The following is an 857023-nucleotide window of genomic DNA, read 5'->3' as shown; positions in this document are numbered from 1 at the left end:
TCTGATGTTTGCGGAGCAGCCCAAGGAGGGGCCAGGCTGGTGCTGTAAGATAGCCTGCGTGGCTGGAGGCACCTGGGCCCCGTGCCGCAGCATGCAGACCTGCTTTGCTCGCCAGCTGTATGCCTGGGCCCGTGCTCTGCCCCACATTCCTCACAGGCGGCTTCACTTATGAAAGCAGAACAGTTATTCCAGACTCACTCAGCTATGTGCTGGGGGCGGCTGCTCCCAAAGAACCTCGTCCAGCCCATGTGGGCCCAGTGTAAATGCATCAGTGTGGGGTTTCATGAGCGCTTGGTCTCAGCCCCTCTGGATGTTTGGCGCACCCAGTGCCAGTCGCTGCGTGCTTCCCTGGCCTTTCCTCCCTGCTCCGGCGGGGCTAGAGCCAGCAGAATGGGAGCTTGCTTTGTTTCTCAGTAGATTGCACTGCCGATAAAGCCAGGAAGCTGCACTGGCACCAAGGGGGGAGGCTTTCCCGAGGTCTGTAGGCTGGTCAGGGAAGGTGCAGGATGGGACAGCTGGAACTTCCCCAGCTATCTGTGGTGAAACGCCGCTGAGAGCTGGGGGATCCAGCCCCTTTTCCTCTCCTGGCTCAGGGAGCTGTCCACCCTCCACCTTGACAGCACCCAGGAAACATCCAGATATGAGCTCCAGGGCTGGCCCGGGGGGAGGGGGGGGAGCGGTGAGGCCCAGGACAACCTTCCATCCCCATCCTACCTCTTCCCGTCCCTGCTCTGCCCTTCCCCCTGTCCTCACCCCCGATCTGCTCCTGCCCCCATTGCACTCCCTTCCCAAGCAGTGTGACTTGGGGTAGCCTTGGGTTGGGTGCAGGGGTTGGGCTCCCACACTCACTACAGCAGCCCCAGCTTGCTCTGTTTCCCTGAGCCCAGCTCCCAGGATTCCCAGTTTCTACTTGAGGCAGCGGAGCAGGCTGGAGCCAGCTCACTGCTTCCTGCCACCACCCACAGCGAAGCGGAGCATCCCAGCCAGGAGATGGCCCAACGGAGCAGGCTGGGCTGGATTGCTCTGCTGCTGCTGGGGCATGTGGGGGTGGGCTAGCAGCAGGCCTCCCCAGTAATTCCTCACGCCTGCCAAAGTGCCTCTACATGGGACAGCCCTGCCCAGCTCCACAGGTGCAGCACGGCAGCGGAAGGCGCGCTGGCAGTGCACTCATGAGGATGGTTCGAGCTATGGCCGTGTCCTGTCTCAGATCTGGGAAGCAGGGTGGAGGAGCAGCTGCCCGCTGAGTTTAACAGCCAGACAAGGGCTGTGAGCTGAACTCACAGGGCTCTACGGCCCACAAGCTTTCATCGCCAGAGAAACTGTTCCACGCTCTGCTCTGCCAGGCCCTGCTGTTAGGCCTTGTGCTGTCTGCTGCACATCCGTGGCAAAGCCCCTGTTCATTCAGTGGTGCTGGTGGTACCTTTATTGACACATGGGTTTGTCACCGATCCCTGAAGTCACTGCAGAGGAGCAAGTGGGTGCTCTCCTCCCTGCTGGACATCCTGCAGCGGGTGCTGGGAGCGAGGGAGGCTGAGGTATTTCCCCCAGCAAACCATGGAATTGTATTAATGAAAACACTGCACACAAATTCAGTGCAAGTTAAAAGCAAATGTATTAAAATTTGGCACTTGTAGGGAGCGGAGCGAAGGGTCAAGTCCACGTTAGCTCTGCACCCTGTGGCCATGGCTCTTCCTGGCCAGTGTATGTGAAGCGCTGGGTGTCGCTGTCCTGTGGGAGGGCTGGGGATGCCATGTGGAATTTTGGGGGGAGGGTTAGAGAGGAGTCCCATGTTCTAGCTCCTGCTCTAACCAGCAGGCAGCTCCCTTCCTCAGAAAGAGCCCTACTTTTCTGAGCAGCTCTCCTCTGACCTGTGCTGTAAGTGATCAGTGCAGTATGAGCATTCTTGGTGGTTATGCCCTCCGTTTCCCAGCCCTAGCTGTCAGGGATAAATAAAATATCCCTACCCCTTGGTGAATGGCTCAGTGGAGATATATACACCCCCCCCAGCTGGGCTGCTCAGTGGAGATATATACCCCCTCCCCCCGAGGGCTGGGCAGGACCTTGAGAGGTCATTGACCAGCCCCCTGCCCTCATAGGGCCAAGTGACAGGTTTGCCCCAGATCCCTAAATGGCTCCTCAAGGATTGAACTCACAACCCAGGGTTAGGAGGCCAATGCTCAAACCACTGCGCTATCCCTTGCCCGACTCTGGCTCTGTTTACTCCTCAGAGAGTTAATCTACTTCTTTCCACCACACCCCACAGTGAATGTCCTGCAGGCAGAGGGTCTGCTCCCAGCGCCGGAATGCAGAGATGCTGCAGCAGAAATGCCAAGTGCGGCCATGGAATGGGAAAGGCATCTCTGCCGTGTCGATGGATGTGACATACCTGCTGGGGAAGCTACAGCCTCTCCAACAGGATTAAATGGCGAGTCAGCTTTGCAGGAGTCTGAAATAATGACCCAAGTGAGGGACAGCCCACAGCTGCCTGTGCAAGAGGCACATTCCCCCCCCCACACACACACACCCAGGGGCACCAGATGGGAGCTTTCCTGTGTGAAGGCCACTGCTCTCTGGGGAGCTTGTTCAGAGGCAGCCACACATTATGGATGGAGCTGGAATAAGCTGCCCTGCCACTGGCAGCTTCTAGGACACTTGATCCCCTGTCCCATGGAGTTTCCCAGTTTAAGGAAGGGCTTGCATGCTTCCCCTGAAATTCCCCTGGGTTCCTAACACTGGGGGGGGGGGGGGGGGGGGGGGGCAGCAAGTACAGGCAGTGTGCTGCTACGTCATCTCAATCTGCCCTGAGCATGGTTAGACAATGTGGGCCGTAAACCCAGAGCCCCGCTACACTTATTGCTCCCATTGGGACACATCTAGCAGAGGGGACATGCCACATGTTGGCACAGTCATGAGGGGAAGGTCCTGCATCCTGCCAGGTGTCCACACTTGTCATGGCATTTGCTGGGTGTACATTGGCACTGAGAGTAGTGCTAGCTGAGCGGGGCTGAACACAGCATAGCTTCAGGTCATCTATATGCCAGTAATACCTTGTGGTCTTCACAGATCGCCTCTACTCCAGAGCTTCAAAATTCAAATCCCGGGCTTCATTTGCAAGTGCGGATGACTACATTACCCCCGCTAGTTCGAACTAGCGGGGTAGTGTAGACATACCCTAGGACAGATGTCAAATAGCACATTCTAAAAATTCTATAGCAGCCAGAGCTTTTTAACATAAACTCGTCTTTCTCGTCCCGCCCCATCTGGGTCCTGATCCATTTTCTGAAGAGATTTTAAATGTGGCTCAGAACTTCATCAGGCCAAAATGGCTTAGCCAGCCAGTGAGAACAGGGCTAGAGGGTGTTTAGAAGCATGCCATGGCATGTGTTTGGTGGTGTCTACGTTAGGCATGGTTTTGTAACCATACAGCTGTGTGCACACCCTAGATGCTATTGCAGTCATCTTTGTACAAAGATTTGTATCCTTCGAAAATTTATAATTTGCTTGTGGTTGCTGTCTTGATAAAGTGTGTGTGGCAACACTGTCAATGTGAAGTTGCAAGATTCCACTGTATGGTGTTATTAACACTTGTTCCAAATGGCGCCTGGCAAACAGGTCTGCCTCAAACCAAGAAACATGAGCACTGCTGTAAAGACTCATCAAGCAGGAAGCACAACCAAAGGCGCTCCACTGGCCTGGAAAAGTGTCCTGACCTAAAAAGTTTAGTTAGAAAGAACTGCTCAGAGCACGTGCTGAGAAAGCTTTGCTTTGAATTTAACACTGTGTTAAGTTAGGCACCAGCTGTGTTTTAACTTGTTTTTCTTCTGATGTTTAATGGCTCCTTAATTTGTACAGTAGACTTCCGATAATCTGGAACCTATGGGACCTAGGTGGTGCCGGATTATCAGATATGCCGGACTATCAGGAGGTACTATAAGCTGGTTTTATATATATACTGTATACATTATGTACTGTATATAAAGTGTTCTTAACCCTTTTCATTGTACATACTATATACAGTATACTGTAATGTTTTAGTTTTTTTTAAGCCTTTTTTATCCTTTTTGCTCAGTTCAGCTGCTGCCGCTGTTACCTTGTGACTAATTTTTTGCCGAAGCTCACTCACTAGGCTCTTGCCATTTTGATGCCAGACTATCAGGAGTGCTGGACTACTGGATGCCGGACTATTGGAGTTTTACTGTACTCAAAATCTCTTTGTGGTTAATAAACTTGTTTTACTGTTTGATCTAAATCAGTGTGTTTAAATCAAATGTCTGGAAAACTCCCGTGGGGGGTAACAAGATGTGTGCACATTATATCTATTGATGAAATGACACACTTTCTATCATAGAGCACTGGAACTGGAAGGTAACTCGAAAGATCATCAAGTCTAGTTCCCTGCCCTCACGGCAGGACGAAGCACAGTCTATACCCCTGAACGAATGACATTCCACCACCCCATAACCATTAACTGACCTTGGTGTTGTTAGCACCATACTCTGCCTGTTACCCACAAAAATGTCTCTATCCCTGCCACACTGTAGGGGCACACACCTTTACCCAGTTCCTAGGGCGCAAGGTGCAACCCTGTTAATTTATATACCCACCCGTACCCAATTCCTAGGGCTCAGGGCGCATCTTACTGTGGGTTTTGCAAGATCTTTAGCCACTGAAAGAGCCTCACACAGTAATGTCCTTATCTTCTATTTATTGACAATTCCCAAACAAGCAGAATGCACATGCTAAGCACACCGTGTCATGCTCACCAATCCTGATAAAGGCAGGCGGACTTCCCCTGTTGGCCAGGCAGTATCAGTCTCTCTGGTCTAAGGCTGTGTCTCGGAGGTGAGTTCTTCTTTCCAGGTCTTCCCCCTCCTCCTGGTCGTCTTCCAGCCTTTTCTTCCTTCTGTTACTTCTGTTCTTCTTCTTTGCCTTCTTGAACCCCAGTTTATATAATAAAACCTGAGTCTTGCTTATCTAGACCTTAACCAATTATTTTAGTATAATTTTACTAACCAATCATAACAAAATTACCTAACCAATCATATCCCACCACCTTAATTGATTTACACCTAGCAACATTAATTATACAGCAGACAGAAACAGTTACACAGCAGAGAGATCACACAGACAAGCAATAGGAAAGTGAGGATTCCACAACATTCTCTACTGAGAAGCAGTTTCTGGCCAGACAGAATGGTGTGACTGAAGTTTTCTTTACCCATCGTGAGATCTGTCTCTTTACCTGGTGACAGTGGGGAGCTAGCGGCCAAGTCCCCTCCTCACAGCCTGGGGTGACACTTTGTAATACAATTTATCTGGAACTGTGAGTAGGTGACTCCAGGCCTTACAGCCATGGCTGCTGCTCTTCAGTCTGGCTGCAGAAGGCGGCTTCGGTTCAGGCCTAGCAAAGGCCTTCCAACATGGCTACAGAAAAGCCAGATTGTTACATGCCCAGCAGAGCTAGCCAGCCCACCCTGAGATTTGAGCCAGGCTTTCCAACACTCCCAGTGAGGCCCAAACCACTAGGGGCTCATCCCCTCCAGGTCAGTGGGCAGCCACTCTGCCTGGCTACGCCCTGATTCAGGGAGTTTATATTGTCATAGGTTCACAATCAAGTTGAGCTAACTCTCCCCTTTACGTCATTCTTTGCATCTGAGCCTCCATTTTCAAATCTGCACCGAGCAAATTGTAGTTAGGACACAAAGTTAAAGGCATTTTGAATCACCTTCATAGCTACCACTAAAGAGGAGCACGTAGAGCCTCCTATAAAAACACAGGCTGTGTAGGGTTCTCTGGTTGACAAAGTGGTGTGGGCATCTATGGCTGGCTCAGTCCCGCCTGGGGATTTCTCTGCGGAAGTTCCCACTGTGTTTAAAACCTGATTCCTATCTAGTTTTGCTTTTACAATAAGCCAGGTGCTAACCACTGTATGGACAGTCCCACAGTGACAAGTGACGACTGGCTCTTAACTAGAAAGTCCAGGCCTCTGCTGACAGCTGGCAAGCCAGTAGGGAGAATATGTTCTTTGCACATATGGCTTCTGCTGGTGACAGACACGGTGCACAAGGTGCCCTTTGACCCAGGCTAAGGCGTCCTGTCGTTGCCAGTGGAAAACACTCTGCAGGCGAGGAAGTGGAACGCTTCCTTTTCACACTGCCTCCTTGCTCATGTGAGACTGAGGCACTGTCCCTTGCTATAGAGGGGCAGGAGCTTCAGGCTGCCCTGGAGCAGAGCAGGAAGGTGGATTCCATGGGGCCATCTTGAACTCACCTTGCTAAGCCAGAGCACATTGAAATCAATGGTGAGATGCCCGTGGACTTCAGCAGGCATTGGCTCAGGCCCCAGATGGAGTGTACATCATAGAGCTTCCTCTGGTCTTGGTTGCACAAGTGTAGAAACGTAGATTATAGAAACGTTCTCAACATCCCTCCCCCCGCAGGGGACAGCCTGCGGCAGGGCATCTCAGCGTGACTCTGTCAGGGAACACCTGGACTGTGGTGGTATGGAGGCATAGAAACAGAGGTATCCCGACACAGCCATTCCACATCTGGTGAACCAGCCCGTTATTTCGAAATAGATTCTGAAATAACAGGCTTGCTAGTCTGATGGTCCTGTCCCTGTCTGCGTTCCACGAGGGTTAAGGGACGTTTCACAATAGCGCTCTATTTCGAAACTGGGCACTGTGTAGAACTAAGCTATTTCGAATTAGATCGAATTAGATCCACAATTTGCAGCACTCATATTGCGTAGCTTATTTTGACCTATGGGTGCAGCGGAGGTGCCCCCTTCGTGACAAACCAAGAGGCCAATGGGGATCTCAAACCCTCCTAATTGAAAGGCTAGCATCTCCCTGGCCCTGCTGTGCCACAGGTGCTGGCACTGCCCCAGCTCACACCTGACTGTTAGCAACTGCCCCAGGCTTCACTAAGGCAGACTTAAGGGTGCCCAGGACAGCTTTGTGCCCTTCCCGAATGTGGAGAGCTGCTGGACCCAAGCCTCTGTAAAGACGGGACCAGATTGTCAAGGGACATGCAAAGCAGCCTTAGCTCTGCCCCACAAGCTCTCCGCTAGTCTACTGCAGCCCATGGATTTCAGGGCGCTTTGACACTGGTAAGAAGCTGATTCTGGGGCAAGCTGAATCCTGGAGCCCTGGACCCAAACACCTCGGAAGCTGCATCACAAGGGGCCGGGGCTGCAATGCACACCGTAAAGGGGAGAGCAGGGCTTTGTCGTCTTCCCTGGATTGGCTAGCAGGGCTATTTACAACCCACTTCTTCCCTTCACCAGCAGCCTAAGCCCCTCCCTCACACCAAACCATCGCAGATGGGAGCTGGGTTCCAGGCCTCCTTGCCTTCCCATGAGCCCGCTACCCCCTGCTCCCAGGAGCCTCCCTCAGCAACTGAGAGCAGGGAAGCCCCATAGCTCCCTAGAAACAGGAGTCCTTGGCTCCCCCCCCCATCTCCGCACCCAAAGGAGCCTCCCCAGTCCCAGTCCTTATCTTCCCTGTGCCTGAGCCTGGGGCATGGCCTGCCTGCTACCAGGCCCCCACACCCAGAGGAGTGGGAACCCTCAGCTGCTGCCATTTCACACCTTGAGGGTCCAGCATTAAAGTGGGCACCAGGTGTCATGCAGCAGGGAGGGAGGCAGGGCAGGGAGATGGCTGCACGGCTCCCCAGTGCTGCCGGACCACCCCCAGCTTGCAGCTGCAGAGTGCCAATTGTAATAAGGGGTGTATTGCAATCAGCACGGCCAAATACTGCTTCTAGCATCCATGGCTGGGCCTAGGTAGATCCCGTCCCCAGCTCCAGCGCCTCTAGCATCCATGGCTGGGCCTAGGTAGATCCCGCCCCCAGCTCCAGCACCTCTAGCATCCATGGCTGGGCCTCGGTAGACCTCCCCCCCCAGCTCCAGCACCTCTAGCATCTATGGCTGGGCCTGGGTAGACACCCCCCAGCTCCAGGGCCTCTAGCATCTAGCCTAGTGGTTTCCAAACTGGGGGCTGCAGACCATAAGTGGTCCCCGGATGCCTTGCAGGTGGTCTACAGCTCGAGCTCAGCTCCCTCCCTACCCCCCCATATGGTTGAAGCAAGTGACTGGGGGTGGGGGGAGGGGAGTATGGATTTTTGGAGGGGTTTTTTTGCTTCTCACTTACGTGGTCCCCGACTGATTGTTCTGTAGGTCACTGGCCCCCCCCCCGCCCCAAGAAAGATTCCCTGCCCCTGCCATAAATGAAGACAACATTGAAACCTTTTGTGTTGGACATAAATTAATATTTTACCTTATTTAAAATGAAGTTTGATAAACTAACATGAGAGCATTAAAGCACTTAATCTGTTTACTAATTTCATTTACTATTTCCTTTCTTACTGGTTAAATCAAACTGTTCTCCCTTGCTGCAGCACTAGCAAAATGGCTTGAGCATATTATATAATTAAGGGCAAGTCTTCATTAGCAATTGGTGGTCCAGGAAAGGTTTGCATTGGGCCACGGGCCAAAAAGCTTGAGAACCACTGTCCTAGACTAGCAGTTCATCTTTGATGTGTGTCCATGGCTGAGAGTTCCCGAGTCTTTCCCCTTGAAGCTGTTCTACTGTCATTGGACAACATGCTGCCTGTTGAGTGCTGCATTGTGCAGTGGTTTAGAAAGTCTCCTGGGCTGTTGCAGACTTAGGTTCACTTGCTCCCTTTGTGGGCTGAGGGGCCAGGAGTGGAGCAGGGAGCAACCTCAGCCTTCCTTATGCCACTGTCCCACGTTCATTAACCATTAGGGTATGTCTACATTGCGTTCCTCCTTCGAGAGAGGAAAGCAAATACAGACAAACGAAATTGCAAATAAAACATGGATTTGAATTTCCTGCACTTCATTTGCATAATGGTGGCTGGCTGCTTTTCCGAAATAGCGTATTTCAAGCAAAAAAACAGGGTTATTTTGAAAAGAAACCCCTCCTTCGAAATCACCCTTACTCCTTAAAAATGAGGTTTAAGGGTTTGTTGAAGGAAGGGTTTATTTTTGAAATAACCCCGTGTGGACCCTGGTTTTTTTCTCAAAATACGGTATTTAAGAAAAGTGGCCGGCCGCAATTAGGCAAATGAGGCGTGGGAAATTCAAATCTGCGCTTCATGTGCAATGTTGTTTGTCTGCATTTGCATTTCTCTCTGGAAGGGGGAATGCAATGTAGACATACCCCTAATGGCTAAAGCAAGGCCCCAGACAGAGACACCGCTGCAGCCTTGTGATTAGGGCCCTCACCTGGTATTGCAGTGGTCGTGGGGCAAACAGGGCTTTGACCAATCCTACCTTCGAGTTGATTTCACTTTGGTTAACTATTAATGGTCCCAAAGACACATTTAAGCAGAAAAGCTTCTGTGGGTTGGTGAGTAATGTGTTGCCTGGTGTGGTGTGCTATACTGCACTGCACTGGTTCAGTGTTCCTGTCTATCATATACTGCAAATGGATTTGAATGATGAAATGGCCTGGCTTCTCTCTTGAGAGTGTTCCACTTGCGTTAACTGAGTCGGAGCAAACATCTGTTGTTATGGTGTGAGGGTACACATACACCATGTGTGATCCTGCTTTGAGTCTCCTGTTTAAAAACTGGAGCTTTTGTTAAGTGCCTTCCACTTTGATTAACTATTAATTGGGTCAGAGCAAACTCTGATTGCAGTAAGCATTCTGTGGGCTAGTGGTTCATGGGTTGACTGGTACTGTCAGTGCTACTAGATCAATTCCCTTGCTGGGCAAATGGTTTTGAGCAATGAAATGTCCTGCCTTGTCTGCTGACATGTATTCCACTTTACTAAACTACTAATTGGGCCAAAGAGAAGCTTATGCCCGTGAAGCTCTCTATAGGGCAGTAGTTAGTGTGTTGCCTTGGAGTACGAATGCTATTAGTTCAATTCCCCTGTGGGCCCAATGCCTTTAAGAAAGAAATTTTTCTGGCTCACTTGTTCCAGTTTAATAAACTATTAATTTGGCCAAGGAGAATCTTAACCCTATAAAAGCTCTCTAGGGCAGTGGTTGGTGTGTGGAGTGAGGGAATGACCTCTGTTGTTTGGTTCCTCTATCTGCCTTGTGGGGCAAAATGGTTACAGTGAAGAAATGTCCTGGCATTTCTGTTGACATTTGTTCCACTTTAATAAACTATTAATTAGGCCAAAAAGAGCACTCATCATGTAACAGCTCTCCATAGGGCAGTGGTTAGTGTGTTGATTTGTGGTGTGAGCTCCAGTGGTTCAAGCCCTTGGTGGGGCAAATGAATTTAAGCAAGGGAATGTTCTGGCTTTTTGGCTGAAACTTGGTCCACTTCAACAAACTATTAATTGGACCAAAGAGAGATCTAGCTCTGTGAAGTCCTCCATAGGGCAGTGGTTAGAGTATTGGGCTGTGGTGTCCCTGCTACGGGTTTGAGTCCCTGGCACACTGTGGCTTTTCTCTTGACACTTGTTCCACTTGAATAAACTATTAACTGGGCCAAAGAGAAGACTAGTTCTGTAAAGGTTGCTATAGGGCAGTGGTTAGTGTGTTTGCTTGTGGTGTAAGCACCCCTGGTTCAAGTCCCCACTGGGGTAAGTGGATTTGAATAAAGCAATGGTCTGGCTTTTCTCTTGACACTTGTGCCACTTTACTAAACTATTAATTGGGCCAAAGAGAAGCCAGTTGGCATGAAAGCTCACCATAGGGCAGTGGTTAGTGTGTTGAGTTGTGGTGTGACTGTTCCTGGTTCAAATCCCTGGTGGTGTGAGTGGATCTGAGCACTGAAATACTCTGGTTTTTCTGTTGACACTTGTTCCACTTTAATAAACTATTAACTGGGCCAAAGAGAGCACTACCTCTGTAAAATTCTCCATAGGGCAGTGGTCATAGCACTTGCCTAGGCTGCTCACAGAAGGGGTTCGAGTCCCTGCTGGGGGTGAAAGTGTTTCATTTGAAGAGCAAGTGCCATTACTCTTACCTGTTGGCGCTGTTCCCCTTTACTTAAGTGTGGCCTGGGGCACCTCTAGCGTTTGGATCACTCTGTAGCCCGGTGGTTGCGTGCTTGCCTAGAAGGTGGGAGATCCTTGGATTTCCTAGTTCGAATCCTACCTCTGCCCCTTTAGAAGGGGTTTGACTGGGGAAATCCTCTCTCCCAGGTGACCAGGGAGGTGGCAGATTCCTATTTAGGTCCCTGCTCCGGGTGGAGCCATTGTCTTAAGAATAAAAGACGGGACTTAGACTGAAAGCTCTCACCTCTCTGGGGGGTGGGGTTAGGTGGGGGTGGGGGGTGGGGTGGGTGGGCTAGGGAGGGGGGTGGGTGGGTGGGGTTAGGGGGCGGGTGGTGGGGGGGCGGTCCCTGGGAGGCAGGAGATACCCGCTCCAGTCCCTTCGCAGAGGCGGGACTGGAACTGGGATCTCCCACCTCCTGGGCAGGCCAGGACCACAGGGGGCAAAAGAGAGATCCGAGTTTTATTAAAAAGCCGAAGAGGCAGCAAATAATTTTTCAAAACCCTTTGTCTTACCAGGCACAGGGGGAATAGAACTCACAGACTCAACCTTCCAAGCCAGCACCTACACCCCTGTGCTATGGAGGGCTTCACACAGTGAGTGTTTGCTTGGGCCCTATCAGTAGTTAACGAAAGGGGCCCTACTGCAACAGGAAAGCCCAACGGCCTCCACCCCAGCGCTCCAGGGAGTGACTTGAGCGCTAGGCCGCACAGGGTGGCTCTCGCGTGGCCAGAGCTAGGGCGCCCACTTGAGACACAGGAAATCGCAGAAGGGGGCTTGGCCCAGCCTGACCCACACCCTACCTGAATAGCCCGTCCACTGTCAGCTCTCACCATCTCGCAGGGCTGACCGGGGGTCTCTGCTTCAGCGTCACAGAGCTCGGCAGAGGCCGCACAGCAGGCAAGATGACAGGTTTGCTCCTCGGCGCCTTTGCTCCCAGGGTCCGAGCTGCTGGAGGAGCCCTTGTGCGCGGTGTCTCTGCATCGCCCTGCACGGCCGGGCAGTGTCGACGAGCAGGTGGTGGTCGGGTCTGGCAGGGTCCCTGTGTCAAAGAGCAGACCCGCTGGATGGTTACATGGCAGAACTGACGTAGCCCTCTGCAGCAGGCGGCATCGGAGCCAGCTCCCCGCGGGGCACCGCTGACAGGCAGAAAGTCCCCACCTACGGGCTGGGCCTTGTCAGCCTGACGGGGCGGCCTGGCAAGTGGGAGGGTCGCTGCGCTATTGCCCTGACACCAGCTGCTGCTGGCTGTGCCTAGGCCATGGCCCCAATCCTCCCAGCCTGGGGCCCGACTCTGCACCCGCTGCTGGGGTTACCAGATGATTTCAAAAAAGCACTGGACACACTTGATCTCGGGGGAGGGGGAGCAGGGCTAGGGTTGCCAGGTGTCCGGTATTGGCCCAGGCAGTCCAGTATTTTTGCCTCCTGTCTGGTAAAAAATTCAGAAAATACAGGACACCTGGCAACACTAGACACTCAGGAACCGGGCCCAGCCCCGGGGGCCTCCCCCCGCTGACCCAGCCCCGGGGCCTCCTGGACCCCCCTCCTGCTTACCTGGCTCCGCACAGAGTAGGAAACAAGATGGCCACCTGCAAAAAACGCCACAAAGGCCTTAAAGGGGCCCTGCTGGGTTTTGTATTTTTCTTTCTTAATAACTGGCAGGGCCCTTCCCCCTCAGCAAGTTTGACCCCCCCTTTTCTTTCTTAACAGGGTTTTTTTTTGGGGGGGGGGGTATCCGCTATTTTTGGTTAAACCATCTGGCAGCCCTTGCTGGGAGGAGATCGGGGGAGCAGGGCTGGCCCTGGGGGAACCAGCCGGCGGGGTGCGGGGCTGGCTGGGAAGGGGTCGGGGGGGGGGGAACCCGGCTGGCCGAGAGGGGATCGGGGGGGGAGCGGTCGGGGGGGGGGCGGCCGAGAGGGGATCGGGGGGGGGGGAGAGTCGGGGGGGACCCCGCTGGTACCAAACGCGCTTCCGGAGCGAACACCCGCCACGGACATTTTCCCTCAGGTCCCGGACACCCGGCTACCCCGCCGCCGCCAGACCCGGGCCGGGGCCCTCCGAGACGGGCCAAGCCAGGGAGCCGCCGCTGGGCCCTGCCGGGAGAGCAGGGCCCGTTCCCACGGGGACCGGAGAGCGGCCATAGTGGGTCAGACCCAGGCCCATGGCAGGGCCCCGGAGGGAGGGGACACAACAGAGAATCCTCGCGGGACCCCTCCCCAGTCGCCACCGTCGCTGCCCATCCTGGCTAACAGCCATCGAGGGGCCTAACCGGCATGTCGTGTTCCCATGGCAACGCGGCCAGGCCCCACGGCGGGCGGAAGGGACGGAAGCCCGCGAGGGTCCTTCCGTAGCGTCCTCGCTGCCGCCTCAGTGGCGCCACCGGGCGGCGCCTCGGTCACTGCAATGGCGCCGGGCGGACCCGCCTCCCGTCACGTGACGCTGGCTCCCCGCCTCGGCGCTCGGCTGTTCCGGGGCCGGGCCGCGCTCGGCGCTCGGCTGGCTCAGTCTGGCGGTGGCAGCCGAAGGCCCGGAGCGCCGCGGGAGCCGGAGCGGGCCGCAGCGGCGCGGGGCGGCGGCGCGAGGCGGCGGGGGGAGCCGGGCCAGGCCGGGCCGTGGGGCGCTGGGGCGGGGCGGGGCCTGGCGGCGGCGGAGCGGCCTGGAGGCTCCCCCCGGGCGGGGCGGGCCGGGACCGGCGGCCGCTCCGGGGCTATGATGCGCCCGCTCCGGGGCTCCGCACCCCCGCGTGTCCCCCCGGCAGCTCCAGCCCGCGGCTGAGACCCCCCCACCAGCGGTGAGTGCGGCGGGCCCCGCGCGGGACACCGGCCCCTGCGCCGCTCCCGAGGCGGCCTGGGCCTGGGGCAGCCGGTCTGCGCTCGGCCCGGCGCCGGGACCGCTGAGCCTAGCGCGGGGCGTCGGACCAGGGACGCCAGGGCAGCAAGCGCCTCTCCCCGGAGCGTTCCCTGCAGACCGGCCACGGTGCCGCCCTGCCGGGCAGTGCTGCTAGTGGAGATGCAATGACGGGTCTGCGCCCTTGGCTTGTGGGTTACCGTAGCCCAACTTGGCCCCCTACTCGCCCAGCAAAGCGCTCCAAGCGCAGACACCGGCGAGGATGCAACCTTGATTTCCGATTGTGAAAGTCCCCCTCCACTTATACTGCACGCTGGATATGTAAACAGCTATTCTCTGCCAAGTGTAATGCAGAAGTCAGTATGCCTCATGCAGTTTCTGTCATGCCGGCGATTCTGGCTTGGTTCCCCCCTTTGCCTGATCATTGTACTGGGGCTATGCTGATAGGGAGGGGGAGAGGAAGATCAGCGAAGCAGTTTCACTTCAATTAAATCTTGCTTTGGGCCAACAAAAGCATTAGACTCACTCTCTGGGCCCTCCTTGTTCAGGCTTGAGCTGGCAGGCCAAGGGCTTGAACCACTATCTCTTACTTTCCAGGGGGGTCCTTTGACCACTACACTAGAGGGGTTTGTGTGTTTGTGCCTTGCATTGGCCCAATTAATGTTTGATTAAAGTGGAACAACTTCAAGAAGAAAAAAGGCTCTGTATTTTGATCATGCACTTAGCAAGGGAGCTGGTGACTGTTCAGCTGCCTTCCTACCAAGGACTTGAACCAGAAACACCTATATGCTAGGTGAACAGCCAAACCACTGGGCTAGAGAGTGTGCCTTATCTTTGCCTCCTTAATATTTAATGGAAGTGGAACAGAGCTCTCAGCGCACACCTCACATGAAATTCAGGAGAGATGTGTTTTTGACAAGACTTAACTGTGCCCATCACTAGAAACCACCTCTTCAGAGTGAGTCTTCCAGCTGAGTCTCAGGGTCTAGGTCTGTAATAATTGGAAGGCATTGCCAGCTGGAATGAGTTGCTGACCCCAGTCCAGATGCTAGAAGATAGGAACTGGTCATAGGACAGGTTGTTCACTTTAATGCAAGTGATTGTTCCACTGTAGTGGGAAAAGCTAGCTAATAGATTTCATACCTGCTAGATTGTTTCTGTTCAACAGATTGCACCAGTACCTGAAAAGCAAGTGTAGAGAAAATACCTTCCCCAAAATGGTTACATTATTAACAATTCAAGTTGTCTCTCTAGGTCTTCAAATGACCTTGTACCTTTCAGATTGCTGGGGAATCTATCAAACATGGTATTGTCAGCCCCAAGTGAGTCAGATGCAGTGATGACTTTGTATCTATTTCTTCCTCTCCTCCCCCCCCCCCCCCAATTTAATTGTGCGTTATACTGAGAATTTAAGTTTAGGTTCTGACAGTAGACAGACAAGGTGGATGAGGGTCTGACTTGTGGGTGACAAAAGGAGTAGCTTATTGGTCTGCTCTGCAGGACCAAACTTAGTATTTTCCTTTGAACGCAAGGACGGAAATGTAGTTTGTCTCTGCACACTGTCTAATAGCAGGAGATTTCAGAAACAAGCTTATTGTCTGTTTTCAGCTGCCAGTCCTCCCCTAATGGAGGGTAGAGGGGAATTAGCCTTTTAGCTGATGTGACATACAGGATTTCCCATTTGCCAAGGACTGACTCTTCAGTTTGTAAGCTGGGTAGAGAATGAGATTTAAACTGAGAGACTGTTTAAGGGTGAGTGGGTATGTTCTTAGGTAAGCAGCTGCTGGATTGTCACCCTTCCTTGTTTCCCTGGTCATCTTGCGCTGTGATTCTCCTTGGAGCAGGTCCTGCTGTGTGCTAAGTGCCCCATTTCCCAGTGGGGATTGTTGGTGCATCTTTTGGAGGATGGGATCCTTTGAGTTCTCTAGGGCTCTTATCTATGTTTGATTAAATGCTCTTTAAACGTTCTGAGCAAATAAATTAAACTGACATTTTGAAGGCCCTCATTCCTGCCAGCCCTTGTTCTGTTACGTTGTGGCATGTCAGGGTGCGGAGATACAGATAAGCCTAAAGCCCCAAACCCACAGGGCACATGCCCCTTGGTCCCGCCACCTCTGTGCAGGACAGAACGCCCGAGCCGGTCCCTCAGTCTGGTAGGCAGAGAAGGGGGGTGAGGCTCCGAAAGTGGCACTTGAACTGCAAAAGAGGCTGGAGCATCCCAGTCTGGCCACTCCTGCTGTGTGACTAACCTGATCTTGGCTTGCTAAGCGCACAGGGAGTTCCTCGCATCTTGACCTGCGATTATGGGACCATTGCTGATCAGCTCTCTCTCCTCGTTTCAGGTATGGCCTCACAGCTGCAGGTGTTCTCCCCTCCGTCAGTGTCGTCGAGTGCCTTCTGCAGTGCCAAGAAACTGAAAGTGGAGCCTGCTGGCTGGGATGCGTCAGGCCAGAGCAGTAGTGACAAGTATTACACCCACAGCAAAAACCTCCCAGCAGCTCCAGGACAAGCAAGCTCCTCTCGCCAGGTAGCAAATTTTAGCATCCCTACTTACGATCAGAACCTCCTTCTCCCTGCTCCTTCGGTTGAGCACATTGTGGTCACAGCCGCAGACAGTACAGGCAGCGGAGCAACAACGTCCTTCCAGAACAGCCAGACCTTTGCACACAGGAGCAACGTTTCTTTACTGGAGCCGTACCAGAAATGTGGGCTGAAAAGGAAAAGTGAAGAGGTTGACAGCAACGGCAGTGTGCAGATAGTTGAGGAACATCCACCTCTCATGCTGCAAAACAGACCTGCGGTGGGTGCTGCGGCCACTACCACCACTGTCACCACAAAAAGCAGCAGTTCCAGTGGTGAAGGGGATTATCAGCTGGTCCAGCATGAGATCCTGTGCTCCATGACAAACAGCTACGAGGTCTTGGAGTTTCTGGGCCGAGGGACATTTGGACAGGTGGCAAAATGCTGGAAACGTAGCACAAAGGAGATTGTAGCTATCAAAATCCTGAAGAACCATCCCTCCTATGCTAGGCAAGGCCAGATCGAAGTGAGCATCCTCTCTCGCTTGAGCAGCGAGAATGCAGATGAGTACAACTTCGTTCGCTCTTACGAGTGCTTTCAACACAAGAACCACACTTGCCTTGTGTTTGAGATGCTAGAACAGAACTTATACGACTTCCTAAAACAAAACAAGTTCAGCCCACTGCCCCTAAAGTACATCCGGCCAATTCTGCAGCAGGTGGCCACAGCCTTGATGAAACTGAAGAGCCTGGGTCTGATACATGCTGATTTGAAACCAGAAAACATCATGTTGGTGGATCCCATCCGCCAGCCCTACAGAGTGAAGGTCATAGACTTTGGCTCAGCCAGCCATGTATCTAAAGCTGTGTGCTCCACTTACTTGCAGTCGCGCTATTACAGGTAAGTACTGATACCTGAAGCTATTTCTGTACCCTGGCTTCTGCACAGGGGAACAAGCATTGGAGGATGTCACTTACAGGGAGCCCCATTTCCTCAGTCAATGTGCAAGAACCAGACAAGAGATGACAAACCTCTTCTCTTAGAAGGGCTTAACTGTTGTCCAGAGGGCAAGGTGTAAATGTAGGGCCCCACTCAGTCTATCTACTGATTGTGGTGTGAAACTTACACAAAGATAAGGGTCAGAACGACCTTCATGCAGTACAAAAACTTGTAACCACTATGATTTCTGCCCAGTATCTTAGTCACAGTTGGCATCACTCTGTAGGAAAACAATAGGCATACAATGGAGCTTGTTACCAGTGCCTTCTATTTCTTTCCTTCCCTCTATTCCTCCTTTCTCTACCTCTGTTCTCTGTCACCCTCCATGCTGAGCTCCCACCTCTTTCTTGCCTCATCTGCTGGAACGATTATGGAGAGGGTAATGCTGGCACATAGTGTTGTCAGGCTTTAGTGCTGACACGCAGATAAATGGGCAGGACGGGGGGTGGGGCTGTCATACAGCTCAGCTGTCATGTCAGTGTGTCTGCAGACTCAGGAAGACAGCATTGCATCACTTAACCTTCCACGAGAGAAATAAGCTTTTCTTTGCGGCTGTGAAGTCCAGGACATTTGAAACGAACTCTGAGGGTTCTCTGATAAGAACATAAGAACGGCCGTACTGGGTCAGACCAAAGGTCCATCTAGCCCAGTATCCTGTCTACCGACAGTGGCCAGCACCAGGTACCCCAGAGAGGGTTGACCGAAGACAATGATCAAGTGATTTGTCTCCTGCCATCCCTCTCCAGCCTCTGACAAACAGAGGCCAAGGACACCATTTTATCCCCTGGCTAATAGCCTTTTATGGACCTAACCTCCATGAATTTATCCAGCTTCTCTTTAAACTCTATTATAGTCCTAGCCTTCACAGCCTCCTCTGGCAAGGAGTTCCACAGGTTGACAACACGCTGTGTGAAGAACAACTTCCTTTTATTAGTTTTAAACCTGCTACCCATTAATTTCATTTGGTGTCCTCTAATGATAGCCCACATTAGGAACCTCTGCAGCACAACATTCAGAATTTGACTAAATAGTGGTTTTTAATGGGCATTTTGGAGAGCTAGTCCTTTAATAAAATGATCATAAACGGGGAGTGCGGGAGACTGTATGCTTCCTGAATCATTAACAATGGATGATGAGTTGGCCTGTGAGGTGGATCTTGATTCAAAGGATCTGTGAGCACCAGAGTTGAACAATTTACCTGGCTCCTCTGCTAGCCTGAGGGCTAATTCGGCTAGTCATAATGAAAATTACTCCTCTTCCTGCCAAGCCACATGTTTTCTGAAGAAAGTAGCTGTGAGAGGAGATTAGGACATAGGTGAACAGAGCTCCTACCTTGGCAACGTGACCCCTCTAAGGGTGCATCTGCACTGCACCCATAGCTCAAAATAGCTTATTTTGAAATAGTGCGCTATTCCAAACTGTCCCTTATGCCTCGTGGAACGAGGTTTACAGGGGTGTTGGAATAGCGAGCCCATTATTTCCAAAGTTATTTCAAAATAAACTTGTTTAAAAGACGCAGAATAGCTATTTCGGGGGACCAGAAGTATCCCGGAATAGTGCTGCTGACTAGACGCACCCAAAATGGGCAGTCCTCCTCTTCCTCGCGCCACGTGCCTGCAGTAAATTGCAACTAGCATATTTTGCCTTGTTAAACAGAGTATCCGCTGTTGCACTACACTGCCGAGAGATGTAGCAAAAGACTTGAGTTGTCTCCCCATTCTGTAAAATGTCTCTTGACCAATTAAAATGAATTCACCAACTGTAATTAGCCTTACCAATGTAAATGGCAGCAGTTCCTGACTTGTCCAAAGCTTGTCAGTGCAGTTATTCAAGGAGGCGGTTGGGATTTACTGCTGTGGTGCCCTCACAGGTCTCTGGCTCTGTTGATGATGATACCAGAAGGCTTGCTTGTGCGCTCAGTGATGTGTGCTGTGTAGATTTGTGCACTTAGTCTCCACAGCAGACCTGAGAGGGCCCCCCAAGACCACACCGGATCAGGATCAAAGAAGCCAGGCCAGGCTTATTGCTAAGCGAAGTACAGTCATAGCTGCCAATAGACTCTACTGAACCACATGTACTTGCCACGATGGAATGACTCAATCAGTGGGGAAACTCCCACTGCCCCCTAGGTCATTCATAGAATCCTAGAGCTGGCAGAGACCCAAGGCAGGACCAACCCAACTAAATCAACCCAGCCAGGGCTTTGTCAAGCCGAGACTTCAAAGACTTTCCCCCCAAGACACCACCTTATATACAGGAGCAAGCAAGTCACACCTCACTGCTGACGTATCAGGTTGCCTCTGACGCTACTTAAATAGCGCCCATCGTCCTGTACCTCGTGGTTTGATGAGATCATCTCTATCCATCATGCTGTTGTTTTATACCCTTTCCTGGACCTGGGTCTGTATCTGTGGGGAGTGGGAACCAAGGTCTTTTTTAATGAGCTAGTGAGATCATGTGCTTTCCACTTCTGACCAGTACCAATTCTTGCTCTGCAGTCAGTACCTAGCACCAGTAAGTGTTTTGCACTCTCAGCCCTGTTTGTGCCAAGTTCTCTTGGCAGGGGCCTGCCTTTTGCTCACAGCATAGCTTTGCTTTGTTAGCCATGTTTTCTCCATTGCTTTCTAGGCCTCAGACCTGGCCTGTGCTCCATGATCTTACCTTTTAGACCTTCATCTTACTGCAGTCAGTTACCTGTTGTCCTTTCTCACTCACTCCCTGCATGTAGCTTTGCAAGTGAGCGCCTCTGCACTGAAATAAGCCCGGACATGTTTAATAACCCTTTGAAGGAAAGTGGGCTTGCAGAGAGATGAGGTCAGTAAAGAGAGTGCACCGCAGCGAGCCATCTCTTTGCTCCTCACTTCGTCCCCTTTGGGGAAGGCAGAAGTTGTTCCAGGCCATATCGCTGGGCCCTGCTCACTTATCCAGAATTACTGTGACTCCTAGGGATGGGGGCAAATGGGTTATTGAGCCCCAGCAGATATCTCTGTCTGTGTAGATAGAGCAGGCTGTGACTTCCCTTCCAGTTCTTCCTACAGGAAGGCCTTGTGCTCAGCTCTGACTGCTTTCACAGTTCAGTGTAAGCTGCAATACATTGTAGTGTGACCTCGTACGTCAGGAACCTTTCATTGGCCCATTATTAAAGTAACTTTCACAAAGCTCTGTCTGTTCCTACATGTCTAGGGTTATGCTTAATGGAGCACTGCTTTTTCTCATGGTCATACAGCTGGCTAGGAACGTGATCCTTCCAGCCTGGGAGAACTGAATATTGAGACAGTGTCCCCTGGCTTGGCAGGAGCATGGGGAGAGAGTCTCTCAAGGGGCCTCTGGCAAGAAAGCTGCTTTCTCTGCTGTGCCTATCTTACTAATCTAAAAGCACGCCCATCTCCCCCCATGCGCTAGTGTGTGACTTTGCTGGAGAGGAGAGTATTCAAAAGTGCTGGCTGAGACAGCCTGCTTGGCTGGAACCAGGAAGAATCCAGCAGCGTGGAATCTAGTTAGTGTGGTGTGAAATGTACATCAGTGTTGAGGTCAACCACAAGCTGCTTTCTAAGCATAGAAACTAGTTTATCTTGGGAGAGAGTTGTGTTGCTTCTGGCTTATTTTCACACTGAGAAGAGCTCTCGAGATGAGGCCAGAGGGTCCAGCCCTGTGTTTGTGATAAGACTGAAACAAATTCCTGTTTTTACTTCAGTGGCAGTTTTACGACAGACTCACGTGTTTCCTGTCCCCTTATTGGCCTTGGGCCAGTGTCTTGGCCGCGCCCTCAGGAATGGCTTCTTGAGCCTAAAACTTTCAAACCTAGGAGAGGCTGCTGCATTTATATATAGGGACTTGAAGCAGTGGATTTCTCCAGGAGTGCCCAGCAGTCCTACATTCCCTAGCTTAGTGGGGTGTATGGGAGCACGGCCCTTCTGAGAGAAGCAGCTTTGAAAGGCTGAATGTCTGAATTTAGGAGCCAGCTGCGGTAGTGAATGTTCGTGGGTTGTCACTGTCCAGAGCAGAATGGACTGGGGGGGGGTGCTGTTCCTGATTCCCTCACCCCCTCGCTTCTCAACTGCGGCGAGCACGATGGGCTGAACTGGCCCTCTGGGGATGTGGCTGTGAGTGGCCAGGAATGTCCCGCAACAGGAGGAGTGTCGTTTCCAAACGCCACCTCTTGCCATCAACCCTGGACTGTAAATCCACATTGTGTGGTTGCAGCAGTGGCGAAGAGGGCAGCCTCCATAGGTGCACGGTGAGATCTGTGCACTGTGGTATCGAGCACTGGCAGCAGTTGGAGAGAGGTGGGCACCCTTGGTAGTCGCTGTCCCAGAACAGGCTACAGCCATGGGAAGTGTGTGAGCAAGGGAAACATCTTCTGGATCTTGCGTTGCCTCATTGCATTCCTGGCTGTTGGGCAGCTAGTCTAGTTGGATGGTGCTGCCGGAGCCGTGGTCCCAGCCAAGGCTTGACGTGGCTTTGTCAGGCCAAGATTTACAACACACAGTGTGCAACTGCTGTCCCGACGCTGACTGAGAGGTGCCCTGGGGCGGGGTGCTTGGGCCGGTTCCCTCTCAGCTGTTGTGCTACGGGCAGTGCTGAGCAGGCAGAGGCAAGCCCTGATGGGAAGGGGCCAAGCAGAGGTTCCCTGATGCCAGCGACGCCTAGGAGGGGAGTCACATCTCACGAGGCACTTTCACAGTGACCATCTCCAGCTCTGTGCCTCCCATTGCCTGCGACTGCTAGTGTGGGCGCGTATGGGCCATTGCGGGCAGGCAGGGGCACCTGTACACTGCCCTCCCGGGGGAAGAAAGGCACAAGCTGACTCTCTTGGCTGAGTCAGGCTCTTGGTCAAAACTCCGAGTAAGGGCGCCAAGGAGGCAGCTACCATTGCTGTGCTGTGTGTCGCTCAGCGGAGCCTCCATTGTGCAGCTGCAGAGCTCTGGGCTGAGCTTTGTGCCCTGGCCGGGGGAGCTGCTGTACCAAAAGCCCGGCTTTCTCTGTCTCTGAGGCTGGTTTTGATCCTACCTGCAGGCAGCAAGGGGAGGTGCCCTTGCCACAGGCCCCATGTGCTTGGGAATGTTGTGGGGCGGGGGGGTGGAAGTCTGAGTTCGGTGTCAGTAGCCTGGCTGGGCACTGGCGTGCCTGGAGATCAGAATGTAACAGTCCGGTACTGGGGGACTCTGTCAGTTCTCATTCTCTGACTAGGAATGAGCCTCCGATGAGTGATTTAATGCTGGAGGGATCAAGTGGGTGGGATCTTTTATTGGACCCACTTCTGCTGGTGGACGTGACAAGCTCTTGAGTTACATGGATTCCTCTTCAGGGCTGAAGAAATGGGTCCTGTAAAAGACATTTCTTCACCCCCCTCTTGTCTTGAATATTCTGGGAGGAATGTGGCCACTACGCTGCAAAATTAATCTTAGACAGTCCAGTTGCAAAGGTGGCGTCTAGCTCCTGTCCTGCTTCAACAACCCTTGCAGTGGTCACTAATTATAGCACTGCTAACTGCTGCCATTAGCAGCCCCAGCCTAAAAGCAGATGTGAAGGAGGCTGACGGCTGTTGGTACCAGCTGTGTCCTGAGCCAGTATGAAAACTGAGGTCTGGTGAGACGTTGATCTATTTAGCCACTAGTGTAAATGCCTCAGAGCTTGGGCTGTCCCCTGGATGCAGACACAGGACAAAGCAATAATCCCACCTGCTCATCCATCACCTTCTGCGTCCCTCGCGTTGAGTTGGGCCATGCACGTCATGCAGGTTTGAACAGGATTGCGCCGGGGTCTGCACCACCACAAGCCACCTCCCTTTCATCTAGGAGCTGGATGAACTCCCATGGGCTTGCCTGGGAGCTCCACACAGGTAAAGGCAGCAGCCTTACCTCCTGCCTGCTCGTTGAACACCTGCTGGGCAAGGCTACTCTGCTGGGAATCAGTGGCTGCCTTGAGAGGATGGGGAACTGGCACTTGGAGTTGAGACCCCTGATTAATGGCTAAGCAGGGCTAGTTTCCATGTGGCGGGATCCCTTGGGGGGCTGCGCCAGTCAGCTCATCTCCGGACCGCTCTGCAATAGCCGTGTATGATTCTTCAGCAAAATGGTGTCGCTCCGTTTGGGGCCTGTTTGGTAATGTTCTAGACGCTTGCAGGGAGCAGAGCACTTGCTGGGAGAGCGAACACCCCCACAGGTGAAGGGGCTGGGAATGAAGCAGCATGGTAGCCTCGAATGGGAACGACTCCTGACCAGCCTCCTGGCCCAGCCGGTTACTCAGAGAGTCGGAGTAAAAGCCTCCCTGCACATCTCTGTCTCCAGTGGGCTGGGCTGGTTTTAAGGGTTTTGGCGTAAGAGACTGGACATATGAAAGCAGCAGCCTGCGGGCTCGGTGTGACCGCCCTGCCCCTAGAGTGCAGCAGGAGGCCAGTTAACCAAGTTCACCTGTCTGGGAGCAATTGCCTCCTTCCCCGCTGACCTGTGTGGTAGCTGAGGAAAAGCTGGCGGGATAGTGTGAGCAGCAGAACCAGCGGTGGCCAGAGGTGGGCCCCCGCCCACCCGGCAGGACCTGTCGACCGTTCCTTACCACAGTCAGGTGAATGCTCAGAGGAAGTGGGATGAAGCAGGGCTTTCTGTGTCCTGCTGCAGGATGCCACGTGACCGAGAGCGTATCCTGGAGACCAGTCCAGTAGGCAAGGCCAGAGTCCAAAGCTGTTAAGTGAGATAAGAGCTTCCTTAATGAGATGATTATGTAACACATTTCTTTCTTGATGTGTGCTTGCCCATGATCTGCTGCCCAAGACTGGCCAGAAAGCAGCGCAGGCCAGTACTTGGGACTTTTCTCTCCTCCCCCACACTGGGGTTACAATGAAGTTGGTTATTTCTAAGAAGACTGAAGTTCTGGTGTTTCCTTTACTGTCAAGGGTCTATTCTGGTACGGGCTTTCATGACCCCAGGGCCTCACCATATGTAAATTCAAGGCTAGATTTCAGCCCACGAGCAGGCAGAGCTGCAGGTGTTTGTTTTACAGCTGTGTGTGTGAGGCACAGGGACAGCTGTGCTCAAATATCTCCTGCAACATTTCTGTCCAGCTGGGTTATGCAGAGAAAATCCTCTCTGGAGACGAGATTTAAAAGCAGCACATTGTTCGGTTGGTAAGTTCCCTGAGAGAGGCTGGGCAGGGGTTTTACACGTGATGCGGTCCAGTTGCTCAAACCCCATAAAAGAATGTGCCCCAACCCCTCACCATCACGGTGCCTGGCTGTGTTCTCTTCATTCGCCTACCCACAGCCCGTGTACTCTAGGGTAAACTCTCTGCCGAGTGCCCTGGCTTGGCGCTGCACACCACTCTCTTCTCTAGGAGGAGGCAGCCAGAGCCCTTGAAACCTTCCAAACCTCCCTAGACTCTAGCTGCTGATAAGCTGAGCTGAGGGATCGCCACTGGGTAGGACTCAGGATGTAATAATGGAGTCGATGAACCGAGGAGCAAATGCTTCTGGGTTAATGCTATAGACTACACGCATTCCCAGCCCGGCTCATGCTGGGTCTGGGAGCTCAGGCGCCCTTTCCTCGTGACCAGGGCTGTTGCCCCCTCACGCTGCAGCCTCTGGTTTTTAAACTGGCTCCTCTTGTGGGCCAGCTCCCGCCTGGCACCCACTGCTGCCTCTGGCACAGAAACAGCCATGCAGAGTGGCAGGGGGCTCCTCGGGAGTGGGGCAGAGTGCACTGGCTGCCAGCCCCACCCCCGGGGACTACAGAGTAGTCGAGTAACCGATAAGAATGGATGAGGTTACTCGACTATTCAGTTAACGGATATTAAACATCCTTAGGTAGGACCCCCCCCCCCCCCCCCCCGTGCTGCTGTCTGACGTGCCAGTGGGACATGTGGGGTGTATTGTGCGATGGCTGACCCACGCTCTGTACACCCTGTCATGGGACTAACTCAGCTGGCAAGGTACCTGCCATTTACAGGGGGCTGTAACATAGGTAATTTACATTGGTATGGGATGTCTCTGGGCTGCTGAGTCCTTTCCTCAGGGGCTAGAAGACTGCACTGCTGGTTTCCTGGGGCTGTAAAGCCAAAATCAGCAGTGCTGCTAAATGAGGATGAGAGAGGCTCTGTTGGGCTAGTGAGAAATGTGGCACCGTTCCGGGGAGCCCCTGCTGGTGTTGCAGGGAAGGTCTCTGGGGAGCGCTGCTTTTCTGCACAGCGGGCTCGTGCCATGCGGCCAGGCACCGTTTGCTTTCTGTGCCAGGCTGAACTTCTCAATCTTCATTCACAGAGCCCCTGAAATCATCCTGGGTTTGCCGTTCTGTGAAGCAATTGACATGTGGTCCCTGGGCTGCGTGATAGCGGAGCTGTTCCTGGGCTGGCCTCTTTACCCAGGCGCCTCAGAATACGACCAGGTAAGAGCATGCTGTGCCTGGGGGGCGGTGCCTGAGCAGTCTGAGGGAGCCACTTTTCTATACCCCCTGTGAAATGGAAGTGCGCTAATTCACGTTCTGCTCTGGCCTACGCAGGCCTCATGTGGGCTCCAGCTCTTGCCCTGCTCCTTTCCTGCTTTGATCCACTTTTCTTTTACCTGTGGTAACGGAGGCTGCTTCCCACTGGCACCCTGCCTACCTCTGGTTTTGGCAGAGAACGCAGGGTCCTGTATGTGGCTCACTTCCATTTAATATACGCATGCAGTGTGTGGGACAGCCTGCAGCTCCCTTCCTGGCAAAACTGAAGTGGAGTGTCTCTCCGGGGCGTGCGCTACGCTCAGTACAACGAGGACAGGTCAGCTGCATGAGCAGTTGTCCCGGGGAGAGAATTTGGAGTCCTGCCATGCAATTCCTGTCACCTTCCTTCCTACAGGAGCTCTGATCTCTTAACGTAGACCATGTCCCAAGTGCAGTGTGTGTAGGCGTCTTACAGTGTACAAGTAGCGGTGTTATCTGGTTGTTAGCCTGCCCGTGAGAGAGGGCAGCAAATCTAAACAGAACAATACGAGTAGAACCCCGCCGACCACTCCACCTTCCCCGGAGGCTGGTGGTGGGTGTCCGGTGGTTCCCTGGGCTGGAGGAACTCTTACTCACCACCCCCAACTCCAGAGCTGGTGCCTTATTCTTATCTATATATAGAATCATGAGCTTTTGTGGGCAAAACCCACTTCTTCAGATGAGTGGGTTTTACCCATGAAAGCTCATGATATATATAGTATCATGAAAAATTTCCTAACTGTCGGGGTGGTTAAACACTGGAATAAATTGCCCAGGGAGGCTGTGGAATCCCCATGTCTGGAGATATTTAAGAGCAGGTTGCATAGACACTTGACAGGGATGGTCTAGACAGTGCTGGGTCCTGCCGTGATGGCAGGGGACTGGACTTGACCTCTCGAGGTCCCTTCCAGTTCTAGTGTTCTAGGATTTTATATATATTTTTGTTAGTTTCTAAGGTGTCACAAGATCACTTGTTTTTAAAGTTACAGGCTAATCCGACTATTCCTCTGAGACTTAGAACAATACAAGTGCAGCTTTTCCATCGCATGGTTTGTTTTGTGGTGTTGCCATTTCAGGGTCTGGTATATTTTTCTCTACACAAAACGTCTATTTGAAATTAGCTTTTAGCATTTCTTCAGCACCCTAAATTTCCAGAGGAAATGCAGTGGTACATTACTGAGCAGGCTGAGTTAGAAATAGCTAAGGTATGGCATAGTGGTTTCCTTCTACGGTAAGGCTTGTGTACTTCTGTGAATCTTATCTCAGTGTGTAGGTGGGTGGAGACAGAGGTCTGGTTTTCATGACTTCGTAGCGAGTTCTGTAACCCTTCAGAAGTGTGGGGCAGCCTGTGCTCTTACGTCATGTGGTTGAGTTTGACGTCTGCAGGGACGACGTTTGTTTTTACCTGAGCTGCAGTAGTAACTGCAGAGCAGTCAGGGTTTTGAAGAGACATCTCTGAAAATGAATACCAGGCTGGGCCTTGTCAAGCAGCCGTGGCCTTGCCTGAGATAATCTGCTCTACGGCAATGAGGCCATTGTAGCTATTGTGGACCCCAGCACCTAATGGATGCTGGCTGTTGGAATTATTGCATAGAAGGATGACACAGCTCTCCGTTGCACTACTGAAAATGTTGCTGCTTAAGTATAAAAAGTATGAACACCGGTCAGATTGAATTAGGGGTGTAAACGCCGTGAATTGGTTAATCAGTTAAATGTGATGTCTAACCGGCTCACTGATTAAAGGGGGGAATGGGTGAAGGGGCGGGAGCGGCCCTCCGTCACAGGCAGGGGTTGCTTCAGCCCCCACCAGTTAACCGGAACCGGTAAGCATCCCCCACTGGTTAACCTTTCCCATCCCTAGCTTGAACCCAGATTGCTACAGAGGAAAAGCGAGGCCACAGATTCCTGTTGGCCCTCAAGCAGCACACATGTAGCAACCTGCCTCGTGCCCTGGAAAGTTCAGTTGCTCAGGCGGAGGGGCATTGGCAGAATTACGGGCAGTGATTTGGGCTACGCACTACGGTAGCAGTAACTACAGAGCCTAGCTGCCTTCAGCCAGTGTGTCCGGTCCTGCTCTGTCCCAGATGGGCTGGGTTTACCGAGCTGTATTTTTATTGAAAAGATACTTTCAAAAAACTGACTTTTTTCTTGTTGTAATGAATTGTCTCAGTTCTCGCTCCGAAACTCGAGGAGCAGATAGCGTTAGCCGTATAGACCACAAAGCCGGGGGAAGATTTGAGAAAGGGTGCTGATATTTAAAAGTATTCCTCTGCTTTATAATGGCGTGTCTTTTCTTTTCCTTTTAAGGACAACTTTGTACTTTTACTGTTGCGTGTTGCTGTATTTCGAATACCGTAGTCCGCGTTCTTCAGACAGGTTTCGTACACGTTTCTGGGGGGAGGTAATTTATTTGGCTGCTGTTTTTACTCCAGGTGTTGATCCACTAAAAGCTACAGGAGATCTACATACTTTGAGTCCAAACTTGAACCCTGGAAGTCAGTGGGTGCTTTGACACTGGACCTGTTGCAAGCAGCGTGTTCAAGGGCGGATATGTCCAGACCCACCTGTATCATGACAATACCTAGATTTTTTTTCTGTGAATTGTATATTTAAACAATACAGATATTTGGTAACTTTTTGTAAACTCTTCCCTCACCTTTAAAAATGTGTAGTGATTATGTTGGCGAGTGCTGCATTTACCTTAGACCTTCCCTTTTTATATTTAGCTTATTCTCAGTCTGTTAAAACAGCTTTGGGTCAAGAACATTTCTATAAAAAGGCAGAGAGGCCCATTAGAGTTTACCAGTACCCCAAATCTCTGCAGAAAATCAGATTGAAACAGTTAAATGTGCTTGTACATCCTTGAGAATTGCATCTTTACAGTAGTTTTGTATCATGGCATTTCAGTTATTCAGACAGCCTACATATAAAAAATTCAACTTTAAAATTTGTGTTTAGTCTTTCTCCTGTTCATTATTAACAAAGTTGGTAGAACCTCAGTATTTTGCTGTTCTGGACTTACCTATCCATCCAGTTTATTGGCATCTTTGCTCACTTTTTTTCTTTACAGATTCGGTATATTTCACAAACCCAAGGCCTTCCAGCAGAGTATCTTCTGAGTGCAGGAACAAAAACAAGCAGGTTTTTTAACCGAGATCCAAACTTGGGATACCCACTATGGAGGCTAAAGGTTTGTGTGTCTCTGTGATTTCAAAATCTGTCCATTATGGGCCTGATTCAAATTATCCAAATCTCATTGCTGCTCAATTTGAATATGTTGTGAAAGTATCCTGGATAAAGATTAGCTTGTAAATATCATTCAGTTGTAGTTGATTTGAACATTTCCTTTTAGAAACAGCACAAATCCCTAGCACATATTTCCCATACTTCAGCTTTGGAACAATGGGAGGGTGAAACGGAGTGCTTTTCCTGGTCGCCTGTTAGTCGGGATCTTGAAGGCTTTTAACAAAAACAAACCCCTGGTGAGCTCTTTGGAGAAAGGCGTTCTGTGAGAAAGAGGCAGAGCAGACATGCACGTTGAGAGAGTTTGGAAAAATCTCACTCTAGCGCTAGGGCCCTCCAAGGAGTTCCCCAAGAGAGGTGAAGGAGAATACCTGAGATTATTGATAGTGCTACATAAACAAGCAAAACCAAAAAGGGCAAAAACCCCTCACCCTGGGTCGGCAAATAAACTCCCAGGCCTCCGTTAGCTCACGGAAGCCAAACTGGTGAGGGGATCATTTCAGCCCCCTTAGAGTTCACTTCGAAATGTCTGTTTGGCTTTCGCCCAAGTCCCAAAGATTCCTGCTTCCATGCTCTCAAATGCCCTCCTGCGAGCCCGCACGTCACGTTTGCAGTGAGTTGTTCCCACGTTGTCATGGAGCAGGGATCTGGAGGCTCTTTACTTCTGCCCTACTTGCTAGTGGCTTATTGGGATTTGCCCTTGACACAGGCAGAAGGGTTACATGGCCCAACCTTTTCCTCACTGGTGTTTCTGTGTTTTCATTCCAACCCTGTATTAGCACCAGGCTCCAGCTGATCCAAACCAATGTTTTATTTTACAGACTCCAGAAGAACATGAGTTGGAGACAGGCATAAAATCCAAAGAAGCTCGGAAATACATATTCAACTGTTTGGATGACATGGCGCAGGTGAGCAGGGGAGATGGTTGGAAAATGAATAATGAGGGGAGGTGGTGCTAGATCATTGGGAGGTCCCCACTCCCCCATGCACTAAAAAAGCAAATGAGGACTCCCTCCACTCCTGGGGGCTCTGTGCCAGTGTTAGGTCTGCTCATGCCCAGCGCCGGCTCTGATCATGACGCCACATGAAACAGACTCGTCCAGTGCACAGAGGGTTATAAGGAAGAAACAGCTGTGGCTCAGATGTCCTGACTCGGCTCTTTCCTTTTGCCCCCCCACTGTGAAGGCTGGTGCCGCTCTGCCAGTAGGAGCAATGGGGAGAGTGCAGTGCAGACAGAGCATCATTGGGGCTTTCACCTGTGTGAGCAGGCCCAGGAGTCGTGGTGGTTAAAATGCTGATGCCTTGTCTACACAGATGCAACAACCCTGTAGGCAGTGGTAGCAGAGCCTTCAGGAGACACACATGGGTGCAGTAGAGCAAAACTTTCTGCCAAACAAGTCCTCGAGTGCACCTTCAAAGCCGCCTGAATCTTAGTTATGGAAATGGCTAGAGGCCACCATTCATGTCCTTACAGGACCACACATCTGCAAGGCATTGGAGAATCCAGCCCTGTTCATTGCACCTCAGTGCTCCAACTAAATCTTGGAAAAGAATTTCGTGCCTGCGTTTGGTTCAGGTTTCTGTTAGCGAATGCAGGCTCGGGAAGGAGAGACTCTGCGTACATTTACATTTTTGGAGACCCTCAGGTGAAGGAGTTCAAGGACCAGCCTGACTTCTTGGCGCTCCTGTGAGCTAAGGGATGACTGGTTTGTGCAGCAGCAATGGATTTCACATGGTCACTGATTTGGTTTTGTTTCTGTTTCCCCAGGTGAATATGTCCAATGACTTAGAAGGGACAGACATGTTGGCAGAGAAGGCTGACCGAAGGGAGTACATTGATTTGTTAAAGAAAATGTTGACGATTGATGCAGATAAGAGAATTACTCCGCTGAAGACTTTAAACCATTCATTTGTTACAATGACCCACCTGCTGGATTTCCCACACAGCAACCAGTGAGTTGATGGCCCTGTGGTTTTTGCATTGCTTGAGATGGATTTCTCTGCGCGACTCTATAGCCCACTTTTATTTACAGTGTGCTGGCGTGTCAGTCTGACCAGCCAGTTCAAAAGGAATGTTACCAGGGGTGGCTTCTCTTGGGATTCCAGTTTAGCTAGCTAGTTCTGAATTTCTCTCAGTCCATGAAACTCAACAGGAAGCTTATCTTTTGGGCTCACATAAATATTTTTCTTCGATAGTTAGGAGCTGTATTCTTTAGTTTTGCCAAATCTCTGACATTTTGTTGCTGTAAAGCTAAAGGCATATATATGCCCATGTGAAACAGTATTCTGAGAGCTATGTAAATCTCTTTCTTCTCTTTAATCCACTGTTTATGTACTGGCATTGTGTGTCTAATATTTCCATCATTCCTTTCAGTGTGAAGTCCTGTTTTCAGAATATGGAGATCTGCAAGCGAAGAGTTAATATGTATGATACGATTAATCAAATCAAGAGCCCATTCACAACACATGTAGCTCCTAATACAAGCACAAATCTAACAATGAGCTTCAACAACCAGCTCAATACAGTGCACAATCAGGTATGTGAGTCTTGAGGTTTTGGAAATGTTATTGATACTATAGGCCACATCCTGCTCTAAGTCACTCCAGTGAAGTCGGTTAGTTTGCATTTACACATAATGTAGCAGAGCAGAACTTGCCCCTAAATTAATAAACTGTGTCACTGCTATATGAGGACAAGTTCTGTGTTTTAGTAATGAGTTAAGTGGTGGCGGTACATAAGCATTTAGACACATTCTACACAAATGGTATTTTCAGTGATGTGTTAAAAATCCCTGGTAACATCTTGATTCAGAATGCTTCCCCCTCCCACTCAGGAAGCTGTGGAAAGGAGAGATAGGGCCCATCTAATAGGCTGTAAACCCCCGCTGGGGGCTAGTTCAGATTAGTTCAGGGACAACTGACGTCACTTCCCCACCTAGTGGAGTGAGTTATTTTTGAAGACATGCTCAGCGGAGGGCGACCAGAATGCTTCGGGGGCTGGAGCACATGACCTCTGAGGAGCGGCTGAGGGCACAGCACAAACATGCCCACTTGTAATGTTTTGTTTTCTAGGCCAGCGTCTTGGCTTCCAACTCTACAGCTGCTGCTGCTACCCTTTCTCTGGCAAACTCGGACGTCTCACTGCTGAACTATCAGTCTGCTCTGTACCCATCCTCTGCAGCGCCCGTGGCAGGCGTGGCACAGCAGAGTGTTTCCTTGCAGCCCGGAACCACGCAGATCTGCACGCAGACCGATCCATTCCAGCAAACGTTCATCGTTTGTCCCCCTGCTTTTCAGAGTAAGTAGAAAACCCTGTGGCATCGTCCCGGCGTTTCAGCCAATGACAATAAACCCTTGTGATCTGGGCCAAGTAGAGAAATTCCAGGAGATCACTCTGTGCTCTCTCATGAGTCTGAAATCAGGTCAGGTATGCGTGGACGTGTGGTTCTCCTCTCCAGGACACGCTCGGACAGGTGAGGATCACACACCTGCCTACTAGGCAATCTTCCCTCGCTTTATTGCTCAGCCAGTTTCTTCCCCAGATGCAACCCAGCAGCATTCCTCAGGGCTGTGGGAGGAGCTTGATTCATTTGAGACTCAAGAGTCTCTGAAATGTTTCTCATTCTCTGAGTAACACCTCAGTGCTCAGAATGTTCTGTTTGACCTTCGCATGGTCACGCTCACACATGTGCACAATCTACTTCCCAGTAAGAGCCGGCATGAGAAACTTCTGGTGAAAAACAGATTTTTCTAGGGACTTAAGAGTAGGAAACTCAGGCCTAGCATAGAAATCCCCCTTCAATCTGGTTCGTGCATCTGTTATTGTGGGAGAGGCTATACCTGTTCCTTTTCATAGTGGAGCAGAAATGTATTTCTAGGCTTTGGTTTTTGGCACCAAGAGCTTTTGGAGAGACGCTCAAGGGTTAAAAAAGCTTGGTATGTGCACGGGTGCCATTGCAGTTAAAATTTTCATCCCTGATTCCCTTACATTTCTAGAGTGACCATGCACTCTTGGAATCTCAGTTCACAAACGTTAATACAGTTTGGGGATGACAAGTCAAAGAAAGCCAACTGAAAAGAGATTAAGCGACAGTCAGTGTACAGTATCATGAACTTCTCTATTTGTATCTGGCTTGTGCTGATAGGTTATAAAGGAAGCAAAAAATCTTAATGGAGCGAGTGCGGGGTACAGCGGCTATGGTATGTGGCTTTTACAAGGTTTTAGGTAGCACGTTTCAGTGTTTGACTCTGTTCCCCGCCAGATGTGATTAGAGGGGAGTGCATTTGCCTGGCTGGCATGCAGATGACAAGTTTGCAGGCTTGAATCGACCTAAGCATTAGAGAATTCTCCAGCACTACCCTGAGACTTTCAGGGGCTTGCAGAGACCCTAATTGTTCAGTAGCCAGAGCTTTTTTGGTGGGTGTGTCTGATAACTCCAGCTACACGACCGGCGAGTCTGAAAGGTCCATTTAGTGTCAAATGCTCCAAAGGCTAGGAAGGCCACAGACAGTGAGGGCAAGCTGATGTCTTCCGAGGGAGAACGTAGCTGAAGCATTTCTCTTAAGTACTACATGTAAAGTGAAGCCTGGGCTAGACTGTAAAGGAGGAGGAGCACTAGCAGGGCTCCATTCTTGCCAGAGCAGACAGGGACCCAAACTCAGTGTGGACAAGGTATTTTCAGAGCCATAAGGATGTAAGTTACTGTAAAAAGGAAAGAGAAGGGTTGTGAAGAGAAGAGCATCGTGACCCAGTGGCATCCGATCAGTTCCCTGTGTGCTCACATAAGAATTTCTCTTCCCTTGGAGGGTACAGCACCTTGCAGACATTAATAGAGGCATTGTTTGTCGAAGGCCTTGTCTATACTTACCTGGAAGATGGAATGAAGATGCACAGCTCCAGCTATGTTAATTGTGTAGCTAGAATCAGCAGGCCTGGATTTGACCTTTAGCGCCATCTCCACACCATGAGGTTGACGGGTGCAAATGCTCCTGTTGACTTCCCTTACTCCTCGCGACCCCATGGAGTACTGGCATCGACAGGGTTGCCTCAGTGTTCAGTTTAGCAGGTCTTTGGTAGACCTGCTAAATTGAACTCCAGAAGATTGATTTCTGGAGCGTTGATTTTCCTGGCAGTATAGACATGGCTTTAGCTGTGTCTTTAATTGTTTAGAAAGTGGGTTTTTTTGTAACGTTTCCTGCCAGTTGGGAGTGACTTACAATCTTCTAATGGGTGGCTGGAGGTGGTGTGTTCCCAAGCACAGTATTTAAAGAGCTCAGAACTCCAGAAACAATTCTTGTTTGTCAGTTTCCCTTTAAATTGGGCCTTAAACTACGTCAGGCATGGCCAGCTCGCAAGCTGCATGTGGCTCTTTCCCCCGTCAGTGTGGCTCGTGAAGCCACCCCCGCACTCCCTAAATGCAGCCCATGCCTCCTGGCTCCCCTGTGCTCACCAGGGCAAGGGAGCTGTCTGGATCACAATGGCAGATCTAATATGCCTGCTGATGCCAAAAAGCCTTCCTAAAGGGCCAGTCTTTTTTTTTTCTCTCTACAACTTTTTGGGGGCTCTTTTTGATTTGATTTGATTTGATTTGCTCTACAACTTTTTGTCCCGGCTCTTCGCACTGGATCCAGCTGGATCTTCGTCCGAAACAAATTGGCCACCCCTGAATTAGGTGGTACTTGGATTCAAGCTCTGCCCTGACCAGCAGCGTGTGCAAGCATTCCCACCTCATGGCTGCACGGCGACCGCTGTTACTGGGTAGCAGTGTGTTCAGGCCAGTTCTCGCTGAACAGGGGGCCCTGTTGTAAAAGCCAAGCCAGGACGTGCAGCACGGTGACCAGCACTAATGCCCGGCTGGGCCTTGTAAAAGGAGCAAGTATCCATGTGTGTGTGAATACCCTAATCCTGTCCTTCACAGTAGGGAGCAGGTTGCTGCTGGATAGGAGGAGCCCCTCTCTCAGTCTGGGGGGGGCACCATTACTGTACCCCTGCAGGGAGTGCCCCCTTCCCTTACGGCTCAGGCTGTGACTGTGTCTCCTGATCCTCCTCCTTTGTTTGGCAGGAATTAGCCTGAAAAAACACTTGACTAATCAAGAAAGCAGCTTCACTGTGGCTTGTTCTTGTTCCCTACAGCTGGACTTCAGGCCACCGCAAAGCATTCTGGGTTCCCCGTCCGAATGGAGAATGCTGTTCCCATTGTACCACAAGCACCAGCAGCGCAGCCACTGCAGATCCAGTCGGGAGTTCTCACGCAGGTAAGAGGGGGTGGATGGAATTCCAGGCAGTGTAAAGCATAGCCCAGCTCTGTTCTCCTTTCTCAGAAAGGCAGCCATGTCTGGCGGGGGGCCTGCATGGGGGGGTTGTCTTTGTTATTAACTGAAATCTCAGAATGCATCAGGAGCTGGGGCCCTGCATCCCAGTGATGTGCAGGTTCAGATCAAGCTGGAGCTCTGTTGGGATATTGTAAGTCTGAACCTTATTTGCTACTTTGACACTTCACAACTGTCCTGTGCCAGGCACCAGGGACTCTGAGTGGAGTCCACAAGTTCCTTAGACTGTGATATTTGCAGAGAGATATTGACATGCCCTAGCAGTCTGCAGGCAGAGGGCAACTACGAATCCTCTGTTCATATTTCTTTATGGTCACTGGCTCTCCTGAGACTTCTCACTGCCTCTGGATGGGAACATTCAGTTCTTATCTGGACAGAGGTGCCTTCCCACATAAGGCAGGCTCTCTGCTCCAAAGCCAAGCAGCAAATTCCACAGGGATTGGTTTCTATGCGTTGTTTACCATGCGGCAAATGAGATTCCAGAAAACAAAAGTGACAGTTGAATTAAAGATGGGAATGTACAACATCAATAATTCAAATTACTTTCGGATCCTTTTTTTTTTCTTTGCATAGTTGCATCCTTGACACGCATGGATGTGTTTCACTGATTATATTTCTTTTCAAATGTGTTACCAGAAGTAATAATTAACTTTGAAATTTGAGATATATCGTCTGTTTTTGCAAAAACTTTAAACTCTTGTCTTCTGCCATAAAAATACAACCATTTCTATTTCCAACAAGGCAGCGTTTTGTTTAAAGAGACAGTGGATATGCAGTGATAAGTACCTTTATTGTAGAACACTTTTATACACTTTTTATCATCTGTAAGGATAATGCTATAAGTTTCGGTTACTGCTGATTGTTACATAGGGAAATGATGTGCAAACTTGTAATTGTAATGGCCAAGAAGTCGGGGGGGAGGGGAGGGAACTATCTCACAGTGACTGATCTAGTCATACAGGGATAGCTTTAGGCAATAAGTTTCACCCCTTAGGCAGAATGTGGGGAATCATGAAGAAAGGGCTAGAGAATAAGACAGGATAGCTTAATGCCAATGTAAATCCATGGTACATCACCTCTGCACACAGAATTCCAGTGTGGGTCACCTCATCTCAAAGAAGATAGCTTGGCATTGGAAAAGGTTCAGAAAAGGAGCAACAAATGCTGAGGGGTTTGGAACGGGTCCCATATGAGGAGAGATAAATAAGACGGGGACTTTTCAGCTAAGGAAAGAGATGACTAAGGGGAGGTATGAGAGAGGTCTATAAAACCATGACTGATGTGGAGAAAGTGAATAAAGAAGAGTTATTTACTCCTCCCCAAAACACGAGAATGAGGGGTCACCAAATGAACTCAGTAGGTAGCAGATTTAAAAAGAAGTGTTTCTTCACACAACACACTGTGGAACTCCTTGCCAGAGAATGTGGTGATTTGCAAGGCTAGAACGGGGTTCAAAAAAAAGCTAGCTAGATTCATGGAGGATGGGTCCTCGATGGCTGAGAGCCAGGATGGCAGGAATGGGGTCCTAGCCTCTGTCTGTCAGAAGCTGGGAATGGGAGATGGGATGGATCACCTGGTGATTCCCTGTTCTGTTCATTCCCTCTGGGCACCTGGCGCTGGCCACCATCGGGAGACAGGACCCTGGGCTGGTCTGCCCAACATGGCCATTCTTATGCTCTAACATAATTTATTTGCTCAGTTCAAATAATGGAGGTGGCATGTGCTGATGAATGCACTTGGCCTACTATCATTGCACAGGCCACAGGATTCAGTGACCAGAATAATTTTAAGGAAGCCATGGAGAAGCAGACCATTCCCACTGCTCTTCATGAGAACGGACCAAACGCCACTTCCAGAAACACTTCCTAGCAGATGATTTTATCGTTCGGTTGGTTTCTCAGCAGTCTTGCCATGATTCATGTTAATTTCTAGTAATCTAAAGAGCCCAGCGATTTCAAGATTATTCATTTCCTTAGTTTATCCTTTCCTGAGAACACTGTACACGAAATAGCGTGTGTGTGACCACACAAGATGCATACATCAGTGGTGCAGCATGTACCGTTACAGGCCAATGCAGTAGATAGTAGAGAGGGCCTGGAATACACACATCTAAGATCCACCATGGGTAAGGGAGCATAAAGTTGTCCCTCAATATCCCCTCAGGGAAGTTTGCCAGTTGGTCACAAGCCCGCCCGGAGGGTCGGAAGGTACAGTGGTTTCGGTGCTTCCATTTGATTGCTGCAAGTCACTGCAGAGCGTTGTTAGTACCAATAGACTGAAGAGCCTTTCTGGCCCTATTGCTGAACCCTGTTAACTTGCCTCCGGACGTGTGTTTCACTCACTGCCTAATCTGCGTTTCAGGGAAGCTGTACACCACTAATGGTAGCAACTCTTCATCCTCAAGTAGCCACCATCACGCCGCAGTATGCGGTGCCCTTTACTCTGAACTGCGCAGCCGGCCGGCCAGCGCTAGTAGAACAGACGGCTGCAGTACTGGTAATTGCCTCCCTTGATTGTGTTCACTAACGGAGTTTTTGTTTTAACTTCGACTTGCAGAGGGCATGGAAGCATGTGCCATCTTGTGGCTGTGTTCTTGCTACATCTTAATGTCTTGGTGTTTTCCTCCCCAACATTGCTGAAGCACTGTCTGACTCTGATGTTTAGTGTGGCTCTAAAGACTCCAGATCCATTGACTGTTGCTCTTTACTAGTCTCTATGATAAAGCTCTTCTCCTAAGCTCAGAAGAGCTGGAACCCTGTGTGTCTGCTGCTTACTGTCCTATCTTTACCTTTTACGTGTTGAAAACTAAGGAAAAGGCCTTTAGGTTTACTCTGCTACAGGTACCTGGATGGCCAGAATTTGAACCGGTTATCAAGTTAGTTGCATTTTGTTTGTTTGTTTGTTTGTTTTAAAGCTTCTTTGCATGTAGTATTGTTCCAAGTGCTTAAGCTCAGGCTAAATCCTCTAATGAATAGCAAGTGCTTTTTAGTTCATGGCTTTAGCAATCAAGAACCCTTAACTTTCATTGACTAGTGACAATAATTCTCCAACCTTTCATTATCTATAATCTGTCACTGGCAGCTTGCATCATCCAGAGAAAGATGTTGCTCCCCGCAGATGCTTTTTGCTCTTACTACATTTTGTGGTTGGAATTAAAGGTGAGCTCTAGGTTTTTAGCTGGCAATAGCTTCCTGGGCTAGTTCTGATGAAGCTAAATGTCCAACTGAATCGGGCGAGGGGTGGGGTGGCACCTGGTTTTAAAATCTGTGCTTTCAAAACGGTTGCCCTCTGAATTTGTCTGGTATCTGATCAGAACTGACCCTGCAGGCCAGTTGTTTTAAAACCCCAGAACCAGATCTGTGAAGCAAATGGAAACATTACAGAGCAATTGAAGTCCTTCTGTCCTCACCTGTATTTCAAAGCACACTCCATTTCTTACATAAACCATTTTGTCTCTTCTGGTTTTATAGCAATAAATAGTTCCCCTCGCCTGCCCTGCAAGCTGGAGATTGCTTTGGGAGTGCAGTTTGCTCAAGCCAGAGCTCTGGCTGACTGTGAAGGGTGGCTTAAGTTGGCCATTCAAGGGTCTGCTACTAGTCCCAACATGAAATGCTCCCTGGTTTGAGGCTGGAAAGGCAGGGGAGAGAGTTCTGATGGACCACAGCAGTTTGTACGGAAAGGATCTTAGCTCCAGTTCTGCTTGCTGCAGGGCTGCCATTGAAAACGGCAGGGGGCACGTGGCCGAGCACTGGCATTGTCCAGTGATTGGTGACTTTCAAAGTGCATTTGGGATTCTGAGCTAAAAGGTCAATTGGGTCCACTTTTCTAAGTGTGTGCCAGGGACTTGGCCACGTCGCTCCCCTGTACCTCAGGAGGAGACCAGAGCCATCTGTCTCCAAACCGTGAGCCCGGAGTCTAATTTGCTCCAGAGAATTTGATATTTCCATTTGGTGTCCTGGAGCCTTTGGCCCATATCGCTCACCTTTAGTGCTTCCGACACTTCTCTCTCTGCTGCTTAACTTACGTTTGCATTAGCCATTTGCTAAGCTTTGCCTATTTTTGTCCTTCCTCTGTCAAAACAGTTCGTCGCTTGGAAGGCCTGATTTCTGCCTCCCGTTGGGAAGTTAGATCTCGCTCTGTATTAAACTCTCTGCTTTGTCTTGTGCAGGTGTTGGCTTTTGGAAAGACGCATGGTGTGACTTTTAACATATTTCTCTTTTTTATGATTCGGCTTATGTCGGCAGAGGTGTTAGCAGTTCTCTGCTTCAAGGTTTCTTGTTTGGAACGGGTATTTGTGGATCTGTTACTTGCAGAAATATTTTGTTCAAAACAGCAAGCGGGTGGTTTTGCAGTTTAAACTGCAAGAAACAGAGCCATGTGTGTTCTGCATCAGAGAGCTATTGTCCTGCAGACCAGCCTGCATGCTACCAATGCAGGCTGAACAGCCAGTATTCCTCTGAGCTGACAGGGCATGGAGTTTGAGCATCTCACATGTGACAAACACAGCAAGAGATGCGTTTATTCTTTTTTAATATATTGACTGTTTTATTTCCTCCAGCAACTCCATCCAAACGGTCCAAAGTCCATACCTATAAACTAGATTTTTATGTCTGGGTCATGTGAGCGAGATGAATGCATTTGCACAAAACCCGCCTTGGACAACATTTGCCTAGACTCCCGAACCCTGCATTTGGCTCCATCTCGTCAGTCAGTTTTAACCTTTTTGTACAACACGCCCCTGGCCCTTCAGTGCCGGTCTGTGCTTGACTTGGGGTGAGGAGGGGGAGGGAGGATATTGGCATTTCTGCTGGCTCCCCACTTCCTCTCTCCACTGCTGGAAAAGAGATGGGGGGAGCACAGAGGTTTCTGCTGCCTTTGCTTCCCTCCCCCATTTGAGCACTAGCACCCCGGGGTTTGCAAAACAGCCGCTGGCTGGGCTTGGTGGCTGCCAAATGTAAGGACTTTGCTGAAGAGTCTTTCATTTTGTTGTGCTCAGCAGAAATGGCCCCTAGTGTTCTGGCGGCTGTAGGCCCCCCGCTCTCTGGCGCTCTTTCTGCAGCAGTCTGAACACCCTCCTCTCCCTCAGGTGCCCTTTGGGATAGGAAAGCTGGACCGAGTGGCGGAGGAAGTTTGTTTTGCTGGTTTTCTTGTTCTCTTCCTGTAGTGAGGCCCTGTGAGGAAGGGCAGGCACACACCTTTATCTCTGCAAGTTAACAGTCTGCACGCTGAGTCTCGTGTTCGGAGCCGTCTGTCTCCCTGCTCGTGCACACGGCAGCTTAGCGCCTCTGTCTGTCTTTGCTGTTTTGCAGCAGGCCTGGCCTGGAGGGACCCAGCAGATCCTGCTCCCGTCCACCTGGCAGCAGCTTCCAGGGGTTGCGCTGCACAATTCTGTTCAGCCCACAGCCGTGATCCCAGAGCCGATCGGAGGCAGCCAGCAGCTCGCCGACTGGAGGTGAGGGTCTGCCTTAGCGCCGAGGGGCTTCTGAGCCCAGCGGTGCAGCGGCAGAGTCCGTAGCAGGAAAGCATGCACAGCGTGGTGTGTCACTGTGCCAGGGCCACCGTTCCCGGTAGTACAGTGCCCGCGGACACATGCAGCCTGCGTCCGGAGTGGCACCGCGCGTGAGCCAAGCTCATGGGGAACGTGAGCCCGTGCAAACCCACAGACCAGCGCGAGAGCCCTGCTCCCTGTCCTGCCCTGCGCACTCACGGGCCTCTCCCCTCAGGAACGCACATTCCCACGGGAACCAGTACAGCGCCATCATGCAGCAGCCCTCCCTGCTGACCAACCACGTGGCTCTGGCGACTGCGCAGCCTCTGAACGTCGGCGTGGCTCACGTGGTGCGGCAGCAGCAGAGCAGCGGCCTTGCAGCCAAGAAGAGCAAACAGCCAGCGCAGAGCGCAGCAAAGTAAGGAGGCCGCCGCCGCCGCCGCCGCCTCCTCGCGCGGGCACGTCCCCCTGCCGCGCTGCAGTGTGCTGGCTGGGGGCCTCCCCATGCTACCGAGCTGGGCTCTGAGCAGTGGCGGGCCTGTGCCAAGGGGAGTCCCACCCCTTTCACCCTGTCGCTGCGCGCTGGGCCTGGGAGGCTGCCTGGCTCTCTCCTCCCCGGTGGGTGTTGGGTTGAACCGGGATGGCAGCCCTGGGGCTCTTCTGCTGGTCCCGGGGGCTGGCGAAGTCTGTAGCACGCTTGGGCCTCTGAGCAGTCATCTTGTCTTGCCCCGTTGCTCCCTGCAGGCCAAACCCGACACTGGAGGCCGCGCCTTCCCAGACCTACTCGCTGATCGGGAGCAGCCCCCTTCATGCCACCTCCTCCAGCGCCCTCCTGGTGGTGCAGGAGCAGCACCAGCCCATTGTAATCCCAGACACGCCCAGCCCGCCTGTCAGCGTCATCACCATCCGCAGCGACACCGACGAAGAGGAGGACAACAAATACAAGCCTGCAAGGTAGAGTCTGGTTTGCGAGCAAATAGGCCCAGCTCGCACGCTCCCCTGTCCAGCCTCACCCCCCCAGAGGGAGCGCCAGGTTGTCAGGCTGGGCTAAGAAATCAGTGCAGTGAAATCTGCTGGGAGGCAGTGTCCCACCGCCCGCTGTGTGGTGTGACTTCTGCACTCGCTGCAATCCCCAGACAGCGAGCACCGAGACAGGACCGACGGTGCTTCCTCTGGGCACCGCCGGGTCCATGAGTGCAGTGTGTGTTCTTCCCTAGCTTGGGCATGAAGCAGAGATCCAATGTCATCAGCTACGTGACTGTGAACGACTCCCCGGACTCGGACTCCTCCCTGAATAGCCCCTACACCAGCAATCCACTCTCTGCTGTCAGGAGCGCTGGGGGAGCGGCCAACAGCTCCAGCTCCCGCACCATCATCGTCCCGCCTCTGAAAACACAGCTGACCGACTGCATCATCGCCACGCAGGCCTCAGGTATCCCCTCCCCCCCTCCCCCTCACAGACAGGCCCTGCCAGCCCGCTCCTTGGCTATGTCTGCACAGCAAGCCCTTGTGTCGAAATAACGGGCCTTTCGCTCCGACACCTGTAGCCCTCGTGGCACAAGGAGCCGGGGGAAGGGCACTCTTCTAGGACTGCCTGCTGCCTACACAGCGCCAGAAGCCGAAATAAGCTTCCCCACAGTTAGCGTCGCTCGAGTCGTGTAGCTTATCTGCGGTTAGCTGGCTGTGTAGACGTGCCCCGTGTGTCTGACAGCTTTGTCTCCTTAGTTGCAATAGCCAGCGCTAGCTGGTAGGCAGCTCCTGATCTTTGTTGGCTTGGAGCTGCTGCCCTCAGGTTCTGGAAATCTCGGTGTCCTTCGGGAGCCTCTGCATAGAAAGATTTCCATGGGGTTATTGGCAGCTGTTCCCCCCCCACAGCCACTGGCGGGTCTGGGAAATGCTGGCAGGCTAACGATTCACCCCAGCGTGGCACTCGAGCCAGAGTGCCCTGTGGAAGGCTCCCTGCCCTGTGGAAGGCTCCCAAGCTGGCGGGAGAACCGACTAACCTCCTCGCGTTTTTCAGGCGTTCTGAGTAGCGCTGGCAAAACCAAACCGGTGGCATCAGTGAGTGGGCAGTCGTCGGGCTGCTGCGTAACGCCCACGGGGTACCGGGCGCCCCGCATGGTGACCAGTGGCGCACAGCCACTCAACCTTAGCCAGGTATGCAAGGCTGCAGCTCTCGCTCGGTCTCCATCTTCGCGCGCTGGGCAGGGAAGAGGGCTGGATACAATCGCAGAGGGCTGCCTTGCTGATGGCAGTAAGCAGTTGGTCTGTGGCAGCTCCATACGGCACAAAACCTGCACTGGCTCCCAGCTGCTTGGCTCCCTTCCCTGCTCCGGCCATGCCGGGGAAGGAGGTACCAGGGCTCCAGGTGGACAGGCCCAGCTCTGGAGGGAGGACAACTCTGCACCCCCTGCCCCGTCTCACCAGGTGTCAGCCCAGAGATGGCCCTGCTGAGCTGTCTGCACTTTCCCTTCCGGGCACTGAGCCTGGCCCTGCTTCACCTCGTGCCCCTGGCTCGTGTGTGTGACTCAAGCCAAGCCAGGATTCTGGGCCTCCTTCCCCTGGTGGCTGCTGAGCAGCAAGCCCGATCCAGAACCAGCCCAGCCCCCCGCAGTGTGCTCAGCCCAGGCCCGGTTCCAGCTCTCCCCAGTCAGTGAGAACAGCCCTTCCTAAGTCTGCCAAGACTCCCAGTGGGTCCTGCTCCACGCACGCTTGGACACCCCCAGCGAAGGGCCCGCTGGCAGCTGGCTCCCCTCGCCGCATCATGCGAGGGCCCGTGCGCTTTACGGCTTTTCTCCTCCACAGAACCAGGCCACTCCAGTGCTGGCCTCGCAGGAGAGAAGCGGGAATCCGGCTCCACGCAGGCAGCAAGCGTACGTGGCTCCCCTCCCATCGGCCATTTCGCAGGCTTCCTATGCCTTCCAGCACGGCAGTCCAGCTCATCCCCACCTGGCAGCAGCTACCGCAAGCACGCATCTTCCCAGCCAGCCCCACATGTACACCTATGCACCCAGCACGGCTGCGACCCTGGGCTCCACGAATTCGCTCGCTCATCTCTTCTCCCCTCAGGGCTCTTCCAGGCACACCACGTACGCGGCCCACCCTAGCGCGCTCGTCCACCAGGTCCCAGTGAGCGTGGGGCCCAGCTTGCTGACTTCTGCAAACATCCCACCCACACAGTACCAACCTCAGTTTGCCACTCAGTCTTATATTGGTGCTTCCCGAGCATCCGCTATTTATGCCGGATACCCGCTGAGCCCAACGAAGATCAGCCAGTACTCATACTTGTAGCTCGGGGCTGCCTTCCTTAGTAGGGTTTGCAGTAGTTGTGACTAGCCACCCTCAGGAGTGCTGGGTTCTGCCACAGGCCTGGAGAATCAGTGGAGGTTTTCAGGTGACCCTTTACCTGGTGTTGACTGTACTCGTGTAGTCTCCTCTAAGTCTGGATGCACCGTGTTTGACAGTGTCTCTGCTGGGGAATTCAGTGACTAACTGGGCAGCATCCTTTGGTATCAGTCCAAGGGTCATTGATTAAGATTTTAAACTTTTACTTAATTTTTATAGCTACTTTTAAAAAGGTCACAGTCCAATTTATTTAAAGCTATTCTGATGTTATGGTAATCAGAGGAGAAGAGGAAATCAAGGTCTTCACAGACAAACATTGATTTTTTTTAACTCTTATAATTTAAACAGATTTGCAGATTATTTTTAGCAGCTGCACAAATCCATATTGCCACTAAAAATATAATGCGCATTTATCTCAGTAAATTGCTAGAGCAGATTTCAAACTTTAGTTCAATATTTTGAAGTTTGTCCTATAATTAATTTTCTCACTAATTCATTGCTGTTTCTGCAAAAGCAATTACATCTCTGTTTGTCACTGTCAACGTTTTCTGTTTACTTTCCTGCTTTGTTTAAGGGTATGATAGAGGCAGCTATCTTGTACTAGCAACCTAATATTCACAAGTCTGTTTAAACCACAAAATCTTCATATTACTGTCTTGTAAAGTCTGAATTTCCATAATGCAGCTGGGTTTTTATCATTGCAGAAACTATTAAAACAAGTTTTTACCAGTGATACGCGGGACCTCACCGTATAATGCAACACGGCTGCTTTGCCAAAATGCTGTATTCTTCATTGAGAACTTATAGTGTTGTGATACTCTTTTGAGTTTGGTTCCTTTGGAGTAAGGGAGCTGGATTCCTTTCACAAAAGCACAGAGCTTTTGTTTGTTTTGTTTTCTTTATCTTTTTCCTTGCATGAGTCATTTAGGAGGGAGCGGAACAATTTGAAATACAGTGAAAATAGCGACATGTACAGCTTTTTATACTCCGGTGAGCCTCTCCTCCTGGGTATGCTAGCAGCCAGCTTTAAAGAGCTCTTATTAAGACTTGCATACAGTAAGTGCATGTAAGAATTGAGGTGGGGGGGAGAAAAAAAATCCAGATTTTAAAGTTTATTACTGAATTTAAAACTATTTTAGAAGTTTTGTAATGGTGGTGTTTTAATATTTTACATAAAATGAAATATGTACATATTGATTAGAAAAAATATAACAAGCAAAACTTCCTGCTAACCCCAAATGTTCTGTCTTTGTAATCAAAATGTGTAGTGATTATACTTGAACTCTGTACCTAGTGTCTGTCTAAATTTTAACCGTTCCTGGGGATGAAATTGATGTGTCCTTTGTATTTAAACCAAAACGATACGTCAGAATGTATGTGAAATAATGCAATCGTTAGAGCTCATCACTGTAGCACAGAGAGAAAAAGTGGAGCCTCCGGAGAGAAAAGGTTACCTTCTGATTTGTTTTGCACAGGTATGTGTGATGAAGAGTTGTTTGATGTGTCCCCTTATTGTAGTGCCTTACATGATAATGTAGTGTGAATAGAGTTTACAGTGAGCTTGCCTTATGAGGGACCAGCAAGCCCCCATCAGATTGAAGCAATTCACTAAGCTTATCCCTGCAAGACTAGCAGGATGTTGCATAGATGCATTGTGCTCAATTTTAATGCTAACATAAAGGCTACATTTTGGTTGGGAGTGAAGCTATGTTTGCTCAAGCTTTCCTTGAAATGGCACATATACTGTTAGATGTCTGTCGGTGCATTTCAATTAGGGTAGTGCTGGGAATGCAGTGGAATATTTAGTCTGATGTTGCAGAAGTGATTAAGTATGTGCAATCACTTTATTAGAGTAGAGTGTGACGTTCCCTTCCCCTGTGTTACTAGCAGACGTTTCTTGTAAAATATTGCTAGCTTGGTGACAGAATGTTTATACCAAAGAGAGCCTGCTGTAAAGCACATAACAAAACCAACAACAAGTTTTATATGGCAACTGCTCACGTGGAACTGTTGGCAAGATTTATTAGCGATAGCACTAGCGTTCTGAGGAGTACTCCGTTTGGGTAACCTATGTGGTTTTGAGACGACACTTGGTTTCCTTGAGTCTGTCGAACTAGGAATTATTTTGTAACCTTTAGTACGGAGATAAGTATCTTGGCCAAACGGATTACGAACTGGCTTGAGCAGTGGTAATATTGCAGCAATAAGAGGTTTGTGCAGCCTTGAACCCCAGTTCCGTCCAAATTGAAAACAGGCTAGTTGTACAAATCGTCAACATGAGGGTGTCCAGAAGGGCAGAAATTCAGTTCTGCGGTTCCACGTTACTGGGTTAGGAAGGTCTCGGCTGGCCTGAAATTGATCGGCTCTGAGAGGTTTGGTGTCTCTTTTGTAGTGAGGACTTTGGAACTGGGTGCGAGTGATTAGCAACATCACTAACCAGAAGTCATCGTCTAGTGTACTTTCCTCCGCACCATGCCTCAAAATGTGGGGATAACTGTGCAGTCCCAACACTTCCCATCACTGGCGGTGCCAATGCTCTGTGTTACTGGAACGTTATCCAAATGTTTCACACTTCGTGCCAAGCACTTCCTTCTTTTGTCCGCGTTGTGGCTTGTGTTCAGTACTTCCCTCGAGATAGATACCTCTTGGATTCAGAGTTGTGCCTTTCCTTCCCAAGGCAAACAAATGCCAACATCTGCATTGCATGAAAACCTTTCACCCAGTTTCCCAAAGTGTTTCCTGAGAAGTTCTGAAGAAAAGAGCAGGAGCAAAGACCTGTAACAAAAAGTGAACAAACGAGCTGGGGAAACGCCTTTGTTTATTAAAAAGAAACTAACCAGATCTTGTCTTTAGGGCACCTCACACACCGTTTAAAAAGAAAACCACCAAAAGTATCCAACTAAGCCCATTCTCATCTCCGCCACTGATTCACACATCGCTCAGCATTGGGGAAAGGAGCTGTCCCATGCTAACAGCTAGAGTACAACTGACTTAGGCTGTGTCTTCATTCCAGGGAAGATTGATGCTGCTGCGATCCATCTTCCAGAGTTTGATTTAGTGAGTCTAGTAAAGACCTGCTATATTGAACTCAGAGAGCACCCCCAGCATCTGCTGATATTCCTCCTACAAGGAGTAAGGGAAGCCAACAAGAGCATTTCCTGCCATTGGCCTCCTGCTGTGAGGATGGTGGGGAAACTTGAATCAAGGTACGCCGACTCCAGCTACATAATTGACATAGCTGGAGTTATGTACCTTAATTCGACCTTTCCCTTTAGTGTAGACCTGGCCTTAAGGAGTGATACACACCATTTAAGAACCCCACTGGGCCAAATTCTGATCTCCTCACTGGATTTATAGTGATGTAACATCAAAATGTGGCCTGCAGTGCAAGTTGCTTCATCAAGCGTAGGCTAAAGATTCGATTTTGGGGAGGTGCAGCCTTTCTCCCAGGGCCTTCCAGCTTGTGTCCATGCAGCTCCAGTGAAGCTTTAACGACTGATGCAGCTGGTTTGCATAGTGTGTAACCAGACACACTATCTGAGAGGAGACATTTGTCCTTTCTTAAACTGTGCGCAATTAGCTGGAGCTTGGGTGTCACCTTCAGACGGATAGATAACTCCTCCCATATAGAGTCCTGAGTCATAACTTGTGTTTACTTACTTGTTCCTGTTCACTGACTTGCATTTGCAGCTGATAGCCGACTGCAGAAGCAACTTCTGAGCTTTTCTGCTTAGCACCTAGTTGACTGATGCAGTAATTTACCTCTGATTCAGCAATTTTTGTAATACATGAAACTCAATTGCTTTTAAATGACAGGATTGGCACAGCCCTGCTTTCTCTTTTATTTAAACTTATGAATGGTGCCGCATGTCTACATGGTTGTTTGTTGCTAAACTTTATTATAATGTGTGATTTCAGATTCAGCTTGAAATTTATCTATCTCACTACATGTAGCAGTACATTCTATGTAATGTTAGTATTTCTGCTTGAATCCTTGATATTGCAATGGAATTCCTACTTTATTAAATGTATTTGATATGCTAGTTACTGTGTGAAAATTAACTTTCTTTTATTGTTGTGCTCTTCCTTTTTACAAGCCGCTAGATCCAGGTAGTTTCTGACATTTACTGATCTATGTTTGTATTGCCAATGTACTTAGGGGGTATGTAAAAATCATTTTAACAAAAGAAATATAGATATTTAAAAATTTAATACTAACTATATGGGGAAAGGGTCCATTGTGAAAACACAGTTTATCTTTGGATTCAGTGTTTGTCTTTGGTTTTACAAAGTAGCTTGTATTTTAAGTATTTTCTACATAATATGTTAAAAATGTAGAACAATTGCAATGCATCAATAAAAGGGTTAATTTTCTGTTCTCTATTCACGTGGCCAGTTCTGAGACCATCTAGGATCAGTGTAGGGCTCTGCCCCTTCTCAGCCAGCTGTAGCTTCCAGCTGCACCCTGTAACTAGCCACCGAGCAAGGCTTGGTTGAGATCCACAGGCCCAAGGGTGAGCAGCAAAGCACCCTCCATAACACGGCAGGGGCCTCTCCAAAGCTGCTCGCAACAGGAGGCATTGCAAGCCGAGCTCTTGCCCACTCAGAGCAAACGGTTCAGGTCCAAACCTGGAGTGTTGCACAACTGTGGGGAGGGGCTTTGGTATCCCTGGTGAGAATTTCCACAGCTGCACACGGTGCCTGGAGCCAGCTGGGTGGCTGGCTGGCTGCAGCCCAGTCATGCTGGGTATGGAAATGCTTGGGCCTGATTGCCAGAGTTCCTGAGTGTCTGCACTGCCCGCTGCAGGCACTTGGCACCTCTGCAGCATCTGGAGCTCCAAGTGCGAGGGAACAGCCACACAGGATGGGAGAAGCCGGCGTTTCCCAGTGCTTGCGAGATTCGGGTTGCTGTTCCCATGGAACGTGCCAGCGATTAACCTAATATCCTGCAACATCACGCACGGCAATAGTGCTGCTTTGGCAAGCCAGGCCATAGCACGTGGGCCCACAAAGTCAGGGGGAAAGCCCTTCCTTTAACCCAAAAGAGGCCTTGTGTAACAAAGCCCTGGGACTAAACCCCGGGCCTCTTGACGCAGACAGCTGGGTGCCCCTGGACAGCTGCCTGCATGATGCAGCAAAGAGGAGAGACTGGAGTAACGCAGCAGAGCCCATGGCGAGCGTATTGGGCTTCTCGGGTGAGTATTTGTGGGTACACCCTGCTATTGCAGAACAGTGTTTTCATGGCCTTCCACAAAACAGTGGCGATTATGCAACTGAAACATCCCTCCTTCCCCACCACCAGCCTCTCCATAGCTCTGCATCCTGGCTTTGCCCAGAGGAGCAAAGGGCCGTCCCTAACTTGCAGCCTGGCGGGGTGACGGCTGCCTGGTTTACAAAATGCCTCAGCTGCTCAGTCCATGATTCACACGGAGTGACGGTCTCCGATTGGGTTTGCCCCAAAGAATATTGCCGGTTAGGACCATAGAAATGTCAGGCCAGAAGGGCTCTTAGTCATCTCATTGTCCAGCCTGTGCTGGGGCAGGACCATGCGACCACAGACCCTCCCTGCCAGGTGCTTGTCCAGCCTGGTCGCACCCCCCTCTGCCCCGATGATGGGGAGTCTACAGCCCCCACGAGAACCTATGCCTATGCTGACCCACTGGTGCAGCTAGAAGTGCCTTCTAATCTCTTACCTACAACTCCCTTGCTGCAGATTAAGCCCATTTTATTTGTCCCGCCTTCAGTGACATGGAGAACAATTGGTCACTGCCCTCTAAAACGGCCTTACTATATTTGAAGCCTTACCGGGTTCCCCCTCGCTCTTCTGGAGACTGAATGTGCCCAGGGTTTTGCCTTTCCTCGGGGATCAAGTTCTTAAGCTTTCTCCTTTTGTTGCTCTCCTCTGGACTCTGGTTTGTCCCCATCTCTCTCTGAGCATGGCAACCGGGCCTCCAGCTGAGGCCCCACAAGGCTGAGGAGAGCAGGGCTCCTAAGTCCTGGGACTTGCCTGGGAAGAGGCCCCGCAATGACACTAGCCACCTCTGCGACTGCATCGCCTTGTTGCCTCTCCTTTAGCGTGTGACCGGCTCTGCGCCCCAGAGCCGCCTGGCCAGGGATTGCCCCGAAGGCGTGAGGCACGTGGCTTTTCCTCCCTCCGCCACAGGCTCTGCACTTCTCTCTAGTGGAGCCAGGCCAGCTCTCTGATTGGTCAGGCTCGTTCTGAATTCTCCCCTTCTCCTCCAGATGCTTGTCACTCCTGGACGTGGGGTCAGCTGGCTCCCGTGCGCCATTGCCATCATAAGGGAGATATGGACCCAGGACTGGCCTCAGCTGCCCCTCTAGCCACGCTGGCCCTAGACAGCTACTCTGGTCTTCCCGCCAGTTGTGCACCCGCCTCTCAGCACTGCCCTTACGCTGCACGGCCCCAGCTTGCCTAGCAGGATGCATCTCCTCTGGCTTTCCCACCATGCACTAGGCCAGGAGCTCTCAAAGCAGGAAACTGGGTTGGGGGGCCTTATTGGTCCTTGACAAATCCCTGCTGGCTAGTCCTTGTAGCCCCATTGCCCCCAGGCGCTCACAACCGGTTGTGTCCTCATTTGTTCCAGGAGCTCTCCAGGAATCGGCGTTGGGCTGCCTGGTCTCCTCGGTTCTGTGCGAACACAGCGCTGTGTGGGCCCCACTCCCGGCCGCTGGACCCAGCCTGTCCTCCAGGAGTGCGTGAGGGCACTTCCTAGGTAGTCAGAGGCTCTGTGGGGCTCAGGGGCCTGGCCCTGGGTGCTGCAAGGCGCAGCTGCCTGTTGGCCAGCGTGTGAGGAAGCCCGATTTGTGCGGTGGGTGAGGCGCTCGCTCGTGACGCTAGATGGTGCAATAGCCCTTTGGAGAAAGAGCAAGCCAAGCGGCAGCGCTGCAGAGAGTGGGGCTGCAGGGCTGAGAGCCTGCCCAGGGCTGATTCCCACAGACTCCTGGCCCCCTTCACAGGCCATTAGGCACCGAGAGTGGGCAACCCCAGACAGCTTCAAGGCTCCACCTGCCGGGTACCCCAGCCTGGGGGCTCTCCCCATTTGCCTTTCCCCCGGGCTGTGCTGGTGCCGGCGCGGCCCGTGGGGGCTGTTCCGCTGCGCCGGCACCAGGCTCAGGCAGGTCCTGCAGAGACGGGGGAACTGACCCCGTGCTGCCCAGGAGTGTTGGGCACACGCCAGCTTTCCCACAAGCCCTGTCGCAGCAGGCCCAGCTTTCCGTTCCTCCCACTGCTGCTGCCACCTGGTTCTGTTTAACTCCCTGGGAGGTGCGGGAAGGGGCGGGAATTCCAGGGCTGGAGTTAACCTCTGAAAGGAAACACCCCACTCCGCAGCCTCTAGTCACTGCACGTCACAGCTTCATACCGAGACCTGCCTGCCCTGCGCTCTAGTCCAGTCGCGCCTCCACCTAGGCCCAGCCCGACTAAGTTCTGGGGCCGGGGCTGCCTCACACAACATGCACCTGCAGCACCCAGCCCCAAATCACCGTCCCCAGCCTTCCTGGAGCTGCATTCGGACAGGGACTCCTCGCTGAGGGGCGTGCGGAGTGGCACATCGCACGGCCCTAGCATGGCTCAGTGGTAAGGAGCACGCTCTGTCCTTGGGCTCACAGCTGTTGTGCCAGGCTAGGCCCGTGCCGTGCCAAGGGAGCCCTGTCCTGGCGTAGCAAGGGGACGGCTGAACTCTGCAGCTAACCTGCGTGTGGGGTACACTGGGCAATGACTCAGCTTCTCCATCTCCCTCTAGAGCCGACGCTCCCACCCCGGGCAGCTGCGCCGTGCCCGCGTGTGCAAGGACCCGGAGGCCGGCGGTGCCTCGTTTGCGGGGTCTGTCGCCGGCCCCAGAGCACGAAGGGGTTAAGGCGCACGCTTCCTTTGGCACCAACAGCCCTGCCTGGCGAGCCGTCTGGATTTCATAAAGGCAGCGACTGAGGCAGCGTCCCGCCCCCAGGAACTGTCCAAACATTCCAAAGCCGTGAGCACAGCACCGAGCGCGCCTGCTCGCGCCCACCCTGCGAGGCAGAGCAGTGCTGCCGTCCCAGGCCAGCCATGGCCCCACGGCTCAGCCTCCTCCTCGCCCTGCTCCTGGCCGGGGCCAGCATGGCCCAGCAGCAGTTGATGGAATACATGGAGAGGAGACTTGCCGTTTTGGAGGTAGGCCCGTGTCTCCCCTCTCCCTGCCCTGCTATGGGGGGCCAGGCCTGGTGCCGGCTTCTCCCGAACCCGCCGTGCTCAGCAGAGTTCCCCCTGCTCCGTGGACGGTTTTACCAGCACCTAGAGCAATGCTAATCCGCCCCGCCGAGGCGCAGTGCAGGGAACGCAGAGGAGCCTGCCGCACACGTGCTGAGCGTGCGGGTGCCAAGGGCTGGGGGAGTGTAGGAGCAGGCGCTGGGCATGTGGGCGGCCGCTCAGGGGAGCAGGAGAGCTGAGGCCGGAGGGTGACTCCAAACTGCGGCGCAGCGGGGGGGGGGAGGTTGTTTGAGGGGGTCACGCGAGCTGGTCACGGGTCAGTCACAGGCCTGATGGCCGGGGGAGCGAGAAGGCTGCCCCCTGCACGCTCCGCGCCAGCCCCCTCCAGCCAGCGGGGTCCCAGCACCTCGCACTCTCGCCCCCAGGAGCGGATCTCCCAGTGGCACGACCAGAGCAGCCGCTACTCCACCGAGCTGCGGGAGTTCAAGAACCAGGTGCTCACGATGCTGGAGAACTCGGAGAAGGAGCGGGAGAGGCTGCGCGCGGAGGTGGAGAACGCGGCCGTGCGGGTGGACCGGCTGGAGCGGGAGGTGGACTACCTCGAGACGCAGAACCCGGCTCCGCCCTGCGTGGAGGTGGACGAGAAGCTGATGGAGAACCAGGGCTCAGCAGCCAAGAGGAGGAAGAATGAGAAGTATGACAAGCTGACAGGTGAGCCCGAGCGTCTCCCCCAGCCAGCGCCGGAGTCTAGACCTGCCCACGGGGCCTATTGGTCCAGCGAGAACGGCCCTGGCCCACCTCCAGGCAAAGATTTCCCGGGCCGGGTCTGTGGGCGGCGGGGCTGGGTCCCGCTGACTGCACAGTGGGGTCACAAGGCAGCCAGCCTGTGGGGCAGGGGCTGTCTCCTAGGCCCCACTATGGCCCCCTGGGCTCAGCTGTTACTGCCTGCCAGGCTAACCTAAGCTGCTCCTAGTGCTCGCCTCGGACCCCAGCCACGTGCCGGGAGGGCTGCCCAGCCCCACAGCCGCTGCCTCCGCCTCCTCAGACACTCGGGCGCCCTGATCAGGAGCCCGGTGCTGCTGCACGCAGAGACGGGGGGCCATGGGGAATTACAGCCCACCTGGCCCACGAGCACCCTGGGCGTCAGAGCCCAGCAGGGGAGCCAGCCCCAGGGGAGCAGCTGCCCCCACGTGCCCCTCCCAGCAGCTCAGGGGCGGGAGTTTGGCTCAGGCTCCGTCGAAGCAAAGCGGCTCAGGTCCCAGTGTTTGAAGCTGGCCTGTTGGGGCGCTTGGCGCGAGTCTCCGGGAGACGGCAGGCCCGGTGCTGAGTCCTGGGCCGAGCGCCTCAGCTGACTTGGCCGGGCTGGGGGCCTGCTTCGTGTCTCCAGCCAGGCTCCCAAATGGGAGGCAAGAAAAAGGGGCAGGATTGCCTGTGGAGTCAGGGCGAGGTCACCGCTCTCCCTGGGCTCGTGGGGAGCTGCCCCAGGCAGCCAGCGGGCGGGACACGTGCGTTGAACATGACGCCCTAGCAGCCATGGTCCCAGCTTGGTCGTCAGCCTGGCCTGGGGGGCGGGACGGAGGAGCACTTGAGAGCTGGGTTAAAACCTCCGCGCTCGGAACCCAGCTTCCGGGGCAAATCCAGGTCTGGGAAAGGCAGGAAAACCTTCGGCTTGAGCAGCACCTTTCTCCTGCGGAGCTGGGATCCCGAAAGCCGAGGGCCCCGAGCGGAGGGCTGTGGGGAGGCCACTGCCCACCCGCTGGGAATCTTCTGTGGGCTGGGCAGAGACACTAAACCCGGAGGCAGCAGGGGAGGGCAAGTAACTCGCTGCCAGGGGCTGACCTCACTGCCTCCGTGGGGGGCACTGGGAGGAATCCCGTTTTCTTCTCCAAGACTCAGCCATAAATACTCTGCTAGACCCCCCCCTTCTCCCAGATGCTTATTCCCCCACCCTGGGTGCGTGGGGAGGGTGCGAAGACACCTGGGGCCTGCAGGGGTGGGCTCTCACGGGCTCTCCTGCGCCCTCACAGATTGCAGCGACACCATCTCCCAGGTGAAAGCCATGAAGATCCTGAAGAAGTTTGGCAGCAGCGCTGGGCTGTGGACCAAGGACCCGGTGGGGAGCTCGGAGAAGATCTACGTCTTCGACGGCACCAGCAATGACACCGTCTACGTGTTCCCCAGGATGAGGGAGTTCACGCTGTTCTCTGCCACGCGGAAGGCTGCCCGCATCAAACTGCCCTACCCCTGGGTGGGCACCGGCCACCTGGTGTATGGGGGGCACCTCTACTACATCCGGCAGCAGGGCACCTTCCAGGTCATCAAGTTCAGCTTGGCCAACAAGACCGTCGTGGACAGCTCCGTGTTCCCCGCCGAGGAGCAGATCCCCGTCTTCGGCCTCTCTGCCTTCAACTACATCGACATGGCCGCCGACGAGGAAGGGCTCTGGGCCATCTACGCCACCCGGGAGAACGAGAAGAACATCTGCCTGGCCAAGCTGGACCCGGCCTCCCTGGACATAGAGCAGATGTGGGACACGCCATGCCCCCGGGAGAACGCTGAGAGCGCCTTCGTCCTCTGCGGCGCCCTCTACGTGGTGTACAACACCCGGCTGCCCAGCCGCTCCCGCGTGCAGTGCGTCTTTGACGTCAGCGGCGCCATGACGCCCGAGGACGCGGCCTTGGTCTACTTCCCCAAGCGCTACGGCTCGCACTCCAGCATGAAGTACAACCCCAAGGAGCGGCAGATCTACGCCTGGGACGACGGCTACCAGATCATCTACAGGATGGAGATGAAAAAGAAAGCGGAGATCTGAGCGGGGCAGGCCCGGCCTGTCCCTGCCCCGCCACCCTGCCCCATGCTGAGTGGTGCCTGGCCCGTGCGGCCACACATGCCCAGCCTGCCCCAGGGTGGCAGAGCCAGCTCAGGGCTCATGCCAGGGCCGCCCACCTTTCCATGCCTGTGAATAGGGCTGCAGCCGCACCCCGGCCAGTCCTGCCTCTTGACTGATGCCGCTGGGCCCCGAGGGCTGGCAGCGTGAGCCCAGGGCTGCTGGGGGCCGTGGCACTGTGGGGCGTCGACTCGCAGCGAGCGGCAGTGGGGGCTTTTAGCGGGATTTAAAATAAAGAGCCTGGAGGGGCCAGCGCCAGGAGGTGGGCTTGGCGGGAGCCCTCCGAGATGCAGGCCCCCGCGGCTGGCAGGCTGCACTCGCAGTGGCTTCCACGGGGGGCGCACTCCCTCGGGCCTGGGGGGCTGGCATGGCTGGCAGGCTTCGGGGGCTCTCTGCGCGGTGAGAGCCAGGCGGGCCGCTGTGCTCTGCCTCCCGCCCTGTGCGAACAGCCAGCGCCTGGGCCTTTGTCCTGAGATCAGTGCAGCCTGCTTCCTCCCCCTGTGCCCAGAGACTTCGCACTGAACCGGCTGCGGCTCAGCCCCTGCTAAGCTACTGCTGCCCCTCCCCTGCTTCCGCCCCCTTCGCACGCACCAGCCTGCCTCCCGCTCGGACTCGACTAGCACCCCCGCCCCAGGCCCAGGCTCGCGACCGGGAGGTGGCGTGGGCTGGAGCCCAAAGGATTAAGGCAGCCGAGGAACCTGTGTAATAAAGGATTTTCCACTCGCCTCGTCTCCCTGCGCTGTGCCTGCCCTGCGGCCGTGCCCAGCCGTGCCTCCCGGTCCCGGGTTCCCGGCCAGGCCACGCTGGCAGCAGCCTTCCCTGTGTGGCTGCTCCATGGGCCCCAGGCGGGGAGAGATTTATTCCTGCAGCAGCCAGGCTGGGCGCCAAACGAGGGGCCCCCCAGGCCCGGGGAGACCCTCCCATCACTGGGGCGCGAGCACGTGCAGGACCCCGCGGGTGCCAGCGAGGAGCCCGAGGGGCTTGGTGCCTGTCTTGCTTCCATCCCCCGAGGCCAGTGGTGAGCAGACACTGACCCCTCGGTACCCAGCCAGGGCAGGGCGCGAGAGCGAGGGAGAGAGCAGCTGGATGTATGATCTGTGCTCACCCTGGTGGGCAGGGCCCTGGGGGGGAAGGGGGAGTCCCAGCTGACGGGTGGCTACTCTGCCACGGGTGGGTCCCTGGCTCTGTTCCCAGCCTGAGGTCCTGCTGTGCTGGCAGGAGGTGGGTGCAGATGTCTGCGGTATGATGGGCCCCCAGCACCTGCAGAGCTGCACCTGGCTGCGAGGGGACCCGGCTCGGAGCCCCAGGCATGGCTCTGCTCAGCCCAGTGCGTGGCTGCCTGTGCGGTACAGCCACGGTCCCTGGCCAGCCCGGCGTGTCAGCACAGCCGGCCCTGGAAGTGACGACAAAGCCGTGGCCGCAGGGCTAGGCTCAGGGCCGTTCCCCTGCCCGCCAGCCTCAAGGGATCCCACACGGGCAGGCCAGCCCCTCTGAAACGGCCTCTCAGGGTGGAGGGCAGCAGCAGCCCGGGGGAGGGGAATAGGCCCAAAGACCCCAGGCCCCGTGATGTCTGTTGCTCCCTTTGCCCAGGGCTCGTTGCGTCTGAGGCCTGCGGCCCACAAGGCAGCCTGAGCCTGTTCCGGGCTGCGGGGTTCCTGCCAGCCCCACGAGCCGCGACCACCCTGCCGTGCGGAAGCAGGCTCCCCGCGGGGAGCGGCGTGTTCTACCCGGGGCGGGCCAGGCCAGCAGCTCCCAGCAGGGTCCAACGCGGCCGCGCCAATTGTGTGCAGCACTCGGGTGTTGGCCCAGGGAGGCTTGGGGGGCAGGACCCGGGGGGGACCAGCAGGTTTCCTTGGCTACTCGGGGCGATCAGCTCGCCTCAAGGCCTATCTCCTGCAGCCTCCCAGACCAGGCATGGTCCCCATGGCGGGGCCGTTTCCTGCCCGTGCCGCAGCCGGCCTGCGGGCGCCCAACGTCTGTGGCCAGCCATCGCCTTGTGAGCGCTGCAGCCAATGGCTGGAGAACTGGCTGCAGGAAGAGGCACAGGGCGGCCGGCCGCTGAGGGAGGCGGGAGGGCTCCTGGTCACTCTCCCAGCCAGGGACTCGGGGGTGTGATGGTGCAGGAGGGTGTGATCAGAGTGAGAATCACACCTATGTGTCTTCAGCCATAATGGGCTGGAGCTGGGCAGGCCAGGGACATCTGAGTCCAGTATTGAGCGCACACGGGTCTCCTGCACTCGCTGGGGCAGCGTTGCCCGCGAGCCGGGCGCGTGTGCGGCGCTCAGGAGAGATTCCGAGGCTGACTGGCAGCTCGCACCCCGCCGAGCGTGTTTCTCCTTGGTGGATTCCGCACGTGGCCGGAGATTAGAGGGAGTATTGCCGGGGCTGGGACGTTTCTAGCTTTGGGGGGGTCATGAGCGTGGCTGGGGGTGGGGAGGCCTCTGAAGTGTCTCTTCCTGCTCACGGCAAAACCAGCAGGCGTGGCATCCTCGTGCCACAGGGGAGCTCTCCGGCACGTCTCCTGCCAGGCTCGTACCATAACCCGCCAGCCTCACCTCCATGCCTAACGGCTCCAGTCTGCAGCAGGAGCAGATTTACCCCGCAGGTTTGTCTCTCTCCCCCTCAGCCCCTCTGCCCACAGCCTGGCCTTTTGTAATTGCAGAAAATGGTTCGTGAACTGCAAAATGACTGCCCTCAGATGCCAGTTCCAACCCTTCCTTGCACAATTGACGCGTCAGGCAGCCAACCAGCCAGGAGCTACCAGATGTTCTCCTGTGATGCAACCCAGAGCTGCTGGGAAACACAGATAGGCTTTGCACAAATGTGCCACAACACATCCACGCCCCATCCCCCTTCCTTTTACTGGCTGTGACTAAGCATAAGGCGGCTGGGCCGGCCCGGCCGTGCAGCGCTCTGGGGATGCACATGGGGCAGTGGGGGATCTCGGATCGGGTGGGGAGGAGACCAGACTTTTCTGGGCTGGGCGCTGGCTTCTGTTTTGGAGCTTCCCAGTGGCCAGACCACTCCTGTGGTGCAGCTCCCACGTGGCAACGAAACTGTGGCCGGTGCCCCACTCCGAGGAGACACATCTCTGCAGCTGAGCTCCGAGAGCCCGGCGGGGGGGGGTGGCCCGGAGAGCACAGCCCTGAGGGCAGGCGGAGCTGCTCTGCTCAGAGACGCTTCCCCTCCCCATTCGATCTAGGCCAGCCCAGGAGCGGCCGGTCCCAGACTGGCAGGGCTGGTTAGGGAGCTGCATCCAACAGCTTAGCACGTGAGTGCGGGTCTCACCCAGGTCCTGTGGGGGGTTGGGTGCAAAGGTGACACGAAACCAGAGCGTGGTGCGGTCTGCGAGGCACAAGAGAAAGTGCATCGCACGGCCCCAAGGCCTCCGCTGAGCCAGTCCAGCAGTCGTCTCAGCGCTGGGCCTCCTCTGCAGCTAGCGCCCGGCCGGGGGAGGAGGAAAAGGGGGGTTCGCCGCTCAGGATGGCCCCGCAACCGTGGTACCAAGTAGCCAAGTGCCAGCCTGGCTTGCGTGCGGGGGTACGTAGGACTCTCTGGGTCTGTCCCTAGCACACAGCAGCCAGGGCTGAGCAGAGCAGTCTGCAGATGGAGGAGCTGCAGACGGGGGTTGCTGTGGGCAGGGTGGGAGCGTCCCAAGTACAGGAGATGCTGCGTGTGGAGCTGACACATGGCGCAGTGGGAAGAGCGGCACCGGGGGGCACTGCAGGGCCTAGGGGCGCTGTGCCTTGCAGCTGTTGAGTTGAACCTGGCCTCTCTCTGGGCTCTTCTCTCTTTGGCTACTCAGTCACGTTCCCTTTCTCCATCAGGTGTCTCTCCGCTCCAGCAGTGAGGGGCGCCCTCGCCAGGACAGCCCAGCTACCAGCTGGTGCCCAGTTGGTCCTGCACACTGGTTCCTCCAGCCAGTGATGAGAAGCAGACGGAGCCTGAGCGAATCCACTGGGCTGCGGGTCCACGGACAGCGAATTGAACACGGATTTACACAAGAGTCAGGGATTTTGCGGCCTGAGCCAGTTACTTCCTGGGCTCTCAACCAGGCGTGTGACCCTCCCATTCTTCCTGGGTCCTGTGGCTGCTGCTTGTCCCCAGGGTGGGAAAAGTGACCCCTTCTGCATTTAGCCCTTCACATATCGCCTGCCCCAGTTCCTTCAAGAGACCTCGCCTGCAATTCCACAGCCACCTTCACACGTCCCCATTTTACACAGGAAATATTGGCTGGGTGTGTAAAGCATGGTTAAAATACACACTTTGACTGGAATTGGATGGTGTGAAAAGTTCAACTCGTGTTGTGAGTCAAGCAGAGAAATTCTCCGTGTGTGAAAGGATGTGTGAACTGTCGACTTAATTTCCAGATCAGTAGCTTCACAGTCACAAGAATGTAATTTTTAAGAAACTGCTTAGTTGTAAATAAGCAGGTGACTGATTCCTCTAGCGGGAGCTAAAACAGGCGGGTTTAGTTTAGCGCCGCAGCCACCACCACCATCTCACCCAGCCTAGAAATGGCCAGAGCTCAGCAGCTCCCGTTTTTATCAAGGGGAGGGGCTAAATGTCTCATCTGGGGCAGAAGTCACCCTGCAGAGGCCCAAGTACCTGTCGGGCAGATGCTCTGTTTGAACAGATGTTGTGCAGGTAGAAGCCACGTTCTCCTCAGCAAACACAGCTGGCTTGAGGGCAAGTCTGTGCACGTTGCCACGGTGCAAGTAGCGCGGCTTCCCCCGGGGTGAACTGGACGGACGCATGCCGGTGCAGGGGTGCCCAGCACACCAGGCTGGACACCAGCAGGAAGTGACACGGGCAAAGGAAGGAGAGGCTGTGGGGGGAGCCTGCCAGTCTGCCCGTGCCTCTGCGCCCAGCAAGCACCTACCGCTGCCTTTCCACAGGAAGCTTTGCCCAGACACCAATTGCTCACAGGGCAAGTGGCTGAAAGTTGCCGGTGCCGTAAGGGGGTGACTCTGTGATGGGTGCAGCCTGTGATCTAATGGCCCCTTCTGCCCTGGAACTCTCCGACTCCACAGACTCTGGGTATGTCTGTGCTGCAGTTTTTCCGAGAAAACCTCACATACGTCCACACTGCAATCACGTTCTTTTGAAAGAGCAGAAGGGTTTGCCGGCGTTGGTAATCTCTTTGGGGAAAGGGCTGTAGGTGTGGCCCGGGAAGAGGGAGTTCTTTGGGAAGAAGAGGGAAGCGGAAAGAGCACAGGTGCCCTGGTGGCCGCTCTGCCCACAGCAATCACAGCCGACATGCGAGAGTGTGGACGCTCTCTGTCCAAACAGCAGACGGCTGTTTCGATGCGCTTTGGCAGTGTGGATGCTCTCTGTGGGAAGAAGGTTTTCCAGAGGATCTCTTCCGGAAAAGCTTCTTCCGAAAGGAGCCTGCAGGCTAGACATAGCCTCTGTCTCCTCACAGATGAGCTGGACGCCACCGTAGAAAGCTCCCCAGACGGCGGAGCAGAGCACTCATCACCTGCTGCTTGTCTCTTGGCCAGGGGACACAAAGCCAGAGGGGTTTCAGCCTGGCCTGGCCTTCTCCCGGGCTCTCAGACAGATCTCTTCGCATTTCCGCTCTTAGCGAGGGGAGCTGCACTGCAGCAGCCGAATGCGCAAGGAAGAAAACCCTCCCATCGGCAGCCCGAGCAGTACCTCCCCGAGCAGACACCAGCCCACGGCTGTGCTTCCCTCTGCCGCTGGGCGTGAGCCTCCCGGCCGAGGCAGGAGGACTTGGGCTAGTGAGTGCTGGACCGCAGGGAGGACCTGGCAAAGGCCCTGGCTCGTCACCAGAATTTGGACCCTGGGGCAGGATGGCGTTGAGCTTGGGTGGGGAGCTCCTGTGATTTGCAGCACATCTGCCCAGCTGCAGTGTGGCCTTAGCCCAGCTGGCCAGGGCTCTGCCAAGCCTGCCTCAGTTTGCCTGGAAGCCCCTCGCTGCTGAGTGCTGGAGAAACCCCTCAGGGCCGGATGGACCCTCGCCGTCTCCGGTTTCTGAGCGAGTGTGGCTCTAGCCAGGGACGTGCCCTCACGCTGCCCGTGTTCCCGTGTGGACTCCAGTGCTCCTCTCCCTCCAGAGGCAGCGAGCGAGCTCCCTGCCCCAAGGCGCCTGGCGGAAGGCGATGCCAGCGAGCTGCTGGCCGGGTTGGGGCTCTGGAAGTCCTGCTGGGGTTACGCTATGGCTGTGCACAGGAAGCCCAGAGGCCACGGGCGAGTGACGTTCTGCTATCTTCCAGCAGCTGTTGGCGTGTGGTAGCCCCTTAAAAACCAGAGCGACGTTCTGGTCCCCAAGCCCCCGCGGCTGCTGTCAGAGCCATCTGCCCTCGCTGGCAGGGGGGCCGTGCACAAACCGGCAGGAGGCACGAAGCCTAAAAGGGAGCCCCAGAGCCGCTCTTTCGAGCAACGGCTCCCCGGAGCCATTCCCAGTAACTCCTCCCCGGGGCTCCACATCGAGGGTGCGGGCGCAGTTCAAGGCTTCCCTGCTATTTCCAAATGGTGAGCTGGGGAGTTGTTTTGGAGCGATACTTTCCTAACGTAGACATGCCCAGGAGCAGCCTGCGGCCCAGCTAGTCCCAAGGAGCCTGTGGTCCCGGCAAGATCACTCGGACACTCCGCAGAGCCCCGGGGGCGAGTGGCTTGTCTCCCCTGCCACAGCACCTCCGGCCCAGCCTGAGACAAGGCCCTTGTGCTGCATGCACAGAGACAAGGCAGACAAAGGGCAGGCGCAGGGCAGCATTGGCAGCATCTCCATTTCACAGCGGGAGACCTGAGGCCCCAAGAGGCCAAGTGACTAGCCCAGGGTGACGTAGGGAGTTTGGGGCTGAACTGCGAGGTGTGGATTCCATTCCTGGCTCTGTCACATTCACCTCCAGATCATCCTTCCTCCCGCCACAGGGCAGCCTCTGATGCAGAGGGGCTTATAGCAAAGTTCCCTCTAACCCTTCCCCCCGGGTGCAGATTTTGTCCATGTGTGGAACAATTGCTATGTGCACCACAACATGTGCACAGGCACCACTGGTAGAAGCAAAAGCCTAGCTGTGGGGATTCTGCTAATTAGCTGGATGGCACTTGACTCTCTGCTGAGCAGCTGCTCCAGCATCCAGCTTACAGGGATCTAGCCTTATACACGAATTCGTAGTGATGCTTCATGTTCTCTGCACGGATGAGCCCCACACCTGCATTCCTTCCCCACACCACATGCTGGCAGATGAGCTGAGCCAATTTCATGTGTGACTTGTATTCTGTGTGAGCACCACTCCTGGCATCGTTTGAGAAAGGGTCAGTAATATGGCTAACATGAGAGTAACGGGTCTTGGGAGAGGTCTGATTTTCCGGGAGACAGGGTTAAGAGCTGAAGGCTCAGCAGTCTGGGAACAGAAAGTCTGCACGAGCTAGAAGAGGGAACACTTAGGGCACGTCTGCGCAGCAGGCTAACGCTGAGATAAGCTATGCAACGTGAGCGACGCTAATTACACAGCCAAAGTCGAAAGAGCTTATATCGGCGTGTGGCGCTGTCTAGGCAGCCGGAAGTCCAGGGAAGAGCGCTCCTCCCCTGACTGCCCTCACTCCTTGTGCAACGAGGGCTACAGAGTGGGAGAAAGCAGTCCTCCAGCTCGACCTCATGTTGAAATAGCTGCTTGTGCGTAGACGTGGACTTTGTTATTTCGGAATAAGGTCGGTCATTGTGAAATAACGCTGCGGTGCAGGCATAGCTTTACAGTGGACAAGATAACAACGGGGAAAACAAGCCTAAAACATAAATGAAGTTAAAAAGCAGGTTGTGCATAAACAGTGCGTACTCAGAGCACGCTAGGCAGAAATCGGTCCCTAGAAAATAAGCAGCCCGTCCCAGATGCGCGGTGTGTAAATGTACATAGAGTGAGGTTGGCTGTGACACTCGAGTGACGCCCACTCTCTCTGCGGGAGTGTGATCAGCGCCACACCCCGTCCAAACCAAACACCTGAGCGACAAAGCCAAGGTCAAACCAAGAGCGGTCTCGGCTCCCTACCCCCAGCACAGTGGGGCCAGGATGGGATTGGATCCGTTCGTCCAGAGCAGAGAACATATGGTGATTATCTGTGCAGCTGTACTGCCAAGAACGGCAAGCCAGCTGATCAGCAGTGAAAGCAGGAGGGTCTACTGGAGGAACTTTCCAGGGCACGGGAGCAGTGGGGCAAATCCAAAGGGGCCTATGAACACCACAGAGCTATATAGGGACAGGCAGGGGAAAAAACCTCCAGCAAATTGTGCTGGATAAAAAAGGCAGAAGAAAGAAGCAAAACAATTTTTACTACAGGAACTAACCCTGAAAGGGGGCCGGACGCAGGCCCGGCCTTAGGGCAAGGCGAGCAAGGTGGTTGCCTTGGGCCCTGCACCTTCGGGACCCCGTGCTGCCCGGCGCCCACCAACTGCTCGCTCGCTGCCCTGGCTGGGAGCCGCTCGGCCACGGGGCCCCGCAAACGCTTTAGCTGGGCCTGTCCGGACGTGCCAGAGCTAGACATTCTGTAGAAAATCTGGGTGGGGGGAAGGCTGAAAGAGCAAAGAGAAATCTCTACGGTACATCCCAACACTTAGCAGGGCAGCCATAAATCAGTCCATGACGGGCTTAGTATGAGGCTCCACGCCCCTCGCTGCATGTCTCCCCCATGTCTCTGTACCTGGCAGCTTCCGGGGAGCTGGGGGAAGAGACCACCGAGGGGCTGTCAAGGGACAGGTGCCACGTTGGTCCCTTGTCGGGCACCTTCGGTTATTGCGTAGAGCAGCCTCCATCCCACCCACATACCTAGGGAGGGTTTACTTTGCACAAACGCTTAGGAGCAGCAAAAGTGAAGTGGAAAATCAGCTGCAGTTGCTGATCAGCTTATGAGAAGTGGCTCCCAGCCAGTACTTCACACCTCCAAACACCAGCTAATTCAGCCTCACAATAACCCTCTCGGCATCATCTTCCTCTGGGGCTCCACGGAACAAGCCTGCCTGCAGTCGCTCCGACCTGGAGCAATCCCTACTGCCTGAGAGTGGCAAGAGACCCCGCTCAAGGGATTACGGTAAACGGGCCCGCACCACTCAGGCTGCCTGGGACTGGCCGTTGGGAAGGAAGGCGGCTGTGGAGTTTGGAGCCTGGGGCAGCCTTGGGGTGAAAACACTGTAAAAGGAACGGAAGCAGCATTCTCCTCGGGTTGGCTGATTGCCCCGGGTGCTGCCCTGGGCTAAACCTCTGCCATACTCCCAAGCACTGGGTGGGCACCTTCCATCATGTGACAGGGGCCCCAGGGCCAGGATACAGGGCCCTGCTGCCTCCCCGCTGGATGTGGGAGAGAAGGGCGTGGGCTGAGCCTGAGCCCTCCCGTAGCCCAGAGAAACTGCTGGGGTCTTTGAAGCCGAGGGGAACGTTTCCCAGAGGATGCCCTGAGACTTGTGCTCAGGAGCTGTACAACAGACTCATAGAATCAGACCTCAGGTGTCATCAAGTCCAGCCCCCTGCCCAAGGCAGGACCAATCCCAACTAAATCAACCCAGCCAGGGCTGTCAAGCCGAGACGTAAACCTCTGGGGATGGAGACTCCACCCCTCCCTTGGAAACCCAGCCCAGCGCTTCCCACCCGTCTAGGGAAACTGTTGTTTCAAATCTCCAACCTAGACCCCCCCACTGTAACTTGAAGCCATTGCTCCTTGTTCTGCCACCCCTGAGAACAGCCTCTCTCCAGCCTCTTTGGAACCTCCTTTCAGGAAGTTGAAGGCTGCTCTCAAATCCCCCCTCACTCTTCGCTTCTGCAGACTAAACAGACCCAAGTCCCACAGACTCTCCTCATGGGTCATGTGCTCCAGCCCCCTAATCATTTTGGTTGTCCTCCGCTGGACCCTCTCCAATGCATCCGCATCCTTTTTGTAGTGGGGGGCCCAGAACTGGACACAATACTCCAGATGTGGCCTCACTAGTGCCGAATAAAGGGGAATAATCACTTCTCTGGATCTGCTGGAAATGCGCCTCCTAATGCCCCTAATATGCCATTAGCCTTCTCGGCTACAAGGGCGCCCTGTTGACTCATATCCAGCTTCTCATCCACTGTAACCCCCAGGTCCTTTTCTACAGAACTGCTACTTAGCCAGTTTGTCCCCAGCCTGTAACAATGCTTGGGATTCTTCCGTCCCAAGGGCAGGACTCTCCACTTGTCTTTGTTGAACCTCATCAGATCTCTTTTGGCCCAATCCTCCAATCTGTGCAGGTCACTCTGGCCCCTATTTCTACCCTCCAGCGTATCCACCTCTCCCCCTCGCTTAGTGTCACCTGTGAACGAGCTGAGGGTGCAACCCATCCCTGTATCCAGGTCATTCATAAAGGTGTTGAACAAAAGCCCCATGACTGATCCTTGGGGCACTTGCTTGATACCAGCCACACACGCAGACCCCTCCCAGCAGCCCGGTTCTTAGCTCTCTTTGCCCCTCTGCCCAGGGGCAGCATGCAGGCTGCAGCGAGAGCTCAGCCAGCCCTTCAGTGTCCATCTTCCCCGGGGCTGGGCCTGGGCGGGCCTGAGTCACACAGCACACTGTGCAGAGCCAGAGGTGAGGCACACCACCCCCCAAGGGCAAGGAGCCCACCTCACACGCCCCTGTGTCCGTGGGCCACAGCGACAGCTGGCCAGAGAAGAACCACGGCCACAATCAGGCAGGTGCTCCCATGGCCCTGGACGGGCTGGCAGGCTGAGAGCACGGCTCAGGGGCTTTCCCTGCCTATCGTTGCGCGGGTGCCCTCAGGACGCGGCCCAGGTGCAGCCAGGCACTGTGGAGACACAGGATTGTCCCACCTCCAGTGGGAGGACCAGGTGAAAGGGCAGTGCTTGTGCAGAACTCGCCCTGGTTACAGTGCACTTAGCGGGGCTGGTGGTTCTCTCGCAGCGCCCCAGCAAAGTCTTGGTTCACATGCTGGCTTCGGACCCTGAGCACCAGCAGAGAGTTACAAACCTCCTCGTGTTCAGAGCCGGGTCAGGCCTTAGGGCTTCTGTTCCTTCCAGCCCCTCCGTGCCTCAGTTTCCCAAGCTGAGAAGGGGTGAGGTGAGTCTGTGGCTGTCCAGGCTCTGGAAGTCCTCAGGCTCCTCCCATGTTTTAGACTTGACCAGGCCAAGAGGAGGATGGCTATTCACGGGGGCCTGTGAGTTGCAAACTATTACTACCAACACCCGTGTGGCCCCAATAGTTAAAAGAGGCAAAAGGCCCCAACAGAGACTCCAGGCTCGGTCTGAAGCAGATGGCAACCCCAGCACGTCTGGTACCTTATGCCTCCTCAGCTATTTCCTACTGATTTAGAGCGTGGGGTGGCAGATTTTCTGACTCATATACCCCTGGCCTGTGGCGTTTGGATCCCGGTGCCTGAGCAGGGAGCTCTAACACCTCTCTCTGAGGCAGGCCCCCCAATGGCTCTTAGCTAGCCACGTCTAATGTGCATTTCCCCTGTGGAGTTGGTTTTCTATGCAGCACTTCGTGCGTTTCTTTGCCACAGTAAATTATCCCTGCTAACTGGCTGGGGCTGAGCAAACAAAGCATTTGTTCCACAACTCCTGCAAGCCAGACTCCACAGCCTTCATTTGGAGAAAAACACACAAAAATACAACTGGGAACATTAAAAAGGGGAGATTTTCTCCACTCTCACAAGTACCCCTGTGTTGTTTCTCTGCAGCAAGGCAGAGCGGAGGTGCCGTTTTGGTTTTTGGTTACACACTTGGCCGCAGTAATTTTTTCATCCCACCAGAAAGAGTTTCTGCCATAATTCAATTTGACAGAAGACTATAAAGGACAGGAAATCTGAGAGAAAAATGCATTTGAATTGCCTGGAGAATACTCAAAACAAGAACAGAGTTGTTCATGAAAAAGAAAACCAACAAAGGTTCAAAGCACCTGGATGCTGATTCAGAATGAGCATGTTCTTATTTAATAAAGGATAAAAACACATGCCTGCTTCAAATATCAACCTGCAATTCTCCAGGAGCATTTCTACTGGGTTTATGATCTAATTTGCTCTCAGTCTATTTGATTCTCATTGGAAGTGACACAGTATGTCTTGTGCAAAACGCAGATCTCAGGTCCAGTTGATAGCATTTATCAATTTAATTTTTCGGCTTTAAATATCTCTGTGCCACGGCTGTGAATTACTGGAATCTGGAACACATCTGTGAGGATGTGGGAAATCTGTCTGTAGAACTCTGAACTCTGGTTGATACTATGAGGTTATTAGGAAATCGCTGTATTATGGGCTGCCTCACTGTGTGTAATCCGCCATTTGCCGCAAGAACTGTGTCATGTCCCTCCCAGAACAGGCACGCCGACGGGTTCTTATAATGCAGTGGTCACCTGCTCAGGGCTCCTACCCTCTCTCCAAAGGGTTGGTGTTTGGAGCATGGACAGTCTCCAAGGGCAGAACAAAGACTGCAAGATGTTGATGCCTATAAATAACACACCAGTTGGATGCCACAGGAAAGGAGCCGCAGAGGATGCTTAGGCAGGCAGGGGAAAGGACAGGTGAGCTTTTGAAGCTGGGGTCCAGTTTAGCCGCAGACCAGAAAAGGTCAGAGAAGCTTCCTGCTTTGGAAAGGAAGTCCTGGTAAGGAAATGAGGCAAGGAAAACACAAACAGGCATTCATTGTTTTTCATCTAAATATGTCTCTCTCTCTCCCATGCTGTTAAGAATAACAGTAGTTTAGAATCCTGTGCAAAATCTGTCTGATGGCTTTCACTCTCACATGGTCCTGAAGGGATAAACAGAGAAGATTCCACAGAATTCTAGGGAACAAGCAAGAGCTGTTGCGTAGGCTTGCAGGAGATGGCCCTAGTTTCAAGAGCTATGCATTTGGACCATAGCATCCCAAATGCCAAGAGTTGCCAGACACAAGAGCTACACCGGGAGCACATGCCTAAAGCCAGAGGCAATACTAACCACCATGCCACCCTAAGGTGCTATGGGCACATAGGATACGGCATTTGCATCCCCTCACCGCAGTTTGGCAGAAATGGAGCCGTGTTAGTCTGGGGTAGCTGAAACAAACAACAGGACTATGTAGCACTTTAAAGACTAACAAGATGGTTTATTAGGTGATGAGCTTTCATGGGCCAGACCCACCACGAAAGCTCATCACCTACTAAACCATCTTGTTAGTCTTTAAAGTGCTACATAGTCCTGTATTTTGTTGCAGTCTGGCACATGGCCAGCGGGGGGAGCGTCAGATGTTTGAGGACATCTTGCCCCAGGGCAGCTAAAATTGAGTAGGGCACACGAACCCCTCAAGCTCTCCCCGGGAGTTCCTGTCCCCCCCCCCCCCCCCCCCACAGACTTCAGCAGGCAGGTAACATTAACCCACCTGTGCTGTCCGCCCTCCCGGGATTCCCACAGGTGGCTGTGCAATGCCAGGGCGAGGGAGGCCCCTGCCGTCTGCACAGGGGGGACTAGCACCGTACGCAGCACCGAATGACCATTGTCCAGCCACTGGCCCAGGGAGGGATAAGGACTCCGGCCCCAGATGAAGTAACCAGGAGAACACTGCCCATTTACTAGGGCAGGGCTGGCGTCCCTTCTCCTGCTGATACGGCTGTGACCTATTGGCCCCCTCCCTCCCACAGGCACGTCATACCCAGGCCAGGGCTCCTCCAGCAGGGACACGCCTGCCGTTCACTCAGCCACTGTAGTAAGGGGCACTTGTGATACTGGGCGCTCTGACCCACTGGAGGACACAGGCCAGAGACCCTCAGCCTGTGCTTCCCACGCCTGCCCGGCGCTGTGCTCAGAGCTGGCGCGCACCCCCTAGCAAGACACCCAGGCTGACAGAAGGGTTGCAGACTGGGCACAGCCCCCCGAGGTCCTTGGGGCGCGTGAGGGGGGGCAGCCGCCATGTGCTCCGGGATGCGCTTTGCTGTTCACCCTGTTCCCTGGGCGCTAAGGGAGGGAGGGGAAAGTGCCTGCATCCCGTGCACGCCTCTCACACCCGGCTGGTGAGCTCCCTTCACTAGCGCCCAGGGAACTGGATGAAGAGCCAGCTACGTCTCAGAGCACGCGGCTGCTGCCCCCCCTCACATGCCCAAAATGGTGCTGCGGGATCTGCCCCACTGCTGAACACCAGGGGCTGTTTCACATCCGAGTTTGCCCAGCTCCAGCTTCCTCCCTGGAAGGCCCCAGAAACAAATTCACTTCTGAAGCCGTTGTCTGTCTTGAAGCAAATAGCTCCGCACCAGAGCATGCCCCAGGGGGCCGGGGGAGAGGAAGGGTGGTAGCCAATGGGCCAGCCAGTGAGGGGCTAGAAAATGGGCTGGGTTCATAGGAAAACAGAGAACCCGAGGGCCCAGTCGTGTGCACCTGCCCATCCCCACACGTGTCATCAGAGCAGGTCCCTCGTTGCAAGGAAAGCACCTGCAGAGAGAAACTCGTCTGAGCCCACAGAGCAGTGCTCGGATCCGTTGCCCAGGGAAGGGATGGCTCAGCCAGGGCCGTGAATGCAGTTCGGCAGCCCGTGAAGTCATTAAGTCCCTGGTTTTGCACAGCACTGCACTTTACTGTAATGTTATCACTTTCAATAATGAAAGATTAGTAGAAATACGCTATGTGGCTACCCCGGTTGAGTCTTTATTTTCCTTCTGGTGCGGCAGCTCCTGTTGCTTTAATTGCCAAATATTTTATCTCTAATAAAAGCCTTTGGAAGTAATAATCCCTTTCATCTCTGCTTCTCCGCAAATACTTTCCTTTGGAAAGCTCGCTGGCAACCCACATTGAGAAATTATTTATTTTAACAGTAGGGGAAGTGAGGGCAAGTTCTTCCAGGGTTATTTTTTTATCACTTTTGTCTAATTTCCAAGTACCTTGGCTTTTCTTTCCTTATTTCTTTGTAAAGCTCACAAGGACTCACTGATGAAGTGAAATGTCCTTGCACGCTGCATTAGAAGGAAGGGAAGCAAAATTAAAAGTAGGTAATTGAAACAAGTGTATTACAAAGATGCTATTGTAGTGAAACAAGAATGGGGGATAATTTCTGAGTTTAATTCTTTCTTAATGGCTGGTTGGCAAGTATAATCACAGGCTTTTAGCTTCAAATAGGTACTTCTGCCCACGTAACATCTGGCAGAGTTCTAACTCACCACACAGGAATTACAAAGCGACAATGCAGTCTATCACGGCTTTATAGAGCACAAGTGGGAGGACACTAGCTCAAGATGAGCTTGTAGGTGTCAGAAGACACTCGCTTGGCAGCAGGTTGGGCATGTACCTTTGCCCTTTTTGAAACGAAAACAAAGAATAAATCACAGAACCCTAAATTCTGCGGTGACGTCTGTTCACAGCTTCAGGGACCTGCGATTCTCTCTCCCCCCAACTTTTTCATACTTGCATGATCAGAGTTGGAAGCTCCCCACCCATGTCCCAACAGCTAATGGCGTTTTACGTCCCCTTTGCGGGCTATTCCGTGACATTAACTAAATGTGTCCACTTTGCTGAGGGTTGCAGTGCTGGGCCCAGCAGAAAAGCTGGCAGAGAGCTAGGAGAACGCACTTTCCTGGATCACAGGTTTCAGAGGGGTAGCCCGTGTTCAGCAAAAACAACAAGGAGTCCCTGGACTTCCTGGACTTGCAGTTCCTGACTTGCAAGTGGCCATTCTCAAGCAAAAAAACTCTTCAATCCAGATTGCAAGCAGAACTGCTGTGCCGGAATTCATACGCTAATTTGACAGTCAAAAGAGATTTAGATAGAAACACGGAATGGCTCTCCCATTCCAACTGGCAAGTTCCCTTTCAGGCACTCTTACCTTCTCATCACTGTTGGAGGTGAACTTTAAGAAGGACAAATGCAAAGTGCTCCACTTAGGAAGGAACAATCAGTTTCACACATACAGAATGGGAAGCGAGTGTCTAGGAAGGAGTACGGCAGAAAGGGATCTAGGGGTCATAGTGGACCACAAGCTGAATATGAGTCAGCAGTGTGATGCTGTTGCAAAAAAAGTAAACATGATTCTGGGATGAATTAACAGGAGAGTTGTGAGCAAGACACGAGAAGTCATTCTTCTGCTCTACTCTGTGCTGGTTAGGCCTCAGTGGGAGTATTGTGTCCAGTTCTGGGCACTGCATTTCAGGAAAGATGTGGAGAAATTGGAGAGGGTCCAGAGAAGAGCAACAAGAATGATTAAAGGTCTAGAGAACATGACCTATGAAGCCAGGCTTCATGAACTGGGCTGTTTAGTTTGAGCAGATTGAGAGAAGATTGAGAAGGGACATGATAGCAGTTTTCAGGTATCTAAAAGGGTGTCACAAGGAGGAGGAAGAAAAATTATTCTCCTTGGCCTCAGAGGATAGAACAAGAAGCAATGGGCTTAAACTGCAGCAAGGGAGGTTTAGGTTGGACATTAGGAAAAAGTTCCTAATTGTCAGGGTGGTTAAACACTGGAATAAATTGCGGAAACACTGGAATAAATTGGGGGTGGTGGAATCTCCATCTCTGGAGATATTTAAGAGCAGGTTAGATAAATGTCTATCAGGGATGGTCTAGACAGTACTGGGTCCTGCCATGAGGGCAGGGGACTGGACTCGATGACTCTCGAGGTCCCTTCCAGTCCTAGTGTTCTATTATTCTATACGCCCCCCTCCCCCATTTAATTAACACTGATATCGCACTTCCATCTCTGTATTCCTGCCTTGCTTCTTTTCTCTTCAAGCATGTGAAGAAGTGCGTTCTGGCTCATGAAAGCTTATGTCCTAAAACATTTGTTAGTCTTTCAAGTGCCACCGGACTCCTTGCCTTTGCTGGATGAGTTACCCCCCTCTAGGGGAAGTCTGACCTCTTTAACAGCAGAGTTTGGAAACCACAGCTGAACTATATGGCAATGCTGCTCTTCATGTTAGACCTGCTACCAGCTAAGCCCATCTCACAGGTTTGCGCATAGCACACGAGGATAGGAAGGCAGCAGGATGGGCAGGGGTCAAGGTGGAAGGAGGAGATCTGGAATTGCACAAGAATTCCCCTAGAAGCACATCATGTTTCCTTGGGCACCACATCAAGCCACGTCCCCTGGTGCTCTTTGGGGTAGTGGGAAATGAACTTGCTCTCTGCTAACAGAAAGCTTGGGGGCCTCTCGTCCCCGGACTCATCCGCACTGGAGACACGCTCAATACGTTTAGTGTCAGTTGTTCCCCCTCGCACGACCAAGATGCCTGTGTCTCAGCTCTGGTCGCTGTGCGGGCCATGCTAGGAGTCATGCTTAGGTTGGGCTCCTCCATGACTCTCTGCGCCTGACTCCAGTCAGCACAGGGATGGGAACTAGGGATGCGAGGGTTGCAGCAGCACCCCCAGGCTCCCAACCTACTGCCCAAGACCCTGGCTCCCTTTCTGTGCCTGGGGACCCAGCTGCTGCCTTGTGCGCCCGGGGCTCTGCTGCTGGCCCTGCACGCTGGGGGGGAGGGGCTTTCCTGCCAGCCCCACGCCCCAAGTCCTGCTGCTGGGGAGCAGCTTGGGCTCTGAGTCTCTGAGCGGGGCCCAGGCCCTTAGGTTTGAAGGGCAGCCCCCTGCACCTCCTGGCCTCTCATGTCAAAGAAAGCGTCCCCTGTTCCAGCCACGTGAGTCGAGAGAAGAAGACTTGGTGCTCGTTTCAAACAGGCCTTGTATTTCCCAGCCTCCAAGACGTCCCCCTGAGTGTTTTGTCGTCTCTGGCAATGCGAGTCCAGAGCAAATGGTGAGTGGGCCCAAGTTGATCTAGGATCCATCTCCCCCGGTATGGCGTAAGTGGGACGCTTTGGTCCTTGGCAGGCAGAGCCCTGCTCGCCCGCCTCGGCCGTACCAGCTCTGCCAGGCTCGCAGGAAGAGACGCTGGAGCAGAGGGACCTAAAGGACACACAGGAAACAGATGTGTAGAGTGCAAAGAAGCTATTTACAATAGTCACTTTCCTGTCCGCAGTTGCTCTTTGATGTAGAGCCCCTAAGAAAGGCAGTTTCTTTTTCCAACTGGTCTGTGGCCAGTTCACCTCTCCTAGGAGAAATCTGAGCTCTGGTGTGAAGTCTTCACCAATGAGAAATTCAAGACTGAACTGAACATGCTACAGCTGCCTAATGGCAGCCCCCACCCCCCAATGCAGCTGGAATTCTGAAGGGCTGATTTCCAGCCGGAGGAAACAGCTGGAAAAACGAGCTCCAGAAATGCTTTGTGGAGACATACAAAAAGCTGTTTGGCCAAATAGCTTGGAGAGAAAGCTGGGTGCAGAAGAGCCGCACATGGGCAAAGAGGGCATTTGCTCCCTGCATCTGCTTCTGATTCTGATTGACCCTTCTCAGCCTTTGCGTAGTTCCTCTGCCTGGGCTCTCCTGCCCACCCTCTGTCCAGCCACTTCCCGAGATCGCCTCCAGCACAAGGGGGGTATCTCCCTTCCCCGCCCTCTGTTTAGCAGCATCACGGACACGAGGGCTAGCCCAGGGGCTATGGGCCTCCCCATCTAAAATCCCACAGACAGGACAGTGCGCTCTGTCTTCTGTGGCCATCCCAGTGCCTGTATGTTACAGTCCCGCTGCCCCTACCAGCTTCCGTTCTGTACTCGGCTGTGGACTGTCTTGAGACTGAGAAGGGAAGTGGGACTAAGCCAGCTAACATGAGTGAGTAGCACATCCCCATGTTAGGGGGGGCTGTGGGGTCTGCTCCCTTGCAGCCTGAAGAAATGGGATTTGCTAAGGGGTCATGGGAAAGCGACCCCACTCCCCACACTGTCCACGGGCGGAGACAGCCGAGCCCCTGCACAGTCTCCACAGCATATTATACACCCTGCCCTGCCTTCTGTGCAACCCCCAGCGTTCCCTCTGCAGCTAGCAGCCTCTGAGCCACAGCCTGGGGCTTCACGCTGTCTGCAGGCCCAGGACTGCACCAGGCCCAGGCTGGAGCAAGAGCCGAGCCGTTGCCGGACCTCCATGTTTGTGTTTCTGGAGATGTGGAAGGGTCTCTGGAGAGCCGCAGGGCCAGTAGCAACAGAGTCCAGCCCCGTCCCGCTGCTGAGCATGGCCGGGCTTTGACTTGCCGGCTGGCGTCCTTCTAGTATTCAGAACGCCCTTCTCAATCTCCGTTTCCAAAGGCAGGTTTTAAGTCAAAACATTTGCATCCAGAGCCTGGGCCCCTGTCAGAGAACCACTGCAGTGTGCAGAAGGAAACAGCCTTTCCTTCATTCTGGACAGTTTCAATTACTTGACTGAGCATTTGTAATTATTTCCATGCTTTGATCACAATGGATTATGTTGCATAAACTGGTTCCAATTTGCGATAACATAATTGCCTCTCTAGTCAGCAAGGCTGACACCAGCAGAGAGACAACCCTCGTTTCGCTCTGGAGCAAGGCTTCATGCAACTCCAATCTGGGGAATCTGAGTGCGGTTTTTCCACATCGAGCCCTTCGGAAGACATGCAAATACACAATCGAGCAGTTCATGCGGGGCACTTGTTCAAAATGTCCCTCTCCTCCCAATAGCCCAACTCTTTACCATTGTTACAGGGCCTCCAGGCCAGTCTCTCACATCTGGGATTGGTACAAACTGTCTACGGTTCACTTTCTCCTGAGCTACAAGTTCTGGAGGTATCCGATTCTCCCTGCTGTGGGGAGAGCTGGGAGGCAACCCCGGGCTTTCTGTCCCTGTTGTCAGCTCCTAGGCCCCCTCTAAGTCCATTATTTTTAGCAACAGAGGCTTCCTTTGCTGCCTAGGGTTGCCTAGTGTCCGGCTTTGAACCGGACAGTCCAGGATTTGAGCTTTCTGTCTGGGAAACAAAGTGAGAAAACAGAACTGCCGGGGATTTTCTAAATCCGCTGCAATGTCGATTGGGACGGAGTGTCGAGTGTGTCCGGTATTTTTGTTGAAACCATCTGGCAACCCTATTGCTGCCTGGAATCCCCATCCTCTTTAGATTCATAGTCCTAGCCATGGGCTGGCCTTGCTGGCAGGGTGTGACAGGCCGGGCCAGGTCTGGGCACTGCTGAGGGTATCCGCTCAGGGCGAATTGCTCAAAACCAGGGCTCCTTACAGCCCCTGACGGGAGACCATCCCCAAATAGGCCACAAACCAGTCACACCGAGCAAAACCCCTCAGACACCCCAGCTCTCCTTGTGCCGCAATCAGCTCCGGGCCTAATACAGGTGAGGGGTTATACAACCTGATCCCACCTACCCCGAACGGGTCTTTCTGGTCCCAAAGAACCAGCCACAAATCCCCGGTCAGTTTACACTTTGGATCTTACCCACAAGATCACGCTGGGCCCGTCCTTTAGAATCTGAAATCGAAAGATTTATTAACAGAAGAAGGAAAAGCATGAGAGTGAGGTTGTTAAGGAGAATACATGACATGCACCAATCACCGAGTTCTGGATGCAGGCTCTAGCAGAGATGTTACAAACTGCTGGATTAAAAGTCTCTGGTGCACATCTTACGTCAGGATGGGCCAATGATTCTTCTCGGCGCGCTGTTCCTCGCAAGGCTGCACCTGGAATCAGTAGCACAATCGAAGGCCAGATGGAGTTCACCTCATGGCATTTTATTTCCCTCCTGGCGTTCTCCTGGCCAGAGCAGGTCACATGGTCGAGTGACCGATCTCTGTTTCACATGCTGGCAGCCCTTATGCCCTGGCTGGTTTGCAGGTATCCAGATTTCCAGACACATTCCTCAGGTGTGTGTTGGGCTCTCTGCGAGCCTTGTCCCTGGAGCCTCGCTAATTAGCACAGTCACTGACTGGACATTCCTTCCCGTTGCTCTGTCTCAGACAGAGACGCTTCCAGCAGAAGCAGGGTACGTGTTTATAACTCCACACACAGATGTCACACAGGTACATGAGCAGCAGACACACAATCAGTAGAACAGGAGCTTTCATTTGACACCTCGCATGGCCCCCTATGGACAGACGTTGGGGCAAACACCTCTCGTGGGTACAGCAGTGATCTGGCTGCTCCCTTTAAAATCCAGTAACGTGACACGGGGGGGGGGGGGGCACTCCCCAGCACTGCCAAGCCCAAGAACTCAGAAATCATTGGCCTGGCTTTAAAATCACCAGACTTAAAAAATCATCAATCTTCAGTTGGGTTACCTGCCCGCTGCTTTTTGTGCCCTTCTGCGGCACCGAGTACGTCGTTAGGTGGTTCGTGCGACCGCGCGCTCCCCCCGCAAACCACGCCCAAAGGCGTCCCCGTGGGGAGAGACCCCTCTGAGCTCGCAAAGTCTGTGGCTGTCACAGCAGCTCTCCCCTGCTGCCGGAACAAGGCTCTGGACCCCCAAGCTCTTTGCAGGCCTCCATGCCACAGACCCACCGAGCCACTCTGGGGAAGCCCATGGGTCTCCCTCTGCAAAGCAGGGATAGGGAATAGCGCCGAAGCGGGTTCACTGGGAACCCTAAGGCAAAGGTTTTTGGGGCGTGCCTGTTCTCTGTGAAGGAGAGCTCAGACCTCCGCTCCATGCCCTGCCTGGGGAGAGGCAGGGGCCGAGGGGGCTGTGCCAGCTGCGAGAGGCTGAGCGTGTGCATCCCTCCAAGCCCCCACCGCAAGGGCTCGCTGTGTTGCTCTCGCTACAGCATTAACTCTTTAGGGAGGAGGGATAAGGAGCAGTGAGCGGCCAAGAGATAGGAACCCACCAGTCAGAGGGGCAGAAGGAACAACAGGGATAGGTGGTCAACCTCCTCCCTTCTGCTGAGCACTGTAAGGTGCAAATCCCTGCCCTGCACTGGCCTGCTGGCTCACCAATGCAGCTCCAGGACTGCTCTCGTCCAGGCCCTCGCAGCCTGCCCATGCCCAGAGGCCCTGAACTGCTCAGCTGGGCGGCAGGAGAAGCAGCCCTTCCTGCATGGAAACCGGGAGATCACATTGTGACGGTGCGTTGGGGTTTTCCCGTCCCCTGCACCCCCGTAGTGGCACGAACAGACTCCACCCGCCAGTAGAACAGAGGGAATTTATTGCTTCTCCAGGATACAGCACAGTACAGATGTAATCTGGTTACAGGGCAGGCCTGGGATGCCTCAGCCCCCCTTGAGATGGGGGAGACTGGGCCCTTAAATCCCAGCCCGTTGCCTAGGCTGCTTCCTCCATGATACCAGGCAGAAACCAAACTCCCTCACTTCCAGCCCTGCCCCCAGCCAGGGCTCCACTCCACTTCTTCCCATTGTTCCGCTCCCTGGGAGATAACTGGTCGGACAGGTTCAGAGTCCCCTTGCATAATGACTCATCCCCTGCCCTGCTGGGCCGTGCTGCAGCCTGCAGCCAGTGGAGGTCACCCACAGCCCACTGCCCAGCATAGCAACCAGCAAGGTACCCGCACTACGTCACACACACACAGGGCGCACAGGCAAAGCCCAGAGCCGCGGGAGTGTTGGGAAGCCCTTGGTGTACTCAAGGATGAAGCTGGGTCAGGGCAGGGAGATTCTGGACTCCACAGAGCCCACGGTCACCCTGGGCAGGATTTCCCACCCAGAGGACTCAGGGGTCGGCTCCAGGGCTGGTGCCGAATGAAGAACGTGTGCACACGCCTGGCGGGCTGGGAACACGCGTGAGGACAGAGCAGGGCTGGGATGCCGGGGGGGTGACTAGCCGGAGTTCACATGAGGTGCCCCCAGCAGGGCTGGGAACTGACTGAACAGGCCCTGGGCCCAGCTGGCTCCCCCAGTGGACTCAGGCCCTCGTGCTCAGAAGTGACCCACGTCACATGAACGGTTCAGGCCAGTGAGCTGCGTGCTGATGTGAGAGGAACAATTCTCCCCCTCTACCCGTCAGCTCTTGAGGGAGACAGCTTGGCCACTGCGATCGGGTCATCAAGCTGCTTCTTCAGCACCGCAGCCGCAAACGTCTCTCCCCTTGCTGGGGGACTCACTCTGCAGCCAGAGCAAACGTCTCTTCTTGCTGTCCTGCCGTTTGCGATGTCGAGGCGCCCGAGTCTCTGAGAGGCATGGGAGGCAGCGGCGTGTAGGACTCAGGTGTCCCTGTCTGGTGCCTGTTCCAGTATTCAGGCTGGCGCAGGTATAGACTTACTGCTAAGTGAAGAGGAGAGGATTCAAACCCCCTCCGATTCCCTCGGAAACGTGTGGCGGGCAAGGCAGCGCAAAGGGCACGCAAACACAGCGCAGTGCGTAGTACTGCCGGGCTAATTTTAACTCAGGATCCATCTCAGCGCAGGCTAAAGCAGAGGCTCCCCCGTGTGCGGTGGAAAGAGACGTGCCCTGAATGCAGGAAGCGCACTGCAGAGAGGCACACGGTGCACTAGAACGGTGTCAGCGCTACACGGTCTGGCCCACACAGGAAAGTGAGTCTGGTTCTGCACCCTGGGCAATCCAGCCTGTGCACTTTACCGGAAGCTGTGTGAGCCCGGCGCTGCGCAAGGACTTTCGTCTCATCAGTGAAGCCTTTGGAGAGTCTCCCCTAAACCCGGCTTCCCCCCAGCCCGTTGTAAGCGGCGCTGTAGCTGCAGTGGAGGAGGAGACGTGCTAGGTGAAGTTAGACAAACAAGCCTTTTCAATTACCCAGCTCCAAAGCCCCGTGTTACGCCAGGGCTGGGAATCTGCAGAAGTGAGGGCTGCCCGTGAGGGGGACAATCCCACCGGAGGAAGCACCAGAACGAGGTGCAAGGGAAACCAGAGCCAGCGTGGCCATTAACCCCGCGGCTCAGCAGCTGTCCCCTGTGACCTGCTCTGCTGCAGGCATCCCACTGGGAGGAGCAGCAAGGGGCTGCCAGCCAACAGCAAGCCAGGCCAGCTGGAGCCGGCTGCATTCATTAGCCCAGTGGTGACCTACCACAGCAGGGCAGCAGCGTGGCCGCCCTACACGCCGAGGACACTTCCCCTGTTGCCAGGGCGCTGTCACGGGCTGTTGTGTAGCTGGAGCCAGCTCCTGCGTGCTCCCCATGGGCCAGAGCATCGCTGAGCCACGCTGGCCGGTAGCCAGGCAGGCAGGAGTGGGGTACGTGTGCTGCACAGCCAGCTGGGCCCTTCCGTGGGGCTGCTCCCAGCCGTGCCATCCCTCCAGGCAGACAGTCAGCGGAGACTCCTCTGGCCCTCGCCAGCAACCGCCCAGCAGAGAATCGTGCTGCTGCTTTGGACACGGCTCCTTCGCACAGCATCATGGGCACAGAGGGCCCGGCTGGGCGACCGCCGAGCTCCTCCCAAAGCGGTGAGTTCGCAAGCCCCATCACACCGACACTCAGAGAGACAGGCAAGGCCCGGGGGCAGAGAATGTCCAAGGAAGGCCGCCCTCCAGCATGTAGGCAGCGCCGTGACGGGACAGTCGTATGTTACGAGATCCCAGAGACTCTCCCCAGTGCTGCGGTGCAATAGCCCATGGGGCAGGCTGGCCCAAGTGCCCACTCTGGGTGGGACAGGGGAGGGTTAGTCCCTGGGCTAGAACGTGGGTTGGTTGCACTGCCGCCATCGCACTAAAATACCTTCTCCAATCCCCGGGGCAAATGGCCTGAGACAGCTCCTGTGTCCCCGGCGGGGTAACTGCCCTGGTGCCTGTGGAGACGCTTCAGCCCCGGGCTCCTAGGAACCCTGTGCAGGCTGCCAAGGCCCATCCACCCCCAGGAGGAGCCCTTCCGCCAGAAGGAACAAGTGCCCAACTCTTGCAAGAAAGGCCCTGAGGTCACCACCCAGACCAGCTAGGCCACGCGCCCGGGAGCCAGGGAGCTGCTGCTAGGTGCTGGGAAGAGCTGCAGCGTCGGGATGGATGTAGGAGACCTCTGCTGCATTGGTCAGTGGAGGGAAAAGGTGCCGATGTAGCTAAAGGAAAAGGCTCTGGTTGGCTTATATCATTGCTCACCCTGGTACCCCTCGGTAAGTCTGCGGCTGCGGTCTGCTCGCCAGAGACAGGGACATTGGCCAGTAGCATGAACGGTCTCCTGACTGGATTATCATTTAAACTCACAGTGAAGCAAATGCTTTAAAAGCAAATCCGAGCCAAAACAACCCACTCAGCAGGATTTGAAAACCCACCATGCTCTCCGCCTGGTGCTCGCGGGCTCTGTGTCTGACACGGGCCATGTTTCCGTGGAAGCCACGTATCCCTCCCTAGCATTGCCCTTATTGGAAGCTCTGTGTCTGCTCCACTCTGTGTCCAGTTAGGTTCTCGGGAAACACACAGCAGAGTGCCTGAGAAATAAGAGAGCTTTAGGATGCCAGGGAGGTGGCCAGAGATGGGTGTCCCTGAGGCTAAGAAATCTGAAACAAATAGGGATGTAATAGTGGAGTGGATTAACTGTTATCACTATGGACTACACGCATTCCCCTGCGGTGGCTCTGTGTTTAAAGTGCATTAGGAGTCGGGCAGGCAACCCAGCTCAGTTCCAGCTCACACCAGGTCTGGGAGCTCAGACCCGCCCCCCAAACAACAGCACAGGCTGCTGGTCCGTGAGGGGTGCTGGGTTTTAAACTGGCTCCCCTTGCAGACCAGCTCCTTCCTGGCACCACATGCTGCTGCCTCTGATACAGAGGCAGCAGAATGGAGTGGCGGGGGCTCCTTGGGAGTGAGGCACACTGGCTGCTGGCCCCGACCCAGGGGACTATAGAATAGTGGACTAACCGATAAGAATTGATGAGGTTACTCGACTATTCAATTAACCGATATTTAACACCCCTAGAAACAAGCTCATGTGCTGAGCTGGACCATTCCTTGGACTGGTGTGTTGGGAAAATATGTTGGAGTCCTTTGAAACACTTTGTGGTATCGCCTCAGTGCACAGGGTCATTATACATACTGTAAAAGAGGCATCCAATTAACATCACAGATCAAAAAGTGAGAAAAGTAGATTCCTGCTACTGCTTAGATTCAGCAGAACTATGTGTCCTGCAAGGGGTCAACCGGACCAGGAGATGCTGGGAGTGTCCAGGGACGACCAAAGGCATGTGTGAGCACAGTAGCTCTTTGTCCAAGGGAGAAAGGATACGCCACGCTGTAAGCTGTCCAATACTGTGTGAAGGAGCCAGCCCGGAGGAGTCACTGCAGGCTGATATATCAGCAGCTAATGTGCGAGCCAAATGTTGCTCCATCCCCACTGAACCAAGAATAATCGTACAGTGATGTGGCAGAGTGAGGTGTTACAACAGTGCTACAGGCAGGCGAATACTAAGTTGCCTGTCACAAAGGAGTTAACGGCATGCGGGAGACGTGAGATCTCCAAGCAGGCAATCAAGAGAATTAAAAAATTAAACTGAGTTTAAAAAAAACCCAGAGGAAAATGAGAACAAAGAAAGAGAAACGGTAATACATGAGCTAATTGCAATGGGAACCACATCTCTGCCCTCTGGGTAGCTTTTTCTTGATAAACACTGGTTTCCTGACCATGACTATCTGGCTCCTTCCTTCTTTCTAGTCGTTTCTTTCCTTCCTTCCTTCCTTCCTTCTTTCTAGTCGTTTCTTTCTTTCCTTCCTTCCTTCCTTCCTTCTAGTCGTTTCTTTCTTTCCTTCCTTCCTTCCTTCTTTCTAGTCGTTTCTTTCTTTCCTTCCTTCCTTCCTTCTTTCTAGTCGTTTCTTTCTTTCCTTCCTTCCTTCCTTCTTTCTAGTCGTTTTTCTTTCCTTCCTTCCTTCCTTCTTTCTAGTCGTTTCTTTCTTTCCTTCCTTCCTTCTTTCTAGTCGTTTCTTTCCTTCCTTCCTTCCTTCTTTCTAGTCGTTTCCTTCCTTCCTTCTTTCTAGTCGTTTCCTTCCTTCCTTCCTTCCTTCCTTCCTTCCTTCCTTCCTTCTTTCTAGTCGTTTCTTTCTTTCCTTCCTTCCTTTCTTCCTTCTTTCTAGTCGTTTCTTTCTTTCCTTTTCCTTCCTTCCTTCTACTGTGAAACAAAATCACTTGAAGCTCTGAACCCCAAAGCATGGTAACAGGCAAACTGCAGCAGTCTACAGCCCGTAGCTGGGCTCTGGAGTGACGTAAAGCAGGTGATCAAGATATGCATTTTGCTCTGAACCGCTATCACTTTAAATGAAAAAACAGATTTACCCAGCTGAGCCAACTCGGTGTCAGAGTTATCTGCCGGCTCCTGATCCCTCACAGGCTCCGTTCAAGCCCTCTTGAGAAATTGAAATGTTCAGCTTGCTACAGCATAAAGGAAGGAATATAAATTAAATTTAATCAACAGGGATCAGAGCCAATAAATCCTGTAAAACTTTGCTCTTGCTGGGCCTGGGTAGTGTATCGAGTTGTTTATTAGTTGCCCATTTTCACCTCTTCCACCGTTTCCATGCAAGCTGGGTAATTCCACGACAGGAGTTTTGTGCTTCCCTTTACCGGGGAACATAAGCTCTTTCTTCAGAGGGTGCAAAGAAACAAGCCCATGCTGGAAATGGGAACCAGATTAGTTAACACTGCGTCATCATCTCTGTTGCTGCATTTGGGAACTCTCAGTTTCAGGAAACTGACCCAAATATGCTGGGAGGTATGGGTGGTGACATGCAGCTCTAGCCATACCCAGGGCCTCCCAAAAGCAGACTCTGCCTTCCTTGTTATTGCCAGGGCCTAGCAGGGGTGACCCAGTGTTTCTGTGCGGGACTCAGCAGCCGATGCTTATTCCGAACCTGTTGGAAGGGACTTGGATGGAGCTGGCCCTACTGGCCAGGGGGCTGATGACCAGACACAAGTCAAGGCCCTGGCTTCTTGAGGTCATTGAAGACGTTGTCACATGTCGGGTGCTAAGCCTGGAGCCACGTGGGAAGTTCCCTTCTGCCTCCCTGAACTCCACTTTTACCCAAAGACGTCCGTGCTGCCCTGCCTGAAACCCTGCAGCTGGCTCTTCTGGGCAGAGTGGCTGCTGGGAAGCCTGTGCCAGCTGCAAGGCCCTGGGGGCGCATGGTTCAAATCCTCCTGGGAATTCCTTGGCTTCCGTCTTCAATTTCTGCAAGCGGACAACAAAATCTTTCCTACCGGAGAGTTTTACACCAGCTCCCTGCAGGCTTTCCATCCCGGCAGCCCGCAAGCAGATGTGCTGACCACGCAGCTTCGCAGAGACCTGGGCTGAAAGGACAATCCCCATGCTCTCTGAAGCAACTTTAAAAGCAAAGCCAGCAGCAAAGCCCCGCCATGGCCTGTGGTTAAAGTAGCCAGGATGTGAGTGTTCGGCAGGTACAACGTGCCCATTCGTTCTCTTCACACGGCAGAAGTTAATTTTACATAGAGGGAAGCAGATCGTCAGCTGATGCAAATAGGGAGTGCTCTGCTGGACTCAAGTCGTTTGATTGTGTAGCCACCGTAAACCCAAATTCTGGATGCCTCTTTATTCAGGCCAGGGAAAAACTGATGCTGTTGGCTTATTGCAGAAGTCACTTTCGATAACCCATGGGGAGCCGACGGTCCATTCAACACAGCATAGCCCCTTCCCTATGACCTAAAGTTTGGACCAAACCAGTGTCATTCTGGAGTAACTACTGACTGCAGCGGTGTCACTCTGGTTTCACCCGGGAGTAACAACAGAATTTGCGGCTCTGCAGTACAGGCAGCCAACGCAGCACTCCTGTCCAGGGAACTGGGCAATTCAGAGGCGTGACAGAGAAGCACAAGGGCTGAGAAAGCAGAACACAAGCCGGGGTGAGTGTCTGCAAAAGCCAAGCTCTTCGCTCACGGCCTCAGTGGGGTGAACTAACGGTGGCATTGCTGTGCGGCTTTCTGTTCCCACAGCCCCTGCACCTTGGAAGGATGCAGCATGGTCTGGAAAGGGCCTGAGCACGTTAGCATGATACTGAAACCCTAAAACCGAGCCGGCGGGAGAGCCCGTTGTGTGATGAGTAGAAAGGCAGGTTAGTAAATCCCTCGTTACGGCGTCAGTGAAAGCCTTCCTGGACTCGTTAGCACCTTTCTTCTCCCTCCGTGCCGCAAGCTATCACTGCAGCTGGAACGTGACCCCCTTCTTCTGGCCTCACAGAGGACTCTTGCCCCCGTCGTGCAATGTGGCTGGACTGTAGAGAGACATCACAGGGGAACAGTCAGTGCCTCACTCACGTAGATAAGATACGAATACCCCCTGTGGGGAGAAGGCGCTTTCCCACTGCTCTGGAGTGCCCCCAAGAAGCAGCACATCCACCTTTAGTGAGTCAAGAAGCCCTGCAGGGAGGCACTGCGCCTTCAGGCCACTCTCCAAAGGACGCTCAAAAGCTGTCACCCTTTGTAGTTTATTATTTACCCGAATCTCTGCCTTCGCCGGATTTGTAAGTCAGGAACAGGGCCAGATAATTAACACACTAGAGCAGGGTTGCCCAATCTATGGGTCGGGACCCAAATCTGGGTCGCCATTACATTTCAGAAGGGTCACCGGGTGTCTCCCCAGGTGGCTCTTAAGGAGCCATTCACACAGTTGACCAAGTCTTCCTGAACTGCCAAAATGGGTCCCCGTCTGGAAAAGGCTGGGAACCGCTGTGCTAGAGCAAGCAGGAAAACGCTCTCCAGCGGGAGATGTCATGGAGAACCAGCCTTGGTTGCCACATGAACGCGTGCACATTGTAGATGAATTATTGGGTAAGAAAAGGACTCTGTTTACATCCTGTGGATTTCTAATTGGGGACCATCTCACTCCCCTGCAGAGCAATCTGCAGTGGAAAGCCACAGACTCAGTTGCAAAACCTCACCTCGGGAGGGAATGCCGACGCACGGTCTGGGAGAGGAACTGTGCTCTCCGACTCAGAACATGGCTTTTCAGGGAGAGGAAAACATCGTATTCACCCCCCCCCCCATTTTTCCTCCTCAGTTGTGGCTGGTGGCAAGGCACCACAAAAGCTGCCCTCCTGCCACCCACTGCATCCCTCATGCGTAAGGATCAGCCAGCGGGACAGTCTCTGTTGTGTGCTTTGCAGGACTCAAGCAGGGAGACCGACATTCCGGTGGAGATGGTGGCACCAGGACTCCAACAGACTTGAACCCAGTGCGAGAGAGACAGTCCTAGTTCAGTCCCTTAGTGAAACACACCCAGTGGGCTCAGGCCCCACACAGAGCTCACGCTGGCTGTAACCCCGTGTAAACACACCCCGAGAGCCAGCTGCCAAAATTGGACCAGTGCCCTTGCCAAGTAACAGCTCACCATTCCCGAGGCTCCTATTCCCACTAAACTAGAGTGGAAGGCGGTGAGATCCTCATGGAGCCCTCATCTGGGGTCAAATACACTCAGCAAAGCCCCAGGAGGGTATCAGTCATTGTTTTCTTGTTGCTTATTCAGTATCCTCCTGAGACCTAAACACTGGCAAAAAGAAAATAATTTCTTTCCTACAAAAAGCAGTGAAGCAGACAGTTAATTTTCAGCAGTCTGGGGACATAATTGTCTCGTCTGACATTTCTCATACATCTGGCTTGCCTGGCAGTTTCTTCTCCCTGTGTTTGCTAGCGCACCCGCAGAAGTTTTGCCTCCTTCATCAACCATTAAATAGTCTCCTATTGTTAGGGTTCTACCATGTTTATAGCCATGAAGAATGCGTCACGGACCATGAAATCTGGTCTTTTGTGAGCTTTTACCCTATCGGACACAGAGTTCCCAGGGAGGCTCACGTTTCTCAAATCAGAGGTCCTAATCCAAAAGGGAGTTTGAAGGGGCGGTCACAAGGTTAGTTTAGGAGGGTCGTGGTACTGTAACCCTTACGTCTGCGCTGCTGCTTTCAGAGCTGGGTGGCCGGAGAGTGGCAGCTGCCGACTGAGGGCCCAGCGCAGGCAGTAGCACAGCAGTAAGTGTGGCAATACCAAACCAGGCCAGCTTTACTTATGTTCTGCTGCGGGTGGCAGCGACTGTGCCTTCAGAGCTGGGCTCCAGCCAGCAGCTGCCGCCCTCCAGCTGCCCAGCTCTGAAGGAGTGCCACCAGCAGCAGCAACAGCAGCACAAACGTAAGGGGAGCAGTAGAATAACCTTGCGACACACCCACACCCACAGCTCCTTTTTGTGTCAGGACCCCTACAATTACACCACCAGCTGAAATCACAAACTGTACTCTTTTAAAAATCCTATCACCATGAAATCTTCCAAAATGGAGCATGAATTTGGTAAGGCTCTGCATATAGTCTGCCATGCACTGCTACGTTTGTTACCATTGTGAGAGAGACAGGAATGGTTTGTTTCTCTTCCATACAGGGTTCAATTGAGGTTTCTTTCCTTACTTTTGAGGTAAAGAGCCCTGAGAGGTGCAGTGCCTGGAGCGTGGGGAAGCACTGGGCTGGGTTCCCTAGGCAGGGGGTGGAGTCTCCATCCCTAGAGGTGTTTAAGTCCCAGCTTGCCAAAGCCCTGGCTGGGATGATTGAGTTGGGGTTGGTCCTGCTTTTAACAGGAGGTTGGACTAGATCAGTGGTTTTCAACCTTTTGTTTAAAGTACCCTTGTAAAAAATAATTATAAGGACCCCCAGTACCTACAGTTTTCAGACACACAACATTTTTTACACCATTGCAACACATTGGTTTAAACAACTTAATCATAGCCGGGCGGGCGATGAAATTGTTGGGTGTAAAAAGAACAAAAATAATAAAACGCTGTAAAGCTTAAAACACAAATTCAGTTTTCTCCAAATATCAGTTGTGTTGACGTACCCCCCAGACTTCTCTCGAGTACCCGAGGGTACTCGTACCACTACTTGAGAAACACCAGACCAGATGACCCCCTACGGTGTCTGCAGCCCTGATCGTCTAGGATTCTCTGTGTGTGGCACATGCACACAGAGCCCTGGTAAAACTCCTTTTGGGCTGAACAAACTTTAAATTGTTCTGTCTTGCTGGACCCGTGTGCTCTTTGAGCCTCCTGCCTGAGACCTGATTGCAGGCCCTGCCCCGGGAGGGTCACTAGCACACTTTCCGGGTGTGGAGTTGGTCTGGTACCTGCTCAGGAAAGCTGTAAGCTCACAGTCCAGCTGCCCAGGTCCTGGGCCCAGTGCTGACCTCGTTACTCAGATGGCGCCTGTTCAGAACTCCAGCCATGTGGGCGCTCTGGGCTCGCAGTTTAACATTTCCAGGGCACACAACAATGACAGCCGGCAGATGGATGGGCAGCCAGCCTGTGCACAGGTTTCTAACACCTCTGCGCTGTGCTTAGCATGAGAGGTACATAGTTCTAGACAAAAATACACTCGTACGACTGCCCTTCCCTGCTTCAGTTTCCACAGCAGGACAGTATCCACTTTTTGGTGCAGCAGCTGCCCTAGCACTATTGCCAGCACTTTGGCTATGCCACAGAGCCCATGGGGACAGACTCCCAAGATGTTCTCGTAAGAATAATGTTTCTGTGGAACATTGTCCCAGGCGCCGAGACGCCTGGCTAGAGCGACTGTGCCCCAGAGATGGCCGCACTTTGGTCGCTCTCTGCACTTCAGTCGTTGGTACAGCACATGGGGATGAGAAGGTGCTAGCTAATGGGAATCTGTCCGTTTAATTCCCACCAGAGCAGCCCACTCTAGAGGGCTTAAACCTAACTTCCCCCTCAGCCCTCTCCATCACAAGTCCCCCCCCCTTGCCAGACTTGCTCTGATCTAACACCATTGGCAGTGAAGAGTGCAATTCAGGCATGTCAATGCTGCTGCTAGGAGGTTTCCGTGGCCTGTGCCGGGAGCTACCCTTCACCTTAGCCATCAGATAGCCATGGTCACGCCTCTGCCATGAAACCGCAGCATTCTCTCCTCTGCGCTAAAGCTGCGGATGTTTGCCGGGCCATTATTCATCTAGGCTCGGGTGCTGGATTCCATTTGTAGTTTGTTTTCTTAACCTTTGATGCAGTCAGTCACCTGTCGTCTTGGCTCTTCCTATTGACTGAAATTGTGTTGCAATGATAAACTATTGATTAGTCTCTGGAACAGCAACATGCGTCTCTTGGAAATCGGTGACTCTTGTAGTTAATAACCAAAGTGTCCATGGTATTCGCAGCCTCTGAACCAAAGACCATTAGGAGCTACATGAAAATTGATTTTCTTGCAGTCTGTTGCCTGAAAAGACAGTTTTTATTTTGTTGTAGATACGAGCAAATGTTCAGCTCTAGCTCTTCATCCCCTTCTTTTGGAAGCTTAGAGCACTTTATATCATTCCATGCAACCACACTTAAGTTGCGGCCCTCGGCATGTGCTGAGAGTGTCATTGTGGTGTAGACCTAGCCTTTGACGACACTGCCGGGAGGCCTGGCTGGGACGGGCGACATACACACCCATTGACATGGATTGGCTAGGGCCATCACAGCATGCCAGCCCACTTTGCCAGCAGCTAGAGGTCTGGCTTGTTGTGGAGACACGGGGGCTTGGCTGGGGAAAGCCCGGAACATCAGGGCCAGGCCCACTCTGGAAATGGTCTTTCCTGCCAGCAGAATCCTGGACGGGGGAACCAAAACGAGTTGAGTTTGTTCACAAGCGCGATTGCTCGGCTGCGTGTGCCAGCGCCTGCTCCCATCACGCCGCTGTGCTAACCGTGGCCACGGGGAACGGCAGCATCGAGCTGTGCGTGGTCAGAGCTGTCCAGAGCGAGTCGCAAATATCAGTCAGTGCTCCCAGTCCGCTGGATCGACACTGATGCGGTTGCTGCAGTGCTGGTGGTCCAGCCATTGCATCCCGAGGCACCTCACTCTGCCCGGCCTGCTAACAGGAGCTCCCAACACCACTCTGAACCCTGGTGTGCTTTCCTTCCCAGGGCCATCCTTACGATTCTGGGTGCTCGACACAACCCAAGCAGCTGCATCGCCCCATACCCAGCCCGGTGGGGGATGTCAGGCCACTCCGCGAAGGAGGGACCAGGGAGGGTGCACCCAGGGCTGTGGGGCAGGAGCAGTGGGGAATGGGTGCAGGGCACAGAGACTAGCAGGGGAGCAGGTGGAAGGGGGAATGGTACAGCAACCTGGAGCTGTGGGCCAGAGGGACTAAGGGGTGGGGTTTCCAGGGCCGAGGGGTGGAGCAGGGGGCAGGAGTCTGGGAGTTTTGGGGCTGCCAGGGCCAGTGACGTCCATGGCTGGCAGTGGCCCTAGGCATTCACCCCACAGGGCTCTACTAAATTGGTGCTCCAAATGTAGTGGTGCCCAACGCAGCTGCATATGCCTAAGGAGCCCTGCCTCCCATGGCATAACTGTGGGTAGACTGTGGCCGCTGTGCCCTGACCCTCGCTCTGCAGCCGTCTCTGCTTGCTCTTGCTCCAGGATGGCTGAGTCATTCAAGTGGCTCCATGTGGTGGGGCTTGCTCGGGGGCTGTGTCAGTTTGTATAGTGATTGTTTATGGGTTTAATTCTATTAGATTTCCAATGGTACCTGCAGGGCGCCGAGCACCCCAGCAGGGCCGCATGCTATAAACAAGCCTGCTGTCACCAAGAGACGGGGCGCGCTCCTGGCATGCTCCCCTCGCAGACTGAGCCATGTTCTCTCTGCACGTGCTTGGTTTGTTGTATTAATGTAGATGGATTAGCGGGGCCTGAGGTGCTCACGTAACCCAGTAATCACTGTCCAACAGGGAGCAGGGCTGGCCTGGCCTTCAGTACAGAGACTTGCTTGGTTACTTGGTTTCGAATGGCTCCCCAGCATCCCTGCCCCGGAGAGACATGGCAGGCCAGCCCTGAGATGAGGGGTTATAAATATGCTGCGTGGATGCCGCTTATCTCTGGAGAAAACACGCCAATGAAGATGTACATTTGAAGGGGGTTTGTTCAGGTCCTGTCACGGCTGCAGTCCAATGCGAGGGATAAATGTGTGGTTCAGATAATTTAATCAAAGGGCTAGATAATGACTCTGTTTTCCATCAGACTTGAGTGACAAATATGCTTCCTCGGCCGCCTATAATGGGAAACTGCTTGGAGGATCTCATTATCTGCATCTCTGATTCATGTGATTACACCTGAGTCTGTTGCTGATTTACTGCAGCTCCAGATATTAAAAATCTCAGTGTGAGAGCAGGCTGAGCAACTAATGCCGAGATGGTCTTGAAACGAGCAGGACTCGGGAGAGCCCGTCTCAAGGCATTGAGCACTAGCCTGGCAGAGCTCCAGCAAAGGTGTCAAAGCACCCGTCAGCACCCCATTCACCGAAGTACCAGGCTGACCCAGTGTGACGGCGCGTTGGGGTTCCCCGCCTCCTGCACCCCCGTAGTGGCACAAACCGACTCCACCCGCCAGTAGAATAGAGGGAGTTGTTTGCTTCTCCAGGATACAGCACAGCACAGATGGGGGAAACTGGGCCCCTAAATTCCAGCCTAGGGAAAGGGGCTGTCTCCTCCATGATCCCAGACAGAAACTAACTCTCTTCCAGCCCTGCCCCCCAGCCAGGGGCTGCATCCACCTTCCTTTGTTTCTCTCCCTGGGGGGTAGCTGGTTGGACAGGTTGAGAGACCCTTGCCTAGTGACTCATCCCCTGTCCTGCTGGGCCGTGCTACAGCCAGCAGCCAGTGGGGGTCACCCACAGCCCCAGCATAGCCACCAGCAAGGTACCAACACTACATCACACCCAGTGCCCTGTGGAGGGGCTTGGTCCTGTAGGAGCCGCTGCCTTAGCTCTCCAGGGGCTGGACTCTGGCGCTGATGAGACAGCCACAGTCACACTGGCAGGAATGCTTCCTCCCAGGCCTGTCCAATGGGCAGGAGTTCCAGGGTTCCCAAGTACCAGGCCTGCCACACCTCAAACAAACAACTGCTGGGCCTCAGCTAATCCCAGGTAGATACAGGCTGATCAGGTCCCTGGTGCTGGGGTGGGTGTAAACCGGCCTGCATCCCAATCCAGTGGTCACCTTCTCCAGCTGGGAGTCAGGGCTCCCCTCGGGCCCCTGTTGAGAATGGAGACTGGCGCTGCCCCTTTCAGAGCTCTCTGGGCCAGTGCATCCCAGCATCACCATGCCTCCCAGGACTGAGTGTTCGAGACAGGACCCTTGGCTACGGAGCAGAGCTGGTCTCCTCAGGACCCGAGATCCGGCGCAGGTATCGGTCGGTAACATCCGGTGACAAACTGGGGCTGTTCTCTTGCTCCCCAGGTACCTGTGCTTGTTTGGGGCATTCCCTGCCCTTGGTCTGATAGAGCAGAAGCTTTGTGGGCATCAGAGGCGTCTCTTGCGCACTCAGGCACCACCCAGGCACAGCGGGGCCCAGCCCCAGTGGGGGTCTCTGGAGTGTGCTATAAATATATATGCTGCCAGAATAAAAGGGGAACCCACCAGTAGCTTACGGCTCCCCTGTGAGAACTAACACAAATGGAATGAGTCTGCGGACAGCAGCTCTGCACAGGGGCGGATAAGAGTTTTGTGGGGCCCAGGGCAGCACAATTTTGCGGGGCCCCCCCTTTCGAGAAAAAACAGAAAAAAGGCGCCTCCCCCGTGCCCACTCCTCCAGTAGCCCCACTCTGATCATGTGAGCTACCCCTCCTCATCCCCTCTTCTAACACCTCCCTCTACACACCTGCCCTGCCTCTCTCCTCTGGTGCTGGTCCCTCCCTTGCAGGGGTCTGACCTTCTGCTTCAGCCTCAGAATCCCCTGGCACCTGCACCTTCCCTTACCCCTGCACCCTCCTGGTGCCTCCCCCTTCCCTACAACAGGTGTGTTGTAAGCAAAACTCGTGAAGTCATTCTGACGCTCTACTCTGCACTAGTTAGGCCTCAGCTGGAGTACTGTGTCCAGTTCTGGGCGCCACATTTCAAGAAAGATGTGGAGAAATTGGAAAGGGTACAGAGAAGAGTGACAAGAATGATTAAAGGTTTAGAGAACATGACCTATGAAGCCAGGCTTCATGAACTGGGCTTGTTTAGTTTGGAAAAAAGAAGATTAAGGGGGGACATGATAGCGGTTTTCAAATATCTAAAAGGGTGTCACAAGGAGGAAGGAGAAAATTTGTTCCTCTTGGCTTCTGAGGACAGGACAAGGAGTAATGGGCTTAAAGTGCAGCAGGGGAGGTTTAGATTGGACATTAGGAAAAAATTCCTAACTGTCAGGGTGGTCAAATATTGGAATAAATTGCCAAGGGAGGTGGTGGAATCTCCCTCTCTGGAGATATTTAAGAACAGGTTAGATAGACATCTGTCAGGGATGGTGTAGACGGAGCCTGGTCCTGCCTTGAGGGCGGGGGGCTGGACTCGAGGTCCCTTCCAGTCCTATGATTCTACTGGCCCTATCCCCTTTGCCCTCTTTTTCCCTGATGCCCACCCCCTCACCACCCTCTGCCCCCGTGCTCCTCATGCCCTCACACACGTCTTGCTCCATCCCCACCTTCCTCACGCCCACTCCTCCTTTCAATCCTTCTCCCAGCACCTCCCCCTCCCCCCTTTAACCTCCAGTGCCCGTACCCTCTCCTCTCCCAGCATCACCCTGTCCCCCTCCCACTGACACCTCCCCTCCTGCCCTTTTCCTCGTTGTCTCCACTTGGCCCCCTGGCATTTGTCTCTCCTCTTCCCTGTCCCTTGGTGCCTGCCCCTTTCTTCTCCTGACCTGCCCCCTCCCCTCAGCACAAGCCCCTTCCTCTGCCATCCACCTCCTGCCTTCCAGCGTGCAGGGCGGCCACGAGCCCGGCCCAGGCTCCAGACCACGTGCTGAACCGAGCGGTGCAACGCTGGGCTGTGCAGTTTTAAAGTCCCAGGCCGTGACGTCACGCCACGCCCAGGGGGTGTCTCCCTTCTCAGCTGTTGCATGGCATTTCAGCACGCTGCGCATGCGCTCCCTTGGCCCCACATGGCCCGTACTGGCCGGCACCGGGTAATTTAAAGTGCGGGGCTGCAGTGCCCTGTCACAATCCCCCTTCTCCTCCAGCAGCCGCCAGCCGGCCCTTTGGCGGATGGGCCATTGGGAAATTCCCGGTATCCCACCAGGCCAGTCCGCCCCTGGTGCTGGCACGGGGCCTATTGCAGTGCGGGGCCCAGGGCAGCCACCCTGCTCGCCCTGCCCTATATCTGCTGCTAGCTCTGCATGTTCCTTCCCCGGAGAGCACCTGGAGTCGTGATGGGACGTCACGTCACATGCTCCCCCAGGCCCATGGCTGCTCTGACCTCAGTGGGATGCTAGTTTATAGAGGTGTTGCGAGTTTGTATGCGGTGGACTAGTGCACACATCTGCTTGCTCCTCTTGAGCTATTTTAATCTTTTACCTTCCCCACAGTTGTGGCTGATCTGCCATGGACTAGGAGGGGCAGAAGGAGTCCTGAGCTACTATGTGCTTTGTGCTACATTTAGAGACAACAGTTCTCTGAGCTTTTCAAAAACCCAAAAGCCAGATTAGATGCAGTTTTTCTTCTCTGCGGTCTGATTATCATTCATTCCAGGCATGCAGTTTGTATGACGTTTCTCTGGGACGCTCCTTAGAATAGAATAGGCAAGCCTTTCAGAAAGGCTATGGTATGGGATTTGAGTAATCTTTCCTTGACTCTTGAGCTGACCTATGATTTGCATATATATGATAAACTGCCATGATACAAGAACAACTCACAACGAGGCTGATCGGTGCAAAGTTGGACATGCAAGGAATAAATCTCTATGTCCATGATAAAGAGACATTTCTTTCAAGCAGGCTTTTAAGAATGCAGTAGATGTTCTGGTACTCTACATGATAAGAAAGCATAATAGCTATTGCCTTATTAGTTAATGCACAATGCGACTGTACCCCAGTTTAATGAGCAGCCTCCAAGACATGGGCTATTCTCTGAAAATCTGCCCCATTATGCAGAAAAATCTTCAAAACCTATCAGAGGGGTAGCTGTGTTCGTCTGTAACTTTAAAAACAATGAGTAGTCCTGTGGCATCGTAGGGTATGTCTACAGCGCAACGCTATTTCGGGATACCGGAGTAAAATAAGCTATTTCGAAACAGCATCGAAATAAGGGACACAATTTGTGAAGCTCAAACGGTGTATCTTATTTGGAGTTACAATGAAGTGTAGATGCACCCTCAGAGACTAACGTGAAACCCTCCCCCCCCCCCACTGCTACCTCTGAAATTTTGCGCGGTTACACAATTACATAATTAAACACATTTTAACATCACTAGGTTCTAAGTGTTTGCCTACTAGAACCCTCTTTCCCAGACTGTTGCATGTTGTTACTGTGTTGGGGAACGGAGGGGCAATGTTTCAGCGATGGGTGAAGTGAGCCTTCTACACATGAGTTACAGTGATGGGTGAAGTTGCAGGGGGGGGGAGGTCTAGGTTGGATATTAGGAAAAACTATTTCCCTAGGAGGTGGTGAAGCACTGAGCTGGGTTCCCTAGGGAGGGGTTGGAATCTCCATCCCTAGAGGTGTTTATGTCCCGGCTTGACACAGCCCTGGCTGGGATGATTGAGTCGTTGGTCCTGCTTTGGGCAGGGGGCTGGACTCGGTGACTCCTGAGGTCTCTGCCGGCCCTGGGGTTCCATGATTCTATGAGCTGGCAATCAATCTGCAAAACGCCTTTGGCTGGATAACGGTAAACCTGATTCATTATCTCCATATGCACAAACAAGAAAGGAACCGGTCCCCCGTAAATCCACTCCCATTGTTCAGTTTCCCACAAGGGCAGGTCATATTGTCCCCACTGCCCTTAGTATTAAGGGTTACATCATGCTGGGAAGAAGAGTCCCACACTTTTCTTCTTCTCTAGGTCATGACCCCACCATGCAAGCTGTTTTATCAGGGCGACTGGTGTTTCTGGGCATGTGTTGAGAAGCAGCCACCCGACCTGATGGCAGGACGATGCCTCTTAGGGCTGCAAACAGCATTATCAGCATGAGAGAAAATGGATGGACCGTTCCTTCTGCTCTCTGGCCAAGAGTCCAGGAACGGATAGAGTCCTGCCCAATCTGCTACCTGCCCCAAATGAGTTCTGCCAGAAGGGATCACAATTATCCAAGCAAGCAGGCAGCATGATGGCACACAGGGCCCAGCACACAGTAATTAGAGCCTTCATTAGATAAAGGAGATTATACAATAGCCAGAAAGGTCCTCCTGGTTTTCAGAATGATCACTGCCTGGACAATTCATTTGGGATCTTTCCTAGCAGGCAATGCACAATCAGCTGGCCCCACACCCTACACAGGAGGTAGGCCGCAAAACACTCCTGGGCTCAAAGGACACTAAGCTGAAGAATGCAGCAGGCACCGTGGTAGAGAAGACGTGTTTTCAGCATGAAACTAGAAGGGCAGCTGGTGAGGCCTGGAAAGGCCATGCCAGACAGCAGGCACTGTGGATGAGCAAGTGCTCTCACCAGCAACCCTTCTATTTTCTGTAACAGCTTCAGTCTAAAGGCCTAAGCCCCTTCCCCATTCACCTGAGCTGAGTTTGGCCAGGTAATGCAACACTCCTCCTAATGCACCCCAATATGCCATTAGCCTTCTTGGCTACAAGGGCGCCCTGTTGACTCGTATCCAGCTTCTCAGCCACTGTAACCCCCAGGGCCTTTTCTGCTGAACTGCTCCTTAGCCAGTCGGCCCCCGGCCTGTAACGATGCATCTGGGGCTTCTTGCACACAGCGGTTGACTAAGCAGGGCGTTAATGGAGCACTGCAAACCAGGAGTGAGGCAGCTGCCACTGCAGCTTTTGAAGAAAGTTGGCAGAGCAATTACAGAATCCAGCTCCATTTTAAGAAAACAGATTAATTTTATCCCAGAATAGCATCAGTAACTGACTTAATTTAAAAAAGTAATTAGTGATCTTCTTCCTGTCCTGTGTGGCAGCAAGATTCATTTGCGGAGGCATTCTGGAATGGAGAGAGACATGCGATTGCCAATGGGAGATTAGAAATGAGCCCCTTGCACTGGAAGTAATTAACCATCCAGGAAGTATTTACTGATGTGAACTGATTCCTGGGTGGTGCCTCCTATCTACTGGTTTGCTCCATGTCTCTGAGCCCAGGGTGTACAATGCCAATGAGCTGTACAGAGCACGTAGGGTTTCCTCCCTTCCTGGCTGCTCACTCCCCCAGTGCTTGCACCCTACGATAGCAAGGCAGGAAAGAGACCCCTAGGTCACTCTCCCCAGCTCTGGAATTTGAAATCCAGGTCCAAGCTTCGGACCCAGTAGGATCACTGCTGTTAGAGTCAGGCATGCTGGGCAGCAGGGCAGCACACAGACCAGCTGGTCCCAGTATTTGTCTGTCTCCTGCAGAACCACACAACCCAGAACCGGCCTGCTGGGACACAGCCCAGGGTCGGACTGGGCAGGGGACGATCTCATGTCTGGGCTGAGGCAGAAGGGTAGGAATTGCTACAGCAGATGCATCCCCCACTGGATACCTATGAAGAGCAGCCACCTTGCTTTCCATATGGGCTTGGGGGAAGAAATGTGTTGCCAGCTGTGGCATCCCCCAGAGCCTTGCCACGTGGCTTTCAAGGCTGTAGGCACTCAAAGACTTTTGGGCATGAAGGGCCCATCATGGTCACCGAGCTGGACTTCCTGCACGGGACAGGCCACAACTTCCCCTACCAGAGAAACGTCCTGTAGCCAGACTCTGCATGGGGGAGCTCAGGGGCATGTACCAAGCACTAGTAACCCTGGGCCCAGCGGGTCCGCATTTCAAACTGCCCTCCAGGAAGCAAGTTGGACCCTCCTATCCCAGACTTTGGGGCAGGGGCTCTGTTCTACAGGACAGTTTCTGGGGCATGGCCAGACGGAGCATTTTGATACGCACTGATTCCAGGCATGGCAGCTCTCAGCTGAGCGACTCAGTGGAACTGCAATGCTGCCCGCCCCTCTTACAGTGAGGTGTTTGGATGGCATGGCTCAGCTGCAAGCAGACAGAACAGGGAGCATCTCTGATTGGCCCTGCTGGGCTGTGGGGCCTTGTTCCATTACTCCAGTGAGGGGGTAGGTACCATACAACTGCTTGGGAGGAAACCGTCCCTCTCCCTGAGTGCGCACACACTAAATCCATAGGGCACAACAAAGGGGATACAACGCAAAGTGAACACCACAAGCTCACCTTGTGCAGTTCCCCATGTGCCCAGGCTACATTTAAGTGCTTCTTAGATCCACAGCATGGCTGCTTTAGAATGGAAGTGCCCCAGAGATTAGCAAATCGCCCCTCTGTTCCCCCACTTGCAGAAATTCTTGTGCATTTTTTTTTTCTTAGCTTCCACTGAGTCACAAACCCAGCTGGACCTCAGACAGCCTCTACTGACTCAGCTCTCAGGCTAAGGAAGAGCTGTGCTGGGCCCTCTCCCCAAGGGGAAGCTCTTCTCTTGAGGAAGGTGTACTGACAGCTCTAGCTAGCCCTGCTTTTCCACTAGCATTAAGCAAACCCACACGCTATAGACAGCGACCGTGGGGGAACAGGCGGAGATTGCTTCTGACAGCATGGGGGGCTGCAAACTGCTTGTGCTGCACTGTGAAGAGCCAGAGGTATATTTCCACTGGTTGCCAACACTCCAGCATTATCCAGGAGTCTCCAGGAATTAAAGATTCAGCCATAGTTCATGTGTCATGTGAGGAAGCCTCCAGGAAAACACCAGGGAACCCTCCCCAGAGGAACCAGGCAGGAGCAAGCAGCTCCTCAGCAAGGCCCTCGCCCTGCAAACTGACTCCATAGGTGCAGCTCCCAGGCTTTGTCCCACCCGGGCTTTGTTTGACCCCCCTCTACCTCCCAGCTCCGCCGCACTGCAGTTCTCTCCCCACCACTGCCTGTGCTCATGCGCCGCCCATGTCCCCAGTGCCCCATGCACAGAGCTGGCAATGGCAGACAGGGGGTTCATCAGGCAGCACCCCCCCTTGCCCAGCTGCTCTGCTGAGGGGCTGGTACCAGCTAGATTGACCAGAGCACCTCCTCCCCACAGGCAAAACAGCCCGCCCAGCTCTGCTTTCTCAGGGTGCCCCTGCAGCCAAGCTCAGGTGCATCAGACCCATGGTGCTAATGCGGGAGACTCTAGAGCCAGCATTTCCCTGCTTCCTGCCCTCCCTTCCATTCAGAGTCCTGGCCATGGCCCCACGGCAGCTATAGCCCTCCCACTCATTTGCCCTGGACCAGCTCTTCCCTTAGCTCAGCTGCAAAAGGCCCCCTCTCTCAAAGAGGGCCCACAGAGCCCTGCCCTCAGCTACCCACATTACAGACCCCGCCTTATGACCCTCCTTATATAAACTCCCCAGCAGCAAACCTGGGCCAGCCTGCACCTGTGCTGGCTTTAAGCTGAGTTCAGCCATTAACCACCCACAGCCTGTGCTCCTAACGAGCTGGGCCTGCCCTGCCCCGCCCCTTGCTCTCTAGCTCCCCAGGCACCTTTTCTCTGATCTATGAGGCAATATTAGCAGAGACTGGGCAGCCTCTGTTTACTGTTCCTGCTCCAATTACCTCACCTTGGTTCACGGGTCAGGGGCTCCCAATCCACCTCATTAGGAGACCAAAGGGGCCCTTGCCTCATCTTTAATGCCCTTCTGTAGATCCCTAATTACACTCAACAGCTGGCTGGATTTGCTGTCATTGGAACTCAGCCAGGAAGGGAGCCAGCGATTGCAGCTCAGCTGTTTCTTAAACATTGGACCCAGTTCTGAACAAAGAGTGCACTGTCCTCAGACCCAGTCGGCCCTGCCCTAGGGAGGAAGCATGTCTAATGGGTGGAGCCCTGGGTTCTCTCATTGAACCCTTGGATGAGCTGGAATGAGCTCCCTGCCCCCTTGGTGCCTCAGTTTCCCCATCTGTAAAAGGGAGCAGTGGCAGTGACCTGCCTGTGTAAATGCCAGGAGGTGTATGAATGAAAAGGCCTGCATGTGCAGATATTACTGTGTTGTCATTAAGCACTCGACAAGCCCTCATGCTTCCTCCCTCACTTGTTCTGGTCTCTAAACTAACGGCCAAGACTCCTGGCCTCACTTTCTGAGTTACAGGATCTGCTCTTCATGTGCACTGAAGAGTCGGTGCAGTGGTGCCCAAGCATTACTCCCCCCACCCACGGCCCCGAGCCCCTACCCACAAGAAAGTGGGGCATGGTCCCGCTGTGGGGGGAACTCCCCGGCCCAGACACCCCCCCGGTGCACTGGCTGGGGAGAGCAACTGCGTCCCTCTCCCATTGCCCAGTGCCCACCTGCCCTCGAGGGCTTCCCTGCCCCCGGCCCTGGGGCAGAGTCCTGGTAACCCCGGCACGGCTGGGCCCCGGGCCTGCACCCCAATCTCGTCAGGGACACTCAGGCCAGTGGCCAGGGCGCCCCCCAACACTTTGCCCCCATCCCGTCCCGTCCCGGCCCGGCTCTGGGGCAGGGAGGCTGCAGGGCAGACACTTGCTCCAGCCACACCCCTCAGGCTCTGGGACAGGGCCCCTGCCCCAGCACTGCCCCCCCCCCACTGCGACCCCTTGGCTGGGCCCCTCCCCCTGCGCTGCCCCCCCACTCCGACCCCTTGTAGGTAGAGCATCTGTAGGTAGAGCACAGGTGGGCCTGTGCCCACATCTCCAGGCCAGCCGGCGCAGGGCCACTGGGGTGCCTGGAGCTGTCCTCTGTGGCCATGGAGATGATGGCCAAAGCACTCTGCAATGGTTAGGAAATGGTACACACAATATTGAGAAAGCTCATTACGTGGGGCCCTGGGACCCGCAGCAATTTTCAGGTGGTCCCTGAAAAAAAGTCAGACTCCAAAACCAAGCCAGGCCCCTCCCTTTCTTCATTTTCTTTTTCCTACTTGTAATCTAGAAGGAGGGTGAAGAAAAGAGAAGGGCAAATGGGCGGGGCAGGAAGAGAAGGTCCCCGGGGCCCCCGAAAGGAAGCTGAGCACAGTGCCCCACTAACTGTACATCCGCCACTGGGGATGCTCCCAGCAGCTGGTCTGACTTGCGGTCACACAATCGCCCATATGACAGTTCATGGTGCCAGCTAGCAGCCCCGGCCACCTGGCTGAGTGGGCAGCACTAGGCCTGGCCTGGCAAAGCAATTCAATAGTCTGCATTGACGGCCTTCTGGCCTAACGGCAGCATGCAGCCCGCTCCGGGTAGGGGATCCGTGAGGCCCCAGCCCAGGACCCTAGACGTGACGGGTGAGCTGAGCACGGGGCCAACGGGGAAACGCGCGGTCGCTGCCTCGCATCCCGGCAGCACTACTGGCCCCAAGTCCTGTTACCCTGGGCTACTTCCTACTGGGGACTTGGCTCTCAATTGCACAGGTGAGGGGCCCTTCTTCCAGTCTTTCCCTGGCATCTTCCATCTCTCAGGGCAGGCCTGCGGGCTCAACACCCTGGGAGGGTTGGCTGCCTCCTTCCCTGGTCCAGCCCCAGCTGAGCCTGGCCCTGCAATCTTGCCTTGCTGCTAGGAGGGGAGTCGATGTTCACCGTATCCACGGGGCCAGGACAAGAAGCAATGGGCTTGCATTGCAGCAAGGGAGATTAGTGACGCTACGGAAACACTGTGGGTTGGGCTAAGCGCTGGAACAAATTGCTTAATGTTACCAAATGTGGGATCTTGGGAACAAGTTGGTCAAACACCTGCCAGGGATGGTCTAGACCAGCCGTTCCCAGCCTTTTCCAGATGGGGACCCATTTTGACAATTCAGGCGACCCAGGGCAATTCAGAAAGTGTGTGACTGGCTCCTTAAGAGCCACCTGGGGAGACACCTGGCGACCCTTTGGAAATGGAATGGCGACCCAGATTTGGGTCCCGACCCCTGGGCTGGGCAGCCCTGCTCTAGATAGTCCTGCCTTAGTGCAGGGGGCTGGCCTAGGCACCCCGCCCATTTCATCAAGCTGACTGGGGTTACTCCAGAGCTGCAGCCGCGTATGGTCTCCCGTGCAGTGTGGCCCTTTATACAGCTCCGTCTGGAATTGCACCAGATGTTTCTGCCCATCTGCCAGGTGCTGATGAGCACACCGTGGGTTGAGTGTCCCCTTGCCAAGAGCCTCGCACAGCCCCCCCCCGTCTAGCGGCGGGTTTCTGGCCCGCCGGGCTGGGGGTGTTACTCAGTTGCGAAGCAGCAGCGTTTCAGCAGCGCCTCTGGCAATCAATCGCGAGAGGAAATTGATTATCTGTGTGAAGCGGGGATTAAAAATAGAAGCCAGCCCCCACGACTGTTTTGACTAAGTCCCAGCTAAGAAGCGATGAGTGAAAGGCCGTGATTTTGCTGCAGCAGCGATTCCGAGCAGGGGGGATTAAGGAAGCCAGGACTGAGTGAGCGGCAGGGAGTGATTAGTACGTTTTTAGATAGCAGCGTCTTATCTTCTATCTGAAACAGGCCATGCAGCTGCCAGGCGTATGTGAGCTCTGCAGCCGTAACCCCCGCTGGGAGCCTGGCTCTGAGCCCCAGGTTAGCCCAGCTGGGGTGTGGGCTGCCCGGCCATGACTCCCCTGGGCCTGCACTACCAGGTGTGTGTTGCTGGGATTGCTGCCAGCACAGGCCAGGTAGCTTTGGGCTACAGTGAGCTGAGCCAGCCTCCAGTTCCTGCCAGGGAGTTGAGGAGGGGCTAGCAGGAAGCACTGGAAGGGGTCTCATCACTCGCTGCAGAGGGAGCCGGTTACCAGCCTTCAGTGTGTGGGTGCCGTGAGTTCACAGGGTCATTCTGCCCCAGTTGGTGGCTCAGGGACAGCCAGAGCGTGGGGTTGTGTCTGTGGCCATTGTGGCAAGTAGCCACTGATGGACCTGTCCTATATTAACTTAGCTAGCTCTTTTATTAACCCAGTGATAGTCTGGCCTTCACAACATCTCCTGGCAATGAGTCACACAGGTTACCTGTGTGTTGTATGACAGGACTTCCTTCCATCGGTTAAAAACCTGCTGGGTCATGTCATCATGTGGCCTCTAGTTTTTGTCTGATGTCGCTTGTAAACAATGCTCCCCTATTCCCTTCCTCCGTCCCATTCATGATTGCATAAGTCTTTGTCAGACCTGCCCCCCACCGTCTTTGATTGCCTGTGTCCTAGACGAAGTGCAAGGTCAGTCTTTGCACCGTCCATAGGCATTCACTTCAAAACCAACAAATAGTCCTGCAGCACCATAGAGACGAACAAACCGTGTCCATGGTCCCAGGAGCTTTCATGGGCACCACCCACTTCTTCCGATGCAAATAGGGATTCGGTTTGGGAATCGGTATTGTGAACTGGTAAAGGTTTTCCTACTAAAAGGCACAGGACGCTCTTGGAAGGGATACACTGCCCAGCAGGTGTTTGTAGGCCACCACGGGGTACTACATGGCTGGTACCAGTCACCACAGTTCATTATGTGCCAGTGCTGCAGTTTTGCTGCGTGTCTTTTACAAACAAATGGGGTCAGTGGACTGACAAGCAATGTGCTGTGCTGGACCGACACCTGGTGAAAGAGAGACGCTTTCAAGCTTACGTGGAGCTCTTCTATCGCCATCAAACAGTGGTCCAATTACAGAGCTGCCCTCCGTTAAAAGTATTTGCGCAAGAGAGCGTCTATACTGGCATGTGCCTTTGCGCAAAAGATTTGCTTTTGCGCAAAAGCATCCGTGCCAGTGTAGACGCTCTCTTGCGCAAGAAAGATCCGATGGCCATTTTAGCCATTGGGCTTTCTTGCGCAATAAATTAACGTGGCTGTCTTAATTGGCCCTCTTGCGCAAGAATACTTGCGCAAGAGGGCTTACCCCTGAGTGGGAGCGTCAGAGTATTTGTGCAAGAACCACTGAGTTTGTACATTACAAAGTCAGTGTTCTTGCACAAATACTCGCGGCCAGTGTAGACAGGCGGCAAGATGTTGCGCAAAAGCGGTCGCTTTTCCGCAAAATCATGCCAGTCTAGATGCAGCCAGGGAGTGCTTTCCCAAGAGAAACAAGCATTTGGGCCCGTAAAACAGGTGTTTTAAATTAAATCTTTTATTGAGTTTCTGCTCCTGTAGCATGTGGGACATGTAGACATTTACCATGCAAGGTCTCGTGAGAAGTTAGGTTTTTGTGCTTGGCCAAACAGTCTCCCTTTCACTCAGCAAAGACAACCAGGTCAGTCTAGAACATTCAGACCAGTCAGCCAGGATGCACAGGAGGGGTTGGTACATGGTGTGACATTTCGGGAAACTGAGGCTGAGCTGGAAATTGTGATTGCTGGGCTCAGGTGCTTCCTACCCTGACTGAACATACATGTACATTGATGATTGGAGAGGAAGGGAATAGTTGCCTAAAACTGTTTAATATCAGTGAACCAAGCAACACTAAAGTATTTGCCAACTTAGAGAACAGAAATCCAAGATGAAGTCTCAGAAGATCCATTTGCTGATAGATACCAGATGACATTGTGGGTTGTGCACTGAGATGTGGCAACTTCATATGCTGGACCTTGCAGCCAGTGGAATTAGCAGCTCTTCACTATTCACAACATAGACTTCCCTGGGTTTGAGATTTTAGACACTTTTCTTATTAAACAGTCACTAACAACTCATGGACAAATTTAAAGTAGGGCTGTCAATCAATCAGTTAACCCAAGAGATTAATGCAAAACAAAGTAACTAAATTAAAATGTTTGTTATTAATTACAGTTTTAATTGCAATGTTAAATTGGCATCTATTGTTTAAATTTATTATAAATATTTTTGACATTTTTCTACATTTTCAAATATATTGGTGTCAATTACAATACAGAATACAAAGTGTACAGTGCTCCTTTTATATTACATTACAAATATTTGCCCTGAAAAAAAAGGAACAAAATAGTATTTCAGTTCACTTCATACAAGTATTGTAGTGTAATCTCTCTATGGTGGAAGTGCAATTTACAAATATAGATTTTTTACATAACTGTACTGAAAAACAAAACAAGGTAAAACTTTAGAGCCTATGAGTCCACACAGTCCTACTTCTTGTTCAGCCAATCACTCCGACAAACAAGTTTGTTTTCACTTATGGGATATAATGCTGCCTGCTTCTTCTTTACAGTTGCACCTGAAAGTGAGAACAGGCACCACGTGGCACTGCTGTAGCCAACGTTGCAAAATATTTATGTGCCAGATAAGTGTGCCCATTTCTGCTTCCACCATCATTCCCGAGAACATGCTTCCAGACTGAATTTCAATTGGCATTCTATTATTGTTTAACAGTGCAATTCACTTGCCATTAAACACAACTTTTTACAAATCTCACAATTAACTGCAATTTTTAAAATTGTTTGACAGCCTTCGATTAAAGCTTTTTTAATATAAAACACTTGTGTTGATATTTTTGTGCTTCCCTCTACTCTCTCTCACGCTGTACTACCATGACCCTTTATGAAGCAGATCTAGTGTTCATGCAGGACTTTCACCTATTCCCATAACCCATTTCCCACCTCACATCAGAACCCTCCTTGTGGGAAAACAGTCCTCTTCACTCCACAACAGTCAAGTGATGTCACAGGGGAATGAGCAGCAGGAGCAGACAGGATCTTAAGTAACTATATTCATGCAAATAGGCCTAGGGAGACTACAAATACAGAAAATGGGCCGTTTTCCCTGAGGAATCAACAAATCTTTAATACATCACAGAAGGAAGTTGGGGTACACACGGCACAGACTTTGAAAGGCTCATGAACATTTCCACACAAAGAAGAAACCTGTAAACATGTGGCTGAATTCAGACTGATCACAACAATAAAGAGAGGGTCACATGAAATTTAATCAGTGCTCCTATTTATACTGTTCCAATCAGAAAATGTAGCCGCATGCTTCTTCCCATGCCTCTTCCCCCGGGCATGTCATCGGTGCTTGTAGCAGCTCTGCTATTGGTCCAACATTTTACAGCCCAAGCTTCCAGCTCACGTTTACGTTTCGTTCCATCTTTCTCCTCTGGCAGCCGATCCATAAAACGCAAGCCACAAACATCGTAACTTTGGGAGACATAACAGACCAAGACAAATTTGACGACAAAGTGTTTCTTCTGCCTCTGCCTCCACTGGAACAGCGGGGCCCGGAGCATCTCGCTGCTGCCAAGATGTTCAGACTGGAGGACAAGTGCAAAAGAACTTTGTTGAGTCCCATTCTAGTTCCCTGCTTTGGTGGTTCAGGGTGTGGGAGGTGGCTTAGGAGAGGGACATGAGCCTTGGCTGTCGAAGCTCGCTGCTCGGCCTTGCCACTGATGGGAGAGAAAAGCAGCACGTTATTCTCAGTAACCGCTCCCCCGTCCCTTGTCACAACCTCTGTCTTACTCCCCGCCGCTCATCTGCTGCACAAGGGGATTTAGTTAACCCCTGATTCCACCACTTGGTCATCAGCACCTCCCCGGTGGCAGCGACACCCGCCCGCCTGGCACCACCTATGGAGGGCTGCCCATGCGTGTTATTGCTTTCACAACCCCCAGGCCCATGCACCTTAGCCTGAGAAAGTTTGCCCTCCATTTGCCCTCCCTTTGTTTCCTGCAACAACTTTTTTTTTAACATTGATCTATTGCAAAGTGAATTAAATCATTGAAGTAACAACAGATAATGTGACTCCAAAGGACCCAGTGCCCTAGTGCCAGAGCCATTTTTCAAACTGAAAATCAGATCAGACCGGGGATGGATGGACGGGTTAGGAAGCAGTAAATGCTTCATTGTCAGGGCTTCAGACCATCAATTATTAGCAATTTGTCTTGGAGCTATTCTTGTTGTTTAAAACCAATATTGCTTGCGGTCTTGCCAGTCTCTCTCTCTCTCTCTCTCTCTCTCGGATTTTCTTGCATGCAAATGACAAACTACATGCATCTCCCAAAGACTGCAGGGAACGCGGTATTTCCCATTGCCCCTTCTATCTCCTGTGGCAGTGCTGGCCACCCCCAAACCAGCGCAGATCTTTGCATGCAAGTATCAGTGCACAGTGTGCATGAAGTTCACATAACAGAGAAAATTCACCAGCTGATTTGCACTGAAGTGAACGAATCCAGCCCATAGTCACATGCTGACTGGCTCTGCCACAGGCTTTGCCTGTTCCAGTCCAAAGTGCAGTAGGAATGGAGACCAATGCTCTCAACCATCACCCATGCACATGAGTCCCTTGCACTTAATACCCCCTTTGCACAGATATAAATGGTGCTGTGCGGTGGTGGAAGGCAGTGGCTTGTCGGGCCTTTCACCAGCAATGAAAGTAACTTAAAATTCCTTACCGGTGCTGTCCTATTGCAACCCAGCGCCAGCCGGCTCTTTGAGCAGCTCCCTGCAGGCTTTTGCCACAGCTGAGCCAGCTCTTGGGCACCCCCGCGTCCCATCACCTTGGCCTTTCCCCCTCACTCGCTACCCTGGAGTCCCTGTCCCGTCCACACGCAGTCCCCTCCTGCACTCGGATGGCAGGTCAGAGCTATGGGCTCTGTGTGGGGCGGCTGGCTTCAGAGATCCCCTTTCCGACACCCTCCGAACACACTTGACGGCCTCCAAACATTCTCCTTCAGTCTTTCCCTGTTTTGCACTTCAGAAATGTGGCTGTGGGGCCCAGCCCCTCAGTCTTGGGGCCTGCTGGTGACCAACCAGAGAGAGATGCTTACAAATCCTGCCTCCATGCAAGTGTCATTAATACTAAACCCAGAGGGCTGCACGCAGGACCCCAGTGCTGCCTAAGCTAGCTCCGTGCATGTGGGAGCATCTCACTCCCCACGGGCTCTGCGGTGGGCACAGTCCAGCTGCCCAAGAGGCTCTGTTCTGCCTGGCCGGACTGAGAGGTCTCCAGCCAATGCTGAGCAGGTCACAGGGGAAGGCAGCTGGCCATTGCCCTTCCTGGCTCGGCTCTGCCGTCACACTCCCACGAATGGAGAGCTGCCGCTACGCTAGCAGCAGACCTGCTTTCATGGCCTAGCTGGACAAATATCCATGCTGGGAAGGCCGGGAGAAAACCGGGGGGTTAAGGGTTATTGTATACTCCTCCTCCAAGAGGGTGGGCACGGTGTGTTTCCAAAGCAACCCACTACACAGCGGAGTGCACAGTGGAAGTACTGCCTGCGCAGAGGACTCAGCCTGGGCTCTCGGCTCTAGGGTACCTTATGGCAAGAAAACCATTCAGCAGCGCTGCTGCCAATTCTGCTTGGCTGCTCGCTGCAACCTAACACTCCAGATGAAAGCTCAGTGGCAGAGCGACCTACAGGAACGAGGGGACAGCAGACATGACTCCGGAAATAGGGTCTCCGTGGAGCTGAGGATGCGCCAGTGAAGCTTGGCTCCTGGTCTTACAATAGTAATGGTATCCGTTCCTCACAGTGCAGGAAGCCCTAGTGAGGCCAGGGTCAAGTGACCTACGAATCCTGAGAACCCTCCAGGTATCTTCCCTCTCCCAGGGCAGAGAAGTGAGCCGTTCCTGTCCGAACAACAGCAAGGGAAGCATCAGTCACTGCAGGGCCAGACAGACTCAAAAGCCTGGAGAAGCCTGGCTTTGCCAATCTTTAAAGATGAGCCGTTATCCTTCATTATGGCCTTAAGCCTGCTTCGGGCCAAGGTCATCACTTTTCTCGGGAGAAATTGTAAACAAATAAACGCCCAAGAGCTGAATGTTGAAACTGCCTGGCCTTGTTCGAAGCACGTTTTATTCTGGGCTGGTGATGTTATTTGGTGCTCCCCGAGAGCCCCATCTCCACTTTCCACTCTTCCCTTTAATGTTCATACAAAGACACTGATTTTCAAAACTGCTTCCTGCAAACAGGGTCTTTCAGTGCCGTGGCTGACTGACACGCTGAAGTATTCTGAGGGCCGGAAAGGAATGGGAATGGCTGATGCTCCTTAGTACTGTGATGAATTCATTGATTTCAAGCGAGGTCCTTCCTAGCAGGGAAAATCTCTTTCCGGTTCTTTAGTTGATGTCTGTGATCTTATTCAAAGAGCAAAGTGTGACAAGAACAGAGATTTCTGCTCCGCTCCCTAGACAAGGGCCGGACGGGTGCGGATTAGAAATGTGCAACAATTAGCAAGAAACTCCACATTGCCCAGGAAAAGGTGACCGCTTCCGTTTACACATGTGCAGTCTAGGTGGGCAGTAAGGGGAGCCCTGTGCGCAGAGGAGGGAGGACAGGCGTAAGAACCAAAGGGGACAAAGCACATCAGGCTCACACCATTTTCTGTTTTGCACTTCAGATCACTTAAAACCCACCAGAATTCAACCGGGTTCCCTGGCTTTTGACTAAGACCCAAGGCCGCCTGAGAGAGGTTGGTCCCCACAGCAATGCACAGTAAACTGCCCACCCCAGGGCAGGGGGGAGCCGCAGCTGCTTATTGTGACAAGTTACCCAGCCCAGGTGCTTTCACCAAAGGCTCTTACGATGCAGGTGAGGCGGCCGAGGACCGTGACAGCTGAGAGAAGAATTCCAAACTGCCACCCGGGCCTGTCTTGAGAAATGGGACCAGAGATCCGAGCCCTCATGGTGAGAACGGAGGCACTCAGCTCCCTTGCTGGAAAGCTCAGCTGCCCACCGGGGATCTGACAAGACTCGCCTGCTGGAAGCCCTGGGAGCAGGGTACCTTGTATTTGTCGCTTCTGTGAGCCGGGGCACTGAGCATGGCAGCGGGTGATGCCCAAGCCCACACAACCGACCTTTAAGGAGCGGGAGGAAGGGGATGCACACGGATGAAACGGCCGCTAGCGGATAACAACTTGCCACCAGAATTCAAGGCATTTTCTAGAGTTTCACACCCTTATCACACTGGGATCGTGTCCTTTTGACCTCCCAAACACCCTCAGTAGGAAAGCGATTGGCGGGCCAGCAGCGGGGGATGCTCTAGAGGGAGATTAAGCAAAGGTGCCTTGACCCTAAACTCTTACAGGATTGCATCTATATTTACTGCAACAGATCAATCCCAGTTCCGCAGTCACTGCTGCTTGAGACTCTGGAAAGCTTTTGGCTGGGTTGTGCTACCTGGGTTTAGATGTTTTGCTCCTCTCCACAAGAGGTGCAGAAAGGCGGGCTGAACAACAGATCCATACATACCGGGGCCATTTGCTTGCTAGCTCTGTGCAGTGGGTTGTGGCAGGAACACAGGACTCGATGCTGGGCTTTTCTAATTGTTCCCCCGGTCTGCTCAGCATAGAGTGGAATGATGCATTTGATTTTTGTGTGGCCCAGCAGTGGGTGGTGATTTTCATTTTGCAGCCCATTCATCTTCAGTGTATTGTGCCTGTTTCCTTGAATTTCCTTGTAAATAGCTGAAGCTTTCCTTGTTTGTTACCAAAAATGTTATAGGAACTGAGCTTAGAAACTGCAACCGGGGTCTTAAGTAGAATGGAATGAAATCCTGGAGACTACCAAGTGGAGAAATGATTCTCTCCTGCATCTGGAGCCACTGATCCTGCAAAGACTAAGATTCCTGATTAATGGATCACTGAATGCTGCGTATTTAGGTTTCAAAGGGGACACTGATTCAGGCCACTGTATCTGGCCTCCAGCGGAGCTCAACCCTGCCCAGGAGCAGCCTGAGGCCGGCTGTGGCAGCTGGTGCCCCAGGCGGGCTGCGCGATCCGCGCCCCCACCTGCACGGCCGTCAATGGCCATGACATCATCGGCGGGCGCCTGGGCCAGCAGTGCTCTAGGCAACTGCCTAGTTCGCCTGGGCTCATGGGCCGCCCCTGACCCTGCCACTTCAGAGAGCAGCACGCTCCTTGTGCTGCACCTCGCCACTAGGCAGCGCTGCCCAGGAGGGGATGCTGTCCTGGCTGTGGCCGTGGCGGGGATGTTATTGTCTTGAGTGTCTTAGCTGGCACAGCTATGAATGGTGCTTTGATTATCGTCACTGACGTGCCATTGATGTGCCTGGTGTTGGGCAGGTCAACATCCACACCTGTGCCCCCAGGGACTTACCAACCAAATTAGACAGCTGGCAAAGGAGAGCAGGCGGCTGCGTGAGAAGGGCAGGAAATGGAGAGTGAGGGAGAGGGAAAGCTTGTGCTTGGCCAGGAAGTTGTCCAGCCTTTGAAGTCCAGTGACCGCTGAGCGGAAGGAAGATGCAGGGAAAGGCTGTTGTGAGCTGTTTGGAGCAGTTACACTTGCTCTGTTTATGCTCAGAAAGGCTTGAGGATGAGTCAACAGAAAACTCGTTTGGGGCACAAATTAAGAACAGAACCATGCGTGAGCCTGGGGCTGTTTACTCTGGCTCACAGCGACGATGTTGCCTTTCCCGACTGTTCTCTCTCCGGATACAGAAAGAGCCCACAAAACCAAACCGCTGTGCGAATGCCGTCCCCTTCCGCTCCTGCTCGCCAGCCCCCGCAAGCGTTTCAAGCCAGAGCAGCGAGGCCCCCTCCCGCCGAGGCTCTGCTCAGCCAGTCGCACACGCCCCAGGTGCGACTAGCAGCTTTTTGCACAAGCTCAGCCGTGCGCGGCACACGCAGGCGAGGGGAGCCAGCCACCTCACGCACCTCCTTGAAGGATTTCTTCACCTCCACCAGCGGGTGCCAGTGTGCGATGGGCTTGCGAGGGTAGGCCAGCATCTCGTTCCAGTGGTCTCGGCCCAGGCCCTCAGCATTGAGCCCCACGCGGCAGACGCCAATGATCTCGTTGTGACCCACTCTGAAAGGCAACGGAAATGGCGTAAGCACTTGGCTGGAAAGGGCACGGGCACGTCGCCTGTACAGGCCCACAGCCCGCGCGGCCTGGGAATCTCCTCTGGGCTGCTCAGACAACGTCTGCCGGTCCCTTGCGACGGGCACGGTGCCCAGCACAGCGGGGCCCCGATCGCAGCTGGGCCTCGGGGAGCTACCAAACCAGAAATGAGCGTCGAGCTGACGGCTTAGCCATGCACGGGTCTCTTGGGATTCTGTCTGCAGGCTGACCCCAGACCAGGGCAACCGGCAGGATCCCATGCAACCACTGAGCACTTGGGAGGCCACCCAGGAGAGTCAGGTGCCACCCAGACGATTAACAGAGCACCCCGAGCCGGAGCAGGCGTTTCTCCTGGTGGTGCTCACCTGCACAGGCCTCAGTGCACACAACAAAATGTATTCTGCACATGGCTGGGAAAACGTAGCGGGACCATTGCACTGGGCGTGTGTTCTCAGAACCGAGGAGGAGAATAAGTGCTAGGGTCGCTAATGAGCGGATCTTCAGATGCCGACTGCTCCACTTTGGGGGAGCGGTTTGCCCGCGAACAGGGACGGTGACTCAGAGGAAATGCAGCTACAGGGTATAATTCTGCTCATTCAAGGAGAAAATGACTTAAAAGCAAAGGGTCAGGGTTACCGTGCTCATGTTTCAAGCAGCATAATTACCCACAGCATTAAATATACAAGCCACTTTGCAATGCATCGCTACAGGGCTCATGCTGACTCAAACCAGGTGTGCAATCCAGGCAGGAATACCAAGTGATTTGGAACTGGATGGGATGTTCATGTCTTTTGCTCTCCAGCGCCCACCTACCTATCATAATCCATGACAGAGATAAGCAGGCTGACTTGATCCATGTTCTCCGGAGGAATGTCAAATATTATCGCCTCATTGTAGGTAGGATTAAGAGTGTTTTTCTTAATGGTGGTTTTCTTCTTTTTCAGCCTCCGCCCATCACAGAGCAGAGACACCTTCACATATGGATCTGAGGAAGAAGGGAAGAGAAAAACTTACTGTTCATGGAGGATCATTTCATCCTAACAGCAGGCAAATACAATGCGTAACACCACCTCTGGGAATGTCTGTAAGAGGCCATTCCCCTCGGCTAGTTAATTAAGAAACTCCATCCACCCTTTTCTTTTGTCTGCAAATATTCCAATCCCTGTCCAACAGCAGCATCTGAAGGCTCAGTAACAGGGGTGAGCAGCAATTGGAGATTAAATAAGAGTATAGGGGGTGTTGGTTGGTTGGTTTTGTTTGTTTGTTTGTTTTTTGCTGCAAAAAGAAAATGCATTGAAACCCATATACCACAGGATGCAGGAATGGCAGAGACAAGAACCCCATTTGAATTTCCCTGCAATAATATCAGACATTTACCTGAGAGAACTCCACCTGCCATGGCCAAGGAGAAGAGGGAAGCCAACTGAACTGTTCTCTTCACCAGCTCACCGCTGGGAAGTGAATGTGCAATAACCCAGCACACATGGGCTGTCTCTAGACTGGCCAGTTTTTCTGGAAAATCAGCCGCTTTCCCGGAAAAACTTGCCAGCTGTCTACACTGGCCGCTTGAATTTCCGCAAAAGCACTGACTTCCTACTGTAAGAAATCAGTGCTTCTTGCGGAAATACTATGCTGCTCCCGTTCGGGCAAAAGTCCCTTTTGCGCAAAGCATTTCCGGAAAATCATGCCAATCTAGACGCAGCCCTGGGGCCCTCAGGGGTTGAAACTGGGGCCTTCAGCACCGAAGCAAAGTTTTCTACCGCTTCAATTAAAGGAGGAACTCCATGAAGCTGGCAGAAGAAGGAGACTGCTAGCCTGTAGTGGCCCAACGAATAGAATGGGACCCAGCACACGTTTTGCCGGTGCGTTGCATATGGTGTGCAACAGGAACGACTCATTTCTCTGGTACAAATAGACAATTCAGCTGCCATCTGTATCACTTCAGCATGACGGTCAGGCTCCTCGGGAGACTTTTTCAGGTAGCAGAATCCTCCCTTGTACGGTTTCCCATTAGGTTTCACCCTGCCCTTGCCTTGATACATCAGACTGTAAGTTACCCCAGGAAGGTGCCATGCGCCCCCCACAGACTCCTCGCTCTATTTCAAAGCAGAGGGAAGGTTCCACCGAACAAGCCAGCCCTGGCCACTTTGCACCTTCGCCCCAAAGCTTTCAATTCCTGTTTAGTTTTTGTCATTTTGTGTTGTCAGTTCTTTGGGGAAGTCACCTGGGTCCTCCTACGAGTTTGCCCAGATGATGGAGCTGAACTGAGTCTGCAAATGCAAATGAATCTGCAAATCTGGCAGCCCCCAAACATTTTCTGAAACTAAACGACAACTTCAGCCCTTGAAGAACAGAGTAAAAGGTTAACAGCCACCTTTACAGAGCTCTCTTGCTGCCATGGCTTTCTCACTCTCAAAGCAGGCACGTAGCATGCAGTCTGATTAGATAAAGCAGCCTTGTATCTTAACCAAAAGAGGCCCTATTTCTAGGAGCATCCTCTGGGAAGGTTTCTGTGTGACAAGTCTGCATGTTGAGGAAATAAACGGTCGGCACATCAGAGGCCTGACAGCAAGAAGTGGAAAAAATAATGGCCACAATGGCATGTTACATGAGCTGCAGTTTTTTCCTGCAAAGAATTCTGAATCCAGAGCATCTCTAAACAGTCTGAGAGCAGAGCAAGGCAATCGCTTCTCTGTCCACTTTGTGGACACACTGGAGAACTGGTCTGAGGTAAACAGGATGAAGTTTACTAAGGACAAATGCAAAGTGCTCCACTTAGGAAGGAACAATCAGTTTCACACACACAGAATGGGAAGCGACCGACTAGGAAGGAGTACGGCAGAAAGGGATCTAGGGGTCAGAGTGGACCTCAAGCTAAATATGAGTCAGCAGTGTGATGCTGTTGCAAAAAAGGCAAACATGATTCTGGGATACATTAACGGGAGTGTTGTGAGCAAGATACGAGAAGTCATTCTTCTGCTCTGCTCTGTGCTGGTTAGGCCTCAGCTGGAGTATTGTGTCTAGTTCTGGGCACCATATTTCAAGAAAGATGTGGAGAAATTGGAGAGGGTCCAGAGAAGAGCAACAAGAATGATGAAAGGTCCAGAGAACATGGCTTATGAAGCAAGGCTGAAAGAATTGGGCTTGTTTAGCTTGGAAAGGAGAAGGCTGAGAGGGGACATGAGAGCAGTTTTCAAGTCTCTGAAAGGGTGTCACAAGGAGGAGGGAGAAAACTTGTTCTCCTTGGCCTCAGAGGATAGGACAAGAAGCAATGGGCTTAAACTGCAGCAAGGGAGGTTTAGGTTGGACATTAGGGAAAACTTCCTGCCAGCCAGGGCGATTAAAAGCCCCTTTTCTGGGTGTGAGAGGGCAGGGGAAAGAAGAGGAGGTCGAGCAGCCGGGGCTGGTTTTGGCAGGGTGCCTCTATCTTATGAGCACAGTTCAGCTGCTGTGGAAATCTCGAGGTGCTAGAAGTTCCAGTAAACAAGCAGCGTCTTATTGCAGAGCTACTAAGCTGCCTTCCCCCAGAAACTGGGATTGTCAGGCATTTCGACCTGGGGTAAGTTCCATCTGAGCACAAGTCCGGCTCAGAGATCTCTTCAGTTAGCATTCCCGTTTATGAAAAGTTCGGCAGCAGAATTCAGGTACTTTCATGTAGACCTTTGGCTAAGAAACTGGCTTTCCCGTTGAATGCGTTTGTGCAGGCGAGTGCCAGCACGGTTCGGGTTTTGGAACCGTGAACGTACTAACCCGTGCTAGGCGATCAAACTCTCTTCCCCCCCGGGTCACACACAGGTGCTCATCATTGGGTCCACCAGCTACATTCGGCCCTTGCTGCCTGCCCCGTCCCCTGTGGCCTGGGAGTGCTGAGAAGCTGGGGGCACGAAGGGAGGTGCCCAAGCTCCAATCCACCAGCCCCCTGCTGTTGTAAGAGGCGCTGCAGGAGGGTGTGTCCAGCTGAGAAGAGGACCCGTGCATGCCTCCCCACACTCCTGGGGGCGTGGAATGTGGCTCTGAGTAGGGTCGAGCTTCCCAGATTAGTTCTATTATAAAGCTTTGTGAGTGCAGCCCCACACCTCTGTGTGCACCCCCCTTGTCAGGACACCTCAGCACCAACACCAACTCGCCCAGCCTCCGGGCACAGGCACACCCGGAGCAAACCCCCACGTACCTGAGTAGCCAGTAATGTCCATCGCTTTAAGATTCCTGCATTTAATGACGGTTAAGGTGAGGCGACCTGCAGTTGGCAAATAGCAAAGGGAAAACATGATCTCCCCCAGGTCCACGCTTTCCTTTAACAAAAGAGGAGACAGAGCGTTAGAGGTGAGTAAGAGCCAGCCAAGGCCCTGCGCTGCCGCTCTTACCCCCTTTTCCTCTGACTGCAGAACTGCTTCACTTCTCGCTCACGCACCCGAAGCGCGCGGGGGATGCAGTCTAAATGCTAGCGCTGCGCATGGCTCCCACCGAAAGGCCCCTGTGCGCCTGGCTTGCGCGCTGGGGGGAGCTGGCATGGCTTCCAAACCCGAATTCCGCACATAGTCCCTGGTCAGTCCAGAGGTCTTGTGAAAACCAGTCAGCTTCCCGCTCAAACACCTGCCCCGCGCCCCGTTTCTCTGCCCCCCGGGGTGATGGACAAGACAGACGCCCTGTGGGTGAACATCAGTGTTTCGACAGACGGGCCTTGTTGGGTAGCGGGCAGAGACTTGGGGCGTTACGCTGAGCCCTGGACAAAGGCTCTTCCTCAGCTCAGCCTGCTTCCCTCCTTTGTTCTGTTTTACTGCTGGCTACAAAAGAGTCCCCTCCGCCCCGCCAACACACACACACGCTGCTCAGACCCTTCCACTGGTTTTTTAGTCTCAACAGTGAGCCCGCTCCTCTTACTGGAGTAAATACCTGCCCAGATGTTGCTTTCCTACAGCCATTTGAACAACTTCCTCTAGGTGGCGACGGAACCTCTCCCTTTTGTCAGACACAGCCTCACATCTGCCCTGCCGCCTCATTAAATCATTAATGGCGTGTAATGAGGCAGGAATCTCTGGACTCCCACAGCTGGGGGGGGGGGGGGGTGCAGAGGTAACACTCTCAGCTCAGCCGTCACTGTTCTCCATGAATCCTTGCAAATTGGATTGTATCTAAGTCAGAGGCTCAGAAATCCCATTTTAAACAGCTGCTGCCACTCTGATCCCAGCACTGAGTGCCCAACAGCCAGGGGCGGCCCTTATATAGCCACTAAAAATCTCAGCCCACGCCAAGCACAGCTTTAGCTGGCTAACACACTGCACCCTAACTGAGCGCAGGTGCTGCCTGTGACCCCAGGCTGCAGCCTCAGACCCTATCAGTACTCACCGTATATGCCTCCAAGATCAGGGCCTCATTGTGCTGCACATGGCCCGTACATCTCGTCAGAGATGGCGCTTTCCCCACAGAGCACAAGACAGACACGGGATGGGAGGGAAAACTGAGGCCAAGGAAGGGGAAGTGATTTGCTCAAGGTCACCTAGCAGCTCAGTAGCAGAGCTGCAAATAGAACTCAGAGCTCCTGATACTTCATCCCATGCCCTGACCACACAGACGGGAGATGCCTGTCTCCATGAGAGTGACCCTTGAGGAGACAGTGTATGCTGGGCCGGTTTTGTCAGTCTCATTAGCTGAGGGGGAGCTGCATTGCAGACAGCCTGGAAAGCACTAATCATCCAAACCACAAGCCACACAATCCCCGCACCTTCTGGATGTGACACAAGGTGATTTTCATTTTCCTGCCCAGCTGGACACACAATTACAGACTTTAAAGTTGCCACTCTCAAGCAAAAATCCCTTCTAAACCACATTGTCTCTGAGCTGGAATTCATATGCAAATTACAGACCGTGGGAATGGGGCTGACTAGGGACTGGGAACGGCTTGCTCATTCCGGTAAGTACTTTTCCAGGTTAGGAGTTCTCCCCCTCTTATCCCCATAGTGATAGAGATACAGCCGTGTTAGTCTGGTGTAGCTGTCTTTTGTTTCTTATCCCCATCCACCCTGATGGAATTCGCTCTGAGGTAACACTCCCCTCTCCCCACCCCATTACCGGTTCCTTTTCCTGTCACTGCATGCACCTGACGAAGTGAGCTGCAGTGCACAGAAGCTTCTGCCCTAATAAAACTGTTCATCTTGACAGTGCCACCGGACTCCTTGCTGTTTTTGCTGAAACAGACTCCCACGGCTCCCTCTCTGAAGCCTTCCTGGTTTGGTTTCACTGGCCGGGGTATCACCCTGCCCTAGTGCTGTATCACTTGGAGAATTTCCTCGGGACCTCATGTGCAAACTTGCTATGAGCTGGGAGACTGTTCCTCCCGGAGCCACTGGAACTGCCCCTGGAGTGGGGGGGTGAGAGTTCCCACGGTGCAACCCCCCTCCGCCGCGCCCAGCACCGCGCCGTCCGCTGCCCAGCGCAGTGCTGCACTTTGCTTGGGCTTGATCTGAATGAGCACACGAGTACAGTCTGCCTCATACACTGGGCTTCTGCAGTGGAGCCCAATTCCCACCAGAATAGTTCACTCTAATCAACTCTTGCCATCGTGCTGCATTATTAATGGCTGGCAGTGGAAAGCCGAGCCCTTCGCAGGCAGTGCTCCTAAGGGGCTGCTGGGAAGGGCTGCCAAGGGGACAATCAGAATTCAATCAGTTTCATTTACCGGACTCTGCTCCTTCCCTCAGTTCAACGCCAGAGGCACCCACATCTTGCTAGCTGGGTGCTCATGAAACTCAGCGTGAACAGATCTGCTGGCTGCTGGTGCTGCCCTCACCTGTGCAGCGCCCAGCGCCCGCTGCTCACCGCAGTGTGGACAAGAGAAATGACGTTTCTCAGGAAATACAAGGAACAGGGGGCAATATAAAGAGGGGGGAAGAGCCTGACAGGCCCTTGTCTCAGAGTCTGTAGCTCTCCTCCACGCTGCCTTTGCCTTCCAACCTCACTGTGTCTGTGGTGCAAATGCCAGGTGGTACATTTGCCAGCCTGCTCCCTGATCCGCCCCCCCGTCAGTGTGCTCGTCTGTGAAAGGGCACAATGCACCTCCGCCTCCCTTGCATCCCAGCTCGAGGCTGCATGTGACCGGAGCGTGACTGGCAACTCCAGAGAGCACGGCTGTTTCTGAAAGAGCTTTGGGGGACATGCCCGTGTGTGGGTAATAAAGAGGAGCACACACTTGATCCACAGCCTCGCGCGCGTGATTCAGTATCTGAGCAGCTGTGTGTCTGCAACTTCCAGCTCGTAACTAGCTTTTCCAAGGCCCTTGCGCCTTTGTGCGGATGACGGGGGGAGCTGGCGCAGGACAGCGGCAGAAGGAAGCTGGCGGTCTTGGCTCCTCTCAGGAGCAGCAATGGCTTGCCGGGAGGGTGGAGAAGAGCTCCGTTGTCTTGGGAGCAGCAGGCTAGTGTTGGCAGAATTGCTTCTGAGGGATGGGCCACTAGCAGGCAGCCACTGACACATGCCAGACTGGCTTAGATTCCAGGAGCTCCACCGAGGTAGCTTAGCAAAGCGGAGGTTGAGGGCTGCCTTGAGTACAGCCTCCACCTATCTACCTGGGAAACAAGTATTTAATGAGGGGCTCTTTAATCCCGCAGACAGCTCCAGGCTGGACACACGGCACATGGCTCTTACATCACCCCTTGGAACCACGCACCGAGGGTCACAGTGGAGTCTCCATTACAGGCGGTTTTAAAATCCAGAGCGGGTGCTTTCTGAGACCTCTGCTCTTGGGACAAATGGTCAATGCTCCCTGCTGGCCTTGGACTCTGAGTGAAGCTGTGTTTCTCACTGAAGCAGGAAGATGTCTGGTGCAGTCTGAGGAGATGTGTTGCAAATTAAGAGAGCCAGGGAGCTGGTGCAGAACTCCGAATGTTGTTCCTTCCAGCCCAGCTTGCTCTGCCAAAAATACACATTCTCTCCTGAGCATTGCTGGGTTTGTTGATAGGCTGCTTGTCCCTATGTACCAAGCTAAGCTCCAGGGAAGCTGGCTACAAACAGAGCTACTGGGATGTGTTTGCCAAATGCTCATACTCATTTGTAATGGCACCCAAATGATGCTTCTTTCAAGAACAGCCTTGAGCTAGCAGAGCTATGCAAGGCAAAAGAGCATGTCCCAAAGCCATCGCCTCCTGTGAGACCGGTGTCCCCAAGACTTGTCATCTGGCATACCGACAGGGCAGAGGATGCAGCTTTGTACCTGAACCATAAAACAATACTATCAGGAAATCACCAAATCTGAAGAGACAAGCTTAAACCGGGTGTGGACACAACAGCCACCTCATGGATCAGTAGTTCCTAGATGTAATTCTGAGACAGTGAGGGTTTCTGCTTCCTAACACCTACAGGGTGTTACAAGGAGAGAATATACTCCTTAACATCGGCTGATACACTTGGACTGAGGTGGAGATGGACGTAGGAGACAGATGTGTTGAGAGTCTCTGGGCTAGGTTACCAGGGGTAAAAAACAAGAGTGATGTCATGGTAGGGGGTTTACTACAACCTCTAGCCAAGCAGAAGAGGTGGATGAAGATTTTTTTTAATCAACTAACAAAATCATCCAGAGCACAAGACTTGGTGGTGACAGGGGACTTCAGCTACCCAAATAAATAACACAGCATGGCACAAATTATCCAACGAACTCTTGGAATGTATTGGAGACAGGGATTTTTATTTCAGAAGGTGGAGAAATTCCTACTGCAGGAGGGACTGTGCTAGATTTGATTTTAACAAATAGGGAGGAACTGGTTGAGAATGTGACAATGAAGGCAGCTTGAATGAAAGTGATCGTGAAATTGTAGAGTTCATGATTCTTAGGAATGGTAGAAGGGAGAACAGCAAAATAAAGACAATGGATTTCAAGAAGGCGGACTTTAGCAATCTCAGGGAGCTGTACTGGGAAAGGTAATGAAGCAAATAATTAAGGAATCCATATGCAAATATCTGGATGATAATAAAGTGATGATAAAGTGATAAGTAATAGTCAGTGTGGATTTGTAAAAAACAAATCACGTCAAACCAATCTGATAGCTTTCTTTGATAGGATAACAAGACTTGTGGATAATAGGGAAACGGCAGACGTGATGTACCTAGACTTTAGTAAGGCATTTGATACAGTCTCACATGACCTTCTTATCAATAAACTAGGGAAATACAACATTGATGGGGCTACTATATGGTGGGTTCATAATTGGTTGGATAAGCTTTCTTAGAGAGTAAATAAACAAACAGGATGAAGTTTACTAAGGACAAATGCAAAGTGCTCCACTTAGGAAGGAGCAATCAGTTTCACACACACAGAATGGGAAGCGACTGTCTAGGAAGGAGTACGGCAGAAAGGGATCTAGGGGTTATAGTGGACCACAAGATAAACATGAGTCAGCAGTGTGATGCTGTTGCAAAAAAAGCAAATATGATTCTAGGATGCACTAACAGGACTGTTGTGAGCAAGACATGAGAAGTCATTCTTCCGCTCTGCTCTGCGCTGGTTAGGCCTCAGCTGGAGTATTGTGTCCAGTTCTGGGCGCCACATTTCAAGAAAGATGTGGAGAAATTGGAGAGGGCCCAGAGAAGAGCCACAAGAACGATTAAAGGGCTAGAGAACATGAGCTGTGAAGGGAGACTGAAAGAACTGGGTTTGTTTAGTCTGGAAAAGAGAAGATTGAGAAGGGACGTGATAGAAGCCACTGAGTCTGTGAAGCTTTTCTTCAGACTGACCCCGTTAGACTATGAGAGCCTTGAAGCAGGGACCCTGTTGGGGAATGCTTGGGAAGTATCTAGCACACAGTGGGTATAACTCTAATAAAACCTGGCCCAGAGTAGCTGACAGATCCCCAGCGCACACCGAGAACAGTCTCCAAGTATTGGCTATTCCAAACTCTGAAGCTCGGCTTTCAGAACCTATGTCTGTGCCTCTTCCTCTGGATGGCTGCAAGCTAAGACTTCACTAACCGGACCCTCTCTTGTCCCTACAGATCACAGATCAGGGAAAGCCACTCCCTGAGCTTTCCCTGGGACTGCAGGCAGCGGGAAAAAGACCGAATGCCAGTGCTTTGAAAATTGACTGCCCGACCCTCGCCTGACGCTGCTGCAGAAACAACCCTGGCTACACCAAAGAGCTTGAGACGGGAATGCCAGCTCCAGCCATGCCCATGCAGTGCTGGGCTTTGTTCCGAGATGCAGTGATCCCTTTTGGTGGGCGTCTCCCTGTGGAGGGGCCGAGGCACCAACACCATTGGGTTTCCAAAAGCAGTGGTTCTCTTCGGGGGTTGAGAGAGGAGGAGGCTGTTCGCTCTTGCGAGCAGCAGTGTGAGGAAAGAACAAGCCTGGGTCTTGTGGGACACTCTGGTGCCAAAGGCAGGGCGTGGCTCCTGCCCACACCAAGGGAGTAACCAGCCCAGCCTACGTGACACGCTCAGCTCAGCGGTTCGCCGGACTTGGGACAGACACAGATTTCTGAGACTCCGCACAGCTGTCCTGTCCTCCTGAGCATGGGCAGGGCTAGAGTCTGCACCTCTACTCCCACTGCGAAGCCCCAGCTCCACAAGATGCTGATTCAGGAGGAGGATCTACCTTCACACCGGGATGCCATGGGCAGCCCCTGGCTGCGAAGGGCGCAGAGGATGCAGGCAAATGGCTTTCAGGCCGCTCAGGAAAACATGTGACTTTATTTGTGACAGTATTTGCCCAAGCTGGTGCCTCTCAGCTGAGCAGTTCGGAGGAGTGCACTTGTTGGGCTTATTATGGATGATCGAAAGCCCAGGGGCTTCGGCTGTTCCATGCTTGGATTGCAAACACTCCAAATTACTGCACATTTCCCTTGTCAGCCACACAGCTCAGAGCAGCACCGTGCGCTGCCCGGCTCAGACTGCGTTCTGCAAGCAGCATGGTTTCCCGGCTCCATCTGAACGTCTGGGGGAGTGCCTCCGCCGGGATGTGAAGCTACCACCTCCACTACCTGGTTCCTTTTCAGCACCCCTAGAAAGGCCTGCTGCAAGGCCGGGTATCTCCTGGCAGAGACCTGAGGATAGGAGGCTCTTTCCTCCTGGCATTTGCTGACACGTGAATTCCTGGTTTACTTCAGAGAACACAAACTGTTCGAGACATGGCTGCTCATCAGCTCCCCCCAAAACACAGTCCATTGCATCTTCCTTCCAGTGGGGCAGCTGTGGGCCCTGAGGAGCACGAGAGGAGGCTTTTGGGAATGCCTGGAGCCTTCCTTGGAAAAGACACTTAGATCTTGCATTAGAGATTGCACCGAACCTAGGAGCCTCACTGAAGGCAAAATTGCCCCAGTGCCAAGGGCCAGCAGCCCAGCACCAGGCTTCTGCACCACTTCTTATGTGCTCAGTCCGCCTTCAGCTGCCCCTCAGCGCCGCACACATGGAGAAAGCTGCCCTGCACAATCAGCTTCTCTTCTTCCTGGACATCGCTGAGCCCATCTTTCTCCAGGCGCTGATTTGCATCTTCACCAGGAAGAGAGGTGCTGTTCTGGCTAGAAGGCAGCCTGCAGTCTCTCTCTCCATCATGTAGAATGAGCTGTTGGGGATGAGAGCATTTGCACAGGCTCACTTTGACAGCTCGCCTCAACCAGAGCAACTTGTGCTAATAGCAAGTTGCAATTGAAGTCCACCTAATACTGGGCTTTTTCAGATAAAACCAGAGAGACGGTGTGTGTGTGTGTGTGTGTGTGTGTGTGTGTGTGTGTGTGTGTGTGTGTGTGTGTGTGTGTGTGTGTGTGTGTGTGTGTGTGTGTGTGTTCACCTTAAGACATTTCGTGTCACTGAAGAAAGTGGCACTGTTTCTGGTAAGAGTCAAAATGAGCCAGACTGAATTGCAAATTGCAAATTGCAAAAGCATCAGTTTCCTGTTCACGCTGAGTTCTGTGCTGGGATTCTGGCCTCCATGTGTCACTGCCCCAGAAAAACATTCATAGCATTATCACATCAATCATCAATACCCGCTCAATGAGACCAGACAACCTGGGGGCGTGGGGCTTGCAAAGAATTGTCGGTTCTAATTATCTTATTTCTGAAGAGGCAAAACAAAAGCAAAGTGGAATTATTTCTGTCTCCCTGCCACACATACACTCTCCTTAGGGATGCTGAAAATTGTCTCCCGTGTTGTAGACAGTCCCATCCCTGCATCTCACTTTTCAAGAAAGCCCAAACATCTTCTCCGGGTGATATTTCCCCTCCTATCCTTTCCCCACAAAAAAGAACAAAAAAAGTAAAGGAAGGGACAGGGAGGGAGAGGAAAGAAAGGATAGCAGGTGGTAGGCCAAGAGGGGAAAGGAGGGGGATATTTTAGGACATTTTTACACTGGGGAGTTTTTTCTAAATAACTCCCCTTATTTTGAAACAACATGGCGAGCGTCCACACCACGAAGGCTGTTATTTCGAAACATGGGTTTGTTATTTCAAAATAACAACTCTTGCTTGTGAAGAGGAATAAGCTTACAGGCAGTCCCCGACTTACGCGGATCCGACTTATGTCGGATCCGCGCTTACGAACGGGGCTTTCTCGCCCCGGAGCTCGCAGGCAGCGGTCCCGCCACCTCGACTTCTGGGGCGAGAAAAGCTGCTCCCGGTGCCCCTGGTCTGCTGGGGACCGTCTCCAGCAGACCAGGGGCACTGGGAGCAAAGCCGCTGCCGCTGCGGCTTTGCTCCCCGTGTCCCTGGTCTGCTGGGGGGGAGGGGAGGGCACAGCTAGTGTGCCCCCCCCCCCCAGCAGACCAGGCTTTTGTTGTGGACCCTGGGGCAGAGCAGCTGGGGCGCTGCCGGTTGGTCCCGCAGCGCCGCTCTGGGCACTACTGGACCAACCTGGCAGCACCCCAGCTGCTTTGCCCCAGGGGTCCCCAAGTCAGCTGCTGCTGAAACTGACCAGTGGCTGACTACAGGAAGCCCGAGGCAGAGTTGCTCTGCCCCAGGCTTCCTGGAATCAGCCGCTGATCAGTTTCAGCAGCAGCTGACTTGGGGATGCCTGGGTTTCTTAAGTTGAATCTGTATGTAAGTCAGAACTGGCATCCAGATTCAGCCCCAGTTGAAACTGATCAGTTTCAGCAGCGGCTGATGCCAGTTCTGACTTACATACAGATTCAACTTAAGAACAAACCTACAGTCCCTATCTTGTACGTAACCCGGGGACTGCCTGTATTTCGAAATAGTTCTTTTGGGAGTTGTTATTTCGAAAACCTGGCAGTGTAGACATAGCCTTAGTTTCCATCAACTAAGAATGAAATGAAAGAGATCTAAAAAGTTTGACCAAATCTGTTCCAATGTGTCTGAGGTCCCCCTTCTCCACAATGTTAGCTCCTCGCTTGTGACGGTCAGCCAAGGCCCTGGCCCATTGTGCCTGGAGGCAGTCTGCACGTCTCGTCTCAGAAAGGCCACACAAGCAACTACCCAAATCCAACAGCCAGGGTACAAGTCTCCAGACCAGGCCTTGCAAACGGGGAAGCCAGGTGACATCTGAAGTCTCCCCAGCAGCCCTGGCTGGCTGAGAGAAAAGAGCCCAAAGCAGATTCTCCTAGTGGCGTGAAAACTGCCACCATGGCAGGCCAGAGAAAGAGACGTGGAGAGCAGCGGGAGGCTCAGTGCTGACGCAGGGGGCCAATCTGTGTTAGTTCTGTGGGGCTGAGAACGTGCGTGGACGTTACCAGACATGGACAGAACTCCGGCTGCCCCCGAGTCACCGTCCTTTGGCCCATTTTTGTCCATAGTCATTTTAACTATGCCCCTATAATCACAATGGACCCTCAAGCTTGCAGTGGGTGGTTGCCCCGGAAGAAGGCGGAGCAGGCCCAGGTGGAGCTGCCTTAGAGCAGTGGCTGCTCTGGGCGGGACTCCGGTTTCCGTTAAAAACAAATGCTAACTCCCAGGGGCAGGGCGCGCTGAGCCCTCTCTCTCCCCCAAACCTGGGAGGGAATCCGAAGAGACCGGGGGAACCTGGCACGAGAGAGTGAAACACGTCGCTCTCCTCGGGATGGATTCCAAGGCCGTACCAGACCCATGACACTGGCGTTTTAGTTTGCCTCGTGTAGGCTGCAGGTTCCTCGCCTTTATGTTGCATCACACGATAGACTCATCGCTAGGAACCAACCTCATATCATGCTGCCCGAGACTTTCCCGGCAGGCCGAGCCAGCTACCGGAATGGGGCTTGAGTCAGTCTCCCGGAAGAGAGGACGCGGGCTCCGACGCCATTGCAAGTGAGAGAACCTGGACGTGCACTGGTGCGAGGGGACCTTTTGAGTAAGAAAGCAGAACAATACGTAATCAACGTGGCACCCATGACATGGACTGAAAACTGGACAGACAGGTCTCAAAAGATATTTGAATATGGGGAACCGTTATCCCAGGGGTGTGGTCTAGTGGAGTCCCTCTCGGAACACAGAGCTCAGATCATCCCGGCTGGACGGATTCCTGTCTCTGGAAGCTGGGATTCTGAATGAGACTTGGGCTCACCGTGCATAACCAGCTGAACCTGGACTTCCAGAACAGTTCTGTGGCCAAAAGGTCTACGGCGATCCTTGAACGTGCTAACAGGGACCTATGCTTGGCAGTCACTACTGGAATGCTGTGTTCAGCTGGGAGAGCTACAGTTCAAGACAGATGTTGAAAACCAGCAGAGTACGGGAGAGTCTGCCAGGATGGAGTAGGGGTGGAAAGCAGGCCTCATAGAGAAAGGAGCTTGCCAGGTCAAGGGTGACCGGATCACTGTCTACAAGCATCTCCGTGGACCCGGACATTTGCGAAGAGAGGTCTCTTCAATGCGGCATCGAAGGTATCACAAGACCCGGCGGATGGAGGCTGAAGCTACACAAATTCAGACTGGAAATACGGTGCAAGTATTTACCACTGAGGGTAATTAGCCATTGGAACAGCTTACCAAGGGTTGTGGTGGATTCATCATCACTGGAAATCTTTACACAAGATGGGTGGCTTTCTACGTGATTTGCTCCCCTCAGGGAAGTCCTCCGGCTCATGGTAGGCAGGAGGTCACACTGGTATCCAGGGATGAAAGTACCTCGAAATTCCTTACCCTGCAACCCAGGGCCCGGCCGGTTCTTTGAACAGCTCCCTACAGGCTTTTGCCACGGCACCCCCATGTCCCGACACCTCTGCTGGTCCCACATTGGCCCTTGGAGTGAGGGCTCAGAACAGCCGGTGAGAAGAATCCAGTCGAATGGAGCAAAAGCACACGGCCCCCCAGCAGTGGGTGGGCAGGAGTCACTCCAGTGCAAGCCGGCGGCAGCGTGGGGGAAACGTGCCAAGGGCCCAGAGTGCTCAGAAGCTGCTTGCTGCGGAATGTGAATTAGCTGGTTAACAGGGCGAAGAGTTGAATTCAGAATGGATGATGCCCCGGAAATCCCTTTCCCAACAGTTTGGCTTTGGGGTGGTGATGGAGGCAGCAGAACTGTAAGCAAACAAGTTGCCTTGGTTTAGAAAGTATTCAAGAGTCTGACTGCAGTACAGGCAGGTGCCAGGCAAGCCCTGCCCCCTGACAGCCCTCAGGCAGCCAGCTGTGTTCCTGGGACAAACAAACATACCTGCCTACTTTGTACCAAAGCTAATTCCTACACTCGAGTGTTTCTGTTCCAGGAACACGGTCTGAAGTGAGTGACACAGCTCCAATTGGTGCACGTTAAATGGGTTTTGCTCAGGAAGAAAAGCTAACGTTGGATGAGACATTAATGGATCATTAACCTGACAGAATTCGGGCTATCCCTCTGGCATTATAGAACTGACACACCCAGGAGTCTCACTATTAAGCTAGCCTATTATTCTTTTTTCCTCTGTAATTTTGAAATGAATGGCACCATATTATTATGCCTGGCATCCTGGAATGTGCATCACTGCGCTCCAGATATGTATTTTTCCTTCCTCTTCAAAAGCAGAATATTTGGAACAGATTAAAAAGTAGCCTGACTCCAGTCCTGTAGCTCCGAGCCACAGCTCCGGTGAACCCCTTCAAGGAACGTGCGAGTCCCTTCCCAGTGCGACACTCACTTCCCACGGTTACAACCCGTGCACGCGTCCTTTCCTGCGCTGCTGCACGTACTGATGTGAAATGACGTGAAAAGCCCAATGAAGACCATTAGGAATATGATACGTTGGTTGTACATTCAGGCTACACCAGCTACTACAAAATCTGGCGTTGCTCACACTGGAGAACAAGACAGTCTGAGCGAAGCCGGAAAACCCCCAAACGTCAGAGCACAGCTTGCAGATCTCTTATTTCATGTGTCGGGCACACAATCCGTGTATCACTGCGGAAGGGTCTTCGGGTCCTTCCACTGTGATAGAATCAGCTCTGGAAATTGCAGCTATTAGTATCCAAGTGACAGAGCTAGCTAGAGAAGTATATGCACTGGGGAAAGAGAAAATGCCCATGTGTTAGAGGACTAGGCCTTGCTGAAGCATGTGATTTATGCCAGATGATTTCCCACTCTTTCTCTGGCAAAAGATTAGATATTTATTCCACTTAGATGTGCAGAATACTAATGAGCGATGTACTAAAGTCTTGGTTCTTGACACTAGACTTCTCTTGACTAGCAAATCAATCCCAAATCTTTTCCAGCACTGAGAGTCTGAAAGAAGCAGTGACAGCTAAATGCTTTCCGGACAGAGGAGAGATCTGTAAGGGTCTGAAGGAATGTTGTCACAGAAGCGGCACGTTGATTGTAAGGGAGTTTGATATACAGATCCATTCAGACCTCCCTCTCGCCTTAACATATCAACTCTCCTAAAGACCATTCCCTTCAAAATGCCAAACACAGCTTAGTTTAATGGCATGACAAAACCAGCCTAGTCCCAGTCGCATTGTCAACACTGAGCAGCGAGAGTGGTGTAAACTCAGTTCTGGACTCAATGAGATTGCTCTCTCGTTAGCACCTGCAGACAAGGCCTTGGATTTCTAGCCTCCCAGATCATTAACAAGGGGCCTTATTAAAACCTTGCTGTGATTCTTAGCATATCATGTGTAGCTTTTAGAACCTCTGTGGCTTCCAGATCTTGACTGAAGTCCAACTACTCCCAGACAGTAAGATGAGGCAGGCAGATAGCTTGAAAATAATAGCTGCTTCTGAGCAAAGTTGCTGGGCTCTGAGAGAGAATCCGAATAACCATGTTGCCTAAGTGTTTGGAGACTGACAGAAATGCTCCAGTTACCCAGTGCGATAGCATCTGCATTCAGTGAAGGCTTAGCCTGTCCTGTGAGCAGCTTTTCTCTCTCCCTCTGCAGCGTAATGGCTCGGCTCTTAACTCCATTAGCGACGCTAATCATCGGTTACGGCCGGATTAGTCATTAGTTCTTGGGAATCGGCCTCCCCTGTAATGTTCCCGAGCGCACGCCGCGCTCCAGCTGATAATCACATTCCTTCTTCTCTCTGAGCCAGGCGAGGAGAAACGGGGTGGTTCCACGCCCGCTCTCGAGGGCACTTCATCACAACGGCAAATCTCCGAGGCGGAGCTTTTTGATCCCCCACACAGCGAGACTCTGCCATGACGTATTCAAGTCGGGTGGGGTTGAGGCGAACGTTTTGGGCAGTTGCTCAGCGGTGAAGTGTACAGCAGATTCCTGCCCGTGGGTTTGAGGGGAGGCACAGGTCCAGAGCGAGGAGAAGGAAGGGCCCTGCTGTGTATCTGTTACATCCAGCATGCAGGCCAGGCTCCCCTAGAGACATCCAACATGGCAATCCCTCAAAAGCAGGGTCAGGGCTGGGTCCCACGCCCTCCCCGGGGCAGCCCTCGCCAGCATCCAGTTGAAGTGCCAGTGCTCCTGGAGTCCACGCGAGCGTGAGGCCGCAGGGCCGAGTGACTGGGAGGGGGAGCACCTGGGGTTGGCTTCCACGTGTGGAAAACCTTCCCCGGTTCAATGAAAAGGGAAGGTTTCTGTGGCGGAAGCCCAGTGGGGCTGTGGGATTCTTTGGTACCCAACACCTCCTGTGGCAGTGAAGTGAACCTGGGTTTCAATTCCCACCTCTGAGGCTGCACTTGCTACCCTGTACCTGGGGCCCAGCAATCTCCCGCCCTGACCCTGGGCTCCGGGTGGGCTACTGAGCAGCTTACGCAATAAGGTTTCCTCCCTCACTCCTTAGCTCCGGGGCAGGGGGGGCAACGCGGGGCAGTCTGGGCAGCGCTGAGGGTGTCTGCCTGCCCCTCTGCCCAGTACCGCAGCCAAGAGACTTTCCCTTCACTCGGTGCCGGGGGCTCCGAACTTCAGGGAGGCCACACGCTAACATCCCGGGGCCACTGCCGCCTGAGGCCTGGTGCTTTGTTAGCGGGTTACGGCTCCTCCTGGCCATGGGCCGACTCAGCAAAGTAGCAATGCAAGCCGTGCGTTTCGGCAATCGCTACGGCTCTCCAGTACCTGCAGCGCGCCACGGCAGTGACCAGCGTGGCGATTCAGAGACATGACGGGGTCTGAGCTAGGGCCAAGGCAACAGGGTCGCAAGCAGGAAAGTGAGTGTGAAGAGCCCTGGGCGTGATTCTCGTGAAAGACACCAGACTTCCTTCCCATGCAGCCCCGTGCACCAAGCACCTCGCCTTTCTCAACTCCCTGTTTCAGTGGTTTTGTTCAAACTCTTTCTCATAAGGAACATTTCTCGAGGAAGAGCCTTTCAAAGCCATTGGCAATGAAATCCCCAGACTCGAGCCAGCTAGCCCAGCCTGCAGGGAGTAGAGGCAGGACGCTGGCTAAGAAACGAGCCAATCAGCTCTGCTCTGTGGTCAGTAAAGACTAGCCAGAGCGCCCCAGCCATGGCCACAGAGAAACAGAACCCTGTTCTCACGGCAGGAAATGCAATTCACAGCAGTGACGGGAGTGCAAGGCCGCCTTCAGGTTCCAAGGCAGGGAGCTGCTCCCTAGGAGGAATGTCAAGGGTAGCATCATTAGAGCAGCAGAAGGCTTATGTCTTCAGCCTCTGCTCCAGTCCCGCCGGATAGCCGAGGAGCAGGCTTAGACTGCAGGTGGGGGCGGGGAAGCACCACAGAATCCGTGCAAAACTGAAGAGGCAGAAGCCAGAGTCACCAAGCGCACAAACTTGTGCGCCGCCGAGTGACTGGAGCAGCGCTAAGGGGGCCGAGGCTCTGCACTGCGAGGGGCACCGGAGGACAGCAGATGAACCAAACTGGGTGGGTGTTAACGTGGGCTTGTGTGCACCCAGCTCGCCTGCCCGCACCCCCCGATGGGTTCTTCCGCCCCATCCCACAACCCCGCAGGGACCAGCTTGCCAGCCTGTGGCCCCCTTCCAGGCTCTCAACAGCCGGGGAGCAGGAAGGCCCCAGCCCCAGGGCCTGGCTTTCTCTGACTCAGGCCACAGTGAAATCCAAGAGGCTCCTGAAGGGCCTGCCGAGGGAGCGTCCCAGCTGCAAACAGCTCAATGCATGGGCTGTCTGGGTCCCCGGAGGCAGCCAGAGCATGAGGATGGGTCACGGGGGCACTAGCGCAGGGCCTGGAGATCTGCAGGCAAGTCCCTGCTCTGCCACTGACTCCGTGTGTGACCTCGGGTGAGTCTCTGAGCTGCAGCCCCCCGCCCAGGGCAGTGTGGAAGTCCATGCCCTGCAGGGGGCGCGTCAGGCCCACAGCCACACGCCGGACGAGTCTCGGCTGCCAGCGTGTTGGGTTCCCTTCTGGGACCAGAGCCGGCTGCACGAGGGTGATGGAGTCCAGTCAAACCGGAACCGGCTCGCCTCCCCTCCCCCAGCCTCAACCCCCGCAGGGGACTCACTGCTCCGGGCAGCTCTCGCCAGCCTTCCCTCCAGAGCCACGTGCAGCTCTGCCCCTTCCCTCCAGGGGACCGCGACAAGCCCCTGGTGTCTGTGGGCAGCCCTGGCAGGGACAGGGCGGCGCGATGAAGGAGGGATCCCGGCAGGGCGGGCGTGTGGCCGCCGCTGCCCCTGCGGAATCGCTAGCGCTGCGCCCTGAGGGAATTACGGCAGCATCGCCCCGCTCTGCCAGCCCTGGGGAGGGGCTCCTGGCCAGGAAGGGCTGGCAGGGCCTTGCTTTGGAATCCCCTCGTCTGCAGCCCCAGAGCTAAGGCCAAGACCCGCGACAGCCCCTTGCAAAGCCACAGAGCGGCTGGCCTTGACCTCCCCTCCCGGCAGGGACAGCAAGAGCCGAATCGGCGAGGGGCTCCCCTCCGACCTGCCCAGCCCCCGCACTGCAGGGAGCCCACCCACCGCCCTTTCGTCGCCCCAGGGCATGGAGCAGCCCTTTCAGCCGGCGGTGGAGCCTGCAGCCTCTTGCCAGCCGTGGCCCCAGCGGGCTGCCTGCCCACAGCTGGCACTAGGGGTGACTGGGGGGTGGGCCGCTGCTCAGCCCCCCTCCCTCCCAGCTGTTGCCCCTCACCCCCCGGAACGGGGAGTGACGCTGCCAGGAGACACTGGGGCCCAGTGAGGGGCCCAGCCGCACGCCAGCGCAGCTCAGCGCACGTCACAGCCTCCTCCCCGCTGGCTGCTCTGCTGGAGGTGGATTTGCTGGCGTGGCACAGCCAGCAGGGCACAGGGGCGCATGTGGGCCTGCAGCACGAGGCGCCTGGCACCGAGCTCGGCCGCCCGCGGCGGGTACTCACGCTCGTGGCGTACTGAATGTCCTTCCAGATGGAGGTCTCCCGGGAGATGTCCGAGGCCTCAAACAGGTTCTCCAGGATCACCTCCCCGATCATGTCGTGCCTGGAGAACCTGTCGAAGTCGAAGACGCTCAGGTGCAGTTTCCTGCTGCCCAGCTCCTCGTAGGGCACGGGGAAGTGGAAGGACTCGTCGAAGGTGGGGTTCAGGGTCTTCCTGTGGACGCGCGTCTGGAACTTGCACTTCCTGTCAGGCAGGAGGTAGATCTTGACGTAGGGGTCCGAGCTGCCGCAGAAATCCTTGGCCGGCAGGTCGAAGGCCTTGAGGATCCGCACGATCAGCGTCTCGTTCTCATAGTCGTACTTGAGCGAGAAGTTGATTTTCCCGCAGGTTTTGGCGGCCTCCTTGTTGGGGTCCTCGGAGTCCACAGACTTTTGCTTATAGAGCTCGGGTTTGATCCTGCCGATGCTGGTGGGCTGCTCGGCCTCGGGGGGAAGATCCGGGCCATAGTCCATGCTGGACACGTGCATCTGCCGCGGCAGGTGCCTCTTGAAGGAAATGTGCCTGCGGGGGGAGAGGGCGGTTAGATGTTTCCCGGTTCCCCCCAGCCGAGGCCAAGCCGAGCTGGGAAGGGGCAGGGAAGGGGACGGGCTGCCTCCTGTCCCATGCTGCCAGGGGACCTCAGAGCAGGTGGTGGGCTGGGCCATTGGACTCTCTTCCTGGGTGTGCAAGGGGAACAACCCTGCCTCGCCTCGCCTCTCAGAGTGTGCCTGCCACTGAGTCCAGGGTCCGTCCCGAGAGCAAGCGCAGGGCCGGCCCAAGCCCTTTTGGCGCCCTGGGCCCAGGCGCGCAGCGCCATCCCCGGGTGTGTGCGCGGGCCCACCCCCCAGGGTGCGCACACGCTGGCCACTGCCACGGGCCTGCCCCTGGGGTGCTCGGCGCATGCGCTGCCCAGCCTGGCCCAGCCAGAGCTGCTGGCGTAAGCGCCGGGCCATGCAGGGCCCCGCAGCCGCGGGGGGAAGGGCGCTGCTGGCCGGCACTGCGGGGATGCGGCCAGGCCGGCGCTGCGGGAGCTAGGCGTGCGGCTCCTGATGGCAGCTGTAAGGGACACTGCGCGCCCATTACCACTGCCATCAGGTGCCCGGCTCGCCCATGCCTCCATCCGGCCTTAAACAAGCACCCCTTGTTGTAGCGGCGCATCGGAGTTCCCTCGCCTCCTGCACCCCTGTAGTGGCACGGACAGACTCCACCCGCCAGTAGAACAGAGGGAGTTTATTGCTTCTCCAGGATACAGCACAGCACAGATGGAATCTGGTTCCAGGGCAGGCCTAGGATGCCTCAGCCCCCTTGAGATGGGAGAGCCTGGGCCCCTAAATCCCAGCCCGTTGCCTAGGCTGCTTCCTCCATGATCCCCGACAGAAACTAAAAAACTCTCTTCCAGCCCTGCCCCCCCAGCCAGGGGCTGGCCTCCCCTCCCCTCCCTTCCTTTGTTTCTCTCCCTGGGGGGTAGCTGGTCGGACAGGTTGAGAGACCCTTGCCTAGTGACTCATCCCCTGCCCTGCTGGGCCGTGCTACAGACAGCAGCCAGTGGGGGTCCCCCACAGCCCCAGCATAGCAACCAGCAAGGTACCAACAGTATGTTACATGTGTCCAGGGCAGAGCCCTGGCTGAGGAGACCCTGCACCCCGCCTGCCCTTCCCCATGGCCAGACCCTGCGCCCCATTCATTTTTTTTGCTCTGTTACATCATGGGGATGAATCTCATGATGCAGGCGACTGAAAAGCTGGCAGGGCGGCATCAGGGGAGGAGGCCCAGACAGGCTGTCCCCACACACAGCCCGAGCTTTTACCCTCCCTTCTGCAGGAAGTGCCGGAGAAGCAGGCGTGTGTGGGTGTGTGCACAGAGGGGGTTCTGTGTGTGTGCGCAGTGTGAGTGTGTGCGCAGAGGGAGTTCTGAGAGTGTGCGCAGTGTGAGTGTGTGCGCAGAGGGAGTTCTGAGAGTGTGCGCAGTGTGAGTGTGTGCGCAGAGTTCTGTGTGTGTGCGCAGTGTGTGTGAGCACAGAGGGGGTTCCGTGCGTTTGCACAAAGGGTGTGTGTGCGCAGAGGGGGTTCTGTGCGCGTGCACAGTGTGTGTGTACATGTGCAAAGAGAGGGGGTTTATGTGCGTGCAGTGTGTGTGTTCGTGTGCAGAGGGGGTTCCGTGCGTGTACGCAGTGTGTGTGCGTGCACTGAGGGGGTTCCATGCGTGTGCGCAGTGTGTGTGCACGCACAGAGGGGGTTCTGTGTGCGTGTGCAGTATGCGTGTGCGCAAAGAGAGGGGGTTCTGCGTGTGTGTGCAGTGTGTGCAGAGAAGGGGGTCCGTGCATGTGCAGTGTGTGCGTGTGTGTGCAAAGAGAGGGGTTTATGTGTGTGCACAGTGTGTATGCTGTGTGTGGGCGACAGAGCTGCCTGACAAGCAGTGCAATCCCGTGGCAATGCCTGGTGTAATTGCAGGCGTCGCAAGATGACTCTTCGTTCCCCTTTAGATGTGGGTGTCCTGGGCTCTGTGGGCCAGGGCCAGGCGTGTTGGGAGCAGCAGCCATGCCAAGCAACTCTTCGGCCAACACTCCCGCACGGGACGGGCGGTGCCTCCATACCAGCCAGGTCCATTCCAGCCCAGGCTCAGCAACGTCCCCGCTCTGTCTCCCTCGGAGCCCAAACTGCCCCCAGCAGCTGCCATCTGCGTCCTGCCTAGGGCGGGCAAACGGCGTCTCCCCTCTGGCCATCACCAACGCAGCTCCCCCTCCAGCCCCCGGGGAGCCGTGCCCCTCTCCTATGTGGGGGGCAGAACTGGCCTTTCTGGCAGGCTCAGGCTAGGGAGGCTCTAGCCAGGCCTGAACGACACCTCTTGCATGAAGTGCCAGTGGTCCCCAGGTGCGGGCCCCCGGTCTGGCCGCAGCCCCAAGCAGGCGCCGCCTGCTCCGAATGGGAGTGAAGCCCCCATTTCGGCCAGGCACGCAGCGCTGACCGGACGGAGCACGGCGCGGACTCACCTGGTGGAGGAGGTGGGCTCTGTTGTTTGCCGCTGGAGCCGGGCATGCCGCATGATGTGGTCTTTCATGGACAGCTGGACCTCGGCCGGGATATCTGGCGAGGTGTGGCTGATCTTTACGGCGGCTTCCAGGAAGCCAAGCGTGCCTGTGTCCTTCAGCTTGTCGGCCATGCTCTCCTGATTGCAGGCCACCTGGCTCTGGGAGACGCTAGAAGAAACGGCCTTGTTCCTCCAGGGCACCCAGCACAGCTTCCAAAAGAGAAAGAGAAAAACTGCCACCAAGGCGAGGCCACACACAATAACTATCACCGCAAGGAGGCTGATGGAGAGCTCTAAGGGCAGGAGGGTGACGGTGACACAGGGAGCAGGAGGGGCAGGGGGGGAGAAGAGAAGAGAAGAGAAGAGACCTTGTGAGAAAGCTGTAAGAGAAAACAAAGCGATGGTCCCAGCTGGGCTCTACACGGGCCCCTGCGCTTGTGCAAGTGATGGTGAACACTCACCGGCCCCCTGCCGAGGGCGGGACACACCCAGCTTCAGTGGGGCTGCTGAGCTCCCAGGCAGGGCTGATCGCCTGTCCCTGGCTCAGAACAACGGTTTGAGCTGGCTCATTGGCACAGCCAGATGTTGGGGTTGGGTCCCTAGCAGGCCGCCTCACCCTGGAGACGCACCGTTCTGCTGCTGGGCAGGACGTGCCTTGCACTGCAAACACCAGCTCTGGCCTGGGCTATTAACCCCCCTGCCAGGACTCTGAGTCAGGCAGGTTCTGTCCCATCCCAGTGCAGCTTCTCGCCAGCTGTGCCCTGGAGAACGCAGCGCCACAGGGCAATGGAACAGGGCTTTACAGCTGGCTCTGGCGTAAAACAGGCCAGCCAGCGGGAAAGCTGAGACGGCTCGCTCGCCGGCACTTGCCCTGGTGCGCCGCAGGTCTCCGCTTCTAAAGCCCTCCCGCGGAGCAGCAAGAGGGCTCCTGGCAAAGGTGGAGGAATCATGGAATGAAATAAAGGAGCATGCACATGCCGTGGGGTTTGATGTGAGCCACGGGGCTCAGATCAGGGCAGGCCCGATTATTTTACATTCCCTTCCGCAGCATGTTAATGGACAGTCTGGAGATGACATTGCAGGAAGAGCCCCCCCAGCCTGGATCCCAGCACTGGGGCGTAGTCCAAGAGAGCTGCCCGCCCCGCCCCGGCGCCTGCACCGGCCGCTGGGAGCTGCGCTAAGCCTGGGCACAGAGCTGCAGAGAACAGGTCTGGGAGCTGGGCTGAGCAGGCAGCAGTAGGTTTGTTGCCCTGCCTCGCGGAGCCGCTTGGCTTCGTTACCATCAGAGCGAAAGGGCCCCAGCCCAGCCCCACAGGTGAAAGTGGGCCGGGCGAAGCATCCGAGCTGCGAGTTGCAGCGCTGCCCCGCTCTCCTGCGTCCGTGCAGCATGTGGGCCATGGCCGGCACGCAGACAATGCAGCTCGCACGGTCCCGCCCCACGCTCGCACGAACCTGGTGGCCAAAGCAGCATGCAGGGGTTCACCGGGCTCCACCGCTCCCCGGGAACAGCACAAACCCGGCCCAGCTCCGCACTCCTCGGAGGACTGTCCCAGACGCATCGGCTGGACGTTCACACCAGCTGCTGCAAGGTGGGACTAGCCAGACTCCTTGGGCACCTTGGTACCGTCCCCGCACTGCGCTGCTCCCTGCCCGGCCACGCAGCAGACCTGCCCCAGGCACGCCCGGGCTCTGCTCCGCCCAAGGGGCTGGCACGGGGCAGCTCGGCCCGGCTCAATGGAGCCAAGAGACAGGACAGCCCAAGAGAGCAATGGGACCTGGCCGCCCCCGGGCAGGGAGGCAGAGGGCCGGGCAATGGCAAGAAGATGGCAGAGAGGCCCTTGGAGGAGGGAGGGCAGATACACCCTCCATCCCGAGCCCTGTAACACGAAACAAGGGAGCGGTGGGCAGAGCCATCCCAGCCAGAGGCCCCGCAGCAGCCTCCTCAACCGTCCTACGGATGGACCTATGGGGCCCAGGACGGCCCGGGGGATTACCTGGGGCCTGGAGCCCCTCCCCTAGCTTGCCCCCCACTTATCCTCTGGCCCACATTGCTTGGGGGAGGGGCGTTGGGCGAGGGGCGGAGCAGGGACAGGGTTTGGGGGAAGGGGTGGAGCCGAGGCAGGGCAGGGCCTGCAGTGCGGGAGCTGCCCCGGGCCTGGGGGGGGAGTTGCCCCAGGCACCGCGCCCCTCAGAGACGGCCCTGGGGTGGGTGACTGCAGGCAGAATGAGGCACAGAATGAGGAGCCAAGGGGAGCTGCTGGGGCCGATCCGGACCCTGCCGAGAGCCCCAGCTCGGGTGCTATTTATGCCACCGCCGATCGCCGTGCGCTCTTTCCAGGCCAGCCTGCCCGCGCCCTGGAGCGAGAGCACCGAGCAGGCGGTGAATGAGCGTGGGCCTATGGGCTCATCCCGGGCCCCCTTCCGGCAGCGCCGAGGCACGTGCCGAAACCCCAGGCACTGGGCTCTGGTGCTGCACTGGGGCCGGAAAGCAGCCGGGTGCCAGCTGCCCGAGAGGCCCTGGCACCGGGAGCAGACGAGACCTGTGTCTGGGCACCACAGCCGGCAGGCACAGCCGGGGCAATGGAGCCTGAATCAAGGCACCACGGCTGGCTGCCCCCTCGGCGCCCCCCGGAGGCCAAGGGCAGGTGGAAGTAACACGCCTGTGGCAACGCCATCAAAGGCCACAGGAACCAACGGCACTGCTCGCCGCTGGTCCCACACCCCGCAGTCCCTGGAAGCCTCTGTGGCGTTCGGGGAGGTCTGGGCTGGACCCGCGTGCCGGGCGGTGCATGGCTCTTCGTCTTCTGCCCTCACGCCTGACTCTTGGCTGCTTCTGTCAAGGGCATGAGAAGAAAGAGGCCTCTCTGGGCCAGGGGAACAAGGAACCCTGTGCAGTGCTGGCCGAGTCTGAAGTGTGGCGGCAGGAAGGAGTTCCCTGGCTGGTTTGAAAGCAGTGGGAGTTTATGGTGCCTGTTTACACCTGGATCTAGCCAACGCCAACAACTTCCACAAGCTTAATTCATCCCTGAACTGCCTGTTAAAAATAAACCACTCAGACGCTGTTAGCAGACGAGCCAAGCCGCGCCCATCTGCCCTTCACTCGAGTTGTTATAGAAATCAGCCGTGCAACCCAGGTCTCTCCGTGAGGTCCCATCCCTTTGATGCGGTTCTACCTCAGATCTAGCCATAATGAGATCTTTGATGCTAACGGCTGGAAAAACCCGCCAAACATGAAGGGGATTTAAACATTCATCTCGACTAAACACCTGAACCTCAAAATCACTCTGCTGGTGTAATGAAGGGGACTGTTCACGTCGTCAGCCCTCGCTGGCTTGCCGTTTGGGGGGGCAACTGCTCTGCAGGGGTTTTAACATCGTTTCAAACAAGCAAACAGCAGCTCGCAAACAAGCATCAGCCACACAATGTGACGTGCGGGTATCGATACGCTGGCTCCATCGAGATTCAGCTTTTTGTGGTGCCCAGGTTCCACGCATGGTCCCTGCAGTGCCATCGAGGACACTGTCTCAATTGCATTACCTGCCAGGCGAGCAGGCTGTCCGGGAGAGCCGGGCAAATGTCTCAGCTGCCCACAGATTAGTTACCGTAAAGGAGTCAGGGAGCAGGCCGCGAGGCGACTGAACGCCCACCTCCTCCTGCACTCAGCTCTCTTCGGCAGGGCCAGGACTACCCGTCTCTCTTACGCAAGAGCCTCGGGAGACAGGCTGCAGCATGGGCTGGCAAGGGAGTGAATTTAGTCTCCTCTAATAACAAACAGAACGGCAAAAGCCAGACCGTGGAGCCTCCCAGAGACCCGGCTAATCGAGTTCCCAACGTGGCAGAGTTCAGAGACACCCGTTTACTGTATTTCTAGCTCAGTTCCAGACTTTTTCTCAGGGTTCTCGCTGTCAAACACAGCTCTGCAAGAAAACATACGGAGCTGGGGGGTTGGGAAATGTGTTGCTGTCGCTCCTTTTCTGGTACTTGCCTTTGCAAATGGTTTGTGAAATGAAGAAATGTTCCCACCACACACAGTTCGGGTACGTCTAAACTACATGGCTCCGTCGACGGAGCCATGTAGATTTGTTGTTTTGGCAAAGGCAAATGAAGCCGCGATTTAAATGATCGCGGCTTCATTTACATTTACATGGCTGCCGCGCTGAGCCGACAAACAGCTGATCAGCTGTTTGTCCGCTCAGCGCGCTAGTCTGGACGCTCCCCTGCCGACATCAAAGCCCTTTGTCGGCAGCCCCGTTATTCCTCATGGGATGAGGTTTACCCGGGCTTCCGACAAAGGGCTTTGATGTCGGCAGGGGAGCGTCCAGACTAGCGCGCTGAGCGGACAAACAGCTGATCAGCCGTTTCTCGGCTCAGCGCGGCAGCCATGTAAATGTAAATGAAGCCGCGATCATTTAAATCGCGGCTTCATTTGCCTTTGCCTATGTGTCTAATCTACATGGCTCTGACGACAGAGGCATGTAGTCTAGACACAGCCTTCCTTCCAGCCTGTGTCCAACCCTAGCCTTAAGCCTAGCGACAGACATGAACACACAGCAGGGAGCTCCCGGGTGGTGCATTCCCGGAAAGCAGCTTTATCCTTATTACAGTTATCCCTATGGTTAGCAGAGACAGAGCTGAGCCACTCCGGGGCTGGGACAGCCTCCAAAAGGCCATGGAGAAGCAGCAAGTCCAGCGCCCCGGAGGACCCCAGAGCATTCTCTGCTTCCTGGGAAATGGAGCATGTGATCCGCCGATGCCCTGGTCAGTAAGCGCCATGTCAGGGGACCCCCCCGAGGGAGCAGGGACCTGGCTCAGACGCCTTGGCTCAGGGAGCAGGCCATCCCCAGGGCCTCGGCCCCACCACACTGGGAGAATGTTTGGTGGGAGGCTCAGGCGTCAAAACGGCCTGGAATGAAAACGCTTTGTCATGGAAGCAGCTGTGGGGAATTGCACTGTCAGTGCAAAGAGTAAGTCTGGGCCATTTGCAGAGGCAAAGGCCGGTCCTTTGCTGGCTCTGCCACGGCCTCTCCCCCTGCGGCCCTTGAAAGCAGCTCCTCAGTCAAATGCTCCATTTTGTTCCTCCTTGGATGGACCCATCTTAGGAGAAGAAGAGGGCACTGAAATGTGGTTTTCACATCCCCGGGGATTTGACGCTCCCCAGGCCTGAGTTCCCAGCCGGGAGAACTCGCAGGGTCCAAACAGCAAAGGACTCGACGATCCCGACAAAGCCCCGGTTCCAACAGTCTATTCAGCGCAAGACAGCCTGGGGCTGACTATGGCCATGCCGACTCGGCCTGCTCTGAAGTAGCTTTCACTGGCACTAAGGAAATTCACGGGTGATTCTTGGTCTGAGGTGAAGAATTCTACTGACCATCTCACCAGCACATGCAGACACACACACACACGCAGACACATGCAGTCACACGCAGACACACACACACACACACACGCAGACACACACACACACACGCAGACACATGCAGACACACGCACATGCAGACACACACACGCAGACACACACACACACACATGCAGACACCCACAAACCACACACACACACAGACACAGACACACACACACACACAATTATTTTGTCCATAATTTGTTGGGCAAAAGTCAACATGGTTTCTATAAAGGGAAATCCTGTCTTATTAATCTGTTAGAGTTCTTTGAAGGGGTTAACAAACATGCAGACAAGGGGGATCCAGTAGATATAGTATACTTAGATTTTCAGAAAGCCTTTGACAAGGTCCCTCTCCAAAGGCTCTTGTGTAAATTACATGGCCATGGGATAGGAGGGAAGGGCCTTTCTTGGATTGCGAACTGGTTAAAAGACAGGAAACAAAGGGTAGGAGTAAATGGTAAATTTTCAGAATGGAGAGAGGTAACTAGTGGTGTCCCCCAAGGGTCAGTCCTGGGACCAATCCTTTTCAACTTATTCATAAATGATCTGGAGAAAGGGGTAAGCAGTGAGGTAGTAAAGTTTGCGGATGATACCAAACTGTTTAGGATAGTCAAGACAGAAGCAGACTGTGAGGGACTCCAAGAAGATCTCACCAAACTGAGTGACTGGGCAACAAAATGGCAAATGAAATTTCATGTGGATAAGTGTAAAGTAATGCACATTGGGAAAAATAACCCCAACTATACGTACAGTATGATGGGGGCTAATTTGGCTACGACAAATCAGGAAAGAGATCTTGGAGTTATCGTGGACAGTTCTCTGAAAACTTCCACACAGTGTGCAGTGGCGGTCAAAAAGGCAAATAGGATGCTAGGAATTATTAAGAAAGGGATAGAAAATAAGACCCAGAATATCTTACTGCCCCTGTATAAAACTATGGTACGCCCACATCTGGAATACTGTGTACAGATGTGGTCTCCTCACCTCAAAAAAGATATTTTGGCCTTGGTAAGGGTTCAGAAAAGGGCAACTAAAATGATTAGGGGTTTGGAATGGGTCCCATATGAAGAGAGGCTAAAGCGACTGGGACTTTTCAGTTTAGAAAAGAGGAGACCGAGGGGGGATATGATAGAGGTCTATAAAATCATGAGTGGTGTGGAGAGGGTGAATAAAGAAAAGTTATTTATTAGTTCCCATAATAGAAGAACTAGAGGACACCAAATGAAATTAATGGGTAGCAGGTTTAAAACTAATAAAAGAAAGTTCTTCTTCACACAGCGCACAGTCAACCTGTGGAACTCCTTGCCAGAGGAGGCTGTGAAGGCTAGAACTAGAACAGAGTTTAAAGAGAAGCTAGATAATTTCACAGAGGTTAGGTCCATAAAAGGCTATTAGCCAGGGGATAAAATGGTGTCCCTGGCCTCTGTTTGTCAGAGGCTGGAGAGGGATGGCAGGAGACAAATCGCTTGATCATTGTCTTCGGTCCACCCTCTCTGGGGCACCTGGTGCTGGCCACTGTCAGTAGACAGGATACTGGGCTAGATGGACCTTTGGTCTGACCCAGTACGGCCGTTCTTATGTTCTTACGTTCACACACACCACACGCAGACACACACACACACACACACACACGCAGATGCAGACACACACACACACCACAGGCAGACACACACACAGCGTGGTGGCAGCTCACTGCACACAGCAGCGTTTCTGGGCCGTCCAGGCCCCGTGGGACAGTCACAGAGGTGTGGGATGCACCAGCCGCCCAGGGACGTGTGGGATGACGGCCACTGACCACAACTCTGCAGCCTGGGGTGCCGAGCGGGATGTGCACTGCGCTGGCTGGACTTTCGCGGGCCGTGTGCAGAACATGCAGCTCTTCCAGGAGCGCCTCTTGCCTGGGGGCCGAGCGAGTGGCCTCGGGCGAAACCAGAAGATTTTGGGTGGGGAGCGGCTGTGGCTGCCACGCCCCCACGTCAGACTGGCTGGGAGCTCTGCCGGGGTGTGGCCGCCTGCTGAGAGACCCAGACTCCACGGGCTCCTTGTGCCAGGAAAGAGGTGGCCTCGGGGTCCTTGGGAAGAGGAGCCAGTGCAGACCCCAGGGGACCTGGAGCATGCTAGTTGGAGGAGGTGGGGTAGGAAGAGTGAGAGGGTCTCAGGGGCTCCTTTAAGACCTAACCTCCGAGCCCTTTGTCTGATGCGATTCCAAAGCATCTGGATGCTTCCAAGTCAATGCGGCTGATCAATAAAGTAGTTAGCAAAGCCAGCGCCTTTTAGCTCCCGGCTCTGCACAGAAGTGACCTCGTTAGTCTGCTCACACCCTTGGAGTGACCTTGGACAGTGCAAGTCACCGCAACACGCACAACGCGGGCCAGGGCTCTAAGGCAGCGAGCTGGCCGCCCCAGACATGGCAGGGCAGGAGGGTGGGGGCCAGAGAGGCCTCTCTGTCACTCAGCACCTCTCTGGGTCTCTCCAGCGCTGCTGGGGTCAGGCTGTGGGGCTGAGAGCACGCGAAGGGAGAGGCAAAGGTGCTCTGTTGCTGTGGGGCACACACGGACAGCGAGTTAAGGGAAACACTTGCCCCTTGCAGGAGAGCTCTGCTCTGCACCAGCCCTGGACATGACAGCTCTGCCCTGCGTCCTGCACACAGACCCAGGGGCGCAGGGGCTATGGGGCAGGAGAGCAGCCCCCGGAACAGTGCCTGGGGAACAGAGAGCGGCCCTCGTGTAGCAGGAGCCCAGCGGACCGGAAAGCTCAGGAGGGTGGGGGGCTAACGCACTGAGACGTGAGGATCCTTCCAGCCGGGCGTTTCAGAGACGATCTGGTCAGCACAGTCCTGCTACGGCGGGAAGCACTGCCCATCCCATCTCTGACAGCAGGTGTTGGTCGGCACGAGAGCCAGGTAGCAGGCAGCCCGCTGGTAGTTTTGTGACTGTGTCCTTGGACAACTGGTCTCCACGTGGGTGGTGCGCTGTGTTCAATATCACTTCCCATTACCAGGCCACACTGAAATGTCTCCTGAAACGTTCCTGGACGAGAGAGGCCATTCACATCCGCCGCTCCCACATCTGACCACAGCTGAGTTGCTCTCCACAGGCTCTGGAAGGGGCTGGACGCCTGATGTGAACGTGGTTCAGCCCCAAACCGGCACCCCGGAGAAAGAAGCCCCCCTCGGGCACAGGCCAGGCTCACAAGCAATGGGGTGAGAGCTCTACTGAGAACGCAATGAAACGGGTTGGAAAACAAGCAGGGAACGGACAGCGGCTTAGCCTCCGTCAGACGGTCTCATCTTGTGCTGCAATGAGGAATGCGAAGCGTCCTCCCTCGGCACGGAGCTGCCACTCAGCCAGCAAAGATACGGAGCTGGGAGCCCTTGGGTTTCAGAACAGCTGCACTCCCCCAGCTTATCACTGCAGGCACCTCACCGCCAGCCACCCGAGAGCCTTGGCAGGAGCAAGTGTTTCCATTCCCAGAACGGACCATGGGGCAAACTGTGGGAGCAGGCAGCTGGGTACCGAGTTCTTTGCCGTTGTGACCTGGCAAAAACCCCACAATTCTTTTCTTTCCCTGGCGTGTGTCTGGCCAGGGCAGGGCTGTGCTGGGCAGCAGCCAGAGAGAGACAAAACGGTGCGGGGATCAGCAGCCCAGGGCGCCGGGGGCTGCCAGCTGCCCGGTGCCTGCTCGCAAAGGAGCAGGGCACGTTTTCAACTGGTCCTGGCTTGAAGGGCAGCCTTGGTTCCAGAGGTTGTAGAACGTGAGCGCTCGGTGACACGTGGGGCCAATGCAGAGCAGCTCCCTGGAGAGCAGAACTGGGTGTGGATGGCTGTCTAGGGAGCTCTCTTGCAGGATGTAGCTGTGAGCGTGTCTTCCAAGGGCTGGCTCCCCCTACCACAAAGGGTGGGGCTCAGATCTCCGCAAGGAAAACTTCCCTGCTACCCTGCTAGGGGAGGCTCCAGGGACCAAGCATTACAGAGTGAAGATCCCTATGGCAAGGAACCGCCTTGAGCCTGGAGCCACCGTGCATGGGCCCCACCCCAGCTTCCTAAAAGCCTGGCTCCCTGGAGCTGTTCTAACTCCCAGCTCCAGTCTCACTTGGAAGCCAGAGGCTCTGGGGCAGCTGGTACCGTGGCCAGCGGCTCCAGGCGTGGAAGGCCACAGTGGAAGGCCATGGGCACAGAGAGCCACCTTGGAGTGTCCCCCACCACTGTGGAGATGCCAGGCCCTGGAGGCAGCTGCACCCAAGTTTCAATTCCACAGAAACGACTTTGGAAGAGTTTAATTTCCCACTCCAAGACGCTCCGTGGACGAGAGAGCTTATTGGAATGCAAAGTGCAGACTTCAAAGGCCGGGATGAATCAGAGGATATTTTGAGAGTAATTATATAAGATTCTAACTTCAAAACCTCCTAATTATTGCAAACTAAGTGTGGAGACACTCTGCTTTGACAGAGAGCTTGGAGGGAGCTAGCGGCTGGATCTAACCAATCGCCGCCCGCTGCCCGGCGCGCACGAGGCAACCTGACATTCTCTGCCCAAACCTCGCTTGTTCCACAGGCAGCTGAAGTGTTTTCCATTTGCGGGAATTCTTTCCTGGGGTGTTATTACAGACTCCGGGCCCTGGATGTCACTGTGCTCAGGATGTGGCTTTGACTCCCTGTACAGGACTTCTGCTGCTAGTAGAAATCGAAATCTTAACAACTTTGAGGCAAGTGTTAGGAGTTCTAGATCTGTTACTCGGTGGGATACATTCTCCGCGAGTCTGGACTCTGCTTTATTCCATTTCATGAATTATGAATTGACTCTAACTTGAATTGTGATGAATTCCATCGCAAGTTCATTATCTGTAACTAGTTTGCTTCAGAGGTTTCATTCAGCAAACAGATGTCACACCGCATGGCCCAGAAGCACAGTCACAACCCACAAAAAGTTATTAGCAGACAAGGGAATGGTTTAGACATTGTCAGCCACGCTTGGGGTGCAACATGGGGTGCAACAGAAGAAACTCGTCTCTTTCCCCTTCGCTCTGTTCCTCAGAGACATAGCGCTGTAGGACTGACTTCGTTTGGAGTCAGGCAGATTGGGTGCCGGGGGGTACTAGGTTCCTAACGGATGAGTCTTTCCATCAGGATGATTACTGCTGAGGGTTTCTTCTCACTGTGACCTGAGGGAATGAGGTGTTTCTTCTCTTGCTTGCAGCACTTCTCAGCCTGCTCTCCCCAATGCCCTGGATTGCAGGCTTGGGACCTAGCCGCATCAGCGCGGGGGTGGCAATAATAATGCTAACACAGGCTGCGACAACCAAGACACGGAAACAGCAATGGGGAAGACGAGGAGAGACGTACTGGGTGGCACTGGGTTCTGACCACCTTCCTCGAGCCACCTGGTCCCACACAAACTGGGGCTTCCCCAGATGGCAAAATGAACCAGCAGCTTGAGCACCTCTGCATTAGCTTGAGAGCCAGGCCCATCCCAGACGCAAGGGCTGATCACGCGGCAGGTATTCTGCAGCGGCCACTCTCTGCGCACTGCCGAACTGAACAGAAACTGGAGAGCAGCGTCCAAGAGAGTGTAAAGACATGCAGAGTAAAGTGCAAACAGCGGAGTGCCGTGAGAAACCCCCGGGCACTACGGGGCAGGTCCGAGACCCTACCAGAGGCAGAGGGAGAGAGGGGAAGAACGGGCAGCGCTCAGAGACAGTGTGATTCAAGTTGTAGTCCTCACCCCTGGCTGTTAACACAGACACTGCAAGGAGTGGACAAGCCAAGCCACGCGGCAGAGGAAAGTACTGAACAGAAAACTCCAGAAGACCTAGACCAAAGCACTGGAAAGGCAAAGGAGGCTGATAAAAGCAACACGAGGCAGGTAAATGGAGCTATGCTGGAGATCTAGCAGCTGAAACAGAAACTGCTGCTTTGCTTGCAAACCACAGAGCTGTTTACCTAGGAAGCTAGGGAGAAATTTCAGAACGGGCCATGGGCCAATAAACAGCAAAGACGGGGAAGTGCCTACACCTGAGCAGAAGGGAAAAACAGGTGGCAGAGCTGTACTGGATCCACTCCAAGCCCCACTGCAGATCTGAATGCAACACGTCAACTCGGTCAACTCAAGCCCAGCCCCTCCTTCACTCAGGACAGGAAAACGGTGTTTCCAGTGCGCCAGGAAATGCCTGGAAAACCCAGGGCTGCTCTGCGCACACAGCACCGGCGCCTCTCTCCACGCTGCGCGGCTTCCCAGGCTGCACCTGGGCTGGGGGAGGGGTGCTTGAGGCAGTCGGCAATGCTCTGCTCCCAGCTACCCCTCTTTGGCCAGTTCCCTAGCTTGGGTGAGAGCTAGTACGAGTGTGTCGCTGTGAGCTGGACCTTAGTCTGCCCTGCCTCAGTTTCCCATCTGTGAAATGGGGAGGAGATGGGGCAGCCAGGCCAGTGCTGAGGTTGGGGGTGGCGGGACTGGACCGGCACTGAGCCGGGCTGTGGCGGGCCTGGACTGGAGGATGCAGGGCTGGATTGGCGCTGAGCTGGGAGGGGAGTATTCGGTGTGATGCAGTGGGGGGGCTGCCTGCTCTGTATCCCAGGGTCCCCCTGCACTGTGATGTGTGATTCCCACTGTCTCACCCACATGTTGTGATGTAGTGTCAGTTCCTTGCTGATTGCTATACTGTGGGCTGGGGATGACCCCTACTGGCCTCTGCCTGGGTATGTCTACACTACCCTCCTAGTTCGAACTAGCGGGGTAATGTAGGCATACTGCAATTGCAACTGAAGCCCGGGATTTGAATTTCCCGGGCTTCATTTGCATAAGCCGGGCGCCGCCATTTTTAAAACCCCGCTGGTTCGAACCCCGTGCAGCACGGCTACACGCGGCACGAACTAGGTAGTTCGAACTAGGCTTCCTAGTCCAAACTACCGTTACTCCTCATTCCACAAGCAGTAACGGTAGTTCGGACTAGGAAGCCTAGTTCGAACTACCTAGTTCGTGCCCCGTGTAGCCGTGCTGCACGGGGTTCGAACCAGCCGGGATTTAAAAATGGCGGCACCCGGCTTATGCAAATGAAGCCCGGGAAATTCAAATCCCGGGCTTCAGTTGCAATTGCGGTATGCCTACATTACCCTCCTATTTCGAAATAGGAGGGTAGTGTAGACATACCCCCTGTGAGCACTGCCCAGTGGGTCGGCTGCCTAGGTCACAACTGGTCAGACCGGTTGAGGGCAGCGAGGGAACTAAGGAAGTAAGTGTGCGGAGGAGGGGGCAGTCTTGGGCTGGAACCATGAAGGAGACAGACTAAGGAGGGGGCTGGAATCTAGAGGTATGTTTAGACTACATGGCTCCGGCTCGTCTGGAGGAACAGGGCAGCAACCCGCTTTCTGCCCGCGCTGAGTCCCAGGGGGGCAACGTCTCGTGGGCCTGGCAGGCTGGAGGGATCGTCCCAGGACCCCCCCACAGTTCTGCCTTTAACTCCCTTTAAGTGCACGTGCCATGGCGCAGCAGCGGCTCCTATTCCTCATAGGCAGGACAGGGGACCCCGACGCCAGTTGGCCCAGGCACCCCTGGAGCTGCCGTGGGCACGGAGCTTCCCTGCAGCAGTGTTCAGGACCAGGCCGGGCTGCAGGCGGACTCAGGGCAGGCGCGGGGGCCCCCGTTTCCCGTCAGCTTGGACTATGGTGACGTGCGTGAGCGCGGTGCCCGGGACACGGAAGGGGTTGAGGGAGTCCAGGGGCACTCTAGGCGGAGGAAAAGCAGCCTGCCCGGGGGAGCTACTGGACCATGGCTCAGACTTCCTGGGAGGGGGGAGGGTCCCACGGCTTGGCACAAAGCCGCCTTGCAGGAATTCCCCTCTGGCGCCTCCTCTCTGGGCCAGCGCCAAAGGCCACGTGGCTGTCCCTGCTCTCGGGGGGCCCGGAGGGGCAGTTTGGCTCCAGGGGGTTAAGTCGCCACGGAAGCAGATGGTCAGGCCTGACTCCCGCTGGCATTGGCTGGCTGTGGTGAGACCCCTGGCAGACGCGTGATGGCCAGGCTGCACAGCACACCCCCAGGGGCTGCGCCGGACGGGAACTCGCTCTCCCTGGCAGACACTGGAGCCTCCTGCTCAGCCGAGGGCAGGAACAGCTCCCGGCTCCTCCGCCCGCCTGGCTCCCGCTAGCTGTGCTGTGGCTTCTATTAGCTCTTCAACCCCTTGGGCGTGCTCCCCGGCAGCCCGTCTGTCTGATCCCCCGCTGCACGGGCAGGGGCCCGGCGTCCTTTCCCCTCTCCTCACTAGCTCTGTCGCTTTGGGCCATGCACCAGAAAGTCCCACCGAAATCAAGCGCTTAGCAGAGACCAGGCTCCCCGCAAGCAGGTGGTTCTGGGGCAAATGCCCCTCTCCGGCCGCCAGGCAAGCTACAGCCCCAGAAGTGTGTGGGCGCGGGGGCCGCAGGTGGGCCCTAAGGCCGTGTTGCAGTAGCAAAGGCATTTCCCTGCCTCGGCTGCAACCAGGGGTGGAACCCCAACGCAGTGCTTTGCAGTACAAGAGGCGCCCGGAATGTGGAGTTTCGGGGCTCAGACGGGACCAGAGCCCCTGGCCGTTGTGTGTGAGCGCTGCGCTGGTGGGTATGCACAGAGCTGAGCTCCTGGCAGCATGCCTGCAGGCTTTGCTGCACAGTTTCCTCACATGTTGCCAAACACATGCACATTGTAGCATAACAAACCCAACTCAATGTCAAGGTGGCCCTAATTAGCATCCCCAGCTTCCAACTGCTTAGCGCTCCCCAGAGACTGGCTTCCGCTTTGCATTCCCTCCACAAGCCCATTCACAGCCGCCCCCGCCCCCGGCCCCGCCAGGATGCCATTTTGCAATGTGCACGTCTAATTAACGGCACTGCATGGTGCAGAGAAGAGAGGATCCCTGCCTCCCCTGATGCTGCTCTTCATTAGCGACTGTTTGCGAGTCCATCACAGTGAAATGCCGATGCCCATAGCAGATAAGTTTTGTGTTCACATAATTCCCAGACAGCGACAGCGCCAATCACTGCCTCTGACGAGGAGGGACGGGAAGATCTCACACCGGACAAGGGAAGCTGCCGGCAAATGTAAGACGAAAACAAGGGGGTTGCAGGGAGCGGAGGAAATTGCACCTAACCGTGAGCAGAGAGAAAAGGAGCCGGGATTTTAAAGCGCAAGCAGGAGTTAAGCTCCGAAGTGAAGGGAAGAACTGCCAGACAATGGGACCCACAGCTGCTTTTGCTGGCGGTGGTCTCTCTCACTGAGCCATGCGCCCACCCTGGACTGCGCGTTTACGGGTGCACAGCTACACTCAGGCTGGCTTAGCAAGCAAAAGCACAACCCAACATCTGCAGAGAGAAAATCCTCGCTTCCCAGCACCTGTCTGCCCAGCAACGGGGAAATGCGAGCAAGGGATCGCCGTGCTGAGAGGCAGGTAAAAGCACATGCCTGGTCTCTACACAATCTAGGCAAAATATCTGAAAGCAAAGGAAAATATTTCCCAAGCAGGCTGCGCAGGCAAACTGTGCCAATGCAGGGGAGGTTAGCGTTACAAGTAGAAAGCAACCAAAATGAAGAAAGCAACTTTGGAAGTGTGGACTTACCGAGCAGGCTCCTGTTTGTGAGTCCAATTGCTAGCCACCTTCTGCTGCCCACTCCACACACACAACACACACTGGCAGAGAGCCGGCTGGCTGTTTCTATGGAGTTGTAGACTCTGGTTCCTGACTATGTATGAGACGGCTGCAGCTGCACTGGAATAGGCTCCGAGGTTCATAAAAAAGTCTCCCAATCCGATCAGGCTCGCTGTACAGCTTGAGGAGTGATTCAGCCAGCGCAGTCAGCCAGACCAAAACCCACAGCTGTCGACAGATAGCCCCCGACACACGCACGCCACAAGGCTCTGTGGGGTATGTGATTTACATGTGCACACAAGTGACACAGCTACAGCAACACACACAAATAGAAACCTTCACGCGCAACTAGCATTGACTATCTGCATGTCTCTGGTTTCGTGGGTTCAATAGTCTTTTAATATTGTTTGATTGAACAAGTAACCTGCAAACATAGCAAACCCTGGCTGTGTCTACAGTGGCAAGATTTTGCGCAAAAGCACCTCCTTTTGCGCAAAAACGTGCTGCCTGTCTACACTGGCGGGGAGTTCTTGCGCAAGAACACTGACATTCTAATGTATGAAATCAGGGCTTCTTGCACAAGAACTATGATGCTCCCGCTCAGGAATAAGCCCTTTTGCGCAAGTGTCCTTGCGCATGAGGCCAGTGTAGACAGGCAACATGAATTTCTTGTGCAAGAAAGCCCGATGGCTAAAATGGCCATCAGAGCTTTCTTGCACAAGAGAGCGTCTACACTGGCACGGATGCTTTTGCACAAAAGCACATGCCAGTGTAGACGCTCTCTTGCGCAAATACTCTAACGCAAAAACTCTTGCGTTAAAGAGTATTTGCACAAAATCTTGCCAATGTAGGCGTAGCCTCCGTGTTTGAACCTGGGACCTGCCACACCATAAGAGAGCCCTCTATCCTTTGAACTAAAGCAAAAACTCCCTCAGCAGCAGTAGTAGGTGCGGATCCTATCTGTGGACCAGCTAATAAAGGGGAAGGCAACATACATTTTACAGTTGCGTTGCACAATGTGTTTCTAAAATAGGCGTCTCCGCTGTCCACTCTTTGCCCTGCGTGCTAGTCCTCACCTGCCTGGCACCTGGAGGTGGAAGTGTAAATGAGGAAGGAGGATTTACAGGAGCTTTGGAGGGCTGAACTCACTGGACAAGGCACGCCCTTGTGTGACTGTCCTAATTCAAAATCCGTTTGGCGCGAGGGCCTTCTGTTCTCCTTGGCTAGGTCTACACTGGCAGCTTCTTGCACAAGTACAGCTGTTCTTGCGCAAAAACTTGCCTGCTGTCTACACTGCACGCTTGTTCTTGCGCAAGTAAATTTACAGTCTAGCGTTGGAAAACAGGGCTTCTTCCAGAAGAGTCATTCCTCTCCCCACTCAGGAAGAAACCCTCTTGTGCAAGAGGGCAGCGTAGACAGACAACATGAATTTCTTGCGCAAGAAGCCTCTATGGCTAAAATGGCCGTCAGAGCTTTCTTGGGCAAGAGCGTCCACACTGCCATGGATGCCCTTGCGCAAAAGCACATGGCAGCATGGCCGCGCTCTGGCGGAAGACTTTTTGTGCAAGAACTCTTCCACAAAACCCTTCCTCTCTCTGTGCTGGTACCACAGGGGTGGGGGGGGGGGCATTTTCACGGCAGTGAGCCAGCGTGAGTGGGCACATGGAAGAAAGGAGTTATGCGGCCGGTTGCGCGGGTGCTGGCCAGGCACTAGCACCCAGTGGCTGTGCTGATGACTTCCCAGGAAGGATCTCAACAGCACTGTGCAATCATTCGGCTCCTCCGCTGCAGTGCTTCCTCACGGGCAGGGACGGGTTAACAGACGGGCTAAATGAGGCTAAAGAGCAGCTCCTTGGTTTACACCGCGTCCCACACTGTATCATTTCTCCGGGGAGCCCAGCCCCGGGAGAAATGCCAGCGGAGAAGCCGTTGTTCTCATTTGTGTTACTGGGGTGTCCTGGAGCCCAGCCCCGCAGCAGAGCTCCGTTGTGCTCAACGTCGCACAGACACTGCCCCAAGGACAGTCCCAGCCCCACGGAGCTTAGTCTGCGTGCCAACAAGCCCCCCGAGGGACAGGGGAGCACAGGGGATTGAGCCAGTCTGACAGGCACTGGAGAGAGTCTGAATGGAGGATCCCTTCACTTTGCAGGTGTTTCTGGGAGCCCGACGTCAGCGTGGGGGCCACTCACCACGGGAGTCTTTGGACAGAAGGGTGGGATGGGGCTAGGCTCCCTGCCAGGCCGGGGCCTGCAGCCGGTGTCAGGGCACTGGCTAGGCAGGGAAGAGAGGGCGTGGCGGTACTGCAGGTGGGTGATGGGAGTTCGGGCTGGGAGGGGGAGGAAGGGCCATGCCGATGCAGGAAGGGTTGGCAGGGTGCAGCCACAGCATGGAGGGGAGGACCTACAGAGGTCTGAGGCGAAGGTGCTGCCCAGGAGATGGGCCTGGCGGCCAGGCGGCACTGTCCACAGAGCCAGCGGGACAGGCAGACACAACAGCCGGACGTACAGCCGCGGGCAGAGCCTGCGGGGCGTGGGCAGCTCCTGAGAGCAGCCGGGCTGGTGCACTGCACCGGGTCAGACCCGCCCTGGGCTCGTGTGGCAGCGACAGCACCAGGATGTGTCTAGGCTGCAAAGAAGGGCTGTAACGATCCCAGGATCAATGGCCACTCCCAGCTCCGGAGCCCTGACGTGGGGCCCTTTCTGCCTCCAGCGCCCAGGGGGCTCACCCCTTCCCTGCCTGGGGCAGGCACAGGCCACCGCCCGCAGCCGCGCTCTAGCCAAGCCCCGGCCTCAGCCTGGCAGGCGCTGCCACAACAAATGCATCAGAGCCCAGCTGCACGGCTGCCGCTACTGGCAGGGATGCAGGGAACTGAGCAACCCCAGCTGGTGGGGGCGGCCCTGGCTTGGCACAGGCAGGTATTTCCCAGCTCTGGTGGAAAGGCCCGTGACAAGCAGAGGGGGTCAGGCACAGAGGGGGGGTTGGTTTAATTTCACCCGGAGCACCCAGCACTGCCCGCTCCTGACACAAGCAAACACACCCCAAGCACGTCGTGGGCCAGGCTGCACAACAGCCCCACAGTAGCGCAAACTGCCCACACCCCATGCCTGCCCCCTCCCAGGAGACCCAGAGCCCTCCAGCACCAGTACCCAGGGCCAAGGCCGGTTGCGTGCCCAGCTAGAGGCCAGCGGAGCGGTGTCGCTGCCGGGGCGGATGGCAGCAAAGTGGGGGCACAGCGGGGAGGCCGGCCCAGGGGACGGCACATAAAGGCCAGGCAGAGCCGGGCGGTGGTGAGTGCTGGCTGGTCAGCGTGCATGTCACTCCCAGATGCTGGCCCTAAGCAGCATGGAGCTTTGTAACTTACAGCGTACGGCGCGCGGGCCTGAGCTAAGTGAGCCTGGGCCCTCCCTTCCTCCAGCCGGGCAGCCTGTGTCACGGTGGGGCGGGGCGGTGGGGTAGGAACGGGAGCCCGGCCCCACGCATCAGCCAGGTGGCGGCGCTGCCACACACGCTTGCGCCTGGTTGGGTTAAACACTGTCACTTCCTGTCTCCTGGGAGGGCCTGACTCTCCGCCCAAGCACTCTCCAGCGCCCGGGATCTCTCGGCTCTCTCACCTCCGCCCAGCGCCAGCACAGTGGGCATCAAGCCGACTGCCGCACCAGGCCACAGCAGAAAGCCTCTGCTTCTCCGGAGTCTCTTCCCAGGGCTCACGGTGCGCCCGTGCAGCCTCAGCGGGAGAGGGACCGGCTCGCCAGCACTACCGGCCCATTGCTGGGCCGTGCTATGGATGATCTGAGTTGTCAGGGTTCGCCTCAGGCAGCACTGAAGGCAGCTGCCCCTGGGTGAACCGGGACGAGCTATGTGACAGCAACAGCACGGCAGCTCTGGCTCCACGGGACAGGTTGCTGCAGGGGGACTCGGAGGCGGCGAAGCGCAGGGCTGCTCTCCCTCACCATTCAGATCCCTGGGTTTTCAAGCTGACTTAATTATCTGTTTGCAGCATTAGGCAGCAGCCGCCCGCAGCGAGCTCTGCGGAGTAAATACACTGCGGAGGGCCGGAGCCGGCTGCAGCTGCGTTTGCCTCTGCCCTTTGCATGGGAGAGGGAGCTGAGACAGACCCCTGGGTGCTTACAGTGGGACAGTCAGTGAAGGGTGCTCCCCAGCCCACAGGCTGACAGACGAAGAGACACCGCTTGATTTACAACAGACGGACCCAAACGCTCCAACTCTGCTAGGGAAGGGCTCCACCAATGCGGTGTGAGAAAGGGAACCCGGAAGAAAAGTCCCGCAACTGCTGCCCCGTTACCACACCAGCCGGTACAACTGTACTCGAGGCCTGGTCGTCTTTCCCGTGCAATCTGCAGGCTTTGCGCAGGGCCTGGGACTGACTCTTCGCACAGGATTGTTTCTCCGCGGGTGTGACAGCGCGTTGGGGTTTTCCCGTCTCCTGCACCCCCGTAATGGCATGGACAGACTCCCCCAGCCAGTAGAACAGAGGGAGTTTATTGCTTCTCCAGGATACAGCCCAGCACAGATGGAATCTGGTTCCAGGGCAGGCCTAGGATGCCTCAGCCCCCTTGAGATGGGAGAACCTGGGCCCCTAAATCCCAGCCCGTTGCCTAGGCTGCTTCCTCCATGATCCCAGCCAGAAACCTAACCCCCTCACTTCCAGCCCTGCCCCCAGCCAGGGCTCCACTCCCCTTCTTCCCATTGCTCCCTGGTAGATATCTGGTCAGACAGGTTCGCAGCCCCTTGCATAATGACTCATCCCCTGCCCTGCTGGGCCGTGCTGCAGCCAGCAGCCAGTGGAGGTCACCCACAGCCCACTGCCCAGCATAGCAACCAGCAAGGGACCCCCCCACTATGTCACAATGGGATGTAAAGTCACCCTGCGCGGTGCAGAATAGAACCACAACTCCCCAAGTCCGCAGGGAGCAACACTGTGTGCACATGAGAGGGGCTGTGTGTTCCACATGCAGCATGGAAGCAAGAGCCTCAGGGGGCCAAGTGGGATGCCCAGTCCCTCCCTGCACCATCCCTTCCCCCCGCAGCTGGTGGCTGGTTTATGCCTCTGATCAGGAACGTTAACATCCCCTATGAGTGTTCGATCCTCCCTCATGGAACTGCATTTTCTCATCCCCGGTGGAAGGCCTAACCAATTGCTAACCTCTCCGAGCTCTTGGCTTCCGTGGCCCCTCGTGTCAAGCACTATGTGACTGCATACGCCCTTGCGTCACTGTTCTCTTCACCGGCTCTTCCTTGTTCTGGTACCACAAGAGTTTCCCTGGCCTCCATTCATGTACCATCCAAACGGCAGCGTTTCTTCCGCCAGCCCCTCCTCACCCAGCATGTTTACTGCCCGCCCTGGGCCCATTCATCTTCTGCTCCATCCTCAGGCAGAAGAGGGGCTCGATCGGAGCCCACTATTCCAGGTGGCTGCCCACAGGTGTGCTTAGCACAGGCCTCCAATGCACCACGGGAGGCAGGCGGGCTGAGGCCGTTGGAGAGGCGCTGGGCCTGCCACAAACAGCAGCAGTCGGGAAAGGTTCTCCTCGCCATTGGGGCTCCAGAGACATGGTGGCTGCTGGTTCTAGGTCAGAACGCAAACAGGCTCCTTTGCCAGGCGGGGCAGTTGTGCGGCCAGACGTTCTAGAGTGAGCACCACGGGCCCCCAGTGTGCTCTGGGACACAGCCGAGGCCTGGCCTGCCCCACGCAGGGACCGGGGGCAGAGGCAGTTCAAGCAGCCATGAGCCTGCCCTCTGCCCATGTTTGCATGGGCTCACCGCAGACCCTTCCCGTGGCCAGGATCACTCTGAGCTAGGGACACTGTGTGATTCCCCAACAGCCGCGAGCCCTCGAAACAGCTACAATGGGCCAGGCCTGCAGGGGGGCGACTGGGGTTTGAACTGGGGCATGGAGAGACAGCCGCGAGGGGCCACCATAACGCTGGAGAACGGGCACGTAGGCCAAAGCAGCACGAGGCAGGCAGACAATGTGTGCAGGCCACCTCCTCAGCATGCCTAGATCGGGCCCCGTGCAGAGCAGAGCCAGCCCCCGCTCCGCAGCATCCCAGGAGCGTCTGGCGAGGGGGGGGAAGTGCAGCAGGCGCAGCTGAGTGACAGGAGTTGGCCCCGTCCCCCTGCATACTCTGTGGGGTTCCCCTCTGCTGCACACCCCGCCCCAGCCCAGCCCCCGGCCCCACGCCTGCTCCCTGCACAGCCCTGGGGCCTCGCGCCCAAGGACCCATCGGCTCCATGCTGCCTGCGCAGGCCCTCTCCTGGCACAGGCCAGCGCCAGCCTCCAGTGCCGAGTGAGAGCAGTGAGGGCTGCAGGAATCGCCAGGGCCCCAGAGCCAGGGGCCAGAGAACTGTCTGCATGCTCCTTGGGGCGCACTCTCTGGTGGGAGCAGCGTCCCCCGGGCTTCCCTCAGCACTGCCACTTATGGCCCAAAGCAGGGACTCCCCCCTCTGCCCGACTCACCCCACCCCTGCAGCCCGGCTCTACAAATACACAGACACGCCAGCAAGAGCCATGAAATAGAGACATCAGTTGAGACTGGCCGGCGCACAGGGCAGTGCTGGGGGCTGGAGCGAGAGAGAGACAGACATGGTGTCTGGCAGAGCTATTACACAGAGCATGCACTGTGCACACACGCAAAGCGGGAGACCAGCCCCAGCGCCTGACTCTCCACTGCCTGTACGCTGGCGCCTCACGCAGGGCGTGCTGCTTAATAAATGCGATGACTGCCCGCCCTGTCCGCCAATGCTGAGCACAGCACCAGAACCAGTCTGCAGGCCCGGCAGGGTGTGAGACATTCTGGGGCAAGGTGTTTTATGTAACAAACTCCCTAGGGCCCCAGGCACCCCCCACCATGAAAGGATTAAAGAACAACAGCAGTGATGCTTTAAAATCTGAGTGACTGTGCACAAAAAGAAACAACACGGCCAAATGCTCACCCCTCGCGGGGATCACCCCACTGGGAGGAATGACTCTGGCCCGAGGCGGTTGTGAAAACCACCTAACGCTACGCACAGGCTGCGCCTGGGTGACAGATGTGAAAAGGCTCCGAGCAGCAGCCAGACTCGGCTGAATGCAGACCCCTGTGCAGGCAGTCTGCTGCATCCCTTGGCAGGACAGCGCTAACACACCCGGGCTGATCTCCCTGCCGTGCAGGGCAAGGGCTTCTCTGCAACGGGCCGCTGACGCTAGAAGCCCCTAGAAGAAGCCGCTGGCAGACAGAGGGCAGGAGATGACTCGCACTTCCGGGGTGAGGTTGGGGTTACCCTTTACTGCTAGAGCTGCGGAGCCGAGGCTCAGGGAGCCCCTGCAGCCGGCAAGGAAGACCAGGGAGAGGTAAACAGACAACGGCGCCTGCTCTTGCTAGCGAGCCGATTTGAAAAGTCTCTGAAGCACTTCGCCCGATACAAACTAGAGTCAGCCGTTCCTGGCCTCCTGAGATGGAGAGCTGGAGAAATACTTGGAGCCACTCTGGCCACTGAGACCACGACTGTGCTTACAAGGGGATCTCACTCGTCAGCATCACCTGGGACTCTCACAGCAACTTTCCCACACAAAGCGTCTCCCCAGCGGATTCCCCCTCTCCTCCTCCTCCCCCCATCTGCAGCCCTGTCCCAGCTGTCCTCCTCGCACTCTTCCTACTTGCAACAGGTTACTTGGGCTCTCCAGGCACAAAATGCAGCAGAGCTAAGTGGCAACATGTACGCTGCTGGGGAGCCCCGGCCCCTCAGTCCCTAGCTAGGGCACTAGACATCTGCGCCAGCTCCATTCCCTGTGGAGAAGTCACCTTCTCCCGCGCCAGCCCGCCGCGCGCCCGCTCTCTTACCTACCGGGCAAGGGGACTATACCTGGCTCCGAGATACTCAGGCTCTGGTCTGAAGGCAGGAGCAGGAACTCCCGGCAGGTGTCCAAATCCAGGCTGGGCAGGCTTTTCTTGCGGCACAGCTCGCTGACGATCCGGACTGCCTTTTGACACCGGCTGTCCTCCTTGGTGGCACTCATCTCCCAAGCGGCATCCTTCGCTCTCCCCCCAGCTGGCTGTCTAGGAAAACTCAACCAGGAGAGAATGTATTTATCTCCAGGAACACAGCGACTCCCACTCTGCCCCCTGGCGCTCTGCTCTGCCCGGCTGCACGCTGCCCTCAGCTCTCAGGACCCGAGTGCCGGAGGGCAGCCTCCTGCGATGTCTGATTGCCTCCGAGATCAGCTAGCTCTGCACTGCCAAGGCGTGTGCCAGCCACACAAGAACCTCCTACCAGATTCAGTTTGATACCTTCCATGCTACAGTTTAAAGCTGCAGCCAAGAGCACGGTTTAACCCCTTGCTTGCTGCACTGTGTCACTCAGCATGTGAGGAGGCATCTGCACTGCCCAGGGCAAAGCTCAGATCCACACTCAAGAGCTTCTCGGCAGAAAAATGAGCCTTGGACTCTCCAGCTTGTCACCAGCACCAGGGCAAGCAGGGAGTGTGCAGCGTACCACACCCAGAGAAACAGGCTTTAGCTGCTGCGGGGGGCCCGGGTGACCGCCCCAGGCTGCAGGAAGCAGCTCCGCAGTATTGTTCATGTCTGGCATCACTCTTGGCTGTGCCTTATAACCTAGCCGTCAGGGCAGGGAGCATGACAGCTGCTCTGGGAACTAGAGTCGGGCATGAGCAAAGAAGCGGAGCACAGAGTGGGGTAATTACCATGGTCCCCAGCGGACTCGTTTCTTGCGGCCTCTGACGAGGAGCAGCTAGTGCTCCAGAGAGAAGCTGAGGAAAGCTGCCTGGTGTGCTAATCCCCCATCTCCCAAGGGCCTCTGGCTCCACGCCGCTGAACTGCCCTGCCAGCACTCGCAACAGCTCTCTGTGCAACCCCCAACGCGAGCCCCGCTCAGGGCTCCGCGGATGCCCCCAGACTCAGGGTCCTCTGCAGCAGTGGTTCCCCACGCAGGGCAGAGGGAGCGACATGCTGTAGCCAACTATCGGGGGCGCAGAGCAAACCCGCATCCTCCTGGCACATGGCATGGCAGAGGAGCAAGCTGGGCGGCGTCAGGCTGGCATCCCAACACGCACAGGAGGACACCGAGGTGGCAGGGCAGGGCAGCCTGGCAATGTGCCAGAGCCTAGGAACACGGGGCTGGTGCAAGGCAGGTCAGTCTGGATGATCACATCAGTCCACTGCGGCCCTCTCAAGCTACCACACGAAACTAACTGACCCTGCTGTGGGGCCAGAGAACAGCAGAGCCACAAGCACACGGGCCTGGGCACGTATCCTGGGACCCAGAGAGGAAGAAAGAGTGACCACAGCGATTATCATCAAGTGAAAGATCACACGACCCGTCATGTAACGGAACCCCCTAGACCCACACCTACCGCTCTGCCATGTGACAGGGCCCCCTAGACCCCACCTACCGCTCTGCCATGTGACAGGGCCCCCTAGACCCCACCTACCGCTCTGCCATGTGACAGGGCCCCCTAGACCCACACCTACCGCTCTGCCATGTGACAGGGCCCCCTAGACCCACACCTACCGCTCTGCCATGTGACAGGGCCCCCTAGACCCCACCTACCGCTCTGCCATGTGACAGGGCCCCCTAGACCCACACCTACCGCTCTGCCATGTGACAGGGCCCCCTAGACCCCACCTACCGCTCTGCCATGTGACAGGGCCCCCTAGACCCACACCTACCGCTCTGCCATGTGACAGGGCCCCCTAGACCCCACCTACCGCTCTGCCATGTGACAGGCCCCCTAGACCCACACCTACCGCTCTGCCATGTGACAGGGCCCCCTAGACCCCACCTACCGCTCTGCCATGTGACAGGGCCCCCTAGACCCACACCTACCGCTCTGCCATGTGACAGGGCCCCCTAGACCCCACCTACCGCTCTGCCATGTGACAGGGCCCCCTAGACCCACACCTACCGCTCTGCCATGTGACAGGGCCCCCTAGACCCCACCTACCGCTCTGCCATGTGACAGGGCCCCCTAGACCCCACCTACCGCTCTGCCATGTGACAGGGCCCCCTAGACCCACACCTACCGCTCTGCCATGTGACAGGGCCCCCTAGACCCCACCTACCGCTCTGCCATGTGACAGGGCCCCCTAGACCCACACCTACCGCTCTGCCATGTGACAGGGCCCCCTAGACCCCACCTACCGCTCTGCCATGTGACAGGGCCCCCTAGACCCACACCTACCGCTCTGCCATGTGACAGGGCCCCCTAGACCCCACCTACCGCTCTGCCATGTGACAGGGCCCCCTAGACCCACACCTACCGCTCTGCCATGTGACAGGGCCCCCTAGACCCCACCTACCGCTCTGCCATGTGACAGGGCCCCCTAGACCCACACCTACCGCTCTGCCATGTGACAGGGCCCCCTAGACCCCACCTACCGCTCTGCCATGTGACAGGGCCCCCTAGACCCACACCTACCGCTCTGCCATGTGACAGGGCCCCCTAGACCCCACCTACCGCTCTGCCATGTGACAGGGCCCCCTAGACCCACACCTACCGCTCTGCCATGTGACAGGGCCCCCTAGACCCCACCTACCGCTCTGCCATGTGACAGGGCCCCCTAGACCCACACCTACCGCTCTGCCATGTGACAGGGCCCCCTAGACCCCACCTACCGCTCTGCCATGTGACAGGGCCCCCTAGACCCACACCTACCGCTCTGCCATGTGACAGGGCCCCCTAGACCCCACCTACCGCTCTGCCATGTGACAGGGCCCCCTAGACCCACACCTACCGCTCTGCCATGTGACAGGGCCCCCTAGACCCCACCTACCGCTCTGCCATGTGACAGGGCCCCCTAGACCCACACCTACCGCTCTGCCATGTGACAGGGCCCCCTAGACCCACACCTACCGCTCTGCCATGTGACAGGGCCCCCTAGACCCACACCTACCGCTCTGCCATGTGACAGGGCCCCCTAGACCCACACCTACCGCTCCGCCATGTGACAGGGCCCCCTAGACCCACACCTACCGCTCTGCCATGTGACAGGGCCCCCTAGACCCACACCTACCGCTCTGCCATGTGACAGGGCCCCCTAGACCCACACCTACCGCTCTGCCATGTGACAGGGCCCCCTAGACCCACACCTACCGCTCTGCCATGTGACAGGGCCCCCTAGACCCCACCTACTGCTGAGCCATGTGACAGGGCCCCCTAGACCCACACCTACTGCTGAGCCATGTGACAGGGCCCCCTAGACCCACACCTACTGCTCTGCCATGTGACAGGGCCCCTAGACCCACACCTACCGCTCTGCCATGTGACAGGGCCCCTAGACCCACACCTACCGCTCTGCCATGTGACAGGGCCCCCTAGACCCACACCTACTGCTCTGCCATGTGACAGGGCCCCTAGACCCACACCTACTGCTGAGCCATGTGACAGGGCCCCCTAGACCCACACCTACCGCTCTGCCATGTGACAGGGCCCCCTAGACCCACACCTACTGCTCTGCCATGTGACAGGGCCCCCTAGATCCCACCTACTGCTGAGCCATGTGACAGGGCCCCTAGACCCACACCTACCACTCTGCCATGTGACAGGGCCCCCTAGACCCACACCTACCGCTCTGCCATGTGACAGGGCCCCCTAGACCCACACCTACCGCTCTGCCATGTGACAGGGCCCCCTAGACCCACACCTACCGCTCTGCCATGTGACAGGGCCCCTAGACCCACACCTACCGCTCTGCCATGTGACAGGGCCCCCTAGACCCACACCTACCGCTCTGCCATGTGACAGGCCCCCTAGACCCACACCTACCGCTCTGCCATGTGACAGGGCCCCCTAGACCCACACCTACCGCTCTGCCATGTGACAGGGCCCCCTAGACCCCACCTACCGCTCTGCCATGTGACAGGGCCCCCTAGACCCACACCTACCGCTCTGCCATGTGACAGGGCCCCCTAGACCCCACCTACCGCTCTGCCATGTGACAGGGCCCCCTAGACCCACACCTACCGCTCTGCCATGTGACAGGGCCCCCTAGACCCCACCTACCGCTCTGCCATGTGACAGGGCCCCCTAGACCCACACCTACCGCTCTGCCATGTGACAGGGCCCCCTAGACCCCACCTACCGCTCTGCCATGTGACAGGGCCCCCTAGACCCACACCTACCGCTCTGCCATGTGACAGGGCCCCCTAGACCCACACCTACCGCTCTGCCATGTGACAGGGCCCCCTAGACCCACACCTACCGCTCTGCCATGTGACAGGGCCCCCTAGACCCACACCTACCGCTCTGCCATGTGACAGGGCCCCCTAGACCCACACCTACCGCTCTGCCATGTGACAGGGCCCCCTAGACCCCACCTACCGCTCTGCCATGTGACAGGGCCCCCTAGACCCACACCTACCGCTCTGCCATGTGACAGGGCCCCCTAGACCCCACCTACCGCTCTGCCATGTGACAGGGCCCCCTAGACCCACACCTACCGCTCTGCCATGTGACAGGGCCCCCTAGACCCACACCTACTGCTCTGCCATGTGACAGGGCCCCCTAGACCCACACCTACCGCTCTGCCATGTGACAGGGCCCCCTAGACCCACACCTACCGCTCTGCCATGTGACAGGGCCCCCTAGACCCACACCTACCGCTCTGCCATGTGACAGGGCCCCCTAGACCCACACCTACCGCTCTGCCATGTGACAGGGCCCCCTAGACCCCACCTACTGCTGAGCCATGTGACAGGGCCCCCTAGACCCACACCTACTGCTGAGCCATGTGACAGGGCCCCCTAGACCCACACCTACTGCTCTGCCATGTGACAGGGCCCCTAGACCCACACCTACCGCTCTGCCATGTGACAGGGCCCCTAGACCCACACCTACCGCTCTGCCATGTGACAGGGCCCCCTAGACCCACACCTACTGCTCTGCCATGTGACAGGGCCCCTAGACCCACACCTACTGCTGAGCCATGTGACAGGGCCCCCTAGACCCACACCTACCGCTCTGCCATGTGACAGGGCCCCCTAGACCCACACCTACTGCTCTGCCATGTGACAGGGCCCCCTAGATCCCACCTACTGCTGAGCCATGTGACAGGGCCCCTAGACCCACACCTACCACTCTGCCATGTGACAGGGCCCCCTAGACCCACACCTACCGCTCTGCCATGTGACAGGGCCCCCTAGACCCACACCTACTGCTCTGCCATGTGACAGGGCCCCCTAGACCCACACCTACCGCTCTGCCATGTGACAGGGCCCCTAGACCCACACCTACCGCTCTGCCATGTGACAGGGCCCCCTAGACCCACACCTACCGCTCTGCCATGTGACAGGCCCCCTAGACCCACACCTACTGCTCTGCCATGTGACAGGGCCCCCTAGACCCACACCTACTGCTCTGCCATGTGACAGGGCCCCCTAGACCCACACCTACCGCTCTGCCATGTGACAGGGCCCCCTAGATCCCACCTACTGCTGAGCCATGTGACAGATGCCTTTAAGTTTAAGCTGCCTTTTATGCGGCTGCCAAGGGGTCAGAGCGTCCCTGGCCCCCGTGCTCTTCCCACCCCACTGTTTACTCTCCCGAGTGCGGGCCGGCTGCTTGCATGGGCCCCGCAGACCCTGAATGGTGCAGGCACAAGCCCGAGGACTGTCTGTATCTAGGGCACTTACCTACTCCCGCCACTGGACTCTGTGGAGCCTTTAATGGATTGAAACACCCGCTGTGAGTCAGGCGCAGCTATTATCCCCGAACAGAGAGAAACAAGCCATGGAGGTCCCCTGGGGCTGCTGCGCAGCTGTAGGACTAGCGCGCTGCCTTCTGGCCCCTCACCCGGGCTGGGGCACTGCTCTCACTTGCCACCTGATTGCAGGAGGGAGCCTCCCGGTTACTACTGCCCCGGTTACCCCGTGGTGGTGTGTCGAGCCGGCTGGGCACAGATGTAAATAACCGTCCCTGCCCAAGGGGCGCTGGTCTCAGGGGGAAGGTACGCGGTTGGAGACAGACGGGTGGGGGAGGCGTTCGCAGTGCTTAGCCTGTCAGGAGCAGCGATCGGAGGCTGGCAGGAGGCAGTCACCTGGGTGCGTTATGGCAGAGGGCAGTGCCAGGAGGCGGAAGGGGAACAAGGCGGGAGCTGCAGATTTCACCTGGGAACTTTTTCCTCGTCTGAGCCATCCGTGGAGAGAGCAGGACAGCTGCAAAGCTGGTGCAGGCTGGGTGGGGCATGCAGCAGGGTGGTGGGGTGCCCTCTACTCGCTCAGGAAGGGAACTTTGCTAAGGCCTGGCGTTGGTTTTTACATCGGTCCGGTTAACCAGCGCGAAGCCTGTGTGGGCACGCTGATTTCAATTTCAGCGCGGCTCCTTACCCTGCAGCCCAAACCTGTTCCTAAGTGGCTTAGGTTCTGTACATCGGGAAATCGCCTGGCGTAGCCAGGACAATATAGGAAAGGCAGGAAGTGTCCAGTGCTGTTGGCCCCTGGGTAGCTCATGGCCTGTGCTTTCCCAGGCCTAGAAAAACCCTTGCTTGTCGCAGAAGAGGAGGCATGTGCAAATCTACAAAAGCAACCGCTTGCGCCCCATTCGCGAGCCGCTTGGGAGCATGCCCAGCTAGTCCCACATCAGAAACGCCAGCAGGGAGCTCACGAGACTCCCAGAGCCAAGGGCCACATAAAACTCCGCCCGACAGGCACAGAGCAGAGCCGAGTCCATTCAAGTGCACGATAAAGCCCCGGGATGGCAGGTTAACCACTGCTCCAGGACGTGCCCTGCGGGCGCTGCAACGGCAGCTCCGAGTGCCCCGCCCAAGGCGCCTGTGCCAGCCCCGCGCAGCGCTGCCAGGGCCGCGGCTCGCAGGGCCCCGCTAACGGTGCTCAGGACTGGCCTGGGCGCGTCGGCCCCTGCTGCACACCTAAAGCACGCGGCCCTGCCGGGTACAGTTCGAACCGTGCGGAGCGCTGCCGTGTCACCATGGCAACGTGCCTGTGCGCAGCTGCCAGGACAGTGCGGCACAGAGCGCGCGGCCCGCGTACCGCATGGAGCAGACACTCAGCACTTCCCGGGCCGAGACGAACGCCAGTTGCCATGGCAACGCACTGACTGTTCATGGTGAGGCAGTGTCCTATGGCCAGCCGCATGCAGACACTGCTGCTCAGCTGCCCAGCCCGGGCCCCAGGAACACGGGCGGGAGACCCGGCCGCGCGCAAGAGGAGAGGGGACGCTGCCAGCGCCAGCAGCCTGCCAGGGACTCGTCCCGAGAGCACAGGGCCCTGCAGGCCACGCAGGGGGCCCTGGCTTGGTGCCCTGGACGCTGCCCCGGCACTTTGCACTGACGCTTGCAGTCACCCCACGCCCCGTCTGCATTCGCCCGCTGAAGCCTGCCCAGCGGGGGTCCCGCCATGCTTGCTCTCGGCGAGGGACAGACTGGGCGTGCTTCAGAGCAGGAACTCATGCGGATAGGCAAGTGCGCAGCCCTGACCCTGAGTAGGGGCTTAGGCTCCCTCGCAACACTGGCATGGTAATAACGTTCCCGCCTTGTGGTGCCCGCTGGGAATGGGCACATTGGGGGTGTATTCCGGGGCTGCAAATGAGGAGGCTAAGACAGTGAAACCAAGTGCACTATGTGAAGGAAGGGTTAACAGCCGCCCCTGCTTCCTGTTCTCCCGCTGAGACAGCAACGTGCAGGGTGGGATGGGAAGGGAGCTCGCTACTGCAACCAGCCAGGGGCTCACTGGCCCTCCACAGAGCACACAGGCGCGCCCAGGGCGAAGTTGGCAAGCTGGTCTCAGAGCCCCCGTCCTCCGCCAACAGCAGCTGTGCCCCAGGGCGGGCAGGGCTCAGCCCAGACACAAGGCACTTGGCTTTCTTTACTGGCTGTGCCACCAGCTGGGCTGCAGCGGGCAGGTGAGCAGAGGAGGGACAAGAGACGCTACGTGCTGGGTTGTAATCCAACTGCACTCGATACGTGATCCCTCTCGAATCTCTCTTCCCGGTACACTCCATCTCTTTCCACCCGCAGGCTGGCACCTTGTACTCTGCGCTCTGGAGCTCCCAGGCCTGTGGCCTTTGCATCAGTTATTAGCAGCCACTCTGGACTCGGCGCGGCAGGCACACAAGTCATAGGGGGGTTGGGGGAGACCCTCGTGGGCGTCCAGAGAACACGGCACTCCCAGGCTGATCAGGTACACACACGTAAGATCCGGGAGCTGCACGGCTGGGCGGAGATGGAACATGTGCAGCCGTTGGCCTTGTCAGCCGTGACCCAGAGCTACAGGTTTTAGGCCAAAGGCTCAGTTCTGCTCTGAAGAGGGGCGGTTTACGGCTTGTGAAACGAGAGCGGCAATACCCAGCGAGAAGTTACAATTTCTGCCATTCTTGGACTCCTGTGCCATGGAGGAGCAGGGGAAAGAGGCAGCCTCTGCCTCAGTGCAATGTGTGGGAAATGCAGAGGGGCAGGTGCTCCCCAGGCTCTCTGGGATACATAACCTCCCTTGTGAAAAGCAGCCCAAGCTGGGTGGGGCCCTTCCTGGTGAAAGGCACGACGCTCACACCATTCCTTTCCTCTCTCGTTCTGGGAAAGGAGAGGGTGCGCCACCCAGGAAAGTGAGAATCAGCTGCTTGGTGACAGTATTGGAAGATCCTTCCCGCTTCTTCCAAACCTCTCCGGCCCTAGCTCACCCCACGTCTAGCCCAGTTCTTTCCTGCCCCTCCCCCAAGATCCCGTCTGCTTCCGACCGTGCGCAGTGGCTGAAGGCAGAATGAACAGTCTAAGAAAGACGTCCAGACGCTCCCTAGAGCTCTCCCTCGGCCCCATCCTGTCCCTACAGCAGAACCCAGACCTGCTCCCCGACGCCAAACTTCCATTCGACAAGGGGACCGGCACAGGCGTCGGGTGCCTCCACCTCTCCCGGGCAGGAACCACGACATGGCAGCAGACTCCTTCCCCGATCTGGCCTACGTGCCAGCAAACATCCCTTGCCCCGCAGCGTTCCCCGCCCAGTGAGCAGCTCCGTGCAGCTGTGCTCCCAGCGTTGGAGCAGGACCGCACCCTCTCTCGTCCCTTCCTGCCCAGCGGCTCAACGTTACGCTGAGGGACCATGCCACAGACGAGTCCGCACTCCGCACTGCATCCCAGCCAGTCCAGCTGAGTGCAGACGTCTCTCAAACGCCACGTGAAAGCTGCCCAGTGGAGCGGGGTAACCTGGAGAAATGCTCTGTATGCAACAATGCAGAGCTCGGGTAATTTTTAAACAATCTCTTCAGACAGGCCGGAAAAGTGAACTAATGAATAAAAAGCTCGGGATGCAATTTGCATTGGCCACAGAGCAGCGCACAAGATTGAAGACAGCCATATTCATAATGCTGCAGGGGGAAGAGGCTCGCAGGAGGACCGGAGTTTTTCTTCCTTAAAGCAATGTGTGCTAAGCAAAGCACAAATCATTACGATGAACTTCTGTAGTGTGTCTGGGCAACAGAGAATCAGCAGCCGTACACCGTGGCAGCCAAAGCCAGTTCTTGTACCTCGAGTTCATTGTCATCTATCCCTTGCGATCTCTGTCTCTTGAAATAATTGAGGGAAAACAGAGCACTGGGTGCAAAATCCAACAGAAACTGCTGGCACAGTTGTTGTTCCCCCTCCACCCAGTGAGTCTTTATGTTCTGAATATTAACGAGTGAGCAATTGTAACGAGCATACTGCTAGCAGCTGGCACTCTCACTGGACTGGCGACCATCTCCTCTTTCCCAGAAAGCTGCATGAGGCGCCACCACCGAGACAGCCCCGGGCGCTGTCTCTCTGGTCCTTGCTGGGGAGGCCCTGAGCGTCCCTGCCATGCCTGTTTGTACATAACAGGTCAGAGCACAGCATGACAGGGCAACGCATGCCTCACGCCTCAGAGCAAAAACTCAAAGGGCTGGGGAGACCAGGAAAGGATTCGTGGGGCCCACCACCGAGTCAGAGATCACCTTAGCAAGTGGGTGAGCCATGTCCTTCTCCGAGACGCTCTAGGGCATGGTGCTGGCACCACTGCCCAGTCCGAGTGCCCCAGAGTCACAGCTCTCCAGGTTTCAGAGTGTACAAGGAGGGGGCACGGCCATGAGTTTCTCTCCTGCGTCACCACCCAACGCATTTCCCATGAGCTAATGCCATGTGTGTTCATTCCAGGACACACCGGCATGAGCTGTGCTCAGTATGTGTCAGTATACTTTACGTGCGAGGGGCCTAGTCTCCGGTGTGGGAAAGGAGTGGATTCCTATGTGGACGGATGCTTGTCCACCTCGGTGCTTAACTTCTTCAGGGAAACATCGCATTTTGTTTGCCTTCAGATTAGAAATTCACCTTCGAAGAAATCATAAACTACCAGAGCCTGGGAGGGATTAGCAGGGTTTGTTTATGCCAGTTCTCACTAGTACTGTAATATTGTTTATTCTCTCCATTAATATGATAATTGAAAACGGCTCCAAAATGACTCATATCATCTGACAGTGAAAAACTACTCTGATCTGGGGCCTTTGGCAACATCAGTGCGCCATCTGTGCATAAACAGACCGTGTATTGCTGGGCACCGGGCGATTCCACTTGGCTAGGCGGCAGTGCTGGGGTGGCCCCTGCCTGACTCAAAGCAGAGATGAAGCCCGCGTCCCCACTTAATCCCAGCACTCAGCGGGGGGAGGAAAATGCTGCACTTGTCACACTAGCCAGGTGAGTTGATGCACTGGATGCAGTGGAAGACGGAGTGCAGCTGAGGGGAAAGCAGAGCGTGTAAGTGGGCGCCCTGTGCTCTGCTCAGGGCCGGGGTGCGGTGGGGAGCAGACGGAGCGTGAGTTTCTCTGACTCCCCAGCACAGCGGGCCCGACTGGAGTGGGAGTTTCCGCTGGGCTTTCTTGGGGGACAGTGGAACGGCGTAAAGCACCTCTTATCGTAGAGGCCCTGCTGACAGGTGCGGTTTGCTCCTCAAGCCGGGATTCACCCTCTTGGCTCCTTATTCACACAGCGAGCCTGTCTTCTCACTGATGAATTATCCAGCTGCCTGTGCAGGGGCCTTTTACAGAAGGATCTCCTGGAGCCGGGCCCACTGTGCTGGCAGCTTACAAAAGCCTCCACTTACCCTCCAAACCGATGCTAACCACACAAAGGAAATGCACCCCCCAGCCTCCATGCTGGGCCACCCTCTCGCGGCCACCTGCTCTCTGCCCTCTCCATGCTGACTTCAGAGAGCCCTTCCCTTTCTAGTCCAGTCTCCTCTGCCTGGCCTCTTGGCATGTGGCAAGACACTGGGGACATCCATGACAGCTGCAGCCTCCAGCAACAGCATCTGGGCTGCGCGGTAAGCAAACGCTCAGCTGGGCTCTTTGCAGATACACGCTCTCGGATTTCCTCCGCGTGGCAGGCGTGGAACAGGCCAGTGTGGGGAGCACAGGGGCAGCTGCACTCCCTACTGTGGGGAGGAAAGGCTCTTCAACCCTTCTTCCTCCCAATTCAGGGCCCTGGCCTGCAAACAGGGCCACCCCCCAAAGGCCCCTTGGCTCCCCCCCCATCCCAGAGGGAGGATGAGCAAGTCAGTTACCCAATCCCAGGGCTGCTTCCTGGAGAAGGGGGAAGTGGGCTAGTTCCAAGCAATCCAAAAGATTTGAACTGAACTAATCAAATCAGCTTGGACCTCTCCTTGGTCGAAACTCTGCTTCCATGAGGCTGCGAAAGGCCCGGCGGTTGCTGTGCGTGCAGCCAGCCTGCCATCAATATTAATGCAACGCCGTAATGGTTCCCTTGTTCGGAAAACATATTGCCAAGCTGCTGCTTTTATGGCCCTGTTTCATCCCCCTCTCTCGTGCTGCCAGCAGACATTACCAGCATCGCAACATCGTTTGTTTTATGAAGGTACCACTTTTCTCGACAGCCCATAAACCTGCCTGTCAGAACACAGAAGAGGGATTCTTACTTTATTACTACATACAAAGTGTAGAACTTTGTCTGAGAGTCTCCCCTGGCCACTGTAACTCAGCAGGGGCAGGGCTAGCAAGTCCTGACCTGCCCCAGGGGCAGTAAATGTTCCCAGAGCAGCAAAGGGTTTTAGCCAATGACTCCATCCCTGAACTACACATGGGCATGAGCGCTGCTCCCATGGGAGGCTGGGTAGTTGGCAGTTCTGCTTCGGCCCTGCTTTGCCTGTTCAAGGCCACATTTCAGCACAAACCTCTGCTCAAAGTGCAGCAACGGTCACATGAGCAAAGAGACTCTTTCCTGCTGAAGAAGAGGCTATAGCAATAGGGAGGGAGAGCGTTCAAATGCCTATCTATCCAAGTGGATAGGATCCTCTCGCCAAAGACGCTGTGTTCAGGTCTGTCGCTAAGAAGGCAGAGCAGAAATAGAAAGGGTTCCAAGATGGGTGAAAGTGAAAGATTTCCAGAGAAGGATCAGCTGAAACATTTTGGGATATTTAGTTCAGCGAGGAGAGGAGAAAATGGCATGTGAGAGAGATGGACGGTTGCTTGCCCACTGTCACAGCATAAGGAGAAGGAGCTGGGAATGAAAGTGAAAGGCAACAAACTTACAAGTCGCTGAAGCAAATTCTTTTGCGCACAAAGGATAAAGAACCTGTGGAACTCACTGCCACTAGATAGCTCTATGGCCAAGTAAGTAGAATTCAGAAAAAGATTAGACATTTCTCTGGCTAAGCAATACATCCGCAGTTATGGGAGACATGATACGAGAGTACAAGGGCTATATACCCTCCCTACCTCAGGGCATACACGAGCATAAATGGTGGGAGTTAGGCCAAAAGGTGCCCCTGGGGCAAGCTATTCCTCAATTGAGGATTCTTGCCCCTTCCTCCCTGCCAGCTGGCTCAGAGACAGGTGAGTGGACACAGCCTGGCAATGCCTCTATGGTACTTGCAGGCAAGATTAGAGAGGGCTTTCCGCAAAGAGTTCTAAGCAAATGGACACGGGGCAAGATGCTCAGATGTGGGCCTGAGCCCCCCCCCCGCCCCCCCCCCCCATTACACCAGTGGGCAGTCTGTTGTCACGGTTCTTCCCCTCCCTGCTGGGTCGGAGACATCCCAGCTTTGCTTCCTCCTTTGTCCATGGTGCTGAACGCCCAGCCGGCCGCCACACAGCACTGGGCACGCGCTCAGGCACCAGGAGTCACTTCACACTGGGGGGTAGCCAGGCAGATCCGGCCCATCTGCACCTCCCATATTCCATGCGCCGCTCTGGGGAATGGCGCCAGGCAGGGCCCGTGGAGAGTGGAGCTGGCACACTTCTGAGGGGAGCCTTTGGACCTCAGCACGGCAGAGACCAGCAGAGCACGTGGGATCTCAGCCCCCAGCGAGGGACAGCAAACAAGCAGAGGAGGCGCGGGCTGTTTGCTTCCCTGCTGTGTTTGGAACTGTGGGCCACCTTCTCGTTACTCTTCCGCCAGGCTCCATTTCCGGGGGAATTCAGGGACCGAGACGAGCTGTGTGGCTGGTACAGCCCGTACAGAAATCCCTGCCCAGGCCCTGCACCACTGAGAAAGTCCCATTTTACTGCCCACGCCAGCCCATGTGAAAAGGAAGCGAAGAGCCGCTGCCACCCTCGCCTGATGGCAGCTACCTTGGGAGTTCCAGCCCCATGCAGGCCCCCTGCCCAGTCTACTCCCCCACCACCCATGTCCCAGCACAAATACCTGCTCCACAGGACAGAAGCCTCCCTGCCTGAGTCCAGAGTGTGCCCTGCATCCATTCCCCGGAGGGCCCTATATTCCCGTGGGGTCTCCCGCCCCGCCTGGGAGAGCAGCTCCTCAGCAGGTAGGAACATGTCCGGCTCCACACAGAAGGCATTTCCTGGGCTTACACCTTGTCCCTCCAGTCATGTGTGGAGCACATTTTGTTCTGTGCACCGACACATGTGCAGATGTGCACCACCAATAGAAACACCTGCTGCCAGCTGTGGACGCTGGGGGTGCTCTGCTAATCAGCCAGGCGACATCTGAATCTCTCCTGGGGGGCCGCCCAAGTGCTCAGCTTACAGGGAGCGCTGCTGTTTGCCCCTCCCGTAAAGAGAGGGTTTCTGAACAGGCCCAACACATTCTCTGTTCAGTTGCATGATATCCTTCAAAACCAGCTGGGCCTCTGGCTTTGTACCAGTTCCGTAAAGACTTCAGTGGTTTACCAATACACAGAGACTCAAGAGGCATCGTTAGTCCTCCTTAAGAAACGGTCACTCCCAGGAGCAATGTTCCCTCAACGCTGCGTAAGTCAGTCTGGCCTCGTCTTAGTTAAGGTGACTTCTCCTTGGAAGCACCTAGGACACATTTGTCACCAGATGCTCTGCCCCTGCCTGTCTCGGAGGGAGACGAAAGGACAAGCTCCAGCAGATATGGAAAGTTTACAGCTGATCACATTCCCAGGGCGGCCATCCACCAGCATGTCTCTGTTCCTGGCAGGCTGGCAGCCACGAACGACATTGCCACGGAGAGATCGCACTTCCCCTCAAGCACTCTCTGGCTTGACAGGGACTGGAAGAGCTGGGAAGGCAGCATCTCCATCCCAGTGTGTCCGCCGCCCGCACTGCCAGCTTCGAAGGGACGGGAACACTGTCAGGCTCTCTCACGGGAGCTCAGCAGCCCGGCAGAGCTGCCTTCGGGAGGTGCATTTGCAAGAAGCGAGGAGCCAGAGCCTCTGATCCCAGCACTGCGTCGCATGGGGAGCGGTTCCCAGACACAGCCATCCCCCGGGAGCCCCGAGCTGTAGCTCAGTTACTGCATGTGCCCACTATCTGGCCCTAGGGAAGCTTTCAACCGGCAGCCATGCACCGGGCTCTGGGGTTGATTTCCATCCCCAGGCTAGGAACTGCCGGGCCCAGCTACATCCCGAGTCCACCTAGCCCAGGCTTCCGTCCCAGAAGCAGCAGGAGCAGAACTTCCTCTTGCCGGGGTCTCTGCCAAAAAAAGGGTTCTTAAAAATTCCTCATGTGGCAACCGTGGCCCTGGCGGGTCCCCCTTGCGGCCTTCCACCGCCTCTGTGTCCACATCTAGACTGAACTCTTGGAAAGTGCCTCCCCCGCGAGGAGCAAAGACGTCCTGCACAGTCCTAGCACACAGGCTGGGCCACGCTTTGGGCCTGGGGAAGCAGGGGACGACGAATCGGCCGCAGGGAAGGGGCCCGCCTAGACTGGCCATTCCTTGTGCCTAATGTCTGGCGGAAGGGGAGAGAAAGAGAGAGGCCAGAGCTGATTGGACTGTAAATCAGGAGCAGCCACAGTGAAGCCAGTGGAGCCTGTGAGATCCCAGCAGGAGCGACTGAGGCCGGCTGGCAGCTGGCGCCCCAGGCGGAAGGTGAGATCGGCGCCCCCGCCTGCACAGCCGTCAATGGCCGTGACATAATCATCAGGTGCCTCGGCACCCCGTGACATCATCGGGCACCCCGGGCTCCCCGTTGAAGGTGGCACCCTAGGCAACTGCCGAGTCTGCCTGTGCTCACGGGCCGCCCTTGGATCCTAGCCCCGAGGGAGAGACTGGCACGTCGCGTCACTTAGCTCTGTTCAGTGGTACGACCCGTGTTTCACTCACGCACTGTTGCCAAGATGGAGGAGGAATTTCTCCAAAACTCCACACCTGAGAAGGTGCCCGTCCACAGGCAGAGCTCTCCATCCATCTGCAGGGCTCGATGCCCATTCCGCGGGGCAGCCTGGGCGCCAGCACAGACTCCGCCCAATGACATTGCACTCTGCCAGGCCACAGTCCTTCCACTGACAGCCCCGAGGGGTAGCAGGGGGTCTCACCCACCTGGGTATGGAGCACAGGGCCCAGACACAGCGCGGTCTGGCAGCTTCCTGCCACGAAGCCGGCCAACCCCTCAATGCCTGGGCTGATGCAAGAGCTGCAGCTGCCCCATCTCAACCTTTGTTGCCTGCAACTCTTGTGAGGCACGGTTTGCGGGCTGCAGATTCCTGTTTCAGATTCCGTTGGAGAAGCTGCTGGTGTAAAAGTTTTTCTTACCATCCTCCAGCCAATCCGACACTGCACCGTGGGGACGGGCAGCTGGTACCTTCAGCTTCAGGCTGAGTGCTGGAAGGGCCGGTTCTAGCAGGCTGCCAAAGATCACAGGGGCCAAAGAGCCGGGGGAAAATCATGCGTTAATTTCAGCACTTTGATGTCCCAGAGCCTTCAGCAACCTGGCATTAGCTTAACCAGTGCTGCTCACCTTTTTGCACTGGTGACCCCTTTTACACCCAAGCCTTTGAGTGCGCCTCCCTTATCAATTAAAACCCCTTTTCATACTTAATACTATTCTAAGTGCTGGAGGCAAAGCAGGAGAACAGCTTGCGACCCACGACTGAGAACCCCCATGTGTGCAACGCGGCACCCCCCACCTCCATGCGCACCGCCACAGCCCCCCTGCCGGGAACTCGCTGCAGCACAAAGGACGGTGACTGAACCCCCAGATCATGCAGCAATAGGCGTGGGTGCAACACAGCAAGATGGGCACTTCTCAGGGAGGCAGGAGCTCGTTCAATAACTGATCAAGGGGTAGATCAGCAGCAGTGCCGATGCAAGTACCTTGCTCCCCTGCCTCCAACGAGACATGGCCTCACCCAGATGCACGGAGATGTCCCTCCAAGAGATGCCAGTGGCTGTGCTCCTCATGCAGGCCAGGCAGGATGGGAAAGGCTAAGCATGAGCCCAGGGTACCTGCATCTCCAGACCCAGCCGTAATATTACTGAATTCTTCCCCACACACCCGGCTGCTCGTGGCCAGCAGCCAATAAGGCAGACAGACAAATCCAGACTCTGCTCTGACATTAAAAGGACGCCAGCTCTGCGTGTCTTCAGGAGGATTAGACTGGCTGTAACTGGGCGGAGGAGTGAGTCGATTTGACATGGCCATGGCCAGCAGGCAGCGTGGTGCATTTTGTATCACTTGATGCAGAATGGGGCTGGCAGATCCTGGGTCAGTACAGAAACCATTCCACGGCTCGGGGCACCAGGCTGGGGAGAAATGGCTTTCCAGGGAAAGGTGCCAGGGACGCACGCTGATGGATCTCGTGCTCGGCGGAGGAGCAGGGATACTCTGCAATGGCTGCAGGCCGCACAAGCTGCCAGGACTCCGCGAGCTCCAATTAACCATCAGAGGAATGGCAAACTCCTGCACTTCGTCACCCTTGCAGAGGGAACTCCGCTCCACGCCCTGGGCTAGCGGAGAAACCCCCCGTCTGGAGTTCACAATTTCTGCTGGGGCTCCGTGGAGCAGACCAGGTGCTGAGAGTAGCACAGCTCTAGCGGTTGCCCAGGATTAGCACTGTCGATTATCTGCGCGACAGCAGTGAGGGCTCCAGGCAGGTGGGGCCCATGAAGCCGGACACTGTTCTGGGACAGGAAGGTGATGGGGTCGAAGGAGAAAAGGGGAGATTCTGAAAGGTGCCCCTGGCTGTTAAGTGCCTCGTTAGCTCCCCATGGGCCGGGGTACTCCTGGCACGAGGCAGTCTGAAAGGCGAGGGGCAAGGAGACCAAACGAGGACACTGGGTAAGCAGCGGAGGAACAACACGCACCATGTTCTAGACAGGCAGGGCCAAGGCCCAGGCTAAACAGGGATTCAGTGGCATGACTAGACTCTTCTCTCGGATGTTTGTGCCTGTTCCCAAGAGGCAGGGCGCATGGCTGTAAAACTGCAGCGGCGGCCAGGGTCTGGCTCTGCCCCAGCCAGACCAGCGGGTGCTCAGCACTTCTGGTCTTCCCGCGGTGAGCCACACACCGCACCTCAGGCCCCTCTCGACACCGTGCACGGGAGCGCCCTCTGCTGGCGTGGGGAGACGTCTCGCCGCGCTGGGCCCCAGCTGCCCTCCCGCGGCAAAGGCAGCGCTGGAACGCCGGCTCCCAGCCAGCCCGCAGGGTGAAGAGGCCCTGCCTGGGCACTGGGGGCCTAACCTCGCATTGGGGTAGAATTAAAGCAGCAAAACGTCTGCAGGCCCCAGAGTGCAAGGCAGGCGCTGAGCGCGCAGGCGGGACTGCAGGCCTGGGGCCGGGGAGCCGGATCACCGCAGACGGCAGCTCCGAACGCCTGAGGGGCAGCTCAGAGCAGCGAGCGCATAAGCAGGCAGCAGAATCCAGCCCCGCCCCCCCGCTCCACCCTAACCAGAAACCGTCCTGGGCGCCTGTCTGACAGCGCTTTGCCACCGGAGCAATTTGTAAAGGGGCAATTAGCAGCCTCTCCTCTGGCCAGAGGAGGGAAGTGAAGCCTGGGCAGGGGCAGGACTTGCCCCAGTCACCCAGCAGGGCAGCCAAAGAGCTGGGCACAGGGCCCTGGTCTCCGGATCCCACCACAGCCCCTCCATTGGGCCCCCTTGCTACGGGAGATGTAAGTGCCCAGGTGGCAGGCTGGGCTGCTGCTAGGTCTGTCAACACCGCCTGGCCCGGGGGGCACGTCCCCATCCAGCACGAAGGCTCTGCCTGCCCGGCCCTGCCAAGAGCCCAGGGGCACAGGAGGCCCGAGGGTCGCACACGCAGCCCGGCCACGACAGCGGTTGCCTCGGGTCTGTGTACGTTCAGGCTTGTTGCTGCTCTGCTGGGAATTTTCTGGCCCTTCCAGCAAGGTCACCCCCACCCCCTGCGCAAAGCAGCTGCCTCCAAATGCCTCCAGATGCTGGGTGGGGCTCCGGAGGGCAGTGCTGCGCAGGACAAACATAACATAAGAACATAAGAACGGCCGTACTGGGTCAGACCAAAGGTCCATCTAGCCCAGTAGCCTGTCTGCCAACAGTGGCCAGCACCAGGTGCCCCAGAGGGGGTGGACCGAAGACAATGATCAAGCGATTTGTCTCCTGCCATCCCTCTCCAGCCTCTGACAGACAGAGGCCAGGGACACCATTTCTATCCCCTGGCTAATAGCCTTTTATGGACCTAACCTTATCTAAAATTATCTAGCTTCTCTTTAAACTCTGTTATAGTCCTAGCCTTCACCGCCTCCTCTGGCAAGGAGTTCCACAGGTTGACTACACGCTGTGTGAAGAACTTTCTTTTATTCGTTTTAAACCTGCTACCCATTAATTTCATTCGCGCGAAGGAAGGGCAGCTACGGCCTGGTGCACTCTGCCCCCAGGGCTGAGCCGGAGTCTGGGGGCACGCGGCGCCCCGGGGCAAAGGGCCCCCCCGGATAGGGCCTTTAGAAGGGCGCAGAGTCCAGCTCTGCCCCGGCCTCGCTTTGGGATGCTTCATTCCCACTCCCTTGGCTCAGGCGCCAGCCCAGCACTGCCATGTGCCTGCCCCCAGCCAGCCCTTCTCCAGGCAGAGGAAACGCTACTTTGTACTCAGAGCAGCCCCCCACCCGAGAGCAGCCCCCCCACACCTCCCGCCAGCTCTGGGCCGGCCCTCAGCGGGCAGGACCAGGGAGCACAGCAGGCTGGGCTGCACGAGCACCAGCGGGGCCGCGGGGACTGGAGCCCCGAGAGGCAAGCGCAGGAGACCTGGCCAGACGCGCTGGGATGGGGGGGTGAAAACACCGAGCACCCAGTGCCTGGGTGGGCTTAGTGCCCACATGTTGCTGGCACACGAAGGCAGGACGGGAGCTAGCTCCTTGCCCTCTGCACAGCTCTCCGACCTGGTGTGAGCCGCACAGGAAAATCCAACCCCCTCTTTCCCCCGACGGCCAGCCCCAGAGCCACCAACCAGCCAGTGGGTCACAGTACCAACTCCAGCCTCAAATCCACGAGACTGAGGAGCAGAATCTCTGCCCCCAGCCCCAGAGGTAATTAAGAACTAAAGGGCTTGTGGAAGTGTGTGGGTCCTGGGGGCCTGGCCCGTTCAAGGTTGGGGCGTAGCCCAGCCCCTGTGAATCCATGACAAGCCCAGAACTAACAGCAGCACAGCATGTTTTCCTAAGACTGAACACTTGCTCACACACTATCAAAGAGAACGTGGAAAACTGGAACAGCACCACTACCCCCTGCCATAACAATATATTTGTAAACATACAAATAATTTTTCTTCTGAGAAATTATAAATAAATACATTACCCAGGTTGGTGGTTGGCCTATATTTCATGATCTCTGCATGTGAACAGGACATGCTGGTGACTACAAAGATTTATTCTCCTCTGAATGCTCCATGAATCCTTTTTCAGGGACATCAGTAAAAGAGCTGAGAGACCGCTGCAATCACTCAGCTGGACTCCTGTCAATCTGCGTCTCTGCCTGGAAAACATGTGGTGCGGCAAAACATCTCAGTCCTGGTCCTCACAGGAAGCGCACTAGCCACTTATTTCATGGCATTTAGCCCAAGAGCTTTGGCTGGAACGGCTTCTCTCTGGGTAATTGGCTGAACTTCTCGGGCCTCTCTCAGCAATACCATTTCCTGGCTGGCCTCTAGGACTGTCAGGGCACCTGCTGCTGGTCTTCATAGCTGGCCACATCCCTCAACTCACCTCCAGAGCATCAGAGATCAAGTCATATGGCATTTATATTTCATGTTCTTTATGAAAATATCGAGCAGTCCGGTGGCACCTTAGAGACTAACAAATATACCAGGTCATGAGCTTTCGTGGGTAAAACCCACTTCCTCAGACGAGCTGAAGTGGAAATTACATAATCCAGGGTATGTACAGCAGCAAAAGCAGTTGCCTGCCAATTGTAGGAGCAATGTAAACGAAGCTAATTAAACCAGGCTGGATGCGGAAGTGCGAATATCAAAGGTGGAAGAAATTGCCTTGGTAGCACATCAACCAGTTGATAGTGTTGAACCTCTAAATGAACTCCAGTTCAGCTGTCTCCCTCTGTGACTTTGTAGAGGAATGGATACCTTTAAATCCATTATTGGATGTCCATCAACGTACAACTACAAAAAGGCATTTTCCCTTGCCTTTGATATTCACATTTCCACATCAAATCTATGAATGGGACACATCCAGCCTGACTTAATTAGCTTCATTAACACTGCTAATGAACAGATAACACCTCCTTGCAGGAGGAGGTGTTGGTGCCTGGCTCAGCAAGACAGATTAAAAGGGGCCCAGGCTGGCAGAGTAGGCAGGCTCACTGGTATCTTCAGCATCTCAGTGGGCATCTCAGGGGCCTCAAATGATCCCAGTGGGGCTGCAGGGCCAGGGATGGGCCCCCGCTGCAGAGGGCCCGTGGACTGTGATAAATCCATGGTACACCCATACTGTGTGCAGATGTGGGCATGTCTTCTCAAAAAGATATATTGGAACTGGAAAAGGTTCAGAAAGGGGCAACAAAAATGATTACAGCTATAGGACAGCTGCCATAGGAGGAGAGATAAATAAGACGGGGACTTTTCAGCTTGGAAAAGAGACCACTATGGGGAGGATATGATAGAGGTCTATAAATCATTACTAGTTGGAGAAAGTCAATAAGGAAGTGTTATTTACTCTGTCTCATGACACAAGAGTTATGTGTCACCACTTGAAATCAATAGGCAGTAGGTTTAAAACAAACAAAAGGGAGTATTTTTCCCACATAACACACAGCCAACCTGTGGAACTCCTTGCCAGAGGATGTTGTGGTGGCCAAGACTATAACAAAGTACTAGATACATTCATGGGGTCCACTGATGACTATTAGCCAGGATGGGCACGGATAGTGTCCAGTGTTCCCTAGAGTCTAAGCTGCGCGGGGCCCTGAGCCTCTGACTGGGCGGGTCTGATTAATCACCTGGGAAGCTGGGCTGCCGCGCAGCTTAGAGGGAACCCTGATGGTGTCCCTGGCCTGTTTGCCAGAAGCTGGGAATGGGCAGGAGGGGAGGGATCACTTGATGATTTCCTGATCTGTTTGTTCTCTGTGGGACACCTGGCGTTGGCCGCTGTCGGCAGACAGGACCCTGGGCGAGAGGGACCTTTGGTCTGACCCAGTGCGGCCGCTCTCAGAGCCTGACACTTTGGGAACCATAAATCCCAATGCCCAGACTCTGAAGCTGTCGACTGCTTGTCTAATGCCCCGGGACTGCTCTGCTCCCCAGAAGGATGCCCCAGTTCTGCGCACGTGCGCAACCTCCAGCATGACCTTAATCTCCAGTGACTTCACATGTCAGTGCTGTCTGGGGTGGGGGTGCTTTCCAGAATCTGAGCCGAGCTGGCCTGCTGATCATTCACTACCAAAGAGCGGGGCGGGGCGCGGCCCCACAGCGAGGCTCTCGCTTGGTGAGTCCTGGCCCCAGCTCCTCCCGTTCACTGGAGCGTTACATGCAGTTGTGTTGCCACAAGGCTTTCCTTCGCTCCCGAATGTTCCTCATTCGCATGGCAACAAACGGGGCTGATTCAAGGAGGGAGGTGATAAAACTACCTAGAGAGGCTTGGGGATTTGGTATTGATACATGACAATGTGTCATTAGGGGAACGCACAATTGCAATTTTCCATACACAGGAAGTCGTTTGCAGTGGCTGTGATGAATGTGGCCGTGCAGCGTGCATGGCCAGCGCGAGTGGAGAGCAAGCAATAAGTAACACGTGCTGAAAAGGGGGAAGCTTCACAAAAACAGAAAATCAGAACCTGAGATGAGCACAGGGCAGGAAACAGCCGCCTAGTCATCTGAAAGATGAAACGACAAAACAGTACGAATCCAGCAGAGGCTCCTTAGAGCCCCTCTCCTTGCACCTGGAACATGCCCGGTGGGGGCTACAAACCAATTTCCTCCTAAGTAATTGTAGGAAGCACTCATTAAAGTGACAGACTGGATTCTTACAATGGGAACTTAATGGGGTCTGTCTGCGCCGCGCGGCTGTTACAGACTTACAGCTCCCACGGCTCCTCCCTTTGCAAGCAGGCCAGCGCAGAGAGCGAAGAGATTATCGACATGGGAGGCCTGCTTGCGGGGGTCCTGCCTGTCTGGGGGGAGCAGGGCACGTGCCAGACGCTGCTCGTCTCTCAGGACAGACTCAGTCCAGCCGGCGAATTCTGCTGTCAAAGGGAGTAGCTCCGCCTGCCATGGACTTCCCAGGCCCTTTATTCAGCCAGGCCACGGCAGCTGCTGCTGGGCGTAAGCAGATCCTCGTCTGCCATTTCCAGCTGTATCCAGTGGCAACTCCTCCGGCCTCCCACGTCCCAGGACCTGGAGCTGCGCACAGGGTGTTACCTCACACTGCCCCAAACGCGGGGCACCCTCGGTTGCTGTAGGAAGGCGCTGGCTCAGGACGCTGCTCGCAGCTTCAAGTTCATTTAATGTCCATGGACCAAAATATGCTGGTGGAACCTGGGGAAAAACCTGACTACACACTCCTAACTGTCACTTACCATCCCACGCTTGCTGAGGGTGCCGGGGGTGTTGGGCCCCCAGCAGCTACCTGGGTGCGCGGGATGGGACGGGGACTCGGGCTGACCATTGTGCACTCCCAGGCAAATGCCCTATGAACTAGGCCACTCCCGAACCCACCCCACCTCCCTACCTTAAGGACATCCCTTATCCTGCCTTCCTAATACCATTGCCTGCTCCATCCCTGGGGGTCAGCAAACACTTACAACCCATGCTCCAGAGGGACCACACCCTTTCCTGCACCCCCTCTTCCACCCTGCAAGCTCCCCACAGAGCAGACCCACCCACTCAAAGTGACACCAGACCCTGCCAGCACAAATCCAAAAGCCGCAGACGTATCTCCACTGCCACGATGATGGATACCCCCCCCCCCCCACGCACCTTCCAAGATCCAGGAAAACCACGTGCTCAACGGAGCCACTGGTTTCATGGTTCATTACAATTTATAACACGAGCCACGGCTTGTTAATCCTTAATTACCTGCTTGTCTCATTCCAAGTGTAAGGCTCTTCTGCTTACCAATTACCAGCTCTCAATCTCCCGCTTCATTTGACGTGGGCACACATTTACCCTTATGCCTCACAACCTGCCCACCTGGTGCACAGCTCAGACATGCAGGTTTCCCTCTCCACACCTACAGAAGAGCACTGTGAAGCTTGAGCGCTGGTACCTTCCATCAGTAGAAGTTAGCCAAATAAAGGATACCCCCCACATAGCTCACCTCTTCGAAATGACCACTCGCTATTCATGTGCAAAGCAGTAGGCGCCTAGTACCTTAGGGCTATTGGAGCCAACTCATGACTTTGGCACAGTCTGACAACAGAAATGTTGACCAAGCCACCACAAGCACAATGCTTTGTCCACACGTGTTTTCCCCACTCCTGAAAGATGGCAAACTTGCCCCTCATTTTTCTTCCAGGTTATTTCAGAACAATCTGCAAGTAATGAAGCGTGCAGCAATATTGCCGTACACCCAAGACCTCCATTTCCAGGCACAGCACTAGTAATGGCTCCATGAACATCCAAACTAAGACGTCCCCAGTAATAGGGTCCATTTTCTTTCATCTTTTCCTCAGAATGAGCCAGATCCGGCCGAGCCCACATCTCTTGGTTTAACAGGCACGTCACAGCACATATGCCAGAACTTGTGTGATTTTGTGACAGTATTGTGTTACGTTAGCCGATGGAAGCGACACAGTCTCTGTTAAATCAGAAGCCATATTTTCCCAAATGCAGCAATACATTTCCATTCTACCCAACTAGCATATCTCAACCCATTTCATCTGTAAGTTAACAGGGAATTTGACATTCCCATATATCTCGTGTGTTCTGCAATACATGCTAAATGCTTTGGTGATATTTAGAGAAATACGCTTTCTATGCCCATGCTTTCTCTTATTGTGTGATGGTTTAATGATCTTGAATGAACACGCCTCTAATTGTAAAATATCAAAATAGAGGGAAGTCCAAGAGTTTAATGTTTTCTCTTTTGGCCTAAAGACAGATCCCTTCACAAAGTAGCCCAGGTTACTTCAGCAAGTCTCCTGCCTCCAGCGTTGGCTGGCACTAGGAGCCTTCCTTGAGTAGAGGGGACAGATCCATCCCTATGTCAATGTTACAGGTTTGTCTCAAACGTCTGCCAGAAGAAGACAGTCTAGCTGGCAAACAGCATGCCATCTTTCTCTGGACAGGTAGGAGCTGACGGCACCAGTTCTGCCACAGATCCAAATGCAAAACATGACTGGCTTTAAAAAAGAGCCAACCCTACCATATACGCCCCAGAAACTGAGGGCACTTGACACCCCACGGAACCTGTCCTGCATCTCATCGACCTACGGCCCTGATCTGTTTGTCCTTTACAAAGCAGACTGCAACTTTGTAAAGAGCGTTAATAGTCTGGAACACCTTGAGTGTAAATTGTAGAAATGGAGCAGAGTTGGCAGTGTGCACAGAGCACCAGAAAGCCTAGCTCTGCAGCTCAGCGCAAGGGTAGGCAGGCCTGGCACTGCTCACGGTGTCCAAGTACAACGAGCCGATCTTAAACTGGCACCACGTTCCAGACTTGCCAGTGGAGGAGGCAGTGGAGAACAGCAAGAAAGACGTACCCCCTCCTGCACTTTGACAGCTCCCCTCTTTCTCAGGGAACCACCATCCCCGATCTGCAGCTCTGAGTGGCCCCATTAGCCCGCTGCTGGTGCAATGTCGTCTTGGCAAAAGCTCAGAACAAAAGGCATTTGTGAGATCCCTTCTTTGGTTCAGGGACAAGAAGCTTCAGTGAACTTTAAGGAAGCAGCTTGACGATGCCCCACTCCAGGCCCATGGCAGTAGCGGTGCTGGCGACACTCCGCGCCTCGGACAAGGAGAGGTATCTGCACTGTGGTAGCAACGGGAAGCATCTAGCCAAGGAGGAGACATGGCAGCCAGGCCAGGAGAACACAGTGCAGACAGCAGTGCTTTGCCAGCATCGCAAGAGTTTTCACGGCATCTCATCTCCCCGGGGTGTGTCCCTGCCATCCTGGGACTTTGCTGCTCGATTCAGAAATCCCCAGAGTCTTGTTACCTGCTCTCCCCACAGCGCTGCAGTCTCGTCTCTTCCCATTCTCTCAGAGGTAGCAGATATCCCTCGCCACCAATCTTCCCTCTCATTGTGTCTGTCCATAAGCAGAATACATGTTGTGTGCACTGGACATATGCAGATGTGCACCAACAGAAACATAGGTTGCCAGCTGTGGGAGCGCTGGGCAGCGTGTCAATCTCTCCAGGGTGGCTGCCCAAGCAGACATGGCGCCTCTTGTAGGACACACGTGGGACCCTACTCCTCCCTTGCCCCCATTACTGTGAGCTCGCAGAGAACCCCATGCAAAGCGTTCTGTGCCCCTTGCATGGCAAGGCAGTTTGCTGGGAAGTCTACGCTGGACGTCCTTTGGAGAATGAAAGTAGCGCCGAGTGCCAGGGTCTCTGCTCTCACGAGCCAGTGCTGCCCCGGGGACGCCGGGGGATGACAAATGCTGCTGCATGAACACTGAGCTCCTCGTGTTCTGTTTGCTAAGCAGGACCAATGTGCCCAATGCAGTACAAGCCATAGACGAGAGCATGCCCACACCCCGAGGAGCAGGCAGGGCAAGAGGGCTGGGACCCACTTACTCTGGAAGTCGGCTGAGGAATCGCTGATCCCCTTCCTCGTGGATTTCTTTGCCCAAGCGACTCCACAGATCTTGGGGGGCAGGGAGACCCCCCGGGGCATTGCCGCAGAGACACCTGCTCCGAGCCCTGCCTCCAGGCTCGGCCAGAGCTCAGCAAGAGCCTGTGTCCAACGCCTGGCCATTGGCCAGATTGCAGCAGCACAGAAGGGGACAGCCGAGCAAAGTCCTTGCTGGGCTCTGTGGCCTCTTTGCTCAGCTCTCCCCGGCCGTGCCAGCCCTGCCCAGGCATGTGTGGCGCAGCACTGGGGCGGGGCAGCACCCGTGGTCAGGCCACGCTGGGAGAACAGGGCACACTCAGCCAAGAGGAAGGTCTCGCAGCAGGACCAGGGTGGCTGCAACTCACTGGCCCCAGGGCCTAAAGCTCCTATTCTGTGCAGAGCCCACGCCCGAGCCCGTGGGTTTCTTTGCCGGGCCTGCCGGAGGCCCGGCCTCCGCACATTGGTACCTGCCCCGGGATGGCTCAGCTGTAACTCCCCGTCGGCCAGCGCGAGCCTCCCAAGCTGTGCTACCTGCCCTGCAGTGCGCCTGGGTCATGCCACAGCAGGCTAGGAGATGGATCCTGACCTGCACCCCCCGGGAGAGCCAGCTCCTCTCCCTGCACCCAGCCTGGCCCATCGCCCTCACGCCCCTGGGACACGTCCCTTGAGATGGCATTCACAAAGGGGGCCTGCCACAACCAGTGGCCAGTTGGCCCCCTCCTCAGGGCCAACTCCCCGGTCGCCAGGCAGCTGTTCAGCTGAGCAGAGGTCCTGCAGAGCAGCAGCCACAGCGGGGACTATTCTCCCTTCCCCACCTCGAATGGGGCGGGGGCCTGGCCAATGTTCTGTGCGGCTCTGATTTTCCCAACACAGTTAGTGCAGAAAGTGGGCCCTGAGAGCCGCGGGAGGGTGAGATCGCTTCCTTAAACTGGGGGACCCGGCTGTGCTGGAGGAATTCCTTTGAGCAGCCTGCCATGAATTATGGATCCCTGACCTTTCCCAGCTTAATTAGCACGGCAGGGCAAGGGGGGCCGGGGCTCCACCACAGCTGGGTGCACGGGGCTCTGGAGGTGTCCAAGAGTTCCCTGCAGCCGGGGAGGCTGGAGCCGGGAGCTTCCACTTTCATGTGTGCTCAGTGGCAGGGAGGGGGATGTGGCGAGCCCAGCTGCACTGGGAACCGGACCCCTGGCAGTCAGCCCTTGACAACAGGTGCCCGGCTGCCTGACCTTTGGGAGAGGCACAGCGCTGACTCCGCTGGCCAGCCCACAGGGACCAGGCCGTTCCCAGCCAAAGAACTCGGCACAGTTTGAGCGGGGTAAGTGCAAGTCCCTCCAGGACTCCGGCCGCACCCTTCTCTCCAGCTGGAGCGAATGCCCATGGGAGAAGCAGAGCCACTGTCAAGTTAGTGGAATGTGAGGGGAGCAGCCGGGTCACTGCTGCACCCATAGGGGAGTGTTTGCCCCAAAAGTGGTACAAAGGGGCCATGGGAGGGTCAAACAAAAGCTACTTTCTACTGATTCTACATCTGCTCTTCATAGATCTGTACAATGTCTGTGTGTGGTGTTAGGGATCTGTACTCTGGATGGAGACAGGAATCTCTCTGAATGGGCTTGACTAATGGGCTAGGAATGTTTGCCTATGGACATGCTAATGAGCGAAGCTCCAGGGGACAATGGGCCTCTGAAGGCCAAAGACACACCTGGCCACTGGCCATGTGACTCCCTCCAGCTTGGAAGAAATCAGGAAGGAGGGATAAACAGGCCATGTGGTCTCAGATCTGCTCCTGACCCCAGGGGCAGCCTCGCAGGGGATCACAAGCCGGGAAGACCTGTGGACCCATCCTGATCCTAGGATGTGCCACAAGGACTTTTAAGCCAGCAGCTGTAACATCTCTGCTAGAGCCTGCATCGAGGACTGGGAGATTCGGTGCATGTGACGTAGGATACTTTAGCAACCTCACTCTCAGGCTTTTCTTTCTCGTAGTAATAAACCTTTAGATGGTAGATGCTAAAGGACTGGCCCAGCCTGATTTGTGGGTAAGGTCCAGAAGGTCCTGGGATCTGTGGCTGGTTTCTTGGAACCGGACAGAACTTGTTCGGGAAGAAAGGCCCCTGGCAGCCCGTAGGCGGGAGCCGTATGGCGAGAGAGTTGCTCTGGCATGAGGCCAGCAGGCGGCGCCCCTGCAGGAGCAAGCCCGTCACATGCCAAGGCCAGGAATGCACACGACCACCCTGCCCGAGCAGAGGGAGATCGCGGAGGCGGGCGCGCTGGCAGTGGGCAGGGTTATTCATCCAGAAACAAAGGCGGGATCCCCGGCGCTACTGACACGCCAGCCCAGTCCACGTCTCCCTGCACAGAGACACGCGCCCGATAGCCACGGCCGGCTGAACCGATGCCCCTTCTGGATCAACTGAGAACTGCAGCAGCAAACTCCCCTCCTTCGGCAATCGGGCACAAGCCCATTGCCTGGCAGGGCAGGGCTCCGCCAGCAGACGAGCTAGCCTGCGCTCAGGCCCCGAGGCCCCTGTTGTCTGGCTTCTCCCCCTCTGCGTGTAAACGGCGTGACCATACCGCGGCCCCGCCAGACTTCTCTGCTTTGATCTGCGACGCTCAGGCTCTCCGCTGCCCCGCACGTGAGTCTAACAGGGACGTCTTCCCGGTGCCAGCAGCCCTCCCACCACGCCAAGGAGAGGAACAGACTGCCCAGTGCACAGGCCCAGAAAGCCCTGCTTGGCCAGCCCAGGCCAGCAATTGTGGGGATGGATTCCTTGGCCAGGAAGTCGGGCATCTGTCCTTGTCATGGCACTCCTGGCCCTGTGCGCCTCTTGGAGAAGGATGCTTATTAGCACCACTGCTTCTAGGTGGGGCCCCTGGCTCCACAGCAGAGGCTGGAACATCTCCCAGCCTGTTCTTCCTGGAGCAGCCTTTAGCAGTTCAGGAACGCACTGGCCATTAGCAAGGTCACTGAGAGCTCCTGCAGGCTGGGGGAAGTCCCACAGGACTGGAGAAGGGCAAACATTGCACCTCTCCTTAGAGGGGAACAAAGTGGACCGTGGTCCAGTCAGGTTAACGTCACTACCTGGAACAAATGACTGAACAATCTGTGAGGGTAATGGGGTTATAATGAGCAGCCAGCGTGGATCTGCCACGGACAAACCATGCCAAATCAACCTCATTTCTTTCTCTGGCCAGGTTCCTGGCCTAGTAGCTGGTGGGGAAGCTGCAGACACCAGAGATCTTGGTTTTAGGAAGGCATCTGGCACAGCCCTGTATGGCATTTTCCCGAGCGAACTAGGGAAGCATGGTCTGAACTACGTGAAGTGAGGTGTGTGCTGATTGCACACAGTGTGAGAGCCATGCGTCCGATCACAGTGCTGCTGTGACTCAACCAGTGCATCCCACAAATTCCAGGGGGGTGAGCACAGTTAGCAAAACTCCCTTATCCTGGGTGACTGTCTTGGTCACAGCAACCTTGTGGCCCACTGAGATGAAGGAGGGGCACTCGCATGGCCCACTCGCTAGCCTAGGCTGCCCTTTGCTGATTGAATCTGTAGCAAGGGAGGTTTAGGTGAGATAACAGGAACCCCTTTCCAACCACAAACGTACCGCTCTGCAATAGGCATCCAGTGGAGGCTGTGGAATCCCACGGTTGGGGGTGTTTAAGAACAGGTTGGACAGACACCTGCCGGGGTGGCCAAGGGTTACTGGGTCCTCCCTCAGTGAGCTTGCTAACAGCTGGCGATCCCTTCCCGCCGGACGTTCCTACGCGCCCTACGCACTGGCTGCACAAGATCTCAGAGGGGCTTTTCCTCTCGCACTTGCACCAGATTCTGCTCCTGCCTGAGGGGCCGGGTGACGCTTCCAGGATGCGTCTCAGCGGAACATTCACTCTCCATCATAAGCGTGGGACAAAAGCGCCAGGCTGCAGTGGAGAGGAGCGGCTGGGAGGCCCACTCCACCTTGCACTCACAGCTCCTCGCCAGCCCAGACAGGCTCAGAATTCATCTCAAATGGAGGAAACGTCTTCCCATTAATCCCAGGCGCTGGTGACTCGGACGGCTCAGTCCCCAGGACCTGGTGCGGACAAAGCAAAGCACCAGAGCAGAAATGAGCGGTCCCGGCTGCGCAAAGCACATGGCCACATGCTGCGCAGCAGCCTTTCAGTGCCGTGGCAGGCTGGGAAATGCAGGCTGCTGCGTCGTGGCTGGGGCTGTTTGGAGCAGGAGATGAACGGAAGTGCCAGGCTGGGCAGCTTTCAGAAAGCCAATTGCTCCAAATGCAAAGGACTGGGCAGTCCTGGGTCGGGACGAGAACAGGCTAGCCAGCGAGGAAGGAAGGTCAGAGTGAATGTGCATCCAAGGCTCGTGTTCTGCACGCAGGCCCTAGGAACTGCTCCATTGAGTGTGCTGTGGTGCTCGCATGCATCCTCCAGATGCTGCCTGCAACGGATTATACACGGGTGGCAAGGGACACAGCGAACCCATGATGGTCAGGAGCACAAGGGGAGGGGGCTGTGCTGCCAGGGGCTCTTCTGGACCACTCCTGATGAGAGCAGGCTGAGAAGAGGTCAGCTGGGTTCCTCCTCTCCCGCATCCTGGCCTAGCCTTGCTCTCGCCATGGAGAGATGGCCTCGCCCTCGGGTTTCCTTGGCATGCGGCTTGCAGGCGGTCTCCCTGTCAAAGCTCCCAGAGCAGACGGTGACTCCCCTCTGACAACATTGCTTCCGAGCCCACTTTTCTCCCCTGCATGGGGGGCTGGAGTCACTTCTCTGCCTCCTTCAGGCAGGGCCCTCCAGTCACCTGCTGCTGCTTGCATGCCTTGGAGGTGTCCAAGCTTCTGGTGATCATTAAACCAAGCCTGGCCCAGAAGCAGAACTGTGCCATGGGCAGTGGAGGGAAACGCTTTTCTTGGACCGGCTTCTGCTGGGGAGAGAGATGAGCGTCCAGGCTCCTCCTCAGGCCTGGGAAAGGTGTGCAGAGCATTACAGTTAAAGACAAGCAGGGACACATGGAGGTGAAGTGGCCCATAAACCCCCCTGAAGTCACAGAACACAATGGGGATCCCTGCGTTACTGACTGTTGTGACAGGCCATCAACTCAGGGTCTGCTCAGTCCACCACGTTTAGTATCGAGCTAAGTTTTGAATGTCAGCTTCCTGGTGCTTCTTTCGAAGACGCTGTGCAGGTTGCCTCTGAGGATAAGGCCCGAGATGCCAAGTCTGGAGTGGTCGCTGTGTGACATGCTCACTCACAGGTGACAGGGAGCTTTTGTCTTTCCTGACTTTCCTGTGTGACCCCTCCCTGCTCAGGCATTCCCTGCACCCCGCACCCTGCTCTGAAGAGAAGGTGCAAAAGCAAGTTGCTGGAGAACTCGAGCTCTTGCTCCCATAACTTAGGTCTCGTCTACATTATGATCCCCCGTCAATTTAAGATACGCAACTTCAGCTACCAAACAGTCCACATACTTCGACCCACGTAGCGAGGTGTTTTCCAGGCAGTAACGGTGTCAGCTGCTCTCCCGTGGACTCCGCCTACTCTCCTCATCCTGGTGGAGTACTGGAGTCAACGGGAGAGTGCTCGGAGGTCAATTTATCATGTCGAAGCAGCTGTGATAAATCAACGGCTGGTAGATCAATTGTTGCAGCGTGGATCCACTATGTAGTGGAGACAAGCCCTTAGTGTCTTTCTCCAGCTGGTGTTATTTCCAAGACTGACATCAGCCTGAAACATGGCCAGGACTGCGAATGAAGAACTGATGTGACTCCTCTTGAAGCAGGCCATGGTGGATGAGTAAATATACATCCTATCTAAATGCCTCCTTTTGTTTCGATAGTTATTTGTGCAGAATTAAATCTGCATGAGGTTTACCAACAGAAAGACTTCCAGGGCCTCTCAGAAACAGGCCATGGTTCTGTTTCCCCAGGGTCTGGTAAGACATGGGGTTAGTGGGATTTCTTGTCTTCTGGGAAAATCTTTCATGCAGCATCTACAAAGATCACTGCATTGCAGGACTGCAGCTGCTGTTGTCTGGGTGGAGAGCAGGCAGTGATGGGAAACGTGTGCAGTGAGCAGGGAACAAGTGCTGGGTTGTAGAAGGGAGATGTACATAGAGGCACACAAGAAGCACATAGATTAGGTTGCTGGTGCTAAGGCCATCCTTACCAGTATGCAGAATACACAGCTGTGTAGGGTATCTGAAAATTTGGGGCACCGCTGGGTCTTAATGCCCTCCCACCTGCCTCTCCCTATCCCTGCTCTGTGGCTCCGCTTTCTCCGGAGAGGAGCTGGTTAACTACAAGTGACACAGCCTGGCAGCCCTCTTAGCAGCACACTGAACCTGTGCAAGAGCCATTCCAGTGGCAATGAAGCCATTGAACAGGCATTTGCCAACCCAGGTATGTCCTGGCAGTTTCTGGATTTACTGTGTTATTCGACAGGCGCTTAGTTTACAATTTGTTTTACAAACATTTCATTAGTGTGCTGCTGAAGATTAGAAAATCAAGTCTCTTAAAAGTTGCCCCCCTTAAGCTGCCATCGGGGGTAGGGCCACCAGTTCAATAGTGCTGCGTATGGCCCCATAAATCCTACCTGGTGCTATGAACGTCTGACACGCATCCTTCTTCGTGCCATGGCTAGGGCTCAGGAATAGGGGTGACTTAACTATTTAAAAATCAAGGGAATAAGATGCAAAGTCTGTTTCTTTGGAGCCCAGCGAAGTAGGACTGCTGCAGGTCACTCAGATGAGGCTAAGGCAATCTGACCCGCCAGGCGGAGGAGCCAATGCAGAGCATGAAGATCTGAAGGAAGCTGTAGTTACTCCAGCATGCACCACATGGGCAGCAAGACCAAAGCAAATCATCTGGAACTAATTGCCTGGGGAGGTTGTGGAATCTCCATCACTGGGGATATTTCAGAGCAGGTTGGACAGACACCTGTCAGGGATGGGCTAGATGGTGCTTGGTCCTGCCGTGAGGGCAGGCACTGGACTGGATGACTCTCAAGAGCCCTTCCAGTTCTAGTGTTCCATGATTCTATCTCCCATGCCCTGTACAAGCTGCCCCATAGCATCTGACTGCAGACCTTTAAAGCCTTCACTTGGCTGGAGATCAGTTCTCTTGGACTCACCTTTTTCTCGGCCACGGTAGCACTCCCAGAAGCAGTGAACCTGTGGCTGCTTTGCAGCAGCAAAGCCAACGGGTGAAAAGAATGACACATGGCCATCACAGAAGGAACTGGCACAGCTCTTCATGCAGGCAGTCCATCATTATCCATCTAAGGTCACTACACATAGGAAGTATGAATTCCAAGGATGTGATTTTGCAGCAAGTGGCTTTCACTGCACACTGAAAAGAAGCTGGTGTCACTGCTCTCTTGGGCTACGTCTGCACTGCAGAGTTTTTGCACAAGAAAAAGTACAGGAGATTGTCAGAAGACAGGGCTTTTTGCGCAAGAGTTTTTCTTCTTTCTATGAAGAATAAGCCTTGTGCAAGAGCTCTTGAGCAAAAAGGCGTGTATGGACGGACAACAGGTTTCTTGCGCAAGAAACCCCTATCAGAAAAAGCAAAGGTGTTCTGATGGCCATTCTGTGAATGGCTATGAGAGCTTCCTTGCACAAGAGTGTCAATGGCAGTGTGGACATGCTCTTGTGCAAAAGCACATGGCAGTGTGGACTCTCTTGTGCAAAAGCACATGGCAGTACGGACGTGCTCTTGCGCAAAATCACATGGCAGTGTGGACACGCTCTGGCGCAAAAGCACATGGCAGTGTGGACATGCTCTTGTGCAAAAGCACATGGCAGTGTGGACTCTCTTGTGCAAAAGCACATGGCAGTACGGACGTGCTCTTGCGCAAAATCACATGGCAGTGTGGACACGCTCTGGCGCAAAAGCACATGGCAGTGTGGACGCGCTGTTCTGCAAAAGCGCATGGCAGTGTGGACTCTCGTGCGCAAAAGCACATGGCAGCGTGGACGCGCTCTTGTGCAAAAGCTCATGGCAATGTGGACTCTCTTGTGCAAAAGCACATGGCAGCGTGGATGCGCTCTTGTGCAAAAGCACACAGCAGTGTGGACTCTCTTGCGCAAAAGCACATGGCAGCGTGGACTCTCTTGCGCAAAAGCACACGGCAGCGTGGACTCTCTTGCGCAAAAGCACATGGCAGTGTGCACTCTCTTGTGCAAAAGCACATGGCAGTGTGGACGCACTCTTGTGCAAAGCACATGGCAGTGTGGACACACTCTTGTGCAAAGCACATGGCAGTGTGGACTCTTTAGCAAAAGCACATGGCAGTGTGGACTCTCTTGTGCAAAAGCGCATGGCAGTGTGGACTCTCCTGTGGAAAAGCACATGGCAGCGTGGACGCGCTCTTGTGCAAAAGCGCATAGCAGTATGGACTCTCTTATGCAAAAGCGCATGGCAGTGTGGACGCACTCTTGTGCAAAAGCACATGGCAGTGTGCACTCTCTTGTGCAAAAGTGCATGGCAGCGTGGACGCGCTCTTGCACAAGAACTTTTGCGAAAGATCTAGTTCTTGTGCAAGAAGCCTGCAGTGTAGACGTAGCCTTGGGGTTAACAATCGAACAATTCACTGAACTTTTCCTGTCAGGAAACAAAGAGTTGACCTTGTGGCTAGTGGTGTGCCAAACCGTGCTGGTGAGATCATAACTGACAGGCAGAGGGACTCTGGCTGAGGTTGAGTAGCAAGAACCATCTGTTCCTTTGCTGAAAATCAGCTGGTTACTATTGTAACCAGAACAAAACAGCAAACATGCGAATTCCAGCCTTAACAAAGGATCAAACGCTGGAGAATTTTTAAAATATTCATTTGATGAGAAAAAGAAAGAGGTAATAAACTGCAATCGTCCGTTAACATGCTCCCGGTGCACGGCACACTCCTGTCACTCGCATCTATTGTTCACAGGAATCCTTAATCCACTAACTAATCACAGCCTGATAAAACCATCACAGCCCGGCCGTTCTTTCCTCTCGGGTGCTGGTCACACTACAGGGCCTCTCGTGACCCTCACTCAGGAGGCATGAATGGAGAAATTAGCTTCTCCGCCATGCATAACAATGGATTCATGCTCTCATATGAAAACACAGAACGTTGGGCAGGAAATTATTTTAGTGAAGAGCCAAACCATTCACCCTCCCAGGCGCTGGGGATTGGGCAAGTCCCAGCACCTCTCTGACTCACCTTCCCCACGAGGAGAGTTGGGCCAGTGAGATGCATCCACCTGTGCCTGGGGAGAAGCAAGACAGAGTTAGCTCCCACCCTGACAGACACCTGGCAAAAGACCGTCTCCGACCCAAACAGCTTCCAGGCCATGTGGACAGATGGAGAAGGGGTAGGAGGGAGGGAGGAAGGACACAGCCCTGTCTGTACAGATGATGAGAGATTAAGTGACATGCCCAGGGTCACATTGGGAGTGTGTGGCAGAGGCAGGACCGGAACCCAGGGAAATACATATGAGAGCTCATCTTTCCCAACACCTGGCTCAGCACGACCAGCACAAAACCCTCCCGTGTGCATAGAGCAGCAGCCAGGCTCCACACACAGAGCCTGGCACTCGAGAGAGGTGGGGTGACAGCAAGACTGGCCAGCCTGCCAGGGAAGCAAAGCATGCTGGGGCTAGCCAGGGTGGCCAGGGTCCCAATGTGCTGGACACTCGTAACACACAACGCTGGCCCTTGCCCCAAGGGGGGAGAGGCCATTGCTCTCTCCTTGCAGTGTCAGCTTGAGGGGTCACTCCAGCGTTGCCTCTCTTCCCCTCCCCTAGCCTCTAGCTCCACCGTTGTGCCGCTTTACACGCCGGCCAGCTGGCAGCCAAGTGCCTGAGCTAACACTGCTCATGCCACTGCTCCGTGATGCTCCGGCACTGGCTGCAGGGGGCTGCGAGGCTCAGGTGAGCATAGAGAACGTGAGCCAATCTAGCTCAGTGCTGAGCCTGTCGAAAGGGATGCAACTCCAGCTAGGTAAACAGCGTAACTGGAATCCACGTACCTTCGTTCAAGTTACTACAGTGTTCCCATTGCAGGGGGGCGAGAGAAACTCTCCCATCCACTTCCTTACTCCTCACAAGCCGCTGGAGCACCGGTGCTGACAGGAGCACGATCAGTGGTCGATGTAACGGGTCAAGAGAGCGATCCCCGCGCTGATCTCCTGGTAAGTGTAGACAAGGCCTAAGTCACTGACTTGTGGTCTTATCCCCGTGCTCGGAGGAGACTCTGCTTCCTGCTCTCACAGGCTGCTCCCCTCCTCACACATGCGGATCAGACCTGGGGCTGGCAGGAAAGGCACCGAGCCAGGTGCAAGTTGCATTCCCGTGCGGGCTGTTTGTGCCGGTTATTGCCTCCTTCCAATGCACACATGCCTACGGCTAATGTCCCATTACATCTCAACCGCCTGTTCCTAATCAGCAAAATCAGCTTGGTCTCGGGGCCAAGTGACATGGGAAATCAGTGCAAATTACAATGATAATTCATTGGAGCAGCGTCCCTTCATGCCACGGGCTACAGAGCCAGGGAGGGGAACGCACACACGCTGAATGCATTCAGCACTCCAGGCTGGGGTCTTGGACTTGGACTTAGAAGCACAGATGAGCAGGTTCCACGTGCTGCGTGAGGCTTTGTATCACTATACCCCCGAGAGGCCACTACAAAGATCTGGGCTCTGTGGCCGGGGGCGCTGCTCAGACACGGGAAGTCAGTCCCTGCCCTAAGCACACGAAACTGACAGAGGGGGAAACTGAGTCACAGAGCAGCTTAACTTGCCCAGTGGCATGGGGAGCCTGATGAGGGAGAGGCTGACCAGGCCGCAGGCTCCAGAGGAACCCGAAGCAGCGAGCATCCCCAGAGCTGCAGGGAGGGGGGTCCTGCTGGGCAGCCAGGCACCTAGGCTGGCTTGTTGCTCTAAGATGTTTTCTCTGAACTGCTTTGCTGAAAGGGGGCTGCCTGGTCACTGGGAACCCCTGTCCCTGCCCCGCGGGGTCTGCACACATGGCTGGCCTGCTGAAGCCACCGCAGATGGTGCCGAGGGCCCGGGGAGAACGCAGAGCTGGAGGGCTGGGAGGTGCAGCCCCCAGGAACCATGCGGGGTGTGAAGAATCCTGTTTGTCTCCATCCCGGGATCCTGCCGCCCACAGGTTACAAGGCAGCCCAGCAAACTGCAGGCACGGACGCCCCCTGGCGTGTGCTGCGGAGAAGGCCCTTGTTCTGCTTGAACAAGAGGCAGGACGATGCAGCACTGGAAAGACTAGCAAGATGGTTTGTTAGGTGATGAGCTTTCCGGGCCTGGCCCACTTCCTCCGTCTGGGCCCCGAAAGCTCATCCCCTAACAAACCATCGTGTTAGTCTTTCCAGGGCTGCATCGTCCTGCCTTTTGTTTCAGCCAGCCCAGACTAACATGGCTGCCTCGCTAGTACTTGTTCTGCTTGGCAGAGCGGTGGGAGCTGCCAGGCCAGTTCCTCAGACCAGCGGGGACGGACTTTGCTGCAATACAGGCAGGGAGCCCCCAGCTGTCAGAGTCCAAGCCCCCTGCCACGCACGGAGAGGCCTGTGCCGCAGGCGTTGGCAGGACAACGGGAGGTTCCGCACGACAGAACCTCCAGCGCAGGCTTCCTGGCACCCGGTGGCCCAGCTTCACCAGCCTGGCCACAGCCGCCTCTGCAGCATGGCTGGAGGGTGTGCCTGCCCTTTGCCCCTCAGCTCAGTGTCCAGGAGAGCAAGTGTTTGCAGTGGCAGGAGCGGGAGCAGGAAGGAAGGGCGTTGCCACCCCCAGCTCTCGTTGCTGCCCTTGCTCACCGGCCCAGTCCCCACTGCCCTCGCCAGCCAACTGGCCATGGGCTGCTTTGCTACAGCGCCCATCCTCTGCCCGGAAGTGGCTGCTAAGCGAGTTTGCAGTCATAGAAAAAGCCAACCCTGAGAACCTGTGTCACTTCCTTAGTGTGGCTCGCTGGGGGCACCCAGCAGAGTCCAGCACACCCACCCGCGTGCACAGCCTCTCCGCAGCCAGCCCAGAGCCCCATTTCCCTGGCCCTGGCAGTGCAGGGACAACAGTGCCCGTGTGGCAAACTAGAGTTGGCAGTAATTGCTGTCAAACAGCGGAGCCACTTGCAATGCCTTGAAACACCTGGACAGTGGGTGTCACTGGCTGGCAGCTCCCGCGTGGCCAGTTCTCCATCCCTGCACAGGCACAGGCACTGGAGCAGCCCATTTCTTCTGCTTACGGGGCCGGAGAGGCCCCTTGCCGGGAGAAGCCGTTTCCGCTCTTCCAATTCCCAGCATCTGGGCAGCTCTCCAGGCTCTGACTCTTGGCCTCCTTCTCCGAGCAGACGTTTGTGTGCAACTTAATATTCTGCAATAGAGCCTCCTGCCTCTCTGTGGCCCCAGGATCCATCCCAGCGGCGCGTCTTCTCTTAGCCAGCTCCCAGCAGCCCTGCAATCCCAGCGGGCCGCCGGCAAGCACGCCCAGAATGCTGGGATCGGAAAGGGTCTTGCCTGCCCCATGCAGACATCAAGGCCCCAGCTCTCCAGAGCGACCCCGGATTCTGGGGACTTGCTGGGGTTCTACGTGAACCCTTACTGCTCCAGCGGAGACAGCGACAGCCGCAGGAGCCCAGTCCCTCTGATGCTCCGGCCCCAGGCATCTCTGCTCAGCTGCCAAGATGCGGGCCTGCTACCAGGCCCGTCCCTCCTGAGATCAGCTTCTGCCTAAGGAGAGCCCCGGCCCAGGGCCGCTCACACGCCAGCAGTTACTCAGACTGCAGCAGAAGGGTTAGTTTTATTCGGCTAAAATGTATATCCGAGGGGGAAATCTCAGCTCTGCAAATTCATCCCTCGGCTCTGCCTAGGCTCTCCAATCCGGAACTGGGATTAGAGTCGGAATCATTCCCTGTCTCCAACCCCCATGTGCTCCTTCCGAAGCAGCTGGGGTAATTTCATCTTGCTAAGCCTGGAGCGAAGGTTCCAGCACTACACACTGTTTGGGCTGCTGTTACTGTCAGAGCCCATGTTGCAGCTGCTTTCGGGCAGAGCCGGCAGCACATCCTGCACGGAGAGCAGACAGACGTTTGCTATGGAAGGCAGTCCACTGAGAAACCATTTCCCAGTTCTCAAGCACTTCCTCTAAACTCTCTGGCCTTGGCACGGGTGGGCCAAACACCCTCCTGGGTCCATCCAGGTCAGCAAGGGGGTGTCTCTGTGTGCACTTGCGGTTCTGTGAGTGTGTGCCTGAGGGGAGAGGAGGCCGCTCACAGTCTAGGCTCTGTCGGCTGCATGGATAATTGGAGGCCCTCAGCCTTCACGACAGTCCGGCTGTTCTTAAGGACCCTGCAGCTGCGCTGGCCAGACTGATATGCACAGGGCCAAGTGCCAGCAAGCCCCCTCGGGGGGAGGTTCCAAACCAGCAGGGAAGAGCAAAGGGCAGGCTCAGCGACTGAAGAGCAGAAGGGGCTCACCGGCTCGTTGCTAATCCATCAGTAACACGCTGGCGGCAGCTGACGCTTAAGGGCACCGGCAGGAATCTGTTCCCTCACCAAAGGCAGAGTGACAACAGCTAGGGGCCCTTTCTTTAGCCCAGAGCCCAGCTCCATTCCCGCCCTGCCTCCCTTGGGCCGTTTCTCCTGCCCCCAGTGAGACGTGCCTCGCAGCTGGGGGCAATGCAGAGCCTGGCTTTTCGGGGTGTTGCTCTGTTGGAACCAAGAGCTGGGCTTCCGAGGTCCCCTGGTACAGACTCACTGCAGGACCTCAGCCAAGTCACCTAGAGCACGCCTGTGCTGCAGGGATAACACGGGTGATCGGCACCAGACCTGAGACCACCCCAGGGGCAGCTCCCCAGTGCAAAGCCCTCGCCCAGGTACTGTGTCCTCACTGGGGCTGCGCTTGCCGCACCGGGGCCCGGGAACACGGCCCATAGTTCCCGGGGCTGCAGGGAGCTGAGCACTGTGAATTATGGGAGAACTGGTCAGCCATTCTGCGCACATGGGAAGAACTGCGGGAAGGCGCTGGCGGCGTCTCAGCCTGTGTCCTCACTACAAAAGTGGGCAGGTTACCAACCTAAGCGAAAGCAGAACCCAGGCTCTAAAGTGAGCCTACCCCCAACAGGGCCAGCTAGCCCGGCTCAAGAGCGCCACAGAGCTCAAGGGGGAGGAGATGTGAATTTGGGATGTATTTTTCAGTCTGCAAAGGGACTCATCTTTGTCTCAATACTTTATGTACCAAGTGTGCGGTTGCCTAAGCCACTCCAGGCTACCTGGAATTCTCCTCCGAACCTCCTTTTGCAGGGGGAACCCTCAGCAGCCAGCTTGCTCCCGGAGAGATTAACCAAACCAATTCCTAGCCCTTGTGTGTGACAGGGGCTGGTGTGAAAGTGCCACTTTTATTCTTTGGGGGAGCTTTCGATAAATAAAATACAGCAGCCGCCAGCCCAAATTTTGCAACTAGAAACAAGACAAACGGGCTATGCTCAGTCTCTGCTCTGCTGGTCTCTCTCAGGAGCTGGCTATCGGACTGCAGAAAGAGACAGACACACAACAGCCAGACGATGCCAAGATGAACCCATGTTCAGAAGATACAGATATTTACGCTAGTGCCACAGCCTGTCATGAACATTTCAAAGCCTAATTAGTGACAAGTGAGTTCAGCTGCACTGCACACATGGCGCCAGGCCAGGGGGCTGACGCTGCGCCATGCTGCAGGGCCCGTGCCATGTGACTCCTGGAGGCTGTTGCTAGTGCATAGAAGTTCATTTTCACACCATGGTGCGCCCCTGAATTCCGTTTTGGTTCCCGCACCTCCATTCCAATGAGCGCACGCAGGGAACTGCGCATCAAAGAGCTGGAATCCAGCCACATTTCAGAAGAAGACCGCAGAACAGTGACAGTTTTCTGGCACCTTCAGGTGGTCTACAACTATCAATATTTATAGCCTGCTCCGCTAAGCTCATTAAGGATTAATGCCAAGGAATAAAGGAAGCCAGGGGAGTGGGAAGGTCCGTGTGTGTTAATAAATCCAGCTGCAGTGAAAGGGGAATGCAAAGCTTTGGGAGGAGGATTTAAGAGAGTCCCAAGTCACTAACAAAACACGGAGAACTTACAAGGGAGGGATGTGCTTGGCAGTCCCCAGTGGCTGTGTTTCTGCTCCAGGAGTTTTTGTGGGGCAGTTCTCTGGCCAAGGTAACATGGGGCCAGACCCAATGATCACAATGGTCCTTTCTGGCCGTGGAACCTATGAAACAAAATCAACCTTCCACACGTATCCACCAAAGCCAGGATCAGCCCAGGAAACAAGGGGAACCCCCAGACTGCCAAGAGGTCAGCCAGCAGGATCGGCTCCCTTTGCAGGATCAGGCCCAGGGCGCAGGCAAGTAAATGCTGGCAGAAGTGTTGGTTACTGTTTGACAGCACGGCTCCCTTGTAACCACAAAGACACTCTGGATGCTGCTAACCTGCACTTTTCTTTTTGTCAGAAAATATTCACCACTCATTTTAATAGCAGTGAAAATGCCCCATCAGTTACTGTATCTACTCCAGTAGCACCACAAAGCCTTGAAACAGGATCGGGGCCTATTTCTGCTAAATGCTCTGTATACACTATAGAGCCAGTCTCTGCCCCAGAGAGCTGCCAGTCTAACCCGGCAAGACAGACAAAGCCTGGGGGCAAAGCTGTCAGCAGAGGGGAGGGTGACAAACCTCAGGATGGTGCATTTTTATTGTGATGTTTTTTTAATTTCATAATAAAATGAAGCTTTGTCTGATGCACCATACCGAGCTCCGGGGGGGGGGGGGGTACAGATTCCAAACTCGTGATGTCCTGCGGGGATCCATACTGGGACCAATCCTATTCCACCTATTCATAAATGATCTGGACAAAGGGGTGAACAGTGAGGTGGTATAATTTGCAGATTATACTAAACTGCAAAATATAGTTAAGTTCAAAGCAGACTGTGAAAAGCTTCAAAAAGATCTCACTAAACTAAGTGACTGGGCAACAAAATAGCAGATGAATTTTAATGTTGATAAATGCAAAGTAATGCATATTGGAAAACATAATCCCAACTATACACATGAAGCGATGGGGACTAAATTAGTTGTTACCATGCAAGAGAGAGTCACTGTGGCTGGTTCTTTGAAAACAGCCACTCAGTGTGCAGCAGCAGTGAATAAAGCAAATAGAACGTCAGGAATCATTTAAAAAGGAATAGAGAATAAGATAATATTTTACTGCTTCTATATAAAACCACGCACATCTGGAATATTGCATGCAGATGCGGTCATCTCATCTTAAAAAAATATATTTTGGCACTGGGAAAAGTCCAGAAAAGGATAACAAAAATGATTAAGGGTACGGAACAGCTGCCGTATGAGCAGATATGAATAAGACTGGGAATTTTCATCTTGGAAAAGAGATGACTAAGGGGGGATATGAGAGTGGTTTATAAAATCATGATTGGTGTTGAGAAAGTAAATAAGGAAAAGTTATTTACTTACTTCCATAACACAAGAACTAGGGGTCACCAAATGAAATATATAGGTAGCAGGTTTAAAACAAACAAAAGGAAGTATTACTTCATTCAATGCCCAGTCAATCTGTGGAACTCCTTGCCAGAGGATGTTGTGAAGGCCACAACTTAAACAGGATTCAAAAAAGAGCCAGATAATTTCTTAGAGGATAGATCCATCAATTGCTATTAGCCAAGATGGGCAGGAATGGTGTCTTCTGTTTGTCAGAATCTGGGAATAGGCAACAGGGGATGGATCACTTGATGGTCACCTGTTCTGTTCATTCCCTCTGGGGCACTTAGCATCAGCCACTGTAAGAAGACAAGATATTGAACTAGATGGACCTTCGGTCTGACCTAGTACGGCCATTCTTATGTTCAAACACTGAGGCTGCGTCTAGACTGGCATGATTTCGCGCAAATACTTTTAACAGAAAAGTTTTTCCGTTAAAAGTATCTTTTGCGCAAGAGCATCCGTGCCCGTGCCCGTGTAGACGCTCTCTTGCTTAAGAAAGCTCCGACGGCCACTTTAGCCATCGGGCTTTCTTGTGCAAGAAATTAACTTGCCTTTCTACACTGGCCCTCTTGTGCAAGAACACTTGCGCAAGAGGGCTTATCCCTGAGCAGGAGAGTCAAAGTATTTGCGCAAGAACCACTGATTTTGTACATTACAAGGTCAGTATTCTTGCGCAAATACTCGCAGCCAGTCTAGACACAGCCTGACTGCTTGTGCTCAGCTGTATAGATGCTTCCCCATCCCATCACTGTGATGCCATAGCCCTGTGGGAATTCCAGTGAAAAACTAACATTTTCCCATCCACCAGTACCTTAACGAACCTCGCCACTGCCTGAAGTCACATAAGCCAATTTGGACCCACACGTTTAACCTTCGACAAAGCTACTTCAATCCTTGTTGAAAGCCAAACGGAGTGCACAAGAAGTTACAAATAAGCACTTAGTAAAAGACCTCCCCTGGCTTCAACCTCCAACAAAACTCATGGGCAACTTATGGCACATCTGCTCCAACCACAGCAGATGCGGATACTTGCTGCACATATGGAAAAGACTCCCTAGTGCCCAGAGCAGACCATGGAACACATAACTACTCGGTGCCTGCTTCACAGATAGAAAGGAGGCATCGCAGCAGTACACTCTGCTACTCCAGACACAATGATCTTGCGTCACATCTGAATGTAAAATTGTCATTGTTGTTGTTCTCCATTTACATCAGCCAGACAAAGAAGAATCCCAACAAACTAGCTGCCTTTGTTCCAGCTTCCCAAGGCCTAGGATGCGGGATCGGGGCACTAGCATTTTCCCTTGATTTCCTTTGCTTTGTCCTCATGCCAGCAGCTCCCTTTCTGTGCATGACACCTGCAGAGAAGGAAGTTAACCTCCTGCTTTCAGGGCTTGCAAGCAGCCAGAGTGCGCCCGAAACCACTGGCTCATTGCTGCCTAAGGCTTGCTCTGTGCCACATTTCCCTGAAGAAGAGCAATTCTCTCCAAGCCCTCAGTCATTGGCTGGAGTGTGCGGCTGGTTTAGCATCTCCTGGCTGTGGACCCACTTGGTCAACAGGGAAATTAATATCAACAATGAAAGATGAGAGCAGAGCTGGCACAGACACCAGCGTCCAGACTGCCCCGCTGTGCCCCCAAACAGCTGATCGGCACAGTGCGGTGGCCATTTTGATGTAAAGGAAGCGGCGATTATTTAAATCGCTGCTTCATTTCCCTATGTCTAGTAAACTCATCTACATGGCTCTGTTGACGGAGCCATGTAGTCTAGACATACCCTGCCGGTGGAGCTAACTCCGGTCATCTGAAGAAGTGGGTTGTACCCACAAAAGCACATGATCCCATCTACATGTTTTGCTAGTCTATAAAGTGCTATCAGACCTTTTGCTGTTTTTCTCCTGTGGAGCTGGAATGCCACCAGAGAGCACACCTAACGGGTGTTCCTCCTTTCCTGTTCAGCCAGCTGAGAACACCAGGACATTCCGATGTGGGCTGCTGTCCCCAGTCGGTGGTGTGAGAGGGAGCAGCTGCACATTGTCCTTCACATGGCACTGCTGTGCTCAGATCTGTAGGGCAGCAGGCAGGCCTGATTCTGCTGTCCATTGTACTGGTGCATAGGCAGCGAGTTAACTTACAGGGGCCAAGGTGCTCAGAGTCGGGGGCTCGGTCCCGCAATGCTAACTGCAATACAGCCTGAGTGAGACTGTGATGAATTGAGAAGCTGGGAGCAACACAGCCTTTGCAGCAGGAGTTTGTTTATAAAAAGACGCAGGGTGATTAAGGTAACAAAAGACTTGTTATTAAAGTGAACTAAGGATCACCTGAGGATCCCAAAAGCATTGTCTGGAACTCCAGTGAAAGGATAAAAAAACAAAAGGTGAGCTAGCAGGGGAGTTTTGCTGCATAGCTGAGAGGCAGAGTTCCAGGGGAGCTAGATACACTTGACATTCTATAAGCTTCTTTAAAAGCAAAAGCAACTGATTAAAAAAAATAAGCCTCCAGAAAGGATAAGCTCTAGGAGTATAAAGAGAATGCCAGGAGAAGTCTATCAGCAGAGTGAGGGCTATCCTGTTTCTTGTACCCAATGCAGCATGTATGATTACCTGCCTTATGGGCTGGTGGCGCATGCTGCATTCGGTGCAAAGCGCTCCTGGCTCTCAGGGACCGGGGGCTTTTGGAACCAGGGTGGTTGAACTGGAAGAACTAAGAGAGGCAGAGAGGTACACAGCTGAGCAGTTCCACCTGCAGTCAGACAGCCTCTGTGCTGTTGAGGAGGGTGAAAGGCTCAGGGAAGGAGAACTTCCAATCGGAACAGAAGGAAATAATCCCATAGTTGGGACCTTCCTTTCAGATGATGCCGTGGTATCCTCTCGCATTAAGGATTCCTCTCCGGGGAGGGAACTCCCATTGTTAGGAAGAGAGAAGTGTTAAATATGGGGGATTGGATCATTAGAAACATAGACAGCTGGGTTTGTGATGACCAAGAGAACTCCATGGTGACTTGCCTGTCTGATGCAAGGGTTGAAGATCTCTTGAGATATCTAGATAGATGTATGTGTAGTACTGGGGAGGAGCCAAATATGTGGGCACAAATCAGAGAATAAAAGAACTGGAAGGGATCTTAAGAGGTCATCAAGTGCAGTCCCCTGCCCTCCCGGCAGGACCAACCACCTGATCCTCCCTGACAGATGTTTATCCAACCTTGTAGGGAAGCTTGGACAGCCCTCCCATGACCAAAACAACGCCTGCATTGTCGGGCCTTGTCCCGGCCCTGTCCAAAGCAAATCCTAGGCCTGTCTCAAGTCTGGTGCATATAAGTATGCAGATAAAGTGGCGGAAGCTTTGAGAGGCAGGAATGCCTGCACAACCATGCAGAAACTGTCTAGCACTGTGAGACCAGGCCACAAAGACCAGAAACAACCTGGTATTAACATGTCCTTTTTTTGACAAGCTGAAAATTTCAGAGACAGCTAAATAACCTGTTAATTAAGCGCTTTTGACACACCCTAAGCAGCAGAATGTACCCTAAATATTGGCATAGTAGGTATCTTACATGATATGTAGTTGATTGGTAGATATTACTAGAACAACCAGGCCGAGTATAAATACCAGCTGCAGCAGTGCCAGGTGTCCCGACGCGTGGGAATCAAAGGGTACGTCTTGACTACATGCCTCTGGCGACAGAGGCATGTAGATTAGACTACCCAGCATAGGAAAATGAAGCGGCGATTTAAATAATCATCCCAGGAGGCATATCGGGGTGGTCGACAAATGCCTTTGATGTTGACCGTGGAGCATCCAGATTACCGCGCTGTCCTGCCAAACAGCTGATTGGCTCAGCGCAGCAGCCATTTACATTTAAATGAAGTGGCAATTATTTAAATCGTCACTTCATTTTCCTATGCCGGGTAGCCTAATCTACATGCCTCTGTCGCCAGAGGCATGTCGTCTAGACGTTCCCAAAGGGACCACGATCTCCTGCCTAGTACTGTAGGTAGCATATGGGTGAAGTGTAAGTAAAGTAGGCTTAATTATTGTACTATAATAATCTTCTATTAATTGCTTTTGCATTACTTTGAGCTGAATTAATTGATTTAGAATGTATAGTATTTAAGGTTTAAATTGAATAGTAATTGTTTTTAAGGCTTGTAAAATTTAAACAACTATGTTAATTGCTTACAGCTTGCAATAAATATAAGTAAGTGGTTAAGTCTCTATGGAGGGTCCTGGTTTCCCTTGGATCTAAAAATTGAACCACACGACAAACCTGTTCTTAAATATCTCCAATAATGGAGATTCCACAACCTCCTCAGGCAATTTATTCCAGTGGTTCACCACCCTGACAGGAAGTTTTTCCTAACGTCCAACCTAAACCTCCTTTGCTGCAGTTGAAGCCCATTGCTTCTCGTCCATGAAGTTCCATCTCCACATAGGTCTCTGCTGTGTCAGCAAAGAGTTAGATTTAGGGCTCGTCTACACTACAAACTTGCCACTGCAGTAATTATTATGGCTACTGAACATCCCCGCCTTCCCTCTCACTGCATAGTCTACACATCATCTGTGGCTATTTTCAGCATCTGCAGCTGTCCCATTGTGCCAGGTTCTGCTGCCTATAATCAGAGCTCAAGAGACTGTAATTTTTTAGTTGAAGTCAATTACAAAGCAACAGCAAAGAAAGCTGAGCGCCCTGGCTTCACTGGCCTCTGACTGAAACACAGACTTTTATGATTCTAATACGCTCTATAAATTAAACATTATAATGGAGAGGCCAAAACACCCTGCATGGAGAGGAGTGCATTGGGAAGAAGGTAAATTGAGCCCCCCTTAATTCCAGCTGTGTCATCTGTTGAGCTGGTTTTTACAATGGAAACTATTATCTGCCTGTTCTATCAGCCTAGTACAATATACTGTACACACAATGCAGTCGTATATTAGCCAAATATCTCCAGACCGTGCTGGAAAGGAGTGCTTCTTAGACCGTGCCACTATAGTGTATTTCCATACTGGATCCTGGAACCCCAAGCAAGCACACCGCTGAACCAGATTTCTATACATTCTAAACAAAAGTCCACCTATGCAAAGTTCTCATCCTCATCCAGAGATTCAAGAGTCAGGGAGCCAGATATATGATGAACTATCAGCAGGAAAAGCTTCAGGGCTGGCCCTTGTGACCCTACATCATGTGGATCTAATTGGTGTCGTACTCATACATACCTATATACATCGTATCCATATTACATACATGTATTAATTCTCTGGGAGTGTCCCTAAGGCTCAATGATAAAACTACATTCCTCCATCAACGTCTCAGGGCTAACATTCCCAGGCCTACCGTAAGTGACTGGACACAACTGGAAAACAAAATCTGTCCAGTCATACAAGGAACTGTGCAGACCAATGGACAGATGGGGCATAAATGTATAAGTGGCACACTAAGGTGACCATATAACTGTGCTTACCCAATGGGGTCATCTTCAATCTGAGCATTATTTGGGGTTGGTCCTGCTTTGGGCAGGGGCTGGACTTGATGACCTCCTGAGGCCTCTTCCAGCCCTGTGATTCTATGATTCATTATGCTTTTCCAGCACAATGGGTAAACATCCTCCCCATAAAAGAACAAAAGGAGGGAGAATGAAGCAGGAAGAGGACCTGAAACATAAGCCCTTGTATCTGAGGCCTGGGCTAAAGTAGCAGGCAAAACTTTACTGCTATAAAGGAAATGTAAGTTGTGAGCAAAAAGGTCACCCTGCTCACAGACACTGGCAAGAAGTGGGCTGATATTGCAGAAACACAGATTCCTAAGAAATGCTAGGCACAAACACGCATTCCAGAAGGGTGGTACCAGAATACCCCACACCAAGAATGATACAAAAGCATTTCCCAAATATAACAGCAATGCACTGACCCCTCCTAAAGATAAAGTCAGGACTTCGGTGTGATGGATAGAGATGTACAAGGTGATGGGTGATAACCTGCTATATCAGAGAGTGTTAACTAACCATGTCAGAGGGACAGTACATAACTTGCTTGTACTGACATATGAAATGGAGTCTCAGAGGGAGTGTCTTTGGGATGGAACGTCCCATCACTGACTGAATTGAGCCCTTTGTTACAGGCATACACATAATAATGGTCCAGTAGTCTGCAGGCTACTAGTACATGCTTACTCAACAATACACCTTCATACCTTAACAGATCTTGTGAGCATTGGGCGAGGTGACCAGATGTCCAGTTTTTGACAGCACCACCACCTGGGCTGTTAAAAGTCTGGTCAGCGGCGCTGCAGGGCTAACGCAGGCTAGTCCTCCCTACCTCTCCTGGCACTGCCCTACACCCAGGAAGCAGCCAGGTCTGGCTCCTAGGCAGGCACACACTGCCTATGTCCCGAGTACTGGCTCTGTACTTCCATTGGTCAGGAACCAGCCAATGGGAGTTGGGAAGGGAGGGGTGATGCTGTGAGCAAAGGCAGCACAGGGAGCCCCCTAATGCCCCCAACCCCACCACATGTCCCAGACCTGCTGACTGATTCTGGGGTGCACTGTGGAGCCAGGACAGGCAGGGAGCCTGCCTTAGACTCACTGCCCCTCTGACTAGGAGCCACCTGAACTAAGTCAGCACACCAACCCTGAGCCCCAACCCTCTGCCCCAGCTCTGGCCCCTCCCAAACTGCACCCCAAACACCTTATCCCCAGCCCCATCCCAGAGTCCACACTCCTAGCCCAGAGCCCTCACCCTCTCCTGCACCCCAACTCCCTTCCACAGTCTGAAGCCCCCTCCTGCAACTTGAACTTCTGCAACCCAGAGCCTACTCCCACAGTTAGAGCCCTCACCCCCTTCTAGACACCCCCACCCACATGTCCCAGCCCAGTGAAAGTGAATGAGGGTGTGGGAGAGGGAGCCATCCAGGGAAGGGGAATGTAGTGAGCAGGGGGTGGAGCCTTGGGGAAGGGGCAAGCAGGGGTGTGGCCAAGGCATTCGCCTTTGTCCTATGAGTTGGCAATCCTGCATTGGGCGATTTACTTGAGGTCTGCTGGCAGAGCTGGGCCAGCACACACACTGATGATAGATATTCCACTTTGTATGGAACGGTCTCACTCTGGTCCCCAAGGGGAGGAAGTCAATATGATCAAAGAGGCCTTTTCCACCTCTGAAGTCTGGTGCTGTCAGCACTCTATGCTCCCCCTCAGAATGGTGGCTGATAGCAACTCTCACTGCTCCTGCTCCTGCTCCTGCTCCTTCAGTTTCAGTACAAACAATGAGAAGTTCTGTGGCACCTTACAGACTAACAGATTTATTGGAGCATAAGCTTTCGTGGGCAAAGTCCCACTTGGTCAGATGCATGTGGTGGAAATTCCAGAGGCAGGTATAAATATACAGGCACATGAAAAGAAGGGAGTACCAATCAAGAGAAAGGCCAGAGATAACGAGGTCAATTCAATCAGGGAGGATGTTCACATCTCCACGTCAGCTGCTAGAAGTGGGCCACATCCTGCCTGCCTGAGTTGACCTCGTTATCTCTGGCCTTCCTCTTGATTGGTACTCCTTTCTGTTCATGTGCCTGTATATTTACACCTGCCTCTGGAATTTCCACCACATGCATCTGACCAAGCGGGACTTTGCCCACGAAAGCTTATGCTCCAATAAATCTGTTAGTCTATAACAGCGGCTCCCAAACTGTTTGGAATCACACCCCCTTTTTGATTTTTGAGAAACCCTCACGCCCCCCCTCCCCAAAAAATAGCAGCAAAACTTGGGGTGGGATTGATGGGGTGTGTGTGGCTGAGTCGCCTCACGCCCCCCCGGGGGGCACACCTCCCAGTTTGGAAACCCATGGTCTATAAGGTGCCATCGGACTTCTCTTTGTTTATGCAGATTCAAACTAACACGGCTACCCCTCTGATACTTCAATTTCAGTAAAATCTCAGTAGCTCCAGTGGAAGGCACCGTTATTACTCTTCTTATCTCCTTCAATAAGCATCAATGTGAAGTTCCTCAGAGAGGCGGGAGAAGAGTGAGTCATCGGTAAGAGTGAAACTGGAATGTTCTATAATTTTTTAGCATTTGAATGTGGCCTTTTATGGCCCCCAAGTTTAAAAACTGACATGAAATAGCCAATATAATGAAAATACAAAAGCAGTCACTTCATGCAATGTGGCAAGTATATCAGCACTTAAGCATTCCTACCAGGCCAATAACTAAATAATATTCATTTCTGTCTAGTACCCTGGGATTTCCTGTTTGGCTTTCTTTTCAATTAAGCAATAAATCTCAAGTCTGATGAGCTGCTAGAAACCATCCATTTAAATAATTTTAATATTCTGCCTGTCTCCTATCCATATCTGCTGATTACTAACACTAATTCAAGAATTAAAACCACAATATAATAAGGGACAGGTGAGTGACTAGCTAATGGATAGAGAATGCCTCCTTCTGTAGTTCATTTCACAACAAAGCCTCTTTAATTCAGTGTAAATAGCAGTTGATTCATTTTAGTTGTCTGTTATCCTGAAGCTCAACTGCTGCTAGTGTTCATATAGCTGAGACATGCTGATGTAATCAATCAGTAACAGGGGAGCCTGTGCAGGTCCCTCCCTGGGCAAGGTGTGAGGATGTGGCCCCCCCACTCATGGAAGCGGCATGACACCTAGCAGCTGATGTGGAGGTGTGAACTCCAAGAGGGGAGAAACTGCTTCTGTAGTTGGCCATTCATAGTCTTTGTTTAATCCTAAATTGATAGTGTCAAGTTTGCAAATGAATTGTAGATCTGCAGTTTCTCTTTGAAGTCTGTTTTTTTTTGTTGCAGGATGGCTACTTTTAAATCTACTAGTGTGTGTCCAGGAAGACTGAAGTGTTCTCCCACAGGTTTTTGTGTGTTACCATTCCTGATGTCTGATTTGTGTCCATTTTGGCCAATGTTTATGGCAGAGGGGCATTGCTGGCACATGATGGCGTATATTACATTGGTGAATGAGCAAATCAGGTGGCTTACATGAAAAAAAAGCAGAGGGATGAGAAGAGAGACAAGAGGCAACTAAGCTGTGTTCTTGTGCATACCACTCAGTGTGCAGTGACAGTCAAAAAATCAAACAGAATGTTAGGAACCATTAAAAAGGGATATAGAATAAGGGTATGTCTACACTAGCCCCCTAGTTTGAACTAGGGAGGCTAATGTAGGCATTCGAAGTTGCAAATGAAGCCTGGGATTTAAATATCCCGGGCTTTATTTGCATCTTCCTGTCCGGGCGCCATTTTTAAATCCCCTTAGTCCGAACTAACTGCCCGTGGCTACACACGGCAGTCAAACGTTAACTCGAACTAAGTCCTTAGTTCGAGTTAATTGTTACACCTCGTGTAATGTACAGATATGGATGCCTCATCTCAAAAAAGATATATTGGCATTGGAAAAGGTTCAGAAAAGGGCAACAAAAACTATTAGGGTGTTTGGAATGGGTCCCATATGGAGAGAGATTAAAAAGACTTGGACTTTTCATCTTAGGAAAGAGGAGACTAAGGAGGGATGTGATAGAGGTCTATAAAACCATGACTGGTGTAGAAAAAGTGAATAAGGAAAAGTTATTTACTTATTTCCACAATATAAGAACTACAGGTCAGCAAATGAAATTAATAGGTAGCAGGTTTAAAACAAGCAAACAAACAAACAGAGATTTTTCTTCACTCAGCACATAATTAACCTGTGGAACTCCTTGCCAGAGGTTGTTGTGAAGACTTGTTCTTTAACAGGGTTCAAGAAAGAGCTAGATAAATTCATGGAGTTTTGGTCCATCAATGGCTATTAGCCAGGATGGGTAGGAATGGTGTCCCTAGCCTCCATTTGTCTGGAAATGGGTGACAGGAGAGGGATCACGTGAGGATTACCTGTTGTGTTCCCTCCCTCTGGGGTATTTAGTATTGTTCACTGTTGGTAGACAGGATACTGGACTAGATGGACCTTTGGTCTGACCAGTACGGCCGTTCTTATGCTCACTTCCACAATCCCAGGGGTATTTCTGTTTTCACTTTTGTTGATATTTTGGTTTATGAGAGTTGTGAGGTGCTTATAATGTGTCATAGTGAGGCACTATAAATATTTTCCATGCTAAGAGGGGATCAGCAGTTTTGCTGCGGGGGAGAATCTATAGGAGGAAGAAAGTTTAGAATAGATGCTCATTCAAAAATAAAGAAAAAAGCAGTTCTCCTGCCCTGCGATGGCTCCCAATGTCACACAGTAAAAACACCTCTTTCCTGCAGCTTTAGCTCTGTACAACACTTAGCAAATATCCAGTACCTAGGTTTAATAAATGTTCTATTCCAACAAAGGCTGCACAGTCAGCTCCAGAGAACATCCAGAATGAATTGGGAAGCCATTCTTCCACACATGTAGTGACAGACATAAAACTTCAAATATTGGAAACCAATTTTGTCCAAAATGTATTAGCCGTTTTCCTCCCCAGAGCAAGCACAGAGCTTCTCGGCCCCCTGCCTACTAAGTTATTGAGGTCCCTGGACTCTTTACATTATTCAGTCATCAATATTCTCTTTGACAGGGCAGAGATTTTTCTCTCATATAAATTCCCTGTTTCAGAGCTGGGTGAAATATTAATGAGAGAGGCTTTGCTGCCTTCATGTTTTCTAACAGCAAATTGTTTAAATTTTCTGAAAACAATTTCAAAGTTTCTAAAACTTCCCGTGGGATGAGGAAGGCAGCTAATTTCCAATTATCACTGTTACTCCCATCCTGTGTCTTGAATATTCATGGAGTTTCTATATTTCTTCAGATTAACAAACATTCTTTTGCTTTCATTTAAAGGTCCATACGCTAGTAATGTTATAAAATGCCCAAAGGCCACAAAGGCCTGGTCTACACTAGGGAGTTATTTTGAAATAACCCCGCTTATTTTAAAATAATAAGCAGAGCATCCACACTACCGAGACCATTAATTTGAAATAAGGGGCTGGTTATTTCAAAATCTGTACTCCTGCTTTCCTCGGGGAATAATGCTTATTTCAAAATACTTCAGGGGGTAGCTGTGTTAGTTTGTTACAGAAAAAAACAACAAATGGTCTGGTAGCACTTTATACTCATGTAGATGGTATAATGAGCTTTTGTGGGCATAGCCCACAATGACCCCAGTCATCTGAAGAAGTGGGCTGTGCCCACAAAAGCTCATGATACCATCTACATGTTGTGTTAGTCTATAAAGTGCTACCAGACCATTTGTTGTTTTTTTCAAAATAGTTATTCCGGGAGTTATTATTTCAAATGTATCAGAGGGGTAGACGTGTTATTCTGAATCTGCAAAAGCGGCGAGGAGTCCTGTGGCACCTTATAGACTAACCGAAGTGTTGGAGGATAAGCTTTCGTGGGCAAAGACCCACTTGTTAACATGCATCTGACAAAGAGGGTCTTTGCCCACAAAAGCTTATGCTCCAACACTCTGGTTAGTCTATAAGGTGCCACAGGACTCCTTGCCGTTATTTCAAGTGTAGTTATTTTGAAATAATTTCCTAGTGTAAACATGCCCAAAGACATAAATCACTGTGCAAACCAGAGAAAAAACCTGGACACAATCAATAGCGCTGACTTTCACAGTCGCTTTGGCCTGCATTCTGAGGAGAAAAACCAAAGAGCAAGACATTGTATAGAAGGTTAAGAGCATGGAGGATTTATCAAAGTGGCAGCGTGCGGGGAGGAAGGCTGGCATGAAAGCTGACAAGAAGGCAGATCAGTGCTCTGGCAAAAGGTTGTTTACGATTGGAATGAGAGCACGGCCTATACTGTCATTTACACAGTCCAGAGAAGCAGTGGTGCTAGCCAGGCTGGATAGCAGACAAGAGCTAGCCTGATTTTCCAGGCATGTTAGTGGATTTGATCCTGAATCCAATTTTACTTCCTCCATCCCCAGTGATGTTCCTTTCCAGGGGAAGGTCCCCTCCAGTGTCAGAATTGTGTATTTTAATTACACAATTTTGTCCTGCTGCACAATTTTGTACTTTGTGCTGCTCATTTATTAGAGAACATCCCTTTCTCAACTGACAACAAAAAGAAAAATATTGCAGCCCAAGAACCTGTGTTTGCTCAGGGAGCTCTCATAACCAGACATCAAGTGTCAGGATCTTGGTCTTCAACTAACATTGCAAACGAGGCAGGTCTGGGGAACTCCTCTCCTCTCCTTACCAGAGGTCGATGCTCCAGGGGGCATCAGAAGAAAGTTACAGTGACAGGAAGAATCGCTGCTGCATTATCCATTTAGAAAGGCCGACAACGGGAAGAGCCCTCTGACTAGTTACAGCCGCTGGGCTGAATGGACTGCCGTTAGAGGGCTTCCCTTTCACCCTCTCCCTCGGCTCTTGTTAGGCCGACAGCGAGCAAACGACCAGAAGTCCAAAGTGCAGACAAGGGCCTGTTTATTGGGGTCCCCCTCTGAGGCCACCGAGCCAGGTGTCCCATTCGCCCCTCCTCCACAGGCACCGTTATCCTGAAATGCGCCCCTACACTTACGGCCGTGTTGTGTTTCGGGGGTTGTCGGGCCGTCCACTTGCGCCCCTCGGGGAAGGCGTGAGAACGCGCTCGGGCAGGGGCAGGCTTTCTCTGGGCTGGCCCCATTTTACCTCCCGCCAGCCCCAGCCCTGGTGCCCCCAAGGCCTGGAGGCGGGTTTGGGGTCGGCCGGGCTGCATGGGCCAGGGGTACGGCGAGGGCCGTTGGGTCCCGCGCGCGGCGCGGCTCCCAGGGCAGGCGGGAACCGGACCTCGCCCCGCCCAAAACTGCCCCAGGGCCTGAGGAACGGGGCAGGGCCAGTGGGAAACCAGGACCTGAGACGGACAGTCCCCAGGGCCAATGGGAGGAGCCAACACTCCTGGCAGCCTGACTGACAGGGCAGGCAGGCCAATGAGGGCGTCAGGAGCCCAGGGCCCGCCCCCGTGTGCACGGCGCTGGCTGAGGCGGCGCAGGGCCAAGCTAAGGGGCGAGCCGGGCCGGAGGCGGAGGGGCCGGAGGAGCTGCCCAGGGAGCTGGGATGGAGGTGGGTGTGGAGCAGCTGGGCAGTGCTGGGGGAGGGGCCAGCCAAGGGGTCACAGTGGGGGGGGGGCAGTGCTGGGGGAGGGGCCAGCCAAGGGGTCACATGGGGGGGGCAGCGCAGGGGGAGCAGTCAGGGGGAAGGGCTCTGCCAAGGGGTCGCAGTGGGGAGGGGCAGTGCAGGCAGAGGGGCTCTGCCAAGGGGTCGCAGTGGGGGGCAGCGCAGGGGGAGGGGCCCTGCCAAGGGGTCACAGTGGGGGGGCAGCGCAGGCAGAGGGACTCTGCCAAGGGGTCGCAGTGGGGGGGCGCAGTGCTGGGGGAGGGGCCCTGCCCCAGAGCCTGAGTGTCTGCCCTGCGGCCTCCCTGCTCCAGAGCCGGGCCGGGGCAAAGTGCTGGGGGGCGCCCTGGCCACTGGCCTGAGTGTCCCTGACGAGATTGGGGTGCAGGCCCCGGGCCCAGCCGTGCCGGGGTTACCAGGACTCTGCCCCAGGGCGGGGGCAGGGGAGCCCTCGAGGGCAGGTGGGCTCTGGGCAACGGGAGCGGGACGCAGTTGCTCTCCCCAGCCAGTGCACCGGGGGGGTGTCTGGGCCGGGGAGTTCCCCCCACAGCGGGACCATGCCCCACTTACTCCTGTTCAGAGGGAATTATAAGAAGGTGGACAAGTGCTGAGCACAGAAAAGGCATTTGTGAGGTTAGGGGCAACAGTGTAAGCTGGTGTCACCTGATTTCACCTCTTGCTCAGCCAGCCTGCCCTCCGGATCGGATCAGAAAGCCCTGGCAATCTTCAGAAAGGCCAGCTCCTCATCCTCTCTTGAGTCCATTGTTCTCTAAAGCTGTTGAGAGACAGAGCGTGAGGCTGGGTCATTCATGCCCCACTCCAGAGCAGGCAGGAAAGGGCTCTGCTCTGCTGTGTGAGTATGAGGCACTTGGAAACTTGAACTCTGACTCCTAAGTGGGACTTTCCAATCTGAGCCCTCCAGGACCTGGAGCCAAACAGCACTGAAGAAGGGAAAGTGTCTCCCCCCAGCACACTCAGCACCCTGGGAGACAGGGCAATGAGGGAGTTCAGTTTCACAGTCATTAAATAGCCCCACGATTTACAGAATCAGTGCCAGGTCATGCTGATTTCATACAAACACCAGCAGTCCAGCAACATACACCACTGAGAGGTGGCACAATTCTCTGGAAAGGGAGGCAATGCAGACAGTTCCATGAGTCTGCAGCATAGGAGCTGCAAGGGAGAGAGATACTCCCTAGAGCAGTCAGGGGAGGCAATGGAGTGGTGAATGTTCAGCCCTTGAACATCAGGCCTTATTTATGGGATTCCACAGGGATTTAAGGCCTTTCTTTAGGCACCTGGATTTGAAAACGCAGGCATCCGTGGGGAAATAGCCAGCGTCTCTGAAATCTGGGCGTCTTCTGCTACACCATATAGGACTCTTTCTGGCTAAGCAAGAAGAAAGGAACTAAGGGCATTACATCACACTGTAATTATCTGACCCATTGATGTTCATATTGTATCGTCATGTATTGCTAAAAGCTCGCTAGGGAGTTCGGAACAAATCTCCTTGGCAATACACACCTAGTTAACTACATAGTCTTAGCGCAAGCCGAGGGCAAGTGCAAGTGCTTCACCCTGTACCTGTGCCCTATGTGCTGTCTTTTCACTGAGGAGAAGCCAGAGCACTGACCACCCTCCTGTGCACTGTACCTAGCCAGACACAAGCAGGAGCTATCTGGTATTTCTAGGAACTTGGGTCACGTGATCTCCATTTAGCCATTAATATTGGGAGCTGCAAGGTATATGAAATGGCTACATGGAAACAGCTGGGTTCTGAAATTAGGCTGATGCCATCAGATTTCTTCTGTCTTGCTAGTGACTAATGCCTGTATTCACATGGACCCTGGGAGGAGTGTCTGGCCCTGTAGCAATAACAGCAGTGCCTGAGAGTGATCTGTGCATGTACACACACAGCAGGGAGCTACACCAGGTGCTCTCACAGCTAAGGAGATGAGTGACAGTCCGGGATGGAGCCATTGCTGCTCCTCTAAAGTCATCACAATAAAAAGTTATTTCTGTGCTGGGAGGGAACTGCTTGATTTGAACAGCAGCACTGCAGTTGTGCACTGTCACACACAAACAGCCTGGAGTGGAGTTATTTTGCACCCAGAAATTTGTTTTCTGGAGCTTCTGTCAATGGAAACAACAGGAGCCTCTCTAACAAGCAAAGCCTTTGTGCTCCTTAAAGCCCTTAGCAGAGCCATGATGCAGAGATTCTGTAGACAGCACCATTCCCCCTGGGTGATAGATGCTTCCTCATGTTCCTGGAAGCAGTATTGACAGTACAGACACGGGGGCTATGTCTACACTGGCATGATTTTTCGGAAAAGCACATCTAGATTGGTAGGATGCTTTTCCGCAAAAGCACTTTTTGCGGAAAAGCGTCCGTGGCCAATCTAGACGCGGTTTTCCGCAAAAAAGCCCCGATTGCCATTTTCGCGATCGGGGTTTTTTTTGCGGAAAACACTACTGTGCTGTTTACACTGGCCCTTTTGCGCAGTAGTCTTTCGGAAAAAGACTTTTGCCCAAACGGGAGCAGCATAGTATTTCTGGAAAAGCACTGATGATCTTACATGAGATCGTCAATGCTTTTCCGGAAATTCAAGCGGCCAGTGTAGACAGCTGGCAATGATTTTGCAGAAAAACTTGCCAGTCTAGACACAGCCATGAGGTTTCACTCCAAGAGCAGCAAGGTAGGAAGTGGCAAGTTGTGTTTCTCTAACTGGGTTTGTATCTCAGACAAGCTTTGCACCATATTGCTTGGAGATATTTTAATGGCATTAAATCAAAACTGCTGGGCTTTGTCTGAGGAATGTGGACTGTAGCCCTGGGATGAGCGCTCTATTCAGAGAGCTCGGCAGGCAGCTTTCAGTGCTTATTATTTGCTTAGCACCAGGAGTAAACTGAGCACTGTGCAATACACAACATAGAGAGGACCAAGTCCAAAGAGCTTCCAAAGTGTCAGAGACTGAGGATTTCCCAGTGACAACAGTGGGGAGGTCCGCAGCTCAGCCATCTGTGTGGGGAATCATAGAATATGGCCTCTGCAGCAGACACAAAAGGAGACAGAAGAGGGATATTATTCCCATACCCCTATTCCCCTCACCTTCCCAGTGTCCCTTTGGCCTTGGTATTTCAGCGTCCAGCACCTTGCTCTGAATTTGCTACATATGGAATTTAATCTGAAAGCCTCATTTTTAACCAACTGCAAGCAATACCCTCAGCAAGGTGAGCATCGGTTAGAGAGCCAGCGGGAACAGGGGGTGCCCCAATTTCCACAGCTAGTCCATGGCTGTGGCGATTTAGAGGCTGGGGAACACAGGGTGGTGAGCTTGAGTCCTGCCCACCCTTGGAGCAGCCAGCCACCCAATACCAGTTTTCCCAGGGATGCAGCAGCCTCTAGTTTTAGGAAGGCAGGATAAAGGGATGTTGTGAATGTAGGGAGGTGGGATGGGTTCTTCAGTGGCCTAGTATTGTAATTGGGGCCTGGAAGGTGATAATTGAAGAGGCAGAGGATCTCAGCCTCAAGTAACACCAGCACTGCCATATCTAGCAAGCACTACCTGCTCTGAATGATCAGTTCATGTCTCTGTAATCAATATACTCATCCCAGAATGAACTGGGGTAATTAATTTCAGGGATTTTTGTTAAACATCCCAAAGGTTATGGGAAAAGGAAAAAGACAGAATGGATGGATGGTAGCCAAGTGGGGGTAACTAACTAGACTGTGTAATATCACTGCAGAGACATCCAGCTACTATGGTGATGGGTGCAGGACAAGAACTCAGACAGAAAGATCCAGCTACTCAGGACCTTTCATGCCTTTGCATACAAAGCCCGAGCTCTATTCAAGCCCCAGAAATCAGTCAGTCAAGCAGGTTCACCAGGGGTTAATATTATAGTGCATTAAAATCACTATAAAAGTTAACAATGAAAGTTAATTGTCAGGTTAGCAAAACATTATGGTGAAGAAAGAGCACCTCATATACGGAGGTATTTCAATACGGAGAGTTGCACTGAACTGATCAAGGTGCTAAGAGAGGAGTGTATTCAGAACTATTGACTGTCAGCAAGAGTCCTATGCATCTAAGGACAGAAATTAAAGGTGGAAAAGGCCTTTCGGATCATTGCTTCCTGAGTCCTGTTCAGCAGGCCCTAGAGAGCTTTTGTTAGTGAGAACAGCAGGGCTTTTGCCTCTTCCTCTGGTGACTGTGCCAAAGCTCAAGCCCAAGCGCCTTCCCTTGGGAGCACTGATGAAAATGTTCAGCAGGAGTGAGGAAAGCATAGCTATGGGAGCAGGAGAGGATTCTGTTCAGTAGGAGCAGCATGTTGGGCTTGCTGAAGCTCCCTTCTGGCCCCAATGGCCAGACCCTGTGAGAACCCAGTCATTTTCCAGGCTCTCTCCTTGCTATACGTAAACACCAGCGAGTTTGGTAGGAAACACAGCTCTCTGGTTTTTTAAACTTCCTCTGAAGCCATTCAAGCCTCTTGCAAGACTACTTCCCCCAAGTGCAGGAATCTGACCAAGCACTCTTCTCTTCAGTCAGCATCAGGTTTCCATTAGATGGAGTTTTCCTCCTCTGCCATTCTAAAGCAAAGGTACACATTTCTAATCCTTTTAAAAACCTCTGTGCTTTATTGAACTCAGGCTTTTCAATAATGAATGAAAAGAAAATCCTTTCATGGCTAATAAAGCAAGACTGGCAAAAAACTTTTTGACTGGAGCATCCGACTGTGAACAGAATCAATGCAACTGTAACGAGCCTCTCGGTCCAGCATTGATCGGCGAGACTGCAGAACTAACACTCGGAGGATATCACACTCCAGAGTAACTGCTATTTTTAATTCCAGATGCAGTTTTTAGACGGTTCCCAATGCTATAATCAGAAGCAAACCTCCAGGGAGAAATCAGAGTGTACAGGTTTGAGTGGCTGCAAGACGTGGCGAGGGTCACTAGCGATTTATTTTATGAAAGAGGGGATGCTAAATAAAAGCGCTGCTGCTTCACGTGCAGCCAAGGACACCTGGGGCATCCCAGCTTGCTGAGGTCAGGAGTTCTGAGCTGGCCATAGTAGTCCCAAAATAGCACCACTGCCACTTGCTCCCTGTCCCCCTGCATTTACCTGTGGAGTTTGGAAAGCCTCTTCTCACATGCTATTGCCAGCAGATTGGGCTGTATTGCTCAGGAGAGCCCTGGGAGGATCAGCCACAGAAATGGTCAATAGAGTTAGTGCTAACTGAATGAGGCTTTGTGCCAGGGGACCCTCATGTTAACTATGCAGCAGGACTTTCTGTGCAGCCTTAGGGATGAGGCCTGTTTGCCAGAGCTCAGCTGCCTCAGGGATTCTGCGTAGACTGCTTCTTGCACCCCACCCACCCAAAAGGTGGCTCACACCTTCTCTCTGTTCCCCATGGTCACTGGATGCCTGCCTTGCAGGACATCGCAGCCAGAGTCCTTTGAGGCTGAAAGGAAGCTGCTGGTGGCTCACATCAGCCTGCACCCAGCACTCCTGGGAAATGCACCCACTGAGCCAGGACACACTCATGAAATGTCAGCACCTCTAGCGACGAGTCAGACCCCAGGCCTGTACAAGCGTGAGGCAGGCCTCTCGCTGTAGGGAAAGCCACAGCCCTTCCCCTGCCCCACGCACCTCAGTCAGGCCCAGGGCCCTGACAGCAGCCATTGCAATGGCAGAGTCTGTGCTGAGCTGGCCCAATCTGGGGTTGGCTGCCTCAGCCCCACCTACTGAATGACCCAGCACAAATGGGCTAAGAAAAGTCACCATTACCCTGATTAGCAGTAGGAGGAGACCCGCTCCCCGTGAGACTCCAGCCTTCCCCACTCAAAAGCAGGCCCTAGCACATCCCTGAGGCAGCCCCCTTTCAAGGTATTCCTCAGCCTCACCAAGCAAGGTTGCTAGGTGCCCGGTATTCACCCGGACAGTCTAGTATTTTCACCTCCTGTCCGGTAAAAAAATCCAGAGAATACCAGACACCTCAAATGTCCTAAACTGTCCGGTATTTTCTGAATTTTTCCCTGGCCAGCAAGCGAAAATGCCGGGCACCTGGCAACCCTACAAACACTCAGCGTCCAGCCTCCCCCCCAACACTCCCATCCCCTATGCTTACCTGATTCCCCAAGGCTGCCAGCACAAAATGGCTGCTGGCCAAAAGACCTAGGGGAAGCAATGCTTTCCTCTGTTCCTATCCCTGCACTTAAAGGGGACATGCTGTTTTAATGCTGTTTTATTTAAATGTTAGTTTTTTGGCTTAATAAGTCCTTGGAGTCCTTTTTTTTTCTTGCTCAACAACTTTGGTCTCCCCCCCTTTTTTTCCCCTTCAACAGAATTTTTCCCCGGTGTTTTTGTGTGTGTGTATGGGGGGGGGGGGGTCGGTATTTTTGTTTCAACCATCTGGCAACCCTTTGGGCCTGGCCTCCCAAAGTCACTCACGTCATGTTTCAAAACCAACAGTCCTGCAATCAAGCTGCTGCCCCAGGCAGCCAAGTAAGGCTCCTATCCCCAGCTCAGAGAGCAGCCTCTGTCTGAGCCTAGATGCATAAAGGCCATCTCTGGCACAGGAAACTGACTGTCCTGGATAGCGAGCACCTCTCCCAGCCTGCCCTGGACCCTCTGTGCTGCAGTAAGCTCCTGAGACTCAGCAGGCTGCAGCACGGTTCCTCCCTTGGCCTGGGCACTGACCCTCAGTCTGCTACCTTTTCTGGAAACAAGGCTCCTCAGCAGCCAGCCCTAGGACCAGCACTGACCCTCCGAGACACCTTCCTTTTCCAGAACTCCCAACTCATCTGATGAAACAAAAGACAGGACGATGTAGCACTTTAAAGACTAACAAGATGGTTTATTAGGTGATGAGCTTTCGTGGGCCAGACCCACTTCCTCAGATCAAATAGTGGAAGAAAATAGTCACAACCATATATACCAAAGGATACAATTAAAAAATATATCTGGTTGTGACAATTTTCTTCCACTATTTGATCTGAGGAAGTGGGTCTGGCCCACGAAAGCTCATCACCTAATAAACCATCTTGTTAGTCTTTAAAGTGCTACATCGTCCTGTATTTTGTTTCAGCTACACCAGACTAACACAGCTACATCTCTATTATCTGATGAAGTGGGTTTTACACACAAAAGCTTATGCTCTAATAAATCTGTTAATCTCTAAGGTACCACAGGACTCCTCATTTTTTTGCAGATACAGACTAACACGGCTCCTCTTCTACTACTTTCTACTGAGAAAAGCCGTTTCCATCCACACTGCACCAGGGGAGCGGTACCCAGCACTGCCCCTAGTTCCAGAGATGCACTGATGGGCACATGTTGACAGCTTCTAAATGAACAGTAACCACTCAGAAAAAGTCATGTGCGGTATGGTGAACAGTGCAGAGGCATCTAGCCCTGCTCAAGGTGCAACAACTGCAGTCACAAAAGCAAACATAAAGTGGGGCTATATATGAAATGGGGTGGGGAAGGACCCTGAAAACCCAGCCATGCCCATCTATAAATCAATAGCTTCCCCCTCATCCAGGGCACTATGTACAGCTCTGGTCACCCAGTCTCACCCAGGAACAGTAAACATAGGAGAGGATTTGAAGATGTAACAAGAATAATTTTCCACCTGGGAAAAAATCTGCATGGGACAGGGATTCAAACATTTTGGATAGTTCAGAGAAAGGAGAAAGAGTGTCAGGAGCGGCAAGCAACATAATGAGTGACAGAGAGAGGGTAAATCACCTGGCTCCTGCTTATCATCTCTGCTAATACAGAGGCAAGCTCATTGGAATTAAAAAGCAGCTGATTTAAAACTGAGATAAGAGACCTTTCTACATTTATATGCTGTGAAATAATTAGCACTCTGAACTCATCAAGGCAAACAGCTTGTAGAATTGAAAAAACCATCAGTCACCAACAACATGGACAACAAAGGCTATTAAAACCCATCACATGACGCTTCCGTGATTCTCTTCTATTGACAACAGATCACAGGCACTTCTCTAACGATGAAGCAGCTCAGGATCTGGGAAGCTGTTTCCTCGGGCTATTTCTAGCACTTCTACTGTGCTTGGAGCAAATTTACTTTACATTCCAGCATGTTTCTGAGAGTGAAAAGCATTTCCACACTGCAAGTTTTGATGAGTGGTTTGTGATGTACATCTCTCTCTGGAGCTATCAGTTCCCATGGTCATGAGACTCCAGCCTTCCCCACTCAAAAGCAGGCCCTAGCACATCAGACTGGGATTACAAAAAGGAAGGTTGAAAGTCCCTTATTTCAAAAGTTAATTTTTTTTTTGCAGCATTGGAGAAAGGGAATATATGGATCTGTTGTAACAATCCAGTAACATGGCCTGATTGCCTGTTTAAACAGGCAGTCCCAACATTCAGTTACAAGTCAAGAGCCACTGAAGCCTTCCAAATACTAACACAACAGAACTGCAGCTGAATGTCCCTGCCCAGGTTACCAAACTGAAGCCCTGTGTGCCTCAGGCCCTTGAAGAAACCTCTTACCAACTTTTGCTCTAGCTCTTTGCAGTCAGTTGGTTTTATTGCTCTCATCTGAGTTCTAACACTTTTTACACTTTTTTCTTACATCCTGTTTTACAGTCTTCTGACCATATGTCTACGTGTCAGTATACCCACTACGGAACTGCAGCCACCTTTGGGCTGAAACATGGTGGCTATTTAAGCAATGTATCGGACTAGTACATATACACACGTTTAGGACAGGAAATGAAGAATCCACATCTTAGTTATTGAGACTTAAATTACCTGCGTAGGTGTAGGATCCAAGTTCCTTCATTTCTGTCAACAGATGCCCAGGAGAAATAGTCAGTGTTTCAGGACAGGCACCAATCTTTAACTAAGGTGTGTTTGGAGCCAATACCTCTGTGGCCAGCTTGTCTAGAGGCTTTCATAGACTCATAAACTTTAAGGTCAGAAGGGACCATTATGATCATCTAGTTTGACCCCCTGCACAGTGCAGGCCACAGAATCTCACCCACCCCTCCTAGAATAATCCTCTCACCTATATCTCAGATATTGAAGCCTTCAAATACTTTGAAGACCCCAAGATGCAGAGAATCCTCCAGCTGTGATCTGTACCCCATGCTACAGAGGAAGGCGAAAAACCTCCAGGGCCTTTCTGTAAAGCAGGCAAAGGTGGCCCATCAGAGATGGATATCTGCTATGGACCCTGAGCTGATCTGTCCGACAATTCCTACATTTGTGTGATTATGTGAAGTTAAACACTGCCATAAACTAGAACAGGAATCATACCCTGACCTTTTGGTTCCTCTCAGTTATATTCCTGACATTGTCTGCTAGACAAGAGCTACCAACACTTGTTTTGCTTAATGTTTTCTCTGAACTTGGACCTTGCTTTTCTCCTCCTTGCCTGGCTTGAAGGTGTCAGTAATGTTAGAGTGCTTGTGGGCTGAGCTCCCACGGAAAAAGGGAATCTCTCCCGTTGCTGTCAGTTATTATTCACAGCCCTGAGACCTGTTGTTAACTGAGTAGAAGGAGGCCAATTATCTGTCCTCCCTGGCTTTTGTATCCTTGCCGTCTTCTGGGAGAGGCAGAGCACAGTGCAGGCAGGTGTGGAGCTCAGGCACTCAGGGCCAGACTGTGGAGCTAAACAATCACTGAAAAGCAACAAAAGATGCTTCAGCAAAGAGCTGTGTGGCAGTACAGTCTAGGCGAGCAAACTACAGCCTGGGAGAGATGACAGTGCCTCTGCTTTGGGCCAAGCCAGGCAGCTCTGGTCCCTTTGCCCTCCCAGGTATTCTCTGTCTCATCTAGGTAACGAGGCAGGTTAAGATTTATTGGGACCCTGGCACAAAGAACATTTTCCCCACCCCATGGCTTTGGGAGGGCCAGGGAGGCCATGCCCACCCACTTTTTAACATGGGTGTAGTAGCCTTGGGCAGGTGCAGAGTGGCAGTGACAGGGGCTGAGGGGCCAGCAAAGGAGCTGATCATCCTGCCACAAAGCACAGTCCCTGCTCAAGGCACTAGCCTCTTCCTAGTGGAGGTTGAGGTGACCCTTGCCCCTGCTCCTCATCTAGCCCCCCAAGCCCGTCCCTGGCCAGGCTTGAAGCCAGGACCAGGCTGTGGTAAGAGCCACCCAGGGACTATGTCTACACTGGGAACCCACAGAGCATCCACACGGCCCGCCTGCTCTTGCGCAAGAAGGTTTATGGTAAAGCGTGGGAAGAGAGGGTTTCTTGCGCAAGAGCTACGCTCTTTTCAAACAAGTTTAAGCCCCCTTGCGCAAGAGGGCAGTGTGGACGCTCGGCAGGGATTTCTTGCGTAAGAAAGCCCTGTGGCTAAAATGGCCAACATAACTTTTTTGCGCAAGAGAGCATCCACACTGGCATGGACGCTCTTGCGCAAAAGCACATGACCGTGTGGATGTGTTCTTGTGCAAGAGTTCTTGCGCAGGAACCCACCAGTGCAGACATAGCCAGGGAGACCAGGCTGCTGTGGGAAGCCCCAGACCAGCCATTCCCTTGGGAACTTTGTTTCTCCTTCTATTTTAATATGTGTTGGGGAGGGTGGGAGCCTTTCCGTTTCCTACATCAGCAGCTCAAGAATGAGATTGGGGCAGGGACAGCAGCAGGTATGAAACCCTTACCCTGTACTGTAGCAACTTTACTGCTTGCCTGGCTCTTGACTCTGCCCTTCCAGGCTATATCTAGACTACACTGATCTATCGGAAAAAGGTACACAAATTGTGCACTGCAATTTGCTTGCCTTTTTCTGATAGTTTTTTGGGAAGAGGCTTTTCTGAAATTGGCCCATCTACACTGGGCCAAATTTTGGAAAAGCCTCCTCTTTTGGAAGAGCCCTTCTTCCTTGTGGAAGGAGGAAGACAGGGCTTCCGAAAGAGTGTGTCTGCTCTTCTGCAAAAAAAGCGGAGGAGCACACGCGTTCCCTGACACGGCGGAGTTTTTCCAGGATGCCTCTGGTTTCCTGCAAAAACCCCGTCATGTAGACAAAGTCCCAGAGGTACCAATCTCTGGGGCTAGAGAATGCAGCTCACTGAACAGGAGTTGACTTACTTCCCTGGAATCCAGAGCTCGGCTTCCAGAAGGTGCTCAGTTTTATTGTCTCATTACCCTCATCCCAGTCTCCCCCTATACATTGTAATGGGCTTGCTGGGATGGGTGTGGTTTGCTAGGGGCTGGGGCAATGCAAAGCAAGGCAATATGTTCATGGGGGTGCCTCTCCCATTCGAGGGTGAGTGAGAAAGAGGGCTTGTGAGTAGTGCTGCACTTTGAAGGCAAAACAGACTCAGGAGACCCCCTCACACTCCCACAGTCTTAGAGGAAAACTTGCTGAGGCTGCATATTTATTGTACCTGGAATAAACATCGCTCTGCTAATGACGTGAGTGCATCCCAAAAGCAAGGCTGTGGACAGAGCATCTTGCTCTGAGGCACTCAGCCTTAGCTCAGCACTATGGCATGTGCATAGGCAGTGCATCCATAAAACATAGGAAGGCACTGCTTTCCCATACAGGTGACAAAGAAGTGCTGCCAATTCCCCTGCCTAGTTTCATGCCTCTGATGTTTTTAATATGGTTCATGCAGGTTTTGGGGCAGCTGGGAAGGCTGAGTAGCAGACAGCCTCTTCAGCTGCCTGTCCCGGAACCTGCATAAACCACATAGAAGCTCAAACTTCAAATGCAGGGATGCCCAGCTTGAAGGCTGCATCAGGGGCTCCACTGGCTCTGCAGTTGAATGCAGCCTGCTGGGTAGGTCTTAGTGCCTGTTGATTTCCCCAGCTGTGTGCTAGGAGGGGAGCCTTCCTGTATTCTGTGCCAGCAGTGGAGCTGGGTAGTGGGGTAGCATGGGGGAAACGAGGGAAGGGAGGTGAGGAGGCGGGGGGAAGAGGCAGTGGGGAAGGAACGGCAAGTGGAATAGGGCAGATGGAGAGGAATGAGGGGAGGGGGATGGAGAAGAGAAGGGGATGGGAGAACTGTGGGGGAAAGCGAGAGTCCAGCATGTAGTGTCCCCTCAGCAGCAGCTGGAGCTCCCCGGTCAAGCAGGCCTATCTAACCCTCACCCTGACAAGCCCTGTTCCCATACATCTGGACCCAGCTGACAAACCCCCCACATCCAGACGGCCACCCCCACTGAGCTCCAGCACGCTGCACCTCAACCCATTCCCACTTCCCCAGCACCTATATCACCCACCAAACCACACCTCCCCTCTGATCCTTTCACTGAGTTCAACCAGACTGCCATTGGCCCTACAACCAGAGCCCCCCAAAGAGCCCCGTGCATCTACATTGCCCAGCGAGCTGCTCACACCTGGATCCCTCACACTAAGCCCCACCACACTTGGATCATGCTGGGCTGAGCCTGCCCAGGCACGCTTGGTACGCCTGGCACAGAGGGTCAGGGCCAGCCCTTATACTGTGTCAGGTACAGCCTCATTGCTGAGTTACTGTACTGGAGGGGAGGGGGGTTTCAGGGTGATGTCCCCACCTCAATGAAGCCAGTGGCCTGTGCTCCCTACTGCTAGAAATGTGAAAATTTGGGGTTTTCTTAATGACTCTCCTGTCATTGACTTCCAGTAGGACAATGGACCCATCATTTAAAGCTTGATCTCAAGGGAAGTTTTTCTGCTGATTAAAAACAAACAAAAACAAGCAGATAAGGAATTTAATTGTCCCATGGCTCAGTTTCTCCATCTGAAAAAGGGATAATAATCATACTTGCCTGCCTCACAGGAATTTGTGTAAATTCACTGCATTTAGTTAAGTGTTTTGATGTCATCAGATGCAAAGTGCTGAGAAGTGCAATTTTGCAAAGTGTTTTTTTACAATTTCAAAACCTTTCTGCTTCATTCATGTGGTAAGCACTCCTCCTGCATTACAGGGAATTTCACTTTCAAACTTTATGGGATGACTTCTCCTCCCACTGAATGATGCTGGAGAAATTTGCCAGAACAGGCAGGGGTAGTGAGAGCAGGGCCCCATCAGGGCTATCACTACTTTTCAAAGGGCTAGACAAAAATGCTGACTGGCCAGCCAGACTTATGCTGGTTGTGCATTAAGAGTGTGTGCGCTGCAGGGAGGGCTGGATCATTTGTGTCAGCAAGTACCCTGTGTTGGCATGTCCTCAGGGCAAGGCCTGCTAAGTGGTACTGGGTGGACCAGTAAATGCCCAGGAGGAATGGATTCCCCCTCCGCCTCGGCCAGAGCCCCTAGAGCATTCCCAGAGGTAAGCAATGGTCTGGGCTAGGGCAATTAGTTTTTTTTATTTGTTCAAATTCTGTGATGGGCAGGGCCAGGGGAGGGCTTGGTTGGGGAGAATAGCGAGCTTGATCAGTGAGAGCCTAAGGAGAGAGATGTGTAGAGGAAAGAAAGGGCAGGGCAGAGGAAGGAGGAACATAGTGGCAGGGAGGAGAGGAGGTATTGGTAGGATAAGTTTCAATTCTTTTCAGCCTCATCTCTTTTCAGTGGATGGGAGATAATATTTGCCTGGTGAGAACAGGGTTGGGGATTTGGTTCCTGACCCCTGGGGATATTGGGTATGCCAGTCTGGTACATAAAGCTGGCACCACCATGCTGCCTCAGTGGGCCATTTTGCTGCTTTGTTCTGGGAGCTGTACAGGTGCTTTGGTTAAAGCAGCAGCCAGCCTTTATTTTACTGACAGGATCCATGTCCCTTGACAATTCTTATTCCTTGTCTGAGGTGCTTACAGCTGTTGAAACAACAAAAATAGGAAGAACTCAGCTTGTTTGAGGTGGCAGCTTTTGCAGTCTGATTCCAGCCATTTTCTTCCTGTTGGGGGGCAAATGCCAGCTGGAGTGAGGCCTGACCCTTGGAGGAGAGGAGAGGAGAGGGATTTCTCGGTTGGCTTTACTGCTTGCGATGCTGTGTCCCCCGGGATCAATGCAAGGGGCTGTGCGGAGGGGCTGCAGCCTCCCCCAGCGAGCAGGGATCTGAATGCCAGGGGCGCCCTCTGCTGGGCGCGACGGGAGCTGCGGCCCCAGGCGCAGGAGCCGTTGCCCTGCTCACAGCGTGGAGTGCGCGTGCGCCGGGCCGCCTGGGGCTCTGGGCGCTCGGTCAACTGCCGCCCGCCTCGGCCGGGCCCTGCTAAAGGCGCACAGCGCGCGGGGGCCACGTGCTGCCGGCTGATTAGCAGAACGCGCATGCGCATGCCCCGCCCCGCGCTCCTGCGCCTCCGAGGCCTCCCCCTGCGGGGCGGGGCTCGCGGCTGCCCGCCCCTACCCGGGTCTGCGCGGGGACACGCGGGGTCGCGAGCGTTTGGACGCAGCCGCCTGTCTGAGGTGAGCAGCGCGCGTGCCGGCCTGGCCTCGCCCCCCACAGCCACTGCGCGCTCGCTCCGCCCCCCCCTGCTCCGTGTGACCCCCCACACAGCCCGGTCCGTGTGACCCTCCCCACACACAGCTCGGTCCGTTTGGCCCCTCCCCCACACAGCCCGGTCCCTGTGACCCCCCCCCCGCGCACAGCCCGCTCCGTGTGACCCCCCCACACACAGCCCGGTCCGTGTGACCCCCCCACACACAGCCCGGTCCGTGTGACACTCCCCCACAGCCCTGTCGGTGTGACACACACACAGAAATACACGCCCCTGTCGGTGTGACACCCCCCCACAGCTTTATCTATGTATCGTAGTGACACACACAAACAGTCCTGTCAGTGTAACATACCCACCCGCACCCCTGTCTGTGTATTGTTGTGACGCACACACACAGGCCTGTCTGTGTATCCATGTGACGCACACATACACCCACTCACACACTGTCCTGTTTCATCCTTGTGGCGTGCGTGTGCACACACACACACACCCCTGTCTGTGTATCAGTGTGGCACACGCATACTCACTCCCACATTGTTATGTTTAATCTGTGCAGCACACACACACACAACCCTGTGTTTGTAATCATGTGGCACTCACCCACACCCACTGTCCTGTTCCATCTGTGTGGCAGACACATACACACACAGTCCTGTTTTACCTGTGTGGCACCCACACCCGCTGTCCTGTGTGTGTATCCATGTGGCACACACACATACCCCCACACCTCCTCTGCCCTGTTTCATCTGTGTGGTGCACACACCCACACCCACTGTCCTGATTCATCTGTGTGGCGCGCACGCTGTCCTGTTTAATCCGCGTGACACGCATGCGCGCGCACACAGAGTCCTGTTTAATCAGTGTGCACACATACACAGAGTTCTATGTCCTGTTTCTCAGTGTGGCGCACACACACTGTCCTGTTTAATCAGTGTGGTGCGTGCACACACACACACACTCTCTCTGTCCTGTTTATCAGCACAAACAATCAGATGTGAAATCTTGTCTTTCTGTCCCTTTCATGCTCTCTCTCTCTCTCTCTCTCTCTCTCTCTCTCACACACACACACACACACACACACACACACACACACACACACACACACACACACACTGTCTTGTCTCCCTGTGTCACACATCCACCCACACGTTGTCTTGTCTTTCTGTCTCCTCCCCCCCCAAGCCCTGTCTAGCATACACCCACTGACCTGTCTTCCTGTGTGACACACAGATGGACACACACACTGTCCTGGCTACCTGTCTGTGTGTGTCAGATGCACAAACTGTACTGTTTATCTGTATCTCACATACACACACTCTCTGTCCATGTGTGTATCTTTCTCTCTCTCTCTCACACACACACACTCTTGTCTATTCTCACACATGCACAGTTTCTTTCCAGGCCCGTATGCAGGAATTTCTGGGGTGTGCGTGCTTTTTTTTTGTAAATGTGAATGTACCCCCATGGTTCCCCAAGTAAGCAGGGAAATCAGCCCCAACCTTCCCCCTGCCTGGCCAGAGTATGGGGGAAGAGGCTTGGGCAGCAAGCTGTTCCTGTCTTCCCCTGGACCCCCAGAGCATGCTTATGGAGGGAAACATGGGGGTGCTTTTGCACTCTTCACGCCCTTCCAGCGTACGGGTCTCCTTTTACACTCAGTTCCCAACACATCCTTGTTTTATTGTTGTTACTTCTTTGCGCTTTCTGCAAGGCACACACTCTATGTAATTTGATTTTTCAAAGTGCTATTTTAGTGTTGTGACTGACCTCTACATTTCATAATATTTATTCCTCTTGCACTTTACATTTAATTGTTAAGAGTAGTGAGTTCTGAAATGCCTGACCTAGCCTTGCTGGGGTAACTGTCCTTATGGCAACTGTTTAAAATCTATCTATTATAGCTTGGGTTTCTTTGTTGCTGGTGCACTTCTGCACATACCTTGGTGCGCATAACATTTATTGCTTATGGGAACACACCAGCAGTACAACTGTCAGCAGCACTGCCCAAATGTCTGGTGTGCCTTATCTTAGCGGGCCCATTGACTGTTCTGCCCTGGGGCCTAGAATTGCTATCAGCAGGGTGGGTGGGGCCAACGTCTGCCCCAGGTTAGCCCTTGGCAGCCAAAGCCAAGGGTCCTGCAGCCCCTTCCTTGGGCTCCAAGGCAGAGAGCAAGAGATGGCCTGGCAGGCCATGGTGGCAGGACAGTGCAGTGCCCCCCCCCCCCCGAGTCAGGTTCTAGGCTTGATTTAGCCCCTGCTGTGCCCCCTTTGCAGAGCTCTGGGGACCACAGTGGCTCCCTGGGGAACCCTGAGCTGGGAGAGGTGTGGCAGGAGGCGGCAGGAATGGGCAGAGCAAGCCAGGGACAGCCCTGCAAGGCTGTCAGGAACTACCGCAGCCCTAGGAGACACACTACAGTCCATAGACCACAAGAATCATGCTTTGTCCAGCACACTGGGCACTTACTGAGCCTGGGGCGGGTTGGGCTCAGCCCCCTTCTACAGGCTGAGCAGCAGCATTTCCCGGCCTGGCAGCTAAGCACTAGTCACTGGGCCAAAGGAAAGCTCACGGGAGGAAGGGCTGCTGGGGGCTGTGCGCTGCCTGTCAGCGGTGCCCCGCGGGGAGCCGGCTCCGATGCCGCCTGCTGCAGAGGGCTACGTCAGTTCTGCCATGTAACCATCCAGCGGGTCTGCTCTTTGACACAGGGACCCTGCCAGACCCGACCACCACCTGCTCGTCGACACTGCCCGGCCGTGCAGGACGATGCAGAGACACCGCGCACAAGGGCTCCTCCAGCAGCTCGGACCCTGGGAGCAAAGGCGCCGAGGAGCGAACCTGTCATCTTGCCTGCTGTGCGGCCTCTGCCGAGCTCTGTGACGCTGAAGCAGAGACCCCCGGTCAGCCCTGCGAGATGGTGAGAGCTGACAGTGGACGGGCTATTCAGGTAGGGTGTGGGCCAGGCTGGGCCAAGCCCCCTTCTGCGATTTCCTGTGTCTCAAGTGGGCGCCCTAGCTCTGGCCACGCGAGAGCCACCCTGTGCGGCCTAGCGCTCAAGTCACTCCCTGGAGCGCTGGGGTGGAGGCTTTGCTGGGTCAGCAGAGGCCGTTGGGCTTTCCTGTTGCAGTAGGGCCCCTTTCGTTAACTACTGATAGGGCCCAAGCAAACACTCACTGTGTGAAGCCCTCCATAGCACAGGGGTGTAGGTGCTGGCTTGGAAGGTTGAGTCTGTGAGTTCTATTCCCCCTGTGCCTGGTAAGACAAAGGGTTTTGAAAAATTATTTGCTGCCTCTTCGGCTTTTTAATAAAACTCGGATCTCTCTTTTGCCCCCTGTGGTCCTGGCCTGCCCAGGAGGTGGGAGATCCCAGTTCCAGTCCCGCCTCTGCGAAGGGACTGGAGCGGGTATCTCCTGCCTCCCAGGGACCGCCCCCCCACCACCCGCCCCCTAACCCCACCCACCCACCCCCCTCCCTAGCCCACCCACCCCACCCCCCACCCCCACCTAACCCCACCCCCCAGAGAGGTGAGAGCTTTCAGTCTAAGTCCCGTCTTTTATTCTTAAGACAATGGCTCCACCCGGAGCAGGGACCTAAATAGGAATCTGCCACCTCCCCGGTCACCTGGGAGAGAGGATTTCCCCAGTCAAACCCCTTCTAAAGGGGCAGAGGTAGGATTCGAACTAGGAAATCCAAGGATCTCCCACCTTCTAGGCAAGCACGCAACCACCGGGCTACAGAGTGATCCAAACGCTAGAGCTGCCCCAGGCCACACTTAAGTAAAGGGGAACAGCGCCAACAGGTAAGAGTAATGGCACTTGCTCTTCAAATGAAACACTTTCAACCCCAGCAGGGACTTGAACCCCTTCTGTGAGCAGCCTAGGCAAGTGCTGTGACCACTGCCCTATGGAGAATTTTACAGAGGTAGCTCTCTCTTTGGCCCAGTTAATAGTTTATTAAAGTGGAACAAGTGTCAACAGAAAAACCAGAGTATTTCAATGTTTCAGTCACACCACCAGGGACTTGAACCAGGGGCACTCACACCACAAGTCAACACACTAACCACTGCCCTATGGTGAGCTTTCATGCCAACTGGCTTCTCTTTGGCCCAATTAATAGTTTATTAAAGTGGAACAAGTGTCAAGAGAAAAACCAGAGTATTTCAGTGCTCAGATCTACTCACACCACCAGGGATTTGAACCAGGAACAGTCACACCACAACTCAACACACTAACCACTGCCCTATGGTGAGCTTTCATGCCAACTAGCTTCTCTTTGGCCCAATTAATAGGTTAGTAAAGTGGCACAAGTGTCAAGAGGAAAGCCAGGGCATTTCCTTATTCAAATTCACTCACTCTATCAGGGACTTGAACCAGGAGCATACACACCACAACTCAACACACTAACCACTGCCCTATGGTGAGCTTTCATGCTGCCTGGCTTCTCTTTGGCCCAATTAATAGTTTAGTAAAGTGGCACAAGTGTCAAGAGGAAAGCCAGGGCATTTCCTTATTCAAATTCACTCACTCTATCAGGGACTTGAACCAGGAGCACGTGTAGCCCAAGCCAATATACTAACCACTGCCCTATTGAGAGTTTTACAGAGCTAGGCTTCTCTTTGGCCCAATTAATATTTCCAAGGGGTAGCTCAAGGACCTGACCAATAGAGTTCACACCCCAACCACTGCCCTAGAGAGCTTTACTGGAGAAAGCCTCTCCTTGGCCAAATTAATAGTTTGTTCAAGTGGAACACGTGTCAAGAGAAAAGTCAGGGCATCTCCTTATTGAAATTCACTTGCCCCCCCCAGGGACTTGAACCTGCAGCAGGCACAGCACAAGCAAACACATTAACCACTGCCCTTTGGAGACCTTTACAGAGTTCAGCCTCTCTTTGGCTCAATTAATAGTTTAGTAAAGTAGAACAAGTTTCAACCAAAAAGCCAGAACATTTCCTTGCTTAAATCCACTTGCCCCACCAAGGGCTTGAACCGCTGGCATTCAAACCACAAATCAACACACTATCCACAGCCCTTATGGAGAGCTGTCACAAAACTAGTGCTCTCTTTGGCCTAATTAATAGTTTATTAAAGTGGAACAAATGTCAACGGAGAATGCTAGGCTATTTCACTGCTTATCTCAATTTGCCCCACAGGGACACTTGAACTAATAGAGCTCATACCCCCAACCAGCACACAAACCACTGCCTTATAGAAAACTAGGCTTTGTTTTGGCCTAATTAATAGTTTATTAAAGTGGAACAGTGTCAACAGAAAAGCCAGGACATTTCATTGCTCAAAGCCACTTGCCCCACAGGGGAATTCAACAGTAGACATCACACCAGTGGTCAACTGAAAGCTTTCATGGAAGTAAGCCTATCTTTGGGCCAATTAATAGTTTATTCAAGTAAGTGGCACCATGTCAACCAAAAAGCCAAGATACTGCTTCATTCAATCCTTTTGCCCCAAAGGGTGGAGGGAAAAAAGAGAGCCAATGAATTGACCCAGTAGCATTTACACCACAAGTTAACACACTAACCACTGCCCCAGAGAAGAAGTATTTTGAGAGCCTCTTGATCTGATCCAATTAATAGTTAACTAATGTGAAACAACTGAACAAGAAAGCCTAGAAGGCAGGGTTGTTCAAAGCCCTGTTTCCCCACGACTTCCGCAGCTCTGGGTGAGGGCCCTAATCACAGGGCTGTAGAGGGCTTCTCTGTCTGAGGCTTTGCTTTGGCTGTTACTAGTTAATGAACATGGGACAGTGGCATAAGGAAGGCTGAGGTTGCTCCCTGCTCAATTCCCAGCCCCATAGCCCACAAATGGAGCAAGTGAATCTAAATCTGCAGCAGCCAGGAGACTTTCTAAACTACTGCACAATGCAGCACTCAACAGGCAGCATTTTGCCCAATTAATATTCGATTAAAGTGGAACATAGAATCATAGATTACGAGAACTGGAAGGGAGCTCAAAAGGTCACCAAGTACACTCCCTGCCCTCACGGCAGGACTAAGCACCATCTGGATCATCCCTGATAGATGTCTGTCTAACCTGTTCTTAAGTATCTCCAGGGATGGGGATTCTACCACCTCCCTAGGCAATTTATTCTTGGCTGTGTCTAGACTGGCCAGTTTTTCCAGAAAATCAGCCGCTTTTCCGGAAAAACTTGCCAGCTGTTTACACTGGCCACTTGAATTTCCGCAAAAGCACTGACTTCCTTTTGTAAGAAATCAGTGCTTCTTGCGGAAATACTATGCTGCTCCTGTTCGGGCAAAAGTCCCTTTTGCGCAAACTGGCCAGTCTAGACACAGCCATTGATTCTTGTCTTACCACCAGAGGTTAAGAAGAATATTGTTTCTCTCTCCTCTTTGTTAACACTCTTTTAGGCACTTAAAAGCAGGTATCATGTCCCCTGTCAGTCTTCTCTTTTCCGGACTAAACAAGCTCAGTTCTTTCAGTCTTCCCTAATAGCTCATGTTTTCTGGACCTTTAATCATTTTTGTTGCTCTTCTCTGGACTCTCCAGTTTTTTCACATCTTTCTTGAAATGTGGTGACCTGAACTTGACACAATACTCCAGTTGAGGCCTAATGAGTGCAGAGTGGTAAGCAAGAGTACTTTTCGTGTCTTGCTCACAATACTCCTGTTAATGTATCCCAGAATCATGTTTGCTTTTTTTGGAACAGCACCGGCACCAACTGGAACCCGGAAGTGCTCCGGCCAGCTGGACAATTGGAGCTGCTAGAGGGGAACGGCCCGGCGAGGGGCAAACCCGCCACCATTTTGCAGTAAGGCAGGGGAAGCCCCACTCCGCCGCCGAGAATTTCCAGGAGGGGAGTGGGCTTCCCACCCCCCAGACTGCAGTAGTTATCGCCGAGCAGGGGGGTAAGAGGCAGCGCTGCGGGACCAACCCGGCAGCACCCCAGCTGCTCTGTTCTGCTGCTTCCCCAAGTCCGCTACTAGTCAGTTTCAGCAGCGGCAGCAGTGGACTTGGGGAAGCAGCAGAGCATAGCAGCTGGGGTGCTGCCAGGTTGGTCCCACAGTGCCGCCCCTCACCCCCCTGCTCGGCGCCTGGCAGCTGCTCTGCTCCGCCCCGCCACTTCCCCAAGTCCACTGCTGTCGCTGCTGAAACTGACTAGTGGCGGACTTGGGAAAGCTGCGAAGCAGAGCAGGTGGGGTGCTGCCGGGTTGGTCCCGCAGTGCCGCCCCTCACCCCCCTGCTCGGCGATAACTTCTGCAGTCTGGGGGGTGGGGAGCCCGCTCCCCTCCCAGAAACTCTTGGTGGCAGTGCGGGGCTTCCCCCGCCTTCCTGCAAAATGGCAGAGGGTTTGCCCCTCGCCACGCCGTTCCCCGCCCAACCCCTGGATGCAGTGCGGGTCCGGGCAGACCCGTCACAGCCCCCCCACCGGAGTACCTCCCGATACTCCGGCATAGCCAATAGTCCGGCACTACATAGGTCCCAAAGGTGCTGGATTATTGGAAGTCTACTGTAGTCGCTTCCCATTCTGTATGTGTGAAACGGATTGTTCCTTCCTCAGTGGAGCACTTTGCATTTGTCCTTAGTAAACTTCATCCTGTTTATCTCAGACCAGTTCTCCAGTTTGTGCAGATCATTTTGAATTATCTCCAAAGCACTTGCAACCCTTCCCAGCTTGGTATCATCTGCATATTTTATAAGCATACTGTGACATAGTGGGGGTACCTGGCTGGTTTCTATGCTGCTGGCTCTGGGGTAACCCCCACTGGCTGCCATGGGTACCACGACCCAGCAAAACAGGACGAGTCACTATGCAAACTAGTATGGCCAGACACCCCCCATGGAGAGGAACAAAGGAAGATGGAATGCTGCCCTGGCTGGGGGGCAGGGCGGGAAGAGAGTGAGTTCCTGGCTGGAAGGCAGGGAAGAAGGAGCTGGGGAGGGGGCTGGGACTCCCCTATCTCAAGGGGGGCACTGAGGCCTCTTAGCCCCAGTTCCTGTAACCAGATTACATCTGTGCTGTGCTGTATCCTGGAGGAGCAATAAACCACCCTCAATTCCACTGGCTGGTGGAGTCTGTTTGTGCCATTTCGGGGTGCAGGAGACGGGGACCCCCAACGCGCCGTCACATTGGTGTCAGAAGTGGGATGCACTGCACCCCGTGGATGGAGCTTCCAGCGGCGAGCGACAAGGCGCCGTAGAAGCAAGAGCCCTGGAGCCAGGCGTGCTGGAGGCAGAGCGAAGCAGTTCCGGGGAATCGTGGGGCGCTGCAGCACTAGACTGGTGAGTCTGCACCGACGGGCCCAGCGGGCAGATGGCCTACGCCCGACTCTTGAAGGCAGAGCTGGTGGGGCTGTGCAGAGAGAGGGGCTTGCCTGTGCGGAAAGCAGCCAAGGCCCAGCTGATTGCCCAGCTGGAAGAGAATGACCAGCCACAGGGCCAGGATCTTGTCCCCAGGGGAAGCTGCCAGACTCCCCCTGAGAGAGTGTCAGGCTCAGAGAGGGGGAGGAGCGCTGGAACCCACCAGAGAGATGAGAGAGTGTCTCTCGGGAGGCCTGCAAGCCGTAGCCCATCTAGGGCAGGGGCTAGCCCAGCGGAGCTGCGGCGGCTGGAGATCCAGCTGCGGATCAAGGAATTGGAAGCAGAGGACCGAGAGAGGGACCGCCAGGACCGAGAGAAGGAGCGCCAAGATCAAGAAAGGGACCGCCAGGACCGAGAGAGGCAGCGACAGCATGAGCTGGCCATGGCAGAGCGGAGAATCGGCGGGGCACCAGCTTCGCCAAGTGCGGATGGGCCCCAGGGTCCCGGGACTGCCAGGCACTTGGAAAGGCTCGTGGTGGCCCAATTGAAGGACGTGGGCGACATAGACGGGTTCCTCAGCTCCTTTGAGAGGGCCTGTGGACTGCAACGGGTTCCCCCAGCTGACTGGCTGCAGGGGCTCATCTCCGCACTGAACCAGGAGGCAGCCGGAGTGCTCAGTCAGCTGGAGGACCTACAGCCAGGGGATTACAGCCGAGTCAAGGAGGCCCTGCTGCACAAGTTCGGGCTGACCCCCGAGATGTACAGGAAGAAGTTCCGGGGGGTACAGAAAGGGCCACGGGAGACCTATGTGGATCTGGCCTCCCGCCTGTCGCAATACGGCCGCAAGTGGGTGTCTGGAGTCGGAGCCCAGACCGCAGAGGAGCTGCTCAAGCTGGTCCTGATGGAGCAGTTCTATGAAGCGTGCCCACCCAAACTGAGGCTGTGGCTCAAGGACCAGAGACCAGAGAACCCCCAGGAGGCCGGGAGGCTGGCGGACGAGTTCACGGAGAGCCGGTCCGGGTGTGAACGGGAGTCCCGGAGAGAAAGGGAATCACGCAGAGACCGGATCTCGGCTGAGCGACGGAGGGAGTCAACTACGGGGCGAGACCAAGGAACAGGTCGTCTGCGCCCCAGAGAACCAGCCAGGGCCTGGACAGAGACAGCCCAAAGCCTAACTTGCTATCGCTGTGGGCAAAAAGGCCACAAGAGGGCTCAGTGCACCAGGTCCCAGGACCGGGGACTTTCCAGGGTTAACTGGCTGGGGCGGGAGGAAGGGCAGGCTGCCCCAGAGGCAGGGGCTGGCAGGCAAACCTCAGCTCAGAGAGAGGGGAAGGATGCTCAGTGCACCTCCCCTGGGAGGTCTGATTCTCAGGAGGCGGATTTCTCCGTGTACCGGGTGGGGGCAGGACGGCCCCTGCGGAGCGAGTGCCTCATACCCCTGGAGGTGGATGGTAGGAAGGTGACGGGCTTCTGGGACACGGGGGCGGAGGTGACTCTGGCCCGATCCGACATAGTGGCCCCAGACCGGATACTACCCCACACGCAGCTGACCCTGAAGGGCATAGACGGGTCCCCGTTTAAGGTGCCTGTATCCCGGGTGCATCTGAAATGGGGGGCGAAGGAAGGCCTCAAGGAAGTGGGGGTGCACCCGCACTTGCCCACCGAGGTGCTGATGGGGAATGACCTAGAGGAGTGGCCCCATGAATCCCAGCGGGCTCTAGTCACTACCCGGAGCCAGAGCCAGCGGGGGGCTGACAACATGGGTCCAGGGAAGGATTCCTGGCAGCGTCCTCAGGGTCCCATCCCAGTGGACACGGGGTCCAGCCAGGCTGGGATTCTGGACCTAGGCAAAGGTGGGGAACAGGTCCCGATCCCTGCCTCAGCAGCTGAATTCCAGGCTGAGGTGCAGGCAGACCCCTCCTTGCAGAGGCTGAGGGACCAGGCTGGCCTCCGTGCAGCTCAGCCCCGGGGGAGAGGTGGCCAGGAGAGATTCCTGCGGGAGCGTGGACTCCTGTTCCGGGAATGGCTTCCCCCCAGGAAGGTGAGGGCATGGAGGGTCCAGCGGCAGCTGGTCGTCCCCCGAAAGTATCGCCTCAAGCTGCTGTATTTGGCCCACGACGTCCCCATTGGGGGCCACCGGGGGATCCGGAGCACCCGGCTGAGGCTGCTCCAGCACTTCTATTGGCCGGGAATCTTTACAGCCGTGCAGCGGTACTGCCGGTCCTGTGACTCCTGCCAGAGGGGCGGGAAGGCCCAAGACAGTAGGAAAGCGGCTTGGGGGTCTCTACCCCAGATAGAGGACCCTCTGGGCTCGCTGAGAGAGCTATGGGAGGGGAAGAGCTCCCTGGATGGCGCATCGGGGGTGGAAGCCGCTCTGGCTGTCCAAAGAAGGCTCGCTGGGCTCATGGCCCCGGCCCGAGAGACCCTGGCCAGAGATCAAGGCCAGCGGAAGGGTGGGTGTGACCCCCGAGGACAGTCCTATGCCAGTCGCCCTGGAGCGGGGCGGTGAGTGGACAGAGAGAAGCCAGCTCATGTGGGGCCTCGCCACGGCCGGCCTGAGTCAAGGGGAGCACCCATGTCCCCAGGGCGGGTTCCCACGCAGAGGACCCGAACTTCCCTAGGTCACGAGCGGAGTGACCCTGCTCAGTTCGCTCTCAGAGGGGGGAGAACTGTGACGTAGTGGGGGTACCTGGCTGGTTTCTATGCTGCTGGCTCTGGGGTAACCCCCACTGGCTGCCGTTGGTACCACGACCCAGCAAAACAGGACGAGTCACTATGCAAACTAGTATGGCCAGACACCCCCCATGGAGAGGAACAAAGGAAGGTGGAATGCTGCCCTGGCTGGGGGGCAGGGCGGGAAGAGAGTGAGTTCCTGGCTGGAAGGCAGGGAAGAAGGAGCTGGGGAGGGGGCTGGGACTCCCCTATCTCAAGGGGGGCACTGAGGCCTCTTAGCCCCAGTTCCTGTAACCAGATTACATCTGTGCTGTGCTGTATCCTGGAGGAGCAATAAACCACCCTCAATTCCACTGGCTGGTGGAGTCTGTTTGTGCCATTTCGGGGTGCAGGAGACGGGGGACCCCCAACGCGCCGTCACACATACTCTCTATGCCAATATCTAACCTGTTGATGAAGATATTGACCAGAACTTGTCCCAAAACTGACCCCTGTGGAACTCCACTTGTTAATGCCCTTCCAGTGTGATCATGAAGTGTTAATAACTCCTCTCCGAGAAAGGTTATCCGGACAATTATGCACCCTCCTTATAGTCGCCCCATCTAGGTTGTATTTCCCTAGTTTATTGACAAGAAGGTCATATGAGACTATCAAATGTTTTACTAAAGTCTACGTATACCATGTCTACTGCTTCCCCCATATCTAGAAGTCTTGTTAGCCTATCAAAGAACACTCTCAGATTGGTTTGACATGATTTGTTCTTTATAAATTCACGCTGACTGTTACTTAACATCTTATTATCTTTCAGACATTTGCAGATAAATTCCTTAATTATTTGCTCCAGTAACTTCCCTGGCACAGAAGTTAAGCTGATTAGTCTGTAGTTTCATGGCTTGTCCTTATTTCCCTTTTTATAGATGGGTGCTATATTTGCCCTTTTCCAGTCTTATGGAATTTCTCCCAACTTCCATGACTTTTCAAATATGATAGCTAATGGCTCCGATACCTCTTTCTATCAGATACTTGGGTATTCTAGGGTGCATTTATTCAGGCTCTGGTGACTTGAAGACATCTAACTTTTCTAAGTAATTTTTAACTTGTTCTATTCCTATTTTAACTTCTAAACCTACTAGGGATGAAAGTGACTAGTCGACTAGTTGACTATCCAGTAAACATATGCTTATTGGATAATCGACTAGTGACTCCACTAGTCGCTTCCCCCCACCCCCACCTGCTGTCTCTGTCAGAGAGAGGCAGCAAATGGGGAGCAGGAGCTGGTGCTGGGGGAGCCGGCTTAAAAGCTGGTTCTCCCCAGCACTGTCTCCGTAGGGGGGCCAGAGGTGTAGCAAGGAACTGATGGGCTTCTGCCTTTGAAATGTAGCAAGAGCAGAGCAGAGCTCTTGCAACATTTCAAAAGCAGAAGTGCGGCAGGAGTAGGAGGCAAGCAGGGGGACTCAAGCAGTCCCTGCTGGCCCTGTGCTCCCCACGATGCTTCTGCCTTTGAAAGCAGGGCCCTTGCTAGTTGATACTAATTGAATAGTTGATGCATTCCATTAGTTGATTCAGCTAAATGTAACATCCTTAAAACCTACCCCATCACCACTAGCATTTACTATGTTAGGCATCCAGTCACCACCAATCTTCTTGGCGAAAACCAAAACAAAGAAGTCATTTAGCACCTCTGCCATTTGCAAGTTTCCTGTTGTTGTTTCACCCATTGAGCCATGGACTTATCCTGTCCTTGGTCTTCCTCTAATGTCTAATGTACTTGTAGATTGTTTTCTTATTACCCTTTTGTCTCTATCTACATTGAGCTCGTTTTGTGCATTTGCCTTTTTAATTTTGCCCCTACATACTTGTGTTGTGTATATTCTGCTTTTGTACTTTGACCTAGTTTCCACTTTTTATATGACTCCTTTTTGATTTGTAGATCATTCAAGATCTCTTGGTTAAACCAAGGTGGGGTCTTGCCAGACTACCTGTCTTTCCTACGCAATGGAATTGCTCCCTTCTGCGCCCTTAGTAATGCCCTTTTGAAATAATGTCAACTGTCTGCAATTGTTTTTCCTTAGTCTTGCTTCCTATGGGACCGACCTTACTACTTTCCTGAGATTGCTAAAGTCTCCCTTCTTGAACGCCATTGTCTTTATTTTGCTGGTCTCCCTTCTACCATTCTTAGAATCATGAACTCTACAATTTCATGATCATTTTCACCCAAGCTGCCTTGCACTTTCAGTTTGTCAACGAGTTCCTCCCTACTTGTTAAAATCAAATCTAGAACAGCTACCCCCCAGTAGCTTTCTACATCTTCTGAAATAAGAAATGGTCTCCAATGCGGTCCAAAGAACTTGTTGGATAATCTGTGCCCGGCTGTGTTATTTTTCCAACATATTTCTGGATAGTTGAAGTCCCCCATCACCATCAAATCCTGTGCTTTGGATGATTTTATTAGTTGTTTAAAAAAAGCCTCATCTGCCTCTTCTTCCTGGTGAGGTAGTCTGTTGTAGACTCTAAGCATGACATCACCTTTGTTTTTTACTCTTTGTAACCTAACTTGGAGATGCTCTGTCTCCTACGTCCATCTCCACCTCAGTCCAAGTGTGTAGATTTTTAATATTTAAGGCAACACCTCCTCCCTTTTTTCCCTGCCTACCCTTCCTGAGCAGGCTGCACCTTTCTGTACCAATATTCCAATCACGTGTATTATCCCACCACATTTCTGTGATCACAATCATGTCATAGTTGTGTTTATTTGCTAGCAGTTTTAAGTTCTTCCTGCCTCTTCAAGGGGAGAGACTCGGGGCGCCCCACTCCATGCTGTCATTTATAAGCTGCTGCCACTAGCTGCTGGGAACAGGAACTCTCAGCCGTGGTCACACATCAAAGATGAGCTGATAGTCTAGGAGACGGCCCTGGCTCTACTGGTTGATGTCTTTACAGATCAGGCTTATTGGGGTGAATTTATAGCATGGACAGACCTGACCTTGCTGAACCAAGCCATCCTGGCTCAGCACGAGTCACATGATTTGAAGGTAGGTCAGTGTAGTACACCCCAATAGCCTGTTTCTCAGCAGCATCCTTGTTGTACAGTCATAGCCAGTGGTGATGCAGATGTAGGGGAAGGCAGACGGGGGCATCTGCCCTCCCCCAGGATTTCTGCCAGTCCTGCGCAGTAGGGATGTTAACATTTATTCACTCTGATAAACAGGTAATTGCTGAAAATGTCATTACACATTTACACACGGGGCGATGGAAGGAAGGGGGAGGTGGCTCAGTGGGAGCTCTCATTGTGCCCCCCACTATCAGCAGGTGCTGGGCACCTCTGCTCCAGCTCCACACCTGCACCCCAGCCCCCGTGGGGAAAGCCAGGCAGGCCAAAGATCTGAGGTGTCAGAGAGCCCTGCAGTGCACAGGCCAAGCATGGCCCAAGGAGGGTGAGTGGATGGGGTCCCCAAGGGCAAGGAGGCAGCATAGGAAGGCTGTGTGCCCTGTGGCCAGGCTCCTGGTGGAGAGGAAGTCAACCCAGGCAGGCTGTTGCTATAGCATCCTGTTCAGTGCAGTGGGGCAGCAGAGCAAGCTGCACCCCCCAGGCCGGGATGGGAGCAGGTGTTTAGTCCCAGCTGCAGTGTAGCCCAGAATGCACAGTGGGAGGACCCTCCTTTCTTTGGTAACAGTGAATCTCACCCTTCCACATGGCCCCTGGGCTGCGCCAAGCCTGGCCCTGCAGGAGGCAGTTACTGACGGGCCAGCCCCCATAGCCACCAGGGCTCCGTGGATATGAGTGGCTGCATAATGGCTCTGGGTTGGCTCTCTGCAAACTCCCGTGTGAGGAGGGGCCAGGTCTTCTTCCTGTCTTTCCCTGCTGCTGCTTCTCCTCCTGCTCCCTCCCCCCACTCTCCCCTTTTTTGCCAGACTGGCTGCCCTTTGCACAAACACGCCCTGCACGGGGGAGGGGGAAGTCAGGCCTGACAGCACTCCTCCATCTTGGCAGGGCAGTGTCCAAGGTGCCCGCTGGGCACAAGCAGCTGGTTAGCGCACACATGGCCTATTGGTAGCAAGGCCCTGCACCTCCTGGACTGGGAGATGCTGTGCATGGGGTGACAGGCCTGCATGGGCACTGGGTTGTGCCCACAACCCATTGCTGGCAGTCACCATGGAGCCCAGAAGGCAGCTCAGGCTGTTATGTGTCCAGGGGTGGGGCAGTCTGTCATCTTGCCCTCAGCTAGTCCCTTGGCCTAAGTTCTTGGGAGCGATGCCAGGCTTCAGCCAGCAGCTGCTGCTAGAACTCTTATGTCAGTGCCTGCAAGAGCAGACATGCAGCAGCTGCTGGCTCACAGTTGTGCCATTGCTAAGTCCTGTCACTCCAGATCTGGCGCCGAACGCCCTCACTGCCTGAACCCAGCCCTTCCACTTGTTCAGCGCAGGCCTCCTGCTGTTGGCCAAAGGCGGGGAGGGAAATTCCTTCTTTGTCCCTATGGCCTGCGAGAGACTCCCTGCTCTGTTCTCAGCAGGGAGCAGGCTCCCTCCCCCAGCCAGGCAGCTCAGTGCCCCTGTTCTCTGCCCCTGCCTGGCGGGGCTCCTTAAGCAGCTGCGGGGCTGTGCTGCCCCCAGCATAGAGGGAGTTGAGCATGGGCAATGGAACAGACAGCTGGGGAGGCTCTGGGATTCATGAGCTTTGGCTCAGCGTGCTGCAGTGGTCAGACAAAGCCTGGGAGGATCATCAGCTGCTGTGACAAAGCCAGAGCAGCCTAGCAGAGTCTCTGTGATCTGGCCCCTAGACTCAGAGGGCAACATAGCCACTGGTAGTGCAGTCCAAGCAGCATTACTCTGGCATAGCTCTTCTGAAAGGCTACATGGTAAAGCAGAAAAGTAGCCTCAGACCAAATGCTGCCTCTCCCTTTGCTCATTTCATCTCCCGCCTATTGCATCCATGTGTGTTGTGGTTCCTAGAATTGGCAAATAGTAGAACTGAGGGGAACGAGAGGTTATTGCATCCAGGTATGTAATTGTGAATTTTGAAGCCTGCGAAGGAATTAGCCTCAGTGGCTTCTTGTGGTAGTGAGTTTCACAGGCTAATCACACAGGAAGTACTTCCTCTTCTTAGGGAGGAGCTGGGTTTCATACGCTCTGTTGCTGTGTGGTGGGAGAGGGAATGGGAGCACTCTGGAGAACAAGCCAGTCCTGTGTCCAGGCCCTTACTGAATACGCCTAAGAACATAAGAACGGGCGTACTGGGTCAGACCAAAGGTCTGTCTAACCCAGTAGCCTGTCTGCCGACAGTGGCCAGCACCAGGTGCCCCAGAAACAATGATCAAGCGAGTTGTCTCGTGCCACCCATCTCCAGCCTCTGACAGACAGAGGCCAGGGACACCATTTCTAGCCTCCGTGAAATTATCTAACGTCTCTTTAAACTCTGTTATAGTCCTTCTCTGGCAAGGAGTTCCACAGGTTGACTATGTGCTGTGTGAAGAACTTTCTTTTATGTTTTAAACCTGCTACCCATTAATTTCATTTGGTGTCCTCTAGTTCTTCTATTATGGAAACTAATAAATAACTTTTCTTTATTCACCCTCTCCACACCACCCATGATTTTATAGACCTCTATCATATTCCCCCTCAGTCTCCTCTTTTCTAAACTGAAGAGTCCCAGTTGCTTTAACCTCTCTTCATATGGGACCCATTTCAAACCCCTAATCATTTTAGTTGCCCTTTTCTAAACCCTGAGGGTGACACCCAGCAACACACTGACCTCTGGCCTCCCCTGCAGACAGGGGCAGGAATACAAGACACTTAGGAGACACCAGCTCACCTCCACCCTGGGAGAACATTGGGAAATCAAGTGCTGGCGGGGGTGCCGTGGTCCCAGGCACACCACTGGGCCCTGGGAACTGCCTTCAACTGCTGCTGTGTTGCAGGGGCAGGGGTTAAAGGCTCTGAACCTTTGCAACCAGAATTCAAACTCTCCTTTCCACTGTAGGAAAGTCCGTCTCACTGCAGCAAGCCGGGGCCAAAGTCACCAAAGAGAAACAAGTCAGAGGGAGGAAGGCATCTTTGTTCCCAGAGGACTGAATGGAGACCTGGTGGTGCTGAAAATGACAGGTAAGAGTCCAGCCACAGGGGTAGGAGATGGAGCAGATGGACTGGCAAGGCTGAGCCCGTGCTCAACATGCAGAGAGAATACACCGGTAACTTCACTGCCTAGCTGAGAGATGCACACAATAAACCCCTCCCATCCCCCGCAGAGCTCCCGTAGCCTGTTACCTCTTGGACCCCCCAAGGCCCGCACTTGGGGAGGTGCCTGGATAAGGCAGGGCACATAAGCAGATTAAGATTAAATCTCAGGAAAAATTCCCTCACTTGAAGGACAGTAGGACAATGGAACAGACACCTGGGAAGGCTCTTTCCTTGGAGGTTTTCAAAAGTAGGCACCTGCCTTGGATGGTTTAGACTAGAGGCTCAGAACCTTCCCAGCCTACTGAATGCCTCTCAGGAGTCTGTTAAATGTGGTGTATGAAGACAGATCCAATACAGACGTGGCACAGCACCTTAGTACTGAAAAATTGCTTACATCTGTATGAAATGTGTTTGTACTGACTTAGCTAATGCTCATGTAGACTGTTGCAAAACTAGGCAAATATCTAGATGAGTTGATGTTCCCCTGAAAGACGTCTGTTTGCCCTCAGGGGTCTGTTTACCCCTCATTGAGAACTACTGGTTTAGACCCAATAGATTCTGCATCTTGGCCAGGGGCTGAGCTAAATGATCTTTGCTGTCCCTCCTAACCCCCCACTGCTATGAGAAGTGGCAGATCACCAATAGGAATGTCACACTTCAATTATTTGAAGTGTCTATGCAGTTTCCATTGGCTATTCATTTAGTCGATAAGGGTGCTTCTGCCTTTGAAGTGTAGCAAAAACCACAGGGCTGTTGCTACACTTTGAAGGTGAAAGTGCTGCAGGGAGCACGGGGAATCCCCAGCTGACCCTGGGCTCCATGCAGCGCTGGCGCTTTGAAACGCCATGGCAAGCCCAGCATCAGGCTCCACGCAGTGTTTCAAAGCAGCAGCACTGCATGTAGGGCCAGCCCAAACCATTTTGGCGCCCTGGGCGCACAGCACTGTCCCCGGGCGCATGGTGCATGCACGGGCCTGCCCCTGGGGAGCCCCTAAGGAGCACAGGCCCACCCGGGTGCGCACAGCACATGCGCTGCCTGGCCCAGCCGCTGACACGCAGCCCGGGGCCCACCCCGGGGAACATGCAGCACCTGGCCATGCAGGGCCATGTGGCCGTGGAGGGAAGGGTGCTTCTGGCTGGCACTGTGAGGATGGGGACTGGGGGAGGCCTGCCAGTGCTGCAGGAGCCAGGCACACAGCACTTGATGGCAGCTATAAGGGACGCTGTGCGCTCCTTTCAGCTGCCATCAGGCACCCCCCATCGGTTGGCGCCCTGAGAAGCTGCCGGGCTTGCCCACCCCTTAGTCCAGCCCTGGCTGCATGGAGCCCTGAGTCAGTAGGAAGTCCCCAGCTGCTCCTGGGCTCCACATGGCACTGCTTCTTTGAAACATTGCATGCAGCCTCGGGCCAGGTGCTGCACACAGCATTTCAAAGCAGCAGCGCTGCGTGGAGTCTGGGGTCAACTGGGGAGTCCCAGCTGGCCCGGGCTGCATGCAGCATTTCAAAGCTGCAGCGCCACGCAGAGCCCAGGGTCTGGCCCCAGGCTTCATGCAGCACGGCTGCCTGTCTGCAAGAGCACAGGCAGAATGTGTCTGATGTGTGTGTATGCAACACCAAGAACACTTCAGCCATTCAGGGCAGTGTTTGAGCCAGATAGTTTGGCTCTTATACCTTGCCATCTGCTCCGTCCTGTTTATAGAAGGGAGGTCTTGGAAGGAGAGCCTGGCTTTCTAGTCAACTGTTCCCACCATTCCGCTACCATTCTGTAACTGCCCAGCTGGAGCCAGGCAGCCCGTGGGCACCAGGACCACGGTACTAAAAATAGCACCATAAGTGGCCTCTGCTCCAGTCCCAGCACACGATCTTGCCCCGGGGAACAGCTGGGGCCCTAGTTACTGGGGCTTCTGGGGCCAGACCACAATAATAAAAATAGCCCTGTGGTCTTAGCTCCAGGCCCACAAACTGCTTTGCACATCAAAGGCAGAAAGATAGGGAAGGGGCAGGAGGAGAACTAAGGGGGAGAGGGGTGAGTAGAGGAAGGATTTTGTGCAGAGGGGAGCGGAGGGGGCCAGGGCAGGAGAAGAAAGGGGCAAGGCACCAAGGGACAGAGTAGAGAAGAGACAAATGCTTGGAGGCCAAGAGGAGACAATAAGGAAAAGGGCAGGGGGAGGAGAGGGAAGGTGTCAGTGGGGGTGGGAGAAGGAAGGGGCAGGGTGATGCTGGGAGAGGGAAGGGGGGGCAGTGGGGACGAGAGGAAGAGGAGAGGGGAGCAGTGGGTGCCAGGAGAAGAAGAGTTGTAAGGAGGGGTGGGCATGAGGAAGGCAGGGGATGGAGCAAGTCATGAGTGAGGGCACAGAAGGGTGTAAGGGGAACTGGGGCAGAGGGTGGCAAGGGGGTGGGCACCAGGGGCAGTGAGGGAAGGGGGAGGCCCCAGGAATGTGCAGGGGTAAGGGAAGGTGCAGGTGCCACAGGATTGTGGGGGCGAAGCAGAAGGGCAGACACTGGAAGGGAGGAACAGGCACTAGAGGGCTGAGGAGGGAGGCGGGGCAGATGGGTAGAGGGAGGTGTTAGGAGAGGGGATGAGGAGAGTTAGCTACAGATGATCAGAGTGGGGCTAGAGGAGGGGTGGGCACAGGGGGAAGAAAAGGGCAGGTGCAGGGGTTGAGGGGGGGGCAGGCGGGTCCCCAAAGGGCTGAGGGGAGTGAGAAGGGCAGGAGCCAGGAACGCAGAGGAGGTTGAGGGGTGGGGGGCAGCAGGCACCAGGGGAGCAGATGGGGGGGGGGAGGAGACATGGCAGCAGAGGGAAAAGGGAGGGGTTTATGAGATATTTATTAATAACTTGCGTGCCACACTAGCACACATCCAAACAAGCGCACATGAACTCAGTACTGGTGCACAAAACAAAACTCACTCCGCTCATGGGAGGAAAGTCTTAGAAGGAACACTAGTCCTATGCAATCTATTTTCATTGCAAAGGAATACATACATAAACCATAACGGAAAGTTATATGGCAAAACCCAGAGAGAAATAAGGACCACTAGCCAAAACAATGCTAGGAATGTGCTTTATACCTTGTTCTGTTTTAGCTCATGCTCCAGATACAGCTCTCTTCTTTGTTAAGTCTTGCCCAACAGTGGAGTTTACTTTTATATGTACAAACTTCTGTTCTGTTTCTTTCCCACTATCATGAAAGTGACTCATCAAAACATATTTGTGCTTTAAGGTCTAGTTCAGATTTGCAAAAAAGAAACTGAGATGGAAAGATTCTGCATTTTTCTAATTTAATAGAAATAACCAAAACAAAGTGGTTTTTAAACAATGCTTTAAATTGATCTAATACAACTTCTACATCACATTCCAGAGCATTTAACAAGAAATATTTACAGGCAGCTAATGTATTAAATAATCATGAAAAGAAAAAACTTGCCTTTATTACACACCAGCAAAAAACACAGGAACGGAACAATTAGAAACAGTAACTGTTAAAAAAGTTAAATATGATTATTCAGAGAATACAATATCACAAACAGCACTTTTTGAAGAATCATACTGAAGGATGAGCAAAATTATCTATGTGCAAAAAGAATACCAGTTTAATTGCTGGAAACAAGAAATTATTGAGATTGCTGTGAATTTAACTCTTCCATGAATATGCTTACGTATAAAATTAAAACAAGCTTGTGACTGCATAAATCTTTATATGCTATATACATGTTTCATGATGTTCTGAACTTAAGAAATGTTCGCATTTGCAGACCATTACCAGTCATGTATTTTATTTTATTCCTTTAAATTTGTGTCACTTTTTAGAGGGAAGGCTATAATAAATCAGACTTATAGAATTCTTTTAGTACCTTTCCTTATAAATTCAGTTAATTTTAAAGAAAGCAGCCTTCAGTTATAAAGATCATTCAATAGAAAAGGGCAAAACTGCATTTCATACATGTAATAATACAATAAAGATATCTGCATTAACTGCAAATTTTGAAAACTATTTTGATTCAGATACATTAAAAACACAAGAAGAAACACACTAGTAGGCAAACACAAGAAAATAAGATGGAAGTGTTACTGTACATGCACCTTGACAAAGAAATTGCCGTATCTGAAGTTATAATGTATATGTTTAGTTTGAAATAGGTCTATGTAAACTGTGGCATATAAATTTGTTAAAAAAGTACCTCCATTATTTACTCAAACACCTACTTTTTAAAAAAATATGTAACTTTCCCCAATTTTTAAAATAAAATGCCACACTATATTGTCAATAACTCCTGCACACTTTTAGTTTTAAAAGCTAGACTTGGTGATATGCATACAAACTTTCCTATAAAATCACTATCCAAAGGAAAGGATTCCTGTCATGCTAATAGGCAACAGACAAAGCAGTTTATTGCTTTTTCCAAGGAAGAGAACAACAAAAAAAAAAAGCCTACATCCAGTACATCATACACACAACTTTAAAACACTGTTGCCATTACCTAAGCTTAAATAGGATCAGCTAACAAACTAGGCTATACAACAGAATGGTTAAGCTTGGGTTAATTTTAAAGATCTCAGTTCTGGTAGCTTGTGGAAATGTTTATAAAACATTTCATTGATCCAGTGTTGAGTATTCTGACATTCCATCGATGCCACACCACATAGTATTAATGGTGATATTTCACAAGAAACAAGCTATCTACCTTTAACAGAGCATTTCTACTCAAAAATTGGAGGAACATCCTTTTTTGGATAGTAACTCAGCCTTAACATTATATGGTAGGCCACTTAATTCCAGGGCACAGTTAGGAGACCTGAATCTATGTAGCTGGTTAAATTAACATTAATCACTAGTAATTATATGGCAGGATACCTGCTGAGGTAATTGAGAAGTCCACAATTAGTATGCTGTACACTTTTCACTCCTGTTTCAAAGCAAGTTGCTTTATACTACTTTGGATTAACTTAAACCTCAAAACCATTTACAACAAAAAGTGAGATGTGAATGATCTTTTTACAGGAGCATTTAAAAATCAGAGCATACTGTTACATCACATGCCAAAGCATCTTCTTGCCATCACATTAGAACATTGCAACTGAGCATATACAACAATGATGCATGCACAGTGCACCCCCACTATCTGCTCCTAGGCTCATCCTTAACGTAAGGCATGTTTCTAAATCCCAGTGTAGCTCAACTTTTATTTGCGTCTATTGCACACGTATCCTTCAGTACCCATTAACTGCTGAACAGAGGCTGCTCCCAACATGTCCAGATGTTAATATAAAATTCAACAATTTGCTGTTAAATAGAATAAATGTAACTGGGCACAAATACATTCTGGCTGAGTGAACTCAAACAGTTCTAGGATAAATTTATGATCACAGTCTAAGGGAATAAAAAATAGATTAAATGTAGCTTATATATCTGTCAGCATCACTGATGAATGGAATCTAGCTAATTCCGAAGTGTTACTCTGATTTAATATATTTGGAGTGTCAAAAGGAAAGAAAAGAATGAAAACTTAACTTGATTTGATTGTTCTCTGTTCTCATTTACTTAATTGGACTGTTCTCTTTTGGTTGTACACAAGATAAGAAAACTTAAGGTTTCTTGCCAACAGTTCAAAATGTCATATAAACATCAATAGCAAAATAATCTTTATTGTCATCTGCAGAGATGAAAGGAAAAACTAACTTTTTAAAGTTTACTGGATAATGTGCAAGAATAAAACTTGAAGATCAAAGCTGAGTGTCACTAGCAATGGTTAGTAGATGGAACTAATGGAATACAAGCTTTGTTAACATTTAACAAAATGCCTCAAAGAGAATCTACCTGCTTATGTGGAGTGGAACTAGAATAAATTGTCCAAGATGTTATTTCAAAATGTTAATATATCTACAGAACAGTGTGTTTAAATGCCATAAAAACTGGCAACACAAACTGAAGACAATCCATGAGATCTCATTTTTCACTGTAATTTTAATAGTGAATATTCTTTTCAAATGGACAAGATTTTCTGAGATGATAAACTAGAAACTGCGCAAGGAAGGAGAATAGTCAGAGTGGGCTAATCTTACCAAAATTAGAATTTCCCATGCATATTTCCCTCCCTTTCCTACTGACACTCAAAGACTTGTAGGTTTTACAAGAAATTGGGTAACTACTTTTGGCATTAAAATGTAAATGGTTTATAATGGCTACATGAGACAAAATCCTCTGAGGAAAACATTGTTTGAACAAAAACACAAAATGAATCCAACAGTTTTGTTCAAGTTTAAAGTGTAACCCAAAGAAGTAAGAACTGTCAATGCCTTCAAATCCCTTTCCATATTTTAGAAGGGATTTTGGTCATATGTGAATTCATTTTTATGACTATGTAAGAAGAAACTTAATCCTAAGTGTTGTGTATAAATACATTTTTAAGATTTGATGAATCAATACTTTTTTGCTAAAAATATTTACCTCTATTTTATGGTTAAGATAAATCTTTCTTTACATGTGGTTTTTGTCATATAAATCAATCGTGCTGAATGTAAAAAAAAACCCAAAACGTTTGCCATTGATCTGCAGTATTTTAGCAACATTTTATAGCAAGTTTACATTCTGGTTATCCTGATCTGGTTTGCACTCACACACAGGACTGTTCCATATTATTGTGACAAAATTATTCCATGCAAAGGCTAACAATGACATTTCTTGGTGCCCATCCTTGCAGATCATGTCAGAGGAAGTTTTAACTAGCTCATTGTACAGGTCTGTCTACCCACAAATGCTGAAATCAAGGCAGTTTTCAGTGGGATGGTAGAACATAGATGCCTATTTGAAACAGAGCTTGGATAGTGAGTAATCTGTTTTCAGAATGCAACTAGAAATCACTCAACCTTTCAACCCCAGGTCTGTGCAAGTGCTCCATTTTGTGGCTGGATAAGTAACCAAATTCCAACAGGTTTATTCTATTTTTTCCAGATATTTCACTTATAAGCTGCTTCTGAAGAAAGTTCTGAGTAGTTTTCTAATAAAATAAGATAGAAGCTCAGTATGAATGCAATGTTAAAAATAGACAGCATATATTACAAATCTGTTCTTGATAGGAACATTAGTAAGAATACATATAAGCTTAAAAACAGCTCAGCAAATGTTGCCGATCTGCAGAAAATTTCAGTCCACTATTTACAAATAAGACAAAGTGAATACAGAAAATTTTACACATTTGGTAGTCAGGTTATTTTTTGCCAATAGTGGTCTATCAGAAACTGATATCAAGGAAGACTGGAAAATCACTAATTACCTTCTCAGTCTAAATGTGTATGTACAGAAAACTATATAACTAATATTGGCACTATCTGCCTCTGCAGGGAGATTTAGACTAGACAATAAAATCCTAAGAATTTCAACTAGAAATGCCTGTAAGGGTCCTGTGCGTAAGATTCCATTAATAAATATGCATGAATCCTACGGAAAACATTCATTGCAACCAGGCTTAGCTCTGCATGTATTAAGAACTCACACTCCTGCACTTGCCAATTCAGAAGAGTTTAATGATCATTTGTAATGTTTCTATACATAAAAAGTTGGAAAGAAAGCAGAATCTAGAATTAACACAGAAGATCAGTTACTCACATCACTTAAATGGGAAGATAAAAGCAATGATGCAATTCACACTTAAGTTCACACAAGAGGGGATTGATTTTTAGCAAAGTTTTCTTACAGTTTAGACAGCAGTCCATCATGGAAGTGATATACAGTTGCTGTATTGGTCCAGACTTAAGATCACTAATCAGTATGACAGTCCACATATCTGTACAAGGAGCATCCTATATCAACTCTGCATCTTTATCAACATTCACCCACCTCTATTTGTGAGAACATGCCAAGAGAGACCTCTGGAAAAGAAAAGGAATTTCAAGTAATCCAACCCTCCCCAAAATTACAACCAAACTTTTCCCCCGTTGACAAGAATGTTTCTGTACACATTTTTGTAATCTAATACTGTCTAAAAACTATCAGCTTCTTCAAAATGACCACTGAAGGCATGATAATATTCCAGGAACACTTAAATAACAGTTTTTACAATAGGTTTAGGTCCATATCATCAGATTACTTTATATGCACTGGTCTTTCATCTGATTTTAGACGTTTTCTACGTGGCTGTATAAAATCTTCATCGGAGTCCTCAGTTATTTCACCATCATCCTCTTCCTGCTCAAATTCAGGCAAAGGTTGGAAGGTCCTGTCTGGGTAGATCTCTGTAAGTTTATCTTCAAAGTACAATGCAACTGCCTTCCCTGCCTGTGCTACTTCTGAATCAGCCTGCAAATAAAAAAAGGAATATTCACCTGTTGGTAATGCACATCCCTTCATCAAGTGTGCGTGGTCTGAAAAGCTTACCTTCAAATTAATCTCTTGTGTTTCTGCATAAACTTGAACAACTTTCATCATCTAAAAAGGATACCAGAGTCAAAAAAAATGAAATTATAATCCTTTCTAAAGTTATGAGATTGCAAAGGGTCGGATGACTACAGTTAGCCATAACAGGAAAAACAGATTGTTATGACCAAATCAGTACAGCTCTAAAATTCAATTAAATATAGGCCACCCTCTTTATAAGGCTGGTTCTAAATCTGTTTCATGAACCTTTGGCAGGATATGAAATTATCGAATAGTAAGCAGCTCCCAGTCATGTTAAAGCACATGATAATAAACACTCACGACAACATTCCTTTATAATAAAAGTTCAGGTGCCCAGACTATCATGGTAAGTAAGTGTTCTGTGTTTCGTAACAAAATAGCTCCTGTGTAAATATTGTCTATAAAAGAAATGAGTGTGCTTTCTTGCAGGTTCCATTTCCTCTTTGATTACCTCGTGTCAAGCTATAGAAATGCAGTAACTGTATCTGGACCTGTATCATGAATAAGGATTGGATTATGTCGTGGCAGTCACCACTGTCATGGAATTGAAAATTTCGCTATTTATACAGAGCCGTCTGCCACGTTATCAATTCATTAGCTTGCTGTGATCTAGTCCTCTTTGAAAGAGGCTAGATTACAGCCAACTAATGAACATTTCACAAGGAGCTTGCTACCCTGCATTAAAGGTTTGGTAATTGTCTGTGAATTACATCTGTTTCAAAGAGGACTAGCCCAACGTGAGTTTAAACTGTTAATGCACAGGAGAAGGGGCCTCAAGATCACCACCAAATTACCTTTTTTTAAAAAACCATGACCATACTGTGAATTATGCATCATTTTCTGAGACAAAACTGCATCCATAGTGATGAGTGGTCAGATTGCCTTAGCTTCCATAATCAGCCCTTAAGATGCCAGTCTGAAGAGCCCTTTTAAAGAACCACTGTTCCCCGGAGCTTCCCTGCTATTCTTACAATAGTTACACTATACTTTTCAAGAGAAGTAGAAATGGTTTCTTCCGGAGTGAAGGCTTCACTCACTCCCTGGATCAAATGGTTCCTAAGACACACTTTTTCCATATTCCCCATTAACTTGCACCTGACAGATGGTTATAAAGAAGTCAGGTCCCAAGTGCTTATGTCTAAACCTATCATGTGGGAAAAGGGCTTCACCCCAAAACTTGTTTTAACACTTATTTACATTATCCCAGTATTTTATATGGGGCTCAATCAGTTTTAAAAATAGGTTTGTTTAATCTGTGTAGTGGACAAATGCTTTTTATACCTCAGAAATCTGAAGTTACAGATTGAAAACTTTCAAAGTCATTTCACCATTGCTCAGGCTCATGCAAGACCATTACCTATAGTTTGTTCTCCAGGCCTTCATGTGATCTTGCTTCAAATGTTCAAGAGCTGGTCATTCCCCCCACATCTCTCCAGGACTAATCCAAATTCTAGAAGGCTTGGCATCAAGGACTTTGTGACAATCAGAGAAAGTTTTCTTTTTCTTTGTTCCACTTTATTACTGCTATTCTCTCCACACCACCTTACATGGTACCTCCTCTAAGGAGTTGGCATCCTTCACCTCTTCATGTGATTGAGTTCATGTGAATAACTGGTGAGCAAAAAGTCCCACTGATGCTGGTGAACTACCCACAGTTCCTGGAACTATTACTTTCCTGTGTGGGCTACCCAGTTGAGGACTGCTTCCGTGTCACGATAGAGCCAAAAGAGAACTGCCAGAAATGTTGGGGCTCTGCTTACATTTATGAAAACCTGACGGGGAGCTTAAAAAAAAAAGACAAGCTCTAGAGCAGTTTTTTTCCTTAGTGGTGTAGGACTTTATCCCTTAGTAGTATTTATGGCATAATACTGGTAAAGCATTAATGGCATATTCCAGTGGCACAATTTGAATTATTGCAGGGACTGCTCAATTTACACACCATGGTTCTCAGATATGGTGACTGTCCAGTGATGATGGGCCACCCAGAAGGCCTTAGCAAATAACTACATCATGAATCTGAACCATATGTACAGCTACTTCAGAGACCTCGCCTTCTCACCAACACATGTAAAAGTTTTCCTTCAGAGCCCTTTATAGTCCCTTCTAACTAAAACCAAAAGCAAGATCTGTAATTAACTGGTTTGTATTTACTTATAAAGGGACCGACTCTGCATCTGCTCCACAAATAAGAGTACCCACAGACCGCCAAGTGGAGTTCTGTGAGAGACAGCTGTGGGATCAGGCCTAGGTAAAATCATAATCTTAAAAAAAAAAAAAAAAAAAAAAAATCTACAGTTTGGAAGTTAACATACTTCATTAAACCTTTCACAGTTCTTGAAGATCAGCCGGACATCTGCCACAAAATCATCAGGAGTTTGGTAGTGCTGGGAATGTTTCTTTTGGAGCTTCTTTTTTACTGTAGATAAATCCATTGGCTTCTTTATAATTTTATAGTAGTTTGGTATCTGTGAAGAAAGCGTAAACCAAATCATAAACCACCAAAAAAGACTGATGTGCAATCTTTATACTTCACAGCAGGAGAATTCATCTACTTAACATGAGTGTATTAAAATCCAGGAGCCCAATTACAGCATGAATACGAGGAAACAATCAGAAGACAATGACTCCATTTATGGGGGAAGAAAAGAGGGCAGAGCCTCTATTAACACAACTTTTTTCTTATATTTCAGAGTCGATTATTAGCATTTAAGAAACAAACTTAAGAAGAAAGAGGATATTAGACCAGAATGGGCACTAAGTGACCTGCAGGCCAGACCTGGCTCACCAGGGTTAGCCCCTGGGAGCTTGCCAGATGCTTCATTTACCTGTGGATGTGGATGTGCAGGTAAATGAAGTGTCCAGCAGCCCATCAAGGGCTAACCCTGGTGAACTGCTTATTGCCCTCCCCATATTAGACCATCATTCCTAGAATCATTAAAATCGCTTGTTTTCGCTTGTTTTACATCTCAAAACACAGATCAGATTTGTGTTTCATTCAAATGGTTGCTCTGTTAAAGCCCCTTGCTAACCACCAATATTACAATATTTTGTGGTTTATTCAGTATCCCAAACCCTGTCCTGTTCATTCAGCTATAGCTACTGGGAAGGATTTTCTTAATTAATAAGTGTAATGGTTCAGGAGTACCATGTTAGGTACGACTAGTGACATTTTTGGTCTGGTTTTACTCCTAAAACATCTCTATTAGGGATGTTAGATTTGTGTGTACTTTAGCAATCATGTAGAACCACAACCATTTTTATTCGTTACACAGTTACTCAAAATGGTCCCCAGGGGCCGGTGCTCCCAGCCCCTCTCTTGGGGGAATCCCCTGCCACACTGCTGCTGCCTCTATCAGATGCAGCAGTGCAGGGTAGTAGGTGGAACCTGTTCGTGGGGAGGCCTGAGCTAGGAGATGCTGCTCCCCCAAGAACCCCCCTTGCTGCCCCTGTGGGAGCCGGCTTCCCACAGGCACCAGCTCCTGCGCCCCCCCTTGCTGCCTCTAATACAGAGGCAGCAAGGGGGTTGCTTGTGTGTAGTCGTTTTGATTAACCAATAAGCCCAGGCTTATTGGTTAATTGTTTAAATGTCTATACCCTAACATCCCTAGTGTCTATTGCAAGAGTAAGCAACTCATTCAAAAAAAACACCAAGAACTTGTCACAATGGTGGCCTTTTGGAGACATTGTTGGCATTTTATGTTTTCCATAGTTTCATGTAGTGGGAGACTCACCGAGGCTGGGACTGGCTCTTGGAATTCAATGCTCAGCTCATGGCAATATAGGTATAGCAGGAGACGTTCACATTTCTTGCAAAGGAACAAAAAACTTCAAGTGAATATCGCTTTTTAATCCGCAATCTAAAAACTAACAGTAAACTAATATCTACATAGGCAAAGACTATATAGTCATATTTATAGAAAATAAAGTTCTTCAAGCCTAGAAACCTCTTCATTCATTTTAAGTATGTAAAAGCTAACACTGATAAACATCTACACAATTTGTTAATCTTTAAGGTGCTGATAGACCATTCATTTAAGTTTTTCCAGTTATAGACTAACTCGGCTACCCCTCTGAAATTGATAAAGTGTGTATGGTTAGAGAAGGAAATATGCCTTTATTTTGGCTAGCATAATATACTTAATACTAAACCTCTTGACTCCTTTTTTTGCTTTCCTTTCCCCAAAAGAAAGCTGGAGTTCCAACAAAATTTGCACAAGGCAATAACTTAGTAAGAACAGAGATACTAGTAGACATTTAATGACAATGTTACTATTCATACTGTTAAATGCAACTGAACTACATTTAGATCAGAACTTTTATTCATAAAGCCAGAATTAAGCAATCTAAAATTCCATTCAAATAATTTTTTTTATATTTCCCCTCAAACATTTCCTTATTTCAATTTGTTGATAAGTTCCTCTGAAAAATGTATTCATGGTGAAGAAGATCTAAGGACTACTCTGATTGATGACGTCAAAACACTTTAGAGAGTCTCCATATCAGACTCGCTATCATTTTGCAATGGTCATTTTGTTATACATATGCTCTTAGAAATACCTACCAACACATTTCCCCATGAATTTAAGGCATCAAATGTACATATTATGTCAGTAGATTAAAACAACCATGTTAAATCCACAAAAGAACTTTCAATTACAAATTTTTAGAAGGTTGACTCACATTTAAAGCTAATCTTAATATATTTTATTAGCTGTGCGCGCTCAGAAATTTTAACCTACTGGACAACTACAGCTAAAATATAGGGATGACTAATAACAAATCAGTTAATCAAAAATTAGGCGGTTTTTAGATGCAGATACCTACAGTATTTGACACATACCCTTTGGTCCACAGGACTTAAGCCTTGTGCTGTTTTCCCCTTCTTACTATGTTGCAAATTGTCACAATCATATTCTACTTCAGGTTTGCTTAGATCTCTGCAGAATGTACATATCCACTCCCCACTAAATAGGAAGACACACAATTAGTCCAGGAATCCACCAGAGATTACATCTACTATGTGACCACTTTGAAGTTTCAATAACTTCTAAGCCTTTCAAAAGTCAAACTGTACCTCAAGACTCCTTTTAACTTAGTACGTATCACAGTATAAGTTTTACTCATGTGTTCACTAAGAATTCTGAGCACGATTTTACAAGTCACTGGAAATACTGACTGATTCAGCACAAAAATAAATCCTAAGAACGAAGGCAATCTACATGCTAGAGAAGTTCGAATGCAATTCCTGGGCACTCAAGTCCCAGATCCTCTTGTGATATTGAGTTTCATGGTGAGAGTAAGCCCACAAAACCAGTAATGTGTTAATTTCTGGTACCTTGGGAAGCTGAGAAGTGTTGGTACATGACAAGTGAGATGAAACACTTTTGGGCACTTTTCACAACACAACAAATCGCCTCCATTTTGGCATACAGCGCACCAGTCTTCATTTGGATCATCTTCTTTGTTGTTGCCTTCCCCAACTCTAGTTGACCGATGCATCAGACTTCTCACTGGAGATTTCCCATTTACAAGACTATGTCCAGACTGTTTGCAACTCTCACTTAAATCTGCTGGTTCAGCTTTTACATGATTTTCAAGACTTCCTAATGCTTCCAACTCACTGTCCAGATGCAAGTTAGTGGAGAGGGGTGGTGTCAAGCTGCTCTCAGGACTGCTAAGCTGAAATAAAATTACTACATGAAAGTCTGCAAAGAGATCAGTTTTACAAATTCATCTTTCCTAAGGTGCTAGAAATCAGAAGCCTCTGCTGCTGGCTAGCACTAGTACTGCAAACTAAAATGCTTCCCAAAAAACAAATACTGGCAATTCCTCCTCGGCTAATGGAGTTACATACTCCTGCGCCATGAGTCTCCAAGCCTGGTATGGGATGATCCATTTCCACTGACTACTTTCATGGAGAATAAAACTTTTTGCCCTTCCCCAGTAGTCTTTAAGACTTCACTCTTCTGTACTTATCTTTTTAAAGAAAGATCTTGGGATGATTAATTCCCTTTGTCCCTCTCCCAGCATACAATTCCTTTCCATTATCCACCAGAGTTGGGAAGTCCTGCTGTATTCTCTTGCACTCTTCTGCATCCAACTGCAAGTTTCACAATGAGCTCATTCCTCTAAATCTATTTAGAAACCTGGCTTATGTATTTGGGAGACTGAACCTTATTTTCTCTGCTTAAATGCACAGGACTTTAATAGAGCTACAAACATTCAATAAATGTATTGAGAGAGAACATGCCACTGACTTATCAGAAGCTTTTATTAGAGATTAAAAACAATCAACATACTAAACTCTTGATGGTAGTTTTACTGAGATGCCAAAGACAGCATGGGGGGGGTGGGGGCGGCCTGCCTCTGGCTTGACAGATCAGATGTTCGGCACGTATACCAAAGGACAAAACCAAGTCTTAAGCAAAGGGCCAATGAGATTAAGCTCCAATTTATCTCCACTGGACAGCTTCCACGGACAGCAACATGTGTGACACTTGGTGGATTAGGACACATTTCTCACAAGGTACCAGGTCAAATCCAACCCAGCTCAGTAATTGCTACAATCTGCTGTCTATATGGGGGCATGTATCAAACAAGTGGAGATCCCAGTCTATCTGCCACTAGGCTGATGTCCACATCAGTAAACCCAGCAACACAGATAGTGGCCTCAGCTGTAGTTTCAGTAGATGTCCCAAGGCAATTGAAATGTCCCCTCTTCTGTAGAACTCACCCGTAGGGTTTAGGAAATAACTGGGTCTGGGTACTTTGCCCTTTTATCTATAAGGGTTCTTATGCACCATTTACAGATTTCCATATTCTTAAAGATGCCATTGGGGAGGGGTAACGTGATTCATAAAGCAACTGTACCATGCATGCACTCCTCCTGCCATCCTCTGTTTTTTCTTGCTTCACTGCTCCTGAGAAACTGCATAGATCTTCCTCTGTCCCGGGCTCTTGCTTGACTTTCACATGGTCAGACTTGAAGTTAATGCCAGTCTTCTCAGCAGTTCTGCCTGAAGAACCACAACTAGAAAGAACCAAGGGTACACAGAAAGCTTAGTTCCAGTTGAAATGGACAACACACCTGTCAGGGATGATCTTGATTTACTTAGCCCTGCCTCCTCAGTGCAGAGTGGACTTGACTTCTCAAGATCCCTTCCAGTCCTAGATTTCTATTATTAAAAATGTAACTGAACATTTTAAAGCCCAAACTATTACTTTAAATTTTCTGATGCCTACATTTTAAAGACGACAGACTTTCTGGCAACATGATTCTTCGGTGATTATTATGCTAGATACATTCACTCCTCCACTAACAGGTCATAGTTATAACAGCAGCTAATAGTGACTTGCTGTTACCATATTCTTTACATTTCACTTTTCAGCAATACAAACTAAAAACATACTCACCTGCCTCTGCTGCCTGTGCTGGAGGTGCTAGGTGGCCTCACTGGGGTATGGGAATTGGATAACCCTGAAAAAGTATAAATTGCCTTTCATTATATCTACAGTAGGTCACATGTAACTTGTGTTCTGAAGCAACATGAATTAAAGTGACACTAAATGGAATAAGCCAGTGATTTGTGCAAGTCAGTGATCCTTAGTCCAGTGGTTGTCAACCTTTCAAGACTAATGTACCCTTTAAGTTTCACTTCACTTCAAAATACTTGTTTCAAAAAACAAACAAAACCAGAAATGTCATGGTATGTAATTACTGAAAAACTGCTCTCATTTTGACTGTGTGTGTGCGCGCGCGTGTATATATATAAGTTATAAATCTAGTGGAATGTAAATATTCTATTTCCATTTCACAGTATCTACTACAGGTTGAAGGTTGCGGGACTAGAGAGGTTCACTCTCAGGACCTGACCAGTGCCAAACCAGAGAATTTGCTGAACCACAGGAGGTCAGTGTTATCTAACAGCATTACCAACACTTCCACTGCTTGCTGGGCTCTTACAGGACATTTAGGGGTAAATTAGAGCTGAGCAACAGCACAGAACATAGAGAGCCAGAACTGGTGGTTGTAAACAAACTTTATGGGATTGCAGGAAACTTGGTCACACCCATGGCAAGTGGACATCTGGCTAACTAAAATCATGCCAGACCATGGATGCTCAACCTGTATATAATGCAGTGTAAACAAGACCCCTATATATTCCCAACAGTACATCTTCCCCAGCTGAGAACCGCTGCTAGTTCAGTCCTTTGCACAAACACAGAAAAGCAGTTCTGATACAGGATCTGGCACTTTTGCATTTCTGTGTCAATTGCATTTTCATTTAGAATCCCAGTAACTACTTACATTAATGCAAATTAAAAGACAGCCATATTCCTGACCTAAATACCTTATTTTTAATCTATGAATTATCTTGATCCAGTCGTCACTACCAACTTTTGTTGCAAATAAATGCAAGTCTTTGAACTAAAGTTGTCACACTTGTGATTTAAGTTTCTAGTTGTATTTTCAACTCATTTGAGAACCAACTTTCCACCCCCTCTCCCTCCATTTTAACATAGTTGGATTGTTTGCTATTGCAAATAAAGTCAGTAGAATAATAGACCCATGGCATGCATTTTGCAAGTGAGCTTACAGAACATACATTTGTGTTGTAAGCATACACTAACTCAACTCAGAGCAAAGCTTGGAGGGTTGCAGAGAAAGGGTGAAATGACGGGAAGAACAGCATGGAGTTGCTGAAGCAGTTTTGTGTCCAGTACCTTTGAAATGGCCATTTCCATTATGGCATCTTAGGTGATTTCTGCAATGTGAGTTTGTTCAGAAGTAGAACAAAAGGCCCGTTTAAAAAAAACCTCTGTTAATTACCTTTTGTAATTGTTGGTTTTTTACATGTTTTGCTTGTAGCTATTCCAATTAGGTGTGTATGCGAACTGCGTTCATAGCTGTCAAAGTTTTAGCCCAGTACCTATCCAAAAGGTTGACTGTGGAGCCCTCTGGAAAGGCACTAGTACAGCAGGCTATATGCAATCCCAATGCCCCAGCTGCCCTCAGTTCCTTCTTGCCGGCTACTCCAACAGAAGGGAAAGAGAGTGGGTCTGGAAGAAATGAGCCACACATCTCCAAGCATAACAGGTGCAAAAGGTGAGTAACTGTTTCTTCTTCAACAGCTTGCTCTTATCAGTTCCAATTAGGTGATTCACAGGCCTTACCCAGAAGGAGAGGTGGGAGTCAATGAGTTGCTGTCTTGAGCTCAGCCATGCTGACTGCCGAATCTTGCTTGGATTGCTAATATCTACTGTTAACATACTACCAGCATGAGGCCATGTGGCACTTGCAGTGCAGGAGAGCCACAGTTCCAACAGCCTTTCCTGGGGGTAAGAAGGAACTGAAGAGTGTCTGGATCAGCAGGTTTCTCTATAGTGTGCCACACCAGGGGCTCCATGGCTGAACCGACGGGTAGTTGGCAAAGGTAAGACTTTCCAACAGCCATGCGTGTGTTGTGTGAACATCTAACTGGAATTGATATGAGCAAACACGCAAAGAAAAACAACATGCACTTCTAAAAAGGCTTGCAGAAATAGCAAGCTCCTTGTGTGACTCTGGATCTATCCTTAAGTGAAGCATCTAACATAATTCAGTAAATTCCCTTCATTAAGCCTGGAATGGGCCAGGGCCTCATAAGTCAAAATATTCATACTGAACGTGGACTCAGATCTAAGGCTGCCAAGGTAATATGGTAACAAAAAGGACCAATGGACTTCTGAGGAACATAGAGGTAAACATCCGAGCACAAAGATGTGCTGGTTCCTTTTCGGGCCACTGAATATTGTGTTTCCTTCTGGGCACTTCCTTCCCATAAAATAATCATTGGGGGGAGGGGGGGAAGGGTATAGTGCTAGAAGGATTGATTTATGAGGAAAAGCAATTTAATGACCAAAGTCTAGTGGGTGCACATACCAAGAACAGAGAAGTACTACTTCCTTGTACATTGGTGAAACTGCTTGCCAAGTATTTTAAGCTTGAAATAAAGAATACTTTCTGCCCTTATTGCAATTTACCTGATGATCCTGGAGACAGCGCGGAGGGTCCTGGGGAAGGATTCATAGTGCTTGTAGGCTGAGGGGGTAGGTGACTGCCTGAGATATATCTACTTAGCAGGTTATCTAAATTACTTGAACCAGCATCTTCCAGCTGAAAATAAACCAAACAAAAACAAACTTTGACCTGGGGAAGTCATGAGATTAAACCATTAAGAGATTTTTCATCTATATGCACAATTAAATATACATACATATTACGTTAGCCGAACAACTGCTTTATCAAATTTAAATTTGCAAGTGTTTTTCACCAGTGTAACTCAACAGTTATGAGGAAACACACAGTTACTACCATTTAACTAATACTCATTATACAGACCATACTATGCTGGTGCTCTGGCAGCTGCACTGGCTTCCGGTATGTTTTCGGGCACAATTAAAGGTTTTGGTTATGACCTATAAAGCCCTAAATGGGTTGGTTGCGGGGTATCCAAGGACTGTGTCCTCCTATATGAACCTGCCCAGGGATCGAGGTCAGAGAGGGAGGCTCTTCTCAGTGTTCCCTCACTTATGGAGATAAGATTAACATCTATGCGGAGCAGGGCCTTCTCAGCTTTTGCTCCCAGGCTGTGGAATTCTCTTCCTCGGGATGTTCGCATGGCACCAATATTAGCATTGTTTCGGCATCAAGCTAAAGCCACCCTTTTTACTCGTGCTTTTATTGGGGGTGGGGGAAGAGTGTGTTCGTTCCTCTTCTAGAGATTTTTTAGGAAGTTTTATGTCCTTCTGGAGTCTCGTATTTTTAATTTGTTATATGTATTTGTATTGTTTTTTAAAATGTTGTAAGCTGCCTCAAATATTTTAAATAGAGAGGTGGGGTAAAAATATTTTAAATAAATTAAATAAGTATAGTAAAGACAAGCAATACTGATTCACCATATTTTCTAAATGCTCATTTTCTAAGCATCTCAACCTCCATTCTGACAACACTTCTGTGCCTGCAAGATAATTTCTTACCTCTGGTAATGCTGAACAATGGATGAAGCCTAACAAAAACAGTGCTAGAAGTTGTGATGCTCTGATATGCTTTAGTTTTAGTCTTATCAGTTAAGACCCACTGGTAAGCACATTTGGGAGCCTGGTATTTTAAGTCTGCATTTCAATTACTCCCTTAAATGTCTTCACTGTGTAAGAAACTAATTTCACCAAAGTGCAGCAATTTAAAATCAAGGCAATTTAAATGACTGATTTAATTCATTGACTTTATGCCCCTGATTAAATCAGGCTGAGACTTTGTAAAACCAATTAGTAAATGTGTATTACAACTTCATATTATAAATATGTAATAAAATATAAACATTTATGAAAACTAATCCCCTAGTTCTATTAATCGACTTCTCTTGTTCAGCAGGTGTATAGTTTTACTCACATGAGTAGTTCAGTTGACTTCAGTGGGACTAGACATACTTTTGAAGTTAAGCATACGCAGAAGTGTTTTCTTCTCAGAGCTAAAATGATTTTACAAATGCTCTCAGTTGCATAAGAGCTGTCATTTCAACATAAAAGTGCTTCGGGTTGTTAAAGTTTGGACTTTTGATACATTATAAAAAAGTTCACAATTACTTTTCCAAAATATGAGCCTTAAAATTGGCTCCTAAATCCTTACTTAGGAACATAAGGATGGGATTTTCAAACGCATTTAGGTGATTTAAAAATACAAATCCCACTGCTTCAAGGTGCTAATCATAAGGGAAAAGTAGAGCCTGGTCGAATCATTTCAGATTTCTTTGACTAGGGAAGTTCAGTTTGTCAAAAGGTAGTGATAGCTGTAACTACAGCGCTGCTACTTGCTTATCAATATTGTGAGTTTGTGTTGTTCTAGACACAAACACTAGACTTCCTTTACAGCAAACAATAATTGTGAAAACTTCAAAAGGAAAAAAGACGTACATAAAATCTGAATTCTTACTAATACAAGAAAATTAGAAACAAGTACAAAACACCTATTGTAGCCATTTCAAACTAACATGACAAATCTATTTTGACTAAAACATGTTTATCACCCTCACTGTGTTAGGAAACAATAGTTTCATATTGTCTTGCTAAAGGAAGAAAGATCTGTTAGAGCGATCACAATGAAAAGTGTATGTAGCATTTATAGAAGACTTTACATTTTCAAAACACCTCAAGTCACCTAGTTAAGCTCACATTATGGCATAAGCTACTCCTTCTTAAGCTAGTTTAAAACTGCAAGGCCATATTCTAGAGAGCTCTTCTTTTCCAAAGGCTCAACAATAATGAACTTCAGCACAGCACAGCAATTTAATCACCTCAAAAATGTGCTGTAGCTGTTCTGGAGTCTCTGCACATTTCTCTCTTTTCTGATATGCTTTTAAGGTTAATGATTTAATTTGATGAGCAAACAAAAACAGGTTCTAATTAAGTTAGGACTTGTCTATATGGAAGATATCCTGAAGAAAGCTAAGGCATGAATTTAAACCTGGACCGCTTAACTCCATTCATCTGAAGAAGTGGACTGTCCCCACAAAAGCTCATGGTACCATCTACATGTTTTATTAGTCTCTAAGGTGCTGCAAGACTATTCGTTGTTTAAGTTTTTTCAGTTACAGACTAACATGGCTACTTCTCAAACTTTTAAACCGATAATTATACAATATAGCTTATGACTAAAGGGCCTGTTGAGGTCCTTTTCAAGCCCTACATGTCTCTGATTCTGCAAGAGTGTCTTTTGTTTAGTGTGTGTCATTTTGGAAGGAGTTTAAGGTAATCTGAAAAAAGCCACTTATACTGGCATAAGAGTGACCACATGAGGAATTATATCAGTATTTGAGCTCCAGATGAGGTTCAGCATTACTTTATTTAAAGGTGGACTATTCCAAGTGCTCTAAAATCCAAATACTCACTGTCTAAAACTTGCCGTGTCCCACAGAAGTATTAGATGTGTTAGCTGACCACCTCTGGAGTCATTTGAGACAGTGGATTCTGAGATGCAGCCCCCGAAACATAACAGCATTTCACAAAATCATGTAACCCCCTCCCCACACACACACACAACTTGGCTTAAACAATAGCTATAGTGCTTTCCCAACTGATCTCAGTTGCTCAGGATTTCTCTCAGCCAGAACATATTACGCTGTCCTTTTGGGGAAGCAATACCAAAAAGCGAAGGGTGACGTGTGTAACTCAGTCAGTGTGTGCCAAACTGGCAAGCCTAGAAGAGTGAAACGTACATGTATAGCAAGATTAGAGATCTGTTCAAGCAAGCAAGCTTCCAGGCAGGCAGTACAGTAACGGAATGGCTAAAATGGACTGCTGCGGTTATGAGTTCTGTAGCATTTGTAAGGGCAGAGTGAGAAGTATGGTTTTCTGCTGTGCTGGGGTTTGGCTCAGAGTTAAGGCAGTATGGGCAGTGTTCCTTGTAAGCCAAAAGGTTGGCTGGTTCCCAGAAGAGATTCAAACACCACTCAGCTGATGAGCAGAGCACCCACAGTGCCCACAACTGGCAGTGTAAGTTTCTACTGGCGGCGCACATCCGCACATGCCTCGGTGCACGGAACATAAAAATGATCATCAGGGTTTTAACTCACTATTTCCTTCTTTTGGGAGTTGTTCTGTAGCTACCCTGCACATTCTGGAAGAGCATGAGGCACCATTAGCAACCTTAGCTCTGCATTCAAGTGTTGGATGTTTAACTATACCACTGATGATATTGGTGTGATTTTCCTGCATAGGCAAGCTATAACTAACTAAAAACAGCCACCTAAGGCTGACATTTTCTTGTGACTAAGTGTGCCCTGGTATCAATTATTGATCTTAACAATTACATCACCCCATAAAGCATTGTCTAATTCAAAATGAGAACTAACTAAAAGTTGAGCAGATATGCATGATCCAACAGTTGGTATATCCAACACCAAACTTCAAATTTCCATTCTTTCTATTTAGAACAGTCGCAACCAGTAACCACCTTATCGCGAGCTTTAAGTAATGATGCAAATACAAAAGAACACATGAAGAAAACTGAATTTGATGAAGGAAAGTCGGCAATCACCTTGTCTATAGCAGAATGAGCTCATCTTCCGCACTAACCTGTATGGGTGGGATATCTGGCAGGGAAGGTAGATTCTCTGGGTTTGTGACTGAAGGAATAAGTTCTATTGCTGTAACAGATGGACTTGTTGGACCACGGTTTGCATTTGCCATGGTGGCTGTCGTAGGACTAGTTGGATTGATAGTGTTGTTGTGCACTGAAACAACTGGAAAGGGCCCGGCATGTCCTGGGTTAGAATGCTGTTGGAAGAAGCAGGGAAAATAGACAACTATTGTGTTAGGGTTAATGGCAGCAAAATATTCATCTTGGTATAAAATTATAGGACTTTAAAATTACATGCTCGTCCCTGACCCCCAACTAGCTAGTTTCAATCTGTTTCCTGTAAAAATTACTAGCCTAGAGTCACTTTTCTATGTAAAAAGTACCATCTAATACAACGTCTAGTCCCGTACTGCTGTGCATGCGCTGGGAGAGGGAAGGTAATTGGAAACAAGTATTTTCATAGAAATGCAGCATTTTAGTCCAGGGATTACTTTAGCAGAGCCTGCATTTAAGAATGATGTTGATTAATTAATAAAGCACTAGAATGGGTTATCTAGGGAGGGGTGGACTCTCCATCCTGAGTGGCTTTTATGACCCAGCTTGACGAAGCCCTGGCTGGGAAGGTTTAGTTGAGATTGGTCTGTTTTGGGCAGGGGGCTGGGCAGATGACCTCCTGAGGTCTCTTCCAGCCCTAATGTTCTAGGATTCTGGGGTTTAAAAACAACAACAGATTTTCCCTTCTGCTTTTCTAATTAAGTAAACTCCCATTATTTCATCTCTTTATTTTGAATATTTAGCCAAGGTCTGCACCACGTTCATTTCAAACATGGGGTTATATCTGCTGTAGCTCAGGACCAACATTTAGTTTAAAAAAAGTTTTACAAAAATCATGAAATTGTTATTTACGATAGTATCCAAGGAAAAAAAAAAAAACTGAGCGGATGCACAGCAACCACAAAGCGAAACTAGTCGTTACTGCTTCAGCTTCCTAGCTGACTAAAACGCAGTTTGAAAACAATGACAAGTAATTAGATTCACGCGTACGCAGTTTTGAAATATCAGACAGCACATGACATGAACAAGTTAGCCTGAGCTACACACATTTATCTATGAGAACTGAAAAACGTGGAGATAACTATTTGTGAATTAACTTCTAAAAATGTCTAAGAGAAAGTTTTGTCCAGTGGGCAAGCAAAAGGTATACAGTACATACTTGTCTCTGTAGGTGTGGCTGCATCATGGAGTACTGTGGTCCATTATGGCGTGGTATTCCTGGTATACGAGCAGCATTCTGAGCCATTCTCATCTGGTGTGCTTGGAAAGCCCCACAGTTCATGTTACCCCGCTGTATGGTCTGCATGCTGATCAACCTAGGAGGCTACAAGAGTTTGGGATTTTTTTTTTAAATCCTGCTGTTAATAAGGAAATGAAAAGCAAATCCTCCATAGAAGTAGGTGCAATTACTGATAATTTATGTAGTCTCTAGAAAATCTCAATCACTCCCCTCTTTAAAGCATGTAAAATCTCATGAGACTGGATTGCTCACACTTGGAAGTTAGTTCTGTACAATACCAACAGGAACTTGGTGTTGGAGGGGAGCAGATTAAGTCTTAGTGTTATACTGCAATATAAAGGAACATAGTCAGGGAACTTGCCTGTTGCTGTAACATTTGAGGGCCTGTTTGCCTAGGAAGAGGCCCAGCTGGTTGTGCCATCCTCATTTGTTGCAATTGCTGGTGTTTCTGTGCATATACTTGCTGTTGCATATGCTGAAGCCGCAGCTGTGCTAGATTAATTTGTCCTGGGGCTTTGTTGATGTGGTTTGTTCCTGGAGGAACTTGTCCAACTACTACATTAGGAGTGTAGCCAGGGGTTGGTTTATTTTCTATAACAAGATTACCTAAGGAACAGAGAAAAGCAAGCTGGTGAACTACACAATTTCTATCCTAACAACTGCTGATTCAAAACAGAAATCTGAATGTTTTACTGTTGTTTCCTCCATATTTTACATTAGAATTTATACCACGAACCTTTTCTTAACCCAAAGACAGCCTCCATAAACAGACCAGAGCTTGGTGAAACACTTTCACATTAAAGTCTTAAAATGGATTTTGGGAAGAGGTAGTCTTAAAATGGATTTTTGGGTCAAATGAGTACTGTCTGTTGTGCCTTAGGCCTTGTCTACAGTAAAAGCTCCACCAAGCTATAAAATCATGACTGGTATGGAAAAACGGAATAAGGAAAAGTTATTTACTTGTTCCCAATGTAAGAACTAGGGGTCACCAAATGAAATTAATAGCAGGTTTAATAGGAGGTTTAATACAAACTCACTCAGCCCACAGTCAACCTGTGGAACTCCTTGCCAGAGGATGTGGTGAAGGTCAGGACTTTAACAGGGTTCGAAAAAGAGCTAGACAGATTCATGAAGGTTAGGTCCATCAATGGCTATGAGCCAAGCTGGGTAGGAATGGTGTCCCTGGCCTTTGTTTCTCTGGAGGTGGGTGACAGGGGAGGGATCACATGAGGATTACCTGTTGTGATCCCTCCCTCTGGGGTACCTGGAATTGGCCACTGTCGGCAGACAGGATACTGGGCTAGATGGACCTTTGGTCTGACTCTTATGCTCTTAAGCTAGCCGTACAATCCCCCCAAGCGTGGTCACAGTTCTCTCAGCACAAAGGAACTTTATTCCTCTTATTTCTGTTCAGGAAGAGGAATAACTAAATTGGTGCAAGGCACCTCCTTTATACTGTGTAACTGCATCCACATGAGGACATGCCCTCAAAACTATCTGTCTAAAAACCAAAACAGCTGTGAAAGTGGCATTGGTAGAACTATCAAGCATACACCAGGCCTTAGAGCTGCTTTGGAGAGATTGCCTCCTGATACAAGAGGGGAGGTGTTTAAGTGTCCACACAAGACCTTGGCTACTACTGAGAGTTAACAGCCACGTAAGGGCCCTACCAACCTTAGCTAGGAAAAATGTGTCACTACCTGCTCTGCGCAGCCACTCTTGGAGGGAGGACTAGACACCAGCCCCAGTCCTGCAGCTGCAGGTGACTTGGAGGTAGGTCCGGTCTCCCCTTAAGGCTAGGAGTGCTCCGGGGGGGAGCTCAGCCCCCTCCACAAGCCTCCTGCAGCTACAGGGAACTCTACAGTTGCTACCTTCATAATACAGCTCTGATGGCAGCAGAGAACTGAGGGTAGTAATCCCATGACTCCACTATAACAGATTCACTCCCATACAATTCCCTTCTGGGATGGGGCCCCAACCAGGACACTTCAGATTTAAACAACCGAAAACGTGACATTTCCCAACTTTCCAGTGCAACAGTTGTGTAATTAATCACAAGGGGCTGTGAATTTGGAAAGGCCTTGCAGATCCGATAGTGGTTTCTACTCTGTGGAGACGGAGGTACAGGAACAGCAATTAACTGCCCCAACGCAGTTCCCACAGTCTGTAGAACGTCACGGAGGCATCCTTCGACAGCTCAATAGTTGGGCTTTGCTCAAAACGGAGCTGAACAGGGGACAGACATTCCTGCTTTTCTGTCCATGTAGGCAGCTACTGTGGACTTTCACGCAAGGTTAGCTTTGATGCTCTCTGAAAAGTCTGCACCGCCTTCTTTGGTTCCTCTTCAAGAACTGTTAATAGGAACTCTGCAAATTTGGGCTCTGGGTGAAATTTTTCTTTATAGTCCTTTTCACTGCTGGCCAATATGCACAAAGCCTGGCTAAGAGGCAGCCCCTGAGGAGAACTGGTGCCCAGGGAAGAGGGACTTTTTCAAAGCTAACTTTCACCCATTACATTACAAAAAAGACAGGTGTTTCCATAACTAGTGCTCTCCAAGATGTGTTGCTGTGTGAGCTTGCCACATGCACTGGTACTGGAAGATTTTCCCTTAGCAGTACCCACAGAGGAACCAGCTCAGGGGCCCCCCGGAGTGGTGTGCACATGCTGCACTACATAGGGCACCTCTGGCCTCCTCCACTCAGTTCCTGCTTTGCCGCCAGGGACCCCATTGCGGAACTCTGAGTTCCACCTGGGGGACACTCTGCTTCTGGAAGCATGCGGCAGTGATCTGTGGACAGACAGCCTACTTGGGGTGAGAGAAGTACTCACTCAGCGGGCTAGGAGATTGCCTGCATCTGGGAGGAGGCAAGCCTCAGGTGAACACTGCCGAATGCTCAAGTCCCAGCGGCGGATGGCCTTCTGACATAGCATGCCCAGCCTAGCTCACCAACCCCCAGTGGTTGACAAAGAATATCGTGGCCATTTTGTCAGAAGCTCTGGACAACGCTGCTTGCCAGGTGAAGGAGGAAGACCTCACGCCCTGTGAACCACCCGTAACTCCTGGACATTGATGTGGAAGGGCAGCTCCTGAGCAGGCCAAGTACCTTCAGTCCGGATATTGTCAAGGTAGGCACGCCAGCCCAGCTCCAACACATCCGAAACTGGTGCCACCTGTAGGGGGGAGCCCTTGAGGTTGTTTAGCAGAGGTGACAGCACAGGAAACCCCCATTGGTTCTAGGGGTACCACTGGGACTAGGTAGGCCTGTGACCACAGTACCGGCGGCATCGGACAAGGTGCTTGAGCAGGAAGTGAGGCTGGGTCTGAGGCAAGGCTGATGCAAGTGTGCAGTGCCAGGAGACCAGGAACGGAGGTTGGTATCAGTGCAGTACTGCATGCGGGCCACTGATGCCGACGCCCAAGACATGGAGGAGCATCAAGACTGGTGCATTGGAAAGCATCCCCCACTAGGGGATCTGTGGTATGGACCTCAGTGGCCGGCCAGCCCATAGTGGGCATGAGAATGGCTGCAAGTTAGGTGCCGTGAAGCAGAGAGGGACTGCCAAGCCCTGTGATCGTCATGGCCATGCTGCAGGTAGTTCTGAGCTGGGGAACGGTAATAGTATAGCGAACAGTGCTGCACCAAGCAACTGTCTGTTGAACGATCCTCAGACTGTGGAAAATACCAGTCTCAAGCGTATTGTACATGCCAGGAGACGCGTGCCTCAGGATAGCTGTGTTGAAGTCCTGGGGAGCCCTATGTGATGTCCTCTGTGGCCTTAGGCCAGCAGCTCTTGCCACAAGGGGGCAAGCAAGGTCTTAAGACGTTCCACCTGCGAGAGAATGATGCCTCTGCAGACACACTCCATACAACCCAGTCTTTCTACAAACACTTGAAATGTTATTTTCTTACCTAAATTGACTACATTCTTTGCCCAAAACGTGGGATCACAATGGAAGCGTATTGCTCCGTTAGCAGCTGGGACGGGATCACATCGTGCTTTTAAAATATGACGCAACTGGAACGTAATCTGATGGGACAAAAATTAAGATGGATTATGACACCGAATGTCTGAGCAGAGTGAACATGTTTAGGAGAAGCAGAGTTTGTTCAGCCAAGAGCTGCCAGATATCACATAAAAATATGTATATCGATAGCCAGTTAGATAACTACCAAATACCACCATTGCTGGAAAGAGTTTAAGGTTTATATTATTCGTGCCCATAGCATCGTATTTGGATCTTAAAAAATATAGTTTAGATTTTACTAACAAATGTAAATCTCTCTGCTTTAAAAATAAATTATGCTTAATTATAAATCCAGGTGATTTGACTGGATAATTATCTGGAATACTGACAGTTTAAATGTCTTTTGAACTCACTAGTTGAAGAGTTCACTTTCAGTTGAATCATTTAAAGAACTTTCACCCTTTGATAGCATTAGAAAATATGACTTGACTTAAATACACAGAAGTACTTCTGGGAATTCATATTAATGAGTTAACCTGGAAATTCCTACTCCACAGAACTAATAGTCTAACAAAGCATGTGCTCCAATCACTTTCCTCTCAAATGAAATAAAAACCAACAGATATGCTTTCTGCCATTAGGTTAAAAATCTAAATAAAATAGTTGAACTTGAGTGCTAGATTCTAAATGAAGACATTTATATAACAGGCACCACAGAAATGTGGACGAGTGATGTTTATCAATGGGACACAGTAATTCCAAGGTACCAAATATAAAGGAACGACAGAGCAGGTCATTCTGGTGGGGGAGCTGCACTATTTACAAAAAGAAAGCACAGAGTCAAATATAGTAAAAAGCATAAATACATCAAACAGCTCCATAGTCTCTCTATGGATAGAAATTTCAAGCTTGTACTTCTGACCGCCTACCCAAGATGACAGTGACTGAAATTTGTGCTGCATGCAAGTCTAGTCTGAATTCTGGAAGGGGCCGGTTTCCTTACCAGCCGCTTGCTGTACAGCAGTGCAGTGCTACTACCACTTGCAATGGCCCAGTTGGTAAAGTTCATCACATGCTTCACCTGCCGCGAAAGCCCTGTGATGTCATTCTGCTGCTGTATTAGCTTCATCTGTCTCTCCTTTGTCACATTCTACAAAGAAACAGAAGCTCAATCAAGTTATTCGATTTAAAAGACATTTATACTAGTATCAGGATTCTAGTGCATGTTTAAGAACAATACATCGTGAAGTTACTTAACACCTGCCTTTTTGAAAGATTCTTGAAATACTAATGCTGCCTATATTCTTTGTTCAAAATTCAAGAGCAAAGGTCCTGAGGTTGGGGAAGAATCTGGTAGGTCAATTCATGTTTAGCAGAGTTATGAACTGCTGCAAATTGTCCTTTCCTCTTTGTTGCTCAGGTTGGCAGTAACATGTTGATAGCATGTTGCCACCAAAGCACTTCTTATACTGGGAGCCCAGAAGCAGCCGCAGAAGCTACAGCCAGAGCAGCTGTACTGCTGGGATTGGGTGATGAGGAGGAGAGAGAACTAGGCTGACTCCCCCAAATTCCAACTACCCACCTCCTGGTGCGACCAATGGTGGCAGTGGCCTATTTCAGCACCACCTAGGGCAGAGGCTCCCCCTTAACTACAGCACATGCTGTCAGCAGGCTAACACACGTGTAGAACACACTTCAGCTTTCTGCAGCTGCCAGCTGCTTCAGGCAGTCCTGTGGCAGAAGTCTGTACAATACTGCAATGCTAAAGCTTCTGGGTTCAAAAGTGATGCATGGTGGGGATGATTGTTAGTTTCAGATAATTGTTTATCTTTTCTCCTTCAAAACATTTAGAAAACTACATTAGAAGGTTATTTATGTTACCAAGTCAAACAGGAAATGTCATGATTTAGGGTGCTCGTACAACCGTAACTCAGCCCTCATACATGTATGCATGAGGCAGTCTTAACTGCAACATCATATACTATTTTTTCAACAGAACTTATTCAGTGCACAGGAAGGATGGAGCTCTCAGAATAAAGTGGCCTTGTGTAGTGAGTAAGGCCACTTGTTTGTCCCCTCCAAATTTCCTCTAGCATCTTGAGGGCGTGTGGAGAAGTAGTCTTAACCACCACAGTGTTCAAGACATTTGAACGTCACTAGGGACAGGTTCAATTCTATCCCTTAGCTTATAACTTTGTCTTACTATGACACTGAGCAATTTACTTAAAATCAAAATTTTGGCATGTGGCCACTAATTTCATGTTCACTTTGGGAGCCTAACTAGAGACCTCGGAGGCAAGATTTAGAGAAGTGTTGAGCATTCCCAGATGTAAATGAAGACAACTGGAGCTGTGGATGTGCAGTACTTAACTGGAATAAGCAAAGGGCATGGAGTGAGGAGATTAGGTTTTAGTCCTGCATGGTCTCAGGCAAGTCTGTCTCCGATTCCCCAACTGTTTCTCTCCAGCAGTGAGAATGCAAGTGAATAACACCAGAGACAGAAGTTGCATTTTCTATCTTTGCTGGGTTTCATTATTTCCCTTTTTCCCCCCCTTCCAAAAACTCTATAGCTAAATGAATAAGGGATATAGGTTGTTAAAGTTAAAGCCTTAGTTGATACTTTATGTTTCAAATGCTCTAACTGTTTTTCTTTCCTCTGTCTTTAAAAAAAGATTCAAAAGAATTTTAATGTTTGCTTTGGTGCTAAGCAGGTTGAAATCTCTGTATATCATGTTTATGTTGAAAACTGTTTAACGTTGGACCATTTTAGGGGTCATGTCAACCTCTTTGATTCTTCGGGCCTATCTAGTCCACTGAAACACAAATACTACATGAGGTTCTAGAGAATTTCAGAAGGGAAACACAGGGAGAAAGAACACCCAGGACATTATAGACCAGTCAAATACCTAGAAAAATGTGATAATTTTGAAAGATTTCGAGAACAACAATGTGATAACTAGCTGATACGGATTTTCTCAAGAACAAATCATGGTTTGCTGTCAAAATGGAAGAACATATCTAGTGGGGGTCTTAGGCCTCATCCTAGTCAGTGTTTTCATTAATGACTTGGATAATGGGGTGAATAATATGCTCATGAAGTGTGTAGATGACAAAGGTAGGATGGCAGGATTCGAATTCAAAATGACCAGGATAAACTGGAGAACTGGTCAGAAATTCAATGTGCTGAAATTCAATACAGACAAGTACTACGTACTGAAACAAAATACAGGACTATGTAGCACTTTAAAGACTAACAAGTTGGTTTATTAGGTGATGAGCTTTCGTGGGCCAGACCCACTTCCTCAGATCAAATAGTGGAAGAAAATAGTCACAACCATATATACCAAAGGATACAATTTAAAAAATGAACACATATGAAAAGGACAAATCAAATTTCACAACAGAAGGAGGATGTGGGGGGGGGGGGGGGAGGTAAATGTCTGTGAGCTAATGGTATCAGAGGTGATAATTGGGGAAGCTATCTTTGTAATGGGTAAGATAGCTAGGGTCTTTGGTGAGACCCACGCGTAGAGTGTCAAATTTTAGCATGAATGACAGTTCAGAGGATTCCCTTTTAAGTGCAGATTTAAAAGGCTTCTGAAGCAGGATGCAGGTAATTAAGTCGTTGAGACAGTGTCCTTTCTGGTTGAAATGGCAAGAAACTGTTTTTTCTTTGTGATCCTGTCTAATATCTGTTTTGTGGGCATTGATCCTTTGGCGAAGTGTCTGAGACGTTTGTCCAATGTACAAAGCAGACGGACACTTTCGGCACATGATAGCATAAATTATATTTCTGGATGCGCAGGGATATGTGTTCTTGATCTTATAACTCACTTGGTTAGGTCCAATAATGGTATCAGCAGAGTGAATATGTGGACAAAGCTTGCAACGGGGTTTGTTGCAAGGGAAGATACCAGGGTTGGTATTAGTGTGATATGTCCTGTGGTTGTTGGTAAGAATCATCTTGAGGTTAGGTACTAAGTACTTCACTATGAAAGAAAAATCAAATGCACAAATAGAAAATGGGGAATAACTGACAGGCCAATCAATGTACTGCTAACGAGGGCAAGTCAATGGGATACAGTTGTAAAAAGGGTGAATATCTGGGTGTAGAACAGGAATGTCATACTTAAGAAAAGGAGACAATCATCCCACTCTGCTCAGCACTGGTGAGGCCTCAACTGGCGTACTGTGTCCAGTTTTGGACTCTGTACCAGGACAGATGTGGCCAAATGTAAGAGAGTCCAGAGAAGAACAAAAGTGAAAAAAGTTTAGATGTGTGTTTAGTCTTGAGAAAATGAGGGTTCAAGTATGTTAAGGGTTATCACAGACTACTGTGATCACTTTTTCCAAGGTAGGAATTTTTCAGTTTAAGTCAGAAAAGGCTTCTTCCAAACATCTATAATAAAGAGCAAGTTTAAAAATGGGACTATAACACACAGATGTGCAAGTTAGGATAACCATAGTATTTCAGATGAATGAAAAGATCCCAGGAGATTTAACTCCAAGCGTAACATCACATTTGAGTGATATACCACTGAAAGCCCTGCGTTACTACAGAAAACTCCACATTCAAGTATGGAATGCAATTCTCAATAGGTGTTTGAAACAGCTTGTTTGTGAACAAAACTAATTTGTTTTGGTCTTAACTGTACCTCAAGCTGCTGTAAGAGTGATTTTCCCTTTTTATTGATTTCATTGATGAGGGTGAAAATAGCTACTTTGATTTCCTGTTCGACTCGTTTGTTAGTTTCATTTACTTCTTTTATCCTAAAAAAAAAAAAAAAAAAAAAAGAGAGAGAAATGTATTATCAGGCCAGTCACTTCCTACTATGCTTCCAAATACTATACAGCCATTTTCCGCCCCCTTAAAAGGTACAGCAGCAACTTCTGTATTTTTAAAGTTATTTGAGAAATGCAGAATTGTGTGGCTTATTTAGTTTCAAACACATAAAAAGTTGCTAACCCAATGCTGAAGATAAGCCACCTAGAATTATTGGTACATAAAGGAGAAAGTTTACAGAGTCTCATTTGATAACTTGTTTGATTTTTCTGTTCATCTTTTTAACACGGCACTTCCACGTTTTGCCTGAATTAGCGTGAAATATAAATTCTCTGTTCTTCTAATTTCTTATTTTATTGTCTCCAGTCTTTTCTGATCTGTAAGGTGTGTGTCAAATTATATGGCCAGTACGTCTGTCATCCGGAGCTCTCACTCAGAGACCAGAGCAGCTGAGGTTATTTTACTCTATTGTAAATCATAACACCTTTAATAGTACAAGCAGTTGCATAAAAGGTGATCTGCTTTAACATTATGTAGTTGTAACAGTGTCCGATGCACAAGAAAAAGTATAAAGCATTCCAACTATAAATCCAGTATAAATGACATAGGGAAGCAATGAGAATTTATACATATTCTAATTAGGAGCCTACAAAAGTATGAACAATACCTTTTATTAAACTGCACAATGCACATCCATACCTGAATATTATTTGTAGGTACTTACCTATTCTGGACTTGAGTAGCTGCAAAATTAACATAATTCTTCTTTTCAAGAAGTTTGGCCAAAAGATTCTCTATTGCACCCTTCTGATTCTGAAAAGCTTCTTCCAAAAACTGATACCTTTCCAAGTCATAAAACAGAATACCAATTACTGTGGAGTACTGCATGGAAACTAAAGCTTCTCAGTATGGATTGAAATCTACATTTGATAGCAAGTTTGACAAATTATGGTCAAATTACTGGTAAGTAGTGATTTAAACCAATACCCCTCATGAGTGATAATGGCAAAATAAAGTTCCCAAAGAAAGAGACTCCTCTGAAGTAACTTACGTGCTATTAAAAAAATTCCCTGAACATCAGGAGAAGATGAGAAGTATTACTGTTCACAAGATAATAAACTACAGGATATTGTAAAGGGGGCACAATAAAATTCACAACAATTTTGTGTGTCAATATTTTAAAAACTCCTTAAAAAGTCTATTATGTGGGAAATAAATGTATTTTCTTTTGTTATCAAGAAAACATTTTCTAGCATTTTAATTATCTGATTCTTCTGGATCTTTTAACTTCACAGCTCTCCACGCACCAAATCTCTGAATTAACAGACAGCACTTCTAAAGCACGGTCACTCAGTATTATCTGAAAAGAGTACAAACAGCTAGAGTATCAAAAGATGAAACTAGGGATGCTTTGCTACTCAGTGTGGAGCATGGCAAGACAAGATACACAACACAAAAGGCAGATAATAATTTCAGGCTAACAGAGAATTTAAGAAATACTTGCAAGATTTTGTAATCTATTCCAGTCAGGTGTCCAGGCTACTAAGGTATCTTCCTCCCCACACACCATGATTCTGCTTCAAGGCACCTCTACAGAGACCACATCTACACTACAAGCATTGGTTCATGCAAGTTACTTCAGAGCACCTCCCACCAAATCTGTGTATCATTTGTGTGTGCGCTACATGTACTCAGCAGGAGTGCTTATGCTGACATTGTAATGTTTTGTGGAAGAGCAAGGACTTGTGTCCAGAGATCTCTGGGAGCTAGCGGTCAAGTTCCCAGCGTGCAACTTTCTCCACCCTTACACTTAGCCCATGATTTTTGCACCTTGTAAAAAATCCCATGAACTCACAGGACACTTTTTGGTGTTTGCAGTCTGACAGAAGCATGGGAGCCACAGAGCTCTGAGCTAGCTTAATGAATGCTGCCAATAGGATGCACAATTCTCCTTTATTTACAGACCATAAGGAAGTGCTGCATCATCCAGGACATGAGGATTTCTTTAAGGACAACTTGAGGAACACAGTGAGAAAACAATTCAAGGTTATTTATGGCTTTCAGGGAGCAGCTGCATCTTGTTTGGACTTGAGAAAATGAGCCCAGACTGGCAGGATTGCATCTTAATGCAGATCTGGGATGACACGCAGTAGCGGCATAACTTTTGGCTGAGAAAAGGGACATTCCGAGATTTTTGCACCAGACTTGCCCCAGTCCTCCAGGACAGAAAGACCCAAACAACAACATTGACAGTGAAGATGGGAGTAGTAATCTACATTGGAAACCTGCAGCGCTGCACTGCTACTGGTCAGTGGGAAATCCCACAGTGGGGCCACTTCATACAACTGTGCAGGGCCATTAATAGTATTCTGTTAGGCAAGCCTGATTCTTGGTAATATGCAGACACAGCGGGTGGATTGGCAGCAAGGGGGTGACAGTTAGAATCTCCCTATTTTGGTACCAGACCTCCTTGCCACTAGGTATATCCACAGAAAGGGTAACTGTTCTACAGTCCTGCAAGTGTGGATGGGTGATCAGAGATGCTTCACTGATTTCAGTGTGGGCTGGTCAGGTAAGGTACAAAGCTGTAACGATAAACTTTCTTTTCCAATCAACAGATTAACACTGGCAATACTGAAATGGGACCCAGCTGCCCAAACACCAAGAAAAGATTCAACTGCTGGCACAAGAGGTACAGAACAACAGTGGGATGTGCTGACAGATTCTACAGGACATTTGACTTGTTTTTGCTCCCTAGATTGGATCTCCGTGAGAAAGATATCCCAGTGGTGATAGTGTTGCTTGTGTCCTGCATAACACCTATGAGGCAAAGGGGCAAACAGTCTGGGAGCTGCTAAGTACTAGCACTTACTGTACACTGATAAATATGATTGTTTTCCTGAAGCTATTATGTGGTACTTGGTGTGTTTTGATAAGTGCTGTGCATCCTGCAATATTTGTTGTGAATAAAAACTTTGAGTCTCCAAAAAGAGAACTTTTATTGAGTAGAAAACAGTGCAGAAAATCAATATGCAACACCTCCCTAAAAAGCAGAACCAGGTGTTATACAAGTTTTTAACTAAACAGAGTGAAAATTAAAAATTATAAAAGTAGTAAACAAATGTATCCCATTGTGGCTACATGCATACCAGCCGCGGTCTTCACAGGTCAGTGTATGTGGAGCTGTGCTTTTCCTTGCTATCCCCTGGCGTGGAGTGGTGAGGTAACGATGGGCCCTGTGGCATCTTTAGGAATGTGGGAAGTAGTGACCATGGAGCTCTCCAGGGACTGCAGAAGATGGAGAGTCTGGTCTTTTTGGACAGAGATCAACCAGAATCTGCAGCTTTTGGGTTTGCTAAGGGCCATTGGGTATTGTCTACACAGCAATTAAACCACCATGGCTGAATGTCTGTATAGCAATTAAAATCAACAGGCCAGCCAGGGGTGTTTAATTGTAGTGTCAACACACCCATTGTGTTGTACTGCTGAGACTCCTAGGCCTATCCCCCTGTCTCTCTCCAGGCTCTTAGTCATACTGCTCCAAGCCCTTTGTTCACACCAATGCAGCACTGGTCAGAAGGGTACTTGCAGAGTGTATCACGCCTTGAGGTTAGGTGTTCTGGAGGGGGTCACACCTCCACGCCACAAATGGCAGCAGCTACAGATAAAAACAGATGTATTATTGGATTTACAGTCACAAGGGGAAGGAAGAGAAGTTAAGCACTTTTAATATGACATTGAATGACACTTGGGCTTTGGAGTGCCTTTCCAGCCCCAGTCATTGTGAATATGGCCAGCGAGAGGAGAGGATTTCCTGTTGCTTGCATGAACCTCTAAAACTTCAATCTCTATTCCATGGATACAAACACAGGACAACAGCACTGAGTATTGGCACTACTTCCCAAAGGCAATGGTGATTTTAGCGAATCTCTCATCGCTGAGGGGCAGAATGGCACAGACACAGTTGCTACCAGTGTCCCAAAGCCATCTGAGCTCACTTGCTACTAGTCTGTTTAATCTGTTGACGGTGACTCGCCCCATTGCAGTCATCACAGATAACATGGGAAAGCATCCTAGCATGGAGGAAGGCAGGCATCACTAGAAAGCTTCAGAAGAGGCGTGCAGACCCTTTCCATGGACGTTCTAACAAGGTATCTCAAGAGAATCTAAAGGACATCCCTGTGTAAAGTGTTCTACATACGCCAGCTAGCCCAATGGGGGAATGAAAATCACCTGTCAAATCTACTCTTCTCATACAAGCAAACAATGAAAAGTTGATGCCTGTGTCTTGTTAACTTAGTGGTTGGCCGTAAGGTGGAACCAACACTTTTCAGGCTTCAGGGTCCTTACACACATTCGTACACACTTACCCAAGTCCACTTGCTTTTCACCAGGCTCTTCTGCACTTGACAGCAAGACTAACAGTCTCAAGCAGGTTCGGCTGCAAGACATGACGGGAGCCCCACGTCGCCTCTTCCTTCTACTCCTTGCTGTTCATGGTGGGGTCTCTGTGTCAGGCTCCTCCAATGTATCTGCAGTGATTGGCAGCTGCTGGTGAGGTCTCTGCCAAGTAGGACAGGCAGTTGGTTGTGCAAGTGGCAGGTCTGCGACACAGCTTCAGATCTATTGTTGCATTCCCTGGCCTTGTGGTATTCCTGAAGTTCTTTCACTTGCACCTGGCTGCAGATTACTGTTGCACCTCTTTGTACAGTCTGTTTGTAGATGTCCACGTTTCTAGGGTTAGTCCACAGCTGTTCTTGCACAGCCTCTTCTCCCCCACAGGACCAGGAGAGCTTCTAGCACCAGTCTGCACAGAGCTGGCATGGTCAGTTGGGAAGCTGCACACAATGGTGAACTAGGTGTGCTCACCAAGTGAGGCAACCAGGAAAAGGTATTTCAGCACTACCGAGGCTAACTTAAAGGTCTCCCAGCCGCTGTGATGCTTGGGCAGTGGAGTTTAATCTTGTGACAACTACACTCACTGTCACGGAGAACAGATAGGGCCAATACAGATCACACAGTGACTACACTCAGACTATACGTCTATACCAGTGGCCTCCAAACATTTTAAGCCCAAGATCACTTTAAATGTCAGGGCAACCCAGGATGTATCCCACCCCTTCCCACTCCATTCCCCCCCCCCCCCACCACTTGCTCTCCCCCACCCTCACTCACTTTCACTGGGCTGGGAAGCGGGTGTGGGCTTTGGACCAGGACCAATGGATTTGGGTGCCAGAAGCGGTGAGAAGCACAAGCTCTGTGAAGGAAGCTGGGTGCAGGAGGGGACTCGACTGGGGCAGTGTTGGGTTCAGGTGGGGACATGGGGTATTGAGCAAGCTCCCAGGCCAAGGAGAAAACCCCCGCATGCTTGTGAAAAGCAGGGCTTTGCATTTCCCCGCTCAGCACCCCAGCATGCAGGACAGCTGCTTCCCAGGCAGGAGGCCCAAGGGAAAAGCCCATGTGGATGTGTGGTCTGGGCTCTTGCCTAACTCCATCTGCAGGAGGCAGTACCTTCTCCTCAATGCTCAGAGGCACCAGCCCCAACACCGCATGGCAGCCAGTTAGCAGATTTGTTATAATCCCCTCCCCACCCTGAACCTCCCTGCTGAGGACACTGGGGCAATCCGTGCAAGCAGCCTTGCCTCTCCTCCCCTCCCCTCCTGAGGCTGTGGGGGGTTATACTCCAAGAAATAGCTTCTTGCTGGCTAGATCCTCCACTTGCCACAGCAGCTGGACCAACTCTCTCCTCAGATCCCCATTTAGCCCCCCAAGCACCAGCAGGCTTCCTGAACAAGTTCACAGGGTAGCGAAAGGGGCGGAGGCAGCAGTCAGGGGTGGGAGCAGCAGCAGGAGGTAGTGAATTGAGGATGGGGACAGCAAAGTGGGAGGAAGCAAGAGCAAAAGGGTAAACTGGCAGGGATGGAGGCAGCAGCAGCAGGAAGGATGAAAATAAGAAGGGTCCCAAGAGAAGGGGATAGGAGTAGCAAAAACGGAGAGATAAGGAGGCAGCAGGAGATAGAGGAGACAAGAGCATGGGCAAGGGCCAACAGATAACCGGAAAGTCATGGGGCAGGTGGAGAAGGCACTTCCAGCAAATGACAACACTGTCAAGGACAGGGCTACTCAACACGTGGCCCGTTTATTTGCGGCCCTCGGGGTGGTTGGGGTTGATGCGGGGGCTCAACACGTGGCCTGCAGGCAGGATCCTTTGAACATGGCCTCTGCTGGGAACATGCTGCACAGCGGTGAGGCCTCTCCCAGGTGGAGTGAGCAATGAAAGATGCAAGCGGTCGGCCTGTCTGGAACTGATGGGTACAAGATGTCAGCATGTCTAGCCCCCAGGGAGGAGGTGCCAGGAGTGCACCAGAACATTGTGGGAAGTGCTTTGTAATCATGCTTGTCAGTGTGAAATAAGCGATCTGCATATATTTGCAGATCTATTTGCATGTACATGCAACCACATTTAAGTGGCAGCCCTCGGCATGTGCTGAGAGTATCATTGTGGCCTCCCGGGCTTCCAAAGTTGAGTAGCCCTGGTGTAGGAGATCAGCATGTCTTAGCACCCAATGGAGCTCAGCTGAGACCTGGCTCACTCTGCATGGTCACTGCAATGCCTTTCGCCCTGCTGGAGAAACGTGACCAGCTCTGACCCCACTTCATGATCACTAGAATCCGAGGGCTCTTCTCTTCTGGGGCTCCATGAAAGGAGAAGGGAAGTGGTTTCTTACACTAGAGGAGGTTAAAAGTACATCATGCCTGTTACCTACACCCCCTCTCCCCCCCTCGGAATAAGAAGCCCCAACATACACCACATTGCAAATAAGCCCAAGCCAATTCCACAGAGAAACCGGCTCTGCTGAAGCTTTGGACAGGAGGGGTAGGGCAAGATGGAGGGCAGGGACAGCGAAGGGAAGGCGGATTGTGGGACGTAGGAGACGAGGAGCATGGCTCCTAGGGAAGAGGAAGATGATGATGAAGAGCAGGCGAGTGGAGTGGGATCAGGTGGAACAGAGCAGTGTTTCTCAACCAGTGGTACGTGTACCATTAGGGGTTTGCAACAGAAGTCTGGGGAGGTACCTCAACACTAGTGAAATTTGGCAAAACATGTCCAGGATTTTGTCCTGCAAAGGGGATTGTGAAAGGGGTGGTGGCACATGCCTGTCAAATTGAATGTTCCGATCTGCGCACCCGGACGTTAACAGCTGCTCTGCGCACATGCCCTAGCACCTGCTGGGAAAAGTGTGTGGCTGCGGCAGCTCCGGTGAGACCCAGGGCAGTTCCAAGTTAGAGGGGCAGGCTTGGGCAGGGAGAGAAAAAAAAAAATCACTTCCACAGCTGCCTCTCCTAGTTCATTTCCGCTCCAGCAGGGAGGGCAGCTGAACCTGGAGACACGCGTTACCCCCGCCAGCTGCTCAGTACAACGCATCCTCATCGTCCCTTCCCCGTGGCGCTGCGGAGGAGCTAAAAGGTGGCGAAGCAGCACAATAAGCTTTGCTCCAAAGGACCCCCCCACATGAGTGGCGTAGCAAGGGAGGGGGGACAGCTGCCCCCGGACACCACGCTGGGGGGCTCTGGGCTGGCAGTGCACAGTCCCATGCAGCAAGCCCAGAGCTGGCGGACCACTTGCTCCCTGCCGACAAGCCACTGGGGCAGGGCAGCGGGAATGGGCACTTCAAAGGTAGGGTTACCTTACGTATGATGCCTGGCTCTGGGGGAGGGGAGGGACACTGAATTAGAGCGGGAAATGCTGGCGGTGCTTGGCTCTGGGGGAGGGCACTGGGTTAGAGTGGCGAGCCTGGGGGTGTCTGGCTCTGAGGAAGGGGTGGGACGGGAGATCTACTGTCAGAGCCTCATTGATCACCATCAACTGGAACAGCTACTTGATGCCATTCCGGGAGATGTTTTTACTGCATCCTTTTAACAGCCAGAGACAAACATGAGCCTCAACATAGGTCAATGCAGGGCTTCCTACCTCATCCTACCTCATAATAGGGAACAGGCCAGAGGATCACTTGCAAGTTCTATTGTGGCTTAGCTGTATATGAAGCCCAAGCTTATCAACAGCATTAGGAAACTTCACTAACAGAGCCCCTGAATATGCTTCTCATCTCCCTCACTAGTAGAGTTACACAACTCCTTGAGCGTCCATCACTAGAGTGTCCTGCAAAAGTAATTGCTCTGCTCAAAGAGCACCACTGAAAGGGTAAATGAGCCAGATCCGAGATCTAGAAGGGAAACTGATCTGTTCTAACCAACTCCCAGAAACGTCTCATCTAGTGTTTAAAATATTCAAACCCCATTTCTTGTTGCAACTGGTCTATATCTGTGCAGTAAACCACAGTAAATAGTGTGCTACTTAGACTAGTATATTTGTTCTTGTAATGGTAAAATACTACCCATTTTGAACTAACAATGAGCAGGTTTGAACAAGAGCATCATCCCACAAAATCTACACAATGTTATTTTCCCTATACAAGAAAAAGAATGTAATAAGTCCTGAAATACATACAGGGCATCCCCACTATAAGTTGCCCCGGGATACATCCATTCCACACTAAAGTCATTGATGCTCCTAGGAACTGATGCCTTATGAGTCCTCCCATTCCCTGCTCTTAAGCTGTGCAAAAAAAAACCCACTTTGCGCAAATGGAAGTCAGCGCAGGAACATATCTTGGACTTCTAGCGAGGACGGCTTGTAACATTCAAGGCCCACAGAAACTAAAAAACATAATTTAACGCTGAATATTTTTAATCTGTATGAATTTTCTGTCTTCAGGCAGAGTGATAAAAAGATTGGGACACTGTTAGCAAAAAAGAATTTTTACTGATTTTATTTACTGCTAAGCTTTTGGCACAACACTCCTGTGAGGTAATCTGCATTTTCCTCTAATTTCTCATCTTTGAGCAGGAAGTAGGGATCGGAAAGTGTAATCGTGTATGCAGTTAACCGATCAGCTTGGGCTCATCGGCACCCACTCCTATGGAGGCACCTTCTCCCGCCCCCATGTTGTACCCTTTAATGCTATCTTTCTCATACAGAGGCAGCAGCATGGAGTGGCAGGCAGAAGCCACCTGCTCCCCATGTGTATGTAACTGCTGACATTTCCAGCAGTAACAGGATTACTTGAATGCATTTTAACATCCCTAGTAGGAAGGAACCAAAAAACAATCTTGGCTTCTTACAGCAACATTTCACAAATTGGGTCCCAGCCTGGCCAATCAACTCCCTCTTCTTGATTCCTGCATGCCACCCAACACCTGTTCAGTGGTGTGAAGAAGGCACTGGGAGAAGTGGGGACAGATCACAGTCAAGAGTCGAGGTAGCAAGCAGGGAAGGGCCAGGAGTAAAGTGGGGGCAAGAAGAGGAGAGGCCCTGGGAGAGGGGTGGCATTTTCTAGCTGTTTTCATACACCGATTAAAAAAAGAATAGTCCCTTACATAAATATCTAGGTATCTCCCTAATAACACATAAGGACACATACATGTAAATGATACAGAAAAGTGACAACCAGCAGACAAGCGAAAGGACCTGGCTGGGGGGTGGGGACGCTGAAGCTCCCCCCCAGATACCTACAGGGACAGTGCTGGCTGTTCCCCTTTGTCAGGGTGCGAGGGGAAGTGCACAATATGTTGTGAAGCACTGGGCTGGGTTCCCTAGGGAGGGGGTGGAATCTCCATCCCTAGAGGTGTTTAAGTCCTGGCTTGCCAAAGCCCTGGCTGGGATGGTTGAGTTGAGGTTGGTCCTGCTTTGGGCAGGGGGCTGACTCAACCTCCTGAGGTCTCTTCCAGCCCTAGGATTCTATCGATCTTGCTGGGGAGCACAGGAGCAGACGAGCTGTACACTTGCTCTTGCCAACAACAGGGACAAGAAGGGGAAGAGCAAGCAGCTGTGGTATGAATCTGGAGGGGATGCTGTGTCAGGCCCCCTCTCTGCTGCCCTCCCCTGCTTACTCTCCTATACACACATCCAGCCCCTGCCTACAGCCCTCCACCCCTCCCCCAGATCCAAGCCATGCCAGTAAGTATGCTCATAGTTTATACATTTAAAAACAGAGCTTTTGCAAACATGTTTTTTTCTCTTCACACGTCAACAAACAGCAGCAGGGTTAGGGGGTCAATGGACAATTTTAAATCAAAACAGGGCTCCTTTGGCTGCTGACATGTGAGAACTGCTGTTCTAGAGCAACCCCAAAGACAAGTCTACTTCCAGTTCTCTGGAGTCTGAGCATTGTGCCTGTGGCTGTTCAACTGAGGACTCAACAGCCTCTCCTGTTTCAGGCGAGGGATAAGCAGATTAAAACCAGCTCCTGAGCTCACCTGGAATGAATGTGCTTAAACGTTTTACTGAGATCCATACAAGATTCCAAGTTCCATTTGAAAGCAGAGGCAGACATTTGTCCCTCTAATTTGCAGCAGCCCACAGAAGAGATTTTAAAATCAAAATTTCTATTTAGAGACACCCAAGAGCAGGTTATTAGTGAAGTCTTACGGAAGAGAATGCATTGTAGAACAAGAGGCGCGTATTTATGGATTGCCAATCAGTGTCAAGTGTACAACTGGTGGAAATGGAAGACAGGCTACCAAGTCAAAGCTCATTAACAAATCCTAGACATTAATATTCTTGGTAATTGTATTCTAAGGCTATTTACAATCAAACAGCATGGGCCAGGTATGCGTTTCAGTGGCTTATATCATGAAATTGTCAGTAATTGTTAGAACTGACATGTTCTCTATTAAGCTGCTTTAATGTTCCTTGAAGTTATTGACTGTGCTGAAAAGGTACTAAAAACATCCAGATCAGCTCTTTCAAACCAGTGTCCACAAACTGAAAGAGCAGCTTCACAGAGAAGAGCTGTCTGGAGACAGATTGCAGTAAGCAGTTCTGCAATGGTCTGCTAAAGCTCCCAACGTGCAGAGTTTTATTTCTGTAGCTGATTACTTGAAATATATATTTGCACATTAGAATCCTTACTACACCACTGCATAACTACTTACCAAAACTCCCAAACAGCATCATTCAAACCACTGCACAACCATAAGCCTTCAAAGACTTTATGCTCTTCAACAGCTCCTCCTCTCCAGTGCATCAGATAATTTCTTAAGACTAATACAAAAGGAGAGGAAAACGTACATTCTTTATAGGTTACCAACCTCACCATTTTAATTGAAATTAGATGGGTCAGATAAGCAACACACCAAGACAAGTGGATCAGACTTCAGCCCACTACATTAGGCAAGTACATTCATCCACGATGTGACCCTTACATATTGGTTTTATGTCATCTAGCCAAAAAGTCACAGTACGTATATTAAAACATGACCTTTCCAGAAAGTTACATCAACCACCATTTGCTACAAGAGACTCCATTCATTCAAAGCACCACTTGTTAAACCCAGAATCATGCCAGTCTTTGATGGTATTTTGTGTACACATTCAAATGGCAGCTCCAGCCAGTGGAAGACAAGTTTACACCCTCACCTCTATTGTCAATTCCCCTGAAGCCCTAACTAGCAGTCCTCTGAATCCACTCCTAGATGTTCCACATAGCTCAGCCAATCCACCACTCTCAGTTATGCCAGTCATAAGTAGGCAGGCAATCACTGTTAGAACACATCTAAGCAGAACTGTGTGATTGTGGTAAGTGCCACCACAGATGAAGATGAGACTAAAATGTTCATTTATACTTATTACTTAAGTCACCTGTAGAATTCAGGAGCTTAAAGGAGGCTTAGAGCATTCCCCTCAGCAAGAGCGCATTCAACAAACCAGTAAATATAGCACTATTTTAATGGCACAGATATCAGAGATTAATTTCACTTTGTGCTGCTCTCAGATAAGGCATTAAGACATTTTAATAATTGTACCTGTGTTCTTTGTGTTCCAGTAACTGACAGTCTCTGCATGTCAGTCTGTCACATGTTTCACAGAAAAGTTTTAACTGTTCTTGTTTGTGGACAGGACAGAAAACAGGACGTTGACCGGATGCTCCCACGGCCTCTGTTTTTAAAAACAAACCATTTTTGCATTTTAAAATAAAGTTTCAGACAGTTTGAAGAGCAAAATCTCTGCCATGCTGAGTAAGACTTAAGTCGAGCAAGGGCAATTATAAACCTATGGTAACGTAAAAATCCATACTAGAGTACTCATTGAAATATTTACAGAATCAGTTTATCAAGAAAGTTTCCAGGTGTGTTGTTTTAAGCGATGAACAGTTGGGGTTGCTTTCCTTTTCCTGCCTTAAATCTCAGATGAAGCCATACTGGTTGACTACTAAGCTGTGCGTTGTTTCACTCCACTCTATTGATGCCTCATTATCTGAAAGTTCAAACAATCCTCAGACTTTAGCATTGTTAAACACTCAGGGATCTCTTAAACCACTTCTTCAAAAACTTTGACAAAATAGCAATAAATCACATTGAATGGAAAACCTAATATCTAAGTAAATATCACCACTAAGGAATGTCATTTTAGTCAACATCTAGCCATTTGAGTTGCAGCTGGTCATATAATAGAAACTCTCACACAAGCAAATGAAGGATAAAAAGATGATAAATTCTTTCCCGGATTCCAAATGACCCCTTGAAGACACTTGTAGAAAAGCAGAGGAAGATGAAGCAGATAAGGATTAAAAAGAGAAGTAGTAAGTGGATGTTTTCCTGAATTGTCAAGTACTGTCTGAAGTTGTTACGAGATGCAAGTTACTGTAACAAAAGACAGCATCCATGAAAACAAAACTGCATCTTCCACTAAAATTTTTTTGAAGTGTTCAAGATTTATTTCTCATGGTCTAACAAATCATCATAAACCCATAATAGATAATTTCTTCCAAGTACATGAAGAGTTAGTAATTCCCTACAACTGATAACATCACCAAGAATCACTATCTAGTTTGTTTCTATGGAATGATTACTGCATTAAAAACAGTCCTAACTATAGAAGTGATATTTTCTACTACTCTACATTCACAGCAAAGTGCTGACGGGTAAAACTGGCTCTTCTGTCATCCTAACTGTCATGGTATTTGTACTGTGTGTTACATTAAGAATTAAGCCTTTAAAGTAGCTCTGCTCTGGTGGCTTTACCTGGACACTGTCACTTAGAGAGATTCAGAAGTTTGAAAATGTACCATGTGAAATCTTACGCATTAGTAAATGATGTCAAATTTAGGGTAGAATTCAAAAAGTCTTCAAGAGTTTAATTTTGCTGCTAGAACTACAAGTTTTTCCACCAAACAAATTTTCATTGATATTAAGCATTATAAGTCTATAATAATACAGTTTTGGCACAGACCAGGAGTTCCTGAAAAGCCTTTCTAGTGGAACTACACAAGCGGGAGCCAAAACTGCAATCATAAGGATCCTAGTTCCATTCTCTCAACTTGTTCTGCTCTCAGTAGTGATGTCAAGTAACTTACTTAGACCAGCACACACAACAATACTGCTTTACTTTAAGAAGCTTTTATCCCTCACGTGAAAAGAAAAGCTTCCAAATGAACTAAAGGTAGTGCTTTTTTACATAGCCTGAAAACAGTTCGAAGAGGAGTGACTTGTCCCCATTTATTTCAGTGAGTTGTGAACCACAAAGCCTGACTGACAAGTTAAGGACCAAATTTCTAGATGTGCAATTTCACATGTGCCCTCAGTTGAAGTAGTGTCAGCAAACTAGTTATTTGCATGTGTAACTGGTGAAAGACACTAGGCTCGTGTGGCCCCTCGCACCCTGAGTGACACTGATGCAATAGTAACTTGGCACCCTATACGAGGGCCATATTCTATACTCAAACCTCCTGTGGGTTGTGTATGGTACAGCCGGACTTTAACCTTCGTAGCTCTGGTCCACAGACTAATAAATGGTGCTTTCCCATCCTTGCCCCCAGATGAGTTGACACCAGTTTTATACCTCCCCAACCCACCCTCCTTTTTAAACTACCAGCCTTGAAATCACATCCTAAGATCTAGAAATTTAGTTTGGCTCTGTTACTAGCAATAACTGAAACGCCATAATTAATTATACTTGAGGCAAAACAGAATTCAAAATTGTATTCACTCCCTCATATCTGCCCAATCAGTGTTAGTAAACAGTCACTAAGGTAGGGAGGTCTCAGTCACAATACACACACAATTCTGTTGATTAAAGTGATACACCCTATACAAGTTTAAGAAAACCAAAAAAAAAAAAAAAAAAAATCCTAGAACTTAAAAAAAAATAGGACAATACTTCACAGACCCTTTAAACACTATTACCACCAAAACTAACCATTTTAATATGTACAAATTTATTCCACGCAAGGCTCACTGACTGTATGTTGGCTTGCCCCCATTTTTCTCTAAAACCTTCCAGAGACATCACAGGCTAAGGATACGTACATGCAATTCAGCCTCTCTCTCAGGTTATATGTGCACGTGTGCTTATCCACACCATGAACCTCCAAGTGTTTTTTATTCCTAGGCTACAGGTAGAATTGGGCAAATGATCAGCAAACTCACCAGAGGAGACATCCTCTTTCTTTCTGATCATATGATCTTTAGTGAATTTTACTCGCTGATGTGCTTCTATGCATGTCTTGCAAAGCCATTCCCCACATTCCACACAGAAGCCCACAGCACTAGCATTATCTTCACAACTGGTGCACACCTAAAAGCAGGAACAAGTCAACACAGTTACTTACAAAGATTCAATTTCCCTTGAGGTTTTTTGAACATAAAGCAAGTCCAGTAAAAGTATTCATACTTTATATGTTCTATCACATATACAGAAGATGAACATACTGCAATTTAGGTACTATTTGATATAAGAAAGTAGAAAACCGTACCTGTTCTGATTTCTCATCAGAGCTACTTGGTGCTTCCGATGTGTCCTTCACAAAGTAGTTATCGACCAGGTCTATCTGTCTACATTCCTGGCGACATATAGGGCACCTGATGACACCAACTACAAGACAAAATGTTTTGTGTTTTTTGGTTTCAAAAAACAAGTCAAATTTATGACAATGTGCTAGAAACGAACAGATTTAAAAGAAACACCATCACAGTAAACGTTCACAAAATGGTTAAGTGAAAACCAGACTAGGATTAGCAGTAGCGCCCTAACTAACTCGTACCCATGGGACAAACATTGTGAAGTTTCAGACAAAGTTTTGGAATGAAGGACCAAACACCATTAAAAAACATTCCTCTCGTCATGGGACCAAGCCCAACTGGCATGAATTATGGTGCCATTTTTCACAGACTCTCTCAACAAGATTCAAATATAGTAGGTCATCTAGTTTAAATCACTTGGTTTTGGCTTCACTGGTATTTCTTAGTAAGATTAAATACGTTACTCATTGCATCTCTTCCCTACACTTCAGGTCCTATACACAAACTTTAATTTCAAAGTAGCCTGAAGACCAAGAAACTGCATCCCTATAGTCTCCAATCTGAATTCTTGTCATATGGATACAATTATTTCACACTACAATAAGCATTTTAAATGCCTGCAATGTACTCCAGAATTGACAAGATGTGTGTCCCTTCCCCCACATTCCTCTCCCTTGAAAGAGCTATGCCATACAGTCATAAGCCTAGTGGAAAAGTCCCTGATTTAGATAAAGATTAATTGGAAAAGAAGAACTGGTTGCTCTATTAAAATTACATGAGGACAATGCAATTAACACAATTCAAGTTTATAAAAAGTAGATCCTGTCAGACAAAACTAATTTTTTTACTATATTATTTATTTTGGTTGATACAGGTAATCGTTCTGGTAATACACTTAGGCTTCTGTAAGGCATTTCTCTAGGTACCACACCACATTTTTACTTGATACTATATGACATTTTGATTAAAAAACTAAAATGATACAAACATCAACAGACCACAGGTTAAACGGCTGACTAGTCTCAATAGGTATTTCTAAATGGGGAATCCTCAAGAGAGTGCATGTCAGGGAGGGGAGAGGAAAGAGGGAGTTGCAGGGATCTGCTCTTGGCCCTATGTTATTTAACAATTTTATCAAATGATCTGGAAGAAAATATAAAATCAGCACAGAAAGTCTGCCAAGGTCAAAAATTTTAGGGATTTGTGAATAATGAAGGGGACAGGTCACTAATTCAGATCAACCTGGATCACTGGGTAAACAGGGTGCAAGCAATGTGTTTAATACACCTAACGTAAAGGGAAGCAGCTAGAAACAAAGAATGTAGGCCTGAATGTTAGACACTAACTCTTGGCCATCAGCTGAACATAAGCTCCCAGCATGACACTGTGGTTAAAAAAAATGCAGTATGATCCTGTGATGCATAAACAGAGGAACCTCAAATAGGAGTAGAGAGTTTACTTTACCTCTGTATTTGGCAGTGAAATACAGCGAGCGTCCACATATTAAAAAGGATATTGATAAATTGGAGATTGTTCAAAAAGAGACACACGTGATTAAAAGATCAGAAAATATACCTACTAGTTAGAGTTAGAGAAGGTTAATGGTGGGCTGCCTTGAGTACAGTCTATAAGTATGTACATAGGAAATGTTTTTAATATTTGGCTTTTTCTTCTAGCAGAGAAAGGTAGAAGACTGATGACTGGAAGCTGAAGTCAGACAAGTTTAGACTGGCACTGAGTGGATAGTAACCACTGGAACAATTTATCAAGATTGAAAGCTTTCTAAAAGTTATGCTCTAGGACTTATTTTGGGAAAGTTCTCAACAGTCCACTTCTACAGAAGATCAGACTAGGTGATCACAATATGTTGTCCCCTTTTCTGGCCTTAGAATCTATGAATTTACTTTCTTATAGCTACCTTTTCAGGGAGTAGCTTGCAGGTTAATAAAAGATTAAAAGTTGGTCTCCTCAGAATACCTGAAGTACACGTGGAACTGCACAAATCATCTCTGACAACAAGATCTCACATCAACCCTTTGCAATATGTTGTAAGGGTTAGATCAGCAGAAATAAAGAATGGTTTCATATTGCCTAGATATAGATGTGTTTACTTGTATCAGAGACAGCGCAAGAGGGGAGGGAGCAAGAGCTGGTGCTAGGGGCAGTCAGCTTAAAAACCAGTTCCACCAGCACAGTCTTAAAGGCGCGGGGGGCAGGGAAAGCAGAGGTGCAGCGGTCCCAGAGCCCGTGCGAGCTGGGACTGCTTGGTCTTGACTCGTGTCAACTCCAGGAGCTACCCCTGCCACAGCTCTGCAGTTTAAATGTAGTAGGAGCCACGCTGCCTGCACACCCCACTCCTACTACATTACAACTGCACAGCCACAGGAGGGGTTGCGAACACCTCCCTTTACTAATTATGTAGTTGATACAAATTGTATCGACTACACGATTAGCCAATTACCCGCTTCTTAACATCCTTAGTTCCTACTGTGAAAATTAATGGAGGGGGAGTAAACAAGCATCAAATGTTTCTAGACTATTCAGCCACCTAAAAATATGTAATCTTGCTTAGGGTGATACAAGAATCAAACAAAACAGCTGTTCAAGGATTTTTCACATAAAGAGACCAATACTTCTTGAAAGCACATGAAAAAATCTATTTTCATATTTTCAGGGGAACCTGCAGAAAGCTAGTCTTAAAAAGTGATAAAAGTCTTACCACCTATGAAAGAAGGTAGAAACAAGAAGTGACTATTTTAGATGACAAGGAGCTTGTAGAGCAAGCAAAGATGTAACTTCACATGAAGTGCCCACACCAAAGTAACTGGTATATAGGGTAGATCACAACTTTACTTGAAACACCGGATTTATTCCCATGATTATGTTTATTACAGCCAGAGTAAGAGAGCTCTCATGTATTCAGTGGATTAGAATCCTTCTAATATTTTTTTTTCTTCTCAGTCTGCACATTGAACATTGTTTTCGTCTCAGATTTCATTTTCAATGGTGGTTTCATATGTCCTGTGCAATATTATGCAAAATGCATCAGCCTGTATCCCACATTATTTCAGCCAGAACATGGTTCAGTAAATCTATGCATTATCTTAACTACTGAGACTCCCAAGTTCCATTCTCCCAACCATCACGGACACATTTTTTGCTTGAGAAAAATATGGAAATGGTGTTATTTTATAGGAAAGAAGCAATCAGGAGGAACAGGCACCACTACTGAAACTTCCACAGCATGTAATCCAACTAACAGAAGAAGTATATTTTAGTACTTAAGCTACCTATTACAATGTTTTAGTCATGAAGCAAGATCACTAGAAGGTTTTCCTTTCCCAGTCTCCCAACTGTCCCTCCTGTCAGGGAGCACTATCATAAAATGGACAGCTTCCATGTGGTGCTGGTGGATATTTTGGTGATGTTTTCTGATCCTGCAAAGGCAGTTAGCAGAACTTATGAAGGAACAGATCAGATCAGACATGAATAATTCAAACTAGCTGATGATTAGAGTCCTGACAATTTGTGGATATTTTCTTTATAGCTGCAGCTATCCACAGACGATTTTTGTGGATGCAGATACCAATTCCGTATCCACACAGGAGTCTACTGATGATGCTCATTCCACTTGCCGCAACCACTGATGCCACCTCCAGAAACCAGCTTTTCTGGGGCGGGGCCATAAGCACAGACTCATAAGACTATATGGAAGAGCTAGGATGAATGGTAGAGAATTCAGAACTTTTGCGTGAAGAAAGCTACATTTCTGGATCTTTGTAAGCATTTTGCCCTAACTTTGTAAGCATTTTGCCCAGTATAAAGGCACACGTGAGGGTAGCCATCCCAGTCCAGAAGCAGGTTGCTATAACCGAAGACCAAACTGAGTGCTTGGCAGAATGAGTTAGCAGGCTGTCCTGTAACATGCAGGGTAGTCAGTAAAGTTTTCCCACAGTGCACCACAGTCAAAGGACTAGAGTAACCACATTTTGAGAAGCTGAAGAATAGTCAGATATGACTGCAGCTTGGATGCCAGAAACCCAAATTCAAGAACAGGTTCAAAAATTTGTTAAAGCGGAGTTAATAGTCAGTGTAGACCCATAAGCCCTGGGTTCTCTAATTAGGGTCAGCTAACTAAGTACCTCTGACCCCGTGCTTACAGTGAAGCACAGATATACCCTAAGAATCATACACAAAAATAACTGCTATGTAAATTAGCAGCACAGATAATCGTGGTTCTTGTTTCTCGCCTGTAACCCTAAGTCTGAGCTAATCAAGGAGCAGGAATAACTTCTTACCTGGAAATGTGGGTTGAGTCACCAATCCAGCAGGTGGGGAAAGCCTGCCTGGCACTGTCAACCACACAAGTGGAGACTGGTTTCACTTGCCATCTTCTCACATCATGTGCCACTCCTCCCTGTCATGGCATCAGGAGAGAGAGTCCCCCCAAAGCCTGCAACAGAGGGAGAAGAGAAACTCCCAGATCCCTTGTGACAAGCTCCTAACAAGGGTCAGGTGACCCAAACAGGAAGAGTAACTCACCAAAGAAACTAAGGTGGGAAGAAGGCATTCATGAAAAAGTGGGGCAATATGGCCAAAAACTGTGTGGTCAGAAGTTTTAGTGTTTAATGACGGAACTCAGTCCTGAGTAGCTGTGCGGTAGATTGTACATATTGACAAAGATCTCTGATTTATCCACACTTTTAAAAATATCCACAGGACTATGGATGAAGGGAATTCTTATCACCTTCTAAGAATTATCATTCTCTCTCTAGTTAGCTGCCAGACCCAAGAACAGGAATTTGAGCCTCCATTAATCAGACAATATTGAAACTGCTACATGTGAAGCAAGGAATCCTGAATGCTCTTTTTAAAAGACAGAAGTTATTTCCTCAATTTCTTGACTAAAATAGAAGATAGATCATCTCAAATAAAGGACAGCCTTGTTAGATGAAGGATGAGATGCAGGCAGAAGTTCTACTATATACTGGGGTTGTTATATTGTTAGATAACTGTAAAACTCTGGAAAGTCCTGTTTGCCTAGAACTCAAGTTATGCACATCCATTTTGTTGAGGTCAAAAAGATTTTATTATGAAAATATAAATGCAACAAGCCTTTTGTAGTTGCTTTAATTGTTTATCATTCAAATTCAGGAGTGCATTAAATTATGTCTTTACTATACAAGGACTCAACTATATTCAAACAGTACAGCAAGTCAATACCCCTATCATCATAGAAGTGAAAAAAGATCCTTACACCTTACAATAGTTTCTAGAATCCCACACTAACTTAAAGAGGAGCATATTAAAAAGACATTGACATAAAAACAAGACCCATCTGTAGAGCCCTGTGTGGATACAAAATTTTGTACAGTACCTGCATCTGTATATACAAAAACGGGCAGTGGATATCCCCATACACATCCGTTGTTAGTTTGCAGATATGTACAAATCTGCAAGGTTCAAGATATAAAATCCATGTCCGCATCCACATCCATATCTGCAAAAATGAGCCACGGATATAAAGCAGATATCTGTGGATTTCAGAACTCTACCCATCTAAAATTTTACCTATCATTCTTAGGGATGTAAAATCCAAGTTAACTAGTTAACCCTAAGTTTTAGCCAATTAATCAATGAAGCAGGCTCCCACCCTCACTTCCCTCCCAGCTTGAAGGTGCTTAGAGCAGCTGGCAGCCCTGTGCATCATGTGACTTGGTCCTGAACCCTGTGGAGCTGCAGTTATCCAGTACCCAATAAGTATCATCCAGTAAAAGTGATGCTTACTGGGTAACCGGTTACCTCTTCACATTCCTAATCATTGTTAAGTAACATCTGAAATGTCTTTAAACATATTTTTCATTTTATTTTGTGACTGGACATGAGTGTACTTGGCTAACAGCATCTTAAAAGCTTTCCCTGATGGCTGCTTGCATGGGGAGGGTGTCTCACACACAATACCAGAGATTTTTTTTAAATAGAATATAATTGTGTACACCCTAGAAGCTGCAAATATAATACCAACCCAAACTATCAACTTTACCAGATTTCAAATGGACTTTGTCCTTTTAAAAAACTGCATCTCTTCACTCAGATTCTGCCTTCTTCACCATGGTTTCATAAAAAGTGCTCTTTATTTCTTTAATGCTTTAAAAGATTTCAACAGTAAAAAAAGCAGAATTCCAAAGATCTTCGGTGCTGTGGGATAAAGTCAGTTAACTCTTTTCAAGACTTTGCAGATTAGCATGGAGGGCTTTACCCAAAAAAAATCTTATGATCCTAGATCTTGATTAGTCTCTAAGGTCCCACGGGACTACTCATTTTTGAGTTATGACTAACCTGGCTACCCTTCTGAGACTGTATTGATTAGGGTAAGTCTCCTGCCAATTATAAACTAAGCACCGTGTTGTGGTCTTGGGGTGAAGGAGATGAGGGGGAGAAAGTCAAGCTCTTACTTGGCACATCTGTAAAACACTTAAACGAAAAGGTGAAAAACAACTCCAGCCCACAAACTGAGCAATCCAAATCTGCACATCTTGCTCTACTTCAATGCATTTTACCCAGTAGTTGTGTGCCTGTGTCCAACTCCATCGCTCCTGGTTTTTCATAATCTGTAATTAAAGTCAAACAACTAGGATTTCATAGACCAAACCAATGTGAAAAGATTTCTAGAGAAGTTGCAATTCAGGCTGGCTAGTCCAAGAATAAGTCTATCTGCCAGAATCAGAATCTTCATAGTTGTTAGAGAAGACTTTCTAGTCTATTTCAAGGAGACTGGAAAGATAACAGCTGAAAAGCCCTTTTTCCTATGTTTTATAGTTAGCCATGGAAAGTTCTGAATATTTGCTAAAAGCCTCCTAAAAAGTTTGGAACTAAAAGATTGCAAGATGTCCTAATCTCTTTACTAGAAATTGCACACTCAAGAATTATTTTCCTAGAAAGAGGTTGGCCACTCAGCCAGTGAACTTTCATGAGACCTTGAACAAAGAGGACCTGTATCCCAATGGGCACAAGACTAGGTGAAAAATAATTTTAAAGTAATTGCTGGATTTTCTGGTCTGAGTAGATAGCCTTTTGACCGTAAGTGTGGTATATGAAGAACAGTATGTTAAATCTGATCACTGTTAGTTTGCAGTTCATGTTTTTCTACATTCCAAAACCATGCGTCTTAACAAAATGTCTTGTTCAGGAGAATTCCCCCTTTAAATCACTTTGGTCAATCATATACACCATAAATCTGTTTCCTAGGAGAACAGATCATGAGAACTGTGCCAATTCCTCACTTTTCCCCAGATTATTTCAGTATTGATAAGATTCCCATGTTCCCTTGCATTAGTGAGAGCTTAACATTAGTTAAATGTAAAGATGCCTTGTTTTTCTAACTTAAACCAGACAATACACATTCAACCTAAACTATCACCATCATATTTTTCTACAGAGAAGGGTAAAATTTAAGTATCAGCTTGTTTGCAGAAGAGCAAAAGTATTTAAGTACATTGCAAAGGCAAATGTTCATCTTACTGTATAAAAGGAGGAATCAAAAATAAAAATGTATTGCTACTAAAAGCAAAATTAGAGCAAAGTGCTTTGGCTACAAAATACAATTATTTGCTACATTGGTAAAAGCGGGGTGTAGAAAGTATATTCAACAGTAAGCCTGGCAAAGGATGTTAGCAAAGTCTCAAGTAAATGATTAATCGATAGGCCTGGCCTGGCAGCAGCGGGGAGGAGGAGGAGGATGCAGGCACAGCTCCTGTCCCAGGGGAGCTCAGGCCCCCCCCTTGCAGGCAGGGGCTGCTGCTGTAGAGCAGCCTCCGTCCACAGCGGGGCCAGGCTTGTCACTGGTAGAAGTTGTTCCATGTGGGATGCTGATGGAGCCCTTGCCAGTGGGGAGCTCGGGACGGGACCATCAGAGGCAGCAGGGAGTGGAGGGGGCTCCCCAGCTGCCAGCCCCACCCCCAGGTACTATCAAATAATCATGTAACCACTAAGATTTAGTGTGTTTATTCGATTATTGAATTAATCGATATCTAACATCCCTAAGCCTGGCTAAGGTGCTTTTATTTGGACATTTAAACTTGAATATAACTTTAGAAAATGGTGTTGAAAATGATGTCACTAATAATAAAACAAAGTAAATGTGAATAAATGATCATTATGTATTTGCTTATAAGCAAGATGTCACAGCAGCCAAGATAGGAAAAAAACAATCACAAAAATTAAACAATCAGAATGCTGAAAAAATCTTTACATTTCACACTGGGTAAATTTAAAATTCACTGTTCTCAGCTAAAAAATATCTACTTAAGCTTCAGAACTTGACATGCACGGATGGCCGCAAAAGAGCTGCTAATTTTACTGCAAACAATCCAGTTAATATTAGCAGTACTGATTCAGTAACAGAAGGTACTGCTTTCCAGAATGCCTACTCAACATGCGCATAGAACAGCAAATGTAGTGAACACCAAATAATCAGACATCTGCACCAGCATCCATCCTGTTCAATACAGTTACCATTTTAACAAATGATAAGTTTCATGTGGAACAGATCAATACTTGATCTAGGTAACAAAAGCTTCCTCCTGGACAATTCTGGCTCAGGATGCATTAAGTGTTCACATAGTGCTATTGTTAAACTACTCGACCCATACCGATCTCTTTTTACCTAAATTGCCACAATGAGTTCAGCAGGGACTAAAGTCTAAACTCTTGACAAAATTTGTACCTAAACTTGGGGAACTGTAGTGAATTTTCCATGTGAAAAGCGATACTATTAGTATCATAAGAACAAACTTATGAAAAGATTCAGAATGCAGCATTAACCCAATCCACAAGTAGTCAAGTGCACTTTGGAACGGATACAAACCCATGACTCTGAACTCTGGTTCACAGGCTTGAGGTATTTTGCTACCCACCTGCCTTTAGCTTGAGGAAGCTTGGCATGTGGCTATCACATTCATTTTTCTGCAAGCATCTCCCTGTCCTGGGCACTCTCCTTTGTTTCCCTGCTTTCTAGCTTTCTATGCTAAAGAACTTTACAGCAGCCAGGCTTGATTGTGAAGCTCTTCTCGTGAGCTTCGAGTTAGTCTGTAATAGGAAAAACTAAAAAAACCCATATAGACTAGTAGCATCTTAAAGACTAACAAAACATGACACACACACACAGGAAGGAACCAGAGTGCCACCTTGCCTCTTAAGATAAACAAATTCCAGTGTCTTTTTTCATGTATAAAAGGCGACAGATAGACCCATCCACATTTTGTTTCTTCCTGTTGATTCTCTTGTAGATATTGCAACATTTTGCTTAATGTATGCAAATAGGCCTCCACTGAGAGGCAGACAATGCACAATTCACATATGACCAGACAGGCAGATAAGGATCTCTCGCCTCAGACATGTATCTGAGAGGCAGGAGGTTTGTCCCCTCTGGGCGACCTGACTTAATTCCAAGACCTTAACATAATTCTCAGTAGAGATATATAATTTATATATTATCCGTGCATATATTTTGCCATTATGAGGACAACTTGGCTATTGGCTGCAGTAAAGACCTCATATCACTCTTTGGTGATCTATTAACATGGCATTTAACACAGGGCATCACCTCCTCCCTCCTGTGCCCTCTGCCAGTTGGCACCATGAGATCCCTGATTAACACTATTACTACCTGTTCAAAATTTAATTACTTTTACAGGAAAATTCAATTTTTACCTCCGCTAGTTTTTAACAGCATAAAGAAAATATCACAGAAAAAATGGAAATTCATCTGGAAAGTAAACTTCCCTCTTAAGCTGCTGCCATTCACTCAAAACAGCAGCACAATAATTAGTATTCCATTACTTTTATAACGATTCAGCAAGCCGGAGTGATAACTAAGCTAACAACAGACAGACTGCATCATCAGTACATAAGTGCATCTTTGTAACAGACAACTTCTGCCAATGAATACTTACAATTCTAGACTAAACGGAAAAAGCAAGTCACAAAACTTCTCTATCCAACAAATTTTGTCCAGTGTAAAGAATCACAACAGAAAAATTCAGTTGATCCAATACCACCAGTGTCAATGAAAACCATACTGGAGAGGAGAAAGAATCCGAAGTTTGAGTACTATATGAAGAATTAGGAACCTCTTTGCTTCCCGCACTGATGTCAATTTCTTTGAGGCACTGGGCAAGACTCTTAGCCTCATTTTTTCCTTACATAAAATGCTGCTAAACTAACCAATACAAGCAATGACAGTACCCAGTATATCTGGCACACAAACAGCTTGCTTCAGTGAAGTTTATTCCGATCAACCTTACGCTTCAATCTCAAGCATCACTGAAAATGTCAAGAATGATGTCAGTTTCACACTGCTGCTGCTACTGCTTGGGAAAGCAGCTCCAGTGTTTGCTAAGGAAGAAGTATAGCAGAGACCTCCCTTCCTGCTTACTGACAGCAGCCAAGAGACTCTGAAGAATGAAGAGCAGCAAATAAAACTAGCTTCTGGAAAAGCAAGAACGTGGGATGGGGAAAGGAAGGAAGGGGGTTGAAATTTCACATTTCAGTCTCTAGGAGCCAGAATTTGATGTAAAAGATGAACCATCTAAAAAAGGATCCAAAGACATACCTTGCTATAAACGCATTAGGTAATTCTCTACTGTAGTATCTGATTGCCTCACCACCTTTCATGTATTTATCCTTAACACCCAAAAGCTAGGTAGGGCTCTATAGTCTTCATTTTACAGATGTGCAACTGGGGCACAGAGCGACTGACTTGCTACCGCCACACCTGAAGCTTGGTGGAACAGTAACTTAAACCCAGTCTAGGTTCCAAGTAGGGATGTCAAATCCTGTTTAACCCAGTTAAACATAATGTTTAACCAATTAAAGGGGGAAGTCAAGCTGGGCTGCAGCACCCCTGCACCAGACCCCACTCGTTAACCAGGTTAATCAGTTAACCATTCACATCCCTAGTTCCAAGTCCTAAACTACTGCCCTGGGCACTGAAGCATCCCCTTCCTTAAAAACCCCACACCCTTCACAAGCGCTAACAGCCACAGAGGCAGCACTTCTCACCAAGACACTGTTCATGAACTTCACTAGTGCATTCCCCAATACTAGTCTTTTATATCCCACTTTGGGTAGCAGGTCATAGAATCATAGAATAATAGGACTGGAAGGGACCTCAAGAGGTCATCGAGTCCAGCCCCCTGCCCTCAAGGCAGGACCAAGCTCCGTCTACACCATCCCTGACAGATGTCTATCTAACCTGTTCTTAAATATCTCCAGAGAGGGAGATTCCACCACCTCCCTTGGCAATTTATTCCAATATTTGACCACCCTGACCGTTAGGAATTTTTTCCTAATGTCCAATCTAAACCTCCCCTGCTGCACTTTAAGCCCATTACTCCTTGTCCTGTCCTCAGAAACCAAGAGGAACAAATTTTCTCCTTCCTCCTTGTGACACCCTTTTAGATATTTGAAAACCGCTATCATGTCCCCCCTTAATCTTCTTTTTTCCAAACTAAACAAGCCCAGTTCATGAAGCCTGGCTTCATAGGTCATGTTCTCTAGGCCTTTAATCATTCTTGTCGCTCTTCTCTGTACCCTTTCCAATTTCTCCACATCTTTCTTGAAATGTGGTGCCCAGAACTGGACACAGTACTCCAGCTGAGGCCTAACTAGTGCAGATGGTGTCCCATCATTTTCTGCAACTCCCTGATAGAAGGGCTTAAATGACAATTCAACATTACGTTTGATGTTAATACTAGATACTATGGGAAATAGCTAATTAGCTGCAATCACACACAGATGGTGTCAGAGCCTCTTAGTTTCAAATTTCCCCATTCCTGAAACAGAATGCATGCAATAGCAGACTGCAGTTATATTCACTCTAGACTTGAAAACGAATAAGCAGTCTGTCTTAAAAGAACTAAAACTTCCACATAGTTCAATTCACAAATAAAGCAGTATAGTATGCATCTGAAAACAAAGCGTGACAAAGGAATCAGACAGGGAAATACAGAATGGCATATTTCCAATAATAAAGTCCTTGGAAACATAGAATAGCAAAGTATACAACATTTGTACCAGATCCAGCCACATACTATAGCCACTGCCTAGCATTAGCTAGAGCAGGGGTGGCCAACCTGTGGCTCTGGAGCCACCTGCTAAACATGCGGCTCCTTGCTCAGGCACTGACTCCGGGGCTGCAGCTACAGGTGCCAACTTTCCACTGTTCAACTTCTGGCTCCGCCACCTCCTCCTCCAAGTATATTGCACCCTCGCTCCTTCCCTCCCTCACAGGGCCTCCTGAGTGCCGTGAAACAGCTGATTGCAGTAGGTGCAGGGAAGGAAAAAGAGGCACTGATCAGTGGGGCTGCTGGTGGGCAAAAGATACTGGAGACAGGAGAGGAGGCACCTGATGGGGACTGCTGACAAATTACTGTTGCTCTTTGGTACATTGGTAAACTGTGGCCCTCTCTCAGGCTCAGGTTGGCCACACCTGAGCTACAACATTCAGGTGGGAGTATTTTCACCTAACTTTACTGTTTCGTAGTAATTATCACTACACACATCCATTTTTCCTTCACCACATAAAAACAACAGTATGTCTCTAATCAAATCTAATCACCAAAAACCTAAGAAAATTCTCAATTCTCCTAATCTACTTATGCTTGTCTCTGTCTCTAGGAAGAGTCCACTAGTGAAGCTTCCTATGAGGGATGTAAAAATTCATTTAAAAAGGTAACTGAGTAATGGCTAAAATCTCACGCTATTAAATGCTGTGGGCTCTGCAATATAAAGCTTAAATAAGATCCCACAGCAAAGCCTCCTCAAGAGTGGGGGCTACTAGCCCCTACTGGCCCTGCTCCCTGCCACAGAGAAGCAGTCTCCACAGGCTCTGCAGCCTGCTCCCAAGGAGCCGTCATGTAACCTGGGGTGGGGGAGAGGAGGTGGACTGCCTGCAGTAGGCCCCATTGGGCTGTAGCAGCCACCTACCAGTTAACCAGAACCCCTGGGTCAGACGGGAGAATAAATGCACAAATCTCAGTAAACTGAACAATTAAGAACACCACTTTCCTACTGGATACATTTTCTGAATATTTCATGCATAAATGGATCAAACCCAAAGACAGATGGACACTGCCATTTAGTAAGTGATGAGTAGATGAACTAGTGACCTGTAGTGGGATTTCTTCCCAATTTTCTCTTTTGACACAATTAGGATCATAATTTAAAAGTTAGTTTTCCCCATAAAGAGGAACAGCAACTCGAGACAATTAAAGGAACTATTTTTTCCTCCAATAAGTAAGAGTCATGTGATGTCACATTTCTACCAAAAAACAGTTCTGAGAGTTGAGAAAATCAGTTTGAAATTCTCCCTTCACCACAGCAGCAATAAGCTATAGAGCATTACTTTACTAACATTTATTTCTAATTCATGCTCCCAGAAAGGAAGTGCCAAGTTTAACATGGTCATTTAGTTGAACACATCAGTGTATGCAACACCTGTAGTGGGATTAATGTATTCAATGTTTTTGGTACCCAGGGGAAAAGGGTCATTCATGGGCAGAAGTGCTAGAAAGGGGAAAAAAAATCCAACCTAGCAACATGGAGAAAAAATACCTTAAATTGCTAGAGATTTGAAATATGCCTTGGACCATAAACCATACATCTACACAAGGGATGTAAGCAACTAGTCAAGTCACTGCTTGCTCCCCTGCTTTGCTGCCTCTGTATCAGAGGCAGCAAGAGGGGGGGGGAGCAGAAGCCAGTGCTGGGGGAGCTGACTTAAAAGCCCATTGCCCCCAGCACTGTCTCTGTGCTGCTGGGGGATGATGGTGGTGGGGGATCAGGTGTGGTTTTTGGTAAACTGACAAGGAATGTTTTAATCCAAGAAGAACTGACTCTGATTTATATCCCTGGAGAATACTGGTTGGAGCACTCAAAGAAAGCTAATCAGCGCTCTTAAGTAAAGAAAGGTACAGGGAGAGAATGCACGCAGGGAAATGGCATGGAGGATGCTGCCGCCTATTCCTGAATGCACTACCCTTGTGTCTGCAGTAACAGGGCCAAGAATGCAGGGCACCGTCACAAGTGCTTTGCATTTCAGGACTCTAAGGCTTTCACAAAGCCTCAACATCCCAGTATCATCATCCCTATCACACATAAATAGGAGGTAAAATTAAGGCAGGACAACATGGTTAACATTTCCTTCTAAAGAAACACAATTGTTAACAATCACATGGGGTCAAGGGCATGCATTAACTTCTTGGCAGAAAGCTCCTGTTCTTCAGCAGAACACATATCCTTCTGCACCATGCTCAGGCACTGATTCAGATGAGCTCATAGCCAAAGATGGCATGGCCAGTCGAAGAGAGAGTTTTGTACCTTGTATGAGGCTTATCCAGAACTCAAGCCTGGGATTCCACTGTTATAAAAATGTAGTTTACTCGTATGTAATAAGCAAATTCCATATTTTATTGAATAACGTGGTTCATTTATGTAACCTTTCCTTTGTAATTATTTACACACAAATAGAAGTCAAAAGATAAAATTACTTAACTAAGGGCATGTTTCTTTGTTGTGCACTATATGAAAAAACAAAACTCAAAAGTATGAAAATAAAAAAGGAAAACAAATGAGATCACACATTTGGAGGAGTCCTATTCTTTGGGCTGATTGACTCAATATAGCAAATACTCAAGAACATTCACTTGAGAAAAGTGACAGATTTTTTTACTGATACATAGGAGATGCCACATTAGTTAACATATTCAAAGGCCCTCCTATTTTCAGCTAGCTTTGTAATAACATTTACCCTTTAAGTGTCCCACAATTGTTCTCAATCGGTTTGCTTTTTAAAAAAAAAAAAAAAAAAGCATGATAAAAAAAAGTGTTTCACACTTCAGGAAATACTTTCAAACACTTGTATTCTCTAACAACTCAAACTTCTGTTTTTAAGTTGAAACTTGGCATACATGTAACCTCTGAAGAATGAGTATTTTGCCAAGTTTGATATAATGGTTGAGATAGCTAAAATGAGTAAATAGCCTTGCACATGTATAGTACATCATTATTTCCCTCACCAACTTCAACACTCATTAAACGCATATACCTGATATAACAGGCACATATCAAAATATCTGGGTTAAATGAATTGATTAGACAGACATTCAAATAAACCCACACAGGTCACTAAAATGTCAGACTAGCCTGATATCTAAACAAAATTTAAAATAATTTCAAATTCTATATCTTAAGTGTCTCTGTCAATATTCATGGCATTACAATTGATCTTTCTTTTAAAAAAATGATTCCTCTTCCTTTGTAGCAGTTTTCAAGACTTTCAAAAAAGTGATTGATTACTGTATTGCGCTAGATCCTAGAAAGCCCAGTCTCAGTTAAGACCAGAACCCAAATATCAAATAGCAAAATTGACCAGGCAACAAAGTGGTGTCAAACAAAGTAAACTGAGGATTTTTTCCTGTGTTATAACAGAAGATTCCAAAGTGGCATCAGTAGATGGCAACTGGAAATTGGGGAACAGTCAGCTAAATACATTAAATACTCTTAGACACATTAAATTCCTTTTCACATCTCTCTTTTACGTAAGCAGCTGCCACAAGGATGTTATGTGATCATAAACAGGAAAAGCTGCCCCTACAATAATCAATGAAATGACTGGTGGCTCACAAGACACTTTCATATTAAAAAAGTATGGGAACCTGTAATTTATAGTAACCTTACATTTTAACCTATGGGCAGTAAATAATCAGATTCATGTATGAAAATGTATGTAATTGAAAGTTAAAAAATATATTCTTCACTAGTTTAAGAAATCATGCAAAACCTAAATGGCAGGATTTCAATGAACTTTTTTTAGAATTATACCTCTACTGAAGTTTAGCCAACATTGCACACACTACCTTCCTAATTATGCACAAGTAAAAACAAGGAGCAGTCCTTTGGCACGCTAGAGAACAACAAATATATTACATGAGCTTTCCCTGGTAAAATCCACTTCATCGGATAAGTTGGAGTGGAAATTAGAGAATCCAGAGTGTGTGTATATAACAGCAAAAGCAGTTATGTCATTGCAGAACCACTATTAATGATGCTAACTGAGTCTGGCTGGAAATGTCCCATTGGTACGTACTGGTCCTACTCTGGATTTGGTAGCTCCAACTCATCTGATGGAGTGAGTTTTACCCATGAAATCTTATGAGAATATGTAGTCTTGAAGGTGCCACAGAACTACTTATTGTTTACAGACTAACAGCTACCCTCTGAGACTTTTTACTATGCACAAGAAAGCAAGCGAGGGAATGCCTACACTGCAGGTGGGAACCTGCCTCCTAGCCCAGGGGAGATAATCACATGCTAGCTCTGCTCAAACTAGCACCCTAAAAAGAGTAGTGTGGATGTTTACAGCAAAGGCACTGGTATGGATTAGCCAGGCAAGTGCGAGCCTAGTCACAGGCTTGCTTTCAGGTGGCACCAGATCCACACTGATATTTTTAGTGCTCGATCTCAGGGAGAGCTGGCTCATCAATCTAATTAGGCTGTCTACTAGGGATGTTAAATATCGGATAACTGAATAGTGGATTAACCTAATCAATTCTTATTGGTTAGTTGACTATTTTATAATCCCTGGGGGCAGGGCTGGCAGACAGTGTGCTCAGCCTCAATGCCTGGGGAGCCCTCTGTCACCCTGCATTGCTGCCTTTCCACCAGAGGCAGCAGTGCTGGGTGCCAGGTGGAAGCTGATCCACGAGAGGAGACAGTTTAAAATCCAGCTCCCCCTCACAGACCACCTGCCTGCCATCCCACACTATAGCAGCCTCTGTCTGGGGGTGGGGTCAGAGCTCCCACACCCAGCGCAAACTGGAATGAAGCTGAGCTGCCTGCCTGCTAATACCCCTACTGCAGATATGCATTTAAAGTGTAAGTCCCAGACCTGGTGGTGCAAGCTGGGACTCAGCCATGCTGCTGGCCAGCCTGCTAAAAAAGTTACTGCTTGGGGGGGAGGAGGGGGAGAGAGACCTTGTAGTCTATAGCATTGACCAATAAGCTTACAGACTAACATGGCTACCCCCTGAAACAATGGAGCAGGTAATCTAAACTGGTATCCTGCGATTGCACAGATCCCTCAGGCATGGTAGTGGGCATGGTGAACTATCAAGACCCACAAGTCTTCAAGTAGTTGCTCATGGTAGGCTAGCAAGCCATATGGACTGCAGAATTATATACGAAAGGAAAGGAACTTCTGAAAAAGTGTAGCATGTAGGAATGCATGTCCACAATATCTAGCCTTCTGGTTTTACTCAACTGATAGGCAACCTGCTGAGCTGATGGAAGTTTTACCACATAATATTGCACACTGTCCTCCACCGCTTCCAATAGGGCTCTGTACATTCTTGCCCATGTGGCTGATGCATTTTCAGAGCCATTCAGAGGCATGGATTTAGATACCCTTAGCCAAACGAACCACAGTACTGGATACAGGCAGTCCCCGGGTTACGTACAAGATAGGGGCTGTAGGTTTGTTCTTAAGTTGAATCTGTATGTAAGTCAGAACTGGCATCAGCCGCTGCTGAAACTGATCAGTTTCAACTGGGGCTGAATCTGGATGCCAGTTCTGACTTACATACAGATTCAACTTAAGAAACCCAGGCGTCCCCAAGTCAGCTGCTGCTGAAACTGATCAGCGGCTGATTCCAGGAAGCCTGGGGCAGAGCAACTCTGCCTCGGGCTTCCTGTAGTCAGCCACTGGTCAGTTTCAGCAGCAGCTGACTTGGGGACCCCTGGGGCAGAGCAGCTGGGGTGCTGCTGGGTTGCTCCGCGGCTCCTTGGCGCTACTGGAGCAATCCAGCAACACCCCAGCTGCTGTGCCCCAGGCGTCCTGATTCAGCCGCTGCTGAAACTGACCAGCAGCGGCTGAATCAGGACGCCTGGGGCAGAGCAGCTGGGGTGCTGCCAGGTTGGTCCGGAGCGGCGCTGCGGGACCAACCCGGCAGCCCCCAGCTGCTCTACCCCAAGGGTAGGCAAGAAAAGCCTGGTCTGCTGGGGGGGGCACTAGCTGCACCCCCGCCCCTCCCAGCAGACCAGGGAGACGGGGGTGGCGGGACCGCCCAAGTCCTCCACGGCTTTGCTCCGTCTCCCTGGTCTGCTGACCTGGGAGACGTGGAGCAAAGCCGCAGAGCACGCGGGCAGCGGGACAGTCCAGGCGCACCGCGGCTGTCCCACTGCTTGCGTGCTCCGAGGCTTTGCTCGGGTGTCCCTGGTCTGCTGGGGGGGTCCAGCGGCTTTGCTGGACCCCCCCAGCAGACCAGGGAGACCGGGAGAAGCTTTTCTCGCCCCAGAGGACACGGGTGGCGACTCGCCGCCCGTGAGCTCCGGGGCGAGAAAATCCCAGTTTGTAAGTGCGGATCCGACGTAAGTCGGGGACTGCCTGTATTTATACATCTCAATTTACACATCAGTTATGCATCTAAGTTGCCCCAAACAGTTATAAAGCCTTTTACACCTGCACAAAATATGAGTGTTCTTCAAGAGAATTGGAATGTATTTTCCAGCCTCAATTATTTTCTGCAGAAATTACTCTTTACTAATTCTCTACACTTGTTTAGCTGGGCATGCTATTGTTAAAGCATGCAACATTTGGCTTAATATTCTACATCCTTTATTAGTGTACATTCTCTATAGTACGGAAAATGTAGACTCTAGGCTCAGCAAAAGACCATCAGGTGTGTCAGAATCCTCCAAATAGCATTTTCAAAGTACAGTTAATCACCTTTCATTTTAAGATGGACCACCTGATACCATGTTCTACAACATCTGATGAGTTCTCTATACTTTTCCTGCAATCCAAAGAAAAATTCAAGATGTGTACTCAACAAGAGCACACAACAGAGAATGCACAAGTTCAGCTCTTATTCACATAATCATGAGACACATGTATAATGTACAGAACAGGCAAGGTTAAAAGGTGGACCAGTTGGCAAAGTGTGAACTACTGTATTCATCAGTTTATACTGCAGATCAGAGGATCTCAAACTTTCCAACCTACTGTACTCTCTTCCAGAGCCTGATTTGTTTGTGTCTCCCCCAAGTTTCATCTTACTTACAAAATCAGACACACACATAATCAGGCAAACTTACAGAACATTAGTACAAAAAATTGCTTGTTTTCTCATTTTTACCATACCATTATAAAAAAGATCAAGTGGAATATAAATATTGGTCTGTATTTATATTTCAGTGTATAGTATAACACTGGAAATGAAATTTTACTTTGTACTGATTCTACTAGTGCTTTTCACATAGCCTGTTGATATACTGTCTTTGTGTAAACCCAGAAGTACACATACCTTGGCTGAAAACCACTGCTTTGTCAACCATATGTGCATAGCTGAAGCTCTGAACCTAACTGTGTACACATACCATGTGCACATCACATACAAATATTTATGGGTGTTTCTAACCTAAGGTCGTTAATACATGCCAAAAGTACTCATTGATGACTAAGGCCAAACCAAGTTTTATTAAAAGGAGCAGCAGCAGCAATTTGATTTGTAAACAGAAATGTCTGAAATGTTTCAGTCATGAAAAGAATGACACTGTTATTGTTACGTATAGATGAAGATAAATAGCATTTTACAAAGAGCTCCATTTAGGTTAATTAGATTTCACCTAAGTAAGCAATATTTTTAACAGTTGTAAAACTGGAAAACGGGCCTCAAGTAAGTGTTCCCCAGATTGGTTAAAAAGAACATTAACCAATGCTTTCTGTGTGATGGTACTACATACCTCCAGACACAGTACCAGCACCTCCAGGCAGAGCTCAACAACTTTTCCCGTGGAGTACTGGTACTTTTTTTTTAAAATACACAAAAAAGCACTGACACTAACCAAAATACCACTTTAAAAGCAGTTTTTACAAATAGTTAAGTTAAATATCTAAAACCAGAAAATTTCAAAACATGACAAAATTCAATTTTAATCAAGTTTAGAAATAAATCCCATTGTTTATCCCAATGTTAATGGAGCATGAAGATATTACACCATCGGACACAGCATCATTTAATGTGAGCATGTAAATTTTTCTAGCCAGAAACCAAATAATAATCTGGATTCAAATGAAGTTAACTTCTTCAAATTGCTACTTGACATTCATATTATAAACTTCCAGAGACAAAACTCTTTGAGGGCATGTCTACATTAGGAAATTATTTTGAAATAAGAAAATTTGAAATTAGTCCTGAAATAACAAAATCGAAATAATGTGTCCCCTATTTAAGGGAGCTTTGAAACTAGTCCAAGGCAAGCTCCATGAATGGGGATGCTCTACCTCAACTTAGAGCCCCAGGAAAGCACAGGGGAGTAATTACTTTGAATTTTCTTAAAAAAACAACAACAAATAGTCTGGTAGCATTTTAAAGACGCACAAAACATGTAGACGGTATCATGAGCTTTCGTGGGCACAGCCCACTTCTTCAGATCATCTCTGGAGAAGTGGGCTGTGCCCACGAAAGCTCATGATACCCTCTGATACTGTCTACATGTTTTGAGAGTCTTTAAAGTGCTACCAGACTATTTGTTATTTTTTTAAGTTTACCCTGTACAAACTAACTTGGCTATCCCCGAAGCTTACTTTGAATTAGTCTGGGGAGTAGTTATTTCGAAATAGCAGCAGTGGAGTGTCCACACTACCACAATTTCAAAATAGTTATTTCAAAATAAGCGTTATTCCCCAAGGAAAGCAGAAGTTCAGATTTTGAATAACCAGCCCACTATTTAGAAATAAAGGGCTTGGTAATGTGGACTTGCTGCTCATTATTTTGAAATAACCGAGACTCCCTAGTGCAGACCGGAGCGGAGAAGACTTGCCAACAAAGTTCTCAGTTCTAACAAGGGCAAGACCGTCACCTTGCCGGGCCGCGCGTCGGGTGCGCTGTGGCGCAGGCAGCTACAGGCCCCTCACACGCAGCGCTGCGCGGGGCAGAGGCTCCGCGCTGACCGTTCCCTGCCGCGCAAGATGGCAGCGCCGGCCTGAGGGCTCGCGCCAGGCCTCACCTTGCTGGATGTCGCCGTTGGCGCCGCCCGGCACGGGCACGCTGAGCTGGCGCTCGGGCTCGGGCAGGCAGCGGCGGCAGAAGGAGTGCAGGCAGGGCAGCAGCTTGGGCTCGGCCTCGCGCCGGCTCTGCAGGCTCTGCGCGCACACGGCGCAGGTGTCCAGCAGCGACAGCGGGCCCGGCGCGGCCGCCGGCAGGGGGGGCACCGGGCTCGGGCCCGGGCCCGCCGCGGCCTCCGCCTCCGCCTCGGCCGGGCCCTTCTCGGCCGCCGCGCCGGGGCTCTCGCGCTCCTCGGGCGGGGCGGCCGCGGGCGCGAGCGGGGCGGGGCCGGGGGGGGACGCGGCCGCGGGCTCCTGGCCGACCGGGCCGGGATCCGCGGCCCCCTCCCCGCCGCCTCCTTTGTTTTCCGCCATGTTTCCTCCTTTGAACCCGACTCCCCGCTCCGCGCACGCACCGCGCCGCGCCTGCGCCCGCACGCCCCGCGTCACCGGGCTCCCCGCACGCGCTGCGGGCTCGTGCCCGCCAGCTACGCGGCAGGCGGCGGAGGGGCGGGGCTGAGCACGTGCCGGGCCGAGCCGCCGCGGCAAAGGGGACGCGCGCGGCGGGGTCCTGTGGAGCGGCGGCGCATGCGCGTGCACGTGAAGCTCCGCCCTGAGTGGAGCCAGAGCTGCTGCGCCGCCGGGAGGGAAGGGGCGGGGCTTCCTTGCGACTTCGCCAGGCTCGCGCTGCAGCTCGACGCCCGACTGGCTGCGCCGTGGGCTGCGCTAGGGGCCGCCGCCAATCAGCTTCCAAGCGGCCGAGCCACGGCAGCCAACTGCCACTGCGGGGAGCGTGATAGGCAGCGGCACGGCCCACTCCTGGGGGGGAACCTTTCTCACCCCTCCGCCAGTGCCAGGGGCTGACGGCCAGGCAGGGGTACAAAACCAAGGCCCCTTGCCCCGCCCCCATCGCTCATTTGCACAGGGGTGGGGCTGGGCAGGACTTTCAGGGTGCAGGTAGCCCCCCCCAGCAGCAGGCCCTGTGGCTCCAGGCATGGGCAGGCCCCCCTGCTCCCATTGGCCCTGATTCCAGCCAATGGGATCAGTGGAGTCCATGCAGGGGGGGCACCCCCTGCCTGGGAGCCTGCCAGCCCAGCCACAGAGACTTGGAGCTGCCCGGAGCCCCCCGGGGCCGCTGGGAACCAGGCCAAGCTGTGCACCGAGCCTGCGTGAGCGAGGCCCAGCGCTGGGGGCACAAGGGGCTCTGTGCGCTGGCCTGTCCATGGTGCGTGTTGCTCTCCACTCAAGCCTGTCCATTCCCGGGGGGCTTCTCCACTGGGGGGTCTCTCTGCACTCAGGCCTGTCTACGGGATTAGGAGTCTTTCTTTCCTTGGCTGCCCACAGACATCTCTTGCCCAGCCCCAGCCATAGCAGGCTCAACTCCTTTGACAGCAGATGGAACAAAGCAGCTCCGTGGTGTCCATAAGCATCAACAAGAGTGGCCTGAGGGATAAGTTCACAACAAAGTTTGACTAAGCTGCAGCCCGTCTGCCAGGTGTTTGGGGCTTTCAGCTCAATGCATGGGGGCTAATGGCATTACACTGAGGACCTGGTTTGTCTCTGTCAATGAACCAAATAGGGGTATAGCTATATTTGTTTTCACTGCCTGCAAACACTTACTAGTCAAACACCAAGAAAAGAAACCAAACAGCCCAATCTACAGCATCCCACTGTTGTCTCTCTCTCAGCTAGGTGACCCACTGGCAATGCAATTCATGTTGCCCTGCCTGCAGTGACCCATGTAGTTCATGACTAACCCTTACTATAGTGATTCCCAACCTTTTTCCCATGGAGGAACCCCTAAAATAATTTTTCAAATCCCGAGGAACCCGTACCTATGAAAACATTTGCTTGGCCAGAAAAAGTTGACAGCGGGGAGCACAATTCAATCACTGCTAATTTTTTTCAAGAACATTTATTTGTAAAGAGCTGTTGTGCGTCTGAGCTTACATTGTAAGAAAAAAAACTGGAGTATTTTTCCTGTCTTTTTTTGTATTATCTAATTTTTTTTTCAAATATCAAATATCCTCCCCCTCCTGCCTCACTCTCTCTCCTCTCCTCCCACTCCTGCCTCTCACTCACGGAGCCCAAATGGCTGCTTGCTCCCACACAGCAGCCCACCTGAGCAGCGCAGAAGTCAATCAAGCAGGAGAGGAAGGGCAACACAGATGCTCCAGGCCCCGCCCAGCGTTATTTATTCCACGATTTCTCACGGAACCCCTGATGATGGTCTGCGGAACCCCGGTTGGGAAACCGGGCTTGAATGCAAAGGAACAGACAGAACCATTATCCTCTCTACCCCCTGAATCATGAACCAGCAGTGCAGAGGAATGGTACAATTTAAAAGTTGCCTCTTATTCACTCATTAAAAAATTATAGGCAAGGTCTTTCTATTTGGATCTTTCACTTATCAAAGGAATCAGTTGAGGGCCAATTACAGGCCAAGACATGTATTGATTTGTGAATCTTACAAACCCAAATAAGCTTAGCAGAGAGTAGAAAAATGACAGTTCCTCTGAAACAGTTGCTCATACATTTGTCTTGGCCTTGTATTTGCCTGAAACCTAAAAGGTTTCATTTTGTACAGAATGATAAATAGCGTGAACTACTAGAAGTCATAAGAACGGCTGTACTGGGTCAGACCAAAGGTCCTTCTAGCCCAGTATCCTGTCTACCAACAGTGGCCAACACCAGGTGCCCCAGAGAGGGTGGACCGAAGACAATGATCAAGCGATTTGTCTCCAGCCATCCTTCTCCAGCCTCTGACAGACAGAGGCCAAGGACACCATTTTATCCCCTGGCTAATAACCTTTTATGGACCTAACCTCCATGAAATTATCTAGCTTCTCTTTAAACTCTGTTATAGTCCTAGCCTTCACAGCCTCCTCTGGCAAGGAGTTCCACAGGTTGACTACACGCTGTGTGAAGAACTTTCTTTTATTAGTTTTAAACCTGCTACCCATTAATTTCATTTGGTGTCCTCTAGTTCTTCTATTATGGGAACTAATAAATAACTTTTCTTTATTCACCCTCTCCACACCACTCATGATTTTATAGACCTCTATCATATCCCCCCTCAGTCTCCTCTTTTCTAAACTGAAAAGTTCCAGTTGCTTTAACCTCTCCTTATATGGGACCCGTTCCAAACCCCTAATCATCTTAGTTGCCCTTTTCTGAACCCTTTCCAAGGCCAAAATATCTTTTTTGAGGTGAGGAGACCACATCTGTACACAGTATTCAACCATAGTTTTATACAGGGGCAGTAAGATATTCTGCGTCTTATTTTCTATCCCTTTCCTAATAATTCCTAGCATCCTATTTGCCTTTTTGACCGCCGCTGCACACTGTGTGGAAGTTTTCAGGGAACTATCCACGATAACACCAAGATCTCTTTCCTGATTTGTCGTAGCCAAATTAGCCCTCATCATACTGTACATATCGTTGGGATTATTTTTCCCAATGTGTATTACTTTACACTTATCCACATTAAATTTCATTTGCCATTTTGCTGCCCAATCACTGAGTTTGGTGAGATCTTCTTGGAGTCCCTCACAGTCTGCTTCTGTCTTGACTATCCTAAACAGTTTGGTATCATCCGCAAACTTTACTACCTCACTGCTTACCCCTTTCTCCAGATCATTTATGAATAAGTTGAAAAGGATTGGTCCCAGAACTGACCCTTGGGGGACACCACTAGTTACCCCTCTCCAATCTGAAAATTTACCATTTATTCCTACCCTTTGCTTCCTGTCTTTTAACCAGTTCGCAATCCAAGAAAGGACCTTCCCTCTTATCCCATGGCCATGTAATTTACACAAGAGCCTTTGGTGAGGGACCTTGTCAGAGGGACCTTGTCAAAGGCTTTCTGAAAATCCAAGTATACTATATCTACTGGATCCCCCTTATCCGCATGCTTGTTAACCCCTTCAAAGAACTCTAATAGATTAGTAAGACAGGATTTCCCTTTACAGAAACCATGTTGACTTTTGTCCAACAAATTATGTTCTTCTACATGCTGCACAATTTTATTCTTTACTATTGTTTCGACTAATTTGACCAACTCCTTATTTCTTATAAATTACCTCATCGGAAACATATTACTTGCTGATAGATTACAGGATATTTTTTCATTTGCATTTTGTACTAATAATTTTAAGTCAAATCACAGTAATTTCCTTCTTCCTTTTCAGGTTATACTGTTAAGACACCTAGCTTATGTGCTCATTTGATTAACACTTAACCTACTGAAAACCACTATTGTCTGCAGTGAATGAATGAATAAATAAATACTAATTGGTTAAGAATAAGCAAAAACCTGCTTTTAAGATTACTATCTGGAGTTCCAAAAAATAATTTACTAAATGAGCATAGCATTGAAATTGTGAGTTGTGATCCTTAATCTCTGAACCACATGATGGGAATTAAAAATTAGTTTAGATTAACTCAAAACTGTTAAATTTAGGACCAACACTATAGATTGTTGCCCAGTTCCTTCCTGCTTTTATCTCATTTTTCACATACCCATCCAGTGTTTCATATTCTTCATCAGCTGTCTGCCTTTTGTTTTCCCCAGGGGACTGGTTCAGATTAAGTTTTTCCTTACTTCCTAAAAGTGGATGTGGGTGTACTGCCCTTCTAGCCAGCAGCCTGAACCTACATAAATATTGATATTATGAACAGGCTTTGGTGACAGGTTGTGTTGCTGTTCACTTTTAAATAGACAAAGTATATAGTTATTTCATTACATAATATCTTCCTGCTGCACATTAACAGCAACACAAATGGCACAATCACACAGAAGACAGAAAATTAAAGAACAACTTTCATGGACTATGAAAGGGGTAAACAGTGAGGTGGCAAAGTTTGCAGACGAGACTACACTGCTCAAGGTAGTTAAGACCAAAGATGACTGTGAAGAACTTCAAAAAGATCTCACCAAACTAAGTGACTGGGCAACAAAATGAAAATGAAATTTAATATGGATAAATGTAAAGTAATGAACATTGGAAAAAAATAACCAACTATACATATAATATGAAGGGGGCTAATTTAGCTACAACTAATCAAGAAACAGATCTTGGAGTCATCATGGATAGTTCTCTGAAGACGTCCATTCAGTGGACAGCGGCAGTCAAAAAAGTTATTAAAAAAGGGATAGAGAATAAGACGGAGAATATCTTATTGCCCTTATATAAATCCATGGTACGCCCACATCTTGAATACTGCGTACAAATGTGGTCTCCTCATCTCAAAAAAGATATACTGGCATTAGAAAAGGTTCAGAGAAGGGCAACTAAAATGATTAGGGGTTTGGAACGGGTCCCCTATGAGGAGAGGTTAAAGCGACTGGGACTTTTCAGTTTAGAAAAGAGGAGACCGAGGGGGGATATGATAGAGGTCTATAAAATCATGACTGGTGTGGAGAGGGCTGATAAAGAAAAGTTATTTACTTGTTCCCTTAATATAAGAACTAGGGGTCACCAAATGAAACTAATGGGCAGCAGGTTTAAAACAAATAAAAGGAAGTTCTTCTTCACACAGTGCGTAATCAATCTGTGGAACTCCTTGCCTGAGGAGGTTGTGAAGGCTAGGACTAGAACAGGGTTTAAAAGAGAACTCGATAAATACATGGAAGTTAAGTCCATAAATGGCTATTAGCCAGAATGGGTAAGGAATGGTGTCCCTAGCCTCTGTCTGTCAGAGGGTGGCGATGGATGGCAGGAGAGAGATCGCTTGATCATTACCTGTTCGATTCACTCCCTCTGGGACACCTGGCATTGGCCACTGTCGGCAGACAGGGTACTGGGCTGGATGGACCTTTGATCTGACCCAGTATTGCCGTTCTTATGTTCTAACAAGCCTCTTGGACAAGTGCACCCTCCCTAAGTGGTAACCTGAGTCTCTCCTCATGATCCTTAAGGGTTCGTGGCAGGAAATTCTTGCAAAGGCAGCACCTTCTTTCTGGTGACCCTCACCCAAACTCTTCAAACATGTGTAGAGTCACTTTTGGGCATAAGACTGCTGCAAGCCTGGCAAGATTAAAACCCCGGAGAATGAGGCGTGCACCCTGGTATGGGGGAAAAGAGGGGAAGGGAGAATTACTTCCTAGCACAGTTTTAACTTCTAATAAATTTAACTAATAATTAATAACTATTTACACTAAGATACAATTAGGAGTACTTGCATTTGCAAAAGCGAGACAATCCAGCTGCCATCACCAGGCAGTAATAAGGAACTGGGGGATTGGTGGGTTAACAAGGCTATATATTAGCCACCATAATGGTAGCATTCCAGAGGACACACAGACTAATCCAATGGATGCTACCAGGCAAAAATCTTCTGGTTTCTGTGCACGCACGCACACACAAACAAACAATTGGAATGTACATGGACCAGCACTCTAAGGCTATGTCTACATTGTTCATTCTGAAAATAAGCGGCAGAACAGCTCTTGCACAAAAGCCCCATGAACTAAGTGGCGGCTCATTAGGTATGCAAATGAGGCATGGCAATATTCATCACCACACCTCATTTGCATATCTTCTTGCACAAGAATGCGTAATGTAGACATAGCCTAAAAAGATCACTATCCACTAGTACCCAGAACAGACACGTTCTTCATCCATACCCATTCCCACAGTATCTCACAGCATGGATGCTGGCTAGTTAACCACAGTGAACAAAAGCTGCTCTGCTTTCAGTGTTCACTCTCAAAGTAGAAAAGATTGCACAAGACACACCTGCAGCTAAGTGGAAAAGATTTAAATCTGAATGCAGCAGTTTCATGTTTCTTCCTTGGAAACAGAATCCCCAACCCCTTTTTTCTTCTTTATTATTTTTTATCTTTAAACAGCACTGGGCAGTTATTTCTGTCAGAGTGCCCTTGGCAGGAATATGAGCACATTGTTCTCTGATTCATTGTCAAAGGATATTCTCCTGGCAGTAGGTTCAGGACTAGTTGATGAATATCCTTAAGTCCAAGAATCCTGTTCCTGCTTGAGATCTCAAATTGTTAAGAGATGCAGCCTTTTTAGTGGCAAGCACGGTCAGCCCAAATGGTAGGAAAAGTACAGGCATTTTGGCAGACCCACCATACACTGTCTTCCATAGGACCCCATTGGGAATTTTTACCTAATGTGAGCTCTGACTTCAAAGTCAGGTTACTCTCTTACCTAAGCCAGACACCAAACAAGGGGATGTGAGGTTTCACACCTTAGATGTACTCAGAACTCTCCCCACTTACCTTAATATAAAAACAGTCAGGGTCTCTTCTTCTAGACTGTTTATTGCTTTTGCAGATAGGGTTAAGGGTCAAGCTACATCATCCCAAAGGCTTTCAAAATGGGTCTCTGATTGGATTAAACTATGTTACCAGCTTGCTATAGGGCTAACTAGGTGACACGAACAAGCCCAAGACAAGACAAGACAAGCCAGAACAAGTTCTTGCAGAACAAGCCCAAACAAGTGACTGCTGGCATCACCAGCTATTGTGAAAGTTTATAGTAAATACAGAAAGAGAGAAACTAAATTAACTCTTGCAGATGTGTTTATAGTAAACCAAGTAGGCAGGACCACACTTAACTGATTGGTCTTCACATGCAAAAAGTAGTTATATAAGTAGCTAGGACATATGTATATAAACTGTGTCATGTGTGATATGAATTGAGGTTATGGTTCATTCTGTATCTCCACTCATAGCACCAGCACCTGGGTCAGCATGGGCAATGAACTGTTAGGTGCCTAACAAAGTAATATGAGTTATTTTAGATCCTACGGAATTAGATGAAGTATTCTTCCAGAACTGGATCAGGTGTCTAGATTAGTTATATGGAAAGGTCTCAGAGAAAATCCCACTACTAGCTATTTTAGAAAGTTACCTATGACATCAAGGAAGAGACCATTTGACTAGGGTGCAGGCAGTACCCGTGGTCTCTTTGGAAAGGTGTTTTCATTTTTTATATTTGTAGGGCACCTATTTGGGGATCAAAGTGTGCATTTACAAAGCACTATTCCCTCACTGAGGCTTCCTGGTTGGATGCCCATTTTGCCAAAGCTCTCTTATAACCAATGGCTTCGTAGATTCTAAGCATCCTCCTTCACATCAAGTCACTGTTTGCTAGGCTTTGTCTACACCACACAGTTTTTAGCGTCCTGGCCGTGTTGCTAAAAGTCTGGTAGCATTAATGCTGTTTGTCAGCACTTTTTCCAACAAATTACTTCTATCCCCAACAAACGGGGTTTGTGTTGTCTACAGGAGTGCGCTCCTGCCAACAAAAGCCATTAACACTGCCATTTGCTGCAGCAAAACTTATTTTTTCCAGGGAGGACTTCTTTGAAGCACCTGTGGACAACAAAAGTTTTGTTGTTCAATTGGGAATGTAGCTAAAGCCTTAGTCACCAAGAGCAACATATGGGCAATCATTCAAGAAAAAAAAATCTGGTAACTCCTGGATTCTGTATTGGCAAAGTAACTGGGGGATGGTTGATCCTTCTTCATATCCTTGGGGAATAGGGCAGTCAAGGCACAGGTATGGCTCCAATAGTCATCACTGAGATGAGACACTTCTGGCACAGCACAGGACAGCCAGGAGTGGAATACTTATGGATAGGGTAAGAAACTTATATTTGAGAGACTTCTCTGTTTCTCATGCAAATCACAGCATCACCGGCAACACATTATATAAATTCCTCTGACCAAATCAGCTGGGCCTTGCAATGGGCAAAGACCCCAAAATGATGCATCTCAGAGTAAAACCTTACCAAGCTACTCTGCTCCTATTCAAATGACCATGGTTGCATGGAAGTGTAGCGGGGATTTCTATTAAAGAGGGCTCCCTATACTCCTATACTGACAATCATCTACTTCCTTCATAGAGTAGCCAAAGCTGCCGGGTGCCCTGCTGATTAACACAATTGAGATAAAGACTATATTAAAGAATGGTGAGGTTTGGATTTAAGTTACGGTCACACTAATGTGCAAACCTTCATGGGCACTCCCTCACCCCAACTTATTGAAGAATCCTTACTGGTCCTACATTTCTTCTGCATGTCTGCCTTTCCCATCCATAAATACCCAAGATATAGGAAGAAGTCTAGGTCCTCTAGGAGAGGGCTCAAGTTAACAGGACACTGGACTCAGGAATTAGTGCACATTTCAGTTATGCATAAGGACTTCAATAAAAGCAAGTACTAATTTCTGTTGTGTTGGTATAATGCTAAATGCTAAGCATAACGGGTCCCAAGGCAGCACTTCAATACAAATCATTTTCAGCAGTATTTGCCATACAAGAGCAGATCTCTGACATACAAAATGCCATTGTGAAAGCCCAATTTTAAAAGGCTTGGAAAGAAAAAGGATAAACTTGCAATAACATGTATGCAATGACTATGAGAGTGGCTATTGGGACAAAAAGGAAAGAATAGTGTCACAGTATCTGAAACTTCAGTTATATTTTGTAGCAGAAGCATAGTACTTTAGTATAAGGTCTGATCATTTCATCATATCAAAGTGCCTAGGACAAACAGACTAATTTAAGACACTCTTCCTAAGTTCTCCAGAAAGTTAGTTCTGAAACAGACACAGAAAGGCATAACATATACCTGAGTTTGAGAAAGCATCAAAAAAATTAGTTCTAGAAGTGACTGCATTAGACTCTCCTGAGGCAGTGAATTCTGTATTTTAAAACTGGTAGATTGATGAGTATCTATCCCCATAAGGGAAGAACAGCTACCTTTTGCAACATAACAGCCAGTGACCTGGTAACATTTTCCTGACAGATAAGCTGAAACAAAGAGCAGAACACCTTGTTAGCTTCTTAAATCAAGATTTGAAGTTAACGTGGCTATTTTATATTAATTCACTGCAGCTTGATTTTATGTTTGTATTTAGAAAAGGTGGTGACATGCAGATTAAGAGGCAACAGGAAGCACGACACAGCAGTAAGTAAGGGATGAAGCCAGCAGGGAACCACATTAGGATACCAGCAGGAGAGAAGGTCAGGCTGCCAGTAGGAGAGCAATCACACCAGGCTTCCATCAGAAAAGCAATATTCCAACAGTTCTATTTGACCTCACCATCCACGTGGCAAACAAAGATGCAGCCATTATGCTGGAGTCTGTGGCTGATAGAAATATAAAGGTGGCAAGCATTTCAATCTCTTTAGAAGGCTTTAGTTGTAGTGTTAAGAAGCAAATATATTTCTCTTTTTGCTTTATACATAACTTTGTCCTAAGGGAAATTTATCAGATTAAATACATGCTCCAGTTCCTCTTACAGAATGGCACTAAACTATTACTGCTAGCTTTCTTGCATGGTCACTAGTCAGCTTTGTAACTTCCTTCTGTCAAATTCTACATGGCTGAAAAATGTTGGACAGCATTTTGATAGTTGCAGCAAGATTTATGGCATGCATCTAGAGCTATGGACAGGTGCCTGTATACTGGCAAAGATAGAAGGCTCGGACGAGAGAAAGAATGGTATCAACGCAACAAACCCTCGATCTGCCAGACAAAAATGCAAGGAAATGTAAACAACAAGCTTTTCTAAAGACAACCAAAAGCTCCTTCTAAAGGTCATGGAGGTAGTAACCACAGCAATGAATCTAGTGTCATCAGTAAATTCTTGCTCCAAGAAAGAACTTGTTCCATCTCTGGCCTTTATAATATCATGCCCTCTAATGGCTCTTACAAAAGTCTTCAAAATTTCATGAAAAGGAGCTTAAGATGCCTGCATGAGGTTTAGTATCTGATGATGCTCAGATGTTTATAGCTTTCTGAAGCCAAAGAAATGTTGTTAAAAAAATTTATTTCAGGTTTAAGATATACAAAAACAATTATGGTTCTGTCCAAGAACCACTGATTCACCCATGGAAACTTCATGCATTCAGTCTATAGAGCTGGATTTTTTTTCGTGAACCTGCTCTACCTCTCTCTGCCTTAGTCTCCAAAACTAGAAACTGAGCATTAATGATGGTTTTTTTCACCTCATTACACATACATAGATATTAGCAAGCCTAAGGACATGCGGCTTCTCTAAAAACAGTTGGAAGTATGCTACAGTGAATGGCAGGGGTCAGACCTCAGAAGTCTTGCTCGATGTTCTCTTTGTTGGCTTCCCCATGCTGCTGTTTAATTTGCAAGATTTCGTTTTCTAGTTGCACAATCGTTCGCTCAATCTCATAGTTTTTACTGACCAGAGACACCCACCTAGAACAGAACATATAGAAGTCCAGAGTTTAAGTAATAATTAAGACTGCACAGAGCAATAACTGTTTCTACCATTAGAGAAAGTTAGCTGCACCTTTGAATCAATTCATTAAAAACAAGGAAGTAGTTCAACATGAGATAAAATTCAGCCATTACCTACAATCAATTTAAACAGACAGAGATGGAACTTTTGTTCTCTTTACTTGATGTTAAACCAATGTGCAAAACCTGACATTCCAATTTTTGGCAGAAAACTAAGTTTTAGAAACAAAGTTTTGTAGATGATTTCAAATTAAGAACGTGTCCTCTGCCCTTCTCACTCAGTCACTGCTTCAAGCAGCCATGCTTGAATTACCCAGTTAAACAATTATCTGCCACTAGCATTCCCTGATAACAGATGCCAATCCTGTGAAGGCATCTAAGTTTCCAAGAGCCTGTCAAGAGGCCACCCTCTCCAAGGCAGGGTACAAAATGCATAATTGGGGACTAGATTTAGAGGATATTTTTAGACACTTACGTTGACTCCATCTCTCGTAGCTTAGATCCAGCTGTGAGTTGCATGTTCTTTCGCTGCCAGTTAAGATCTTGAATGTTTTTCCTATGAGAAAATGTTACTTGTTTAACCATACAATAGCATTCACATTTTCTGCTCTCCAGGAAGTCTAACATTTGCTATTGTGCTCGAAATGCAGCTCACCTCCTTTACTCAGCTATTGGCAAAGAACTTGGATACTCAAATGCACAGCACCAGAAGTATGAAGATCAGTCATAGGCATACACAGAGACTAAATCTAAGGCTCCAGCCTAAAGAGAAAGTTGACTGTGGACATACAATACCATGAAATGAAACTCAAACATACTAGGAAAACCAAGGAGTCCAAAACTCAGTTTTGTTTTCTCCATTATGAGAAAAAACAGGATGCTTAAACTAAACTGCAGCATTCTCAGGAATGCTACACGGATTCCTTTGTAGGGAAGTGGCTCCATTCACAGACTGGGATGTGCTGGATATACAGGGCCCATTTGGATTTTGTATTAAAATCAGAACACTGATGAGGTTCTTACTTTTGTCACTGTTAATACCCAGACTGCATATCAAGTTTGTTCTTTAACACTTTCCAGATTCCAGTAAAAAGCTGTCACCCTTAGCTCAGAAACTAATCCTCAACTCACCAAAAAAAGCAAATAGTGGTGAAACATGGCTTGCTTGGCAACTTTGCCCTTCCTTTTGACAAGGATCCACACAATGTTTCATGAGATTGTCATCTTCAGACTGGACTATTGTAATTTGCTCTGAGCCTGAAGGTATAGTCAATGAAAAAGTTCCTGCTTGTGTGGAATGCACTAGTCCATCAGAATAGGATAAGATGCCATGTTACCAGTGGTTGTTCTTCAAGGAGGATCCTACAACTGCTAGTTTCTGTTTATACTAGCAATCCAGGTAGAAACAGTTTGACTGAATTGGAAACAGGAGGAATTGTAGTAAGTTTGTCCAGAAAAGATGGACTAGGTCACCATCTGCTGCTTCAGCACAAAATAAAAAAAAAACCTGACCAGGTCCTTTTCTCTACAACCCTGGCAGCAGCCTGGGGATGAGTGGAGGCCTTTCTAGATTGGTTCTTGGGGAATGTGTTAGAATTCCTTCAAAGTTTGAACACAAGAATGAGAAAGGGCAGCACTTACCTCAATTTCTGTAGTTCTTTCTGAGCTTGTTCAATCATATGAACCAGGTGTCTAATAGCAAAGATAAAAAGTATAAAAACAGGAAAACTCATGGAATCCATAAGCGCACTCATAACTACACAATCAATAAAGAGAAGCAAGGAAAAACAAAGACTGGTTGTCATTTATTTCTCCAAAATAACGTAAGCAATATGATGGCCATCCTCCCCACCCAGGCCAAGATGTTTGATATTTGCCTCTTACCTTGAAGAGGAAACACTGTATGTTATGCAGCCATTGTATTGTAAACCCATGTGATTGGTTTGACCTAATGCTGGGGAACAACTAAACAAAGACTGAAGTATGCACCTCAAAATGCAACAAGAAAAATTACAGACAAAGGCTTTTTAATGCTCTACAAGTATGATCATAAACTTTTGAGCAAAAGTCTTTTGGAAACTTGTGCTTGAAAAGATAAAAATATACTCTAATTAGTCATATTTCCCATAGTTTCTCCACTGAAATAAGAAAAATAAAGGTTAATGAATAATTTAGGACACGTATTGAACAATATACAAAAATGAAAAACTGATAAAGGTTAAAAAAAGTTTGTCAGTTTAATGTTAATAATTTATGACTATGTATAGCGAATGAATTGGATAGGCCAGGGTAGTACACAAAACATCATGCTAAAAAGTCCCCTATTGAGAAAAACAGGAGTAAGGTGACATGACAATAGTGTGGACAACACAAGTTGCATACATTGACATGTGTGAAAGCGTGTTGTATGCATTACATAAGACACCATGCTTAATGTTGATTGGAAGAGCTAATGACTGCGAGATGCGGAAAGTTTTAAACAAGTGAACAAGGAGTGAAACTGGAACACCTTGCTCATCTCAATCTGTGGACTGATAAAGTGGACGAAAGCTTCCTGGTATCCTGGAACTCAGTAACTTGGACCCCTACTAGTTCCATTTTATCTTTTATTAGTCATATAAATATGACTAGAAAACACCTAAATTGGGTAGATGCATTCTTCAGTTTCTCACCTCAGGAATTCTCCACCCTCTTTTATTCTGTCCAGCTCAGAGTTACTCTCAGACATCTCTGCTAAAGCCCTGCCTCTGCCTAGGTTTTAACATAGTTCATTCCTGCAAAACACCCCAGGAAGGGCTCTACAAATAAGTTTGAAAATCTATGAGAAAACAGATTCTGGCTGGTTCCCTTGATAGTCACTCAAGACAGATTTCACTGTAAAGGCTAAAATCCTGCCCACCATCCTCCAGTCTATCTGGTACAACTAAACTTCCTCTGCAGGAGGAGCAGCAAGATCTGGGGACCTGGAACAGAGGGACATAAAACCTGCACATGATGCAGCTGTCTTCTGTTGGGCTCCCTAGGCCTCAATGTATTTGGAACAGTGGGAGAGACTGGAATATGGGACATGACCGGTAGGTAGGCATACAGCTCCACTAGATTATTCTTTAGTAGAGTATTCTCTAGTAGAGAGAGGGTTGTAACAAAAGCAGGGTTTCTACAGCAGGTTATGCAATGACTTCTGTGGCCTGGATAGGAAATATGGAGCGAGTTCACTTCCACCCCAGTCAGCACACAGCCTGACCAGAAGCGGCGAGGAGTCCTGTGGCACCTTAGGGTATGTCTACACTACAAAGTTAATTCGAACTAACGGACGTTAGTTCGAATTAACTTTGATAGGCGCTACACAAGCGCTCCGTTAGTTCGAACTTAATTGGAACTAGCGGAGCGCTTACTTCGAACTAGGTAGACCTCATTCCACGAGGACTAAGCCTAGTTCGAACTTACTAGTTCGAATTAAGGGCTGTGCAGCCCCTTAATTTGAAGTAGTGGGAGGCTAGCCCTCCCCAGCTTTCCCTGGTGGCCACTCTGGCCAACACCAGGGAAACTCTATTGCCCCCCTCCCGGCCCCGGACCCCTTAAAGGGGCACGGGCTGGCTACGGTGCCCGTGCCAGGTACAAGCCTGCCAGCACCCAGCCAGCAGTCCCTGCACCTGGCACGGCTCAAGCCAGCCACCCGATGCCCCCCAGCCCTCCGCCTCTTCCTGGGACCAGGCTGGTGGCTCTCAGGAGCCTGCCCAGGACCACAAGAGGCGGGCACCCGCCTGGTCTAGTGCAGACATCGTGGACCTCGTCCACGACCTCCGCACTAGGCACAGGAAAGTGGCCGTCTAGAGCAGGAGAGCTGCCAGCCTGGCCACCCAGGAGCAGGTTTGCATGAAAATCAAGGTGGTCCACTGAGACCACCGACCCTGAGCCCTGAGCTTACAATGGCCGTACTGGGTCAAACCAAAGGTCCATCTACTCCAGTAGCCTGTCTGCCGACAGCAGCCAACCCTAGGTACCCTGGAGGGGATGGACCGAAGACAGTGACCAAGCCATTTGTCTCGTGCCATCCCTCTCCAGCCTTCCACAAACTTTGGGCAGGGACACCATTCCTACCTCCTGGCTAATAGCACTCCATGGACCCAACCTCCATGAATTGATCTAACTTCTCTTTAAACTCTGTTCTAGTTGTAGCCTTCACAGCCTCCTGCAGCAAGGAGTTCCACAGGTTGACTCTTTGCTTTGTGAAGAAGAACTTTCTGTTACTAGTTTGAAGCCTGCTACCCATTCCTTTCCTTTGGTGTCCTCTAGTCCTTCTATTATGGGAACTAATGGAGAACTTTTCTTTATGCACCCTCTCCACACCACTCATACTTTTAGAGACCTCTATCATATCCCCCCTCCGTCTCCTCTTCTCTAAGCTGAAAAGTCCCAGTCTCTTTAGCTTCTCTTCATATGGGACCTGTTCCAAACCCCTGATCATTTTAGTTGCCCTCCCCTCTCCCAGACTCTCTCTTTCCCTCTCCCACCTCCTTTTCCCAGTGTCCCCCAGTTTTGTTCAATAAACACACGTGTCCTTTATTTTGTACATCAGGAAGGGGGGCTAGGGAGGGGTAAAGTGGAAGGAGGTGAGGGAGGAATGGGGTACGAGCCCCCGATGGAGAGGACTGGGCTGGCTCTGCGGGCTGCTCGGGGTGGAAGTTCTCCTGCAGCCCCCCGATTGTCCCCTCCCCCCGGATGGCAGCCTGGGGCAAGTGCAGCCGGTCTGATGGCCGAGTGCTGTGATGTTCCGAGTGTGGGCACTCAGGGCACTCCAAGCCAGGACTGCTTTGCAAGCGAGGCACCGCTGAGAACTGTCTGTCCGGGGTGGGGGTCGGGTCCCTTTAAGCACAGCTCTCGGCTAGCCTGAGACAGCAGCTCCATGCTCTAAGTCCTACTCTGATGCCCTGCCGGCACTGCTTCCGGCCATCCTTAACCTCTGTTCAGGGTCCACTCAATGTGGACATGCTAGTTCGAATTAGCAAAATGCTAATTCGAACTAGTTTTTAGGTCTAGATGCCCTAATTCGAACTAAGTTAGTTCGAATTAGCGCGGTAGTGTAGACATACCCTTAGAGACTAACTGAAGTGTTGGAGCATAAGCTTTCGGGGCAAAGACCCACTTCGTCAGATGCATGCATCTGACGAAGTGGGGCTTTGCCCACAAAAGCTTATGCTCCTACACTTCAGTTAGTCTATAAGGTGCCACAGGACTCCTTGCCGCTTTTGCAGATTCAGACTAACACGGCTACCCCTCTGAAGCCTGACCAGAGAAATTCTACCTTGGCTCCAAGAGAGGTTCTAAAGTTGTACGTGACATTTCACTACAATTTGATTATTTTGAAGCAGAACTCATATGTAAAATATCTGCAGAACTGCAAATTACAGATGTAAAATCCTGTGTAACTGGCTAACCAAGTAAAGAGGAGCTGGGCGGGGAGACCTCTCCAAGCCAGTTGGGCTGGAGTGCCCATCCAAACCCAGACAGGTGCTGCTCCATCTGGGCTCCACAGACAGGCAGCTGCTCCAGCCCCCACCGGTTAACCAGAACCATTAAGGGTGAGGCTTACCAGTTAAGCATTCAGATCCCTACTGCAAATGGACACTTTTATCCAACATTTTCAGAAGAAGGGACTGCTTACTCGTTATACACTTTCCAAGCATTGCAGCCATGCTGGGACATTAACTCCAGATTCTCAATCCGAACAGCCTGATGCTCTAGCTGAGCCATTGAGTTATTGACACATTCCTGCCACGCTGTGATATCATTCTTCTGACCAGAGGAGGGAGCAGGCAGCTCATACCTGAAATAAAGCCAACCAGAAAAAATTGTTTTTAAACAATGTGGGGGGTGGGGTAAAGACCACTACAATTAGGGTCATGCATTTAGACCTTCTGGAGTCGGGTTTGCTCAGAAGCTCAAATTCTGACCAAGGCTCAAACCTGATGCAGAGAAAGCCATCAACTCAAAACTAGCCTTTAATATATTCTGGATACAGAAAATCTTTTATTTCCTCAATTATTAAGATTTCAAATGTCTCTACCTGAGAATTACAGGCATGTTAGAAATACCTACTTTCTTATCAGTCATCTCTGCTGAAATGAGATTTTATAATTTTCTACAGCAACATTTCTTAACCCAGGCAGCTCCTGATGTCAAACTATAAATATCCTACAATTAAACACCCACGCCTGGCCATGTCAGCTGACTTGGGTTATATAACTTTAAAATTGTGGTACCCTATAAGGAGGGAGAGTCCTGGAGCTTGGGTTCTAGCTTAAACCCAAATGGCTACACAGCAGTTTTACAGCCCAACCTCAGTCAGTCAATAAAGTGTCAATTGTAGTTTAGACAGACCCACAGTAAACCAATGGAAACTCTTTTTCCAGGAGAAGATCATTATCAAGAAGCTGCTGCAAGGCGCTGACAATTTCTGCACTAACAATGCAGACCCCCAACCGTCACCCCTTTTATTCTTTTGAAAGGCATGAGTACATGCTTTAAATAAACCCTGCAGTATAATTACAGTTGAAACAGGTTTTCTATAAAAACAACTTCATATTAACTGAAGATGGGAAGTTATCTAGTTGTCTTTGGTTCCCCATTTACCAGAGACTAGAGTCATGCTCAGAACTAGTGTTGTAAAAAGTATAAAAATAGTAACCGTGTAACTGATCAAAATTCTATGTTTACACGGTTAAACGCGTTACCTGGGCATATAGGGGGAGGGAGGAAAGGCTGCTGGTTGCCCACATGCAGCCAGCTCACAGCCCTGAGCTCCCAAGCAGAGTTTAACCATTAACAGGAACACACAAGCATTAGCTTATTGATTCATCGGTTAAACTTTTACATCTCTATCCAGAACCAGTCATCAAGACAGAGAAAATACAAGAAGGAGTCTTGTAGTCCACTTTAATTTAGTTAGAAACAATACAAAGTGAAGGTACTTGTCAAAATGACTGTAATGAATGAAATATAGCCTGTTACTGCTAGAAATAAAACAGTACCTTTCTGTTTCAAACTGGCAATATATTCAATAGAGCCAGGCTGAGCTATACAATGGGAAAGACTGCTGAGACTTCAGGGTTGGCAGCCCACAGTGTCTCAACTCTTTGGAAATCCAGAGTTTCCAATAAAGAGAGCTTATAGCTGTCACAACATTCTAAGAAATCTGAGGCTCCATGGATATATCATCTAAAGAAAAAGTAGTGATTTTGGCTTCTCTATCCTTATCAGAAAAGGTCATTGTGTATGTTTTAGGTGGTCTGGATACAGCTGCATCACTGTATTGCTTCAGTAAAGATACTCCCATGCCAATGAGAGAGATTCTCCCTTCAATGTAGTCAATCCACCTCCCAACAGGCAGGGATTATGTAGCTATCACTAAGTCGTTCAGGGGTGTCTATTGTGGATCTGGCCTAAGACTCGTGCAATATACAGCACTTGTCAGCAGTGAATGGTCCCATCCAAATCAGGCTTCGCCCACTCAGTTCATAGACAATGCTGGTGCAGACTCTCACTCACCTTTTCATGCTGAGGAGCTCTATGGGTTGCCGGGCTGCCAAGCGTTCAAACTCATTCCGCATAATTTCAGTCTGTGGGTGCAGAGCAGAAAGTTACCTACAGCCAGACCAGGGCAAGGAAGGACCACCATTCCTACCCCCATAAAGGGCAGGAGAGACTAGAGCCCTGCCTACATAAGCAGCAACAGTTCTCTTTGTGCCTTATCCCCACTGTAAATCTACAGCCAGTCTCTTGCTGTAACAGCCTCCCAGCAAGACCCTGTAATTAGATTTCAGGACCTGACTCTTCCTCCTCCCCCACCTGCAGCTGTCTGCAGAGGCTATCACTCTATCCACAGCACTTCCCCATATGTCCACTCTGGCTCACCTCAAAGGCGCTGTAGTCAGGTGTGGGCAGGTAGCTGAGGTAATTCTTGGTGGGCCGGTAGCGTCTAGTCTCTTCTTCCACCAGGGCCGCAGCCTATAGAGAGTGGGTGGGGGTCAATGAAGCATAGAGTTACTGTACAGCCAGGTTTTCTTGGATATGACCTCTTTTGCGGTGCTCCAATCTCCATCCGCATGGATTTTTGAAACAAAGATATATCTGGGATTTTTCCTTGCTCGTTGCAGATCAGAATGACAGCTGCAACTCAGTTCTTCTCCACTAGGGGTAAGCAAACATACTTGCACCCTCTGCGGTTGGGTCTCTTGTCATCTGTCTCCACACTTCTGCCCGCTGGGCGACTGCCCTGTTCTGGTTATGGCCTTTTGCCTCCAGGCCCTAACTGATCCCTTCCCTGTGTCCACAGCTGTTGGATCCTGCCTGGCCAAACTGAGCAGCTTGCCCCACCAGGGTCATGCCTGGCTGTGGCTCCTCACCCAGGGTTGAAGGAAAGGCCCAAGGGGAGGTACTGACTGATGGGCTGGTGCTGAGTCCCAAGTCTGTGTCAGACCCCTACCACCATGACAGGAAGTGACCCTCCCCCACCTTGAGAAAGAGGTTATAGGTACCTTCCTCTCCAGTACACAACTCCTACCCTCCAATACCTTCCCCATACATATGCAAGTACATCCCCCTATAAACACACGCATACATGTTCACCCCCCCCCCCATATCCTCTATCTGGCACTTTGAGTACAGAATGGGGGCTCGCAAGAGACTTAAAATACCCTGCCCATAAGGATTCTGTTTAAAAACTCCCCAAAGTCACAGATTTCCTGGCCTTGGACTGGTATTGCTGTCACCTCCCAAATGCAAAAACCCCTTAGAGAACCCAAGACGACGCATTTGGATATTTCTTCCTGTAGGGTACCCTCAAGCTCTTTAACCTTGTCTCTGAAGAGAGCTTAAAAATAAAGCCCTTGTAATTTCTTAATATCTGGCTTTGCAGTCTTAGGAACCTGCACACAGAAACTCCTGCCTTTTATAAGACATGAATCAGATCATAGTCTTAAGTGAATTTTATTAGCAAAACAAAGAAAACACAATTGGCAAACATTTCTTGGTTGCTTAGATGTTACAGAGCAACTGAAAAAAGAAAAACACAGTTTTTCCCTGGGATTGAGTTTAAAAGTCACAGTGTAAGAGGGTGGTTATGTGCCCCACACACAGAAGTCCAAAAAACTCAAAAATAAAGAAAATAATCGGGTCACATCTGAGTAAACATTCCCTGTTCTACTCATGGATCTGCTGTTCCAAGGTTTAATCCTTCCCAAGGCATGACTATTTCTGGATAGTCCATACCTTGCTCCCTGGCTCAGCTCATGTCCACCAGCTCTGCCCTGATCACACACAGACTGTAACAAGAAGATCATCTCTCCCAATTTGAAACTCCACACTCTGTGTTCACTGGCTCTCCTGGCTTCCTTTCTGCTTGCTGTCTGCCTCCCTAGCATTCCAGGAGACTCTTTACCTCCATTAGGACCGACTGTCTGTGGGTTTAACCCTTGCAGGGGATTTAGTAAACTGAATGGCTGGACTGTCCAAAAGAGGGAAGTGCCACTCCCACTGATCACACCCCTCTGTAGCCCCCCAGAACATACACACCTCTAGTGCATGCCCTCTCCACGCCAAAAAAACACCCTGCAACCACACACGGGGACAGCCCCCCCCCGACACACACACACACACACACACGGGGACAGCCCCCCCCCGACACACACACACACACACACACACGGGGACAGCCCCCCCCCGACACACACACACACACACGGGGACAGCCCCCCCCCGACACACACACGGGGACAGCCCCCCCCCGACACACACACACACACACACACGGGGACAGCCCCCCCCCGACACACACACACACACACACACACACACACACACACACGGGGACAGCCCCCCCCGACACACACACACACACACACACGGGGACAGCCCCCTCCGACACACACACACACACACACACACGGGGACAGCCCCCCCGACACACACACACACACACACGGGGACAGCCCCCCCCCCGACACACACACACACACACACACGGGGACAGCCCCCCCCAACACACACACACACACACACACACACGGGGACAGCCCCCCCCCGACACACACACACACACACACACACACGGGGACAGCCCCCCCCGACACACACACACACACACACACACACGGGGACAGCCCCCCCGACACACACACACACACACACACACGGGGACAGCCCCCCCCCGACACACACACACACACACACACGGGGACAGCCCCCCCCCCGACACACACACACACACACACACGGGGACAGCCCCCCCCCCGACACACACACACACACACACACGGGGACAGCCCCCCCCCCGACACACACACACACACACACACGGGGACAGCCCCCCCCGACACACACACACACACACGGGGACAGCCCCCCCCGACACACACACACACACACACGGGGACAGCCCCCCCCGACACACACACACACACACACACGGGGACAGCCCCCCCCCCGACACACACACACACACACACACGGGGACAGCCCCCCCCCCGACACACACACACACACACACACACACGGGGACAGCCCCCCCCCCGACACACACACACACACACACACACACGGGGACAGCCCCCCCCCGACACACACACACACACACACACACACGGGGACAGCCCCCCCCCGACACACACACACACACGGGGACAGCCCCCCCCCGACACACACACACACACACACACACACACACACACACACACACACACGGGAACAGCCCCCCCCCGACACACACACACACACACACGGGGACAGCCCCCCCCCCGACACACACACACACACACACGGGGACAGCCCCCCCCCGACACACACACACACACACACGGGGACAGCCCCCCCCCCGACACACACACACACACACACACACACACGGGGACAGCCCCCCCCGACACACACACACACACACACACGGGGACAGCCCCCCCCGACACACACACACACACACACACGGGGACAGCCCCCCCCCGACACACACACACACACACACACACACGGGGACAGCCTCCCCCCCGACACACACACACACGGGGACAGCCCCCCCCCGACACACACACACACACACACGGGGACAGCCCCCCCCGACACACACACACACACACACGGGGACAGCCCCCCCCGACACACACACACACACAGGGACAGCCCCCCCCCGACACACACACACACACAGGGACAGCCCCCCCCCGACACACACACACACACACACACGGGGACAGCCCCCCCCGACACACACACACACACACACACGGGGACAGCCCCCCCCCGACACACACACACACACACACACGGGGACAGCCCCCCCCCGACACACACACACACACACACACGGGGACAGCCCCCCCCCGACACACACACACACACACACGGGGACAGCCCCCCCCGACACACACACACACACACACACGGGGACAGCCCCCCCCCGACACACACACACACACACACACACACACACACGGGGACAGCCCCCCCCCGACACACACACACACACGGGGACAGCCCCCCCCCGACACACACACACACACACACACACACGGGGACAGCCCCCCCCCGACACACACACACACACACACACACACACACACGGGGACAGCCCCCCCCCGACACACACACACACACACACGGGGACAGCCCCCCCCGACACACACACACACACACACGGGGACAGCCCCCCCCGACACACACACACACACACACGGGGACAGCCCCCCCCGACACACACACACACACACGGGGACAGCCCCCCCGACACACACACACACACACACGGGGACAGCCCCCCCCCGACACACACACACACACACACACACACACACGGGGACAGCCCCCCCGACACACACACACACACACACACACACGGGGACAGCCCCCACCCCGACACACACACACACACACACGGGGACAGGCCCCCCCCGACACACACACACACACACACACGGGGACAGCCCCCCCCGACACACACACACACACACGGGGACAGCCCCCCCCCGACACACACACACACACACGGGGACAGCCCCCCCCGACACACACACACACACACACACGGGGACAGCCCCCCCCGACACACACACACACACACACACGGGGACAGCCCCCCCCCGACACACACACACACACACACACACGGGGACAGCCCCCCCCGACACACACACACACACACACACGGGGACAGCCCCCCCCCGACACACACACACACACACACGGGGACAGCCCCCCCCCGACACACACACACACACACACACACACGGGGACAGCCCCCCCCGACACACACACACACACACACACACGGGGACAGCCCCCCCCGACACACACACACACACACACACACGGGGACAGCCCCCCCCGACACACACACACACACACACACACACACGGGGACAGCCCCCCCCGACACACACACACACACACACACACACACGGGGACAGCCCCCCCCCGACACACACACACACACACGGGGACAGCCCCCCCCGACACACACACACACGGGGACAGCCCCCCCCGACACACACACACACACACGGGGACAGCCCCCCCCGACACACACACACACACACACACACGGGGACAGCCCCCCCCCGACACACACACACACACACACACACACGGGGACAGCCCCCCCCCCGACACACACACACACACACGGGGACAGCCCCCCCCCGACACACACACACACACACACACGGGGACAGCCCCCCCCCGACACACACACACACACACACGGGGACAGCCCCCCCCGACACACACACACACGACCCGGCCCAGCGCTCTCTCCCCCCCCACTCACCGCCTCCCGCACGCCCGGCGCCTCGTAGCCTTGGTCGAAGTAGGGCAGCGCGTCCACCGCCACCTCGCCGGCCACCAGCCCCGGGCCCGACATGGCAGCAGTGAGAGCGACCGCGCGCTCCGCTCCGCTGCGCCTGCGCCGTGACCCCGACGCCCCTGCCCTCAGCGCGCCTGCGCCCCGGTCCGCTTGCCTTTTGTGCGCAGGCGCAGAGACCCGCGCGCTATGGCTGCGTAGGGTGCACGCGCCACCTGGATCCCCCTCAGCCCGCCCCTCCCCGCCCATTGGCCCTGGCGCGCGGCGTCTCCTTAGAGACCGGGGGGATGGGCCCTGCGCCCCTCCCTGGCTTGGCCTGAGCGTGCGGCGGGGGCTGCAGCCGGAGCCGTTAACCGCCAGCTCCGCTTCGTCCCAGCGCGCGGGGCCGGTCCCGCCCGAGGCAGAGCGGGGGGCGCCAAGCCCGCGTCAGCCCCCCCCCCCCCCCCCCCCGGGTTCGGGGTCCCGCGCCCCGCCGCTCCCGGGAGACGTTGAGGGGCCTGCGCCCCCTTCAGCCAGAGCGCGGGGCAGGGGCTGGGCGGCCGCTCCGGGCGGGACCTCCTGGGCCAGAGCAGCCATGGGCTCAGGAATCAGGGCCTCGTGCGCCGGAGCCATGCGCCGCCCGCTCCTGGAGAAGCCCGGCTGCCCCAGGGGGCACAGGCACCAGGAGTATCTTACACAAGAAAGCCCAGGGGCTGAAATGGCCATCAGAGCGTTCTTGCACAAGAGAGCGTCTGCACTGGCGTGGACACCTCGTGCACCACGGCACAGGCACCTGCAAACACTCTTACGCAAATACTTGAACACAAAAACTCTTAAAAGTATTTACGCAAAATCATACCCCTGTAGACATGGACAAACTGCTATTGGGAATATAAGCCCCTTCCAAGTGTTGTTCTATACAAGGAACTGAGCTCCACTGGGGACTTTTCAAACTCATGTATGAATTCTGTATGTCAACACTGTATACAACTAGTACGTGCTACGTTAGGTTGGAGCACTAAGAAGACTTTTCATTTCACTACAGCAGTCATTGTCATTACACAGGATTCAGTCAGAGTCCATCAGTGCCACGTAAACAACTGTTTATGAGAAAGTGCTATCAGAAACCAGCCTCCAGCTGCACTGTCAGGCCAACAGACTTGTTTAAGTAATTCACTAACTACAATAAAGGAACATCAATAGATTTGAATAAATAACTGGCATTAATCTATTATACAAACCCAGGCAGGTATTAACTATTTTCAAACCATCACAGGACTCAATTGCCATAACCTACTAACGTTATTCTTCCCCAACACTGAATGCTGAGGAATCTACATTTTTCAACAGCAAAGAACTAGAATAGCTGCGTTTTGGTATCTTATCCAACTTAACTTTCTTGCTGTACCAAGGCACTTAAGGAAAAAAGGATTTTTATATCCTTCTGAAAATCTGGCTCAGCACCTGCAGCAATATGCATCCTTGAGATACTGTCCTCTCATTTGCAGTAATTCAACATTAAATTAATTGCTTTTAATACCAAAATTTAAAGAATGAATGTGGCTCCCTCTGTGACGATGCCATTTTATCCCAAGAGAATTACAGTTCTAATTTGTGGAAGTCACCCAGCCCAAATTTACAGCAGGTAAGTGTATGTGATAAGGTAAAGGATAAGCCTGTTCCATATGTCAGCATAAAGGGCGAGGTGCTCTGGGCACTGTAAAATCAGAATATAGGACAAGTTAGAAAATAAGCTGACATTTCCATTTGGTTTAAAAAATGTAAAGCTTTGTGATAAACTGGAACTTTGTTTACACTAAATGAAAAGCTATTTCTGATCTCAGATCAGCCAAGAACATGGCTCCATGCTATCAAAACCATATACCATGTGTATGAAAGTGCACTCCAAGGAGAGAGGGCATAAGGCAAGCCAGAGCAGTCTTTTCAGCTTCTGAAGCAACTCCTTGAACAGGTTCTTAGTGCCAGAATTTGCACAGCCTGTTGCTTGGATCCAGCATGGCCCACAGACCCATTGTAGGATCACATTAGTTTCTTCCTTAAATGCTGATTTGGATTTAACCAAACAGAAAAGTTTTCCTAAAAAATGGCTCATCAAGCCAAGCAGCAAAAATATGGAGTCTGAAGTTTCACAACGAAAAAGCTCCCCTTTTAAATTCCCCATTGATGAGGAGAATGTGTTAAGCATCTCCAGCATGAAGTTCTTCATCTGCATCCATTTCCAGTTTGCCTCTGCAATGCTCCAGTGAAAGCAGGTATAGGATGGATTGTACTTCTTTTCCATTTTCTCCCACTATTTGAGCTTTCCATGGACTGAGCTGTATCTCAGTGAGTAGGTCTGACAATTTGGACAGCAGCATTTGTATGCAAAACTCCTCTTCATCAGTGTTTCAGCACCTGTTTTCACTTTCTGTGAAGAAATTTCATTTTGCTTCCTACCAAGAAAAGGAAACATCTAATTAGAACACTAATTAGACTCCAGAATCAAAGAAGTTAATTGAATAATATCTCTTGTTTCAAAGACAAGCCATTTTGACCAACAAAACAGTTTGTGATGGAAATTAATTAAGGCTCTTCAATTCATTCTCAGCCAATGCAAGATTGTTCCCAAAATCTTCATCTAGCCCTATTTTATGTCTTCAGGGACAGCGCTACCACCATTTGTTTTAGCCAAAGACTTCTCAATATGCATATTGAGAAGTACCATTACTGGCACGGGGTAGAATTGTAAATAAATGAATTGCAGCTCATTTTGAATATTCTGGGGTATTAACAGCACCCAAGAAAAGTAAATATGACTATGCAAGGTAGAAAATGTGCTTCCCCCTTCTGGCTAAACTCCACCTTGTTCAGTGGACACTTTTATACACAGGCTCAACAACTGACCCGACCAACGGCAAAACCAAACATTTACCCAGACTGCGAAGAATTTTGTTCATCCCGCTTGGTTCTGTCTCTGGAATAGTCTCCAAATACCCCAAGGCACGGACCTCAAACAGGCCTAAGGAAGAAAATCGTTTAGCCACCTGAGCTGCAATATGCAAAGAAATGGAACAAGCCACACCATTGATAACAAAAAGCATAATTTATTAGAGCTCCCATGAGGCTGGCACATACTCTTGCTAATGTAATGTACTTAAGAGCTACAGCAGGGCTACTCAACATACAATCCATGGGCTGCATGTGGCCTGCAGCCTGTTTGTTTGTGGCCCATTGTGCGGTTTGGGTTTACACGGGGCTCAACACAGGTGGGAGCCAAAACACAAAATAGTCAATATAATAGTCTTCTGTTGATATTAATAAAATGCAATATCAACCCGATTTCCACCCATATGACAGCACTTTTAATGAACAATGACAGTCCAGGAATGTAACTACTAAAACGCATGTCAATAGAACTGACTTAAATGGGGCCTGCATGTTGTGTAGTCTTGCCTTCATCTTTGTATACATACATGGTCAGTGTGAAAAGCTATTTACATAAATTTGCATATATATTTGGATGTATATGCAACCACACTTAAGTTGCAGCCCTCGTGACGTGCTGTAAGTATCATTGCGGCCCCCAGGGCTTCCAAAGTTGAGTAGCCCTGAGCTACAGGATCAAACCCTAAAGGAGTTTCTGCTTTCCATTTGAGAAAAGTTGGTTTAGTGAAGATAATTTCTTTTGGAAAATGCAAAGGGATAAAAGGTACCAGCACCTTTCAGACCCCAGTAAGTCCTGCATTATATAGGCCAAAATGCCATGGCATGCATAGAGCAGTTCCTGGATTCTTACTATGATTAGGGTCCCTTGGTCTCTTCTGAACCAGCTTCAATATTATTTTAAAACCTTAGGTGGATCCTTTTGAGGTCACTTAGAAATGAATATATCACATTGTAGACAAAGTTGACTTCTGTACCACAAAAGTAAGATGAAGCAGCTGGAATAGCAGGTCTCACCTTTGACCCCACTCTTACGGAGTTCCCGGTCCTGTATGAATCCTGCAAACATCTGTGTTTCCATGAACAGGTCTAGGAAATGGCGCACATTACGGGAGGTGTGTGACTTTCGAAATGGCTCTCGCTGGAACACCCGCTCTCCTTTCTCTGTGACATTCATGTGCAAGGAGTAATGTCCTACAATCTCCACAAAGAACTGTACAAAAGCTTCAGAGACCAGGGAGTTCAAAGTTACATCACCTACCAGGGAAAGGACAAAAGTCTATTTCACATTGCAGTAGTCAGAGTGTGATACTTCTGGGAGAGTATCGCCTTTGCTTCTCCAAAAAGTCCTGGCTGAATAGGACTGGGTGGCTCAGACTGAACAACAGAGTTTCATATTGTACAGTATGCGGACTAATCTTCCCATATTGATAGCTAATAGACCACACTGGCAAGGGAAAGATCCAATAGATGTAGTATCTTCATTCCAGTATTGTGTGATGGTGGTAAATAGAAATTGCAAAATTGGTATTTTAACTTAATGTGAATGATTGCTTAGTACAGACCTGCAGATGTACTTTCCTGGAATGATTCATTATTTTGTAAAGTGCTTTTGAGATGAGCAAGTTTAAAAGCTATTGTATAAAACTCCAATTCAGCACATGTCATACTACACTGAAGTACAGAAATTCTAATTTCTAATTAACGAAGAGGATTGATTAAATGTGCATTGATTAAAAGGATTACACAAACTCAAATATACTGCTAAGAGAACCTCTGTCTCATGTGGATCGGGCAAAATTAGGGCATTGCATTTCTCATTCTGCCTTTTTCTATAACCCACTCAAATAGTAAAGCTTCTCTCAGTGAGTCACATGGAAATAGCTTGCTAATATATGGCACCAGTCACTTTCCACCATCTACATGTGTTTTTGTGTTGACCAGAGCAAATCTCTCAGGCTTCCATATAGTGCAAACACTTTGATACAATCACCTTGTGTGTACACCTGCTCCTGGGATAAAATTTCATTTCGTTCCTCCAAAATCTGTACAAGTGCAGCCTGGAGTTTATGAGGTAGGATCTCATCCTCGTCTGATACCTAAACAAACAGAGATGGCTTGCATGGAATGTGTATTGCATCTTACATCAATATCAACAGTCCATGTCGAACAGAGAAAGGGATGCTGGGTGCATGCTAGTTCCAGTGAGATCAGAGTTACTCTATGGCACGGTGCCTAGGTGTACTGATGGCAGAGAACGTGCACCTTGTGGCCATAGCAATGCAAAGAGGACAAAAACATTTAAACCAGATATTTACAGACGCTACATTCAAATTACATATTACAAATATGCAATACAAAACCATACTTTCACATCTGATACATCCAGTATGCAGATTCAGACTCTGAACATACCCAACAAACAAAATTGGGGAGAAACAGCAAATTGCAAGGTCAGTCTTAGTGAGGCATTTATTAATACCTGTGTCTACCAGACTCCATGTGCTGGCTGCAATGCAAAGTAGAAAAGTGAGACAGAATTCTCAAATGGGAAGAGAGGCAATAAGGCCAGGACCAAAACAAAAACCAAATTGCTTCAGTGAGGACATTTATAGTCACTGTAGGACTAACTTAAAGAAAAAATGGGCAATATTGAGATCAAGAAAGTCACTTAAACCTCTCTGCTTCATTTTCCCCTTCTATTGGGGATAACACACAGTTGTCTCCTGGAATGTCAAAACACTAAGATAAATTTGTATGATGCTAAAGCATGAAATGCTAGTGAAGTGATATTTGAAAAGGAACTATAATCAGTGGAATATTAAATCATCCAATGTTCTAAAATTAACAGCTCAGAGAATGCACTATGATCAGTAGTCCCAACTAGGGAATTGTTACACATGCTAAACAATACTCAAACATGTATTCTATATACAGCCACTCATTAGAGGATCTCAATTTTTCAAACAATACAGAATATTTGAGACTAGCATCCTAAGTGAGCAGTAGTGTTTCTTTATAAGAACGGCTATACTGGGTCAGACCAAAGGTCCATCTAGCCCAGTATCCTGTCTGACAATAGCCAATACCAGATGCCCCAGAGGGAGGGAACACAACAGGTAATCCTCATGTGATTACTCTCCTGTCACCCATTTTCAGTCAAACAAAGGCTGGAGCCACCATTCCTACCCACCATGGCTAATCGATTCATGGAGGTTTGGTCCATCAATGGCTATCTAGCTCTTTTTTGAACCCTGTTTAAGTCCTAGCCTTCACCGCATCCTCTGGCAAGGAGTTCCACAGGTTGACTGTGCGCTGAGTGAAGAAAAACATCCTTGTGTTTGTTTTAAACATGCTGCCTACTAATTTCATTTGGTGACCCCTAGTTCTTATATTGTGGGAACAAGTAAATAACTTCTCCTTATTCACTTTTTCCACACTAGTCATTTTATAGACCTCTATCCTGTCCCGTCCCCCCCTTAGTCTCCTCTTTTCTAAGCCAAAAAATCCCAGTCTTTTTAATCTCTCTTCATATGGGACATGTTCCAAACCCCACATCATTTGTTGCCCTTTTCTGAACCTGTTCCCATGCCAATATATCTTTTTTGAGATGAGGTGACCACATCTGTACGCAGTATTCAAGATGTGGGCGTACCATGGTTTTATATGGAGGCAAGATGATATTTTCTCTCTTTTAATGATTCCTAACATTGTTTGCTTTTTTGACTGTTGCTACACACTGAGTGGATGTTTTCAGAAGACTATCCACAATGACTCAGATCTTGTTCTTGAGTAGTTGTAGCTAAATTAGCCCCCATCATATTGTATGTATAGTTGCGATTATTTTTCCCATGTGCATTACTTTATCAACATAAAATTTCATTTGCCATTTTGTTGCCCAATCACTTAATTTGGTGAGATCTTTTTGAAGCTCTTCAGAGTCTGCTTTGGTCTCAACTCTCTTGAATGGTTTAGTATTATCTGCAAATTTTGCCACCTCACTGTTTACCCTTTTCTCTAGATCATTTATGAGTAAGTTGAATAGGAATGCTTTCTGGAAATGTAAACCAAAACCACCAAACCTAGGAAATAATTTGACTGGACAGAAATCTTATCGTGAACAAATGCCCAGAGCAGAAGCAGCCAAAACCCAGGTAGGGAGCTGCTCCAGCCCCAAGTGGAGCCCACAGCTGACAAGGCAAGGCTAGAGCAGCCCCTGCCTGCAGTGGAGGGCCACTCCAGCCTAGCCTTGGCAGGCTGGGGGACTGCTCCAGTTCAGCAGGTCTGGAGCAGCCCCCCGCCTGCACCCCCTTTAAGGGGTTAACCTGTTAAACAGGATTTTACAACCCTGGTCAGAAGGGAGACACCTATCCTTGGAGCCCTGCAGATCTATGTCTGTTTGGGCTGGTACTTGGGGGTTCTGCACATACTGATCCTGTGATGCCCTATATGATGCCACAACCATATATCATCAGGAAGGTCTTTTCACTTACCTGTTGCAGAAACTTGTCAGCACAAAGGTCAACAATCAGTACCTAGGGAAAGATGAACAGCTATATTAACCATTATTATGCTGAGCCCAACTTTGCTGCTCTATGGAATTTGGGAGGGGGGGGACATTTTAGGGTATTTTGAATATTAGAATAGTAATGAGATATCTGCAAAACTGTTATCTGCCAAAGATAATAATCAGCTATGTTTGTATCACCTTTGTGTTTTGGGTTATTAAGATGTATGTTTAGTCTGTATTGCAGAACTTGTGCCAAGCTTCTGGACCACACTGACAGGATGTCACAGAATTCCACTTGGGGTTGTCAGCTGGTGTGATGATCATGCCACTGATGCCCACCTTCCTGCTCTCTGGGGGCCTGAAATTCTGGTCTTCCCCAGCCAAGGTACAGAGTTGGGGTAACCATCCCCTTGCAGAGCAACACAGACACTGGGCCAGTTCAGCTCCAGAAGGACTCAATTATGTGAGCTCAGTACTCAAACCAATCCTCCCAGAGAGGCCAAAACCCCAAATAAATCCATCTTATTCTGTGTAAAAGTTTTACACAGAGGAAGCTCATGAGGTCTGCCCTCTGTATTAGAGAGATGCACAGCAGTTGCTCTCCTTCCCCAAATGACAATTATTTACACTGGGCTTGATAATAAAAGTATAAAAAGTAGGATTTAAGTGGTTGCAAGTGGAAACAGTCAGATCAAAGTTACTAAATTCAAATCAACAAAAAACACTAACTAGTTCTAATCCACTAAAACGTGTTACATGCACATTCTAACCCTAAACAGCTGTTCATATGTCAGGTAAAAAGCATCAAGTCAGAATTGATCTTTACTCTGGCCTAGGTCTACAGCTTCTCCTTCCCTAGTCCCTACCCACCAGTGCTGCTAACTGACCCCTCCTGCCCATGACTGGCAGGCCAACGGCATCTGGACAGTACCTTGCATTTCTTCCAACATCCCCGTCCCCAAGACTCACCTCTTCTATGGGCAGGTCCTGGAGCTGTGGTAAGGAGCAGGAAAGAATGCCAATAAGGAATGGGGTGGGAGAACAGACAATATCAATCATGGATGCTGGGAGAACAGGAATGTAGGTGTGTTGCCAGGTGAAGGGGTAAAGTGTTGCAACCACAGCATGGCCACATTTAGACAAGGTGCTAGAGGGAGAGAAAAACCACATAATGAATTCAAATGCAAATTAAACAGTCAGATCCTAGCCACAGAGTTAAATGACAAGTACCCAGTATGCAGGGAACACAATTCACACACACCAGGACTGAGACGGAGCCCAACGTCTCAATTTGTGTCCTGTTCTTCATAGGGAGATGGGAATAGTACACAGCTGACAAAGTGTCTTCAGTCACATGATAAATGTTCTCGTCTCCTTTTGCAGTGCACCATTTAGACAATTTCTGACCCTTTTTTTTAACAGGTTTGCTGTTACAACTCAGTTTAAATTCTCACGTGCAGAATTTAAATATGCAGTCATGTCTGACTGTCCATATGCCTGGGGTCCTGGGCAGCCGGAAGATCCTGCATCCACATGCCTAGAGCTTTGGACAACTTGAGCACTCAAGCTCTTAGCATACACAGGGCCTCAGGCAGCTCTTAAAAGGCAACTGTTTCAGAGAATTACAAAACATTAACTTGCTCAGGAAAAAGAGGCCTAGAAGCAGAAGGAAACATGAAACATCTTAAAGCAAGATGCACGTGACTCATTCTTCACCTCAGATTGTCCGCAACGAAGATCACCCTCCTTTCCAGCAGGAGAGAGGCACACACCCGGATCAGATGGCAGACACTAAGGCACTTAAACAAGCACTCGAAATCCACGTGCTCCAGCCGGGAATCCAAGGGACGGCAGAGTTCAATAACCTGAAAGCAGAGCAGAGAGGCAGGGAGTCAGAGATGCACAGCAAGATTTCAACAGACAGACCTGGGGATCTGGAAATCTGTGAAACTAACGATGGATGTTCTACAAACAGTGGAATGCAAAAGTTCACAAGCACTAAATGCTCTGCCCCCCCATTTCCCTGGGAGAACAGCACAAGGAATTGAGCTCACCCCTTCTCTTTCTGTCTGTCTCTCCCCCTCTCTCTGGAGTCATTTCTATTGTAACTTATGTTCTTGGCAGCCAAAGTGCCTGTGTGAAGACTAAGAAACAATCCTCACTAAAATCTACAGCCAGCACTGCACTACAGCAAACTGGTCAAGCACCCCTATGCCAGGCATATGCTGTCACCTTATACAGACAGTAACCCACATCTGCAGCCAAGTCCTGGTTTCACAGTTACCTCATTTCCTGCTCCTGGCAGGAAGCTCTTCACAGTGATCGTGCGTCCGGGAGCCGGGAAAGGGGCCTCCATGACACTGCGCATGAACGGATGCACCAAGGCTGGGGACATCTCTCGCCTCTTCTCGACCTCATCCAGAATCTGCAGGAAAATCATCTCCAGTCATTGCAGCACAAGACAGAACTAGGGGTGTCCCAGCTCCCTAGACACAGGACCACAAACAGCATCTTCAGTAATCAGGGCTCTCAACCAGACTGATGTCTTGACTCCCACTGTCGGGAGGGCGCCTGCACAGATGTGCGGCATAAGAACACCAAAAGGCAAGCGGACAGTGGACTGTCAAAAATCAGCTGCTGACACCATTAACAGAAGCAAAGACCTACTCTGTGGGCCCCCGAGTAGTCGGTAAGTCTCATTACATTGCTGAGAAGTCCCATCATAGGAGCGACTCCCCACTTCAGGTATAAAACTGCTGTTGGAATGGAATGGGTTGATTTCCAGCAGTGTCCATCACCTTGAGCTCCCACAGGCTTCAGTTCCGAGGCATCCCTTTCCCCCCCCTTTCAGAATCTCCGAGTCCGCACAGACAAGCGGACAGGGGCCGCAGACGGTTAGCTAGAGCTGTGAAGTCTTTCCAACAGAATCACTGCCACAGAGACTAACAGATACTTGCACAACCCCTGGGCATGTAACTAGGAATGAGTGGATGTGAGAAACGAGGCACTAAGTTTGGCATCAGGAACTCTTTCCTGAGTGCGCGGCAGATTTGGCTGTGGAATGGTCTCCCAAGTGCTAGCCTCAAAGCCGGAGATAACACGCCGCAGGGAACCAAACTGCCATGGGTTACTTACTATGGTCGGTGCAATGCAGCAGTGCAATTACAGGCTGTATGGCAGTAGCTCAGCTATTTCCTACAGCTCTCAGACTGCCAGAAAGGCATCTTGGGATGCACAGGTCCGACCAGGACCACTGGGGGTAGTGGCCTGAGGCAACCCTCCCCCAGTGCTCCAAGGCCCACAGCAACCCTCCGGCAGCAGCCCACCCACTGCCCCGCCTCTGCTCCACTCCTTCCCCAAGCTCCTCCAATGCTCCTTCCTGCCCCACCTCCACCCCCTGCCCAAAGCCACTTCCCCCGAGCAGCAGGAGCCAGGGGCTTACCAGGAGGCCTGCGCAGGGCAGCAGAGGTTCGCCCCCCTCTTGCACTCACAGGCTGCCGCGGTGAAGCAGAGCACAGCGGGCTGGGAGACAGTAGCAGAGCAGAGCAGAGCAGGCTACTGGGCCCCTTCTGCCACCATGTTGAGTATGGGAAGAGAGGCCAGGACCTGCCCTGTGGACTGGCCGGCAGTGGGGACGCGCCAGGTTGTGGGCTGGGCTGGGCTGGGCTGCTCACTCACCTTGGAGAAGAGGTTGAAGCAGCCCAGGCGGCTCACCATGCAGTACACCTCTGGAAGCCGCTTCCCTTTCCCTTCTGGCTACAAGGCAAGGGGAACGGAGAGAGTTGCACCCGGAGCACAGCAAATGGCCATGTCATCTCCCACAGGACTCAGCCCATACGCCGAGTGCTTCCTGCTACCCAGCTCTGTGCGCTCAGACTCAGAGTAATGAGCCTCAGGAACAGCATCTAGCCCACTCACGCCCCATCCCTTCTAGGCATTGTGTTCCAGGAGGCATGGGCAGCACCATGCACCTTTCACTGCTGCTCTACCCTCTGTCTAAGAGGGCTGGTAAATCCAGAAACAGCATTAAGAGAAAGGCAGCCCCCACCTGGCCAACCAGCTGTTGCGGATGCTGATCCTGGTCCTAGCTGGACTGCAAAGCTCTCCACCCCCATTACTGCCAACCCTCCCACTGGCCGTAGAGCTCACAAGCAGCCACTTACCAAGAGCTTCTTGCAGTAACCGAACCAGCGGCTGCCATCCTCACCCGTCAGCACAAAGGAAAAGGTTTCACTGGGGAGACCAAGCAGAGTTGCTCATCATGCAATTCACAGACTGGGGGAGCAGGACTAAGGGGAGGCAAATTCAACACACTGCATCCCGTCTGCAGCCCTTTAAGCTCACTGTGGGAGACCCAGAGGGATGCTCCCTGCTGCAGACTCCCTCCCTCCCACACACAGGGGACTGAGGTGCCCACAGGCTGCAGAAAACTCATCAGTCTGCTGTCTCCAAGCTTCTCCGCTCTGCCAATCACCAGCAGCAGCTGCCACTGCAGCAGGATCTAACTCTGGGAGAGTGCTGCAGGTGCCACACGAGATAGAGGTTCCGCTGGAAGTAGCGGGAATGAGGATGAGTAGAGATGGCCCTGCGGCCTGTGCACCCCTAGCATTCTTATTCTGGGATCAAAACCTCCAGGGAGTTCTCCTACTTTGGCCTGTATCTTCCATTTCCAGGCACAGCCACCTGGCAGATGCCGTCGCACCCAGCCCTCGCCCATCTCTCACTTATTCCAGTGGGAGCCCAGCGAGCAGTGCTTACTCACAATACTAAGCTTTACCTTTTGAGCTCTGCTGTTGGAAGCCAGGCTTTAGGATCTGGGAAGCAGAACTTGGGGATGACCTTTAACCTCTCCTCGGTATCCTTGGACTGCTTGATGGGTTGCTCGGGCTGCAAAAAGTAACACCCCAGTTATACAGGGCCACTCCCCCAAGATCAGAGAACAACGGCGGCAGCGTTCACTGGAATAGGATGAGTTTCCACCCTGCGGTAGGGGCTTGTGGGCATCAACCCACACAAGTCGGATGTCAGGACCAGGAGAATATTCTCTGCCTATTCCCGATTCCCAGCTTCCTCTCATGTTGCTCTATGCAGCTCAAAGCACACAGCCACCGGTCCAGCCTCAGCAGATTCAGGCCAGGTCTTACAGGTCCAGTACCTACTTCTCTATCACTAGGACACGGTTTGATGCTCAGCTCTCCAAAGAGCGAAGTGAATTCCTGGTCCCACATTTCCAACCACACAGACTTTTGCTACATCTTGTGCCTGACCGGTTAAGCTGTGGCTTTAGCTCAATGGCCTTTCCCACCTTCAACTGGAAAGCTGGCTTTCTAGCTCAAGCTATGGAGGCTCCTGCACTAAGCTCCACAGGCATTACACAACGGCAGCAATGCGGATCAGTGGCAGCAATACGAGCTGTGAATGGAATAAAGCTGCAGAGCTCCCCCAGTGATCACCGAAGGGTGAGTCTGCCTGGCTCAGTCCTGCCATTAGGAGATGCCATGACACTGCAGCAATCTCTCCTCGAGATATCTGTACGTGTAACAGGCCGAGATCCCAACTTGCACAGGAAGGGGGTTTATCCCTCCTACGGTCTGTCCACAGGGAGAGAGCAAAGCTTTGTGCATCATTACGAGATGGGAAGGGCACCAATTCTTTGACATCAGTTATCTCTAGCCAGCCCAAGTCCCCCGAGAACAGGCGGCCACCTTCAGAACCATTCAAGAACAACTGCACTTGGACTAAGGGATTCAACCAGCTATGGGAGACGTCAGAGAAAGCCATAAGGTCTTTCCCAAGGAACACAAGTCATATTTCATGTGCTAGCATATTTGTGCCTCTGTCATTTCTACTCCTTGTATCTGATGAAGTGAGTCTTTGCCCAAATACATCTGTTAGTCTCTCAAGTGCCACAGGACTCCTGTTTGCAGACGCAGAGTAACATGACTGCCCCTCCCATACAAGTCATATTTGGGAGTCTCACTTCCCCACACTGCACAGATGGGAACCTCACATCACTTAGTGTCACAAGATGGGACAGGCTAGAAATAGGGATGTTAAAGGTGTAATAGGGTAACCATGTAACTGCTCAACATCACAGTGGTGACAGTGACCCACACTGCAGGGTCTGTAGTATAAAGCTTTACACTGCAGAGCCCTCGGTGAAACCTCCCCAGGAGTAGGGCCACCAGCCCCTGCCAGCTCTGCTCTCAGGGAGACTTCACTGAGTGTAGTGGACACTATTAACAGAAGCATCTGCTTATTGGTTAAAGGGTTAGTTGTTTACACAGAAACATCCCTAGTTAGGAAGGGCTGGTCTTCAGAAGATGTCTACTGCATGGACATTTTGCTGGCCCCAGATATACAGCTCATGCAAGCGGGGGACAGGCGGATTTTTTGGGAGCAAGCCTAGATTTAGAGCCAGGCTAGTCTGTAATCACAGCCCCTACGGTATAATCAGTGCTCCATAATTACTGGCCTGATAGTTCCTCAGTATGAAAGACCCTCCCTGTGTAAATCCCCCATCATTCACCAAAATATTCTCAATCAAGCCGAGGTTAGACACACTGAGAAACTGCTTAGTGCTGTCAGTACCGTTACAAAACCAGGCCAAGCTCCATTCGGTGCAGACTGGAACCGATCCACTGATGAGGTGCAGCAGGGAAGGAAGATGCTCTGACAGTCACGGGGGAGGACACCTCTGGCAAAAAGCCACATTTTTCACTGCCTTTCAATACAGGGAGTTCATGCCCTATGTTCACTTTCACCCTGCTGCATGGACACTGCCCCCAGGAGCTGGTAGTGTTCCTTGGGGGTTCCAGAGTCACCGTACATTTAACCACAATCCTCTCAGCAGCATGCTGAGCTCTTAGGGCTCCCAGTACCACAGGCCTTGCAGCCCTTCCAGCCACCCCTTAGGGTGAAACAGCTGCCCCCCTGCGCTAATTCCCAACCGTAACTTTTTTCTTCTTACAGAAACCGGGAAAGTTTCTTTTCTGGAAACGGAAAACCCACAGTAACTTGTGGTGCATAGCTGAGGCAGCTTGCAGGAGAGGAGAGGCAATGTAGCCATACACCCAAAGCTGGGCTGACCTCAGTCCCGCTCCTGTGGCTACACAGACAGGGAGGGATGTGCTAGCTCATGTGGCATAGGAAACAGTGACCGAATGCCATGGGGCTTCATTCACTTTTCCCCCAAAAATCAAGATGAAGCCACAAACCAAACTGCAGCCAACTAAGGCAGCTACAGAGCCACAAACACCCATCAGCCACAGCAAGTCTCTCATTCTGCTTGCTCAGACCTACATACATAGCTAAGGGCAGCTTCGGAGAGCCCCCGCACTAGCCCTGGCGAGACGAGAGAGAATGTAGGCTCTAGAGGGAGGCCTCGTCGTAGTTCCCACCATGGCCCTACACTGAGCAGTTTTCAGATGTTGTATATCAGCCCAAGCTTTTATAAGGTCCCTGTGGTGTCTGAGCACCTTCTGCAAGGAGCAAGAACACACCTCCCCCCCAGTCCTGCTAGCATAGGCGCTGAGAGGAGAGCAGTTCTCATTTCATAAAAGGGCTCAGCAGCAACATTTCCCATTCCAATTACTTCAGAGGAGACTCAGCCTCTCTTGGGCTTGAGTCTCTCAGCACTAAGCAATTGCAACAGCAAAATATTACCATGCGCTTCCACTCCCTGCCAATCCCACCCACAATCCCAGATTCTAGGAAGGACTTTCCCATTAACACCCGGTTCTGACACATCCAGGACACGGGATCAGGATCAGAGCACTCTGTGAGAAGGCGTCTCCACAAGCCCCATGCATGGGAAGCAGAATCCAGCCTGCCACAATGCGAACCCAGCTGCAACCATACCACAGCACTGAACTCAAAGTGACCTGGGGAAGCGACGGTTTCTAGCGCAGCCGAGGATAGGCCCATGTTAGCTGCTGCTTGGACACGCTGGGCTCTGCACAGTGGCTTTGCCCCTTCACGTGTGAAAGGCCAGAACAGGTTTAATAACTGCTGCAAGGAACAAGGGCTTGGCACAAGCTCAGCAAGCATCGGTTCAAGGACCCAGTCAGGCTGCTCCCTCTGTGCGTAGCAGGGAGTGTCACAGGACCCGACATTTCCCCCAAAACTAGGAAGCAATATGCATTTTAATATGGTCAGATGTCAAGTCCTACCTCTGGGAGCAAAGGCAGCAGGCCAGGCTTACAGGCTGGGGGGCAGCACAGGCTGACTGCACGCAGTGAAATATTTGGGAGTTCGGGTGGTTCATCAGCTGAACATGAGATGTCAGTGCAACACCATGTGATCCTTGGACGTCAAACAGGAACATTTCGCATAAACTTCTAGGGGTGTGCTCTCAGCTCTATTTGGCACTGGTGTGACTGCTGCTGAAATACTGCGGCCAGTGCTGGTGCCCATGACTTAAGAAGGATGTTGATCAATTGGAGAAGAGCCACGAAAACGGTGAAAAAATTGGAAAGTGCCTTACAATGAAAGGGTGAAGGAGCACCATCTACTTAGCTTAGCAAAGAGGTTACAGGTGACTTGTTCACAGCCTGCAAATACCTACCTGGGTGAGAGTAATCAACTCTTGGAACAATTTACCAAGGATTGTGTTGGTGGATTCTCCATCACGGGAATTTATAAATTAAAAGTGGACAAGTCTGTAAGAATAATGAAGAACTTGAGCCTTCCCAGGAGAAGTATATCCAACTCCCATTAACGTAGTGCCCGAAGCCTCCAGCATGGTTGTGCTTTCCTTATAACACTCCTGTGAGGTAGGGCAGTGCAGCCATCAGGGAAACTAGACCGATCTCATATCTACTACACTGGGAATCCATTCTGCAATCAATGCACCGGCCGTCAATTTATCACGCCTGCTTAGACTAGGGATGTAAAATCCTGTTCAAAATGTTACGTTTAAGCTGTTAACCAGAATCCCATAGGCAGGGGCTGCTTCTGCCCAGGCTAGTTAACTGCTCATCTAGTAAGGATGATGCTTCCCAAGTAACTCTTTACATCCTAGCTTAGACCAATAAATCCACCTCTAAGTATTCTTTGATGGACACGGTACCCCACTAGCACGAGAAGAGTAACTGAAATCAACATGAGAGCAGCCCCACCAACCTTACATGGTAGCTATGTCGATTTGAGCTACACAACTTGCCTAGCTAACATGATGTAGCTTAGATGCTGTCGGGGGTAAATAGAGACAAGGCGAGAGGATGGGTGATGTGTGTACAGAGGGTTTGGCAGAGCCAGAAGCAATTAGCTGCACACCCTGGCTCTGCTCATCTGCACAGAGCCATGGAAGAGGGAAATGCAGGGAGGGAAAAATAATTCAACAGGTGAAGCTGATAGGAGCGGTACAGCTAGAGGCAGCTGCATGGGACCCACCTTGCTGGGGAACTGCTGTATGACCTGCGGGGTGTACGTTGTCTCAGATGGCCTCTTCTTTAGGGACACGACCACAAAGAGCTCAAACAGCTGCTGTTCCTGGAATTCGATCAGATCCCGCTCCAGCGTCTGATAGTGCGGGTTTCTCTTGTGGGTTGCCTGCACTTGCAGCAAGCGCTTGTGGCGGCCTGTGGAATAAGGACCAGGTCAGTGACAGGAGGCTGGGGCTGTAACACTAAGCATCTGAGGCTCTCAATACGCCTCATTGTTTGCACTGCACAAGAGAAAAGGTCAAGGGACGTACCCAAGGTCACGCAGCAGGCAAGTGGCAGAGCAGGAAATGGCCCTCAGGTCCCATCACAGAGCCTAGTGCCTCCTGCCTAGAGTAGGACACCCCAGTCTCAGCTCCCACAAGCACACAACTCCCACAAAGGCAATAACATCCCCAGCCCCTTTGTCAGTGGATTTTATCAGCAGCCCAACCCTTTCAACACCTCCATAGGCTGGTTCTTAGCCCGGAGGCTCCCCCTAACCCCTAGCTGCACTGAGGGACACATGCCTGAGGGCTGTGATGGGGACGACTGAGAAGGGGCCTCATTTTGTCAACAGGGCATATGAGGGGTGGGATAGTCTCCATAAAGCTGCCACGCGCCAGGCAATCGTATCACAAGAGCGATGTTTTCAGCAGCCAGAGAATTCACAATGGAGGCTGAGTCCAGCTCCGCCCTGTCCCCCATCCAGCCCGTCCCACACAGCACCACAGACTCTGCCTACGCGGCACATAGGGAAGACTGGCACAGCCGAGGGGTCTGACACATACTCTGTGGGTTTGTATTATTCAGCCAGACTCACTTGGTGACTCACCGGCTCCATTTTGAGCCAGCCTACAACCTTCCCCCTAACACAGAGAGATGGAGTTTTGCCATCAACCTCAAATTATGGGTTTTTGCATGTCATCTACAGGAAGGAAACATTTAAAACAGCCCAACTGGTTCCTTGTCACTGGGTACTCCCAGCACAGCGCCCTCCCATTTACTACAGATGAGTCTGCCTACCATGTCTAAGTTCAGGCCAGGCCTGCAGGCAAAGTTTTTACCCCTTCATTTCCCAACTCTGGGAAGCTGGAAGCTCAGATCCCTTCTGTGCCAACCAGAGCAGATGAGTCAACACCGAAAGCCTAGATGTGAGCCTGTCATTCTGGTTGTCCTGCCAGCGTTGTCATCAAGACAAGGGACCAAACTACCTACTTTTGGGGGGCCCCGTTCCAAACAGGGCATTGCAGAGCACAGCCCACGTGAACAGAGAAGGGGCATAGCACTCAGTTCTGCACCAGACATGCTCCAGGGAAGTGAGTTACTCCCAAGTATGGCCGTCACTGGAACAGTCACCTGGAGTGACTGACAGGATAGGCTGGGAGACATGGCACATGGAGCTTGACATGCCGACTCCAGCCCCTCCTCACAGGCACAAGAGGCTGGTTTGACACAAGAGTGGCAGTTTCCTGCATTGGCTACCAGAGGCCCAAAAACCACAGAAGTGGCTAGTCCCACTGGAACCCTGCCAGCATTAATTATGCTATGGGAACAGGACCAGCCCCAGCGACTGACTCACTCACTTTTCGGCAGATTCTCTGTCTCACTTTCATTCCCACTGGTTTCACCTGAAACGAGAAACAAGGCTTCCATAACTCTCAGTTGCCGTGAGAAGGTGGGTGACACCCAGGGCTGCTGAAGGGGCTGCGTGCAAGACCTCCCTTGGATCTACACCGCTTGTTAGCCATCTTGTTCGTTACAGTAGTCTCAGCAAAAGCAGCCCTTTGACAGTCCACTATTTATTGGAGAGTTCGTCTGTGTATGATCAAGAATTCCTCCCAAATGGTAAGAGCTAGGACCAGCAAATTCCATCTGCAGCTTCCTCTTAGAACTTAAAGCCACATAAGCGTTTGGTTGTGCCAGGGAAATAGCCTCTGTCTGCATTGGATTTGCTTCCCATCAAACCAAACAGAAGAGAAACAGAATCAGGAGGTAAAGTACAGTTTTCAAAATGGACATGATGGAGCACATGTTGAAAGAGACCCAACCAAGATAAACCAGAAAAACCCATCACAACCAATGGTGTGTGCAATCAGCATGCACCTCACTTCACCTGCCCTGGCATTACACGGGTGCCCCCTTTATAACAGCAATAGAAAAAAAACACTATGTGGATGAAAACCAGCAGAATCTGGCAACCCTGCACATAGGTAATGGTAACAAAATGCCTGATAAGCCATCTCCAGAACCCCAGTGGGCTGTATGCGGCTGTTGGGAAACCAGTTGCCCACCACTGGCACAGAGCTACCCTAGCACTGCAGGCTCAGACACAGCTTGATTTGCAGGGGGTCCTGAACATCCAAAAATCCCCAACCGAGTCAGTGCAAGATGTAGGAGATCAGCATCTCTGGTCTCAAACCGCCGCAATACATTTGCTCATTCTCAGAGCAGTCGCTACCACATAAAGGCCCCGTTATGCTGCCAGGACCATGGCACGTGGTGAATGCGACATGTCCATGGTCATGCCACTTGTGTGCTACATGAGGAAGAGGATGACGTAGGCCGTCTCCATACCTTTTGCTGGAGGAGCTTCTTTCCCTGTGTAAGTGATTAACTTCACCCTCTTCTTCCCGCGTTTAGACTCGAAGATCTCCTGTATTTTTAACACAAGCTGGAATCCAGAGAGAAAGCCGAGATTAATGCAAGCCCCACACACGTGAAAGGTGGCAGGTACCAGTAGCACAGCAGACTTAGCAGATGCCAGCGCTTCCAGTAGGGCTGTAACAACTCCATGGATACTGCAGGTCTAACAATGCAAGGAACAATTACTCCATGAGCCTGTTAGACTCCACACAGAGCACAGCAGAGAAGGAAGGAAAGAAACGTAATTTAGACTCTAGAGGACTCATTCATGCATATTTGGTTTATCAAGCAGGCCGCAGAGACCCAGACACAGGGAGGTCTGAAGCTATGAACAAGACAAACCAACCATAAAGAAAGTTACAGCAGCATCCTGTAGAATTTGCCTCAAGGAAGCCTTCTGCAAAGGATCAAGAGCTCTGTGCACCTGCAGCCCCTCTCCTCCCCTCCCCTTTCTGAGCATAGCCAGCGCTGCTTGATGTAGCTTGGCCTAGTTTCCTGGCGTTGTACAGAATGCACCGACCATCTGAGACCCAGGCATGTTTTCCAATGCAGAGAGTCTTCTGCTTGCTGTGTGAAACAGCGCACCAGACAAAGGGCCTGCCCCATGGCATTTCCTCAGCTGAGTGGTTATATACCCCTTATCTTCTCCACTCTAGTGTGCCCAGAGAGAGGGCAGTGCCGTGTCTGCCCCACAGCAATCAGGTGAGCCCAGTCTAGAGAGAGAAGAAACATGAACGTTACCACTATCCTATGTGGCCAAGCAACAGAAGAGAGAAAGGCACCAACATTCTAATATGGAGGGCAGGAGCGGCTGGGTTTTTGTTGATTCAACCATTTTTAAAGCCTTGGTTAACACCAAACCCACAAGGATCTCTGGAAATGCAGCCCACAGGCGCCGAAAGGCATCTCCACTCTCCTGCTAAGGCCCTGTGCCCCCCCAGACACAGGCAAGATGGGAGAGCGCACCTTGTTGCTACTTGCTGGAGCTTGCTGACATTTTTGGAGCAGGGTGATGTTTTTTTTTTTTTTTAAACACAGTAGGGAGGTCAAGTTCTCTCTTGCCCCAGTGTTAAGAATCCACACATGTTCCCAGCAAGTAGCAGGGTGGGGCCAGTTATTTCTGTCCCCACACACACGGCAGAAATAGGAAGAGTCACTGACAGAACCTGTTCTCCAGCTCAAACCCTCATCCCCAATCTCAGTGAACTAGGCCGAATTTCAGGCTTGCCTCGTTTTCTGATCCCCTTCTGATTTTCTGGAGCAGCAACAGACACGTTCTCTTCGTGCAGGGAGACACCCTACAGAGGCGCTACTGTTTCACTTGTGCAGGCCTCCTTCTCTCCAGCTCTCCCCTGGACATTTTGTTATTGCTCCTAACTGAGAGGATTTCAGTCACCAGGGAGAGATGCTGGGAGCACTCAAAGCACCAAGGTTTCTTTTCCTGCTCGAGACCAAACTTGCCTTTTTTTGAACTGAAATTCTTTTCTTGCTTTTTCTGAGTGTCTTGCAATCCCAGCAGAATCCTTTGAGTGCTGGGAGAACAGCATCTCTCCCTGCATAGAAATTGCTCCCAGACTCTTGGAACAGGTTTGGGGTTTTGTGAAGGATTCCCCCTCTCCCCTCAACTCCAGAAAAAGGTCACATGCTATCATTTCATTTCCATCGTTCTGACACCATGCTCTCTACTGCCAGGCAGGGTGTTTATTATAATCTTTGTACAGGGGTATTACTGCTCCACGTATCTACAGACTTCGCAGGCAGCTCGCACTGCGTAGGTAAATATTGTCCCAGGCTCTCTCAGGGCACCAGAGCATGTTCTTGTCAGCCAGAACTAGAACCCAGGAGTGCCATGTTCAAACCACTAACCAATGATGCCCCACCGCAGTAGCTACCATGTCCTTTCCCTCTGGTGCACTGTGTTTTGCTATGGAAGCATTGCTCAAGACAACTGGAAGCTGAATTGGGTTTCAGGTTTTTTAAATACAAACACCTGGAAATATGCCCAACAGACACAGGCAGGAACCACAGCAAAGTTCCATTTCTCCAACATGACGACAGAATTAAATCCCTTTCTTGATTCTGCCCGAGAGGTGTGTGTCCCTTATCCACACAGCAGGGAGCGGCAGGAAGAACGATACCCAAGAGTTATGAAACAGGCTCATTCCTAAGGAGCTGTTCAGCAGCTTTTAATGAGGAACAGCTGCCAGCTTGCTTTCATTAACATCAGATCAGGAACACAGACCAACCACCCAAATAACTGAGCAACAAGCCCCCACAAGAGAGCCAGGGTGGCTCCAGGCCTTGCCCACCAGAGTAAGTGCTTACACCAAAAAAGCTAATCGACAGTTAATGAGTCACACTGACTTGTACAGAAACTCCCTGTGCTTATTTCCCAGCCCCTACACCTGTCTGTCGATAGACGACGTTCTCCCAAGTCGGGACTGCCCTCCCTGCATGCTTGACGGATGTGCCCAGCCCACAGCAGGGGGCTTCCACAGCTAAGTCAGTCCTCAATTCAATTCCACGTGAACACTCAGTACGTGCCTGTCTTGCAAAGCCTTGTCTCAAACCCCACAGGGTCCCTGGGGATCCCTCCCTGCCCTGCTCCCTCAGCACAGACACGCCAAAGCCTCCATTCACCCACATCCATCTGCTATTGGAGGGTCTGCAGGCTCTCACTGTTCCTCATACTACCATGTGGGAGAGCCTGTGACCCTGGGCAAGCCACAGCCCCGCCCCACCGCAGAGCAGAGAGCAGCAGCACTGATCTGCGAGGCCCAGGGCGCCAGGACCATTGCCAAGCATTCAAAGGTGCTAGCAAAGGGTGAGCGTTATCACCACAAGTGCCACGCCAGAAGCAGGGACTCCCGCACGAGCAGCAGGCACAAGCCTCACCCGGGGAAGGTTCCTTTTCATGCCAGTGACCTCCCCTGCTCGGAACAGCTTCCACTCGGTCAGCGTGACAGGCAGGGTGGTGTCCTTCCCACGCAGGCACGCCCGGGCGGCTTTCAGCTCCAGGGTCTTGCGATTGAGGAAGGCAGGCTTGGGAGGGAGCTGGAACAGACCGGACAAGACATCGCGGGTGCTTTGGAGTGAAAACCTTTGCTGGCCAGGTTTCAAAGGGGCTGCCCAGCATTAGTGCGGGGCTTATACGGAAAACGAGATCCCTGATTACAGCATCTCAGCTCCGACCCATCCCTCCACACGCTCAGCATGGACCCAGCCCCTCAAGCCACCCACACCTGCCAACAGGAAGCACCCTTCCCGGGACCTCAGAGCGACAGCTGCTTATTGCTGAGGGACAAACGGGGAGACCCAAGACCTGTGGCAGGGAGTAAATGCCAGGTGCCTGGAGAGGAGGGATGCCCACCTCCCCTCCGGGGCCCTGCAGCTGCCCACCCCACCTTGCAACCAGGAACAGTTTATTTGTCGAGACACTAAACTTTCCCCACGCACCCAGGTGAGCCTGCCCAGCCTTGGCTAATTTACAGCTGCCCGGCCAGAGAGCAATTCCCAGCGGTGCTGGGCTCCAAGATGGCTGCTTTCCACATCCCATCCCTCAGGACAAGCTGGGTGGGCCCCACAGACATGAACCCAGGCAGCCTGGGATTCACACTCACCTTGGGAGGCCTGAAGGTATTCTTTGGGGGTGGCAGCTTCCAGGTGGACGGGACCCTCCACAAAGGTAAAGGCAACACTTTGATGTCTTCATACAGATTCTCCTTCACAGGAGCTAGTGAAAACAACCCGTAAGACTCAGGAAGTGGGGGGTAAAACGTCCCTCCCCGTCAGCCAGAACCAAGCAGAACTAATGCCTGGCAGGGCTATAGGATCGGTGACAGCCCATACCCCAGTGACGCCGCTACGGCCATGGGGTAGCCAAAGCCCTGCCAACCCCCGGACCTGTGGCTGCGGGTATCCTGCGTAGAGACCCCACTAATTCACAGCTGCTTGGTGCTGCAGGAGCACAGCCACCAGCGCGCCAACAGCAGCCAACTTTTTCTGCAAGCGTTTACGTAAAGCAGCTACGGGAAAGCTGAAGCCAGCTCAGCTGTGTCCTATTCCCAGTGCCACTAGAGAGCCTGCTGGTACTTAGCCCCGTGTCCCTGCTACCCCGGGACCAGACACAGGGAAATCCGAACACTTGCAGGCCTGAACAGACCCCTCCCCGCCCCCACTCAGGTCACTGGCAGAGCACAGGCACATACAGAGAATGTCCTCGTAGACATTGTCCTCTGACTGCGTGTAGTAGAGTCGGGACCCCGAGCTGCTGTTCAGCTCCTCGTGGAGCTTCTGGGAGCTGGCGGCTGCCATGCGACTGCGGAAGCCCTGGATGTCTTCGAACTCAAAGGATTTCCTGAAAACAGAACAGCACATCTGAGCCATTTCTTCTGAGGAGGGATGCAAGTCAGAGGAAGGAGGCCCAGGAACAGGCCAGGCCTCCAGCCCCAGGCCCATGACAACCCCCCAGGCAATTTATTCCAGTGCTTAACCACCCTGGCAGGCAGGCAGTTTTTCCTAAAGGCCAATCTCAACCTCCCTGGCTGCAATTTAAGCCCCTTGCTCCTTGTCCTGCCCCAGTCCCTGCCCCCGCACACAGCGCTCACCCGCGTGCCCAGAGCAGGCTGCACCTGTTTCCAGCGTGCGTAGCACTAGTGCAGAGCTAACACAGGGGACGTGGTGTTGCTGGTTAACTCAGACGCACAGGCAAGTGGGCAGCCTCGCCCAGCCTGCTGCCGTAGTGTTTAACGGAGACATGTGGCCCCAGACTCCAGGCAAGTAACAGCTCAGTCCCCTGGAGTCATGTTGACCCACGCAGCAACAGGGCTCTTCACTAGAGAAGACAATTGGCCCATGAGTCCCGGGCTGCACCCCCGCTCAGCCGGGGGCCTAGCTAGCACAGCTCCGTCAGCTTTTGGAGTCCTGGGAAGAGAGGCGTGTGGGGCAGTAGTCGGGACAGTCTGTGCACAGCAGTCACTGCACCGCACAGGAGGGTGGGGATTTCAGGTCTCCCCTCTCTCTTCCAAAGCAAGCCCAGGGGCCAAGCTCCCCCCAGCCCCAAGGATTTTACGGTCTCCTCTGGAAGTGCAATTCCGGTGAGGCTTTCACAAACACCCCCATCTCACCACCTGGCTTGGGCATGGGACTTGCTCAGCAGGGGCTATGGGGCAGGTGCTCAGTGCACGCAAGAGCAAGAAAGAATTAAGCCACCTACCTCTTGGATCTCCCTCTGATTTTCCTGTTTGCCAATCCCTGCTCAGGCTCCTGGGCGGATTCTGCTGAGGACTCATTACACTGGCCGTCCTGTGGCTTCTCTCCCCCGCCGCTGGCGTGGTCCCTTTCCAACAGGTAGCGGAAAGTCCGGCGGGGCTTCGGGGGAGGGACGGCAGCGGGCCGCGGCTCCTGGCCCTCAGGCTCTGAGTAAATGTTTTCGAGGCTCCTCCCTGTCGCCCGGAGGGGCTCCCCTCCCCTAGCCTGTAGCTCTCGCTCTGTCGAGCCACAGCTCTCCCGCTTCCTTTTCAGCTCCACTGCCTCCGCGACCACCTTGCCAAGGGGACCAGCTTCTAGGTCCTTCCACGCCCCACGGGAGGTGTAGAAGTTCCCTGGGGGTAAACTCTGCTCTGGGTCCAGCAGGCCTCCCCGCCAGTCTCCGTTTTCCTCTGCCCAGGAACTCAGGCTGCACGCGCGCACTTTGGGCCTGAGCATCTCCAAGGAGCCACATTCGCTCTCATCCTCGCTCTGAGAAAGGTTCCTGCCCTTTTCCCGGAAGTCCAGGCCCAAGCCCTTTGTGTTTGCCAGCTCCGCCTTCCCGCCACTGCCATTCCCCTGTGGCTGGGCCTTGGGCAGAGCCTCATAGCCAGGGTCATACTGCACGCCAAAGTCCTTCGGTTGCTGTCTGTCCTCGCCGCAGCCCCCCCGAGTCCTCCCCTCCCACTGGGAGATCTTCTGTTTGATGTTCCGGCAGTGGCTGCGGGACAGAGTCTGCACAGCGCAGCGAGAAAAGCCACCATCCGGGGTCCCTGTGGGGTGCATGGCAGGAGCCTGAGTCCTCACAAAGGCCCCATCGCAGGCACTGCCTTGTCCACACGCACAGCGAGACGGTGCCAAGTCCCCACACCCCTGCTCTGCTCCAGCAGACCACGGACAATCCCTCTGGACAGCAGCCAGTCCTAATTGAGCCCTGGGGGGAGGGAAGATCCATGAGCCCCACTCCCAGGCAGAAGGCACCTTACACACACACCCCAAAACGGGCAGCAGCAAACTGGAAGGCGCAGCACTGAACCCCCTCGGGCAGCCCCTCCTCACAGAGTGCTCAACGGATCCCCTCACACCAGAAAACGCCTGTTCCCCAAAGGACACAGCTTTCAACTCACGCTGCAGGGAGCACAAGGCTCCACGTGCAGCACCACCGGGGTGGCTGCTCTCACTGCTGCGGTTCTCCGAGTCCCCGCAGGGCTGCTCTCCCGAAGACAGCAGCAACAGGCGCTCCAGAGCACGCCCGGCGCAGCGTTTCCAGGGCCCTGTGGTCTCGCTAGGCCCAGAGCCGGCCTGCACATTATGGTAGCCAAGGCACCAACAGCCCCATGTGCATGCTGGGGCTCCTGCCAGGGGTGCTGTGCCCAAGGGGCCTCCCAGCTCCAGCTAGCCCCGATCACCAGGCGGCTGGGGCACGATGCAGGGAAGCAGACAGGCCCAGGAACTGCCAACACTACGCCTGCCTCTGGAGTGCCCGTCTGCCCCCCAGCTGGTCGGAACCTGCTCAGTGCTCCACCTGCCCTAGATCGGCCACCAGGGAGACTCCAGGTGCCAGGGCAGCCGCAAGCTGGCTCCCGGTGTGGCGTGGGAGGGGGAGATGCAGCAGCTCTGGGTACAGGGCTGTGTGGCTCACTCACACCCTGCTCTCACAGCCCAGCAGCTCCACTCCGACCCAGAGCGCAGGCCACTCACCATGGCTGCCAGCTGGGCAACGGAGACACCCTGAACATGGACAAACGCAACCCTGTCTGGTGGTTCCAGCCACGGCCAGAGCAGGACACGCAAGCGGGCGGCTGCGCGGGGGGCTGCCAGCTAGACTGTGCTGTACGTGGCCAGCGCGCACGGCTCTGGGCACAGCCGCGGCACAGACATTTCCCACGACGCCAGCAGAGCTCAGCCGCCACATGCCCACACCTGAGCTCTCGGAACATGCCACGCTGCCGAGGTACTCACCCAGCGCACGGGCTGGCTTGCTCCCCGTGGCTCCCAGCAGCACCGCTGAGCCCCCTCCTGCGCCGGAGAAGCCGGCTGTGCCTGCCGCAGAGGCTGAAGGAAGGGGCCGCTGCACTGGCCAAGGCAGCTCCTGACAGACCCAGCAACAGCAGCAAATGTGGAGCGGCGATGCCACAGCTCCTCCAGTAGGGACTGAGGCTGCAGAGACGTGGCACCTGCACAGACGCCTGGTGGGACTTACCGCTCTGCACAGGGTCCGGCGTCCCAGCGGCTCCCTGCTGCGCTCCTCCAGCCGGCACCCACGGACCGCTCCCTTCCCCCGGCACGGGCCAGCTGCCCCTAGCAGCGGCTGCCGCGGCCCATCTCCCGGGATGGCGGTGCTCTCCTGGAGGGGAAGGGACATGCTGCGTCAGGACACGGGGCCAAGCCAGCGCCCCATCCCGAGCAGGGAAGCAGCCGCCCGCTTGGCACTGTTGCGCCACGTCCGGTGGCCCCCTGTGCGGGGTCTGCGCTGCCCCTGCCCCAGGGCTTCCCCCATGGAAAGTTCCCTGCTCCCATGCCAGGGCTGACGCTCGGAAAGCCACCATGCCCAGCTCCCAGCGGAGGGTGACCTTGTGCAGCGGGGCCCCTCCCTGCACAGACGCAGCTGGTTGGGGACGCCCAGCCAAGCCAGCAGGCTACGCGCCCCACTCCCTGCCGGCAGGTCGCTGGGCTGCGCTCTTGGCCTAGCACAGCGCAAGCCCTTCCCCCGTTGCGCAGCCGTCTCCTCTCAGCGGCTATAAATACGCACTGTCTCCAAACATCCTGAGCCAGGAGCCATCCTCCCTCGGCCGTCTGTGTCGCTCGATTAGCAGGCAGGAAAGCGCCCCTCCCCTCTGGCCACGGCTGCCACGCAGCGATACGGCCCCCACTTCGCAGGCACAGACCTGGCCAGAGCCACTAAGCCAGCGCTGAGGCCGCTGGGAGCAGGTGCCTGGGGCGTGGGTCAAGGAGGGTGGCAGCAGCAGCGCATTGCTGGGGGTGGGATCTGCAGCTGCACTTTGCCAGAACAGCCCCCTGCTCCCGCCCTGGGCACCGTATCAGGCACCCAGCCAAACGTGGGGAGCAGACACCTACAAGCCCAGTGCGCCTGAGCCCCCCAAATCTGGCAGGGGCAGCGGGAATAGAGCATGCAGGGCAGCAGCAGAGGCTCTGGAAGGCAAGGCCGCCCTCAGCTCAGGAAGCAGAAGCAAACACACCCAGCCTGGATTGCAGAATGAGCCCAGCAGCTGGCTCGGGAAAGCGATGCTCTGAGCCTCCCAAGCGCCCACAGGACCCAGAGCCCAGCACAGCCTCCCCAGCTGCCCAAAGATGCTGCTGCCCTCCCTGACCCACGCCCCAGGCACTTGCTCCCAGTGGCCCCCCATCAGCATGAGTCGCAGGCGGGGCCAGAGGGGAGCAGCTGGAATCACTCCCCTTATCCGAGCTCCCAGAACAGGGGCTGCAGGGAACACAGGGCCAGCCAGAGGCCCCGCCAGGAACAACTCCTCCAGGGACCGGGCAGCACAGGGCTGGAGGGCTCAGTTACGCCCCTGTCCCAAGGTCCCCTGCCAGCCATCTAGCGCCCCACGGAGCCCGCCCCAGTGCACATCACGCTGCAAGCAGGCCCGCCTGGGTCTGCCCTACACCAGTGGAGAGCCACAGAGGGAACAGATGTGGGGACAGCATCTGCGCCTCTGCTCAGGAAAGTGGTCTTCCAGCAGGTTTCTGATCCCCCTTCTGCAGCTGCCACAGCCTGCAAGTAAGGGACACCGCGAGCCCCAACAGAGCACTCAGCGGAGCCAGCAGGCCCCATCCCTGCAGCACCCTGCTGCCCAAGCTCTCCTGCCACCGACACAGCTCACAGGCCTCTCGGAGACACCCGCCCTCCCCATCCAGGGTCAGCCAGGGAACCCCAAGAACCAGTGAGGACCAAGGCCACAGCAAAAACCCCTCCACACTTTACAGCAGCAGCATTGCTCATCGGCTCCCAAGGATTTCAGCACAACCAGCCATCCGACCATTTCCAACAGCCGGGGGAAGGGAGACTGCCCCAGGGCCCAGCAATTCCAAAGAGCCAGGGTTCCAGGTAGGGATGTTAAATATCGGTTAACGGAATAGTCAACTCACCTCAGGAATTCCTGTCGGTTACTCGACTATTCTACACTACTCGGGGGTGGGGCTGGCAGCCACTGCACTCCGGCCCTGCTCCCTAGGAGTCCCCTAACTCTCCGCGCTGCTGCCTCTGTATCAGAGGCAGCAGCACGGGGTGCCAAGCAGGAGCTGGTCCAAGCCAGTTTGAAAACCAGCTCCCCGCTCAGACTGGCTGCCTGTCACCCCACACTGCTGCCTGTGCGCGGGGGTCTGAGCTCCCGGACCTGGCGCAAGTCAGAACAAAGCCAGCCTGCTAAAAAACTTACTGACGGGGAGGGTGGGGGTGGTATGTGTGCAGTCTGTAGCATTAACCGATAAGCTTCTGCTTATTGATTAATTGGTGAATCAACTGCACGATTACAGCTGGAAATCACGGCGGGAGCGCCGGGTGGCACAGAAGGGCTGACAGGGAGCAGGCTAGCTCCCAGCCCTGTCCTTTCCGGGAATGCAGAGCCACTCCGCCCCCCCTCTTCCCCCACACACACACACAAACACACAGCCCAGGCTCCTCTGTGGACCCCCTGACAACAGCAGCGAAGAGGAGAGCGCTCTACTTAAGGGGAACGAGGCACAGGCAAAAGACAAAGCTGCACAGGCCACCAAGTCAGCAACACGCAGGGCTCAGGGCAGCTCGAACCCGAGGAACGAGTCCAACCCAAAGCTCCCTGGAGAGGAGCCTGCTGCTGCCAGCTCTGGCCATTTACCATCCATCTCCCACTCCATTCGGGGGTTAGACAGTCGCTGGTAGCGATGTGACAATCCCTCCTCGGGTCCAGCTGCCGTGGCGGAGGAGAAAGATGGGTAACACGACAGCTCAGACACCCAACACCACTGATTTTTTCAGTCTCACGATTTTAAAATCACTCTCAATATTTGAGGCCCAACTCACGATTTTCCAAAGGCTTGGCTCTCAGAAGCCACTGGCACATGCCTGCCTGGCCAGCCTGTCCGGGCCACCTGCTATAGACAGCATCAGCAGGACAGCTGAGGAAGAAGCCCTCAGGAGAGCGGTTTTAAGATGCAACAGCAACTCACCAGCTAGTATTCACTGCCCTGCAGTGCTGCCTGCCTGCTGCATGGCACATCTGCTCCTGCGAAGATCTTCACTCATTGCCAGCCCAGCGGGCCTGCCCAGCACCCAACCGAAGGCGGACCCACAACAGCCTGCCAGCTCAGGCAGGCTTCGCTCAGTACAGCCTTGGCCTGCAAGTGCTCCTGTGCCGCCTAAGGCAGCCAGCAAACAGGTATTCTCTTCAACTGAGCCAGGGTCTAACTCGCACCAGGAGGCATCCGGTCCACAGTCACTTCTCTACCGAGAGAAAAGCATCGTAGGTCTCTCAAACGTCTCTCAGTTAAGCTGCACAGCTTTGGCTGCAGTCCTGGGACCCAGGGTCTCCAGGGCGAGTCACTGGTCCTTGAGTTCGCACTTAGAGCCAGATACAACTAACAGCAGTTAGCTTCCATTCTGCCTCTGCCGGAAGACGAGCTGAAGGAATAAGCCGACATCACCGCTCCCTGGGTCTAGTCAGCCAGGTACAGCACTAAACAGGTCTGTCTCCAATACACCCACATGCAGGGAGGAATGGAACGCAGCATTTAGCATGTCCAGGCTTGTGAGACAGGTGGCTGCTCTCAAGCAAGAGGGATTTGATGGAAGTTGCTCCAGAGGGAGCAGCACACAGGCACAGGCAGCTATACAGACTTTGCTCTCTGGACGGGTCACACACGTTGCTCTGGAGGAGGATGGGATGGTCTGACCTAAGTTGAAGTTGCCTATTTCTGAGCGATACTGTCAAACAGACAACCTCCGTGAAGCCCTTGAGACCTTTGCAGCACACCTTGAGGGACCAGGGACAGACTGAAATCTCCCCGACCTTTTAACTGCATCACATCTGACAGCATCTTACTGGGTGTCGCTGTAGGATCGCGGATCTCAACCCGTGTCCAGCTTGGCAGGTTGCCAGGGCTTGTGTATCTGATCAGCAAATTGCTAACCCTAAAACCAACCAGGTACTTCCAGACCCTTCCATGCAGAGACACAGACCAGCTACTGAGGGGCTCCTGCAGAACCCAAGTAGCTAGACTTGGCAAAGATGAATCTCATCACCAGTTGTGTCCTGTTACTCCAGAGCTCTTCCCTATTGAACGTTCTCTAGTGTTTCTAACCAAACTCGGGCTTCCTGCTCAGGAGGAAGTGCTTTACCCTTCAGCCCATTGCTTGGTCTCTGCACAGTCCTAACTGTGCCCCTGAGCTAACGGCTCTTCTTGCAGGGAGCAGCCAACTCCGAGCGGTTTTAGTGACATTTACCTTTTTAAAACGATTAAACGAAGTCTCTACCCTGACACTGCTCTCTCTCAACTGCACGCAAATGGCCCAATTGTCTCCAGTGGGGCTACTTTGAGGAACACAGCGAGCCCACCCCACGAACGGCTATGAGGGATGGCATCGACGGGCTCCAAGCAAAGATTCTAAATCGATTGCATTTTACTGTAAAGCTCCGTCGACACTCGCGGCTTCTTGCGGAAGTACGGCTATTCTCACGCAAGAATCTGCAGAGCATCCGCACTGCCCGCCCGCTCTTGCGCAAGGAAATGTACAGTACGGCGTGGTAAGAGGGGGGCTCCTTGCGCAAGAGTTATGCTCTTTTTAACAGGTGTAAGCCCTCTTGTGCAGGAGCTCTTGCGCAGGAGGGCAGTGTGGATGCTTGGCAGGGATTGCTTGAGCAAGAAACCCTTATGGCTAAAATGGTCATCAGAGCTTTCTTGCGCAAGAGAGCGTCCACACTGCCATGAGTGCTCTTCAGCAAACGCACAGCTTGCACATGGCAGTGTGGACGTTTTCTTGTGCAAGACTTCTTGCACAAGAACCTTTGCGCAAGATGTGCTTGCACAAGAAGCCGCCAGTGTAGACATAGCCTAAGTGTTCTTCCTGGGTACAAAGAGGTTTGGAACGTGCCTAACCGCAGTCTGCCAACACTGCTCCCCATGTCTGGAGGGGGGCAAACCCTCTGAAGATGCAGGTCTTCGATTCAGTGAAAGTTGCTGTAACAACTTCCCCGGAAGCGGAAGCACACAGAGGTTTAACACAACACAGCCAGCAATACGGCCTTTTTCCAGTTCTGAGAGCCAGAGAGCATTCTAAGCATTTTCCATGCAAAGAATCCCAACAGGACTCAATTTCCTGCAGCTGCATGTGCCAAACGAGAAAGCTGCCAATGTTATTCAAGAACAAAATAGTCTTCATTGTGGAGCCCACCCAGCGCAGGTGCTGCTGGCCGGGTGCTAACCCCCACACTGCAGTCACACAACCTCGAGTAATTAGCAACATAAAGGCACTAGCATGTATGCAGCCTCTCCTATTCCAAGGCTGCAAAGCAGGCACCAGAACCTGCACAAATTAATTCCTTGGGACTGTGAGCTTCCCCAGCCAATCCCTGTACTCCGGTCTCAGAGCTTCTCCAAGCTGCCCTGCCCAAGAGGTGACAAGCCTTCCTGCCACAATGACCCAAGCAGGGGCAGGCCTGCAGGCCTCTTGCCTTCTGGAAAAGCAGCCAAGCAAATATTGGAGCTGTTAGTAAAGATATTTACTCCTCACTGCAAAGGCGCAAACAAGGATCCATCTCAGACTCCGTGGCCACTTCTACCCTGCAAACCCTGGGCCTTCCTGAGCAAGCCCTTCTGGAAGCGGCAAGTCTGGGGCCGTATCAGACAAAAATCCCCAGGAAGGCCATGTCCTGTCGTTCTCCTCTGGGTCACGGAAACCCTGAGTGGGCGCTGGAAGCTGCCATTGGCTAGCAGCAGACTGGAGCTCCAGCTGCGTAGACAGTGCCCGACCCAGGCTGGGATGCATGCTGCTGTGTACACACCCCCACTGAGCACCCAGCCGGGCCCGAGCGCATGGGGCTCCATCAACCAGCGTGAGCACACATCCCACACTGCATCTTGCCCACGCCACACAAGCCCAAGGAAACACCTCCTGGGCCACGGGGTGCCGAGCCATTTGGCACCAGGCAGGAAGGGAGCCGTGCCAGCACATCCGATTTTATACCTGGCGTTTTCCCCATAGGCCCAGCTCCGGGGGCCTTGCTCTGTCTGAGTCTAGCTGTCGTGGCTGCGGAGGGAAGATCCCTAAAGCTCAAGCGCAAATGGAGCCCAACACGTGTTATTTTTTTAAAATCTCATGGTCACTGGGGGGGGGGGAGGCTTGGCTCATGATTCCTGAACGTCCAGGACCAGCAGTGCTGAAGGGCAGCAGGGCACCAACCCTGCAGCAGGATTTCAGCCAAGTGTGGTGGCGTTTGCCCCAGGGCCCTGCAGCTTCACACCAAGGTGCAGGCAAACTCTGCCAGGCTGGGCAGAGGGAGACGATCAAAGGTCAAACCTGAGCGGCTCCTGGATGCAGAGCGGAGCCAGGACGTGCCTGTCCCACAGGAGACATGGAAGCCAAGCGGCGCCTGCAGCCCCCCGGGGTGATGGGCCGCTCCCTGCTGAGGCCTTTGTGGTCTTGCCCATTTGCAGGGTTTGCACTGACTGAGGAAGCCGACCGTTTGGCCTCCCTGTTCCTTGGCATCAACCCAGCTCCCTGGGCCGAGGGCCAGCATCGCAGACAGTCCAGGAATCCCCCACAGCCTGAGCTGCCTGGACAGGGACGGTTCTCCCCTCTCTAAGCTGGGCCGATGGCACCGCGGACCACGCCAACACCATGGCAGGGAGGGGAACGGCTGCTGCACAGCCACTCGGACGCAGACCAAGGGAGAAGCAGGCACAACTCCGCGGCGCAGCTCAGTACTATCACCTGCCGAACGGGGAGAGCCTCAGCTCTCCGGGCCTGCGACTCCTCACGCCTCCACAGCACCCATGGGTGACACCAGGAGCTCACTGAGCCCTGCACAGAATCCCTGGGGACACCCTCCCTCCCCCGGCGGGGGCAGAGCCAGGGACAGCTCCAGCAGAACTGCCAACAGCCGAAACAGGGCAACCCACTGACAGGGCAACCACCACGCTGCACCCACTCCAGCCGGCTCAAAGCACGGGGCCGGGGGCAGGCACAGGGCACCAAGGGCCACCAGGAGAGTGGGCTGCAAGCAGGCTCTTGAGCATTGGGGGAAATGAGTGTGGCGGGGTTACGGCAGCCGAGCCCAGCACAGGCAGGAGATGAAGGGCTGTCACAGCCACGGCCCTGAGTTCAGCACTGACAAGGGACCAGCATGAGCCCTCTCCTCACAGGGCCTGCGAACAGCTGGCTACTCGCCGCAGCGACACAGGCTGGAACAAAGGACTTGGCACTTGGGGCCCTTTACCACGCCTGGGAGCTGAACCCCAGGGACCCACAGCTGTGGCTTTTCAGTGTCTACCAACAGCATTTGCTGAGGCTTGACTCCTGAGCCGTGTGGGGCCGCTCCACAGCTGGTGTATGTGCCTTCCCCAGCATAACAGGGCTCCTGGGCACCACTGTAATGACACAGCCACCCCCAGAGCAGTGCTCAGATCCCTGCCCTTGGGGGGCAGCAGCGCTACCAGGGAAACAGAGCACGAGGACCCCTGGCAGAAATCCACTCCCAGACCCTGGCTGGCTCACAGAGGCGATTGTAACGTCACAGGGACAAAACCCAAACAAACCTGGGAGCTGGAAACCAAACTTCAATATTCCTCCACCATGGGTCTCAGTTTCTCCTCGTTGCTACCACACCCCCGCCTGAGCCCCCTCGGGAGACACAAGCCCCCCCTTTCTTGGCTTCATGTACTGACGGAGGAGAACACTGAGAACCTCCGTATGAGCCAGCTCCAAGGGCCGAGCATGTCTGGATGCAGATGCCAGAGCTGAGAGAAGTTAGGCCGGGAAGCTTTGTGAGATCATCCAGCCCTTCCCACGGGCCCAGGGCAGGCTGGGTCCCGCCCACAGGCTCCCTGAGGACGTGTCCAGCCTGGTTCCGAACAGCTCAAGGAAAGGGGCTTCTTGTGTCTCCCCTGCCAACACTGCTCTCAACGGCAGGGCACCCCGTCTATTCAGCTTTCACCACCCCATCCCAGCTCCACAGCACTGCTAGGTCAGCTCCTTGTACGCCCCCGCTCGCCCCAGCACCAAGCCAGGGGCCTGGCTCTCAGTTTCCCCACCCACCTCAGCCAGTGGCTCACTCCCATCTCCTGCTGGCCAGGGGGGCCCACAGCACCCCAGGGCAGCAACAGGCCTCTGGTGGGGGCGGGCTTTCCTGCTCTGGGACAACAGGCCTCTGGTGGGGGCGGGCTTTCCTGCTCTGGGACAACAGGCCTCTGGTGGGGGCGGGCTTTCCTGCTCTGGGACAACAGGCCTCTGGTGGGGGTGGGCTTTCCTGCTCTGGGACAACAGGCCTCTGGTGGGGGCGGGCTTTCCTGCTCTGGGACAACAGGCCTCTGGTGGGGGCGGGCTTTCCTGCTCTGGGACAACAGGCCTCTGGTGGGGGCGGGCTTTCCTGCTCTGGGACAACGTACGCCACAGCCGCCTCCACCCCGAGTCTCTCTCCCTCCATTGGCTGGGAGCTCCCCACCCACATCCCCCTTCCCGATCCTTCACTCTGTCCCTGGCCTCCTGCTGCCCACCACAGCCCCTGGCATCCTCAGGGAGCACTGCTAGCGCGCCACTCGCTACAGCATCCCGGCCTAGAGATGCCACCACCACCACTCCCCTCCCCACCTCGGCTCAGGACGAACCCAGCCCCTTTCCCGCACCAAGCCTTCCTCAGCGGCCGCACCCCTCCCTCGCGTCACCATGGCAAGCAGCCGCCTCACTGCCACCACCCGCCATGCCCCGAGCTCCACGGCACCGTCTCTGCAGAGGCGACTGCTACTCTTTACAGGGATTAACCCCTCCCAGCACCAGAATGGAACCCAAACCACAACCTGCCCTGGCACTGCCATGGAGCCCCGAGCCCCGCTGTCCAGAAGCCAGCCGTCCCTGGTAACACTGCCATGATCCAGCCCCCAGCCCTGGCTCCTCACACAGAGGTTCCCAGGGGTCAGAGCAAGCCGAGGGGTGTGACCACCAGAACCCAGGGTCCACCTGCCTGGACCTGCAGAGAAGAGGCTACAACGTCACCTTGCACAGCTGCTTCACCTGATCTCACTCCAGTCTCCCACCGCGTGCTAGGGAAGGGAAAGGATTTCAGCACAGGGTGAAGATTCAGCTCTGCAGCCACCTGTTTTGTGCAGACACTGTACAGCCATCTCCTGGGCCAAGGGAAAAATTCAAGGCCTGAGACAAAACAGGAGAGAAAAACCCAAGAGCAGAGACTGGTCTCACCCACAGGAAGACATGAGCAAGTTTAAACTAATCCATCGCCCGCCCCCGGAGAGACTGACGCGAGTCTCCCGCGCTAGCGTTTGCTGCACGTGCTGTTGCTCTGCCCACACGGGGCAGCGCGCCAGGCAGAGGGGCCAGAGCAGCAGCCAGCTTGCCAAGCAGTGACCGCGGGTTTCTCTCTTCCAGACATGCTGGCCTGGACCATGAAGGTTTGCTACAGCTGAATCCCAGGGCAGGCTAGTGAGCGGCTCTCAGGCTGACCACTCCATCTCCACAAGGCAGAGGGCAAACAGATCTGGGGCTGGCAGGAGCATGACACCCATGAGCCGGCGGCATTTACAAGGGCACTTGCACTGTTGGACGGGTTTGTAGGAACAGCAGTGATCTCCCAGGAGGACAGAGCCGGTCATTGCAGCCCAGGATGTCCCAGCACACCCCCATCCCCCCACCCGTGTCTCTTGCCCTGAGCCACGATTGCATTCCCCTCATCCAGCCCGAGGAACGATCCACTGCCCAGAGCCCTTTCCCCCAGGGCAGCCAAGCCCAGAGCAGCCTGGGACTAGGGCTCCTTCCCCCGCTGTCTGGCCCACAGCCCCAGCAGCGCTCGGCTGCCACTGCAGTGGCTTGGTCTCTTGGGGAAAGCCCTGGGCTTCCTTCCCCTTGGCTGAGGGAGACGGTGGAGAAGAAACCACGCTGCTGCAGCTCCCAGGGCTTCTGCTGGGAAGAGCCAGGGCTCCCACAGGCTTGGGCTCTCGGATGGGGCAGCGGGCGAGGGCTCTAGCTGGGGACTCTGCAAACCTGTGTTCACTTTCCTGCTGCACCACAGACACCCCGAGGCAACTTGGGCAGGTCCCTTGGCTGCCCTGCCTCTGCTGGAGCGAAGCACCTACTGCAGGCCCAGGCACTCAGCTAGCACAGCCATGAGGTGGGACAAGGCCACAGGGGCCAGGCCTGCCCAACAAGTAAAAGTAAAGACAAGCAATGGCAAATGTGACAGGCAGGCTCCAAGCCAGCAAGAACCCCTCCCCCTTCAGGGCAGGCACCTCCAGCTGACGGTGTCAGGCAGACACTGCCCCAATGGGCAGGTTTTTCTATCCTTCTCCGTTGGGGAGCTTTGGCACCTTCCTCTGAAGCAGCCAATTCCAGCCAGTAGGACTCAGAAGAATGGATGAGGAGGTGCCATGGGCTGGTCCACTCTGCTAACGCCCATGTTCCTGCCACCATCCAGTGACAGTGCATTAGAGGCTGGAGAAGAGTCTTTGCAGAACACACTTGTCCACAGCACTGCGGGCCAGCCTGCTAGAACAGCACTTCGCCTCCCTTAAATGACGTGGAAGCAGCAGCAGCCCAGTGCTCAGGCACATCTGCCTCAGGGAAGCATGGAGTCAGACTGCAGCAAGCAGGCAAATACAGACTTTTCCTCTGGGATCACACTGGGCTGTTGAAAGCCGTTTAAAAACCTTATCCCGCATTTTTCCTTTGTTTCTGCATTAGCAAGCGCTTGGCCGTCATTCCCTCCGAAAGACAATGGGAGGTCACGAGACTACATGACTACATTTCCTGGTTTGGCTGTGAAACAGCTTCAAAATGCAGAGACCAAAAATCTGCAGTTGAGGTACTTTGAGTCCCCTCCACACCATGCCAGTCTGGGAAACAGAGCCTGCCCAGACGTTCAATGCAAAGAGCCTGTCTACTCTTCCCTGTGCACAACCCCAAGACGCTGCCCTCCTGTCTTCTACCCAACCCCCGAGACACACAGCGCACCATGGAAATCTGCCACAACTCCATGGTTCAGAAATCCCTTGGGACACTCTCCCAGCACCTCCTGGTGCTTTGAAGAGCCACGTACTGGAGAGAGGACATGGCTGGCATCAAGGCAGCCAGGAAATGCCCAGGCAACGCCAACGCCACTGACCCAGGGACCTAAGCTCTGACCTTTACTCCTCGTTCTACAGCCCCAGAGCTGCAGCCTGAACCAAAGGGAACTGACTGCAACGCGCACCCGCACTGGCAGCAACTGCGGGACTTGGCTGGCTCCGCTTTGGGTAGAACAGCCCCGTGCGGCCGGGCGACAGGGCAGAGCCTGCAGAGCGCGAGGGCTGGCCGCGAGCCCGGCCCGCACAGAAACCCCCTCGCCACTGCCAGCGGCGGGGCACCCCCCCCGGCCGAACGGGGCAGAGCGCATCGGGAGCGGCGGCCCCGGCCCTGCCCACAGGAAAGTCACCGGGCCGCGCCCCGCCCCCGCCTGGCAGCATGTGGCCGGACTCACCCGCGGGGCGGCTTTTCAGCGCGAGCAGCCCCGGGACCGCGAGGCGGGGAAGGGGGCAGCGGGCCCCGCAACCCGCGCCCGGCACGCGGCGAGTCTCGGTCCGCAGGCCCGGCAAGGCGCGGAGCTGCGGGCAGCAGCCGCCAGACACCCCCTGCACCGGCCCCACAACCGCCCCGCCCCCGCGCCGCCCCCGGCCCCACCGCCCCGCGCCCCATTGCACTGCCCCCTGGCCCCCGCCCCATTGCACTGCCCCCTGGCCCCCGCCCCATTGCACTGCCCCCTGGCCCCCGCCCCACGGCCCCCTGCCCTATTGCACTGGCCCTTGCCCCACTGCCCCGCGCCGCCCCCTGGCCCCTACCCCATTGCACTGCCCCCTGGCCCCCGCCCCCCCCCCATTGCACTGGCCCCCGCCCCCCGGCCCCCTGCCCTATTGCACTGGCCCTTGCCCCACTGCCCCGCGCCGCCCCCTGGCCCCTACCCCATTGCACTGCCCCCTGGCTCCCGCCCCACCGCCCCCGGCCCCACTGCCCCGCCCTGCCCCCTGGCCCCCGCCCTATTGCACTGCCCCACGCCGCCCCCTGCCCCACTGCGCTGCCCCCTGGCCCCCGCCCCCTGCCCCATTGCACTGCCCCCTGGCCCCACTGCCCCGCGCCGCCCCCCGGCGCCTGCCCCATTGCCCCACCCTGCTCCGTCGCGCCGGCCCCGCACCGTCCGGACCAGGGGGGCGCTCCCTGGCCGGGCAGCGCCGCGGGACCCCCGGGTGTTGGAACAGGCCGCCCGGGCCGGGCTCTCACCTGCCCCCGCCGCCAGGGCCGGTCCCTGCTCTGGTCCCGCTCCGCGGGGCCCGCGGGCGTCTCCAGCTTCATACATTTGGGCAGCATCCCATTGGGCAGCGTGGCCGTCACTCAGACACCTGGCCCCGCCCCTCGTCCCGCTTTTTAAAGGGACAGTGATAGAAATGCAGCCGGGTTAGTCTGGCGCAGCTGAAACACAACACAGGAGTGTGTAGCACTTTAACTTCCTCAGTGGGTCTGGCCCACGAAAGCTCATCACCTAATAAACCATCTTGTTAGTCTTTACAGTGCTACACAGTCCTGTATTGTGTTTAAAGGGACACACACCGCAAAGCCTGAGGGGTCGCTACTTTGCACCCGCTACCTTGACAGGCTGCTGGGAGGAGGATGGGGGGGGGTCTCAGTCAGCCTGAAGTGTGGCCCTCGACCTGCCCCCCCAGGGAGACCCCCACTCTGACCCCCGGGGAGACCCCAGGCAGATGCCCCCGTGCTGTGATCACCCACCAGTGGCCGTGACAGTCCTGCAGGCCGTAGGGTGTCCTGGGGCTGCCCCGTTTCCCAGCTCAAGCACCCATGTTACAGCACCACCGGCCGGGCTGCCCACCGCCCCACCCCCCCGCAGGGACTGCCGCAGCAATGAGAATTAGCCCCCAGCGGGGGCAGTGACACCCAGGCTCTGGGGCAGCCAGGGAGTGGGGGGCGCCCCACAAGCCCCATGCAGGGCTCCAGCAGGGAGCAGACAACTCAGCCAGGCCTCTGGAAACGTGCCCCAGCCAGACCTGCCAGCACCCTGCCTGCAGCTGGGCTACCGGGCCCTCGGCGGCCAAGCCCCCAAACATGTGACCCCCAGGTGCCACTGGAGCCCTCATTAACATAACAGCCCCTGCCTACCCCAGGCCAGGCTGCCTGCCGCTCCCGGCCCTCTTGCTACCTTGGCACAAAGGAGGCAGGGCTGCCCTGGGGAGCATGAGCGCCTGCCTCCTGGGGACAAACTGGCCACTGCCGACAGTAGCCCGGGAACTGGGGAAGGCTGGGATCTCATTGTCCCCCGGCACCGTGCACACCTCCGCCCCCGGCACCGTGCACACCTCCCCCCCCGGCACTGTGCACACCTCCCCCCCCCCGGCACTGTGCACACCTCCCCCCCCCCCCCCCGGCACCGTGCACACCCCTCACGCCTGGCCAGCTGCTCACACCATGGGCTGTAGGTGTCTGAGCTCCACAGGTCAGTGCCCATCTGTGTGGTGTGTCCTCGCCCCGCAGCCACAGCCAAGTCCACTTCACAGGGCCTGGCTGCCTTCACACCTGAGTGTCGGAATTCAGCAGCTGAGGACCCAGCCAGGGGGATGGTCCTGCCTCAGGCCTCACGAGCTTAAAAGAAAGGACTGACTGGGACCCCCCTGTGAGACATAAGGGAGGGTGGGGGGTGTAGAGGGTCCTGGGCACCGGTGCAGCAACACGGGAGCGCTCAGCACTGCTGAGTACATGTTACAATTCAACGCCCTATGGGCAGGGCCAGCTTTAGGAAGTGCAGGGCCCAATTCAAACTGTTTTGGCGGGCCCCCCGCCCCAGGATTTTTTGTTGAGCACCCACACAACAAACCACAACCACACACAAATATCACATCAGAAGTAGATCTGATCAAAATGTATAGCAATATAGTTGAACATTTTCAAAAAAAATGCCATCCTTTATTATGCAAAATTTTACACAAAATTAAATCAGTTGCCTTATTAGGTCAAATATTTTCAATTGCAAACTAGCCAATTTTTTCAATAAAGTTTAAAGTTTGATTTTTAAAAAGTTACCAGAGAGCGTTGCAGTTTTCTGTTACATTGATTTACTTTTTAAATAGCAAAAAATGGAATCTTTGTTAAGAACGTGTCAGTTCTGTGGTCAAATTCCAGTCCTTAGTGATTTCAGCACTAATGATTTCACTAGGTAATATGGTACCTCACCACCACTGCCTCTTTTGCACTGCCCTTCAACACACTGCCTGCATGTTGAGTCCAAGGTCAGTCTACACAAGGTTTTATCAATGATTTTTGCTCAAGCGATCACTGAGACAAGACAAGGACTCTCAATTGATTCTTGTCAGCTCTGCCTTTAAACACTGGAATTAAAGTGTCAGATATAATTGAGAACTCCCATATAGACTCTACACCACCAGAAATAAAACCTGTTTCCATCTTCTGTGACTTTCAGTTAGATGTGACTCACTATCCTCTGCTTAGTGTTCAAGTTATGGTAGACCCTAAGCTGGGTCATATTAAGTTCAGGTCTTTTACCTTTTAATCATACAATATGGATAACAACATTTCATTCTCCCAGCTCCAAGTCTTAAGTGAATTTCAACCCAAAAGGGCCAAAATTGATCACCTTGACACAGCAAGTGTGTCTGCTGACCTCTGTGGCAAAGTAGGTTTGCAAAGTAGGTTGTCTATATAAATAAGGTCTGCTCGTGAAGCCTTTTCCTACAGTTGATTAGCAGATGGCAGTAGATAGCTCATTCAGACCACTGGCTGATAAAAGTTAGTCACCCTGACCAGTCATTAACCATAGTCATGGACTCACCCTACTCTCCATTGTCTCTATGATTCTCTGATGACCTGTGACAAAAAAGGAGGGTGGAAAGGGAAACTGAAGGGAGAGACCTCTCTCAGTTCACCAATCAAAAAGCAGTATTGCCAACCCCAAAATCACAAGGAACGCCTACACAAAGTTATGAGAATGGTCTACAAATCATAAGATTTTTTAAAAATAAAACATGTTGGATTTTTATTGGCCTTTTGTTTCTTAAGTATTTATGGTTCATGTTTTAAAGCTTTCCTCCTTAGCTGTAAGGCCCAGAAGTATAGAGAACTTTTTTTAAATGAAAGCTGAGATTCCTACATAATCAATTACATAAGAACATAAGAACATAAGAACGGCCGTACTGGGTCAGACCAAAGGTCCATCTAGCCCAGTATCCTGTCTACCGACAGTGGCCAGCACCAGGTACCCCAGAGAGGGTTGACCGAAGACAATGATCAAGCGATTTGTCTCCTGCCATCCCTCTCCAGCCTCTGACAAACAGAGGCCATTTTATCCCCTGGCTAATAGCCTTTTATGCACCTAACCTCCATGAATTTATCCAGCTTCTCTTTAAACTCTATTATAGTCCTAGCCTTCACCGCCTTCTCTGGCAAGGAGTTCCACAGGTTGACAACACGCTGTGTGAAGAAGAACTTCCTTTTATTAGTTTTAAACCTGCTTCCCATTAATTTCATTTGGTGTCCTCTAGTTCTTCTATTATGGGAACTAATAAATAACTTTTCTTTATCAGCCCTCTCCACACCACTCATGATTTTATAGACCTCTATCATATCCCCCCTCAGTCTCCTCTTTTCTAAGCTGAAAAGTCCTAGTCTCTTTAGCCTCTCCTCATATGGGACCCGTTCCAAACCCCTAATCATTTTAGTTGCCCTTTTCTGAACCCTTTCCAAGGCCAAAATATCTTTTTTGAGGTGAGGAGACCACATCTGTACACAGTATTCAAGATGTGGGCGTACCATAGTTTTATTCAGGGGCAGTAAGATATTCTGGGTCTTATTTTCTATCCCTTTCCTAATAATTCCTAGCATCCTATTTGCCTTTTTGACCGCCTTTAACTCCAGGCCTTTAGAAAAACACCAATTAACTCCAGGCCTTTAGAAAAACACCAAGGCTGCGTCTAGACTGGCATGATTTTGCGCAAATACTTTTAACAGAAAAGTTTTTCTGTTAAAAGTATTTGTGCAAGAGAGCATCTATACTGGCATGTGCCTTTCTGCAAAAGATTTGCTTTTGCACAAAAGCATCCATGCCTGTGTAGATGCTCTCTTGCGCAAGAAAGCGCCGATGGCCATTTTAGTGCAGGACCCAATTCAAACCGTTTTGGTGGGGCCTGCCCCACTCAGGATTTTTTGTTGAGCACCCTAACAACAAACCACAACCACACAAAAATATCACATCAGAAGTAGATCTGATCAACATTGGCCCTCTTGCGCAAGAATTCTTGCGCAAGAGGGCTTATCCCTGAGCGGGAGCATCAGAGTATTTGCACAAGAACCACTGAGTTTGTAGATTACAAAGCCAGTGTTCTTGCGCAAATACTCGCGGCCAGTGTAGACAGGCGGCAAGATTTTGCACAAAAGTGGCCACTTTTGCGCAAAATCATGCCAATCTAGACGCAGCCCAAATGTTTTGAGACTCATGATAAAACAATGGAGGAATTCTTGTGAGCCCATGCTTTGCCCATAGTATAAATAAAAAAAACAAACCAATATCTTCTCCACTAAACATCTTAATGAGATACTGAAAACGGTGAACTGAATTCAACAGCTCCTGATATGAACAGGTATCAACCTAGTTTTTCATATTTGAGCTGGGTTACCAGGAATCATACATGACAATATGAAATCTTTCCACTCTCAAGTCAGCATATTCACAAAGCACCTATAATTTTGATCTATTCATTTATTGGATAGTGCAAGCAAAAGGAGGAGAATTAGTGTAGATAAATGTTCAAATAAAAAAAAAAAAAGCCTGAAGGAATTAGAGTTCCTATAGCTCACGTTCAGAACTGACTAGGCCACTTATGATCAGATTTTCAAAGGTGTGTAAAGATCCGTTAAAACAAAATACAGGACTATGTAGCACTTTAAAGACTAACACAATGGTTTATTAGATGATGAGCTTTAAGTGCTACATAGTCCTGTATTTTGTTTCAGCTACACCAGACTAACACGGCTACATTTCTATCACTAAAGATCAGATAGATATCTTTGAAGATCCGAGTTGGCAACTGTCTCTTTAGGAGCTTAATTACCTTTGAAAATCTGAGCTTAGATTTCCAAGTCCAATTTTCAAAAATGACTTTAGTCACTCAAGTGCTTTTGAAAATTTTAACTGGGGGCCTAAAGAGAAAAAAATAGACAAAAGGCAGGAGATACAGTATTCCTTTTAAAAACGTGACATCTATTTTTAACTAAATTTTATATTATTTTTCTCCCAGGGGCAACTGACCCCTCCGGCCCCCTCACTACGCCACCCCCCGCCCCTGCAGATCTATCATCTTATGCATGTGCAAGATCTGTGAGAGCCGTCCCATGAATCTGCAGTTAGTGTCTGGGGCGCCGGCTTCTGGGTGATGTCTCAATGCTGCCACATTCACCTCCAAAGAGGGGGCTTCCCAAAGCAGGCCCTTGCTGCTGACCCCCACGGCATCCACAGGTCCAGTCTCCTTTCAATGGGCCCACTTCCCAGGGCTCATTGATCTTGGATCTGGCTTCCATCCCCTCTCCAACCTCTGCAACTGGCCGGAGGTGCTCACCTTCCGCCTTAGCCATTCCCACCTCATTCACCCCACAGGGACAATCTCTGCCTCATTCCATGTAAAAGCACTCACTACAAAGCTAAAAACTTCAATGAGAGAATGATTAATATAGAGATGTGTCTACATCTGCCGCAGGGAGACACCTCTGCCTGTCTCCAGCCCTCTCCCCCAGAGTCTACAGCCCCATTGCAAACCAGGGGAGTAAAAGGAAAGAGGCTGAGGCCCAGCCAATGGGACTGAAGCAGTCATGAGTAAGCCTTGCCCGGGAGCCATTCTCCTGTCCATTGCTGGTGCTGTGTTGCTTCAGGCACGCTGAAATGCAGCCACCTCTAGGGTGGGCTGGACACCTGCACAAGGTTTAACACCTGCACAAGGTTTCAGGCAGAGGGCAGTGCGGGCAGCCTTCCTGCAGAGCCGCCATCGAAACTACTGTGCCCTCCTGGCTTAGGAAAAGAATAAACAGGAGGACTGGAAATTAACCCGCCCAGTCTCACGTCCCCTAGGCAGGGAATGAGCCATCTACATTAGGCCCCAGCTGGAGTATCATGTCCAGTTCTGGGCTCCACATTTCAGGAAATGAGGAGAAACTGGAGAAAGTCCAGAGAAGATGAACACAAATGATGAAAGGTCTAGAGAACATGAGCTCTGAGGCAAGGCTGAAGGAATTGGGCTTGTTTACCTTGGAAAAGAGAAGATCGAAAAGGGACATGAGAGCACCTTTCAAGTATCTAAAAGAGTGTCATAAGGAAGCGGGGTGGGAGGACGGGGGGGGTGGGGGCCAGGGCCCGCTCCAGGGAGAGCCGGGGGACAGACCCAGCTCCACATATTGCTGGAGCAGAGCCCCCGGCTCTGTAACTCGCCGGCACTTCTGGGTTCAGGGGCGCGGGGACCCCTTAGGCGCAGGGCCTGATTCGGCCAGATTGGCCGAATCGGCTTAAGGCCAGCCCTGCCTATGGGACCACATTACTATCTACCAGCTTCTGACACTGTCCAGCTGCTCTAGAGCTAGTTCTCTGGAGGGAAATCCAGTTCCACAGTCCAGCGAAACAAACCAGGGCCCCAAGACAGGGCCACGGGCAGCCAGTGTCCTGCGGGGTTCAGAATCAGGGGTGGGAGCATTTACTTGTGGGTGCTTGAAAGATGAGCTGGTTTCATTGTGTGCTTCCTAGTTGGGGCCTCTGCTGGTTCAAGTAAATGCAGGCCTGTCTCATCTGGGGAAGTGCGTTTTGCCCACAAAAGCTCGTGCTACTCTCTCTGGCTACAGCTACACTGCACACACTGGCTACATCTAGACTGGCAGGATTTTCCACAAATGCTTTTAACGGAAAAGTTTTTCCGTTCAAAGCATGTGCGGAACAGAGCGTCTAGATTGGCACGGACGCTTTTCCGCAATCTAGGCGCGCTTTTGCCCAAAAAAGCCCCGATGGCCATTTTCACGATTGGGGCTTTTTTGCGCAAAACAAATCTGAGCTGTCTACACTGGCCCTCTTGCGCAAAAGGACTTTTGCCCAAACGGGAGCAGCACAGTATTTCCGCAAGATGCACTGATTTCTTACATGAGATCGTCAGTGTTCTTGCAGAAATTCAAGCAGCCAGTGTAGACAGCTGGCAAGTTTTTCCGCAAAAGCAGCTGATTTTGGAATAAGCTAATCTGGAAGGAACACTCCAATATCTTCATTCAAAAGAGCCTCTCCGCACCAGAAGCTGGGGGTATGTCTACACTACAGCACTAATTTGAACTAACTTAATTCAAATTAGTTAATTTGAACTAAGCTAATTCGAACTAGCACATCTAGACCTAAAAACTAGTTTGAATTAGCGTTTTGCTAATTTGAACTAGCATGTCCACATTGAGTGGACCCTGAACCGGGCTTAAGGCTGGCCGGAAGCAGTGCCGGCAGGGCATCAGAGTAGGACTTAGAGTGTGGAGCTGCTGTCTCAGGGCTGTGCTTAAAGGGACCCGACCCCCACCCCGGACAGACAGTTCTCAGGGGTTCCCTGCTCGCTTGTCTAACTCGATGAGGGACAGCAAAGCAGTCCTGGCTTGGAGTGCCCTGAGTGCCCACACTTGGCATATCAGCACTCAGCCATCAGCCCAGCTGCACTTGCCACAGGCTGCCATCCGGGGAGGGGGGTCAATCGGGGGGCTGCAGGAGAGCTTCCACCCCGAGGAGCCCGCAGAGCCACCCCAGTCCTCTCCATCGGGGGCTCGTACCCCATTCCTCCCTCACCCCCTTCCACTTACCCCTCCCTAGCCCCCCTTCCTGATGTACAAAATAAAGGACACGTGTTCAAAAATAGAAATTCTCTTTATTGAACAAAACTCGGGGAGACTGGGAAAAGGAGGTGGGAGAGGGGAAGAGAGAGGGTGGGAGAGGGAAGGGCAACTAAAATGATCAGGAACAGGTCCCATATGAAGACAGGCTAAAGAGACTGGGACTTCTCAGCTTAGAAAAGAGGAGACTGAGGGGGGATATGACAGAGGTCTATAAAAGCACGAGTGGTGCATAAAGAAAAGTTCTTCATTAGTTCCCCTAATAGAAGGGCTAGAGGACACCAAAGGAAAGGAATGGGTAGCAGGCTTCAAACTAATAACAGAAAGTTCTTCTTCACAAAGCAAATAGTCAACCTGTGGAACTCCTTGCTTCTGTGAAGGCTAGAACTAGAACAGAGTTTAAAGGGAAGTGAGATCAATTCATGGAGGTTGGTTCCATGGAGTGGTATTAGCCAGGGGGTAGGAGTGGTGTCCCTGCCCAAGGTTTGTGGAAGGCTGGAGAGGGATGGCACGAGACAAATGGCTTGGTCACTGTCTTCGGTCCATCCCCTCCAGGGTCCCTAGGGTTGGCTGCTGTCGGCAGACAGGTTACTGGGCTAGATGGACCTTTGGTCTGACCCAGGACGGCCATTGTAAGCTCAGGGCTCAGGGTCGGGGGTCTCACTGGACCACCTTGATTTTCATGCACCTGCTCCTGGGTGGCCGGGCTGGCAGCTCTCCTGCCCTAGCTGGCCACTTTCCTGTGCCTAGTGCGGAGGTCGTGGACGAGGTCCACGATGTCTGCACTGGACCAGGCGGGCGCCCGCCTCTTGCGGTCCTGGGTAAGCTCCCGGGAGCCGCCAGCCTGGTCCTGGGAAGAGGCGGAGGGCTGGGTGGCAGCGGGTGGCTGGTTCGTGCCGTGCCAGGTGCAGGGTCTGCTGGCTGGGTGCTGGCAGGCTTGCACCTGGTACGGGCACCGTAACCAGCCCGTGCCCCTTTAAGGGGTCCGGGGCCGGGAGGGGGGCAGACGAGTTTCCCTGGTGGTGCCCAGAGTGGCCACCAGGGAAAGCTGGGGAGGGCTAGCCTCCCACTAGTTTGAATTAAGGGGCTACACAGCCCTTAATCCGAACTACTTAATTCGAATTAGGCGTTAGTCCTCGTGGAATGAGGTTTACCTAGTTTGAATTAAGTTCCAACTAGCGGTTTGCTAGTGTAGCGCCTAGCAAAGTTAATTCGAACTAATGTCCGTTAGTTCTAATTAACTTTGTAGTGTAGACATACCTAGTGAAATAGTGCTGGGCTATTTTGAAACAGAGCGCCCACACTGATTGGACGCTGAGTCACACTCCAGGACAGCGCTCACTGCCCATGGCCGCTGCCTGAGGCTAGCTGAAGCTCATGCTTAACGGGACCCCCTGGACAGCCGCGTCTCAGGCTTTTTTCCTTTACCTACCACCTGGAGGGGCAGCAAACCCATTCCTCTGCCTGCTCCGGGTGCCCTTGTGGACACTCTGCAATCCAGCTATGGTGCAGGAGCTGCCTCTGGGCAGTCTACGGCTATTGCAATTGGGGGTGCACCTCAAGCAGCAGTTCCTGCAGGATCCCAACCCACTGATCAGCTTGGAGATCCTCCTCGGCTCTCTGCAGGCGCAGCTCATGCTGCTGGGTCCCGCCCAGCCTCCCCTGCACACTGTGCCCTGCCGCCTCTGGTGCTCTGGACACCAGCACCGACTGGAGGGACCGGCTCGTCACGGAGCAGTGGGCAACCAGCAGTGGCTCCAGAATTTCGGGATGAGGAAGGAGGCCTCTCTGGAGCTCTGTCCTTCCTGCCCTCAGGCGACAGGACACTCACATGTGACCTGCCCCCCCTCCAGAAGCAGGTCGCCATCACCCTGTGGAAGCTCTTCAGCCCAGACAGCTACCGCTCCGTGGAGAACCAGTTCAGCATGGGGAGATCGGCCGTCAGGGCCCTGGTCATTCAGGTCTGGTGCCCTCGGGCTATCGTCCCAGGAGGGGAGTGGACTGCGGGAATGGGGCTCCCTAGGGTGGGGGTGGTGCAAGCCCCCTCCCCGGGAGGTTTTTCAGTCCCACCTTCACAAAGCCCTGGTGGGGGATGGGGTAAGTGGGGGGGGGGGGTTGCTCCTGCTGGGGGGAGGGGGACTTGGGCTCAGGGACCTTCCAAGGGCCGTGGCCCCCTTGTGATGCTGTTTTTTTGGCTCTTTCTATGGGTGGTGAGGGCCATCAACACTGTCCTGCTGTGCAGGGTCATCAGCCTTGGCGATGTGGATGCCATCATCACCGGCTTCCCCAACTGCAGGGGGCTACTGACAGGAGCACCTGCATCCCCCGACCACTGGAGAGCTGTGTATAGAAACCGGAAGGGGAACTTGTTGATGGGCCTGCAGGCCGTCATGGACGATCATGGCCAGATACGTTGGGGAAGGCGCACAACACCCACGTCTTCCAGCACATGAGCGTGTTTGAGAAGCCGCATGCTGGAAGTTTTTCCCCCAGTTGCACCATCAGGGTCGGGGACGTGGACATGCCGATGTGCATGGTGGGGGACGTGGCCTACCCTCTCTTGCCCTGACCCAGGAAACCCTACACCAGCCAGCCTGACCACCAGCTCAGTGATGGAGAGCGCCTTTGGGTCTGAAGATGCGGTTCCGATGCCCCATCACCCGGCTGGACATTGGCGAACGGACCATCCCCCACATGGTGGCCATATGATTTGTGCGCACACTATTTATGAGAGGAAGAGGGAGGCATTCCTGCCAGGTGGGGGGGCAGAGGCTGACCGGATTGGCAGGGCCTTTGCACAGCTGCCATCTGGCAGGCCCATCGAGGGGTCAAGCATCTCCAGGAGGCCCTGAGGGAGAGTTTCTCACAAGGACCCCAGTGACACTCCCCTGGGCCTCCCCACTAGGGGCCTGTGCATCGCCCCTCTTTGCCTTTCCTCCCACACCCCTCCCTCCCGCCTTTGCCCTTCCCCTGCGGGGACAATAAAACAGAAAAAATAAATTCTGATTTTTTATTTGGGGTAGAAGTAACTGGGGAAAGACCCTGGGAGGGGATGGGTGGGGGAATGAGAGCCTTGGGAGGGGTGAGAAGAGGTTCAGGGATGGGGCGGGAGTGGCACCCGGCTTTGGGGATCCCACGGCCACAGGTGCGGTGGCCACGGGGAAAGGGGTGGTTGGAGAAGCAGGAGTGAGAGCAGTCGCGGGCAGCATGCTGGCAAGCAGGGATTGAACGGCCGCGCACATGGTGCAGCCCTGCTCCAGCATCTCCCGCCAGGCATCTTGCCGCAGCTGAATGTCTTTCTGCAGCCCAGGGTCTGCTCCAGGGATCGGAGTGCCGTGAGGGGCTCCCTCTGGAACTCGTCCCTGGGTCTCCGGTGCCTGCGGGTCCCTCGGGTGTCGTCGATGGCCCCTTCTCGCAGCTGGTCCGGCTGTGGAGAGCAGAGGGACGGTCACTCATCCCAGGGGACACTGCCCGAAGCCTCACCCTCATCTGTGAGCTGAGCGTGACAGTTCTCAGCTCAGAGGAAGGTGCTGTGCTTGGAGCAAGGCCATGTGTGCTCTGGCCAGTGGCCCTTTCCTGCAAGGGCTCCGATGTCCCTGGGGGGAGCCACACTACCCCCATATCCTGGGACAAGCAGGTCTGGGAAGGTGCCGGCCAGATCGGGCTCCGCAGGTGGGTGGGAGGCCATGGGGTGGGTGGGCTGCCCTCCCCACCACGCACACGCCAGGTCCGGCAGTGGCGGCGTCCCACAGGGAGAGAACGTGTATCCCTGCCCGCTGCGGGAGAGGGGGGCAGGGGGCAGGGGGAGGAGTGTGTGAGCGGCAGACTCTCCTGTGCTGCACTGTCCCCGGGAGTGGGTGCTGCCCCGAGAGGGCGGGCATGCCCATGTGCCGTGTGCAGCACTGCTGAGGGGTGTGCCTGCGTGTCTCCAAGGCCCCGGCCTCCTAGCGGGGCCAGTAGAGGGAGGGTGCCCCACCTCGTGTCCCGCCCCATGTCAGGAGCATGGCCGGCCTCTCCAGACACCCCGTGACCAATAGCACAAGGGACCTCTGGTGCAGCCTGCTGGGGCCGTGTGCACAGGTTGCTGCGTGATCCCCATGCCACAAAGGCCGAGTGAGGGGCATGCAGCTGCCCCTTGCTGCCTGCCCCCTCCACTGTGTGTGTAGGGAGCATGCTGGTGTAAGCCACACTCCTAGTCTGTGTCTATACTGGTGTGATCTTGCGCAAAAACTTGCTGCCTGTCGACACTGGCCACGTGTTCTTGCACAAGTAAACTGACACTCTACTGTATGAAATCAGGGCTTCTTGCACCAGAACTCTGACGCTCCTGCTCAGGATTAAGCCCTTTTGTGCAAGAGCTCTTCCAGAAGAGGCCAGTGTAGACAGGCACCAGGAATTTCTTGCGCAAGAAAGGCCGACAGTTAAAACGGCCATCGGAGTTTATTGCGCAAGAGAGCGTCCACACTGGCATGGATGCTCTTGCGCAAAAGCACATGCCAGTGCAGACGCTCTCTTGTGGAAGAGTTTTTGCGTGAGATCACGCCAGTGTAGACGTAGCCCCTAGTGTGGTTCACTGACCCGTGCAGTGGCACCTCGACCACAGCGACGGACAAGAACAAGGCACCTGTACCTGCAGCTGGGCTGGGAGCCAGCTGGCTTTTAGCTCAACAGGGGAGAGGCTCCTATGCTAAGCACCACAGGTCCCAGGCTCACATGTGCCCAGTGGCAGTTACAATGGCACTCACCTAACGTGCCTGCCTCGGACAATGCCTGGGACATGTCCAGAGTGTGGGGTACTGGCTCCAGGGGCAGGAGAGCGACAGAGCTCGATTTGTCCGGCTCCTCCTCTTTTTCCTCCTCCTCCACATCTCTGTCCCCTGGGAGGATGATGCTGGGCGTCTCGAGCCCTGAGTCACTATCGGGGGGGGGGGGAGGAAGGGACTGCCCTACCCCCCAAGATGCAGTTCAGGTCCTCAGCGTAGGGGCACGTGTGGGGTTCTGCTCTGGAGCAGGCGCTGCACTCGCGGGCCCTGGCATATGCCTGGCGGATCTTTAACTTGCATCCAGACCTGCTCCTGGGTGTGGATGTGCCCCTTGGTGGCCAGGCTGTCGGCCACATGGCCATGGACATCAGCGTTCCTGTGCCAGGTGCAGAGACCCTGGAAGTTCTCAATAAGGTCCAGGCTCTCCATGCCAGGCCAGGGGGGCAGGTGTCTCTTTTGGCCCCAGGCAGGCTCCTGGGAGCAGTGTAGGGCTGGGTGAGAGCCACAGAGGCACCTTGTGCCTGAACCCATTGTGGCAGCTCCTAGGCAGCTCAGGGCTGTCAGGGCTTCCTGTCTGCCACAAGCCCTTTCCCCTGAGGCTGCAGCTTTAGGGGCTCCAGGGGAAGGGGACTCCAGAGTTTGGCTCAGTGTGGCCAGAGCGGCCAGCAGGGCACCTTGAGCGGGGCTGGAGGCCCCTTGTTTCGGAATAACTGCAGCCGCCCTGCCTACACGGGTGCTATTCCGAAACCGCCATTTTGGAAGAGGCGCTATTCCTCGTGGAACGAGGTTACAAACACCGAAATAAGCCGCCCCCTATTCCGAAATAACGTTGCTGTGTAGACGCACTGTGTATATTTTTGCTGGTCTCTACAGTGCCACAGGACCAGCCGTGGGTTTTACGTTCCACCCATGTAAGAGCAGTTACACCCAAAGCCACCAGATGGCAACATTTGGGCACTGAATCCAAAGGACAGGCCCGCCGTCCTGCCGTTCCGCCCCGTCATGGCTGTCTGCTAACGACACCAATACTTCATTGTCGGCTTCCACTCCCATAGGCCAGGAAGCTCTTCCTTCCCTAACGCACGTTTTCACCCATGCTGCACTTTCTGAACTACTCACCCACGAGTCACTTCTCCGTTCTTGACAAGCTGCCCTCTGGCGCAGCCCTGCAACGCGCTCCCTTTAGGACAGGGAGTGATGAGCCCTTCTCTGGCTGGGCAGCGCCCATCACAATGGGAGCCTGTGCCTGTGCCGAGGCTGCCAGTGCTAATGAGGGTGGGCTATGGCCGCAGGTCCTTCCTTGCTTATGGGGGTGTTCAGGACGCCGGCGAAAGAAACCAGCGATGCGTTAGACCAGGGCTATGCAACACGCGGCCCATGGGGCTCATGCGGCCCGTTTGTTTGCGGCCCTCGGGGTGCTTGGGGTTGATGCGGGGCTCAACACGCAGCCCGCGGGTGGGATCCCCTGGGAACACGCTGCACAGCGGCGAGGCCTCTCCCAGGCGGGGTGAGCACTGAGACGCAAGCGGCCGGGCCGGCTGGAACAGACGGGTGCAGGGTGGCGGCGTTTCTAGCCCCCAGGGAGGAGGTGCCGGGAGCGCAGGGGCAATGTCTGAAAGAAGCTATTTGCATATATTTGCTTCTATAAGCAACCTCACTTAAGTGGCAGCCTTCGGCATGTGCTGAGAGTATCACTGTGGCCCCGGGGCTTCCAAAGTTGAGTAGCCCTGGTGTAGGCGATGGGGGCGGGGGCGGGGGCCGCCACAGCCGGCTACAGGCTATCTGTGGATAACAGCAAAGGCTGAGTGCACAAGGCTAGGGAAGAATTTCACCATTTTGTACTTACTGAGCGACGGTTTCTGACAAAGTGGCCCAGCGGGGTGAGACCAGCTATTGGCTCCCACCTGGGGTCCATCGGCTCCATTTGTCTGTCAGTGCAGTGAGAGCAAATGGCATTGTCCTGTCAGCTCAGCCAGCTCCCCGCCCCACACCCTGCCAGCTCCACCCTTTCCTGACCCCCGGCCGGGCAGGGCTGCCCTTTGCCTTCTCGGCTATTGCTTCAAGGGGCTGGCCAGGGGGCACAAAGGAGCGATCCCCCTGCCGAGAGGAGAGGCAAGGCGAAGCCTTTCGGGCTCTCTGAGAACAGGCTTCTCCCCCAGTGCGGGCGGACACAGCCTAGCCTGCCAGTGGCCGGGTTACTCCGCACGCAGCGTGGCTACAGCACGCACAGAGGCTGGAGCGCACAGGCTTGGCTCCCCTATGTGAATATCCGAGCAGGCAGGACTCGTGTTGCCCCCTCTCGTAAGAGCTGCAGGGTTTTTCTTAAAGCTCCAGCTCCCGCAGTCCTGTGACCAAGAGACATTCTCACTCTCGCAGGCAGGAGGCCCTCGCGCTGGCAAACATGCCTGAACACATGAGACAAAGTGACCCAGACACCATGCAGCAAAGAGAACGAACTCAACTTTGTTATTTGTTAAAACCCTTGGTCTGGGGTTGAACACCCACGGCCAGTGACAGCTCAGAGAAGAGGCGTGCTCTCCCGCTTCACTGCAGGAGGGCAGGGCGGGTGAGCTCTCGGCTGCCGGCGGGGGGGGGGAGCGTGGGACAGGCGCGAGGAGCTACTCCGAGGTTTTCAGCCCCTCTGCGATGAGGTTGAGCTCGTAGCACCAGGTCTCGTAGCGGTAGGCCATGCGGATCTGAGCTACGTTTGTCTTCCAGATGTTGTTGCCGTGGGGCCCCTCCTCACGGTAATGCTCCCCTAGGAACTTGGTCTTCTCCTGCCACAGACAAGGGAACAGACTGAAAGGCACCTGGCTTGATGCCCTGGCCCCCCGACACCCGCCCGGCTGCCCAGGCCGTGCACTGCTTAGTGCTGCCTCTGCAGACTCCCAGAGAAGCTGCTTCTACGTCTCCACTTCCCTGTGGTGCCGGGTCTAAGTGACCCGACAAAGCCAGCCCCCGGCTTCCCGCCACACTGGGGCACACATGGACACAGCGGGCAGAGACACCCGCCCTGCCGGGCCACCGGTGCATTGCTGAGCCGCTGGCCCCTCCCAGGGCAAGGGGCAGACAGACGGACGTACCTCATGGGACAGGCCGCACTGCAGGACGCTGTTCCGGGCAATTTCACACATGTCGCAGGTGCTGAGTTTGAAGACTTGGGCGGCGATGGCGTATTCCTCCATCAGGGGCTCCTGCAGCAACACAAGAGCCGTGTGGGGGGAGAGCAGCCTGGCGCAGCCGCCTCGGCCCCCGTGCGGGCGTGGTGCCAATGGCTCCCGGGAATGCCCTGCCCTACCTTGGTGTAGTGGAACTGCATGGGGTCGTCGGTGGAGAGCGAGACCATCAGGCCTTTCTGGTGGAAGTCCAGCAGCGGGTTCTTGGCGTACTCCAGGAAGAGGCTGTTGTTGCTGAGCGGGGACATGGCGATGGGGATTTGCGCCAGGAAGTACAAGTACTGCAGCACCGGGCTCTGCAAGGCAGAAGGTGGCAGCTTTGGGGGGGGTGGGGGTGGGCAGCAGGGCAGCACAGACGCTGCTCCCGCCCCCACCCCCTCCCAGGCCGCGTCAAAGCCCTGGCCCACGGGGTTGCCAGGTGTCCGGTTTTGAACTGGACAGTCCAGGATTTGAGCTTTCTGTCTGGGAAACAAAGTGAGAAAACAGAACTGCCGGGGATTTTCTAAATCCGCTGCAATGTCGATTGCAATGTCTGTTGACACCATCTGGCAACCCTACTGGGACGCGGCGCTCACAGCAGGGAGCGGGCCAGGCGCCGGCCCGCAGGGAGTAGATCCTGGCTCCGGCCGGTCCGCTCTGCCGGGGTGTGCGCACGCTGCAAGCACAGGCCTGGAGTAGGGCCAGGGTGCTCCGGGCGGGGCGGCATTTCCGTGACCCGGGACATGTCACGGCTCAGTCGCGTGGGGCGGGGCCATGGCGCCCCAGACTCAAGGGCAGCCTTGGTGTGGGCAGTGGGCGGATGCAGCCAGCGCCACCGGCAGTGTGATGGGGACAGGCCCTGAGGCAGGCCAGCCCTGCCTGGGACTCGGAGCGACTCTCCCACACTCACCTTCTTGAGGTTCAGGCCGTGGGAAATGTTGTCGGCCATCATGAAGGCTGCGAGCAGGTGGGTGATGGCCCCAGCCTCCCCGCAGTGCGGTCGGAAGAGGAAAGTGTTGAGGCCACGCTCCCTGCCGGCAGACACAGGGGCTGTAGCCACCTTTGCAGCAGGGGCGGGGGGCTGAGAGCCGTGCAACCCAGCAGGATGGAAACCGCCTCAAGCCGGGGGCCACAGCCTCCAGCTGCCCTAGCTCAGCACCTGTGGATCGACAGGGCCAGCGCGGGGGGCGGAAGGACACTGCTGGGCAGAGTGAGCCTGAGATGGAAGCCCCAGAGCCCAGCTCGACCTTCTCCCTGGGACGGACACGTACCCTGCCCCTCCCCTCTCCCGCCAGAGCCCGGCTGGACCCATTCCCAGGGAGGGACCCCAGGGCCGAGCCCCAGAGCCCAGCACTTGCCCGTCAGGGCCTTCAGCCCGGGCGCGAGGAGACTCTCTCTGCTGTCACTCGAGTCCCTGCCTGGCTCTGGGCTCCTGCGCCGGGGCCCTCCCCACTGGAGGCAGAGCTGCGGAGCCCTGCCCAACGCTGGTCTCGCCGAGCCGCCGGAGGCGCCGCCCAGCCAGCGAGCCAGGCGCCGGAGGGTCCAGCAGCAAGGGGCGGGGCCCTACCTGCGGAGGGCGTTGAGCACCGTGATGTTGGCGTACATGTAGTACAGGTAGTAGGTGTAGGAGGGGTTCTTCGCCTGGCTCCACTTGTCCGGCGTGGGGCTCTTGGTGCAGAACATGTGCCCGCTGTGCTTGGACTCGTCGTCCACGCTGTCGAAGCCGGTGATCTGTCGGGACGAGCAGGCGGGCGCGAGTCAGCCCCACCCCCTAGCCCTGGCTCTGGGACCAGGACGCCGCCTTCCTCCCCAGGGGCTAAGTGACTTTGGACATGCACCTCCCCAGCCCGTGCCCCACCTGCAGTGCAGGAGTGGCCCAGCGGCCTCGGCCCCGCCTCTGCCCACCCTGCCTGGCCCTCCCTTGATGGCCCGCACCAGGCAAATGCAGAAAGGGGCTTGCTCCTCATCTCACAGGCCTCCCTCTCTGGGCTCTGGGCCAAGCAGGGAGGATGTGGGGCTGGCCTCCCCAGTGCTGAGGCCGAGCTTGCCAGTGGGGCAGGCAGGGCCGGGCTCTGACCCCCAGAGGCACCACCCCTCCTGCCAGCCCTTCACCAGGCCCAGGCCTCTCTGGGCCGCGCTTACGTGGCGCAGGAACACGCTCAGCTCCTTGTTGGCCTGAGGACGGAGCGTCGCTTCAAACACGGGCACGAAAATGTTCTCCAACATCTGCCCAAAGTTGGGGAGGAAGTTCTTGGCCCTGAACACATCGCTGGGGACAGAGAACAGGGTTAGCCTCCAGCGGAGGAGCCCCCAGCAAGGACACAACGCCCCCCAAGTCCCTTCTACAGCCCTCCCACGGCTGCCACGGCAGGGTGCCCTGCTGCCCTCCCACCAGCCGAGCCCCGACTCCCGGCATCTGTCTCCGGGGAGGGGGGCACGTACTAAATCCTGGGCACTTGGATCATCCACTTCATGTTGGGGGAGTAGATCCTGTGCCGGTTGAACCAGCTGGCCAGCTTGGGCCACTCCTCTGGCGAGCGCCCGTAGATGGACAGGCGCGGCTCCGCGTGCTGGTACTTGGCATCCTCCAGGTCAGAGCCAACTTCCTGCAGAGAGGGGGCGGGTGGTCAGGCGTGGCCCACTCCCCTGCCTGCCCGCGGGGTGCCCTGTGCCCTCGCCCCTCACCTTGATGATGGTGGCGAAGTACTCGCCCTCGATGGCGTTCTCTGTCTTCAGGTAGAGGTCGCGCAGCTCGCTGGCTCCCACGGGGTTGTACTTGTCGTTGAACTTGTCGAAGCGCTGGAAGGTCTGGCGGCCCTGGGGGCAAAGCAGGGGCAGAGCCAAGGGCAGACAATGCTTCGCGGGCCGAAAGGGGCAGGGTGCTCAGGCCACGGCGGGGAGGCGCCAGTTAACCCAGTTCTAGAGAACTGGCCCCTGCCATAGGGCAGTGCTGGTGCCGTGCGTGCCTGGGCAGGAGCCCCGGGGTGGGGGGAGTCAGGGGATGAAGAGCTCCTGGGAGAAGTAGGTGGGGGTGTCCTGGGGCATGGCCCTGGGGGGGGCAGACCTGGGACTTCGGAGGGCACAGGCCCACGGACTCACGGCGTGGACATCCAGGGAATCCACCGTCAAGTCGTAGGGGTGCAGGCTGAGCTGCTGGAAGAGCTGCTTCAGGGTGAGTGTCTTGCCCTTGGCGTCATAGACGACCCGCTCGGCATCCACGCGGTACGACTTCTTGATGAAGCGCAGAAGGTGCTTCTGGTTCATGCAGGCCGCAGCGTGGATGTGGGTGTCCACCTGGCGGCAGCGGGGAGCCGTCAGCCCAGCCGGCCCCGGCAGCGAGGAGGCCGGACACCCAGGGGCACAGGAAGGATGCCGCTGACACGGCCTGCAGCCTTGGCAACTGCCCCACGCAGCAGCCTGCCCCCCAGGGCGACCCCAGGGGCTGGGGGGGACACTCCCGCACACTCCGGGTACGTCTACACTACAGCGCTAGTTCGAACTAACTTAGTTCGAATTAGTTAATTCGAACTAAGCTAGTTCGAACTAACGCATCTAGAACTAAAAACTAGTTCGAACTAGCGTTTTGCTAGTTCGAACTAGTAAGTCCACATTGAGTGGACTCTGAACAGGGCTTAAGGATGGCCGGAAGCAGTGCCGGCAGGGCATAAAAGGAGGACTTAGAGCATGGAGATGCTGTCTCAGGCTAGCCGAGGGCTGCGCTTAAAGGGTCCCGACCCCCACCCCGGACACACAGTTCTAAGGGGTGCCCCGCTTGCAAAGAAGTTCTGGCTTGGAGTGCCCTGAGTGCCCACACTGGGCACATCACACCACTCGGCCATCAGCCCGGCTGCACTTGCCGCAGGCTGCCATCTGGGGAGAGGGGGCAATTGGGGGGCTGCAGGAGAGCTTCCACCCCCAGAAGCCTGCAGAGCCAGCCCAGTCCTCCCCATCGGGGGCTCGTACCCCATTCCTCCCTCACCTCCTTCCACTTACCCTTCCCTAGCCCCCCTTCTTATTAATGTACAAAATAAAGATAACGTTTCTTCCAACATTGACTCTGTCTTTATTGAACAAAACTGGGGGAGACTGGGAAAAGGAGGTGGGAGAGGGGAAGAGAAAGGCTGGGAGAGGGGAGGGCAACTAACATGATCAGGGGTTGGGAACAGGTCCCAGATGAAGAAAGGCTACAGAGACTGGGACTGTTCAGCTTAGAAAAGAGGAGACGGAGGGGGGACAGGATAGAGGTCTCTAAAAGCAGGGGTTGGGTGGAGAGGGTGCATTCAGAAAAGTTCTTCCTGAGTTCCCATAAAGAAGGACTAGAGGACACCAAAGGAAAGGAATGGGTAGCAGGCTTGAAACTAGTAAGAGAAAGTTGTTGTTGACAAAGCAAATAGTTAACCTGTGGAACTCCTTGCTGCAGGAGGCTGTGAAGGCTACAACTAGAACAGAGTTTAAAGGGAAGTGAGATCAAGTGATGGAGGTTGGGTCCATGGAGTCCTATTAGCCAGAGGGTAGGAGTGGTGTCCCTGCCCAAAGTTTGTGGAAGGCTGGAGAGGGATGGCACGAGACAAATGGCTTGGTCACTGTCTTCGGTCCATCCCCTCCAGGGTCCCTAGGGTTGGCCGCTGTTGGCAGACAGGCTACTGGGCTAGATGGACCTTTGGTCTGACCCAGGACGGCCATTGTAAGCTCAGGGCTCAGTGTCGGGGGTCTCAGTGGACCCCCTTGATTTTCATGCACACCTGGTCCTGGGTGGCCAGGCTGGCAGCTCTCCTGCCCTAGACGGCCACTTTCCTGTGCCTAGTGCGGAGATCGTGGACGAGGTCCACGATGTCCGCACTAGCCCAGGAAGGTGCCCGCCTCTTGCAGTCCAGGGCAAGCTCCCGGGAGCCGCCAGCCTGGTCCCGGGAAGAGGGGGTGGGCTGGGGGGCATCGGGTGGGTGGCTCTGTGCCGTGCCAGGTGCAGGGTCTGCTAGCTGGGTGCTGGCAGGCTTGCACCTGGCACGGGCACCGTAGCCAGCCCGTGCCCCTTTAAGGGGTCCGGGGCCGGGAGGGGGGCATAGAGTTTCCCTGGTGTTGGCCAGAGTGGCCACCAGGGAAACCTGGGGAGGGCTAGCCTCCCACTAGTTCGAACTAAAGGGCTACACAGCCCTTAGTTCGAACTAGCTAGTTCGAACTAGGCGTTAGTCCTCGTAAAATGAGGTTTTCCTAGTTCGAACTAAGCGCTCCGCTAGTTCGATTCAAATTCGAACTAGCGGAGCGCTAGTGTAGCACCTATTAAAGTTAGTTCGAACTAACGTCCGTTAGTTCGAACTAACTTTGTAGTGTAGACATACCCTCCCAGCTCGGGGTGACCGCGGCTGCGGAGAGGCGCAGGCGGGGGAAGCGGCCGGGAATGGCGGCGCCTCACCTTCCGGCAGTTGTAGAAATCCCGGTGGGGGTTGTTCTTCAGCTCCTTCAGCTCCTCCATCTCGTTCAGCATCTCGTGCACCTTGAACTTGGAGGAGAGGAACTTGAGGCGCCGGTGAGTGTAGGTTTTCCTGGCAGACAAAGGGTGAGGCCCATCACTGCGGGCGGGCTCAGGCCCGGCTGGGGTGGCAGGTGCTGTGAACGGGCACGGCTGCCACGCAGCGAGAAACTCCTGCTGAGCCCCATAGGGCCACCAGCCCAGCACCACCGGAGCGCTCCGCCAAGGAGAGGGCAGGTCTCCTCCCACAGAGCCAGCGGCAGGGTCACCCCGGCCAGAGGCGCCGCCCTGGGCACACACTGTGCGGCAGCGCCCAGCAACCTGGCAGGGCCACGCCCAGAACCTGCTTCTTCCGGCCCCGTGCCAAGGGACCAGCCAGCCGGGGCACCAGAGCTAAGAGCTGCTTTCACCAGCTGCCCTGGGAGCGTTAGTACCCAGGAATGCCGGGGCCTGGCTCTGTGCCCCATGACACGCTCCCCCCATCAGCAGGCGTGTGGGGCCAGACGGGGCAGTCAGTCCTAGGGCAGGGACACCACCCTGCCAAACTCCTCCAGGCCCAGAGAGGCCAGCCATGGGGCCTGCAGCAGGGTTGGCTCCTGTGGGTGCTGGGGCCTGGCAGGGATGAGTGGGGCTGTGACCAGCCCCTCTGAGCCAGAGAGCTGCTAAGTTCTGCAGCGCACGGCCTGATGTCCATTTGGGGGGCAGGGTGGGGCCTGGCGGGGCACTCACGTGGGGCCCTGTGCGATCAGGGCCAGGAGGAAGTTCATGTCATCCAGGAATTCCTCGAGGTTGGGGTAGGGCAGGGCCTTGGGCTCCCCTCGCCTGGCAGCGGCCGCGTCGGCGTAGACGTACACCACGCCGTGCTGCATGTGGACGCAGTCGCCCAGGTCTGCGGGCAGATTGTCGGATCGGAAAGGGTCCTCGCCCTGCCCCACAGGCGGCGTGAACACTGTCCCAAAGGCAGAGCGGAAGTGAGGAAGGGGCCGGGCGGGCAGCCTTTGCCTGGGGCTGGGCCAGGACCCCAGGGAGCCCACCCTGGAGCCCACGGCCTGGCCAATGGCTGCCCAGCACGGGCCCAGTCAGACACCGGCTGCTGCTGCCAGCATCCTCCTATGACAGCCGCTGCCCCAGGGCGTCCCTGCCTCTCCGCTGGAGGAGCTGTCGTCCCAGCCCTCAGTCTGCTGGGTCTCTTCAGGCCTGAGCCAGCGTGTGGCCTGGCCGGAGCCCCATGCTGGTGGGACCTGACAGCCCTGGGGGGCTCTGACCGGAGCATGGAGATATGCCGGTGTATGTGGGGCCTCTGCGTTCACGTGGGGCCTGCCTAGCAGCCGTGCACAGGGCCTTCCGCAGCCTCTAGGAGGGTCATCGCAGGAGGGCCAGGGCCAGCCACGCGCGACAGGCAGTGAGGGGCTGTCTCACCCCACGGGGGCAGGACAAAGAGCCGGGCACTCAGGGGGTCCCCCCGCCCCCGAGCAGGGACTGGGTCTCTAGTGGGGACAGACTCCAGGCTAGAGGGGAGGGGGCTGCATTCCTGCAGCCTCAACAACGGGCGTCATCCCCCAGCGAGATGCCGGTTCAGCCCCCCCAGCACCGCTCGCCTGCCCGGCCCTGGGCTCCCCAGCTGCGCTTGAAAGGCTCCCTGCTTGTGGTGGCTGAGCGCGTGACCCCGGCAGTCCTGGCTGCTCGCTACCTGGGGCGCGGCTCTCATCGGCTCGCCAGACCTCGCCTTCCATGCTGCGCAGATACTGGGCCGGGGTCTTGGGGAACCTCTGCAGTGACTTCTGCATGTATTTCTCCCGGATGCACAGGGCCCGGTAGAGGCCTCTGCAGACAATTTCAAAGTCCTCCACGGTGACCTGCAAAAGGGCTCTGCTGAGGGCACGGGCGTGTGCCGCTGTGGGGTCAGCCCGGCGCCGGCGGGAACTCGCAGCCTCGCGCCCTGTGCGTGTGCTGGAGAACAGCCGAGGCAAAGCCCCCACGCCTGGCAGCCGCTCTCCAAGCCCTGCCCTTTCGGCCTGGCTGACGCCGCATGGGGCAGTGCCGGGGCCAGGGCCAGGGCGAAAGGCTTTTGCTGAGGCAGAAGAAAAGCCCCAGAGGCCAGGAGAAGCCGTGAGGAGTCCCAGCTGCCTTGGACGCTGCAGCCCAGTGTGCCGCAGGGGCTATTTTAGGAGCCCGGCTGGTCCCACTTCAATTTCAGCACCAACACGGCTGATTTACTGCAAAGGCAAGTGTTGTGGTCAGGCCAGGTCATGAGCGAGCGGCAGGTTCAGGGACCGTCACCCAGCAGCTGCAGTGGCTGGCAGGGACCCTGGCGCGGGGGCGAGGCCAGAGCGGCCATCTCAGCGTCCTGCCCGGAGAGCCTGCAACCCACCCTGGCCTGGAATGGCCCCACCTTGCTGCTCGGCCCCCAGCTGCACCGGCACATGGTGGGGACCGAGGGAAAGGGGCCACTCCGCGACTCCACAGGCACAGCACAAGCGAGCCTGGGCCCGGCTGTACCACGCCAGGGTTGTGCAAGCAACTCACATGGTGACAGAGCTCGGGGCAGCCTCGCACCTGTGCCCCCTGCCCTGGGCCGGTGACTGGCTCGTTGCAGCTCTGGCTATGCAGACGTGTACCAAGGGGACTCAGCATCTGCTTCACCTGCCTCCCTCCAGCATCTCTTCTGCAGGGGCCACGCCGTCCCTGGCCTTCCCAGCCACCCCACAGAGCTTCTTTGCCACGTCCAAGGGCTTGCGCCACGGGGCTCTCTCGGGAAGTAGCAGGCTGAGCGGGGGCACTGAAACAAGGGGCTCCCACGCGCTCCAGCCAGGGGGCGGCGAGCAGAGCGAGTGGTGGGGCGATGGGAGAGGGACACACCGGCACTCACCCCGGAGGCATAGTCCCCAGTGATCTGCACGCGCTGGAAGTCGGGCACGGCCTGGTACAGTGGCGAGGCCGCGATGAGCTCGTCAATGGTGGAGAGTTTGGTTGCAGAGTGTTCGGCCACGGGCAGAGCTAGCGCAATTGTCTTCAGGGAAAGCCGCTTCTTCCTGGGGAGTGGGGGAGGGAGCGGGACAGCTCAGTCCAGCCAGCACCGCAGCCTGCCCTGCACTCGGCCACAGAGGGCTCCCCAGGGTTCCCAGGGAAATGCAAGGAGCAGCCCCACTCATTGCAGGAGGAGTAACGGTAGTTCGAATTAGAAAGCCTAATCCGAACTACCTACTCCGTGCTGCGTGTAGCCACGGGCATGGAGTCTGAACTACCGGGGCTTTAAAAATGGCGGCGCCTGGCAAGATGCAAATGAAGCCCAGGATATTTAAATCCCGGGCTTCATTTGCAACTTCGGTTGACTACATTAACCACCCTAGTTCGAACTAGGGGGGTAGCGTAGACATACCCAGAGAGACTAACCAAAATGTATCTCTAGCGTCATGAGCTTTTGTGGGCAATCCCAGAGGCTCTCTATATTTTTGTTAGTCTCTAAGATGCTACCGGACTGCTCGGCTTGATTGCAGGACAGGACACTCCAATGCCTCAGCCATTCCAGACACTGCCCATCTCCCTGGGACAGCCATAAGAACATAAGAACGGCCGTACTGGGTCAGACCAAAGGTCCTTCTCGCCCAGTATCCTGTCTGCCGACAGTGGACAGCACCAGGTGCCCCAGAGAGGGTGGACCGAAGACAAAGATCAAGCGATTTGTCTCCTGCTATCCCTCCAGCCTCTGACAGACAGAGGCCAGGGACACCATTTTATCGCCTGGCTAATAGCCTTTTATGGACCTAACCTCCGTGAAATTATCTAGCTTCTCTTTAAATTCTGTTATAGTCCTAGCCTTCACAGCCTCCTCTGGCAAGGAGTTCCACAGGTTGACTACATGCTGTGTGAAGAACTTTCGCTTATTAGTTTTAAACCTGCTCCCCATTAATTTCATTTGGTGTCCTCTAGTTCTTCTATTATGGGAACTAATAAATAACTTTCCTTTATCGGCCCTCTCCACACCACTCATGATTTTATAAACCGCTATCATATCCCCCCTCAGTCTCCTCTTTTCTAAACTGAGCATCGCACGGGCAGAGGCTGCAGCACAAGCATTGATCCCACAAGCTTAGCTTGCCAGGGGCCAGAACCTCATGATGTTTCCAGCCATCGCAGGGCTTGCAACGGTTCCTGTGACACTAAGCCTAGATTATTGGCCCGACTGGCTGGCCCTGTGTCTACTTGCATGGCCCCTATAGTACAGTCTCTGAAGGCCTCATGGGGGTGTCTCCTCACAGCCCTGGTGTGGCAGGGCCGGGTAAGCTAAGTGACTGGCCCAAGGGCACCCAGGCATCTGCGGTGGAACCCAGACCAGGCCCCCAGTCTCAAGCCCCAACCCAGCTCCACCCTCTGCAAAGGCTCTGAGGAGCCGGGAAGCAGCCGCTGAGCACACCAGCCTTGGGCCGTGCTCCGGCTGGACAGACAGATTCCGTCAGGGCTTTCCAATCCGTTCGCAGGGCGTGCCCAGCAATGGTTTTGTGGGCCGAGTCCTGCCCGGCACAGGCTCGGGGGCCACCCGACACCAGTGCCCACAGCAGAGCGCGGGGGCAGGCGGGCTGCCTGAGCATGCAGCACCTGCAGACAAACAGCACGAGCTGCCCAGCTGGGTTTCCACGGCCACAGCCTGGGCACTTTTGGGCAGACAGTGATCGGGCCAGACTGCCCCGGAGGGGTCCCTGAGACACTCCCAGGCCAGGGCCTGCAGCGGCAGGAGTGCTGGAGCAGGAGGAGCAGGCCCAGGGACACAGCAGGTGGCAGAGATGGGGCGCTTTCAGCCTGCCCCTCCCCGCACTGCCCCAGGCCTGCTTCCCGCCAGCCAGCTCTCACCGCTTGTCAGCCGCGGCTGTCGTCTCCTGGTGGATCATGTGCTCCCGCATCTCCCGGTGCAAGATGGGGCAGCTTTCTTCCACATCGAAAGGGGAGACCTCGTGCTTGCTGTCCTCATCCTTCACCTCCGAGGCAAAGACCTTCTCAGCGAAGGAGCGCATCATTTCATCCATCTCTGCAGGGACAAGGCACCCTGGTGACCTGGCCAGTCCACACCCTTAGCCCTTGTCGGCACCATACCCAGGGCTCCTCCAACCCAGCAAGACGAGGCCCTCTGCCCACCCGGCACGGCCAAGCTCAGCTCTTAGCTGCATCTACGGCCCCTTTGGCCTGCACCTCCTCTCCCAACAGGACTGTGCACCCCAGCACACCCAGTGCTTAGCACAAGGGAGCAAGCAACCAGCTGTTGTCTTGGTGCTAACGTCTCGGGGCCTGTCATGAGACTGGAGATGAGTCCTGACTTCACTCAGCTCCATGGGCAATGCTGGCTTGGGGCAGGCCTAGAGGAAGATTGGGGCCTGGAGGGGAAGGGTTAAGGCCAGGGCCCTGCGGGGGAGCAGGCAGGCAGGAGGACACACAACAGGGACCTGACTCTCCACCTGTCACTTCCGCACAGCACTCTGGGTGGATGGAGGCAGCAGAGGCTGGAGCTGCTCCCCAAGTGGGGAAGGGGGACAGGGCGGGGGCTATATACACTCCTGAAGGGCGTGGAGACAGTGACTAGGCAAGAGCTATTTACCTCATTGCATGACTCATGATCCGGGCACCTGTGGAACTCCTTCCCAGGGGCTGAGGTAAAAGCCAAGTGCAACTGGGTTAAAAACCCCAGAGTTCCTGGAGTGATCAATGGTGACAAGCCGAGATGTTCAGGGACTCAGCCCATGCTGGGAGAATATGTCTAGACTGCAGAGTTCCTCCAGGATACCGGAGGGAACCTGGAAAAACTCTGCCGCGGCCAAGGAACGTCTGCTTTTCTGAAAAAAATGCGGGAAACGCAGAGGCGGTTTTTCAGCATCCCTGTAAACCTTGTTTTACGAGGAAGAAGGGAATGTTCCAAACAGGGTTTTGTCCGTGCAGAGGGGCCAAATGTCGGAAAAGCCGCTTCCGAGAAAAGAATCGGAAAAAGAGACACGAATTGCGGGTCACAATGTGTGTATCTTTTTTTGGAAAACACCTGGCAGTGTAGACGTGGCCTGTGTCCTTCGGCCTCCGGCGACCAGGCTGGACTGGCCAGCATGGGATGGAGCATGTGCTAATTGCCCAGCTTCGTTCATTCCCTCTGATGCCTCCGGCACTGGCTCCGGTCAGACGGGCACTGGGCGAGATGGGCCAGCGGGCGGCCCCAGAGTGGCCATTGTGCTCGTGTCACCCGGGGCGGAGGGACGCGCCTACAGGCCAGCAGGTGGGACGGACACCGATCCAGCCAGGACAGGGGGCTGCCTCAGGGAAGGGCAGGGAGCCCTGCGGGGAGCGAATGGGGGCAAGCACAGGGGGCGCTGGGGCTCAGGGCCCGTTTTGTGCCATGGGGCGGGGGGCAGCGCAGGGGGAGGGGCCCAGCCAAGGGGTCGCAGTGGGGGGGGCAACGCAGGCAGAGGGGCCCAGCCAAGGGGTCGCAGTGGGGGGGGCAGCCAAGGGGTCGCAGTGGGGGGGGCAGTGCTGGGGGAGGGGCCCTACCCCAGAGCCTGAGTGTCTGCCCTGCGGCCTCCCTGCTCCAGAGCCGGGCCGGGGCAAAGTGCTGGGGGGCGCCCTGGCCACTGGCCTGAGTGTCCCTGACGAGATTGGGGTGCAGGCCCCGGGCCCAGCTGTGCCGGGGTTACCAGGACTCTGCCCCAGGGCGGGGGCAGGGGAGCCCTCGAGGGCAGGTGGGCTCTGGGCTAGGGCTGCCAGATGGTTTCAACAAAAATACCGGACACACTCGACATTGTCCCAATCGACATTCCATCGGATTTAGAAAATCCCCGGCAGTTCTGTTTTCTCACTTTGTTTCCCAGACAGAAAGCTCAAATGCTGGACTGTCCGGTTCAAAACCAGACCCCTGGCCACCCTACTCTGGGCAACGGGAGCAAGACGCAGATGCTCTCGGGCCAGTGCACTGAGGTGGTGTCTGGGCCGGGCTGCCAACTCGCCAGCTGCCCTGGAGTCTCAGGAACTAAACATTCATCTGTAATAACAGACAGTGCCATGTGATGAACCCTCCAGCAATAGGTCCCATCAGAACTGGTAACCCTGGGTATAGGCCGGACAGCTCCCCATGCTAGAGGTGCCGTTTCCCTGCTTACATCTAGAAAAGAGTTTCCTTAACCGCCTCCCTGCTGTGAGGGCAAGGGAGCCGGCAGCCACAAGCAACAAGCTCCTGTGACCTCAGCCTCAGCCCCATAGGTCGCAGGTGGGGGAAGGAGCCTGTGCAGGAGGCCAGCATCTCTGCTGCCTTGCCCCTGAATGCTGCAAGGCACTAGCGAGGACCCAGCCAGTGCTGGCCTTCTGCACAGCCCCCTGCAGCCCACGGCCACTGTCTGGAACAGCTGGAGAAAGCATCTGCTTCCAGGACCAACCTGCCCCCCACAGCGCCCTGAATGTGAGCGGGGTGGGGACCCTCAGCAGGATGGGAGCAGGAGATGAGCTGGGGGGAGCAGAGGGCTGGCCATGCTGGAGATAAGCACATTCACCGCCACTTCATGGAAGCACCAGGAGCCCGTGCCAGGAGTGCACTCTGGAAACAAGTGGGGGAGCGCTCGCTCTGAGCCCTCAGCTCCTACTCTGACATGGCCTTGGGGAGGCAACAGCATTTTCTCTGTCATTTCAATCTCAGCTCTAGAGTCCCTGAGGCAACCTTGGTCCCAGCGGCTGCAAGAACCTGGGGCAAAGAGGCTCACGGTCAATTCTGCGTCCGGCTCCAGCGTAAAACTGCAAAATTCAGGAGTCGTGGCTATTTCTCAGCAGTTCAGGTTTTTCTGGATCAGCAGCTTTTGCTCAGTGTGGCAAGGGCCTGGCAGTGGTAAGTCACTGGGAACCTGAGAGATGCTCCGAGTCATCGGAGCCATTTGCCTTCTCATTACAGGTTTCACCTCCAGCAACATCCCTGGGCCAGCTGACGGCTGGGAGCTGGCAGGGCAACAGGCTGCTGGTGAGGCTGGGAGTCTAGCATGTGGTAGCAGGGCTGCCCAGCGGAGGGGATTGGGGGGGGCAGCAGCAGCAGGAGGCCTGACCAAGGTTGGTGTGGGCTGGTGGCAGCGGGGGGCCAGAAATTACCTCTTCCAGCCCGCCAAAATTCCTCATCTGGGATTGGTCATAGCCCCAAGGGTGCTGGACCAGGGAGGGTTAGATTCAAAATTAATGGAGATTGCCTAGTTCCTAGAACTGGAAGGGACAGAACATTGAGTCCAGTCCCCTGCTTTCACAGCAGGACCAAGTACCATACCTGACAAATTTTTGCCCCAAATCCTTAAATGACCTCTGCAAGGATTGAACTCACAACCCTGGGTTTAGCAGGCCAATGCTCAAACCACTGAGCTATCCCTCCCCCCTGAACAATCAGAACAAATGTAACCTCTGAACTACCACCCTGGTCACATCCTGTTGGCAGATGCGGACGCTGGGGGTGTGAGCGTCGAGCTCCTGCAGATGGGCGGTTTGTCTTTGCCATGGCCACAGCAGAAGGGAAGGATTCAAGGGGCCCCTGCCCTGGATAAAGACGACGAAGAGTCTGGTCCTGGTTCCAGTCCAGTGGACAGCAGCGTGAGCAGGAGGTGGGCATGGGAAGGGGAGGGCGAAGGCTAGGCTAGCATGAGTCACGCAGCAGGACAGTGAGGTGCTTGTTAGATTTGGGAGGAGACAGAAGGGTTTTTTCTCCCTCTAGTCCTGCTCATTGCAGAGAACAAGATCGCTCCCTAAACTATAGAGACCCAGTCTCTCCCAGAGGCCCCATTTCAAATGTGGGGTGGGGGGTGACCTGTGCATGTTATAATGGGGAGAAAGCACGAGTGGGGGCCAGACTGAAGACAAGCCATGCAGCAAATCGGGAGAGACTGACCCCATATACCCTCCCCCCACTTCACCTCTTTCCAGGGGCTACCAAGATACTGGAAAACGCTAGTTTTTTGGCAGATAGCTTAAAATTAGCTGACAGGAACACTGTATCTAATTTCTATATAAAAGAAAGAACATTAAATAGACCCACTCAGCTCTAATACTAATATAGTTGACATCCTGTGGCAAGTCACTCAAGGGACACTGGTTAGCCTTAACATTTTAATGTGTACAGTAATTACTCGTTTAACACATGCCCGCTTAACACGTTTTTTGCGATAGCACGATTTTTTTTTTAGGGAATGTTTTTTGAATAACACGACTGTCCCCAAAATAATACGGTTTTCCCAGCCGGCCTGATGCTGCCGGCTGCGCGGGGCTTCCTCCACCTCCCTGCAAAGTGGCGGAGGGTTCGCCGCTCGTCGTGCCGTTCCCCGCCGACCCCCCCCTGTCGCCAGACGCAGTGCGGGTCCCGGCAGACCCATCACAGGGGCACACTCCCACCCCAATCCCCCTCCCCTCTCCTCCCCTTGCCTTTCCCAGAGCCAAACACCTCCCCTCCCTGCTGTAATCCAGTCTCCTTTCTCCCCCAGCCTTATGTCCTGGTCCCCAGGCAACTGCCTGTGCTCAGCGGCCGGCTGCTAGCAAGTGCAGGCTGGAGCTGCGAGCGCACGTGCGCTTGAAATGCAACCCTCCCCTTTTCCATTACTTTCAATGGGAAAATTGACCCCGCATAACACATTTTCGCTTAGCACGATCATTTTCTGAAACAGCTACAGTGTTAAGTGAGGAATTCCTGCATTCTTCCTTTGTTACTAACGCTGCATAGAGAGAGACTGTCAGCACGCCAGGCTCTCTCAGCTCTGGAAGGGCAGCAGGCTCTCGTGGGTTACAGCAGGGGGCAGATACATTTGGACTCTACATAAGATCATCAGAACAGCCAGACTGGGTCAGACCAAAGCCCAGCTAGCCCAGTGTCCTGTCGGCCCACAGTGGCCATTGCCAGGTGCTTCAGAAGGCATGAAAAGAAGAGGCAATCATCACATGATCCACCCCTTGTTGCCCATTCACAGCTTCTGGCACAGAGAAGCTAGAGATACCCTCCCTGCCCATTCTGCCTAGTAGCCATTGATGGACCTGTCCTCCTTGAACTTATTTTGTTCTTATCAGACTCCTATTATAGTTTGGGTCTTTCCACTATCTCCCGGGAAAGAGTTCCACAAGCTGATCATGAAGAAATAACGTGTTTTGTTTGTTTGAGATCTGCTGCCTATAAATGTCATTGGGTGAGCTTCTTGTATTATAATTAGTGATGGAATAAATAACATTTCCTGATTCTATTTTTCCACACCACTCATGATTTTCTAGACCTCTGACATATCTCCCACCCTTTACTCATGTCTTTTACTAGCTGAAAAGTCCCAGTCTTGTTAATCTTTCCTCATCTAGAAACTGTTTCTTACCCGTACTTATTTCTGTTGCCCTTTCTGTACCTTTCCCAAATTTAACATATCTTTTCAGCTGGGGTGATCAGCTCTGTATACTATGTCTGTATATAGAGGCAATATTATATTTTATATCTTATTATCGTTTCTTTTCCTAATGATTCCCAATATTCTGTTAGCTTTTTAGACCATCACTACACACGAGCAGATGTTTTCACAGAACTATCCACAAAGATTCCAAGATCTCTTTCTTGAGTGGTAACAGCTACGTTAGATTCCATCATTTTTGTATTATCAGCACTGAATTCCATCTGCCTTTGTGTTGACCAGTCACCCAGGTTTGTGAGATTCCTTTTGTAACTCTTTGCCATCAGCTTTGGAGTTCACTATTTTGACTAATTTTATATCATTGCAAATTTTGCCACCTTACTGTTTATGACTTTTTCAATAACATTTATGAGAAGTTTATCAGCAGTGGTCCAAATGCAGATCTCCACCCCCCCTTTTAGGTGGAGGAGCAGGCAATGTTTTCATGATGATCTAAAGCTCCTTGTGGTCCAGGCTAGTTCCTGGAATGTATTGCTGAGAAATGTCTACTTCTTGGATTGTTAACATTCTGCATAGACCCATGGTCATTTGTCTATTGGCTATTTCTAGTGATAACATATCTGTTTCAGACTCCAGCAGCCACGTAAGGAAGGGCCACGAATATTCATGTTTCTCTTCCGCTCTGTGAGCTAACGTAAAAGCAGATAATCAGTTCTCAAGTCCCCAGATTCTTCTCCCTGCCAATCAATATTAGGTAGCATTTGTGCAGAAAAATGTGCAGAATTGTTTCGGTGGCAACTGTTCTAAATAGGGCTGTCAAGCACTTAAAAATTAACCATGATTAATTGCTCAATAAAACAACAACAGAATACCCTTGAAGTATTTGACAATGTAGAGAAACATTGCTAAACATTTACTAAATGTCAATTGGTATTTTAGTGATTAACAGTGATTAAAACAGTGATTAATTGCAATTAGTTTTCTTAGTTAATTGCATGCATTAAATAGGATTAATTGACAGCCCCAATTCAAAATTGTTCTGTTTGCAATAGAGCGAGCAGTATCTGTATCCCAGTTACATATACAAATTCTGCTTTGACTGGACAAGCTTGCCATAAATTGGTACCTAAGGGCATGTCTACACTATAGCATTATTTCGAAATAGTTAATTTGAAATAGCTTATTTTGAAATGACGCGTCTACACACAAAATGCATTTCGAAATAGCGTTTTGCTATTTTGAAATAGCGCGTTCACACTGAGTGGATGCTGAATCGCATTTAAGGCTGGCCAGAACCAGGTCCAGCAGGGCATCAGTTCAAGTTTTATCTTGTGTGGCTGCTGCCTGAGGCTATCTGAGACCTGAGCTTAAAGGGACCCCCCCGGACAGCCAGTTCTCAGGTTTCCCTGCTTGCTTGCCTACCTCGATGAGGGACAGCAAAGCATTTTGTCTCTGTGTGCTCTGGTTGCCCTCATTTGGGACATCACGGAGCCGGAGCTGCCCCTGGGCACTCTGGTGCTTCTCTTGGAGGCGTTGCTGTGAGCCTGGCTGTACTGCAGCTTGCCATCCGGGAGGTCCATCGGGGGGCTGTCAGTACCCAGGAGGCCCTGCGGGAGAGCTTCCACCCTGAGGGGCACTAACAGTCTCCCTGGTCTGCCCCACTTGGGGCTTGTGCCTCATTCCTCCCTCATGTCCTTCCACTTACCTCCCCCCCCCCCCCGCTCCCCTTCCTGATGTAAAATGAAATACACATTTTTTCATAAACACAAACTGTCTTTATTTAAGAAAACTGGGGAGGGAAATTAAACTCTGGGGAGACTGGGGAAAGGCGGCGGGAGAGGGTGGGAGAGGGGAGGGGGAAACCTGGGAGGAGGGAGCTGGAAGAGGGAAGCAAGGGGAAGAAGGGGGAAGGGAAGCTCAGGGCTCATGGTTGGGGTCTCGCCGGACCAACTTGATTTTCATGCAAACCTGCTCCTGGGTTCGCATGTGACCTTTGGTGGCCAGGCTGGCAGCTACCCTGCCATAGACGGCTGCGTTCCTCTGTCTAGTGCGGAGATCATGGACGTTGGGGGCATCCCCCAAACCTGAATAAGGTCCATGATCTCCACCCTGGACCAGGAAGGTCCTTTCCTTCTCCGGGCCCTGGCAGGCTCCTGGGAGCTGGCAGATGGCTCCTGGGGAGTGGTGGAGGGCTGGCTGCCAGTGGCTGGCTGCCTCATGTTTTGTGGCCACTGGGTCAAGGGCAGTGACTGCTGGCTCTGGGCTGGCAGGCTTGGAGCTGGCACAGGCACTGTAGCCAGAGTCTACCCCTTTAAGGGCTCTGGGGCAGGGGATGGGAGAGGAGTGTTCTTGGTTGAGGCTGGAGTGGCCACCAGGGCACCCTGGGAAGGCTGGAGGCCCCCTATTTCCAAATAAGTGTCTACACAGCACTTATTTCGAATTAGCTATTTCGAATTTGGCGTTATTCCTTGTGGAATGAGGTTTACCAAATTCAAAATAAGCGCCCTGCTATTTCGAATCTATTTCAAAGTAGCGGTTTGGCTGTGGAGATGCTGGTAAAGTTATTTTGAAATGAGAGCTGTTATTTTGGAATAACTTTGCTGTGTAGACATGCCCTAAGACAATTGGGTTGGAAACAGCTCACTCCTGTCTTGGCAGCTGCTCAGCCCTTAGGTGGAGCCTAGAATCTGCACTAACAACTGCAATAAATGACTTCCATGAAAAAGCTCTATCAAGAACCCTAATCTGGCATTTCCCTGTGACCATCTGCAGAGAGCTGCATTTGGCAACAGGGTCTGAGCTGGGTTAGGGGAGGAGGAGCTGGGATCCTCCAAGACAGCAGCTTTTGCTAATGGAGTCTATCCACTGGCCAACCCTAATAAAGTCACAGAACTCATGGCCTATTCAGTGTTATTAGGCAATTACTTTTATGCATCTTCACACATCATGCACTAGAGCTAAGCCGGACTCCACTAGGAGCCCTAAGCGAGATGTCCCTCTCCTTGGCGGGAGGCTTGAAGGACTTGCATATGCGTCACAAATCCTTTCTGTGAGCCTCTCCCCAGCACCACAATTGCCCTGCAGACCACTCACTGGCGTGGTGGGCTGATTGCAACTGCAACATAACTTGCGGCTAGGGATTTTCAAAAGTGCGGGGTTTTTTGTAAATGCGTAACTGCTGAATTCCACGCCGTTGCCGTGGAAAGGTGGATCTCGAGAGAGGGAGAACTACCTTTGTAGAGCGTTAGCCAGAAAAGATCTTTATTCAACCCTAAATGGACATGGAAATGTGCAACAGCTAACTGCTGAGAGGAGCACATCCCAAGCACCATCACGGGCAGCAAGAAGTAGCTGAGGGTGGAGGGTTACAACTCCCCTCTATCGTGCGCCAGAGGGTCCTGGCCAGTCTCTCCTGTGGCTACTGCTGAAGGAAACCTTCTGGCACTGGTGTGTGTGGTGATCCCACACACCTTTGTTGAAGGGACATGAGCAGTCACTCAAAAAAGATGATGTTTTAGTGAGTTGGCTTGTCTGAGTTGTTCTGGATCCACCAGTGGGAGACGCCAAGACTGTAGGGAACTCCCACAGCCCGTGTCTCAGCACACCAGGGTAAAGAAATGGACATTGGTCTGGCTTGCACTTTTGTTTGGTGTCTGAGAAACTTGGGTTTATAGCCTCATAGTTATGTAAAGCTAGAAAGGCCTCACTGTCATTAAGCCCAGCTCCCTGTACCGGGCAGGACCAAATAAACCCAGGTAGTCCCTGTCAGCTGTTTGCCCAAACTGTTCTCCAGCCATGGGGTTTCTACGACCTTTCTTGGGAGCCTGTTCCAGGACCTAATGATGCTTAGAATTACAAAGCATTTCCTAATACCTAACACACATCTCCCTTGGTGCACAACAGACTTCTGATCCTTCCTGCCGTGGATGCAGAGAACAACTGATCACCAGCCTCTGGCTAATAGCATGTAACATATTTGTACACTGTTGACCTCCCCGCCCCCATCTTTTCTCAAGGCTAAACATGCTCAGTTTTTTAACCTTTCCCATCAGTCTGGTTTCCTAAATCTTTCATCATTTTTGTTGCCTTCTCTGGGTGCTCCAATCTGTCCACCTCATTCCTGAAGTGTGATGCCCAGAACTGGACACACTACTCCAGCTGAGGCTTCCCCCTTTATTCCCCCCACAAAAAACAAGAGACTGCCTATCAGGGTTTGGCTGCTGCCATCTGCCACAGCAGACACAATGGGCACGCCACAACAGACTTCGCAATTTACAAAGAGCACTCCCTAGCTGCTCACCTCATTGACTTTTTTGAGACCTACCTGCAACTTTCACCTGTGGCATCTTTGCTACAAGCTGCCGAAGCCCCAAGTAACTCACTGCGTTGAGGGAGTGCGGGCGCCTGAGTGCAGCTGCAAAACAGACTAATATAAATGTCTCTGCTGTATGTTCCTCTGTAACCAGAGTCTCTTCTCTAAAAGGAGAGGAGAGATTAGCTATGGGACTATTTAAAGTTGCAGCCAAGAGCAGCCTCAGTGAGGCTTAAGGCCAGCATTAACTCTGTTGACCCTGAAGTAGCAGAAGGCTAATGCAGAGTTTCACAGGGATGCTTCCCAGAATCATTCATCATGCAAATGCTGACATTAGTCCCTGATACTTAGCAAACTGGAATTAAAGAGCTGCTCCTGCACACAGTACACCCACAAAACCACTCTCTGCTCTGGACTCCGCAGGGTGGGGAATTGGGCTGTGTGGGCACCAGGAGGAGCAGAGAGCACTTGGTCTGTGACAGGCCCAGCTGTTGGCTTTGTTTAGATTTCTCGGGGAAGAAGTTAAGAGAAACCGAGTTCAGACGAGTGCAGCTCAAACAAAACACCCAGGGCTAAGCTTGTCACAGTCGCAGCTTGTGACAGTAACACAGGAGACAGACCGACCAGCTCTCCTCCGAGACAAACGTGTTTATTATTTTCATTCCAGTGGCCTTTAGAGACCTCCGCTGAGTTCAGGGACCCCACGTGCAGACACCAAGTGACACTCCCCCAAAGAGCTTACAGTCTTACCAGCCGGGATAGGGAGAACTAAGGCCCCACAGTCCTGCACCTTCACAAGATTATTTCCAAGTCACTTGATGAACCTTTCCGAAATGTGGCTCATTTAGGTTCTGTGAGTGCCACTGATTCTTGTGCTAATGCTCAGCTGGGGTAGCAGCAACATGTTCTCAGTGGCTTTGGGGCCGTATCGCGGATTTTACATTCGCCGGTCATCTGCCCTGGTGGAACCTGGAGAGCTGCTCTGTGTCAGTCTCATGGCACTTGGGAGAAGGGTGGAGACTCCATGCCTTGTTACGATTATTATTGCTACGACCCTAGCGCACGGGCACCTTCCTTGTAGACCAGACCCCATTGGCACTCAAGAGATTTCTGTGCTCTGGCCTGGGCTTTATGATCCTGGTCTATGCTGTTCATCCAACATTGAAGACAGCTGACTAGAGCCAGCCTAGCACTGCTTCCTTCTAGCCCTGCTTTCATGAACCTTGAGAGAGAATAAAAGCTGACACTTGATTCTAGGAACCTACGCCCACGTCATTGCGTGGCTGAGTCTCTGATGTAAGCACTGTAAAGCCAATGGCTCCTACACATTATTTACCCTAGAGCGGGGTGGGCAAGAGGGCCTCCACCACGTGGGTGGATCCGGCCTGGGGCAGGAAGAGTGCCCGTAGCCTTCGCCAGTCTGCCCCCTGCCCTGCAAGCACCGCACACTGGGCCGCCCCGCCGGCAACCTTCTCCTCAGTCGCCATCCCTGCCGCCCGCGGCGCTTCGCCAGGCCGACACTCGGGTCCCATCTTTCGCCGTCCCGCGCCCCGCCGGCCTTCCCCCAACCGCGCGCCACCGAGATGGAGGTGGCGGAGTACCCGTTGGGGAGGACGGGAAGAGGAAAATAAGGACAAGTGGAAGTCCTCATCTGACACTTATTGTGGGGGGATATCAGATAACCATGCAGCTGAGTTCAGCTTTGAGTGACCTTGAAGGCTGCAGGGCTGGCTGGAATTAGCAGCAAAAAGAGGCAGAAGAGCATTGCTCAGAAAGAGCTAGAAACCAGCCCCTTGCTTACATGCAAGGAGCCCCCAGGCGGCTGGAGTTCAATCTGGTGTGAGGCAAAAGGTTGCGCCCTGCACTTGATCCCCTTTGAGAGGGGATACTGCCTCCCTCTGTCTGCCCAGCCTCCCTTGGCTTGAGCACGGTGCTAAGGTACAGCTTGCGCAGGCACTGGGGGGGGAGAGCAGAAGACTCCAACCCTCCTACTACACTCACAACTGAGTTTCCTGAAGACAGAAAAGCAAAAGTTTTAAGAACATAACGATGACCACACTGGGTTGGACCAAAGGGCGATCGGACCCGGCGTCCTGTCTTCTGACAGCGCCAGTGCCAAGTGGCCCAGAGGGAATGAACGGGGCAGATTACCATCAAGGGATCACCAACTTCCATTGCCCATTCCCAGCATCTGGCCGAGACTAGCCTTCTGCATTCCCAGAGACATTTGGGTGCATTTACACCGGCAGCTCCTCAGAGGGGATGTACACAACTGAGAACTGTCAACTTTTAAACAGTGGCCTAAGTCTCTCTGGAAATGGAGCAGCTGACAACAGCACTTACGCAGCTGGACAAATATGGCATAAACGTACAAGCAGAGGGGTCAGGTTGTCGCACCTGTCGGTGGGGTCGGTGTTCCGTGCTAGTTGGTTTCCTGCATAGAGGGAACATGCTCAGGTGCTGAAGCTACAAACATTCAAATTGGAAGTTTGTTTTTTTTTAAAACAGCAAGGACAATTAGCTCTGGAAAAGCTTCCCAAAGCAAGTGGGAAATTCTCTACGTGTAGGACTCTTTAAAACCAGGCTGAATGATTTCCCACAAGATACTCTCTAATTAAACCACAAGTTATTGGATTTGATGGCGTCACTGATGTAGCACACAAAATCAATTCTCTTCACTGCCAGATTCACTGGGTGAAATGCTTCATTCAGCCCTGCAATACACAGGACTCAGGCCACATCATAATTGTTCTTTTCAAACATTAAAATCTATTAAGGGGGATTTCTCCAACATGAATGTTTTTTACTCATGACTATTTCACAGTGTGAAGCACTCCAACTACATACTCCACAGCAGTGATCTTTTCTAATATGGAAGGAAGAGTCTGGATTTTGTTCACCACCAAATTGCAACTACATGATGAGCAAAAAGAAACACATGTGGGTGCAGAGGCCCTAAAAGTACTCCTGTAACCCACCGCATAGAGAAAAAAATCTGACACCAAAGACTTTAACTCAAAAGACTGAAAAATTGCAAACGCTAGCGTAGAACATGAAGATACAATTTTCCTCATTACAACTGATTTTGCATCAGCAACACTGATCCACAGCAAATTAACAGAAGGTATGCAAATATTTTTTCCAACTTTAGGTAGTGTCCTGCTTCAGGAAAGCAGCCACCAAGAATTGCATTATACACATCGCTACATAGATCAGAACTAGAGGAACAAATGCAAGGGACACAGGAGGCCTCATCCAAAGTTGCGGTGACTTCCACGGACTTCTGCTGGCTCTGGCTCCTTCCCATGGTCCCTTGTAGGGGTTTCAGGCCCCTGTGCAGGTCACAGATGTGTGTGTGGCTACTGTAGATGCTGACAATTCTTGCAGAGAAAGGATGGCCAGCATTGTCCAATGATCATGCTGTGGTAAGGGAGGTATCGGTCCCGTTAATGATCCCCAAAAATATAAACAGAGTTTAGATTTTAAAAAGAATTGTACAGTATACAGAAAATTATAGACTTTAAATTCAAAGTAGCCATTTGACCCAGGATACAGACCCTCCAGACAGGTCCCAGCCACCTGGCAGATTGCACATTACCATTCTCATCTGGGTGTGGCAGTCCAAAGGCATGTTGAACGTCATGTGACTACAACGGAGGCTATGTCTATATAACCTAATGTTGCCAACAAAACTTAACAAAAGTAGCCAGAGGGTGTTCCCGCTTGCTCCCTCTGTCCACAGGTCGTGTCCACACTGGGGTCGTGTCCATCACCGGCAGTGTGAGCAGTGCACTGTGGGTATGTATCCCACAGTGTTGTGTTGTGGGAAGGCAGGGCGGATCCCTGCGCATCTTGGGATTCCCTCAGAGTCTCCCACAGCCTCTTCAGCTGCTGGGAGCAGCATCCTGAGTAGCTTTGTGAGCTGAGTAGTGTCAGAGCAGCACAGCAGCCTGCCCCCCGCCCTCCGCAGCAGCAGCCTGCCTGCGGCTGTGTTCGTAGTGCAGGGCAGAACAGGAGCAGTCCAATGACTTGCCCTTCGTTTGTTCCACAAAGGGAGCAGCTCACGCAGCTGTCAGACACTTCCCGGAGCTTGGAAAGGCGGGGGGGGGGGGCCTGCCTGCAGGGCAGCAGAGATCAAAGCCGAGCAGACACAGCAGGGCAGGCACTGTGGGATACTGGCAGAAGCCAGTGCTGTCCACAAACCAAACAGAGTCCACACTGGCTCTGTCAACAGCAAAGGCAAGGGAAAAGAAAAAATCTGAGGCTATGTCTACACTACAAGGTTTTTGCGTAAAAAACAGTGGAGTGTCCACACTTCAAGCACGTTTTTGTGCAAGTACATCAAAAGAACAGAAGAGTTTCTGCAGTGTAGGTAGTCCTTTTTCTATGAGGAATAACTCCCTTTTGCACAAGAGTTCTTGTGCAAAAAAGCGTGTGGGGACGGGCAACAGGGTTTTTGCACAAAAAAGGTGCTCTGGTGGCTATTCTGTGAATAGCAATCAGCGCTTTCTTTCAAGAGAGTGTCCATGCCGTCTGGGATGCGCTTTTGCAGTGCGGACATAGCCTCAGAGAGGTGGAAGAGTTTCTCCGGACTGAAGTCTCATTGCAGCGTGTATGCTCTCACTGTTTTGTTGCCAAAAGGCAGGTTATGGCGACAGAACTTTGTAGTGTGGACAAAACACCAAAGAGCCCAGAAATTACTTGAAAACAAATCTATCCCTCTGTAAATAATTGAATTCTGTTACAAAAAAGGTAGAATGAGCAGTGAGACTAAAATGCATTCAACTCTCTGAAACACTGGCAGACTGAGGATGTTAAAGCAATATTGTGGCTAGTCACCATTTTCTATCTGGTTAAATGGATACAATGGCCATCAGGAGATCAATATTTTCCTCTGTTACCATCACCTGAGATTATTAACCAATGGTTACCTTAAAATCTCTCATTGTCATTGTCTCATCTATGCTGCTTGGGTCTTTATTTCTCTCATCTGGGACGGTGAAAGTAGCAAGGCAAGTTTCACTTTGGGACACTGCACTAACCAACAGGGGACACTGATGTTTCATATGTTTTTAAAAAGAAAACATGAAAATATTGCTTGTGTTTATGGCCCCTTCACTTCCCAGCTAGGCGTACAAAATTCCTGAGCTGAGTCCCAGCCCCGCTAGACAGAACTCGCCTAGATTTGGTCAGAGCTATGCATATGCCAATCTAATGTAAACTGTGTCGTACAAAATAACCAATAAGCTTTTATATCTTGAAAAAGTTTCAGCAGACAAAAGCATTAACCCAGCAAGATATGTGCTGTGCTGCTTCCATGCTGTGTGTTTAGACTCTCTCCTTTCTCAAGTCAGCCCAGAACCAGTACCATCATTCTTTATAGCAGTGATATGGCTGTGGTCACCAGAGGGTTAAACTGCTTTAATCATCCACACAGAGTCTACGAGCATCAAACCTGGGGGGTGTCCTGAGGAACTCCCCACTGAATCCACATTACACAACTCTTGTCCTGTCTCCCTACCATCAAGATTTGGTATTTCCCAAGAGGAAGGGTTCTGCTTGAGGGAGGGGACTAGAGAAAAAGTAGAGTTTGCCAGCTGAAACATTAACTCCGGAGTTTCCCAGAAGCTGGAGTCAGAGCTAGTGTGTTTTAACAACCAGCATGTGATACGCTGCTTTAACACAGCCAGTGCTTCTCAGATGCGCTCTCAGCTAGTTACCATGCTACAGACCCTGCCAGATAGGATATTTGATCTTAATAGGCTCAAATTCCTGACCTTTAAACTTCAAATACAGGCTGTAAAGGAGCAAAATGTCTCAGTACTGTCATGCAAGTGTGCTTTGACAGCATGCCTTCTAGAGAGATCCCATACACGCTTCACTAGATGTTCCTTTTCCCCACAGACAGGCAGAAAAACATGCACATTTCCAGCTTATCTACACAATGTGCAGACACCTGAGTAACAGCATCTTAGCAGCCAGAGATACCCGCCTCTCCTGCACAGGGCATCCTCAGGTCACGATCCTTCTTACTTTTATTAGCCTGAACACAAGACACAAGACCCAAAGGTCTTACAATGGGGCCACAATCATGGCTGATTAGAGAAAGCAGACAACACATTACGCCAGACTCTCAATTCTGGTGCGTCCCCCCGGGGACATTTAAACAAACCCCCAACACAAGGTTTCTGAAGAGTTTTTGCAAATCAAGCATGAAATTTGACCACATAAGAAAATGTCGACGCTTCCAGTTATTTACAGACAACACGGTACACCTTGCTTCACTACCAAGGGGTTTCTTGGACACGTCCCAGTAAGAGACCGGACTGTGACTTCAAGCAATGGAGACAAGAAGCCACAAGATGAAAGGGCTCCTAGTTAAGAATCCAACACACAGATCCCAAGAAGCACCCTCCATGATGCCGCCAACCCTTGTGCCCGTGTGCATCACTGGAAGTTCAGGTTTTACATACAGAGTTGACTCTGAAATAAGGGGTTAGTTTCACACCAGCCAAAAGGGAAGGAACGTTAGGTATGCAAGTGATGATTTGCGGGGTACTGTATACAGGAGAATAGCCTTCCCCTATGGATTTGAGGCAGCAGCATGTAGCTGAGGTATCATTAAAGGGCTAACTTTACCTCTCAACTGTAGCTGGAGGAGAAAAATTGATAATTCTGTTACCAGCCGCTATCTATGTAGAGTTCACGTAAGGGCTCTGAGCTCCCCAGGTCAGTTATACACCACCTGTGTGCTACCAACTGCTCTTCCTAGAGAAACCAGACAAGCAGGGACTGCACTTTGCTTTGGGATCACTGGCACAGGCAGTGACCCTTAGTGCAGCGTTAGACTGACTAGTTCTAGCGCCCAGATCTCCATCTTGAGACAGCTTTTTGAGAGTGTCTGAACTGAATCAACCCTGAACAACACTTTTCAGAGACTTGTGCCAGGCCTTCGATTCCAGGCCCCCTGTAAGTGTCCAGGAGCTGACCGAGCATCCCTAAGAAAACAGTGTCATTGATGGAGGAATTCTACCACGGAACGGAAAGCTGCACTCGAGTCAATGGCAGATACATGGCTCCGTTTCCTAGTCCCACAGTAGCTTAGCAAAGTTGCATTCGGTCACAATTGTTGTTCGGGATTGGCACTGACTGGTTGATGGATTAGCTTTAGGAGGCAGCTGTGAGTAAAGTTGATCTGAACCCCACTGAGCTCCAAGAGCTTGAATACAGTGATGACATTGTCTTGTTGGCTCAGTTTGGTGGATTTGTATAGCTATTGGCTGATCTGGCCAGGCAAGAAGCAGCATGCATTGGTCTGGTTATTAACCCAGATAAAATTATGTCCCTGGTCATTCCCACGAAACAACCTCCCCCTCCAGAGTAAGCTGGTTGTAATAGTAGCCTGTCTGGAGGAGGCACTGAAAAGATGGGACCTGTCAGATAATTGGGCAGCATCACAGACAGTGCCAGGGGATGCTAGAAAGATCTGGTCATTTGTAAAGCAGGTGGTGATGGCACATTTGGCTATCGTAAATTGAGCTTGCTATGAAATTGTGGATCTGTAGAGAAATCTGTTGCGTGAAAGTTAAACATGGGTTCTGAGGGAAGCTAAAGACCGTTGGAATGATATTTTCAATTCTCATCTTCATCAGCTGTTCTGTATCCAAGAGCAGGACAAGACCGAAACAAAGACATTTAAATCTGAGCCAAACAACCAAGTTCTTCAGCACTGATTTGTTTTCAGCAGCTTTCTTGATATGAACATATTATTTGCATGAAAGACCAACTAAATTCTGAAGCAATGTTGTTACATAACCAGTGATCATGTTGGTGCCCAAAACTTTGATGGTGACCCAAGTGATGGACCTAAACCGAACCCCCAGCCAGACCACTGGAAGGGCCTAGCCAGAGATCGACCCAGGAGGCACCTGCTCTGCAAGGAGGCCACGTCCCTTTGCGATTCCCCATGAAGATGATGGGCTTTGAAACATGCTACTTGAGCTCATCTGGACACAGAGGCCAATGCCAATGGAACGCTGGCTAATGAAGGGCCCAACATATTCTCCGTTACATACAACAGCTTTGCTATTACAACACTTCCTTGTAAGGGTTAGCAACATCTCCATGATTTGTGCAAGGATTCACTCAGACTCTGCTGGGGGTGGAACGAGCACCGAAATCCCATCAGCAAACCAAGAAAACTTCTGTGCGCTATTCACTGAATTAATTTCCTTCCTCATTCTGCAAACCCCTGGCTACAGATGATTCTGAAGTCAGAAATAATCAGGAGCCAGAGCCGTTTTCTGTATTATATTTTTTCTGCTAGATTCTCACCCACCTTGGGAGGGTCTGCATGAACTGCAGTCTGGAGCAAACACTACACATTGTGCAAGCCAGTAAGAAACCCAGGATTCCTTTCTCTTGGAGTGTGGCCCCCAGGTACTCTTCCCAAAGATTCATTCGACAGAGGCTGTATTGGAAGTTTGGTGATTAGGAGACTGGCCAATAGTTTTAAAACAGAACTGAAAATTCTGACACATCTAAGCAACTAACAGTCACAAAAACTGGCATAATTCACTGCTGCGGTTGCCTGTCAAGTAGCTGCCCACATATATTTCCAGCCAACATTCACAAGAGCAGCTGATTAGTTTGGTCCTATCTGGAGACGAAGGAAGCCCTGGGCACAGTGACAGAGCTAGATGGAATTTACATGAATCTACCCAGTAAATCAAAACAGAAAACCAATCCATTGCTTTGCACAGTCTTTAGACACGGAAAGCCCCTTCATATGCCTACTGGAGCTTCAGGCCAACAAGTTTCTCTAGATGAAGAGGCAGAGTTCAGTCATGGAAATTAATTGAGCACGTGCGTTTCTCAAAGACACGACCATTTACAAGTGCCCCAGCTGCCAAGGGAACTGGAATCCTTGGTAATTCCCCTCAGTCTGACACTGGAAAAACGCTCTGAAGCTCCTTAGCAAACAGGCACTTAATTAACAAAGATCTCTCCTTTTTATTACAGATCAATAGAGGGTTGGAGTCAGTGGCATGACATAAGGGGTGTGCTGTGAGTTGGCCGTGCAGGGCACAGAGCAGATACCAGTCTGGATCAGGTGGCAGAGTATCAAGAAAGAATGGAAAAACCATTTCTGACTTTACCTGTCAGTCAGTGATTAGTGACATTTCTCAAATAGCCCTGCCAGAAACAAACATCACTTCTAGCATCTACTCTAGAGGTTAAAATGTTGTCATCTTTTTCACAGCATTTGGTGTCTAAAGTTCACTTTTCTTGTGACCAGTTTTCTGTTTTAACCTATCCAGGCGGGGAGGGGAGGGGGAAGAAATCCCAGTGCATCAACAGATGGAGCTCTCTCTGTTCAGTTAGCCAAGCAAGGAGGTAGATGTTCACAGACGGTCTCTTCAGATGGAGCCCAGAAAAGAACCTTATACTGCTTGGCTGGCACCAAGGTACTGGCAGGGCATCATCATGGGTGCTTTAGCGTGGCATCAAGACTTGTCCTCCAGCTACATCTGAACCAGGTGTTCTTAGTGGCTAAAAGAGAAAAGCATCTTTGATTAGCTTTTACACTAGTTCATGGTGCACCCACATTACTCAGGACAGTACTCTCTGAACAGCAGTTGGAAAGATTCTAACCCTCCATTGGTCCTTTGTTTGAATTATGGCCGGTTTTGTTTGAGCTGCCCAAGAATAGCACCTGGTTCTTCCTGTTGGCTGTGACGGTGCAGTTAAACCTCCTCCCCTGCCCCGCCCCGCCCGAGCTGTGCTTCCCAGGTTAGCTGTGGAGAAGCAGGTCACAAACAAGTGCTAATCCCAGAGCTGTGAGGATCATAAGTGGCATTGGCGTGAGAATAAGGAAGTATGAAGCTTCTAGATTAAACCGTGTTTCCCAAAGGACAGAGGCAGCTAGCAAGTCGACATCCAGACCAGAACTGATAGTTCAACTAATCCACAAGACACCAACCAACCGGTTCTACAATATAACAAAGGCTGAGGCAACTGGTCCAGTCTTATCTACTTTTCCCAAGACTTATAGATTAAATTATATGAATGAAGGGAAAGATCACAGCTCACCTCATCACATCACAACACATGAAAATCCCATGCAGCCTTGATTCCCATCTTCACTGCTGTTGAGCTTTTTCATCCGGTACTGGCGGATCTCTCTCACCAATGTGTAAAAAGCATCTTCAACACCCTGAATGCAAAGGTTCCTTGTCAGACAGTCTCTCCCCCACGGGCCTGGGCATTTCTCTGGACTCAAATCACCATTTTACTGTTCCAAAGGGTTCTTTTGACACACTAACCCAAAATGCATGCTTCTCTCCAGGGCAGCTCCCAGCCCACTCGGAGCCATGAGGATCGGGGCCAATTTACACTGCAATTCATACACTATACACTCATATTTCCCACAAGTCAATTCTTGACTGAGAATTCTCCCTTGGAGGAAATCATAAGCAAGCAGCCAGAGCAGCAGTCTTCCTAAGATGGAGGCAATGGCCAATTGTAGCTAGAAGAGGAGGTTCCCAAAGATAATGCCCTCAGTAGGAAATGGGGTTATTTCTTGGCAAATTGCTTCCAGGTTCAAATTTCATTTTCAGGCTACTTCATAGTAACTTACTGTCCCTTTCCAGGTTCGTTCTGCAAATTGACACGTCTGGAGCAATGACGTGGGGGAGCCCAATGAACAGAGAGCAACAGGCAGAGAACAGTCTCTATAGAAACGCAACACTCCAAGGACATGCCACTGACTTAGCTTCAACACGGCCTTGGGTAGAGCCAAAGAAAACTTGGCAGCTTTGGGACTAAATCCCAGAGGAACAGCATTGGCTCTTGCTGCAGGTTACTGGAAAGGGGGATGGCCCAACTCTGATCTGGTTGGTAAAGACGTGGCATTTTTAGAACCCAGTTATGGGACCATCCAGAGGAAAGTCAATCAGTGTTACCGCACACTCAGGTTGCTCTCAAAAGGTAAAAATGGGAAAAGGTTTTACTCTGTCTCCACCCCAGGCCATCAGCACCATGAAAGAGCCATGTCACTACCATATTTATAGCGGCAAGTAGAGAAATCACAATGGAAGAATGGAAGAAGCTTGTTACCTGTCTTGTTTTGGCTGATGTCTCAATGAAGGGGATCCCATAGCTCTTGGCTAGTTCTTGCGCCTGTTTTGTATCCACTGTCCTTGTGGGCAAGTCACACTTGTTTCCCACTAGCACCATTGGCACATCATCTGAATCTTTCACTCTCTTAATCTGTTCTCTGGGAAAACAACACATTAAAAACCAGCTTTTCTTATACAAAAACTGAGTTTTAAACTGACACTTTATTACAAAGTAGACATTAGGGCTGGAAAGGCCCTCACAGAGCTTAGTCCCTAATCCACTCTCCTTACCCCACCAGCAGTGTTTCCTCTCAGATTTCCAACCGTGAGCGGAGAGTTGTGGCTTGTGCGCCAATACTGAGGTTGCGTGTGCTGGCTTGGATGTGTGCCACCGTGGCACCCAATTTATTAATACACATGTTCCCAGTTGCTGGAGCAGACCCCACCTGGCCCTGCAGCATGTCCCATTCCCGGCTGCTGGAGCAGACACCGAGCCCGCCATGCGGCATGTCCCGTTCCCAGCCCAGCCACCAGAACAGGCCCTGGTACCCCCTGCCACATGGCAGCCCTGGCCACTGGAGCAGGCCAACCCCCGCCACAGCAGGTCCTGGTCCCCTACCCCAGCGGCACTCTCACCACATCATCTTAGCCAGCCCCTCCGGCTGCGTGGCTCTCCTGAGGCGGTGGGCAGAGAAGAATTTTGTTGTGCATGGTTGTGCAGGCGTGCATCTTAGCAGAAACGTGGCCCATCTGTGGATTCACCCTGATGTGCACCCCCTTCGCTACTATGCGAGGTGTATCCTGTATTCCATGCCACTGAACCATTACTGCATCTTCAACAATATCTTGGTGGCTATTCCAGTCTCCACTTGCTGACTATTTATGAAGCACTCAAATTCCCTCTAAGCTGTGCAGCTGCTTGTTAAGCCCTGTGCAGGGGCTCAGGGCTATAGTGGGGAGAGGCACCTCTCCCCGCTGACTCCAGCACGGACCTACCCTGAACTTGCTGTAGCTGGGGGAGCCCCAGCCCCACGCCAGCCTTGCCAGAGGAGGCTGTGAAGGCTAGGACTATAACAGAGTTTACAGAGAAGCTAGATAATTTCATGGAGGTTAGGTCCACAAAAGGCTATTAGCCAGGGGATAAAATGGTGTCCCTGGCGTCTGTCTGTCAGAGGCTGGAGAGGGATGGCAGGAGACAAATCGCTTGATCATTGACTTCGGTCCATCCGGTGCTGGCCACTGTCGGCAGACAGGCTACTGGGCTAGATGGATCTTTGGGCTGGGGGTAGCCCTCTTTCCCAAGGGCAGCTGGCCCCACAAACCCAAAGCCAGCATCCCCAGCTCCACCCCAGAGCCTGCACTCCCAGTCAGAGCTCTCACCCCCGCTGTCCCACCCTGAGCCCTCTCCTGTTCTCCAATCTCCTTGATCTCCATATTGGTGCACACAAGCGATTTGTTCTGCACAAGGACCACTGTGCGCCACTCATACTCTGAGTGGGACTTCACAAGATATTCTGAAGCTCAGTGTGCTGGATGGCATTTCTGCAGCACTTATGTGAAGATGACTGATTGTCTTGCTTGTTTGGTCTCCACTAACTGCGTGGGTGAATATGCTCAATGCCAGTTGAAGATTGCACCCTTCCAGCCTTCTCTCTCCAAAATAAACCTAAGAAAGGCTTTCTCCCAAAGTGCAAAACGTACCTGTAGAGATTGATATCGGCAAATGATTTGCTGTTATTAATGGCAAAGACACAGAGGAAGCCTTCGCCAGTTCTCATGTACTGGTCCCGCATAGCGCTGTACTCCTCCTGCCCTGCAGTATCCAGAATGTCTAGCAAGCAGGTCTCACCATCAATAACTACCTGCTTCCGGTAGGAATCCTGAGGGAGATACAAACACAACTTCGAAAACTAAGACAAGACTTGGTGCTACGGCTGCTGCTGCACCTTACCTCTGCCTCTATTCAGGAGGCATTTCCTAGTGCACAGCGTAAAGCTGGCCGCAGTTCCACAGCTTGCTCTGCTCCCTCAAACGTTGTAAGTAAACATTTGGAGTGCAGGGCATATTGCTAGAGACCTTAATGGACATGTGAGAAAGGCCATTCACCTCTGGAAAAGCAAAATGCTGCCTCCTACCCCACTGCTGCTGTAGGGCAGGGGTGGGCAATACTTTTTGATGGGGGTACTAGGCCAAGATTTTGGAAAGTGATCAAGGGGCTGCACTTTTCTATGGAGGGGCTGTGGGGTTTGGAATGGAGGTTGGGTGCAGAAGGGAGCTGGGGACAGGGGATTGGGGTGCAGGATCTGGGAGGGAATTGTGACCTGGGGCAGGATGTGTGTGCAGAGGATTTGGGTGATGACCTGGGGAATGGAGTTAGCAAGTGGGAGGGGCTGAGGCACAGGAAGCAGGCTCTGGCCAGAAGTCAACTTTACCTTAGGTCAGGGCTACTCAACTTTGGAGCCCCGGGGGCCACAGTGACACTCACAGCACATGCTGGGAGCCACAACTTAAGTGTGGTTGCATGTACATGCAAATATATATGCAAATAGCTTCTTTCACACTGACGGGCACGAGTGCAAAGATTAAGCCTTACGTGCAAGCGCTGGACCCAACCGTGGCCAGTGCGAGCCAGTCGGCATCTCTCAGGCTCTGCCCACAAGGCTAAGCAGCCAGCACGTCCCACAAAGTCCTGGCGCTCCTGGCACCTTCTGCCCAGGGACTAGAAACGCGACACCCTGTGCCCTCTGCCAGTGCTCACCCCGCTGGGAGGGGCCTCGCGGGCCCGGATTGAGCCCCCCGGGGCCACGTGCCGAGTAGCTGTGCCCTAGGCCGGTCCCAGCCCGCAGCCCGGCAGGATCCGCGAGGCGGCGCCCTCCTGCAGCAGCCCAGCCACTCGGGTCCGCTGCTCAGAGCCCCACGTCAATCGCTGCGGGGGCCTAGGGGAGCAGCCAGGCGGTGCCGGCGGGGGGCTCCGTGCAGCGCGGACCGTCCCTGCAGGGGCGAGCCGGGCCCGTCGGCAGAGGGAGGCCCCGCGGGCCGGGGGGGCGCAGTTCAGGGCCGCCCCTCACCTCGATGGTGGGGTCGTACTCGTCCACGAAGTGGTTCTGGATGAGCTGGATGGTCAGCGCGCTCTTGCCCACGCCCCCGGCCCCCACCACCACCAGCTTGTACTCGGTCATGGCCCCGGCCCGGCCCGGGACCGGCCTTCCGCCTTCCGCCCCCCCCCCCCATCCCCCCCGCCGGAAGGAGCCGGGCCCGGCCCCCGTCTGAGCTTGCGCTGCGCGCGGGGGGAGGCACCAAGCGGGAGGCGTTTTTCAAAATCAGTAAAACTTTATTCTATTTCCATTCTTTGCCATTAACAGAAATCGGAGAAAGCAAATGTTTGTTTCACAAAGATAATGCATCTCCCAGAGAAGAAAAACCCTAAACTGAGAATAGAGGTCATATGAAAAAACCGAAAAACAAACCACAGGACTGCCCTCTATTCCAAGAAAATAACTCCTGATCTTTTTGGTTAAAGTAATACTTAGACCAATCATTCAGTTTTCTTGCTTGATAAAGTGTGACTGGGGAAGAATGGGGGGGAGGGGGGGAGAAAAAGAGCACACAGACATCAACTATTTCACCTTGATGAAAGTCTCAATACAGCTATGGAAAGCCTAAGTATTTATTCTTTTACAGTACACTGGGTGCTGGCTGCAAAAAGAAAAATGTATTCACTTCAGGCACAATTTTTAAATTTAAATCAGTAAAAGAAACTGGGTTTAGAAGCTGCAGAGTTCTAAGCAGCAGCAAAATCTGTGCATTGTTTTATATATTTAAGTTACCACACAGATGGCACACCTCATCCTTCTGAAATTCTGCACTGTGCCTACTAATTGCAGAGTTACAAAACAGATCTACTACTCTGGAAGGTACTTTCACTGAGCTTTAACAGAACTTTGCTACATGGACTCAAGTTTAAATGAGATATGAAAACATATGTAACATTTGGCCGTCAACTTAAAAAGTTATCTGAATGCTCATACAGATTTATATAAAAAAGTTTATCTAGTCCACCCTCATATGGTCCTTCAAATTCAAGCTGAACTTGAAGTGAGCCTCCCACATGGAGGGGAAGATAATGCAACTGAGAGCTAAGGCATAGTAACACCTTGGCAGAAATAATGAGGATAGAGTATACATCCTTTTAGTGCAGAATTTCATAAGGTCTACCGCAGTAGAACTGTCTATAATGTTCACTTACATAGGCAATGTAGATTTGCAGTTACCAGTTGCGTTAAATGCACCATTCAAAAAGCGTCTAACAAGTGATACTATAAGGCGCCACCTTAAGTCTCCAGGATGCAACTGTGCATAATTTTAAAATGGTTTCATAAATTTATTTTTTAAACATAACATGAGGAAGGTGTTAAACTGGTATAATAGCTTCTTAGAATTTGGAAGGGATGAATAGGGAGATATTCAGTACCCTTCACCAGCTCCCATCGCATCATCCTACTTAGTTATGTGCTTTATGGTTCTGCTAGTCAATAACACCAGCTTGACGAATCTTTCTCTCTGCAACAAATCCCTGTAATGACATAAAACAGCATTAGGCAACTGCAATGTGAAGTAATGGGTATGGTTAACAGATGGATATATACCATTCTCTCAATTTCTCCATGTGTAGGCCACTCTTCATGTTGTTTCTAACAGGATACCCTGTTGGTATTGGGGGGCTAAACTGGCTCTTCAGAAATCCTAAGAAGCAGCACCAAGCTCCCATGGTTCCCTATGCACACACACTCTGTTTTACCTAGCCACTATATTCTATACCATTGCCTTGAACTTTGAAGAATCCACTCTAAAGACCTCCCAGGGTGAGAATTGAGCATACTGGGCTCCCCTACATGTCTCCCTGCTAACAAAAGTTCTAAGGAAATGTAGTGAGCTGAGGCTCCAGCTCTTTCCCCTTTCTCCTAGGTGTATTATTGAGAATAAATTCTCATTAGAACACAATTTCTCTAGAGGAATTTTAAATGTTGCAGGAAAGTACATTTTTCTGCCTCGCAATCTGTGTGTCACTCTTAGGCTCCATGTACACTGTGGGTGTTCTGCAGAAGAAATGCAAATGGAGCACTCATTTGCACACTCATGCTCTCATTTGCATATCTTCAAATCCTTTTTGCAGAAGTTATTGCAATTAAAAAGCCCTGTGTAGATGGGGCCATTTGTCAGAAAAAAACCCTTTTGCGCAAGAGCCTTTTTTTGAAGAATAAAGGCTCTTGCGCAAAAGGGTTTTTTCCCCTGACAAATGGCCCCATCCACACAGGGATTTTTACTCGCAAAAACCTCTTCTGCAAAAAGGATCGAAATATATGCAAATGAGCACTCCATTTGCATTTCCTCCTCCACAAAACACCCGCAGTGTAGACAGCCTTAGAGACAGCATCACCTGCCAGCTGAGGTAGTAGCTACCTATCCACTTCCAAATTTGGATTAATTCTACGTTAGACCAAAGTGGGCACTCGGTGAAGTTCTTCCTGGATCAGCAGCTTGAGTGGCTTGTGGCAAACACAGCAAGACTCAAAGTCTTGATTTTACATTTAAATGAACAAGTTACAAACAATTTTGCCTTAATCAGCATTTAGCAATATACAGTAATGCAACCTGGGATTGGTTGACCACACCCATTCCGCTCTTGGTGCATATGTGGCCAATGCAAACAGGATCAGATTCTTTTAGCCAGCAGTCTACTGAGGCCACTACTGCACCCTAATGTTCTCACATCCCCATGTCAAATACAGAGCCAAGCAGGCACAAGCATCCCCAATTCCTTCAACACTACAGAATCCCAGAGGAATCGGACTCCACAATAGCGGAGCAGGACAATGTGTTGGGAACCCACGTGGACAAGACATAAGAGCCAGTTACAGCACAGTAAGAAACACTTCTCAGAGACTGAGTCACCAAAAGTGGCATTCAGGCAGACAAACCAAAAATTGTGTTTCCTTAGCAGTGAGCAGTCGGACTCCTGCTTAGCAAAGAGCTGTAGGACAGCCCTGTCAAAGCACCCATCCCATTTGGAGGCCTGTCCTAAGGAACAGCATATTGTAAGTGAGTGGACCGAGCTCCATGTACTTATTCTACAGATTTTAGAAATAGGGGCAGTCCTCAAGGGAGAGACCATGGGGGACAGAAAGATGCAAGTTTAAAATAAACTAGGCTTTGCAGGTTGGCAAAGCACAGGGTGTCCCCAGATAGGAGGACGACGTGCAGATACGGCTGCAAGATGGAACCAGAAATACTTTGCAATATCAGGGCTAGCTAGCAGTCCACCCACTTGTGCTGAAATGAACAGTCAAGGGCAACAGGAGGCGGTGGGCTGGGAAGCCCCAATTGTGAAGTTATTTTACAAGCCAGTCTAGTTAAGGCTTTCCTGTTCGGAAGCAGAATATTCTCAACTTCAGAGATCTGACCACTGTTTCCCAAGACTGTTGGCAAGGCCAGCGAGGTGATGGGGCTATGGTAAAAAGCTGACTAGGGTCTTAATGCCAGAACTGCCCAACTAAAGCCTGGGCTAACATGATCAATCATGTATCTTGCCTCATCTCTCAATACCAGTGGAGATGGCCTGCTCCTTCTTGTCATAATGCACAACTGCCATGCTGTCTGTCAGCATCTGGCTCACGGATCCCTGGACTAATGGCAAAAGTGGCAGGCAGATGGCTCTGGGTCAATCTCTGAGGGTGCCACAGCCCTGGTGTTTGAAGGTGATCTAGATATGCTCCCTCCACCCCGAAGAGAGTTTACCAGTTTGAGGACTTCTCTTCATGTCTATGCAGTGCTTACTTGATTTTCAGCCCTCTCCTGCAGGGAATAGCAGTTAAGGTCTGGCAAGCTGCATCCCAGCCTCCTTTTGGATTTTAGTAAGCCATTTGACACTGCTGCACGATATTAGCATAAACAAAATTAGGAAAATATGATCTAGATCAAATTACTAGAAGGCAGATGTACAACTGGTTGAAAGATTATGCTCAGGAGTAGTTAATGAGTCACTGTTCCACTAAACTGAGCCCTGCAGAAGTCAGTCCTCCATCTGCTTTCATTTAGTATTTTCACTGAGGACTTGGAGACTGGAGTGGACAGTATGTTTATAACATTTGCAGGTGACACCAAGCTAGGAGGGGTATTCCAAACCTTGACAAATGAGAGGTTCTGAACTTAAAGAGATCCAATTACATCATTACATTCAAAAGATCCAAGTACAAAGTATTTTCTGAACAAACCCTGGGAGCCCAGGGGAGGAGAAAGGCTTGGAATGCTGCTCCTGCCCCCACATAACCTTATAGCTCTTATTGGCCGAAACCATCCAGTGGGAGCTGCCTATTTGCTAGACCAAAGGCTTGTGACATACCCCCGCTCCCTCCCCCTGGGCTCACAGCATTCAGAGCAGCACATCTGGCCCCCAGCTGGCTGATGAACCTTCTGGGCAGGGCTGCTGGCCAGGAGCCACACAGGTAAGTGCCTCCTGGCCAGAGCCTGCTTCTTACATCCCAGCCCCTCCCTCCACCACCTCTCTGAACTCATACTAAATGTAGCCCACCCCCTCTGTACTCTTGTGCCTTTACCCATATTCTTGCACCCCCTTACACGCCTCATCCAGGTCAAAATCTTCTCCTGCAGCCATACCCGTCTTCTGACCTAGGTCACAACCTCCTCCTCCTCCCAAACTCCCCCCTGCATCCCAATCCCTTAACCCTAAGCTCTCTTCTGCACCCAACCTCCATCCCAAATCCTGTACATCCTCCATTAATACAATGGAAAAGTGCAGCCTTTGACCACTTACCAAATTCTTGGAGAGGCCCCCATCAAAAGTTATTGCCCACCCCTGGGCTAAGTGGTAGCAATGCTGAAAAGGATCAAGGGATTGCTGTTGCCTCATGCAATGTGTGATCCGGAATAGGATACAGTTGTGAAAACGGTAATACACCAGGCAACATTAATGGAAGAGTTATCTCTAAGACACTGGAGATAATGGTCCCTCTATTCAGCACTGGTGAGGCTTCAAATGGAGTATTTTTCCCCTACCCTGGGCATCCCACTTTAGGAAAGGAGTAGGCAAACCAGCAAGAGTACAGGGAAAAGCAACAAAACTGATCAAAGGATTAGAAAATCTAACCTATGAAAAAAAAATCTAAAAATGAGGTGTAGTTTTGAGAAAGATGACTGCCAGGGAGACCTTCTAAATCTCAACACATTAAATGTACTAAAAACTGGCTGACAGAAATGGTGAACTATCATCAAGTAGGTAAGTTTCTAGTGGGGTTCTGTGGAGATCAGTTCTTGGCCGTAACATTTTTATCAGTGATCTGGAACACAAAAATAAAGGGACACTGATTCAGAGTGATCTGGATTGCTTGGTAAGCTGGATGCAAGCAAACCACCTGTTGAATATAGCTAAATGTAAATATATACATTTAGGAACAATGAACACAAGTCTTTAGTACAGAATGGGGGAGACACTCGTGGGAAGCAGTGACTGAAGATTTGGGGTTTATGATGGATAGTCATATGAATATGAGCTTTCAATGCAATTCTGTGACTAAGACTTAACAGGACTATGAAGCTATCTGGTGTGACTCATTAACATGGGGGCTGGCCTCTGGGCAGGCGTACTAATCAAGATACAAACCACACACTGGTTGAATATGCTGCACTTAGATTTCACTAGCTAAGTGCCAAGTGAAGGCCTCAGGTTCTAGTACTCCCGTTGGGTGGGCACTCTCCAACTGTTTGCATGTGTCTTGTGGTGGGTTCATAGTTGATTGGCCTTGATTGCTGCTTGGGTCACCTCAGTTCATCCTCTCCTGGGCTGTTCTCTGGGCAGCTCCTCAGCAGGCTTCTGGTAGGAGCTCCTTTCTCCAGGCTGCTCACTCCTCTGGTAGCCACCCACCTTTTTGCTTCTCGGTCCTTTTACTCTCCCAGCATCTGAGGCCAGAACGTCCGCTGGTCTCTGGTCAAAACTTATGAACAAAGCTCTCCGCTCTTGATCTGAGGTTCTTGCAAAAACCATTCCTCTCTGCAAGCACAGATGTTCGAGGTCTTGTGTCTCAAGATCATAGGACTGTCACTCGCTTCATCTAGTCTTAAATCTTTAAAATGCAAGTTTCAACTTAGGGCTGGGTTATGATCTACTAATCCAACGGACCCATGAATCCTGCTCTGACTACATCAGTTCAAACTGTCTGAAATGGCTCATGAACATGCATGCCAGCTTCAGGGAGACTGGCACAAACCCCACGCACTGTAACAACTCTCTGTTTTGGGGTACTCTGGTCTCTTGCCACCACTGTAACATGCTCCCTTATGCAGAAAAAGAAAAATCACAACATTCAGGTTATTTCTACTGCAAAGGACCAGTCAGTCACTTACCTTGGTCAACTGTACCTTAGATCTCTCAAAGATACGCTTGTAACCAACCCTGTAAACTCATGCACAAACTGGGAAAAAGCAATGAGTTTCTGACAAGGTTAAAGTAGCTAACACTCACAGAAGAGTTAGTCTTATAGGCAGTGTTTCTCAACCAGTGGTATGAGTACCCTTAGGGGTACTCGAGAGAAGCCTGAGGGGGTGGGGGGGGGGGAAGAGAGAGTGTGTGTGTGTGTGGGGGGGGGGGGTATGGTACATCAATAACTGAAATTTGGAGAAAACTGAATTTGTGTTTTACAGCACTATTATTTTTGTACTTTTTACACCCAACAATTTCATCGCCCACCTGCCCACGATTCAGTTGTTTAAACAAATGTGTTGCAATGGTAAAAAAACTCGTGTGTGTCTGAAAACTGTAGGTACTGGGGGTACTTTATAGAAAAATGTTGAGAAACACTGGTCTTAGGTATCAAAAGCTATAGAAACTGCTGCCAAATGCACTCTAGATGTTCTTTGACTAACCCATTCCCTGCTTATACTTGTTCCACAACGGTTCTTCTGATGTCTGTAGGCTTCTCGTTTGATGGGCAGAACATGACAACTTTTACTTCAAGCTCACACTTGGTAATGCTTCTCTCCCAACTGTGGGGATTTCTTACATCACAGCAAACACTAATAGTTATAAAGTAAAGTTACCACTTAACCACAAACATGGGTCAAATATTCTGAATGACATTAAGATATACTGCAAGGCACAAGCCAAACACTCAACATCCTTACCACCTTCCATGTTAGAATTGTTTCAGTAGGTGAACTCGACTGAGTTTCCATTTATTCATTTGTCAGTGTTCACTGAAGCCAGGGTGTTGGCATGAGCTGGCGCTTGGGTCTGCCTGCATCACAACAATCTTGGGAAGCGTTAAGGGGAAATCTCAAGCAGGCACAGAGGTTTTCCCTCTATCATTAACTACGGTGCAACAGCTGTGGGAATAGTGTGTCCAGTTCTGATGTGCGCAGGTAAAAGGAATATTGATGAACTAGAGTGAGTGTCCAGACAGACCCACGAGAGGGGTCTTCAATCTAGCAGAAGAATTCTAACATGATCTAATTGTTGGACGTTAAAACTACACAGATTCAGGTCAGAAAGAAGGTAAATTTTTAACAGTGAACATAATTAACAACTGGAACAACTGTGGATTCTTAGGAAAACACCAATCTTGGTTTTAGGAGATTGGCTCTGGCATTATTTTGGGAAAGATCTAGGATCCATATTACATTAGATGTCAGACTAGATGAGCATAACTGCCTTTTTCCTCCCTTGGAATCTTTGACTACATTAAGGGCTCTTAAAGAGGATTGTGATCAATTGCTCTGCACTGCAAGCAGGATAAATGGTAACAGAGCTTAATTTGCAAAGGTGATTGAGGATATATATCAAGGAAAAAAACAACCCCAAACTATAAGGGCAGAAAAGTTCTGGAACAGGCTTCCAAGGGAGGTTGGGAGTTCTTAACATTGGAGGGCATTTAAGTACAGGTTGGACAAATACCTGCTAGGAATAGGTTAGGTTTATATCAGGGGTGGGCAATAGTTTTAGCCCAGGGGACATTTCAAAAACAGGCAGGGGCAGAGCTACCCCATCCCCAGACCATGACTGGTGTTGGGGTGGGGATGCCCCTTGCACACCCTTTCCACTATTCACCCATGCCCTGGAAGAGGCTTGGCACGCTCCCCCTCCGCCAGGCCAATCAGGGCATGGGGGCAGAAGAGCGTGGGAAGCCTCCTCCCGCCCTCTGAGGAGCATGTGGCACTTTGGAGTGCTGCCAGCTACTTGCAGGGCCGGGGCAGGGTGAAGGAAGCTTCACGCAGCTCCCCCGCCCCCAGACCCTGATTGGCCTGGGGAGCATGCAAAGCCTCTTCTGCTCCCTCCCCTCCCCCCCCCCCCCGCACCACCCTGCGAGCAGCGCACGGCACTTCAAAGCCCAGAATGGACCAAGATCTCCTCCACTGGTCTGAGATACCTGAACCCAGAAGCAAGGAGAGCCATGATGAACTGTGAAGACTAGAGAGAGGATCACGGTTATAGCAACAACGTCTGCAACAATCAGGTCTCCTGAGGGTAATTAGAAAAATGGTGCCTGAAAGCCTGGTCTTGCTTGCTTCTTTCTTAGGGCTCAAACTAAGGCCCAGGGAGCACAGAAGGGCTCTAGAGTTCTTGAAGGAATGTCTGGCCTCACCCACCTTTGGCTATCAAAGAGATCATCAGTTGTTTGAACCTCCTTGGGAATCCCTGGTGAGCTGCTGCGTCAGTCACATCACGTAAGGACTCTCTCGAGTGGATTGTCTTGGTGTTGAGAGTCTCAGCATGTGAGGCTTTTACACAGGAGAGCTGTCATCAGCAACATCTGGAGGCTAGTAAATGACCAAGTAGTATGTCCAGCAGGTTTGGTCTCTCCCCTTAAGTGGAGGACTGGAAAACCATTCCTGCTATGACTTTCCTTGGACCACAGCTATCCTGAGCAATCCAAGTACTCAAACCCGTTTGTGGGACTCTTGGCACCTCCTGTCAGCACACTTTGATATGGCCAAAACCAGGTACTAGCATGCATCCAAAGTTTTCTCCAGGCCCTAACAGTTATGTATAGTCAGGGTAAAAGGTGTCCTTGAATTTGTGAGGGTTCTCACACCACTTCTAACGATATCCAGATGGTAAGGTCCAGAAATACCTTGAAGCCCTTCAAAAGAAAGAAGCTACAGGACATTTACTGCCCAGTTGGGATAGGATGAGTAAGTGGCAGCAGGGACAAATTCTTCCCCTCCTAGATGTTGTTCCTTTTGACTTTCCCTTCTGAAATCTTGGATTCTGAGGCTGAGAACCTGTCACTAGTGACACGGTTGCGATGGTTTATATTGTCTCTCTGGGGAGGGAGAACCTAACCCTAGTAGGTGTTAATGCAGGTTTGTGTGTACAGCTGCCCTGCTCCCCCGACCCAAGGCAATCAGGAGGGCCCAAGGAAGTACCTGAAAGGATGTTCACTCTGAATCCTAGCAAGTTTCCTACCGCCCTTACAAATTCTTCTGCATTGTGCTACCCAAAACAAGAATGGAGACATCTATGGCCATGAAAATGAGAATACCTCTTCCAAGGAGCAGTAATGTTGTCAGGAGTGCTCTATTTGGGTAGGAAAGGGCAGGGAAACCTTTTTTGGGTCAGGGATGCTGCCCCACAGAAAAATCAGTCTGGGTCCAGGGGCTGCAGGGAGACAGTGGGTGGAAGAGTGGGAAGGGAGGAGCTTATATGCCAGCGAGGGCCCCCCAATGCTGGGAGAGGCCCTAATCCTCAGGGGCCAGATCCAGGCAATTCAGGGGTCACATCCAGCAACTGGGACTTAGGTTCCCCACTCCTGGGGTAGGAGATGAAGCTACCAGAAGCCATGCCTCCCCTTTTACCTGTCATACTGAAGACTTAACTAAGCCACTAGCTGCTATCACCATCCTAAACCTTTCAAGGAAAGACAACTCCAGTACCAGGAAAAGTAGTTTGTATGTTGGGTACCAAACGATCACTACCCACAGCTGGGGACCACAGGTCCCGTGGATACCGCTGCTGCTCTTAACTGTTGGTATTAAGATGCCAGAGGGGACCCTTCTCTAGCCTTTCAGTTGAGAGCTCTAGAGGAATCACTCTTGCACCTTGTGCATTAGCTCTGTTCATTACGGTCTCTGGCCTTGATAAATGTCATCTGGCCCTGCTCATATCCACTGAGAATGCTGCTGCAAAGATAAAAATGGAGGAGGTGAATGAAGTAGTGATTCTGCTGCAAGGCCTCTGAAACATTTGACAACGGCCTCATGCTTACCAACACCGTCTTGTTCTCTTGGGCTCTTCCCCAGGCCCCATCTATATCCGCCCGATATCCCTTGTACTATAGGCTGACTGTAAATCTTTTGCAGCATGGATGGTCTTTGTACTTAACACCACATGGGTCTCGTCTAAGAGAAGGGCTTGTAAGCAACACAGTCATCTCAATCACATCCTCAACAGGCACCTGTACTTCAGCCCAGCTCTGGAGTGGTGCGCCTTCTCACTGCTAAGGCGGGAACATGAATGGACGTGGACACCAGGGGTGGAGTGTCTTGGCTGACTGCTTAGGAGCGTGGGATAGAATCTCTTTTCACCACGGTACTCATGGAAGACAGCTCTAGTTCCACCCTTCCTTTCAGTGTCCAGCAAGGCTTGCACACACACACACACAACACTCCAGGAAGAATTCTCCATGGGCTTTCTTCAGTCACTCAGAACTACATACATGGATACGTTGCCTACAGTATAATGCTTTCCCAAACAAAGGAGGCACCAGGTGCTTAAGTGGCGCTGAAATTTTGCCTAGAGGGGCAGGTTTTAAACTCTGAAGACTTCACTTTTACTAGGATTCTTCTACTGAGGGAAGGGTTGCTATCCTAAAAAACAAACCGATTCAATGAAGGGCTTTTTGTGTACTGCCAACAAGCCTAACACATGCAGGCATTCTATCCCACTGCTCCCAGCAACAAAAAGGGATCAAAATGGTTGGTCCTACTCTCCCTCTTTTCGTCCTTGTATGGAGGCATGTGTGTTAAAGGACACACAAGCACAGGCACTGTCTACAGCAGATGCTGCTGGCAAAAAGAATCTGCTCTCCTGCAAATGAGGCACACGTGCACCAAGAACGCACAATCCATCTTGAAGAAACCAGAGTATTACCATTATTTCCACATACTTATCTAGAGTAATTCTGCACACAAGGCTGTTGTCTTAGGAGTATACCTTTGAGTTATCCGGTCCCCTTGGTTGACGAAGAACTGTTAGGCGAGGAGCACTAGCATCATCTAAGGTAATGCTCTTTAAACGATTCACAAGTCGATCAGGACGCGGAGCAGCAACTGCCTTAGCGCCCTCACTGTAACGAAATGGCATTAGTTACTCTGAGCAGCAGCTGTTCTCTGGACAACATGCTAGCTACCATTTGGGAAGAAGGCACAAGACACGACTGGGACTCAGATAATTTGTAACAAGCCAAAAAGGAAACTGAGAATGAAGTAGTCTCATTTTGAGATAGACTTTCTAGAAAGTACCTTAATACCAGCCTTGAGGGCCTATGGTATCCACTGCAGCCTCTGGATTCTAAGATGTTATCAGGGACCCACAGAGCTTTATCCTCTACAACTAGCCAAAAGCTGCCATCTTTCCTCCCAATACAAGCCTTCAACAGTCACCCACCACATGGGTTGCAACATCCAAACTAAGCTTAACGTCGGTGCTCAGGAAGCACTGATATGCAGCACCAGCATGACAACAACTCTCCAGAAAAGGGAAAGCCAACTTGCTGTTAATTGCAGTGATGACATCCAAAATGAACTAAATGTAAACTACATAAGTCTGCAGTGTGGGAACAATAGCTCTGACCAGCAAGAGCTACTTACTCATCTCTGAGGATGTTAGTGCAGATGCTCAAGGATAATATATTTAAATTAATTCCTCACAAAAATGAGGGAGTATGTACATTTTGCATGAAGTGAAAGCTTCATGTCTCCTAAGCCCCATGGCTCCTCAGGCAGATGTGATTAAGGCACATCAGTTTCATGGCCAATGGTAAAGGAATCATGTCCAAAACTGCCCTAACAATGGAGCTGGGAGCCATACTGCTTTTCCAGTATGAAGGGAGACAAGTCCATGACCTTTGGGATTGTAGTGGTGTACCGTAACCACTCAGCCATTACACCTCAGTGTGCCGAGTTTTGAATAAACATCATTCCACCTCATCTGGCTTCTGCTGAATAGGTTTGAAATACAACAGGAAGATCTAGCGAAATGCCTGATTTGGCAGCTTCCTGGGTGGGGAGCCATTATGACTGCATAACTCCTACATTCGAGTCGTTACATTGGTTTTCAATTAACTTCAAGAAGATCCTAATGTTGTGTAGGACATGGTTACTTAAGACTGACTGACCCACACTCCTCACTGCAGCATTTAAGAGTAGCTAGCAGGCTCTTGCTGTCAGCTTTGTTAACATTTCAAAACAAAGGCTTATTAACGCAAACTCAAATGCAAGCAGCTTTTTGGTTTAGCCTTTGCCTATTTTTGTTCGAGAACCATCACATGGCTTTAAAGTTTGGGCACGTCTATCTGCTGCAAAAGGCTTTTTCAAGTACAACTGGCATTAACCATCAACAATTCAAAAAAGCAATTTATTCAACCGTGGCTGTGAAGCTTTGCCTTGATGTGTGTGCACTTATGCTTTTCTGCCCTGTCTTGCTTTTCTCTTGCTCTAAAGCAAATGCAGAACAGGGAGCTCTCTCCTCCAATTTGGCACAGATTTCAAAAGTTTCCTCGGGGCATATATTCAGTTTCCCAAAACAAAAAGTGTTTGCTTGCCACATTTTCCTGTAGTTAAAGTATCTACCAGTAAGGGATTAGTGGAAAGAGGTTTACAACAAGTGTGCAGCCTCTAAATATAGCAGCGCTAGAATGAAGTTTTGAACATCAGTAAAATGCCAGTCATAAGCTTTGACTCCATCCGTTGAACACATTTTGCATATGTTGTATGCAGTGCTGCTGTAGCTTTGCTGGTCTCAGGGTATTAGAGAGAAGGTGGTTTACTGGACCAATTTCTGTTGATGAGACACAAGCTGCATGAACTTGAAAACTCATCTCATCACCAGAAGTTGGCTCAATAGAGGTTACCTCATTCACTTCTCTCAGGCCTTGTCTCCACTTATCTGGAGACCAAGGCTGTGAAGATCCATCTCCCAGAGGTCAATTTAGCAGGTCTAGTAAAGATCCACTAAATCCACCACCAATCACGCTCCTGTCAACTGCTGTACTCCAGCAGGTCACAAGGAGTAAGAGAAGTTGATGGGAGAGTTACTTGTGTTGACCTCCCGCCACAGGGATGCCACAGAAACTCGAACTAAGGCACGTTTTCACATCGCTGGAGTTGCATTTCTTAGACAGACTTTGTCCCCTAGTGTAGATGTGGCCTCACATCACAAAGGCCCAGTGGCCCATCCTATTAAATCCTGACTTCTAATTTCAGTCTTTTTCTCAGATTCTGTGCAAATCCTTGGCTCCCATTATGCCAATAATGGTCAAGACTGCTGTTGTCTATCCAGTGGCTATTAAGAACAGGACTTACAATGTGTTTGATAATACAGCAGTCAGCCACTTACCGAACATCCCAACTAACACAAAGCCATTAAGACCCATCATATAAATGAAGTGTCATTTTCCCATACAGTATGTTTTGGGTTTTCTTCCCCCATGCTACAGAGATTGGATCATTTGTTCCATAACCAGGTAATCCCAATTCCTCACCAGACACGCCATACATTGCAGGCACTGCATTTCCCTGTGCGCTGATTCAGGATCACCGAAAACTCGACTTCATCTCCAGCCTGCAGCTCTACACCATCCTGAACTTCTTTCACATGAAAGAAGAGCTTTTTGCTGTCACCAACTTCGTAGTTAATGAAGCCAAACTGAAAAACAGCAATTTAGTTCATTCATGTTATTTCTAATGGACACATTACTCCATTTCATTTCAGCTGCACTTTGTTTTTGTTGGATTAAAAAAGGCAGAGAGTGGTAGGCAAGGTTTTCAAAAACAGATGGCCTAACATCAAGCTTCTAAATCCACATTTAGACACCTATTAAACCAAAAGTCACCAGGCCACTTATGGGGCTAAATGTAGCCTCAGAACCCTAACTTTACATCCTAACTTTTAAAATCACAGCCTAACACGAAGGGTCATTGCTCTGTGTGGAAAGTTGAGTTAAACTGCAGATGCTCCTTATTCAAAGTCTGATAGCAGAAGGGATCTGAAGAAAGCAAACAACGAAAGGAGGCAGAGGCAAGACATTCCTCTTTTCTGAGTGTAAGTAGACTGAATAAATGCCAGAAAACCTCTATCGTGTGCTCATATTTACTCTTAATGCAAGAAACTAATACCCTTTGAAAACAAGAGGGCACCATATTCCATCCTTTGACCTCCTGCATCCATGCCTTCCCAAGTACATTGTGGAATTTACTGCCACAAGTTACTTGCATATAGAAAGTTCAGTAGAATTCCATAGTTTACACTTTAATTCCTGTGATCTATCGGCAATGACATCAGCTATGACAAGTAGTGAAGGGATCTCAGTCCTCATATTTCACGACACAGCCCCTATTAACTCCTTGACAATAGGAACAAACTTCTCCCAGAGGTAAAACACACACAAAAACAAGATTTGAAAGCTTATTTCCAATATAAGGTTGATATGCAACTGTCAAGTGGTGCTGTTACCATGGAAATGGATATGAACATCACCATCAGCAACATATTAAAAGACCACTTGGAAATGCTTGAATTTATGTTAAATGAATATATTATTTCGAGACATAATGGACTGCTTTGGAGCCTCAAAGCAACAACCATCTAAAGAGCTAAAAATAGCCAAATCAATACAGCCCTTTTTAGACAACTGCTGCGTACCTACTGAGGCCCAATGATGCAAGCTCCTATGTCTCCTTGGAAGACGGGTTACAACACAATTTTGCTGTTACCCTTGTTTTCCTCCAAAATTCAAGTCCCAGTTCTTGGGGGTCTATACAAGGTAGCACCATCAGATGGTTACATGTGTAGTAGTCAGGAAGTCTTTCCTTAACACAAAACTATCTATCCTTATCATTAAATTTTGGAGTTTGACCGGGAAGGTTCTAGTTGGCTGTGGAATCCCCATCACTGGAGGTTTAAAAACAGACAGACCACCCCAAACAGATGTGTGCCCTAGATTTATTTGATCCTGCCTCAACGTGGGGTTTGGACTTACAGACCCTTCCACTCCTGCATTTCTAGGATTATACAGTAACTTGTCTGAAGGAAGAATCCACTAACCTGATCTTTCACACATTCCACAGTGGCTCTGCGAAAAGGTGTAATGTTACAAGCCATCGTCTGTCCATTCTGACCAAGGACGCAGAGCTGGAACTTGACCGTCTCCCCCTTTTGCAAGCAATCACCCTTGTTTGCCATCCCCACGATTCCAAATGGATAGACCTCTCCTTTCATCTCCCCTAATGGAGTGGGAAGGAAGACAGTTTTAAATTTCTGTTTCTACAATGTTTTTTCCTAGCTAGAAACATGGAGAATTAAGTTTACACCAGTTTGCTAGTTTATCGTTTACTAAGCTACAGCCAAAGCTCATGTCAAATTACATAAAGTCTGAGTGAACAGACTCATTAAAAGTCATCTCAATTTACAGCAGTATGCTGGGACTTGGACTCAGAAGTACAGAGTCCGTTTGTTTCTGCTTACCATCCTCCATGACCTCAATCATTCCCTGGTATTCAGTCTGTGTGGGATCTACACTCCGCAGAGGGCGAATTACTTTACCCGTGTAGACAGTTGGATCAGCTTCCTCAGTGGCACCATTCACTACAAAAACAAAGCCAGTAGACTCTTTAGATTACATAATTTGGAGCCTAACCCACTGAGACATTTATCTCTGAACTGGGACCACTGGGTAACACTGCCTTATTATGCTTTTTGGTCTCAGCACAGCACCAAAGGCATACAGAATCTAGCATAGGGAGGGGCAAGTTTTAGTCAAGAATCTCATGGGTTCTGGAAACTGGAGAGCAAACCAAGACCCAAAGGGTTCTCCTTCTAGACCGCAGCAGCCTATTCAGGAAGGCTGAGTGAAATGGAGCATCCTGAAGCATTCCAATCATTCCCACTATAGGACTCTGATGTCTCCATAGATGATGAACACAAAGCTTTGCAGACACTCATGTGTGAACTGGCATTTCATACAGTTCATGGTAAATTCCTTCTACAAAGACAAGTCATCTACAACTCCTTTTTCTTGTACACTTATGATTCTAGGAGTAAAAGCTCTTTTCTGAAACATTTTTCTGCTTCACACAACCATGCCCTTTTACCCTCATCTTCTATTCCTTGTTCATTTTATCTATTCTGAATCCTCAATGCACTGAATTCCACCCGTTTCCCAGATACCAGTGAAACAACCTTTTCCTCAATTCCCCCTCCCTGCCCCGTTCTAATAGGGATGTTAAATATCAATCAACTAATCAAATAGTCAATGGGATTTCCATTGACCATTTGATAAGGACTAGCGCAGGTTCTGCCTTTGGAACACCGCACAGAGCCTGGGGCCAGCAGGGAGTCCCCCACTGATCCCAAGCTCCATGCTGGCACTTCCGTTTGAAAGGTACAGGAGTCCCTGCTGGAGCTATTGTACATTTCAAATGTACACTGCTGCGCCCCTGCCCCATCCTACAGAGCTGAAGCTGAGGGAAACCAGCTTTTAAGCCAGCTCTTTGTGATGAGGCGGGGGGGAGGGAGAGGGGAAGGGTGCGACTAGTCGACTAATGTGTTGACTATCCAGTAAGCTTTGCTTATTGGATAATTGATTAGTTGCTTACATCCCCACCCCCAAGAGACTGACTTTTTTTTTTAAAGGAATAAATTAACTGAATAGACTTGAACGTTTGGAAAAGGTTACCAAGCAGCTCCTTCTTCAGGGCGTCATGCTATCTACTTTCTGCCCCTCCCAGACTAAGCTTTTCATAGCATGGGTTGTCAATTGTCTCCTACATCCCAAGCAGGCGGTCAATAATTGGCAGACACGAGTGATCCAGTCACGAGCACTCGGGCAGCATGATCTAGAAGCAGGACTCAGGTAAGTAACATTATCTTTGAGCTGTTGCAGCAAGCTGTTCTTGCTTACTTAGTTCCCACCCTTCCTGACACAGTGAGCAGCTCTTTTTAAGAGGTCCCTCATGAGTCCTACAAGTGATTGGCCCAATTCTGGTCAGCTGTGCACCATTTGTCACAGTTGCTCTATCAGTGTTCCAACTCTACTTCAGATTGGCGCTTCAAGCCCAAAACTGCCAGCCTTGCTCCATTAACCTGGAACTCACTACAAAACTGGCCTTTGACTAAAGGAGAAGTTATTGGACATATATTTACCTGCATGTGTTTTGTTCACCTTTTCTGCACTGACTTTATTTCCTTTGCCTTTTGACAAGCTGTATTCCACCATGTCCCCAAGTTCCAGGCTATCGATATCACCAGAGAATTCGCTGCATGGGAGAAGTCATGCATGTTTTGCTTTAGTTACACACTCATCCAAGCCGCTCATCCAGCAACAAGTGGAAGGGCTCACTATTTTCACTATTACAAGAACTTCTAGTTTGAATGCCAACATTTTGCTGCATGTCTACAGGTTATTTAAGTCTATCCAACAGCCTTCATGCAATAGGTTGACAGTAATCCATCTCGCTACTGGAACAGAGAGAAATAAATTATGCTTCCCACCAAGCAGGTCACTATCTGTAACCCAAGTCCATGGCATGGATAATGACTTCATCTGAACCAGCACCTATTAAGAGAAGGCATTAAATTCTGCAGGAAGGAGAGACCAAAATGGAGTATCCGTTAAATATATGCACATGAAATCAAAGGGCTGTTCCAAATCCCAAGAGCCTTCCCAGCTTGTCAGAAGTTAGGAATGCATTGCTGATCAATTCCCAAGTCCTCTGGTGACTAATTTAACTGACTTTAGATATTGATATCTTATTACAACATTTGCTTATCAGAGTAGGTCTTCATCCTGCTAGCAGCCAGTTAAGACGGATTCAGAAAAAACAGTCTGTCACTCCTATTACCCCTAAGGGAAAGACTCTCAGAGTACTGAAAGTATACCTTTGCACCAGGCGTCTCATCCTGCACAAGCCAATGAAGCTCTACAGAAGTACAGCCCTCTAGCTGTACTTATACTAATAATGTAGAATACAGTCTCTAAACACTTCAGATATAGGATATTAAACAGCAAAGCTTGCCACAGCCCTGTAGGAATGGTTAATGAGAAGTTTCTCAGATTCTTGACTTCATGCACACGGTGCATAGAAAACAGATTAACATTCTGCAATATACAAGGGAGTCACTTACCTGTAATGGAAAAAGATCTCCTTATCATGATTGGCTGTTTCAATAAATCCAAAGTTATCTTTCAGGGTTGCCACATACCCCACAAGCCTCTTGGAGCTGTAATTGCGACCAAGCATTCTGACAGAAACTGCTACCTGTGAGCCTGTCCTCTTCACTTCACAAACACTGAACTCGACCTGGTGGAAAGGGAGGATTGTCAAAATGACATAATGTGTGTATTTTATCGAAAGAGTTAATTACATGTCTGCACTCTTCCTCCCCAGAGAGAAGACAATTACTTTCACCACGGCTCTTGACCTGAACAAGATGAAAGTAACCTATCACACAAATAAAATAATTGGCTATCATACCAATGCATGGATTTATCAACCCTGTGTTTTACTGATCTTCGTATGAAGATCTGAAACCATGGACATTGCTGATACAAAACTTCACAGTGTTGGAGGCATTTCCTATGCACTGCCAGCAGTGACTACTGCACAGAAATGGTTTGACTTTTAGCCGCCATACATATGTATTACTCAGACTTGAAGGCCAGAAGGGACTATCATGCTCATTCAGTCTGACCTCCTGTACATACTGCAGGCCACAGAACCCTAACCACCCACTTCTGCAGGAGGCCATCATCTGAGAGTTACCAAAGTCCTCAAATCTTGTTTCAACAACTTAAAGTTATAGAAAATCCACCATTTACTCCAGTACAAAGTAGGGATGTAAAATTTAGTCAACTAATCGAATAGTCGATGGAATTTGCACCAGCTCTTACTATATTTCAAAGGCGGAAGCGCTGCCAGTTCCCCGCTGCACCCCTACCCCACCACAGAGACAGTTAAAAGCCAGTTCCCCCCAGCATAGGCTCCTGCTGCCCCCCTTGCTGCCTCTCTCCAATAGAGGGAGCGGGGGGGGGGGGGGTTGCGGGTGGGGGAGGAGGAAGAGTGACTAGTAGAGTCACTAGCAAGCATATGCTTATCAGACAGTCGACTAGTGGCTTACATGGCTAGTACAAACCAGAAAATGTTGCAACATTGTGGAGAAAGGCACCCCCCCTCCCATTTCCCGAGGGCTTCTGCCCATCTGACCTGGGGGAAAAAAATTCCTTCCCAACTCCAAAATACAGCAGTCAGTTAAACCCCGAGCACATGGATAAGGCCCACCAAGGAAAGAATTCTCTGTAGCAACTCAGTTCTCCCTATTTCATGCTTTTGGAACAAATATTTACGAATAACAGTCATGGATGGGCAGGCCTGCCAATGAACATTCACATTGCATAAGAATGGGAGAGGGTGCCACAGTGGGTGCACAATGCCCAGCTCTTCCACCTGATGCCCTGTCTCTTGTCAGGGCATGGAGTCCTCCCACCTTGTCAGAGGGCCCACAGGAGCTGTTGACCATCCTGCGGATGGGTTGTATGCAATTTTAGGCAAACTTTAGAAGCACAATCTTCAACAAGTTGTTTTGTGCCTGTACTACCCAGCTTAAAAAGCTGTTCAAATCCATACTCCAACAGCCAGACTTGAAATTAGATCAAGGATTCTGAACTTGTTGATGGCAAGTTTACATCCATTTCTTCTTTGCCATCGCCAGCCCTCAACTTAAAGTAACTCCTCTCTCTCCCTGATAGTTATTGTTCTGATGTATTTCTACACAGCAATCCATTTCCTCTCATCCTTTGTTTTATTAGTCTCTTCTTTTAAGGTGGGTTCTTCCATTCTTTTGGTCATCCTAGTAGTCCTTCTCTGCAGCTGTTCCACTTTGAATTCATTTTTCTTGAATGCAGGAGATGAGCAGAATCATGTTGTTGGCTCAGTCATCTTGTGATAGGACCAGTTCATCCAGGTCTCTCTCCTCCATTGTTGCTTTCAGCTGGTATCTGCAACTTTCTCCAAGTTCTTATTAGTGCTTCTCCACCATTTTGCATCATCAATTTTCATCCAATTTCTATTACTCCAGTTTTCAAAGTTGTCCAAATCTTCTCTCAGGATAGTTCAGTGCTCTTCTATATTGGCAACACTTCCAATGTTAAAAATTGGTCCAAGACTGATCCTCGAAGAATTGCAGTAGAAACTTCCCCTCTACTGGCAGTTATCTTTCAGCATGACCCACTGTAGTCTCTGCTTTAACCAGTTCCTTATCTATCTTTTGATTCTTGCATTCATCTCCACCTTCTCCAACTTACAATCCCTCCCCCCCGATTCCTTATGGAAATCCAGGTAGATCTGCTGCATTTTCCTTTTCTAAAGGAAGTAAGTTAATTTCTCAAAGAAAGATCATGGTGATCTCTGTAAAACAAGACAGTATTGTATCCTAATTACTGTGTATTTCTTCAACTGACCTTTCAAAATTAGTTCTATGAGCTGAGGTGAAATTAATGGGCCTGAGGCTTCCTAGATTATTTTTCTCTTTTTTAAAATACAGGTGTTGTATTTGCATTTCTCCAGTCATTGGGGAACAGTCCCTGGGTTTACAGATTTGTTAGAAATCCTTGTTCTTGGACTTGCCATTTTATGTGCGGGTTCCTCTAATATTCCTAGATGGAGATTATCCAAGCCTGAGGACATGATCCCATTGAGTGAGAGTCAGGCTTCCACCTCAGATGTGGCAGTTTCTACTTCTTTATTTCCCAACATCACCCTGCCACTGCCCCAAAGCCTCTCTATGCCTGTTACAAATTGAGGCGAAGTGTTTGTTCAGGCATCGGACCATACATAGATCTATGATCTCCATTCCGTTCTCATTGCTTAGCACTTCCATTTCTTCCTTTTATAAAAAATATGGCCACAGAATCTTTTGCTACCAGCTTTAATTTCTTATGAAAGATCCAAAATCTGCTTGGCTTCTAGCAGCTCTTAACTTTCCTTTCCCGTTTACTTGAAAGCTGCCTCTTGGAGGTCTTACTTGCTGATCCACCTCTCATCACGCCTTTGACATGCTTTGTCATCCAGTGTGATGGGCAATACAGCCCTATGAGTTTTTTCTCCTTGCCTGGGATGCTGGCTTCTGATACTTTAATTTCAAACTTCCAATATTCAGATCCTTTGAGTTCTTTAAAGAAGTCTACTTCCCTTAATTTTTAAAGGCTGCCATTTCAAAATCAAGGACCCCAGTTTGAGGCAGATTTTTTTATTCACTATCACTCCAACCAAGTTTACCCTCTATAACCAGTTCTCCTCAAGTCCCCAAGACTTACCAATACCAACCCTAAAATTGTTATGCACAAGCACTACACAATGGAGCCTCTGTTCCCATTCTTTCAAGTGATTTTGACCCAGGTTACATTTTATCCATTCCATCTCTTCTAAATTTCTTTAGTCTACTTCTTCATTAATGTACAGTGCTACTCCACCACCCTTTCCTGGGTCTTTTTCTGACTAGCGCATATCCTTTAATAGCTATATTAAAATCACGACTACTCTTTCACCATGTTTCCATGATCAGTATAATAGTTGGTTTCTGTACCTGCCCCATTTGTTTTAGTTCCTCCATTGTGTTACACAGGTTCCTTAAACCAGTGCACAAGACTCCTTAGCAGTTTCTGCTTGCCTGCACCCAGATTCCCTGTCTAATTACATGCAGTCGTTTTACTCCCAGTATTGCCTACCTGTTATGTCGCTAGCTTTCCTCTTGTCCATTTGCCTACCCAGTTCCTTTCCCCAGTGTTTCATCCAAACTGACTTTCCACCCTCTCAACATTAGCATCTCCCAACATCTCCCCTGAATTCCTTGCTTAAAGCTTTTAATCAGTTGTGCCAACCTCTGTCCCAGAAGTCTGTTTTCCTTATTATTAAGGTGGAGTCCACCCCAGGAAAAAAGTCCTCAGTCCAGGAATGATTCCACAAGGGAAACATCCCCAAGCCCTCCTCACAGCTGCCCAAGCCATTTGCTCAGCAATCTTGTCCTGCCTTCACCCTCTTCCTTTAGGAGCCCGGGGAAGCCCACTGAGAACAGGCCTTAAGAAGAACCAAGTCACCTTCTGTCATAACTGGATGGCATTCTCTGATCATACGGCCTGCCTCAGAAATGAAGTACCCACACATTCAGCCCTAATAATTGGAGTTATGGGGGGGCAGCGGGAGAAAGAAGGGCTCATTATCTGGCCATGGTCTAGTAGTGACCATATGGCCATCCATAAGTGATTAAAGTAGTTGGATCAGATAAGCAACTACTATCAAGGCTTTAAATGTCCAAAATAAAGCTATACAGTATGGCTATGGATACTCAGCACTACAGACCTTTTATCATCTACGTGTGGGGTTGATGGCTGCTCTTCAGACATCTGCTCATTACTCACATCTACTGCCATAGGCTCCCCTTGGACTTCCCTAAGCTGTGAGCAGCTTTTGCTAAATGCAAGCTAACCACAAAACATGCCCTATCAAGTTTTTACATACAAGGCACAAATTCCCTATAGTTCAGCTCCCTGTCCTACAATTGTGACACCCAAGCTTCTTAAGAATGGAGACAACAGTTCATTTCTGTTTAGGCCCTGTGGAGGAAAGGGTGTTAATTAGCTTGAACAAGTAGTGTCTTCATGATATGCCACCCCTCTTTTTGTACTGTGGCTGCCTTCCAGAACTTCACTGGTATCCTCTGCCTGCTCTATGCCTCTTGTACTACCACTTACAGTAAGAATAGCCTCCCCCACACTACCAACAAGCACACTCCCTCTCCTTCAAACCCACTTAGCATAAAATCTTCTTTCATTCATCTCCTTTTAGGCCAATCTTCATAGGAAAAAACAGGGAAACAGTTGTCCCATGTATATTTGGCTGAATTAGTATAGGCCCTCTAAGGACATAATCTCTTTCCAACTGAGCACCAATTACATGCATGATACCCTCTAAATAAATACCAATAAAGCAATGCATAACTCAGATGAAGCACATCTCAACAGTTTCAGAAATCTTCTGTATAAGGAGGAAAAAAAGTGACTTCACCTGTTTGAAGTGTTCTGAATACCAAAATGGGTAAGGGAACGCATAACAGTACAGATATACCATTCTTCACTCTTTGGAACTTATTTTTGACCCCAAATAGCTAGGTAAAGCAAAGGTGACAAAGAAAGATCATATACAACTTGGTTATATTGCCTTATCTCCTATTTGAGGGTTAGTAGATCCTTCCACATCCTTGGCCTGATACGGAATGGTCAGTTTCACTCCACAATCATCGTACACGATTAGTCCATCTTCAGGTTCCTAAAGAGAAATAGCGAGATTCATTATCAGACAAATTAACTGGCAAATGCATGCTTTTTAAGAGCCTTGGGCAACATTTGTTTTATAAGATGCTGTTCAGTAGCCAGTAACAAAATGGCCACCATAATTCAGAACCTAAAAATGGCATAAAATGTGGACTATTTCTATCAGTTAAACATAGTTTACCAATACAACATGTTTACAATGGGCACGTGTCAGTACTCAGCAAAATGCCTATTTGAAATACTGAGCACTGTCACTTTCGGTGGTGCAATTTTAAACAAACTTGCTGAAAAACTACCACTAACTGAGAAGTCTCCCACAAGGCCCTAAAGATAATTATCCTACACAAGACGAACTAATCTTTTCAGCTGCTACATCCCTTCTAAGAGCCAGAAGTTCAACTTGCATTACTCAGCTTCAGACAAATACCATTAGCCACACAGTATACTCACATGTGATTAGTCAAATATTTCCAGAAATTTATACATATTTTGTAAGTGTGTCCTCAGTTCAAAGCAAGGATGCAACAGCGTAGTTAACAGATGAACCGATAAGCAAAAGCTTATCAGTTAGTGCTATTGACTACATGCATTTCCCCTTCCCCCAAGTTTTTTTTAACAGGCTGGCCAGCAACCTGGCTCAGTGCTGGCTTGTGCCAGGAGCTCAGACACACCCTGGGCCAGGGGCTGCTGCCACCCGGTTCGTGAGGGGAGTTGGTTTTCAAACTGGCTCCCCTTACAAACCAGCACCCATCTGGAACCCTGCACTGCTGCCTCTGATAGAGGACCCTAGGGAGTGGGGCTGGAGTACACTGGCTACTGGCCCCACACTCAGGGACTATAGAACAGTCGACTAACCGATAGGCATTCATGAGGTTAATCGACTATTCAATTAATCGATATTTAACATTCATAGTTCAGGACAGAAAACGAACTACCTAATTCATACCTAGAGAGAAATAGCATTACCTTCTCTTTGCTTTTATTTGGACTAGTGGCTTTGGCAGCTGTGGCTTCTTTTTCTATAGTGCCCACAAAGCGGTGATCTGACTGGCTGTGGAATGAAACCGTGCCTTTAGGAAGCTTCTTAATCCTTATAGCATGATTTCTTTGGGCAGACAGCATATCCTAGAAAACAAGACCCACAATATTTTAAAGTGAACTCAAAACTTATATTAGTATTTAAAAAGTTGTATTTTTACTCACAGGAACCACAGTAAACTCTACTTCATCTGAAATGTGGAGCTGGTTTCCATCCAGAATTTCACTGAAGTGAAAGAACATGCGGGCATCCCGGTCAACACATTTAATGAAGCCAAAGCCATCTCTCATTGCTGCAATCACTCCCTGGGGACACACAAGGGACTTGGTCAGTTGCTGCGGCCAGTGAAAAGTAATTGGAGACCTTACATGTCTGTCTGCACAGAGCTGCACTTCTGGAATGTGTACAATAACTAGTGCAAGGTCAGAGCCTTGTAAGAACGACTGCTGGTATATGCACATGCTCCTTCGTAGATCACAGCACTTCAACACAGCGACAAGAAAAGATGCAAAATGGGAAAAAAAAAACCTTTTTTTGCACCTCAGTCTCTGAAAAGGGAGATGAGTGAAAATATGGGTGTTTATATGCAATCACCTAGAACTACAGTGTAAGGAAGCATCTGTCTCCTCTTAGAATTGCTGATCTAGATCCTGTTGTGGGAAACTAGCAGTAACAGCTTTTAGAAGGTGGGTCCAAGGACAAAAGTTATAAACTCTCAGAGTTGTAGGTTGAGATGGCATTCAGAAGCCATCTCATGTTGAAACTTGGGGTAAGGGTTTAAAAAAAAAAATCCATCCTATCTGGCTGTATTCTTAAAAAAAAAAAAAAAAAAAAAAAAAAAAGAATCTGCTACTTAAGTCAGTATCATTAGCATTTCTGCCCGAGAAGCCACTTCGAATGGAGTCTCAAGAGATAGTGAAAGTACCAAATTTCCAAGATTCCGCTTATCACCTTCAAGGCTCAAGAACCATCTCTGCAAGCCCCGGACAGACTCAAGTGAGGGAGGATCAGTAGTCCCTGCTACAGCTCAATAAGATGCATTAGAGGATTCATGCACAGCCAGAGATGGATGCGGATACAGCTACCAAATGCCCCTAACTGAACTCAGGGCAATTCTGGAATGCTGGACTCATGAGCAGTCAGTATAGGACCTCACAACTAATGCCTGGATCATACCTGCCAGAACTATTTTACCTTGGTGAAGAACCTGCCTACGACCAAACAATCACAAGAACCAGCAGAAAAAACAAAGGTATGATGCATAGCAAATTGAAACCCCCAAGTTGTTCATTACTATTGAACTCCAGTTTCCTCTCACTGAAGACCTTCGCTCCAAAAAGGGATATGAGAGACTAGTACTGAATTCTCAATTCTATCTGGGAAGAAAAACATCCCAAAAGAGAATAGATTTCCACTGTCTAATACAAGTACCATTTCAGAAATTAAGCACTCAAAACGACTTGTTTTTACAAAGGATGAATTTCAAGACAATCATCAATCCCTGTGAGAAACTTGGTATTCAACAATGTGTTTTCAGCTCAGGTCCAAGGGTATTTTCAGGAACGTTCCAAAAGGGTCAAACAGTATTTAAACACAAAGTTATGCAGGTCTTCCTGTAGGTAATTAATTGTTAATTTCTGCCAAATCGTTTGGATTCAGTTCAGACCCTGAATACTTAACTATCCACTCTGTGGGTGTTAATGGTTAACTAGTAAACCTCACCCTTCACTGATGAGGGTTCCCGGAGAAGGTTAACCAGTGAAAGCAGCCCCCACCTGCATCAGGAGGTAGTGGGTAGGAAAGCCTCTCCAGCCTACCTCCCCCATGCCTGAACCTGGTTATGTAACTGGTTAAGAGATTGTCCATTGCTAATCCACTCTCTGCAATAAACACAACTGTGCACATGGTATTCTTCTAGTAACAGCAGAAGTAGAGACCAACCAGGCAGATGAAGTAACCACCATTTGCACAGACTACCCTGAGTGCCAGATGTCACTCAGCACCTCAAAAGTTATGACCAACAACGTAAGAGTGTTATTAATAAAATAATTAAGTTCCAAGTCTTTGGGTACTATTTGTTTACTCAATGAACATGTTAACATTGATACAAAGAGGTAGCTCCTCTGAACCCACTTCCATAACGTAAGAAAAATGCATGTCAGGACTTACAGCCAAAGTAAAGATTTTAAAGCCAGATCACCTTGAATTCTAGCATAGGTGTCTGGTTGGACTGGAGATGCTACATTATATGGCGGCCCAAGCAACTTCCCCAAAGTTATGATGAAAGCCAGAATACATTCCTTTTCAACTGTCTATAGGAAGGGTGGGGAACCCTTTACGGGTCAGGGGCCACTGACACATTGGCAGGGGAAGGGGAGAAAGAGGAGGAGGAGGAATCTGTCCGGGGATGTACTAAAGCGAGAAGCAAAAAAGAATACAGGCAGTCCCCGGGTTACGTACAAGATAGGGACTGTAGGTTTGTTCTTAAGTTGAATCTGTATGTAAGTCGGAACTGGCGTCCAGATTCAGCCGCTGCTGAAACTGATCAGTTTCAACCGCGGCTGAATCTGGATGCCAGTTCTGACTTACATACAGATTCAACTTAAGAAACCCAGGCGTCCCCAAGTCAGCTGCTGCTGAAACTGATCAGCGGCTGATTCCAGGAAGCCTGGGGCAGAGCAACTCTGCCTTGGGCTTCCTGTAGTCAGCTGCTGGTCAGTTTCAGGCTGACTTGGGGACGCCTGGGGCAGAGCAGCTGGGGTGCTGCCCGGTTGGTCCTGAGCGGCGCTGCGGGACCAACCCGGCAGCCCCCAACTGCTCTACCCCAGGGGTAGGCAAGAAAAGCCTGGTCTGCTGTGCGGGGGGGGGGGGGGGGCACTAGCTGCCCCCCCCCCCCCCGCAGACCAGGGAGACGGGGGTGGCGGGACCGCCCAAGTCCTCCACGGCTTTGCTCCCCGTCTCCCTGGTCTGACCAGCAGACCAGGGAGATGGGGAGCAAAGCCGCAGAGCACGCAGGCAGTGGGACAGTCCAGGCGCGCCGCGGCTGTCCCACTGCTGGCGTGCTCCGAGGCTTTGCTCCCCATCTCCCTGGTCTGCTGGTCAGACCAGGGAGACGGGGAGCAAAGACGCGGAGCACGCCCGCAGTGGAACAGCCCAAGCGCGCCCAGGCTGTTCCGCTGCGGGCGTGCTCCGCGGCTTTGCTCCTGTCCCCCTGGTCTGCTGGGGGGGGAGGGGGTCCAGCAGCTTTGCTGGACCCCCCCCCCCCAGCAGACCAGGGAGACCGGGAGAAGGTTTTCTCGCCCCGGAGGACACGGGGGTGAGAAAAGCCCCGTTCGTAAGTGCGGATCCGACATAAGTCGGATCCGCGTAAGTTGGGGACTGCCTGTACTTCACTGATGTGGCCTCCAACTGAGAAGCAGAAAGACCCTCCCCACACACTAGAGCCTGGGTGGGGGGCTGGGCTAGTAGATTGAGGGAATCAGTGTGTGTGGGAAAGGGCTTGTAGGAGGGTGCAGGAGCAGCTGGGCAGGAGCCAAGTGGGTGTGCAGAGTGAGTGATGGGGGGTACTTATCTGGCATATAACTTTTCTAAGTGATTCTCTTTTTTAAGTCCAGTCCCCCCTCATGGCAGGACCAAATACTGTCTAGACCATCCCTGAGAGACATTTATCTAACCTACTCTTAAATATCTCCAGAGATGGGGATTCCACAACCTCCCTGGGCAATTTATTCCAGTGTTTGACCACCCTGACAGGTAGGAATTTTTTCCTAATGTCCAACCTAAACCTCCCTTGCTGCAGTTTAAGCCCATTGCTTCTCGTTCTATCCTCAGAGGCCAAGATGAACATGTTTTCTCCCTCCTTATGACACCCTTTTAGATACCTGAAAACTACTATCATGTCCCCTCTCAGTCTTCTCTTTTCTAAACTAAACAAACCCAATTCTTTCAGCCTTGCTTCATAGGTCATCTTCTCTAGACCTTTAATCATTCTTGTTGCTCTTCTCTGGACCCTCTCCAATTTCTCCACATCTTTCTTGAAATGCGGTGCCCAGAACTGGACACAATACTCCCAACTGAGTATTGGAGTATCTGGTGCCTTCCAAGGACTTGAATTTGGCACCTAAAAGTTGAGGAATGTGCATTTGAAAGCAGGAATTTTTGTCTTTTTACTAGCACTAGTGTGCCCCAGTGACCTAATGGGCAAAGCATAGGCTTCCTAGGCCAGATATTGTGGGTTCAAGTCCCTTCTGGTGTGACAATTGAGATGTTCCCTAGCAGATGTAACGAGTCTTTGGCTTCCTTTTTGCCACGGTAGCTGTGAGATGTTTGAACACTGGGCAAGGGTCCCCTATCCCTCCCAATTGTCATCTTCCCCCAGACAGGACCGCTCAGTAGCAAACACTTAAATAGATTCAGTAAACAAAAGAAGTTCTCATAGGAAGTTAACTGACTAATTATTCCCCTGTATGCTGGAATTTGAGTCCCTAGAGATACCCACAGGTGCTTCTGAAAAGTCCACTGAGCACCCAGCTGCACCTCTTGGGTTCCTAAAAGATATTTTAAAAGATTTTAGAATTAGCAGATGTTGCCTCATGGGCAACTCCTTGTTTTTATTCAGACTGGAAGAAAAAACCTAACTCAAACTCCCAATCTGTGCCTCAGTTTTGAATGAACTAGTCTAAATGAAGAAAAATATTTTCTTTGCATCTGCTAGCTAACAGAAGCCCCCAACTTCACAACTGAAAAAATTAACATTTGGAAAAAAGTTAGCAGCATTTGCTCCATTGTGAAGAGTGAAAATTAAGTACTTAATGTACAACATGACATTGTCCCATTTGTAAACCTTGAGCTGAGCTCCAAAGTTAGCAATGTTTTACCCCTTATTCTGTATAATTAAAGAGGCAGTATCCTTTCACTCATTAAAATCTGAGGGCTTGTTAACTCAGTGTATTTTTATCACTTTTTGAAGACAACCTCTTGAAAATTTCATTTCAGTGAAGGATATCAAGAAACATATTAGAACAGCATTTCTCAACCTTTTTTATTAAAGTACCCCTTCAAAAAAATTGTAGTTACCTTCAGTACCTACAGTTTTCAGATGCAATTTTTTTTCTACTATTGCAACCTATTTGTTTAAACAACTTCATCATAGCCAGGCAGGCAATGAAAGTTTTGGGTGTGAAAAGTACAAAAATAATATAACACAGATTAAGTTTTCAACAAATTTCAGTTGTGTTGACTTCTCTCAAGTACCCCCTAAAGGTACTTGTACCACTGGTTGAGAAACACTATTAGAATCTCTCAAGTTAAAAACTCCTAATTCAGAGCAATCTTAAGACTTCACAGGCATATGCTGGCGTGGGCGGCAGAGGGGCTGCGTACACAGATTTAAAATCAGATACTTGCCATTTCTCTAGCTTCACTAGTAAACTGGAAAGTATTGTGAAGAACTTCAATATTGGTGGCTCGTTCCAATTTGTCACGTCGATCTGTAGAAATGTTGAATCTAACATGGTCACCTTCCAGCAGAGTCACCTTGGATTTTGTATCTTTGTCTCCAAATGGAAGTTCCTTGGGAATCACAAAGTCAACTTTGATGCGTCCAGGCAATGGGTCATTCTGGTGACCACAGGGAAAGGAAAAGAAATTTTTCATCAACTAGCCATTCCTTCCAGACTCTAAACTGAGCACTGAAAGAAATTCATTAATTTGTACTTCATTGAATATGAACTGGTCTTCTGAGCATTCCCGGAGGTAATGGTAAGTTACTAATTAGAATTTCAAACAGAGTTCTTTAAAGATACGTATTACTTCAGTTTTACATATGGGGACACCAAGACAGAGGTTAAGTCACTTGCCCAGGATTACAGCAATTCAGTGACCCATGCTGCCCATATCCTACATAAATGACTTACTGCCAGACATATCAATTTTATATGAAGTTAAGACTTCAACTCTTGCCCCAGAACAGAATTCAATGTTTTCAAGCACTTCTTAAGTGTCTACTTGCTTCTAAATTCAGTCCTGTGACATGCAGATGGGATAAAGGGATAGTGTAGGAGTCCCTTTAGCCTGAAGAGAATAGGAAACTTGGACACCTTCTAGGGATGTTCAATTTCGATTAACCAGCTAATAGAGTAGTTGATGGAATTTCCATTGACTACTCGATTAGTCGGGAGATCACAATCCCATTGCACCTCCTCTTCTGAAATGTGCAAGAGCCAGCCACAGCTCTAGTGTGTTTCAAAGGAAGAGGCACAGCGGGGAACCTAAGTGTGCAGGGACTGTTGCAGAGTTGGAGCGGGGGGGCGGCGGCGGGGGGAGAACAGCTTTTAAGCTGGCTCCCCCCAGCACCATCTCCCCCCACATTGGTGCCTCTGATACAGAGGCAGCAGGAGGAGGGGGGGGGGAGGAGGAGGAAATGGGGAGGAAGAGCAACTAGTTGACTAGTGACTCCAGTACCCAATAAACCTAGTCTAGACTGGTTGCTTACATCCCTAATATCTTCTATGGAGTTAATTAAATCGAACTAAGCTAATTCGAATTAGCGCATCCAGACTAAAAAACTAGTTCGAATTAGCGTTTTGCTAATTCGAACTAGCATGTCCACATTAAGTGGACCCTGAAGCGGGGTTAAGGATGGCCGGAAGCAGTGCCGGCAGGGCATCAGAGTAGGACTTAGAGCGTGGAGCTGCTGCCTCAGGCTAGCCGAGAGCTGTGCTTAAAGGGACCAGACCTCCACCCCGGACAGACAGTTCTCAGGGGTGCCCCGCTTGCAAAGCAGTCCTGGCTTGGATTGCCCAGAGTACCCACACTGAGTGGGATGGAGAGGGTGCATAAAGAAAAGTTCTTCATTAGTTCCCATAATAGAAGGGCTAGAGGACACCAAAGGAAAGGAATGGGTAGCAGGCTTCAAACTAGTAACAGAAAGTTCTTCTTCACAAAGCAAAGAGTCAACCTGTGGAACTCCTTGCTGCAGGAGGCTGTGAAGGCTAGAACTAGAACAGAGTTTCAAGAGAAGTGAGATAAAGTCATGGAGGTTGGGTCCATGGAGTGGTATTAGCCAGGGGGTAAGAGTGGTGTCCCTGCCCAAAGTTTGTGGAAGGCTGGAGAGGGATGGCACGACACAAATGGCTTGGTCACTGTCTTCGGTCCATCCCCTACAGGGTCCCTAGGGTTGGCCACTGTCTGCAGACAGGCTACTGGGCTAGATGGACCTCTGGTCTGACCCAGTACGACCATTGTAAGCTCAGGGTCGGGGGGTCTCAGTGGACCACCTTGATTTTCATGCACACCTGCTCCTGGGTGGCCAGGCTGGCAGCTCTCCTGCCCTAGTGCGGAGGTCGTGGACACGGTCCACGATGTCCGCACTAGACCAGGCGGGTGCCCGCCTCTTGCGGTCCCGGGCAAGCTCCCGGGAGCCGCCAGCCTGGTCTCGGGAAGAGGGGGAGGGCTGGGGGGCATCGGGTGGGTGGCTCGAGCCATGCCAGGTGCAGGGTCTGCTGGCTGGGTGCTGGCAGGCTTGCACCTGGCACGGGCACCGTAGCCAGCCCGTGCCCCTTTAAGGGGTCCGGGGCCGGGAGGGGGGCAATAGAGTTTCCCTGGTGTTGGCCAGAGTGGCCACCAGGGAAACCTGGGGAGGGCTAGCCTCCCACTAGTTCGAATTAAGGGGCTACACAGCCCTTAATTTGAACTAGTAAGTTCGAACTAGGCTTAGTCCTCGTGCAATGAGGTTTACCTAGTTCGAACTAAGCGCTCTGCTAGTTCCAATTAAGTTCGAACTACCGGAGCACTAGTGTAGCGCCTATCAAAGTTAATTCGAACTAACATCCGTTAGTTCTAATTAACTTTGTAGTGTAGACATACCCTACGATAGAGTACTTTTCCAAAGCAACAGGGATACAGCAACACAAGCTATTCTGAAAGGTCAGGAACCAAGCACACACGCCTTAGACTTTCCTCAAAAGACAAATAATCAAATGATGCCTACATTTAGGACCTTGGATGTTGTTTGGGGTTCTCCCCCCGCCCCACCAAAATCCCTCCCACTACATCTTTTCAAACCAGCAACAGATGAAAGGATCCCTCCCCTTTTGTCTCTGCCCTATGTTTACACTATAGGCTTCTTGCGCAAGATCTTCCGCAAAAACTTCTTGTGCAACACCACATCCACACGACAAAAGCACATGGAAAAAGCGATGCGCTTTTGCGCAAGAGAACATCCAGACTACCTGGATGCTCTCACAAGCAAGCAGTGAATGCTATGGACAAAATGGCCAGCAGGGCACTTGTGCTTTTTCCTCTTCCTTCCTCTTGCCCATCCACACACGCCTTTTTGTGAAAACTTTTTCGCAAAAAGGAGTTATTCCTCACAGGAGGAGGAATACCTACACCACAAAAAGCCGTTCGTTTTACTTGCGCAAAAATGCGCTTGACATGTGGACGCTCTGCGAGCTTTTGCGCAAAAACTCTGTAGTGCAGACTTAGTCTAAGAGGCAAGATTCTTCCCCACCACGGTCCCTTTCTCAAGTTCGTATTTATGAATGAGGCATCCCCTTAACACTTGCTCTTTCATCATTCCCACTGATAGCAATCGTTACAGATACAAGTAGTGATTATATAGTAACGGAAGTAATTAGTAATTTTATTTTGAATAGTGTTATGGGGCTAAGATGCCAGAGAAAACTGTGCTATTAGATACAGAATCCTTATTTATACCACTCTACAGCAGTATCTTTACTGTTTTACATTTCAGAACAAATGCTCAGAGTAGCACTATACAATCTGAACTAGGACCTTTCATCTATTTCAGACTTGCAGCTGTTGGGAAGATGACCTCAAAGAAATATTACATTTACCTGATTTTTGTTGGGTACTTTTGGGATTACTTTGGTTACAACTCCATCAAAGTGTTCAATGCTGATATCTTCAAAAATAACAGTTCCTTGAGGCAGTAGTCTTACATCTGTTGCAACCTCTTTACCCTATGAGAAGAAAGCCGATCAAAGCAGAGATGGAAGATGTACAAGTTACTAGAAGACTCGTTTGTGTATAGTTATATTTGAATCTTGCCTTCAATTTAACGGGATTTAATCTTACATTTCTGTCTTTAATTGTGAACTCCACATCATCACCAGGCTGTAAGGCTTCTAAGTCACCTTTAAATTCACTATAGTGGAAGAATATCTCCTTTACGACATCGCCCCTTTCAATAAATCCAAAGGCCTCCTAAGAGAACATACAATGTTTAGCAAACAGTTAGCTGTCTAATACACCAGAGCCAAAAAGCAAACTTCTCAGATAAAGCCAAGAGATGAGAGAAAAAAACCCAATGAAACAGATTAACTGTGCCCACAGATAATCTACAGCTACTGCACTGTTTGCATAAAGATTTTTTTTAAATTTTACATAAATAATGGGAAAATTCAGATTACTATAGCCATCTTAAGTGTTCCAAATGCCCTCGCTGCCCAGTCTTTTCTATACAGAACACATATTGCTCCTTTTAAGCAGCTTTAAAAAGTTGTGTAAATACTACTTACCTTCATGGCACAAACTACTCCTTGACAGCGGGCTTGTTTCTTTTTCAATAGCATAATGTTACGAGCACTTACAGCACCAGTACTAGGAAAAAGGATAGACTAAGATGACAAAGAGGACCTAAGCAGTGCCTGGTAAGACAAACGTCAATCCTATCAGATTTTATGAAGTTTTCTTATTGGCTGTTGGACTGGGCAAGGTAGGGGAAACTACAATATGCTACTCTTGCCAAATAAAAAGTAAAGGTCTATTAGCTACTCTTTCCTTGCTTTAAACATACACCTAATTGTAATTTAAGATCTTTGAACCAAAGCAAGAAATACCAGATTTGAAATTCAACAGTTCTTAGCTAGTCAGAACCAACATACAAGATTACTTTTATCAAGTTTAAAAGAGACATGGCACTTTTGACCAACCCAGTCAAAGAATTTCAATTTTTTCGTAAACAAGTCTAAATCTTGTGTGTAATCACTAGCTTATATGACAAATTGGAGAATTAGTCTGAATTTGACCAGATGAAACTGAGTACAGACAAATACTACATTTAGGAAAGAAAAAGAATCAAATGCAAAGTTACAAAATGGGGAAATACTGTCTAGGTAGCAGTACTGCCGAAGTCTGGAAATTATGGGCGAACAGTCAATGACTGATATTCTGCCATTTATCAGCACGTGCTGTAAGACAGACATGAGGGCATTTTCCAACTCTGGTCAACATTGGGGAAGCCTCCCCTGGAGTATTGTGTCCAATTCTGGTGTCACCTCAGGATACATGTGAACAAACTGGAAAGAGTCCAGAGGCCAGCAACAAGTTACCAAAGGTTGCCTCTGAGGAAAAGAAAAAAGCCACCCATGCATGTTTAGTTAAAAAACCAGGACTGCAGGACCACTTGTTAAGAGTCTGCCGACTGTGATCAGTTGTTCTTCATGTACACAAGTAGTAATAGGTTTAATCCTGCAGAGAGGACAATTTAGGTGAGTTGTTATGGAAGAACTGTAACAGTAAATTAAGCTCCATAATAGTATTCCAAAGGAAGCTGTGGAATACCCATCATCTGAGGGCTTTTGTTTTTTTTTTAAATAGTTTGGATAAACCTGTCAGGGAAGGTCTAGGCTTACTTGGTCCTGCCTCATTGCAGATGACCTCCCTTTCAACCCTGCAACACCACAGTTAATTAAGCAAGTAATCAGGAAATACAAGTGTCAACTTACTGTTTATTTGTATCAATTACAAAATTTATTTTGTCTCCAGTTTCCAGCTGTACATTTCCTTCCACATCCTCAGGGGTGTACGTCAAGTAGAACACTTCCTGAAAAGTAAGGTTCACCAGCATTACTCTATTTGAAAAATGCAACTTTCCTTTAAAACACCATTACGTGTCAATGTGACATTTAATTACTTTCCATTTCCAGTTAAATTTCAACATTTGTTGTGAGAAATTGGAAATTGTGAAAACGTTGCATGCGAAAACGTTTTGCTTCCTTGGTGCTAGTGGTTTTGCTGAGTCCATACCCAGCAACTTGAGTTGAAAGGTTTGTACACAGTAATACCGTTACATTTAAGTTCATTTCCAAAGGGTTTAAAAAAAAAAAGTTAAGTCCAAGAAAATAAAGATCCTGAGCAGTTAGTAGTTAATATTGACATTAAATCACAACGATTCTACTAGTAAGAATCTAGAGCTAGGTATTTAGTGCTACATTAAATTTAACAAAGGTATTATGGCAGAGTAAGTTGTCAAAAACATATGGAAGTCAGAGGTTTCGCTATTTGTGGTAATTAGTGTTTGTAGTTCTTAATTTTTCCTCTAAGACTGGGTGACAACTGCAGTTTAAACTGTCTACTTCAAAAACAGTGCCATTTTTTTCTGTGTACAGATCACACTGGTTGGTCACTCAAAAGTTTAAGTAAAATACATGAGTTTTACCCCATTACGTTCGTAGCATACACTCCCTGTTGGACTCTGACCCGGGGCAGCTGGAGATTTACTCTCTAAATTGTGAGGAACAGCACACACAACCTACCAGTCAAAAAAAAAAAAAAAAATCCATTGCTAATCATTTCAGGAGCAGCACTGTGCAATACAAACTGAACTTTAATATCCTCTACTACACACTCAGGGATTCACTTTAAATGTAATCCACAAGGGGTTGCCATGCTGCCAAGTCCCAAACTTACAGTACTTCTGTTGACTGTAAGAAGTGTTTGGGGTTAAATAAAAGCCCAAACTGAATCTTTGCCAGAGATAAAAAACTTAAATTGAAAAATTTATGCAATTAAGATTATGCGTGCAAAAATGGGATTTGTCCTTTTGTATTAGAGTAAAACGGATATCAATTATCTGCATATAGAAATTAGACATCACAGCAACTAACTTGTCCATTTATTCGTTCTTCAGGTAAAATTTCTGGTTTTATCTTCACCAATTTAACAGCAATGGGTTTTCCAGTTCGGCGGTCAGAAGATACTTCAAATTCAACATCATCTGCAAGAATTGAAACTACAATAGTGACAAGATTCTCAACCTCTGGGTACATTGTCTTTTTTCCAATAAAAAATGAGAGCAAGAGCAGAAAAGCCAAATAAGTAATGCAACGTGAAGAAAAGGAAAAACCCATATTCTAGACACGTTAGCTCTCCGACGTCTGAACACCAGAAGTGAATTCTCAACTTGGTTATTACTGCTTAGAGCCATTTTGCTGGTAGGAGTTTCTTCTGATAACACTCAGTTTTGCCCCTTTTGCTAATGATCTAAAATATCTATGTTTTAAAGTCCTGCCATATCCAACCTACTTCTAACAACTTGGACACCAGACTACATGATAGACATGTTATGAAATTGTTTTTAATCTCTACTGCCAGATTAAGTAGAGTTGTGGGGGATAAAGTTTCCCTTCTGAGATAAGATCATCAATCACTAGTGTAATATTATTGAAATTAATGGGTTTACATCTAGAAATAATGCAGACTATAGACTCCCAGACAAGGGAAGTAGGTAAAAGTTATTACAGTACTTGTTAGTACATAGTCTCCCTATTTTCCAGGGGAGGTTGTGTAATCTCCATCTCTGGAGATATTTAAGAGTAGGTTAGATAAATGTCTAATCAGGGATGGTCTAGACAATACTGGGTCCTGCCATGAGGTCAGGGGACTGGACTCGAGGACCTCTCGAGGTCCCTTCCAGTCCTAATATTCTATGATTCTTGCCACTTAAGTTGGTCCCAGCATGACTCCTCCCCAAAAAAGGTAGCGATAGAACACCACTACTGGAAAAAAGTCTTAGTTATCAAAAATTCTTCTCCCTTTAACTTTCCTTTCTACTGGGAAATTGGATTATATTGTCAGTTTAGTCAGTCAAACTGTCTGCAGGGGTAGTTACATGTGTCCAAACTACGGATGTAAGCCACTAGTCAACTATCAGATAGTTCACTAGTTCCTCCACTAGTCACTTGCCCCCTTCCATTGCTGCCTCAGAGGCAGCAAGGGGAGAGAAGCAGAAGCCAGTGCCATGGGGAGCGGACTTAAAAGCTGGTTCCCCCCAAAACCGTCTCTGCAGGGGGAAGGGGAGCTGTGCAAGCTGCAAATCAGCTGATTCCCAGCTCACACTGGGTCTCCTGCTGTGCTTCAGCCTTTTTACATATAAGGCTGGTATGCAGCAGGGGGTCCCCGGAAGGACCTGGGAATCAGGGACCCGACACAAGCCAGGCCAGCTACCACTGCACTCCAGCCTTTTAAAGGTATTAAAAGCCTGCCGGCTCTTAATACATTTAAAAGGCAGAGCGGCAGCGGGGTTAGCTCCCGGGGGAAGGAGCTAACCCAGCTGTGGCTCCCCCCACATATCAACTAGTCGATGGAAAAAAGTCGATCGACCAATTGATTAAGTTTAACATCCCTAGTCCAAACTTTGTATTACAAGGAATAACACTGCCATTTTCAACTTAGAATGCACAGAATCTTATCAGTTGACTTATTACCTCCTACTTTAAGCTCCTGCAGGTTGCCATTATACTGTGAACAGTGGAAGAACAGTCTAGCTTGCCGTTCTGAACACTGAATGAATCCATAAGAGGTCAGCAGTTTTTCAATAACCCCAGTTTCACGCAGTGCTGCCGAAGTACCATTGGGGTACCCGTTGTGTCCATTGTTGTGGAGAAGGTTTGGATCAAAGCTCATCTATTTAAAAAAAGTAAAAGGTAAGCTACAACTACTCCAACACAAAGTTTCATTTCCCCACCCCTGAAAGTTGTACAGCAGTGCACATTATAAACATGAAGTGAAGAGTCAGTTAAAAAGTTATGAAAAACAAAAACTGGCCAATAGGCAAGTCGAATTTGGAATAAATTATTATGGTAGAAGAACTCTAAAATATATTTTAAGATAGTTTCCTAACTTTGAGCATTACTAATAGATTTAACAATTACATACTGTAATGACCACATGAAATTTACTTATCAAGTCCAATTTCAGTCTAATTTACCTAGGCATGTTTTGCTTTTTTTTTTTATTCAATATCATATTAAGAGCATTCTTAGTAGAAAAATTCTTATATTACTGCTTGCCATTTGACTAAGTTTTTATATATAGATATATAAAAAACTTGCTTTCATTAATAGATTTGACAGTTAAATTTTTTTCATTGGTTATTTAAAACTAATTGGATCATCATAGTAATTAAATGTTAGTGGGAGTCTGGCACAGTGTTTAAAAACGTCATTCAATACTGGAGTTAGAACAAAGGAAAAAAGTTAAACAAACCACCCTTTAATGTTTCTCTGGAAGACCTTTTTTAACCACAGTGTTTTGAAATGCATTAAAAGAACCATTTCCTTAGATTTACAGAAATGCAATGAGAGACCCCTCCCAAAAGAATCTCTTAACTTTAACACTTCCATAACTTGGAGGAAGTGTGCTATGTTTTAAAAGTAAGACCAAATTAGTTGCTATTATAAAAACGAGGTCCTAAGTGAACACTGTGCAATTCAGAGAGCACTTTGTCTTGAATAGTCTATCAACATGCAGTTTGAGATGCTATATTTAATGTTTTCAGTTGTTGAAGTTTCAGTTGTTGCAGTTTCCAATGTATCTGTTTAAGAAACTGATTGCAGGTTTCCTTTTTTCCCCTCAGATACCTATATATTCTGATCCATGTCAGCACCAGGATAACATTCTCAACTAGTTAACATTAATAGGATTACAAGGCGTATTAGTCACTCAGTGTAGTGAAGTCTATAGTTAAAAGCAGAGCATATTACAGTTTGCCAGCTAAACTGAAGTTACTGATCTCGAGAAGGTAGTACAAATCTGGCTGTAAATTTCTTAAGCCACAAAACAATAGTGGATTTCCTGTTACGTAGAATTTACAGTAAGCCATGGCAAGCTAATGCTTGTGGTTCTCTCTCAAAGAGAAACTTCATCAGAAAGATGGGTAATGGCATAAGAAGACTGACATGATTTCCCATCTGTGAACTATTGCTAACCAAGGAGATTCAAGTCCTGTAGAGAAGCAGCAAGCACACATGAATGCACATGTTACTCCTTCCTTTTTAAAAAACCACCAATGCATGTCGTAAGGGTCTCAACACAGAGACTTTAAGTGCTGTTTCAGTTCTATGAGCCATCCCAGCGCCTCATTTTATAGCTTAAGATTTAAGGCAGATACCGTAGCTTATACTAGGAAATAATCAAAGTCAGTAATATCCATCCCCACTGGATGACTCGGACCAAGTGGCAATTACACACAGCCCGCATCAAACTGAGGGAGAGGGGAAGTGACATGTTCACGAGGTAGAAGTTTCTGAAACAGATACAGGAAAATAAAGCAGGTAGGGTTTCCAACTACCTCAGAAGGAACTGGATGCTGTACTAAAAGGGCTGATATTAGAAAAGTTGAAAGGTAAGAATGTTTGTGCAGAGTAGTTAGCCCCTGAGACTCCCGCGCTATAAAGACAAAACAGATGTATAAACCGCTGCCCTGACTTACAGATCTCTGATACAGGGGGGTCCTCTTCTGCTTTTTAGACCCAGATGAGGTAGAAGATGAAGAGAAAGGTAAAGGAAGAGAAGGAGGGGGAGCTGCAGGAGGGGGGAGAGGATCTGATGACACAGTATAATGGTTCTCCATCTCACAGCTGTGATAACATAGTACATTATAACTCGTCAATATTTAGCACAACTTTGAACACATGCAAGTCATTGTTAGTCAAGTGTATATCCTGTAAGAGGTTCAATTAGAACTTCACACAAATAGTAAATCCACATTTTAGTAGTTTGCACAGGTTTACTCCATTGTTTTCAAGAAAATCATGTGTGACTGTTTATAGTCCCACATTTTCATTTTCTTTCCATTTACAGGTTGGCTCAAACTTGCAGAATAGTCAGGTCCCACAAAAGCTAGAGGTCACAAAGGGATAAACATTGGAGACGAGTACAGAAGTACCTCTAGAACAGAAGTTAGTACATAGCAGCTGTGGCAACTAATTAACCTCAATTGTAACAATAGAGGCTACAAAAACCTATGTAGAGCCCCATAAATCTTCAGACTTCTTCCATTATACAGTATGGTCTCCAACAAGACTAAACGGGGATCTGCTGTCCTATTTTAAAAAGGAAAGCAGAACAGATGAACCTGAAGGGAAGCTGTAGTTGCCACTCCAAGCTGAACCTGTCACTACCAATGAGTACAGGACTAAGATTTTGTTTTGTATCTATGTCAGTGGAGAGTGCCTCCAAATCCTGTGTCCAACAATACACTGTTACTCATACATTGGAATATCTGAAAGTTGAGTGACTAGTTAAGTCTGAAAGAAGCTACAATTTTAGGAAGGCTTGAGTTTTGCACCTCTCCTATTTTTATTAACTTTCCCTGTCCATTATGGAAGCTCCCCTGTAACATGGAGCACAGAATACAGGATACATTCAGAGGTGCTGGACACCTGAAACTTCATCTAGTTTCACTGGGAACTGTAAGTGGTATGCTTTCTGCAGGACTTCATGTAATGTCAAGAACAAGATGAACTTTTCTATTGCTCAGGAATTTAATGCTCTTCTCCAGTTGCTATAGTACAGTGGCCAGCAACTCTGCCACAAGCCTTAGTTTATGCAGTTAATTTATCTTAGGCATACTTAGCATTTTATTAAAAAGCCTTGAAGAATGTAATGTAAAGATCTGTTCTTCCATGAAGCTGGGTTCAAGTGAAAATACTGCAAACTAATAATTTATAGTAAACGTTATTTACATATTTCATCTAGAGTTTAAGAACAGTTGTTCAATAGCCAACTACCCCAGGTTTCGTTGTTACCCCATTAGAACTTGTAACTGAATACAACAGGTCTGGATCAATGGGAGAGAACACTTTCCTTCTGTAAAAACAGTAATTCCATCAAGCAGCTTCAACACAGTCTTAACTTCCTTAGGGGACCACGACAGGAAACATTTCATATGCAGTTATATCAGAATAGTAGAATTTTAGGACGCTGCAATTTCTATAGCTTTCTAATGTCACGGAATGAGGTATAGATTTGTTCTTTAAGAAAACCTGACCACTTTATCTTAATCTTGTAAAGACTGTTACAATTTCTGAACTCAGTAATAACCAAGGTTCATAACTTCTATGACCAATTAAGTTGTTTCCAATATGAAACCAGAGATCCAGGGGAGTCAAGTGCTCCCATCAACTAAATCTTAACACAAGACTTACAGTCACATGCACAGTTTAAAAGTTAGTAAGTAGTACAAGCTTTAGAACACATGTAAGGGGTTTCTAGTAGTAATGCCAAAATGCACTAGTTCATGATATCATGGAGATAATATCAAATGTCACTTACCACTACCGCACTAGCTCCAAAGGCAAATTCTAAAATTACAAGAAGCTTCAAAACTATAATCTGGGTATATTCAGACAGATCTGCTAAATACCTTTATTCTATAAACACAACGATCAGAATGCTCTGTACAGTCCTACCTTGTAGTAATGACCCATCTGCCATAAACCTACACCAGACCCATTTCGGAGCAGTAGCTGTTAGTTTTTGCTGACATTAACTAGGAGTCCAGTGGCATCTTAAAGACTAACATTTATTAGGGCATAAGCTTTTCTGAGTTGCAGCTCACTTTGTACATCTGACAAAGTGAGATGCAATATATGAAATCTTATGCCATAATAAATTTGCGAATCTAAGGTGACACTAGTCTTGTTTTTGCAAGCCCAGATCAAATTATTTGGCAAACCCACATACTAACTTCCTCTGTCATGCACACAGCCTCAACAGAAAATTAAAAAAACCAATAAACGGGAAATATTTAGAAGGTGTTAACACTAAAATATAGTTAAAACAAAGAGGAGCTGGAATCCAGTAAACGACCAATAGGGTCAAAGTGGTAGGGAGACCAGAATGAAACTACTAGCCTATTCTGAAATAGTGAGGGTGGAAGACACCTGACACTGATAAAAGTTCCCAAAGGACACTGTCTTTGGTCAAGCCCCTCAGGGGCACCTGGTGCTGGCCACTGGTGGCAGACAGGCTACTGGGCTAGACTGACCCAGTATGGCCATTCTTATGATCTGGGATTAATTTTAAGACTATTTCTAAAATGGCAAACACACACACGTCTGACCAAAAGAGGATACATTCAGTCCCAACTGGAAGTGTGCTGTCCAGGCTGACACTAAATGTATTGATTAGGAGTGAAGACAGCATGGAAAATCCAACAAATTCTTTCCAAGTGTGACATATTTCTAAGTCTATTTCAACTTAATGCTGCATATAACAAGCCAGACAGCCATGTGCTTTTGCAGCTGCTCCACACAAGAGCCAGGTCAGAAACAGTCTGGAATTGCTGTACTCTAAGGAAGCTTGGACTGTTTTCTACAATCAAAAGCCAGGTGCTTTTTGCTAGACTGGACCCGCAGTTACTCTCCACCCCCCCTCCCCCCCCCCCAAAAAGGCATCTTGTGTATCTAGCCTGCTAGTTTTCAGGAGGGGTCACTATCAACTGCTGCAATATAAGCATTTGAGGAAAACAGGAATTTTATTTAATAAGAATCAGATTCCAAGCATTAGAATCAACTGATATTTCAAGAAAAATCTGGATAAATTGCAGGAGTTTGGGGAAGTGATTACATTTGTAAGATTGCTTTACATTATTAGTCAAATGAATAGGAGCTACAATATGTGTATATTCCCACATCATCTGACAATTCTTGAGAGCCCATACACAGTTTTAAGTAGAAGCACAATTGGGTTTTAATTCTACCCTCATACATTTAGAAGCAACAAGGACTCGTCTCTGCAACAGCAAAAATTTGTTAATGCAACTTGTTAGATGCCAAATTGAAGGATTTAGTTCAGAACCATCTACGACTGTTTAATAGAGATAGTACATTCACCAACCTCGCAGTGATATTCAAATATTGCACTTTCAGTAGTATTCGCTGATTCTTCTGTTTCAGCACACGTTTCAAAGTATGACGATTGCTATTATTAAAAAAAAAAAGACAGTGAGAGGAAAATGATCTATTGAGCTAATAAAGAATATAACTGCCGCTGCACTGGGGAGTTTCAGTGCAGCACTGGAGAAAACAAAGACTACTAGCAGCGTTGGGACGTGCTCTTCTGAAGCTGTTGAGTAGGCACAAACTTCTTGTTTCAGATCAAGTGTTGTGTCTTCAGTGTAGTTTTACTCTTCTTTGGTCTTGTTTTGTTGTTACAATGTGGCCTGTTCCTTTCCTGATCTGAACGTGAAGCAGCAGTTTCAGGTGGTAAATTCTGTTCTGTTACACTTCATACTGGAGAAGGAAAACAAAACAAAAACAGACACTCAGAATGACTGGCAGTAAGGATATCATGGACCTTTCTCATAAATTCCTACTACTGGGCACTACCTTAACTGTACAGGTTTCTTCCATGTTAAACAAGATTATCTGCTTTTACAGCTGCACTGTAGTTTCCCCCATTTTTGGTCTGGAGGTGGATTTCCTGGGAATCCAAACCAGGGTCAGGACAGAAGTGTGTCCAACTCATGATGGTCTCTGTAGACCCAGTAAAACTTCCCTAAAAAGGTCTCAATTTTTATTATATAGAACACTGAAACGGTAACCTTGCTTTGCTCAATACCAAGTGAATGAACAATGTCACGTACGTTTGACCCTTTCCTTTGAAATTAATATGATTCATTTGCTAGCACTTTAGGTTTAGTCAGTTTTACAATTGTACCAATAGCAAAGGAGGCTTGTTGATTAGTCTTTATACAATTAGAAACTTTTGAAAAGACCAGTAACAACTAATACACACGGGAATGATTGAACATACAGTAGGAATGCCTTTTTAAAAAGCTAATGCAAATGTTTCTACAAATCATTTAGAGCACAAGTTACCCTGCAACACTATTAATTGAGTAGTTCGCACTGGTTCGCTGTCAAATTAGGAATACATCTACATTACTGCATAAATTGACCTAAGCTATTCAATTCCAGCTATGTGAATGATGTAGCTGAGATGTACCTTAGGTCAAGTTACTGCAAGGTCTCTTCCAGGTTAGAGTGCAGGGTGCTACTATTGCTAACTTCAAAATCCCTTCTAGCACTGTATTTCTAGGATATTCCCACATCATCTGTAGGCTGAGGGCAAACTCAGCCTGTAAGTGCCTTCTTTAAAGCATCATTCCCTACAACAGGGCTTAAGAAACCAGCAGCCACTGACTCAGTCCACACTGATTTCGTATTCCTCCTCCATAATCTGAAGATAGCATACCAAGAAGAAACTTGTAAGACACACCATAGTTCTAAGACACCTATGCTACAATAGCGATACAAGAGAACTGAGGTACTGTAGACTAGGGATGTAAAATCATAGTTAATCAGTTAACCGATTAGACGGGGGCAGGCATGGAGGCCATTCCACCATGGCTGGGCTGGCGCACTCTCCCCCCCACAAAAGACTGTTGACTTCCATCTCATGGGGCCACTAGGGATGATGATTTCTAGGTACAGGAAACCCTTGCCTTATGACGACCCGAGTTGCAACCTCCTGCACTTACGGCCTTTTTTTTTTTTTTTTTTTTTTTAAGCGTGGAAGGGGCCAAAACCCCCTGACTTACATCCTTGGCCCGTATTTATGACAGCGCCTACCATAAACGTGGGTTTAAGTTACAACGCCCCCAACTGGAGACGCTATCCCAGGAACCAACCGCATTGCAAGTTGGGGGCAGCCTGTAAACGGTTACCCATTCACTTCCCTATTGCTGAAGCACAAGTCCTTATGCAAACAGCTGACTCAGTGGATCCTGGGGGAGTGGGAAGAGTAAATCCTAAGGGCGAGATCCAAAAGGACAGAGGCAAAGCTCATCTCCCCATAATACGACAAGGCCCAGATGCAAACTATGGTTATTCATTGAAGTAGGAAGCATTTGAATAACGAATTCAGATTTTATTTGAAATCAAAACCTTGAGTGAACAAAATCTGAATACGAAGATATAGTCATTGTTGTGAAAGTGTTAAGCAGCTAATTCTAGTGGTAAGAAAACGTAAGATCTAAACTGCTGCAGGAGAACACTACTATAGTATCTTCTTTACTATCTATTTTAGAAGTGCGCATTTGTCTGAGAGTCTGTCCATTCAAAAATTCCTCTTAAATGGTCAAAGCTAGGACCAAATTTGTTACGAAGCTTCTTCTGATAAACAAGGTCAGGGTTTGGTTCTGTCAGGACAATGGGATATGACTGGAATTTGATGGTTTCTCATAAAATGGAAAGGGAAAGGTCTAGTATAAGGATGGGCAAAAAAATATTTAAGGGGGGGGGGGCATGCCAAGATTTTAAGTAAATAGTCAAGAGCCACACTTCTGTTCAGAGGACACGGGTTATGGGATAGCGGGTGAGGCACAGAAGGGGGCTTAGAACAGAGGACTGGGGTACAGGAGGGAGTGTGGGATCTGAGGAGTTTGGGTGAATGAAGGGATTATGATCTGGGGCAGGAGCTTGGAGTGCAGGGTCCAGGAAGGGTTATGGGTGCAGAAGAGGATTCTGGCCTGGGGCAGGCATGCAGGGTCTGGAAGAGAATTGTGACCTGGAGGAGATGGGGAGAAAGGATACAGAGTTTGGTGGTGGCCTGGGGCAAGAAGTTGGGGGAAAGAAGGGGTGGGGTGCCAGAGGCAGACTCTGCCTGGGAGGCACTTAACTAGGCAGCTCCTAGCCAGCAGCTTTGCACAAACCTGAGACAGGCTCATGGGAGGAGAGGAGGAAGTGCTGTGCCACACGAGGAGGCTTAATTCATTGCCCCCGCATCCAGCAAAATTTCTCAGTTCCTATTGGCTGGAAGTTGGCCAATGAGAGCTTGGGGAGTTTGCTAGGGAAAGCTCTTTCCTCCCTTCCCAGCTTGTAAGTAACCTCCTGTTTAAGCTCCTGCTCTGCAATAAGGATACCAGCGAGGCGGCTTGGAGGGCCAAATTCGGCCCACAAGCTGCCTCTTGCCCACCCCTGGTCTAGCAGGAGGAGATTACACTATAGAATGACACAGGGGGCAGCAAAGGGCAAGATATGAGGACCAGGATATCTATAAAGCCATTGGGCCAGCGATGGAGAAAAGGACAGCTATCATCAATTTCAGAGAGTGTCTGTGTGCCTATCTCCCAGCCAAGGGACATGCATCCCTCCCCCAACCGTGCCTGCTGCAGCAGCCACAGAGAGGTGCTTCTCCCCTGGCCCCAAACTACTGTGGAGATAGAGGCCTGGGGTAATCCTCTCTCCCGGAGGCAGCCTGAATACTGAACCTCTCTTCCCTAGCTCAGCCCAATGATTTAAATGAAGGAAAAGAAAAATTAGTAAGAGCTAATGACTCAAGCAATGCTGGATAGATCTTATAGTGAGTTAATACTTCAGTAAGCTATCCTGAGAGATTTTCCACATGGCATTGGAAGAAATTCTCTGCCCTGTCCTCGTCATATGTGCAATTAAGGCATAATGGCAGAAACCAGAATGCTGTGTTGGCTTGTCTTAGTAGCCGTGGGAGCACCTCCCTTTGGGCAGGGAAACAATATCCTTCAATCATTTATGTGCAATTTGCAGAGCTCTATCCTTTCCACTGACTTAGAGATCCATCATTTGACAACAAAAAACTTGTAACTGTGGTTAGAAGCCGCTCAACCAACATGCTGGGAAGTGCACACACACCTTAGCATTCAAATGGAAGTTTATTTCAGATACAACCCTAGTTTATCCAAGTAATTTTCCACAATTAAAACAACCTAGCAGTACAAGTTTGTATCTCTCTGCATGCTTCAGCCTGGAGAAGAAGACCTTTGATTGTTGACATTTCTTGAAAGTTTAAGCTTGCATCCTTATCATTAACACTCCATCAGGAAATGGGATTTCAAACAACATTTTGGTGAAAATGGGCAGGGAATCTCTCAGCTCTACATTTCATCCAGCTTACCATAAAAAGCTGAGAATAAATTGCAACACATTTTGATGTTATTTACAAATATATTTCCATAAAGAATTAGGTTCTTAAAATTTTTCCCTATACTACACCAACATAACACCTGCAAAACTGTCTGAAAGATCGGAAATAGAGACCCTCTACCAATTTGAAGTGACGGTATCCACTTGCCCCTAAAATACAGACCATGCTGCCTTAAGGAGGGCAAATTGTTACTATGTAGTATCACCAGCGCAAATGGGGCATCATGTCTCAACATTAAGATAGTTAAGATCAAAGCAGACAGTGAAAAACTTCAAAAAGATCTCACAAAATTAAGTGATTGGGCAACAAAATGGCAAATGAAATGTAATGTGGATAAGTGTAAAGTAATGCACATTGGTTCTTCTTCACACAGCGCACAGTCGTCCCATGGAACTCCTTGCCTGAGGAGGTTGTGAAGGGTTTAAAAAAAAGAGCTAGATACATTCACGGAGGTTATGTCCATTAATGGCTATTAGCCAGTATGGGTAAGGAATGGTGTCCCTAGCCTCTGTTTGTCAGAGGGTGGAGATGATGGCAGGAGCTCCCTCTGGGGCACCTGACATTGGCCACTGTGGGCAGACAGAATACTGGGCTGGATGGATCTTTGGTCTGACCCAGTATGTCCGTTCTTATTTCAGGGTTGGAGAAAAATCAATTATTTAATTTTTTTAAATTGATTTTTTAATTTAGATTTTTTGAAAATAGTAAGTTTCTCATTTAAAAATAGTTACAATTAAATCTCATCATGAACATGTTACACATACACTTACAGTCTCATGAAAATGAATTCATTGCTTTAGTTTGTTCAGCCTAACAACCAGCCCTTGCTCCTCTCAAGTTCTGAATTTTCACTTTGTTAGTCTGCTGAGAAACATGAGCTGGTGTGTCTTTGCACAATAGGATTGTTATTATTCTGTGCTTATGTGGTGGTGAACCTTGGCCAAGAATGGCAGAGGAGTTAGTTAAGACATATTAGTTAAGACATTGTCTAAGGTAGGGATGGGGAACCTTTTTAGGGTCAGGAGAGGGGGCACTGAGCCACAGAAAAAAAATCAGTCAAGAGCCACACACAAAAACCCCTAGCTGAGTTGGCACCTGACTGAGAAGGAACACTCCCCATGTTCCCCTGGCACACCAGAGCCTAGTGGAACCCAGCCTAGATTATGTGTGCTCCAGCACCATGGGGGGTGGGCCCTGTGCCTCAGGGGCCAGATCCAGGCAAGCCGGGGGCCACAATCAGCCCCCAAGCCTGAGGTTCCCCACTCCTGGTCTAAAGACAGACACACAATATATAGGAAAGGACAAAGGCACCATAGAAAGGAACACTGGAGTCAACTGGAAAGGAAAAAGCAAGACATTCAGCACATATTCATCTTCCTATATTCCCTTACACTTTTGCCACAGAATAACTCCTTTTGTGTAAAGGAGACCCAATCCGGGAATATGTTAAAGACATTAATTCCTTGGGCAAAAAGGAAAACCTATAAAGCGTACGCAGTGCAAGATGCAGGAAAACGGCTTATTGGGAGAAAAAGATGCAGATATGTCTGAAGAACAAAGTGGATGAACTTTGCAATACATCATTCTTCAACCCTCTCTCTGTCTGCCTTTTAGTACAAGTGTCATTTAACAAGAAAATCCCCCAGCTATTGGCTATGTTGGATGTTGCTAAAAAAGAGTTAGCTAATCCTTATAGGTTGTTTAATCATCCAAGTGTTTAGTACAGAAAGCGGAAGTTCAGAGAAATCTAGCATCACCAGAGTGCCTTTTTCTTATTTTATAGTACATAATGCATGCCGCTTATTTTGGAACATCATGGTCACAGGCCATAATGGTGATGCCATTAAGTCTATTCCCTATTTAACTTTAGCACAGCTCAGCTTTCCCAAAGAAACTCCATCTGACACTTGTTTTCAATGGGGTTTTCTCCAAAATTAAGTGCACTCTAAGCATATTCAGTCTTAGCTTTTCTGGTAACTTGGAATCAGATCTGCACCAATATGACAGTGGGAAGAGGGAAAATGACAGCTAACAGTAAAAATTTTAAAATATTTAAGTGTTCTGAGGATTTGTCTGTAGATAGCCATCATCTGGCAATTTGGGAAACTCCTGAAATTCCAACTGTGAAACATTTATGTAACTTTTTTAGTTTAATAGAATACACACACTGTTGTGTGTGTGATTTAGTTCTTACCATTCCTAACGTAATGCTGCTACATCTGCAACTTGACGCACATAGTATTAGGTACCATCTAAAAAAGTTACACAAATACCCTCTTGGATTATGTAAAATGCTGCAGAGAACTGTAAATTAACATTTTAGTGAACAGATCTGCGCTATTGTTTGAAGAAATGTCATTTAAATTCTCAAACTTGTTCAATGACTTTTTTTTTGTGATTTAAATGACCTTGATTTAAATCAAACCACCCATGAAAATCACATATTGACTTGACAGAAGAAAACATCGAAACTTAAAGAATACCATCACGATGGAGAGAGCACATTGAGATGGTTTGGGAGGCTGCCTTGCAAATGAGTCATGAACCCCTTATTAAAACATTTTTTCATCAAAGCTGCCTAGCACACGAGTGCTACTGACACATGAATGCTACTTTTAACACTTTCTAGTCTTGCAAAAACATGTTTTTTCATCAAGTAAATCAAAACAATTCTTATCCTAATTACACATTTCCCATGGCTAATTGGTTAGATAAGGAAAAAATAAGCACATACTTTCATAACTTAGGTCTGATGCAAAATGGGTTTAGCCTTCTTACAGTACTGAAAAAGGTTTGGCTAGGAAGAACCTGAGTAAAATGTAAGTGTATGTCCGCCTCAAATTCTTGACTTTTCAACTCAGCTGCTATAAATACTCTTCTCAACTATCAACACCTAGAGCAGCTGCCCAGTTCAAGTCACACTGCGCTCTACATTTGTATATTTGCAGCTAAAATAATGAACTCATAGACAACAAAAATACAAAGCCAGAGCTACTGATGTTGTGCAGTTTAAGGTTCTTCAAGGAAGGAGTACTGCAGAACGGGATCTAGGAGTTATAGGGGACCACAAGCTAAATGTGAGTCAACAGTGTGACAAACAAAACAAACCATGATTCCGGGAGGTATTAACAGGAGCGTTGAGGGAAAAATAGGAGAAATAATACTTCCGCTCCCCTCTGTGCTGATTAGGCCTCAACTGGAGTATTGTATCCAGTTCTGGGCACCAATTTTCAAGAAATGTGAAGAAATTGGAGAAAGTCCAGAGAAGAGCAACAAAAATGATTAAAGGTCTAGAAAACATGATCTATAAGGGAAGACTGAATGAATTGGTCTTGTTTAGTTTAGAATAGAGAAGACTGAGAGGAGACATGATAGCAGTTTTCAAGTATGTAAAATGGTGTCTCAGGGAGGAGGGGAGAATTGTTCTCCTTGCCCTCTGAGGATAGGACAAGAAGCAATGGGCTTAAACTGCAGCAAGGGAGGTTTAGGTTGGACATTAAGGAAAACTTAACTGTCAGGATGCTTAAACACTGGAATAAATTGCCTAGGGAGGTTGTGGAATCTCTATCACCAGAAATATTTAAGAAACTTGATGGCCTCAAGGTCCCTTCCAGTTCTTGAACAAAATACAGGACTATGTAGCACTTTAAAGACTAACAAGATGGTTTATTAGATGATGAGCTTTCGTGGGCCAGACCCACTTCCTCAGATCAAGTAGTGGAAGAAAATAGTCACAGCCATATATACCAAAGGATACAATTTAAAAAAATGAACACATATGAAAAGGACAAATCACATTTCAGAACAGGAGGGGGATGCAAGGGGTGGGGGGGGGGGGGGGGGGGGAAGGGGAAGGAAGGTAAGTGTCTGTGAATTAATTATATTAGAGGTGGGGAGAGTTAGATGTCTGTGAGCTAATGGTATTAGAGGTGATAATTGGGGAAGCTATCTTGGTAATGGGTAAGATAGTTAGAGTCTTTGTTCATTCCTTCTCGGAGAGTGTCGAATTTTAACATAAATGACAGTTCAGAGGATTCCCTTTCAAGTGCAGATGTAAAAGGTCTTTGTAGCAGAATGCAGGTGGTTAAGTCATTGAGAGAGTGTCCTTTCTGGTTGAAATGGCAAGAAACTGTTTTTTCTTTGTGATCTTGTCTGATATCTGTTTTGTGGGCATTAATCCTTTGGCAAAGTGTCTGAGATGTTTGTCCAATGTACATAGCAGATGGACACTTTCGGCACATGATAGCATAAATTATATTTCTGGATGCGCAGGAATGTGTGTTCTTGATCTTATGACTCACTTGGTTAGGTCCAATAATGGTATCAGCAGAATGAATATGTGGACAAAGCTGGCAACGGGGTTTGTTGCAAGGGAAGGTACCAGGGTTGGTATTAGTGTGGTATGTCCTGTGGTTGTTGGTAAGAATCATCTTGAGGTTAGGTGGTTATTCTGAAATGTGATTTGTCCTTTTCATATGTGTTCATTTTTTTTAATTGTATCCTTTGGTATATATGGTTGTGACTATTTTCTTCCACTACTTGATCTGAGGAAGTGGGTCTGGCCCACGAAAGCTCATCATCTAATAAACCATCTTGTTAGTCTTTAAAGTGCTACATAGTCCTGTATTTTGTTTCAGCTACACCAGACTAACATGGCTACATTTCTATTACTATTCCAGTTCTTGGTATTCTATGATTCTAGATGCTTAATTCGTTTAAATAAGGGTGATATTAAGAGCTCCACAGATGCATGTTTGGAGTTTCATAAATCAAGGAACTGCCAGACTGCGGACACAACCACTTTGTTACCCATTCTTTCAAAACTGAAATGAATTTTCATATAGTTTCACAGAAAACATCTGATGGGGTAAATACACTGCTTCCGTTTAACTTACATGTGTTTAAAAATTCTATTGTTTGAGCCCCTTCTATCAGGGAAAGGTAACAGAAGTAAAAAAACTCCAACATTCCAGGATATCCACGAAACTGGGGCAATGCAGTTATCAACTGTTTGATGCTACATGACTGTTTAAAATAATCTGAGCTAGAACAGGAGTGGGAGAGAGATGAAGGTAGAGGTTGAAGGGACAAAACTGTTAGCAAGCAGAGCAAGTGAACAGATGCAGTCAAAATCCCTATTAAAAGGAAGAGTTAGCTTTATCCTTTACATGGTTTAAAGCCAGGCTGTGTCTCGTGGGGTGACGTTGTTACTCCGGGCAGCCACAAAAGATCGAAGCGGGGGGAGGGGGAGGACCATTCTCGCTGGCAGGGCAGGGCTGCAGCACAGCGAGCGGCGTAGACGGGATCCGGGGAGGCGGCGGGCCCCCAACTGGCTGCTACAAGCCGTTACATGGCAGCAAGATGGTGGCTGCTGGGGCAAGCCAAGGAGACCCCCGCCCAGCCACCGGGCGCGGAGTGATGCTGCAAGCGCCGAGCAGGGCAGCGCTGCCGGGCGGGGCCAGGCCGTGACAAAGCATTGGCCCGGCAGCGCGCCCCTCCCAGGCCCGCCGGCCATGACGGCTCGCCGGGCCGGGCCTGCGCCCCTCGCCGCATACACGGGGGGGGGGGGGGGGAATATGGCGGCTGCGCCCCCACACACAAAGGAAGAGGCCTGCGCTCCCTCCCGGGCGCCACTGGCTGCGCGCTGCATGCCGGGAGCTGTAGTTCCCCCACCCCGGGGCCCTTGCTCAGCGCCTCGGCCCCTCCCGCCCCCCGCTAGCCCAGCGCCCCGCGGCCGCCCCACGCAGAGGCTGCCGGGAACTGCGGGCCCGAAGAGGCCCCGCTCCGAGCTCTGTGGCTGCTCGGGCCCCTCATCGGCCCCAGGCCCCGCGACCCATCCGCCCCCCACAGGGAGAGCGGGGGGAGGGGCTCTGCACGTTCGGGACCGTTGGGCGGGGGGGTCACGGCCCCCGGAGCCTCCTGCCATTCGCCCCGCCCCCGCCGAGCCCGCAGGACCCGACCCGGCGGAGGCAGGCGCCCCAGGCCCGCACTTACCCCAACAGCTCAGCGCCCCCGCTCCAGCGCCGCCATGAGCAGCACGGCACAGCACGTAGGAATAAATCCCGGCCTCTCGCGAGAGCCGCGGGGAGGGAGGGGGGAGAAACTGCGCGTGCGCGCGGAGAACCCGGTTCGCAGGCCGAGGGGAAGGCGCAAGCGCAGAAAAGAACATACACACCAACCGGGCTCGGGAAATTGCGCATGCGCGCGTCCTCCTCTGTTGGCGCAGGGTTACCTATGCGCTTGCGCGAGAGGGGGCGCGCATGCGCTGCCCCAGGGGGGCGTATCCAGGGCGCAATGCGAGAACCACCGGCGGCGCCCCCTGCTGGCTGCGCAGGACTCAGCACGGCCCGCCTGCCCCAAGCGCGCTGCGCTCGGCCCCCCCCCCGCTCGGGCAGGCGGGTGCCAGCAGCTCCAGGCCCTGCCCCAGGCCGGCTCGGCCCAGCAGGGCTCCTCCGCTGCGCGCGCAGCAAGGCAGCTCGCGCCTGGCGCCTGCGGGCAGCGCCCTGGGGCACGGCAGCGGGACGCTGCAGCTCGCTCCCCTGAAGCGGGCTGTGCCTAGGAAAGCGCACGATGCAGCTCCACGTTGTTAGGCTCTCAGGCGCTACTGGGCTGCGCCCTGTCCGTGCCCCCGTGGAGCCATGACTGGCAATTGCATGGGGTGCGATAGTGTTTGGTTTATTCCCAGGGATACGAGAAGCAGTACAAGACACAGGATTCCTTTGCTCACCGAAAAGCCCCAAAATAACTGGAAGAAGTGAAGCATGGGAAAGAAATCTCAGATAAAGCCACTGCATAGATTTGCCCTGTTACTCTCTGAAGCGTCAGAAATTGTCAGATCTGAAAGAGAAACCCCCCCCCCCCACCAAAATTCTTAGGACTAGAAATAAGGATTTATAAGTTCTCCATGCATTTTTTCCATTGAGCCCTACTTTGTCTAATGAGACATTTCAAAGTTTTGGGAGATGGGGCTTTATCCAGGGGCGGCCCGTGACTATAGGCTGACTCAGCCGTCGCCTAGGCGCTGCCTTCAACAGGACGTGCGTTCCACCTAGGGCGCCAGCTGCTGCAGCCTACCTTGGGCCACTCCTGGCTATATCCTTTCCCTCTATGGATTGAAGTGCTAAGTAGAAAGCAATAGGCAGAATAAATATCTTTCGCATATGGATCACTTGTTTAAACCTGTGTTGATAGGGAAGGGGAGCAGGGCTTTTTGATTGTTGGCCTCCAGTTACACAGCTTCACTCATTGGTGAGCTACAGTAGTGGAGTACATGATACCACATCATATAAACGAAGGTAATTTTACCAGTTCACAGTCCTGATATTATAGTAAAAGCTATCATGTTCTAGTCACACTGGTTACGTGGAATAGAGTCCTGTACTCCAAAGAACATGCAAGGTAAAAGCATTTAGAATATGTTCCCCAGTCAGATCTGACAGACAGAATACTGTTGCAGAGTTACAATGTCACCCTCTCACAGAAATCGAAGGCTGTGTTAGAAGAACTAATTCCATTTTCCCTTTCTAGACACATTGGACTGACTTTTCTTACACACACTGGATGCCTGTGCACAAAGCATTCACTGATTTTGTTTTACCTCTGTTATAACATCTAAATCAGTGGTCCCCAATGTGGTGCCCACGGGCGCCATGGCGCCCGCCAGCGCATTTATATGCGCCCGCCTAGTGACCAGGGCCGGCCTGACCCATTCTTGTGCCCCAGGCGCACGGCGCATGCACGGCCCCGTCCCCGGGCGCCCGGCAGCCCCAAAAGGTTGGGGACCACTGATCTAAATAATTAGTCAAAATAATTTCATTGCACGGGGTTACAAGTGTTGGTAGACAGCCACACATACAAAGCACAGTCTCATGGTAATACTTCAGGTATTTATTTCAAGAAAAATAAGCCAATATACATATTTGATAAACCTGAGATGTAAAGAAAACTGTTTCAAGTTGGCTGACTGATTAGAGCAGGCAAATGAGAGTAAGAATAATTATCATAGCACACTACAGTAATACTATGAATAAAGGTATCTCCTATCTGAAATTATTTACAGTATAAATTAGAATCAGACTATACCCATATCTGCTTACTATAGGGAATGATTTGACACTCAATTTGGCACTGATGGCATATGGAAAGGCATTAAGCTACAGCTGGTGCTAAAGAATAGCTGAATCAGGTTCTACTACTTGTATAGCCAAGAGTAGCAGAAGTTTTTCTACCAATTTCAAGTTCTGGACTCAGCATCCCAGGTCCCGGTGTTTGCATACAGGAGGAGGAGTCTAAGAAAAGTGCCTGATTATTGCTCAGATCTTCCATTAAGGAAGATAAACTGGCAAGTAAAGCAAGAAGGAGTCATTTTGCTCTAGTACTGAAGTTCAGGTGCTGTGATGAAAGCATGAATTTTCAGGAGTTGTGTGCCTGACTCACTGGGAGTTGAGCAGTCTTATGCTCTTCTGCAATTCCCTCCCAACAGCCAAGAGACACATTTAGGGCCACAGGTTCTACAGTGAACATTCTTTCAGAGAAGCTGAATAGCAGAAATACTCATTAAAATAGCACTCTCAGGACCCCTCTCCCTAATAAGGATGTAAGTGGTGATGACTGAAACAGCAACTGCAGTTCAGCTTCCAATTCCTTAAGCTTGGCATCCTAATCAGGTTGCTGTACAAATCAGTGTAGAGTCATAAGAGTGGAATACAGTGATGCCCACCCTGCAGCACACTTCACCATAAAAGCAAGATACTAGACAAATAATTGCTCTGTTTGCATCGCAACGCTGAAGCACTAGGGTGAAAATGAGCTTGAAGTCTCGCAGACATGAAAGGAATGCCGAAAAATGCAGTCTGGTCTCAAAATTCTGAGTTCTGCAGAAAAATAATGTATTGTAACTTCATGCATTCTTCAACTGAGATGAAAATAATGGGAGAAAAATTATCTTCTTTTTTCTTCCCTTTTCAGAAATCCCTTGTCTCTACCCAACTCACTTTTCAAAGATATCATGGAGAAAGGAAAGGAATTCTCTCTCAATCAAAACCATAAGGCCCCTCACTCAGAAGATGATGCAGTTAAACTACACTCTTGTTGACACTGAGAAGTTTAGCATTTACTGAATAAGAAAAATCTTTTGAATACTTGTTAACAGGGACAGAAAGCTTGCATTTAAAAAAGTATTGTTTCTGGATTAAGAGAGGTACTTTTAAACATTACCTATTTTGGGGGCATTTGGTGTGTTCACTTCTTCCAACACAAAAGCTCAAAAACATGCTAAATTACAACTCTGCCATTTTCTGGGTGTCTGCAATAAAAAGCAGCGCCTCTACCAACCTGTATCCAAGTGACATTATTAGCCCAGCCAAATGCTGTTGAGAGATTTATTCAAAGAAAAAGTTAAATGTGTGATGTTTAGTATATGCAAGACAACTTCTCCAATAAAGTCTCTCACTTACATCTATTGAAAAAAAAATTCACAACCTGCACAATGCTCTACAACCACTGATGAGGTGAGAATGCTAAAATGGATTTGGACTGCTGCCTATAGAGTAAGAGGTCTCCTTCTGGGGCTTAAACATAAACATTCACAATTACATTTACAAAAAGCACAGCTGCATAAATACCTCATTATTAAGTCACTGTATACTATTAAGACTGAGCAGCAATGGAAACCATTGTTATCAGAAGGTGACATCAGACAGGGATATCAGGAAACCATGGAGAAATAAAACATAACTAAGAGATAAAACATTGTCCCGTAGGGTGGCTGGTTTCCATAGAGTTTTTAAAGTCAAGAGTTTGGAGAGAATTATTTTGTCGCATGAGATGCAGTCTCGGGCAGTTCCTCTCTTCTCACCTCGATAGTTTGTTTGCTGATGTTTAACAGCTCCCGTAGCTCTTTATTTTCAAGCTGAAAAAAAACCTGATACATTAAGATGTCTTTTCTACCTCTTGATTCCACAACCCCTACTGCACACAGACGCACACCAATAAAAAAAAAGAACTTTGGATGAATGGAGAGGCATAGGAGCTGTGTTCTTTATTGTACTTTTAAATGTTTTAATTTAGCATCCAATATACAAAAAATAGTGAGCACAAATGGAGTATCCCTCTGTCTCTTACTTTCTGTTCTCCATGAATAGAAAAAGCATTTCTAAACAGGATTAGTGGATACTATACAAAACAGCAGCCTCTATGAAGTAAAAGCCTAGTAGTGTCTTTCTAAAACTATGTGCTATTTAGTGAGTTTTTTCTAACATTTACTTACTATATGCAAAATTTAAAGAGATCATTAGGATTTCCCTTTAAAAGGCCAGACTGGGTTACAGCCCTGAATGAAGCAAAAAAAGTTTCTCTGTACCAGTGAAAACTTAGATTTACCCTTGATGAGTATGAGCAGGCAACAGGTCCCTCCCACAAACTTACCTCCAACTGGGCTAATTTCTCCTGAATTTTACAGAACTGATCATCATCCATCTGAACAGCTTTTCTCATCACTTCCCCCATCTCACAGATTCTGTCTATGTGACTCTCAATTTCCTGCAAATACATCGAAGCAGGACAATACTATGCACAGTTGACAGTGTTTTACATCTTCCAAATCTTTTTCCAACAGTTACATTTCATGTTCCATAGAACAGCCTTAAATATTAACATGGGATCATTCAAGAAGGGATAAGCAGTGGTACAATAGCTGAACTGAACATGGTTGTGTTGATACTTCCTGTGCAAAATTAGATGCATTCAAGTACACTACAAGAACTGATTAAGACAGAAGAACTGTCTTCCAAAAAATATAGGCAAAGTAAGCAGCCTTACCTCACTCAGAGAAATCTAAACAAATCAATAACTGGCTAATTCTGTTACAGAATCCCTCTCAATGCAGCTTTGTTCCTTCAGGCCAAAGATACACATTAAGAGCTAGTTCTCAGAAGTGCATGCTGAAGTTTTCCCACTGACACTGGGCAGCAGCTCCCACTTTGGGCATGTCCCCATAAAGTATAAAAGCATTCCCAAATAAAGTTAGGAATTCTGCTCCAAAGACCAATCTCCACAGGGATTCCGGCAGCTAAGTTCTGGAGGCAGGGCTATATTAGAAGTGTTCAACCTCAGAGGAACTAAGTTATGCTCACTGCAACAAGAATACAATGAGTTAACACTACCCTCAGTTAAAGAGTTGGGCCTGTTTAGATTGGACACCCACAATAGAAGAACAGATTAGACTGAGCTATGGTGTAACTAATGCCATGGAAACACATGTTACAAATGCATCTCTGGGCTTTTAAGGTTTTATGTCAGAGCTCCGATATTACTTAATTTGTTATATCACATTACAGTTGTTACAATAAGGCTTAGACGTTCTTAAGTCACTGGATGTAAACACAGACCAATGTGTGTTTTCCAGAAAGTGGCACTGGGAGCTTCTGGGATTAAAATATTCAACATGAAACTTCCTTAAGAATGGAAGGTGCAGGAGGGTCGAGGGTTCTTGAGATCAAGGAGGAGACTTCAGAGCAGAGTTGTTTGTGGAAAAGAACACAAAGTGAGCATAAAAGGAATATGAAAGTAGCAGAGCACAGGGTTTCCCAACGCTTGCAGAAACAGGTAAAAACAACAACTACCGCTCTTTCCAACTTACCCCAGAGTGAATTTGATGCACTTTCAGGACTGGCTCAGAATTCACATCTTTTCTTCCCATTATTAAGTGTAACATCTGCTTCCTGTATTTGCTCATTATAAGTTCCAAAGCATCTTGATGTTCCTCCAAGGAGATCCACAACTCTACAACATTCAATACAATCATCATTAAACAACAATCTTGAAAGGCAGCCTAATTCACTTCCTCACAGTTAAACATAGACTTAATAAAAGCAAGTTCCTAGCAGATGTGTAAAATGTCCCAGACTTCTTGCTGAATTAAGTTATCTTACGAAGAATATGCAATTACTCTCCATCTAGGTTTGCACATTTTCTTAGAATCTAGATAGAATAAACCAATACATTACACTATGCTGGAAAAGTTACTGGTCTCAGTTCTATTTATATAGAAAAACATTTTATTCAATATAATAGGTTCTAGAAAAGAGATAGCTCTTTCATAGAAGATAGATATCTTTGCTTTCATTGTTCCTCAAGTCACTACAGATGTTTCCAAAATGCAGTTTTCTAAGCTCCCACCTTTAAACACACTTTTTCATAATAAAATCCTATCAAGAAACTCCACTGAAGGGATTCTTGCTTCTGAGATCTTAGTTACAGGGTTTAAAATGTTTCAAATATTGATGACTTTCTCTCAGATTATATCACTTAATTATAAGAAACCACTGGGTAAAATGTCATATTTTGTTGGTGCTTTACTTCCGCACAGAAAGCACCTTTTGCTTAACTAGGTATTTTAGCACTTCTGCTAAAATACTAGGTAATTAGGTATTTCTGCATTTCCTTTCATGTTATAGTGCCTATCTATTATACACTAGAGAGAGTTTGTCTGTGAATGTGTTTGTCCAGAAACTCCTCCTAATTGGTAAGAGCTAGGAGTGTCAAATTTGGTAGGCAGTTTCCTCTTACCATAACTTACAGCAAGGTAAGGGTTTGGCTTTGCCAGGAAAATGGGATGTACCTGGAATGGGATTGCTTCTCATAAGACAGAAAGGAAGGACTCTCCAATAGAATGACCACACAGGAGCAGAAGGGGATATGGGATGGAAAGCAGGGACAGTTATATTGTATAATGACCACAGGGGGGCAAGCAAGGGACCAGAGATGGGGAGTGGGACAAACAGAACCCCATTGGGGCAGCAGGGGTGCAAAAAGGGAGAGTTATCTACTTTATATTTGATAGAGTTTGTCTGTTTGTACGTCTGTTCTCTTCTGCTAGGAGTGCCCGCTGCAGCAGCCATGGAGAGGCACTTCTCACCTGGCTCTAAGTTGCTGCAGTAAGAGAGAGATGGGGTTGTCCTCTCTCTCCTCCCCTCCCCCCCCCCCCCCCGGCAGCTTGCACACGCAACTTCTCATTCCCAGACCCAGCCAAGCAAGGATTTAAATGAAGAAAAATGAAATCTGTGTTAAGGACCCAAGCAATGCTGGGTAAATCATCTAGCGTATATCATTTAATATTTTCAAGTTCTAAGCGACCAAGTGAACACAGCAATGAAGTAAATCTAGACTAACCTCTGTTTTCCTGCTGCAAGTCTCTGATTTGTGTGTTTTCTTGTGATAGCAAGATGTGAGGTTTGTATTTAGATATGTCCTTCAGATCAGTTGTATCTTCTTGGTACTTGAAAACAAAGGGATGCTTTTACCAAGGAAAACAGTATTTGTGTAACACTTCTGCATAGAAGAATGGTATCTTCTGCACTAACCTTTTCCGATAGTGACGTTCCAATCTCCTTCATGGCTGCCACCCGCTTATGGAGGACAGTAGACTGATCAATGAGAGACTCTGCTGCATTATCATGCTCTTTCAGCCTTTCCAACAAGGTCTTGGCATCTGTTAAGATCTTCTCTATTGTACAGGTCATAGTCAGCTGTGAGAACAAACAGAAGTGGTGGGCACATATCAGATGCTTAGTACTGCAGAAAGCACATTTTCTTGTGTCAGGTGAGTAACAGAATACTGGCTGCTAGTCAGGCATATTAGGGGAGGCTGGGGAATATTGAGGACACTAGGCTAGGGTTGTCTGTCCTTGCCTGGCAGTATTGAGCTTACCTTTCACTCCTGCAGCACAACTGAGGAGATGCCCTAATGCAACTGCCCTCCTCGCTACCCTCCCAAAACAGTTGCCAACTTGGTTGGACAAATTCCTAGAAGTTTGATTACATATTATATTTCATTAAGATTAATCTTTTAAATCCTAGAACCTAGAGATACCAGGACAATGTTGGATGGTTGGCAACCCTAACCTAATAGCGTGGCTACCTTCTACTCCCACCATACCCCCTACAGGATGGCCACACATCCCCACTGGGCGGTTACCACCCACCACCATGTCCAGCTCCTCATGGGGAAGCCCAGCTGAATCTATTTCCGAGCCAGAGGCTGCAGAAAACCAGGGCGGGCAGAAGGACAGTAGTGGCTTCGCCGCATGTGGGGGGCAAGGGAAAAGCTTGTGGGGTGAGAAATTTAAGCCCCGCCTACCGATGTAAGACAGTGCAGCAACAGGAGTGCAGCAGGGTCAGCCTCACATATGGACTCCACCTCCTCAGCCACCACTTCCTTACCAGTACTGGGTCCCAAGGTGTGGCACGTGTAGTAGTTGCCCAGGATGGGTATCAGCACACTCACACATGGCAGCCACGCACGTGTAGTAGGCTCCACATGCACAAACCTCTTCTCAGCTCAGTGAGTCCTGGATGCTGTGGAGCATCCATGTGACTAAGGTACCCACCCCAGAGTAACCCCAGATCTCTGACTCCACCTCTACCCCCACTCTGTGCTGTCTCCCAGCCAAACTGTGCTGGCCTGGAGCTTGGCAGCAGCCCTGGATCCCAGTGTGACACTGGGAAGCAGTGCCTTGTTACTGGACACACCCGTCCAGGAGAGGCAGAAGGCAGCCAGGCCCGCATCTGTGTGTGTGGACAGACTGAATTCTTGGGCCTTCATTCAGCTTCTTGGCCCATAGCACATCCAGCTGCCACAAGGCTATTCACCAGCTGTGATGGGCCTTCATAGCCCATCATGGTTTGTTAGCCCTTGTAGGTCAATGCCTGGGCCTGCAGTCAGCAGTTCAGAGTTACAAAGAAAAGCGTATATATTTTTGGACCACCTGGACTACTGCCATTAACTATTTCCTTATCTTGTGAATTTTTTTTAAAGTTTTCCCTTCTTTTAGTACTTTGCTTTTTAACATAGTACTGTGTTGGGTTTTTTTTTTCGGTGTCCGCTGCTATCAGATTACACGCTTCTGATTCCAGTTGAGGTGCATGGTTCACCTGTTTGCAACTCCAAGATACTGTCAAATACATCATGTGCAGAGACACTAAGTGGCATCACAAGGATATGCAGAAAATATCATAACATGAAGAGCTGACAGCCCAAGTAGTGGTGCCCGAATAGATACGGTGTGCATCTTCTGAAACATACACCTCAATATAAAACAGTCATATCCATGAGAGAACAGGCTTTCCAGAAATTTCATCAAAGGGAGATGGTTACCCATAAGGGAGCTGGTAACACATTTTGTTATGCAGCACACCCAAAACCAGTGCTGTTAAGCCCTATATAAGATGCATGTATTTTTATTGTATCAAGATATGATTATGTATGTGAACAGTGCCAAGTAAGCTGTCATGGGATAAAAGAGAAGATCCACTTATCCACTGATAAATGGTCAGTTTTCAGTCTTTTATGCAGTTATTACTCCCCTTTGTTTCCTGAATGGAGAGAGGTAACTAGTGGTAGCCCCCCAGGGTCCAGACTAGGATCAATCCCATTCAACTTTCATAAATATCTAGACAAATGGGTAAACAGTGAGATGGCAGTATTTGCAGAGGATACAAAACTGCTCAAGATAGCTAAGACCAAAGCAGACTAAAGAAATTCAAAAAGGATCCCACAAAACTAGGTGACTGGGCAACACAATGGCAAATGAATTTTAATGTTGACAAATGTAAAATAATGCATATTGGAAAACAATCCTAACTATATGTATAAAATGATGGCGACTAAATTAGCCATTACCACTGGAGAGATATCTTGGAGTCATTGTGGATAGTTCTCTAAAAAAATCCACTCTGTGCAGCAGCAGTTAAAAAAGCAAAGAGAATGCTAGGAATCGTTAAGAAAGAAATAAGACAGAATATCGTATTGCCTCAATAGAAATCTATGGTACACCCACATCTTGACTGCTGTATGCAGATGTGGTCACCATATCTCAAAAAAATATCTTGGCATCAGAAAAAGGCAACAAAAATTATTACAGCTATGGAATAACTTCCACAAGGATAGATGAATAAGACTGGGACTTTTCAGCTTTAAAGAGATTAAGGGGGGGGAACTGATAGAGCTTTATATAAAATTATGAGTGGTGTGGAAAAAGTGACTCAAGACTTATTCAATCCTTTCTATAAGCACAAAAACAACATGGGGTCAACAAAATGCAATAGCTAATCAGTTTAAAATAAAGAAAAGGAAGTACTGCTTCCTAAAATGGAACTCCTTGCCAGAGATGTTGAGAAAGCGCGTGCGCGCGCACGCACACACACACACACACACACTCTCTCTCTCTCTCTCTCTCTCTCTCTCAGTTCATGGAAGATAGGCCTATCAAAGTTATTAGCCAGGATGAGCAGTGATGATGGCACGAATCTGTTTGCCAAAAGCTAGGAATAAGTGATGGGGGGACAGATCACTTGATGATTACCTGCTCCTTTCATTCTCTCAGGGGCACCTAGCATTGATCACTCCTACAAGAATAGATGGACCTTTGGACTGACATAATATAGTCACTCATATTCTTTTTGTTTATCACTGTGGGGCTCTGATTCCTGATTGTGGCTCTAGGCGCTTGTATATGAGCACATTTGAAATCTAGGATATTTCGTAAGCTATGAAGTTACACTCCACTATAATTTGTACAATAATGACATCGTACTTAGTGCTTTTCAAAACAAGGGGACACAGACTCTTTCCCCAGGCCAAGAATTTTCCATTTTGAGGCCCAATTTTTAAAATCTTCAATTATTTACGTGGGAAGTGTACATGCAGAGGGCTTGAGTCATATACTTTTGTACCAGATATGGGCTGGTCACAGAAACTTGCTTATACAGACCAGAAGTATTCATCATAAGACCCTTTAATGCTCTTCCAAACATGGCGGAGATTAAATAAGAGATTATACATTATGGGCTCGTCTACACTGGCCCCTTTTCCGAAAGGGGCATGGTAATTTCAGAGATCGTAATAGGGAAATCCGCGGGGGATTTGAAGTAGGAATAAGATCCTCCGGAAAGGGGCGCTTTTTCCGGAGGATCAGGGCCAGTGTAGACGCTCTTTTCCGGCTTTTCTAAAAGCCGGAAAAAAGCGGCGGACATTTTTATTTAAATGCCGCGGGGGATATTTAAATCCCCTGCGGATTTCCCTATTACGATCTCTGAAATTACCATGCCCCTTTCGGAAAAGGGGCCAGTGTAGACGTAGCCTCACTGTCACCTACTGGCTGACCAGTATATTTCATCTTCCCCTTTAAGTTTCATTTTCCTACCATGTATACGTTCACACAACTTAAGTTCAACATATCCTTATAAGTACTTCCAAATCATACTTTTTTTTAAAAAAATTACATGACCAAGATACTACACATTCAGTTCATCTGAATGTCAGTTATTTCCAGTGACAGGCTGTGGTGAGTCTGGAATCCTTGAATCTGCAGAGTTAATTTGGCTAATTGTTCTTTCTGAAAATGTTGATGGTTTCTGTTCATCTCTGCACTATTGGTCTTAATTAAATATCATCAGGGTGCTGAATTTTTTTTTTAAATCAGTAAAGTTTGATTAGTCTACTCTTTGTCTCATCTCATTACAGCTTACTTTCCACATGGGCACCAGATTGTAGACCTTGGAGTTCTAAGATGTCAACTGTAAAAGTGTTTATAAACTCGTTGAGACTTTTTAATCTAGTTTTGCCACTCTTCACATCTAGCCAAGTTGGCGATGCAAAGTTGGATTAGAGGTTCTGACTGGTCTTCCTAGCAGAACTGGCCCTTTGATAACAAGCACTATGAATGCAAAGCTTTTGTATGTTATTTGTGGTGAGCTGCCCCTGCAGTTCAGAATAATTCCAGCTCTGGAATGAATCTCAGAGGTTTCAGGTGATAAACTACAGGAGAATTTAAAGTGATTGTAAATCCCTTCTGAGATGACTATCAAGTCAGCTCCTCAAGTCACTTTAAACTAGTTTTCAGGAGGGGTCACTATCAAGTATTCAATACCTGAATACTTTCCCTGAATATGCAGTTTCCTTCTCCAGGCAGGCTGCATGGCATCACATAATATAGATCCCAAAAACAATGGTTTTGGTCTGTAATATCAGTCAACTTCCTGACTGCTTTGTGGGGCAAGCTGATGCAAAATGTTCACATCCCATGCACAAGTCACACTACGTGCTTTTGGCTAGACATGCATCATCTCTTGCACATACGCTGGAATTTGGCCCTCTTTGCCTGGGAGTTTTCTTCTCTTGTCTCAGGACGTTTATAACCATGAGTTTTAACACCCTGTTTACAATGTAGAATAGTTTATTTTAAATGTGTTAAGTTGCTCTAGGTTTTGCTGTCCATCAGCTCTGAATACATTGCTCTCAATATAGTTGTGAATAGAGTTAAATCCTTCTAGAACTGTAGCTACTTGTCCCAAAGAACAAAGTTTATTAAATCCATTTGAAAAAATGACCTCTTCATGCTTCTGAATATGCAAAAAAATTAAACTATGTTCAAAAAGTGTCAGCAAGGTAAAGAGACTCCTGTCATTTCTCTTACTCAAAGTAAATGTTTGTGATATGCCATTTGAGCTAATATGGATTTAATTTTACAACTATTTTGACAATGGCAAACAAAAACTTATCGACTGAACAAAAGAAATGATAAATTCAGTCCCAACTGGAGATGTGTTGCTCATGCTGACACTAATGTATGCAGTTAGGAGTGAAGACAGCATGGAATATTCAATAAAATTCTTTCCGAGTGCGTGACATATTTCTAGGTCTATTTCAACTTAATGCTGCATATAACAAACCAGACCGCCATGTCAATTTACACGTGTCATTTATCTGGAGTCTCATAACAAAAGGTGCTTTTATGGCTGCTCCACACAAGAGCCAGGTCAGAAACAGGCTGGAATTGCTGTACTCTTCTAAGGAAGCTTGGACTGTTTTCTACAATCAGAAGGCAGGTGCTGTTTGCTAGACTGGACCCACAGTTACTCTCCATCTTGTGCATCTAGCCTGCTAGTTTTCAGGAGGGGTCACTATCAATTGCTGCAATATAAGCATTTGAGGAAAACAGGAATTTTATTTAATAAGAATCCAAGCATTAGAATCAACTGATATTTCAAGAAAAATCTGGATGAAACTGCAGGAGTTTGGGGAAGTGATTGCATTTGTAAGATTGCTTTACATTATTAGTCAAATGAATAGGAGCTACAAGTGACAATTATGAGAGCCCATACATAGTTTTAAGTAGAAGCGCAATCAGATATTAATTCTACCCTCGTACATTTAGAAGCAACAAGGACTAGTCTCTGCAACAGCAAAAATTTGTTAATGTAACTTGTTAGATGCCAAATAATTGAAGGATTTAGTTCAGAACCATCTACGACTGTTTAATAGAGATAGTACATTCACCAACCTCGCAGTGATATTCAAATATTGCACTTTCAGTAGCATTCGCTGATTCTTCTGTTTCAGCACACGTTTCAAAGTATGACGATTGCTATTATTAAAAAAAAGTCAGTGAGAGGAAAATGATGTATTGAGCTAATAAAGAATATAACTGCCGCTGCACTGGGGAGTTTCAGTGCAGCACTGGAGAAAACAAAGACTACTAGCAGCGTTGGGACGTGCTCTTCTGAAGCTGTTGAGTAGGCACAAACTTCTTGTTTCAGATCAAGTCTTGTGTCTTGTTTTGTTGTTACAATGTGGCCTGTTCCTTTCCTGATCTGAACGTGAAGCAGCAGTTTCAGGTGGTAAATTCTGTTCTGTTACACTTCATACTGGAGAAGGAAAACAAAACAAAAACAGACACTCAGAATGACTGGCAGTAAGGATATCATGGACCTTCCCCATAAATTCCTACTACTGGGCACTACCTTAATTGTACAGGTTTCTTCCATGTTAAACAAGATTATCTGCTTTTTCAGATGCACTGTAGTTTCCCCCATTTTTGGTCTTGGATTCCCAGGAAATCCACCTCCAACTAGGGTCAGGACAGAAGTGTGTCCAACTCATGATGGTCTCTGTAGACCCAGTAAAACTTCCCTAAAAAGGTCTCAATTTTTATTATATAGAACACTGAAACAGTAACCTTGCTTTGCTCAATACCAAATGAATGAACAATGTCACGTACATTTGACCCTTTCCTTTGAAATTATTAATATGATTCATTTGCCAGCACTTTAAGTTTAGTCAGTTTTATAGTTGTAGCAACAGCAGAAGTGGCTTATTGATTAGAGCAGAAGAGGCTTGTTGGTTAGAGTCCTCATACAACCAGAAACACTTAAAAAACCAATGTGTTCAAGAAGATACAGGGGCAGGCTTAGTAGTACCTAGAACTACTTTGACTTAATATAAAATTGAATCGATTTTCAATTGATAGTATCTCTTTAATCTATCATTGCTCTAAGCACACAGCCTATATACTCCGACACAGGCAAGTTGAACCATCATTTGTCTTTTTATGACATTTCAAAACCTTGTTATATAACACCTAGAGCCAATGAACATCTAATATTATAATCAGGTGCTTACCGATTGCCAGTTCTGCCTATTTGTTATTCCCTTTGATATTTTCATACCCTCTGCTCCTTGTTTCCAGCCCCCTTCCTTTTTTTCCCCCTCTTCACCCCTATTTATTTTGGGTCTGCACATCCTAAACTCAAAACTCCGGTCATCTGAAGAAGTGGGCTGTGCTCACCAAAGCTCATGATACCATCTATAAGTTTTGTTAGTCAATAAAGTACTACCAGACCATTTACTGTTTTTTAAGTTTATTAGAAAAACTCGTGGCGAGTAGATTACACCCTGGAAGAGCTGGCGCAGAGCGATATGCGCACGCGCAGAGTGCAGAACCGCGCAGCTGGCGAGCAGGGCTCGCCGCCGCTCCGCAAGCCCTGGTAATGACTTACAATCCTTTCCCAACAGTTTCAACTGCCACAAGCAGAGGACTTAAAACAGAAACTGGCATCTAATACGCACCACTATCTGGCGAAAAACTAAAGGTATAGTAGGAAAGTCTTTTTTTAAAAAGCAAATTCAAATATTTCTACAAATCACTTAGAGCGTAAATTATTTTTCACACAAGCCAGTACAAATGTGTTCCCTGGATAGGAAAACAATAACATAATTGTGCAGTTCCCCACGTGTCGGTTCCTCTGCCCGCGGCCCCCCGCCCCAGCGCTGCTGCCTCAGATAGGAGGGAGCAGTGTGTGTTGTGGGGGGCGGGGGAAGGAGGGTGTGCAAGTGGCTTGCAGGAGCAGACACGTGCTGGGAGCTGGCTTGAAAGCTGGATTCCTGTGTGTACAGTCTCCCACCTGCCCCCCCATACCCTCCACACTGCTGCCTGTCTATTAGAGGCAGCAGCATGTGTGTGTGGGGCTCCACGGGACCCAGTGCCTTTGGGAATCGGCTTAAAAGCCATCTCGTCACAGGCACTCCGATGCATTTCTCCCTACCCCCACCGCCTGTGTGTGTAGAATCACAGAAGACCAGAACAGGAAGGGAGCTCGAGAGGTCGGGTCTAGTTCCCTACCCTTGTGGCAGGACCCAGTATCATCTAGACCAGTGGTCCCCAACATGGTGCCCACGGGCGCCATGGCGCCTGCCAGGGCATTTATGTGCGCCCGCCGAGTGACTGGGGCCGGCTCCGCCCCTGGATGCATGAAGCATGGGCGGTGCCAGCCCCCAGGCAGACCCGGGCGCACAGCACGTGAGCGGCCCCGCCCCCGGCAGCACCAAAAGGTTGCGGACCGCTGATCTAGACCATCTCTAACAGTTGTCTATCTAACCTGTTCTTAAAGATCTCCAGAGATGAAGATTCTACAACCTCCCTAGGCAACTTATTCCAGTGTTTGACTACCCTGACAGGAAGTTTTTCCTCATGTCCAAACTAAACCTCCCTTGCTGCAGTTTAAGCCCATTGCTTCTTGTTCTATCCTCAGAGGCCAAGGAAAACAATTTTTCTCCCTCTTTCTTGTGACACCCTTTTAGATACCTGAAAGCCGTTATCAAGTCCCCTCTCAGTCTTCTCCTTTCCAAAGTAAACAAGCCCAATTCTTTCATTCTTCCTTCATAGGTCATGTTCTCTAGACCCTTAATCATTCTTGTTGCTCTTCTCTGGACCTTCTCCAATTTCTCCACATCTTTTTAAAAATGTGGCACTCAGAACTGGACACAACACTCTAAATGAAGTCTAATCAATGCAGAATAGAGCAGAAGAATGACTTCTCATGTCTTGCTCACAACACTCCTGGTAATACATCCCAGATTCAGGTTTGCTTTTTTTGCAACGGGGTCACAACTGTTGACTCATATTGAGTTTGTGGTCCACTATGACCCCTAGATCCCTTTCTGCAGTACTCCTTCCTAGACAGTTGCTTCCCATTCTGTATGTAGTCAATAAGGTTACCCAATAAACCTAGGCTTATCAGTTAATCTTGTGCTTGATTACATGTTGACATCCCTAGTGCTAACACACTATTTTGTGGTTAGAGACTCTTCACCCAAAGTGCTAGGGAAGCGCACATATCTTAACACTCAGAATAAAGTTTATTTCAGATACAGCCCAAGTTTATAACAGTAATTTACCACTATTAAAATGCACCAGCAGTACAAATTTGCATTCTCTGCATGATCCAGACTAGACTAAAGACCCTTGATTGTTTCATGAAAAATTTAAGCATAGAGCCATATGATTAATGCCTTGCAAATAAGTCAGGATCCCCTTGAACTATTTTTCATCCAAATTGCCTATCACACTCTTGGTACTGATAAATTCATGCTACATTTAACACTTTTTAGCCATGCAAGAACATAACTTTTCTTGAAACAAATCAAAACATCTCATCCTAATAACACATCTGCTGGCTAATTTACTTAGATTATGGATGCGAAAGTTTAACTGTTTACATGGTTAACCAATGAGGGGGCAGGCAGGAACTACTGCCTCCCCATATAACCACTAAAATTTTCAGCAAGTTATCCAATTACTTAAAGTAATTTTTTTTAACATCCCTAAGATATGGGAAGAAAAATCAAGCAAATACTTTCATTTCATAACTGCTTTGATGCAACATAGGTTTACCATTCTTACAGTATTGAAAAAAGATTTTACTGAAGTTCTCGCTCATCAAACCTAAATCTATGTGTGAACCAAATGTTTTCCTTTTAATCTTAGCTGCTATAAATACCCTTCAACTAAACAGCCAGAGCAGCAGATCCTTCAAGTCACACTGATCTCTGTATTTCTATATTTGAGTTCATGACCTCAGCTGCAAAGACAGCCAAGGTAAAGCTATACATGTTGTGCAGTTTAAGGTCTTGCACATTTTCACATTTGAATTTGTTTAAATAGGGATGAAATTAAGAGCTCCATAGATGCACCTTTTCAATTAATCAGAACCAAACGTTGCCAGGCTGCAGCCACCACCCTTGTATGCCAGGGAAGTGAAAGAGTAGCTGGCGATCTGGTAAGCAAGGGGAGTCCCGCTGTCCCCCTTGCTGTCTCTCAGGGAGAGGCTGGAGGAGACGGGATACTTCCCAGGGGCAGCAGGGGAGCGCCCGGCCTGCACGCGGCAGTTCACAGACAGCGCCCCGCGGAGCCGCCAGCTGATGGCAGGCCCCATGGGCCCGGCCTTGGAATGCCACGAGGAGCCCCTATGGAACCTCGCCTCCCTCGCTCCCCCGCCCTGCGCGTGGGACGGACACTGGCTGCGCGCTGCATGCCGGGAGCTGTAGTTCCCCCGCGACCGCCACACGCAGAGGCTGCCGGGAACTGTGGGCCCGAAACGGCTCCGGCCCCGCCGCTCGGGCCCACCCGCAGGGAGAGCGGGGGGAGGGGCTCTGCCCGTCCGGGACCGTTGGGCGGAGGGGGGGTGTCGCGGCCCCCGGGCCCTCCTGCCATTCGCCGAGCCCGCACTTACCCCAACAGCTCAGCGCCCCGCTCCAGCGCCGCCGCGGGCAGCACGCACAGCACGTAGGAGTAAATCCCGGCCTCTCGCGAGAGCCGCGGAGAGAAAATGCGCATGCGCGCGGAGAACTCGGGAACGCGCAAGCACAGAAAGGGAAGCCCCCCAACCTTGGGAAAGTGCGCATGCGCGCGTCCTTCCCGTCCCCGCTGGGGCAGAGGTACCTGTGCGCTTGCGCGAGAAGCGACGCTAACCAGTGAGGTGGTCGGGCCGCAGGGGGGCGCCCGTGACAGCGGCTGAGGAGCTAGACCGGTGCTAGCGGGTATTTTACACTCAGTGCCACCTAGTGGCTGAACGGTATAATGCAGTTTAGCGCTTCATTACAACAGGGTGGGTTGGGGACCCCTGGCTCATTAACGTCGGGAGGGCGACATGCAAGTGAGGAGCAAACACAAGACTCTCGGACGCGCCCCCGACTGATGAACGGGAAAAAGAGACACACTCGCCTCATGGCCTGCGGTGCCGGGGTTCCCCGTGCACGCCAGCCCCGCGAGCTCAGGGCTGGTCTCCAGCGTCAGATTCACTTTGGGAGGCCTGGGGTTTAGAGATTTATGGGCCCTTCAGGCTCTGGGGATCAGTGTGCGGGCTGAAAGAGCGAGGGTGCAGGAGTGGAATGAGGGTAGGTGGCATGTGAGTGGAAGGGGACAGGTAGGTCAGCTGTACTGTCGGGTGCTGACCAGCTCTACTCCCCACACACTACTCCTGTCATTCTCCCTCCCACCTCCACAAGCAGAGCCTGCAGGCAGGAGGCAAACCGCAGCTTGCGTGGATCCAGCCCACAAGGCTTGGTGTTTCCACCTGCCACTGCCAGCAGCACCAGTGCCTGCTCATCCTGCTGCAGAGCTCCAAGACCTGAGGGCCAAATCCAGGCAAGCTCTGGGGCAGATGTGGACTGTAGGTTTCCCATTCCTGCATTACAAGGTCCAGGAAACCATTACCGACAAAACAGAACTGAGCCCCCACACATTCTGCCCAATTGCAGAGCTCTAAAATCTCAAGGCTCAATTGGGAAAGTTTGGAAGTCCTGTCCTTCCTCACCCCCACTTTGTGCTTAGTTCAGCATTTTGTCTGTTTTAAATGATAACAAAAGGCCTTGCAATCAGGTTTGCAGAAGGCTCTTGTGTAGAGACGTTTCCTTTTTTTGGTAGCTTTTATTTCATACCTATCGTAACCAGATTAGTCCCCATTTTTTCTAACACTTGCTCTTGTGGCTTTTATTGTTGCTTGTCCTTTGCCATGAATGGTCATGGTGTTTCTCAGGATCCCAAGAAGCTTTCACAGAGACCTTTACCTTGTGATGATACACTGTAAAGATCATAAAAATAATGGTCCATTCTTCTCTACTATTTTTCATCAGACGACAAAGCACTTAATAATCTTTTAACATATTTAGCGTCACAACACCCTGTGAGATAGGAAATTATTATTATCATTTCCATAGAGAACTGAGGCTAAGTAATTTCCCTAAACTTATCTAGAAAGTCCCCAGTGGAGCAGTGGATGGCACACAAGTCTCTTATGTTGTAAGCCAGTGCCCCAACCACTGGACCATCCCTCCTACAGTCTATTTGCAATGATAGGGATAGTGGGAGACTGAGAATGTCATAAAGTTCTCCTAACTGACTATAGTTCTGGAAATTCTCTTAGGGTACATCTAGACAGCAGGGCTAAAGTTGAATTAAGCTATGCAACTTCAGCTACGTCAATAGCGCAGCTGAAGTCAAAATAGCTTAAATTGACTTTTGGCACTGTCTACACAGCTGGAAGTCAAAGGAAGAACACTCTTCCTTCGGCTTCCCTTACTCCTCATGGAAGCAGGGTTACCATGAGTTGGAGTAAGAAGTCCTCCAGTTTAACATTATTTAGAAATAAAGGCTTGTAGTGTAGACGTGCATTGTGTTATTTCGGAATAACGTGAGTTATTCCGAAATAACGCTGCTGTGTAGATGTCTCCTTAGAGACATGGTATATTTGGAGAAAGCACCAATATAACAAAAACTATGTGAAATGTAGCAGGATATGGATAGGACAGCCATGAATTACCAAAACAGTCTGCTGAAAGGTTTTCTATGATTTCACAGTTTAAAATGTTGTATTAATTGAAATGGTAGGGCTAGGGCAAGGGATTGGGAGTCAGGACTACTAGATTCATTCCTAGCTATGGAAGTTGCATGTGATCTAGTAGTTTGGAGTTAGGAATCACAGATACTGTGTTCTGTTGAAGATCCACTAGACGCTTGCTATGTGACCTTTGGCAATTCACTTCACTTCTTTCTGCCTCTGATTATGCTTCTGTGAAATGAAGATGATCCAACCTTCTTATTACACATGGTGTGGGCTAATTAGTGAATTTTTGGCATGCCTTTGAGCTCCTTGGTCAAGAAGAGGCAAGAAAGTGCAAAGTATTATTGTATTATTACATATTTAATATGTGCACATAATGACAATTTTTTCGTCTGTGTGACCTGCCCATGGAAAGAAAGAGCTCATTGACGTGGTGAATGATGCCTTTGAACCATTGGCAACACAGAAATCTAGAATTTTGGTAAGTAAAGCTATTGCTAAACACAGGTTTACAAATAATCCCATTCTGTAGGGCTGCCTAGGTGTAATTTTTGTGGAAATTTTGTGGTTATGTTCCTGCATAAAGATGACCCAAACATTTATCTGGTTTAGTTCACTTAATAGGTTGTGTATAAATACATATATTTTTTGACTGAGTCTCTTGAACTAGAAAATGTATTTTCTAAACTGTGACGGGGTGGCCCCGCCCCGCACTCAAGCCCAGGGAAACCACCTGGGGCCGGGGGCGGAGAGGGCCCCACCCACACAGCCCTACTGGGCATGCTCCAAAGGGAGCAAAGGTATAAAAGGCTGCTGGCCTGCTCAGAAGGGGCAGACTGTGACCCGAGCAGGAGCTAGCGACCACTGGCCAGAGAGGGAGTTGCCAGGGGAGCTGAGCGTGCTGCTGCCGGGCCTCTGCCGGGCTCGGCCCCAACGCCGGAGCTGCCGACCGACCCCCCATGACCCGAGCACTGGACCGGACTCTGCCAACTCTGCAGCGGCCAGGGGGAGGACCGCTACAGCCCATCGACCGACGCCGACAGGTGGGATGCGGCCGGCTGCGAGCAGGGGGTAGGAAGCGACCCAGGGCAGGGAGCTGGAGAAGCCCCTGAGGGCTCGGGGCGTTGCGGGGAGGAGCCCCCGCCGAGCCAATGGTGGGAACCACCCGAAACTACTAGGGCCCTGGGTCGGGGTCTGGTGGAGAGGGAGGGCCCGGACCCCCCTACCCCTGCTGCCTGAGACCCTGGCACGTGGGAGCAGGGTAACAAACTGCAAACTGTGGACTAGGCCTCCGGGCCTGCAAACTGAGGACTAGGCCGGGAGGCCGTATTTCCCCTAGCACAGGGGCATTGTACTTTGGGACTAGGCCGGTGGGCCGTATTTCCCCTACGAGAGGGGCAGGGTACTTTGAGGGCTAGGCCCAGACGGGCCGAGTTAGGCCCCGGATGGGGGTGGCAACCCCGAGACAGGGGCGAGCCCACTGACATAAACAAACTGAGATTTCTCAGAAAAAAGTTTCTTAGGGTTGTTCTTCCCCTACTGTACACACTGGCTACAGAAATAGCCTTGAAAAACATAATAAAAACAAACAGTCCTTTTACCATGCTTTTGTCTAGAGAAAATAAAACTTAGTGCAAATGACCACAATACATTTTCCCTAATTAAGAACGTTGAAATATAAGCAATTTTAAAATATTGTGGTTTTTTTTAAATATAGTAAATCAATTTAATCCCCGATGTAACATTCAGCTAAGGGAATTCTACTGGGATAATTTTGACTTAGTATTTACTACTTAAGCTAGTATGTAATGAATACCAATGTCAGGTAATGTTGTATATTTGTAGCAGGGCACACATCCTTGACCCAAGGGGGTTCTGGTTACTTATTTAAATACCCCCTTACACACTGTTTGATAAATTCTAGGCTGAGTTTTGTTTATCCATCATCTTATCTAATATTCCTGTTTGTTCCTTTTCACAGTAAACATCCTCCACTCAAGTTAAAATAACAGAATTTCTGTTATGCTGACTTGGTTCTTTGTTACTCATTTGCTAAGTGAAGTGATTGTTAGTGACATTTACTGTCCTTGAAGCTTAATGTACCTTTGTTCTACAGGGCTTTTAGCTTTCCATTATTGGCACCAAAATATTTTTTTCTATGCATAAGGCAGGTTTTTAGTCAGAGGATTCCCATTGACTGTAGTGAGTTAAATCTTCAATACTTAAATAATTTACCCCTTAATGTTTCAAAACCTTTAAACAGAGATACAGAATAATCATTTAGGACACTTTTTATTGGACATGACAAAGACAAAAATTCTAAAGAGCCTAGTCAAGAGTTGCTGAATAGGACAATTACAGACCAACAACTGAATTTCAGGATTTTCTTACCAGTCAATTAGGGATAATCCAAGCAGCCATATTTCGAGCACTAGTGCAATATTTATATAATTAAAAACATAATAGTGACTCATTTGGCATTCCTGGAAAAAGTAATTTTATTTTGACTGCAACAGGTCTTTTTTGGAAGTAGAAACTGGCCCAAATTTTACAGCATAGTTTTCTGTTACTTTCTGAGCACTTTTCTTAGTTATTTTATTGCTGAATGTTAAGCTTGGAATACTTTTAGTATCTGCTTTCCTATTTCATGTTGGGTAAACCTAGTACAATCATGAATGCTCAGACTTGCTATAGTGATACTATAGGTGTTTTATAATTACAGAAATAGAGAAGGTGAAAGAATGATGGCACTGATCTCAGATGGGCATAGTGCCCCTCAGACCTATTCTAAGCACACCCCTCCCAACCTATTACTCTATCAATGCATCATAATCCTGATCTATTGTACTCGGAGTGAGGACAGTCCTAGGCTCCCAACTCTCTCAATTCAGTTCTGTCTTGCCCTACAGCATTGGCTGCTGTTCAAATCCTAATCCAATCTCAATTCTGCTCATGCTGAGGCATCTCAGGTCTGACCTGTAGCAGCCTCTACTATACTGGGTGTCCTATAACTCTGTCACTGCATCTCAATACCAATTGGCAAAGCTCCTGAACTGTTATATGGAGTACATCTGATATGGTTCTATGAGGGCAATGGATGTTGGTACATATATACAAAAAACAGTACTTTGCCTGTTTGCCTAGCACCATGGTTTCCAACCTTTTTAAGTATGAAATCACTTTTTGAATATAAGTGCAATCCAGGATCTACCTCAAATATAAATACCCTTACCCTGCCTCCTTCTCCCCCTTCTAGGCCCAGACCCTGCTCACTCCTTGTTCCTCTCTTGCCCATCCTCACTCACTTTCATCAGGCTGGGGCAGAGGGTTGGGGTGAAGGCTCTGGTCTTGCATTAAGGGATCAGGAGTGTGAGAGCAGGGCTGGCCTTAGGCTGATTCAACCGATTCCCCCGATTCGGGCCCCACACTTAAAGGGGCCCCGCACCCTGAACCCAGAAGAGTGCCGGGCACTATGGGTGGCGAGTTACTATTCAGAGCTGGGGCCCTGCTCCAGCAATATGTGGAGCTGGGTCTCTCCCCTGGCTCTGCCTGGAGTCGGCCCCAGCCCCCACCTGCCAGCGCCCCCGCACATCCACCCCGCCCCCAGAGCATTTCCCCCCCTCTCCCCCTGCCATGCGTGTCTCTCAGTGCGGCTCCCTCTCACTGGCTGCTGCTGCTGCTGCCATGCACAGCGTTCTCAGGTGGGCGGGGAGGACACCTTGGCATCACATGATGTCACAGTCCAGGAATTTAAAAGTGCTCAGCACGGTGTGGCCTAGCAGCTCTGGGTTTGGAGTGCGGGGCCCGAGTGCAGACTCCGGCCCTGCAAAGTGGAAGGCAGAAAGTAAGGGAGTGGGAAAACTAGGAGAAGGGGATGGGAGAGGAAGGGGCTTGTGTGGAGGGGGAGAGGGGTGAGAGGAAGGGGCTTGTGCGGAGGGGGAGGGGGAAGGGGGCAGAGGAAGGCACCAAGAGACAGGGTGGAGGAGAGACAAATGCCAGGGGGCCAAGTGCAGACAATGAGGAAAAAGGCAGGAGGGGAGGTGTCAGTGGGAGGGTGACAGGGTGATGCTGGGAGAAGAGAGAAGAGGGGAAGGGCATTGGGGGCTAGAGGCGGGAGGGGGAGGTGCTAGGAGAAGGCTTAAAAGAAGGGGTGGGCATGAGAGGGTGGGGATGGAGCAAGTCATGTGTGAGGGCACAGAGGGGCAGGAGGGGAACAGGGCAGAGTGGTGAGGGGGTGGGCATCAGGGAAAAAGGGGGCGGGGTAGTAACGGAAGGGGAAGGCACCAGGAGGGTTCAGGGCTAAGGGAAGGTGCAGGTGCCAGGGGATTCTTGGAGTGAAGCAGAAGGTCAGACACCTGCAGGGGAGGGACCAGGACCAGAGGAGAGAGGCAGGGCAGGTGTATAGAAGGAGGTGTTAGAAGAGGGGATGAGGAGGGGTAGCTCACATGATCAGAGTGGGGCTACTGGATGAGTGGGCACAAGAGGGAGAGAAGGGCTGGTGGAGGGGGTCAGGTCGCATGAGGGCTGAGGGCAGTGAGAAGGGCAGGAGTCAGGACAGCAGAGGAGGGTGAGGGATTGGGAGGCAGCAGGCACCAGGGGAGCTGATGGAGCAAGGGGAGGAGACATGGCAGCAGGAAGAAGGTAAAGGTTTATAAAATATTTATTAACTTGGGTGCCACAGTGACACATCCAATCAAGCCACATGAACTCAGTGCTGGTGCGCAACACAAAATCCATTCTGCTCATGGGAGGAAACTCTTAGGCTATGTCTACACGGGCGGCTTCTTGTGAAAGAACATCTTGCACAAGGGCTCTTGTGCAAGAAGTCTTGCGCAAGAGCATGTCCACACTGCCATGTGCGAGCTGTGCTTTTGTGCAAGAGCATCCATGGCAGTGTGGACGCTCTCTTGAGCAAGAAAGCTCCGATGGCCATTTTAGCCATAGGGGTTTCTTGCGCAAGAAATCCCTGCCGAGCATCCACACTGCCCTCTTGCGCAAGAGCTTACACCTGTTAGAAAAGAGCGTATCTCTTGCGCAAGACACCCTCTCTTACCACGTCATACTGTAAATTTCCTTGCACAAGAGCAGGCGGGCAGTGTGGATGCTCTGTGGGTTCTTGCACAAGAATGGCTGTACTTGCGCAAGAAGCCACAAGTGTAGACATAGGGTTAGAGGGAACACTTCCCCCAGCCTCTCTGCCCCCGCGTTACTGTCACACACATGGGGTTAATGCAGTTGCAGTGTAGTTGCATGAGGGAGTTTCATAGAATCATAGAATCATAGAATAATAGGACTGGAAGGGACCTCAAGAGGTCATCGAGTCCAGCCCCCCGCCCTCAAGGCAGGATCAAGCTCCGTCTACACCATCCCTGACAGATGTCTATCTAACCTGTTCTTAAATATCTCCAGAGAGGGAGATTCCACCACCTCCCTTGGCAATTTATTCCAATATTTGACCACCCTGACAGTTAGGAATTTTTTCCTAATGTCCAATCTAAACCTCCCCTGCTGCACTTTAAGCCCATTACTCCTTGTCCTGTCCTCAGAAACCAAGAGGAACAAATTTTCGCCTTCCTCCTTGTGACACCCTTTTAGATATTTGAAAACCGCTATCATGTCCCCCCTTAATCTTCTTTTTTCCAAACTAAACAAGGCCAGTTCATGAAGCCTGGCTTCATAGGTCATGTTCTCTAAACCTTTAATCATTCTTGTCGCTCTTCTCTGCACCCTTTCCAATTTCTCCACATCTTTCTTGAAATGTGGTGCCCAGAACTGGACACAGTACTCCAGCTGAGGCCTAACTAGTGCAGAATAGAGCGGCAGAATGACTTCACGAGTTTTGCTTACAACACACCTGTTGATACAACCTAGAATCATATTTGCTTTTTTTGCAACAGCATCACACTGTTGATGGGGGGGCAAACTAATCCCTAGTTTGGTGGGGGCAAACTAATCCCTCTTGGTAGGAGGATGGTGGGAAAAGCCCTTCGAGGGGGTGACATGACACCTTTTACTTCTGGTCATGTGTCCATCTTGCCCCGAGCGTGTTACCTCCAGAGGCCTGGTTAACGGGGGTCAAAGGTTGTGGCTAATGGAGGTCAGGGCATGGTTAACAGGGGTCAGAGGGTGTGGCTAATTGGGATTGGGGTGTGGTTAATGGGTCAGGGGGTGTGGCTAATGGGGCACCACCAAAAATTATACATATCTGACGCCCCTACCGGCCCTGGAGCAGGAGAGCATCGGCTGCCTGCACCACAGGAGGTGTGAGTTTAGCGCAGGGTTTTCCTGTACCACAGGAGGGGGTGTGTGTGTGTGTGTATTGGCGGGGGATTTTTTTTGCCCCCCTTTTTTTTTGCTGCTCAATTAAAAAAATTCTTGCCTCCCCCCGTTGAAACTTTTGTGTGCTTTTTTTTTTTTTGCTCAACCAAAATTGCTGCGGGGCCCCGTCGAAATTGTTTGAATTGGGCCCCGCACTTCCTAAAGCCGGCCCTGTGTGAGAGGGCCTCTGAGTTGCTCTTGGGACAGGCAGTTGGGGTGACAGGGGGTTCTAGGTGCAGGCTCTGGGACAGCATTTGGATACAGGGGTACTCGGGACTAGAGCAAGGGCTTGGGGTGCAGGAGGGGGTTCATGACTGGGGTAGGAGTTTGGGATGTGGGCTCCAGCTAAGCACTTCTAGTGGTTCCTGGGCGGTGGGGCTAAGGCAGGTTCACCCCTGCCCTAGTCCTGCACCACTCCCAAAGCATCCAGCAAAGTCCATCCCAAGTCCTGTTGTGCCCCCTCTCTGCTTTGTGGAGAAAGGATACAGAGTGGGAGGGGTCACCTTGACATAAGTGCCCTCCTCTCCCACCCTTCCCTTCCATAGAAAGCAGGGGCTCCCCAGGGGGCGGGGCAGTTGCAAGGCAAAGGGCAGAAGATGAGCAGCAGTGGGGGGAGGAGCAGCTGAAGTGCTGGCACTTGGTAGCCTCTTGGCCAAACCAGTCAGGATCACCTGTCAGAGGCTCCAAGATCTACCAGTAGATCCCCATCGACTGGTTGGTGATCACTGGCCTAGCATAAGGAAGAGTTCATCCTTGAATTCAAAGAACGTATGGGGTTCATAGATGTGTAGTCCCATAGTCAGGAGACTCTGCAATGAGCTATTTGATTAAAAATGACTAAAGGTCTAGAGAACATGAGCTATAAGGGAAGAATGAAAGAATTGGGTTTTTTTTAGTTTAGAAAGGAGAAGACTGAGAGGGGACATGATAGGAGTTTTGAAGTATCTAAAAGGGTGTTAGGAGGAAGAAGAAAAATTGTTTTCTTGGCCTCTGATAATAGGATAAGAAGCAATGGGCTTCAACTGCAGCAAAGGAGGTTTAGGCTGGACATCAGGAAAAACTCCCTGTCAGGTTGGTTAAACACTGGAATAAATTGCCCAGGGAGGTGGTGGACTCTCCATCACTGGAGATATTTAAGAGCAGTTTGGATAGACATCTATCGGGTGATCTAGATCAGAGCTACTTAACTTTGGAAGCACTGGGGGCCACAATGATACTCTCATCACATGCCAAGGGCTACAACTTAAGTGTGGTTGCATATACATGCAAATAGCTTTCACACTGACAGGCATGAATGCAAAAATTAAGGCAAGACTACACAACACACAAGTCCCATTTAAGTCAGTTCTGCTGATATTAATACAATGCAATAGTTACCTGATTTCCACCCATATGACAGAACTTTTCATCAGCAATGACAGTCCAGACATGTAACTACTAAACCGCATAGCAACAGAAGACCATTACATTGACTACTTTTTTGTTTTGACTCCCACCTGTGGGCCACAAATGGGTGGTGGGCCGCATGCGGCCCATCAGCTGCATGTTGAGTAGCCCTGATCTAGATGGTCCTGCCGTGAGATCTTGATGATCTCTCAAGATCCCTTCCACTTCTAGTACTGTATGTTTCTATGATTCTATATCCTACAAACAGCACATATAACTTTAAGAACCATTCAGAATGTCAGTGCCAAGAATTCTAACTCTAGTCTGACTGAGGCTACATCTACACTACAGCACTATTTTGGGATACTAGAAGTATCCCAAAATAGCTATTCTACGTCTTTTGAGTGTGCCCATTATTTTGAAGTATAATGGGCTTGCTATTCCAAAGTCCCTGTAAACCTCATTGCACAAGGGTTAAGGACATTTCAGAGTAGTGCTTTATTTCAAAATTACCTCGAAATAAGCTACGCAATTTGTGTAACACAAATTGCGTAGCTTATTTTGAGGTAAGGGTGCAGTGTAGACACACCCTCAGTCCACTAAAGGAACAGCTCCACTAGAACAGCTAGCAGAGCATCAGCAAGTCCATTATTATTGCAGCTGAGGGCACAGCACTCTGCCGCAATATAACTACATCATTCTGTGTAATAGTCTTCTCATCCCATGCATTGATACCATCTGACTTGAAGTCATTCAGTTTTGGCTGGGTTTTAATGATTATTCATTATTAATATTATTTTTACTCTCCATTTCAGAAAATAAGGCATCCTTGCTTAAGATTCTCACTGGCTGGGATATGCAGCAAGTGAAGACGAGGGAGAAGTAGCTAGTGTCTCACAGAACCCAAGTAGCATTCTCTCGGGCTCAAGGATTGGGTTCACCACTCTCCCAACAGAACACTGTGACAAAAATAATCTGTTAAACTAAAAAAAGAACATTTGTGATCTAGTGCAGGAGAAGACATCCATGTCTTGGAAGTACTGAACTCATTTGAACACTGGAAATTCTCATCAGTTGACATTTTAGTCTAACTCCACAAATAGAGCAGTTCTTTTAAAACTGCAGCAGCAAAACTTATCCTACAAATACAGTGACGAGCATTGTCCATACGTGGAGTCTTCTTTCTAATTCCTTTGGCTTCTTATCAGAGTGACTCAGTATAAACTGAAGAAAATGTATAAAGTTGGCCTCTTTAAGTATCCCAAACTTTTCAGTGTTTAACTTCAATTCGATTAAACACTTATGTATGTGTACAAAGTGAAAAATGAGGTTACAAGAGGTTAATGCTTTAATGCTTTTAATAACTCTTATCCACATGGCTGTAGTTTGTCAAATAGAAAATGGGTTCTAGCAGGAAAAGCATGTGCTAGATAGGAAATTATGCTTCCAAAAAGAACAAAAGTGCTGCATTGCAAAATGCTTCTAGGGCATCTTGGAAAGACACATATTGTATTTCTGCACTAAAAACAAATGTAAAGTGTTTTTCAGGAGTTTTTAGCTAATAACATAAGCCAAGAAAGAATGGATTTTTTTTGTCAGACTTGCAGTTGGGAGGAAGAATTCACAAAACATCCTGCAGTGCAGACAAAGACAGGATTCCTCTTCAAGGGGTGTGGGGGCAGGGTCGGCCCAAGCCATTCGTGCGCCCTGGGTCCTGGGAGCGCGGCGCCGCCCCCAGGAGTGCGGCGCATGCGCGGCCCTGCCCCCAGGCATGCGGCACCCCCGGGCCCCGGGCACCCGGCGCATGCGCAGCTCCACCCCTGGGTGCCCGGTGCATGTACAGCAGCCCTACGCGGCGCTTCCTATAATGGGGTGCCCCGGGCAGTAGACAGGTCAGCCTGTAGCTTGGGTCGGCTCTGTGCAGTGGTGGGGCTTATAGAGTCCTGAGTGAAAAACAATGTCAGTAAAACCAGGGACAACTTCAAAACTGGTCCTAATAGCCTTAAAACAGTGCTGCCATGTGTGCCACCCTCCAGCCATGGTGCCCCACTGGCAGTCAAAATGCAGGAACAGGAAGAAGTTACTCACCTTCGTGCAGTAATGATGGTTCTTCGAGATGTGTCCCCGGGGGTGCTCCACTATAGGTGTCGGTCTCGTCCCGGCGCCACAGATCAGAAACTTTCAATAGCTGTAGTCAGTCACGCCACGCATGCCTGGCTAGCATCTCGCGCCATTTGCGCCCTTTGATCGTCGCGCCAGTTCCTCTCACCACCTGGTTATCTGTAACAAGAAATAGACCGAAGCTCCAAAGCAGGGAAGAGGGCGGGACATGGAGCACCCCTGGTGACACATCTCGAAGAACCATCATTACTGCACAAAGGTGAGTAACTTCTTCTTCTTCGAGTTGTCCCCGTGAGTGCTCCACTGTAGGTGACTAGATAGCAGTACTCACAATGCGCTCCGGAGTCAAGGTTTGTCAGTGACTGAGAGGACCGCTGAAGCCACAGAGGAATCAGTGGCCCATCTTTGCACTATTGCATAATAGTTCATAAATGTTGCATTCAATGACCATGTAGCCGCTCTGCAGATGTCACGCAAAGGAACCCCCTGCATGAAGGCTGTTGATGTAGTCATAGGTCTCGTAGAGTGTGCTTTTGGGGGATTTTGAAGACTTTTGTTGCGAATGGAATAGCAGGTAGTAATGTATGTTACTATGAGTTTCACAATGTGCTGAGATGACAGGGGATTACCTTTAGATTGGTCCGCTATTGATACTATTAGGTGGTCTGTTTTACACCAGTCCCGTGTTCTATCGATACAGAAGGCAATTGCTCGATGTACGTCGAGGACAGCTTCTCGTGCAGAGGCATGAGGTTTCGGATAGAATGAGCGTAGTACAATCAGCTCATTGACATGAAAGTTGGAGCAAACTTTGGGAATAAAAGCAGGATGAGCTCACAATATCTCTAAATCATTGGTAAAGGACGTGAATGGTGGCATCGCCATCAAGGTTGCCAGCTCACTAACTCTGTGTGCAGATGTAATTGCCAATAGAAAAACAACTTTAATGGTAAGCATACGTAGAGAAGTCATGGCTAATGACTCAAATGGGGGATACATTAAGGTATCCAGCACCAAGTCCAAGCTCCAGGTGAGTGGAGGCGGTCTGCATGGGGGACTGAGATTCATCAACCCTTTCCTTAATCTCTTTGTGGTTGGGTGAGCAAATACCGATAACCCCTCTATATAATGGTGAAAAACACTTATTGCTGCTAAATGTACTCTCAAAGAGGAGATAGATACACATGGGTCAATCTGGTTATTAGAGCACCAGGTTACAAATCTCTTCCATTTAGCAAGGTATGTTATTCTTGTAGATTCCCTCCTGCTATGCATTAATACCATCTTTACTTGTTCCGAACAGAGCTCCTCAGATGCTTTGAATCAGCTAGGAGCCATGCCGTTAGATGTAGAGTTTCTGGTCTCGGATGAGGGAGAGAGCCATGGTCCTGAGAAAGTAGGTCTGATAGGAGGGGAAGAGGGCAGGATGGTTGTAACAACATCTGACGTAGAAAGGGATACCATGGTTGCCTCGCCCATGCTGGGGCTATGAGGATCACGAGGTGTACCAGTAGTTCGGAATAGGAAGCCTAGTCCGAACTACCTAGTTCGTGCCACGTGTAGTCGCGGGCACGGAGTCCGAACTAGTGGACATTTAAAAATGGTGGCGCCCGGCAATATGCAAATGAAGCCAGGGAAATTCAAATCCCGGGCTTCATTTGCAACTCCGGTTGCCTACATTAACCACCCTAGTTCGAACTAGGGTGGTAGTGTAGACATACCCTTGGAGACTATTTTGAGTGGCTGCATAGTGGGGTGGACTGGTCGCCCACTGACCCGGAGGCGGAGGAACCCCTCCGGGAAGCCTACCGGCCTACACTATTAATGTGATGTCGTTTCGAATACACCAGTTCCATAACTGGACTGTTTCCGTGCACAGTGATCAGGATTGCACTCCTCCCTGTCAATTTATATAATACACCATTGCGATGTTGTCTGTCAATACCCTGATGGTTGTGCCGGCAATGTGAACACGGAAGTGCCTGTGTGCATGGAATACTGCCTTGAGCTCGAGGAGATTTATGTGGAGAAGGGCCACTTGCCCTTAACTGTCATGCCATTCATATGGGTGCCCCAGCCAGTGAGGGATGCATCTATGGTCAACTGATTCAATGGTTGCAGCTGATGGAACGGGACACCCGTCATGAGGTTGTGCGTTTTGCTCCACCACAACAGGGATGCGCGGACATGGGTAGGAGGAGTTACTATCTTGTGAATGCTGTGTTTTGACAGAATATATACCGATGCCAGCCAGTGCAGAAGACAGTAAAAGTGAAGTCTTGTGTGCTGAACCACACACGTGGTGGCAGCCATGTGCCCCATGAGCTGCAGACAAGTGAGCACTGATACAGTGGGGGCATGCATCATGATGGCGACTAGATCTTGAATTGTGCAGAAGTGTTCCATTGGCAAGTATGCTCAAGCCGTGATAAAAGACAGGACTATGCCACAAGATGGTTTATTAGGTGATAGAATCGAGTCGTGCCCCTATGAAACTTATAGCCTGTGTCAGCTCGATTGTGGACTTCTGCTCGTTGACGATAAGGCCAAGAGAGTCAAAAGTCTGCCTGGATAGTGAGACCTTATGGGATGTCTCTTCCCGAGACTGGCCTTTTATGAGGCAGTCGTCGAGATAAGGAAAAATCATGACGTTCTTGGAACATAAGTATGCAGCCACTACTGACAGTCCTTGAGAAAACTCTGGGAGAGGCTGCTAGACCCAACAGTAGAACTCAATATTGAAAATGGCTGTTGCCAAGTACAAAATGAAGGAATCGCCTGTGCGCTGGGTGGATGGTGATGTGAAAGTACGCATCTTGGAGGTTGAGGACTGCAAACCAATTGTCGTTGTCTAGTGCTGTTATTATCGTGGTAAGGGTCACCATTTTGAACCGTTGCTTCCGGAGGTGGTGATTCAGCTTTCTGAGATCTAGGATGGGTCTCCATCCCCGTTTTCTACTTCATGAGGAAATAACAGGAATAGAAACTCCTTCCTCTGAACTGCAATGGAACCGTCTCTATGGCTCTGTCACATTATTGGATTTTAAAGATCATTGCTGCACCCATGGGGGAAGGGAGATATCTGCCCCAAAGTCTATACAAAAAGGGGCCATGTAAGGTGTCACATGAAAGCTTATGTTCTACCTAAACTGATGGTGTCAAATTTGCAGATGAACTGTAGCTCAGCAGTTTCTCTTTGAAGTCTGGTTGTGAAGTTTTTTTGCTGCAGGATGGCTACCTTTAAATCTGCAATTGTGTGTCCAGGGAGACTGAAGAGTTCTCCTATAGGTTTTTGTATATTGCCATTCCTAATATCTGATTTGTGTCCATTGATTCTTTTATGTAGGGACTGTCCAGTTTGGCCGATGTATATAGCAGAGGGGCATTGCTGGCACATGATGGAGTATATTATATTGGTAGATGTGCAAGAAATGAACCAGTGATGGTGTGGCTGATCTCGTTAGGCCCTGTGATGGTGTTGCTGGTGTAGATATGAGGGCAAAGTTGGCACAGAGGTTTGTTGCATGGATTGGTTCCTGAGTTAGTTACAATGGTGCGGTGTATAGTTGCTGGTGAAAATTTGCTTCAGGTTGGCGGGTTGTCTGTGGGCGAGGACTGGCCTGCCTTCCAAGGCCTGTGAAAGTGAGGGATCATTGTCCAGGATGGGTTGTAGATCACTGATGATGCGTTGGAGAGGTTTTAGCCGAGGACTCTCGGTGATGGCCAGTGGTGTTCTGTTGGTTTCTTTCTTGGGCTTGTCTTGTAGTAGGAGGCTTCTGGGTACATGTCTGGCTGTTAATCTGTTTCCTCACTTCCTCGGGCGGGTATCGTAGTTTCAAGAATGCTTGGTGAAGATCTTGTAGGTGTTGGTCTCTGTCTGAGGGGTTGGTGCAGATGCGGTTGTACTTTAGTGCTTGGCTGTAGACAATGGATCGTGTGGTGTGCCAGGAAAATAGGATATACCTGGAATGGTATTGTTGCTCATAAAAATGGAAAGGGAGGACTCTCCAATAGAATGACCACATGGGGGCAGCAGGTGATATGAGATGGAAAGCAAGAACAATTAAATTGTATAATGTGTAAAGAGGCAGGTTCTGTCCCTAGCTGTACGTGACTCTTTTCTCATCCCTGCTAGTTCTACACCAAGGGAAACCCATTACATTCAGGAATTACTCAGGATTTACAGCAATGGAAGTGAGAAGGGAATTAGGTCCAAAAGAAGAGAAATTCTTGCCTTGAGGTACTTAAAGGCTGGATATTTCTGCTCACAATTTATAAATTATACTTCAATATAATTGCATAATTATTATATAAATGTAAACGAAGGTTACTCACCTTGTGCAGTAACTGGAGTTCTTCAAGATAGTGTCCCTGTGGATGCTCCAATCTTGGTCTTGGTGCCATCCGGTCATCTGGATAAGAGATTTTGAAGCAGACCCTGGCAGGCTGTGCATACTCAGCACAAACATACACGCACTGTGCTAGTAAGCACTGCACATGCACAGCCCGATCTCTCCAGTTCCTTCTCTACTTCAGAGCCCCCAGGTTCAAAGCAGAGGGGATGAGGGTGGGTCGTGGAGCACCCACAGGGACACTATCTCGAGGAACTCCAATTACTGCACAAGGAAGAGATCCCTGTGGATGTTCCACACTGGTAAATAGCAAGCAGTTTCGCCCCATGGGGGTTGGGGCTTTGGAGTGTTATGGTAAGCGGGTGATAACACCGCAAAGCCCACTGCAGAATTGACTGCATAGGAAAGTGTATAGTGATTAGCAGAGGTAAGTTGCAATGCCCAGGTGGCTGCCTTGCAAATGTCTGTTAGTGGCATGTTGCATAGATACTCAGTAGAAGCAGATACGGCCCTGGTGGAATGAGCTGTCAAGCATAATGGTGGCTGTAGGCCCTTGAGCATGTAAGCCATTTTTATACAGAAAGTAATCCATTTTGACAGACTCTGTTTCAATATGGGTTGTCCCTTAACTTGATCAGCGAAGGCGAGGAATAGGTGAGGTGATTGTCTGAAGGGCCTAGTGCTTTCTAGATAAAAAGCCAATGCATTTGTGGCTTTGGGAAGAATACAGGTAGGTTTACAGGTTTTTTTATATGTAATGATGAAGGAGCCTTAGGTACGTATTTTGGATGTGTGTGTGAAAGATAACCCTATCAGAGTGAAATACTGTAAAACGTGGTTGGCTATGAGTGCTGCTATTTCTCCGATGAGGTGGGCCGACATGACAGCAACCAGGAATGCAACTTTCATGGAGAGGTGCGAAAGGGCAAAGGAGACAAGGTGCTCGAAAGGCATCTTGGTCAGGGCTCGCAGTAGTAGCCCGAGATCCCAGGCAGGCACTGGTTGTACAATATCAGGATGTAAAAGATTCAGTGTACCTTGATGGAACTAAACAAGAGCGATGATTGCTTTAAGGTGAGCAGATAATCAAGGATGAAGGACAGGGGTGTTGACATTGGGTCCTGCCCCTTTCATGTACATCATACTGAGAATTGCTTCCACTTGTAAGTGTAGAAGGCATGGGTAGAATCCTTACGGCTGTGGATGAGGATTGTTTGAACCTGTTCTGGGAGGACTAGTTTTAAATCAGAGCCACGGAGGAGCCATGATGTTAGATATAGCTTGCGTAGATCTGGGTAGGTTTGGGTTGTCTGCCTCAAAGTGATTAGATTGTGTTGGAGAGCGAATCGACATCCTGAGTGGGAAGGGATACCACGGTTGTCTCGGCCAGGCGGGGGCTATCAGGATGACTGTAGAGCTGTCCGTCCTGATCTTCTGAATGACCTTAGACAGAAGTGGTATGGGGGGGAAGGTGTAAGCGAAGTCATGACTCTATTGGATGAGGAAGGCATCCCCGAGATTTCCCGTCCCTATGCCCGCCTTGAGCAAAACTAAGCGCATTTGGTATTGTGTGGAGTTGCAAATAGATCTATTGATGGTTGGCCCCATTTGTGAAAAAGGGAGCATGCTATTGAGAGGTCAAGCACCCATTGGGGAAAGCCATTCATGATGTTGGGGAAATGCTAAGAGCATCTGCTGTCACACTGGAGACATCTGGTATGTGAACTGCAGAGAGGTGAATACTGTGGTTGATGCAAAAATTCCATAGCTTAATGACTTTGGTGCAAAAGGATGGAGATCTGGCTCCGCTCTCTGATATAGAAGGACCCAGGCAATGTTGTCTGTGAGGACACAACATGTTAGTTGGCAATGGAAGGCAGGAAATGTCTGCAAGTGTTGTGTACAGCACACAGTTCTAATAGATTTATGTGTAAAGACATCTCTGGAGTTGACCAGAGGCCATGGGTAGTCTGGTCTCAGAAGTGAGCACCCCATCCAGTGAGCAAAGCATCTGTTGTAATCGTGCACGATGAGGAAGGCTGAAGAAACAGGACACCCATGCAAAGACTGGCTGGTTTGGGCCTCTAAAGGAACAATGTCTTGACCTCTTGTGGTATTGTGAGCGAGAGTGACATGGGGTGTTTCCGAGGCTTGTCTGCTCTGGAAAACCAAACTTGCAGGCAGCATATGTGAAGTCAGCATGCGGTACTCTGAATGTTGTGGCTGCCACATGGCCAAGAAGTTATAGACAATCTGTGGCTGTAGTGTGAGAGGCGAGGTAGATTGTTGTGGCCAGTGTCTGAATGACAAGGAATCGCTTGTGAGGTAGGAGACCGGCTCAAGCTGCCGTGGAATCTAGGCGGGCCCCAATGAAATGTATGTTCTGGGAAGGCTGAATAAAATACTTTTCCCAGTTTATTCAAAGGTCTAACATGCTGATTCCATCTGGGACGATGATGACTTGAAGAGGCAATCATCGAGATAGGGGAATATGATTATTTCCATAGAGTGACGATGCGCTGTGACTATAGCATGTACTTTGGAGAAAACCCGATGGGTAGTGGACAGACCAAAGGGTAGGATTCAGTATTGGTAGTGGTCCTGGTCAACTGTGAATCTCAAGAATTTTCTGTAGGCAGAATGAATCAGGATACGAAAGTATGCATCTTGGAGGTGAAGGGCTGAAAATCAATCGCCTCGTTGCAATGCCAGGATAATGGTGGACAGAGTGACCATGCGAAAGTGTTGCATCTTGACGAATTGGTTCATTTGCATAGATCCAGAATCAGCTTCCAGTCTCCTGATTTCTTTTGAGTTAGAAAGTAGCGGGAATAGAAGTCCCTGCGTCGGTGCTGCTGTGGAACTGGTTCTATGGCTCTTAGATCTAACAGATGCAGCATCTCTTGTCATAGCAGGGCATCATGAGAGGGGTCCCTGAAGAGGGATGAGTTAGGCAGGTGGATAGGAGGCTTGATGAGGAACAGGATGCTGTAACCAGGCAGAATAATGTCGAGCACCCATCTGTCTGAGGTGATGTAAGCCCATTGGTAGTAAAATGGGCAGAGCTGACTTTAGAAGGTTTGTGTGGTCATTCTCAGCACTGAAATTTGTGTGTGGGGAGGGTTTTGAGGCCCTCGACCAAGCGTTCACATTTGCTTGTTGGCCGGTGATGATTGAGGGGCCACGCCTGAAGACTGTTTTTGTCTCTGAGGCCAGGTTCGGTTTCTGTTAGGATTGTTATCCTGCTGTTGGTTGAGAGAGGCTGTGTTGATAGGGCTAATACTAGTATTGTCTCCGCCTATTGGCAGGAGTATGTATCCCTAATGTGTGGAGAGTGACACAGGAGTCCTTCATAGTGTTGAGGACCTTGTTGGTCTTAGCTGCAAATAGCTTCTCCTGATCAAATGGCAAATCTTCCAGTGTGGATTGGATCTCATGCAGGAACGAGGCTGGGGAAAATCAGGAGGCTCTACGCATCACAATGGCAGTGGCTGTGGCTCTAGCAGCAGTGTCAGGGGTGTCAAGAGCCACCTGGAAGGCAGCTTGGGAAATGGCGTACCCCTCCCATATAATGGCAGCGAATTAAAGTCTCTTCACTTCAGGGATGTTGTCAGCAAACTCCATGAGTTTGGAGTAATTGCAAAAGTCGTATTTTGCTAGCAAGGTTGAATACATTAAAATTCTGAACTGTAAAGTTGCAGAAGTATACGTCTTGCGCCCAAATAGGTCAAGCCTCTTCCTGTCTTTATCTGGTGAAGTGGTACGAGAGCAATGTTGTTTCTCCTGCTGCTGTGCAGCTTCCACCACTAGAGAGTTCATGTATGAGCCCCAGGGGCTCCAATCTGGCCATTGTGCAGTATGCAGTAATGAAGGAGGCATCCAGTGGTGCCCATACCAAGGGGGAATCCCTCTTGTGTCATATTGGGGCTTGTAATATTGTATTGGAGGGCTGCAGTGCGGAGAGAAGGAGGCTTGTATCCCTTCCTCGTTGTTGCTGGAGAATTGTGATGGCACCGGGGATAGAGCATGTGATGTTGTCAGTACTGGCGACGCAACAGTGCTGAAAATCAGTGACTGAGGAGCAGATATCACTGCTAAGTCAGCGTTTCACATATACGGCAATGGTTCTGCAAGGATCGGTGCCAGGGTTTGCAGTATCTGTCTGTACAGTGCCGACAGTGTGTTCAGCATGGATGGAATAGATCACTAGTACGTTGGTGGTATACGACTGGTGCCACTGCTCTGCTTGGTGCCAAGGAACAAGGGGCACCATCAGTGCGGAAGAAGGGTTGGTGTCGCTGGGCACGGTGCCGATAGTGATGTCAGTGCCGTAGTTATCGGTACCGCTGAAGTTGTTGGTACCGCTGATACATGAGACAGTACTGATGTAAATGATGGTACTGTGGCCTGTACCGGTGTGGTCTTAGGGCGGTGTTTAGGCACTTTACAGTCGGCGGCACTGGCAGCCACCGGTGCCTGAACTCCTGAGGTACCCAGCGCATCTTAAGTGCTGACATAGGACTTCTGTGCCGATGGTTTGGGTGGAGACCGCTTTCTGGAGGAGGGCTGATAATGAGGTGCTTTCTTTTTTGGTACTTTCTTGCCCTGAGGGGAGTCTGGGGATGAGTGTACCTCCCTGGGCTGCCTTCCCGGATCCGGAGAAGGGTGTGCCTTTTTTCCAGCAGGAGGTCCGTGTCCCTGTTAGTCCTGGTCTTGAGTTTGGCACAGTGGGGACAATCTTGCGATGAATGACGCATTGCAAGTGACCATTGGAGATTGGGATTGTGTCTCTGCAAGAGGCGCACCATTTAAAACCTGGAGAGTCAGGCATGCTGAATTTTTTTTTTAAGAACTACAATTAACTAACTATGTAAGAAGAACTAACACTAACTATTAAAGGCTAATAAGTAATTGAAGAGTGTCAGTAAGGCAGACACTCTGTCTCAGGCCAAGGGCAGTTGAGAAGGAACTGGAAGGACTGGGCCACGTATGCCTACTAGCATGGTGTGTGCTGATTTGTGCTGTGTATGCAGAGCCTGGGAGGGACTACTTCAAAATCTCTGATCAAGGTGCTGGGATGGCACCATGACCAAGTGTGGAACATCCCCAGGGACCTCTTGAAGAACTACTTAACATTTTGGATGTCTCCCTTTAAAATGCAGTTTGATTATGGTATTAATGTGAAGGAGACATAATGTTGTGATTTAATTCCTACTTGCCTTGGCAAAAACCAGAGCAATTAGCAGGATCCATAGACTTGCCACAACTCACCACTTTAGTCCTGTCTACCCAGTTCTTTTCCTTATGTTCTAATATTTAGCGTTGCTGTGCAAAACAGAAATTATGCAACAAAGGTTTATATTGTCAGGCATACATGTTGGAGGAAATGGATTTCAAAGCTACTAAAATGCAGCCTCATTGTTAATCTTAATTACTCAGTTTTGACAAATCTGGAAGAATCACCCATAATACTATGTAGTTTAAATGGATAAGTCTAATATTTTTATATCATTAAAACAAATGTCCATAAGATGGAATCCAGGCTGGAAAGAAAGAAAAACATTATCATTGATAAATGGATGAAATATACATTGTTATTTTAGTCCCCCTGCAGCTACAACTCCATTCTTGATAAAATGCTGATGGATGCATTCCACAATATTATTTTACGGTGCTTACTATAGAATGTCAAGATACTCTGCTTTAAGGAAAGCAGATTTGAAGTCTGGGATCTCATTGATGTACTTACAAAAACATAATTTTGTGCTTTAAGGAGCTGAATATTTTGAATCTTACCCTACAAGATCATTTACATTTCATCAGCATCACTAGAATTTGTGATCCAGCATTGATGAGGTGTAAATTGGACTTTTGCTTTAATATTTAATATGTAAATCTCCAAATATCTGTACACCATAATATTTCAGGAAAAAAATCTGGGTTACTGTGCTAAGATCCAGTATTTGAGTACGGCACAATGTGTTCTATGGGAGGAGAAGCTACCCTGCCATTCTGTTAGCATTATTATCCGCAGCCACTAATGGAATCTCAGTGCTGACATAGGCACTGGGGCTGTTGTCCTACCAGCCAAGTGGGATAGTGATGAGACTTGGTCAAAGGATATGTCATGGAAGCCAACTCTCCTATCCCATCTAATGTGGTGTTTCAAAATGACCTTCAGAGAACAGCAAAGTCCAGCACAGCTCTGTGGAGTGAAGGGGTGCAACACCCTATGCAACCTCTTGCTTTCCTAGCCTATCCATGCACACTGGGATTGTACCAGTTCTGCTACCTACCCAGTTGTCCCAGTTTCTGAGCACTCACATCTTTGTAGATGGAATAATGCCATTTCCAAAGCAGACTGAAACCTAGGAAAGGATTTTCAAAGAAGCTTAAGGCAGTTAGGCTCTCAAATCACACTGAAATGTAGCAGGAGTTCAGGACAGAATAGGATGAATAGAGAGACAATTTTTGCTTTTCATGATTGCAAGCAAACATAATGCAGTGTTAAGAATAAATAATTCAAACCCATCTTTCTCTCTGGACTGAGGTATTTTCCCACCACTTTATTCTAGGAAGGGATCTGAGAACTTAAATGAATTTTTTGTATCTTCCATTGACATTGTTTCTCTATTAATTTTACTAGGAAGCTTTCTCTGATGTCTGACATTAAACAGAAGAGTTTTCATATTATCTAACACCAAGCCAACTGGATTAAGTTCCAGAGAAGAATGAACACCCTCTAATGCTAAACAGGAGCTGTTCACTGTATCTCAGAGCTTTTTCTCTCTGGGTCAGAGCTGAGTAATAGAATTTTTGAAATCTGTCTAAATCCTAGTTGAAAGGTGCTGCCTGATGAAATTTCCATGGTTGCATCTCAGTCTCTGGATTTCACCCCCCACATTTTAACAGAATTCTGCCTTCTGAAGGCTATTCTTTCTGCATTATACAAAAAGCTACATCAAGGGACGGTTAAGGCTGCACAAATAAGTGATCAAAAGTCAGGAAATGCCAAACAAATCTTATTGCCAGAGCTACAGAAGTGAGCACAAACCTGCAAATTGCCAAAGAAGAAAACCACAGAATGAACTCGCAAACAAAACTATTCCCCTGTCCTAGATCCCAGGGTTTAGATCAGTGTTTCCTCTATTTTTCCCATCCATGTGCAGATTGTTTCCATTCATGTGTGGAATAATTTTTTACGTGCACCGAGGCACACCAATAGAAGCAAAAACCTAGCTGTGGGCACTCTGCATTTGAATGTCTTCACAAGTGCACAGCTTACAGGGAACACTGCTTTAGACTGTTATTATTTTATTATATGTATAAGCAGGGCTCGCCAAGCAGCAGCGAGCCCTGCTCGCCAGCCGCGCGGTTCTGCACTCTACGCACGCGCAGATCATTCTGCGCATGTGCAGATCGCTCTGTGCCGGCTCTTCCGGGTTGTAATCTACTTGCCACGGGCGAGTAGATTACATTATTTGTCGAGCCCTGTGTATAAGAAGAGGGTCTAGAAACCACAGGCAGGTTGGGACCCCATACTGCTAGGTGCTGTAGACATATAGTAAAGATAGATGCTGGACCACTAAGTAAACTTTCTTAGATTAAGACAGGATGCAACAAGTTAGTAAAACAAAGTCCCAGCAGGGATGGGGTGTCAGGTGGCAAGGAGAGGGCATGGGGCAACAGTAACATTTCTCACAAACTAGTTATATGCACCTCAGCCTCCAAGATCCTTTAGTAAGTAACAGTAAAACTGAATTAAGATCTCTTTGACTATTCCCTCTCTGTTGTAACAATACAGCACTTGGTTTGAAACGTTTTTTCTGGTTCTTTCCTCCCCAGCCTCTTCAAAATCAGTAAATGAGTAAGTGACATCATCGCTACCAAAGCCACCCTCATCCATTCTGCAATTCCTAGTGGCTGATCCTCTATCTTCTGACATGTCAGTGGTGAAAGACCGGGCCTCTAATCACCTTCAATCATTGTACTGCATCATGAAAGGTGCCATAAAGTGAAGAGCAACCTTTTGAGAGCTTGTATTTCTTTAGAGATCCTCCTGTTCTGTCATCTCCCCATGCAGGACATGAAACTCCTAATTTTGAGGGGTGAGCAATTATTTTCCTTTCATATGCACTGTCACTTACATTAATAGCTGCAGAGAATTCCAGAACACGCTGAAGGACAATTTCCATTTTGGCAGCTCTAGGCTCTGATATTTTTATCTTAGTACATGTGAACCAATCATTAGAACTGTAATACCAACAAAAATATGTCCAATCAAGATGAAACTGGCTCTCTTGCAGAGAGCCAGAAGAAATATTTGGCAACACTTAAACCCAGAGATCTTAAATGGAATGTAAGTAGTGGATAGGCTTTTCAGCTGGTCTTCTGCAAGGGTGAACTTCACCCCTACTTCAAGAATTTAGAACACTAGCTTCTGCATGACTGGAAGAATATACCATACAAGAACATAAGAATGGACATACTGGGTCAGACCGAAGGTCCATCTAGCCTAGTATCCTGTCTGCCGACAGTAGCCAATACCAGATTCCCCAGAGGGAGGGATCACAACAGGTAATATTCGCATGATCCCTCCTCTGTCACCCACCTCCAGAGAAACAGGCTAAGAATACCATTCCTACCCATCCTGGCTAATGGCCATTGATGGACCTAACCTCCACAAATCTATCTAGCTCTTTTTTGAACCCTGTTAAAGTTCTAGACCTCACCACATCTTCTGGCAAAGAGTTCCACAGGTTGACTGTGCGTTGAGTGAAGAAAAACTTCCTTTTGTTTGTTTTAAACCTGCTGCCTAGTAATTTCATTTGGAGTATGTCTAGACTACATGGCTCTGTCGCTAGAGCCATGTATATTAGTTTACTAGACATACCCAAATGAAGCGGCGATTTAAATAATCGCCGCTTCATTTAAATTAAAATGGCTGCTGCGCTGAGCCGATCAGCTGTTCATCGGCTCAGCACACTAGTCTGGACACTCCGCGGTTGACATGAAAGGCAAACCTCATCCCATGAGGCATAACGAGGCGGTCGACAAATGCTTTTGATGTCGACTGTGGAGTGTCCAGACTAGCGTGCTGAGCTACAAACAGCTGATCGGCTCAGCGTGGCAGCCATTTTAATTTAAATGAAGCGGCGATTATTTAAATTGCCGCTTTATTTGGGTATGTCTAGTAAACTCATCTACATGGCTCTGGCAACACAGCCATGTAGTCTAGACATACCCTTGGTGTCCCCTGGTTCTTACATTGTGGGAACAAGTAAATAACTTTTCCTTATTCACTTTCTCCACACCACTCATGATTTTATAGACCTCTATCATATCCCCCCTTAGTCTCCTCTTTTCCAAGATGAAAAGTCCAAGTCTTTTTAATCTCTCTTCATGAGAGACCCGTTCCAAACCCCTAATAATTTTTGTTGCCCTTTTCTGAACCTTTTCCAATGCCAATATATCTTTTTTGAGATGAGGCGACCACATCTGTACACAATATTCAAGATGTGGGCATACCGTGGTTTTATATAGAGGCAATAAGGTATTTTCTGTCTTATTCTCTATCTTTTTTTAAAAATGACATTCTAGTTGCTTTTTTTGACTGTCACTGCACACTGAGTGTATGTTTTCAGAAAACTATCCACAATGACTCTAAGATCTCTCTCTTGAACAGTTGTAGCCAAATTAGTCCCCATCATATTACACATAAAGTTGGGATTATTTTTTCCAATGTGCATTACTTTACATTTATCAACATTAAATGTCATTTGCCATTTTGTTGCCCAATCGCTTAGTTTGGTGAGATCTTTTTGAAGCTCTTCATAGTTAAGACTAAAGCAGACTATCTTGAGCAGTTTGGTATCATCTGCAAATTTTGCCACCTCACTGTTTACCCCTTTCTCGAGATCATTTATAAATAAGTTGAATAGGATAGGTCTCAGGACAGACCTTTGGGGGACCCCGCTAGTTACCTCTCTCCATTCTGAAAACTTACCATTTATTCCTGCCCTTTGTTTCCTGTCTTTTAACCAGTTATCAATCCAATCTGTATCTTTATCATCTTTATATGTTAATGGGAACAATTATTAATCCAATAAATAGGTGAGCAGAAAATCTGTAGGTTTCACAGTTTCCCCAAGAAATGGTGCATTTAGGTAATTCTCAAAACACAGTATATTTTGCATTTAATATTTTTTCATTATAATATTATGCCTGTTTTTATTCCTGTAAAACTGAAAATACATACAGCCCCAAGTAGACTGTTTTGATGCACAAGTATTATACTCATTTTCAACTGCTCTTTCACAGTTTTGAACATCTTGCTGACATCAGTTATGCTTCTTTTTCATGGCATATAGTAAAAAAAAAGCTTTAATCAAATTAATTAAATTTATATAGTCCCACATATAATAGTTATTGTGGTACAATTAACAATGAGTTTTCTGAGGATTCCTGATTGTTTTGGGGTTGACTCTTGCTTTTATGTAGTGATTTAAAGTAAAAAGCTGAAACATAAGTATTTGACATTGAAATAGCCAACATTACTATCCAGGCACTGTTGCCCCTATGTAACAGATCTCAGATGGACTTTTGGAGAGCTAGCCAAAAGCAATAGATGACTCCATGATTTCTATTTTATTTTTAATGAAAAACAACAAAAGTGACCACAGTGATTTGTAATCAAAGTCTCAGTAGCTTTTAAAGGGCTATTACTTTTCTGAGATTCTGCCCTTTGTTTAAATTTTGTTTGACAAGTGCTTTATAAATGAGCAGAAGAGGTGGTTTATGTTTCATTAATGAGGTTGATAGTGGTTAATTACTGACGTGACATAAACAATCCAGTGCCAGATCAAGCAGGAAGGGTCAGTTATGCAGAAAAGACCCAGCTGGACCTCAGATATGATTTCCTTTAACTATTTGAATACCTAATAATTTATAGACCATATCTCCTGAGAGCTCCAACCCATAAGAGCTGTGAATTCTATGGTTGTGATCAATGCTGGGCTTGGAACATAAAACAGTATTCAGGAACAGTAACTTTCTGTGGAAGCTGTCTACTAAGCTCAGACTCCAGAAGATGCCCATCACATTGACCATAAAATAGATGGAGACATCTTCACCCCATAGGTTGGTCTGGAGAAGGATTGATGCTAATGAATGAAAAGAGACTGCCCAAGTAATGCGATATAACAAACATAAGAGGGTCATTCAGGTCAGACTCACAGCATCATCACAGTTGATTGTTCTTGAATATGAATATATGTGTGCCTTCCATACACTGTACTTAACTGGTATGTTCAGACTCCAGCTCCTGACATATACAACATGTTCTATCAATATCTGTAGCCTGAATGTATGAGACTAAGTCAAATAAAGTAAACCTTCCCACTCAAGCTAAATATACTCACTGAACTGGTTGATCAGACAGGGCTATTAGAGTTTTCAAAGCGGAGCTATGCCTTATTGCTAAACAATTTATAAAACAGTTTATGCTGATTATTTGCCTCATATGTTTACTTTCATTTGTTTGTTTAAATTAATTTGCTGTGCTGGGAACTAAAATATGCTATCAAGATTGTTCACAAGAACTATTCAATCTATAGCAAATATATATAATGAGCAGGTAATCCTGAGGAAACAACAAAATCTGCTGTTGTAAATATGAAACGCCAATAAAACCAGGAGCAAATGAGATGTGATCTGAATTCAAATGTAAACACTCAAAAGACCCACATACAGAGATTTCCTAAAGTTCTTGCGAGTCCATTCCAGAGGTGTGCACACTGGAATTATGTGCTGTTGCGATTCTGAGCTACACAATTCTAGATATGTTTAAACTATAAAATACACAGCCATAACAGCTGTCTAAGTGCTGACTAAGAAATGGCAAAACTATAGTCAATGTGTAATGGAGACATGGATTAATCTTCCCTTACAATACAGCAGCAAATATGTTAAATTAAAATATATATTAAAAAGTATTAATGTTTACATAGTTTAGAGATACTGGCTACACATAAAGTTTCCAAATTCAATTTGTTCAATGTACATGTTCAGATAATACTATTGCAATGGTCTCTTACTAAGCAATATATGTTCTCTATTAATATGCAGAGATGCCAGTGTTAAGCAATCAAATTAGGAGAATGTCAAACTCTATCAAGAAAGCAAAATATTTAGAAAGCTGAGGAGAGAGAACTCTGGGAAAATATGACGTGAGAGTCCCAATGGCCTCTGTCCCTGATGATACAGTTATTATTTGATTTATGTGGACTTGTAGCTGCCCTTGCTTTGACCCTAGGAAGGGCTGTGTGGGAAGTTTGTGTCTCAGATAGGCTGAAGCCTTGGTCTGCAGAGTGTCTGGAGCCTAAGTGTATGTAAAGAAACTGATAAATAGGGAAAAGGCCCAGTTTGCTCCAGCTGGAAATCAGAAAGTTGAAGTAACTGCTGCATTGTCATCGACTCATTCTAGGAAGAGAGGGCAGTATCTCTGGAACTACTGTATGTAAGTATATAATTCAGTTTTCTAAAAGCTTGGGGATTTTACAGTGCCAGTCTACACACATATTAACTGTTTTCAATTAAGATATTTGCAGTTTAGAATACTTTTGTCATCTGATTTTTAAAATGCTGATCAAGGAACAATAAAAATATATACTTTTTAAATAAGGTGTTCTTTACTGCCAGTTATTTTGTTTCAGGAGTATTACACATATGTAAACTGATCTGGTGACCTACAATATATTAGCCATTCAAGAAATACATTTTCCCCACCTGAAGATAACGAAGTGCAAAATTCAGTGTAATAATAAATTGGAGTATTTCTAGTCATGTCATTATCATGCAATTGCAGATTCTGAGCCCTAAGGATTCTGTGCCACATTCAGGATTAGATTGGGAGGTAAAATTAATCCTGTATCTGAAGAACAAATGTGTCTGACCTGTATAAAAATAAATTTTATTGTTTATTTCCTTTTAAACTAACTTTTTTTAAAGAGATGGATCCGTTTCAATGTTATCCATTCCGAACAAACCATACAGACAGATATCAAAGCTATACAGTGATAAAGGACCTGTCTCCATTTATTTTTCCAATTTATTTAATAGTTCCTTTAAAATAATTACACACATAGCAAGTACTTGAAAGATAAGTAGCAAAGCTTACACAACAGTCATAAAAATATCTATCAGTAAGATAAAGGAATCTGTTATGTAAAATCCCCTAGAAAGGCACCATACTCACAGATGAACATAGCAAATATAATTTACGGGAAAGAGGGAGGATGGGGGATAACTGCTTTCTGAGGAAAGTTTAATTTGGATTTCTTCATATATTTAAAAAATAAAAATCCAAAATAAATAAAAAATTACCCCTAAAGTGCATATTATTATTAAAATACCTAAGTTATGAAGCACTGTTATCTGATTCTACTAGCTTTCTTTGCAAAATGAATCCCCTCTGAGTTTAATGACTGATGTAGTTAGATAATTGCCTTTGAGTGCAACCAAATATACTACCTGGGATATCAGAATATAGTAGCCAGAATGACCAGTAACTTACTGCACATTTTGTGTTTAATTTGCATAACTTCAGAAAGTACAATTCCTGCTCTGGAAACAAAACAAAGCAAGGATCAAAACTGAGATTGAAATCCACTGCCTAATTTGTGTGGTTGTTCATTCATGCTTTCTTTCCCAGGATATGAGGTTGACTACATAAATCTAAAAGACCTTCAGCTCAAGTTCCTGAAATTCCCTCGAAGCAAGAAATTTCCCTTTTGACACAACTGTCAAAATATTTACGATAGATGTTAATGTACTGTCAATTCAGACATTTTGAAGAGCTTCTTGGAGGGTCTCCTTAAAGAAATATGTTCCACATAGTAATAGTTATAATGAAACTATGAAAAACAACATCTTCTGCCATTAATAACATGGAAACAGATACACAGTATGTTTTTAGTTTGTATGCGTGACTTCTGGTAAGTGACTCAGATGGTTTTGGGTCACAAGTTCATACTTTGCCATTAAAATCTTACTTTCCCTTCACTTGATAAACTGAAGATAACTGACAAATTCTTTGATTAGGAATAATAGCTGTATATTTCTGAACCCTGGTATGACACACAAGATTTACAGTGGATGGGTAACCTACTGCTTCAGTAGACATTCCAAGTTACATTTTGTCACTTGCTGGAGATTTAATACAATAAAAGTAAGGTTAGAAAAGGAAAACAATGTGATTTGCAGAAGTACCTGTGTTATTTAGGAACCTAAGTACCATTGACTTTCATGTTGTCAATAACTTAGGCACTTCTGAAAAAATTACTCTAAGTCACTGTAGAGAGGGTATTTTACTTCTTTTATGTGCTTCCTAAAAACTATGCAAAAAGACTTTTAATACAAAAAGCTTAGTAGAAATAACATCAGAAGCAATAAAAAAAATGAGCTGGGACCTTATACAGGAAACAACTCACCATAAGGCAGCCTGAGCACTAAAGTGTTAGCCCCTAAGTGTTTCATTAAATGTAATCCTACACAACTGATATGATCGTAGTTGTTCTTTTTAAGGGGTGTATCACATTTCTCAGTCTATCACACTGTTTTCAGTCTCAACGTTCAGAAATTTTATTTTTTAGGTTAAATTCTCCAAGCATCATCTCTGTGCAAAGGTGATTTTTTTGTCTTTTAAAAGTGTAAGTAAAAATGGTCAAATAAGAGAACTTTGTGGGTGTGTAATTTATTTCTATTATAAAAAATGGTTGTAACTCTACTGTCTGAGGCAAAACATTAAAATTACAAATTTAAAATTTATCAGTGAAACAGCTGTCATTGAGAAGAGTTTTTGAATATTCTGGTATAATCTGCTTATGATTTACCAAAGTACAATACTTTGAAAATTGCATGATGAGCAGTGGCTTTTTTGTTTGTTGCTGAGTTCAACGTATGCAACTAAGGAAGGCTGTGTTTTGTGTGGATAAATGCCTAACTTAGAAGTGTATGTAAAGAATACTGCAGGTGGACATATAGGCTGAGGAAGTAACTTCCACAAAATTCTTGGTTCAATCTCTGCAGCTCAGATTTGCAGGTGAAGGCTCATTCTTGCTAATCTCAAATGTGAGAGACAGAATATTCCAGTTTATAGCATATACACAAGCTATTGACAATTTTGCAAACCAGCTGCTCCTTAATGTCCTGGAAAGTGAAATTTATTCTTTTAGTCTTTTTTTCTATTCGCTACCTTCTCATTCAAGGCAGTTTCATACCTGAAATTTATATTAAAAGATGGCCTTGGCTGTATTTCCAAAAGTCAGGAAATTCCAGTTCCTTGTAATTCATCACTATGACAATAACACAATCTTTAATTCCCAGATAAATATGCAATGCTTCATTTTAATATCCTTTTGATTGTTTCTTTTTGTGAACAAATACTCCAGTTTACACTGACCCGGTGTAAATTGTAAATTCAGTGGTCACAGCTGACATTCACATATGTATGTGTGAACATGTTGTTTAGGTTTATGTGTTAGATGCCCAAAGGGATTTTGAGGTGCTTATGCCTAACTTTTGGGTGCATTGTCACCTAGTGCAATCCACTGACCTGAGTTAAGAATTTAAGCTCCCTACCTACATAAGTCATGGGGCGCATTGGATGTCTCAGAATAGGATTCCCAAAACACAGTATTCTGAGCAAGTAGCCACCCGTCAGCCAATGGAAAATGCCAAGTAGAGGGGAGCATGCTTAGCCATTGACTTGCAGGAAACTAGGAGCCTGTCTTTGCCTGGATTCTCAGTTATGAATCTTCTTATGGAGTTAGACACCTAAATTATTTTTTACATGAAATGTTAGGGGCAGGACCAGCAGCAGCAGTCCTCTTATGGTGGGCAATAAGTTGGACATAGTTCACCAAGGTTAGCCCCTAGAAGTCCACCAGCACTTTATTTACCTGCGCCTTTGCAGGCACGACTTCTTGAAACTCCCGTTGTCCGCGGATTGCCATTCCCAGCAAATGGGAGCTGCGGGAAGCAATGTCCTGGGCTGTGCCATTTCCTGCAGCTCTCATTGGCCAGGAATAGTGATCTGTGGCTAATGGGAGCTTCAAGAGGCCATACCTGTGTTAGCGCAGGAACATAAAATATTGGTGGCCCACCAGGGGCTAACCCAGGCAAACTGCATCTAGTTATTGCCCACCACTGTATTATAATGGAGGTTAGGTCCATAAAAGGCTATTAGCCAGGGGATAAAATGGTGTCCTTGGCCTCTGTCTGTCAGAGGCTGGAGAGGGATGGCAGGAGACAAATCGCTTGATCATTATCTTCGGTTCACCCTCTCTGGGGCACCTGGTGCTGGCCACTGTCGGTAGACAGGATACTGGGCTAGATGGACCTTTGGTCTGACCCAGTACGGCCGTTCTTATGTTCTTATAATCTTTAGCCCAGTAGTTAGGGCTCTCAACCAGCAGGCAGGTAACTCAAGTTCAATTCTCCCATCTACCTGCTATGAAGAAGGGATATAAATTGGATCCTCCACCTCTCAGAGTGCCCTAACCTGCTGGTGATGTTTCTCTCTCCATTTCTCCTGTTGAAGTTATTCTGCTTTGCATACATAATTAAATATGTATTAGGTGTGAGGGTATGTCAGGCTGACTCTGTAGTCCGGCAGTTGGGATATTCAGCTAACCGTCCCAAGTTCAAATTCCTGCTCTGTAAAAGGCAGAGGAGGGAAATGAGCCTGGGTTCCCCACATCCTAAGCACTGGAGGCTGCTGCCTCTTCCCCAACTCGGCTGTTTGATGTGAGGTTAGGCATGCTCTGATTAGGCATGTCGGGTTGAGTCCTGCAGCGCAGATAGACAGGAAATGCCTAATCTGAGTATCCCGCTGGAGTTTAAGTGTGATAAACCACCATGTTCTTAGGCTTTGCAGCTATGAGTATGCTCACTGGCTGAAAATTAAGTGCCTTCGGACTTTGACAGTGGAAATATATATACTTAAGAATTTAAGGGGCCTTCATGGTTATGGCAGCATCTGAGCAAGAATTTTGAGGATCCCACAGTGCCTAAATGTTGGCAACCTGTGTCCTTTTGTGGAACTAGCTGTACACTGTAATGCAGATAACACAAAATGACAGAATTAAAGTTGCATGTTCAATCTTAACTTTGTCATTTCCTAACTTTGGAGAGCTTTTCTATACAACCTCAATGTTCTGTGAGGTATTTTTTTTTTAAATATACAGCATAATTTAACTTTTGTTCCTCCATGACCCCGAAAGACCATCACAAAGAGCCCAATCCTGAGATGCTCTCTCAAACACCACTCATTTAAGTAATTTGAAGCTTCACCTCAAGGCTGATTTGTTACATCAGAATCAATTTATTAATCTGATATATTACACAAGTGAATGTGGGCTTTGTAAACTCAATTTACATTTCTGTATCTTTGTAACTTTATTTTACTTTGGAATACTTTTTTACATAGAATAACTATCAAAAGGATGTTGGAACATATGCTTTCAATTTAAAATGATGCATATTTACCAAAGGAAACAAATTTAGACTTTGCCCATGCTAAACTGATCTGATTGATAAGGCCCCCTCCATGAGTCACTGAGTCACCTTCCTTTCAAACAAATATTTACCAGCACAGATAACATAATGGCAGCAGTCCAGCCTCACTGCACCTTTTCACCTTGTGCTGGTAACACGAGGTTTTCTATTCCATGGATATGTCTATGGTGGGGGTGTATATTAATGTGTATTTTGGGAAGGGAAGTATATGCCTCAAGATATGGCTTCAATTCAGGTTCCCTGGAGTCATAAAATCATTTTCTTAGGGACAATACATAAACTATTCCATTAAGTCTCCTGTGATCATCTTTTAGGTGAGTCCTTAAGACTCAAGCTCCTGTCTGCTTTGTAGGAGTTATTACAGATCCCATGATGAGTATGGGTATATCTACATTGCAGAAGAAGACTTGCCTACCAGCTCAGGTTGGCATGGCAGAGACCAATGCTAGCTTTGCTCAACCTATAGCAGTGGTCTCCACTTTTTCAATTTAAGTGCAATGTAAGATCTACCTCAAACCCAAATACCCTGGCCCACTTCCTTCCCGCCCCTTCTTTGAGGCCCTGCCTGTGCTCCACCCCTTCTTCCAGGCCTCACCCTACTCACGCCATCCCCTTTCCTCCCCCACTTGCACCAGGCTGAGGTAGGGGATTGGAGAGCAGGCTCTGGTCTTGGGCCAAGGGGTTTGGAGTGTGGAAGGGGCTCTAGGCTTAGCCCAGGGCAGGGGAATTGGGGTCCAGGAGGGGTTTCAGGGTGCAAGCTCTGGTAAGGAGTTTGGGTTCAGGGGGACTCCTGTCTGGGGCAGGAGGTTGGGTGCAGGAGGAGGTTCAGGGCTGGGACAGGTAGGTTACCAGGTAATCATAAAAAAATACCGAACACGCTTCATGGGGAGAGCGGGGGGATGGACTGGCCGGGAGTGCAGCGGTGCTGGTCGGGAGGAGGGGGGGGGGCGGGAAACAGAGCTAACGGGGGGGGGCAACGGGGCTGGCCAGGGGAGATGGGGAGACCAATGGGAAGCAGGGCTGGTCGGTGGGGGGGGGGGGGTCAGGCGGAACGGGGCTGGCCATGGGATATGGGGGGAGGGGCAGCCAGAGGGGGTGGAGCTGGACGTGGGAGCTCAGGAGGAGAAGGAGGAGGAGGAGGAGGAGGGGAGAACTGGCCGCTGGAAGCAGGGCTGGCGGGGGGTGCAGTGGGGCTGGCCGGCGAAGATCTGGAGCAGGAACTGGCCAGTGGGAGGCAGAGCTGGCGGCGGGGGGAAGGACTGGCCGGGGAAGACCGGGAGGAGAAATCAGGGATAATTAACCAACCAGCCAGCTAGGAGAGGGCGGGGGAGCAAATCAGCCAGTGGGGTGCAGGACTGACCCAGGCTGTGCAGATCCCAGGGCGCTCCCGTCCCGTGTGAGTCAGTCCAGCTGCAGCTCCACCACACGCTTCACCAGTGCGCAGGAGGAAGTACCGGACTGCCTCTTCTCCTCACACACAACCAGGGCTCCCAGCACCAATCGCACCCCATCTCCCTCCCAGCAACTCCCCCCGCCCCCGCCAGGCTTCCGTCCGGTGCCCAGCCGGAAAACCAGGAAATACCGGACATTGCACATGTCCGGTATTTTCTGGATTTTTTTTACTGGGCAGCAGGCCCAAAAACCAGATTGTCTGGTAGAAAACCGGACACCTGGCAACCCTAGGGACAGGGGTTCAGGAAGCAGGCTCTTTAATTAAGATAACTTCCAGGTGGTGGAGCAGCCGGGTTAAGCCAGCTCACTCCTGCCCTGACCCTGCACCACTCCTGAAAGCAGCTGGCATGTGTAGCAATGGTGCCATGTGCTGCCCCTCAGCTACAGGCACTGAGCCCACAGCTTCTACTGGCCACAGTTCCGCATTATTGATCAATGGGAGCTGCAGGAGCGGTGTCTGCAGGCAAGGATGGCACGGGGAGAGCCCCCCCCCCCCTGCTCTGCCTTTCTCAGGGGCTCCAGGGACATGCCAGCCACCTCCAGGAGCAGCAATTACCACGTGGATAATGTCTCCAGCCACGCCAGGTTAGGCATTTTAGAACTCACTACTCAAAGAATTACGTTTAAATGTAAGATAGAAAGGAAAATTGATTAAATGAACAGACCAGTAAAAAACCCAAAATAACACCCTTTGCAAGCAGTAAAAGAAGTAACAACCCCCCATGTGTGTGTTGGGTCAGGAGATGAGAGGGAAGGACAGTGTGTGTTTGTGAGAATGACAGACACACACAGTGTGTGAGAGTGACAGATTTGCATTGCCAACCTCCCTCCATCCCCTTCTCTCTGTGCGGAGATAGGGTACAGGAGTGGGGGGGGGGGAGGGACACCCTGACATCAGTCCCCCCCCACTCCTTCCTGCACACTGCACAGCAAGCAGGAGGCTCTGGGGGGCAACTCGAAGGCAGAGGGCAGGAGCAGCATGACAATATGTGGAGGGCCAACTGTGCTTGACAGGTTCCTGGCCAAACAAGTCAGGATCACCTATCAGAGGCTCCAAGACCTACTGGTAGATCTTGATCTACTGGTTGGTGACCAATGACCTACAGCATTAAAAATAGCAGTGTGAGCCCTGGTTAACACGAAGGAATTATTTCAAAATAACTCCCCTTATTTTGAAATAATAAGCAGAACGTCTACACTACCAAGCCCATTATTTTGAAATAATGGTCTGGTTATTTTGAAATCTGTACTGCTGCTTTCCTTGAGGAATAACGCTTATTTTGAAATTGTTATTTTGAAATAGCTGTAATGTGGACACTCCGCTGCTGCTATTTCAAAATAAGTACACCCCAGAGTGATTCGAACTAAGTACTTCCTGGGGCTCTAAGTCGAGATAGCACAGGATGTGGCTGAGGTTTGCCATGTGACCTCCTGCCAGTGCAGTGAGTCTATGGCAGGCTCTGTGCCTGCCCCAGCTCCATTCTGCTTCTGGAAGGGGCCAGTGTGCCCTTGTGGCTCCACAGGCTCCCCTTCTTTGCTAACACTACCCCTTCAGCTCCCATTGGTCACAGTTCCCCATAACTGGCCTATGGGTAGCTATGGGGTATGATGATTGCAACCTTGAGACTTCTACCTGCCATCCCTCCTCCACTCACAGGGGGCCATGGAGCTGTGCTGGCCACTTGTGGAAATGGGCCAGTGGTGTGTGGCCAGGGCAAGCAGGGAGCCAGCTAATCACAATCGACCAGCAGACTCCCCAAGATCAACCAGTTGATCACAATTGACTGGTTGGTGACCACTGCCTTAATCCCTCCTCACTGTGGAGGGAAGAGGACACTAAGGCTATGGAAATTACATATAAGACCTCAGAGGAACTCCACTGCTGCTCTGAAATTAATGTTAGGGAATATTAATCCTAGTCTAATTGTTTGGGATGGGAAGATGCATTACAGTAAAATCAGCAACAGAAGATTTATAAACAAAGCCTGTTCATTAAGACCAACACAGTTTGTAATGCTGTCTATTCCCAGTAACTTTCCACCTACCTGCCTTTCTCTCATAATTTGCAAATGGCCTTATTATCTCTAGATATTTCTTTTCTTTCAGGGCTGTGTAACCTGCCTACCACAACAATCCTTTCTGAAGTGATGGTTGTATTCTTTCTAATGGAAACCTGAGTCTTGCCTTTCAAAGTAACTAGTCATGTTCTACTTCCTCAGATTTTCTTCTTAAAAGTACCAAAGTGAATGAATCAGTGGGAGCTGAAGCAGAGTATGGCAAATACCTTTGTAACTGTATCTGATGGGTACTGCCTTGCTGAACCCATTCAATATTACGGTGAGTAAAGAAAAATGAAAATATTTAAAAAAACAAAAAGATTGAAGCAGTTGCTCTTTTAACTTGAAAACAAGTGGTCCTGTGGCACCTTAGAGACCAACAAAAGTATATAGAATCATGAGTTTTTGTGGACTTTAGGATAAAACCTATCCTAAAACCCACAAAAGATCATGATTCTATATATTTTTGTTAGTTTCTAAGGGTATGTCTACCCAGCAGGGCAAAAATGTCAAGTGCATAGCTGAAGTTGAAATAGCTTAAGTCAGCTTTCAGCGCTGTGTACACAGCAGGAAGTCAAAGGAAGAACATTCTTCCTTCGACTTCCCTTACGCCTCATAAAATAAAGGTTATAGGAGTTGGAGTAAGAAGTGCTTTAATTCAAAATAAAGGCTTGCTGTGTGGATGCACACTATGTCATTTTGGAATAATGTCAGTTGTTCTGAAATAATTCTGCTGTGTAGACATAGTCTAAAGTGCCAGGGCACTACATGTTGTTTTTAAAGTTGCAGACTAACACAGCTGCCCCTCTGAGACTTTTCATTTGGTTTACTATTACAGAAGTTACCTACATTAAAGATTTAAGCACTTATCCAGTCAAATGAGAAATGCTCATCAATCAAGTATGTTTCTAGTGGGCTCCTACAAGCCCTAGCTATTTAACATATTTTTATCAATGACTTGAAAGAAAATGTAAAGTCATCACTGTTAAAGTTTAAGAGGATACAAAAATAGCGGGGAATGGCAAATAACTAAAATGACAAGTTGCTAATGCAGAACAATGTGGATTGCTTGGTAAATTGCATAAGAAAACAGTATTTGTTGTAATACTACTACATTTAATATTTATGAATAAAGAAAGTAGGCCATACTTACTGGATGTGGGACTCTGTCTGGGGAAGCAGTTGCTTTGAAAAAGATTTGAGGATTATGGTGGACAATCACTAGAGCTCTGCCAAATCATAGTACAGGCAGTCCCTGGGTTACGTACAAGATAGGGACTGTAGGTTTGTTCTTAAGTTGAATTTGTATGTAAGTCGGAACTGGCGTCCAGATTCAGCCGCTGCTGAAACTGACTAGCGGCTGACTACAGGAAGCCCGAGGCAGAGTTGCTCTGCCCTGGGCTTCCTGGAATCAGCCGCTGATCAGTTTCAACAGCGGCTGAATTTGGACGCCTGGGACAGAGCAGCTGGGGCGCTGCCGGGTAGGTCCCTGCAGCGCCGCACCTCAGCGCTACTGGACCAATCCGGCAGCACCCCAGCTGCTCTACCCCAGGTGTCCCCAAGTCAGCCACAGCTGAAACTGATCAGTGGCTGATTCCAGGAAGCCCGGGACAGAGCAACTCTGCCTCGGGCTTCCTGTAGTCAGCCGCTGGTCAGTTTCAGCAGCGGCTGACTTGGGGACGCCTGGGACAGAGCAGCTGGGGTGCTGCTGGGTTGGTCCAGTAGCACCGAGGAGCGGCGCTACAGGACCAACCCGACAGTGCCCCAGCTGCTCTACCCCAGGCGTCGTTGGCGAGAAAAGCCTGTCCCGCTGCCCGCATGCTCTGCAGCTTTGCTCCGCGTCTCCCTAGTCTGCTCGGAGGACGCCGGCCGCGGCACAGCCGCGGCGCGTCTGGGCTGTCCCGCTGCCCACGTGCTCCGCGGCTTTGCTCCGCGTCTCCCTGGTCTGCTGGGGGGGCTCCCCCCCAGCAAACCAGGGAGACACGGAGCAGCTTTTCTCGCCCCGGAAGACGCGGGCGGCGGGACCGCGGCGCATCTGGGCGTCCCGCTGCTCCCGTCCTCCGGGGCGAGAAAAGCCCCGTTCATAACTGCAGTCCGACGTAAGTTGGATCCGCGTAACTCGGGGACTGCCTGTATATTTTAGTCAGTTTCACAGTCCATAAGACTTGAAAATTTGTACATTTCATGTTTGCAGATATTTAAATCTCAACTTTCACAGTTTTGTACTGTGGGGATCCTGACCCCAACAGGGACTGTAGGAAGGGGTTTGTAAACCTGTTTTATTTGGGTAATGGGTTTGCCACCCTCACTTTTGTGATGCCTTCCAAGCTGGACAGAGTAGGAAGGAGCCAGTGTGGAGCTATCTGCAGCCAGGTCAGGTACCCAAAAGCTGCGTTGTAGGGAAATAGCAAGTCGTGTCCTGCCTCAGCCTTCCTCATCCTAGCTGGAGTTAGGAGCCTCAATTCCTGGATCATTCTTAGTAACAAGAGAACATCTGATTTGAATGGGAAAGGCTTATTTTCATTGTCATTGTCATGAAATTGGTAGGGCCCTAATAATTGTTGAACATGAAACCCCAGAATTAAATTAAATTAAATTAGCTGTTACTACTCAAGAAAGAGATCTTGGCGTCACTGTGGATTGCAATAGCGTCACTAATATTCAATATTTTTATTAATGACGTGGATATTGGAGTGGAGAGTATGTTTATAAAATCTGCAGATGACACTATGCTGGAATTAAAAATAACCTTTACAAATTGGAAAATTAGTTTGGATTCAGTAAGATGAAATGCAGTAAAGTGCAAAGTACTTAGGAAGAAAACATCAAATGGACTACTAAAAATGGAGAGTAACTGCACAGATGGTAGTACTGCTTAAAAGGATCTGGGGGTTAGAGTGGCCGAGAAACTGAATATGATGTGGTTGTGAGAAAAGCTCTATTTTATGATGAAAGTTAGAAAACTGAGTATGTTTTATCTTGAGAAAAGATGACTGAATGAACACCTGATAAGCCTTCAAATATGTTAAGGGCTGTTATCAAGAAGACTGATTAACTTTTCTCCAGGTCCACTGAAGATAGGACAAGAAATAATAAGCTTAGTTTTCAGCAAGGGAGATTTAAGTTATATATTAAGAAAAACTTTCTAACTATACAGGTAGTTAAACGCTGGAATGAGCTTCCAAGGGAGGTTGTAGAATCTCCATCATTGCAGGTTTTAAAAACATGTCAGACAAACAACTGTCAAGGATGGTCCAGATTCACTGTGCCCTGCAAAAGTGTAGCAGGCTGGACTTCATCACTTCTCAAAGTCCCATCCAGTTGCACATTTGTATGATGCTTGCACATTTTGTTTATTTTGTAAATCAACTGCAAACATGATAAATAACTGTACACAACAACTCCTGTCACAATGTTGTACAAACATTACTGAAAATGCAAGTACGACTGAGAGAATTTTTTAAATAAAGCATATCCTGGCATTCATGGTCTGCTGAACATCAGCTTTGAGATGTTTATATAATGGCAAAATAGGCCACTCTTTGGAATTTTTGTATTGTCCTCTGCTTGTTAATGTTCTTCATTTTCATATATTGTGCCTGGAATGTGTTTTAATACCAAACATAAATGTTTCTCTGTTTAAAATGTTTAAATTTTATTTAAATTTTATTTGGACTGATACCCAGTCTCTTTTCTGAAGCTCATCCTTACTCCACATTAATGAACAGCAGGCATTAAGTCTGGGAATACCAGTCTCTCACCACCTGAATTGCCTGCAATTTAACTATCTGTGCAAAATTAAGTTACTCATTTACAGAATTCAAGTAGTCCACAATATGACATTAACCAAACACATGAAAAGACTTTACTAAGAAAAACTGCAGGCACCAATTTTTAGGTGCAAAAATGAGTAACTCTTCTGAAATTTTCTTTTAATAGTACATTATAAACATAATTTAATATTTGTAGGTAAATGAAGTCACAAATTCTTCCACAATCTTTTTGTTTCATTCTCTTGTTTTTCATTACCTAGATGTTTTGCCAGAGCACATAAATTATCAGCTGCAAGACTCAGACTTTCAGGCTACTCCTTTCTGCCAGTATTCAGCAGTTCAGTTTCCTACAATGTTACAGTCACAACCTTCCCAGTCACAATACAATGCCTACAGCTTGGATTCCCAATATGTTGATGGGCAGTACATAATCAGTAACTGTGAATTAAACAAACCCCCCTGTATGGTTGGCCATAATGATGATGATGGATATTATGGACTAAAAAGGGCAAGACCAAGTCATTCCTCCTTGCGAATGAAGGGTCAGGAAGAGCTCTGTGTTGTGTGTGGGGACAAAGCCTCAGGATATCACTACAATGCGCTCACTTGTGAAGGCTGTAAAGGTAAGGGAGTAATAGTTTTATTTTGTGTCTTAAGAGAAAACTGCCTCTATTAATCAGTTCAGCGTGCTGAAATTCCACATATGCAATTTTAAATGAGCACATTTATGTTAATTTTTCAGTTAACGTTTTGGAGGACAGATGCAAGCTAGTTGAAGAGTGGAATAACTTATGGGATCTCTCTGAATTTCACTACTGACTGCTTCTCCTCTGCTATATCAGACTCCATCTTCTTCTTACTGTCAAGTGTCTATTTAATTCAGCTTCTCTGTACTTATCTACCCTTGTCTCTTTACATATTACCCCATCTTCTCTGTACTGTCAATGATGCCCGAGAGTCATGCACTCATTTGGCAAGATTGTCACAAAAACATCTCTGTTCCTTCTCCTTCCCTGCTGCCTCCACTGCATACAAAAGCCTTCCTGAGCTTATGTGTAAAACCATACTCTCACCACATTAAAAATCCCTCCTAGAGATATATTGCTGTTGTGAGAACTATAGGTCTGGAACATTATCTTATAATGCATGCACAAAACTATTGTTATTCAAACAATAAATTGTTGTGGACGACCATCCACTTCACCACTTCATCTACATTACCTCTCTTTCCATTTTATCTGCCAGCTCGTGTGCCTAGTACATTGTGAAAGAGATCAGAAACAGATAATATTATAATACTGGTCTCATTTTCACATTTTTGTGGAATTTAATTAATATATGTATTCATAGTAAACACTATGTCAGGTGGAAACCAATTTCACACAATGCTACATAGGGCTCTTGGGTCTACCTGACTTCAGTGAGTTTTGACTGCCTATGCTGGTGGTGACTTTGAATCATAATACCTATGTATTAGCTCTGGGTTTTTCTCTCTCTGTCCAGGGGTTGGATCTCTAAGGATCACTGCAATTTTGCATGAAATTTCCTTTTTTCAAGGAAATCAACTCATTTCTCTGGAACCAGATAATACAGCTCTGAGAATGGCCAAAGCAATCCCTGCATAAGAGCACAGGGGTGGTGATACTGGGTCAGACCAATGGTCTTGTTTAGCACAGTGGCCCGTGCCAGATGCCTCAGAGCAGTGATGGGCACCAAGACTAGTGAGTGGGCTGCATGAGTGGCCCTTGTTTGTCTCAGTGGGCTGCTAGGTTGAAATCCAGTGGGGAAACCTGTGGCCTATTCGGTTTCACCTGCAGCCCACACACCTTCTCTCTGCTCCCTTTCTCCACTTGCAAACTAGGGCACTGCAGCCCCGAATTTGCCTACTCCTCCTCCTCCCGCCCAGCACTTTCGGAGTGCCATGAATCACCTGATTCACATGCCGATCCCATTGCTCCCCCTCCCTCCCAGAGTTCTGGCAGGGAGGAGGAGGAATGCCGACATAGTACGAATCAGCCAACTCACAGGGCTCGAAAAGTCCTGGGAGGAAGAGGGAGGAGTAGGTTAGTGCAGGGCTCCAGTGCCCCAGTGTGCAAGAGGCATGAGGGAAGGGGCAGAAAGAAGGTGCATGGGCCACAGGTGGGACTCCAAATGGCCACATGTGGTCTGTGGGCTGCAGGCTGCCCAATATTGCTTCAGAGGGAATGGACAGAACAGGGCATCTATCAATTGTTCCCTCTCCTATCACCCAGTTGCAATTTTTGGCAGTCAGAGTTTTTGAGACATGTAGACAACGGGGTTGCATCCCTGACCATCTTGGCTAATAGCCATTGATGGCAATATCCTCCATGAATTAACTAACTCTTTAAAAAAATAAAATAAATCAATAAACTAATTCTTTTTTTAAACCCTGCCTCTGCCTCCCCTGCCCCCACTTCCACTCTGCACACTGCTTTTAGCTGGGGTGGGGCAGGGGTGAGGAGCGAGTAAATGAGTAGTGACTTGACTACCCGATAAGCTTAGGCCTGCCCATCACCGGGTGGCATTCCCTTCTGGCAATTTGGGGGCATTTCTTCTGTTCCACTCTTTCTCATTGAATCCCAGTATGGCTGCTTTGTGACTTAGCAATGTGGCCAGGTCAACGTCCTTCTGCGCAAGCAGCATCAGGCACTCTTCATGCTCTCTTCCCTGACTTTATCACTCCTGCAGTGATTCAGGCAGTCTTTTATTCACTGCCCCCACCAGTACCACTCTGCATTCCAATCCAGTGCCTTATGGTGAGCAATTAAGGTCTGCACTTCCCTGGACTACTTACCAGGTAAACTCTTCTTCAGGGGTGCCTATCCCTTTTCCCAGGGGTTTCTATCTCCCTTTCTTTCTCCTTTCATCAGGGAAAGAGACTGCAGGCTTCCTCTCTGCCTGCTACACTGTTGCTGGCCTCCTGTCTGTTCCTTCACAGCTTCCATTTAATTGGCAGCCTCCAAACTGCCTAAATCTCCCATTTGCAGCTTAACTGATTGGGCCTACCTGATCCAATGCATCTCTTTCAAGGCTGGAGTAAGATGTATAACCCATTACAAGCAATTAGAACTGCACACAGTATTAAAAGTGTGTGCACACCGTGGACTTATATAATGACATTGTGATATTTTCTGTCTTTCTGCCTTCCCTAGGGGTTCCTACCTTTCTTTTAGCTTTTTTGACTGCTGCTGCACACTAATCAGATGTTTTCAGAGAACTATGCACAGTGACTCCAAGATTTTTCTTCAGTGGTAACAGCTAATTTAGACGCTGTCATTTTATATGTATTGTTTGGATTATGCTTTCCAGTGTACATTACTCTACACTGGTTTTCATCTGATATTTTGTTCTCTAGTCATCCAGTTTTGTGAGATCCCTTTGTAACATTTTGCCGTCATTTTTATTCTTAACAATCTTGAATAACTGTATCACCTACAAATTTGCCACCTCACTGTTCAACCCCTCTTTCTAGTCACTAAACATGTTGTCTTTGCTGTGTTCTGAGCCTCTATCAGATCTATATTATTTTGCTCATTTCAGTTTCCTGGAACTACAGTGTCAAGTGGCAGCGTGCTGGTTAAACCTCCTACTTGGAATATGGTTTGAGCCATTACTTAAAAATTGGAGAGGATATGCTAGATTTCCTTCCTATTTTAATAGATCCTCATTATTGGTAAGGTGCCTGTCACTAGAAAGAGTGCAAGGGAATTGCCTTGGTCAAGCACTATTTAATGTTAGGCACAAAACAACAATAAAAGTAATCAATGATTATTAGATTGATGAAATTATAATGTTTTCTAACAATCTGATCCTTTCATTTTAGAATCATCATATGGTAACTCTTTAAATAACTGAGAGTGGCATTACAAGTTCCCATCATCCCAAGTACCTTTTGTTTCTAGGATTCTTTCGACGTAGTATTACCAAAAATGCAGAATATAGATGCAAAAATGGGGGCCACTGTGAAATGGACATGTACATGCGGAGGAAGTGTCAGGAGTGTCGCCTGAAGAAGTGTAAGGCTGTGGGAATGCTGGCAGAGTGTAAGTGCCCTGCTACTGTTTACAATTCAACTACATTCTCTGTAAATACGATTTTCCAAAGCCAGTTTATTTTGTGTTAGGGAGTTTTAACTTTGGAGGGTCCTCCCCTAGGACTAAATCATTTGCGGTATTTCTCTTTCCACCATTACTAGTCATCAGTATTTAGGAAATAGCTAGGGATATGACTGTTTAACTGGCTAACCGGAGGTGGGGGGCGGGAGCTGGAGCAGCTGCCTGCCCGCTGCAGACAGGGGCTCCTCAGTGCAGACTGGAGCAGCCACTGCTTGTGGTGGGTCTGGGCATCCCACAGGCAGGGGCTATTCCAGCTGGGATGCCGGAACAGCCCTGGCCTGCCGCAGGCAGGGGCTGCACCAGAATCCTGTCCGTGGCGGGCTCGAGCGTCCTGCAGGCAGGGGCTGTTCTGGCCCAGCCAGTGCAGCCCCTGACTGCAGTGGGGGAGAGGGAGAGAAGGAAGGACTGCTCCAGTCCAGCAGTGTGTGAAGGGGGCCAGTGGCCCCGCCCCCTTTAATCAGTTATACTGTTTAATAGGTTAACAAATTAAACAGGATTTTACATCCCTAGAAATAGCCTCTCTAAAGTGATCTAGACTTGTGGTCTAGAATTCTTGTGCCAGGCACCTTAATTTAATCAGAGAAGGGTCTATGAAATTGTGATCAAGAGACAGCTAATGGTGCTGAACATTGACTAATCTCCAAAAGAATATTTAATGCTCTTTCATGTTACAAAAAGATAAAAAAGAAATGTTGCCCATGTTCATTCTTCATGAGAAATCCAATGCTCATATGGTGCAGAGCCTACTTTAAGAGAACACAGCATCAGACTGTTTGGCTATGTCTACCCTACAGAGTTTTTCCAGGACATCAGAGGTATTCTGGAAAAACTTTTCCACGTGCAGGGAATGCATTTGCTCGTCCGAAATTTGTCTCAGGAGAGCAGACGTGCTTTTTTAATGTCCCTGTAAACCTCGTTTTATGAAGAAGAAGGGATATTCCAAAAAACGGTATTTTTTCCTGACATTGGCCCAGTATAGATAGGCCAAATGTCAGAAAAGCCTCTTCCGAAAAAAGAAACAGAAAAACCTATGCAAATTGCGCTTCACAATTTGCGTAGCTTTTTCTGGAAGAACAGTGTAGTGTAGACATAGCCTTTCACCCCTATTCACATGTAGGCTATTGACAGGAGTTGACCGATAAAATCCGTTATTGTTGCCACCACCATAGGCAGAACCTCGAACTACTTGTTATGTGAGAATACTCACAGGTAGGAAGCTAGTTACAGGTGATAAGCTATTGAGGTGCCAGGCTTATAAAGTCTGCATAATAACAGACAGTACAGGCATTAGAACTTTAACAAATACTTTGATATAGAATTATGTATCTTACAGGTTTGCTGACTGAAGTCCAGTGTAAATCAAAACGACTCAGAAAGAATTTCAAGCAGAAAAGCAGTTTCCTTTGTAACATCAAAGTTGAAGATGAGGGTGTAAACAGCAAGCACGTGTCATCCACAACTAGACCTGGAAAAGTGGGAGATTTTGCCTATTTAAAAAATGTCTTTTCATTGTTACACATTTACCTTAAGACATATGTATTGTCATGTATCTGATTCTTTTTTTAAAGATCCAAGAGAGGATGGAACTTACTCCAGTGGAACATCAACTTATTGATCACATTGTGGCAGCCCATCAAAAATATACAATTCCCTTAGAGGAAGCAAAGAAGTTTGTACGTGTTCAGAGTGGACAGGCCACATACAAATACATTAAGATTGTTCTATTTAATTTTTCATATTCTAGTAGTATATTTTGGTAATACCAAATGTTTATAATATTACTTTGATCCTTTTATTCAGCTGCAGGAAACTGCAAACCCAGAAGAGAGTTTTCTGCGGCTCTCCGAGACAGCAGTTGTTCATGTGCAAGTATTAGTGGATTTCACAAAAAGACTCCCAGGTAACTTTATAAAATAATTTAACAAACTCTTCATCACAAAGAGTATAATTTAGCCTGGCTCTAAGAGAAGGACATTGATTTATATTCTGAAAAAAAATATATGGCTCAGAAAAACTATTCAATTGATTCATTATTAATTCTTGCAAGTGTTAATAATTAGAGACATTTTGGTTACCTTCATCAAACCTGAAGAAAACTTCTGTGAAACTCAACAACTTATTCCACCACCAGAGCTGCAGTGGGGGTTGATGCCGGGACTTGGCACAAGCCAGGACTAAGCCAGCCTGCCCACACGCTGTCTCTGAAAGTGCTTCTAGTGCAGAGTTGCAGCGAGGGTAGTTGACAGGACCCAGCACAAGCTGGGACTGAGTGGTTACAGAGCTAACCCTAATTAATTAATTGTGTAGCCAACAAAAATTTTGTTGACTATAAATTAATGAATTACCTGCTTCTTAATATCCCTACTATTGGGCACTGTCAGACACAGAACTGTGGACTGGATGTCTCAAAGGTCGGATCCATGATGTCAATTCCTATGTAAAATACCTAGAAAGACCATAAGATTCTGCTAGATGTGATTGCTCCTTTACTGGTTGGTACTAGGCTCTTGCCTTTGATACACTATTTTCTCTTAAAGCCAGAGACTAATCACTTTTTGGTAACTTATATTGGTAGCCTGAGGTGAAACAGCAGTCCCTAATTCTGAGTCTCAATGAATATTCTTCCTTACAGGATTTGAAAGTTTAGCTAATGATGACCAGATTGCATTGTTAAAAGGTTCAACTGTGGAGGCAATGTTTTTGCGTTCGGCCCAGATATATAATCAAAAAGCTAATGAATACCAGTCATCAGTGAGTGAAAGTAAGTGTTAATGCTAACAGTTGTGTGAATTCAAAAAACAGAGTCTTGTATTTGTTGATTTATTTTTTTCAGCAAACCTGGCTCCTTCAGACACTGAATCTAAATGGTTTGTCAGTGAAGCTCAGAAGGGTGTTTCTTATAACAGCTTTGATAATAATGTCTACTTACCCTTCACTTTTTTAGAGGACCCCAACAAAGAACAATGAAGAGGGTCCTTTTCTGGCTTTCATTAGCCCTAAACAAGTAGCAGTGCTTCTGTAATGTGTATACAACAGGGTACTGGGTGGATGTAGAGGTATGTGCATTTAACTACACGTTGAACCTCTCTAGTGCGGTACTCTTTGGTCCAGCAACATCCATGGTCTGGCATGATTTTAAAGTTTTGTGTAGCCCCATAAAGTCTGTTTACAGCCACCAGTCCTGGCTCTCAGTGTTCTGTGCTGTTTACCCTAATTTACCCTTAAATGTCTCTAAAGGTATGTCTACACTGCATTCCTCTTTCAAGAGAGGAATGCAAATGCAGCTGAGCGAAATTGCAAATGAAGCGTGGATTTTAATTTCCTGTGCTTCATTTGCATAATCGCGTCCGGGCGCTGTTTCGAAATATCCTATTTTGTAAAAAGAAACGCTGTCTAGATGCGGTTATTTTGAAAGGAAATCCTTCTTTCGAAATTACCCTTACTTCTTATAAAATGAGGTTTAAGGGTAATTTCAAAAGAAGGGTTTTCTTTCAAAATAACCGCATCTAGACAGCGTTTCTTTTTTCAAAATAGGATATTTTGAAATAGCGCCCAGACGCGATTATGCAAATGAAGCACAGGAAATTAAAATCCGTGCTTCATTTGCAATTTCGCTCAGATGCATTTGCATTCCTCTCTTGAAAGAGGAATGCAGTGTAGACATATCCTAAGAGCCCATTATGCAGTGAAAGTGTTGGTAATGCTGCTAGGTAATATTGACCTCTCATGGTTCAGCACTGGTCAGGTCCCAAGAGTGCCGGACTTGAGAGGTTCAGCCTGTAAACTGTTTATCTCCTGTACCAGATTTACAAATAGTACACTCTTTTCTAAGTATTATTTGCAAAACATTTGCAACACAATATTTAAATATAATGAAGTTAAATTCAGTAGTGGACTTTTTATATTGTTTTCCTTGTTCTAGGTCATGTAAGATTTTCTGATCATGCTGTGTTCTGTCATATTCAAGACATTGAGAGAAGTTCTATTTATTCCATGGAAATATCTCACAATGAAGAGAGTCCATCTTCCACAACTACCACAGGTAGATCAGCCTTCAATAACCAAAGAATTATCAGTCTTCTACTACATTTGCTAATAATTTTCAGATGAAAAAGTTTGAGGATTTTAAAATTACTCAAAGATTTTTGAGAAAATAATTGACAATGGCCACACAAGTTTGCTCCTGGATTAATTTTTCAATAGCTTGATTTTATTTTTAAAGGTATCACTGAGGAGTTTATCACTGCACTATTTTACTTCTATAGAAGCATGGGAGAACTTAATGTGACTGAGACAGAATATGCCCTACTTGTAGCAACAACTATATTTTTTTCAGGTAAACTTTCAGATTAATGAAGAAGTAATTATGTTACATATGCAAATACATTTTTTAAATTAACTGATCACTTTCAAATCAACTATGCTCTAACCACTAAGAAGTGAAAAGTGTGTAACTACTTATATGTATTTTACTTTGCTATACTTTTTCTTAGCCATACTTTTTCTTCAACGTATAATATTTCTTGAAAGTTCAAATCCTGTTCTCATCAGTCAAATGAGTAATCTTACCAAAATTCATGGTACTATTCAAAGAGAATGAAATGACCAAGTTTGGGTCCTACATTATATGTTGCTATCCCAACAATATGCTATTGTTGTTTTGCAGATCGCCCACTCCTAAGAAACAAACAACACGTGGAAAAACTCCAAGAACCCCTTTTAGGTATTTTGTACAAATATTCAAAAATTTATCATCCAGAAGATCCACAGCATTTTGCACGCCTCATAGGTAGGCTTACCGAACTCAGGACCCTCAATCACAACCATTCAGAAGTACTAGTAAGTTGGAGGACAAAAGACCCCAAACTGACCTCTTTACTCTGTGAAATTTGGGATTTACATTGAACAACTAATCTATACTACTGTTATTACATAAATGTTTGATTTTTCCTTAAACTTGCAAAAATGCAAACTGTTCAGAGACTTTTTACTTTTATAAAAGCATACTATAATGTTCACTTTTATTTTATATGGCTGCAGTGTCTTCTTCAGCAAACATATTGTATTTAATATCTGTAGTAATAAACTATGTTTTAAACCAAAATGGGATGCAGAAGTCATGCTCTGTTGAAGTGATCCAATATTAAATATGTAAAATTTATCTTAAACTTTATTACAACAAATGGGGAAAAAGTAGGATTAAAATCTAGTTCACAGTTTGAACTGAATCCCTAGGATACATATAGTAGCAGATACTTCATTTAAAAACAAACAAACAAGCAAAATTTAATCCTGCAGGCAAAATTGTATTCTGCTCTCACTTAAGTATTGTTATGCAGCATTTTGTGGGAATGTGGGGTGCCGGTTAATCGACTATTCTGGTTAACTGAGAGTTATACTTTACCAATGGAATACCAATTTTCAAAGAATTAGAATACAATAAAAGAAAGTATAAAATACTTTACATGTACTCACTAGGGATGTTAAGGACTAGTCGACTACCCGATAAGCAAATGCTTATTGTATAGTCGACAGGATAGTTTACTAGTCACTCTCCCTCTTGCTGCCTCTATCAGATAGATAAAGGCAGCAAGGGGGGGGGGGGAAGAACCTGGGCTCCACGCTGCACTGCCCCTTTGAAATGTCGCCATAGCATTTCAAAGGGGCAGTGCCACACAGCTGATCCCAGGCTCCGTGCGATGCTGCTCATTTGAAATGCCACAGCGGCATTTCAAAGGGGCAGCACTGCATGGAGCCTGGGATCAGTTCAGGACTGAGCTCCATGCGGCGCTGCTGCTTTGAAACATTGCAGCCGCATATCAAAGGAGCAGCATTAGGTGAAGCCCTAGATCAGCCGTGCGGCATCACCCCTTTGAAACACCGCTACAGCGTTTCAAAGCAGCAGCGCAGTATAGGACCCGGGGTCAGCTGGGGAGTCCCCAGCTGATCCCAGGCTCAGTGTGGCGCTGCCCCTTTGAAACGCTGCGGAGGCATTTCAAAGGGGCAGCGCTGCCCTATCAACTAATTGAATAGTCGATGCAAAAATGCATCAAGTACTCAATTAGTCAGTTACACAATACTTAACATCTTTAGTACTCACTAATCCAGTAGTAGCATTGCATAGCAGAATGGTTGGTTTCTTTAAGCTCTTAGGTCTTTACAGGTAAAATGTTCTATACAATAAGTTATGACAGTACATATCACTAAGTGCATGGCATACACCCACATCTTTAAGAATATGTGTAAAACTGTACTGAACATAAAGTAATCTTTGATTCAGAAGGCAATCCTGAATCTTACAGTGCCTCAGGGTAATCACAGTATACTTAGAAGGTGTAGGAGATTGTGCTGAGTCTCTAATGATTCTATGACGTACAGGCAGTCCCCGGGTTAAATGGATCCGACTTACATCGGATCCCTACTTACAAACGGGGTGAGGCAACCCCGCACTAATTGCGCCCCCCCCAGCAGACCACTGAGACGCACCGCGGTCCCGCCGCCCGCGTCCTCCGCGGCGAGAAAAGCCGCTCCGCATCTCCCTGGTCTGCAGGACTGAGGGAAGTGAGGTGTGGGAGAATAAAACTGAGCTCTGGATAAATGTTTGGCTAGAGTTTCCCCTACAATATGTACCAGTTCCGACTTACAAACAAATTCAACTTAAGAACAAACCTACAGTCCCTATCTTGTACATAACCCGGGGACTGCCTGTACTCTGAAAGCTGTTTTTTTAATAATCTCTGATTTCAGCTTGCTTACTTGTCTTCTGCCTCTTTTGCACAAAAATAGAGTGCAGAATTTGCAGCTGCATAATGTGCTAGACAGTATACTAGTCCTGGTTACTAGACTGAAGATTTGTAGTGGAAGATATTAGAAATGTTCATTAATTGAGCGCCATATAATGGAGCTTTTACTATAATTCTCACATTATCATGCTATTAGGGTACGTCCAAACTACATGCCTCTGTCGGCAGAGGCATGTAGATTTGTTTGTTCAGCAAAGGTAAATGAAGCCGTGATTTAAATGATCGTGGCTTCATTTACATTTACATGGCTGCCGTGCTGAGCCGACAAACAGCTGATCAGCTGTTTGTCGGCTCGCCGCTAGTCTGGACGTTCCCCCTGTCGACATCAAAGCCCTTTGTCGGCAGCCCCGGTAAACCTCATTCCACGAGGAATAACGGGGCTGCCGACAAAGGGCTCTGATGTCGACAGGGGGAATGTCCAGACTAGCGGCGAGCCGACAAACAGCTGATCAGCTGTTTGTCGGCTCAGCGCGGCAGCCATGTAAATGTAAATGAAGCCGCGATCATTTAAATCGCGGCTTCATTTGCCTTTGCTGATCTGTCTAATCTACATGCCTCTGCCGACAGAGGCATGTAGTCTAGACACAGCCTTAGAGTAAAAAGTTAATTTCCTTGGATCTGTTCAATTTGTGCAATATCTTCATTGCAAGAATTATATATAACCTTGTGTATATGTTCAAAAGAGCCCAGAAAAAAGATATAGTGGTCCAAATGGACACTGCAATTAGAATGTTATTAAAACTTTAAAAATCTTGGCAAGGCTGGGAACATAAATTATTTGTAACCTGAATGTAACTCTTGCAGGATCCTAGTTCTCATATTTTTACACATGAATTATTCTTAAATAGTTTCTTCAAAGCTAACAAGTATGACACATACTCTTTCAATGTCAGGAATGTAGGTCTTTTTTTCTTACCTATTATGGGTGTGTGACGGGACGCCCCTGTCCCGCACTGAAGCCCCCGGTGAGCAAACCCTGTTCGGGGCCTCGGGTGCAGGGCACCGGTGGTGTGTCGGGTGCTCCCACGCCGCATCGGCCAGGGGGAGGTGAGCCAGGAGAACCCCGGGTCAGGGGTGGACGAAGGAGAGGAAGTAGCCCAGGGCAGAACCAGGAGTGGTTGGTGGGCTGACACGTTTTGGCTAGACGCCCCGTCAGCCGAACCAGATCACGGAGGATCCGTGTCCTTAGGGCCCTAGGCTGGGGCCCGTGACTGAGGGCGGGCCCAGGCCCCCCTCTCCCTCTCCAGAGAACACTGTACTTTTCTTCTGGCGCCTAGGACGCGCCTAACACAGGACACTGGGCACGAGTTACACCTGGGTGAGGGCGTAGGGGAAGCAGCAGTGGCCAAAGGGGGTCTGCCCCAAGAGGGGGGCGTACCCCCACCCTGGACATGGTCACAAGGTGAAATCCTGTCCCCACTGAAGTTAATGGCAAAATGCCAACTGACTCCAATGGGACTAGGATTTAACACTGTGTATTTTTACCTACCAATTATATTGCAAGTTTTATGGCTGTCTTAAGAACTCACTATTAACGCTTGAATTCTCAGTTACATTTATCATGACTATAATGGGGTAGAAGATTCTCACCTGGATTTGAGGATTATTTTTCAAGACACCCATAACCAGAGAGGTACCTGAATTCATTTGTTGTATAACTTCATGAAAGAGAAATATAGTAGGGATGAATATGAATATGATTTTTCTCCAACAATGGTCACATTCTGGAGTGGTTGCGATCAATGTTCTTTTGCTGGCATGTGCTGTTCCAGAGTCTACTCCATCACTCAGCAAAGGCTTTATGTCCAATTTATTTAATGTGTGATTCAGCATGCTTTTCCTGCATCAGACATAGCATCATGGTAGATTATGTTGGAGGAAGAATACTATGAATGAAATCCTCCTGCTCTGACTCCGGACAAAATCAACGGAACTATTTACGTGAGGTTGTCATGGGGAGTATGTACCCCACACTAGCTCAGCAATCAAAGGGGCTAACACAAGCATTGTTAGTCACTACTGACTGGCAGTCTCACAACACCTGGGAAGATAAAAGTTCTGGGAAGCAGAAACGTAGAGTAGCTTGGGGTACTAGAGGAGTGAATAGGATAGAGAAAATTGTTTCTGCCAGCAAGCTATTAAAGAGCTGCTGAAAAACAACTCAAGAAGGGATGAATTGATCAACAGGTGGGAGAGCCTATAGAGATCCAGGGGAAGGTAGGAAGGAGCTCAGAGCACTCTGTTCAAGAACTCTGATCCTGTTTATCCAGCTTGAGCACTCTGAGGGTATGTCTATACAGCAAGTGTTATTTTGGAATAACTGATGTAGTCCATGTCTACACAGGAAGCAGTTATTTCAACATAACATAGAAATAATGTTGAGCTGGAGGACTTCTTACTGTGCCTCCTGTAATCCTCATTTTATGAGGAGTAAGGGAAGTCAGAGGAAGAGTGTTCTAACTTGGACTTCCTGCTGCTTAGACAGCGTCAAAAGCTGAAATAAGCTATTTTGACTTAAGCTATGCAACTGACATAGCTCAAGTTGCATAGCTTATTTCAGTTTTAGCCCTGCTGTGTAGATATGCCCTGAGCTAGAACCCAATGGCCTGAGCGAGCCTGGGTTCCCCTTGGACATACTTGTGAGTGAAGAAAGCGTTTTCAGACTCCTGGGCACTGTGAACCCCAAGGCTGTGCCAGGCACTGACGCCTCTTCAGAGGAGAACAGCATATATTATGAAGTCTGTTTTTATTCTTAGACAACTACATGCTCCCATTTGAAATGTACATCCAGCCATACCCAGGGCACTGCCTATAACAGTTTGAAGGTAGAATCCCATACAGTTAGTGTCCCCCAACTTTCTAAAAAGAGAAATAAAGAGATGATGGCCATCTTGGAAAAAAGACCATAAAAATCTTATGTATTTGAAGCATTGTACAGTCACTAAAAACATTTCCCTCTTTAGAATGATTGTGAAATTTCAATTAGCTTTATCTCAGGATTATTATTAAAAAAACACCCTACCTCCTTAATGGCATTGGCTTTTGTGGTTTTGTCTAAACTTTACAAATGTTAATGGTCAAAGGATCAGGCAGCTGATGTGTATCTTCTCCCACGTGAATTTGCCGTTGCAGCTAATAATATTTTCTTTACTTCAGGTACTTGTCTAGCTTAATTTTGGGATGTCTTTTTCGATAAAGTTTCATGATACTTAAAGAGCAGCTAATTGTCTTTCCTAATGTTCTCAAGGTTATGATAATACTGTGGCAATTTTAATGAGCAGCTATTGGTCTTTAAAATATTTGAATATGGCAAATTAAAAAACATGCATGGAATACTTTCATCTATTAGAGCTAGATGGAATGAATCCATCACCCCTGTGGCTTTCATCACATTTTAAATTATAATACCTTTACGTTAACTGTGTTCACTATTTGTATCTTATATTTTAATCCACTAATTTTTTATCACACTTTTTCAGAAATTAAACACCCTTTTGCCATATATATGTACAATTAATATTTTTACCATATTTTCAGACTTACATTTATAGGATGTAGGAGTTACCTAAATCTGTATTACGCCACATACACTTGTAAGTTTTGTGCATCAAGTATGACTGGCCTGTGGACTGTTTTTAGCTATACTGACTAAAAGAGTGGAGAATGATAAAATATGTAAAGTTGTAGTCTGAGGCTGTGGTGCCTCTTGAAGAAATGGAGAAAACAGGTGAAACAGAGGCCAGATTTTGACTAAGGGACAATGTTGAACTAAGGTATGCAAGTCCAGATACATGAATAGCACAGCTGGAGTCAATGTACCTTAATTCAACTTACCATGGCATCCTCACTGTGGGGATTAATGGGAGAGTTTCTAGAGTCCATGATGGGAGCATGATCAGCGGTTAATTAGTGCATCATTCTAGACCCACTTAAAAAACAAGTGATCCTGTAGCACTTAGAGACTAACAAATATATAATGTCATGAGCTTTTGTGGGCAAAACCTGCTACCTAAGACAGAGTACACATCTGAGGAAGTGGGTTTTGCCCACGAAAGCTCATGATACTATACATATATATTTTAAATATATATTTTTGTTACTCTCTAAGTTCTACAGGACCACTTGTTGTTTTCACACCCACTTAATCAACTCCCTCAGGTGATGGATTTCTGTAGCCTTGATCTCCTGACAAACTCAGACAATAAGATACAAACAGTTCAGAGGCAGTAAAGACTATTAGGACAAAAAAAGCAAATGGAGACAAGGGAAAACAAGTGAAGGAAACTGTTCCTCCTAATTTAATCTTCTCCTACCCCAGTTCCCATTTCTTCTCTCCCTCTCCTCCTCTAAAAAGAAATATAGTAAAAATGTACAAAATATCTATTTTTAAACATAACTTAAAAGTGCACTTCTATCCTGAAAACCAGGTCTTGTAAAAAGCATAGCTGGGGATTTCCATGTTTATTATTTTTCAAAGGTATTCCACCTCCCACATTTGCTGTTCAGATAAAACTAAATTGGGATGCATACATGCTAGATTTTTATCAGGTTGAGAATCCATATACCGTTAGCACAAGTAGTCCACTACTGATCAGTGATTGTGCTCTCCATATCACCCCTGCAAAGCCAGCAGCTGAGAGAACTGACGAAAACGCTGCCTGTGGACAGGGGCTAACCATGGGATTGCCAAAAGCAGTGGGCCAGAATGACCAATACCAGCTGAAGTGCATGGGGGACCCTTACGCTTCCAGGGAGAAGTGTGAGGGCTGGAGGCTATCTAAAGTACCTTTTCACACTGCGTAGCTGCTTCTATCAGGGTCCAGGCGGTAGGCAGGCTAAAGGATCCTCCCCCAGCCTCTGGGGAGGACCCATAGAGTCCTAAACCTCAAATAAATCCAGGGGATAACTAAAGAAAAAACAGGGATGGGTGTGGAGGTCAAAGGGCTAAATGAGGGATGGGGCCACCAAGCAGAGACCCCCGACAGTGCCCACTGCCCCTCAAAGGCATATGAAAGAAGCCAGCGGACGCTGCCCACTGGAACTCTGCCTGGATGTGTGAGTGGATGCAGGAAAGGAAACAGGTCCCAAGTAGCAGGCGCTGCCCTCAGTCAACCTCTGCTCCCTGGTGCTGTAAACGGATATAGACAGGAAGAGGCTGACCTGCCCAGGTGGAGTGTGCACAAATGAACAGGAGAGGGGAATGAGAACTGCTGTAAGGCAAGTATCAGAGGGGTAGCCGTGTTAGTCTGAATCTGCAAAAGCGGCGAGGAGTTCTGTGGCACCTTATAGACTTATATACACTTCAGTTAGTCTATAAGGTGCCACAGGACTCCTCGCCGCTTTTGCTGTAAGGCAAGGATGCTGCCCTCTCCCAGCACTGCCTGCTGGGGAGACCCCTTCCCAGGGCAGCGCCTCTTGCCCCGGCCTTGGGGAGCAGCGTTTCCTAATACCTTTCCGGTATCTAAAAGTGTGTCACAAAGAGGAGGGAGAAAAATTATTCTCCTTGGCCTCAGAGGATAGAACGAGAAGCAATGGGCTTAAACTGCAGCCAGGGAGGTTTAGGTTGGACATTAGGAAAAACTTCCTGCCTGCAGGGTGGTCAAACGCAGGACTCAATTGCCCAGGGAGGCTGTGGATCCGCATCTGTGGGGATATTGCAGAGCAGGTGGGACAGGCACCTGCCAGGGATGGGCTCAACCGCGCTGGGTCCTGCCATGCGGGCAGGGGCTGGACGCCACGACTCTCGCGGTCCCTTCCAGTCCTCGTGCTCTATGATGGGGGGCGCAGCTGGGAAGAGGGGCTCCCTGTCTCCCCTGCCCCACGTGGCCACCTGAGCCGCCCTCAGCCGGCACAACACGCAGGCGCGGCTGCGCTCCCCGCGGGGCTCCCGCTGCACCCGGCCCTGTCCCCAGGCGTTGGACAGCTGCTCCCCGGCAGTTAGGCACGAGCCCCCTGTGCGCACGGCCCGCCGGGCTGAAGGCCCTCGCGCTTCCCGCTCTTTGCGGCTCGCGCTCAGGAGCAGCGGCGGCGAAGGCGCCGTCGAGCCCCCCCGGCCCGACGCTGCTGGGGACATGGAGAAGGAAAAGCCCTTCAAGCTGTTCGTGCCGCCGCGGCTGAGCAGCAGCCAAGTGTCCGCCGTCAAACCGCAGGCGAGCGCCCGGGAGGCGGGACCCTGTCAGGTACCTGCGGGGCGGCGGCTCGGAGCCAAACGCGAGGCCTTTCCGCGTCCCCTTCCTGCCGCGGCCGCAGCTCCGGGGGCATTTTCACCAGCCCCCCCCGTCGGGAGAATAAGCGCAGCCCGGCAGCTGCCTCGAGCGCTCGGCGCCACAACCAGCCCGGCTCCCGCCGCTCGGTGCGCGGCCCTTGCAGCGCGAGGACGGTCTAGGCAGCCGGCCCAGGGGAGTTCGGCGCTGCGCTCTGGGCTGAGCCGGCCGGAGTAACCCGGGGGCCCTGGGCAAGTGCTCTGCTTGCTCCCACCACTATTAACCTACTGGGAACAATCGCAGCGGCGAGCTGGGGCGGCGTGCCCTCGAACGTCCCGTCCGGATGGGAGAAAAACGCTGTTCTGGGCAGCTGGCTGTGGGCGCCTGGCTCTCCCGGCTCGGCTGACGGGAGCACTGGCTGGTGCAGCGCTCGTAGCAGGAAAGATGTTGAGAATCAGTGTCACAGTCCGTGCGTGTGTGCTGGGGATGTTACACCTGGTGCACCCTAAAAGCTGCAGGGAGCTTGTAGTTAAGTTTGACAACATTTATAAAAAGAAAGAAATACCCATTTTGATGGATAATATTGATTAGTTTTAAGCATTTTTTTATTTTTTAATAATTTAAATTTTCACAGGTGTGGAAAATTAAGGCTTTTTAAAATCAATTTAAATGTTTACTGTTTTGGGAAACTGAGGGACCAGACAGTGAATATTTAGTCATAGTATATCCTGAAATTCAAAAAGTTAGATTGATAGCCATTAAAACATTAATGATCAGTGTCCATGTCGAACTACATCAAGTAAATATCTTTAAATCAAACAAATAAACAGCATTTGTCTTGCTTTCCTGTTTGTAAACGTTGATTATTACTTGTAGAAATACTTTAGTTAGCATATGTGTCTATTGTGAAATTGACGGTAAGGGTGCTTCTACATGTGTGCACCATTACCTTGAAATAAGCTATGCAATTAGCGCTATGCAAAATTTGCGTAGTTTTTGAGGTAATTTCAAAATAAAGTGCTTTTCTAAAACGTCACTTAACCCTCGTTGAATGTCAGATTAGCGAGCCCATTATATTTTGAGGTAACGAACGTGCTGAAAAGATGCAGAATAGCTAATTTGGGGTACTTCCAATATCCAGAAATTGTACCACAGTGTAGAAGTAGCCTTTTACTGAAAATTTAATTCTTCCAAACCTAACTATAGCTCCAAAAACTACTAAAAATGATGTTACCAAAATTACCAAAAATGGTAATCTTTGGCCTAAGAACAAGAATAAAAAACAGCATTGGGGGGGGATGAATTTTTTTTATAGAAACCTACAATTATGTGAGAACAAGAACAGAAAAAAAGTATGTTTTTGGATTTATAGTACATATTTCACATTTATTCAGCCAATGAGAAATAAAAATTGCAAAATCTATTGTAGATAACTTAGAATACAGATAATTATCCAGGAATTTCAAGGCCATAATCAGATATTCTTAATCCCCCTGAATAGTACCTTACTTGATGAATAGTCCCAATGAAAGCAATTGGATTATGAACTATTTCATATTTTGTTAGGGACTAAGTACTAGTTGAGGCCTACAAACTCTTAATTGTCTGTTGCATACATACACATAGATTCAACATATTTTTTTCCTATTGGCATCTCTTATTCAAGTACTGATCAGTTCCAAATATGCTCAATTTTTAAAAGCATGAGAGATCAGGTATACTCATATATTTCATGATATTTTCTAAAAATGAATTTTTCATTTCTAAAGTAAGATTGAAATTGTGAAATTTAATTTTTCTGAGAATGTTATGGGGAATGGAAAATAATATTTGAACAGAGCCTCAGTTATAGTATTGTTTTGGGATTGGCACTCCCCTGTCTTTAGATATACCTTAACAGACTATTTTTAAAAAAATTTCCAGGTTTTTAACAAGTGCACAGAAGAATATTTTAGTTCACCAATGACAAGTATACCAAACCATGGCGAGGTTGCTGATTCAGGTAACGCCAAAGAAAGTATGTTATCACTGTACACTAGTCTCTTTACATTTGTTTTTAATTATATGTACTTTTTCTTATGTACTAACAAGGTACTTCTAAATATTGTAACATTTTGCTTAGTCTTAAACTATGGTAGTATATTATGCAGCTTTATTTAGAAAAATATTTATCAAAATATCTTTATTTTTCAGATCCTGTTTCACAGAAAATAAATTTTTTGCCTAGGGTAGAAGAAGAGGTCAGTTACGGGTTCACACTATGAATCTTGTATCTCAGCATCTCACAATTTTTAATGTATTTATTCTCCCATTGTTCCTGTGAGGTACCAAAATACTGTTTTAGATATGGGGAAATAGAGGCACTGACACACTCGATCTGACAGAGAAGGTCTGTGGCAGAGCAGGGAATCAAATTCTGGTCTCCAAAGTCTTAGACAAGTACCCTAACCATTGGCCAACCTTTCACTTATACATAATACACTGTATGGAAACTTGAAATAATTTATTAGCATGAACTGCTGAAATACTAAATTACAGAATTATACTTTCAACCCATTTTCATCAGTGCTGTTTTGCTCCTGTTACGGTGCATCTGATGCGACACTTAGCAAAGTTTACAGGAATTTCAGTACAGTATACGACTTGGGTCAAGAATGTTGACAGCTGCAGTCTTTGAAATCCAACAGGTTTCCAGACCATTTGTTGTAGGTTTCCTCTTGTGAGTCTTGTTGTTTCCATTTCCGCTTGGACTGAATTTCTTTAGCAGCTAATAAAGCACGATCATGCTGTAGTAATTCCTGGTGAAGCCATAGAATGAGGATAAAATTTGGTGACCCTTAAAGTCATGTTTGTTCGTTTTGTTTTTTAAAGAATGGAAAAAAATATGACCTTGTGTGTCTGAACTGATTTTCCTTTCCTCTGAGCTGCTTGAGACTATTGATCTCTACCATTTTTTGTGTGGTGCTCTGTAGTTCTTGGATATCGTAATTGACTGATAGAATTAACAGCACACAAAGTCCCTTTACTGCAGAAAAAATGTAGGAATTCTTGGATATGCTCTCTGGAGTCCTATTGATTTTACACCTTACTTCTCAACTTTTGGGCATTGGAAGTTGGTATGAAATCTTAGGCCTAATGGAATTAGTAGCAAAACTCCCATTTACCTCAGCGGAGTTAGGTTTTATAGACTCATAGACTTTAAGGTCAGAAGGGACCATTATGATCATCTAGTCTGACCCCCTGCACAGTGCAGGCCACAGAATCTCACCCACCCTTCCTAAAATAATACTCTCACCTATATCTCAGATATTGAAGCCTTCAAATACTTTGAAGACCCCAAGATGCAGAGAATCCTCCAGCTGTGATCTGTACCCCATGCTACAGAGGAAGGCGAAAAACCTCCAGGGCCTCTGCCAATCTATCCTGGAGGAAAATTCCTTCCCGACCCCAAATATGGCGATCAGCTAAACCCTGAGCATGTGGGCAAGACTCACCAGCCAGATACCCAGAAAGTTCTCTCTAGTAATTCCTATTATCCCTCCATTGACCTATTTCCCACTGATAATGAATGGTCAATTAGTTACCAAGATCATGTTATCTCATCAAACCATCCCCTTCATAAACCCATCTAGTTTAATCTTGAAACCAGATAGATCTTTTGCCCCCACTACTTCCCTTGGAAGGCTGTTCCAGAACCTCACTCCTCTAACGGTTAGAAACCTTCATCTAATCTCAAGTCTAAACTTCCTACTAGCCAGCTTATATCCATTTGTTCTTGTGTCCACATTGGTATTAAGCTTAAATAATTCCTCTCCCTCCCTGGTATTTATCCCTCTAATATATTTAAAGAGTGCAAGCATGTCCCCCCTCAGCCTTCTTTTGGTTAAGGTAAACAAGCCAAGCTCCCTGACTCTCCTTTCATAAGACAGGTTTTCCATTCCTCGGATCGTCCTAGCGGCCATTCTTTGTACCTGTTCCGGTTTGAATTCATCCTTCTTAAACATGGGAGACCAGAACTGCACACAGTATTCCAAATGGGGTCTCACCAATGCCTTGTATAATGGCACTAACACCTCCTTATCCCTACTGGAAATACCTCGCCTAATACATCCCAAGACCGTATTAGCCTTTTTCACGACCATGTCACAATGGCGACTCATAGTCATCCTATAATCAACCAGGACTCCGAGGTCCTTCTCCTCCTCCGTTACTTCCAACTGATGTGTCCCCAGCTTATAACTAAAATTCTTGTTGTTAATCCCTAAATGCATAACCTTACACTTCTCACTATTAAATTTCATCCTATTGCTATTACTCCAATTTACAAGATCATCCAGATCTTCCTGTATGATATCCCGATCCTTTTCTGAATTGGCAATAGCTCCCAACTTTGTGTCATCCGCAAATTTTATCAGGACACTTCCACTTTTGGTGCCAAGGTCAGCGATAAAAAGATTAAATAATATTGGCCCCAAAACTGATCCCTGAGGAACTCCACTAGTAACCTTCCTCCAACCTGACAGTTCACCTTTCAATATGACCCGCTGTAGTCTCCCCTTTAACCAGTTGCTTATCCACCTCTCAACTTTCATATTAATCCCTATCTTTTCCAATTTAACCAATAATTCCCCATGTGGTACTGTATCAAATGCCTTACTAAAGTCACGGTAGATTAGATCTACTGCATTTCCTTTCTCTAAAAAATCTGTTACTTTCTCAAAGAAGGAGATCAGGTTGGTTTGGCACGGTCTACCTTTTGTAAAACCATGTTGTAATTTGTCCCAATTGCCATTAGCCTCAATGTCTCTAACTACTTTCTCCTTCAAAATTTTTTCCAAGATCTTACATACTACAGATGTCAAACTAACAGGCCTATAGTTACCCGGGTTGCTTTTTTTCCCTTTCTTAAAAATAGGAACTATATTAGCAATTCTCCAGTCAAATGGTACAACCCCTGAGTTTAGAGATTTATTAAAATTTTTTGCTAATGGACTTGCAATTTCATGTGCCAGTTCCTTTAATATTCTTGGATGAAGATTATCTGGGCCCCCTGATTTACTCCCATTAAGCTGTTCAAGTTTGGCTTTTACCTCAGATATGGTAATATCTACGTCCATATCCTTAGTCCCTTTTGTTATGTTACCATTATCCCTAAGCTCTTCATTAGCCTCATTAAAGACTGAAGCAAAGTATTTGTTTAGATATTGGGCCATTCCTAGATTATCCTTAACCTCCACTCCATCCTTAGTAATTAGCGGTCCTACTTCTTCTTTTGTTTTTTTCCTGTTTATATGTCTATAAAACCTTTTACTATTGGTTTTAATTCCCTTTGCAAGGTCCAAATCTACCTGACTTTTAGCCTTTCTCACTGTGTCCCTACATGCTCTAACCTCAATAAGGTAGCTTTCTTTACTGATCCCTCCCATTTTCCACTCCTTATATGCTTTCTGCTTTTTCTTAATCACCTCCCTGACATTCTTGCTCATCCAGCTTGGTCTAACACACCTACCTATACATTTTTTCCCTTTTCTTGGGATACAGGCTTCTGACAGCTACTGCAACTTTAACTTAAAATAATTCCAGACCTCTTCCACCTCAAGATCCATAATTTCTTTAGTCCAATCAACTTCCCTAACTAATTTCCTTAATTTATTAAAGTTAGCCCTTTTGAAATCAAAAACCCTAGTCTTAGATTTATTTTTGTTTATCCTTCCATTTAATTTGAACTGAATTAGCTCATGATCACTCGAGCCAAGGTTGTCCCCTACAACCATTTAATCTATGAGGTCCTTGCTACTCACAAAAACCAAATCTAAAGTAGTATCCCCCCTTGTTGGTTCAGCAACTACTTGATGAAGGAATTCATCAGCTATCACATCTAGGAAAATCTGAGCTTTATTATTATTACTAGAACTTGTTCTCCAGTCTATATCTGGAAAGTTGAATCTCCCATGATTACGCAGTTTCCATGAGTATTTTCACCCAGTGTAATCATCCATGACTGCCAGGATTTGCCTTCATCTATGTTGGAGGATCTAAGAACAATTTTCCGTTATTGTTATTGATTTCTAATTATGCCCTTTTTCTGTTTCTTATTCTGTGAAACAGTTGGTACACCGTGTTCTTAGTGGCTGCTATAAGCATTCAGAATAATGCATCAACGGTGCTGCAAAATTCCAGTTTAAATTTCAGCCCCTAAAGATTCAGCAGCTTGCTCTGCAATTTGTTACAGATGTCAGTGATTCTATTACCCCTCCTTTACTTACACTACATCAATGACATCTTTATTATTTGGACCCATGGTCAAGAAACACTGGCCACATTCCACTGGGATTTTAACAACCTACACCCCACCATCATTCTCAGCCTGGACCATTCGACATGAATGATCAATTTCCTGGACACCGCAGTACAAATCACTGATGGCAAAATCAATACCACTCTCTACAGGAAGCCCACTGACTACTACACTTACCTACATGCCTCTAGCTTCCATCCAAAACGCACCATATGACCCATCATCTATAGTCAATCCCTTAGATACAACTGCATCTGCTCCAATCCCACTGACAGAGACCAAAAACTTCAAGATATCTACCAAGCATTTGTAAAACTCAGTTACCCACCGGGGTAAATAGAGAAACAAATTGAAAGGGCCAGACGAATACCCAGAAGCCATCTAATTCTAGATAGGCCCAAGAAAACCAACAATAGAACACCACTTGTCATCAACTATAGCCCCCAACTTAAACCCCTCCAATGCATTATCAATAACTTACAATCTATACTGGAACAGGATACTACACTCCTAGAGGCTCTGGGGGACAGACCTATACTCTCCTATAGACAACCACCTAACCTCATGAAGATTCTTAATAACAACCACATATTTACTCTAGAGACACCATCACTGGACCTAAGCATGTCAGTTATACGATCAAGGACTCATATTCCTGTATGTCCAGCAATGTGATATATGCCATCATGTGCTGCAATGTCCCTCTGCAATGTATACTGGACAAACTGCTCAGTCACTTTGCCAAAAAATTAATGCACACAAATCAGACATCTCCACACACACAAACCTGTTGAGTCAACATTTTAATCTAACTGGCCATTTCCCTTAAAGACCTGAAAACATGCCTCTTTCTTCAAAGAGACTTTAATGCTACATTACAGAGGCAGACTCCAGAACTTGTATTTATGCTTAAATTAGACAGGTTGTGAATGGGCCTTAATAAAGATGCTAATTACCTTACACATTACAAAGACAGCCTCCCCACCTTTTGATATTTGTAGTAACTCCAGATTAGCCATTTAATGACTTACAATAAGCTATTTCCTCCTTCCTTGTCCTTCACCCCTACCTTCTGTTCTAGCAGCTGATTTGTTAGTATATAATCTGTTTACTTTCTTCATTGTATTCCTTTGTTATATATGGTCATGCCAATTCACTTTCGAATATGATCTGAAGAAGTAGGTCTGCCCCACCAAAGCTCATCACCTAATAAACTATCTTGTTAGTCTTTAAAGTGCTATATATTTTTTTCCTTTTGTTTTACTAAGATCAGACTAAAACGGCTATTCCTCTCTTACTTTTCAACAATTCTTACGATATTTCTAAGAAGCAGATGTGTGTATAAGTTGAACTTCTGTAGTCTGGCAACATCCGTGGTCTGGCATGATTTTAGCTAGCTGGATATCCACTTCACATGAGTGGGTCAAGTTTCCTGCAGTCCCGTAAATTTTGTTCACAACTACCAGTTCTGGCTCTCAATGTTCTGTGCTGTTATTTAGCTCTGATTTACTCCTAAATGTCTTTCAAGAGCCCAGTAAGCAGAGGAAATGTTGGTAATGCTGCTAGACAATATTGACCTCCTGTGGTTCAGAAAATTCTCTGGTTTGGCACCAGTTGGGTCCCAAGGATTCTGGACTACAGAGGTTCAACCTGTAGAATATTTTTAATTAAACAGTATTTCAAATTAATTTGTGAAACCTATTTCAATAGAATGTAGAGACAATGCATGAGCTTTATTCAAAACTCTACAAAGAGGCTGAAAAGATCAAGAGGTGGAAAGCAACTATAGAATCTGAACTGAAGCAGAAGGAGAGAAAATTGCAAGAAAATAAAAAGATTATTGAAGCACAACGTAAAGCCATTCAGGAGTTACAGGCAAGTTTTCTCTATGATACATTAAAATATATGTTTAAGAATAAAAACATTCTGAGAAAATACAAATATAATTCTGATTCTGATAATATTCAATAATGATTACAACTCAAATTATTTTAAGCAATTATTTTGGGGAAAAAATTGGACAGTTTCCTTTTTACAATTAAAACTTCATTATTTAATTTAAAATGTAAAAATGTACCCTCAGTAATGAATATTTTGTCTTGAAAGAAAAAAGTGATTTAATCTATACAAAGAAAAAAAAGAATGTAATTAAAACATGAAAATGAATCTTTTCTGTAACATAAAAAGAGTACAGTGAAACTTGATACTTTTATTCCCCCTTCATACAAACTATATCACAAAACATGGTTCAAAGTTAAATATTGCAGTGACCGGCTATGTCTAGACTACACGGTTTTTTTCTAAACAACTTCACCTGCGTCTAGACTGCCACCGCGTTCTTTCGAAATTAAATCGAAAGAATGCGGTGGTTTTTTTGACAGCAGTAAACCTCATTTTACAAGGAAGAAAGCCCTTTTACAAAAGAGCTCTTTTGAAAAAAGGCATTCTTGACCGCAAACAGGGCTTTTTCGAAAGAGAGCATCCGGATTGCCTGCGTGCTCTCTTTTGAAAAAGAGGATCACTTTTTTGAAAAAGTTGTGGCTGTCTAGACTCTCTCTTTCGAAAGAAGCTTTTTCAAAAATTTTTCGAAAAAGCTTCTTTTGAAAGAAGTGTGTAGACTAGACATACCCACAGTGAAATAATAGTACAGAGAGAGGCAATAGGAGGCATAGTTAACTGTGCAGAAAAAATATATTACTAGGTGAGATTTGAAATGAAATGGAGATAGATAATTGTATTTTGAATAACATTTTTTATTTGCATCTCTTATAAAACTAGTTTGAAAATGAAAAACTAAGTTTGAAATTGGAAGATGAGATATGTGAAAATAAAGATCTTCTACAAGAGTGAGTAATATGAATAAAATGTTTTAGAAAAATTAGTTTTCATAGTGAACAACTCTCATTTTTTAGTTATAATTTTAAATAACTGCTCTTCAGGAAAGACATGTGACTGCAAAGTTTCTTAAGGCAAATACTTGTCACTTTTATATCTTTAAAATACTGTGAACTCCTGTAATATTATATTAAAAAAGCTTTTTCTTCTTTCAGAAATACTGCAACAAGACATTTGTGTAACCTGCTCAAGGAAACCTGTGCTCGATATACGGAGAAGTCCAACAAATGTAAATATTATTTAGATATTGTTTTACATTTGTAAATGCACAGTGTTCCATGGTAGAATAAACTTTTTCTGCTGGCATGGATTCTAGTCTAGTTTGAGTAACTTGTGCATGGCTCATCTCGTTAAGATAAAGTTTTCTATAGAAAATAAGCAATAAACCTAATAGCTATTAGTTTTGTGGTCTTAATTTCATTGACTGGAGCAGCTCTCTTCCTAAGCAGTGTGGAACCAAATAAGCACATCATCCAGGTGTTCTCTGTCTTACATTGGATACCCATTTAGGCCCTGATTTGGGAAGATATTTAAGCAGATGTGTAAATGTAATAGTCTCATTAAATATAATTTAAGTACTTTACTTAAGCACATGCATAATTTTCTTTCCTGATTTGAGACTTTAATCTTGAATTTGATCTGGATTAATCTTCAGAACCCACAGTGGTGCTGGACCTGTGCTACCAGTGAGTTGCTCAGTTTCTTTGGCCTCAACCCTGCACAAACGTACACATTTAAATTTAATATTGTGAGTAGCCACATTGTTGACCATTACCTTTCGTGAGAATTGTGGTCTGAGGAGCAACGACATTGTCAGCTTCAGGGGTGAAAGTCTTAAGTGCAAGATGTAGAAGATTTGTAACAGTTGTTTCCTGGCTTTGAAACCTTTTTCAAAGGCATTGACATCATCCCTCTTTAGTCCATACAAAACGAAGCTGCCAATATAATTTTCTTTTCCTGTTGCACTATTTCACAGATCCCTTTGGATCTCTCTTCTGATCCTGATTTCCACTGTATCAAATTCAAATGTTTTGTTTTCATCTTGGAGGCCTTTCATAGCTTCATCTTAGTTATTTGTTTTTGTCATTCATCAGCTCCATATTCCTTTGTCTCTATCTATGATGTTTGCCTTGATAGTCCATTTGGCTGCTTTTTCCACGTGATATCACACTTTCTCTGTGCTCTCTTACATGTGGAACACCTTTACAGAATTTATCTTTAAAATCAGTGCCCCCTCAAATTGCTCAAGACCCATTTTTGCCATAATGGCTATTGGAAATTGGCCAGCTAATGAATCTTTTATATACGTTTAAAAAATTTGAGTGATTCAGAAACATGCAGTTGTATGTGGCCCTAGCATGTGTAATTCTGGGACCATATCACTTGACCTCCTTATTCTTCAAGTGATCTCAATGAAACAATGGAACTATCGACTCATCTTTAGTCCCGCTGTTGCTGCTTATTGATGTATCAGAATTTGTTATAATAATAAAAATAATACGGTTATACAATTTGATCCTAGATTTACATCTAGCCTGCTTTTCTGTCTGGAAGAAGTGGGATTCAGAATGAAAAGATGTAACTTGATCTGGAATGATATTTAAATAGAGAATATATATATTTTTTTCTGCCTTGCATAATAATTTTCCAACAATATTTTTGCAGACATTTTGGTAAAATGACAAGAAAAAGCTATATCCGCATATCTATATAAATGTACTGTGTGATGAAATGCTTAGGTAACTCTTGTTGCCCATGTTGTATATTTTTATTGCTTATGGTATACATTAGGGATGTAGTAATGCAAAGCTTATCCGTTAATGTTATAGACTACATGCGTTTTCCACCTACCCCCCTCTACTTTTTTTTTTTTTTTTTTTTTTTTTTAAAGCAGGCTGGCCAGCAGCCCAGCTCAGTCCTGGTTTGCACCAGATCTGGGACCTACCTGTGCTGCGGCTCTGCATTTAAAGTGTATTAGGAGCCAGGCAGGTAGGTAGCCTGGCTCAGTTCCAGCTCGTGCTGTGTCCGGGAGCTCAGCCCACCTCCCCCCCCCCCCCCGAGACAGGGGCTGCTGCTTACCCCTCTGTATCAGAGGCAGCGGCATGGGGCAACAGGCGGCCAGTCTGTGAGGGGAGACGGTTTTTAAACTGGCTCCACTAGCGGACCAACTCCCACCTGGTACCCTGTGCTGCTGCCTCTGATTGGTAACCAATACAAATTCTTGGAGTTAATTGACTATTAACTGATATTTAATATCCCTAGTACACAATTTTAAAAGTAAAATTTTGTTCAATGTATTTTTACATTGGCAGATGAACATGAAAGAGAAGAAACCAGACATCTATATGTGACACTTAATAATAATATTGAGGTAAGTGACTAATTGTAAACTATTTCAAAACAACTCTGAATTTCAACAGCTGAATTGAGTTGATATGAATGCTGAGATTCTTAAATACAAAACACATTTGTCATTCATCTACAGGAGGTTCAGTGCCGCTGCTAGGAACTGGGATGTAGATGGTCTGGACTAATGGAAGGGACTGAGATGGGTAGTTGGGGGTCCGGTCAGAGTCTGAAGCCAAAAATCAATCTAGGGGTCAGAGACAGGATTGATAGGGATGATGGTCTGAACAAGACATAGTGGCAGGAATGAGGCAAGAATCAGGCACAGAGCAGGAACAAGGCAGGAACTGAGGAACTTGGGTAGGAGCAAGATAGGGGTCAGGTCGGGCACAGGACAAGAGCAGAGTGGAACTAGGAACAAAACTGGATGCAGATTGCAAAAGAAAGATAATAATGGGGTCTATTGCAGCAGCACGAAAGAGTCTGCTTAGTTGGTCAGACGGCCCTGCCTGGGGTCCTTCCTGGTGAAAGTAATGGGTATGAGCAAGTCAGATGGCTCCAGGCCTTGGGTATTCCAATAGGAATTCCTGTGAATCTTAGAAAGTTAGGACTAGTGAGATGCTTGCTTTTATCTGTTTTCATTGGTGACAACAATGGATTGTATCAGACCCGGGCTCCTTGCTCCCCCAAACCTTGTAGGTCTGTTGAAAGTGAGGATGCAACCCCCTGAATCTTTACAGCCCCTGCCTTTATATTTGGAATATCCCTATTTTTGCCAAGCAAAGTATTTTTAAAAGGATGTGATCTATAGTTCTATAGCTCCTAAACTAGACTTTTAGGCTCCAGTACTTTTGATTTTTCTCTGTGGCTCTGCAGCAAATCTGAACAAGTTCAGGCTCCTTTTAGAAATGCTAACTGCTTCAGGGAGTAACGTAACCAGTATTTGCAGTGACAGAGGATAGCCGTTTAAGAACAAGCCAGTATTAGTCAGTTTAAATACAGCATTTGAGAGTCCTTAGGTCAGCATGGAAAATAGTCTATATTAGCAGAAAAAAGCTGCACAATTTCATGGCGTTCTTGAATCTATCTTAGTCTCTCTCTCCCAGGCCCTGCCTTTCTCTCCAGGCAGCGACAAAACTTAAACTGTTGTATTTGTACCCTTATAGATGCAACCTAACTTGTCTCCCAGTCAGATAAAAGTTAATTTTCAGTCATTGAGTCTCCTGTCATCCCTCAAGGATGACATCTACTTATGTCTCACTTCTCTGTGCCAGGGAGAAATTAATCTCTTTGTACCTAGTGGGTAGCAATACAAAGTAAAACTGAATACATGGATTATTCATAAAACTAAAACAAGTTCCCATGGTGTCCCATTATTCACTGCCATTGTCACATGGACAGCTACTGGAAATGAGGGCCCAAATCTTGATGATCTATCTATATATCTGTCTGTCCGTCCATCTGAGTCTGTTCAAGAATTCCTCCTTAATGGTAAGAGCTAGGATCACCCAATTTGGTATGCAACTTCCTCTTTTCCTAACTTAAAGCAAGGTCAGGGTTTGGTTGTGCCAGGAAATGGGAAGTGCCTGGAATGGGAGTGTTTTCCATAATGTGTCAGGGCTTTTCCCCACTCTGGCACTCTGAGTGCAGAAGATGGGGGCCCCGCAAAGAACTCAAAAGAAAAAAAAAAACAAAACCTTTGCCTCTGCAGGCACTGGTACTAAAACCTTCTCCTCCAGAATCACAATATACACATTTTGGGGGATCGTTGCCACCATAAAGTGATTTTGATCCTAAAAACCAGGGATGAACAATTGAACCCACTCCCAGGAGTACCCCAAGCTCTTTTGCCTCAAAAGAGCTTGAAAAGAGGAAAACAAGCTGCAGTCCCTAGTAGTTGACCTGTCAGTCTGAGGCATGCATAACCATATAGACAGACACTCTCCAGTACACAAGAATCAAATCACCTTAAAGTGATTTTTTTTAAAATTACAAAACAAAAGATAAACTTGATTAAAGCATACTTGGCTGCTAGATGTTACAGAGCACCTAAGGAAAACAAATTAAAATACTGAGAAAAGTCTCTGGGCACAGTGCTAGATGGTAAATGGGGAGAGGAGGCGTAAATTCACATAGAGCAGTTCAAACCAAACCACAAACTAAAGAAAAATTACCCTGAATGTGACTAGATTGACTTTTCCACTTCCTTACTTCCAATTTTCACTTTGTTCAGTCCACTCCCATGCCCCAAATTCCTTGGAGACATGGTAGTCCTGTCTGAGTTTAAATCATTCTATGTCTCTCAACTCCTTGTTTTTTCTCTCTCATACAAAGAAAGCAGGCAAGGAATCTATATGGCCAATTCAAATTTCATCCCTTTATCTTGACTGGTTCTCCTGGCCAACAGCTTTTCTAGCTATCTGAGTTTAATCCCTTCATCTCTGGGTGCTGATCTGTACTCCTGCTGTCCATTACAACATGGAAAGAGAGGGAAGGGGCAGAGAGGAGCAACACTATATTGCAGAGTGACCATTGGGGACAGTGATTGTGAGGGACAGCTATATTGCAGAGTAACCACTAGAGGTAGTCGCACCACCAAGAGAATGGCTGGCTGGGACTGGGGCTTGCCATCTTGTTGGCTACCTGACTGGGTAAGTGGCCCCTCTGGTCCAAATACCCTCCTATCCTTGGCTACAGCACCAAAGTGTGTGTGTGTGTGTGGGGGGGGGGGGGTGATGAGGGAGAGTCCTTTTACACCTGGAGTGGGAGTGGGGAGAGGGAGAAGCCAGAGGGTGGAATGTGCAGTCTCTGCTGCCCTGGCCATCCCTAGGGAGAAGCCAACCGGATGGGTGACACCAAAGGCAATTGCCATCCCCTCCTCTGAACTCTCCTTCCCCTGAGTTCCTCTTTCTCCCAAACCCCTGCTCTGACTACTGCATCTTCTCTGCCCTGGCTCTCTCTTCAACATTCCAGCCTGACTCTTGCACCCTCCCATGTCCTTGGCCTCCTGCCCTAAGCCCCCCCAAGGTCCTTCCTGACTCCTGCATCCCCCACACTGCCAGCCGTGTGCCCTGAAGGTGCTGGGTAAGTCTTCTAGTAAAAACATAATTGTAAGACGGCTACTCAACTTTGGAAGCCCCGGGGGCCACAGTGATACTCACAGCACATGCTGAGAGCCGCAACTTCGGTGTGGGTGCATGTACATGCAAATATATATGCGAATAGCTTCTTTCACACTGACGGGCATGAATGCAAAGATTAAGGCAAGACTACACAACACACAGGCCCCATGTAAGTCAGTTCTGCTGAATCATAGAATCATAGAACTGGAAGAGACCTCAGAAGGTCATCAAGTCCAGCCCCATGCAATATTTACCCAATTTCCACTCATACGACAACACTTTTAATGAGCAACGACAGTCCAGGAATTTAACTACTAAAATGCATAGCAACAGAAGACCATTATATTGACTCACCAGCGTGTTCCCAATGGAGACCATATTCAAAGGATCTCACTTGCTGATTGTGTGTTGAACCCTATGTAAACCCAAACTGCACCGCAGGCTGCAAACAAACAGGCAGCGTGCCATGTGTTAAGTAGCCCGGTTGTAAGAAATCTGTTGGGTTGGTGGTGGTTTTTTAACGTGAAGAGCTGTATTTGAAAATGAACATACTTACAAACATAAGGTGCAATACAATTGTATCATGAAAATTGAAAATATACGCCAGTTTTAAGTACAGAAATCATACTAAGTAGAACAAAAATTTATTCTTAAGACTAGTTTACACTACTGTGCTATGCACTCTCCCATCAGCATAATTACTCCACGTGAACCAATGGCGGAGGCTATGTTGGTGGGAGAGAGTCTCCCCACAACATAGCATGATATAGCTGCCATTTTAATTTGATGTAACTTGCATTGCTTAGAGGGGTAGCTTTTTCACAACCCTGGGCAACTAATTTGTATAGACCTAAGTGGTAGCATAGACAAAGCCTTAATATATTTTGTGGAGGAACATGAATAGGTGGAGAAAAGATTAGGGATAAGAGGAAGATCTTACGATTTTTACACCATTTTTGTCTGGACTTTTGGCATTTTAAACAAAGTAATTGTAAGGCCCTTGGTAGAGTCTTGCAAAGTTCATTTGCCATTCCCCCCTGCCTTTTTTCTTTTTTTCTGAAGTTCATTGGGGAGATAGTGAGAATTTGAATATTTGTCAGTGAGAATGGAGAGGCATTTTTATCTTGGCGTATAACATTTGATATTAAAATAGTTAAGTTAAATGTTACTCTTTTTAACTTATGACTTTTAGTTATTACTTGTGCTCTATTAGCACTTAGGCACTCCATATTGTGCACCAGGGATACATTTTGTTAAGCACTGTACAAATATGTACCAAAAATTTGGTCCCTGCTCTAAAGTATGGAATTATTTTAAAAATTGGAAATTGAAGTAACTGATTTAAATTAATAGCTGTCTGTTTATAACTGTAACTCTCTTTTAACAAAGTACTTTTTAATTTAGAAACATTGGCTTAGAATAATGCATATTTTTAAATGGTGTATACATTACTTTTTCATTATAAGTTATTAACTATGAACATTTGTTGATATTTTTTAATTTTTTTAGAGAATGATATTGGCCTTTGAGGAACTTCGTGTGCAAGCAGAGAACTCCAGATTGGAAATGTGTTTTAAATGTGAGAATTCTGCTTTTACAATATGCATAATGTATTCTCTAGATCCTTGGAGATCTCATAACATACACCTTTGTCAGGAATGATAGGATTTATTAGAACCAATGAATTATAGGCACATTGTTCAGCATGTTTATAGGACATGCTTATGTAGTAATAAGGGGAGCAGATGCTCTTATTACAGCATAACTTGGTCCCACGACATGGCGGCAATTCCTGGAAAAGGTCAACGGGGTTCTAAAAATGGGCACAGAAGAGAAACTCCTCCATTCTTTAAAAACAAGGAGCAGTCTTGTGGCCCTTAGACTAACATTCATAGGTCATAAGCTTTTATGTGCAAAAACCTACTTTGTCAGATGCATACAGTGGCACTTAGTCAGACACACTCTCTCTCTCTCTCTCTCTTTCTGTCTCTGGTTCTTCTTTGAGTGATGTCCCCGTGGGTGCTCCACTGTAGGTGTCGGGCTCATCCCGGCACCGCAGATCGGAGATTTTTCATAGCGGTGTTCGGCTGGACTGTGCACATGTGGTCAGTGCCTTGCGGTGTTCGAGCTCTTTTGCACATGCGCGCAGTCTGGCTCCTGCCAATTCCTTCCAGTTGCCCCCAACTGGGGATAGAGTAAACTATCTCTCCTCAACTGATTCCAGTCACAGTATTAATCCTTTGTGAATTAGTTCCAAACTTCGTTAGTTAGAAACACCATATTACGGGTTGGTTTTTTAAAGTTTTTTTTTCCTTCTGTATATAGTTAGTTAGATTAGGTATGCAACATCCTGTTGCTCTCACCCTTCAGGCTGAAAGGGGATGGGGGAAAAGAGAGAAAAAGAAAAGACTATGACTCATCATGCCTGGTTCACCAAATTTTAAAAAGTGCGACATGTTATGAAGCCATGTCTGCCTCAGACGGCCATTTGTGTTGTATCCGGTGTCTAGGCGAGGCTCACGTCCCACAGAAATACCCTCACTGTTCCACATTAATGGCAAGGGCATGTTGGGATAGAGAAATGCACCTCAGAATGATTCTGTTTGATAAGGCGCTCCAGCCATTGGACACGGAGTCCATGGCTGCTTCAGAACCGTCTGTTCCCCAAAAATGGAGAGCTTTTTCACCAGCCTCCGCTCTGCCCAAAAGAACCAAGGTGTCACCAACGTGCTCCCTGCCATCCCTTTCTTGGAGCATGGTGAGCATTGGGGACAAGCCAAGCACATCCGGCACCGCCTCTTCTCATTCCAAGACGGTTCCAGCCTCCAAAACAATGAAAGTGCCTTCTATGGTGCAGGCATCACGGCACCGGACAGAACTGAGAGATCTCGGCACCGGCGGCTTCGGTCGCTAGGACGGCACCGACCCCTCCATCGGCACCGACAGCCCCAGCACTGTGTGAGACACCACTGGCACTGGAAAGATCCGAACGGGTCCCGATCCACAAGAAGGCCTCATGTAAGACGGATAGACCATGGAGCCCTACCCCATGCTCTATTTCGCCAACTTTTTCTCCGGAACAGTCACCACCCCTTGCGGCTCCGGTATCTCAGGTATTGCATAGGTGACCACTCAAGCAGAATGGCTCACCTCGTTTCCCCACACTGCAGGGTACCATCTGAATCTACCGCAGAACCCATACGGTGCTCTTATTACTATTCTAGACTCATTTCAGTCTACCCACTAGCATCTACTAGAGCAGTGGTTCCCAAACTTTTCAGCATCATGCCCCCTTTTTGATTTTTGAGAAACCCTCACACTTCCCCACCTCTTCTTTACCATCATCCAACCCCCCCTTTTAACAAAAAATTCAATTAGTAATTTAAAATTAAAAATAAGAACAGTTTTTCTTGTCACAAAAATTTAATAAAAATGTAATTTAACATAAGAAATAGCAGAAATAAATTTAATTTGAAGAAAATGCAGCAGCATCCTTCACAAGGTGGAGAATCCTAGGTTTGAAATGAGGGATTTGGGTGGGGGAAGGGGTGAAAGGTGCAAACTCTGGGAGGGAATTTGGGTGTAGGAGGAGGTGGAGAAGGGGCTGCTGGCTCAGGGAGGGGGCTCTAGGTTCGAGAGTGTTGGTCAGATGGAGGGTTGGGGTGCTGAGCAAACCACAGGTTTGTGGACATGAGGGTGCAGAAGAGGCTCAGGGCAGGGGGGTTAGGAGTATGATGGGCACAGGACACAGATTTGCAGTGTGTTGATTGTTCAGTAGTGTTGTGGCCGAAGACTGGGGATGAGAGGTGCTCAGGACAGGGGGTTCTAGTGTATGATAGTCTCAGGGTGTGTGTGTGGGGGGGGGGGGGGGGATGCAGGAGTGTTATGATGCTGCAGCCAGATGGGGGGTTGGCCCCAATTGGGGCTTGTTGGCCAGGCTTCATTTTTAAATAAAATATGTCCAATACAAATGTTTCAGCATTGTCTTTCTTTATGGGAGGGGTGGGGAACCTGTTTTGGGTCAGGGAAAAATCAGTCAGGGACCACACACGTGAGATGCAAAAAAAAAAAATCCTTCCACCCCTCATTGATGTGGCCCTAACTGAAACACCTCCCCTCCCATGGTACCCCCGCCCCATGGGGAGAGGGTTCACGGCCTCAGGCCAGATAAACTCTTCTGGGGTACCAGGGTAAGTGGAATTTGTGGATCCTCTCTACACTTGGAGGTGGAGCTAAAAATTGAGGGTTCTAGTGTGCAGTACAGGGGATCCAGTGTGCCAGTGAGTGGGATAGTGATGGGGTGCAAAATCTGGGTGGAAAATAGGGTACAGGTATAAGCTGGGGGTAGGTGTTTGGCCAGGAGGGAGGGGGCAGGAGTAGAGTGCTGATGGGTGTCTGGTTAGGAGGCAGGGGCAGAATGCTGGTGGTATCTGGGTAGGAGGTAAGAGCAGGGTGCAAGTGGGGCCATGGGCAAGTGGGGGAACGATGGGGGGGGGACTGGGTCACCTTGCACCCCCCCCTTGAAATTTCTTCACGCCCTCCAGTTTGGGAACCAATGTTCTAGAGCAGCTTAGAAACATTCATTCTCCAGTATCTCCACATACTGCCTACTGGGAAGATTATAGGCACTCGCATTCTTCCAGACGGTCATCCCCAGGTAGACCACACTATCACTACGACCATTACCATCGTGGATCTCATCACTACTCTTTCCACTGATGTCACCGATCGCCTTCTCTAGAGGATGGTCCCTGTGTGGTTGAATGTCACCTAGATAACCACCAGTCTCGGCCTTGCCTCAATGCCACCCCCCTCCGCAGCCATCATCCCCTCAGCTACATCATTCTGAGCCTGAGGAGGGACAAGTCTCAGATAGGGAGGAGCAACCACCTGACAGCTCCTCCACAGATCAGTCTTCCTTTTCCCCCATTGAGGCTGTTATTCCCGGAGATGTCTCCTCTGGATGATCTTAAACAGTTTCAAGACCTGTTTAAGAGGATGGCAGCAAGTCAGGAGATCCAATTGGCAGAAGAACAAGGAAAACAGTACTGGCTCCTTAAGAACCTCCAAACCTGCTCACCATTCCAAGATAGTGATTCCCCTGGATGAGGTTATTGTAGAGGCAGCGGAGGAAATTTGGCAGACCTTGGCTACTGCACCACCAATGGATAAATGGGGGGGATACGAAATACTTTGTTCTGTCTAAGGGCATGGAATTCTTGTTTACCCATCTGCAACCCAATTCGGTGGTTGTCGATGCAGCACATCATAGATCCAAAACGCCCCAATATAAGAATGCTACTGCGGACAAAGATAGGAAGCGCCTCGATTTATTTGGATGAAAAGTATATGCCTCTGCTATATTACTACTTCGGGTAGCTAATTACTCAGTGCTTTTATTGAACCACAATTTCAATAATTATACTAAATTGACAACCCTCATGGATCACCTTCCAGAATCCAAGAGGCCAATACTGAAGTCAATCGTCGAGGAAGGCTATGTATCTGCTAGGACAGGCCTCCAGATAGCAATGGATGTTGCAGACACAGCTGCTCAATCAACAGCCACAGCAATCGTAATGAGAAGGATATCCTGGCTCCAAACTGTGGGAGTACCTAGGGACCTACAGAATACAGTTGAAGATTTACCTTTCAACAAACACAAACTATTTGCTGAAAAGACAGATGAGGTCCTCCCCTCGAGTAAGAATTCACATACTACATTACGTACTTTGGGTATGTACACTCCCCCGTACAGATGGAAATGCTGCTTCCTATACCGGAGACAGTACGACTACACACATAACAGACAGCAGCAACAATGCGTGCGCCTTTGATCACCTGCATTCTCACCAGCGACCGCAACAACTTTGAAACCAGAATAACCGCATGCAGAACCAGCCGGCTGCGAAACGGATTTGATTCTTTAGTCGAGGGCATTACACTTCTTTCAGTTGACAAACAGCAGCATCACAACTCACCAACATTCCATTTCCGCCTGAGGCCATTTTACTACCGATCGTCTGCGATTATGACTGACCGCTGGGTTCTGGAAATAGTCGCATTGAGATATCCCATGCCCTTCCTATCTCTCCCACCACCTTCCCCGTCCCTCTTCATGGACCCCTCTCATGAGCTCTTGCTACGGGAAGAAGTCAATCATCTTTCCATAGGAGCAGTGGAGAAGGTGCCGGACGAGTTCAAAGGGAAGGGATTTTACTCTTGCTATTTCCTCATGTGCAAAAAGACAGGTGGGTGGAGACCCATTCTAGATCTGCGGAAGCTCAATTGTTACCTCCGCAAGCAGCGTTTCAGAACCGTCGCTCTTGCATCAGTAATCCCTGCATTAGACAATGGAGACTGGTTTGCTGCCCTCAACCTCCAAGATACCTATTTCCACATTACCATCCATCCTGCCCATAGAACACTCCTTTATTTCATGGTAGGCACAGAGCATTTTCAGTACTTACTTGCCTAAGACTTATGGACCCTATGGCAGTGACTACATGCATAATCCAACATGTGCACCTGCACTTTCACAGCCTGCAGCACTGGACAGCATCTGTCTATGCTCCTGCAAAGCACCACATTCACAGAATGGTGACTCCTCCAACCGACATTCGCAAATCCCTCAAATTGTGGACAGATTCGCAGAACCTCCTGTCCGGAGTACCCTTTCACCAACCACAGCCTTCACTCCACATCACCACAGATGCCTCCCTCATAGGTTGGGGAGCTCACATGGATGGTATGCTGGTCCAGAGCTGATGGTCACCAGATGAAGCATCCCTTCATATAAACTTTCTGGAACTCAGGGCTTTCTTCAGTGCTTGCAAATACGTCTGCGACTACATTCACAACGCCACGGTCAGAATTCTCACAGACAGCATCGCCACGATGTATTATATCATTGTCAGGGTGGTGCATGATCCCAATCCCTATGTGCAGAAGCCATTTGCCTGTGGAATTGGTGCATTCGGAACGACATCACTAGTAGCATCGTACTTACCTGGTGTCAGCAACATTACTGCAGACTCCTTGAGCAGACACTTTGCACCAGATCACAAGTGGGAGCTTTGCGACGATGTCCTTCACCATGTCTTCCAACGCTGGGAGTTTCCCCTCATATATCTTTTTGCTATCTACTGCAACAAGAAATGTTGTCACTATTGCTCCATAGCAGACATAGGTCCTGGATCCCTAGGCCATGCCTTTCTTCTCATCTGGAGGGGACCGCTCCTTTATGTGTTTTCCCCCCTGCATGCTAATACCCAGATTCCCAGAGAAGACTAAGGTGAATGTGGCCAACCTGATATTAGTGGCGCCCACCTGGACTCTTCAGTATTGGTTCCCCTTCCTTCAACAAATATCTCCGTACCCTCCATACCCTCTCCCCAACCTGACAGACCTCACCCAGAAACAAGGAGCCTTACTACACCCCCAGCCTCATACCCTGAAGCTGACAACCTGGCTCCTAATTGATTCAATGTATCCGAGGACCTTTGCTCGATGCATGTCAAAGAGATCCTAATGCACACTAGAAGGCAAAGTACTCTAACTACTTACCTTTCCAAATGGCGAAGATTCGCATCCTGGTGCTCAGGATACCACACAGAACCGAATACATCCCTTCTGCACCCAACCTTAGACTATATATTTTACCTGAAGCAGACCGGATTGGCATTAGCTTCCCTGAAAGTGCATCTTGTAGCAATCTCTGCCTTTAGGCATTCGATAGATGGCACCTCAGTGTTTGCCCACCCTACTGCCAAGAGATTCCTAAACGGACTCACTAACCTTAATTCTCCTTGAAGGCCTGTTCCTCCACCATGGAATTTAGATCTGGTGCTTGAAACTTTAACTAGACCACCATTTGAGCTTCTGCCCACCACTTCACTTCAAATCTTGACTCTAAAAATGGTCTTCCTCATTGCTATAACATCTGCCTGCAGAGTCAGCGAGATGGCAGCTCTGATGGCAGTACCACCATACCTAGTCTTTAATAAAGATGGGGTAGTCCTAAGACCCCACCCAGCCTTTATTCCCAAGGTCTGCTCCAAGTTCACATCAATGAACCAGTCATCCTACCCTCCTTTTATCCTAAACTGCATGCATCTTCCCAGGAGACAACTCTTCACTCCCTTGACGTTAGTAGGGTGCTTGCCTTTTATATAGAAAGAACTAAGCCATTCTGTAAAACAGACCGTCTAATACTCTTGCTTGTGGACTGATCTAAGGGCGAAGCCATCTCATCTCATCTCAGTGAGTCGCAAAACTCATCACTTCTTTCATCATTACCTGTTACTCTGTAATGTCACACACTACTTCCTGCTCAACCAAAGGCTCACTCCACAAGAGCAGTAGCAGCCTCAGTTGCTTTTCTCAGGGATGTGTCCCTTAGGGACATTTGCCGTGCAGCCATGTGGTCATCCCATGATACCTTTGTGAGACATCACACAATCCAACACCAACTGGCTGCAGACACTTCGCTGGCATCAGCACTACTATCATCAACATTTAAATTGTGACTCTAAGACCCTCCTTCCGGTCTTTCTGGGTACTGCTACACAGTCACCTACAGTGGAGCACCCACAGGAACATCACTCAAAGAAGAAAAGGAAGTTACTCACCTTGGTGCAGTAACAACTGTTCTTTGAGATGTGTGTCCCCGTGGGTGCTCCACTATCCGCCCTGCTCCCTGCTTTGGAGTTTCTCATTGTTTTTCAGCTCTCGGGGTGGATTCAAGGAACTGGCGGGAGCTGGACTATGCACATGTGCAAAAGAGCGCGAATGCTGCAAGGCACCGACCATGCATGTGCGGTCTAGCCGAACACTGCTATGAAAAATCTCCGATCTGCAGCAATGGGACGAACCCAACACCTACAGTGGAACACTCACGAGAGGGATACATCTCAAAGAACAGTCGTTACTGCACTAAGGTGAGTAACTTCTTTTCACCTTATAGTGTTAACTCCCTTCTTATAACATACTAGTATATTTATGCCTGTCTGTATATAGTTTCCACTGCATGCATCTGATGAAATAGGTTTTTGCCCTTAAGCTTACGACTTACACATTTTTTTAGTCTCTAAGGACCACAGAACTGCTCGTAGGTTTTTACACTTACAGACTTAGATGGGACTTTTTATCCATTCTTTGTACTCATTTGGCTTAATATTATTCCTATTCAAGTCAATAGCAAAACTCCAATTGATTAAGTTCAGTGGTTTTCAAACTTTTTTTTTCTTATGTCCCAGTTGAAGAAAATTGATGCCCATGACCCAACATAATTTGACTAGAGTGTGGGCTCTGGGATGGAGCTGAGGATGAGAGCTTTGGAGTGTAAGGGGGGGAGGGGTCCCTGGCTTTCGAGGCATCAGGCCTGGGGCAGGACAGGCTTACTTTGAATGGCTCCTAGTCGGTGGTACAACAGTGGTGGTAAGGCAGGCTTCCTGGCACCACAGATCATGTTGCACCCCAAAAGCAGGTTCCCAGCCAGTGAGAGTGTGGAGCTAGTGCTTGGGGCAGTGCGTGGAGTCCTGAACACACTCTTCTTCTCTCGTCTAGGAGCCAGGCCTGCTGCCAGACACTTCTGTACCAGGACAGGCAGGTAGTGTGCTTTAGCACTTCCACTTATCCCCTGATACCACTGTAGCAACAAGACCCAGTGCCTGACTTTCTATGACCCAGTACAAAGTTGTGACCCGTAGTTTGAAAACCACTTTTTTAGTGGGAGTAGATTTGGAACCTTTATATGTGTAATACTCTAAAAGCTTGAAAAATAACATTTATTCACTAGAGAGAGAGAGTGCATGAGATAATATCTTTTATTCTGTTGATGAGAGAGAGAAGCTTTCAAACCACACAGAAATCCTCTTTAGGTCTGTACTTGTGGGCTGCATCTAGACTGGAAAGAACTTGACACTGGCTGCTTAAATTTGCGCAAGCACACTGACGATCTAATGTAAGAGTATTTGCGCAAGAACACTGACAATATGATGCTCCTGCTTGGGAAAAAGCCCTCTTGCGCAAATGTTTTTGTGCAAGAGGACCAGTATAGACAGGTAAAAACTGTTTTGCGCAAAAAAGCCCAGATGGCAAAAAAGGCGATCGGGGCTTTCTTGCACAAAACCGCGTCTAGATTGGCACGGACGCTTTTCCGCAAAAAGTGCTTTTGCGCAAAAGCATCCGTGCCAATCTAGACGCTCTTTTCTGCAAATGCTTTTAAAGGAAAAACTTTTCCGTTAAAAGCATTTGCGGAAAATCATGCCAGTCTAGATGCAGCCGTGGAGTCTGAGTTAAATAACACCAGTGATGGATTGTTTAGCTTAAGAAGTTAGAACACATATCAAGGGACCATGGAAGATAAAATGGTCTGTTAATACCCTCCCCCCAATCATTGAGGGATAGGGGCTAAGTAAGTTACAGATGGTTGTATTAGGCCATAAATCTGATGTCTCTGTTCAGTCCATGAATTTTGGTATCTGGCAACTAGAGATGTTAAAATGTGTTTATTTAGGTAAATGTATAACTGCTGAAAACTTCTCAGGTAGCTCCCTGGGAGTTGGTATGTAGGGAGCCGGCTTTTAAACCAGTTCCCTGGGTAGATAGGCTCCTGCGTAACTATCCTCCCCCCCCACACTGCTGCTTCTGTATCAGAAGCAGTAGTTGGGGAGCAGCCAGGCAGCTCCCAGCTTAAAAGCTGGCTTCCCACGTGTACCAGCTCCTGCCTGCCTCCCCATGCTGCTGCCTCTGAGGCAGCAGGTGGGAGATTGCACATAACCATGAAAGTTGACAGATAACAAATCTTGTGGATAAGGGAGAAGCAGTGGATGTGGTATACCTAGACTTTAGTAAGGTGTTTGATATGGTCTTGCATGATATTCTTATCAATAAACTAGGCAAATACAACTTAGGCTACTATAAGGTGGGTGCATAACTGGGTGGATAACCGTATTCAGAGAGTAGTTATTAATGGTTCACAATCCTGCTGGAAAGGCATAACAAGTGGGGTTCTGCAGGGGTCTGTTTTGGGACTGGCTCTGTTCAATATCTTCATCAACGATTTAGATATTGGCATAGAAAGTACGCTTATTAAGTTTGCAGATGAAACCAAGCTGGGAGGGGTTGTGACTGCTTTGGAGGATAGGGTCATAATTGAAATGATCTGGACAAATTGGAGAAATGGTCTGAGGTAAACAGGATGAAGTTTAACAAAAACAAATGCAAAGTGCTCCACATAGGAAGGAACAATCAGTTTCACACATACAGAATGGGAAGCGACTGTCTAGGAAGGAGTACGGCAGAAAGGGATCTAGGAGTTACAGTGAACCACAAGCTGAATATGAGTCAGCAGTGTGATGCTGTTGCAAAAAAAGCAAACATGATTCTGGGATGCATTAACAGGTGTGTTGTGAGCAAGACATGAGAAGTCATTCTTCCGCTCTACTCTGTGCTGGATAGGCCTCAGTTGGAGTATTGTGTCCATTCTGGGTACCACATTTCAAGGATATGGAAAAATTGGAGAGGGTCCAGAGAAGAGCAACAAGAATGATTAAAGGTCTAGAGAACATGACCTATGAAGAAAGGCTGAAAGAATTGGGTTTGTTTAGTTTAGAAAAGAGAAGACTGAGAGGGGACATGATAGCAGTTTTCAGGTATCTAAAAGGGTGTCATAAGAAGGAGGGAGAAAACGTGTTCATCTTGGCCTCTGAGGATAGAACAAGAAGCAATGGGCTTAAAGTGCAGCATGGGAGGTTTAGGTTTGACATTAGGAAAAAGTTCCTAACTGTCAGGATAGTCAACCACTGGAATAAATTGCCCAGGGAGGTTGTGGAATCTCCATCTCTGGAGATATTTAAGAGTAGGTTAGATAAATGTCTATCAGGGATGGTCGATAGTATTTGGTCCTGCCATGAGGACAGGGAACGGGACTCGATGACCTCTTGAGGTCCCTTCCAGTCCTAGTATTCTATGATTCTATGAGCCCAGGCTCATCTGTTAACCATATGCACTTTCATATCCCTACTAGCAACATTGTGAATTTAAGCTCTGAGGTTTGTCTTTTGAAGGTGTTATGCAGGTTTCTGTTGAGGATGAGGACTGATAGGTTAGATACAAACTGATTGCTTTGTGAACAGCTTTCACCTAGAAGTTCTAGCCAAACATTTGTCAGGAATAGTCTAGAACAGATAATACTTAATCCTGCTATGAATGAAGGGGGCTGGACTAGATGACTTTTCAAGGTCCTTTCCTGTTCTGTGATATGGTATTTTATCATTTTTCTGAGAATCCATTTGAGAGCATAATGATTGTCTCTCTTCACCCACATAGTTGTTGTTGGGACATTTAGCTCTCTTCAGGTTAGGAAAATGCACTATGTAGTTCTAAAAATCGTCTTTCTCTCACCAACAGCAGTTAGGCCAACAAAAGATAATATCGTGGGACCAACATGGCTACAGCAACACTGCATTCATTTATTTTCCTGTTAGATGTATCCTTGTTTTACTTCAATTTTAGGGGGTTTGTATTAGCACCTGTTATCATAAATATCATATGAACACTGTTATTCTTATGGAGCCCAGACCAAAATGGCACTGCTTATTTTTTGTAATTGCCTTCCTGGTATGTGATGGAGGAGAACTGGTTTATGCCAGCAATAATTTGGCTCATTATTTACTTATTTATACTATTAAGTGCCTAGTCTTGCATTATTTCTATATGTGGTAATCTCATTGCTTCCCATCTTACATAATATTGGAATAAGTGTGAAGAAATATTGCAAAAAATCTTCTCTATGACTAGTTCATTGCTTCAAATATAACCTTGGCAGTAAATCTATTTTTTAAAAAAAGCTATATGAATATACATACATTTTAAAATGACAGTTGCATTTAATTTTTTGGAATGTATTTAGTTTAAGTATTAAGAATTTACATTATTTTATTTCTGAAGTAAAAGAAGCAGCAGAAAAAGTAGAACAGCTTGAAAAGGAATACAAAATGGAAATAAGTGTCAAGGAAAAGCAGGTTTGTTTAATGTAATCTCAAATTTATATATTTTTATTTGGAAGTACAATTCTCATTATGTGGAGCAAAAATGTCGACTAATTTTGACTGATTTCTGTTGTTTCTGACTAATTTAGTTGTAGTGCAGAAAAACCAAAATAGTTCTTTAGAAGGTGCTTTGTTGTCTGTAAAAGATTTTGTACTTTTTGAAGGATGAAAAATTATCAGTGATATTTAAATTGTGTTCTTATTGCTTTGCATTATTTGAATTAAAATGTTAATGGGAGTTATATGCCATTATTATTTGTCCCAACAAATACAAATAAGTTCTGACAGTCCTCATATTTGAGTAATGTTCATTTCACATGTTCTGGTGAAGAAGAGATGGGGAAGGACAATGATGCTGATGCTGGGAAAAAGGATCAAGAAACAAATTAGACGAGAGCTTGATTAGAGCAGGAGTCACCAACTTATCGATCGCGATTGACTGGTTGATCCTAGAGCTTCAGCCAGTTGATCGTGCTCTCCGGACCATTGAAGTCCAGGACTGCAGCAAACTTGTCTCTGTGTTCCTGTTGGGGTGAAGGGGACAGCAACTTTCTGCAAGCTGTCTGTTCCCATAACTCCCATAATGAGAGCTGTTAAGACAGTGCTGGGGGGCAGAGCACAGAGACAAGCTGTTCCCCTTCTCCAAGGAGCACAGAGACAAACTTGGACCTTGCAGTCAGCCTCTCCGAACCCTGATGCACTGCCAGTCAGGAGCTGTTTGTGCTGAGTGTCTGCATTTTGTGCCCCCTCCTGCACCCTTGACCCAGCCCTGACCGCCCTCTGAGCCAAGACCCACACCTATACCCCAAAAGTGTGCTTCAATCTAGAGTCCCCTTCCAGAGTCAGCGCCTCCTTTTCACCTCATCCTACACCTCAACAGTGCCTCAGCCTGGAGCCCCCTCCCAGAGCCTCTTGCGGTAAGCCCACTCACAGAGCTTGCACCCCTCACTCCTTTCTTTTCGCAAAGAAGTAGAGGCCATGTTCAAAGGATCCCACCTGCGGGTCATGTGTTGAATCCCACACAAACCCAAACTTCACCATGGGCCACAAACAAATAGGCCGCAGGCCGCATGTGGCCCATGGGCCACGTGTAGAGTAGCCCTGATCTACACCTCCATTGTGTTGGAACTCACACTCTAGTTTTGGCAGCTCTCCTGCCTCCAGATTGCTGTTCCTTCTATTTTGGACATTTAGTTAATGCCTCCCTATTTTTTCTTGAGCAGTATTCATTTTTCAACAATTATTCAATGGAAAATAATATAAAGTTAGTAGACTTTTCTAGATCTTGTTATTTATGTATTGTAATAGCTCTTTACTTCATTAGCTATCAATTCTGACTGTGCAAAGTGGTGAAAAAGATAATAAAATAAGAGACACCAAGCTTCAGTTGCAGGAATCACGGGATAAGATTATTGATTTAGAAGAAGCAACAAGTAAGAATTTTAATTGCTATATTCCAAATAGCATTATTTGTAATAGGGAGAGAGAAAAGCTAGACTGCTCGTGGTGGTGGTGTTGTATTGCTGGGTACTGGTGGAATTTTGGGACTTATAGATCACTTTCTTCTTTTTGAAGCAGAAATTGGCTGATGTGGAATTGGGTATTTAGTTATGTGATTTGTTTACAAAATATGCACAAGTGCTATTTCCTTGAATGCAGTTGGTAACACATCAGATAAGCAGCTATCTTTTTGTAGAAACTTCCAGTAAAGTATCCTATTCCAGTCCTAAGCAACAGTTTTCTTGCCCCCCGACTCACCTTTTGGGGATCTCATTACAAAAGAACCCAGCTGCTTTTAAATGTATCCTGTGTCATTTTCCCCCCACGGGTGCCATTTGGGGGTGGGGAGCAGGTTCCACCTGCATATACTGGAATGCTGCTTGCTCTTCTTCCCCTTCTTTGATCATGGAGCAAGGAGAGAGTACACAGCTTGCATCACAAACTCTTCTGCCCTCATCCCCACCAGCTGGGAGTGAGAGGAATATATTATTGTAAGGGAAGGAGAAGAGCAAGCATCGTCCCAGTAGGCAGTGTTGTAGCCTCTCTGCCCTCCTGAAATAGCGCCTGTATCCCCTCCCCTGGCCTCGTCACTTTATACTTGTGAAATCCTTAGTTGAACAATACTCACTGACACTATGTGGTCTGGAAAATTGAGCCTTGGCATTGTTCGTCTGCTTCTCAGTGCTAAGGAATCTCAAAGCTGTAACTACCTGACTGGTGCTTTAATTCACAGTCTCTTTAACCAGGGTCTGGTGCTTATAGATCAGTGACACTCTAATGGACAAACCATTAACCATAATGATATGTTCAAACTTTAATCTCTAGGACCAGGTCTACAATTGTTTATTATTATTGAGAGCCCCAGGTTATGGATGAGTACCTTGTGCTATGGTGCTGTACAAATAGAAGAAAAGATAATACCTGCCCCTAAAAGTTCATCATCTAAATAGAAAACAAGAGACAGCAAATGGATATAGACAGACTAATGAGAAAACAAGAAGATTGAGACACCAATAAAATCATATAATTTCTGGACCACTTGTAAAAATGTGGGGAGGCTTGTAAGGTGTTGGGTTTTTTTTAAAAGTGTTTTTGTACCAGACTGTGCCTAGCTAGGATAGATACATTTAATTAAATGTTATAAATAAAATATATATTAAGTACTCAATGTATTTTATATTTATATAATGAAAAGTTGTATGTATGCAGTGCTGTCTCATGTCTCTCTTCTAAATAGTTGAGAGAGATCCATTATTTAACTGGAGTATATTGTACAAATTATTATAGAGTAGTACAGTCAAATATCATGTTTAGTGCATGACAGTTTTGAAATATTAGTGTATATCTCATCTGTAATAATTGTCATTTAGAACAACAAAAAGAATTGTTAAAAGAATCACAGAACAAACAGAAACATTTGATGGGAGAACTGGAAGAAGCTAAAGTTTTGTTGCAAAAAACAGAGGTATGACTGGCTCTATTTTTTTAAACAAATCAAAATACAGTATAAGGTAAATGAATAGTGTGTGCAAGCAATTATCAGTGCTTTTCCATCTAAACCCTGAATTGTAGTTGCTTGCTACAACATATTTACAATAAATTTTATTTATTTCTATTTAGACTGCTCAGAAGAGTTTAGAAACTGAATTACGGACTGCAATGAAAACCTTAATTGAAGTCACTGGAGAAAAAGAAGCACAAATGGAGGAACTTACAGAAACCAGGGCTTTGCATGCATCAGTTGTTGAAGAATTTGAAACTGCCAATTCTAATTTGAAAGAGTTGCTGAAAGAAGAACAAAATAGGTTAAAGTTTTTACTTTTAGAGTGAAAGGATGTTCTTGTGATTTAAGGCACTTGAGTCCTCAGCTCTTCAGTAGAGCTTCCTGTGTGTGACCTCGAGTAAAGAAGTTAATCTCTGTGCCTCAGTTTTTTACTTGTAAAATATCACCTGTAATCTCTCAGATCATGTTTCTTGTCTGAATTGGTAGCTTTTTAGGACTGGTACTTTCTCTTACTGTGTGTATGTTGTGTTTAGCACAATGTGGCTGTATTCTCAGTTGGGACCTGTAGGCAATACCATAATATAAGCATTTTATAATAATGTAGTGATCTGAACATTCAGTAAGCATACAATAGTATTATAATTTAGTGCTACTTACTGTTCTTTCATTTCATTTATCATAGTTAAAACTTTTTTTGCATGAAGTAATTGGTAATCAAAATTCATCTCAGTAAAACTAGAATTCGACCTGTAAAGTGAGTATTGTATTGAATTCTTGTAAATAGAGTTTTTTTAAGAGCCTGACTGCATTGCACTATAATGTCATAACACTAGTAGAAGTTTTGAGAAGTTCAGGCAACATGAGGCTAACACTAGCTTTCAGGTAAACTGGTGTAAATCTGAAATAACTACACTGATTTTTCTATGGTGACTCCAGATCCATAGTGTTCTAGTTAGGGGTGAAATCTGGTCATGATTTTTTTAAGGGGAAAAAAATATAGCATTTTTAAAAAATATATATATTCTGGGAACTTATCTTTTTATCATTTTATTTTAACTCCCTTATTATCCTGCTATTCAAGCAACACATTGATGGAATGCTTGTTACTTATATTTCTCACAGCTTACTCGAGTGTATGCATAATATATTTACCTGTTTGCTTGTTAGCAGGCAGATAGACATATTGTATTTCCAATAGTAATATGATTGACTTTCTTTAGATTTTTCTAGTTTGTTATATCTGACATTGGAAAATACTGTTTTCTAATTATGCTTTTCAATAGACTGAAGAAACTCGAAGAAGAGTCAGAATTACTTGTCTCAGAGCTCCAAAATAAATCTCTTGAACTGGGTAAGATTTGCTGAAAAAGGAGTAAGTTGTTTTGCAAGGGCTGGTTACAGGTAAAAATATCAGTATTAGTTCTCTGAAGGTGGTTGTTATCCATATAATACCCACTGCAGTGTCTTGTACTTAGGTTTATAATATCAGTGTGTAATGTTGATGAGTCTTTTAGACTGCTCTAAATTATACTGAGGACCACTTCCAGGACTGAGGAAGTGGAAAGATGGCTTCGTAAGCTACCTTTTCTCCCTTTTCCCAGATCCCTTGCCAAGCAGAATGTAAATTGATCAGGAATGCTCGCTCTAAGAGTTTTATTATTTTTATAGTCTTATTATTATATTCATAATTGTACCACCTATCCTTTATGCAAAAATACTTCATCAAAAAGGTATTTTGTGAACTGTTGACTTGAATATTAGCATTCATTATTTGTGATATGTGATTGATGACTAAAAATCAGCATTGTTGGATTACTCTGACTTAATATCTACAACTTTTGTTAAACAGGAGGAGGGGGAATCAGTGAGCTTTTAGGATAGCCTTGTGAACACTTGTGGTCAAAATCTTTGTGCAAGCAGACATTTACAGAAGTATTCTGAAGCTAGCCTTGTCTGTGAATTCTCACAAATAATAATTCACTTAGTTTTCCAAAACCACATTGTCACATGGCTATGGGGATGACACTGTCCTGGGAGGAATGGCCCACTTCACCCCTATTGCACTTATCCCTGCCTTTTTTATTTCCCCCAGCCGGTGCCTCTATTCTCACCCTGGAGTCTGTTCTCTCTGCCTTCAAGCCCCAGGGTCTAACCTATATCTCACCCCTACTGATAGGAAAGTCCTGTCCATTAGTCCCACAAAGTGACCCAAGGATCAGAGTCTGAATTTCGCCCCCTTTTGGCAGGGTAGTGCAGTTCAATGCTCTTGAAATGACTCAAGGGTCAAAATTTATAGCTCACCCCCTTTTTGTCTGAGCAGTTCAGTTTAATAGTCCCAAAGTAACCCCAAGGTAGAAGTCTGTTGAAGTCAGTAGATATGGGAAAGGTTTACATCCCCTGGCAGGGAGATCCAGGCCCTCCCACTCCACTGGACCCTTGCTCAGAGGCCTGTTAGTGGCTTGCTCTCACCACTGCGTCAGTGGGGAAATCCAAACTACAACATGCTGACTCCTTGACAGGAGCCCACTCACCTGGTGGCTGTCGCCACTCCTGGGCTGCTTCCTGTTTCCCTGGTCTCAGGTCACTGGTGAGTCTCTGTTTTGTCACCTCTCTCTGCATTCTGACTACTTCCCCTTATTTCTGAATCCAGCACGGTCCCTAGAGTTGTCCAGTCTCCAGCCTGTGTGGTAGTGTCCTGGCCTTTAGATAGTTGATGGAGCTGGCTCAGCATGTCCTCTTCCTCCAGCTGCCAGCCCCAACTGAGTTCAGCTGATCCCTCTGATAGTAGTGCAGCCTGAGCATGCCCAGTAAGATACAGGGATGTGGCCTCCTCTGCTTTCAGAGCTGAGTTAACCCCCTCCTGCTCAATGCGGATGGAATACGCCCCATCTCACACGATATATAGATATAAATAGGGTTAGATTAGGGTTATATAGATATAAGTAGGGTTGTGAATACCATTGAAGTGAATGATTTTATTTTTATTGAAATATATATATGTTCCCCAATACTTTTTGAGGTATTTGTCCCATTCAACTTTCAATTAAATCATGTTACTAAGATACAATTTAGAACAATTCATAGCTTTGAATTAAGATTTTGGATGTAGGCCAATATCACTTTTAACACCATAGAAAAAGATATTCAACTGTAATATGTAAATTAATTTTCATATATGACTTGAAATTAAACAATATATTTTATCCTGATTGAGCAAGATACTTAAGTACATGTTATAATTTTGAGTACATTCAGTGCCAGTGAAGTCAATAAAACTACTCATTTGTATAAAGTTAGGTACTTTACTGAACTGAGGCCTGAAAAGTTTTTTGGTGGGGGGAGGGAGGAGGCAAACAATGTCAATAATACATATCAAATTGTATCCATTTTGTATTTTATCTTTACACTGTATTTGCTGTAGAAGAGATGGCTAAATTAAAAAGTGACAAAGAAACACAACTTGAAGATCTGACAGAAGCTTTGGTAAGTAAATATAAATTGTCCTACATGCTAATAATATAGAAACATTTATTTTTCATTTGTTGTCCAAGACCCCTTAAAAGGCTTCCTAAAAACTCACATGAACCCTCTTCAATCTGTTGCTAACCTAATGCTAAATGTAACTTTGTAACTCATCATTTAGACTATTTTACGTGCCTTTTTTGATGTCTCTGAATTCTTCTGGTTCACCCTGGCTCTGGCTTTCCACAGATCTACCATCTGGGACCTTGTCTCTTATATTTGGTTTTGGTGTGTGGCTATGATATGAGCCTTGATGCCCTTTTTCATTTTCTTCTGCACTTCTACCTTTTTGCATGCCATCCTATGGATGGGATGACCTATTGGTATGCCAAGCATTCACTCTCTCTTCATTCAGATACCTTTCTAAATACTCATTGCAGACATCATGGAAGAAAACCCCTGCCCCGTTGAATTATTTTGAGATTACATTTGAAGCTGAAATTTGAAATGCGTTCCAGTAATAATTAAAAATAAATAAATTAATGCCACCTCATGGAATACCCACGGTGGACTGCTTTTTCTGTAACTTTTAGTCTGTAGAACTAGAAAGTAAGTTTTTTAGAGTGTCTATTTTGATGTTCCATATAGAGCGTTAAACTTCTGTAGCACTTCTTGTGTTAAACATAAAATTCACAAAAATCTAAATTAACAAACATCATGGAAGATATACATTCCAATTTGAGAGACACTCACACTAATATTATTTCTGATGAAGCTAATGTGCTACAAATAGGGTGTGGTTGCAGTGGTATGGCATGAGCAACTGGAGGGACTAACCTCTCTAACTACTTAACTGGTTTCTTGGATGTTTATATATTCCCCTACCCTCTATATTTAGCATGCTAGTGTAATCATAGCTAGCATGTGTATGCTTCCTCAAGCTGGCATTTAGACCTTCCAGCCTGAAGCATAGATATAATCTTTCCTTAAAGTTCTCATATCGGGTATCCTATATGATTTTCACATTTTTATAGATATGATATGAGGTTGCAGGAAATGTGTGATAGAGGCTTTCATGGTCCCCTTTGCATTCTGTGATCTGTGGGATTACTCAGGCATGGGACAGGAAGCACTTCCAGCATTGACATTGAATGGGGCAGGATAGGGAAGAGGGAGTAGTAGTGGGATTTTTTTGTTGTGTAAAAATTACTGAAAATAACCTATGTATTTAATTTTCTGAATTTACTGTAAGATACATTTAAAACATTTTCCTTTACTTTTTAGGAGAGGTCACTCAAATGTCAAAAAAATTTAGAGCAACAATTAGCGAGTGAACAATCAGAAAAAATTATTCTAATAAAAGAGAGAGAAATTAAGGATTCTGACCACTCAGATTTTCAGGTTGGATGATGTGGATTTTCTTGTTAATTATATATTTCATTTTATTTACATTATCTCTTGAGCAAGCTATTTCAGAAGTTATAGATTATTTGAACATTGCCTGTACATAGTTTCCCATTTATGATAATACACATCCCCAGTTCAGAGGCTGGCAAACTTTAGAAACCACTGCCTACTGGGGCCATGTACATGCCCCTTTATAGACAAAACCTTAAATGGTCTGAAGCTATAAAAAGAGCTCAGGGTCCCAGTTGCCACAGTTCCCTCATTGGTAGCTGTATGCTACAGCACTTGATTAGGTATAGAGGGTTCTTCCCACTTGGAACAGACTGAGGGGCCAAGTAGAGTGACCAGACTTCCCAATATTATTGGGGCCATCCTGATATTAGGGATTTTGTCTTGCATATACTACTATACTTCCACTTCCCTCTCAGACTTGTTATTATCAGGATTGGGGAACCTTTTTTGGATCAGGGGCCTGATAACCCACAGAAAAATCAGTCAGGTGCTGTGGGGAGACGGTGGGCAGGGAGGGAGAAATGTAGTGCTAATATGGGCTCCCCCAATGCTGGAGGAGGCCATAAGCTTTGGGAGCCAAGTCCCAGCAATCTAGGGGCCCCCAAGCCTTAGGTTCCCCATCCCTGTGCTTTATGATCACCATACAGCCAATTCCAGGTCCTGGAAATCTTAGATTCAGCCAGCACTGATCTGATTAAGCTCTCTATGCTATGCATTTGCCAGACTGCAGTGAGGGGATGCAAATGCCCATAGCACCTTAGGGTGGCATGGTGGTTAGTATTGCCTCTGGCTTTAGGCATGTGCTCCCGGTGTAGCTCTTGTGTCTGGCAACTCTTGGCATTTGGGATGCTATGGTCCAAATGCATAGCTCTTGAAACTAGGGCCATCTCCTGCAAGCCTACGCAACAGCTCTTGCTTGTTCCCTAGAATTCTGTGGAATCTTCTCTGTTTATCCCTTCAGGACCATGTGAGAGTGAAAGCCATCAGACAGATTTTGCACAGGATTCTAAACTACTGTTATTCTTAACAGCATGGGAGAGAGAGAGACATATTTAGATGAACAATAATAAATGCCTGCTTGTGTTTTCCTTGTCTCACTTTTGTTACCACTTTGAAGAGTTTTTTGGATTTGGGCAGAGTCCTCTGGGATGTCTTACAGCCTTTGTAGGTCAGATTTCTCTGATCTTGGCTGGTCCTACAGTTAAACTGGATCCTCTTTGTCCCCCCTCCATGAAGACATGCCCATTTCTTTCTTAGTGCTATCAGTTTCTTGTTTCTGTCTCAGTGAGCCTGTCACTCATATATTTCTCCAACAATATCTGGTTCCTTTGCGATTGGAGATTTTCCACTCCTCCCTCTCTGGAGAGAAGATGAAGGGATTGACTTCTCTCCGCCTATGCTAAGCTATTGGCTTAAAGTGTTTCTACCTTAATAGCCGACAATATAAGGTTTAATGATTGATTATTTCTCCTGGTCTGGCGAAGAGTTACTTCAGTCCCTGTCAGAAAAAGGTAGATTCCACATCCTTGTTCCATGCTACAACAGTTTCATAAGAATAACTTCTTCAAGTAGTCCCTGTGGGTGCTCCATCTTAGGTGCGCCAGCAGTGCTGCGCCCACCAGTCAGAGATGGTTAGTAGCAGCCCCCCCCCCGGCCGGCCGCACGCGCTACACTCTGGCGTGAGACACCCAGAGTGTGTAATGCACATGCGTGACCAGCTGGCTCCTCAGTTCTTCTCTGACCGCCGCCAGCTTCGGTCGCAGAGCAGCAGTCATCCTCACATTCAGCCTTCTCTGTCCTTTTAGATATTCAGCTAGCCTTAACTTCAACTAATAACCAGCTGAACTGATACTATTCATTTGAAAACAAACAAACAAACAAATCTCTGTCAGGTGGCATTCCTGCCGCCTCCTGTGGCTCTGCTTTGATAATGGCTGCTGTTCTTCAAGATATTACTCAGGTCATGCCCATCTCTTCTGGCTTTAAAAAGTATCTGGGCTGTGGTCTTTCTATAGCTGTAGTGGACAGGCACTCTCTGACTATGTCTATGCAGCTTCTCTCCTCCACAAAAGCCTACACAAATGAAGCGTGGATTAGCATATTGCAGCACTTCATTTGCAGAATCAATTAAGAGCCCTTTTTGCACAAAAACACCCTCTTGTGCAAAGACCGTTCTTCCTGAAAAAATGAAAAAAAAGTGCAAAAACGACTCCTAATGAATTATGCAAATGAGGCACTGTAATATGCTAATCCACGCTTTGTTTGCGGAAGAGGGAAGATATGTAGATGTAATCTCTGTGTCTGCTGTCTGGGACAAGACCACAATACAGAGCACTGTCAGGAAGGACTGCAAAAAACTGACTAAGCACACAAGGAGAGCCAGGCAGCTACAGCTCCATGTGTTGCAGATGGAGACAGCACTGAAACCTCCTTCAGATGCTTCCCTAAACTCTCCTTTCAGGCATAGCCCACCAGGGGCAGAGGTGTGTGAGAGGGCTATTCCAACTAAAAGACTGAGCACCAAACTGAAATCTCCCTCAGTGAGGAAGAGGTCTTATACTTTCTCCGAGTCTACATCCACAGTGAGGAAATTGACAAATTCAAGGCTTGACACTACTGGCCCTACACCATCAAGGAGGGCAGTTAAGAGTTCAAGTCCTGGCTCCCAGAAAAGTTGCAACTACAAACAGGGATCTTGTCCCTTCTCACACAGCCATGCAGCAGGGCTGATGCATAATGCCGTCACTCTGGCACCGGCTAAAATGGTGGCAGAAAAAAAGTGGGCACCGAACTGTGGTGGCACCATCAGTGGCATACACGCTGCCCGCTGAGCAGCTGGCACGGACCAAGTGCTCAAAAGCGCCTGGCATGCTGCCAACATGGACTCCCCACAGTGCTGTACCGCCAGTGGCCCCACATCCTGTGTTTCCACAGTTAGCCACAGCGGTGGAGCTGTCTAAAGCTTCAGTGCCAGGAATCCTGCTTTTTGGCATCGATGGCACCCCAGCTAGTTCTAAGTCCTCATTTTCTGGTACTCCTGGGGCTTTATCACCATGGTTCAGTGACTCTGAGGAACAAGAGTTACCTCAACCTCCTCTGCCTAAGACCTCCTTACTGAAACTGGTACACCCCCAGCAATGGCAGCAGCATTGGGGACCACCATTCAAGCCACTAAGTTGGCCATATTGTGATCCATGGGCTATATTCAGACAACAGCCTGTTCCCTGAGTGGGGCATCATTACTATACATCTGTCAAACCTCCTAGCTTACACTCATGGACAGGTCTGAATGTGAAGACGACACGGAGACCACAGGGGTAGAACAGCCCTCACACTTCCCCTTACCTATACACTCTTGTCGATCCTCATCAGCAGAGATATTTACGCCCTCATTAATAATGGTGCAGGGGATGATTTTAAGTCCTTTCAGGACTTTTTAAAGAGGGTAGTTGACAAACAGGAAATATCCCTCTCCAATCCTCCAAATACACAGCATAAGCTAAGTAACATCCTTCACGCCTCAGCGCAAAGCAAATTCTCACTACTGATGAATGAGGTGTTGATGGATCCAGCTAAGCTCCTATGGAAAATGCCAGCGACAATCCCACCAACATCAAAGAGACTTGATAGAAAATATGTCACCCCACAGAGTGTGGAATTTCTTTTCAACCATCACCCTCCGCTTATAGTAGAAACTGCAAACCAAAGGGGTAAGCAGCAGGCCATACTGTCAACCCCTTATGATAAAGAATGGAAGAGGCTCGATGCCATGGGCAAGAGAGCATACTCCTCTGCCAGCCTTCAACTGCTAATCGACAACTATGTAATGCTTCTTTCCAAATATACACATCATAACTTTGATCAGTTGTCGACTTTTATTGAAATTCTACCAGACAACAAGAGAGAACAATACAAAGCTCTGATGAAGGAGGGATCTTTAATCTCTAGAACCGCGCTTCGGTCTGCCCTTGATTCTGCAGATACAGCCTCCAGATCTCTGGTATCTGCAGTGGTCTTAAGACGTGCATCCTGGCTCCAATTCTCATGCTTTCCTAAAGAAGTCCAGACCACAGTTGAAGACCTTCCCTTTGAGACATCCCGACTTCACAGACACCACGAATACCACTCTTCACTCTTTAAAAGACTCCCATGTCACTCTCCAAACGCTTGGCATCCAACCTCCTGCTAATAGGGGGAAGCAGAACAGACCATTTAACCACAGATACAAACAGACGCCTTTCAACCATACTGGGCAATATGATAACAAACGGCATTCAAGACAACCCAGACATAGACAGTCATCAGAACAACTCCTTATTCAGCAGGCTCCAGCACATCAATCATTTTGAAGCCTTGGTCAAGGGTTGGACAGCCCCCCCCACATTCAAGGCAGCAATCCAAGCCTTATACCGTATTTGGCTCCAGACTAGCAGCATTCTATTCTGCCTGGTGATCAATTACGACCGACAAATGGGCTCTTTGGGATAATCAGCATGGGCTACGTAATTTCCTTTAGCTCCAATTCCCACCCACAACCACCATCCCCGTCCCTCTTCAGGGACTCCTCTTATGAAATGGTGCTCATGCGAGAAGCACCTTGTCTCCTGCAGTTGGGGGCCATAGGAGAGGTACCCTTCAAGCACAGAGGACAAGGTTTTATTTCGATTATTTCCTCACAATAAAAAAAAATGGGGTTGGAGACCTATACTAGATCGCAGGAGACTCAATCGGTACGCCCAATACCAATGATTCAAAATGGTAACTCTCGCCACAGTTATACTCGCCCTCGAGAAAGGAGATTGGCTGTCCACCCTTGACTTTCAGGATGCTTACTTCCACATTGAAATACACCCCTCACACAGATGCTTCCTCAGGTTCACAGTAGTGAACCAACATTTCCAATACAGAGTACTGCTCTTCTACCTATCGACTGCCCCAAGCGTATTCTCAAAGATGTTAGCAGTGGTCGCTGCCCACCTTAGAACAAGGGGAATCACCATCTTTCCCTACCTCGATGACTGCCTCATAAAGGGGAAAATTCCTTCACCATACGCAACAGGCACTGACATTTATCAGGGCACTTTTCAACAGGCTTGGGCTATGCATAAACCCAGTAAAATGTGTCAAGCACCCGACACAGACTCTAGACTTTATAGGAGCTGAGCACACCTGGACTGCAAAACAGCAATAGCTTCACTCCCACAGCTCAGATTCACAGCAATCCAATACCTGGTGCATCTGGCACAATTCAGCCCCTGTATAACCGCCAGACAGTGCCTGCACCTCCTCGATCACATGGCAACCGACACCTTCGTCGTGTCTTACGCACACCTGCATATGAGACTGATGCACACTTGACTCAGGTCAGTGTACGGGCCACATGTTCACCTGTTCAACAAATATCTCAATATGCCATGCAGCATAAAAGCATCCCTTACCTGGTGGACATAGCCCAAAAATGTATGCACGGGGATTCTGTTTCAATGGAATCCCCCAATGCTCACAGGTGTCTCGCTAACAGGTTGGGATGCTCATCTACAGAATCGGATAGTTCAAGCCAGGTGCACGCTGGATGAACAATTTAGACACATCAACTTGCTAGAGCTCAGAGCAGTCCAGTATGCGTGCATATACTTCTCCCACATATTACGCAACAATACTGTCCGTGTACTGACAGATAATACAACAATGTACTACATCAACAAGGAGAGTGACGTCCACTCTTGCCAACTCTGTTGGGAAGCAGTACGGTTATGCGAATTATACATTCATCTCACAGCCACATATATCCCAGGCAAAGACAATAGGTTAGCAGATGATCTCAGCAAGAACTTCTCCCTTAACCACAGGTGGGAGATCAACAGATTGGCCATCAATCATCTGTTTTGCAGATGGGGGTTCCCTACGTTGGACCTTTTTGCCACACACAGAAACTCACTGTGCACTCATTACTACTCCAGAGCAGGACTGGTTCCTGGCTCTCTGGGGGATGCATTCAGCATCACATGAGATGTACTGCTAGCATATGCATTTCTACCAATCCCACTCATCCAGAGTGTGATACTACAGATAAAGCAGGACGGAGCCAAAGTGATACTGCTGGCGCTAAGGTGGCCGAGACAGATTTGATATCCAGTTATATTACACGTGGTCAGGCATCCACCACATCGCTTCCCTCCTGTCCTGTCACTGCTCATGCAACAGAACGGAAGGATCCATCACTCTGCTATCCAGTGCCTTCACCTGCATGCATGGCTCCTTGCTGGATAACCATGACAGAGATCCACTGTCCTCTAGAAGTTCAAACCATTCTCACGAACCGTTGCAGACCTGCAACAAGAAAAATCTAGACTCAGAAGCGGCACCGTTTTACCAGGTGGTGTTCATCTAGATGTTACAATCCTGCTCAGATAGGAATCTCACTCATACTTACTTGCTTACTACATCTTCACAACTCAGGTCTATCTCTCAGTTCTTTTTCGAGTGGTTGCTCATGTCCATTCGAAGTAGGTGTGCGCGCCGCGTGCACCACGTCTTCCGGAGCATTTTCCCTAGCGGTACCCGTAGCGCCGGCGGGGCGTCCCCTGGAGTGGCGCCGCCATGGCAGGGCATAAGTACCCCTGCCGGCGCTGCCCCATCTCAGTTCCTTCTTACCGCCGTGTCGGTCGTTGGTGCGTGTCTCTCTCTCTCTACAGCTGTTAGGCTTAGATAGTTAATGGTTCCCATTTCTCACATTGTAAATAGTTGTGTAGTTAGGTTTTTTGTTTTTTGTTCCTTTCCCCGTTGGGGGTAAGGAATGCCAGAGCCGCAAGGCTTCAAGGCGTGCGCTGACTGTGGGAAGTTTATGCCCAGGGGCGACCCACACGACAGCTGCCTTAAGTGTCTGGGTGAGGCTCATTTGGCAATTGCCTGCAAAATCTGCAAGTCTTTCAAGCCTTGTACGAGGAAAGAAAGAGTTTCCCGCTTGAAGCTTCTCCTCATGGAGACGGCGCTTCAACCGGCACCGCCGGACCAGCCTGCGGTGCACAGTGCACCGGCCTCCACACGTGAGGCCACACACTGGCACTGGGCATCGACGTCAAGATCCCGGCACCGGTCTCACTCTCCACCATCTAAGAAGGTGAATAAGTCCCAGGGCAGGTCTCCGTCTAAGAAGTCGATGTCGGCTGGACACCGCACCGGCAGTTCACCGGTGTGTGTTTCCCCTCCGGTGCACCGTCGGCACCAAGGGGGTCTAGTGAGCTCTGGTCGCCTGCCCTCTCATCGCCCGTGTACACTGGACACCTTTGAAGCGGCGCAGGACCTAATAAGTCTTACAACCTCTCCGCCGTTGTCGGTTGACTCGGACGAGTCGAGGTCGCCCCCGGTGCAAGCTTGGAGGGCACCGCCGTCGCCCATGCATGGCCAGGGTCGGCATGCTACAGTGGCTTATGCATCGGGACCAATCCTGGTTGGGTCGGCTCCCGCTACTACTACGGCACCCTTCACGATGCCGAATCGTCATTCTCAGGGAGCGGAGAGCCATGGCAGGTTGTTGCTCTCCAAGTTGCCAGAGCCCCACTTGGCCGTACCGATGCCATACCCCCATAGCCCCTTCCAGGAGTTGGGTCCGTCTCCGTGCCGTCATCGGCACCGGCATCGACCCAGTGGTCTACCCTGGTACCAGGCCTGGGCACCCCAGTACCAGGCCTGGGCACCCCAGTAACGTCTCAGTCGGGCACGACTCAGTCGGCATCGAGCCTGAACACCTCAGTGCCGTACCTGCTGGCCACGCAATCGGCACCGGGCCTGAGCACCCCAGTGCCGCAGCTTCAGTCGGCGCAACTGGCACCGGGCCTGGGCCACCCCGGTGCCGCAGCTGCACGCGACGCACCCGGCACCGGGCCTAGGCACCCCGGTGCTGCAACTCCAGGCATCGCAACCGACACCGAGCCTGAGCACCTCGGTGCCGCAGTTACTGGCGATGCAGCCGGCACCGGGCCTAGGCACCCCAGTGCCACAGTTGACTGTTTCAGCGGAGTTTGCCGCAGTTATCAGCGGCCCTTACGGCACCGGGCATGGGTCCCCCGGTACCTCAGATGGCACGTCCTCACTGCGCCCATGCGGGCAAGCCGGAGTCGATGACCAAGTTTGCACCGCAATTCTCGTCAGCCCCCCCCTTGGCCTGAGTCCGATTACTCCTTGGATTTGGACGCGGTGTCGGTGCGGTCAGGGTCTTCGGGAGCTTCCTCGACCCACAGGTCCAGATCCAGGCACCGGAGGGGCCACAACCAGCAGATGTGGCCCCCTCATCCGCAGTGGCCCTTTTGGACTTCCTGGGCCTATAATCAGTGGCAGGGACAACCACCACTATCTATGGGGTCGGAGGCTTCGGGGCACCGTTCCCGCCCCTCTGTGTCCCTGTCTAGGGCGCCTCCCCTCCCCCCTTCGAGTGCCGCAACAAGATCCTGCGGCACCACAGCCACTGGTACCGGAGACAGGCCCTCCGGAAGCTCAGACCGTTCAACTGGCTCCGCAGTTGGTCACGACCACTCCCCTGTTGATTCAAGAGTCGTCGTCGTCATCCTCCCCCGATGAGGCACTGGCAGACCTAGCGCCCGGGCTACCATCAATGGATGCCAGAGCACATCAGGACCTCCTGCGGCGCATGGCTTCCAACCTGGCTGTCCCGGTTGAGCCCATAATTGAGGATACCTATCCAATGGTAGACATCCGCACTGAGGACACCCCTGCGCGCTTCGCTCTACCGCTCAATAAAACTGTTTCAAAAATTACTAATGCCCTGTGGCAAACGCCAGCAACTCTGACTCCTACCCAAAAAGGGGTAGAAAGGCGTTATTTCGTCCTGCAGTCGGGTCACGAATTTCTTTACTCCCAGCCCATCCCGGGATCATTGGTCGTACAGGCCACGGCCCAAAAAGAAAGGCTTCCCCAGCCCGGGCCTTCGCCGAAGGCAAGGGAGCCTAAGAAGCTGGATCGTTGGGCCGCAAGGCTCTGCAGCTCCGTATCGCAAACCAACAGGCGATGCTGAGCAGGTATGCTTTCAACACCTGGCAGGCGGTCGAAAAATTTAGAGACCGACTCCCGATGGAGGACCGCCAGGAGTTTGCAGCTATGGCTTTTGAGGGTGAAGTCATTACTCGAACTGCCCTCCAAGTGGCTTTGGACACCGTGGACTCGGCAGCCTGCACCATGGCGACGGGTGTCGTTATGCGCCATGGAGCGTGGCTCCACGTCTTGGGGATTCCCTCGGACGTGCAGCATACCATACAGGACTTGCCCTTTGAAGGGAAGGCCTTGTTTTCGGAGCACAGATTCCAGGCTCCATACCCTAAAGGACACTAGGTCAACTTTGAAGTCCTTAGGCATACATACGCCAGCCACGCAGCGGCAACAACTGCCGTATAGGCAGCAGGGTAGAGCGCAGCCCCAGGTCCCCCGTGGGGATTTCTGGAGGCGCCGCTCCCGGGCCTCCGGTGGAGGTGCCGGGGCGGCTGCGCACCCTCAAGGGCCTAGGGGTCGACGTCGTCACCCCAGGTCAGATTCCCAGAGGGCAGGCCCCCATGGCCCTTCCAATCAGGGCAAGCCTCAATTTTGACGGGGTGTTCGAGAGTCCTGTACCAGTCTGCCACCTTGGCCCCCCGTTTGGGGCCTGGCTTTCCTGTTTTGCCCAGGTATGGGCCCGAATAACATCAGATGCCTGGGTCCTGAACATTGTACATACGGGCTATTCGATCCCGTTCCTGGGCCCACCGCCTTCAAAACCCCCTACCCTGTCCCTAATAAGGGACACCCCTCACGAACACATCCTATCTCAGGAAGTGGGGGCACTCCTCGAAAAAGGAGCAATAGAAAGGGTTTCCCCGCATCTGCAGGGCAAGGGGTTCTACTCCCGTTATTTTGTCGTCCCAAAACCAAAAGGGGGAGTTCGTCCTATCCTGGACCTTCGATACTTAAACAAGGCGGTGGTAAAACACAAGTTCAGAATGGTGACTTTAGCCTCGGTCATCCCAGTGCTACAAATGGGCGACTGGTACGCGACTCTCGATCTAAAGGACGCCTACTTCCACGTGGCTATCAGGCACGGTCACAGGAGGTTCCTCCGGTTTATGTGGGCCGTTATCATTTTCAGTTCATGGTACTCCCCTTTGGGTTATGTACTGCACCAAGGGTATTCACAAAATGTATGGCTGTGGTTGCCGCCTTTCTGCACAATCGAGGGGTACACGTGTTCCCGTACCTCGACGATTGGTTAATCCGAGGTCGCTCGTACGAGCAGGTAGAAACTCACGTATCACTCATAAGAGCTCTTTTTCCTAAGGTTAGGACTCATGATAAATGTCGAGAAGTCATCCCTGACCCCCTCCCAGAGCATAGAGTTTGTGGGAGTCCTCCTCGATGTGAAGGTGGCAAGAGCGTTCCTGCCCCACAGCAGGTTCCTCTCCATAGTGGAGCTGATTTCAGAACTAACCCGGTCCCCCATCACGACTCCTCGAGTCTGCTCCAGGATCCTGGGACATATGGCGGCATGCACTTACACAGTGTGACATGCCAGGATGAGGATGAGACCTCTGCAGGCGTGGTTGGCGAAGGTTTTCTGCCAGTCCAAGGGTCTATGGGACTCCATAGTATCAGTGCTTCCGCACATTCTGGACTCCCTACTCTGGTGGACCCAGGAATCCGTGGTGAGCAGCGGGGTTCCCTTCAACGCCCCTCCCCCCTCGCTGAGGCTAGTCACCAATGCGTCCAACCTGGGATGGGGTGCACACCTCGGGTGCCACAGAACTCAGGGCCTCTGGTCCCCTTCCGAACGGACCCTGCACATCAACGTCCAGGAACTGTGGGCGGTGAGGAGGGCCTGCGAAGCATTCCTGCCGAGGCTCTCCCACCGCTCCATCCTGGTACGTATGGACAACACTGCAGCAGTTTTCTACCTCAACAAGCAGGGTGGGGCGCATTCGCCACCCCTATGCAAGGAGGCCCTGCGTCTATGGCATCTGTGTGTCACCCACAATATCACGCCTCAGGCGGAGTACCTCCCCGGGTGCAAAAACCTACTTGCAGACACACTGAGCAGAACTTTTGGAGCCCACGAGTGGTCACTCAGGGACTCTGTCCTCAGCCAGGTTTTCCGCAGGTGGGGCTATCCCCACCTATATCTGTTTGCCTCAGCACACAATGCGAAGTGCAGGAACTACTGTTCCCTGCTGGGGCTGGGGGAATATTCCCTGGGGGATGCCCTGACGACCGTGTGGCCAAAGGGCATTCTCTATGCTTTTCCCCCATTTCCACTAGTTTCCAGGGTTTTGACCAGAGCGAGAACTTTCAGGTCCTCGATCATCCTCATAGCCCCCAGGTGGCCCAGGCAGTTCTGGTTCCCCATCCTGGTGGACATGCTGACCCAAGACCCTATGGCACTCCCTCCAGTTCGGGATCTGCTAACCCAACCTTGGGACAGGGGGGTAATGGTTCACCCGGATCTCCGGTCTCTTCATCTAATGGCCTGGTTTATCCGTGGTTGAACCAACCAGAAAGGGAATGTTCCCAACAGGTACAGACGGTGCTCCTTAGCAGCAGGAAGCCCTCTACTAGACGGTCGTACGCTGCCAAGTGGCGGCGCTTCTCGTCTTGGGCGTCTCGGAGAAGAGTACAACCGTCCTTGGCCCCTATTCCAACTATCTCGACTATCTCTTTTAACTCCATTCTTCTGGCCTGTCCTTTTCCTCTATTAAAGTCCATGTGGCATCTCTCTCCGCCTTCCATGTTGGTTCGGCAGGAACCTCTCTTTTTTTTCTAACCAGGTGGTTAAAAGGTTTCTTACTGCTTTGGAGAAATTGTACCCCTCGGTGAGGGCTCCATACCCTGCCTGGAACCTCAACCTGGTCCTTCACAGGCTTATGTCCCCTCCTTTCGAGCCTTTGGCTACATGCTCATTGAAGCACCTTTCATTGAAGGTTGCTTTCATAGTAGCTATTACGTCTGCTAGAAGGGTATCAGAGTTAAGGGCGCTGACTATAGAGCCGCCCTACCTTGTTTTTTCACATGATAACGTAAGGCTACAGCCTCATCCAATCTTCCTCCCGAAGATGGTTTCTCTTTTTCACCTATCTCAGGAGATTCATTTACCGGTGTTCTTCCCTAAACCTCACGCATCCCCTAAGGAGCGTGTTCTACACTCCCTGGATGCCAAGCGAGCGCTGGCTTTTTATATTCACCGAACCAAGCCCTTCCGTAAATCCCAACAATTTTTCGTTGCATTTGGGGATAAGGGAAAAGGTTCACCTATTTCTACGCAAAGGTTATCCAGATGGGTGGTGCAATGTATAGCAGAGTGTTATCAACTGGCTGGTAAAACCCCACCCAGGGTGAAGGCACACTCTACCAGGGCGCAGGCGTCCTCGGTAGCCTTTGGTGCCCAAGTACCTATCACAGACATTTGCAGGGCAGCCACCTGGTCTTCCCTCCACACGTTTGCAACACATTATGTGCTACCTCAACAGGCCAGGGAGGATGCAAGGGTGGGCTCTGCAGTCCTCGAATCTGTGATATAAATATGTAAATATATAGATCTGGTTGTCTTTGCTCTGGGTTGGTGACTTGTCACTGTTTATTTGTTCAAATAAATCTGTTATTGTTCACCTTCCTTTATGACTCTGGTGCTATGACTGTTCCGACCCCTCCTCCTTGGGGTTAACTTGGTAGTCACCTACTTTGAATGGACATGAGCAACCACTTGAAGAAGAAAAGAACGGTTACTTACCTGTAACTGTTGTTCTTCGAGATGTGTTGCTCATGTCCATTCGACTCCCATCCTACCTCCCCTTCGTCGGAATATCTGGCAAGAAGGAACTGAGGTGGGGCAGCGCCGGCAGGGGTACTTATGCCCCGCCATGGTGGCGCCACTCCAGGGGGCACCCCGCCGGCGCTACAGGTACCGCTAGGGAAAACGCTCCGGAAGATGTGGTGCACGCGGCGCGCACACCTACTTCGAATGGACATGAGCAACACATCTCGAAGAACAACAGTTACAGGTAAGTAACCGTTCTTTTCTGCAGGGTCTCTCTCACAGCCATCTGTGTTTCACCCCTCTATACAGGATCATTCAGTTTTCTCTCACCCATCAATCGAGATTTATGCAAGGTCTGTGCAATACTTTCCCACCAAACTAAAGAACCAGTCTCCGCAAGAGACCTTAACCTAGTACTAAGAGCATTAATGGGCAAACCATTCGAACCACTAGCAATGTGTTTTCTCCTCCATTTATCCATGAAGATGGCCTTCCTAGTGGCAATTACCTCTGCACGAAGAGTGAGACAGTTGGGCGCACTAATGACCGATCTGCCCTATACAGTCTTCCGTAAGGACAAGGCGGTCTTTCAGGACTATCCTAAATTGCTTCCCAAAGTACTTTACCTCATTACATTGTAATGAACCAGTTTTCTTACTTGTCTTCTTCCTTGAACCTCATAGTGATGATAGGGAAAGGGCTCTACGTACCCTTGATGTCTGCAGGGTGGTGGCCTTTTACTTGCAACGAACACGCTTGTTCAGCAAAACGCCTTGCTTGTTCGTCTTCTCAGGAGACAGATCTCATGGATTACCCATCTCTAAACAGAGACTATCCAAGTGAATCTCAGATTGAATAAGGATAGCTTATGCCATATTCAACAAACAGCCTCCTTTGGCTGTACAGGGCAATGGCCGCCTCCACTGCCTTTCTCCACGGTATCCCCACAGATGAGCTGTAGAGTAGCCAGCCACATGGGCTTCCACTCATACTTTCACCCATCACTATGCCATCCAATCATATGCAGACACACACAATTGATTCGGCTGCTTAGTACTTTCAGTAGCTGAAACAGGCCTTCCAAAGGACCAACCTCTGGACACTGATACTGCTCTGTAGTCATATAAGTTGGCACACCCATGGGGACTTCTTGAAGAAGAAGGGAAGGTTATTCACCCTGTGCAATAATTGGAGTTCTTAGATATGGTTGTCCCTGTGGGTGCTCCACCATCCACCCTCCTCTCCTCTGCTTTTTGGATTTGGTTTGGATCCGGATCAGAGAAGAATTGAGGAGGCGGCTGGCTACTCACGTGCATTACACACACTAGGCGTCTTGCGCCAGAGCCTAGCACGCATGGCCAGCCAGGGGGGCATTGATACTAACAATCTCCAACTGGTGGGTGCAGTGGCACTGGCGCACCTAAGGTGGAGCACCCATGGGGATAGCCATCTTGAAGAACTCCAGTTAGTGCATAGGGTGAGTAACCATCCCTTTTTAAATATCAACTAAAATTAATAAATTGTGTGTAGACTGATTACCCAAAACATTACAAATTTAAAAGTCCCCTTTCTTACATTGCAGCCTTAGGCTGCAATAACATTGTATACACATTTATTACTCAGTGAAGTAACTTATGAGCCTACATTTAGTTGTGTATTTTAAAATTATATTAAACAATATGCCCATGTGTACCAGAGCTGAATTTAACCAATTAAGATTATTCTTTATGTTCAAGCCCTAATTTTGTAAACATTGAGCTCAATGTTCTTAAACAGGAACAAGTTCAAGGGCTTTTATCTGAAAGGAAACATCTTGAGATCATTATTGAGGAATTACAGAAGAGAGAAAAAGAGATGAAGGATATTCTTCAAATCAGAGAGGTCTGTAAAAAGGGTGACTTTTTTTCCTTTCAATATCTTATTGATATAATGCACTTGAATGTCTTTATCAGTGACTTGTATAAATAATTGTGCATGCAATTAAATTAATACGCAGGAGGTTTAAAATAAATATAAAGAAGTATTTCACACAGTGCACAGTCAACCTGTAGGGCATGTTGTGAAGGTCAAAAGTATAACTAAGTTCAAAAAAGATTTTTCATGAAGAATCTCCATCAATGGCTATCAGCCAAGATGGTCAGAGATGCAATTCCTATTGCTAAACCTCTCTTAGATTGCTAGAAACTGAACAACAGGCAAATGGATCACTCTATAATAACCCTGCTTTGTTAATTCATTCTGAAGAATCTACCATGGGCCACTCTTGGAAGAAAACATCCTGGGCTAGATAGATCATTGATCTGACCCAATAACACTGTTTTAATGATCTTGCAAGTTTTTACATCTCTCTATATAATTTAGAGAGTTTGTGCATCTGTCTGCCTGAGTCAGGTTGTTCAAGAGCTCCTCCTAAATTGTAAGCTCTAGGACCACCAACTTTGGAATGCAGCTTTCTCTTATCAAAACTTTAAAGCAAGGTAAGGATTTGGTTGTGCCAGGCAATGGGATGTACTTGGAATGTGATTGATTGTTTCTCATTAAATGGAAAGGAGGGCTCTGCTAGAGTGGACTGTTATATTGTATAATTGCCACATGGGGGCAGCAAGCAGCCAGCAATGGGGATTGGGCCAGGTATAACCCCATTGGGCCAGCATGGGACAGGCGTGGAGAAAGCTACCAACTATATATTTGAGAGTGTCTCTCTCTCTCTCCACCTGTCTCTGTGTGTGCCTGTCCCCCAGCTGGCCACAAACAGGCACTTCTCGCCTGGCCCCAGGCTTCTGTGCTAAGAGAGGGCTGAGGCAGCCTGCAAATTGAAATCCTCAATCCTAACCTCACCCTACAGCAATGGTTTAAATGAAGAGAAAAATCAGTTATGCCAGATAAATCTAGTATGTTATAAATGCATAAACACTTGTGCCACTTTTTTTCCTGCAGAAAGAAGTACACAGTTTGGAAGTACAGTTAACTGGTGCAGCTGAAAAAGAACAAAATTGTATAAAACAGATTACAGCACTGAATGCAGACCTTGAAAAAGAGATGTATGACCTTGTTTTTAATTACAATGTTACCTTAAAAGCTATCTCTCGTTTTAAATGTGAAATTGTGATTTTTGTAATGAAAATGTAAAATTTATTGTGAAATGCTCTACTGTTTAGCAATTTCAATTCTACTTTTTCTCTGCCATTTCATTAGTACCAGAGCAAAAAAGGGGAAGTGTTAAGTATGGAAAGGGTTAAGTATGGAAAGGGATTGTCTTCAGAATGAAGCATGGAAAACTACTTAAACTGTAACACATGTCTATTTGGAATTTGTAAAAAGAAAAGTGCAATTAGTATTGATATTTCCCTCTCCTGCTCGTCATAGTATTTTTCTTTTCAGCCATGTAAAAACTGTATCACCTTCCTCTTTTTCCGCCATAAGTGTGACTATATCTGCATCTTATAATTAGATTAATAGTTTATTCATGTTTGCATTATTATTGAGGCCCCAGTCAAGGTCAAGGCTCCACAAGCTGTGCACTGTAGAAACCACTAGAAGAATCTGTTGGCTCCTACCATGATTTTACAGTCTTATTTAGAATAATAGGACTGGAGGGGACTTGCTAGGTCATCTAGATCAGTCCAATGTACTGAGACAAGACTAAGTATTTTCTAGACAATCTCTAATAGGTGACTGTCTAATCTGTTCTTAAAAAAACACCAATGAGTAAGATTCCACAGCGTCCCAGTGCTTATAACTACCCTTATAATTAAGAAAATTTTCCTAACGTCTAATATACTTCTATCTTGCTTCAATTTAAGCCTACTTCTTATACTGTCCTCCAAGATAAAGAGAAGAATTTATCACCCTCCTCTTTAATAGTAATAGAAATGTAGCCGTGTTAGTCTGGTTCAGCTGAAGCAAAATACAGGACTATGTAGCACTTTAAAGACTAACAAGATGGTTTATTAGGTGATGAGCTTTCGTGGGCCAGACCCACTTCCTCAGATCAAATAGTGGAAGAAAATAGTCACAACCATATATACCAAAGGATACAATTAAAAAAAATGAACACATATGAAAAGGACAAATCACATTTCAGAACAGGAGGGGGATGTGGGGGGGGGGAGGAAGGAAGGTAAGTGTCTGTGAATTAATTATATTAGAGGTAGGGAGAGTTAGATGGTTGTGACTATTTTCTTCCACTATTTGATCTGAGGAAGTGGGTCTGGCTCACGAAAGCTCATCATCTAATAAACCATCTTGTTAGTCTTTAAAGTGCTACATAGTCCTGTATTTTGCTTCACCTCCTCTTTAAAACAGTCTTCTACATATTCAAAGGCTGTCATGCCCCCCCTGCCCCATCTTCTGCAGCCTAAACTAACCAATTTTTTTTTCAGTTTTTACTCAAAGGTCTAGAGCCTGTGTGGATACAAATTTTGTATCTGCAAAAATGAGCTGGGGATATACGCTTTGTCATCTGTAGATGAGGATACCCATGGATATAACATAGATATCTGTAGATTTGTAGGGTTCTAGATACAAAATTTGTATCTGCATCCATATCAGCAAAAATGAGCTATGGAATATCCATATCTGCAGATGTAAGTATCCACGGATATCTGTAGATTTCCAGGGCTCTACTCATAGGGCATCTTTTCTAGACCTTTAATCAGTTTTGTTGCTCTTTTCCAGACTTTGTCCATTTTTTCTACATTTTTGCTGAAATGTGCTCAGAACTGGTGCATCAGTGCTAAGTAGAGTGGAAGAAATACTTCTCGGCTACGTCTACACTGGCCCCTTCTTCGGAAGGGGCATGCTAATTTTGAACTTGGGAATAGGGAAATCCACGGGAGATTTAAATATCCCCCGCGGGATTTAAATAAACATGGCCGCCGCTTTTTTTCCGGCTTGGGGAAAAGCCGGAAAAAAGCGTCTAGACTGGCGCGATCCTCCGGAATAAAGCCCTGTTCCGAAGGATCTCTTATTCCTACTTTTCCGGAGGATCGCCCCAGTCTAGACGCTTTTTTTCGGCTTTTCCCCAAGCCGGAAAAAAAGTGGCAGCCATGTTTATTTAAATCCCGCGGGGGATATTTAAATCCCCCGCGGATTTCCCTATTCCCAAGTTCAAAATTAGCATGCCCCTTCCGAAGAAGGGGCTAGTGTAGACGTAGCCCTCATGTCTTGCTTACAACTTTCCTGCTAATACATCAGAATGATGTTCACGTTTTAAGACAAAACATATTATTTATATGTAACAAATGATGGGAAGGGGATGACAAAAGTAACATCAATAAAAACATCTCTCTATCTGTGTACATAATCTGATGGTTCTTCTTCGGGTGATGTCCCCATGGGTGTTCCGCTGTTGGTGACAAGTCATCCCTGGAGAGCAGTCAGAAGCTTTTCTTAGCAGTTGTCAGTCGGGCTGTGCATGTGCTGAAGGCAGCTCACACTATTGGCAGTTTTCCGCCCTGCACGCATGGCCCAGCTCCCCCCTTCAGTTCCTCTAACCGTCCTTGGTTGCATAGAGCTTCTCTCTCACCTCAGGTGTTCATTCTCTTCACACAGTTTCCTGTTATTATTTCAGTTCTATTACTGTTACAATGTTATTCTTTAGTTGTTACGGGCTATTTGTTCTTAAAAAAAACCAAAACAAACAACCCTGGATCCTGAAGTACCGCCTTACTGGCGGTGGCTACGTTTCTCCTTACGCCTGCCTATTCTGTCCCTTCCCCTTTCCTCATTCATTAAAAACAAAACAAACAAAAAAAAGAAAGAAAGAGAACCACCGTACTGCTATGATGCTCAGTTCTCAGTACTTTAAGAACTGCCTTAAGTGTAATGACCCCTTGCCAGCCTCGGATGGACATGATGCTGGTATACGCTATTTGGGGGAGTCGCATGTCCCTCCAAAATGCGATCACTGCCGGAGCCTTACCACAAGGGTGAGAGAGGACCGGGAGCTTTGGCTCTGTATGATTTTTTTTTTGAGGTAGAGCAGAATGCTAAGCCGTTGTGGAATCAGGGTCTGAGCACACAGATTTGCATTTTATAGTCACTGAGAAATAATTGTACTCTTATGCAAATCGGCCACCTCTTTATCCAGTCACTGTGCAGGGATTTACATAAACAAAAAATAATTGTTTAGGGGTGAGTCAACAATTTTCAGTTACCCTATATTCAAGGAGCTTTTTCATGTGCTGATTTGAAAGGGAAATTTGAGAATATAATTTATACCTCTTATCTCCCATTTATTGTAATAGGTTGCGGAATGAGGAACTAAATATGAATTGCAATAAGATTTTATTAGAAAAAGAACAAATAGCACAAGAGAAAAGTGATTCTGTTATAGACCTCAAGAAACTACAAGAAGTTCATAAGGCAAGTTGAGAAGTAAACTTACTTTCTTTTGGAAGACGCTACTCACTTAAAGTGATAAAGTATATAAGGTATATTGAAATATGACCCAAGACCATTTTCATTATATTAATTTTGAAACATCACAATTTTTGTACTTTAGAATACAAATGGTGAAATTCATCGTGTGCTGAGGATCTGGCAAGGCATATGTACTCAAAATGAATTTCCCTCAAATAAATAATTGTATGTATCTTTATTTAGGATAACAGAAAGAAAGAAGAAAAGACTAAGAAGCTAATAGAAAACCTTGAAGAAATGAACAGCCAGCTAAGGGAAGAAAAAACAAATATAAATAGCATGTGCTCAGAAAAAGTTGTATTTACTTTATTTACCATTAGATGTTGGTGTGATACTTTTTATATATAAATACATTTGTAAATTTGTTAATCTGAATTCATAGAAAACATTTTTACTCTGTATATTAATGAAATGGGTCTTAAACTCTTTCTGATGACTTTCGGAGCACCTAGTATTGATAAACACTTTGTTCCATCTTTCCTGAAGAGGCAGAGGTAACAGAGAAGAGTCTTGCTTTTGATGGCTGTCAGCCATGCAAGCACTCTCCTGCATCATTTACCAGCCTTCACTTTGCCTTGCAGGTGTGCTCAAATTCCTCCGGAGCATTCCCCTATGATACCCAATCCCTGACTTCGGTTACTCACAGAAATCCCAGATCCTCTGCCCTCAAAGGAGCAGCATACTAAAGTTTAACATTAACCTCCCTTCCTGTATAAGATAAAGTATTATAAAAAAACCAAAAAGTTCATTAGGAAACTACAGTGATTCTACTAGAAATCAGAGTATTGGAAGCAGATGGTGGTTCTTCGAGGAATGTCCCTGTTGGTGTTCTACCTTAGGTCTGTGGGGTGCTGCTGTGTGCCTAGTTGGGGATTTGCAGTAGCAGTGCCCTCTGGTAGGCTGTGCACGTGCGGCAGATGGTACATTCGGCGCTGCTTCCATGCATACATAGTCAGCCGTTCCTTCAGTTCTTTCTCTGCTGTTGCTGGCATCAGTCTGAACCGAAGTTGCTCTCCAATTTTTTTCTAAAGCATTTTGAATTTTTCTTTGTTAATCTCAACAGTTAGTGTTACAGTTCTTTCTAGTTAGTAGTTAACGTTTTTTCTCCTAGTTTCTTAAAAAAAATTCTCTTTTCTCCTGTTCTACCTGGCTACCTTTTTTGGCCTTGCAGACTTGTACTACCAGGGTTGCCTTGTTCCCGAGGATTCAAACGTTGCCTCTCCTGCAGGCTATCTATCCCCATTTCAGACAGCCATTCCTAGTGTGTATACTATTTGGGTCAGGGATACGCTACTGCACAGTGCCAGCATTGCAGGTAGTTAACGGCTCACATGCAAAAGGCATGGGAGCTTCAACTGAAAATTCTATCACTTGAGAATAAGGTGAGACTTGCCTCAGCCCCAGAACACTTTCTCCCCTATGCCAGCCATCCCCCTTGGCCATGTCTGAAAAGGCCATGTCTGCCAGCTCTACCTCAAGAGACCCTTCCTCTGAGCAATCTAGGAAGAGATCTCATTCATCAGGGAAAGGTGACTCTCCCTCAAAAAACGGGAGCAAGCACCCAAAGTACCCCCTGCTATTGCACTGGACAGGGAGGTTCCAGGATTGTTTAGCACAAACTTGTTTTTTGAATGATGTCCCTGTGGGTGCTCCACTGTAGGTGTTGGGCTCATGCCGGCGCAGCAGATCGGAGACTTTGATAGCAGTAGTTGGCCGGACCGTGCATGCGCAGTCAGCATCTTGTGATGTTCGCACCTTTCTCTCATGCACAGTCCAGTTCCCGCCAGTTCCTTCGTTACTGCCCTCAGTTGCAGACGGAGAGAGCTCTTCTCCTTAAAATTACCACTTTATCCTTTCATAGTGTACATAGTTATAGTTCTTGTTCTATTGCTAGTTAGTTAGTTAAAGTTAATTGTTTTAAAAAAAACCTTCCCCGTTTACTTTCCTTCACCAAAAAAAAAAAAAAAATGAAAATAAAAGGAGATTTGAGTGTATGTCAACAGCCCTCCCTCCTACAATGCCCGGATCACTGGGCTTCAAGAAATGTGCATCATGCTGGGAAGCCATGCTGGCCTTTGATGGGCACTCGGCATGCATTCAATGCCTTGAAGAGGCCCATGTGCCGCAAAAATGTTCTCATTGCTGCAAGCTCACCACAAGAGCTCATCAAGATAGGGGGAGGTGTTAACGCATGCTCCTCTTCAACAAGGCGTTGTAGCCTCCCGATACTTCACTGGATGAAAATTTACCAGACCCTCATATGGCTTCAAAACGCAGGGCTTCTCCCCCAGTGGTGGGGTCTACCCTGAAAAAGCGCTTTTCACCTGCGTGCTCCTTGCCGCCTGTACTGGTGATTGGAACTAAGACCATGGGTAAGCCCGGTACTTCTGGCACCATGGTGGCATGGCCAACGGCTGCCTCGGACCCCAAGGGTTGGCACCGGGCTCAGTCGGTGCTGTCAACAGAAAAGGATTCACAGTACTCAGCACCCAAAGTTTCATCAGTACTGGCAGCCGCACAAACGAGTTAGCCAGCACTACAACCTCTTGCACCGACTCCAGTGCCACAGCCCCTGGCATCAGCTGCGTTCTCTGCACAAGACCTGGCACCTAGCTCCTCTGTCCCTCCTTTCCAACGTACTTCCCCAGCACCGATCGCAGCACATGCATCGCTGTCACCGAGGAAAGTACAGGCAAAATCTTACACACCTGTCAGTCCCAGTCCTTCCCCAACCTTCTCACCAGAACCGTCTCCATCGCCAACGACACCAAGGTCACCGCTGCGACATAGATCTTCTCCACCTTTACCACCAACACCGGGGCGGGCATATCCTCAAATTAATCATCCATGATGTATGTCCCCCTCTCCTTCGTCATTGAGAGGTTCTGTAACTCTCCATTCGCCAAACATGTCGACCCGTGAGAGTCATTGGGAGGAACATAGGAGCATCTACTCTTCCAGGAAGCCCTCCCCTATATATCGATACCATGGTCACCACCGGTACTACTTCTATCATCCCTGCTGTTCGCACTATAGCCAATGATACTACCCTTTCTCAAGACATTGGTCCTCCTGCAGTTATCGATCCAGCTGCAGCCAACATGACTCACCTCCTCCAAACACTTCTACACAACATCAGCTCCTCCCCCCCATCACTCTTGAGGTGAAAGAGGGACAAATCTCTGAGCCTGACAAACAACAACCGGACACATCACCAACAGGTCAATCCTTCTCACCAGACGAGGCTGTTATTCCGGGTGATACATCCCCTCCTGACAACCTTAAGGTGTTCCAGGAACTATTTAAAGAGTGGCTGCTAGCCAAGAGGTACAGCTAACAGAGGTCCAGGAGGGACAATATAGTCTCCTTAAGAATTTGCAGTCATCCCAGCGGGCAAAGATCACATTACCAATCGATGAGGCAATCATGGAGTCTGCTGAAGAGATATGGCAGACCCCTGCCTCTGTGCTTCTGACTAATAAAAGGGCCGAAAAAATATTTTGTGCCGACCAAGGGTTCTGAATTCTTATTTTCACATCCAGAGCTGAACTCCTTGGTCATTGATGCCACCCAACAGAAGGCAAAAGCCTCTCAGTATGAGAATGCCTCAGGAGAAAAGGACAATACATGAATGGACCTCTTCGGCAGGAAGGTATTTTCCTCCTCCACACTGTTACTACATATAGCCAATTATGTGGCTCTGTTATCGAACCATAATTTCAATAACTACACCAAGCTGACGGCATTGATGGAGCACTTGCCAGACGCCAAGAAGCTTATTTTAAAATCTGTCATGCAGGAGGGCTACGCCTCTCCCAGGACGGGACTACAAATTGCTGTGGATGTGGTGGACACAGCAGTTTGATCTACTGCCACTGCAGTTGTCATGAGGAGATCATAATGGCTACAGAATGCAGGAGTCCTGCGTCAGCTCCAAAATAAGGTGGAAGACCTCCCGTTTGACAGACAAAAATATTTGAAATATTTGAACCGCAGGTCAGCCATTAGTGTCCCAATTTCTCTCATCCTTTTGGCTGGAGCATGTTTTGAATGCCTTCTAGAAAGTGCTTAGTTGTTGGGTTCATGAATACTAATTTGTTTTTGATGGGTTGGTGAAAGGCTGTTATGGCCGCGAGGTGTGTTTTCAATGAACTAAACGAAAGACCTGAGTGTTTTATGGTTTAAAAGATATGCTAATATATCAGATCGTGGGATTGTTCATGGATTTGTGGACTTCTAACCCACCCAAAGGGAGAATCTTAGCCACTTCTGGAGGTAAGATTTTCTTGTTGTTACTCAGATTAAGGTCCCATGTAGGGGTTGGCACCCTACAACGTGGACAGAGATCGTGAAGACTTTTGAGGAACCTCCCTGATAGTGGGTGTACAAATACTGAAGCCCCCTCAATTTGTCTGTGGAAGACTGAAATGGCAGCCAGGTGGACCTCGACTGAAGAAACAGATAACCCATCAGTTTTCAGGGTGCATAAGTAGTCCAGAATGGTTTGTATTGGAGCTTCATTAGGATCAACTTGTGTATGCTGACACCAAGAGGCAAAAAACCTCTATTTCTGCAAGTAAGTCACCCTATTGGACTGTCTCCTGCTGTTCAATAGGACCTCTCTCACTGGTCATGGAACCATCAAGGAGCCATGTGCAGAAGTGCAGGTTCGGGTGATGCAGCTTGCCCCTGTTCTGGAATAGCAGGTCATGTCGGAGTGGCAAGGGGTAAGCTGGTTTGAGAGACAAGTCCTGAAGGGCTAAAAACTAAATTGGTCTGGACAAAGCGGGGGCTATAAAAATAACTCGACCACCATGCAGACAAATTTTGTGTTCAAAGTACACACCCCAACCCAGGAGTGAAGCGACTGTGGTAATTTATATGGCAGGCTCCTCCTGTAAAAACAAGATCCCTGCTAAGAGGCTGCGTGGACATGTCTACCGTCTGAGCAACTGCAGTACTTGCTCGGGCACAAGCATCAGTTTGTGCAACAAATGATGTGAGGGCATGTAAACTGATGCTAGCCAATGCTATAAGGCATGGAAATGGAGACATGCATACTGTACCACATATGTAGTTGCCACCACGTACCCCATGAGTTGAAGGCAGGTACAGACTGTAGTGGATGGATTTGTGATGAGAGTGAGAACCAAATCTTGAAGGGTATGGAACCTGTGTTGCAGAAGGTATGCCCTGGCTGATGTGGCATTGAGGCTTCCTCCTATGAATTCTAAGTCCTGAACTGGATTGTGTTGACTTTTGTTCATTGATTAAAACTCCCAGCAAGTTGAACAACTGATTGGTTCTTCTTATGTCAATAGCTTCCCCTTGTGAATGACCTTTCAGTAAGCAGTCATCAAGATAAGGAAAAATCATCACTCCCTGTCTGAGGTATGCCACTACGACTGTGAAGACTTTAGAGAAGACCCACAGGGCTGTCGACAGACCAAAGGGACCTTGTATTGAAAATAGTCCTGTCCCACTTTAAAGCGAAGGAAACATCTGTGTGATGGATGTATGGTTATGTGGAAGTACGTGTCTTGTAAGTCGAGGCTGTAAATCAGTCCCCTACTGAGACTAGTGTGACCATTTTGAAGCAATGTTTCCATAGGAATTTGTTCAGCTTCTGGAGATCCAGGATTGGCCTCCAGCCTCCTGTGCAATTCTGGGGGAGGAAATGCATTGAATGAAAGCCCTTTCCCCAGTATGGAGCAGGAATCCTTTCTATGGTTTTTGGTTGAAGAAGCTGCTTGATTTCACAGAATCATAGAATCATAGGACTGGAAGGGACCTCAAGAGGTCATCGAGTCCAGCCCCCCGCCCTCAAGGCAGGATCAAGCTCCGTCTACACCATCCTTGACAGATGTCTATCTAACCTGTTCTTAAATATCTCCAGAGAGGGAGATTCCACCACCTCCCTTGGCAATTTATTCCAATATTTGACCACCCTGACAGTTAGGAATTTTTTCCTAATGTCCAATCTAAACCTCCCCTGCTGCACTTTAAGCCCATTACTCCTTGTCCTGTCCTCAGAACCAAGAGGAACAAATTTTCGCCTTCCTCCTTGTGACACCCTTTTAGATATTTGAAAACCGCTATCATGTCCCCCCTTAATCTTCTTTTTTCCAAACTAAACAAGCCCAGTTCATGAAGCCTGGCTTCATAGGTCATGTTCTCTAAACCTTTAATCATTCTTGTCGCTCTTCTCTGTACCCTTTCCAATTTCTCCACATCTTTCTTGAAATGTGGCGCCCAGAACTGGACACAGTACTCCAGCTGAGGCCTAACTAGTGCAGAGTAGAGCGGCAGAATGACTTCATGAGTTTTGCTTACAACACACCTGTTGATACAACCCAGAATCATATTTGCTTTTTTTGCAACAGCATCACACTGTTGACTCATATTCAACTTGTGGTCCACTATGACCCCTAGATCCCTTTCCGCCATGCTCCTTCCTAGACAGTCGCTTCCCATCTTGTATGTATGGAACTGATTGTTCCTTCCTAAGTGGAGCACTTTGCATTTCTCTTTATTAAACCTCATCCTGTTTACCTCTGACCATTTCTCTAACTTGCTAAGGTCATTATGTCCCTATCCTCCAAAGAAGTTGCAACCCCACCCAGTTTGGTATCATCTGCAAACTTAATAAGCGTACTCTCTATCCCAATATCTACATCATTGATGAAGATATTGAACAGTACGGGTCCCAAAACAGACCCTTGAGGAACTCCACTTGTTATCCCTTTCCAGCAGGATTTAGAACTGTTAACAACAACTTTCTGACTACGGTTATCCAGCCAATTATGTACCCACCTTATCGTGGCCCTATCTAAGTTATATTTGCCTAGTTTATCAATAAGAATATCATGCGAGACCGTATCAAATGCCTTACTAAAGTCTAGGTATATGACATCCACCGCTTCTCCCTTATCCACAAGGCTCGTTATCTTATCAAAGAAAGCTATCAGATTAGTTTGGCATGACTTGTTCTTCACAAACCCATGCTGGCTATTCCCTATCACTTTATTACCTTCCAAGTGTTTGCATATGATTTCCTTAATTACCTGCTCCATTATCTTCCCTGGGACAGACGTTAAACTGACCGGTCTGTAGTTTCCTGGGTTGTTCTTATTCCCCTTTTTATAGATGGGCACAATATTTGCCCTTTTCCAGTCTTCTGGAATCTCCCCTGTCTGCCATGATTTTTCAAAGATCATAGCTAAAGGCTCAGATACCTCCTCTATCAGCTCCTTGAGTATCCTGGGATGCATTTCATCAGGACCTGGTGACTTGCTGACATCTAACTTTCCTAAGTGATTTTTAACTTGTTCTTTGTGTATCCTATCTTCTAAACTTACCCTCTCTCATTTTTTGATGATCCAAAAAATTTGCATAGACAATGTATACGTTTATTCTCATTGCCCCAATGTGGCCCAGACAGACATGGTTCCCTTACCTTTTTTGCCTCACATTTTTTCCTTCTACTAGCTTCCACAATATCCTGATTTTCTGTTGCAGAACAGCAGAACCCTGCCTCTACATCCCCAAAAACTTAATCTTCAGATATGGTTCCTCAGTGGTTCCAAAATGAGGTAACATGCTCAGAAGCAGTAAAACCTATTCTCCTAAATTACAAATGATCTACAGCAAGGGTTACCTACCTCCAAAAATGGAAAAAATTCTCTCTTTGGTGTAAGTACAAGCAGCTTGACCTCCATAAAGTGCCACTACCTGCTGTCCTAGACTACCTACTGGAATTGAAACAGTCTAGCTTAGCTATTACCTGTATGAGTCCACCTCTCTGCCATTATGACATTTCACTTCCACATCAATGGTTTTTCTGTTTATGCTCACCCCCTACCAGACGCTTTCTACAGGACATCCAGAATGCATATCCTCCAATCAGACAACCCATACTAACATGGGGCATCAACCATGTCCTAAAACCCCTCACCTGGCCACCTGCTCACTTTTATACCTCTCCATGAAAGTTGCACTCCTTGTAACTATCACTTCAGCTGGGAGAGTAAGCGAGATCAGGGCACTTATGGATGAACTACCTTATACCATCTTCACAAAAGACAGTCATCCTGTGTCCACACCCAACCTTTTTACCAAAAGTACCTACTGTCTTCCATATGAACCAACCAATTCCTGACAAGGACCAACCAGAAGCTATTTTGCATTCCTTAGACATATGATACGACTTAGCTTTCTATATAAATAGAATTAGGCCCTTCCGTAAGTCACAACAGATATGCATCTCCATTGTCCAGTGCTCTAAGAGAATGGTAATCTCTATGTAACAGTTGTCCAACTGGATCTCTACTTGAATAAAAATGTTTTATACTCTCTGAGACAAGCTACCTCCCCACAAACTAATGAGCTCTTTCTACATGAGGCATGGTGATCTCAATTGCCTTTTTATACAATGTTCCATTACAGGTTATCTGTCGGGCAGCTATATGGATGTCAAAACACACTTCTGGTAAAATACTATGTGATCATTTCTGGCCCCATTCCTGACACAAAAGTGGGCTTACCAGTCTTATACTCCACTCTTAACTCTGAATCCCACCAGCCAATGAGGGTATTCCATGGTAGTCTCCTACAGTGGAGGGTCCATAGGGGCATTACTTGATGAACAAGAAGTTACTCACCTTGTGCAGTAACAATGGATCTGTGGCACTGGGATGACCTAACACCTACAATGGAGTACTTACAAGGGGACACATCTTGAAGAACCATTGTTACAGCACAAGGTGAAGAACCATCGTTACAGCACAAGGTGAATAAATTCTTTTGAGTTTTCTGAGAAAAACCCTTTAATTGTAGAGGAAGCATTAAGAAAATAGTATATACAACATTATTAGTTAAATGTGGAAAAATTGAGACATAAGTATTATGGAGAAGAGGAATCCTATTAAATTTTACCTTCTGAAATTTATATTTTGACAAGTCTCATTGTTAATCTGCCTTCCACAATATGGATATAGATGTTATGAAGATAACTTACTAGATGTATAGCACTTTTTAGGCCTGTGAAAAGTAAGTACAGCTCAGAAGTGAAAGTCTAGGCCACTGCCTAACCCTGTGGGAACATCTTCAAAGATTGGCTTAAAACACCATTAATAATTGCAATAAAGGAAGCTGCCTTTCTAGCCTTGAGCTAAAAGTGTTAAGTGTCCTTTAGTAGTAGAGAAAGAAATTGTAAGTTTTTAGCTAAATATTTTCTAATACTTATTAATTTGTCATTTAGAAATGACCTGGAGTCTCTGAAGGAGAAGATGAAAAAGAAAGACGAAGAGGCTAAAACTAAATTGGATGAAAGTGAAGAAAATGTATGAGGATATATAAAGTACTACCTCTTATTTTGAAAAAGCTATAGCACAAAATATCTGAGCCCCAAAAATTATTCTTTGGAAATAGATGGGGACAGTATAAAATAATAGCAGTGTAGGAAGGAGTTGATTGGGATGCTTTCCAGGAGTATGCAGAGTTGTGATGCTTGTTACCACCTGCCCTTAGAGCAGGGGTGAGCAATAATTTTCTAAGGGGACCACTTCACAAATTTCGGAAGGGACGTGGTGTCGGGCGGAAGGGACGGGGTTGAGAGCTATCCTACCGGGAGCTTTGCTTGGCCTGGGGGTCCCTGCCCCCTGACTTACGGCCAATGGAAGGGACCTGGAGCAGAGGGGAGGGTGCTGGGGGCTAGCCTCCTCCCAGAGTTGTCTGGGGTGGAGGCTTAGATTTCATATAATAGGGTTTGCAGTTCTTGGCCCCCACTGCTAACCTGTTGTCTGGAAGCTGCCCAGAAAGCACAAGCCCTTTGAATAGAACCAGTTGAAAGGGCTTGCGCCTCCTGGACAGCTCCCAGGCCGCAGGCCAGTGCGGCAGAGCTATGAGCTCTTTTCAATTGCTTCTGTTTAAAGAGCTTGCGCCTGCAGGGTCGCTGCCACATAATGCAGCCACCTAGCAGGTGAGTCCTTTAAATAGAAACAGTTGAAAGGGCTTGCTTATCTGGCTCCCTAGCAACATGCTAGAGGTATGGGGAGCTGCGAGCCCTTTTAAGTGCTTCTGTTTAAAGGGCTGGTGCCTTCCCTGCATCTGTCAGGCAATGCAATGCCTAGCAGCCACGGGGAACACGAGAGCCCTTTATAGAAACAGCTGAAAGGGCATGCAGCTCCCTGCACCTCTAGCATCTTGCCAGAGATGCCCAATCCCTTTCAGCCCTTTCTATGTAAAGAGCTCTTGTGTTCCCTGCGGCTGCTAGGTAATGCTGCTTGACAGGTGTGGGGAAGGCATGAGCCCTTTAAATAGAAACTTTTAAAAGGGCTCCCAGCTCCCCATGCCTCTAGCGCGTTTCTAGGGAGAAAGAGAGGCAAGCCCTTTCAGCTGTTTCGATTTAAAAGGCTTGTGCTTTCCCTGCATTGCTAGGGAGCCAGAGACCTGAGCCCTTTCCACTGCTGCTGTTTAAAGGGCTAGCACTTCCCCATGGCTGCTAGGCAAGGTGCAGGGAAGACACAAGCCCTTTAAATAGAAGCAGTTAGAAGGACTCACATCCCTCTCCCTCTCTGAGGCAACACACTAGGAGGCAGGGCCTGGAACCCTAACCAGATCTGGCCCACTGAAAGGCTTTTGCCCACCCATGCCTTAGAGTGAGGAGGTCTTATCTATCCCTATTGTGGATCAGCTCCCTAACTGTACTGGCCTCTGACAACACAAATACTTTCTTCCAGGCATCCTTAGGCCTTGCACTCTCTGTACAGGTTAGTGATAGAAACATGCCAAATCCCACATTCTCCAAGTGTGTTTCTAAACTGCCTAGCTTCTGTTCCACTGAATGTTCACAGAACTTTCAGTTCTTCGAGTGCTTGCTCATGTCCATTCAATATAGGAGTGCACATTTTCCATGTGCACTGATGCCAGAAGATTTTCCCTCTGCTGTATCCATAGGGGACCGGCTTCAGCGACCACCCCCATCACCTCTCAATGAAGGTATTCCATCATGGACATCTGCAGAGCAGCAGCATGGACGTTGGTCCATACATTCACCAAATACTATATAACAGAACAATATTTCTCAATGTGGACATGCACTTTGGATAGTCCTTATTAACAATGGTACACAGACATTGCAAAGTCCTGCCTTCCACAAAAAGACATTACTCCATAGTCATCTAACGTTGAGCACCCCTACAGACCCACCTTGTGCAAAACTTAAAAAATGAATCATCTTTAACACCTCGATACTAACAAAAATATATGTAGTATCATGAGCTTTTGTGGGCGCAACCCACTTCTTTAGATGAGTGGAGCAAAAGGCACAGAAACTCCAAATTTAAAGCACAAAAAGTAGGGAGAGGGAGAGGAAAAGAAAAACCCTGTCAGTTACAGTGCCCATGCTAAATGAGGCTAATAGAGTGAGCTGTAAGTGTCCAATACTTAGCTTTTGATGTCATTAGGGTGTTGAAGTACTTTGAGATGGTTGTTCCTGTGGGTACTCCATGATACTCCTTTCTCCCCTCTACTTTGGATCAACATGGCTGGTCAGGGTAGAGAAGGAACTGAGGGTATATCTATGCTTGCATCCTAGTTCAAACTAGGGATTCAAATGTAGGCATTCGAAATAGTCAATAAAGCGGGGATTTAAATATCCCATGCTTCATTAGCATGATCTCGCCAGTGCGTTGCTCCGATCAACAGCTGTTTCGAAAGTGAAAGTGCGCGCCAGGACGTGTTAGTTCGAACCAAACCCCTTGGTTTGAACTAACGTTATTCCTCATTTTTTGAGGAGTAACATTAGTTCTTCTTCGAGTGGTCCCCGTGGGTGCTCCATTCTGGGTACTGGTGCGTCCTCGTGCTGGCAACTGGAGACTTTTTCTAGCAGTTTCTGCCGAGCCACAGAGGCGCCGCAGCACCCTCTCATGCCCTTGGAATCTTCAGGTGCCTGCGCGGTGAGGCCCCTCAGTTCCTTCTCGACCATCCTTGGCAGCAGACGGAGACTCTCTTTCTCTCAAAGTCCTGTTAAAAAATAGAATACCCAGTTTTACCCCATAGTTTCCTCACCATCCAAGTTTTTTAGCCCTCTTATCATTCCCAGTCAAGTTAAAAATTTTTTTTCTCTTATTGAGGTTTGCCGCTTCCCTGCCTCATGCCTGGCTCCCCGGGCTTTAAGAGATGTGAGTCATGCCCGTGTCTGATGGGCACTCCAAGTGCATAAAGTGCCTAGGGGAGTCACACTAGAGGCAAAAGTGCCCTCACTGCTCAAAACTTACTGCAAGGGCATGCCGTGACTGGGCCAACAGGCTAAAGACACTTCTCTACGAGAAGTCCCTTTGCTCTTCTTCAGAGGACTCTTCCACAGCTTCAAAGGTGGCCTCACTGAGTAAAGGTATGGATAAAGATCATCGCTCTACCCTCTCCGGCCCTGCAGCTGCGAAAACAGGCCTTTCCCCATCTCCCTCGCTACCCTCGGCACCGTCAGCTGCACGGGTCAGCACGGAGGATACACTAGGAATTTCAGGTATGGCACCGTCAAAGTCGGCACCGCATAAAAGAGCTCACTCGGAGCCGAAACAGAGGCTGGTGGCACCACAGGCTACTGCACTGGACGTTTCCTCGGCACCGGCCGCACCAGTGGGCCAGCACAAAGACTGGACAGTACTGAAACACCATACCAAAGAGGCACCGTCATCCACTCCGAAGAAGCCCCGAATCAACATGCCTCCACCAAGTCATACAGCACCGGAGCTACCTCAATCTCCATTCCTATGTGCAGAGGCCATCAAATTCTGGAATTGGTGCCTCACACATCAGGTCACTCCAGTAGCTGCTTACCTCCTGGGAGTACTCAATGACACAGCAGATACCCTAAGCTGCACGTTCCACGATCAGCACGAATGGGAGAAAGACAGACATGCTCTCACTCCCCTCTTCCTACAGTGGGGCCAACCAGACATAGACTTCTTTGCCATAAAAAGCAACAAAAAGTACCATCTCTATTGCTCCAGAGGAGAACTGGGAAAACATTCCCTCAGAGACGCCTTTTCCATCACATGGGGTGCTCCCCTTCTTTATGCGTTCCCTCTCTTCCACCTTCTACACAAAGTCCTCAACAAAATCAGAGTGGACCAGGCTTGGGTGATATTAGTGGCACCCGCGTGGCCCAGACAGACGTGGTATCCTTACCTTCTCAGGATGACGATGACAGACCCGAACCCCTTCTCACTCCAACACGATCTTCTGTCACAGCATCACAGGAAGACACTCCATCCGGACCTCCACAAGCTCCATCTCCACGCTTTGCTCCTTCATGGCTGCAGGATGCTGAGATTACCTGTTCGGAACAGGTGAAAGAAATATTAATCAACAGTAGAAGACAATCCACCAGGAAAACATACAAATGGAACTGCTTTTCTCACTGGCACAATCACCTACACACACCTCCGGAGTCTGCTCCCTTCCGTACTACTTTGTTGGACTATTTATTATCTCTCAAACAGTCAGGCCTCACCCTTAGCACTATTGAGGTCCATGCAGCTGCCATAGCTGCCTTTCATCATCCTATCGATGGAGTTTCCTTCCTCGCTAACCCATTAACTAAACACTTCCTTAAAGGTCTGCCAAACACCTTCCCTCCAATAGGTTCACTGGTCCCCATCTGGGATCTGAACCATGTCCTAAAAAGCCTGATGAAGCCACCATTCGAACCTCTAGTGACCTGCGGTCTCATCTGTCTATGAAGGTGTCGTTTCTCGTCGCAATTACCTCCAGCAGGAGGGTAAGCGAACTCACAGCCTTGATGGCCGATCCTCCATACACAGTGTTCACAAAGGACAGAGTGATACTCCGACCGCATCCGAAGTTCCTCCCCAAAGTACCTTCCCCCTTCCACATTAACAAACCCATACACTTACCTGCCTTCTTTCCGAAGCCACATGCCAACCCAATCCAGGCTGCATGGCACACTCTCGACGTCCGACGGGCACTGGCATTTTATGTCGGTTGCACTAAGCCGTGGCGAGCCTTACCTAGGCTTTTCATCTCCTACTCTGAAAGATCTAGAGGACAAGCAGTCTCGTCTCAGAGAATGTTGATATGGATCACCTCATGTATCAGAACTTGTTATACCTTCTACAATAAACACTTACCCGAAACCATTACGGCTTATTCCACCAGGGCAGTGTCTTCCACAACTGCCTTCCTTAACGACGTTCCTCTTAGGGACATTTGCAATGATACCACTTGGTCATCTGACCACACATTTCCACAACACTATGCACTCTCCTCTTTGATTGCATCCTCCATGGCGGTGGGACATGTAGTACTGTCCACAGTGACTACCACCTGGCTCCAAACTCACCTCCACGAGCCGACAACTGCTCTGTAGTCACCCAGAGTGGAGCAGCTACAGGGACCACTTGAAAAAGGAGTTATTCACCTTGTGCAGTAACGGTGGTTCTTCGAGATGTGTCCCCGTGGGTGCTCCATTACCCTCCCTCCTTCCCCTGCTTTGGAGCCTTGTTCTCTAGTGGGTAGAGAAGGAACGGAGGGACCGCGCCGTGCATGCACCTGAAGATTCCAACAGCACGAGAGGGCGCTGTGGCACCTGCACGACGCAGCAGAAACTGCTAGAAAAAGTCTCCCATCGCTGGCGCGAGGACGCACCAGCACCCAGAGTGGAGCACCCACGGGGACACATCTCAAAGAACCACCGTTACTGCATAAGGTGAGTAACTCCTTCTTCGAACAAAGGGGTTTGGTTCGAACTAACGTGTCCTGGCGCACACTTTCACTTTTTTGAGGAGTAACATTAGGTAGAACCAAGGGGTTTGGTTCGAACTAACATGTCCTGGCGCGCACTTTTACTTTTGAAACAGCTGTTGATTGGCATAACGTGCTGGCGACATCATGCTAAGGAAGCATGGGATATTTAAATCCCCGCTTTGTTGACTATTTTGAATGCCTACATTTGCATCCCTAGTTCGAACTAGGGTGTAAGTGTAGACATACCCTGAGGAACAATTGGCGGCATGCAATGGTTAACCACTCATATGCCACCGCCCAGCATATTGCTGCTGAAAATCTCCGACTATAAGCACAAGAGGCTGAAATACCTAGCTTGGAGCATCCACAGGTACAACCATCTCAAAGAATTTCAGTTACCATGCAAGATGAGTAATCCTTTCTTATAATGTCTTACTGTGAAATTAGATTAAGACACCCCAAAAAAGAGATTGCTGTTTGTTTGGTCTGTAAATATAAATAAATTCCAAAAGAAAACTAGCTGCATGTTTTGAGGCTATTTGTGGCTCCAGTCCTGCATCATTGGAGTCAGAAATGGATTTGCCATTGATTTCAAAGGGAACTGATTGATAGAGCACTGCGCAGACACAAAATTTGTATCTGCATCTGTGTCTGCAAAAATAAGCTGTGGATATCCGCATACACATCTGCCAATATAAAGCATATATCTGCAGATTTGCAGGGATCTAGATAAATATGTATCCACATCTCTATCCACAACAGTGAGCTGCGGATGCGGACACTCATGCATATCCATAGATTTGCAGAGCTCTACTGATTGATTCTATGTCCCTCTTTATGAGAGGCAAGGGATACAAATAAATTTGAAGTCAGTGCAGAATTTCTTAGTTTAGTCACATTTTAAAATAATTATAATATTTCAGGCTAGAAACATTGGAAGTGAAATTTCAAGAAAGGAAAAGCAACTGAAGATGCTAGAAAATAAGGTATGTGTGTGCTATTATACTATGATCGATAGAGAACTTCAAAAATTCTTTTCAGCTTTAAAGCATTAACTGCAATATTTCATATACAATTTGTGAACAGAAAAGGGATGATTATGATTCCCTCTTACAAATTTTTGCTCTGCTCCAATTATAAGTTTTTGATGGGCATCCCTCTGCAATTTTACTTGCTAGCAGTAGACTACGACTATAGCTTTACTACTCTAAATTTTAATTCGGCAAAATACTTAAGCTTTTGTTTACCTGCCACTGAAATTGGTGGGATTTATGCAAGTGATTACAGTTAAGCATATACTTAAGTGTTGTACTTGAGCATGTGCTTATGTGTTTTTACCAAGTTGGGGCCAAGAATAGTTCCAATGCGCATCAGTGAGATTAATCACATTAAAGAAAATGAGCATGCTTAAGAAGCCTTTACTGAATTGGGAAGTATCCAAAGACAAATGCAATATTTCTTAAAATATCAATCAAACTAACAAATTCTAAAAATATATTTTGACATGATTCATTATTTGAAATATTTTTGTTTTTAGTTTAACAATTTAAAGAAACAAGTTGAAAATAAAACCAAATACAATGAAGAACTACAACAAGAGGTATGTAGATTTTTTGAAAAGTTACAGGAATACAGAATACATAGAAATCCAGCTGCATTTGTGTAGAGTAATATTGTCAGATTCTGGTAATATTTTAAATAGATGGGGAGTGTATTACCTAATACGGAATCTGCTAATGTCTATGAGATTACATAACTGGTTCTTGTTTTTATGATAGTCTTAATTCTGATGAAATCTAAAGAAAATTTTGTCTATAGAATAATACTTTTTAATTATAAAACTTGTCCTACTTTTGTGAATTATTACTGTAGAAAGAGAATATTTATAAGCAGGGGTGGCCCATGCGTATAGGCCGACTCGCCGTAGCCTAGGGCACCACCTTCAATGGGGTGCCTAATGATGATGTTGCACCATTGAGGGCCGTGCAGGTGGGGGTGCCGACTGCGTGTTCTGCCTGGGGCACCAGCTGCCGGCAGCCCACCTTGGGCTGCCCCTGTTTATAGGAAATTCTAATTATGTTGTATTTGAGACACAGTGTCATTAATATACTTTGACATAACTCAAGTGTTTTATTTATCCATCAGTAAGAGAAGAAATAAAAAAACTGAGTTCAGATAGTCCTCTCATGTTAAAAGCTACGGGAGTGGACTTTTTGTGAGAAAATCTCATTGAAGTTTTTTTCAAAGACATTCCCCCCCCCCTCCCCATCTCACCTTAAGGGGGCAGAGTTGTCTCTTTGTAGAAAAATCATCCAGAAACTTGGGCCATCTGCTTGGAGCTTCAGTATCAATGAAAGAGCTCTGGCCTTTGGAGATTGCTTTGTAGTGCAATCTGGGGCTGTATTACTTTTTTTCATACAAGTTCCCAGAGCAGGAGGCAGCAATATTCTGCATCCTCCTCTTTCCTTCCCACAGGTGTTACTCACATGAACCTTGAACTATGTGGAGAGTTTTCCACAGGGTCCAGAAAGGATGAAAAAAACAGTGTTATTGTGCTATTTGAGCTCTTTTTCCACAAGAACAACTTCTCCATTCACAAATCTCAGGGGCAAGGGCCTGATATGGGACATGGACTGTACATTTATTTTAAAAGGCAGGAATACTAGGATCAGTCCTTAACTCCAATTCTGACTGTGCTGCTGCGGCAGTATACAGTATGCAGCAAACTGCTCTAACTGGGGATCTGAGGATTACCCTGCCTCAATTTGCCCTATGGGAGTTACTGATTTTAGCTCATGAAGTACAAAAACAATACTCCAGTATGTTAATGAAATAATGTAAATATTTAAATACATACATTTAATCTGAATTTTGGTTTTAACAGAATAAAGTGTTGAAAAAGAAAATTGCAGCAGAAAGCAAGCAATCCAGTATTTATGAAGGGAAGGTAGGGTTATAATACATATTTCTTGTAAAAGTGAAAGACTAGCAGTTGAAGACATGGTTCTGCCTTCTGTCCAACTGAAGTCAGTGATACTATTTATGTGTTTTGAAAATTAAATGTTTAATTTTTTTGTTGGATTGTGTCAAGCTTTGATATATTAGTTACTTTTGGCCCCTATTGAAATCTGTAGGAATTGAGGTTCACGTAATCTTACAGGAGATGCGCTGCACGTCACAGAATCGAGCCTTTAATAAGAAATTTGTGACATTTTATCCACTGTTTCTAGGACAAGATTTCAAGAATAAATCTTGTTGGGATAGTCAGACTTCTGGTGCTGTAAGCACCCATGTACTTATCTTTTGGCTCAGTTAATACTTCTAACTAAAAGTTGGCCCAAGTTGCAATATTCACGTGCATTCATGTATAGAAGATGGAAGATTGTTGCCTAGCAGCAACCATTGGGTCAGCCTAAGCGCCCCCTGGAGTGGTGCGGATATGGCACTCACTATATAGCCTTGTTGACCTGCCAACTCCCCATTTCCTTCTTACCGCCAGTGATGGCAGCTGCAACGGGCAGGAGGATATAAAACCAGATTATGTTAACATGATGACCAATAGCACTTGAGAAAATGTTTGCTACAGGATGAAAAGTAGATTCTCCTGGTATGTCATTAGGCAGTCACTTAATGATTTGTGTGTTAAAGAAGCTAAAATCTTCCTCTGGATTTTATGGTCAAATACAGGTCTTCAGCCTGACCTCTGAGCATTGTTGCAGAACTGGAGAAACTGGCTCTGGTGCATGCACAATAGCAATTTTATCAGCTCAGTAACTATTGAAAAATACTTGGCATTTGTAAGCTAGGCATCAAATAACCCCCAGATAATCTTTCCGTGATGTGAGAAATATGAAGGAACTGAGGTATAGCAATTAGGGGTTTTCACAAGACCTTGTTTTTAATGGCAGAGCTGAGACCCAATTTCAGTTCTGACCGGGGGACGGCTGTGACTAATGTTTCCTCTTATCTTTTCCATCCATCTGTGGAATGAATTTTCTGGGCACCAAGTCATGTGCAAATGTGCACCACCAGCAGAAACACAAAAACTAACTGTGGGTAATGTGCTTATCTGGGTGCCATTTAAATCTCTCGTGAGTAGCTGCACAAGTGCACACTTACAGGGAACACTGACTATGACATGCATTTGAAATCAGAGGCCAGGGTAATCTTGTCACTTTCCATTTTGAGAATTAGGAAGATTGGCGAGTACATCACTAGAACACGTATAACAGCCCTCTGAAACCAGCTTTAGTGTCTAATTGGGAGCTAATTATAAGTTCCTAGAGGCAGGAGAGACCCTTATGTTCTGTTGTGTCTTTACAAGGTCTTATATAATGTGTCCCTGTTCTATGACATATTACTACTATTAATAGTAATCCTGTAAATGCCAACAAGCAGGCAAGAGCTTGTTGTAGTAATGTGTGTTCTGTTCTCAAAGGCTATTAAATTGGCTTGAAATTTCATTGGAATAGGCAAGGAATTAAAAAGTTCAATCAGAGTCTCTAACTTTTTTGCATTTAGTGGTAACTTGTCAGTCAATTTAGTGTGAAGAACGAAAACATTTTGTGTCTGAAAATGAACTGGAGGGGAGTGAGATTGTGGCTTTGGAAAGTCAAGAAATCACTGAGTTAGTTAGAAAGAGGCTAGACCTGAATTCCTTCCCCCCCTCCCCCGCCCCCGAACAACCCAACCACCATTTGAATATGTTCAGAAACTACCTTCTCTCTGTCAGCAAAGTTGTTGTGTACGTAGAATTGCTTTGCTTGTATCTCCTTTTGTGGCTTGTTAGAATGGTAGGCAAACTATTTAGACAAGAGCAGGAATATATAAAACCTTCCTAATGTTTCTCTTACTGAGAGACAAACCAAGACAAGGACTCAATTAATTTTGTTTAAAAATGAAAACCCCTAGAGGTCAAATGGTGACTAGCTAACCTTTCACCTCTGTCTTGGATCCTAGATCTAATATATGACCCTACTGGTGCAGTGGAATGCATGCTTGTAGAACAAGTTTGCACAGCATCCGCCTGTTTATAAGCCAGTTTTGTTGTTTAAACACTTAACTTAAACGGGGTGAAACTCCTGCTCCTTATAGACCATTAAACAATCTGGTCTGTAGAGGTATTCTTTATTCATATTATATAAAGACTGCAAAAATCATGACTATCCCAACTAGGGATGTAAGCGACTAGTCAACTACCCGATAAGCATGTGCTTATCAGGTGGTTGGGTAGTGACTCATCTAGTTGTTTCCCCCCACCTTGCTGCTTCTATCAGAGAGAGGCAATGGGTGTTGAAAATGTTCTTCTTCAAGGAGTGTCCTCATGGGTGCTCTCCTTAGGTGCTTCAGCGCTGCTGAGCCCGTGATCGGAGATTTGTGACAAAAGTGTCCCAGTTTCCCGAAGTGACTCGTGCTGGAGGAATGCTCAAAAGTGCATACCAGACTTGTGCTAACGACTGGCTCTCCATGATATGCTGGGTTTGCCTGGATTCAAGAGGTGCATGGGCTGTAGACTATATCGATCTCGGATGGGCATGAACAGTGTCTCCACAGTCTCGGAGAGCAGAATGCCACAGAGAACTTCCCACACTGCCAGAAACTGATAAACTGATCCAGGACAGTGAGGGAGCTTCAATTAAAAATGCCCCAAATGGAGAAAAAAATCTCGGTTATGTACTGACCTTGAGCAATCCACCCCACCCAGACAGAAATCACCTGGGACGGGGTCAGAAAGAGCTGGTCCCCTCGGATTGAGCCCAAATGACCGGGAGAAGAGTAATCTTAATGAAATGTCTTACTCCTCCTCAGGGACTGACTCTCCACTACAGAAACGCTTACTCCATACTAATGCTGCACCCCAACCCCCACTACCAAAAGGGGCAGACAAGCAGCGCACTAAGCGGACCAGCAAGGAGAAAAGCCAAGACCTAAAGCACACACAACATGAAACAGATAAGCTGTGGACAGCAGCAAAGTGCAAATCCTTATCAGCACTGACCCAAAAGTCTGCGCTACCATCTGCAGATCAAACTAAACTGTGTTCACACATGTTACCAAGCAGGAGTATTTTATCTGAGGTGGCACTGCCGGCACCGCAGAAACACTCGGCACCAACCTTGCACGCAAAGTAGCTGGCGTTTCAGTCAAAGCCACTGCAAAGCCCTCCTACCCTTTGCTACTGTCCGCTCCTCTCCTGATATCACAGTTCACAACAGCAGCAGAATTAGCAATTCAATTGGTAATGGGGACCCCTCTGTTTGGTACCGATGTCACCCCGAACACCTCACAGTGTACTCCCTCAACCACTCCAGACATCTCAGTGGCAATGAAGTTTAGTGATGATGAGGATGAGCTGTCTAAACTGCCACTCCTACCGAGACATTACTCTCATAAGTCTCAACAACAAACTCAATAATGGCAAACTTCACAATGGTTTCCATCACCTATCATGCCTAACTGGGGCCTCGGAACTGGGAAACTGTGCCTACTTATGGCCCAGCCTGGAATCAAGCCTGGGCCCCTTAAGGTGGAAGGACTATTGCTGCTGCCTCACCCTGAACCAGGGCCTCAGGACTATAATGAACTTCTTCCCAGTGGCCTGGACCTGAAACAGGGCTGGGCACTTGAACTATTTACCTTCCAGCCTGCCCTGAAGCAAAGCCGGGTTCTGGACTATTGATTTGGGACTATATTGGTCTGTTTCCTGGTGGCCCGGACCTGAAGCTAGGCTGGGCACTTGAACTATTTGCCTCTTGTCCTGACCTAGAGTTAGGCCAGGAGTTGGACTGTTTACCCCTTTTACCTGTCCAGACTGTGGGACTAGAGACTTGGGGGACTATTTTAAGAGTCTGCGCAGGGGAGCGGATGCACCACCCACTGACCCAGAGGCGAAGGAATCCCTCCAGGGGGGCCTACCGGCCTACACTGGGGAATATCACAGTCACCCTCCTCCCCACCCACACATACTTCAGACACACTTCCTGACGATGCTGTCATGTCTCCACCATCAACTACAGGGGATGATGTTAAGTCGTTCCAAAAGAACTTTTCAGGAGAGTGCTAGACGCCATAGAGATCCCCTTCTCAGATACTCTGCAGATGCAGCATAAGCTCACAAACATTCTACATACATCTCTCCATCCAAAACTGGCCAACCCTGTGAACCATGGATCCTGCCAACAATTGCACCAACATCCAAATGAGCAGACAGAAAATACTATGTAGCTCCCACGAGAGCAGAATTCCTGTTTTCTCACCCCACACCAAATTCTCTGGTCATAGAAGCAGTGAATCAAAGAGGGAAACAACAAAATACACGTACAGTTCCCAACGACAGGGATTGGAAAAGGCTGGGTAAAATGGGGGGAAAAGCTTATTCGTCAGCAAGTCTTCAGTTAAAACTACCTAACTATGTTGCATTATTAGCAAAATATACACACCACATTTTTGATCAACTAACATCTTTTAATAATTTCCTCCCAGACAGCAAAAGGGAACAGTTCAAAGCAAACATCAAGGAGGGTACATTAATAGCGCGTACAGCCCTACAGGCTGTGCTGGACTCAGCGGACACAGCAGCCAGATCATTGGCCTCAGCTATGGTAATGAGGAGGGCCTCTTGGCTTCAGCTCTCAGGCTTTCTGCGAGAGGTCCAATCCTCTGTAGAGGACCTCCCATTCAAGGGTGCAAAGCTCTTTCCAGAGTCCACAAACATGTCCCTCCATACCCTCAAGGATTCAGGGGCCACACTGGGTATCCAGGTACCTGTTACAAGACGAAAACAAAAGAGATCATTCCACCAAGGATACAGACCTGCATCGTTCAACCAATAATGACAGTATGACAATAGACGTTGACCATGACAAAACAGACACAGAGTACTGATCAGTCATCCACCCAACAACCATCAACATCTAGACAACAATTTTGAAGTCCTGGTTGAGGGCCTGAGAACCCCGAAATGTCAAAGGCAGCAATCTGAACCATTCACACTATTTGGCAACAGACCAGCCAACTTTTATCCAGCTAGTCTGCCATCACCACTGACAAATGGGTGCAGGAAATCACGAGCTACTACATTCCATTCATAGTTGTTCCCACGCCCCTTGCCCGTTCTTCTTCAGGGACCCCTTTCATAAGAACTTGCTCGTACAAGAGGCGAAGCACCTTCTAACACTAGGAGCTATAGTAGAGGTACCAAAGCAACACAGGGGCAAAGGTTTTTACTCCCATTATTTCCTCATCACCAAGAAGTTGAGTGGCCGGGGACCTATCCTGGACCTCGGCAAGCTCAACAAGTTTGTCAGATACCAATGTTTCAAGATGGTTTCTCTGGCTATGGTTATACCTGCCTTGGAAAAAGGAGCATGGATGTCTACGCTTGACCTCCAGGATGCTTATTTCCACATATCAATACACCCATCACACAGGAGATTCCTCCGTTTTACAATAACGGGCAGACAATTCTAATAGAGTGCTACCATTTGTACTCTCAACAGCCCTATGAGTATTCTCAAAAGTACTCACAATAGTAGCTTACACAAAAACCTTATCCCTATATTCCCTTACCTAGACCAGAGGTGCACAACCTTTTCCCCAGTGTGACCCCCGGGAATTTTTGTTGACTTAGGGTACGTCTAGACTACATGCCTCTGTCCCCAGAGGCATGTAGATTAGGCTACCAGGCATAGGAAAATGAAGCGGCGATTTAAATAATCGCTGCTTCATTTAAATTTACATGGCTGCCGAGCTGAGCCGATCAGCTGTTTGTCGGCTCAGCGCGGTAGTCTGGACGCGCGGGTGTCGACATCAAAGGCATTTTTCAACCACCCAGGTATGCCTCATCCCTGCAACAAAAAGGACATACATTCAAAAATGGAAAAGATTCACGGCCTGTTGTACAACCCACACCTAAGCAGAGCACTCACATTCTACCTAGAACGAACAGAGCCCTTTTGGAAAACCCCTCGGCTGTTCATTTAATCCATGTCACAGGGATTGCCAATATCAAAACAAAGACTATCGAATTTCCTAATACTGAAGTTCAGTGGTAGTTTCAGGCCCCTGCTTGACCGGCGGAAACTCAACAAGTTCATAAAGAAATTCACGTTCCACATGGTCTTTGTTGAGTGCACCACCCCACGACATAATCCTCCCTGTGGAGGGTAGGGAGTAGTCAAACATGGTAGGAGACCAGATTGGCTTACACGGGAAATCCTTGGTAAACTTAAGCACAAAAAGGGAGCTTACAAAAAGTGGAAACTTGGACAAATGACCAGGGAGGGGTATAAATGTATAACTCGAGAATGCTGGGGGGTTATCAGGAAGGCGAAAGCGCAATTGGAATTGCAACTGGCAAAGGATGTCAGGGATTACAAGAAAGGTTTCTACAGGCATGTTAGCAAGAAGGAGGTGATCAGAGAGGGTGTGGGGCCCCTACTGGACTAATGTGCGAAGTGACACAAGATGGGATGAAGATGGACAGCCCTTGGTGGGTAAAGAACAGGTTAGGAACTATTTAGAAAAGCTAAACGTACACAAATCCATGGATCCGGACTTAATGCATCCGAGGGTACTGAGGGAATTGGCAAATGTCATTGAGGAGCCTTTGGCCATTATCTTTGAAAAGTTGTGGAGATCGGGAGAAATCCCGGATGATTGGAAAAAGGCAAATGTAGTGCCCATCTTCAGAAAAGTGAAGAAGGACAATCCAGGGAACTATAGGCCGGTCAGTTTTCCTTGATTTTTCCAGGAATCAAGGTAAGAGATCCTTAAGGAATCCATTTTGAGGCACTTGGAAGAGGGGAAAGTGATCAAGAATAGTCAGCATGGATTCGCAAAGAGCAAGTTGTGCCTGACCAATCTGATTAGCTTCTATGATGAGGTAACTGGCTCTGTAGACATGGGAAAGTCAGTGGATGTGATATACCTTGACTTTAGCAAGGCTTTTGATACAGTCTCCCACAATATTCTTGCCAGCAAGTTAAGGGAATGTGGATTGGATAAATGGACGGTAAGATGGATAGAAAGCAGGCTAGAAGGTCGAGCCCAGTGGGTAGTGATCAACGGCTCGATGTCAAGATGGCAGTTGGTTTCTAGTGGAGTGCCCCAAGGTTCGGTTCTAGGACCGGTTTTATTCAATATCTTTATTGAAGACCTGGATGAGGGGATGGATTGCACCCTCAGCAAGTTTGCAGATGACACTAAGCTAGGGGGAGAGGTAGATACACTCGAGGGCAGAAATAGGGTCCAGAGTGACTTAGACAAATTGGAGGATTGGGCCACAAGAAATCTGATGAGGTTCAACAAGGACAAGTGTAGAATCCTACACTTGGGACGGAAGAATCCCAAGCATTGTTAGAGGCTGGGGACCAAGCAGCTAAGTGGTAGTTCTGCAGGAAAGGACGTTGGGATTACAGTGGATGAGAACTGGATATGAGTCAACAGTGTGCCCTTGTAGCCAAGAAGGCTAATGGCATATTAGATTGCATTAGAAGGAGCACTGCCACCAGATCCAGAGATGTGATTATTCCCCTTTACTTGGCTCTTGTGAGGCCACATCTGGAGTATTGTGTCCAGTTCTGGGCCCACTACAAAAAGGTTGTGGATGTATTGGAGAGGGTTCAGCGGAGAGCAACCAAAATGATTAGGGGGCTGGAGCATATGTCCTACGAGGAGAGGGTGAGGGGGTTGGGTCTGTTTAGTCTGCAGAAGAGTGAGGGGGGATTTGATAGCAGCCTTCAACTTCCTGAAGGGAGGTTCCAAAGAAGATGGAGAGAGGCTGTTCTCAGTAGTGATGGATGGAGGAAAAAGGAGCAATGGTCTCAAGTTGAGGTGGGAGAGGTTCAGGTTGGATATTAGGAAAAACTATTTCACTATGAGAGTGGTGAAGCACTGGAATGGGTTACCTAGGGAAGTAGTGGAGTCTCCATCCCTAAAGATTTTTAAGTCTCGGCTTGACAAAGCCCTGGCTGGGTTGATTTAGTTGGGATTGGTCCTGACTAGGGCAGGGGGCTGGATTTGATGACCTCCTGAGGTCTCTTCTAGCTCTATGATTCTAAGTCCTTAGGGCTCTTGGAATCATGCTCCCACCCTGCAAATTCTGCAATTCCTCTCCTGTTCTAGACACATGGCCCTCTCATTGAGGCCATACGGCCTAACTGCTGAAGTTCAGTAATCAACCCCTCACTCGCTGGGGCAGTGCGGCCTAGTAGCCAGAGTCAGTAATAAACACCCCTCTTGCTGGGGTAATGTGGCCTTATAGTTGGATTAAATAAGTGAGTGCTGGTCCCACACGACTAAAGCAGTGGTAGGGGGACCAGGGCCTTCCCTACTCCACTGGGTCCCAGCCCAGGGCCCTATTAGCAGTGGTTCAGTCCACTGCTCGCTCAGCGGGGAATCCCACTGCAACATGCTGAGCACTATGGGAAACAATCTCCTCCTCTGGACCACTTCCTACCATTCTCTGATGACCTCCTTCCAGGGTTCTTCCTCCAAATCCTTTGCCGCGGTGCTGGTGTCTCACTGGCTGGTCTCCAGGTCCAGTCCCTCTGGTGATTCTCCTGCAGGAGCTCTGGCCATGCTTCCTTCCTCCTCAGCAGCCAGCTCAGACTGAGCTTCTCTCTAGGCCTTTATACCTGGGCTGCAGTCTGAGCATGCTCAGCATAGTTGCGGGGGTGGAGACTTCTTTAGCCTGGTGAGCCTTGTTAGGCCTAGCTTTTCCACTATAGAGTTGGTGCACCCTGTCTCAGTCTCCCTTGCCTCTATTATCCCATCTCTGGATCCAGTTGACTGGTATGCTACTCTTGACCTAAAGGATGCATATATTCATAAAGTCATCACTTCACCTGACAGGAAATATTTCAAGTTCTACATCAACAAACAGGAAGGGGCTTGTTTCTCTCCACTGTGCAGATAAGCCCTTCTGCTGAGGGACTTCTGAGTAGAACATTTAGTGTACCTGCTGGAATCTTATGTTCCTGGAGTCCAGAATGAGCTGGTGGGCCATATCAGCAGGCTTTTCTACAGACACAAGTGGTCTTTTCATCCTGATGTGGACAGCTTACTTTTCCACAGGCGGGGCACTCCCCAGCTAAAGTGTCACCTGTTTTGCTTGTTCCAGAACCACGATCCTGGGTTCTGCGGCTATGCATTCCTTGTCTATGGGATGGGAGGGACGTCTCCTTTATGCTTTCCTGCTGATGCTATTAGTCACAGAGTACTCTGTCATGATTATGAGGGTTAGCCAGCAGCCTGGGGATTAAGGGGTTAACTACACCTAGCCAGGTGGAGTGACCAGTAGGAATGTAGGTGGGACTTTCAAACTGGGACGAAGGAATTTGGGGTTTTTCTTTTCTCCCTTTTGTCTCTCGGTGAGGGTGCTCTGCAGCTACAGAGAGGGACAAGCATGTCTCTCTGGGTATGTCTACACTACCACCCTAGTTCGAACTAGGGTGGTTAATGTAGGCAACCGGAGTTGCAAATGAAGCCCGGGATTTGAATTTCCCGGGCTTCATTTGCATGTTGCCGGGAGCCGCTGTTTTTAAATGTCCGCTAGTTCGGACTCCGTGCCCGCGGCTACACGCGGCACAAACTAGGTAGTTTGGATTAGGCTTCCTATTCTGAACTACCTGTATACCTCGTTCCACCATTCCTCATTTTCTGTAAGTAGGGTAAAGTTTTAGGTAGTTTCGTTAGGCTTTATTGTTTAAGGGTTGGGTATGGGATCTGATGTCTGGCACTGCTTAAAAGATGTTTTGGCTTTTCTTTGTAACTAAGTTCTAGGCCCATGGAGTTTCTCCATGAGTATATTTTGTTACCTTCCCCTCTAGTCATTATGCCTGCAACAGGAATATTGTTGTAATAATAAAAGTTCTTTCTTTTCTTTTTATTAACCTGGCAGTAGTTAATTGTGTGCCCTGATTTTTATTTTAGGGGTAAGATTTCCCAAATGATCTTTCCCCGGTTTCTTTATCAACATTTGGGTGGTGGCAGCGGAAGTTTTATTCCCAAAATCTAGGTTTTTAAGATTTTGGGGGAAGTTTTATACCAAAGCCTGGTAGATAAGGCTTTGGGGTACACTTGCTGCCCCCCCTTCTGCATTTATCATGCCAGAGTGGGGAAGGAGCCATGACATACTCCTAAAAATCAAGAGGGATCAAGCACGCATCATATTAGTATGCCAGCTTGGCCTCATCTGCACTGAACATGTCAGTGAATGTATCAGTAAAATTTCCTCTTTACCCAGACCTTCTCTCACAGAACCAAGACTGTCTTCAACATCCGAACCTGGACTCCTTGCATCTCACAATCTTGAAGCTCCCTGGCTGAATCCCAGGGAGCTTCTCTGCTCAGACCCGGTTTGTTAAGTCCTTATGGGTAGTAGGAAATCCTCCACAAGAACCACTTACCTAGCCAAGTGGAAGAGGTTTCATCTTCTGTGTTAGCACCAATCCCACTTGTCCTTGATTACCTCCATCTCAAGCAGCAGGGTCTTTCAGTTTCATCCATAAGAGTCCACCTGGCTTCCATATTGGCATTCGACCTTGAGGTTCCAGGCCACATGGTATTTTCTGACCCCATAATTTTCTGGTTCCTAAAAGGTCTAGACAGGCTTTATCTGCAGGTACCTCCACCTAGTACTGTCGATACTGATAGGTCCTTCATTTGAACCCCTAGCTACGTGTTTTTTTTCTTTACCTCTCCTATAAGATAGTTTTCCTGGTGTCTATAACCTCGGCCAGGAGAGTGTCAAAACTTAGGCTCTGAACATCAGGCCCCCCCTATACTGTGTTGTTTAAGGACAAGGTACAGTTAATATCTCAACCTGTATTCTTTCCTAAGGTAGTTTATCAGTTCCATATCTATCAGGACATATTTCTTCTGGCATTTTAACCTAAGTCTCACTCCAGAACTCAAGAATATAGACTACACCCCCTGCATTATTCAGGTGTTCCCAACATGTGTAGCGTTGCGCATTCCCACAGTATTTAGCATGTGAAGGTGACTCAACGCACTGTGGGATGCATGCGCACAATGCTTTGCTCTTTCTGTCGATGAGAGGGCTAGAAATATGGCCATGAGTTGTCAACAGCGGGTACCAGAAAAACTGGTTTGGCGTGTTTCCAGTTTTGGCAACATATTCCTGTTGACAGCACTTTTGTTGCCAAAAGTGTACACGTAGCCTTAGTTTAACTTCCATGTTTCCTTTTCTATAGGGTTTTCTATGGGAGGGGTGATTTAATTTAAAATACTGTTTTCCAGTAATCAGGGGAAAAAAAAGTGAAAGGCAATAGCTGAGATGCTTGTTTAAAAAAATAAAATCTTGAATAGAACATAAGCTGTCCTAGTACAGAAGTTGGTCCAATAAAAGACACTACTTCACTCATCTTGTATCTGCAGTACAGTAACTACTTAAATGAGTCAATATATAAAATTTTCTTCTGAATGGTTAATTGAAATTATGTTGTCTTGTTAAAAGGTGAATAAATTACAACTAGAACTTGAAAATGTAAATAGGCAGCATAAGGAAACAGTTGAAAGCTACCAAAAAGAAATTGAGTCAAAAAATATAGCAGAAGAAAAAGTTCTTGAAAAGGTAAGAATTATTAAAATTTACTGTTTCTTTGGATTCATTGGATAAATTCTCAAATTACTCAAATCTTTAATGTGCTTTGTAAAATATTTTAGGGTTGATCCTGAACTCCTTTCATATGTTATAGTTCTGTGGACACCTGTGGCCCTATGAGGAAGCTGTCTATGTACAATTTATGACTTCTATTAGATATAATGAACTCTGTGTGTAATCACAACCTTCAATTTGTAGTAAGTCAAGGGTTGGGAAAAGCTGCAGATAAAACAAATTAAATTATTAATGTGAATGGATCCAAATGAAATGGGACCATTTTTTGGACAATGTGGTGGCTGAAGCCTTGAAGAACCAGTTTTCTTTAACATCTGTGTGAGGGGGATTTGAAAAGTGGACAGTCCCCAATGAGCAAAACAAAGAACCAAGCTGTTGGTGCTAGTTTTTAAAAAAAACACAGAATCTGGGAGGGTGAAGAAAGCATGATGCAGGAGACAGGAACAAAGAGACAGCATTTTGGAAGAAGACTTTGATATTAGGGACCAGCCCATGTCAAAGCTAAAGTGACATGAGGAAAAAAAGAAAGACTCCATGATTTGGAGGAGAAACTATGGGCAGTGGGAGGGGACTGCTACAAATCCTAGAGCAGGAATGCTCATGCTTTATTGCACTCTGACCCATTTCTAAAAACAAAAATTACTATATGACCCCAGGAAGGAGACCAAAGCCTGAGCCCATCCAAGCCCTGCTGCAATGAAGGACAAAGCCAAAGCCTGGGTGGTGGAGCTTGGGCATTAGCTCTAGGCCCCAATGAGTCTAATGCAAGTCCTGAGAAGCCCATTAAAATGGGTTTGCAATCCACTTTGGGGTCCCAACACACAGTTTTAATTGCCACTGTCCTACTTAACTTTAACCAAATCCCAGAAAACTCTGAGGAGAAATCTGAGACAGATGAGGAAATTGAAACAGAATAGCATATAGGCATGAACAGTGAGTGAAGCTTCCACTTGGGGAAGCCGTAGCATCCCCTGCCTAGACCCTGCCCCTTTCCATGTCTCCCTCCTCTTTTCCCTCCCCTTCCCTGTGTATTCCATGTCCCTACTCACTGTGTGCTTGTCCCTTTCCAGCCAAATCCCTGAATGTAAGCAAATTATTTTTGAAAAACACTCCACTTTTCTGCAGTTTCTTTTTCAACAAAATAGAGTATGAGTCAGGGCTGTTCCCCCCTCTGGAACTCTGAATGCAGAATGTGGGGGCCCACAAAGACCTTGAATAACTTGCCTCTATAGGCTCTGCTTACAAAAACTCCCCAGAGTCACAGATGCACTGGCTCGGAGAAAAAAAACCAAAAGCTGCCACCATCAAATGATTTACCCTAAAAGAAAACAGGAGGGAACACTTGAATTCTTCCCTCAGGAGTACCCCAAGCTCTTTTGCCCCAAAAGAGCTTGAAAAAGTAAGAGAGAGAAACAAGCTGCAATCTCTGATCTCTGACTGCCCAGTCTTAGGCAGGTAAATATACACACACAGAGACCCCTGTGATTTTCCAGGACACAAAAATCAAATCCTCACCTTAAAAGTGTGATTTGTATTAACAAAACAAAAGTTATACTTGCTAAAGCATACTTGATTGCTAGGACAAAAACAGGACTATGCAGCACTTTAAAGACTAACAGGATGGTTTATTAGGTGATGAACTTTCGTCATCACCTAATAAACCATCCTGTTAGTCTTTAAAGTGCTGCATAGTCCTGTCTTTTGTTTCAGCAAGATCAGACTAACATGGCTACATCTCTATTACTATTGATTGCTAGGAGTTACAGAGCAACTAAGTAAAGCAAATTACAACACAGAAAATCTCTCGGAACAACACGAATGGGGGAGAGGAGGCATGGATTCACACAGAGAAGTTCAAACCAAACCACAAAAGCAAAGAAAAATACTCTAATAATAACTAATTACACATTTCCCTTTATTTACTCACTGTCCCTTCCTGTTTCAGTCCACTTCCATGCCCTTGTAGTCATGGTAGTCCTAACTGGGTTTAAATCATTCTGTGTCTCTCAACTCCTGGTGTAACTTGCCCACACAAAGAAAGCAGGCAAGGAATCTTATACAATTCAAATTTCAGCACTGTATCCCCATTGGTTCTTCTGGTCCCCTGCCAATACCCTAGCTAGCTACCTGAGTTTAACCCTTTAGTCACCGAGTGCTGGCCAGCACTCCTATGCATCACAGCATGTTTTGTACCATATGCCAGACATGCAGAAGGTGCCTAATTAAACATACTAAATTTGGGAATAAGAAATATCAGTCACAGGTTTTTTTATATACCCAGATAGCTGACATGCAAGCAGCTAGCAAACCCCTTCCCACGCAACCCCTTTAATTGATCCTGGGGAACACAGAATGGCATGCACCAGTTAAAGCGAATTGAGAAATCTCTGTCCTCTCCTCACAAGGTGTCAGGCCTGACTTTCAGCTGGCATTTGCTCCTGGACAGGAAGAAAATGGCTGGAATCAGACTACAAAAGCTACCACCTCAAACAAGCTGAGTTCTTCCTATCAGCTGTAAGCACTTCGGACAAGGAATAAGAATTGTAAAGGGACATGGATCCTGTCAGTAAAATAAAGGCTGGCTGCTGCTTTAACCAAAGCACCTGTACAGCTCTCAGAACAAAGGCAGCAAAATGGCCCACTGAGGCAGCATGGTGGTGCCAGCTTTATGTACCAGACTGGCATACCCAATATCCCCAGGGGTCAGGAACCAAATCCCCAACCCTGTTCTCACCAGGCAAATATTATCTCCCATCCACTGAAAAGAGATGAGGCTGAAAAGAATTGAAACTTATCCTACCAATACCTCCTCTCCTCCCTGCCACTATGTTCCTCCTTCCTCTGCCCTGCCCTTTCTTTCCTCTGCACCTCTCTCTTCCCAACCTCTCACCACTCAAGCTCACTGTGCTCCCCCAGCCCTGCCCATCACAGAATTTGAACAAATAAAAAAACCTAATTGCCGTAGGCCAGACCATTGCTTACCTCTGGGAATGCTCTGAAGGGCTCTAGACCAGGTGGAGAGGGAATCTATTCCTCCTGGGCATTTATTGGTCTACCCAGTACCACTTAGCAGGCCCTTGCCCTGAGGACATGCCAACACAGGGTGCTTGCTGACACGAATGATCCTGCAGCGCACACACTGAATGCACAAGCAGCATAAGTCTGGCTGGCCAGCCAGCACTGTCTAGCCCTTTAAAAAGTAGTGATAGCCCTGGTGGGGCCCTGCTCTCACTACTCCTGCCTATTCTGGCAAATTGCTTCAGCATCATTCAGTGGGAGGAGAAGTCATCCCATAAAGTTCAAAAATAAATTCCCTGTAATGCAGGAGGAGTGCAGAAAGGTTTTGAAATTGTAAAAACCACTTTGCAAAATTGCACTTCTCAGCACTTTTCATCTGATGACATCAAAACACCTAACTAAATCCAATGAATTTATACAAATTCCTGTGAGGCAGGCAAGTAGTATTATAATTCTTTTTTTCAGATGAAGAAACTGAGGCATGGGATAATTAAGTTCCTTATCCACTGTTGTTTTTTAAATCAGCAGAAAAACTTCCCTTGAGATCAAGCCTTAAATGATGGGTCCATTGTCCTACTGGAAGTCAGTGACATTAAGAAAACCCCAGATCTTCACAATTATAGTTGTGGTGAGCACTGGCTCCATTGACATGGGAATATCACCCTAAAACCCCTCTCCCCCAGTACAGGAAGTTGGCAATGAGACTGCATCTGACAGTGTAAGGGCTGGCCCTGCCCCTCTGTGCTAGGCATACCAGGTCTGGCTGGGCACGCTCAGCCCAGCATGATTCAGCTGTGGAGGGGGGTAGTGTGTAGGGATCCAGGTGTGGGGCGATCTGGGTGTGGATGACTCAGTGAGTGATCTGGATGCACAGTAGCTAGGTGGGGTGCAGATCTGTGTCAAAGTCAGTGGAGCTGTTTGTGTGAGAACTACAAATACTGGTCAGCATAGACATGGAGCATTGAGTTCTTACATGAAAATGTTCATATCTGGGTCTCTCTAAAGTTAGACACCTAAATAAAGGTTAGGAATCTCAATATGGATTGGGCACATCAGTTTAGGTATCTAAGTTTGAAAATACGGCCTTGCTTTGTTACATTGTCTTTCAACTAATGTATATTCTAGTACAAGAACATTTAAAATAAAACATATGTTATTTTAAAGGTAATTGCACAGTAATTTTTTGTGCTAGCAAGTACCAGACTGAAATAAGAACAAAAAGAACTAAGATTTTAAAACATCTATTTTGCAAACGTTTTTGCAGGGCAGCCAGACACTTTTTAAATTTTCAGTATTGAAGATTCTAATACCACAAAAAAGGAAATACTACAAATCAAGTTTTTCATTTCATCCATATTATTATAATTGTTAGAACAACTTCAGACTACATCTTTCTGTCTCACTGAATTAATAGCAGTGGTTTCCTATTTGATAAAATGAAAATGTTCAGAGAATTCCATTGCGAAAAAGCGTTTATTTTCCTGTATATATAATACTTTAACTTTGTATATATTTTTAGCTTAATTTTTTATTTTTTTTTTACTTGGTTCCATACAGTTTTGCTTGTCTTATAGTAAAGGTAAACTATACAACAATGCGAGCACCACAGGTAAGCCGTATAAAAAAAAAAAGGTGGCTTCTGAGCTAATGGAAATCCAACTAAGTGTGGACTGTCACAACAGAAACTAAACTATATTGAGCAATGCAGGTTTCATTAAAATACTGCAATGTTACTCAAAAATTAGGAAAAAAAATGCTGTGTTATTAACAGATAGAAAAGATGAGATTAATGGCTGATGAAGCAGTATGCCTCCAGAAGGAAACTGATATTCGATGTCAACACAAGATAACTGAAATGGTAGCACTTATGGAAAAACACAAGGTAAAATTATTTTGCATATGTACAATACATGACATTATGTCTGGAATCAGTATAATTGCGTAAATCCCAAGTGTTAGAAGCTAGGAAATGGAGGTTTATTTTAAGACCATAGATCTAAGAAAATTAAGCTGGATATCTGCTCAGTCTTTTAACAACCAAGAAGAAATGTATCATCAATGATAGAAGGCATTTCTTCACTATATTAACTCCTAAATATGTATAGAATCAGAAGTTATAATATTGCAGAAGTATTTGGCAATCCCTAATAATACTGTAGCAGACATGCATTTCTCCTAGAGCTGCTTTGGAATCGCAAATATTGAGGTATTACATTTGCACACTGCGACAGGTTTGATCACAGTGGTCCCCTCGGGGCTGTTCCCCAGTGTGCTGATTATGCCACTGAGCCCACCAACCTGCCCTCTGGTCTCCTCCAGCCAAAGCAGAGAGTTGAGATAACAGCCGCCAGCAGAGCAACTCAGACACCAAACCAACTTGGCTCTGGCAGGGCTCAGCTATAGGGCCTTGATAGTATCCAAGAACAGAACCATGAAAAGGGACCAAAACCTCAAATAAATCTATCTTATTCTGTATACAAATTTTACACAGAGAAAGCTAATAGTTAGCTCTCTTTATCAATGAAAGAGAGATATGCACAGCTGTGGCTCTTCCTCCCCTTCCCGCTCCCCCGCATGTAACAATTATTTACACTGGGCTTGTTTTCATTAAGTATAAAAAGTAGGATTTAAGCAATAGCAGGTGAAAACAGACAGATCAAGGTAGGTTACTAAACCAAAATAAATAAAACATGCCAATTAAGCCCAATACACTAAGAAACTTGTTACATGCAAATTCTTGCCCAAACAGAAGTTCTAATAATCTTTTTCACAAGTAGGCAGCCTCCTCGCTTGGGTTCGATCCTTTCCCCATTCATACTTAGTTTCCAGCAAACATCTTGGGTGTTAAGTGGGGACTTCTGGCATCTGCCCCTGTTATTCAGTTTATCACCTTTATATTCCCTTTGCCCAAGGTGAGAATTCTTTGAGTTCAGTTCATACTTGTCTCACCTTGAGTGGAAAAATATAACATCCACAGTGTGTTTCATTTTCAGATGGCCTGGTCACATGTCTGTAGGACCAACAACAATTTGGGTTTACAGGGATAACAAAGCCCTACCTTCCCTCTGCTAGAGCGTGGATTTGAGTACTGTGCTATTATGTTTCTGGAGTACCACTAATGGCCCTTATAAGCACATTTAGAATTATAAAAAGATTTACACTTCATATTTCTAACTTCACATACAAGAATTATACATTTACAGAAGTAGGATATACACATTTAGCAGATTGTAACTTTAATAATGATGTCACATGGTGCATTTTGCCTAAAGCATCTTCAAGGTATGTATATTCATAAGTCAATTTTGATAAAGCCTGTGGGAGTGGGGTAGAATCTGTGACATATTTTTATGGAAGAAAGAAAATATGGACCTTAACCAGAATTTTAAATGATCAATGTTTCCATGTGGGAAGGCTACTTGTAAGCACTTTCTGGCATTTCAGATTCTTTTTGATCCCAGTCTCCCATTTTCTTTCAGTGTTAATTCGGACCCATTCTAGTAAGTCCCCTAACTTTTCAATGACATTGGGTAATTTAGTTTACCATATTTTAGTGAAACACTCTGTACCATTCAGTTTGGGTGTGTCTAGACTACAGGGTTTTGTCGACAAAAGTAGACTTTTGTCGACAAAACTATACCTGCGTCTACACTACCGCCGAATTCTGTCAACATAACGTCGACAGAACTTGGCAGTTTTGTCGATGGCGGTAAACCTCATTCTACAAGGAATAACGCCTTCTGTTGACAGAGTTCTGTTGACAGAATGCGTTATTGCATCTACACTCTCATGTCGACAAAGCGGCTTGCCTTGCTGACAGAACTGGATGTAGTCTAGACGCTCTTTGTCGACAGAAGCTTTGTCGACAGTAGCTGTCGACAAAGCCTCTGTCGACAAAAGCCTGTAGTCTAGACGTACCCTTTAAGTGACAATGTTCGTAAACTGGTTTGGTATAGCCAACCTTTAAACACTGGTGTATTTGATTTCTTACTGAGGAGATAAAATGCTTTTAAATTACCCCAAAGAATCATAGAATCATAGGACTGGAAGGAACCTCGAGAGGTCATCGAATCCAGCCCCCCGCCCTCAAGGCAGGACCAAGCTCTGTCTACACCATCCCTGACAGATGTCTATCTAACCTGTTCTTAAATATCTCCAGAGAGGGAGATTCCACCACCTCCCTTGGCAATTTATTCCAATATTTGACCACCCTGACGGTTAGGAATTTTTTCCTAATGTCCAATCTAAACCTCCCTTGCTGCACTTTAAGCCCATTACTCCTTGTCCTGTCCTCAGAAATCAAGAGGAACAAATTTTCTCCTTCCTCCTTGTGACACCCTTTTAGATATTTGAAAACCGCTATCATGTCCCCCTTTAATCTTCTTTTTCCAAACTAAACAAGCCCAGTTCATGAAGCCTGGCTTCATAGGTCATGTTCTCTAGACCTTTAATCATTCTTGTCTCTCTTCTCTGTACCCTTTCCAATTTCTCCACATTTTTCTTGAAAAGTGGCGCCCAGAAGTGGACACAGTACTCCAGCTGAGGCCTAACTAGTGCAGAGTAGAGCGGCAGAATGACTTCATGAGTTTTGCTTACAACACACCTGTTGATACAACCTAGAATCATATTTGCTTTTTTTGCAACAGCATCACACTGTTGACTCATATTCAACTTGTGGTCCACTATGACCCCTAGATCCCTTTCCGCCATGCTCCTTCCTAGACAGTCGCTTCCCATCTTGTATGTATGGAACTGATTGTTCCTTCCTAAGTGGAGCACTTTGCATTTCTCTTTATTAAACCTCATCCTGTTTACCTCTGACCATTTCTCTAACTTGCTAAGGTCATTTTGAATTATGTCCCTATCCTCCAAAGAAGTTGCAACCCCACCCAGTTTGGTATCATCTGCAAACTTAATAAGCGTACTCTCTATCCCAATATCTATGTCATTGATGAAGATATTGAACAGTACGGGTCCCAAAACAGACCCTTGCGGAACTCCACTTGTTATCCCTTTCCAGCAGGATTTAGCACCATTAACAACAACTCTCTGACTACGGTTATCCAGCCAATTATGCACCCACCTTATCGTGGCCCTATCTAAGTTATATTTGCCTAGCTTATCAATAAGAATATCATGCGAGACCGTATCAAATGCCTTACTAAAGTCTAGGTATATGACATCCACCGCTTCTCCCTTATCCACAAGGCTCGTTATTCTATCAAAGAAAGCTATCAGATTAGACTTGTTCTTCACAAACCCATGCTGGCTATTCCCTATCACTTTATTACCTTCCAAGTGTTTGCATATGATTTCCTTAATTACCTGCTCCATTATCTTCCCTGGGACAGACGTTAAACTGACCGGTCTGTAGTTTCCTGGGTTGTTCTTATTCCCCTTTTTATAGATGGGCACAATATTTGCCCTTTTCCAGTCTTCTGGAATCTCCCCTGTCTTCCATGATTTTTCAAAGATCATAGCTAAAGGCTCAGATACCTCCTCTATCAGCTCCTTGAGTATCCTGGGATGTATTTCATCAGGACCTGGTGACTTGCTGACATCTAACTTTCCTAAGTGATTTTTAACTTGTTCTTTGTGTATCCTATCTTCTATCCTATCTGTTATTGTGTAGAGAAAAAGTATGAGTAGGACCCATAGAAAGAGTTAAGATAAGAGATGTATCATTTAAATGTCAAATGAGTTTTGTATCCGAAAAAGTAATCTGTTTGTAACTTTTGAATAAAGAATGAATATTAGTTGTTTTTAAGTAATCATTTTTCATTATCACACTTACACATCCAACTCTTTTTTATACAGCACCAATATGATAAAATGGTCGAAGAAAAAGATTCAGAATTAGAGCTCTGTAAGACAAAAGAACAAGAACAAATATCAGTAAAAAAATCCTTGGTAAGAGCTATACCTTAATAGTAAATAACTATGATAAAATTAAAAGAAACAGCTGCAGAAGTGTGACATGACTAGATAATTTTTTCTTTTTTACTATTTATTTTTTCCTTATTTTAGATGTGTACTTTATATTCTGGAACTGTACAATGAAAGTTAGTCCCCCAATTTCTATGTTTCTTACTTACTGTTTTTGTATATGTGATACAGGATAAAATGTTTTCAGTGAAATGTAAGCAAGTATCTTTTTATATCTACTTTTCTCTTGATGGTCTCTGAATGTTTTCTCCACTCTATTTGATTAAGGAACTACTGTGTCATTTATTCCCTGGTAGTAATAATGCCATAAATAACAAGATTAAAACTGCTTCACTTGAATAGTCCTGTCCAAATATTAATAATTACATTTCTCAATAATACTTCATCTGTTGAAGAAAATAAAAATAACCTAACCTATTACTGTATTAAGTTTTCTGTGCCCTGCTTTAATCTGACAAAATCTCATTTTGAGAGTAGTCACAAAGTCACTGAGGAGTCTCGTGACAGTGTAGCTTGCCTTGCTCATCCCCCTAAAACTCAGAGTGGGATTCTTATGAAAATTCCCGTTTACAGGAGTTTTCACACATATATTTCCATGGGAAGGGGTTGATCCAAGTCTACAGTTTAACTAATTCATGCTGAATATAGCAGTTCCTCTGATAGGAAACTCCATTAGTTCAAAACATCTAACGTAACCTTAGGACTGTAAATGACTGTGTTTGGAGGTACTCACTGTGTGTTATTTTTAGAATTAATTCTGTCATTTAAGTGAAAAGTTGAACAGTATGGTAGTTTGTTACTGATACATTTATATATTTTTAAAATTACAATGAAATGATTTTATTTTGAATATTTTTCTTTTTATAATGTAACATAACATTAATAACACTTATTTGATTATAATTTTTAGGAAACTGAGCTCTCTCATGTGAAAAATGAACTGTTATCCCTTAAGGAGCAGTTTAAAATAGAGATTGAAGAGAAGGTATGTATTGTGGCATGACATTTTAAAATTTTTGGCTTGACCCTGTGGCTATGTCATTTAGTGCTATGGACCTTCGTTTAAATTAGAGTAACAGAAAGCTGCATACCAAATTTGAAGCAAAATGCCAAATTTGGTGATTCTAGCTCTTACAGTTTAGGAAGAAAACAACAAATAGTCTGGTAGCACTTTATAGATTAACAAAACATGTAGATGTTATCAGGAGCTTTCGTGGTATCATGGGCCCACTTCTTCAGATGACCTGAGTTCTGAGTTTAGGATGTGCAGACCCAAAATAATAGGAGAGGGGAAGGGGAGGGGAAAGGGTAAAAAGGAGAGAGGGTGAAAGACAGGGAGCTAGAGGGAATCAGTAAGTATCTGAAGATTGGGTAGCTAAAACGAAGCAGATAAGAATCAAAGTCAATAGATAGTATCCTTCCTGACATAGGAGTCTACACAAAGAGCTGTTTGCACCTTCAATGGCTGTTAAGTAAGTAAAAGACAGAACTATGTAGCACTTTAAAGACTAACAAGATGGTTTATTAGGTGATGAGCTTTCGTGGGCCAGACCCACTTCCTCAGATCAATATGTGGAAGAAAATCCGCACAACCATATATCCCAAAGTGACACAATAAAAAAAAATGAACGCATGTGAAATTGACAAATCGAATTTTAGAACAGAGTGGGGGTGAGGGGTTATTTGTAATCCATCTTCGTGTAGAATATTGGTGTAGAGAGCTTCTACATCCATGGTAGCAAGGATGGCGTTATCAGGGAGGTTATCGATGTTTTGTAGTTTTCTCAGGAAGTCAGTAGTATCTCGGAGATAGCTGGGAGTGTTGGTTGCGTAGGGTTTGAGAAGAGAGTCTACATAGCTGGATAATCCAGTAGTGAGCGTGCCGATACCTGAGATGATGGGGCATCCAGGGTGTCCAGGTTTATGGATTTTGGGAAGCAGATAGAACAATCCTGGTCGGGGTTCAGAAGGTATGTCTGTGTGTATTTGGTCCTGAGTAGAGGTGGGGAGTTTTTTAAGGAGACAGCGTAGTTTCTTTTGGTATTCTGAAGTAGGATCAGAGAAGAGAGGTTTGTAAAATGTGGTGTTGGAGAGTTGTCTAGTTGCCTCCTGGTCGTAGTCGGATTTATACATAATGAACGCAGCACCCCCTTTGTCAGCTGGTTTGATTATAATGTCTGGGTTATTTTTGAGACTCTGGATGGCATAGTGTTCAGCATGGCTGAGATTGGATGTCGCTTGTTGTTTGTGAATAATGTCAATCTCTGCATTGTTGTGGAAGCATTGTATATAGACATCCAGATTGCAATTCCAACCATCAGGGGGAGTCCATATAGAATTGTTTTTCTTTTGGTGTTGATAGGGGGGATCTGGTTGGTTAGACTGATGTTCAGTAGTAGTTTGGAAATATTCTCATAGATGGAGGCAGTGAAAGAAAGCCTCAAGGTCACCACAAAATTGAATCCAGTTAGTGGGCGAGGTGGGGCAGAAAGAAAGCCCCCGGGATAAGACAGACTCTTCTGCTGGATCTGAGGAAGTGGGTTTGGCCCACGAAGGCTACGTCTAGACTGCAAGCCTCTTTCGAAAGAGGCTTTTTCGAAAGATACTTATTACAAAGATACTTTCGAAAAAGCCTCTTTCGAAAAAGAGCGTCTAGACTGCAAGCGGAACTTTCGAAAAAGCAACCCGCTTTTTCGAAAGAAAGCAGCGAGTGAGTCTGGATGCTCTCTTTCTAAAAAAACCCGGTTGGCATTCAAGAATGCCTTTTTTCGAAAGACCACTTTCGAAAAAAGGCGTTCTTCCTCATGAAATGAGGTTTACCGCCGTTGAAAGAAAAGCCGCGTTCTTTCGATTTAATTTCGAAAGAACGCGGCTGTAGTCTAGACGCAGGTGAAGTTTTTTCGAAAAAACCCGAGTCTGGACACAGCCAAAAACTCATAACCTAAAAAACCATCTTGTTAGTCTTTAAAGTGCTACATAGTTCTGTCTTTTGTTTCGGCTACACCAAACTAGCACGGCTGCATCTCTATCTCTGTTAAGTAAGTAGGAAGTGTTCTTGATCAGACAGACAGACTCACAGACAGACTGATGCACTGTAAAATATATAGAGAGATAAATGTGTTAATTCTTGTTTCCATTTTTTAATGCCTACTGAAGTCTGAAATTTAGTTAAATTCTGCTCATATATTCAGGCATGTGTTAATAATGGAACGCTGAACTTGCATACTACTCCATTATTGTACAGAAGATACATTCAGTTAAAATATTTGTAAATTGAGCATTTACTACTTATTCTACAATTCTGTTTTTTAACAGGAAAAGCTAATAAGAGAAGCAAAAGAAAATGGAGTTTCTAAAAAAGAAAAAAAGCATAAGGTGAATTTTACTTTGATTTTTTGTAAAATGTTATGATTTGTGTTAATAGTCATGTACAATGAAACTAAATGAAAATAGTAGTAAGTGGGCATTGTAATATGTTGTTTATTTTAATATATTTTCATGTATTATTTTTTTTTAGAAAATACAAACATCCTTTATAGAGACTCCTAAAACGAGCTTAAAGCTTGCCTCAGTTAATTCAGAAAAATCTTTATCCCAGAATTTCACACCTTTTAGAGAGAAGAAGTTGGAAAACAAAGAACTGTCGTCTCAGACACCTGCTAAAAGTGTCTTGGGCACTCCATCATTAAAGGTTTGTTGCTTGTGGGATAGTATATTATTTCCACATTTTAAGAAGAGCACTGGTGGGAAGCAAAAGAGAACATGGGCAGAGCCACATAGAGAAATTTCACGATACAAGCCCCTCCTCTGGCCTGTGATACCTACCACCTATGATGCAGGTTAAGTTGAACAAGTGGCACCCTAAGCACGGATCTGTGCATGCGATTGCAAATAATTGTAGCCAGACCCCTTACTCTGTGTCCCCTGGACATAGGTGCCCACTCCATATGTGTCCCGGGGCTGGAGCACCCACAGAAGGAAATCAGGTGTTTAGCATCCACTGGCAGCCAGCTCTCCCTTCTTCTCCAGCACCTCCTGCCCCTGGGCAAACCTTCCCTATTAACCTCTTCCCCTCCCTTCCAGTGCCTACTATCCACCTCAATCAACTGTTTCACGGTATGCAGGAGGCTCTAGAGGAAGGGGGAGGAGTGGAGATAGGCATGCTTGGAGGGGGTGGGAAGAGGTGAAGTGAGAGTAAGGACTTGGGAGAAGGGGTAGTGAGTGCTCTGGGGCGGAGCAGGGATGGGAAGAGGCAGTATGGAGGGGCTCAAGGAAAGGGGTCATGTAGGGGTCAGTTTCTGGGGTGGAGCACAGGGCTGCATACCTCCCAGGCCCAAAGAAAGCTGACGTCTATGCCCTTGGACCACAGGATGTTAGCACATAGTTAAGTTGGAGTCTTTACCACAAAATCAGCTGGTTACGTAGTCTTTGAGATAGTTTGGTCTTGCCAAGAGGCAACCGCACCAGAAATGACTTATCTCTGTCTCCCTGTTACCATATTCTTTCTCTTTGGAGTGTCTGCCCTCTCTGTGAGGTTGGCCTTCGGTTCTCTGTCATTGTATTATGTAATAATTTCTGCATTTTTGGAGGCTTGTTCTGAATGTTGTCTCGTGGTTCTTCTTCAAGTAGTGTCCTTATGGCTACATGTACACTGCAATGTTTTTATCTGAAAAAGGTACGCAAATTGCGGAGTGCAATTTTTCTGATAGTTTTGTTGGAAGAGACTTTTCCAAAATTTGGCCCATCTACATTGGACCAAATTTTGGAAAAGCCTCTTCTGGAAGAGCTCTTCTTCTTCAAATGATGTCCCCGTGGATGCTCCACTAAAGGTGTCAGGCTCGTCCCGGCGCCGCAATCCGGAGAGTTTTCGCCAGCAGTATCCCCCTCCGGTGGACCGCGCATGCGCAGAAGTGCCTTGCGCTGTTCGCGCCTTTTCTGCGTTGAGCGGTCCGACGCGCCAGTTCCTCCTAAGCATCCATGGCCGCAGACGGAGTTGGAACACGCTCCTCCTTGTCTGAGGAAAATTGAACTTAATATCGTTACTGTTCCTTCCCAGTTAGCCCCTTCCTTATAGTATTAGTCAGTTTTTTCTAGTTAGTTGTTTAAAAAAAAAAAGTTGACTGTTACCGTTGTCTATAGGCGGCTTGGACCGGCCTTTCAAGTTGTCTTTCTACCCGAAGACTGCCGGATTAATCATACCTGGATCCCTGGGCTTTAAGAAATGCGCCGACCCCATGCTGGCCTCGGATGGCCACTCCTGCTGCATTTGCTGCCTGGCAGACAGCCACATTCCCCAAAAATGCAGTCTCTGCTCTAAGTTGACCGCTCGGGCAAGACGGGACAGAGAAATGCGCCTGAAGATGTTGCTCTTCAATAAGGCGCTCCAACCCCCGTCAGCAGGGGAACGAGAGGCTTCAGTCCCATGTAAGTCTCGGGTCGGAAAAAGCTCTGCTCCGTCTAGGAGCGTAAGTGCAGGAGAGGGACGGAGCTCATCGGGCTTCCCTCCCAGACAGGGAGCGGATAAGACAACTAAAACCCACAGCACATCGGTGCCTATTTCCGCACTCCCTGTAGCATCGGCACCGACAGTGCGTCGAGTCGGCACCTTCATCTATGGCACTGACTCTCCACACGGCACCGCAGGCAGACACGGCACCGTCTCCAAAACCGAGACCTCATCCAGCACCGGTGAAAGAGCCCCCAGCTAGAACAGAGTCTCCCTATGCAGGCGCCCCTGCACCGCGGGCCGAGCCAGCACCGAGGGCCAAGCTGGCACCGAGGAAGCAATCGGTGCCGAGACCGCTCCGGCCCCATTCAAGGCCAGGAGAACCACCTCGACACTGCGGCGAAGAACCCTTATCAAGGCACCAACACAGCACATCCGCACTGGCCTCCACGGAGCGACCAATGCATGTTACCCAGACAACGCCGCCAATCCCATCAGACCCGGGTTCCCAAGGCCCAACAATTTGCTGCTTCAGGAGAGGACGCAGCACCGCCATCCCCATTCTCGGTGCCTAGGTCACCATGCCTATCAAAGGATGTATCTGCCTCTGCCATCTCGGTCCACGGCATCCCAGTTCTGATGGCTCCCCCATCCAAGAGAATACCAACTAAGGCACAGAGGAAAACACACCATGTCCTCACACCTTCCTCCAGCCCTGGCAGAGCAGTCTTCTCCCCTGAGCCATCACTTTCCTCTCATCAAAGGGGGCAGCATTACTATGGGCATTCTCCCACTCGACGATACTGGAGATCCCTGAGACGATCTATTACACCACTACGTTATCGTCACGCATACTACTCGAGGTCTTCATCTCATTATTCCCATCGCTCACGATCCCCAATATCACATTCGCGTTTTCATCATCACAGAAGCGCCACCTCATATTCTCCTGCATACTCCCACCATGATTACCATCACAGATGGCACACCTCGCACTATCGTGACCGTTCAAGCTCTTCTACGAGGCTTTCACCATCCTTGTCCCCAGAACGTCATCAATCATACTCGCCACAACCAAGGACCCAAGATACCATCCCACCCGTGCAGTGTCCTATCGGTGTCCTATCCAACACCTATCGGCGACGCTTCAACAACATCCGCTCCCCACGGTGACGTCCCTCAGTCCCCGGCGACGGACCAGCAACCCACAGGTTCCCCGACAGACCACCCCAGATAATGCGGTTTTTAATGATGGAGCCCGCTCTGGTGGATGATTACAAGCAGTTTCACGAGCTTTTTAGAAGAGTCACCTATTCACAGAATTTATGTACCTCGGAAGTACCCCAGAAGCAGCATGCACTCCTCAGGAATCTCCAACAATCCCACAAGTCAAAGCTGGCTCTTCCTTTCGATGCCGCAATTCTTGGAATCTCTAACGACATCTGGCAGACTCCAGCGTCCGTGCCCCGTACAAATAAGCGCATGGATAAGAAATACTTTATCGACGCTAAGGATGCGGAATTTCTCTTCACTCATCCCGCCCCCAATTCCATCGTCATCAATGCTGCCCAACAAAAGGCAAAGTCCGCACAATCGAGAAATTCAGTGGCGGACAAGGAAGTGAAGAGTCCCGACCTCCTCGGGAGGAAGGTGTATTCATCCGCTACTGCCACTCTGAGAATGGCCAACTATTCCGCCCAACTTGCTAACCACGATTTTGACAATTTCTCTAAGTTGGTGCCTGTGATACAGCATTTACCAGATTCCAAGAGAGACGTACTTAAATCTATCATGCAGGAGGGTTTTACAGCAGCCCGCACTGCTCTCCAGATCTATCTGGATATTGCTAATTTGGCTTCCCGCACTACGGCAACGTCTGTTGTCATGCAACATGCCTCTTGGCTACACCTGGCCTCCGTGCCTAAAGAGCTACAACCCAAGGTGGAGGACCTCCTGTTCGACTGCGCCTTATTGTTTACACAGAACACAGATCAAGTGTTCCATTCTGGAAAAGACTCCCAATCTACGTTAAGAACCCTCAGGATGTACACTCCACCTTACAGGCGCAAGAGAGCATGGCCATACAACAGACATAGGCTTTCCTCCTATACCGCCCAACGCTTTAGACCATATAACCAACACTAGCAAAGGCAGCGCCCTCAGCGACGGTGCCAACAGCCTAATAAGCCGCAGAATCAATAACAACCCCGACAGCAGGTTTGACGCCCTTGTCGAGGGACTGCGCACCATCCCCCTTTCGAAGCCCTACCCACAAGTAACCAAGCTGTTCCAGTATCGCCTGAGACCCTGTTACCGCCACTGGTTCACCGTCACCACGGACCATTGGGTCAGGGAGATCGTCACCTCTGGTCTCACCATTCCTTTCTCCACCCTCCCCCACTCCAACCCTCCATCCCTGTCCCTTTTCAGGGACCCCTCTCACGACCTTCTACTGCAGCAGGAGGTCACGCACCTACTTACCACTGGTGCAGTGGAGGAGGTTCCTTCCGACTTCAGAGGCAAAAGCTTCTATTCCCGGTACTTCCTCACGCAGAAGAAATCTGGCGGGTGGAGACCGATTCTAGATCTTCGTGGCCTCAACCACCACCTGAGGAAGCAAAAATTCAAAATGGTTACTTTGGGCTCCATCATACCAGCACTATATCAGGGGGACTGGTTCGCGTCCCTCGACCTCCAGGATGCATACTTTCATATCTCCATCCATCCGGTTCACAGGAGATTTCTATGCTTCACCCTGGGCAAGGACCACTACCAATATGCAGTACTTCCTTTCATTCTCTCTGCGGCTCCAAGGGTATTTTCAAAAACCCTGGCAGTTGTAGCCACATACCTCTGACATGCCAGCATCACCATCTTTCCCTATCTCGATGACTGCCTCCTCAGGGCCCCCTCTATGCGAAAGGCCCAGACCACAGTTGCTGTTACAAGAGGCATCTTCGAGGCTCTAGGGTTGATCATCAACCTACCAAAATCTTCTTTGACCCCGGCCTAGTCCATCGAGTTCATCGGAGCCAGAATAGACTCTACAACCGCCATGGCGTACTTACCCATAGACAGAGCCAATGCCATCCGGGACTTAGTGAACGTCCTGCGCACCGCTCTGGCAGTTTCGTTCCTCACGTGCCTGAAGTTGTTAGGCCACATGGCGGCTACAACATACGTCATCGCACATGCGTGTCTTCGCATGCGGTGTCTGCAGCATTGGCTCCTGGTGGTATACAAACCCGGCGTCACCGATACCCACAAGCTGACGTCTATCCCTGCTCTAGTCAAAGACTCGCTGATATGGTGGCTTGATCCGACCAATACACTCGAGGGTGTCCCATTCCGCTCTCGAGCTCCATCCGTACAGATTACCACGGACGCATCTCTTAAGGGCTGGGGAGCACATACGCGACACCATCAGGTCCAAGGTTTATGGTCTCACCAGGAAGCCCTACTCCACATAAACTTCCTAGAACTCAGGGCAGTCTTCAATGCCTGTCGACACTTCGTCCACCAGATCCAAGGGACTACAGTACAGATCCTTACGGACAATGTCTGCACTGTATACTATATCGATCACCAAGGCGGAGCCAGATCCAGAACTTTATGTGCAGAATCAATCCACCTCTGGAACTGGGCGATTCACCATGGTTTCACACTCTCAGCCACCTACCTCCCTGGCAAGGGCAATACCATAGCGGATGCACTGAGAAGATCTTTCCACTCCGAGGACGAATGGGAGTTCCTCGACAACGTAGTCCGTGACCTCTTCCAACTTTGGGGCTACCCGGACGTGGAACACTTCACGACTCGCGACAACAAGAAATGCCGTTCTTACTGCTCGAGAGGTGGCATAAGCAGTGGATCGAAAGGAGATGCCTTTCTGCTCCATTGGGAATGTACCATCTTCTATACGCCTTTCCCCCAATTCCCCTGATACCTCGGGTAATAGGGAAAATACTAGCAGACGCAGCGAAAATAATCCTGGTGGCCCCCTTTTGGCCTCATCAGACCTGGCTGCCACAACCTATGCACATGTCATTGTCTCAGCCTCACCATAGAATCATAGAACCATAGAGCTGGAAGAGACCTCAGAAGGTCATCAAGTCCAGCCCCCTGCTCTAGGCAGGACCAATCCCAACTAAATCAACCCGGCCAGGGCTTTGTCAAGCCGAGACATAAACACCTCTAGGGATGAAGACTCCACTACTTCCCTAGGTAACCCATTCCAGTGCTTCACTACCCTCCTAGTGAAATAGTTTTTCCTAATATCCAACCTGGACCTCTCCCAGCACAGCTTGAGACCATTGCTCCTTGTTCTACCATCTGTCACTACTGAGAACAGCCTCTTTCCATCCTTTTTGGAACCTCCCTTTTGGAAGTTGAAGGCTGCTATCAAATCCCCACTCACTCTTCGCTTGTGTAGACTAAACAGACCCAACTCGCTCAGCCTCTTCTCATAAGTCATATGCTCCAGCCCCCTAATCATTTTGGTTGCCCTCTGCTGGACCCTCTCCAGTGCATCCACATCCTTTTTGTAGTGGGGGGCCCAGAACTGGACACAATACACCAGATGTGGCCTCACCAGAGCTGAATAAAGGGGAATAATGACATCTCTGGATCTGCTGGCAATGCTCCTCTTAATGCAACCTAATATGCCATTAGCCTTCTTGGCTACAAGGGCACACTGTTGACTCATATCCAGCTTCTCATCCACTGTAACCCAAGGTCCTTTTCTGCAGAACTACTACTTAAGTGGTTGGTCCCCAGCCTGTAACAATGTTTGGGATTCTTCCTTCCCAAGTGTAGGACTCTGCTCTTGTCCTTGTTGAACCTCATCAGATTTCTTGTGGCCCAATCCTCCAATTTGTCTAAGTCACTCTGGACCCTATCTCTGCCCTCAAGCATATCTACCTCTCCCCTTAGCTTAGTGTCATCCGCAAACTTGCTGAGGGTGCAATCCATCCCTCATCCAGGTCATTAATAAAGATATTGAACAAAACTGGTCCTAGAACCGAACCTTGGGGCAGTCCACTAAAAACTGACCACCATCCTGACATCGAGCCATAGATCATTACCCGCTGGGCCCGCCTTCTAGCCATCTTTCTATCCATCTTACTGTCCATTTATCCAATCCATATTTCATTAACTTGCTGGCAAAAATATTGTGGGAGACTGTATCAAAAGCCTTGCTAAAGTCAAGGTATATCACATCCACTGACTTTCCCACATCCACAGAGCCAATTACCTCGTCATAGAAGCTAATCAGATTGATCAGGCATGACTTGCCCTTTGTGAATCCATGCTGACTATTCCTAATCACTTTCGTCTCTTCCAAATGCCTCAAAATGGATTCCTTAAGGATCCCCCTTCCATGATTTTTCTTCTGTGCACAGATAATTCCGAAACACAATAATTCCGTTTGGGCTACTGCTTCATACTCACCCCTAGTGGAGCACCCACGGGGACACCACTTGAAGAAGAAGAAATTGTCACTCACCCTATGCAGTAACATCTGTTCTTCGAAATGTGTGTTCCCGTGGGTGCTCCACGACCTACCCTCCTCCCTCCTTCAGAACTCTCACATTTCTATTTTTCAAATGTTCTGGCTAGGAGGAACTGGCGCGTCAGACCGCTCGACGCAGAAAGGGCGCGAATGGTGCAAGGCACCTCTGCGCATGCACGGTCTGCCGGAAGGGGCTACTGCTGACAAAAACTCTCTGGATCGTGGCACTGGGACAAGCCTGACACCTCTAGTGGAGCACCCACGGGGACACACATCTCGAAGAACAGATGTTACTGCACAGGGTGAGTAACAATTTCTTCCCTGGACCCAGCAGAGTTTTTCTGGGATACATCGGGTATCCCAGGAAAACCCTGTAGTCTAGATGTAGCCTCTGAGTGCTCCACTGTAGATACATGTATGCCTCTGCGCCTCTAATGAGAGATTTTTGGTAGCAGTATTTGTTGAGACCACCTATGTGCTCTCTCCCTTCTTCATGGTCTGCCTTGAGGTTTTCTAGCACTGTAAGGGGGAAGAACTCCCTCACTTCCTTCTCAACTGCCTTTGGCCTACAAGAGAGAAAGCAGATGTCTCTGAGACTTACTTATCTGTGTCATATCAAAAGTAAAATGCAGGACAATGTAGCACTTTAAAGACTAACAAGATGGTTTATTAGATGATGAGCTTTCGTGGGCCAGACCCACTTCCTCAGATCAAATAGTGGAAGAAAATAGTCACAACCCCAAAGGATACAATTAAAAAAAATGAACACATATGAACAAAAAATATGTTTTTTTTTTTAATTGTATCCTTTGGGGTTGTGACTATTTTCTTCCACTATTTGATCTGAGGAAGTGGGTCTGGCCCATGAAAGCTCATCATCTAATAAACCATCTTGTTAGTCTTTAAACTGCTACATTGTCCTGCATTTTGCTTCAGCTATCCTAGACTAACACGGCTACATTTCTATCACATATCAAAAGTAGTAGTTGTTTTTGTTTGTTTTGCTTTCCCTGAAAGTTAGTGTTTCTTTTTTTCCCACTCCCTTGGGATTAAAAAAGAAAAAGCCAAAGAAAGAAAAAAATATTAATTTACTTTTCCTGTCCTGTCTGGGGGCATTCCATTGTCCCCTACCATGTGGTTAGAAGACTAGTTTAGAAGAATACACTACCGAGTTTTGTCAAGGAAACTAATGTCGACAATCAGAAGTTGCAAAAAAAAAAAAAAAAAAAAAAAAAAGTCGTGAAGTGTGTTTACACTTGCTCCCTCTGTTGACCTTGTCTTTATGTCCCCCGCTGACAGAGGGAACAGTGTATTGTGGGTATATTTCCCACAGTGCCTGTTGACCTCATCTGTTGTTAGGTATTGTGGGACCATGGAAGAGAGCATGGGGCATTCATGGCCCATATAAAACTTGAGGCATTGCTTTGTTCAGGCAATTCTGACATCCTTTCACGCTCTTTTTCAATTGCCATTCTCTGCTGTGCACTCCAGCATCTGCAGCCCAAGTCTCCTTTGGATTATTTCCCAGTGTGCTGATCATGCTACTGATGCCATCCTTCTTGCTCTCTGGGGTTCCCCAGCACCCTGTCCTGCTGGCCCAGAAGTTCTGGTCTTCCCTAGACAAGGCACAGAGTTGGGGTAATCACCCCTATCCCCCAAGGCAGCAGTGCGGGGAGGGGCAGGAGGGAGCCAGTGCTCAGTGGGGACCGGCTTAAAAGCCAGCTCACCACTAGCACTGGCTCCTGTGGAGTCACCGTCCTCCCACCCTTGCACTTCTGCCTCTGATAGAGAAGCAGCAGGATGGTACATGTGGGAAGCAGCTCTTAAGCTGGCTCCCCACACATATCAACTCCTGCAGAGCCACCTGCCCCCGTGCTGCCTCTTTATTAGAGGCAGCTGGGGAGAGGGCGGGCAGAAGCCAGTGCTTGTGGGGCTTTGGCTTTTAAGCTAGTGCTAAATAGCCTTGAGGCATACCACAAAGGAGGAGAGCGCATCCATGGGTTCAACAGACACTGCTATAAAAAAAAACTCTGATTAGAAGTGCAAGGTCACACACCACATAGGGATACATCTCAAAGAACCATAATTACTGCACAAGTTAAGCAACTTCATCTTCATAAATGGCTTCTGTTCTTCAGATCACTTGTTCTTCTGGCATAGTTACCTCATATGACCTTTGCGCCACCTCCGCACTCGCAATTCCTTTATTCCATTCTGTCTTTAATAGCTGTATCTTCACAGGAGTTCCTTTTATGGAGGAGAGACCAAGGAAACATAGGCCCTCTAATGACAGTTCAACAGATCATGATACAACTCCGATTCTGTGCTCTTCGTTTGGTCATCCGTTTATAACATTTGTGTAACAACATAATCTTTAATGTTGTTGGCTTTTCCCCCTAGACATATACTGTGAAGACTCCTCCAAAATATAAATTGCAAAGGGAAATCATGAATCCACTTTCAGAAGATGTGAAAAAAAAAAGAAAAGTGCTTTTAGAGATGGATACTTACTCAGATAGCTCAGAACAAAATGACCTGCTGGTAAATATTCCAAAATGGATAGTGCATTTCACAGTTTATTCTGTGTATGTGCTTTGCTGCAGCTCAATGTTTGTCTACTATTCAGGATATTTTATACTGTACAAAACAAAAATACGTATTCGAGTGTATATTTAAGTAGCAGTTCAAATTGTTAGTTTACATGTATATAAAGAGTAACTCCGTAACATGGTCAGAGTCTATCTACAGAAACATGGTAGCATAGAAAACGTATATAGTTTATTATGTCTTTGATAATATTATGTCTTCTGTTCTTTGAAAAGTAATATTATGTAACTTTCTTTTTAATTTAAGAGCATAGTCTCAGAAGAAGAAATGTTTAAAAAGCTGTACAAAAACTGTCCTCAAGCTTCTCACTTATGTGTCACGACATCAAAAAAGGTACTGAACTTTATTTCAGCTTAAACTTATATATTTGAAATATTTTGTCATAATAATAAATAAATGGCTTTACTTTTGTTCTTAGATAACAACTCCGTCAACTATAAAATCTCCTGGTGCTGCACTGAAACTTACAGCTATGAGAAGGATGCGAGAGACTGGTTGGACTGCAGTTTCAAAAATAGATAGGAAAAAAAAAATGAAAGAAGCTGAAAAACTCTTTGCCTAAAATTAATACTAATGATCACTTAGAAATGTTTTGTTCATATAAAATCTTTTACAGTAGAATATATTCATCCAACACAGCACTTCCAGCATATTACTGGGCATGGGCAAAACCTGTAAAAGTGCTGCATGGGTGAAACCCCTATTGATTTCATTGTGGTTACTTTATTTCACCACAGACTCATCCTTTGTAGGACTTTTCACATTGGTTTTACTTGGTCATAAAGCAACATAAACCTGGTCATAAACTTGGCCCAGTTTGTTTGAGAATTGATAGGAAAAAATGTATGCTATTTTAAAATGGAAAATAAGTTGCAAAATTGTTTGAAGTAATTTAACATCAGATTTTGTTCTTTTGAAGTTTACATTCACTTTTGAAGTAACTTAGCCATAAGAGTAATGTTTGAAATGTTGAACTATATTCGTTGTATTGAATACTTCTTTGTACTCATTTCTTTTTTGTTCTTTTGATACATTGTTTACAAATGTTCTTTTAGGGAAGTTAGTTGAGGCAGTAGCCTGTTTTTGTATTGCAACATTTAAGTGTTGAATTTCTAATAATATTGATTCAAATTTTATTTCTTTTACTTTTTAGAAATCTAGTTTTACAATAAATACTATATGTAAATTTGTTCTTTCAGGTTACTGAAAACATAATTTCCAAATGTCATTAAGTGGTTAATTTGATTAAGTTTGGGGAAAGTACTAGCTAAATGCCTATCTATAAAATGATAAGCTTATCAGTAGCCAGGTTAGTACCAAACAGGTGTTAAAGCAAAAATGTTACTGTTCAGATAGCAGGAAATTCTCCAAATTACTCTTGGGGACCAACATCTTCTTTTAAAAACAACTTTATTTTTTTATAAAGCTTGCACAAAGTAACTTAAAACCAATGTATATTTTTTGGTAGTTGATTAATCTCAATTGCTCCAAAAATAGTACAGAGGTGTCAAAGTGTAAAATAAACTTCAGGGGAAAAAAAAAACAAATAATTTGATTTCTCAACATAAGTAGATCCACAAATATCAAGGCAAATCAAAATCTTTGGATGAAAGCTTGGCCCCATAGTAATTATTTGCAAAATTCCTAATCACTAGTACTTAGAATTTCACTCATTTGCATCTATAGAAATGTATTACAGGCAGTCCCCGAGTTACGCGGATCCGACTTATGTCAGATCCGCAGTTACGAACGGGGTTTGCTGCCCGTCTCCCTGGTCTGCTGAAGACAAGCAGACCAGGGAGACGGGAAGCAAAGCCTCTGAGGACGCCGGCAGCGGGACAGCCATGGCGCGTCTGGGCTGTCCGCTGCCCGCGTGCTCCGCGGCTTTGCTCCACGTCTCCCCAGACCAGGGAGACGGGGAGCAAAGCCGGGGAGCACGCGGGCAGCAGACAGCCCAGGAGCGCTGCGGCTGTCCCGCTGCCGGCGTGTTCCGCGGCTTTGCTCCCCGTCTCCCTGGTCTGCTGGAGACCAACAGACCAGGGAGACGGGGAGCAAAGCAGAGCAAAGCCGCGGAGCACGTGGGCAGCGGACAGCCCAGACGCGCCGCAGCTGTCCCGCTGCCGGCATCCTCAGAGGCTTTGCTCCCCGTCTTCCTGGTCTGCTAGTCTCCAGCAGACCAGGGAGACGGGGAGCAGAGCCGCAGAGCACGCAGGCAGCAGGACAGCCGGGGAGCGTCTGAGCTGTCCCGCTGCCCCCGTGCTCCGCGGCTTTGCTCCGGACATCTGTGGTACAGCAGCTGGGGCGCTGCCGGTTGGTCCCGTAGCGCCGCTCTGGGCGCTAGTGGACCAACCTGGCAGCACCCCAGCTGCTCTGCCCCAGGCGTCCTGATTCAGCCACTGCTGGTCAGTTTCAGCAGCGGCTGAATCAGGACGCCTGAGACAGAGCAGCTTGGGTGCTGCTAGGTTGGTCCAGTAGCGCCGAGGAGCAGCGCTACTGGAGAAACCCAGCAGCACCCAAGCAGCTCTGCCCCAGCGTCCCCAAGTCAGCCGCTGCTGAAACTGACCAGCGCTGACTACAGGAGGCCGGAGGCAGAGTTGCTCTGCCCCGGGCTTCCTGGAATCAGCCGCTGATCAGTTTCAGCAGCGGCTGACTTGGGGACGCCTGGAGTTCTTAAGTTGAATCTGTATGTAAGAACTGGCGTCCAGATTCAGCCTGTTGAAACTGATCAGCGGCTGATTCCAGGAAGCCAGGGGCAGAGCAACTCTGCCTTGGGCTTCCTGTAGTCAGCCGCTGGTCAGTTTCAGCAGCGGCTGAATCTGGATGCTAGTTCCGACTTACATACAGATTCAACTTAAGAACAAACCTACAGTCCCTATCTTGTACGTAACCCGGGGACTGCCTGTATTGGTTTTTTTTGTATTATCATAGCACCTCCATATCATTTAGTCATGGACCAGGACTCCATTGTTCCAGGTAGTGTGCAAACACAGAACAGAAAGATGGCTCCTGCTCCAAATAGTTTATAATCCAAGTATAAGACCAGAAAGAGATGAAGAAAAGCAAATAGAAAGGGGGTACAGGTACCTGCTTCTTCTGGGCCTCGGGGGTGCTCCAGTCTCATCCTGCCCTATTCCCTGAGCACACTCTGTCTCTGCTTCTCCCACGTGCTACATAAAAAATGATTGTGACAAGTGGTAGGCGGTGGGTGGGAGGAGCTGATCTGTAAGGAAGGTGGGAGGTGTTGGGATGGAGGTGGAAGCTGGCTGCCAGTGGGTACCACAAACACCCACTATTTTTTTTTCATGGGTGTTCCAGGGCTGCAGCAACCACAGAGTTGGCATGTATGGACAGGGGAGTAAATATTCAGCATGATAGGCAGTGGCTGATGCAATCTAATTGTTCTTCTTCAAGGGTCCCCATGGGTGCTCCACTTACGTGTGTCAGCGCTGCTGCGCACACAACCCGGAGATCTTTGCTAGCAGTCTCTCAGCTACCGGCGTGTGCTGCGCTATTGTGCAGTCACTAAGAATGACAGTTAGGCATCAATTTTTAATGGAAAAATTGACCCCACATAGCACGTTTTCGCTTAGCACAAACATTTTCAGAAACGCTTCTATAGTGTTAAATGAGGAATTACTGTATACAAGTACCATTATATTAATCAGCATATTGAGCATGAAACTGAAGCCGTAGGAAAGTATGGCATACATAGAGTATGGAGACCTTGGACTTATTCCTGGTTCTGCCATAGTCCTGCTAGGTGATCTTGGGAAAACCACTTCATCTCTGTGATTCAGTTTTCCTCATCTTTAATATGGAGATAAAAATACTTGCCTTCTTTGTGAAGTAGTTTGAAGTTTACTGACTAAGAGCTAGTATAATTTTAATATGGTAATAAAATGATACTTAAAAATTAATGTTACATCTAATTAAAGAGATTGCTCTATACTGCTGGCATTATTACTACATTATGAGTATTGTGGTAGTAACTACAAAGTGTCAAAGGTTGGGGAAAGTCCTTCATTTTCACCAGATAAAATTTCAAGTCTGAACTTCCCAGGTCTGGAGTCAAATGGTAAGTATTCAGCTTGAAGCTCATCATTTTCCAGTACAGTCATATTGGCATTATAAACCTTTGCTGCATCATACAGTCCTCCTGATATCACCAGTGTGTCATCTGGAGAAGTGTAAATGTCAGCTGTAAAATATTGAAAGCATTGTTAAATATTATTACAGTATTATGTGGAGAGAGAAGTGTAGCAAATTCAAGCAAATCGCAAGGCCTAAAACCTTCACTATGCAAAGATGCATTCACATTTTACTTCTAGTTTGTATACCTGTGATTTGACTACATGTATTAAAGTAAAAATTATCAGAGGGGTAGCCATGTTAGTTTGTATCTGCAAAACCAATGAGGAGACCTGTGGCACCTTAGGGTGCGTCTACACTGTACCTGAAGCTCAAAATAAGCTGCACAATTTGAGCTACCCAAATTGTGTAGCTTATTTCGAGTCAATTTTGAAATAGCTTATTTGAAATTTGGCATTGTCTACACAGCACTTATTTCAAAACACATCACTATTCCAAAACGTCCCTTACTCCTCAGGGAGTCTGAATAGTGAGCCTGTTATATTTTGAAATAATGGGCATGCTCAAAAGACATGGAATCTCGAAATAGTGCTGCAGTATAGACGTAGCCTTAGAGATTAAGATTTATTTGGGCATAAAATTTACATGGGCAAAAACCTACTTTGTCACAAAGTTGTTTTTTGCCCACAAAAGCTTTATGCCCAAATAAATTGATTAGTCTCTGAAGTGCCACATGACTCCCATGTTGTTTTTTTAAAGTGAAAATGGAAATATAAACAAACATCATTGCATTCCAGGCACTAATCCAGATAGCAAATGAAAAATGAGCGAATCTACTTCTTTGTAATATATATTTTGACTTGTACACTCTTCAAGTAATAATGTAGTAGAAATTATCTGATTCTAACAAATTGTGATGATCTGAATTTTAATAAAATAACCTTAAATAAAAGAAGGAATAGAAGAACTAGGGAACACTGAAAAAGTGCCACATTGTTTTGGGTGAGTGGCATTAAAAAGAGGGGGTTATGGTAGAAGTACTTAGACAAATCTTCAGATGGTTAGCAGGAAATATGTTCTGAGTAAAAATCTGAGAGACCTCCCCCCTCAGATGTGTCATTTTAACACAAGATTTTATTAACTCCTTAATTGTCAGCCAGCTGGCCTTTCAATAATCCATGAAAGATATTACAGTAAGTACAAAATATCACTATTATTACATGGAAATTTGGGTTTATTTATATCAATTCACTCAGGAAAATAGTATATTTTAAAGGTCATAATTTGTAGTACCTGAAGCAATTGACAACAATTAAAACATTTATGCATTTACCTATGCATTTTTATTTCAAAATTTAGACTAAAATTCTGCTTAGTTATCCCAGATCCCTCTTATCTGTGCAGTATCATTTAGTTCAAGAAAACTGTATTCTTCAGCCATTATCTGTAAAAAATATAAGTAGCACAAGCATATCTCTAGCTGACATTTTCTCAATGCTTGTATGTATTAGTTATACAAAGAAATATTTGGATAATTATCTGTCAATGGCTTCTTAATTTAAATTTGTTATTGTTTACAAATATATTAGGCATACTTGGGTATGCCTATACACTGCATTCCTCTTTTGAGAGAGGAATGCAAATGCAGAGGAACAAAATTACAAATGAAGCGTGAATTTGAATTTCCCGTGCTTCATTAGCATAATCGCATCCGGGCGCTATTTCAGAAAAAGAAACTATATGTTGATGCGGTTATTTCGAAAGAAAACCCTTCTTTCGAAATTACCCTTAAACCTCATTTTATAAGGAGGAAGGGTAATTTCGAAAGAAGGGTTTTCTTTCAAAATAACCGCGTCTAGACAGCGTTTCTTTTTTCTAAATAGTTCCCGGATGCAATTATGCAAGTGAAGCGTGGGAAATTCAAATCTGTGCTTCATTTGCAGTTTCTCTCAGCTGCATTTGCATTCCTCTGTCGAAAGAGGAATGCAATATAGACATACCCTTGGTGAATCACTTCCTTTAACTCAGCTAATTTATACATTAAATATGTACACATTATACATTTATTATACTACATTTTACTTTGTGAAGTTAATCCACATAACCAGTTCTCAGGAGGGTATAGCCTTTCAGAACTTGATCTCTAAAGCATCTCACTAACTAGTGAGAGGTACAGTTAGTATCTGCAAATACTAAATAATCAATTTCAGTAAGTGACTCTAATGACCAATGAAAAAATTCTGATAAAATGAATTACCAGATTATCCAAAAATAAGTGGATGTTATTGAAAGTGCTGTCTCATTTGCATTTGTCACCACTGCTATAGTCAGTAGAAGACAAAACAAGCACTAGAGATAAAGAGCACAGAGCAAAATCTTTTTTTAATTGTTCTGGGGACTTTTACTAATACATCCCTACTGTAAGCGAAAGAACTAAATACCTTGAAATATTTCCAGATTTATTTGTAGGATAGTGTACCAGTACAAAGGATTCTTTGGCTTGTCACAATGTCATCAACAGCTCTGAAGATTTACTGTGACGAAATTAACAAGCAGATTTTTGCCAAAACTGTCACTGGCTGTCTTTTCAATTTGCACTTCATTTAAAGTTATGGAAATATAGGCCTTCCATTAATGAAATATGCTCCAGTGGATGTAAGCCAAGTGGATGTAACAAAAAGTCCATGGTACCCATATGCTTTCTTGCTTTCTTAAATGATAAATATTTGAGGCTCTTCCTACTTCTGTGGAAGCACTGGTGCAAAAGTTGGCATTTGGTGTGGTGTGCTTGTTATGCATTTTCTGGCCTTGTTTTTGCTACTAAAAAGTTGTTTTACCTTGGAGTAACTAAGTCATCTTTATATAAACACACAATAAAAATGGGGCACTTGGGTTTTACTGCAACAGACAGTAGGTCAGGTCAATGCCACATGATATAATGCTAACCTCTCTAGTCTATCTTGCAATAAAACTAATGTTCCCTGTTCTCATTCTTTCCGGTCTGAATTTGGCTAAGCCATTTTAAGCATCTAAATATGCATACAAGTGCCTAATGGTTTTTTAAAACCCCTCAGATTAGGTTTCTAAATAACTTTGAAAATCTGGCCCTTCATGTTTAAGGATTTTTCATGGTTGCTGTTTCATTTAACGTAATTCATTTAATTAAAACATAAATAAATATTTAGTATAACAGTTGTCCACATTGTAATTGGAAAAGATAGTAAGTTCTCACTTCTAATCAAAAGTAACATCTTCAGCAGTTATAAATTAGTACATCTCTATTGATATCTTTTGACGGATACTGATTTACAACCGCTGAAGATCTGGTAATTACAGACTATTGTGTGGCATTACTTTATACCAGTAGTTCTTAACCTGTGGCCCATGATCTCCTTGCAGCACAGTCAACACATAGCTGTAGCACATGTTACATCCTCAGGGCTATATAGATAGTAATATAGTATAGATATGGCCCACATAACATATAGGGAGCTGTATATGTAGCCCACAATGGTAAATAGGCTAAGAAACGCTGCTTTATGCTGTTAAAAAAGCTACCACTCTCTTCCTTAGTGGTTGCCTTAAATAAACAATTTGTAGTGTGTACATGTAGAATGCAAGCTCTGATATATGATACATCTTATTAAAAATATGCTAACCTGTTTCAGAAGAGGTGTCATGTAGCCGATGATGAGAATACTGAGCTCTTCTCTTCCTGTACGTATCAAGACTACATATGACAATTGCTAGAACAACAAATGTGAGGGTGCTGCTGAAACTAATGGTCAGAATGGTCTCTGAGTTCCTTAGATGAGTTCCTCCTGTTTTAATAAAATAATTTAGAAATTGATTCTTATTTTACAGCTACACAAAACAACAAATCTCAGTCTTAAGATTTCGGTATCACAATACACAAGGTTTTCATGTGCTAACCCATCCCTTAAAAAAACCTCCCTAAAATAGATTTTAATTGCCTTAATTTCCTGCAGGTGGGACCTTCCTTGTCCAGCACCCTTGGGACCTGACCAGTCCCAAAGCAGGGAGTTTGCTAGACAAGGGAAGATCAGTGCTGGTCCTTCTACTGCGGGCATCCAGGCTCTCCTGGAGAGTCACCAGCTTCCTTGCCACTGGGTTTGCTGGCTGCCAAGCTTTGCTCTTGGCCACTGACCACTCCCGCCAGCCCTAGACACTGGGCTTCTTGCTGCCAGCCCCCTACCACTGGTTCGGTTGTGCTCTCAGCTGCTTCCCTCCCTTTCACCAGCCCAGCTGTGCGCTCAGCCCACATGGGCTTCCAGCTGCCATTGTGCAACCTAGCAGCAACACACCTAAGATGCAATGAGTCTTGTAGTAAAGTCTGGTTATAATATAGTTTGTATTTTCAAAGTAATGTTTGGGTTTGATCCTCCCAGGTCAAAGATCAAAGATATAACATATGGTCAAAATTTATAAAATTTAGGTAACTCAACTTAGTTAAATTTATAGCTAGGTCCTTAAATTAAAATGACTTTATTTTCACAGAGCCTGAGGGGCAGCTTCCATTGAAGACAATAGGACTGTGGATGATGAGCCCTATGAAAATCAGATTGTAAGGGCCTAACTATGGATATAGTTACCTAATGTTAAGTCACTAGCCCGTTAAAATGTCGGCTTATGTGATTATTTGTCTTCATTATGTTGCTTGCGTAGTTCCCCAATTCCCGTTCTATCAACCTGTACCTACTTTCCAGGTATCATGGGTGACTCTCTCTCTCATACTCCTTCATGCCTTGGGTTCAGTATGTCTCTGTTTATGGCCTTTCTTATCTCTGTATTCCACTTTCTCATCTTTTTTTTTTCTTTTCTGTATAATTTTGATTGATTAATTTTCTGATTAATTAATTTTTAAGTAATTAATTTCCCCCCCCCCCTTCCTTTCCAGGAATCCTGTTCAGGTCCTTGGCTCAACAGAAGTTTCATTTTTTGGGTGGCCCACTGGCATCTCTTTTAACTGAGCTGAGTGTCATGGGAACAGAAGAGAAAAGCTTGAGCTGATACTTTGTTCCCAGAGTTTGAGGCCCTGAACATGTAAGTTGGGGGAGAATGCTGGTGCTCTGAAAGCATTGTCACATTTGCTGTGTGTACATGATGAACCCCAGGGCCTGCTGCCATTGCTTCTTTCCAGCAAGGGGTCGGACACAGTGAACTACTCTGACTTTGGAGGCTAGGAAATAGTGCCATAGAATTTAATGACACTTACCTGAAACCTGTGATATAGGAACTGAATCTAAAGCTTTGCTAGTATTTACTTGTGTGGCTGTAGAGGACTGAGCTGTTGGTTTCAATGTGATTGAAGACATTCTGGGATTAGAATCTTTATCAGTTGCTTGATTAAAGGTTGAAACTGTAGGTGTTGATGTCACAACAGTGTTGAACCTAATAGAAATATCTGATGGGCTGTTAGTGTCTGTATTGGTGGGATGTAGCATGCTTTGTGCTAAATGAGACAAGGTTGTTAAAGCCAATGAACTAGTAATCTTTTCAGTCATGGCAATTGTATTCCAGCTGGCACTTGCATTCTGCACTGTGGTTGTATTAACAGCTTCTTTATCTGAAATGGTAGATATTGCAATGCTTCTAGATATGGTTGTATTTCCAGATTCATAAGATGTTGCTTCTGTTTGAATGTCTTCATTCACGTTGGGGGGCTGATCTGTAGCCTGAACAGAAAACACCACTGTATGATAAATCAATAGGAGCTTGAGGCACACTTGTTGTGTTCCATCCATTATGGCTTCTCACTCTTCCTGTTTAGCCGAAGATTTAACTTTCTCTGTACACATATACAAACAAACAACAGCCATGAAGACAAGCAAAATAGGTTAACTTAGTATCTCTAGGTTAGTTCCTGCAGGACTATGAGAGTAGCTGAGATTTATTGGGATTTGAGGGATTTGCTTGTCTACACAGGGACACTCAGGAAACTACAGATTAAGGTGGTAGAGTTAAAAATTAAAATGTGAAGTCAAAGCAAGTATTCTGCAATATTCACTTAAAATTAACTGTTTCTGTGAAAGCTCTTGTCAGAAATATTCACTTAAAATTAGTAGTTTTTACCAACACTCTTGCCAATGAACCTATTTTCTAGATTTCTAGAAAACAAGGAGGAGGGGAAAAGGAGGTGGGTTGTAGGCAAACATAGTTGAAGCAAACATATATTAATGGAAAATTGTTTGCAGTACTTAGTCAGTTTCTGTGTTTACCTTGGGTTCCTGCTAAAATATGTAAATGTCAGATTAGTTTCTGTTATTATCACCTATGAACTTTTTTAAGCATGGGATTTTGGAATATTACCTATTTACTGCAAAAATTATTAGTTTGTTCTTATTGGTTCTATCAAGAATGCCAGAATTTGGGGATTTAGTGTAAACTTGGGCTGTGTTATCAATTGAGTTTCAGCCCTCATTCCTATTGCTACTCTTGCAGATTTAAATTATGGAAATCCCAAGAGGCCTCAGCTAGGGTAGGGCTCCATTGTGCTAGGAGCTATATAAGTGACAGTCTTGCATCAAAAAGCTTAGTTTGGGAGTATAAACTAGTTGTTTATTATGTTCTTTGATAAACAATAAAATAAACTAGAGTTGATACAGTACCTGAAACAACATTACACTTTCTAAGTAAAACCAACAAGTTTTCTTAATAACTGCAAAGAAACCCCAAATTTACAAACTCCAAATGAAATATCAAACACTTTTGGAATTTAAATCTACATTGCAAGCCAAGAATGTCCATGTACTTCCGGGTGAGTCGTAGCTGTGAGCCAACATTAATGACACATTTACGTTCAACACACTTCATTTTCTCTACTTAGTATTCAAAATAAGTGGAGTTTTTAAGTCCATATGGAAATATTAAATCAGAACAAATCTTACCAAAATAATACTTTCAGAACTCACCTAACCAATGAAACACAGTGGCACTTGTACCGGCAGGTAGTTCCAAGTAACAGATACACTGTCTTAACATGTTCCTGTTTATTCAGACTCTGGAATACACTCTGTGGAGAGCAGGGTGAAACACTGAGATGTCTCTATGGTAACCACTGGAGTTTTGAGATTAGTCAGGGATAAGTGCACTAGGGTTGGGTTCACCTGTCTATAAATCTAGCCAGGTCAGATTACAAAGAGAGGTGTGTGTCATGCTAGCAGTTACCAATAACTTAATTTCACAGTAGTTTTAAAAAGCAACGTTTGCAGACCTACAGACAATTTTAGACTCCTTTAAAGAATGTATGTAGCAATTTCTTTAATTGTTTTCCCTCAGATGTGGTGTAGGTGTTTAAATCTTCTTGCTACTGGCAATACCATTCTCCAATCAGAAACAATGACTTTTAGAAAACCTGTCAGACATGCATGATAGTTTTAGTAAAGGACAAATTAAACACAGAACAAAGTTTATACTCAATGTAACTTCTAAATACAAAAGGTCTGAAAAAAATTAAGGCACGGGAATTAAATGAAAGTAATAAAACAAAACCCAGGAAATGTGAATCTCCATTATCACTGGGTTCCAGAGGCCCTTCCTTTCTGTGGGTATCACTATTATTCCTAGGTCTTGACTACCCACTTTTTTTTTTAGCTAAAGCAGATTTCTTGTCTTTCTCTTCATTTCTAATCTCCCATGGTTTTGGATTTGCATTTCTTGGTAATCAATAGTACAAATTAAGAATTGTGGAAGGATGTGAATTTGATGATCTTCAATGTCTTGTTCATCTTACATACCTATATTAATCAAAAGAAGATGCAGAAATGAAAATCCTGATTCTCATTTACACTAAGATCACTTTACACCATTGAAACATGAAGAGGGTGTTAAGATGGGAATAAATTATATTTAGTATAAAAGAAAATCAGTCTTAGAATCTTTAGGTGAGCTGGTGCTTCTAGGTTGGAAATAAAAAGCAGATTTGACTGCATGTTATCTTATTTTTAGTGTGACACATTGTGGTACGTGGAAAGATAATGGGCTAAGTTCTGCTCTCACTAAACCTGAAACCAAAGGAACTCTGGGTTTAGAACAGTGTCAGTGATAGATTATGCCCAATGTGAATGTCTTGCCTTCTCCTCTTTATCCAACTGATATGCTAGCTTTTGAAAAGAAACTCAAGTTTATCGGAGAGCATGAAGCCTTTTCTGGATCAGATTTCATCTATATATCAATTTTGGGTTCAGGAACTAAGTCATCTCTTTTCATTCTGAAAAACCCTCCTGCCATTCTCTCACAATAGCACTATTAATATCTTGGATGCAAAAGAAAAGGAACAATGAACTTACCAGTGGAGTCCTCTTCCTGATTTAAGAGATCATCCCTTACCTGTGCTAAAGTACTAAGTCTCCTGAAGCCTATTAACTGAGTGAACATAAAAATTATGTCAGCAACACTCACAGGTAAATCATTAACATGCCATTTTGCATTCATGGCACAAGTGGAAAAGAGGCCCTTTTGTTTTCCTAGGTTGTTTAGGTCAAACTACAGCATCTGAAAAGCAGTGGCTGAAAATTGAATCGGGATATATTTGAATAGTTAAAGGGTTGACATGCTACAAAATGACTGGGAAATTTTAACTATCACCGCATCACTTGACAACTCACATAACAGACTATAATTAAAACAACTGGTGAACAGTAGACCTTTTGAAACAGACACACACGGAATCCAAAATGGCTAAAGCAGAAAATATTTTGCCACATTTGTTAATAACTACATATAGCAAAGCAGGTTGGAAATAAGTTTGGAAAATTACTTATTTTATAATAAAACCCAATTCAAATAAAAGTTTGTATTTTACAGAGCCAGCAGTGTAAGCTTTCTATCATATTCATTTTTAGACAGAGTATTTCAAATAAATGCTGGTATTTGTATTTCAGTTCAGAATAGTGCATGGGGACATACATAACCTAAAAATGGAGCATACCTAAATTATTAGTGAGGGAAATATATAGGTTATTTCCAAAACTCTAAAACATCTACTTTCCGTTGCTCAACAGCTTGTTTTTTAGTTTGTTAAAAGATAACAAAATTAAAAGGAAATTTGTTTATACATTGTGCAACTAATTTGTAGAACTTATGCCACCAGATGTCATTGAAACCAAGATCCTGACAGGTTAAAACAAGGATTAGATTTTTATATGACGCTAGAGTTCATCCACAGTTGCATTACATGGATTGAGATAAGAACAGCCACACTGGGTCAGACCAATGATACATCTAGCCCGGTATCTTGTCTTCCAATAATGGTCAATGAAAGGTGCATCAGAGGGAATGAACAGAATAGGTAATCTTTAAGTGATGCATCATGTGTTGTCCATTCCCAGTTTCTGGGAAACAGGCTAAGGGCACCTCAGAGCATGGTTTGCATCCTTGTCCATTCTGGATAATAGCCATTGATTGACCCATCCATTAATTTATCTAGTTATTTTTTTAACCCTCATATTCTTGGCTTTCACAACATCTTCTGGCAAAGAGTTCCATAGGTTGACTGTGCATTCTGTGTAGAAATACTTCTTTTTGTTTTGTTTTAATTAATTTTACACACGCGATTACACACACACACACACACACACACACACACACATTTTAATCTCTTTTTACAATACATTTATAAAGGATATAAAGTGTCATACATTTAGGCATATAACAGAGCACTTAGCAATGTGGATTAGGAAGAAACTTCACATATGGGCAGGTTTCTCTCTAATTACCCACCAAAGGATTCTTGCACATTCTTCTGTAACTTTTGGTGTTGGTCACTTGTCAGATATGAGACTGGTGATGAAATTCTGATCTTGTCTGCAAAGTCTTGTGTTTTTAATCCATGAAAACATGTAATTGCCCTTTTTAAGCAGATGTAATTCTACTCCCTTTGTAAGGAAACAGCATAAAAGTAAGATTGAGTAGTGTAGCATAAGATACTGACTAGACAGGGTGTGAATACAGGGGACTGGAAATTAATGGTAATATCACTCAAGGACATCACAGATTAACATACTACTATATATTTGAGAGAATGTGTCTGTTTCTTCAAGAATTGCTCCTAAATAAAAAGAGCTAGGACCACCAAATCCAGTATAAAGTTTCCTCCCACCTTAATTCATACATCGTTGGCAGTTCCCCTCTGTCAGGGAGTGAGGGTAAGGTGCACAGCTTGCTTCATTCCTCACTCTGGGTGGGGAGCACAGGAGGCAAACAAATCTGTGCCTGCCCCAGCCAGGGGACATGCATCCCTCCCCTGGCTGTACCACTGGAGTTGCAGTGGCCATGGAGAGGTGCTTCTCACCTGGCCCCAAGCTGTTGTGGTGAGCAAGTGCTAGGGGAATCCTCTCTTCCCCAGAGCAGCCTTCATATTGAACCCCTCATCTCCAGCTCACTCTAGAGCAATGATTTAAATGAAGCATGTATGTTTTCATTTTATTTGCCAAACAAATAATTGAGTTAAGGACCCAAGCAATGCCAGGTAAATCCTCTAAAGAGTTCAGGGGTGGGGAATCTCAGTCCCTTAGGCCGGATGTAGCCCTCAGCTTGCCTGGATCCAGCCCCTGATGCTCAGGGCTCCCCCCCAACATTGGGGAACCTACACTGGCACTCCAGCCCCCCTGCCACCCCACCATGGGGCTGCAGTGCACAAAATCTACTAACTTGGGCCCTAGTAGGCTCTGATGTATGTGGGGAGTGTTTTTTTCCTTCTCAGTCGGGCCACATCAGTGAGGTTTGTTTTGTTCTGTTCTGTTTTGATGTTTTGCTTCTCACTTGCGTGTGCCCCCTGAATTATTTTTCTGTGGGTCAACAGCCCCCAACCCCCAAAAAAGTTCCACACCCCTGCTCTAGTTCTATAATAAAGAAATGTGGGTTTGCAAAGCCAATCAATCCATGTTTCATCTGAAGGGTGCGCCAGGTCCAATTATAGATGAATCCCACCTTGGGAAGAAGTTAGATGGTCAATATAAAGAAAGAAAGCACAGAATAGAAGGAGGCTTCAGGGAGAAATTCTGCCTTCATTCTCTGCAAGATTCCTAGTTGTATCTGAAGGCAAGACAGCAGATCAAAGGGTTAATGGCAGTCCTGGCCTCCAATAGCTGAATCTGCCTCTGATTTCTTGCTCTGAAGGAGAGATGAACATTCATTGGTACTTCCAGCTTGTTCATCAGAAAGTTGCCATGTCCTGTCTTCCCCAAACACAAACGCACACATAACACCCAAAGATAGGATGCATTCCACTTAAGTTAAATGGCTTTTATGAAAGGGGGGGGGTCAAACAAGTATCTTGAGATTAGCGTGTAAGAGCAATTGAACTTCACAGGCTCAGCCTTCTCTATGGACAGATTCATGTGCAGCAGGAATGGATTATTGATAGCAGATCTAAATACATACTAAAATTACAGTTGTGATCAGTGATGAAAAGTTGGATAGACAAAGCTAAGACCTCAGTTCCAATAATTCTGGCTGAACACAGTGCTCTGTTCTGTATAAACAATTATAATTAAGGGGATTATGTTGTATTTTCAATATCTAAATGGAGATAGTTATCATGCTATGCACCGAAGAGAAAGAGTATTAGTGTTGAAATACTTGGTTGGTAAGGAAATGCAGCAGCTAATCCTGGAAGCGGAGGAACAGAAATATGATATGTGAATCTTTGATTACAAAAGATTAGCTCTAGAAGGAAACATTAGAAGAGATTACAGAGAGCCTGCAGCAGACAAATGGAGTTTGAAAATTCATCAGCCACAAACATTTTAAATGTGAAAACTAATATGTCTGTCTCTTTGTTAGGGTTTTATTTCCCTTTGTCACTGGAGCTCTGTATTGAGATGATACTGGCAATAATTCTCCCATGATAACTGTTGTCCTGTTCCTGACATTTTTCTTCAGCTCAGCCACCTAAACTATCCCAATATTTTTGAATATAGCTGCTTCATTCCTAAAACGTTGGCTTTGTCTCCAATTCCAGTATTATCTGCAAACATTTTATAAATTCCAAAACTCAGAATTCTAACTATAGTAGTGTGAACAGATTTATTGACACTGGTTCAAGAGCTAGCCCACTCACAACATCTACAAAGTTTTCATCATTGCCTTCTCTTGTTAAGCTAGCTTTCCATCTGCCACCTTGTTCCCACTTGATACTTTCTTTCTTCACCCTATCTTGACATGAGGCATAGGTCTCTCCTGTAGATCCTTGCCAAGTGATTCAGTGAATGCCAGTGTGTGTATAGAATGTCTCTGGGAATCTGAGGAAGTGGGTCTGGCCCATGAAAGCTCATCACCTAATAAACCATCTTGTTATTCTTTAAAGTGCTACATAGTTCTGTCTTTTGTTCTGGCCTACCAGAATTCCTCAGAGAATCCAAACAACACATTCTTCTTTGAGTGATGTCCCTGTGGGTGCTCCACTGTTGGTGTTTGGCTCATCCCAGCACTGCAGATCAGAGTTTTGAACAGCAGTAGTCAGCCGGACCACACATGCGTGATCAGTGTCTTGTGACGTTCGTGCCTTTTTCCTCATGCATGCACAGTCTGGCTCCCACCAGTTCCTTTGTTGCCGCCCTCAGCTGCAGACGAAGCGAGCTCTTCTCCTCAACAGTTTAGTCACAAAAGAAAATAAGAATTCTCCTAGTTGTTAGCTGTTGTACGTAGTTCATAGTTCCAGTTCCAGTTATCAAGTTTGTTGTTTAAAAAAAATTTTTTTTCCTGGTTCACCGGCTGTTTCTCAGGCTGTTAAAAAAAAAAGGAGAGAGAGAAGAAGAAGCCATAGTTGAGGACGACTGATGACAGTTCCCCTCTCACAATGACAGGCTCATCGGGGTTCAAAAAATGCGACACTTCTTGCGATCCCATGCTTACCTCTGACAGGCATTCTTCTTGTATCAGATGCCTTGGAGAGCCCCATGTGCTTCAGAAATGCCTGCATTGTTTGAAGCTCACAGCCAGAGCTTGTTGGGACAGAGAGGTGCATCTCCACATGCTCCTGTTTGGCAAAGCACTACCGCCATCAGACTCAACATCATCCATGGCTCCCTCAGACCCTCCTATGGCCCAAAAATGGGGAGCTTCTTCCCCTACTATGGGATCCTCAGCAAAGAAATGCACCTCACTGGGGTGTTCCTTGCCAGCCATGCTGATGAGCAGGGTCAGCATTGCAGACAAGCCTGGTACATCTGGCACCACTCGTTCACATCCCAGGGCCGTCTGAGACTCGAAAGTATACCAAAGGGCACTGTCCGTGTCGACAGTGGGAGCAGACTCTTGCCATCTGGCACTGAAGGCACAGTCGGCAGTGGCAGCCACATCTACAAAAACCCCAGCACCGGCGTTTGCACCGCAACCAACACAACCACCACCACCATCAACCACACCGGCACAGGCATCCCACCTTCTGCTGGCACTGGACACACCTGATAGACTGATGACCCTGAAGAAGGCTCATGCAAAATCAGACAAGCCTCAAAGCTCAAGCCCTCGCTCTCCAATCTTTTTAGCAGCACCATCCCCTTCGCCACCTGCACTGAGATCACCACAACACCGTAAGTCTCTCTCTCTCCATTACTTCCGATACCGGGGCATGGATTTCATTGCCTCTTTCTTCTCCCCCCTTCTCCAGGGGCTCAGTAATGCTTTCTCATTCCTCAGTCTTATCCGAGCGTGCAGTGTGTTAGGAGGAGCATAGGAGCATCTATTCTTCCAGGCACTCATCTCCAAGACATTTGTACTATGATCACCACAGATACTACCACAGTCGCCCACCGTATTGGACAACTGACCATCATCAGCATCAGCCCTCCTATTCTAGGCACTGGTCACCTTGCAGTTACAGATCCTCTCACCCACAGCAATATGATCCTTGTCCTCTGCCTACCCATAGACAACACATCCCACCTCGTATCTCTTCCTCTCCACCACACCATTCTGAACTGGAAGAAGGTCAGTTATTGGAACCTGATGATCAGCAGCCCGATGCTTCTCCTACAGATCATTCATCTTCCTCTCCAGATGAATCCATTATCCCAGGGGTTATATCACCTATGGACGATTTTAAACAGTTCCAAGAACTGTTCAAAAGGGTAGCCATTAGCCAGGAGGTCTAACTAACTGAAGTTCAGGAGAAGCAATATTGCCTTCTTAAAAACCTCCAACCCTCCCAGCAAGCCAAGATTACATTACCAATGCACAAGGCCATTATGGAATCTGCCAAGGAGATCTTGCAGATCCCAGCCTTTGCCCTGCCTACCAATAAGAGGGCAGACTCTTTGTCCCATCTAAGGGTATGGAGTTGTTATTCTTGCACCCTCAACCCAATTCCCTAGTCGTAGATGCAACCCAATACAGGTCAAAGACTCCACAGTATAGGAACACTGCAGCTGAAAAAGAAAGCAAACACATGGACCTTTTTGGCTGGAAAATATGTTCTTCCTCAACACTATTATTGCACATCGCCAATTATGCCGCTTTCCTGTCTAACCACGACTTTGACAGTTGCACCAAACTGACTGCACTAATGGAACATTTGCTGGACGCCAAAAGACCCATTCTGAAGTCCATAGTTCAGGAGGGATATGTGTCCTCTAGGACTGGACTTCAGATCACACTGGACGTAGCGGACGCAGCGACTTGTTCCACTGCTACCGCAGTAGTCACGAGGAGATCCCATGAGAACTTCAGACCAAAGTGGAGGACTCCAGTTCGACAAACAGAGATTGTTTGCTGAGAAGACTGATGAAGTCCTCCACTCACGCAAACACTCCAGAACTACTCCCCGTACCCTCAATATGTATACACCTTCATACTGCCGCTAGAGGTATACGAAATACCAGAGACACTACAACTTCTCGCACTTGAGATACCAGCAACACCCATTTGATCAATCCCCGATGAGAAAAAGACCTCAAAAGAGGTGCACTCAAAACAACCATGCCTCCAAACAACCATCCAACAAGCAGCAAGTTTGACCTGGTTGAGAGCTCGCAAATCCTCCCTGTCACATACTGACTCGATCACATGGTTCCCATTTTCTACCACTGTCTCAGACCTTTTTACCATCATTGGTCCACCATCACAATTGACTGTTGGGTTCTCGAGATCATTTCATCAGGTTACACCATCCCTTTCATGGCAATACCTCCAACCTCACCACCTTCCCAATCCCTCTTCAGGGACCCTTCTCACGAGGACTTGTTACAACAGGAAGTCCATCAACTTCTTGTCATCAGAGCAGTAGAAAGGGTACTGACCGCATTGTGAGGCAAAGGCTTCTACTCCAATTTCTTTCTCACCAAGAAAAAAACTGGAGGTTGAAGACCTATACTCAATCTTTGAAAACTCAACTGTTATCTTTCGAAACAGAAGTTCAGAATGGTAACTCTCACTACTATAATTCTAGCACTAGATCATGGGGATTGGTTTGCAGCCCTCAACCTCCAAAATGCATATTTCCACATTACCATCCATCCTGCTCACAGAAGGTTTCTTCGTTTCACAGTTGGAGGAGACCACTTCCAATCTCGAGTTCTGCCCTTCAGTCTCTCTTCAGCACCCAGGGTGTTCTTGAAAACACTCACTGTAGTAGCAGCGCACCTATATCAATAGGGCATTATAATCTTCCCCTACCTTGACGACTGCCTTATAAAGAGTCCATCCATGTCAGAAACATCTGACATGATTCTCACAGCAAGACAGACATTCGAGTCCCTCAGTCTGATCATCAACGACCAGAAATCCACAATAGAGCCAACTCACATCCTGGAGTTCATAGGGGCTCGCCTTGATTCCACCACAGCACGAGCTTACTTACCTGCTCAAAAGTACCAAGCTATACAAGACCTAGTTTCAATACTTACTATGAGCTCTACAGTTCCAGTCCTCACGTGTCTGCTGCTCATGGGTCAAATGGCAGCCACAACATATGTGGTCCACCATGCACGATTGCATTTTCAGTGTCTGCAGCATTAGTTAGCATCAGTGTATTTTCCCACAAGACACCACGTCCACAAGTGGGTCACTCCCCCACCTGCTGTAGTAACTTCCCTCAAATGGTGGACCAAACCATATAACTTCCTTGCAGGAGTCCCATTTTATCGATCTTAACTGTCTGTTCATATCACCACGGACCCCTCTCTTAAAGGCTGGGGTGCACATATGAACCATCTGTCTGCTCAGGGCCGATGGACACTGTGGCAGGGCACTCCAGCCCCTCATTCGCCCCACAGCCCGAATGAGTGCCGCGCCCCCCCCCCCCAGCGCTGCTGCACATAATCCCCCTGTGCACTGTGTGATTTAAATCCCGGCGGCGCTGCACAGGAGGAAGGGTATGGGGAGGCGTCAGTGCCAATGGGGGAGACACTGCTGCCAGTGGGGAGGGCGGGAAGGTTCTGGCCAGCCCTGCGACCTCAAATGTGGGAGCCGACCTTGGCTCCCAGTTTCCAGCCCCAGGAGGGGGCCAGACTACTTCCCCCAGCGACCTTGTGGCTAGAGGGCTTGAGGCTGCCCTTGCTGCCGGGAGGGGCTCAGGACCGGGGACAGAGCCTCAGGCCCTCCTCCTGTGGGGAGAGGCAGACACCAGCAAAGAGGGAGAGCCCGTGACAGGGCTGAACTGTGCAGGATCGCAGATGTGGGAGACTCGCGACATCCCACCCGATGCACCCAGACGGGAACAGAGCTGAGGATGCTGGCACAGGCGAGAAGGCTGCACTCCTCTGGACAGTAAGCGGTAGGTGGGGCATTTGTAGGCACTGGCCCAGGGCGGGGTTTGCCTGAGTGGTTGGCAGGTTTCAACGTTTTCCCCCACCAAAAGGGTAGTGACTGTTATCCCTACCCTTAGGGCCCTGGGCTGGGACCCAGTGGAGTGGGTGGGCCTCGGTCACCCTACCTCCCCATGTGCAAAGTGAGAGCGAGAGGCAACGACCCCATGAACCGGTGGGGAGGAGGTACTTTGGTGAACTCCTTAGGGGAGAACAAGCCCAAAAGGTACTGATGGGCCGAGCTGTGTGGACCCTCAAGAGCAGACCCTAGACCCCCGTTGGGGGGGAGGGGGAAGGGATGAGCAAGAACTCAAGGCCTACGGCCTATTCCGAAGTGCCCCGGGAAGTGTGGCTACCTGAGGGGACATTGGTCCCTATTTCTCAGGTGCAGCCCCTCTTCAGGGCTAGAGTAAAAGTAGGAGAGGCCCAAGGGGCTGTCTTCCCTGCAGCCGGGGCTTGGCGCCTGACCATCCTCCTGATAGACACCAAGAGAAATAACTCTCCACATCAACATTCTGGAACTCAGGGCTATTTTCAATGCCTGCAAACATTTCAGAGGGTGGATCTTCAGCACCATGGTCAGAATACTTACCGACAACATCTCTATGATGCATTATATCAATCACCAAGGGGGAGCACGCTCTCACTCCCTTTGTGTGGAGGCGGTCTGCCCCTGGAATTGGTGCATTTGCAACAATATCTCACTGATTGCATCATACTTACCAGGAATCAGCAACACTGCTGTGGATGCCCTAAGCAGGCACTTTGCGCCAGATCACAAATGGGAACTCAGATAAGATGTTCTCTTATATATCTTCTGCTGATGGGACTTCCTTCAAATAGACCTTTTTGCCTCTTAAAAGAGCTCAAAATGCCAATACTTTTCCAGGGTCGGGATTGGCAAAGGTTCTCTGAGTGATGCTGTCACGTTATTAGATTGTGACGGGAGCAGCCAGGTCACTGCTGCACCCATGGGGGGAGGGGTGTTCACCCCAAAAGTGGTACAAAGGGGACCATGTGAGGGGTCAAACAAAAGCCGGTGGAGGTACTAACTGACAATACCTCGGCCATGTATTATGTCAACAGACGGGGCTGTATCAAAAGCCTTGCTAAAGTCAAGGTATATCACATCCACTGACTTTCCCATGTCCACAGAGCCAGTTACCTCATCATAGAAGCTAATCAGAATGGTCAGGCATTACTTACCCTTTGTGAATCCATGCTGACAATTCCTGATCACTTTCCTTTCTTCCAAGTGCCTCAAAATGGATTCCTTAAGGATCCCCCTTCCATGATTTTTCCAGGAACTGAGGTAAGACTGACTGGCCTATAGTTCCCTGGATTGTCCTTCTTCCCATTTTTGAAGATGAGCACTACATTTGTTTTTTTTCCAATCATCTGGGATTTCTCCCGATCTCCACAACTTTTCAAAGATAATGGCCAAAGGCTCCTCAATGACATTTGCCAACTCCCTCAGTACCCTTGGATGCATTCAGTCCGGATCCATGGATTTGTGTACGTTTAGCTTTTCTAAATAGTTCCTAACCTGTTCTTTACCCACCAAGGGCTGTCCATCTTCATCCCATCTTGCGTCACTTAGCGCATTAGTCCAGGAGCCAACCTTGTCCATTGAGTGCTTCAGCTTTCCCCACATCATCTGTCACTAGGTTACCTCCTTCATCCAGTAGGGGCTGCACACCCTCTCTGATCACCTTCTTGTTAACATGCCTGTAGAAACCTTTCTTGTTATCCTTCACATCCTTAGCCAGTCGCAATTCCATTTGTGCTTTCGCCTTCCTGATAACGCCCCGGCATTCTTGAGCTATACATTTAAACCCCTCCCTGGTCATTTGTCCAAGTTTCCACTTTTTGTAAGCTTCCTTTTTGTGCTTAAGTTCACCAAGTATTTCCCCTGTAAGCCAATCCGGTCTCCTACCATGTTTGCCTCTCTTGCTACACATTGGGATGGTTTCTTTCTGTGCCTTCAGTAAGGCTTCTTTAAAATACTGCCAGCTGTTTTGGACTCCTTTCCCCTTCATGTTAGCATCCCAGGGGATTCTGCCCATCTCTGAGGGAGTCAAAATCTGCTTTTTTGAAGTCCAAGGTGTGTATTTTACTACTCTTTTCTTCCTTTGGTCAGGATCCTGAAATCTACCATCTCATGATCACTGCTTCCCAGATTGTCACCCACCTCCCTGGGGTATCTGGCATTGGCCACTGTTGGCAGACAGGATACTGAGCTAGATAGGCCTTTGGTCTGACCAGTATGGCTGTTCTTATGACTTTAGGATCGGTGGGTGAACGGCACTGGTTGCTTCACAGCTGCATCCTTTGCAGGTACACTGGGAAGATGCTAGTGCTTTGACTTGTGTAGAATTAGAAAAGGGGTTTGGATAGGACAATTGTCAGTTCAGTTTTTTCATCACACTGGATTTTAACTCTTCCTTTTCAAATTTTGGAGGAAATAAGTTTTCTTCTTTGGGTGCTTTTCCATTGTAGGTGTTTGTAACTGCCACATGCAGTGCTACCAGAAGTTTTTCCTGCCGTGGTTTCCGTAGAGGGCCATCTTTGGCACTCAAGAGTGGTGCATTTATGCTGTGGTAGATGGGCACTGCCCACTCCATAATGTATGCTTATAAACATTAAGAACATAAAAACGGCCATACTGGGTCAGACCAAAGGTCCAGCCAGCCCAGTACCCTGTCTGCCAACAGTGGTCAATGCCAGGTGCCCCAGAGGGAGTGAATCGAACAGGTAACGATGAAGCAATCTCTCTCCTGCCATCCATCTCCACCCTCTGACAAACAGAGGCTAGGGACACCATTCCTTACCCATACTAGCTAATAGCCATTTATGGATTTAACCTCCATGAATTTATCTAGTTGTCTTTTAAACCCTGTTATAGTCCTAGCCTTCACGGCCTCCTCAGGCAAGGAGTTCCACAGATTGACTATGTGCTGTGTGAAGAAGAACTTCCTTTTATTTGTTTTAAACCTGCTGCCCATTAATTTCATTTGGTGGCCCCTAGTTCTTCTATTATGGGAACAAGTAAATAACTCTTCCTTATTCACTTTCTCCACACCACTCATGATTTTATAGACCTCTATCATATCCCCCCTTAGTCTCTTTTCCAAGCTGAAAAGTCCCACTCTCTTTAATCTCTCCTCATATGGGACCCATTCCAAACCCCTAATCATTTTAGTTGCTCTTTTCTGAATCTTTTCTATTGCCAGTATATCTTTTTTGAGATGAAGAGACCACATCTGTACGCAGTATTCCAGATGTGGGCATACCATGGATTTATATAAGGGCAATAAGATATTCTCCATCTTATTTTCTATCCCTTTTTAAATTATTTTTAACATCCTGTTTGCTTTTTTGACTGCTGCTGCACACTGCGTGGATGTCTTCAGAGGACTATCCACAATGACTCCAAGATCTCTTTCCTGATTAGTTGTAGCTAAATTAGCACCCATCATCGTGTAAGTATAGTTGGGGTTATTTTTCCCGATGTGCATTACTTTACATTTATCCACATTAAATTTCATTTGCCATTTTGTTACCCAGTCACTTAGTTTGGTGAGATCTTTTTGAAGTTCTTCACAGTCTGGTTTGATCTTAACTACCTTGAGCAGGTTAGTATCATCTGCAAACTTTGCCACCTCACTGTTTACCCATTTTCCAGATCATTTATGAATATGTTGAATAGGATTGATCCTAGGACTGACCCTTGGGGGACACCACTAGTTACCCCTCTCCAATCTGAAAATTTACCATTTATTCCTACCCTTTGTTTCCTGTCTTTTAACCAGTTCTCAGTCCATGAAAAGATCTTCCCTCTTATCCCATGACAACTTAATTTACATAAGAGACTTTGGTGAGGGACCTTGTCAAAGGCTTTCTGGAAATCTAAGTACACTATATCTACTGGATCCCCCTTGTCCACAGGTTTGTTGACTCCCTCAAAGAACTCTAATAGATTAGTAAGACATGATTTCCCTTTACAGAAACCACGTTGACTTTTGTGCAACAAATTATGTTCCTCTATGTGTCTGACAATTTTATTCTTTACTATTGTTTCAACTAATTTTCCCGGTACAGACATTAGACTTACTGGTCTGTAATTGCCGGGATCGCCTCTAGAAACCTTTTTAAATATTGGCATTACATTAGCTATCTTCCAGTCATTGGGTACAGAAGCTGATTTAAAGGATAGGTTACAAACCATAATTAATAGTTCCGCAATTTCACATTTGAGTTATTTCAGAACTCTTGGGTGAATGCCATCCGGTCCCGGTGACTTGTTAATGTTAAGTTTATCAATTCATTCCAAAACCTCCTCTAATGTCACTTCAATGTGAGACAATGTGAGACATTAGATTCTCTCAGAGAGGAACTTATTCCTTGAGGCTAAAGCACCTGAATAAAAAATATATATCTACACAAACAGCACATCTAGTTTCATTTTAATTATATCAGGACAAGAAAGAGTTAAATAGTAATGATAGAAAAAATATCAGTATTATAATTTAACTCCTGAGGCAGCATGGACAGATGTTACTGAGAGTACAATTAATACTGCACTCAGATCCTTAAGCCAGAAAGTCATACCTAATTCCTGGCAGGTTATATAAAGAAACCCATTATTAGAGACCCCTGGACAATTGGAGGGATGGGGGGAATGATTTTTTCTGACATTAGGGTAGAACTGCAGGACTACCCCAGGCCAATGAGACACGTGTTGCAGTCTGAAGTCATGGTAGTGAGGTAACCTAATGTGATAACATTGCACTAGTCTGGGCTAACTGGATCCCTCCTCCCCCAACTCACAATGCCTGTATGTTCACCAAAGTCAAGTTAATCTTAATTGTATTGTATTTCTCATGTCCATGTAAATGGAGAACTGGGCTGTTGCTATGTGACGTGTTTTGGATCAGATTTATGAAACTTAACAGCAGATAGGGGTGACTGAGGAATTGTCTGGATGCTAACAGTGGAATAAAACCCAGCAAAGCTCTAAGAACAAAATGGGAAAGACAGGCTAGCTACTAATGATTCAGAGGGGTAGCCAAGACACATTTCCCAATAGTTTACAACCAGGCCCTACAACACAACCAGATTTGCTCCAATCCCACAGAGACCGAGACAAACACCTACAGGATCTATATAGAACATTCTTGAAACTGAAATACTCACCAGGAGAAGTGAAAAAAACAGATTGACAGAACTAGAAGAGTACGCAGATATCATCTACTTCAAGACAGGCCCAGAAAAAAAACACACAAAAAAAAAACAGAACACCACTTATCACCTACAACCCACTATTTAAACCCCTCCAATGCATTATCAACAATCTACAACCTATCCTGGAAAATGACCCCTCACTCTCACAGGCCTCAGGTGACAGACCTATGCTTGCCTACAGGCAACCCCCTAACTTCAAACAAATTCTCTGAAGTAACCATGTAGCACACTTCTATTGTACTCATTCAGGAACCCACCCCTGCAATCAGCTCTGATGCCAGCTCTAACCACACATCTATATCATCACAGGACCTAACCACATAAACCACCACATCAGAGGCCTATACAACGGCACATCCACTAATGTGGTTGATGCCAGCAGTGCCCCTTTGCCATGTATATTGGCCAAACTGGACCGTTTCTAGGAGAAAGAATTAATGGACACAAATTAAATATCCGAAAAGGCAGAAACCTGCTCAGGAACATTTTAACTTGCCTGGGTTCTCATTCATAGATCCCAATGTCACTGTATTATTTGAAACCAATTTCAAAAGCCAGCTTGACAGGGAAGCTACAGAACTTAACTTCATTTACTAGTTTGATTCCTACAACAGAAGTCTAAACAAAGACAACGACTGAATGGCCTGCTACATTCCACATCCTAATGACATAAAAACAAAGGGTACTTAGAGTGGGTACTAAGTACATTTATCAGCTTAATTTATCATGGACATTCTAATTGACAATTTCTTTCCCCCTTTTTTTTCCTCCTCTCTTCTCCATCCCCTCTCTGTGCTTTTATTTGTAAACTGGACCCCTTAACTCCATTCATCTGAAGAGGTGGGTGGTGCCCATGAACGCTCATGATACCATCTACATGTTTTGTTAGTCTCTAAGGTGCTGCAAAACTATATTTTGCTTTTTACGTTTTTCCAGCTACTAGTGGACCAGGCCAGAACAACAACCCTACTACAAATGACAATGCACACATCTCATTAAGGCCAAATCACATGCAGCCACCCAGACTGCTTTCCCAAGATCTGTTCAGTCTCCATTGGGGCATGAGTACCCCCTTTTATAGACTTTCTCCAGACATAGTTATTCAATATGGTGCTTCTAGCTATGCTGCATATAGCTGTTCCTAGAAACTTGATATTCATTGGATGAGACAAATTATTGTCACTTGTTGCCGCCAACCTTTTGCAAGGTAGGTTCAGTGCCCCAATAATTTCTGTATCTACTTGTGTGGGTAGATTAAAACTCCTGCACCCGCATGAAACTCTAGAGTGACTGAGGGAACTTTTTAAGTTACAGTTTGAATCTTATTAATTTTGGAGTAGATTCACAAAAGGACTTAAGCCTCGAACTGCCTCCTTTGAGGCACCTACCTTATTTTTACTATGTATTTTAGAAATGTGCATCTGTCTGGCCATATGCCTGTGGGTCCATTTGTTCAATAACTCCTCTTAAATGGGTAAGAGCTAGAACCACCAATTTTGTATACCGCTTCCTGATTTAAAGCAACTTCAGAGTTTGGTTGTGCCAAGACGATGGGATGTGCCTTGAATTTGATTGTTTCTCATAAAATGGAAAGAGAAGGGTCTGGTAGGAGGGAGTTATACTGTAGAATGACCACAGAGGGGCACTAAGGGGCCAGAGATTTGGACCGGGACAGCTATAATCTCATTGGGCCAGCAGGAAGCAGGGAAGGAGAAAGGGACAGTTATCTTCTACTATAAAAACACGGAGTAACCTTGTAGCACCCTAGAGACTAATAAATAAATATAATATCATGAACTTTTGACGGCAAAAGCCACTTCGTTTGCTTGTCTGAGGAAGTGGGTTTTGCCCACAAAAGCATATATTTATTTATTTATTTATTTATTACTTTCTAAGGTGCTACAGGACTACTTGTTTTTAAAGTTACAGACTAGCAGGGCTACCTCTCTGAATCTTCTATTATATATTTAGATCAAGTTTGTCTGTGTCTGTCCCCCAGTTGGGGGACATGCACTCCTCCCCTGGTTGCACCATAGAGAGGCACTTCTCACTTGGCCCAAGCTACTGTGGAGAGAGAGGGATGGAGTTGTCCTCTCTCCCCATGGCAGGCTGCACACCGAACCCCTCATTCCCAGCCCCACTCCAAAACAATGATTTAAATGAAGAAAAACAAAAATTTGTTCGAGTTACCTGAGCAACGCCGGGTCAATCTAGTATCCCAGAATGAAGCCTCACTGTGATTCACAAGCCCCCAATCTGCCTCTGAAGCCAGTAGGTGTAACAGTTTGTGTGGCGCCTAAATCTTTGCATTAAACATTTTCTGTGGGCCTGCCTTCTTGCATGTACATAACAGCCCTACCCCAGGCCACTGGATACCTAAGCCCCAGAACAATGCATGAGAGGGGGAAATATAGGATTTTCTCTGCCAAAGTTGCCAGAAGGGATTGATCCATTAAGTATGGTCGTAGCTTGTCTATTAAGAGGGACCTCTATAGTGAAGCTATGCAAAATGGCTTGGTGCCTGAGAGGACCTCACTCATAACTTTCAGCTCCCTGGTTAGGGTACTCAACTGGGATGTTGTGAGACACTCCCAGTCCAAGTGCCCCCTCTGCCTGAACAGGGATGTACTACTATTCAGGTGAATGCGTACTCACTAAGTAAGGCAATATTCTGATGTGGGGCTCTGTTGCAGGGTAGACACAGCGCCTCCTGCCAGTAGCACTGGGAATTAGCTCATTAGTCCACAGGGCACCTCCCTCTAGCTGGTGTCTCCCCGTGTCCTCACTCCACATTCTCCATGCCAGACCTGTGCTGCTCCCGGACCATGGCGTCCACTTAAGGGCAGTGCCCCCTCCAGTGTCTCAGCCCCCTTCTGGGGTGGAGGTGTTTATCAGTCTCTGTACTTTGGGGTCCTCCTCTCCCAGAGAACCCTCTTTCCCACCTTACCTCATTGACCCACTGCCAGTCTTCATGTAGCCCCTGCCACAGGGGTAAACTGCAGTCTGCAATGGCCACTCATCATTGGCAAGAGGATGTGGAGCTGCTGCCTTTTCCTATCCTGGCTGCCCCCCTGCAGCCCTGGTACCCTCAGGCCTTGCTTTGGCCCTGCAGCCTGGGAGTGAGGTCAGGCCAGGGCTTCCCAGCTCTGCCTGCCTTTTCCCCACCACTGCCCTGTCTCAGGAAGCCCCAGCTACCCTGACAGTCAGGTCCCTGTTGCTCCCCAGCTAGAGCAAGAGTTTCCCTCCCCTCCTGGAGCCCTTATTTATGTTGCTCCCACTGGCCCCAATAGGCTACCAACTGCCACAGCTGTGGGCTTTGCTCTCAATCCTCTCCCAGGTCTGGGTTTTTACCTTTAAAAGGGCCATTGCAAGGCAGATGCCATCTCACAGGCTCCCTTAGGCTATGTCTACACTGGCCAATCTTGTGCAATAACATGCAAATGAGCCGTGGTGATGAATATCACCATGCCTTATTTGCATATTTAATGAGCCACCATTTTGCACAAAACCCCCTTCTTATGGAAGAGCCCTTCTACTGCTTATTTTCAGGCAGAACGGCTCTTGCACAAGAGGGGTTTTTTGCAATATAGACATAGCCTTCGTGTCTACTGTTGAAGCTGGTCATTGTGAATAAAACTTTTAAAGTCATTGGAATGGAGAGATTGGCTCCTAGGTCTCCCAAGTTGTGTTCTAACTGTCATTGTAATGCTTGAGCTTCCCCTTGCTCTGGTCAAGCGACTCATTACTTACTTACAGTGGAACAGCTTCAACAGGACAGATTGAGGGAGCCCCATATCAGAATATCCCATACATAGCACATTGAGTGGAGCACTCACCTGAGAGATGGCAGAGCTGGAAATGTTCCACATTGCAGGTGAATACTTTAATCATCTTCAAAAGTTATGAGGGTGCATCTCCTTGCAAAAATGGTGTAGACCTAACCACAAGAGAGAGTTTGCAACTGAAAATCCCAAGCAAAGTAAGGTGCTAAATTTCCAGAGTGGAGCAGAGCTTAGGATACACTCTCTTCTTGATATCTTCCATTGGCTAGTTGAGATGCTTAACTATTACACTGGCTTTTATGAGTCCCATTCTGGGATGTCTGTTTCTTCCTTAGTGTCCAGGGATCCCCAGTGCCTGACATAGACTCCATGAATCCCAGTGATTTTCTAGGCACTTGAAAGTTAGGCATAGATCCACTCGACATCACCACACCTGTTTCTTTGTGATGTTAGTCCTTTCCGTACATGCTAATTGCCTCCCTTGGTTATGTCTATCTGGTTTCCAGTCACACTGCAGCCAGTAGGAGCCAGAATTAAATCCTGCCCCCAAATAAACAATAGGGGATAAATAACCATCTGTAATTCCTATAGCAGTCCCCAGTTCTAAGCACCCAGGTTGGTTATATGTCCATAGTACTTTTTGTTGTGATGTTACTGTTCTGCATAGTCACTGAACTCATCAATAACGTTTTAAAAATATCTCAGCGGGATAGCCATATTAGTTTATAACTTTAAAAATGAGTGCTCCTGTGGCACCTTAAAGACTAACCAAAATATATAGAATCATGGAGCTTTCATGGGCAAAACCCACTTCATCAGATGAATTGGAGTGGAAATAACAAAAACCAAGCAGAAGTACCTGTCAATTGTAGGAATTGTGTTAATGAGGCTGAGTGGATTTGTTCCATACAACCTTTTCAAAAACTGTGTTTGGGACACATCTGGCCCACTTAATTAGCCTCATTAACATGGGTCCTACAATTGACAGGTGGTACTTCTGTTATTACATATATATCTTGGTTTCTGTTATTTTCACTATAATTGGTCTGATGAAGTGGGTTTTGCCCATGAAAGCTCATAATTCTATATATTTTGGTTAGGCTCTAAGGTGCCACAGGAGCACTCAATCTTTCTTTAAAGCAACACTTGTTTTAAAGGTTGAAAGGAAAGGTAAAGTAATTAGATTTCCAGTCCCTATTTCCACGTGAGGATATAATTGGAACATTTGTTCCAATCACATTTGCTTTATAGTTCGGTATGAATTTTCAATAGATAGGTTTGAGATAAGAAAGCAGCAATTCAAATGCAATTATATAAACAGCTCAGCCTGGTATTAGCTTGGAGAGTATAAAACACAGCGAGAGCTTGTGCTGGGTCACAGCCTCTCCAACTCCTCAATGCAGACTCAGGCTCCTGTATTGAGGGAAGATTCAGCTGCCAACAGGTTGGTCTTTGCAGGTTCAGCATTGTTGCAGCTACTGAGTGTTTTAAACTGGAAAACATAATGGTTTGGCTGGGGAAGCTGAGAAAATTGAGAGGGTGATGTCCATATATTTGTAGACACTGTCAGTTCAACTTTGTACTTTGGAGGTTGTTGAGTAGACCCTGGAGCTAAGCAAAGCTTCATTCTAGGGATCCTTCAGCATATATGGGAAAAATCAGCAGCACTGATAGATGAAGTGGGTTCATTGATTTGAACTCTCTACTGATGTTCTGTAGCTTGTTATCATTTAAAAGAATGTTACTTTATTGGTAGTCTGTGTGTCTAGCTCCAGCCAATGGGCCTGTAATTAAAACTACCAATTGGAGTGTCATAAATGTGATGATGTGGTCTCTCTACACAGCCATTTCCAATGGGATTATTTTGGGTTTTATGTCAGAACTCCAAAGCTCATTGTTTTTTTCATGTGTCACATTTTTAGATCCTTTAGTAGAGAAGGTTGAGGAAACTTTTTGCTATTTCACTGTGTCAGCCATAGAGAAGTCATTTAACAGAAAGCTCCATGTAATGTGATTTTAATAGAAAAAGTTAATATGGGCTTTTCTCACATTTCTATGTTTTGGCAGAAGTCAGTACTATGGCAAATAAAGGACAGGATAGTAGAAATTTGTCAGGTTCTCTTTAGATATAATTGGTCTTTTCCCTTCTGTCAATAACACAACTGGCTCCCCAGTAGCTTTTCTGAACATAACAGGAGGCTACATCTAATGATTTCTCCTTTGATATTTTTGTCTTTTCATCTAGCATGAGTCCCATCTTTCTGATGTCCCTTTTCTTTGGCCTGGCTTTTGGGCATGCAATGTCTTTTTGTGCTCCCATTGAATATCTCATCCACGTGGAGAAGAGAGAATGCGCCTACTGCCTGGCCATCAACACCACCATCTGTGCTGGATTCTGCATGACACGGGTACAAGGCGCTATTCTGTTCTAGGCAGGTGCTCCAATTGTGTGCACTGCCATGGTAGGAACATCTGAGCTCACCCACTAATTCCTCTAGAAAATCAGTGGGGAAAACTATTTAATTTCTTACATTATTTAAAATAGAAAATATACTTGCCATATTTGACAAGTCAGTTCAGACAGAGGTAAGGGGGCATAGGATAGGGAGAAGTCAAGTCTATTGTATCTGGTGCCTATAGCAAAAATGTTGCAGACAATTTGCACATGCTGCTCACATTGCAAAGGGTTCTTCTCCTCTGACTTTGGAGTTTAGGATGAAACAGAGATTCTTCTCCCACTTAATGAGGGAGAATTTTTTAAAAATTACTAAGTGAATTGTTTTAGTAACTTCTGCCTCCTCATGTGTGCAGCTGTAAGTCAATGCACTGATCACAATGTTGGCAGTACAATGTGAGGAGAGAGGTTTCTTTCACATAGGCAGAACCAATTTATCCTAAGTTCTACAAATTCTACCTGTACACCACTAGGCAATCAGTGTAAGACACGGAGCTCTGGTCTCATGTGTGGTGCTACCTCTCAACCAGACACCTGGTTCAGCATAATGTGGAAACCTTCTTAGAGATGTGGACTGTTCACATGCACATTTTCAGTACAACTATACTAGAAATGCAGCCATTGCAATCTGCAGGGAAGTATGCCTGCCTTCTGAATTTGGGGAGGACTTGAGTCACTGGGGCTATGTCTACACTGCACTTTTTTTCCTCTGAAAAAGATATGCAAACTATAATTTGTGTTATTTTTTTACGCTTATTTTTTCGCAAGAGGCTTTTTCGACATTTGACCCATCTACACAGGGCCAAATGTGGGAAAAACCTCCTCTTTTGGAAGATCCCTTATTCCTCATAAAATGAAGAATACAGGGATGCCAAAACACATGCCTGTTTTTTCGGAAACTCTTCCAAAAGAGCAGGTGTGTTCCCTGGATGCAGCAGAGTTTTTCCGGGATACCAGAGGTATCCCGGAAAAAATCTGCAGTCTAGACACAGCCTGGGACACCTATGTATACGTCAGTAAAACAAAGTAACAACATCTCTTTCTTTCTCTCTTTTGTAGGACAGCAATGGTAAGAAACTGCTCCTCAAAAGTGCCCTCTCCCAGGATGTGTGCACATATAAAGACATGGTGTACAGAACAGTGGTACTCCCTGGCTGCCCACGACACACCATTCCCTACTCTTATCCAGTGGCGATGAGCTGCAAGTGTGGTAAATGTAACACTGATTATAGTGACTGCATTCACGACACAGTCAGGACAGACTATTGCACTAAACCACAGAAGCCCTATAACGTATGAGCTTCTTAATGAACGAGGTAGAAACGTATCTTCTTCCCCACAGCTAGCTAGTGGCTGTTTATAACTGACTCTCAAATAAAACTGTATTTCACAACTGATCTGCAAGTTGCTCTGTAGAATTTTTTAATCTAAAGAAATCTTAGCAAAGTTACTATTGTATCACCCTGACAGGACAAAGCAGCTGCAACATTGGAGGGCACTGATAGAAGTGAAGGGAGACAAGGAGGATAAAATCACCACTGGAAGTGCAGGGGGAGTTAGGCATTGCTTGGGGGATGCACCCTTGCCTACTGGATGATGACCCAAGATGTAGTGATGCGCTGTTGTCATGTTCAGGCTCTGCTCCGGGTGTAATTATTTTTTATCTGTTCTCTGCCCCTTGGTGCCATCTAAACTGGATCCCTGCAGTGCGTTCTTTTCCTCTTTGCTCTCGTATGCAGACATCCAGTTACTCAGTTTGAGTGCTATCTCAGATATGCTCTCTCCACATGTAGTGTCGTTGGGTGTGCAAGATATGTCTGTGGCTTTAAACATCTGGGGCTGGGAACTCCAGAATCAAGGACATATGCTGAGAATCCCCTTTGCTACTTGACTGGTGGAGCCTGAGTTTGTTGTACTTTATGGCTTATTATAAAGGGTAAAAAGAGGAACATGTGCATGCTGAACCTTATGTTTAAGTTGTGATTGTAAAGATTATATGAAATGTGGTTCGGACACAGTTGGTCACTTTAAAAAAATTAATAACATTTGTGACCCATGGTCCTCTTTCAATGTACATTAAGTTGAAGTATACATGCCTGCTCCTCTATCTGGGTTATACAGAATCATAGACTACTAGGACTGGAAGGAACCTCGAAAGGTCATCGAGTCCAGTCCCCTGCCCTAATGGCAGGACCAAATACTGACTAGACCATCCCTGATAGACATTTATCTAACCTACTCTTAAATATCTCCAGAGATGGAGATTCCACAACCTCCCTGGGCAATTTATTCCAGTGTTTGACCACCCTGACAGGTAGGAACTTTTTCCTAATGTCCAACCTAAACCTCCCTTGCTGCAGTTTAAGCCCATTGCTTCTTGTTCTATCCCCAGAGGCCAGGAAGAATAAGTTTTCTCCCTCCTCCTCATGACACTTTTAGATACCTGAAAACTGCCATCATGTCCCCCCTCAATCTTTTCTTTTTTAAACTAAACAAACCCAATTCTTTCAGCCTTCCCTCATAGGTCATGTTCTCTAGACCTTTAATCATTCTTGTTGCTCTTCTCTGGACCCTCTCCAATTTCTCCACATCTTTCTTGAAATGCGGTGCCCAGAACTGGGCACAATACTCCAACTGAGGCCTAACCAGCACAGAGCAGAGCGGAAGAATGACTTCTCGTGTCTTGCTCACAACACACCTGTTAATGCATCCCAAAATCATGTTTGCTTTTTTTGCAACAGGATCACCCTGTTGACGCATATTTAGCTTGTGGTCCACTATAACCTCTAGATCCCTTTCTGCCGTACTCCTTCCTAGACAGTCGCTTCCCATTCTGTATGTGTGAAACTGATTGTTCCTTCCTAAGTGGAGCACTTGGCTTTTGTCTTTATTAAACTTCATCCTGTTTCTCAGATCATTTCTCCAATTTGTCCAGATCATTTTGAATTATGACCCTATTCTCCAAAGCAGTCACAACCCCTCCCAGCTTGGTATCATCTGCAAACTTAAAAAGTGTACTTTCTATGCCAATATCTAAATAGTTGATGAAGATATTGAAGAAAGCCGGTCCCAAAACAAACCCCAACAGAACCTCACTTGTTATACCTTTCCAGAAAGATTGAGAACCATTAGTAACTACTCTCTGAGTACAGTTATCCAGCTAGTTATGCACCCATCTTACAGTAGCCTCATCTAAGTTGTATTTGCCTAGTTTATTGATAAGAATATCATGCGAGACTGTATCAAACGCCTTACTAAAGTCTAGGTATACTACATCCACCACTTCTCCCTTATCCACAAGACTTGTTATCCTTTCAAAGAAAGCTATCAGATTGGTTTGACATGATTTGTTCCTTACAAATCCATGCTGGCTGTTCCCTATCACCTTGCCACCTTCCAAGTGTTTGCAGATGATTTCCTTAATTACTTGCTCCATTATCTTCCCTGGCACAGAAGTTAAGCTAACTGGACTGTAGTTTTCTGGGTTGTTCTTGTTTCCCTTTTTATAAATGGGCACTATATTTGCCCTTTTCCAGTCCTCTAGAATCTCTCCTGTCTCCCATGATTTTCCAAAGATGATAGCTAGAAGCTCAGATACCTCGTCTATCAGCCCCTTGAGTATTCTAGGATGCATTTCATCAGGCCCTGGTGACTTGCAGGCATCTAATTTTTCTAAGTGATTTTAACTTGTTCTTTTTGTATTTTATCTTCCAAATCTACCCCCTTCCCACTAGCATTCACTATGTTATGCACTCCTTCAGACTTCTCAGTGAAGACTAAAACAAAGAAGTCATTAAGCATCTCTGCCATTTCCAAGTTTCCTGTTACTGTTTCACCCTCCTCACTGAGCAGTGGGCCTACCCTGTCCTTGGTTTTCCTCTTGCTCCTAATGTATTTATAAAAAGTCTTCGTTTCCCTTTATTCCTGTAGCTAGTTTGAGCTCATTTTGTGCCTTTGCCTTTCTAATCTTGCCCCTGCATTCCTGTGTTGTTCGCTTATATTCATCCTTGTAATTTGTCCTAGTTTCCATTTTTATGAGACTTTATTTTTAGATCATGCAAGATCTCGTGGTTAAGCCAAGGCAGTCTTTTGCCATATTTTCTCTTTCCTACGCAGCAGAATAGCTTGCTTTTGGGCTCTTAACAATGTCCCTTTGAAAAACTGCCAACTCTCCTCAGTTGTTTTTCCCCTCAGTCTTGATTCCCATGGGACCTTACCTATCAGCTCTCTGCGCTTACCAAAATCTGCCTTCCTGAAATCCATTGTCTCTATTTTGCTGTTCTCCCTACTACCCTTCCTTAGAATTGTGAACTCTATGATTTTATGATCACTGTCACCCATGCTGCCTTCCACTTTCAAATTCTCAACCAGTTCCTCCCTATTTGTTAAAATCAAATCTAGAGTAGCTTTCCCCTGGTAGCTTTTTCATCCTTCTGAAATAAAAAGTTGTCTCCATTGCAGTCCAAGAACTTATTGGATAGTCTGTGCCCAGCTGTGTTATTTTCCCAGCATATATCTGGATAATTGAAGTCCCCCATCACCACCAAATCTTGGGCTTTGGATGATTTTGTTAAATTGTTTAAAAAAAGCCTCATCCACCTCTTCCACCTTTGGTAGGTGGCCTGTAGTAGACCCCTAGCATGACATCAACCTTGTTTTTTACCCCTTTTAGCCTAATCCAGAGACTCTCCACACTTCCGTCTCCTATGTCCATCTCCACCTCTGTCCAAGTGTGTACATTTTTAATATACAAGGCAACACCTCCTCCCTTTTTTCCCTGTCTGTCCTTCCTGAGCAAGCTGTACCCTTCCATCCCAACATTCCAATCGTGTATTATCCCACCAGGTTTCTGTGATTCCAACAATGTCATAGTTGCATTTATTTATTAGCACTTCCAGTTCTTCCTGCTTATTACCCATACTTCTCGCATTTGTACATAGGCATCTAAGATACTGATTTGATCTTGCCTCCCAATTTTGCCCTGACCCACCTTTCTCTCTGCCATTATAGCCAACACTCCCTCCCATTTCCGACCTGTATCTCAGGTCTCCATGTTCTCCACTTACCTGTGGGCTTTGTTCACCTGTCCCCGTCGAACCTAGTTTAAAGCCCTCCTCACTAGGTTAGCCAGTCTATGTCCAAATAGGGTCTTTCCCCTGCTAGAAAGATGAACGCCCATCTATGCCTAGCAGTCCTTCGTGGAATAGCATCCCATGGTCGAGAAAGCCAAAGCCCTCCTGGTGACACCATCTTCGCAGCCAGGCATTCACCTCCAGGATGCACCTGTCTCTGCCCAGGCCCCGACCTTTGACAGGAAGGATGGAAGAGAATACCGCCTGCGCTCCAGACTCCTTCACCCGTACTCCCAGAGCCCTGTAGTCACTCTTGATCCACTCAGTGTCACACCTCGCAGCATCATTTGTGCCCACATAGATGAGTAGCATGGGGAAGTAGTCAGAGGGCCGGATAATCCTCGCCAATGCCTCCGTAACATCTCGGATATGGGCCCCCGGCAGACAGCATACCTCCCAAGATGAAATGTCAGGGCGACAGATGGGCACCTCTGTCCCCCTCAGAAGAGGGTCTCCGACCACCACTACCCTACACATTTCGTATTCGCAGTGGTGGCAGCAGACCTACCAGCCTTGGGGGTACGAGGCTTCTCCTCCTTCGTTGTAGGGGGTGATGCCTTACCCCCTGTATCACTCTGTGCACAGTAGGGGCAGCCTTCTCTTAGGTGCTGAGATGGCAGGGGTGAAGAGTCTCCTACTCACAGGAAACTATGTGAATGAATGATTTTTTGCCTATGAACTCCTGTGGATGTGAAACAGCAACAGGTGGCTCAGTAGTAACTAAGCTATCAATAAAACAGACCAAACATGTAGTGACAGGACTAGGTAGTTCTTAGCAGGTGGTTTGAGGCAGGAGAGAAAAGCTGCAAAATCTACAGAACTCGCCTATGGAGTTCAACCCTACCATTCACAAGTCTCTTTTTTTAACAGAATTGGAGAAGTCAGAGGTGGAAGAGGGCTGTTGAGTACCTTCTCTCTTATGCCCAAGCCAGTTTCACTTCCTTCACTCTTTCAAGGACTGCGTGGGGACATGCAACGCTGCATCCAAAAAAATAGCTCATTCATATAGATGGATCACTGGCTTTTACTGCAAAGTGGTATGGCAAGTACTGAGTACAGATGGCTTCTACAAAGTTACCATTAATGTCATAAAAGGCTTCAAGCTTTCATTGCATCATATACATTTAAACTGCATACTGCACACCCTGGATTTGGGGAAATGGCCAAAGAAACTGACCAGTTTATTCCTCTGCAACAGTAAGAAAGAAAAAAATGGGAGTACCCCTTCCATGAGCTCACTGCCAAGGGAAAAATGTTTAGCTATAAGAAACAACGTTAAAATATTATCTTTGAAGGTTCTTTATCCAGTTTTAGCCTCTGGTGCAGCTTCTAGCAAGTTTACTGGCTGCAATGTATGTTAGTTTAAAAGAAGATCTGGTCCCAAATTCCTGAGAAATTCAAGTATGTAGGGAGATATGCTAACAAGTTCTTGCAGCACCTAGGTTTCTCCTGAACAATCACAGGTTCATAAGCATGCAAAATCTTTTGAGGAATCACTCTACCCATACTGTAAGTGATACAAAGGCCTTATACAGAGTGAATTTCATCCTGAGTGACTACAGAGGACAGCTGGTCTTCAATGCATGTATGGTCTATAATGGCTTTTGTTTTTAGCAGTCACCAAAGCAACCACCTTCTTTACAAGGAAATGCTCAAAACTGTAAACTATTATTATTAATAAGACATAGCTTTCTGTTCTCAATTAAATGTCAGGACTGAATTAATGAAACAGTGTTGGTGGAATATAGAATAAAAAAAATATCAAGTCAGACCTTTCCAGTCCAGTAGCTGGATAATCAAGTGTAGCTAATAGAGAGACTTGGCCCCCAATCTATTAAAAAATGTTGTTCATGTTCCCTTCATTAAAACAAAATTTACCTCCAACAGCATGTCCTTAACTTCCATGTAAGATTGAAGTTTTTAATCTGTCCCGTTAAATTCCATCACCTACTGAAATTTCAAATCAGCTATCCCAGTGTTTGATCATACTACCCTCTGAAAAGTACACAAAATTTGGTAAAGCATTTCACATACAGGGAGCTTAGACCTTTAGCACGGGAGACATTCCCCCATGCACTAACAGTCTGCAGCCTCTTGTACCACATTGGTTTGTGGTGTTATAAAAGTCTGATTTTTGGTGCAAAAGGTTAATAGCAAAACACCATGAAAGGGAGACATACAGCATCCCCAAGCTGGGATGCAACACTGACCAGCAGTCTAGGAAAACATTGTCCTATCTTTCACTAACTTTAGTGATTAGTAACAGCCTATTGGGAACCACAAGTTTACTAAGAATATAAATAAATCAGTTTGCATTGCTATTTTTTTCTTGGATCCTCTCTGGATGAATGGTTCTTACAGGTTCTATTCCAGCATATCCATGGTATGAGGAGTCAGGATGAAAATCTGCCATATGGGGAAAGCTTCACCAGGAACTCCCCTACTCCAATAAAGTAAATGACTTGGGCTATACCAAAGAGAGGAGCAATGACTAATGCTCTGCAGCCAGCCCCTCTCAGGAAGGCAGATGGACCCTCCTTCCACCAAATTTTCCTGAAAATAGAAGATACTATACATTATTTTTCTTACAGTGTTCTCAGACATCACTGAATGCTCATGCTACCACTGTGCACAAAGTGTTTTTTCTCTATAGACATTCAGCTTTCATTAAAAAAAAAAGGGAAACTTGTGGAAGAAGCAAGTTTGTCTAATTCAGAACTAATGCTTCACAACCTTTTCAATACTAAAAACATATTTTAATTATGGGAACTCTTAGATCACTGACAAGTCAGACTTGGAGCCCCATGCCACTGCACTGAAATCAGTGGAAGTTAGGGGCCTGAATGCCTTTGTTCTAGGTGAAAGTATATTGACATGTACATCAAGGCAGTCAGCTAACAATGGCTCCCACCTGTATAGTTTACCCAAGTCATGTATCCCCCTAATTAGTCCATCTCTCATTCTTCATTTGTTACCTGGCACAGTCAACTAGTCCGCTGTAGCTGTTCTCATTTGTTCCTTTGGTTAGTGATTGGAGCCGTGTCTTTATTACTGGGAAATCAAAATTTTCCATGGTAAAGCATAATATTGGCTTGGACAGATTTATACAAGCAGGGGGAGGAAAGGACCGCTGAATGCTGTTTGAAGATACACATCTTGTCAGTTATCTAGACTAAGGCTTTTCTTGCTTTATTTTAGTAGACAGCAGAGGCCACAATGATCTCCTGTGCCCCATTCCCAGAAAAATGAAGGCAAGTGTGTTTAATTCAGTCTGAATACCCTTCTAGTCTAAAAAAAAAAAAATGTCATGTGTTTCCACTGATCTGGCTGAAGACTCAACAGTTATCCTGCCCAATGTTCTACGTAATTTGTATTATACAAGAACATATGGACTGCAACACTGATCAGAACAGTGGTCTGTCCAGTTTTGCCTCCTGCAACAGACAAGACTTGGTGCTTCAAAAAAGACTATAATATACCTACCAATATACTCCTCCTCCTTTCTAAATCAATAGGAAGTTAAATCAATAGGAAGTTTCATTCATGTCTATAAATATATTGAGTTTTCTTGGAGCCATCAGCTTTCTTTGTTGGGACATTCTATCAGCATTCAAGGACTGTTTTTAAGAGCCCATTGATACTGCTGCCCTCCTCAAACACACATAGGAGAGGACTGGTACTCTTCAAGTGATGGTCTGTATTTCAAACATGTTAAAAAAAAAGCTGCTTACCATCGAATGGATTGACAGACACTGCTGCCACAGAGCCAGCCACACAACCAGCAAGAAATGAGTGATAAAATGGGGCTCTCTTCTCCAGAGACGCCTGTCCTCTTCTGTTCAGATGTGCAAATAATGGAAAGTAGATGATGGAGAAGGGAATGTCCCTGAGAAAAGAAGACACTTCTATAATTCTTCTTGATCAGCAGTCCTCACCAATAAAAGGAGAAAAAGAGAGTGTACAATTACCACCTCAGTAAGGTGGCTCCAAGACCCCTGTAGAGTCCTTTAATGCCTTGAGTATGCAGAATTGCAGCTGCTATATGTGTAGCAGATATTCTCTTTGCAAGTGCAGCAGATCCAATGTTAGGTGCTCTAGTCAGGGGAGAGCTGACAGCTACATGTTTGCAGCCAGAACTTGAATAGTGGACTCCACTCATAAGCTGTTGAGATGCTGAAATGAAGCAGGAAATGTCAAGCTTACTTATTTCCTGGTACTTCTGAAGTTTCAGATCTTGTTCTTCATCCTCAGTATTGATGAGGCTGGCGCTATCTGGCCATGGCCACCACCCAAAGCACCTTACAAAAACTGGCCTGCACTCAAGAAATCTCCTACTAAAGCTGATACTTCTCTCAGATCTTTGGCATGAAAGCTGAAACAATGTTACTTCAGAGATCTACGTGTACATGAAAATATGGCTCTTTAGCAGAGACACATTAATGCCCAGAAATAGACAGTGGGTGCCAAACACATTGTAAATGAGGAAGATTAGTGCTAATTACCTACTCTCCCTGCATCCTGTAGTTGGATTTTCAGCATCTCCATCGGAGTGGTGATAATGACCTGGCATGTTCCAGCACCACAGCCCGCCACCATCTCTCTGGATATGGTCAGGCCTGTTCTGAAATAGGGATGAAAAAGATTACAGTACAGCAATTGGTATTTAGACCATAAATTGTACAAGAGCAACCAAATACCTCACTATGTCACTCAGTAACCTTATTGCAATGCACTGAGGCAGACTCTGAAAAATAATATCTTCTTCCAATCAACCAGTTCATTACCTGACACTACAACGAACACTGTGCTGCATCATCTACTTACATACACCTTTGGCAGCATAAGGTACTGTATATAACTAGCAGGCTTGTTAAACAGCTGAGTAACTTTCAGTTCTATTCAAAGCAAAAGGGAAAAGTTCAGATTAATAAATCTGGCAGAAAAAGCCATGTCTACCTTATGAGAAGTTTTTCTTTTTTCCCCTCTACCATACATGATTTATGCTCTTAGCTGCTGTGTAATGATGGCCAAACATTACAAGTGTATTTGTAACCTAACAAGCTATTTAATATTACATTATCACGAACGCATTAGTTTAGTTTTTTGAACTCACTAACTTTGTGCCCTTCTGCATACATGTTTTTCCACTAAGTTCCAGGGATGCTGGCCTCTATTTACTTCAACGAGACTACCTGTGTAAGTGAAGGATGCTGGATTGGGCCCTTAAAAGTTAAGGTATATATTTAGGAATGAATATAATTATTATCACTGTAGAATCTGATAGGGACGTTAAATGCAATTAATTTACTAATCAAGCAGTCAATAGTTTTTTTTATTGAATACTCCATTAGTCGATAAGGGTAGGCAGTTATAGCGCTCAGTCTGGCTCGTGCCGGTTCATAGCATTTTTCAGCACAGGGAAGCCAGCGCACAGAGACACTGGGTCAGCCCATGCACCGCAGGTCTCTCAATCACTAAGCATAATACCCACCCTCCTCCTCAGCTGCCGCTCTGCATTTTACAGCACAGGGAAGCGTCAGTCCCTGCTCCGCAGGTTTCTTATCACTCAGCATACAACCTTCTCCCCTCCTAGCTACTGCTCCACACTGAAGCCCGCGCGTGAAGATGTTAGGTCAGGCTCTGCTTTGTGGGTATCTTAATAAGAGACTTCCCTGTGCTGTAAAATGCAAGGTGGCAGCTGGAAGGAGAGAGGGTTGTATGCTGAGTGATAAGAGACCCATGGATCTGGACTGACCCAGCTTCTCCGCACGCCGGCTTCCCTGTGCTGTACAATGCAGAGCGGCAGTTGGGGCAGATGCAACTGGTCAACAGTGCTAACAGATAAACTCCTGCTTATCAGTTAGTTGAAAAGTTGCTAACATCCCTAGTACCTCAATAAGCATCTAATGCAAACCAAGACACTCCCTCTTTAGACTGCTTGTCTATGAGTCCTACAAATAATTCACATGGCTTTGACAGAGCTACAGTTTTATTTAATCAAAGTTAAACCTTATATTCAGAATGTGTATTCCACAGAAAGACTCATAGGGCCAGTCAGAGTATGTACATCAAATGCTAACATATACAAAAAGTATCAATTCTAGATATTTTGACTATCTACAGAGGAACGTACCCATCCCTGGCCAAGGAATGCCTGAAATAGTCATTTGCAGCAAGCTTGATTGCCTTCTCAGGTGTTACTAGTGTCAGATTTACTGCAGCACCTAAAAATCAATACAATTGTAATTAATTGAAATGAAGAGATTTTCTTCTACTTAATGTTTAGAGAAGTAACTTATAGGCTACGTCTACATAACATGCTTCTTGCGCAAGAAGCCTTTTGTGCAAGAGTTTTTGCGCAAAAACGTCTTGTGCAAGAGCACATCCACACCTCAAAGCACATCACAAAAGCGATGTGCTTTTGAGCACGAGCGCGTCCACACTTCATGGACGCTCTTGCGCAAGAAAGCTTTGATTGCCATTCACAGAATAGCCTTCAGAGCAACTGTGCTTTTTCCCATAGGGATTTCTTGTGCAAGAAACTGCTCTGGAGTGCCCGCACTTGCCTTTTTGCACAAAAAGGAGTTATGACTCGTAAAAGGAGGTTTACCTATGCCGGAAAAAGCCCTCTCCTTTGCCGTTTTACTGTTGATTTACTTGCGCAAAAGCACATTTGAGGTGTGGACGCTCCATGTGTTTTTGTGAAAAACAGCTGGTTTTGCGCAAAAACCTTGCAGTATAGACGTAGCCATAGTGTGTGCTTATCTTATACTAACAAAATAATGCTTTTGCCATGGTAAAGTTTCATGGGCAACCGTGTTAGTCTGATTCAGTAAAAACAACGAGGAGTCATGTGACACCTTAAAGATTAACAAATGTATTTGGACATAAGCTTTCATGGGCTGCAGCAGCCATATCTGCAGATGCAAAATAAACAACTTGCCTGGTGGCCTGCCAGCAGCTTACCCTGACAAGTTGTGTGCGGTCCAAAGGCCACACAAGTTGCCCAGCACTGCTTAAAAGACACTTGCAGATTATAATAAGTCTGTCACCTTTTGGGAACCATATACTGTAACTTATTTCTTTATATATGTTTGCTTGCTTTCACCTTGTAATAACTCATTTCTTTTTCCTCGTTAATACCTCTTTAGTTATTTATTTATGGAATTGGCTACAAGCACTATCTTTGGTGAGAGATCTGAGATACAGATTTACCTGGGGTAAATGACTAGTCTCTTGGAACTGGAAACATTTTGTGATTTTTGGATTGTAGGGAATCACAATCACTAAGTCCAGCTTGCTTGGGTGGCAAGCTAGAGTGGAGTGCCCAGTGGGGCTGTTTGTGACTGTTTCAGTGCTTTAGGAGTTCACACTGGGTGGTGAAATCTTAACTATAGAACACACAAACATTTTGGGGTGTATGCCCTGAGGTTGGTACACTCAGCTGTGAACAACTGCAGACACAGTGACATAGGTGTAATCTTGGTAGGACTCTCATGCCACACATCAGTTGTATTTATAGATCATAACTCAATGCTATGAAAAGTTTAAATTCAATAGTGAGAGTTTAAGGGTTGAAGATTAGTCACTATGAGTCAGTCTGGGTATGTCTAAACTACAGGGCTCCGTCGACGGAGCCATGTAGATTTGTTGTTTTGGCAAAGGCAAATGAAGCCGCGATTTAAATGATCGTGGTTTCATTTACATTTACATGGCTACTGCGCTGAACCGACAAACGGCTGATCAGCTGTTTGTCCGCTCAGCGCGCTAGTCTGGACACTCCCCTGCCGACATCAAAGCCCTTTGTCAGCAGCCCCGGTAAACCTCATCCCACGAGGAATAACGGGGCTGCCGACAAAGGGCTTTGATGTCGGCAGGGGAGCGTCCAGACTAGTGCGCTGAGCTGACAAACAGCTGATCAGCTGTTTGTCGGCTCAGCACGGCAGCCATGTAAATGTAAATGAAGCGGCGATCATTTAAATCGCCGCTTCATTTGCCTTTGCCTATGTGTCTAATCTATATGCCTCTGACGACAGAGGCATGTAGTCTTAGACACAGCCTCTCAGTCCTATGAGGGATTTGACACAAAAGACTTCAAAAAGTTATGTAAAGATAGGGGTACATTCCATTAAAAAAAATCCACAAGATCAGGAACTGGTAAGTTTTGAGTATCCTCCTGCCATTGCCATGAAACTGGCCTAGTTGCAGCTCATGTCAGCCAAGAAGAATATAAGCTGGAGAGAATAATGGTGAGATGTGGATCAGGGAGACTGAGGCATCTTAAGCAGCAATCCAAGCCAGCAAAGAGAGATATCAGCAAAGATCTATGGAACATACGGCAGCAGGCAAAGCTGATGCTGAAAGGGAGAACAAAATGCACTAACGATGCATAGAACTGTGAGAAGTAGAGGAGAGAGCTCAGACGATGCAGTTCAAAGTACTGGAGAATCTCAGTCAGTGAACTGGGGGAGAACCTCTCCAATTATCAAGGTTCAGGACTTCATGGAAGAATTCCTGTCTACCTTTCAGAGGCCACATAGGACACACTAGATTCCAGAGGATAAGTGGATGCCCTTTCCTCTTGATCAGATTAACTAGGAAGGCGAGACAAGTTTTTAATATATGCAGAAATGGAAGAGGGTGGTGATAAGGTGTACACAATATTTAAAGAAATGTAAAGGTTTCAGATTCCCCTTGAGTCCTCTCCATTGAAGTATAAATGTCTTAATGCTGAGAGTATCACTACTGAATCATTGTATACAATGAGTAATTTTATGAGAAAGTGGGTAATGGGATTAAGGATGTTAAATTGCAGTTACTTGATTAGTTGAATAGTCGATGGAATTTCCATCAACTGCTCAACTAGCTGATAGGCACTTCTGTATTCCTCCTTTGAAATGTACAAGAGTCCCCATGCTTGTACATGTGCTTTTCAGAAGTGAGGAGTCTGTGCTGACATGGCCACCCTGCAATCAGACACCAGGGCAGAAAACCTCAGCTTGGGCAAAGGGCTAATAACGGCAGGAGAAAGACAGAGCTATAGCATATTTCCAACAGTAGGTGTAAGGGACACCTCTGTGCCAATTAGGGCTATTAATTGTCAGGCAGCTCCTGTTCTACCCAAACACAGAAAGGTCCAACTCACAGAAATGTAGTTTACTTTGGACCAAAACTGGTAGAGGGCTTCTACATACAAGTGATAATGCAACTGTTTATTCAAAATAGTACTGCTTTGGCAGCTTGGGGAAGATTTAGCCCTAGGTGATGTATTTTATGCATTTTTTCAGTGCTTTTCTTTGCCTTTGGCTAAAGCAAGTCTATACTTGCTTCAGGTATGAGCTTGTTTGCACCATATAATTCAACAAAAGAATTATTATTATTATAAGAGACTGATCTAAGACACATTTTTCTCTGTATTTTTATGATGTTATGCCTAATTATAATATATATATATTAATGTTATCTACTCTGGCTAGAGACATACAGATAAACTACATATGACACAACACTAGTTATTTTCTTACTATAGCTGAGTACAATGATGATATATGTAAACTACACATGTAACAGTAGTAATGAGTCTTGGGGAAGGGCTGTGAGTGTCTGCTATAAATAGACCATACAAATAAATAATTACAAGCAAGTACTCTTTGCCTGTAACTATGAGCTATTGAACATCTTATGCAACCCCCTCTGAGATCTGTTTACTCACAGAAATAGTTACTGTAATTCGCAGATAGTTGAGACATTTCTGCTCCCCCTCACAATCTGCCTGATCTGTTCACTACTCTGTTACTGTGACTATGCTTATCACCATCACAGCTGCATGCACTGGAGCACCCAAAGTCTTCCCTGCAGCATTTGCCTCTCTGTGTTGTGCACATATTCTGACAGCTGTGTGGCTGAAGCAGGACCCTGATGTTGAGAATAAGATGCCATGTGCTATCGCTGGACCATAGGGTTGCCAGGTGTCCAGTTTTGAACTGGACAGTCCAGTATTTGAGCTTTCTGTTCAGGAAACAAATTGAGAAAATAGAAATGAGAAATCAGAAATGTCCGGTATTTTCTAAATAAGATGTAATGTAGATTGTGATGTAATGTCAAGTGTGTCCGGTATTTTTGTTGAACCCTACTGGCCCATCTGCGGTTGGCAGGGATACGTGAAGATACTGAACTGTGCTATGATTTTCTCTATGAGAAAGAAAATGTCCACGTTTCAGGTGCTGGCTGAAGGAGGCCCATGTTGGTGGCAGTTTCTCACTTGTTTAGTGGACCGTAGTAAATAATGCTCAGTGCACATTAGCTAGAGCTGCTTGCTTCTTATGACACAGTACAGTAAAGATACCACTGAGCCCCAGGCTGCTGACTCTGAAAAAGCTGCAATTCAAATGTTTCTAGCCTTAGAGAGTAAGCACTACTCAATTTAGCCATAGCCTGGTTCTTTGTTAACTCTGGTTAGATCGGGTCTGTCCATGCCATGAAATCAAAGTACTGGTACTAATTTATAAAGCTGTCAACTACGGATGTAAAATCCTGTTTAAATCAGCTGTTATGTTCAACTGCTTGAATGGAGGGAGGCATGCCTCCCTCCCCCCACAATGGGCAGGGGCTTTTGGCCAGGCTGGTGTGCTGTCACCCACAGTGCACTGCTCCAGCCAGGCCCATTAGATTTGAACCAGAAAGCACCCATCTTTAAGGCAAGCACTGTACCCACAAGGGCTATACAGTGATCCTAGATTTTGCAGTCATCTGACCTGTAGTTAATTATAGTGGAACAGTTTCAAGAGGCAAAAAGCTCAAGTCCCTTCAGGAAGAGGGACTGAGATTTAAACCAAGCTTTCCAGCACCCCAGGTATGGCCCAAACCACCAGGCTACGTAACACTTTTATTAGAGAGTTTAATTAAGTATGAAATGATCAAATTAAAAGTGAACACACTTCAAGAGTTGGGGTGCTTGTTATCCTTCACAGCATTGAACTTAGTAGCTCCAGCCCCGTAACCAAGGGCCAGAATTACTAGGCTCTGCAGGCAAAGCTGTGAATTAGGGCTGTTCTAGCCCAATTAATAGTTAATTAAAGTGGACCCATTTTAAGAGTAAAGCCATCTACTGCTCAAATCCTTTCTTCTCATCAAGCACAGGGAAGGAGGCAAGCAGCCTGACCAACAGGTTACTCAGCAGGCCTGAATAAAAACAGCAGGCCTGAAATCAAGTGAGCAAGACTTTGGCTCAGTGAAACTGCTGGCAGGAAAGAAGCTTGGCTAAAGAGAAATAGTATAAGCCAGGTCAACCATAAAGAACGTGAAAAGGTACCAGGCACAACTATCAAACACAAGCTGCAAGCACATTCCAGAGGGATTGTAACAGAACCTCGTTGAGAAACATCTTGGTACCAACCATCTCCCCACAAATCAAGCACATACTGACCTAGGTTCAGGACCAGGTTGAAGTTGACAGTGCAGTGAATAGTAAGTAAACCGCATTTTGTGAGGTAAGGGGTGATAACTAGGTAACAGAGAGTGGCAACCTGATACACAGTGATGTGTAACTTGTTTGTACCTGTGTATAAAAGTGCATCCCAACGGGTGATTGCTGACTGACTTGAGGGGAGGGGAGTGCATGCTGGAAATCCAGGACACTTAATGGGTGGTTGGTACATTGCCATGGTTTAAATAAAGTGGCGCAGCGGCAAGTCTGTCTGCTTACAACTACTATTGTATGACATTTGACAATAAGCCTACTCTGGTGATTTTGATCCTTCTCTGATTTGTGGACTCTGGGGGCTCTCTCAGAAGTCTGTTGTGTTAACTAATTGTGCATGGTTAACATGCTAGACGGGAACAAATGCACGCATGCACACATCTGAAAGTTTATCATCATTGACCAAGTACAGGACCTGTCAGGAACTCATCGGGCGAGCCCCAAAACCTAACTGATGAGCAACACTGCTGTGACCTAATTAAGAGTTAATTAAAGTAGAGCAACTTCAAGAGGCTGAGGAAGGACTGGAAGCAGGCTCTTGCACTTTTGAGGTCAGCAGCCGATAGAGCAATTCTGAGCTTTTTACTGGCCCACTTCACAGTTAATGCCGTCTGCCTGTCCTCCATACTCCAGCTGGGGCCTGCACACCACCCGCTCTCCCGAACCCAAGCTCTGACCATGGCTTAGGAAGTCTGGCATGTGCCGTCTGCCGGGGAAGGGGGAGCTGGCTCCCACAGGGCCCTGGGCTTGTCTCCCCCTTCCCTATACTCACCTGCTATCTATGCCCCTTACAGAAGACGCCCGGCCTACCCACCACACTACAGCGGGTTTCTTGTGCTTTGCTTTACTTAGTTCTAACAGTTAAAGTGGAACAACTTCAGGTCAGAGCAACCCCACAAGCCTATCCTTTGATTCAGCAATTAAAGGTTTCTCTTGGGAGATGACAAATCCCTTTCTAAATGCTTTCAAGCAGATGAGCTAAGTGAACCAGCATCTCCCATATCCCAGCAGAGGCGTAGTGAAGAGGGTGTGTGGGGGGGGTGCCGGGCCGGGGTGAGAGTGAGCGCACGCTGCGCAGGCTCACCTGGCATGGGCAGCGAGTTATATGGCCGTCTCTGCCGTGCATAGCGTTCAGTAAGCTCCCCCTTGCCCGCGCACACAACACGGCAGGGCCGGTCCGGGGCCAGGAGGGACGGCCATATAACTTGCCGCCCATGCCAGTGTTCAGTCAGCTCCCCCTTGCCTGCACACACTGCGCAGCGTTTCCAGGTGACCGGGGAGACGCCCGGGCATGACATGACGTCACGGCCCGGGACTTTATAAGTGTGCGGTGCCATGTGGTGTCAGCCTAGCTTCCGGTTTGGAGTCCGGGCACTTTTGGGGCCCGAGCACAGACTCTGGCCCTGCAAGTGGAAGGCAGAAGGTATGGCAGGGCAGGGGGAAAACTAGGGGAAAGGGGTGTGAGAGGAAGGGGCTTGTGTGGAGGGGGAAGGGGAGAGGAGGAGCTTGTATGGAGCGGGAGGGGAGAGGGAAGATACAAATGCCAGGGGGCCGACTGCAGACAATGAGGAAAAGGGTAGGAGGGGAGGTGTCAGCGGGAGGGGGGACAGGGTGATGCTGGGAGGGGAGAGGAGAGGGGAAGGGCATTAGGGTCTGGGGGAGGTGCTGGGAGAAGGCTTGAAAGGAAGGGTGGGCATGAGAAAGGTGGGGATGGAGCAAGTCATGTGTGAGGGCACAGGGGAATGAGGGGAACGGGGACAGAGAGTGGTGAGGGGGTGGGCACCAGGGGAAAAAGAGGGCAAAGGGGGCAGGGGCGGGAAGGGGGAGGCACCAGGAGGGTGCAGGGCTAAGGGAAGGTGCAGGTGCCAGAAGATTCTGGGGGTGAAGCAGAAGGTCAGACCCCTGCAGGGGAGGGACCAGCACCAGAGGAGAGAGGCAGGGCAGGGGTGTAGAGGGAGGTGTTAGAAGAGGGGCTGAGGAGGGGTAGCTCACATGATCAGAGTGGGGCTACTAGAGGAATGGGCACAAGAGGGAGAGAAGGGCTGGTGGAGGGGGTCAGGTCACAGGAGGGCTGAGGGCAGTGAGAAGGGCAGGAATCAGGACAGCAGAGGAGGATGAGGAGTTGGGGGGCACCAGGGGGAGCTGATGGAGCAAGGAGAGGAGACATGGCAGCAGAGAGAAAAGGTAGAGGTTTAAAAATATTTATTAATAACTTGGTATGCTGCCCACGGCCAGTTTGTTTGCGCTCTGCGGTGCAGTTTGGGTTTATGTGGGGATCAACACGTGGCTGGCGAGTGGGAGCCAAAACAAAAGTAGTCAGTGTAATGATCTTCTGTTGAGATGCGTTTTAGTAGTTAAATTCTTGGACTGTCATTGCTCATGAAAAGTGCTGTCACATGGGTAGAAATGGGGTAACTATTGCATTTTATTAATATCAGCAGAGCTGACTTAAATGGGGCCTGTGTGTTGTGTCGTCTTGCCTTAATCTTTGCATTCATGCCTGTCAGTGTGAGAGAAGCTATTTGTATGTATTTGCTTGCATATGCAACCACACTTAAGTTGAGGCCCTCCGCATATTCTGGAAGTATCAGTGTGGCCCCCCGGGCTTCCAAAGTTGAGTTGCCCTAGCTCATCCCTGACAGGTGTCTGTCTAACCTGGTCTTAAATATCTCCAGTGATGGAGATTCCACAATCTCACTAGGCAATTTATTCCACTGTTTAACCACCCTGACAAGCAGGAAGTTTTTCCCAATGTCCAGCCTAAACCTCCCTTGCTGCAATTTAAGCCCATTGCTTCTCATCCTAACCTCAGAGACCAAGTAGAACAATTTTTCTTCCTCTTCCTTATGATACCCTTTTAGATACCTGAAAGTTGCTCTCATGTCCCTTTTCAGTCTTCTCTTTTCCAAGGTAAACAAGCCCAATTCCTTCAGCCTTGCCTCATAGCTCATGTTCTCTAGACCTTTCATGATTTGTGTTCATCTTCTCTGGACTTTCTCGTTTCCTGAAATGTGGCACCCAAAACTGGACATGATACTCCAGCTGGGGCCTAATGTAGATGGCTCATTCCCTGCCTAGGGGACGTGAGACTGGGCGGGTTAATTTCCAATCCTCCTGTTTATTCTTTTCCTAAGCCAGGAGGGCACAGTAGTTTCGATGGCGGCTCTGCAGGAAGGCTGCCCGCACTGCCCTCTGCCTGAAACCTTGTGCAGGTGTTAAACCTTGTGCAGGTGTCCAGCCCACCCTAGAGGTGGCTGCATTTCAGCGTGCCTGAAGCAACACAGCACCAGCAATGGACAGGAGAATGGCTCCCGGGCAAGGCTTACTCATGACTGCTTCAGTCCCATTGGCTGGGCCTCAGCCTCTTTCCTTCTACTCCCCTGGTTTGCAATGGGGCTGTAGACTCTGGGGGAGAGGGGTGGAGGCAGGCAGAGGTGTCTCCCTGCGGCAGATGTAGACATGTCTCTGTGTTAATCATTCTCTCATTGAAGTTTTTAGCTTTGTAGTGAGTGCTTTTACATGGAAACTTTGTATTACATCTTGGTAGACTAGTCCCTAGGACAGTGGTGCAGAACCTTTTGGGGCTGCCGGGCGCCCGAGGGCGGGGCTACTCACACGCTGGGCACCTGGGGGCAGGGCCACGCATGCGCCTGGGAGTGAGGCCACCCATATGCTGCGTGTTTGGAGCTGGCACCACCCATGCACTGCACTCCCGGGGCTGGTGCCACAACTGTGCTGCACGCCCGGGGTGGGGCCGCCCATACACCGCGCGCCCAGGCCGGAACAGCCCATGTCCTGCGCACCCGGGGGCAGGGCCGCCACCGCCCATGCGCTACGTGCCCAGAGCCGGCGCCTGTGCCATGCACCCTGGAGCTGGCAGCGCCCATGTGCCGCACGCCCGGTGGCAGGGCTGCCCATGTGCTGCAAGCCCAGGGCTGGCGCTGCCAATGCACCCAGGGGCTGGCTCCGCCCATGCGCCACGCACCTGGGGGTGGGGCCGGCCCCAATCACTTGGCAGGCGCACAGAAATGGCCTGGTGGGCACCATGGCGCCCGTGGGCACCGCGTTCGGGACCACTCCTCTAGGACAAGTGAGGCAGAGATTGTCCCTGTGGGGTGAATGAGGTGGGAATGGCTAAGGCAGAAGGTGAGCACCTCTGGGCAGTTGCAGAGGTTGGAGAGGGGATGGAAGCCAGATCCAAGATCAATGAGCCCTGGGAAGTGGGCCCATTGAAAGGAGGCTGGACCTGTGGATGCCGTGGGGGTCAGCAGCAAGGGCCTGCTTTGGGAAGCCCCCTCTTTGGAGGTGAATGTGGCAGCATTGAGACACCACCCAGAAGCCGGCGTCCCAGACACTAACTGCAGATTCATGGGATGGCTCTCACAGATCTTGCACATGCATAAGATGATAGATCTGCAGGAGGGGGGCCTTGGCATAGCGAGGGGGCCGGAGGGGTCAGTTGCCCCTGGGCACCATGCTAGGGAGGCTCCAATTTAATCCCATTCTGCTCCCCCCGTTATTCCTTCAGTTCACGTGCTCCTACTCCGCCTGCCACCAGCAGCTGGAGTCTCCTCCCTGCCTCGAACCCGACCCTCCTCCATCTGCACTGGAGGGTTAGTGCATGCGGGAGCCCGGCCCCAAACTGTAGGGGTGGGGGGAGATGCAGTACAAGTTCCCCTCAGCTGTGCACCAGGTTCAGGGCCGTGCCACATGGTGGCGGGGGATGGGGAGCGCAAATTTTTCCTTTTCCCCGGGCGCATAACACCCTCGCTACGCCTCTGTATCCCAGAGGAGGACCCTAGTGAGTGGGGTAAGGGACAGACAGAGATTCCTGCCTCCAGCCCCCATGGGTTTTTGCCTGATGTTGGGCAGTCTCACAAAACAGGATTAGGCACCTGACTCCAGGAGAAAGGTTACTGGTTTTGGACCCCAAGCAGAGATAGGAACCAAACTCTGAAACCCTTTATCCTTTCAGCAGCATCTCCCAGTGGTTAAATTAGACTGCTCTCCAGCTAGAGTGCTGGCTTTTGTGGATCCTATTCTTAGGTGCCCATCCCTCCCCAATCACTGAAGAGGGACCCTAAGCACCTAACAGAGGCTTTGGGGAGTCAATTGTTCTTCCAATAAGTGAGGGAGAGTATTCCGCTAAGACAGAGAGGAGATGAGACTGGGTCTGGACCCACATGACTGGCAAATGGCACTGTGACTGTAAGAAAGCTGGGTGTGGGCGTGACTAGCCCTGAGATCAAAGAAGAGGGATTGTTCAGTTCACAGCACAGACACATTGTTTAGATCCCAAGAGCTGAGCTGAGAGTAGGCATGCTTTGTGAATGCCCAAGCACTGAGATAAGTGTGGAGAGTGCAGAACAGATACCATTAGTGCAGCCCACAGCTTCACTCCCAAAACCAGTAGGGAAGTGAGAATGAGCTACAACTAGCTACAAAACAGAAAACAGTCTTACCTCTGTACATCCCAAAATAGCCCTCTGAGCGTAGTGTCTTAACTAGACAATCCAGCCTGATGAAAACAAAACACGGTAATTTGAACTCATCTGTTAGACATTTAAACATTTCCTATACACTCCTGGAAAGTATCCATATATTTAGTGCTTCCAGTTATTAATATTAAAAGTGAAAATTGCAAAGGACAAATTAAATTATTATTAGAGCACACTGTATCCTTGCGAAAGAGTTTACAGCCAGGCGCCTGTCATTTGGGCACCGAAAATGCCTATTTCATGAGACACTGAATTGGTTGACACCAGGGCTTTGGCAGCAAAACAAAATGAGAGAGACAGAAGAAAAAGATTCAAAAGCCTGAAGGCTCATACTGAACTACTTCAGTGCAACCAGGATTCATGCAAAAGCACCTGCAGTTGGTAAATGCAAGAGACTACAGGAAAGCAACATGAAGTCAAATGAATACCCAGCATGACAGTACCCTACTGGTCTGTCCCTGTTTACTTAACTAAATTATGGATTTCAAATGAGGCTAAATATTAGCAAAACTGCAAACATTTTTGAAAGGGCTTACATTGCACAGACTTCTTGTAGTGTTTCTGCCACACACATGCAAACTCTGCTATCTTCAGAATTCATTTCCCAAGTTCACTTACATGCTTTTGTATGCTTGCTGTCCACTCCTCTGGTTCTGTAATCTGGTTTTAGTCAGATCAATTGGAAAAACACAGGTAACACCAATGATCCCTGCAACTCCCCCACTGATGAGTTTAGCAGGCAAACTGAACAAGAGAAAGTGCATATAAAATACAGCAAATAAAACAAGAATCTTTTAATTTCCCAAGACTCACCTGTCCTATGTAAAACCAACAGGACCCATTAATACTCTTTTCATGCTGAATTGGAAAAGCTCAGTATCTACTTAGAATTATTAACAAACACAGACTCCCTTTCAGCATTAACTAGTGTTTGGAAAGGTGCTAGCTTTTCAGTGCATATGCAGCCTTTGTTCAGTCATCACTACTCTCACAAGGCTTCTGCTCTGATGTTCTATTTCTCTGCAGATAGATTATATAACCCTTTAGGGAAAAAAAGCAGCTCTGAACATCTGAAATTTCAGGCAAAGATGAATTATCTGAATAGGTGCAGGAAAATTATCAATTTTAAATAGTACTATGATCATCATTTTACAAATTATATTCACAACATCCCCTAGCATACTGCACACAACTGTAATTACAAATGAAAATTTGTGAAAATACTCAGATCTAGGTGCATTTGAGCAATTTAAACTCTGCTCGCTGGCTTCCATACTGATCTCCAAACGCTAGCAACGCCCCCACTAACTGCGCTGCTCCTGCACCACGCCCGGTAGCTCCCCGGCACCACCCGACCCACCGACTCTGTCTCTGGAACTGCCCAAGGGAACGCGTCTGGGTCACTCCGAAGGGTCCGTTCCGCAGAGCGGCCGCTGGGCCCCGCGCTCCTCCCCGCCGCCCAGCAGCGCCCCGGGAGCGGGCCCCCGCCCGGCACGTGCAGCTGGCGTGAAAAGGGGGCGTGGCAACCCGTGGGATTCGGTCACGCGCCCAATAATCTCAGCTCCCCGACTACTGCTAGCCCCACCCTTCCCGCCGTGGATACTGTGCGCATGCGCAGCGCGTCCGCTGCCTAGCGCTGGCGGAAGGGTGTGAGTGACAGGCGCGGTAGCCTATAGCCTCCAGACCCCAGGCTCATTTCGGCGTCACTCGGGCCCGTCCCCTAAGCTAGCGGCGCGCACTGATTGGTCAGAGCCACCACTAAAACCAGTCAATGGCGAGCAGTGCCGGGCCCAGGGCTTCTCTTTGCCGCTGGTGCCCGCAGTAACGGTCTGGTCTGTGAACGAGACTCTGGCACCCGGCGCTACGCCCCGATCCCTGCACTGCTGGGCTGGGAGACCCCGTGACCTTCACCCGCCGCCTTCTCAGGGCCGGGCAAGGAGACCCCGTAACCTCCTCCTTGGACCCCTCCGCGCCGGCAGGGAGACCCCGTAACTCCCCGCGGCCCCTCAGCGCCGGAGAACCTGTAAACTGCCCCCTCGCCTTCCCCGCCTCTTCAGGGCTGCGCAGGGAGACCCCGTAACCCCCCCCCCACGCAACCCCTCAGCGTTGGGCAGGGTAAGTAACCCCCTTCATGTCAACCCGTGGAACTCCCTGCGAGAGGAAGTTGCGAAGGGCAAGTCTGTAGCAGGCTCATGGACGAGCCAGATGGGGCTGGGCTCAGGCTGGGCAGGGATGAGGCCTGTGGCCAGAGGCAGGGAAAGGGCTGCAGCGGCGGAGTCACTGGATGGCTCCCTGCTCGGTCCGGTCACTAAATCCCCGGCCCGGTGTGGAGGCGGGTTCACCGTCCGCCCCGCGACGGAAGGGCCCAGCCAGTCCCAGGCCGGGTGGGGGCGGAGCTTCCTGCCGGTGTCGCGCCTTTCCTCAGCCACCGGGGGCTCTGCTCGCCTCACTCCGCGGTGCCCGCTCGCTGCTCTGGAGCGGGGCCGGGCAGGGGCTTTGCTAATGGCGCTAGTCGCTGAATCGTTCAGCGGTTTTACACTTTGCCTCTCTTGACGCTTCCCCAGCTCTGCACATGCAGATACTTTAAGCATTTTTATGGAGCTACATTTACAGTTGTGGGAAATAATGGGAAGGGGCCATTTAATGACAGGACTTGAGATTCAAAAAGCTAAAGCTTTATAATAAAAAACCTGCCAGCAACAGAAAATGACTGACTCGAGGTATTTGATCGGAATAGTCTGTTTCCGGGATTATAAAATGAGAGAGTAAGAAAAAAGGAGGGAGGTTCCCTTGCTTAATAGTGGCAATTCCTGAAGAAGTCATGATTTCATCTGAAGTGGGTTGTGCCCTTGACAGCTCATGGTACCATCTACATTTTTGTTAGTCTCTAAGGTGCTGCAAGACTCTTCATTATTTTTAAAGTTTTTTTTAGTTACAGGCTTACACAGCTATTCCTCTGAAACTTTCAAAGAAGTGATGTGTTAGCAGAGTGGCTGCGGGAGTAATGTGAGATTTAGTGCTGAGTCAACTGGATTCCAACATAGAGAGGAGAAGTGCTGCAAGTCCTCCCTGTATTGCTTAGCTCAGCAGTATCAAATGCTCAGCTCTGGTGTAAGGGGAAATATTTGGGAATACAGCCCTTGCTATAGTTTGAATTCTTACGATATTTTGCTAATTGATTTTGGATTATCTGAGGAATGTGGTGTAATATTAAAAACTCATTAATCATGCAATTTTTTTTTTTTACTGTTAGGAAAATAGATGTTCTAAACCAGTCTCACACTTCCTTTAACCTCACTACCCATTCCCATGCCTGTCATTCTTGGGAGAGGGAAGCATATTTACAAACAAGGGATGTTAGATATCATGTAATTGAATAATCGTGTAGCCACACCAAATTTTATTGGGGTGAGGGGGGGAGGAAGGGACTGGCAGCCAGTGTACTCCCAGCCTCACTCCCAGGGACCAACCCCCTGGCATCCCGTGCTGCCGCCTCTGTTATCAAAGGCAGCAGCACAGGGTGGAAGCAGTCTTTCTCTGCAAGGTGACCATGCTTCCCAGACAGAGACTGCTCCACCATCCCATGGAGCAGCCTGTCTGTGGTGAGCCTGGGCCTGCCATGGACAGAGGCTGCTCTGCAGCAGCAAGCCCTGTCTGCATGGGATCCGAGCTCTTGTGGACAGAGGCTGTGCTGGCATCCCATGGAGTCTGCTCCACGACAGTCTCCCCTGCCCCACCACTGCTGCCTTTGATAGAGGCAAGAGTGGAGGGGGGTGCAGGCAGCTCCCGGTGCTTGTGAGGAGCTGGCCTTTAAGCCTGCTGTCCCCCTGACACTGGCTGCTGCCTCCTGCTGTGAGAGGCAGCAAGGCAGGGGGAGGCAGCTAAACGGAGCCAGCACATGTGGAGAGCTAGATTAAAAGCCAGATTCCTGTGTGTATCTGCTCCCAACTGTCCCCCTCACCCTCCACTATGCTGCCTCTCTATCAGAGACAGTAGCAAGGGGTTGGGGAAAGGTACAGGTGGCTCAGCTTAAAAGCTAGCTCCCCGCTGGCACTGGCTCTCATCTCCCTCTCCCTTATCTGCCTCTTATTACAAACCCATCTCATTTTCCTTTAATGTACATTCAGCTAATGAATTTCAATACATTTTTTAAAAAGTCAGTTATCAATTAACAGTATTTTGTATGTGTGTGTTTTTGTAGCATGTTTGTTATTAAAAGGGGGCAGAATAAGTTGGTCTTAAGAACAAGTGGGCATTTTACAACAAAGTATTACAGGAAGTTTGTGTGTTACATTTTTGGATCTGTAAACTCTAAGAAACCTCTTCATGGAACTGGAAGGGGAAGGGGTTGAATGAGACCTGAATTTGCAGAGAATGAGACCTGAATTTGCAATCTGATATGGTTGTAAAAAGGCCCAGAGCCATTTTGGGCCATATATAAAGTCTTCATGTAATGAAGCAGGGAGGGACATTCTTCTCTATACAGGTATCCTGTGACCAACCAACCTGATATGCTACATTCTGATCTGGTTGCCATAGGATATAAAATTCCACACACTGCAGGGAATTCTTAGAACAGCAAGCTTCCTGAGGGATGAAAGAAGGTTGATCCCCACTTCCAACCGGCCAGTGTTGTCTATTGACCATTTCTTACATTTTCAAACAAGCATCTTCATTCTTTTTCACATGTTGCCCCTCATGTTTGGGAAACCTGTAACCTCCAAATCCCTCCTTAAAACTTCCCTTTGCCATGCTGGCTACAAAAACACTGGGCAGTGGCTACCAGTACCTATCGCACCAACTGGTATTGCCTTGGGGTATGTCTACACTACATGGCTTCATCAACAGAGCCATGTAGATGAGCTTTGTAGACATAGCAAAATGAAGCGGCGATTTAAATAATCGCCGCTTCATTTACATCAAAATGGCTGCCGCGCTGTGCCGATTAGCTGTTTGGCAGCACAGCGCGGTAATCTGGACGCTTGACGGTTGACATCGAAAGCCTTTGTCGACCGCCCCATTATGCCTTGTGGGATGAGGTTTACCGGGGCAGTCAACAAAGGCTTTTGATGTTGACCGCAGAGCATCCAGATTACCGTGTTGTGCCACCAAACAGCTGATTGGCACAGAGAGGCAGCCATTTTGATGTAAAGAAGAGGCAACGGAGCCACGTAGTGTAGACATACCCTTACTGTTACCTTGTTCTCCTGCATCTGTCTGTATCCATTTGCTGTCTTCTGTTTTATACTGAGACTTGCAGATTTACCTGGGTTTGCTTTTGGAAAATAAAAGGAAAATGTACATGCTTTATCTAAATGATTGCATTTTTCAAAAATAGTGACTTTAACATTAATTTTTATTTTGGATTTCTTAAAAAAGGATTGTTAAAATTTTCTGTTTAATTTTTTTTTACATGTAAATTTCTTCAAGATGTGTATTTTTTCATCCCTATAAACCTCTTATAATTTGCCATGTTTAAAAAAAAAAAAGTTTCCAGACCTTAAGCACTGATGTAGCTGTGCCAAAACAGAGCACCACTCCAAGTTTCTCTGTGAGGTTTATTGAGAAGGTATCCTATTGCAGGTGCCTCCTTTTTTTCTGGCTCATTTTAGTTAAGTCTCTTTCAACAGTTATGTCAATTTTGAGGATGCACTTAATTTGGTGATTCTGTCTCTTCTGTTTGGTTTTATGAAAAGCAATCTCATTGCACAGCCTGTTTTCTTGACACAACCACACCTTTATATTGCTTTAAGTTATAAGAGGAAGCTGTATGCCAAATTTGATGATCAGAGCTCTTACCGTTTAGGTTTAGGAGTTTTTGATCAAACATACATACAGACAAACTTTCTAAAATATATAGTAGATTGTAAGCTGTGGGCCAAGGCCTAGCTTTTGTTCTGTTTGTACAGCATCTAGCATAATGGGGGTTCTGTGCCATCTTTAGGGCATGATGGCAATACAAATAATGTTGTGTGAAATGCATGGCCTAATTCAGATGAACATCAGTTCAAAGATTGATTTAAGACATTTCCCCCCCATTCCACTTTAGTCCTTGTGTTTGCCTACTTTCCTGAAGAGCCACTGGGCATGGCTCACACTGAGAGCTCTTTTTGGGCTATAGGGGGCTAGGGTTTGATAGAGATTGTGATCTCCATCCTGAGTCAAGGAGAATGGGTCTTTCTACACTCATACTGGTTGCTGAACAAAGAACAGGGCCAGGGTATGAAAGAGAAGTGAAGGAACTAGAAAAAGTATAGGAGGACAAAGCAGAGGAGAAAGGAAGCTGGTGTGCCACTCTACAAGAAGGAGTTGGCTAGCTAGGGCACTCAGCTGCAGGAGGAGGTTGGAAGTACTCTCAGCCTGGCTTCCTGAGCATTGCTGCAGGCTGCTGAGCTAAGCAGCAGGCAGCCAGGCAGGTTAAAGGAGCTGGCTAGGGCCATATGCAGTCCAAGCCCCCATCGGATGCCATTTAGGTAAGGCGGTAGGGACTGAAGCTTCCAGACTTCTCTAGAATTGAGCCAGGATGCTGCTTGCTCTTTTCCCTCACAACCTTACAGTGACAGGAAAGGGAAATGCACAGCTTATCTGCCCCCAGCCAGAGTGAGAGGAGTGCAGCAAGCTGTCCATTCCCCTTGCTCCCTGACAGTAACAGCAAGCAGCGTCTTGCCTCCCTGCACACACCCCAAACCCCTGTCCTGTCTCCTGCACCCCCCAACTCTGCTCTGAATTCCCCACATCCCAAAGCTCCTGCCCTGACTCCTGCACACCCCACATTTGCACCCCCAGCCCTGAGCCCTCATCCTTTGGCAGATGTTATACTGGAGAGAATGACGGGATCTTTTTCAGGGGGATAAGGCAAAATGCCACATTTACTGAGACTGTAACATTCAGGAATATGCATATAGTATACTATAGCAACATACTTACACATACACCCCCTCATCTTGTCATTGTTTGTAGTTACCATTTGGTTGCTGACATGTACTCACTGGTCAGGTGAGTTAAATATGAGGGAGAGAGGAACAGGGCTTCTTCTGGTGTGGACTGATACTCTGAGATTGACAAGACAAAACCCAACGATCATGCAAGACATTGGAGATGTTAAAATGTGTTCATTTGCTGAATATGTATCTACTGAATTTTTGAAGCTGGAGGCTGGGGGAGCTGGTGCTCACTAGACCCAGCTTTAAAACGGACTCCCCACGAGCACTGGCTCCCATTCCCCCCCCTTGCCTCTGAGTCGGGGGGGGGGGGCAGTCGGTTCTGCACAAGCCAGTGTGTATGAGGAGCCTACTTCAAAACCGGATCGCTGGATGTACTGGCTCCCGCCTGTCCCCATCCTCCACAACGTGGCTTCTGATTCAGAAGCAGCAGTATGGGGGAGGGGGACAGGTGGCTCTGCAGAAGCCAGCATGGCGGGGGGAGCCACTACACCACATCTATTTAGTCTATCATTAAGCTACATTACCCCAAACACGATTACATTATAAAACTTCCCAAACCTCTGCCTTGGTTCCCCTATATTCCACCCCACTCATATATTCCTTACAGGTTCTGTTGCATCACAACCAATGTTCCATCTAATTTTTTTCATCCATGTATGGAATAAATTTTGTTACATGCACAGAGGCATGCATGGACATACACCACCAGCAGAAACACATGCTGCTGGCTGTGGGTGCTCTGCTAATCATCTGGGAAGCATTTGAATCTCCTGGGTGGTTGCCCAAGTGCTCATCTTACAGGTAACAACCCCCTAACCTCCTGCCTTGAGCCCCCCGTTCCCAAGAGTTGTGACACAGCGTACCTCAAAGAAAGTTTTACTTTCACCTTTTGGGACAAAGAAAGAGTTTCATAACAGTTTTTTACCCAGAGATTTTGCGCTTGTCACAGTTACTGTGAGGCTGGGTTTCAGCCGAAAAACATGCTTTTGCAGTGAGACAGACTCCCTGCCATTGTTAATACAGAGCTGACACTTGGTGCTGTGAGTTCTGGGCTGATTTACCTCTTTCTGATTTGTTACCAAGAAACAAGGCATGGGAAGTTTTGGCTTGGAATGTGCATGGAGTGAGGGCAAAGGGGCTCAGCTTGCTGGCAAAAGCCATATCCAATACAGGACTGGCAGTAGAGTTTGGAATTTTGTTCTTCAATTCCCTTGCATACAGAAGGGCTGCGTCTAGACTGGCATGATTTTCCACAAATGCTTTTAACGGAAAAGTTTTTCCGTTAAAAGCATTTGTGGAAAAGAGCATCTGTGCCAATCTAGCCGCGGTTTTGCGCAAGAAAGCCCCGATCTCCATTTTAGCCATCGGGGCTTTTTTGCGCAAAACAGTTTTTACCTGTCTACACTGGCCCTCTTGCGCAAAAGCATTTGCTCAGGAGGGCTTTTTCCCGAGCGGGAACATCATAGTATTTGCGCAAGAACACTGACAATCTTACATTAGATTGTCATTGTTCTTGTGCAAATTCAAGTGGCCAGTGTAGACAGCTGGCAAGTTTTCCAGCAAAAACAATTGCTTTTGCCGAAAAACTTGCCAGTCTAGATGCAGCCAAGAACTGTGGGACTCCGCAGGTGGAAGTTTCCCCAAAAGGTTGACATATATAGTATGTGTATGTGAATGACAGGCCCAGACAGTATTTCTTTGAGGCCACAAAGACTAGCCTTCTCCATTTATTTTTTTCACATTTTCATTACAATCTTTAAATTCAGTACAGAAAAGTTGATAAAAAGACATTTCAAAACATGTCAAACGAAAACTAGTTTCAGCAACAGCACAATCATCTGACCAACATTTACACTCAGGGAAGCTCATAAACAAATGCTCTTGATCTCACAGGCCCGACAGCAACAACATGGTATCCCATTCCTGCCTAACCTTAGCACTGGAAAGACGGGAACAAGCAATCGAGATTGGAAATGGTGGCTTGGGCAGTGCTAGAGACAGTGTTGGTCAAGTATGGAGGTAAGGACATAAGCATCATAATACACCAATGCACAAAGGGAAAGGATTTGACTGGTGGACTGTGTTTATAATATACATTTATTAAGAATAAAATTTGAAGAAGTTAGATTACCATAGGCTGCAAAATGGATCTTAAAGGGTCCAATAAGAGCTGTTTCTTTTTAATGTAGGGATGGAATGTATTTTGCCATGAAACAATCCCACTGGTTTCCAGTGCGATGACTGGAACCATAACACGAGTCCTTATTGTATGGATATTCCAGGGGCCTACTTCTCTCAGGTCCTGCTTGCTCCCTGCAGGCTACCAAAACTGGTCAAATTTTGCCCTCAAATATGTACATGTGGCTCCAACAGAAGTCAATTAAAATGTCAGGAACTCAGCACAATCAAAAAGATAATTATATTTATTAATAATGAGCATAATAAACCAATTGATGAGAATAGAAATAAACTTCCCCTACAGGCTGCTCATTCCATAGTTGCTCACTGCAGGTGTTTCTGGCATCTTCCTCTGAAGCAGCTAGTACTGGCCACTGTCAGAGACAGGATAGTAGTCTGGAAGGAGCCCTGATCTGGTCTACCTGGCATTTTGGACATTCTCATAGACAGGGCTCACCGAACCGCAGCGAGCCCCGTTCGCCAGCTGCGCTGTCCGGCTATCTGCGCATGCGCACATTGCCCGAACCTGGCTCTTCCGGGTTGCAATCTACTCACCATGGGCGAATAGGTTGCATTATTTGTCGAGCCTTGCTCATAGAACACTAGGACTGGAAGGGCCCTCGAGAGGTCGAGTTCAGTCCCCTGCCATCATAGCAGGACCCAGTACTGTCTAGACCATCCTTGACATATGTCTATCTAACCTGCTCTTAAATGGAGATTCCACAACTTCCCTTGGCAATTGATTCCAGTGTTTAACCACCTTGACAGATAGGAAGTTTTTCCTAATGTCCAACCTAAACCTTCCTTGCTGCAGTGTAAGCCCATTGGTCATGAATGTTTGTCTCTGAAAACAGAATTGAGTTGAGAGAATTCAATCCTGATGTGCTGATTTTTTAGCACAGACTACAGGTATTAGTGGCTATAATTCAGATGTCATAGCAAGTTTCCTTACTGCAGCCAAAAGGAGCATGTTTAGAAGAGTGCTGTGCCATCTCATAGAGGTACAGTTTGGGAATAAAATGGAGTGCCAGATTTAAACCAAAGGGGAAGCAGCACAACAAATGAGGCATATTTCCACAGAAACTGGGGGTACTTTTCTTCGCAGATGTCTATGTATTGATTTATAGCTCAACCACAACTGGACTATGCACATTAATGCTTTAAATCTAGTCACAGATGTACCAAGGAAGGGTCTCATTAGTTATTGCTTGTGAAGCACAACAGAAGAATCCTAATAATTATTCTAAGAGGTGGCAATAATAATAATTTCACCTTCTGTTGCTAGTAACCACTAGATAATAAAATGTCCTTCAAATAATAATACAGCATAGAGAAAATTGTTACTTACACAGTTAATATACTGTGTACAAAATAATAGCATGAAATGGTGACATGGGAAGGCTGCATTTTGTTAGAAGCGTCGATAGATGTTTTCTGGCCTGATACACAATAATAATCCAGAGAATTAAACCAATTCTTGGTACCATTATGTTCATGATCTGCAATACAAAGCATGTCCTATATTCCTGGATAGCATTGGAGCCCAGAGTCAACAACAATTAGGTCTATAAGTTAGGGATGTTAGATAGCGTATCATTGAATAATCATGTAACTGCACCAAATCTTAGCTGTTACATAATTGTTCAATGGTCCTTGCGGGTGGGGCCAGCAGCCAGTTTGCTCCTGATCCCACTCCAGGGGAGCCCTCTGCCACCGTGTGCTGCTGCCTCTGATATAGAAGCAGCAAGTGTGATTCAGCAGCAACTTGTGAGGCTGTGAGGGGACTCAACCTCCCCGTGGACAGACGCTGTGCCACCATCCCACAGAGCAGCCTCTGTCCATAGGGAAGTCGAGCCCCCTGACAGACAGAAGCTGCTCTGTGTCAGCAGCCCCTGTCCATGGGGGGCCTGAGTGCCCCATGAACAGGGACTGCTTTGGCATTCCACCTGCCCCCCTCCCATCCCTGCGCTACTGATATAGAGGCTGCAGCATGGGGAGAGAGGGTAGCTAGCTTTTAAGGAGGGGAGGTTTCAATTACCCAAGGGATTACTTCGATTACCCAGTAAGACCAGGCTCATTGGTTATCATTTAAACGACTATACACTAATATCCCTAATAGAAATATGAATCCACTGTATAGAAACATCTATTTTTTTTTAGAGAGCAAGGTGATACAAGTCTGAATTAATTGGAATATGTTTTCCCTCCTGGCACTATTCCTTGTTTCTAAAAGGCACTTAGATGCAAACAAGCAAGCAAGATTTTTATAAGCATCAGTCCTTGTGCTCTGATATATATCAAAAGCAGAAGTGAGCATCTCAGACTGGACTCCATATTGCTGTAAGTGAAGAAAGAAGCACTCTGGCTATTTATTATTGTTCTGGTGCCAAATAGATTCAGTAATTTTTAAAAATGGTTAGAGTTTTTGTGTGTGTGTAAAAAAATATATTTATTCCAGAGCATGAGAGACAGATGAGTCTGTTTGTACAGTAAATGCCCTCTTATATAGGATGCAGTAAGTGTTTGTTGGTTATATGTACTATCCAGACCACAAAACATGGAAAGACCAGAATGAAACAGATCCGCCTTTCACAAAGAAACAGAATCAAAAAGGTTATGTCTTAGTTAATAAAAGATCAGTGACGCCTTCATGTCTGTCTAATGTGTTATTTACAACCTGCTGGCCTGCAAAGACACTTGCATTTGATCAGCAAAGGTTAACACAACTGCTTCTGTATAGTTTTGGCTACTTTTTGCCAGCCTAATCTAGGGTATCCCTCAGCTCCCCATCATTGCCACAGCACTCAATGTCTTGGTTAGATATTTTCTCCTAAAAGTCAACTGTTTTGTCAGGCCCTCATGTTCTAGCCCTAGGCTCTTGCAGTAACCTCCTCAATCCTGAAGTTCCTTAGGACCATGAGGGCTACACATTCTGGAGTACGTATCTTACATACAAACACATGCACTTGGGTGCATGCAGTGCTTGAATTAATTCCATGATAAAGTGAATCTTGCCTGAATTCCTATATCTTCTGGTATGTTTCAATGGAGTAAAGATCGTTATAGTCAACACATCCTATTGTTGAAGAGCAGTGACCACTGTATTAAGATATCAGTTGAGATGATATCCTTCTCCATTGCACCTACTCTCAAATTTGGAACTCAGGTAAATCAAATTGCAATTGCATCAGAAAGCTGAATGGGATAGACGGAGAGGCAGGATGTCTACATGAGTTCATGCACATCCCTAGTACAGCCCCCTTTCTGAAACATTTAGCTGGGGGGCAGCAAACTGTTAAAACAGATGAAATAAGACAAAAATAAAAGTCTCAGTCTTTCATGTAGATTATTTTCCCTTTTTGGGGAGAATACTTCCAGGCTATCATGTTTTTAAAAGAACATTCTATTGTGAATAAATAAGAATAAAAATATAGATGCATGCTTTGTAAACACTAGCCCTGAGGTATACAGTGTAATTCTTACATCTCTTATCTGCAAAGCATAATTGCCAATAAGAAAATGACTCTATGACTCTAAACATATCCCATCTTTACTTCCTGCCCTTATGCAAAAAAGAGAAGGCAAGAGATCTGAGGTAAAAGCCCTGCTGAAGCAGTGATAGTTGCAGTAGTTCAGAGCAGAGGCAGAAACAAAGGTAGTAAAGTGCCATTTTATTTTCTTTCTAGCAGTCTTCATGATACATTGGTCTCCTACAGCAGAGATGTCCAAAGTCTTTGGCTACAAGATCTCCCACAGCTCAGCTGCTTTTCTGGAGAAAGGCTCTGATCCTGCACCAGTTTCTGTGTTGTGCAGAGTTCTGCTGGGGCCCTTTGGCCTTTGTACATGTGTAAGTCCATACTAGCTGCTCCCACGGTGGGTCTGGGGCTAGGATTCTGAGCTTCAGCCCTTGCTTTTGACATTTCCACTTTAGAAACCCTTTCAAACTCATAATCATGGCTTTGTCACATGACCTCGGTTGGGAGGCCTCAGCACACTTTACCCTGGTTTAAGTGACTCCGCATTACCCATCAGCCTCCCATTGCCCTCTTCACCCTCCTTTTTCCTGGTCCTGGGGCTCCCCAATAAGCCTTCTTGGTTGAGTTGTAGGGCCCAAGGCTGCTGCATGTGACACTGAAGTCAGCAGAACTACTCACAGGAAGTGCATCCTGAAACAGGCCTTTAGAGATCAACTCATTTGAATAAATCCAATTTATTAATTGTATTTCCTTTTCAATTTGGGGAAAATGGATAACTACATTAAAGGTTTTATTTTTTAAAATGACAATTTCTCCTACACTGATTACTGACATACAGAGGTTTGACGTCCATGTGCAGGGGGGGGTAGTATGCACACCCTCACACAGTGTGGACACTGCAGGAATGTGTGTTCAATCATATGCCCACACTAAATATGTCATACGCATGTATTTACCCTCACAGTCTGTACTTGTGTGCTTTTACAGGTCCAAGTGTGGAGACAGGCAGGTGCTTACCCAATGTATATGGATATGAAGGCACTCGGCCAGATAAATGCAAAGGTATTTAAAGAGAAATTAATTTTAGATAGTCTTTTCAGTTTAAGGAAAATACATTTTAAGCCCTCATTTTGCTCATTTCAGTTTTCTGATTTAAATGTTTCAACACAATTAATTCAGTCTTACCAATGGGACCCTTTCCTGTTGGTTAAAACACACTAATACAAATGTATTACAATTATTAAAATGTGTAGAGTGCATCTTAAAGTTTCATCTGGATGTCCCAGAGCATAGAAATTGTATAGTGAGAATTTTAAAGCACATCTCTTGTATTGCGGATGGCACAGCAGAGAACCATGCTGAATATCATGCCAAAAATCTAAAAGAAAAGGAATGTGATTTAGAGATTTCCATGAGATGCTTCCACTTACAAAAGTAGATATAGTTATAAAATTGTCATTTTAGAGCAAGCTAATAATCTGCACAGAGGGGTAATGGAGACAGATGACACCCTGAAAGTCTCGTGTAAACAAACACTTACCAGACCTCACCATTATTTAGCACTAAGATGATAATAATGATACTGCCATCTTCACTGACAGAAGATCAACACTTTCACTAGTATCAAATCCAGCATTGCAACAGGGGACTTGAATTCTGCTTTGCCACAGAAGTGTGGCTATATGAGGTCATGGCATATTATGTACTCCTGAATAAGAGCAGAGTTTAGCTCTGGGTATGAGATAGACTAACAGATGTGATTGCTACAGGATACAATGGGTTTAGAGAAAAACCTAAACTCTTAGTAATTACTGTATACGAGGCAAGTTTAAATGCTGCCTATAAATAGAATCCATACAAAAAGCAGAGGAAACTGTGGTGGCAGGTTAAAATGGAAGCCAATGAGAGTGCAGGAGTCTCTAATAATTCCTACCAGTCAAAGTTTTTGGCTCTGGAACTGAGTTTACAGGCCATAAGCAAAGACTTCATCCATGATCATGAAAAAGGAACAAAGCTATACCTCTGAGTCCCTCTCAGGAACAAAGGGTGACAGCTGGCCAGCCTTACCGCCTCATAGGCACCCAAACTAGCATTTGCTACTCCTTCCAGCCCAGATGTCTGAGAGTTGTTAAGTTAACGCAGGGCCACAAGGACCTGAAGCAGATGGCATCTGACATCCTCTCTTACCATGTCTGTGCCCATTTCAATGGGAAGTTTTGAAGATTTGATCCCTGCATGCAGTGCACACTTACTCATGGGCACCCAAATGCCTTGTTATAGAGGCTCTGTCCCATCTAGGTTGCTTTGCCATATTTTCTGGGCATGCCATCATATTTTAGAAGAGTCACCTTTCAGGTTGCCTGTGGGTAATGTTTCTGAGAATGTTTAACTCCCGCTCTCCATCCTCAGTCAGGTAGAGTAACCATATTACTATGCTCTTTAGTTTGAAATATATGAACCCTCCCTCCACATGCGAACTCAGGGAGCTTTGGAGACTCCAGGTAACTCCATTAACTTCCTCTTCCCAAGATCAGGTAGGAATGCAATTCCTCAGAAATTTATTTTCATCCTGTCTTTTCAGAATAAGAGGACTGCAGCAGATGCAGGCTGGAAAATGCTTTCATTTCCAGGTCTGTCAGGCTATGTTAACACTTGCCAGTTTTAGCTCAAAACCAATGCTAGTGTCCTCACCGGAAATCCAAATTTTGCACAGAAACTGCTGAATTTCAGCACAAAAATAATACTATCTGCACAAGAGTCTTTTTGCTCTCCAGAACTGTCCCACAATGCAGAGCATGAGTAGCTGCTCTTTGAAACTCAGCAGTCCTGCCTGCAGATATGCCCTGCTCCTCTTCAGCACCATTCTGATAGCTGGTGCTGTCACTGGTCCGGGACACAAAACAAATCATCAGTGTAGAATGCTCCTGCTGCCTCCCACAATGCAAACTGAGGCTGGCAGACAAAATGTGCTGTGCAGAGTCAGGGAGGGAGGCAGGGTTAGGGTCTCCTTCCCCTGCCTCAGGACAGGTTGCTTCTGGTCTGTCTGTCTGTCTCTCTCCCCTTCCACAATAATGATTTGCTTGTGTCCCAAAGCAGTGCATAGTGGGCTTGCCAGAGATCCAAGTGAACTGGTGCACTGCTCCAGTAAGAAAGAACCAGCTGGCTGAGGCATTCAGCTGCAGGAGATGGCAGCTCCCACCCAGACCTGCTCCTGGGCTCTTCCTCTGGCTGCTTAGCAGATGAAAGGGGCTGGCCCAGGGGGGCATCGTCCTGGTCAATGGCTGTCCCAGCCCCAAGCCTACCCCCCAAGCGATTGAGGGAGGACAGGGAAGCTGAAGCTGCACTCCCCCATTCCCAAGATTTGTATGGGGATGATACTTGTTGTTCCCCTTCCCCTCGCTGTCAGGGAACAAGGGGAAAGGGCAGTTTGTTGCACTCCTTTCACTCTGGCTGGGGAGGGCAGGGGCAGATGAGCTGTGCCCTTTGCTCTCACTCCCTGACAGGGACAGGAATGGGAAGAGCAAGCAAACTCCCAGAACAAATCATGGGATGGAAGGTTGAGCCCCTCCCCCGCCCATCCTACTAGGGATGTGAAATGGTTAACAGGTAAGCATCACCTTAATGAGTGATGCTTACCAGTTCCTCTCCCCCAGGGTCCACCTCCCATTTAATTGGTTAACTGGTTTAAACTAATTAATCCCTACACACCAACCCCCTGTTCTGAGTCCTGAACCTCTTCACATGCTTAGCCCTGACTCCTGCAGCTGACAACCCTAGTCCCTGCCCTGAGCCCCCCACACCTCCAACCCCACCTCCTACACCTTCAGTCCCCTGCCCTGATTCCTACTTCCCCATATCCCCAAGTCCCTGCCTTGAGCCCCGCCACACTCCACCCCACATTTACATTTTACAGGTACTGTCATATCACAACCCCTCCCACAGATATGACAATACCTGTAAGAAATTTAAGTTGCTTTCACCTCTGTAGCTATCACAGTGTGCCTCTCTCATCAGTGATGCAAGTACTGCATATATAAACGTGTTCTGATGCCTGTGGAAAACATGAACACAGACCAGCACTTTTCTATCACCCACAAAACCATCAGCAAAAAAGCTCTTCAAGTGTAGACTTAGCCTCAGTTTGATGTGCCTTTCCGCTGGATTTATGCATGAGTGTGACATCTAGTGGCCACATAGCTCAGTTACGAACTCAGATTTTTGGGCATGCAAAGCACCCTTTGTGGGAGAAGATGGAGTTTAAAAGAAGCGAGATGCTTTAGGGATACGATTAGATGAATTAGTCACTGATAACATGCTGCTGTTTAATCTGCCAACAGAAGAGGGATATATCCTGAAACTATCTGGCTAGCTTAAATTCAGTTCTGTTAAAGCAATGGGCACAAGAGCAAGGATGTGCTGGTTTCTAGCTTCCAGGTAATCCAAAAAACACCTGTCACAATAGCACAAGGTTTCCTTCACCAAACTGTTTGGATGCATGACCTGTTCTTTACAAGCAACTGGTTCAATTGCACACCTTCCTTCAGGCTGAGTTGAGTGGTCCACCCAGCCTTTCCCCAGGAAGCCATGGTTACAGGAACAGATCATGTTCAGATCCATTACGGGCACACAGCTTGGACCCAAGTATGTAGGGACAAACACTACCAGTGCCCCCAACAGGTCAGAATGGGAGAAATCTCAGGATAGCGGGTTGCTTTTTAGTATACTCAGACCTCTCCTGCCAAAGTGAATCATTTATATTTCTTTACAATAACAAAATGGAATTCTTCCCAGGTAGTCCTTATCCATGCTATGGGAATGCAAAATAAACTGATCAAACTGTGTCTCTCCAAAATAGGGATGGGAATGAGTATAGTAAGCATCACCCTTAACAAATGATGCTTACTGGGTAATAGCTAACTGTTACCCAGGGCAGCTTTCTGGAAGGGCTACTCTTGGCCCATGAAGCTGTTGGCTCCTAGCCCTCCCCCCACCCACTGCTGCTTCTGCCCCCCTGACTCCCAATGCAGGGCTGCCAACTCCCAGCCTAGATGGTCCACTCCAGTCCAGCACATTTAACGTGTTAACCAATTAAACAGGATTTTACATCTCTACTCCAAAATGTATGGGGAGAATAGAGTGATTCCCAGAGAAAAGACTATTGAAAGTGTCAGGAACAGTTGGTATCCTACAGAAGTCTCCCCAGCAGTTCTGGGAGCTGCTCTGCCAGGACGTATGGATTCAGGGCTGGGTACAGAAAAGACAGACTATGATATGATGTGTTTACTCACTGTGATACCAGCAATTCCAATCCCAACAATTCCAACTAAACGCAGATTAGAATTAATTACATTCTGGATTTCATTCAGGCAGTTCTATTAAAAACAGAATGAAAGTTCCACTTAGTTCCCACATAAATATTTCTACATAATTTCCTTCAACCCCGGCAGGAAGAAAGGCTAACTAAGTGGCCCACTGCTAACGCACCTCTCTCTGTGCCTTGTGACCTCTGGGACATTTCTTGCTCTTCTCCCCTCATCTGAGGAATCAATAGTGTTCAAACTGCCAGGAATCATCTCCTCACCAAACTCCTTTGCTTCCTCCAGTGCCATCTCACTGGTGCTCGCACATGAGTGCATGAATAGCTTTTTTCATTAATAACTTCCCCAGAAGTTCAGGCCAGCTCTATGTCCAGATGTATGTATTATATCAGGGCAACAGGGCCTTTCAGGACAATGAGGTGTCACAAAACCCAGAAATGAGAGCGTTTCCCTCATTTGAAAGGACCTTGTTCCTAGCAAGGCTCCTCAGAGCATGCTGAAGGCAGGCACGTGCCATAATTCAACCTTCATCAGGCCTTTCATTCTGACTCCTAGACATCAACTGCTACGTGCCACGCTCTTCAGACTGTGACATTCCTACCACAGCTAGGAAGTGGGAGGGAGGCTGCAGACAATAAGGGCAGGGCATGTTCACATTTCTCATCTTTCACCCCTTCTGCCTTCATGCTGTTCACCTGCACAGAGCTGCCTATGGCTGAGAGGGCACTGGGGCCAATTCAGGGCAGATTGCTGCACTGTCTGTTCTGAAATACGGTTCTATTTGCCACATTTCTCCAATTTCCATCTTTGGTAAGTCTGAGATGAAGAAAAGATTTTGGAATCATGAATCCGAATGGCTCTAGTCCAAAACAGCTCCTCTGAGTATGCATATAGTCGTGTCTCCTCAGCTGGCTCCTCTGGGCTATAAATCTGCCTGTCCTCCATCAGTGGATCATTAATGGTATTTTTGCTTCTTGTGTCAGACACATTTCTGTTTCCAGCTGACATATTGGCAGGAAAAGGTCATTAAACACACAGCACAGATTATACTTACCTTGGGCAGCTGGATGCCCTCTGGGCAGGTGGACTTCACCGGAACCTCGCTTTCTTTACCACAGCATTGAAGCTATGCAATTGAGAGAGAGAGAAAGTCAAAAAAGGGAGAAACTACAGGCTAGTTTCCTATTGAGACTCTGCATTCAGTGGCAGCAAGTGGGTCAGTAACTGAGAGGAAAGACCAGTGCAGGGCTACTCAACATGCGGCCCACAGCCCATTTGTTTGTGGCCCTCGGGGTGGTTTGGGTTTACGCGTGGCTCAACACGGGGCCCGCGGGTGGGATCCTTTGAACAGGACCTCCACGAGGAACACGCTGTACAACAGCGGGGCCTCTCCCAGGCGGGGTGAGCACTGAAAGACGCAAGCGGACGGGCTGGCTGAAACAGACGTGCTGGCATTTCTAGCCCCCAGGGAAGAGGTGCCAGAAGCGCTGGGGCATTGTGGGAAGTGCTGGCTGCTTAGCCTTGTGGGCAGAGCCTGAGAGATGCAGACTGGCTTGCACGGGCCATGTTTGGGTCCGGCGCCACAGCTTAAGGCTTAATCTTTGTATTCATGCCCATCAGTGTGAAAAGCTATTTGCATATATAAGCAACCACACTTAAGTTGCAGCATGTGCTGTGAGTATCACTGTGGCCTCTGGGGGCTTCCAAAGTTTAGTAGCCCTGGACTAGAGACAGACACAAATTCACTCCCTTGCGGTAACGCTATTGTCTGTAATAGATTTTTTTTGTACACTGAACGTTGCCCAAGTTCTTCACTTTCAAATGTCTGAATTCACAATGGACTTACTTGTGAATAGTAACCTCTAGAAACACTTAGATAAAAAATGCTCCTGGGCCGGATGGGACTTTGTGGCCCAATTCAGATGGTCTGATACAGACCTGACTGATCAAGGCAATTCAAATCCCAGCAATTCTTAAATCCCTTTACTCAGGAAAACAGAGCAGATCCAGCAGCATGTGTAGCAATGTGGGCACTGTGCTGAAGCTGCAGCATGGTATGCTAATCTCTGTTGCAGACAGAATATGCTATTGAGTTTGTGGCCAGGGATAACTCAATAGAATCTTTCAGCGGGTTTGTTTTTCCAGTTTGCACATCTGAAAAAATGCTTGAAATTGCTCCTTGGGTCATAATTAACAGCCATGGAATGTTCCGAGGTTGTGAAATGTTAAATTACGAACAATGTGGGAATGATAGAAGCAGTGACAAAGGGAAGGGTTTGAAGTGAACACAGACTTGAGCATAGATAGGACTCTGGGTTCTAATCTTAGCTTGATTGCTAACAGCCTGTGTGCCCTGGGACAAGTCTCATTCTATGCGTCAGGTCCCTGGCTGTACAATGGGAATGATGACAGGAGCTACCTTTAATTGTTTACATCCTAGTAAGGCCGGGAGGCTCTGGGCAGGATCCATGTTCCATTGCGCTTATGCACCATGCAGACACAGAGGTAAACTGGGTTCCTACCATGAAGGGTTTATATTTACTTAATGTCTGTACAGCTAGTGTTCAGCTACAGGGACACTACAATCTCACAAACTAAGGCTTGTCCACACATGACAGCAACAGCTAATCAGGAATAGCTGATCCAAATAACGCCTCATGTAGAAAAGCCCTTCGAGAACTGGTGCCTTTAAACACAGTTTGACTCAGAAATCCCCAACACGATTTGATTTTTCATATTTATATTTGCTTATTTATCGATTTTAAAGCTAGAAGGGATCATTATGGTCATTCAGACTGACCTCCTGTAAAACAGCCCACAGAATTTCCCTTGTGACGTAGTGGGGGTAACCTGCTAACTCTCTGGCTGCTGCCTGTAGCCCGGGTGCATCTGAAATGAGGGACCGCCAGGACCGAGAGAGGCAGCAACAGCATGAGCTGGCCATGGCAGAGCGAAGCGGTTCCTGGGAATCGTGGGGCGCTGCAGCACTAAGCTGGTGGAGTCTGTTTGAGCCATTTTGGGGTGCAGGAGACGGGGGACCCCCAACGTGCCATCACATCCCTCCAAAATGAAAGGTCTAGCAGTTCTCAGTTCCAGGATTAGTACTTACCTGAGATTTGAGCCCAGGACTTCTGGGACTTCAAGCAAGCAGTATACATTTGAGCCACCAGGTCACCTTTAAACGGGCCCTTTAGTTTTATTCCCTCATGGCCCAGAGTGGGCAGCAATCACCCTTCTGCAGACCCTGGTATTCAACTTGTGAGGACTAAGCTCATGCAGGTTACTCACAGCTGCGTGCAACTGAATGAGAGTTTTGTTGCTCTTCCCCGTGTCCACATAGTCATCATAGGCTTCATGATAGATTTTCTGGACCTCCTGAACTGCCTGCAGAAATCAGATAAGTCCAGGGAGAGACTCAACTGGAGATGTCAGAGGCCTATCAAGTCCTACTCCAAATTCAATAGGGTTCCCTAGTCTGCCTCTTCCATGCAGAGTCAGGAATAATTCCTCCAAATTGTTTTCTCCTTGGTGATCTTGTGGATCGAAACAGTAAGGGTACGTCTATACTACAATGTTAATTCAAACTAACTTAGTTCGAATTAGTTAATTCGAACTAAGCTAATTCGAACTAACGGATCTAGACTAAAAACTAGTTCCAATTAGCGTTTTGCTAATTCGAACTAGCACGTCCACATTAAGTGAACCCTGAACCAGGCTTAAGGATGGCCGGAAGCAATGCCGGCAGGGCATCAGAGGAGGACTTAGAGCGTGGAGATGCTGTCTCAGGCTAGCCGAGGGCTTTGCTTAAAGGGTCCCGAACCCCACCCCGGACAGACAGTTCTCAGGGGTGCCCCGCTTGCAAAGCAGTCCTGGCTTGGAGTGCCCGGAGTACCCACACTGGGCACATCACAGCACTCGGCCATCAGCCCAGCTACACTTGCCGCAGGCTGCCATCTGGGGAGAGGGGACAATCGGGGGGGCTGCAGGAGAGGTTCCACCCCACAAGCCCGCAGAGCCAGCCCAGTCCTCCCCATCGGGGGCTCGTGCCCCATTCCTCCCTCACCTCCTTCCACTTACCCTTCCCTAGCCCCTTTTCTTGATGTACAAAATAAAGGACAATTGTGTTCAAAAATGGAATCTGTCTTTATTGAACAAAACTGGGGGAGACTGGGAAAAGGAGGTGGGAGAGGGGAGGGCAACTAAAATGATCAGGGGTTGGGAACAGGTCCCATATGAAGAGAGGCTAAAGAGACCAGGACTTTTCAGCTTAGAAAAGAGGGGGGACAGGATAGAGGTCTCTAAAAGCAGGAGTTGGGTGGAGAGGGTGCATACAGAAAAGTTCTTCATTAGTTCCCATAAAGAAGGACTAGAGGACACCAAAGGAAAGGAATGGGTAGCAGGCTTCAAACTAGTAACAGAAAGTTGTTCTTCACAAAGCAAAGAGTCAACCTGTGGAACTCCTTGCTACAGGAGGCTGCGAAGGCTAGAACTAGAACAGAGTTTAAAGGGAAGTGAGATCAAGTCATGGAGGTTGGGTCCATGGAGTGCTATTAGCCAGGGGGTAGGAGTGGTGTCCCTGCCCAAGGTTTGTGGAAGGCTGGAGAGGGATGGCACGAGACAAATGGCTTGGTCACTGTCTTCGGTCCATCCCCTCCAGGGTCCCTAGGGTTGGCCGCTGTCGGCAGACAGGCTACTGGGCTAGATGGACCTTTGGTCTGACCCAGGATGGCCATTGTAAGCCCAGGGCTCAGGGTCGGGGGTCTCAGTGGACCCCCTTGATTTTCATGCACACCTGCTCCTGGGTGGCCAGGCTGGCAGCTCTCCTGCCCAAGCCGGCCACTTTCCTGTGCCTAGTGCAGAGATCGTGGACAAGGTCCATGATGTCCGCACTAGCCCAGGCGGGTGCCCGCCTCTTGCGGTCTTGGGCAAGCTCCCGGGAGCCACCAGCCTGGTCCCGGGAAGAGGGGGAGGGCTGGGGGGTATCGGGTGGGTGGCTCGATCCGTGCCAGGTGCAGGGTCTGCTGGCTGGGTGCTGGCAGGCTTGCACCTGGCACGGGCACCGTAGCCAGCCCATGCACCTTTAAAGGGTCCGGGGCCGGGAGGGGGGCAGACGAGTTTCCCTGGTGTTGGCCAGAGTGGCCTCCACAAGGCCCAACAACGTCCGTTAGTTCGAACTAACTTTGTAGTGTAGACATACCCTGGGAGAAGCAGGCTCTCGGGGACTAATGGGAACTTGTGCAGAATGTCCAGTGGGTGTTTACTATATTTCTGCCAGGAACTCAGAAGCCAGGAGAAGGTCACTAACAAGAGACATTCATTGCTTTGATTAGGTACAACTCCCCAGCATGTCACCCATTCCTCTGCAGCTCTCCAAGAAGTTCTGAACTTGATGTTACTCTCATGTGCAGGGATCATTTACCCCTTTGGATTTTCTGTTCACATGTGGGAGTGGAGACTGTCCCATTTTGAAGCTGTGCTTCTCAGGTTCACAGCACCATGAGCTCTCCAAGTCTAGAGGGTCACAAAATTCTCCTTTTTCTATGTATGGAATCCTTCCTTCAAATGTGGCCTTTACTTGCCCTCTCCAGCTTTGTCAGCAGCAGGGATCCCAAACCAGCCCATAACATCAGAATCACCTTGCTACTTACCACTTTTTTGCCAATAAATGCAAACACTCCAGCGGTGACTTCAGCAGCAAATATCACCAGCAAGCAGGCAAAAAACTGCAGAGGAGAAACCAAGTCTGTACTAGTTTATTTTACATAAGCCCCTTTATACAAACACTGCTTCCCAAATCCCTCCACAAGGCCCAACAACATAGGATAGCTGAGGGGAAAAGGGGTTAGGAGGCAAAGGAGAAGGAGAGGTGTTTTCCGAGTAGATAGTCAATTAGATCAAAGTCAGATGAGGTGGAAATAGACACAAGGAGGTTGCTCCAGATGGAGAAAGCAGCAGAGGAGGCAGCAGCAAGAGTCAAGCTCACAAAAGGATAATTTCACACATGGAACCTGCTGGAGATTCTGGGTTAATAAAGAGGCTGCTCGTTATGAGAAGTAAAATGAAGTTACTGTCTGTGACCCAAGAGCTGTTCCAGTGAAACAGTGGTGAACCCTTGAAGGAGAGTTCTACTAGAATAACCTTCAAAAAGGGATGCTCCATCAAGTCTGTTACTTACCACTCCAAGAAGGCACTGAGATTCCTGCGCTGCTCCACAGCACCCAAAAAATCCAACTGTCATCATCAGTGCCCCTGCTCCCACCAGCACATAGAGTCCTGTGGAGAAACCAGACCCAGCCTGTCTCAGAACAGACCTCACTTCTCCTGGTAGGGAGGAGCTGTCATCCACTCTCAGTCCCCTGCCCCAGTGGACAGTCCCCTTCACCTCTGCAGCTCCTCAGCAGGGCTGTCATGTCCCCTAAAAGCCAGCCAGCCACCTTCTTACATCTCCTAAGGAAGCTCCATAAAGGCTAGCATGAAAGGACTTCCCCCATCACATCTCCTGTATCGAATGCTACGAAGTCCAGCAAGAATTCTACTGCTCACCAATATGGACTGTGTTTTCTACATCACATCCTCTTCTAGGTAGTCACCACAGAACAAGGAGCAGGAAATACAACCCTCTAAAGTCAGCACTGCTCTCTCTCACATCTCCCTGGTGTGTACGTGCTCTGTGGAGGAGAAAGCCTTTACCGCATGGGGTTCTTGGGACACTGAAGCACCTGAGCTAGTCTCTAATGGGACCCAGCTCATAGAGCGCTTCTTGCTAAAGCTTATGAGCTTGGTTTTGCCAGCTGGCCCAGTGTGTGGTTGGGAAGCACACTGCATTGCAGTGCAGGGGGTAAATCTGAATCCAAAGAACCATGGTGCTGGGCTGGCAGGGCACTGCACTAACATGGCACCATCTCCTGCAGAAAGGAAGGCACAGTCCATTGCATTGTGCTGTCACTGGCAGCAGTATTTCAGACTATTGCAGGGGTGGGCAATAATATTTGATAGGGGGCCACACCAAGATTTTGGAAAGCGGTTGAGGGCTGCACTCTTCCATGATATTAATGGAGATGCGGGGTCTGGGATGGAGTTTGGGTTCAGAAGGGAGCTTGGGGTAAGGAACTGGGGTGCAGGAAAGAGAGTGGGGTTTGGGAGGGAGTTGGGATGAGGCAGGCAGTTGTCACCTAGGACAGGTGAATGGAGGAGTGCAGGGGTTTGGGATGTGACCTTGGGTAGGAGATTGGGGTGCCAGACCTGAAAGGGGGTATGGGTGCAAGAGGGGGACAGAGGGTTGGGACAGGAAAGGGCCGGGGTGCCAGAAGCAGGCTATGGCCAAGAGACTTACTTGCCAGCTGCCAAACTATCCTGTCTACCTGCAGAGCTTAAAACATTCCAGCCAGCCAACTTGCTGGGCCATGTGCATCATGAATAACGGAGTTCAGGAGAGAGGGCGTGATTCTTTTTAGCTGCCTGTTAGTTCAACTAGCAGCTCCCATTGGCTGGTTTCTGCCAGAAACTGGCCAATGAGAATGTGCTGGGGGCAGGGTGACTCCTAAAACTCCCTTCCCCCCTCCCCTCCAGTTTTAAAACAGAAATGCAGCCCTGCAGCTGCATTTCTGCCAGGCGTGCAGGGCTGCAGAGCCAGTCTGGGCTTGGCGGGCTGGATTTTGCCCAGGCCTTCTCTATTGGTTACTAGAAATGAGACATAGGTGGGGCCTATTGGAAAACTCATGTCCCAGGAGAAATGGAACAAGGCAGTCACATTACACCTTTGGACAAAGGCGGGTTAAGATAAAAAGTTGATGTTCTCTAAGAAGCTGCCGCAAGTGAGCCAACGCGGAGTGCTATTTTCACTGAGATGAGGCATCTCAACAGGTCAGTTGAATACATGAAAGGCTTTTCTGTTTGGAGTAGGACTTCTCTCCTGTGGAATAAGTAGCATGGACACTGGTGCTTAGTATGATAGTTAATGGATCCAGAGCCTGTCTAGCACCTGCCCTTGTAGCATACTGATGCAAATGCCCAAAAGCTAGGAAGGGTTCGTGTTATCAAGCATGTTAAGGCCAGGGATTTTCTTCCACAGAAGCTGCCAGCACAGGCAGCATGTGTTATACTAGGCACTGTCATGAAAAAAAGAGACAAACCATGTCAGATCATAGAATCATAGGACTGGAAGGGACCTCAAGAGGTCATCGAGTCCAGCCCCCTGCCCTCAAGGCAGGACCAAGCTCCGTCTACACCATCCCTGACAGATGTCTATCTAACCTGTTCTTAAATATCTCCAGAGAGGGAGATTCCACCACCTCCCTTGGCAATTTATTCCAATATTTGACCACCCTGACAGTTAGGAATTTTTTCCTAATGTCCAATCTAAACCTCCCTTGCTGCACTTTAAGCCCATTACTCCTTGTCCTGTCCTCAGAAACCAAGAGGAACAAATTTTCGCCTTCCTCCTTGTGATACCCTTTTAGATATTTGAAAACCGCTATCATGTCCCCCCTTAATCTTCTTTTTTCCAAACTAAACAAGCCCAGTTCATGAAGCCTGGCTTCATAGGTCATGTTCTCTAAACCTTTAATCATTCTTGTCGCTCTTCTCTGTACCCTTTCCAATTTCTCCACATCTTTCTTGAAATGTGGCGCCCAGAACTGGACACAGTACTCCAGCTGAGGTGAATGTAAGGTGGTGTGCCAGATGACCTGGTAAAGTGGTTTCATATGAAAGGCATGAGCAGCCCATACCTCACAGTTCAAGATTATCCTATGAACTGCAGGGCCTGTCGTCTCCAGCTGGATTTCATATTGTCCTCGATTTCATCAGAAGGATTTGAGAGACTCCCTAGTGTCTGGTGGGAACCCTGTGAACTGCTCCACACTGTTTGCAGCTAAGTGCTTCAGAGATAACATAGGAGTGGGCAGGGGTGAGAGTGACTGAAATCTCTTACAGGTACTGTTGTATTTCCCCCCTCACCCCCTGCCCCGGGCAGGAGATTGGGATGTGCAACATACAATATCTGTAAGAAATTCAAGTGTGGGGTAGAGTGCAGGGGGTTGGGGTGGATGTGCTCAGGACAGGTGTTGAGGGGGTGGGGCATGCAAGGAAGGGCTCATGTCAGGGGGCTGAGATGGGGGGAGGGGGCAGGGAGGCAAGGATACCCTTTATGGAGGGCAGAAGGGGCTGACCTCTGTCCCCCCCCGCCCCCCGATTCCTGCCAACACCGTTCATTGCTTGTTATTCCTCTTCCCAGGACTGTCAGTATTATCAGACATAGTATTGGTCACTCATGCCTCTGCACCCTCCCCTGCACCAGCAAGGAGGGAGAGAGATGCTGGTTGATTTTCTCTTGCTCCCTCACCGTGATGGTATAGGAAGAGCAGGCAACAAGAAGCATTAGTTGGAATGGGGGGCAGCTTCCCTTGCCAATCCTAAAGGCACCTAAGGAGGGCTTCAGTGCTGAAGCAGCCCTGGTCAGAGGGAATGCACTCCCAGTCGGCCCCTTTCATCTGCCTGCTGTTTAACATGGCAGCCTGCAGAAGAGCCATTGGAGCTGAGAGCATACCATGCCTCCTGCAGCTGAATGTCCTGGCTGGCTCTTATTGGAGCGGCATACTAGGGCACACCACTTTACATTCACCTCTGGTGGTGGGTAATATCCCCAGCTCTGGCTAACCTCTCTTGGACTTGTTGCCAGAAGAGCTGGCAAATAGAGAATCTGTATTGCATTAACACTGGTCAGAGACAGTGACAATCAAGGAGTGGTGTATTAGTGAGTCCAGCAAGATGCCTCAGGAGCAGGCTGGGGTGAGCCTGCCCTACAGGTCAGGTGGGACAAGAGATGGAGAACACAAAATGGCCCCTAGTGCTGAGGGACACAGGCTTGGGACCAGAGACATTTAAAGCTAGACTGGCCAGACTGCAGTGCTCTGGCACATCATTTGTGCCCCACTCTGAGAGCTATTCAGCTTTTGCCATCTCCAGTATCAATTTGCAGCTCTTGAGTGGCATGAGGTCACTGGCATCATTCCATTTGTCAGTGGTTTAATAATGACTGGAGGGCTCAGCATGGCTGCAGCCTTGCTGTCAGAGCACAAGGACAGTGCTTGTTCCTCGCTAGAACCTCTGTCCCCAAGCACTGTCCAGCACTGCATGCTGCTACTCCAGCCTTTGCATGGGGCTTGGGAGCTCAGATATGTGAACCTGCAGCACTCTGGCCCACTCACCTTGTGGACACTGCTATGGTGGGTTCTCACGCTAGAGGGCATCATCAGCCCTGTTCTCCCTCCACTGCACACATGCTCAGAAAGCTTGCATTATTTTCTCATGTTAACCTTTTTATAAAAAAAAGGACCTAAATCTTTACCATTCACAGCTGCCAGCACTGCATGCTCACCAGCCCTGCCGTCGCCAGTGCTGGACAGAGACCCCACAGAAGGGTGCAGGAATAATGGAGAAAAAATAATTAAAACCTTCATTCCCCAGTGCATGGTGGCATCTCTCTTTTGGAAGATAAGTTCTTTGGGGCTCACTGTGTATTTGTGCACAATCTATTCAGCACACAGGAATGCTCAACAAAAAAGCAGAGTCAGTCAAGAAATGGAAAATATTTCTGCAAAAAAAAAAAAAAAACCAACCCCCGCCAAAACCCCCCCACAACAATCCAATAAAATATCATCCTAATCTGATTTTAATACCGACAGCCTCAGAGCTGCAGTTGACTCAAATCATGCCGAGTTCCTGCCCGTTTGTCCAGGAGCAAGGGAAGATCTCCCTTCATGGCTCCGCACTGGCACTGAAGAGCTGCGCCTGAGGGTCCCAGGCCCAAATGGCTTTTCTGTCTCTCACCCTCTGTAATATCAATATCAAGACTTGGTGCAGTATTAATCCAGCTAAAAGGCAGTGCTGTGGCAATGTGGCAGTGCTGTGGCAATGACTGAAATGTTAATGGAGAAGCAGCTGTACCAGCTCATTTACAGCAGAGAAGCTGCATTTGTTGAATGTCATTGGAGTTCAAAAATTCTGGATTTATCAGGGTCTTAGTCTCATGCAACTTATTTACCTCCTGCAGAATTCATGCCATTGTAAGAGGACATTGCAACAAAGTTGCTGTCGTTGAATTTAAGGTGGGAATGAACATGAGTCTGAACAGAATACATACATCTCCATGTGTAGGTTGAGGAGGGGTAAACCAGTATGGGCACTTTGACAATATTTTCCCCCATTTTCCCTTCATTTTCCTTCTCTTCACGCACCCATCCCCTCTCTTTCTCTGATATTTATTTGGAAACTGGACCCCTTAACTCCATTCATCTGAAGAAGTAGGTTGTGCCCACAAACGCTCACAATACCATCTACATGTTTTGTTAGTCTCTAAGCTTCTACAAGACTATTAGTTATTTTTTGTGTTTTTTCATATTATCTGTGACATGCCTCAAGATCATCTTTCATCTTCTCACTTAATGTCACATCTACCACAGTGATGAGTACAGTGTAAACAACTATAATAGCTTTCCTAGACCCCACTCTGTATGTTACCCTGTGCTTCTGCCTGCATCGATTATTGAACATCTTGGTTTGGGTCTTTCCTATTTCCCTTCATGTTTCCTCTAGCTAGATCAGATAGGATTCTTTTGGGCCTCGGCCTCTGACAGCTTTGCAGAGTCCTAATTGCATTTGGATTTTCTCTTGCTTCAGTGCCACAGGCTTTTAGCATTTCACTTACATGACTCACAGCTCAACCGCTACCTCTCATCAGAGCTTCCCTTTTAAGGTGTGTTACAGGAAGTGCCTCTTACTACATTTGCTAAACAAACCAGTCAGCTCCCTGGTCTGGTAGCTGTAAGGGGCTGTGCCATCCAAGGAAAAACATCTTCATACATTCAAGAGATCTCATCCGAGAACCCATCCCTGCTCTTCTGGGGACTGCTGATGCCAGACATGCACAGCTGCCTCTAGCTGGAACATAGGAGTAGGAGATGTATTAAAAAGCCCCTTCCCCCCGACTGAAATAGATTTTAAATATGCACATATGTTAAAGAAATGCTAAATCTTCCATCAAAGGAGGGCAAAGTGGGTGCTATGGCCTGTAATGGGCAGGAGGTCAGACTAGGGGATCATGATGGTTCCTTGTGACCTTAAAGTGAGTCTAAAAACTTCCCTGCCAACATACAATTCTGGGACTGGTGTGCCACAGCTCCAAGAGAGCCACGCCAGGCTCTCTCAGCGAGAAGGTGACTTACTGGGAAAATGCACAAGAGATGAGTCATGGAAGCAGATTCTTGTGTGGGGCCCTACCAAATTTATGCTCCATTATGACAGTTTCATGGCCACAGAATTTGAAAATTGGTAAACTTCACATTTTTAGCTGTCTAAACCTGAAGTTTCATGGTTGTTCTAACCATGGGGTTCCAACCCAAAAGGAGATGGGGGGGTCACAAACCTGTTGTAGGGAGGCCGTTGGATTGTCACCCTCACTTCTGTGCTCCCTTCAGAGTTGGACTCTGAAGGCAGCAACTGCAGAGCTTCCTGCAGCCACAGGAAGTTCCACAAGGTAAAAGTGGAGCTGATCTCCCCTGCTACTGGGAGCAGTCCAGCTAAGGGCTCCTCACTGCTAGTCCTGGCCAGCTTGGGAGGAACAAGACTTGTTATCACTCTGCACAGCTAGACAAAGTGCTGCACCCCCTGCTCCACCCAGAGCTGCAGAAAACTCAGGCTGCTGCCCAGTCCCAGACATCATCCTGCAGCAAGGAGGGGGCACCTAGAGGTAGATCTGTCTGGTCTCTCCTTACCCCAGCAGCTAATGCAGGAGATAGACAAGTCCTGTCTCTCCATTGCCCAGTCTGAGCTAGGAAGCCCCCTTTGATGGGATACCCCTAGGAACAAGGAGACATCAGATTTCCCAGGGAAGTATTTACAGTCCGTGACATATTTTTCATGGCCGTGAAATTGGTAGGGTTCTACTTATGTGAGATAGGGTTACCTGGTCCTTTCATCTGAACAGGATGCGCCTTGCTATGACTGAGTAGAAGTGGAAATAAAGATATGTCCCTGCAGCCAACACAAAGCAGTACGAAGGCAAGGCCTCCTCCAGCTCAGAAGCAGTAACACATTCCCAATTAGCAGTTTTTTTAAAGGGATATTAATAAGGGCCCAAAAGCAAACTATTCCACTGCATAGGAAAGATAAAAAGTATGACAGGAGATCTTACATGAGCCAGAGCAAAGCCTCAGAGGCGCGGGACCCCACCGTGGCTGCCGCTTCGCTCTCGGTGTCTCTGGTCTGCTGGGGACCGTCTCCAGCAGACCAGGGACACCGGGAGCAAAGCCGCAGCCACTGCCGCTGCGGCTTTGCTCCCCGTGTCCCTGGTCTACTGGGGGGGGGGGGGGCGCAGCTAGTGTGCCCCCCCAGCAGACCAGGCTTTTGTTGTGGACCCTGGGACAGAGCAGCTGGGGCGCTGCCGGTTGGTCCTGCAGCGCCGCTCTGGGCACTACTGGACCAACCCGGCAGCACCCTAGCTGCTCTGCCCCAGGCGTCCTGATTCAGCCGCTGCTGGTCAGTTTCAGCAGCGGCTGAATCAGGACGCCTGGGGCAGAGCAGCTGGGGTGCTGCTGGGTTGGTCCAGTAGCGCCGAGGAGCGGTGCTACTGGAGCAACCCAGCAGCACCCCAGCTGCTCTGCCCCCAGGTGTCCCCAAGTCAGCCGCTGCTGAAACTGACCAGCACTGACTACAGGAAGCCCGAGGCAGAGTTGCTCTGCCCCAGGCTTCCTGGAATCAGCCGCTGATCAGTTTCAGCAGCAGCCGACTTGGGGACGCCTGGGGTTCTTAACTTGAATCTGTATGTAAGTCAGAACTGGCGGTCAGTTTCAGCAGTGGCTGAATCTGGATGCTAGTTCCGACTTACATACAGATTCAACTTAAGAACAAACCTACAGTTCCTATCTTGTACGTAACCCTGGGACTTCCTGTACTGCAAAAAGGGATTTAGGGGTCATAGTAGACCGCAAGCTAAATCGGAGTCAACAAAAGCAAATATGATTCTGGGATGCATTAACAGAAGTATTGTTAGAAAGACAGGAGAAATAATTCTTCCACCCTACTCTGCACTGATTAGGTCTCACTTGGAGTACTGTATCTAGTTCTGAGCACCACATTTCAAGAAAGATTTGGAAAAAGTTGGAGAGGGGCCAGAGAACAGCATCTAGAGAAGAGCAACAAAAGTGATTAAAGGCCTAGAAAACATGAGCTATGAGAGAAGACAGAAGGGGGACGTGATAGCAGTTTTCAAGTACCTAAACGGGTATTACAAGGAGGAGGGAGAAAAATTGTTTTCCTTTGGGTTGGGTGGAGCGTTGGATTGCCAAAGATACTTGAGGCAACAAGCTTCTCAAGAATAATCCGATGCAAGTGACAAGAGTGATTGAGTGGCAGATCATGGCAAAAGGGACCAGTTTCAGTCTGACAAGTTTAAAATGACTCCTCTTAGCCATGTCATGTCTTTCCTTGCAAATCATGGAATCATAGGATTGGAAGAGACCTCAAGAGGTCATGAAGTCCAACCCCCTGCTAAAAGCAGGACCAATCCCAACTAAATGATCCATCAGAATATTGTCAAGATAGTACTTAAAAACCTCTAGGGATGGAGATTCCTCCATCTCCCTAGGGAACCCATCCCAGTGTTTCCCCACCCAACTAAGGAAACAGTTTTTCTACTGTCCAACCTAGACCTCTTCCACCGTAACTGGACACCATTGCTCCTTGTTCTGCCATCTGTCACCACTGAGAACAGCCTCTCTCCAGCCTCTTTGGAACCCTTCTTCAGCTAGATGAAGGCTGCTATCAAATCCCCCCTCACTCTTCTCTTCTGTAGATTAAGCCCAAATCCTTCAGCCTCTCCTCGTAAGTCAAGTGCTCCAACCCCCTTATCATTTTTGCTGCCCGTTTCCCCAATGCGTCCACATCCTTTCTGTAATGAGGGCCCAGAATTGTATGCAGTACTCCAGATGTGGCCTCACCAGTGCTTAATAAAGTGGAATAATCACTTAATCATAAAGCAGACATTATGGATTGGGTATGAGAAATGTAAGAGGTCAAAGGCTGGCTGACTCCGCAGAAGCCTCACATCTATTTATCATGAGCACCTTCAAGAAGAGGGTTGGAAGACGATGGACTTGGCAAGCACCAAAGGATGTAATAAGAAATTAAATCAATTATGTCCTGATGGACAAGAGGCAACTGGTTACAGATATAACAGTCATTTCAGAATCAGTCATCTGTATACAATCAGCTCATCGACTGGTCAGAGCAAGAGTCAAAATAAACATCATATGGGAAGAAAAGAAAAAGGTGAGAGTTAAGCACTGCACCTTACTTCCTTCACTTATCACATTTTCCTGTAGGAAAGCAAATATTTCCTAAGGATTTCAAATGGAAATTTTTCCCATGACAATTTCCATGGGAAAAGTTTCCAATATCCAGACAGATCTGCTTGTGATAATAAGGGCAACTGACAATGAGCCATTGGCCATCGCAGACAGAGAGGCCTACGACCACAAGAAGGGAAGGACAACAAAGATGTAAGTTCAAGATGGCTGTAGATTTTACTCCACATGTTCACAGCATGGAGCTCCACTACATTGTGCGGTCTGTGGAAAAACCCCACACAAGACAGAAATTTCTAGCCTTCCTGGCTAGTGCCCATATCCTTCTCAGGCACGAAAATGGGCAATTCAGACTTCCCTGGCTACTGCTTCAAAGCTCTGGGACAGGATGCTATTTCCTTTTCTTTCTCTTGGCTGTAAGGACACACACTCTCTTTTGGAGTGGGTTGGGAGGCATCAATCATCCAGCCTGAAAGATCATGTAGTAACAAGGATAAAGGGCATTTTGTGTAGCACCCACAGCTGAATGGAGCATTTGTCTTAAGCACCAAATGTGGAAATCCATCCCCCGTGAGGAAAAAGAAAGGACAGAACTTTACAGCTGCAAATGTGAGAATATTTGTGCATGTGTTGGAGGCTACAGACAGCCTCATTTCAGAGACAGAATGAAAGGCTCAGTGAGAGACCTGCTCCTTTGCTTGCCTTCGAGCCCTCACAACCTCTCTCTAAAGCAGCGACCCACCCTGCTCAATGCAGACCTTTCTATGAACTACCAGCCAACCACCCACGACGACAAAATGGGTGCAGGAGTGGGCTGAGGGTAGGGGTCTGGGAGGAAAGTAGGGTGCAGAAACAGGGTGTGTGGTCTGGGCAGGAGGGACGGTGCTCACCTGACTCAGTGTCTCCCACAGCTCCCAGGCACCATCCTCTGCTGCTCCCATTGGCTGTGATTTTAGCCAATGGGAGCAGCGGGGAAAACCTCCAGGCAAGTGTTTTCCTGTGTTGCAGTTCCCCTAGCTGGTGGGGAGGAGTGGCAGTGCACAGAACTGCTTCCTTCCCTGCATCCTGGATCCTGCCCACAAGAGCCCCTTTCCCCCATAGCAGGAAGCTGGCGCTCCAACCTTCAGAGGGACAGGGCTGGAGGGACAGCATAGGCTCCACACTGCAGGGTGGGGGCAAGCCCGCAACCCACCTGCAAGATAGTTATGGACCACTAGTGGTCCATGGACCACACTTTGTGAACCACTGCTCTAAAGTGATGTGCAAAACTACAAACAACACAACTGCACAGTAATTAACCTCAATGGAAGCTTGCTTTTGTGTGTGACCAATTCATAATCCTTAAGAAATCCCACAGCATCAGAAACACTCTTGCTGTCAACGATACAACAAATGCACACTCAGAACAAGTCTCAAGCTCTGCTTCCAGTGTGAAAGATCACACAATGGATAGGGCAGGAATTACAATTCTGTTGTAGGCAGAGAAAAAACATTAACACACAAGCCAGGGAACCGGAGACCTGGAACCCACTTGTCTGTGTGATGAAGTAAGCCTCTTCCCAGGCTTATCTCCAAAGGCCTTCCTCAGCTACCGTCCCATGACACCGTTTTTCTGGGGATTTGAGTACACATGAAATACTGTGCCACATCTCCTGCCAGGAGTAAAACCCCCTGAGAAAGCCTGTTTTTTCCAAACACCTTCCCACAGCTTTGAGACACGGACCAATGTCTGAGGCTTAGGACTGTGGAGCAGTGGGAGATGAAGGCACAGTGTATCTACTTGTCCTTATTTCATACCAGTTTCTTATTAACCTGGCTTTCTGTATTTTCATGGCCATTTTTTCCATTTTAAATAGATTTCCTCTCTCTTCTTGGCTGAGAAGCCAATACAGCACACAGAGCCAAGTGTTCAGCCTCCACTAACTGAGAAATCAAGCAGCCCCATTCTTAGCACGAGGCAACACGGGGAGTGATGGCAGAAAATCCCAGCACCCAGACATGACTGGATTGCTACTGAATTGCCTAGTAAGCTCCAGGGACTGGCTACTGGCTTCCTATGGGGCTGAAAGTAACTCCAGTTCCATAGGCAATCGTCCATTCTCCCTGGCAAGGACACCCACCGTCATGATAGGGGTTCTCAGATCCTAAGGCTATTTGTAGTGACGCTGAGAAACCAAAGGTGTACACGCTTTGTGGGAGGAAATTAGAAACGCAGTTGAGTTGTTGAAAATCATGAGCCTGTTCCTTAGCTGGTGTCAACTAACAAAACGTGATTGTTTCCAAAAGAGCAACACCCATTTATAACACCCAAGGAGTTGGCCTCATTATTCTGTGTTCCCAGATTTTTACTATAAATATTCCTCTAAAACAAGCTTACAAAACGAGAGCAACTGACTGTAAGCAACCAGAGAGAAATGAATTACATGGATTGACAGAGGGAGATCGAACTCTCAGCTTCCTATCACAGCACAAACGTAAGTAGTCCTGTGGCACTTCAGAGACTAACACATTATATTAGTATAATCAGCTTTTGTGGGCAAAACCCACTTCTTCAGATCAGCTTGAACAGAGAAAAAAGGAGGGGCGAACCCTCACAATTTATAACAGAAGATAGGGAAAGAGAAAAAAAAGTACCTGTTAATTGTAGTTCTGGTGTTAATAAGGCTGACTGAGTGGCCTGAAAGTGTCTCATGCTTAGCTTTTAATGTCAACTGGGTGTTCAATGTAAGGAAAAGCAGGTTTGGATGGCCCATTATAAAACCTACTTTCCTTACAGTCAACGTGAGTTGCCAACATGCCCTGTAAGTGCTTTGTAGAAGAGAATCTGAGGCTTGTGGACGGGAATGTGTCATTCTTAGAGATAAACAGCAGGTATACTAGTGAAACCAAGTTAAACAGCTGTTGCTGCTAGGCAGAGAGCTACAAGAAATAACAGTTCCACACAAGGAGAGAGAAGAAAAGTGAAGGCAGATTCATGACCCAACATCTCTTTGAGAGATGACAAAAACAGCTATAAAATGTATTTACTTGGTTAAAGGGCTCATTATACTCATTAAATGCCTCCTGATTTTAGATATATAGAAAATGGAAAATGCAAGAAGACACAGCACTGTGAAGCTGAATGGATGTAGTGGGGACACACATGGTCATTTGCGAGTCTGGTACTATTTAATTACTTGAATAATGGAACGGAGAGTGTACTTATAACACTGGCGGGTAACGCTGAGCTAGGAGAGGTTACATGCACTTTGGAGCATAGGATTAGAATTCAAAATGCCTTGACAAATTGGAGAATTAATCTGAACTCAACAAGATGAAATCCAATAAAGAGAAATGCAAAGTACTTCACAGAGAAAGGGGAAAAATCAATTGTGCAACTACAAAAAAGGGAATAACGGCCTAAGTTGGGGTGAGCAAAAGGGCAACCACGGGCTGGATCCAACCCACAGAGGCCCTGCCAGTCCCCTGCCCCCAGGCCAATCAGGGTCAGGGGAGTGCGGGGCACTTAAGAGTCAACCCTGGCGGCTGACTAAGCACCACATGCTGGAGGGCAGGAAGCGAGAGACTTTGTGCGCTCCCTCCTCCCCCCTCCCCCTAGCCAATCAGGGTCTGGGGGCAGGGGGTGCATGAAGTCTCCGCCTGCCCTACAAGGAGTGTGCATTGCTTAGAAGCACCGTGGACTCCTGGCAGGGCAGGAGGAGACTTCGCATGCTCCCTCCACCCCCACGCCCTGGTGTGGCACTTCTAAGCAATGCACACTGCTTGCTGGACAGAGGCATAACAGGGCAGGAGGAGACTTCCCATGCCCCCCCACCCCCAGGTCAGTTAGGGCTTGGGGCGGGAGGAGTGCACAAAGTCTCCTAGGGCTCGGCACTTAAAGTCAACCACTGGTTGCTGCGGAGGCAGAGAGCAAGAGACTTCACGTGCTCCTGCCACCCCCAGACTGATTGGCCTGGGGGCAGGTGGGGAGCGCATGAAGTCTCCTCCTGCCACCAGGATGGGTGCCTAAAGGGAACTGCCAGCTGTTCAGAACAGCTGGCAGTTCTCTCTTGGTGGAGTGGTGAGGGCAAAGACTTCATGCGCTCCCGCACCACCAAAGAAATCAGGCTCTGTGGGTGGGGAAGCATGGAAGTGTCCCATCCCTACACCTTCTTCCTGAGGCTCTGCCCCTTCTGGGGCAGCCTGGGGCCACTTCAAATATTTCTGAAGTGGCCCTCGGTCAAAAATGATTGCCCACCCCAGCCTAGGTGGTAGTAGAGCTGCAGGCAAAGTGGATCACAAAATGACTAGGTGAAGGTGAGGATGCATTTGCAACCCCCCCCCCCCCCCCCCCGAACTAACTAACATGTATTCTGGAATGTATTAACAGGACTGTAGGACAGAAGAGGCAATTGTCCCATTCCACTTAGCACTGGGGAAGCCTTAGCTGGAGTACTGAATACAATCCATCCAGCCTAGACAGTCTAGAGGAGAGCTAAACAAATGTAAAGCATTGAGAAGAACCTGACCTTTGAAGAAAAGTTAAAAAGACTGGGACTGGTTAGTCTTGAGAAGAGAGCTAGAGGAGGACAGTCTTCAAATACACTAAGGGCTGCTATAAAAAGGATAGAGATCAAATGTTTTCCACATCTACTGGAAGTAGGATTAGAAATAAGGGACTTAATCTACGCCAGGAGATTTAGGTCAGATATTAGGAAAAACTTTTAACAGTAATTAAGCTCTGGAACAGGATCCTAAGGGAGTTTACAAAAAAGCTTCATCACAGGAGGTTTTTAAAGAACTGGTCAGACAAACATCTGTCAGTGATGGTCTGTTTTTGCTTGGTCTGCCCCACCACAGGGAGGAAGATGGAATCGATGATCTTCCTGCCCTGCATTTCCAGGATTCTCTGATTAGTGTGCTTAAATGGCTTTTCCCCCTTGAACTCTTATGTCATAGTTGCTAGACTCTCCTTGCCAACACAGAAAGGACCTGGCTCAGAGGAGCTCCCAGCAGCTGATAAAGCCTATGCATGCTGAGGACTTTCTAACGGGTTCAGTTTTTAATTAGTTTTCACGTCAGTGACTTTTATTTTCTACCCAGGGTCCTTTCTATACAAACCATCCTCTGACTGCAGTATGAGGTACCTGCATATAAGGAGTGCAGGAAATATCTGAACCTAAGGTGGAGGATGAAAGTATCTGTAAGACAAGGACTGAGATGCAATGGCATGAGCAACAGCAGCAGTTCCCAGTTGCTGGTCAGAAGTGGCTGGTGTGGAATTATGCCTCTGTGTTCAGATGCTGCTTTTGCCTCTAGTTCTAATGTTAAAGGTCTGCTGGAATTTGAAGGGTTTGTGGATTTGGAACTGACTGAACAGGACTTCTTAAAGTGCTGACTTGGGTATGGTGCATGTGCCAAAACACACATCTAGGCAGCACTGAGAAAGATTTGAGCACAGGAGTAGGCAGCTGCAGGTCATATGGTGTCATGTGGTGAGCTGCTCCTGTTTGCGTGGGTACCCACCACTATGGAGAAAAGCTGCTCATATCCTTCTGCTGCAGACATGACTTCATATCCTAAAGCATGTTCTGTCTCGCCATTGCCACTCAACGCTAGTAAGATCACTCTGTCTCGTCAATGATCGGAAAGGAGAGCCCCAGCCTTCCTTGTATTTCCAACCACAGCCATTCTAGCCCTCACAAATGATCAGATTATATAACTGGGGTGGAAAAGTACAATGTAATAAAGTGGCAAAGAGTTTGCAATGTGCAGGGCGTGCAACACTTCTGAGCCAAGTATGCTGCAGGGAGCAGTCAGCCAGACTGATTCATTCACACAGATCCGTTTTCCTGTTACACTGCAAGGCAACACAGACTGGCTACATTCATATGGTATTTTACTGTCCTTGACACCACTGCGATTTAATATTGTACTTGCTAGGAGATATACAGCGAGTGTCCTGCAGCCAGCTGTGCGGGGCCAGAACACAAGCCTTCCCCTTTTGCCCAGCCAGTGCTGGAGGGAAGGGTTGGGTCTCAAATGGTCCCATAACCCTCAACAGACTCATTCTGTGGGGAAGTGATGTCCACAGCCTACGAGAAAGCTGTTTCTATCCTCTACCTGGGAAAGTCTAGGCCCCGAAAGGCCAAACACCTCAGCTGGCACTGGGGGGAGAGATTCCCAGAGTGCCACAGACAAGTCTAGCTTGACTCTATGGGTGGCTGAGAGGGCTTGTCTGGGAGCCCTTGTGCTGGAGTTTCACTTACTGTTTCTTTAGCTCTCTCCTCATGTCCGCTCTCTCTTCACAAACGTAATGCCCTGCTTGACAGGATCATCTTGGCTTCATTTTGGGCTTTAACATTTTACCTTACAGGTAACATCCCTACAATATGAGAAGCTCACTCAGGTACAGGAAATTACCGGATAGTGAAATGCACTGAACTAAAATCTTGAGGTCACGTGAGTGTCACTGTTCTCTTTAGAGGTGGCATATGAACTGGGCTCACTTTCCTTTTCAAAGAAAGCAAGGTACTTAATTTTAGGTTTCTTGGCATGATGATCTCAGAAAGAAACAAGGAGATTCCCTCTTCTTGTAAATCGTTTTTCCCTCTGACCAGTGCAGGCAGCACAAATGGGTGCAGTTATCAGTTCAGGTTCAAAGGATTTCCCACTACATTTTGGTTCTGTGCCTCAGCTTCCCCTCTTAGCAGCTAGGTTCCGCAGTGAAGGGGTTCTGCAAATACCCAGGCAAAATGAACATGGCAGAAATTAAAGCCAGTTTTGGAGCAGGAGATGCAACTGACCTTTCACAAGGACATTCTCAAGCTTCTCCTCAAGTGACCAAAATCAAAACAATACTTGGAATGTCCATGTAAGTCTTCAGCAGCAACAGCGGCACGTTCCAAATTTCCTACTGTGCATTCGCCAGAACAATCTACTTTTTGATTAGCAAGGATACTAGAATCTGCATTAAGCCAACATCATCGCATCCCTTCATGCGAATCACAGGCTTTTTGCCAGGGTTTAGTCATCTATCCTTTAACTACATACTGGCTATAAATGAACCATCAGTAGTTGATTGTAATAAACAGAATAACATTCTGTCTCCTCAGATCTCTTAGGCCATTCAGAAACACATGGGGAAGGGAAGATCTCCAGGACATAGTGTGGCCAATTGACCAGTTATTTCACCATAGGCTCAAAGTAATGCCCCAGCAACCTGCCAAAAGTATGTTCTGCTGGAGGTAATCTCTCACATATGAGAGATCAATACATTAAAAATCCTATGGGACCTTTTGCAACGAAGGGGTGTTGAGCTGCATGTCCTGGCCAAATTCCAATCTGAATAATTTCACTCTGCCTCCTTAAATATCCACGTCAGTTTTAACAGGACATACCCTTCCTGTTTCTAAACTACTGCAGAGTGAGCTGAGAGTTCAGGGCTGAGATGAGTGTAGCAGGAGTGCTGCAGGCCAGGATGGCTGTACATTAGGAGAGCTAAGCAAGTGATGCTTGCAAGATACCAGGATTAGGGAAAACATTGAGGCATTCTCTTGCAGGAGCATGACAGCCATACATTAACTTGCAAATCATAAATAGTGTCATGTGATCCATCAAGGGGCTGGGGCCTGGGTCAATTCCCAACTGTACAATGGACATTTAAAGGCAACTGGAGAGAGAGTTAAAATTGGACTAAGGGTAGAAATAACTACTGCTGTGCAATGCTTCTGGGTCAGCTTTCACTGCTGGCGGGCACTCAACTCCTCCAGTGATTCACATTTAATACTCTCATACTAGCAGCCAGGATCTTGTCTCCTCTGGAGCTCCCCAGATGCTGTTTTGCCAGCAAGGACTGGGTATTCCTCCACACTTGGCATTGGTGAAGGATGAAATGAGTGTGATGATCAGAATGTATTGAGTGAGCTCAAGCTTAACGCTTAAAATAGACTGACGCTGACTTCTCCTACTGTGATCAGAGAGGAAAGGGGAAAACAAATCAAGGGCACGGGATGCTTGTCACAATTGGCAATGGATGGCTGAGTAAAGAGAAGTGTGAAACCACAGGCACAATGTACAGCAACCAATTAGGCACATATTAAATATTTCACATCAGGAGCCCCCAGACAACCCCAAGAGGGCTTGAAAAGCACATCTGGCACTTCAGGAAAATGACACCTCTAAATTTATATAAGAGCAAGTAACACAGCCTAGGGCTCAGGAGTTGAGCTAGTACCTGCTCGGGATGGGGAAACATTTCTGGAGATGACAACAATGCAATTCTACTTTTCAACCATGGCAGGATCTGTTCCAGTTCCACTGAGACAACACTGGGGGCCTGTAGGGAGGGGCAAGAAGAACTGAAGAGCAGTAAATCTTCCTGCCTGTTTCTGGTGCAGGTCCAAATGCTACACAAATGATCCCAGTGCAATTGCATGGAAACATGAATGTGCCAGGATACGGATCACTCCAACTTCACTATAGTGCTGGCTAGCAGCAGCAAGGAAAAGCCCCCAAGGATGTTGTGGTGGGCAGCCCTGAATGAGTGTGCAAACTTTCTCAGCTTCCGTTTCATAAGCACCAGCTGTACTGAAAAAAACTCAACCATGAAATCGTATTTAGGAACAAATACAAGTCTGCAAAAGCTTTTGCCAAGGAGAGAATTGAGAGAGGCTACTAGTCATTAACATGGCGTGGCAGGGCAAGACACAAGATCAGTGCCATTCACCGAAATTTTAAAGCACCCCACTCGTGCAGCATAGAGCTGCGTCTGGGATCTTACCTGCTGATTAAAGCGAGGCTGGTGGTACAGCCAAAGTCCCCTTCACTTACCCATGTACAAAGACTCAGGGGATTTCTCCGCTGAAGTTAAGTCTCCTAGGACCCCACCAAATCGCAGCCATAGTCCAAAGGTAATGACAGCCAACCCTGCCAGCTGGAAAGCAAACAGACCTATTAATAACTGAACTAGAAAGAGATGGAGCATGCCAAAGAGCTGCAATCAGGAACTCCTGGTGCTTCCTGGAAACTCCTAAACCTCAGGATTATAGAGTTGTTTTACTCAGAGAGAACTTGTCTCATCTTCTCCTCTGGTTCTCACACCACGGTGCTTCTTAGCTCATGCATATAATGTTTGAAAGTCAAAGATATTCAACCTCAGACATTCATCAACATTGCCCCAAGTAGCCTTGCAGGCTGTGTGCCCCACACTTAGCAACAGTGCCCAAACGGTCATTGCTCAGGCTGCCATTACTAGTTCCCACAAGTCCAAACAGGCAGAATTCAGAGAATTTGCCCAAGGTGCTGACACTGGGCTGTGCACACACTGACTGGACAGTTCCCTGAAGGGAAATCTCATTTTCCTCTCTTCTGTTTCATTCTCTCCTACGCCCTGAACCACTCCCCTGCCACTCCAGACCATCTCGGGTAATTTGCAGGCAGGCCAACCCAGCCAGTTGCTACTCTCCATGCAGAGCTGAAGTCTGAGGTCTGTGGAAGTGTTTTATGTCCAGGAGCCGAGATGGTGGGGTCAGCCCATGCTGGCTTGGCACAGACAGAGCTGTTGGGAGAGGAATAACTTCAGTTTTCCAGCCAAAATCTTGTGGCTGTTCTGAAGCTGAAAGAATAGATGCTAGGGCTGGGTGAGTCCCCCGCCCCTGTTTCACTGGCCCTGCTGCATGGTGAGGAGGGTACAGTGGGCCCAGCCAGTGGCTGCTCTGAAACTCTGAGGAAGATGAGGCCAGGGACCTCACTCTTCCCCCATCTCTGCCATAAAACAAGAGTCTCTTTTTTAGGATCTCAAGCTGCCAGTTGGCACTATCCATGGAATGAGACAGATTCTGATTTGGGTTATGTTTAAACCAGGAAAAAGAGATTCTGAACAAGGATCCTGTTTCCCTGGAAGGAATGTGCTAAAGTTAAGCAGGGCTAGGCCTGGTCAGTCATTGGAGGGGAGGCCACCAAACACAAGCCTGATGCTGCAGGGAGCAGCCATTTACTAAGGACAGTTTTCACACCTGCATTGTAGGCACTGGGACTGTGGCACTAGAACAAAAAAGGAGCCGTTCTAAGTGAAACCTTATTCAAAGCTTAAAAGGTAGAGGGGGAAAAATCCCACCAATGTTTGCCTAAAAGGCTGAAATGATAAGATAGAGGGTCTATTTTGCAGCTTCTGATTGAGTATGGAAAAGAAAAGGGAAAGAGTGAAAATCTATTATTTGTGTCCTTGTAAATAATTCTGTTAAGATGCTAATGTAGTGCCCTGAAAATGGGTGTTTTATGTGTGATTTCGACCATGAATTTGGCCTGCTAGACTTTCAATTGTTAACCATAGTTCAGGAAAACTGCAGCATATCAAACTGCAAATGGCATGGTAGGAATGGGTGTATGGAATCAACTTTTCCTAAATGACCCACAGCAGGCTGAAGGGACCCCAGACTTGCTGAGGAAACATTTATCCTGTCAGATGGCATCGTGCCTTTCATTCACTGCAGCAATACAAGAGCTGCTATGGGCAAACACAGATATTCCCTATAAGCTTGCCTATCTGCCATAGCTGCCTGTGTGACTATCAGTCACAATATATTTCTTTTTCCCTTCTTTTATGAGACGGCTCACTACCCCCCAAAAGTGACATCATGAAAGAAAATGCCTTTATTTTCCCTTACTTAATAAGTTTGGGTTCCACAGTCGGCATCCTTCCAAACGTATTTAGTTTGAATTTCCCTGCTCAGGATACAAAAAGTGACAGGGCAAGGTCAGTGTTTCCAGAAGGCTTTTAAACAGTACCAGAGGAGAAAGTACAAGGATACATACTGATCATACTGATTAATAGGCTGCAGTCTTTCTGTGAGAATCATATAGGATAGGTTATTTGCAACATTAGCTCCTTGGGAAAGTTACAAGCCTATAAAATACCATGGATTCAGAAAACATTTGGTACTAGGTACTGATAGGGGTAGCTCTGAGCAAACACTCTTGAACTGCTGAAGAGAGGCAGAAGGCTGTTTGAATGAGATCAAATATTTTCCGTACAGACAACGGCATGTTTCATACTTCAAACTTCAGCCACAAGCAAGCTGTGCAGATTTGGACAAGTAGCAATAGGAGAGACAATAGAAGATTATGTCCCATTTAGAATCCTCTCCGAGTGTACCGAGGCAGGGAGCTATGAATAGGTTTCATATGGGGTCAGTGTTTCATACTTTCTGCTGAGAATGTAACTGAATAATTTTAACCAAAGTGCAATTAAAGTGTCCTGTGTTGGACTTTCCCAAACTTGGGTCCATAGAGAGCTGCCTGTGACTTGGTGCTGGTTCTCCTCCTTGTTTCCAGCTTAGAAATAGAGTGGATATGAGGGGAGATGAAAGGCAGAGTTGGAACAAAGTTGGTGACTATTTTTTTTTAAAAAATGCATACACTTGGTCTGAGGTTAAGATGAAAACAGGAGACAGGCTTGTTGAAAGTCTCTGAGTAAAGATGAAATTTTTATGTCAAAAGTTAAGTATGGGGCACTTCCAGACTACTTAATTAGTCTTATTAGCACCGGTTCTACAATTGACAGGTACCTTCCCCCCCCCCCCCCCCCCCCGTTATAAAAGACTTGGTTTTCCATTGGCTAGCTAACTACAAAAGCAGCTTCTCCTCTCTTGGTATTCACACCTCCAGATCAGCTGCTAGAAGTGGGCCTCATCCTCCCTGACTGGATTCACCTCATGATCTCTAGCCTTATTCTGGCCTGCATATTTATACCTGCCTCTGGAAATTTCCACTCCACACATCTGACAAAGTGGGTCTTTGCCCACAAAAGCTTATGCTCCAACACTTCTGTTAGTCTATAAGGTGCCACAGGACTCCTTGCCGCTTATGCAGATTCAGACTAACACGGCTACCCCTCTGATACTTGGTTTCTGTTATTCCTCTCCAGCTCATCATCTTATGAAGTGGGTTTTGCCCACAAAAAGCTCATGGTACTATATATATATAGTGCCTGGGAAAATAAAGCAGCAGGGCACAGATTATCCAACAAATTCTTAGAATGTATTGGAGATAATTGTTTATTTCAGAAGATGGAGAAAGCTACTAAGGGAAAGGCTGCTAAAATCTGATTTTAACAAACAGGGAGGAACTGGTTGAGAATCTGAAAGTGGAAGGCAGGGTGAAAGTGATCATGAAATGAGTTCATGATTCTAAAGAGTGGTAAAAGAGAGATTTTCAATGACGTAAAAATTAAAAAAGAATCGTACAAAAAGTGGAAACTAAGTCAAATTACAAAGCATGAATATAAACTCAAAATGCAAATATGTATGGGACAAAATTAGAAAGGCTAAAGCACAAAATGAGTCCAAACTAGCTAAAAATAAAGGGTAACAAGAAAATATTCTACAAATACATGAGAAGCAAGAAGAAGACCAAGGAGAAGCTGGCCACTACTCAATGATAAGCACAAAACGGTAACAGGAAATGTGGAAAATACAGAGTGGTTAATGACTTCAGTTTCAGTTTTCACTAAGAAGGTTGGTGGCGATGGACATCTTACATAGTGAATGCCAGTGAAAATGAGGTTGGATCAGCAGCTAAAATATGAGTCAACAGTGTGACAGTTGCAAAAAAAAAGCAAACATAATTCTGGGATAAAAATCTCAGAGGGGGAACCATGTTAGTCTGTAACTGAAAAAACAAGGAATGGTCCCACAGCACCTTACAGACTAACAAAAAATGTATGTGGCAGCACGAGCTTTCATGGGCAAATGAAAACTCGTGATACCACCTATATTTGTTACCATTCTGGGATGTATTAACAGGAGCACAGTAAGCAAGAATGAGAAGTAATTCTTCCACTCTACTTTGAATTGATTAGGCCTCAAATGGTGTTTTGAGTCCAGTTCTGGGCATTACATTGCAAGAAAAAAGTGGAAAAATTGGAGACAATCCAGAGAAGAGAAACAAAAAATGATGAAAGGTCTAGAAAACATGGCAGATGAAGGAAGACTAAAAAAACTGGGTTTGTTTAACCTGGAAAAGAGAAGACTGAGAAAGGAAATGGTAATAGTTTTCACATATGTAAAAGATTACAAGGAGGAGGGAGAAAAATTATTCTTCTTAACATCTAAGGATAGGGAGAAAAAAAAGCAATGGGCTTAAATCGCAGCAATGGAGGTTTAGGTTGGACATTAGGAAAAACTTCCTGTCAGGGTGGTTAAATACTAGGACAAATTGCTTAGGGTGGTTGTGGAATCTCCATCACTGGGGATATTTAAGAGCAGGGTAGACAGACATCTGTCAGGGATGATCTAGCTGGTGCTGGTCCTGCATTGAGTACAAGGACTGGACTAGATGAGCTCTAAGTCCCTTCCAGTCCCGTGATTCTATACCTCACAAGAAGCTGTAACGATGCTGTTGGTAACACCATTAAACCCTCCTGTATTGTTCTGCAATTTTAGGAGTTGAGGTCCGGTGTATATACAAATATCTCCAGAGGCTGTCAGGAGTTGTCATGCCATCGTGTTAATTAGCAGAGTTTGATTGATCTCCCTGCTCTCCAGATATGGAAATCTACGTCATCTTGTGTTGGTTGACATGAAAGCAATCATAGCGCAAACTAACATTATAACCTCTTCTGCTCAAGAGGCAGCGTCCATGGGAGTTAGCTCAGAGAAAGGAAATGGGCTACTGGCTCCCTGTATGGCCTACAGGCCAAGAGGTGACTGAGGTAAGTGAGAGGAGCAGCTTGCAAGCTGGGCAGGGTTTGGGCACCAGGGGAGTGAGTGAGAGGTGTGGCTGCTGAGCTCTTGGACACTGGCAACAGGTGTGATCCTGGTCGACAGGTCAAAGAAAATGAAAATGGAAGGGATACCTTGGGAATGGGCTTTTAGCTTAAGACTGTTGCTAATGGCTGTATTACTGCAGTCTCCTTTAGCTCATTCAACCAGACATAATGAGAACTGGCCCAGTTGTAAAAACTTATAGACACTTCTCTTCAATTGTGCACGGACGTCCTGCACAACTCCTGCTAAGAAAACTATATTCAAGGCAAAAACCAGGCGGATGCAATAAGGATAAGACTTTTATCACACTACAGGCAGGGATTCACCGCAGCAATGACTATGCTTTCTTCTCACATCTAGATTTGCGAGAGCCAGCTCCTTGTATTGCCTGAATTCTGTGCAAATAAAATCTCAGCTTTGGAAGTTGTACTAACAGCAAGCCCTAATGTGCCTTGTTACACCGCACATTTGCTTCAGAGCTCCCACTCCCACTGGAAAACTGAATTCCAGAAAGACTCTAAACACAGCTGTGCTTCTTATGCTGACATCTCAAAGACAGGGGAACTCTTGCCAGGCCTGGTGCATGCAGAGACTCTTGAGCACCCTGCACATACAGTGAACCTGGAAAACACCACTCCAGTCACTGACAAAGAACTGTTACTAAACAGAAGGTCTTAGTAATGCAGGGGGAGTTGAATTTTAGTTTGGGGTACTTTTAAGTTCCTTGCATAGGACTGACTGTGGAAAACTGCCCTGCCTTTTCTGGTAGGAAATAACTTATTACATATTGGTATGTGAGGATTCATTTGTTTACAACTTCTTTATCTTTGAAACCTTTTTTTTTTTTTTTTTTGGCAGACTTAGCAAGCCCACACCCTTCTCTATCTAATCTATGTATCTACTGCATTTCTAGGACATCTGCACCTATACTACATGATGGTATACTATATGAGTTACATGGTAACTTTGTAGTTTCATATCCAAACTGGCTTTGGATTAGTCAGGCTGAGAAAAGCATTTGAGAAGGATTTTATTTTTAAAAATCAGAAATCTCCCTCACTCCACTCCAAAATACTTGCAGGACCACTTGCATTTTATTATCAGCAGAACTGACTTACATGGGCACTGCGTGTTGTGTAGTCTTGCCTTAATCTTTGTATTCATGCCTGTCAGTGTGAAAGAAGCTTATATATGCATACATTTGCATATATATTTGCATGTATATGCAACCACACTTAAGTTGCTGCCCTCGGCATGTGCTGTATCATTGTGGCCCCCGGGGCTTCCAAAGTTGAGTAGCCCTGACCTAATGCATTATTGGAAGGCTCTCACATACTGTGCCTATGGGCTATGGAATGTATGTGTGGGAAGCCCAGTTACTCTCAATGATAACACATAGAATGTGTTTGTGTGGGCAAGCAGCTATCTCTCTGAATGCCCCGTTACCGTTAGTGAGCAAACAGGATAGGTGTGAGCACATATCTGTACACTGAAGGAGCTTGCTTATAGCTGGGCCTCCTAATTTTGAGCAGGCCCCCAGAGTACAGACTCTTTCCTTCTTGTGTCCATGAGGACAAGGCATTTGGGCAGGAAGATTGCTCCGTGCCCCTGAACAAGTTCTGCTAAACTCCCTGAATGGGTGACTGAACTCATTTGGAGTGGAGTGACTTTTCTCTCTACAGACCTGATCTGTATCTTAGAGGGCATCAGCTCAGCCTTCTGTTGGTTTATCACAACATTTTTGTATATTAGTGTTTCACAACAAATTAAGTTTCAGGAAAAACTCTCTTGGTGCCCTGTCACACTGTTGTTTAGTCTGTCCCGAGTGCTGACAGTGTGCTTAGTGCTGAGTGTACATAGAAGTATCTAGGCAAAGGCACCTCCGGTGTAAGTCAAGACACAGGCATCCCTGACCAGATGGTCTTCCATTAAACCCAGGCTGCAAAGGAAAGCTTCCAGAGTATGTACATGGTTTCTTTATGTATATGCTTACAAGGCTTTCCCCTCCTGCCATCTGGACTCACTCACTGGTGCTACGCTATACACAAAATAATAAAAAATACATTCACTGTTTGTTTTATAATTACTGTGAAGGCTCTAGAAAGACACATGATGCAAGGAGGGACCTGAGAGTATTGAGTGCAGAAGAATATGATACAAAAGAGCATTTACTGGGGCATCAAAAATTTAAGTGACTCACGAACCTTGGTGCAGCATCACTAATGGATCTCAACTTTTGAGAACTGGTGCAGTATCATCCCACATCAGCAAGGTGCTGCAATGGAATGATGCTTCATCACCATATCAAGAAGCTGTTCAGTGAACTGACCACACTCCAATGGAAAGCATTAGTCTCATAAGGGTAACTTGTAGAAGCAGCAGATGACAAGTGCATAGGACACAAAAGCTTGGTGCTGGAATCCACATGTGATGTTTTGACTTGTGGAATTACTGTTTCTCAGGTGAAGAACAGGGCATCTCTAATAGTTAACTATATCCATTTTATCTTTTATATGTCTATTTTAGAGTGCATCTGTCTGTGAGTGAGTCTGTCTGCGAGTCCGTTGTTCAAGAACTCCTAAACAGCAAGAGCTAGGAGCACCAAATTTGGTAGGCAGCTTCCTCTTATCCTAATTGAGAGTGAGGTCAGGGTTTGGATGTGCCAGGAAATCAGGAAGTCCCTGAAATGGGGCTGTTTTCCATAACATGGAAGGGGCTCTTCCATGGAAGAGTGGAGGGATTCAGTAGTTACAGTGGCCAATGGATGCTGCGAGAGCAGTGGAGAGCCATACTGTAGAGCAGCATTTCCCAAACTATGGGCTGCGGCCCATTAGTGGGTCGCGGGAAAAAAATACTGGGCCTCAGCATGGCTGCTGGGAGAGGAGCAGAGTGGGGCGAGCTTGGAGGAGGGGGGGAGGAACCAGCCGCCAGGAAGCAGTGCTGGGGGCTGCGGGGCTGTCCCACAGAGATGGGGGGGCAGGCAGGCGGGCGGTAGAATCAGGGTTGGGGGTAGTGGGGCTGTCTGGCGGCAGAGATCGGAGATGGCAGGTGGCGGAACTAGGACTGCATGGGGCGGGGTGGGGCGGGGCGGGGGGGGGGGGGAGCTGGCTGGGGGAGATCAGGAGGAGGAGGACAGCAAACTCTTGGGGGGAAGGATAGCTCAGTGGTCTGAGCATTGACCTACTAAACCCAGGGTTGTGAGTTCAATCCTTGCAGAGGGGATTTGGGGCAAAATTTTGTCAGGGATGGTTCTTGGTCCTGCTGTGAAGGCAGGGGACTGGACTTGATGACCTTTCAAGGTCCCTTCCAGCTCTAGGAGATTGCCTATCTCCTTTAATTTATTTATAGAATCAGCTGCCGGAAGCAGGGCTGGACAGGGGGGCATCAGGGGAACGGGGCTGACCGGGGTGGGGGTGTGACCAGCCACTGGAAGCAGGGCTGGACTGGGGAGATCGGGAAGAGAAAGGGGGGGGGAGTGGGACTGACCTGGGCACATGCAGACCCTGGCAGACGAGTGAGTCTGGCCGGGGATTCCATTTTGCCCCCTACCCTCAACATTCCCTTCCTAGAGTAGTTGCGAACGGCAGACACACTCAGACAGCTTGAGCACATCTACCAGCCAGGCAGCTAAGGACCAATACACCTAATTATAATAAAATGTACCTAATGAGAAAATACCAGGCATTTTATATGTCTGGTAATTTCTCAATTTCTTTCCCAGACAAAACCTTCAAATACCAGACTGTCCAGTACAAAACTGGGACACCTGGCAACCCTACCCTTCCTTGCACCCTCCCTCCTAGCTAGATACCCTACCCTCAATCTGCTCCTGCCTCCTAAAGTGCTAATGTGGCGTCAGGTCCCTCAAGCCCTGGACCAGGCTGGGTGGTGGATGCAGCTGGGTGAAACACTGAAAATTTATTCATTTTTTTTATATGCATTTATATTTTTGGGCTGCAAAAGACAGTACTGAAAAAAAAATGGGTTCCAACTAAAGTAAAAAGTGTGGGAAACCCTGATCTAGCCAGCTTTCTATCCATCTTAGTCCATTTATCCAATCCATATTCCCTTAACTTGCTGGCAAGAATACTGTGGGTAACTGTATCAAAAACTTTGCTAACACTGGCACTGAGGGCTTTGGGAGGACTAGAAACAACTTATCTGAATATTCATCATTTGCTTATTGAATATGCAAATATGCAAATGAATGTTACCAATCCTCCAAAAGCTGGTGAATGGATTTACTGGTCCCCGTGTCAAAAAGTTTGGGAACCCCTGCTGTAGAGTAATCACTGGGGGCAACCAGATGTTGTGTCAGCTGAGGTTTGCCTCTTTTTGCATCAAGAATTCCTTTGCTCTATGATGAAGCCTTTCCTAAGATTTATAAAAAACAAACCAAACACAAAAAAGAAGCCCAGAGCACTTGATAGGCATGTTTTAAAAGTTAAATGTGAAGCAATGCATAAATTGTATAGCTTTCTTTTGCTATATTATACACACTGCCCAGAAGTTTCCCGCTCACAATATTAAAACAAAGTCACAGTGCTGAAACAAACACATCATGTGACTAGTAACACAGTGAGATACTTACACTTCTTTCCTGTGTTGGTTATGTGTAAAACAAAAGCATCTCCTATTGCCACATCGCCAAGACAAGGTGTGCTAGCTCACAGGCCTCAGGTCCACCCTCTCACCGTGTAACGTGGAGGCTTAATAAAGCTCCGCAAAATAGACAAATCAGCAATTTTACATAATTGTGGAAATATCGCCATATTTAGAGCCATGTTTCTAACAATGGAGGATTTTGTTTCCTTTTTGGATCATTATTATCAGCATAGCCCAAGCCCAGATACCAGTACAGAACTGGGAAAACACCAATTTCAAAAACAATGCCAAGGAATAAACAGCTCCTATGATTTTTGTTGAACTAATGTATAGCTGGAGTTCTTTATTTCTATTGCTGTATGGTTGGGCAAAACCCCACAGATACTCTTTCACTAAGAGCACTAGCTATTTTCTTCTAGCTGCTGGTAACACTGGTAAGTATTTAGAACTAGGAGTAGAGCATTTGAGTTTTATGTCAGAAGCAAAAAGTATCAGAATTAATTTGGCCTTTTTTTGGAGTTCAGCAATGAACATCACTCCCTAAGCAAATATTCTTGCAAACAACCACCACAATAGACTGTTTACAAGATCAAGAGCAGAGTTTGAGAAGCTACAAGCCAAACTGCAAAGAGTGTGCAAGCCTATTAGTTAGCACGTGTGCCCAAAAGTGCACCTAGGGTTTAGGAACAACTCCCTCAGCACTGTGATTGTGAAGATGCTGATATTATGGGTTTTTCTGTGAAGGAAGTCTGCATTCTGAAAAGACATATTTTAGCCTTCCCAATGAACATACCTACAAATATTACTGTGCAGCTGCATGCTTTAAATATAAGGGATATAGGCAAGTAGTTGACTCTATGATAAGCATACACTTATCAGATAGTCAAGTAGGGACTCAACTAGTTGCTTCCCCTTTCCTTGCTGCCTCTATCATAGGCAGCAGGGGTGGGGAGGGGGGAACGGGAGACAGCTTAAAAGCACTGGCTTCACGGAGGGCAGAGGAGGCAGAGGCACAGTGGGGAAATGGCGTGAGTGGGAACAGAAGCAGTCCCTGCTCATGCCGGTTCCGGTTTCCACTCTACAAGAGGCAGCAAGTGGGGAACACGAGCCGGTGCTGGGGGGAGCCAACTTAAAAGCCAGTTCCCCCCAACACTATCTCCAGAGGAGGAGGGATCCGGCAGGTTCTCGGGGCCCCCTCCCCGCCTGGCGATGGCTTGTAGGTGTCCCTGGGGACGTGGGTGTTGCGGGGAGCAGCTCAGGAGTCCCCGGGCCAGGGGTTTGGGAGAAGCAGCCGAGCAGAGGTGGGTGCCTGTGCCGTCCGCAGCCTGACAAGCGCCCCGGGGCAGCGCCGAGCGGACCTACTCACCCAGAAGACGAAGTTGAAGGCGAAGAGCAGGAACTTGACGCAGCGCATCGCGCCCCGCAGGCGCCCGCTCGGGCTTCGGGCTCCGCGCTCCGACTCGCCAGCGGCTCCGGCAGCGCGGGGGAGGCAGGTGCAGCGAGCGGCGTGGGCGGGCAGGAGCAGGCCCCGCCCATGGGCTTTGCCGCGGGGCCCCACGGCAGGAAGAGCGCTGGGCTGGGCTCCGAGCCGGCCGCGCTTCGGGGGGCGCTGGGACAACGCGCGTCCTGCGGGCCGTGTGATTCCGGCAGCCCCCGCCGCCTCACTTCCTCGCACAGCGCCTTGCGGGTCAAGCGCGCAGCTAGCAGCCCCTCTCCGAGGCCTCTGGGCGCGCGGCTGCAGGGCGGCGGCGAAGGTGAGCGTTTGGTGCTAGGGCAGTTTGCTCCGTGGACCCGAACAGCATTTCTATGGAGAAAAAGGGAAAGCGGATTTCAGTCCTAGCCCTAGGACTTCTGCCTGCAAAGTTTAGTGCCACGGATCCAGGAGCTGGACAAATCGTGAAGGGCCTTATGGAACCTCCACGGACCATGACCCAGAATTGTAGAAATGTAGCGCTAAAAGTCCTCTGTCCTGAGGCACAATTAAGGATTATCTACACTAGCAGATGTCAAACTTGGTCACCTTTTGCAAGGATAGTAGTTAATGACTATGCTGACCACGTTCTGATTTTCCCAGGACAGTCCCACATTTCTGTACTCTGTCCCAGTGCCCCATCAAAGCCCCACCAGACATTTCACTACTTGATGGGGACTCAAGTTTGTGGGAAGAAGTGAGAAATGGAGACGTGCCATTGCTCCTTGCACAGCATAGCAGCCTTCCCCCCAGCAGGGCACATAGGGTAGCCGGGCTGGCTTCCCAGGCCGTGCGGCCTCTCCCCCTCCCCTTCCTCTCCCTGTGGGACCACCTCCACTACATAGGGTCCTTGTCCAGCAGCAGCAGCACCACCTTTTCCTCCTCCTCCTCCTCCTCCAGGCTGCTTTGGAGCCCTGGCAGGAGTTGCGCAGAGCCTGGCTGGGGTATTGTGGGGCCCACTTGGGCTCTTAGAGGGAACACTTCCCCCAGCCTCTCCCCCCAAGTTAATGCAATGCAAATTGGGTTAATGCAATTGCAGGCTTGTTGCATAGGCGGAGGGGAGTCCTGTAGTGGCCAAACCCATCCCTATTGGTAGGAGGACAATGGGAAGAGTTCTTAGAGGGGGCATAGCTAATGTGTCCCTAATTTTGGTTCAGAAAATATGGTCACCATTTTTATGACCCTTCACATAATCAGGGCTTGACAAGCGGCAGCGAGCCCTGCTCACCAGCCACGCAGTTTGGCACGCTGTGCATGTGCAGGCTGCGCATGTGCTGATTGCGATGCGGTGCCGGGCCGGGCTAAAATCTGCTCGCCCTGGGCGAGTAGATTGCCCTAATTGTCTAGCCCTGCACATAATTAAGTGTACCATTAAAAATCAACTTGCAACTATAACTACATATGAAAAACAGTAAAGAACGTATTCAAACCGAGACCAGTATCTGTTGTAATCAGAGCAAAAGTAAAATTGTGGTTCTTGTCAATACTTACAAACCAATTTGCACACAATAGCATAGCAAATGGATCAACAGACAGATGGCAATGACTTTGAATAATGCATGTTTAACAAATCCATCAAAATGCACAGCCTCACCTGAAGACCTGATATTTCTGGAGAAATCAACTTTACTAGTTACTCATTGCTGTGGTCAAAAGGGGGGAATACATTTTTCCCCCTAAAGCTTGTCTTGCCCTCCCAAAATATATATTTGTGCCTCTCTCCAGGGAGCCACCCCCTGTTTGAGAACCTTTGATCTAGAACAGGGTGAGCAAGAGGCTGCCAGTAGGCTGGATCCCACCAAGCCACCAGATCTGGCCCACAGCTGCCTTGCTGGAACCCTTAGCAGAGAACAGCTCACACTTAAAAAAGCTAGCTGTTCTTCTTCGAGGAGTGTCCCTGTGGGTGCTCCACCTTCGGTGGGTCAGCGCCGCTGTGCCCATAGGTGGCAGAGTTCTGATAGCAGTGCCCCTCCGGTCGGCTGTGCAGGTGGAGCGCTCGTGCATAACTCTTGGAACGTACAGCCAACCGCCTCCTCAGTTCTTCTCTGACTGCCGCCTGCTTCGGCCACAGCAGAGCAGTTGCCCTGCTTTTACCTCGGCCTATAGTTTAGTGTTAGCTGTTGGTTTTAAATTGATTAGTTTAGTTTCAAGTTTTTTCTTAAAAAAAGAAAAGAAAGAAGAGACGGTGTATTTCCCTCCACTTCACAGAAGCCACAGGTTTCCACTGCTCGCACATAGCTGTGGTCCTCCATAGAAGAGATCTCTTTGAAAGGACTTTTAACAGGACATGCCTGGCTCTCCAGCATTCAAAAAGTGTGAATCCTCTAAGGTCTCCATTTCTATTTCAAACGGACATTCTCAGTATGTCCACTGCCTTGGTCAGTAACACAATACACAGCAGTGCAAACGCTGCTGCTGGAAATTGACCAGCAGGACAAGGAAAGCCAGAGAACTCCAAATTAAAATGATGCAGCTAGAGAAGGACTCAAGATCTGCACTAGAACATGATAAAAGGGCACCCCCCCCCCCACACGCATGTCTCCGGGGGAGGCTCAAGCGCCAGGGACCAAGACAGGGCTCAAATGCCCAGGAAGAGGTCTGCTCCCCAGCGAGTTCTGACTCCCCGCTGAGGAAACACTTTACAACCAAGACGTCTGTTCATCCTCACAGCAGCTCAGGTGCAGGACAAACAGATGAGGAATGGGACCAGTGCCCACAAGAGTCGGGACCCCAAAGAGAAGGTCTGACCTTCCCCCCTTAAGCCGAGCATAGAGCCAAAGCAGAGGAGCTCAACGCCAGCACTGGTGAAGCTGTTATCAGCGGCACCACCGAAGGCGCTGTCAGTGGCGCCACCAACAGCCCTGCCAGCAGCACTACTCAATCCACCGTCAGCAGCACCAGTTAGAGCACTGTCAGCGCCACCTAGGGAAGCGCTCACAGTGGCACCGGTAAAAGTGTGCTCAATGCTGGCATCTAACACTGCAATGCAAGCACTTAAACAGCCGCCATTGGCTAAGCTTAAATGCGTACAAGAGGAACGTGGCACCAGCTCTGACCTCATTACCAGCACTGACAACTCTTGTACTCCCAGGCCATATGCTGCTTCCTCCACCACAGCAGCCACAGTTTACCTCAGCATCAGACCTGATGGTGGCATCGGTACCAGGGATGCCACTATTTGGCACAGATTGCACCCCAAATACCTCGAGGTTTAGTCTCTCTTCAACACCTGCCTTGATGCCTCTGCTACTGAGTGATGATGATGACGACCACAGGTCCGTACACTGGGGTACTCCCAGAACCTTGTTGCCCAAGCCATTACAACAAGGGTAGCAGTGGCAACAACCACAATGACTCCTGCCACCCATCTGATCGTATTGGGACTGATAGGCAGCTTATAGGCTTCAACAACCTCAGATAGCACAGGTTCTTCTTTGAGTGGTCCCCTTGAGTGCTCCACTCTAGGTGTCGGGCTCGTCCCGGCACCACTGGTCGGAGGATTTTACAGCCGTAGGCAGCTGGTCCACACATGCTCGGTTAGCGTCTCGCGCCATTTGCACCTTTCTACTGTCACGTGGTCTGGCTCCTGCCAGTTCCTCTCAACCGTCCTCGGTTGCTGGCGGAGCTCCCTTCTTCTCCTCAGTGGGAGGATTGGTCATCTGGAAAAAAGTTACAGTTTAGAGTTTTATAGTTAGTTGTTTCTGTTATACAGTTCTGGTTAGTTTAAACAAAAAAAATTTTTTTTTTACTTAATTCTTAGTTCTTAGTTAGTGTTAGTTAGCTTAATCATATTAGTTCAGGGTCCTTTTTACATCCCGGACCCATTATGCCTGGCTCGCCAGGTTTTAAGAAATGTTCCCTGTGTCGGGACACGATGCCTGTTTCAGTCGGCCATGCCACCTGTATTCACTGTCTTGGAGAGTTGCATATTCCCCAGAAGTGTACTTACTGCTCAAAACTGATGGCGAGAGCACGTAGGGACAGGGAAATGCATTTTAAAATGATACTCTTCAATAAGACTTTACAGCTTTCAGAGGCTAGCCCTTTGGTCTCGGCCGCAGCACAAAAGCGGAGAGCGTCATCCCCTGGGGTGATGACTTCAAAGAAAAAACGAGCCTCCCCCACTTGCTCGTTGCTCACCGCTCCCATGTCAAGACTCAGCCAGGGAGATAAGCCGGGCACTTCAGGAGTCGTCCCGTGGCCTCCTAAGCCCGTGCTACCAGCCAGTCCCAAAAGACTGGTTGTGTCGACACTGTCGGTACATGCCACATCAGCACCGACTCCATCAACTGCACCAAAGATCATGCACAGACAAACTTGGGCACCATTGGAATGCTATTCGGCACTGACAAAGTGGGCGCCGGAGACAGCCCCACAGAGGGCGCATGGGACAGCGCCGGAGACGGCACCGCAGAGGGCGCATGGGATGGCGCCGGAGACGGCACTGCAGAGGGCACGAGAGACGGCACCGGAGATGGCACAGGGCATGGACTCTCCATGCTCGTCTACATCACACTCCTCTGTACTGCAGACCGAGGAGCAAGCACAAACTTCAGCACTGAGACAATCGGATGATGACTCTGATACTGAGATCACTTCGGTTCCTACGAAGGTGGCTAGGAAATCCATAACATGCCTCCCTTCACTCTCTCCATCTGCGGTATTCTCCCCTGTACTATCCCCATCACCACCAGCGTGTAGATCCCCTCAGAGGACACCCCATGTCATCTCGGAGTCTCACCCATGACCCACCCCTTGATCACCTCACTTGCACTCCATGCCTTAACACACTGCTCACGTGCACAGACGATCCTCTCCATGATTCAGGTACTTACCTTGCAGCTCCCATTCTCGGAGCTGCTTCCTATGTGCAACATACCATGGTAGACATGAGAGTGTGTATTCCTCCAGAAGATCGTCTCCAGCATATTCAGATCACTTATACGAATGCTATCATAGCTCCCATGGGCGTCACAGATCTCACTCATATGCCCATTCCTCATGCTGTTGTCATTCTTCATCACACCGTCATCACCCCGGTGCACATCCAACAGAGGAAACAATCACTGGTCCCACCTTCTGAGGTCCCTCCGGTGGTAACATATCAATCAGAGCCGGAAGAAGGCCAGATATTGGATGATGACCAACCTCAGGAAGCCTCTCCCACAGATCTCTCATTATCTTCTCCAGAAGCGGCTGTGTTTCCGGGGGATACCTCACCTCCAGATGCTATAAGGCAATTCCAAGATCTTTTTAAAAGGGTGGCAGACTCTGAGGAGGTGCAGCTGGCTGAAGTGCAAGCCAAGCAATATCGTCTCCTAAAAAACTTACATCCCCAACAACATTCTAGGATTGCTCTCCCTATAGGTGAGGCAATTATGGAGTCAGCCAAAGAGACCTGGCAGACTCCATCCTCGACTACACCAATGTTGAAGCGAGCCGATAAAAAGTACTTTGTGCCGGTGAAAGGTTTAGAATTCCTGTTCACTCATCCCCAACCTAACTCCCTGGTGGTGGATGCAGCCCTACAAAGAGCCAAGACCCCACAGGTCAGAGAGTCAGGAGCTGATAAAGATGCAAAGCAGTGATCATGAGATAGTAGATTTCAGGATCCTGACCAAAGGAAAAAAAGAGAGTAGTAAAATACACACCTTGGACTTCAGAAAAGCAGATTTTGACTCCCTCAGATAACTGATGGGCAGAATCCCCTTGGATGCTAACATGAAGGGGAAAGGAGTTCAGAACAACTGGCAGTATTTTAAAGAAGCCTTATTGAAGGCACAGAAAGAAATCATCCCGACGCGTAGCAAGAGAGGCAGACATGGTAAGAGACCAGATTGGCTTACAGGGGAAATCCTTGGTGAACTTAAGCACAAAAAGGAAGCTTACAAAAAGTGGAAACTTGGACAAATGACCAGGGCGGGGTTTAAATGTATAGCTCGAGAATGTCAAGGGGTTATCAGGAAGGCGAAAACGCAAATGGAATTGCAACTAGCAAATGAAGGATAACAAGAAAGGTTTCTATAGGCATGTTAACAAGAAGAAGGTGATCAGAGAGGGCGTGGGGCCCCTACTGGATGAAGGAGGTAACCTAGTGACAGATGATGTGGGGAAAGCTGAAGCACTCAATGCTTTCTTTGCCTCTGTATTCATGGACAAGGTCGGCTCCTGGACTAGTGCGCTAAGTGACGCAAGATGGGATGAAGATGGACAGCCCTTGGTGGGTAAAGAACAGGTTAGGAACTATTTAGAAAAGCTAAACGTACACAAATCCATGGATCCGGACTGAATGCATCCGAGGGTACTGAGGGAGTTGGCAAATGTCATTGAGGAGCCTTTGGCCATTATCTTTGAAAAGTCGTGGAGATCGGGAGAGATCCCAGATGATTGGAAAAAGGCAATTGTAGTGCCCATCTTCAAAAAAGGGAAGGACAATCCAGGGAACTATAGGCCGGTCAGTATTACCTCAGTTCCTGGAAAAATCATGAAAGGGGGATCCTTAAGGAATCCGTTTTGAGGCACTTGGAAGAGGGGAAAGTGATCAAGAATAGTCAGCATGGATTCACAAAGTGACTGGATGTGATATATCTTGACTTTAGTAAGGCTTTTGATACAGTCTCCCACAATATTCTTGCCAGCAAGTTAAGGGAATGTGGATTGGATAAATGAACAGAGAGATGGCTAGAAGGCCGGGCCCAGCGGGTAGTGATCAATGGCTCAATGTCAGGATGGCAGTCAGTTTCTAGCGGAGTGCCCCAAGGTTCGGTTCTAGGACCGGTTTTGTTCAATATCTTTATTGATGAGGGGATGGATTGCACCCTCAGCAAGTTTGCAGATCACACTAAGCTAGGGGGAAAGGTAGATACACTTGAGGTCCAGAGTGACTTAGACAAATTGGAGGATTGGGCCACAAGAAATCTGATGAGGTTCAACAACGACAAGTGCAGAGTGCTGCACTTGGGACGAAAGAATCCCAAGCATTGTTACAAGCCGGGAACCAACCAGCTAAGTAGTAGTTCTACAGAAAAGGACCTGGGGGTTACAGTGGATGAGAAGCTAGATACAAGTCAACAGTGTGCCCTTGTAGCCAAGAAGGTTAATGGCATATTGGTTGCATTAAGAGGAGCATTGCCAGCAAATCCAGAGAAGTGATTATTCCCCTTTATTCGGCTCTGGTGAGGCCACATCTGGAGTATTGTGTCCAGTTCTGGGCCCCCCACTACATAAAGGATGTGGACGCATTGGAGAGGGTCCAGTGGAGGGCAACCAGAATGATTAAGGGGATGGAGCATATGACCTATGAGGAGAGGCTGACAGAGTTGGGTCTGTTTAGTCTACAGAAGCGAAGGGCAAGGTGGGATTTGATAGCAGCCTTCAACTTCCTGAAGGGAGGTTCCAAAGAGGATGGAGAGAGGCTGTTCTCAGTAGTGACAGATGGCAGAACAAGGAGCAATGGTCTCAAGTTGAGGTGGGAGAGGTCCAGGTTGGATATTCGGAAAAACTATTTCACTAGGAGAGTGGCGAAGCACTGGAATGGGTTCCCTAGGAAAGTAGTGGAGTCTCCATCCCTAGAGGTGTTTAAGTCTCGGCTTGACAAAGCCCTGGCCGGGTTGATTTAGTTGGGATTGGTCCTGCCTAGAGAAGGGGGCTGGACTTGATGACCTTCTGAGGTCTCTTCCAGCTCTATGGTTCTATGATTCTATGACATTTTCAGTAGAAAGGTGTATTCTTCTTCCACGCTTCTGCTCTAGATTGCGAATTACGCTGCCCTACTTTTGAACCATAGTTTCAATAACTACGCAAAGTTAATCGATCTCGTGCAACACCTGCCAGAAGCCAATAAGGCACTCTTGAGAGCTGTGGTTTAGGAAGGTTATGCGTGTTCCAGAGCAGGACTGCAAATTGCCATGGATGTTGCTGATATGGCAGCACAATCTGTTGCCACTTTTGGGAGAGGGGGAGCCTATACAGAAACGATGGGCTCCACCTAAACCAGGGTGGAACCAGACTGCTGGCACTAAACATTAAAAAGGCCGTAGAGCAGTTTTTAAACTAAGAAATGGGGGAAAGCCCACTGGTGCAGAGAAGCACATAAATCGGATGAAGACTTCTCTTAGAGGAGAATCCATTGATAGAGATTCTCTAAGCTGTAGTCAGAAAGAGAGGAGGGGAGAGGACAAACCATGGGCCAGAGCAGACAGACAACCGCATACAAAGGAATCCAATGCATCAGGGAAGGGCAGACAAATAAGCAGTGGCAAATTTTTAAAGAGCTTCTGCACAAATGCTAGGAGTCTGACTAATAAGATGGGTGAACTAGAGTACCTCGTATTAAAGGAGGAGATTGACATAATAGGCATCACTGAAACCTGGTGGAATGAGGAAAATCTGTGGGACACAATCATACCGGGATATAAAATATATTGGAAGGATAGAGCAGGCTGTGTAGGTGGCGGAGTGGCACTGTATGTGAGATAATGTAGAATCAAATGAAATAAAAATATTAAATGAATCAACATGGATAGTAATTCCATGCTCCAATAATGAGAATTTAGCAGTAGGATATATTACCGACCACCTGACCAGGACAGCGATACTGACATAGAAATGCTGAGGGAGATTAGAGAGGCTACCAAAATAAAGAACTCTCTAATAATGGGACATTTTAATTATCCCCATAATGACTGGATACATGTCACCTCAGGAAGAGAAGCAGAGATAAAATTTCTCAATGGCTTAAATGACTGCCTCTTGGTGCAGCTGGTACAGAAACCCACAACGGGAGAGGCAGTTCTCGATTTAGTCCTGAGTGGAGCTCAGGATCAGGTCCAGGAGATAACCATTACAGGACCGCTTGGGACTAGTGACCATAATATAATAACATTTAACATTCCTGTGGTGGGAAGAACACCTCAGCAGTCCAACACCCTGGCATTTAATTTCAAAAAGGGGAATTACACAAAAATGAGGAGGTTAGTTAAACAGAAATTAATTACTAGAGCCAAATCACTGCAAGGGTTCCTTGAGTAAACCCTTGCTGATGCCTGCTCTGGAGCAAAAGAGGCGACATTCAACAGTTGGGCCTCTTTTGCACTCCTTTATGCTTTTCCTCCAATGGTCCTCATTCCCAGAAAGTTGGAAAAAATCAAAGCAGAATCAGCAACTGTAATTCTCTTAGCTCCAGCTTGGCTGAGACAGCCATGGTACCCGTTCCTACACAGCATGTCTGTAGTGCCACGCTGGCCGCTCCCTCCCATCCTAGATCTTTTCTCACAAGACTATGGTTCTCTCCTTCAACCCAGACCAGACTCCTTACACCGGACGGCATGGCTCCTAACTGGCTCAGGCCAGGAGGGGACCTCTGTTCAGATCAAGTGAAAACAGTACTAATACACAATAGAAAATCGTCCACTCAGAGTACTTATCTTGCAAAATGGCGTAGATATTCACAATGGTGATCTTGTAGCAACATCAAGCCTCAGGGCACTCTTCTACACCATATCCTTGACTACGTCGTCCACCTGCAGAACTCGGGACTTTCTCTTTCGTCTCTGAAAGTACATTTGGCAGCTATCAGTGATTTTCATTCTCCCATTGAGGGGGTGTCAGTGTTTGCGCACCAAACCACCAAAAGGTTTCTAAAAGGCCTAATGAACTTGCATCCTCCTCGTAGGACACCCCTCTTCCCTCCTGGAATCTGGATCTGGTGCTCGACACTGTCATGTACCCTCCTTTCGAACCACTAGCTGCAATACCATTACAAATACTCATTATGAAAGTAGTCTTTCTACTTGCAAGGATGTCAACACGCAGAGTCAGCAAGCTAGCAGCACTGATGGCAACTCCACCCTTTACTTTTTTGTCAGAGGATTCGGTCATGTTACGCTTTCACCCAGCATTTACTCCCAAGGTTTCCTCATCCTTCCATATTAATGAACCTATTGTCCTTCCATCCTTTTATCTCAAGTGTCATTAGTCACAGAGAGACGCGTTACTACATACACTTGATGTATGCCGGGTGCTTTCCTTTTATATAAACAGACCTCGACAGTGGCGCCACACAGACAGACTTCTAGTGTCAATTGCACAGTGCTCCAAAGGCAATGCACTCTCTAGCCAATGTATAGTTAGACTTATAGGCATATGCATCGCTTCTTGCCATTTGTTAAGAGATAAACCTCTTCTCTCATGACCGAAGGCACATTCTACCAAAGTGGTAGTGACCTCCACGGCCTTCGCCCAGGGAGTCCCACTAAGTGATATTTGCTGAGCAGCCACCTGGGCTTCCAGCACCTCTTTCATGCGTGATTATGCTATTGTACGACATCTAGCAGCAGACTCCGCAGTTGCATCGGCGGTGTTATCGGTTGCAGAACATTATTGATCTGGAGCGCACACTGGCTACTGCTGTACAGTCACCTAGAATGGAGCACCCACGAGGACCACTCGTAGAAGAAGAAAAAGTTACTTACTTTGGTGCAGGAATGATGGTTCTTCGAGATGTGTCCCCATGGGTGCTCCACGTCCCGCCCTCCTCCCCGCTCTGCGGTTTGTATTTGTCTCATTTCAGATACCAAGCGGGGAGAGGAGCTGGACTGTGTGACAGTAGAAAGGTGCAAATGGCACGAGACGCTAACCGTGCATGCATGGTCCGGCTGACTAAGGCTGTAAAATCCTTCAACCAGCGGCGCCGGGACGAGTCCAACACCTGAAGTGGAGCACCCACGGGGACACATCTTGAAGAACCATCGTTACTGCACCAAGGTGAGTAACTTCTTCTGCTCCAACCCTAGGCCCTCCATAGGCAATCTCCTAACCACTCCGTCTTCTCAGAGGAAGAGAAGGAAGTGGACGTCACAGGGGCAGAAAGAACTATGGACCAACTGAGCACCTTTCATCCTTGTCACCTTAAGATACAATCATGCCCCTGCCATCCAATGCAGGGGATGATTTCAAGTCTTTCCAAGAGCTTTTTAAGAGGGTGGCAGTTGCACTGGACATATCACTATCAGCTATGTCCAAGATTCAGCACAAGCGCATGAATACCTTGGACACCTCGTCACAGGCTGAGCTGGCAATCCCCATGAACAAAGTGCTCATGGATCCTGCTAAAACCCTGTGGCAGATGCCAGCAACAATCCTGCCCATTGGCAAAAGATCCGATTGCAAGTACTATGTGGTCCCCAAAGGTGCAGAATTCTTATTTTTGCACCCCACACCAAATTCCTTAGTGGTTGAAGCAAAGTACACACCCCACATATTGGATCAGCTATCAACCTTTATTGTAGATCTTCCTGATAACAAAAAAGAACAATACAATACGAACATGAAAGAAGGGGCATTGATCACTAGAATAGCTGTACAGCCTGCACTAGCTTCAGCAGACACAGCCTCAAGATCCTTAGCATCAGCAATTGTCATGAGGCGGGCTTTGTGGCTCCAGTTGTCTGGATTCCCAAGGGAGGTACAATCCACGGTGGAAGATCTACCGTTTGAGAAAATGAAGCTGTTTACCAAGTCCACCAACGCTTCCCTCCATACACTGAAGGACTCAAGAGCCACTCTGAAGACATTAGGCACACGTGTACCTATGAATAAAAAGAAACAGGGAAGACCTTTCACACAAAGATATAAACCACCCCCATTTAATCAACAGTCAAGGCATTAAAACAACAGGCGACAGCCCAGACAGAATAGACGCAGGCAGGCCTCTGACCAGGCAACCACACAGCAACCTTCAACATCCTGTCAAGCATTTTGAAGGTCTGGCTGAGGATTGGACAGCATTGACTTCTCCAAGGCAGCAAAACAAACCTTATACACCATTTGGCAGCAGACTAGCTGCATTCTATCCAGCGTGGTTGACCATCACCACAGACAAATGGGTATTGGAGATAATTGAAAGTGATTATCGAATCCCATGTTCTTCCATTCCCAATCACCTCGTTCCTCTTCAGGGACCCCTCTCGCGAATTTGGCTTGTACAAGAGGCACAGCACCTCTTACATCTAGGGGCTATAGAAGAGGTCCCACCAATACACAAGGGGTGGGGTTCTACTTCCGCTAGTTCCTGGCCATCAAGAAGTCAGGGGGGTGGAGACCGATTTTAGATCTCCGAAAACTCATTCGATTTGTTTGTTACCAGCAGTTCAAAATGGTAACCCTAGCCACCATCATTCCTGCCTTGGAAAAGGGAGATTGGCTGTCCACCCTTGACCTCCAAAACACGTTTTTTCATATCACAATACACCCTTCCCACCACCGATTCCTGAGGTTTACTATAAGAGACTTCCACTTCCAATACAAAGTGTTGCCATTCAGACTCTCGACGGCCCCAAGATTCTTCTCAAAAGTCTTGACAGTTGTGGCGGCCCACCTGAGGAAAGGGGGCATCACCGTATTCCCATACCTAGACGAGTGCCTAATAAGGGGCTCCACGGTGCACGAAACACAGCAGTCAGTAGCCACCACCAGAGTACTGTTCCACTCTCTGGCTCTACAGATCAGTTTAAAAAAGCATGTCCTTACCCCAACTCAGACCATAGATTTCATAAGAGCACGCTTAGGGTATGGCTACACTGTGGGGGAGTGGGGGAGGGGTTGGAAGAGGTATGCAAATAGCACTCACATTTATATACTTTCTTCCATTTTTTTTCCAGAAGAGGCTTTTCCGCCATTTGGCCCCATCTGCACGGGGCCAAATGTTGGAAAAAAAGCCCTCTTTCAAAAGCCCTTGTAAACCTCGTTTTACAAGGAATAAGGGGACTTTCGAAACGGGGGTTTTCCGACAGTTGGCCCGGTGTAGATAGGGCCATATGGCGGAACATACTTTTCCAGAAAAAAAACTGAAGAAGGTATGCAAATGTGAGCACTATTTGCATACCTCTTCTGAACCCTCCTTTCCCCCACCCCAGTGTAGCCGTACCCTTAGACTGCATGAACATGATAGCTTCATTACCCCAGCACAAGTTCGCAACTGTCAAGGACCTGGTGTGTCTCTAGCACTAACCAGTCCATCCATAATTGCAAGACAATGCCTGCAACTACTGGGACACATAGCAGAAGACACACTTGTGGTACCACATACTCAGCTGCTCAGGCCTGGCTAAGAATGGTGTACAGACACCGTATAAAGAGGCACCTCACCATGCCAAACAAGATAAAGTCCACACTCACATGGTGGACACTACATCCCAATGTGTGCAGGATGGTATCCTGCCAGTGCCCACCCACAACTCTAACAATAATGACAGACGCCTCGTTAATAGGCTGGGGAGGTCGCCTGGGCAGACGTATGTGCAAGCTCAATGGCACAGGGACAAGACTGACAAACACATAAATGTACTCGAACTTAGAGCACTTCACAATGCCTATTGCCACTTCCAGGCTATAATTCAAAACAAAACGATCCAAGTATTAACGGACAACACTACAACAATGTACTATGTCAATTGACAAGGGGGAGCACAATCTTATCAGTTATGCCAGGAAGCTGTGAAGCTATGAGAGTGGTGTATCCCCAGGAATGTAACACTCATAGCTACCTACCTTACCGGCAAGGACAACGTCCTAGCAGACAGTCTCAGCAGAGACTTCTCTCGCAACCACAAGTGGGAAATCAACCCCACAATACTAAATCATCTATCCCAGAGATGGGGTTCCCCCTCGATAGACCTGTTTGCCACAAGCAAAAACAAGAAGTGCCACTACTATTTTTCAAGAGCAGGCATAGGCCCCCAATCCTTGGGTGATGCATTCCACATAAATTGGGAAGCACCTCTACTGGATGCATTCCCACCTTTCCTGCTGATCCAGTGCACTATTCTGAAAATCAGGCAGGACAAAGCAAAAGTCAGACTGGTAGTCCCCAAGTGGCCCAGACAGACTTGGTACCCGTACCTACTGCGGATGAGTATTCACCCACCATACAGTCTTCCACCAGTTTGGTCTCTGCTGACACAGAGGCACGACCCAGACATACACATACTCCACATCCACGCATGGATGGTGGGTGCCTGATGACTTCAGAGGTCGACTATCCTGAGTAAGTACAGCAAATCCTTGTGAACTGTCATAGACCTGCAACTAGAAAAATAATACAGTCAGAAATGGCACCTCTTCAAACTATGGTGCTTTGAACACAACTGCACTGCAATAGAAATACTTACCTGCTAGAACTACACAAAACAGGACTATCACTAATCAAAGTACACCTTGCTGCAATAGTGGCATAACATTCCCCTACACCCACTGCTGTAAGTGACCAAGAAGTGACCAATGGTAGGGATGATCCAGGAGAGTTTCTGCCAGTACTAAAAACAAGACATTTAAGGACGATGCTTAAGTCTTACTCACAAATTTCCTTCTTTTTATTTGAGTCTCATCATAAACATGACTTATGCTCTGATTCAGCAAAGCACTCCAGCATGGGCTTAACTTTGAGCCTGTGAATAGCTCCACTGAAGCCAATTAAGTATGTGCTTAAATGGTTTGCTGAATCAATACTGCTTTAATTCAGCTTTTCATCATTAATTTTCCTTTAAGGTTCTGATGTACAGAAGCAGAAGCCTTTCAGAATAAAAAACACTCTGTTATGCAAGGTGATTCTATATGTTCAAGTGTTGCATAAATGAAAACATAAATACAAAATTATGGTAAATGCTACATGTTTCAGTTTCATGAAAGAATTAAGTCATGTACAGCAGAAAGACTAATACTTGTCTCCTAAATAAATATCATGAATCAGGGTTGTGCTGAAATTTTTCCATGAACTGAGTCAGTTACACTTTACCTTAATAGGCATCAAGCGTAAAGCTATCAAGGCGGTTGCCAGTTAATAACACGGCTCTCACTTTGTGCTGTGTATTGTCTTGAATGGTGCTTGTAATGTTGATGCTGAGAACTCAGTGTTCACTTTCCTACCCAGAAGTTTCCAACTGGAGCTTGGATTTTCTCCTGGAACCATGGGCAGCGTGAGAGGCTTAATAGCTTCCGAAGTATGATTAAAGCTTAATTTATTTTGAGCAATGTCTGCAATTGTAATGGAACAGTACTGAAAAATTGCACTTGTGGTACATGGAAGAGGAGCTTTGTGATATAGGAGAAGGAACTGGATTAAAAAAACAAATGCCTTAAATCAAAGCCTCTGCCATTTACACTTGATTACAGCTATTAGGCAGGCATTGCTGGTGTTACTGTCGGGTGGGGGAAAGTCTTGCAGCTCAGCCTGCAACCTTTAGGCAGGATAATTATCCTTTTGGAGTTTTTCTTGAATTTTTATTTGGGATGAATCTTGCATTTTTCTTCTTTTTCAAAAGAAAAGATACTTTCCCAATCCATAGAAACCCTTTCCACCAGTCCTTGCATCCCCACAGCTTTGCCATCACACCTAGATCCTGACTTGGGATCACCCTTTTATATTTTAGTTCTGAAATCCAATCTATCCGGCACTGCTCTTCCAATGCACCTGCCTTCCAGATGTTTCTGGGCTGGTCTTCTCCTGCTATATGTGCCTCACTATCTGATGATTTTGTGCTGTGTACAGGTAGAGATAGGATGAGAGCCAACAAACTCATTTCACTTGTGACCAACATCATGGGCAATCCCGAGGTGACTCATAGACTCATAGACTTTAAGGTCAGAAGGGACCATTATGATCATCTAGTCTGACCCCCTGCACAGTGCAGGCCACAGAATTTCAACCACCCCTCTTAGAATAATCCTCTCACCTATATCAAAGATATTGAAGCATTCAAATACTTTGAAGGACCCAACATGCAGAGAGTCCTTCAGCTGTGATCTGTGCCCAATGCTACAGAGGAAGGCGAAAAACCTCCAGGGCCTCTGCCAATCTACCCTGGAGGAAAATTCCTTCCCGACCCCAAATATGGCGATCAGCTAAACCCTGAGCATGTGGGCAAGACTCACCAGCCAGAAACCCAGAAAGTTCCCTATAGCAACTCCTATCATCCCTCCATTGACCTATTTCCAACTGATAATGAATGGTCAATTAGTTACCAAGATCCTGTTATTTCATCCAACCATCCCCTTATCATAGAACTGGAAGAGACCCCAGAATGTCGTCAAGTCCAGCCCCCCGCTCTAGGCAGGACCAATTCCAGCTAAATCAACCCGGCTAGGGCTTTGTCAAGCCGAGACTTAAATACCTCTAGGGATGGAGACTCCACTACTTCCCTAGGTAACCCATTCCAATGCTTCACTACCCTTCTAGTAAAATAGTTTTTCCGAATATCCAATCTGGACCTCTCCCACCACAACTTGAGACCACTGCTCCTTGTTCTGCCATCTGTCACTACTGAGAACAGCCTCTCTCCATCCTCTTTGGAACCTCCCTTCAGGAAGTTGAAGGCTGCTATCAAATCCCCCCTCACTCTTCGCTTCTGCAGACTAAACAGACCCAAGTACCTCAGCCTCTCCTCGTAGGTCATATGCTCCAGCCCCCTAATCATTTTGGTTGCCCTCCGCTGGACCCTCTCCAATGCTTCCGCATCCTTTTTGTAGTGGGGGGCCCAGAACTGGACACAATACTCCAGATGTGGCCTCACCAAAGCCGAATAAAGGGGGATAATGACATCTCTGGATCTGCTGGCAGTGCTCCTCTTAATGCGTCCTAATATGCCATTAGCCTTCTTGGCTACAAGGGCCCCCTGTTGACTCATATCTAGCTTCTCATCCACTGTAACCCCCAGGTCCTTTTCTGCAGAACTACTACTTAAGTGGTTGGTCCCCAGCCTGTAACTATGCTTGGGATTCTTCCGTCCCAAGTGCAGGACTCTACACTTGTCTTTGTTGAATCTCATAAGATTTCTAGTGGCCCAATCCTCCAATTTGTCTAAGTCACTCTGGATCCTATCTCTGCCCTTAAGCGTATCTACCTCTCCCCCCAGCTTAGTGTCATCTGCAAACTTGCTGAGGGTGCAATCTATCCTCTCATCCAGGTCATTAATAAAGATATTGAACAAAACCGGTCCTAGAACCGAACCTTGGGGCACTCCACTAGAAACCGACCGCCATCCTGACATCGAACCGTTGATCACTACCCGCTGGGCCTGGCCTTCTAGCCATCTTTCTATCCATCTTACCGTCCATTTATCCAGTCCACATTCCCTTAACTTGCTGGCAAGAATATTGTGGGAGACTGTATCAAAAGCCTTGCTAAAGTCAAGGTATATAACATCCACTGACTTTCCCATGTCCACCGAGCCAGTTACCTCATCATAGAAGGTGGAGGATGATCTTTCACAGATTTTATTTTCATGAGCTCTTAGGTGACTGAGGAGTCTGATCCTTGAGCAACAGGATATTTGGCAGCGGTTTCAGGGAGTGTTGGAAGAAAGGGCTGGGTCACAACTGATGCAGAACAGTTGTCTGTCCTTTTTTTTCTGGTATTTTTCTGTGACCAGGGAAAGATAGTGTTCCTCAAAACTGGATGTTGCCTCTCTGACAAGTCTTCATCCATTCTCCTTATCCTGGGCTGCTATTTCTCAGGGTGCATTTACATGGCCGGGCTTAACTTGAAATAAGCTATGCAAATTAAGCTACATCAGTTGCGTAGCTTATTCGAAATTGGGAGCATCTACACAGCACTTATTCAGAAGTCGAGCACTCTTCCTCCGCCTTCCCTTGCTCCTCGTACAATGAGGATTACAGGAATCGGGTAAGAAGTCCTCCAGCTTGACAGGACTTCAATATTATTTTGAAATAACTGCCTGCTGTGTAGACACGGACTAAGCTGCCAGTATGTGGTGTCAGCATTTCTCTTGAAGTTTATCTTAAGGAAGTCATTAAAAGCGTTTCTTGTGGCCTTCCTGTTTCCTTTCTACTCTGGTATGCTGGCTCTACAGCAGTTGTTTTGGTTAGTGTGTATCAGGCATGTGCCCGGGGTGCCTGCTCCACCTCCGCCAGGACTGGGTAGTCAGGGCCTCAAGGAGTAGCCAGAATGGGAGGAAGCAAGGACCTGAGCAATGGGAGCTTTTGTTGTAAAACTAAGTCTCCTCTGTGCTGTTAGTCATGATGGGAACTACTGGAAATTTCAAGTCTCCCCTGTTTAGACAACAGTTCACCACCCAGTGAGGTTACTGCATACGATATAAGATGGAAAGGTGAGGCCACATACAAAACACTGACTTCTTTTCTTTTCTTTTCTTTTCTTTTCTTTTCTTTTCTTTTCTTTTCTTTTCTTTTCTTTTCTTTTCTTTGCCATTGTTTGCCATTGTTTGCCATTGTTTGCCAGCGTGTTGCTTGGGTTAATTTCCTGTATTCTGAGAGCACTATCAGACTTATCCCATTCACACAGACTGAGGAAGAGAAACATTCAGATGAAATGGAAAGGTGCAGGTTATGCTTAAGGAGTAAAGCTTCATTTTCCTTTTGCGAGAGATTGTTTACAGTTAACATATGCATTGGACATATCTGATATTTATAGGAAAGGGTTCCATTACAGTCTGACCCACAGCACTACATGTAAACATATCCAGCCTGCTTTGTGTCTTTATTCATTGGAGCAAGTCGGGGTGAACTTTTTGAGACATAATAGGAAACTCCTTTTCAGTGACTACCTTTGGCTTTGATACTTTGGGTGCTAGAAATTACACTACACTTCTCATCTATATTGTGTTTACTTGCCTTTAAGCTACGAATATACTGACAAGAAGCTGATATTGGAAAACAGTCTTAGGGTGTGTCTAGACTACATGCCTCCTTCGACGGAGGCATGTAGATTAGCCAGATTGGAAGAGGGAAATGAAGCCACGATTAAAATAATCGCGGCTTCATTTAAATTTAAATGGCTGCCCCGATCTGCCGATCAGCTGTTTGTCGGCAGATCGGGGCAGTCTGGACGCGACGCGCCGACAAAGAAGCCTTTCTTCATCGGCACAGGTAAGCCTCGTGAAACCAGGTTTACCTGTGCCGATGAAGAAAGGCTTCTTTGTTGGCGCGTCGCATCCAGACTGCCCCGATCTGCCGACAAACAGCTGATCGGCAGATCGGGGCAGCCATTTAAATTTAAATGAAGCCACGATTATTTTAATCGCGGCTTCATTTCCCTCTTCCGATCTGGCTAATCTACATGCCTCCGTCGAAGGAGGCATGTAGTCTAGACACACCCTTAGGGTGCAGTGTTTCATAGCAACACACCTGGTGAAATGCTCAGGCAAGCAATTACAAAAATAAATTATCTGTCTTACTATCTGAACCACGAGGAGTAATGGTAGTTCGAATTAGAGAGCCTAATTCGAACTACCTACTCCGTGCCGCGTGTAGCCACGGGCATGGAGCCCGCACTAAGGGGGATTTAAAAATGGCGGTGCCCGGGAAGATGCAAAATGAAGCCCGGGATAGTTAAATCCTGGGCTTCATTTGCAACTTCGAATGCCTCCATGAGCCATCCTAGGCTAGTTCGAACTAGGGTGGCAGTGTAGACATTACCTCTGTGCTTTATTATGTTTGCTGCTACAACAACTGACTCTCTCTTTTTTCCCCAGGGTTTTCCTTGCAGAGGGAACATAAGAACCACCAGACTTGGTCAGATCACAGGGGCATCTAGCCCAGTATCCTGGCTGATAACAGTGGCCAATGCCAGGTGCCCCAGAGAGAGTGAACAGAACAGGTAATCCTCATGTGATCTCTCTCCTGTTGTCCATTTCCATACAAATAGGGGCTAAGAACACCATTCCCACCCACCCTGGCTAATATCTGTTGATGGACCTAACCTCCATGAATTTATGAATACTTTTCCTTATTCACTTTTTCCATAGCAGTCATGCTATCCTAGCCCCCCTTAGTCTCCTCTTTTCTAAGCTGAAAAGCCCAAGTCTTTTTAATCTCTCTTCATGTGTTCTTAACATCCCAAGTAACTACTCTAAATTCTGTGTCACCAACATCTGCTCAATTTTAACACTCTTCAGTGTGACAGCTTTCCGTGGCCATTTACTCTAATAAGTATTTTATGTTAATACTCTTAGTGCTTCCAGGAGGATCAGTAACATACTTGGCCACAAGAGCTATAATATGTTTGAAATTTGGATGTTTAGAAAATAGTAGCAAAGTTTGCTAGAGATGATTTGATGTGGTTTTAATACACCCTTCTCACAATTACTTTTCTTTCAAGTCATTTCATGAAATGTGGTGATTAAGCAATGTCTGCAACATTCTCAGTCTAAATCATATTCACAGCAACCAGCAGGAAGTCACAGAACATCCTATTTCAGCAACAATTAACCTAAAAACTTCAATATCAAACAGACTAATGCAGTCTCATTATAACTGCAATTGTACTCTGTTTTGGAACGGAGGCTCTGAACTGGGGTAGTGATACTAGCCATTAACAGAACAAAACTCAAAGAATGCGAACATAGAATGTTTGTTGAATTTTTAGAATTACCTGTTTGAATCAATAACGTCAAAACATTACATCCCACATGTAACAGCCACAGTTAAACTTGAGTTTACTGTCATGGTTCAAATACAGATATGGAATTCTGCTTCCGCAGTGGTGTTCACAATGTTCTAGGGGTGTTATTTAAGCAGCAGTTTACACAAGAATGTCTGACAGTTGCCCATGTTTACAGGTCTGGAATTTCCATATACAGTGCACTAGCATTGCCAGAAGCAAACCCTACTCTACTGTATCTTAGAACATAAGAATGGCCATACTGGGTCAGACCAAAGGTCCATCTAGCCCAGTAGCCTGTCTGCCGACAGTGGCCAGTACCAGGTGCCCCAGAGAGGGTGCACCAAAGACAGTGATCAAGCGATTTGTCTCCTGCCATCTCTCTCCAGCCTCTGACAAACAGAGGCCAGTGACACCATTTCTATCCCTTGGCTAATAGCCTTTTATGGACCTAACCTCTGTGAAATTATCTAGCTTCTCTTTAAACTCTATTATAGTCCTAGCCTTCACAGCCTCCTCTGGCAAGGAGTTCCACAGGTTGACTACACGCTGTGTGAAGAAGAGTGATAGAAATGTAGCCGTGTTAGTCTGGTGTAGCTGAAACAAAATACAGGACTATGTAGCACTTTAAAGACTAACAAGATGGTTTATTAGATGATGAGCTTTTGTGGGCCAGACCCACTTCCTCAGATCAAATAGCGGAAGAAAAGTGTGAAGAAGAACTTTCTTTTATTAGTTTTAAACCTGCTACCCATTAATTTCATTTGGTGTCCTCTAGTTCTTCTATTATGGGAACTAATAAATAACTTTTCTTTATCCGCCCTCTCCACACCACTCATGATTTTATAGACCTCTATCATATTCCCCCTCCGTCTCCTCTTTTATAAACTGAAAAGTCCCAGTCGCTTTAACCTCTCTTCATATGGGACCCGTACAATCCCCTAATCATTTTAGTTGCCCTTTTCTGAACCCTTTCCAAGGCCAAAATATCTTTTTTGAGGTGAGGAGACCACATCTGTACACAGTATTCAAGATGTGGGCATACCATAGTTTTATACAGAGGCAGTAAGATATTCTGGGTCTGATTTTCTATCCCTTTCTTAATAATTCCTAACATCCCATTTGCCTTTTTGACCGCCGCTGCTCACTGTCTGGAAGTTTTCAGAGAACTATCGACGATAACTCCAAGATCTCTTTCCTGATTTGTCATAGCCAAATTAGCCCCCATCATACTGTACATATAGTCGGGGTTATTTTTCCCAATGTGCATTACTTTACACTTATCCACATTAAATTTCATTTGCCATTTTGTTGCTCAAACACTCAGTTTGGTGAGATCTTTTTGGAGTCCCTCACAGTCTGCTTCTGTCTTGACTATCCTAAACAGTTTGGTATCATCCGCAAACTTTACCACCTCACTGCTTACCCCTTTCTCCAGATCATTTATGAATAAGTTGAAAAGGATTGGTCCCAGGACTGGCCCTTGGGGGACACCACTAGTTACCCCTCTTCATTCTGAAAATTTACCATTTACTCCTACCCTTTGTTTCCTGTCTTTTAACCAGTTCTCAGTCCAAGAAAGGATCTTCCCTCTTATCCCATGGCAATGTAATTTACACAAGAGCCTTTGGTGAGGGACCTTGTCAAAGGCTTTCTGAAAATCTAAGTATACTATATCTACTGGATCCCCCTTCTCTGCATGTTTGTTAACCCCTTCAAAGAACTCTAACAGATTAGTAAGACATGATTTCCCTTAACAGAAACCACGTTGACTTTTGTCCAACAAACTATGTTCTTCTACATGCCTAACAATTTTATTCTTTACTGTTGTTTCAACTAATTTGCCTGGTACTGAAGTTAGACTTCCCGGTCTGTAATTGCCAGGATCGCCTCTACAGCCCTTTTTAAATATTGGTGTCACATAGGCTACCTTCCAGTCATTAGGTACGGAAGCCGATTTAAAGGATAGGTTACAAACCACAGATAATAGTTCAGCAATTTCCCATTTGAGTTCTTTTAGAACCCTTGGATGAATGCCATCCGGTCCCGGAGATTTGTTAACATTCAGTTTTTCTATTTGTTCTAAAACCTCCTCTAATGACACTTCAATCCGGGACAGTTCCTCAGATTCATCACCCACAAAGGATGGTGCAGATTTGGGAATCTCCCCAATGTCCTCAGCCGTGAAGACTGAAGCAAAGAAATCATTTAGTTTCCCTGCAATGGCTTTATTGTCCTTGATTGCTCCTTTTATATCTCGATCGTCTAGGGGACCCGCAGGTTTTTGAGCGGGCTTCCTGCTTCTAATGTACTTAAAAAACCTTTTATTTCTTTTTGAGTTTTTGGCTAGCTGTTCCTCAAAATCTTTTTTTCCTTTTCTTATTAGATTTTTATGCTTGATTTAACGGTGTTTATGTTCCTTTCCATTTATCTCACTAGGATTGGACTTCCACTTCTTAAAAGATGCCCTTTTGTCCCTCACTGCTTCTTTTACATGGTGGTTAAGCCACCGTGACCCTTTTTTAGGTCTCTTGCTAAGTTTTATAATTCGGGGTATGCATTTAAGTTGGGCCTTTATTATTGTGTCTTTAAAAAGTTTCCATGCCGCTTGCAGGGATTTGGCTCTAGTCATTGTGCCTTTTAATTTCTGTTTAACTAACCTCCTCATTTTTGTGTAATTCCCCTTTTTGAAATTAAATGCCAGGGTGCTGGACTGCTGAGGTGTTCTTCCCACCACAGGAATGTTGAATGTTATTATATTATGGTCACTAGTCCCAAGCGGTCCTGTAACGGTTATTTCCTGGACCTGATCCTGCGCTCCACTCAGGACTAAATCGAGACCTGCCTCTCCCGTTGTGGGTTCCTGCACCAGCTGCTCCAAGGAGCAGTCATTTAAGCCATTGAGAAATTTTATCTCTGCTTCTCTTCCTGAGGTGACATGTATCCAGTCAATATGGGGGTAATTAAAATCCCCCATTATTATAGAATTCTTTATTTTGGTAGCCTCTCTAATCTCCCTCAGCATTTCTATGTCAGTATCACTGTCCTGGTCAAGTGGTCGGTAATATATCCGTACTGCTAATTTCTTATTATTAGAGCATGGAATTACTATCCATAGTGACTTTATTGAACATGTTGATTCATTTAATATTTTTATTTCATTTGATTCTACATTATCTTTCACATACAGTGCCACTCCGCCACCCACCCGGCCTGCTCTATCCTTTCAATATATTTTATATCCTGGTATGATTGTGTCCCATATCCTTGACATATTAAGCTTTGAATAGGGACTGGATATGGCTGGTTCATTACAAAAGCGATTTTCTTTCTCTTGGTATTCACACCCCCTCCTCAACTGTTGGGAATGGGCCATATCTACCCTGATTGAATTGGCCTCCTTACCACTGGTTCTCCACTTGATACGGTAACTTCCTTCTTTTCATGTGCCAGTATATTTGTGCCTGCCTCTGTAATATCCATTCCATGCATCTGATGAAGTGGGGTTTTGCCCATGAAAGCCTATGCACACAGAAATCTCTTAAGGTATGTCTACACTACAAAGTTAGTTCGAACTAACGGACGTTAGTTCGAACTAACTTTCATAGGCGCTACACTAGTGCTTAGTTCGAACTAGGTAATCCTCATTCCACGAGGATTAAGCCTAGTTCGAACTAGCTAGTTCGAATTAAGGGGTGTGTAGCCCCTTAATTCGAACTAGTGGGAGGCTAGCCCTCCCCAGGTTTCCCTGGTGGCCACTCTGGCCAACACCAGGGAAACTCTACTGCCCCCCTCCCAGCCCCGGACCCCTTAAGGGGGCACGGGCTGGCTACGGTGCCCGTGCCAGGTGCAAGCCTGCCAGCACCCAGCCAGCAGACCCTGCACCTGGCACGGATCGAGCCACCCACCCGATGCCCCCTAGCCCTCCCCCTCTTTCCGGGACCAGGCTGGCGGCTCCCGGGAGCTTTCCCAGGACTGCAAGAGGCGGGCACCCGCCTGGGCTAGTGCGGACATCGTGGACCTCGTCCACGATCTCCGCACTAGGCACAGGAAAGTGGCCGGCTTGGGCAGGATAGCTGCCAGCCTGGCCACCCAGAAGCAGGTGTGCAAGAGAATCAAGGGGGTCCACTGAGACCCCCGACCCTGAGCCCTGAGCTTACAATGGCCATCCTGGGTCAGACCAAAGGTCCATCTAGCCCAGTAGCCTGTCTGCCGACAGCGGCCAACCCTAGGGACCCTGGAGGGGATGGACCGAAGACAGTGACCAAGCCATTTGTCTCGTGCCATCCCTCTCCAGCCTTCCACAAACCTTGGGTAGGGACACCACTCCTACCCCCTGGCTAATAGCACTCCATGGACCCAACCTCCATGACTTGATCTCACTTCCCTTTAAACTCTGTTCTAGTTGTAGCCTTCACAGCCTCCTGCAGCAAGGAGTTCCACAGGTTGACTCTTTGCTTTGTGAAGAACAACTTTCTGTTACTAGTTTGAAGCCTGCTACCCATTCCTTTCCTTTGGTGTCCTCTAGTCCTTCTTTATGGGAACTAATGAAGAACTTTTCTGTATGCACCGTCTCCACCCAACTCCTGCCTTCCCCTCTCCCAGCCTCTCTCTTCCCCTCTCCCACCTCCTTTTCCCAGTCTCTCCCAGTTTTGTTCAATAAAGACAGATTCCATTTTGGAAGACACGTTATCTTTATTTTGTACATCAAGAAGAGGGGCAAGTGGAAGGAGGTGAGGGAGGAATGGGGCACGAGCCCCCGATGGGGAGGACTGGGCTGGCTCTGCGGGCTTCTGGGGGTGGAAGCTCTCCTGCAGCCCCCCAATTGTCCCCTCTCCCCAGATGGCAGCCTGTGGCAAGTGCAGCCGGGCTGATGGCCGAGTGCTGTGATGTGCCCAGTGTGGGCACTCAGGGCACTCCAAGCCAGGACTGCTTTGCAAGCGGGGCACCCCTGAGAACTGTCTGTCCGGAGTGGGGGTCGGGACCCTTTAAGCTCAGCCCTGAGACAGCAGCTCCACGCTCTAAGTCCTCCTCTGATGCCCTGCCGGCACTGCTTCCGGCCAGCCTTAAGCCCGCTTCAGGGTCCACTTAATGTGGACGCGCTAGTTCAAATTAGCAAAACGCTAATTCGAACTAGTTTTTAGTTCTAGATGCGTTAGTTCGAATTAGCTTAGTTTGAATTAACTAATTCGAACTAAGTTAGTTCGAATTAGCGCTGTAGTGTAGACGTACCCTTAGTCTTTAAGGTGTCTCTGGATTGCTCATTATTCCTGCTTCATGCTGGGCTCAGGATACAGATAGAAATCCAGCTTGGGGATGCACCAGTCACATTCTTGTCATTACTCTGGTTCCCTTTGTTCATTGTAAAGTAGTGCTGATGAAAAGGAAACACGTGCCCATAGGCAGACTTAGTAATGGAGGTATGACGTTCTCATTGGAAAGCGGAGGAGTGACATAACTGCCTCACCGTCTGATGCATGATCCTTGCGTCTTGCAGTGCAGATGCTGCTGTGGGAAATAGGAGTGTACATGCTGTATAAAGCTAAGCAAAACAGCAATCCCCAGTACACCAATGTAGCCATCACTTTGCAGCACCTTCAGTGCATTCCTGGCTGAAATCTACCTTGGGCTTTATGATTGGCACTTTCTTCTAGTCTTGTGAGTGTTCTGATGCTAGGAGCAGTCAACTCGGGGGTATTTCTGGCTCAGGATGCAGTGGCAAAAGCTAAGCAGAGAAAGTCCCAGATTTGTGCCCTACAGTTTCAATCTGAATAAATTTTATTGGCCTGACAAGGTATGTGACTGTTGCCAAAGGGAAATGTAGTAATGATGAGGCCTGTGTTAACTGGTAGGGAATTTAATGCTTAGGTAGTTGTGAGCCATGGGGTGTGTCTAGACTACAGGGTTTGTTTTTTTTAAAGTGGCCTTTTTAAAAAAAAAAAGTCCCCTGCGTCTAGACTGCTGCTGCATTCTTTCGAAAGTAAATTGAAAGAAACGTGGCAGGTTTTTTGACCGTGGAAAATCTTATTTTACGAGGAAGAACGCCTTTTTTCCAAAGTGCTCTTTCGAAAAAAGGTGCTATGTAATGCAAACAGAGCTTTTTCGAAAGTACTGGTTGTAGTCTAGACGCTCTTTTTCGAAAGAGGCTTGCAGTCTAGACGTAGCCATGCTGAGGGTCTGAGGATGAGAAGGGAGATCAAAAGGCTTTAGGGGCAAGTCTCTATATAAAATGCAGCAGCAGTGCAGCTGCACCCCTCTAGCACTCCAGTGAAGATGCTGTAAGCTGACAGGGGAGAGTTATTCCCATTGGCGCAGAGAATCCACCTCCCTGAGAGGCAGTAGCTATGTTGGTAGGAGAAGCTCTTCCCCCATATACGGGTTAGGTCCTAGAACTATGTGGATTTTTCACACCCCCTTGAGCAACCTAGTTACACTTATAGATGTATATCTTGTAGACCTGGCCAGAAATCAGACCTTTAGTGTTATCTAAAGACATCTCAGAAGCTGCTGGGCTCATGCAGCTCTCCTGGCTGATATTCTAACATGCAAATCTGAGTCTGCACTAGCCAGTGTATGACAGGGAGCAGGCAATCTAGTACCATGATCTGCCTGCTAGCCCATGCTGGAGGAAGGGAACCTCTGGCCCAGGGGGACACAAAGAACCATACTCCCCACCAGGTTGGCACAGTGGGTGGGGTGGAAACTGTCTCTGAAACGAAACAAGAAAAGGGAAATGAGGGAGTGGGGTTGGTTTTTCTTCTCTTGCTGCAATTTCCCATTTGGGACTGATATTAATGACCAACAATCCGCCACAGTCAGTCCTCTGTCAGCCTTCAGTCTGGATGAGTTTTGTCACGTATGAATTATGAGAATGCATATAAATAGACACATATGATTGGAAACTAAACTGATTTTCTCAAAAGCCATGGCCTTTGTGTCACATACATTTCATATGTCATTGGCGCCCTCTGGTGCCAGCAGCCATCAATGTCATGACAGAAAATCGCTTTGAATCCAAACAGTGCTACACAATTTTATGTTACATAACCACAGCCCGAACAATTTGCAAGGTAGAGGCAGAGAGAAATTAAGAGACTTAGACAAGAGAGAAGCAGCATTTTGGCTCTTACTGGAGATACATTTATTAAGGAGCTCTTGGTGTGAGCACTTTGTAAATAAAAGAAGGGCTAACGTTATAACACTATCATGATGATGTATGTGTACAGCCACTTCACACGAGTTAATCAAATTTCTAACATAGGTACTTGCTGTAAAGAAACCTGTATGAATCATGCCTTTTTGTGCCCTGGGTTTTATTCTATTGATGATGTAATTTCTTATGCAACGTGAGCATTCTATGTCAGAAGAGCTTTCTTATTTCCCCTGCCTTATTTGTCACTTTAATTTGTGATTTCCAGGATTTCTATCCTTGCAGTGAGTGGTGGTTTGGGGGTTATGAAAAGATTATAATGGTGACCATGTTTTTTCTTCATACAAATGAGATAGCTATAGTCTATACCAGTGGTTAGTTACTCCACTGTAAAAACTGGCACTTTATTTCCAATCTGAATTTGTCCAGCTTCAGTTTCCAGACATTGGATTTTGTTCAACTTTTGTCTGCTAAAAAACTCTCTACTTCAATGCCTTTTCCCCACAACTAATCAAGTTGTGTCTTACTTTTCTCTTGGAAAAAGTAAACTAATTAATCTTATAGGCTACGTCTAGACTGGCATGATTTTCCACAAATGCTTTTAACGGAAAAGTTTTCCATTAAAGAGTGTCTAGATTGGCACGGATGCTTTTCCGCAAAAGCACTTTTTGTGGAAAAGCGTCCGTGCCAATCTAGACGCGGTTTTGCGCAAGAAAGCCCCGGTCGCCATTTTCACGATCGGGGCTTTTTTGCGCAAAACAATACCACGTTGTCTACACTGGCCCTCTTGTGCAAAAGCTTTGCGCAAAAGGGCTTTTGCCCGAACAGGAGCAGCATAGCATTTCTCATCTTACATGAGATCGTCAGTGTTCTTGCGGAAATTCAAGCGGCCAGTGTAGACAGCTGGCAAGTTTTTCCGCAAAAGCACGTGCTTTTGCGGAAAAACTTGCCAGTCTAGACACAGCCATAATGTCTAGCTATTCAATTTGAAAATCTCTTTACAGGTAGAGTTACAACTGTTACGTACTTTGAGCAAGGCCTGTATCTTCTTTTTCATCTGCCTATCACCATACAAACCTAGATTGCATAATGCATAAACTGCAATGATACATTTATATTGAAATATTATGCTATAATATTGCTATATTATATATACAGATTACTGGTGTCATTGGTAATGAGAAGATAAAAAGACACATTCCTTGCTCCTAGACTCTTACTAGCTACATATACATACCACGTGCTGCCAATAAATGCTAGTTTCACTCTACCTCCAAAAAACCAACGAGGAATATCAGAACTTTTATCCTTGAATGAATGTTCCTAAACTGGTTCCAGAATAAGTCTTTAAATGTATCCTTAATTTCCCCATGCCTGGAGAACAATATTGTCTGACTTCTTGTCCAGTAATGAAATAGCGTTTCGTTATGGTTGTCCTGAAAACTGAGTTTTCTGATAATCCATTGATACCAGAGAGATTAGGATAGAGGCCCCAATATTCTTATTTCATCCTAGTGGTGATCACTTGCTAAGCGTTTTGTTGTTCTTTTATGAGCGACAGAACTTTTTTATGCTCTCTTTCCATGTATGCACAGTATTGTGCGGGTTTCCTGTTTTTCTCCTTTTGCTATGCACACTATGCTCAAGTTCCTTTTTTTTAGGTCCAAAATAACCCTCCAGAGAAGTTCAAGCCAAAAAGAGTAAAGGTGCCATATGAAAAAAAAAGTCTTATTTCCTGACTCGAGAGAGAGATTTATGTGGAATTACAATTTACTTTAAATTCCAAGAGACTAGTTCAGGAATCTTCAAGGGCTTCTGTTTTGACAGGGATATTTGAACTTGGATCGCCTAACTGGCACCTATTTCCATTTCCAATGGGTAAAGTGCGTGAGTGTGGAGCCTAGCAATGTGACCAAATGTGTCCTGAACCGTTGTGCAGGGATTGCTAACTGGATTACAAAGATTAGAAATGGCCTTCTTTACGGTGCCCAAGGGAGGGGCCTGGCTCCTTTCCTGTTTACTCCATCCCTTCTCACTTTCTCTTTGCTCTGCTCTTTCCCCCCAGCTCAGCAGTGGGAACATGTCCCATGAAATCTGAATCTGTGAAGCTTGTTGCAGGCTGAAGAGAACAACAGATGGACACTACGAGGTGTGCCTAGGCCCCGATTCCGGCTCACCATTCAGGTACAAGGCAACTCTGGGTGCTGATGCATTTTGCTGATTTCTCTGTCAGACAAAGCTAATCACATGCACAGTCTTAGGCATAGTGATGGTGACATTGGGATAAACTATACGAGCCTGCTGCTGAGTCCTTCTAGTGAAGAGCAGGCCTCTGGGCAATCAGACAAGCCTTTTCCTCATTCAGATTATGCTTTCTCTGAGGGAAGAGTGCACATGGGAAACCTCTGCAACTGCATTAATGATGCATAAGAATTGTATCCACACTGTTGATCTCCTTCCCACAAAGTAGGTATACATTGAGGGGATGCCAGCTACCCATTGTGCCATTGCACAGGCAGGTTTAAAGCCCTGTTGCCCATCCGCCTCCTTTTCATTTATAGTAGCACACTGCATGGTATTCAGCCAGTGCAAGGATGTTTGGCCCCTCCAGTGTTTCTAGATGAGCAAGCACTGGGTTGATGAGATCTCCAGCAAGTGGCTCCTCTCTGAAAAAAGTGCAAGTTTGTGCAATCACGGAAACCTGCAAACTGTCTCAGTGCTGCAGGAAATGATTCTGCAAAGCAACACCCAGAGGCTTTGTCCAGTGCTTCTGGGAACAAGTAGTAAGGGGGGGAGAAGGCTCACTCAAAGACACTCCGGTAGGCCTGCAAGTTCTCTGCTGGACCCCACTTTGGTCCAAATCAGATTTGTCTTAGTGAGTGTAATCCTGATGTCAGTGAGAAACTTTGTGAAGCTGCAGCAAGCCTTGCTGGAACTGCCTGCTCCTTGGCAGTATTAGCAGGTGACAGACACAGTGTCAGAGTCAGAAATGCGCGTTAGGCAAAACTACAGCCTCTCCTATAAGCTTTGGAGGCAACAGTTCCAGCAGGAATAGGAGCGTGTGGGGATCTTGGCAGCTTACAAATTCACGGGCTGGGCCGGGCCGGGCCTACATGGCTGCTTATTAAACCAGTCTTTTCAATGTTAAAATCCCCCTTTCTGTACAATACCCAACCCCTTGAACTGCGAACATGGCAGCCGCTGAGGGGTTTGGAGGGCGGGGCGGCCGTGCCCCATCACACTGGGATTAAAAGATGTTGCTTCCAAGAAGGTCAGAGCTAGAGGGAAAGAAAGCAACCTGCAGCAAAGGGGGGGAAATGCACAGAAAAAATCATAAGTTATTTAGTCCCTAGAAAGTTGAGCATGGCATATAGGGGATAGGATACTCTTCTGGAGAGTGTGCTGGTAGATCTAATTAACAGGGGACACGCTGCGTAGGATGTGTGGGGCCACTGCTGCACAGGGAGTGGAGAAGCTGAGGTAGTTATTCAGAGATTAGACCCAGGCCTGTGAGATTCTGTAGTGCTGCTGTTGTTTCCAGCCTTAGCCTACCATTGGTTTTGTCACATTTGGACCACAGTAAGGCTATGGACCCAGTAATGTCTAAACTGAATTGCTTTTTTGGGATACCGGAAGTATCCTGAAAAAACAACGCTGTGTCCAAGGATCGTGTCCACTTTTTTGAATTTTTTTTCAAAAGAATGGACACGCTCTTTTGCCATCTCTGTTATCCACATTCTACGAGGAATAAGGGATGGCTTGAAAGAGCACTTTCTTTCGCAATGTAGACGTGCCAAATTTCAAAAGAGACTCTTTCGAAAATAAATCGAAAAAAAGATATGCAATTTGCTTACTGCTAATGTAATTTCTTTTTCCGATTTAACAGTGCAGTCTAGACGTAGTTTAAGAGATGAAGGTCAATTAAGAAAGAGAGAGAGAGAAAAAAATTGTTCTTTCTTTCCCTAATTATGCTCATAAAAGCAATGCTTCAGGCATTCGACCAGTTTAAAAAAACATACGAGCATTAATAAAAAATAACAAAGCATTACAGAGATTGTTCCCTCAGAAGACCTTCCCAGCCCTTGAAAATGACTCCCCCAACTCTCCCAGGACTCACTCCATAACTCCTCTCATATTGTACTGCAAACTTTACAGTTAACACACCACCAAAAAAGCTTTTTAAAACATCCCCACAAGCCATATTTTTAAAAAGCCTAGCAGGACATTATGTAATCCCTGGGGTAGTACAACATTAAGCAGTGAGAAATTGTGGGCCATGCCTATCTGCATTTCTTCTCATGACCCTTCAGCTCTCGTTTTTCTACACAGTTCCTTGATTCCCCACATTGCCCTCTTGTATTGTCAGGGCTGCCTTGGTACACTGTGTGCTCCTCTGTGATACAGCTCAACTACCAGGCACTGTTGGAATTGTCCAGGAGACAAAAAGGTGAGACAGCATTTCACATCGCTGTAACATTGGGTTTGGATAGTTATATTATGATCAGCTCTACAGCTGTGTGGCAGAAGGCAATATTCTTCTTCGGGTAGTGTCCCCATGGGTGCTTCACTGTGGGTGTCAGGTCCCATCCCGGCACTGCAGATCGGAGATCTTCTAGCTGTTGTTTGCCAGACTGTGCATGCGCAGCGGCCATCTTGCGGCTTTTCGCGCCATTTCTAGTCGCGCGGTCCGGCCCGCCAGTTCTCTTAACCATCTTCAGGTACAGACGGAGAAACAGCTCCCTCTCCTGTAGTTTGCTTTACCTGAGAGGAGTAAATCTGTTTTAGTGTAAATAGTTCATAGTTTAGTATCTTAGTTAGTTATATATATATAGATAGATTATTGTTAATAAGTAAAAATAAATAAATACATAAATAAATACTTTTTCTCTCCATAGTTAGTTAGTTAATTTTTACTACAATGCCTGGCTCCCCAGGATTCAAGAGGTGCGTGCTTTGTAAAGACTCCATGCCTGCTTCAGATGGGCATTCGGCGTGCATAAAATGTCTCGGTGAGGGGCACATTCCACAGAAGTGCCCTCACTGTTCAAAGCTAATGGCCAGGGCTCACAGAGACCGCGAAATGCATCTCAAAATGCTTCTTGTTGATAAAGCCCTCACACTGCAGTCAGACCCTCTGGTGGAGGCATCTCGTCATGTCCTAACTAAGGCGGCTTACAAGAAGCTTCCCTCTCCATCCCGCAAGAACCCTGCAAGAACCCACAGAGCATCCACATGGCCTGCCTGCTCTTGCGCAAGGAAATTTATAGTACTGTGTGGTAAGAGAGGGTGTCTTGCGCAAGGGGTACGCTCTTTTCTAACAGGTGTAAGCTCTTGCGCAAGAGGGCAGTGTGGATGCTCAACGAGGATTTCTTGCGCAAGAAACCCCTATGGCTAAAATGGCCATCGGAGCTTTCTTGGGAAAGAGAGCATCCACACTGCCATGGATGCTCTTGCACAAAAGCACAGCTCGCACATGGCAGTGTGGATGTGTTCTTGCCACAGTACTGAGTTCATGTGGCTTATTTGGATGTGCCACTGTGGCACCCAAGTTATTAATAAATATTTTTAAACCTCTACCTTTTCCCTCTGCTGCCATGTCTCCTCCCTTTGCTTCATCATCTCCCCAAGTGCCTGCTGCCCCCCCAACTCCACACCCTCCTCTGCTGTCCTGACTCCTGCCCTTCTCACTGCCTTCAGCCCTATGTGTTCACTTTTTTGATTGTATCCTTTGGTATATATGGTTGTGACAATTTTCTTCCACAATTTGATCTGAGGAAGTGGGTCTGGCCCACGAAAGCTCATCACCTAATAACCATCTTGTTAGTCTTTAAAGTGCTACATAGTCCTGTTTTTTGTTTCAGCTACACCAGACTAACACGGCTACATTTCTATCACCAGCTACAAAGAGATTCCTAAAAGGAATTACCAGGCCTCGCCAGGTGGCAGCGAGCCCTGCTCGCCAGCCGCATGGTTTCGTGCAGTTCTGCACTTTGCTTATGCGCAGATCGCCCCACGCCGGCTCTTCCAGGTTGTAATCTACTCGCCACGAGTGAGTAGATTACATTATTTGTTGAGTCCTGGGAATTACTAACCTCTTCCCTGAATACAAGCGACCTCTGGACTCTTGGAATTTAGAGCTTGTCTTAGATACACTAACGCATCCACCATTTGAACCATTAGCTACATGTGATTTGAATACGCTCGCCATGAAAGTCATATTCCTTTTGGCTATTACCTCCACCAAAAGGGTGGAGGAGTTGGCAGCTCTATTGGCCAAGCCCCCGTATACCATTTGCACTCCTCAGGCGGTTATCCTTTGTCCCCAGCCATCCTTCCTGCCAAAAGTTAATTCCGCCTTCCATATAAATGAACCCATTATATTACCGGTTTTCTATCCAAAACCCCACACCTCGGAACCTCAGGCACGGTTACATTCCCTCGACGTACCTAGGGCCCTTGCTTTTTACATTGACAGAACTCGAGAAGCAAGGAATTCTCAGCACTTGTTCATCTCCATGAACGCTCATTCTAAGGGTTCCCCGCTTTCATCACAGCGAATCACAAAAATAATTATTTCCTGCATAACCCGATGCTACGAACTGCGAACAGCCGCAAGATGGCCGCCGCGCATGCGCGGTCCGACAAACAACAGCTAGAAGATCTCTGATCTGCGGCACTGGGATGGGACCCGACACCCGCAGTGGAGCACCCACGGGGACACACACCTTGAAGAATCATTGTTACTGCACAAGGTGAGTAACTACTTCTTCCATTGTGTTCCCTGTGATAACCAAGGTGTTCCATTTTAGTGCCCCAATGGGAGGAAATATTAAACATTATCTCCTGAGTTAGAACTATAAGTAACCCAGATAATTCCTGTTCATCCAACATCTCCTTGAAAACTGCATGGAGACAAACATAACTACAGCAAGTATTTCCTCTAGCAGTGGCAGGCACACTCTATTGGCCTTGAACTTTTCATGCTTGCCAACGGAGGCTACGTCATGGTTTAACTCTGTAAATTATAATCACATTATAGAAGTCAGGTGCATCATGAAATGTACTTCTGGAAGGTACTCAGAAACCGTAGCGATGGCAGTGGTATAAGAACCTCAAGAGAAAAGAATAGCATAAAAGGACCTTCTTATTTCACATAGCAAGGGATAGCTGAACTGGAACAATCACAAAGGGGATAATTTGCTCTTTTAAGACCCTAAGATAGAAATCATAGCAGGAAAATAGAATTTATCTCCTCACTTGCCTTCCTAGAACCTTCATAGGTCATCTCTGGTCCAACTCGTGCAGCCAATCATACACTGGACCTAATCTCTGATCTAGAGGTCAGAATCAAGGACCACACAACACAGTCACTGTCTTTGGCAGATTCATCACCTCGTTAAGGCAGTAGTCAGAGATTTTCCTGCTCTGGCCTTACATGTATGGAACAGCTTCTATGGAAGACTATTCTGTTATGAACGGTGTAGAGAAAGTAAAGAAAGTTATTTACCGCTTCTCGTGACTTAAAAACCAGGGGTCACATCTTGAAATTAATACACAGTAGGTTTAAAACAAACATAAAGACGTACTTCTTCACACAACACAAAATCAATCTGGGTTCAAAAAAAGAATCAGATATGTTCATTGAGGACAGACTGATCAATGCCAATTAACCAGGATGCACAGGGACACAACTTTGTGCAGTGTGACAGTGGCTAACCCTGACGAACTGTGTGTGGCCAGTGTGCTGGAGGTTCCCCACCCCTGCTCTCTAGCAAGGCTAAAGCTTATTTGTCTGAGACACAAAACTTGCTTGGGGGATGGTCTGTCATTGAAATGAACTCCTCCTGGAACTAACAACCATCCTCCTCCAAATGGAAGGCACATTTCTTTGACCTTGCATTCCCTAATATAGCAGTGTGTGCACATGTGTATTTAACTACCAAAACAAGACACTCCACACGCTTTATCCCCTGGGGAGAGGATGAGAGAACAACCAATGTGTGACAGATGTTAGTCACATTGCTTAATACACGGCTGGACAGCGTTCAGCTACTGCAGTGATGATAATGATGTAAGCATAGAATGGACTCCAATATTTAATAATTGTTATTATTTGAATTGTGGTAACCTCATAGAAAAGGAACATAACAGGATCTTAAAACTTTGCAGCATATCACAATGAGTTCCATGTTGGACCCTAGTTTCTCAATGCATCCTGACTAAGGGAAGGTCAACACTGCAGTGCTATTTCAGGATACCAGAGGTATCCCAAAATAGCTATTCTGCGTCTTAACAATGTCCCCATTATTTCTAAATATAACGGGCTTGCTATTCCGACGTTCCTGTAAACCTCATTCCAGTAGTTCTATAGACAGTGCCAAATTACGAGATAAGCTATTTTGAAATGGACTCAAAATAAGCTACACAACTTGCATAGCCTAAATTGCATAGCTTATTTCAAGCTACAGGTGCAGTGTAGATGCGCCCTGAGGGTCCTGTTGTTAACTCCGTAAGTGAGACAACAAAATCTATATTTACCCCACATTGCAAGGAGTGCTCTGTGGGACTGTCTTCCCTTGGCATTCAAATGAAGGCCCTATTTATTACACTTACTAAGGGAAGGTTAACAAGTGACTTCATCATAACTTGTATATATCTATGCAGGGAGAAGTTATCTGACAGTAAAGGGCTCTTTGGTAGATGTAGGGCTGGTAGCTAACACAGGAACAACTTACCAAATGTAGCCAGGATGCCTTGGTTCTTATCAATTCTTCTCTGTCTCATCACTGGGTGATGTAAGGAGAGGCTCTCTCCCCAGAGCGCTCAGCCCCTGCCTTGTAATTAATCCAAACACAGATTGTCATCATGGGACTTTTGAAAATAACAGCACTGAAATGAAGGTCATTCTTATGACCCATCATGAAACTATGCAGTAATATAATGAGAGGTTAGTCTAAAGGGCTGACCCCAGGACAGGGAGTCACGGTATTCTCATGCTAATCCCCATTCTGACTTACTGTCTGAGATCCCCTCGCCTTGCTTTGCTTCAGTTTCTGCAGCTTACACAATGGATAAGAATAGTGACTGGAAGATAGCTAACATGACACCAATATTTAAAAAGAGCTCCAGAGGTGATCCTGGAAAATACAAACTGGTAGGTCTAATGTCAGTACCAGGCAAATTATTTGAAACTATAGTAAAGAATAAAATTATCAGACACATAGATGAACATAATTTGATGGGGGAAAGTCAGCATGGATTCTGTAAAGGAAAATCATGATTTATTAATCTACTGGAGTTATTTGAGGATATTAACAAGCACGTGGACAAGGGGGATCCACTGGATACTGTGTACTTAGATTTCCAGAAAGCCTTTGACAAGGTCCCTACCCAAAGGCTCTTAAGTAAAATAAGGCTAAGAGAGGATGTCCTCTCATGGATTGATAACTGGTTAAAAGACAGAAAACAAAGGATAGGAATAAATGGTCAGTTTTCAGATTGAAGAGAGGTAACTAGTGGTGTCCCCCAAGGGTCCATCCTGGAACGAGTCCTATTTAACCTGTTTATAAATGATTTGGAGAAAGGAGTAAACAGTGAGGTGGCAAAATTTGCAGATGATACTAAACTGCTCAAGATAGTCAAGATGAAAGCAGAGTGTGAAGAGCTTCAAAAGGATCTCACCAAACTAAGTGAGTGGGCAACAAAATGGCAAATGAAATTTAATATTGATAAATGTAAAGTAATGAACATTGGAAAAAATAATCCCATCTATACATACAGTATGGTGGGGACTAATTTAGCTATTACCACTTGAAAGAGATCTTGGAGACATTGTAGCTAGTTCTCTGAAAACAGCCATTCAGGTGCAGCAGAAGTCAAAAAAGCAAACAGACTATTAGCAATAATTAAAAAAGTGATAGAGAATAAGACAGAGACTATCTTATTGCCTTTATATAAATTCATGGTAAGCCCACATCTTGAATACAGTGTATAGATTTGGTCATCTCATCTCAAAAAAGATCTATTGGCATTGGAAAAGGTTCAGAGACGGGCAACAAAATTATTAGGGGTTTGGAATGAATGCCATATGAAGAGAGATTAAAAAGAATGGTAATTTTCATCTTATAAAAGAGGAGACTAAAGGGAGATACAATAGAGGTCTATAAAATCATGACAGGTATGGAGAATGTGAAGAAGGAAAAATTATTTACTGGTTCCCATAACATAAGAACTAGGGGTCTACAAATGAAATTAATGGGTAGCAGGTTTAATACAAACAAAAGAAAGTTTTTCTTCATGTAGTGCGCAGTCAGCCTGTGGAACTCCAAGTATGTTGTGAAGACCAGGACTTTAACAGGGTTCAAAAAAGAACTAGATAAATTCATGGAGGTTAGTTCCATCAATAGCTATTAGACAGGATGGGTAGGAATGCTGTCTTTATCCTCTGTTTGTCAGAGGCTGGAAATGGATGACAGGAGAGGGATCACTTGATGATTACCTGTTCTGTTCATTCTCTCTGGGGCATTTGGCATTGGTCACTATCAGAAGACAGGATACTGAGTTAGATGGACCTTTGGTCTGACCTAGTATGGTGCTTCTTATGTTCTTATGTAAGAGACTTGACCCCCTTGGCCCTCTGTGAGGTATCAGTGAAAGTTTGTAAAGCTGGTCTGCTAATGGAAATGGTGCATAACGCAAATGGTTAAGCACTGAAATAACCTGCCTAGGGAGTTTGTGGAATCTCCATCAATGGAGATATTTAAGAGCTGGTTAGATAAACATCTGTCAGGGATGATCTAGATCAGGGCTACTCAATATGTGTCCCGTGGGCCACATGTGGCCCACGGCCTCTTTGTTTGCAGCCCACGGTGCAGTTTGGATTTACACGGGGCTTAACACACAGCCCATGGGTGGGAGCCATAACAAAAAATTAAGTCAATATCATGGTCTTCTGTTGAGATGCATTTTAGTAGTTAAATTCCTGGACTGTCATTGCTTATTAAAAGTGCTGTCATATGGGTGGAAATCGGGTAATTATTGCATTTTATTAATATCAGCAGAACTGACTTACATGGGGTCTGTGTGTTGTGTAGTCTTGCCTTAATCTTTGTATTCATGCCCATCAGTGTGAGAGAAGCTATTCACATAGATATTTGCATGTACATGCAACCACACTTATGTTGCAGCCCTCAGCATGTGCCGTATCATTGTGGCCCCCGGGGCTTCCAAAGTTGAGTAGCCCTGATCTAGATGATGTTTGCTTATGACATGAGGGCAGGGCACTGGGCTTGATGTCCTTTCACAGTCTCTTCCAGTTCTAGTATTCTAGGGTTCTATGTTCAGGATCATAAGCTAAAGTGATACTCATATGTCTGCCCACAAGTCCACCCCTGCTGGTTCTGTGCTCAGTTTCAGGATCTAGAGTGAAGCATGCACATCCATCCTGTTCCCATTCCATGCTCAGTACTACAATCTCAAGTGATGTTTTCATGTCCACTTCCTACCCATTTCTTGCTATGTCATGATCTAGAGCGTGGTCACACGTTGACTCCTTGCTGCTCCTTGCTCAGTGTCACAGTTTAGAGTGATGCTGGCATGTCTGTCCCCTGCCCAGTCTGTGCACGGTCATGAGCTGAAGTCATGCACACATTTCTATTCCCTGCTCAGTGTCCTGAGCTTGACTGATACTTTGTATGCCCCACCCTGTCCAATAAATGGCAGGAATCATAATTTATGAGCCCCTAGCTGAAGTTTCTGATGTTATGCAGCATCACAGGTATTTCCAGGCTCCCACAAGCATAGGTGGGGTATTCCTAGAAGCACAGAGGCCTCAGAATCCCAAGCTGCACTCTGGGTGGGACATGCCATTGCTGGTTCCTGATGTGAGAATTAAGCCATGTAGGAAAGGGACACTGTTCCACAGGGCAATGGAAAAAAGAAAGTGACTAAATTCAAAGCGTATGTCTCAGTGTTGAGGAAGTTTACTAGACAGGTTTAAATCTCCACATTTCTGTGGTCCTTCAAAAATGCAGTGAGGCTGGAATGTGTAATGGGAATACTCGGTGGTGAAATGTGCGGCATATTTTCTTTGTTGTAGCTGAGCTGGGGAGTAGAGCCAGGCCAGCCTGACACAGACCCATGCTGGGAGCAGGGCTGTAGCCACAGGGCCAGAGGGACTGAGAAACCGCCCAGGAGCTGGAGGCAGCACAGCAGACTGTGGAGCTGAGAAGCAGGGCAAAGCAGGTGGGACCCTGGATAGAGGCCCAGCATAGAGTGACACCCATGCCAAGAGGCCTGGGGAGAAGGGTCCTGCCACCCAGAGCAAGTGTCTCACCTGCAGCACCCCTGCAGCAGGCAGGGTCTGAGAAAGAGGCCTTGGACCTATGAGGAACAGACTGTGAACTAGGGATGTGACCAGGTAACCGGTTATCCAATTACCCAGTGAGCGTCACTCTTAGTGGGTGGTGTTTACCAGATAATGGTCAACCGGTACCCAAGAGCAGACCCCCCTTCTCCACTCGACCAGGCCCCTGCACAGGGCCAGAAGCAGCAGCCTCCCGCAGGGATGGCAGAGCCCCCCCTGCTGCTCCCCCGGGTTAGAGCAGCCCTCCACCTACCCCTTTTTTAATCAGTTAACCAATTAAACATTACGTTTAGTCAGTTTACCAATTAAATGGGATTTTACATTCTTACTGCATGCCCCTCCCATATCCGGGACTGCACCAGACCTGAGCCTCCCACCTCCAGGCATCCTTTAGAGACGGGATGGGGGTGGTAGCCCCTTCCCCCTGATTGATAGGGGAACATTGCTGGCTGTTCCCCTTTGTCCAAGAGCGAGGGGAAAGTGTACAGTTTGCTGCATTCCTCACTCTGGCTCATGAACCTGGTTCTGCTCCAGCCAGGGGATATGCACACCTTCCCCAGCTGTGCCTTCTGGAGCTGTAGCGGCCTCAAGCTGCTGGGGTGAAAGAGGGCTGGTAGTCCTCTCTCCCCAGGGCAGCCTGCATCCTGAACCTCTCCTCTCCAACCCCACTCCAGAGCAATGGTTTAAATGGAAAAAAAGAAAAGAAAAGAAAAAATAACTGAGTTAAGGACTTGAGCAACCCTGGGCAATTATTGTGATATATAAGTGAGAATGTACTTAGGGTTTCAATTCCAACTAAATAACCTCTGTCCTTTTGTAGTTGTGTTCATGTCTGGGTCTCTTCCCTCCAATTCCTGTTGGAAGCAGTAGTGAACCATGTATTTCCTGCTCCATCTCAACATTCAGTTATCTGATGAGTCATTATTTCAAATACATTAGTCCTACAAATTCATTTTTGAAGAAAATGTCACTTTGATTCAGGGCCTTGCATAAAGTTCTTCCTAACCTAGGTTTTCCGAAATGAAATTCTTTGCAGACTGTTTGTAACCTGCCACAATTCAGAAGTAAGGTTGCACAAAGTAAATTTTTTTATAGTTGTTATAGTAGCACAATTCTGTGTTAGTTATTTACATTCATATCTGCTGTGATTGAGAACAAAAGGTCCATTGTAAACTAGAGTCTAATCAATAGTGAAATACACAAAAAGACAGGGAAGAATTATTGTTTCTTAAATGTATGTGTCCAATTGTATGTTTATTCTCAGATGTTTAAATTCACTTCACTTCTGAGTCAAAGGTCATTCTGAAATTCTTCATATTTATTTTCACAGTATGATGGAATAATCAGAATGGGCTGGTGTTTCTATGTGATAGATCACGTTAACTTACATTACAAACAATCCCTTAGCTTTATCAGAGGTGAATTTTGAAGGAATAATAGCATAAAGCTAAGAGCCTTTTGCCAATAAATCTTAGGAAGCCGATGACCCTGCTGCATGCAGATAAAGTTTGGTGGAAGGATGAGGCAATGAGTATCTGGCCAATGGGCAGGAAGTTTTATGAAAGTGAAGAAAGGGAAAACAAAACTCTGAGGCAAGAAATAAGAAAGGCCTTTAGAGTCAGCAGCAGCAAAAAGCAGAAGTTCTCCATTTGCTGTAGAAACGCTTTCTTTGCACTCTCAGGCCCCAGTCCAGCAAGGCACTTAAGCACATGTCTGATTTTCTGCACATGGATAGAGCCATTAAGATGCACAGAAAATGTGATTCATTCATTGTCCTCACAGGCCTGTAGGAGTTGCCAGGTGGATCAGACCAGAGGTCCATCTGGCTCTGTGTCCTGTCTCTGACCATGACTGGCAGCTTCTGCTTCAGAGGAAGGTGCAAGATGTTGGTGGGGGAGAGGGCTTTTTGTACAATTCATTGTTCTGCCTTGCTGAAATCAAATGTTATGATGGTGTTTAAGTGAGTAACTAGGGAGTCTGTGACCCTTGGCCCATGATGGCTCTCCTCGGGCACCGACTGCTCAGAGGCCGGCCCAGACCAGATTTTCCGGCCAGCACTCCCCAGGGCTGTCGGCCACGGTGGCAGTGGCGCCCTGGCCCGTCTGCTTTGCTCCCTGGCAGCAAGGGACAGCCCCAGCTGTGCCACCTCATGGAGCCAGCCTGCTTGTGCCATCACCAGCCTACAACTGGCGGGCAGCGTGGGACTCCCCAGTGCTCCTCCCCAAGGGCTCCAATCCAGCCTGAGGGTAGCAGGTCCCGGGCGCCTCCCCCAGCGCTGCTGCCACATCCTCAGGCAAGAAAGGGCCCGGGACTTAGGAGGTTTCTTGCCATTTTAGTCACTGAGCCAAAGGGTTTGGTTAACATGTCTGGGCTCAGGCCCCTGTTTCAGCGACGGGTTTTCTTCCCCATTTCTCCCTCTTTTGTTACCAGTCCCTGGATAACTCTCCCTTGCTTGGAGCTGTGGGCTGATTGTGTGGGGGCTCTGCTGAAGCCGGATGGGGGCTGGGCCACTGGGGGCCTCCTGTGGGATCGGAACTGGCACCAGTTGGATGCAGTCAGACGGGGACTGCCACCTGCCCCCCCCCCCTACAGATGGGGTTGGACCGTCAGGGCTGGGGCCTGGCCACCGTAGCCAGATGAATGCAAGCCAAATGGCTGGACCTGAATTGCAGCATCAGAAAAAGCAGCAGGGGGGGACAGGAGGCTCCCCAGGATCTGGTGCTTAAAAGCTGGCTCCCTGCGAGCACCAGCTCCCGCCTGCCCCCTCCCCCTGCTGTGCTGAGACAGAGGTAGGAACGCTAGGAGGAGGGGGGTTCCTGCACGTAACTGTGACGGTTAAGCAGTGAGCCCAGGCTCATCGGTTAACTGTTAATTTGTTACACTATCTGATACTTACGTCAGCACCTGATTAACTCCTGTACTCCTGTACAAGGGTACTGAGTGGCATCTTTAAATGTGTTTGCTACCTATGCCCTTGGGTAACAGAAAAACTGCATTAGCAGTGGTAGCATGACCAGCCCACAGGGAAAATTTCTTCCAACCCCCAATTAGTTAGAGCCTGGTGTGGAAAGTTCAGGCTCTTCTTTCTCTATTGTTGAATACAGCCGCTCTCATGGAGTGTGTCTAGACTACAGGGTTTTGTCGACAAAAGTGGACTTTTGTCGACAAAACTATACCTGCGTCCACACTACCACTGAGTTCTGTCGACATAACGTCGACAGAACTCAGCAGATTTGTTGACGCTGGTAAACCTCATTTTACGAGGCATAACGCCTTCTGTCGACAGACTTTCTGTACTCAATGTAGTCTAGATGCTCTTTGTCGACAGAAGTTTTGTCGACAGTATCTGTCGACAAAACTTCTGTCGACAAAAGCCTGTAGTCTAGACGTACCCATTGTGTCAACTTGCGGCCTATATATAAGCTGGGGTTTTCCACTCCCCCTTGTTTTGGGACAACACGGCTCCCACCCCTACATTTGACGCATCTGTTTGTACCAGGAATGTCTTATCAAACTCGGGTTGGGCCAATATGGGGGCCTGGGCGAGCCACCGTTTCAATTCCTGGAATGCTTCCTCACATTGTCCAGTCCACCGCACCCTCTGGGGCTGCCCCCTCTTTGTTAAGTCTGTTAAGGGTGCCGCTACTGTGGTGAAGTGCAGTATAAACCGTTGGTAATATCCAGCCAGCCCCAGAAATTGGCGTACCTGTTTCTTTGTGGTCGGTGTTCGGTAGTTTCTTACCGCCTCCACCTTGTGTACCTGGGGTTTCAGCTGGCCCCTGCCGACAATGTACCCCAGGTACGTCACCTCTGACCTTCTGAAGGAGCATTTGCTGGGGTTGGGGGCTAACCGTGCTTCCGCTAAAGCCTTCAGGATGGCCCGGATATGCTGTAAGTGTTCTTCCCATGACATACTATAAATGACAATAACGTCGATATAAGCGGCGGCATACATTCGATGGTCGTATAAGATTTTGTCCATTAGACACTGGAATGTCGCAGCCGCTCCGTTTAGTCTGAATAGCATTGTTAAGAAATGGTATAACCCAAAAGGGGTGGCGAAGGCCGTCTTTTCCTAGGAAGCGGGTGTGAGGGGGATTTGCCAATATCCCTTGGTACAGGATTGTGGACAGGTACTGAGCCTTGCCTAGCCTCTCCAGAAGCTCGTCCACTCGGGGCATGGGGTACACGTCAAACCAGGAAATAGCATTGACCCTTCGGAAATCAGTACAAAACCTCAGCGTACTGTCGGTCTTAGGGACTAGGATGGTCGGGCATCTCCACTCGCTTCTGGACTCCCGGATCACCCCCATCTGCAGCATCCTTTGGATCTCTTCCCATACCGGATTCCATAGTTTCTTTGGTAAGGGTCGGAGGGGTTCACGTACCTTCTGCCCTGAGGTCGTCCTGATGTGGTGGCTCGCCCAGGGTGTCCTTCCCGGTTGCTTCTAGAGGACTGCTGTAAACTCCTGAAGTAGGCTCCTCACCTCCTCCTTTTGTTGTGTTGATAGATCAGCTCTGAGGGAGGCATCTTCTGACATCCCCAGGTCCCCTCCCCAGGGTCCTAACTCAGACTCTGCCGGTTCCCGGGTTATCAGCATGCTTTCTTGCGGTTTCCATTTTTTAATAGATTCACGTGGTAGATCTGTGTGCTTTTGCGCTTCCCTGTTAACTTAATTTCATAATTTTCGGGGCCCACTCAATGGAGGACCTCGTATGGCCCTTGCCACTTGGCCATCAACTTGGATTTGGTGGAGGGCAGCAGCAACAGGACCCTCTCCCTAGGCACAAATGTAGGGCCTGTTTCGCCTGGGCCCGCAACCGGTTTTCTTTGGCCAGCTCCCCAGCTACCCTTAACTTCTTTCTCCGGTCCAGGATGTATGGGATCGTTCCCTTAACCTGCGAATCCTGCCCCTCCCAGTTTTCTTTTAGTAGAAAGAAAACTACTTTCTTTTAGGAGCTGTCTTCCGTATAACGACTCAAAAGGGGAGAAGCTGGTGGAGGCCTGTGGTACTTCCCTGATTGCAAAGAGAAGGGCCGGTAAAAAGATGTCCCAATCTTTCGGGTCTAGGTCTACAAACTTTCGTAACATCCCCTTCAGGGTCCTATTAAAACGTTCCACGAGTCCATCCGTTTGTGGATTATACACCGAGGTGTGGATAGTTTTCACTCGCATTAAGCTGCACATCTCCACCATCACCCGCCCCGACACATTGGGACTCTGGTCATTTAATATTTCTTGGGGGATCCCTACCCTCGAAAATATTTTGACCAGCTCGATTGCTAACGTAGTGACTTGAGTATTCCTGACGGGGACCGCTTCTGGGTACCTCGTAGCATAGTCTAGTAGGACCATATATACTGATTCCCTTTCCGGGATCTCTCCAACAGGCCGACTAAGTCCAAAGCTATTCTTTTAAACGGAACATCGACCACGGGTAGGGAACTAACGGGGCCTTTGGCACCGCCTTCCCTCCTGCCTTCTGGCACTCTGGGCAGGATTCACAAAAGTCTTTCACCGCCCTATACACGCCCGTCCAAAAAAACCGTTGGAGAATCCTTTGCAAAGTTTTTTCCTGTCCTAAATGTCCCGCCCAAGGTTTGGCATGGGCCAAGTCCATCACCTGCCATTGGAACCGTGTGGGCACTAACAACTGCTGAGTCTCTTCGTCCTTCTTCAGCCACTTCTCTGCTCTATACAGCAGGTTGGCTCTTACCTCAAATCGGGACCCTTCTCCCTGGGGTGTACCAACTTGTGCCCACGCATGCATCAGGGATGGATCCTCTCACTATTCCCACAGGAAGTCGCCTTCAGTTTCCAGCTCCTCCAGCCTTGAGGTGGCGGGGCATGCCTCGGCGACCCGAACTTCTGGGGACTTCTCGTCTGGTCGGGGAACAAGTCGCCGAACGGGCGCCTTTTGCTCGGCCCTTCCCCATTTCTCTATTAGGCAGCAGAATCCAGGCCAGTCTCGTCCCAGCACCACTGGGTATGCCAGTTTCAGGGCTACTGCCACCCAGCAATTCTCTTTCCTTATCCCATCCGCTATCCATACCTACCACGTGGGATAATTTTGAATGTCCCCGTGGATACACTGCATAGCGACGGGTCGCCTGTTCCGGCCCCCCTCTGGTAGGAGTCCCGCTTGCACTGTAGTCTGGTTGCACCCCGAGTCTATTAGGGCCAGTACCCCTTTCCCCTCCAGGCTTACCTGGACGGTTATCTTGTTGAGGTCACACCGCCAGGCTCTTCAGTCCGCTGCCATCATCCGTCCGTACAAGCAGTCCATAAAGGGGCAATCATGTTTAAAGTGCCCCTCCTGTCCGCACTCATAAGAGGCACCCCATTTCTCCGGCTCCCGTGGGCTGGGTCTTGCTCCCTCCGTTGGTTGGGGAACCTCCTCTCCCAGGTGCTCCATGGCTCTGGGCTGCAACACCTCTCCCTCTCCCTTCCAGGGCATCAGGGTTGGGGTCCACACTCCCTGGCGTTTTATAGGACGGACTCGCCCACTCACCAGTTTCGTACCTGGGCCTTCTCGTACATCTTTGACCCTGCCTTCATCGCCGTCGGCAGCCATATAATTCTCCAGGATGACTATGGCTTCCCCGAGCATCAAAGGCTGGTGTCTTCAGACCCACATCCTGCCATCCACTGGTATAATTTGTAAAAACTGGTCTAGCACGATCATCTCCACTGTTTGTGTGGTTGATTTCTTCTCTGGCTCTAACCATTGGGTGGCTGCCTCTCTAAGCCTCTGGACAATGGCCCGAGGGCGTTCTCCCGGTCGATACTTCTCTGCCCAGAACCACTGTCTGTAAGTCTCCGGGGTCACTCCTGCCTGATCTAGAATGGCCTCGTTAACTTTGTGGTAATGCAAAGAGTCCCGGGCGAACAGACCTCTATACGCCAATTGGGCCGGGCCTGTGAGGTACAGGGCTATCAAGGTGGCCCGATGTTCTTCTTCGAGTGGCCCCATGGGTGCTCCACTCCAGGTGTCGGGTCCCGTCCCGGCGCCACGAATTGGAGAACTATCAGAGCCATGGTCCGCCGGACCGTGCATGCGTGGCTGCCCGAGGCGGCGTTCGTGCCTTTGATGTGTTGTGCGTGGTCCGGCTTGCTCAGTTCCTCTCAACTGCCCTCAGTCGCGGACGAGAGCTCCTGTTTGTCAGTTTCACTTCGCAGTGGCTTTTCAAAGAAGCCTTCACATTTGTAAATAGTTCAGAGCCTGCTTAGTTATTTAGTTCTTGTTGGTTTCTAGTTTAAAAAAAAGAGAGAAAGAAAAGAGAAGAAGAAAGAAGGAAAGTTTCTCTCAGACTGCGACTATCTATAAAAAAAAATAAAATAAAATTAAAAAAAAAGGGGGAAACGGACTGGATCTCACAGCAAGTTAAGGAGACAAGCGGAGGAGAGACTACTCAATTTCTCCCTCCTCCTTAATTCACCATGCCAGGATCCCTCGGTTTTAAAAAATGCTCCATCTGCCGGAAACCTATGCCGGTATTGGACGGTCATGATTCTTGCGTGAGGTGCCTGAGTGAGACGCATATCCCCCAGAAGTGCACTCACTGCAGTAAGTTAACGGCGAGGGCTCGTAAGGATCGAGATTTGTGCCTCAAACTCATCCTTTATGGCAAGGCGCTGGAGTCCGATGACGTACCTGCCTCTGGCATAGCGGTTCAGAAACGGCAGGCAACGTCTCCTGGGACGACCGTTACTAAAAAATCTAAGCCGTCCCCAGCGCGATCCCTCCCTGCTACCACCAATGTCAAATGCCCTGACAAATCATCGGGGTACCTGCCCCAGGGCACCAACGAGCTCCTAGAGTGAGGAGATCGCCTGAGCCAGGACTACAAGTGACAGCAGCACCGGCTCCGGCAATAGTTCAGAAGCCGGCATCAGCGGGAGCGCGCAAGCCGGCACCGCCAACAGCTGCTCTAGCGGCACCGGCTGGGGCGCTTTTAAACCCCCCGGTGCCGAGCCGGCAAACGTCCCAAGTGGCGCCACAGGCATACTCTGATCTGTCGGCACTGGGCTTATCCTCGGCACCGCCAACACTGCCCCCATGTGGCTCTCCATCGGCACTGCAGCCAGGCTCAGCCCCGAGCTCTCCACCAGCAGCTGAAATTGACAAGGCTTCATTGCCTTGTAAAGCTGCAGGGAAAGAAATCTACAGGGCTTTGTCCCCATCGCCTACCTTCTCCCCGGGACCGTCCCCTTCTCCACCGAGATACCGACAGCACCGGGACTATAGCCTCTCGCCTTCTTACCAACTACTTACAAGACCCTCACGGGGGGACACAGTTTATATAGAATCAAGACACTCGCTATCGCGTTCTCGCTCCCCCAGGAGGTCACCAAGGCACAGATCACCGAGACGGTCATCATGTTGCATCTACTACATCCGCAGTTCAAGATCTTCCAGATATTCTTCGCCAGTGCGGTCAGACCACTGCTATGGCCGCTACCACAGGGATGATTATGACTGCCCCCGCCCTGGCCATGCTACCCTATCCTATAGAGGCTCTTCATGTTCCTGTTCATTGCCCAGTGTTTTCTTCGCCTCCATCAGAAAACGTAACCATCCATCAGGATCATTCGGAACCAGAAGAGGGCCAATTGTCCGATGCAGAAGATCCTCAACCACACATCCCCCCAGCCGACTGTTCCTCCTCTTCTCCGGATGAGGCAGTGATTCCAGAAGATGCCCCTCTCTTGCATGACTTGAAGCAGTTCCAGGATCTGTTCAAGAGAGTCACGAACACACAGGAGATACAATTAATGGATGTACCAGTAAAGAAACATCGTCTTTTAAAAAATCTACGGCAACAACAGCGGGCAAAGATCGCCCTTCCTACTGATGAGGCCATCATGGAGGAGGCAGACGAAATATGGCAGACCCCTACATCAGCTGCCCCAGCTAGTAAGAGGGTTAATAGAAAATATTTTGTACCTGCTAAAGGACTAGATTTCCTTTTCAACCGTCCTCAACCCAATTCCCTTGTTGTTGATGTGGTACAACGTAGAGCTAAAGCTCCCCAATATAAAAATGCATTCCAAGACAAGGATAATAAAAAATTGGACGTTTTTGGAAGAAAGGTTTACTCTTCGGCTACATTATTGTTACGAATTGCAAACTATATGGCCCACCTTTCTAACCACAATTTTGATAATTACTTGAAATTTACAGAGCTACTACAATATCTCCCTGATGCCAAGAAACCCTTGCTGAAGGCCATAGTCCAAGAAGGATATATAGCCTGTAATACTACTTTGCAGATGGCCATGGACGTGGCCGACACGGCTGCATGGGCCATGGCTACGGGGCTCGCAATGAGACGGTCTTCCTGGTTATCATCTGCAGGAGCCCCACGGGAGCTTCAAAATAAAGTTGAAGACCTACCCTTTGATAAGCAAAAGCTCTTCGCTAGTAACACCGACGAAGTTCTCCATTCTGGCAAAGACTCCCGTACCACTTTACATACCTTGGGAATGTACACACCTCGCTATAAGTGTAAGCGCTACTACCCTTACCAACGTAGGTACGATTATGCGTTCAATAAGAATCAACCGCGTACCCAAGATGATCAGCGTTTCTGACAGCGTCCTCAACATAAGAGATCTCAACCGAACCGTTTGTCCAGTCAGCCTGCTCAAAAGCAGCAGATTTGACTTTTCTGTCGACGATACAAGCACGACTCCCACGTTCAACATACCACAAAATTCTTTTCATCTGTTTCATCATCGCTTAAAACAGTACCATCTTCACTGGTCCAATATCACTGCGGACAAGTGGGTACTGGAAGTGGTACAATCTGGTCTCTCCATCCCCTTTCTATCCATTCCCCCTACCATCCCTCCTACGCCGTCCCTTTTCAGGGACCCCTCTCACAAGCATTTGCTGAAGCAAGAAGTTCAGCACCTTCTAAATATCGGTGCAATAGAGAGGGTACCAAGTCAGTTTCGGGGGAAAGGATTCTATTCCTGGTATTTTCTTACCCCGGAGAAGACAGGAGGATGGAGACCCATTTTGGACCTGTGCAGGTTAAACTGTTATCTCAGGAAACACCGTTTCAAGATGGTGACCCTAAATGCCATCATCCCGTCGTTGAACAAGGGGGACTGGTTTGCAGTCCTCGACCTGCAAGATGCCTACTTCCACATAGCAATCCATGTGGCACACAGGCATTTTCTCCATTTCCAGCTAGGCTGAGAACATTTCCAATACAGAGTACTACCTTTTGGATTGGCATGCGCACCCAGAGTTTTCACGAAAACCTTAGCGGTAGTGGCTGCCCACTTGTGCAGACTGGGAGTGACAATTTTCCCATACTTGGAAGATTGCCTCATAAGAGGCCAAACATATTCAGAGGCCGAACACATGGTGACAACAGCCTTTCGGGTCTTTCACTCTCTGGGTCTCCTCATAAACATGCAGAAATCCTTGCCAGAACCGACACAAGATCTGATTTTCATAGGGGCAAGGCTCGACTCAAAAACAGGGCACCGCTGTAGCTACCCATTCAAAAGTTACTAGGAATGCCTCGGGATCATTCCTGGGGCCCATCTTCATGAGTCTAAGAGGCAGCATTAGGATGGAATTGGTCCCCAGTCCCTCGACTGGCAAGCTGGTGGGGCTCACTCCGGGTGCTGTAACCCACTGCTTGGACCACTGCTCCTGCTGCTTCTGCTGATGCTCCATTAATTCCCGTACCAACTGCTGCTGCTCCCTCTGCTGGCTAGACATTTGCTACAGCAACTGTGTCTGCAGCTGCTGTTGCTGTCGCTGACTCTCGGTCAGCCATTCTAGCAGTTTCCCCAGATCCGTGTCTATTTCCCTCTTATTTGCCCTCACCAACAAAAAAAATTGTATTTATCTATCATAAAAAAAAATCTTTTTTTTTCCTTTTTTTTTTTACCGTACCCACATTCTCCACCAGTGTGGCAAATTCAGGTGTAGGGGCTAGCAGCCGTCCCCTTACTCCTTCCCCCTTGCCTCTGTCTTCCCCTTTCTGTTCACCCCACTCCACCTAGTATTCCCATTTAATGTGCCCGTGTCCCAATGTCACCAGAGTTCCGTAAGTCCCGGCACTGCAGTCCTTGGCCGTTCGTGCCCACTTGTGGGGTTGCCACCCAGCTCCGTCCTCCGAGCTCCCCGTCAGACCTTGCTGCTCTTCCCGGCTGGTCAGGTGTCTGGACGCTCCTGCGAGAGAGAACACAACCAGCTCCTACTCTCCCCTTACACCACCCCCCCTTTTTGAAATGTCTGTGCTGCGCTACTCAGTGTCCCCACACCCCCAAGGCCCGGAGGCTCCTGGGTCCTAGCACCGCTGGGTTCGGGCAAGATGGCGCCCACACATGCGTGGCAGGCCCAGCATTCGCTGGCTGGCGCGCTTTGAACCATCGCGTCTGGGCAGTTCGTAGTACGGGGATCCCGATCCCTGTCACGCCTGGGTCATACTCTGAGGCAGAAGTAGTGACATCCTTTCCTGAACTATTGTTTATCTTTAACATTTGCTATTATAAATCTGGATTAATTTGTGTCAATATAAATATGTAATCCTTTTTGAGTCCTCTGATACAGAGGCAGCAGCGTGGGGAAGTAGGGGGCTCCCTGGGAGTGGGCCTGAGTACACTGGCTGCTGGCCCTGCCCCTGGGGACTATAGAAAAGTCAAGTAAGCAATAGGAATTAATGCGGTTACTCAACTATTCAATTAACCGATATCTGACATCCCTTCTGGTTACTGCAAACCAGCAATAAATACCTCCATACGCTGCTTCTCGGACTTTCTCTTGGTAAGAATTTGTGTACGGGCACAGAACTTAATTGCTACTGAAGTAAAACTTCTAAATGAGAACAGTAAATTCCAGCAGCTCCCAGCAGCCACTTACTCGACAGTAGATACATGAATGAATAGAAGCTCGAAGGGGATTTGGCTGTGTTACCAAAGCATCTGTGGAAATGAGACTTTCTTCTCACAGAGACATTTTTCTAGGCAAGATTGTGTTTTAATTAGAGACATTCATCATGGTTCAGAGTTTGTATTTCATGCGTCTTTAGCAGCCTTCCAAGAGGAAGGCTAGAGATCAGTTTATTCTCCCATACAAGCTTCTTGGGGCTGCTGATCTGAGGGCCCCACATGATATAAACAGATAGGACCATGAGACATGAGTGAACCGCCCATTGAGAGGGAATCAATTATAGGGCATTTTTCTGGAGTAAATACAATCACTTTAAGTTAAACAATAATGTACATGTCAAAAGAAAATGAATAAAATGTCCATCAGACAGACTCCTTAGAAACACTGTGTCCTCTGAGCAGAAAGAGAGAAAATTTAAATCCTCTGTGAAACATATAGTTAATCTGCAGTTCTTAAGTAACTGCTGTGTTCTACAAGTAACATGTCAGAAATGGCTAAGAGTCCATGCACAAAAGGGGAGGTTAATGGATGGAACAGCACAAATGTTAGGCTTCAGTGACAGCATATGCTCATTAGCTGCTGTGTGGGCTTAGATACATGTCCCTAGTGTCCATTACAAGGTGGCCTCGTAGTAAGTGGTAAACAGACACAAGTCTGAAGTACTAGAAAGCTAATTATATTAAAAAAGGTTGACTCTAAGCTAGAGGGAGAGGTAGATATGTTGGAGGGCAGGGATAGGGTCCAGAGTGACCTGGACAGATTAGAGGATTGGGCCACAAGAAATCTGATGAGGTTCAACAAGGACAAGTGTAGAGTCCTGCACTTGGGACGGAAGAATCCCAAGCATTGGTACAGGCTGGGGATCAAATGGCTAAGGACCTGGGGGTTACAGTGGATGAGAAGCTGGATATGAGTCAACAGGGTGCCCTTGTAGCCAAGAAGGCTAATGGCATATTGGGTTGCATTAGGAAGAGCATTGCCAGCAGATCTAGAGAAGTGATTATTCCCCTTTATTCGGCTCTGGTGAGGCTACATCTGGAGTATTGTGTCCAGTGCTGGGCCCCCCACTACAGAAAGGATGTGGACGCATTGGAGAGGGTCCAGCGGAGGGCGACGAAAACGATTAGGGGACTGGAGCACATGACCTACAAAGAGAGGCTGAGGGACTTGGGTTTGTTTAGTCTGCAGAAGAGCGGAGTGAGGGGGGATTTGAAAGCAGCCTTCAACTTCCTGAAGGGGGTTCCAGAGAGGATAGAGAGAGGCTGTTCACGGTAGTGACGGATGGGAAAACAAGGAGCAGTGGTCTCAAGTTACAGTCGGGGAGGACTAGGTTGGATATTAGGAAAATCTATTTCACTAGGAGGGTGGTAAAGTACTGAATGGGTTACCTAGGGAGGTAGTGGAATCTCCATCCCTAGGGGTGTTTAAGTCCCGGCTTGACAAAGCCCTGGCTGGGTTGATTTAGTTAGGATTGGTCCTGCTTTGGGCAGGGGGCTGGGCTTGATGACTCCTGAGGTCTCTTCTAGCGCTAGGATTTTATGATTCTAGGTTCAGAGTCCAAAATGTCTTAATTCACAGGTGCTAGTCATCTGTATTACATATGTTGCCTAATCTACAGAACCATTTTACCTAAAATGAGTATACATGGTTAATAAAAAAACTTTATTTTTTAAAAAGAAGCCACCATCAGGTTTTTGTCCAGCAAAGCTCTGCAAAAAATGTTTGAAATGAGGAATAAATCTCATCCAGCATAATCTGGAAAAATCTATCTGGTGAAAATAAATGTATTAACTGAAAGTGTTATTTCTGCGTTTGCTAGTGGGCATGTTGCTGAAAAATGACATGGCGCCACTTATGTTTGCTTAATGTCTAGTTTTTATCCTGCATCAAAATAAAAAGAAATGCCCCCTTGTACAATATTGAATCTTTATTTCAGTATCATACAGTAATGTTCTTCCTCTCTGATTGTTTAACTCATTTTATAGCTAGATGCAATGTTCCCTCTACTCTTTTCCATTCATGTGCTGATTTTTTTCCATCCATGTGTGGAATTAATTTATGTGCACTGATACATGCGCAAATTGCACTACCACAGAAATACAGAACCTAGCGTTGGGCACTCTCCTAATCAGCTGGTTAGCATATGAATTTCTCCTGAGAAGCCATGCAAGCATACAGTTTACAGAGAACACTGGCTAGGTGGAATGTGGCTAGCATGAGGAATTGTGCCTCATAGAGCAGGGAATTAGAAGTCAGACTTGCTACTTGATCCAAGCAAGTCTTGGTGCCTCAGTATTCTCCTTATGAATTATTACCTCAATTTTATAACCAAATCACGGGGGGTGGGTCAGAATTTAAAGTACCAGATTATTAATTAGATTGTAATATTTTACTCTTCCTGTTCTGCCCCTTTCCTTTTAGTCCTCTTTCATTATCACCTTTTGTTCTGGTTCTGTATTATAATTTTTATTGAAAAGCATATTTGGTGTTCAGCCTCTGAAGACAGTTGATGATGTTTGTATTCACATGTTCTTTCAGTATAGAGCTACAGCATCTGAACTATATTTGCATATTAAATTAATATAATTCAGAAGGTTACCTGGCAAAATTCCCAAGAGAGAATCGGCCAAAGTTCTCTTTGGCATCTGCACAAGTCTGGATTATTTTTCTGAATACTTTGACAATGTTCTCTTGTTGTCTGTGGGTTTGGTTTTCTGCTCATGCATTCGCCAAAGAAGGAAAGGACAGTATTACTATGCTCAAATTAAGGACACAGCATTTATTTGAGAGGATTATTTCATGATTGTTTATTTCTTTTCAGTCTCTCTTGCTGGATTTTTGGATCCTAGAGTTCCATAGCATAGTGGATTCAGTGGACTCTTTGTTTCTCTTGCTCCAGCTCTTCTAGTGAAGCCACAGAAATTTTTTCACTATCTCAGAAGGTAAATGAAGGAACCAGTAAGTTAGGGTATGTCTACACATCAAAGTTAATTCGAAATAACAGCCGTTATTTTGAATTAACTTTAATAGCATCTACACAGGGAAACCACTATTTCGAAATAAATTCGAAATAGTGGGGTGCTTATTTCGAATTTCGTAAACCTCATTCCATGAGGAATAACACCAAATTTGAAATAGCTAATTTGAAATAAGCGTTGTGTAGAGGCTTATTCCGAAATAGGGGGCCTCCAGCCCTTCCCAGTTTCCCCTGGTGGCCACGCTGGGCCAAACCAGGAAAACTTCTCCTCTCTCTCAGGCCCAGAGCCCTTAAAGGGGTAGGCTCTGGCCACACTATATGCCAGAGCCAGGCCTGCCAGCAGTCGCTGCCCCTCACCCAGTGGCCAGAGAATGAGCCAGGCTGCCAGTGCCAGTCAGCTGTCCCCCGCCCAATCCCCCAGCTGCCAGGAACCAGCCGGGGCTGGAGATGACAGGCGCCTTCCTAGACTAGTGCGGAAATCATGGACCTCATTTAGGTTTGGGGGGATGCCTCCAATGTCCATGATCTCCGCACTAGACGGAGGAACACCGCCATCTATGGATGCACAGCTGGCACCATGGCCACCAAAGGCCACATGCGCACACAAGAACAGGTGCGCATGAAGATCAAGGAGCTGCGGCAGGTGTATGCCAGGGCCACTCAGGGCAGCTCCTCAGCAGGGGCAGACACCTGCCCCTACTTCAGTGCCCTAGACAACATCATGGGGGGCGGGATGGTCCGTGCCATCCCAGGGGGCAGCGATCCGGGACCGGAGGGCCCTGACCAGGGCGCAGAGGTGGAGCCGCCATGGAGGGTGCCACACCGGCCGGACCCCTGAGCTGTCCCAGCAGCGGAGTCACCAGGGTCCTCCGGGGAGGCCACACCATGTAAGTGCCGTCACTGTTCCCTTCCCGGGGTAGGGGAGGGAGACCAGGGATCCTGCACGTGGGCCTTGCTTACTACAGATCACACAGCAACCTGTGCATGTGCGAGCATGTGCCGTGCCACCCTTGGGCATGTGCTCCAGCTGCATGCCAGACAGGCGCCATGGCCTGATAGCCACATGCGTGTGTGAAGAGACCTGACATGCTCCTGACCCCAGGGCAGGACACAGCAGGATGCCTTTCCTTCACAAGCCTCCTCTACACAGAGGCAGGGGACATCTCCCCCCACCTCAGCCGCACTATACACAGCATAGGGGCATGGGTGCAGTCTCAGGGCAGCTCCCACTCCCTGGGATAGCTGGACATTCCGACCCTGGCCTCTGTTCAAGCACAGCAGCTCTGACGGTGCAGGGCACAGTCATCTTCACCTTGCAGAGGGGGGCTGGGCTTCACCCACTGTGTCCCCAGGGAGAACTGACCACTTCTCTTCTTTCTCCACAGCCGCACCAGCTGCATGTGCAGAGCGCACCACCCCGCCCGGGACATCCTCCCACACCCGAGGGCTCAGCAGGTCCACCGCAACACTGCAAAGGTACCGAGACCAGCACCTGGGGGCCCTACGAGCCCTGCACCGCACCATGGAGCAGTGGGTGCAGGATGACCGGGAGTTGTGGTGGGAGCTGCTTGCCCAGGGTCGTGCTATCTGTGCCTATCTGCAGACCCTGGTGCAGAGCGTGCTGCCTCGTGCTGCTCCAGCTCCTGTTGCCTCCCCAGCTCCTCCTCCCACTCCTTATCCACCTTCCGCCTCTCCCTCTTCAACCTCCATACCTTCTTTCTCAACCTCCACACCCTCCTCCCCATTCCCCCAGAGATGCCGAGGCCCCCGCACCCGTCATGCTGGGAGACAGTTGTTCCAGCGAGACCCCCACCTCTGAGCCCTGAGCTTCCTCTCCCCCTTCTTCCCCTTGCTTCCCCCTTTCAGCTCCCTCCTCCCAGGTTTCCCTCTCTCCTCTCGCACCCTCTCTCCTCTCCTCTCCTGCCTCCTTTTCCCAGTCTCCCCAGAGGTTCAAACCTACCAGTTTTGTTAAATAAAGAGAGTTTATATTTTTGAAAATACGTGTATTTTATGACATCAGGAAAGGGGGCTAGCGAGGGATAAGTGGAAGGACGTGAGGGAGGAATGAGGCACAAGCCCCCAATGGGGCAGACCAGGGAGGCTCTTAGTGCTCCTCAAGGCAGAAGCTCTCCCACAGGGCCTCCTGAATACTGACAGCCCACCGATGGACCTCCCAGATGGCAGCCTGCAGAAAGTGCAGCCAGGCTTGCAGCAACACATCCAAGAAAAGCACCAGAGTGCCCAGAGGCAGCTCTGGCTCCATGCTGTAGAATGCTGTGATGTCCCGAGTGAGGGCAACCAGAGCACGCAGAGACAAAATGCTTTGCTGTCCCTCATCGAGGTAGACAAGCAAGCAGAGAAACCTGAGAACCAGCTGTCCGGGGGCATCCCTTTAAGCAGCAGCCCCACACAGTAAGTCCTGACCTGGTGCCCTGCCGGAACTGGTTCCGGCCAGCCTTAAATGCGATTCAGCGTCCACTCAGTGTGGACACGCTATTTCGAAATAGCAAAATGCTGTTTCAAAATGCATTTTGCGTGTAGACACGTTATTTCGAAATAACACTGTAGTGTAGACATACCTTTACAGAGGGAGAATTTGCACCCACATGTTCCCTTGTTTGGTGGGCACTGCAAAGTTCACAGAGATCACAGAAACCTACTTAGTCTGACTCTAACCCAGTTATGTGGGAAATTGGAGCTGTGTGACCTTGATACTCACACTGTCACAGTGCAGGGCTACAAACCAAGCTAGGCTGTATTTTGTTTCACCTGTGTGCATCTAAAGGTAAAACAGGAGTAAAGTGCAAATGGTGTTGCTTTCACATACATCTGTTTTTGAAAGAACACGCCACTCAATTGAAAACATTTTCATCTTTTCCCTCCATTTGATCTTTTTTCAACATACTTTTCGTATTATTCTTGGCATTTCACTGCCATCTGGTTTCAACTTTTGATTAGAAACTTGAAGTTCAGTTTGCATAGTTTTATTCAGAGAAGTAGGGGTCTCAAAGCAATTTAATCCCATAAGCTGTTTAGTGCAGCACTGGAGTTCCCAATAACATTCCACTTCATGTACAGGAGAAGACATCGCCAGTAGCACAGTCCTGCCTTGCATACACAGGGCAAACTGTTGGTGATAATACTTTTCTCTGTGCTCTTTGGAGAGGTTCTTCAATGATCAAGTACAGACAGAGGTCAAAAAGCCGGACATACAAGGTGAAGAATACTGGATTGTTGAATTGTATTTACATGGACATATGTGCTGCTAAGACAAGTGTCTCCAAATATAATCACAGAAAAGCAGCAGACTGATAGGTATATCATCAGAGAAACTATACACCTGCACATGCAATTCCAATAGACACACTGATACTAGACAGACACAAGAGTCAAGTGCCTAGAATATCTGGATTTAATTTAGGAGTCACTGTGGAATCACCATGGTAGAATATTCCCAGATTATTTGAATTGTTCAAGAAAAGAAAAAGAACAAGTGGTGTGTGAAACAATGAGCACAGATCACTTGAGGCCTGATGTGCTTGTCCTTGCAAAGCACGGAGAGCAGCAGATGGGAATAAATCATGTGCACTAGGCCCAGGGAGGAGTGGTGGATGTACCAGTATCTACACCTCAAAGCAGCCACCCCCATCTGTTGCATCACACCTTTACACATGAGAAGGAAATCCAGATGAGACTTTAGTAATGAACCGTAACTTACATTTTGAAAAATTCTGAAATGAATGGTTACAAGGCTTCATGACCTGTAGGGTCACAGAGAGAAAACACAGGGCCTCTGCTTAGGGTAAAGCAGTGCCAGGCACTAAGATAATTTATGAAGATATTAGTCATAATAATCTTCCACAAACATCATCAGTAGATGCATCTTGTCTAAATAGTTTAGAAAAGAATGGGAGACCTTTGAAGGTGACATCTAAGGGAAAGAGGCAGAGTTGATGGACTGAAATGAACTTCTTAGCATTTTCTACATTCCTGTATACCTGACACCTGAGATTCTAATACTGGAAGCAGACAGAGCTCTGATTACACTGCTACAGAGAAGAGGATCACTCCTTATTCATCTCACAGTTGTCCCATTCCTGTGCTTTCTGTGTATACATTATCTCTGTGTCAGATGACTACCCCATCTGGACTGCACTTCAATATTTTGTTCGGAGTGTTTACTTGCAGCGTTCATGTAAAGATTTGAGACACATGTAGGACACATGCAGGAAGTAAGCTGTAAAAATCTCTTGTTTATAATTCAGCAAGGATGGCAGAGCTGACTGAGTTTGATTGAGTTCCAAATCTATTTCCCGGAGTCATGTTTAAACTAGAAATATTAAGAGCAAGACTTTAATGATCCAGGTACTTGCAAACAAACTACCTTATTACCAGTAAATGTATTTCTCTGAGGAACTCTAAGCTTTTCAAATTTGTTGTAACCAATTTAGTTTGTGCCATACATCTCTGACTAACTTTCTTTCATTCCCTGTACTTGCTTTAGCTTCTCTGTATATGGTGTCCTCCAGTCATGATTTCACAGTCTCCAACAGTTGTTTTATTTGGAATATCCTGTTTTATCTACAGTGTTGAAACCTCTCTTGATATGTGGTGTTTTTCTTAGTGTTCTAGTTTTTGGAGGTATCAGGTCACAAAAGAATCTCATCTTGTTTTTTAAAAGAAGTTTCTGGCTCTCCTGGTTGTAGAGAAGAGCATGAGACTATGACCCATAAGACTCAACAACTAGAAGACAAGTAAAAAACCCCAACGTTTATCATTTTAAATTTCTCATAATTTTCAAGCCTATTTCCTAATTTTGGGTGCCTGATTCATGAGATTTGACTGTGTGGGGTTGGCAATAGAATATCTATTTACAGAATAACCTAGGACCTGATAACACCAGTTTATTTCTATGTTCATCCAGCTCTAACATTCATAAACAATCCTAATGAAATTACAGTACATATAGTCTTCCCTTTAAACATTCCGGCTATGTCTAGACTGGCCCCTTCTCCGGAATAGTCATGCAAAGCAGGTAAGTCAGAATAGGGAAATCCGCGGGGGATTTAAATATCCCCCGCGGGATTTAAATAAACATGTCCGCCGCTTTTTTTCCGGCTTGGGGAAAAGCCGGAAAAAAGCGTCTAGACTGGCGCGATCCTCCGGAATAAAGCCCTTTTCCGGAGGATCTCTTATTCCTACCTGAAAGTAGGATGGCAGAGCTGAAAGTAGGAATAAGAGATCCTCCGGAAAAGGGCTTTATTCCGGAGGATCGCGCCAGTCTAGACGCTTTTTTCCGGCTTTTCCCCAAGCCGGAAAAAAAGCGGCGGACATGTTTATTTAAATCCCGCGGGGGATATTTAAATCCCCCGCGGATTTCCCTATTCTGACTTATCTGCTTTGCATGACTATTCCGGAGAAGGGGCCAGTCTAGACGTAGCCTCCATGTTTCTTCATCCATTATATTTCCATCAGTAGGAATTTCCATGTTTCCATGTTTCTTCACTCATCGCATTTCCAGCAGTAGGAATTTCCAATATTGCAGCTGCAAATAAAAAATAAAAAGAAGTGTGGGCATACCCAAGTGTGCACGTATAAATGTATGTGTTTGTTCAACATTTTTAGTGTATAGTAACGTTGACATTCAAGCAGATTATGACTTTAAGATGATAGAATTCTTTTGGTCAAATTTGGGGCTGCTACTTAGTTTCCTGCTCCAGCCAAATCCCATCTGCTTTTCCATGACAGCTAATTGAAAGATGACACAAGTGCATAGTAATGACACTTTAATACAAATGGCACAACAGCAGTAATGAAACTTGCCTCATTTCAGCAGGGGTTTGTTTAGGTGATATAATAAATCAAGTTTCCTACTACAGCACTGGCAGTGTCACCTTTGTACCAAAATAACCACAAGTGAAATCTGACTTCCCAAACTGCAACCAGCTTGGAGTAACAATCTACTCAGTGACTGTGACGTAGTGGGGGTACCTGGCTGGTTTCTATGCTGCTGGCTCTGGGGTAACCCCCACTGGCTGTCGTGGGGACCACGACCCAGCAAAACAGGATGAGTCACTATGCAAACCAGTGGCCAGACACCCCCCATGGAGAGGAACAAAGGAAGGTGGAATGCTGCCTTGGCTGGGGGGCAGGGCTGGAAGTGAGTGAGTTGGTTGCTGGCTGTCGGAGGGCATGGAGGAGAGCCTAGGGGAAGGGGCTGGAGTTTAGGGGCCCAGTCTCCCCCATCTCAAGGGGGCCTGAGGCATCCTAGCCCAGTTCCTGTGACCAGACTACATCTGTGCTGCGCTGTGCTGGAGGAGCAATAAACCACCCTCAATTCCACTGGCTGGTGCAGTCTGTTTGTGCCATTTCGGGGTGCAGGAGACGGGGAACCCCCAACGCGCCGTCACACTGGTGTCAGAAGTGGGATGCACTGCACCCCGTGGATGGAGCTTCCAGCGGCAAGCGACAAGGCGCAGTAGAAGCAAGAGCCCTGGAGCCAGGCGTGCTGGAGACAGAGCGAAGCGGTTCCTGGGAATCGTGGGGCGCTGCAGCACTAGACTGGTGAGTCTGCACCGAGGGGCCCAGCGGGCAGATGGCCTACGCCCGACTCTTGAAGGCAGAGCTGGTGGGGCTGTGCAGAGAGAGGGGCTTGCCTGTGCAGAAAGCAACCAAGGCCCAGCTGATTACCCAGCTGGAAGAGAATGACCAGCCACAGGGCCAGGATCTTGTCCCCAGGGGAAGCAGCCAGACCCCCCCTGAGAGTGTGTCAGGCTCAGAGAGGGGGAGGAGCGCTGGAACCCAACGGAGAGATGAGACAGCGTCTCCCGGGAGGCCTGCAAGCCGTAGCCCATCTAGGGCAGGGGACAGCCCAGCGGAGCTGCGGCGCCTGGAGATCCAGCTGCGGATCAGGGAATTGGAAGTAGAGGACCGAGAGAGGGAGCGCCAAGATCGAGAGAGGCAGCGGCAGCATGAGCTGGCCATGGCAGAGCGGAGAACCGGCGGGGCACCGGCTGCGCCAAGTGGGGGACAGGCCCCGATCCCTGCCTCAGCAGCTGAATTCCAGGCTGAGGTGCAGGCAGACCCCTCCTTGCAGAGGCTGAGGGACCAGGCTGGCCTCCATGCAGCTCAGCCCCGGGGGAGAGGTGGCCAGGAGAGATTCCTGCAGGAGCGTGGGCTCCTGTTCCGTGAGTGGCTCCCCCCCAGGAAGGCGAGGGCATGGAGGGTAGAACGGCAGCTGGTCGTCCCCCGAAAGTATCACCTCAAGCTGCTGTATTTGGCCCACGATTCCCCCGTTGGGGGCCACCGGGGGATCCGGAGCACCCGGCTGAGGCTGCTCCAGCACTTCTATTGGCCGGGAATCTTTACAGCCGTGCAGCGGTACTGCCGGTCCTGTGACTCCTGCCAGAGGGGCGGGAAGGCCCAAGACAGGAGGAAAGCGGCTTGGGGGTCTCTACCCCAGATAGACCCTCTGGGCTGGCTGAGAGAGTTATGGGAGGGGAAGTCCTCCCTGGATGGAGCATCGGGGGTGGAAGCCGCCCTGGCTGTCCAGAGAAGGCTCGCTGGGCTCATGGCCCCGGCCCGAGAGACCCTGGCCAGAGATCAAGGCCAGTGGAAGGGTGGGTGTGACCCCCGAGGACAGGCCTGTGCCAGTCGCCCTGGAGCGGGGCGGCGAGTGGACAGAGGGAAGCCAATTCATGTGGGGCCTCGCCACGGCCGGCCCGAGTCAAGGGGAGCACCCATGTCCCCAGGGCGGGTTCCCACGCAGAGGACCCGAACTTCCCTAGGTCACGAGCGGAGTGACCCTGCTCAGTTCGCTCTCGGAGGGGGGAGAACTGTGACGTAGTGGGGGTACCTGGCTGGTTTCTATGCTGCTGGCTCTGGGGTAACCCCCACTGGCTGTCGTGGGGACCACGACCCAGCAAAACAGGATGAGTCACTATGCAAACCAGTGGCCAGACACCCCCCATGGAGAGGAACAAAGGAAGGTGGAATGCTGCCTTGGCTGGGGGGCAGGGCTGGAAGTGAGTGAGTTGGTTGCTGGCTGTCGGAGGGCATGGAGGAGAGCCTAGGGGAAGGGGCTGGAGTTTAGGGGCCCAGTCTCCCCCATCTCAAGGGGGCCTGAGGCATCCTAGCCCAGTTCCTGTGACCAGACTACATCTGTGCTGCGCTGTGCTGGAGGAGCAATAAACCACCCTCAATTCCACTGGCTGGTGCAGTCTGTTTGTGCCATTTCGGGGTGCAGGAGACGGGGAACCCCCAACGCGCCGTCACAGTGACGTCTACCCAAATCTGAAGTATTTACATTGTTCCAAATTTTTAATACTAAGACTAGCAGTAAATTCAGCACATCTTGCTAATCCTGCCGTATGGATCACACAAAGAGGGCATTTACCCAGAGCACTTAGGAACATGTCTTCTTTAAGAGATATCCCCGTTGGTGCTCTGCGTTAGGTTTGGTGAGGCGCCTTAGATTGAAGATTTCAGAACAGTATCCCTGGGGCCAAGCATGCTCCCGTCTGCTCTTAGATGGCAGGCACTGCGCATTCATGAGCTCCCCTCCTCCTCTCCTCAGTTCCTTCTCTACTGCCTCTGGCTACAGACAGACCTCAGCAGTGCTCCCTAGGTTCTTCACGTCTAGATACTTATCTCTGTTCAAAACCAAGGTTTTTTTCTCTCCCCAGTTAGTGTTGTTAGTTAGTTAGCTTAAAAAAACCCTAGATTAGTATAAGTTTTTTTCCCAGTTAACCCCTTCCTGCGGTTACTGACTTGTTTCTGCATCATGCCTGGCTCACCAGGTTTTAAATGCTGCTCTTCATGTAAAGAGCCTATGTCCATCTTGGTTGGTCACTCACAATGTGTCCGCTGCCTTGGAGAGCAGCATGTCTCTCAAAAATGCCCTTATTGTGCAAAGTTGAAATTACGGGCGCGGAAAAACAGAGACCTCTATCTCAAGCTATCTTTTCTTCAGAATTCTCTCAGACCATCTTCTGACCCAGGCCAACAGCCTGAGGAACGTAAACAGTGTGGAACCAAAAAGCCCGCCAAAAAGCAAGCCTACTCTTCACCTCAGGGGACTACTGCATCGAAACGGCCAGTGCCGAGAACAGCTGTGGCACTGCATCTTAGCACATGACACTCCAGGTGTCTTGGGAGCCGCCAGTGCAGCTAGCCAACAGACATGCGCTAAACCACACTTAGAGGCATCAGACTTCAAGTTACCTGCCTCATCAACTGCAGCAGCACCCGGCACCAATACAATCTTGCTGGCATAGCATAAGAGCACAGCACTTATCATAGAGATGCCTAACGTGGTGCTAGTCACCTCAGCACTGAGGCATGATTCAATGCCTCAAACAGCGTCTGTGTTTCCCACTAAGGCACCATCAACACCAGCTGAGCACTACACTCAGCACAGAGACTTGTTAGTCTCATTTACCTTCAACTCACCATTTTTAGACCCTGATCACTCTCCTGCTATATTAACATCACAGAGATCACTTTCTCAGGAAAGATTTTCATCCAAGTCTGAAGATGAATTTTTTAGGAGTTTTTCCTCCAGAAAATTCTCCTTACACAGCTCAGACTATTTACTCTTCCAGATCTTACCAAAAAAAATTGGGAATATGCTTCCATATTATGGCAATCCCTGGATACCCCCACTGGCAATACTGGGAAAATGGCAATATTATCAAAAGCACCAACATGGCCAGAAACGACACAGCATGCAATATTCCCCTTCTAAACAAATATGTGGAGGGGGCCCACCCATACAAGAGAGGGTGCTTCCCTGGACGTAAATGAACCCACCCCAGTGGCGGGAGTGTCTGTGCGTCCAGTTCCAGCTACCTCAGATGATGTTGCACATTTCTAAGACCTTTTTAAATGTATAGGTGCTGAATTAAACATTCCTCTCCAGGAGGCTGTGGAGAATCAGCATGAATTAACTGACATATTGCACTTGGTAATGCCATCTAAAATAACACTTCTGATTAATCCAGCAATAATGGAACTGGCAAAGATGGTTGTGGCAAACTCCAGCATCAATCTCTCCTACCACTAAGAGAACAGATAAGTATTATGTTCCACCCAAGGGATCTGAATTTCTCTTTACTTATCCAGTATCTAACTCCCTTGTGGTGGAGGATGCCCAACAGAAAACCAACCAGCAGCAATTTTGGTCCACCCTATCATGTCGTGATAGCAGAAGACTGGACTAATTAGGATGCAAAATATACACGTCTTCCATTTTACAATTTCACATTTCTAACTATGCAGCTTTATTAAGCAAATATGACTACAGAAATTACACCAAACTTAATGACTTTATAGCAGATATTCCTGAGGCTAAAAGATAACAAAGCGCTGGCATCGGAGGGTCACACGATTGCCAGAACAGCATTGCAACCTGCATTAGATGCTACTGACATGGCCGCATGATCTATAGCAACAACCGTAGTCATGAGAAGGGCTTCATGGTTTAACTCCACTCCGTTCCCCAGAGAGATTCAATCTACAGTGGAAGATCTTCCTTTTGGTGTTCAGAAGTTGTTTGCAGCTAACACTAATGAAATTCTCCATTCTATGAAAGATTCCAGAGTAATGCTTTGTTCCTTGGTAATCTCCATCCAGGCACCTAGAAGAAGACAATATAGGTACCAACCCTACCTGAGACCTCGATACCCTCCATATGCTCAATATTAGAGCAGAGAAGACCAACACCAACAGAAATGGAAAAGATTCTCCATGTGGTGTGTACACCACAGAGTAGCTCCTTCAACATCCTCCTTGCCAACCATTCTCGTCTGCCTTCTGCACCTTAAACAAACAGGCCTTGTGATAAATTCCATTAAAGTTCATCTTGCTACTATTACTACCTTCCACTCTAAGGCTATGTCTAGACTTCGTCCCTCTTTCGAAAAGAGGCATGTAAAATAGGCAGATTGAAAGTGCAAATGAAGCACGGATTTAAATATCCCGTGCTCAATTTGCATATTCATGTCCAATCGCTGTTTTGAAAAAGGGCATTTCAAAAGTGAAACCTCAGTATAGATGTGGTGCTTTCAAAAAAAAGCCCCTTTTTCGAAAGATCCTATCCTCCTGAAGAAATAAGGAGTACGGGATCTTTCGAAAAGGCGGGGGGGGGGGGGTTCAGAAGCACCTCATCTAGACTGCGGTTTCACTTTCTAAATGCCCTTTTTTGAAACAGTGAGTGGACTCGAATGTGCAAATGGAGCATGGGATATTTAAAGCCGCACTTTATTTGCACTTTCAATTTGCGTAATTTACATCCCTCTTTTCGAAAGAGAGATGTAGTCTAGATGAGCCCTAAGATAGATGGCTCGTCCATATTTGTTCACCAAGAGGTTTTTAAAGGGTCTTTGGGCACTTTATCCAGACATCACTCCACCAACACAATCATGAGACCTGCGTTTAGTATTGAATGCTTTAACTTGGCCATCTTTCGAACCAATGGCCACCACCTCACTATTACACTTATCCATGAAAACTGTTTTCTTTGTAGCCATTAACTTGGTGAGATGGGTGGGAGAGATCTCAGCCTTAATGGCTGATCTCCCATACACCACCTTTTTAAAAGACAAGGTCACTTTACTTACCCACCCCAAATTCCTCCTCAGGGTACCCTCATCCTTCCACTTCAATCAGACAATACACTTTCTCACCTTCTTCCCAAAACCACATGTCAGTTCCTTCAAGGTGAAATTGCATACTCTTGACCTGCACAGAGCGTTCTCTTTTTACCTGCAACGAACTAAATCTTTTTGAGCATCTCCAAGACTATTTGTGTCAATAGCAAACCACAATAAGGGCCAGACCATCTCATCACAGAGACTCTCCCACTGGATTTTGGATTGTATCAGGCTCTGTTACTTGCAGTCAGAGGTGTCCCCTCCAGATAGCATAAGGTCACACGCAATCAGAGCCATGGCTACCTGAGTAGCATTCCTCCGCAAAGTACCCATAAAAGACATCTGCGCAGCTGCTACATGGTCCTCGGACCACACGTTTGCAAAGCACTACGCACTTATGCAGGGACCTGTCTCCAATCTAAAACTTGCTAAGGCAGTCCTTTCTACCGCATTTCTGCCTGATCCGAAGTCCCTACCTCGCTAACAAGAAATAGCTTTGTAATAACCCACGGGGACATCTCTCTTGAAGAGGAGGTTACGCACCTCGATAGTAACTGACATTCTTCGAGATGAGTGTCCCTGTGGCTGCTCCACAACCCTCTCTTCCTCCCTTCTACTTTGGGATTCTGGCGTCCTCATAGGCATTGTTCTGGGGTAGAGAAGGAACTGAGGAGTAGGGATGGGGAAGGGGCTCAGGCATGCATGATGCCTGCCACCTAAGAGTGCATGGCTGGAGACGTGCGCATGCATGGCCCCAGGGACACTGCTCTCAAACCTCTGATCTAAGGCTCGGTGGCAGCACACTGAATCTAATGTGGAGCACCCATAGGGACACTCATCTCAAAGAACGTCAGTTACTATCGAGGTGAGTAACCGCCTCTTCCACTGTTGTCCGTATCTACTTAGACTGTATTCTCTGTAACTTGAAATCTTTACATTATAATCTGAGGAATTCAGTAACTCAGCCACAAGTTAGGGGTCTCTTACAGAAGCAGATGAGTGAGATTGTGTGGCCTGTGGTGTACAGGAGGTCAGACTAAATGATCATGATGGTCTTTTCTTTGTTAAAGTCTGTGAATCTTTGGGGTGAGAACCGTTTCTTACTTTGAATATATATTGCTCAGCACAATGGGGTATGGATCTCAGTTGGTGCAACTATAATGTAAATAAATAATAATTTGGTCATCCAGTATTCCTCAGAAAATTAAAATGACAATAACAATGCTACCTGGAGAGGATGGTCACTTCCCATTGATAACTCACCAAAAAAAACGCCAGCCCATTGCCGTATACAACATTAAATTAATTGGTTACTAGAGCAAATGCACTTCTTAGATGCTGAGATCCACCATGACAGGGAGCAGGCTATATAGGCGAAAATGACCTGCTGCCAAACCAAATCAGTTTTATGTCAGAAGGGACATACTTTCCTTACATCTTGGCCATGAGAGCAGCAATGGATCCAGAGACAAAGCAGCCTTCTAATTGTGCTAGCCAATCAGATTGCTGCAGAGAACATTAGTCTGTCAGGACGTTTCTCCAGCACTTTTGATTTTTATGGGCCCTGTTGTGATAGCACCTGGGATGTGTGGAAGCAGTCTGAATGAGCTCTCCACTGAAATCTAGTGGTGAGCTGTGAAAGAGGACTTCAGGAGCTGAACTCCTTTGCATGGGCATACTCACCTTGCCTGGGTGCTCAGCATGATGTGACTGATTGCCCCAAATGAACAATTTGGCTGGTGTTGGATTCCTACTTTCCTTTTTACTAGGGCAGAAGTAATAAAGGGTTATCTGTTGTGTGACTTGAGCACAGCAGAACTGTACTTGACATGCCCTGATGGAGGGACTCACCCTCAACTATAAGCACTTGCTAGGCAGGGGACATGGTTTCCAAAGCTCACTGAGGCTATGTCTAGACTGCAGCCTTCTTTCAGAAGAAGCTTTTCCAGAAGAGATCTTCCAAAAAAGTCTTCTGAAAGAGAGTGTCTACACAGGAAAAGTGCATCGAAAAAGCGATTTGCTTTTTCGAACAATAGCATCCATACTGAATGGATGCTCTCTCAGTATGGAAGCTGTGATTGCTATGGATGGAATGGCCGCCAGGGCACCTGTGCTTTTTCCTCTTCCCTCTTCTTTTGAAAAAACTCCCTGTTCCACATCCATGTGCCTTTTTCCAAAAGGGCTCTTTCGCATAAAGGCTTCTTCCTCAGAGAAAGAGGTTTACCAATGTTGGAAAAACCCCTCTGTACTTTCGATTTTTTTTCAAAAGAACACAAGTACAGTGTAGACTTAAGTGAAGTTCTTCTTCGAGTGGTCCCCGTGGGTGCTCCACTCTAGGTGTCGGGCTCGTCCTGGTGCCATTGGTCGGAGGCTTTTCATAGCTGTAGTTGGCTGGGCTGTGCCTGTACAGTAGCTGTCATGTGCCATCTCTTGTTGCACGGTCCGGCCCCTCGTCAGTTCCTCTCAATCGTCCTCGGTTGCTGGCAGAGCTCCGTTGTCTCTCCTCAGAAACTAGGCCTTTCTACAAACAGAGTTAAAAGTTCGTTAGGTTTTCATTGTGTCTTACTTTAATTAGTTAGCACTTAGTTGTTTAGCTGTATTTTTTTTAAAAAGAGTTAAGTTATTGAGTTTGTTAGTTAAACCAGTTACTGTTCTTAGTTCTAGTTCTTAGTTGTTCGACTTGAACTCCTGCTGAATTGGGAGCCAAAATGCCTGGTTCACCAGGTTTTAAAAAGTGCTCCCAGTGCAAAGACCCCATGCCTGCATCTGATGGCCAGGGCGCCTGTATACGTTGCCTGGGGGAGCCCCATATCCCTCACAAGTGTTCCCACTGTTCCAAGCTAACTGCCAGGGCACGTAGGGATAGAGACATGAGGCTGAAGCTAATTCTCTTCGACAAGGTGCTTCAGCATCCTGAGGCAGCCCTGCAGGACTCCACCATGGAGCACAAGCAGAGAGCGTCACCACCGGGAGAGTTGGCCGCTAAGAAGAGGAAAAAAGCCTCCCCTGCACGTTCCTCTGACAAAATAAGTCAGGGGGATCAACCGGGCACTTCAGGAATGGCCCGTCAGCCCGTTAAGACTGGGGCACAGACCAAATCCAAAGTGCCTAAGCCTTTGGTGCGCTCGTCATCAGTACCGGCGCCTTTGAATGCTATTAAAGCTGTAGGCAAAAAAGTGGCGCCTTTGCTCCAGAAACGGCCATCTATGTGGCATCAGCCGTGGGACAGCACAGAGTGCACGAACCGGCACCAAGGCCGGTACCGCAGCAGCGGTTGACGGCACCAACAGTGTTTCCCTGGCTGATATCTCGTCATCCTCTCCAGACGAGGCCGTCTTCCAGTGGGACACCTCACCCCCGGACGATGGATGAGAATTCCAAGATCTTTTCAAAAGAGTAGTGCAGACACAGAATGTCCAAATGGCAGAGGTGCAGACGAAGCAATATAGGCTACTGAAAAACCTGCACCCAAGACAACAGTCTAGGGCAGCACTCCCTATTGATGAGGCGATCCTGGCACACCCCTGTATTGGCTACGCCCACATCAAAAAGAGTGGAGAAGAAATACTTTGTCCCTTCTAAGAGTTTAGAGTTTCTTTTCACCCAGCCCCCAGCCAAACTCACTGGTAGTGGATGCAGCCCTCAACCGAGCCAAGAATCCACAGGTGAAAAACGCGGCAGTGGAAAAAGAGGCCAAAAAATTGGACATATTCGGTCGAAAAATTTACTCTTTGTCCACACTCCTTCTTTGCATTGCCAGCTACACGGCTCTGCTTTCCAATCATGGCTTTGATAACATCGCGAAGTTGGCAGAGCTCGCCCAGAACACTTTGGAAGTGGCAAGGCTATATTGCATGCTGTAGTGCAGGAGGGCTACGCATGCTCCAGGGCAACCTCCAGATTGCCATGGATGTCACGGACACTGCGGCAATATCAATAGCTACCACAATATCCATGCGCAGAGCATCATGGCTAGCTGTGGCGGGCGCCCCTAGGGACTTGCAAGCTAAAGTTGAAGACCTTCCCTTAGACAAATTAAAGCTGTTTGCGGATAAAACTGATGAAGACTTACATACCGGGAAAGACTCTCGTACAACCCTACGTACACTCGGCATGTATGTACCACCGTTCCGACGCAGAAGGTATTTCCCGTATCAGAGAAGAAACGACTACCAATTCCACAAGCAGCAGCCTCAGCCTTTTTATCAGGCACGCTCCAAACAAAGGCCACAACACAGACGCCCTCAACCATCCAGGGCAACTAACGCACCAACTACAAAGCAGCAAGTTTGACTCCTCCGTTGAGGGCACAACCACACCAGTCGTCATTGTCAACACTGCCAGCGCCATCCCCATTTTCCATCATCGTCTTCAGCCTTATTACGATTACTGGGCCGAGATAACAACTGACAAATGAGTATTGGAAGTGATAAGATCAGGCTTCACTATCCCCTTTACTTCCATTCCTCCTATCACCCCACCAAACCTGTCCCTTTTTAGGGACCCCTCTTATGAGGACCTTTTGCAACAAGAAGCCTATCACTACTTGCCATCGGGGCGATAGAGAAGGTCCCAGATGAGTTCAAAGGAAGAGGGTTCTATTCACACTACTTCCTGATGCAAAAGAAGACGGGGGGTGGGTGGGGTGGTGACCGAACCTCGATCTGTACCGGCTCAATCGTTACCTTCAAAAACGCTGTTTCAAAATGGTAACCCTTACGACAATAATCCCATCTCTGAACCACAACGACTGGTTTGCTGCCCGTTCGGCCTGGCGTCGGCTCCCAGAGTTTTTTCAAAGATTCAAGCAGTCGTTGCTGCACATCTCTGCTGCAGACAGGTACTCATATTCCCTTACCTGGATGATTGCCTGATCAAGGCACCAACACATCGGGAGGCTATGCAGATGATTTCGATGACCAGACGAACGTTTGATTCCCTTGGTCTCATAGTGGACAAACAAAAGTCAACCATCATTCCCACACAAAATATGAAGTTCATAGGGGCAGTCCTCGACTCCCTCACGGCAAGAGAATACTTACCTCTAGACAGATTCCAGCGATACAAGAACTCGTGAAGGTCCTTGACAAGGCTCCGACTGTATCTGTCCATCCCAGCCTTTGTCTCCTAGGTCACATGGTATCCACCACCTTTGTCATCCCTCATGCCAGACTTCACTTCAGAGACCTTCAACACTGGTTAGCAAGCGTATATACGCCACAAAAGCACAGCATTCACAAAACAGTCACGGTGCGGCCCCACGTCCGGGATTCCCTACGTTGGCGGCCGACTACAGCTATGAGAAGCCTCCGACCAGTGGCGCCAGGACGAGCCTGACACCTAGAGTGGAGCACGGGGACACATTTCGAAGAATGATCGTTACTACACAAGGTGAGTAACTTCTCCTTTTTCTGAAAAAACTCTGCAGTGTAGATATAACCTGAGTTAAGAGACTAGGTGCATTCATTGTGGTGCTGGCCCTGTCTAAGGTTTTCTGGTTATTCTTCGATTCTTTTCTCTGCATAGTATATAATGGAGCTAAGTTAGACTCAATTGAGAATATTGTTGCATGCCTCAGAACTGAAAACAGTGATGTGTGGGCCTCTGTTGAAGACCTGCTTTGGGACAGTATTTCTGATGCCTAGTATGTACTACCAGCGAGGCTCCCCCACTAACAGCAGAAATCCCAAAGTACTTTGTTGGGGGGCTGAAGACATCTGGGAGGGGTAGCACAGCCAGCAGGGTGTCTGATGAGGTCTGGTGTGGCCAGCAGTGTGTTTGGCAAGGAGCAGCAGGGTAGCTGGTATGGGCCTGAGCCTTGGAGCATATAAGGTGTCTCCTCCTCCCCCCTTTCCCCCAGCAACCCAGGCTGGAAGGTGAACTCTGCAGATGAACTTTTGAATTCTGGGGATGCACTAACAGAAGACAGCCACTGTCAGAGGGGTGCAAAGAAAGAATGGGCACATTGAAGGGAGGAGTTGTCCTCCTCCTCGATTAGGGTGCACCTGGCAGCTATAGCGGCCTTCCATCAGGAGGAGGGTGGCCACTCGGTATTTGCCTTGCCCATCTGTGACCGTGTCCCCTCCCTTGGTCTGGTCTGGGGTGCAGTCCACCGTTTTCCAAGCCGGTTAATTTATCTCTTGGCGTCAAATCCTACTACTTTCGCCTTTGCCATGATTGGGGGAAGGAAGAGGGGCCCGGGCCCGCCCTCACTCACGGGCCCCAGCCCAGGGCCCTAAGGACTGAGACTGCACTCTAGTCTCGGTCTGGCTGGCGGGGTGAGCCCCTAAACGCACCAGCCCATGGGCTATTTCACCGCCCTGCCCTGGGCTACTTCCTTCCTCCCCCCCACCTCGCCTTCGGGGTGTCTGTACTCACAGAGTCGGTTCCCCCTGGGGGGAGACTGTCAGGAGTGTATCTGGGTCTCTCCACTCCTCGGGGAGCCCTGGTCCTTTCCACATCTCTCCCCCCCCCCCCCCCCGGTGGCTGGCAGGCTTTTAAAGGTCCCGCCGACCCGGGAAGGGTTTACGCGTCCCGCCCCCATGGCGTCCGACGCGGTGCGTCATCCTCCCTTGCCTTACTGGCGGGGCTGAGGCTGACTCAGCTGCGCCGCAGCGTCCCTCCAGCTGAGCCGCGGTGCTAATCAGCTGAGCCGCAGCGCCGCTCAGCTGAGCCGCGGCGCGAGAGCAACCAGCGCACCGCCAGTATATGCTCCGCTGCCCTTCGGCGAGGGCGCAGAACCCCGGGTGTCGGGTGTGGAGTCTCGGCACCCCGTCACACCATCGTTAAGAGGTTCCTCAAGGGGTTGGACAGGCTATTCCTCAGTGGGACCTGAACCTGGTTCTCCGCAGCTTCATGAGGGCCCCGTTTGAGCCAATGGCCACCTGCTCCCTGTCCCATTTTTCATGGAAGGTGGCATTCCTGGTAAGCATCACTTCGGTCAGAAGGGTCTTGGAGTTGCGTGCCCTCTCTTCAGAGCCCCCATACATGGTGTTTTCTAAGGATAAGGTGACCCTTTGGCTGTATCCGGCCTTCCTGCCCAAGGTGGTTTCCCCCTTTCACATGTCCCAGGAAATCTACCGTCCGGTGTTCTACCCGAAGCTGCATGCGGACAGGAAAGAACAGGCCTTACACACACTAAATGTCAGGAGGGCACTAGCTTTTTATTTGGAAAGTACAAGACCATTCCGCAAGTCCTCTCAGCTCTTTGTCTCCATAGCTGAAAGGATGAAAGGTTCTCCGGTGTCAGTGTAGTATCTGTCATCGTGGATTACCGCTTGTATCAGAGCGTGTTATGACCTGCAAGGGAAGCTGGTGCCCTCCGTTACGGCCCACTCGACCAGGGCCTGGGCATTGTCCACAGCCTTCTTGGTGCAGGTGCCAATCTTGGACATCTGTAGGGTGGCCATGTGGTTGTCGGTCTGCACATTCACTTCCTATTACGCAATCACGCAGCAGGCTAGTCAGGATGCAGCTGTAGGGGTAGCAGTGCTGCAATTTGTTTCTTGCTAGGTTTCCGACCCCACCTCCATTAGTATGGCTTGGGAATCACCTAGTGGAATGGACATGAGCAAGCACTCGAAGAAGAAAAAATGGTTACTCACCTCGTAACTGTTGTTCTTTGAGATGTGTTGCTCATGTTTATTCCAATCCCGCTTGCCTCCCCTTCGTCGGAATGGCTGACAAGAAGGAACTGAGAGGTTTGGGGCCAGCAGGGGTATATATACAGCGGCTGTAGTGGTGTCACTGTAGGGGCTACTCAGGCTGGCCCAATGGGTACTGCTAAGGGTAAAAAGGTTCCGGGAGTCGTGCACGTGACGGAATGGACATAAGTACACAGCTCGAAGAACAACAGCTACGAGGTAAGTAAAGGTTTTTTTCTGTCACTTAGGGTGCATCTACATTGCACCCATAGCTCGAAATAAGCTACGCAATTTGAGCTACGCAAATTGCGTAGCTTATTTCGAGTCAATTTAAAAATAGCTTATTTCATAATTTGGCGCTGTCTACATGCCAACATTTCAAAATAACCCGCTATTCTGAAACGTCCCTTACTCCTCGTGGAATGAGGTTTACAGGGATGTTGAAATAGCGAGCCCATTATATTTTGAAATGACAGGCTTACAGTATCCTGAAATAGAACAGCAGTGTACACACAGCCTTAGAATAATATCCTGTGTAGCAGCGAGAGGCCATTCTTTGATGGAAGTTTCTTTTTAAATGTAAGATTTGTCACGTATTGTTATTATATTGCTGTATCTTACATAGATTGAGCATAATAAAATATCTCAATAAAGAGATAATGGCATCACATGCTTTACAATTTGCTAGTATAAACCATAATCTTAGCTCTGTCTTTCATAGCCAAGCATTTTTATTTGATAGGAGAGCAGCCAAATGTGTCAATAATTGAAGATCTGTGAAAACTGTTGAGAGAGGCCCACAGAGACAGAGAATTATGACATGCAATCTTATGACGAAGGTGGACGTATATTACTTTCACTTTGTCTCAAACTACCTTACCATATAAAATTGGGCATTATCTTCCCCAGTGGTCTTCCTCATTTCCTGATTTTTCTAATCTCGGTAGAATTAAGATTTATGGTGAAGTAATGCCCAGAGGCCCCACTCAATCAGAAATGGAGGCCCGATGTGTTGGGCCCCAGAGCAGTTCTGTCTATGGGAGGAGTCCCCTCTGCCACAGTGGTGGGAGCCATGAGAAGTGGAGTGACCCAGCAGCCTGCACTGCTATGCCATCATTTCCCAGCTGGGTCACTGTGCTTCAGTGTGGCAGCGGAAGGCAGAGTGACCCGGGCCCAGCCCATTCCACTGTGCTCCCTGGAGCCCATGTCACTCAGGAGACAAGAGCAGAGGGCTGGGTCACTTCACTTCCTTCAGCTCCTGCCACCATGGTAAGTGAAGTGCTCTGGCCCTTGCTGCCCCCTGTGCCAGGCCCTCTGCTAATCCCCTGGGTTGTGTAGCTCAAGGTATGGGGTGCAATGGGAAGGCCGGGGGTAGGATGAGGCAGAGTGGGGGTGCAGCAGGCATGGGGAAGAGCAGGTGCAGGAAGAGGTGGGGTTGGTTCTCAGACGGAGAGGGGATTGTACCTCCCTAGGGATGGCCCTGTTCTGCGCTGCACAAACACATGCAAACTCATGGTCTCTGCCCTGTAGAGCTTACAGCCGAAGAGCCCTGATCCCATGTCACCGAAGTCGCCAAGGCTTTCCCATCGACTTCACTGGCATGGACCCAGCCCTCAGGAGTCGACTCTGATGCTATTAATCCCACAATACATCTCTGTATAGCACTTCCTTATTGGCTGTGTGCATTGGACACTTCCAGACTATTCCTGGGAACTGTACGCACAGTTCTTCATTCCAAACCCAGCCTGACTCAGGAAGACTGTTTTATGTCATTAGAAGAAAACCAGCTATTTGCATAGACAAGCGAAGTTATTTAATCTTTGCACTCGTTCTCTGGTCTCCCATCCCCAGTTCCCATATATTCAAAAAGACACCAGATGTTTGTGTTGCCTGGCTGTGGAGACATTGAAGCACTAAGTGAAGTATTCTGATCAATTCTATCTTGTTTCTTTGAATGGCGCTTATAGATTTCTGATTGTTAAAAGCTGCAGGAAATGTCTGCTTACTTCATGAGAATTCAGTGGTGCTGAGAGGAAGTCAGTGAAATAACTCCCTCTTGGGAGATGTTTGGAAACAGTGGAAATCCTGTTAAATGCAATGATGGGGTTTCAGCTGAGACTTGAGAAGATTCCAAAGGAGTCTGCTATCTTATTACTAAGCATTCCAGTGAGTTCATGGGAAACCCTGATTGAAAACTTTCTAGTTTCTGTTACTACTGTTCATCCAGCCTTTGCTTGTTTTGTTTTTATTATGAGAGGTATTTGGCCATCCTGACCTTGTGTTTATTCCTTATAAGCAGTTGCCATTCTGCACATCTTTTTATGTGTTTAGGTATTGAAAAACGTTTGCAGGTCATCTAGGTCCACTGCAGAGTATTTCTACACCTCAGAATTGCAGTTTGCAAAATAATTTCAACTGAGACTATTCTGTGGGAAATATCACTGTGACCCTGGAATCAGCTAGAGGGAACACCTCAATCTCTCTGACACTGAGATCAGCAAAGATAATAATGGTCAAATCTGCCTTACTCACCTACTTAAGAACATAAAATGGCCATACTGGTTCAGACCAAAGATCCATCTAGACCAGTATCCTGTCTGCCGACATTGGCCATGTTAGGTGCCCCAAAGGGAATAAACAGAACCGGGAATCATCAAGTGATCTCTTCCCTGTCACCCATTCCCAGTTTCTGACAAACAGAAGTTAGGGACATCATTTGAACCCATCCTTGCTAATAGCCAGGGCTCGACAAATACACTCGCCCACTCACCCGTGGCGAGTAGATTTTACCAGCTGGCGAGTGCGGGGAGGGGCTGGCTGAAGCCCGCACTACGGGCGGCGTGGCCTCATCCGATCCACCAACCAGTGGAGAGTGCCACCGGGGAGGGGGTAGTGTGGCGATTCTCAGTGCCGGGCTGCCTGCGTGCAGCTCCAGCGTGAGGAGGCGGGGTGCGAGCCAGAAGGCAGGATGCTGGCATGATGTGGCCCCACCGATTTTAAAGGGCCGCGGCAGCTTGGCTCTGGCCACTTGTCCCCAGGAGCTGGCTGCGGCACACGGAGCAGCCAGGCCCTGCCCCACCAGCTCCAGTCCTGCCACGGCCCCAGCCCCGTCGCCAGCGAGAGAACACTCCCTGTCGACCGCCCGGCTCACTGCGCCGACCCCGCCCCTCTGTCTCCACGCCGCCCGTTCCCCACGCCGCCCCTGCACCCTGGACTCCCTGCTCTCCCTCTTCCCTGCAATTCTCTGGCTCTGCACCACCCTTGCACCCCGCACCCTGCTCCTCCCGATCCCTGCTCCCTCAGCTCTGTGCTGCCTATTCCCTGCACTGCCCCTAGACCCCGATCCCTCTGCCTCTCCCGTTCCCCACATCCCTTTCCCTGTGCCTCCACCGCACCATGCTACTCCCGATCCCTGCATCCCTCTGGCTCTGTGCCTCCTGTTCCCTGCGCCACCCTTGTAGCCCCCCACTGTTCCCTGCACCTCTCTGGCTCTGTGCTGTCCCTGCACCCTGCTCCTCCTGAAGGTTGGGAGTGAGGGGTGCTTGCCCATAGGGAGGGGCTGGACAGGGCAGGGAAAAGGCTGCTGTGACCCAGCAGCGAGTGAAAGGGGGAGTTCACTTGAAGCGCCTTTGCCTTTATGGAAAAAAAGAATGAAAATACTATTTGCTATTTATAGGGCTAAAATGCCGGGACAAAAACGAAAACAAAAAGAAATTCATTGCAAAATGCAAACGTGTAAAAGACAACAAAAAAAGTGGGGGGGGGGGGGGGCAGCCAAAAAATGTTTTGCTTGGGGCAGCAAAAACCTAGAGTTGGCCCTGAGGGAGCAGAAGGGGCTGGGCTGGGCGGAGGGGAGGGGAAAAATATGAGGAAGGGGCTTGTACTGAGGGGAGGGGAGGAGGTCAGGAGAAGAAGAAGAAGAAAGGGGAAGGCACCAAGGGACGGGTGCAGGAAAGACAAACCCCAGGGGGCCAAGTGCAGACAATGAGAAAAAGGGCAGGAGGGGAGGTGTCAGTGGGAGGGGGACAGGGTGATGCTGGGAGAGGAGAGGGTAAGGGCACTGGGGGCTAGAAGGGGGAGAGGGAGGTGCTGGGAGAAGGCTTGAAAGGGGTGGGCATGAGGAAGGCTGGGATGGAGCAAGGCATGTGTGAGGGCACAGAGGCATGAAGGGAACGGGGGCAGAGGGTGGTGAGGGGGTGGGTATCAGGGGAAAAGAGGACAAACGGGACAGGGGCAGTGAGAGAAGGGGGAGGCACCAGGAGGGTGCAGGTGCCAGGGGATTCTGAGGCTGAAGCAGAAGGTCAGACACCTGCAGGAGAGGGACCAGCACCAGAGGAGAGAGGCAGGGCAGGTGTGTAGAGGGAGGTGTTAGAAGAGGGGATGAGGAGGGGTAGCTCACATGATCAGAGTGGGGCTACTGGAGGAGTGGGCATGGGGGGAGAGAAGGGCTGGTGGAGGGGGGCAGGTCTCAGGAAGGCTGAGGGGAGTGAGAAGGGCAGGAGTCAGGACAGCAGAGGAGGGTGAGGGGTTGGGGGGCAGCAGGCACCAGGGGAGCTGTTGGAGCAAGGGGAGTAGACATGGCAGCAGAGAGAAAAGGTAGAGGTTTATAAGATATTAATAATTTGGGTGATATATATTAATAACTTATTAGTGATTACTGTTATTCTTACTAGGAATTTATGCCATTAAAACACTTTGGGGGGGGAGGGTGGCAAGTCCCTTTTTTGTCTGGCGAGTAGGGTTTTCCAGAATTTGTCGAGTCCTGCTATAGCTGCTAGGTCTTACCCCAGCCTCAGCCCTAGGGCAGGCTCTGCGCCTTAGGCCAGGATGTGCTGCCAAGCCCAGCCCTGGCCACCAGGCTTTGTACTGCTGGCTCTTTGCCCCCAGGCTGGCTCTGCTACCAGCCCCAGCACTGAGCTCCCTGCTCCTCTCCCCGATGGGGCTCTCTGGTCCTACAACATCCATGGTCCTGCTGGATCACAAATGTTATTGGACCAGAGAGTTTGGGACCATAGAGATTCAGCCTGTAGTATCCGGGATTGTGTACAAAATAACCCAGAATAGAACCAAATCAAGTTCTACAGCCAGGGAAAACAGCCAACAGGGCAAAACAATACAACATCCAAAGAGGAGGCTTGCAGGGCCTGTGCCGCACCCTGACGACTTCTCACGTAGCCGCTCTGGAAGGCATTCTCCAGGAAGGTGTCCCACAGGCTTGCTCCCAGCTTTGGAGTGACCATTTGTCCCAAGATTAGGGGCTTTGTCTTACACATGCTATTACATCCCCCCTGGTTTTTCACACTTGCTACCTGGTCACCCTAGCTCCAGGCCAATACACATGAAACTGCAAGATGTAAGATCAGAAGGACACAGCTAACCCCAGGAACCTGAGAGGAGCAAATATGTAAAGCTGAGAACTCAAACTTGGCTTTTAAAATTCTCTCGCTTGCTCAGGCCTCTATCACTAAAGGCTTTACATATAATCAATCCACTGTTTTATGGGCCCCCAAAGTGGGCTGGGGCAGGCAGTCGGTAGCCTCTTCCCATTATGCCATGGAGCAGAGAGGTAATTGCGGACAGCAAGTACTGCCTTGTTTTCAAGAGAAGGTCACATGTGAATTACAATCATGTAGCTTGACACCCCCAGCCTCTGACATGAAGGACCCAGTGCATAAACAATTCCCTTGGGAACCAGTGGTTAAAAATCTTCCCATTTGACATGACAACTTGGTTTCCCAAAGTGGCTGGAGCCCTTTGTGCCTTGTTCATCTCTGTATTTAGTCTTGTTATATGGTAGTAGCAAGACTATGGTCACTGTGTCTAGTTCCCCAGGAGCTAGAGCTCACCTTTGCAAAGTTCTTGTGAGCTTTTTACAAGCTGTGGCTGCTTTCCCATTCTTCTACTTCTCCACCGGGTCTCTTTTCTGAGTCATGCCTGCCTGTGACTTGCACTTTCCTCTTGCCACGTGCTAAAACATCCATTTCCTATCCTTGATCTGTCCCACACTGGTTAGCCTCAGCTCCTACCAGACTCTCCATGCTATGTAACTGAGCTGTGGTTTGGATGATTTCTCTTATTTTCTTCATTTTTATACTCTCTCTAGATAATAATTAATCTAATCTGAAACTCATCTGACCCTAGTGAATTTACCATCTTCTGTGGCCTGAAGGGTTTTCCCAGCTGTTTCCAGCTTTACACGTAATAAAAACACTAATGACATATCTTTGCAGGATAGTAACTTTTCAGAGTGTAATGTCTTGGAATTTCACATTTTATTGTAATATTTTTCACTACATTGTGGATTTATCACTTGCCAAATTTCCATTTTTTAAAGTGAAGTCAGTTTTGAGTCATATCAGCCCCTAAGCGATCCTGCAGTTAATACTGTGCTCTGGTTTCAGCCACACATAATGCAAAAATGTCGAGAGCCATACTCAGACATGCACATCACACTCCTTGGCTAGGACCTTCTGGACCAGGCTTTAACACAGCATGAATGAAAACAGTTGAGGTACAGTACAAAGAGAGGGTTACAAAAGAAGTACTGAGAGCCTTGTAATAGGAGGGGGATTTCAGTGACTAGTCCAGTACTGCTCTTTTGGTCACACAGGGCTCAGCCAGTCACTTCTGTTACTGGGAATATCAGTCATTGTTGTCACTTCTCCCTAGGAAAGGGGTTAAGTTAGCAATTAGGAAGTGCTAGGGATTGCTACAATCTTGTGCAGCCCTGTTTGTCTGGATAAAGTGTGAAATGGTGATAATAGGAAAGAAACTCACCAACAGTCTGACCCTCTATTGTCACCTTGACTGGGATCTGGTGAGAAAAGAACCTGTGGGATCTCAAGAGTATCCCCCTTGGGGCAGTCGGACAGCAGCTAGTTTTAGGCTTCCCAGTCTGAGCTTCTGAAACATTGTAAAAATATTGTGCTAGATTCATTTGATTAGGATGCAGATGAAAGGGCTATTCTAAAAGGCACAGTAAAGGCTTCATTCAAAGGGCAAGGCAGAAGAGACGTTCCACTAGATATGGAGGCATGGGCAACTATCCAGGGCCCAGCAAGAGAAAGGGAGAGAAACCACACATCCAGGAGCAGCAGTGAAAGGGAACGTATGTCTGTGGTATGTAAGCTGAAGCTAGCGCTTGAGCAACCTGCAGACCCTGAGGTGATGCAGAGCACACTGAGTGGATTGGGATTGCCCCAATGCACACCCTCCTGCTAGGAAAGGTGACTGGCTGGTTACTGACCCAGAACAGCCCCTCCAGGTTATGGGAGGATGGTGATTGGACTGTGATTGCCCCAGAACACCCCACCCAGGCTATGGCGGAATTGTCATGCTTTATGAAAATTGGTGTATGAAGATGCTTTATGCAAAAAAGGCCACGTAACCTATTTTTTTAAAGTTACAATCTGCTGAATATTCTGTTTCTGTGCATGTATCTTTCTTGTATGTGAAGTTAGAAATATGGAGTGTAAATCTGATTGTAATTCTGAATGTGCTAATCAGGGCTATTGGGGTACTTCGGGAACATAATGGTTCAGTACTCACACCAACGACCTGTGAATAGTCGTGTTTTTCTGTAAGCCCAAACTGTGACTGATCCTAGAAAGACATGTGACTATTCCATCTGGTACTGGAAGCCATCTGGAATCTAGGTTTCAGAGAGGTAGCTGTGCTGGTCTATTTCAGGAAAAACAGCAAGGAGTCTGGTGGCACTTTAAACACTAACATTTATTGGGGTATTAGAACATAAGCGTTTGTGAACTATAATTATACTGACCATCCAATTCGGATTTTCCAGGACAGTCCTGATTTTTAATCTCCTGTCCGGGTGACCCAGAAGCCTGAGACTCCAAACACAGCTAGAAGCAGCTGTGTGCTGCTGTTTCCCCTCCCTCTCCCTGGGTTGGGAAAATAGCGCAAGCAGCGACACTTCCTGGAGGCTTTCCCAGTTGCTCAGAAATCCAGCCAATAAGATCAGTGGGAGGGGATGCCTGTTGGAAGTGCACGAAAGCAAGTAATTTGCAAGGGGGGGGGGCGTTCAGGGATCTGGTGCGTGACTCATCTGAGCTGAGGGGGGTGCAGAGAACTGATGCGCTGCTCAGCTGGGCTGTGGGGATGGGGAGGGGTGCTGGGAACCGGCACATGGCTCAGCTGAGCTGAGGGGGGTGCAGAGAACTGACGTGCTGTTCAGGTGGGCTGTGGGGATGGGGAGAGGTGCTGGGAACCGGCACATGGCTCAGCTGGGCTGGGGGGCGGGGGTGCGCAGGGAATCAATTTGCTGCTGGGCTGGGCTGGGGAGGGGTGCAGGGAACTGACATGCACTTCAGCTGGGCTGCGGGGGCGCAGGGAACCAGCGCGTGGCTCAGCTGAGCTGTGGGGGAGGGATGGCCAGGAGCCAGTGCAAGGCTTAGCTCAGCTGCCGGGGTGGGGGAGCCAGGAACTCCAGTGGGGGACGGCTTGAAATGACCTTCCCTGGTCCAGAAATATTCCTCATCTGTGCTATTCCGAAACATCTCTTGCTGTTCTTAGAATGAGGTTTACAGGAATAATGAGCCTGAAATAACGGGCTTACTGTGAAGACACAGGATAGCTATATTGGGATACTCCAGTATCCCAAAATAGCATTGTCGTGTAGACATCCCCTCAGTGATCAGTAATTTTTCACAGATACCATGGTGATGGGGGAGCACATAGATGCCTTAGTAGGTTAAAAGGAAAGAACAGAGCCACTCTGGATGGCTCAGGGAGCTGTCACTTCTAAGTCATCAATTTAAAGCTAACAAGGTCACGAGGCACTGAGTTGTTCTCTGAAGGTTATCTATAGAATGAGATGATGGGTCCCAGACCAGTTCCTAGTGGGTAACCTCCCTCACCCATTAAATTGTACAACCATCTTTGCAACCTTCAAAAAGGGACAACGAATTGACCAGTCCAGAGAGCTGTTAACAGAAGCCATAAAAATTAATGGGAAATATTTTAAAGTGGAAGGGAGAAATAGCAAGAGGTGACACCATAGAGGCATAGAGCAGTGGCAGAGGTGGGAGAACCATGAAAGACCAGGGCAAAAAGAAAAGTTAGGAAGGAAGGAAGGATGTTGTTGGGTTGGTCCTGCCTTGGGCAGGGGGCTGGACCTGATGACCTCCCGGGGTCTCTTCCAGCTCTAGGATTCTATGAAGCAGACAAATCAAAGTAGGGGAGGATGAAGATGTATTTAGAGCTGGTCAGCTGCAGATTATTACCTTGAGAAAGACCAGGCAAAGGCACCACTGGAGCTGGTCCAAGTCAGAATTCAAGGAGAGTGAGATTGTGGGGTTAGTTCCTTGCTCAGAAAGCTCAGTTTGAATGGAGAAAGGGAGATGGAGTGGAAAATGGAATAGGAATGGGGATATTTTTGTAAAGGTGGGGGAATCAGTAGGTCAAGAGTGGTCAACCTGTTAACAAATGTTAACGTCCCAAAATCATTGAAAATAATCTCAGTAGTTCGCAGGAGCTTATGATTTTTCTTATTTATAACATTTTTTTAATTCAGCAAGTATAAGCAAAGATGCTCTGTATTAGGAGAAATAAGACTTTGTCTGTTGTCTGGATGGGACAGTGTTGTCTGAAAATCAGCTGGTCAGATACTGGCTGCTTTAGACTTCTGCCTTTTTACAAATATATTAATATCGTCTGTTTGAAATGAATTTTCAATTGCACAGTGCAACATCTGGAATCAGGCACTCGCTCACAACGCATTCGACAAAGACGTGGAGGAAGAACTCCGGCAGCCACTTCACCCTGCTCCAAGAGTCCAGCCCCTGAGGGGTGGGGGCTGGGGTGTCAACATTCATCAGCACTATGGAGGCCTTGATCCCTGGGAGCAGGGAAAATGCACTCTGCATAGCCATTCACGGCACTGCACTGAGAAATGAAGATAAATAGAGAGTTCACTTAACCTCAGACCTGTTCATGTGCAGGCCAGAAGCCACTATCCACAGTCCTAATGTAAAGTATCTTCAGCATTCTTCAGTGCCACGTTGTCTCTTTCTGCAGGGTCTGAAGGTATGTGCTGTGTTCTTAAAGCTCCAGCTCTGCACATTCTCTGATTACATGTGAATCTCTAGATTTCGTGGTTGCAGAGAAAACTTCAAAATGTGACCTGAGTAAATACTTAAAACTCAGAAAATAAAAGGCAAATACAAAGACACCAAAAGTGATTTTTTTAAAAATCTCGTATTTTTAAGCCAATCTCATGATTTTTCAGGCTTGTCTCATGTTTTTTTGAGCTTCATTTACCCAAACTTGACACTCTGCCGTAAATGACCACTGTAAAGTGGCTCAGGAGGGCAGGCTGTGCTAGCCTCTCCATCTGGGATATCTGAACCAAATAAACGTGCACAGAGTTTTGGATAAAAAACAGCAAGCAAACGGTCTGGTAGCACTTTATAGACTAACAAAACATGTCGATAGGATCAGGAGCTTTCGTGGGCACAGCCCACTTCTTCAGATGATTTTGGATAGATTCTGTGGGTCAGTTTTCAAGAACAGAATTGCTTCAAGAGCATCATATGGAGCCCTTTGGGCTGAGCTGGGATTTGTACAGGAAGCAAACTTCACAGACCAGCTCAACACTTTGACTTGATAGTTCTAGCTAAAATTGGCCATTTTTAAAGGTCTAATAGCTCCCGGCTAACTGTCTGTGGCTGATACATGCATGTGGTTGCTAGGTGGCTATTTATTTATTTATTTCAATCTAAACCCAAATTTCAGGTATTTTTTTCTTCTAATCTCTCCCGTTAACAACAAACAAAATTTACAGTGGGAATGTATTTGAGGACCTACTCATCTAACAACTGTCAGCTCTACTATCTTCCATTCTGAACGGTCCCTAGGTGCTGTGCCGTGCCGTATCCACATCTACATACAGTAGTGCCCTCTAGTGGAACTTTGTTATAGTTGAGATTTCTGAGCACCCTTTAGAGCAGTGGTTCTCAAGGGGGGTCCACGGACAATGCCTTGCAGGTGGTCTGCGGCTCACGCTCAACCCTCATTAGTCCCCCTGCAGTGGGGAGCCCATGCTGCTGCTCCAGCTTCGCCCCACCCCCAAGAGGTTGGAGTGCCAGCACGAGCTTCCTGCTTGGTGGGGGAGGAGGGTGGAGGGGAGAAAACCCCAAGTCTTGCTGTGGGATCCAGCTCACAGGGTAAAAGTGCGCCCCTCCCCCTCCCTCAACTGGGGGAACAGATTCCCTCAGATGCACTGCCTGGATGCTTTCCCCCACTGCTCCCATTGGCCAGTTTCTGGCCAATGGGAGCAGCAGGAGGCTGTGGTACACTCGGTGCAAAGGCAGGTAAATGCCCCCCCTTCCCCTCATGCCCAGATCCCAACCCCGCATCACCACCACACTCACTCTCATCACCTTCACCACACACACCAAAACTACACACCCCCAGCCCACTCCTGCACCCTCCCCCTGGGCCAGACACCCTATACCCACCCTGTTCCTGCACTCTACCTCCCACCCAGGCCTTGCACCCTCACCCCCTCATACACCCCACCTCCTGCCCAGATCCTGCACCTTCATCCCACTCACTGGCAGCCCATCCCGCAACCCCTCATTTGGGTCCCACCCCAGAGCTTGGGAAGGGTCTAAAAATCCACTAACCCCAGAACCGCAGAAGAGTTAATCTGGCCTACGGGAAGCCCTGAACCTCAGTCCTCCTCCTCCCACATGGGGCTGGAGCTCCAGGGAAGTGAGGTGTCTAAGTTGGGAGACACATCAGTGAGGGTTGGGGGGTTTGGAAGGTTTTTTTTTTTTTTTTGCTTTGCACTTGTGTGGTCCCCAACTGCTTTTTCTGTGGGTCAATGGCCCTTGATCCAAAAAAGGTTCCCCACCCCTACTGTAAAGACAATGTTGAAACTTTTTGTGTTGGACATAAATTAATATTTTACTTTATTTAAAATAAACTTTAGTAAACTAACACGAGAAAGTTAAAGAGCTTAATCTGTTCAATACTTTCAATTACTGTTTCCTTCCTTACTGGTTCAATTAAACCATTCTTCTTAGCTACTGCACTAGCAAAATGGCTTGGGCTTAATTCTGTAATTAACGGAGAGTTTCTATTAGCGGCTGGTGGTCCGTGGAAAAGTTTGCATTGAGGCAGGTGGGCCACGGCCCAAAAAGTTTGAGAACCACTGCTTTCGAGGGTTTACAAGTATGAAATACGGTTTTTCCTCAGTGTTTTGGAAGGCTCGTGAGCTCTTCTTACATGGGCAGTGGGTAATGTAGGCAGGGGAAGGCATTGCCTCCCCAAAACTGCCTACGCTGCTTGGCCACTTGGAAGGACTGGGGCTGCAGTGTGGCAGCCTGGCTCCCCAGCAGACAGGAAGGATCAGTATTGAGGGCTGGGATTGGGCGGGGCTTGGCTGGGGGTGAGAGGTTGATGAAGTGGTGTCGTCTGGGGAAGGGGTGTGGCTTTGGGAAGAAGGGACAGTGCTTGGGCTTGCCTTCCCCTGCTGGGTCCTCACCCACTGCCGATGCCTGCTTACCTCCCCTCCCCACCCCACAGCCAGTGTGTGTTTCTGATAGGGGCCTGCCTGGTTGATGGGAAATGTTCTTG

The 857023-nt window shown here is 48.4% G+C and overlaps 18 protein-coding genes and 2 long non-coding RNA genes across 66 annotated transcripts; 7 read left to right on the top strand and 13 right to left on the bottom strand.

Annotated features, from left to right (window-relative positions):
• Positions 1 to 4690: 4690 nt before the first annotated feature.
• On the bottom strand, positions 4691 to 13463 carry LOC142820893 (uncharacterized). Of its 4 annotated transcripts, XR_012897867.1 has the most exons (4): positions 13251 to 13463; positions 12536 to 12570; positions 11785 to 12023; positions 4691 to 6580 (listed from the first exon to the last, which is right to left on the bottom strand). It is a non-coding gene; the product is annotated as an uncharacterized LOC142820893 (long non-coding RNA). The 4 variants fall into 4 exon arrangements; XR_012897864.1 differs by lacking the exon at positions 13251 to 13463 and having other exon boundaries at positions 12536 to 13241; XR_012897866.1 differs by lacking the exon at positions 13251 to 13463 and having other exon boundaries at positions 4691 to 6473; positions 12536 to 13241.
• Positions 13464 to 13613: 150 nt separating this feature from the next.
• HIPK1 (homeodomain interacting protein kinase 1) lies at positions 13614 to 48586 on the top strand. 3 transcript variants are annotated; one of them, XM_075910277.1, is made up of 16 exons: positions 13614 to 13772; positions 16171 to 17248; positions 25599 to 25722; positions 28868 to 28987; positions 29862 to 29948; positions 30809 to 30993; positions 31415 to 31577; positions 32113 to 32338; positions 35174 to 35295; positions 37732 to 37866; positions 40683 to 40822; positions 41094 to 41276; positions 41603 to 41812; positions 42076 to 42290; positions 42879 to 43015; positions 43664 to 48586. In XM_075910277.1, exons 2-16 carry the CDS (start codon positions 16173 to 16175, stop codon positions 44147 to 44149), a joined length of 3609 nt encoding a protein of 1202 aa, XP_075766392.1. In that variant the 5' UTR covers positions 13614 to 13772; positions 16171 to 16172; the 3' UTR covers positions 44150 to 48586. The 3 variants fall into 3 exon arrangements, with proteins under 3 accessions (XP_075766392.1, XP_075766393.1, XP_075766391.1); XM_075910276.1 differs by having other exon boundaries at positions 13615 to 13772; positions 40680 to 40822; XM_075910278.1 differs by lacking the exon at positions 37732 to 37866 and having other exon boundaries at positions 40680 to 40822.
• Positions 48587 to 52154: 3568 nt separating this feature from the next.
• Positions 52155 to 56019, top strand: OLFML3 (olfactomedin like 3). The gene is made up of 3 exons (XM_075910297.1): positions 52155 to 52373; positions 52835 to 53120; positions 54437 to 56019. The coding sequence occupies exons 1-3, from the start codon at positions 52269 to 52271 to the stop codon at positions 55219 to 55221; spliced, it is 1176 nt and encodes a 391-aa protein (XP_075766412.1). The 5' UTR covers positions 52155 to 52268; the 3' UTR covers positions 55222 to 56019.
• Positions 56020 to 103010: 46991 nt separating this feature from the next.
• Positions 103011 to 213973, bottom strand: SYT6 (synaptotagmin 6). Of its 8 annotated transcripts, none has more exons than XM_075910400.1 (10): positions 212236 to 212822; positions 193551 to 193709; positions 192744 to 192789; positions 157027 to 157229; positions 134118 to 134448; positions 131092 to 131650; positions 114684 to 114804; positions 111326 to 111497; positions 110329 to 110479; positions 103011 to 105100 (listed from the first exon to the last, which is right to left on the bottom strand). In XM_075910400.1, the coding sequence occupies exons 1-10, from the start codon at positions 212258 to 212260 to the stop codon at positions 105029 to 105031; spliced, it is 1839 nt and encodes a 612-aa protein (XP_075766515.1). In that variant the 5' UTR covers positions 212261 to 212822; the 3' UTR covers positions 103011 to 105028. The 8 variants fall into 8 exon arrangements, 7 of the variants coding, with proteins under 7 accessions (XP_075766515.1, XP_075766516.1, XP_075766518.1 ...); XM_075910401.1 differs by having other exon boundaries at positions 157027 to 157220; XM_075910403.1 differs by lacking the exon at positions 212236 to 212822 and adding an exon at positions 213795 to 213973 and having other exon boundaries at positions 103015 to 105100.
• LOC142820905 (uncharacterized) lies at positions 212980 to 280697 on the top strand. 9 transcript variants are annotated; one of them, XR_012897905.1, is made up of 8 exons: positions 212980 to 213080; positions 220347 to 227448; positions 230181 to 230419; positions 244393 to 244514; positions 253413 to 255231; positions 260801 to 260892; positions 261853 to 262089; positions 279762 to 280697. XR_012897905.1 is itself a non-coding variant. In XM_075910410.1 (7 exons), exons 1-4 carry the CDS (start codon positions 213075 to 213077, stop codon positions 253460 to 253462), a joined length of 387 nt encoding a protein of 128 aa, XP_075766525.1. In that variant the 5' UTR covers positions 212983 to 213074; the 3' UTR covers positions 253463 to 255231; positions 260801 to 260892; positions 261853 to 262089; positions 279762 to 280697. The 9 variants fall into 9 exon arrangements, 4 of the variants coding, with proteins under 4 accessions (XP_075766525.1, XP_075766522.1, XP_075766523.1 ...); XR_012897904.1 differs by lacking the exon at positions 253413 to 255231; XM_075910410.1 differs by lacking the exon at positions 220347 to 227448 and having other exon boundaries at positions 212983 to 213080; positions 230181 to 230389.
• Positions 247853 to 313634, bottom strand: TRIM33 (tripartite motif containing 33). 2 transcript variants are annotated; one of them, XM_006118832.2, is made up of 20 exons: positions 313069 to 313632; positions 291957 to 292075; positions 291631 to 291778; positions 289009 to 289141; positions 277868 to 277984; positions 277016 to 277130; positions 273364 to 273510; positions 272305 to 272422; positions 268755 to 268999; positions 268313 to 268477; positions 267096 to 267296; positions 263007 to 263139; positions 260397 to 260460; positions 259854 to 260013; positions 258319 to 258662; positions 257824 to 257947; positions 256715 to 256789; positions 255296 to 255448; positions 252963 to 253013; positions 247853 to 252884 (listed from the first exon to the last, which is right to left on the bottom strand). In XM_006118832.2, exons 1-20 carry the CDS (start codon positions 313478 to 313480, stop codon positions 252672 to 252674), a joined length of 3237 nt encoding a protein of 1078 aa, XP_006118894.2. In that variant the 5' UTR covers positions 313481 to 313632; the 3' UTR covers positions 247853 to 252671. The 2 variants fall into 2 exon arrangements, with proteins under 2 accessions (XP_006118894.2, XP_075766509.1); XM_075910394.1 differs by lacking the exon at positions 252963 to 253013 and having other exon boundaries at positions 313069 to 313634.
• Positions 313635 to 323892: 10258 nt separating this feature from the next.
• On the bottom strand, positions 323893 to 337339 carry BCAS2 (BCAS2 pre-mRNA processing factor). The gene is made up of 7 exons (XM_075910411.1): positions 337168 to 337339; positions 332267 to 332359; positions 331901 to 331971; positions 330018 to 330179; positions 325994 to 326044; positions 324828 to 324908; positions 323893 to 324310 (listed from the first exon to the last, which is right to left on the bottom strand). Exons 1-7 carry the CDS (start codon positions 337258 to 337260, stop codon positions 324184 to 324186), a joined length of 678 nt encoding a protein of 225 aa, XP_075766526.1. The 5' UTR covers positions 337261 to 337339; the 3' UTR covers positions 323893 to 324183.
• Positions 337340 to 338048: 709 nt separating this feature from the next.
• DENND2C (DENN domain containing 2C) lies at positions 338049 to 376539 on the bottom strand. Of its 5 annotated transcripts, none has more exons than XM_075910395.1 (20): positions 376421 to 376539; positions 364151 to 364294; positions 361916 to 362881; positions 360909 to 361057; positions 360321 to 360433; positions 359596 to 359754; positions 356632 to 356728; positions 355641 to 355685; positions 354026 to 354213; positions 349410 to 349519; positions 348796 to 348865; positions 348311 to 348388; positions 346917 to 347057; positions 346349 to 346497; positions 345602 to 345779; positions 344616 to 344657; positions 342116 to 342221; positions 341140 to 341379; positions 340112 to 340198; positions 338049 to 339632 (listed from the first exon to the last, which is right to left on the bottom strand). In XM_075910395.1, exons 3-20 carry the CDS (start codon positions 362731 to 362733, stop codon positions 339601 to 339603), a joined length of 2802 nt encoding a protein of 933 aa, XP_075766510.1. In that variant the 5' UTR covers positions 362734 to 362881; positions 364151 to 364294; positions 376421 to 376539; the 3' UTR covers positions 338049 to 339600. The 5 variants fall into 5 exon arrangements, with proteins under 5 accessions (XP_075766510.1, XP_075766512.1, XP_075766513.1 ...); XM_075910397.1 differs by having other exon boundaries at positions 376309 to 376448; XM_075910398.1 differs by lacking the exon at positions 376421 to 376539 and adding an exon at positions 375627 to 375772.
• A 14723-nt stretch (positions 376540 to 391262) lies between these two features.
• Positions 391263 to 412280, bottom strand: AMPD1 (adenosine monophosphate deaminase 1). The gene is made up of 15 exons (XM_075909908.1): positions 412129 to 412280; positions 402286 to 402460; positions 400307 to 400469; positions 399128 to 399293; positions 398167 to 398386; positions 397381 to 397510; positions 395070 to 395264; positions 394656 to 394787; positions 394413 to 394576; positions 394113 to 394239; positions 393538 to 393701; positions 392881 to 393001; positions 392114 to 392287; positions 391899 to 392009; positions 391263 to 391592 (listed from the first exon to the last, which is right to left on the bottom strand). Exons 1-15 carry the CDS (start codon positions 412148 to 412150, stop codon positions 391434 to 391436), a joined length of 2223 nt encoding a protein of 740 aa, XP_075766023.1. The 5' UTR covers positions 412151 to 412280; the 3' UTR covers positions 391263 to 391433.
• Positions 412281 to 421108: 8828 nt separating this feature from the next.
• NRAS (NRAS proto-oncogene, GTPase) lies at positions 421109 to 426465 on the bottom strand. The gene is made up of 5 exons (XM_075909907.1): positions 426305 to 426465; positions 424938 to 425116; positions 423235 to 423394; positions 422209 to 422332; positions 421109 to 421668 (listed from the first exon to the last, which is right to left on the bottom strand). Exons 1-4 carry the CDS (start codon positions 426413 to 426415, stop codon positions 422213 to 422215), a joined length of 570 nt encoding a protein of 189 aa, XP_075766022.1. The 5' UTR covers positions 426416 to 426465; the 3' UTR covers positions 421109 to 421668; positions 422209 to 422212.
• A 348-nt stretch (positions 426466 to 426813) lies between these two features.
• On the bottom strand, positions 426814 to 469954 carry CSDE1 (cold shock domain containing E1). Of its 4 annotated transcripts, none has more exons than XM_075909903.1 (20): positions 469812 to 469953; positions 466402 to 466549; positions 464396 to 464594; positions 462797 to 462906; positions 462349 to 462441; positions 461636 to 461733; positions 460427 to 460508; positions 459984 to 460112; positions 459743 to 459868; positions 456287 to 456503; positions 451049 to 451185; positions 450812 to 450970; positions 449733 to 449840; positions 444646 to 444821; positions 443665 to 443777; positions 441988 to 442107; positions 441568 to 441746; positions 440006 to 440169; positions 437458 to 437590; positions 426814 to 427809 (listed from the first exon to the last, which is right to left on the bottom strand). In XM_075909903.1, the coding sequence occupies exons 2-20, from the start codon at positions 466540 to 466542 to the stop codon at positions 427762 to 427764; spliced, it is 2532 nt and encodes an 843-aa protein (XP_075766018.1). In that variant the 5' UTR covers positions 466543 to 466549; positions 469812 to 469953; the 3' UTR covers positions 426814 to 427761. The 4 variants fall into 4 exon arrangements, with proteins under 4 accessions (XP_075766018.1, XP_075766021.1, XP_075766020.1 ...); XM_075909906.1 differs by having other exon boundaries at positions 466402 to 466493; positions 469812 to 469860; XM_075909905.1 differs by lacking the exon at positions 466402 to 466549 and having other exon boundaries at positions 469812 to 469954.
• An 11797-nt stretch (positions 469955 to 481751) lies between these two features.
• On the bottom strand, positions 481752 to 497885 carry SIKE1 (suppressor of IKBKE 1). Its single transcript, XM_014571398.3, has 7 exons — positions 497727 to 497885; positions 493220 to 493583; positions 487241 to 487405; positions 487050 to 487155; positions 485518 to 485660; positions 484305 to 484418; positions 481752 to 483789 (listed from the first exon to the last, which is right to left on the bottom strand). Exons 3-7 carry the CDS (start codon positions 487397 to 487399, stop codon positions 483688 to 483690), a joined length of 624 nt encoding a protein of 207 aa, XP_014426884.1. The 5' UTR covers positions 487400 to 487405; positions 493220 to 493583; positions 497727 to 497885; the 3' UTR covers positions 481752 to 483687.
• Positions 497886 to 500677: 2792 nt separating this feature from the next.
• Positions 500678 to 548111, top strand: LOC102449041 (bile acid receptor-like). Of its 3 annotated transcripts, none has more exons than XM_006118805.4 (11): positions 500678 to 500878; positions 535261 to 535378; positions 539132 to 539494; positions 542795 to 542935; positions 544341 to 544480; positions 544576 to 544680; positions 544808 to 544907; positions 545640 to 545768; positions 546930 to 547049; positions 547230 to 547343; positions 547674 to 548111. In XM_006118805.4, exons 2-11 carry the CDS (start codon positions 535288 to 535290, stop codon positions 547910 to 547912), a joined length of 1542 nt encoding a protein of 513 aa, XP_006118867.2. In that variant the 5' UTR covers positions 500678 to 500878; positions 535261 to 535287; the 3' UTR covers positions 547913 to 548111. The 3 variants fall into 3 exon arrangements, with proteins under 3 accessions (XP_006118867.2, XP_075766089.1, XP_006118866.2); XM_075909974.1 differs by lacking the exon at positions 500678 to 500878 and adding an exon at positions 526251 to 526529 and having other exon boundaries at positions 547273 to 547343; positions 547674 to 547811; XM_006118804.4 differs by lacking the exon at positions 500678 to 500878 and adding an exon at positions 526253 to 526529.
• Positions 548112 to 555245: 7134 nt separating this feature from the next.
• SYCP1 (synaptonemal complex protein 1) lies at positions 555246 to 663949 on the top strand. Of its 6 annotated transcripts, none has more exons than XM_075910536.1 (32): positions 555248 to 555959; positions 557937 to 558030; positions 558207 to 558253; positions 564022 to 564186; positions 565090 to 565157; positions 565362 to 565435; positions 567519 to 567577; positions 572184 to 572253; positions 583629 to 583702; positions 585054 to 585162; positions 586600 to 586694; positions 586850 to 587034; positions 588017 to 588084; positions 590155 to 590216; positions 591480 to 591596; positions 606178 to 606282; positions 607339 to 607442; positions 610650 to 610767; positions 611008 to 611078; positions 620084 to 620165; positions 626517 to 626579; positions 627131 to 627193; positions 628478 to 628540; positions 640073 to 640189; positions 645024 to 645134; positions 649070 to 649162; positions 650109 to 650183; positions 652514 to 652573; positions 652716 to 652889; positions 662557 to 662697; positions 663010 to 663096; positions 663182 to 663949. In XM_075910536.1, the coding sequence occupies exons 1-32, from the start codon at positions 555882 to 555884 to the stop codon at positions 663323 to 663325; spliced, it is 3036 nt and encodes a 1011-aa protein (XP_075766651.1). In that variant the 5' UTR covers positions 555248 to 555881; the 3' UTR covers positions 663326 to 663949. The 6 variants fall into 6 exon arrangements, with proteins under 6 accessions (XP_075766654.1, XP_075766651.1, XP_075766653.1 ...); XM_075910537.1 differs by having other exon boundaries at positions 555249 to 555959; positions 557937 to 558015; XM_075910534.1 differs by having other exon boundaries at positions 555251 to 555989.
• Positions 653864 to 658496, bottom strand: LOC142820911 (uncharacterized). Its single transcript, XR_012897922.1, has 3 exons — positions 657713 to 658496; positions 657126 to 657252; positions 653864 to 654212 (listed from the first exon to the last, which is right to left on the bottom strand). It is a non-coding gene; the product is annotated as an uncharacterized LOC142820911 (long non-coding RNA).
• Positions 663950 to 666629: 2680 nt separating the features above from the next.
• Positions 666630 to 675267, bottom strand: LOC102450147 (uncharacterized). 4 transcript variants are annotated; one of them, XM_014571402.3, is made up of 5 exons: positions 675162 to 675267; positions 673785 to 673885; positions 672089 to 672661; positions 670512 to 670673; positions 666630 to 666961 (listed from the first exon to the last, which is right to left on the bottom strand). In XM_014571402.3, the coding sequence occupies exons 3-5, from the start codon at positions 672615 to 672617 to the stop codon at positions 666753 to 666755; spliced, it is 900 nt and encodes a 299-aa protein (XP_014426888.1). In that variant the 5' UTR covers positions 672618 to 672661; positions 673785 to 673885; positions 675162 to 675267; the 3' UTR covers positions 666630 to 666752. The 4 variants fall into 4 exon arrangements, with proteins under 4 accessions (XP_014426888.1, XP_006118873.1, XP_075766655.1 ...); XM_006118811.4 differs by having other exon boundaries at positions 672089 to 672548; positions 675162 to 675266; XM_075910540.1 differs by lacking the exon at positions 675162 to 675267 and having other exon boundaries at positions 673785 to 675119.
• Positions 675268 to 694022: 18755 nt separating this feature from the next.
• On the top strand, positions 694023 to 696496 carry TSHB (thyroid stimulating hormone subunit beta). Its single transcript, NM_001286935.1, is given in 3 exon segments — positions 694023 to 694088; positions 694890 to 695052; positions 696159 to 696496. Coding segments are annotated over 2 exon segments (402 nt in total). The 5' UTR covers positions 694023 to 694088; position 694890; the 3' UTR covers positions 696399 to 696496.
• Positions 696497 to 701237: 4741 nt separating this feature from the next.
• On the bottom strand, positions 701238 to 718575 carry LOC102456029 (mitochondrial glutamate carrier 1-like). Its single transcript, XM_014571403.2, has 9 exons — positions 718569 to 718575; positions 717827 to 717952; positions 717173 to 717228; positions 706365 to 706455; positions 704734 to 704852; positions 704203 to 704404; positions 703963 to 704117; positions 703207 to 703282; positions 701238 to 702784 (listed from the first exon to the last, which is right to left on the bottom strand). Coding segments are annotated over exons 2-9 (861 nt in total). The 5' UTR covers positions 717829 to 717952; positions 718569 to 718575; the 3' UTR covers positions 701238 to 702624.
• A 578-nt stretch (positions 718576 to 719153) lies between these two features.
• LOC142820909 (uncharacterized) lies at positions 719154 to 824461 on the top strand. 9 transcript variants are annotated; one of them, XM_075910468.1, is made up of 7 exons: positions 719154 to 719323; positions 726046 to 726171; positions 730020 to 730177; positions 730794 to 730868; positions 789813 to 789937; positions 799936 to 800054; positions 802237 to 824461. In XM_075910468.1, the coding sequence occupies exon 7, from the start codon at positions 818687 to 818689 to the stop codon at positions 819827 to 819829; it is 1143 nt and encodes a 380-aa protein (XP_075766583.1). In that variant the 5' UTR covers positions 719154 to 719323; positions 726046 to 726171; positions 730020 to 730177; positions 730794 to 730868; positions 789813 to 789937; positions 799936 to 800054; positions 802237 to 818686; the 3' UTR covers positions 819830 to 824461. The 9 variants fall into 9 exon arrangements, with proteins under 9 accessions (XP_075766583.1, XP_075766582.1, XP_075766588.1 ...); XM_075910467.1 differs by having other exon boundaries at positions 730017 to 730177; XM_075910473.1 differs by having other exon boundaries at positions 730017 to 730177; positions 799941 to 800054; positions 802237 to 802607.
• On the bottom strand, positions 729947 to 770350 carry TSPAN2 (tetraspanin 2). The gene is made up of 8 exons (XM_006118815.4): positions 770203 to 770350; positions 759298 to 759400; positions 741300 to 741397; positions 740773 to 740847; positions 738413 to 738508; positions 736179 to 736250; positions 735095 to 735178; positions 729947 to 731184 (listed from the first exon to the last, which is right to left on the bottom strand). The coding sequence occupies exons 1-8, from the start codon at positions 770248 to 770250 to the stop codon at positions 731119 to 731121; spliced, it is 642 nt and encodes a 213-aa protein (XP_006118877.1). The 5' UTR covers positions 770251 to 770350; the 3' UTR covers positions 729947 to 731118.
• Positions 824462 to 857023: the final 32562 nt, after the last annotated feature.

The sequence above is a fragment of the Pelodiscus sinensis genome, chromosome 27 (genome assembly GCF_049634645.1).
Source record: "Pelodiscus sinensis isolate JC-2024 chromosome 27, ASM4963464v1, whole genome shotgun sequence".
Classification (NCBI taxonomy): Eukaryota; Metazoa; Chordata; order Testudines; family Trionychidae; genus Pelodiscus; species Pelodiscus sinensis.
This window is presented reverse-complemented; position numbering and strand designations above follow the sequence as displayed.

Excerpts from the sequence above, each read along its gene's own strand:
- BCAS2 (XM_075910411.1), bottom strand. The coding sequence starts at position 337,260 with ATGTCGGGCCCGGGGCTGGTGGCCGGCGAGGTGGCGGTGGACGCGCTG. Across the intron at positions 332,360-337,167 it reads CGCCGGGCGTGCGGGAGGCG|GCTGCGGCCCTGGTGGAAGA; the intron begins GTGAGTGGGGGG and ends CACTCTCTATAG. Across the intron at positions 324,311-324,827 it reads CTACGAGAGATGGAGTCAAC|GTGGGTGTCTCTGGTCAGTA; the intron begins GTAAGTGTCTAA and ends GTTCTGTTCTAG.
- LOC102450147 (XM_014571402.3), bottom strand. The coding sequence starts at position 672,617 with ATGGATGGAACACAACAAGTGTGCCTCAAGCTCCTATTGATTTATCAT. Across the intron at positions 670,674-672,088 it reads TCCTATATCACAGGTTTCAG|GAGGAACTCATCTAAGGAAC; the intron begins GTAAGTGTCATT and ends TTATTAAAACAG. Across the intron at positions 666,962-670,511 it reads TGACACCTCTTCTGAAACAG|CTGACATTTACACTTCTCCA; the intron begins GTTAGCATATTT and ends AATATTTTACAG.
- AMPD1 (XM_075909908.1), bottom strand. The coding sequence starts at position 412,150 with ATGCCACAGGTGAAAGTTGCAG. Across the intron at positions 394,240-394,412 it reads ATCCAAGTGCCCAGGATTTA|CGATGTGTTCAGGGCCAAGA; the intron begins GTACGTGCCCCC and ends CTCTGTCCCCAG. Across the intron at positions 391,593-391,898 it reads AGTGCGGCCTGTCCCATGAG|GAGAAGACCAAGTTCCTAGG; the intron begins GTACGTCCGTCT and ends TGTCTGTGGCAG.
- LOC142820905 (XM_075910408.1), top strand. The coding sequence starts at position 226,954 with ATGCCAGCTGGAGTGAGGCCTGACCCTTGGAGGAGAGGAGAGGAGAGG. Across the intron at positions 227,449-230,180 it reads GACGCAGCCGCCTGTCTGAG|GGACCCTGCCAGACCCGACC; the intron begins GTGAGCAGCGCG and ends TCTTTGACACAG. Across the intron at positions 244,515-253,412 it reads GGTGGTGCTGAAAATGACAG|GTTCCATTTCCTCTTTGATT; the intron begins GTAAGAGTCCAG and ends GCTTTCTTGCAG.
- SYCP1 (XM_075910534.1), top strand. The coding sequence starts at position 555,882 with ATGGAGAAGGAAAAGCCCTTCAAGCTGTTCGTGCCGCCGCGGCTGAGC. Across the intron at positions 572,254-583,628 it reads ATTGGAAATGTGTTTTAAAT|TAAAAGAAGCAGCAGAAAAA; the intron begins GTGAGAATTCTG and ends TTATTTCTGAAG. Across the intron at positions 652,574-652,715 it reads AAAAAGAAAAAAAGCATAAG|AAAATACAAACATCCTTTAT; the intron begins GTGAATTTTACT and ends ATTTTTTTTTAG.
- DENND2C (XM_075910395.1), bottom strand. The coding sequence starts at position 362,733 with ATGCACCCCACAGGGACCCCGGATGGTGGCTTTTCTCGCTGCGCTGTG. Across the intron at positions 354,214-355,640 it reads GACAGAGAATCTGCCGAAAA|GCCGCCACAAGCGCTTGCTG; the intron begins GTGAGTGAGTCA and ends CTTATTCCACAG. Across the intron at positions 344,658-345,601 it reads AGGACCTGCCCATAGAAGAG|GTACTGATTGTTGACCTTTG; the intron begins GTGAGTCTTGGG and ends ATCTTTCCCTAG.
- LOC102456029 (XM_014571403.2), bottom strand. Across the intron at positions 706,456-717,172 it reads CTATTTTGGGATGTACAGAG|GTGCTGCAGTAAATCTGACA; the intron begins GTAAGACTGTTT and ends ATTGATTTTTAG. Across the intron at positions 702,785-703,206 it reads GGACTAGTTGACTGTGCCAG|GAAAATTTGGTGGAAGGAGG; the intron begins GTAACAAATGAA and ends TTCTATTTTCAG.
- OLFML3 (XM_075910297.1), top strand. The coding sequence starts at position 52,269 with ATGGCCCCACGGCTCAGCCTCCTCCTCGCCCTGCTCCTGGCCGGGGCC. Across the intron at positions 52,374-52,834 it reads GGAGACTTGCCGTTTTGGAG|GAGCGGATCTCCCAGTGGCA; the intron begins GTAGGCCCGTGT and ends TCTCGCCCCCAG. Across the intron at positions 53,121-54,436 it reads GAAGTATGACAAGCTGACAG|ATTGCAGCGACACCATCTCC; the intron begins GTGAGCCCGAGC and ends GCGCCCTCACAG.
- LOC142820909 (XM_075910468.1), top strand. The coding sequence starts at position 818,687 with ATGGCCGCTACCACAGGGATGATTATGACTGCCCCCGCCCTGGCCATG.
- NRAS (XM_075909907.1), bottom strand. The coding sequence starts at position 426,415 with ATGACCGAGTACAAGCTGGTGGTGGTGGGGGCCGGGGGCGTGGGCAAG. Across the intron at positions 423,395-424,937 it reads GCCGATATCAATCTCTACAG|AGAACAGATTAAGAGAGTGA; the intron begins GTACGTTTTGCA and ends TTGTTTTCCCAG. Across the intron at positions 422,333-423,234 it reads CATCAGCCAAAACAAGACAG|GGTGTTGAAGATGCTTTTTA; the intron begins GTAACAAGCTTC and ends CTTTGCATTCAG.
- CSDE1 (XM_075909903.1), bottom strand. The coding sequence starts at position 466,542 with ATGGAGAACCATTATACTGTGTCATCAGATCCTCTCCCCCCTCCTGCA. Across the intron at positions 456,504-459,742 it reads AAGTACCCAACAAAAATCAG|AATGACCCATTGCCTGGACG; the intron begins GTAAATGTAATA and ends TGTGGTCACCAG. Across the intron at positions 437,591-440,005 it reads TGCAATGTATGGCGTGTCTG|TGAGGGCGCTAAGGCAGTTG; the intron begins GTGAGGAATTGG and ends ATTTCGTTACAG.
- TRIM33 (XM_006118832.2), bottom strand. The coding sequence starts at position 313,480 with ATGGCGGAAAACAAAGGAGGCGGCGGGGAGGGGGCCGCGGATCCCGGC. Across the intron at positions 260,461-263,006 it reads GCTGTCTCCAGGATCATCAG|GGTTATCCAATTCCCATACC; the intron begins GTAAATTGCAAT and ends ATACTTTTTCAG. Across the intron at positions 257,948-258,318 it reads ACACTTCTCAGCTTCCCAAG|TGGGGAGTGGATATGTACAT; the intron begins GTACCAGAAATT and ends CTTCCTATTTAG.
- SIKE1 (XM_014571398.3), bottom strand. The coding sequence starts at position 487,399 with ATGACCTGTACAATAGAGAAGATCTTAACAGATGCCAAGACCTTGTTG. Across the intron at positions 485,661-487,049 it reads CTTGCAGCAGGAAAACAGAG|AGTTGTGGATCTCCTTGGAG; the intron begins GTTAGTCTAGAT and ends TGAATGTTGTAG. Across the intron at positions 483,790-484,304 it reads AGAAATTAGCCCAGTTGGAG|CTTGAAAATAAAGAGCTACG; the intron begins GTAAGTTTGTGG and ends GTTTTTTTTCAG.
- SYT6 (XM_075910400.1), bottom strand. The coding sequence starts at position 212,260 with ATGCCCCCTGGAGCATCGACCTCTG. Across the intron at positions 193,710-212,235 it reads CCCTGGAGCATCGACCTCTG|GAGATCAGCGCGGGGATCGC; the intron begins GTAAGGAGAGGA and ends TACACTTACCAG. Across the intron at positions 131,651-134,117 it reads GAGCCCACCTCCTCCACCAG|GCACATTTCCTTCAAGAGGC; the intron begins GTGAGTCCGCGC and ends CTCCCCCCGCAG.
- TSPAN2 (XM_006118815.4), bottom strand. The coding sequence starts at position 770,250 with ATGCGCTGCGTCAAGTTCCTGCTCTTCGCCTTCAACTTCGTCTTCTGG. Across the intron at positions 741,398-759,297 it reads CCCTGAGTCTTTGTACATGG|GACTCTATGTGCTGGTGGGA; the intron begins GTAAGTGAAGGG and ends GTTTCTCCACAG. Across the intron at positions 736,251-738,412 it reads TCATTCAGTTGCACGCAGCT|CTTCAATGCTGTGGTAAAGA; the intron begins GTGAGTAACCTG and ends TCAATTGCATAG.
- HIPK1 (XM_075910276.1), top strand. The coding sequence starts at position 16,173 with ATGGCCTCACAGCTGCAGGTGTTCTCCCCTCCGTCAGTGTCGTCGAGT. Across the intron at positions 37,867-40,679 it reads AACAGACGGCTGCAGTACTG|CAGGCCTGGCCTGGAGGGAC; the intron begins GTAATTGCCTCC and ends GCTGTTTTGCAG. Across the intron at positions 42,291-42,878 it reads CATCGCCACGCAGGCCTCAG|GCGTTCTGAGTAGCGCTGGC; the intron begins GTATCCCCTCCC and ends CGCGTTTTTCAG.
- LOC102449041 (XM_006118805.4), top strand. The coding sequence starts at position 535,288 with ATGAATCAGTGGGAGCTGAAGCAGAGTATGGCAAATACCTTTGTAACT. Across the intron at positions 545,769-546,929 it reads CCAGTCATCAGTGAGTGAAA|GTCATGTAAGATTTTCTGAT; the intron begins GTAAGTGTTAAT and ends TCCTTGTTCTAG. Across the intron at positions 547,344-547,673 it reads AACAACTATATTTTTTTCAG|ATCGCCCACTCCTAAGAAAC; the intron begins GTAAACTTTCAG and ends GTTGTTTTGCAG.